Source organism: Bos taurus, chromosome 18, assembly GCF_002263795.3.
Source record: "Bos taurus isolate L1 Dominette 01449 registration number 42190680 breed Hereford chromosome 18, ARS-UCD2.0, whole genome shotgun sequence".
Taxonomy (NCBI): domain Eukaryota; kingdom Metazoa; phylum Chordata; class Mammalia; order Artiodactyla; family Bovidae; genus Bos; species Bos taurus.
In genome coordinates this window covers 38,100,044-39,058,802 of record NC_037345.1, presented here as the reverse complement: position 1 = coordinate 39,058,802, position 958,759 = coordinate 38,100,044, and the positions used below count along the sequence as shown (strand labels likewise).

The 958,759-nt window shown below is 42.0% G+C and overlaps 5 protein-coding genes, 4 long non-coding RNA genes and 2 other non-coding genes across 20 annotated transcripts; 7 read left to right on the top strand and 4 right to left on the bottom strand.

The window, feature by feature from the left end:
* Window positions 1-15,241: 15,241 nt before the first annotated feature.
* Window positions 15,242-21,398, top strand: HP (haptoglobin). The gene is given in 7 exon segments (NM_001040470.2): window positions 15,242-15,276; window positions 17,181-17,254; window positions 17,536-17,634; window positions 17,913-17,984; window positions 18,538-18,639; window positions 19,469-19,543; window positions 20,501-21,398. Coding segments are annotated over 7 exon segments (1,206 nt in total). The 5' UTR covers window positions 15,242-15,271; the 3' UTR covers window positions 21,280-21,398.
* Window positions 21,399-23,459: 2,061 nt separating this feature from the next.
* TXNL4B (thioredoxin like 4B) lies at window positions 23,460-31,119 on the bottom strand. 2 transcript variants are annotated; one of them, XM_059876616.1, is made up of 5 exons: window positions 31,031-31,119; window positions 30,642-30,825; window positions 27,455-27,623; window positions 25,953-26,104; window positions 23,460-25,049 (listed from the first exon to the last, which is right to left on the bottom strand). In XM_059876616.1, exons 3-5 carry the CDS (start codon window positions 27,584-27,586, stop codon window positions 24,884-24,886), a joined length of 450 nt encoding a protein of 149 aa, XP_059732599.1. In that variant the 5' UTR covers window positions 27,587-27,623; window positions 30,642-30,825; window positions 31,031-31,119; the 3' UTR covers window positions 23,460-24,883. The 2 variants fall into 2 exon arrangements, with proteins under 2 accessions (XP_059732599.1, NP_001014897.1); NM_001014897.2 differs by lacking the exon at window positions 31,031-31,119 and having other exon boundaries at window positions 23,463-25,049; window positions 30,642-30,860.
* A 74-nt stretch (window positions 31,120-31,193) lies between these two features.
* Window positions 31,194-48,888, top strand: DHX38 (DEAH-box helicase 38). Of its 2 annotated transcripts, NM_001075798.1 has the most exons (27): window positions 31,194-31,327; window positions 33,360-33,700; window positions 34,061-34,248; window positions 34,938-35,042; window positions 35,632-35,779; window positions 35,883-36,001; window positions 36,116-36,192; window positions 36,638-36,793; window positions 37,317-37,478; window positions 37,658-37,765; window positions 38,111-38,223; window positions 39,894-40,031; window positions 40,378-40,564; window positions 40,709-40,894; window positions 41,231-41,371; window positions 41,712-41,822; window positions 41,913-42,029; window positions 42,214-42,321; window positions 42,710-42,822; window positions 43,674-43,882; window positions 43,976-44,130; window positions 44,543-44,698; window positions 44,798-44,932; window positions 45,130-45,255; window positions 45,766-45,861; window positions 47,210-47,331; window positions 48,397-48,883. In NM_001075798.1, the coding sequence occupies exons 2-27, from the start codon at window positions 33,378-33,380 to the stop codon at window positions 48,479-48,481; spliced, it is 3,684 nt and encodes a 1,227-aa protein (NP_001069266.1). In that variant the 5' UTR covers window positions 31,194-31,327; window positions 33,360-33,377; the 3' UTR covers window positions 48,482-48,883. The 2 variants fall into 2 exon arrangements, with proteins under 2 accessions (NP_001069266.1, XP_024834026.1); XM_024978258.2 differs by lacking the exons at window positions 31,194-31,327; window positions 33,360-33,700 and adding an exon at window positions 34,716-34,731 and having other exon boundaries at window positions 34,073-34,248; window positions 48,397-48,888.
* Window positions 48,889-50,919: 2,031 nt separating this feature from the next.
* Window positions 50,920-99,177, bottom strand: PMFBP1 (polyamine modulated factor 1 binding protein 1). 3 transcript variants are annotated; one of them, XM_059877480.1, is made up of 21 exons: window positions 98,645-99,177; window positions 97,140-97,211; window positions 90,210-90,365; window positions 81,098-81,340; window positions 76,738-76,959; window positions 70,483-70,653; window positions 68,999-69,109; window positions 66,662-66,788; window positions 66,411-66,568; window positions 62,799-63,039; window positions 60,383-60,572; window positions 60,046-60,199; window positions 59,181-59,348; window positions 58,775-58,912; window positions 56,324-56,488; window positions 55,386-55,553; window positions 54,877-55,044; window positions 53,934-54,034; window positions 53,360-53,434; window positions 51,866-52,104; window positions 50,920-51,172 (listed from the first exon to the last, which is right to left on the bottom strand). In XM_059877480.1, the coding sequence occupies exons 1-21, from the start codon at window positions 98,666-98,668 to the stop codon at window positions 51,156-51,158; spliced, it is 3,108 nt and encodes a 1,035-aa protein (XP_059733463.1). In that variant the 5' UTR covers window positions 98,669-99,177; the 3' UTR covers window positions 50,920-51,155. The 3 variants fall into 3 exon arrangements, with proteins under 3 accessions (XP_059733463.1, XP_024834770.1, XP_059733464.1); XM_024979002.2 differs by lacking the exon at window positions 98,645-99,177 and adding an exon at window positions 97,995-98,081; XM_059877481.1 differs by lacking the exon at window positions 58,775-58,912.
* Window positions 98,008-99,335, top strand: LOC132342828 (uncharacterized). The gene is made up of 2 exons (XR_009491360.1): window positions 98,008-98,097; window positions 99,171-99,335. It is a non-coding gene; the product is annotated as an uncharacterized lncRNA (long non-coding RNA).
* Window positions 99,336-218,132: 118,797 nt separating this feature from the next.
* On the top strand, window positions 218,133-218,213 carry TRNAL-UAA (transfer RNA leucine (anticodon UAA)). The gene has a single exon. It is a non-coding gene; the product is annotated as a tRNA-Leu (tRNA).
* Window positions 218,214-322,572: 104,359 nt separating this feature from the next.
* LOC101903067 (uncharacterized) lies at window positions 322,573-534,753 on the bottom strand. 2 transcript variants are annotated; one of them, XR_009491358.1, is made up of 7 exons: window positions 534,625-534,753; window positions 522,925-522,972; window positions 344,584-344,651; window positions 343,355-343,486; window positions 342,782-342,923; window positions 341,113-341,409; window positions 322,573-325,481 (listed from the first exon to the last, which is right to left on the bottom strand). It is a non-coding gene; the product is annotated as an uncharacterized lncRNA (long non-coding RNA). The 2 variants fall into 2 exon arrangements; XR_009491357.1 differs by having other exon boundaries at window positions 342,786-342,923; window positions 534,625-534,752.
* LOC112442463 (U6 spliceosomal RNA) lies at window positions 378,344-378,451 on the top strand. Its single transcript, XR_003030554.1, has one exon. It is a non-coding gene; the product is annotated as a U6 spliceosomal RNA (small nuclear RNA).
* A 25-nt stretch (window positions 534,754-534,778) lies between the features above and the next one.
* Window positions 534,779-703,083, top strand: LOC101902904 (uncharacterized). The gene is made up of 5 exons (XR_001502343.3): window positions 534,779-535,058; window positions 602,991-603,066; window positions 686,829-686,966; window positions 700,762-700,863; window positions 702,994-703,083. It is a non-coding gene; the product is annotated as an uncharacterized lncRNA (long non-coding RNA).
* Window positions 692,569-949,160, bottom strand: ZFHX3 (zinc finger homeobox 3). Of its 5 annotated transcripts, none has more exons than XM_059877477.1 (10): window positions 948,669-949,160; window positions 857,903-860,694; window positions 852,557-853,053; window positions 793,701-793,932; window positions 736,500-736,607; window positions 719,107-719,240; window positions 718,753-718,953; window positions 709,177-709,279; window positions 702,542-707,977; window positions 692,569-698,481 (listed from the first exon to the last, which is right to left on the bottom strand). In XM_059877477.1, exons 2-10 carry the CDS (start codon window positions 860,646-860,648, stop codon window positions 696,824-696,826), a joined length of 11,115 nt encoding a protein of 3,704 aa, XP_059733460.1. In that variant the 5' UTR covers window positions 860,649-860,694; window positions 948,669-949,160; the 3' UTR covers window positions 692,569-696,823. The 5 variants fall into 5 exon arrangements, with proteins under 5 accessions (XP_059733460.1, XP_010812999.2, XP_059733462.1 ...); XM_010814697.4 differs by lacking the exon at window positions 948,669-949,160 and adding an exon at window positions 937,911-938,282; XM_059877478.1 differs by lacking the exon at window positions 692,569-698,481 and adding an exon at window positions 700,862-701,042.
* On the top strand, window positions 705,633-720,517 carry LOC112442303 (uncharacterized). Its single transcript, XR_009491359.1, has 3 exons — window positions 705,633-705,711; window positions 707,604-707,944; window positions 709,157-720,517. It is a non-coding gene; the product is annotated as an uncharacterized lncRNA (long non-coding RNA).
* Window positions 949,161-958,759: the final 9,599 nt, after the last annotated feature.

Here is a 958,759-nt window from a genome sequence, read left to right as displayed (position 1 = left end):
CTCCATGTCCATCCACTCAAGACCCTGAGTCTCAAGGTTATAATCCTGAATCATTTTCAAGCCTTGATAATTATTTGCCTCTAATGTAATTAATAGAATTGGTTTCATCTGCTATTGTGCTACTTGTTTTATAGTTAATCCTTCTTTCCTCTTTATTTCTCCTTTCCTGCTCTTTTTTTTTTAGTACTCAGTTTTCAAAAACATCCTCTTATTAGTTTTATATATTCTTGTATTATTTTTCTAGTGTTCAAGGTATGGTGGTTCAGATGGTAAAGAATCTGCCTGCAATGCAGGAGACGTGCATTCTACCCCTGAGTCGTGAAGATCCCCTGAAGAAGGGAATGGCTACCTACTCCAGTATTCTTGCCTGGAGAATTCCATGGACAGAGAAGCCTAGTGGGCTACAGTCCATGGGGTCACAAAGAGTTGGACATGACTGAGCAATTGAACAGTCCATGCAATAAGAACAATTCCAATTGAAAGGCAAAGAATGTCAGAATTGATTAAAAAATCAAATACCAATTATATGGTAAATAGAAAAATATATAGCACAAAAACACTAACCAAAAGAGAGCTGGTGTGCCTTGAGTAACAGGAGACAAAGAGACTTCATGGCAAGAAGAATTACTAGATAAACAGGATATTTCATAATGACATAGAGTCAATTTAAACCTAAATTTGTATGTACTTAATAACAGAACTTTTAGTTCACTGATTCCTAAAATGTCAGTGTTCACTCTTGCCATCTCCTGTTTGACAACTTCCAATTTGCCTTGATTCATGGACCTAACATTCCAGGTTCCTATGCAATATTGCTCTTTACAGCATCAGACTTTACTTCCATCACCCATCACATCCACTACTGGGTGTTGTTTTTGCTTTGGCTGTCTCTTCATTCTTTTTGGAGTTATTTCTCCACTGTTCTCCAGTAGCATATTGGGTACCTACCGACCTGGGGCGTTTCATCTTTCAGTGTCATATCTTTTTGCCTTTTTATACTGTTTATGGGGTTCTCAAGGCAAGAATCCTGAAATGGTTTGCCATTCCCTTCTCCAGTGGACCACATTTTGTCAGAATTCTCTGCCATGACCTGTCTGTCTTGGCATGGCTCATAGTTTCATTGAGCTAGACAAGGCTGTCGTCCACATGATCAGTTTGGTTCTTTTTCTGTGATTGTGGATTTCATTCTGTCTGCCCCCTGATGGATAAGGATAAGAGGCTTATGGAAGCTTCCTGATGGGAGAGACTGACTGAGGGAGAAACTGAGTCTTGTTCTGATGGGCAGGGCCATGTTCAGTAAATCTTTAATCCAGTTTTCTGTTGATGGGCAGGGCTGTGTTCCCTCCCTATTGCTTGACCTGAGGCCAAACTATGGTGGAGGTAATGAAGATAATGGTGACCTCCTTCAAAAGGTCCCAGGCACTCACTGCTACACTCAGTGCCTCTCACCCTGCAGCAGGCCACCACTGACCCATGCCTCCGCTGGAGATTCCTGGACACTCGTGGGCATGTCTGGGTCAGTTTCTTGTGGGGTCACTGCTCCTTTCTCCTGGGTCCTGGTGCACACAAGGTTTTGTTTGTGCCCTCCAAGAGTCTCCAAAGGATCATAAGAGACTACTATCAGCAACTGTATGCCAATAAAATGAACAACTTGGAAGAAATGGACAAATTCTTAGAAAAGTATAACCTCCCAAAACTGAACCAGAAAGAAATAGAAAATCTTAACAGACCCATCACAAGCACAGAAATTGAAACTGTATTCAGAAATATTCCAACAAACAAAAGCCCAGAGGGCTTCACAAGTGAATTCTACCAAAAATTTAGAGAAGAGCTAATACTTATCCTACTCAAACACTTCCAGAAAATTGCACAGGAAGGTAAACTGCCAATTTCATTCTATGAGGCCACTATTACCCTAATACCAAAACCAGACAAAGATGCCACAAAAAAAGAAAACTACAGGCCAATATCACTGATGAACATAGATGCAAAAATCCTCAACAAAATTCTAGCAAACAGAATCCAACAATATATTAAAAAGATCATACATCATGACCAAGTGGGCTTTGTCCCAGGGATGCAAGGATTCTTCAATATTCACAAATCAGTAAATGTGATACACATTAACAAATTGAAAGATAAAAACCATATGATTATCTCAATAGATGCAGAGAAAGCCTTTGACAAAATTCAACATTTATGATAAACCACCCCCCCCCCAAAAAAAAAGCAGGCATAGAAGGAACATACCTCAACATAATAAAAGCCATATAACCCACAGCAAACATTATCCTCAATGGTGAAAAACTGAAAGCATTTTCCCTAAAGTCAGGAATAAGACAAGGGTGCCCACTCTCACCACTACTATTCAACATAGTTTTGAAAGTTTTAGCCACAGCAATCAGAGCAGAAAAAGAAATAAAAGGAATCCAGATTGGAAAAGAAGAAGTAAAACTCTCACTGCAGATGACATGATCCTCTACATGGAAAACCCTAAAGACTCCACCAGAAAATTACTAGAGCTAATCAATGAATATAGTAAAGTGGCAGGATATAAAATTAACACACAGAAATCCCTTGCATTCCTATACACTAACAATGAGAAAACAGAAAGAAAATTAAGGAAACAATTCCATTCACCATTGCAACAAAAAGAATAAAATATTTAGGAATAAATCTACCTAAAGAAACTAAAGACCTATATATAGAAAATGATAAAACATTGATGAAAGAAATAAAAGATGACACAAATAGATGGAGAAATATACCATGTTCATGGATCAGAAGAATCAATACAGTGAAAATGAGTATACTACCCAAAGCAATCTATAGATTCAATGCAATCCCTATCAAGCTACCAACAGTATTTTTCACAGAACTAGAACAAATAATTTCACAATTTGTATGCAAATACAAAAAACCTTAGATAGCCAAAGCAATCTTGAGAAAGAAGAATGGGGCTAGAGGAATCAACCTGCCTGACTTCAGACTATACTACAAAGCTATAGTCATCAAGACAGTATGGTACTGGCACAAAGACAGACATATAGATCAGTGGAACAAAATAGAAAGCCCAGAGACAAATCCACCCATCTATGGACACCTTATCTTTGACAAAGGAGGCAGGAATATATAATGGAGAAAAGATAATCTCTTTAACAAGTGGTACTGGGAAAACTGGTCAACCACTTGTAAAAGAACGAAACTAGAACACTTTCTAACACCATACACAAAAATAAACTCAAAATGGATTAAAGACCTAAATGTAAGACCAGAAACCATAAAACTCCTAGAGGAAAACATAGGCAAAACACTCTCTGACATAAACCATGGCAGGATCCTCTATCACCCACCTCCCAGAGTTATGGAAATAAAAGCAAAAATAAACAAATGGGACCTAATTAAACTTAAAACCTTTTGCACAATGAAGGAAACTATAAACAAGGTGAAAAGACAGCCTTCAGAATGGGAGAAAATAAAAGCAAATGAACCAACTGACAAAGAATTAATCTCAAAAATATATAAGCAGCTCATGCAGCTCAATTCCAGAAAAATAAATGACCCAATGAAAAAATGGGCCAAGGAACTAAATATCAGATCAGAGCAGTCGCTCAGTCGTGTCCGACTCTTTGCAACCCCATGAATTGCAGCACGCCAGGCCTCCCTGTCCATCACCAACTCCCGGAGTTCACTGAGACTCACGTCCATTGAGTCAGTGATGCCATCCAGCCATCTCATCCTCTGTCATCCCCTTCTCCTCCTGCCCCCAATCCCTCCCAGCATCAGAGTCTTCCAATGAGTCAACTCTTCGCATGAGGTGGCCAAAGTACTGGAGTTTCAGCTTCAGCATCATTCCTCCAAAGAAATCCCAGGGCTGATCTCCTTCAGAATGGGCTGGTTGGATCTCCTTGCAGTCCAAGGGACTCTCAAGAGTCTTCTCCAACACCACACTTCAAAAGCATCAATTCTTCGGCGCTCAGCCTTCTTCACAGTCCAACTCTCACATCCATACATGACTACTGGAAAAACCATAGCCTTGACTAGACAGACCTTTGTTGGCAAAGTAATGTCTCTGCTTTTGAATATGCTATCTACGTTGGTCATAACTTTCCTTCCAAGGAGTAAGCGTCTTTTAATTTCATGGCTGCAGTCACCATCTGCAGTGAGTTTGGAGCCCAGAAAAATAAAGTCTGACACTGTTCCCACTGTTTCCCCATCTATTTCCCATGAATTGATGGGACTGGATGCCATGATCTTCATTTTCTGAATGTTGAGCTTTAAGCCAACTTTTTCACTCTCTTCTTTCACTTTCATCAAGAGGCTTTTTAGTTCCTCTTTACTTTCTGCCATAAGGATGATGTCATCTGCATATCTGAGGTTATTGATATTTCTCCTGGCAATCTTGATTCCAGCTTGTGTTTTTTCCAGTCCAGCATTTCTCATGATGTACTCTGCATATAAATTAAATAAACAGGGTGACAATATACAGCCTGACATACTCCTTTTCCTATTTGGAACCAGTCTGTTGTTCCATGTCCAGTTCTAACTGTTGCTTCCTGACCTGCATACAGATTTCTCAAGAGGCAGGTCAGGTGGCCTGGTATTCCCATCTCTTTCAGAATTTTCCACAGTTTATTGTGATCCACACAGTCAAAGGCTTTGGCATAGTCAATAAAGCAGAAATAGATGTTTTTCTGGAACTCTCTTGCTTTTTCCATGATCCAGCGGATATTGGCAATTTGATCTCTGGTTCCTCTGCCTTTTCTAAAACCAGCTTGAACATCAAGAAGTTCACGGTTCACATATTGCTAAAGCCTGGCTTGGAGAATTTTGAGCATTACTTTACAAGCGTGTGAGATGAGTGCAACTGTGCGGTAGTTTGAGCATTCTTTGGCATTGCATTTCTTTGGGATTGGAATGAAAACTGACCTTTTCCAGTCCTGTGGTCACTGCTGAGTCTTCCAAATTTGCTGGCATATTGAGTGCAGCACTTTCACAGCATCATCTTTCAGGATTTGAAATAGCTCAACTGGAATTCTATCACCTCACTAGCTTTGTTTGTAGTGATGCTTTCTAAGGCCCACTTGACTTCACATTCCAGGATGTCTGGCTCTAGGTGAGTGATCACACCATCGTGATTATCTGGGTCATGAAGATCTTTTCTGGAACCTGGAATGTCAGGTCCACGAATCAAGGCAAATTGGAAGTGGTCAGACAAAAGATGGCAAGAGTGAATGTTGACATTCTAGGAATCAGCGAACTGAAATGGACTGGAATGGGTGAATTTAACTCAGATGACCATTATATCTACTACCGAGGGCAGGAATCCCTCAGAAGAAATGGAGTAGCCATCATGGTCAACAAAAGAGTCTGAAATGCAGTACTTGGATGCAATCTCAAAAACGACAGAATGATCTCTGTTCATTTCCAAGGCAAACCATTCAATATCACAGTAATCCAAGTCTATGCCCCAACCAGTAATGCTGAAGAAGCTGAAGTTGAACGGTTCTATGAAGACCTACAAGACCTTTTAGAACTAACACCCAAAAGAGATGTCCTTTTCATTATAGGGGACTGGAATGCAAAAGTAGGAAGTCAAGAAACACCTGGAATAACAGGCAAATTTGGCCTTGGAATACGGAATGAAGCAGGGCAAAGACTAATAGAGTTTTGCCGAGAAAATGCACTGGTCATAACAAACACCCTCTTCCAACAACACAAGAGAAGACTCTATGCATGGACATCACCAGATGGTCAACACCGAAATCAGATTGATTCTATTCTTTGCAGCCAAAGATGGAGAAGCTCTATACAGTCAGCAAAAACAAGACCAGGAGCTGACTGTGGCTCAGATCATGAACTCCTTATTGCCAAATTCAGACTTAAATTGAAGAAAGTAGGGAAAACCACTAGACCATTCAGGTATGACCTAAATCAAATCCCTTATGATTATACAGTGGAAGTGAGAAATAGATTTAAGGGCCTAGATCTGATAGATAGAGTGCCTGATAAACTATGGAATGAGGTTCGTGACATTGTACAGGAGACAGGGATCAAGACCATCCCCATGGAAAAGAAATGCAAAAAAGCAAAATGGCTGTCTGGGGAGGCCTTGAAAATAGCTGTGAAAAGAAGAGAGGTGAAAAGCAAAGGAGAAAAGGAAAGATATAAACATCTGAATGCACAGTTCCAAAGAATAGCAAGAAGAGATAAGAAAGCCTTCTTCAGCGATCAGTGCAAAGAAACAGAGAAAAACAACAGAATGGGAAAGACTAGAGATCTCTTCAAGAAAATTAGAGACACCAAAGGAATATTTCATGCAAAGATGGGCTCAATAAAGGACAGAAATGATATGGACCTAACAGAAGCAGAAGATATTAAGAAGAGATGGAAAGAATACACAGAAGAACTGTACAGAACTAAATATACATTTCTCCAAAGAAGACATACAGATGGCTAACAAACATGAAAAGATGCTCAACATTACTCATTATCAGAGAAATGCAAATCAAAACCACAATGAGGTACCATCTCATGCCAGTCAGAATGGCTGCTATCAAAAAGTCTACAAACAATAAATGCTGTAGAGGGTGCAGAGAAAAGGGAACCCTCTTACACTGTTGGTGGGAATGCAAACTAGTACAGCCACTATGGAGAACAGTGTGGAAACTCCTTAAAAAACTGGAAATAGAACTGCCATATGACCCAGAAATCCCACTGTTGGGCATACACACCGAGGAAACCAGAATTGAAAAAGACATGTGTACCCCAATGTTCATCATAGCACTGTTTACAATAGCTAGGACATGGAATCAACCTAGATGTAAATTGGCAGACAAATGGATAAGAAAACTGTGGTACATATACACAATAGAATATTACTCGGCTATTAAAAAGAATGCATTTGAATCAGTTCTAATGAGGTGGATGAAATGCATATATATGGAATTTAGAAATATGGTAATGATGACCCTATATGCAAAACAGCAAAAGAGACACAGATGTAAAGAACAGACTTTTGGATCCTGTGGGAGAAGGTGAGGGTGGGATGATTTGAGAGAATAGTATTGAAACATGTATATTACCATATGTGAAATAGATCACTAGTCCAGGTTCGATGCATGAGACAGGGCGCTCAGGGCCAGTGCACTGGGATGACCCTGAGAGATGGGATAGGGAAGGAGATGGGAGGGGGGTTCAGGATGGGGGACACATGTAAACCCATGGCTGATTCATGTCAATGTATGGCAAAAACCACTACAATATTGTAAAGTAATTACCCTCCAATTAAAATAAATTAATTAAAAAAAGAAAAAGCATTTGGTATCTCTTTATGTTAAAAAAAAAAAAAAAAGCCCATTTCAACAAACTGAGACTAGAATGAAACTTCCATAATCTTATAAAGGATATTTAAAAGCCAAAACAAAACAAAACTAACCTCAAAACAAAACAAGTCTACAACTAACTTAAGAGTGAAATTTTGAATGCTTTTTGCCTCCTTGGGCTTGGGAACAAGACTAGGATGTCCACTTACCACTTAGGTAACAGTGTAATGAAAATCCTAGTTAGTGCAATAAAGTGAGAAAAAGAAATAAGGTTTAAAAGTTAAAGATTAGAAAAGAAGAGGTAAAAGAGCCATTATTGGCAAATAGCATGACTGTGTTCCGAAAAATGTAGAACATTAATCAAAACATTAGATTTAATTAGTGAGTTTACCAAAGTTGCTGGATACAAGGTCAGTACTTGAAAATTGTTTTTTATATTAGTAATAAACAGCACATTAAATGAAAATATCAGTTATGACAGCATAATAATCAAATACTTGGTAGTAAATCTAGTGAAAGAGGTGCAAGAAATCATAGCAAGATCTTTTTTGATCTGCTTAAGAGTAATGAAAATAAAAGCAAAATAAACAAGTGAGAACTAATTAAACTTAAAACCTTTTGCACAGCAAAAGAAACCACAAACAAAATGAAAAGACATCGCACAAAATGGGAGAAAATATCTGCAAATGAAGTGACTAACAAGGAATTAACCTCTAAAATACAGAAACAGCACATGCAGCTCATTATCAAAAAACCAAACAACCCAATCAAGAAATGGACAGACGATATAAATAGACATTTTTCCAAAGAAGATACACAGGTGGCCAAGAGGCACATGAAAAGATGTTCAACATGACTAATTATTAGAGAACTGCAAATCAAAACTACAATGAGGTATCACCTCACGACCACCAGAATGGCCATCACCAAAAAAATCTACAAACTAAATGCTGGAGAGGCTGTGGAGAAAAAGGAAGCCTCTTACACTGTTGGTGGGAAAGTAAATTGGTATAGCCACTATGGAGAACAGTATAGAGGTTCCTTAAAATAGTAAAAATAGAGGTGCCATAGGATCCAGCAATCCCACTCCTGGGCCTATATCCAGAGAAAATCATAATTTGAAAAAACTCATGTGCCTCAGTGTTCATTGCTGCACTATTTACAGTAACTAGGAGAAGGCAATGGCACCCCACTCCAGTTCTCTTGCCTGGAAAATCCCGTGGAAGGAGGAGCCTAGTGGGCTGCAGTCCATGGGGTCGCTAAGAGTCGGACACGACTGAGCGACTTCACTTTCACTTTTCACTTTCATGCATTGGAGAAGGAAATGGCAACCCACTCCAGTGTTCTTGCCTGGAGAATCCCAGGGACAGGGGAGCCTGGTGGGCTGCCATCTGTGGGGTCGCACAGAGTTGGACACGACTTAAGTGACTTAGCAGCAGCAGCAGCAGGATATGGAAGCACGCTAAAGGGCCATCGACAGAGGAATGGATAAGGAGGCATGGCTTATGTATATACAGTGGAATATTCTCAGCCAGAAAAAGAACGAAATACTACTATTTGCAGCAACACACATGGCTCTAGAGATTGTTATTCTGAGTGAAGTAAGAGAAATACAAATATCACGATAGCACTTATATGTGGAATCTAAAAAAAAAAAATGGTACAAATGAACCTATTTATAAGACAGAAATAGAGTCACAGATGAAGAAAACAAATCTAAGGTTACCAAGGGGGAAGGGAGGGATGAATTGGAAGATTAGGATTGACATATACACACTACTGTGTATAAAATAGATAACTGATAAGGACTACTGATAAGCACTACTCTACTCAATACTCCATGATGATCTATATAGCAGTAGAACCTAAAAGAGAGTGGATATATGTATATGTACAACTGATTCACTTTGCTCTACAGCAGAAACTAACACAACGTTGTACATCAACTATACTCCAAAAAAAACCAACATTTATATGAAATGTAAAGCACCTAGAGTAGTTAGTCAGAACAATCTTCAGGAAGAAGAATAAATTTGGAATACCTAAAATACCAGACACCACCCTTATGGCAGAAAGTAAAGAGGAACTCAAAAGCCTCTTGATGAAAGTGAAACTGGAGAGTGAAAAAGTTGTCTTAAAGCTCAACATTTAGAGAACGAAGATCATGGCATCTTGTCCCATCACTTCATGGGAAATAGATGGGGAAACAGTGGGAACAGTGTCAGACTTTCTTTTTTTGGGCTCCAAAATCACTGCAGACAGTGACTGCAGCCATGAAATTAAAAGACGCTTACTCCTTGGAAGGAAAGTTATGACCAACCTAAATAGCATATTAAAAAGCAGAGACATTACTTTGCCAACAAAGGTCTGTCTAGTCAAGGCTATGGTTTTCCCTGTGGTCATGTATGGATGTGAGAGTTGGACTGTGAAGAAAGCTGAGCACTGAAGAATTTTGAAGAATGCTTTTGAAGTGTGGTGTTGGAGAAGACTCTTGAGAGTCCCTTGGACTCAAGGAGATCCAACCAGTCCATCCTAAAGAAAATCAGTCCTGGGTGTTCATTGGAAGGACTGATGCTAAAGCTGACTCCAATACTTTGGCCACCTCATGCGAGGAGTTGACTCATTGGAAAAGACCCTGATGTTGGGAGGGATTGGGGGCAGGAGGAGAAGGGGACGACAGAGGATGAGATGGCTGGATGGTATCACTGGACGTGAGTCTCAGTGAACTCCAGGAGTTGGTGATGGACAGGGAGGCCTGGCATGCTGCAATTCATGGGGTCATAAAGAGTCGGACACGACTGAGTGACTGATCTGATCTGATACCCCAATACAAAATAAAAAGATTTTTAAAAAAAAGAGAATGTTGTCATAATCTTACAGGTGAAGATTTCTTATCAGGACACAAAAAAGCACTCACCATAAAATTAAAAAAACTGATAAATTAGGACTTATTAAAATTCAGAACTACTTATACTTCTATTCATCAAAATACACAACAAAGAGTGTGAAAAGGCATGTCTTAGAATGAAAGATGTTGACAATACATATACCTAACAGAAGAGGAGAGTGTTCAAAATATCTTAGAAAAAAAAAAAAAAAAAAAACTCCTAAATCAAATCAGCAAAGACATTTCACAGAGAGGATATCTAAAAGGACCCACAAGAATACAAAAAAGAGTACGTATCATTTGATGTTCAGGAAATGCAAATTAAAGCCATTATTATATTTCACTGCACCAGAAGGGCTAAAATTGTAATGCGTTGGCAAGGATATGGATCAATAAGAGCTTTGTCATATTGCTGTTGGGAGTGTATACTGGAGAACTGTTTGGTAGTATCTATTAATATCAAAGCTAAATATATTCCCACCATTTATTTTAAATGTTTAAATACAACAAAGTATTTACCCAAGAGAAATAATGCATCCACCGAAAGACGTGCTGCTGCTGCTAAGTCACTTCAGTCGTGTCCAACTCTGTGCGACCCCAGAGACGACAGCCCACCAGGCTCCCCCATCCCTGGGATTCTCCAGGCAAGAACACTGGAGTGGGTTGCCATTTCCTTCTCCAAAGACATGTGCAAGAATGTTCAAAGCAGCTTTACTGTCAAGCAGCTTATTGTTAAAGCTAATAAAACATGCCCAGGGCAGGGAGGCTGTAAATTTCCCTTGTTACCCCAGAGTTGGGGTTGGTGTAACAGAGTTTAGGTTTTGTTTGGAAGAGAAGTGCAAATTTTTGTGCACCTGAATTTTTGATAGTGGTGGTGAGAAATATTTCATTTTAGATCCCTTACAAGAGGCAGCTGCAGCCCAAAGAGAAAGCCTCTGCCTCATTTCACGAGACCATGGAAGTGAGTACAGGCCAGGAGAAGTTATGGCCATTTAGAATGCAGATTCACAGACCCTGCTCAGACCAGCTGAATCACATCTCTGGAAGGAGGGGCTGGGCTCTGCTTCTTAAGTCTATCAGGTGACTCCTCTACCTTTTTATTCTTAAATGTTATTTGATTCCCTGGCGGCTCAGAGGGTAAAGAATCCAGATGCCTGCAATACGGGAGGCCTGGGTTTAATCCCTGGGTTGGGAAGATCTCCTGGAGAAGGGAATGGCAACCCACTCCAGTATTCTTGCCTGGAGAACCCCCATGGACAGAGAAGCCTGGTGGGCTACAGTCCATGGGGCTGCAAAGAGTCGGACATGACTGAGTGACTAAGCACAACACATAAATACTGCATGTGAGAGATATATGCGTATATGTGTGATACATCTTTTTTAAAATAAAGCACAATAAAATGTACTTTCATGAGCCCATTACCCAGTCCAAAAGCTGGATCATTAACAAGAATGTATTTGTATTTATATTTACCTAAAAGGGGACGACAGAGGATGAGATTGCTGGATGGCATCACTGACTCCATGGCTGTAAGTGTGAGTAAACTCTGGGAGTTGGTGATGGACAGGGAGGCCTGGTGTATTGCGATTCATGGGGTCGAAAAGAGTCGCACACGACCGAGCAACTGAACTGAACTGAACTGAACTGAAGTGAACATGCCTCTCTCTTATGCCTTCCTTCTGCCTCCCTACGAGAGGTAATATTTTATATTTTGTGTTTTCCGTTCTATTAAAATTTTTAAAAATAAAGTTTTTGTCTTCTTGGTATCTATGCCTCAACATTATATTGTTTAGTATTGCTTGTTTTTTTTTTAATTGACCAAGAAAAAGTTCATTAACTTTTTTTGAATTTGTTATTGTAATAAAATATATATAATATGAAATTTCTGATTTTAACAGTTTTGAAGTATACAACTCAGTGGCATTCATTGTATTTGCAATGTTGTGCAACCACTGTTTCCAAAACTTTTTCATCATTCCAAGCAGAAACTCTGTACCCATTAAGCAATATCTTCCCTTTCCTTCCCCTGCTGCACACACCCCTCCCCTGCACCCCTGGTGACCTCTATTCTACTTTCTGCCTTGATGATTTTCCCTTTTCTAGACATTTTATACAAGTGGAATCATGTGTTTGTTTTTTGTTTCTGGTTTCTTTCACTTCACATAATATTTTCAAAGTTTATTCATGTCATGGCATATATCAGATGTTCTTATAAGTGAACAATATTCCACTGTATGTATTTGTATCCATTCATCTGTTGAAGGACATCTGAGTTGTTTCTACCCTTGGATATTGTGAATGATGTTGCAATGAACACTGGTGTACAAGAATCTGTTTGAGTCCCTTTTCAATTGTTTTGGGCTTAAATACCTAGAGGTGGAATCACTGGGTCATATGGTATTAATAATTCTAGGTTAGGATTTTGAGGAACTGTCGTACGGCTTTCCAAATACTACTCCATTTTACATTCCCACCAGCAATGGCTGGGAGTTCCAATTTCTCCACCTTCTTGCCAAGACTTACATTTTTTTTTCTTTTATTTGTAGCCATACTTGTAGGTGGAGGCTTCCCAGGTGGCTCAGTGGTAAAGCACCAGCCTGCTAATGCAGGGGATGCAAGAGATGCGGGTTTGATCACTGGGTTGAGAGATCCCCTGGAGGAGGAAGTGGCGACCTGCTCCAGTATCCTTGCCTGGAAAATTCCATGGCGAGGAGCCTGGTGGGCTATGCTGAGGTCATCAAGCGTTGGACACGACTGACGGCACACGCACATGCTTGTTGTAGGTGTAAGCTGGTATCCTGCGATTTTGCATGTCCTTAATGACGTTTTCCAACAGTGTTGACCATTTTTCATGTACTTGCTGATCATTTTTGTATATCTTTATTGGAAAAATGTTTATTCATATCATTTGTTCATGTTTAATTGGGTTGTTTTTCATTTTGTTGCTGTAAGAGTTCTTTATATAGTCTGGACAGTAAATCCTTACTGGATACATGATTTGTAAAAATTTTCTCCTATTCGTAGATTATCTTTTTACTTTCTTGGTATTATCTTTTGATGCACAAAAGTTTTAAATTTTGATGAAGCCCAACTTATCCTTTTTTTTTTTTTTTTTTTTGCTGCTTGCGATTTTGGTGTCATATTTTAGAATCCATTACTGAGTTTGCTTGGTTTTGAGCTCTATAAAAGCAGTATTATTCACAATATAGTTTCCTGAAACTTGAAGTTCTCTTTAAAAATTATGTTTATAAAACTATCCATGTTCTTTCACAGTTCATTCATTCTCATGGCTGTGTAATCTTGTTATACAAATAGATCACACATTATTTAGCCATTCTCCTATTGATAAACATTTGTGCTGTTTCCAGTTATTTTGCTATTATATCAGCACCACCTTAAATATCCCAGAGGGATTCTTCTGCACACTTTAAGAACCACTGGGCTTTTATAAATGAAATGAGTATTATTAAAATTGAATAGTACTCAGCTGCAGACATTTGCAGTTACCAACAGTTAGAAATGGACCTGGAACAACTGACTGGTTTAAAATTTGGAAAGGAATACATTAAGGCTGTATATTGTCACCTTATTTAACTGACATACAGAGTACATCATGTGAAATGCCGGGCTGGCTGGAGCTCAAGATGGAATCAAGATTGCCAGGAGAAATATCAGTAACTTCAGATATGCATATGACAGCACCCTTATGGCAGAAAATGAAGAGGAATTAAAGAGCCTCTTGATGGTGAAAGAGGACAATGAAAATCAGCCTAAAATGCAACATTAAAAAAACTAAGATCATGGCATCCAGTCCCATCACCTCATGGCAAATAAATGGGGAAACAATGGAAACAGTGACAGACTTAATTTATTTTCATGGGCTCCAAAATCACTGTGGACAGTGACTGCAGCTGTGAAATTAAAAGACGCTTGTTCCTTGGAAGAAAAGCTCTGACAAATCTAGACAGCATATTAAAAAGCACAGACATCACTTTGCCAACAAGGTCTGTACAGTTGGAACATAAAGAAGGCTGAGTGCCAAAGAACTGATGCTTTTGAACTATGGTGCTGGAGAAGACTCTCGAGAGTCCTGTGGACAGCAAGAAGATCAAACCAGTCAATCTTAAAGGAAATCAACCCTAAATATTCATTGGAAGGACTGATGCTGAAGCTGAAGCTCCAATAGTTTGGCCACCTGATGCAAAGAACTGATTCACTGGAAAAGACCCTGATGCTGGGAAAGATTGAAGGCAGGAGGAGAAGAGGGTAACAGAGGATGAGCTGGTTGGATGGCATCACTGACTCAATGGACATGAGTTTGAGCAAACTCCAGGAGATAGTGAAGGACAGGGAAACCTGGCGTGCTGTAGTCCATGGGTTGCAAAGAGTTGGACACGACTGAGCAACTGAACAACGACAACAATAAAACCATGATAACCACTGCCATTGAGTATGGTTTGCATCTACACTATAGCCTTATCCATTCTGTGTGATTTGTTGGAACAAGCAATCAGAGAAGATACAATGAGTACATTTTACTGATTTCAGGTTGGAGAGCTTTGCAAAACAGGGAGATGGCAACACAGTGTGGGGGACATGATTGTGAAAAGGAAATGTTTACTTGAGAGCCCTGTCTCAGCCAGGTTGCAGGAGTGTCTCTAATGGATTTGAAACAACCCCAAGAAGGGCTTTGTCCAGTGTTGAAAAGCATTCAGAACAAACAGACTCAGATTGACGGTTCCTCCCCAAGTCTTGCACACTGGCTCATTTCGGGAAACCCTTTGGCAGCTGCACGGGGTAGTGATGTGGCCAGGATTCTTCGGCTCAAGCATGAAGAACACCAGGGGAAACTCAAGCATGAAGCAAGAGCTGGACTCTTTAACAGGGAGGTTGTTTGTGGCTTTGTTACTGGAAAATGTGAGTAACCTTAATAAGGCCAAAGTGTGGAGACACAGCAATTACAAAATGAAGAAGGGGGTGGAGTGAGATACTGGGGACATAAAAGCATCAGCAGGTGCCCCCAACGGCACTGCTCTTCCAGAGCCAGACACACCAACGATGAGGTGAGTCCACAGTTTGCTCCTATCCCTCACTTTTCTCTGGATTATTTCATCCTTCTTTGGATATATCTTTTATCTACATGACAGCCTGAGTACAGGAGAGGCCTACAAGAGAAATGCAAAAATATAACGAAGATAAATAAGGCAAATGGACTAAATTATAGACTTTGTTTGCTTTCTGATGCACAGCGTGCAAACAATGTTTTATCCTCGTAAAGCTTCTCAGGGTTTGTTCTGTCCTTGGCTCTGACTCCCGATTATTTAGGATGGATCTCACTCTTCTTTGCCTGGGGGAATCTACTCATGTGTTTGGTTTTAGAGCCAGGAAGCACCAAGGCTCAACCTGTATTTATAAGAAGAATTATCTTCCAAATATTAGCGTGTTTGTAGAGGATCCTCTGTGTTCTATGTGCTGCATAAGGTTCTGGAGGAGATATTGGAAATGGATTAAAGCTTGGTCCTTGACTTCTAGGAATTATGAGTTTGGAGCAGTCCTTTCAGTCATTACCTCATTGTTTTCCAAATTTCATTCATTTGCACATCAGCTTCACGGTTCTCACCGTATTCCTGTGCTGCCCATACTACTATTCTTTTTGTAACATTCTCTCTGGGGTGTCACTGGCAGCTCAGTGGTAAAGAATCTGCCTGATAATGCAGGATTCGATCCCTAGGTTGGGAAGATCTCCTGGAGAAGCCATCCCCTTCTCCAGGAGATCAACCCTACTCCGGTATTCTTACCTGGGAAACCCCAAGGACAGAGGAGCCTGGCGGGCTACAGTCCATGGGGTCGCGAAGAGTTGGGCATGACTTGGTGACTGAGCACACACATAGGGAGTAAAGGTTTACTATGCAAAGATTCTCTGCTTTTCTATGTCCATAAAAGGTGATGTTTTCAGGTGGTGCTGTCTTTCCCATGAGACGTGACTTTCTCTAAGGAATAGCTTTTTCCTTGAGATTATAAAGTTTTCATCTTTGTGGGGAAGCTCCTGTGGTAGGCCTCCAGACGTTTTTTCCCCCTTTTTTGGCCACACCACATGGCATGCGGGATCTTAGTTCCTCAACCAGAGATTGAACCTGGGTCCAGGCAGTGAAAGCTTTGAGTCCTAACCATTGGACTGCCAGGGAGTTCTCCCTGGCATTTTGAATATGCCTATTAGCAGATTTTAAAAAAACGTATAATGAGAAAGACCAAAAGTGAAACATTTGAGTGACACAAGGCACTCAGATTTTATCAAAACAGAAAAAATTTTTTTTCTGAAATGTTGAAATAATGAAACTAGGAACTTAACCAAGCCATCTCTGAGTAGTTGCCATCTTCCAGGGAGATGGTCCACGGGTGGGTATGGCCTGTGTGCTGATGCCCATGTGCACAGGCAAGCTTTTACGGACTCAGTTATCATCCAGGTAACCTTCTGGAATTTGGGGGTTCGCTATACGACTTCCTGAAGTCAAATTATCATAAAATAATAGAAACAACTACATCAGTGTTTTATTATGAAATTTCCCCAAAGTAGAGAGAGTAGCATAATGATAACCCCCCACCCCCACCACCACCCCATCGTCTAGATATCCACATGCATTAGTGGAATCCTCGTAGCCCAGCACCTCAGGGTGCTTCCCACTCCAAGGGAGGCTTCTCTTTGCTGAGGAGCTCATATGTTGCTAACAATTTAGTGTTTCCTGAATCCTGCTACACACTGAGGCCCGATCCCTTCCTAATCTTGCTTGCTCTACTCTGAAGCTGCTGTAGAATTCCCAGCAGCACGGAACACACGGGAACCTCTGTGACTGGGAAGCTGCTAAAGTATGCATGTGGGTGGGTGAGGGGTCTCTATGTAACAGGAGCGGGGAGTGTGTGTGTTTAAATGGGGAGACCAGCAGCACCCTCCTTTCTGTCTTCTCTGCAGCGCCCTGCAAGCTGTCGTCACTCTCCTGCTCTGCGGGCAGCTTCTCGCGGTGGAAACCGGCAGTGAGGCCACAGGTAGGTCTGCCTTTGGGCGAGGGCTGTACCTGGCCGCACTGCTGCATCCCACTTGGGCCCATCAGATCTGCATCCTCTCTGGGGAAATCCAATTGCTCCTTATCCTGATCTCTGGTCTTTCAGTATCATAAAGAACATTGGGGAGCCAGCCAGCCAGCAATCTCTCCTGGGCTTCCATTTCGGGTGTGGGAGGTTGATATGCTGTTTCTTCTCTCCTGACTTTTCCAGTCTCTAGGGGCAGTTTCTGAAAATGAACCTTGTCCTCCTGTTTTCCTTTGCAGCCGACAGCTGCCCAAAGGCCCCCGAGATTGCTAATAGCCATGTGGAGTACTCGGTTCGCTATCAGTGTGACAAATATTACAAACTGCATGCTGGAAATGGTAAGCCTGGGCGAACGCCTCCGGATCCTCCTGTCCCAACCCCGGACTGCCTCAACACAGTCTCCACTATTGCCACGACTGCCAGTCACCTTGACCATTGTCTGTCCTGCTGGGCTTTACTGGCACCCGCAGCTCTTGGCTTTAGCATAGCGCTCCTCCCTTGCTCCTCTTCCCCAGCCCTCCCTGCTCCTACTTCTCTGACTCTGCTCTTTAAATACCTTCTCTCCTAGTGCTAGGTCCAGCTTTTTGCTCATTTTTTTTTTTTCGTTTTGTTTCAGGGGTGTATACTTTTAACAATAAGCAATGGATAAACAAGGACATTGGACAGCAACTTCCTGAATGTGAAGAAGGTAGGAAGTCAGGCCTGGGAAGCAGATTGAAAGTGGGTACTGAGGGGTTGGGGCATGGCAGGTATCTTGATCGAAACATCCTCAAGGAACATCCTCCCTGTGAGGCCTCCTCTGGGCACACACCAGTCGAGGACAGGGACTGGGGGACCACAGGTGGCCGGGCAGAGACGTGCACAGGCAGGTGATGGTTCCCCATAAAGTTCACTAGGGATGCATTCATCTGGTCTCCTGGGCACTGACTGAATCCACTTCCACAGAGGATCAGGGAACCCTGTATGTACAGAGAGCCCACCTAGAGATCCCTGGGCCAAGGGTAAAGCAAGCTGCGGGAAGAACAGGTCGAGAGAGGGCAGAACAAAAGCGCAACCCGTGGGAATGTGCTACAAGCGGCTGGAGATGGGTCAGGACTCAACCATCACCAGGAAGAGCTGGTGCTCTCTCCTTCTGGGAGGGAGGGAGTTTGATGTGCAAACCAGCTTCTTCTGTTCTGACTTTTCCCATCTCCAGGGGCTGTTCCCCAATATGAACCTTCTCTTCCTCTTTTCCTTTGCAGATGACAGCTGCCCAGAGCCCCCCAAGATTGAAAATGGCTACGTGGAGTACTTGGTTCGCTATCAGTGCAAACCCTATTACACACTGCGCACCTGTGGAGATGGTAAGGCCTAGACGAATGCCTCCTGTCCCTCCACTTCCATGGGGGATGGAGCCAAGGTAACTGGTCAGAAAGGGCATGTGCTTTCTGGAGCCAGGAGATGCAGGTTCTAATGAGGGTTTTGTCACTGGCAGCTGTGGCCTTTTGGGAAAATTAACTCTCTTCAGCCTCGAGTTTTCTTCCTTGTTAAGCAGAGGAGATGCCACGTAGCCTACCCATCTCAGGGTGAGATCTATATAAAACAGGATGGTGATGGTGATGATGGCAGGGAGCCCTCACCTCGTGAGCGCAAACGCTCCCGCACTGGGTAGTTTTCTCCACAGATTTGCTCACGAGGTCCTCACAACACCCCTCTGGAGACACTATTATTTATTTTTGCCAAGTTGCACAGCTTGTGGGAACTTAACTTCCTGACCAGGGATGGAACCTGTGTCCCCCAAATTAGAAGCTTGGAATCCTAACCACTGGACCACTAGGGAATTTCCAAGAGAGGATTATTATTCTCATTTCACTTCTGAAGAAACTGAGGCATAGAGAGGTTGATAAATTTGCCCAAGTTCAGGTAGCCTGTATGAGGGAAAGTCAGGATTTGAACCCTGATTCCAATCCTGTACTGCCTTGACACAATCGCCTCGGCCACCTAGACCACCATCCGTCTGCTGGGCTTCACTGGCCCCCAGCACTTGGCTTCTAGCACCGAGCTCTTCTGTTCCTCCCCCTCCCTGGCCCTCCTTCCTCCTATTTCTCTGACTCTGCTCTTTAAATATGCTCGCTCCCAGTGCTAGGTCCAGCTAGTGTCCCTTTCAGCTTGTATTCTTTCATTTTGTTTCAGGAGTGTACACCTTTAACAGTAAGAAGCAGTGGATAAATAAGAACATTGGACAGAAACTCCCTGAATGTGAGGCAGGTAGGAAGCCAGGGGCCTGGGAAGCAGACTGAAAGTGGGTACTGAGGGGTTGGTGCACGACAAGCATCTTGATTGGAACATCAAGGCACATCCTCCCTATGAGGCTTCCTCTGGGCACACACAAGCCAAGGACAGGGAGCGGGGGCACCAGAGGTGGCTGGGCAGAGATGTGCGCACGCAGGTGACGCCGCCCCTTGAAGTTCACTAAGGATGTGTTCATCTGGCCTCCGAGGCACTGACCGAGTCCACTGTCTACACTGTCCACAGAGGATCAGGGGACTCTGTATAGAGAGCCCACCTGGAGAGCCCTGGGCCAAGGGTAAAGCAAGCTGCAGGAAGAATAGGTTGAGGGAGGGCAGAACAAAACCGTAATCCATGGGAATGTACTACAACAGGCTGGAGGAGGGTGAGGACTCTCACCAGGAGGGGCTGTGCTCTCTCCTTTCCCTCCTGGAACAAGAGGGTTTTGTCCACCCTCTTCTGCTGCTTGGGCTGTGGAACCACTAACCTGCTGGGCATCGACTGCAGTATCTATAAAACCTGTGTTCCGGCCAACATTGCTTCATGTCCCTATTTATTCAGAGAGAAGGAACCTTGGTAGCTCCTTGTCCTTACACTGAATTTCAGGGATCGTGGACCTCTAGTTGTGATAAATCACTTAAATATACCTAGAGTTCAGCAGCTGGGGTTTGAAAATTTCAGTGCTGTTTGTGAGTCAGAAAAGCAGGAAACAGAACTCTGCTTTAGTGATGTGAACATTAAAAAAAAATAATTTTAAACTGTAAACATTGGGGACGGGAGGAGCAGAAGGTACGGGCAAAGCATGTAAATGTTTCTAGCCCTGGAGACATGAAGAGCGATAGTTTTGGACAGCGGCAAGAGTTGGCGTTTTTATGTTTCCCGGCCCAGAGGACACTCACACCCCGCTCCTGTTAATGATGGTCTTGCTCTCAACAGTGTGCGGGAAGCCCAAGCACCCCGTGGACCAGGTGCAGAGGATCATCGGTGGCTCATTGGATGCCAAGGGCAGCTTTCCCTGGCAGGCCAAGATGGTCTCCCAGCATAACCTCATCTCGGGAGCCACGCTCATCAATGAACGATGGCTCCTCACCACAGCTAAAAATCTCTACCTGGGTCACAGTAGTGACAAAAAAGCAAAGGACATCACTCCTACTTTAAGACTCTATGTGGGGAAGAACCAGCTTGTAGAGGTGGAGAAGGTGGTTCTCCACCCTGACCACTCCAAGGTAGACATTGGGCTCATCAAACTCAGACAGAAGGTACCTGTCAATGACAAAGTAATGCCCATCTGCCTACCTTCAAAAGATTATGTGAAGGTGGGTCGTGTGGGTTATGTGTCTGGCTGGGGGCGAAATGAAAACTTCAACTTTACGGAGCATCTGAAGTATGTCATGCTACCTGTGGCTGACCAAGACAAGTGTGTGAAACACTATGAGGGCGTCGACGCACCTAAAAATAAGACAGCTAAGAGCCCTGTAGGGGTGCAACCCATACTGAATGAGAACACCTTCTGCGTCGGCCTGTCCAAGTACCAGGACGACACCTGCTATGGCGACGCCGGCAGCGCCTTCGTCGTTCACGACAAGGAAGACGACACCTGGTATGCGGCCGGGATCCTGAGCTTTGACAAGAGCTGTGCTGTGGCTGAGTATGGTGTGTACGTGAAGGTGACCTCCATTCTGGACTGGGTTCGGAAAACCATCGCTAACAACTAAGGCGGGGCTGGCTAGGAGCAGCTGCCTGGAAGGACGAGGGGAAAGCTGCACAGGAGTGGAGGGGACACGAGTGCAGTGTGGCGCTGGTGGGTTCCAGCCAATAAAGAGCTTGCTTTGCCTCACTTCTGCAATGTGTCTTGCATTCTTTACCACTGAGCCCCCAGGGAAGCCCGTCTGTGCTGTTTTTAGCCTTGGTTTTTTTTTTTTTTCTCTCACTGACGGTACAGCAGCAGCCAAGTGCTCTAGACTTTACTGGGAGTGTGGCAGAAAACACCCGGGCCAACTGGAAATCCCTAAGGTGATACGAACTGTCCCACTGGGGAACTCATGATCACTGAATGAGCGCCTATTCGATGGCAGGCCTCAGGGAGGTCACAGTTATCCTTTGTTTTATAGACAAGGAAATGGAGAGTCAGAGAAGTGATTTGCTGAAGGTTACCCAGCTATTAAATAGAAAAGCTGAATCTTGAACCTTTGTTGTTGCTTAGTCACTAAGTTCTGCGACCCCCATGAAGACCCTACCAGGCTCCTCTGTCCATGGGATTTCCCAGGCAAGAATACTGGAGTGGGTTGCCATTTCCTTCTCCAGGGGATCTTCAGCCCAGGGATCAAACTTGCATCTCCTACATCGACAAGTGGGTTCTTTACCACTGAGCCCCCAGGGAAGCCCAAAGCTGAGTTCTGAACCTAGGTCTGTCTGAACACAAACCCTGAGCTCTTTTCACAGCATCCTCTGCTTCTTCCGAGTGGAGGAGGAGAAAGAGAGAAGGCTGGTGAGAACGACACGGGCTTGAGTGGCACGAGTGTCTGACAGATACTACTCCGTTGCTTGTGCTCCAACACACCAGCACTTCGGCTAACACAGTAAGATGTATAAAGGCAGGGTTTCTAGATTTGCTGGGTCCAAGTCACAGCTCAATGACAAACCTGCCAAGTTCCCTGAGCTCCCTGCCCATTAGTGTCCTGGGCTCTCCCACGGGGGGCGTAACCCAGACAGGCTCTAAAGCGCCATCAGTAGAAACATTCTGGGGCTGGGGGGAGTCAGAAGTCTCTTCCTGAGGAGGGGCTGCTTTTCCCATTTGGAAGAAAGCAACCCTCAACTAGGACTCAAACCACAGCCATCTGAGTCTTTCATTTCACAAAGATAAACTGTTCTTGCTATGAACAGTTTCCCAGAACAAAAGTTCCGGAGCCCAGCCCATGAAGCTCTCCTTCTAACTGAAGAAGAAGAGTTCTAAGTGAGCCACACACCTTTACTCAGCACACTGGCCCTTCACCAGCATACAGTCTTGTCACGGCAAAATGCGGCCTCCCCTGCTTAGGGCTTAAAATGTCGACTGGTGTCACTACTCTCTCTCTAGTGTTCTGTCCTTCCCTGTGATGTTGTCACAGGCGCTCTCCAGACCCATCGATAATGAAAAGCAGGTTGGAGCTCACAGGCCAAGGAACAACTGAGACCTGTATTCTAGAACCTGCACAAGAGACGATGGCCAGAAAGTCAAAAATAACACAAACATGTAAAATCCTGCTTCTAAGCATACAGTTATACCTCTTTCTTCTAATAATACCTTCAGCACTAAGTTTTTTTGAAGAATAAACCATCCAAGTTTTTTCTGAAGAAAAATCTGATTGTATTAAGTGGCTTCTGCCTCTAAGGAGAAAAATAAAACTTTCGCTATTTTGTCACTTTCCTTATCCCCTCTACCTTCCTCCCCGGCAGCACCTCCTGCCCACCTGCCTCCCCCTCGGGTTTCAGTGACACTGAACTCTGTGGAGCCCTCTCAACACGCATGCTGTCTCCAGCCCCTGGGCCTGCCTCCCCCTGGTTCCCCCTAATGCCCTCCCCCTTCTCCATGAGTACTTCCTACTCTCCTTTAAGGCTCAGGAACTGTCTCTTCTAAGCTTTTTTTCCATCCTGGAGTCATTTGCTTTGTGCAGTACCTGGCATAGGATGGGGGCATACAGTATGTAATTAATAAACACTGTGGAAGGGAGAGCAACTATGATGGGAAAAAAAACACAAACCTGGACTTCAGAGAAGCATCACCAAAAAGCCCTCAGGAGGAAAGGCATGAGAATCTTATGCGTGAAAGTGCTGAGTTTTTGCTGTTATCTGAGCACTTCTCACACCTCAAATGCTGTGTAATTTAGGCTATGAGGGACAGAAAATCCAACCAAAGTGACACGTGGTAAAGACGTTTTATTCTTTCACAGAAATCTGAAGCCAGGCAGGTCTAGAGTCCACTCGGGAGCTTGATATCGTCATCAGGGACCCAGGCTCTTTTCATCATTCTTTTCAGCATGTTCATTTTTCATCCCAGGGCTGGTTGCCTCATGGTCCTAAGATGGCTGCTGTGGTTCCATGCATCACGATTACCAACGTAAGCAGGAAGTGGGGGCCAGGAGACAATGGAGGTGGTGGTGAAAGGATTTTGTTGTCTCATTCCTGAAGTGCTCTCTCCTTTATCAATGAAGGCCACCCAGGTGCCCAGCAACCTTCCTCCTCTGACACGTTTGTCACAGAAGACTTGGAAAGGAAGCACCCGGCAAAGGGGGACAGTTGTGCAGTGACCGTGCTGCCCTGCCTGAAGGCCAACAGCTGCCAAGCGGGTCGTGTGCTGTCTGGCGCTCTGCCTTCTGGTTCTGCATACGTTCTTATTCTAGAAAGTCAGTGCCATTAGCTCCATGAGAAGAGGAACCTGTCCAAGTGGTGAAGGTTGTGCCAGGGGGCCCTGAGAGAGCAAGAATTCTTCATAAAGTTATTAAAACCGGCAAGTCCTATATAGATGATACTTCTTTCTAGCAGTTCTGAGATCTCTTTCCAGTCTTGAGTCTCTGAAGTACAGTTTTCTCCTCAGAAAGAGACGGAGCTCCGGGAGAGATTGGCTCCTACTGACTAAGGGTACTTAATTTTTTGTTTAGCTCAAATTGGGTGCTGGACAGTAAAGGAAGTCCAAGTTCTCACCCCTGGGGCAATTTAATAACATAAAAGCTGGTAAAATGAACAAGCCAAGATACCTTTAAAATTCTGAGCCAGAAAGTCTTGCAGATAAAACCACCTTGGCCACTATCAGTAGAGACTGATTTATTCCAAGAGAACCTGGGATAGTAGGTGAGCATGAGATAAATACATGCACGGAGGGAAGGCGAGGCTGAGGATGAAGGAAGGGGTGGGTATGTACACGTAGGGTAGAAAACAAGTGTTTTTGCTCTTATGTGAACTGATTTTCTAGTTTACTCAATGTATCAAATAAACATAGTTGAATCAAACTGTCCTAGCCAAATTTAGAAGGATTCTGTATTATCTTAAAGAATAAAGAAAAGCACAATATACAGAGAAATTAAAACACCCACACTGGGGAAATTGACCACGGCTGGCTTGACCTCTCTGAGATCTGCAGGGTGTAGACACTTGGGCATCCCCGAATGTCCCAGCATCAGTGCGGTCTTCTGCTTGGCGGCCGGTACTTTCTGTTGAGGTCAAACCTCTTATTCTCTGGGATGCTGACCATGTTTCTGAAGGACCCCAGGAAAACCGCACAGCTGGAGTTAGGTACTGTTTCGAGATGGGCCTTTCTCTTCAACTCTGATGGCAGTGAAAGCACTAAATGTCTTGATAGAGGAGGTCGTATTTGGGAATATTCTTGGGATCAATAGGACTTTGCACAATAAGTTTCCCCCTCATTGCGCCTCGATAAATTACTTCAATCAAATCTATGAAGTCTTGCTTGGTTTTGAAACTTCCCACAAACTTAGTGTGATCTGGAGACCTAAATAGTGTAGGAGAGAAACAACCTTGCTCAGAACTTTTCAAAAGTACTTGTAAAGCCTTCAGGATAAACAAAGTAAACAGCAGCTCTCTCACTTTCTTCTGGTCAGGGAGCCCTCAGACACAAAGCCTGACACTGATTCTCCATTTGTGATTACAGGGCCCATTTGACACATGACTAAAACCAGTGCTGGGGGCTGCTGGGAGAGCACGGAAGCCCTACCAGGTGGCCCATTTAAAGTCATTATAGCATTTGTTACAGTATGGCTTCTGTTCTTTGTTTTGGCTTTCTGGCCTCCAGGCATATGGGGTCTTAGCTCCCCCAGAAGGGACCGAACCCGAACCCCCTGCTTTGAAAGGTGAAGTTTTAACCACTGGACCATCACGGAAGTCCCTCATCTTACTTATTTTTGACAGACTCTGAGAAAGGATGACTTCAAAATTCTCCTAACTGAAAGCAGACAGAACGCTTGGTAAGGGAAATGCATGTCTTAATTTGCTGAAGGATCACTTCTTTCACAGATGCAGCCAATGAGTATCAAGAGTTTAAGAACAATGGCCCACTTTGTTTGAAATAAAACTCCTGGGAAACTGACAAAAGCTGTTCTGTATTTTCTGCAGTGATGGATGGTGAGTGCTTCACAAACTGTACTAGTCTCTCAGATTTTAGTAGTAAGTTAACATTCGCCACTCATACTGGAAACACTCTCATTTTGTACCAGAGTTACACACACACACACACACACACACACACACACACAAATTAGAAACTTCATCAACTGAGGAAACAGTACCAACATAAGACACACAAAGCCCCCATCACATCCAAGTGGGTGAGCTACTGAGACTGACTGGAGAAAAGAAACTTTGAAGACTATAGTGACTTCATGTCAATCTAACTTACCCATAATCCACTTTCATATGCTGCCCATTGAAGAAAAACACAGTAGATGGAATATAACTGATGTCAAAATAGTGTGTATAAACTGGGGTTTGGTCCACGTCTACTAGATAGATAGCAGCCATTTTACTTAAGTCAGAAGAGGTCTTAGAAAGCTGCAGATGGAGAGAGAGATGTGGATTACAACAGTGGATTACAACTGTTAACGTTTCTTTTGTGAACCTTTTTACTAGAAGAATTTTCTGTGTGAAAAAAATTCCCGGACCAAGAATCTAGCCTGTTGGGAGTTCCACGTTAAGAGACAGTGTAACCCTATTCAGAGTCTGAATCACTACTGGTAGGGTAATGAGAGGGCCCTGAGAAAACTGGGTGAATATATTTCTTCTTTTTTCCTTCTATTTTTGATTAAAATATGTGTTTTTAAACTTTTCATGGATTTATAAAATCCATACTTGCTTAAATAAAAAAGTAAACTCAGAAATATGTGGTACGGATACTGCAATTCTCCCAAATCTCCTTGTTTCCAATCTCACTCATAAATGAGAGTTATGACGAAACAGCAGACCCTTACGTGGCACTTGCTGTGTGCTAAGTGTTCTAAGTGCTTTACACTTGTTGGCTCCTTTAATCCATACAACATTTCTAGGAGGTATGCAAGGCTACAGGCACCATTTCACAGATGAGAAAACTGAGCCACGAGGACATAATATGCCCCCAGGCACACAGCCGTAAGCAGTAAGGCTGGGCTCTGAACTCGGACAGCCTGGCTTCACAGTCTACACTCTGTGATACTCCACACCCCCACAGTTGAGGGTAAAATGCTCTGGCCGCTTTCCCACCAGGTTAACGCATCACACCCTCATTGTTGATCACAGTCATGGGGTTTCTAACACTGGATCCACACTGCGGGTGGCAGCAACAGAAAACGTGGGTGAGGTCTTAGTCCTGGGTGTCAGAGACCAGGATAAGCTTACTCTGTCCTGTATTCCCCTCTCGACTCATCAGACTGTAGAGATGTGCTGTGAAATCATAGATTACCATCAGGCACACACTGGAGGCGGCACCCCAGAAAAGCATATTTGCAGGCAAAGAAAACAAAGTTCAGATCCCAGCTCTGCAACTTAGTGGTTCTGGGCCCGTGGGAAGTCACCTGACCTCCCTGGCATGCATCTCCCCTCTTGGGAATACTAATTATCCCACTGTGGGGAGCACTGAATGAGACAATGTTCATAGACTCTAGTTTGTAGCGTTTCTGGTCTTCCACTGCTTGTTGGTGAAACCGAGCTTCGGCAGCTGCCAGTGGGGAAGGACATCTAGGGCGGATTCCACACAATCACAGACTAGGGGGTTCGACTCAGGCAGGCACATCATCGGCTCTTGGTGGAAGTGTGCTAACAATGGAGCAGCTGTACACCTGGGCCCTGCCTGCCCCTGCTCATGCACTCTGCAGACGTTGGAGTAAGAACGTATAGGTTTTTAATAAAAATCTTAAAAAATTCACTTACTATGTCGTCTAGCTGCAGACAGACCGGATCCTCGTCTCTCCCAAACCTGAGAACCAGCACCTTCTCTGCAGTACTTTTTATTGCTTGGTCTACTGCCTTTTTGCTACTCAGTTTGGGTAAGAGGAAGCTCATGTTGAAATAATCCGATTATCAATCCTCACTGTTGGTCCTGAAAGTTGCAATGTTTAAACACAGATTAAGTGCATGAGTCCCTAATTTTGAAACACTGTTCATTTTTGGAGTAGGTGACATGTATATTTTTCCCTCTTAGATGAAAAAACGTTTCATACAACGTAGTAACAAAAAAGTAAAAGGAATACACTAAATGCACAAACAGGTGGCAAGTAAGTCCACCAGTTATCAAGAAACAACACAGAGAGCTATACTGTAATAAAATCTCCCTCTCTCTCCCCTCAGAGGGCTTGGTTGCCAGCGCCCTGGGGTAGTTACCAGGCAACAACTTTCATTAGTTTTTCAGATATCTTTCAGAGTTTGTTATGCGTTCACAAGAAAATACAAAGATGTTTTTCCCCTTGTCACTCAAAAGATAGTGTATTCTATCAGTTGGTTCCAGCGGGAAAGAGATGCCATCTTCCAATTTGGTCATTGGCAGACTTTCATTGAGGCGGGGCACAGGAAACAACAGGGTGTAGTGAAGAAGCCTCGGCTAGGAGGGCCAGGACGGGGCTCTGTTCTCACCCCAGGCCCGGAGGAGCCACAGGAGCGAGTACTTACCAGAACCGCGTGGCCGACGGTGATGGGTGGACAGGGCCGCTGTAAAGGGGGTCAGCCTGCAGAGAGGGGACACAGCCACTCTCCTCCCACCCTCTGAGGCTAACACTAACGCTCCCACTGACTGACTCCAACTGGAACAAAGAGGGCGGGGGAGCTGCAGAGGCAAACAAGTCTCCTTGACACAGAGCAGTCTAGAGAGGAAGAGTGGATCTGGAGGGTGAACGACAGATGTCCAGCACACATACTTTACCCACTCTTCTGCACTTTACCTCACGTGTGAGTATCTTCCCACTGCTCTAAGCAGAAAACTCACACATTGCTTGTTACAGTACCATACTACTTCATGCATGTTCCATCCCTTTTGTACATTCCATCCCTTTTGTACAGCCTTTTAAAGACAGACATTTATATTATCATGAGTTCTAGTTTAAAGATTCTTGGTGTATGTCTTATTGAGTGTACCTCATTACATGCAAACAGATCAACTAAGAGGGCGTAAAAACCACACGTGCGCGTGCGCGCGCGCACACACACACACACACACACACACACACACACACACACAAAATACAGAGCAGAACACTGAGATAGAAGGGGATTCTCATTTTCAGGTTCACAGTTACATTTTTAGCTACAAAAACAAGGACCAGAATCCATGCCATCAAATTTCTAGTCCAGTATTCCTTTTACTACAATGGAAGTGAAAGTGAAAGTTGCTCAGCTGTGTCAGACTTTTTGCGACCCCATGGGCTACACAGTCCATGGAATTCTCCAGGCCAGAATACTGTAGTGGGTAACCTTTCCCTTCTCCAGGGGATCATCCCAACCCAGGAATTGAACCCAGCTCTTCTGCATTGCTGGTGATTCTTCACCAGCTGGGTTTCAAGGGAAGCCCAACTTATTTACTACAATAAGTCCTATTTTTATGATCAAGAATACTCTTTGATCAAGGAGCTCTATTTCTGATCCACAACAGACTCCACTGAGATACTTGATTTTTTGAATTCAGTCCCAGGGGACTGAATGCTATGAAAAGGGACGATTTCATTCTCTCTTTTTCAGCGACAAGTCACATTTTAAGATAAAACTCATGTAGGAAGGGAAACTGTCCCAGTAATAGGTCATACTTTTAATAGGAAAGAAGACTGCCAAAAGGGACTTTCGTCAAATGGGAGTGGCAGAACAAATTACTGATGAAAGGGAAAGTCAAAGAGAAGATGGATTTGTCCCACCACTAGAAATCAAATGACCAGCAACTTCTGTATTGTTAAGAGAGGAGGAAGCAGTCAACAGGGAGTGCGGAGGTAAGCAGGTAAGACAGTGGGACTGGATAAGTGTTGGAAGGAGGAGAGGGAAATTTCTCTTTAGGCATGGGGAGAGACCATGCCTAAGAAAATGTCCACAGCAAAGGATACCAATAGAGAACTGACAAAAGAAGAGGTAAAAATGGACAGATACATTCGGAAAGTTAAGCTTTACCTGTAAGCAAAGGAAAGCAAATTAAAAGATATATCTTTAAAAGTCATTCATTTGGCAAAGATTAAAAAAAAAACAGCAAGAGTGTGAGTGAACTGGCAGGCATTCAATACCTGATGGAAGGTAGAGAAACGAAACTTTTCTAGAAAAGAAATCTGAAATACTCTTTGACCAACAATTCCACTTCTGAGAATCTCTAGTAAATAAATAGACATGTGCACAAAGATTTGTGTACCATTGCTAAGTGTGAAAAACTGGAAACAACCTAAACAGTCATCAGTAGTGGACAGAGGGAATAAATGATAATATAGCCCAATGATGTACTAGCACAGTGTCATTATATACTGGGTTAGAGATGAATAATTGAAAAACCCTCATGATAAAGAAAAAAACTTTATAAAACAGTAGTATATAAAGTGTGCTCCCACTTTTGTACAAAAACCTAAGTATAATGCATATATAAATATTCACATAGAATAATAAATAAAAATGAAAATGCCAGGGCTTCCTTGATAGCTTTGTTGGTAAAGACTCCACCTGCAATGCAGGAGACCCCAGTTCGATTCCTGGGTTGGGAAGATCCTCTGGAGAAGGGATAAGTTACCGATTCCAGTATTCTTGGGCTTCTCTGGTGGCTCAGCTAGTAAAGAATCCGCCTGCAGTGCAGGAGACCTGGGTTCCATCCCTGGGTTGGGAAGATCCCCTGGAGAAGGGAAAGGCTACCCACTCCAGGATTCTGGCCTGGAGAATTCCATGGACTGTATGGTCCATGGGGTCACAGAGTCGGACACGAGTGAGCGACTTTCACTTTCAACTCCGTCAGAGATTATCTCTGCGTGTGAACAGACGAAGTGACTTTTACTTACACTGTGGGCGCGCGTCTTTATTTCTCCCAAATATCCGACATATATATTTTTAATGATGCCTGTGGTTGGGCTACTTCTGGCCCACAACTGCTGGGGAAAACGCTACTTACTTTAATTGTACACGTCACCTCCTTCTTTTCCACTTCAGGGTTGTGGACAACCCCGACGCCTTCTCGAAAAAGCCGACTCAGACGGCTTTTTTTCCCCTGCCCCAAACGCGGCGGCGACCCCAATTCAAAGTAGCCTGGAGCCGTTGCCTAGCAACTCTCGGCCGACCACCAGAGAGGATGGAAACTGAAAAAGAAAACGCCCAGGCGCAGAGATGAACGCGCGTTCCGCTCTCAATAACCCAATGAGCACAAGAGGTTATTCTAGTCACCGCCCACCTAACCCTGCTCTGACCGGAAGCCCTAGGGTCACTCCCGCCCTTATTAAACCTGACCGGTCTCTTTACTTCTCCCTCCCACGCCCCACCTAGAGGCGGGGCCTCGTCTCTTACACTAAGCATGATTGGTCCCCAGGGGACTCGGAAGTGTCTCTGATCAGAGGCCCAGAGAAAGACAGTCTAGTCTCGCATGCGTGGTCGCGTTCTGTGTCGCACCGGGAACGGGCGTTTTCCGGGCTGCTCTCGATGGTATTTTTGGATGGATAGAAGGAGCCGCGTAAAGTATTATGGGACAATAATGGCCGCTCTCATGTAGTTGATTTTGGCTCTCAAAGCGGTCTGAGCGAGGGGTTGACGGCGCCAGCGCCCCAGAATCCCGGACAGCAGGTCCTGAGAGTCAGGCTTGGTGAGGTGAGTGTCCCTTTTTCCTTTCCGACCTTTTATTCGCCAATCGTGGCAGCTCCAAGAGGCGAATCTCGGCCTCTCGCTCAGGTTCGGGCCCGGGCTTGTAAAGTCGTGTCCCTGTCCTCCAACTTGCTTTACTCACTGTAGGAATGCTGCGCAGGTTCTGCCGACCCCGGCCTTTCTCCTTGATCAGGTCAGATCGTGCACACTGACGCGGCCTCCCAGAGGTCCAGGGATGCTGGCCGGGAGTCACCCCGCCCACGTCCTTAGACCTTCTCATTAGCCCACTCCCAGACAGACACCGAGCCCAGAAGGGCTCTTTTCGTTTTCTTTTTCTCTGTCATAGTGGTATCTCTTCCAGGCGATATCTTTTAATAAAATGTCAACTCCAAAAAGATCGGGATTTTTGTTTTGGTCTCTTATCTCTAATGCCCAGAACAAGCGATTGGCTCACTGAAGGCACTCGGTAATTATTGGATGAATGTATGCAGTTTCTTTCTTCATTATTTTTCTTGTATCTCTTGTGACTTCTTTGCCACTAATCCTTTTTCAGAAGACAACACTTAAACTTCTTGTTTTTCTCAGCCGCTAGTTGTCCTGTTTGTCAGATTTTTTTTTTTCCTGTGCTGCTTGGCACCTTTCTTTACTGTCTCTAGAGATTTCTGGCTCCCTGTTTCCTTTAATCAGTTTAAAATTATTTATTCCTCAAATGTTTATTTTGCTAGGCACTGGGCAATGCAGTCAACAAGACAGACAAAGTTCTCCTGCATAAAAGGACGTTCTAGGGGTATATTTTCTAGTTCAGATTACTGAGCAGAGCATGTGTATCTTACCTTCCCATGTAGATTTCCTCCCATGAGTACAGATGTCACTAAAAGTTAGCTTTCCCATTTCTCTTCTGTGTGATGGCATTTTCCAAAATGCAGCTCTTGTTTCTGTGTCCATATTGTGTGTCCAGTCTGTTTGGCTATATTTTTCTATAGTTAATTAGAGCTGCGTGAAACATTCTGGGTTCTGGTGGTTCTCTTGATAGTTCTTTGCTTCACTGACTTGTTGGAATGAGGGAAGTTATTCAAGCACAAAATGGGATATGTTTATAAGCAGATGGTGTGTAGTGGGAGGTAAAGAGGAATTTGTTATGAGTTGAGTGCCAGGAAATCTTACAGTCACCTAAATACTTTTCAGAAACACCATTTCCTAGCCTGGTGATTCTCATCCAATTTTTTTTTTGGTGAACTTGAATCGTTGTTAAACAGATTTTGACTGCTGTGAGGTAATTCTTCTCTATAAAACAAAACTGGCCCAGAAAACTCATTTAAGAATGGATCACATGGATGGTAGCCTTATATCTCAACAACTCTACTCTACTGTATCTGTAGTTTAAAGGAGTAGAGAGTAGGAAGAACTTGTGTAAAAAATGGTGAGGAACCCAATCAGTACCCAAGAGCACAGTAAATGAAATAATGTAACAATGACATTTATGTAACTGTTTGTGGTTACAGAGCGAGTGCTTTCATATAAACTTTCTTGTTTGATACAGTAACTTCATGGATTTAAGAGAGCAAAAAGTACTTCCATTTTTCAGGTATAGAAGTTATGCCTAACCAAAGATTAAGATTAATATCTATTTGCTTATGATCATACAGGTAGAAAATGTTGAGAGGGTTCTAATTGAGATTTCTGACTTCAGATCTAGTGTTTTCCCTACACTTCTTTTATAGATGCTGTCCTGCTCTAGTAAGTGCTCCTTAGTGAGGTCTGTTCTTTCTGAATGATACCCTCTTGGATCTTGGGGGGGGTGTGTGTGTATGTGTTTATCTATTTCTGACGTGTGTTGGGTGGAAATAGATCTTTTAAGATTAAGATTGTCAATGAGTTGATGGAAGAGTCTTGCGAAGAGGTAACTAAAGGAATTCAGGTCTTGAGGGGGAGGTCAGCCCCACCCCGGTATACATATATTCACAGTTATTTTGGGATGTAGTGGAGCCAAGTCTTTTCCTTCTTACGTCTGATAGCAAGTGGTTTGTTTTCCTCGCAGGGGATCCTGGAGCCTGTCATGGAGGACAGTGGTGAGGATGCCTCGCTCCATCGGTTGGAAGGCACTGACGTGGACTCTCAGGTTGGCGGCCTTATTTTTAAGACCAAAAGTGCGGCTAGTGAGCAGCATGTCTTCAAGGCCCCTGCACCCCGGCCTTCATTGCTGGGACTGGACTTGTTGGCTTCTCTGAAGAGGAAGGAGAGAGAGGAGAAGGATGATGGCGAGGACAAGAAGAAGTCCAGAATCTCTTCGTACAAGGATTGGGAAGAGAGCAAGGATGACCAGAGGGACGCTGAGGCAGAAGACAGTGACCAGGCTGGCCGAAGTGGCCGAAAAGACAGGTAAAAGCCTTTGGGCGGATTGCCCGAGAGGGAATAAAAATAGAGGCCAGAAAATAATGTCTCATGTTTATCTCTCAGTTTTCTTATTGGATATTTAGGGCTTAATTTTTACTAGGATTCTATAACATTGAGGCTAGGTAGGAATTGGTATTTTTTTTCAGATTTGGGGAAACTGTCAAAAGCAACTGAAGAGTAGGTGATGGGGGGTTAGAAGTGCTTATGGCTATCGCCATATGCAAGCCTGCCGTACCAGGGAGATAAAGTGGAAGAGGCCAGGTTGCTTGTTTGGCATGGCCACAGGTTTGGGGCAGGTTTTTCTTCTCTGGCTGAGCCCTTCACCAGCTGCCCTCTGTGTTTTAGGCATTACCGATCAGCCCGGGTGGAGACTCCATCCCATCCTGGTGGTGTAAGTGAAGAGTTTTGGGAACGCAGTCGGCAGAGAGAGCGGGAGCGGCGGGAGCATGGCGTCTATGCCTCATCCAAAGACGAAAAGGATCGGAAGAAGGAGAGGTCACGGGATCGAGACTGTGACCGCAAGAGAGACAGAGGTAAACTGCCCAGCAGACTTCGTAGGGCCTGCTAGGCACCCAAAGTAACACACTGGCCTTTTTGCTGTCGTGGGAGTTTTTATAATGCCTGTTAATTAGGGAGATCCATTTTCATGTCAGCCTGGTGGTATTGGGTATTTGACCCTGTTGGTATTGGGACAAGCGGGCACGAGCAGGCAGTCTAAGAAAAGAACTGTTACTTGCAACATAGCTGCTTTGCTTGAGTGTGTGGTTCTTTGCACTTTATCTTGAAAACTGGCGCTAAAGGTGATAGTGGGAAATGTGTTTGAGAAACCAGTTGACAGTAGTGTTGGTGAGTGGGAAAGGACAGTGCTGTGGGGCAGCTGGACGCAAGGTCCATCGCTGGCTTTCCTTGGTAATATTCAAGGTCTGTAGCTTGTAAACTTGTAACTACTAAATAGTTATTCAGGATAGACTTGTAACTATTCTTTTTTGAATTCTTGCAGGAAAATAACTGTTACTGTGAGTTTGAAACTTTGTAGCCAGTAACTAATCTTTGCCCTTTGAAAGAATGGGGATATGTGAGATTCAGGAGCCCCTGGATCGCATTAGAGCAGTGAGGTTGCTCCTGTGAGTGAGTGGGGAGGCCTGTCCTTTCTCTTGGGTGACGATGGGTGGAAATTAGGACAGGCACTTCTTTTCTAAGCTCTGCTGGTGACTCCCGACAGATGAGCGGGACAGAAGCAGGCACAGCGGCAGATCGGAGCGAGATGGAGGGTCAGATCGCAGCAGCAGAAGAAATGAACCCGAGAGCCCCCGACACCGGCCTAAAGGTAGTCCGAGCTTGCTTATGGTGGTTTCTGAGAGCCACGTATATGAGGGGCAGGGTGAGTGACTCCCATCCTCAGTGGAACTGGGTTGGAATTCCTGATTCCACCGTGAATGACTTGGAATACTTGGTTGATTCAGTTGGGAAGGCCATGGACTTCTTTGGAAACTGATATGCTTCCTTAATGCGACTTGCCCGTTTGCTGAGTGGCCAGTTTTCCAAATGGTAGGAAAGAATAGGGAGCTGGGGGTGGGGAGTAGGGGGAGTAAGAGTGGGGTAGGGGCAGAAGAAGGGTTGATTATAAAGAAATACGTATATTCAAAAAAAAAAAAAGAAATACATATATTCAATAGAGATATGTTCGCAGAGACAAATTGGATATTCCTTAAAATGTTCTTATAAACACAGATGAAAAATGGAACTCTTCAAATTCAGATATCTTTAAAAGCTGTCAAACCCATCATATCCATTGCAAACAGGTGTAAAGTTTATGAGTAGAAGAAAGAAATTTGGCAAACTGATTTTCCCCTAATGGCTCTAGCACCATGTCTGAGTTAAAGTAAATGCTGAGCTTCATGTCTTTTGTGGCCCAGATGCTGCCACCCCTTCACGGTCTACCTGGGAGGAAGAGGACAGTGGCTATGGCTCCTCGAGGCGCTCACAGTGGGAATCGCCCTCCCCCACGCCTTCCTATCGGGATTCCGAGCGGAGTCATCGGCCGTCCAGTCGAGACAGGGACAGGTGATGTTCTGTGCGCGTGACTGGGGCTGGGCGGGTGGATGGTGGCTGGGAACACGTCTCAGCTTAGTGACTGTTTAGTGAAGCTGGTTTTACTGTTTCCCAGGTCTGTGAGGAGCAGGTATTCAGATGACACCCCTCTGCCAACCCCATCCTACAAATACAACGAGTGGGCCGATGACAGAAGACACCTGGGGTCCACCCCACGTCTGTCCAGGGGCCGAGGTAAGACGGGGTGAAAGTGGGAGGGTGGGACACTCCTGGTGTGGCTGGTCTGTGTGAGGCCACTGGGGACAAGCTGGGGCCTTGCACACCGACCCGCCACGTGTTCTCCCGCAGGGAGACGTGAGGATGGCGAAGAAGGAATTTCATTTGACACAGAAGAGGAACGGCAGCAGTGGGAGGATGACCAGAGGGTAAGAAATACATCTCCGAGCGACTGAACGAGGGGTGGTGGCCGTCTTTCAGTAAGCCAGTGACAGGTGTGTCAGAGCACAGGGGCCACGGGTGACGCTCTGGTGAATCCAGACAGTCTCGGGAAGGCTGAGCCGCGTTCAGTCCCGAAGCCCTGGAGTCCTTTTCCAGGCACAGGCTCCCTGGTGAAACTTCTCACCAAGTGCAGATCAGACTTGACTTCTGCGTGCTGGCGCCACTGTGTGGTAAACCTAAGAAGTGCCATCATGGTGGCCTGGGCTGCAAACCGTGCTTCTGTAGGCAGCTGGCCCTCCAGCAGGGTGGCCTCTCCTGAGTTGTTCACTGCCCCAGTGACTTCTTGCCAAGCATCTCCTCCCGTTCTGTCCCTGTCTTGCACACACACTCACTGTATTCCCTGTTCTCACGGCTCTGTCTCTTGCACTACAGCAAGCCGACCGGGATTGGTACATGATGGACGAGGGGTATGATGAGTTCCACAACCCCCTGGCCTACTCCTCCGACGACTACGTGAGGAGGCGGGAGCAGCACCTACACAAACAGAAGCAGAAGCGCATTTCGGCTCAGCGGAGACAGATCAATGAGGTGAGGCTGCCCGCGGGAGGCAGAGCGGACTCCGCTGGAGTAGCTGCAGGTCACAGCCCAGCCGACAGCACGGCTCTTCTCCCCATGGCTGAAGTCCCACAAGGAGCGATACCCCTGGAAGCGGAGGGTTGGGGAACTTTTCAGTAGGTTGGAAAAAAAGAAAAAAAACCCCAAATCCCAACTTTGCTCTTTGGCAGTGCTTCCTGGAGGGAGCTGTTGATGGGAGCTGAGAGGTGGGCTTGGCTCTGTGTCCTCTGTGTCTCTGAGTGGGACTGGGGGACGGCCACTCTGTGCGTCCATGGAGGTTCTGGTTTAGACATAAAAGGTGGCTTCTGGGAAAATGCGCTGCAAGTGATTTGGGATCAGGGCCTCTGCCGTCTTAAGGAGCTGCAGGATCCAGAGACTGATGACATCCCCACCGCCCTTCTCTCGGGATCTGCTGCGTGGCCTCGCCTGGGCCCTTTCAGGACGACCTCGCGTGGCTGCAGTCTGAACGTGGCCTCCTCCCGTTGTGTCCTCACAGGACAACGAGCGCTGGGAGACCAACCGCATGCTCACCAGCGGGGTGGTGCACCGGCTGGAGGTGGACGAGGACTTCGAGGAGGACAGCGCGGCCAAGGTGCACCTCATGGTGCACAACCTGGTGCCGCCCTTTCTGGACGGGCGCATCGTCTTCACCAAGCAGGTGGGGTCCTCTGCAGTCGGAGGGCAGGGCCCCAAAGTGGGAGAAGACAGAGAGGGAGAGGGAGAGGGAGAGGCGGGGGGGAGCAGCCCTTCGTTTACCAGTGCCGTCACGAAGCGGATCTTTGTGTGGAGTTTGAACGATCAGTGTGGAATTTCTGCTTTATCCTCAACCTCCTGCAGCCGGAGCCTGTGATTCCAGTCAAGGACGCCACTTCAGACTTAGCCATCATTGCTCGGAAAGGCAGTCAAACAGTGCGGAAACACAGGGAGCAAAAGGAGCGCAAGAAGGTTGGTTTCTGGTCATCTGGGGCCCGAGGGTCTCTGTTTTCTTTTGTTGGTCTTCTTTTTAAGGATCATGTTGTATCTTGCAGGTAGGGCTCCTTCAGCAGTTAGAGGAAACTCACAGGGCGAGCGTCAGCCCCTGGGGGAGGGTACTGTGTTCCTCCTGCAGGGCTCAGTTAGGACGGTGTGGGGCCGTGGGCTCAGGAACTTAGGAGGGAAGGTGGGAGGCGGGCCTGGCTCGGTGCCGCCGCTGGCCGTGGGAACTTACTGCTGCTGGAGGAAGCCTGTTGTCAGACGGGATTGATTTTCCATCACGGGATGGAGCAGACTGACTTTCCATGTCTTTTTCAGGCTCAACACAAACATTGGGAATTGGCTGGAACCAAACTGGGAGATATAATGGGCGTCAAAAAAGAAGAAGAGCCGGATAAATCTCTGACCGAGGATGGGAAAGTGGACTACAGGTAGGAGTCTCGCGGCAGCCGGCACCCCTGAAGACAGGCTTTAAGAGGACCGACATGACTTGTCACTCACTAATACGAGTATGACGTCACTTGAGAGTCTGTGGTTCCTTCCTCCTGGTCTGTCTTCACCTTTCTCCAGATAATACCCCAACTGCCTCTGCTGCCACCGTAGGCGCTTCCTCTGTGCTGAGCAGCAGCACACGCCTCACGGATACTTGGTCGTTGGATTCTCATGGCAGTCCCGTGGGACAGGTGTAATCTTTCCCATTTTTCATGTGAGGACGATGCAGCCCAGGGAGGTTAAGTAACTTGTTTGAAGTTACCCAGCTGATAAGTGGTGGAGTGAGGATCCCACCCAGTCTAGCTTAGGAGCCTGTGCTCTTAGCCGCTCTGCTAGAGAGCCTTTTAGATGTTTGGTGTGGGACCATGTGCTTTGCCCTCTTAGATTTTAGTTCAGGTATTGAGTTTGAAAAGACCCTGATGCTGGGAAGGATTGAGGGCAGGAGGAGAGGGGGACGACAGAGGATGAGATGGTTGGATGGCATCACCGACACAATGGACATGGGTTTGGGTGGACTCCGCGAGTTGGTGATGGACAGGGAGGCCTGCGTGCTGCGGTTCATGGGGATGCAAAGAGTTGGACGTGACTGAGCGACTGAACTGAACTGAACTGAAGGAAGAAACTTTTTAACAGAGGTTTGAAAATAGAAAGGGTTGTCTTCTCAGCTAGAGCTTCCCCATTCATAGAGGTGTTTAAGCCAATGTTGGATGACCACTTGTTGCGCTTCCCTCATCATGTAGGTGGTTGAACTCAGATGTCCCTTCTGAAACTCATCCTTTGAACACGCTAAAGTCCTTCCAAACTGTTGTCTCAGTTAATAATTCTCTGTACCTCTGTGGGAAATGAGAAGCTGGTGCTGTTGATCAGCTTTGTTAGTCTCTAGTTACTTTAATCCTGCTGGTATTGAGTTTTAGCTGACCAGGAGTGACTGGGGCATTAGAAACAGGAAGCTGACAGGGCACAGGCTTGATCTGATGGAGGAAAAGTCTCCTGGGGAAGGGGCAGGTGGAGACTGTAGATTTACATAGTGGGACTGGGACATCTTTGCTGTGCGGCCTGGGGGTGTACACATGTAGGACACTTCAGTGCTTTAGTGGAAGATATCTGTAAACATCAAGTAGGGCTGTTCCCACAGTTCTCTGAAGCTAAAGCCTTACAGACTGCTGTCCTGCTGAGAGGTGGGAGGGAGTCTGACCTTGGTCATGACTGTTCCCACGGCTCCTCCTTCTAGCCCTGTAAGTGTGGTGCTGAGATTGCCCAGGGTTGTTCTGTATGAGGTATGGCCTGTGCATCTCAGCTCCTCGTCTGGGTGGACTGTTCCAGGGCAGAGGATATGCATGCTTGCTGATCTGCAGCTCTTCTGAGCCCTCCGTGGGTTTCCGTCCCAAGGGTGTTGAGCAGGTTTTGGATGATGGATGCTTAGACAGCAGTGTGGTCCCTTAGGCCGGAGGAGATGAGCAGCAGCTGGCAGCCCTCGCATCTCAAAGATTTGCTGCGTGTTAGGAGCAGTTCTCACTTCGGGGCATAGGAAGCAGAGCAGTAGCCCAGTCAGCAGGGAAGATGCGGGAAACCATGCAGGGCACTTAGGCCACGTGCGGTGTGTTCTCAGGACAGAGCAGAAGTTTGCCGACCACATGAAGAAGAAGAGCGAGGCCAGCAGCGAGTTTGCCAAGAAGAAGTCGATTCTGGAGCAGAGGCAGTACCTGCCCATCTTCGCTGTGCAGCAGGAACTCCTCACGATCATCAGGTGACTCCCCAGCCCAGGGATGGGACCCCAGCTCAGGTGTCCTGTGCGTGCTCTGTGGCTCTTTTTCTTTGGGGTATGACATTTGGTGGAGAAGGGAAAGGTTTTTTTCCCCCTCTCCTGAGTGCCCCAGGCTACTCTGCTTGAAATAAGCAACATGGCCTCATGAAACAGCATGGCACTTGTTTCAACCTTACTGCCTTTTAGACTTTTCAGGGGATTTCAGTATGAGACTGTTTTCCCAGGGAAATCCTCCTTTCCGAGCAAGCATGCTCCTTGAATAGCTGCAGGTGGGGCTAGAGGCGGCCTTCCACTCGTGCCGATTCACCAGTCTCTTCTCCCCTTGCAGAGACAACAGCATCGTGATCGTGGTTGGGGAGACAGGGAGTGGAAAGACCACACAGCTGACCCAGTACTTGCATGAAGACGGCTACACGGACTATGGGATGATCGGATGCACCCAGCCCCGCCGTGTGGCCGCCATGTCGGTGGCCAAGAGAGTCAGTGAAGAGATGGGGGGAAACCTCGGTGAGGAGGTGAGTGGGCCCGAAGGCCGAGCCGTGAACTTCATACCTGTGGCCTCTGTCACTTGACCTGATCCGCTGAGGCCTAGACCCAGCTCGGGGCGTGCAGCAGTGCGCGGGTGCCCAGAGTCCCTGAGCCATCTCTCTGGCCTCCAGGTGGGCTATGCCATCCGCTTCGAAGACTGCACTTCAGAAAGCACCTTGATCAAGTACATGACTGATGGCATCCTGCTGAGAGAGTCCCTGCGGGAAGCGGACCTGGATCACTACAGCGCCATCATCATGGACGAGGCCCATGAGCGCTCCCTCAACACCGACGTGCTCTTCGGGCTGCTCCGGGAGGTGTGGGTCTGGGCCTCTGTGCCTGTGGGGCTGGGAGGCAGTGACGAGACGTCTGGGGTCTAGCCCGGGGAAGCTTGGGGGGCCTCTGACAGGCCAGAATTGCCCCTGAGGCCTCTGGCTGCCCAGTGGTAGTTCACTCCGTTCTAGCTCAGCCGAGTGATTCGTGGTTCTCCTGGCTGTGGCTCCGTGCTTCAGCCTTTAGGACTGTTACAAATCTAATGAGCCCCCCTCAGCTTGGGCTTCTGTTTCACTTGGTAGTGATGCTGATGAGACTGGAGGGCAGAAGCCAAAGGTTCCGAACCCGTGGGGAAGCCTCTGAATGACTTCTTCTCTTAGGTGGTGGCTCGGCGCTCAGACCTGAAGCTCATTGTCACATCAGCCACCATGGACGCAGAGAAATTTGCCTCCTTTTTTGGGAACGTCCCCATCTTCCACATCCCTGGACGTACCTTCCCTGTGGACATTCTCTTCAGCAAGGTACCAAGGCCCTTTTTTTCTTAACTGACCCTGAGCTCAGATGAAGAGCCGGGTGGGGGGCCTGGGATGGGATACTGAGTGGGGAAAGGTTTTGTGGGTGCCATGGAAGCCCACGGCTTTTGGGCTTGGCGGCGAAAGACTGTACTCTGGGGACATTTGGTTTGATTGTTTCTTTGGGGTGGAGGAGGCTTGGGACCCAGGGAGGGCCATAAGGCCCATCTGCACGTGCACGACCCCGAGAGTCCGCCCAGCTCTGGCCCCAGACCAGGGACTGGGCCGCTGGTTCCCAGAGGGGGCCTGACCCACATGTCCTTTGACGGTGCCCCTGGCTGGCTTGCAGACCCCGCAGGAAGACTACGTGGAGGCCGCGGTGAAGCAGTCCCTCCAGGTGCATCTGTCGGGGGCCCCCGGGGACATCCTCATCTTCATGCCTGGCCAAGAGGACATTGAGGTGCGTGCCTCGGTCACGACCTTGGTGAGCGGGTGGGTCTTTGGTGAGGATCGGGGGCCCCGGCATCTAACGACTCCTGTCTGCCCTCAGGTGACCTCAGATCAGATCGTGGAGCACCTGGAAGAACTAGAGAACGCGCCCGCCTTGGCCGTGCTGCCCATCTACTCGCAGCTGCCCTCTGACCTCCAGGCCAAGATCTTCCAGAAGGTGAGACGGCAAGAGTGTCTGGTTTGGGTCTCCACCTTGGGAACCTCCCAGACTCCCCCCAGGAGGGCAAGAGGGAGAAGGTGTTACTTTCCTGGCACGGGTGGGGTGTGCTCTTCTGCTTGTGGGGTCTCTCCTACCTGCCAGCCTATAGCCTTCCCTCCCTGCATGTCCTGTCTGACTCCAGGCTCCAGATGGCGTCCGGAAGTGTATTGTCGCCACTAACATTGCTGAGACCTCCCTGACTGTCGACGGCATCATGTTTGTTATCGATTCCGGTTATTGTAAGTTAAAGGTAAGAGGAGACACAGGCACTGGGGCCCTGGGCCTTCACGCAGGCTCACCCAGCCTAGGAGGTGGGAAGGCAGGACCTGGGTCCTCAGACCTTGAACAATGGTTGCTTGTGGGAGTGGAGGTGGTGGTTTGAGTGCTGATTTTGCCATGTTCCTGATTCATCCAATCCTTGTGATAACTCAGGGTGGACAGTTTAACTTGATAAAGGTTGCGGAGCTGGTGATGAGGGGAAATTTCTTGAGGTTCCTGACTCCAGAAGATGGCTGCCTGCATCACTGAGACATTTCACTCTGTAGCATGTAGCAGCCAAGGGTTTTCTTTGTCTCAAGGCTGCCTCCCATTAATTGCCTCGCTGTGTCCTTAATCATGTCTTTTCTGCCCTCTCCTAGGTCTTCAATCCCCGGATTGGCATGGATGCTCTGCAGATCTACCCCATCAGCCAGGCCAATGCCAATCAGCGGTCGGGACGAGCCGGCAGGACGGGCCCAGGTCAGTGTTTCAGGTAGGAGCGCTGTGCTTGCCTGCTTTCCAGGGTGGGGGCCCAGGCAGGGGCAGGCAGGATTGGCCTTCATTCCTGCAGAGGGGTGATCCCTGAGGCTGGGGACCAGTGGTGGGGCTGCCACTTGTTGGTTCTCTCATCACATGCCGCTGAGTGGGAGCAGTCACCCTTCCAGCAGTCCTGAGGTCCGAGTGTGTGTTTGAGGAGGACCTACGTTCATGCCGCTGAGTGGAAGCAGTCACCTTCCCGGCAGTCCTGAGGTCTGAGTGGCCTTGTGTTTGAGGAGGACCTATGTTCATGCCGCTGAGTGGGAGCAGTCACCCTCCCGGCAGTCCTGAGGTCCGAGTGTGTGTTTGAGGAGGACCTATGTTGAATGTCCCTGCAGTGGATGACCAGTGTTACAGTGCGCCTATCCTAAGAGGATAAATGTCAACAAATTATATCACTGGTTCTTTTTTTTACTTCTCTAATTATTCTTTTTTTTGTTCTGACTTAAAAATAATGGAAATTCAGAAAATACAGAAAAATATAAAGAAATTATAACCCAGCCATAATTCTAGTCCCAGGCTCAATGGTTCCAAAAATGAAACGATTATCTAAGAGACTCCAGCAGAAGGGTGAATTGGCATGACTGAGTTTTAAATAGGTGGAGATTTGTGACTGTAAGAGACAAGGGGAGTTGGAAGAAATGAGGCCTTCTCCTCCCTACCTGTGGCTCTCATCAGCACTGGCTGCTCCAGCTGCACGAGCCCACGGTGCTGGTGGGCTCACCTAGGCAGCTGGGCACGTTCTAGGGACTCAGTTGGGCGGTCTGTGGTGGCAGGCATGGCAGCACTGGGTCTTCTCTCTGGCAGACTCTACACCCAGAGTGCCTACAAGAACGAGCTCCTGACCACCACGGTGCCCGAGATCCAGCGGACCAACCTGGCCAACGTGGTGCTGCTGCTCAAGTCCCTGGGGGTGCAGGACCTGCTGCAGTTCCACTTCATGGACCCGCCCCCGGAGGACAACATGCTCAACTCCATGTATCAGCTCTGGATCCTTGGGGCCCTGGACAACACAGGTGCTGGGCAGGGCTCCGTGGGCTCTGGGGCCTGGGTTCTCCATCTTACAGCTGTGTGTCTGCTGACTGTCTGGGTCCGCTCCTCTCTCTCAGGTGGTCTGACCTCGACGGGGCGGCTGATGGTGGAGTTCCCGCTGGACCCGGCCCTGTCCAAGATGCTCATCGTGTCCTGTGACATGGGCTGCAGCTCCGAGATCCTGCTTATCGTCTCCATGCTCTCGGTCCCAGCCATCTTCTACAGGCCCAAGGTGGGAGGTGCTGCCCGGCTCCTGTCCTCCCAGGGGTCTCGGGAGTATATGGGTTGGAGAGAGGTTGAGAGAGGGGAGAGGGTCCCCCGTTGTAAAGATGGAATGGAGGGGGTGGAACTGGAGTTTCTGAAGAGTGATTTTACTGTGTTACGTTAAGCCGGTTGGGGTGGGGGAAGGGGTTGGCTAGATCCATGGTTCTCAGGGAGTGTTTTGCAATCCTTTTTTTGCATCCTTTTTTTCTAGGATGTTGTGCCTGAGCCTTCACATCTTAGAATAAATATTTTGCTATAAATGAATTTTGTTTTTGCTGTATCATGTGGCACCACACCAACGTGTTTTAAGTTGGGGGACGGGTAGGTGACAGCCTGAGACAGCTCTTCTCAGCGTCCTGGACTCCCCTTTCCCTTCCCAGGGCCGAGAGGAGGAAAGCGATCAAATCCGGGAGAAGTTCGCAGTCCCTGAGAGTGACCACCTGAGCTACCTGAACGTCTACCTGCAGTGGAAGAACAATAATTACTCCACCATCTGGTGTAATGATCATTTCATCCACGCCAAGGCCATGCGGAAGGTGAGTCTGTGGCCCGGATAAGCAGGATGTTGGGAGGCGGGGTGGGCTGCGGGGGAAGGAGGGGGTGCTCCATCCCTGACCACCTGCGTCCCGCTCCAGGTCCGGGAGGTGCGGGCTCAGCTCAAGGACATCATGGTGCAGCAGCGGATGAGCCTGGCCTCGTGTGGCACTGACTGGGACATCGTCAGGAAGTGCATCTGTGCTGCCTATTTCCATCAGGCAGCCAAGCTCAAGGTGAGCCTGGTGGAGCTGTGGCCCCTTCCTGGCCTGACACTTTGTCCGAGCACAGAGTTCTCCTTTCTCACTGTACAGTTCTGCAGATCTGGGCTTCCCTGGGAAGCTGGTGTCAAGGCAGCATTGGAGGGGTGGGGGAGGCTGCCCAGATGTGCAGTGTTTTGCTGAGGCAGCCACCTGTTGGGTCGCTTCCCTAGGGAATCGGGGAGTATGTGAACATCCGGACAGGCATGCCCTGCCACCTGCACCCTACCAGCTCCCTCTTTGGAATGGGCTACACCCCCGACTACATTGTGTATCACGAGTTGGTCATGACCACCAAGGTGAGTATTTTCCAAGGTAGCTGGCATGACGTCAGCCCGCTTGGCTGGGCCAGGCCTTTGTAACTGTTTGCTGCCTTCTGGGATGAGCTTTGACCTTGGAGAACTTGGGGCCACAGGTGCTGCTTTGAGGGGAATTGAGGTTGGTTTCCAGTGGGAGGTTTGGGGAAGTTAATTGACCTCTAGGTTCCGGTGGCCTCGGTTATGCCAGCTGGATTGTTTCTTGCTTGCTGCCTGGGACAAGCAGCCCCTTTGGGTGGTGTTAGAAGGGTTTTCTGAGGGGCTGGGTCTGTTCTGTTGGACACTGGAGGGCTTTCTCACAAGTGTGGAGGATTTTGGATGGGAGAAGGGATTAGAATGCCACTGTCTGTGGCTTTTCCTTGCCTTTCTCAGCCTGGCAGGGCTGGGGGTAGGGCCCTGCCTGTGAGGATCCTAGTTATGGAACCGCTCCGGGAGGGACAGCTCAAAGCAGTGGTCTGTCTGTGACCCTTGCTGGTGGCCCTTCTGCTGCAGGAGTACATGCAGTGTGTGACTGCCGTGGACGGAGAGTGGCTGGCAGAGCTGGGCCCCATGTTCTACAGCGTGAAACAGGCTGGGAAGTCTCGGCAGGTAAGGGTCCTGTGCTTTCCTGTGGTGGATCTGTTTGCCTCTGGGATCTGTTTTTCCCCCTCAGCCTGGTATTAAAGACACATCATCATCTGGCTTCCCCTTACTTCTCTGTCAGACATAAGAGCTGTGACCCAGGCAGGCTGGTCTGTCTCACTTCTCCCACCCACTCCATTTGCTTGGTCTGCTGAGCCTTGAAAAACAAAACAAACCAAAAAAAACCCTTATTGTTGAAAAGTCCAAATATCTGTGAAAGTGGACAAAAGCAGGATAAGGAGTCACAGATTCCTCACCTAGCCTCTGTAATTATCAACATTCTTCCCAACCTCGTTTCTCTTATTCCCACCCTGCTCCATACACAGTGATCTTTTTCCTGGAATATTTTAAAGCATATTTCAGACATTGTGGTTTTTCACTCAAATCTTGAATAGGTGTCTCTAAAAAGACTTTCAAAAATTAAAACATAACCTCCACACCAGTATCATTCAACAAAAATAATCCTTAATGTCACCAAAGTCTCCAGTTCTTAGTCATATTTCCCTTTTTATTTCAGAGATAATTTTTTATCATTGCTTTGCTTGAATTAGGATCCAGACGTTGGAATTTGTCATTATATATATTAAGTCTTTTATTTGAGAACAAGCTCTGCCCCCTCTCATTTTTATGGCATTGACTTACTGGGAAAACAGGTCAGTCATCTTGTAGAATGTTCCACATAGTTTTAGGCTAATTGGTTCCTCAGAATGTTTAACTTGTGCCTCTGTCCCATGTGTTTTCTGTAAACTAGTCGTTAATCTAAAGTCTTGGTTAGATTCGGGTTCAGCTCTTTGGAGTAGGAATGCATAAATGCACGTGTTGCTGTGAACCTCCTTTTAGCTTCTGTGAGGAGGCACATATGGTCTCTGGTCCCCCCTTTTGGTGACATAAGGGTGCTCAGTGGTTCCACTTGATCCCTCCTGACAGTATAAGTGTCCACTGGTGGCCACCACCTGGATCCATTATTCAGGGTTGCATAAGATCGTAGACCTTTGCTTTCCCGTGTCCGTCCTCTCCACTCAGATGTTGCTCCTTCCCTATTTCCCGTGTGTCCTGGCATGGCTGTGAACTTGCTAGGAACATGTAAGCACTTACCAGGTTGAAAGAGGGCTGAGGCGTGATAGGGTTAGGACTCAGTCCTCCAAGCTGTGTCTTGGTTCGGTGAGAAGAGCAGGCCTCGGCCCTGGTGTTGTGTGGCCCTGTCTCTGGGAGCTGGTGCAGTCTACACCGTGGCTGGCTGGCAGCAGAGGGTGGGTACATGCCAGGCCTCCTCACTGCTGGTCCCCAGCGACCCCAGTACCTCTCCCTTCTCTAGGAGAACCGCCGACGGGCCAAAGAGGAAGCGTCTGCCATGGAGGAGGAGATGGCACTGGCTGAGGAGCAGCTGCGGGCCCGGCGGCAGGAGCAGGAAAAGCGCAGCCCGCTGGGCAGCGTCAGGTGAGCACGGCTTCAGGACCTGGGCTGGGAGGGAGCCACTGGCTGGACCTGCCAGGCCCCGAGTGAGGCCGTGATTGAAGAGAAGTTAAACATGCAGAGGTGACTTGGTGACAGGTTGACTGTGGTCACATGGAGGAATTCCGGACACATTTTCAAGGGGTGGTGATCCGCCTGAAACTCCTGGCATTGTTAAGGGGCCCGAGGTGGGCTGGAGCGCAGAGTGGGTCTCACAGCCTCACCAGCGAGTGAGGGCTTGGGCATCATGGTGGAGAGGTGAGGCGGGGAGATTCGTGGGCCTGTGTGTCTGCCCTGGTGTCTGGAGTTGGGTCAGACCCCACAGGTGAAGGGCACAATCCCGGCAAGACCACCCTCAGAGCCTCAGTCACCACCTGCAAGGTGGGGGGTACCCAGGGTCACCCTCATTTCTCACCAACTTGTTACAAATTTGGGGATCCCCACTGTGGTGCCCAAGGCCAAGGGAAATTCCAAGGGTCTAGAGATAAACTCCAGGATGTGGGGACAAAGCCCCGCCTCAGCTAGAGTGGTGGCCTGTTGAGGTGGAAGGGAGACCTCCTCCAAGGCTCACCTGTTGTCGCTGAGTCGCTCAGTCGTGCCTGACTCTTTGTGACTCCATGGACTGTAGCCTGCCAGGCCCCTCTGTCCATGGGATTCTCCAGGCACAAATACTGGACTGGGTTGCCATTTCCTTCTCCAGGGGATCTTCCCCACCCAGGGATCAAACCTGAGTCTCCTGAATTGCAGGCAGATTCTTTACTGCTGAGCCACCAGGGAAGCTCATAGCTCACCTAGAGGGTATGAAAGGATTTGTTAGTAAAGCCATCTCACAGTGCCTCAGTGGATATAAGAAGGCCCATCTCATTCTGCTCCCAATCACAGATAGGGAAGGCAAGGGGAGTGGAAGTATGTTAGGGGAGAAGACCCTGCAGCCCCAGAGCCTGCTCATACACAGTTAGAAACAGCTGGGTTTCAGGCTCCTCGTTCTACTGTGTGTCCTGGTCAAAGTGAGCCGCAGTGTGATTCCTAATCCCTTTTCTGTGTCTCCAGGTCTACGAAGATCTACACTCCTGGTCGGAAGGAGCAGGGGGAACCTATGACCCCCCGCCGCACGCCAGCCCGCTTTGGGCTCTGAGCCGAGGCTGTCCCTGCAGGGGAGGGGAGCCAGGTGTTGAGTCCCGAGCCCTGGCCTATCGACAAACCCTGAGAACCCAGGCCACTTTGACAAAATACTGCACACAGCTTTCATCTGTGTACATCATGGCCCCGGGGCCTCTGCTGAGGCCAGGCTCTGCCACGGAGGAGGCTGGAGTTCCTTGGTGTGTGCGCAGGGCCGCAGAGCGGCTGCCAGGACCACAAGAGGTGGCCGGACCCACCGAATACAAATATGTTGTTCCAGGACACTTGGTGTATCAATGACATGGCTGTGACTATGTTTTTTTAAAAAGTTCTTGTGTAAAACAGCACAGTAAGACCTAGAGGGAACTATAATTTGGTTATAATTCAGGATTTGGAAATAAATTTATTGTTTGTAAAATGTTATTGTATTTCTGATGGTTCTCTCCCCCTCACTGCCCTGAGTCACATACTGGAGAACAGGCAAGCCCTGGCGTGGCTTTCCTGAGACGCCGCCTCCTAGGGCCTGAGATCGCCCTTGTCTGTTATTCAGGCGGTGCCTGGAGGGGCCAGTGGGGCGGGACTCAGCTGACAGGGAAGGAGGACGGCTTGGGGTGCCAGCACCAGCTGGGTCAGGCTCTCAGGGTGCCTGGCTGCCTCTAAGGTTGCTGAGCAAGGCTGGCCCTGATGGCCCGGCATGGGAGGAAGGCAACCAGCCGCCCACCCTCTGTCCCCCATGGTTGGGTTGGCTGCCGTATTGCTTAAAATGGTAGAAGTTTCTAACTTTCTCATAGTATTATGTATCGATGGAAAATAGCATAAGATGTTGCTTATGGATTTTCACGTAAAAGGTGATCCCTACACTGGAATCACAAGTCTTGTGTTAGGCAGCCTCAGCAGTGTGCGGAGGTGATGGTTTGTGTATCTGACCCTTTGGGTCACCACCAGATGAGCCCATCACTCCTGCCTCACGCTGCATTTCCAGTATTTGCCCTTCCTGGGTCGTAGCAGGGGCATCCTATATGACAGATTGCTGCGATCAGCAGAGCATTTTCTTGGCTTTAGTTTAGCTGGGGAGGAAGGCGAGATACTAAAGAATTGCGGGACTTCCCTGGTGGTTCAGTGGTTAAGAACCTGCCTGCCAGTGCAGGGGACACAATTTCAATGTCTGCTCTGGGAAGATTCCACATGCCACAGGGCAACTGAGCCATCGCTCTAGAGCCTGTGCTCTGGGACGAAGCGTAGCCTCTGCTTGCTGCAACTAGAGAAAGCCCGTGCCCAGCAACGGAGATCCAGCGCAGCCAAATAATAAAATTATAAAAATTTTAAGAATTGCTACCAACTAGTGGGTTTCTTCCTTCATTTTTCCTCTCCCCTCACCCAGAAATGCAAGCTCTTTGATTTCTTTCTCTTACTTTACGTTTGGCTATTATTATTTCTCTCAATTTTCTATTTTTGATTCCTTGGTTGGGAAGATTCCTTGGAGAAAGGATAGGCTACCCACTCCAGTATTCTTGGGCTTCCCTGGTGGCTCAAGACGGTAAAGAATCTGCCTGCAATATGGGAGACCCGGGTTTGAGACATGGGTTGGAAAGAGCCCCTGGAGAAGGGAATGGCAACTCACTCCAATATTCTGGCCTGGAAAATTCCATGGACAGAGAAGCCTGGTGGGCTACATACAGTCCATGGGGTCACAAAGAGTCGGATATGACCGAGTGACTTTCACTTTCATATTAATATTTCTCTCAATTTTCTATAGACTAGAAATATAAATTCTAGACATGTACTCAGTTGAACAAAATCCAACCACAATAAACTAGGTTAGCTGTCCTTGGAGTTTGTTATAACTGGAATTTTACTTGTACTGAGCTGGCTTGGGAAAAAAACAAAACTTAAAGGAATATGGTGGGCAGTGAGAAAGTAGATGGCCATTTCTTCCTCCTCCATTTGAAAAGTGCGTAATTTATTTATCTCCCTCTCTTTTGGATCTCAGGATTACTTTTCTTTTTGGAGTTTCTAAGCATTTTTTTTTTCTTCTTAAATTCCGGAAATGAATAAAAAAGGAGCGAATTATCTCTTGTTGGTTTAAAAACTAATCCAGACAGGCCAGAAGCTTGCTTTGGGAATTACAGTCCCCCTACATACATAGCTCAGCTGGTAAAGAATCCACTTGAAATGCAGGAGACCCCGGTTTGATCCTTGGGTTGGGAAGATCCTCTGGAGAAGGGAACGGCTACCCACTTCAGTATTCTGGCCTGGCGAATGCCATGGACAGAAGAACCTGGAGGGCTATAGTCCGTGGGGTCACACAAAGTCGGACACAACTGAGTGACTTCCACTACATATGTGAAAGAGAGCTCTTGTTTTTTTAGAATGCAGAGAAAATGGAGGTAAGCACGTTGCTGGGGACTTGAGTAGGCACAAGTGTCTGCGAGACGCCGAGAGCGCACTGAGACGTCTGTGTTCATGTCTTTATTTTAGAGTTTGGGCCCGGAGAGGGTATAGTATAGTTCACAAGGCTCACTCCACGGCAGGAAGTGGACAAAACTCAATAAAACGTTATCATCTTGCAGAATAGCCTGGGACCTTGACATATTCCCATTAGAGCTGGTCCAAGTCAAGAGAGAGGGATGGGAACTCACTGTCCTCTGAAAAACATGCGTGGAAATGATGCTCAGGGCAAGGTGCTGATTCTAGCAAAATGAGGAACCTGAGGGAACAGGGAAGAAATGACAGTCTTAATTTGAGAAGAAATTAGTGAGGTGATTCCTTAAGGACTAGTCCTGTGGTGAGGCAGCTCTGTGGCATGTGACTCCTTCCCTGGGAGGGGGGAACCATGGAGTCTAGAGGTGGCAAAAAAGGTAGCCTGGGACCCAGGCTGTGCAGCGGACACCAGGGCTTCTTGGAGGTTTCCAGAACACATCACAGGAGAAAGATGCCTATTCTGTCTGTCCCCCTCTTGTCTCCACACCTCCCAAAAGAGACTGGGTCTGGGGAAGGGATAGGTCTGAGACAGGAGGCACCTGGGTCATCATCAAAGTATCTTAGATCAGAATGAGCCTTAATTCATTCGCCTCCTCCCTTTACAGAGGAGAAAACAGTGATCTCTGGTTCAGTGTGTGCTAAGTTGCTTCAGTCGTGCCTGACTCTGTGCAACCCTGTGGACTGTACCCCGCCAGGCTCCTCTGTCCATGGGATTCTCTGGGCAAGAATATTGGAGTGGGTTGCCATTTCCTTCCCCACTGGTCCAGAGTAACTAAGCAAACGATCATTTCCCACCCACCTCTTTGAATTTCCAATCTAGTGATCTCTTGAAAAATAATATCATGCTTTTTTTGGTGGGTGGTTACTCATTGGACTAAGACAACATCCTAGTAAGTAGCAGAAGCCATGGTGGATATACCTGAGCAGTGAGGTATCCCGACAAACTTGGTGATGTCCATTCTTTGGCTCACATCCTGGGTTATCCCCCTCCAGCCCAAGGTACCGTACACTTTCCCCCTGATTGTGGGTTCTGTTTTGCTTTGGCAGAGGGCTTTGGCATACACCCTCGAGGGCCCAGCTTTCAGCTTCTTCTCCTCTATTTCATGCTTTAGCTTCTTGTTTTCCTTTTGCAGATGGACCATCACATTGTGGAGGTGGCTGGGGAAGGAGAGGGAAGGACAGATGGGTGTCTGGTCTGCTTTGGCCCTGTGGACACCCAGTTCCTTCCAGAGCTAGGGCTCTCATGTCTTCTGTGGAAATGGAGGCCTATGTGCATCCCCTGGAAGAAGCCCAGGTCTGGGGTTGGGGTGGGCCCAGAGTGGGTGGGCACTCCTGACCCACTCTGTCATGTCAGCCCTGGGCTGGCTTTCTTAACTGTTAGATGGGGACAATTCAGCCTGATCTGCCTTCTGGGGCTCATATAAAAATCCAGTTTGATAAATAATAGAAATCTGACTCAAAGAGCCAGAAGAGCCAGAAGGACTCGGGCTGCGTGTCCTCAGTTTCTCATGGCCACACCTTGGAAACATCTGCACTCAGTTCTGATGCCAATGCCAGTTCTCTCGCCTCTCTCAGCTGAAAGGTTGAGAGAACAGGGGGTCCTGGCTCCGTTGAGAGCTTGGGCAAATTACGTGTCCCTACTTTATGGACGCAATGGCAGCTCCATGTAGGTGAGGGGAAAGGTAACCGAGCATTACCCTGTGGCTCAATAAATGGCAACTGCTAATACTAACAGCCGCATTTCTCCAAAACCAGTGCTGAGGGCAGGTGACAGGGGCTTTGGGTTCAGGTCTCCCATGTTGGGATTCTGACTCTGTTGCTTACTGGTCATGAGATCACGGGCTAGGTATGTAGCCTGAATCCCTCCCTTTCTATATCCATAAATGTGGATTATAAGTGCACTGCACATGTGAGGTCTTATAAAGATTAAATAAGTGAATACATGTAAAGCACTTAGAACAGGGCCTCATATGTGGAAGCAACAAATATTAGTCGAGCTCTTGTTATGAAGATTAAAAGATGGTGTTCCTTTTATGAGGGGAGGACTGCTCCCCTCATAGAGAAGTCCCTTCTTTGTTCTATGTCCCTCACTTGGAGAGGGACTCTCTGTTACCACAGCTTAGCCACTACCCTAACTAGTACAGTCCGCTTTTCAGTTCCTGTTTCCTTCTTAGCATTCTGACCCCTGAGAACTGTGGAAGGTGACAGAGATGGACAAAGAGACTATTAAACCTCTTTTTAGTCGTTGGTGGGGGGACTCAGGCCCAAAGAGGTCAAGTGGTGTGTCAAGAGGTCACACAGACACAGATTCAGGACTCGGGGTCCTTCTGTACACATCCAGGAATCCCTGGTTCCCGGCTGACTCTTCTCCTTGGGGGCCAAGCTGCAGCCAGGGTGGCATGGGATGACTTACTCCTTTTCACCAGTCAGCTTGGCGATATATTTGACCTGTTCCCGGAGCTTGTTTCCTAGTTTCTCATTGGCGATCCTATAATAAAATTCACAGAAGAGAAAGAGTTTCCCAGACCCCTGTGAGCAAGAGCGCAAGTTGGCTGAAAAGGACATTGGGTGTTCTTGGCAAGGCCTCTGCTGGGCCTAGACCCCCACTCCCCACTTGTTCCTCAGCCCCCAGAGTTAAAGTCTTCCTTGCAACTGGCAATGAAGAGGACTTGCTATACTTCAGTGGAAAACCACTGTGGTCCCAAGAGCATTCAAGGGATCCAGGCAATGAAAGGCAGTAAAGTCCGTTGCCAGGCTGGGAAGAGGAAGTATCCCTTCTGTCAGGGAGCTGCTCCATTGCTGGGTGGATGGGCTTTCTGAACCTGTGTGAAGGGTTGAGGGCCCTTCATCTTATTCCTAACCTTTGGGCCAGGCTGAGACTGGATCAGCCTCCCAGGGGGGCTCTGTGTGTCTGTGTGACACTATTCTTTAGCACATGTGTGATTCCAGCCCTTAGAACCCTGCCTTACTGCTTTTTCCTCACTTACTTCTGCTCTTTTGCCCATTGCTCCATGTTGGACATAATCTGATCATTCTCTCGGTGCATCTTGCAGTTGTCTTTGGGCGCAGACCGCTGGGGCAGGCAGGGCTTTGGCACAAGAAGTAAACGAGATAGTAAGGGGAGGGAGCGCAGGCCTACCACCTCCCCACTCCCAAATCAGGCCTCCTCTCTTCCTGGGAGAGGAGGCGTTGACTCTGCTGTCCAACCCGGAGGCACCCCGAGGCCGGAATTGGAACTAACGCAGCAGGACTTCTCCTCCAGCAGCGCACTGTCACTAAGGTGATTTCTCTGAGCAGATACCACTTATGCTAGAGACAGAGTAGGCTTGTACCTTTATAATAATGATTTTCAGGGTATCAAAGTGACTTATTCTAAAAAAGCAGTGTATTAAACCTTTTAAAAAACAGATGGAAGAAAAAATATCGGGTAGGAAGAGATGTGTTCTTTTTTCCCCTAATTTGAGCAAAGGCCTGTAGTCACTCCGAGACACGTGGCGGCCTCCTGCTACAGACTTCATTGCTCAGAGAGCTGGGCATGCCCACGGAGCTCTCAGCCGATTCTGAGGTGTCAGAAGGGGCGCGGTCTGGAGGGGTACGGACCAGTGATTACCTAAGTCAGGGGGCTGCTGGGGTACCTGACAGGGAGATGGCACTCTCTCCCCTCTGGATTGGGACCTTTGCTCTGCTCAATATCTCTATCAATAAAGTCACAGGAAGATGGTCGGGTTGAGACAGCAGCTGTGGGCCTTGAACACCCAGACCCTGCTTTGGTACTGAATGGGGAAGATGTCCTTTCCTTGCTCCCAGGCATCCCGCCCCCAGCCCCACCCAAGGGAGTCTGTCATCCCATGTGTGGTCCTGGGATGTTCTTGGGGGTGGACTATGGATGTTCTTGGGGGACGAAGTGATCGGAAGACGAGGGGCGCCCACCTCCTTCTCATCCGCCAGGAGGTTCTCTTTCAGGGCGCACATTTCCTCCTGGAATGCCCTGAGCTGCTCCTCTTTAGCAGCCAGCATCTTGAGGTCGCTCTGGTGCTGCTTCTGCCACTGCAGCACCTGGCTGCTCATATCCTCCAGCTTTTTGTCGAAGGCTTGCACCTGCTCGGGAGCACATGGTGAGGAGGGAGACCCTGGCCTGCCACCCAGATCCTGAGTACCCCTGACAAAGCGGGAGGGACCTTCCTCTGGGAGAGTCTCTGGGAGTATTTTATTTTCGGCGGCCAGCAGAGGGCGACCCTGCTCTGATTCATTGCCACCTTCCAGAAACCTGCGGAACCCAGCAAAAGGGAGGGAGCCCAGCAAAAGGGAGGGAGCCCAGCAAAAGGGAGCGAGCCCGTTAATCAAAGGGTAGCTCAGGGCGAAGTGTACAGCTCTGAGTGCAAGAGGTGACCTTGGGCCCCTGGATGGGACAGCAGCCCGAGCCTTCGGCTGCTCCTCACCTCTAGCTCACTCTGCTGCTGGAAGCCCTGCAGTTTTTTTAACTCCCCATTCAGCTTTTTCATCCTCTCTTCATAGGCAATGATTTCTTCTTCCAGCTGAAGTTTCCTGTCTTGGGCCTGTGTCAGGCTCCGGTGCAGATTCTTTGTCTCTGAGGTCGAATGATTGAGCTTTGATAAAGACAAAGATGTGGGGAGGAGGGTAGAGAGTGTCTGTCATCGTGCTTGGGCCCTCTCTGCCGAGACCTGAACGGGGAAGGGTTCTACATCCCCCACCCTCTTCTCCCCAGGGTGGCAGAGACACCCGGTCACCTTGCTTAGTGTCCCAGAGAGGGGTGAGAGGTGACAACGCTCAGTCTTCTGCATCTCCCCTTTCGCGCTCCCATTTCCTCTCTTTCCAATTCTATGAACTGATCAGCCAGGGGTGATCAGCACAGGGGTAGAGCATGAATTTCCCTGAAAACCCAGGTATTGGGAAAACCTTGCTCCAGGTCACCCATTGTCACAAAGACTTGCTCAATTTGGCCCCTATCCCCTTCTTCCCCAAAGCCTCACTAAGAAGCAGCAAGCCTTCTCTGGACAGACATCCCCGCCGATGCAAGGGCTTGCAGATGGCCTTGGTGACAGCCGGTCATGCAGGAAATTGACTCCTGCACCTCTCACGCTTTTGGGGAAACTCTGATATTAAACAGCCCTGGGATGGGTGGCGCTGTTGGTAAAGACTCTGCCTGCCAATGCAGGAGACTTAGGAGACATGGGTTCGATCCGTGGGTTGGGACGATCCCTGGAGAAGGACATGGCAACCCACTCCAGTATTTTCGCCTAGAGAATCCCATGCACTGAGAAACCTGGCAGGCTACAGTCCATAGGGTCGCAGAGAATCAGACATGACTGAAGTGACTTAGCACACATCTCTTAGGAGATGCGAGGGTGTGGCCCACCTTCTCCAGGGCTTGTGTGAGGTCGTCCTGGCAGCAGGCTGACTTCCGGCATAACTCCTCATAGACGTCCTTACTGATCATGGTCTGGAGGTAATGCTTCTCTTTCTCCCCAGCCTTGTCCAGCTGAATCTTCAGACTCGCTATGATCTCCTTCTGAGAGGTTATCTTTAGGGCGGGGGAACATTACTGTCAGGGTTCATGGCCACAGAGGCATTCTCTGTGTTCACAGAAGATAAACAAGCACCGGTCTCTCTCCTCTCTGCACCAGCTTGCCAAGCAGTCTGTGATAATGCTCACTTCCCCTCACCGTTGTAAGAGGAAAAGCTGCTTTCCAAAGTCTTTTGCACTCCTCTCCCCAAACTTCCTTTCTATTAATAGTTAGCACATCCCCCAACTACAAGGAATATTGGAAGCACTGGGCCCTGATGTGGCAAGCACATGAAAAGTCTTTTTCACAGATTTCACAGCTTTGATGCATGCCAACCAAGCATGCGTCCTACACTCGTAACTGGATGGTTTCTGGTAACAGCTAATTGTCTCATGGTTAGAGTTAGGATTAGGGTTAACCTGGAAGTCAGTTCTGGGTTATAAACATGATGCGACATTTCAGTTGTGTGCATTGTGCCTCAATCCCTGACATAATCCACTAGACCTAATGCACCGTGAATGGAGGGCTGTGTGTGGTCTCCATCACTGTGTCCCCATTACCCAGAGCTTAGGGCGTGGCACACTAAACAGGTGCTCACTGAGTATACCAAATGATTTGTTTAGACTGAATGAAATACTGCATTGGGCAATACTAGGGATGAACTGAACAGGTAGTCCTGACAGAGTGTGTTTAAAATTGAAATATGAACTACTGATGAAGGGAAATGCAGTTTAGAACACAAAACTAAGCCTCTTTCTAAGGGTTGTTTCCAGTGATTCAAAAGGTCTATTATATGTGGGGCGTGTGTTAAGAAAACGGAACGTGCTTCCACACACCCAGACCCCTCTGGATTTCCATCAAAGGAATTCTGAAATTAGTGCTGCAGATTGCATATTTACATAACTAACGTTCTTTTGGCAAATGTGATAACGTGTGTACTGAGTCGCCTCAGTCATGTCTGACTCTTTGCGACCCCATGGACTGTAGCCCACCAGGCTCCTATGTCCATGGGATTCTCCAGGCAAGAACACTGGAGTGGGTTGCCGTTCCCTCCTCCAGGGGATCTTCCCAACCCAGGGATCGAACCTGCATCTCTTATGTCTCCTGCATTGGCAGGCAGGTTCTTTACCACTCGCGTCACTTGGGAAGCCCAAATGTGATAACAGGCCTATGTTAAATATTTAGGCAGTATGCCTTATATTGAGAACAGTTCCTTGGGGATTTGCGTGATTAAGGCCTCAAGTCTGGATCACACTAGAGGAGAGACGAAACTCCAGAAACATTGGTGCCTCAGACCTCTGCTGTTTAAGATGGCAGCCATTAGCCACATGAGACTACAGACATTTAAAAGAACCTAAAATTGGTGAGTATTAAGCTTATAAATTCAGTTCCTCAGTGCTACTAAGCCATATTTCAAGCACTCAATAGCCCCATATGGCTAGTGCATGTAGTATCAAGTAACTCTAATATAGAACTTTTCCATCATCATGGAAAGTTCTACTGGGTAGTGCTATTCTTACACTTAGAATAGTCATAATATTTTAAGGTGAATTTTTTTTTATTATGAAGGAATCAGAGCTGCTTGGTCTCTCATTTATAATTCAGGAGACCACCTAATAAAGATGCTGTATTTTTTTCTTGGCCGGAAAGGTGGGAGTACTGCCATTCATGATGAAGAGAAAAAAGAGGTTTGGTGCGACAGCCAGATGGTCCAGGTTCAAACACTGCTCCATCCCATCACATCCTAATTAAGTCAGTGTGAGCCTTAGCCTTTCTCTCCTCTGTAAACCAGCAGAGGGAAGCCATGTCAAGGACTTAAGTAGATAGTCAATCAGTGATAACTGAATGTGAGCACAGTGCCTCACATACATTAGAAGCCAGTGATTCCTTTTTGTCTTTAATTCATGTAATGAAATAGAACCAAGTCCCCCTTCCACCTCATTTTTTTGTGTTTTGGGACTATTTCTGGAAGTGTTCCCTAGCAAATTGCCCCCAAACAATGAGTTCCCCCAACTCTGGTCTAAAAGGCAACTCTGGAAGACTTGATGCCAAAGCACAGATGGTTTGGGGCTTCACCAGATATTAAGACTTTCCGCAACTGGAAGAGATCCTTCTCAGCCAGCAGGTGGGTGATGGAGGCATACCCTACTTCAGGAGAGAAGTGGGGCCTCAGGCACCCCAGAATGCTCATGGACTGGGCAGTTAGTGGCATTTCTGTGATGCAGAAGAGCTGGGTGCCAACTTAAGGGTCAAGAGTCACAGAGCTCAAATTTCTGACCCCCTTGGGGTTTCTGTGTACTCACCTTATTAGTCAGCTCCTCGTTGATTTGCTGGGTGCTGTTTTGTTTGTAGAGAGAGGTGTCCAGTTGCATACTAAATTGCTTTACCTGTGATTTGAGGTTATCATTCTCCTCCTCCATCTTTCTCAGATTCTCCATGGACTGCTCCCGGATTAAGGAACAACACCCAGAATGGAGGCATTACTTCATCACCAGAAGAGAAGCCCCTCCTCCTCTGCCCTCAGGCACAGCTCTGCTCTGTGCCTGGTGTATCTCAGGCCTTCTTTCTCCCCTTCACACGTCCTTCTCACCTTCCCTCCCTTCTCTCCTGAGGTCTGAGTACCCTCAGCCTCTATATCCCGCCAGGCCATGCAGGGCTCAGGTCCAGCCCTGGGATTCTTAACCCTGAGTCTTTCCAGATTATCCTCACCATCTTTTCTCTCCTTTTCCCTTCTAGTCGGAATGTCTCGAGCTCTTGCTCCACTAACTTCTGCTGCTCTTTGCTTTTTTTCAGTTGCTCCTTTTTATCCTCCAGCAATCTGCTTATCTCCTGAAGTTGTTCTTCTAGACTGCTTTTGGAGGAGGCGTGCTCCCTGTTCTGAGAAAACAAAGGCTGGGCTGAAAGTCAGTGTTAGACTCCATTTGGCTGGGCAGGGAGGGGTGGAAACCCAATCCAGAGATGACTGAAATAAATATGAGGACAACTCCTTGGTTATTTAGCATGTATAATAAAAAATTCCCTCAGGCTGAGCAACTCTTTTTTGGTTCAATTAGACATATTTTCTATTTATAGATACAGGTCTCACTTATTTACCAAGTCTTTCCACATAAAAACCTCTTTGAATAAATTTTTTAAAAATCATAGAAAAACACAAAAAGAATAATTCAAAGTTAAAAAAAATTTAAATTGACTGAGAAGGAGAGCTTATGAGTCCTAGAAAAAGAAATAATATTGTCCTTTTGTTTTTAAGCTTAGCCCTTGAAAATGCTTATTATTGGTGGTGGGAAATGGAGCTGACTGGCTGGCTTGGCAATTCTAACACAAATTCTGGATAAGTAGTTTGCAATGGATTGGTGGTAGCATCTTCCCAGATAAAGAACAATGCAATTTTTTTTTTTTTTGCCTCGCCACTGAGTTTGTGGGATCATAGCTTCTGACCAGGGATTAAACCCAGTCCCTCAGCAGTGAGAGAGGGGAGTTCTAACCATTGGACTGCTGGGAAATTCCCAAGAGCTGTGCAATTAGTCTTAAACAGAGCCAATGCTTGCGCTGGCCACCTGCTTGCCTTCCGTACCTGGTGTTGAATGTGGTTTATACGATCTAGCTGTTCATTCAGTTTTATATCTTGCTCAGCCAGTGTCTTCTGAAGCTGCCTCTTTTCCTTCTCTGAAAGCTCAAGCTTTCTCGTGACCTCAGAGAATTCTAACGTCAGCTCCTCTATCCGTTTTCTGAAGCAAAATGGCAACAAACAAACAAACAAACACACACAGGTGGCTGGACTTCAGGGTCCGTGTCAGTGGACTGTGGGCTAGCTGCAACAGGGCTTGCTACCCCACTCCTGGGCAGCGGCCCATGGTGCCCAACTGGCTCACAGGGGACAGAACCTCTGTCTGGAGGTGGACCTGCGATACCTGCTGGGGGCGAGCTCCTCCTCAGCTGTCAAGGAATCCTTCTGCAACTTCTGAAGCTCCCTCTGGAGCTCCTGGATGGTCTCTGCCTTCTGCTTCTCCAGGCAAATACAGCTTTGCAGCTTCCTCTGGCAGTCCTCCAGGTTGTCATTTGCCATAAAGACCTCTTCTTTGTAGTCGGCTGCTTGCTGAGCTGCAGAAGACAGGAGATGACCCCTGGGGCGTGTCCACGTGTGAGAGGAGTATGTGTGAAGACTGGACTCTCAGATGAGACCAGTTTAAAAAAGTCTGCTCCTTCATGTTGTGACTTACTTCAGTTTCCAATCTGTCCTCCTCTCTATTTCATTATCACTCCTGAGGAGCTTGGTTAAACTATCTGTCTTCAACCTACCCACCAGCCATGGACTTCTTGTTAAGTTAAACAAACTGGTAGAAATTGCTCAGGATCTGTTTTGCGACTCACCCTGTCTCTGGGTACAAATCCTGACCTCATGGAGTTTAGCTGTACCTGGTTCACCTGAGAACCAGTAATGTTAAACTCACACTGACTGTGAACTCAGGAAGCAAGATCAGTGTGGGTAGGTAGAGCCCGGGCCTTAGAAGAAGGAAGAGAAAGGTAATTATTGGTGGGGGGTAGAGGTGGATTGTTAGAGGAAATGCACAGTGAAAGGAAGCGGGGGCATGTCTGAAGAGGATGGGAAGATACCAGTTTAACTGGAAAGTGAAAAGGAATGGTGGGAGACAGTTAAGTGCATGGACTCGAGGCGGGTTTTGAAGAATGTCAAAAGGCTGAGAGAAATATTTAGACATGATTTAGTGGGTTCTTGAGCAGGGACCTGCCATAAAGGAAAGAGTGTTTTAGGAAAAGTGGAATGTCTTAGAATGGAGAAAGATTTCTCCTAATATCCTTTTAGCCCACATCCTTGTCTACACTGGGTATGAAGGAAGTGAAGTGAAGTGAAGTCGCTCAGTCGTGTCCGACTCTTTGCGACCCCGTGGACTGTAGCCTACTATGCTCCCTCCGTCCATGGGATTTTCCAGGCAAGAGTACTGGAGTGGGTTGCCATTTCCTTCTCCAGAGGATCTTCCTGACCCAGGGATCGAACCCAGGTCTCCCTGGGCACTGTAGGCAGAAGCTTTACCGTCTGAGCCACCAGGGAAGTCCATACTTCAGGGTATGAAGGAAGAAGCACTCAAATAATGTTTACTGGAGTTTCTCAACACAAATACCTCCCCACTTCCTGTTGTTTCTCCTATCATTTCTACGTTAAATATCACTCCTCTCTCCTTTTTTTTGGGGGGGGGGTGGCTGGAATACTGGAAGAAAGATAGTGTCACTATGGAAATGATTATATACCCAGCAGAAGGGAGGAGGATTTTTTTTTTTTTTTAACAAGGAAGAGAGCAGGTTCAGCTTTGGGAATGTTGGTTTAGTCGGGAAGGTGGATGCAGCTAGTTTCTAAAGACAAGACTGACTAGGTGCCATGTCAGGGCTCGGGCTCCAGGTGTTGGAGTTGCCTGCAGAGGAATTCGGCCACAAGGAGCAGAGGCGCTCACCAGCAGAGGGAGAGGAGAGACGGCGGAGGGTGGGGTCTTAGAGATGGGTGACCAGGGTCAGGGCAGGAGGGAAACGAGGTGAGATCTGCGGAAGAAAGGGTCAGATCTGTGGAAGAATGAGGGACCTGTCGTGTCTCCAAAGCTAAGAAACAACCACTGAGGTGTGGGGGCCAATGGCGTGGACATACACAGAGTTAGAGGAGGGTGAGGAAGGACACAAGCTTTGAACTTTTTTTTTTCCCCCCAAATTGATATATTGCTCACTTAACATTTATCCTGGTAAATTGTACAGTGCAGTGGTTTCTCATAGACTCACAAAGTTGTGTGACCATGAGCATATAATTCCAGGACATTTTTTATCACCCCCAAACAACCCATATCCAAGGCAGGAAGTTACTAGTGACCTCTGAGAAAGCACTTTCAGCAGAGGAGCAAGAACATAACCCACGCTCTAAGTGAATGTGTTTGGAAGCCAAAAAAGGAGAGAGAGAGAGTTAAAAAGCAGGGAAGGAAGAAGTGAGTGGTGTGATAAAGGTCCCAGAGAAGGTGGAGAGGAGTGTGGTGCCAAGAAGCAGGGTACAGAGCTCTGTGCTCCTGTGTGGAGGAAAGGGGAGGCTGCCAAGAAAATGTGGGCATGTGAGAGCAGCAGTCTGCTTTCCCAGCCTGAGCACCTGCTGTGTGGCGGGCGCTTCACAGGGAGCATAAGGTTGGGGTGAGGAAGGGGCTTAGAGGGCGGTCCTAACTGCTGTGAGGTGAGATGGGATCCTGAGGTGATTGGAGTGAGACAGTGGAGAGGGGAGGGGACTGCTCTGGTCCAGTGCGTTGGGGGCAGTGGGGACAGTGCTTGCCCCGGGGGCCTCACCAGCCAGCCTCTGCTGCTGTTTGGCGTCTTCGAGACATTCCTTCAGCTTCTTGATCTCAGCTCGCAGGTGCCCGTACTCGGCCTTGCACTTGTCCTGCCTCTCCTCCTGGATGGCGATTTCGAGTTCATTTGTCATGCACTGCTGCTTTTCCAGCTCCATCTCCTTTTTCACGAGGTTGTTCTGAACCTGCGCCAGTTCCTTCTCTAGCTCGTGCAGCATTTCGTCTTTCTCCTGGAGGAGCTGAAGAAAGTGAAGTGTTAATGCTGATGGAGGCCTGAGCAGCAGCAGGGCCAAGTCAGCTAGAGATCGCCTTGAGCCACTGTCTTCCCTTGTCAGGATGTTATAGTAGCCTCCACCTGGGCTCCCTTCCTCCCCTTGGGCTATTCTCTGACAGAGACTAGCAGCCAGAGGTGGGCTTTACAAATGCAAGCCAGATCTTGTTATGCTTCTGTTCAAAGCCTCCACTGGGTCCACCTCACGTGGAAGAAGGCCAAAGTCCTTACAAAGACCTCCCGGGATGCTCACAATCTGGTACTTGGCTACCTGTCTGACTTTACCTCTTGCCACCCCACACTTGCTCTGCTTCTCAGCTCACTCCCGTCTTAGGGTGCCAGCCCTTGCTATTGCCTCTGCCTGGAATATTCTTCAGGATCTCAGCTTGGGTGGCCCTCTTTCTTTATTCAGATTTATGCCCAGATGTCACCTTATCAAAGATGGCCTTCCCTGACTACCCTGAGTAAAACAGCCACCAAGTTGTGTTAGGAATTCATTAGTACCTAACATTTTATTGTAAGTTTTGTTATTTGTTGGTTGTCTGTCTCCATAGACTAGAACGCAAGCTCCATGAAAGAAGGGATGGCACATGTTTTATCATATTCTTCATGCCTTGAAGAGTGCTTGGAGTATCACAGAAATTAAAAAATATCTGTTGAATGAACATACGAGTGACTCAAAGATGCTTATCCAGACTCCTCACTTCCTGTTGTCATCTCTCCAAATATCTCCATTTAAAAAAATTAATTTATTTTTAATTGGAGGATAATTGCTTTACAATATTGTGTTGGTTTCTGCTATACACCAATGTGATTCAGCCACTGATATACATACGTCCCCTCCTTCTTGAACCTCCTTCCAACCTCCCACCCCATCCCACCCCTCTAGGTTGTCACAGAGTGCTGGTTTGAGCTCTCTGAGTCACTACAGCAAATTCCCACTGGCTATCTGTTTTATATATGGTAGTATATATGTTTCCATGCTACTCTCCTAATTCGTCCCACCCTCTTCTTCCCCTACTGTGTCCGAGTCTGTTCTCTATGGCTGTGTCTCCACTCAGTTCAGTTCAGTCGTTCAGTTGTGTCCAACTCTTTGTGACCCCATGGATTGCAGCACTCCAGGCTTCCCGGTCCATCACCAACTCCCGGAGCTTGCTCAACTCATGTCCATCGAGTCGGTGATGCCTACCAACCATCTCATCCTCTGTGGTCCCCTTCTCCTCCTGCCTTAAATTTTTCCCAGCATCAGGGGAAAGCATCAGTCTTTTCCAAGGAGTCAGTTCTTTGCATCAGGTGGCCAAAGTATTGAAGTTTCAGCTTCGGCATCAATCCTTCCAATGAATATTCAGGACTAATTTTTTTAGGATGGACTGGTTGGATCTCCTTGCTGTCCAAGGGACTCTCAAGAGTCTTCTCCAACACCACAGTTCAAAAGCCTTTGGCACTCAGCTTTCTTTATAGTCCAACTCTCACATCCATACATGACCACTGGAAAAACCATAGCTTTGATTAGATGGGCCTTTGTTGGCAAAGTAATGTCTCTGCTCTTTAATATGCTGTCAAGGTTGTTTATAGCTTTTCTTCCAAGGAGCAAGTGTCTTTTAAGTTCATGGCTGCACTCACCATCTGCAGTGATTTTGGAGCCCCCCAAAATAAAGTCTCTCACTGTTTCCCCATCTATTTGCCATGAAGTGGTAAGACCGGATGCCATGATCTTAGTTTTCTGAATATTGAGTTTTAAGCAACTTTTTCACTTTCCTCTTTCACTTTCATCAAGAGGCTCTTTAAGTTCTTCTTAGCTTTCTGCCATAAGGGTGGTGTCATCTGCATATCTGAGGTTATTGATATTTCTCCCAGTGATCTTGATTCCAGCTTATGCTTCATCTAGCCCGGCATTTTGCATGATGTATTCTGCATATAAGTTAAATCAGCAGGGTGACAATATACAGCCTTGAGTACTCCTTTCCCTATTTGGAACCAGTCTGTTGTTCCATGTCCAGTTCTAACTGTTGCTTCTTGACCTGCATACAGATTTCTCAGGAGGTAGGTCAAGTGGTCTGGTATTCCCACCTCTTGAAGAATTTCCCACAGTTTGTTGTGATCCACACAGTCAAAGAAGCAGTCAATAAAGCATAGTTAATAAAGCAGAAATAGATGTTTTTCTAGAATTCTCTTGCTTTTTCGATGATCCAATGGATGTTGGCAATTTGATCTCTGGTTCCTCTGTCTTTTCTAAATCCAGCTTAAATATCTGGAATTTCATGGTTCACATACTGCTGAAGCCTGGCTTGGAGAATTTTGAGCATTACTTCGCTAGTGTGTGAGATGAGTGCAATTGTGTGGTAGTTTGAACATTCTTTGGCATTGCCTTTTTTTGGGATTGGAATGAAAACTGACCTTTTCCAGTCCTGTGGCCACTGCTGAGTTTTCCAAATTTGCTGGCATATTGAGTGCAGCACTTTCAGAGCATCATTTTTTAGGATCTGAAATAGCTCAAATGGTGATGGAGTTCCATCACCTCTACTAGCTTTGTTTGTAGTGATGCTTCCTAAGGCCCACTTGACTTTGCATTCCAGGATGTCTAGCTCTAGGTGAGTGATCACACCATCATGATTATCTGGGTCATGAAGATCTTTTTTGTACAGTTCTTCTGTGTATTCTTGCCACCTTTTCTTAATATCTTCTGCTTCTGTTAGGTCCATACCATTTCTGTCCTTTATTGTGCCCATCTTTGCATGAAATGTTCCCTTGGTATCTCTAGTATTCTTGAAGAGATCTCTAGTCTTTCCCATTCTATTGTTTTCCTCTATTCCTTTGCATTGACCACCGAGGAAGGCTTTCTTTTCTCTCCTTGCTACTCTTTGGAACTCTGCATTCAGATGGGTATATCTTTCCTTTGCGTCTCCACTGCTACCCTGCAAATAGGTTCATCGGTACCATCTTTCTAGATTCCATATATATGCGTTGCCCAGAGTGCATGTGTACTTAGGCACTCAGTTATGTCGACTCTTTGCGACCCTCTGGACTGTAGCCTGCCAGGCTCCTCAGTCCATGGGATTCTCCAGGCAAGAATACTCGAGTGTGCCACGAGAAATTTCAAGGAAGAGCTCAGAATTCCACCCCGCCCCCCATTCCTGTGGCCCCCCTACCCCCTTGGCCCTCACACCCCCTTGGCCCCCACACGTCCTTCCCCGTGTCTAAAGCGCCGCAATCTCACTGCGCATGCGTAGGTCCTCTCCAAGCAGCACTGAGGATGGCAGAGCCGCAGAGCCCGCTCGCGCCAGGCCTAGTCTCGCACCTGCCCTGTGGCGGTTCCAATCAGGGATCTCCTCGCTTTACCTTGTCTTTCTTCAAACCAAGCTTCTGGGTCTCGGTGAACTGCGTCTGCAGCTCCTGCAGCCGCCGCTGCATGATGATGACCTCCTTATCCTTCCTCTCCACGTGGGCAGATGTCTCCTCCCGCAGCCCGTGCAGGTCCAGCTCTAGCTTCATCATGTCTACAGCGGGAGGAGACAGTGCTTCGTGCTCAGAGGGGCACTCCACCCTCCAGGGCTCCCCTCACCCCACTCCGCCACTGGCCCACGGTTTACCCTTCATGATATTTTTCTTCTGTTCTGACACGGACTCTAGCTCCATGCGCAGATCCTTCACGAGTTTCTGGTATTCCTCCACGTGCAGGCACTGGCTGTCTTTCTGCTCTTGCAAGTGCTTCAGTATCTGCGCAGATGGAAGAAGAGCAGGGCGGGGTGAGGACCTGCGGGGAGAATGTTCCCTAGAATGGCGAGGGTCCAGACAGGCAAATCCGGAGGGACACAAAGTAGCAGAGTAGTTGCCGCGGGAGGGTGGGGGGTGGGGGATGGGGTGAGGACGGGGAGGATGGGGAGCGATCCGTGATAGCTCATGGATATGGGTCTCTTTTTGGAGTGATGAAAATGTTCTGAAATTAGTGGTGATGTTGACCCATTTTGTGAATATACTAAAAACCACTGATTGTACACTTTAAATGGTGAGTTTTCTGGTATGTTTGGAGAAGGAAATGGCAACCCACTGCAGTATTTTTGCCTGGAGAGTTCCATGGACAGAGGAGCCTGGTGGGATACAGCCTGTGGGGTCACAAAGAGTCAGATACGACTGGGTGACTAACACTTTTCTTGTATGTAATTACATCTCAATTAAGAAATAAAGAGTAAAAAAAAAGAAGGATATGGCCGGCTTCACCTGCTCACACAGAATGGAATGTGCACAAAAGCCACCCCCTTCCTTCTTGCCATACTCAGTGTCATTCATGAAGCACTACTGTGTGCCAGGCACTATCGGGGGTGCCGCAAACACCACAGACACCACTTCTTACCCCAGGGAGCTGACCTTCTGGTGGGGTGAGACAAACAAAGAGCATAAAGTAGTGACTAACAGAAAACATGAACAGCTGATACCTGGGTCTCCTGCACTGCAGGCAGACGCTTTATCGTCTGAGCCACCAGGGAAGCCCATGGAAGAAACAGGTCAGCAAAAGGGGAATGGAGATGTATGGGGTGGAGGTGAGGTGTGCTGCAACTTTAAATAGGTTGGATAGGTTAGCCTCAGTGAGATGGTGACCAAGGAGGAACAGTTAGTTGTCTGGGCATGATGGGATGCTGGGGAGATAGTTTATGTGATTTCAGAGTTGACAGCGATGGTGGGCTGCGCTATGAGGACTGAGGGGAGCAGCTGCAGAAGTGCAGGGCAGTCACCGTATGACCTAGGTGTGGCCCTGAAGGGCCAAGGGAGGGAAGAGAGGTGGCTGGCCCTAAGTGAGATGTGAGTAGTCTCAGTCCTAACAGAATATTTACATAATGGCTTTGGGTAGGATATATAAAACATATGGGAAACTGGATTCTGTTTCTTGAAGAAATCTGTACCTTTAAAAAAAATAGAGTGTTAAAGAATTTGTGTTTAGTAGATACAGAGTTTCAGTTTTGCAAGATGAGAAAGTTCTAGAGATTTATTGCACAATAATGGGAATATACTTAACACAACTAACTGCACATTTAAAAATGGTTAAGGTGGTCAATTTAATGTCATGATTTTTTTTCCATTATGAAACATCAAAAAGTGAGGGAGGAATAAAGACATTTCCCAAACATGGAGTGTATGAGATCTTGCTATATGTCAGGATGTGAATAACATGGGACTGACCTTTAAAATATATGTTGACAGACGTACAAGGAGAAATTCCAAAGTTCATCTAGACTCTATGGAAATAGAAAGCCCTGGGAAAAGATGCATCTGTGTTCCCCAACCAGGGGATCCCTTGGAGAGCTAATGTGTGTTGACTCTCTCTGCCACTTCCCTTTACCACTACAGTATTCAGCATCGGCATGGCCTCACGTGGCTGGCTTTATTTTACATCTCAAATTCAGGCATGACTGACTTCAGATCTCCTAGAAGGGACCCTCGCCTTGTTTTCACTATTTATTGGTTGGTCAAGTCTTACGATTTGTTTATCTGGCTTAAATGCTTTTTGATTATTTGAGTCAACTTTTGAGATGGCTTTGAATTTTGAAAATATAAGAGTTTTTAAAAAGGGAGTGAATTTGAATTAATAATCTTCCCTAAATTTGTTGCTTTTCAATTTCAGCCAGAAACCAGAAGGCTGGATGATTCTTCTGAGTCTAGCAAGCCAACAGGAGTCTCTGTCTTGTTTAGCTATACCGTTGGACATGAATGAAGAGATAGATGCAATGCAAAAATTCAATTTCAAAATCTAATCATGCCAGACACATTCCTTGGGTACATTATATACAGTATCCTTATGGCAGGGCTGGACAAAGTGAGGCAAATATAGAATAAAATATAAAATGTAGTATAAAAATTTTAACAAGAAGGAGAGCCCAGAATCAAACCCAACTTAGCCCATCCATCAGCACAAATAGGCAAATTTCTCCCACCTTTTTGATGTCTTCACAATCTTCTGAGGAACTAGGGGGGTGTCGGTGGGTGGCTGTATAGGAAGCAAAGTCTGCTTGTAATTTTATCAAAGCCTCTTCGCGCTCCAGAACCTGCAACGTAGCACAGATCAGTTACTCTGGCTCATCAGCACAGTGGCTGCTACTAGTGCTATTTTTGCAAGGTGTTCCTTTGTCAGCCCAAGTTTATTACAGCATTGTGTAATTCATATTATATAAACTAGGGAGAAAGAATTATGTTTTCAGTCTTATATCAAGGCTCACTAAGGCACAGACAGTGCTTTTTCTCGAGTCCATCAATGGCCACACTTTGGACCCCCTCTTGATCCTCTCTGTATGGTCCAGTTTATGAGGCAGAAGAAGGTTCTTTGGAGACTGTGATGGAAAGATGTACTGAATCTCTCAGAAGATAGGATTCAAAGTTCAAGAAGTAAAGAAGGAAGCTTCTTATGGATTGAGTGAATGTGTGTTTTTTAAAATAATAAAAAAAGAAACTTTAGTTTTTGTTTGTTGAAAATAATTCAAATAGAACCCAAGCATCGAAAATAAGAAGTGAGGGACTTTCCTGGTGGTCCAGTGGCTAAGACTCTGAGCTCCCCATGCAGGGGGCCCGGGTTTGATCCTGGTCAGGGAACTAGATCCCGCATGCTGTAACTAAGAGTTTGCATGATGCGACTAAAAATCCAGTGTACCACAGATAAGACCCAGCACAGCCAAATAAATAAATACTTAAAAAAAAAAAAAGAAGTGAGACTCTCCTATTTAGTTATTCTCTTCTTTCTCACTTCTGCTAAGGAGGAGGAACACTACTGATAATTTACAGTAGGGGTCCCCGACTTCTAGGATCTAATGCCTGATGATCTGAGGTGGAGCTGATGTGATAGTAATAGAAATAAAGTGCACAATGAATGTAACACACTCGAATCATCCCGAAAGCATCTCCACCCCCTCCCCCATCTGTGAAAAAACTGTCTTCCAGGAACCGGTCCCTGGTGCCAAAAAGGTTGGGGATCACTGATATATACTTCTATATTATGATCTAAGACTTAAAAAAATAAAAGCTGGATTGGACTCTACACAGGATTCTGAAACTTTTTCTCAATAATATACCACAAATATCCTTCCATGCAGCCCTTACAGATCTACTTAATCCTTTTCCTTGGCATATTATTATTCCATAATATGGATGTCTCTTTAATAATTTCTTTTAATTTCTTTAACTGTTTCCTTGTTGATGGACTCCTTGGTTGTTGAGTGAGATTTTAAGTCTCTTTAGAATCTCAGACTTAGTGTGAGTTGGGGATGCACAGAAAGTAGAAAATGAACAAGAGGCAGGGGCATGTATGCGTAAGACATGTGAGGAGTGCTGGCGAAGAGATTACTTTAGGCGATTCTTTCCCCTCCTTCCTTTACTCAAGACTTTATTTTGGGTCTCTTGGGAAAATGTTCTAGAAGGAGACACTTACCAAAGCATTACTGCAGGCTAGCTTATTTCGAAGTTCCTGTATTAGATCGTCCTGTTCAGAGACCTTTTGCCAGACTTCAGATAATCGTTTCAGGGTCTCCTGATGCTCTTGAATCATGCAGGGAGAAGTGAATATACGCACCTTTGAATGATCACCCTTGTTCTCGGGATCCTGAGATATTTAAAAATGATAGGTTGATTTTGAGCCAATTTTGGAATCAATTTCAGAATGCCATGAACACAAACAATCTCTAGACCAATATTCTAAAAGTTCATGTTCACATATCTGATTCATATATGTGAATCAGATCTTCCAGAACAAAAGAAAACAAATTAAAAAGTGCACATACAGTAAGAAGTTCAAATGGTTCACAAGAGAAAACACTGAAAAGTAAATCTTGACCCTCCGTGACCCAGGTCCCCTTTTCCATGATGGTCTATGGTACCAGTTTTTTGTATATCCTTCTGGGGAGAGTTTATGCATATTTACATATCACTTATATATGTGTGTGTAACCCCTTACTCTTTCCCTACCCAAGTGAAAGTCTTTTGCATACTATTCTAAACATTTATTTAGGATATTTTCCATATTGCTATTTGTAGATCTATCTTATTTTTCTTTTAAAATTAATTTCAAAATGTCAAATTAATTTCAAATTAATTTCAAGTAATACACACACAAATATACATAAAATCTTTATAGAACACTGTAGGGACTTTCCTGGTGGTCCAGTAAGAATCTACTTTTCAATGCAGGGGACTCAAGGGTCAACCTCTGGTTGGAGAACTAAGACCCCACACGCCAAGGGTCAAGTAAGCCTGCATGCCACCACTAGAGAGAAATCCATGTGCTGCAACAAGGCGCCTGCATGCTGCAGCTAAGACCTGACAGCCAAACAAAAACAAAAACAAAAAAAAGCAAACCCTAAACTGCCCCACCCCAAACCTCTAAAATGAAGAACACTGTAATATTACAGGCAAGTCTAAATTTCTCTTTGACCACCACCTCTGCTCACATACTTACTGCATTCTCCAGAGATGATAACTTGTGCATATTTTTCTAGAACTTTATCTATACATTTACATACATACAAATGAATATTGCAGAATACAGATATTATTTTCACTTTTTGAAACATAAATTTTTTCTCAACAAGATGTCTTAGAAATTTATCCATGTTGGTACACGTGCCTCTATTTTGGCTCTTTTAAATATGTTTATCTAGTTTCCTATTGATGGGAATATATGCTGTTTCCAAGTATTTTTCTAAAATGAAGCTGCAATGAATATTTTTGCACGTAAATCTTTGAGTAGCTATTGTAGTTTATGTGTAGATTAAATCTGTAGATGTATTATAGGAATCTATGTAAACAGGGTCTATTTAAAACTCTGATAGCTGTTGCATGCTTATCCTTCAAGGAAATTACCAATTGACACTCTCATCAACATGAATGTGTCTGTTTTCCTAGAACTGCATTTTTTATTTTTAAATGTCTTTCTCTAGATTATCTGAAATCATGCATGAAGGTTACTACCTGTTCACTGGTCTGCACTAATAATGGGGTGAACTGATGCAGAGAAGCAAAAAAGAACAAAAAGTCCTAGTTTGGATGGTATATCCTTTCTCCATTAAACTATATCCCTAACTGGGCTTTTTCAGGCAAAGTTAGAAATAGTTCATGTTCACTGAGCGTGAAAGTTGCCCTGAGTATATAAATAATTCAGTGTCTATGTGGAAAAAGGAATGGGGAACAATAAAAAGGTTAAGAAACAGAAAGATGATATCTACAGATTCCAATATCTTAATACTTACAGTATGAAAAATAGAAATTACTTTTAAAGTAATAGAAGAAAAATTCTTGGAATTGAAAAAAATGTAGATCTTCAAAGGATCAGCTAAGTGTTGAGAGACTTAATGAGAAATAAATTTTAAAAAATCCTGAGCCTAAAAACCTCTAGAGTTCAGAGATGAAACAGGTGACTCACACAAAATGAGAAACAGGTTGAAAACTAACAATTCCTCTTTAATACTGCATAGTATAATACAACACAGCTATAGTTTTCTAAGACTTAGTTGTAAATCTGTATACCCAATCAAAATAGTATTCACAAATGATGGCAAAATAAACCTTGTTCAGACATGGAAATTTTGAGAATTTTTTCCATTCACTGTTGTTTCTGAAAGAATTAACAAGGAATTATTGCAGCAAAAGGAAAAGTCCAAGAATGTAGAAGAGGTGGAGTATACCGCTTAGTAAGTAAAAGTTGGCTTTATTTGTAATCTTAAAGAAATGTACATTTTGTCTGTCATATAACTAGCTCAAGAAATTAAAGAAAAGATGAAAAGTTTTCAAATTCATTTACATTAGGGTAGCATAATCCAGACACCAATATGAGATGAGAACACATAAATTTAAGTCATCAAAATAATCTTACTTCTGAAAATAGATAAAAACTAAATGCTAATAAGCTTATAATAGCAGTTTATTATGATTTAATTTAGCAGTTTATTATGATATATATTATTTAATTAAAATTAAATTATTTAATTAAAATAATAACATATATCAAGGAGGATTGGTTCCAGGAATGTAAAGATTGTTCTATAAATGAAAATCTATTAATTTATTACACTTCATTACAGGAAAAAAACTCTATGATTACTTTGATAGGTGCTAACAAAAACATCCAATAAAATCCAATATCTATTCCTGGTAAAAATTCTTGATAAGCTATGTAGAGACAGTTACATCTTTAACTTCAAAAAGGATATTAACAAGAATCCAAGAACAGATATTATATTTAAAAGTGGGATATTAGAAACATTTAAAAATATGAGGAGCAAGGCAAGGATGCTACAATTCTACACTGTTCTGGAGGTCTTAGTCAATGTGGTAAGATGGAAAATAAATTGTATAAATGCCAATAAGGAAAGCAATTTAGGAAAACCTGAGATAGTCAACTAAAAATCTGGGAACAGAGCTCAAAAATACCAGGATAAGAGTTTTTCTCTACATCAACAATAATTAACACAATTAAATGTACAAAAGAGCTCATTCATAAAATAATAACAACTGTAATACATCTAAGAATAAACTTAAGCAAGAAATATGTGAGATCTATAAGGAAAAGTGTAAAATCTTACTAAAGGACACACAAGAAGCCTTGACTAAAAGTAGAAACATATCATGTTCCATGTGTGTGTGCGTGCTAGGTCACTTCAGTTGTGTCTGTTTCTTTGCGACCTCAGGGACTGTAGTCCACCAGGCTCCTCCGTCCATGAGATTCTCCAGGCAAGAATACCAGAGTGGGTTTCCATGCCCTCCTCCCAGGGATCTTTCCAACCCAGGGATCAAATCTGTGTCTCCTGCATTGCAGGCGGATTCTTTACTGCTGAGCTACTGGGGAAGCCTGTCATGTTCTATAGGGTATGATAATTTCTCCCAAATGAATATAAAGTTTGAAAGTAAGACAATATGAATTTCACCAAGACAAGAGATACAAAAAAGACCAAGAAATATTTGAATGTAAAAAACAGTGAAGTTGGACCCGCCCTAAAAGGAGGTATGGAAACATAGTATCAGTTACTATCAAAAACAACTCTGATCTTGGTGCAGGAACTGACAAGTAGATCAAAAGAACAGAGAATCCAGAAAGAGATTAGTATGTATTTTGAGCTGGCACTTTGTCAATGGGAAAAGGTGGGGATGTTTCATAAGTGGAGCTGGGACAACTGGAGATCCATTTTGATAAACATAAAATTACAGCCTTCTCTCATTATTTATATGGGGCTTCTTGGTCCTGGGTCAGGAAGATCTGCTGGAGAAGGGATAGGCTACCCACTCCAGTATCCTTGGGCTTCCTTTATGGCTCAGCGGTAAAGAATCCGCCTACAATGTGGGAGACTTGGGTTCAATACCTGGATCAGGAAGATCCCCGGGAGAAGGAAAAGGCTACCCACTCCAGTATTTTGGCCTGGAGAATCCCACGGACAGAGGAGCCTGGCTGGCTACAGTTCATGGGGTCTCAAAGAGTTGGACATGACTGGACAACAAAACAGCAACAGCAGCTCATTATTTATAAATGAAATATATATATATATATATATATATAAAATATAACTACAAATTTATAAAACTGTTAAAAGACAGTATAAGATAAACTTTTGCAATCTGGGGGGGGGGGCGGGTAGTGAAGGCCTTCCTAAATAAGACATAAAACCTAGGATCTATTTAAAGAAGGGCCAAGAGATTTAGTTTCATAAAATTAAAAACTTTTGTATGTTGAAAAACACCATTAACAAGAAAAAATAAAAATTACAAACTGGGAGAAAATATTTGTAACTTATATAATGAAACATTATTACCTATAATATAGATATAGAAGAACCTTCTAAATCTATATCATAGAAGGTGTAGAACCGTCTATGCGGTTGCTGTTTAGTTGCTCAGTCGTGTCTGACTCTTTGGACTCCATGGACTGTAGCCTGCCAGACTCCTCTGTCCATGAGATTTCCCAGGCAAGAATACTGGAGTGAGTTGTCATTTCCTTCTCCAAAGAACCTCCTATAAGTCAACACAAAAAAGGCTAACAATCCAATAAAAAAATGGTTATACACTTACGAACAGGGCTCAATACTTTGTTCATGAGGTGGGCACTGTGACCTGCCTCCCCGATCCCCTTCAGCAGTGAAAGACTTACTCCTCTAGCTGCGGGGGTGCTGCCCTTCTTGGGGATTGCCTGGGTTGAAGAAAACATTTGCCCAAGGTCATGTCTTTCCCTAGGAAGACAGCTCACATCCAGTCACTGACCACCATGGAGGTATAAAGGCCAGCTCCCTTCTCCCCAGTTTATAATTGCTCTAGAGGTCTTTCCAGGCTCAAAGCTCGCCATGAGGTTGACTAAGGCATTTGCTGGGACAGCCCAATATCTCCTTCTGCCCAACCCTGCTTCCTTACCCTTCATAGGAGCTGATGCCAAGACCTTTCTCTAAAAATGTCTGACATGCCAGTCTGTCTCAGAGTCTGCTTCCTGGGGAGCTCAACCCACAATTATTAGAACGAAAGGAAATAAAAATTGTAATGAGAAAATCTGTTTTATTTTCCCCCATCCATCAGTTTAACACAACTTAAATAGACTGAAAACATGCCCTGTGAGTGTGGGGGAATTATTGTTGGTCAAAGTGTAAACTGGTAGAACCTTTTTTAGTATTCAATGTAGAATTCTCTTTAAACATTAAAAATAAGCATTTCCTTTGACCCAGCAAAATCTCACTTCAGGAATTAACCCCTGTATGTGGTAGAAAAACAGGTCAGTAGACGGCACAGGGTACAGTCATACTACAGAATACAAGGTAGTAACTAAAAGAAATCATCAATTAAGAGAGAAAAGAAAAAACCATCAAGATATACATTTAAAGAGCAAAGTACAGAACCACATTTTTAAAGTGACTCATTTATGAAAAAAGAAAACCTCAACATTTTATATATGTAAGTGTATAGCAATAGGCTGGGGAAGATTGCCAGCACATTTTGAGTGACTGCCTAGGGGGAGGAGAGTGGGATGGAGAAGGGAAAATGTGGACTTTTACATTTAATCTCCATAATTCTGTCTAGAAAGCCTATATTGTTGTATTAGTTGTATAATTTAAAAAACCAATTAAAAGAAAAAAGAGACAAGTTCAGGCACTTTGGCTCTTCTTTGCTATGTTTCGTGACTTTCTCCTCCTATTTGATTCTGAAGCTATGATTTGCATGAGTCTTGTGACCTAGAAGAGGCAACAATGGAAGATTTGGAAGCTCATTTGGTAATTTACTTTCTGTCTTATTTGAAGTGGTGGTTCCTTATATTATCTTTCCTTGTGACTCATACAGTAAATAATCTGTCTGCAATGTGAGAGACCTGGGTTCGATCCCTAGGTGGAGAAGATCCCTTGGAGAAGGGAATGGCTACCCACTCCAGTGTTCCTGCCTGGATAATTCCATGGACAGAGGAGCTTGGTGGGCTACAGTCCATACAGTCCCAAGGAGTTGAATACACTTTCTTTTCTTCTCCTTATGTTAATTAAGGAGCCTTAACATTCCTAAGGAGCAATCTTAAAAAAGATGTGAAGGCTTGAAGTTCAAAGCTGAGGGCCACAAAAGTCAAGGGAAGGAATGACAACTAGTTGAAAGTTTGGGTTTCTGACAGAGAGGGTGGGACCACTGCAGGGACCACTGAGAGCTCCTGGCCCAAGTGGTCTGGCTGAAGTCCTACCTGAGCGACGATCCCGCTGAGCTCCCCCTCCAACATCTTCACTTGGCACTCAAGTAACTCAATGTTGCTCAGGGAGGTCTGGTATTTATCCCTGTAGAGGTTTAAGCTCCTTTCGAGGGAGACGATTTTGTCCCCAGCCAAGGCGAGTTGCTCCTGGGCCAAATGGAGCTTATCCCCTGTGTTCTCATTATGATTTCCCAGTTCCTCCTCATAGAGAATCACCTGTTGGTATAGTAAAGAAACCACACTGAACCCACGGAAGCATCTAATGACGAAAGGATATGGCTGTAAGATAGCATGCAGAGGAGTCTTTTATCTTAACTAGAAATGCAGATGCAAAGAATAGGCCCAGCACAGATCTAAAAGCTACCATATGTAAAATCAGAATGGTAATGATTAGAAAAAATTTTTAAAAAGATTGTCCTGTTTGGATGGTAAGCTTCTTAAAGGCAGGGACCATTTCTGTTTCCCATTCTTCCTGGTATGTAGTTAATTCAATAAAGATAATTCAATAAAGATAATTCAATAAAGATAATTCAATAAAGATAATGTTAGTTGATTAACAGGAATGAATGTATAGCTCCATTTTTAAAGGGCTTGAGATGGAAGTATTATTTTTTTTACTAGGTATTCTCTAGAGGTCTAATTTAGAAAATGTGGAGTCTCTGGTGCACACAGGTCTGCTTCAGCAAAGGTCCCTACAGACAGTGGGGGAATAGGACCTGAAGTTCCTGGGGAATTCGCATCCTCCTTATTTAGGTTCTTTTTCTTCCTAATCAGTTAATTAGTGAACCAATTGAACAGATACTTATTGAATGCTCAAGAACAATGTCTTTGCTGCTTAGGGATATTTATACTTACACAGCACAGGCTCCTCCCTCACACCATTTACAAACTTCTATTGGGGGAGATACAATTTAAAATTAGCAAACAACTCTTGAGTGTGCTAAATTATATGACTTGCATTATATGTATTGAAGGAGTTAAGAGCAGGAGGGTCATCAAGGAAGGCTTTATTTGGGTTCAAATAGTTCAGAATTCAGATAGAACACATTCTATTGGTCTAAGCTGATGTATTTGCTGCCTGCCATTTTGAGAGTCATCTTAGGAAAGGATCATTTACTTTGAGGTGTTTATTAGGGAAGAAAAAGTTCTAATGAGGTGGATGAAACTGGAGCCTATTATACAGAGTGAAGTAAGCCAGAAGGAAAAACACCAATACAGTATACTAACGCATATATATGGAATTTAGAAAGATGGTAACAATAACCCTGTGTACGAGACAGCAAAAGAGACACTGATGTATAGAACAGTCTTATGGACTCTGTGGGAGAGGGAGAGGGAGAGGGTGGGAAGATTTGGGAGAATGGCATTGAAACATGTGAAATATCATGTATGAAACGAGATGCCAGTCCAGGTTCAATGCACGATACTGGATGCTTGGGGCTAGTGCACTGGGACGACCCAGAGGGATGGTATGGGGAGGGAGGACGGAGGAGGGTTCAGGATGGGGAACACATGTATACCTGTGATGGATTCATTTTGATATTTGGCAAAACTAATACAATTATGTAAAGTTTAAAAATAAAATAAATTAAAAAAAAGAAAAAAAAGAAAAAGAGAAAATGAATATTTTATATTCATATGTTTATAACAGAAGCTGTCAGGAGGCCTGCCTATACCCCCTTGACACTCACCATTCCTCCGTATGCTAACTCCCTTCCAACTGCAAGCATCTTTAGTTTTTTTGCCTGAGGGATGCACTGGCCCCAGGAGCCCACTCAAGCGAGGAGCAAGACAAGACAAGTGACAAGTACGGGGAGTTAACAATATCAGGGGCAACCCTCAACCACTGACTGGAACAATTGGCTGGGATCAATTTTCAGTGTGTCCTATATTTCCTACCGGAGTTCTCCACAGGGATTGAACCCTGGTTTCCCACAGCAGTGATAATCTTTTTTTTTTTTTAATGAATTTTTATTGGGGTATAGTTGCTTTACAATGCTGTTATTTTCTGCAGCACAGCAAAGTGAATCAGCTATATGTATACATATATCCCCCCCTTTTTAAGCTTTCCTTCCCATTTAGGTCACCACAGAGCACTGAGTAGTTCCCTGAGCTATCCAGTAGGTTCAGCAATGATCTTAATTGTAATTTTCTTTATGGGCTTCCTGCCCTTGTTTGACACACTTCCTTACTCTTTCACTGTGCTTCGTGGGATCACCTCCCTCCTGAATTAACTCGTACGTATAGAGTCAGACATGACAGTGACTAACACATACTTGTAGCCATCTCCTTGTTTTAGGATCTGCTGTGGGGAAACCCAAACTTAGAAGTTTGATACTTCTGTGAACAAAGTACTGAGGGAACTTGGCAGAGTGCTGAAAGTAACTTTCCAGGACTTTCCCATATTGGGCTCTGTGTCAGTGACTGTTGCTTGCCAGATCCCACAACAATTCCTCCTCTCCTCCTTGTAACAAAACCTTGACTTTGTTTGGGACAAAAGTGTGCCTCACTAAAACACTGCATTTCTTTGCCTTCCTAAGAAATTGTTACAGCCATGTGACTAATTGTTGCCAGTGGTATATAAGTCAAAGTATTGTGTGGGGCTTCTGCAAAGTGTCCTTTAAAAGGGAGGAGTGTGCCTTTCTCTATCTACCCCGTTTCCTACCCTCACCCTGATTATTTGGAACAAAGATGTAAAGGTTGGTGCTCCAGCAGCTCTTAGGTGACCTGGAAAATGGAAGCTCTCAGCTGATGATGGTGGAGCCGAAAGACAGGACACAGGTAGCAGTCTTAGACTACCTCTCTCTTATTTTATGTCATAGAAATTAACTATTTTTAAAAATAAAAAGTATTTTATTTTTTTTTTGAAAGATCCTTCCACTAGATAGACAAGTCTAGCTTGATACATTTTTTATATTTTCTGATTACTAAAGAAAGATCTGGTGATCCCCAGAGTTCTCTTTCTGTGCAACTCGATCTTCTCTGTTACTCTACCTTACGAACTCTAAGAACTTAGTCTTCTGGGATCCTTAGATGATTCCCTTCAAGCAAGGGAGTCTACCAGGCTCTCCCAGACTCCCATTTTTGTGTCATGGACTAGAAACTCGAAACAATAAGCCAAGGACAATAGTAGTGCTCACCTCATTCGTTTCCCATTTCTCAAGACTACTGTCTTTCATTGTCTGGTGTCCAGTGTCTTCAAAAACAACAGTGTCTAACTATTTTATTTAAGACACTATTGCTTTGGCGTTTTCTGTTATATGAAGCCAAGTAAAATCCCAACTATTAATAATTCAGGGTCACTTTATTCAGGCTGGGCTCTTGTTTAAGTTAGGGTGAACCAACCAGTTTTAATACAGCTTTGCATTAGCTTTATTAAACCATGGTTTATGCTCACAGGCTTTGTCCCAGATTATATTTTGTAGAATAACCTTTGTTTCTTTTCCTCTCAATCCTTTACAGCAAATTCTCATTGGTCATAATATTTCCTTAAAAAAAAATTCCATGTTTCTTCAAGGCCCTTCATAAATTCCCTGGAGTTAGTCATTAAGTAATAGCACCATTCAAGACAGTCCTTGGAATTTTATCTCCAAAGGCAGAGGAGGACAATGCCAGAGGAGGCTGCCTGTTCCATTACTTCAAACCCATGGTTTTACTACTGCTAGTGCTACCACTGCCCAACTGATTTTCGTTCTAAGGCTTTTGTCTTTGTAATTTACTTGGGATTCTATAGAGATGATATACTCTGGTTAAAAAAAAAAAAATACCACCCCGGGACATGAATAGAAATGAATATCCAGAATGTACTTAAGTCGAGTCTACTTGATCTAAAACTCCAGTCTGCAAAAATGACTGACGAGGTACTCTCAGTGATTAACTCAGACTCAACATCTGGTTATCTTATCCGCTATGCAAGTGCCAGGAATTTATATATGATTGAAATCTGATTTTTCTAAAAAAATGATTGATTTAGTGGACTTTATACCTCTTTCATAACCCCTAGAGACCTAGAGTCTTTTGCATTTAAATTGCCATGGTAATAGAATGGAGATGATAAGCCTCCATGCACACCACACACATATGTGTGCATGTGCACACATACACCCCACACACGCACACACATACCACACACCCTGTATGCATTAATACTGGACCTCTCACCCAGTTATGCCATTCTGTTTAGTTCCCTCTGTTCAGTTTCAAAGAAATCAAGAGTTAAAGAGGGCAAGTAGATAAAATCTGCTCAAGATGTGAAGCTCTCCTCTAAGTCCACTGCTTGCTTTCTAGTAGTTTTGACCTGATTTCTGTAGATACATGGTCATATAGGACACTTCCATAGTTACTTTCTCTATACCTCATCTTCTTTCATCTTGCAGTGATGGTGGAGAATAACCAGGTCGGAAGTCTGCTTCTCCAGGACTGACTGATACTGCAAGAGGGAACAGTAAGAAGTCTGCAACTCCTCGGTGCGAAACTCCAGTTCTTGCTGAAGGGCCAGCAGCTTTTTCTTGAGTTGTTGGAGTTGCCTTAGATGACACTGCTTATTAGGCTCAAAATTCACGTGTGACTCCTCAAATGCTAAGGCTGTCTTCTTATTCTGTAATTGAGAAAGGCTTTAGATTGTTACCAAGCAGGCAGTCACTCTTTGATTTTTTTTTTTTTGATCAACCATTCACATCCATCTATCCACCCTTTTGTCTTTTCATCTCCAGAGCACTTATTAAATGTTTCACTCTGTTCACAATAAAGCATTACTTTGTACTTTCACTCTGTATGAACAATTTAAAAGAAGGAAAAAACCATAGTTACTTCCTACTATTTAGATCTACCATTCCTATTATGTAGGTCAGAAGAAAACACACACACGAAAGGGACCTAGAGAGCACTATAAAGATACACTCGATAATATGCTTATGTTTTGTCTTCAAGTGAAAAGAAAACACAATTGACCTGGAATGGAATGGATTTCTGGTTATGGTTCTTGGACTAAACTTGATTATTAAAAATGCCCAAATAAAAGGACAAACTCTTGGGGAAATAGCTTTCTGGAGTGCTGGGAAACAGGAGGCAGAGATATTGCTAAGGCACATCTGAGCACTGACTCTGTCTCCTCTTGAAGGCAGATATGAGCTTGCAGTTGCTGAGTGTGTGTGTGTCTGTATGTGTGTGTGTGTGTGTGAGAGAGAGAGAGAGAGAGAGACAGAGATCTCTCCTTGCCAGTCCACAGTCAACCTGAAATGCTGCTAGACCCCACTTAAATTTTCACTCATTCATTCATTCCATAAGCATATGTTGAGCACCTACATTGTATCAGGTATTCTGCTCATAGGACACATCCCTGAGTTGTTTATTCTGGTACAACTGAGGTCTTCGCACGGATGCTTCTATATTTTCTTGCCCAACATTCCCAGTTGAAACAGAAGCAGGACCCTATGGTCCTTCTCCTGCATGTTCTCCACCTGTCTTTTGTCTGTAGAAAAACTTTAGCCAAAGCGTAAGTTTAATCAGAAAAGTGAGAAAATGCAGAAGCAAAGGAAAGTAGTCCAACAAGACCAAACCATAATAGCTTAGTCATTAAACAAAGTCCAGGAACTTTAGCTCCTTCTCAAGGGCTATATAGATAATATTCTGAGCCATACCCTGTGAGCTGTCTTGTAGATACTGAAACCCCCACCAGGTGGAAGAAGTTAACTACCTGATGACCAGACTGTAGCCATGACATGCTGCTGCTGCGCTTCAGTCGTGTCCGACTCTTTGCGACCCCATGGACTGCAACCTACCAGGCTCCTCCACCCATGGGATTTTCCAGGCAAGAGTACTGGAGTGGGTTGCCATTGCCTTCTCTGGTAGCCATGACATAAGCTGCCACAATTCTGAGAACTGGCCTCAAAGAAATGGGAACAAACCAACCCTGGAACTGAAGATCAACTATACTTAAAACAATCAAGATGACGCTTGATCAGACCACTGCATGACCAACTTCAAGATGACTGTCACAGCTGATGCTGCTGTTTCTGTATGTAGCCCCTTTCCTCCATCTATATACCCCTGAAACTCCCCTTTAAAAGCTCTTGGCCACTGATTGTCAGTGGCGGGAGTCAGCCTTTGGACATGAGTCTGCCCACCCTCCTCCCCAGTTGCTGGGCTCTCACATACAGCAAACTTTCCTTTCACCAACCTTGCCTCTCAAGTATTGGTTTTAGAGTGGTGAGCAGCCAGGTCCCACTTTTGGTAACATGGTGACTTGTGAAGGAGAGGTGGATGAAGAAGCTGGCTCGTAGGCATCCCTTAGTTCCTTTCTCTGAGTACTGTCTTCCTATTCATTGTTTAAAACCCTGCCCAAATACTGCTTTGTTTTTTGCTTTCCCTCAAAGCTGTATTTGCACCAATACCATAGACTTTCTGGGCATGTCCTTAATGTGGCATTTCACATTCTGCCTTGCATTGTAATGATCTCTGTGCATCTTATCTTTTAATTAGACCATAAATTTCTGAAGGTCAGGGGTCATGTCTACTCGTATAGGGCCTAGATTAGAGATTCAGAGAGCCAGGTATTGAAGGAAAGAAAGACATGAAAACTGGTTCCCAAAAATTTGAGCTTGTGACCTTGGCCCAATTAACAGAGTACTTTCAAACTTTTCTGAAATTAAATTTGTTTTTTTTTTTTACAGTTTTATCAGCATCTTCTCTATATGTCATAAAATTCAACTACTGTTAAGTATACAATTCAATGATTTGTAGCAAATTTATAGAGTTGTACAACCATTATTACAATCCAGTTTTAGAATATTCCTATCACCTCAAAAATTCCCTCATGCCCATTTGTCACTCCCATTCCTACCCCAGCTCCAGGCAACCACTAATCTGCTTTCTGTCTCTATGGATTTGCCCTTTTCAGACATTTCATATAAGTGGAATTGTATAATATGTCATCTTTTGTGTCTGGCTTCTTTCACTTAGCGTAATGTTTTTGAGGTTCATCCAGGCTGTAGCAAGAATCAGTATTCTGTTCATTTTACTGCTGAACAGTGTGACTATACCATATTTAGTTTATCTGTTCACCAGTTAATGGATATTTGGATTGTTTCAGGTTTTGGCTATTATGAATAATACTGCTATGAACATTAACAGCTGTCATGTGAATGTCATATTTTCATTTAATTAATTTGTTCAGCAAATATTATGGTACACTTCCTATGTGCCAAGCACTCTACTAGTTAATGGGGATACAGAATTTTATAAAACAGAATTTCTGCCTTCGTGAGGTCTGCATCTACTGGTGGGGGAGATGTGTGGAGGGAGTGAGGGTCGGAGAGAGGGAATGAGAGAGAGAGAGGTAGCAAATTAAAGAAGTAAATTGTGCAGTTTATTAAGAGGAAAAAGTGCTATGGAGGAGAATAAAGCAGAGGAGGGAGATGAGGAATGCCAAGATGGACGCAGTTGTGATTTTGAATTAAGTGTTCTCATGGAGGACCACACCGAGAAGGTGACATCTGAGTTAAGACAGTCAAGGAAGAAGCCTGGTGGGAACGTACAACAGGAACACTCCAGACAGAAGTAACAGCAAGTGCTAAGACCTGGAGGTAGGAGGCGCCTGATGGTGTTTGAGGAGCCACTTTGTTCAGGCTGTAGCAGAGAAAGTAAGGGGAGAGTGGTACCAGGTGAGGCGAGAAAGGAAAGGGAGGAGAGGTCTTTTAGGACCATGTAGGCCATCCTTAAATCCTTAACTTTTCCTTTTAGGGAGATGAAAGGCCATTGGAGGGTACTGAGCAGAGGAGTGACATGATCTCCTGTAGATGTCACAAAAGACACACTGGCTGTTATATTGAAAACAAACTGGAGGGAGCCAAGGACAGAAGTGGGGAGACCAGCAAGGAGGCTGCTGCAAGAATCCAGGTGAGAAGGGACAGCAGCATGGACCAAGGTAAAAGCTGGAAGAAGTGGCTGGATTTTAGATGCATATTTGAAAGTAGACTCCACAGGATTTGCTTCTGCATTAGATGTGGAATGAGGGGAGATAATGGTCATCCAGGGCAGAATGATTCCATGGTTTTGGTCTGAGTAACTGGAGAGATGGAGTTTTATTTATTTTTATTTTATTTTTGGCTGTGTCATATGGCATGTGGGATCTTAGTTCCCTGACCAGGGACTGAGCTGGTGCACCCTGCATTGGAAGCATGGATCTTAACCCCTGAACCACCAGGGAAGTCCTGGAGAGATGGAGATTTAAAGAGATTACTTCAGTAAGAGTTGGCACCCAAAAGGAAAAAGTCTTCTCTAATGAGAGTGGGTAGGGGCAGCACAGATAAGGTCAGGGAGGCTCAACCCAGTTCAGAACCAGAAAGACAACAGCTGACTGTGTCAATTCAATCTGAAAGAGAAGACATAAAATGGACCATAATGGTCAGTAGGCAGAAGAATTTCCAGACAAAGACAAGCTGAACCCTTGATCTGAACATTTGGTGTATGTGGCCAGAGGGAAGTGGATGAGACTTCTTTCCTAGGCCAAACAAAGTTGAATTTTTTATTTACCCAGCTACAATTGCCAACATTTACAATAAATGTTTTAAATTAAGTGTTTTCATTCTTTTCAAGATAAGAATGGTGCTATTCTTACAACTCATGTGTGAATGAGGTTCAGAGGGAAGGGGCTTGGGAGTGATGTGTGTGTGTGTGTGTGTGTGTGTGTGTGTGTGTGTGCGCGCGCGCGCGCTCATGCTTGCATGTGTGCATGAACACAAACATGCATGGGGGAGGTTCTCAAGAGCCCAAGTCCTCAGTCTATATAGGTGAAACTGTGGAGTGGGGACCTACTTGGAGAAAGACATGGTCATGGATAAATATACTTAATGTGGGTAGAACTAAAGCAAAGGGTGAACACCTGGGTATGGTTATTGCAGAAGGGCTTATTTTAGTAAAGCACCTACCTATAACCTATTTTGCTCCAGTTCTATTTCTCTTAGCTTTGTTGAAGGTGGCTTGATCTCTAAAAATTAAGAAACTGGAGTTCTGGTCCTTCTAGAACTTGTGTGCAATTGTTGATTTGGACCTGCCACTCTACTGCCAGATGTGTAAGCCCCAGTTGAAAACTGACCAGTCTCTTTATTATATATTCTTTCTCTACCTCCCCTTATTTCCATGTCCCCATTTTCTTTTCATTACCCAAAAGAATAAAAAAATGCTTTTCTTTTTAAAACAAGCCAAACTCTTTTCTTAGGGCTTCCCCTCCAAGCATATCATCTATACCTCGGTGTGTTCATAATTGTTCTTTGACTTTAAAGCCTCCTGTGGGTAAAAAGTGACTTTTCCTAGTGTTAAGCTTAGCAACCTGGCAATGATACTGGCAAATTGTTAATAATATCCCTTCATCAGAGGTCGTGTTCAATCTTCTGGGTTTAATCTTGGTTTGAGGTAATATGATAGATGGACCAGATGATGAGAGTTCACTAAAGTTTTTCGGTATAGGGCAAAGGTAGCACCTGACCTATTTTGTCTGGCAATAAAGATCCAAGAACTGCTCATACCTGCAGAGAAACTAGAGTTTTCTTGGATGAGGATTTTAAACATTTGCACACTGTAGATACCTATGGGTTTAAAGGAATCAAATTTCAAAGACTTGGAGAAATGCCTAGACTTATTTGAGACTTATTAAATTTCTACTCATTTATCCTTAAGTGTTCAAAAGATTATTTTTCTTAATTCTAAATGAATAGAAAATGACATGCTATGGATTAAGCCTGAATTTCACTTACATTTGTACCAAGAAGCCGTGTCACAAAGGCATAATGCATTTCCTGCTGCTTCTTTGTCTTCTTTTTTTAAAAAAATTCTTTATAGTGAAGGCAGATATTTTATTAGATTCTGCTTTGACCTTTAAACCGAAATCTGGAGAAAATGAGCAAGTTGGAAATAATCTTATGGAAGTAAGACTAGTTCTTAAGATGACCATTCAGAGTTGGACATGATACTGGAGGCCATCTGGTCTACCAATGTTTCTCAGATTGATTTTTGTCCAGGATTCAGCTGTCTTAAAAAATAGAGGACTTGGCCACCTGTAGGAACCTGTTCTCATATTTAGACTACTTTTCAGCTCTCCTTGTGGTCAAAGAGATTATAGCTATTGCTCCCTCCTTGCTTATGTGGCCATTTGATCACAGAAGGAAATTAATTGGCCTGGCATGATTTCACCTTTTGAAAAGTCATGTTGGTTTCCACCCAATACTTGGTGGTTTTCAAGTTGATGCTAATTGATTGATGTTAAGTTCTATATTTTCCCTGATATTGAAGTTAAGCTGACAGGTCTATAATTACCGAGATTGTCCTTTTTCCCTTTTTTAAAAGATGAGCACTTCATTTACCCTTTTTCAGTCTGCAGGGACTTTCTTTATCCTCTTGAGTTCTCAAAAATAATCGCTAGCAGCTATGTAATAACACCTGCCAATTCCTTAAGTACTCTTCGAAGTATATCATCAGGCCCTGCTGCTTTGCCTAAAGCCAGCTTTTCAAAATACTTTTTAACCATTTTATTCTCTTTTTTAGTTTCTGTCTCAGGTTGGCACTGCTCTGAAAACTGAATCCTTGATGATTCTTCTTCATTTAAGGGAAAAAGCCCATCTTTTCCCAGTCGTTGTCAGAACTTCTTTCCGTATCTTTGAGGTGGGAAGTGAGATATTTCCCCTGTAAGCCTGATTTAGTCTTATATCACTAGAGAGGTTCATCCCGGGGTTGGGACTAGAGTGAGATAAGTGATGGGCACATCTTAAGGAGGCATTCAATCTTAGGACTGAACAAGTACAGGGTTGGCACCTAAAGAATGAGTGCCCTTGGACCTCCCTGGTGATCCAGTGGTTAAGAATCCACCTGTCAGTGCAGGGGACACGGGTTTGATCCCTGGTCTAGGAAGATTCCACATGCCTCAGGGCAACTGAGCCCCATGTGCTACAACTACTGAGCCCATGAGCCCTAGAGCTGAGGCTCTGAAACAAGAGAAGACACCACACTGAGAAGCCTGTGCACCTCGAGAACAGCAGCCCTCACTCGCCGCAACTAGAGGAAGCCCACGGGCAGCAACGAAGACCCAGTGCAGCCAAAAATAAAGAAATACAAGTTAAAAAAAATAACGAGAGCCCCAATATTCTGCACCCCAGGCACCTGACTTGCTTTACCTCCGGCCCAGTTCTCTCTGTTCCTGGGACTTGGGGCACACTGTATTCCTGATTTACAAGGTCACCTTGCCCGTCCCTCTTTTACACACACAACATCTGATGTCATATTTTAATTTTTTGCATAACTGTGTTCTAAACCTCTTGCTTATTTCTCCAGCTCCTTGTCAGATATTAGTCAAAATTTCAGAAAGCCTTGGGTTCCTCCTTTGTTCCCATATTATATTTCCTTGTGGAAGGCAGGTCTTGCAGGGGTTTTCTGAGTGGATGAGTGTAAGTCTACATCTAATTGTGTATTTGTATGTGTAGTCTGCAATTTAAATTCTCTGCTAAGTGCTGGGGGAAAAAAAAGAGCCTGTTTTAAAGCTTGTTTCAAGCTGTTAGACCTTCTTTTGGGCAATTAGAATAATAAAATGGGACTTAATACCTTTCTCCCTCCAAGTTGCCAGGTACATTTGTAAGCCACATGACTTTCCCTGACTGGGGGAATAAACTTGCAACAGTAATGGTGAAAATATCCTAAAATGTTAATATTTAGAAAAAAAATTACAGTAGTATCCTTCCTGGGATCCATTTAGGGAATCCAATGAATTTTTCTATATTTGTGACTTACTGCAGAAAGGCCAGTACTGTGTGATGAGTTGCTTCAGTCATGTCTAACTCTGTGCGACCCTATTGACTATAGCCCACCAGGCTCCTCTGTCCATGGGATTTTCCAAGCAAGAATACTGGAGTGGGTTGCCATGCCCTTCTCCAAAGGACAGTAGTGCTCAGTAAGAAAAGGTAGAATTGAAAAAAAAGAATTGCTTTGCTTTTAACATTTTTAGGGCATCACAGAGGAATAATTTGTGGTTTCCATAGGGAAGTAGTAAGTCCTGGGAGAACTCTTAACAGAGTTCTAATTAACTCTAATTCTAACTCTCTCAGTTAGGAGAGGCCAGATCCTTGACTGCACCTAGGAGGCTAACTTGGAGGCCTGGCAACAGATCTGTGCAACCAGTACCTGCCTCATGTTCGCCAATAACTCAAGTCCCCAAGTAGAAATGACGACTGCAAGTTAGGAAGTCTTGGAAACCCAAAGTGTTTAGGAAACTCTGGGAAAACATCTCCCAGCTGGCTCCCCAGCTTGTGTGCATAAATTTAGAGACTGGTTTAAAGAGCTTAGAGCTGGAGTTTCCAAAAAGAAAAAACCTCAGAATGAAGTGAAGTTGCCTCAGCTGATGAGTTGCCTAGGAGGTTAGTTCAAAATCAGAGTCTCAAGAAAGATGATCATGCCAGGAGATCCTCCTGCTCACACAGGTTCAGGACAAGTGTTACCGAGTATCGTGGCTTGGGCACCTCTGGAAGCAAGTCCTATGACAAAGAACCAGGCATCGAGTAAGTAGCTTGTGTGGAAGGTAATTTTAGGAAACTCAGGTACGGGAGTGGGGAAATGAACAAAGCAGGGAAGGATACTGTGAAAGGAGGCCAACCCAGTTGCCACTGTGAGCACCTGGTACTGGGCCCCATTGAGGAACTCCAGGAGGAGCAAAGAACGTGCCTGGAGTTATCTCCAGTGAAATAGAGTAAGGGAGACGGGTTGCTAATCAGCCCTCTCCCCATCAGTCATTGGTTTAGGGCTGCTTCTAGGGGCATTAATTCTTCTGCACTTCAGCTTGTCCTGTGACTGGGCTCCTGTATCCAAAAGTAAAGCTTATATGCAGAGAGCTGCAGGTATGGCAATAAAGAGCTCCGGCTGCACTGACAGGAAGTGACACCTCAGAGCAGGTGGAATGGCTACTATTTTCATGGGTGATGTAGAAGTTTGTCCAAAATCCATTAAGAGACTTCCCTAGCAGTCCAATGGTTAAGACTCCGCACTCCCAAGGCAGGGGGTACAGGTTTAATCTCTGGTTGGGAAACGAAGATTCCACATGCCACAAGACTTGGCCAAAAAATAAATAAAGTAAAATCCACTCAGAGATGCTATTCTCTTTACATAACTACATAACTATGATCTGGCTTTTTGTTTTTTTTTAAGGGCAATGGACCTCAGGTGCTAATTCAGTGTGAAAGACCAGGTAAAGAAAAGAGCTCAGATGTAAATGACCTTGGAGATAAGATAGCTAGACTGAAAAGTCCTCAGGGCAGGGATGGCATCTGTGTGTGTGTGTGTGTGTGTGTGTGTTTAGTTCTCTCTCATTGTTTGCTCAGTAAGCGCTCTTGAATGACCAGTGGGAGAACTTTCTATTATTTCTCCTACCCAAGGAGGCAGAAGTGGAAACAGAGGGAGCAGAAGTGGGAAGTGGACAGTGAATCCCTTACGTGGCTGCTGTTCATCATGGCCTCCTCCACACAGAGCTGATTCTCCTGCAAGGTCTTCCCTTGTCTCTTGCAGACATTGTGTAGATTCTTGATGTCAGCTTGCAGGCTCAAGAGCTTGCTGTTCAGACTGCTTACGTCTCTGTCTCTCTCCCCCACCTCGGCAGTCAGAAAAACAAAAGCATCAATTATGAACTATCAAGAAAATGCTTACTTTCGTTCACTGGTTGACAGAGACTTTAAATTTGCTGGAAATTTGTCCATCAACCCTTCACTGTTATTACTTATTCTGTGTAATGTTTACACAGTATCCATTTGCGAGGTGTCTGAGTGCTCTGCATTATTCAGACAATTACTTATTTACATTAATTAATCTTCACCCACTGCTGTGGGGGCATCATAGATGTTTCCCTTGCTTTCAAGAGAAAGTCAGTGCCTAGAACAATTTCAGGCACCTGGTGAGCTATCTATAATATTAATGGCTCTGCCACTGATGAGATGAACTAGTGAGATGTCAAATGGACTTGTCAAGACTCTAGTGAATCAGTGCTGGAGTTGATGTGGCTTCTGCAAAGTCTCTTCACTTTCCCTTCTACCCACTAAACTAAAGTCTTCCCTCACCTACAAACTTGGGTTTCTCTGGTGGCTCAGATAGTACAGAATCTGCCTGCAATACAGGAGACCAGGGTTCGATCCCTGGGTCAGGAGGATCTCCTGGAGAAGGAAATGGCAACCCACTCCAGTATTCTTGCCTGGACAATTCCATGGACAAAGGAGCCTGGCAGTCTGCAGTCATGGAGTTGCAATGAGTTGGCCACGACTGAGCGACTCACACTTTACACTTTTTACACCTATAAACCTTGTGCTTTTCTTTGGAGACATGTATCAATGGGAATGAATGTAAAATCCCTGGACTGATTGCATAAGATCCCTGTCCTTGATTATAAGTGAAGAAGATTTGTTAATTACTGCTAGGTCAGATGGAAATTAGTGATCAAGATCAAAATAGAGAATGTGGGGCACAGTAGCTTGGGTGGGGTTGGGGCATACAGCCGTGGGAAGGAGGTGGGGACTCTGTCATATAGGATGCCACCTTCCACTCCCAGTGTTGTGGGTGACAACGGTGTGAAAAGATATTAGCAAGCAGCCCTCTGTGAACCTGTCCAGTGGTTTAGTCCTATCACTGTGCAAACTTTTCGTGATACTCCTGAGGACAGGCACCTCCATCTCCGAGTCTTAGATGTTGGAACTGAGGCTGGTGCTTTTATAGTAGGTGCCTGCTTGTGTAAATTATCAGAGCAAGCTCTTAGGTGAGGATTCCTGGCATCTGTTAAAGAAAACAATCCCAAGAGAAATCAGCAAGTAGATGGGGGAAGCAGGACAGGGAAGAGAAGGAAACTAAGGAAGGGCACAGTTTCAGACAAAGTTTTGTGGGAATGGCTTCAGCCTAATTCCACAGGGAACTCCAGAGTCTAAGTAACACCTTAGAGCCCGTCCTAATTAGATGCAATGAAAGCCGGGCTGTCAGCCGCAGCATCGGCCAGCCAATGGTTAAGGGCTGCCTCGTGGAGTGTAAGCTCCCAAGGGCTTCCAGCTTTCTGCTCTTGGGAGTAAAGTGACCCCAAATGCCCAAGGGCAATTCTTCTAAGAGAGTTGTAGGTGCAAAAGCACACAGAAGCCATGAATGCCCAGAAATGGCAAAGTGGTCCAAGTGATAGCGTCCAAGGTCCCATAGGTGGTTAGCAGAGGAGAGTTCAGCTCTCCTGGCCCTGCAGCCAGTGCTCCACCACCACATCCCACTGATTGCGCTGACTTCTTAAATATATGAGCTTTATAAGGCATACTCCCAGGGGGAGCTGGAGACCTGATATGGACATCATAAATCAAGCCTTGCTGGACAGGTCAGTTTAAGAGACCTCTGCACAAGGCTGGGGGTGGGGTGGGAGGGGGCAGAAATAACCACGAGAATCGGACACCTCAATGTCAGAGTATTCGGAATTCAGAAGGTTTCCCAGAAGTGCTGCTGTCTCAGCTGATTTATTCCATCATTTCCATTTAGTACCTGAACATTTTTTTTTTTTTTTACCACTTTACAGTTTAATTAGGTTAACGGCGTGGCTGTGTCATTAAAAGGATTTCATTATCTCAAAACTCTCCTTCTTCCTCTCCAGCTCCTGTCCCTTGTTCCCCACTTTCAGAAAAATAACAGTGGATGTCAACTGCCCCAAGCATGTAATTACCATTAAGACAATTACCAGGGACTCTCTTAAGAGAATATGTGTACAGCAGCTAAAAAAAAAAAAGGTGTACAGACACTGTTCTCTAACTAGAAAACAAAATCCTTGATCTGACAAGGAACAGCAGTTTGATTCTAGTGCTTTTAAAAGCCCTTTTCTCATGGCTTCCTTACTGGGAATACGTATGGAGACTCATTGGGGATTTGGGGGTGGGGAGCCTAGGGATTCCCTATTGCTACAGGACTCTCTCTTTGGCATTTATGAGCAGATTAGGTGAACATACAATGCTTGCTTTATGAAAGTGCCACATGCCCTATACTCTTGCCTGGATGCTGAATATATGCATCCTTAGGTGAGGACCATGTCAACAGATTGTTGTGTATGAAGCTGGGCACACCGAGGACTCACCAACAAAGTACCAGTGATATACAACTTGAGCTTCTCCATGTTAAAGCTCAATACCCTCTCAGGCCAATTAAAAAACCCCCACTCCTTCTAGTTTTAGATGTCCTCTGAGAAGAAGGCCGGCTAGCCCAATTCTGTTGCACCACCAGGGCTTCAGAATGTACACGATCTCATCTGATTTGGACATTAGCACTGACTCAGTGGCACCCCACTCCAGTACTCTTGCCTGGAAAATCCCATGGACGGAGGAGCCTGGTGGGCTGCAGTCCATGGGGTCGCTAAGAGTCGGACATGACTGAGTGACTTCACTTTCACTTTTCACTTTCATGCATTGGAGAAGGAAATGGTAACCCACTCTAGTGTTCTTGCCTGGAGAATCCCAGGGATGGTGGAGCCTGGCGGGCTGCCGTCTATGGGGTCGCACAGAGTCGGACACGACTGAAGCGACTTAGCAGCAGCAGCAGCAGCAGCAGCACTGACTCAGAGTCTCTGAGGCAATTTCTTTGTTCATAAAACAAGAAGTTTGGAATAAATAATCCCTTCTTTGAGGATGCCCTAAACCAGTTGAATAACAAAGGCATTTTGCTGAACGTCACATGAAATTTGCTTTGGAAATCAGAACCTAACCATTCACTCCTAATGGCCAAATTACACAAGGGTTTTGATTCACCAGAATAAGAGTGAAAATGCTGGGAGAGCACTAAGGTGATTTCCATGAACCATGTATTATTTTTTACTGTAAGTGGTTGTAAGAAGGGGCTGTGCTCACCTCAGAACTCTATAAAGGCCAGTGTTTCTGAGGTTTCAGTAAACTTAATTTCTTGCTAATATCATGCACAGAGGTCACTGTACACTATTTCTAATCCTATCTACTTTATGAACGCTAAATTCCAGGCAGATGCCTTTTGAGTATCAATATGCAGTAGAAACTGATTTAATCTGACATTTCATCAATCAGAGCTCTGTAACCAGTACTGGGACACGAGATGAACTGAGAGTCTAATGCTGACCCTCAGGCGCCATCTGATCCTGCTCTAAATATGAAGTCATGAACAATCCGAAATTACAAGCCTCCACTGCTAAATGGGTTTCACGTACATAAACCACATACTTAGATACAGGCAAACCTTGAAGATAATCTGGGCATGGTTCCAGACCACCGAGATAAAGTAAATATCACAGTAAATCAAGTCACACAAATTTTTTGGTTTCTCAGTGCATATAGAAGTTATGTTTACAATATTCTGTAGTCTATTAAGTTTGCAAAAACATTGTATTTAAAAAAGTATATCAGTTCAGTTCAGTTCAGTCGCTCAGTCATGTCCGACTCTTTTAGACCCCATGCATCACAGCATGCTAGGCCTCCCTGTCCATCACCAACTCCCAGAGTTCACTCAGACTCACGTCCTTTGAGTTGGTGATGCCATCCAGCCATCTCATCCTCTGTCGTCCCCTTCTCCTCCTGCCCCCAATCCCTCCCAGCATCAGGGTCTTTTCCAATGAGTCAACTCTTCGCATGAAGTGGCCAAGGTATTGGAGCTTCAGCTTCAGCATCAGTCCTTCCAATGAACACCCAGGACTGATCTCCTTTAGGATGGACTGGTTGGATCTCCTTGCAGTCCAGGGGACTCTCAAGAGTCTTCTCCAACACCACAGTTCAAAAGCATCAATTCTTCGGCGCTCAGCTTTCTTCACAGTCCAACTCTCACATCCATACCTGACCACTGGAAAAACCATAGCCTTGACTAGATGGACCATTGTTGGCAAAGTAATATCTCTGCTTTTCAATATACTATCTAGGTTGGTCATAACTTTCCTTCCAAGGAGTAAGTGTCTTAATTTCATGGCTGCAATACCTTAATTTAAAAATAATTTATTGCTAAAAAATGCTAACCATCATCTGAACCTTTAGCGAATTGCAATCTTTTCGCAAAAGTAACAAAGATCACTGATCACAGATCACCATAACAAATATAACAATGAGCAGTTTGAAATATTGCCCAAAAGCCAAAATGGGACACAGGGACACAAAGTGAGCAAATGCTATTGAAAAAAAATGGCGTTGATAGACTTGCTTGATATAGGGTTGCCACAAATCTTCAATTTGTAAAAAATATAATATCTACAGAGTGCAATCAAGTGAAGCTCAATAAAATGAAGTTTGCCTGTACCCAGTTTTGCTTATAAGGAGTTGGAAACTGATCACTTTGTTTGAAGGCCTGTGATAGCAGCAGCAGCTACCAACCAGGCAAAGTGATGAGTGCTGATGCTGCAGTTGCTACTATATTCATGATAGTTATTAGAAAATAGGTTACTTACTGAAGCAAATTTTCTGTATTGATTAAGTGAGTCTTTTTTCAAAGAACATGCCTTCTTGAACTATATTTCAAAAGATGATATGAAATTTTGCTCTAGGCTTCAAAAGTATTGACAGGACTTGCCTGGTGGTCCAGTGGTTAAGAATCTGCCTGCCAATGCAGGGGACACAAGTTTGACCCCTGGTCCGGGAAGATTCCTATGCCTTGGGGCAACTTAAGCCCATGCACCTCAACTACTGAGCCCACATGCAGCAACTACTGAAGCCTGAGTGCCCTAGCGCTCGTGCTCTGAAATAAGGGAAGCCACCACAGAGAAAAACTTGTGCACCACAGCTAGAGAGTGGCCCCCAACTCCGCTTGCTGCAACTAGAGAAAGGCCTGTGCAGCAACAAAGACTAGGCACAACCAAAACATAGAACTAAACAAAAGATTTTTTAAAAAGTATTGACAGAGAGTCTTACGCTTATTTTCCGGGGGGGCTGATGTTAAACTGAAGCTTGTGATTCAGTAGCACACTCAGGCCCCAGGAGCATTACAAAGATTCAAGATGGCAGCATTTCCCAGGATTTGGAACTTGAACGATACAGCTTGGATGGCAGTTTCCAGAGTAATTCTGGAGTCCACCAACAATACCATAAAGTTATTATCTGGGAAATTATTTTTGTGAGGATAAAGAAAGGTCTTCAATAAACAATGGAAAACCATCCTTAGGCCTCACTACCATTCAAAACATATCAGTTTGTAGTCAGAGTTATGTTTTTAAAAGCATGAAATCTTAAAAGTTAACATTGCTACAGGAATTTTTATAGTTTACTTCTACAGTAAAAGAGTTTAAAGTTATCTATAGTAATTCCAAACATTGCTATTGATATTACTAACTTGATTCCTGAGTTTACTTTTCCATCTATAAAAACATTACAGTTTTTATTTACTTAAGATGGGAATTAATGGGCACTTACCCAAGGTTTAGCCTGTGAGTAAAAATTTTGGATCCAATTATGTTCATATAGTGAAGACTGAGTATATTTTATTGTGTCTTAAATTCTTTAAAAACTGACACCCTGTATAAGTATATGGCTTAGGATACACATGGCCTATGTCAGAGATCCACCACCTATGGAATATAGGCCAATTCTCATTGGCATATAATTTCCTCCAACATATCCTTGGAGAAATTATTTCCCTAGAGAGTAAGCTCCACAAGAATAGGGATCTTTGTCTATTTTGTTCACTGCTTCATCCCTAGGCCTTAGAGCAATGCCTGGCACAGTGAAGTGTTCCAAAGATAACAAGTGAATGAAGAAATGCCCTTCTAGAAAAGCCATATCAGACCCTTTTTCTTCCTGCAGAACTTTCAGTGAATCCTGAAGGGCTCCCACTAGTAATCTAGCAGGAAAGGAGTTGAAACACCTCTTTTGGAAACTGCTTACCTCTAGGTAGGAGGTCTGTTAGAAAGCATATGTCATGTGGGACAGCCCTACAGTAACAAAAACATCCCCCTTAAGTCCTTTCTGGAACAAGTCAGGGAAAACATAAACACAGTTTGACTGAAATATTAAACTCAGCAGAACACTCTGTTTCCATATCAGTCCAGATAAAGAGAAAATGTTGGCAATAATATTTAATAAGTGCTTAAGTCCCAAGCACTGGTTTTTTACATGTGGTATCTTACTTAATCCTCACAGTGAGCCTTGGAAATAAGTGCTCATTATTCATATTTTCTAGGTAAGGCAAAGGAAGCTCAGAGAGGTTAAGTAAAATGCCCAATATCACACTGCTATTAGATATGGACCCAGACCCACCTAACTCAAGTCTGGGCTCTTATATGTTATGTATGCTCTGCTGCCCAACTCTGTCTGAGATTTGAGGATGCTTATTATAGGAATTTTGAATCATGAAATTTGAAAAGATGTCCCTTGTAACAAAGGTTCAATCAACTCTATTCCTTTATACAGAGGAGTAAGAAGACTTACCTCATCTTTCATTTCCTTGGTACCTCTCAATTCTCCTTTAAGTTTTAGCATTTTCTGAGCTTTGTTATAAACCTGAAAAAGTCCAAGAATTTAAGATGGAAAAGCATAAATTTGGCCCTTTAAAGATTTTCCCACCTGGATATGCGCTCTCAGCAGGGAGTCTGGAAAAATTTCTGAACTGTTGGCAATACCTACTTGCCTCTCCATCTGTTTGTGTTTTCGAAAGTGTGTTAAAGCCTTTGCTAGGAAGACAGGACCGTGGTTTTACATCTTTCCCCAAAAATCACCAGTTGGTAGGCTAGATAGTTTCTGAACTCATCCTTCTTGGAAAGTAAAAGGTCTGAAATGATTTTACTTTCTAGGTTTCTAAATATTCTATGGCTCAAATATAGTTAATATTAGGTACTAATTATGAACCAGTTGGGATGTGCACGCACATCAGCTTCATTCTCGTCATAACCCTGGGATTTCTGTCTCCACTTTACAGAGGAGGAAATGGAAGCCCAGAGAGGCTAAGTGACTTACCCAAGGTCAGACAGGCTCTCTTACTACTCCATGGGGATCTTCCCTTCCATTAATTTCTACTTATTAATTTGGAAATATCTGATGATGTGATTTTTTTTTGCAGTGTCAAGTTACTGTTATATTGGCGGTTGTAAAGCTAGGAAACTTGGAAAGTGCTGAGAATTATCCAAATAAAAAGCCTCAAGGAAAACCACAGATATTTGCACATATGTGTGTGTAAGTATAGGATGATGCATGTGAGGTCATAATGCACTGCACTTATTATTAAAATAATCTAATTCATTATGTTTTAAACTCTAAGACTAGAGGAAGTTTCCATCAGGCACTTACCTGCAGAATAGTTGCAAGAATGAGAAGCTATCAAAATACTCATTCTTTGTAATGAACCACATACCGCACCCCTAATATAAGCCAAGAGGAAGAAAGAATGTTGGTGAGAATTTGGAATGTTTTATGGGGTTGTATTCTGATGTGCTGCATTGTTTACCCTCTTACGGCTTCATGCAGAGAGATGCATCATGGGAATGGTGATGTCCGTCTGGCTTACCCAGTAGGGAGGGGCTAGGTGATTCCGCAGTAACAAATAATCCACAAATCTCAGTGATATAAAACCATGAAGGTTTATTTTTCACTTGTGCTACATGTCCTTTATGAGTCAGCTGGGGCTCTGCTCTTTATTGTCCTCAGCTAGTAGAACCTCTATCATCTAGTATGCTGCCTGTTGCCATGGCAGCAGAAAGGGAATTAGGTGAATCACACACAGGTTCTTAAAGTGGAAGTGACACACTTCACTTCTGCTCACATTTCATTGGCCAAAACAAGTCCTATGGCTATGCCCACTTTCTTCCTTTACCCTCAAGAGGAAATATTGGTGAATGTTACAAATCACTTCAATGCAAGATATCTTAGTTGACTGGGCTGCTGTAACAAAATATCACAGACTGCATATTTTATAAAGAACAGAAAAACTTTTTTCTCACAGTTCTGGAGGTTGAGAAGTTCATGATCAAGGTGCTAGGAGATTAGGTGAGGACCCACTTCAGAGATGGCTGTTTCTTTTTTTTTGCTGTAAATTCGCATGGCAGAAGGGACAAGGGAGACTCCTGGGGTCTCTTTTATAAGGGCACTAATCCCATTCATGACAGCTCCATCTTCATGATGTAATCACCTCCCAAAGGCTCCCACCTCCTAATACTATCACCTTGATGGTTAGGATTTCAACACATGAGTTTTGAAGGGACATAAACATTTACTCTACACTGTTATACAGCCAAGAAGATTAAAAATAGCATGGCCTAAAAGAACACTGAACAGGTCTCTATGCCAGGAAGCTGCTAAACCTAGTTCAGCACCTAAGTCAAGGAGCAGCCTATGGAAAAGCACTCATCTCTCCAAGCCTTCATTCTCCCTCTCTGAACTGAGGAGTTGTACTGAACGATGGCTTTCTTTCCTAGCTCTAAAGTTTACTGTTTTGGTTCTACCTTGATGGACATTCTTCTTTAACAGGAATCGTGAACGCAGCCCAAGCATCACACAAAGGTTGTAGTGGAGTAAACATATCCTTGAGAATAATATTCCTCTAGAGGCTGACGACTGAGCGACTAACAACAGAAGCTGACTTCCTGGATCGTCAGGAGATGATTCTTAAATAAAATGAAATCTTGTCCCAGAGACAGAAAAATGATTGTCTAATTCATGATCGTTTCATCTACTATGGAGTTCCACAGCTACCATTGCAAGGGCCAAGAGCATTTGGAAGGAAAAGTGGCAGGCACAGGCTCTCATATTTGCATGGAAATATATTTACTAAGTAAAATAAATTAGAGGAAAAATAGAGAGCTGAACTGTGTTCCATGAGGGAAATATGGGAGTCCTGTGGGTCATTAACAATAGAAGTGGGCAATTTGGAAGTGTTTATGACGAAAAAAAAGGGAAGGGTTATACAATAAGTTTGGAAGCATTTGACAGTAATGTGTGCCAGATGGGTAAGGAAGAGTACTTTGGGGCAGCCTCAGCTGCTTCATAAAATGATCACAGGAACCTTCACAATGCCTTCTGAGGAGTGTGTGTCTAGTGTGGCTGGACAAATATTTTGTAGAGGAGAGAATTCATCCCAGAGGGAGGGGCTCCCCACCTGATCCATGGATACTGATCTCTGGGCACAGGACTTGAAGGTCCCCTCTCTTCTCAAACTCTTGATTCTACACCTGTGCTATTGTCTCCGGCCTCACTGTTGAGACCTTCACATCCTTGTGCCTCGTCTCCTCCACTGGCATCTCCAGTTCTGTTGTGTCTCCCCAGGGAACTATTCTTTGTGTATTCGAAAGTTCTGCCATCTGCTTTTCTAGCAGGCTTTTTCTTGGTGACAGTTGGGACCACAAAAAACAAAAGACAAAAACTTGGGCAGGGGATCTAGTGATGTTTTGTGCCTCTGAAGTTGGCCTCAGCCCCCACACAGAGCACTTTACAGATTCTCAAGAAACACTTATATTACATCTAGTCATCACATCAGTGACTAGGGTAGCAGTATGAACTCAAGTGTGCAAAGAAAAAGTAACTATTTTTGTATTACTCAATCTCTTTGTTAGATTCCATTTATACCAAATGGCAGAAAATGGAATCTTAGTTATTTCTGAGAAATAGCCATCATTTTTCAGATAAAAAATGAAGCAGTTCATGATTCCTTCCACCTATTTAGGTCTCTCCAGATTGTGCCTCAGTTCTGGGGTCCTGGTTGCTCTGGTCCCTGGTCAAAGGTGTCTCTCGCAGCTGGAGTGTGCCCAGATGTCTATGTGCTGGTCATCAGGCTGCAGAGACTTCATCTTCTTACTGTAGCTTTCTGGGCCTTTTTCTTCCTCTGAGGAAGCTGCTAATGCAGAAAGACACACACATGTGAGCTTGGTCTCAGGCTCTCTTCTCTTGGACCTGCTCTACCGTCATTATACCATCATCATTTCCACCATTCTCTAGAAAGGTCAGTTGAAAGGAAAGGGATAGGATTTTAAGATCTTATTCACTCACTTCCCTGTCCCCCACTCCTGGTATGCATCAACATTTCTGCCTCTGGACTGCTAAATCTATCTGGGATTCTATTGTTTTCTCAATTTTTGACAATTATACTGACCTTACCTGGGTCAAATTCTCTAACTTATGTTCATATTTTCCTCTCTTTCCTCTTTATTAATTCAGAGAGTCCTTGTTACCTTGTGGGGAGAGGAAGGAAAAAGGTCTAAGTGAATAAGTTCAATGAAACACAGGTTGAGTAGGGGCAGGATGGGAAACACACGTTAGTACTTCTTACACCATCTATCAGTATCTTCGTGAGGTTACAACATGCCATCAACACAGATTACTGGTGCTGACTCCCCATGAAACTGCTCACAGCTTGGGCATATGGATGAACTACTGGCCTTAAAGCAACACTGTCTGTTACTTTTCCTTCATGACCTAGATGGAAGAATATCAAGAATCTATTTTTTTAATTTAAAACACATTTCTGGGTTTTCACAGAAAGAGATACTATTTAGTTTAAAGTTAAATCTATCCTTTGGGGTTAATCAAACTTAACATGTTTACCTACACTTAGCCATGAGTCTTTCCACCTGTGAAGAAGGCTGAGTGCCAAAGAATTGATGCTTTTGAACTGTGGTGATGGAGAAGACTCTTGAGAGTCCCTTGGACTGCAAGAAGATCCAACCAGTCCATTCTGAAGGAGACCAGCCCTGGGATTTCTTTGGAGGGAATGATGCTGAAGCTGAAACTCCAGTACTTTGGCCACCTCATGCGAAGAGTTGACTCATTGGAAAAGGCTCTGATGCTGGGAGGGATTGGGGGCAGGAGGATAAGGGGATGAGATGGCTGGATGGCATCACTGACTTGATGGACGTGAGTCTGAGTGAACTCCGGGAGTTGGTGATGGACAGGGAGGCCAGGCATGCTGCGATTCATGGGGTCGCGAAGAGTCGGACACAACTGAGCGACTGAACTGAACTGAACTGAACCAATAAAAACTAGTGGTAAAGAACCCATCTACCAATGCAGGAGACATAAGAGACATGGGTTTGATCCCTGGGTCGGGGAAATCCCTTGGAGAAGGGAATGGCTACACACTTCAGTATTCTTGCCAGGAGAATCCCATGGACAGAGGAACCTGGCGGGCTATGGTCCATAGGGTCATAAAGAGTCAGACATGACTGAAGTGACTAGCACGCACGCACACACCAATATAAAAGGGTGACGACTCCTAGGGGTATTAATTATTGAAATGATGTTCAATATTCCTTCCAGTTTACAAATACGTGAACACCATGATTTGACAGGATGCCCCTTGTACAATAAATTGCTTCTGCCAAGAGCTCATAGACATAGACATGTGTGGAGGCCTGGCATGAACGATCTACTTCTTTGGATCAAAATCCAGTTCAAAAAGAAAATAATCTCTGGTCATGTAGTGCATATCTGAGAAGCAGAGGTGGGAGAAGGGGATGGTTTTGCTTAGGTTGGGGATTCTGTGCCAGGACTTAGTGACAGGAACCTGACACCAAGGTTACTGACTAGTCCAACCCGATGACTGAGGCTATTCTGGAGAGGAAGAAGGGCCAGTTGGGTCTTCTAAAGGAGACTTTGGAATGGCTGAAGAAACAAGGGTCTTGAAGGAACAAGAGAAGGGGTCCCAGGATTTATCAGACTCATTGCTACAGGTGAAAATCTCTCCCTACAGGTAGCTCTTCTCACAGAGGCTGTCAGTTGTCTGTTCCAATATCCATACTATAAATCTTTCATTGTAACAGAACCTTTATCAGGGTGTCTATGTACTCATCCAAAAGACTACCTATCCCAGCCTCTCTGGTAGCCAAGCATGGCTATATGTCTAAGTTTTGGCCAATAAGATGTAAGATGAAATACTGTGGGGACTTCCTGGAAATCCTAAAGAGTAGTGTACAGCTCTTTGTTCCTTCTTCCTTTCTGGTTGTTTGGAATGATGATTTAGGGGCTGGTGCTCCAGCAACCATCTGGGATATGATGTGATGCTCATAGACGTAGAACCTAGGTCTCTGATGGTATGGAACCACCATGCCAGTCCTGGAGACAGAGAAAGAGCAACTTTAAATTTATTTATGTATTTATTTATCGTCACATCTCGCGGCATGTGGGATCTTAGTGTCTCAACCAGAGATTGAAAGTGCTCCTATTGCAGTGGAATCACAGAGCCCTAACCACTGGAGAAATTTCTATCATTTAAGTGACTTCTATCTTAAGTCATGGTTGTTTTGGATTTTTTCTATTTTTAAGCAGTTAAATCTAATGCAAAAGGATAAAGTACCCTTAATTACAGTCCTCTTCAAGAGACCTCTGTACTGGAGAAATTTCTATCATTTAAGTGACTTCTATCTTTAGTCATGGTTGTTTTGGATTTTTTCTATTTTTAAGCAGTTAATCTAATGCAAAAGGATAAAGTACCCTTAATTACAGTCCTCTTCAAGAGACCTCTTTACAACTCACTCTCCGTTTATAGCACCTCCACTAGCTGCTTCTACATTTTGGAACCTCTGTTTCATTGTGGACCAACTCTTTGACCCCATGAACATTTTTCTCAAATGTTCCTTTCTCTTCCTTGACTTGGTTTTCTCTTGATACAGTCTCTTTGTTTCACTCTTTCTCTTTTTCCACTTGATGTATGGAGTACAAAGATCCAGGGTGGGGAAGGGAGCAACATATTTAGTCCTCCTACTGCCACCATCATTATTCCCATGCCATTTAGTAAAATATCCTCTTTTGAAGAACAGTTTACCCTTAGGATAAACTGACATACTGAAAACTCTCCCACCTGATTTCTCAGTATCTTCCTTTTTTAAATATGAGGCATCTTCTTTCTGTCTGTCCAAAAAACACACACTTTCAAGACCCAACTCAGTAGCCATTTCTGTCATCTTCTTTCCAACCACATGCACTTATCAACACTTGTGTGGCAGCTACTATATGTGAGGCACTGTACCAAACATAAAGAACAACAATTCTCATAGCAGCCTTGCCAGGTAGGTAACCCCTCAGGCTCCTGTGGCACTTAATCTGTTCACTTAAAAAAATATTCACTTATCTGCCTGCATTAGGTCTTAGTTGAGGTGCGCAGATTCTAGAGAGCTCGGGCTTGGCACTTGCCCCCTGGCATGTGGGATCTTAGTTCCCCAACCAGGGATTGAATCCGTGTCCCTTGCACTGGAAAGCAGATTAATAGCCACTGGGCCACCAGGGAAGTCCTTAACTATTCACTTTTTAAAGGCAACAAAATCTGCCTTTATTAGGCTATTTGTGATTTGCTTTATCTCTCCACAAAGGTAGCAGTGGTCAACTCTGGTGAAAAAAACAGGAACACACAGACCTCTTTGAAATAAAGCTAGATTTTCAGAAAAGTTACAGACATAGTACAGAGAGTTGCTATATACCCTTTCCTCAGCGTCCCCAGTTGTTAGCCTCTTACACACCATCAGTATATCTTATTACCAATGATATTGACCTTGGTCATTTGGTTATGTTGGTGTCTCCTGAGTTACTATTTCCCCATTATAACTAATAAAAAATTTCATAGAATCTGCTTCTTGAGTTGCCCTTTGCTGCTTTCTTCCTGATACCATACAATAACATTCTTATCTCGAGAAAGGATTTTCCACAATTCCTTTACCTTCTCTCCTCATGTTAACCCCCTCCACCTTCTTGCAGGTTTCAAATGATTCAGTGGAAAAGCCCAGGCCTCTTGGAGATGCTATGATTCACAAGCATTTGTCTGAGTGCCTGCTCTCCAGCAGGAGAGGGGTTAAATTCTTTGGTATAACTTCAGCACTGAACTGCCAAGTCTCTTAGGTTCAGCTCAGCAATCAAACTGCATAACCTAATAGAGCCCCTGGTGCTTCGGGAAACACAAGACACTGATTTATATTTTAATATCAGTAATTTCCACAAGAGCAACATTTCTGAGTGTCATTTTACAATTTCTGTCAAATGCCAGCTCAGTTTTTCTTAATTCTGTTTATTGTGTCTGAATTTGCAACCTCATCGGCAATGCAGATTCTTGGCTCCCAGGGGAGGAGAAAATTTTCGTCTTTCTCTGGAATGGGAGGGATGGAGATAAGGGCAGAAATGGGCCTGTAAAATAATTAGAAATGTAAATAAAGTACTGTTGATAATAAGAACAGTGATAAAATACTTCTAGATGAAAACAGGCAGGAGGCAGTACTGGACAAACTCTGCAAAAAAGTGACAAATGAAAGAGGTGTTTGGTTGGGATCCAAACTGACTCTCCTCCTAGAATGGAGAATGGTTCTGTACACTGCAAAATGGAGAGAAGTGAACGGGTGTGGGAAGAACTTGGCTCGTTGCTCTGGCCACATTAGCACTACAGCAAGTTGTTAAGGGTTTCGGGATCCTTAACGATCAAAGGTGCATGGCTGCATAAACGCCAGATGTTGCCATTAGAAAGAAGGAGCCTGGTTCTCTCCTGTGTTCTTTGAACATCTCATAAAAGAACAAAGCTGGTGCTGTTGGCACCAAACCACCTCTACTCAGTGTGCTCCAGGCTGGGTGTGTGTCCTGAGGCCTCAGGCTGTAGATGCGTGCCCTAGGGAGCCCGGCATCATCCACGGGTTCCTTGTGGGTCTGCAGCTGTGGTTTTCATATTGTTCTTTCCTGGTTCACAGACAACCTCCTGGAAGAGCTCAACCCAATGCTCTTCTTTGAAGCCCGAGATTTAGCTTCAGCTAGAGAGTGTTTCTTCTCTGCTTGTAACGTACAGCCACCCAAGAGTCAGAAGTGAGGACTCTGTAACCTGGTGAAGCTTCTGGTGTGGCTACTCAGGGCCTTTCCCAAATGGCAGTGTCATAAGTGCCCATAATCCTTTTTTTCCAAAGCCTGTTAGGTCACTGCGAGCCCAAAGCTAGTTGTTCTGCCTCCAGTTGCCGTTAAGACCTCGCGCTTTTCGCCAACATCCTTTAGCTTCATACACTCTAAATCCAACATCATGTCTCATTGCCAAACCTCTGGCAGAAGCCGTGTTGAGTTTCTCAGTGGAGCTATCGACCACATTGACTGAAGCCGCAGCAACGTGTTTCTCCCCGTCCAAAAGGGTAAAAATAACAGGAACAAGTTGTCGGAAATGAAATTTCAATTCATCCACGCCCTTTCTACACTTCTGCTGCGACTCCCAAGCAGGGATCAATAGTGTTTAGACAGCCAAGGAGATTTTTTCCCCTCTTAAAGCACCAGATCAATAGTAAAAAAAAAAAAAAAAAATCCTCCAGCCCTCTGTATGTGTTGTAGTAAATGTGAACAAATCAGAGGCCTTCGGCTAAACGGATTGACGGAAGGCAGCAGCAGTCCGGTGCTGTGTAACTAGGAGCACATCAACTGTGCGGGTGGCAATGAGGCAGGAAGGCCACCAGGCCCCGGGTGAACGCTGGCGCTCCCTCAGTTCCATCACAAGGAGGCGTCAAAGGGAATTTTTGTCCCCAAAATGAAGGGGAAAATTAAAAGATTACTGTGCATTACAGCATGTGGGTGTGACTTTTACAAAAGTTAGGAACGGTCAGGACCCTTTATGGAAATGAATTTTATTTGAAGATAGCTTGGGTTGTGGGGTACACTGCACTTCTCCATTTTGTCGCTGCTTTTTACAATTTCTTTTTATTTTTTTTTTAGATTAAAGTTTTTGGCTACCTATTGCTTTTCCTCACCGCTTCGCAAATTTCATTTTCCACGATGCTCTCAAATATCTTTTCCCCTAGAAAGATTCTGAATGCTGCTTTACTGGGTTGCCTGCCTTTAGCCCAGCATGGGCATGCCTCTGACTCACCTGGATTCCTCATTTGGCATCACTGATGTTCTCTGGTCTGTTCTCTCTCCTTCCCTTAATCCCACTATTCATATGAGGGAGAAATTGAGTTGAAGTTCAATTTTGATTTTCCTCAAATGATTTACCCAGGAGCAACCTTTCCCTCCCATTATAAAAATTTCTGTATTGCATCTTTTCTTTTCTGCCATAGGTAAATAATACAGTGTGCAGATATTCACATGGATATTCTAGTCATTAGACTGACTTCCAAATTTGGTCTTTCTGTTTCAAGAGAGAGAGAGAACTGATGGACTGAAGCCTTAATTATGGTGTGAGAAGCTGAAGACTTCTGACAATCCAATTCCTTAACTTCACTTGGAAAAGCCAACCCAAGGGCTCAAAAGACTATCACATAGCTGGTTCCAGTTTGTGGGATGAAAAGTTATTCAGACTGCAAAGATGAACTGCTATGAACATGTGAATGCTGGCTTTTATTATAAAAGACTTGTTATTCTTATCAATGATTATCATGCTAAATTCTGTAATGAATTAAAATTTTATTTGAAATAAAGCACTGGCTAAATCTAATATAGAAGCATAGAAAAATGATAGCATGTCAACATGTATTAGCTTTAGATAATATAATTTTTGTGGTAAGTTTAGTTATGCAAATGTTTATAGCCATAGATAAAAGAAATGATTCTTACCGATTATCCTATAAACAGAAGCTTTTCCTGGAGTCCCTTCCTGCCTCTTATATGCCCATACTTTAAACCAGACCTGTTCTTCTTACAGTCACTGGCATATCTGAAAGATCTCCTAGGGGAAAAGAGATATACCTCAGTCACTTTAAATAATCAAGAGGTTAGGTGATAGCAGAAAAAGTCCCTCTCAGTGGATGAAAAAAAGAGAAATAGAAAAATACAAATATTAATGTATTCAGTAATTAAAAAGTGCCAAGAACCCAGTATGCATCAGGTGAAGCAGAAATGAACAAAGACAAATATAACTACCAGGATAGTGGTTCCATAGAACAGTCCACTTCTCTCCTGCAAGGGGCCTCACACAGTGTGCAGACTTGTTCTGCAGCTTCTCCTTCTCTATGATTCTTCGTATCAGCAAGTTAAAGGTTTAAACATTTGAATACATAATGCAGCCAACTGATTCCAAAACGTGGAAAGGCATTGGGCCAGGTTTCTCTTTGTCTGTTACTTTCTACCCTTTTCTTTTCTTGTTAGGGATGTTCAAGGGAAGGAGGTGGGGAGAACACATGCTTGGAAGAAGAGCCAAGACTTAAACGTAACTGTTTTTAGTTACTATTCCTATGAAGATAGTCCAGAACAAAATCCCCAGCACAGATCCCATTTGCAGCTCCAGATCTATGTATGCAATTGCCTACTAGAGATCTATTCTTGATTGCTCCACAGATTTATGCAGTTCAGAATCTCCAAAATGAAATTCATAATCCGTTATTCCAAACCTGCTACTCCTCCTTTGTCATCTATTTTGGTTATATAACAAACACGTATAACATTTATTACCTGCAAGGCATTGTTCTGAACATGTCAGTATTAACCCACGTAATCCAAATAACAACTCTATGATACAGGTACTCTGGTTATCTTCATCATAGATGAGAAAAATAAATAGCCCCACACGAAACAGTGGTAAAGCCAGGATTCAAACCCAGGTAGCCCAGCTCTGAGTTTGTGCTCTTAATCGCTGTCACATGCTGCCTCATTGAAAGGCACAACCACCCACTCTATTTGTTCAAGCTCAGAAATGCGAGCACCGTCTTGATTCTTCCGTCTTCCTCTCTCTCTTGCTCACTTCCACTCCTAGTCCCTTTATCTCATTACTCACCAAGTCCTGCCTATTGTATCTTCTAAATAAATCTTCTATCGGTCCTCTTTTCTTCATCTCCAATGACACTGCCCGCTCCTCCAGCAACCAGCGATATGATCATGGCATTCACTTGCTTAAAACCTTTCAATAATTCTGCATTGCTCTCGTGATAGAGGACAGACTCTTAAAATGGTTTATGGGCCCTCCTTGATCTGTGTGCTGCTCTCCTGGCCCTCCTCCCTGCCCTTATTCACATTCCCCACTCTAGCTCCACTGAACTATGTTCAGTTTCTCAGACATACCCTGAATCTTTTTCATGATGTCTGTGCTTATGTGCATCATTCCATTTCCCTCCTCCTATCATCTTTGGGCTAACTCCAGCTGATGCCTCAGGATTGAGGTAAATATTATTTTCTCTACAAAGGCTTATCTGGCTCCTGGAGCCTGGATTCTTTCTCCAAGTGTGTGCTCCCACCTGGGTTCCTGAACATTTCTAACGAGGCACCGCACCTTGTAGGACTGTGGGCATACTTGTCTGTATCTCCCTCAAGACCAGCAGTCCCCAACCTTTTAGGCACCAGGGAGTGGTTTTGTGGAAGAAAATTTCTCCACGGACCGGAAGTGGGGTGGGGATGACTCTGGTTTCTCCCACTTGCTCATCTCCTGTTGTGTGGCCCGGTTTCTAATAGACCACTGACCAACTGGTACTGGTCTGTGGCCCCGGGGGGACCCCTGCTTTAGAATGCAAATGCATTAGATTGAAGGACTGTATGGCCTTGTTCACCATCTTATCTCAAATGAGTAGATAAATACCTGACACATTGTGCGTGTTATTCGCTCAGTCATGTCTGACTCTGAAACTCCATGGACTGTAGCCTGGCAGGCTCCTCTGTCCATGGAATTCTCCAGGTAAGAATACTGGAGTGGTTTGCCATTTCCTTCTTATAGCAGATATAACATTAATTAAAAGAATGATTAGCCAACTAACTAATATACAGTGAGAAATCACTGTCACAGGAGCTAGAATATTCTCAGTCCATGTGACCAGCGCATGTTCTTTCTATATATAGGAAGACCAACATGAAAAACTCAGAAGGATTTTGGTTGACAGAATCAGGACTAAGGGGTATCTAAAGAGTCCAGGGTTGACTGGCAGCTGGCAAGGATGGCCTCATAAAACCATATCAGATAGCAAAAGTGTTACCAATGGAGCTAATATTAGCATCTGTTGGCCAAGGCCTTCTGTCTCTTGGACATCACTAGGAGGGTCCAGGCATCATTCCCTCTGTGACAATGCTCCCTCCTCCCTTTATGCATCACAAGATTGATAATCTCTTTCTTTAAATAGTCTATTCTGGTACAGTCTGGTTTTGCAGATATGGAAGCTATTCTGTCTCTCTCAGGGGACTCTAGATTCATAATATATCTTTTTCTCATTTTCAAGTTCTGGGGTAACCCCCCATAATTCACTATGAAGAGGCAAAGTGTCCAAAAATTTTATAGCAGTTCAGAGGTACAGTGGTTCACTTTTCACTGGAACAATCAAGAAAGACCATGGAGATGACTGCATTTGATCTTGCCTTTGATTCTGATAGGGGAAGATGAGTTGTATTCTAAGGTATTGGGGAATAATGAGAATTTCCAATGAGAGCCAGAAAAGCAAGGAGAGGCAGGTTTGTGACAAGCTTTTGATGCTAGGATGTAGAGTCTGGGATTTATCTAGAGGCAATAGGGAGCCATTGAAGGTTTTTGAGCTGGGAAGTGACACTGCAAGAGTTGCTCCAGGCAGTTTAGCCTGGCTTCTGTGTGTAAGGAGACAGGGTAGCAGAGGTAGGAAGAAGAGGAGAAGGCCCAGAGAGCTAGACAGGAATTAGGAGATGACGATTTTCAAATAAAGTTAACCAGCTGAGTAGAGTAACAGGCAAGAAATCTGTGTCTTTAGTTTTTCACTATACTAGTACAATATTATATCCAAATACACAAACACATCATGCTGAAGTTTCCTGAATAGTAATTAAAAGCAAGCAAACAAAAGAACTTCATTCTGAAGAAATACTTACTAACCATCTTACACTGTTGGTGGGAATGCAAACTAGTACAGCCACTATGGAAAACACAGTGGAGATTCCCTAAAAAACTGGGAATAGAACTGCCTTATGATCCAGCAATCCCACTGCTGGGCATACACACTGAGGAAACCAGAAGGGAAAGAGACACGTGTACCCCAATGTTCATCGCAGCACTGTTTATAATAGCCAGGACATGGAAGCAACCTAGATGTCCATCAGCAGATGAATGGATAAGAAAGCTATGGTACATATACACAATGGAGTATTACTCAGCCATTAAAAAGAATACATTTGAATCAGTTCTAATGAGGTGGATGAAACTGGAGCCTATTATACAGAGTGAAGTAAGCCAGAAGGAAAAACACCAATACAGTATACTAACGCATATATATGGAATTTAGAAAGATGGTAACAATAACCCTGTGTACGAGACAGCAAAAGAGACACTGATGTATAGAACAGTCTTATGGACTCTATGGGAGAGGGAGAGGGTGGGAAGATTTGGGAGAAGGGCATTGAAACATGTAAAATATCATGTATGAAACGAGATGCCAGTCCAGGTTCGATGCACGATACTGGATGCTTTGGGCTAGTGCACTGGGACGACCCAGAGGGATGGTATGGGGAGGGAGGAGGGAGGAGGGAGGAGGGTTCAGGATGGGGAACACATGTATACCTTTGGTGGATTCATTTTGATATTTGGCAAAACTAATACAATTATGTAAAGTTTAAAAAAAAAAAAAAAAGAAATACTTACTAAAGAAAGATAGGTGGTGGGTGAGATTTAAAATCACCCCAAAGGGATGATACCTATTTCTGAATGGTTCATTTGCTTCAATTACTAGATGAGTCTACAGGTTAGATCTGGTTACAATGGGCTCCAAGATCTGTCCACATTGAACGGTTTGCTCAAAGAAGTCTTAGGTACTAGTCAGGTTGTGGGGACTTGGAAACCTTTCCAATCTAAACAATTTCTGCTGCAGTTGGATCTGCCCTGTGCCCTATAGAATTATGTGTCCAACATCTCAGTTGTAGCCCTAAAAGGTTGTTGAGATGAGATGAAGGTAGGGCTGGTTTTAGAATTGGGTGGGGACAGTAGACTACGTATTTCAAACTCATTTACATTTCAAAGTCCTTTTTCTGTAGCTGTTCTCCAGTGATGGAGTCTTGGAGGGAAGGGAGAGTGAGGTGGTTACATATGGGCACTGCTATTGTTATATAGGAAAATACTTTTTGATGAACAGTCATTTCCTTCCACTGCCAGAGGGTGTTGATAATGAGCAAATTACCTTTTACTCCCTCTGGTGTGGATGTGAAATTGGCTGTTAATAGAGTTGCTAATGCTACCGGGTTAGCATGTGATTGTTCTATTTTAAGCCAATTTAAGTTATATTTGGGGACTAGCCAATCAGACAGCTCGCTAAGAATATGGGCCCAACTGCAGCATTTAATATTGAGAAACCTGCTTCACCCTTAGATGTGGCTGGGAGCAGAAAGTGCTGAACAGGCTGTTGTTAACATGAAATGTTTTAATACAATGTCTTTTTTTTTTTTTTTCCTTTGTAGGTACAAGAATGGTCTCATTAGACAAATACCAAATGTTTTCATCATAGGATAGGACCCATTTCAAGCCTCAATACTATGGAATGCTATCTGACAATGATGTACTGTGCTTAATCTAACAATGGGTTAATATCGGTCATTTCATTACTGCTTGTTATGCTGTGAAAGCTTACTAGAAAATGAAATGTTCAGAAATTAGTTGAAAGGAGCAAAAAAGGTGAGAGATTTCTACTGAGTTATATGTTTGATTGGGCTAATTAAAGGTACAGATGCATTAGTAAGGTATGGGGATAGCTTTGATTTCTTAAGATGCTTGCCTAGGAGGGGGATGGTTTACGGCTTTGTGAGCCCCTACACCCAAGGGAAGGGAATACAGCTTTCTCTTATATTCTTCCCAGCCCTCCCCTCACAGCACCCATTGCCACCTGGCACCTGGTGGCTGAATTGACTGCATTGCTTGGGAAAGTTTCTTGCTTAAATAGGGTATTCTTGAACAAAGCACTGTTGATTTGTGATTTTTATGTTTTACGGGCCTTTCATGTTTTAAATATAAAGCTCATTAGCTACATACAGAGAAGGAAACAGGTATGAAGAATGGAAAATAAAACTCAACTGATGTGATACAGAAAGGTACAGTGTGTGCCATTCTGGTTTAGATTAATTGGGCTTGGCACCATTATGACTCCTGTCACCTGATCAGTTTACTGGACTGAAGAAATTGCAGGAATGGAAAGTGCTGGTGCCTAATAGTACCCCAACCTCATTTCTTGCCAAAATACCTCCCAAGGAAATTCTAGGCTCATGCTCTCTGATTTGCTGTTAAGATGGAGTAGCCATGGTGAACCTATCTCTTCTGAACTTCCTCTCACTTAACAAATGCTTCCAGAGAATTGCCACACGCCAGGTTGGAATACAGAAGAGACAGGGACAAAGTCCCTGACCAAGGGAGCACAGAGTATACTGGGAAAACACTTATCTAAAAACATAATATATGGTTATAATTCAACTAATAAGAGGTGATTAAAAGCATGGACATTTGCAAAATACTTTGAGAGTTGACTTTTTCCCTTCTTAAGCATCCACGGGACTTACAATGACACCCACTCTAAGAACTTTACAAATATTAACTCATTAATTCTCATAGCAATCTTTGGTGGCAGGTACGATCATTGCCTTCATTCTATAGTTGGGGCACAGAGAGGTTAAGGTTGAGTAACAAGGTCACACATCTTGTCAATGCAGAATTAGGATTTGAACTCTCATCATCTGGTTTCAAAGTCCCTAGCTACCACATGCTGTGGTCCCTGGAAGACAAGTGGGATTGAGCAGAAGGAGAAAAGAGGAATAGGTGATATTTGTTTTCTCTTTTTGACTTACTTCACTCTGTATGACAGATGCTAGGTCCATCCACATCTCCGCAAATGCCACAATTCCATTCCTTTTTATGGCTGAATAATATTCCATTGTATATATGTGCCACATCTTCTTTATCTGTTTCTTTGTTGATATTAATAGATATTGAGGTTGCTTCTATGTCCTGGTACATTGAACTTACCTATTTTTAAAAAAAGAGAGAATGGGTGAGATGAGAATTTCAGGCTTAGCCTTTCAGGCAAAGGGACAAACTTATCCAGGGTTACTGACGGGTGACTACATATGGCATTCAAGGAGAACCCTCGTGGTCACTAACAGGATAAGAGGGGATGTGGTTGGGGTGTGGGTCCCAATCTTAGAGGGATGGGAAGAGAAAGGGGAAGTGGTGGGGAGGGCTGAGAAGGAGCCTACAGAAAGAGAACTCCCAGAAGGACCTTTCCAATGGGAGGGCAGAGAGAGAAGTCCAAGTAGGATGAGGAGAACCTGGCCATTGTTTTAGAGATAAGGAAGCCATCGATGACTTTGCGAGCACTGTTGGTAGAACAGGGGACTGAAATGAATGCTGTAGTTGATGCGGAGTTCCTGGAGGAGAGTGGTGTGAATGTTTTTCTAGAAGTTTTATAGTAAAGGGAAGAGGGGAGAGAGAGAGTAAAGGGAAAGGAAGGGAAGACAGTGATTCTTGGCTAAGGATCAGAGAAGGGGGAAAAGCAGAATGAGGAGGGGGGTGGGGAGTGGGGAGGAAGCATCAGAGACAAGTAAGATTGAGGTGCGGAATCTCTTCTTGCCAAACCTCAACCTGAAGCATTTCCTGAGAACAAGGTCAATATTATTTTTTCCAGGCAGTGGAACATAATGTCAAGAGGTTCAGATGCAGATTTAATACAGGGGTCTTTAGAAGACATCACAGGCTGTGAGGACTTTGAGAGAAGAGGTTGTGTTCCTAGCAGAGGACCAGGTAGAGAGCAGGTTCTTAGAATGTGTTTGTTGAATGAATAAATGGGTCTTATTTACATTTTTATTGTGAATATTATTAAAAAAGAGTAAGACACTGCTTATAAAACACTTGGAGATACAGTCATAAAAAAAAAAACTAACGTTTTATGGACTGGGAATCATTTTATGAAATGTTGCAGATACCCTATATCCATCCTGCCTGAGGCCTTGAAGTAATAGGACCATTATAGGATTTCTCATTGGGTCATCAAAAAAGTTTCATCTCTCATATTCCTGCTACTTCACAGACAGATTCTGTGTTTTATTAAAGGTAGGGAAAAAATAAGTTGTTTCTGAAGCACAGGATATAGTTAAAGGTGTTAAGAAAACATGCTACAATCCTCACTAGTGTCTTGACTACTAATTTGAATAAATGTTTATTCTTAACTGTTTCAGCATTATCTTTCTTTTTCCAGAAAGGTCACGCATATGCCACTAAAATACATTCAGTACATTCAAGAATATTTTTCAAGTGATTTATTGGGGGGTAATGTATGGACTATTTATTTAAATATCTCTCCTATTTCCAGTAATGCCACAACCTCATTAGAAGTGACTTGGCTCATTGCTTAAGCAAAATGATTTTGCTATTTAGTACCTCTCCTTTAAAAATAGGCTATTTCCCTCTAAGCATTTACTAGAATTGGAGATCTATTTTTAGAAAAATAGAAGAGAATGGGTAAGGTCACAGCCTTGGGCCTTGGGGAATTCCTCCTGAAGTTGTGTCTGTTGTACCTGTGGGCTCATTTTTCTCCCTCTGGATTCTCCAGAGCGAAGGGAATTCTCCACTTGAGGTGTGAGGGCACAGCCGCTTCTCTGGGGAATTGCGGAATCCTGCCAAGAGGCTCTGTTTCGTATTCCCGGTGGCAGGCATCTAGCCGGCAAAGTATGGGGCCTGGTTTTAGCAGTGAAAAACTGCTTTGCTCTTTGGGGACATGAGAGAACTATTTGCCGTATTAGCAAATGAAATTTGCTAACGAGCGACTCTGCAATACATAACCAACCTCTCTGCGGCTGATACATTTAGATGCTTATAACACATATAAAACAGAACAATAAAGTGAACATGTGTGACCCCTCTGGGAGCTGAACCATTCCCGATGGGGCATCTACGAGTTCCTTCTGTTTCATTCTTCTGACCCTGTCTCCCCCTGAGAGGTAACCACAGTCCTCAATTTTGTGTTCATAACTTTTCTGATGAAAAAAATGCTTTTGTCACATATGTATGTACCCCTAAGCAATAAGCTTTTTAAAGTTGGCTTGCTTTTGAGCTTTATAAAAATTGTATCATACTCTATTTAATGTTCTGCAACTTGTTATTTTCCTTCAGTGTTGTTTCAAAGATTCATCCATGCGATCGCACTTAGTGTGGTTCATCCATTTCACTGCTGTGTGACAGCCCATTCTGGGAATAGGGCACAATTTGCTCAGCCCTTGTCTTGCAGGTGTACACTTGGGCTGTTGGAGGTTTCTTAGCTAAGCCAGACAGGGCCGCTGTATGCACTCTTGGGCACGGTCATGCTCTTGTACAAGTGATTCTCTAACGTGTATGCCTGGTTCAGAGGCTTGCAAACTTTATAACACAGAGCCAGACTGTTATTCTCAACACTGCCATTTGAATTTTTTACCCCTTAATGAAAAATATGTCAATGCAGCTGTGATTCAAAAAGAAAGGCGGCAGGCAGACAGGTAAGGAAGGAAGGAGGGAAAGAAAAGAAGGTAGGTGAAAAGAGAAAAGGGTTGGAAAAGAGGGAGAAAAGAGAACTCCCTTCAAATAGTTTAAGGCTAGTAGAGAAGATACGTAAATTCCCTTAGGTGTCTTGTTCTCTTTAATGATCCAGCTCCAATGGCTATAGGATGTTTACATGTTATTGAACTGGAAGACTAAAGAAGGTACTAAATCTAGTTGGTGTTAATGTGACAAAACTGACATTTTCATTTATTGTTTGTGGAGTGTTAATTGCCTCCTTTTTGAAAGTAATTTAGCAATATGGAGCAAAAATCCTAAAAAAAATTTCCATTTACTTGGCAACTCCTTTTAAAGGATTTTATTCTAAGGGAAGAGAAGAATAAGTATATGAAGATGTTTGTTTAAAGATGATGCCTGCAGAGTTACTGCTAGCAAAAAGAAAGGAGGAATCATCTAAATGTCCAAAAGTTATTGGTTAAATAACTATTTAGGAATTTTAAACGAGGGAAGGATGTGCATGTTATAGTGCCTAGACGGACTTTAAGTGATGGTGATGATGATGATTGCTTATTCATTTTTTTTCACTTTTTCTATAAAAATAATGCATTACTTATCTTGATTAAAATAAAAATAACTTGTGGCAGTCTATTAAAGAGAAAGCTTGGAGATTTTTGATACTGCCTACATGCCATTATCCAATCTGTGGATTATCCTTAGAAAATTTAACATCATAGATTGTCACCTACAATGAAGACTTTCTCTTGCTTTCTGGGTATGTAAACAAATTTTATATTAGCCAACACACACACACACAAGCCAAAAAATATAATTCTACAACCCCCAAATGCATTTCACTGAACAAAAAGTAAACAAAAAAAAATCTGCATTAGCTCTGCACATAATCATATGTCCCAGCTCCGGTCTATCAGCCTGGATCATCCATACCACCACCAGCTACTTCCCTCCTCACCATGTTTTCCTCTGGGTGGTTTAATATTTCTAATTCCATAATTTCTATTTTTATAACATTGCTATGAGGTGGGAAGAGTGTTCAGTGGCAGGTATAGTAATTATCAAGGGCGTTTTTTTTTTTTTTTAATTTGGTAGAATACTGGTCAAATATTTTCATTGTATAATCCCTGGTCTCTTGGAGCCTTTGAAAATAATGGCCAGTAGTTGCACAAGTTCATTAACTAATTCCCTTAAGGTTGGGGAACGTGCGTTATCTGGACCTGCTGATGTACATATTGTGCTATGTTTTCAAGTATTCCCTTACCTGGTTTATTTCAACATCTATATTTAAAGGTCTTCATTACTTCCTAATTATCTATGCTCCCTTCCCTTATTTTTCTTGTTAAAGACCAATTTAAAAGAGCAGCTTGGTCTCTCTGCCACTCAGAGTCATCATTAATTTCACTCCCCTTCTCATTTATTAGGCCAGCCTCCTTATTGCCCAGGTTTCTTCCTCCCCAGCCTGTTTTCCTTGCCTCCAACCTCTTTGGTGGTACTAATGCATTCTGCCTTCTCCCCTGCTCTTATCTTTCTTTCCTTGCGGAGCCTTAGAGAGAGTTGTGCATTCATTTTTCTTTTTCTGGAGTGGTGATGGTGGTGGTGGTGGGGCGGTGTGCTCTTCTTCATCCTTTATTTCCACAGTGGGCTTTCTTCTACCTTTAGATCTTTTCAAGGTTCTTTGTCAAGCGCTCCTTGTATTTTTTTTTTTTTTTAATTCAAGGTATCCTGGGCCTTTGTGGCTTAACTGTTATTTGGAAACTTTCTGCCCTTGCCTGTAGTGCTATCTGGGTTTCTTAATTCATCCAAATTGGATTTCTGAAAATCTTTGAACTTGAGCAAGTTCCTTAATGTTTTTAAATATAGAGATCAGGTCATACTGCCAGGGCAGTGGCGTCTCATGGTCAACAGCAACAAAGACCGTTTACAGGAAGGAGAGAATCAGCACAGATGTGAGGTCATTGTTCCTGCCTTAGGCAGGATATAGACATTTTCAGACCCAAATCCATCCTCAACGAAAAAAAGCTAAAATACTGTTGGTGTTCCAAGTTGTTGACATTGAACTTGGTTTCAATGTCATACACTGGATGGCAAACAGCTTGCTCTTTAGAAATGTGGGATTGAGAAATGCTTCCCAGGAGTTCCAGTTTTTAGTTTACATTAACGAAATGAGGACAAGTACTAGATTCTATGCTCATCAATTTAAATGCACCAGACCACAGTGTTCCTTCATTCTCTGTTTTTGATTGGGTCTGTGTGTGGACACGTGGATCTGCTGGCAAGTATGTGATCTCAGCAGTTTCCCTTCCAGTCTATGGTAGCCATAGAGTCCTGCTGCTCAGGTCTCCCTTCCAGAGTGGATCACTCCTCAGGAGTGCAGTTAGCTGGCAGCTTCCTGCTATGGATGTCTCCAAGGCAGCTGCTACTCAATGACCAGGCACAGTGGTGGGAGCAGGGACCCCCCTTTTCTGGATTTTTGTACCAGACTTCCCAGGGGGACTGGCAACCCCTTCTCTGTGCTACACTACAGCCTGAGGCTCTGTTTATCCCATCTTCTTTCACAGATGTCAGACCAGCATGGTGGTCTGAAGGTTCTCCCTGCTTACCAGTGATCCATCTCCCTTTTTCCTTTGACAGGTGAGAACACCACTAAGTCACTTGTATGTCTAACTCTATCTCAGCATTTGCTTCTTAGAGAATCTGAACTGACAACAAGGACCCAATCCCCCTTTAACCTTACCAACCCCTCTGCCTGCCCCACCCATCTTGCCTTGGCATGAGCTCAGTCATACTCTCCTTTGTTAGTCGATGGAAAATCCAAATGCTACAGAGTCATAGAACATATTTCAAGCTAAACGGAAACAGAATTGGAGGTCATCTCCAGTCTGGGATTATACGTACAACTACTCTCATTCATTAATATGAATAATCGATCTCATTACAGTTTGATCAAATTGGATAGTTCTCAGGAAAAGAGCGTGTACTTAAACCACAGGATCACTAGGTGACGCTGCTGCCCCACATTAAGGCGACAGCCTGAGCTAGGCTTGGACAGAGCCATTCGGGGCTGGGGGTCCGCCGTTTCCTTGGTTAGATAGAGCCCACACGTCTGTAATCCACCCCAGAATCTGAAAAGGTAATTTCTGGGTCCATGAGACCAGGCTCTAGAAGAGCATGCCAAATCTCTCTCTCTCTGTTACAGCTTATGGAAATGTGTGTGAAGGAGTTCTTTGAAACTCTTAAACTGATTAAAAAAACAAACCATATCTGTTCTAACTTCTCCAACTGTCTGCCCATCCACCTCACATGACTACTTATCCTTTCAGATCAACAGAACAATATGGGGGAACTATCAGTTTGAGTGGTATCTGCACCATGGTCTTTATCTAGAGCCCCTTAATAGATTTGCACACCCAGGCCTCACTCACTTGTGTTAGGAGTGTAGGGAGACAAGGAGTATCGGGTGTGGGGGCCACTTTCATGCTTGGCATCTTCTCTGCTGAACGCAGAACATGCATTTCCCAGGTCAGGTTTCTGGCTTGAGCGCTGCCATCGTTCATGCTGCCTCTCCTACCTTCTCACATGTGCAGTCAGCAGTCTGTAAACATAACACCTGTCCTGTAAATCCTCATGGACAAAGCTGCTGAGTGGCACTAAAAACTTAACCCTAGAAATCACCCCTCATCCCCAAGCAGTCTTATCTGCTGTGCCTGCACAGTACTCTATGCTTAGAGCTTCTCGGTAGGCACATTGTCAACCTGAGTTTTAAGAAAAAAGTCATTGTCTTACACGTGGAATGAGTATTTCATTGCATATGAAATACTTTCATATCATTAGGACTGGATTCATTCATGCTTCCACTGGGGAATCTCCAGGACCACAACCATCTATCTATTCTTCATGTTTCTTCAATATACTGCTCAGTCTTCTCATCACGTTTTACACCCATAATGGTTAGGAATTTCCCAGGAGACTTTTGGCCCACTACCTTACATAGAGACATCAGGAGTGTGTCACTAGAAAGTTTTCAATATAGCCCTCACACTGCCAATACGCTCACAATCCAAGTGCAGCGTGACTCAAGTGTGCTTGATTGTAAGACACAGATTCCCGAACCTCTCCCCTGGGGAATCTGACTCAGTAAATCTGAGGTGCACTTGGGAGTATATATATTAAACAAGCAATCCAGTGACTCTGCTGATCAAGTTAAGAAAACACAGCCCCACTAAATGAAGTGGGTTCTAGCTAGAAACAAGGCAAATAAAATAAAATAAAAGATATTGGAGATGTTAATAGCTAGAGAGAACCATCTGTGAGTTGTGGGACACCCTCACCAGGCAATTGGGCACCTAGGGTGATTGTAGCTACCTGGAAGATTCTGATGGAGGAAGCACTGGGGACTCTTTTATTAACATATTTAATGTGCTTGACTAAGGGGAAGAAGTAGAGGAGGCCTTGTTAGCAACTCCTCCCTGTGTAGCGCAGGGCTAGGAAACAATGCTTTCTTTCCCAGGAAAGGCTTATTTAACCCCTGATTGTCTTTCTCTGGGGAGAAATCACTTGGCATAATCAAGCCTAAACAGAGTCTTCCTGAAAGAGTTGGGTGTGCCTGGGGCCCTGTGGGTAGTGCCTGGGAGGTGTTCACAGAGGGTCACATCAGCCTTTGTCGTGGAACACGGCACAGCTTCTATGACAGAGCAGTGTGCCCTGTTACGTTCCTGGCTGCCCTCCTCCTCTCCTGGGTCAGCTTGAGAACTCCTGAGGACTCCAGAATATTGACCACCCAATGAGGGATCCCACCTCCCCTTCATCATAGCTGGGGAATGAGTGCTGCTCTTTCCCAGCTGAGAGTTGACTAAGATAAAGAGATGCAGAACCTTAGTGGGAGGCTGAGGTTGGAACCATGTGTCTCAAAAAGCCAAGCAGAACCTCTGATCTGCAGGTTTTTCAGGCCACTTCTGTCACTCCGCACTCAGACCAACATCACACCTGCACACAAACCACAGTAGGTGAGATTTCAACTTTCCCCCTCCCCAACAAAGTCAGCCACTCTGCGGGGAATTTTCTGTTTGGTGGCAACAAACAGCCAAGTTGAAAATGCAACATTCTCTTCTTGACTGTAGATAAATCACGCAGCATTGTGGCATCTTTTTGTTTTCTATCCCTGAAAGAGTCTGGGGGTGTTTTTTTTTTTTTTTTGCTTTTTTCATAAATAAATATTTTAACTGGAAATTTCCAAGCATATGACAGGCCTAGAATGTGAACTTGAATGTACTGTAATAGAAATCATCAGTTGCCATGGTGACGTGTTCCAGGAGCAGATTGCAGGGAGTCACATGGGCAGAGAGTGCTCAGTAATACTAACACATCAGAGAGCGAGGCCACTTAACCTCAATCGCTTCCAGCTATTGTGCAGAATGCAATTGAATTTATTCCTAATTTCTGCCAGTGCTAAAGAACAAAATTTCCCTGCAGATTTTAATCTTACTCAGGCAGGCCCAGCTAGTGCTCAGACTCTGTTCAGCACCAATATTCAGTCCAGTTACTCACCCACTTTACAGCTCTATTTTCTTATTTTTATTTTTCATAATAGCTTCCCTCCCCCTGCTGGGTCCCGCATGTCCCCCTGCCCTAGGGAGAACTCCCCTCCTCCTTTCCGAATGGCTGCACGGTCTCTCTGACTCCATTCTGCTAATACAAGGAACGCAGCTTTCATAATAATAGGGGTAAAAAAAAAAAAGAAAGAGCTTCCCTGTCAGCAATAGCTTTCTTTTTCCCCCACCCCAAACCTGTTCTGAAATACAATTCCTGCCAGCTTTGGGTTGTACCTTGGAATGCCACAATTAACAGCCCCGGAGTAAGAAGGCAAATTTACGGATCAGTGAATAATGGAATCAAAGTGCATGTTTTCAATCCCTGTGACAGTCACCTCCCCCTCCACATGTACAACCCCAACCAGGAGAGAGACACAGGTTAGCAGGAGGTCCAGCCGCCGATCACAGAGCACTCATTTCGAGAGCTTATCCGCTCTTATGAAGGCTGATAAATCAGAGACTCTCGTATGGACAGTCTCAAGTTAGCAGCGTCATCGATCTCCCCTGGCCCTTTTAAGTTATTTGTCTTATTCACTTCCAAAGATGATATCAGCGATGCCAAATGAGTCTTTGTTTTCTACACTCTTGTTCTTCCCAGGGTGAGTGGCTGTGTTGTTGTGGGGGCTAAGAGGCCTGCTTCTGGGGCCCAGCCCTTTCTTTCCCACGGAAGGTCACCTCTCCCTGCATCGAGGTGTTGTCAGCAGCCTGCCTGTGTTCCCAGGCCGGAGATAGCATTCTCCAGGCTGACGGTCTTTGCGTGGCTCTAGTTCTTGGATGATCTCTCTACTTTATGAATATCTCTTTTAAAAAGACAGAAAGCCAGCTTTAATAGCCAAATGAAGACAAGGCAGAGCTGGGCCTGAAACAGTCCACATTCTAAAGGTCAAGCAACGGGAAACTTAAAAATATAGGGAGATTATGGAAAGGTCTTTTGAGGGGAGGAAAAAAAGATAGTTTCTGAAGTGGTTTCCTTTAGACAGTAGGGTCCTCTAATACGGGGGAAAATGTAGTGACAATTCACTTCCTCAGCTAGTACCAAGCCGTTGTTCTAATTCTGCGCTGGGACAGGAAACGTGGAGAGAAACTGAGAAGAGGCAGAATGGCGGCAGCATGGAATTAGGACGAGCTGTTGGTAGTGGTTCCTGACTCTACACAGAAAACCTGCTGACTGCAGATGTATCCACGGAGGCTGTGAGAGAAAATAAGCCAGAGAGGACGTGCAGAGAAGCACTGCAAGGAATTTTCTATCAGTAGTGTGACATTTGGATCTGGAGAGAGAAAACCACATGCCAAGCTTATTGGCAGCACGCGTGGCTGTGTGCCTGCCCTACTGCACCGAAGTCTCTGGAAGGCCTTTGCCAGACAGCTTTGCCCACAACTGCCTGTCCACTTGGCTGGGTAGCTCAGGTCAAGCCAGCCCTTCAGCCTCTATCAGGGACTTCATTTATTTTTTTATTACAAAATTTTTATTTTTTGACTGCGTTGGGTCTTCGCCACTGTGAGCAGGCTTTCTCTAATTGAGGTGAGTGGGGGCTACTCTTTGTTGTGGAGGACAGGTTTCTCATTGCAGTGGCTTCTCTTGTTGCAGAGCATAGGCTCTAGGCATGCGGGCTCTAGAGTGCAGGCTCAGAAGTTGCGGTGCACGGGCTTAGTTACTCCGCAGCACGTGGGATCTATCCAGACTGGGGATCAAACCCATGTCCCCTGTACTGGCAGGTGGATTCTTAACCACTGGACCACCAGGGAAGTTGTATCAGCTCAAGGTACTTCTAACTAGGGAGGAGTAGCACTGTCTTTGTAAATGGCAAAATGCTCAGTTATCTACAACTTTGAACATGTTTTCTAATCAAAGTTGGTTTGATTTGTACTGAAGCATTTCCACACTTACTGGTTAGAAATGCTTGTTGACCCTCTTGTGAGAGTCATTCAGGCAATCAGAGCCTTGGAACGTTCCAGGAGGTTGTCTAATCTCTACCTAAGCAATGTCTGTTTAGGCAGAGTAGCCTTCTGGAAACTTTATCCACACAGAGGTACTTGGCTGGGGGACCACTGAACCTCATGGCCTCTGACTGAACAAAGATGGCAAGAGAAGGTTAAGAAAAGAGCCTGAGGCTTTATCTGTGATGAATTTCATTAAAGGGAAGGACAATCTGTGCTATTATGCTAATACCTGCAATAGCAATCTTATTATGTTCATTAATCTATAGCCAAGGAATAACATTATTACAGTTCTTATAGCTTTTCAAAGTACTTTCATGACTATTACCTTATTTGAACTGCACAGCAACCTTATAATGTAGGTGGGGCACATTTTTCAGCTGAGAGATTAAGAGCTACAAAAGTTGGGACTGGAACAAAATCACACAGAGTAAGGACAAGATCTAGATCTTAGGACACTAGATGCTGTGTTCTTTCTACCACCCTGTGTGCTGGCCAGGCTGAGAGCCAGAGTACCTGCCTCTTCTCAGGGAAAATGGCCCAAAGAGGCTCCTCCCTGCACAATTTGCTATAGTCCTATGTACAGAAAGGACTGGCCCATGGGTAAACGGAGAGGGGTTGGCACTGTCCATGGGTTGAACATGAGGGTCAGTGCCTCTGTACAAGTTTGGTGTAGATTCTGCTCATTAGGGTTTTCCAGATTGAATAGAGACAACCCAACTCAACCCAGCTTCTTTTTTGGGAAGTGTGAATCCTGGTGGAAAATGAGGAGGTGGGTCTAATTCTTCTTGCAAGAAGCCTGATGCACAAATGTGCCTAATAGCAGCAGGACTCAGAGTGAAGATGGCATTTGAGGTTTTGATGTAGCACTGTTGACTCTGCCAAAACCCAAGCCACCGTATCTCAGTTACTGAGTAACAGAAGAAATAGACATTTTTCTGTGCCTCCCTCCTTCCCCACCCTCTTCCTTACCCAGTCCTTGGTGTTATAGGGACAGGGTCAGCGGTGGGTTGAGAGTTAGGGATGTCTGATAGATACATTACTAGCAGTAAAAAAACCCCAGAGTTTCCACACTGGCTGTTGTGAAGAAGCTTCATGGAAATGGCCCCACGAAAACATCTAGCTTGATGACTCTCTGGCTGATTGAAAAAAGGTCCCTGTGCTGCTCCAAGTTTCTCAAGATCCTTGCACTGATCATCTATTGCAGAAAGTATCCTGAATGTGGCCAGATAGTATTTAGACATAATCTATTTTCTCTTTCTTCTCCTTTTCTTTCTACAAGCAAGTAGTCTGGTCTCTGCCTCCAAGGTGGGCATGTTGTAAGGCAGGGTGAAGGTCCTTCTGACTTCCATAATACTAAAGCTTAACTTCTTAGCATAATGGTTCTGATAAAGGTGTCACTAGACCTAAAAGGGTGTTAGAAATGAATGGCCCTTCTGAATGTTACTGGTAGTTGAAATGGCTGGGAGGTATCATTGGCACTTTGTTCTCTAAGGAGCTGGGGATGGTAAACATCTAACAGTGAACGAATGGGCAGGAGTTTTGAAGAAACATGAAGGCAGAAAGATGACAGCCTAAAAGAGATTCCCCCAAAGTTGGGAAGAGTGAAAGGGGAGGAGCGGGAAGGAGAAGAGGAAGAGTAGAGAGAACTTGGCATCCTGACTGCAGAAGAGATTGGTTCCCTGTTCCCTGGTTCCCTCTACGTGAGGGGCAAGACCTCAGAGTACCGTGCATGTGGGGTGCATCTACACGCAAGGCTGAGGCGTCCTCAACCTTGACGCAGTTGGCACGGATGACATTAGGCCAGATAATTGTTGTGAGACTTTCCTGTGTATTGTAAGACGTTCGGCAGTGTCCTTTATCTCCACCCACTAAAAGCCAATAGCAAGCTCCTCCTCAGTCACAGCTCAAATGTCTCCAGATGTTGCCAAATATCTCCTGGTGGGCAAACCTGTCCCTAGTTGAGAGTCACGGCTCTAGGCCAGGGGTTGCAAACTCAATTGGTATGGGAACCAGGTGACAATGATGACAACAATAGAAATAGTAGTAGTAACAGTGAACTCTTCTATGAGTGCCAGACACCAATGTAAACACTTTATACATTTTAATTCATTTAATCCTATTACCCTATGAAGCAGGCACAACCTCATCTTACAAATGAAGAAACCGAGGCACAGAGAGACTAAGAAACTCACGGAAACTCACATACTAGTAAGTGAAGGGTAAGCATTTGCACTCAGGCTCTGTGATCCCAGAGCCCCAGCTTCTCTCTGCTCTAAGGCCTGACTACTGCACCATTTCCCTTTATTGAAGTCAATTTATTTACCTTGCCTATCAACTCAGGGAGAGAACGTTCACTTTTTAAGGATTAAGGAGTCTTACAGTCTCCTGTGATACAAATGCTTCTATATTCACCAAGCATTGCTGCAATGAGAAGACAATGAATTAACAAAAATAGGTGAGTGTTTTAAAGCACGCAGTGTTAGGTGTGTCTTGGCTTCAGCAGTGTGTGGAACCTTCCTCTGAGCTACATCCTCTTGTATGTGGGCAGCACAAGGTTTTTAGCTTCCGTGGAACATCTGTAGAAGTTGGGTGCACGTCCAGAATTTACCATACCCTGTGCTTTCGTCCTGCCTCTGCTGCATTTGGGAGGCAAGGAACAGTTCACTTAGTGATGGGCTTTGCCTGAAGGAAAACAGCTCCTGTCTTAGCTGGGCATTCTTCATCATGGCTTGAATGATGGCAGGATGCCTGGGGAAGTGGGGAGTAGGCTATGGGCCCCGATTCTGCATGCTGCTGGAGACGTACATGGAGACTGTCCTTGGTGGGGTCTCTGGGAACCCACCTGCCAAGGCAGGAGATATAATGAGACCTGGGTTCAATTTTTGGGTCAGGAAGATCCCCTGGAGGAGGGCACGGCAACCCACTCCAGTATTCTTGCTTGGAGAATCCCATGGATAGAGGAATCTGGCGGGCAACAGTCCATGGGGTCGCAAAGAGTTGGACATGACTGAGGCGACTTAGCATGCACACGCTGGGTGCTTTAGCTGCATTACAATCCCCTGGACGACTGTCCACTCATCGCACTTCCACTTTCTGTTTCATAGTCTGAAGAACTCCTTGTCCCCACCCTACCCATGGGATGGATTCACAGAGCTTCCCAGACTGTCACAGAATTGTGAGGGCATCTTTGCTTTTCCAGTGCTTTTCCAGCTCTTTTCCAGTGATGCTTCAGCAATGACCTGGAAGGGTCTGGTGGGAAAGCTAACACTGGGCTTTGAGTCAGTTTTCAGGCTTCCCCTTGTGAGGGTGATGAGATGCTAATTTCAGTTCAAATTTTATGCTAATTTCAGTTCAAATTTTATACCCTTAGAACAGAGCATTTGGATTTAAATTTAAATTGGAGTTTGAGAGGTGTAAAAGTCAAAAGTACCATGTCCACATTTTCATTATAGATACTCCTCATTCCCAACAATTGTTAGAAAGATCTTCAACACTTCCCACATTACATCTGGTTTTTAATTCAGTTAGAATCATGTGTGCCTCTTCTGTTTGTCATAGTTAGAAACAAATAGCGATTTTCAGAGCAATTCTCTCCAACATGACAGTGAGCACTCTTCCAGAGTACAGAAGGGACTGGAGCTAAAACAAATAATAATAAAGAATTCAAGCAAAGCTGTCAATACCAATCCTTAACACTGAAGTTTGTCCAGGGCTTGTCCTGCGTTTCCAGCTGATATTCCATCACAACATTTTTCTTTCCCTCTGGGGTTCATTCCCATCTCAGAAAATAAATAATTTATCAATATATTAATATATAATATTAATAATAATATTAGTATATTATTTAATATATTTATTAATTGTCAACTAGATGGCTAAACTGGAATCAAGATTGCTGGGAGAAATATAAACAACCTCAGATACGCAGATGATACCACTTGAGTGGCAGAAAGTGGAGAGGAACTAAAGAGCCTCTTGATGAGGGTGAAAGAAGAGAGTAAAAAAGCTGAGTTAAAACTCAACATTAAAAAAATGAAGATCATAGCATCCAGTTCCATCACTTCATGGCAAAGAGAAGGGGAAAAAGTGGAAGCAGTCACAGATTTTATTTTCTTGGGCTCCAAAATCACTGTGGACAGTGACTACAGCCATGAAATTAAAAGATGCTTGCTCCTTGGAAGGAAAGCTATGACAGACCTAGAGAGCACTTTAAAAAGCAGAGAAAGGTCCATATAGTCAAAGCTATGGTTTTTCCAGTAGTCATGTATGGATGTGAGAGTTGGACCATAAAGAAGGCTGAGCGCTGAAGAACTGATGCTTTGAAATTGAGGTGCTGGAGAAGACGCTTGAGAGTCCCTTGAACTGCAAGGAGATCAAACTAGTCAATCCTAAAGGAAATCAACCCTGAATATTCATTGGAAAAACTGCTGCTGAAGCCAAAGCTCCAATACTTTGGCCACCTGATGTGAAGAGCAGACTCATCGGAAAAGACCCTGAGGCTGGAAAAGATTGAAGACAAAAGGAGAAGGGGGCAGCAGAGAATGAGATGGTTAGATAGCATCACTGACGCAATGGACATGAATTTGAGCAAACTCTAGGAGACAGTGAAGGACAAGGAAGACTGGCATGCTGCAGTCATGAGGTCACAGAGTCGGACACAACTTATCGACTGAACAGCATATGAATAAACACTCAAAGTGCGTTATTTAGATCACATATAACTAGAAGAATAGATATATTGACAGACCACTAAATTTACACCATAGGTACTAGCTCAGCGACAAGGTGCTCTGGTTGTTTCGAGGGGCTGAACCCCAAATATAGGGCTGCTCCTGAAGGCTTTCACGGAGGTTTCGTCTTCCAGGAAGGTTTCCCAGATCTTTGTCCTCATTTCCCTTCACCAAAGTGAAGTAAACAATCTCATCCTCAAATGTTCACATAACTTTATTTCACCTGCTTTCCTGTACTAGAGTTACTTATTTGTGTCTTACCTCTCTGTTAGACAGAAGTTGCTTTAGAGAAGATTGTCTCTTTCATTTATCTCCCCGTGGACACCTTGATTAGCACGGTGTGATGTAAGTTGAATAGATATTCTTGAATGAATGAATGAATGAATGAGTGAATGAATTGATATGCATCTTGAGCTGGATCTTGAAGGACAGACAGGCAGGTTGAGATGCTTTTTAAAAAGTAATAAGTCAATCACTATAAGCTATAGACCCTTTTGGCTAGCATTCTTCTGGAGTTCTTACTGTTGTTTACCCATGCACGTTTCCTCCCCTAGATCCGACCTTGATACTGGTTAGAACTGTTCCCTAGTAACACGGTTTTTAGTGACATCAAGGCTTTGTTGGAAGAAGGAGTTGGCACTTTGTTGCAGAGATCCCATTACTTCCCCATAGGAGGCTGTCAATCCCCTAAGTGCACCACCTCTGGTGCCAATCTCTTGCTCCCGCATCCTCCTCCTGACTGCTGGGAGCACGTAGGCATGCTACATGTCACCTGCTCCTCCAGCTCTTGACAGTCTCCTTCCTTTGTTTCCAAATTCTAAGCAAATTGCTCAGTTGACAATCAAAGCCTGCTAACATCAAACAGCTGCTGTAGACAGGTGTGTTCTACAGTTACCTGCTGTTTGCTTTCCTCAGCAGGGACGGATATGACAAACAAAACCAGGAGCTGGGTGCCAGCTTCCTGCTAACATTTTTCAGACTTGGAAATTCACCCTAAAAAAAGCCTCCCTCAGTCTTTATCAGTGTGTGGCTGGGTGAGATGTTGTACAACTCCACCAGTTCCCGTGGTTCTTTGCAAAAAACTAGAAATCACAGTGACTAGATCCAAGCAAAGAGGTTGCACGGTTCTAGAACTCTTGATTTTTAAAGGACTCCCATGCATGCATGCTCAGTCACTTAGTCGTGTCCGACTCTTTGCAACCCCATGGACCATAGCCCACCAGGTACTTCTGTCCATGGGATTCTCCAGGCAAGAGTACTGGTGTAGGTTGCCATGCTCTCCTCTAGGAGATCTTCCTGACCTAGGGATCGAACCCATGTCTCCCGTGTCTCCTGCATTGGCAGGCGGATTCTTTACCTCTAACGCTGCCTGGAAAGCAGTTGCCTTAAAATTTTTCTAGATTTTTCTTCCCTGTTAATGTGATTATATGAGTGTTCCCTCCTGCTTTCTGCTTTTGGCAGTGTTCCCAAAGGTCTTAAGTTTCTGACCTTTGAAAGTTGTTCTCATCATCAGGTGGTACGACTGGCCATTAAGTCTCCCATCACTGGGGGTATGAGGCTGTGGCAAGTTGGAGGTGGAATGAATTCGCACTTTTTCCAACATTCCTTCCTGTGCTTCAGAGCCTGGAAAACTAGCAACCATTATTTTCCATACTATTTTTTATTTACAAGGTGTTTTTGCACCTGAGGTTTTGAATGTGACTTAAGTCCTGCCGCTTAGATGACCCTGCATGAGACACAGAAGGTGGCATGGGGCGGGGGAAGCCCATGTTCTCTGGGGCCAGTTTCTCCAGTGGCAACACTGCCACCGTGTTGGGGTTTCCCATGGTGGCAGGTTCCTCACTGTATGGCTTCCTCATTATGGTGGCTTCCTGGTCACAAACCAGACCGCAGTCCCTTCTGTGGTCATGCTCAGAGTCACTCTTGAAAACTCCACCTAGTGTCTGTGTCTTTGGCTTCGCTGGTAATTTTGTAAATCATTTAATATCCTGCTTTGACTTGCTAGAGTGAATTCTCTTCTCTATGACTGACCCTTAATCAAAACAGAGGGCAACTGGGCCAGACACGCTTCCCCCCACAGCTTGGTGGGGGTGAGAGGAGGTAATCAGCTAGCCGGCAGGGGTCCGCCTCAGGCTGGAGGCTGGGAGAGAGGAGGCTAGCGTTCTGCCAAGGGAAGAAGCTCTCTCCCTCTGTGCCTGTGCCCAGGCGCTTCTTCCAGCTCAGGAGTCCTTCCTTCACCACCACATTACTCCTGCTCTGACAGCCACTTCTTTTCTTGAGCTGGAAGTAGTTTTTGCTTCTCTGAACTTTGTGAACAGTCAGCACACTTCTCCAAAGAAACGATCACTTTCTACTGGTATTATCGTTACTTCTGTACAGTTCTTAGCTCCTGAACCACACTGTTAGTCCTTTAAGAGAAGAATCTGAATCGTTTTGGCAGATCCTGAGAACCCCCACCCCTAGGAGACACATGATAACATTCAAGACAGGAAGGAAAGACCAGAGGAGAGGGTCTGTGCCTAGCTATACTCCCTGGCAAGCAACCAATTGATGATTTATTTTTTTCATCATTTGTTTTTTCATGGATTTTCGGGCCCTTCAAAGGCCTCATGCTGATTTAAATGATGGTGTGAGAGGAGTAAATTTGCCCCATAGCTTTCTGTGATGGTGGAAATGTTGTAAGTCTGCACTGTCCAGTGTGATAGTCCCTAGGATAGGTGACTTCGGACCACTTGAAACATGGCTAATGTGGATGAAGAATTGAATTTTAAAATTTTGTTTAACTTAAATGAATGTAACTTGAAGGAGCCATAGTGGCTACTGGCTGCTGTAGTGGAGGGTGCAACATAAGAGTCAATACTGTTCTAACTGGCACACAGGCCAGTCTGTATTAACTGTTCATTCTGTCACAGGAGGCCAGAACACTGTGGATGTCATTCTGGTATTTAGTGGGCTGGGAGTTTGTCTTTCTGGCCAAGGATCGGGTTTAAAGTTTAAGAGAAAGACAGAGAAGTGGAAGCTTCATCAAAGATTCTATAAACAGGGGACCAGTTTTCAAACACTCTTTGTCATAATTTAAAAAAGTGACCTGACTCTTTAGAGCAAATGATTCTTCCTACATCTTGCCCCATTGAAGTGCAGGGCTGTGGGAGCAGAGGGGCAGAAAGTTGCTAGAATTGTTTGGCTACGTGTTGAGTGGATCTCCTCCCATGAATTGGTGCTGAATGGATGATTCTTTTTGGAAAGGATAATCACATTCTCATCAAGACACTTTCCTTCTCTCTGTGGCATCTTCTACAGCAACCACAAGTGTATGTCAAACTAGATCTGGATGTCAAGGATGAAAACCACCTCCTGTGGGCATCCTGGACTGCTGTGGGTATGCTGATCCCAACTTTGATAGCTCTTGCTACACATACAGGAAAGGGTATGATGCCAGGACAGGACCGGGATCACTGTGGCAGACACAGAGCACAGTATTTGCTCCAGATGAACACGTGGTCCTCTGTCTACGGAGTGCTTCCCGTCCATGAAGTTCTAAGAATGTTCGTGTAGGGCCCTTTCACTTACAGTGATCTCTTTCATAGAATTCTTAGAGATCAGGGTTTCAGATCCTGAGAGAAACCAGTTCTTGGATTTAGTCACTTCTTCAGTGAACTTGCCAGAAAGTGTGAAAGTGTTAGTCCCTCAGTTGTGTCCGGCTCTTTGTGACCCCATGGACTGTAGCCTGCCAGGCTCCTCTGTCCATGGGATTCTCCAGGCAAGAATACTGGAGTGGGTTGCCACTCCCTTCTCCAGGGGATCTTCCTGACCCAGGGATTGAGCCCAGGTATCCTGCATTACAGGCAGATTCTTTACCATCTGAGCCACCAGGGACTTGCCAGAGGAGGATATAATCACTGACAACACTCACACTTGGTTTCACTCTGCTAAGGGCTCATGTTCTTACCTAAACAATAGTTTCCTCTTTCTGAATTCTCTCACATATACTATTTCTTTTTTCCTGCTGGGCACACAGATTTAGGCACATAGTCGTATATCCATGGTCACAGTTTAGTGGCACTAGGGGAATCATCTTAATACTGGCTTGGTTCTGGCTGACCTGCTAACAATTTTGGGTGGACTTCTGGGAAGACAAGCACACTGGCTTGATTCAGGGAGGGATCTGAATCTGGAATCCTGAGTGGAAAGCACAGGGCCTTCCCCCTCGGAGTAAATGGCTCCACTGGAGGAGGTGCTACACATTCGGTGAGCTTTTCACTTTCTTCCCACTCACCCTGCTCCTCTCCTCTTACCCACTGTGTGCACCCTCCCTTGCCGTGCACAGTCTTAGAAGCCCAGGTGCAGCTCCACCCTTGAAAGCAGGAGCTTCTGGGTGATTCGCCTAAAGGGGAGGACGGAGAGGACAGCAACCTCTCTCATTTTTCAACTTCCTCCTCCTCCTTCTCTTTCAACTCTAGTTTCTTACTTGTCCTGAATCTCTATCTTCCTCCAACTCTTCCTGACTGGCTGACCCTGTGAGATGTGGTCTCATCCAGGCCCATCTGAATTTAATCAGGAAGTTAATAATGTGCTGTGATGAGGGCCTTACACTTCTCCTCTTAGAGTCAACCTAAAGAATTAATGTTTTATTATGGAAAATATAAAATATACAGAAGAGTCAGAGAAGAGTATAATGAATCACCCACTTCAACAATGATCAATAAATAGTTTGCCATTCTTGTTTCATCCATTCCTAGTCCATTTGTTTTGTCTGAGTCTTTTTAATCTTTAAAATATTCATTTGTTTATTTATACAATTGAAATATATTTGCTGTAAAATATTATGTTAGATTTAGGCAAACTACATAGTGATTTAACATTTACATAATATTAGGAAATGAGTGATCACCACAATAAGTCTAGTAACCATTTCTTTCCAGACAAACTTGCTATAATATTACTGACAATATTCCTTATGCTACACATTACATCCCAGAGGCTTATTTATTTTATAATCGAAAGTTTATACCTCTTAATCCTTGTCACATATTTCCCCAACCCCCAAACACCCTCCCCTCTGGCAACCACTCATTTGTTCTCTTTAAGGCTGCTTCTGTTTTGATTTTTAGATTCCATATGTAAGTGAAATCACACAGTATTTGTCTTTGATTTATTTCATTTAGATGATACCCTCTAGGTCCATCCATGTTGTCATAAATGGCAAGATTTCATTCTATAAAATGGCTGAGTATCATTCCATTGAATGTATATACCACATCTTTATCCACTCACCAGATGTTTAGGTTGCTCCCATATCTTGGCTCTTGTAAATAATGCTGCAAGGAATATTGTTGTATATCTTTTCACATTAGTGATTTTGTTTTCTTTCAATAAGTACCCAGAAGTGAAGTTGCTGGCTCATATGGTAGTTCTACTTTTAATTTTCTTCACATCCTCGCAACATTTGTTATTCTTTGTCTTTTTGGTAATAGCCATTCTGGAGAGATGTGAGGTGATATCTTATTGTGTGTTTTTTTTTTAAATAATTTAATCAATTTATTTTTGGCTGTGTTGGGTCTTCATCGCTGCACAGGCTTTTCTCTAGTTGCGGTGCTCGGGCTTTTCACTCTTTTCTTGTTGCAAGGGCTTCCGCAGTTGCAGCTTCCAGTCTCTAGAGCACAGACTCAATAGTTGTGGCTCATGGGCTGAGTGCTCCGCGGCATGTGAAATCTTCCCAGATCAGGGATTGAACCTGTATCTCCTGCAATAGCAGGTGGATTCTCTACTACTGAGCCACCAGAGAAGCCCTTACTGTGGTTTTGATTTTCATTTTCCCAATTATTAGTTATGTTGAACACCTTTTCACAAGTCTGTAGGCCAACTGTATGTCTTCTTTGGAAAAATATACCTTCAGGTTTTCAGTCCATTTTTTAATTGAGTGTTTATTTTTTTGATGTTGAGCTGTACGTGCTATTTGTGACTTTGGATATTAATCCCTTATAAGATATATCATTTGCAAATATCTTTTCCCATTCAGTAGGCTGTCTTTGTGTTTTGTCAATGGTGCACTTTACTGTGTAAAAGTTTTTTAGTTTGATGTACTCCCATTTGTTTATTTTTACTTTTGTTTCCCTTGCTTGAGGAGACAGATTAAAGAAAAATATTGCTTAAAAAAATATTGTTAAGATGCATGTCAAAGAACATACTGCCTATGTTCTCTTCTAGGAGTTTTACAATTTCAGGTTTATGTTTAAGTCTTTGATCTATTTTATTTTTGTATACGGTTTGAGAAAGTAGACCAGTTTGATTCCGTTGCATGTAGCTGTCCAGTTTTCCCAACACGATTTTATTGAAGAACGCTTTTCCCCCCATTGCATTTTCTTGCTCTCTTTGTCATAGATTAATTGACCATAATCTTGGGGATTTATTTCTGGGCTCTCTATTCTGTTGCATTGATATACATGTCTGTGCTTCAGCTTTTTAAAAAAGCAAATTTGTCAGCAGATCATTTCTTCTACAAATACTTCACTAATTATTGCTGATAAATAAAGAACTTAAAAAATGTCATTGTCATGTCTAACAAAATCCAGAAAATTTTCTTAATATCATCAATATACAAATAGCAGGTACACGTATGTACAAGTTGGTGTATACATCTTTAGAGAGGGCAATTTGGCAGCAGATTTCAAAATTTAAAATGCCTATACCCTCTGACTTTGCATTCTATGTGTAAAAATTTCTCTTAGGATGTACAGTATCAACTAAACTATGCAAAGAAAACATTGTTTATGAGACCAAGAAATGAGAAAAAACCCAAAGGGGCTGTTCAGCCATTTGTACTAAATTCATGTAAGGATTTAAAAGAAGGTGGTAGCTCTATGTGTTTTGATATGAAACTATCTAAGACATATTGTTGCATAAAAACAGAATAGCAGAAAGATAGGTAAGGAACTTCTCGGAAGGTTGGGAACGAGAGGGCAAAAGTAAGATAGGAGGGGAAATATTCCTTTTCACCTGGTATCTTCTCATGCATTTTGAATTATTTTTTTTATCATGAAAATGTATTACTTTTGTAGTTTAATAAGTAGTTAATTAAAAAAGTGTATTCTCAGCAGGACAAGTTTGGAGAACTCTTGTTTTCACGTTTCTGATAGCTTCTCATGTAAGTATATGGTAGCGGTTACTAGTGTGCTTCATATCCTGTACTCCTCTCCTTCCTAGTCACTCAGGAGATGACACTCCTCCGCCCGTCTGCAATTAGGGAGGGTCGTGTGATGAGTTCCAGCCTCCAAAGTATGTGTGGACATGACACATGTCACCTCTAGGCTAAGGTGTTTGAGAGTCCATGTGCCACCTCCGTGTTCTCTCCCTTCCTGCCATGGTCACTCTGGAAGCCTTCTGTTGAGATGGCAATGTCGCTAAACTGAGGGAGCCAGATCCCCAAGGCACGCCCCAGAGGAGTCCTAATGTTCCGACTTTGCATGAAAAAGAAAGAAGCTTTTGTTGTATTAAGCTGCTAGATTTCAGGGTTTGTTACTTCAGCTTAGTTGATCTTATCCTGACTAAATCGGTAATGACAGTACAGTTTCAGCACAGCAGAAACAGGCTTTCTCAGACCGCACTGCATGCCCTTGTAATGCTGCATGGAATGATTATAAACCTCTTCCCTTTGCTAATGTTGGGATAATCATGCCATTTGAACTGCAAAAACAAGTAAGCACAATTTCTACAGCAGAATTAATATCCATCTTCAGGTCATTGTGATGCCTTCACTGAGGACCTCAGCACAAAACCAGGAAGACTGCTCTCAGATTTGGAGCTTAACACTGAAGTCCAGGGATGTTTTTCTCATTCTCATTGCTTCTCTGAGCCTCCTCGGCATGAGAACAATTCAACTGGAGCCGCGGCAGCTCAGTCTCCATGCCCTGCCTGTCACCCTTGATGCCCCATGGTATAATACAAGCAGGAAAGCTTTAGAAGGAACAGGTGCCTGAAGGCCTCGGTCTCATCTTTTTCTGCTGCTCTGGGGCCACTGCTTAGGAAGGTGAAAGCTTCAAATACAACAACCAGAGAGCCAGAAAAGACATCTCACTGCTTTACCTCTGTTTGAATCAACTAAAAATAAATAGATGTACTGACTAGATGACAATTTGTTATTGGAAGATTGAAGTGGAGGGGTCTGGGTAAGGGAGTGACAGTGACTTGGATGGTATGACAGAGACAGGAAAAAACCCAGAGAGGTACAAGAAAAAAGCACAGCTAGAGCTCAGCTCAAATCCTAGCTGTGTAGCCTTAGGCACATAACCAAGTCTCTGAGAGCCTCAGTTTCATGCTATGGGTGATTGAGAGGCTGGAATGAGAATGCATGTAATAGTCCTTGTAGAGTGTCTGACAGACAGAAGCAGAGGCACCTCCAGGTAGGAGGTCTTTATGACCTGCACATACTTACAACTTTTGAAGGTGAGCCAAGATGGGGGGCAGCAGCATGCCCACTTATTCCTGGCTGTAAAATTGGCATTCCTGGCTGTAAAACTGGCATTCCAGGAGGGCAGCTCCATGGGGTAATTCCAGTCCTGCATTGGCAGCTCACCAACAGCAACAACAATGTGATGAGTGCTAAAGCTCAGCCTCTATTGTGAGCATTTACACTGGCCTAACCATTTTTGCAAAGACTTCACATGACTGAAGTAACTTAGCTGCATGCATGCAATCACTTTCTACAAAGCCTTGAAACAGTCCTATCAATGTGATTATTGCTATTTCCATCTTGCAGATGACGAAACTGAGGTTCTAAAAGGTTAAGGGATTTGCCCAAGTCGTGGCGCCAATGGTAAAGAATCCATCTGCCAATGTAGGGGCCACAGGAGACAGGGGTTCGATCCGTGGGTCAGGAAGATCCCCTGGAGAAGCAAATGGCAACCTGCTCCAGTATTCTTGCCTGGAAAATTCCATGGACAGAGGAGCCTGGTGGGCTACAGTCCATGGGGTTGCAAAGAGTCAGGCACGACTGAGTGACTGAGCACACACAGCCTGAAGGTGGTAGAGCTGGGATTCAAACCCAGGGAGTTTGGTTTGAGAGTTCATGCCGTTACCACTGCCTCATCTGAGTGCAGCAACCATGATGATTGTAGCTAATGGTAAGAAATGCAAAGCAGGTTGGAAACATTTATCTGCCTAAAGTTTTATAGTGAACTTCTTATAAATCATATTTTCATCCAGATTGTATGTAATTTCAAAGTTAAAAAAAATGCATGGGGACTTTCCTGATGGTCCAGTGGCTAAGACATCACACTCCTCATGCAAGGGGACCAGGTTCAATCCCTGCTGGGGGAATTAGATCTCACATTCTACAAGAGCTCACATGCTACAGCAAAGATCAGAGATACTGGTGTGCAACTAAGAACTGGCACAGCCAAATAAATATTTTTAAAATGCATGAAGGAAGGGGACTTTGAACTGGAAAATATAAGTTATTTACATTCTATATTTTTCAGTGTTAGAAGGAGTACAGAGTGTACCAGAAGGGCAGTACTATGCAACATGGCTCCAATGCCTGGAGTTCTATTTTATCCTGAGAACCACACTAGAAAGGTGGGTTAGATGGTGGAGAGGCTTCGAGGCTCAGGAACAAAGTCTGGGCTTTGCCTTGAGTCACTGGAGGTCACTGAGGAGGGGACAGACGTGGTGAAATAATGTTCTGCTATAGTCCATCTGGCAGTGGTATGCAGGATGAAGAAGCAAAGGAGACTGAGGCAGGGAGGCCACTAGGAAAGCTGTTGCATGTGGGGATGAGGGCTGGGCTAGGGTTGAAGCAGAGGGAAAGAAAAGAAGGTGTGTCTGGAGAGGAAAGGAAAAACTAACAAGACTTGGTGATTATCGGATCCTGGGGTGGGGGAAGCAGACACAGAGGTATTCAGCCACAACAGTTAAGAGGAGAAAAGAATGATTTTAAGGGAAAGACGATTCAGACACTGAGTTTTAGATGAGATGGGAGTACTGAGGAACAATGGCTAATAGGTGGCAGGAGGTACTGTGCTGGAGGTAGAGGACACCTGAGGGTTATGATGAAGTAGAGAAATGGGAATTGCAGTGGTGAGAACTGGAGAAAGTTATGAGAAAAGGACTGAGAACCAAGAGAAAAGGAGAGGAAGGAGGACCTCGAGAGGTGGGCAGACCAGTGAGTGTCAGCATCGACAGGGGTGAGCATGGCGATCAGCCCATAGAACCAGACAGGGACAGAGCACTGGTGACATTTGAAAGTATGGCTTCAGTGGTGCTGTGTTAGTCAGGGCTCTCCAGGGGAATAGACCAGTAGTGTACGTGTGTGTGCGTGTGTGTGTGTGTGTTTATTAAAGAGATTTATTATAAGGAATCAGAGGCCAAGAAGTCCCAAGGCCTGCAGTTGGCAAGCTGGAGACCCAGAGAAGTTGATGTGTAAGTCTAAGCCCAAAGACTTGAGAATTGGGAGAGCTGATGGGAAAAGTTCCAATTTGAAAGCCAATATGCTTTCATAATGACCCAAAAGGAGCAGATGTTTCTGAGTCTGAAGGTTGGAAAAGACCAGTGTCCCAGCTCAGGCAGGGATTCCCTCTTACTCAGACTGTGTTTATTCAGGGCTTCAGTTGATTGGATGAGGCCTTGGTAGCTCAGTGGCAAAGAATCTGCCTGTACAGCAGGAGACCTGGGTTTGATTCCTGGATTGGGAAGATCCCATAGGGAAGGAATGGTGACCCACTCCTGTATTCTTGCTTGGAAAATCCCATGGACAGAGGTGCCTGGTCCATGGGGTTGCACAGAGTTAGACACGACTGAGTGACTAAAACTACCACCAGCACCCACGTTGGGGAAGATAACCTGCTTTACTCAGTGTATGGATTCGAACGTTAATCTCGGGACTTCCCTAGTGGTCCAGGTGACTGAGACTCTGCACTCCCAATGCAGGGAGCCTGGGTTTGATTCCTGGTCAGGGAACTAGATCCCATATGTGACAACTAAGAGTTTTCATGCCTCAACTAAAGATCTTGCAGACTGCAACTAAGCCTGGCACAGGCAAATAAATAACATAAATGAATAATTTTTAAAAATGTTAATCTCATCCAGAAACACTTTCACATGGCCAGGATAATGTTTGACCAAATGTCTGGGCACTCGGTGGCCCAGACAAGTTGACAAACAAAATTAACCATCACAAGTGTCATGGAGTTAGCTTTTTGGGAACCAAATAAGGAATGGGTGTTGGGGAAAAGGAAGTAGGAAGACATAACCACCTACTTAGGAATGCTGGCAGACCAAAGAAGGAGAAAAATCACATGCTAACCTGAAGGGGCAGCCAGGTCAACCAAGATTTATTTACATGATGGAGGAGACCTTTTAACATGACTCTTCTTTGCTAACTCACACAGACATTCATTGTCTCCATCTCTCCTTAACCCGTCCGGGCCTCCCGGAAGGTTATTAAGTTGAATACACAATTTTCTATTCTAAGCATATTTGGCCAAAGGTAAGTTTAAGTTTGTTTGCATTTCTGGCAGTCAACTCTTGGCAGAAGCAGGTGGTTCAGAAATGATCTGGGGCAGAGGAAGAATTCAGCCCATGATCTGAAATGTGCTGTGGATAAAGGTGCACACTGCTTACCAAAACAATCGAAGTTGATTTTTCCATGTTATTTGTGGATTTTCGTCATTGATGCACAATGGATCTATTTCTTACCACCATGATGACCGCCTTAGCATTTATTTAAGCACCAGGAAATACACATTTCAAGCATGAATGTTAGATGGGTCAGAAGGAGCAAAGGATGAATTTGCAGTTTTGTCAGATGGACCAGGTGGCAAGAGAGAGAGTGAGAGAGAGAGCACAATGCTTTCAAGAAAGGAATTCAGACTCTACAATACCTTAAGGCTAAGTAGTGACAAAACTCTTTTTGAAATTTTGCTGGAGAATTTTCTAGAATCTGAGTTCCATGTTTCCTCAACTCCATCTCTACTCTTAAATAGATCCCACATCTAGCTGAGTCTGGCCACTCAGTCCTGATGAGCCTTCTTCCTGGAAACTGCATTTCTCTCCTCTTGCCACTTAACATCTCCAAAAAGACCACACAAATGCCTCTCAAATAGCACTTGCATCCAGAAACTCATATGCATACTGGACCTGGCCAAACACATGCTTTAAGTGTCATCTCTCTTTGACTCTACTGTCTTTACTTATTTTATTTTTTTATACAGCATTTCTTTATTAAGAACTTATACCACACAAATCAGGTTACTTTTCCTGATTACAGAGTTAACAGGACTTGGATCCATATTTAGAGCAGCGACACAAAATTGTAGTAGGAAGAAATTCTGTATATGGATCAAAGGACTACAGTGCACCACTGCAAGAAGATTCAGGTTTGTTTTCCATGTTTTTAACTCTCTAAAAGGGATAATACATTAAGGGGATAATATAGCCAAAGAAGGGATGATGTAGGAAATCATGCGAAATTAAATGAGTATAAGGGTCATGAGAACTTGAGAAGGTGTGAAAAACCAAGCAGTGACAAGGCAGCTCCCTGGAGATGCACCAACCCTGATTTTTCCCTATCCTATATGAAACTGGTGGACTCTTCATCTGGGCGCTTCATTTTGAGAAATCAGCTAGATTAAAGATTTTTAAACAAAGGTTTATTTTAAAAGTAGATACAACTTAGGGAGAGAAAGTTAAACATTAAGAAAGTATTAACTCCTTGAGAAATCAAAATTGTACAGCCAAACGAAAGCAAAGTATAACATTTGGATAAAAATGTTTCTCTAAGGGCAAAACTCAGTTTTCTGAGAGTTCTTTTATTTAACAGAGGGTCCTCTCTGGCTGAGACCTACTCATTCATTGGTTTACCTTGATACCTCACACATTACTCTATATTATTATCATATTACAAAAGGTGCTCAATCATTGCTCTTGTTAGATTCACTTAAGTTCAGTCGCTCAGTCATGTCCGACTCTTTGCAACCCCATGAATTGCAGCATGCCAGGCCTCCCTGTCCATCACCAACTCCTGGAGTTCACCCAAACTCAAGTCCATTGAGTCGGTGATGCCATCCAGCCATCTCATCCTCTGTCGTCCCCTTCTCCTCCTGCCCCCAATCCCTGCCAGCATCAGAGTCTTTTCCAATGAGTCAACTCTTTGCATGAGATGGCCAAAATACTGGAGTTTCAGCTTTAGCATCATTCCTTCCAAAGAAATCCCAGGACGGATCTCCTTCAGAATGGACTGGTTGGATCTCCTTGCAGTCCAAGGGACTCTCAAGAGTCTTCTCCAACACCACAGTTCAAAAGCATCAATTCTTCGGTGCTCAGCTTTCTTCACAGTCCAACTCTCACATCCATACATGACCACTGGAAAAACCATAGCCTTGACTAGATGGACCTTTGTTGGCAAAGTAATGTCTCTGCTTTTAAATATGCTATCTAGGTTGGTCATAACTTTCCTTCCAAGGAGTAAGCGTCTTTTAATTTTATGGCTGCAATCACCATCTGCAGTGATTTTGGAGCCCCCCCCCCCAATAAAGTCTGACACTGTTTCCACTGTTTCCCCATCTATTTCCATGAAGTGATGGGACCAGATGCCATGATCTTAGTTTTATGAATGTTGAACTTTAAGCCAATGTTTTCACTCTCCTCTTTAACTTTCATGAAGAGGCTTTTTAGTTCCTCTTCACTTTCTGCCGTAAGGGTGGTGTCATCTGCATATCTGAGGTTATTGATATTTCTCCCGGCAATCTTGACTCGAGCTTGTGCTTCTTCCAGCCCAGCATTTCTCATGATGTACTTTGCATAGAAGTTAAATAAGCACGATGACAATATACAGCCTTGACATACTCCTTTTCCTATTTGGAACCAGTCTGTTGTTCTATGTCCAGTTCTAACTGTTGCTTCCTGACCTGAATATAGATTTCTCAAGAGGCAGATCAGGTAGTCTGGTATTCCCATCTCTTTCAGAATTTCCCACAGTTTATTGCGATCCACACAGTCAAAGGCTTTGGCATAGTCAATAAAGCAGAAATAGATGTTTTTCTGAAACTCTCTTGCTTTTTCGATGATCCAGCGTATGTTGGCAGTTTGATCTCTGGTTCCTCTGCCTTTTCTAAAACCAGCTTGAACATCTGGAAGTTCACGGTTCACATATTGCTGAAGACTGACTTGGAGAATTTTGAGCATTACTTCACTAGCGTGTGAGATGAGTGCAATTGTGCAGTAGTTTGAGCATTCTTTGGCATTGCCTTTCTTTGGGACCGGAATGAAAACTGACCTTTTCCAGTCCTGTGGCCACTGCTGAATTTTCCAAATTTGCTGGCATATTGAGTGCAGCACTTTCACAGCATCATCTTTCAGGATTTGAAATAGCTCAACTTGTTAGATTATTTGAGTATAATTAATTGTTATAGTTCACCAAGAGGAACCAAAGAACCTCTTAACGAGGATGAAGGCAGAGAGTGAAAAAGCCAGCTTAAAACTAAATATTAAAAAAACTAAGATCATGGCATTGGGCCCCATTACTTCATGGCAAACAGAAGGGGAAAAGGTGGGAGTAGTGACAGATATCTTCTTCTTGGGCTCTAAAATCACTGTGGATGGTGACTGCAGCCATGAAATCAGAAGATGCTTGCTTCTTGGCAGGAAAGCTATGACAAACCTAGTCAATGTGTCAAAAAGCAGAGACATCACTCTGCCGACAAAGGTCCATATAGTTGAGGCTATGGTCTTCCCAGTGGTCATGTACGGCTGTGAAAGCTGGACAGTAAAGAAGGCAGAGCTCCAAAAAACTGATGCCTTCGAACTGTGATGCTGGAGAAGACTCCTGAGAGTCCCTTGGACAGTAAGGAGATCAAACCAATCAATCTTAAAGGAAATGAACCCTGAGTACTCATTGGAAGGACTGATGCTAAAGCTGAAGTTCCAGTATTTTGATCACCTGATGCAAACAGCTGATTCACTGGAAAAGTCCCTGATGCTGGGAAAGATTGAGGGCCGAGGAGAAGAGGGGATCAGAGGATGAGATGGATGGATGGCATCACTGATAAAATGGACATGAACTTGGGCAAACTTTGGGATGGTGAGGGACAGGGAGGCCTGGCGTGCTGCAGTCCATGGCGTTGCAAAGAGTCGGACACGACTGGGTGACTGAACAACAGTAATTGTCATAGTGTAAAATAAATAGAAGAAAAGGGATTATGCTTAATAATGCTGTATGATATACTTCAAAATTGCTAAGAAACTAGATTTTAAATGCTCTTACTACAAAAAAGAAATGATAACACTATGGGACATGATGGAGGTGTTTGATAATGTTATGTGTACATACTAAGTTGCTTCAGTTGTGTCCGACTCTTTGTGACCCTATGGACTGTAGCCCACCAAGTTTCTCTGTCCATGGGATTCTCCCGGCAAGAATACTGGAGTGGGTTGCCACATCCTCCTCCAGGGAATCTTCTTGACCCAGGGATCGAACCTGTGTCCCTTACGTCTCCTGTATTGGCAGGAGGGTACTTTACCACCAGCGCCACCTGGGAAGCCCAATGCTATGGTGGTAATCATATTGTAATATATAAATGTATCAAATTACTACTCTTACACAATATTATATATCAACTATATCTCAATAATACTATATATATATATATATATATATATATATATATATATATATATAATGCAGTCAGCTCTCTGAATCCCCTGGGTTCAGGATCCTCATATTCAATCAAGTGCATATCAAAAATTTCAGAAAGTTCCAAAAAGTAACTATGTATATAGCATTTACATTGTATTCACAACTATTTTCATAGCATTTACATTTTATTAGGTATTACAGGTGATCTGGAGATGATTTAAAGTATAGGGGAGGTGAGATGAGGTGGCCAAGTGAATGAGGTGATGGATTGCTATAAAGAATAGGGGAGGATGTGCATAGGTTATATGTGAATACTACCTTATTTTATCAGGGACTTGAGGTGGATTTGGGTATCTGTGAGGGGTGCTGGAACCAATCCCTCACAGATACAAAGGGATAAGTGAAGAAATATCACTATATATTACACATTATAATAATAACTAGTGATGTCTCTTTTTTCAATTATTTTTTAACACTATAATAATTATACTCAAGTAATGTAAGAGCATTTATTGAGTAGGTAGAAAGGTAGTAGGTAGACAGGTATTAGGTAGACAGGTAATAGGTAGACAGGTAGTAGATAGGTAGATGGTTGGATGGCATCACCAACTCAATAATATGAGTTTGAGCAAGCTCTAGGAGTTGGTGATGGACAGGGAAGCCTGGTGTGCTGCAGTCCATGGGGTCGCAGAGTCGCACATGACTGAGCAACTGAACTGAACTGAACTAGGGGTAGTAGCAGCTTTCTGCTGTTACTAGTCTCTGGGTGACCCACCTATCCTTGACTCTTCTTTTAATCCTGTCCCCTCCTCTGTCAGTAACCCCTTCCTTAAATTCTCTTCATCTGTACCATTGGCGGGGTGGGCGGGTGGTGAATTCTGTTTCCCACGGGGACCCTTGACAGATGCAATGAAACTTAAGAAGTTGCAGGTAGGGGGTTCTTTTGCTTCTTGGCAGAGATTCTAATGCGTCGACCAGAACAAATACTTGTTTCATGGAGAAGGAGGTTAGTGTTCCCCAGCAGGAGAGGAGGAACTTTGAAAGCAGAGTCTACTTATAGAGAAGGAAAAAGCAAGAGTTTGACGTGAACAAGTTGGTGTTTGGGTATACACAAAAGTCTGATTTGTACAGCTAATTTCTAGACTTTAAAAGTTAAATGAATCCTTCCTGGAAGCCTGTGCTTCCTGAACTATCACTTGTTTGAAAAGAGAGCTACATCAAAGCCCCAGGCATCAGAATTTCCCAGAACCCAAACTTCATAGCCATGCTGGGGGACACTGCAGATCCTCAGTCAAGAGGGGGAGTGGAGGTGAGCAAGGAGCCCTTCCTGCTGTAATTAGTTCTGGCATAATATTCTTTTTCAAGCTTCACTAATTGAAATTAAACAGCTGCCATGTTTGGACAGGGACAAAAAAGAATCCATATTTCAGCCTTGTCTGATTTAACAAAGACTGACAGGTTGTGAGGAAACCAGGGGCAATTTCACTCCCATGGCTGAGTCTCCCAGTGGTCGATCCAAAGCAAAACAAAGTGGTGAGGAGGTGAAGTGTCTTCAGCAGGAGCAATGCTCTCCAGGAGTTCACAGGCCAAAGGACACAGTAAGTTAGTCTCATGGCCAGTCTTACGAAAATGACCCAGCAGCCAACTCTTTCCTGTGGCCCCTCACCCCCCAGATTACCGAGATATCTACTACCATATGCTGGAAGAAGCTAGAAACAATCAAAGAAGAAATAAAAATGCCTGCCAAGCGAATCCTTTGCTATGTAAGTCCTTTTTTAGATAGGGAGTGGTGATAAGGGGTGGTTTTATCACTCTAGGGGCCATTTATTAGTTAAAAGATGTTGAAGAAAAAATAATTTCCGCAATGCTCTGAAAAGCATACTAAGTACCTTCAGAGAAGCTGTCCCTTCAATCCCCACAGCAACATGGTGACTCAGGTCTTATGAAACAAACTGGACTTGGAGCTAGAGGGCTTAAGTTTGAGTGTGGCTTCACCAGAAACTTCTTGTGTGATTTTAGGTCTCTGGGTTTCAGTGTCCTTATAAATAACATGAAAACAACACCTTGTCCTCGTGGGTGAGAGACAGTCAACTCAAGCACATTGTTCTCTTTGGATAAAAAAGTCAGTCTATGTTAGGAATTAACAATTATTAACATGAATATAAGCAATGAAATCACCGACTAACACACACACACAAAAGCAGAAGAGAATGCATAGGTGAATACTCAGATAGCGAAACCATCAACCATAGGAACAAGGGGTAACTGAAATCTAAAAGCTTTCTCCAAGTATAGTTCTTCAGTGTGTGTGTGTGGGGGTGGGGGGCGAGGGTGTTTGCTTAGATTACAATTAAATTCTCTTTAAAAATGGTATAGGAAATGGCATTCATTCAGGTGTCTGTTCAGGTGCCACATAACCAGAGAGGATCTCCCTGATCACCCTACAAAATAGCATGCTAGTCACTCATCTTCCTTTACTCTGCTTCATTTTAAACACTTAGTTTATCTTTCTTGACTGTAATATAAGCTCCAGCAGGAAAGAGATTGTGTCTGTTTTGTTCACTGTTGACTCCTCAATGCTCACTACAGTTCCTGGTACATAGTATTATTTACTGAGTGAATTTAGTATTGATATAATATGAATTTAATAATGATATAATATAAATCTTAGTATTAAATATTTTTCCAAATTTTTCTTGGTTTGGAAAAACTTGGAAAATTTTCCATCTTAACTATTTTTAAGTGTACAGTTCAGTGGTGTTAAATAAACTTACAATGTTGGGCACCTATCACCACCATCCATCGCCAGAGCTCCTTTCATCTTGTAAAACTGAAACTCCACACTCTTAAACAGTAACTCCTCATTCCCCCTCCCTCCAGCCCCTGGCAACCACCCTTCTACTTTCCATCTCTGTGATTTTGACTATTTTAAGTACCTCATCTAAGTGGAATCATACAGTATTTATCTTTTTGTGACTGGCTTATTTCACTTAGCATAATGTCCTCAAGATTCATCCATGTTGTAGCATATGTCAGAATTTTCTTCCTTTTAAAGGCTGAAGTGTTAAATATTTTGATTCTCATAAAAGTTTTGGTATAGAGGGTACCGTGAAATACCTACTCTATCCAATCTTCTAAAAAATGTGCTTTATGAAAATGGTAGCCATATTGAAAGTAAATCTCACTGCAAAGCAAACTCAGCAAAAAAGTATTCATTTCCTCTCATATTAAGGGTGGTATTAGAAGTTCACGTAAACATCAATTTAGGTGGCTGGAGTGGTATTAAATAGAATAGTTAGGTCACAGTCAGCAGTTTCCTGCTCATGACTGTCTTGGTGATGGTAGTGGTTTGGTTGCTAAGTCATGTCTGACTCCTGAGATCCCATGGACTGTAGCCTGCTAGGCTCCTCTGTCCATGGGATTTCCGAGGCAAGAATACTGGACTGGGTTGTCATTCTCTTCTCCAGGGGATCTTCCTGATCCAGGGATCAAATTCAGGTCTCCTGCATTGCAAGTGGATTCTTTACCGACTTAGCCACCAGGAAAGCAGGCAAAAACGTTCTACACTGTGTCACTCAATGGTGAAAGATTGTCCTGGGAGCGAGGAACCACTTTTACCTAATGAATATCCTCACTCACATCACTCACTCTAAAGAGTACTTAGCCTTCCAGATCTCAGTAAATGGCATTCCATTTATCCAAGGTGATCTTAAGTCCTAAAATAAGACATATAGGATTCTTGATTAAATATGGTAGATTAACTACATGAGTTTATCTCTGATTACATCTGAGATCTTATTAAAATGATTGTGCAGAAGTGTTTTTTTTTTTAAAGATACAAATCCACTATAGAAAGACAGTGAAAGAGGTGACTGAACAGATAAGAAGATTCAATGATTTTTGGAAGTTAAAAAGCAGATGACTAAATGAGATGGCTCATTTAGGAAATAAAGAAGGCCACAGCCTAAAGTTAATTTAGAGGGTGATATATCTTAGGCTGAAAAGGTGCATGAAGTATCCAGACCAAGATATGAAGCTTAGCCTTTACTATGTCTGAGATAAAAAGAAGATCTTGAAAGTTTCCAGAAGGGATGGAAAAGCAGGTCACTTACAGAGGAATGAGAGGTCAGACTTCACTTTTCTTTTAGGCTGCACTGTGCAGCTTGCAGGATCTTAGTTCCCTGACCAGGGATCAAATCCGGGTCCCCTGCATTGAGAGCAGAGAGTCTTAACTACTGGACCACCAGGGAAGTCCCAAGACCAGACCTCTTAATGCTAGATGTTAGAAGGAAATGGAGCAAGGCAGCTCTAGAGGGAGGGTGTAGAAAACAGACTATTTGTAATGTGCGTTGTTATTCATTGGCTTCTTTATTATAAGAAGATGAGCTCAGGAGAGAATTGGCAGGTCTACAAACAGAAATCAATGAGAATAAAAAGAGTCAAGACATTTGCATAGCCAAAGGTTTAAAGAAGTCACTGCTTTCAGACCCCAAGAGTAAAGGATATGTAACAGAGACCTGGTAAAACCCTCAGGTGAACAGTACAATCCAGCCTGTGGCAAAGACCAGACTGAAGGTATGGCATTCCCATTGATGGTTCTGGATGGTCTCAAGCCAGTGCCTCTGAACTGATGGAGACTGGTGTTGAGGACAACAAAGCAGAGCTATGAGGCCCGGTTGAAAATCGTATCTAGCAAATTATTGGCTCATGGAAATGAAAGAGAAGCAAATAAACTAGAAGACCATGCTGGGAAAAATTGAGGGCAGGAGGAGAAGGGGGCAACAGAGGCTGAGATGGTTGGATGGCATCATCGACTCAATGGACATGAGTTTGAGCCAACTCCGGGAGACAGTGAAGGACAAGGCAGCCTGGTGTGCTGCAGTCCATGGGGTCACGAAGAGTCAGACACGACTGAGCGACTGAACAACAACAACAAATTAAAAATAACTCTAGAATATAGTGGTCGATGTTAGAAGCAATAGTAATATGAAACATAATCAATGCCAGCCATCTTCAACACCAAATCCTAAACTATTGTTATTAGCTTTGCCTGTTCATCATGGCTTTCATCCACTAGTGATCTCTGTTCTTTCCCAGTTACACATTCAGAACTAAAAGTATATAAAAAATGACATCTCTGATGTCAGAGGTTCACTTAGTATTAATTCATTTTTCAAAAACCAGAATCTCAGAGTTGTAGGTAAATTGTTGCTATTGGTTGGAGGCTTAAAAAAATCCTTCAGCTTTAAGGTAATGTTGAAAGACTCTGTTTTAACTATTTGTGTGTGCTTAGTCGCTAAGTCATGTTCAACTCTTTGCAACTGTAGCCCACCAGGCTCCTCTGTCCATGGGATTTCCCATGCAAGAATAGTGGAGTGGGTTGCTATTTCCTTCTCCAGGGGATCTTCCTGACCCAGGGATCAAACCTGGGTCTCCTTCATTGGAGGTCTCCTTCATTGCAGGCAGATTCTTTACTGACTGAGCCACCAGGGAAGACTTTTTCAGGCTCCTCTGTCCTTGGGATTTTCCAGGCAATACTAGAGTGGGTTTTCTCATTTCCTCCTCCAGGGGCTCTTCCCGACCTAGGGATTGAACCCACGTCTCCTGTGTCTTTTGCATTGGCAGGCGTATTCTTTACTGTAGCCACCTGGAAGCCCCTTTTTAATGATAATAGCACTAGATATTAAAGTTTGAATCTGGGTACTAATCTTATCTCAACCAATTATCGCCTAAAGTTAGAATCTGTGATCTTTTCTCAGGGAATATTCTATCAATACTTACACTAAGCACAAGTAGTCAGTCAGAAAAGCACTCAAAAGGTACTATAACGAAAATTAAGAAATGTCTAGCAATAAATCAATAGAGTCTACCAGAAAACAGAAATGCCCTGAGAACTATTTCTTTCCCCAGGCTGAAGAGTTCTTAAAATTTTTAAATATAAACATCCAACCCTAGGTTAAAGGATTCTTTAAAATTTCAAATATAAACATTTAACCTAGACTGTAAAACAGTCCACAAAGTACAGTGGGTAACAGTTTGGGAGGAAACACATTTCTACAGATGCCTTGTTCACTCACCAGACATTCACTAGGCGTCTACCATGAGTGCCTTCATGGAGGAGGTGACATGGAACTGCTCTATGGGGAGTGCACAAAGGGCATCCTAGGCATAGCAAATGGCCTGAATAAAGTTATGCATTGAGAAATGCATAGTGTACGAGGGGGCCAAATTGTATGAAAGACCCTGATGACTTAGACATATCAGACTATGTTCTATATACCAGGAGGGAATCTCTGTAGGGTTTTTGTTTGTGTCAGGAAAGTCAGCACTTTAAAGGCTAAAATGCTGAGGGAAACTGGAGGTAGAAGGCAGTTGGGAGGTGAGAGACAGCATTAGTCTAGGTGAGAGACAGGGGTATGAAACAGGATGGTGGGAATGGAGGGGAAGAGGCGTGAACCTGTGGGGAGGTACGTCACATCCACAGGGCTGGCTGACTGAGCATGCGTGTACTGGGGGCTGTGTGAACAGGGCTGCACTGTAGAGGACTCCTGTGTCTGGAGCTATGGGACTGCTCAGGGGGGCCACCTCAAGGTGGGAAAGCTGTGTGAGGAGACTTACATTTCAGTTTTGAAAAACTGAGCTGGAGAGGCCACTGGGCACACGTGGGTGGAAATAGAGCACTCAGAGACACATCCTCAACTTTCCATTTCATGGATAGGTTGATTTAACAAACATTTCTTAAGTCTTTACTACATGTTATGAGGAGAACCTTAGCCGCATCGGGGTTCATGGTCTAGGAAGTTCCCTAGTAAAAGCAGCCTTTAGTTTAACTGAAACATTACCCAAATTAGCAAACTTGGTGGAGAAACTAAAGAAACACATTTAAATTTGCCAGATAAGTTAAGGTTAGCTGTAATACTCTATCCCGTGGCACGATTGAAGAAATGGACACACTCATGTATTATTTGGAGAAGGCAATGGCAATCCATTCCAGTACTCTTGCCTGGAAAACCCCATGGACGGAGGAGCCTGGTAGGCTGAAGTCCATGGGGTCACTGAGTCGGATACAACTGAGCGACTTCACTTTCACTTTTCACTTTCATGCCTTGGAGAAGAAAATGGCAACCCACTTCAGTGTTCTTGCCTGGAGAATCCCAGGGACGGGGGAGCCTGGTGGGCTGCAGTCCATGGGGTCACACAGAGTCCGACATGACTGAAGTGATTTAGCAGCAGCAGCAGCATGTATTACTAGTGGAAGTAAACAGCATACCTCTTTGGAAAGTTACTGGAAGTATATATCAAGAGTCTTAAAAAGGATTATATTCTCTAAATCAGTAATTCCTTAGGCTATTCCAAAGGAAATAATCCCTAATTTTACAAAGCATTTTGTACAAAGATGTTTATCACAATAGTATGTGTGATAACAGTTTGAGAATTAGCTTGGAGGCCCAGTTGCAGCAGAATATTTTGGTAAATTATGACAAATCTGCTAGATGGAATATTAAACAGTCATTAAAAACAATGTTTGAAAGAAGCTTGTTACTTATATTATTATGTTAACTGGGAAAAATGATATTCAGTAATACCACAACTGCATAAAATAAAACCAAAGGCCCATGAATAGAAAAAAAGAATAACATCTAGAAGCAAACACCACCGTTTTAATAGTGGCTGTTTTTCAGCACTAGAATGCGGTTTTCCTTATTTGATCTGTCCTTTTACATCTCCCAAACTTTCTATCATAAGCATTTAATGACTGTTTAATTAGAAAAATAAGTTTTAACTAGAAAATACATAACGAAGACCAATGAGGACTGAGTGGAGACTGCCTTTGATGTTGAAAGGTAGTCGAGGGGGCTCAGACTGTACGCAGGTACTTTGCTCTGGGTCTCTAAGGATGTAGAGCTGGTCTGATGCCCCAAGCTCTGTGGAGACATTTAGGAGGGACCAGGTTCTCTGAACAAATGGCTAGATGCTAATAAGATACCCCTTGAGTTCCTTCCACTGGTACTTCCCCCTGTCTGTTTTAGGAAAGATTCGGTCACCTCTGGACACCCTCAAAGGCCCACGGATGGTTCTGGTGAACTCGCAGTTGCCTGCACTCATGTCATTTCCCCCTTTCCCTGCACTGGCTTCTCAGACTCAGCGAGCCCAGAGCAGGTTGGGGAGGGGAGCAGGAAGCACGAAATTGCTCTGAGACACACCATAAACCCATAAAGTCTGAGAGGTTAAGCCAAGACTGAGGCATGAAGAGTGAAAATTCTCCATTCAACAATAATCTTCCCCCTCCCTCAACTCCTCTTAAAATGGAAAGAAAGGGTGCAGGATGACATTAGGCACTTTAAAATATGCAGAATTAGGAGCTGGTGCAGACCTCATTAACACCCGCCTCCAACATCATTAAGATGTTTCCAAGAAAATTAATTGAGAGACTCATTAAAAATAAATTAAGAAAAATGTGTTGCAGAGCGCCTGCACTCAGCTCATAAATCACAGCTCAGAGCTCCGGCCTGCTGCTCCGGCAATTAACTCCAACCTATTTGTTTTATCCTGACTGTGAAAATTAGAAAGCAGACGTGGAGATTAGATTAGGGACGTCTGTCAAGCGGAACTTGAAGTGAATATTTTAGGATACAAAATGGAAACCAGGAAAACAAAGAAAGCAGAGATTTCATTCTGAGGAGCTTGTCTTTGAAAAGTGACAGGCAGATGAAGGGTGTTGGTGAGGGGGAGCGTGGGGAAGGAATACATATGTTTGCTTGGGAGGCAGGAAGGACAGGGTGGAGGGTGGGAGGAAAAACAATGGACATTTGAACTCTTCTGACCAGGAAGAGCACAGAATATTTGCATTATAAATATAAACAGATCCACATCCCGTAAAGATGGCATTGAGACATAAAGTAGATGTTCCTAATGATACTAGCATATATCATACTTTAATGTTCAGACATATAGCCATTTGGTCTAATCACTCAAAACAGTTATTGGTCTCCTGCAATATGTTATGTATCGGTGATGACTACGTGGTCTGTTATACGAGGTGAAATATGTCAATCCCTTCTGTGTATCTCTATTCAACAATACAACCAAAGATTACTGAGTAGCGGGCACCTTGCTGGTCTCAACTGATGTATGTGATTTCATTTAACTTTCATATCTCCAAAGAAGAAAACCGTTTTACAAGATGTAGAAACCGAGGCTTAGAGTAAAGCTCGATGCTTGGGAGTTACTTGTCAGGAAAAGACAGAGTTGGGATTGCAACCCTGGTGTTTTAAATCTAAGACCTGGGCAGCCCTCAGTAACACGGCTTCTTTTCATCCAAAAGTACATATTGGGTCACTGTGTTTTTCAACCCTCAAACTAGAAAGACTTTTTGTTCTTCCCTTCCTTCCTCCCTTTATCTTCTCCTTCCACAATTATTTGTTGCACACCCACAATATGCCAGGCATGGTCCCAGGTCTTGCAGGATAATAATGGGGGCATTGTTGAGTTTGGAAAGCCAAGCACTGAATAAGTCATTGCAAATGTGAGGGATGCTACAAAGGACATGCTGAGAACACTGCAAAGGGAAGCAGAGGCTGTCTATCATTTGGGTCATTGATTGAATGCCTACCGTGTATCGGCACTGAGGGCCCGGGTGTTGGACTGCTGGATCTCCCACTTACTGACTACAAGACCTTGGGTAAGTCATTTAACATCTCAGTTTCCACATCTGTACATTGGGGGCAATACTAGTACTTAACCTAGGGATTTATTTTGAGGATGAAATGAGAAAATCCATTAGAAACCCTTAGCAAAGTGCCTGGTTCAGAGTAAGCACTGAGTAAATGTCAGCAGTTATTATTTAGAGGTGACATTTAACTTGGTTCTTAAAGGAGCAGTAGGAATTTAATCAGAATTCCATTTCTGGGGACAGCTGCAGCCTTATGGGTGGTATTTAAAATTATTTGGGTCTTTCAAATAAGAGAGGGAGTGAATAATCTTGAGTGGATAATAAGAGCCTATCATGCCAGACAGCCTCACTGGGCCCAGGGTCTGCTGCTCTGGGATGCAGAATCAAGTATGGAATGCAGGAGGGCAAGGAACAAGAGGCAGCTTTGCTTCTTTTCCTCCAAGGCATCTCACAGGTAGGGGGGAAAAAAAAGCCCCATGCACAGGGAAGAAAGGTTATGGTTGAGAAGGTGTGTCATGTCACAGAATTTTCAAAATTCCTTCCTACTTTGCCTGGGAAATGGGATCATTAGTTAGTGGACTGGCATTAGGCTTTGGAAAGTAGGCTTTGGAAATTCAGTAACACTGCAGTCAATTGTTGTTTATTTTTCATTTGGTTTTAATTTAGTTTTCAAAAGATTTTGTAGAATTCTTGACTTGGCCTGTTGGTCCATCCTTATTTGTAAGGATGTATTAATAACAAGCCCAAAGATGCCAATAGCCAAGCTGACACTCAGCCAAATGTTCTGATATGTTCCTAACAGTTGCCCTTGATTGTGTTCTTCATGGACCATGAACAGTGACTGCTGTAAGGAGTTATTCAGTATTTTTAATATCACCCCTGGCAATAAAGAAGGCTGGACCAAAGCAAAGTTTGAAAAATATGAAACTTGAAAATAAAATACTTTTGTTAGAAATTTCCTTTTTAAAGCTTTCTAAACTGGAATCAAGATTGCCAGGAGTAATATCAATAACCTCAGATATGCAGATGACACCACCCTTATGGCAGAAAGTGAAGAGGAACTAAAGAGTCTCATGATGAAGGTGAAAGAGGAGAGTGAAAAAGCTGGCTTAAAATACAATATTCAGAAAACTAAGATCATGGCCTCCAGTCCCATCACTTCATGGCAAATAGATGGGAAACCAATGGAAACAATGACAGACTTTATTTTTCTTAGGTTCCAAAATCACTGCAGATGGTGATTGCAGTCATGAAATTAAAAGACGCTTGCTCCTTGGAAGAAAAGCTATGACAAACCTAGACAGCATATTAAAAAGCAGAGACACTACTTTGCCGACAAAAGTCTGTATAGTCAAAGCTATGGTTTTTCCAGTAGTCATGTATAGATGTGAGAGTTGGACCATAAAGAAGACTGAATGCTGAAGAATTGAAGCTTTCGAATTGCATTGTTGGAGAAGACTCTTGAGAGTCCCTTGGACTGCAAGGAGATCAAACCAATCAATCCTAAAGGAAATCAACCCTGAATATTCATTGGAAGGACTGATGAAGCTGAAACTCCAATACTTTGGCCACGTGATACAAAGAACCAACTCATTAGGAAAGACCCTAATACTGGGAAAGATTGAGGGCAGGAGGAAAAGGGGACCACAGAGGATGAGATAGTTGGATGGCATCACCAACTCAATGGACATGAGTTTGGGTGAACTCTGGGAGGTGGTGATGGACAGGGAGGCCTGGTGTGCTGTGGTTCATGGGGTTGCAAAGAGTCAGACATGACTGATCGACTGAACTGACTGACTGAGGGAGAAGGTGAAGGACAGAGAGGCCTGGTGTGCTGCAGTCCATGGGGTCGCAAAGAGTCAGACATGCTGAGTGACTGAACAATAACAAATTTCTACCTTAAAACTTAGAAATTTGTTGAAGGAGAAATACCTGGGAAGGGTAGTATTGTAAGCTCCTATCAAGCAGGATGAGTTTCACATCCATTCCAGCTTTTTTTTGGTCATGCAGCATGTGGGATCTTAGGTCCCTGACCAGGGTTTGAACCTGGGGCCCCTGCAGTAGAAGCACGGAGTCTTTACCATTGGACTGCCAGGGAAGTCCCTTCACATCTTTTCCAATTGACAGAATTTGACAGTGGAAAGGAAGTAAGCATACATGCCATGGATCTCACTACACTGAGATCTCTGAAACTTACAAAAAAAAGCAAACAGCTACTTGAGAAGTATTGTCTTCAACTCCATCTTCTCTCCCTGGCCTCGTGTCCGAATAGGTATCATATTCTATGGATTCTGCATTCTCCATGTCTTCTGCATTCATCTCTCTTTTTGATCCCTCTCTGCCTGAGTTTGGCTCTTTCCTGTCTAAGCTCTTGCAAAAACCTTCTACTGACTTTCCTCAAGTCTCCTGTGCTTTACTCCATTGACAGACTTACTGTCCTATAGCTTAGATACAAGCCTTTGATATTTACAGAATAAAATTCCAGCTTTTCAACTTGCTCACCTTGAATCTGGTCAGTAGTGATCTTTTTAGTCAGCTCTCTCACTGCTTCCTCCTTTTCTAATTGCATGTTTTTGACTTATGCCCAACCAGATCATTCATTATTTCCCAAAACACCCAGTATGTTTCCCATGCCATGCACTCCCCCATTATCTTTGTCACAATGCCACAATTCACCTCTGACTAATTAATTTTAATCTTTTATTCAAACTCCAATCCAAATGCTCATTTCCATAAAGCTATATGATGTTGCCTCTCCCAACTTCAGAAAGAAGTAGTTTATTTTTAGAGTGTGCACAATGCCTTCCAATACTTGTTGAACGACTGAATAAACTTTCTCAGAACAATAATCGCAATGTCTCTTACACCTCAATTAGTTGTAGTATGTGCGTTGGTCTGTCACCTCACTAGATTCCAGGCTTCCTAAAGTTATGAACCATATTTAGTTTGTGTCTCTCACTGAATCTGTACCTTGAACATAGTGAGGACTCTTTAAAATTTTGTTATACTTTACTTACAGTGAAATTTAAGTGCTTTGGTATATTATTTCATTTGTTTCGGTTACTTATGCAAATAAACATACAGTTCTGCTCTTGATAATGGAGGATTAATGGCATGTGTAGGTTAATTTACTTGTGACACATGGTGGTGGAGCTGAGGCCAACTTCCCACTTCTGGTCCAGGGCTCTTTTATCCATCATACTTTATGCACATATTGACATTCTCTAAGAACTAGAGCACTTCACAGTACTCACTTTACCTAGAAGAAGATAACTGAGAAGTGATGATAAACCACATCCTTCCCATGCATCGAATGATGTACAGATGATAAACCAGGGCTAATCACACACAAAACACCTTGTTTTCACTTACTCTCCCAAGACCAGGCTTACCACCCTGGCTCACTCTCTCATCTCACAACAGGGGGGAATTCAGGAAGTCGACAGCACTTCACAAAATCCTGGAAACTCTTAGTTGGATGTAATCCTCTTCATATTGCCTATAAATGCTAGGTGAGTGGTCACATTTCAAGAAATAAGGCTGGGCTGCAGATGAACAAATTACCACATTTTGTTCCTTTACCTGAGGCCACATGCGCATGTGTGCACATGCATGTATTCTCTCACACACACACACACACACACACACAGAGTCTTCAGGGGCCAAAGTGTCTCTAAGCTACCAGTAATGACTCTCTGAAATGTCCTACCCAATTTCTTCCTGTCAGTGCTGTGTTTTCACTGAACAGGGTCATCCCCAGCAGGAGACTACACCCTGTGCTACGGAATCCATCCTTTCTGTCAGACTACATGTTTTTATGCTTTATTATCCATCTGGGCTGGTCCAGGCTTTGTGAGCACCGTCTGTGTGTCCCTCTGGGAGTTCTTTGTTTACAAGATTATTCTGGGCTGTGGCTCTCTTTTATACCTTATAGGTATTATCTAGTATTTCCTACAATAATAATTAGAGCGATTAGCATGGCCAGTGACTTTGGACTGATTGAGTCTCTTAAGCTCATATGCAGGTAGGAAAGATTTAACTGCCCTGGTTCTGTCAGGGTCCAAATGATCCCTTGGTTTCCTCTGCTTAGTCAAGCATTTCTGGGGTTAATTTTCATTAAAATGACCCTGACACTAATGACAAGTGACTGTTTCTGCCCCCATTTGCAATTTAATAATAATGTCCTTTTGTTTGCTTCTCACTACAGGGTATAGAGACATTGCCGAAAGCCTCCATTTGTCCCCATTACATATCATTCTTAATTTTAATATCAGAATTGTTTCTTTAAAAGAACCTTGTCTCTCTTTTAGAATACAAAATATCTGAGGACAGGAACTTTGTTTTCCACAATCAACACAGTAGGCAACTGAAATGATAAACAAGTAAGAAACAAGTAATTCCATGTCTGAATGAACAAAATTCTAGGAATTTACAAAGAAGCATTTATGCTTGATTCTAGCCACAACATATCATGAAAAACCTTTTGTGAGTTCCTTAGCTCCTTGATCTCCATCAGCAAAAATAGGGATAATAATGCTCACCACGAAAGGTGTTAGTGAAGATGAGAAGAGAAAAATGTTTGTGAAAGCATGGAGCAGGGCTTAATATGCATCTGAGCATACTATTATATTACCAGATAGCCAAGACTCAAAGAAGCCACCCTAAATGACCATGAAAATGTAACTAAAGCAAAAAGAATTTAATATATTACTTTTATGCTCCCATTTGATTTCATTTGTACTAAAGAAAAAAGCTATGAAATTTAGTGGCTCAACAGGTAAAGAACCCACCTGCAAATGCAGGAAACACAGGAGATAAGGGTTTGATTCCTGGGTCAGGAAGATCCCCTGGAGGAGGAAATGGTAACCCACTTCAGTATTCTTGCTTGGAAAATCCGATGGACAGAAGAGCCTGGCAAGCCACAGTCCATGGGGTTGCAAAGAGTTGGACATGACCAAACACACATGCACAGGAATTGTAAAGACTATTTAGCTTAACTTTCTCATTTTCCAAGCAAAGAAACTGAGATCCAGAGAATTTAACTTTAAGGTTATATGACTAGTAATTAGCATAGTTCGATTTCCCTTACATTCTGCACACATGATAGTTTGCATTGTTGTTCTGAAGGATGTGTTAAAGAACTAACGGATCCTTCCTCTTGAGTCTGGGGTGAGAATGAGTAATGACAGCAATTCATCTTGAATAAGTTTAAACAAATAAATAAATAAATATATATATATATAAAACTTCTTGTTATGCTTCTAATGATCAAAGAAACATACACCCATTCTAGAAAATTTGGAAGAAAAATAGAAGAATAAAAGTTAAAATTGTCTACAGTTCAAACACTTGGTGATAAATGTTTTGAACGCTTTAATATGTTTAATAAAATTAGAGTGATTCTATATATTTTTTGTATTTGAGTTTTTTTAATTTGACATTATTCTATAGATGTTTCCTCCATATAATTGAATAGTCTTTGAAAACATGATTTTAAAGGGTTGAATAATATTACCTATGTAGATTTATCATAGCTCAGGAGGTAGAATGGCATGCCCTTATGTGTTAGAATGAAATTCTGACCCCATCCATTAATACCTGGGTGATGCAAAACCAGCTACATATCCTCCGTAAGCCTCAGTTCTTACATCTGCAAAATATTGATAATATTCACTTCATGTGATTTCTATCAAGGTTAAATGGTTTAGAGTATACATGCACTTAGCATTGTGCCTATACACAGTCAGCATTCAGTAAACGGTAGCTATTTATTATTGCTATTATTTTATCACACTCATTATTGGCCATTTAGAGTGTTTCTAGCTATAAATAAATATGAGATAGGTAGTGTCTCCATAGCCGTCAATGTAATCTACCTGAAATGTACGTCTGTTCTGGTCACTTTCTTGCTTAAAGATCTCCAATAACTCATCAAATGTTTCCAACTTTCTTTTCAGCAGTGGAAACTTTCTTTTAAATATCTTAAGTAGGACTTCCCTGGTGGTCCAGTGGTTAAGAATCTGCCTGCCAATGCAGGGGACGTGGGTTCAATCCCTGGTCCAGGAAGATTCCACAAGCTGTGGGGCGACTAAGCCCATGCACCACAACTACTGAAGCCCAAGTGCCTAGAGCCCATGTGCTGTGCAACAAAAGAAGCCCCTGCAACGGGGCACCCATGCGCCGCAACCAGAGCGTAGCGCCTCCAACCCTCACATGTGCAGCAACGAAGACCCAAGGCAGCCAAAATAAATAATAAACAAATTTTAAAAAATATCTTAAGTAAAGTTTCCTAGGGACTAAGGGTGGCAATCAGAGCCTGGACCAATTCCTCCACCCCCCTGCCCCACCTCCCTGTTAAGAAAGGTCCCTGAAGCTCCTGAGAAACACCAGGATTACTCTGGACACACTGGGAGAACCTCTGACCTACAGAATGAAAGTGAGGCCCCAGAACATAGTATATGACATCACCAAACTGTCCATTCCCGAAAGACCCTGATGTAGTTTTTCCCCCTAGCATTTTGCTTATGTTGTTGCTTCTCAATGGCATGTCCTTACCTGCTATCTTCCCAAGGATCAGCTCAACCCAAAACATCACTTCTTCTAGGAAGTCTTCTCTGCCCCAGGCTGGCGAGATCCACCTCTTCCCTGTCCCCATGGTACCCAGCCAAGTTCTCTAACTTTGTGGGTACCCCATCCCCTGATGCTCTGAACTTTGAACTCTTAGAGGACAGAGACTGTGTCTAACTCAGAGATGTATTCCCAGTTCTCAGCATAGTGTCTGGAACTGGTAGATACTCACTAAAATTATTTGTGATGAATAAATTTTGAAGTGCCTCTCTGATTATTTCCTTAGAATAGTTTTGCAGAAGCAGCATTACTGGGTGTAAAGGGATGAACATTTCCATGTCTCTTGAGACACTTTTGGTAAGTTGTATTGAAAAAAAAGTGGTAAGACACTCATTTGGAACACAACTCTCTCTCCTGTGTCCATTAGTATCTCCTATTTGTGTTGGGGGTACAGCTAAAGAAGCCAACGTTTGAACCACAAATTGTTTTGACTGTTTCTGATGCCAGACAGAGGTACCAGCATTTGGGGTAACCAGTACAGAACAGGGTTCTAAATATGTTGCTGCCCAATAGTTCACCTCATCAGATGACTAGACACAATGCTGAAGTATGGTGACGTTAGCCACTTTTCACCCATGTAATGTGGGTCTACTGATATCTCTTGTGGGAGGGGGTGTCACGTGATGATTAAATTGAATTAAATAGTCTGACACACACAAAATCCTAATACATTTGTGGGCTTCCCAGGTAGTGCTAGGAAGCTAAAGAACCCACTTGCCAGTGCAGGAGACATAAGAGACATGGTTTGTTCCTTGGGCTGGGAAGATGCCCTGGATGAGGAAATGGCAACCTGCTCCAATATTCTTGCCTGGAGAGTCTCATGGACAGAGGAGCCTGGTGGGCTACGGTCCATAAGGTTGCAAAGAGTTGGATGGGACTGAAGGGACTAAGCACACACGCACACACATATATTTGTGTATTTTTACTACTTGTTAATGAGGGGAGCTGGACGAGGGGGAGTCGGATAATCTGGACTACAGCAAAAGGTAGGTAGCACTCCAAGTTTAGGAAGTAATGAAACTGATCTCTTTGATTAGCTTTGTTTTTCATAGAATTCCATAATGCCCATATGTAAGCTATAACTGGTTTATCCTATTTAATCACATGGAAGATAAACTATTATCACAATCTTAAGTTTTAAGGGAAAATTGAATAAAATTAAATTGTTTTATTTTTTTAAATTTTATTTTAAACTTTACAAATTGTATTAGTTTTGCCAAATATCAAAATGAATCCGCCACAGGTATACGTGTGTTCCCCATCCTGAACCCTCCTCCCTCCTCCCTCCCCATACCATCCCTCTGGGTCGTCCCAGTGCACTAGCCCCAAGCATCCAGTATCGTGCATCGAACCTGGACTGGCAACTCGTTTCATACATGATATACATGTTTCAATGCCATTCTCCCAAAGCTTCCCACCCTCTCCCTCTCCCACAGAGTCCATAAGACTGTTCTATACATCAGTGTCTCTTTTGCTGTCTCGTACACAGGGTTATTGTTAGCATCTTTCTCAGAATGGCTGTGATCCAAAAGTCTACAAGCGATAAATGCTGGAGAGGGTGTGGAGAAAAGGGAACCCTCTTACACTGTTGGTGGGAATGCAAACTAGTACAGCCACTATGGAGAACAGTGTGGAGATTCCTGAAATTGTTTTAAGACACTTTAAAATGTTACTCATCTCTATGTTCTTATTGAATTCTATAGTTTTACTTACTCAGGACTTCAAAAATTAAAATCTGTAGCCCAGGCTTCTCTTGAGTTCAGACTCATACATCCAACTCCCTGGATGTCACGCTGGTAAACTCAGTACACTCAAAGCTGAATCCATCACCTCCTCTCTCCCCATATTTCTACAAACTTGTTATTCCTCCCGTCTTCCTGTCTGTTTAGTAGCCCAAGCAAAAACTGGGGAGTCATCATCACCTTTTTCTTGTTCTCACCCTCTACATCTAATTAGATACCAAATCCTCTTGTCCTGATGCCTAAATATTTCTCATGCTCATTCTTTCTTCTCCATCACCGCTGTCACTGTCCTGGGCCACTCTCTCATTATTTTTCTTGCCTGGACTATTGCAGTAACCTTCCAACTGGTCTCCCTGATTCTGGTCTTGCTCTCTCCACTCCATCACTCACATCTCTGTCATGAGCATATAATCAATCTGGATGAAAAGGAGCTGTAAACGGCAATAGATATCAATGTCTTCAAATCATGTTCTTTAAAAAATATGATGTCATAGGTTAAGACATAATCAGTTAAACATAGTTCTCCTGGAGACAGGTTGACTGCTCAGCACAAGAATCAAATGAGATATAACAATGAACAATATATCAGTTCACTTGAAATAATACTCATGGAGAACCGACATTCATTGGATTGTGCAGAGATGATGTGGAGGTTAGTAACACTGGAAGGGCATGGTGGATTAAGATGAACTTCTCCAGCATTGCAAGGGCCACAGGGTCTTTGTGAACATGGCAGGGAAAGGATCATTTACTAAAGACTATTAGAGCTTGATAATTCCAGGATCCAAAGTCACAACAAACAGGAACAGATTTTCTACCCCCAAATGATAAATACCTTGTTAAAGAGATGGGCAGGGGTCTTTTTCAGTGTTATAACCACAATAAGCCCCCAGATACTAAGGGCTTTAAGCGAGGATGTTAGCAGTACCTTAAGCCTGTAACACATCTACTGTCCTCAAGTTAAAAAGAGGAAACCATCTAAATTTAGCATGTTTAGAGAAAATAGCAAAGACTACAAAATGGAATGAAGTCTGGAGATTGGAATAAAGCAAATAAGACTTGCAAACTAGTAGAAAGGAGACATAGTATTTTTATGTTTCCCAAACTATCTGTGGTAAAGAACAGTTTTTTAAAATATCCAAATCATAATAGATTAATACTTTTTAAAAATATAATAAAATTAATACTAGAAAACTGAGATATGAAAGAAATAAAATAACATGCCTATTTTTATGACTATATTACCCAGACATAAAATTACTCTGTCAAGCTGCTAAAAAATTTTCATATTCTTTTCTTAAAACTTTTTTTTGATGAGGACCATTTTAGAAGTCTTTATTGAATTTGCTACAATATTGTTTCCATTTTATGTTTTGGTTTTATGACTGAGAGGCATGTGGGATCCTAGCTTCTTAACTGGGAGCCCAGGAACCTGCATCCTCTGCATTGGAAGGTGAAGTCTTACTCATCAGACCACCAAGGAAGTCCTAAATTTTCTTATTCTTAATTTTTGTATTTATGAGATCATGAATCATTAACACTATTCACTGATTGGCAATGGTCCATGGACCATACTTTGAGTAGCACTGTTTTGAAGGGTTTATTCAAGATAAATGGCAAAGACTTTTATCACAAAGATATATTCTTGGGAAGACATTAATCTGTTAATTAATGTTCATGTATTACAAGGAGATCAAACCAATCAATCTTAAAGGAAATCAACCCTGAATATTCACTGAAAGGTCTGATGCTGAAGCTTCAATACTTTGGCCACCTGAGGTGAAGAGTTGACTCTTTGGAAAAGACCCTGATGCTGGTAAAGATTGAAAGCAAAAGGAGAAAGGGACAACTGAGGATGAGATGGTTAGATAGATCACTGACTCAATGGACATGAATTTGAGCAGGGAGATAGTGGGGGAAAGGGAAGCCTGGGCTGCTACAGTCCATGGGGTTGCAAACAGTTTGGCACGACTTAGCGGCAAAACAGCCACCATCTTTCTTTCAAATCTAAAAACACTTGGGCTATTTGGGTCTTGGAAAACATCCATCTCTGGTCAGGTCAAGTTGGCAAATCTTTATGAGAAAATACCTATCAATACAGTGAGCTTCAAGTCAACCTCCAGGAAAACAATGCCTGTGTGGATTAAACACTCTCATCAGAAATATATAAGCTATGAGTATAATGCTGACTGTATTGTTTACTGATGGATTTTTCAATCAACCATTAAGAATGTCCCTCCATCCCACCCAGATCTCAATCAATTATCACCATGTCTGGTTTGATAGTCACAGTGATAACACTAGTTATAGGGCAGATTTCTTTAGCCTGTATTGAACAATAAATATTCATCAAGCATAAGCTATAAGCAGGCTTCTTGTTGTCCTTATTCCAAATACAAGGGCAGCTGTCTCTCTCTGAAAACACTTGCATAGTCTGTGTTTAAACAGCAGATGGAAGATCTCAGCTTCTCAGATCTACTATTGTTTTATTATTAGTAAAAGGGCTAAGAAATATTGAAGAAGGAGGGATAGTAAAAAGAAAGGATGAGAAGAGATTTTTATTTCTTACCTTTAAAATCTTTTTTAAATTATTTTATTTTTTAACTTTACAATATTGTATTGGTTTTGCCATATATCAACATGAATCCGCCACAGGTATACATGTGTTCCCCATCCTGAACCCCCCTCCCTCCCTCCCTCCCATTCGTTTCATATATGATATTATACATGTTTCAATGTCATTCTCCCAAATCTCCCCACCCTCTCCCTCTCCCATAGAGTCCATAAGACTGTTCTATACATCAGTGTCTCTTTTGCTGTCTCGTACACCGGGTTATTGTTACCATCTTTCTAAATTCCATATATATGCGTTAGTATACTGTATTGGTGTTTTTCTTTCTGGCTTACTTCACTCTGTATAATAGGCTCCAGTTTCATCCACCTCATTAGAACTGATTCAAATGTAAAATCTTGTTCTGACTCAATAGATGTGAATTTGAGCAAACTCCAGGAGATAGTAAAGGACAGGGAAGCCTTGTTTAGAGATAAGCCTTCCTCATACTGTGACTTTGAAACCCCACTGCTATGCTATGCTAAGTCACTTCAGTCGTGTCTGACTCTGTGTGACCCCATAGACGGCAGCCCACCAGGCTCCTCCGTCCCTGGGATTCTCCAGGCAAGAACACTGGAGTCGGTTGCCATTTCCTTCTCCACTGCATGAAAGTGAAAAGTGAAAGGGAAGTCGCTCAGTCATGTCCGACTCTTAGTGACCCCATGGACTGCAGCCTACCAGCCTTCTCCATCCATGGGATTTTCCAGGCAAGCGTACTGGAGTAGGGTGCCATTGCAGAGTCACATTTAATGTGACTCTCATGGGCTGTTTCTCATATGGCCTATGGTGAAATGATACTTAGTGATAACTTTAGAAATAAGGAAATGGATATAATGCAAAAATAGGATAAATGCATTAATTTATATATCAACCTATAATTTGAGGGGACTGATACACAGAGTTTGGAGGAGAGAAGACTTCAGGGAAGTAACCTTCGAGAAGGTGAAATACTGAAGTCCCATGGAAGTGAGAGTTCACAATGGCAAGCACATATCTTACATGTTCTAAACAGTGCTAATGCAAAATTTATAAAATTCTGTTTTTGTTTTCGTGGTATAGCATCAGAAGCAGACATATATACAAGTAATTATAAAATGGTGGGAGATAGAAATAGAAATCTGTACAAGGTACAGATGTTGTACAGATGACAGAGTGATCAACTCTATCAGATAGAATTCTGGTAAGAGAATAGAAAAGGTTACAAAGCAGTTTATGTTGGTAAAGTGACTCCCAAAATCTTAAGGTAAATCATTACTAGAAGTTATTAAGGGGAAACATAACGTTGAATTCACCTTCAGTTAAGTATGTGTATATAAATTTCTCACTTGTAAGTTCAGTTCAGTTCAGTTCAGTTCAGTCGCTCAGTAGTGTCCAACTCTTTGTGGACATAGGTTAAAACATCTTCCCTCCATTAAAAACTATATGTACACATATCAACAGTCTTATCCCTGAGCCTGATCCATCTAATAAAATTCTTCTTTAAGGAGGATCATTTTAAATAAGCACTGGAGGGATCCACAAAAATGCAAATAATAATGGATGAAGAGGATGGGCTCTACTTGGCTTAAACCTCAAAGAGAAGTCACATGGCTTCTCTTGATCCATTCATTTATGAATAGGCATCAATACTTGTCCCTGACATGCTCATCATATGCTGATGGTAGAGGGACTGGGTAACTATAATAAATGCTCCCATTTAGAAAGGGCAAGTGGAAATAATGCAGCATTCCTGATTCATAGCAATTCTGAAATCTTTGTGGGATGACATGGTAAGGGCTCCCTTAGAGGTAGGGACAGTTCAATGTTCTCCATGACTCTGAGAGGCCCCATTTTCCCCCCTTTATCCTCCTTGGCCACATCTGAAAAGGGTATGGAAAAATGTGCTTTCTAGAGTGGCTTGGCCTGCTTCCTATAGAAGACTGGGAACTTCAATGTCATTTTTGTCTCAAATAGTCATATTTTAAAAAATCTATGTTGGTGGCTCTTTGGGAAGTGTTGCAGTCTTAATATTAAATCTTCCAATCCATGACCATTTATTTAGGTCTCTGATTTCTTTCAAAATGTTTTGTTAACATTATATCTTCCAAAGTGTAGCTGGCTTTGTATTTATTTGACCCTGGTCAACTCCATATGTTAATAATCAATTGCTCAGCTCTTTGGAGACATGCATTGCTCTAGATTTGACTACAGGTATCGAGCTCTGAGGTCTGTGGGAGAACAGGCCGTCAGGCAATCCATGGGCAACAGCAGGGAATCATGAGATGACTACTGTGTTTTGAACACATCATCAGAAACGTGGGTCTTATTGTATAAGTAAGCCTGTCTCCAAAATGCTGGACAACTGAGTCTATTTTCCAAAATGAGAACCATTCCCTCTACTCCAGTGGTTTTTCAATTAGGGGATATTTGGTAATGTCTGGAGACATTTTAGTTGTCAGAACTTGGGAGGGTGTTACTGGCCTCCAGTGGGTAGAGGCCAGGGATGATGCCAAACATGAAGTGCATAAGACAGACCTCTTCTTGCCTCTGCTCCCTATCCGCAGCAAAGAATTATCCAGCCCAAAATGTTAATAGTGCTTAGGTTGGGAAACCCTATTCCTAACAAGACACTGACACACATTTAATACTCTGGATAGCTACCCAAAGCAAACACACACCCATGTTTCTGTGTTTATCCCACCAGCCAGATGTACTATATGTTCTTCAATTTCTTCTTTCCTAGAAGCAAAAAGTAGGACCAGAGAGACTATGAAAGCCTACTTGTTTTGATACTTGAAGGAATCACAATTTTCTTTAACCCTTTCATTGTCTGTTGATCATCACATCTCCACCCTCCGAATTATTTGTTGATATTTTTAAACGGAATACCTGATCTTTTGATCCTCCTTTTAAGCTACCAAAGATTCTTTACCATGCTAAAATACATCCTCAAAATTTGATACAAATTTTCTCTCTCCTTTTAAATTCTTAGTGCAGCCTTTTTTTAGATCCTTTTAAAGGAAAAGCAGAGATATTTGGGAAAACCTGTTCTGGTTTATAATAATGTCTGATTTATCATTACATTATCTAGTGCCTCCAAGAATGCTCCTGTTGTTGTTGTGTTTGCAAAGAAAATCCATCAGCTTTCACATTAAAATAGGGGATATACTTGAGGATGCAAGGGTTTCATGCTAAAGACCTCAGCGTCCTCAAGCACTCAGGAGATATTTTAATAAAAATGTGCAGAACATTGCAGACAGAGATTAACAAAAGCAAGAGACAGAGTATAACAAAAAGGAAATTCTAGATGCAAAAATACCTATCAGTTCATGTCAGGTAGACCTTTCCTCAGAGAGCAAGGCAGGGTTATGTCCTCCAGGGATCTAAATTCTAGAAGAAGAGAAGGAAATAATGTGGGTTTAGTCCTAGTTTCAGCTGTCTCAGTCAGAGCCAGGCAGGATTTCAAAGACTACAGTGAGAATCCATGTTCAAATATGATTGAATTATTCTAATATTTCAGATGAAAATAGAAATAAAAGAGCGTGACTTGTGCAAGCAGCATTTGCTTTCTTGGCTAGTTCCAAATGTCTCTACTATTTTCCTCAAAGGATAATTCTGCCTTCTAATAGAATTCCTGACTAGGCAGATAGTTTTGTTAGATAGATGTTCTATTAACATTTTGCTTTTCTTCATCTCATACCATTTTCCATTTTATTCTTTTGTATCAAGGTTGAAAATGTATATGATTCTTATCTCTTTCTCAGGTTTTTCTTTTTTTTTTTTTTCATGGTGACATCTGTGCATTAATCATTGTTTAGCCAAGCTGCAGGGACCTGATTCTTTTAATGGGAAGAGAGCACGCCGCTGTGGAAAGCATGTCAGCCAGCTAGTTAGACAGCTGGATGCTAGCCTGGTATCTGCCATTCTCTGGCTGAGTGTCCTAGGACAAGTCATTTCTCTATTGTTTCAGTTGAATTAGGGTTGTACCAAAACATCTCCAAGGGATCATGTGCATCTCAGATATTCTCTCTCTATGTCTAATCTTCTTTTATAGACACAAGAATAGTTGCATGGTAGTAAAATATTTTCATTTCTTCACTTATTTTGCAGTTTGTTGTGTTTGTGTATCGTGTGTGTGTATAATAGCAGTGAAGGTGGGAGCGGATAATGGGGAGAGAATGGACTAGTTAACTTTGGAAGACAATAACAAGGTATAAAAATCTGAAATATAACTTGTGTTGAAGATGATACCCAGGTATTTAGATACCTCTATTAGAGGAAATATGTAAGCATTCATCATGATTAAAAAAAAAAATAGCATTCCCCAAAATGTCATTCCCTCCCTCCCCCAGGACAGATGAAGCACCTGCAGATTCTGACCGGCCAGTGAAACAGCCATGAAAACCCTTATGCTTTTATAAAGCAGGACCGGGCTTTGAAGCTTCAGCTTAAAACACCCCAACATCTCCGAGCTATAATGAGCACAGCATTTCCCTAGTCAAAACATCCTGGTTCTATTTATAGGCGTTCCTTATCTGAATAACAAACAGGAATAGCAGGCTATTCTTACATCATTTTCCTTCAACTACCCTACTATTAAATACAACGCCAGCAATTAAAAAAAAACCAGAACCACAAAACGTAACAGTGGGTTTAGTTAATTACCTTTGAGAAGACAATGACCAACGAATATTTGAATAGCTGATGTCCTGCAAGAATACTGTATTTGATTGGCTTTTGTTTACCCGGGTTTCCGATATCTCCCTTGCCATTTCATGGGGGAAAAAGGTTTCAGTTCTTTAAGTGATTCCAGAAATATCCAGTCTCCCCAGTTGAAGGGAGGCTGTATTCATCTGTTAGGTGACCTCCCTCAGCTGATGTTGCTTTAAATAAGGACGGCAGACAATACGGCATCCGGGGAGACAGCCACGATTCACTTGTATTATTTTTCCAATGTAAGTTTGTATTAGGTTATTTAATGGACCACATTATACTCCGTAGGTACAGAATCCATACCCCCAAAAGGCTGGTGCTTAATTCTATTCCTCCAGTCTGTTTTAAATAAGACCGTTTTCTCCTGTGCATATAATCTTCATTATCACAGAAGTTATTTTTAATTTATAATTAACATAGTCTCCTTATTATGGATGCCTTGATCGACTTAGACCCTCCAGACACATCTTGTCTGGCACAGAGCTGGCTGTGTCCTGCAGTTCTCCAAATGTGCAGTAGGTGTCTATCTTAGCCTTTCCTTCACCCTTCCTCCTCTCGTCCCTGACACTGTGATATAGTGCATAATTCCAAAATGGCAGCTTTTTGAAAATTCACCTTGATTATCAGACATTAAAAGTGACTCATCCTGCAGTGACTGTCTGGCAGAAGGGATGGGATCAGACAGCAAGACAATGAGGGGACTGGGCGCATTAGCGCACTAGATTACAGAGCCCATCAAAAATACCTTTGTTCTGTCAAAGATCCAATCATTTACTAGTTGTGTTCTGCAGAGGAGAAAGAATGAGAAGAAAAAATCCACCAAACAAACAAACAAAAAATTTCATCCAAGAATTTAAAACCTCCTCAGATCTCTTTATTCTGAGAAGGGAGGGAAGTATCTGATCAACCATCTCAAGAGGAGGAAAGATGGGGATTGCGCTTCTGAAATGGGAATCCATAGAACCTTTTCTTTCAGCAGCTATCAAATTTTCTACACTAGATTCCGTTTTCTGGGTCTCAGTAAGGGGGAAATTGATAAGCTAACAGCATTTGGTTTTGCCTATGGCTGCACTCAGCCTGATCCGCTGCTGAATATTTACAAGACAAAATATTTCATAATTAGAACATTCATTTTCATTAAAAGGAAAGCTTCTGATTTCTATCACTTCACGTTATAGTGCTAACAGAGAAATGTGTGATGGGTAAAGGGGGAAAATATGTGTAAAAGGGCTATTACTGGTAAATACTTTATAAGCATCTAAACTGGCTCATATAAAAGGGAGTAGGAATCTTTTGAAAACACAGAGCATATGAATTCTTGCATTAAGCATGTGTGTGCGTTTGTGTGCAAGGGGAGGAGGGAGCTGGAGAAGGGGGAGGTGAGAGACGAGGGCATTCATATTGAGCCCTGCGTGGGTGTATCACCGGGTGAGATGTGTGCTGAGTCGTCAGCATGACTGCAAGCCTGGCTAGCTTGTCTGATTCTCCAAGGAGACAAAATGCCCAAACGGGAGATTGGTGCCTGGCTTTCTTCTTCTTATCACTTTTATCATTTGCCTATGAACTCAGAGGAGCAGTTTATCAGTCATGGAAAATACCCCTTAGGGGCCCAGATCAAAGGCAGGCTTTGAATTGTGTACTTAGGTGGATCTCCCTGCCAAATACATTAATGCGATTAAAACACAAATTCCATAAACAATTATTTTCCATCTGTTTAGCAACAGTAATAGTGATGCTGTGTGCCATCCATGGCATCTTTCCTTCACAGAGATGTACCAAGTGAATTCCAGTGTCTTTTGCACATTGATGCTGCAGCACTTTGGGAGGATATAGAAGGTCTTATTCACCAGCAGGTTAGTGGCTGCTGTCATCATGCAGGGATCTCTTGATAAGAATCTGTATTTTCACTGTCATTTAGCAAATAGATTAATTAAGACAACTCACTGCATTCCACTACTTGTACACTATACATGGAGGTTTGTCATCTCCCCTGCCTCCAAGTTTATTGCTACTGTCAGCTACAGAAAACATGTCCCTCCTTTTTGCCCCTCTTAATTACCCCTAAATGGCCTCATTCCTTTACTGATGGAAGAAGGTAGATTCAGCAGGACTGCCTGGTCAGAGTGGTTCAGGAACAGTTTTACACATTCAGAGACCCACTGATATTTGTTTGGATTCACAACACATGCTCTGAGCAAGGAGAAAGAGAAACCTATAAGCTTTAAAAATCTCAACCTAAACCTGACCAAGAGATTAAAGGGGAGGGTGGAAGGGGAGGACCCAAACCAATTTCCACACACCAACCCTCATAACGGGGATAGATTCATGACAGAGAGACATTCGAGAGAGTTTTCATCAGTGGAATTTTAATGAGTCCGAAAGGTTAGCCTTCCACTTCGTTAACAAACAGCTCTAGAGATAATTTCCAATTTTCAGTGTTTATAGAATAGTGGTTCCTTGGTCATAATCAAATTCTGAGACTGTTGAGAGCCTAGTCTGCATATCCAGCTGATGCTGAAATACAAACCCTCCGAAATTATTAAATGTGCACTCGGAATCAAATGTGGAAGAAGTGAAAAGAGGAAGAAATTTTGCAAATTAAAATGATCACATTAACCTCCTCTGATGAAATCAGTTCAGTCAAATGAAAAATACTTATTAAAAAAAATCTGCACAGACATTTTAGCTGTTAAAAGGGTAATGATTATTCTAATATTTAAATGGATAGAGACAAGGAAAAAGAGACATAATAAACAAAAGAGGGAAGCTTCATTCCCAGGAGTGAGAGGCCAGAGTCTCTGCTTCATGTGAGGAGGTTTCAAAAGGGTAGGAAAGAAAACAGAAGCAAAATTTACCAAGACTGGTAAGGATGGATCAGTTTGCAGAAAACAGAAGCAAAATTTACCAAGACTGGAGGATGGACCAGTTTGCTGAAAGTATGTCCCCTTCCACCTCTCCTTCGGCCTCCCCTGCTCCCCTCCCCCTGCTTCCCTCTGTCTTTACTTAGCTGTTGCAGAATGGCCATAACTGTGGCAGAAGGGGACAGAAGGGGAACATGGCTGGGATTCTAGCCAGGTAAAACAGGAGCAAAGGGTAGTTAAAGGACCAAATCTAAAGATTCATCTTTTCTGTGAACTGGATGCAAAATGGACCTCTTGCCCTGCAAGGATGTTCAATCTCCTTATGGCACTGGGACCAACAGCAGGGGCTTGGGGTGTAAATGCTGGGAGGATATTCTAACATTAGTCGGATATCTTCCAAGGTCACAAATTCTCTTCTTCTCCTCTGGCTCACCATTTCCCATTTTGATTTACAGAGGGATGGAAAGGGTTAAAAAAGAAGAACCTATGAGTGGGGACTTCCCTGGTGGTCCAGTGGCTAGGATTCTGAGCTCCCAACGGGCTGGAGTTTGATCCCTGGTCAGGGGACTCGATCCCACATGCCTCAACCAAGAGCTTGAATTCTGTGGCTACGGCTCCTTTGTGCTACAACTAAGATCCGCTGCAGCTAAATAAATATTGAAAAAAATGAGTGGTTGAATTTCTGTGATTCCAAGGGAGGGGGAAGTTAAAGATTGAGGGATCCCCCAGGGTGACACTACAGTCAGGTTTTGGCACATCAAGGGGCTGGTAGACCTGGTTTTCTGTGCTGATTTTGCATTTCTTGCTCCCTATATATCCTGCATAGGGACAGTCAAAATCTCTGAGTTACAGTGTTTTCCCTAAGATGAAATGGATTGGCAGATTCAGGTAATGTTAGAACTGGGAGGGATCTCAGGGATCACTTAGTCAATTTTCTGTATTTTACAGACAAAAAACTAATAACAATAACAGCAGTAATAATAGGAGTAAATAGTTTCAAGCATTTTTTAAATATTCTAAGCATTTTACAAATACTGGTGGTCTTGCCTGGTGGCTCAGATGGTAAAGAGTCTGCCTGCAATGCAGGAGACCTGGGTTCAACCCTTGGGTTGGGAAGATTCCCTGTAGAAGTTTTGCAACCCCCTCCAATATTCTTGCCTGGAGAATTCCATGGACAGAGGAGTGTGGTGGGATATAGTCCACGGTGTTGCAAGAAGCTGGACATGACTGAGCGACTTTCACTTCACTTTACAAGTACTATTCTGTTCTCACAGTAACACCATTTGGTAGGCAGTGTTGCTACTCCCATTTTACAGATAGGTAAACTGAGGTCAATGAGGTTAAATATCCAAGGTGATACAGTTGGTCAATGATGGAGCTGAGTTTGAAACCCAGATGGCCTGGCCCCATAGGTACACCTTAATAAACTATGAGTTCCCCATTTACTCATTTTTGCACAAAGATGCACTCATTTCAGAAAAGGGATCCTCCTCCTGAATTAGTGATGCACAAGGTCCTGAAAATGTAGCTCTGCAAAGATGTGTTCCCAATATTATGGCAATGGCTGACAAAGGCCACTCTGTTCCCTTTGAGTTCCCTGAGGTCCCGAGGTCCCTGCAGCCAGGTTTGTGCAGTCTTCCCAAGATGTTCTGCTCTATATGGTGTCCTCCCAAAGTCAGACCGCCACCAGTCTTTTATTGTCTGCTGATTGTTACGCTCTCTCCAACCATTTCCTTGAAATTCACTTGAGCTACTAGTACACTTGTATTTGAACAACCAGCATGACAGTCTTTATTTCTTGGCTTCAGCACCAGCACTTGCACACCTTTTGTTGGCCACATGGATCAAAACTGTTACTCTGAGCAAAAATAAATTGCAAAAAGAGAGATCACAGCAGAGTGAACACCAGCATTGCAAAAGGCACTCAACTCCAGCAGTGTGGTAGAATGCTCACTGGGTAAGACTGCTTGCAGAGTGGTACACTGATGCTTATTGGTTGAGAGAGGAGGTTAAAGCTTGTTACATTAGCTTTCATTGGCTAATAGCACCCACTGCCTAGGAAAGGTTTTCCACACCAAACAAGTCCTATAATTAAATTTAATTATGATACTAACCAAAGTTAGCGCAGGCCCCGTAGGTTAAGGGCTTCTTCAAAAAGACTGCTCCCCATTTTAGATGCCAATTGCAAGTCGAGGGTACTCAGGTTACTCAAAACTTCAGCCTGACTTGCTAAAATAGGAGGTTTCCCGACCCCCTTCTTCAGGTCCAATTATTTGTTAGAATAGCTCATAGAACTCATGTTTGCTGGTTTATTATGTAATAAAGGATATGATGGAGTAAAGAGATGAACAGCCAGATGAAGAGATACACAGGGTGAGGTGTGGAAGGGACTCAGAGCACAGGAGCTTCTGCTCCCATGGAGTTGGGATTCCCCACCCCTCACCCCACACCCAGCACACACTTGTGTTCACTGACTTGGGAGATCTTTGAACTCCATACTTTTGAGATTTCTATGGAGGCTTCATTACATAATACATAATCAATCATTAACTCAAACTCTAGCCCCTCTCCCCTTCCTGGGTCAAAAGTTCCAAGCTTCTAATCATGGCTTGGTCTTTTTGGTGATCAATGCCCCTATGCTGCGGAGAAGGCAATGGCACCCCACTCTTGCCTGGAAAATCCCATAGATGGAGGAGCCTGGTGGGTTGCAGTCCATGGGGTCGCTAAGAGTAGGACACAGCTGAGTGACTTCACTTTGACTTTTCACTTTCATCCATTGGAGAAGGAAATGGTAACCCACTTCAGTGTTCTTGCCTGGAGAATCCCAGGGATGGGGTAGCCTGGTGGGCTTCCCTCTATGGGGTCACACAGAGTTGGAAATGACTGAAGCGATTTAGCAGCAGCAGCAGCTCCCATGCTGAAGCTACCTAAGAGGCCACTGAGAGTCATGGTATTAGAACAAAAGACACTCCTATAACCCAGGGAATTTCATGGGATTTAGGAGCTCTGTGCCAGGAACAGGGGGCAGATACACATATGAAATAATAAATTCTACAATAAATAATAGAATATATATTCTATTATTTCACAAAGGCATATATGAACCTTTCTGATGTGGCCTCACCTGCCACGTATTCCACACTTTGACGTCCTCACACCTGCTGTCACTTCTGTTTAAGGTACTCACTTCACTAATCCCCTCTCATCACTGCATCCTCTCTAGTTGCAAAACCTGTTCATCCTTTAAGACCTGGCCCCAGAGTTACTTTCTCTGTTAGGCTTCCTGACTTCTTAGCATTTTCTGAAGTACATAAGGTTAGAGCACTCATTGTACAGGCTTGTAATTAACTGGTTATTCTTCTTTCTCACTTTCTTAACCAGGGAGCTCCTTGAGGACAGAGATTATATTTCCTTTATCTTTGTATCTTCAGTGCCCAACACAGGATCTGGATCCTCTTATTTACTCAATGAATTTAGAAAGAAGGAAGGAAGAGAGGGAGGTGGGAAGACATGTCCTCCAGCAACTATAAAGCATTATAGAAAAACAAATGAGAAATGGAATGTTTCCTGCCATATCAATAAAGAAGGTGTCACAGTCACCAGTAATTGTAGCCATCGTGGATGGTGAGCTGGTAAGCCCTGAAGGAAGTCAGGAAGGAGAGAATACCTGCCATCCAGCAGCCACCAGGCTGCAACCACTCCCTACGGTGAGCCCTGAGGGAACTCAGGATGTGAAAACAGGATACTGGCCCCAGATAACTGAGCAACATATCAAAAGAATGATTTCAGTGAGCTCAGATTCTTGCATTTTCCCACATAGAAAAGTGCTAAATTCCTTAACTTGACATATCTGGTATTCTTTAATTAGTGGTAATTTTTTTTTTTAAATAAACTTTTGATGTTCTGACTACCTGCCCTTTGTTGTGAAACTCTTATATAACCTGGCTCCTCCCCTCACCTCCTCAGAGCAGTTCTCTCAGGGTCACTTGAAATTCTGTCTCCCAGACTTGAAGTCCGAAATATAACTCTCAACTTTTGGGTTGTGAATATTTTTTAAGTCGACACAAAGAATTACTAACCAGAGAATGATGTCCATTGTTTGGTGCCCACACCTTGTGCAGGAATAAGCTTACTGTTTTTATGCTCACTGTGCTTATGTACTGGAGAAGGCAATGGCACCCCACTGCAGTACTCTTGCCTGGAAAATCCCATGGATGGAGGAGCCTGGTAGGCTGCAGACCATGGGGTCGCGAAGAGTCGGACACAACTGAGCGACTTCACTTTCACTTTTCCCTTTCATGCATTGGAGAAGGAAATGGCAACCCACTCCAGTGTTCTTGCCTGGAGAATCCCAGGGACGGGGAGCCTGGTGGGCCACCGTCTATGGGGTCGCACAGAGTCGGACTGAAACGACTTAGCAGCGGCAGTGCTTATGTACAAAATGGAAGCCACTGGCAACGCTAGTAAGAAGCAGACTTCTTACTCATCATTTACCTCTCTGACGGAGAGGTAGGTACACAATTTCCCTGAGACAGAAAGAGTGCCCTTACTGATGCCATTCACTAGCAGTAATTTGGGTGGCTGAATAAGCACAAAACCCTAAAGAATACAGAGAATTAAGCAACTGTTTAATTCATGCTACTAAGATATTTTATCAGGTGGCATGTTGTTAAGGGCACTTAAACACAATCACATAGCATTTTGTTTGGTCATCCTCCTCTGGGGGTATTAGAGGAACCAGAAGAGAAAAGAAGCCTCCTCAGGGATTTTTCCCTTACAGTACAATTTTTTAAAAAAGCTGAGTGTACAACTTGCAAAATAATAAGCTTCGGTGATAACACAAGCTTCTGCTACAATTATCACAAAGAGCAATTCTGCTGCTCAAGTTTCTAACTTATCCTTGTGACTACAGAACAATCCAAAATGTCACGTTCAAGTTGAAGTGACTGCAGCCAATTAGGTAATTTCCACCAAATTGGGTCCATTAATACGTGGGCATTATCTTGAGGGAGAAATAGGACTCTGTGACAAGGTGCAATGTGGCTTGTGAAATATTAGTTTGGGACAGTCACAAATCAAGATCCAAGGGTATGTTAAATTATTCAGCATTCTTGACCTCATTATTAAGTGACTTCATATGGGTTTTTGCTCATATTCATATAATATTAGGCTTCAAGGAGCTTGATTTTGTTTCTGTCCCCCAGCCATATACCTATTTCATCATTTTTTTTGCCTTCTTCACTCTTTATGAAACAATGGCTAAGTATATGTCTCTTTTTTAATCCTCTTTAATTTAATAATTTAAAGGGTGTTGGCTATGATTTTGTTTGAGGAACACAATGAGAACACTTGCTTATACAATGACACATACAAGAAATATGAATGTTAGTTAGAAATTTGGTTTCTGTGCCTTTCTTTGCTGGCACAGAACCTCAGGGAATACAAAAATCTTCCAGTTTAACATCTGCCATGATCCACCTCGTACCAAACAGAAAGCTGTGATTTGTAACGTATGGCTTTATAAATGAATCAGAACTTCAATACCAAGTCTGCTTCTGTAAGTACTTTGAAATGATAGCAACCACATTATTTTCCAAAATAATGTGAGAAAGCCACAAAAACACTCCAGAAAGATCATGTACCAAGATGTTTGGTGATTCCATTTTGTCCAAAAATGTATGGAACAATGGTTAGTTGATGCTGACAGAATTTCTACAACCAGTTTATGCGTTGGATATTTAAAACTTCAAATTGGTGCTCCTGCAGGTTGTAAAAAACATTAGCCAGTTACACACTTATCCTAAGACTATCGCAGGCAGATAATTTACAGACTAAACCACAACATGGGGGCAAAGCAATGAAATGACCTTGGAATGTGAATATCACCAGATAAGGTGAATGAATTTGTGACCATGTGCCCCTCAAGAGTTCTTACAATGGTGTTCCTGGTGGGATTAACAAAAGAAATTAGGTAACATTAGGCTACTCATGATACAGTTTCTTCTTTCAGATATATGTTTTGTAATGTTGCTTATGATCAAATCATTACAAATACTTTGAAAGCAGAGACACAGAACTCCATTTCATCATCTCCCAACCAGATGGGACCAGGGCAGGTGTAATCACTTTCAAGTGTTCTTCCCTATAAATCAACATCTGATTCATTTCAGAGTGGAGCTGTCAGCCCTTAGGCACCCACTGAAGTTGAGAATTCTTAGCAAACTAAACACAGGCATTAAAATAATGTTTGAGTTGGTTTTAATCACAGTGGCCTAGATTCTCATGCTTCCCAGGACCCTACTGTATCTCTTCCATGTGTGAGACACAGGGGAGGGCTGCAGATGGCCAAGACTCACTGGGGAGCAGAGCAGGAAGGAGAGTTTAGGTCAGTTACTTTTTGAAGTGTGATCCCTTTAAACAGCTACTCAAGGTAGTATCTTGCTAACTGTGCTGAATATAATAAAAGTGACCTGTGCTGTTTCTTTAAATACTGTTTTTTGGTTATAAGCGATCAAAGTATTAAATTTGTGTAAGAAAAAAAAATAAGATCAAGGGAAATTTCAACCATGTTCTTTCTGGAATCTATTAGGGAGGATTAGGTATGTGGTTTACCTCTCTGAAAGCCTGGGCTTGAAACGAGGTCCCTCCATTTCAATCTCTCCTGGCTGGGTCTTTTTTTTTTTTTTTTCATCTGTTAAGTTGATGAGACAAGTAGTTTAGATGTGACCCCAGGACCTTTGGTAAATTTATGAAGAAATTAAAGAAAATTTGAAGTAGATGAATGTGTAGGGAGGTGGGAGATGGGGGCACCACTTGCTATGGATCCATTCTCCAAAGTTTGAAAAACATACCTACTATATCTGGGTGTGTGTTTTCATTAGCTCCAGAAGAAGAAAAGCTCACTGAATTAATGGTTCTTCATGATTTTAAAAATGGTTTTTAGCATGAAAAACTATTAGAAAGTCTTTTAATTAGTAAAACACTTTTGTTGCTTTTACTGTCATGGAAAGGCTTAAGAGAGAGCAAATAGATTCAAAGCAACATGATGAATATAGGGAATATCTTTTGTAGATCTTCAAAGAAAATGATGTATCATTTCCAAACACGAGCAATAAAGTTAGCTGATCTTGTGGTTATAGAAACAATACAAATTTATGGTAAAAAAAAAACTTTGAAAAATTTCAAATATAAAGAAAGTTTGTTGTTGTTCAGTCACTTAGTCACGTCCGACTTTTTGCAACCCCATGGACTGCAGCACACCAGGCTTCCCTGTTCATCACCAACTCCTGGAGCTTACTTAAACTCATGTCCATTGAGTCGGTGATGCCATCCAACCATCTCATCCTCTGTCATTCCCTTCTCCTCCTGCCTTCAATCTTTCCCAGCATTAGGGTCTTTTCAAATGAGTCAGTTCTTCACATCAGGTTGCCAAAGTATTGGAGCTTCAGCTCAGCATCAGTCCTTCCAATGAATATTCAGGACTGATTTCCTTTAGGATTGACTGGTTGAATCTTCTTGCAGTCCAAGGGACTCACAAGAGTCTTCTCCAACAGTTCAAAAGCATCAATTCTTTGGCACTCAGCTTTCTTGATGGTCCAATTCTCACATCCATACATGACTACTGGAAAAATTATAGCTTTGACTAGATGGACCCTTGTTGGTAAAGTAAAGTCTCTGCTTTTTAATATGCTGTCTAGGTTTGTCATGGCTTTTCTTCCAAGGAGCAAGCATCTTTTAATTTCATGGCTGCAGTCACCATCTGCGGTGGTTCTGAAGTCCAAGAAAAAAAAGCCTGTTGCTGTTTCCATTGTTTCCCCATCTATTTGCCATGAAGTGATGGGACCAGATGCCACGATCTTAGTTTTTTAAACACTGAGTTTTAAGCCAGCTTTTTCACTTTCCTCTTTCACCTTTATCAAAAGGCTTTTTAATTCCTCTTCACTTTCTGCCATAAGGGTGGTATCATCTGTGTATCTGAGGTTATTGATATTTCTCCCAGCAATCTTGATTTCACTTTGTGCTTCATCCAGCCCAGTATTTTGCATGATGTACTCTGCATATAAGTTAAATAAGCAGAGTGACAATATACAGCCTTGATGTACTCCCTTCCCAATTTGAAACCAGTCCATTTTTCCATGTCCGGTTCTAACTGTCACTTCTTGACCTGTGTACAGGTTTCTAAAGAGACAGGTAAGGTAGTTTGGTATTCCCATCTGTTTAAGAATTTTCCAGTTTGTTGTGATCTATACAGTAAAAGGCTTTAAAGAAAATAATGATCACCAATTCAGAAATAATAACTCACTAACTTTCCTTCTAGTATATAATCACACACACATTGAAAAAAGTCTGAAAGGAGACAGTTTGTGGACTTTTAAGAAGGTTTGTTTACTTAACCATTTTCAAAGTTTTTGATACACTATTTTCCCATACCCAAATTACATATCTTTAATAAACTGAAAAAAGCGAGTTCTTTTCAGACCTCCAAAGAACTACATCAGTGAAGTGATAAGAACTTGTTTTCTGTCATTGCCTTTCTTCCAACAGGCTTAGGGGTTATTAGAAAGTTTAAGATGACTTTCAAAGATGCATTAGTTCCATGCTGAATTTCAACAAATATCTAACAGTGAGAGCAGAGCACACAATCCATTAAGCCTTGTGACTGTTCATTATGAAATTCTGAATTTTAACCAGCTCGAAATGTAATCCAAGCTCAGATTTACTTTTCATCCCTCAAGACTGCGAATGCCAAACAGAACACAGACCTCTTCTTTGGGCCTAGGAGGCTACAAGCAGGCAGAGAACAAAGAGCTACTTTCCTTCTCTCTGGGTCTTCAGCAAACAATAAAGAAAACATTAGAAGGTGGAAAACACTACAGAAAAAGAAAACGGAAAGTTAAGAAAGATTGGAACTGGGGAGTGGGCTGTGGTTTTAAATAGGATGATCAGGAGAAACCTCACTCATTAGGTTATATTTGAGTCAAGACATGAGAATGTGAGGGGATGAGCCATTTAGATACGGCTAGCTAGAAGAGCCACTGCAAAGACCTTGAGGTGGAGCAGCTCTGCAGGATTGGAGGACAGGGAAGAGAGGAGATAATGATATCTGAGATATAAGGGGTGGGAGGGGTGTGTGTGTGTAAGACCTTTAACGTTTTGAAAGGTTTTGACTTTCCATTTGGGTTTGAATCTTTGTACCACCATTCGTCAAAGGTAACAGGCTGAGTGTCTCTGAACTTCCATTTTCTTGTCTGTAACATGGGAATCTCATTGATCGTAAAGTTATTTTGAGGACTAAAATGAAACATCAAGTACAACGGCTGGCATGAAGTATGTTTACAACAAATGTTGGTTCCTTTATTCCTCTGGGTATCATTTTGTGTATTTTATGTGTGTTTTATAAATGTACTCATAAACATAAAAGGGTGATGTGACTGACCAATAGTTATCCAGAGGTAGGAATCCAGGTAGATTATAACTTTGTATATAAATAACATTTTTTTCCCTTGATAAGTAAAAGTCATATATCATCAATACAAACTAATAGTTTTGGAAGGTGGGTTGGGGATTAAAACTGACCAAGGAACTAAATCTTGGATGTATGAACCTTTAGAGAGAACTGATGTATTAGCAGAAATGTACAGGGAAATCTCATTATTTCCCATTTCCATTGAATGTCTATTTCAAGGTTAGAAAAAAATGCTATCTGTCCTTCTGGGGGACATCTGAACATTCAAACAATACCAGATAAAATAGTCAGCTTGCAAACTTTTGAAAACATCACTGCCTGCAGGGTTGAAAGGGCCTCTCTTAGATATCAATGTGCTCTGCACTAACTTTTTTTGTATGATGGTAGCAGTCTTTCTCTTATGTGGTATCATTAGAGTTTCACTTGAGTTCACAGAAATAATTTTCTGGCTAAATTTCCACTCGAAACCAATTGCTATAGAAGTTGAACATCAGTGGAGGAGGCAATTAGTTAGCTAGTTATTATGACTTTACTTAGTACATTTTTAGCAGAAGGAAAAATGACAGAAACCTAAAATAATTCTACAGAAACACACAAGTGACTTATTTTACCCAAAGATCATTAGCACAGTGGACAGGATTTCAAAGTTACCACCAATACCTATAATATCTTTCTTTTGTATTAATATGCAGTTTTCATCAGTTAATAAGGCCAACAGGAACCATTTTCATAAAATGTAACATAGTACCTAGTGTTGGAGGACCTAAAATTCATGGAAGAGTTGAAGATGGATTCTTCTTTGTAGGTCAATGGAAACCATACACAAATTATTATCTAGACAATTAATTATGCCACTTTTGGTCAAAGGTACTTTTAGGAACTCTAAAAAATAATTACCAAAAAAAAAAAAAAATTGACCAAGAACTTCTCAGGGGAATACTATACTAGTCTCTGTTGATTATCTTACACAGTTTGCTCTTTTTTTTTAAGATTTTTTTTTTTTGATGTGGAGCATTTTTAAAGTTTTTATTGAATTTGTTACAATATTATTTCCGTTTCATGTTTCAGTTTTTTGGCCACAAGGCATCTTGGATCTTAGCTCCCCTACCAGGGATCAAACTTTCACCCCATTCATTGGAGGGCAAAGTCTTAACCACTAGACTGCCAGGGAAGTCCCCAAAGTTTGCTCTTAAACAGTGGTGGATTATTTGGTCTCTTCCTGTTGGTCTAAATTCTGGAATTTACAAAAAATGTGGATTATCCCCATTTAATCAGATAAGGGATTATCTTGAAAAATTTGTCGGATGATACTCATACCATATTTTAAGAGTCCAGTAAGTGTCTGTTGAATAAGTAGAAAAAAACTATTTGCATTTCCTTCTACTCGTTCTGTTAAAAATCAGAGTCTGAATATACACATACACACACATATTATATTTTACCTATTTCCAATTTTATATATACACCAATATATACAATGGGAATATCAGACCACCTGACCTGCCTCCTGAGAAATCTGTATGCCTGTAGGAAGCAACAGTTAGAGCTGGACGTGGAACAACAGACTGATTCCACATAGGAAAAGGAGTACATCAAGGCTGTGTATTGTCACCCTGCTTATTTAACTTATATGCAGAGTACATTATGCAAAATACTGGGCTGGATGAAGCGCAAGCTGGAATCAAGATTGCTGGGAGAAATATCAATAACCTCAGATACGCAGATGACACCACCGTTATGGCAGAAAGCGAAGAAGAACTAAAGAGCCTCTTGATGAAAGTGAAAGAGGAGAATGAAAAAGTTGGCTTAAAACTCAATTTTAAGATCATGGCATCTGGTCCCATCATTTCATGGCAAATAGACGGGGAAACAATGGAAACAGTGAGAGACTTTATTTTTTTGGACTCCAAAATCACTGTAGACGGAGACTGCAGCCATGAAATTAAAAGATGCTTGCTCCTTGAAAGCAAAGCTATGACCAACCTAGACAGCATATTAAAAAGCAGAGACATGGAAGCAACCTAGATGTCCATCAGCAGATGAATGGATAAGAAAGCTGTGGTACATATACACAATGGAGTATTACTCAGCCATTAAAAAGAATACATTTGAATCAGTTCTAATGAGGTGGATGAAACTGGAGCCTATTATACAGAGTGAAGTAAGCCAGAAGGAAAAACATAAATACAGTATACTAACGCATATATATGGAATTTAGAAAGATGGTAACAATAACCCGGTGTACGAGACAGCAAAAGAGACACTGATGTATAGAACAGTCTTATGGACTCTGTGGGAGAGGGAGAGGGTGGGAAGATTTGGGAGAATGGCAATGAAACATGTAAAATATCATGTAGGAAACGAGTTGCCAGTCCAGGTTCGATGCATGATGCTGGATGCTTGGGGCTGGTGCACTGGGACGGCCCAGAGGGATGGTATGGGGAGGGAGGAGGGAGGAGGGTTCGGGATGGGGAACACATGTATACCTGTGGCAGATTCATTTTGATATTTGGCAAAACTAATACAATTATGTAAAGTTTAAAAATAAAATAAAATTGGAAGAATAAAAAAAAAAATAAAATAAAAAAAATAAAAAGCAGAGACATTACTTTGCCAACAAAGCTATGGTTTTTCCAGTAGTCATGTATGGATGTGAGAGTTGGACTACAAAGAAAGCTGAGCACTGAAGAATTGATGTTTTTGAACTGTGGTGTTGGAGAAGACTTTTGAGAGTCCCTTGGACTTCAAGAAGATCAGACCAGACAACCCTAAAGGAAATCAACTCTGAATATTCATTGGAAGAACTGATGAAGCTGAAGCTCCAATACTTTGGCCACCTGATGTGAATGACTGACTCATTTGAAAAGACCCTAATGCTGGGAAAGATTGAAGGCAGGAGGTGAAGGGGACAACACAGGATGAGATGGTTGGATGGCGTCAGTGACATGATGGACAAGAGTTTTAGTAGGCTTCGGGAGTTGGTGATGGACAGAGAAGTCTGGCGTGCCGCAGTCCATGGGGTTGCAAAGAGTCGGACACGACTGAGAGACTAAGCACAGCACAGCACAGAGGGTATAAAGTGGTGTCTCATTGTGGTTTTGATTTCCATTTCTCTAGAGACTAATAATGTTGGATATCTTTACCTCCTGGGGTTACTAAGCTGAAGTGTAGTACTTCTTTGGCCATAAGAGTAAAGACCCAATCAATTATATTACTTTAAGGTGATTTTTTGTCACACATTTAGTCACCCTACATCCATGGGTTTTTACAACAAACTTTTACACATGTATTGTACATTCATTGACCATATGCTGCTTTGTACACAGTAGGGACTCACTGAATGACAACTATAGTGGCTACAGAATTTCCTTGAAGGAAAGTTTAGAGGGAGCAATCTTGTTAAAAGGAGGAATTCCCTCAAGCTGTGTTTGCATATCACTTACATATGGTGGAAAAATACGATTTATCTGCAACAAAGAATAAGGGAAGGCAGATGGACACCATGGGGACCTGAAGCTTCTTTTTCCTCCCAGTGGTTTGGTAATTCTACTGTGTCTAGAACCAACTAAGAATCTGAAGAATTATAATTTGAGAAGGAAACATGCTTTCTCAGATTTACCAATAGCTAGTCACACAAATACAGGCACATGACCCTGCTCTCCCTTAGCTCCAAGCTTGGATATATACCGACAAGTGGAGAGATGTTACGTGAAAGGATGTGTAGATTAGTGGTAGAAGGGGTCAGCAAGAAGGTGAATGGATGTGAGACAGCAGCATCTTGATGGGAAAAATGAGCAAAGTGGGTAAAAGTATGGACGGATAGCAGAGAGGACTTCTGCTAAGGGCATCAATCCAGACTGCTAGCAAAAACAGTAATCCAATATAAATCTTAATAGTCCAAGAGATTAGTCAGCTGAGCCATAAAACCAGGTTCTGACAGAGTCCTTTTAAAACATTCAATTTCACCCAGTCTTGCACCTCTGAAAGTTAAAAATTGCCTCACTGGGTCCAAGAGGCTCTGACTAATTTTTCCCATCCAGTTTTCTCCAGATCCTTGATGTGAATCAACAACTCATGAGATGAAATGAGTGAGGGGGTTGCATGCATTACTGACAATCAATATCCAAAGGCTTTAAACTGGGGACACTAAATGGTGGTAGCTTTTCCCAGGGCTGCCCTGGGAAGAAAGGATGAGTTATGAGACCAGGATAAAAACACAGACTGAAAGAAGAGGGAGTTTGTGATGGGCTTAGGGGGTTTCTCACTTACGGTGGGGTCTTCTGTTAGGAAGCAAAACCAAAATTATACAATTCCTTCCATACCTTTCCCTTGCTCGGAATTAAAAACCATCTACTGAAGACTTTCTCACTTCAAAACCCAGTCAGGCACTTTCTAGTATCAAGGCGGGTGCCTGAAGAATAAATTGCTCCTATCAGAAATAAAGCATTTTAGTTCTGCCACAAGCAGTGAGATCTGTGTTTATAAGTCGCTCCAAAGGCAACTCCATCTTTGCTGCTCTCCTCTCATTTTCTTTTGATGCATAAAACCTGTAGACTGGAGCACTGTGATTGCATTCGGCTCTGGAGCAGTGTAATTGTAAATATTCATTGGAATTCAAGCTAGCTTTCCCAGGTCTCTCCTAGGGCTGTGCAGCTATGCAAACAGCAGCCCGTGCAGCATTAGCTTACAGCCCGGAGGCCACCTATTTCCCCATAGCCCCTAGGATCTTCTCTGTAGAGTGAGTGCATGCATAGAAACTGGCCCTTAAACACCATTTCAGTCTACTGTTTCACTGGTTTTTCCTTTTCTCCCCATGACTGCTGATCCTTAGTAATTCTGTCAGTCCCAAATATGTATTAAAGAGAGAACCATGTCCTTGACTAAAAACCCAGGGTCAGAATGCTCTCACTGAGCATGTGCTCAATCTATTTAGGAGATTAATCAGATTTCAGCCATTGCATGAATACATATACATACACACATAGACACACACATGAATATATATTTCAACTCTACCTGATAAACTGGCATAGATACCTACTCTAATTAAGATATGAGTACATCAGATCAGATCAGATCAGATCAGTTGCTCAGTCGTGTCCAATTCTTTGCAACCCCATGAATCGCAGCATGCCAGGCCTCCCTGTCCATCACCAACTCCTGGAGTTCACTGAGACTCACATCCATTGAGTCAGTGATGCCATCGAACCATCTCATCCTCTGTCATCCCCTTTTCCTCCAGCCCCCAATCCCTCCCAGCATCAGAGTCTTTTCCAATGAGTCAGCTCTTCGCATGAGGTGGCCAAAGTACTGGAGTTTCAGCTTTAGCATCATTCCTTCCAAAGAAATCCCAGGGCTGATCTCCTTCAGAATGGACTGGTTGGATCTCCTTGCAGTCCAAGGGACTCTCAAGAGTCTTCTCCAACACCACAGTTTAAAAGCATCAATTCTTCGGCACTCAGCCTTCTTCACAGTCCGGCTCTCACATCCATATATACTCATGAGTTATTCCATCTTTTTCCAAGTTAAAATTTGCAAGAATCAAAAAGAAACCAATATGGGACTGGGAATACCATATCTTTTTAACAACCTAACAGTGAAGAATTATTTACATATTTAAAACATAAAAATTCTGAACTGAACATTAAAAAATTGAACTGAACTGATAAAAGGGGCAAAATACACTATTACTTTAAGGGAGGAAGTGAAAAGGAATTATGAGCAACTTGATGAAGAGGAGAAAATCAACCAGACTCTGAAGCAGTAGAAGGATTTTGACAGATGGGGTTGGATGGAGGGAGGAATCCATCTCTGTGGGAAAGTGTTATGGGCTGAACTGTGTCTCCTTGGAAGGCATTTTGAAGTTCTACTCACCAAAAGCTGTGAGCATGGCTTCATTTGGAAATAGAGTTTACAGATGTAACCAAGTTATGATGAGGTTGAACTGGATTAGAGCTGGCCCTAATTCCATTACTAGTGTCCTTATAAGAAGCAGGGTATTCGGACACAGATTGGGTAGTGAAATTTGGACCCTCTCCTGGGTAGAGGAGAAGACCATATGGAGATGGAGGCAGAGATTGGAGTGAAGCATTTACGAGCTAAAAGAGCATGGAGGATTGCCTGCAACCACCAGAAGTCAGAAGAAGCAAGAAAGGATTCTTCCCCAAGAGCCTCTACAGAGAACATGGCTCTGCTGACACCTTGATTTCAGGCTTCTAGCCTCTGGTACTATGAAGGTATATGTTTCTGTTGTCTGAAACCACCCGTTTTGTGGTGTTTTCTTATGGAAGCCTTAGGAAACTAATACAAGAAGATGTGGTTCAGAAGTGGAGAGTGGGAGACTTATTCTGAAACATTTTTAAAAAAAAATTTTATTTATTTTTGTTTTTGGTTTCACTAAGCCTTCGTTGCTGGGCAGAGGCTTTCTCTAGCTGTGGAGAGCGGCGCTACTCTTCATTGCAGTGTGCAGGCTTCTCTGGTTGTGGAGCACAGGCTCTAGGCGCACAGGCTTCAGTAGCTGCAGCACGCGGGCTCAGTAGTTGTGGCACACGGGCTCAGTTGCACTGTAGCATGTGGAGTCTTCCCAGACCAGGGATCAAACCTGTGTCCGCTGCATTTGCAGGGGGGGTGCTTATCCACTGAGACCACCAGGAAATCCTGAAGCATGAAGTTCTGATCAGCTGGAGAGCAGTGTGTATAAAGACCAACAGTAGAAATTACATCTGGGAAAATAAGAGTGCCTAGATTGTGGACTTTGTGTTTTTGTGTCTATAAAACATTATTAGGAAAGGGAGTGGTGGAAGATTCAGGATAAATTGGGAAAATAGAGGGGAAGAAATGGGAGCAGTTAGCAGGCTGGTGTGCTATGTGAGATGAGAGATGGCACCCTGGCTAGCGGCAGTGGTTACGGAAGTGAAGGTATGGATTTGAGAGAGACAGAGGTAGAACTGAGACTAATTAGGAGACTAATGGAATCTGGAGACTAATTAGGTGAATGACACATAAAAGTAATTTGAACTTTGAAGTCTGGGGGATGGGATGGGAAGATGAAGATGCTATTATCAGAGACAGGAAACCCAGAAGGTAGAACTGGTTTGGGAGTATGTGTTGAGAAGAGACTAGTTTGTAGTAAATGAAAAAGTCCAGCAGAATGCTAGAAATGTAGACTAGAAGCATGGGAGATTTGTTGGGCTAGGAATATAGATCTGGGGCCATCTGCACTGAGGAGATTGTCAAGGGCCTAGAAATGTTTGAGATCATCAAACATTGAGTGATCATAAAGGGAAAAGTTGAACTTTAGAGAAGCACCTCTGTCTTGGCAGATAGAAGAGGCAAAGAAATATTAAAGAGGCAAAAGGGTAACCAAGATGAACCCAAGTTAAGGACACTAAGGAACATATTTCATGAAAGACACAGTGATCAGCAACATACCATGCTATAGGGAGACTGAGGAGGACAAGGCCTCAGAAGAAGTCACTGGATATAGGGATTAAAGTGTTAATAGTAGGGACTTCCCTGGTAGTCCCAGTGGCTAAGACTCCATGCTCCCAATGCAGGGGTTCCAGGTTTGATTCTTGGTCAGGAAACTAGATCATACATGCTGCAACTTAAAGAATCTGCATGCTGTAACTAAAAAAAAAGAAAAGATGTTGCATGCTGCAACTAAGGATCCCAAATGCTGCAGTGAAGATCAAAGAGCCTGTGTGTTGCCACTAAGACTCAGCACAGCCAAATAAAACAAATAAATATTAATCTAGAAAAATGGTAGTGATGAAACTATCTGCAGGACAGGAATAGAGATGCAGATGTAGAGAACAAATTTGTGGATATGGCGGGGGCTGTGACGGTGGAAGGAGACGCTGGGGTGAATTAAGAGGGTAGCACTGATACATGTATACTACCATGTGTCAAATAGCTAGTTAGTGGGAAACTGTTGGGAAGCAACTCCCTGTTCTTGCACAGGGAGTTCAGCTTAGAGCTCTGTGATGATCTAGAGGGGTCGGAGGGAGGCTCAAGATGGAGGGGATGTAACTTTCTAGAGTAAGGTGTCCAAGCTTGGTAGAGTCAGGCGGATGAAAGAGCAGATTGTGAGAAGTGGCCAGTGTTGGTTACAGGCCAGGTAATAACAGGAAAGCTCAAGACCAGGGGATTCCAGGGTACAGTAAGGGCTAGGTTAGACAGGCATTTGAAAGATTGTTTGAGTGCATTTCAGTGTCCTTGTGCTACAAAGTAACCTAAAAATAGTGAGGGAATAAAGAATCAAGAAAAAAATGAAAGTCAAGGATAAAAATTGTGTTCCTTTTTCCTTTTATTCATTCCTTCTTTTTCTTATTCACCCAACCATTCAACGGACTCTTGCTGAATGTAAATCCATGTCAGGGCATGGGGCAAGAAGGCAGGTGTCAGGTCTGTAAGATTAGGCTCCTTATCCTAGAGTTTGAAATAACAAGAACAGTAAGAACTCGGCTCACACTATCTACTAGGAATTGTTCTAAGTGCCTGTCTGCACACTAACTCCCTAAGTACTTTTAGCCCTCAGATGTCAGAGCAATCATTACGCCTCATTTCACTGCTGAAGATACTGAGTTGCAGAGAAGTTAAGTGATGTGTGAAGGTCACATAGCTAGTTGCCAGCAGAACTGGGATTTGAACTTAGTGGGTCTGGCTCCAGAGTCTGCACCTTAACCACAGTGCTACATGAACAAAAAAGTTTTTGAAATGGGTTGTAAGTAGGATGATTACATACTCCAATCAGTCTGGGATAGACCCACTTTATGCTTGTTGTCCCAGTGAAAGTATTCGTTGTATCAACAGAAGGTTTGGGACTTCCCTGGTGGCTCAGTGGATAAGAATCCACCTACCAATGCAGGGGACACAGGTTCAATACATGGCCTGTGAATATTACACCTGGGGCAGAGCAACTAAGTCTGTGAGCGACACCTATGGAGCCCATGTGCTGCAATCACTGAAGCCGGTGTGCCTCGAGCCTGTGCTTCGCAACAAGAGAAGCCACCACAGTGAGAAGCCTGTGCACTACAATGAAGAGTAGCCTGTGCTTGCTGCACCTAGATAAAGCCCTCACAAAGCAACAAAGACCCAGTGCAATGAAAAAATATACAACTAAATATAAAAACTAGAAGGTTTGAAGGATAAATTATATAGTCACCCTAATTATAAGAGAGGTTAAACCATTGGAGGCCTCTTCTTCCAACAATTAATTGTTGGCTCGTGTGATGTATAGAGACAAAGAACTGTAAGGTGTTTATGGAGAATAAATGAAATGGCTCTCTCTTGTTATGATATGCATCCTCGAGACCTGCAAAACCTACTTCTTTGATCACCTTGGTAAGATCCTTCCCCATCTATGGTGGCTTCTGTTCCTCTAAGCACTTTAATCCTACTGCTTTCAGTTAAGGTTGAAACAAAGAAAAGTGCATTCGCCAAGCTGCCACTAATTGAAGTTCCACACATCCATTCTTTAAGCAGTAATGGAAACTGAACACACAAAAACCCTACAGAGAGTTTGTCCTCTCTTGTCTCTCTTTCTTATCTATTTTCTTTATCTCCACCCCTAGGCCAGTGCTCTACCGTTCACTCCAAACCTCAGGCATAATAACCACCTATCACAAGATGTGCAGCCTCAGCTGCAGCAGGCATTGGACTGATGCTAGACCATTTGCAGCAACGTCGGCACTTCCTGGCTTCATTTCCTGAGCTCCCTCTCCTTACTGTCTCCAGCCTTCACTGGAAAGGAAGGAAATTGGTATCAGCCAAGGGTGGATCTGGTACCCTATGGGAAAAAATGTGCTCTTGTCATCACCAAATTAGTCCCCTTGGAAGATTTAGAGATTATACTCAATTCCTTACGGACAAATAATGTATCACTTAGTTCTAATGTTCGCTGATGACAGGCACATATACAACATTGTGATTGGCTCTTACTCCAGTAACACCATTTAAAATGCTGCAAAGTGCAAAAATGATGGTAATACGTAGGCCAGAGCAAGCAGAGAACCAACTCAGCAAACTGAAAAGAAGACATTCATCCAGGATTTTCAATATCCTGCTGAGCGACCATTGTTTCATAGGACTATTATTCTCTGAGGTTTTAATATGCTGGTCCGTGGCATTTTCTTATTATTTTTTTGACTGCTCTTTCTATTGTCTCCTCTGTCCATCCTGGGCTTTCTGTTTTTCTTTCCTCTGAACTCACCCAGGCAGTTTATGCATTCATATGCATTCAGTTTATGATTTCAACTACAATTTAGATTACAAACGGTTCCAAATATTCATTGGAGCTGCCTGAAGGGCATTTTATTCTTTCTCCCTTCCTTCCTTGGTAAGCTCATCCACTAATATGATTTCAATAATAGCTAACATTTATCATGTGTCAAGCACAAAATTGAAGCTTGGAACATTACAGGGTAAGTACTCTTATTGTCTTCCAAAGAAGGAGCTAGAAAGTGGTAGAATTGGGATCTAAAGCCGGGAAATCTTGCTACAGCACCTGTAGTCTTAGTCATCCTACTGTGATTCCCCTTCACATCAACCACTTGCTTTACCTTCTCTACTGTATAGCTAGATTATGCCAACAGTTTCCTAGTACTCTTTCTAAGATTAGCTGAACCAACACCATTTTTCACATGGAAAGTTTACTGTGATCTCTGTTGATTAAATTTAAAGTTCTCTGTCAGTCCTCCAAAGTTTTCTGTTCATTTATCTGTTACTCAAGCCCACCCAGAATCTATTCCAGCTAAAGATATCTGTATGCCATTCAAACTGTTCTTCCCACTTCTTTAGGCTACTCACTCTGCCTAAAACACTCTACTTACCTCCTTTCTGGGAAACTTTTTACCCCCTCTTCTAGGATTCACCTTTCAGGAAATCTTCTCCGATTAATTATAAACGTATGGGTAAACTACATCTAATCAGGGATTCTATCTTCAATTTCATTACATATCCTACAGAATCTAATAATGTTTATCATCATTGGTATGCAATCTTGTTACTGTACTGACATGACCATCCTAACCAGAACTGGAAAGAACTCAAGTCAGATAGCTGAGAGGTACAACTTAATAATAACTAGAGGCCAAAGTGAAAGTCACTGTCATGTCTGACTCTTTGCAACCCCATGGACTATACAGTCCATGGAATTCTTTAGGCCAGAACACTGGAGTGGGTAGCCTTTTCCTTCTCCAGGGGATCTTCCCAACCCAGGGATCGAACCCAGGTCTCCTGCATTGCAGGCAGATTTTTTTTTTAATCAGTTGAGCCACAAGAGGCCAAAGTATAGGTCTTTTTCTATGGGGAGGCTTCTGTGCTGTTTCTGGGCTTGTTTTCCATCCCTCATTTTTTCCCTATTTTGTTCTGTGTGGCTGGGAGCGGAAATCCCTGCAGGCTGCATTTCTAGAATCCAAAGTCAACTGGCTATCAGAGAGATTTGGCCAATGGGGGGAGTTAGAAGGAAGAAGGAGAAAGGACAGTGGGAGAGATAAACCAGGCACATTTTCCCCTTCCCTCTGCTGTGAGATGCAACTCCAGTGGTGACTGTATCTCCTCTGCAGCTTGGACTTGAGGGGACCCTGGCCCCTGGATTCTGGTAGCATCGACCCCTTCTTTTGTCTCTGTGGGAGGGTAGAGGCTTCCCATGGTTGTTAACTTCACCACCCACATGGGCTTCTCAGCTCCCCCATGTAATTCCCTGCATTAAATTCTTTCTGTTGTTAAGTACTCGAAGTACTTTGTTTTCCTGGTAAGATCCTGAAAGACCAAGAAACCTGTTTTGTTTTTTATTTATTACTCTAAGAGAATTATGGGAAAACTCTCCTGGTAAAACTAAATCCCTGTAGAGCTATGATTAATATCTGTCCTCTGGTTGTGTAGGAGGTGAGACCTGGCCACATTTAGAAGGTTTATAGATGAAGAGATGAAAGTGACATGACTATAACAATGACATAAGTCTCTAAGATAGTATTGATGCAATCTTTTTCAAACTTACAACTCTTTCTCTCCTGAGGTTATATATTGCAAAAAAAATTTTGAATATACACAACAAATACATAGAGTAATCTGGGGATTTGTGCAACTATAGAGGTTTGTTCAAAGAAATAGCATAGGGAAAGACATGGTTAGGTTTATCTGGGGAGGTTAGGGAAGGCTGGGGGTGGGGTGGGGCATGGTAGTGGGTGGGCAGGGTCTGGGTCTAGGTAAACAAAAGTAAAAAACAAGCCTGGAAATAAAGTAACACTGAATGGTCATTGTCCCCTCTTTCCTCCAGGGGAATTCCCACATTTCAACAAAGGAAAGCAAGCCACTAGACCACCTCTACTGGATTCTCACCCAAAGACCTGCATTCAAGTCCTAATTCTTCAACTTAACAAGTTTTGTGACCTCAGGCAAACGGGTTAACCTTTCAGATCCCCAGTTTTCATTATTGTGAAATGATACAAATGCACCCAATGGTGGGCTTCAAACACTTTTTATTTTGTATCCCATCAGTGTTTGACCTCTGTCCATACAAACCAGTTTCCTTCGTATTCTGATCCCTCCTCTCTCTAACCAAAGACTGACAGGAGCATGCAAGAAAGTGTCTTTCACAATACTTGAATGCTATGAACATTCTACTACCATTTTTATAATTTACGCTTAAAACTTTTTTCTAGGATGTAAGAAATCTTGGAGAGTAAATCTTATCATGACTCTTATAAAAACCTTCCAGTCCATGTATCCTATTTTGTTTCTCTGCTGATTGGTAATCCACCTAGGGTCTTGCTCCGTGCCCCACGTCATGGGCCTTAACCTCAGTCATCTCCCCCTCTTCCAGCTCATATAGCTCAGAAAGGGAATAACATGCACACTGGAACTAATAAAAGTGATTGTACAACTGATTATAAATACCAAGGGCTGAAGACATATGTGGTAATCAAATAGCCTTCCTTTAGGGAAACCTGGAGAAGGAAGCAGTCAAGAGTCTTTAAGATAAGATGGAGGCTGCAAGCCTAGGTCATATCTGTTTGTAACTATGGGAAAAGAATTCCAGTACCACATCTGTCTACTGATGATTAGAGAGCACTGAATCCTAACCCCTAGACCCCCCGCTAGATGCCCCAGGCACCGACCACTGATGGTTGCATGGCGTCTACTGACTGAGGAAAAGATGACAGGGTTTGACTCTAAGTTTTCCCTCCCTCAACTTCTCTGCATTCTAGTTTCTTCAAATGTAAAAACAGAAATGAATCCTGCCTCACAAGGTTGATGTGAGGATTTTGTATAGATGTTGAATCTGAACCATGGGAAAATCAGTCAAAAATTAGTAGGGAATAGAGAATCCCTGGGCTTTCCCAGTGGCTCAGTGGTCAAGGAACCACCTGCAGTGCAGGAGATGCAGGTTCGATCCCTGGGTGGGGAAGATCCCCTGGAGGAGGGCATGGTAACCTACTCCAGTGTTCTTGCTTGGAAAATTCCATGGACAGAGGAGCCTGGCGGGCCACAGACCAGCAGGGTGCAGAGTCAGACATGACTGAGCACACAGCACACACACAGAGAATCCCTAGTCACCTGACCATATCTACTCTGGTAGTTAACACCAGATTTTCGGTTGCAAGAGATTCTAGGAGTTCCCATATACATATAATATCTATATATCTATTATATAATCATGTTATATATTATCATAAAACATATTATTCATTAATTATTATATGCTTAATACATATTAAAATATATAAATATATATATATGGGGTCACAGAGAGTTGGACATGACTGAAAGACTGAAAAAGAACAGCAATATACATATATACATAAATGTGTATATATCCACATACATATACACACATATACTATAATTATATACAGGATAATACAAATATTTGGGGGGCTTCACTGAGGAGGGATCAAAGGCTTGGAAATAAGGATAAGCAAGGATATATTATCTAACTGAATCAAATTATTCAAAATATTTTTAGAACAGCTAAATTGGGAGGTAAGGAGAAGTAATATTTATTTCTCCTTTTCAGGGAGATAAAAATCCTCAGTTTTCCGAGATTTGGAGGCCCTTTCCACCCGCTTCTCCATAGCCCCAGTTCTCATTCCCTAAAGTATAAGAACAGAGTTCTCTGCCTCCACATTGATGATTTATCCCGGTCACAGAGGGGACACACGGCTAACTGAGGTTAACAGCTTTCTCGGTTTCATTTCAAAAAGACATTAGCATGGAGGCTCTATGAAATGCTGATATGCCAAATACTGATTCATTCACCTGCAGAGTTCGCTAGAAGGCAGGGACCTATTTGACAGGCAGGGCTGAGCTCCCAGCCTTTTCCTAAAGGGCAATCCCATAATTCATCTCCCAGTGCTAAATTACACCTGACACTTCACTGAAGACTTTAGGTGCACTCACCCAACTGTAATAAGCCTAATGCAGAAGAAGAGGGTTGGAAATGACAAAGATATTCTTTTTGAAAATAATATAACTAATTCAATTGTGGGCGGAAATACCTGTGATGTAATATATTCCCAGGCAGGGCTGGGTAAAGGGCAGGAATGGAGCAGATGTGCATGTTTTGCCTTTGTTTAGTGGGAATGTGAACTGACTGCAGACCCAGCAGAAGAGGTGACCCTGGTCAGGTCCTTATCTTGACCCTGGATTATGCAAGGGGGCCTCCATGTTGTGCATCCCTACCTGGGCTATTCGTCCCTTCTTGTATCCTTGGCTTGGCCTATTTACTAAAGGAGTACCAAGCTTTTCTGTAATGTGGGCTTTCCTTCCAAATTTGCAAGAAAAAAGACTGTCCAGAAGCCACAGAGCAGTGGGCTCCTGCTACTCCTCTGCAGGGCTTTCTGGAGCAGCGGGGCAATGGGCAAAGGAGCAGCAGAATGTCTGTCTCTTACTGTTCAGCAAAGGGTGTCCCAGTAGCCAACTATTTTAGTGTGGTGGTTTACTTGTTATCATTCATGGCAATCGGGGTGATTTGGTGCCAGAGAAGTAAAAGTAATTTGACAAATGCATTCATTATCTAGCTTCCTCCTACACCTATCCAGGACCGTCTCCCTCCCTCCCCCTTTCAGTGTGTGCAGGGGGCTGTGGGTTGTTTTATTTGATGCTGTGGGAAGGAAGCAGACACATAAGCCTTGCCAGAGCTCAGGGGAACTTTGGAGGGGTGAGGCTGGATGCTTTCTAACTCAGGAAGTACATTTGTGTATTTGCTAGGTGATGGGGACATTGCAGTGAACAGGTAGACATGGGGTCTTTTCTCATGGAGTTTTGGGTGAACTTGGAAGATGTTAGCTTAAGAGGAAGAACCAAGATGATTAAGAAGAAAAACTAAGATGTGTGCAGCTGGACAGTGCCCAGCACCCATTGAGGTACTTGATAATTGTCTGCTGAATGAAGAATAAACAGTGTAAGAAGCAAAGAAAAGGAGCTGAACATTACTGACTTTCATAGCCCAGATTTCATGTTAGGTGCTTTCCATTACGTTTTATAACTTAGCGTGGAATAACAGTCCAGGTCAAGGTCAGATCCTGGTACATGGCTTCCGAGATGGTCTCTTTCATGGTGTACTCATGGGAAACAGTGTTCTTTAGTGGAAAGATCCCAAGTGTGGGATAAAGTGTAGGTTTTAGAAGTGATTTTGACATTTATTAAAAATACTGCCATCTTGGACAAGTCAGTTATTCTTTTTGAGGTTCAGCTTCCATGTCTGTAATTTGGGGATACCTCCTTCCCAGGGTGGCTAAGAGGATTCGATGAGATGGTGAATGTGAAAGAGCTTTTATTCTAAATAACAGCCTGCTCTATGTTAAAGGAAAATCATTCAGTTTCTAAACAATGACATTTTACATGGTTTCAACAATTCCAACAACATCAGAAATAACAGGAAGGTTGTCCTGGAAGTTGGTGTTTGGAGACATTTATATCAGAAAAATTCTTATAGTAAGGCAAAGTTCACTCAAGGTGATTATTTGCCGTGAACTCACTAGGTATGTGTGGAAATCACTGATACCCTAATATATAGCTATGCACTTAAGTGGACATAATTAAATTCTTTTCTCAGAAATCAACCTCTTGCTTTTTCAGCCTGTCTGTGAATTCTTTATGTGAACTCAAATTTGGAGCAACCAGCAGCATAACATTTCATATTCTAACTGAACAAAGAACCACCGTATTTAATGACAGTATGGTTTTAAATGGACTTTCCCTAATCAGCGTTTTAACAATTAAAATGAAAATTATATATAACTATATTCCTAGTAATCCTTTGTCCTTTTAGTCATGAAAAGAGGTTAAGTATCACTCGTGTTTAATTTTACTCTCCACTTTTATTTTTAACTCATTGTTGTGCTCTAATTGTATCTTGGTTTGTAACACCTCCTATATCAAACTCTGTGAATTCTTTAATTTCCTTCCCTTTCCCCAGATCATTAGTGAGGTGGTTATATGATACCAAAGTGGGCATTAGTCCTCAGGGCTGTGGTGGACACTGTCTCCCACCTAAATGTGAGGGACCACCGTTTGTCATTACTCTTTGTTTATGGTCCTTCAGCCAATTTTCAACCTATGTGACCATGCACATATTCTACCCAATTTGAATTAATTTTGCAAGTGGAAATTCATGGAGCAGTGTATCAAATGCTTTAGTAAAATCCATATATATTACCTCTAGTGCATTCCCTTCATCCATTAATCTCATAATGCGATTTAAAAGAGTGATCACATTTGTCTGGAATGATTTGTCCTTTATCCATCCCCAAAGCTGCCTTCTGCTCTGGGCTCCATTATCCTCCACCTACTCTCAGTTTTCCTCTCTTCACATCTGATTCATTATATTATTAGACACAGAGGCTCCCTTTTATAGTTGATAGTTACTGAGAATGGTTTTGAAAATATTTACAAGTTTCTGCTTAGAAATTATTTCTCTATTTTTAAAATATAATTTTGGAATAGTTTCTAAAATGTGGAAGATTGAAAACAACTTCTGTTGATCATAAAATTTATAAGCAAATTATTGTATGCAATCTCTTTATTTCAAGTGATGATTCTGTTAACAATCTCTTTGTCCAGGTCTCTCTTTATTTCTTTTAAATACGTTTTTGTTATACAGTGTAGTATTTAAGGTGTCTTTCCCAGTCTGCTTGTTTGAATTGTGTTTCCAGAGCCATATTTTCCCTCCCGCCTGGAAGACTGCATTGCATAAATTAAGGGTGATTATAAACATAAACTCATGTTGTATTCTCACATAATCATATCAACTAGGAATGCCTATATTTGTTTGTAAAACAAGTCTTAGCAAATGTTTTTCTGTGTAGTGAGAGCAATTGGCCTGCCTGCTAAAAATATTTCTCACCTTTTAGATTTGGGTAGCGTTTTATCCTGAAGAGTTCAAGGGTTATATGCCAAATCAGTAAATTTAAAGTAACGGTTAACTCAAAATAGAAAATGCTTCGAAACAGTAAGGAGAGTAGAAATGAGAGGAATAATAATGACAGAGAAGAATAATAACATCAGGGAGAAGCAGGTATGTAAAGACTGAAAGCATGCAATAAGCAATGTATCCTTAGAAACATAGGGACAAGATTATCAGTTAACCCTACATGTAGACTACCTTTCAAAAGATGAAGAAGCTCAAATCTGGATTGATGCTTTGAGACTAATCCTTTGACCCATAGTTCCAATGTGAGCTACTTCTGCCTATCTATCGTTATAGTTACCGTCCATTCTTTTTCCTTTGCTCCACCAACACTGTTTAGGAATAAAGGACTTTGAATACTGATTTTTCAGCTTTCTGCTTCAGTGGATTAAAGTAGGTGAATGCTATAATAGGAATCAGGTCCACAAGGACATTTAGGCACCTGATCTGTGGACAGTCACCAGCGACCCTGATAGGATATCTTATTAAATATCTTATTAAGTGTATTATTAAATGATGGAGTAAAATGAGCTTCGTGAAGTCAAGGTTCCATTTTGTAATCTAAATTTTTGGTTGACTAGTATATTTCAATAAGATATTCTATAGAGAAAGGTGTATCGAAAGCTACTGAACTGGTAATCAAAGACTCAGGTTCAGTATGCAGTCATGCACAAGAATGTGGTATGGAAAATAGCTACAAGAAGATAAAAATGGCTATAAATTTTTCCCCCAGTTTTATCTCCATTTTGATCTCTATCCTCTTCTTCTTATAATAAACAAGTCCATTGTAGATCGAAACCAACTTATATCCAATAAATATGCAGCTTCACATTGACATGTAAATGTCCATTTATTTGGGTTGGGATGGCAAGTATTTATTACTGGGAAAAAAGAGGTGCATATGACACTAAGTCAATATGTACGAATAAATGCTGATTTTTTTAATGTGACATTAATATTAAGAAGTTGAGTGCATCTCTAAAAGGCTACCGTCCTGTGTATAAGCATTTATGCTTATCCTACACAAAGAAATTGTGCTGAGAACTTGAGGCTTTTATTAGTAGTATTCTATTTTTCAAGGAAATGTTAACAATTACCTTCAAGTACATATGGTTTTAGGAAGAATTTACACATTTGTATACGTGCCTTAAGATCAAAATCATTTGTCTTGGTTTTTTAAATTTGACTGATAAAGCCCTAAAAGCTCAAGGTGTGAAGAAAGACCTTTCTTTCCATGTCCCTACAGACTCATTCCCTTGGCTGTACTATTAAGCAACTAAAAGAAAAAAGAAAACAGGCCTGAAACTGGCATATTATTATTAGCCCCTTAATATGGGACTATGATTTTTTAGGAGGCTATAAGTTGAGAGTTGCCGTAAAAGGGAAGTAGAAGGTGCTGTTACTGGAAAATTTGACTCAAGTAAGCATTCAAGCTATTGACTTTAATTTTTCATTAATTTTAACCTTCTGTGACTTATGGCTCCCTTGTCACTGAATTTTCCTTCCTCTTCCTTTTCAACATCTAGTGAACCCCTGCCATGTGACAGACACTGTGCTAAGTGGTGGTAATATAAGCCGTGACCCAAGCCTTCAAGAATGTGCACTCCGGGAAGGACAGACAAGTAAACTGATGCAGACCCTATGTTATGCTCAGTGTTGGGTTAGAGAGGTTGTGAGTGCTCCCGGGGCATAGAAGAGTGGCAGCTAACTCCATCTGGGGAAGGGTTGGTGAAGTTCATTAGAAGAGGATGTTTCAGCTGAGTTTTGAAAAAGGAGTAGGAACTATCTAGAGTAGAGTTTCCTAACCTGGCATCTTTAAAGAGTGCATAGACAGAATTCAGTGGGTCTGTGAACTTGGATGGGGAAAAAAAAATCACAACTTTATTTTCATTCATATTTAACCACAAGTTATCCTTTCCTTCAGTTATAACTGTAGGAAACAAACCACAGCAATGTTAATAGTGCCATGATAACATCACCAATACAAAATGAAAGTTGCTCAGTCATGTCCGACTCTGTGACCCCACAGACTATACAGTCTATGGAATTCTCCAGGCCAGAACTGGATTGGGTAGCCATTCCCTTCTCTAGGGGATCTTCCCAACCCATGGATCGAACCCAGGTCTCCCACATTGCAAGTGGATTCTTTAACAGCTGAGCCACCAGGGAAAAAGGAAAGGTATACCCATTTGAATGCAGAGTTCCAAAGAATAGCAAGGAGAGACAAGAAAACCTTCCTCAGTGATCAGTGCAAAGAAATAGAGGACACCAATAGAATGGGAAAGACTAGAGATCTCTTCAAGAAAATTAGAGATACCAAGGGAACACTTTATGCAAAGATGGGCACAATAAAGGACAGAAATGGTTTGGACCTAACAGAAGCAGAAGATATTAAGAAGAGGTGGCAAGAAAACAGAGAAGAACTATACAAAAAAGATCGTCATGACCCAGATAATCACAATGGTATGATCACTCACCTAGAGCCAGACATCCTGGAATGTGAAGTCCAGTGGGCCTTAGAAAGCATCACTACAAACAAAGCTAGTGGAGGTGATGGAATTCCAGTTGAGCTATTTCAAATCCTGAAAGATGACATTGTCAAAATGCTGCACTCAATATGTCAGCAAATTTGGAAAACTCAGCAGTGGCCACAGGGCTGGAAAAGGTCAGTTTTCATTCCAATCCTAAAGAAAGGCAATGCCAAAGAATGCATAAACTACCACATAATTGCAGTCATCTCACACGCTAGTAAAGTAATGCTCAAAATTCTCCAAGCCAGGCTTCAATAGTATGTGAACAGTGAAGTTCCAGATGTTCAAGCTGGTTTTAGAAAAGGCAGAGGAACCAGAGATCAAATTGCCAACATTCGCTGGATCATCGAAAAAGCAAGAGAGTTCCAGAAAACATCTATTTCTGCTTTATTGACTATGCCAAAGCCTTTGACTGTGTGGATCTCAACAAACTGTGGAAATTCTGAGAGAGATGGGAATACCAGACCACCTGACCTGCCTCTTGAGAAATCTGTATTCAGGTCAGGAAGCAACAGTAAGAACTGGACATGGAACAACAGACTGGTTCCAAATACGTCAAGACTGTATACCCTGCTTATTTAACTTCTATGCAGAGTACATCATGAGAAATGCTGGGCTGGAAGAAGCACAAGCTGGAATCAAGATTGCTGGGAGAAATATCAATAACCTCAGATATGCAGATGACACCACCCTTATGGCAGAAAGTGAAGAAGAACTAAAGAGCCTTTTGATGAAAGTGAAAGAGGAGAGTGAAAAAGTTGGCTTAAAGCTCAACATTCAGAAATCTAAGATCATGGCATCAGGTCCCATCACTTCATGGCAAATAGATGGGGAAACAATGGAAACAGTGAGAGACTTTATTTTTTGGGCTCCAAAATCACTGCAGATGGTGACTGCAGCCATGAAATTAAAAGGCTGTTGCTCCTTGGAAGAAAAGCTATAACCAACCTAGAAAGCATATTCAAAAGCAGAGACATGATTTGTCTAGTCAAGGCATGGTTTTTCCAGTAGTCATGTATGGATGTGAGAGTTGGACTATAAAGAAAGCTGAGCACCAAACATCTGATGCTTTTGAATTGTGGTGTTGGAGAAGACACTTGAGAGTCCTTTGGACTGCAAGGAGATCCAACCAGTCCATCCTAAAGGAAATCAGTCCTGAATATTCATTGGAAGGACTGATGCTAAAGCTGAAACTTCAATACTTTGGCCACCTGATACAAAGAACTGACTCATCTGAAAAGACCCTGATGCTGGGAAAGATTGAAGGCAGGAGGAGAAGGGGAAGACAGAGGATGAGATGGTTAGATGGCATCACCGAGTCAATGGAGATGAGTTTGAGTAAACTCTGGGAGCTGGTGTTGGACAGGGAGGCCTGGCATACTGCAGTCCATGGGATCGCAAAGAGTCGGACATGACTGAGTGACTGAACTGAACTGAACCAGGGAAGCCCAAGAATACTGGAGTGGTTAGCCTATCCCTTTTCCAGCAGATCTAGAAACCACAGCTATTTTCAGATCACAGCCATATCATGTAGTGCTGTAGGTAATCTCAAAATATCTCTAATTCTTAGCACCACCTTAAAATTATAGTTGTAGATCCATCACTGGAACTATCAACATTTAATAAAAATCACACATATCACATAGAAATTGGTTTTAATATTTAATTGATTTTAATATTTAGATAACTGAATTTTAATATAAATTAGTTTCCCTTGTAATTCTACATATTTTATTTCATACATTTATGAGAAATATTCTGAGGAAAGGCCCATAGACTTCAGATCTATGGCAGACTGGCAGTGGGGTTCACAGCACCGAGAAGGTTAAGAATCCCTGAAGTAGTGAGAAGGTTGAGGGAGGAAGCAGTGCTTTTTTCAGGAAGAGGAAAAGTTTATGCTTTATTTTAAGCATTTCATCTTGATGCTTCAACTTATACGTAATGTTTCTTTAAAAGGAAATGTTGGTAACTATGGAGACTAAATATGTACACAATGGTTTTGTGACGTACAGTGAAATATAGTGAATAATATACAGTCACTATGTTTTGACAGGGATATGTTCATGGGAAGCAAATCTATTGATTAGGCATATTAATAACTCCGTGAATTTCTGAGCCTAACAAAAAGGTATGTCGTGACACCGGATTCTACAGCTCGTTGTGGTATGCTAAAGGCCAAATAAACATGCCTGAAATATGTATTTGCAACCTCTGCTTGTATAAGTAGAAAGCTAATGATCAATGAAGATTAGCCAACATTTACCTTATATCCATGTTAGTGGTTGTAATAGATGCTGGAAATACACAATATGCTAAAATTTTATCAAGCATTAATGGTAGCTGCAGGCGGCTTTGGAAAGAGCACTTGACCAGGAGTACGTAGCCTCAAGTCATAAGCCCAAGTCTGACACTAGTATCTGTGTTACACTGCGCATGTCTGTTATTGGTAAAATGGAGATAATGACTCTTGCTCTAACTTGTCTCCTAAGTTTGCTCTAAGGATATAAATGACAACATCAAATGTCAAGATGTTTAGGAAGGCTTCAAATATGATACATATATTGTTTCATGGAGATAACTGTGAAATATTGATATTATATTTTATGTTATGATTATAGAAACAACAGTGAAATATTTCTTTCCTTGTACTGTAAAATATATTGAATATAAAACCTATTAGGAAAATGGGACTGAAAAATACATCATTAGGTATTAAAACATAAAGGGCAAATATAGCATATGACTATATCAATAACATAGGGGTTAAATTCCTGCAAGACTGAAGACACTGCACAATTGTTATCCTAAGCCACTGTTTGGTTCTATAATAAAATCATTTCCCTACGGTGGGCAGCAAGCTTTCAGATATGACCTGTAGGAACAGTAGCACAAGACAACAATGGATTTACGTATGTGCTATTTAGATTTAGTGGCCTTAAGATCACAAAAAAACACATTTAATTAGCAAAATGCATTCAGTTCTAAAATTTAGATCACTTTCTCCAAATAACCTTGTTCTTCAGAGAAATCATACAAGTGCATGTTGACAAATATTGCAAACAATGGGAAAAAGAGACCAATCTCAGGGTTTTTCAAAAAAAAAAAAAAAAAACTATTCTTTTTAATTATGCTTTTCATTATAACCTAGCAGAGAAGGATTTAAGTATTAGCCTGGGTCTTCCATTATCTAGCTCAATGTTGAAAGTTTATTTCTACAGTAAAATACACCTTTCACATTCTGGATGTTGCCGTATAAATCAAACAAAGAGAGCTCCGTTCCAATTCTCTCCATTACCACAGAAGCATACAAGTTACTCACCAGAACATTCTTCCATTTATAGCTTGAAGTGTTTTTCAACCTCAAGTATGCCTAGAAACATTCTTAAGCCAAGGCTACCGTGATTATATCTATTAGAGTTTTATTCTTTATAAATTATCTAAGCCAAATGGAGTCCAAAATGCTGACCCTTGACTGCCAATTGGAATAATCCCTAACCCTCAATCATTTGCTAAAAGAGACAAATGGGCTAGATTTGAGTTCTGAAACTGCCACCTCTGAATAAAAAGAAAAAAATAGCAAAGCTTAATATGCATCTGGGAAAGACACAGTTAATGGTAGAGAACTGTGGGCTCTAACCTGCTTATGTTCATTGCTTCCCAAGTATAGACGCTTGCACAGAGATACCAAGACATACGTTTATTAACTCACGCAGATGGACCTGAGTGACTAAACATTCTAAAATGAAGAGAAGCAAAACTCAGTCAATTCTCCCTGCATCCTAGATGGTGCACACACACCCACTAAAACACACCCTTGACAAGCATAAAATCTACAAGTCCTTAAACAATTTTGTAGCCATCAATTACAAATTAATGAAACCTGCTGAGGCAGAAGCACAAAGACACACAGTTCAAGATGTAAGCACTGAAGCAAGGCAGATGCCTGATAGAAGGAGTCAGAAGTTCCAAAATGGAAAGGATTGTATTCTGGACACCAAAGCAAACCATCGGTTTCTGTAGCACAGCAAATGATTTGAAAGACCGTTCTCTCTGGCCACCCAAATTTCTAAACATTAAAGCTGAATATTTCCAGTTCTCTATAATGTTGTCCTGATAGTAGACAAAGCTTTGGTCAATGGTTTTGTTCTTGCTGGCTGGCTTCAAGGGCTTTGCTCCCAAAGAAGTACTAAGCATCCTTCCTTTTCCCATACTCTTGGGAAAGGGATGCCCTGTTCACTTCATGTGAGCTTAGATTTATGAGGTGCTGAGAAACAGGAATTTGGAGGTCCTTCAAGTTATCTTCCTAGACTTAACACAGCAGGTGAGGCGACACAGGGTCCTGGCACAGGTTAACACATTTGGGCTAACACATTTGAGCTGTTTGTTACTCTAACCAAGCTGATGCCCCCAATGGAAGCAAGAACAAAGCAACAACTCAAGAAGTCTTCCCCTCACTGTCCCCACCCCCCAAACACAGCCCATCCTTTCTTGTGTCCAGGCTCCCAAGTGCAGAAACTGTAGCCTTGACTGGGGAGAGCGGCACCCCTTTCTCAGCTGCAGGCTGTGTTTGGAAAGGATGGATTTTTCTCAGTATCTGATAAGCCCGAGACATTGTGACTATCACTCTGAGGGTGAGCCACATGGGGTTCAAAAGAAGGAATGCGATTTATAAACAGATACATGAGAGGGGGAAGAGTACACAAAGTCAGGAGAGGAAGGGCACTAATATCAAAGACCATCCTGGATGGACCACTCTCCCTGTGCCTGTAAGAGGCTCCCACGCTATTTTAATTATAAATATTTATATCCATGGAAGAAAATTCAGAAGGATTTATATCTCTGGGGAGAATAGATCAATAGATCTAAGCAAGCCTCCTGTCCAGGCTGACCACTTAACACTGTTATCACCGATTAGGGCGGCTCGGCCCTCAGGGAGGGTGTTGGTTGTCCTCTTGTCCTCTGGAGGTCCACCCCTCTCTTGGCCCCAAGAGGAAATCAATAACAAGACGCAGGGATCGATACTCAGGACATCTGCTTGGCTGCAGTGGCTCACCGTAAGATCAGAGTTTGGTTAGCCCTTGTCTGTCCCGCGAACTCCCATTCTTCCCCCATGGTCCCTCCAGCTTCTCAGATCTGCTCCGGGGGTGAGGGGAGCATCCTGTTTTTGATATTTAACTCATTAACTGAAATTAGCAGAAATGCCTGTGACTCTTCCAAGGAAGGAAAGACAGACTTGGTTATCATTTTCCTCACTTTCCGAAAAGCGAGGAAACTTACCAGACCTTGAGGATTGGGTCATTTCCTGCCCCGTGGCCCGTGGCATGTGTCCTGCTGCAGACCATCCGGCTACCAAGTTCTGTCGGAGCGGCTGGAGCGGGCTGGGTTTCTGTTCCAGGTCTGCCTGCGTCTCCCATGCTTGGTCTGCAGTTGATAGATCCTCTGCTCCTGAAGCATCCAGCTATTGACCCGCCCAGGAAAGAAAGAAAAAAATGGGGGGAAAAATCAATTAATACTAAACGGCTTAACAAAACCCTGCATAGCACAGGCCTGATGCTTACAGGGTAGGAGTTGGTGTGGTCTCAGTGGCAAGTGGTTGTGGGGACAGGCTCAGCCAGCTAGAAAAGCTGATGTTCCAGGGACAGGAAGCCAATATGGTAGGCGTGATCACACATATACGCACACACACACACATACACACAGACACACAGACACATGGCAGCTCGGTCTGACATGCCTTAGTCTGGGAGCAAAGAGGACAGTGCAGGTACATGTTCATTGTGAGCCGGGGGAAGGCAAACCATTCACCGAAACAGAAGGAGGACTGAAATCAAACTGATAGCAATGGTGGGTATTTTTCTATTTTCTGGGTTTTTCTGGGGGGGTGGTTGTGGTGGTGGGTGTAGAAAGAGAGGAGATATTGTTTTGTTCTGAAAAGGTAATACCGTTTACATGTTGCAGGAGTGTCACCCCAGGCATTTCTTTGCGTGTCTCCCTATTACACCGTCACATGCAGAACCACATGAAGCTTTTTTTTAAGGGAGGGGGGCAAGAAAATGGGGGAGCACCATACCTCAGCTGACAGGCCCTTTCTCTTCTGCACGATCTGGCTTTGAAGGCTCAGGATTTTTTTGCATCTCGCTGTTCCAGCTGTAAAGAGTTTACATAGGGAGGGAGCAAGGAAGGATCATGAATGTCAACCAATGAGCAATTAGCATGACAAGACTAAAGTATTGATTCACTAAAGCTCACTGCACGGCTGTAGCCCCAGAGGTAGAGCGGCTCCCCTGTCACTAACTCCAACAGTGCATTTCAGAAGCCTGTAATGTAGGGCTGTAATGTAGAACTACTCTTCTAGCTCCGGCCCCTTCTTGGGTCAGGGGAGGGTGGCACCCTCTTGTTGCTCAGCTGTAGCTTTTGAGGGTCTCCATTCCTGGGCAGAAAGCAGAGGGTAACATAAAAGATGGAAAGATTCTGGTTGTCCTATTTCATTCATTTTTAAAAATACAGCTCCTTCCTGATGGCACCAGGCAGTTCTATGTATTGATTGGAGAAGGGCGAGGGCGAAATCCTGGCCTGACAGCTGGGGCTGGAACTAGTGTGGTTCACCACTCTACATGGCCAGGGGCAAACTGCCTTCTGTAGTATCAGCTTCTAGGCCAATCCAGACACATACTTTCTGAGCACATTGGATTCAGTTTAGACACTAAGCATCAAAATAGGAGGGGAAAAGGTGCTATTTCACTAAAGAAGCACCCTTATTCCTAGGTGTAAGACTATGGAAATGGCAACCCACTCCAGCATTCTTGCCTGGGAAATCCAATGGGCCCAGAAGCCTGGTGGGCTACAGTCCATGGGAAGGCTATAATGCACCAAAAGAGAAAATGGTGGAGCCTAGGACTTGGCAGATCTGGTGATTAGATAACACTAGCCTGGTGAGGCATGACCCTGTAAGGTTCTCCATTCTCCACTGATTCTTTCTCTTGTTGTTTAGTTGCTAATTTGTGTCTGACTCTTTTGCAACCCCCATGGATTGTAGCCTGCCAGGCTCCTCTCCATGGGACTTCCAGGCAGGAACACTGGATTGTGTTGCCATTTCCTTCTTCAGGAGATCTTTCTGATCCAGGGATCAAACCCGCATCTCCTGCATTGGCAGGCAAATTCTTTACCACTGAGGAGGGAAGCCTCCTCTTGTTATTCTCAACCATATTCATGTTAACCTTCCTTCTACTTTTCCCCCTATCCATTCCATGCCTTCCCTAAATTCACTTCTTAAATTGCTTTTCCAATTTTTTTCATACTCTTCTTTAAATATCCACTAGGAGCCCATCTCTTCCAGGAAGTCTTCCAAATAGTGGGGATCATATAGTCCTGTGTGAGCTTCTAATATGTGCCCAGAACTTCTCTATCATGATGAACAGTACAGCTAGAGTCTCTGTGCTCAAAGAACTTATAGCCTACTGAATCAATGAGCTACGCATTGACAACAAAACTATCTGTCTATCCTCCACCCTCCATCACCTATCCATCCTCTATCCACTTGTCGATTCATTCAATCTGTGTTTATTGAGAATTTCCTATTGTCAGGAATTCTTCTTTGCTGAAAACACAATGGTGTGGCAGAGACTTGTGCATATGTGCGTGCTCAGTTGCTTAGTCGTGTCCAACTCTTTTCGATTCCATGGACTGTAGCCCACCAGACTCCTCTGTCCATGTGACTTCCCAGGCAAGAATACTGGAGTAAATCGCCAGTTCCTCCTCCAGGGGATCTTCCTGATCCAGGGATCAAACTCGTATCTCCTGTATTGGCTGGTGGATTCTTTACCCCTGCACCACCTGGGAAGCCCGGAAGAAACTTGAGTGCCTGCTAATAACCATTTTCTCCTCTTCTTTCTGAATACATAGGTAATCTTTTATTTCCCAGCTCTTCTGACTGAGTTCCACCCAGTGGAATGTGGGTGGATATGATGCATGCCTGGCCTGGCTCATAAAAATCTCCCACATGACCCTTTATTCTCTTTTCCTTCCACCGTGACTTTGATGGCAACAGGTTGAGATCTAAAGGGTGAGTGAACTAAGGGAACATGAAGGTGTTAACAGAAATGGGGAAGAGAACGTGCAGAGTTGCTGTTGTAAGATGGAGTGAGGTACATTCTAGGAATGGAAAGAACACTAGTGTAAGTAGAACACAGAGAATGAGAAGGGATATGGTGCAATGTGAGGATGGGGAAGCAGGGGCTTCCATTCAGGGGCTTGTAGGTTATGGATTTTAGTTTCCACCCTAAGATCATTAGGAAGCAGTTCCAGTTTTAAGTAAGACTGATAACAAAATCATATCTGTATGTTGAAAAGTTCTCTCTGGCTGCAGCATGAAGAATGAATTGATAGCTCCATTTCCAGCCATATGGTGGAACAGATACTCAAAAAAGTTTCCACCAAAAAATGTTAAGATGTTCCAAATAAAATAGAACATACATTCTTTTAAACAAGTGGCTAAGGGGAATTCCTTGGCGGTCCAGTGGTTGGAACTCAGTTCTTTCACCACTGGGGCCCAGGTTGGATCCCTGGTCAAGGAACTAAGGTCCTGCAAGCTGCATAGCATGACCAAAAATAGGGCTAAGCTTGCAAGTACAGAACCCTTCAAGTTCCAGATACAATGCTGCTGCTGCTACTGCTAAGTCGCTTCAGTCGTGTCTGACTCTGTGCGACCCCCAAACGGCAGCCCACCAGGCTCCCCCATCCCTGGGATTCTCCAGGCAAGAACACTGGAGCTGGCTGCCATTTCCTTCTCCAATGCATGAAAGGGAAAAGTGAAAGTGAAGTCGCTCAGTCATGTCCGACTCTTAGCGACCCCAAGGACTGCAGCCTACGAGGCTCCTCCGTCCATGGGATTTTCCAGGCAAGAGTACTGGAGTGGGTTGCCGTTTCCTTCTCCCCAGATACAATGAGGGAACTGAAATGAGAAGAGTGAGCCATGGAACATGTATCTGCGTTGAAAAGCACTGCCCAGTTTCAGTGATCACAGGGATTAGTTTTAAACCCCTACACAGGGACAGGGCCCATGAAAGTTAAGAATTTGGAACTGATCATCCCGACGTAAAACCGTGACCTTTAAAAGGATGGCCTAGGGAAAATAAACCCATATGTTGTCTTTTCTTGGCCCAAGGGTGGGAAAAAAGTCTCCCCTGAGAATCTGTGACTATGCTTTACAGGCTTAGAAATTTAAGAATTAAAATCAAACTTGGTCTCAAGCTACTAATATCCCCGTGACATTTGGCAGGAGCAAATCCAAAAAAAATGCTCCAGAGAGCCACAGCTTCATATAGGTCACCTAGGTTTCTTGTAGAGAATGCCCTGTCAAAGATGTACCAACGTGTTATAAAACTAAAAGCCATGAGTAAGAAGTAGGCAAAGCAAACAGCAGATTTAGACCACTGAGAACTTCAGAACTCCGGGTGACAGGACAACCTGGACTGCAAAAGAAGTATATTGAAAGTGATTACAGACATAAAAGAAGGTATCAAAATCATACAAAAAAATAGCAAGACATTATGAAAAAAAGAGAGTGAACTGGAGAGGGATAAGAATAATGCATCGGGATCAAGAGTGATTCTCTAACCAAATGTTCAGGACTCTTGGTGCATATCAGGATTTAGGAAGCAGTCATCTTTATCTTTTCTCTCTTTATGTTAAATATGTTATTTATATAGGACAAACCTCTCAGTTGCTTTGTTAGTGACATCTAAAACGTAAGGGCATAATGAATGCCCCAAAGCCAGGAAGCATTTTCCATATTTGAAACTGATGGTCAGCTCATAAGACATTCTCTGTTATGATTGCTGAAATGTCTCATAAAAGAAAATATTAATATCATCTCAGTGTGATTCCTTTGCTTCTTTGCACTCTTCAGTTCAGTGTTCTCTTTCCAGCTGGGCACAAATTGAGGACACTGGCCTTTTCAATGGTGGTCAAAGAGCCATAAGGGGAGGGAGGTGGCAAGCATCAAAGGAAAGCTCAAAATAAGGAAAGCTCATTATTTTACAAGAAACTTTTTTATTGCTACTGTTTCAAAAATTATTTCTATGCCTCACAAAAGAACTAGGAATAAGCAATGTGGTAACATCAAGAGGTTATCAGGTCAATTTGAGCTGCTGCTCTGGAGGGACCAATGTTGCTTCACAGATCCCAAGAAGTTCCTTTATGGACACAGGCTTGATCTACAATAAGGGTTTTTGGTAGTGGAGAGATGTATATGGAACTAGACAATTCCTGATGCAAAGAATTGACTCACTGGAAAAGACCCTGATGCTGGGAAAGATTGAAGGCAGGAGGAGAAGGGGACGACAGAGGATGACATGGTTGGATGGCATCACAGACTTGATGGACACGAGCTTGAGCAAGCTCCAGGAGTTGGTGATGGATAGGGAAGCCTGGCGTGCTGCAGTCCATGGGGTCACAGAGTCGGACACTACTGAGCAACTGAACTGAACTGAGACCATTCCAAGCATGAGGAATCAGGTCAATTTCACTCACCTCTATCTCCTGAGACAATGATCATCATCACTATCATCATTACCTTTTATTGAAGTTTAGCTACCTGCTAGACAACATGTTATTTGATTTACCATCAGAAAGCCTCTGCAGAGTGGGCATTAATATCCCCATTAATATCCCCTGATGACAGATACAAAAAATGAAATCATCCAAATGTTCTCATATTATATTAGAACCAGCATAAGATAAATGCCCTTAGCCTTTCCTTAGCTGGTTTAGATAGGGCAAAGTCATTTATGGGATCCTCAAGAGGCTCAGTGGTAAAGAATCTGCCTGCCAATGCAGGAGATGCAGGAGACATGGGTTTGATCCCTGGGCTGGGAGGATCCCCTGGAGGAGGAAATGGAAACCTACTCCACTATTCTTGCCTAGGAAAACCTATGGACAGAGGAGCCTGGCAGGCTACAGACCAGGGAGGGTCACAAAGAGTTGGAGACAACTGAGTGATTGAGCATGCATGTAAAGTCACTCATGGCCCTAAGAAGGAAAGGGGCTGATAGGGAATTTCTTTCTTCATGCACTTTCAGAGAAAATTGTGTTCTGAGCAGCCAAAATAAAGACAATTGAACTCAATAATATTTGTCTTTCACCTTCTCGCAAATGCACATTTACCCCAGTTGGAGAGAGATACTTGGAAAATAATGATTTACAGAATTTGGTGTATTGCTGGAGGTGCTTTCAATCAGCTATGTATCATATAGATGGGCAGTATCAAACTGTAAGTGCCTCTCCTTTCTGTTCACTCTCAGTTTCTGTATGTTCCTTTTTTAAGTTTATTTGTTTGTTTTTGATTGTTCTTGGTCTTTGGTGCTGCTCGCAGGCTTTTCTCTAGTTGTAGCGAGTGGGGGCTACCTTCTCCTTGTGGTGCACGAGCTTCTAGTTGCATTGGCTTCTGTTATTGCAGAGCATGGGCTTCTCTAGGAGAGCCTGCTCCAAAGATGCGGCACAAGGGCTTAGTTACCGCATAGCATGTGGGATCTTCCTGGACAGGGATTAAACCCATATCCCCTGAATTGGCAGGCAGATTCTTAACGACTGGACCACCAGGGAAGTCCTGTATGTTCTTTAAAAGAGTGGCTATTTATCCCTGTATTTGCTTCTTGCATTTTGCTCTCTCCTCTGTCTGTGTCTTATCCCCTATGCTCTTATTCCTGACCCCTCTCCACAGATTTTCTTTAACATTGTATGTGGATAAATCACACATACACATGTGCATATTATGAATCTGTACAATCTAGAGTACAACTTGGTTTTTATTAGAACCTTTTCTAAGAGATGAATCCTAATGATATTCCCATCATCACGTAATTAGTAGATTTGGGCTGGAAGCATGGTGGCTCTTAGGTCAAGGAGTAAATAGCCAGTGATTACAGAATACAGTAAAGAAAGGCTGGAGGAACAGTTTATCAATAGCTATAACAAATCATAGAGTTCCTGTTAATAGTTTATACAACTGGAATTATCTCAGTACATGATTTGAGGTTTTCAGTCTTTATGGTGTTCTTTCTGATACCAAAGCAAAGTTTACGTAAGAGACAATGCCTTATTTTACAATCTCTTGGTACTAGTACATTTTGAGCCCACAAGCCCTATTTCAAGTGAATGTTTATATATAATGTCTATTATCACTGTCTTTATATATATAGCAGCATCTCGTGTTCATAGATATTGTGGTTTTAAAGATTTGTCCTCTCATCTGTTTAATTTTTTTGCCCTAGTTAAAGAGGAGGACTCATACTTACAAAGGACTATTTGCGTTTTTTTTTTTTTTGCTTGCAGCTTGAATTAGCCCATTGTCTCACCAAATAGTTATAACCAGTTCCTATTGATAGCAAGAGATGCTTTATAGTTAAAGATTTTTTTACCTATTAAAAGAGGTTTCTGGATATCAGGCCTTAAAATCCTATCTCCATTTCTTCTTGAAGGGAAAATCAGAAAGAAAGCATTTTGAAATTATGCCTTGCACATAATAGGAATTCAATCAATATTGATTTCTTCAGTTTTCAAAGCAATATTTTGATTCAAGTTGTACTGGAGGGATAAACACAAATGGCATTTGTGTTTATTGTGTGCTCAGTAATGGAAAAATGATGTTTGCACAATACCCAACAAAGCATCACATGCACCAAAATAAATTTCAGATAAAATAAAAATATACAAATAAAACCACAAAATTACTAGAAGAAAGGAGAGAATTAAAAAGGATAATATTGGAGTGAGAGAAGTCCTTGCAAAATATGAGACAAAACCCAGAAGTCATAATGCTGCTGCTGCTGCTAAGTTGCGTCAGTCGTGTCCAACTTTGTGCGACCCCATAGACGGAAGCCCACCAGGCTCCTCTGTCCCTGGGATTCTCCAGGCAAGAACACTGGAGTGGGTTGCCATTTCCTTCTCCAATGCATGAAAGTGAAAAGTGAAAGTGAAGTCACTCAGTCATGTCCGACTCTTAGCAGCCCCATGGACTAAAGCCTAGCAGGCTCCTCTGTCCATGGGATTTTCCAGGCAAGAGTACTGGAGTGGGGTGCCATCGCCTCATTCAAAACTTCATTATAATAAACATAAAACAAATTTCTATGTGGCAAAAATCATCATAATCAAAGTAAAAAGAGAGATGAAACATTGGAAGTTTCTATAATTAATATCATAAACAAGTTGCCAATTTCTATAATATATAAAGACCTGCTACAAATCAATATACAAAAGTTTAATAACCTAATGAAAAACAAGCAAGTAGTTCATCATTTCAGTTCAGTTTAGTTCAGTCACTCAGTCGTGTCCGACTCTTTGTGACCCCATGAATTGCAGCACGCCAGGCCTCCCTGCTAAGTCACTTCAGTTGTGTCCGACCCTGTGCGGACAGGCTTCGCCGTCCCTGGGATTCTCAAGGCAAGAACACTGGAGTGGGTCCATCACCAACTCCCGGAGTTCACTCAGACTCACGTCCATCGAGTCAGTGATGCCATCCAGCCACCTCATCCTCTGTCGTCCCCTTCTCCTCCTGCCCCCCAATCCCTCCCAGCATCAGAGTCTTTTCCAATGAGTCAATTCTTCGCATGAGGTGGCCAATTTCAGTACCTCCAATGAGGTACTGGAATTTCAGCTTTAGCATCATTCCTTCCAAAGAAATCCCAGGGCTGATCTCCTTCAGAATGGACTGGTTGGATCTCCTTGCAGTCCAAGGGACTCTCAAGAGTCTTCTCCAACACCACAGTTCAAAAGCATCAATTCTTCGGCACTCAGCTTTCTTCACAGTCCAACTCTCACATCCATACATGACCACTGGAAAAACCATAGCCTTGACTAGATGGACCTTTGTTGGCAAAGTAATGTCTCTGCTTTTAAATATGCTATCTAGGTTGGTCATAACTTTTTTTCCAAGAAGTAATTTCATGGCTGCAGTCACCATCTGCAGTGATTTTGGAGCCCCCCAAAATAAAGTTTGACACTGTTTCCACTGTTTCCCCATCTATTTCCCATGAAGTGATGGGACCAGATGCCATGATCTTCATTTTCTGAATGTTGAGCTTTAAGCCAACTTTTTCACTCTCCTCTTTCACCTTCATCAAAAGGCTTTTTAGTTCCTCTTCACTTTCTGCCATAAGGGTGGTGTCATCTGCATATCTGAGGTTATTCATATTTCTCCCAGCAGTCTTGATTCCAGCTTGTGCTTCTTCCAGCCCAGCGTTTCTCATGATGTACTCTGCATAGAAGTTAAATAAGCAGGGTGACAATATACAGTCTTGACGTACTCCTTTTCCTATTTGGAACCAGTCTGTTGTTCCATGTCCAGTTCTAACTGTTGCTTCCTGACCTGCATATAGGTTTCTCAAGAGGCAGGTCAGGTGGTCTGGTATTCCCGTCTCTTTCAGAATTTTCCACAGTTTCTTGTGATCCACACAGTCAAAGCCTTTGGCATAGTCAATAAAGCAGAAATAGATGTTTTTCTAGAACTCTCTAGCTTTTTCGATGATCTAGCGGATGTTGGCAATTTGATCTCTGGTTCCTCTGCCTCTTCTAAAACCAGCTTGAACATCAGGAAGTTCCTGGTTCATGTATTGCTGAAGCCTGGCTTGGAGAATTTTGAGCATTACTTTACTAGTGTGTGAGATGAATGCAATTGTGTGGTAGTTTGAGCATTCTTTGGCATTGCCTTTCTTTGGGATTGGAATGAAAACTGACCTTTTCCAGTCCTGTGGCCACTGCTGAGTTTTCCAAATCTGCTGACATATTGAGTACAGCCCTTTCACGGCATCATCTTTCAGGATTTGAAATAGCTCAACTGGAATTCCATCACCTCCACTAGCTTTGTTTGTAGTGATGCTTTCTAAGGCCCACTTGACTTTGCATTCCAGGATGTCTGGCTCTAGTGATCACACCATTGTAATTATCTGGGTCATGAAGATCTTTTTTGTACAGTTCTTCTGTGTATTCTTGCCATCTCTTCTTAATATCTTCTGCTTCTGTTAGGTCCATATCATTTCTGTTCTTTATCAAGCCCATCTTTGCATGAAATGTTCCCTTGGTATCTCTAATTTTCTTGAAGAGATCTCTAGTCTTTCCCATTCTGTTGTTTTCCTCTATTTCTTTGCATTGATCGCTGAGGAAGGCTTTCTTATCTCTTCTTGCTATTCTATGGAACTCTGCATTCAGATGCTTATATCTTTCCTTTTCTCCTTTGCTTTTCACTTCTCTTCTTTTCACAGCTATTTGTAAGGCCTCCTCAGACAGCCATTTTGCTTTTTTGCATTTCTTTTCCATGGAGATGATCTTGATCCCTGTCTCCTGTACAATGTCACAAACCTCCATCCATAGTTCATCAGGCGCTCTAGGAAACACAATTTCACTGAAAGCAAGAGAAATGCAAATTAAATCCTCACTGTGACACCATTTTATATTTAATATATTGGCAAAACTCCCAAATTATTGACAAAATAATTTACTGGTGAAGATGTGGCAAAGCAAACTTTTTCAGATATTGCTGATGGGGGTAGAAACCAGCACCAAACTCCATGGGATGCAATTTTCCAGGATACATTAAAATTACATGTACATACCCTTTGGCCTAGCTAGTTCAGCTCTATAATTTATCCTACCGATATACCTGTACACACATGGAAGACAGCACATGTAAAACGCTATGCATTGCAGTTTTGTAATAGTAAAGGACTAGAAACTACCTAAATGTCTCTCAGGAGGAGACTAGTTAAATACATAATGGTTTATCTGACAACAGGATGTCATGAAGCTGTAGAAATGACTGATGACTCTCCTACATTGAAATTCCTTCTCTGTATCCATTTCAGGAAAATAAAATAGATAGCAGGAGAAGTCCAGAAAACCCATAAATACCCATAAACACGATGTTAAAAAAAAGTGCAGAGCAGGGTATACAGCATGTTATTTGTGTAAAAATGGGGAGGGCTGTATATGCATACAGGTGTTTGCTTGTATGGGCTTCCCAGGGGGCGCTAGTGGTAAAGAACCCACCTGCCAGTGCAGGAGCCCTGAGAGACAAGGGTATGATCCCTGGGTCCAGAAAATCCCCAGGAGGAGGGCATGGCAACACACTCCAGTATTGTTGCCTGAAGAAGCCCACGGATAGAGGAGCCTGGAGGGCTACAGTGCATAGGGTCGCAAAGAGTTGGAGATGACTAAAGCGACTTAACACACGTGCACATTTGCTTGTATATGCATACAATAACTCTAGAAGGACACACAAAAACTGGAAAGCGTGGACTGCCATTGAATAAAGTTACTGCGTAGGTGGGAGACACAGAACAGAAGAATTTTCACTGTGTACCTTTTGTACTTCTAATAGTAATTCCATATTTTAAAAGTTAACTAATTGTTAAAAAAATCTCATACATAGGCATGTCCATAACTACACATACACACACGCACAGAACAAACTTCATTTGCTATCAGACTTCAGATCTAAAAAGATAAATAAATTCCCAGCATGCTAGCTTCTTGGCAAGGCTACTGGGCCTTGGGAATTTATGACACACATGCTATAATTAGGGTTAGGTGGGATTCATCAGCAAGCAGGATGGCCGAGTGGTTAAGGTGTTGGACTTAAGATCCAATGGGCTAGTGCCTTGTGGGTTCGAATCCCACTCTCAGTAGATTCAGTTTTGGGAACTCCCTGGTGGGTCCTGTGGCTAAGATGCCGCACTCCCAATGCAGGGGTCCTGGGTTCCGTCCCTGGTCAAGAAATTAGATTCCACATGCCCCAACTAAGATCCCAAATGCCACAATGAAGATCCAGTGCACTCAAACAAATAAATATTTGGGCTTCCCAGGTGGTGCTAGTGGTAAAGAACCCACCTGCCAATGCAGGAGATGTAAGAGACATGGGTTTGATCCCTGGGTTGAAAAGATCCCCTGGAGAAAGAAATGGCAACTCACTCTAGTATTCTTACCTGGAGAATCCCATGGACAGAGGAGCCTGGTGGGCTACAGTCCATGGGGTTACAAAGAGTTGGACACGACTGAAGCGACTAGGCATGCGTGCATCAGCCAAACATGGCTATCTTCTGAACTCCTATCACTTTACCACACACACTTGTTGAATGAAAAAGTGAAAACTGAAGGACAAGCAACAGCTCAACAGCAATGAACTTTGTGAATGATCCCAACCACCAATACAGTAAAAATAAACACAGTTGTAATGCTCAGTAAGTCTGGAGACATGGTTTCCACTGCATAGCTGTGGGCTTGGTAAAGTAAGTCATTTGGACAGGGAGAGGTGGCTGTCACATTAGTCAATAGTGAGTGTGGACTGGATCATTTCCAATGCTCCTTCCAGTTGCACTTTTCCTTGAACTATCCCAACTGCAACACTCTTTACCAGAGTGTGTGACTAAGCTCTTCACTGTCACATGGTGTCTGGTCTCCATCTTCCCAAACCTGGGAAGACCTCAGAGTTAACGCTGCTGTCAGTCTTCTCCTCTTTGCCTTAAACACACAAAAGTCTTCCTTCCAAAAAACCTTTTGAGTCACTATTTTATTTAAGTCTCTCTTTCTCCCATTTCTCTCTTCCTTTTTTCCCCAAATTTTAAAATATGGGATTTATAACTGCTTCTCCCATGATTTAAATTTTGTTTGTGTGTCTGTTTATTAAGCCGAAATTGACATCACATTAAATTAACCATTTAGAGTATACAATTTAGTGGCCTTTGGTTCATGCACAATGATGTCCAATTATCACCTCTATCTAGTTCTAAAATATTTTAATCACCCTCAAAGAAGACCTTGTACCCACTGAGCAGTCACTCCCTCCTCTCACCAGCCTCTGGCAACCATCTTCCATCTTTCTATGTCTATGGATTTAGCTATTCTGGATATTTCATCATAAATGGCATGTGACCTATGTAACCTTTGATGTCTGGTTTGTTTTACTTAGCATAATTTTTTTGAGGTTCACCCATGTTGTAGCATATATCTGCTTCATTTCTTTTTATGGATGAATAATATTCCATCGTGTGGTTATACCATGTTTTGTTTAGCCATTCGTCAGTTGGTGGACATTTGTGTTGCCACCCCTTTTGGCTTTGTGAATAGTTCTGCTATGGACATTCGTGAACACATATTTGCGTGAATATCTGTTATTCAATCATACTGGATAAACACCTAGGAGTGGGTTTGCTGGCTCAGACAGTTAATTCTATACCTAGCTGTTTGAGGAACTTTTTGGGTTTGTCTTTTTTTTTTAGTAGTTAAAAAAAATTTATTTGTTTAATTTTGGCTGTGCTGGGTCTTCGTCGCTGGGTGCAGGCTTTCTCCAGTTGTGGTAAGCAGAGGCTATTCTCTAGTCACAGTGCGCAGGCTTCTCACTGTGCTGGCTTCTCTTGTGGAGCACAGGCTCTAGCTGTGTGCGGTTCAGTAACTGTGGTGGACAGGATTAATTGCCCTGCGGCATGTGGAATCTTCCTGAACCGGGGATCAAATCCGTGTCCCCTGCATTGGCCAGTGGATTTCTCACCGCTGGACCCCCAAGGAAGTCCCTTGTATCTCTTTCTGAAGCAGCTTGCTTAGGCTCAGGTGCAGACATTCATTACAGGCTCATTCATTCAATAACTATTTATTACGTGCCTGCTAAGAAACAAGCCCTTTGCTCAGACACTGGAAGATTTGAGGGGAAGTAAGACAGTTTATCCCTTGAAGGGTCTCATGGTCTGGCATAAAGAGGTAGATAGGAAAATGAACAAAATGTAAACTGGATAGCATCTTTCCAGTAATGCAAACCCTCCAGGAACTCATCATTGCACCCAGAAGAAACCCCCAATTTCGTACTAGAAACTTTACAACTCTGCCTACACCTGTGACCTCATGTAATCTCCATGTGGGAAAAAAATGAAGTGTTATGGAAGTTCACTGTTACGAGAGAGAAATTCAAGGAAGAGATGAGATTTGGCTAGTCCCTTAGGTTAGCAGGAGGATTGCTATAGAAACCAAATGTGAACTCCTGAACGGAGCCACACGAATGCATTTTCTCATCTACTTTGGATTACCTTCCTTCTCTTAGAACTGACCCTCCAGCTGAAAATGGACAACTGATCAACTTAGGCATGAATCTGGGGCAAAGTTTTAATCCTGCTTTCATTGATGAAATTCGATAATTTCCTAGAGGAAATGTTTCACTTTTACCCAAGATGTTAACATTTTGAGGGCAATGTAGTATTATTTGGGCTTCCCAGGTGGCTCAGTGGTAAAGAATCTTCCTGCCAATGCAAGAGACATGGGTTTGAGCCCTGGTTGGGGACGATCCCCTGCAGTAAGAAATGGCAGCCCACTCCAGTATTCTTGCCCGGAGAACCCCATGGACAGAGGATCTGGTGGACTACAATCCATAGGGTTGCAAAGAGTGAGACACGACTGAGGGATTTAGCATGCAGCATGATAGTATTCAATAACCTCAGATATGCAGATGACACCACCCTTATGGCAGAAAGTGAAGAGGAACTAAAAAGCCTCTTGATGAAAGCGAAAGAGGAAAAGTTGGCTTAAAGCTCAATGTTCAGAAAACTAAGATCATGGCATCTGGTCCCATCACTTCATGGGAAATAGATGGGGAAACAGAGGAAATAGTGTCAGATTTTATTTTTTGGGGCTCCAAAATCACTGCAGATGGTGATTGCAGCCATGAAATTAAAAGACTCCTTGGAAGGAAAGTTATGACCAACCTAGATATCATATTCAAAAGCAGAGACATTACTTTGCCAAAAAAGGTCCGTCTAGTCAAGGCTATGGTTTTTCCAGTGGTGATGTATGGATGTGAGAGTTGGACTGTGAAGAAAGCTGAGCGCCGAAGAATTGATGCTTTTGAACTGTGGTGTTGGAGAAGACTCTTGAGAGTCCCTTGGACTGCAAGGAGATCCAGGTAGTCCATTCTAAAGGAGATCAGTCCTGGGTGTTCTTTGGAAGGAATGACGCCAAAGCTGAAACTCCAGTACTTTGGCCACCTCATGCGAAGAGTTGACTCATTGGAAAAGACTCTGATGCTGGGAGGGATTGGGGGCAGGAGGAGAAGGGGACGACAGAGAATGAGATGGCTGGATGGCATCACCGACTTGATGGACATGAGTTTGAGTGAACTCTGGGAGTTGGTGATGGACAAGGAGGCCTGGCATGCTGCAATTCATGGGGTTGCAAAGAGTCGGACATGACTGAGCAACTGAACTGAACTGAACTGAACTGATGATAGTATTATTTAGGAATATGGCAAAGTAATTAACCTATGGCTTGTGCTAGTACACTTTTAAAACATAAAACCCTTGTTTATCATCAGAGTCATTATTAGTATCCTTAATTATTGAAGACATTTATACCTTAGAATTTAATGAATTGTTGGAAAAACTGCTGGAATTATGAAGGCCAATAAATTGTTTGAGCATTTTAAAAGAGTTAATGGAAATTTACGCCAATCTAGATTATATAATCTCTTCTAAATTTTCATTCATCTCTATCATGTATACTAATGTCACTTTGGTCTACCTCTAACATTTGCAGAAACTGGTGTGAGAGAGTCAATGGAAGTGTACATATTATACCATATATCTAAATGTTTAAAAGTTATATATCAAGTTAAAGTTGCTCAGTCCTGTCTGACTCTTTGAGCCCACCAGGCTCCTCTGTCTATGAGATTCGCTGAGCAATAATAGTGGAGTGGGTTGCCATTTCCTCCTATTCCAAGGCATCTTCCCGACCCAGGAATCGAACCAGCATCTCCTGCATTGCAGCGGATTCTTTACCATCTGAGCCATCCGATTTTAAAGTTATATATAAAATGGTTGCATAAAATATATTCTATCTTCCTACTTGTATATTTGTGTGTATATATACACACATATATGTACACACATGCATATCTTCATAACACCCTGGAAGGCCAGGTACTATTAAGAATCCTTGGACTTTAGATCACAGTAATGTGGGGAATCAGCTTGCAGTCCTAGATTCCAACCCCTTTCCCTCCTCTTCCTATCCTGGTTTTGCTCCTTGTGATGAATGATTTCATGAACATGTATGTGAACACTGCCTGCACATTCAACATTCACCTCTTGCTCCAGCAAGCAGCCCTGGGGAAGAGTCCCATACAGGGCTCAGAAGCACACTTGAGATTCTAGAGTCCTGGGTAGCAGAGTGTGATCTGGAGGTGGCGGGAGGTGCTGGTAAGGGATGAGTGGGTACCTCCCTTCATCTCATCCTCAAACAATGGGAAGGAATGAGATGCAGCCAGAGAAGGGCCAGAGCAGAGCTCTGTAAAATGGAGCCTAGAAGTGGGCCCCTTTTACTACACCTCAGAAATCTCTTCTGTCCTCCTTGTCAACAGTGAAAAATTGTGTGAGTTCTTTAAATTATGTGGGCCTCGGTTTCCTGATCTGTAAAAGGGGTTATAAAGCTGCTGCTATTGTTACTATTCAAGGTTGTTGAAAGGTCTAAATAAATGTAACAATGTATGTGACAGTGCTTTGTAAAAGTGCTATATACTAGAAATATACTGTTATTATGTTGTGGTTTTTTTGTTTTAGATGTTACTAAAATCAAAAGGCAAAGCAGCTGCCGGCTGTGCACATGCTCTCATGTTTTCATTAAAATATAACTAAAAAAAAAACAACTATGGAGAGCTGATGGCAAAGGAGGCAAAGGTTATTAAATATCCTTTAGGTTTTATTTTTCTTAAACCTGCTTCCTCATTCCTTCAGGTCCACACTGATATCTTTCAGACCCCGAATTTGTGGACATGTGCTTGTTTGCATGGCTGACACAGGCCCCAGATTGACACCAGGTAAGAGACATTACTCTTCAGCTGTGAGGCAGGGCAGCTCCCGCATTAAGCAGGAAGCAGACTGATATCTCATCCTTTCAGCCGGCAGAGAATATGCAGTGCACCTCTGTGGCAAAAGCAGGCGACTGAATGAGTGGGGTGTGCAGGGGAATGAATTACACCATGAGCTTCTGCATCCATAAAAATGAGGCCGCTCTGGGGTCAGGAGGGTGGGTGATGTGTCACGGAGGCAGGTTAAACGGATTCGACCCTCCGGCTCACTGATTTGAAGCTGACAAAAGGGGCTGTGCTGTGGCTCTGGGCTCAGAATGAACTTACCATTGTCTCTGGCCATTTTGAACCAAGGAAGTCTCTGGGTTTTTCTTTCGTAGGATTGTACTTTCTTTCTTCTTTTAAAAACATCGTTTCATTCCTGTGGGTGCAGAAATACAAATTGGTTTTATTTTCTGGAGGCGGGATTTTGGTATGTTTGGGGCAAACCCCCTTCCCCTTTTAGCATCTCATTAAATAGAAACAAATTGGGCTATCTTTTTATTTTTTTTTAGCTTTTCAAAAGCAATTACTTCCCTGTCATTTCTAGACACTCAGGCAGAAGAGTCTGCCTTGATTACCCATCCTTCCTCTCCCCTCCCCCCTTTCAAGTCCTCTGGCTTTTGCACTGCTAGGGAAGGATTCAATTAAATGAAGTGTCAATGGAGCTACAGTGATTTCAGGTCAGAGACGTCAGTAAAAAAGCCGTGGAGCTGTGCTGCCCCTGTGTATGTAAATGTGTATATTTATACCGGGGATGTCAACTTTCAGGACTCTCCTCCTCTGCTCTTCCCTGATCAAAGATGATTGCTGAGACAATTACTGCAAAGGAAAAGAAAATCAGGGCCTCCCCTTCATCCTAGTGCTGTCGGAGTTTAATTGCTTGGAATAATAGAGCAGGAATCCCTTTCTTTTGCACATGATCATACTTAGACACACACGGACTTACACGCGTAGCTGTGCTAGGACACAAACACACCTGATGGCAATGCAGGAAAACATTCACATTCATGCACCCTTTAGCCCTGATGCCGGTATATGTACACAGAGCTGCCTGTGACACACACAAGACACACACAAACACACAAAGTACTGCATTCTTGGGATAATTCGATAAAAGCAATTTGTAGTATCTGGCTCACATTAAACACTATGTTTTTATCCTCCTGTAAAAGACTTAACAATTTTATCCCTTTACCCAAAGACGCATCTAAAGTTAAAAAAAAAAAAGAGAGAGAGGCTATAGGGAGAAGTCACAGCATCACAGCAACAAAATACACAAATTCTTCAAATTGTTTTTGCTGTTTAATTCTTCTGTACACACAGTCACAGAAGTCCTAAGTCTCTGCACAAACACTTCACATGTTAAAATCCCTCTCAAACCCTTTTTGCTTTGTTGTAGGCAGTTACAAGGACCAGTTGAGTATTCTGTGCTATTCACTGTGTTCTAGGCTATTCTGCTTTTGTTCTCATTTGACATGAAGAGGGATTCTAACTTGCATCGATGAATACAAAGAGTGACATTCAAGGCAGAGAATCCTAGCTCTCTCTCTCTAATTAGTTCTGCTGTGCCCAGGCACTGGGAGTGCGTGTGGCTTCAGGCTGGGGTGAGTCCCTGGTCACGCTTAGAACACAGGCTCTAAAGCATCCGCGTGGCACATTTAGGTTTTCATTTCAGGCTCCCAAGGGCTGTCAGATTTTAAATATTATTATTTGGCCTAATTGGTTCTTCCTTTGATGGCAAGAGAGTAAAAGCAGGGAAAAAATATCCTCACAAACCTTGTCATCAACACAAAGGCATAACACAGACCCTTGGCTTTGGGTTACAACCGCTAGAAGTTTTTCTTTTTCTTTTTGTGGACTAAGTAGTTAACTGTGTCTCTAAAGCACGCATCCATCCTTTCCAGGACAGTTAAAAATAAATACAGCCTTTCAGAAAAAGGAATTAAAATTCTTTTCACTGTTGTGACTGTTGAAATTTAAAAAAAAATTTTTTTTCTGAAAATTTCAGAAAATAGTGGTAGTAGATAAACCAAGTGGAAACCAAAAAAGATCCCCAAATACCTTGTTTTAGAGATTTGGAGATAAATGTGGCTATGTGGATGGCTATACCATTTGGTGATGCCAAAATATGACTACTGCATCCCTGATAATATCTCTGATGTTTTTACTTGTTTGTTTTGCTTGTTCTGTTCCTAACATATTTCTGACTCCTTTCTCTAATGGACCTCAGGGCTCTTTACAAATGTGTAACTCCAGCCGCAGCCTCCTAGCTGCACTGATGTTGATGAGCTTGGACATGGCTCAGTCCTGGATGTTCGATCTATCAGGGAAGGCGGAAACATAAATAATTACAATATAGGAGAAAAACCATAATAAAGGTGATGACAGAATATCCAGGAGGGGCACAAAACCTATTTGGGATGGGAGGAAATGACATTCTGTTCTGGAGGAAGTGATTCCAGGGCCAAATTTATCCAGCAGGCTATCAGTTACAATGACCAAAACAGCCAAAGTTATCTTGCATTTGATATTAAAATTTCAATTTAATATTGAAATTCTCATGTGATGGGAAGTCCAACGCCTTCTTCCAGATTTTTGTAAACTCCTGGGTTCGAGTGGCTTGAAGTCCAGCTCCTACCGTACATTTGATGTCACTGGTATTGAACTTCTTTTGGCCTGTCCCTTCCCCCTGATCTGTACCAATCCAGGTGTGGTACTTAGTACTACACAAGTACTTGGCGCTTGGTTTATATGAAACACTCATACCGGGTATGTGTGTATGTGAACACCTTGAATTTTGGAGGGACAGGGATTTTATATTGTTGTATTCCTGGCCCTTTCTCAGTCTTCTCAAACCCATTCCCTTTCAATTCTGCAGCCTCTTCCCTCAGATGCCACCTTTATCTCTGCTGAAAGCGAGAGAAAGAGATAGCATTCTCTCCCTCATCCACTGCTCTAGCCTGCTTTCACATACCCATTGTACATACCCACCGTCCATTAGAAATGCACTTACATCTGCAAGCACACAGACACACACTCACACATACTCATAGCATAGCAAAGGCTTTGAGATTTGAGTGTTTTCCTTCTTCTTCCTCTACTTGTCTCTGCGGAGACTGATTTCCTTCTGCTAAGTATTGGGAAATCTCTTCTTATCTCTCCAATAAGGTAAAATCATTCCACACACAGTCATTCCACACCAAATGTGTCCCTGGCTCTGTTTCATGTGGGCACTGGGGACAATCAGTGGGAAACAAGCAAAGACAGTCTTTGCCCTGACAGGACACTTTTAGTTTCTAATATTTCCTCCTGTTTTGCCAGGAAGAAAAATGTATTTAATAAATGTTTGGAGAATGAGAGTTCTCACTCTACTTTCTTCTGTTGTCTTATCTCTCCTTACTCCTCTCCACTAACCCTATGCTCAGGTGTAGTTTCCGACTTCCCCAATACCACCTGTCTATTCCTGCTCCTAGAACTTTGAGAGGGGTATTTTGACCCAGATAATCATGATGGTGTGATCACTGACCTAGGGCCAGACATTCTGGAATGTGAAGTCAAGTGGGCCTTAGAAAGCATCACTACGAACAAAGCTAGTGGAGGTGATAGAATTCCAGTTGAGCTATTCCAAATCCTGAAAGATGATGCTATGAAAGTGCTGCACTCAATATGCCAGCAAATTTGGAAAACTCAGCAGTGGCCACAGGACTGGAAAAGGTCAGTTTTCATTCCAATCCCAAAGAAAGGCAATGCCAAAGAATGCTCAAACTACTGCACAATTGCACTCATCTCACATGCTAGTAAAGTAATGCTCAAAATTCTCCAAGCCAGGCTTCAGCAATATGTGAACCGTGAACATCCAGATGTTCAAGCTGGTTTTAGAAGAGGCAGAGGAACCAGAGATCAAATTGCCAATATCCGCTGGATCATGGAAAAAGCTAGAGAATTCCAGAAAAACATCTATTTCTGCTTTATTGACTATGCCAAAGACTATGACTGTGTGGATCACAAGAAACTGTGGAAAATTCTGAAAGAGATGGGAATACCAGACCACCTGACCTGCCTCTTGAGAAATTTGTATGCAGGTCAGGAAGCAACAGTTAGAACTGGACATGGAACAACAGACTGGTTCCAAATAGGAAAAGGAGTACGTCAAGGCTGTATATTGTCACCCTGTTTATTTAACTTATACGCAGAGTACATCATGAGAAATGCTGGACTGGAAGAAACACAAGCTGGAATCAAGATTGCCGGGAGAAATATCAATAACCTCAGATATGCAGATGACACCAGCCTTATGGCCGAAAGTGAAGAGGAACTCAAAAGCCTCTTGATGAAAGTGAAAGAGGAGAGTGAAAAAGTTGGCTTAAAGCTCAACATTCAGAAAATGAAGATCATGGCATCCGGTCCCATCACTTCACGGGAAATAGATGGGGAAACAGTGGAAACAGTGTCAGACTTTATTTTTCTGGGCTCCAAAATCACTGCAGATGGTGACTGCAGCCATGAAATTAAAAGATGCTTACTCCTTGGATGGAAAGTTATGACCAACCTAGATAGCATATTCAAAAGCAGAAACATTACTTTGCCAACAAAGGTTCATCTAGTCAAGGCTATGGTTTTTCGTGTGGTCATGTATGGATGTGAGAGTTGGACTGTGAAGAAGGCTGAGCACCAAAGAATTGATGCTTTTGAACTGTGGTGTTGGAGAAGACTCTTGAGAGTCCCTTGGACTGCAAGGAGATCCAACCAGTCCATTCTGAGGGAGATCAGCCCTGGGTGTTCTTTGGAAGGAATGATGCTAAAGCTGAAACTCCAGTACTTTGGCCACCTCATGCGAAGAGTTGACTCATTGGAAAAGACTCTGATGCTGGGAGGGATTGGGGGCAAGAGGAGAAGGGGATGACAGAGGATGAGATGGCTGGATGGAATCATTGACTCAATGGAAGTGAGTCTCAGTGAACTCCGGGAGTTGGTGATGGACAGGGAGGCCTGGCGTGCTGCAATTCATGGGGTCGCAAAGAGTCGGACACGACTGAGCGACTGATCTGATCTGATAGTTGATTTACAATTTTTTGATAGTTTCAGGTGAACAGCGAAGGGACTCAGTCATACATATACATGTATCCATTCTCCCTGCAAACTCCCCTTCCATCCAGGCTGCCACATAACACTGAGGAGAGTTCCCTGGGCTATACAATAGGTCCAAGTTGGTTATCCATTTTAAATATAGCAGTGTGCCCATGTTGGTCCCAAACTCCCTAACTATCTCTTCCCCACACTCTTCTAGAGGGGTATTTTTAAAGCTAACATTTATTGTGCTCTTTTTATGAGCTTTGCAAAGTGCCTTACATTCATTCTTTCATTTAATCCTCAGAAAAATTCAGTGAGGTAAATAATATTACTTTCATTTTAAGCTGAATAAACAGGAGCTCTTTCAGCCGTTTTTTTTTTCCCCCTAAAGCAATTGCTTTCTTGCCATAGCTGTTCCTTACCTATTAAAATCCTACTCATCCTTCTGTGCTGTGCTGTGGTTAGTTGCTCAGTTGTGTCTGATTCTTTGCACCATGGACTGTAGCCTGCCATGAAGAGTCTCCAAGCAAGAATACTGGAGTGGGTTGCCATGCCCTCCTCCAGGGGATCTTTCCAATCTAGGGATCGAACCCAGGTCTCCTGTTTTGCAGATGGATTCTTTACCGTTAGAGCCACCAGGGAAGCCCAAGAATACTGGAGTGGGTAGCCTATCCCTTTTTCAGGGGATCTTCCTGACCCAGGAATCGAATCGGGGTCTCCTGCATTACAGGCAGATTCTTTACCTGCTGAGCTACTGGGAAGCCCACTAATCCTTCTGTCCAATCTCAAATCACATGATCTCTCCCACGTTTGAAATTCCACATCACTGAGTTTTGGCTCTGACTAACCTAATTCATATTTGTATTAAAGATATTTTTCTATCTATTAGACTGTAAGCTCCTTAAGGTTTAGGGTGGATACAGTTCATCTTTGGGTCCATTCAGAGGCTTGCAAACGGAGGCATCAGTAAATATCTTAGAATTAATTGAAATTAAATAAACATAGCAAATGGCTTATGTCAAAAAGGAGCTGAAGGTCACATGAATTATCTGTACCTATTAGAAAGTTCAGAATACTGTCCTGGGTAGAGCCAGAATTCTGAAAGAATTTTGAATACTATATAATAACTGTAACCTTTACTCTTTGAACTAAGGCCCTGAACTTTTAAGGCTAATCTGCACTATGCTGCTGCTGCTGCTAAGTCGCTTCAGTCGTGTCCGACTCTGTGTGACCCCATAGACGGCAGCCCACCAGGCTCCCCCGTCCCTGGGATTCTCCAGGCAAGAACACTGGAGTGGGTTGCCATTTCCTTCTCCAATGCATGAAAGTGAAAAGTGCAAGTGAAGTCGCTCAGTTTTGTCTGACTCTTTGCGACCCCATGGACTGCAGCCCACCAGGCTCCTCCGTCCATGGGATTTTCCAGGCAAGAGTACTGGAGTGGGGTGCCATTGCCTTCTCTAAATCTGCACTATAGCAGGAACAAAATAATACTGTAGAAGTAAAGAAACTGAAAACGAGAATTAAGCCAATTTAAGAATCACTAAATAGTGAGAGGGCTTACAGTTGCTATTGTAAACAACTTAATTGTGTTTTCAGTACAGATAAATTTTGTACAACTGCCTATGTCGTAATAGAAAAGAGATCCTGCTCCAAGTGCTCTAGGTGCACAGCTAGTGGAGCCAAAGACAGTGGTTGTCTGTGCATGTGTCCAATTATTTTTCTTTCTGTCCCCTGATAGTGAAGCTGTGACACAATGTTTTGTCAAGAAAGAATCACCAAGAACTGGCATAGAATCCCACAATAGGTATGAGTGAGAAGGGATTATAGGTGTCTAGTCTATTTTGGTAAAGCTATAAAGTCTATTTTTCCTTCATGCACATAACCAATACTTTTATGTAACCATAAATATACACACAGAAATAGATAACCCCCAATGGTTCATATAGGTGAAGATTTGAGGCAATGAAAAACGGCAGAGTTGACAACTGGAATGGAAGAGTGTTAGGAGGTAGAATATAAACAATAGGGCTCAATAAAGAGAAAATAGTTTATTTTTACTGAGGCTGTTACTTACTTGTTAAAAAATGGCTTTGGCTCATAGATTTTTACTGGTCACTGAATCACCTATTTAATAGCTGGTGATTTGATTTCACTTTTTTAAAATTTATGTATTCATATTCTTTGAACCTCTGTAATTTTGTGTTATGTGTTGTACTAACCAAATGCTAGATTAAGCAATGTTTTCATCATGAAGATATGGTCAAAAGTCTTGTAAGAAGGATATAATTTGTATACAGTCGGGAAAAAAGCTGCAACATTTCTCAACCAAAGGGATGATGACCTCTATGAGAGCTTCTCAAGGCTCCCTAGCACAGTTTTTAAGTTACCTTAACTGCTGGAAGCTTTCCATTTGCCCTCCAGATCAATTTTGTATCTTTCTTCACTCTGCTTCCTGCTGCAGTCTGACCTCTACGGAACGAATGCATCAACTGGCCCCTTGCTCTAGCTTCCGGTAGGTTTAATGAAAGGATCAGTGGGCGGGAGGAGGTCAGCTCATTCTCTGTAGATCACCTGAGGGCAGCTGGGTCCTTTGACTGAACATCACAACACATCCCAAGATGTTCTCTGTACATACCTCTCTTCTCCCTCACCTTCAAGGCTAGGGTGATGACAGCTCCTCTGTTTTGTTACTAGTTCCAGCTCTAGACTACTGCATTATTCCTTGCTATTTTCTGCACCCCTGCCTAAATCTTAAAAGTAAGTGTTTTAGTACGCCTTCCTTGAACTCCCACTCTGAGTATGACGGCTATTTCTTGCTGGAACCCTGACTGATATACTAAGGTATTCAATTCAGTCAGTTCAGTTGCTCAGTCCTGTCCAACTCTTTGTGACCCCATGGATTGCAGCACATCAGGCTTCCTTGTCCATCACCAACTCCCAGAGTTTACTCAATCTCATGTCCATCAAGTCGGTGATGCCATCCAACCATCTCATCCTCTGTCAGCCCCTTCTCCTCCTGCCTTCAAACTTTCCCAGCATCGGGGTCTTTTCAAATGAGTCAGTTCTTCACATCAGGTGGCCAAAGTATTGGAGTTTCAGCTTCAGCATCAGTCCTCCCAGTGAATATTCAGGACTGATTTCCTTTAGGATTGACTGGTTGATCTCCTTGCAGTCCAAAGGACTCTCAAGAGTCTTCTCCAACATGAGTTCAAAAGCATCAATTATTCAGTGCTTAGCTTTCTTTATAGTCTAAATCTCATATCCATACATGACTACTGGAAAAACCATAGCTTTTACCCGATGGACTTTTGTTGGCAAAGTCATGTCTCTGCTTTGTAATATATTATCTAGGTTTGTCATAGCTTTTCATCCAAGGAGCAAGCATCTTTTAATTTCACGCCTACAGTCACCATCTACAGTGATTTTGGAGCCCCCAAAATAGTGTCTCTCACTGTTTCCATTATTTCCCCATCTATTTGCCATGAACTGATGGGACTGGATGCCATGATCTTAGTTTTCTGAATGTTGAGTTTTAAGCCAAGTTTTTCACTCTCCTCTTTCACTTTCATCAAAAGGCTCGTTAGTTCTTCTTCGCTTTCTGCCATAAGGGTGGTATCATCTGCATATCTGAGGTTATTGATATTTCTCCCGGCAATCTTGATTCCAGCTGTGCTTCATCCAGCCTGGCATTTTGCATTATGTACTCTGCATATACGTTAAATAAGCAGGGTGACAATACACAGCCTTGACATACTCCTTTCCCTATTTGGAATCAGTTTGTTGTTCCATGTCCAGTTCTAACTGTTGTTTCTTGACCTGCATACAGATTTCTCAGGAGACAGGTCAGGTGGTTTGGTATTCCCATCTTTTTAAGAATTTTCCATAGTTTGTTGATGCCAAAGAATGTTCAAACTATCGCACAATTGCACTCATCTCACACACTAGTAAAGTAATTCTCAAAATCCTCCAAGCCGGACTTCAACAGTATGTGAATTGTGAACTTCCAGATGCTCAAGCCGCATTTAGAAAAGACATAGGAACCAGAGATCAAACTGCCAACATCCCTGGATCATGGAAAAACAATGAGAATTCCAGAAAAACATCTACTTCTGCTTTATTGACTATGCCAAAGCCTTTGATTGTGTGGATCACTCAGGTATTAGCTAAGCTTAATTCTTATTTTATTTGCTTGCATCAGGTCTTAGTTGTGGCACACAGGATCTTTGTTGGGTTTCTCTTGAGTTGTGGCCGGTAGGTTCTAGAGTATGCAGGCTCAGTAGTTCCAGCATGTGGGCTTAGTCCCCCCCTGCCTCCCGCTGCCCTGTGCACACAGCATGTGGGATCTTAGTTACCTGACCAGGGATCAAACCTGCATCCCCTGCATTGGAAGGCAGGTTCTTAACCACTGGACTTCCAAGAAGTCCCAATTCTTACTACTTTCTACCTAGATCCTCTGTCCTAATCAGAACAGCCTAATTGGTTGCATACCTAACCCAACTTATAGTACTCTTTCTTTCTGGAATGCCTTCATATTTGTCTCTTCCAATCCAGGTTTACCAATATATTATGACACAACTCAGGCATCATTTTCCCCTGCCCATTACAAATTGCAAAGGAAAATCACCAATCTCTTCTTATGTTGCTCTAGGTACTCCCTCAGTCATCACCAGACACTATATATCTAGGTGTTTTATTTATGAATTAGTGTTTGCATCTGTTCTCTTCAGTGAGAGTATGAGCTCATAGAATGTCAAAAACTCTTTCACTTTTAAATTCGTTCATTAATTCAAGAAAGAGTTTTTGTAACAACCGTGCACCAGTCACTGTTCTTGCTTTCAGAGGTAGAACAGTGAATAAAATAGACAAAAATATTTTGCCCACTCGGAGGTGACAAAAGATATAACACTAAGTAAGTTAAAATTTTAGAATGTTAGATAATGACAAGGGTTAAGGAGAAGAAATAAATCACGAAGAATAGAAAACTTTGGGGGCAAGTGTTAAAATTTGAGGTAGGGTGGTCAGGGAAGATGTCACTGGAAGATGACTAAATGGAGGACACCCATGTAGATAGTCAGAGGAAGAGCAGGTGCAAGACACAAATGCAGATTCTGCGCGAGGACTGTTTTATTCACTGAACAGAAGGAGGTCAGGTGACGAGTGGGAGAACAACAGAGAGAACATTAGATGAGGTCAGACATGGTCCTAGTGGTAGTCACATAATAGTTCAACCTATTCAAAATCTTTTAGAGTTGGCAGGAAAGATGGCTTGCAAGAATGATCTGGATGAGGAAAATCAGTGATACCAAAAAAAAAAAAAAAAAAGCCCCCAAAGATACTCTGATCAGACAGCTCTTCTATCTCTCCCTTAAGGCTCATTTCCTTCAAGCTCATGTCCCTGACACTGTCTCCTTTCTCTACTGGTGTTAGAAGCCAAAGCACACCAGAGTGTCAATTACCAGCAGACCACTCAGGATGTTTCTTTTGGAATAGCAGTTTCAATTAAAACAGAACACCCAGAAGAAAAGTACCATCAACCTAATAGAAAATTAGGCACAGTGCATGGCCAGACAGTTTACAGAAAAAAACTGTTAGCTAAAAGAACAGCAAAGATAAAGCCCAAAGATGGGAACGTGCTTGGCATATTTGAGAAACAGTAACAGGGTTGGTATGGCTGAAGTGCAGTTAGTAAGGGGAAGAAGCTGTAGAGAAATGAGTTCAGAGAGGTAGCCAGGGGCTATATCATGTTGGGCCATGTAGAGCCATGCAGGCCATGTAAGGACTTATATTTTATTCCAAGAGTGATGAGGAATCATTGGAGGATTTTGAGCAGAGAATGACATTATTTGATCTACATTAAAAAGGCCAATTCTGGTTACTGTGTGGGGGAAAAGAGCACAGGGGAGGCAAAAGTGGAAACAGAGATGCCAGTTAGAAAGGTATTATCGTATCCAGGTGACAAATGATGGTGGCTTGAACTAGGATGGTAGCGGCGGAGATGGTAGGAAGAATCAGAATCAGGATACATTTTGTTGGTGAATCAGGGTTTTCTGACAAATTAGATGTGAATGTGAAAGAAAGAGGAGTCAGGTCAACTCCAAGATTTTTGGTGCCAGCTATTGAATAGAGCCATTTACTAAGGTGTGTGTGTGCTAAGTTGCTTCAGTCGTGTCCGACTCTTTGTGATCCTATGGACCATAGCATGTCAAGCTCCTCTGTCTGTGGGATTCTCCAGGCATGAACACTGGAGTGTGTTGCCATGCCCTCCTCCAGGGGATCTTCCCAGCCAAGGGATTGAACCTGTGTCTCTTAGGTCTTCTGAATTGTCAGGCAGGTTCTTTACCACTAGTGCCACCTGGGAAGTCAGTCAGTTCAGTCACTCAGTTGTATCCAACTCTTTGCCACCCCAAGGACTGCAGCATGCCAGGCTTCCCTGTCCATCCATCACTAACTCCCAGAGCTTTTCAAACTCAGGTCCATTGAGTTGGTGATGCCATCCAACCATCTCATCCTCTGTTGTCCCCTTCTCCTCCTGCCTTCAATCTTTCCCAGCATCAGGGTCTTTTCCAATGAGTCAGTTCTTTGTATTACTAAGATAGGGAGTACTTATTATAATTTGACCACAATTTGTGTGATACTTTGATTCAGTGGTTCTCAACTGGGGATGATTTTGACTGGTAACAGACATTTGGCTGTGTCTGGAGGAACCAAAACTATATTTCAATAAAAACTGAAAAAAAAAAAAAAAAAAACAACTATCAAAGACCATTAGGGTCATGTCAAAACACTTAGAAACCAGCTTGAAGAGACTTCATCCCATAGGCAGAAATGGTATAGTTTGAGTTTTAAAAGTTGTAAGAATTGTAGTGTATGAAATATGTTTAAATCCATGAATCAAAAATTATATCTCTTAAAGACAATTAACTGGTAATTCTGGGAGGATAATAGAGAGCTAATTCATTAACTTGACAACAAAATAAACAAACAAAGTATCAATCATTTATTTTGCACTTTTCCTATGAATTGTTCTACTAGATAGCCAAATAATAGACAAGAATGTCTTTATAAAATTGTTCTAGGTAATGTATGAAGACAAAACAGATAAGGATTATCAGCACTTTTCAATGCTCAATGGATTAACAGATCTAGGCATTAAGCATTAATGGTTGTTAACATTTAAAAGCAAAAGCAAAAGCAAAAGCAAAAAAAGCCAGTAATTATGTGTCTATGGATGGAGGAACACAATTCTTGTCAAAGGGTTTGAATCTCCAGAGGTCAACCTCTGGATCCGACTGCCAACTTGCAGAAAATACAAGGGACAAAGGAACATACTGAACTGTACCATGAGTATGAAACTGGAAAAATCCATACTAAGAAGAAATTTTAAAGTTCAAATAGCCTGAGTTCTTCCACAAATAGAGATTGTAGGGAAAGGAGAGGGATGGAGGGGTAATCTATAGAGACTTCAATGACATATCAAGGTAAAAACAGAAGCAGATTAAACAGTAGTGTCTAGAGATGCATACATGGGTTATAAAAACATAAAGAAATGCAAATGTCTAACATCACAGTCAGGAGGGAGGAAGAAGGCTACAATTGTGATTGAACGTGGAGGGACATCTGGGATGCTGGAAAAGCACTATTTAGTGATCAAGGTGGTCTTTGCCTTATAATAATTCACTAAGATAAATATTTATTCCATATAGTTTTCTGTATTTGAGCTTTGTTTTATAATAAAAAGGTATACAAAGCTAATTGTTAGAGTATATATTTTTAAATGTATATATAAACATATGCATAGATAGGTATGAAGGTAAATAGAAAAAGAAATACATGGGTAGGTAGCTTTTTTTAAAAAGTCCCACAGTTCCAGAGATAAGCAGGGTTCTTTTGAACATTTACAGATTGTAAGAGCTGAATAATTTACTAAAGAACAGCATTCTGAGTCTGGTGCCTTTTCTTTTTTTCTGTCTAAATCAAGTAATTGTTGGCACAAGTTTTTGCTCTGTGGTCAAAACCTGAGATCTACTCTCTGAAGGAAGTTATTTGTCTCTCAGAGATGGTTCCTTGGAGGGTGCTGGGGATGAAGAGAGAAGAACAGAGACTGAATACTTCTGTATTACTAAGCAAGACCTGGAAACAAAAAAGGAGGATAGTTCCACTCAGAAGTCGTGCATGAAAAATTGTCTTACCTCCAGAAGAAAGTCTCCTTGCCTTTTATAACCACTGGAATTTCAAACCAGCCTGCCTGTTCCCTACCTGTCAGTCAAAACCTAGTCACCCATTTACCTGATTCATGTTGATGTTTGATAGAAACCAACACAATACTGTAAAGCAATAATCCTCAATTAAAAATAAATAAATTAAAAAAAAAAAAAAAACAGCTAGTCAGGAATTTACATGAACCTGGCAATCAGCACTTTTTTCATTGGTGAGACCTACTGGCCAAACAGATGTATCAGCTACAGAGGAATCTATGATCTTGATTCATAATGATGCATGGACAAGAAAGGAACATAAGCTATTTGAAGAAATGAACAAAATGTTGATTTTGTTGAGAAAGTAGCAAATACCTAAAAAGAAAAACTTATCCTGGAGGGAACACAGCTATTTGAGAAAACAAAAAAGAATTTTATATAAATTCTAATTCATAATGCCAGATAGATTTGATAAGTTATTATATTATCCTCAGATAGATCTCAGAAGTGATTATATTTATTCAGTAAGATAATCTTCCATAAGGAAGAAAAAATAAATAAAAATATTGGAAATTAGAAATAAAACTTCAAAAATGAAGAGCTCAGCAGTTGACTAATGGAATAGACACAGCTGAATACTGCATTGGTGAACTGGAAGATAAAGTCAAAGAAATCTCTTAGAATGTAGAACAAAAAGACAAAAATGAGAGAAAATGTAAAATAAAAGTTAAAATACAAAGAGGATAGATCCAGGAGCTCTGTCATATATTTAACAGAAATTACACAAGAAGAAAATAAATATGATGAAGAGAAGTAAACAATCATAAAAAATAATGGACTATAGTGAAAATTTCCCTGATTAAAGAGTCATAAATCTTTGGATTGGAAGGGACCACTGAATACCAAAGGGACCAAGGGAATAATGGCTTACACCTAGACACAGCCTTGTAAAATTTCAGAACTTGAAGAATTAAGAGAAAACTCTAGTAGCTTTTGGTGAAGGAGGAAAGGCTAGGTATAACAAATGAAAAGAATGGGGAACATGTGTATACCTGTGGCGGATGCATGTTGATATATGGCAAAACCAATATAATATTGTAAAGTTAAAAAATAAAATTAAATTAAATTTTAAAAAAAGAAAAGAAAAGAAACTGTGCTAGGAAAAAAAAAAAAGAAAAGAAGACTGATTATATCTCAGCAGCAACATTGGATGATAATAGACTTTGAAGCAAAAGCAATGCATGCAAAGCTCTTTGAAAATGAGTTAGTCACACAGTTGTGTCTGACACTTTGCAATCCCATGGACTGTAGCCTGACAGGTTCCTCTGTCCATGGAATTCTCCAGGCAAGAGTACTGGAGTGGGTTGCCGTTTCCTTCTCCAGGGGATCTTCCTGACCCAGGGATTGAACCAGGGTCTTCTGCATTGCAGGCAGGTTCCTTACCAACTGAGCTACTAGGGAAGCCCTAAAGTTCTTTAGCAGAAAATAAACTTTACTTAAGCCAACTAGCAATTAAATATGAAAATGGAATTAAATTCTTGGGACATGTAAGCACTCAGAAAGTTTACCACCCACATATCCTATATTTAAAAATTACTTAAGTAAATTATTCTGAGTAAATGACAAAAGAACCCTAAGAAGAGGATTGGTAACCAAATATGACAGTAAGAAGTAAAGGAAAATGGAAAGATATGTGAAGAGAACTGAGTAAGAATTTTGGTGCTTGAGATACTCTCCTTCAAATAACAAACTTTTCATGATCTCGGATTACATGTCTTTCTCTACTGATCGAATCATTCTGCATGGTTCTATGGAGACTATACAATCATCACTTAGAAACTGCCTTTTATCTTTGGTTTTTAGAGTCACCATAAACGCAACACATGGAAGACTAACATTATAAATGTTAAAAGAACATTGACAAGGGACCTTCCTGGCAGTCCAATGGTTAGGACTCCACTTTCCAATGCATGGGGTGCAGTTTCCATCCCTGGTCAGGGAACTAAGATCCCACAAGCTGTATGGCACGGAACAACAAATGGCATTAGAAAACTTGAATGTCTCTTTGTAAAAAAACAGCAACAACAACTCATCAAACATTGCACCATATACAAAGATTAACTAAAAATGGATCATAATGTAAATGTAAAACCTAAAAAAGATTAAAAAAATTTTTAATTGACAAAATAAAAATTATACAACTACCAAAAATTTTATGGGACAATGGAGAGAAGTGATGGAAGGAGGGGTAGATGCACTATTTTTATAACTATTTTTATACCCTCATAGGATAATAAAACAAGGAATTAGTTTTTAAAAATAATCATTTAAAATTGTAAAGGCAAACACAAGAAGAATTTAGGACATTTAGCCAAAGAAAATTGTTGGCAGGGAAGGAGGTGTACATAAGAAGATGGAATGTAGTGGGAATGGATAAAGAACCTCAGTCTGGAATCTACTCAGTATCACCTAGAATTGAAACATTAATATCAAAATATGAGAATGCTGCTCATAGCTGCAATGGCTGATGGGTGAAGTCCAGCTGGAAAGAGATCTGGAAAATGAGTGTGTGGTGTTTTTACAAAATTCATAAGGAATGCTCCAGTTATCAGAAGGGAGTTTAGATGCTGGTCAGCTAAAAAATAAAAGAAATGCAATCTACTAGGCTTTTAAGGTCCTTTTTCAAATATCTACTCCTCACTACCTGGTAGAGGTAGAGAGAGTCTTTTCATGCCTCTGTTAACCATAGGAAGGGTGAGAACCAATACCAACTAAATACTGACCTTGTGTCTTTATTAGGTATGCCATTTGCATTATCTCACTTAATATTTCTAAATCATGTCATCCCCAATCTATAGGTAAGAAAACCATAGCTCCAAGAAATTAAGATGTTTACTCATGGTTATTTAGCTGGAGGCAGTAATGTGTGTGTGTGCACGCGCTCAAGTGCACCCGTGCTCAGTCGTGTCTGACTCTTTGTGACCCTGTGGATTGTAGCCTGCCTGGCTCCTTTGTCCTTGGAATTTTCCAGGTAATAATATTAGGGTGGGTTGTCATTTCCTACTCCAGGGTATCTTCCTGATCTAAGGATCTAACCTGTGTCTCTTGCATTTCCTGCATTGACAGGCAGACTCTTTACCACTGCACCATCTGGGAAGCCCAGGGGCAGTGGAGTCTCTGTTAATAACCAAGGCTGTATGTCTTTGAGGTTAATGCTTCTCCCACATCTCCATGTTATATCTCTCTGTTAGTCTGTATTTCTGCACATGGTATTGATTATATACACTTTTGTACCACGTATGCTGTATCTCCCCAAATAAATTGTCAGTACCTTGATAAAGGGTTACTTGTCTTGAACAATTCTTGTTTCTCTTACAGCACATAATGCAGTACCTTTTGTACATACAAGGCTTAATCAATATCTAGTATATGACTCTGAAATCTGTATCAATGAAAAAGAAAGTCATATTTTTGAGGTAAATTAGGTATAATAAGGGTTTGCCTGGTGACTCAGATGGTAATGAATCTGCCTGCAATGCAGGAGACCCAGGTTCAATCCTTGGGTCAGGAAGATCCCCTGGAGAAGGAAATGGCAACCCACTACAGTATTCTTGCCTAGAGAATCCCATGGACACAGGAGCCTGGCAGTTCACAGTCCATGATGTTGTTAAGAGTTGGACACGACTGAGCGACTAAGTGTGCACGCGTGCACACATACACACACACACACACAGGTACAGTAAAGCATCAGTGCATTGAAACTCTACAATCCCTGAAGTACATTAAAATGTCCTTCATAAACTTACAGGTCTTTGTCTTTTTCTTCATTTTACTAATTAAGTCATTTTCTCAAGATTACAAACAAGAAAAATAAATCAATATCCAATTATTTTTCCTGTTTATGTTTCTACTTTTCTTGCAGCACTATTTTTAACTCATTTCTCTTGTATTTGTCTTTTACTTTAGGTATATTATTTGTTAAAAACACATTTGCAGGCTAGCTATGATACTGCCCACCATCTTTAACAATATTTCTAAGGAAAGTTGGCTTAAAAATGGAATGTGGGATATCACATCTTTGTAGACAAGTTTCTCATACACAATCTGTACAGCATAGTGTCTAGTTCAATGCAGATAAGAATGCTGGTTGAGTCGAGTGTAAAATAAGCAGTAAATCTTTATAGACACATTAATTCTTGCTAAAGATGCATGTGAAATATGTCTATTCTTAGATCATTTATGTTAGGCAGGATGCAAATGCATCAGTGCTTTATTCTTCCTCTTATTCACATGGTTGTCTACATATTCCCTTCTGGTTGGAGGAGCAAATACTCAATAACCACACTACTCTGCCAATGTAGATGGATTTCAGTCTGTGTTTTGTTTTACTATTGCAGCATCTTGTTTCAGTACAAGCTGGCTCTCAGGCTTCTTGTGGCTTTTATTGCAAGCTGAGGATGCATGCTTACAAGCTGCCTGTCTCTTTGCGTTTAGCTAGAAGAGTTCACAGCCCCTCCCCCAACCACCCTTCCCACTGTTTCTGTTACTACTTTTATTCAATTCAACACTTGAGGGGACTGCAGATGAAATGCCTCTGAATCTAAATTGCCAGCAATGAAAATAACAACCTATTTTCTGACCCCACCCCACCTTCCTCCATCCACACTTCTCGAATCTAGTCTAGGAGCACACGGCTGCTCTATCTCTGTCTCTTGGGTTTAGTGGTAGAGTGGTTTTTCTAGGCTAGAAAAAAAAAATTACTACCTCAAATGAAAATCCATTAGGGAAAATATTTGGTAGTGAAAGAAAGAAGTAGGTATGCATACACTTATAGGGTACATACAAATTTGGTGAAATACATGATGTAGAACAAGAAATCAGAATTTACATACCACATGGCAAAGTCATCACCTTGGGAGATTATACACTAACTCTACCAGCACTAATCGCTGCTAAAGCATTTTTGAAATTCCTCTTACAGAATTGCTCTCAGTGTCAGCACACAAGATATATGAGAAAATAAGCCTCTTAACACCCCATTTTTAAAAATCCTAGACAGTATTACTCAGTTTAATCACTCACCATGTTACAAGACTTCTCTATGAGTGGATTTTACCAAATTAAAAAATATCAAATCTTCCCTCAAAGAAAAACTTAACACTGATGAAATTTAAAACTGTGGTGCAGGCTTTAATGAAAAACCTACTATGTTCCAGAAGGTAGTAGCCACAGTAAGCAACATATTTCCATTTTAGAGTTAAGAAAACTGGATTATTAGAGAGATTAAGCAACTTGTCCAAGGCCACACAGCCAATAAATGGATAAACAAATTTATCCATTTTCATCCTCAGCAAAGCAGGAAAAATGCCAGCTCTGTGTACTAGGATTCTTGGGAACACAATTACTCTGCTGGGGAAGACTTCCAGAATATCAGAGAGAATCTGGGTTCTCCAGCTATCAAGCGTCCAGAAATGGCTACCTGGCTTCAGTGGTACAGGACTTCAATACTAGGGTGATGCTGGAAACCCAGAAGTTCCTTTGCCAGGAACAAAGGTAGGAAGGGCAACAGGTGAAGAAGCAGCCTTCTACTCCTGAGAGGTTCAACAATTATGACTAGCACAAAAAAATTCAGGACCCCAGTTATACCCCGCCTAAAGGACACTTCCAACAGGTCACTAGATGGAACAGATTTCAGACTCCTGAGAAAAGGAGACTCTTTTATTCCTGATCAAGAGAATAATGGATGTTTTGGGTCATGCATTAAAGGACACTTTCCTATGGGGCTGGGATATAGATAAGCGTGGTATTTTAAAGTCTTTGTCAAACTAGGCTATTAAATCAATATCATTTATGTTCTGATTAAATTTTTATTTTTCTTATCACAAATGTATGTTTTTGAACTTTAGTTTACCAGGTCTTTCGAATGGGGAAGTTTTTTAATTGTTCTTATTTCCTTCTCTCTTCCCCGACCCTCCTTCCTATATAAATGGTTTGTAATTGACTTCAGGCAACCTCTCAGGGCCCCAAGTTCAAATGTGGGATTGAGGACACCTGTGTCACCATGGTATTGGGCACATCACCGTATAGTCACTGAGCTAGCAAGAAGACTTTTATTTTTGGTACTGAGATTGTCTAGCTTCTCCTGCAGCCCCTGGCAAGACTTGGAAGCAGCCCTTCCTTCAGTCTGGGCTCTGGGGAGTCCCCACCTCAGTCTCTGGTTTCAGAAATTCAGTTTGGCTCCTGTTTCCCACTTCCTTCTGCACAAGGAACAACTATCTTAGGGACTGACCTTACAGTCATCACTGTCTCCACTCCCAGACCCTCCTCATCCATGGATTCAAACCCTTCTTGCCACTTACTAATTTGAGTTTTTGTTTCATTTTTTGACCTCATGAGTATTTATCTCATTTATGAGAACACCATATGTCTTAATTTTATATCTAATAATTATTGTTTTTGTGTGAAATAGGGGTTGGGAGGTAGTGCTAAAAAAAAAAAAGGAACCTATAGAGCCATCTTGATCATAATTCTCCTCACTGAATTTGTCTTCAGAGATTTCCTTGGGACATCTCAAATTTAACATGTCTATAACAAAATTCATTATATTCTCTTATCAAAACCTGTTCTTCTACATTTGCTTTATGAATGGTGTAACAATTGATCTAGCCTCCAAAATTAGAAACATTAGCTTCATTCTCTATTCTTCCTTCTTCCTCCCTTATCATTTCCAATCTGTCACCAAATCCTATACATCTATTTCAGGACTTCCTGGTGGTCCAGTGGTTATGAATCCATCTGCAAATGCAGGGGGCATGGGTTCAATCTCTGGTCAGGGAAGATCACACATGTTGCAGGACAACTAAGCCCGTGAGCTTCAACTACTGAGTTGGACTGCCACAACTAGACAGTAACCTCTGCTCTCTCCAACCAGCGAAAGCACGGAAAGCACGTGCAGAGCAGGGAAGAGCCTGTGTGCTGAATGAAGACCCAGCCCAGTCTAAATAAACAAATAAAGTTCAAAAAATACACAGGAGAACATGTATAGATTATTTACAAACATCAGGCCATAAAAAACAGACTCTATTTCAATAACAACTCCTGAATTCAAACTCACTTGCTTGGGTGTCAGCTATATTCTCCCTTCCACCAATGGCTTTCAACTCAAGTACATCTTTCCAGATTCATTTTCCCAAAGAAACAAACAACCATGAATCTCTTTAAAGACTCTGCCTATTATTTAGACAGTGAAGTTGAAAATTGTTAGCAGGGGTGATGTTGGATGGGTAGGTTGAGACTAAAACGTATGACGTTGGGATGTACTGTGTTGCTTCAGTGTAGCGTTTAGAATGAATGAGAAATGGGATTTATGTTTATGATAGTCTTATATAATATTAGAGATAATTGCTGGCATGAATTAAGATCTGAACATATGGAAGGATGATCATAACTGTCTGAGGATGGTGTGCTAGTTATTCTGGTTACTTTCAGATCCATTCTTGGCTCTTCTCTAGCTGAGGAGTTAACCTCGATTGACTGCACTGTCTGGACTTACCTGTGCAGTGGAGGCATGGAGGCAGAAGGGCAGGAGATAGAAGGTAGGAGGTAGAAGGGCAAGAGGAGATCTGCGCATTTATTCCTCCTATTCTACCTTGGTTTGCCATTGTTCTGGTATTCTGGCAGGGGCTAGGTCATTCATGACTAAAAGCTTCCATCTGACAACACTTCTTCTGTGCTCAACGCTCAAGGGATCTCTGGTAAGCTCCATTCCTCCCCTAGTCCCTTCAGGCTTGGGGGTGGGCGGTAACTGTTTCCATTATAATTAGTTTCTGCATACCTCACCATTACTCCTTGCTTCCTTTAACCTTGCACATACCTCTGCATCTAATCCATTCACCATGTTATTTTAAGATAAACCTCTGTTCCCTTACTGTACTCAATAAAGATGGTAGTGGGCTTCCCTGGTGGCTCAGTGGTAAAGAATCCACCTGCCAATGCAGGAGGCATGGGTTCGATCCTTGGTTTGGTAAGATCACACATGCCTTGGAGCAGCTAAGCCCAGGGGCCACAGCTACTGAGCCTGTGCTCTACAGCCTGGGAGCTGCAACTAATGAGGCTGTGGTGAAGAGTATGTCAATATGTCATATTCAATATGTTAGCAAATTTGGAAAACTGAGCAGTGGGCACAGGACTGGAAAAGGTCAGTTTTCATTCCAATCCCAAAGAAAGGCAGTGCCAAAGAATGCTCAAACTACCAAACAATTGCACTTATCTCACATGCTAGTAAAGTAATGCTCAAAATTCTCCAAGCCAGGCTTCAGCAATACGTAAACCGTGAACTTCCAGATGTTCAAGCTGGTTTTAGAAAAGGCAGAGGAACCAGAGATCAAATTGCCAACATCTGCTGGATCATTGAAAAAGCAAGAGAGTTCTAGAAAACATCTATTTCTCCTTTATTGACTATGCCAAAGCCTTTGACTGTATTTATCACAATAAACTGTGGAAAATTCTGAAAGATATGGGAATACCAGACCACCTGACCTGCCTCCTGAGAAACCTGTATGCAGGTCAGGAAGCAACAGTTAGAACTGGACATGGAACAATAGACTGCTTCCAAATAGGAAAAGGAGTACATCAAGGCTGTAAATTATCACCCTGCTTATTTAATTATATGCAAAGTACATCATGAGAAACGCAGGGCTGAAGGAAGCACAGCTGGAATCAAGATTGCCAGGAAAAATATCAATAACCTCAGATATGCAGATGACACCACCCTTATGGCAGAAAGTGAAGAATTAAAGAGGCTCTTGATGAAAGTGAAAGAGGAGAGTGAAAAAGTTGGCTTAAAGCTCAACATTCAGAAAACTAAGATCACGGCATTGGGTCCCATCACTTCATGGAAATAGATGGGGAAACAGTGACTGACTTTATTTTTTTGTGCTCCAAAATCACTGCAGATAGTGACTGCAGCATCTAAAAGATGCTTGCTCCTTGGAAGGAAAGTTATGACAAACCTAGATAGCATATTCAAAAGCAGAGATATTACTTTGCCAACAAAGGTCCGTCTAGTCAAGGCTATGGTTTTTCCAGTAGTCATGTATGGATGTGAGAGTTGGACTAGAGGGATGGTATGGGGAGGGAGGAGGGAGGAGGGTTCAGGATGGGGAACACATGTATACCTGTGGTGGATTCATTTTGATGTTTGGCAAAACTAATACAATTATGTAAAGTTTAAAAATAAAATAAAATTAAAACCAAAAAAAAAAAAAAGAAAAAAAAAAAAAAAAAAAAAAAGAAAGCTGAGTGCCAAAGAATTGATGTTTTTGAACTGTGGTGTTGGAGAAGACTCTTGAGAGTCCCTTGGACTGCAAGGAGATCCAACCAGCCCACCCTAAAGGAGATCAGTCCTGGGTGTTCATTGGAAGGACTGATGTTGAAGCTGAAACTCCAATACTTTGGCCACCTGATGCAAAGAGCTGACTCATTTGAAAAGACCCTGATGCTGGGAAAGGTTGAGGGCAGGAGGAGAAGGGGATGACAGAGGATGAGATGGTTGGATGGCTTCACCGACTCAATGGACATGGGTTTGGGTAGACTCTGGAAGTTGGTGATGGACAGGGAGGTCTGGCGTGCTGTGGTTCATGGGATCGCAGAGTCAGGCACGACTGAGTGACTGAACTGAACTGAACTGAATTGTATGTGCTCTGCAACGAGAGTATTCCCCACTCACAGCAACAAAGACCCAGCAGAGGCAAAAGTAAAATAAAGGAAAAAAAAGAAAAAGAAAAGGAAAGTCAGCAGATCTTAACGGCTCTGCCTTTAAGAAAAAAAGTAAAGATGGTAAGTATAAAATATTTGACTGAGAAATAAGCTAATATGAGTTTCAGTTTATATTTTAAAAACCCTAAAAATAAAATATCCTATCTTTTCAGAAGTAAAGATTATTTTCTGTTTTAATGAGCATTTGGACGTTACAGTCCAGGTGGAAGGATATGGATTTGTTCTTCAAAATTCAGCTGCAAAAGAAGAATTAGTGGTTTTACTATTGAAATCTGACATCTCTTACATTCCTGTTGCATTTCCCTTTACTGGCTATAAAATTTGGGAAGCTATTAAAAGGAGTCTATTCTAGGAGCAATGTAATTGGGCCATGTTAATTGATCATATGTCAGCATTTTTTAAAAAATTTCCTTCCCTGGTTACTTGACAGATTACATCAACAATGAGATGTGCCAGATAAAATCAGTTTTGAGCGAGGGAAGATTTTGGGTCCTAGCCTAAACAATATTGTTATCACCAAGCCACGAAAGTGTGACCTTAATCATGTTATTGTTACATGGGTGAACCAGTAAATAGAGAGTTGCAATCGCATCAAAGTGAGCTGAAGTAGTGGATTACACATCAAGTTCCAACCCTTGAGGATCAGTTGTACCAGAGGACCTATAACTTATTGATGAGCTATACAAATGACTTATAAATGCCTTCATCCAAAATGCAAAATTACTAAATCAAGTGCAGCTCTAATACCTTATCCCAGGAAACTCATGATAATACAACTCAATATATTGTTTATATGTATTTTTTAAATTTAAATTCATTTATTTTAATTGGAGGCTAATTACTCTACAATACTGTATTGGTTTTGCCATACATCAACATGAATCTGCCACAGGTGTACACGTGTTCCCCATCCTGAACCCCCCTCCCACCTCCCTCCCTGTACCATCCCTCTGGGTCATCCCAGTGCACCAGCCCCAAGCATCCTGTATCCTGCATCGAACCTGGACTGGCGATTCATTTCCTGTATGATATTATACATGTTTCAATGCCATTCTGCCAAATCATCCCATCCTTTCCCTCTCCAAAAGAGTCCAAAAGACTGTTCTATACATCTGTGTCTCTTTTGCTGTCTTGCATACAGGGTTATCATTACCATCTTTCTAAATTCCATATATATGTGTTAGTATATTGTATTGGTGCTTTTCTTTCTGGCTTACTTCACTCTGTATAACAGGCTCCAGTTTCATCCACCTCATTAGAACTGATTCAAATGCATTCTTTTTAATGGCTGAGTAATACTCCATTGTATATATGTACCAAAGTTTTCTTATCCATTCATCTGCTGATGGACATCTAGGTTGCTTCCTTGTCCAGGCTATTATAAACAGTGCTGCGATGAACATTGGGGTACACGTGTCTCTTTCAATTCTGGTTTCCTCAGTGTGTATGCCCAGCAGTGGGATTGCTGGGTCATAAGTCAGTTCTACTTCCAGTTTTTTAAGGAATCTCCACACTGTTCTCCATAGTGGCTGTACTAGTTTGCATTCCCACCAACAGTGTAAGAGGGTTCATTTTCTCCACATCCTCTCCAGCATTTATTGCTTGTAGACTTTTGGATCGCAGCCATTCTGACTGGTGTGAAATGGTACCTCATTGTGGTTTTTATTTGCATTTCTCTGATAATTAGTGATGTTGAGCATCTTTTCATGTGTCTGTTAGCCATCTGTATGTCTTCTTTGGAGAAATGTCTGTTTAGTTCTTTGGCCCATTTTTTGATTGGGTCGTTTATTTTTCTGGAATTGAGCTGCAGGAGTTGCTTGTATATTTTTCAGATTAATTCTTTGTCAGTTACTTCATTTGCTATTATTTTCTCCCATTCTGAATGAAGGCTGTCTTTCCACCTTGCTTATAGTTTCCTTTGTTGTGCAGAAGCTTTTAAGTTTAATTAGGTCCCATTTGTTTATTTTTGCTTTTATTTCCAATATTCTGGGAGGTGGGTCATAGAGGATCCTGCTGTGATTTATGTTGGAGAGTGTTTTGCCTATGTTCTCCTCTAGCAGTTTTATAGTTTCTGGTCTTACGTTTAGATCTTTAATCCATTTTGAGTTTATTTTTGTGTATGGTGTTAGAAAGTGTTCTAGTTTCATTCTTTTACAAGTGGTTGACCAGTTTTCCCAGCACCACTTGTTAAAGAGATTGTCTTTAATCCATTGTATATTCTTGCCTCCTTTGTCAAAGATAAGGTGTCCATAGGTGCATGGATTTATCTCTGGGCTTCCTATTTTGTTCCATTGATGTATATTTCTGTCTTTGTGCCAGTACCATACTGTCTTGATGACTGTGGCTTTGTAGTAGAGCCTGAAGTCAGGCAGGTTGATTCCTCTAGTTCCATTCTTCTTTCTCAAGATTGCTTTGGCTATTCGAGGTTTTTTGTATTTCCATACAAATTGTGAAATTATTTATTCTAGCTCTGTGAAAAATACCATTGGTAGCTTCATAGGTATTGCATTGAATCTATAGATTGCTTTGGGTAGTATACTCATTTTCACTATATTGATTCTTCTGATCCATGAACATGGTATATTTCTCCATCTATTAGTGTCCTCTTTGATTTCTTTCACCAGTTTTTTATAGTGTTCTATATATAGGTCTTTTATTTCTTTAGGTAGATATATTCCTAAGTATTTTATTCTTTTCGTTGCAATGGTGAATGGAATTGTTTCCTTAATTTCTCTATTTTCTTATTATTAGTGTATAGGAATGCAAGGGATTTCTGTGTGTTGATTTTATATCCTGCAACTTTACTATATTCATTGATTAGCTCTAGTAATTTTTTGGTGGAGTCTTTAGGGTTTTAGAAGTTTTACATCTTCTTTTCCAATCTGGATTCCTTTTATTTCTTTTTCTGCTCTGATTGCTGTGGCCAAAACTTCCAAAACTATGTTGAATAGTAGTGGTGAAAGTGGGCACCCTTGTCTTGTTCCTGACTTTCGGAGAAATGCTTTCAATTTTCCACCATTGAGGATAATGTTTGCTGTGGGTTTGTCATATACAGCTTTTATTATGCTGAGGTATGTTCCTTCTATTCCTGCTTTCTGGAGAAACATCATAAATGGATGTTGAATTTTGTCAAAGGCTTTCTCTGCATCTATTGAGATAATCATATGGCTTTTATGTTTCAATTTGATCAGATCAGATCAGTCGCTCAGTCGTGTCTGACTCTTTGTGACCCCATGAATCACAGCACGCCAGGCCTCCCTGTTCATCACCAACTCCTGGAGTTCACTGAGACTCACATCCATCGAGTCAGTGATGCCATCCAGTCATCTCATCCTCTGTCGTCCCCTTCTCCTCCTGCCCCCAATCCCTCCCAGCATCAGAGTCTTTTCCAATGAGTCAACTCTTCACATGAGGTGGCCAAAGTACTGGAGTTTCAGCTTTAGCATCATTCCTTCCAAAGAAATCCTGGGGCTGATCTCCTTCAGAATGGACTGGATGGATCTCCTTGCAGTCCAAGGGACTCTCAAGAGTCTTCTCCAACACCACAGTTCAAAAGCATCAATTCTTTGGTGCTCAGCCTTCTTCACAGTCCAACTCTCACATCCATACATGACCACAGGAAAAACCACAGCCTGGACTAGACAAACCTTTGTTGGCAAAGTAATGTCTCTGCTTTTTAATATGCTGTCTAGGTTGGTCATAACTTTCCTTCCAAGGAGTAAGCGTCTTTTAATTTCCTGGCTGCAGTCACCATCTGCAGTGATTTTGGAGCCCAGAAAAATAAAGTCTGACACTGTTTCCACTGTTTCCCCATCTATTTCCCATGAAGTGGTGGGACCGGATGCCATGATCTTCATTTTCTGAATGTTGAGCTTTAAGCCTATTTTTTCACTCTCCTCTTTCACTTTCATCAAGAGGCTTTTTAGTTCCTCTTCACTTTCTGCCATAAGGGTGGTGTCATTTGCATATCTGAGGTTATTGATATTTCTCCAGGCAATCTTGATTTCAGTTTGTGTTTCTTCCAGTCCAGCATTTCTCATGATGTACTCTGCATAGAAGTTAAATAAGCAGGGTGACAATATACAGCCTTGACGTACTCCTTTTCCTATTTGGAACCAGTCTGTTGTTCCATGTCCACTTCTAACTGTTGCTTCCTGACCTGCATACAAATTTCTCAAGAGGCAGATCAGGTGGTCTGGTATTCCCATCTCTTTCAGAATTTTCCACAGTTTATTGTGATCCACACAGTCAAAGGCTTTGGCATAGTCAATAAAGTAGAAATAGATGTTTTTCTGGAACTCTCTTGCTTTTTCTATGATCCAGCGGATATTGGCAATTTGATCTCTGGTTCCTCTGCCTTTTCTAAAACCAGCTTGAACATCAGGAAGTTCTCGGTTCACATGTGGTGTATTACATTGAATGATTTGTGGACATTGAAGAATCCTTGCGTCCCTGGGATAAAGCCCACTTGGTTATGGTGTATGATCTTTTTAATGTGTCATTGGATTCTGATTGCTAGAATTTTGTTAAGGATTTTTGCATCTATGTTCATCAGTGATATTGGCCTGTAGTTTTCTTTTTTTTGTGGCATCTTTGTCAGGTTTTGGTATTAGGGTGATGGTGGCCTCGTAGAATGAGTTTGGAAGTTTACCTTCCTGTGTAATTTTCTGGAAGAGTTTGAGTAGGATAGGGTGTTAGCTCTTCTCTAAATTTTTGGTAGAATTCAGCTGTGAAGCCGTCTAGTCCTGGGCTTTTGTTTGCTGGAAGATTTCTGATTACAGTTTCAATTTCCGTGCTTGTGATGTGTCTGTTAAGATTTTCTATTTCTTCCTGGTTCAGTTTTGGAAAGTTGTACTTTTCTAAGAATTTGTCCATTTCTTCAATGTTGTCCATGTTATTGGCATATAATTGCTGATAGTAGTCTCTCATGATCCTTTGTATTTCTGTGTTGTCTGTTGTGATCTCTTCATTTTCATTTCTAATTTTATTGATTTGATTTTTCTCCCTTTGTTTCCTGATGAGTCTGGCTAATGGCTTATCAATTTTATTTATCCTTTCAAAGAACTAGCTTTTGGCTTTGTTGATTTTTGCTATGGTCTCTTTTGTTTCTTTTGCATTTATTTCTGCCCTAATTTTTAAGATTTCTTTCCTTCTACTAACCCTGGACTTCTTCATTTCTTCCTTTTCTAGTTGCTTTAGGTGTAGAGTTAGGTTATTTCTTTGACTTTCTTCTTGTTTCTTGAGGTATGCCTGTATTGCTATGAACCTTCCCCTTAGCACTGCTTTTACAGTGTCCCACAGGTTTTGGGTTGTTGTGTTTTCATTTTCATTCGTTTCTATGCATATTTTGATTTCTTTTTTCATTTCTTCTGTGACTTGTTGGTTATTCAGTAGCGTGTTGTTCAGCCTCCATATGTTGGAATTTTTAATAGTTTTTCTCCTGTAATTGAGATGTAATCTTACTGCATTGTGGTCAGAAAAGATGCTTGGAATGATTTCCATTTTTTTGAATTTACCAAGGCTAGATTTATGGCCCAGGATGTGATCTATCCTGGAGAAGGTTCCGTGTGTGCTTGAGAAAAAGGTGAAATTCATTGTTTTGGGGTGATGTGCAAATAGATATCAATTAGGTCTAACTGGTCTATTATATCATTTAAAGTTTGTGTTTCCTTATTAATTTTCTGTTTAGTTGATCTATCCATAGGTGTCAGTGGGGTATTAAAATCTCCCACTATTATTGCGTTATTGTTAATTTCCCCTTTCATACTTGTTAGCATTTCTCTTTCATATTGCAGTGCTCCTATGTTGGGTGCATATATATTTATAATTGTTATATCTTCTTCTTGGGTTGATCCTTTGATCATTATATAGTGTCCTTCTTTGTCTCTTTTCACAGCCTTTGTTTTAAAGTCTATTTTATCTGATATGAGGATTGCTACTCCTGCTTTCTTTTGGTCTCCAGTTGCATGGAATATCTTTTTCCAGCCTTTCAGTTTCAGTCTGTATGTATCCCTTTTTTGAGGTGGGTCTCTTGTAGAAAACATATATAGGGGTCTTGTTTTTGTATCCATTCAGCCAGCCTTTGTCTTTTGGTTGGGGCATTCAACCCATTTATGTTTAAGGTAATTATTGATAAGTATGATCCCGTTGCCATTTACTTTATTGTTTGGGTTCGAGTTTATACATCATCCTTTTTGTGTTTCCTCTCTAGAGAATATCCTTTAGTATTTGTTGGAGAGCAGGTTTGGTGGTGCTGAATTCTCTCAGCTTTTGATTGTCTGTAAAGCTTTTGATTTCTCCTTCATATTTGAATGAGATCCTTGGTGGGTACAGTAATCTGGGCTGTAGCTTATTTTCTTTCATCACTTTAAGTATGTCTTGCCATTCCCTCCTGGCCTGAAGAGTTTCTATTGGAAGATCAGCTGTTATCCTTATGGGAATCCCCTTGTGTGTTATTTGTTGTTTTTCCCTTGCTGCTTTTAATATTTGTTCTTTGTGTTTGATCTTTGTTAATTTGATCAATATGTGTCTTGCGGTGTTTCGCCTTGGGTTTATCCTGTTTGGGACTCCCTGGGTTTCTTGGGTGATTATTTCCTTCCCCATTTTAGGGAAGTTTTCAACTATTATCTCCTCAAGTATTTTCTCATGGTCTTTCTTTTTGTCTTCTTCTTCTGGGACTCCTATGATTCAAATGTTGGGGCATTTAATATTGTCCTGGAGGTCTCTGAGATTGTCCTCATTTCTTTTAATTCATTTTTCTCTTTTCCTCTCTGATTCATTTATTTCTACCATTCTATCTTCTACTTAACTAATCCTATCTTCTGCCTCCATTATTCTATTATTTGTTGCCTCCAGAGTGTTTTTTATCTCATTTGTTGCATTATTCATTATATATTGACTCTTTTTTATTTCTTCTAGGTCCTTGTTAAACCTTTCTTGCATCTTCTCAATCCTTGTTTCCAGGCTATTTATCTGTGATTCCATTTTGATTTCAAGGTTTTGGATCATTTTCACTATCATTATTTGGAATTCTTTATCAGGTAGATTCCCTATCTCTTCCTTTTTTGTTTAGTTTGGTGGGCATTTATCCTGTTCCTTTACCTGCTGGGTATTCCTCTGTCTCTTCATATTGTTTATATTGTTGAGTTTGAGGTGGCCTTTCTGTATTCTGGCAGTTTGTGAGCTCTCTTTATTGTGGAGTTTCCTCATTGTGGGTGGGGTTGTACGGGTGGCTTGTCAAGGTTTCTTGGTTAGGGAAGCTTGTGTCGGTGTTCTGGTGGGTGAAGCTGGATTTCTTCTCTCTGGAGTGCAATAAAGTGTCCAGTAATGTGCTATGAGATGCCAATGGGTTTGGAATAACTTTGGGCAGCTTGTATATTGAAGCTCAGGGCTGTGTTCCTGTGTTGCTTGAGAATTTGTGTAGTATGTCTTGCTCTGGAACTTGCTGGCCCTTGGGTGGTGCTTGGTTTCAGTATAGGTATGGAGGCATTTGATGAGCTCCTGTCGATTAACGTTCCCTGGATTCAGTTCTCTGGTGTTCTCAGGATTTGGGCTTAAGCCTCCTGCTTCTGGTTTTCAGTCTTATTTTTACAGTAGTCTCAAGACTTCTCCTTATATATGGCACTGTTGATAAAACATCTATGTTAAAGATGAAAAGTTTCTCCACAGTGAGGGACACCCAGAGAGGTTCACAAAGTTACATGGACAAGAGAAGAGGGAGGAGGGAGTTAGAGGTGACCCGAATGAGATGAGGTGGAATCAAAAGAGGAGAGAGCAAGCTAGCCAGTAATCACTTCCTTATGTGCGCTCCACAGCCTGGACCACTCAGAGATGTTCACAGAGTTATACAGAGAATAGAAGAGGGAGGAAGGAGACAGAGGTGGCCAGGAGAATAAAAGGGGGGAATCAAAAGGAGAGAGACAGATCCAGCCAGTAATCAGTTCCCTAAGTGTTCTCCACCGTCTGGAACACACAGAGATTCACAGAGTTGGGTAGAAAAGAGAAGGGGGAGGGAGGAGACAGAGGTGACCTGGTGGAGAAAAAGGAGTCCAAAGGGGGAGAGAGCAGTCAAACCAGTAATCTCACTCCCAAGTAAAAATGGGTACTGAAGATTGGGTTCTTAAAGGTACAAAATTGATAATAAATACCAAAAAGCAAAGATTAAAAATCTACAGTAGAGGTTGGATTTTCAAAAATACCATATTAAAAAAGAAAAAAAAAAGTCACAAAGATTATAAAAAAAAATATATATGAAGTTTGCTTTAAAAAATAGGGTCTTTTTTTTTTTTTTGCAAAGTAATAGTAGGTTATAAAAATGAAAATTAAAGGAGTAATAGAGGACTTAAAAATTAAAAAAAAAGAATGATCATAAAAATAATAAAAATATATCTAGGACTTTCTCTGGTGTTGTGGGCAGTGTGGGGTCAGTTCATTTTTGGATATTTCCTTGGTCTGGCTTATATTTCTTAAGATCTATAGGCCCCTTCCTATGTAGTTGGTACTAACTACAGGGTTTTAATCTATTGCATCTGTCACTTCCAAGGCGGCTCCCTCTGTTTTAACTTATTCTGTTTGCTGGTCTCTTCAGTGTCTGATTTCCGCCCTGACACAAGGGGGCGTTGGTGGACACTTTTAGGCTCACTTGTTCAGTCGCACTGTGGGGAGGGAGGGACGCTGCAAACAAACACTGGCGTGTGCTCGCAGTGCCTCAGCCACACTAGGCCTTCCCCCGCTCACGGTGTGTGTGCCCTCCCTGCCCACACTGCTCAGGCTCTAGGTTGCTCCACCGGGAACCGTCCGAGGCCAGCCCTGGGCTGCATGCACCTCCCAGGTCTAAGCCGCTCAGGTTCAGGCACTCGGGTAGTCCTCAGAGGCGCAGACTCAGTTGGGCCTGCGTTTTGTGCCCTTCCCAGGTCTGAGCAGCTCAGGTGTTTGGCAAGCAGGGTCGCTGTGATTTATCACCTCCCCCATCTCTGCTGCTCGGTTTTCTGTGTGTACAACCAGTGCGCCTTCGCAGGCGGATGTCCAGAACCCCAAGAAGTCTTAGTTAGCAAAGTTAGTCTTAGTTAGCTTGCAGTTTGGTAGATAATGTCTCTCTGGAGCTGCGATTGCCCCCTTCTGGCTCTGGCTGCCTGTCACGGGAGGGGGATGGTCTGCAGCCGGCCAGTTCTGTTCAGTCCTTTGTTCTGTGAGCGGGCCTGGTGGTGTCTTAGATTAGGGCTTTGCGCGTGGTAGCTATCCCACAGTCTGGTTTGCTAGCCCAAGTTAGTTCGCTCAGATTGCCCTTGGGGCATTCAGGCCCGGTCCTTACTCTAAGGAATGAAGCCTCCCTGCCCAGCCCCTGCTTGCAGTGGTGGATGCAGGCGTCTGCACTGCTCCTCTGCTGGAAGTTACTGTTGGGCACGTAATCTATGGGTTTTAATTATTTATTTATTTTCCCTCCCTGTTATGTTGCCCTCTGTGCTTCCAAGGCTCACCACAGACTCGGCACTGAGAGTGTTTCCTGGTGTTTGGAAACTTCTCTCTTTTTAAGACTCCCTTCCTGGGATGGAGCTCCATCCCTCCCTCTTTTGTCTCTTTTCTTGGTCTTTTATCTTTTTTCCTACCTCCTTTCGAAGACAATGGGCTGCTTTTCTGGGTGCCTGATGTCCTCTGCTGGCATTCAGAAGTTGTTTTGTGGAGTTTACTCAGTGTTTAAATGTTCTTTTGATGAATTTGTGGGGGAGAAAGTGGTCTCCCCGTCCAATTCCTCCACCATCTTAGGACCGCCCCCCCATTTCAGCATTTTTAATCTACAGAACGCCTACCTATGACTCATAATTAATAAACCCACAGTGCTGAGAACATGACACAATATGCCAGCCTGCTGAGAAAGAAACCTGTTTGTGTTCATCTCTTCATCTAGATGTTGAGGTCTGTCTGACATATGCTCTTACTTCTCTGACCTCCTTTCTAAAGTCAGAAGCACATTTTGTTGCTCATGACACATTGGGACATGTCTACAGGCTGAAGTATGAGCCAATTTCTAGGAACTGAAAATCTTTGCCAAGAAAACAACAACAAAGACAAGACAAGAGAGCGGCACTTCTACAAATTCAAACTGTCTCTGTATACTGTCACTGAAAAATAATAACTTACATTCTGTGCAGCAACCAGGAAGCAAGGTTGTGTGACTCTTCCCTGTTCAGCCCCCACCCTTCACTACTCTTTCTACCAACAGCCCAGATTTCATTCACATCTAACACTGAAATAAAATACGTAGGGAAGAGATGAGGGCAGTAAGCATTGGAATCATGTTCTTTGTTGGGGAAATCTGCAAGCTCTAGCTGTTTCCATTTGAATGGCATTTCATTTTGCTGGGTTCAGGGTTTGCTGATTGTTCATGCTGCCTAGAAAAGCTTTGATTAAACCCTCTAATTTCAGCTAAATTCTTTTTCTGCAGGGCAAGCCCTTGTCCTGAAAGTACAGGAGTGTGGTCAAAAGGAAAACAACAAAGTAGGAAACTTGAAGGGAAGGAGTTAGGAAACCTGAATGAATTATAAGTTTGATGAATTTAACCAGTATAATGTTATATTAACCAAGAATCTTTTTTGATAACTATTTAACTATTTTACTAATTTCTTACATTCCATGATTCTGATGCGTAAAAAACTAAAATTTTCACCTCTAAAACTGATTTACTATTAAAAAATATTTTTTTACAATAGAAATGATACAAAGATAGTCCTTATTGGCTCAAAACATGGGTGCCTCTGCTTCCAGAGGATTCTTTTTATTTGATCATGTGGGTAGAAAAGCAGAAGTTGCTTATTTCTCCAGTACGGAATTTCTGACTTTGCTTTAAATATAGTACTTGTTCAGCCAGGTCTTTCTAATTCATTAACCTGATTTTAAATAACTGTGAGAAATTTATTGTGAAAAGGAGAGCTATTGAGAGTTGTGTGTGTGTATTAGGGACTCTGTGCCTCTCCACACACATATATATAACTCCACAATTATTTAGAACCTTGACATACATGTTTTTTAAAAACCTGTTCATTATTTAAAAATATACAGAACAATATAACAAATATCTTTGTAATTACTGTTGAGGATTGAGAGGGCCAGTAAATTTCATCCCTCATCCCTCCTACCCAAGTTCTGAGTCAACTGAGAGAGACAGTCAGGCAAATGGAAATGCTGTATAAGCAATAAAGTCTATGTTGGAGGATATGTTCAGCAACACACAACACATCTTCCCTTCCAACTTCTAAATGTCAAATAAGAGAGACAAAGACAGGCAGATAGGGCTCTTATAGCAGTTTCTTTCCAGGAAGTTTGGAACGCATGGCTTGGGTGTGGAGTAACAATTGGCTTAGGCCCCTGTAGCCACCTGGACACAGTTTTCCCTGGTTTCCAACACTCTGCCTACCTTGTAGCCAACATCAGATGAGAGGACAAGCTCTCTGTTGAGAGGAGGAGAGAGATGCTAAGTTGGGAATGTCAGTTCCTCTCCAAACACACCAATCAGGTAACTTTCTCTCCTTCTGAGAGAGAATAAAGGGGTATGGCTAAATGGGAAGAGTGTTCACAGAAAAATAACTTCTCAAGGAAATCAGAGGAAAACTGTACCCCATTGGTACTCAACAATAATAAATCTTAACATTTAATCATATTTCATTCCTTCTTTTCTGTTACAGAAACAATACGTTACAGATACTGTTGGGGCCTTCTGTGTACCCTTCCATGACCTCATTCATCTCCTCTTCCATCTCCACTGGTGACCATTTCCCTGGTGTGTATCATTCAATGCATATTTTTAATACTTTTACACATATATGTAGTTCACATGTGTGTGTATATATATATATATAAATGATATACAGGGCTATTACGCATTTATGATTTTCAGGTGAATGGAATAACAGTAGATATAAAATTATACAACTTTCTTTTTTCATGCAACGTGATGTTTTTGAGATTTATCCTCACAGATATTTGTAGTTGAAAAGTTTTTAATTGTATGAATAAACCACATTTTCCTCTTATTCTGTTGTCAACTGGTTGATTTATTCCCCTATTTTTAACATTATACACAATGCTGAGAAAATTAGTCTTGTACAGGTTCCTCTCTGCATGTGAGAAACAGTTTTGATGGAGCAGTGATTCTCAGCTTAGGTGAGATATTGTATTCCTCTCACCCTAAAAAGTGCTTGGAAATGCGTAGGAACATTTTGGATTGTCAAATGACAAGGAAGAAGTATTACCAGCTATAGTCCTGGGGACGAGAGATGCTCAGTGTCCTTCAATATGTTGGGTGGTAACACAGAAAAAATTCTTCCATCCCAAATCAAGTAAGTCCACTGCTACAAACTCCACTCAAAATATAACCTTCTTTGTAACAAAGCTGTATCATAGGATATGCAAATTCTCATCTTTATTAGATGTTACCAGATGGCTCTTCCACTTGAGTTAACCAATTTATAAATTGTTTCTTAACTCCACATCCTTGCCAACACTTGTGATTATCAAATTATATATATATACACACAAAATCTAATAAAAATTGTATATTGTTATTATCTTAATTTGCAATTCTGGGGTTACTTGTTGAAGCTGAACATTTTAAAATGGCTATTTGAGTTTAGTCTTCAGTTAAATCTAGTGTTCTGTGAAACGTCTATTCCTACCCTTTGTTTACTTTTCTGTTATTAGTCTTTTCTTTATTTATCTTTAAAAATAACACTTCATTACATTGTGGACACAGTAGTTATGAATCCTTTGTGTATTTTGTGACTATATATCAATGGTATACATAAATGCCACCCTCTGTGTCTTATCTTTGAATTTTGTTTGTGGTACCTTTTGTTGAACAGGACATTTAAAATTTTCAATGTGAACAAGTTTATCAACATCTTTTCTAGTTTGTGCCTTTTGCATTTTAGTAATTAAGTTCTCCCTTACCACTCTACTTTTCTATTTTTCTTCCCAAATTTTAATGCTTTTACTTACCCTACTTCCCACATGTAGGTCATCAATCTTTCTGGATTTTTTTTGGTCATATGAGGTAGAGATCAAATTTTATTTCCCATTGTTGTTGTTCAGTTGCTATGTCATGTCTGACTCTTTGAGACCCCATGGACTGCAGCACACCAGGCTTCCCTGTCCTCCTCTATCTCCTAGAGTTTGCTCAAGTTCATGTCCATTGAGTCAGTGATGTTATTTAACCACCTCATCCTCTGCCACCCTCTTCCCCTTTTACCTTCAATATTTTCCAATGAGTCAGCCCTTCGCATCAGGTGACCAAAATATTGAAGCTTCAGCTTTTGCATCAGTCCTTCCAATGAATATTCAGGGCTAATTTCTTTTAGGACTGACTGGCTTGATCTCCTTACTGTCCAAGGGACTCTCAAGAGTCTTCTCCAGCACCACAATTTGAAAGCATCAATTCTTTGGTGCTCAGCCTTTTTTTATGGTTCAACTCTCACATCTGTACATGACTACCAGAAAACCATAGCTTTGACTATACAGACCTTTGTTGGCAAAGTGATGTCTTTTCTCTTTAATATGCTGTCTAGGTTTGTCATAACTTCCCTTCCAAGAAGTAAGCGTCTTCTAATTTCATGGCTAGAGTCCCATCCACAGTGATCTTGGAGCCCAAGAAAATAAAATCTGTCACTGCTTCTACTTTTTCCCCATCTATTTGACATGAAATGAACCAGATGCTGTGATCTCAGTTTTTTTGAATGTTGAGTTTTAAGCCAGCCTTTTCACTGTCCTCTTTCACCCTCATTGAGAGGCTCTTTGGTTCCATCACCAGGGATGGAGGAGGTCTGTTTTAAATGGTAACTGGTCACCAGTTTTGATAGATACAAAGATTGAAGTTTGTATTTAGAGTGGATTAGGCTTTTTACTACTGAAAATGAAGCTTTCAAGTTTATTAATACTTGAAAGTGACAAAAAGCTATGGCATCTACCTAGGAGAAAGCAGATCAGACTGATGTCTGAAATGAATTAGTGAGAGGAAAAAAGGCTATTTCTTGATTGCATTTTTCTAAGTCCAGCATGTTCAATAAACTTGTCACATATTTATTGTGATTACTGACATATCAGACTTCATTTCTAAATAGTTATTTTGTGTTTTCTATTTGCATTGCTTTTCTTTCCTTTTTATCTGTATACAATATTGATACATTTCCCCCCATTTTCCTTTTTCCATTTTAGGTTTGAAAACCTTAACATTAATTTATAAATAATTTTTCTTAAGGCCTAAACTATTAAGCTATTAGATATGTTTCTCTTCCTCTTGCATGTGACATAGGTCTTTGTGTACTTTAATTACCCATTAAACAATACCACCTACCATCTTGTTATTTTTGTCTATACTTTAGGATTAAGCTTTTTGAAACTAAAAAGTTACTAAGCCCATCTATAATTGGCCATTAATAACATATTTATCAATTTTTCCCCTTACTGTACTTTTGTATATCCCATGTCTCCATCTGGGTTAATTTTGTTTTTATATGCTTATATGTTTATCTGATTGTGCAGTGAATGTCTGTAGTTTTGCTCTCCTTTTTGAATGTTGCTGGGACTTCCCTGGTGGCTCAGATGGTAAAGAATCTGCCTGTAATGTAGGAGATCCAGGTTCAATCCCTGGGTTGGAAAGATTCCCTGGAGAAGGGAATGGTTACCCACTCCGGTATTCTTGCCTAGAGAATTCCATGGACAGAAAAGCCTGGTGGGTTACAGTCCAAAGAGATGAGTGTAAAATTCTAAATTGATCATTATTTCTCCACAATACCATTATATTCTAGAATTTATTGTTTTTGTTGAGAAGATTTCTCGAAGTCTAATTGTCTTTCCTTTTTAAGGTAATTTACCCTTTCTCTGTGGTAGCTTTAAGATTTTTTTTTATCCTTTATGATCTACAGATCCATTATACTGTGACTTCATGTGATTTTACACTCATTTATTCTGCTGTCTATTCAAGGTACATTTAAATGTGAAGGCCACTGATGTTTGAATTCTAGAAATTTACAAGTTATCACCTGTTCAATACAGTCTTTCCTTCCTTCCTTCTATTCATTCCCAGTGGATATATTTTTAGATGTGACTTAGAGTCTGTCAGTAAATCCTCTATATCTTAATTGCTTTTCAGTTCAGTTCAGTGGCTCAGCTGTGTCTGACTCTTTGTGACCCCATGAACCACAACATGCCAGGCCTCCCAGTCCATCACCAACTCCCGGAGTTTATCCAAACTCATGTCCACTGAGTTGGTGATACCATTCAACCATCTCATCCTCTGTCATCACCTTCTCCTCCCGCCCTCAATCTTTCCCAGCATCAGGGTCTTTTCAAATGAGTCAGCTCTTTGCATCAGGTGGCCAAAGTATTGGAGTTTCAGCTTCAACATTAGTCCTTCCAATGAACACCCAGGACTGATCTCCTGTAGGATGGACTGGTTGGATCTCCTTGCAGTCCAAGGGACTCTCAAGAGTCTTCTCCAACACCACAGTTCAAAAACATCAATTCTTTGGCACTCAGCTTTCTTTATAGTCCAACTCTCACATCCATACATGACTACTGGAAAAACCATAGCCTTGACTAGACGGACCTTTGTTGGCAAAGTAATGTCTCTGCTTTTTAATATGCTGTCTAGGTTGGTCATAACTTTCCTTCCAAGGAGTAAGCGTCTTTTAATTTCATGGCTGCAGTCACCATCTGCAGTGATTTTGGAGCACAAAAAAATAAATTCAGCCACTGTTTCCACTGTTTCCCCATCTATTTGCCATGAAGTGATGGGACCCGATGCCATGATCTTAATTTTCTGAATGTTGAGCTTTAAGCCAACTTTTTCACTCTCCTCTTTCACTTTCATCAAAAGGCTCTTTAGTTCTTCTTCACTTTCTGCCATAAGGGTGGTGTCATCTGCATATCTGAGGTTATTGATATTTCTCCTGGCAATCTTGATTCCAGCTGTGCTTCCTCCAGTCTGGCATTTTGCATTATGTACTCTTTATATAATTAAATAAGCAGGGTGACAATATACAGCCTTGATGTACTCCTTTCCCAATTTGGAAACAGTCTGTTTTTCCATGTCTAGTTCTAACTGTTGCTTCCTGACCTGCATACAGGTTTCTCAAGAGGCAGGTCAGGTGGTCTGGTATTCCCATCTCTTTCAGAATTTTCCACAGTTTATTGTGATCCACACAGTCAAAGCCTTTGGCATAGTCAATAAAACAGAAATAAATGTTTTCTGGAACTCTCTTGCTTTTTCAATGATCCAACAGATGTTGGCAATTTGATCTCTGGTTCCTCTGCCTTTTCTAAAACCAGCTTGAACATCTGGAAGTTCACGGTTCATGTATTGCTGAAGCCTGGCTTGGAGAATTTTGAGCATTACTTTACTAGCATGTGAGATGAGTGCAATTGTGCAGTAGTTTGAGCATTCTTTGGCATTGCCTTTCTTTGGGATTGGAATGAAAACTGACCTTTTCCAGTCCTGTGGCCACTGCTGAGTTTTCTAAATTTGCTGGCATATTGAGTGCAGCACTTTCACAGTATCATCTTTTAGGATTTGAAATAGCTCAACTGATTCCATCACTTCCACTAGCTTTGTTCATGGTGATGCTTCCTAAGGCCCACTTAATTTTACATTCCAGGATGTCTGGCTCTAGGTGAGTGATCCCATCATTGTGATTATCTGGGTTGTGAAGATCTTTTTTGTACAGTTCTTCTGTGTGCTTTTACCTACATGTTATTTCCTTGTCTTTCTGTGGATTTCTCACCACTGTTTTCCACATCACTAATTATTTCTTTGCAGTGTGTAAGCTAGATTCTAGTTCACCTATTGAGTTTTTAAAAGTTATATCTATAGCTATTAATGTTATTTTAGTTATAATGTAGAATTTACAGGTATACCCATGACTGATTCATGTCAATGTATGGCAAAAACCACTATAATATTGCAAAATAATTAGCCTCCAATTAAACTAAATAAATTAAAAAATTTTATTTAATTTTGGCTAGGCTTGGTCTTCATTGCTGTGTGCGGTCTTTCTCTAGTCCAGCAAGTGGAGGCTATTCTCTAGTTGTGGTGCCCAGGCTTCTTATAGCAGTGACTTCTCTTGTTGAGGAGCACAGGGCCTAGGCACACGGGCTTTAGTAGTTGCAGCTCGTGGACTTGAGTAGTTTTGGGCTCACAGGCCTAGAGCATGGGCTCAGTAGTTATGGTGCACAAGCTTAGTTGTTCCACAACATGTGGGACCTTCCCAAACCAGGGATCAGACCCATGTCTCTGCATTGGCAGGTGGATTCTCTACCACTGAGCCACTAGGGAAACCCTAGATTTTTAAAAGATAATCATTCTAGGGTTTCTATTCTGAGTCTGAGGAGAAATGTATACTCCAGGAGACATGGATAGAGATAATTTCTTATAATGTATCAATTATGTTATAACTCAGTGGGTATGTCATATCTTACCCAATAAAGTCCTCTGTTTATTTTTATGATACATTATAAGAATAATACACTTATAATGCTAATAACTTTAGTTATTCTTTTTCATTAATGGTTTGAGTTCATAGCTATCTAAGGAGATGAGGTATTTTGTGGTTGTTTGACAAGAATGGAACAAAACAACCGTATTTTCAAAACAACCTATGTAAGGATATTTGGAGTCAGTTTTCATAATTCAGTACATTAAGGAGGGCTGGATAATATTTCAAATGCAAATACAAAACTGTTTAATAGGCACTTTGCTCAATTTCTCCCAAACAAAGAACTTTAGAACTTACCCAAAATATATAATTTTTTTGTTTAAAAGGGAAAATGTACAGGAAATACTAAGAGATTAGAAACAGAAATCTTTAATGGAGAATGTCTGGCATTGAAATATATTAGCTAGTATGAAAGTTACATACATTTATATGTAAACTTCAAGTAATTTTAAGTTAATGGTGATTCTCTATTGGGTGATTAAATGAGGGTGGTTTGAAATGGGATAGCTTATAATGAACTCATTTACTATATTAATTATTTTTCATCTGACTTATTATCTAGGCAAATGTTTTTCCTACTAAACACTCACATTTGTCTATTCAATGAAGACTCATGTTTAAAGTTTATTCCAAAGGAATGTTTATGGAAGACTTAACTATGTCTAGAGCACTGTACTGGGCCTATGTAAATCATGAGACATAAGGAGCTCAAAATTAATGGAGGAGAGAGATTCATAAACAAACAGTTATAGATACAATATGTAGAGGGCTGGGCAAAGAGAAATGTTCACAGTGTGCTCTGGTTAATCCCCTAAAATCTCCCTCCCTACTTCTACTCACTGGAGCTCAAAAGACTTTAGTTATCTTTGACTCACTTTTCCTATATTACATATTGTCAAATTAGTTACCAAATCCCATTTGTGGTACTTTCTTCCAAAAACCTCATAGAAATCCTATTCTTTTTTTTATCCTCCACCCTCTGCTGTCCCCATTGTCACTACTCTTGTCCAGTCTTTCTACACTTTTCATGGATTGTTTTAATATTCCATTAACTAGATTCCCTGTTTAAATCTCTCCTGATACAATCTTTCTGGTATTGGAATGCATCTTCATCATTTCATTAGTGTGCTTAGAGAACCCAGATCTACTACCTAATAGCTGCAAACCTTGCCCAAGTTGTTTAACTTCTCTGGACCTCTTTTTGTCATCTGTACGATGGATTGTATCTCAAACTTATATATATATATATGTTTAAAAAAGAGTGCTTAGCATGTAGTAAGTAAATATGACTCAGTAAAAGTAGCTGCTGTAATACTAATTGTTATTATTCACTCTCTCCAACTCCTGTGACATGTTGCCTCTTACTAAATTAATAATATTTTTACTTTGTAGTTTTCTGTATACATTCTCTCTCTCTCTCTCTCTCTCTCTCTCTCTCTATTTAACCATACACTCCTTGAAGGCAGGGATTGAATCTTATTTGTCTTCAGGCATGACTGGTGCACCAATTTTTCCTTGGCTTATGATTTGTCACCCAATAGGATTTGATGGACTCCTGTTTGATTCACAGTTGATGGGGACAAAACCAGAGCTCAATTAAAATACTTGAAAGATACCTGATATCACTAAGATCTATGGAATTATGTATTAAACAGCCCCCAAAGAATCACCTGATTTAAAAATTATTACAAGGAACATAATATATCACATATCATACACCATATAAATGTCAGAAGTAGCTTTATTTTATAGTTCCATATTTCTTGATGATCTAGCTAGAAAAGTGAGGCTTGCTGAACTTGAACATGGATGATAAAGCTCACATTCTTAGAAAATGTTTAAAATATGAAATAAAAACAAGTATGGTGTTGGAGAACTCCTCGGGAGAAAATGCAGTTAGGAAATCTTTGAGTCCTGACAGTTTGCAAACCCTTTCATAGCACATAAATGATTTAACAGTAACAGAGTGGCCAGAGTAAATTATTTCCATTTCTATCACTGCACAACCTATAATAAGTAACCAGATAAGATGCTGAATGATTATATCATTATGATGTATGCTGTTCTGAGTTTTTTTTTTTCTTTTTTGCTTTGTTTTGATTTCCAGTGCCTTGGATCCTTGCCAAATCATTAAGCCAGTCACATCCATCTGAAGCTGGCTTGAATAGTCTCAACAAAACTTGCAAAGGCCAGTTCATCAAAACCCTTAGGATCATACAAACAAGAGAAAAATACCAAGGGGCCTCTCCTATTTGTCTTTCTGGCTATCTGTGTTCCACAGGAAGGAAAAAAAAAATCACAGGAACAGGATTTAAATGCTGTGTTTTGACAGGTTATTAAGATTCCAATCACAAACTGCCTACTCCCCCGATCAAGCCAAGTTCAGAAACATATCTCTAAAGCAACTGTGCATGCATATAAAACAAAAAAAGTGGTAGAAAAGGATGAAGAGTGGAAAAATCAGGACAACATGAATAATTTGGTAGATTTGTGGGGGGTTTAAAACCAAGACATATGCTAGCATGGCACGTTATATCAGTGTAGTTGACTAGCACACAATTTCCTACACAGAATTTAGATTCTGGTGGCTCAAGTGTTGTCAATCTCACCTGGTTCTACTATATAATCAATAGTTCCAACGGAGTCATCCGTGGGAGGCCAGATTTTTATCCTCTGAAATTAGAGCCCGCCCTCTATATGAGATTTCCTACCATGGGGTCAGCTCTGATACTGGCAATGGGGCACCAAGTCTGAGTTCTCTGAGACTCTTTGTAAATATTCTTCTACTGACACAAATTTCACTGTGATGGGCACAGGCTTGGGTTCTTGTCTCACACCCTTTTCTCCAAAGATGAACTGTAATAAAACATGAGGGCTTCTATGGTGAGGGACACTGAGTAATCGTGCTGGACACAGAACTAAGGAGATTTTGAGAATTACAAGACACAGAACACTCTGACCCTCTGAAACAATATAGACTGAATGATGCAAAAACTGATTACCTTTGGTATAGAGCAGTTCAGTTCAGTCGCTCAGTCAGGTCTAATTCTTTGCAACTCCACAGGCTGCAGCACGCCAGGCTTTGCTGTTCATCACCAACTCCCAGAGCTTGCTCAAACTCATGTACATCGAGTTGGTGATACCATCCAACCATCTCATCCTCTATTGTCTCCTTTTCCTCCTGACTTCAATCCTTCCCAGTGTCAAGGTCTTTTCTAAAGAGTCAGTTCTTTGCATCAAATGGCCAAAGTATTAGAGTCTCAGCTTCAGCATCAGTCCTTCCAATGAATACTCAGGACTGATTTTCTTTACAATTGACTGGTTTGATCTCCTTGTAGTCCAAGGGACTCTCAAGAGCCTTTTCCGACACCACAGTTCAAAAGCATCAATTCTTTGGTGTTCAGCTTTCTTTATGGTCCAACTCTCACATCCATACATGACTACTGGAAAAACCATAGCTTTGACTAGACGGACCTTTGTCAGCAAAGTTATGTCTCTGATTTTTAATATGCTTTCTAGGTTGGTCGTGGCTTTTCTTCCAAGGAGCAAGTGTCTTTTAATTTCGTGGCTGCAGTCACCATCTGCAGTGATTTTGGAGCCCCCCAAAATAAAAGTCTGTCACTGTTTCCATTGTTTCCCCAACTATGAAGTGGGGACAGGATTTGCCATGAAGTGATGGGACCGGATGTCCTGATCTTTGTTTTTTGAATGCTGAGTTTTAAGTCAGCTTTTTCACTCTTCTCTTTCACCTTCATCAAGAGATTCTTTAGTTCCTCTTCACTTTCTGCCATAAGGGTGGTTTCATCTGCATATGTGAGGTTATTGATACTTCTCCTGGCAATCTTGATTCCAGCTGTTCTTCCTCCAGCCTGGCATTTTGCATTATGTACTCTGCATATAAGTTAAATAAGCAGGGTGACAGTATACCATCTTGAGATACTCCTTTACCAATTTGAAACCAGTCCATTGTTCCACGTCCAGTTCTAACTGTCATTTGTTGACCTGCATAGAGATTTCTCAGAAGTCAGGTCAGGTGGTCTGGTATTCCCATATTTTTAAGAATTTTCCACAGTTGGTTGTGATCCACACAGTCAAAGGCTTTGGCATAGTCAATAAAGCAGAAGAAGATGTTTTTTCTGGAACTCTCTTGCTTTTTCTATGATCCAGCAGATGTTGGCAATGTGATCTCTGGTTCCTCTGCCTTTTCTAAATCCAGCCTGAACATCTAGAAGCTCTTGGTTCATGTACTGTTGAAGGCTTGTTTGGAGAATTTTGACGGACGGGTATAGAGCAAGGATTGACCAAACTACAGCCTGGATGCCAAGTATGGCTTACTGTCAGTTTTTGTAAGTGAAGTTTTATGAATGTCGCTATCCCCACCCAGTCATTTACATATTATATATGGCTGTCAGTGGTTGCAGTAGAGAGTCTTTGGTCCTCAAGTTTAACATATTAACCATCTGTCCCATTTTAGAAAGTTTGCTGACTCCTGATACAGAGTAACAGAGAAAAATTACTTAGGCTCAGATCAGATCAGATCAGTCACTCAGTCGTGTCCGACTCTTTGTGACCCCATGAATCGCAGCACGCCAGGCCTCCCTGTCCATCACCAACTCCCGAAGTTCACTCAGACTCACGTCCATCAAGTCAGTGATGCCATCCAGCCATCTCATCCTCTGTCGTCCCCTTCTCCTCCTGCCCCAAATCCCTCCCAGCATCAGAGTCTTTTCCAATGAGTCAGCTCTTCGCATGAGGTGGCCAAAGTACTGGAGTTTCAGCTTTAGCATCATTCCTTCCAAAGAAATCCCAGGGCTGATCTCCTTCAGAATGGACTGGTTGGGTCTCCTTGCAGTCCAAGGGACTCTCGAGAGTCTTCTCCAACACCACAGTTCAAAAGCATCAATTCTTCAGCGCTCAGCCTTCTTCACAGTCCAACTCTCACATCCATACATGATCACAGGAAAAACCACAGCCTTGACTAGATGAAAATTTGTTGGCAAAGTAATGTCTCTGCTTTTTAATATGCTGTCTAGGTTGGTCATAACTTTCCTTCCAAGGAGTAAGCGTCTTTTAATTTCATGGCCGCAGTCACCATCTGCAGTGATTTTGGAGCCAAGAAAAATAAAGTCTGACACTGTTTCCACTGTTTCCCCATCTATTTGCCATGAAGTGATGGGACCGGATGCCATGATCTTCGTTTTCTGAATGTTGAGCTTTAAGCCAACTTTTTCACTCTCCTCCTTCACTTTCATCAAGAGGCTTTTTAGTTCCTCTTCACTTTCTGTCATAAGGCTGGTGTCATCTGCATATCTGAGGTTATTGATATTTCTCCCGGCAATCTTGATTCCAGTTTGTGCTTCTTCCAGTCCAGCGTTTCTCATGATGTACTCTGCATATAAGTTAAATAAACAGGGTGACAATATACAGCCTTGACGTACTCCTTTTCCTATTTGGAACCAGTCTGTTTTTCCAACTCAGTTCTCTGTAAATCATGTTTATTTTGGTGAGAAATAAAATGCATATAGTTGAAAATCTGACAGGCCTAATAGAATAGGTCATACAGCAACCACACCTCCAGGATGGCACTTATTGGTATACTTGTTATGAGAGGGAGTATGTATTGCTGAAAGAGTATCAACTTTAAACCTGTATTTGACCCATATTTCTGCCATTTATTAGGCCTAACAAGCCTTGCCTTACAGTGTTATCAGGATTAAATGTTATAGACAGATCTGAATGTATATAACCACCTTTACCTTGCCACATTTCGAGTAAGAAGTGGTACCTGTCTGGAATCGCTTCCTGACTCTCCCTGTGGTTTTCTTTCGGTTGATAAAGAGCCTCCAAATCCTTTAGGAAGATGCCATTGTGAATGTCTACAATATACTTCAAAATCTTTGACTCTCTTATAGATACTAAAAAACACAGAAAAGAATGCAATACACAAAAGGGAAGCAGAAATTATTTGTCCCTAATTAAGTACAGGTTAAAATATCCATCCAGGACTCATATTGACAGGTTATTATCGGTGTTGTTCACATGATTAGATCAATACCAACCTCAAAAACACTTAAAGTTACTGGTTTTGTGTCAACATCACCCATAATGATCAAATTATATTACTCAATATTAATAACTGCCAATGAAGTCAACAAACAACTGAAGACACGCTCCAAAGTAACTTGACATATATTCAATAAATCATTTTTGTTTCTTGGAAATATAAAAATATACTTTATGTTGAAAACAGTGAAATAATATTAATGCTGAAAAAGTGAAAGTGTGTTAGTTGCTCAGTTGTATACTACTCTTTGCAATATCATGGACTGTAGCTCGCCAGGCTCCTCTGCCCATGGCATTCTCCAGGCAAGAATCTTAGAGTGGGTAGCCATGCCCTCCTCTAGGGGATCTTCCTGACCCAGGGATTGACCCTGGTCTCCTGCATTGCAAGCAGATTCCTTACCATCTAATCCACCAGGGAAGCCCAATTTAACTAACTCAGTCAGTTAGTTCAGTCGCTCAATCGTGTCCGACTCTTTGTGACCCCATGAATCGCAGCACGGCAATCTTGATTCCAGCTTGTGCTTCTTCCAGTCCAGCGTTTCTCATGATGTACTCTGCATATAAGTTACATAAGCAGGGTGACAATGGACAGCCTTGACGTACTCCTTTCCCAATTTGGAACCAGTCTGTTCCATGTCCAGTTCTAACTGTTGCTTCCTGACCTGCATACAGGTTTCTCAAGAGGCAGGTCAGGTGGTCTGGTATTCCCATCTCTTTCAGAATCTTCCACAGTTTATTGTGATCCACACAGTCAAAGCCTTTGGCATAGTCAATAAAGCAGAAATAGATGTTTTCCTGGAACTCTCTTGCTTTTTCCATGATCCAGCAGATGTTGGCAATTTGATCTCTGGTTCCTCTGCCTTTTCTAAAACCAGCTTGAACATCTGGAAGTTCACGGTTCATGTATTGCTGAAGCCTGGCTTGGAGAATTTTGAGCACTACTTTACTAGCATGTGAGATGAGTGCAATTGTAGTTATACTATATTATTATTATTAAATAATAATATGAAAGGTTCATCAAGCCCTTCTGAATGCCAGGCAGAGTAATATGGCATATGCATCATCTTATTTCATCCTTCCAATGATCTTATGAGAAAGGTAAAATCGTTATTTTCATTTTACAAGAAACTGAGACTTAGAGAAATTAAAATGACAACCAAAATATATTAACTGGCATTAGCAGTTCACTGACAATTTATGTAATATTTAAATTTACACCAAGAAGACATTTAAAAAATATTTGGCATAACAGAAAAGTATCATGGGCATGTCAAGTTGCATAAAATCTGGTGCTTTATGGGTCTGTATTTCTCACTACAGTTGTGCATGCTGAGTTCTTTGTACAACATTGATCTTCAATTAATTTGATTACACATCATATCCTATGTTTTTTCAAATTATTGATGTATTTGTTTTGTTCTTACCAATATTTTTAAATAGATGTTTTTGAAAATAAAAATCTTCTATAAATTATGATAACAAACAGCAACCTTCCTTCCTTTCCATCTCTATCTCCAAGTTCTACTCTTTTGAGTTAATGACTTTCAAATATTTTAGCTGTTTCTTCTGGTATTTGTTCCCACTCCTTCAAATAACACATGGTGGTATTTGCAACATCTTGATTTTTTTTTTCCTATTATAGGCATCCTGACTTTGTAGAATAGAGAGTCAGGATTTACCTCTTACACTTCCCCAACATGTGCATGTGCACACACACCCTTCTCCACCCATCCTCCCAATATGGTTATAAAACATTCTTACTAAATCATTCACTTATTGCTTACATTTTTACAACTATGAGAATATTCCTCACAGCCAAGTTATGTGGTTTATGATGGATATAGTTTCTTGCCTCTACAACTTTTTGTTTTTCCTAGAGTCACTAATTATATGATTTTTTCATCTGCTTACTTTTCAATGACTTAGTCTCTCAAACTTTGACAGAGCTGTAATTTTCCTCCCAAATGGGTCAACTATGTCAGTTGACCAATTTGTTCGTTTTTGTGGAGGTATCCCTTCTGGAGCCCTCTGGCCTTTTTGCTCCAATTTGTGTTAGTTGCCACAAAGCCGTCATCTCAAAAATTCTTTTGGGGTCAAGCTGATTCAAACTGCTGTGTTTTCATTTGTTTTTGACTTTGTTAGCTATAGATTTCTGAGAGAAGTGTTAAAAAAAAAAAAACCTCCCACTCTGATAAAAGATTTGTTAATTTCCTGTGAACAAAATTAATTACACTTATGGTTGGAATTGAATAATTTTTGCTCACAAGTCTCTTGCATTTCATGTCTTTCTGATTCTCATATTCATTTTGTTTTACTGTTTTTATGTTCTTGAGTAATTATCTTATAGAAGGTCTTTGGATAATAAAATATCTGTCTTTATCATCTGCAAAAAGGACTTTATTTTTCTTACTTATATTTTTTTCCTGGTTTCATAATTCTTATTTCAAAATTATTTTCCTTCCTGTTGCTTTGTATATTTTAATATTTTAACTCTTCCGGCTGTGGTGGGTCTTCATTGCTGCTCACCGGCTTTCTCTAGCTGCAGTGAGCAGGGGCTACTTTTTGTTGTTGTGCACGGGCTTCTCATTGTGATGGCTTTTCTTGCAGCACCCAGGCTTCAGTAGTTGTGGCTCCTGGGCTTTAGAGCACAGGCTTAGTAGTTGTGGTGCAAGGGCCCAGCTGCTCCATGGCAAGTGGGATCCTCCTGGATGAGGGATTGAACTCGTGTCTCCTGCATTGACAGGCAGACTCTTCACCCTGACTCTTCACAGGGAAGCCCCAAGCTATTTTTTATGTGAAAACTATTTGTCAAGTTTCTGTTGTGTTTTGGTTTGGTCTTCTCTTTTGTGAATTGAAGTTACTTAGACTATCTTGTTGGAGAAGGCAATGGCACCCCACTCCAGTACTCTTGCCTGGAAAATCCTATGGGTGGAGGAGCCTGGTAGGCTGCAGTCCATGGGGTTGCTAAGAGTCGGACACGACTGAGCAACTTCACTTTCACTTTTCACTTTCATGCATTGGAGGAGGAAATGGTAATCCACTCCAGTGTTCCTGCCTGGAGAATCCCAGGGACGGGGGAGCCTGGTGGGCTGCCGTCTATGGGGTCGCACAGAGTCGGACACGGCTGAAGTGATTTAGCAGCAGCAGCAGCAGACTATCTTGTAAACGAGTGTTAAAACACTCCTTCCCAGGGAATGGAGATCAGGCAGTTTTGTTCCTGAAAAGTTCCTTATTATCCTCAAGGAAAGGGAAATCAGTTGTATTGTAGAAATATGATTTTTCAAGCTGTATTTCTGACAGTCTTCCTGTCTATCAAGGACTACTGTGAAAGAAGAGAATACAACTTTTGGAGAGACGATAAATGAGTGATACAGCAAGGAAGTAGTGGAGAATAAAATGTAGGAAGAAAAGAGAGCCGTAACGTCTCTGCTATATTTTTTGATATATACATTATAGGAAAGACGTGGAGCAGCTGAGCTTGCCTTTTCACCCTAATGGTGTGTGACTTAATCCAGCATAGGCAGGGTTTTCTTAGAGGGGTGAGCATGAGTGACCCTCAGTTTTTCCTAGCATCATCTTAATCTTATATTTCTCAACATCCAGCCCATGCAGCTGATGCATGTTTAAAAGATTTTTCACTCACACTGTTTTGCCAATGTGAAAGATTTTATTCACCAGCTGGGATTTTCATGTGTTCTGCAGCTTCCCATGGCTTTTCATTGGCTTCGGTCTCTCTGCTTCTCTCATATTAGTAGTGATTTTGGAATAATGGAAAAGAGCTCAAATTCAAGCTTCACAGCAATTTAAATATCACTTTTTATAGTTTTCTCCTTTTCATTTCTATAGCATCCTGTCTACTAATATTAACAGCACAGCTTGAGGCAGGTGCAGACCAATTTGCCTTTATGGATTTATTTGACCCCTAAAAGTCCTTGCTCTGTTTCTGAGCCCTTCCAACATGAACCTGGCTTTTGCCCCAGGAGCCTGTATCTACTTGTTCCCTATACAAAGGCAAGAAAGAAGAACTAAGGCAAGCTATCCCTTTCCCTTCATATCAAACAGACTGTACACATTATAAATGTACTAAGATCCCTGCTTTTCTTAAGTAGTTTAAGTAGGAAACCTACATGTTTCGAGGACATGTGAAGTATTTGGGTTTTTTATTGAATGATAACATCAGGCTTAGGGAATGAACTTAACACAAATTTACTGAAATCACTGTGGTAAATATGTATGAAAAAACTTGGATTCATAGTGAGGTCTTTATCGAATCAGAGTTATATTTTTAACAGTGTACACATGTCAATTATATTGAAGGGATGACCAGTAAATAGTGCTTATTTCCTACTGAAATCAAAGAAAATAGTTAGAAAAGCATTTTGTATTGAATGACTTCCTCTATCTTCTCAGCACCAAATGAATGACTAATTAAATGTTATTAATATATGAAAATATCATAACAGGTAGTCCTTTCCATTAATGAGTATGTAATAATATAGTAAACATTCTGAAGAGAAAGACATGAGAGATGGTGTATCAGTTGAGCAGAGTAATTTATCTCAAAACTCTGAGGTCAACCAGAGAGAAAGCTGTCATGAGGGTGAGAACTGAATCTCCTCCTCTTTCCCTATCCTGATTGTTACCTATAAATTCCTCAGGAATAAAAGTATTTTATATCAGAAAATCTACCAACATAATTCATTATGTCACCAAATCAAAAAGGCAAACCAAAATTACTATATCAATATGTAGATGTTCAAAGACTTTTAATACAATTCAAAAATCAGCCCTAGTAAGTAATAAGCAGGAAGAATCTACTTAGGTATGATAAAGTTGATTTTACAAAAACCAAAAGAAAATATTATTCTAAAATAACAAAAACTCTAAGACAATTTAAAGTAAAATTAGGAAGGCCCTTTGATAGAAATTCTTATTTTAACATTGCCTTGGAGATTCTAGTGACTGCACGGAGCCAGAAAAAGTAAGTAATACGTATGCATAGGCTTTGGAACCACCAAGTGGTACGCTGGCTTGTTCTAATATTAATGAGATTACAAAAGGGACTATGTTTTTCAGAAACGTTTCACTTTGTGGTTCTGTGCAAGAGTTGGCCAAAATCCAAAGTCACATGAGACTTGGAATGCGGAAGTGGAGTAGCATCCACTACTTCTGAGGTTCTTCTAAGTCAGATATGATGAAGGACAGATGCAGAGATGCCCAGTGATTTCCGGTTTCCCATTGTTTCCTCTACTCTGTGTTCAACTCTACCTCCAGGTGGCTAGACCCACTGACCAAAAGTAGCCCCAGGCCCTCCAACAGATTCTGAATTGAAGACTTTGGAATTGGGTGCCAGGCAGAGGTGCAGCTCTCCAGAAACTTCTCTGCCACCTTGCTTTCACATTCCCTCTCTGACACCTGGATGTGTCCAGCTTTCCAGATTTCCATTAACACAGCCTTTAACAAGGCCGTGTAGTGAATTTTCTCTGATTCTCCAACTTCCTTTTTTTGGACCTTTATTTCCTAACATCTCCCACAATTACTTAAGGTCTTGTTCCTATAATTAAACCCCCTTTCATGATACTAGTTTTTCTGCTTCACTGACTAAATTCTGACTGATGAAATTAATAAAAGAATCTGTTAAGGGGGCTGAATAAAAGATAAATGCTAAAAATGTTTTCTGTGTTTTAGCAATATAGACTTAGGAATAAAAACAGAAAAATAATAGCATTTTGTTCATAACGCCGAAAAAAAAATAACTAGGAATAAAATTACAAGAAAGGCACAGAATTATATGAAGACTATAATATTTTACTGAAGGATATGAAACAAGATTTTAGCAACTGGAAAAACATTTCACATTCCTGAGTAGGAAAAATAGGTAATAAAGTGGTGATTCTCCCAAATTAATATAAAGTATATTTCCAATTAGGATCCTGGCAGAATCTTAAAAAATAGCTCCTATTATTTTAAAATTCATATGTAAGAATAAATATCCTAGAATAATTGAGAAAGGGGCTTCCCTGGTGCTCAGATGGTAAAGAATCTTCCTGCAATGAGGGAGACCTGGGTTCGATCCCGGGGTTGGGAAGATGCCCTGGAGGAGGGCATGATAACCCACTCCAGTATTTTTGCCTGGAGAATCCCCATGGACAGAGGAGCGTGGAAGGCTACAGTGCTGGGGATCACAAAGATTTGGACATGACTGAGTGACTAAGTACAGACACAGATGCAAAAGAACAGTGTATGTATGTGGGGTTCTTTACTATATATAAGAACATATTGCACAGCTTTTGTAATCAGTCAATATTGTATCAGCATGAGAACAGATAGATAAGTTGACAGAATAGAAAATCCAGAAATAGATCATAATATATATGAGAATTTAACATATGAAAAATTTATGGCTCAATTTGGTGGGGAGAGTATACTGTACATAAGCAAGAGTGTTTGTATTAGTTCATATATTGGTCTAAGAGCACAAAGAAAAATTCAGAAGGATACATACAGTTGTTACGTAAGTTGTCTAGTGGATGGCTATGGGACTTAAGGCAGGAACGAATGAGAAGAAAGAAACAAAGAGAAAAATAAGAAATCATCAAGCAAACTTAAAATGTTTGATTTCCAGAGTTATATTCTAGAATCTTATTTCTAGAATCAGATTCTCAGAATAAAAAATATAATATTTTAGTGTTATCAGGTGAATATATGGAGAAATATATGGGAGTGGGGGAGAGATGTGACAACTTGTAAGAATCTCTATAGTCTATCAGTGAAGAAAGCAAGTTAAAGACCTACGGGTATAATTTGATTCTTTTTATTAACAGATAAAAACAGACACACTGTATTAATCAAGGTTTGATCAGAGAAGGACAACTTCTAGGTGTTATATAGAACAGTGGACCCCACCTTTTCAGCACCAGGGACCAGTTTCACAGAAGACAATTTTTTCACAGAATGGTGGGGGGTGGGGAGGATGGCTTTGGGATGATTCAAGCACATTACATTTATTGAGCACTTCATTTCTATTATTACATCAGCTCCACCTCAGATCATCCTCGGGAATTAGATCCTGAAGGTTGAGGACCCTTGTTGTAGAATAAGGAATTTGTCATAGGGATTTGACTTTATGCAAGGTCAATGTTGGAGAAGGCAATGGCACCCCACTCCAGTACTCTTGCCTGGAAAATCCCATGGATGGAGGAGCCTGGTGGGCTGCAGTCCATGGGGTCGCTAAGAGTCAGACACGACTGAGCGACTTCACTTTCACTTTTCACTTGCATGCATTGGAGAAGGAAATGGCAACCCACTCCAGTGTTCTTGCCTGGAGAATCCCAGGGACGGGGGAGCCTGGTAGGCTGCCGTCTGTGGGGTCGCTCAGAGTCGGACATGACTGAAGCGACTTAGCAGTAGCAGCAAAGTCAATGTTGGGGCTTCCCAGGTGGCTCAGCAGTAAAGAAACCTCCTGCAATGCAGGAGACATGGGTTTGATCCATGGGTCAGGAAGATCCCCTGCAGGAAGGCATGGCAATCCTCTCTAGTATTCTTGCATGGAGAATCCTCATATACAAAGGAGCCTGGTGGGCGACAGTCCATGGCAACCATCCATGGGGTGGGGTGATAGTCCACAGTGGGTGACTCTCAAAGAGTTGGACACAACTGAACCAACTGAGCATGCGCAGAAGGTCAATGTTGAAGCTAGTTAAACAGTTTATATATGACTTGCTGCTGTGCCCAGCATTGGACCTGAAGTCTTCAGGATAGGGAAGCGAAGGGAAAGATGTGCATGAAGTTGGAAGGGAAAGATGTGCATGAAGTGGTTTGCCATTCCAAGGATAAACTGGAACCCAGGAAGACAAACTGAAAATCAAATGGCTCTTTCACTTACTTCAAACCTCCAACTTTGATGATGTTGGTGACCTGCTGGGTGACCTCAGTCATAGAGTAGAGCATACAGGTGACCTAAGAGCAGGAGAAGCTTAAGGAGGAGATCCTATGAGAGACAGACTCTGTGGGCTCAGTTGCTACCTCAGGTCAACAAGGTGAGAGACCAGATCCAGAAAGAATGTATACAAACTGCTACAGTATCTGATCCTATATCAACCTTCTCAATCTAATCATTCTTGCTGTTTCATTTTTAGCCTTTCACATCTCATTAAAATTTCTATGTGGCCAATCTAAGCTCAAAAACATACAGGGAAGGGAATTCATAAACAAACAAGTAAGAAGCCTATGTAAATATGTGTATATATCTGTGTGCATGCTAAGTCATGTCTGACTCTTCATGACCCTATGGACAGCAGCCTGCCAGGCTCCTTTGTCCGTGAGATTCTCCAGGCAAGAATACTGGAGTGGGTTGCCATGCCTTCCTCCAGGGAATCTTCCTGACCCAAGGATCAAACCCATATCAATTATGTCTCCCTCACTGCAGGCGGATTCTTTACTGCTGAGCTACTGGGGAAGCCCCAGTTATACCTCTATGTTGACATGAATAAGGAAAAAGTCATGGAAAGATACACCCCAGGTTTCATCAGGGAGATAGTAGTGGAGGGATGTGGCCAGAAGCTAAATATAATACAGTATATTTATGCAATGTATTAATAATACAGTGAAGCTGTTATGAAGAACAGGATGTGTTTGTATGTACACATACGGAAAGCTATCCCAATTGGAAAAAAGCAAGTCAAGGAAAAATATCTAAAATACAATATTAAGGAGAAATAATCCACTATGTGTGGAGATACAGATATAGGTCACTTACTAGCTGTGTGACCTTTGAGCAAGTTACTTAATCTCTCTATACCTTATTTTCCTCATTTATAAAATGGCCTTAGTAATAACAATGATAATATCTGGATTGTATGTTATTATGAAGATGAAATGAGACCTGTAAAGTGCTTAAAATAGTGCTTAGCAAATAGCAAGTCCTCCATAATATTAGTCATTATTATCATTATTTTGGTTATTTCTATCATTGTTAATATATCTCTATGGAAAACACCTTCCTCCTTCTTATACCCTATCAGCTCAGTTCTAGCCTGTCAAACCAAGGAGAAAAGGAGGAAGAGAAGGGGATCTGATTTAAACAGAGCTTCCCCGCAAGGTTGTCACTGGCCCATGGGTCAGTGAGTTGTAACCCCAGGTAGTCATTAAAGGATGTTGATGGCGAAAAGACACAAGGTCAAGCAATGCTTATCCAGAAAAAAGCCTGGGATTCAGACAGGCAGTTCTGGCTGTGTGAGGGTGTGTGCATGCATGGGTGTGTGTATGTGTTCTCATGTGTTAGCACATACAGGTTTGTGTATAAATTGGAAAGAAACAATAAAACAACTAAGAATGAACGCACATAAAGAAATATTTTAAAATTCCTGCAAAGGTAAGTCAGAGTGCTATATACTGTATTTTTTAATCCGCATATGAGAGTTAAAAGAAGGGACTGCCAGCGTACTCATTTATGCACCCTGAACCCTGCAATTTATTTCACTGTATTTGATGTTAGCAGGGAAGCATTTATTTATTTAAAATTACTCAGAATATAGCACAAAGAACTATTCTGCAGGTATGAAATATGTCCAAACTGCAAAAAAAAAAAAAAAAAAAACCACACCTGTCTCCTGCACTTTTGACACGTGACCACAGTAAAGGAAAAATGAAGCTTCTTTTGTTTCTAGATGCTGCTGGAGGAAATGAAACAATGGGGCATGAACATAGTTCTCAACCTTTTTTTCTATGGGGGCACTGACTAATGTTCCCTAGCACAATGCGCTTCTAAACGTAATTCCCAGCACACTGGCCATTACTTCATCTCATTCACTGCCACCCAAGAGAGCATTTCAGGATACAAATGAGTGAGACTGACATTGAAAGAGGATAACCTTGAAGACATTCTATTTTTTAATTAAAAATGTGATACATGAATATATTCTCATTGTGAAAGACTAAAACAATATGGAAATACATAGGATATACTCCTGTACAAGCTCTCCTATACCCAAGCTCCTTTTCTCCACAGAGAGAAGCTAATAAACTATTAACAATTTGGTGTGCAGCCTTTATATCTTAAATTTGCATTTATATGTTCATATGTATGCATGTGTTTATCTATATCTTTATATAGCCACACATACTGGATTATTTTTTCCATAAATAAGATTATATTTTAGCTATTTTTCTGTGATTTATTTTCCTCAAAACATCAAAACACTGGAATATCTGTACATATGGGTACAATACAGACCCATCTTGTTCTTTATAACAGCTGCATAGTATTGTGTTGCATAAATATCTAACATCTTATTTAACCTGTTTCCAATTGGTGGCTACTTGTGTTATTTCTTTTTTATTATGAAAAATAGTGTTGTGCTGAACATATTTGTTTATCTTTGTTCATGTTTCTTTGTGCATGGATGTATTTACTAAGAACAGATATGTAGAAGTGGTATTGCTAGGTTAAAGAGTACCCACATTTTATTTGTTTTAGTATTTAAGTAAACACAAAATATTCTGAAAATTTGTACCAATTTATACTTTCTCTGGAGAAGGCAATGGCACCCCACTCCAGTACTCTTGCCTGGAAAATCCCATGGATGGAGGAGCCTGGTGGGCTGCAGTCCATGGGGTCGCTAAGAGTCGGACACGACTGAGCGACTTCACTTTCACTTTTCACTTGCATGCATTGGAGAAGGAAATGGCAACCCACTCCAGTGTTCTTGCCTGGAGAATCCCAGGGATGGGGGAGCCTGGTAGGCTGCCGTCTATGGGGTCGCACAGAGTCGGACACGACTGAAATGACTTAGCAGCAGCAGCAGCATACTTTCTCCAATGGCAGTATTTTTTCAGTCATTCAAAAAAGATTTACACAGTGGCTACTTACTTACCTACCTACTTACCTGTCTGTCTACCTACTTACTTACCTACCTACCCACCACCTATCTAACATGTGGCGGGGGGAAAAAAAGCAGGTCTAAAGGCATCTGGTCCCATCACTTCATGGCAAATAGATGGGGAAACAGTGGAAACAGTGTCAGACTTTATTTTTTGAGGCTCTAAAATAACTGCAGATGGTGATTGCAGCCATGAAATTAAAAGATGCTTACTCCTTGGAAGGAAAGTTATGACCAAACTAGACAGCATATTAAAAAGCAGAGACATTATTTTATCAACAAAGGTCTGTCTAGTCAAGGCTATGGTTTTTTCCAGTAGTCATGTATGGATGTGAGAGTTGGACTATAAAGAAAGCTGAGCACAGAAGAATTGATGCTTTTGAACTGTGGTGTTGGAGAAAACTCCTGAGAGTCCCTTGGACTGCAAGGAGATCCAACCAGTCCATACTAAAGGAAATCAGTCCTGTTCATTGGAAAGACTGATGCTGAAGTTGAAATGCCAATATTTTGGCCACCTGATGCAAAGAGCTGACTCATTTGAAAAGACCCTGATGTTGGGAAAAATTGAAGGCAGGAGGAGAAGGAGACGACAGAGGATGAGATGGTTGGATGGCATCACCAACTCAATGGGCATGGGTTTGGGTAAACTCCAGGAGTTGGTGATGGACAGGGAGGCCTGGCTTGCTGCGGATCATGGGATTGCAAAGAGTCGGACATGACTGAGTGAACTGAAAGGTTTTAGGAGTGATAGGAAAGTCATACATTTACCTGGCTAAAAAAAAGTCATCTCTGAGAAAAACTTGAACTAAGAATTGGAGCTTAAGAATTAGAAGGACTGATGCTGAAGCTGAAGCTCCAATACTGTGGCCGCCTGATACAAACAGGTGACTCATTGGATAAGACCTTGATACTGGGAAAGACTAAATGCAGGATAATGGGACAACAGAGGATAAGATGGTTGGATGACATCACTGACTCAATGGACATGAGTTTGAGCAAGCTCCAGGAGTTGGTGATGGACAGGGAAGCCTGGTGTGCTGCAGTCCACGGGGTTGAAAAGAGTCAGACATGACTGAGCGACTGAACTGAAAAACTGGAGCAAGTCACACATACTAATATATCTGAGGGAAAAGGATCAAGGTAGAGGGAACAGCAAGTAAAAGTAACTGAAGAGGATCAAAAGTTAGTATGTACTAAGAAAAAAAGGAGGCAGTACGACAGGACTGGAGTTAGCAAGGGGGAAAGTAGAAGAGAGAGGTAATGGATGTACAAGAGTATCCATCTGCTAAGCCTTTTACTAATGCCAAGAACCATTCATCTTTAAAGTGCTGGCCAACCTACTGGCAAATCTCATTCTTTTTTAAAATTGCATTCTGCCTGATTATTAATGAGATAGAGAATCTTTTCATATGTATGTTGGCTGTTTTTGTTCTTATTCTACATTTGTCTTTTTATATCTTTTCCTCACTTTCAATTAGATTTTTCTTATTGATTTTTAGGATCTTTTTATATATTCTGATTATTTATTAACCCTTTTTCAGTTATGCATATTTGCAAATATGTTCTCACAATTTGTCTCAATTTTTATGAAACCCAACTTCTACATTATATTTATGAATTCTTGATGCTGTTTTTAGTTTAAGGACACTCTCTCCATCATAAAATAAATAGTTTCCTATATTTCCTTCCGATGATTTTATAAACTTGGTGTTCATTAATTTTAGCACTTTAATCCATTTGGGATTCGTATTTGTGAATGTCACAGTTAAGATATATGCATTTTCCTTTTCTGATTTGAAATACAAAATTTATTATATTAAAATCTCATCTATATTAATCTGTTTCTGGACTGTCCACTCAGTTATGTTTTTCTATTTACCTGTCAATACCACAGTTTCAAGTATTAAAGTTTTATAATTTAGATATTTTTATGGGTCACTTTTTCTCAGTGTCTTTTGAAAAATATTCTTGGAGATTCTATTTCAGATGAATCTCTGGGTTAGCTTATCAAGGTCCATTTTACTGAGATTTTATTTAAATGTATAGGTTAACTTGAGGAGAATTAACATTGGTAAATTACTGAGTGTTCTTATTTAGGGAATAGATCTTTTCATTTGTTTAGATTTCCTCTCATGATTTTCAGTACATTTTTACAGTTTTGTCCCACACAAGTCTTGCATATTTCTTGTTAAGTTTATTTTTAGGCTTTTTCTGCTTTGTGTTTCTGTTTATGAAGGGATTTTGTATTGTATTTTATTTTCTAATATCTTGATTTAACTTTATTAGATAAATTTAGAAGGAAAAAAACCCCAAGCCTTGCAGTAAATTAAGGGTAGTTTTACACTGATTGTAGTCATTTAATAATCTTCTGCTAGCAATAGAGCATCTGAATTGATTCCTTCATCAGAACAATGCCTGGGATATGACAAATCAAAGAGGCTACCTTTAGCCTTTGTTTTGGGACATTTATTTACTCAGGGAGGAGGAGGCAATTAGGCCAAGCTCTGGAGCTCCTGTATGGTCAATCATCCTGGAATCTGAGAAAGAACAAAATAATGGGGCTGGGACTTCCGCTTCCTCTTTCCATATTCACTCCTGCTGTTTTATTTTGACTTCCTTTTGTTTCAAGTCTTTATTTTATACAACTAAAATTTAAAAATTATGCACATAGAAAAGCACATAAAATAATACAACCTTAATTTAATAGCCAAGTCATTTAATATGACCAAATAGCTGTTTGCTTGCCATATTTGGTTCAGGACTTTTTTGCTTCTATTCTTATTAATCTTAAGGAAATAAAATATTATAAATAAAGATAAAGCACCAACTCTTTCATTCTCATTCACTCTGACATTGGTTTGTTTCACTTTTATGCACATTTTAAATATTTTATGATTTTAATGTGCAGCTATAAGTTATATTTATTATCTGGTGTATTTCTTAACATTTACATTAGCATCAAAACATATGTAGCCTTTTGTAACTTAATACTGCAGGCTTTTGAAATTCATCCTGTTGACAAGGACAGTTGCTCAAAGTATTTTTATTTATATCCATTGGTTAAACATAGCCAGTCTAGCCACATGGCTATACCTAGTGGCCAGGGCAACAGAGAAATGTGGTTTTTTATTCGAGGCAACCATAAGCCTGGCTAAAAATTCAGGTTATATTACTAAGGAAGAAGAGTAGAACTGGTAGTAGGGTACAGGAGGCCATCTCTGCCAAACACTTTTAGTTATAATTTTTATTATAGATTTCTGAAATATACCTTTATTGGATAAGGTGTTGTTTTTATCTTCCTCAGCTTGCCAAAGGATTTTTTAAATTGCTTTTAATTAGGGATAGTTGTTAAACTATTCTTTGGCATTTTTTTGATATGATTGTGTGATTTTCTACTTTAATCTGATAATGTAATGTATTAAATTAATAGGTTTATTAATGTTAAACTATCCTTGTATTCCAGACATTAAATTTTAATTAATCAAAACATGAACCTTATACCTGTTAGAAATACATTATTTTTTTTAAAGCAGTGTAGAGTTTCACTTATTTAGGATTTAAAGATACATTCATAGATTAAATTGGCTTGTTCTCTTATTATTTGATATTATTTGTTTGGATTTATAATCAAGATTATGCTAACCATATACTAACCAGAGTTACTGGGGAAGCTTTCTGTCTTTTTATATTTTGGAAATTTTTTTTTAACCTAAGAATTATCTATTTAGATTTTAATATGTTAACCATAATGTCATTTGATCTGGTTTTTTTTCAGGGATGTATCTTTGACTATAAAAATTTCTTCTACGACCCTATTCTATTTTTCCTTATACATATTTTTGTTATACATATTTTTCTAGAGAAATCAGCCTTTTAATTTAGATTTCAAATTTGTTAGCATTAATTGAAACCGACCTTTCTCTCACACTTCAAAAATTTTTTCCATGTCTATATTTATCTTACCTATCTTCTGTGGTTTATTTGTGTCTCCTCTATTTTTTTCTCGATCAGAATTGCCAGAGATTGCACAACTATGCTGGAATTTTAAAGAACTAAGTACTCTTTTCGGGTTTTTTGCTTATTTCATTATTTTCTGTGTTTTTACTTTTTCATTTTCTTCATCCAAACTGTTTTTTCTTCTTCTAATGTATTGCATTATCTGTTTAGGCCATTATTTGAGACATTGTTTATTGGCTACCCATTTCTAATCCCCTCATCCCTTTCCTACTTTCAACTATCAAGACTGAAATAGTTAGATAACCATTTCCAGACAGTCTTGGAGCTAGGTATGGCCATGTCTTCCAGATGTAAGAGGAAGTTTTTTAGGGGCACAATAGGAAAGATTTTCTCCCACTGCTCCCTAAAACAGAGAAACACATCAACCCTCTCTCCTTTCCAACTAGTAGAAGGAAAAAGACAGCACAGAAAAGGCATATCTGCTTTCTTAAAAGCCCCACCCTAAAAGTTGTATACATCATGCCCATTCATATACCATTGGAGAGAACTTACTCATTTAATCATACTAACTGCAAAGGAGGCTGGGAAATGTGACTAGGCATGTCACTTGTTGTAACTCTATTATGATGGAAGAAAACAACAGATCTGGAAAATAGATTAGCCATTACTTGCAACTTTTCACACATACAATGACAAAGCAGTTAAGAATATCAGTTACTCATGAAAGCACAAACTGGTAAGTTGTTCTATAATCCTTATGAGACCTAAATGAAAAAAAGTTGAGCTTTGAAAATATTCATCCAAATATTAGATTATGTCACCAGCATTCTTATCTGAAAAAAGGACAAAAACCCGAGCTACAACAATCAAACTTAAGCAACCACTGACGGACAGTCTAAGCAGCCAACTTGAATCAATAAGGGTATTTATATTTCCATAACAGATGGGTAATCACATATATACACTGGCATACAACTCGGTGGCTTCTCAATTCACTATGAAATCATATAACTCAAACCAAATTAATAGTTACAGGTGGCTTTAATAGTGTTATGAAAGCAATTGGCATTGGTTCATATCAACTATATCCACTTGAACTGTGTGTGTTGCTGTTGTTCAGTCTCTAAGTCATGTCTAACTCTTTGTGACCCTATGTACTGTGTGTAGCCTGCCAGGCTTCTCCGTCCATGGGATTTTTCAGGCAAGAATACTGGAGTGGGTTGCCATTTCCTCCTCCAAGGGATCTTTCCAAATCAGGACTGAATCTGCATTGGGAGGCAGATTCTTTACCACTGAACCCCTGGGAAGCCCATCTATTAGAAGTAGCACAGAGTTAATAACAAGTGTAGGCACAAGTAGCAATAACCTGATATGCTTTCAAAAATGTTAAAAGAATAGAAAAGGGGATACTACTTTTTTCCTAGTCAATTTGTTTAAATTTTAAAATGTAATTTCTTATAGTTTCTTGTAGTTTCCTCTTATAAGTTTAAAATAAGTCTACAAATCACTTTACTTGATTATCTTTATTCTAGCATAAATAATATTTTCAGTTCAGTTGCTCAGTTGTGTCTAACTCTTTGCAACCCCATGCACTGCAGCACACCAGGCCTCCCTGTCCATCAACAACTCCTGGAGTTCACCCAAACCCATGTCCATTGAGTCGGTGATGCCATCCAACCATCTCATCCTCTGTCAGCCCCTTCTCCTCCCACCTTCAATCTTTCCCAGCATCAGGGTCTTTTCAAGTGAGTCAGCTCTTCACATCAGGTGGCCAAAGTACTGGAGTTTCAGCTTCAACATCAGTCCTTCCAATGAAGACTCAGGACTGATTTCCTTTAGGATGGATTGGTTGGATCTCCTTGCAGTCCAAGGAACTCTCAAGAGTCTTCTCAAACACCACAGTTCCAAAGCATCAATTCTTTAGCACTCAGCTTTCTTTCTAGTCCAACTCTCACATCCATACATGTCTACTGGAAAAGCCATAGCCTTGACTAGATGGACCTTAGTTGACGAAGTAACGTCTCTGCTTTTTAATATGCTGTCTAGGTTGGTCATAACTTTCCTTCCAAGGAGTAAGCGTCTTTTAACTTCATGGCTGCAATCACCATCTGCAGTGATTTTAGAGCACAAAAAAATAGTCAACCACTGTTTCTGCTGTTTCCCCATCTATTTGCCATGAAGTGATGGGACTAGATGCCATGACCTTAGTTTTCTGAATGTTGAGCTTTAAGCCAACTTTTTCACTCTCCTCTTTTATTTTATCAAGAGGCTCTTTAGTTCTTCTTCACTTTCTGCTATATGGGTGGTGTCATCTACATATTTGAGGTTATTGATATTTCTCCCGGCAATCTTGATTCCAGCTTGTGCTTCATCCAGCCCAGCATTTCTCATGATGTTAACCATTCAATATCACGGTAATCCAAGTCTATGCCTTGACTGAAGAAGCTGAAGTTGAACAGTTCTATGAAGACCTATAAGACCTTTTAGAACTAACACCCAAAAAAGATGTCCTTTTCATTATAGGGGACTGGAATACAAAAGTAGGAAATCAAGAAACACCTGGACTAACAGGCAAATTTGGCCTTGGAGTACAGAATGAAGCAGGTCAAAGGCTAATAGAGTTTTGCCAAGAGAACACACTGGTCATAGCTAACACTCTCTCCCAACAACACGAGAAGACTCTACACGTGGACATCGCCAGATGGCTAACACCAAAATCAGATTGATTACATTCTTTGCAGGTAAAAATGGAGAAGCTCTATACAGTCAGCAAAAACAAGAGAGCTGGGAGCTGACTGTGGCTCAGATAATGAACTCCTTATTGCCAAATTCAGACTTAAACTGAAGAAAGTAGGGAAAACCACTAGACCATTCAGGTAATGACCTAAATCAAACCCCATACAATTATACAGTGGAAGTGAGAATTAGATTTAAGGGACTAGATCTGATAGACAGAGTGCCTGATGAACTATGGACAGAGGCTCATGACATTGTACAGGAGACAGGGATCAAGACCATCCCCAAGATAAAGAAATGCAAAAAAGCAAAATGGCTGTCTGAGGAGGCCTTACAAATAGCTGTGAAAAGAAAAGAAGCTAAAAGCAAAGAAGAAAAGGAAACATATACCCATTTGAATACAGAGTTCCAAAGAACAGCGAGGAGAGATAAGAAAGCCATCCTCAGTGATTAGTGCAAAGAAATAGAGGAAAACAATAGAATGGGAAAGCGATCTCTTCAAGAAAATTAGAGATGCTAAGGGAACATTTCATGCAAAGATGGGCTCAATAAAGGACAGAAATGGTAGGGACCTAACAGAAGCAGAAGATATTAACAAGAGGTGGCAAGAATACAAAGAATTTTACAAAAAAATATTTTCATGACCCAGATAATCACGATGATGTGATCACTCACTTAGATCCAAACATCCTGGAATGTGAAGTCAAATGGGCCTTAGGAAGCATCACTACGAACAAAGCTAGTGGAGGTGATGGAATTCCAGTTGAGCTATTTCAAATCCAAAAGATGTTGCTGTGAAAGTGCTACACTCAATATGTCAGCAAATTTGGAAAACTCAGCAGTGGCCACAGGACTGGAAAAGGTCAGTTTTCATTCCAATGCCTAAGAAAGGCAATGCCAAAGAATGCTCAAACTACCGCACAATTGCACTCATCTCATACGCTAGTAATTAATGCTCAAAATTCTCCAAGCCAGGCTTCAGCAATACGTGAACCGTGAACTTCCAGATGTTCAAGCTGGTTTTAGAAAAGGCAGAGAAACCAGAGATCAAATTGCCAACATCCGCTGGATCATTGAAAAAGCAAGAGAGTTCCAGAAAAACATCTATTTCTGCTTTATTGACTATGCCAAAGCCTTTGACTGTGTGGATCACAATAAACTGTGGAAAATTCTGAAAGAGATGGGAATACCAGACCACCTGACCTGTCTCTTGAGAAATCTGTATTCAGGTCAGGAAGCAACAGTTAGAAGTGGACATGGAACAACAGACTGGTTCCAAATAGGATAAGGAGTATGCCAAGACTCCTTGGCATATATTGTCACCCTGCTTATTTAACTTACATGCAGAGCACATCATGAGATAATATTTTATGATCTTTTTATTTTGTGTCAGGTTACTAAAGCATAACTTACATCAATAACATCATTCTTTTAAGGTGTAAATGTATATAGTTGTATAGTGGCTGCTAGAATCAAGGTATCAAACATTTCTATCCCCTCTCCACCCCCTAAAAAGTTTCCTCATGCACCTTAGTAATCCCCAAATACAACATTCTGGAAGTGAATCCAAATTCCAACTAATATGTCTCACTCAGTAAGCCAGGTTTTTTCACCTGGGAGAACACCATGAAGACATCAAATGTGAACCAGCCGACTATCTTATATTTTTCCTGCCCTCTTAAATCCCAGTTGTTTTCCCCGAGAGCTTCATTGTTCTAAATGATTTTAGCAAGGCATCATTGTTCCTTTTTCTTTGTAAATACACTTTAAAAAAACTGTGGGGGAATACCACTTTTTTATTCAATGTGCCAACATCATTGCTTCCCTTACGGTTCAGCTAGTAAAGAATCTGCCTGTAATGCAGGAGACCTGGGTTCAGCATCATTGTCATCATTAAATTTTCTACATCTATGAGGTTTTTAAAGATATATTATAGAAATAGACAAAAGAAGGTATATTCTTTGTTCCCAAGGGGTTTTTAGATTAAGAGAGAGAAAAAGTATGAATATATTTATCATAAATAGTATATGGTCTATGATAACCAGGAGGTGTTTCCCTCCTCCCCCTCTATTTTATTATGGCTAGCCTGTGGGAAAGAGGAGGTGAAAAGAAGTGGGTTAAATGGAAGGACTGGCTGGATTACGTAGAATGAAAGAAATATAAGAAGATACAGAGGCAGCGTGAAGAGGACAGAACAAAAATTTCAGTAGACTTATAGGAAAGATGGTTGTTATGGCTTGCTCTAGCTTAAAGAAGCCTTGTACAAAGGAGCTATTCATTTTGTAGATGACAAAACAGGTCCAGAGGGGTGCAGTGACTTACTGAAGGTAACCAGAGAAACTGTAAAAGAGTTAGGACTAGAACTAGTTCTCCTAATTCTGTTCTGATGCTCATTTTACTGTCCTCCATGGCTTACCCAAGTTGCTTTCAGAAAGCAACTTGCAATTTCCCACTTACTCACATTTGCTTTATGACCCCTTATGTCCTACTCTAGCTTTACAAAAGAAATACATTAGCATCACCTGGGGACATACCCAATACCTCAGAGGTGTGCCCTCACAGTCTTTCTCAGAGAATCCTTCACCTTTCTTTTCCAAAACCCTCTTGGCAGAGTTCAGGCTCTCTTCTTCACCAGAGGCTTTAATAATGATTCACTGTAGGGCTAGCTTGAAACCTTGACTCTCTTGATATTATGTATGTGGGAAAAAAATGTTTCTAGTTCCAAATAATCAAACTCAACTTTCAACAAAAAGCCAAGGGGAATTTCTATAAATTTATCTGAATATGTAATTTTTTAATGTTCTGAAGAGGAATGATATATGCCTCTTAAATCTGAAACTATGACCTATATATATATATATATATATATATATATATATAAATTCAACTATTCTGTGCACAGCTCTCCATAGGCTTTGGGGGAAATTAAACTCTTCCACTGCTATAGCAGTTGCACCCACAATTCTACTCCAAATTCAAGGTAATAGTGCAAAGTGCCTCAACATCTGGAAAACAGATAATATGAGAAAATAAAACTTACTGTGGAAAAGATACTGATAAGTGTCTTGATGCTACAGTTCTTTGCTGAAATGTAGTTATTTCAGGTGGCCCTTCTAAAAGAAAATGGGAGTTGGATACCAAGTTCAAGTCCACAAAGCAAATTCAAATTAGGTCTATGCTAAATGCAGCACTTTCAAACATTATCTCTGAGTATTTTCATCAGAATATTCTATGTTCAAAAATATTTTTGAAATATATGTGCCACAACACTGTGCTGTGGGGAAGTAAAAAAGTAGAATAATAATAGAAGATGGCTCATGGTATAGGGACAGTTGGAAGGTACAGGCTATACATATTGTAGGAACTCAGAATCAAGAAATAGAACCGTATGGAATATGAAAGGATTCACGTAAGAAGTGAAATTTAAGGATAGGGAGAAGTCGTACATGTGGAGAGGAATACGGAACAGAACTGATGTTTCTAGTATAGCAGCACCGGCATCTATTCTGTGTGACTGGTAACCCATTCTTAGTGGTCACTGTACTTGGCAAATTGGAGGTTAGACATTCTTAATATCGTCCCAGTAGGCATTCCTGGACATAGCTGTGGAAGTGGCTATTGGTGGTTGGGGATCGGTTCAACTTTCCCAAGCTATCAAAAGATAACAAAATGATCAGAACTGGAGATTTGTTTTAAATTGTTGCTGTGTTCAGTTAAGTCATATATGCTGTGTACACCTTTTCTTCTGAGATTATACAACAGGAAAGTCATAGAGAAAGAATTAGTCGAATTGACATCAGTCTTAAACTTCATTATTATATATACAATCATAGATATCGAACTGACAAACACACTCAATGGATATAAATGATTATTATTATTCTTTACTAGAATAAGAACTGCACAGTGTCTTATAACACTTGGATCCAATTTCAATCCCTTGTCAGGATAAACTTTAAAAGAATATCATCAAGAAATCTCAAAAAAAGAGAAAGAAATAGCAAAGCTGGTCATTCTTGTCTAGCAGGTACTTCTGCCGTTTCACCTTTTGAGGTAAGTAGCCTCAGGGACATGGAACCAATTTTCAGTAGCAATTTGCTATGATATTGAATACACATCTCAATACCTTCATAGATAGAAAAGGAGGGTCTGATTCATCAACACTTTCCTTTAGGTCAGCAAACACTCAGGGAACAATTAGACTGTTTATAAAGCCTTGGTACCTGGAATAGTGCGAAGTCAATTTAAAAAATATATTGAATATGTGAGCTTTCCCAAATTGTCATCAACTGTTATGACAAGCTATTAAAGAAGCTATTGTAGAGGACTGAAGGAGCAGCTGATTTCAAAACAGTAAATCAAGTCTTGGTCAAGAGCACTGATGAAAAGAGAACAGGATTCTTGCTGTGTTTATGAGTGGCTCAAGACAGCTTTAATACACATCAATCACAGGTAGGCAGCGTGCTCCGGTCTGTGCCCCCAACTCTCAGTGTGACCTTTTGTGAGTCACCAGACGGCTTTCAGGCTCTGTTACTCAGCCGAAAACAAAGCCGAAGAGCAGAAACTTCAATGAAAAACAGGCATTGCATTGCTAATGAGATTTCCTGGGGAAATAAATTCCTCACCTCTACCACCGCTCTCCGTGACCCTCCCCACTCTAGACCACCACGTCCCACACTGTCAACAGAAGGTGGACAAAGTGAAGTGTTTAAGGCATGTGGCTGTGCTATGCTCCCAGATTCAGAAGGATTTATTGGGAAGAGTTCACTGTGCTTACTTAAAACAGGAAAGCCATAGAGAAAGAAATGGTCACATTCTCTTACTTTAGAAATCTGAGCACTACGGATTCAAAGTCTCTCAATCAGCTATGGTTTGCTTAGAGATTTAGGAGGGCTGACCAAGGAATCTCACCCTTTCAGTCAGTTCTAAACAGTTTATGACTGTATAACCAGTGCTGTGAACTATTTCCACTCCCTCTAGGCAAACATCATTCATTATTGTGAACTTTCTGCTAAAATTATAAGATTAGAGTTGCACAAACATGTAACACTATGACTGTGGATGAAACAAAGTGTAGAACAGAATAGCCAGAACAGCAGCTTAAGACGGTAGTAAAACAGGCTGAGGGTGTTGTGGAGTTTGGAAATGCCACCAATGCTGTCAGCTTCCACAGTTTCATGGTGCAGTCGGCCACCTGCGGGAGAAGGAAGCTCAGAAGGAAGACATGGCAGACAAATCCTGCGGCCCTGGAGAATGAGATTGCACTTTTGTTTTTAAGACTGTTGGTACCTTGGGGTTGTGGTCCTCATACACACACATACACACAAACACACAAGTGTCTGTCCGGCACATATGTCCTCCTTCTGAAGCTAGCCCCCCTTGGAAAGGTTACACATGACTGAACACTACTGAATCAGTCAGTCTATTTAGTGGGCTTGTAAGAATAGCTGATGATATTACGGCTTCAAGGCAGGCTGCCACCCCAGAGCCTCAATCGTAACTAATGGGGGTTTTAAAAGGGAGATCAGAAAATATCATGCAGATAAAATACAGAGATAGGAGAAAAGACCATAACCTCAATCTGCAAAATGTAATAGCTTTGTCAAAATAAAAGCCAAAGCTAAACTCTCCCGCTGCTGCACACCTCCCAGCTCAAGGGAACTGTTCAAGCAGAGAAGCATTTTCTATTAGCACAAACTCCGAATGCAGCAGGGAGAAACTCAGCCATAATATCTGCACAACGGCCCCTCCATGCAAACACCATTCCAGTAATGGGAAATTTTAATGATGTAAAGCAGCAAGGTCACACGATATGTCCAGGCAGCCCTTGGAAAGACACTGCCTCGGCAGATATTACAGAGGAGAGCTCAGAATTGCTCTTGGTTCATTAGGCTTTGCCTGAGGGTTTTTTCTTCCACTATTAACTACAAACAAGGTTGAGGTTCTTGTTACTCAGTTGCTTGTATGCAATACAAAGAGGTGAAGGGCAGGGTTTGTAAATACAGAAAGGCAGACAGCTTAGATGCGTTTTTACAATACTTGAAATATTCTCTCCGAGTCACCTTAAATATGAAAATTGCAAAAGCCTTATCAATGTTGCAGTGTTTTTTTTTTTTCTAGCAGAAGAACTTTTTATCTACTCGTGTATAGATAAAGGTACTATATGCACATAAATATACACACATGGGGTGGACTTATTCCCTCCCCTCCATCCAGCACCACCGCATCTTCTTACAGTTTGCCTCCTTCTCCCAGCTTTATGACCCCATTGAGATCGCTCTTACTGTTTTCTTCCTCGTTACATTTTGATATTTCAAAGCATGGCCTGGATCTCACTCCCATCTCCCTGCTCCACATTATTAATGAATTGGAAAGCAGACATCATTAGTTTTCGGAGACCATTTCTTTTAAAATTTACAGACCCCTTCATCTGAATCCCCAGAGACAGTCTGCTGTTCTCATCTTAGAATCTTATTAGCATCATATCTTCTGTATCCTGCCATGCAAACTGCATGGCTATGCACTTTCTAGCACTTGACCCTTTTGCGGACGGAATTAATTTACTCTTTGAAGATGCAGCAGCATGCTGTTGTGCTTGTTAAAGAAAGAAAAGCCAAGCAAGGAGATGGCAAAGCCAGCAAAGAAAATTCCTGATTTAAAAGCAAGCTCTTGTAAGGGAAGTTAGGTGGAGACTGGCCAGCAGAAACTAATAGCTAGTAAGTATTGATAGAAACAGGCAAATTAGCTGATTAGCAGGGATCACTGAGAATTTCTGCATCCAACTACTAACAAGCATTGGAACAAGCTCTCTGGTATGGAACAGATTACAGGATTCATTTATACTAGAACCTTTCATTCTCAGACGTCTCTTTGACTTAGTATGACCCAGGTCAGCATTAGAAGACAAGTGAAGTAGCTAATTCTGATTTGGTAGAACAACTGAATTGTCTCCTGAAATTTTGCAGACTCATTTACTCAGTACTCACTGTGTGCCAGATATTATTCTAAATGCAGGAGATACAATAGTGAGTAGCATGACATCCCTTCATTGGATGAACTTAATTTTTACTAAGGGAGTGAAACAACAGAAAGTAAAGAGACAATTAAAAATATAACTTCAGGACTTCTCTGGTGGCTCAGTTGTAAAGAATCTGCCTGCCAATGCAGGAGACCCAGGTTTGATCCCTGGTCCAGGAAGATCCCACATGCCACAGAGCAACTAAGCCCGTGAGCTACAACTATTGATTGAGCCTGTGCTCTTGAGCCCAGGAACTGCAACGACTGAGCCCATGTGCCTTAGAGCCTGTGCTCAGCAACAAGAGAAGCCACTGCAACGAGAAGCCCCCATACTGCAACAAAGAGTAGGCCCCACTTGCCACAACTAGAGAAAAGCCCATAAGGGAAGACCCAACAGGGACAATAAATACACACACACACACACACACACACAACTTCAGGTAGCTATAAGTGCTATGAAGAAAAATGAAGCCATTTAAAAGATTAGAGAGTGTCAGGGGAATTATTTGAAACAGGGTGATCTGTTACAGAGTTGACATTCAAGCTAGGGCATTAATGACGTAAAAAAGCAAGCCCTCTGAAGATTCTGGGGATGAATGTTCCAGATGAAATATAAAGGTCTAGAGACCAGAACATATTGACATATTAAAATTTAAATACAGCTGATGTGGCTAGACTGGAGTGACAGAGGAGAAAGTACTGGGACAAATAAGCAGTGACCAGTAGTAAACTCTTAAAGGTCATGATAAGGAGCTTGAATTTTATCCTAAACATGATGGAAGCAATCGAAGGTTATGTGTTTATGCTTTAAGGCGACTCCTGCTGCTTTGTAAAGAATAAACTCGAGGGTAAAGATACAGAAGCAGAATGAAAGCAATGAAACCAGATAGAAGGGTATCTGAACCATAGCAGTGGAGATGAGACATGGTGGGATTCAGGATCTATTTTGGAGACAGAGCGGTAGAACTTGTCGAGGAATTGGATGAGGAAGAGAAGGGTGATGAAGACTTTAACTGAGTGGCAGAACAGTGAAGTGGAACAGATTGAAAATGAAATAAAAACTTCATTCTGGCCAGGTTAAATTTGAGATGACCATTAAATATCCATGAGTAGATAGTGTGGGACTCACAAAGAAATCCGGAGTTAAGAGAGAGAAACATTTTGTAACCGCAAACTTATAAATATCATTTCAAGCCATGTAACTGGATGAGATCATTATAGGATTAAATTTGGACAGAGAAAAGGCCCAAAGATGGCTTTGGGACATTCCAAAAGACAGAGGTCACAAAGAAGAGAATGAGGCATCAAAGGAGACTGAAAAGGAGTAACCAGTGCTGTAGGAGAACAACCCAGAAAACATCACCAAACAACAACAAAAAGAAATTTGAAAAAGGAGGGAATAACCAATAATAGAAAATGCCACCAGTTATTTGAGTGAAATAAGAACTGAGAATTGGTTGTTTGATTAATAGAAGGGGAAGGTAGTGGTTATAGGTAGTGGATTTGGTTATAGGAGGAAACTATCTCTTCTGATAGTTTTTAATTTTTCAATGAAATGAATGAAATTGTCAACTAACAGTAATATACAAGATGATTTGACATTTGTAGTGAAACAATTTAAATGTCAGCATGATCATATGTTTTCCCCTAACCACATTTATCTGTTGAGTTAGGGTTGAAATAGGTGGTATGATGGATTTACCAATATTGGGTTTATCAGCAAGTTAAATAAGGAAAATAAGGACAAGGCACTATATAGTACAATGATTACAGTGAGGGACCATGGGATATTATATTTATGATATGAGGATTGATTGTATGAGAAAAGTATGAGGATGAATCAACTGATGGGCAGGTACAATGGTCTGTAAAATTTTTGGCATATGGGTACTGAAGTTTGAGTGAGCTGGAAACATTAAACATTTTTTTAAATGTGATTATTAAATCTAGATTGTAGAAGTGATATAGTAGGTATCTAGAGCTTCCCAGGTGGCACTAGTGGTAAAGAATCCGCCTGCCAATCCAGGAGATTCAAAAGACTCTGGTTCAATCCCTGGATCTGTAAGATCCCCTGGAGGAGGGCATGGGAACTCTGCTTCAGTTTTCTTGCCTGGAGAATCTGAGGGACAGAGGAGCCTGGCGAGCTACAGCCCAAAGGGTCACAATGAGTTGGATATGACTGAGTAACTGAGCACACACGGAATAACCAGGTTATTGTCATTGCAAGAGACTGAAATGAACGTTTTTGAGATGAGGTTAGTAATAGAGAGTTTTTCTTTTTCTAACCTGATGACAGACCAGGCGTTCCAAAAAATATAGTAGGAGGGTTTGATGGAAATAGAAAGGGAAGGGAAGCTGGGTCAGGCTTGGGGAGGTAAAGAGCCACATGGAGATAACCATGATGACGACCTTATAGTGTCCAGTGCAGTTGCCACTAGCTATGTGTGCCTAGTCAGAATTAAGATGTGCTGAAATATAAAACACACACTGGATTTTGAAGACTTAGTACCAAAAAAAAAAAAAAAAAAAAGAATTTAAAATGTATCATTAAAATATATCATTATATTTGTATTGATTAACTGTTAAAATAGTATTCTGGACATATTGTGTTAAAGAGAATACATTATTAAAATTTAATTTCACTTTTTAAAAACTTAAATGTGGCTACTAGAAAACTGTAAATTACATATATGTTGTTGCTGTTCAGTCGCTAAATCATGTCCGACTCTTAGCTACCCCATGGACTGCAGCACACCAGGTTTCCCTGTCCTTCACTATCTCCCGGAGTTTGCTTAAGGTCATGTCCATTGCGGAGAAGGCAATGGCAACCCACTCCAGTACTCTTGCCTGGGAAATCCCATGGATGGAGGAGCCTGGTGGACTGCAGTCCATGGGGTTGCTAAGAGTCAGACATGACTGAGTGACTTCACTTTCAGTTTTCACTTTCATGCATTGGAGAAGGAAATGGCAACCCACTCCAGTGTTCTTGCCTGGAGAATCCCAGGGATGGGGAAGCCTGGTGGGCTGCAGTCTATGGGGTCGCACAGAGTCAGACACGACTGAAGTGACTTAGCAGCAGCAGCAGCAGCAGCAGCAGCAGCAGCAGAAGCAGCATGTCCATTGAGTCAGTAATACTGTCTAACCATCTTATCCTCTGCTGCCCTCTTCTTTTTTTGCCTGCAGTCTTTCCCAGCATCAGGGTCTTTTCCAATTAGTTAGCTCTTCATAATGTAATATAATGTAAATTACATATATAACATGTACTATATTCTCACTGGGTGGTACTGCTTTGCGGCTGCTGCTAAGTCATGTCAGTCGTGTCTGACTCTGTGCGACCCCATAGACGGCAGCCCACCAGGCTCCCCCGTCCCTGGGATTCTCCAGGCAAGAACACTGGAGTGGGTTGCCATTTCCTTCTCCAATGGATGAAAGTGAAAAGTGAAAGTGAAGTTTCTCAGTCGTGTCCGACTCCTTCCATTTCTGGTGGTGACCTGAACAGGGATGTTAGGCATGCTGGGATTAGATCTGATAGCTTTTTAGGGGAATTTAGGATATCAATTCCAGTTACAGCTATCCTTTTGGGAGTGGTCTTTTCTATCCTTGCTACTTAGAGTACAGTCCTTGGATCTGTGGCAGTGGCACCACCTAGGACCTTGTTAGAAATGCAAAATCTCAGAGTCTGTCCCATACCTACTGAAACAGAATCTGCAATTTAATAAGATTCCCAGTATGTTTTATGTATATTAAAGTTTGAGAAGCAATGCTTGAGATAGTTTCTAGTTGTGAGGCTGATGAAGTTGAAGCTAGAGAAGGAAGAGGGTTCTGGGAAGACCTTGCTAGGTAAGAAATAGTCTTACCAGCGGGTACTTTCCAAGATGGAAAAGAAGCAGTTAGAGCTTAGATAACTATGAAGTCTCTGGAAATGAAATGTCTAATATGTTAGCTGCAATTGAATTGTGGCTACTCTGAATTGAGATGTACTGTAAGCATAAGACACACAACAGGTTTTGAAGACTTCCTTTGAAAAAAGGAATGTAAAATATACCATTAATAAATTTAACATGTTGATAATATGCCAAAATGATAACATGCTAGATATACTGGGTTAAAAACATATGGTCAAATTAATTTTAAAAATATAATTATTAGAAAATTAGTATTCTTATGTGGCTCATATTACATTTCTATTGGAGAGCGCTCCTCCAGATTATACTAGCAAAGTCTCCAGGATATTCCTATACAGACACATTCTGTGTGGCGGGGGCTGGGGAATTATGGTCCACCAGCCAAACCTGGCCCACCACCTGTTTTTATAAAAAAAATATTTATTGGAACACAGTCATGTTTGTTCTTTTTACATTGTCCATGGCTACTTTCATGGTGCAATGACAGAATGGAGTAATTATGGCAGAGACTGTATGATTCATAAAGCCTAAAATTTTATTTATTTATTTATTTAATTTTATTTTTTAAACTTTACAATATTGTATTAGTTTTGCCAAATATTGAAATGAATCTGCCAGAGGTATACCTCTGTTCCCCATCCTGAACCCTCCTCCCTCCCCATACCATCCCTCTGGGTCGTCCCAGTGCACCAGCCCCAAGCATCCCGTATCATGCATCAAACCTGGACTGGCGACTCGTTTCATACATGATATTATACATGTTTCAATGCCATTCCGAATCTCCCCACCCTCTCCCTCTCCCACAGAGTCCATAAGACTGATCTATACATCAGTGTCTCTTTTGCTGTCTTGTACACAGGGTTATTGTTACCATGGGTGGATGAAACTGGAGCCTAAAATTTTATTATCTGGCTCTTTTTGAAAAAGGTTTGCCAAACCCTGCTGTAGAGGGAAGATGCAAAGGTCTGTTTTCTATTTCAGGATACTTTAGAACTCAAAATCAGACTGGAGAAAGCCTTTGTTTACAGTTTGACCATATCTAGAAAAATATTCTCTGATGGCTGAAAATCAGGATTAGAATCCTTTACCTTTTATAATTGTATATTTAACCACACTATTCATTTACATTATTGAAACAATAATTCTGTTCCCATGTACAGTATTTTTAATAGAAAACGCTTTTTAGAATTTATGAGGCTTTATTTATTAGCTTGGATTCTAAATGTAGCCAGATGCTATGAAGCTTTTAATCATTTAAATTGGTTAATTTTCCTTTTATTCTCCTATTATCTATTGAGAAATCACTTAGTAAGATGGTACCAAGTGCTGGAAGTACATAGTAAAAACTTTGAAAATGATGAAATGTGATACAGATTCAAATTAACCCTTTGAGAAGTAATGATGCACCCCTTCATAATACAAAAAGGAATAAACTTATTAAGATTATTATTTCTTGCCATCATTATTCTTTCATTTCCATTCCTGCTATAACACTCTAGTTTGGAACTTTAGTAAGTTCTGTGCATTATGCCAACATTCTTCCCATTTGACTTTCCCTTTCTAAAGTTTATTTCCCTCTCTAATCTGTTCTCATAGAAAAGCTATGACAAACTTACACAGCATATTAAAAAGCAGAGACATTACTTTGCTGACAAGGGTCCATCTAGTCAAAGCTATGGTTTTTCCAGTAGACATATATGGATGTGAGAGTTGGACCGTAAAGAAAGCTGAGTGCCAAAGAATTGATGCTTTGAACTGTGTTGTTGGAGAAGACTCTTGAGAGTTCTTTGGACTAAAAGGAGATCAAACCAGTCAATCCTAAAGGAAATCAACCCTGAATATTCACTGGAAGGACTGATGCTGAAGCTGAAGCTCCAATACTTTCGCCACCTGATGTGAAGAGCAGACTCATTAGAAAAGACCCTGATGCTGGGAAAGATTGAACACAGGAGGAGAAGGGGATGACAGAAGATGAGATGGTTGGATGGCATCACCGACTCGATGGACATGAGTTTGAGCAAGCTCCGGGAGTTAGAGATGGACAAGGAAGCCTGGCGTGCTGCAGTCCATGTGGTCTGCAAAGAGTCAGACACAACTGAACGACTGAACTGAACTGAATCTGTTCTTGTCATTTCTAGACTAATATTTAAGTGAAGTTGCTCAGTCGTGTCCGACTCTTTGTGACCCCATGGACTATATAGTCCATTGAATTCTCTAGGCCGGAATACTGGAGTGGGTAGCCTTTCCCTTTTCCAGGAGATCTTCCCAACCCAGGGATCGAATCCAGGTCTCCCAAATTACAGGAGGATTCTTTTCCAACTGAGCTACAAGGGAAGCCCTTTAAAATCCACTCCTCGAAATTTCTCAGGGTCTGCTGATTTTAAAAAAATCCTCGATTAGAGTCATAAACTGGTCCTAGACAATCTTATAATCTTATTTTCCATTCTACAGCATTTACACATTGCCATAAGTATAAGTCCTGATTTCTCAGATTGGCTTACTCTTCTACATTCTTTATTAAAAGATTTGATTAAGGTTATTATCTTTAGACCACACTAAAACAATCACCTTCTAACAAGTTACACTGTCTCTACTCACTTACCACTTTAATGTAGGGGCCAAAAAACTGCTAGAAAATTTTCCTAAATTATAAATCTTGTTACACTTTGTCCCATGGTAACAACAACAACGAGACAGACAAAATTAAAATCATACAAACTGTGGTATAAGCTAGGTAGTCATGATGAATTTGTTTAGAAGATAAGCAGCAAAAGAAAGAAGGAAGGAAGGAACCCTTCAATGGTAAGTAGTAAAAAAAAAAAAAATCTGTGAAAAATGGAGAGATTTTGTAGGGTCAAGAGGAAAACAATGAAGCTATCAGGAATAATGAGGGCTAATGGGGACAGATTGGAGTCTGTAGGAACCCCATACACACTATTAGTTCACTTGGCATAATAATTCTTTCTCCACCTCAAATTTTGTTGATAGAGCATCAGTGAAGGCAGGGCTTAAAATAATAAAGAATTTGAATAATCTTTTACATTCTTGAGATCCTGGAATTTAGGACTTTGATGTAGCTAAAAACAAAGATGAATGGAAATTAGCTGCAACTGCAGGTCAAACCCCTCTAAACTTAATACTGATAAGATAAAAGGGATTAGCTTCTAGGTGGAGGCAGCCTAGGGGGATTGAACATTGGGCTATACAAAATGAGATTAATCTTTATTAAAGTTGTATCTGTTACAGATTAAGCTTCGACCTCTTTTGAAGTTTGAATGATCACTTCTTCACCTTAGATGCCAGACATAGAGTTTACCCTCTTGGGGAAAACCCCAAATGAGACAGAAGAAAATATACTTCAGTCTCTCTATATACATTTTCCTACACACAATGTTTGGCATATAATAAAATATTACGAGACATGTAAAGAAGCAAGAAAACAGGATGTACAATCAAGAGAAGAAAAAAAAAACCAATAAGGAATAGATTGACAGATGCTTCAGACAGAAATTAGGAGACCAATATTCTCCCTGCATGCGTGTGTGCTAAGTTGCTTCAGTCATGTCCAACTCTGTGCAACCCTTTGGACTGTAACCCGCCAGGCTCCTCTGTCCATGGGATTCTCCAGGTAAGAATACAGGAGCAGAGTTGCCATGCCCTCTTCCAGGGGATCTTCCCGACCCAGGTGTGGAACCTGTTTCTCTTATGTCTCCTGCAAAGGCAGGCGGGTTCTGTACCACTAATGCCACCTGGAAAACCCCAATAATCTCCCTGAAGTTCCTCTAATATTTGTTAGACTTATGCCAAGGTGACTATGATTTATGTTATTGTAAATTGATATTTTTTCCTAAAATTACATTTTATGACAGTTTGTTGCTGATATATGGAAATGATTGACATTGTGCTTATCAAACATGTGTCAAATAATCTGATTGTACTCTTTTATTGGGTTTAATACTTTGTTAGATTTGTTTGGCATTTCTATATGAACAGTTATATTGTTTGCTACTTACTTATTTCCAATCCGTACCTTTCACTTGGTTGCTTGTCTTCTCATCTTTTGAACACATACATTTGAATTAAAAGAGTCTGTAACTAATCACTCTCCACAAATAAAAGGACTCGGTTCCTTTTTTTTTTTATATTACTATTTTTAGTTCCTCTTTTTTTGTACCCTCCAAAATACATATTATTTTTATTATTTTCTTATATAAGTAGAAATTACTTAGATTTACCTATATGTTGGTCATTTTCTTTTTTCAGCATTGCTTCTTCCTGTCTTCACCTTGTTTCTGGCTTCAACTCCCTTCCTTCTGAAGAACATTCTTTAATTTTTTTTCCAGTGAAGGCATGTAAATGATAAACTCCAAGTTTTCATTTGTCTGAAAATGTCATAAAAATCATCACTCTTGAATAAACATTTATAAGGACATAGAATTTCAAACTGACAGGGTTGTTGTTTTTTTTTCCTGTAGCATTAAACCCTCTATTTTCTGCTGCTACTATTGTGAAATCTGCTGTAGATATTAGTGATCTAAATTTCTAATTGCTTAAAATTTTTCCTCTTAGTCTTTGGTATTCTGCAGTTTCACTACAGAGTATCTTGGAAGGAGTAAATAAAACTAAGGTTTTATTATACTACCTGATGATTCATGCCTTACATCTGTACTGGAAAATTCTGAATGATTATCTCTTTGATTATTACCTCTCCCCGTCAGCTCTAATTTTTTCCTAAAGAAGTTGGATTGACTACATGGGGAGTTTAATCCTGCTATGTATCAACACTATGTTTAATGACTGCTACTTGTTGTAGATAGTTTCTTTTGGCATTATATATTATTGAATCAAGAGCTAATGGCTTTTATCTGTAAAATATACTCCCAAAGAGTTTTGTGTTAGTTTTCTCTAGGTGTTTTACTGTTCTAGGGCACATTTTTTGATTAATTTCTGCTTTTGGGAATTACCAGATCATGCAGGTACTATTTATCATGTATTCCTAAAATCATACATGGCACATCATTGTTATTATTTTAAGTAAAAAAATCTTTAAAAAAAATTCAGTCCAAGACTGACAAGCTTCCTTGTCATTTCCCTGTGCAGTTGGTGTATTTTCCCTTTAATCTATCCTTTCAAAATGATATATCATTTAATGATTTAAAGGTCCTAGCTTTTAAAGGACAAGGTGTGAAGCAAGTGTTTAGTTCCAACTCCTCGGCTTTCAGGTCTCATCTTCAGTCTACTCAAGGCTGTTAACTCAAGCTTCTAGATTTCCAAGGCCAACAACTTCCACATCCCACCATATCCAACTTCTTGGGGCAACCACAACCTCAATTCACATGTTTATCACTCTGGTTATAAGTGTCTAGCTCATCTCTGAATCCTGAATATTTTTGTCATTTTTCTAGAAAGTAAGATATATATGCCAGAAGAAATACATTCTATTCTGTTTAGCATTACTAGATGATTGTAGCAGGAGGATTTCTAGATAATTTAGTCTACCACATTGCCAGATTCATAAGTCCCCTCGGCATGTACTCTATTTTCTACTACTTCCAAACCCAAATCCTCTGCCCTGGTCAGGCTTTACTTCTTTCTAGTCCTTAATATTTATTTGTGTGTGCTAAGTCGCTTCAGTCATTTCTGACTTTTTGCAACCCTTTGGACTGTAGCCTGCCAGGTTCCTCTGTCCAAGGGATTCTCCAGGCAAGAATACTAGAGTGGGTGTTAATGCTGTCCTCAATGGGATCTTCGAGACCCAGGTATCAAACCCGCATTTCTTATGTCTCCTGCATTGGCAAGTTCTTTACCACTAGTGCCAACTGGGAAGCCCAATATTTATATAATACTAATTTAACATTTCTGTGCTTTTGCTCCTGCTATTTTACTAACCTGAATACTCACTCTCCCCATTGCTTGCCCAAATTCTAGTCCACTTTAGAGTCAGCTCCTCCATGAAGTTTCTTTTTTCTCCAGTCATCACTGACTTCCCTGTCCTCCAAATTCTCCTAGAATTGTACGCTGTTCTTAGTTCTGAGTCACAGTTCAGTTCAGTTCAGTCGCTCAGTCGTCTCTGACTCTTTGAGACCCCATGAATTGTAGCATGCCAGGCCTCCCTGTCCATCACCAACTCCTGGAGTTCACCCAAACTCACGTCCATCGAGTTGGTGATGCCATCCAGCCATCTCTGTTGTCTCCTTCTCCTCCTGCTCCCAATCCCTCCCAGCATCAGAGTCTTTTCCAATGAGTCTTTTCCAACTCTTCACATGAGGTGGCCAAAGTACTGGAGTTTCAGCTTTAGCATCATTCCTTCCAAATAACAACCAGGACTGGTCTCCTTTAGAATGGACTGGTTGGATCTCCTTGCAGTCCAAGGGACTCTCAAGAGTCTTCTCCAACACCACAGTTCAAAAGCATCAATTCTTCGGTGCTCAGCTTTCTTCACAGTCCAACTCTCAAATCCATACATGACTACTAGAAAAACCATAGCCTTGACTAGACAGACCTTTGTTGGCAAAGTAATGTCTCTGCTTTTTAATATGCTGTTTAGGTTGGTCATAACTTTCCTTCCAAGGAGTAAGCGTTTTTTAATTTCATGGCTGCAATCACCATCTGCAGTGATTTTGGAGCCCCCCAAAATAAAGTCTGACACTGTTTCTACTGTTTCCCCATCTATTTCCCATGAAGTGATGGGACCAGATGCCATGATCTTAGTTTTCTGAATGTTGAGCTTTAAGCCAACTTTTTCACTCTCCTCTTTCACTTTCATCAAGAGGCTTTTGAGTTCCTCTTCACTTTCTGTCATAAGAGTGGTGTCATCTGCATATCTGACGTTATTGATATTTCTTCCAGCAATCTTGATTCCAGCTTGTGCTTCCTCCAGCCCAGCGTTTCTCATGATGCACTCTGCATATAAGTTAAATAAGCAGGGTGACAATATACAGCCTTGACGTACTCCTTTTCCTATTTGGAACCAGTCTGTTGTTCCATGGCCAGTTCTAACTGTTGCTTCCTGACCTGCATATAGGTTTCTCAAGAGGCAGGTCAGGTGGTCTGGTATTCCCATCTCTTGAAGAATTTTCCAGTTTAAGGTGATCCACACAGTCAAACGCTTTGGCATAGTCAATAAAGCAGAACATGTGATCTTCTATTATTTGTTTCTTTTGTCTTTTTTTACACATTCAATTTCCAGACACTGAATTTGAAGAAACATGATGATGTTGTGGTTATTAAAGCACCAATGACCCAAGATATTTATTAAGTTATTGTTCTTTTCACATGCTAATTATAATTCATAACAATGTAGGAAATCTGTAATTTGTGTAGACCTCTACTTTGACAATATAGAAATGATCTTTTTTGTTAAAAAATAATAATTTTCTGTACTAAATCAACAGCAAATGTTGTCACACATTTCCAGTGAATAAAATTCTGCCTACAAATATCATTTGTGATTCTTTAGAGTAATTTTACTATTTATGGTAATATTATATGCCTTTCAGAGGAAAGTCTACATTACTTTATAGGTGGAAATTACAGACCTTTCACCTTTTAAAAATTGTGGAACCAGCAAAACATCTGAGAAAGAGAAAAGCTAAATAAAAATGCAATATAAAGTTATGTTGTGATGTGATATCTTCTCTGATGACTTATATGTTGCTAGTTAACATTCTCGAGATCCCCTTTAAGATATTTTCATCCTTGTAAAACTTAAAACCTGGAAATCATCATTCATTGCATTCATTTTATTGGAAATTTCTTACTTTTTATAAGATTTGCTATGGATGGTCATATACTTGATTGGTGAACTAATTTCATCTTCTAAAATGAGGATTCTTGAATTCAAAGAATAATTGTGTTGTCCCCATAGCACTAGAACATCCCCACTTTTGTGTAATCCACAGTGAGATTTGCAGTTGGACTCATTCCTAGGGGATTAATCAGCTTTGGAACAGCCAGTGCTCATGCCAGATACAGACTGGCAGGAAGCTGATGAGGCAGCACAATGAATGATCTACCATAAAGGCCATGGGCAAGAGGTGGCCATTAGTCTAGAGCCCAGTAATGCACTCTTCAAGTACATTACTCACCAATCCATCAGGCAACCTACTACAGGACCGAGAGATTCCAGCGCTTTTAAATCTGTAATGCAATGGCTGCCAGCCTGCTCTACATGCCCTAGGTTATAAGGGCACAGTAGTGTGGGAGGAAGGCAATTCATTTGGTGTCATAGCCAGTATTTTTTCTATTCTTTCTTCTGTGTGTACTTAAGAAATAGGCTTTCCATTATCCACAGATTAATAGTGGAGAGAATGCTCTGGTGTCTCTATTAGCATTAACTACTGACAGATACTTTCCCAGTGCCTAATCGGCAGAATTTTCATTAGCTAAAATGAGAAAAACCTGTATAGGAAAATATATGTTATTTTTCATGCAAAATTACAGCTACATTAATTTTCTACTAAAATAGACTATCAAAACAAATCCAACTTGGTAAATAAAAGTCATGGACATATAAATATGTAAAAACTTAGCTGTAAATCAAAAGTAGCATTAAAAAAATTCAGGCATCATTTACCATTTTAAAAGTCTCTCTATGCATATGCTATAATTGCAGGGGAAAATTCAGGCAAAAAAAAGTGATGTTTACTAATGATAAAATTTCCCCATTTTTAGCTTACAAAAATATGCAATTAAACAAACTACAGTTAAAGACAAAGAGAGAGGTCACTGGTTTAACTTAATTATAGTAGCATTATTTATCCTGATAGTACAACCTCCTACTTCTTTAGTGTTTCAATTTTTTTTTTCATGATGATAGTAGATGTGACTTAATTTTTGAATGCTCTTACTTAGTAATGTGAAAGGTTGGCAAATCTATGTTCCCACTTTTTAAAAATATTTATTTATTTCGGCTGCATTGAGTCTTACTTGCGGCACACGGGATCTTTGTGGCAGTGCTTGGGCTCTCTAGTTGTGGTGCTGCTGCTGCTACTGCTGCTGAGTCGCTTCAGTTGTGTCCGACTCTATGCGACCCCATAGACGGCAGCCCAGTAGGCTCCTCTGTCCCTGGGATTCTCCAGGCAAGAATACTGGAGTGGGTTGCCATTTCCCTCTCCAGTGCATGAAAGTGAAAAGTGAAAGTGAAGTTGCTCAGTTATGCCCGACTCTTAGCGACCCCATGGACTGCAGCCTACCAGGCTCCTCCGTCCATGGGATTTTCCAGGCAAGAGTACTGGAGTGGTGGTGCACAGGCTTAATTGCGCCGTAGCATGTGGGATCTTAGTTTTCTGACCAGGGATCAAACCCACATCTCCTGCTTTGGAAGGTGGATTCTTAACCACTGGACCACTAGGGAAGTTCTGATGTTTCCACTTTTTAAAGTAGCTTGTAAGATCTGAGGGTATGAGAAACACAGATCCAGAGCATTCCGTGAGTGTAGCAGGGGAAAGGGAGAGGTGTTGTCTCAGTAGCAGTTGTGTCCTGCTAATGACTACCTGTGGGGTCAACATGGTGCTAATCTGATAGGAAAGGAGGGAATTAGGAATTAAAAATTCTTGCTTGAGAAAGACACTGTTAAAGAGAAGGTTTAAACACTGAATACGGTTGGTTAGAATCCCATTTCGGGGTTCACTACAACCCAAAAGTCTTATTCTTGTACATATCCTTGGCATAGGCTTGGCAGATATGCAGATGAGAGAATGGGGGCAGTGTTAGCAGTTGTTTATGGCCAGTATCTGTTCTGACTGGTTGATGTGCATGCACTAGATGTTAATGATTAAGATTTTTTAATATAGCCCCTGGTGTGTTGACATTCATTTAACTCAGCAGTCATTTTTTGAGCATACATCTAGACACTAAATTAAAGAAAGACAAGTACACGTGGTTTCTAGCCCTGAATCTCGTGGAGTATACATATACACAATACATTTAGGTTGAACCATACGATTTTGCTGACATTCAAACTTGACCTATAAAAATGATGACTTGATATGTTTCAGCATAATACAGTTAAGTGTTGCTATAAAGGTATGCAAAAAATGCTATGATAGCACCCATGAGTGACCAAGCCTATGGGGAGGATGAGTTTACTGGAGATTTTTTTTTTAATTGAGATAATATTTGAGTGGTATTAAAAATATAAGCAAGAAATATTCACTTAACAAAGGAAAGCGTCTATGAGGGAAATAGAACAGAATAAGAAAAGGGATGGAGAAATGTGAAGCATTTATGACTTAGGTTTAAAAAGTTGGTGTTTCCCCACAGTGCTTATCTGTAACAAGATTGGCATTTTTTTTTCATATGCTTTTGAATCCTTTATATCTTGAGTGGATTTTGGATACTTTTTCAAATCGCCAAGTACTAGGAAGGCTATAATAGGTATCAATGTAGCAGGACCTTCCCCCATGAGCATTCATTTTATGATGATAAGATAGAAGAAAGCAAATGAATGTACCAAGGAGTATAAGAAGTAATGGTTGATGTCATTAGTATTACACACAGCCTGGCTGTGGATTCCGGTTCCATTACTTACTCTTAGTGGGCCATGGATAAGTTATTTAACCTCTCTTTGCCTCATTTCCCTCATCTGTAAGATACATACAATAATATTATCTTCTATCTTCCATGATAGAACTTGTCTATTTCCTTTGTTAGAAAACAGAAGTGGGCGGGGGAGCGGGGGGCAGTCCCAAGATGGCGGAGGCATAGGCCAGGGAGACCACTTTCTCCCCCACAGATTCATCAAAAGAACATTTGAACGCTGAGTAAATTCCACAAAACAACTTCTGAATGCCGGCAAAGGACATCAGGCACCCAGAAAAGCAGCCCATTGTCTTCGAAAGAAGGTAGGAAAAAAGATAAAAGATAAAAAGAGAGACAAAAAAGGTAGGGACGGAGATCGCTCCCAGGTAGGGAGTCTTAAAAAAGAGAGAAGTTTCCAAACACCAGGAAACACTCTCACTGGTGAGTCTGTGGCAAGCCTTGGAACCTCAGAGGGCAACATAACCGGGAGGAAAAATAAATAATTAATTAAAACCCACAGATTACGTGCCCAACAGTAACTCCCAGTGGAGAAGCAGCCAGAGGCCTGCATCAGCCACTAGCAAGCTGGGGCTGGGCACGGAGGAGCGGGCTGCATCGCTTAGAGTAAGGACCAGGCCTGAATGCCGCCCTGAGGACAATCTGAGGGAGCTAACTTGAGATAGCAAACCAGACTGTGGGATAGCTACCCCACGAAAAGCCCTAAACTAAGACACCGCCAGGCCCGCTCACAGAACAAAGGACTGACTAGAGCTAGCCAACTGCGGACCAGCCCATCCCCCGCCAGAGACAGGCAGGTGAGGGCAGCCAGAGCCAGAAGGGGGCAATCGTGGCCCCAGAGAGGCATCATCTGCCAAACTGCAAGCAGGCTTCATTGCTAACCAAGACTTCTTGTGATTCTGGATGGTCGACATCCACCTGAGAAGGTGCGCCGGTTGTACACCCAGAAAACCGAGCGGCGTGGGCGGGGGAGGCGATAAGTCACAGCGACCATGCTCACCAAACACCTGGTCCACGTGAGCGACTCAGACCTGGGAAGGGCACAAAATGCAGACCCAACTGAGTCTGTGCCTCTGAGGACTACCCGAGTGCCTGAACCCGAGCGGCTTAGACCTGGGAGGTGCATGCAGCCCAGGGCCGGCCTCAGACAGTTCCCCGCAGAGCACCCTAGAGCCTAAGCAAGGTAGACAGCGAAAGTACACACGCTGTGAGCGGGGGCAAACCCAGGGTGGCTGAGACACTGTGAGCACATGCCAGTGTTATTTGTTCACAGTGGTCCTCCCTCCCCACAGCACGACTTAACAAGTGAGCCTAAAAAAGTGTCCATCACCGCCCCCTTGGGTCAGGGTGGAAATTAGACACTGAAGAGACCAGCAAACAGAAGAAGAAGCTAAAACAGAGGGAACTGCCCTGGAAGTGACAGGTGCAACAGATTAGAACCCTGCAGTTAGCACCAACTACATAGGAAGGGGCCTACAGATCTTGAGAAATATAAGCCGGACCAAGGAACTACCTGAAAATGAACTGACCCCACACTGTCCACAACAACACCAGAGAAAGTCCTAGATATATTTTTACTATTATCATTCTTTAAATTAAAAAAAAAATTATTTTAAGTCCTCTATTACTCCTTTAATTTTCATTTTTATAACCAACTATTACTTTGAAAAAAAAAGACCCTATTTTTTAAAGCAAACTTCATATATATATATTTTATAATTTTTGTGACTTTGTTTTTTTCCATTAATATTGTATTTTGGAGAATCCAACCTCTACTCTAGATTTTTAATCTTTGCTTTTTGGCATTTGTTATCAATTTTGTACCTTTAAGAATCCAATCTTCAGTACCCATTTTTACTTGGGAGCGAGATTACTGGCTTGACTGCTCTCCCCCTGCTTCGACTCTCCTTTTTCTCCACCAGATCGCCTCTATCTTCTCCCTCCCCCTTCTCTTCTCTACCCAACTGTGTGAATCTCTTTGTGTGTCTGGACTGTGGAGAACACTTAGGGAACTGATTACTGGCTGGATCTGTCTTTCTCCTTTGGATTCCCCTCTTTATCCTCCTGGCCACCTCTGTCTCCTTCCTCCCTATTCTCTTCTGTGTAACTCTGTGAACATCTCTGAGTGGTCCAGACTGTGGAGAGCACACAGGGAAGTGATTACTGGCTAGCTTGCTATCTCCTCTTTTGATTCCCCCTCTTCTCCTCCTGGTCACCTGTATCACCCTCCTCCCTCTTCTCTTCTCCATGTAACTCTGTGAACCTCTCTGGGTGTCCCTCACTGTGGAGAAACTTTTCTTCTTTAACCTAGATGTTTTATCATTGGTGCTATATAGATGGAGAAGTCTTGAGGCTACTGTAAGAATAAGACTGAAAACCAGAGGCAGGAGGCTTAAGTCTAAATCCTGAGAACACTAGAGAACTCCTGACTCCAGGGAACATTAATTGACAGGAGCTCATCAAACGCCTCCATACCTACTCTGAGACCAAGCACCACCCAAGGGCCAAGAAGTTCCAGAGCAAGACATACCACACAAATTCTCTACCAACATAGGAACATAGCCCTGAGCTTCAATTCAGGCTGCCCAAAGTCACTTGAAACCCACTGACATAACTCATTACTGGAGACTTCATTGCACTCCAGAGAGAAGAAATCCAGCTCCACCGACCAGAACACTGACACAAGCTTCCCTAACCAGGAAGCCTTGACAAGCCACCTGTCCAACCCCACCCACAGCGAGAAACTCCACAATAAAGAGAACTTCACAAACTGCCAGAATACGGAAAGGCCACCCCAAACAAAGCAATATAAACAAGATGAAGAGGCAGAGAAATACCCAGCAGGTAAAGCAACAGGATGAATGCCCACCAAACCAAACAAAAGAGGAAGAGATGGGGAATCTACCTGATAAAGAATTCCAAATAATGATAGTGAAAATGATCCAAAATCTTGAAAACAAAATGGAGTTACAGATAAATAGCCTGGAGACAAGGATTGAGAAGATTCAAGAAAAGTTTAACAAGGACCTAGAAGAAATAAAAAAGAGTCAATATATAATGAATAATGCAATAAATGAGATCAAAAACACTCTGGAGGCAACAAATAGTAGAATAACGGAGGCAGAACATAGGATAAGTGATGTAGAAGATAAAATGGTAGAAATAAATGAAACAGAGAGGAAAAAAGAAAAACGAATTAAAAGAAATGAGGACAATCTCAGAGACCTTTGAGACAATGTTAAACGCTCCAACATTCAAATCATAGGAGTCCTAGAAGAAGAAGACAAAAAGAAAGACCATGAGAAAATACTTGAGGAGGTAATAGTTGAAAACTTCCCTAATGGGGAAGGAAATAATCACCCAAGTCCAAGAAACACAGAGTCCCAAACAGGATAAACCCAAGGCAAAACACCCCAAGACACGTATTAATCAAATTAACAAAGATCAAACACAGAGAACAAATATTAAAAGCAGCAAGGGAAAAACAACAAATAACACACAAGGGGATTCCCACAAGGCTAACAGCTGATCTTTCAATAGAAACTCTTCAGGCCAGGAGGGAATGGCAGGACATACTTAAAGTGATGAAAGAAAATAAGCTACAGCCCAGATTACTGTACCCACCAAGGATCTCATTCAAATATGAAGGAGAAATCAAAAGCTTTACAGACAAGCAAAAACTGAGAGAATTTAGCACTGCCAAACCAGCTCTCCAACAAATGCTAAGGATCTACTCTAGACAGGAAACACAAAAAGGGTGTATAAACTCAAACCCAAAACAATAAAGTAAATGGCAATGGGATCATACTTATCAATAATTACCTTAAACGTAAATGGGTTGAATGCCTCAACCAAAAGACAAAGACTGGCTGAATGGATACAAAAACAAGACCCCTAATATGTTGTCTACAAGTGACCCTTCTCGAAACAAGGGGCACATACAGACTGAAAGTGAAGGGCTGGAAAAAGACATTCCACGCAAATGGAGACCAAAAGAAAGCAGGAGTAGCAATCCTCATATCAGATAAAATAGACTTTAAAACAAAGGCTGGGAAAAGAGACAAAGAAGGACACTACATAATGATCAAAGGATCAATCCAAGAAGAAGATATAACAATTAAAATAAAATATATATGCACCCAACATAGTAGCACCGCAATATGTAAGACAAATGATAACAGAATGAAAAGGGTAATTAACAATAACACAATAATAGTGTGAGAGTTTAATACCCCACTCACACCTATGGATAGATCAACTAAATAGAAAATTAACAAGGAAACACAAACTTTAAATGATACAATAGACCAGTAGACATAATTGATATCTATAGGATATTTCACCCCAAAACAATGATTTCACCTTTTTCTCAAGCACACATGGAACCTTCTCCAGGACAGATCACATCCTGGGCCATAAATCTAGCCTTGGTATATTCAAAAAAATTGAAATCATTCCAAGCATCTTTCTGACCACAATGCAGTAAGATTACATCTCAATTACAGGAGGAAAACTATTTAAAATTCCAACATATGGAGGCTGAACAACATGCTGCTGAATAACCAACAAATCACAGAAGAAATGAAAAAAGAAATCAAAATATGCATAGAAACAAGTGAAAATGAAAACACAACAACCCAAAACCTGTGGGACACTGTAAAAGCAGTGCTAAGGGGAAGGTTCATAGCAATACAGGCATACCTCAAGAAACAAGAAAAAAGTCAAATAAATAACCTAACTCTACACCTAAAGCAACTAGAAAAGGAAGAAATGAAGAACCCTAGGGTTAGTAGAAGGAAAGAAATCTTAAAAATTAGGGCAGAAATAAATGCAAAAGAAACAAAAGAGACCATAGCAAAAATCAACAAAGCCAAAAACTGGTTCTTTGAGAGGATAAATAAAATTGACAAACCATTAGCCAGACTCATCAAGAAACAAAGGGAGAAAAATCAAATCAACAAAATTAGAAACGAAAATGGAGAGATCACAACAGACAACACAGAAATACAAAGGATCATGAGAGACTACTATCAGCAATTATATGCCAATAAAATGGACAACGTGGAAGAAATGGACAAATTCTTAGAAAAGTACAACTTTCCAAAACTGAACCAGGAAGAAATAGAAAATCTTAACAGACCCATCATAAACATGGAAATTGAAACTGTAATCAGAAATCTTCCAGCAAACAAAAGCCCAGGACCAGATGGCTTCACAGCTGAATTCTACCAAAAATTTAGAGAAGAGCTAACACCTATCCTACTCAAACTCTTCCAGAAAATTGCAGAGGAAGGTAAACTTCCAAACTCATTCTATGAGGCCACCATCACCCTAATACTAAAACATGACAAAGATGCCACAAAAAAAGAAACTACAGGCCAATATCAATGATGAACATAGATGCAAAAATCCCTAACAAAATTCTAGCAATCAGAATCCAACAACACATTAAAAAGATCATACACCATGACCAAGTGGGCTTTATCCCAGGGATGCAAGGATTCTTCAATATCCAGAAATCAATCAATGTAATACTCCACATTAACAAATTGAAAAATAAAAGCCATATGATTATCTCAATAGATGCAGAGAAAGCCTTTGACAAAATTCAACATCCATTTATGATCAAAACCATCCAGAAAGCAGGGATAGAAGGAACTTACCTCAACATAATAAAAGCTATATATGACAAACCCACAGCAAACATCCTCAATGGTTAAAAATTGAAAGCATTTTCCCTAAAGTCAGGAAGAAGACAAGGGTGCCCACTCTCACCACTACTGTTCAACATAGTTTTGGAAGTTTTGGCCACAGCAAAACACTTTTGCTGCTCTTTTTCAGAGCAGAAAAAGAAATAAAAGGAATCCAAATTGGAAAAGAAGAAGTAAAACTCTCACCGTTTGCAGATGGCATGATCCTCTACATAGAAAACCCTAAAGACTCCACCGGAAAATTACTAGAGCTAATCAATGAATATAGTAAAGTTGCAGGATATAAAATCAACACACAAAAATCCCTTGCATATCTATGTACTAACAATGAGAAAACAGGAAGAGAAACTAAGGAAACAATTCCATTCACCATTGCAACAAAAAGAATAAAATACTTAGGAATATATCTACCTAAAGAAACAAAAGACCTATATATAGAAAACTATAAAACACTGGTGAAGGAAATCAAAGAGGACACTAATAGATGGAAAAATATACCGTGTTCATGGATCAGAAGAATCAATATAGTGAAAATGAGTATACTACCCAAAGCAATCTATAGATTCAATGCAATCCTTATCAAGCTACCAATGGTATTTTCACAGAGCTAGAACAAATAATTTCACAATTTGTATGGAAATACAAAAAACCTCAAATAGCCAAAGCAATCTAGAGAAAGAAGAATGGAAATGGAGGAATCAACCTGCCTGACTTCAGGCTCTACTACAAAGCCACAGTCATCAAGACAGTATGGTACTGGCACAAAGACAGACATATAGATCAATGGAACAAAATGGAAAGCCCAGAGATAAATCCATGCACCTATGGACACCTTATCTTTGACAAAGGAGGCAAGAATATACAATGGAGAAAAGACTATCTCTTTAACAAGTGGTGCTGGGAAAACTGGTCAACCACTTGTAAAAGAATGAAACTAGAACACTTTCTAACACCATACACAAAAATAAACTCAAAATGGATTAAAGATCTAAACGTAAGACCAGAAACTATTAAACTCCTAGAGGAGAACATAGGCAAAACACTCTCCAACATAAATCACAGCAGGATCCTCTATGACCCACCTCCCAGAATATTGGAAATAAAAGCAAAAATAAACAAATGTGACCTAATTAAAATTAAAAGCTTCTGCACAACAAAGGAAACTACAAGCAAGGTGAAAAGACAGCCTTCAGAATGGGAGAAAATAATAGCAGATGAAGTAACTGTCAAAGAATTAATCTCAAAAATATACAAGCAACTTCTGCAGCTCAATTCCAGAAAAATAAATGACCCAGTCAAAAAATGGGCCAAAGAACTAAATAGACATTTCTCCAAAGAAGACATACAGATGACTTACAAACACATGAAAAGATGCTCAACATCATTCATCAGAGAAATGCAAATCAAAACCACAATGAGGTACCATTTCATGCCAGTCAGAATAGCTGTGATCCAAAAGTCTACAAGCAATGAATGCTGGAGAGGGTGTGGAGAAAAGGGAACCCTCTTACACTGTTGGTGGGGATGCAAACTAGTACAGCCACTATGGAGAACAGTGTAGACTCCTTAAAAAACTGGAAGTAGAACTGACTTATGACCCAGCAATCCCACTGCTGGGCATACACACCGAAGAAACCAGAATTGAAAGAGACACGTGTACCCCAATGTTCATCACAGCCCTGTTTATAATAGCCAGGACAAGGAAGCAACCTAGATGTCCATCAGCAGATGAATGGATAAGAAAGCTTTGGTACATATATACAATGGAGTATTACTCAGCCATTAAAAAGAATACATTTGAATCAGTTCTAATGAGGTGGATGAAACTGGAGCCTATTATACAGAGTGAAGTAATATAGAAAGAAAAACACCAGTACAGTATACTAACACATATATATGGAATTTAGAAAGATGGTAATGATAACCCTGTATGGGAGACAGCAAAAGAGACACATGTATAGAAGAGTCTTTTGGACTCTGTGGGAGAGGGAGAGGGTGTGATGAAATGGGAGAATGGCGTTGAAACATGTATATTACCATATGTGAAACAAATCACCAGTCCAGGTTCGATGCATGATACAGGATGCTCGGGGCTGGTGCGCTGGGATGACCCAGAGGGATGGTATAGGGAGGAAGGTGGAGGAGGGTTCCGGATGGGGAACACGTGTACACTCGTGGTGGATTCATGCCAATGTATGGCAAAACCAATACAATATTGTAAAGTTAAAAAAATAATAATAATAAATAAAAATAAATAAATGTTAAAAAAATAAAATTAAAAAAAAAGAAAATAGAAGTGATTTTATGTTTCCAGTTTCTATCTGTAGCATATAAAACATTAAGAGATAAATTTTTTTGGACATCTTTCCCTTCAGGTAAAATGTCCCCCTGTTTTCAATGAAGTGGGACAAGTTAGAGCTCTCAAGTAGGAAAACTGCTCTTTGAAATTTCTGGGCTACCTCAACACTAGAAATATTGGGTCTTCCAATACTACATGCAGTTAAGTCAGTATTTATGATGAGGCCAGGGATTTTGTCCTAGGGGGAAAAAGTGTCCTGCAACCAAACAACTAAATATTCTGGATAAAAGATTTACAACATCCTTTTAAATATATAGCCGAGCTCACAATAAAGTAAGAAACATCCTTAGAGGCAAAGAACTAAGCAGAAGCATGAATCCAGAGAGGTAAACATGCTAAAGCCAGCGGCTGCCCTGAGGGCATCTGCCAATCCCCAGTAACCCAGAGCTTTTTATTTGAGAAGTTGGAATGGAAACCCCAGTGTAAAATCAGGATTCTGGGAGATACACCTTCAGTGAAAGAATGAACCAGAAATTTTTCCCTGCAAAAGAGAAATAATAAAACTTCTGTTTTGCCTTGGCTATGGTTGGAATGGATAAAAAGTCTCTCCTTATAGTCTTTTTAATAGAGTGACATATAATTTATAATTCCAACAGGGAATCTTCTGGGAGTGGAAGAAGGTATTACCGTATTAATAATTACATCAGGACAAAGGACATTTTAATTGGGATTATTGGGGCAAACCAGAATGTATGAGCATCGTAATTATAACCACAGGTTAGTTGTCACATGAGTATTGGGACTGAAATCATACTAATTATATGGGTTGAAAAATAAGCAAGCTGAGTAATTCTTGGTTGATAATTCTTTCCAGGCACCCAGCAGGAAGAAATCTATATCCATTCTAGGAAAATGTATCCTCAACCCTGGCCTCCTAGGATTTGCTCAAAATCCCAGTTTACATGATCTTGTGATGGAAAATAAAAAGAAAAATCACAAAACTCATGAGGAAACAATACTACAAGCAAGAGGCAGCATAAATAACAAAGAGAGAAAGTTGATGAAAAAATACTGTATTTCAAATAATGGAATTGTATAATTCAGATTATAAAATAAGTACATTTAATATTTGTAAAGAAATAAAGGACAGAATAGAAATATGAGCCAGATATAAGAGAATATAAAATACGACCAAAGACTAAAGAGAGTTTTTTAAAAGAGACAACTATATTTTTTATGGAAAAAGTAATTAAAATTTAAAATGCAATGAACAAGTAAACCATCAGATTTGACATAGATAAAAGGAGAATTAGTGAACTAGAAGATAAAACTAAAGAAATTAGCTAGAATAAAACATAGCAAGACACAGAGGTGGAAAATATTAAAAAGAAATTATGATATGTGGAGAATTAGGTTTAATAACCTATAATTCACAGTTTTAAGTGTGATAATAAATAAGGTAAGAAAGACATCTCTTTAACTTAAAGTTAAAGTTAAAGAGATAATTACTGAGAATTTTCCAGGAATGTTGAACTACATGAATCTTTAGAATAAGAAAGTATAGTGATCCTGAGAAGAATAAAGAAATCTACATATACATTTTACCTCACCTGAGTGAATCTACAAACCACCAAATATGAAAAGAGGGTCTTCGGAGCAAACAAAGGGAATGACAATTTACCATGGAAGAAACAATACTGATATCTGACTTCTTAATTGCAACAATGGAAACTAGAAACCAAGGACACAATATATTTAAATTATTGAGAGAAAATAACTTGCAACCCAAAATTATATTCTGAGGAAATTATCTTTAAATGATGAGGCTAAAATAAAGACATTTTAGACAAAAACTGAGAGTTTATGAGTTGACTCTCACTGGAGAATTAATTATTCAATTCTCAAGGGGGACTTCCCAGGTGGCACAGTAGTAAAGAATCTGCCTGCCAATGCAGGAGACATAAGAGATGCAGTTTTGATCCATGGGTCAGGAAGATCCTCTGGAATAGGAAATGGCAGCCTGCTCTAGTATTCATGCCTGGAAAATTCCATGGACAGAGGAGCCTGGCAGGCTACAGTCCACCAGGTCACAAAAAGTCGGATATAAGTGAGTGAGCACACATAGACACATACCTCAAGAAGTTTTTAAAAAATGACCCTAGAAAGAAAGTATATGGTGCAATAAGAAATAGCAAGCAAAAAACTGAACAATCAAAAAAGATAAACATAAGATATGGGTATGTCTAAATCATCACTGCCTTATTAAATGATAAAATTAGGTTTCTACTTCAGGCAGTACTGGAATAAATGATACCAAGCAAATCTTTCAGCTGAAAACAATTATACATTCTGGAAGACAGATAGAAAGGTAGAAAATAGCAGACAGACTCATTTATAGACATAAATCTAAAAGTGAACATTATCAAGTGAAAAACTCATTAAACTGTATACTTAAGACATGCACATTTCACTGTATGTTAATTTTAGCTTAAAAAAAGAGCTATAAAATATTAAACTCCAGTTGGTAGGCTTGCTTTTTGCCATGATATGAGTTAGTAATTTGAAAGGAACTCTTGTGAATTCTAGGCTAGAACAAATGAGTAAACATAGTAAGGACAATACAAGCTAGATTTCTCACTGTTGAAGAAGGGAGTTTCAGTTATAGAAAGGTGGAAGACTAGAATTTAACATATGGCATTAAATACTATATGTAAAAATAAACTCAAAATGGATTAAAGACTTACATGTAAGACCTGAAACCATACAACTCCTAGAAGACAAAGGTAGTATGTTCTTTGACACTGGTCTCCGCAATATTTTTTGTATGTCTCCTCGGTTAAAGGAAACAAAAATAAACAAACAAAAAAACCCCAGTCAAACTTAAGAAAAATTGCATAGTGAAGGAAACAATCAATAAAATGAAAAGGCAGCTTATCAAATGGAAAAAGACATTTATTTTCAAATGATATATCTGATTAGAGTTTAATGTCCAAAACACATAAAGTAGTCCTAAGACTCAGTGTGAAAAAATCCGATTAAATAAGGGGCAGAGGAAACAAATGAACATTTTTCTAAAGAAGACATAGAGATGTCCATGGTCAACAGATATGAGAAGATGCTCGACGTGGCTAATCATCAAGGAAATGTAAATCAAAACCTCACACCCCTGTTAGAACAACTATTATCAAAAAGAACAGAAATGACAAGTGTTGATGAGGATATGAAGAAAAAGGAACCTTTGTGCAATGTTGGTAGGAATGTAAATTGGCACAGCCACTGTGGAAAACAGCATGGAGTTTCCCTAAAAAATTAAAAATATAACTCCTATGTGATCCAGCAATTCCCCTCCTGGGTATTTTTTTTCAAAAAGATATAAGCAGCTAGTGTTCATTGTAGCATTGTTCACAAGAGCAAAGATATGGAAACAACCTAAAAGTCCAGTGACAGATAAAGAAAATGTGGTATACACATGCAAAGGAATATTAGTCAGCCATAAAAAGAATGAAATCTAGCCATTTGACACAACATGGATGGACCCGGAGGTATTATGCTAAGTGAAAAAAGTCAGACAGAGAAAGACAACTACTGTATGTTTTCATTTATATACGGAATCAACGAAACACAGCAAACAGACAAATAGAACAGACTAACAGATACAGAGAACAAACTAGTAGTTGCCAGAATGGGGGTTGGGTTGGGGGATGGGCAAAATAGGTGAAGGGGATTAAGAGCTACAAACTACCAGTTGTAAAATAAAAAAGTCACAAGGATGTAATGTATGGCATAGGAAACATAGTCAATAATATTAAGTAAGTAAGTAAGTAAGTGAAGTCGCTCAGCCGTGTCCAACTCTTTGCGACCCCATGGACTGTAGCCTACCAGGCTCCTCTGTCCATGGGATTTTCCAGGCAATAGTACTGGAGTAGACTGCCATTTCCTTCTCCAGGGGATCTTCCCGACCCAGGGATCGAACATGGGTCTCCCGCATTGTAGACAGATGCTTTACCATCTGAGCCACCAGGGAAGTTGAGCCGCTAGGGAAGTTCACTTCACTCACAATAATATTACAACAACTTTTTATGGTATGTAATCTATAAAAATATTGATCACTATGTTGCACATATGAAACTAATAAAGTACTGTAAGTTAATTGAAGTAATATTGTATTTCAATTTTTTAAAAAATGATTTCATTTAAGATGAAATATGATGTGCATAATGCATACACAGATGATGACACATAATAAACACTCAACATGCACTAAAACAGAGACGACTTACTAAAAAAATAGATTAGTATGATAACACTTCAGCATTCTTGCCTGGAGAATCCCCATGCACAAAGGAGCCTGGTTGGCTACAGTTCATGGGGTTGCAAAGAGTCAAACATGACTGAGCAACTAAGCACAGCACATGAAAACATGTATATTAAATAACTATGTTGCATTCACCCTGGGGTGCAAAAGCCTCTAAGGTAGCAAAAACAGAAATTAATTAAAATACTGGTGTGTTCCAGTCAGAATGGCTGTGATCCAAAAGTCTACAAATAATAAATGCTGGAGAGGGTGTGGAGAAAAGGGAACCCTCTTACACTGTTGGTGGGAATGCAAACTAGTACAGCCACTATGGAGAGCAGTGTGGAGATTCCTTAAAAAACTGGAAATAGAACTGCCTTATGATCCAGCAATCCCACTGCTGGGCATACACACTGAGGAAACCAGAAGGGAAAGAGACACGTGTACCCCAATGTTCATCCCAGCACTGTTTATAATAGCCAGGACATGGAAGCAACCTAGATGTCCATCAGCAGATGAATGGATAAGAAAGCTGTGGTACATATACACAATGGAGTATTACTCAGCCATTAAAAAGAATACATTTGAATCAGTTCTAATGAGGTGGATGAAACTGGAGCCTATTATACAGAGTGAAGTAAGCCAGAAGGACAAACACCAATACAGTATACTAACGCATATATATGGAATTTAGAAAGATGTTTAACGATAACCCTCTATACAAGACAGCAAAAGAGACACTGATGTATAGAACAGGCTTATGGACTCTGTGGGAGAGGGAGAGGGTGGCAAGATTTGGGAGAATGGCATTGAAACATGTGAAATGTCATGTATGAAACGAGATGCCAGTCCAGGTTCAATGCACGATGCTGGATGCTTGGGACTGGTGCACTGGGACGACCCAGAGGGATGATATGGGGAGGGAGGAGGGAGGAGGGTTCAGGATGGATTTTCTTTTAAAAATTTAGAAAAAAATAATTAAAAAAAAAAAAAAGAAGCAACAGTAAATAAATTGGTAAAGATAAAATAAAATAAAATAAAATAAAATAAAATAAAATACTGGTGTGTTAAGAAAGAGGATGGCTTTAATGTCTGGACCAGCACCGTCCAACACAAGTTTCTGCAATAACGGAAATGTTCTATAGGAGAGTGCTAGTCTAGACATTTGCACTGTCTAATAAGTAGCCACTAGATATACGGCTTTTGAGCACCTGAAATAAGACAGTACAACTGAAGGATTGAAATTTAAGTTACATTTACTTTTAGTTAATTGAAATTTAAATAGCCACATGTGTCTAAGGCCTATTCATCAATACAGGTCTAGACAACACATCTTGTTATAAATATTGTAGTTTTTCAATTCTTTCTTATATACTTGGCACATAACTCAAAAGGAGTTTAAAGCATAATGCCATTGCTATAATAAATCTCTTACTATTTCTATTTACTTTTGTAAACAAGTTTTCTCAGGGCTTACAATAGCAAAACACAAATAGAAATACACATTGATTCAGTCAGTCAGTAAAATTCATATACAGACACATGAATTAATTGGGGGGAAAATGTCCCAGGCACCTCATTAACAGATGGGTTTTGATTAAAATGTACTTTTTGCTTCAGTCAGTTAGTTCAGTTGCTCAGTTGTGTCCAACTCTTTGCGACCCCATGTATCACAGCACACCAGGCATCCCTGTCCATTACCGACTCCTGGAGTTCACCCAAACTCATGTCCATCGAGTCGGTGATGGCATCCATCCATCTCATCCTCTGTCATCCCCTTCTCCTCCAGCCCCCGATCCCTTCCATCATTAGGGTCTTTTCAAATGAGTCAACTCTTTGCATGAGGTGGCCCAAGTATTGGAGTTTCAGCTTCAGCATCATTCCTTCCAATAAACACCCAGGACTGATCACCTTTAAAATGCACTGGTTGGATCTCATTGCAGTCCAAGGGACTCTCAAGAGTCTTCTCCAACACCACAGTTCAAAAGCATCAGTTCTTCGGTGCTCAGCTTTCTTCACAGTCCAATTCTTACATCCATACATGACCACTGGAAAAACCATAGCCTTTACAAGACGGACCTTTGTTGACAAAGTAATGTCTCTGCTTTTTAATATGCTATCTAGGTTTGTCATAACTTTCCTTCCAAGGAGTAAGCGTCTTTTAATTTCATGGCTGCAATCATCATTGCAGTGATTTTGGAGCCCCCCAAAAATAAAGTCTGATATTGTTTCCACTGTTTCCCCATCTATTTCCCATGAAGTGATGGGACCAGATGCCATGATCTTAGTTTTCTGAATGTTGAGCTTTAAGCCAACTTTTCCTCTTTCACTTTCATCAAGAGGCTTTTGAGTTTCTCTTCACTTTCTGCCATAAGGGTGGTGTCATCTGCATATCTGAGGTTATTGATATTTCTCCCGGCAATCTTGACTCGAGCTTGTGCTTCCTCCAGCCCAGCGTTTCTCATGATGTACTCTGCATAGAAGTTAAATAAGCAGGGTGACAATATACAGCCCTGACGTACTTCTTTTCCTATTTGGAACCAGTCTGTTGTTCCACGTCCAGTTCTAACTGTTGCTTCCTGACCTGCATATACGTTTCTCAAGAGGCAGGTCAGGTGGTCTGGTATTCCCATCTCTTTCAGAATCTTCCACAGTTTGTTGTGATCCATACAGTCAAAGGTTTTGGTATAGTCAATAAAGCAGAAATAGATCTTTTTCTGGAACTCTCTTGCTTTTTTGATGATCCAGGGGATGTTGGCAATTTGATCTCTGGTTCCTCTGCCTTTTCTAAAACCAGCTTGAACATCTGGAAGTTCATGGTTCACATATTGCTGAAGTCTGGCTTGGAGAATTTTGAGCGTTACTTTATTAGCGTGTGAGACGAGTGCAATTGTGTGATAGTTTGAGCATTCTTTGACATTGCCTTTCTTTGGGATTGGAATGAAAACTGACCTTTTCCAGTCCTGTGGCCAGTGCTGAGTTTTCCAAATATGCTTAGTAACTATTAAAATTTGGGTAATATATTTGTTTTGATTAACTGTGTAGAAAAATAATTGTGATGCTAAAAATATTTAATACAAAACAAATCTTAGCCTAGAGCAGAGATTTCCAAAGTTTCTCAGCTTACAGGGCCCTTAGTGTTGCAGTTGTTTTCTTCCTTATTCGCATAGGCTAGAAGAAAGATCTCTACAACTTAATAGTGGTAATTCAGGTCATGCCCAACAGATGTCGCTGTTTTTCTCTCAAAAATTTGAAATACCCTGCAGCGCACCTGTGAATTGACTGTAGTGCCAGGGGTGCCTCGGTGTACAGTTTGACATCCATTGATCTAGAGTCTTTGGCATTAAAAAAACAAAGCGACTGGCAAATCAGCTTAAAGGAATATTTTATATTCCCAATGTTAGGAGTAGCTTTTAGGAGTGACTAATGGAAAACATAGAGGACACCAAGAAAAAGGTTGGTTTTAAGAATTCACAAAGATTACAAATAATTTGGGGGCAAGCTAGTAGTGAATGGTATGATTAAATAGGCATCCACAAATGTATTTTGAAGTTTAGATTAAGTATACCATAATAGAAATAGCATCATTGACTCAATGGACATGAGTTTGAGTAAGCTCCAGGAGTTGGTGATGGACAGGGAAGCCTGGCAAGCTGCAGTCCATGGGGTTGCAAAGAGTCAGACAAGACTGAGCAACTGAATTGAACTGAGTTGAACTGAATAGAAATATAATAATTGAACTGAATATACAAATAGAATATCAGATCAGTCGCTCAGTCGTGTCCGACTCTTCGTGATCCCATGAATCGCAGCACGCCAGGCTTCCCTGTCCATCACCAACTCCCGGAGTTCACTGAGTCTCACGTCCATTGAGTCAGTGATGCCATCCAGCCATCTCATCCTCTGTCGTCCCCTTCTCCTCCTGCCCCCAATCCCTCCCAGCATCAGAGTCTTTTCCAATGAGTCAACTCTTCACATGAGATGGCCAAAGTACTGGAGTTTCAGCTTTAGCATCATTCCTTCCAAAGAAATCCCAGGGCTGATCTCCTTCAGAATGGACTGGTTGGATCTCCTTGCAGTCCAAAGGACTCTCAAGAGTCTTCTCCAACACCACAGTTCAAAAGCATCAATTCTTCAGCATCTATTTCTATTATAACAGGGGATATATGCAATATAACAGGGGAAACATTTTTAATTGTTAGGTTTGTAAAAAGCTGCATTTAACTTACAAAATAAGCCTCTTTCAGCTCACATCCCATCTTCCAACTCTGAAAGCTGCTTGTGGTCACATACTGAGGTGATTATTTGAGTAGCTATTCCTTGTAGACTGAGTAGACCATAGTAAGAAAATTTCCACTCTGGGAAAGGTTTAAATGAATGAATGAGAGAGAGAGAGAAAAAAAAAATACTGTGAACTGGGAAAGAGAAGTACAATGGATGGAAAACAATGTTAAGGAGAGTATAGAAGAAAGAGAAGGGGTTAAGGGTTAGTGGGCTTCCCTGGTGGCTCAGATGATAAAGAATCTGTCTGCAATGCAGGAGACCCGGGTTCAGTCCCTGGGTCGGGAAGATCCTCTGGCAAAGGGAATGGCTACCCACTCCAGTATTCTTACCTGAAGAACACCACGGACAGAGGAGCCTGGCTGGCTATAGTCAATGGGTTAACAGAGTTGGACATGACTGAACGACTAAACACATTTTCACTTTCACTAAGGGTTAGCATGTGTTTCTTTGAATCTACAAAATGAGGATAGTTGTATTTTCCCTATTATAAATATTCTCTCTGGCATGTTCTATAAACAGTCCCTATCTACAGTTAGTCAGTAGTTTGTGGAAAAAGGAGTTCCTCCAGAATAACGGACATAGACATATAAAGTCATATCAGAATGAAATATCTCTAGTTAAACACATACATTTAATATTAATAAAATATTAAGACAGTTTATTCACCACTGAAACCATAAATATTTTTTTATAATAAACTTGGAAGAATTTGAGTGGAGTAGATATCTTGATTTGTTTATTACTGCTCTGCATTATGAGAGATTGTTCCATGACAAACTAAGGAGTTTTCCACCAATAAGACTTAAGAGCGCAGAAGTTCCAATCTTCAAATGGCTTATGTGGAAGTAATTTTTCCAGTCATAATGTAAAATTTGAGAAACTCAGGGTTCTCTGAAATGACTTCCTTGTCCGAATTACCTTTTCCCCACTCTGTTTTCATTTTTAAAGCAATGTATACAATTAGCCCATCTTTCGGTTCATCATCAGTACACAGGGGACAGTAACAGTCGTTTCACTGAGTTGTTGCAGAAGTAAAGATACAGTCTGGGCAAGCCTCTGCAATGTCATAAAATGTAAACTGTCAAAGTTATTATTTTTCCACTGTCTCTCTCTTGCTTTGGCTTAAATGAAACACTGTCTCTTCAGGTTCTTAATAGTGGACTGGAGGTCTACCTTTGTAGATTTTTAGAGATGAATTTATGGTATTGTGGATTATATGAGAATTTAGAGATTAAACAATTTAAACTCTCTCTGCTATGTCCATCACTAGTTCATTTTATATGATTCTGGGAATTTCCTAAAGTTAAATTCTAAATTTTTCATTCACACTACCTTTCTGAATGTTCTAGATGAATCTTGTGACTTCACATATTATTAGTTTGGGCTATCATATACCCATCTACAAATACACTTCTTATCTTCTAAATCTCTATACAGCATTGTTCATAAAACACTTTTAATTTAAATGCCACAACTCCTGAAACATATTGAAAATCAAGTCCATCTCTCTCCAAGAGCTATCTTTACAAATTTTCCCATAATTATCAACAACCTCTTCAGTGTTGGGCTTCCCAGGGAGCTCAGTGGTAAAGAATTCACCTGCCAATGCAGCAGACACAGGAGATGTGGGTGTGATCCCTGGGCTGGGGAGATCCCTTGGAGAAGCAAGTGGCAACCCATACCAGTATTCTTGCCTGGAGAATCTCAAGAAAAAGGAGCTTGGAGGGCTACAGTCCATTGGGTTGCAAAAAGTCAGACACAGCTGAGCAACTGAGCATAGACGCACCTTCACCTTTGGTATTTCTAGGCCCATAACCTTGGTATCATCCTAATTTTTAATTTTTAGTTCTATTTTGACCTATAGTTATAAATTCTGCTACTTCTCCTTTGTAATAACTTTGAGATTCACTTTTCCATCAACATCATAAATTCATCATACCCCTACTCCCCAATTTTGCTACTTCCCAGCTCTCAGACCTAAACTATTTCATGTGTGGATTACTATAATGGCCTAATAGGAATTCTCCTCATCATTCAACTTTTCCCATACCAACCAAACATTGAGAATATTTGTATGGTATTATTTATGCTTCATCCCACGTATCCATAGTGGCTGGTTGCCTATTTCTTATTTTGTAAAATCATGATTAGTAAGCATATCACTCAAGGTTCTTCATCACTGGAATTATAATTCTGCATCTACTGAGATGATCATATGACTTTCATACTTCATTCTATTGAGTGCTGTATCACATTTACTGACTTGTGTATGTTGAAGCATCTTTGTATCCTGGAAATGAATCCCACTTGAACATGGTATATGATTATTTTATTGTCCTCTTGATTTCAGTTTGCCAGTATCTTGTTGAGGATTTTTGCATCTATGTTTACCAGGGATATTGGTCTGTAATTTTCTTTCTTGTAGTGTCCATTCCTAGCTTAGTAAATGCTGGCTTCATAAAATTAGTTTGGAAATATTCCCTCTTCTCAATGTTTCTAAAGAGTTTGAGAAGCACTGGATAAATTCTTTGAAATGTTTGATAGAATTCACCTGGGAAGCCATCTGGTCCTGGGCTTTTCTTTTGGGGGAAGATTTTTGAAAATCAAGTCCATCTCTCTCCAAGAGCTATCTTTACAAATTTTCCCATAATTATCAACAACCCCCTCAGTGTTGGGTTTCCCAGGGAGCTCAGTGATAAAGAATTCACCTGCCAATGCAGGAGACACAGGAGATGTGGGTGCAATCCCTGGGTTGGGGAGATCCCCTGGAGGAGGAAATGGCAATTATTACTATCAATAATTAATTACTATTTATATTAAGAATTAATTACTAAATAATTATTACTATTAATAATTCAATTGCCTAAACCAGTTTAGATTTTCTATTTTATGTTTCAGACTTGAAAGGTTGCAGGTTTCTAGGAATTTATCCATTTCTTCTAGGTTATCCAGTTTGTTGACATAGCATTGTTCTTAGTAGTTTCTTACGATAGCTTTTATTTTTGTGGCATCAGTTTAATGTTTCCACTTTCATTTATGACTTCTTTTATTTGAGGCTTCTCTCTTTTTTCTTAGTATAACTAAAATTTGTCAATTTTGCTTATCTTTTCAAAATATCAGCTCTTATTTTTATTGATCTTTTCTATTGCTTTTCTCTTCTCTATTTCATTTATTTCTGCTCTGATATTTATTTCCTTCCTTTTGTTAACTTTGAGCTTAGTTTGGTTTTCTTAAGGTATAAAATTAAGATGTTTCTTTTTTTTTGAGATACTTCTTCTTGTTTAATGTAGGTATTTATTGCTAAAAACCTGCTTCATAGAAGTGGTTTGCTGCATCCCACTAGTTTTAGTATGTTGTATTTCTATCTTCATTCATTGTTTTGTTTTGTTTTTTTATTCCCATGTACAAAACTTATTCAGTTTTTTCTCTCACTCAGCAAATGGAGTTCATTTGTCTTTCCTGGTGATAACTGACAGTCTTTCAACATACTTATTACCTTTAGGTTCCTTTGCTAAGTCTGCTGCTAAGTCACTTCAGTCGTGTCCGACTCTGTGCAACCCCATAGACGGCAGCCCACCAGGCTCCCCCGTCCCTGGGATTCTCCAGGCAAGAACACTGGAGTGAGTTGCCATTTCCTTCTCCAATGCATTAAAGTGAAAAGTGAAAGTGAAGTCGCTCAGTCGTGTCTGACTCTTAGTGACCCCATGGACTGCAGCCCACCAGGCTCCTCCATCCATGGGATTTTCCAGGCAAGAGTACTGGAGTGGGGTGCCATTGCCTATGGCTTAAATAAATCTTTGATATATTTCCTTTTTGTTTACATGCAAATCATGTTTTTAACCTTATTGATATCACAGATATCTGTTACCTTTGTTTAGTGAGTGAAAGTTGCTCAGTTATGTCTGACTCTTTGTGACCCCATGGACTATTCAGTCATGGAATTCTCTAGGCCAGAATACTGGAGTGGGTAGCTTTTCCCTTCTCCAGGGGATCTTCCCAATCTTGTGATTGAACCCAGGTCTCCCACATTGTAGGTGGATTCTTTACCAGCTGAGCTACAAGGGAAGCCCAAGAATACTGGAGTGGGTAGCCTATCTGTTCTCCAGCAGATCTTCCCAACCCAAGAATCAAACCGGGGTCTTCTGCATCACAGGCAGATTCTTTACCAACTGAGCTTTGCTTAGTGTGCAGAACAAGACAGGCCTGGCTGCTATCCTTGTAAGGTTGGCCCATGGCTGACATCTGGGAAGTTGGATTTCATGAGGTTTCCTACCACCCTGACTAGAGTGCCTCACGGTGCCTAAACTGTTTGTACAAACAATATGGTTTGTACAAATACCTCCTTTCCTTTAAGGAGTCTGAAATTTTGGTATGTTTCAGGCACAGGGTGCCTTCATGTTATGGTTTGGCCACTAAGTCAGGTCTGCCTCTTTTGTGACCCCATGGACTGTATGTAGCCCGTCAGGATGCTCTGTCCAAGGGATTTCCCAGCCAAGAATGGAGTGGGTTGTCATTTTCTTCTCCATATTTTCATTTGTTTTAAGACATTTTCTCTTTGATTTCTTCTTTGACTCACCGGTTGTTTAGAAGAGTATTGTTTATTTCCACATATTTACAGATTTTCCAGCTTTCTTCCTGTTATTCATTCCTAGTTTCAACTATTGTAGGCAGAAAAGATACTTGGTTTGATTTAAATCTTTCTAAATTTATTAAGAATTGTTTTGTAACCTGTTAATCTCCCTAAATTTGTTAAGATTTATTTTGTGGAGGAAACTGATGGCCAAGGGGGTGTCTCTTGGCACTGAGCTGTGCTGACTTGGGGATGAGGTGTCATAGGTAGAGAGAAACTATTCCTGCCCTTTTCAGTGCATCTTGGAGCTTCCCTGGTGGCTCAAATGGTTAAGACTCTGTCTGAAATGCAGGAGACCTGGGTTCTATCTCTGTCAGGAAGGTCCCCTGGAGAAGGGAATGGCAACCCACTCTAGTATTCTTGCCTGGAGAAATCTCTGGACAGCAAGAGACTGGTGGGCTACCATCCACGATGGTAAAGAGCTGGACAGGACTGAGTGACTTTCATTTTCTTTTCAGTGCATCTGTTTGTTTGTTTTTTTTTTCTTGAACAGTGCTGGAACTTCCCCACTGGATTCCTGGACTTTATACAAAGATACTCTTATCTGTGAATTATTGTAAAAATTGATGACATGTCAGAGGATGACAGAATAAAACACTTATTCTGCCATACTGCTGACTAATGACAAAGTTAGTGTGACAAAAAATTCTACAATAAACCAAGAGAACTATATATTCCTAATAAGGACAGTGCCCTTTCCAAAATTAAGATTTTTTTGAGTATAGGTCTTTGCCTACTAGAAGTTTAAAAGAACTAGAAGTAGGGGGAAGGTAGATACAAAAATGAATTGGAGAAAGGAGAATAATAGCAAGTAGATTAGATAGTTATCATAATAGTGCCAAGCAATAGATAAGAAGATCGACTTATAGTTAAAAATAGTGGCTTGAACATAAAAACTTACACTTTCCCTTTGAATACTCCACTAAAATGAAGTAGAATGATCAAAAAGGGATAAACCAACAGGCCAAAGAGAATAGAAGAGGAGAAAAAATATTAAAAATTTAGAATCCAGAAAGGAAATGGATTAAGTCAAACAGATTAAATGATGTCTGAAAATGGAAGGTTAAGCCAGGAGGGAGAGACAGTTCAGAAACAAGTCAAATCATACAACAATCTCATAAAGACACAAATTATAGGTCTTAGATATTTCTGAATGTGGGAGCATAGCTAAGACAGGAAGCAAAGAGGACTGGGTAAAAGTCTGTATTAGAAAGACTTAGACCTACACGTAGCCTTTGCCAACTATATAGCTTAGCAAATTGGCTCTCTTTTGTCCATTGGAGAAGACAAGAGATTTACTCTTTGAAGAAGTACAACCAGTGGGACTTTGAAGTGGAGTACCAGATTGGGCAAAAGACTGTATCCTCATCTTCAAAATTGGTGAATTATTGAAACTCTATGTATTAAATAGTGATAATACTAGCTACTTTCCCAAAGTTGGCCCAAAGAATGCTGGAAGCCAAGTCTATACTCTCCAAAGAGGAACTCAGAAAAATCCTCTCTGAAAAATCCATCATAAGGTAAAATATTTAGAAATACTGACATTTGGAGGTTCATAATAAAATGGTCACCAATAAAATTGGCCATAATAAAATGACCAATTATTTTGCCTAACTTGACACCAATAAATAACAATCCACATTCATGCAGAAAGAGTTTTTAAAGATCTTTTTAGTACCTCACACTCAGATACAAATTGAAAGCCAAGGACCAAATATTTGAATAAAGGTCTTCTCTTGATACAATGAAAAGCCAAATAAGAAAAAAAGAGGATTTGAGGAAAAAAGAAATCAAGAAGGAGAAAATAACCTCATAAGATCTGTAATGAATATTCTCAAAGAATTAAGAAAACATCTTGATTGCATTCATGAGACAAGTACAAGAGACTATTAAAAAAGAAATGTTCTCTATGTAGTTATTCTTCAAGTTAAAAAATATAATACATAAGGTACATTTTTGGTACTGAGTTGTTGTACAGTCGGTAAGTCCTGTTTGACTCTTTGTGACCCCATGGACTACAGCATCCCAGGCTTCCCTGTCCTTCACTATCTCCTGGAGCTTGCTCAAACTCATGTTCATTGATTCAGGGATGCCATACAACCATCTCATCCTCTGTTGTCCCCTTCTCCTCCTGCCTTCAATCTTTCCCAGTATCAGGGTCTTTTCCAGTGAGTCAGCTTCTTGCATGAGGTGGTCAAAGTACTGGAGCTTCAGCATCAGTCCTTCCAATGAATATTCAGGACTGGTTTCCTTTAAGATCGACTGATTTGATCTTCTTGTTGTCCAAAGGACTCTCACAAGTCTCCAGCACCACAGTTTGAAAGCATCAATTCTTCAGTGCTCAGCCTTCTTTATGGTCCAACTCTGACATCCATACACAACTACTAGAAAAACCATAGCTTTGACCATACAAACCCTTGTCAGCAAAATGGTATTTCTGCTTTTTACTCTACTATGTAGGTTTGTCATAGTTTTTCTTCCAAGGAGCAAGTGTCTTTTCATTTCATGGCTGTGGTCACTGTCTGCAGTGATTTTAGAACCCAAGAAAATAAAATCTGATGTTTCTGCATCTATTTGCCATGAAGATGGGACTGGACACCATGATCTTAGTTTTCTGAATGTTGAGTTTTAAGCCAGCTTTTTTACTCTCCTCTTTCACCTTCATCAGGAGGTTCTTTAGTTCTTCCCTTTCTGCCATAAGGGTGGTATCATCTGCATATCCAAGGTTGTTGATATTTCTCCTGGCAATCTTGATTCCAGCTTGAGCTTCATCCAGCCTGGCATTTCACATGATGCACTCTGCATAGAAGTTAAATTAGCAAAGTGACAATATACAGTCTTGTCATACTCCTGTCCAAATTTTGAAGCAGTGTGTTGTTCCATGTCCGATTCTAAGTATTGCTTCTTGACCTGCAGACAGGTCAGGTGATCTGGTATTCCCATTTATTAAAAAATTTTCCACAGTTTGTTGTGATTCACATAGTCAAAGGCTTTACTGTGGTCGATGAAGCAGATGTTTTTCTGGAACTCTCTTGCTTTCTTCATGATCCAGTGAATGTTGGCACTTTGATCTCTGGTTCCTCTGCCTCTTTGAAACCCAGCATGTACATCTAGAAGTTCTCGGTTCACATACTGCTGAAGCCTAGTTTGAAGGTTTTGAGAATAACCTTGCTAGCACAAGAAATGAACAAAATTCTATGGTGGTTTGAACATTTTTGACAGTGCTCTTCTTTGAGACTGGAATGAAAACTGACCTTTTCCAGTCCTGTGGACAACTCCTGAGTTTTCCAAATTCACTGACACATTGAGTACAGCACTTTAATGGTATCATCATCTTTTAGGATTTTAAATAGCTCAGCTGGAATTCTGTCACCTGCATTACCCTCGTTCCTAGTAATGCTTCCAAAGGCCCATTTACACTCCAGGATGTCTGACTCTAGGTGAGTGACCACACTATCGTGGTTATCTGGGTCATTAAGTCCTTTTTTGTATAGTTCTTCTGTGTATTCTTGCCACCTCTTCTTAGTCTCTGCTAGGTCCTTACCATTTCTGTCCTTTCCTTGCCTTGCCTGAAATGCTCCCTTGTTATCATCAGTTTTCTTGAAGATATCTCTAGTCTTTCCCATTCTATTGTTTTCTTTCATGTCTTTGCATTGTTCATTTAAGAAGGCCTTTCTATCTCCCTTTCTGTTCTCTGGAACTCTGCTTTCAGTTCGGTATATCTTTCCCTTTCTCCTTTGCCTTTTGTTTCTCTTCTTTTCTCAGCTATTTGTAAAGCCTCCTCAGACAACCACTTTACCGTCTTGCATTGCTTTTTCTTTGGGATGGCTTTGGTCACTAACTACTGTACAATGTTTCTTCGGGATGATTTTGGTCACTGCCTCGTATATATGTTACAAACCTCTGCTCATACTTCTTCAGGCACTCTGTCTATCAGATCTAATCCCTTGAATCTATTTGTCACTTCCTCTATATAGTCATAAGGAATTTGGTTTAGGTTATACCTGAATTGCCTAGTGGTTTTCCCTACTTTCTTCAATTTAAGCCTAAATGTTTCTATAAGGCGGCACTCATGATTTGAGCCACAGTCAGCTCCAGGTCTTGTTTTTGCTAAGTGTATAGAGCTTCTCCATCTTCAGCTGCAAAGAATACAATCAATCTGATTTTGGTGATATTCATGTGTAGAGCTGACTCTTGGGTTCTTGGAAAAAGGGTGTTTGCCATGACCAGTGTATTCTCTTGACAAAACTCTTGTTAGCCATTGCCCTGCTTCATTTTGTACTCCAAGGCCAAACTTGCCTGTTACTCCAGGTATCTTTTGACTTCCTACTTTTACATTCCAATTCCCTATGATGGAAAGGACATCTATTTTTGGTGTTCATTCTAGAAGGTGTTGTAAGTCTTCTTAAAACCAGTCAACTTCAGCTTCTTTGGCATCAGTGGTTGGGTCACAGATTTGGATTACTGTGATATAGAATGGTTTGACTTGGAAACGAATAGAGATCATTCTGTCATTTTGAGGTTTCACCCCAGTACTGCATTTCAGAGTCCTGTTGACTATGAGGGCTACTCCATTTCTTCTAAGGAATTCTTGCCTGTAGTAGTAGATATAAAGGTCATCTGAATTAATTTTGCCCATTTTAGTTCACTGATTCCTAAGATGTCAATGTTCAGTCTCCATCTCCTGCTTGACCATGCCCAATTTACCTTGATTCATGGACCTAACATTCCAGGTTCCTGTGAATTATTGTTCTTTACAGCACTGGACTTTACTTTCCCCACCAGGCACATCCACTTTGGCCCAGCTGCTTCATTCTTTCTGGAGCTATTAGTAATTGGCATCTGCTCTTCTCCAGTAGCGTACTGGACATCTTCCAACCTGGGAGGCTCATCTTTCAGTGCCATGTGTTTTGCCTTTTCATACTATTCATGAGGTTCTCATGGCAAGAATACTGGAGTGGTTTGCCATTTCCTCCTTCAGTGGACCATGTTTTGTCAGAACTCTTCACTATGACCTATCCGTCTTGGGTGGCCCTGCATGGTATGGCTCATAGCTTCATTGAGTTACACAAGCCCCTTTGCCATGGCAAGGTTATGATCCATGAAGAGGATCACATTGTAGAATTATTTAAAGGTGGTACATATGAAGATACAGTCTGTGCAATACAATGGCTATTTCAAATTCAGTATAGAACCAACTATAGCTATTTCTCAGCTATTAACTCTTGTCCTGCTACTTACTAGCCACATAACTTTGAGTAAGTACTTAAATTTATGGGGTCTGTTTTTTACCCTGTGGTAAAATGTAAAGTCTTTTAAAAATGTTAAAAATGGCTAATATATAAAGTAAATAAAATACCAGCATATAGGGAGATCATCATTATTTTTTACTGTTAGAGATGTCATGGAAGAAAGATTTAATCAAATAAAATTAACCCTTTGATATATTTCTCTTCCTTAGTTTATCTTATTTATAAAAAGGTAAAACGGGAAACAGGTTTGGAATAAATGAAAAGGAAAAAAGGAATAGAATGCAAAACTTCCACTAAAACAACTGCATGAAAATACAAGATTGCTTTCATGGCAATCGCTTGTCAGATGTTGAAAGAGCTTGGTTATAATAGGGCGGCAGATAAGCCAAAAAAAGCAAATCAACATGAAAACAGATAAAATATAAGAAACAGAATAAAGATCATATTGTAACCTCAAAGCACATAAGTAGTTCATATCCCCCAGCATTCATATACACTTAATCAACCCACCTTCTTTCTACATGCAAGTTCTACTTGGCTCATCAGGAACTTTAACCCTCAGGCCAACCCTGAGGGAAGAATTAACCTACTTATTGAACCCTTAGGCAGTGTGCATGGTCAGAAAGCCATAAAGTATTTGAGGAACATACTGAGGTGATCTCAGCATTTTACTGCAGTATCCCATAATTACTGAAGGAAGAGATTAAAAGTGATGTACTATTTTAAGAAAAAGTAGTCTAAACTTATTCCTTGGTTTAAGTTCTGCTGCCAAACGGAATTCTCAAAATACTTTGGAAGTGTAAATGAATTTAAGATCTATTTTAGGTAAACTATTTATTTTATGAAAAGAGGATAAAATATCACTTACTTTTAGGTGAGGAACATATCATTAGTATTCACAGCCCAGCACACAAAAAAGCCATTTTGAATGACTAAGTTCAGTCTTAACCCAAACCATGTTACAACAGTACAAACAAACCGGTAGATTAAAATGGGTTTGCACTCTAACATCTTAATAACACTAAAAAACAGCTGAATGTGAAATATACCCCTGAGAATAACTTGGGTGTTAACAGCCAAACAAACACAAGCCCACAAATTTTCCCTTGCCCTTATTTGCTTCCTCAATCTGCCAATGTGCTAATTCAACTGCTGATCTGCTTTAATCCCAACATTTAGTAGATATTACAGTAACTAACCTCCACTTAGCTGATTCATTATATTGCCCTGCACTCTTCTTTCTCTCTATTAAAATATGGCTGATATCTACCTTGCTGAAAGTTCATGGTTACTATACTATCCTCTGGTATGGCCAGGCACTTCTTCCTCCAGTTAAGCAGAAGCTTATTAAAACCACTTGTGTTTGTCTCCAATACTGTTTATACACATTGCACTTGTTACTTTTATTATTTAATCTAGTCACTTGTATATAAGCTGATACAATATGAGTGCAAAAAGAAAACTGTAGACTGTACAAACAAGAACAGCAACAAATTTAAGCTGAATGCTCTAAAAGGACTCAATAAAGAGGAAATTTAACTTGGATTTGGTGTGAATGAGACACTGGGAAAGACTGGAAGAAAACTTGTAAATATCTATAAGCATTCTGTATTAAAATTGTTTCAAATATCTTACTATCTCCAAAGAAATCAAAATGTGAAATCATGCCTCGTGCATTTAGTGTGTGATTTTGGTGAATGTGTTGAGAACACCATTCAATAACCTACACTCAAAAAAAAGACCTTGCCAGCTTTATATCTGAGGGTGCTGGATGTGTGCTCACTCATATCTGATTCTTTGTAACCCCATGGACTGTAGCCCGCCAGGCTCCTCTGTCCACAGAATTTTCCAGGCAAGAATACTGGAGGTGGTTGCCATTTCCTACTCCAGGGGATCTTCCTGACCCAGGGATGGAACAAGCATCTCTTGCATTGGCAGACAGATTCTTTACCACTGAGCAGTCTAGGAAGTCTATATGGGTACTGGTGAATAAAAACAGTTTTATGTTTCAAAGAAAGAAAAACAGTTTATGTTTCAAAGAAAGTAAAATGCTTAAGTATTAACATTTTTATTAGTCCCAGCTATAAATCAACTTTTTTGGTTAACTGACAAATTTGTTGCTGTTGTTTAGTCACTGAGTCGTGTCCAACTCTTGCAATCCCATGGACTGTAGCCCACCACACTCCTCTGTCCATGGGATTTCCCAGGCAAGAATACTGGAGTGGGTTGCCATTTCCTTCCTCAGGGGATCTTCCCAACTCAGGGATCTTGCCTGCATCTTCTGCTTGGCAGGTGGATTTTTCACCAGTGAGCCACCTGGGAAGCCCTTTAATTGACCAACTACAGGCCCCCAATTGTATTAGTTAAGAGGGTTCTACTCTGTTAATCTCAAGAACCTAAAGATTTGTAAATGAATTTCAAACTTAATATAAGATTTCAAAGAGGAGGTAACAACAAGAACTAGAACTACTTGGGAAGGATAATAAATAGGAAGAGAAATAAGGTACACTGAAAACAGCTTTGAAAGGCAACAGAGACAATAGAAAGCATATTAAAAACAGAAATAGTAAATCGAAAGTAAAAAAATAATTTAAAGTAACACCAAAGGATGGATGATTGATGTGAATCAAACCTGAAGATAAAATTATTAATTATTGGTTACAGTGAACAAAGTTAACTGAGAAATGGTCATTTAAACTATGATGTACTCAGTGTTTGGATAAAGATGGTAGACTAAGAGGATATGAATGTCACCTTCTCAAAAGAACACATTAAATATACACCAATATGTGCAATTTACTGAGATAGCTGGAGCTGTTGCCTTATATATTTTTTGTCCCCCTTCTATCTGTCCTATAAGGGCTCCAATTGCACATATATTAGGCCACATGAAGTTGTCCAAAACTCGTTGTTTCTCTGTCCATTATTTTTGTGTTACTTTTCTTTCTGTGTGTCATTTTGGATAGTGTCTATTTATGTCTTGGAGTTGACTAATCTTTTCTTCTGAAATATCTAATCTGTCAGTCCCTGACATAGTATTCTTCATCTCAGATAAGGTAGTTTTAGTCTCTACAGATTCAATTAGAGTATTTTTTATTTTGTCTGTCATATCCACACCTAATATGTTCCCGATTTCTTCTAAGTTCTTGAATATATGGAATTCAGTTGTGGTGGCTGTTTTAATGTCTTCATCTACTAATTCTATTTTTTATGTCACTTTTTGATTGATTTAATTTATCTCATTAGGTTGCAAATTTTTTTCTCAGTCTATACCTTATTTTTTCACTATTTAACATTGTCATTACAATATCAAAAGTTTTCAATTTTTCTAAAGTCCAACTTATCTTTTTCATTTATGGTCCAGGTTTCTTTCCCCTCTATCTATAAAATCTTTTGCCTAGTCCAAGGTCATAATGAATTATCTTAAACTTTAAGAACTTTTATAGTATTAGGTTTTTATTTTGTTTTACTACTCATTTAAAATTAACATTTACATTAAGTATGGGTAAAGGCATCTATTTATTTATTTGGTTCTAGCATCAAATATTGGAGAAGGCAATGGCACCCCACTCCAGTACTCTTGCCTGGAAAATCCCATGGATGGAGGAGCCTGGTAGGCTGCAGTCGATGGGGTCACTACGAGTTGGACACAACTGAGTGACTTCCCTTTCACTTTTCACTTTCATGCATTGGAGGAGGAAATGGCAACCCATTCCAGTGTTCTTGCCTGGAGTATTCCAGGGACAGGGGAGCCTGGTGGGCTGCCGTCTATGGGGTTGCACACAGTCGGACACAACTGAAGTGACTTAGCAGCAGCATCAAATATTGAAAAGACTATTCTGTCTCCAGTGGGTTATCTTTGACCCTTTATCAAAAAGTTGTGTCTATTTCTGGGCTTTCTCTCCTGCTCCACTAATCTTTGAGTGTATCCCTACCTCATCATCACATTGTTTTGATTACTGTGGCTCATTTTTCTACATTCATTAAGTTGATGATTTTAAAAAGTGATGATATGGTAAATCAAATTGATTTTAGAATGTTGAACCAACCTTTCATCTATGGAATAAACCTGACCTGGTCATGGATTGTTTTTGCATATTATTCAACTCAACTTGTTAACATTTTGGTAAAGATTTTTGTGCTTATGTTTATGTGATGTGTTGGTCTGTAGTTCTCTGCTCTTATAGTTGCCTGGTTTTGGCATCAGAGTAATGCTGACTTTATAAGATGAGTTGGAAAAGGTTCCTTCCTTTTCTATTTCCTAAAAGAGGTTGTTTAGGACTGATATTTCTTCTTTAAATGTTGGAAGAACTTGCCAGTGAAACCATCTGGGCTGTGTTTTTTTAATAGGAAGGTATTTTTAACTACAAATTTAATTTCTTTAATAGACCAAAAACTATTTCAAGTTATTTCTTCTTGAATTCTAATAGTTTGTCTTTCAAGGAATTTTCCCATTTCAATTAGCTTATCAAATTTATTTACAAAGTTTTAATTTACTTATCCCATATTATCCATTTACTATCTGTCAGATCTATAGTGATGTCACCTCTTCTATTCTTGGTCTTGATAGTCTGTGTCTTCTCATTTTTTTTCTTATTCAGTCTGGCTAGATGTTAAAAAATTTTTGTATTCTTCGTGAAGAACCAGCTTTTGGGTATGTTGATTTTTCCCTGCTGCTACTGCTTAGTCACACAGTTGTGTCCGACTCTCTGAACATGTGTTTGAATGCAGGCTCCTGTGTTCAGGGGATTCTCCAGGCAAGAATACTGGAGTGGGTTGCCATTTCCTTCTCCAGGGAATCTTCCCAATCCAGGGATTGAACCTGAGTCTCCTGCATTGTAAGTGGATTCTTTACCCTCTGAGCCACTGATTTTTCCTTACTGTTCTCAATTTCACCAGTTTATGTTCTTATCTTTATTATTTCCTTCTTTCTTCTTGTTTTGGGCCTAATTTATTTCCTTAAGACACTTAGATTATTGGTTCAAAACTTTTTGGTTTCTAAAGTAAAGCATTAAAGCTTATTCCTCTGTACTTCTTTAGTTGCATCTTACAAATTTTGTAATGTGTTTTTATTGTCATTCAATAGAAAATTTCCCTAATTTCCCTGTGACTGCCTCTGTGATCCATGTGTTTAATTGGCAAAAATTTGGGTTTTTCCAGATATCTTTCTGTTATTGATTTTTAGTTTAGTTTAGTCAGAAAATATATTTTGCCTGACTTCAATAATTTTAATTTTTTAAAATGAACCAAAAAATGGTCTATCTTTGTTTACATTCCAAGTATATTTGAAAAAAATTTATTTTGCTTTTCTTAGGTGGAATGTTCTTATTTTTATTTTCTTAAATGGCTATTAAGTTTTTGAAAATAAAACTTCACTAAAATTTCTTCTTCAGAAAGAAGAAGTATGTCACACAAAGTTGGATTCAGAAATCTGATGGTTCAACATATAAGTTGATTTTGAAAAATCAAAAATTATTTTATTAAAAATTTTATAATGATAAGCAGTTCTCAATATGAACTTAATGATATATATATAATTAATAATGACATAAGAGACCAAGTACCAGAAAATAGATGCAAATAATGAATAAGTTACCCCTTCACATGCTTACCTCCTGATCTGTTCCCAGTATGATCCAATGACCCATCATCTGTACTGTAGCCACACTGGTTTTATTATAGTTCTTCCAAGCAACCATGATCTTTTCTTATCTCAGGAGTTACCGAATATATTCTCTGCATGGAGAATACTTTCTTCCTCTTTTGTCTAATTTCTCTTCAGCTTTCAGAACTGATCTTGAATTCACTTTCCTCAGGAAGCCTTTCCTGATATGCTCTTCAAAGTTTAGGTCCTCCTGGTATACACTTTCATGGCACCCAGTACTTCTCTTTCACAGACCTTGTTATGACTGAAATGAAAGATATAAGGCCAGATTAGTCAGATTATCAAAGACGTTATGACTTCTCGAAAGGTAGAGAATTATCTCAGAAAAGTTTCCAAAATGAGACATGGATTGACCAACTGAACTAACTAAAACTGAATGTGATTTCTATCTTGAAGACTTCTCTGAAAGCAGAATTATGCCTTCAGAAGAATAATGAATGTCTCAGTCTTCCATATTACATATCTAAAACGTCCAAGAGGCTATAATTTATAAAATGTTGTTCACAGCAGGGCACACAAAATCAACCAAAATGAGAAATTTCATTTCTTTGTCTTCATAGATCCAGATAAGGTATCTGTTTCTCTAAGACATTGCTTGCCATGGAAAGGAAAATCCATATACAAATGGCAAATTTGGCTTAAGTAACTTTTCTTTTCCAAATCGAGTCTAAAAATTAATGATTTAGAATCCAGTAATTTCTTGTAAACTTTTAGGCAAAGAATTTGGTTGAAAGGAGTGAAAGGAAAAATCTTCATTTTCATAAACATTTGGAACTTTGATTTCTTTTAAATAGCATTCAATATTACTAGGGAACACTTGTAGGAAAATATATAGCGCTTTCCTGGCAATGGAGTTGGAAGAGCTGCCTTCCCCATGTCTCTTGGCTCACTTTGTAAATTGTGTGAAACACTTTTAGACAGACACTGGCACTCATAAATTATACAACTCATCTGCATATTCCAGTCATGAAACATTATGCAAAGTGACATGATTTGCATAATGGATTCCTCTTGTCGCTTCACTTGCTCCATGCTTTTAAAAAACAAAATGAAATAAAATGAAAGCATGAAAAGGTGAAAGCATTAAGTTCCCAGCCTTGCCTATCTCCTTCCCAACTATAGTATCAATTGCTTTTATTTTGTACAGGGGATTGGGGTGAAGGGAAAACAAAAATCTACACATACAAACAAAAAATAAAAGAGCATTCACATGAATCTCGTTTTTGATTACAAGGTACCTACTTTCTTAGTAAAATTCTTCACCATAAATAACTCATTTGAGTCAAGAGGAACAGTAACAAAACAAAACACTGATATAGAGAGAGAAAGTTTATGGAACTTTCTCCTTAAAAAAAGCTTTTCCTTTGCCTGGGATATTTAGGGGAGGCTAGCCTTCCTCTTTACGACTTAAAAAAAAAAAGGACCAGGTATTTGCTTATTAATGGAAAAAAGCATACTATGGATGAAATAAATGGTCTGGGGGAGGGTTTCCCCCCTAAAAAGAACTTCTGAAGGGTTTCCCTGTTTTTGAAAAACAAATGGAGAAGATAGAGTTGTGCCTTGATTATTTAACAAAATACAGAATGGCTATATATACTGTAAGGATGAGGCAGTACCAACCACGTCGACTTCTATCGGCTCTACTCCAATAAGCAGGCAACGCTCCTCAGCAGTTGCTAGTTTTGCTGCGGGCTTTCCCTGCCCCCCCTCTGCACCAGTGCGAAAGGCAGAGTGTGCCAAGCGGCTGGCGTCTGTACCCTGTGGGAAAAGTTAACTGTAATTCTTCGGCTTTTAAAATCAATTAACCCGTGTGTTAATTAACGTCAAGTCGACGGGAGGAGGAGGAGAAGAAGAAGGGGAGGGAGGGAGAAAAGAAAAAAAGCTGCAAGGGCGGATGGCAGAAGAGTTGGCACCGTGCCATCCATTCAGGGGCAACGCCACAGTTTCGTGCGATAGCAGCAGCGGGTATATGTTACGGGGGCCCTGTATGCGGGCCAGACAGTGCGGTAAAGCCAAGGGAGATTATCCAGACCCCCAGGAGCGAACAGCGAGCAGCAACCGAAGGCGCAAGTGCCAGGATTACAGCCTGGGCTGCTCCAACCACGAGCCCTTCCTCGGACCCAGGGACTTGGCTACTTGGGGTTTGGGGATCTTCCACACCAAAGAGGCACAAAGCTGACTTTAATCACTTGTTTTCCTTTAAACTTGATTCTGCCGCATTGGAGTCGGCACAGCGGATGCTTTCACACCCAGCAAGACAAAGGCCGTCGTCTCCGCCATGACACTGTTCCGTTCCAAGCAGAGGCCGGGATCCTGGACTCCTTGAAAAATCAAAAGAAACAAGGAAAACAAACAACAAATGCAGCAACAAACAAAAAACAGCCACAAAATTTGTGTGCCCATTTGCCCATGCCAGGGGTGAGCTGGGCATCTATTACAGAAGAAGGGCGCTTTTTTTGGGGGGGGGGCACGCTGTTGCCTTGCTATTCAACTTCGTTTATAATTAACTTTAAAAAAACACCATTCAACCTAGTCAACAACAAACAAAGAGAAAAAGCAGACATCGGAAGAGAAATGCCATAGGAAGCGGCATGAATGCATGCCACAGCCGGTGCCACTTGCCATTCGGAAACCTCAGGGAGAGGTGCCAATTCTACAGCTCGGAAGAAGGCAGAGAAGGGAGCAGAAAGATCTACAGGCAGAAATCATAAGGAAAGAACACCGCTTCTACGAGCCTGGATTGCGATTGCACGGCAGCTTCCGCTGGGAGGAGAGGGAATATTCAAATGGAGATATAGATGGGTATAAATTAAAAGATGGGCACTTATCGACTGCATATAGACACATGTGTAAGGTTGTATGTGTATATAAATACACTTATTTTCAGGCAGTTTAAATGTTTAGACATGTGTCTGTTTTGGGGTTGGAGGTATGGGTATGTATATAGATAGGTGTATATGTTTATGCATATACACATGTGGGATGTGTGCATGTGAGTAAAAGGAGAGGACGATGGAGAAAGAGACAGAAGGAAACGTGTATATGTGCATGTACGTGTGTGCATACATCCCACTTTTTTTGACCCAGGTATACACAGGAGACAAAATAAAAATCATACTCCAGCAGCAAGCAGGCAGAGATTTATCTACGTTCACTGCTATCACCAGGGAGATGAATGGGGCCGATCTGAAGCCCTTTTACAGGATCCACTATGGGAGTGGAGGAGGAGGAGGGATGCCACACAGACATGCACAAACTTGAAGGCAGAGTGCTTTGGAAGGTGCTACTTAGGAAACCCTGGTGGCATAACACAGGGGAGAAGAAGGGTTGAAAGAGGCTTGTTTCTCTCTATGTTTTAGGTTGTTGTTTTTTTTTTTTTTAATCTGAAAAAGAGTTTCAGGAAACGACTGGTACTTACGTTGTCTGCGTTGCTGTGGATCCTGAAAGGTGTTCTGTTGGCACCGGGCGCTGAGCCAGGGGCAGCCACTGGAAACAAAAGGGAGAGACAAAAAATAAATAAATAAAGTCATTCAATGGGAATATTAATTGCTGCTCTTGTGGATTTTACAAAACACACAAACTGTTTTTTTTTTTTCTTTCTTTTTTAAATGTGGATTGGCGCGTGTCCCTTTCGCATGGAATATACAAGTAGTATGGGATTTACAGCCCAGTACAGGACTCAGGATTAACCGCGCTGGCATCTTTTGGGCATATTCTTCCTTTTAATGAATGAGCTTTCGCTGTTAATGAGGAATAATCGTTTGGCTAATGAGCTTTGAAACATTAAGAGAAAAGAGGTTTTTTTCTTTTCCGTTAATCGCTCTGGTGCGACTGCATGGATGGATTACAAAAGACAGCAATAGGAATGCAGTACAAAGGGGGGGAACTTCTCCTGGAGAGGGAGAAGCACCGAGATGGGTGATGTGTCTCTGCGTCTTTCCTTCCTTCTCTCTCTTTCACTCTCTGCCAACTGCTATGGGTTTCCATAACTCCGCAATCAAAGTGGATGGTCTGGGAAGGATTATTACAAAGAGTGAAGCCTCCGCTGTTAATGTCTCCAGTGTTTAATCATCATACAGTAGAATGGTTTTATGCATATTTCATTTGCATATCATTAAACCGTGTTAGCAAGGGGTGTTCAGAGCCAGGAGAAGTACAAAGTTGGGGAGAGAGGGAAGAAAAAAAGGTCCCTATGATGCTTATCTTCAAACGGGGACTTGTTCCATGATCTGTCTTCTACTTTTGCTAAAATCATTATGACTTGGAAACCTTTGAAGTTGGATACAACCTTGGATTCTTCTAATTCCTGCAGAGCGGTATATTTTTAAAAACAGCAGAAATGTTCCTGTACTAGACAATTAAAGGAATATAAACTCCAGTGGGTTGAAACTAGTAGCTCTTTGGGGGATGCAGTGGCACAGGCTTCTACAAATACCAACACTTAAAAAAAATAAAGAGCATCATATTAAAACAAAGAAAATGAAGACTCTCCAGTATTAACGTGTGGATTATATTTGTTTCTTTTGGGGGGTAATGAACTAAAGAGAATGAAGAAGCCATCGGTAATTTATCCCTTCATTAATGAACAGTCACCTTTTTGTATGTGTTTGTTTTTGTTCTTTCTTTTTGAAGAGGGATATTGTCACTTTTGAAGCGATTAGTCAATTATTCTGTTGCTTTGATCTTTTTCCCCTGCAACCGACAGGAAAGAAAGGTGGTGGTTAGGGAATAGTGTGTATTGGAAGGATTTGTGGGGAGAGAAGGAATACAGTGAGTTCTTTGTAGATCTAATACATGCACAACATATTAATTGGGAGCTTTTAAAGCTCCCTCAATAGGCTATTTCATTCCTGGTAAAACAGCAGCTGGTTAGCCACTGTTGGTGACTCTTCAGATATCACTTTAAGTATTTTTATTCTGTCGCTGTTGTTATTGTCGCCTTGTTTTGTTTTTCTCAGTCAAGATGAGAATATAATGTCATCCATCCCTTCTTTATTGAGTGTCTTCTCTTCTCTATCTTCTTCACTTCCAATTTCCAATCTGTAAAACAGTGTTGCTTAATACTGAATTCTGGTACACAGTCTAACTGGCACAAGTTGATTTGGAAATGAGATGCTGTTTTATATTTAAATTATCCCCGCTCCTCCCTTATCCTTCCAAGCTTTGTCTCTGCTATGAATATTCAGATGAGGCATGATGTGATTACACTGTACAATTACTCCTATCCATGGTGGTGGCAGGGGCTGCTGGGGAGGCAGGGAGCCAGACAACCTCCAGGCCGATTCAGAGTTTGTTTTTGGTATTTTTCCTGTCTCCTTGGCGCTGCAGCACATGCAGATGTCGCTGTTGTTCTTTATAAAGCCCTAATGATATGCAAAAGCATAACTACTTGGTTTGGATGCAGAGCATCAACGAAATATTATGGATGTCTTTAAGAAAGGGGGAGAGAAAAATCCTGACTGAAGGAATGTCCACATAAATTATTTTTATTTAAATGAATTCAAAGGATGGGGTGAGAGCAAGTCAGAAGGAGTCACATGGAAAACATGCATACTATTAATATGCATAAAGAGTTCTCACTGTGGAGAAGAACCTCCTCACTGCAGCTCATAGGACAAACTGGTTCATTAGGAAATAGCTCAGAGCGACTACAACATTTTGCTATTTCCATTTTTCCCCTTATATTAAATGAAGAGTCAGACTGATGTGTTTTCTTTGCATGGCAGCATCGAGATGGAGCCAGTCTGTGAAATCTGCTGCCCAAATAGCATTTTAATGGAAACTGGAACTAAACAAGGGCATGGATTTGGAAGGGAGGGGAGAAGAAAGAATATATGAAGAGGAGTACATTCAGAGCCACAGCATAATACTTTGTAGTACAGGTTTTCAGAAACCGCCTTTGGTTCTTCATTAGTCTCAGATGGGGCTCCTGTTACAGGGAGCTGTTAGGGTTTATCAAGATGAGCACCGAGACAGGCCCTTCTAGGTCTGTGGCTGAGGAAACAAGCGGCAACTTGGTGCCTGCCCCCCCGCAGCTGTCTACGGCTCGGAAGCCAAAATCACAGCTACTCCCAATTTGGGGATTCAGTAAAGTGCCTCCTGGTCCAGGTATTTGTGACAGAGGGAATGCTTGGTGCTATCACAGTATATGTTGCTAAAGAGCAGGTGGAATCATCTGGGGCAGGCCTGATACTGTTGGTGCTGGATTCTCAGGGTGAAGATTACTGTGTTTTCTAACATTTTCAGGATGTTAAAATGATCAGTGTGGATTAGTGCATGTTTATGATGAACAGAGAGGAGCAAATAGTGAATGAACCTATTGGGTGGATTCAGAACTGATAAAATATTTGGAATATTACTAATGGCCTCGATGAATTCATAAAGGAAAACTAAGCAAGAAGCAGAATTCAGAAAAAAAAGGAGATTTCATTACTTCCCTTAGTCAGGTGGATGTAGTTCAAATTACTTTAATAATTCATATTAAAATAATCTTATATCTCTGTTTAAATTACCGAAAGAAAGACAGTTTTGCTTTGGTTTGTATATCAGCACAGATTTCTATTTGGTGGCATGATGTTGACCTGAAACTGGTCTCTATTTATCATTATGAGCAGGTAAAGTGAAAGTGAAAGTGAGTAAGTAAGCGTGTTCTAAATTCTGTTGCTTTTCGCCCACTCATTTCCCAAACTTCCACTTATGAGTGTCCTTTATAACACACACACACATACACACACATACACACACTCTCAACTGTTACAGTGTACCAAACTACAGAGTACAATTAATGTGGACAATGGCTATTTAATCTGAATCAGGCCGTTAAACTTCTTATTTTTTCTGTCTCTGTTGACAGTATTATGGGTATTAAATATTGAAACAAATCATGTTAAGAATTTAGCACAGTATTTGCATATAACAACACTAACAATGTTAAATTTTATCTTTGCTATATTATTGTTATTTCAGTGTATTGACTGGTATTAGAGAGAAATAAGGTAAAGGAAATAATATTTACTCTTTACTCCTACTACTAAATAGCAATGCAGATAAAAGATTTAGTGAGAAAGCATTAAATGGGGCTTCTGTGGTAGCTCAGATGGTAAAGAATCTGCCTGCAATGCAGGAGACCTGGGTTCGATCCCCGAGTTGGGAAGATCCCCTGGAGGAGGAAATGGCAACCCACTCCAGTATTCTTGTCTGGAGAATTCCATGGACAGAACATGGGGTCCCAAAGAGTGAGACATGACTGAGCAACTAACACTTTTTTTTACTTTTCATGGCAGACAGATTGTTATTTATCAATAATCAAAAGTCAAACTACAGCTCATATTAATGCAGTTCATAATATATCTATGAAAATGTTCCTTTAAAAATGTATGTGTAATTCTGAGATGATGATCATGGCACATTGTATCTAAGTCTAACAAGAGAGTCCTATCCTGTTTGCTGTGGAGGGCTATGGGAACTGAGAGGAGAGCTGTGGGAGCTGAGAGGTGCTCATTATTTACTACATTGACAGGCAATTCCAACTTCCAGTCTTTTAAAAAAGAGATAGTTTTGAATACGTAATATGATATATTAACTATTTTAAGCATCAATAATTTAAATAACTTAGAAAGCAAAAAGTTTCCCCCCTGCTCCTCTTCTAGCCATGAGTTTCTAACCTCACCCTCAAATTGGTAATCAGTTACTGGTTTCTCATTTATCCTTCCAGATATTAACATATTATGCCCAGATATTAATAACATATTTTCTTTCCCACTTTTTACATGAATGGTGGTTTTTAAAAAGGGATTCCTTATAATTTCCTGCAAATGCAATGAATTCATCTCTAAGTAGATAGCTTAAGTTTTCATTTCCAGTAATCACGTCCACTAATTTTTGTCTTTAACTTGGTAAGAACATGTAGCACGATGTTGAACAGAGTGCAAGTGGTGAAAGTGAATATTCTTGCCTTGCTTCCAATTTTAGGAGACATCATTGCCTTGTTTCTGAATTTAGGAGAGAAATAATTCTGCCTTTTATCATTAACAAAAATGCCCTTTATCAAGTGGAAGAGGTATTATTCTATTCCCAGTTGCTAAGAACTTTTTTTAAATGGTTGTTAAATTTTGTCAAATGCCTTTTTTGCACCTATTGAAATCGGTAACAGTTCAAAGTTGTTGTCATGATGAATCACAATGATTTTCATATGTTAAACCAACCTTGCAGTCCTTGAAAAACCCACTTGCTCATGATGTATTTATTTTTCAATATATTGCAATATTTTACCTGCTAATATCTTGCTAAAGGTTTTGAACCCATGTTCATGACAGAAATTGGGCTATGATTTTCTTTTCTTGAAATGACTTTGGTATTGTTATAAGGGTCTTGGTATCTTTATGAAATGAGTTGAAGAGTGTGCCCTCCCTTTATACTCTGAAAAGGTTCGTGTAAACTTGTCATTGTTTTGTACTTAAACATTGGATAGTGACGCTATAGGCCTAAAAATTGTGGACAATTTTTCAATTATAAATTCAATATTTAAGACAATGTTCTAGGACTATTTAATTTTCAATTTTTTGGTATCAATTTTGGTAAGCTGCGTTTTTCAAGGAATTTGTCTATTTCATCTTAGTTATCAAATTGATCAGAACAAAGTTGTCCAATATTTCGTTATCTATTTTTTGTCTGTCAAAACTTTAGTAATGTCCTCTCTTTCATTTGTGATATTAGTAAGCTGTATTTTCTTTTTTCTTGTTTTTTCAAAAATCAATTTTATTAATCTTTTCAATGGATCAACTTCTATCTCTAGATCTTTTGATTTCTACTCTAAATTTTACAATTTCCTTTCTTTTACTTATTTTTTAATTGCAATGTTCACTTTAGTTTTCTAGACATTGAATTTTGTATTGGGGTATAGTCAATTAACAGTGCTGTGATAGTTTCAGGTGAACAGCAAAGGGACTCAGCCATGCATATACACATATCCATTTTCCCTCAAACTCTCCTCCCATCCAGGCTGCCACGTAACATTTAGCAGAGTTCCATGTGCTAGACAGTAGGTCCTTATGGATAACCAGCAAGGACCTTTCTTTAACTTATTTTGGGTTTGATTTGCTTCTCTTTTTCTAGATTCACAAGGTTGAATCTTAGAAAATTCACTTTACACTTTTCTTCTTTTCTAATATAGATGTGAACTGTGTTTAGTTGCTCAGTCGTGTCCGACTCTTTGTGAGCCCATGGACTGTAGCCCACCAGGATCCTCTGTTTATGGGATTCTCCAGGCAACAAAACTGGAGTGGGTTGCCATGCCCTTCTCCAAGGGATCTTCCTGACGACCCAGCAATCGAACCAGGGTCTCCTGCAGGTGGATTCTTTACCAGCTGAGCTACCAGGGAAGCCCCAATACAGATGTGTAAATCCATAAATCTCCCTCTAAGGACTGCTTTAGTTGTATCCCATGTACTTTCATAGTGAAAGTGAAAGTGTTAGTCACTCAGTCATATCCAACTCTTTGCAATCCCATGGACTGTAGCCTGCCAGGCTCCTCCGTCCATGGGATTCTCCAGGCAAGAATACTGGAGTGAATTGCCATTTCCTTCTCCAGGGATCTTCCTGACCCAGGGATCAAACCCAGGTCTTCAACACTGCAGGCACATTCTTTATCATCTGAGCTACACTGTAAACTAAACTAATCTTTCATAAGATATGTATTTATTATCATTATTTTGTGATTTGTGATTTCCTCTTGAAAGTGAAAGTCACTCAGTTGTGTCCATCTCTTTGCAACCCCATGGACTGTATAGTCCATAGAATTCTCCAGGCCAGAATACTGGAATGGGTAGCTGTTCCCTTCTCCAGTGGATCTTCCCAACCTAGGGTTCGAACACAGGTCTCCTGCATTGCAGGCAGATTCTTCACTAGCTGAGTCACCAGGGACTGTATTATTTATAAGTGTGTTGTTTAATTTCCAAACATTCAGTTACTTTTCTAGGTATCTTACTACTGTGAAATTCTAATTAAATACCACTGTATTCACGGAATATATTCTATGTAATTTCAGCTCAAGATTTGTTTTATGGCCCAACACACAGTCTATTTATTTATTAATTCAAATTATTATTTATTTATGTGAAGTGGTATGTGCACCGCTGCTCTTGGTTTCCTCTATTATACAATTGATTTCCATCTAATTCATTTCTGCCCTTATTGTTTTTTTCTTCTATTTTCTTCAGGTTTCCTTTTCTATTCTTCTTCTAATTTCTTGATAAGATAGTTATATCACTGATTTTTAGCCTTTTTTCTTTTTCTTTTTTTTTTATGTTTATAAAAGAAATTTTTTTCTAGTTCTAATACTTTTCAGTTATGTTTGATGAATTAGTTCTAGAGATCTGCTATGCAACATGGCTGTTACTTTGATTGTGGTGATTGTATCATGGATGTTTGCACATATCCAAGGATATTAAGTATGTTCAGTTTTTCACATATCAACTATACTTCAATAAAGCTGGCACATATCAGCCTTATTATTTATATATATATATATATATATATATATATATATATATATATCAGATATATATGTAAATATCTGATACATATATCCACACAATAGAGGTGGAGATGGAAACAAAGAGACTCAGAAAGGTGTACATCTATATTTTATAAAAATATTATTTAAAAATAATAAAATTACTATATAATTCTTTGTACCATTAAATTTTTTACTTCAAAATCTTTATTTCTTTATTTTTAATTAGATGGCTTTTTTAATTGTTAACATTTTATAATAGATTCAGGTATACACCATAGTTATTCAATATGTTTATAGATTATATACCACACAAAGTTATATTCTTGACTCTATTCCTTGTGCTGTACCTTACACTCCTGTGACTTATTTGTTTTATAACTGGAAGTTTGCACCTCTAAATCCTCTTCATGTGTTTCACCCAAGCCCTCATTCCCTTCCCTTCTGGTAACCAAGTTTGTTCTCTGTATCTGTGAGTCCATTTCTGTTTTGTAATATTTGCTTGTTTTGTTTCTTAGAGTCCATGTATAAGTGAAAACATAAAGTATTTGTCTTTCTGTGACTTATTTCACATAGCATAATACTCTGCAGGTTTATCCATGTTGTTGCAAAGTTTAAGGCTAAGTTATACATACCACATCCTCTTTACACATTCACCTGTGGATAGACACAGGTTATTTCCATACTTACAATATTGTAAATAATGCTGCAGTAAACATTGATGTACATATATGTTTTCAAGATGAGTGATTTCATTTTCTTCCAACAAACACCCAAGAGTGGAATTGCTGAATCATGTGTTATTTTTAATTTTTGGAAAACTTCCATACTGTTTTCCATAGCGGCTACAGCAATTTACATTCCCACCAACAGTGTACTAGGATTCCCTTTTCTCCACAACCTCACCAATACTTGTTATTTCTTGTGTCTTTTCTTTTTTTCTTTTTAAACATTTATTCAAAGGCTGTAAATTTTCCTCTAAGCATTGCTTTAGTTATAACTCTTAGGTTTTCATTTGTCGTATATTCATTATTATTTGATTCAAAATAATTCCTCTTTGGTCCATAGCCTTTTAGAAGTATATGGCTTAAGTTCCACACCTTTAGGGATTCACAAAACTTTTAGTTCTTACTTTTATTGATTTTTAGCTTCTTGTTAGTGCTTTCCAGATCTCTGTGGTCATAGTCAACTCCAGATGATTTAAATTTACTTTTGAGAGTTGCATTATAGTCAACTTTGGTAAATATTTACTTGAAAAGAATGTGCCACTGTGAGGTGCATTGTGTCACATATAACTACTGCTACTGCTGCTGCTAAGTTGCTTTAGTCGTGTCCAACTCTGTGCGACCCCATAGATGGCAGCCCATCAGGCTCTGCCATCCCTGGGATTCTCCAGGCAAGAACACTGGAGTGGGTTGCCATTTCCTTCTCTGACATATAACTAAGTCATGTCGAATAATTACATTGTTTAGTTAATCTATATTCTTACTGATTTTTTTGGACTGCTTGTATAATTGTTTTATTGGTTACAAGAGGTGTGTTAAAAGTGTGTTACAGTCCTACACTGTGATGTGAATTTGTGTACTTTTTTTTTGTTTTGTAAATTTTTGCTTTATGTATTTTATGTCTATGTTATCAAGTGGACACAAATTAAGAAATTATATTGTGTTGAATTGACCATTTAATAATCATGCCATATACATCTTTATCTCTTGCCTTAAAATCTATTTTGTCTAATCTTAATATAGTTGTTCTGGTCATATTTGTCCAGATCTGGCCATTGTTCTGGTATAGGTGGAGGATTTTTTATCTTTTTATTTTAACTTTATCTGTTTTTTAGTTAGATTTTATCTTTTATCTACTCTTAGAATTTTGAATTTTAACTGGAGAATTGAGTCAATTTATATTTAAAGTAGTTACTTATACATTTAAAATTTACACATATTACCTTATTATTTCCTATATTATCTGGTTTATGTTGTTTCACTCCTTTTTTTGAATTCCTTGAGATTAATCAAGCATTTTTGTTGTTCCACCTTCTTCTCTATTACCTTGTTAATAATACATGTTTTTACTGTTGCGTGTTACCCTAAATTTGATAACTTACATCTCTGACTTAACTATAATCTAGTATTACAAATTAGTGCTTTTACCACTTCCCAGATATACTAGAACCTTAGGTTAGTCTCATTTTGTTTACCACCCTTCATGTTACTGTTAACACATGTATTTTATTTTTCATATATTTTAAACCTAACAAGATACTTCCTTTTTCGTAATGTACAGTTAAGATTCATTCAAACTTATTAACATATGTACCTTGTGCATTGCTCTTTCCTCCATTTCCACATTGTTTCCTCCCCTCCGCCCGCCGCCCAGGGTTGCTTTGTTTCTATCTATAGATTTCCTTTCCCTTTGTTGTTGTTGTTGTTTTAGGTGAGGTGTGCTGCTTGCTGAGTTCTTGTTCAGGTTTTGTTTGTCTATAAAGTTTTTTTTATCTTGTTTTGAAAGCTATTTTGACTGAGTATAGAATTTCAGATTTTTAGTTATTTTCTTTCAGCATATTAAAGATGTCATTCCATAGGATTTTTGGCCTCCATTATTTCTGCTGAGAAGTCAGCTGTCAGTCTTGTTGCTTGTATGAAATAATGTCTTTCTTTACCTTCATGTAAGATTTTTCTCCTCAGTTTTCATTTTTAGCAGTTCTACTGATAGGCCAAGCTTTGCTTTTCTTTCTTTTTTTATTTTTTTCAAAATAAGACAGGATCAAATGATGCCTTTATTTATTTTTTTGTTTCATATATGATATTATACATGTTTCAATGCCATGCTCCCAAATCATCCCACCCTCTCCCTCTCCCACAGAGTCCATAAGACTGTTCTATACATCTGTGTCTCTTTTGCTGTCTCTCATACAGGGTTATCATTACCACCTTTCTAAATTCCATATATATGTGTTAGTATACTGTACTGGTGTTTTTCTTTCTATATTACTTCACTCTGTATAATAGGCTCCAGTTTCATCCATCTCATTAGAACTGATTCAACTGTATTCTTTTTAATGGCTGAGTAATACACCATTGTGTATATGTACCACAGCTTTCTTATCCATTCATCTGCTGATGGACATCTAGGTTGCTTCCATGTCTTGGCTATTATAAACAGTGCTGCGATGAACACTGGGGTACATGTGTCTCTTTCAATTCTGGTTTCCTTGGTGTGTATGCCCAGCAGTGGGATTGCTGGGTCATAAGGCAGTTCTATTTCCAGTTTTTTAAGGAATCTCCACACTGTTCTCCATTAGTGGCTGTACTAGTTTGCATCCCCCCCAACAGTGTAAGAGGGTTCCCTTTTCTCCACACCCTCTCCAGCATTCATTGCTTGTAGACTTTTGGATAGCAGCTATTCTGACTGGCGTGAAATGGTACCTCATTGTGGTTTTGATTTGCATTTCTCTGATAATGAGTGATGTTGAGCATCTTTTCATGTGTTTGTTAGCCATCTGTATGTCTTCTTTGGAGAAATGTCTGTTTAGTTCTCTGGCCCATTTTTTGATTGGGTCGTTTATTTTTCTGGAATTGAGCTGCAGGAGTTGCTTGTATATTTTTCAGATTAACTGTCAGTTACTTCATTTGCTATTATTTTCTCCCATTCTGAAGGCTGTATTTCACCTAGCTTATAGTTTCCTTTGTTGTGCAGAAGCTTTTAATTTTAATTAGGTCCCATTTGTTTATTTTTGCTTTTATTTCCAATATTCTGGGAGGTAGGTCATAAAGGATCCTGCTGTGATTTATGTTGGAGAGTGTTTTGCCTATGTTCTCCTCTAGGAGTTTAATAGTGTCTGGTCTTATGTTTAGATCTTTAATCCATTTTGAGTTTATTTTTTTGTATGGTGTTAGAAAGTGTTCTAGTTTCATTCTTTTACAAGTGGTTGACCAGTTTTCCCAGCACCACTTGTTAAAGAGATAGTCTTTTCTCCATTGTATATTCTTGCCTCCTTTGTCAAAGATAAGGTGTCCATAGGTGCATGGATTTATCTCTGGGCTTTCTATTTTGTTCCATTGATCCATATTTCTGTCTTTGTGCCAGTACCATACTGTCTTGATGACTGTGGCTTTGTAGTAGAGCCTGAAGTCAGGCAGGTTGATTCCTCCAGTTCCATTCTTCTTTCTCAAAATTGCTTTGGCTATTTGAGGTTTTTTGTATTTCCATACAAATTGTGAAATTATTTGTTCTATCTGTGAAAAATACCGTTGGTCGCTTGATAGGGATTGCATTGAATCTATAGATTGCTTTGGGTAGCATACTCATTTTCACTATATTGATTCTTCCGATCCATGAACATGGTATATTTCTCCATCTATTAGTGTCCTCTTTGATTTCTTTCACCAGTGTTTATAGTTTTCTATATATAGGTCTTTAGAAAGCATCACTATGAACAAAGTGAGTGGAGATGATGGAATTCCAGTTGAGCTATTTCAAATCCTGAAAGACAATGCTGTGAAAGAGCTGCACTCAATATGCCAGCAAATTTGGAAAACTCAGCAGTGGCAACAGGACTGGAAAAGGTCAGTTTTCATTCCAATCCCAAAGAAAGGCAATGCCAAAGAATGCTCAAACTACTGCACAATTGCACTGATCTCACACGTTAGTAAAGTAATGCTCAAAATCCTCCAAGCCAGGCTTCAGCAATACGTGAACTGTGAACTTCCAGATGTTCAAGCTGGTTTTAGAAAAGGCAGAGGAACCAGAGATCAAATTGCCAACATCTGCTGGACCATGGAAAAAGCAAGAGAGTTCCAGAAAAACATCTATTTCTGCTTTATTAAGAATAGCAAGAAGAGATAAGACAGCCTTCTTCGGTGATCAATGCAGAGAAATAGAGGAAAACAACAGAATCGGAAAGACTAGAGATCTCCTCAAGAAAATTAGAGATACCAAGGGAACATTTCATGCAAAGATGGGCTCGATAAAGGACAGAAATGGTATGGACATAACAGAAGCAGAAGATATTAAGAAGAGGTGGCAAGAATACACAGAAGAAGTGTCAAAAGAGATCTTCACAACCCAGGTAATCACAATGTTGTGATCACTGACCTAGAGCCAGACATCCTGGAATGTGAAGTCAAGTGGGCCTTAAGAAAGCATCACTACGAACAAAGCTGGTGGAGGTGATGGAATTCCAGTTGAGCTATTTCAAATCCTGAAAGTTGATGATGTGAAAGTGCTACACTTAATATGCCAGCAAATTTGGAAAACTCAGCAGTGGCCACAGGACTGGAAAAGGTCAGTATTCATTCCAATGCCAAAGAAAGGCAATGCCAAAGAATGCTCAAATGACCGCACAATTGCACTCATCTCACACGCTAGTAAAGTAATGCTCAAAATTCTCCAAGCCAGGCTTCAGCGACATGTGAACCGTGAACTTCCTGATGTTCAAGCTGGTTTTAGAAAAGGCAGAGGAACTAGAGATCAAATTGCCAACATCTGCTGGATCATGGAAAAAGCAACAGAGTTCCAGAAAAACATCTATTTCTGCTTTATTGACTATGCCAAAGCCTTTGACTGTGTGGATCACAATAAACTGTGGAAAATTCTGAAGGAGATGGGAATACCAGACTACCTGACCTGCCTCTTGAGAAACCTATATGCAGGTCAGGAAGCAACAGTTAGAACTGGACATGGAACGAGAGACTGGTTCCAAATAGGAAAAGGAGTAGGTCAAGGCTGTATATTGTCACCCTGCTTATTTAACTTACATGCAGAATATGTCATGAGAAATGCTGGGCTGGAATAGGCACAAGCTGGAATCAAGATTGCTGGAGGAAATGTCAATAACCTCAGATATGCAGATGACACCACCCTTATGGCAGAAAGTGAAGAGGAACTAAAAAGCCTGTTGATGAAAGTGAAAGAGGAGAGTGAAAAAGTTGGCTTAAAGCTCAACATTCAGAAAACGAAGATCATGGCATCCGGTCCCATCACTTCATGGGAAATAGATGGGGAAACAGTGGAAACTTTGTCAGACTTTACTTTTTTGGGCTCCAAAATCACTACAGATGGTGACTGCAGCCATGAAATTAAAAGACGCTTACTCCTTGGAAGGAAAGTTATGAACAACCTAGATAGCATATTCAAAAGCAGAGACATTACTTTGCCAACAAAGGTCTGTCTAGTCAAGGCTATGGTTTTTCCAGTGCTCATGTATGGATGTGAGAGTTGGACTGTGAAGAAGGCTGAGTGCCAAAGAATTGATGCTTTTGAACTGTGGTGTTGAAGAAGACTGTTGAGAGTCCCTTGGAGATCCAACCATTGCATTCTAAAGGAGATCAGCCCTGGGATTTCTTTGGAAGGAATGATGCTAAAGCTGAAACTCCAGTACTTTGGCCACCTCATGCGAAGAGCTGACTCATTGGAAAAGACTCTGATGCTGGGAGGGATTGGGAGCTGGAGAAGGGGACGACAGAGGATGAGATGGCTGGATGGCATCACTTACTTGATGGACGTGAGTTTGAGTGAACTCTGGGAGTTGATGATGGACAGGGAGGCCTGGCGTGCTGCAATTCATGGGGTCACAAAGAGTTGGACACAACTGAGCGACTGAACTGAAGTGATATATAGGTCTTTAGTTTTTTTAGGTAGATATATTCCTAAGTATTTTATTCTTTTCATTGCAATGGTGAATGGAATTGTTTCCTTAATTTCTCTTTCTATTTTCTCATTATGAATGTATAGGAATGCAAGGCATTTCTGTGTGTTGATTTTATATACTGCAACTTTACTATATTCATTGATTAGTTCTAGTAATTTTCTGGTGGAGTCTTTACGGTTTCGAGTTGTGCTTTTCTTTATGTTTATCCCACTTGAGATATCTGTGACTTCATATCATTTCACTCCTTTAGAAATTAATATCAGTTGGAATGCTACTTTTATTAATATCTCTCTTTTCCTTGTAGGATTCTAATTACATGCTAGACATTTTCAACATGTTTCATATGTATTTTATGCTCTTCATTTTTCATCCACTTAGCTCTTCATGCTGTGGCTTGACTATTTTTTACTGATCTATCATATAATAATACTCTCTTCATCTGTTTCCAAATTTCTGTTAAATGTATTTATAGATGCTTCAATTTCAGTTATTATATTTTCAGTTTTAGAATATTCTTTAATTTTTTGTGTGAGTTATTCGTTTCTCAAAATATTATCAGTTTGGAGTTAAGGAGTTATTTCTGATAACTCCAATATCTGGTTAACTCTGTCTCTGTGTCTGTTTCTACTGCACACTTTTTTTTTCTCCCTTTGGTCCTGTTTCTTGGTATTCCTGGAAAGTATGGAATGGATGCCAAATATTGTGTGTGGAAATTTTAGAGGTTTTGAATGATTATACCTTCCTCTGAAGAAAATGCACCCTATCATCTGGGAAGCAACAGGGCAGAACAAATGCAGATCACCCAAATGCAATAAGAGAATAAGTTACAGTTAGACTATAGTCTTTGTAAGGCTCTGATTACATCTAGTTCACTTTATCTCCCAGGTCCCATTTCTTTGATAGATCCTGAACTCCAGTTTTTGTCTTTCCAGTACTATAAGAATACTGAAAGCTCCCTTTGGCTTTCAGCAGTTCTCTGCTCTGTTTCTTAGCCTCTTATCCTAGGCAAAGAAAACTGAAAGTCTGAGAAGTTCTCTGAAATTATTCCATCTAAAAGGAAGTGAAGACATTTGTTCTCTGTGAACATATATTTATTCCTAGTGATCAAAATTCCCTTTTCCAAGTGCTTACAAAAATAACTTTTAAGTAATTGATTTTAAAATCAACACAACATTTCTAGAAAATTAGGGAAATGTCCCCTCTTATTCAGGCTTTTGACACCTCTCCCAATCTGTATATTTTCTCAAAAACAGCTGGAGTTCCTTAAGCTTGACTGAAAATTCTCATAGTACCTCTGAAAGTAGTATCTCTGGGATATGAGACTTGAATTCCAACAATTGGCATTCTTTCTTCATCTTTTTGCCTAATCTTGGGCTATAATCCCCAATAACAAATGCCATTATCTTCTTTCTTATCTGAAAGTCTTTTTTATTGACAGGGAAGGTAGAGAAAAAGAATTTAGAGAATAACTATCTCTCTGTCTATCCCTCCTACTCTCTTTTTCAGTCATTTCTTAACAGAAGATAAAAATCCTGCAGCAAGTCTCTCTCATTTACTTTTCCCTGGAAGCAACTCTCAAATTATCTCCTTTATATGTCCTTTCTTATATCCTTTATACACAATCAGTGATCTAAATGTGATCAAACAGATTGCTGTGAAATCATTCTGCTCTTTACTTTTACCCCTCCCTTTTTGCCTGACAGTTTCTTTATCTACCAATTAAAGTTCCTATCAATACACTTACTATGTAGTAGATACAGTGAAAGAGCTAGATACATTCCCGCCTTCAAAACTGGTTTGCAATACAAGCAGAAATTCAATTACAAAACAATGTGTTATGCATTGGGTGAAATTTTAGTGTTATTTTTTTGGAGGGCTTCCTTATTTTTCTTGAGCTAACTTTTTAGAGATGGTGCTCGTAAAGTTATATTTATCCTTAATCTAAATATTTAAAAATCTGCCTTTCTGAAGTCTAGGATAACACTGTCCAAAAGAACTTTCTGCAATAATGGAAATATTATGTCCAAAAGGGTAGCTACTGGCTAGTACAATTGAGAAACTAAACCTTTAATTTTATTAAATTTTAACTAATTTTAATTTAATGGGCTAACTTATTGGACAGGTAGCTATAGGGCATATATCTGATTATGTCCAATATTCACCATTTCTGGCCATTTTAAGCTCTAATATTAAATGACTACTTTCTTTGAGTGTTCTAATTTTTTTTTTCTATTAATACTTCTCTGAGAAGTCCTCTCTTGTTGAGCAAATTTAGGCTTATATAATTAGTTTTCCTATAATTTCTTCCATCTACTTAGGATGCAAATTACTAGCAAGGTAAATCATGAATTTACCAGAAATTTTACTTTTAGTAGCATGAGACTTTGAACATGCATTTGAATAGTTGACTCCATATGATCATTATGTCATGAGTTTATTTTTTCTTACCATCTGAATTGGAATTGCTATATATATTCTTTATTGGGCCAAGCAAACTATAGAATATTGCCCCTTACGCAGTTACTTCTGATTTCTGGTTTTATGCTTTCTACCATGTTTCAACTCAAATTCTGTCCCCATTGACATAATAGTCAGTCATGAGTGCTATATCTAGAGTCAGGAATGCAGGTTATGATCACAGAAGAAATTGCAACAAAATGGCCAACTTAGTGATTAACAACATGACTTTTAACATTATTACAATGTTCATGTGTGCTTTTTTATGTTGGCAGATACATTCTTACATAATATGTATTTCATAACTTTGTATGAAACAGAAGTAATAAGGTTAATAAACATAATGAGTGAGGCATTAGGAATTTAGCTTTATGAAGCAAAACATGTCCTATACTAAGAATTAATTAACAGATAAGATTTAAGTTTATATATTTTTTTAAAAGTAGAAAAATACTATTTTAATAGACAATCTGATGTTATGTTGTTCTGAAAATGAAGAGAGGTAAAACAGAAATATTATATGAGTTTTCATAATATTTTCCAAATCTGAATATTGTATAATGTGTTCACTGCATACATAAAATATATGAACTGATTTATAGGTGGGTACTTAATATTTTTTCTCATAAAATATGTCTAGTTGTCCATATTTTAGTGGACACCAATGTGAAGGGATAATAGTTTAGTTCAGTTCAGTTGCTCGGTCCTGTCCAACGCTTTGTGACCCCATGGACTGCAGCGCTCCAGGCCTCCCTGTCCATCACCAACTCCTGGAGTTTACTCAAACTCAGGTCCATTGACTTGGTGATGCCATCCAACCATTTCATCCTCTGTCATCCCCTTTTCCTCCGACCTTCAATCTTTCCCAGCATCAGGGTCTTTTCAAATTTGTCAGCACTTCGCATCAGGTGGCCAAAGTATTGGAGTTTCAGCTTCAGCATCAGTCCTTCCAATGAATATTCAGGACTGATTTCCTTTAGGATGAACTGGTTGGATCTCCTTGCAGTCCAAGGGACTCTCAAGAATCTTCTCCAACACCACAGTTCAAAACCATCAATTCTTCAGTGCTCAGCTTTTTTTATAGTCCAACTCTCACATTCACACATGACCAGAGGAAAAACCATAGTCTTGACTGGATGGACCTTTGTTGGCAAAGTAGTCTCTGCTTTTTAATATGCTGTTTAGGTTGGTCATAACTTTCCTTCCAAGGAGTAAGTGTCTTTTAATTTCATGGATGCAGTCACCATCTGCAGTGGTGACTGCAAAAGCCAACTTTTTCACTCTCCTTTTTTACTTTCATAAAGAGTTTAGGCTTTGGATTAATACAATCCTAAGGATTCCATCGAAAAAGCAAGAGAGTTCCAGAAAAACATCTATTTCTGCTTTATTAACTATGCCAAAGCCTTTGACTGTGTGGATCACAATAAACTGTGGAAAATTCTGAAGGAGATGGGAATACCAGACTACCTGACCTGCCTCTTGAGAAACCTATATGCAGGTCAGGAAGCAACAGTTAGAACTGGACATGGAACGACAGACTGGTTCCAAACAGGAAAAGGAGTATACAGTCAAGGCTGTATACTGGCACCCTGCTTATTTAACTTCTATGCAGAATATGTCATGAGAAACGCTGGGCTGGAATAGGCACAAGCTGGAATCAAGATTGCCGGAAGAAATGTCAATAACCTCAGATATGCAGATGACACCACCCTTATGGCTGAAAGTGAAGAGGAACTAAAAAGCCTGTTGATGAAAGTGAAAGAGGAGAGTGAAAAAGTTGGCTTAAAGCTCAACATTCAGAAAACGAAGATCATGGCATCCGGTCCCATCACTTCATGGGAAATAGATGAGGAAATAATGGAAACAGTGTCAGACTTTATTTTTGGGGGCTCCAAAATCACTGCAGGTGGTGCCTGTGGCCATGAAATTAAAAGACGCTTACTCCTTGGAAGGAAAGTTATGAACAACCTAGATAGCATATTGAAAAGCAGAGACATCACTTTGCCAACAAAGGTCCGTCTAGTCAAGGCTAGTCAAGGTTTTTCCAGTGGTCATGTATGGATGTGAGAGTTGGACTGTGAAGAAAGCTGAGTGCCGAAGAATTGATGCTTTTGAACTGTGGTGTTGGAAAAGACTCTTGAGAGTCCTTTGGACTGCAAGGAGATCCAACCAGTCCATTCTGAAGGAGATCAGCCCTGGGATTTCTTTGGAAGGAATGATGCTAAAGCTGAAACTCCAGTACTTTGGCCACCTCATGCGAAGAGCTGACTCATTGGAAAAGACTCTGATGATGGGAGGGATTGGGAGCAGGAGGAGAAGGGAACGACAGAGGATGAGATGGCTGGATGGCATCACTGACTCGATGGACATGAGTCTCAGTGAACTCCAGGAGTTGGTGATGGACAGGGAGGCCTGGCGTGCTGCAATTTATGGGGTCGCAAAGAATTGGACTCGACTAAGCAACTGAACTGAACTTAACTGAGGGATTCCATAATGTATAGCTCTTACAAGGGTTCCTGGTCTCAAAAGTAAGTTAGCAGCCTTCCCATAGTGTCTTTTTGGAGATTATTTCAAGAGATTACGGATGTCAGTCAACACTGACTCAATGGACATGAATTTGAGCAAACTCCAGGGGATGGTGAAGGACAGGGAAGCCTGGCATGTTGCAGTCCATGGGGTTGCAAAGAGTCTGACACAACTTAGTAACTGAACAACGACTCTGCTTTAAAAACTTTAATGCTAAAAAGTTTAAGTTCAAACTTAATCTGTTCAAAACATAATTAGGGAATTAGTCACATTACAAGCTAATTTTTTATTTTGTTGTAGGCTTTACCCAGAAGTAATAAGCTTTTTCATGTATTTTAAATGATACTTAAAAAAAAATAACCTACAGTTTTTCAGAAAACCTTTTATTTCACAGAGCATGATATACCTGTATTTGGAATAACAATGCCATAGCTGTTGACAGGGTTATAATAAAAGTGCTTTGAATTCATTACTATTATTACAATTATATCTTATGTTTGTCTAGGACTTTATAATGTACAAAGCACTTTCACAGACACTGCTGCTTTTAAAAGAAAGGCATCATAAGAACACTAGCTGATACTGTTTTTTCTATGAATAATGGCACTTTTAAAGCAGAAAAAGAAACTATGCCTATCATTTTTACAGTTTGAAAACAATATATATATATTTGCTTAGCTTCTCAAAAGGCAATATGGCAACACACAGGCTTTATAGTCAATGTTGGAATCATTTATGTGGGAATCCTAGTTTTACTTACTAGCTATGGAACCTTAAGTAAGCTATTTAACCTGTGTATGTTTAGTTTTCCTCATCTGTTAATTAGAAATTCTGACCTCATAGAGTAAGATGAAGGGGAAAAATTTACATATCCTAAAGCAATACCTAGTATATAGTAGGAACTCTAGAATAATAATAGTATTATTATTAAAATTATCTATTCTTTTTTTATTGACTTCATAACATTTCAATAAACCTTAATATGCAAAGGAAATAATTAGATAGACAATGACTGGTCAAATATGATAGATCAAGTCAGGAAGGGAGGTAAAAGTTAAAGTCTGTTTCAGAAGCAAATTAGACAGTACAATCAGGGGAAATGGAATTCACTAAGGAATCTGAGATTTCACCTATGCAGATTCAAATTTATGATGCTTAAATAGGGTAGAAAGTTATATGGAGGGAATCACAAGCAATTCTGGAGGAATAAAATGGAAGCATGTTTGTGACGTGAATGTTTAATTAAGTGATACCTATGAAATAAGGGAAAGTATCATATAAAATGGGGTGGGGTGCAGGGAACAGGAAGCTGGAATGATTTTACTTGTATAAGCAAATTAGCTCACTTCGATTGATCATATGTGTTATAAGAACAAGGATAAAAACTTGACCCACACAATTTTGCATTAAAAAACCTCTCTGCTCCAGAGTAAAAAGACCGTATAAGTCTCTTCACAAATGTGTGCTGTGAGTTAAACAAGGAACCTCAGTTTAAAGTGTTAATTGCTTAAAGTAACCCATTACTATTATATAAACAATTGAAATTATATTTATTTACATAAAATTAATATTATCTTTTCATTAACCCATTTTGATTTTCTCTTTATGTTCTTCTTTATAGTGGAACAATGAGAGAATTAACAATTATTTGATGGTCTATTATATATGTGTTTAAAAACCTATATAATTTTCATTATTCTCATTATAGATAAGGAAGGCTAGATGGTAAATCTGAAGTAATAGTTAATACATGGTGGAAGAAGCATATAAATCAAGTTTTTTAAACTTGTAAACAAATGTTCTACCCCTATACTCCTCATGCCTTTTCCAAATCAAATATACTGGGTTCTAGTTGAAAATTTAGAATGTATTCTAAGTGAAAGGCAGTCTGTTAAAGAAATGTAGAACTGAGTTAGTGCCATGGGATAATTTGTGTACCTGATTAGTGGTAAGCATTGAAGAAACATTTGTTCTGGCATTCCCCAATTCATCCTCTCTGCCCACCCCCAAGGCAGTTCTTGATTTTTAAGAGTTCATAAATTATATTGAAATATTATAGAAAAATAATAGGAGCTTGCTTGAAAATATGTTAACAGCTGTGCAGGGCACACAATAAACACCTAATAAATGTCTGACTTACCTGATTTTTAAAAATGAGTCATTAAAAATTGAAAATCATTTCATGGCACGGAAAGCAAATCCTCCAACGGACAAAAATAAAGTATACGGTTACAAAGAAGATGAGAACACTGAGGTGTTGGTGTACTATCACTGACTATCTTTTATGATTCCCCTAGACAAAGGATATCAGAGCAGAGAGGGAACAACCATATTCTCTCACTGTAAGTATACATTTAGTCTACAGATTTAAAGGCTGTTTTGCACACTGTAGAGAGACAGGCGATTGCTCTCTGCCACAATTCCAAAGTCCATCTTCTTTACCTCATCAATTTGCAGCTTGGTAGGGGTGAGGGTGAGGGAAGAGTTATATTGTGTTCCCAGGAGCAAGGGGCTGTTTTCCTGCCTGTCACTCCACCAACCTCCTAGAATAAATTGCTACTTAGAAAAACGAAAGTCAAACATTTATGAAACATATTGCTATGTAGGAAAAAAATAAGAATTGTTTTGCAAATAGTAGCACTATTAAAAGAGGAAAGAGAGAATAGCATCAGTCATTTTATATTACATATAAGCAGTTTATTAAAGAATTAAATATTTATAGACTATAAAGCAAGGCAGGCGATGAGCTGCAAACAGCTTGCTGAGAAGTACATTATAAAACAATGAGTCTGTCAGTGATTGATAAAGAATGGAGAGTGCAAATGCTTTATAAAATCCCTAAGTTAGCAATGAATTTGAGACTAGCAAAATAGGACACAGTAGCCAGCAATGTCACACCAACTCAAGCTGTTGTGTATGTTAAAGGCCTTTAGTGAACAAAATGTATCCTTCAGCTCTGATCTTTTTACCAATATAGGGAAAAGGGCTGCAAAGCACACAGAACTCCTGGGCAAGGGCTTTATGGATGTTCAGGTCCAAATTAATAGATGTTAGACCTAGATACCCATGGAACTCCATTTTCTTCTGACTTTTTTTCTTATTAGATAAGACTACAGAATTTCAAAGAAAGATATTCTTTCTTTTGTTACAGAATTATATACATGAGAGATTAGGTCACCTAACCTAATCCCTTTAGAGAGGAGGTAACTGAGTTGGAAAGTGGTAAAATGACCCATCGAAGTTCACACAACTAGTGTGATTAAAACTTTGGCTTCCTATCTCCTAAGTCAGTATTTTTTCCATAGCATCAGCTTTTTTCCCCAATCGCTTTTTAAAATTGAAGTAGTTAATTTACAATATCATATGTTTCAGGTATAGAACATATGATACAAAATGTTCAGGTGTACAACATATGAAAAAAAATTTCAGTGATACTAAAATTTTTAAGGTTATATTTATAGTTGTAGTTTATATTGGTTATATCCCATGTATTGTACAGTACATCCTTGTATCTTATTTATTTTACACTAGAAGTTTGTACTTCTTAACCCACTACCCCTATCTTGCCCCTATACTCTTTCCTCTTCCTACTGGTAACCACCAGTGTGTTTTTTTATATCTGTATTCCAATTCCTTTTTAAAATTAGAATTCTGAGCTCTCTGTCCAAAAAATCATTTCTTTAGTTAAAAATTGTGAGTTCTTTCTCTCTTAAAATTATATTTCAATCTAGTTTGAACAGTGGTTTGGGGAAGCAAGAAGAAAGTTTGAAGAGGGCAAAACTATATATTCTTTGAAAGAAATGGAAAATTTAATCTGCCTATCCAAAGTCATTCTAGAGTTTGAGATAATAGGATGCTATTAATGAAATGCTGGCTCTTACTTGGATAAATTGATGAAATGGCATTCTTTCATGTACTAACTAGCTGGGAGGATGAGTTATTTTTCACCCTTTATGAGAATGACTGGTTGAGACCTAAAAGTGTTCATAATTTTAAATGCCATAGGAAGTCATCTCTTCCTGACTTTGTGAAAGTCATAAGAGACTCTATGTTCTGGATACACTAATTTGGAATTCTATTCTCTGCCTTCAAATTTAAACATTCATTTTCTTTCTACATAATTGAGTTTGAAGTTCCAGTTGCTGTCTTCAAATTGGATAGCAGACACATTGTGAGTTACAGAAAACTATGGATCAAATCTTTTGTGCCTATGCAGAAACCAAAGTACTGGGTAGGTTTTAAACAGTGAACCACTGATGCCTCTGACTATAACTCTATCACCATTTAAAAAATAACTGTTGCAATATCTGAATTTCTATGAAATTATATCACACAGAGAAAATCCACTGAATTACATTAAGTGTTCTCTTTGTAAAGCATGATTCAGAGGTTTCTTCATGTGAAAGAATAACTCAACTATTTTTGGTATACAAGGTTCCTCATTCCCTCTATTCTCATCAATATAGAAAAACAGCTACATTTTTATCTCATAATTTGGCACTGCCAGTATAACAAAGAACAATGATAGGGAGGATAAAAAACAGTTGGTATTGTAATTGAACATAACTAAAAATGTTATGATGATTCAACCATTAGAGACCAAAAAATGATCTATTATGCTAATGAGTATTTTTCTTCTTAAGTGGTTATTATGTATTCCCTGAAGAGTTTGACTCAGTGTGTCCCAACAGCCACAGTTGTAATTAAAAATAAAATACTGACATTGAAAAGGCACACTATATGAGAATGAATCCACACGGGGACTTTTTGCATGCAACTATAAAGCATTCATACTTGATATTCAATGCATAGATCTGAAACCTTAAAAATGCAACTTCATAGGTCACTGAAAGTCAATAGAGTTAGGGAATGGGGAGACAAATTTGAAATGATTTGGATGCTTCTCTCTTGAAAGCCGAGAATAAGAAAAGTTCTAAAAGGATAAAAACTGATTTATCAGCTTATCCTAGAAGTAGGGGCATCTCTTAGAAGTTTGAAAGTGGTAAACCTAGAACACACATGATGAAATTAAACAGAGGACTACTTGACATAACAAAGTAAAGTTTCAGAAATTGTTACTTCAAGGAAAAAAAAAACAGGTTTCAAAACAATCTAAACAGATAAATTGATGTAAGATTCATAATATATCATTAAAGGGAAACTGGGATGTTTTCTTGATTGGTAACATACAGTGCCACAGTGCACACTTCAATCTTTCTGTTACTAGGAGTCAGAATCCTATGAATTTTTGGTGTGGTAATTATATGTTTTTATAAATGTTAATTGTCTCCCTTCATTTTCAAGGGGAGGAAACTTAGTATGATTAAGTCTACTTAATCAATGCAAAATTTAACAAGACAATCTAACAGCTTTAAAAAAAAATCAAGGTCAATGATTAGGAGGGTGTTACTTTATGAACTCATACAGTAATAAGTCACGGGTGTTAAGATCTATACCATCTTTTAAGTTAAACCTTTATTGAAAAAATAACAGCTAAAAGCTGTTGCTATTTGCTACCATTCTGAAGGAATTTTTAGGACTTAATTTCTGCATTTCATTCCACACTTCCCAAAGCACAAGGGCAATGAATATTCATTTGCGTGTAGTCTCAAAAAAATAAACTTAAGATGAGTAACAGGATTGAAAACTAGCTCTTTTAACATCTTGGACCCAACATACAAAGATCCATTAGGAAAGGAGATGTGTTAATGAACACAGTAAATTAGTAGGTTTGAGAACCAATTTCTTGTGTCTTAAGGGTTTCCAATTCAATGTGACAAAGATAAATTCACTATCATGAAAATAAAAAGCATAAACTAAAACTGTAATTGTAGGGGGTTTTATTATAAGGTCTCAAAGCCAATTGTTAACCACTAGACAAGCCAAATGTTCATAGACAACTGAAGACCATAGATTTTTTTTCCCCCGTTCATTTTATATTTGTTTTTCTCATTTTGGCCGTTAAGGCAGGGCTGTACTTGCTTGTTTGTCCCTAGGGAAAATTAGGTATAAGGATAAAGCTATTGTTTCTGAAGAATGACCACCAGTGTCAGGTTTCTCTCTGTAAACTGAAACAGAGGGAGCTGTCTCATTCCCAACAGTCTCAGAGAAAGTTATAGCTTAAAGGTAGATAATTCCCATGTACAAACGGTAAGAAGGGACAAGCTGTGTTTCATAGTTAATCCTCAGAGGAAGATATGGATCCTCAGGCAATGTTTGCAAACAATGAACAATAGGTTCTGTGGGGTGACTGTGCGGCCAAAATCGCCTATGTGTAATGGTGAGCACTGTCATGTTATTGTTTATGGATGATGGTATAAAGAAACTGTGTGCATGTCCGTTTATTTTTAAATATAACAAATTTGTAAAATACTGAGAGAAATAACATCTGATAAAGATGAACAGGGAAGCCTGGCATGCTGCAGGCCATGGGGTCTCAAAGAGCCGGACACAAATGAGCAACTGAACTGAACTGAACTGAACTGAAAGAGGATTCTAAAAGCTACCTTATTAATAATTGATCTATGATAAAGAAAGTATAATTTAAGGAATCTAATACAAATGCCAACACAAATAATGTAACCCTCATACAGATTATTAGTATTATTATTATCAAGAAAAAACAAATCACTTTTCACTGTGTTCATTGCTATTATCACGGTTTGCCTTGAATATCACAAAAGCCTCCTAACTTGTCTTCTCATTGCCATTGTCCCTTCCTACCCACACTGCCATCAGTGTATTTCTTGGCATAATGGCCACAGAAAGAAATCTGTTCATGATATGCCACAGGTTAAAACCTTACAGTGAGGTCTTCTTTCGAGTTAAAAACAAAGGTTTTAAAGGGCATTGTGCCATTAGGTCCTCCACTACCTCAAAGATTTCACTCACTACACTGCTGTCTCTGCTGTGCATTTTATTTACTTCTGCACGTTAACCTCCTCAAACTTGCCAGGTACATTCCTGCCTCATCGCCTATGCATATAACATGCCCTCCCCCTGTTATCCTGTTATTCTAGTTATCTATGCTCATAGCTTACTCTTCATCTCCTTCAATGTTGCCTTCTCAATGAAATCTTTCCTTGATGCACTATTTAAAACTGACAATACTCCCCATCTCAGAATCATTCCATATTCTCCTTTATTGCTCTCTTATTCTCATGAATACTTGCCTAACAAAAATAGGATTTACTTATCTAATTTATTGGGGCTCCCCTGGTGGCTCAGATGGTAAACAATGAGCCTGCAGGAAACCCAGATTTGATCCCTTGGTCAGGAAGATCCCCAGGAGAAGGGAATGGCTACCCACTCCAGTATTCTTCATTGGAGGATTCCAAATTATTTATTCCTTGTTTCTCCTTACTAGGGTAAGGACAGGAATTTTGTCCATTTTATTTACTGTTGTGTTCCCTAGTGTGTAGCCTGTACCTAGCGTTTAATACACACTCAATACATATCAATTTAACCAATGGAAGGTACTATAGTATAGAGTTTAAGTCTCTGAAGTTATACTGCCAGGACTCAGACTCTGGCTTAACCATAATTTGACTTCATAAAATTTTAGTTTCTTTTCTATTAAAATAGGAAAAATTATAATTCCCAGTTGTACCATTCTTGTGAAAATTAAACTAGGTGGTTCATCCAAAAGCATTTAACAAGTCTCTTGGATGACCAGTGGAGTTACTGGTATCAGACTTGCCTTATATTTGTGTTCTGCTTGGTTGCTCCTCCTAAGGCTGTGGTCTGAAAAGTGCCTCCAGACAGAAAGCTGGGGTGATTATGGGAAAACTGGACAAAATATATGAAACAACTTGTTTTAGACACTGGACAAAAGGCAGGATTATGACCCCAAAGAGAAGGAAACAAACAAGGCAAGCCCCCTAATCACCCCAGCTTTCTGTCTGGAGCTACTTTACAGACCACAGCCTAAGGAGATGGAACCAAGTAGAGCATGGCAGTTTCATGTGGTTGAGAAAATGGAAACAAGTTGAGGAAAATCAAAGTACCTGGAATTTACACCCAAAAGGAGGGAGGTGCAATAAGAAAGAAATCCAAAAAGCTGCCTACTGGTATCTGAGAGCAATGGTTCTCAAACTTTTTGATCTTAAAACCTCTTTACACTCCGAAAAACTGAAGACATCAAAGAGATTTTATTTATATGGATTATATTTGTCAATACTTAGTGTATTAGATGGAGAAGGTGATGGCACTCCACTCCAGTACTCTTGCCTGGAAAATCCCATGGACGGAGGAGCCTGGTGGGCTGCAAGCCCATGAGGTCACGAAGAGTTGGACACGACCGAACGACTTCAGTTTCACTTTTCACTTTCATGCATTGGAGAAGGAAATGGCAACCCACTCCAGTGTTCTTGCCTGGAGAATCCCAGGGATGGGGGAGCCTGGTGGGCTGCCGTCTATGGGGTTGCACAGAGTCGGACACAACTGAAGCGACTTAGCAGCAGCAGCAGCAGCAGTGATTAGAAATTAAAATTGGTAACTTTGTAAATTATTTGTGATATCTGTTTATCAATTCATTTAAATATAAGAGCCACATAAATAACATTTAATGAAAATACCTTTTGTGAAAATAAAAATGCAGTAGTGTAGTAGCAATGTTTAACTTTTTTTGATGGTTCTCTTTATTTTCTGGCTTAACAGAGATGTGGATTTTCATACCTGCTTCTGAGTTCATTTTGTTACGGTATCACATGTCATGTAGCTTCTAGAAAACTTTATTGTATGTTGAAAGTGAAAAGTGAAAGTGAAGTCACTCAGTCATGTCCGACTCTTTGTGACCCATGGACTGTAGTCGGCCAGGCTCCTCTGTCCATAGGATTTTCCAGGCAAGAATATTGGAGTGGGTTGCCATTTCCTTCTCCAGGGGATCTTCCTGACCCAGGGATTGAACCTGGGTCTCCCGCATTACAGTCAGACTCTTTACCATCTGAGCCACCAGGGAATCCCAATACAATAACATAGTATTGTATGTTGCTAAGTGAATAAGAGCAGAAAGGCTAATAATATTTAGGATAATTATTTAAAACGTCTTGAACTCATCGGCCCCAATGAACTATAGTTATCCCTTAGTATCCACAAATGCTTGAGTTCTTCATATAAAATCAAATAGTACAGTCAGCCTTCTGTATCCATGAATTCTGCATTGTGTATAAAAGCAGAGTGACTGAAGACACAGCAGTAGAAATCTATCCAAACTGAAGCATGGAGAAAATAAAAATGAGAAAAAATAAACAGAGCTTTAATGACACGAGGGACAATACAAACGAATCTAATGTATGTGCAATTGGAGTTCCTGGAAAAGGGAGATGCTCATAGAAATATGTCTGTAGGAATACTTGCTGAAAATTTTCCATAGCTGGTGAAAAGTACAAAGAAGCTCAATAAACCAAAGCAAGATAATACTCAAAGAAAATCAAACTGAGGCAAAATATAACTGAATTGTCAAAAACACTGTAAGAATAAGAAAATCTTAAAAGTAGCTAGAAAAGGGAGACATATCAACAGGCAAGAGAATAAAGACTAACAATTTCTGAGTTCTTTTCAAAATCAAAGAATAATAAATAATAATAAATAAATAAATAAATAATAAACATGGAATATCTTGGGAATTCCCTGGTGGTCCAGTGGTTAGTAGTCTGTGCTTTTATTGCCAAGGTCCTGGGTTCAATCCCTAAAGTCCTGCAAAAACCTTTGTCACAGCCAAAAAATAAAAGGAAGGGGGAATATCTTCAGTGTGCTGGGGGGTAGCCCTGTAAACTTGGAATTCTATGTCCAGAAAAAATATCCTTTAAGAGAAGAAAAATCACAGAAGACAGAAATGTGAATCTATAGGGGAGGAAATGGAGAGTACAAGAAATAGTATAAATTGTGGGATGAATATAACATTTGTTTTTCTTATTTTTTTACCTCTTTAGAAGACAACTGACGTGTGTGTGTGTGTGTGTGTGTGTGTGTGTGTGTGTGTGGCTCTGCTGGGTCTTTGTTGCTGTCCTGGCTTTTTGCTTTTCTTCTAGTTTCCTTACGGTGGCTTCTCTTGCTGCAGAGCACCCACTCCAGGGCACGTGGACTAACAGTTGCAGCTCCCAGGCTCTAGAGCACAGGCTCACTAGTTGTGGCCCATGCGCTTAGCTGCTCTGTGGCATGTGGGATCCTCCCAGACCAGGGATTGAATCCGTGTCTCCTGCATGGGCAGGCAGACTACTTAGCACTGAGCCACCAGGGAAGCCCCACAGTTGACTTTTAAGAGAAAGTCAGTAAATTAAGGCTAAGAGCCAAATCTGTTCCTGTTTTGAAAAATAAAGTTTCCCTATAAAGCAGCCAAGTTCATTCTATCACATATTGTGTATAGCTGATGGCTGAGTCGAGCATTTCAAACTACATGGCTCACCAAGGCAAAAATAGTTACTATTTACTATCTGGACTTTTATAGAAAATACTAGCAAAACTAGTATCATTGTGCTGTGCAATTTGTAACTACTGCTGCTGCTGCTGCTAAGTCGCATCAGTCCTGTCTGACTCTGTGTGACCCCATAGACAGCAGCTCACCAGGCTCTGTGGTCCCTGGGATTCTCCAGGCAAGAGTACTGGAGTGGTTGCCATTTCCTTCTCCAACACATGAAAGTGAAAAGTGAAAGTGAAGTTGCTCAGTCGTGTCTGACTCTTTGCGACCCCATGGACTGCAGCCCACCAGGCTCCTCCGTCTATGGGATTTTCCAGGCAAGAGTACTGGAGTGGGGTGCCATTGCCTTCTCCGGCAATTTGTAACTACACAGGAGTTAAATGTTTGGTTGCAGCAGTACAAAGGTTAGGAGGAGGAACAGAAGTACACTGTTGTAAAATAGTTCTATCATACAGGAAGTGGCAAAATTATTTCATGGTAGATTTTAAAAGGTTCAGTTCAGTTCAGTTTAGTCGCTCAGTCGTGTTCGACTCTGCGACCCCATGAATCGCAGCACACCAGGCCTCCCTGTTCATCACCAACTCCCGGAGTTCACTCAAACTCACATCCATCGAGTCGGTGATGCCATCCAGCCATCTCATCCTGTGTCGTTCCCTTCTCCTCCTGCCCCTAATCCCTCCCAGCATCAGAATCTTTTCCAGTGAGTTAACTCTTCGCATAAGGTGGCCAAAGTATTAGAGTTTCAGCTTTAGCATCAGTCTTTCCAATGAACACCCAGGGCTGATCTCCTTCAGAATGGACTGGATGGATCTCCTTGCAGTCCAAGGGACTCTCAGGAGTCTTCTCCAACACCACAGTTCAAAAGCATCAATTCTTCGGTGCTCAGCTTTCTTCACAGTCCAACTCTCATATCCATACATGAACACTGGAAAAAACCATAGCCTTGACTAGACGGACCTTTTTTGGCAAAGTAATGTCTCTGCTTTTCAATATGCTATCTAGGTTAGTAAGTGTCTTTTAATTTCATGGCTGCAGTCACCATCTGCAGTGATTTTGGAGCCCCCCAAAATAAAGTCTGCCACTGTTTCCCCATCTATTTCCCATGAAGTGATGGGACCAGATGCCATGATCTTCGTTTTCTGAATGTTGAGCTTTAAGCCAACTTTTCACTCTCCTCTTTTTTTTCATCAAGAGGCTTTTTAGTTCCTCTTCACTTTCTGCCATAAGGGTGGTGTCATCTGCATATCTGAGGTTATTGATATTTCTCCCAGCAATCTTGATTCCAGCTTGTGCTTCCTCCAGCCCAACATTTCTCATGATGTACTCTGCATGTAAGTTAAATAAGCAGGGTGACAATATACAGCCTTGACGTACTCCTTTTCCTATTTGGAACCAGTCTGTTGTTCCATGTCCAGTTCTAACTGTTGCCTCCTGACCTGCATATAGGTTTCTCAAGAGGCAGGTCAGGTGGTCTGGGATTCCCATCTCTTTCAGAATCTTCCACAGTTTATTGTGATCCACACAGTCAAAGGCTTTGGCGTATATAACCCTAGAGCAACTACTAAAAAAATTAAACATATAAATTTGGCTAATCAGATAACAGAAAAGATAAAAAGAGAAATATTGAAATAATCTCAAATAAGAGAGGAAAATAAAAGAGGAAAAAAAAAACCAGATGAAACAGAGAATTATACTACAAGAAGTTCATTTAAACCACCTATATTGATGACATAAATTAAATATAATATTAAATGTAAATGGTTAAACAAAAGTCAGGGGCTGTCAGAATGAATAAAAAAGTAAAACTTAACTACATGCTATCTATAACAAATTCTAATTTAAATATAAAGATATAGATTAAAAGGATGCAAAAATATATAACATTCATATACTAGTCATGAGAAAATTGGCATGGCTATATTAATCATCAGGCAAAATGACACCAGAATAAAGAATATTATCAGAAACAAACAGGGGCATTTCCCAATGATAAAAGGGTAAATTCATCAAGAAGACATACAAATCCTAAATATATGTGTACTTGATAAGAGAACCTCAAAATAAAGGATGGATAAATGTATTAATCTAAAAGAAGAAACAGTCAAATTTGCAAGTGTAAATTGATGATTTCCACACTCTTTTCTGTATAGATAGAACAAGTAGATTGAAAGTCAAAAAAGCCCTTGAAACACAGAGGTGATTGATAAATAGTAGCTATTATTATTGTATTGTAAATACAGTTAATTATAGATAAAGAACGGCTTCCCCAGTAACTCAGCAGTAAAGAATCTACCTGCAATGCAGGAGATGCAGGAGACATGGGTTCGATCCCTGCATCAGGAAGATCCCCTGGAGGAGAAATGGCAACCCACTTCAGTATTCTTGCCTTGGAAATCACAGGGACAGAGGAGCCTGGTGGCCTAACGTCCATAGGGTTGCAAAGAGTCAGACCCAACTGAGCGACTGACATACACACACACACACACAGCTGATGAAAACTTTTAATAATAGAAACTCCTGTAACCTAAGTAGATGTAATAGGAGCCACTTGTTACAGTGGTCCAGGGATACAAATTGCTAAAGAAGCAAAGATTCTATCAAAAGAAAAACTATACCATGTTTGGGGCTAGAAACAGCAGTATCACTGACTAATAGCAGTATGTCTGATCATAATACAGACTTTATAAAATTATAAAAGCAAAACCTATGCATGCTACTTTTAAAATACTTGAGGCATCTAACACTGAATCTTAGAAATCAGAGTTGGAAAGCAGTGGTTAACTTTATAGACATAGATGATGCAGTATAGCTTCCTACTCTGATGATGACATTTAAATTTCAATAATCAATTCTTGGTATCAAATTATTAGCCAAATATCACATTCTTGTTTTTTTTTTTTATTTAAAAAATAAGCTTCAATGAACCATAATTTTCATATGGTAAAATTTATCCTTTTTGATTTTTATTTATTTTGACAAATTACCACAAAGTAACATAATTCATCACCACCCATAGTCACTATTATTTTTTGTAGTGAGAACAAATGATGTCTACTCTTTTAGCAATTTCAAGTATACAGTATATTATTGTTAACTACAGTCACCATGCTGTACATTCAGTCTCCAGAACTAATTCATGTCATAGCTGAATTTTTGCACCTTTGATTAATGTCTCCCCTTTTTTCCCACCCTTAGTCTTTGGTAATCAACTTTCTACTCTGAGTAGGACTCAAAAAAAAAAAAAAAAGATTCCATATATAAGTGAGATAATACAATATCTTTTTGTGTCTGGCTTATTTCACTTGGTACAATATCCTCTGAATCATCCATGTTGTCACATGGCAGAATTTCTGTCTTTTTTAAGGTGAACAAAATTCACTCTTCTTAAGTGAGGCAGGAGACCAGGGTTCAATCCCTGGGTTGGAAAGTTCCTCTGGAGAAGGGAATGGCAATCCACTCCAGTATTCTTGCCTGGAGAATTACATGGACAGAGAAGCCTGGCGGGCTATACTCTGTGGGGTCACAAAGAGTTGGACACGACTGAGTGACTAACAGTTCCATAAGTTTTGACCAATGTACTAAGTCATGAAACCAACAACACCATAAGCAAGGTACAGAATATTTCTATCACCTCCGGAAATTCCTCCCAACCCTAATATGATCAATCTCCCCTTCTCACTTCTAGCTTCAGGCAAAGTCTGGATCATGCTTGGCTTGGAATGCCACATTAAGAATGTCAAGTCTTCATCTTAGGAGAAATGGGAAGCCTTAAGTTTCACAAACAGGACAGAAATAATTAGATTTGTGTTTTTTAAAAGCATCATCTTGGTTGTGATATGGAGAAGTGATTGTCAGAAGAAAGAATGTAGGAAAAACAGGAAGTCCTACAGTAGACCAAATGAAAGATGATAGTAATGGGGTGGTAGTAATGGATACAGAGTAATGGATACAGAGGGCTTCCCTGACAGCTCAGTTGGTAAAGAATCCGCCTGCAATGCAGGAGACCCTGGTTCAATTCCTGGCTCGGGAAGATCCGCTGGAGAAGGGAAAAGCTACCCACTCCAGTATTCTTGGGCTTCACCTGTGGCTCAGCCGGTAAAGAATTCGCCTGCATTGCAGAAGACCTGGGTTCAATCCCTGGGTTGAGATGATCCCCTGGAGAAGGGAAAAGCTACCCACTCCAGTATTCTGGCCTGGAGAATTCCATGGACTAGGGAAAAGCTACCTACTCCAGTATTCTGGCCTGGAGAATTCCATGGACTGTATAGTCCATGGGGTGGCAAAGAGTCGCACACGTCTGAGCGACTTTGCCGTCCTCGTTAGAATAGTGGTGACGATCCCCGCCTGTCATGCAGGAGACCAGGGGTTAGATTCCCCGACAGTGAGGCAACGTGCCCTTGTGCTTGCTTTGGCAGCACATACACGACTTCCCAGGTGGCTCAGACGGTAAAACGTCTGTCTACAATGCGGGAGACCCGGGTTCAATCCCTGGGTTGGGAAGAGCTCCTGGAGAAGGAAATGGCAACCCACTCCAGCGTTCTTGCCTGGAAAACCCGATGGACGGAGGAGCCTGGCAGGCTACAGTCCATGGCGTCGCAGAGTCGGATACAACTGAGCGACTTCACTTTCACTTTCATACTAAAATTGGAATGGTACAGAGAAGATTAGCATGGCCCCTGCACAAGTATGACATGCAAATCTGTGAAATGGTCCATATTTTTTGGTGCTTCCCTCATAGCTCAGTTAGTAAAGAATCCACCTGCAAGGCTGGAGCTGCTAAGTTGCTTCAGCCGTGTCTGACTCTGTGCGACCCCATGGACTGCAGCCCACCAGGCTCCTCCGTCCATGGGATTTTCCAGGCAAGAGTACTGGAGTGGGGTGCCATGCAAGGCAGGATACCCCAGTACAATCACTTGGTCCCGACGATCTGCTGGAGAAGGGATAGACTACCCACTTCAGTACTGATAGAAGTGGTTGAATTTAAGATATTTGTAAATTAAAATTAACAGAACTTGATGAACTGAACATGGACTGGAGGTTCAAAAAAGGATTCTTATATTTCTTCAATTGGCTATATAGTGAAGCCATTTTGAAAAGGTAAGGAATGAAAGACAAAAGGAGTGGGAATTTGAAGATGATGAGTACAGTTTTGGACATGCTGCTTTGGGATTATGTTTAGAAATATCAAGCAGAACTGACTACAGATAGAAATTTAAGAATCAAAGGCCAAAAAAAAAAAAAAAGGAAAAAAAAAGAATTAAAGGCAGATAACTGAAGCCTGGGGTAGGGATGAGATCTTCTAAGAGAAAGACTATTTTTCAATTAAAGTAAAAATTTTAAAAAGAGCAATTAATTTTAATGCCTTTTAGAGAAAAGGGCACATGTAGTGTATCAAATTCTCATCAGTCTTCTGATGTCAAACACAATAATCATTTTAATGTATTACCCTAACGGACTATCATAATCACCTTATGGGGTAGGTCCTATCATTATTCTCATGTTACATATGAAGAAGCTAAGGAGACTCTTTGTGACCCCATGGACTGTAGCCCACCAGGCTCTTCTGTCCGTGGGATTTTCCAGGCAAGAAGACTGGAGTGGGTTGCCATTTCCTTCTCCAGGGGATCTTCTCGACCCAGGGATCAAACCCATGTCTCCTGCATTGGCAGACGGATTCTTTACCATCTGAGCCACCAAGGAAGCCCTTACAGAGAATAAGCATTGCATATTTATAGTAATAATGTAGGAACAAATGATGAAGCTTTGAAACAAACTATGAGTAGAAAAAAGATTTCAAGAAAATCAAATGAGTTTAGTGCTTTGTCCAATGACACAGAAATTAATCTCCTGCCCAGTTATCTTAAATTGTTTCATGTTATACAAGTATAATATGAAACAAGATGTTATCCAACATTAACTCTGTATAGGAACTGGTTTCAGTTTGGCTCACAAGAAGGAATACTTTCTAGAAAGCCATCAATGTCAACAGATTTAGTTTTCTTGAGTTATATGAAAATCTAACTCAGTTTACTAGACTCAATAAGGATGACAGTCAGAGAAGGAAAGTTTACTGAGTGATAAGAATTTATAAATAAAAAGGATCTAGGAAAGCCTTCTAAGTAGATAGCCTTGGGTATTATCTCTTAATCAAGAAATTTTGTTTTATGTCTATAGTCTTTTTTATGCATGTGCTTTTATGTTTGCAATTGTTGATATGATGAGGTCCCCAGAAAGTTTTAGAGTGGAGTCAAGTTAGGTAAAGACATGAGCTTTAAAGTCAAAGGTTCTTTAAACATCTGTATTCCTAGCCCCTGAAAACAGGCTTAATAAGTTAGATTTTAAAATGAAAATAATGAGCAAAATGGGCTTCCCCATAGCAATGCAGGAGACCTGGGTTCGATTCCTGGGTAGGGAAGATCTCCTGGAGGAGGAAATGGCAACCTACTCCAGTATTCTTGCCTAGAAAATCCCATGGACAGAGAAGCCTGGTGGGCTACAGTCCATGGGGTTCCAAAGAGTTGGACATGACCGAGTGACTAAGCACTGAATAGAAAAAGTATTTCCACTATTAGCAATAAGAATGCTTTGGAACCTAGTGGAATGGGGAGAACACAATGTCTCTGAAGAGCAGGAATGCCAGTTTTCTGATCAGATATGAACTTTTAGTCTGTCATGAGGACACAAAAAAGTGATCTTTCTTCCCTTACAGATGTTCATCTCTCAATGACGACCCAAACAAACAACCTTGTCACTTCACTGAACTGCAGTGCAGCTACCTACAGTCTAAACCTCCATGTAATTTTACCTTCTGGATATAACACGAGATTTTTATTTTACTTTGGTCATTTGCAGTTGAAATGACTTGGGTGCCATATGGATGACTGGTAACCTTACTAGAATGCCCTAAAACATGCTGTGTCAGGCTAAGTTGGGTTTTTAGGTTATAATATGCCTGACAAAAATAAAAAGTGTTATTATATAATATTTAATATTCAAGATATTTAAGTCATTTCATAAAAAGGTAGACATGACTGAAGCAACTGAGCACAAAAATACCCATCTGAACAACAGAGACACTGAGTCTTCAAGTCAGTCCCCAGATTAGAAGGTCTTGGATAAGGTTCTTTAAACTTCTTTATGCCCAGACCCTGCATACAGGAAGAGCTATGTGCAAGTTATCTTTTTTTTTTTTTTATAATATTTAACTGTGTGGATCACAATAAACTGTGGAAAATTCTGAAAGAGATGGGAATACCAGATCACCTGACCTGCCTCTTGAGAAACCTATATGCAGGTCAGGAAGCAACAGTTAGAACTGGACATGGAACAACAGACTGGTTCCAAATAGGAAAAGGAGTACGTCAAGGCTGTATATTGTCACCCTGCTTATTTAATTTCTATGCAGAGTGCATCATGAGAAACGCTGGGCTGGAAGAAGCACAAGCTAGAATCAAGATTGCCAGGAGAAATATCAATAACCTCAGATATGCAGATGACACCACCCTTATGGCAGAAAGTGAAGAGGAACTAAGAAGCCTCTTGATGAAAGTGAAAGTGGAGAGTGAAAAAGCTGGCTTAAAGCTCAACATTCAGAAAACTAAGATTATGGCATCTGGTCCCATCACTTCATGGCAAATAGATGGGGAAACAGTGAAAACAGTGTCAGACTTTATTTTTCTGGGCTCCCAAATCACTGCAGATGGTGACTGCAGCCATGAAATTAAAAGACGCTTACTCCTTGGAAGGAAAGTTATGACCAACCTAGATAGCATATTCAAAAGCAGAGATATTACTTTGCCAACAAGGTCCGTCTTAGTCAAGGCTATGGTTTTTCCAGTGCTCATGTATGGATATGAGAGTTGGACTGTGAAGAAAGCTGAGCACCGAAGAATAGATGCTTTTGAACTGTGGTGTTGGAGAAGACTCTGAGAGTCCCTTGGACTGCAATGAGATCCAATCAGTCCATTCTAAAGGAGATCAATCCTGGGTGTTCACTGGAAGGACTAATACTAAAGCTGAAACTCCAATACTTTGGCCACCTCACGCAAAGAGTTGACTCATTGGAAAAGACCCTGATGCTAGAAAGGATTGGGGGCAGGAGGAGAAGGGGACGACAGAGGATGAGATGGCTGGATGGCATCACCGACTCGATGGATGTGAGTTTGAGTGAACTCCGGGAGTTGGTGATAGACAGGGAGGCCTGCGTGCTGTGATTCATGGGGTCGCAAAGAATCGGACATGACTGAGTGACTGAACTGAACTGAACAAATAGATATTGCATAAAGATTAAACAAGTAGGGCAATAATAGTAATAAGAGAGCACAGCTAAATTCAAATAATGATAACTAATTGTAAATACTTTCTTCTTGCTTGCTTATTGTGTGATTGATGAATATATATATTTCAGTTGTCGACTCTGAATTTAAGTACTATTATTACCATTCCCATGTTTACAGTAGGGAAACTAAGGTTTATGGATGTTTACTCACACTCACAAAGCCAGTAGGAAATCAAGTTGACCTAACTCCAAAGTCCAGTCTCTTAACTGATACATTTTGCTGCTTCCTAACTATAAGCCATTAATACTGACGATTTGTCAACTGTATCTCTACCATAGGTAGACATCTAAACGCCAACTGTTTACACAGATTCAGAATTCTTGTTGGAAAAACTGAGTTAATAATCTTTAGATAGACTATTCTTTTCTTGTAGCCTTATAGCATGGTGTCTTAAGAAAGGGGAAATGAAAATGTGAGATAAAGAAAAGAGAGAAGGAAAATGCCAAGGATTATAAGAGAACATATATGATTTAGAGATCACATCCCTTTTGTGGACTAGGATAAAATAATAAGAACAGTGATTAGAATAGTATGCGAAGAGGTTGCTTCAAAGCAAACTTAAAAGGAAAAGATTTTCATCTATAGGGGAAGAGAAGAAAGGAAAAAGGTTTATCAGAGAAGAGAATGTTACTTCAGGTTTAATTTCAGCTTTTTTCAAATTAAGAGGAGAAATAAATGCATTCCTGTTCCAGAAATGAAATACCAGTAATTTTTTTTCCTTTCCATATGTAGAAAAGAATATTGACACAATATGAAACATGGTGGAATAACCTTACAACACTATATTAAAAAATAACAATAAATGTCCCCTCTTAAAAATATGAGATGCTTGAATGCAATTGAGATTACTAATTTCTTAGAATTGCATGCTTCATTGAAATTTAAAACAATATTTTTAAGAAACGCATGTATTGTACTATTGGCATTAATTGCAATTTTCTAGTCTTTTCGGAAGAGTAGAGCTTTAAAAAGGTGAAACGCCATCTTTCTCCACTCCCTGAACCAGCTTCTCAGACCCCCATTATTACCAAGTCAGTCTCTGAAACCAGAAGAAAGACCTTTTCTTGCAACCTGCTGAAGAGCGCCCTCTAGTGTTATTTTGCAAATGAAATGTGCTCATACGTTTTTCTCATGAATTGTACTGTTTATGTTGGACTTTAGGTTTTCTTTGGAATGTGGGCCAGAAAAATAAGTGATGCTTTAGAACAATTTTCTGGCTTGTAATGCCCGCTAACTGATACTATCATAATATATTAAGGAGTGAGAAGGTTTTCTTTGTTTAACTTTTATGAAATGAGACACATCTATTTTTAAAATAACAGACTTTTGGTTGAAGGGTCATCTTTTAAAGAAAATAATTTGCAAAAATTTTTCATAGTACCAATAAAAAGAGGAGCTAATTTTCTCAGACAGAAGTTAACAGTGACAATAATAGCTTCTCTCAACCTCTCAATCTCTGGAAACTTATCTAGTTAGGCTGGTGGTATCCTAAAACCTGAAAAAACACTTGTGTTTAACTTTTTATTTCTGATGATATATAGTAAAAATGTTCAACCAAAATCCAAAAGGGGAAACACAGAAAAACAAATTACCTGACTATAAGATGAGTATACTTTTAAATTCCAGGAAAAAGAAAGCATGAGATAATCTAAAAGGCAGTATTAAATAATGGCAATATTTTCCTTTAAACAGTTTTGACACTAGCACAGAGAAATTTAAAGGAGTGAAGGAAATCATTTTTTTCATTTTCTAATACACACCAAGTAATCTGAACCATGAGTAATTCCATTAACTATCACTTTATCTTGGGCGTAATGTTTTCCATTTTTAAAAAGAACATATGCACGATGAATTAAACCAGAGCATGAAGAACTAAAGGACTAATAAGCAGGTTAAGCATGTACATGTGTGTGGTATGTCTATGTATGTATGCTTGTTTATGTACTGATGTCATCCTGTTTAATAAAGTGAGGGTCAATCAGATACCTGGCCCAGGACATGGGTAAATATAAGATCTCTGAAATTGCATTCTGGTGAATGAGGAATAAAAGAACACTGAGGGAAACATTCGTAGATCTATTAGTTTTGTTTTCTTTTTAAATTTTGTTTCATTTTTTTTTTGGTGGGAGGAGGTATGTTATTCTGCATTGTTCACATTCAATAAGCTTAAATGTGCATGAAAAAGGGATTAAAGAAAATATGCTAAATAAACTTTAAAAACTGTGAATCACTATGTTCTACACTGAAATCTATATATACTATTGAGAATCAACTATACCTCAATAAAAATGTTAAATAATACCAATCCAAAAATATAAGCGGGAAAAATAAAAGGTAATGTGTCTTAATATTTCTAGAATAGGACAAGGAACCTTCAAATACTTGTGTTATCTAAATCTTTGAACAATGTCCAATCAGAAAAGAGTTCTAACAAAGAGATGACAGATTAGACAGAGAAATGGGTATAAACAGACCATGACAGATTAAAAAACCTCTGGGTTCTGTTTCTGTTCCTGACTCACCATTGACCCTGACAAAGTCAGTGATCACCACAGTGATTCAGCTTCTCCATCAAACAGAGGCAATAATTCTTGCCAGAAACCACACAGGAATGTTGATATTGGGAGGATTAGTGTGATAATGTATAGAACTTAAGGAATGTTACTGTGCTATGAGCACTTTTGGAAAATATCTTGCTCTTTTCCTACCCCCAAAGTTTAAGAAGATAAAAGATGTATAAAACATTAAGTTAAATTCTGCATAGCATCTTCATTTCCATTTATCTTGATCATTTTTTCAATGTGCCATTTTTATTACTTGTTAATATTTTTATGCCTAGGAATTTCTAATTCACTTCTATCTTATTTGCCTTATTTTTAGTCTTCTATTTATACAAAACAATGATTTATTCTTGTCTGAGTTTCTCCCTTCCCTCATTGTATTTATATGTTTTGGTACTTGGCTCTTTTCTTTCTACTATCCATTTCTACATTATTCAATTATAATAAAAGCAACCTTAACGATGACCTAGCACTTAATACATGTGAAAGTGCTTTGTAAACAAACTATTATCTTATTTCATGTATTTACTCAAGCTAATCTCAATCAGAAAAACTGTTGATAGTTTATATTATTTCTATATAGGAAAATGTTCACCCTGTCAGTTTGAAAGAGGAAATAACCAATGACATAATAAACCAACAATAAACATTATTATAATTTTTCAAAGATTTTTCTGGTAAATAATAGCACAGATACTTCAGAAAAATTTCAAGTTATAAAATACATATTTATCTCAATTTATCAAATGACATAGCTTACATTTACAACCTCAGGATAAAAAAATAAAAAATAAAAGTATTTCACACTTCTGTTTTCAACTCTATTACTTTTGATTGGATAACAGTAGAAATCACTTAACATATATAAAATATGGAAACGAGTATTTCACTGTGCTCTTGGAATGATTAATTATGCTTTTACATAAGAACAAAAGCTATGTGAACATATTGTATTATTACTTTAATACAGGTAATTCATTGTAGCATGCAATAGCCATATTTAGACCAAATAATAATCATCTACTATATACAATAAAATAAAGCCCTCACTGAAACTGGAGAAATGCCTCTTTCTGTTGCTAATTAGTTTTTAATAAATGATACATAATAAATGGCAACAATCTAATTTATCACAGTTTAGGCATAGTCCTTGAATGGGGGATGGGAGTGTATGAACTCTGGCAGCTGTGAAAGCTGTTTTCACCTAGCCTGTGAAAACTTCTCTGTTAGAAGGCACTGTTCTCAAAGTTTGATTATTTCTAGTAATTTTCTGGTGGACTCTTTAGGGTTTTCTATGTAGAGGATCATGTCATCTGCAAATAGTGAGAGTTTTACTTCTTCTTTTCCAATTTGGATTCCTTTTATTTCTTTTTCTGCTCTGATTGCTGTGGCCAAAACTTCCAAAACTATGTTGAATAGTAATGGTGAAAGTGGGCAGGTCATTTCAGGTAGGTGGTGTGGCTAACAGAAAGTAGTCCCTATATAGCACAAAGTTCTCACTACAGATAAGTTGTCTGTTTGTGGTCTGAATCACTTAGTATTGGTTTTAAATCACAGATACACAGGCACACACAGAGTTTTACTGAAATTAACACATAGAGTAGTATGTAGCCTTTTTCACTTCACAGATGTGAGAAATACATTTATATTACTAGTTTTGATTATTTTCAAAGCTGATTTTTGGTTCCCTGACATTAAATTCTACAAGCTAGGCCAATTTAATTTTTTCATGATATATTTCAATAGACTAGAAAACCTGGTGGTATTTGTTGTTCTAAGGATCCAGATGATATTTATTTTCTATACCTGGCTCCTGCTTAAGTGCAACAGTGTATTAGTAAAGATAAAGGGATACATTATAACCATAAGCATTTAACAAGGATCTAACAGTTGTATTCTACTTATTGTAGGAGGAATATTTGTGTTCCTCTTTTACTAAAAGTCTCATCTAGACCCGCCTAAGAAATAAAGCAGGTAAGAAGATGGGTTTTATCAAGATTTAGCCAACAAAATGGCCCAATAGGTTCAGTAAATGCACCCCTACCTCCATTCTCCCATTTGCCATAATCCATTGCTTTAATAACATATTGCCAGCATTCATGCACTTCTGCATGTGAAGACAGGGACTTGCATCATCTTGGATTAAAACAATACTGAAGGAAAGCAATTGTTTCCTCTGAAAAGTGTAGAACTGAAATATACTCAGGTTAAAATCAACCATTTCCATATCACCATGGTTAGGAAAATTTTATTCTTTTATTTATTCTAAAGAAAATTTAAAGTAGATCTTCTACAGAGAATTTCCCCCCCATTGGATCAATCTGTGAGTGCCTTTGTTCTCAGTGTGCTTTCTTTATGCTGAAATTTTTGAGCAAAGCTCCACTATGAGGCGTTAGATTTAGAAAGTTTAATTTTCTTTATAATCAGTACAAGTGTTACCTCTTTCCATTCATTCTCTATGGAGCTAAACACCCACACACACACACACACACACAGAATGTATCCTTTTCATAAAGTGGGCTTCATATGATCCTTTTTAATCATATAAAGCTAGACCACCTTCTACTGTACTTTAGATGCAAGCCATCACATCCCTACAAAAAATAGGTTATCTTTATATAGTAAGTGTACTTAATAGTATTATGCCTTGACACTCCTTCATATTGCTCATGTGTTCAGATACACACATGCACACACTCACACACACACAAAAACTCCATTTCTATTAAGTCAAATTCATCTAACATTGCATAGTATGGTTGGTATTTCTGTATCTTTTCCTCCTTTAAATGTGACTAGCTATTTACACCCTAACAATTCTGGTACAGAGCTGATTTAGCATTTTTATTGGAATGTGAAAGCTCTTAAAAGAAGAAAAAATCTAATCAGGCAGAAGAGATAGAAAACTTGCTGAATTTTCTCTCACCCCCCTAACACCCCCCTGAATCCTATCAAAAGCACATCTTCCATTCATTGCTTCCCGGTGTCATTATGACAAGCGGCTACAAATCAATAGCAGAGGGAAAGGCAGGACCAACCCGCACTCACCAAGTGATAAAGATTCACTCTCAGCCTCGATTTGCTAATAGCCCATAATAGCAGCCATTGGCGCCCTGCATTAAATCATACATTTCACTCTGCGTTTATTATGGGATTTTTAAAACTCCTCACCAAATTGGATTTTCTCGATGGTCTCTAATTTCCACATTTATCATTTAAAATTAAACTCCTCTGTGGAGAGGGGGAATAGAGAAGAAGAAAGTAGAGAAAGGCCAGAGAATACTGTGTTTTTTCTTTTAACCCCCCCCCTTTTTTTTATGAAAACCCATAAATAATACCAGGTATCACAGTCATAAGCAGCAGGGTTTTTAATCTATAAGAAAATTCTAGAAATTTGGCTGGAATACTTTGTATGTGCTGGTCTAAAAATGAAGAAGACAATTATATATATATATATATATATATATATATATATATATATAAAAGCAGGTTTTAAACAAAAGGAATTTTGGTGAAAAAATTCTCAGTAATGCTGTACAGAGGTAATTGCAAAAGCAATGGAAAATAAGTTAGTGTTACATTATGCAAATACTCCCAGGAGCTGTAAAGAGAGTGCTCAGCAAGTATAGTATTCTAGTTTTTTTAAAACTGTATTTATCTTATTTCAAAGCTCAGTGACAGACAAAAAATACAAATTCATTTATGGGTTTCTAATTATGTAACAGTTTGCTTAACTATGTGTACATTCTCAGTTTAAAAAAGTTATTTTACAATTTCATGGAATCCAGTAGCAAAGCTGCCTCTTGACTGCTGCAGCAAACCCCCAAACAAGTTCTTCAGTCTCCCATAGATACCCTGAAACAATGAAATCAACCCATGGGAACTGAAATCACTACAAATTTAAGCATACATAATGTCTTTGGATAAACTGTTTCTTATTCTCTGAATATAAAAAATGAAAATTAAATTTCATGTCTATAGCATAAATTGAAAGGGCTATATTTTCTCAAGCCTGCATGGTTGAGACATAGTATGACCTAGTTTTAACTATAGTACTGGCAGGACCCAAAGACTTAAGAAGGGAACTAATCAGTCCATATTCAGAGATGCTTGAAAAGGCTACAGGTTTAATGAAAGCTTGAATGATTCTCTGATTTTTTGTTCCTTTTGGAGATTTCCTCAGCAATAAAATCCATCTACATCATTTTCCTTAAGAAACAGACAAATGACCTTTTAAAACAGAGTGTTTGAAGCAGAGTTTAAAACTTCAGCTACTTTATAATAATACTTCATTTCATCTTCACAGGCCCTCTTTCCTTTTAGAATTTTGTCACTGATAAAATTTTTTAAACCTTTTTCAATGATCCTGCTTTTGTATGATCTGTGGCTAAAGAAGATATTTACATTTTTAAATGATTAAAAAATAAAAAGATAATATTAATAACATAAAATACATGAAATTCAAATTTCAATGCCCATAAATATTAATAGTTTAAAAAATACAGTCACACTCTTTTGTCTAACTACTAGCTATGGCTGCTTTCATGCTACAACAATAGAGCTGAGAAACTGGGGTAGAAATTCATATGGTATATGGTAGAAATTCATATAGTAAATATTCTAGAATTTTTACTAGAATATTTACTATCTGGCTCTTCACAGAAGAAGTTTGCTAACCTCTGCTGAAAAGTGTTCCATTGTGTGACTATGCCACAATATCATCCATTTTGTTTTTGAAGAACATTTGGACTGTTTCTGGTATTGACTATTATAAATATGTGCTACAAAATTCTAGAACATGTTTTTTATGAGCATACACATACCTAGGAGTAGAACTGCTGGGTGTAAGGTATGTATATATTCAGTTTTATAGTTGTTGCTGAGCAGTTTTCTAGTGCTTTTTATCAGTGAACACTCCTACCAGCAGTGCATGGAAATTCCAATTTCTTTTATTCTCTCCAACTTTTGGTATTTTAGCTATTCTTATCCACCCCCCCCGCCACCCGCCCCTTTTATTGGTCTTCATTGTGGCATGTGGGCTTCTCTAGTTGTGGCATGCAGGATTAGTTGTCCTGTGGCATGTGGGATCTTAGTTCCCCAATCAAGGATAGAACCCATATCCCCTGTATTGGAAGGTGGATTCTTAATGACTGAACAACCAAGGAAGTCTCATTTGTTCTTTTGATATGTATCTACCTTACGTCTGATAAGGCTGAGAGTACTTTCTCATATGTTAATTGCCATTTAAATATTTTCTTTTTTGAAGCAGCTGTTTTAATCTTTGCCTATTTTTCTATAGGGTTGCATGACTTTTTGTTATTGAATTGTAAGAGTTATTTATATATTATAGTCACAAGTGTTTTGTCAGATTATCTTCTGTAAATATCTTCTAGATTGTGGTATGCCTTCTTATTCTTCTTAAGGGTGTCTTTTGATGAACAGAAGTTTTTATCTTGATGTAGTCTGGTGAATCCATTTTTATTTGCAGTTAGCACTCTGTGCTTTAAGAAATATACCCTATTACAAGAAGATTGTGAATTTATTTGGATTTTTCATTTGTATTAATAGGTCATTTGTGAATAATGACAATTTTATGTTTTTCTGATGCTTATTTCTTGTCTTATTGTACTAGCTAGGAACTACAGTACAATGATGAATAGAAATGATGAATGGTGAGTATCTCTGATTTTTATAGATTTTCTTAATCAGGTTAAAGAATTTCCTTTCTGTTCCTAGTTTTTATTATGAATGGTTACTAAAATTTATCAAAGACCAAAAAACTTATAGAGATGACCACATGATTCTCTTATTATTTTTCTGTTAATATGGTGAATTACATTAATTTCAAAATGTTAAAAACTCCCCATTCATTCCTGGAATAAACTTGATTCATAATAATTTTTCTATATTACTGGATTCAACTTGCTGGCATTTGTTTAAAATTTTTATATCAATATTCATGGGAAAGATCAATTTGTAATTTTCTTGTGGTAATCTTGTGTGGTTTTAATATCAACTTTCTTGTATATTTAAAAAGTTTCTGGTGAAATTGCAAGAGCTACTTTTGGCAAACTGCAAACTTTAGTGGAAATTCAAGCTGCTGTCCTTTATTATAATGGCACAGGGAACTCTGATACTTATGAGTTTTTCATACTCTGCTGTAAGTTCCTTTAAGTTTCATGACTCTCTATTCCTGAGTACTTGCTTCTATTATATCAGCTTTTGAAGATTCATTTAAAGTTTCTAAATTTTATTTTACTTCTCCCTCTGGTGAATTTAAGGGTTCACAATAAGAATTTTTTTGTCCATAATTACGTATTAGGCTGGTACTATCTGCAAGAAAAGGTATTATGGGAAGTTAAAAGAAGTAGAACTTAAATTTTCTGCCTTCAGTGAGTTTAGAATGCAGTAAATTAAATCAGCCTCTTAAAAAAATTTCAAATTAATTACAGAATAATCTTTAATTAAATTTCATTCAAATTCATGAAGCTTAAAAAAAAATGACTTCTATTACAATGGGGAAAACAAGTTAATGAAAGAAAAATTAGAATTAAAGAAAAGCACAAAGAAAGTGCAAAATCACTTGTCTTCACACCAAGAAATATAACCATTAACTAACATTTAACGGCTTCCCAGGTGGCTCAGCGGTAAGGAATCCGCCTGCCAGTGCAGGAGCTGCAGGAGACTCAGGTTTGATCCCTGGGTGAAGAAGATCCCCTGGAGGAGAGTATGGCAACCCACTCCAGTATTCCTGCCTGGGGAATCCCACGGACAGAGGAGCCTGGCAGGCTACAGTCCATAGGGTTGCAAACAGTCAGACATGACTGAAGCAACTCAGCACGCACACAAGCACGCTAACATTTAAATTTTGTTGAAAATTAGATAATCTTCAATGTGTTCATCCTCATATTTTCTGTATAGTAGACAATTCCATAGTTAGTATATCCTATTAATCTCACCTGTACATAATTTGGACATACACTGGAAGGACTGATGCTGAAGCTGAAACTCCAATACTTTGGCCACCTGATGTGAAGAACTGACTCATTTGAAAATATCCTGATGCTGGGAAAGACTGAAGGCAGGAAGAGAAGGGGATGACAGAGGATGAGATGGTTGGATGGCATCACCGACTCAATGCACATGAGTTTGAGTAAACTCTGGGAGTTGGCGATGGACAGGGAGGCCTGGCGTGCTGCAGTCCATTGGGTCACAAAGAGTTGGACACAACTGAGCGACTGAACTCACTGAACTGAACTGTACATACTTTTTGTTCTATTTAGTAGTATTGAAAAAAAAAAACCTTTTTAAAGATAAATTTAGAAAAATAACTTCTATAGTTTGTATTACTATAAAACAAGTACAAAAATTAGGAAAAAAATTTAAATGTGTGAAATGAAACTCCTCTCTCTTTCTCAACCAATCAGATATGACACTATACCTTTGCTCCCAATTCAGAAAGCGTCTATTACCTGTTTGGTAGGTCCAGAATCTCGCCACATCTCTGCATTTAAAATATCCTCCCCTCTGATATGTGACAAATTAAAAGCTGTTAGGATTTGTTTTTGTGCAAAAAATAATTTTACATTTCTTGTATAATAATGAAGTACAGAATTGCTATCTTAGAGCTGATTTACCATAATGGTAAAGGGCACAGGCTTTGTTGAGTTTGAAACCTGGCACCACCACTCACAAATTAATTACATTCTCTGTACCTCAGTTACTCATCTATAAAATGGAAGAAATAATGGTAATGACCTCATGGAGTTGTTATTAGGATTAAGTAAGTTGAGACAAGTGAAGGACTGTTGGGTACATAAGAGGTGCTCAGTAAATGTCAGCTTTGCATAGGCAAGCTAAAAGCCTGTTCATTTAAAATACATATAAGGAACAGCTACACTTACTGTTATCAAATTGAAAAACCTCCTTCAGTTTGCCCCCACTGGCATTCCTCTTTTCTTCAGTCCCGAAGAGTGTCTTTTTAAACTAGTTCATTTCTGTTCTTGCTGCTTCCTGTCATTATTTTCTGACTTATTCTTGAAACAATGAAAAAGTCCTCTGCTTTTAGAATTTATTTCTAAAAGCTTACTTCTATTATAAAGTCTCTATCTGAGCTAACACTACTCGATTTAAGTGTCTAAAAGCTGGAACTGAAGAAATGAGGACAAGGGACATGTTAAAACTGGTAGCACTGTCAGGAGTATTCCTAGTTTTCTCTTTTGTTTGGCTAATCTAGAATTCACAGAGGATAGTCTATATCTGTTCAATTAAAGGCTCAATGAAAGAGTTGGCAAATAAAAGTTTATCAGTCTGAATTATACAATTAAATATGGAAGAAATTAAAATGAACTTAAAAAATCAGGCTGGGAGGGAGGAAGAATTTTAATAAAAATTGAAAATCCTAAACAGCTTTTTTTGAGGTTGTGATGCTTTATGTCATCAAACGAGACATTGAGAGATGAGAGTGAACCGGTGTTAAGTCTTAAAATATGAGAAGAGAGGCTTTCTTTAATCTGCATGCAACTGTTTAACACGGTTGCAATTACAACTTAAGTACTACACAGTATGTGTTAATTTCTTTACTAAATTGCACTGTTATTTTGTAAAACGTTAATTCTGTAAAACATTCAAAGGCAGTCAAGGTTATGGGTTCTCTCAGGATGTCTGCGTATTAATAAAAGAAGGAGTTATAATGGGATAAGGAAGCTTTAATTATGGGCTGGGTTCTCACACTCTGAGTGCCAGCTTTAGACAATCACTCTTTTTTTGTGGACTCCACATAGTGGCCTCACCTTTTCTTTTTTTCTAAACTGTTTCAGTATCTGAAGTATCCTGTGGTTTATTGATTCTTGTAACCACACACTCTGCCACTAATGTTCATCACTTGTGTTTCTCCTGACTCTTGCCTCTTGAGGAGAATGAAAGGTGGAAAATGTGACACAATAGTCTCAAATTGGATGACTCAGTTTAAATACTGAACAAAAAAAAGTGTCTTAAACCACCACTAGCAACATTTTCCTTTCAAATGGAACTGATCTTGAAACCTAGTTTAATCCAGCAAATAGGTAAAGAATAACAGAGGTAGGTGCTTTCAGGACATATCGTGGCATGTCAGAGCTCAGTCTTCTATAGAATGACAAAAACACTTTATTTCTTTAGTTTTTTGTTGATCTTATTCAAGTTTCATTTTATCCAGTAGCAATCAATTCTCACCTGGATGAAATATTGCCACTTAGATTTTAATCCTTTCCTATCCTTTAAGTTAGCCTTTTAATTAAATATTTACAGAAATGTTCTTCCTTCAATACAAAATTCTTTCACATACATGTATCTTTTACAAGTCATTTCCCCCCTCAAGACAAGGATCTACCAAAACTACCTTCTACCTAAAACTACTACCTAAAACTACTTAGAGAATGTCATCTTCTACCTAAAACTACTTATAGAATGCATTTCTATTATAATTCTATTCTTTCCATTATTTCATTCATTTTATTTATTTGGTGGATTTTAACATTTTTAGGATATACACACCCACACAGTCCTCTGAAGTATAAACAGTATGGCATTTTTGTTAATAAGAGTGGAAGCAACAAAGTCAGACTGCCTGGGTTGGAATCCAAGCTATGACATTTAGTGGCTGTGTGGCCGTGGATGACTTGGTGAATGAACCTCTTTGTGTTTTACTTTCCTCAGTAGGAAAATGGGAGACAATAATGACCTATTTCACAGTGCTATGGTAAGGATTAAATACATGAATGTTTGAAAAATACAATAGTGTTAAAATTTTTAGCTCAAAATAATAACTATTGCTGTTGCTGTTACATTTATAAATATATGAAGGAAGACTCACTTACAGGCATCCTCCTTTCTCTAACACCAAAAGTCTCTCCTTTGATCAAAATCCTTCAGTGGCCTCCTGTCTCATTTGAAGTCAAAGTCCTTACCTTGACTTACTAGACCCTACTTGATCTAACCACCCTCCACCTGTACTCTTCTGAGCTCATTTCCTTCTAGCCTTCATCTCCTTTACTCTACTCCAGCAACCACTGGCCTTCTTATTGTTCCTGGAAGGGGTCGTGTACACTCTCACTTTCTGAGTCCTATAGCTGCTCCCTCTAGCTGAAATATTCTTTCCTCAGAGTCACGTCTTTCTCTTTCTCTTATTTCTGGTATCATTCCTGATCACCCATTATAAAAGAGCAATCTCTCCCAGCACTTGGTATTCTCTATCTCCTTTACCTTGATTTATTTTTCTCTATAACAATTATCACCATCTAGCATAAATAGATCTATTGGTGATAACAGAATCTATAGGCCTTTACTAAATATGATTGTTGATTGAAAATTTGTCCTATTACCTCTTTGTGCTGGCTTGGAAAACCATGTCATATATTAACAATGTCTTTCAATTTTAAGACGAATCAGGTAGAATCTTCATAGACTCACATTCTATGTAGTATATTACACTAAATGGATCTGATCCTCCCCTATAGAAATTAACAAAGGATTCTTTGTGTGTATATGTTCAAGGCTTATATATTATCAAATTAGTAGCTCTTTCAATAGATCATGAACACTTGACACACATACCTGTCCTGGTAGTGAACTTCAACAAAGAGAGCTTTCTGTGTGAGGAAGGCTAGAGATTAAAAGGAAAAGAGAAATGGTTTCTATTGGAAGATTCTGAAAATGTTACCTCCCACCTTTTTTTCTGGAAAAAAAAAGGCCTCTTTGAGGAGATGTATAGGCATAGAGACTTGGTTTAAGTCTCTTGTATGTGTGCCCTTTGACTTTGAAAAGGCATCAATTGAAATAAAGAAATGTTTCCTGCTTCTCATCAACAGATGAAAGGACAAAACATTAGAATCATGTTTTGTTCACACATTAGATCATAGCATCACATCTAGGAAAGAGGGAGGAGAAAGAGAGATTAGACATTGATAAAGATGAACAGCAAAAGAGAACAGCTGTTATGTGAGGCTCAGCCTGTGGCTCCACAGGTGCCCAGCCAGCACCTCAGAATTAGAGGTTTAAATGGAACATTTATTAGTCAGTTACACAGGTACAAACTGATTAACTTTACATACACTGACTATATTACTTTCTTTCACAATGGTCTTTGATAATTTTATTCCCTGTCCTTCTTTCAGGATTTCTATTCTGAAAATAAGCTGTATGTGTTCCTGGGTCCATTAGCAAAATAGCATTTGTTTTCATTTTCTTCTAAAACTTTATTAAATATTTCAAGCATACAAAATAGTTAAAAGAATAATGGCATTAAATACCTGTATAGCCACTATCTAGTTTTGTTACATTTAACATGTTTCCATATTGGCTTAATCAAAAAAATCTATTTATTTATTTGACTGTGTCAGGTCTTTTGCATCATGTACGATCTTTTATTGCAGGCTCTTGGGCCTGGCTGCTTCACTCTTTGACCAGGGATCAAACCCATGTCCTCTGCATTGCAAGGACCACCAGGGAAATCCTGCTTAATTTTTTTTTTAAGAAAACATTTTTGTGGCTGATTCATGTCGATGTATGGCAAAAACCACCACAATATTGTAAAGTAATTAGCCTCAAATTAAAATAAATAAATTAATTAAAAAAAGAAATAGAACATTACAGTTACAGTTTAAGCTTTATGGGGAGGCCTTCATAACCTTATTTCCTCTCTTCTTGCCTCCCAGATGTAAACTGCACCCCGAATCCGATGTCCACTGTGCTTTGCATGTTTTAGAAGTTATACTGATGATATACTGTGCATAGTCTGCAATATTTTCAAGCTCAACATTGCATTTTGGAGTTTTATTCCTATTGATACATGGAGCTCTCATTCATATACTTTAAGTGCTATATGTGTGCCACTGAATGAATATTTCCAGATTAATTCACCCATTCTCTTACTGATGAACAATCAGGTATTCCCAATTTTTCATTATTGTTGGCAATATAGCAATGAACATTAATTTTAACTTTCCTTGTGGACACATATGAGAGTTTTGCAAAGGTACATATGAGCATCTTCAACTTTTCTAACAAACTGTTCCTCAAAGTGACTGCACCTATTTTTTGCTACCCCTGTAGTTGCTGAGGTTATTTCTCTATATGTGTGCTTGTAAATATTCTAAAACTTATTTTTTGTCAATCTAATGAGTATGAAATACTCAATTCAAATGCACAGTATTTAAATCTGTTGCAATCCAATGATTAGGGCTAGTTTGGGGAAGCTATTATGGTTATGATATTCAGTCTTTCAATTAATGAACATAGTTTCTCTCCATTTATTTAGATTTTTAGTTTTAATAAGGTTTATTATTGATGATAAAGATTTTGTACCTCCTTCTATAGATTTATAATATATGTTATGCTTTTATTCTTGTTGTAAGTGGAATTTTAAAATTATATATAGTTTTTTGGTATAGAAAATAGAATGCAATAAATTTATACTACTAACTATATACACTACAAAATAAGAAAATTCTCAAATCAGTAACCTAAGATCAATCTCAAGAACCTAGAAAGAGAAGATAATAAACCTAAAACAAGCAGAAGAAAGAAAATAATAGATAGGAAATCAGTGAAATTGAAAAGAGATTAACAATTGAGAAAATGAAACAAATTGGTTTTTTGAAAATGCCAATAAAATGGACAAACATAGTAATTACCAATATCTGGAATAAAACAGAGAATACCACTTCAGACCCTTCAAACATCAAAGGGATAATAAGAAAAAGCTAGAGATAACTCTATACATCTAAACTTGACAATTTAGATTAAATGGACTAATTCCAAAACAATTTAAATCTCCACAAATTACTCAGTATGAAATAGATCATCTGAATATCCCTATAAGTATTAAATAAATTGAATTTATAATTTAAAAAACTACAAAAGAAGAAATTCCTAGGCCCAGATGGTTTCCCTGGAGAATGCTACTAAATGTTTAAGGAAGAATTAACACCAATTCTACAAAATGTATAACACAAAATAGAAGGGATATTTTCCATCTCATTTTATGAAGCTAGCATTACCCTGTCACCAAAACCAGACAAAGAGAATACCAAAAAGAAAAAAAAAAGGAGGAAGGAAGGAAAGAAAAAAAGAAAGGAGAGAAAGAAACATAGAGAGGAGGGGGGAACTACAGACCAATATCCCTTATTAACATAGATGCAAAAATGCTTAACAAAAATTATCAAATATAATTCAGCAATATAGAAAAAGGATTGAAAACCCATGAGCAAGTGGGGTTTATTACAGGGACAGAAGACTGGTTAAATATTCAAAATTCAGAGGCTAAATCACATAATCATATCAACTGATGCAAAAAACCTAGCATTTGACAAAATTTAATGCCCATCCTTAAGAAAATTCAGAATGACAAAAATGGAGGGGAATTTCCTCAACTTGATAAACAGGGTATATAAACTACACTTGATATTATACTTAAGGGTCACAGACTGGATGTTTCCCTTCTAAGATTGGGAACAAGAGAAGGATGTCTGCTCTCACTGCTCTTATTTAACATGACTGGAAGTTCTAGCCAGTGCAATAAGGCAAGAAAAGGAAATAAATAGCATATGCATTGGAAAGGACTATCTGACAAAGGATTAATATGTAGACTATGCGAAAACAAAACAAACAAACAAACAAAATCTTAAAACTCAATAGTGAAAAAAAAGCACACAATCCAATTAGAACACAGGCAACAGATGAGACACTTCCCCAAAGAAGATATATAGACAGCAGCCAAGCACATGGAAAGATGTTGAGCATCATAAGCCATTAAAGAAATGCAAATTAAAACCAGAATAAGGCATCACTATAAACCTATCAGAATATCTTAAAATAAAAAATAGCAACATCATCAGTTGCTGCTCAGAATGCAGAGAAAATGAATTGCTAATACATTGCTAGTGGGAATGTAAATGCTAGAGCAATTCTGGAAAATAGTCTGGCATTTTCTAAAAGGAGAAAAAAAAAATCAAACGTGCAGTTACCATACAATCCAGCAATTGCATTCCAGGGCATTTATAAGTGAAATGAAAACTTACTTTCGAACAAAATCAGGTACAGTGTTTAGAGAAGAGTGTTTAGAAAGAGTGTTGAGTTGAATGATGGCTTCCCAAAAGATATACTCAAGCCTTAATTCTTGGAACTTGTGAATATTACCTTGTTTGGAATAGGGTTTTTGCAGATTTAATGAAGGATCTTGATATGAAGAGATCGTTCTGGATTATCCATGAGCCCTAAATCCAAACACAAGGTCCTTATAAGAGACACAAAGGGGATATTTGACAGAGAGGAGAGAGAACGGAGATATGAAGACAGAGGCAGGAATTGGAGTGTGTAGCTTCAAGGAAGCTAGACAAACTGTAAAGAGGCAAAGAACAGATTCTCTCCCAGGGCTCTCAAAGAGAGTAGGGTCCTGCCAGATTCTGGACTCTGGGCCTCAGAGAAATGTGAGAGAATAAATTTTTATTGTTTTAAGATTGTTTCTGGTGATTTGTTATGGTAGCCACAGGAAACTAATACAAGCAGCTTTATTCAGAAATAGCTCAAAACAAAGCAGTGTTGATGTGCTTTAACGGGTAAATAGCTAAACTGTGAAAGATCCACATCACTAAATACCACTCAGCAATAAAATGAAAAGTACTGACACATGCAAAAAAACTTGGATGAATCACTAAAGAATAATGCTGAATAAAGAAAAAGCCAATCTTAAAAGATGACATACTGCATATTCCATTTATATAACATTCTTAATAGGACAAAATTATAGAAATAGAGAACAGATTAGTAGTTGCCAAGGGTTAAGGAGGGCTAGAGACAGGAAAGTAGATGTAGCTATAAAAGGCAGCCTGAGAAATCCTTGTGGTAACGTAAATGTTTTGTATCTTGACTGTATCAATGTCAACAACCTGGTTGTGATATAGTACTGTAGTTTTGCAAGATATGATCATTGAGGGGAACTGAATAAAGGTATATAGGCTCTCTTTATATTATTTCTTGCAATCGCATATAAATCTACAATTGTCTCATAGTTAAAAATTTAATTTAAAAAATGATCTGCTTAGCGGGGGCACAGCAGGGAGGTAGAAAAGTAAACAAACAGACAAAACCCAAGCCAGAAGCATCGTTGCAAAATGCCAAGGTAGCTCCCAATAAAATTCAGTCTATTTAAAATTGTAGTTTCCTTTTCGACAAAGAAGTGTTTAATCATATTTCTTATAAGTGAGACAGCTTTGGTATTAAAAGGTAATATCACTTTTCCCTTTTTATTCTTCTCTTTCTGCAATAGTGAAAGGCTTCCCTGGTGGTTCAAGGTGGTAAAAAATTTGTCTGCAGTGCAAGAGACCTGAGTTCAATCTCTGGGTTGGGAAGACCCCTGGAGAAAGGAATGGCTACCTACTCCAGTATTCTTGACTGAAGAAGTCCAAGAGGAGCCTGGCAGGCTACAGTCCATGGGGTCACAAAGAACTGATAAGAATACTGGAGTGGGTAGCCATTCCCTTCTCCAGGGGATCTTCCTGACCCAGGGATCGAACCCAGGTCTCCTGCATTGCAGGCAGATTCTTTACCATCTGAACCACAAGAGAAGCCTTTCACTATTGCAGAAAGAGAGAATAAAAGGAAAAAAGTGATACTGTTTTTCTGCAATACTAACAAAGAAAATTAGCATGCTGGCTGTTATAAAATTTCCTCTCTACAAACTGCTTCAGACTCAGCCTGTAACTGACACTTGGGTCATTCTCTCTTTTCTCCCAGAAATTGTGTTTTCACCTTCTATTTCATATCATATTAGAACAGTGCTTCACCATCTTTTAATTCTGTATTTCACTCTAAAGTACAGACTACTTTAAATAGCATAATGCAGTTCCCATCTAGTATACACTTACCACTTTAGTTGCCCTTACTTAAGTAATGACAAAATGTCTATCTGCAGTCTATTTAAACTTGCTGCTGCTGCTGCTAAGTCGCTTCAGTCATGTCCGACTCTGTGCGACCCCATAGATGGCAGGCCACCAGGCTCGGCCATCCCTGGGATTCTCCAGGCAAGAACACTGGAGTGGGTTGCCATTTCCTTCTCCAAGGCATGAAAGTGAAAAGTGAAAGTGAAGTGGCTCAGTCATGTCCGACTCTTCGTGACCCCATGGACTGCAGCCTACCAGGCTCCTCCATCCATAGGATTTTCCAGGCAAGAGTACTGGAGTGGGGTGCCATTGCCTTTTCCAATTTAACCTTGCTAGTTTTCACTATTCCATGATGCTGGTGATCTTGGGTGCCTTGGCCTGCAACATCTTGAAGTGGGGCTTGGGTTTCTACCCAGAGATTAAGGCTGAGTCACGGCACTGACAGCACCAAATCTCAGAACACGACCAGTGGTCACTGACAAACCCTTTGGCTTTGCAGAAAAGAATTTCCACAAAGATGGGGAGTAGTGAAGCAAGTAAAGTATTTATTAAAGGAAAAAAGAGTACATACAGTACACATGGATAGACACATGGGCAGACTGAGAGAGAGAGAGAGAGAGTCACTGAGTTGCACCCTCATGGTAGTTTGATTTACTTTTCTGGGGCATTTCTTCCAGGTTCCCTTTGGCTAATCATTTTGATTTGCCTGGTTCACAGTCCATACTTAGTATATCTCAGGATCCTACTATATGTGCATACACTATCTCTTAGCCAAGATCGATTCTACCAAAAAGGCCTATGGGTAGAGCATCTCTTGACATCACTTCTCTTTGAACTCCAAAGAGCCTTTCTGCACCTGTGTGGTTAGGGAGGTCTCCTGACTTTGAGAATGAGAAATAATGTGGTCTGGGCAGGGCCCGGCCCCCTCCGCTAACTGTCCTGCTCAACTTTGAGTTACAGTCCATAGGGGATGAATCTTCAATTGCTTTACCTGGGGAGTGAATCTACCTCCTGCCTCACCACTAATTCCCAAATTACTCGTTTCTGTTAGGGGAAACACACTGACTGCAACAGTCCACCCTGGCCAGGCACCATAGTAAAACCATTTGCATGAGTTATTTTATGACAGGAGGCCCTGGTAAGGAACATGAAACTAATAAACCACCACCAATCAGAAGAGTTCAGGAAAGATCAAAATGAAACGCCATGTGTCCTACCACCTCCCAAAATCCTTCTTGCTGGTATCCGTCTTGGCTGAGCAATGTGTGAGCCACCAGGAAGGACCCAGAGTCAGAACGACTGGCCAAATACAACCTGGAAACTAATTCCATCACCATAAAACTCGAGATTGCTAGCCACAAGGCAGAGTAGTTCTCCTGGGTTCCCTTACTCTCCTGCTCTCCACCTGAGCACTCCTTCCCAATAAAGTCTCTTGCTTTGTCAGTACATGTGTCTCCTTGGACAATTCATTTCTGAGTGAGTGTGAGAACAAGAGCTCCCTTTTAGGCACCAGAAGGGGTCCCCCTTCCTGCAATATTTCCAATATTAACTTCATATTAGGACTCTAAGTACCTTAGTAAATGCCCTATACATTCAGTATTTTTATTGAATCATTTGCCTGGAGAAGGAAATGGCAACCCACTCCAGTATTCTTGCCTGGAGAACTCCATGGAAGGAGTCTGTTGGGCTACAGTCCATGGGATGGCAAAGAGTCGGACACAACTGCGTGACTTTCATTAACATAAAGTCAGACCACCAACCTCAAATGTGGGTCACAGTCTGTACATTTACAGTTTCATGAGAATCTGTACACCTCAGGATAAAGACCAGATGCCACATTCTTCCATTTTTGTTAAAGGTTCTGACACTTGGTAGTAAAAGTTCTTTCAGCACTCTCAAAGTTACAAGTTCTGCTAATTTTTCCTTCACAATTCTTTCAATTGTCTTTCAATTAACAAGGCCATTATGTCTAGTCTAATGCAACTGCTTCTTATCTGATCTCCCTATACCCAGAATCTTTTCACTTTAAAATAGACTGCAGACTATAAAGTCAGACACGTGTTTGGTTTATTTTTTTCCATCTCACATTGCTGTTTGAAACCATTCAGTTGCTTTCCATTTGCTAATAGTGTTTTCAAAGGGTGCATAATCTTTTGTGAAACTTTTTTTCCCCCTAGTCATCTGTTTTGAGTCACAATGTAAATGTATCCTATCAATCATAGTTAAAAAAAAAAAAAACTGAAAAATAATGTCCCAAAGAATAAGGTCTAAATTTCCACACCGGATATTCAAAATCTATCACAATCTTATCCCTAACTGATCTGTTATACCCTACTGTTCACTATTTGCTTCACGAAACCATTAACCCTCTCAAATTAATCTGATTGCCTTACCTTAAAACACACTCCATGCTTTGCAAACTATCTTTTTGCAGATATGCCATAGAGATTTCACTAAATATACAATAAAGGGCTTCCCTAGTGGCTCAGATGGTAAAGTGTCTGCCTGCAATGTGGGAGACCTGGGTTCGATCCCTGGGTCAGGAAGATCCCCTGGAGAAGGAAATGGCAACCCACTCCAGTACTCTTGCCTGGAAAATTCCGTGGACAGAGGAGCCTTGTAGGCTATAGTCCATGGGGTCGCAAAGAGTCCGACACAACTGAGCGACTTCACTTGATTTCACTTCACAATAAAGGGAAAAAGAAAAAATAGAGCCCTAAAAACAAGTCTATAAGAATTTTACCTAGATCAAATGCCTCCATGATATTTTCTTTTATTACCCTAACAGAGAAGTATTGTTCATTTACCTAAAATTGTACACCTGTTCTTTTTACTGTTCTTATGGTGATTATGCAATGTCTTTTAATATAATAGTTTGTTATCATCTTATAGTCATTCTTGTAATATAAGTACATTAAAAATTGGTATTGCACATTATATATTTCTTTAATACAATACTTAATGCTTCTAAGAAAGTCAAGAGAAATTTAACCAGCACCCAGCTGAAGGTATAAAACATTAAAGACAAAATTGAAGTACCCGTGCAGTTCTCTCCATCTCAACCCTTTCCCCTACTAGAGGTAACCGCTATCCTAAATTCCCATGCATGTTTTTCTACTTTTATTACATATGCCACTATCACTGCATTTTAAAACTTTATATTAATGACATCCCAATGCACACATTATATTTTGGTTTACTATGCTCTATATTGCTTACTATATTTGCTCACATCACAGCAAATGGCTCCAGTTGATTTATTAACTGGGTATATCATATTCTTTTACATTAACTGATCACAGGATATTTATTTATTCTCTCTTTGATGGATAGTTTACTTGCAACTATTCACTCTTACAATGATGTAACAAACATTCTTGTACATATCCGTGTATTTAAGAGAGTTTCCTTATGGTAATACCTAGAAGTGGGATCTGCTCTAGCATAGGGTATGATCACTCTTGCCCTTATCTGTGCATGCCAAGTTGCCTCAGTCATGTCCAACTCTTTGCAACCCTATGGACTGCAGCCCACCAGGCTCCTCTGTCCATGGTATTCTCCAGGCAAGAATAGTGGAGTGGGTTGCCATGCCCTTCCTGACTCAGGAATCGAATCTGGATCTCTTAAATCTCCTGAATTGGCAGGCGGGTATTCTTGCCTGGAGAATCCCATGGATGCAGGAGCCTGGTGGGCTACAGTCCACGGGGTCACAAAGAGTTGGACATGACTTCACTTTCACTTTCTTTACCACTAGCACCACCTGAAAGGCCCATTAATACATGTTATCAAAATCGATTCCCAGTCTCTCTGGATTATATTTTCACTATTTATCATGTCTTCTAGTGAACAAAAAGTTTAACTTCTTAGAAAGTTACAGATATATATTAATTTCTTATAGAATTACAGTTCTATTTGTATTTTCTAATGGCTTTTGAATCAGTTTTTTAAAGTTTTATTTTAGTAAAATGGAAAATTGTCCTTTTCAGCTACACTTTCAAATTTATTGGCATAAAGTACCTTATGTCAACTAGGGGAAATCTTCTGAGATTAACTTACAATTTTCATACTGTTTATGGGGTTCTCAGTATGAAAATTCAAAAAATGAAGATCATGGCATCCAGTCCCATTACTTCATGGCAAATAGATGGGGAAACAATGGAAACAGTGACAGACTTTATTTTCTTGGGCTCCAAAATCACTGCAGATGGTGAATGCAGTCATGAAATTTTAAAAAATGCTTGCTCCTTAGGAGAAAAGCTGTGACAAACCTAGACAGCACATTAAAAAACAGAGATATTACTTTGCCAACAAATGTCCATCTAGTCAAAGCTATGGTTTTTTCAGTAGTCATGTATGGATGTGAGAGCTGGACCATAAAGAAAGTTAAGCATTGAAGAATTGATGTTTTTGAACTGTGCTGTTGGAGAAGACTCTTGAGAGTCCCTTGGACTGCAAGGAGATCCACCAATCCATCCTAAAGGAAGTCAGTCCTGAATATTCATTCGAAGGACTGATGTTGAAGCTGAAGCTCCAATACATTGGCCACCTGATGCAAAGAACTGACTCACTGGAAAAGACCCTGATGCTGGGAAAGATTGAGGGCAGGAGGAGAAGAGGATGACAGAGGATGAGATGGTTGGATGGCTTCACCAACTCAATGGATATGAGTTTGAGCAAGCTCCAGGAGTTGGTGATGGACAAGGAAGCCTGGCATGCTACAGTCCATGGAGTCACAAAGAGTCGGACATGACTGAGCAACTAAACTGAACTGGACTGAGCCTACAGTTAGATGCACTTAACTATTACAGGTCATTCTTGGCATAAATTCTTTTAGCAGAATACAGGCCAGGATACACAGCACACTGGCAGGGCAATATCAGGCATTTTTCTTGAGTAGGAGTAGTCATCATAACAGGCAACCAAGCCAAAAAAGAGCTAATTTCAGATCTGAAGGAACAAAATCACACTGGGTGGGTAAAGGAGTAACTAATATTTCCCTTAATAATCTTATAGGCATAGTTTAAAATCATTATACTCAGAGAATTTTAAAGCTGTGATTTCCTACCAGGTATTAATAGCGTGTTTACAGCTCTCCCAGGCCAAAGTGATTTACTCATCAAATGTCATTTTTAATATAAGCAATGATGCCTGGTATAAACAGAGCTCACATTCCAAAAGTCAGCTGTGGTGATTATTTGTAACTCCAAGGAAAAGAGCTACGTAATCCTTGATTCTCAAATGTATTCCCTTATGTTTTTAAATGTGGCTGTAGTAAAGAATCTGCCTGCCAATGTAGGAGCTGCAGATGTGGGTTTGATCCTTGGGCCAGGAAGATCTCCTGGAGAGGAAATGGCAACCTATTCCAGTATTCTTGCCTGAAGAATCCTATGGACAGAGGAGTGTGGCGGGCTATAGTCCATGTTATAGCAGAGTCAGACACAACTGAGCACGCTTGTATGCACATACCCTTTTCATGCCTAATTATTTATGGCTTTCTGCTTTTTATGGGATCAGTTTTGCTTCATGTTTCTCTATTATTCTTTTCAAAGAAAAACCTTTTAATTTTGTCTTTGTCTCTTAATTCCTCAGTTTCTATTCTTTATTTCCTTCCTTTTACTTTGTTTACTCTTTCTCAAGCTGAATATTCAGTTATAAGTTTTCCTCTAAGTACCTCCTTAGCTTCATCTCACAAGCTCTGAAATATTATAATATTTCAATACAATAGTAAAATATTTACAATAATATTTTAAATTATCATGCCATTCTAAATAATTTCAATTTTGTATTGCAATTTTTATTTTGGACTCATTAATTTAGAACTGTGTTTTTAAATTTCCAAGGCTAAGAGAGGTTTGTGATTATTATTATTATTTTTTTTAATTTTATTTTTAAACTTTACATAATTGTATTAGTTTTGCCAAATATCAAAATGAATCCGCCACAGGTATACATGTGTTCCCCATCCTGAACCCTCCTCCCTCCTCCCTCCCCATACCATCCCATGGTACATATACACAATGGAGTATTACTCAGCCATTAAAAAGAATACATTTGAATCAGTTCTAATGAGGTGGATGAAACTGGTTTGTGATAATTTTGCTGGGTTTGATTTCTAATTTTGTTGGACTGACAATACAGTTTGCGTAATACTGATTTTACTAAACTTCTGTTATGGCTTGCTTTGTGTCCTCATATATGTGGTAAATTCTTACAAACATCATATACTTATTTGAAAAATATATTCAGTAAGTATGGGAATCACTGTGCTAGTCTAATCATTAGCACATTGAATAATTATTAATTGTTAGTTAATTGTTAACATGATTGCATTGTTAATTGTACAAGTCTTTTTTAGCCTTACTAATAATTTGTTTGAGCAATTATCTAGAGAAGGGTATTAAATCTCCCACTGTAAGTACAAATTTGTTATTTTATTCTTACAATTCTGTCAGTTTTGCTGTATATGGTTAATAGATGCATACAAGTTTTCCTTATATATTTCCTTTGGAGTTTTTGATCTTATAGTTGTAGTAAGCTGTTTCTAGTAAAGCCTTTTCCTTAAAGAACATTGGATCTGCTATCAGTATATTAACTTTCTTTTTATTAGTGTTTGCCTCATGCATTTCTTTTACCTTTTACTTCTAATTTCTGTGTCCTAATGTGTCAAGTATGTCTCTCATAAGTAAAATGGAGATGAATTTTTGTAAAATGGAGATGAATTTTTGTAAAATGGGGATAAATTTTTAAAAACCTGACAACATTGTTTTTAATCTGATAAGAATGTACATTTTACATTTCTGAAAACTAATATTTGAGTATATTTCTATCATCTTATTTTGTACTTAATATTTTTACTTTATTCTTTCTTAGAACTTCGTTGGTTTTTCTGCCTTCTGTTGACAAAGGCTTTTTTAAAAAATTTAATTAATTAATTTTTGGCTGTGCTGGGTCCTCGTTGCTGTGTGGGCTTTTATCCAGTTGTGGTGGTGGGGGGACTGCTCTCTAGTTGCAGTGTCGTCTCTTGTTGCAGAGCGTGGGCTCTAGAGCACAGGCTCAGTAGTTGTGGCTCACAGCCTTAATTGCCCCGTGGATGTGGGATATTTCCAGACCAGGGACTGAAGCTATGTCCCCTGCATTGGCAGAGGAATTCTTTACTACTAAGACACCAGGGAGGCCTGACAAAGTAAATAATGAGGGAAATAAAGAATATCTATAAAACATGGGAAAAGTATCTCTAGTTCTTAATTTTAATGAGTAGTTAATTATAGCAACCAATTTATTAATGCAAGAGGAATCTTGCAAAAATTGACAGATACATGTTAAATACTTCAAAGTAGGTTGGTGAATTTGTCTATTCCTCCTACAGTTCTGTCAATTGTTATATTTATTGATATTTTTTGCCTGTCTTATCACATATATTTATAAATGTATCTTTCTAGTAGTGAAACTTTTATACTTATGTAGTAACTTGTCTTTATCTCTAATACAGATTTTTCCTTAAAGATTATGTGAAATTAAGTTTCTCAAACAAAAAATACATATGTATGTATGTATAGCCTGACATTATCATTCTTTTAGTAATTCCACACCCATTTCTGCATGAAAGTGAAAGTGAAGTCACTCAGTCATGTATGACTCTTTGCGACCCACCAGGCTCCTTCCTCCATCCATGGGATTTTCCAGGGAAGAATACTGGAGTGGGTTGCCATTTTCTTCTCCAAGGGATCTTTCTGACCCAGGGATTGAACTCAGGTCTTCCACATTGCAGGCATATTCTTTACCCTCTGAGCCTACTTTATCACAGCCCAAGCTTAATAAAGATCTAAATATCCAACTTTTCCTTCTGAAGATTAGAGGAAACAACTTTTAATTTCAATTACTTAGTTCCCTTCTATGTTCCTTTGGGGTCCCAGCCCTAAGATATTCATTTAGACAGTTTTTGGATTTTGATCTCTTGGGAACTCATAAAAGGCAAAGGTCCAACTCTATTTAGCAAATGTCTTCAAGCTGAAAGCTGGCTGCAGTGTTTTTCTTACTTGATTTAGGTTATTTTTCATTCCTTTTTAGGCTTGAATTTCCCTCTTTTTCCCACCAACTCATGGAAAGAATTAAATCTAAAAATTTTTTTATCCAGCGTTTTTAATGGAAAGTTGGTGTCAGTACTTACTTAACTACACTGCCAGAAATAAAATTCATATCCTAAATTTTCTTTGCTCTATTCCCTTTCTTTATACTGGTCTGGAGTTCATCTTTCAGTGTCATATCCTTTTGCATTTTAATATTGTTCTAACAGAACTGGACCTAACAGAAGCAGAAGATATTAAGAAGAGGTGGCAAGAATATACAGAATAACTATACAAAAAAGATCTCCATGACCCAGACAACCACGATGATGTGATCACTCACCTAGAGCCAGACATCCTGGAGTGTGAAGTCAAGTGGGCCTTAGAAGCATCACTAAGAACAAAGTTAGTGGAGGTGATGGAATTCCAGCTGAGCTATTTCAAATCCTAAAAGATGATGCTATAAAAGTGCTGCACTCAATATGCCAACAAATTTGGAAAACTCAGCAGTGGCCACAGGATCAGAAAAGGTCAGTTTTCATTCCAATCCCAAAGAAAGGCAATGCCAAAGAATGTTCAAACTACCACACAATTGCACTCATCTTACACTCTAGCAAAGTAATGCTGAAAATTCTCCAAGAGAGGCTTCAACAGCACTTGAACTGAGAACTTCCAGATGTTCAAGCTGGATTTAGAAAAGACAGAGGAACCAGAGATCAAATTGCCAACATCTGCTGGATCATAGAAAAAGCAAGAGAGTTCCAGAAAAACATCTATTTCTGCTTTATTGACTATGCCAAAGCCTTCAACTGTGTAGATCACAGCAAATTGTGGAAAATTCTTAAAGAGATGGGAATACCAGACTTACATGCTTCCTGAGAAACCTGTATGCAGGTCAAGAAGCAACAGTTAGAACTGGACATGGAACAAGAGACTGGTTTCACACTGGGAAAGGAGTTCGTCAAGGCTGTATATTGTCACCCTGTTTATTTAATTTATTTGCAGAGTACACCATGTGAATTGCTGGGCTGGATGAAGCACAAGCTGGAATCAAGGTTGCCAGGAGAAATATCAATTACCTCACATATGCAGATGACACCACCCTTATGGCAGAAAGTAAAGAGGAACTAAAGAGCCTTTTTATGAAAGAGAAGAGTGAAAAAGCTGGCTTAAAACTCAGCATTCAGAAAACTAAGCTCTTGGTATCCATTCCCATCACTTCATGGCAAATAGATGGGGAAACAATGGAGACAGTGATAGACTTTATTCTCTTGGTCTCCAAAATCACTGCAGATGGTGACTGCAGTCAAGAAATTAAAAGATGCTTGCTCCTTGGAAGAAAAGCTATGACCAACCTAGATAGCATGTTAAAAAGCAGAGACATTACTCTCATGACAAAGGTCCGTCTAGTCAAGGCTATGGTTTTTCCAGTAGTCATGTATGGATATGAGAGTTGGACCATAAAGAAAGCTGAGTGCTTAAGAAATGATGCTTTTGAACTGTGGTCCTGGAGAAGACTCTCGAGAGTCCTCTGGACTGAAAGATCAAACCAGTCAATCCTAAAGGAAATCAGTCCTAAATATTCATTGGAAGGACTGATACTGAAGCTGAAGCTCCAACACTTTGGGTACCTGATGTGAAGAGCTGACTCATTGGAAAAGACGCAGATGCTGGGAAAGACTGAAGGCAGGAGGAGAAGGGGATAACAGAGGATGAGATAGTTGGATGGCATCACCGACTTGATGGATATGAGTTTCAGCCTGGAGTGCTGCAGTCCATGGGGTCACAGAGTCGGACATAACTGAGTGACTGAGCTAATACTGGTTTGGAAATCACACATTAATTACACTTTTATATTTTTAATGGATATACCTAAGCTTTTACTATAGAAAACTGACAAAAACTAAAATTGGTCAATAGATCTTCCTCTCAAATAACACAAGGATATAAGACTCTTAAGGGAGTCTTAAATGATTAATTATTCAGTGTTCCAGTCCTACTTTTATTTTTCCTTTTTAGGAAACTTTTTATTTTGAAATAATGATAGATTAAAAAGAAGTTGAAGTGATAATACAGGCAGGTCCCACGTACCCTTGATTCAGTATCCACCAATGTTACATCATAAATAACTCTAGCAAACTGCAAACACAGGAGATTTACATTGGTTTATCTGTGTATACTTCTGTGTCATTTTATTACATATGTAGATTCATGTAACTATGACTGCAATCAAGATATAGAATGTTCCATCATCATAAAGTTCTCTCTCATGCTATTCTTTTGTAGTCACCCCAGTCCTCTCTGCCCACCCTTAAATTTTGGCAATCATGAATATGCTTTCCTTGACTATGGTTTTATCATTTTCAAGATGCATAAATGGAATCACACTTTATATGATCTTTTGAGATTTTTTTTTTTACTCAGAATAATGCCATTCTTTCTTCAAGGATCATTCTACTGTTATATGAAGTACTCTTTACTATTTTTTTTCATAGTCTATAAGTATATAAACACTTTCACCTATTTGTTTTGAAAATTTATTTATTATGCTCTCATTCTTAAATAACAGCTTAGATGAGATTATGCATCAGTGATGGGTCAGTCAGGAAAAGAGAAACTATTCCAGATATTTAAAGTTTAAAAAATTTTCATAGGGCTTCCCAGGTTCAGTGGTAAAGAATCTGCCTGACAATGCAGAAAACATGGGTTTGATCCCTGATCTGGGAAGATTCCATATGCTGAGGTGCAACTAAGCCCATGTGCTGCCACTATTGAGCCTGTGCTCCAGAGCCTGGGAATCACAACTAGTGAGCCCACATGTTGCAGCTACTGAAACCCACACACCCTAGAGCCTATGCTCAGCAACAACAGAAGCTATCACAAGGAGAAGTCCGTCCACTATGAGTAGCCCCCACTTGCCTCAACTAGAGAAAAGCCCGTGCAGCAACACAGACCCAACACAGCCATAAATAATAAATAAATAAAAATCTAAAATCTTTATTACAGAAATTTAGCTATTTGCAAAACTGTTGGGAAAACTCTCAATAACTTCATGATCAAATATTCTTTCTTTTGTTCTTCCATGGTCTCTACCTGGAACTCAAATTGTGTTGGACCTTCTCATTTTATTTGCCATGTTAATGAATCTCCACTTCATTGTTTCTGTCTCTATAATTCTGTACTCCCTTTAGGGTAATTTTCTCAGATCTATCTTCCAGTTGTCAATTCTTTCTTCACTGGCCAATTTTTTTCATCTTTAAATATTATACTTTAGTATTTTGGTATTTTGTTGAAAATCTTTTGTTCTTTTTTATTTATATTCCCCATTGAATTACCTGAAGTTAATAGAGATTAATCCTAGTGTATAATTGGGTCTACTGACTCTTACTCATATTGGATATATCTTTGCACATTTTGTAACTTTTGGAAAGTGTTGAGCAGTGCATTCTCTGAGGAAATACAGTGTAGCCCGGGTTGAAGGTATTTCTTTCTAGAATACCTTTTATCTAAGTTTCTTATAAGGCACACGTAGGGAGTATTTATGTTTGCTTACTACTTTTATGTTGATTTTTCAACATATGGAATCGTAAGGAGTGTAAATTTAGAACTCAAATCTAAAAAATGGTATGACTATTGGTTAGAAATTCTCAGGGAAGCTTTTAAATTCATTTAGACATGTCCACATTGAGAAAAAAATCTTCTGGCTGCCTACACAGGAGACCAGATTAGGAAAAAAAAAAAATTCTACCCTCTGATAAAAGTCCTAGGGTTGAAAAAACAAAAAGGCCTAGGGTTGCCAAACTTGACTGACTATTAAACCCATATCTGTGGGCCAGGACACTCCCCCACTCCTAAACCATTCCCGTGGTGGCCCATGTTACTACTCAAACTTGCCACTCTATTTTTTAAACTCCATTTTTAGGTCTTGAGGATTCTTCTTTCTGACAAGCACAGCTATAGACTCAAGACGATATTTGTTGCAGTTTGCCTACTACTTCTGCATGTTGGCTAGTGGGAGAATTTTCAAGTTAATACTAGATTGCCAGTCCAGGAATTCTCTTATAAATCTTTTTATTCTTCACATACTCCCGAGCACAGTGGCTGGCAGAGAGCAGTGCAAATAAATGTGTCAGTGAGAGATTAAATGAATGAATGATTATTTTTATCAGTATTCCTTTCTTTCATTAATTGTTTTAATCTAACTTTTATTTCTCAAATCCCTCATTAAAAATTGTTAATTTGTTTTATGGACTTCATTTAGTATAATTTTCTAACTTTGACTAACAGTAGTCATGGTAATCCACTCTTTGACTTCTTTCTCCTTTCTTTTTGCCTCATGTAAAATTGTCATGTCATCTTTTTAATATGAAACACTTGCCATTCCATTTTACTGCCAATGGACTTGAAAATATCTTATTTTTATTGTTTTTTAACATCTTAAACTCTCCTTTCAACAGTTGTACTCAACTATCAGTCAGTTAAGTTCAGTCGCTCAGTCGTGTCTGACTCTTTGCGACCCCATGAATCACAGCACGCCAGGCCTCCCTGTCCATCACCAACTCCCGGAGTTCACTCAGACTCACGTCCATCGAGTCAGTGATGCCATCCAGCCATCTCATCCTCTGTCATCCCCTTCTCCTCCTGCCCCCAATCCCTTCCAGCATCAGAGTCTTTTCCAATGAGTCAGCTCTTCGCATGAGGTGGCCAAAGTACTGGAGTTTCAGCTTTAGCATCATTCCTTCCAAAGAAATCCCGGGGCTGATCTCCTTCAGAATGGACTGGTTGGATCTCCTTGCAGTCCAAGGGATTCTCAAGAGTCTTCTCCAACACCACAGTTCAAAAGCATCAATTCTTCGGCTCTCAGCTTTCTTCACAGTCCAAATCTCACATGCATGCATGACCACTGGAAAAACCACAGCCTTGACTAGATGGACCTTTGTTGGCAAAGTAATGTCTCTGCTTTTGAATATGCTATCTAGGTTGGTCATAACTTTCCTTCCAAGGAGTAAGCGTCTTTTAATTTCATGGCTGCAGTCACCATCTGCAGTGATTTGGGAGCCCCCAAAAATAAAGTTTGACACTGTTTCCACTGTTTCCCCATCTATTTGCCATGAAGTGATGGGACCAGAGCCGTGATCTTCATTTTCTGAATGTTGAGCTTTAAGCCTATTTTTTCACTCTCCACTTTCACTTTCATCAAGAGGCTTTTTAGTTCCCCTTCACTTTCTGCCATAAGGGTGGTGTCATCTGCATATCTGAGGTTATTGATATTTCTCCCGGCAATCTTGATTCCACGTTGTGTTTATTCCAGCCCAGCATTTCTCATGGTGTACTCTGCATAGAAGTTAAATAAGCAGGGTGACAATATACAGCCTTGACCTACTCCTTTTCCTATTTGGAACCAGTCTGTTGTTCCATGGCCAGTTCTGACCTGCATATAGGTTTCTCAAGAGGCAGGTCAAGTGGTCTGGTATCCGCATCTCTTTCAGAATTTTCCACAGTTTATTGTGATACACACAGTAAAAGGCTTTGGCATAGTCAATAAAGCAGAAATAGATGTTTTTCTGGAATTCTTTTGCTTTTTTGATGATACAGTGGATGTTGGCAATTTGATCTCTGGTTCCTCTGCCTTTTCTGAAACCAGCTTGAACATCTCGAAGTTCACAGTTCACGTATTGCTGAAGCCTGGCCTGGAGAATTTTGAGCATTACCTTACTAGTGTGTGAGATGAGTGCAATTGTGTGGTAGTTTGAGCATTTTTTGGCATTGCCTTTCTTTGGGACTGGAATAAAAACTGACCTTTTCCAGTCCTGTGGCCACTGCTGAGTTTTCCAAATTTGCTGGCATATTGAGTACAGCACTTTCACAGCATCATCTTTCAGGATTTGAAATAGCTCAACTGGAATTCCATCACCCTTTCCACTAAACAAGGCTGTGTCAAATGTGTCATATGGTTGCGTCATTTGGTCCTATTATATTATGCTTTATTCTTGGTATCTTATTAACTTCAGAAAGATTTTACATAAGGCTTTGTTTTAGTTTCCAAAAGTAAATATAGAAATTATTCCATATGTCCCTCTTTCATCATATTCCATGTTTGTATGCATTAGGGATATACCATATACTTTCTAAAACATACATTCCAATTATGTAATAATTTTCTTCAAACTTATATGTGTTCACATAAATCTTTTCTCCTTTACACCTTGCTCAACCCTGAATGTTATATATTACCGTTTATCTTCAGTAAAATCTCTGCAAAACTTAGTAGAATGTCAAGAATTCAATGGACATTAATAAATATTCATTTGTTGCCAATCATGATGATGTTACACAGAATTTTGGAAGTGATTTTTAGGAATCACCAGCTATTCTTTAACACAGATTAAGAAATCTTTCCCCAGAAGAGATGATTGCCTATCAATCAGAGAAGAAACAAAATACAGTGAAAAGAAGTGAGATCAAATTGTCATTTAAATTTAATTTTTAAGCTAAAGATCCAGTGTAATATAACATTAGGAACTATGAACATTTAGGATAAATAAAACTGTATGGAAACTCCAGCTAGTGACTAAGAATGATACATGGCTTAAATTTTTTCCATATACTGTGGTTTGCACTATGAATTTCTTTTTTTTTAATTTTATTTTATTTTTAAACTTTACATAATTGTATTAGTTTTGCCAAATATCAAAATGAATTTCTAACTTGTGGTTTGAAATACACTAGCATCCAAGCACTGGGACAGAGCTGCAGTTATATCAACGGACATTCTACGAACATCAGTAGTGAAGATACAATTCCACTGCAGTAAGCTGATTAGCAATGCTAATATGCATATGACACAGTCATATAATTAGAAAGTGTTTTACTCACAGTAATGTTGAGGTTATGGGGTTAGGACAGTTTCTATTTCAAAAGACAGGAGAATCTAGGTTTCCATGCCAGGGAAAAAAGTAAATCATCTAATTTAAGCTGTTGAAAATATGATGATTTAAATAAAGACAACTTTATTTGAAAGTATTTCACTCTCCTTGTGAAAATTAAAGTAGATTATAAGTTAGTTTTTTCCCAGAAAAAGATTTTAAAAAGAGAGAAAGAGAGAAAAGAAGCAGATACTCACTAGGCATGATAGCTAAAGAATCTCTGGCACATAAGACTACATTAGTATAACTAGGTTGTCAAACATTATTCACTTAAGAGAAAGTGGAGCTTAATAAGAGAAAAAAATCATAAAATTTTTCACTTCTCCTGAAATGGAAAGATGTACAGGGAGATGGGGAGGTAGAGAAGAAGAGGAGAGAAGGTAGTCAATAACAAATAGTTGGTTATAATGATGAGAATCCATTTCCCTTGTGAAATTTCCTTTTCTATACTCTTTATCAGCTACAGTGATCTAGGTTTCAGTTAAGTTCAGACGCTCAGTCGTGTCCGACTCGTTGTGACCCCATGAACTGCAGCACACCAGGCCTCCCTGTCCATCACCAACTCCCAGAGTCTACCCAAACCCATGTCCATTGAGTCAGTCAGTGATGCCATCCAGCCATCTCATCCTCTGTTGTCCCCTTCTCGTCCTGCCCCCAATCCCTCCCAGCATCAGAGTCTTTTCCAATGAGTCAACTCTTCGCATGAGGTGGCTAAAGTATTGGAGTTTCAGCTTCAACATCAGTCCTTCCAGTGAACACCCAGGACTGATCTTTAGGATGGACTGGTTGTATCTCCTTGTAGTCCAAGGGACTCTAAAAAGTTTTCTCCAACAGCACAGTTCAAAAGCATTAATTCTTCAACACTCAACTTTCTTTATAGTCCAACTCTCACATCAATACTGTGAGACTTCACAGCTACTGAGACTTGACTCAATACAATGACTACTGGAAAAACCATAGCCTTGACTAGATGGACCTTTGCTGACAAAGTAATGTCTCTGCTTTTTAATATGCTGTCTAGGTTGGTCATAACTTTCCTTCCAAGGAGTAAGCGTCTTTTAATTTCATGGCTGCAGTTACCATCTGCAGTGATTTTGGATCCCCCCCAAAATGAAGTCAGCCATTCTTTGCACTATTTCCCCATCTATTTGCCATGAAGTGATGGAACCGGATGCCATGATCTTAGTTCTTTGAATGTTGAGCTTTTAAGCCAACTTTTTCACTCTCCTCTTTAACTTTCATTAAGAGGCTCTTTAGTTCTTCTTCACTTTCTACCATAAGGGTGGTGTCATCTGCATATCTGAGGTTACTGATATCTCTCCCAGCAATCTTGATTCTAGGTTGTGCTTCCTCCAGCCCAGCGTTTCTTATGATGTACTCTGCATAGAAGTTAAATAAGCAGGTGACAATATACAGCCTTGACCTACTCCTTTTCCTATTTCGAACCAGTCTGTTGTTCCATGTCCAGTTCTAACTGTTGCTTCCTGACCTGCATACAGGTTTCTCAAGAGGCGGGTCAGGTGATCTGGTACTCCCATCTCTTTCAGAATTTTCCACAGTTTATTGTGATCCACAGTCAAAGGCTTTGGTATAGTTAATAAAGCAGAAATAGATGTTTTTCTGAAACTCTCTTGCTTTTTTGATGATCCAGCAGATGTTGGCAATTTGATCTCTGGTTCCTCTGCCTTTTCTAAAACCAGCTTGAACATCTGGAAGTTCACGGTTCACATATTGCTGAAGCCTGGCTTGGAGAATTTTGAGCATTACTTTACTAGCGTGTGAGATGAGCGCAATTGTGCAGTAGTTTGAGCATTCTTTGGCATTGCCTTTCTTTGGGATTGGAATGAAAACTGACCTTTTCCAGTCTCGTGGCCACTGCTGTGTTTTCCAATTTGCTGGCATATTGAGTGGAGCACTTTCACAGCATCATCTTTCAGGATTTAAAAGAGCTCAACTGGAATTCCATCACCTCCACTAGCTTTGTTCGTAGTGATGCTTTCTAAGGCCCACTTGACTTCACACTCCAGGATGTCTGGCTCTAGGTCAGTGATCACACCATCGTGATTATCTGAGTCATGAAGATCTTTTTTTTAAATTTCTTCTGTGTATTCTTGCCACCTCTTCTTAATATCTTCTGCTTCTGTTAGGTCCATACCATTTCTGTCCTTTATTGAGCCCATCTTTGCATGAAATGTTCCCTTGGTATCTCTAATTCTCTTGAAGAGATCTCTAGTCTTTCCCATTATATTGTTTTACTCTGTTTCTTTGCATTGATTCCTGAGGAAGTCTTTCTTATCTCTCCTTGCTATTCTTTGGAACTCTGCATTCAAATAGATATATCTTTCTTTTTCTCCTTTGCTTTTTGCTTTTCTTCTTTTCACAGCTATTTTTAAGGCCTCCTCAGACAGCCATTTTGCTTTTTTTGCATTTCTTTTTCTTGGGAATGGTCTTGATTCCTGTCTCTTGTACAATGTCATGAAGCTCTGTCCATAGTTCATCAGGCACTCTGTCTATCAGATCTAATCCCTTAAATCTATTTCTCACTTCCACTGTATAGTCACAAGGGATTTGATTTATATGATACCTGAATGGTCTAGTGGTTTTCCCTACTTTCTTCAATTTAAGTCTGAATTTGGAAATAAGGGGTTCATGATCTGAGCCACAGTCAGCTCCTGGTCTTTTTTTTTTTGCTGACTATATACAGCTTCTCCATCTTTGGCTGCAAAGAATATGATCAATCTGATTTCGGTGTTGACCATCTGGTGATGTTCATGTGTAGAGTCTTCTCGTGTGTGTTGGAAGAGGGTGTTTGCTATGACCAGTGCATTCTCTTGGCAGAACTCTATTAGTCTTTGCCCTGCTTCATTCTGTACTCCAAGGCCAAATTTGCCTGTTACTCCAGGTGTTTCTTGATCTAGGTTTGGAGGTCCATAATTAGCCAAAAGAAAAAGTTATCTCTGTTTTCAATGAAGAACTTGTTAGCTGATCATTGACAATATTTGCAGATGATTCCCACTGTCTCAAAATTTAGGTGTAAATATACTTATCAGTCCTGGGTGTTCGTTGGAAGGACTGATGTTGAAGCTGAAACTCCAAAGGGGATGACAGAGGATGAGATGGTTGGATGGCATCACCGACTCAATGGACATGTGTTTGGGTAGACTCCGGCAGTTGGTGATGGACAGGGAGGCTTGGTGTGCTGCGGGTCATGGGGTCACAAAGAGTCAGACATGACTGAGCGACTGAACTGAACTGACACTTAGAATTTAAAGACAAGCTAGTTTCTTTCTGACATGATTTATCACAATTGGAGTACATCACCCACATCGTGATACTTTATCACGGGATAAAGATGTGTAGCCACTGTGCTTTAAGAGTAAGACATTGGATCATTTAATATTTGGGATATTTGCATGTTATATTCATGTCCTGAAATGAAAAAGTATTTTTACAAATCCTTGCATTCCAAGGAAAATGTCAAGAACAGCTTTAAATAACATCCCTAGAGACAAAAGCAAGCCCAAAGTATCTGCTTTTCAGGACTAAAGACACACACACACACACAGACACACACACACTCACACACACACCCCTTCCTGCTTCCTTAGACAGCTATTTCTATTTTCATAATATGGTTAAGTTAGGATTACCCAAAGAAAAAAATTGAAAGGATTTATCATTTAACACTTCAATGGAGTTACTAATAATTATATTGAAGTAGGTCATGCCAAGATACACCCTGTAACTACAACAAGAGGTCAGCAACCATTTCAAACACAACAGCCACAAAGAGCCCACAATTAATACCAGTGTATGTGGCCAGTCTACTGAGAATCAAAAGATTTGAGTTGCAACCCAGACATACAATTACAGTCTTACTAGTATCTCAGTTAACCACCTATAAAATAAGTAGATGGTTCATATCATAATGGTTAAGGTAATCATTTCAACAATAAAATAAAAATTTGCTTTTCCCTTGTCCATAATACAAAATATATCAAAGTTAGAGAAATACAAATTCAGACTGAGGACAGGAAACAAAGGAAATTTCTCTTATCTAAATGTAGCATAGAAGTAATTTCCTAACTTAAAAGTTCCTGGATTACATGGAACATATTTTTCCTATCCTTTGGAAATGTTTTCTACGTCATTCATATAGAAGACATAATAAAGTGTTAATTAATATGAATGACAAAATAGTTTTTAAAATCTGAAAAAGAATTATCAGGTCTTCTTAATTGACCTGCACATACATGTCTTAAAATAATTTGTGAGGGGAAAATGTCCTATAAGCGTATACTATTCTTTGATGAGAGAAGAAATATTATAAATAGGATTTGCCCTAAAGGAATAAAAGTATGCAATAGTTTTATTTTAAAAATTTTGTTTGAAGATGGTGGAGGAATAGGACGGGGAGACCACTTTCTCCCCCATAAATTCATCAAAAGAACATTTAAACGCTAAGTAAATTCCACAAGACAACTTCTGCATGCCGGCAGAGGACATCAGGCACCCAGAAAAGCAGCCCATTGTCTTTGAAAGAGATGTTTTATCAACGGTGCTGTATAGAAGGAGAAGTCTTGAGACTACTGTAAAGATAAGACTGAAAACCAGAAGCAGGAGGCTTAAGTCCAAATCCTGAGAACACCAGAGAACTCCTGACTCCAGGGAACATTAATCGACAGGAGCTTATCAAACACCTCCATACCTACACTAAAACCAAGCACCAACCAAGGGCCAAAAAGTTCCAGAGAAAGACATACCATGCAATTTCTCCAGCAACACAGGAACACAGCCCTGAGCTTCAATATACAGGCTTCCCAAAGTTACTCCAAACCCATTGGCATCTCATAACACATTACTGGACACTTCATTGCACTCCAGAGAGAAGAAATCCAGCTCCACCCACCGGAACACCGACACAAGCTTCCCTAACCAAGAAACCTTGACAAGCCTCCCGTATAGCCTCACCCACAGCAAGGAAACTCCTAAATAAAGAAAACTCCACAAACTGCCAGAATACAGAAAGGCCACCCCAAACTCAGCAATATAAACAAGATGAAGAGACAGAGGAATAGCCAGCAGGTAAAGGAACAGGATAAATGCCCACCAAGCCAAACCAAAGAGGAAGAGACAGGGAATCTACCTGATAAAGAATTCCTTATAATGATGATGAAAATGATCTAAAACCTTGAAATCAAAATGGAATCACAGATAAATAGCCTGGAGACAAGGATTGAGAAGATGCAAGAAAGGTTTAACAAGGACCTAGGAGAAATAAAAAAAAGAGTCAATATATAATGCATAATGCAATAAATGAGATAAAAAACACTCTGGAAGCAACAAATAGTAGAATTTCAGAGGCAGAAGATAGGATTAGTGAAGTAGAAGATAGAATGGTAGAAATTAATGAATGAGAGAGGAAAAAAGAAAAACGAATTAAAAGAAATGAGGACAATCTCAGAGACTCCAGGACAATATTAAATGCCCCAAGATTCGAATCATAGGAGTTCCAGAAGAAGAAGACAAAAAAGAACGACCATGAGAAAATACTTGAGGAAATAATAGTTGAAAACTTCCCTAAAATGGGAAAGAAATAATCACCCAAGTCCAAGAAACCCAGAGAGTCCCAAACAGGATAAACCCAAGGCGAGACACCCCAAGACACATATTAATCAAATTAACAAAGATCAAACACAAAGAAAAATATTAAAAACAGCAAGGGAAAAACAACAAATAACACACAAGGGGATTCCCATAAGGATAACACCTGATCTTTCAATAGAAACTCTTCAGGCCAGGAGGGAATGGCAGGACATACTTAAAATGATGAGAGAAAATAACCTACAGCCTAGATTACTGTACCCAGCAAGGATCTCATTCAAATATGAAAGAGAAATCAAAAGCTTTACAGACAGGCAAAAGCTGAGAGAATTTAGCACCACCAAACCAGCTCTCCAACAAATGCTAAAGGATCCTCTCTAGACAGGAAACACAAAAAAGGTGTATAAACTTGAACCCAAAACAATAAAGTAAATGGCAATGGGATCATACTTATGAATAATTACCTTAAACGTAAATGGGTTGAATACCCCAACCAAAAGACAAAGACTGGCTGAATGGATACAAAAACAAGACCCCTAATATGTTGTCTACAAGAGACCCACCTCAAAACAGGGCACACAACAGACTGAAAGTGAAGGGCTGGAAAAAGATGTTCCACGCAAATAGGGACCAAAAGAAAGCAGAAGTAGCAATACTCATATCAAATAAAATAGACTTTAAAATAAAGGTTGTGAAAAGAGACAAAGAAGGACACTATATAATGATCAAAGGATCAATCCAAGAAGAGATAACAATTATAAATATATATGCACCCAACATAGGAGCACTGCAATATGTAAGACAAATGCTAACAAGTATGAAAGGGGAAATTAACAATAACACAATAATAGTGGGAGACTTTAACACCCCACTCACACCTATGGATAGATCAATTAAACAGAAAATTAACAAGGAAACACAAACTTTAAATGATACAACAGACCAGTTAGACCTAATTGATATCTATAGGACATTTCACCCAAAACAATGAATTTCACCTTTTTCTCAAGTGCACATGGAACCTTCTCCAGGATAGATCACATCCTGGGCCATAAATCTAGCCTTGGTAAATTCAAAAAAATTGAAATCATTCCAAGCATCTTTTCTGACCACAATGCAGTAACATTAGATCTCAATTACAGGAGGAAAACTATTAAATATTCCAACATATGGAGGCTGAACAACACGGTGCTGAATAACCAACAAATCACAGAAGAAATCAAAATATGCATAGAAATGAATGAAAATGAAAACACAACAACCTAAAACCTGTGGGACACTGTAAAACAGTGCTAAGGGGAAAGTTCATAGCAATACAGGCATACCTCAAGAAACAAGAAAAAAGTCAAATAAATACCTTACTCTACACCTGAAGCAACTAGAAAAGGGAGAAATGAAGGGTTAGTAGAAGGAAATAAATCTTAAAAATTAGGGCAGAAATAAATGCAAAAGAAACAAAAGAGACAATAGCAAAAATCAACAAAGCCAAAAGCTGGTTCTCTGAAAGGATAAACAAAATTGACAAGCCATTAGCCAGACTCATCAAGAAACAAAGGGAGAAAAATCAAATCAATAAAATTAGAAATGAAAATGGAGAGATCATAACAGACAACACAGAAATACAAAGGATCATAAGAGACTACTATCAGCAATTATATGCCAATAACATGGACAACTTGGAAAAAATGGACAAATTCTGAGAAAAGTACAACTTTGCAAAACTGAACCAGGAAGAAATAGAAAATCTTAACAGACCCATCACAAGCACAAAAATTGAAACTGTAACCAGAAATCTTCCAGCAAACAAAAGCCCAGGTCCAGGCGGCTTCACAACTGAATTCTACCAAAAATTTAGAGAAGAGCTAACATCTATCCTACTCAAACTCTTCCAGAAAATTGCAGAGGAAGGTAAACTTCCAAACTCATTCTACGAGGCCACCATCACCCTAATACCAAAACCTGACAAAGATGCCACAAAAAAAGATAACTACAGGCCAATATCACTGATGAACATAGATGCAAAACTCCTTAACAAAATTCTAGCAAACAGAATCCAACAACACATTAAAAAGGTCATACACCATGACCAAGTGGGCTTTATCCCAGGGATGCAAGGATTCTTCAATATCTGCAAATCAATCAATGTAATACACCACATTAACAAATTGAAACATAAAAGCCATATGATTATCTCAATAGATGCAGAAAAAGCCTTTGACAAAATTCAACATCCATTTATGATAAAAACTCTCCATAAAGCAGGAATAGAAGGAACATACCTCAATATAATAAAAGCTATATATTACAAACCCACAGCAAACATTATCCTCAATGGTGAAAAATTGAAAGCATTTCCCCTAAAATCAGTAACAAGACAAGGGTGCCCACTCTCACCACTACTATTCAACATAGTTTTGGACGTTTTGGCCACAGCAATCAGAGCAGAAAAAGAAATAACAGGAATCCAAATTGGAAAAGAAGAAGTAAAACTCTCACTGTTTGCAGATGACATGATCCTCTCCATAGAAAACCCTAAAGACTCCACCAGAAAATTACTAGAGCTAATCAATGAGTATAGTAAAGTTGCAGAATATAAAATCAACACAAAGAAATCCCTTGCATTCCTATACACTAATAATGGGAAAATAGAAAGAGAAATTAAGGAAATAATTCCATTCACCATTGCAACAAAATGAATAAAATACTTAGGAATATATCTACCTAAAGAAACTAAAGACCTATATATAGAAAACTATAAAACACTGGTGAAAGAAATCAAAGAGGACACTAATAGATGGAGAAATATACCATGTTCATGGATCGGAAGAATCAATATAGTGAAAATGAATATACTACCCAAAGCAATCTATAGATTCAGTGCAATCCTTATCAAGTGACCAATGGTATTTTTCACAGAGCTAGAACAAATAATTTCACAATTTGTATGGAAATACAAAAAACTTCGAATAGCCAAAGCAATCTTGAGAAAGAAGAATGGAACTGGAGGAATCAACCTGCCTGACTTCAGGCTCTACTACAAAGACACAGTCATCAAGACAGTATGGTACTGGCACAAAGACAGACATATACATCAAAGGAACAAAATAGAAAGCCCAGAGATAAATCCATGCACCTATGGACACATTATCTTTGACAAGGAGGCAAGAATATACAATAGAGAAAAGACAATCTCTTTAACAAGTGGTGCTGGGAAAACTGGTCAACCACTTGTAAAAGAATGAAACTAGACCACTTTCTAACACCATACACAAAAATAAACTCAAAATGGATTAAAGATCTAAACATAAGACCAGACACTATTAAACTCCTAGAGGAGAACATAGGCAAAACACTCTCCAACATAAATCACGGCAGGATCCTCTATGATCCACCTCCCAGAATATTGGAAATAAAAGCAAAAATAAACAAATGGGACCTAATTAAAATTAAAAGCTTCTGCACAACAAAGGAAACTATAAGCAAGGTGAAAAGTCAGCCTTCAGAATGGGAGAAAATAATAGCAAATGAAACAACTGACAAATAACTAATCTCAAAAATATACAAGCAACTCCTGCAGCTCAATTCCAGAAAAATAAATGACACAATCAAAAAATGGGCCAAGAAACTAAATAGACATTTCTCCAAAGAAGACATACAGATGGCTAACAAACACATGAAAAGATGCTCAACATCACTCAGTATCAGAGAAATGCAAAGTGTGTAGAAAAGGGAACCCTCTTACACTGTTGGTGGGAATGCAAACTAGTATAGCCACTATGGAGAACAGTGTAGAGATTCCTTAAAAAACTGGGAATAGAACTGCCTTATGATCCAGCAATCCCACTGCTGGGCATACACACCGAGGAAACCAGAATTGAAAGAGACACGTATACCCCAATGTTCATCGCAGCACTGTTTATAATAGCCAGGACATGGAAGCAACCTAGATGTCCATCATCAGATGAATGGATAAGAAAGCTGTGGTACATATACACAATGGCATATTACTCAGCCATTAAAAGGAATGCATTTGAGTCAGTTCTAATGAGGTGGATGAAACTGGAGCCTATTATACAGAGTGAAGTAAGCCAGAAAGAAAAACACCAATATAGTATACTAACGCATATATATGGAATTTAGAAAGATGGTAACAATAACCCTGTATACGAGACAGCAAAAGAGACACTGATGTATAGAACAGTTTTTTAGACTCTGTGGGAGAGGGAGAGGGTGGGATGATTTGGCAGAATGGCATTGAAACATGTATAATATCATATATGAAATGAGTCGCCAGTCCAGGTTCGATGCACGATACTGGATGCTTGGGGCTGGTGAACTGGGACGACCCAGAGGGATGGTATGGGGAGGGAGGAGGGAGGAGGGTTCAGGATGGGGAACACACGTATACCTGTGGCGGATTCATTTTGATATATGGAAAAACCAATACAATATTGTAAAGTTAAAAAATTAAATTAAATTAAAAAAAAATAAAAATAAAAATTAAAAAATAAAACAAAAAAACACAATGAGGTACCATTTCACGTCAGTCAGAATGGCTGCGATCCAAAAGTCTGCAAGCAATAAATTCTGGAGAGGGTGTGGAGAAAAGGGAACCCTCTTACAATGTTGGTGGGAATGCAAACTAGTACAGCCACTATGGAGAACAGTGTGGAGACTCCTTAAAAAACTGGAAATAGAACTGCCATACGACCCAGCAATCCCACTGCTGGGCATACACACTGAGGAAACCAGAATTGAAAGAGACACATGTACCCCAATGTTCATCGCAGCACTGTTTATAATAGCCAGGACATGGAAGCAACCTAGATGTCCATCATCAGATGAATGGATAAGAAAGCTGTGGTACATATACACAATGGCATATTACTCAGCCATTAAAAGGAATGCATTTGAGTCAGTTCTAATGAGGTGGATGAAACTGGAGCCTATTATACAGAGTGAAGTAAGCCAGAAAGAAAAACACCAATACAGTATACTAACGCATATATATGGAATTTAGAAAGATGGTAACGATAACCCTGTATGCGAGACAGCAAAAGAGACACAGATGTATAGAACAGTCTTTTGGACTCTGTGGGAGAGGGCGAGGGTGGGATGATTTGGGAGAATGGCATTGAAACATGTATAATATCATATATGAAATGAATTGCCAGTCCAGGTTCGATGCAGGATACAGGATGCTTGGGGCTGGTGCACTGGGATGACCCAGAGGGATGGTACAGGGAGGGATGTGGGAGGGGGGTTCAGGATGGGGAGCATGTGTCAGATTCATGTTGATGTATGGCAAACCAATAGAGTATTGTAAAGTAATTAGCCTCCAATTAAAAGAAATAGATTTAAATTTAAAAATAAGTAAATAATTTTATTTATGAACAAAGCATAGATGTTAGAAGGTTCTTGTTTTCCAGCTTCACATCAGAAGTTCTTGATTTATCATTCTTAAAACTGGAAACTGGAAAAGTGCTTATGGTCGTCTCGAGAAGTCACCTATCCCTGGTTTTTGGCCAATGTTTCTGGTGTGTTCCTATTTGGAAACGTTAGCACATTTGGTTATCATACATTATACTGGCCTAAAACTATAGCCAAGATAATAACTTGTCCATCAATTTTCTAACACCAGATTACTCAAATTTGTCTAACCACTTGTGATTAAAAGAGTATAGGTGTGAGGGAAGAAGGGAGGGATCCTCAGGGTCAATGATACTATACTGTTTCTAAAAATTGTTGTTTCAAGTTTAGCAATAGCCCCTAAACATGCTAAGAGGAAAAAAGATACAAAGATAGTGAGATTTGTTATCCAAAAGTCAAAATGCAGGCTTAGATGTTTAAATAGGATGTTCAGGAAAGCTCTTTATAGTTGTTTTCAGCATTCTTATGATAAGACTTGTTCCTTGCTATGTCCCTATTCTAACAGTTTTGACTCCATTTTTCTGAATGAATGAAAAGTACGGAAATTCCTGTTTTCCCTCAAATTTAAAACTTGCCTTTAATTGTGGGACATGATAAATCTTCTGGTTGACTGAAAATATACTTTATCTTCACTCAGTTCTTAGCAGTGGAAAGGAGGAAGCACAATTCGATATTTTTGTGCATTTAATATCATAATAATGAAAAAAATAATATGACTAAATCATATAATGAAAAAGAATAAAATATGTAAAAAGATAGTTATTAATATATTATTTAGATACACATTACCCTTTATATATTTCCTAATCTTGATCTTTTCAATAACTCTGTCATTTAAGCAGGGTAAGAAGTACTATTCTCATAATACAGATGAGAGACAGAAAACACCTGACTGCCCCAAAGTCTCAAAACTATTAAGTTGGCTGAGTCAGGACTTGAACTGGTTAGACATCATTTTAGTGTGCTTCACTGTGATAAAATTATAAGCACAATTAGACATGTTTAATAAAGAGTCAATTTTCCTAATTATATGTTTCAATAACAATTTTTAGTAGTATCTGTATTATTTTTATAGTAAGTATGCAGAGTACATCATGAGAAACGCTGGGCTAGAAGAAGCACAACCTGGAATCAAGATTGCCAGGAGAAATATCAATAACCTCAGATATGCAGATGACACCACCCTTATGGCAGAAAGTGAAGGGGAACTAAAAAGCCTCTTGATGAAAGTGAAAGTGGAGAGTGAAAAAGTTGGCTTAAAGCTCAACATTCAGAAAATGAAGATCATGGCATTTGGTCCCATCACTTCATGGCAAATAGATGGGGAAACAGTGGAAACAGTGGCAGACTTTATTTTTTGGGGCTCCCAAATCACTGCAGATGGTGACTGCAGCCATGAAATTAAAAGATGCTTACTCCTTGGAAGGAAAGTTATGACCAACCTAGATAGCATATTCAAAAGCAGAGACATTACTTTGCCAACAAAGGTCCGTCTAGTCAAGGCTGTGGTTTTTCCAGTGGTCATGTATGGATGTGAGATTTGGACTGTGAAGAAAGCTGAGCACCAAAGAATTGATGCTTTTGAACTGTGGTGTTGGAGAAGACTCTTGAGAGTCCCTTGGACTGCAAGGAGATCCAACCAGTCCAGTCTGAAGGAGATCAGCCCTAGGATTTCTTTGGAAGGAATGATGTGAAAGCTGAAACTCCTGTACTTTAGCTACCTCATGCGAAGAGTTAACTCATTGGAAAACTCGGATGCTGGGAGGGGTTGGGGGCAGGAGGAGAAGGGGACGACAGAGGATGAGGTGGCGGGATGGCATCACTGACTCAATGGACATGAGTCTGAGTGAACTCTTGGAATTAGTGATGGACAGGGAGGCCTGGCATGCTGCGATTCATGGGGTTGCAAAGAGTCGGACACGACTGAGCGACTAAACTGAACTGAACACATATTTTTATGTATTTGTATACAACAAGTGAACTTTAGAGGAAAAAAACTGATATTAGCATAGTTTGTAACATAAACACTTTGCAAATGAACAAAATCTCATTCAAATAATTAGAATTATTAAATAATTTAAGAGCATTGGAATTAAACATATTTAGAAATTGAGAGGGAGAGACAGACTAGAAAATACGGTGATTTCTTTTTTTTAATATAAATTTATTTATTTTAATTGTAGGTTAATTACTTTACAATATTGATTTCTTTGTCTGAATTGAGATACACAATTTCTGTTAAGGTCAAGAGAGAAAGTAGCTTTTGTAGACAGCATTATAGGTTCATCCCTAGGGGGCCTGATGAGACCTAATTTATGATATTCACATCATCTCTCCTTTGTCATCTGCACATCATCAACATCAGCTTCCAGTTTTTCAACCAAATGCCCTCAGAAGAGTTCTATGCATTTCCCGCTTTAATGTTACTTTTTCTAACATCTGACTATTAAATAAGAGGCACAAGTACAGCTACAGCCTAATCAGGCCCAGCAAAACTCAGAGGCCAAGGGATCCCCAGGAAATGAAACTGGAAGCAGTGATGAAAATGGCATATATGTATTTGGATAATGTTTTAGAGATTTTTCTTATGTATTTAAAATTTATTAAAGATTATTTAGAGCTTTTAGAAAACATTGCATTCACTTACAACATCTAGTTTTTATTTAATCCATATACTGAATTAAGAACTTGATCGTGTCCTTCTAAAAATACTACCATTAACTTTCTGGTGTTTAATAATACATGATATAGTTTGCTGGTTATTCAAGGCCCCTTGATTTTTAATACCCCTTCCTAAGTTCTAGACAAAGAAAGACGTGGCAAAATTTTAAATTGAGAAAGGCTGTAAGAGGGGTTTTGGAAAAGAGATAAAAATCACATGGATAAAACAATCTATCAAAAACTTCCAGTCTACTATTCTTGTTTTTGCCTGGCTTAACTACTTTCTCATTGGGGTATGGATAGGGCTCAGGAGATTGGGTAGAGATACTGTCTGCCAAGATAGACATAATAAGCTAGAAATTAAAAGAAACGTGTAATGGTATTTCCCAACATCCAACTCTTCTTCTTCTTGTCTAATATTTATTTATTTATTTGGCTGTGCCGGATATTTGTCAAGGCATGCAGGATCTTTTAATTGTGACCTGCGTGGTATCTTTAGTTGCAGCATGTGAACTCTGAGTTGCAGCATGTGGGATCTAGTTTCCTAACCAGGGATCGAACTCAGGCCCCCTGCATTGGGAACGCAGAGTTTTAGCCACTGGACCACCAAGGAAGTCCCAATAATTCAGCTCTTTTATTCTTTTTTGCCACACACACACAATCATAAATTGAACAAGTGTAATAATAAAAAAGTTATTGTTGCCTTTCAGTATGATAATTTATTCTATGGGACTTCCCATGGCCATGCATAAAATTTAGGGCAGATTTCATGTTTCTGTTCATTTACAGGTATTAAAAAATATATAACAATTAATACGTCTATTATAGTCTGGTAATAAAAATTTTAAATTTCAAAGTTGCCAGTTCAGTCCTGCCATAGCTTGTATGCTTGGAGTGGTAAAGAGGATGTATGACTCTCACTTGTAGATCTTTTGACTTGGGTGATGCTCTCTTTCTGCTTACTGTTACTGCCAAAATGGGCAGTTCGCTTCACTTATTGGAATCACTGGGCTCCTCCAGATGTTCTACGGATCTAAGACAACGTTGGATCATCTCTCTAATGCATATGGCCAACCTCTGATCCATGACATATACTACAGCAACATTTGCTCCAAAAAAACCTGAAAATGTACGTTATTTAACATAGCTACCTCTTCATTACTTCACTTTTAAAGCAGCTGACAAATCAATATCAGGATCTAGATTTTTCAGGCATTAATCAGATAGCAGTTCTGAATATGCAGAGGTCAGTTATTTAGCTTTCCAGGTCGTCTCCACAAAGCTTCTCTCTTGGATTCAGATGAAAGGAGATACATCTTTACTCCTTCCTCTTTGCAGGTGTGATGGGACACTCAACACACCAGCTCTCTCTGAAAATCTTCCATTTCTTAATTTTCAACCTCCCAATTCTTTTATATCCATGACATGGTTAAGTGGCTTAAGAATCACATAATTGGTTTTCTCCTTCCTCTTCACATAAAAACTAGAGGGTGGTGCCGTATCTTACTTTCACATCTTTTAAGACTCAGCTAAAACAAAAAGGGATAGTCCCATTTTAAGATCTTGTTACACAGAATTCCAAACTACATGAAATTTAGGTGGCAAGGAAAAATAATTCTTTTTCATCAAATAAGAAACAGCAAATACTAGCAGCTGATTTGAAAATTATGATAGCTGAAGTAAGATTACTAAATTAACAGTGTTTACCTACCATCATGCTTTCATTTGCCAACCATATGCTCATCTTCAAAACAATTAAAAATGTAGAGTTACTGGTGATTTTCATGTATCAAGAACAAACAATGGCTCAAATTCTAAGAAAACAGACATGAGATTCTGGGCTCCAAGTTGCTAACCATATTTCCACTGAACACTGAATCTAAGATATAAACAGGAGCCCAAGGATAGAAAAATGTCCTCCCTTTTGGCTACATTTATCTAAGGGAACTTATAAGCTCTTAAGAAATAATTGACATTATAGAGGTCAATAGATGTGTTTTATCAAAGAAAATATTGGCTCTAAAAAAACTCCCCCAATAAATTGACTCTATGTAGAATGAATAATCACGAGCTGAGTTTAAACCAACAGATTTTTAATATAGAGTAAAATTTTAAATGGACTCTGTTGAGTTTAAAATTTTTATCAAGAACATTCAATGATGCTTGAAGATAATCAAGTTTTGGCTCCTGTAGCATTTGGGTTTAAAATGATTTCTGGAACATCAGAAATCTTACTATTTCAAATGTAAGCTTCCATTTTTCTGAACATCTGAGATATAATATCCATACCACTATGGAATGTTTTCTTTACAATTTGCCATTTTAATGAGTCTTTGACCTTTTAATATTTTACTTTTTCTTTTACCATTACCTGTTTTAAGATTGGTTTAATTAGCTTGAAGATTTTAAGTATTTGTGCAGGGTTATCTAAGATGAAAGAGTAATGTCTAGGAATAAAAATAATAAGAACTACACTTCAATAAATTTCACCAAAACCCAGAAAGAATATAATGTATAATGATATCCATCCAGAAATGGCTTTTCAGCACCTGTTTTTGATTGCTGATTATCTTATAGACTTAGATAAAGAACTGTATGAGCTATATAACTTGGGTTCACAGTGAGCATGTTAAAACTAAAAGCATTAACTTAAAATTCTTGGCAGAAGTCAAACCTTTAATCATGATTTGAATATAGATTTTCATATCTAATTTCATGAAGGCTCTTTTAAAAATTTTTTTCCAGACCCACAGCCTAATATTACTTTGTTTCTATATGCACTTTCACAGCCTATGGCTTTTGGCAAGGATAATGACAGGCAAACATTTATAAGCCATAGCTTTGTCATAAATCTGATCCAATCAAATGATCAGCAGTCACATTCTTATGGCTAGTTTTCTATTTCTTTTGAAAGGCATTGGCAACTTTCATTTTGTTTGAACCATAAATTCAACCGGCCAATTTCCTAGAACAAACTGAGGTTCCAGTGCCCAGTGAAAAGCTGAAGGAATCAAACATTGCTTCCTTTCCTTCTTCATTCCTCTCTTATGTACGTATGTATGTGTATGTATGTTTGCATGTGCACAAATGTAATGAAAACATTATTTTTCCAGCTTTTGGCCTGAATGCTTGTCACTCTATTTGCTATAATTCGATTTACCCCCTTATGAAAAGATAGATGTTTTAAGTTGCAATTTCTGCCTCTAAAATCTTCATGCAGCCAAGCTTAGCTAATAAAAATTTTTGATTAATGTAGCCAAATATTAATACCAATTCCCACCTCAAGCCCTCCCTACTTGGCACACTATCATCAGATTGGTTTGCAGAAGAGAAGGAAATAACAGTAAGATTGGGAGGGATGGAGATGGAGTAAAACAGTAATAAAAAGTAATTACATAAAAATGCTAAAGATATAACATCTGTTTTTTTGCTTAACCCACTGAGCTTGACAGTTCCAGATTTATGTTATTGCCCATGTTTAAACAGATATAGAGAAGGGAAAGGGAAAAGACTGTTTATGTGAGATTATTAAATATTGCAGGAAAAATAAGAGTCGTTATTACACTGGTAAGGAAAAGAGAAACTCAGTGAAATTTCTTTCCACAGATTTGCCTTTGTGATCTGCAAGGTGCTGTTCCCCTGCTTACATCCCGTTACCCTGGCAACATACTCCTGTAAAATAAAGATTATTAAAGCGCATATGATTATTTTGCTGCTGAGTGAATAAGACATGCCGCTTCTGAAATGCCTTATCAGAGAAATTCAATTTTAGGCCAAATTGTGTTTTTGCTTCCTTCTAGCTTTCTCTTCCCTCCCCCACTCTTCAAATAAAACCATCATCTCCACAGTTACTACATGATTTTTGTTACTTATTCACACACTTAGTATTTTGAATTAGCTTTATTTTAACTTCAGAAAAGAATTTCCCCCAATTTTTCAGCTATCTACCATCTGTTTGCAAATCAAAATTAGAAGGCAGTGTGTACATGCCTCGATTTTATTATGTAGAAGTAATAGGAATACTGGTTTCTATAGCAAATATAGGTGCATATATCATTTATGGAGTATGCAATATTTGACCCAAGAATGATGCAAAGAGCACACAGTGCTGTTTTAAATGCTGTATAACCAGCGGTACCAGTTGTCCTTGTCCTTATGTCTAGTGTCTCATGCTTTCCCATTTGACACTGCCTTAAGGTAATGTTATAGAGATGGCTAGCTTTATGGCTGCTTTGACAGCTAGTTGCAGCTTTGTTGTCCGATACTTCTGCATTTGCTATTCAGTTATTGAAAAAACAGGGGAAAGATTCCTGAGATCTCTAAAATTACTTCATAATAAACTTCATAAGGTTTGGTAGTACTACCTAGTGATTTCCTTTAAAACTGTAGCTTCTATCACGCTCAGTGTTCAAACAAAGGCCAGATAAAAAATGAATAAATAAATTGGTAACAGTAAACCGTTATTGTATTCACCAGTGTATGAAAAAGCATAATTTAAAATCTTTTAATACAAGGGTTAAACTAACTTTGAAGTAGAGGTGGAAGGAATGAAGTCTGATCAGAAGACAGCAAGGATCCAATAGAACCTACTAAGAATTATTACATGTTTCTTAAAACTAATGAGCAATATGAGAGGACAAGAACATCTCTGGAGAAAACTTCATCCTATGCTGGCCCAACAGTGGATGGTCATGATGGATGACACTGTTTCTACCGAGACTGTTTACAGCACATTCTCCGGCTGCCATGATATTGTTGCATCAGAGCATGGGAAAAAACCAATAGTGCACAGTGCTGATATTCTAATTACAGGTAATTATCAATTTTTCCTCTGTTAACATTATTTTTAGGCTCAACCAAGTAGCATACCCTTACATTTATTAAGCAGGCATACTCACTGCCATTTTATTTAGCTAACTGCAAATCCCTGCTCGTTGTAAGAATGACATCGATATTTAATAGGTTCTAGAAACTGAGCAGAAGCAGAATGCTGTTTCAGTTCTTTTGATGAAGCAAACTAAATTTAGTAGTACACACCAAATCTTTGGTATGTTAACACCAACATGGAACTTATGGCTGCAATTCACTCCCAGCACTGTCCAGAAGGTGTCACCACAGCCTCATTGGCTTGAAGGACTTGGGGACATGTGGGGGAGTAGAAAGCAAAGGGAGAAAAACAGACACAAAGAAAAAAAATTTTTTTTCATGCAGACAAAGGAAAATAAGAACTACCAGGCAATAATATTCCCAAATGTAGAAACCCAAACATTCACTCCATGCTAAAACTACAAATCACTACAGGAGGAAGTAGACCTCCACTCATCAGTAAGAACAGAAAGTGGGAGATTAGAGGCAGGGGCTATTTGAGGTGGTTATTTTGTGGAAAGTTAAAAATGTTGATGAATAGGAAACATCCATGTACTAAGCCTGGTCAAAGCTTCTCACCTAAACTGGTTTACCTCATTATCATATCTAGTTGTAAGCTGCAGCAGGTCTCATGAAAGGGAAAATAAAAGAACAGCTGAGAAAAGATGCTGGGGAGAATCAAGGAATATAAAACACAGTCTTTTATTAAGAAGCTGCACAAATTAACTTCAAATTACTGCCACAGTCAAACAGGAGGAGGCTTCAAGGCACAAAACTTGTTGCTGCACTCCATCTTGCTTTTATTGTAGTGTCTTCACTCAAGTACTAGTAGCTAAAAGCCATCCCTTTTATAGTACTACATCTTTTAATCTCTGCTCTTCCCCCCTGTAGTTTAATTAAAAGACAATGAACCTTTTAAAGTAGTCAAATGGAAAATATAAAATTGCACCATTCTATCAAAGCTTAAGATATTTCTGTTCTTAAGCATGAGAAGAATTCAAAATAACACACTTGGTATTTTATTACTCCACGTTATTTCCTCAAAAGAAGGCTCTTGATTGGAATAGCCTTTTGGAACCAGAAAGGCAGTTCAACCACAGACTGATAAATAGAGGTAAAATTTTTTTAAAAACAATGGGTCAAATTAGATTAATTTATTCTCTAGATCATTATACTTGATTTTTAGTTTCTAAAATACTATTGTTGTAACTCTGTATTCCTCCTATGTTTAGTTGACACAGGTCTAAAAACTAGTAGCCATATTATTTAGTATTCCTTACTTAATGTGTTGTTGGTTTTAGGGGATCCTGGCAAAAAAAAGAAAGATCAAACATAGCAAAATATTATTGGATAATAAGCAGACCTAAATGCTCGGCTTTTCTCAAAGTCTGTAGCCCAAACCTATTAATTTTGGCAAAGGGTATCAAGACAAATCCATGCCATTTGAAGTGTTCCATGGGAGTCTTTAACAATGAAGGTCTTGTCTACTCTTTATGGACATTAAAATGCTTCATCCCAAGGACCCCTTTATAGCAAATTGCAGGCTGTTCTGTTTTATCTGCTTTGACAGGATGAAGGGCTGAGCTGGCCCTAGAGGGACAGGATACAGGACCTGAGTAGTTCAAACTTTAGATTTCCAATAAACCATCTCCTACAATTAGAGGAAAGGCATGGAGGAGATTCATTTCAGCAGATACTTTCAATCCATTAAGATTTATTCTCTTCCTTCCTTATTTCATCACTAAAACCCTAACTGAAATCTTGTGCATCCACGCTTCACTCCAAAGTAGCACTAAAACTCTTAAAACTCTAGTAGAACACTGGCATACATAATTCTTTCTTAGTCACTTGATTCTGACACCTGCTATCTCAATTCTCGGTTTCTTACAATTTTAAACCCTTTACAATACTACTTTTGGCCAGTCACTATTATTCTTTATCCTTAAATTCAGTTATCCAGTATAGGGTAAAAACATCTGAAGCTTCTTTTTTAATTACTGTAAATACCTGCATATTTCAGTTAGTTAATAAATGCTGGAGGGATACAAGATTTAACTTTAATTCTTCAGCTACAGATTTCTACTACAGGACTCTTCCTTAAAACTTCCAAAGATATCACTGAATTCATTAATGCCAACTCTCTGCCTTTCTTTTGTCTTTCTGTAATTACATTTGTCTCTTCTTTCTTAGTATTTCCCTTAGAGAGTAAAATTATAAAAATTAACCCAATTCTAAAAATATAAAGTTCCCGAAGCCATACAATCACAAGTAAGTAATCTTACAATATAATACAATGAAAGTGGACACCCAGAAAAAATGTATCTTAACATCATCTTTGAAAATTTTTTATCTTTTTGATTTATATTAATTGTTTTCTTGTTTCATTGAGAAATAATTAACATACATCACTGTATCAGTTTAAGACACACAGCATGATGATTTATGTGTATTGTGAAATTATTATTGCAATAGATTCAGCTAACATCTATCATCTCACATATATAATAAAAAGAAAAGAAAGAAAACAGCCAAGACATGGAAACCACCTAAATGTCCATTGACAGATGAATGGATAAAGATGTGGTACATATATACAATGGAATACTATTCAGCCATAAAAAAGAATGCAGTAATGCCATTTGCAGCAACATGGGGGCTTCCCTTGTGGCTCAGATGCTAAAGAATCTGCCTGCAATGCTGGAGACCCAGGTTTGATCCCAGGTCAGAAAGATCCCCTGGAGAAGGAAATGGTAACCCACTGTGGCATTCTTGCCTGGAAAATTCCATGGACAGAGGAACCTGGCAGGCTACAGTCCATGAGGTCACAAAGAACTGGACACGACTGAGTGACTAACACACACACAGGATGCAACTAGAGATGATCATACTAAGTGAAGAAAATCAGAGAAAAACAAACACCATATCACTTATACGTGGACTCTAAAATATGACACAAATGAACTTTTATGAAACAGAAACAGACTCACAGACAAGGAGAATAGACTTGTGGTTGCCAAGGGGGAGAGAGGGTGTGGGAGAGTGATAGAGTGGGAGTTTGGGGGTAGCGGATGCAAACTGTTATATATTAATATAAAATGAATAAACAATAAGGTCCTACTGTATAGCACAGGGAACTGCATCCAATATTCTGTAATAAACAATAATGGGAAAGAATATTAAAAAAAGAATGTATATATGTGTGTGTGTGTAACTGAATCACTCTGCTGTACAGCAGAAGTCAACACATTGTACATCAAGTATATTTCAATAGAAAGAAAAAAATTTCTCGTGATGAGAACTTTTATAATTTACTCTCTTAACAACTATACTATATATCATACAGCAGTGTTAACTATAGTCATCATGTTGTACATTACATCCCTAATACTTGTTAAACTTAAAACTGAAAATTTGTACCTTGGGAGCACTTTCCTACAATTCACCATCCTTCTACCCTCCATCTCTGGTAAACACACATATGATCTCTTTTTCTATGAGTTTGGCTTTTTTTTTTTCTTCCAATTTGTCTTTCTCTCAATTTGTTTCATTTAGCATTATGCATTCCAGGTTCATTCATATTGTCACAAATTGCAGAATTTCTTTCTTTTTATGGCTGAGTAATATTCCAGTGTGTGTGTGTGTGTGTGTGTAAATGCATTTTCTGTATCCATTCAATCATTGATGGACACAAATTTCTTCCATGTTTTGGCTATTGTAGATAATGCTGCAATGAATACAGGGTTCAGTATCTTTTTGAGATAAACACCAAAAGTATCTTCCTTTGGATAAATACCCAGTAGTGGAATTGCTAGGTCATATGATAGTTTTATTTTTAACTTTTTGAAGAACTTCCTTTCCACTGTTTTCCACAGTGGCTGCATCAATTTAAATTTCCACCAACAGTGCACAGGGTTCCCTTTTCTACACACCTTTGCTGCGCATGCTGTATGCTAAGTTGCTTTAGCCGTGTTCGACTCTTTGTGACCCGATGGACTGTAGCCTACCAGGCTCCTCTGTCCATCAGATTCTCCAGGCAAGAATACTGGAGTGGGTTGCCATCTCCTTTTCTAGGGCATCATCCTGACCCAGGGATTGAATTCGAGTCTCTTATGTCTCCTACATTGGCAGGCAGGTTCTTTACCACTAGCACCACCTGGGAAGCCCTGTTAACTCTTCTCTCCTTTTTTAAAAACTATTTTTATATTGAAGGATAATTGCTTTACAGACTTCTGTTGTTTTCTGTCAAACCTCAACATGAATCAGCCATAGGTATACATATATCCCCTCCCTTTTGAGCCTCCCTCCTATCTCTCTCCCCACCCCAACCCTCTAGGTTGATACAGAGCCCCTGTTTGAGTTTCCTGAGCCATACAGCAAGTTCCCATTGGCTATCTATTTTACATATGGTAATGTAAGTTTCCATGTTACTCTTACCTTACATCTCACCCTCTCTTCCCTTTCTGATGATAGCCAACTTAACAAATGTGAGGTAACATCTCATTGTGGGTTTGATATGCATTTGTCTGATGATTAGAGATGTTGAGCACATTTTCACATACCTTTTGGCCATCTGTAAGTCCTTGTTGTTGTGGTTCAATTGTTCACTCATGTCCAACTCTCTCTGACCCTTGGACTGCAGTCTGCCAGGCTTCCCTGTCCTTCACCATCTTCCGGAGCTTGCTCAGACTTATGCCCATTAAGTCGGTGACGCCATCCAACCATCTCATCCTCTGTCGTCCCCTTCTCCTCCTGTCTTCAATCTTTCCCAGCATCAGGGTCTTTTCTAATGAGTTGGCTCTTCACATCAGATGGCTAAAGTATTGGAGTATTCAGCTTCAGCATCAGTACTTCCAATGAATATTCAGAACTGATTTCCTTTAGGATTGACTGGTTTGATCTCCTTGCAGGCCAAGGGACTCCCAAGAGTCTTCTCCAATACCACAGCTCAATTGCATCAATTCTTTGGCACTCATCCTTCTTTATGGTCCAACTCTCACATCCATATATGACTACTGGAAAAACCATAGCTTTGACTAGATGGACTTTTGTTGGAAAAGTAATGTCTCTGCTTTTTAATATGCTGTCTAGGTTGGTCACAGCTTTTCTTCCAAGGAGCAAGTGTCTTTTAATTTCATGGCTGCAGTCACCATCTGCAGTGATTTTGGAATCCAAGAAAATAAAACCTGTCACTGTTTCCATTGTTTCCCCATCTATTTGCCATGAAGTGATGGGACCAGATGCCATGACCTTAGTTTTTTGAATGCCTGCTTTTTCACTCTCCTCTTTCACCTTCATCAACAGGCTCTTTAGTTTCTCTTTGCTTGGAAAATATTCCAAGTCCTTTGGAAAATATCTATTCAGTTCCTCTGCCCATTTTTTGATTGGATTGCTTGTGGGTTTTTTTCCCCTCCTTTCTTTTTTTTGTATTGAGTTGTATGAGTTCTTTATGCATTTTGGATATCAATCCCCTTTTAAGATATACAATTTGAAATTATTTTCTCCCATTCCATAAGTTACCTTTATTTTGTTGATGGTTTCCTTCCTGCACAGAAACTTTTTAATGTAGTCTTAGTTTTTTATTTTGTTACTAGTGCTTTAGGTGTCATATCTAATATATCATTTCCAAGACCCATGTCAGGCAGCTTTAATTCTATGTTTTCTTCTGAGAGTTTCATAGTGTCAGGTCTTACATTTAATTCTCCTATCCATTTCAAGCTAATTTTTATGAGTGGTGTGAGAAGGGGTCCAGTTACATTTTTTACACATGAATATTCAATTATTCCAGCACCACTTATTGAAAAGACTGTCTTTTCACCATTGAGTATTTTTGGCTCCTTTGTCAAACATTAGTTGACTGGTTGGGTTTATTTCTGGGCTTTCAGTTGTTTGATTGGTCTATTTGTCTGCTTTTATGCCAGTACAATGTTGTTTTGATTACTATAACTTGATACTACAACTTGAAATCAGGGAGTGTTTTGTTCCAGCTTTGTTCTTCATTATCAGGATTTCTTTGGTTATTGCAGTCTTCTGTGGTTCCAATACAGGGCTTTCCCGGTAGCTGAGTGGTAAAAGAATCCGCCTATCAATACAGGAGATGCAGGTTCAGTCCCTGGGTTGGGAAGATCCCTTGGAGAAGCAAATGGCAACCCACTCCAGTATTCTTGCCTGGGAAATCCAATGGACAGAGAACCCTGGTGGGCCATGGGGTCACAAAAGTGTTGGACATAACTTAGTGATGAAACAACAAGTTTCAGATCAGATCAGATCAGTCGCTCAGTCGTCTCCGACTCTTTGCGACCCCATGAATCGCAGCATGCCAGGCCTCCCTGTCCATCACCAACTCCCGGAGTTCACTCAGACTCACGTCCATCGAGTCAGTGATGCCATCCAGCCATCTCATCCTCTGTCGTCCCCTTCTCCTCCTGCCCCCAATCCCTCCCAGCATCAGAGTCTTTTCCAATGAGTCAACTCTTCACATGAGGTGGCCAAAGTACTAGAGTTTCAGCTTTAGCATCATTCCTTCCAAAGAAATCCTAGGGCTGATCTCCTTCAGAATGGACTGGTTGGATCTCCTTGCAGTCCAAGGGACTCTCAAGAGTCTTCTCCAACACCACAGTTCAAAAGCATCAATTCTTCGGCGCTCAGCCTTCTTCACAGTCCAACTCTCACACCCATACTTGACCACAGGAAAAACCATAGCCTTGACTAGACGAACCTTTGTTGGCAAAGTAATGTCTCTGCTTTTGAATATGCTATCTAGGTTGGTCATAAGTTAAGTTTCCTTCCAAGGAGTAAGCATCTTTTAATTTCATGGCTGCAGTCACCATCTGTAGTGATTTTGGAGCCCAGAAAAATAAAGTCTGACACTGTTTCCACTGTTTCCCCATCTATTTCCCATGAAGTGATAGGACCAGATGCCATGATCTTCGTTTTCTGAATGTTGAGCTTTAAGCCAACTTTTTCACTCTCCACTTTCACTTTCATCAACAGGCTTTTTAGTTCCTTTTCACTTTCTGCCATAAGGGTGGTGTCATCTGCATATCTGAGGTTATTGATATTTCTCCCAGCAATCTTGATTCCAGCTTGTGTTTCTTCCAGTCCAGCGTTTCTCATGATGTACTCTGCATAGAAGTTAAATAAACAGGGTGACAATACAGCCTTGATGAACTCCTTTTCCTATTTGGAACCAGTCTGTTGTTCCATGTCCAGTTCTAACTGTTGCTTCCTGACCTGCATACAGATTTCTCAAGAGGCAGGTCAGGTGGTCTGGTATTCTCATCTCTTTCAGAATTTTCCACAGTTTCTTGTGATCCACACAGTCAAAGGCTTTGGCATAGTCAATAAAGCAGAAATAGATGCTTTTCTGGAACTCTCTTGCTTTTTCCATGATCCAGCAGATGTTGGCAATTTGATCTCTGGTTCCTCTGCCTTTTCTAAAACCAGCTTGAACATCAGGAAGTTCACGGTTCACACATTGCTGAAGCCTGGCTTGGAGAATTTTGAGTATTACTTTACTAGAATGTGAGATGAGTGCAATTGTGCGGTAGTTTGAGCCTTCTTTGGCATTGCCTCTCTTTGGGATTGGAATGAAAACTGACCTTTTCTAGTCCTGTGGCCACTGCTGAGTTTTCCAAATTTGCTGGCATATTGAGTGCAGCACTTTCACAGCATCATCTTTCAGGATTTGGAATAGCTCAACTGGAATTCCATCACCTCCACTAGCTTTGTTCATAGTGATGCTTTCTAAGGCCCACTTGACTTCACATTCCAGGATGTCTGGCTCTAGGTCAGTGATCACACCATCGTGATTATCTGTTTCAGAAGTATATAAATTTTAGAAGTGTTTTCTTTACTTTTGCAAAAAATGTCATAGGGATCTTGATAGGGATTATATCTCAATAAAGTATTTGTAAAATATCTGAGGATACGGCTGACATGTAAACTGGTACAACCACCATGAAGAACAATTTGACAATATCAAATAAAGTTAAATATACACATATGCCCAGTAATTCCACTATCAATTATAGGTATATAATCAGGCAAAAAATCTTACAAGTAAGCACAAGGGGACAGGCCCAAGAATGTCCACTGTAGCATTGTTGACAATAGTTGAAAAGAGAAATTATCCAAGTGTTTATGAGGAGATGAATGGAGAAACAAACTGGGCATATTATTTAAATGGAACACCATAAAAATATGTCAACGAAAATAAATCTCAAAAAAAAGGATGTTAAGGTAAAAAAGCAAACTTCAGAATGACAAACATAGAGTGATACCATTTATAGTTCAAAAATATGCTTAATAATATCATCAACAATTTTGGATACCCAACTGTATAATACCAATGTAAAAATTTTTAGGACTAAAACTCTTTAAGTTCAAGGTAGGAACTACTTCTGAGAAGGAAGGTTATGAGGTTTGGGAAGACATGAACTATACCTATAATGTATCATTATTATTATTTAAAAATTCTGCAACAATCATGACAAAATGATAATTTATTAACCTGTAAAATAGGCACATTGGTATTGCTTATATCAGTCTCTTTTATATAGTATATTAATATACTTTAATATACACAAAATGGTATAATCCAATAAATTTAAAGTTTCCTCAAACATGCTTATATCAGTCTCTTTTATATAGTATATTAATATACTTTAATATACACAAAATGGTATAATCCAATAAATTTAAAGTTTCCCCAAACAGTAAAGCTCCTCAAAAAGATTTTTCTATTTTTCAATCGATATATCAAGAGCAAATATTACTTACTTGAGCCAGCCTTAAGAGTACTATTAAAAGTCAAGGGACTCATTTAGTCAAAATGCTGAATTTTTTTAAAAGGTGAAATTACTATGCATGAACTCAAACACTTTGAAAATCAGATGCTCTCTGGCCTTACCACTAAGTGTCACCAGACAAGGTCATTGTTTCAAGAATATAATTATTCCAGAATAAGAACATTCAGTGGAGGTATTCTCTCTACTGTTTTCTCAGTAGATATCACAAAAATGACAACTGTAATTAAATCTTTTAAAAAAATTACCTATGAGTTTAAGTCAGGATGAAAATTATTTCTAACCTTATGAACTTTCACACTGCACTGCACTAAAAGAAATTCCTCTAGTTTTCCTTTTTATCTGCAAAGCATATGACAACTAAATAAATAGGAAATCTTCACTTCTGACCTTTCATAGATATTCATATGGAGTAATTCTATTTGCCATTATTTCACTTGCCAAAGATACATATGAAACAAGTATAATATTTAACAGTCATGTCTATCCAAAAGAGCTGAATGCTTTAAGAAACACAATGCTACTTGTAAATGTGATCAGATAATATATGACCTTTTGTGACTGGTTTCTGTCACTAAGCACAGTGCTTCCAAGATTCATCTATGTTATGTCATATATCAGTACTTCATTCGATTTTATGGTGAATTAATGTTTTACTATACAGAGTTATCACAGTTTACTTTTCCATTCATCAGTTAATGACTCTTTGAGTTCTTTTCATTTAAAAATATTTTATTAGATATGTTAAGGAATATAATTTTAAATATTTTATCTTAGAATTTCAAAAAGTGAAACTGAAAAGCGAAAGTGTCTCAGTTGTTCAACTCCTTGTGACCCCAATGGACTATAGCCCGCAGGCCTCCTCTGTCCATGGAATTCTAGCAGCAAGAACTCTAGAGTGGGTAGCCATTCCCTTCTGCAGGGGATCTTCCTGACCCAGGTACCAAACCTGAGTCTTCTGTATTGCAGGTGGATTCTTTACTGTCTGAGCCACCAAGGAAGCCCTAGAATTTCAAAGCACTTGATAAATTTTATCTGTTACATCTATGAAACTGGCATTAATATCATGTTTTTATAGTTCCAAAAATTAAGGCAAAAAATCGATTCTGATTTTCAGGGGTAAAACTTAAAAAGAATCCAGAAATATTGAGACTAAACTTACTGGCTGAAAAACTGAAACAGAGTCACTTTCTAAGTAGTTTATCTTTCATATGTTACTGACAAGATACTTAAGAGGCTCAGAGTCTGTTCCACTACAGAAATACGGCCAAAGAGTTTCTGTAAAAGAATCATTAAAAGCACAGAGAAGAGACCTATTATTCATACTGAAACCCCACCAAACTCATAGTCCAGAAAAACATCAGTCATACAGGACCTTACTAACTGCAGAAGCCAGGTTCCCTCAAGACCCAATGCAATATAACTGCTGTCAATGTAATGCCTAACTGCCCAGAATCTACCCAGATTCCACCAGTTTCTAGGAAGTCAGTTATTACATATTCCCAGCATCTGTTTAGGCTAACTTTCCAGTGTATTGCCCAGTATATTTTCATTCTTTGATGCAATGGAAAATGCTATTATGAACATGGTATGCAAGTTTTATGTGAATATGTTTTCACTTCTCTTGATTATTCTGTTCCTAGAAGTAGAATTCCTGAATCATATGATAATTCAGTGTAAGAATTTTTGAAGCCCCTTTTCAAAGTGGCGGTGCCATTTAATTCCCATTAGTAGGACTCCCACTAGTAGCGTCCCAATTACTCCCTATATCCTTGTCAACACTTGTCTTTGTCATTTTCATTTTAGCATTTATAAGTCACAATGAAGTAGTATCTACTGTGATTTCCATTTGGATTTCCCTAATGACAATGATATTGAGTACCTTTTCCAGGCTCATTGACCATTTGTATGCCTTCTTTTGAAAAACTTCAAATCCTTTGCATTATTTTTAGTTGGGTGATTTCTTTCTTTTTTTTTTGTTTGTTTGCTGGTTCAAATAATTGTAAAAAAATGTTACGAACTATAGAGTTATGCTGAAGGAAAAGGACCTTCTCCAGCCTGTTCTTTGCTATAGTATATGTGACTAGCCAACACCATGGTTGCAGTGGCTTGCCCTTTTATCCCCATCCAAAACATTTAATATACTGCTGATTTGGCAGGGTAGAAGTGAATGCTAGTGACAATAATAGTATTTCTTTTTTTTTTTTTAATAATAGTATTTCTAACAGTGGCCACTCTGTATTTTGAATATGAAATGGTTCATAACCATTGGGGAATAAAAAGTATATAATAGTTGAGGCTGCAAAAGCAGTCAACTTGCCATCTTTCGGAACTTGATGAGAATCTAGTTGAACACTCCCACATTGTATGTCAAGTATGAACCAGCTGAAAATGTGATTATAATAAATTTCTCCTTTCTATTCCTTTCTATATTAAACTGCATGATTTCTATTATTATATGAAATTCAAAGCTATTCCCCCTGCTTCTCACTTTCATTCTCTACTCCTAAATTGGTAAAGTATAAAATTCTATAAGAGTAAACCTGAGGAAATTTACTTCTGAGGCACATATAGGCTTAACTTAGCATAAACTGTTTTCCTAAATTATTTCTGACTATATCCAACAAGTCTGATCTAGACACTGTTAACTCAAGTTTCTATCAACTCAGAACATCCTAAAGCTGAAGATCAACTCCAGTTTGTCTTTTGTCTCAATAAAGTCTATAAATTATTTCACTCCATATTTTTTCATGGTTTGAGAGACTGCTCAGGAACATTGCAGTGATTCTAAAATCTGTATCTTATCATTAAGGGAGAAGAGCATTACAATCCAACTCAACAAGTACTTCCTGAATATAATGTTCAATACTGTGCTAAGTATAAAGTTATTCATAAAGCAAAAGCAATGTTTAAATGTATGTTATATGTCATTAGTTTTGTTGTCTTTATTGTTTGGTTGCTAAGATGTGTCCAACTCTTTGCAATCCCATGGCCTATAGAACGCCAGGCTCCTCTGTCCTCCACTACCTCCCAGGGCTTACTCACATTTATGCCCACTGAGTCAATGATGCTATCTAACCATCTCATTCTTTGCTGTCCCCTTCTCCTTTTGCCTTCAATCTTTCCCAGCATCAGGGTCTTTTCTAATGCGTCCGCTCTTCTCATCAGGTGGCCAAAGTATTGCAGCTTCAGCATGAGTCCTTCCAATAAATATTCAGCATTGATTTCCTTCAGGATTGACTAGTTTGATCTCCTTGCAGTCCAAGGGACTCTCAAGAGTCTTCTCCAGCAACAGAATTTGAAAGCATCACTTCTTCGGTGCTCAGCCATCTTTATGGTCCAACTCTCACATCTGTACAGAAAATCTGTACAGGGAAAAAACATAGCTTTGACTATATGGACCTTTCTCGGCAAAGTGATGTCTCTGTTTTTCAATACGTGGTCTAGGTTTGTCATAGCTTTTCTTCCAAGAAGCAAATGTCTTTTAATTGCATGGCTGCAGTCGCTGTCTGCAGAGATTTTGGAGCCCAGAAAATAAAATTTGTCACTGTTTCCATTTTTTTCCCCTTCTTTTTGCCATGAAGTCATGGGACCAGATGCCATGATCTTAGTTCCTCTGAATGCTGAGTTTTAAGCCAGGCTTTTCAGTCTCTTCTTTCACCTTCAAGAGGCTCTTTAGTTTCTCTCCACTTTCTGCCATTAGGGTGGTATTAGAGTGGTATCATCTGCATACCTGAGTCTGTTGGTATTTTTCTGCTGCTACTGCTAAGTCGCTTCAGTCATGTCCGACTCTGTGTGATACCATAGACGGCGGCCCACCAGGCTCCCCCGTCCCTGGGATTCTCCAGGCAAGAACACTGGAGTGGGTTGCCATTTCCTTCTCCAATGCATGAAAGGGAAAAGTGAAAGTGAAGCCGCTCAGTTGTGTCCGACTCTTCGCGACCCCATGGTCTGCAGCCTACCAGGCTCCTCTGTCCATGGGATTTTCCAGGCAAGAGTACTTGGTATTTCTCTAGGCAATCTTGATTCCAGATTGTGATTCATCCAGCCTGGCAATTGCATAATGTACTTTGCATATAAGTTATATAAGCAGAGTGACAATATACAGCCTCATCATACTCCTTTCCCAATTTGGAAGTCATTTGTTCCATATCCAGTTCTAACTGTGGCTTCTTGACCTATATACAGGTTTCTCAGGAGGCAAGTAAAGTGGTCTGGTAGTCCCATCTCTTTAAGAATTTTCCACAGTTTGTTGTAATCCACAATGAAAGACATTAGCGTAATCAATGGAGCATAAATAGATTCTTTCTCTGGAATTATCTTGCTTTTTCTATGATCCAACATATGTTGGCAATTGGATCTCTGGTTCCTCTGCCTCTTTGAAACCTAGCTTGTACATATGGAAATTCTCAGTTCACATACTACTGAAACCTAGCTCGATGGATTTTGAGCATAACCTTGCTAGAATGTGAAATGAGTGCAGTTATATGTTAGTTTGAACATTCTTTGGCATTTCATTTCTTTGGGACTGGAATGAAAACTGATCTTTTCCAGTTCTGTGGTCACTGCTGAGTTTTCCAAACTTGCTAGCACATTGAGTGCAGTACTTTAATAGCATCGTCTTTTAGGGTTTGAAATAGCTCAGCTGGAATTCCATCACCTTCAGTAGCTTTGTTCATAGTAATGTTTCCCAAGGCCCACTTGACTTCACACTCCAGGATGTCTGACTCTAGGTGAGTGACCACACCATTGTGATTATCTGGGTCATTAAGATCTCTTTGGTATAGTTCTTCTGTGTATCCTTGCCACTTTTTCTTAGTCTCTTCTGCTTCCGTTAAGTCCGTACCATTTCTCTCCTTTATCATGCCTGCTGCTAAGTCGCTTCAGTTGTGTCCGACTCTGTGCGATGCCATAGACAGCAGCCCACTAGGCTCCTCTGTCCCTGGGATTCTCCAGGCAAGAATACTGGAGTGGGTTGCCATTTCCTTCTCCAATGCATGAAAGTGAAAAGTGAAAGTGAAGTCGCTCAGATGTGTCCAACTCTTAGCGACCCCATGGACTGGAGCCTACCAGGCTCCTCCGTCCACAGGATTTTCCAGGCAAGAGTACTGGGGTGGGGTGCCATTGCCTTATCATGCCTATCCTTGCATAAAATGCTTCCTTGATATCTTCAATTGTCTTGAAGAGATCTCTAGTCTTTACCATTCTATTGCTTTCTTTCATTTCTTTGCATTTTTCATTTAAGAAGGCCTTCCTATCTCTCCTTGTTATTCTCTTGAACTCTGCATTCAGTTGAGTGTATTTTCCCCTTTCTCCCTTGCTTTTTGCTTCTCTTCTTTTTTTAGCTGTTTGTAAAGCCTCCTAAGACAACCACATTGCCTTCTTCATTGCTTTTTTTTTTTCCCTTGGGGATGGTTTTGGTCACTGCTTCCTGTACAATGTTGCAAACCTCTGTCCATAGTTCTTCAGTCACTCTGTCTACCAGATTTAATCCCTTGACTCTGTTCATCACCTCCACTGTATAATCATAAGGGATTTGATTTAGGTCATACCTGAATGGTCTAGTGGTTTTCCCTACTTTTTTTCAATTTTAGCCTGAATTTTTCAATAAGGAGCTCATGATCTGAGCCACAGTCAGCTCCAGGTCTTGTTTTTACTGACTGTATACAGCTTCTCCATCTTTGGCTGCAAGGAACATAATCAATCTGATTTTGGTATTAAGCATCTGGTGATGTCCATGTATGTTGCTGTCTCTCACGTTGTTGGAGGAGAATGTTTGCTATGACCAGCGTATTCTCTTGACAAAACACTGTTAGCCTTTGCCCTGCTTCATTTTGTACTCCAAGGTCAAACTTGCCTGTTCTCTCTTGACTTCCTACTTTTGTATTCCAGTCTCTTATGAGGAAAAGCACATCCTTTTTTGTTGTTAGTTCGAGAAGGTGTTTTAGGTCTTCATAAAACCAGTCAACTTCAGCTTCTTTGGCATTGGTTGTTGCAGCATAGACTTGGATTACTGTAATGTTGAATGGTTTGCCTTGGAAATGAAGTGAGATTATTCTGTTGTTTTTGAGATTAGTTTTGTCATTAGCTTTGTACCTCATTAAATCCTCACAATAAACCAATTATATATATATATACATACACACACACACACACACATACACCACACATATATATATATACACACACACACACACACATACACACACATTCCCAATTAACTGGTAACTAAAGTTAAATTACAAACTATTAAAGTGGTGGTGTTAAATTTGAACCCAGAGCTATCCAACTTTGAAGCCTGCATCCTCAAACACCATATTAAAGTTTTTTTCTAATGGTGTATTCACTGGCTTTACAATCTATTTGTGACATAAGGTGCATTCAGGTTTAAATTTTCAAATTATAATTTTTAAGAGGCAATATACTAACCTGATTTAATAGTCTATACTGGGCCTAGAAGAATTGAAAATATGGTAGTATTTTCTAGTATGTAGATCTTGATTTTAAGCATTAAAAGAAACTAGGACTCCTTGGAGAAGTGGCTTATTGAAGGAATGAGAGAAGGACTGTGTAAGATACCTGGGACATCTTGTTAGGTCAGAAAGAAAGGAAATGATCAAAAATTGCTGGAGACATTCAAAGGAACACAAAGAGCCAGGTTGAAGAGTTTTCCACTGGCTAAATTTGGGACAGTATAAACATTTAACAAATGTAAAATGCACAAGTCATACTGATGTAAATTTATTTTTTAATAGAGGGAATGAAAAACTCTTCCTTAGGGCAGAATGTAAACTAATAAATGCAGAAGGAATAATAGAGTTAGAATATAACTATTTTTTTCCAGATGGTTTTATGTTTTTTAAAATTGAAGTATAGCTGATTTACAGTGTTTTAGGTGTACAGCAAAGTGACTCAGTTATCCATATTCACACATATATATATATTCTTTTTCATACTCTTTTCCATTATATATTAGAATCAAACATTGAATATAGTTCCCTGTGTTATAGAGTGGGGCCTTATTGTTTATTTTATATATAGTCTTGGGTACTTCTTAATCCAAAACTCTTAATGTGTCCCCACTTTCCCTTCCCCTTTGTTAGTAGTAAGTTTGTATTCTATGTGTCTGACTCTATTGCTATTTCTTTACAGACATACTAGTGGCCAACAGGCACATGAAAAGATGCTTAACATCTCTAATTATTAGACAAATGCAAATAAAAACTACAATGAGCTATAACTTTGCACTGGTTAGAATAGCTATCATCAAAAATTCTACAAATAATAAATGCTGGTGAGGATGCTGAGAAAAGAGAACCCTCCTACAGTGTTTGTGGGAATGTAATTTGCAACAGCTACTATGGAAAACAATATGGAAGTTCCTTAAAAAACTAAAAATAAGAGTTGCCATTTGAGACAGCAATCCCACTCCTGGACATATATCTGGAAAAAGATAAAACTCAAATTCAAAAAGATAAATGATCTGAATACTTATATTATAGCAGAACCATTTACAACAGCCAAGACATGGAGACAATCTAAATGCTCATCAACAGATGCAAGGATAAAGAAGATGTGGTGTGTGTGTATATATATATATGTGTGTGTGTGTGTGTGTGTGTGTGTGTGTGTGTGTGTGTATATATATATATATATATATATATATAAAAAAACTGAGGCATGAAAAGAATGGAATAATGAAATGTTGCAGTGACATGGATGAACCTGGTGCTAGTCGTAAAGAACCTGACTGCCAATGTAGGAGATGAAAGAGATGCGGGCTTGAACCCTGGGTCAGGAAGATCCCCTGGACAAGGGCATGGCAACACATCCAGTATTCTTGCCTGGACAATCCCATGGACAGAGGAGCCTGGTGGTCTATAGTCTATGGGATTGCACAGAGTCGGACACGACTGAAGTGACTTAGCAGGCATGGATGAACCTAGAGATTATCATACTAAATGAAGTAAGTCAGACAGAGAAAGGCAAATACCATATGATATCACTTATACATGGAAACAAAAATAATACAAATGAACTTATTTACAAAACAGAATATCACTATGTGACAAATAACAAAGTAATACTAGATTTATGCAAATATCATCAACATAAGTTACAACTAGTAGGTGAAAGCTTTAGGAGGAATAGGGAGAAGGCAATGGCACCCCACTCCAGTACTCTTGCCTGGAAAATCCCATGGATGGAGGAGCCTGGTGGGCTGCAGTCCATGAGGTCGCTAGGAGTCGGACACAACTGAGCGACTTCACTTTCACTTTTCACTTTCATGCATTGGAGGAGGAAATGGCAACCCACTCCAGTGTTCTTGCCTGGAGAATCCCAGGGACGGCGGGGCCTGGTGGGCTGCCGTCTATGGGGTTGCACAGAGTCGGACACGACTGAAGCAACTTAGCAGCAGCAGCAGCAGGATGTCTTCATGGTCTCAATTTATCTCCCCACAAAATTCTTATTAATTACAAGGGAGAAAAGAAATGAACTTTCCAATGGAGAAAACTTGCCAACTATCACTTAAACCAAGTGATCAAAGTTAACATCAACAGAAATGGGACAAAAAGGTATCAAATGTCTCCAAATATGATACACTGAGATAGACACGTCACTTATGTGATATCTTTGTCAAAAATTCATAACCTGAATCTAATCATGAGGAAACATCAGACAAACCCAAATTGAAGGATATCCTTCAAAATATCTACCCTGCACTCTTTAAAATTCTCAATTGCATGAAAAACAAAGACTGACAGAGAAATCATTCCAGATTAAAGGAGACTAAGATATATAACATACATGCAATGTATGATCCTGGTCTGAAAAAATTTATTTTATTTTCTATAAATGTTATTGCAAAGAAAAATAGGTGTAATAAGAATTAGGTTTGTAGATTAAATAATAGTATTGTATCATGTTAATTTCTCCTGTGCTTATGTACCAGAATATTCTTAGGAAGTACAAGCTGAGGTATTTTGGAGTAAAGAAACATTATGTCTGCAATTTATTTTCAAATGATTTGGGAAAAATACATAAATACACACACATGATTTTTATTTATAAATACACACACACATACACACAGAGGGTGGAGAGGAAATGATAGAAAGCAAATATGATAATATGCTAACAATTTGAGTACCTGGGTAATTCTTTGCAATATTTTTGCATCTTTGTTGAGATGAATATTATTTACAAATGAAAATTTATCAATAAAGCGTGCTACAAAGCCCCACAATAAACTCACACTTTACAAGTAGAGAGGCAAATGGAGTAGTTAAAATATAAGGTAATGTTCATAAAAATGTACTCTAAGTAATATTCTTTAAATTTCTTTTATATATAAGAAATTATAATATTTGTAGTGTAATCGGTGGCCGAGACGAGCTACCCCATGTCCGAGGTCAGAAGTGGCGGCCGAGAGGAACTACCCCATGTCTGAGGTCAGGGGAAGCGGCCAAGAGGAGCTACCCCATGTCCAAGGTCAGGGGAGGCAGCCGAGAGGAGCAACCCCATGTCCAAGGAGTGGCGGCTGCGTGGGTGCAGGGGGGCTAAGAAGAGCTACTCCACGTTCAAGGTCAGGAGGGGCGACCTCGTCCAAGGTAAGGAGCAGCTGCTATGCTTTGCTGGAGCAGCCGTGAAGAGAGATCCCACGTCCAGGTAACAGAAACCTAAGTAAGACGGTAGGTGTTGCGAGAGGGCATCAGAGGGCAGACACACTGAAACCATAATCACAGAAAACTAGTCAATCTAATCACACAGACCACAGCCTTGTCTAACTCAATGAAACTAAGCCATGCCGTGTGTGGCCACCCAAGACAGATAAGTCATGGTGGAGAGGTCTGACAGAATGTGGTCCACTGGAGAAGGGAATGGCAAACCACTTAAGTATTAAAGTCCAATGCTGTAAAGAGCATTATTGAATAGGAACCTGGAATGTTAGGTCCATGAATCAAGGCAAATTGATAGGATACTGAGAGAGGAACTCCTCAGGTCGGTAAGTGCCCAATATGCCACTGGAGATCAGTGGAGAAATAAATCCAGAAAGAAGGAAGGGATGGAGCCAAAGCAAAAACAATACCCAGCTGTGGATGTGATTGGTGATAGAAGGAAGGTCCGATGCTGTAAAGAGCAATACTGCATAGGAACCTGGAATGTTAGGTCCATGAATCAAGGCAAATTGGAAGTGGCCAAACAGGAGATGGCAAGAGTGAACATCAACATTGTAGGAATCAGCGAACTAAAATGGACTGGAATGGGTGAATAAAGTTCAGATGACCATTATATCTATATTGCGGGCAGGAACCACCTTAGAAGAAATGGAGTAGCCATCATAGTCAACAAAAGAGTCCAAAGTGCAGTACTTGGATGCAATCTCAAAAACAACAGAATGATCTCTGTTCGTTTCCAAGGCAAACCATTCAATATCACAGTAATCCAAGTCTATGCCCCAACCAGCAATGCTGAAGAAGCTGAAGTTGAACGGTTCTATGAAGACCTACAAGACCTTTTACAACTAACACCCAAAAAAGATGTCCTTTTCACTATACGGGACTGGAATGCAAAAGTAGGAAGTCAAGAGATACCTGGAGTAACTGGCAAATTTGGCCTTGGAGTATGGAATGAAGCAGGTCAAACCCTAATAGAGTTTTGCAAAAAGAACGCACTGGTCATAGCAAACACCCTCTTCCAACAACACAAGCGAAGACTACACATGGACATCACCAGATGATCAACACCAAAATCAGACTGATTATATTCTTTGCAGCCAAAGATGGAGAAGCTCTATACAGTCAGCAAAAACAAGACCGGGAGCTGACTGTGGCTCACTCAGACCGTGAACTCCTTATTGCCAAATTCAGACTTAAATTGAAGAAAGTAGGGAAAACCACTAGACTGTTCAGGTATGACCTAAATCAAATCTCTTATGATTATACAGTGGAAGTGAGAAATAGATTTAAGGGACTAGATCTAATAGACAGAGAACCTAATGAACTATGGATGGAGGTTGTACAGGAGACAGGGATCAAGACCATCCCCATGGAAAAGAAATGCAAAAAAGCAAAATAGCTGTCTCAGGAGGCCTTACAAATAGCTGTGAAAAGAAGAGAAGCGAAAAGCAAAGGAGAAAAGGAAAGATATAAGCATCTGAATGCAGAGTTCCAAAGAATAGCAAGGAGAGATGAGAAAGTCTTCCTCAGCGATCAATGCAAAGAAATAGCATTGATAGTTTTTCTGCCTGAAAACAACAGAATGGGAAAGACTAGAGATCTCTTTGAGAAAATTAGAGATACCAAGGGAATATTTCATGCAAAGATGGGCTCGATAAAGGACAGAAATCGTATGGACCTAACAGAAGCAGAAGATATTAAGAAGAGGTGGCAAGAATACACAGAAGAACTGTACAAAAAAGATCTTCATGGCCCAGATAATCATGATGGTGGGACCACTCATCTAGAGCCACACAACCTGGAATGTGAAGTCAAGTGGGCCTTAGAAAGCATCACTATGAACAAAGCTAGTGGAGGTGATGGAATTCCAGTTGAGCTATTTCAAATCCTGAAAGATGACACTGTGAAAGTGCTGCACTCAATATGCCAGCAAATTTGGAGAACTCAGCAGTGGCCACAGGACTAGAAAAGGTCAGTTTTCATTCCAATCCCAAAGAGAGGCAATGCCAAAGAATGCTCAAACTACCACACAATTGCAGTCATCTCACATGCTAGTAAAGTAATGCTCAAAATTCTCCAGCCAAGCTTCAGCAATACGTGAACCGTGAACTTCCAGATGTTCAAGCTGGTTTCAGAAAAGGCAGAGGAACCAGAGATCAAATTGCCAACATCTACTGGATCATTGAAAAAGCAAGAGAGTTCAGAAAAACATCTATTTCTACTTATTCACTATTCCAAAGCCTTTGACTGTGTGGATCACAAGAAACTGTGGAAAATTCTGAAGGAGATGGGAATACCAGACCACCTGACCTGCCTCTTGAGAAACCTATATGCAGGTCAGGAAGCAACAGTTAGAACTGGACATGGAACAACAGACTGGTTCCAAATAGGAAAAGGAGTACGTCAAGGCTGTATATTGTCACCCTGCTTATTTAACTTCTATGCAGAGTACATCATGAGAAACGCTGGGCTGGAAGGAGCACAAACTGGAATCAAGATTGCCAGGAGAAATATCAATAACCTCAGATATGCAGATGACACCACCCTTATGGCAGAAAGTGAAGAGGAACTAAAAAGCCTCTTGATCAAAGTGAAAGAGGAGAGTGAAAAAGTTGGCTTAAAGCTCAACATTCAGAAAACGAAGATCATGGCATCTGGTCCTATCACTTCATGGGAAATAGATGGGGAAACAGTGGAAACAGTGGCAGACTATTTTTGGGGGCTCCAAAATCACTGCAGATGTTGATTGCAGCCATGAAATTAAAAGACGCTTATTCCTTGGAAGGACAGTTATGACCTAGATAACATATTCAAAAGCAGAGACATTAGTTTGCCAATAAAGGTCTGTCTACTCAAGGCTATCGTTTTTCCAGTGGTCATGTATGGATGTGAGAGTTGGACTGTGAAGAAAGTTGAGCGCCAAATAATTGATGCTTTTCAACTGTGGTGTTGGAGAAGACTCTTGAGAGTCCCTTGGACTGCAAGGAGATCCAACCAGTCCATCCTAAAGGAGATCAGTCCTGGGTGTTCATTAGAAGGACTGATGTTGAAGCTGAAACTCCAATACTTTGGCCACCTGATGTGAAGAGTTGACTCATTGGAAAAGACCCTGATGCTGCGAGGGATTGGGAGCAGGAGGAGAAGGGGATGACAGAGGATGAGATGTCTGGATGGCATCACTGACTTGATGGCATGAGTTTGGGTGAACTCCAGGAGTTGGTGATGGACAGGATGCCTGGTGTGCTGCGATTCATGGAATCGCAAAGAGTCGGATACAACTGAGTGACTGAACTGAACTGAATGAGTATTTAAAAATAGTTCCTTTGTGTTAGAGATACATAATGAAATATTTGTGTATATTTATAGATTCAACAATATGCCTGAGATTGACTTTAAAATGACCTAGTGAAGAGGTATGGGATTACGCAAACTTTGCAGGTTTTCTACAACTGATAAATGAGAAATTGTGTCTCAGTACAGTTTTCACTTGCATTTGTCTTGTTGTGGGCAATGTAACTTTTTTGTGCTACCTTTTATGTCAGAGGATGAGGAATCTCTCTTGATTTATGTTTCCACTCACGCCTTTGAGTCAGTTTCCTCCTACTGCATTTGAACTTCCTCAATTATTCACTATTTCTCCAGTATCTTTAATATTCTGTTTCCTTCTAAGCTCCAATATTTATTATTTCATTATCTTTTGGCCATATATGACATATAAACAATATGTTTTAGAAGGCTGAACATGAAAAGTAAGTCTCTTTCACACACTCAACCTGAAATTGACACCCCCAGGATGAACCATCATTCTCAGTTTCTTGTGTATTTCTTCAATCACATTCTATACAGAAGGAAGCATATACTTAAGTATTCAGTTTTATAGACACATTCGAATGGCAACATACTCTTAGGCTAAAGTAACAGTAGCTGCTACAATAACCAAACCCTGAAATCTCTGTGATTTAACAAAATATTAGTTTATATACACAAGACAAATAGTCCAAATGTTCAGTGGGTAGCTTCCATGTGTGCTTTAGGAGCCCAAGTTCTGCCACAGCTCAGGACTTTAGAGTTTTCACTTCAACAGCAAATAGAGGAAAACAAAAGAAGACATAATTCTTCCTAACCATCTTGCCTAGAAGTCACCAGATCATACTGCACAGATTCTACTGGAAATAAATCATATGGTCCTTTTAGATGTATAGAGGTTATTTAATGAGAATAAAATCAAGCTTTTAAGAGATATTTAAGTTTTAGTGTAAAGAGAAGGGAAGTAGAATTGTTATTATGAAGTGAAAGAGAGAATAGGCTAAAGAAGATAGTGGTGGTGGTGGTGGTTTGGTCACTAAGTTGTGTCTGACTCTTTTGTGAACCCAGACCGCAGCCTGCCAGGCTCCTCTGTCCATGGGATTTCTCAGGCAAGAATAGTGGAGTGGGTTGCCATTACCTCCTCCAAGGGATCTTCCTCACTCATGGATCTCACCCATGTTTCCTGCATTGCAGACAGATTCTTTCCTGCTGAGCTACCAGGGAAGCCCTAAAGAAGACAGCAAGAGGCTGAGAAATTTAGTCCCTGGCTTGGCATTTACTAAACTTTACTCTAGCATAAATCTTTGAACAGTAGCTGTTTCTGGGGCTTCTCTGGTGGCTCAGACAATAAAGAACCTGCCTGTGATGCAGGAAACCTGGGTTCGATTCCTGGGTTGGGAAGATTCCCTGGAGAAGGAAACAGCAAACCAGTCCAGTATTAGCTTGGCTAATTCCAAAATTTCCAATAGTTTAGATAGGGCTGTCCTATGAAAAAAAATTTTAAATAGCTACATAGTACAAGTATTTCTGCCTGAACCAGGAAGTCACATCTTCAGTCTTAGCAGCATAACTGCAATACATATAGGTATTTCTGCTATGACAGTCTGAAACACCCGAATTTCTGCAAAATCATGGTGCTTAGAAAAATATTTTCAGGGAGTTACCTGAAGAATGGGAGTTTGCAGGCTTGAGGACTAAGGCAACTTCCTCTCTCCTAGTCTTTTAGGTGTTGGCCATCAGTTTTGCATCTTATAGATGCAGATTTTATCCCATTTTAACAGCCTAAAGAAGTGTATATTATACACAGCTGGTTGGAAGGGCAGAAGAATTAAAACCAAAGAGCAGTTAAAGCTCTCTACCAATGACTGATGGGATTCAATGTGAATCTACACCAATATGTGAGAATAATTCTTGAGCACCTGTATTCCACTATCACCCATAATTTATACACAGGACTCCTAACTTGATATTGCACCCTTTATTAACTACTTATTTTCCCACTTCTCTGTGTTCCTAGGATCACCTCCAAAAAAACTCGTCAAATCCTTTTACTCAAATTCTTGTCTCAGGGTCTTTTCTGAGCAACCCAAACTAAGACTTTTTTTCCCCCAACTTCCAGCGTATAGGCTCCTCAATAGTCAGTGGCAATTTGAGCTGCAGTAATTATTAATGGCGGAGAAGGCAATGGCACCCCACTCCAGTACTCTTGCCTGGAAAATCCCATGGATGGAGGACCCTGGTAGGCTGCAGTCCATGGGGTCGCTAAGAGTCAGACACGACTGAGCGATTTCACTTTAACTTTTCACTTTCATGCATTGGAGAAGGAAATGGCAACCCACTCCAGTGTTCTTGCCTGGAGAATCCCAGGGACGGGGGAGCCTGGTGGGCTGCCGTCTATGGGGTCGCACAGAGTCGGACACGACTGAAGCGACTTAGCAGCAGTAGCAGCAATTATTAATGGGCTAGATAGCATAGATAAAAAAGCATCTGAAACCACTCTTACTTGGTGCAAAGCATTAATATGCTAAACAAAATCATATTAGAATCACCTTGACCTCTGGTGTTATAACAATAGTCCCCTACTTATAAGGAATTGTACCTAGAATTACATCAGAGTTTCTTCAAATTGTCCTCTCCTGGTAGACATGTATCTTATTTGCCCCCTTTTTGTTATTTATAGACAATGTTGCCAGGACTCCTCTTGTACATAGAAACTTTCACATGTAGGTATGAAAATCCTTGGGATAAATTCTTAACAGTAGAATTTCTGGATCAGAAATCACATGTATAGCAATTTCCAAAACATCAACAAATTGCTTTCTTGAGCTTTTATCAACTTTGACTCCCACTTCAAAATAGGCAGATTCTAAAAGTAGTCGGTTCCTTCTCATTAACCACTTTGAACTTCAATTTTTCTAATCTGTAAAATATATTAATAAATAGTAACTAGTACCTACACCAAACAGATAGTTATAAATATTAAAAAGGAAAAACTATGTTACCACTCCATAAAGTGCCTGGTATATAACAGACAGTCAAATAATATTAGTTCTCTTAAAAGTAGATGGTCATCTTTAGGAATGAATTAATTTCATCTTTGTGATAGAAGCAAATTATTCATAACTCTAAGTGTTTTTTAATCTAAAAGTAAACATCATATTTTACTCTAAACTGGCCACCCTAATGCAGTGTTCTTATAGGCTCCACACTTTAGTTCTTTTTCTTTTCTCTCTTTTCCTCATTCTCCAATCCTAGTCAGTCATCAAGTTTCTCCCATTTGAAACAGTCACCCTGGTTCTCCTTTCACATTCTTTCAAACCTTCCTTTCTGTTCTTGTGTCATTATCATAATTCAGGCTACTGATAGTTCAAACTTGATCGTAGTACATCTTCTGAAAAAGTCTCCCAGTCTATGATCCATCCTATGCATTTTACCTATTTTATAATATCACTATGTCCTAACATATCATTTCTCTTCTTAAATGGTGATGACTTTTAATGGTGATAGAAAGAACAAAACACTCTATGCAAGGAAAAATCTCCTGTAGAGTAATCTCTAATTCGTTGATGTTATTTTTAACTACTCTCTTCCCCATAAATCTTTTTCTTTAAATGCCTTGTGCTTTGGGTATATAGCTGAATCTTATGCTACTAAATGATCCCCTTGCTTTGTGTATACCTACACTTCACGGTCTAGCTCAAGTAGCATTTTCTTCCAGGGTTTTGACCATTTCAGAAGGAAGTGCTTCCAGTCCACACTGAGCATATATGATACTGTCTAAATCAGAAAATTAGACTTTTCTTCCTTATTTGGTAGTCATACATTTGTACTACCCACAACACTTCATTTTTAAGGTTTTACAGCCGTGTTTTTAAATAGAACTTTCCACATGATGAAAATGTTCTATATTTGTGTTGTCCAGCACAATAACCACTAGCCACATATGGCTATGAGTATCTAAAATGTGGCTAGTGGCTACATATTAAACGACTTTGTCCTGGAGAAAAATGAATTAGTTTTCTGACCTTAGAATATTTGCTAAGAAATATTATATTTCAGGTCCTGTTTAAACGCTTTATACATACTATTTCTATTTCTCAGATAAATAAACTAAAAAAGGTTTAACTACTTTCATAAAGTCCTAATTCTTTGTGATTAACAACAATGATGCCTATCCACAGAATACTGTGGTGAAACTATCAGAAAATATGGGAAGCCAGATAATTGTATTTTTTTTTTAATATTTATTTTTATTTGACTGTCCTGGTCTTAGTTATGGCACGTAGGATACTTGATCTTCATAGGGGCATGCAGGATCTTTATTTGTGGCATGTGGGATCTAATTCCCCAAACAGGGCTCCCTGCATTGCAAGTCCAGAGTCTTAGCAACCAGACCAGGGACGTCCCCCAAAATTGTATTCTTAAGATAGCTATCATTGTAACTTTTGCTTGTCTCTCCTACAATGTCTAGCATACCACCTTGTATATCTATGACAATTGTATCTGAGTGAATTGAAAACTTCACATGGTTTAAAAGTCGTCGTCTACCCTTCTACGTAATGTGCTTCTACAAATTTGAAAGTAAGTTGAATGTGTAAAAATTAAACCAAAAAGTTAAAATGTGACAATATCCACACAATGGAATATTTCTATTCAAAAATAAAAGGGATGAAGGATTCGTGCTTCAACATGGATAAGTCTCCAAAACATTATGTTAGCTGAAAGAAAATAGTCACAAAAGGCCATATATAGTATGATTTTATTTATATGAAATGTCCAGAATAGGCAAATCCGTAGAGACATGAAGTAGATTAGAAGTTGCTTTGTACTGGGAGGGTTAGGCAGAGATAGGGAATGCCTGCTAATAAGCATAAGTTTTTATTTTCTTGAGGTGATAAAAATGTCCTAAGATTGATTGTGGTGATGGATGCATAACTGTGAATCAAAAGCATTGAACTGTACACATTAAATGGGTGAAATGTATGGTATATGCATTATATCTCAAAAATTATGTTTAAATAAGTGTAATCATAGTTCTTAACTATATTTATAAAAGGGTTCTAGTCCTAAGAGCAAAACATAGACTATGAAATATCTAAAAAACCCCTTTACTTTTAGGCATAATCTCTGACAAAAATATATTTAAAAGTAAAGTGAAATAAAATTGTGGTTTTCAAAATTACTTCTTTTTTTTTCCCCAAGGAGTGGAGAAGAGAACATTTTAAGAAACCCGATAAAGCAAAAATAATTTGGCTGAAACAAAGTGGAGATTTAGACTCCTCCCACTCAGACTCCTGCCCTTTCTTCAATATTTCTTAAGAAAGATCTTACAGGTTGGAAGTTCCAGCAAAAAGCAACAAAAGAATAAATAAATACATCTAAGTAAAGACTGTGCAAACGGAACTGTTACTCAGAAAGCTACCATGTAACTCAGAACTGTTTCACATTCATAATACACAAACATAATGAATTCTATTCATGTAAGTTTGAATTCTGCTTCTAGGATTAGATTTAAGGCATGTTGTTTAGAAGTATGAATTGTTCTAGTGAAAAAAGTGAAAAAAAGTCAAGTGAAAAAAAAACTGAGTGTCGTGTCTGACTCTGTCTGACTCTTTGCAAGGGACCCCACGGACTATAGCCCTCCAGGTTCCTTTATCCATGGAATTATCCAAGAATACTGGAGTGGGTAGTTATTCTCTTATCCAGGGGATCTTTCCAACCCTGGGATCCAACCTGGGCTCCTGTATTGCAGGCAGATTCTAAAGTCAAGATTTAGCTCTACTTTACATGAGGCTATTTTTTTTTTCACCTAGTAGGATTAGGTACTTTTGAATTTTTGTTATAACAAGAAAAAATATATAAACACCCCAAAACTAAAAAATAAGTATCCTTAATCTGTGATATTAGAAGAGCTGCTTTCCTGGAGCAATACAACTTACTTAGTCAAGAAGGAAAAAATGGGTTGTTTTCAACTTACTGTACCTAACTTTTGTAACTCACCTCTACATAGATGGCTTTTTTTTTTTCATATTTATTTACTTGGTTGTGCTGAGTCTTGGTTGTGGTACGTGGGATCGTTAATCTTCACTGTGGCGTGTGTGTGTGTGTGTGCACGCATGTGTGTGTGTTCAGTCGCTTGGTCATGTTCGACCCTTTCGTGACCCCGTGGACTGTACCCCACCAGGCTCTTTGCACCATGCAGGGTCTTTTTTAAGTCGCAGCATGTAGAGTCTTTATTTGTGGCATGTGGGATCTAACTCCCTGACAAGGGATCAGACCCAGGCACCCTGCATTGAGAGTTGAGTCTTAGCTACTGGACTACCAGGGAAGTACCTGGATGGCTTGTTAACACCTAAAATTTATGTTATATTATTACATTATATATGACATATTGTACCTTGTTTTAATTATACCAAAATCAGAACTGATCATGTATTTCCCTCAAAAATGTTTTTAAATTTAAAAGTCAAAGTGGAACAAAATTGTGATTTTCAAAATTGTTCAGAGGTAGAAAAAAGAAATCATTTACAGAAACTAAATAAAGCAAAATAATCTCAACTGCTGAATTTTCACTTAACAACTCTTAAACCACCATACTATTTTTAAACTCAAATGAGTAGTCTCTCTTTACACTCATAGCTTATGACCAAACTGTAATATCTGATCTTCCTGTCTATGGCCGTTGAACTAGAACATCAACTCTGCAGATTTTGAACTCGTCAGCCTCCTTAATCACAGTATTTAATAGACAGATAGAAAGAAAGGTGGTCTAAACCTCCTTCTCTTCCTTGCTTTTTCCCTTCCTTTCCTAAATATCTACATTTCTATCTCTCCATCCTATTGGCTCTGTTCCTCTGAGAACCCTATATACTATGTCTATTCTAACTCTGCAGTGCCATTTAACCAGCTCATTTCTTATTAAACCTCAACAGTTTCTCCACTCCACTAAATCAAATCTGTTACCTTTTGCATAATTCACACAATTTCATATAAATGCTTTTATGAAATTACTAATATTTATCATACCACCTATATTTGCTTCTCACATTTTTCTCTCCAGCTATTCTGTTAAGCACTTCAAGGACTCTATTTTCTTTATTTCTTTCTCTAGAGATAATAACAAGAACTATTAATAATAAGGTAAAATATGTAGTATGTGTGTGTGTATATATATACACACAGTGAAAGTGAAGTTGCTCAGTTGTGTCCGACTCTTTGTGACCCCATGGACTGTAGCCTACCAGGCTCCTCTGTCCATGGAATTTTGCCAGGCAAGGATATTGGAGTCGATTGCTATTTTCATCTCCAGGGGATATTCCTGACCTAGGGATCGAACCCGGGGCTCCTGCACTGCAGGCAGACTCTTTACCTAGCACCCACCAAACACAGATATTTATGTGTGTGTATGTGTGTGTGTGTGTGTGTGTGTGTGTATAATTTACCTCAAAGTCTGGTATATAATTTAATTTTAATTTGTTTTTGTTTTTATTTGGAAGAATCACACTTTGGTTTAAAATTATCTGTTAAAAGAATTTTTCCACATTTATTTCACTCAGCCAGGGACATACAACAAAATTACAGAGAAACTTTAGGCCAGATAATTTAAAAGTACAACTGACAGAATGTTTTAATGTTGGGATGAAGTGCATACTTTACTCTATATTTTTCAAACTCAGTTATATTGCTTTGCTAAAAGTAAATAGTACCTCCAGGACACCATCTGGTAAAAATCTCTCTGTGGATTAACTCAGAAAAGGAAGTGAATGAATTTTTATATATTGCATAGTTGTGGTTGCAAAACTGCAGTAAAAATATGTTTTCAATGCACTGGTATAAGTGAGACTTCAGAGTTCAGCTACCTCATCTGATTTGATCCAAAAGGCTTGGAATATTTAAGGCCAAAGCTCATCAATAGGGAAAAGGAGGGGTGTTTTCTTTTCTTGCACTCCTATGACTTGGAAGAGAAAAAATAATAATCCAGGAAATTGAAATCCATGAGCTGGAAAGTATGAATTTGGTCTTTTAGAAATCATTCATTAAAAAATAACATGCAGTTTTTAATGGTAGGCCATAACATATCAGAGAAGTCTGAGACCATCTAAGACAATTGGATGAGACCCAGCAATGTTATTGTGTGCATTCCTGACAATGCAAACTGATCAAATTAGTTTTTACTTGTTTTTTTTTTTTTTTAAATAATGTGTTGTCCAAGCCTTGATCTAGTCCAATCACTAGAGCGATGGAACTTCCCCTTATCTCTCTAGGGAATCCATTCCAGAGACTAATAGATTTCACTGTCAGGAAACATTTCCCCAATTCAGTCTTAAATTTCCGTTACTTAATTTCATCCCATTACTTGACTATAAACCCCCTGTTCTACCTTTCAAAATGACTTGGCTTCTATGATGTTTACATCTTTCAAATATTTGTGAAATGTTATCAAAGCGAGACTCAGTCAGAGATGGACAAATGTGTGTTTTGTTATTTTAATCTTCTCTGACAAATTGAAGTGAAGCCCATTACATATTTATTGTCCAGTTTGAACACAACTCTCTATTTATTTGAGGTATTTATACTCTAAACTGGTATTCTTGTTGTGATCTTAGCAGCACCATTTAAATAACTTTTATCTTCCACCCTTTGCATATACAGACTACAATCTCATTGACTGATTTTATTTACTAGATCATATATAATTTGCTACCCACTATCACCTCAAAGTCTCTTGGTACTACTGCTTTCCAAGTACTGTATATCCTGCCAATTGAATGGCTGTGTTTCTGATTATTTTTCCCCAGATGTATTAGCTACATTTTTCTAGGTTGAATCACATTTCATTTCCTGCCCATATTTCTAACCACTTTAGGTCCTTTTATCTGCCCTCACTGGTTTTGTCAACACTATCCAATCTAGTATCATCTGTAAATTTAATTAACATGATGTGTATCCTCTCTTATAAATCATTAATAAAGTTTTCCTATGATTTGTTTATTTTTTAAGAGTCTAATGCTCTTCAATGTTTATAGTCTTGCTGCAGTCTTAAGAACATACCACTTTGTCACTTAATATTTGTTTCATTATTTTAGAATTGGCTGATGGTGGACTAAAAACAGATTCATGCTTAGGGTCACTGCCATTTCTTAATATTAGTGCTAAGTCACTATTATGATCGTTTCTTGGGAGAACGACAATGCTTTTACTGACAATTTTCTATCCTCCTGCAATTGCTACTTTCCTCATAAATGTAGTCTAACAGCATGGAAGCCTCATTTTGATGTTCTCATGTCCATGATGTAAATTTACAAAGATATCTTATTCCAAATTCTGTTTGCTGTGTAACGAGTTTAAAGTTTAGATACCAATTTACCATGATCATATTCTGTTATATATATGAATAGGATTAATTTAGCATGCTTCTAAGTTATTTTGGAATTGATAAGTTGAACCAAGATCAATATGGTTCATGTGAAGTGAGCAAAACTCTTTTGTTCCTCCTTTACATTTTTAACTGTAATTTCTTTTTTTAAAAATTTATTGGCTGTGCTGGGTCTTCGTTGCTGCTCACGGGCTTTTTCTAGTTGTCATGAACAGGGGATACTCATTGTTGTGGTGCACAGGCTTCTCAGTAAGGTGGCTTCTCTTGTTGCAGAGCATGGGCGCTAGGGCACGCGGGCTTTTGTAGTTGCGGCTCCTGGGCTCTACGGTGCAGGCTCAATAGTTGTGGCCCTGGGGCTTTGTTGTCCCAAGTCATGTGGGATCTTCCTGGACCACGGATTGAATCTGTCTCCTGCACTGGCAGGAGGATCGTAATCACTTGACCACCAGGGAAGTCCTTATAATTTCTTTTTAATTTTTGGTTATTTAAAATTCTTTTCCTGTATTAAAACCTATTTAAAAATTTTTTAATGAGGAAATACATCAGACTTCTAAGTGTGTTTTGAAGACAGAATATTAAAAACAACATGTGTGTACCCACCACCCAGATTAAAAAATGCCATCGCTAGTAACCTTAGCAGCTACCTACATACATCTTTCCAACTGCATACCTGCTTTTCTTAGGGGGCAACTGCTATTATGAATTTTATGAAAATATTTTTCTTTTTTGTTTATACAGTTCTCTGAGTATCCTTATAGCTGAGATGTATTTTTTTTTTTTCTCTGCATCTATTGAGATAATCATATGGTTTTTGTTTTTCAATTTGTTAATGTGGTGTATTACATTGATTGATTTGCGGATACTGAAGAATCCTTGCATCCCTGGGATAAAGCCCACTTGGTCATGGTGTATGATCTTTTTAATGTGTTGTTGGATTCTGATTGCTAGAATTTTGTTTAGGATTTTTGCATCTATATTCATCAGTGATATTGGCCTGTAGTTTTCTTTTTTGTGGGATCTTTGTCAGGTTTTGGTATTAGGGTGATGGTGGCCTCATAGAATGAGTTTGGAAGTTTACCTTCCTCTGCAATTTTCTGGAAGAGTTTGAGCAGGATAGGTGTTAGCTCTTCTCTAAATTTTTGGTAGAATTCAGCTGTGAAGCCGTCTGGACCTGGGCTTTTGTTTGCTGGAAGATTTTTGATTACAGTTTCAATTTCCGTGCTTGTGATGGGTCTGTTAAGGTTTTCTATTTCTTCCTGGTCGAGTTTTGGAAAGTTGTACTTTTCTAAAAATTTGTCCATTTCTTCCTCGTTGTCCATTTTATTGGCATATAATTGTTGATAATAGTCTCTTATGATCCTTTGTATTTCTGTGTTGTCTGTTGTGATCTCTCCATTTTCGTTTCTAATTTTATTGATTTGATTTTTCTCCCTTTGTTTCTTAATGAGTCTGGCTAATGGTTTATCAATTTTATTTATCCTTTCAAAGAACCAGCTTTTGGCTTTGTTGATTTTTGCTATGGTCTCTTTTGTTTCTTTTGCATTTATTTCTGCTCTAATTTTTAAGATTTCTTTCCTTCTACTAACCCTGGGGTTCTTCATTTCTTCCTTTTCTAGAGATGTATTTTTTCAAGAATTAAATATCTCAGGAATTTTAGTTATCCATTTCCATCTTATACTAATTCATTCTCTTTTCTAAATATTTCATTTTTCCTGCATGAATAATGAATATCTTGTGATACGGCCTCAATAAATTTGGAAGAAAGCAATCATTTTTTTCTTCAATCCTTCCTTTACCAAAATCCCTAGTGTTAGTTTTACATGCAACTTTCTCTTCTCCTTCTGCTTCTTCTTCAACGCATTCCCCTTAACTTACATATTTTTGGACCACTTTTTTGTGCTGTCTCTTTCTCATTTATGGGTGTATACATATCTGGAAAAACCCCATGGACAGAGGAGCCTGGTGGGCTACAATCCATGCAGTCGTGAAGAGTCAGACATGACTTAGTGACCAAATAACAACAACAGCATATTCTTAAATTACTTATTATGGTTTAATGATGGTATATAGGTCCAATTACACATGCTTAAATCGACAAGAGGATCCCTCAACTTGCTCTTCAGCTGAGTCTTACATGTCAATATATTTCTTAAGGGATTAGAAAATGTGTATGGGTACCTAAATTTAAGAACTACACTTATTCCCTAACAAATGTAAACTTCTACTTTTTTCTAGTTTTGGGTTCCATTTTAATTGCTATTTCTCATCTCTATATCCAGGCAACAACTTTTAACATATTTCCATCTTTTAAACCAAAACCTAACTCAAATTTCTTCCTTAAATTATATAGGTGTGACATAGAGTCTCAGGTTTTTTCATATTTTTCCCATTATCTTGTTATTGCTTTTTTAAAAATTGTATGTGCTCAATTATTTAGCGAATGTTAATCTTCATTTGGTTTACAATAGAAAAAATGAAAACAATCAAAATGTCTAATAATTGGGGCTCTTGCTAAACAAAACATAGATATAATTCCACATTGGAATACTGCTGCTGCTAACTCGCTTCAGTCGTGTCCGGACTCTGTGCAACACCATAGATGGCAGCCCATCAGGCTCCACCATCCCTGGGATTCTCCAGGCAAGAACACTGGAGTGGGTTGCCAGTGCCTTCTCCAATGCATGAAAGTGAAAAGTGAAAGTGAAGTCGCTCAGTCCTGTCCGACTCCTAGCAACCCCATGGACTGCAGCCCACCAGGCCCCTCCGTCCATGGGATTTTCCATGCAAGAGTACTGGAGTGGGGTGCCATTGCCTTCTCCGATTGGAATACTAGGACTTAATTAAAATTAGTCCTCGCCAATCTTACCCTCTGTTAATGAGAGTCTCTTTATTGGATATAGGAGTCAAGTACCTAGGGTGGCCCACAACAGCTGAGTAACAAATACAGGGTTACAAAAGCCAACTCATCATCTTGGATGCATGGAGGGATTGTCCCATAAGAGAATAATTGTGTGGTACCATTCATTCTCCAGAGCTCCTCATGGGATCAAACTGAAGCTAGACTTCTGAAACCACACCTTTGTCTAGCTTCTTTATCTGCCCTTTCCTATTTTCTTTACTTTCTTTTGAAGAATGGTCTCTTACTAAATCATTGCACAAGAATCTCTTTCTTGAGCTCTGCTTCTAGGGGACCCAACCTAAGAGAACTGGTGATACAAGTGGTCCTACAAAGCATACTTTAAGGATAAGACTCTGGAGCTGATTCACTCACTGACTGGCTAAGGACAAACTAATAATCAGCGATTCCTGGTAAGTTGTGGCAGTGCAACTGTTAAGACTTTCACCTAGGTGCACAGAGATGGAATTATGTAGAAAATAATTTACTGCTTGTGCAGTAGCTCCAGATTTTGTGTAGTATCAGATAATATTTCAGGGATAGAGTCATCAAGACACAAAAGGATGTCAAGAAACCATGTGACTCTGTCATCACACAGAACATTTCACTGAGTCCAGTGATGGCATGTAGAACAGAATACAATGACATTAGGCAAAAGGACTCCCATTCTGGTATAATTTGTTAATTAAAACAGAGAAGTAACTTGGAGACTGGGGAAAAAAAAACAGCGAGAAAGCAAGATAGCCATATTGTTGAAAGATAGGTGCCAGAGATTATTTTTAGTGAGGATAGGGGAATGATGAATCAGAAGCTACAGAAAACAAAACAAAACAAAACAAAACTGAACAATACTGAGCAACCAATATCCCAGGCATATGAATATATAATGAAGAAGATATAGAGCTTCCACTCTAGAGTGTATTGGGGTAGTCAAATTCTTGGTGCAGCTCCAAATAAAGTCAGTACAGGAATAATTCTGAGAAAAGCCTCAGGACCTAGGGTACTTTTCTTCTCAGAGGACCAGTTCCATCAGTTACAATGGAAGAGCTGAGGAGGAGCAAAAGCACTGAAAGATCATGAGACCAAGCACAGAGCATTACCTGGATGACAGTTTAAGGTACAATTATGTAAAGTTTAAAAATAAAATAAAATAAAAAAAAACATTTTTATGGAAATTTGTAAAAATAAATGCATATGTATAGAAATATATGATTAAAAAAAAAAAGAAAAGAAAGGACTGTTACAGTGGCTAGTATTTGGACTTGTGATCAAGTGAGGCAGAAATATGGAACATGGTGAACTAAGGAACGTTGCTGCTGCTGCTCCTAAGTCGCTTCAGTTGTTTTGGACTCTGTGCGACCCCATAGACGGCAGCCCAACAGGCTCCCCCATCCCTGGGATTCTTCAGGCAAGAATACTGGAGTGGGTTGCCATTTCCTTCTCCAATGCATGAAAGTGAAAAGTGAAAGTGAAGGCGCTCAGTCGTGTCCAACTCTTAGCGACCCCATGGACTGCAGCCTACCAGGCTCCTCCGTCCATGGGATTTTCCAGGCAAGAGTACTGCAGTGGGTTGCCAGGAATGTTAGGGAAACTAAAAATGCCTGGTACTACAGAACATACTTCAGATATAATATCTCATAACAACATTTTGTAGTAGATCAGAAAAGTAAGACTGAGAATCTAAATAATTTTCTCAAGGTTAAAGTGTTAGTCACTCAGTCGTGCCTGACTCTTTGGGATCCAATGGACTGTAGCTCACCAGGTTCTTCTGTCCACGGGGTTTTCTCCAGGCAAGAATACTGGAGTGGGTTGCCATTTCCTTCTCCAGGGGAATCTTCCTGATCCAGGGATTGAACCTGGGTGTCCTGCATTACAGGAAGATTCTTTACCATCTGAGCCATGAGGGAAGGCTTCTCAAGGTTAAACCACTCTCAAAGACAGGTGTAATGATTTTTACTTGAGATCTAAGTCTAAACTCTTATGTTAATAAATTGTGCCTGCCAGATGCTCTAGGCTCCAGGTACAAATTAAGTAGGAGTTAAGGACAATGATCTTTGCACAGATTCTGTTGGTGCTACCAAAGAAATTTTAGTTCAGATACACTGGGAAAAGAGTAGTTCATTTCCTAGACTTCTGTCTTGGTAGAAATCATTAAGAGTACGTAAAGGATAGAATTTTCTCAATGGAGTCGGCTGTGCCATATATTGGTGGCTTGGAACATTAATCCCAGAGAGGTCAAAAGTTATTAATTCTCAAGAAAGACCCTCTTTCACCTTTTGATGGTATCAATCTAATTCTGAACCTTGAAGAAACAGGGGCATTGTCTTTAATTACTTAAAGAACGGAAAAATTTTGCTTGTCAGGTAGTCTAGTTTGCATTCTCTGTTTTGCTGTTTCATTTGTACATCCTTTAGAAATTGTCAAGGGCTTAGAAGAGCAGATAAAAATGAATCAGTTATTCTCTATCTAGCATTTTTGTGGGAAAAAATTGAGATTATTGGTTGAAATGAGGCCTGCAGCCATGAAATTAAAAGACGCTTACTCCTTGGAAGAAAAGTTATGACCAACCTAGATAGCATATTGAAAAGCAGAGACATTACTTTGCCAACAAAGGTCCGTCTAGTCAAGGCTATGGTTTTTCCAGTGGTCATGTATGGATGTGAGAGTTGGACTGTGAAGAAAGCTGAGTGCCGAAGAATTGATGCTTTTGAACTGTGGTGTTGGAGAAGACTCTTGAGAGTCCCTTGGACTGCAAGGAGATCCAACCAGTCCATTCTGAAGGAGGTCAGCCCTGGGATTTCTTTGGAAGGAATGATGCTAAAGCTGAAACTCCAGTACTGTGGCCACCTCATGCGAAGAGTTGACTCATTGGAAAAGACTCTGATGCTGGGAGGGATTTGGGGCAGGAGGAGAAGGGGACGACAGAGGATGAGATGGCTGGATGGCATCACTGACTCGATGGACGTGAGTCTGAGTGAACTCCGGGAGTTGGTGATGGACAGGGAGGCCTGGCGTGCTGCGATTCATGGGGTTGCAAAGAGTCGGACACAACTGAGCGACTGAACTGAACTAAACTGATACCTGTACCTGTTACATTTATTGAAATAATCTCTCTTATATGTAAAGAACCATTATATATTATTGTACATAGATTATATACACAGAAAAAATTCACTAAAAATGCAACTGATCACAGTACCATTTAGAGCAAATAATTTCTTCTTAATACCACTACCTTCATTAAGAACAAAATAGAGCTGAGAAAAAGTACTATGGGTTCTTTTTAATCTGGTCAATGGCAAGAGGGCAAAAACCAGAACATTGTTTCCCTATATTAATTTTTAAAGTCCAATTAAAGGTAACATCTACAACCTTGCTTCTGTTGTGTTTGCCAAATATTTTTAAACATTAAACACAAAGTGCTGATTGCAATATAAGATGAAAAGTTCTTGCTGCTATACTCTGCCAGTGATAAAAGCTTTGTCCCTGGGGACTTGGCTAACATTCAGTCACATGATACAAGGTATATTACACAAAACTTAATTCTATTCCAAGGGTTTTTTCATCCAAATGACCAAATGCAGGCTAATGTTACTATTATCTCTGCTTTCATTACTGCCTATAAAAGCATAGGCATGTGATTCTGAAATAAGAATATTATACAAACAAAAAACCTGAAACAGTCTAAGTTTGGAAAAAAGTGTTTTAATGAGAAGTGTTACATATTCTTAACTACTCAACAATTTGCATATCTTCCCAAATTAGGATAAGAGCTTTCTATATTTGGACACACTCCGAGGTTGAGGTAGTTCAGGGTAAGGATATGGCCACACTGCGAGTCTTGTGGTATCCTAGCTCCCTGACCAGGGACTGAACCCAGGCCCACAGCAGTGATAGTGCAGAACCCTAACCACTGGACCACCTGGAAATTCCTAGGATATGGATTCTATACCCACATGTACTTTCTACTACCCACTCCCCTTGCCTATGACTAACATCAGTTAGGACTCTTCTGGTCATAAGTGACCAAAACTATTTTGAACTGGTTTAGCAAAATTATACAGGGAAGAATTGTACAAAATGAAGATACACTGGAAACTTATAAAGGTCTTTCTCATTATCTCTTTCCACAGGCCAGCTTAGTTTTCTATCATCACTGCAGTCTGCCTTTTTCCACATAAAGAAAAACATGGCTCCTATAGTTAGAGAGTTGTACATTTCACAGCTTCAATAATGGTACTTTAGTCCTAAATTCGAAATTATTAGGGGAGGTTCTCATTGACCTAATTAATGAGTCATGTGTCTATCCCTAGACAAATTAACTTTGCCTGGGTAGGTAAGGAACTGTGTCCAAGCTTGGGCAAATAGTCCCTAAACTACACATCTGGGACCAAAAGTCATGTTAGGCATATGAATGGGGAGAAATTTTTCCAGAAGAGATATGCTGGACACATTATCCCACAGATGTTTCCTACCCTAAAAAAAATCAAATTCTCTAGAAAAAATGCATATTAAAGGTTATTAATGTTACTATGCATTTTTTTTCCTACTGAACTAAAAACAGTGACAACAGAGAAAACAGAACTGATCTCATTTTATTTGGCAGTTCTACCAACTTAAATGTCTGCGGGCAATGCTATAACTCCTGGGTTTATTTGTTTATATCCTCTCTTGTTCCAGAAAGAATTTAAGCCAACTCAAAAAAAAAAAAAAAAGCATTATATAATGGCAGAACATAAATTAAATGTGATACAAAAGAGCGAAAAGCAAGGGTGGAAACAAAATGGAATCATAAATAATGTATTCTGTATTGCAGAGATACACATTCACTACAGGTAGATTATAAAGTTTTATAATAAGTTTCCTAATAACTAGCTGAGTTTTCTAATAACTTCATCAGTTACATAATTCTTAATTATACATTAGGCAATGAACCAATTCTTTTGTTGTTGCTCAGTCACTAAGTCGTGTCCAACTCTGGGACTGCAGTCCACCCCATGGAATGCAGCATGCCAGGCTCTTCTGTCTACTACTGTCTCCCAGAGTTTGCTCAAATTCATGTCCACTGAGTCAGTGATGCTATCTAACCATCTCATCCTCTGTTGCCCTCTTTTCCTTTGGCTTTCAATCTTTCCCAGCATTAGGATCTTTTCCAGTCAGTCAGCTCTTCACATCAGGTGGCCAAAGTATTGGAGCTTCGGCTTCAGCAACAGTTCTTCCAATGAGTATTCAGGGTTGATTTCCTTTAGGACTGACTGGCTTGATCTCCTTGCAGTCTAAGGGACTCTCAAGAGTCTTCTCTGGAACCACAATTCAAAGGCATCAATTCTTCGGCATTCAGCCTTCTTTTTGATCCAAGTCTTACATCTGTTGGAGAAGGAAATGGCAACCTACTCCAGTACTCTTGCCAGGAAAATCCCATGGATGGAGAAGCCTGGTAGGCTACAGTCCATGGTGAAGAGTTGGACATGACTGAATGACTTCACTTTCACTTTTCACTTTCATGCATTGGAGAAGGAAATGGCCACCCACTCCAGTATTCTTGCCCGGAGAATCCCAGGGACAGAGGAGCCTGGTGGGCTGCCGTCTATGGAGTCGCACAGAGTCGGACACGACTGAAGTGACTTAGCAGCAGCAGCAGCTTACATCTGTACATGACTACTGGAAAAACCCGTATCTTTGATTATATGGACATTGGTCAGCCAAGTGATGTCTCTGCTTTTTAATACACTGTTTAGGTTTGTCATAGTTTTCCTTCCAAGGAGCAAGCGTCTTTTAGTTTCATGGCTGCAGCCACCATCCACAGTGATTCTGGAGCCCTAGAAAATAAAATCTGCCACTGCTTCCACTTTTTCTTCTTTTATTTGACATGAAGTGATGGGACAAGATGCCATGACCTTAGTTTTTTTAATGTTGAGTTTCAAGTCATCTTTTTCACATCTCTTTCACATTTTTTTCTTCTCTTTCATGCTCATCAATTGGTTCTTTAGTTCCTTTTCATTTTCTGCCATCAGTGATATCATCTGCATATCTGAGGTTGCTGAAATTTCTCCCGACAATCTTGATTACAGCTTGTCAGTCATCCAGCCCGGCATTTCACATAATGTATTCTGCATAGAAGTTAAATAAATGGAGTGACAATACACAGCCTTGTTTTACTCCTTTCCCAATTCTGAACCAGTCAGTTGTTTCATATCTGGTCCTAACTGTTGCTTCTTGACTCGCATGCAGGTTTCCCAGGAGACAGGTAAGATGGTCTGGTACTCCCATCTCTTTTCCAGTTTGTTGCAATCTACATAGGCAAAGGCTTTAGCATAGTCAATGAAGTCGAAGTCTTTGCAAAACTCCTTCGCTATCTCCATGATCCATCAATTTCTTAAGAAGCATAAAATCCACACTTATATAATGTACATGTGCACCTCATATGTGATCAGAAAGGGTCTTCTGCTAGAAATCCTCACTTACCCTCACTTATATTCTTGATGTCTCTCCTCATTTATTATGGACAAAGAGCTACCTTTCTATGCTAGCAAGGGGGCAAAGTGGGAGAGTTGCCACTTTAAAAGTGTTTGGTGATATGGCTCTGAGGAGAGATTTAAGTAAATAGATGATGCCAACTTTGAGAATATCTGGGAGAACATTCAGGCAGAGGAACCAATAATAACAAAGCCCAGAAAATGGAGCATGCTCAGCATGTTCAAGGAAAAGACAGTGTGTCTGGAGGAGAATCAGTGAGGGATAAAATGGCAGGATGTTGAGGTAGAACCAGATATGCAGGGCACTCTATACCATGATGAAGACTGGCTGCTACTCTAAGCATGAGGGGAAACCATTAGAGGGTTTTGAGCAGAGAAGTAATATGATCGACTTTGATTTTAAAAGGATGACTCTGGCTGCTGTGTAGAGAAAGACTTAGGAGGTAAGAGTAAAAGAAAAGAAACAGGTTAAGAAGTTACTAGATAGAAGCTAGATAAGAGATCAAAATATTTTTACTAAGGGAGGGTACTAGAAGGGAAGAGAAATGGTCAGACTCGGGATATATTCTGGAGGTAAACCTGACAGCGTTTGCTGATAGATTTAATATAGAGTGAGGGAAGACTGGCAGTTGAAGAACAGTGTCCTAAAGTCGATGAAAGTAAGATTGGCTAGTATACAGTTCTAAAGTTATTTCTCGACAGTAAGAGATAAAAAATATTAACTGTAAAATAGGGAAATGAATTTTGTGTAACTTGAAAACTCCTCCCTTAACTTTCCTTTAAGGCCTCAACTGCTCATGTACAAGAACAGAACTGTTGATCACTGTAGACAATATTAGAATAAATTTTAAATACACTTCTACTAGTCTTTCAGAGTGCCTTTTCATGCCCTGCTGCTGCTGCTAAGTCACTTTAGTCGTGTCCGACTCTGTGCGACCCCAGAGACGGCAGCCCACCAGGCTCCCCCATCCCTGGGATTCTCCAGGCAAGAACACTGGAGTGGGTTGCCATTTCCTTCTCCAATGCATGAAAGTGAAAAGTGAAAGTGAAGTCGCTCAGGTTGTCTACTTGAAAGTTATACAGTCATGTCCGACTCCTAGTGACCCCATGGACTGCAGTCTACCAGGCTCCTCTGTCCATGGCATTTTCCGGGCAAGAGTACTGGAGTGGGGTGCCATTGCCTTCTCCGTTCATGCGCTAGTGTTGCCTTTTCTTAAAAAGAGCTACACAGTCATCCCTCAATATCCATGGAGGTGGATATTATTTCAGGTCTCCCATGGATACAAAAGTCCATGGATGCTCAAGTCTGCTATAAAATAGCATAGTATTGCATATAATCTATACAGATCTTCCCATATACTTTATTATTTTTAAAAATATTTACTTATTTGGCTGCATTTGGTCTTAGATTGGGCACATGGAGTCTTTGTTGTGTCAGGTAGGATCTTTTGTTGCAGTGCACAGACTCTTCAAGTGTGGTGTGCAGGCTCAGTGGTTGCAATGCAAGGGCTTAGTTGCTCCACAGCACGTGGGATCCTAGTTTTCCAACCAGGGATGGAACCTGTGTCCCCTGCATTGCAAGGTGGATTCTTAACCAATGGACTACCAGGGAAGTCCCCAACATACCTTAAATCATCTCAAGATTACTTATACTACTTTGCAATGTAAAAGCTATGTAAATATTAATAGTTGCAGTATGTGGCAAATTTAAGTTTTACTTTGTAGAGCTTTCTGAAATTTTTTTCAAATATTTTTGATCTGTGGTTGGTTGAGTCCACTGATGCAGAACTCACAGATACAGAGGGCAGACTGTAGTGCAATGAAATGGCTAGGTCTACCAGACCAAATCTTAAAAGTTGATGGGACTAGTGAATTTCTAAGCAGGTCTTCTACATTAAATTTGACACGTACTGGTATTCCTAATAATAGAATTGATAAAAAGAGGAAAGAGGCAGTGAAGTGACAGTTAAAGAAATTATCATCTTCCAAACTGTTTGACAGACTCATCTTGTAATTTGGAAGTGAAGCACTTGCCTTCAAAGGGAGCTAGGAAAGAGCACGGTAAAGGTAAGCAAATAAAATAGGTATTTTATCTAGAAGCATATCTTTAGCATGTTGTCTAAAACTGTAGTTTGATTAAAATGGCTTTTTAAGAATTCCATATCCCAGACAAACAGAAGCTCAGAGCATTTGTTTTTAGAAGATTCGTACTACAAGAAATGTTAAAGGAAGTTCTTCAGGCTGAGGGAAATACCAGATTTACACAAAGAATGAAAAGCTTTGCAAATGAAAAATTGTATGGGTAAATATAAACTACATTTTTTTCATATCTTAATTTCTTTAAACATTGTAAAATTGGTTTATAATATGATATAAAGAAAGTTTAACAAAAACAAATAGAAGGGGTGTCAAATTATATGTGATGTAGTATATTATTTGAAGGCAGACTGTGATAACTTGAAGATGAAATTACAAATTCTTGACTAACCACTGAGAATAATAATACAAAAGATATGGATAATTAGCTGAAAGAGGGAAAAATCGTATATTAAAAACTATGAATTTGAAAGGCAGGGAAGGAAGCCAAAAAAAAAACATAAAAAAGAAGAGGTAAGACAAATAGAAAACAAATAGCAATATGGTAGGCTTAACCCAAGACTTATTCAAAATTAAATTATCAATAAATATAAGTGGACAAAATATTCTCATTAAAAGTCAGAAACTGTTAGCCAATAAAACACACAAGAACCAATACTTATAAGGAGCACACATTATAAAAATACAGATAGATTACAAGTAAAAGAACAATAAAAAAAAAAAAATACCATGCAAGAATTAAGCATAAGTAAGCTAAATTGGTTATATTCAGATCAGACAAAATAGACTTCAGAACAAGGAATATTATCAAAGAAAGACATTTCATAATAATAAAAGATCAATTCATTAAGATGACATAACAATGGTAAACATGTATCCATCTCTTAAGAGAGCTTCAAAACACATTTCTAAAAACTGACATAAATAAAGATATAGACAAATCTACAATCGTAAATAGAGATTTTAATATATCTCTTTATTAATAGTTGATGAGAATATGAGACAAAAAATGAAATAGAAAACTTGGAAAACCAAACTGACCTAATTAACAATAATAGAAGAGTAAACTCAAAAACTACAGAATATATATTCATTTCAACAGAAGGAATGCCCACCAACTCATAGGTTGTGTCTCAATGAATTTTTAGAAATCACATAAATTTCAAAAGATTGAAAATATACAGTTTGTCTTGTGACCAAATCAAATTATAAATCAATTACGAAAAGATAATAGCCAGGACATGGAAGCAACCTAGATGTCCATCAGCAGATGAATGGATAAGAAAGCTGTGGTACATATACACAATGGAGTATTACTCAGCCATTAAAAAGAATACATTTGAATCAGTTCTAATGAGGTGGATGAAACTGGAGCCTACTATACAGAGTGAAGTAAGCCAGAAAGAAAAACACCAATACAGTATACTAACACATATATATGGAATTTAGAAAGACGGTAACGTAACCCTGTAAGCGAGACAGCAAAAGAGACACAGATGTATAGAACAGTCTTTTGGACTCTGTGGGAGAGGGAGAGGGTGGGATGAAATGGGAGAATGGCATTGAAACATGTATAATATCATATATGAAACGAATTGCCAGTTCAGGTTTGATGCATGATACTGGATGCTTGGGGCTGGTGCACTGGGATGACCCAGAGGGATGGTACGGGGAGGGAGGAAGGAGGGGGGTTCAGGATGGGGAACACGTGTATACCTGTGGCAGATTCATGTTGATGTATGGCAAAAACCAATACAATATTGTAAAGTAATTAACCTCCAATTAAAAAAACAGAAAGATATCTCAGAAACCCCCATGTACTGACAATTAAAACAACGTATTTCTAAACAACACTTACGTCAAATAAGAAATTACAGGAAAATCATAAAATATTTTGAAATAATAACAAAAATAACATATCAAATATTTATGGTGCAGCTAAAACAGGGTTTAAAGGGCAATCCATAGCTCTAAGTGCTTTAATTGGAAACAAAAGATTTACAATCAATTAAGCTTCTATCTGAAAAAGTGAAAAAAAAAGCACACTAATTTAAATAAAAGCAAGCAGAGAGAAGGAAATAATAAATACATGAGTGGACATCATCAAAATAAAAAAACAGCAGTAAGACAGAAAACCAGCAAAATACACATACATTTTAATCTTGTAGTTCCTAGATATATACATATAAAATCATCAAGTAGTAATAGCCATCATACAGAATTTATAATTTAAAAAACCTGAAAACAACTTAAATGTTAGAAATGAAGGAACTGCAAAGACATCTATATAACAGGGTTGTTCAGTGGTAAACAATCTGCCTGTCAATGCAGCAGACACAGGAGATGAGGGTTCTGATCACTGGGTCAGGAAGATCCCCTGGAGTAGGAAATGGCAACCCACTCCAGTATTCTTGCCTGGAAAATTCCATGGACAGAGGAGCCTGGTGGGCAGGCTGCAATTCATGGGGTGGCAAAGAGTTAGACACAACTGAGCATGTATGCAACACAATGCAATTCTGCCTAAACAATCTGTATAAAATTTCATTTGTTTTTTAATGTGGCAACTTTTTAGCAACTATTGTAGTATGATCTGAGATGTCTGAATTTAAAGAAGCAAGGTAAAGAACAAAATAAAAGGAATACTATGTGTAGGTGTATGCTTTTTAAAGAATGTGTGTATGTGCATGTATTTTTATATATTTACATACACATAAAAATATCTTGGAAATACACACCAGAAACTGGTGATTGTAGTTGCTTCTGAAGAAGAGACCTGAGTGGTTTGAACATAAGGGTAATGTTATGTTTCACTCAGGACTGTTTTGCCTCTTAGAATTTAATACTGTGGAAGCATTTCCTATTCAAGTATAAATATATATATTTTTGGCCATGCTGCGTGGCTTATGGGATTTTAGTTCTCCAACCAAGGGTTGAACCCAAGCCCTCGGCAGTGAGAGCCCAGAGTCCTAACCACTGGCGTACTGGGAGATTCCCTCCAAAATATTTTCAGTTAAAAAAAAAAAAGGTAATAAATATCCTGAAATAATAAACAAGGAAAAGAAAGGCAAGAAGGATTGAAGTCAGAAGTCCTTGATAGGTTACAGATTTGACTTTCTATATATGGAGTCTCCTTTGAGGAAACAGGCCATTGTTTAGATAGGATAGTCAAAAACAAACAAACAGGAGCTTCCATGGCCTTTTCTCTTTACCCTTATAGTTGTGCCTAAAGCAAGCATGGAAAGTCCTTTGCTATATACCTAAAGGGATTAAAAAGATACAAATGAACAAGCTGTTCATAGAAGTCTCTATTTAGTGATAAAGTTGCCCAAATTCAGGCATCTTTCTTTGAGCCTGCGGATTCCATCCAAGGTTCCATGTATCCTTTGCTCTGGGTCTATGATGACTTCCCTGGTGGCTCAGATGGTAAAGCAATGGAGAATAAAAGGAATGGTATACTAATTGTCTCATGACTACATATATGGTGTAGTCACAAAAATTAACAGTCAGAACTACAATTGTGGTGTTTTCACTGTGTCAAGAACCCATATAAAATACTTTTCAGGAGGTAAAATAAAAACATTGACCTTTCCTTGTATAAAATGTGTAAATTCTCCAGATTTTAAAATTAAAGTTACCCTCTGTGTTCAGAAGTATAGGAATAGTGTGACTCTACATATAGTTCTCTAAATAGCCAGGTTCTATTTTATCTTCTAGAATAACTTCACATCTCTGATTACCTTCTTCTGAAATAACTTTTATTTTTAACTGAAGTACAGTTGACATAATCAAAAAAGATTTTAGCATTACTGACTCAATGGACATGAAGTTAGGTAAACTCCAGGAGATAGTGAACGGCAGGGGAGTCTGGCATGCTGTAGTCCATGGGGTTGCAAAACAATAACAAAAATGGATGTATCAATACAATTTACAAGTGTACCATATAATGATTTATACTTTTTAAAGGTTATACTCTATTTCTAGTTATAAAATATTGGCTAAAATGCCTTTGTTGTACAATATATCCTTGTACCTTATTTTATACATACCAGTTTGCACCTTCGTCTCCCACCCCCATACTGCCCTCCCCCTTTCCTCGTCCCTCTGGTAACCACTAGTTTTTTATATTATGAGTCTGCTTTTTTTTGGTTATGTTCACTAGTTTGTTGTATTTTTCAGATTACACATATAAGTGATATCATACAGTATTTGTCTTTCTCTGTATGATTTTCTTCACTTAGCATCATGCCCTCCAACTCCACCCATGTTGTTGCAAATGGCAAAATTTCACTCTTTTTTATGGCTGGATAGTAGTCCACACAAACACATCTTCTCTATCATTTTCATCTACTGACAGACATGTAGGTTGCCTCCTTATCTTGGCAAGTACAAATAATGCTGCCAAGAACACCAGGGTGAATGTATCTTTTCAAAGAGCATTTAAATATTTTTTAAATTAGAGGATAATTTATTTACAACATTTTGTTGGTTTTTGCCATATAATGTGAATCAGTCATAAGTATACATATATCCCCTCCTTCTTGAGCCTTCTTCCTACCACCCAATCTCATGCCTCTAGGTCATCACAGAACACCAGGCTAAGCTCCCTGTGTTAATACTTCCCACTAGCCATCTATTTTACACATGGTAAAGTGTATATTCCAATGCTACTCTTTATTTGTCCCACCTTCTCCATCCCCTACTGTGTCTACAAGTTTGTTGTGTCTCTATTCCTGCCCTGCGAATCAGCTCATCAGTGCTATTTTTCCAGATTCTATAAATATGTGTTAATATATGATATTTCTTTTTCTCTTTCTCATTTACTTCACTCTCTATAACAGACTCTAGGTTCATCCTTCTCAGTTTGACTCAGATTTGTTCCTTTTTATGGCTGAGTAATATTCCATTGCATATACATACTACAACTTCTTTATCCATTCATCTGTTGATGGACTTCTAGGTTGTTTCCATGTCCTGGTTATTGTAAATAGTGCTGCAATGAACACTGGACTACATGTGTGTTTTTATTTTTTAACTGGAGGAAAATTGCTTTACAATGTTGTATTGGTTTCTGCCATACAACAATGCAAATTAGCCATATTTATACATAAATCATCCCCCTTTTGAGCTCCCCTCTCCTCCACCTTCTCACCCTTCAAGGTCATCACAGGGTGCCAGGCTGGGCTTCCTGTGTTATACAGCAACTTCTCATTAACTATCTATTTTACACATGGTAGTGTATATATGTCGATCCTACTTTCTCCATTTGTCCCACTCTTTTCTTCCCTCACTGTGTCCACAGTCCATTATATATATCTGCATCTCCATTCCTTCCCTACAAATAGGTTCATAAATGCCATTTTTCCAGATTCTACATACATGTATTAATATACTATATTTGTTTTTCTCTTTCTGACTTATTTCACTTTGTATAACAAGCTCTAGGTTCATCCATCTCACTAGAACTGACTCAAATGTGTTCTTTTTTATGGTTGAGTAATATTCCATTATATATATATAATGTATATATATATATATATACACACACACACCATATCTTCTTTATCCATTCATCTGTTGATGGACATCTAGATTGTTTCCATGTCCTATTGTAAATAGTCCTGCTATGAACACTGAAGTACATGTGTCTTTTACAGTTATGGTTTTCTCAAGGTATATGCCCAGCAGTGGGATTGCTGCGCATATGGTAGTTTTATTCCTAGTTTCTAAAGGAATCTCCATACTGTTGTCTATAGTGGCTGTATCAATTTACAGTTCTACAACAGTGTAAGAGGGCTCCCTTTTCTCCATATCCTCTCCAGCATGTACTGTTTATAGGTTTTTTGATGATGGCCATTCTGACCTGTGTGTGGTGTACTTCATTGTAGTTTTAATTTGCATTTCTCTAATAATGAGCAATGTTGAGCATCTTTTTATGTGTTTGTTGGTCATCTGTATGTCTTCTCTGGAGAAACATCTCTTCCACCCATCAAATGAACATTTTTGTTTTTTCAGATATATATCCAGCAAAGGACCTGCTGGGTCATATGGCAGTTCTATTTTTGTTTTTTGAGATACCTTTATACTATTTTCCACAGTGGCTCCACCAATTTACATTCCCACCAACAGTGTATGTGGGTTCTCTTTTCTCCACTTCCTTGTCAGCATTTGCTATTTCTGTTCTTTTGGATAGCCATTCTGACAGTCGTGAGGTGATATCTTGTTGTGGTCTTGATTTGCATTTCCCTACTAATAAGTGATGTTAAGCATATTTTCATGTGCCGGTTGGCCATCCATATATCCTCTTTGGAAAAATGTCTATTAAGATCTTCTGCCCACTTTCCAATTGAGCTGTTCTGTTTTTTTTTTTTTTTTTTTGATGCTGAGTTGCATGAGCTGTTTATATAACTTGGATATTAACCTCTTATCAGTCATATCATTTGCAAATGTTTTCTATCATTCAGTAGGTTGTCTTTTTATTTTGTCAATGATTTCCTTAGCTGTGCAAGAACGTTAAAGTTCATTTAGGTCCCGTTTGTTTATTTTTGCTTTATTTCCTTTGCTTTAGGAGACATATCCAAAAAAATATTGCTATAATTTATCTCAAAGAGTGTTTGGCCCTTGTTTTCCTCTAAGACTTTTATAGCTGCCAGTTTCACATTTAGTTTTTAAATCCACTCTGAAGTTTCTTTTTTAAAAAAAATATGGTATTAAAGAATGTTTTAATTTTCTTTTTCTGCATGTTCAGTTCAGTTCGGTCACTCAGTCATGTTCGACTCTTTGCGACCCCATGAATCACAGCACACCAGGCCTCCCTGTCCATCACCAACTCCCAGAGTTCACCCAAACTCATGTCCATCGAGTCAGTGATGCCATCCAGCCATCTAATCCTCTGTCATCCCCTTCTCCTCCTGCCCTCAATTTATCCCAGCATCAGGGTCTTTTCCAATAAGTCAACTCTTGGCGTGAGGTGGCCAAAGTACTGGAGTTTCAGCTTCAACATCAGTCCTTCCAATGAACACCCAGGACTGATCCCCTTTAGGATGGACTGGTTGGATCTCCTTGCAGTCCTAGGGACTCTCAGGAGTCTTCTCCAACACCACAGTTCAAAAGCATCAATTCTACAGCGCTCAGCTTTCTTCACAGTCCAACTCTTACATCCATACATGACTACTGGAAAAACCATAGCCGTGACTAGATGGACCTTTGTTGGCAAAGTAATGTCTCTGCTTTTGAATATGCTATCTAGGTTGGTCATAACTTTTCTTCCAAGGAGTAAGCGTTTTTTAAATTTCATGGCTGCAATCACCATCTGCAGTGATTTTGGAGCCCCCCAAAATAAAGTCAGCCACTCTTTCCACTGTGTCCCCATCTATTTGCCATGAAGTGATGGGACCAGATGCCATGATCTTTGTTTTTTGAATGTTGAGCTTTAAGCCAACTTTTTCACTCTCCTCTTTCACTTTCATCAAGAGGCTTTTTAGTTCCTCTTCACTTTCTGCCATAAGGGTGGTATCATCTGCATATCTGAGGTTATTGATATTTCTCCCGGCAATCTTGATTCCAGCTTGTGCTTCCTCCAGCCCAGCATTTCTCATGATGTACTCTGCATAGAAGTTAAATAAGCAGGGTGACAATATACAGCCTTGAAGCACTCCTTTTCCTATTTGGAACCAGTCTGTTGTTCCATGTCCAGTTCTAACTGTTGCTTCCTGACCTGCATACAGGTTTCTCAAGAGGCAGGTCAGGTGGTCTGGTATTCCCATCTCTTTCAGAATTTTCCACAGTTTAAGGTGATCCACACAGTCAAAAACTGGCATAGTCAATAAAGCAGAAATAGATGTTTTTCTGGAACTCTCTTGCTTTTTCGATGATCCAGTAGATGTTGGCAATTTGATCTCTGGTTCCTCTGCCTTTTCTAAAACCAGCTTTAACATCTGGATGTTCACGGTTCACATATTGCTGAAGCCTGGCTTGGAGAATTTTGAGCATTACTTTACTAGCATGTGAGATGACTGCAATTGTGCGGTAGTTTGAGCATTCTTTGGTATTGCCTTTCTTTGGGACTGGAATGAAAACTGACCTTTTCTAGTCCTGTGGCCACTGCTGAGTTTTCCAAATTTGCTGGCATATTGAGTGCAGCACTCTCGCAGCATCATCTTTCAGGATTTGAAATAGCTCAACTGGAATCTTCTGCATGTAGCTCTCCAATTTTCCTAGCACCACTTATTGAAGAGATTATCTTTTTTCCATTGTATATTCTTCTTTTGTTTTAGATTAATTGACCATAAGGGTGTGGGTTTATTTCTGGGCTCTCTTTTCTGTTCCATTGACCTATGTGTCTGTTTTTGTGCCAGTACCATGCTGTTTTAAATACTTTAGCTTTGTAGCATAGCCTGAAGTCAGAAAACATGATTCCTTCAGTCCTGCTTTTCTTTCTAAATATTGTTTTGGCTATTTGGGATCTTTTGTGTTTCCATACAAATTTTTCAAAAATTATCTTTTCTAGTTCTGTAAAAAATGCCATTAATTTTCATTTCTTTTTCTTAATTAATGAAAATTTCTTTCATTAATTTTCTTTTCCTTTGAAAGATGTGTATTTGTGTTTTTTGTAGTTTTTTCTTTTAGTTGATTTCTAGTCTTATAATGTAGTTGGAAAATGTGCTTGATATGATTTTGGTTTTCTTAAATTTACTGACCTATCCTATGAAGCAATTAACTTTTGGGGGCTGTAGTTTAAACATCTTTTCTATTTTAATAAACAGAAATATGAATTCTATCATTCTTGGAGCAGCATATCTTATACAAGGCTACAAAAACTGAATTACTATCTAGATAAATCTTTGCATAAAGCACTTACACTTGTCTTATCAAAATCACCCATAAAATAAATAATCCTTGTTTGACTCATTTGTTCTAACAGTATCATTAATACAGAAAAAGTGTTGTGATAGATGTCTTAGTATTTAAAATTTATCTTATGTTTAAAGTTCTCCTTGAAGTACTCCTTTTAAATTTCGCATTGATTTCCTTCACCCATGGGTAAATTATTACACTGTTTTCAGGAAGGACAAAATTAGTCCCTACAGTTATACAAATAAGCATGGATTAGTAGGTAACAAAAGCAAATGTGCATCTATATGTCATTTCCTGAACATGGGTTGATATTCAGCTCTAAGGAGGAGGCAAAACATCACTTGAATTTGTTTAAACTTTGAAAAAGCATAAATCCATAATTAGGGAAAGCTGAATGTGACTTATAAATGAATCAAGAAATTCTTTAATTTACTTCCAGTCATTACAATTATCCAACAAAAAAAGTGACTATTTATACCTTTCTTCTCTATCATCAGTGTCAAAGCTAAAGTGAAAATTTATATGTAAAATCATGCTGATCTTAATTTGGGGGACTTGGAATATACTATGTAGGTTACATTTTATTTGTTTATCATTTATTTATCCTGTCCAAGTGTTTAAGAAATGGGGCTATGGGTAAATCAGGCAAGAGTCAAAGATGCCTAAAATCAATGGCAGCAAAATTTCACCTCATTGAGTTAGAGTTAAAATAATTAACTCAAATACGTCTCATAGGAAATGGAAATGTCAGTCCAAAACATACATGATTATGCTCAAATATATTCCTTCATTTGAAAATTTTATACCTTCCTCTCCCTAGAGCTTTCTCAAAGAGAAAAACAGTATGAGTTCCAAAGATGTAATGTTTTAGTGAGAACCCTGGAGAAAAATAAGAATGACTAATACTGTAGGTAGAAAGACCTTCTTTACAGACTACTTTCTACTAATATAATAATATTAGAGTACTGTTTTAATCAAAGACATCAAGGCTTTTACATTACAAAATACAATGATACTTTATATTGCTAACAAATATATAAACGTGGTGGAAATATAAAAAAAATGTATAAGAATCATAACACTGGATTTGTGAAACGCTAGAGAAGGAGGGAGGGAAGAGAATGAGATAGGAGAGGAACACAGTTCCTACTGTTGTATAAATACAACAGTAATTGTATTTATAATGTGTAATTGTAGGAGAAAGAGCAGCAGTGGGAAATCAGCCATAGTGCTAATACTTTGCAAAGCTGGGAATAGGTTCATAGGTGTTCATTACATTATTCTCTATTCTTATCTGTATATTTAAAATATTTCCCAATAAAACAAACCATTTCCAATGGCAACACAAGAAGTATATGTAATAAATATAACAAAATATATAAAAAATTTATTAAAAATTATTACTTTGTTAACAGACAGTAAGATATAAATGGAGATAATAGCAAATGCTTAAAGACAGAAAGGTTATATATTTTAAAGAATATAGTTCTCTCCAAATTAATCTTTAAATGTAAAACAATTTTTTTTAATGGTGAAATATTTTATATTTTGTCACAAGACACTCAAATCAATAAATAGTCATTGTTTTATTAGCCATTGATGTAAAACAATTTCAATAGCCTTTTCCTTGAATTTAACAAGTGATGATAAAATATATATAGAAAAGGAAAGAGCAAAGAATGGCCAATATATTCATGAAGAAGAACAAGTTAGGGGGATTCTCCTACCAAAAATCCTCTCCCAAATACCAACACTTATTAAAAGCCAAGATAAAGATGCAATAGTATAGGGACCAACAAACAAAAGAGAGAATTCATAAACAGACCCACTGATTATAAAACTTCACTTATAACATAGCTGGCATTCATGATCAATGAGAAAAGGTTAGACTAATCAGTCCTGCAATGGGGCAGTTGGGTTTCAGTATGGGAAAAGGTTAACCTGGTTTTCTGTTTCTCGCCATATACTGAAATCACTGCCAGGTAGATTACAGTCCTAAATGTGAGAGACAAACTACAAAAGTTTTAGACGTCAATTTGTAAAAACATTTTTATATTACACTGGGAAAAATTTCTTAAACAAAAGACCAAAGCACTATTAAAAAAAACAAACATTGATAATTGGATCACATTAAATTAATAACTTTCATAAATCAAGGCACAATTAAAAAAAAAAAACAACTTTAAAAGTATGCCATAACCCAAGAAAAGATGTCTGTAATATGTCAAAATTCTCCAAGCCAGGCTTCAGCAATACGTGAACTGTGAACTTCCAGACGTTCAAGCTGGTTTTAGAAAAGGCAGAGGAACCAGAGATCAAATTGCCAACATCCACTAGATCATCGAAAAAGCAAGAGAGTTCCAGAAAAAGATCTATTTCTGCTTTATTGACTATGCCAAAGCCTTTGACTGTGTGGATCACCTTAAACTGTGGAAAATTCTGAAAGAGATGGGAATACCAGACCACCTGACCTGCCTCTTGAGAAACCTATATGCAGGTCAGGAAGCAACAGTTAGAACTGGACATGGAACAACAGACTGGTTTCAAATAGGAAAAGCAGTACGTCAAGGCTGTATATTGTCACCCTGCTTATTTAACTTCTATGCAGAGTACATCATGAGAAACATTGGGCTGGAGGAAGCACAAGCTGGAATCAAGATTGCCAGGAGAAATATCAATGACCTCAGATATGGAGATGACACCACCCTTATGGCAGAAAGTGAAGAAGAACTAAAGGGCCTCTTGATGAAAGTTAAGGAGAGTGAAAAAGTTGGCTTAAAGCTCAACACTCAGAAAACAAAGATCATGGCATCTGGTCCCATCACTTCATGGCAAATAGATGGGGAAACAGTGAAAAGAGTGTCTGACTTCATTTTTGGGGGCTCCAAAATCACTGCAGACGGTGATTGCAGCCATGAAATTAAAAAATGCTTACTCCTTGGAAGGAAAGTTATGACCAACCTAGACAACATTTTAAAAAGCAGAGACATCACTTTGTCAACAAAGGTCCGTCTAGTCACGGCTTTGGTTTTGCCAGTAGTCAGGTATGGATGTGAGAGTTGGACTGTGAAGAAAGCTGAGCACTGAAGAATTGATGCTTTTGAACTGTGGTGTTGGAGAAGACTCTTGAGAGTCCCTTGGACTGCAAGGAGATCCAACCAGTCCATCCTAAAGGAGATCAGTCCTGGGTGTTCTTTGGAAAGACTGATGTTGAAGCTGAAACTCCACAACTTTGGCCACCTCACGTGAAGAGCTGACTCATTGGAAAGGACCCTGATGCTGGGAAAGATTGAGTGCAAGAGGAGAAGGGGACGACAGAGGATGAGATGGTTGGATGGCATTACTGACTCAATGGACATGGGTTTGGGTGGACTCCGGGAGTTGGTGATGGACAGGGAGGCCTGGCGTGCTGTGGTTCCTGGGGTCGCAAAGAGTTGGACATGACTGAGCGACTAAACTGACTGAATATGTATACCTATACATCCAGCAAAGGATTCATATTCAGAATATTTAAATAACTTCCAGAAATCAATCCATATTGCCAGTGGGAAGTCAGTGGACATGATTCAAACAGAGACTTTAAATGGTTTGCATTTCTAGGCCTGGGCTCTATACTCCTGCTTTTTGCCATGGAGGATCACATTATTTGGTAATCGACTGGTGCCAGAAAAATGGGAGAGACAAGGGCTATACCTGAAACTGAGCTATAGACGGTTTATTTCAATCTCCAGAAACCCACAGACATGTCTGGTGTTGAAAGGTCACTGCTTTTTAGGTGGTTTGATATAAACACTAGTGTGAAAATAGCGAAGACAAAGTGAAAACTGTCAACATCCAGGTGATCCTCATTCCTTTTCCTTGTTTATTTTCCTCACAGAAGTACTTAAGGTTAAACTACTATATATTTTATGTCTTTGTTGATTGTTTGTACCCCTGCCTACAGAAACGTACATGCACAAATGCACACAGATAAAAGCTCCATGAAGGAGGTAATTTTTGTCCATTTTGTCCATCAGATCACCCCTGATGGCAAAGGATCTGGCACATAACAAGTATTCAACAAACATTTGCTGAATGAAGAAATAAACAATACAAAGTTCCGGCATTCATGAAACTTATATTTTAGTGGGAAAAGCCAGAGAATTAACAAGAATTAATGAGTAGGAAGACATGTACTGTGGCCAGGCCCAGGATAGAGATGATGGAGACTACGAGGTACATGCGGTATCTTCTGAAGGTAGAGTCAGTAGGAATGACTGACTTAATGGATGTGGCGTACAAGAGAAGGGGACGCATCTGGAAGCAGGATAAAAAGGAATCAAGGATGACCACTTAGTTTCTGGTCTGAATAATTTACCAAATGGTAGCTTCATTAACTGAGTTGAAGAGGAACAGTTATGGCGTAAAAGATATCATGAGCTCTATATTATACATTTATTGATCAACTCCTCTATATAGGGTTGTGCTACACGGATGACACAGGTATCTTGTTGTGAAGAACACTTATGCCTTTGTCAGTTGCTAAATAGAATCAACAGTTTTACAGCTATCTGTATAATACTGGACTCAACTCAGACGAAAATAAATGCATAAAATAGTCCATGTAAGATGTTATTAGTCCCTTTCCTTCTTTATTAGAAGAATACTGGTTTGTTCTTTTGGTTTAGTTTCGTTGAGACAGCTATGTGACCAGTTAAAAATACTTATTTCACATACTATGTATGATTTTTAAAAAGGAGAGGAGAAAAGAACATATATTTGAATCATATACAGTTTTTAAACTTCTAGAAGGATAAAAAGACTATTATCAATGGTTACCTGTTTTGGGGGGGGAGGGGGAGGAGGGATGTATATGAAGTTGGAAAATGAAGGAGATGTGATTTGAAAGAGAGATTCTCACTAATATACCTTCCTATACTTTGATGTTTTAAGTTTGAGACTGTATTGTCTATTAAAAAGTAGAAAAAATAATTTTTTAAAATTACTCACCTTCCACAGTATATACCACATCTTCTTTTGTGGTGTATGTGTGTATACACACACACACACATTCACATATATACACTATGGAATACAAGTCAGCCATTAAAAAAAAGAATGAAATTTTGTCATTTTCAATGACATGGATAGACTTGGAGGGTATTATGCTAAATGAAAGAACCCAGACAGAGAAAGACAAAGACTATATTTTATCACTTATATGTGGATATATAAATATAACAAAAAAGAATAAGAATCACAGATACAGAAAACTAGTGGTTACCAAAGGGGGAAGGAGCAAGACAGGGATAGAGGATTAAAAGGTACAAAACTATTGTATGTAAAATAAATAAGCAACAAGGATATACTGAGCAGTACAAAGAATATGGCCAATATTTTATAATAATTATAAATGGAGTATAATCGTTAAAAGCTGTGAATAAGTATGCTATATACCTGAAACTTATTTAATATTGTGAAGCAATTATACCTCAATAGTACAAAAATACTCACTTCCTCAGGTTCCCTCCCAACTAGGAGTGATCATGTGATAGTACTGGCCAATGAGATATAAATGAAAGTCCCTGAGACAGAGGGTGAGATGGTTGGATGGCATCACTGACTCAATGGACATGGGTTTGGATGGACTCTGGGAGTTGGTGATGGACAGGGAGGCATGGCGTGCTGCGGTTCATGGGGTTGCAAAGAGTCAGACATGACTGAGTGACTGAACTGAACTGAGGACAGTTTCACGTTTTTGATAAACACAAGCCAGATGAATTTTGCTCTTTGCTATTTCTCCTTTCTTTGTACTTAGGATGTAGATATAATGCCTGCAGTCGGAAGAAGTATTTTGACTGGAAAAACAAGAGCTTCACACTAACAATGGAAGAAGTGTGAACTTCTAAGAATAGATAGAATTAACATCATTGCAGGCAGATTCTTTACCATCTGAGCCACCAGGAAAACTGGATTGGGTAGCCATTCCCTTCTCCATGGGATCTTCTGATCCAGGGATAGAACCTGAGTCTCCTGCATTTCATGCAAATTCTTTACCATCTGAGCCACCAGGGAAGCTCCATGGTATTAAGTAATCATAATTTCCAAGTCAAATAATTTACCCATTTCAGTATGTGTCTGTTTTGCTGGGTTCTTCACATAAGCAATGTGTAAATGTCTTTACTGGTTTCTTGTCTTATGTAAGTCATGGAAAGACACTGTGAAAAACAAAGGTCTGAGGATCTAAAGAGAGTTCTGATTATTGGTCATATCTAACCATACCCTTTAAATATAGCTCAGGATTTGGTTTAAAATCACTCTGTTATTGCATTTTTAAAATAAGCATTGCAGAATAATTTTTATTGGAAAGCCTCAAGTCTTACTATTTTAATGTAGAGGAACAGTTTAAGGTGATGACAATGAGGATATATTTTAAGATGAAAATGAAGATATTTTAAGAGTTAGGCTTGTAATAAGAATTATTAAGTTCAAGTTTGATTTCCTATTTTAAATTTCCTTTATAGAATGTTATCTTCCTAGAGCACTTATAAGAGGAGAAAATGTTTGTGTTAGAGACATCATTTCAACCCCTCTCTGCTCTGGAATTAGGTATGTTATTCAGTGTAACACAGAGTTTAGTCCTTCTATTTATAACACCACAGATATAAAAAGAAATATTTTTGAGAAATAGAACTAGCATAAAAATCAAATACTGCAGTGATAATAGGCACATTTCCTTCCAACTAAACATAGAAATAAATTTTATAGTAAAGATTTTAAGTCATGTTTCTGATGTAAACTATCACATGCAAAAACTTCAAGAAAACTGAACTGATGTAGAAAATTTTTTAAAATATTTGGATAAGAAAGAAAAGTAGAAGATTCTTACTCTGTTCTGAGTATGATTGCTTACAATAGGTTGATCTTAACTATTAAGACTTGTCTGTGGAATTCATTTTGATGAAATTGACCAGATAATAGCAAAAAGTTTGGAATAAGCAAAAATTCTTACTTATTCAGGAACATATATTATTTCTGTGCTGCAAGTAGTCATATCAAATGAACGCCAATTGACTTAGGCAATTTTGGAGAAGATTTTTATATCAGAACTTAGACTGGTATATACAGCTTTGAAATCACATGTTCTTGGAAATAAAAATAGATAGTCAAATCCAGACAGGCTTATAATCCAGGGACTTATTTAATCAAGATTTACTGATATGTAAAATATAGTCAATCCAAATTTTATTTCTAACAGGAAAAGAAAGACTAAATTCAATAAAAAAACATTTTAAAAGCGTGATCAAAATGTTAGAAAGTAGTAAAAGTTTATTAACTAGGAAATGAGCGTTCTCTAAATAGTTCTTTGGGGAAGGATTTTGTTTTGCTGATTGTGTTTTTCTTGGGCTTTGTGGCTAGGAAGATTTTCTTGGCTGATTAAGTCACATGTATAGACTGACCATCAGCTTTTGGAAAAAGCAGTACAAAATGCTCTAAGACTATTTGATTTCCTTTTGATAAAGCCACATATATAAGAATCGAAGTATAAGATTTGGTTAACTAAAGTAAATAGTCATTGGGGGAAAAAAAAGTACATGCCTATAATTATCACATCTACGATGGATGACAAATCCTGAAAACAATTTCATAGATGATAATACTCACTATATTTCTGAGAAAATATGAATGATATACATTGGTCATACATTCCATTCTTCTAAATGTATTACAGATTCTTAGATTTGGTACTCAAAAGGAATATACAATAATGCTGAAGAAAAAAAAATATCAAAGAATTCTAATAGCCCTTCTAGGCCACCTTTCCACAGAAGTTCCAACCTATAACCTCTGAAGCAAAAATTACTATTAGACTCAACTTCTACACTTTGGTTTCTTAGTTTTCTTTATTTCAACCTAAAACAATTGTCAATATCCTTAAGATCTGTAGGGAAAGAAGCAATCAGAAAAGGTACTTTAAGTTCCAATTTCAGTCACCTCCATGAGAATATTGAGAGAGAGGTCACATATTCCTAGTTAGTACCCTTTCACTCTTCCTAGCTTTTCACTTTCATGCATTGGAGAAGGAAATGGCAACCCACTCCAGTGTTCTTGCCTGGAGAATCCCAGGGACGGGGGAGCCTGGTGGGCTGCCATCTGTGGGGTTGCACAGAGTCGGACACGACTGAAGCAACTTAGCAGCAGCAGCAGCAGCAGTAGCAGCAGCTTCCTGAGTAGTAAGTGAAAGGACACAGAAAGGTGCATTAACTCTTCCTGGCCGCTTGGGAACTATTTGGTATACAGCTATGGAAAGGCACTAAATGTGCCCTTTAGCGCATGGCTGACTGTCTCAAGTCACTCAAGCAATTGAGAGAAAACTCTCTATTGCTGTTTAACATTATGTACTAGATTTTGCTGCAATTTTAACTGGGTCTATGCAAAAAGTTTTAGGAGGTGATATTCAAATGGAAATATATATACCATAGGCTCAGAAAATAATACCGCTATTAGGCAACCATGAAGCTCAAAATTCTATTACACATTGATAATGCAGTCTTCTTCTCAAATGTTTTCATGCAAAATGAGACCATTTGTTTAAGCCAATTGTGACACTGACTTTTAAAAACTGAAGAGGATGCGCATGCACACATACACACATGCATATATGTATAGACACACATTTATATGACATCCAGTTTAATATAGGTGAAATGGAGTAAGTAAATATTTCATAAAGCATTGAATGTATATACAAATGTGATTAGAAGACACAGAATATGAGATCAAATATCCATCTTAAAATTTAACTGTTTTGGTAGTTAAAACTGTAAGAGAAAAGCAACATTGTTTTACACTTAGAAACCTGTTTCTAATCAACTGAGCTACTCCTATGGGGTCAAATAAAAATGATTAGCTTATTAAAAGCATAGCTTTGCTATTTAATAAGCAAAAATGATTGAAAATTCTGTTCCAGATCCTGATAATTTTAGTGTTTCTAGTTAAGCCTGCAAAATTGCATTCATTATTAGTGTCTAGATTCATTAACAATTCAATTTATAGATATTAATGCTTATAATGCATGCTTCGCTTGCCAAAACTTGAAGAGAAATTGTTTCAATTAGCTTTCATGGATCATGAATCCTACCGGCTGGGTATTTTTAGACAAAAGATACAAACACATCCCCAAGCAATGCTAATGCACAGCTGGGACTCATGTGTAAGGTCACTTGAGCTAACAGTTTAAAAGGAAAAACAGTAAATGAGTTTTACCCAGATGAGCAAGACAGGAATAGTCTTCTATTTTCAACCAAATATTTGAAAGGCATATACACACCTTGAGAAAAATGGCAACAGAATTATTTGCTTTTGTGATTTCTAGAAGATAAAATCACTGGAGAGAAATTGGTAATCTTAACTCAGCAAGCAGTAGCTAGCACATAAGACAATGTAGGAAGCCTCAGTGATCTTAAATCATTCTTTTGTAGGAAAGAAAGGGAATCTCTGGGTTGTCTCAATCTTAACAGAAATACAAATTCTGTCTCTTGCACAAGAGCCATGCTCTAGGTAGAAGAATAAAAAAACAAACAGATTTATGTCCCAAAAGATCTAGGCAACAATTCAAGTTTAGAGAAAATTATTAATTTTCCACTTCATTTTGGGCAGCACACAACTAGCTCAAAGTTGCTAATTAATGTCAATAGCAAAGGGTACCCTTTAGGTAGAAGAAAATTTTTGGACGATTTCCACCTCCTCCAGGTACGTTTCTCTCACACAAATCTTCACATAAATTGACGACAGCAGCCTATCCTTGCACTTTTCACTTACTGTAAAGTAGTGCAGTGTAGTGTAGTGAAACCTACCATAGCATAACACCGTATCTCCATCCCTATGTGGGCTCTCATTGTTCGTAGCTTGGTATTTAGCAGAGTATGAAGACAATGGGGTGACTTTCACCTTAAAACGAGATAGTTCACTTGTCTTCAATGAAATGAAATGCTGACTCACATCACATACTTTCCTGAGTGCCTCAAGAACAATTCCAACTCCCTCAAGCATCCCTTGAGAGAAACTTGGAGAAGGTTAAACTAGTAGTATGAAACAAAAATTAGGTTTGAGAAAACCATGAGATTCCAGAAAAATGATGAGACACTAAACTCTATGAACATTAATGTCAGAAAAGCACATCTGGGAGAGAGAGTATAAACTCTTCAGGAACATTTTAGATGAGAAGGTATGAAAAGATGTAAAATGTCTCTTCTAAAACTAACTGAACTTTGGATTAAATATTTGATATTGGTCTGGAGGAACAACAAATACATGTCTAGAACAAATGTTCATTTCATTATTATATTTCTTAGCCTTAATAGTGTTATAATATCTCCAATGACAACTGGGAGTCTGCCACAAAAATCACCACAAAAATCATTACTGCCACAAAAGACACTTAATAATACTCACAAATATAAAGATTAAAATCTAGATTTCAGGAAAAATGTATACATAAACAAAGGGAAATATGATTGTCTCTGGAAAGTTATAAAAACTAATGTATGAGAATGAATTAAAGGATGATGGGAGAAAATGGAAAAAGAATTTAGAGGGAAAAGTAAAAATTTCAGTTTCTGAAAGAATAATTTGGAGAAAGATCTTAAAGCCTGATAGAAAAAGGACTAGGCTAAAAGCAGTGTGTTTAATACATGGGAATAAACACAAGAAATAATGATGTAACCTATTCGTTTATTCAGTCAGTATGATTGCAGAAACATATAAAGTCCATTTCCCACACTGCCAAATTAATAAGTAAATTATTCCTGAAAAACTACAATTTATTTTTTAAGCCAAATAGGTTATTTAATAAGTTAACTGGCCCAAATGCACACACACAAACTCACATATACCCAAAATGGAATGACAAGGGCCATGGCCACTGATGAAATCATTAGCACTACCACATTACTATTCAGGCCTATAATTCATTCTTTAGTATTAGAGTCCATAGGGGCCTGCTTTGCTTTGCCACACTGAAAATAGAGAACAGCAGGGATCCCTGTTACAAGAATATCACTTCCCCATTCTTTCATAAGCTTCCTCCAGCTTTTAAGTGCTCTGATTATTCTTCTGTCTCTCTCTGGCTAACCTATTACTTAAGGTACTTCTTCCACCCTGCTCCTTCCATACCTCTGTAATGGATGTAAAGGTCAGTGACCCCCTCAGGAATAGTAGTATTTTCCGTAAGGAGCGTGGTGAGGTAGTCATGGGATTCCCATTACTGTTAACAGGGTTTGAAGGCTATATTCCCTTACTAAAAATCCAACCCAGGCTTCTGATGCTGAGAATTATGTTTAAACATAATCTGTACTACCTACAGAGCCAATGGTTGTAAGACAACAAAGGATTTTTAGAGAATGACAGTGTACAGCAGTAAATATAACCAGGTATACAGATGATCAGAAATCCAAATGGGCATATATATTAACATTATGGAGCAGTTTGTGAAAGTGGCTAAGTGTAGAGGTCTGGAGCTAACTATATCCATAATTTTGAGGAAACCAATTGGGTGGTGGGGTGACAGTTTATACTATTTCACTCATGAGATAAACATTTCAGCGCTTTTCCTATAATGACTTCCCAAAGGAACAAAAAGGAAATTAGTTCAATGTAGTGTTATACAGAACAAATAACATAAATATTACAATTCCATGAAGGCAAGCATACCATCTTACTCACCAGTGTACACCCATGGTCAACCTTAAAATAATGCCTGCCACATAGTACACTCAAATATTTGTTGAATTAATAAATTACTCTTCACAATGTGGCCTAAGCTGCTTCTTACAGAAAACAAAATAGTAGCTTCTTTCAAAGGTTGTGTGAGGATTAAAAGAAACCAAGGAGTAATATGATAACCTGAGGGGAAAGTGAAATCTGGTAAGAGGTATACTCAGACTCTGTACTATCTTTGCAACTTTTCTGTAAATCTAAAGTTATTCAAAAATAAAAAGTTCAGTTAAAAAAAAGTATCAAGCAAAACACTTGAGCCAGGCATCAGATATTTGGCTGGTATGATCAACAAGTGTTTCCTGATCTTCCTCACAACATCACCCATTCATGCAGAGGAATCAGGAGCATGCTAGTGATGTTGACCAAAAGGACTAACCAACCAACTGACAAATCACAGTAGAGATTTGCTGGCTTTATTTATTTGTTGGTTAGTGCCTGAAACCTGTGAAGTAATGTGAAACTTGCTCAGTCGTGTCCGACTCTTTGTGACTCCATGGACTGTAACCTGCCAGGCTCCTCAGTCCATAGAATTTTCCAGGCCAGAATACTGGAGTGGGTAGCCTTTCCCTTCTCCAGAGGATCTTTCCAATCCAGGGATTGAACCCAAGTCTCCCACATTACAGGAGGATTCTTTACCACTGGGGAAGAATCCTTGTGCCACCAGGGAAGCACAAGAATACTGGCGTGGGTAGCCTATCCTTTCTCCAGGGGATCTTCCCAACCTAGGAATCGAACCAGGATTTCCTGCATTGCAGGCAGATCCTGAAACCTGTAATGGCCCTAAATTATTTTGATTATTCTCACTAGATACAACTGAAGGACTCTACCATTACCATCTCTCATTTTTTCTTTTTTTCTCTTATATTTTTTTATCCCATGGCAGTTTTCTTTGTTGTCCTCCCAACGGTACCCACTGACACTTACTGGCATTTCTTGGTGGTGACTCCCATCCTAAAATATGGTCACTAAAGCTACTGCTTTTGGAAGAGAAGAGTTAGACTTTATTAAAAATCTAACTCTGGTTCCCAGATGTTCCAATGCCTTAAGCCTGATATTCATGAATAGGATAGCAGCTAAGTTAAAATATTAAAAATAATCATTCCCTTGAAATGCAAAAATAATGTTTCCATAGACAATCTTCCAAATAATGGTAAAATAACTGCCAAATCTCTATATCTACATATGAGGGTTCTGGTGGGATATTTATTCCTACAACTGATAATTATATTTTTAAAGTTATTTCAGAAAAAAATTGGTTCTTTCTAGAAGCAATCTTTTTTTATATATCAAAAAGTTGGGAAAAAAAGATTTAACATTGATTATCAGTTTATCTGTCCCATTTTTAATGAATATACAGAATCACTGCTGAAGGTTTAAAGGCGAAACAAATACTTAAATGACATCAATTTCCTCATGCATGTGTGTGCGCTAAGTAGCTTCAGTCGTGTCCGACTCTGTGATCCCATAGACTGTAGTCCACCAGGCTTCTCTGTCCATGTGATTTCCCAGGCAAGAATACTGGAGTGGGTTGCCTCCAGGGAATCTTCCTGACCCAGGGATCAAACCTACATCTATCTCCTGGGTTTCCTGCATTACAGGTGGATTCTTCACCACCTGCAATACAGGAGACCCTGGTTCGATTCCTAGGTCAGGAAGATCTGCTGAAGAAGGGATAGGCTAACCCACTCCAGTATTCTAGGGCTTCCCCTGTGGTTCAGCTGGTAAAGAATCCGCCTGCAATGTGGGAGACCAGGGTTCAATCCCTGGGTTGGGAAGATCTCCTAGAGAAGGGAAAGGCTACCCACTCCAGTATTCTGGCCTGGAGAACTCCATGGACTGTACAGTCCATGGGGTTGCAAAGAGTCGGACACAACTGAGTGGCTTTCACTTTCACACTCTCTATGGGTGGGTACCAGAAATCCATACTTCTTGAAAACTTTCCTGGTGATTCTAACATAGCCAATCAGACAAGCTTTTTGATCCAAACAGTGCTGCTCCAGAGTTAATAGACAGAAATCAATTATAGCATAGGTTTTCATATCAAAATATATTTTTCTTTAAAAAGAAAAACTATTAAATTAGTTAAACAAACACAACTGACAACTACTATGCTCCTTTTGGTTCCTTGAACAGTACAGTTCATCCTCATTCATTTTGCTCTTGTCTCTGGCTGCAAAATTCTTTTTCATCACACTCACCATTCATCCAGTTTACTCTTCCTCTCAGCCTACTGGTCTCAGGGTAATCATTTTACTTTCCTAGACTTCTTTAAGGATTCCTTGCCCCCCATCACCAGCATCCCCTTCCTTTATTAATCTCACTTCCCTGTTACTTCCTTCATGCTACTCATCATAACCTAGAATTATATTGTCAATTTGTCTTTTTGCTCAGTGTCTCCCCACTTAACCTTGTCTTTCTTGTAATAATCCTACTGCCTAGAACATTTGGTGGGGTTAGGGGGTGGGGGTAGGTTATATTAGCCGGGTTTCCCAGGTGGCTCAGTGGTAAAGAATCTGCCTACCAATGAAGGAGATGTAGGTTCTATCTCTGGGTCGGGAAGATCCCCCTGGAGAAGGAAATAGCAACCCAATCCTTTATTTTTGCCTGGAGAATCCCATGGACAGAGCAGCATAGCGAGCTATAGTCTTTGGGATCGCAAAGAGTTAGACATGACTTAACGACTGAGCATACACAGTACACAGGTTATATTAGCCAGGGATTTTGGAAGTCAAAAAACTGACACCAATCCCAGTTAATCAAGCACATAGGTTACCCAGTCAGAAACAAAGCCCAAAGAACACGTCCAGTAGGATGAGAAAACTACTGTCTTTGGTTCTGGGTGTTTATACTGCTGACTCCACTAAAGTAGAGCTTGTTGATGAAAACACGGCCATCTCTGGAAAGTGGATAAGGCTTTACTCACTGTTCTGCTGGCACAGCACATCATTGAAAACAAAGTCCTAGTCCTTCACATCACCAGGTCTGATTACAAAATTTGTTTGTTTGGCAGAGCTTAGGTTTGATGCCTGTACCCCTAAGGTTGCATTTTCAGCCTCTACTGTGGTAGATGAGCTTGGCCTCATACAGAAGGGGTTCAAATATAAGAAGGGGTTCATATACACCTAAATATAGGTAGGTGGCCAAAATGAAGAATGCTGCTGCTGCTGCTGCTGCCAAGTCGCGTCAGTCATGTCCGACTCTGTGCAACCCCATAGACAGCAGCCCACCAGGCTCCGCCATCCCTGGGATTCTCCAGGCAAGAACACTGGAATGGGTTGCCATTTCCTTCTCCAATGCATGAAAGTGAAAAGGGAAAGTGAAGTCGCTCAGTCATGTTCCACTCTTCATGACCCCATGGACTGTAGCCCACCAAGCTCCTCCATCCATGGGATTTTCCAGGCAAGAGTACTGGAGTGGGGTACCATTGCCTTCTCCAAAATGAAGGATAAATGTGCCCATTTATCTCAGATATTTCTTCAATGAATAAATCCTAAAATATATTAAAAATATTATTAGACTAAGTTTTAAATAAATACATGTAATTATGAATGTTCTCATATTTAACTGCTATCAATTACTCTTTATTCTAATTCTGATTTCCTCCTTCCAGACTTGAATAAAAAACACCTATGTTTCCAAGCAGCTTGAATTTCTTTAACAACAATGTGGGAGAAAATGTGAGAATCTTTTCAGATTCCCCTTAGATAAAGGACTTATTACCCAGCTGCTGGGAGAGTGATCAGCCATCATCTGGCAGGCCCTTCTACAATGGCATCAGCTGGAGGAAGCCATATTCCCTAAGGTTGGATCTCTTCTCAGGGTGGCTTGCATCCAACAGCTGATCAAAATGGGAATATAAAGGCTTGATCCTTTGGCCCCAGCTCCAGATAACTTTAAAAGCCAATCAAAGCTGAGAGTTCCTCACAGGGTCAGTCCAGGCTGGCATTTGACTTTCCAAATGCTTGACTTCTCCTGCTACCCAGCTCTGCTCTCTTCCCCTGCCTTCACAAATATTGACCCCAAGGGCACTCCTTAATAAACACTCTACAAGCTAAAAGGCCTTTCGGAGTCTACATCCTGGGGAACAGCCAGGGATAGTTAGTACCACTAGTGATCCAAGAAAGCAGGCATTCAGGTGGAACTGAAACACTCATCTCCTGGCTGACAGGAGGTGGGAACTTTGTGATGTAATGTAAGTATTCTATATGTAAATTGGGTTAATATTTACATTTGTGTACACAAAATTTGTGTAAGTTTGTTTAATAAACAATTTTAAATAAAAATAAATAAATTAAAACATGTATATGTAATTTGTTTAATAAAATTTATTTTACCTTTTATAAATTATACCTCAATAATATATAAAAAGAGAGAAGGCAGAAAATTAAGAGTGTCTTATTGATTAGATGGCTTCCAGTTCCTTTCACAGTGGGCACTGACATATGATGTAAAAAAGATAGCTGCTGCTGCTGCTAAGTTGCTTCAGTCTTGTCCGACTCTGTGCGACCCCATAGATGGCAGCCCACCAGGCTCCCCCGTCCCTGGGATTCTCCAGGCAAGAACACTGGAGTGGGTTGCCATTTCCTTCTCCAGTGCATGAAACTGAAAAGTGAAAGTGAAGTCGCTCAGTCGTGTCCGACTCCTAGCGACCCCATGGACCGCAGCCTACCAGGCTCCTCCATCCATGGGATTTGCCAGGCAAGAGTACTGGAGTGGGTTGCCATTGCCTTCTCCGAAAAAAGATAGCAGATAATTCCTATTAAGAAAAATCAGCTAATAGGTAGTCAGTGATGACTTCTGGTCTTTAGTTGACAGTGTTAGTAGTTTGGAGAGCAGGCCTTTTGTGAGACATTCTCATTGTGAATATATAATTGACACAAATCTATTAAAGATGATTAGGTTCAACTGACAAACTGCTAAAATGAGATCATATGCTAGCTGCCATATTCTATCTGAATAAGTTAAATCATTATCAAGACAGTACAGATAGAACAAGGTAATTACAGGATATTATAATTTTCTCCCTTAAGCTAAATAGCTTTTCAACATAAATACAAATAGCAGGTATTGCCTGAGAAACTATTTAGTGTTTAGCACCCTTTTGATTTTGCTTCAAAATTCCAGTGAACACAGACCAAACAATTAAATTTGAGGGCAATACATAACTAAGTCTTTATCTAAATAAGTACCTAAACATCTCAGGATCAAAATTTGAACACTTTGGTGATCTTTCATTTACATATGCAGAGAAACTGATAGAACATTGAATACCCTCAACCAAAAGTTAAATGAAAACCAAGAAATACCACTGAGAACACTTTCTCTAGTTTTATTTTTAAATATCACTACTACATAGAAGTCTGGAAAATAAAATTTTTAAATTAAATTTGTACTTTTCTTTCCCTGTAGTTTCCCCTCCTCCTCACTGCAAAAAAAATTCCCTTATTTTAAACAAGTAGAATATTAACACTGAAGTTACCTCATAGCTATGGTATCTTTAATTATTATTTTCAGAATATAGGTAGGAAAATGGAACTGAGAAATAGCTTGCCTCAAGGAACAATTCAGGTTGTAAAGCACTGAATCAACCAAAGCAGGAATTCTCAACCTTACCATCCTACTAACAGATTCTAGGTTGTAGCCTCAAGAAAAATATGTATCCGAACATCCTACGCTGAAAAATCATTTAGCTTAGAAAATAAGTTAAACCTCCTTTATGCAGAAGCAGGTTTTTTGGCGTGACTTCAGGTTAGTGAGAGGAATCCACTCCCTTATTAAGACATACCCAACTACGGAAATAATGTGCAACTCCAAAATTAGTAACAGTTTTATTATTACCATGGTGTGGAAATAAAGTACGTTCTTTTGCTCTGTTATTCAGTCTGGTTAATTATCCATGTAAAGTTATTCCTGGCAACTCCAAAGCCAAAATTCTAACTTGAACGTTGTTAGTGTTAAAAGAGAGAGATTTCTGCTAAAGGAAAAGTCTTGCTTAATTCTAATATATATGCTATACTTTTCTGACTCAAAGGAATGTGATCCAACAACCACTAACACTGAACACTCTGGTTTCAAGGCTAAATAGATAACATACTTTTTTTTTTTGCTAATCAGACCACTCACATGATATGAGGCACATTGGTTTTATATATCTATACCCAACAATGGCAGCATTCAAAATGCTAAAATAGGAGCAGGAAGAGGAAGAAAGTCGGAAAGTACTCAATATAAAGCTTCCATGAGCACCAGTGTATTTAGGGGGTTTACTTAGGCAATGAAGCATAAAACAACAATTTACAGCACAAATACACTATTATAAATCATGACAATGTAGAGACTGAAAAAACAAATATACTAAGAGTGGAAAAGGGAAGGACATTAGAAAGTTGGTGCTATATCCCAAAGATGCCTGAACTAAGGCAATAGGAGGTGTGATGGGAAACATGAACCAAATTTGGAAGACATTAAGTGAATTAATGGGACTCAGCAGGCAATGGAGGACAAAAGGGGAAAAAAAGGAGGAGTCATAGGAAGCTCCTACTTCTGTGGACTCTACTTGGGCATCACCTTTTCCAAGAAGCTTTTCCTGAGTCCACTATTTGAGTTCTATGTTCTTTTTTGTGATATAAATGTCTATGGCAGACACTTCTACCATTGTGTTTACTAAATCGTGATGTTATTCTCTGTTCATGTGTTTTCTCTCCTATTAGTCTCTGTGATAGAGGGCAAGGAACTTATCTACCTCTCTAACAGCTCTGTACTCCAGAACTTAGTGCCCGGCACAAAACATTTAAAAACAAAAAGAAAAAACTTATGAAATAAAGAAGGATGCAGATGATGCCACCAACTAGAATAGAAAATACATAACAGAAGCAGGTTTATTCTGGGGAAGGAATATGCTGAGGTAAAATAATAATGTTAGGTTTTCCTTATGTGACTATGACATGTCCAAATACAAACTATGAGTCTGAAAGTTGAAGATCAAGAGAGAGATTTAAAATAGAATTAGTAAGTATCAGAAAGTAGGAGGTACAGGCAATAACTAAAACCTTGTGCATGTGGACCAGATTGTCCACTAAATGCATAAAATAGAAGTAAGGCCAAATAAAGGCCGAATCTTGGAAAACTCCTACATTTAAGGGACAGGGAAAATAATCGAGTTCCCAAAAGGAGTCTGAGGAGGGATTAGAGAGGAAGAAGGAAAAAAAGATACCAAAGAAGAAAATTTAAAAACTGGTGATTCTGGCAGAAGCAGTTTCAGTGGAGAAAGGCCGGTAAAAAGCCATCCCACTGTTGAGGAAGAGCAAATGAGAGATCAGAAGTGGAAACAGTGAGAAGAGTCAAGAAGCTTGAGTGTGAGGTAAAGAAGAAAGGAGGGTGGTCCAGGGTCAATGGCAAACTTCATATTAACTTGTTTATTTAATTGAGACATCTTAACCATGTATATACACTGAGCAGAAGTCAACAGAGAAGCTAAGGGGGAAAAAGGGAATAAGTTGATAAAGTGAATCACTGAGAAGATCAAAAGGGATGTAATCACAGTTTCAGACAAAAAGAATGGATAAGGGTATATAAATACAGGGGAGCAATGAGAAGGTCACAGAGATAAGGGAGCTCCCTTCTGAAGGCCTCAACTTTCGTGGTAACCTAATAGGTGAAGTCACACGCTAAAAGTTTTTTTCATAAGAAAGAAACTCTGAGGACAGTGACAAAAGTTTGAAATAACTGTTGAAAGAAAAAGAAAACTGAATTGGAAACACAGAGAGCTGCCACATACTAGAGGTTCCAAATGAAGTTAAATCCAAAAATCTACACCAAGTATAGCAGTCTTCAATATTACGTGATTTTTCCCTCCAGCCATAGAAGATAGAAGTATAAAAGTTAAATAAAATGGAAGTGGGAAAGAGAGAAATGAGTTACATATATGCAAAAATTCATTTAAGCTGTAAACTGCTGATCTGTTCACTCAACTTTTAAGTTACACCTTAATATAAATATTAATTTTTTTAAAAAAGAATTCTATTATACATCTCAGTTCAAGTATCCTATTCCTTTCACCTTCAAATCAAGAGCCAAAAAAGTACCTCTAAAACAAACAATATCTATTTAAAACAACAGGTTAAAAAAGAAAGTAACAAAAAGACTAGAAATAAAAACAAACAAAAACCTGGGAAAAGACCCTCCTCCCCTTCAAATGCTTGTTTTTAATCTGGAGTAAATTACAGACCACCAAGTATAGTCTAACTTGGATATCAAGCACCAGTTCCCACGTGAAAATTGTTATTGTTGGCTTTAGCACTTTAATCCAAAGAGGACACAAATTCTGCTCATGTTTGAATAACCCTTGCCAACAAATTGATCCCATAGCAGCAGGGCTGCAAGGAATAGTTTCAAAGATTGAAGGGAAACATAAATGGGGAAAAATTCAGTAAATATATTTCTTCCTACTTAGAACCTAGGCTAGATTCCTTTAAAAAGAAAAAAAAAAGAAAGAAAAAAAGCTTTAAATCTTTCCTCTTTTTTTCAAAAGCAACCCAAAAGGGCATTAGAGAACATCTGTAATTTACATAGAAGGGAGCAATGCCAAAGAAATACAGATTCCACAGCTGTTAACCCAGGGGACAACTCAAATCAAGCAAATCTCTAAATAAGGTCTGAAAGGCAGATGATCTGCTAGAGGGCAGCCAACTTCCAAAACCATGAGTATGGAGTGGGCACTTGGAATGCTAATGTCTGCCTTTCTGGAAAGCTACCTTTTGTCTTTATACGGGCAAGCCAGAACAATTCATAATTCCTTTGCCAGTTAAGATATACCCAAAGAAGACTAGAAATTTTGCCTGGCCAGCATCTAGCACATGAACATAAGAAAGGACTTTCCTTGTGATTTTACTATTTATCTTCTTCATCTATTCAATATTACATGTTGGTTTAATAATGTAAAAGCTCCTAAATGTACAATATCGAAGTTGATAAACTTTCAGAAACTCTCAAAAAGAATAGGCTATAGAACCAAACTCCATGGATTCAAAATCCAGCTTCTTCATTTCCTGTGTTGCCTTGGGCAAGTTACCTTACATTTACAGGCCTCAGGTTACCATCCGCAAAGTGAAGATGATATTATATTACCTATTTATAGAGCTATGTAGATTAGACAGTCAATATATCAATACATATAGACACATAAAATGTAATTTCAGATACAGACAAGTGTTCCCTTAGTCTTAGTTCTTTTATTAAGTCCCTATCTTATCGGTTTGCAGCAAGCCTGTCTCTTTACTACGACTTCTAAAATTTGCATGGCACCCAGCATTAATTAATGTGGCTTATACTCTGTGAATTGGAGAAGGCAATGGCAACCCATGCCAGTACTCTTGCCTGGAAAATCCCATGGACAGAGGAGCCTGATAGGCTGCAGTCCATGGGGTTGCTAAGAGTCAGACACGACTGAGCAACTTCACTCACTTTTCAGTTTCATGCATTGGAGAAGGAAATGGCAACCCACTCCAGTGTTCTTGCCTGGAGAATCCCAGGGACGGGGGAGCCTGGTGGGCTGCCTTCTATGGGGTCGCACAGAGTCGGACATGACCCAAGTGACTTAGCAGCAGCAGCAGCAACAGCATACCCTGTGATTGCCTGATAGGTAGGAAAAGAGTCTCAAGCTGTGGCATGGTTGGTGAATTTTCTAGCCAATAACTGCTTAATCTCTCAGTCATGTCTGACTCTTTGCAACCCCATGGGCTGCAGCTCGCCAGGCTCCTCTGTCTATAGGGATTCTCCAGGCAAGAATACTGGAGTGGGTGTCATGCTCTCCTCCAGGGGATATTCCCAACCAAGGGATCAAACCCAGGTCTCCCACATTGCAGGCAGATTCTCTACCAGCTCAGCTACCAGGGAAGTCCCCACCACTACTTAGCAAGCAAATATTAATGACTCCATTATAAAAATAAATACATTCAGACCTGTGATTTGAAGGTTAAAGGCTCAATACACTAACTCCATTTCCCTTGACTAGTAGCCCTCTTCCACATATTATATGTGTTTACTGTTATGACCAACTGACTGCCTTTTCTACAAAATATTAATATATTTAATATTAATGCATTAATTAATAAATATTAATATATGCATACACAGCATCTAGAAGGATTAAGCAGAACATTAGGAAATTAAGAGATACAACTGAGTGAAAATTAAGAAGGAAATAGAAAGAAAAATGGATTCTAAATCCCTAGAAAAGAGTTTTAGTAAGCTTTCGTACTTTTCCCCCCTTTTCTGTTAGGCTAATATTAAATACAGTCTGTCCCTTTAACTGTCAAATGGCTTTCCAGCCTACAAGTAATCTTTCTCCACAGAGGAGTCTTTTAAAAGTTATAAATAAAATATCCCAAATATTTTCTTTTTCCCACAGATGAGAACATTAGAACACTGACATTTTAATCTGTTCTGTACAAGAATGAGTTGTGTCAACACAGTGCTCCCAGCTACAGCACTGAAAAAAAACAAGTTTAATTAAAGACAGAGAAGAAACTGCATGTGGAGCCTAAGCCACTGAGATACAATGAAGTGTGTCATCTTCAGAGTCAGTTCTCTATGAACAAATCTCTTTGTCAGTGTCGGGAAGAAAACAAAAGACATAGCAAAGTAAAGGTCTGATGCTATAAACGAAAAACATGGTGGTATCAAACTTTAATATTAAGACTAAGAATTGAAACTTAATATTTGTGCAGTACTTGCTACTTAATTCCAGAGTCTGAACACTACTCCTAACATCATAAAACATTTTTGGATATAAATAGGTATCTATCAACTATATATGTTGTACAACATAGAGCTGAAGCACAAAAAGGGAGAGAAGCTTAGCCAAGATCAAAAGGTAATGGTTTAGCAAAAATGAATAATGCTTTTACTGGGTTTATTCCAGAATATTGGTTATATTCCTTCCTCAAATTCTAACTTGAAGACAAAAAGTACCAAGATCACAGCACTAGTTTCCATTATTAAGCACAGCTCTATTCTAACAGTGGCTTGTCTGCCCGTCTCCTGCACTTCTGCTAGGGCACCCTACATCAGAGAGGCAGGGCAGCACAGTGAAGAGAAAACAGGGTACACAGGCCCAGGTTCCCACCTCAGCTCTATCACTTCCCAGCTCAGTAACTTTTGGGCAGCCTACCTATTTTTGATTCTTTTTCCTCATCTATAAAATAGAGATGAAGCAACTAGTCAATACTGTCGTGGTAAGGCTTCAATGTGATAATACATGCAAAGTACCCAGTTCATTTCTTTTCGTATATACTTGATGCTCCATAAATAATATTCCTTTTAACTCTAGATTTTTATAACACTGATCATTTGCTAATTGTATGTTATAGATACCATCCTTTCCAGATCATATATTTCTTATGACTATAATCTCTTTTCTTATCTGTAATATTCTCTAACACACGACAGTGGGAATATTTAGCATTAGGTATAAGTATCTTCTGGTCTGTTGTTTGGTTGTTGTTTAGTTGCTAACTCATGTCTGAGTCTGCCACCCCCTGGTCTATAGCCCGCCAGGCTCCTCTGTCCATGGGATTTTCCAGGCAAGAATACTGGAATGGGTGGCCATTTCCTTTGCCAGGGGATCTTCCTCATCTAGGGATCAAACTGAAGTCTCCTGCACTGGCAGGCAGATTCCTTACCACTGAGCCACCAAGGCTCACATATATATATAACTTGGTTTTCTTGCAGCACAGTATTACAGAATAGTTATCAGTATGGGCTCAGTGTCAACACTGCCCATGGTAATGAATTATACTTCAGTTCTGCTGTTGATATTTAATACTGATCAACTTCTGGTAAATTAATTTACCTGTGTTTCAATTTTCTCATTTGTAAAATGGAGATACAGCATTTTTGATTTATAGGGCTGCTGTGAAGATTAAATACATTCAGTGCAGTTCAGTTCCATTGATCAGTTGTGTCTGACTCATTGCGACCCCATGGACCACAGCATGCCAGGCTTCCCTGTCCATCACCAATTCCTGGAACTTACTCAAATTCATGTCCATCGAGTCTGTGAGGTCATCCAACCATTTAATGTATATCCAATCATCTTATGTATATTAAATACATTAAACAGACATAAAGGTATTAGAATAATGCCTGGTCCAAATATGGACTTGAAAAACATTTCCTATTACTTGATAAAAACATAGGCATAACGAACATCATTTTGTATGTATTGTAATAGTATTAAATACCTATCAGAATTTTTTTCCAGTAGTCATGTATGGATGTGAGAGTTGGACTGTGAAGAAAGCTGAGCACCGAAGAATTGATACTTTTGAACTGTGGTGTTGGAGAAGACTCTTGAGAGTCCCTTAGACTGCAAGGAGATACAACCAGTCCATTCTGAAGGAGATCAGCCTTGGGTATTCTTTGGAAGGAATGATGCTAAAGCTGAAACTCCAGTACTTTGGCCACCTCATGCGAAGAGTTGACTCATTGGAAAAGACTCTGATGCTGGGAGGGGTTGGGGGCAGGAGGAGAAGGGGATGACAGAGGATGAGGTGGCGGGATGGCATCACTGACTTGATGGACGTGAGTCTGAGTGAACTCCGGGAGTTGGTGACGGACAGGGAGGCCTGGCGTGCTGCGATTCATGGGGTTGCAAAGAGTTGGACACGACTGAGCAACTGAACTGATCTGATATGATATAAAGTTACTGGGGGGAAGGAGTAGGGTAAATATCATCTTAAGAACAATAGGAATATATATAAAGGGAAAATACTGACAAATATAACACAGAAAGTAAGTGAATAAGAATTAACATAAAGAAGGAATCCAGGCTTTACAGAGGACACCAAACTTGAATGAGTTAATGATGTAATCAAATGGAAAAGAATACAACAAACAAAACTGCCATATTTTAACTGTATTAGGGATAGCATCAGAGAAGACAGAAGATTCATATAGATGACAAAGGAAACACAAGTTATTCAAAAACAGTAAAAGACATGAGCAAAGGTATGAGAGGAATATGGAAGTCCCATTGGGAGACCAGTAAACAGATTTGTTTGCCTGGAACTGAGGTCTCATGTAGAATACCTGATACAGTGCTCTCAATTCCATTCCCCAGAGCTTAGCATGGACACAAGCAGTACTCATTAAATATCTATGTAAAAAAATGAATTCCAACTGCAGTCTGTCTATCATGATAGATTAAGGGACTTCTCTGGAGGTGCAGTGGCTAACACTTTGTGCTCCCAGTGTAGGGGGCCTGGGTTTGATCCCAGGTCAGAGAACTAGATCCTACATGCCGCTACTAAAAAAGATCCCGTGTGCCACAACTAAGACCTAACACAACCAAATAAATAAAATAAATATTTTTAAAAGATAAATAAGATTAAGCAGTGCTTTCCAATAAGTATACCAAGGCATACTGGTGTGTCCAAATTAGGTAACTACTGTACTGAGAGGGTGATTCAGCCTTTAGAATAAAACCTTCCAGTCCTAAGATGGCTTGCTTCCTATCCTAGTATACCATATTAATATCATCATTTTCTAAGTGTAGTATGCCATAAAAAAGTTGGGAAACATTGAGTTTAAAACTTGTCTATGAGGATGTATGCAATGGGATGAAGATGAAGATTAAATTCAAGAGGGTATACTGGTGCTAGTGGTAAAGAATCTGCCTGCCAATGGAGGAGACACAAGAGATGCAGGTTTGATCTCTGGGTTGGGAAGATCCCCTGGAGGAGGGTGTGGCAACCCACTCCAGTATTCTGGCCTGGAAAATCCAATGGACAGAGGAGCCTTGTGGGCTACCATCTGTAGTGTCACAGAGAGTCGGACATGACTGAAGTGACTTAGCACACGTGCATACATACTATACAATAGTCATTGTCTGGTTTGATGGTTCTGTGGAAGATCAAGAGAGAAAGACAAGGAGAAGAAGGAGTCATTCAAAACTGCTCTAGTAGCCAAGGCACCAAACATATAGGCCTAAATAAGAGTAGCTACAAAATACATGAATTCAAAACAGATTATGAAAGAATAAGTTGCTTAGAAGTAAGTTTAGTTCAGTTCAGTAAACACTGCTGCCTGTTAAATATCAGCCATTTGTCAGGGACTAGGGATTTAAACTGAAGAAATAACTCCAGTCATTAGGGATTTATTTTTAGTTGTAGAAACAGAATTGCAGGTTTTCCTTAATACATTCTATTTCACATTAGCTCTAAGGAGAAAGGAAATATTACAAGGTATTACATATTGCACTATAAATCAAAGGTTGCTTTTGTTCAGTCGCCAAGTTGTGTCCAACTCTTTGCCATCCATGGACCACAGCACACCAAGTTTCCTTGTTCTTCACTATCTCCCAGAGTTTGCTCAAACTCATGTCCTTTGAGTCAGCGATGCCACTCAACTATTTCATCTTCTGCATCCTTCTTTTCCTCTTGCCTTCAACCTTTCCCTCCTGCCTTCAACCTTTCCCAGCATCAGGGTTTTTCTCAATGAGTCAACTCTTTGCACCGGGTGGCCAAAGTATTGGAGCTTCAGCATCAGTATCAGTCTGTTCAATGAATATTCAGGGTTGATTTCCTTTAGGATGGACTGGTTGGATCTCCTTACTGTTTAAGGGACTCTCGAGATTTTTCTCCAGCACCATAGTTTGAAAGTATCAATTCTTCGGCGCTCAGCCTTCTTTATAGTCCAACAGTCACATCTGTACATGACTACTAGAAAAACCATAGTTTTGACTATATGGACCTTTGTTGGGAAAGTAATGTCTCTGCTTTTTAATATGCTGTCTAGGTTTGTCATAGCTTTTCTTTCAAGGATCAATCATCTTTTAATTTCATGGTTGTGGTTTTAACTTACTTATTAAAGTTTCCAAAAGTAAGCCTTTTTCAGTTAAAAGGTTCAGGTACCAGGAGTCAGAGGGCTATAAACAGAATCCTGTGGAACGGTCACATAAATCCAATGGCTGTAACAATCATTCTTAATATATTTGTACCCAATCAAGTGTTAGAATGCATGCTATTGACAAATATCTTCTAGCCTTTATGAGACGATAATACCAGCAATCATTTATTAGGGGATCGCTATTTATCAACATTGTGCCATTTTACATATATTATCTCATTTATTCTCCAAATATCCCAAAGGGTAGATATTATTATTCCCACTTTGTTCATAAAAATCAAAGCTTAGAATATTGTCACCTGTCCAAGGTTATCCAGCTAGTAAAATGGCAGAGCCAGAATAACCCAGGCCCATACTCTCAAGTCCATGTTCTTATTAAATGCATTTTGATAAATAAGTCATTCAAGAAAGGGCTTTGAGGAGGACACCTGAGATATAAAGGAAGAGCTACTGAGGCAAACATGGGCAAGGCCCACCCACGCAGTATTCTAGGAGACAGTGTGCTTGCCCAAGGCTTACTGACTAGATTCATATTATAAGAAATCTAGAGGTCTGTGTTTTAGGTTTTCATTGCTGCTATAATCAAATAATTTAGTGGCTTAAAACAACACAAATTCATTACAGTACAGTTTTATAGGTGAGAAAGCTGACATGATTCTCACTGGTCTACGATGAGAGTCAGCAGGGCTCTATTCCCTTCTGAAAATTCTAGAGGAGAATCTACTTCCTTGCCTCTTTGAGCTGCTAGAGGCCACCAGCAATCCATGGCTATGGCCTCTGGTCACCATCTTCAAAGCCAGCAATGGTGGGTTGAGCTCTCCTCTGACTGCCATTTCTATTGTTCTTCCATTATCCCATCACCCTTTCACCACAAAAGAGTTCTCCAATTATAAGAGAACAGGTGATTAGATTGGACACACCTATATAAACCATCATAATCTTCCCATCTTATATACTTTAACTTAATCACATCTACAAAGTCCCCTTTGCTGTGTAAGGTTAACAGGTTCCAGGGATTAGGACAGGTATCTATGGGGATTGGTAGGGAGCATTATTCTCAGTATGATTAAGAGAATAGTGTCACTCAAAGTTTAAACCATGTAACTAGCCTCCTTATTCTAGTTTCCCAAGTGTGAGGCAACTTACTGACAACACTTTAGCTTGCCCTTAAAACCTACTTATAGGAGAATGTGCTGTTTGCTGGGGGTGGAGTGGGGGAGGTGGGTACGATGTCCTATGCCCTGAGCATATACATTTTATATTATATTGACTCATTTTTTTCTGAGTCACACATTAGTATCTTTTGAGTGCTGTCAGAATGAGCCAGAACATTTTGGCCAGGAACTGTAGGATTTTGACAAAATCAATATTCTGAATCTTTAAGTTAAGGATCAGAGTTGGGGTATATTTAACAGGTCTATATCTATGATAAAAACAACCATTTGAAAACCATGTTTAAGAAACTATATCTATGAATGCAGTTATATGCCACCTTCTTTGGGCTTCCTGGTGGCTCAAATGGTAAAGCAGCTGCCTCCAATGCAGGCAATGCAATGCAACCGGGTTGATTCCTGGGTCGGGAAGATCCCCTGGAGAAGGGAATGGCAACTTACTCCAGTATTCTTTCCTGGAGAATTCCATGGACAGAGGAGCCTGGCGGGCTCCATGGGGTCACACAGAGTTGGACATGGCTGAATGACTAACATTTTCACTTTTTGATTTACAAAACTTAATTCAAAAAAAGATAATTGTGCTTTTCTGATTGTACCAGTGTAATCAATCAATTGGCTTGAAGTAGAATGTCCTTGGAAGGCAGGAGGGAGTTTCAAATCAACAACTTTTAAAACTTGGATCGCAAAGATAAGTGGTTGCCTAGAGCTGGGAGACTGAGGGAGAATAGGGAGACACTGCTAATGAGTATGGGGTTTTGTTTTGGGAAAATAAAATGTTCTAAAATTGGTTGTGGTGATGGCTGCATAACTCTGTGAATAACAAAAAAATCATTGCACTCTATATTTTAAGTGAATGAATTTTATGATATTGAATTATATCTCAAAAAAGTTGTTAAAAATGGGTCACAAGGAGAAGGCAGTGAAAGGAAGATCCGATTAAATACTAGAATGAAATGCGGGGGAGTGTCTTACGCAATTTATGATCTTAATGAAAAATCTTCCTTAGCATCTGCTACTTTCCTCATTCTGTTCTCTACTCTAGCTTTTTAAAGATTCTGCTCTTGGAAAAGTCACAACTTTCCACCTCTTTCCTTTTTTGTTTTTTAGTTTACTAATCAATTAATATACACCAACATACACAGCAAACTCATTCCAAAAATTATAAACAATATAGAATGTGATTCCAATGTTAATTCCCACTGCTAATGTATGGATGTGACAGTTGGACCATAAAGAAGGCTGAATGTTAAGGAATTGATGCTTTTAAGCTGTGGTGTTGAAGACTCTTGAGAGTCCCTTGGAATGCAAGGAGATCAAACCAATAAATCCTGAAGGAAATCAATCCTGAATATTCATTAGAAGGACTGATGCTGAAGCTAAAGCTCCAATACTTTGGCTACCTGATGTGAAGAACCAATTCACTAGATGCTGGGAAAGATTGAAGGCAGGAGGAGAAGGGGACAACAGAGGATGAGATGGTTGGATGGCACCACTGACTCAATGGACCTGAGTCTAAGCAAGCTCTGGGAGATGATGAAGGACAGGGAAGCCTGGTGTGCTGCAGTCCATGGGGTCATAAAGAGTCAGACACGACTGAGCGACTGAACAAAAACAAAGTATGAATAAAGGAATGTTCCCATCATGATCCTCTTTTAGATGCTCATGTTTTATTATCCTTGTTCTGTGTTGTGTGCTGATTCTCCATATTCCCTAAATCATTCCACATGCCACAATAGGCCTGTGCAAGATTCACGTGTCCTTGTATCACAATTCTCATATTAAATTCAAAGAATTATTGCTCTGTTTTACAGTTGTTATTACAGTGCCTAATAGTGACTCCACTGATGTGTACAAAGTTACTGAATGAGCACTCTGCATTTCTTTTTATCTTCATTCTCTTTCTCAAGAGCAATGATACCCCCCTTATCCAAACACCACAGCAGAGGAAAAACTGCTTGTCAGAGGTCACTAGTAAGTTATGCTTAAAAATGGAAGGTCAGGCAAGGTTTTTCATGAAGCTTTCTTATAGTTGATATGAAAATAATCAACTACTTTTCAAATAATCACTTTGAACAAGTGATGAAGCCATTTCAAAGAAAAAAAACCTTCCTGAAACTGACACATTAAATTTATAGTTTATTTAAATTAATAAAATACCATTACCCAAACCATAAAAAGGGGTTCCTTCAACCATGAGATGAAATACTTGCCTCGTATGAGCTTAGATGAAATGATTGTTACTTTTCTATATGAACATTATAAGAGATCAGCCTCCATTTTCTGACTATCAAAAGAACTGAAGATGCAAACCTTGAGTGTAACTGCGCTTATATATACTGGGTTATCCATAAATCACCAGTCTATCACATTCTGTCATATGACTCCATGAAATTCAATTTATTCCCACATCATAGTATACCTAGTTGATATGCAGAAGGAACTTATGCTCTAAGAAGTGAAGATCAATATGTACAATTCACACTATTACTCTTTTAAATATGAACAACTGACCTTGTAGAACTAAAATACCAAAAATTCAGTTCCTGATATAAACCCACTACCTTTGTCAAATAGTTTATATTATTCATTTTTACAGGTTTCTGCAAAAAATAAATATTATAGTTGAAACTGAATACCACTGAATATTGTTAAAAAATACCTTCAGTTCAGTTGCTCCGTCATGTCCAACTCTTTGTGCCCCCATGGACTGCAGCACGTCAGGCCTCCCTGTCCATCACCAACTCCCGGAGTTTACTCAAACTCATGTTCACTGAGTTGGTGATGCCATCCAACCATCTCATCCTCTGTCATCCCCCTCTCCTCTCTCCTTCAATCTTTCCCAGCATCAGGGTCTTTTCCAATGAGTCAGTTCATGACATCAGGTGGTCAAAGTATTGGAGTTTCAGCTTCAGCATCAGTCCTTCTAAATGAATATTCAGGACCGATTTCCTTTAGGATGGACTGGTTGGATCTCCTTGCAGTCCAAGGGACTCTCAAGAGTCTTCTCCAACACCACAGCTCAAAAGCATCAATTCTTCGGCACTCAGCTCTCCTTATAGTCCAACTCTCACATCCATACATGACTACTGGAAAAACCATAGCCTTGACTAGATGGACCTTGTTGACAAAGCAATGTCTCTGCTTTTTAATATGCTGTCTAGGTTGGTCATGACTTTTCTTCCAAGGAGTAAGCGTCTTTTAATTTCATAGCTGCAATCACCATCTTCAGTGATTTTGGAGCCCCAAAAAATAAAGTCAGCCACTGTTTCCACTGTTTCCCCATCTATTTGCCATAAAGTGATGGGACCGGATGCCATGATCTTAGTTTTCTGAATGTTAAGCTTTAAGATAAACAATTTATAACACATTTATAAGTTGGTCAAGATAGTGTTTTAATATACACAGAAATTCATGTTTATGTTCTGAGAATCCTTTTACATGATCAAAGGCTGAATTTTCCAAGCAGGCAGATGTAGCTCATTAGATTTGCCATGGACTGTGAAAACCACTTGCCAATAGCATCAAAAGACTATTATTCATTTTAATCTCTCAAAGAGGACAGATATTTCTTTGACAAACATTAGTGAAAAAGCTAAGTTTGGGGTTTAGTGACTGGAATAACTCAGCACAAGGAAATAACAGTGCAACTAAAGCCAAATGGAGACAGACTGATGTTCTAGCTTTTCACCTTCAGAGACCAGAGCTTCCACCTAGATTTCAAGGAAAAAAAAAAAGAAAACAAAACCAAAACACCCGTTCCCCACAAACCCACATAGCAATAACAGTGCACTTGCTGCACGCATAATGATCTTACCATCTGACCTGACAGAACTGTCAGTCTGAATGGCAAATTCTCTGCATATGATTGAGTTTTGTAATCTCAACAGCTCAAAATAGAGAACTTAAGGGGCCAATCAAATCAGTTTTGACTGTCAATCACTGTCCAAGCAATGTAGTTAATCAGAAAAGTCAGATGACATTCAGAAATTGTCTAAATCCTTGTTCAGCAATCATAAAGACAACTAAGAAAACTCTAGACATTTAAAATTCTGTAGATTTAAACTGAATACTGACATAGCTAGTATATCAAAGATGAAAATGTAACTATCTGGATAATTTGTGCAAATTAAGTAGTCTTGCTCTTCAGGCAGTTTTAAATCTTAATAACTAAATATTCAACTAAAAGTTTAGCTGAGTAAATAAAACCTGATGTTAGGTTTAGAAGTTATCGCTAACAGGGGTTCCAGGGTGCAGCTGTTCCATTACTTGATCAAGGTGCTAAGTTACATAGGTATCATCAGATTATAAAAATTTACTGAACTATACACTTACAATATATGAATCTTTGTGATCAAAGAAACACCACATCCTCTAGTCAATTGCCCCATGAATTTAGTCTCTGAGAATTTGGTATCAAATTCCCATCTTATCTAGATGCTCCCTGCTTTATACTTACTTGTTTTTTAGCTTTTCAAGCTAAACAGTTTAAGGATAAACTCAAGTTAGATATATTACACCAACAGAACATATTTCATTACATTTGGGCCAATTATCTTTTAACTTATAACAATGAAAATGATTTCTATTCTAAAGACTTGGGAAGGTATTTTTTTAAATAGTCTTGATAATCATGATACTTTATTCCTGAGAATATCTACCAAACCACAATTCATGCATATTACTCTTTAACAGTCACAAAGTAGTTTGTGAAAAATATATACAAGATTGAGTACAATACTTCAGTAATAGAGGGCACTCAAAATATTTGATATCAATGACAGAGGTAGATCAAGAGATATACTAAGACACTGTCAAAAGTATTTAAGGAATATCATGATGGGAAAAAGAATGAAACCCAGGTATGAGTTTCAATTATGCAAAATACTAGTCTTAAAGTTAATTCCTTAAAATCCTATATTAGCTTATTATTTTTCTAAGGTAGAATCATTGCTCAAGTTGGTTTAGTCCACTGTATGCACAACTTGGAACCATAAAGGGATCCTTTCCCTTTTATGAGGCAAGTGTTATACAAATGTGGGATGAATGGGGCAAAAGAGAAAAAAGTATGCTTTTAATATAAAAAATTAACATGTACAATTTTATACATATCACAAGAATCTCAAAATTATGATAGTATATGCTGCTGCTGCTAAGTCGCTTCAGTCGTGTCTGACTCTGTGCGACCCCATAGACGGCAGCCCACCAGGCTTCGCCGTCCCTGGGATTCTCCAGGCAAGAACACTGGAGTGGGTTGCCATTTCCTCCTCCAATGCATGAAAGTGAAAAGTGAAAGTGAAGTCGCTCAGTCCTGTCTGACTCTCAGCGACCCCATGGACTGCAGCCTTTCAGGCTCCTAGTATATGAGGCAAAGATAAATAGTAACTGGCTACATTTCTTCAAAAAAAAAAATTAACAGTTACATCCTGTGTTTGTTCTAGAAGCTAAATAATCCAAGAAGGCTAATCCGAAATCAGACTGTCGAAAAGGCACAGAAAGTAATCTTATTGGTTGATATTTGTTTCTGTTAGTAATACAGCAACAATTTTAAATCAAATTCAATGAAAGGAGCACTTTTCTTCCAAAAAGAAAATTTACATTACCCACTATAGCTTAAAATTAATCAATGGGTCAAAATTCTGAGAAAGAAAAGTGGTTAAAGTTGGTCTTAACCTTTGGTTAAAATAAATTTTTAAATACCTGTCTAATATTAATGGCTGTGCAACACTCAGGTTTTCCACATGAGTAATACTTTTTAAAACGTAATTTTAGCAAATTGGCAGCATAGAGTAATAAGTCCAAAGTTCATCTCACTTCCTCCATAATATTAACCAGGGTTTCAATGGAATACTCTGCTTAGATTTAGATTAGCAGCCCAATGTTTTCACATAACCAAAAGCTGAATTAAATATTAGTTGGGTCATATGACGATGCCATTGCTGTATCTCAAAAATAGCCAAATCTTGGCAATTTCATGTGTTTTAACCTAATATGAGTGTTTTAGACAGTTCAAACTTCAGAAAACAGCAAATACACACAAAAAATTGTTTACATGATGTGAAAATACATGTAAAAAATGTTTCCAAAGGAAACAATTAAATGCAAGGTATAAAGAGAAATAAAGATAGTGGGCTTTATGAGAAGGGGAAAAAAATCAGGTAGTTCAACAGGTTACTGAAATCCTGGTAGTGATCGATAAATTGACTTCTGCTTCACCTTTTATGAAGAGGCTGTACTTAGCAAATCACTGTGTAAGCTGCCTCAATAACAGGACTCCTGCTATCAAGTTTATGTGAAATGATTCCAACAAAGAAATTAATTTCTTCATGACAAGAAAAGGTTATCCGAAAAGGGGAAAACACAGGAGACTGAGCTTTCTGCTAATAAAACGGACAAATATCAGTTTAGGCACTGAATTCAAAGCTGTTTTATGCTCTGCAAAATCTGAATTCCTTGTAGCTCATCTACTACATTGCTTTAGAGACATACACACACATATACATACATGCATATATAGATACATACTTGCCTGTTACCTTTTTTTTCAAGTTTCCTAGTTTTAGCACTGAAATTTTCATGATCTAGAAACTCAAGCCTAGGCAAACTGGGAAGATTAGTTACCCTAATGTACAGCTCCCAATCCATGCACCTTGCATGTATGTGCTTATGTGTATAACCCCCATACACCCACCATCCCAAGCCCCCCAAAATGGTTTCCTATAACTTACAATGAATTTATTATCTCTTTAGAAAATAAATTGGTGTTATAAAAATAATCTAAAAGCTGTTACTTGTTTTGTGACTATATTAATAAAATATGTAACCAGCAGTGATCAAATCTGAGAACTTAGAAACAGCCATTCATCACAAGCCATCAGACCTACTCTTTCCTAAAAAGTTTCATGTTTCATTCATATGTTGATAAGCATAAACTTCTTACAATTATGCTCCGTTTTATAACTATGAGGAAAAACTCAGGCATTCTATAGGTTCAAATCTCAGCTTCACCACTTACCAACAATGTAGCTTTAAGAGAAATTACTTGACCCATCAATTCTCTACTTTCTATTATAGGGTTTTCATGATTATTAAATGATGCTGCTGCTGCTGCTAAGTCACTTCAGTCGTGTCCGACTCTGTGCAACCCCATAGAAGGCAGCCCACCAGGCTCCCCCGTCCCTGGGATTCTCCAGGCAAGAACACTGGAGTGGGTTGCCATTTCCTTCTCCAATGCATGAAAGTGAAAGTGAAGTCACTCAGTCGTGTCTGACTCTTCGAGACTCCATGGACTGCAGCCTACCAGGCTCCTCTGTCCATGGGATTTTCCAGGCACGAGTACTGGAGTGGGGTGCCACTGCCTTCTCCTATTAAATGATGCAATATATATAAAATGCTTAGCATAAAATTAATTCCCAATAAAAGTTACTTATTACTATCATTGCTATCAGTATATTGTACGGGTAAGAACTTGCAAGTGCACTGAAGGAGGCAGTCACCCATTCCTGTCTTCTTTGATGGAAACATTTTCTATTAAAAACAATTTATTTCCTTTTATAATATTAAGATTTTCAGAATTATTCTTTCTGAATGTAAAAACTAAGAGAATTCTCAATAGTTTACAAGGTTGTCCTTATAATAAGATTAATTACTTCTTTACATGGAACTTCTTTCAATTACTGAGTTTCAACATTGGATATAATAGTAAAAGAAGAGAATAAAAATCAAAGCTCCTTGCTCTCTAACTTTAATAAAGTATAATATTTAATGGGCTAAAATACAGGTGGTAAAGTTCTACCTGTACTAAAAAGAACAAGTAGAAACATTAAATCAAAATAGAATCAAATTATATTTTAGAGTTTGAGGAAATCTTTAAAATCATCTAATCCAATGCCCTCATTTTATAAGACCCAGAAAAGGTGATTTGTCCCATGTTATATGGCCAGAATTAGAAATAATACAAGAATTCAAATCTCCTGACACCTACTGCAATTATCTGTTAATATGCTTCTCTCCAAATCACAAGTGAAAATCATAAGACAAATTCCTTTTCCAAAATTTCTAATAAAAATTATCTTCGAATACACAAAGATAATTATGGGGGAGTGTGATGAGAAAGAGGAAGGAAAAATAACTAGTATTGGGTTGGCCAAGAAGTGCCTTTGGTTTTTTTAGGTAAAAATAAGAGACACATTTTTTGTTTTCACCAAGAACTTTATTGAACAACGTATTCACCGTTTTGTTCTACTACTTTCTACCATTATCAAGGCAACTTAATAATTCCATCTTCCCAAAACCTTTTTATCTTTTTGAGCAAAGGACTATTCCAGGTGCCTTTTACAATCTTCCAGGAAACTGAAATTCTTCCACTAAGAGACTTCTGTAAAGATAGAAATAAAAAGAAATCCAAAGGTGTGATTTCTGGTGAATATAGCAGATGAATCAGAAGTTCCTAGCCAAGTAACAGTTTTGCTTGGTCATCAAAGAAACATGCAGTCTTGCATTATCCTGATGGAACATGTGTTTTCTTTTGACTAATTTCAAATGCTTTTTGTCACGTGCCGCTTTCATTTGATCTAACTGGGAGCACTACTTGTTGGAATCAATTGTTTGGTTTTCCAGAAGGAGCTCATAATAGAGGACTCGCTTTCAATTCTACTGTAGATACAACATCACCTTTTTTGGATGAAGATTGGACTTCGATGTGGTTGGTGGTAGTTCATTTTGCTTGTCCCATGATCTCTTCAGTTCCACATTATTGTACAGTATTTACCTTCCATTACCCATCACAGTTTGTTTTAAAAATGGAGCATTTTCATTAAGTTTAAGTGGAGAATTGCATGCAGAAATGAGACCAAGAAAGTAAGAAGGTCTTTTCACTTAACTTATGTGAAAGCCAAACATCAAAGTGAATAACATAACCAAGCTGGTACAAAAGATTTTCAATGTCTGATTTGGATATTCTGAGTATATTTTGAGAGCTATCTCCTCCGTAGTGTAACATTGACTGTTTTCAATTAATATTCGAGTTGACTGCTATCAACTTCAACTGGTCTATCTGACAGTGGAACATTGTCCAGCGAGAAATCTCCAGCATGAAACTTTGCCACTTCTGACATGTTCGACCAGTCACAGCACCTTCTCCATACACTGAACAAATCTTTTTTTGTGCATTTCAGTTGTGTTTTTATCTTTCTTGAAATAATAAAGCAAATATGCCAAAAAAATTTTTTTCTTCTACCTTCAATATTAAAACAGCTATACAAAATTCACCAGTTTTGTGAAGTTTTTTTTTAAATGAACACTGATATGACAGCTGTCACAATACAATCTAACAAAATTGTTTTACATGAAGTTAAAGACAACTAAGCACTACTAGAGTTATCTTACAGAAAAGCCAAAGAAACATTTTGGCCAACCCAATACTATGTCATAGAATATACTTTGAAGTCTAACAGAGAGCCACCTCTGTCATTTCTCCCTTCTGCAACAACAGCCAAAGTACTTACTCTATCTGATCTTCAGGTTCCTCATTTGTAAAGTGGGAATAATATCACCTAGAACAAATAACATATAAAAATGGTTAGAACAGTACAAGTTGGGAGTCACACTACCAAACTCAGAATTTTAAAACCACAACCTACTTGTTTGACCAAATTATATAACCTTTTTGAGCCACATAAAGTACTTTAGCACAGAATATGACACATAAAAATTGCAACAAGTTTTAATTTTATCAATACTGTATATAACTCACCAGGCACTTAGTGGGCAGTGAATAATAAAAATAACTACCACCACCAAAACACCTGCTTTTAAAAGTAAAATAGATGACAAAGGTAACATGCTTTATAATATTCAATATCATCTATCTTAAAATATGCCTACATATATAAAGTTCATTAGACTGGGATTAAATGTCAATTTTTATAAGTACATTAAGCAAGAGAGTTCCAGAAAAACATCTACTTCTGCTTTACTGACTATGCCAAAGCCTTTGACTGTGTGGATCACAACAAACTGTGGAAAATTCTGAAAGAGATGGGAATACCAGAACACCTGAACTGCCTCCTGAGAAATCTGTATGCAGGTCAAGAAGCAACAGTTAGAACTGGACATGGAACAACAGACTGGTTCCAACTCAGGAAAGGAGTATGTCAAGGCTGTATATGGTCACCCTACATTTAACTTATATGCAGGGTACATCATGTGAAATGCCAGGCTGGATGAAGCACAAGCTGGAATCAAGATTGCCAGGAGAAATATCAATAACCTCAGATATGCAGAGGACACCACCCTTATGGCAGAAAGTGAAGAGGAACTAAAAAGCCTCTTGATGAAAGTGAAAGAGGAGAGTGAAAAAGTTGGCTTAAAGCTCAACATTCACTTCATGGCAAATAGATGGGGAAACAATGGAAACAGTGACAGACTTTATTTTTTTGGGCTCCCAAATCACTGCAGATGCTGACTGCAGCCATGAAATTAAAAGACACTTGCTCCTTGGAAGAAAAGCTATGACCAACCTAGACAGCATATTAAAAAGCAGAGACATTACTTTGTCAACAAAGGTCTATATAGTCAAAGCTATGGTTTTTTTCAGTAGACATGTATGGATGTGAGAGCTGGGCTATAAAGAAAGCTGAGTGCCGAAGAACTGATGCTTTTGAACTGTGGTGCTGCAGTCCCTTGGACTGCAAGGAGATCCAACCAGTCCATCCTAAAGGAAATCAGTCCTGAATATTCATTGGAAGGACTGATGCTAAAGCTGAAGCTCCAATACTTTGGCTACCTGATCCGAAAAACTGACTCATTAGAAAAGACCCTGATGCTGCACAGACTGAAGGCCGGAGAAGGGAATGGCAGAGGATGAGATGGTTGGATGATATCACCAACTTGATGCACATGAGTTTGAGTAAGCTCCAAGAATTGATGATGGACAGGGAAGCCTGGAGTGCTGCAGTCCATGGGGTCACAAAGAGTTGGACGCGACTGAGTGACTGAACTGACTGACTGATATTATAAGTATCAAGTAAATAATTCTATAGTGACATATTTAAGAAAATCTGTGGCTTTCAGAGTATTAAAATTTAAACTTCTCAGTTCACAAGTCAGAAAACACGACATAAAGTCAGAAGTTAGGTAAGAGCAGAAGTATTACAAACAATGAAATAAAGATAAAATTATAGCATCAGTACATTTGAAAATCTGTAGTAGACTGCATATAGAAGAAACCATATGTTTATTATGACATGGTTTTCATAAATTCCTAATCAAAAATATAATAAAAGGAAAAGAAACAGTAGAAAAATACATTCAACATATCACCATTTAAGAGAACCAATTCCCTGGTGATTAGAAAAGATCTATCTCTGAACTGGGTGGAAAGGCATGATTCCTAAATCCAAAGGGAAATTAAAACCACAAAGTTTAAACAAAACAGCATGAAAAAAAAAATCAATACCTTACAAAATAAAAAGGAATCATTTAGTTTTCAGCTTTCTCTTTACAAAAATTCTATTTTTATATCTGATACATTGGTTTAAGATACTATCATGTGTTCAAGCTCCAGTTGTAGGAAAATACCTGTTTATCTCTGCTACTTTTAAAGGTAAATAGGAGATTTTGTATTTAAGTTACAATGTGGAATACTTCAGAGTAACCTCATGCCAAAATGGCACATTTCTGAGGGATGCAAAGGTATTCAATAAAAAGCTTTTAAAGGCATATTTTTAAACTTGCAGCAGGAAAGCTTTTCTGTGTCAAGACAGTAATTCTTTTAACAGCATTGATCAAAATGTCATTCTTTTATGAGTGTACAATACCTTTTAATGGCATACAACAAGCCATTAGGGTTATACACCTCTGTACAGCAGACAGCTTACTGGAAAAAAGGGAACACTGGCCAAGATACAGTCAGTAGGTTTTACGCTTCTAACAGGCAACCTTTTCCCCCCTAGCTGCTTCATTGTGAAATCCACAACTGAAATTATCCAAAGATTAAGTGTAAGCTCTCTTCACTTCCGTAATTTGGAAGCATTTTCACAGAGGCATAAACTGCAAGGTCTAAACTGTATCTCTGTAGATACCATGAGATGGCCTTGAAAACTGCCTCTCACCAAGGGCCAGTGAGAAATTATTCATGAAGATTAGAAAAGAATGATGGTTTTATTTACTTTGCTACTTTCTGGGGAAAGAAGAAAGTGAATTTAAAAAGTGTTATGAGATAATTACTTTTCATATTTATTTATAAAGCCAAATAGTAAAGGAACATTAAAGTTACATAATATTTTACCATAAAATATCTATCTTCATCAACTAATGTTGATTAGGTAATTTTTCGTAAAGGAAACCTATTTAAAAATCATCTTAAAACAAGTCCTTGTCTTTGGGACATTCAGGCTTTAAGAGAGAAAATAAATTCTGAAACTACTTATAAAACTTAATCACATGATTATACAAACTCACACAAAAAAACTTTTTTCAATTTACTAAATTTCTAACCATGCAGGAAATGAAGAGCTAAGGGACAGAACATAAACAGAAAGGGAAATTATTCCTGCTTTTCATGTTAAACCTTTATGGGTTTTTCACTGTTAAAGCTAATATGACTTGAGTGTAAGTAAATTCTTAGCATAACAGAAATATCCCAGATATTAATATATTGACTGTAGCCTAAATCTCCACCTTCTGAAAACTATTCAAGGCCTTTACAGAGCTTAAAAAAATGTTACTGGTAATAATTACAGTCCTGCACCAAAAAGTAAAATTCAACCTTACAGACAATATCAGATGAATCTCATAAAGCTTTTCCCTAAAAGAAAGTTTAAAAAGTAGAAGAATCTATCTCCTTTTAAAGGTGTGAATATGTAGGTGAGGGTGTGGGTATGTGGATGTATAGTGGAAAGACAATGGTAAGAAAATAAGAAAGCTTTCTTTCCAAATTTTATCAAATTTTCAGGCAATGTAGAGAACAAGTGTATCTGCACTGACTCCATCATTGTAAAGTCGCTCAGTTGTGTCCAACTCTTTTTGACCCCATGGACTATACAGTCCATGGAATTCTCTAGGCCAGATTTCTGGAGTGGGTAACTTTCCCCTTCTCCAGGGGATCTTTCCAACCCAGGGATCGAACCCAGATCTCCTCAATTGCAAGCGGATTCTTTGCCAGCTGAGCCACCAAGGAAGCCCAACTCTTTGTGACCCCGTGGACTATACTGAAAACAACTGAAATGCAAAGTAATAAACAAAAACATTTTAAAATCATACCAGTTGATAAAAATAGTTAAAAAGAAAAAAGAAGAAGAAGTACCAATACAAAAATCTAAATGAAAGTGGAAATTCAGAGAAGGCGGTGGTGTGCTGAATCTGCTTTTGCCCATTTTAAACAGAGTTAAGATGTACAGATCTGGTTTGGAACGAAGGAGAGAAGACAAATAAAAATATCACCTAAGAGTCTAACAAGAGGTTGTCCATCCAAGAAGCTGAGAACTCGGTTACGGTGATCCAAGAGTCTGGGTTTAAGGGACTATAAGGAAAGCTATCTTGGAAATGAGCAAAACAGGGGAAAAAAGAGCAACAAGTTGCAACCACAATCTAGCACTCAAGTAAATGTACACACCAAATTCACATTACCTGAATGGGTCCAAATAAATAAGTAAACATAAAATGGCACGCAACTCTTCATACCCCAAGAAGCCAGAATGCAACAAACACGAATGTTAACTGGTGGAACAAACTTATTAAATACACAAATAAACAAGGCACTGTGAAAGAGAACCAGTAAAAACAAACCTATAAGGATTTCATATCTTGGAATTATCACAAAAAGATTATATAAAATCCAGTTTAATATGTTTATAATAATTTTTAAAGTGAAAAAACATCTTCATAGAACAGGAAAAAAAACAACATATGACATAAAATGTTCACAAGACATTTATACAGATTAAATACACAGTAGTTGAAATTTAAAAACCCAGTCAAGAGGTTTTCACACATTATCTCAGAAGAGACTAACCTGCCCAACTAAAAAATAGCTAGAGAAAGTAGGTAAAATATGGAAAACAACAATGTGAAGGTATTAAAGAGCTACCAAAGGCAGTCAAGAAGTATAAAAGAGAAGTTCAGAAAGCTAAGCTCAACTTTCAGCATGGGCTTTATTAAGTCATTTGTCAATCCTCAGACAGGAGGCAGAGAAGCTAAGCAGAACTGTTAGTAGTAATCACATATAGGGGAAAAATATTTTGAAGTTTCAGCACTCGGGCTTCCCTGGTGGCTCAGTCGGTAAAGAATCCACCTGCAATGCAGGAGACTGCCTGCAGTGCAGGAGATAAGAGTTCAATTCCTGGGTGGGTGGGGAAGATCCCCTGGAGGAGGAAATGGTAATCCACTTCATAATTCTTGCCTGGAGAATCCTATGGACAGAGAAGACTGGGGGGTTACAGACCATGGGGTCGCAAAGAGTTGGACATGACTGAAGTGACTTAGCACACATGCACACATGTCTTAGGGAAGCACTGCTTCTAGGGGAGAGGACAGTGAGTGACTTAAAAGTGACACTATTTGGATGTTTAGTGGTAAGGAGAAAGAAGAAAACAAGAGAGAAATAATAAATGATCCTTCAGAAATAAAAGGAAGCACAAAATTAAAGAAAGGAAAACTTCACTTTCCAAACAAACGCACCATAAATTTAAAACACTGCCCTTCATTATAGTAACAGAATAGGGTCCTTTTGAACTAAGAAACCTTGTAAACTCTCTCACAACTTTCTATATAAACTAGTATCACTGGTCAAGAAAAATAAAACTTTTAAAATGGATCAGAAAACAGTAGGCAACAACTGTAAAAATTATTATGAAATAATATAGAACATAAGAACAAAAACTCTTCAGCTGATGAACACTCCTCTCCAAAAAGAAAAAGGGAAAAAGAAACCATAAAGAAAACTATAACAATGTCTCAAATTGAACCATATATTGTTAAACCAGTATTTACACATATTTTTCAAAAACCTTAAATCAAACATTCAATAATTCAGAACAGAAATAGAACAGAATTGGGCAAAAATCTTCACTTTAGGAAGATGTGAAATAAAAGATAACTGGTCTCATGAAAGAAACTGAGAAGACAAAAAATATTTTAGAAATAAAAAATCAATTATAAAGTACTCAAGAGAGAAAGGGATTGAATGAAAATACAAGGGGCACTGAACAAAAGACTGAATATAACCAAGGGAATAAAACAAAATGAAGGAAGATTGTAATAAGGATCAGGGAAACGTTATAACATACCAGAGAAAGAAAGAGGACCCAACATATATAAAATTAAAGAGCTAATATTTAAAACTAATTAAAAAATAACCAAAATAAGAAAACACATGAATATTATAAAGGTCTAAGAAGGGCCTGGGAAAACTGATACAAACAATTCTGAGATCTATTAAAAACACATAATTAGACTTTAAAGATAGAAAAAATTATCTGGGATCACTTGCAAAGAAAGAAAAATCAACCTGGGATCAGACTACTGAGCAGTAACCTACAAATAAAGATAACAGGAAGGTAGGAATCAAATTATTTTATTTAAACTGATGAAATTGAACAGTGAAATCTTAAGTAAGCAAAAGAGGGACAAAAATAAGGGCATTATAAATAACAATATAAAGACAACCACTAGAACAAAAATATAAACCTTCCAAAATGCCAAGGAAAATACAAAAAGGGAGGAACATAATACAAAATGAAAGCGAGGAAATGTAGTAACATATACATGTGTGCGTACGTGCTCAGTCACTTCAGTTGTGTCTGACTCTGCGGCCCTGCAGACTGTAGTGCGCCAGGCTCCTTTGTCCATGGGATTCTCCATGCAAGAATGCTAGAGTGGGTTTCCATGCCCTCCTCCAGAGGATCTTCCCCACCAGGGATTGAACCTACTTTTGTTACATTTCCTGAATTGGTAGGCAGGTTCTTTACCACTAGCACCACCTGGGAAGCCCCCTAATATATGAGAGTCCCTTGGACTGCAAGGAGATCCAACCAGTCCATTCTGAAGGAGATCAGCCCCGGGATTTCTTTGGAAGGAATGATACTGAAGCTGAAACTCCAGTACTTTGGCCACCTCATGCGAAGAGTTGACTCATTGGAAAAGACTCTGATGCTGGGAGGGATTGGGGGCAAGAGGAGAAGGGGACGACAGAGGATGAGATGGCTGGATGGCATCACTGACTCGATGGACGTGAGTCTGAGTGAACTCCGGGAGTTGGTGATGGACAGGGAGGCCTGGCGTGCTGCGATTCGTGGGTCACAAAGAGTTGGACACGACTGAGCGACTGATCTGATCTGATCTGATTAATATAATATTTTGTTAGAATTGTGTCATATCAATAAATATACACAGATTTCCTATTAGAAAAAACCTACAATGTTGAATTAACTCACAAAGCCAAACAACTCTAAAATGTATTAGAGAAGCTCATCTAAAATAAAGTAATTCAATTATTAAAAATACAAGGGCTAGCCAATGTATTCTATGCAAACAGAACAATAAGAAAGTAGGTATTGCAATTCTGATATCAGATACAGTAGAACTAACACCAAAAGCACTGCATACTAAAAGGAACATTTTATGATCTAAAAGCCAATTCAAAATAAATATAGAATAGGAATATATATGTGGCAAATAATACAATGAGTATCATGATAAAATAGAATCAAGGAGAAGTAAAGATGCAAAAAAATAAAACAAAAAGAAGACATCAACATACCAAACTCAATATAAGTATTCAAAAAATATAAAAGGATGAGGAATATATAAACTAAACAAGCTATGTCAATATCTTTATCTTTAAACTTCTATAAGAAGTAATTTCTTTTTTAAGTACATATGAAACTTTCATAAAAATTAACCAAATGCATGTGTCTCAAAGAAAGCTTCAATATGTTCCATAAAGTAGAAACAATATAAAAATACTTTGATCAAATTAAAAACAAAAGATTATTTCACCATATAGTATTAAAATTTTGTAGCAATGTCTTTGGTGAAAGGGGAAATATAAACTGACATACTGAATGGAATGGTTAGATTTTAAACTACTAACAAGACCAAGAGCTGATGTGAATGTAGAATAACTAGAACTGTCATATGCTGCTCATTGGAAAACAAATGAAAACTTTGGGCAAAAGTTTGGTAGTATTTTAGGATGTTAAACATTTATCATATAATTCCTAGGTAGTCATCCAGCAAAAGTAAAAATCTATGACCACAAAAAACCTGTAGGGAAATGTTTATGGCAGCTTTATCACTAACAGCCAAAAACCTGGAAAAATCCGAATGTCCATTAACTGGCTAATAGATAAACAGATTATGGTACATATGTACAATGGAGTACTACTCACACACAAAACATAATAAACTGATACATGCAACAACATGAATAAATCTTAAATTCATTTGCCAACTGAAAGAAGTCAGATATAGGCCGCATACTACAGAATTCTATTAACATGATGTTCTCAAAGTACAAACCTACAGTGGCAGAAAGCAGATCAGCAGTTGCTAGGGGATAGGTATGGGACCTGAGAAATGATGATAAAGGATCATGAGGTAACTTTACAGACTTACAGAAATATTCCATATCTTGATTCCATATCTTGATTATGGCAGTAGTTTACAACTGTTTATATTTGTCAAAACTCATAGAACTATATTCCTAAAAAGTGAATTTTACCATATGTAAATTAAGCCTCAGTAAAACTGACTTCTAAAAGAGAAGCAATCAGGGAGTGGGGAAAAAAAAATTACATCCAAGAGAACAAAGATCAGAATGACTCCAAATAATCTTACAACACAAGGCAGAAGGCAATAGAATATTAAATTAGTACTCAAAACACAATTATATATCCACGTTAAAAATAAATCTTTTGGGCTTGCCTGGTGGTCTAGTGGTTAAGAATCTGCCTGCCAATGCAGGGGACATGGGTTCAATCCCTGATCTGGGAGGATTCCACATGCTGGGGAGAAACTCAGCCTATATGCCACAACTACGAAGCCAGTGTTCTAGAGCCCGTGGGTTGCGGCTGCAGCTACAGAGCCCGCAGGTCCTAGAGTCCATGCTCTGCGCCAACACAAGCTACTGCAATGAGAAGCCAGTACATCTATCTCAATGAAGAGCAGCCTCTGCTCACCTTAACTAGAGAAAGCCTACACACAGCAATGAAGACCCAGTGCAGCCAAAACTAAATAAATCTTTCAAAAATGAAAGTTAACCAAAAGCATTTTCAAGTAAAAACAAAACAAAACAAAAACAGAATCCATTTCCAACAAGCCATCCCATAAGCAATGTTAAAGGAAAACTTCAGACTGAAGAAAAGAAATGAAAATTTGGATCTACAAGAAGAAATGGGCTTCTTTGGTGCCTCAGATGGTGAAGAATCTGCCCACAATGCAGGAGACTCGGGTTCAATCTCTGGGTGGGGAAGATCCCTTGAAGAAGGGAATGGTTACCCACTCCAGTATTCTTGCCTGGATAATTTCATGGACAGAGGAGCCTGGTGGGGTCGCAAAGAGGTGGACAACAACTGAGACACTGACACTTCATAAGAAGAAACAGAGTGCCAGAAATGGTAAGATGTAGGCAAATATTAATAAAATTTATGCTCATTTTCTTAATCCATTAAAACCTCCTCACAAATAAACTGCTAGACTTGGATGGATGCATGCTGTTTTCTATCAAATCTTTAACAAAAAATAATACCAATCCTGTACAAAATTTTTTAAAAAATAGAGAAGAATATAACACATCTCAGATCATTTAGATCTGAGTCATTTAGTCAGACAACATTGCCATAATGCTAAAATCAGAAAATCACAATAAAGCAAAACAAAGACCAATCTTCCTTATGAACACTCAAAAGAAAAAAAAAATTAAGATCACATTAAAAGACATAAAAACAATCAGGATATACTATATTCATGGATGGAAAAAATGAATATGGTAAACATGACAGTTCTTCCCAAATTAATGTAGAATATACAGACTAATTCCTATCAAAGCAATTCCTGTCAAAACCTAAGAAGATTTCTCATTAAAATTAATATAGAAAATCAAAGGGCCAAGAATAAATAAGAGAACAGCTTGGTGTGGGAGTAAGGGGAGCAGTTTAACCTACAGAATATTGTCTTCTTTCAGATATAAGGTAATTAAAACACCAGAGGCAAATGAAATAGACTAAACGAGCTCAAAAACAAAGGCAAACATAAATTTATACAAACTGTATGGGAACGTGACATTACCCATTCAGTCAAGAAAGGATGTCTTATTCCAGGGCTTGTAAATTTTTTCTATCAAGGGCCACATGGTTAATATATTAGGCTTTGAAACTCATATAGTTTCTGTCACAACTACTCAATTCTGACCTTGTAGACAACACGAAAACAAGTGGATGTACCTGTGTTCTGATAGAATTTCATTTACATAAACAGATAGTGGACCAGATTTGGCCCGTGGGCATGTTTTCCAAAAAGCAACAAAACAACAAAAAATTTTTTAGTTAAAATCATTTTTCACACATAATACACAAAACTAAGTTTAGTGTGGGGGAAAAAAAAACACTTGATGATGTAAATTACAATCAGGACAAGCTACTGGAATTTCACAATAAAATCATTTTAATATAAGGCATCCAAAACATTAAGGCACAAACCTTACTTTAACTCTTTAGGTTGATCAAGTATTTTCCTAATTAATGTAAAAAGATACAAAATCTCAAGTGTGAATGACCTTTCTACAATTCTAGAAAGCATTTCAGTGACTTCTCTAAAATTCTTAACCCAGTGCTCATTTGAAAGTGCTAATACAATTGCTTCTAGGTTTCTCACTTTCCCACTTTCTTCAGAACAAGTCTCAATTCAGAAATTAAATGACGGCCATTTAAAAGAAGTAGAACATTTAGCTGCTTTGGCTGTTTCTTTCTACTTTTAAGAAATAGAAACACACTTCTAGAATACTGAACTGGAGTTCTTCGGTACAGATTTAAAACTCCCTGAAATTGATACAAAAAATTTGCGTATTATGTGTCATACTGTACACAAAAGCTTCAAGGTTTTTCTTGCTTCTTAAAGGGGACTATGCCCTCACATATCCCCCAACCCCAAGAAAGTTAAATTCTGTTAAACCTCGGTTCCAGAGACTGGACATACAGAAAATCAAGTTGAATTATCAAATTAGAAAGAAAAGAGGATTTTCATAGTTATAGACAGGGATGTCAGACAAAATGTTCATTCATACTATAGAACTCCTTAAAGTGGTTCTGAATCTCAACTTGAAATTCAATAGTGTGGTGTGGTGAGGGGAGTCAGATCATAATAGACACAGAAGGTTAATGAAGAGAAGACTTTTCAATGGGAGTTATTTTGTTTGTTTCGTTTTTTAATGTTTCTGATCAAGCCTCAGAATTTCATTTTATTCCAAAAGGTCTATTGGGTTTCTTCTAAGATCCAGACAGTACTCACAATGCCAAAATGAAATGTGTCAACAGGGTCCGACCAAGGACAAAGTAATCATGTTTTCGACAGGAATCCGCTCATTCAGAATCAGCAACGGGGTCAAGATCTTACATTTCTGTAGCGTTTTATACAGAGCTTGCACTTGCCGCTTTCCACGGGACCTTTATTGAGTCTCAGTTGGGAGCAAGTGGACAGCAGCATCCTATTCCTTTATAAGGAAAGTTCTGGACTCAGTTTGTGAGATGTGGGGCGCTCCCCAGGACGCTCGGGAGTTTCCCACCCTATCACGGACAGGTAGAATGTTCCTGACAATGTGGGTGATGGAGAGCAGACTATAACTAGGAAAGAGGCGGGAGGGTAGGAATGAGCCGGGAGTCAAGTATGCTTGGGGGAGGTGTAAGCACGTCAGAGTTGGAGGGTTGCTACTGAGGAGGGTTGGAAGGTGAGAGACACCCGTTCGTGAAAAGAAAAGGGAGGGGAGACTCCCTCCTGGAGCGACAGAAGCGGGGCGGGAGCGTCGTCTCTGAGATGAGAGGAAAACGTCGTGAGGGAAGAATCTAGAGGCTGTGAGGAGGGGAACAGTGAGCCTGCCTCAGGAAGGGAAGTTCCAGCCCGACTGAAGTCCCCCATCTCGAGGCGACCGGTTTAACGCAGCGCCCCTGCTCCTCGGCCGCCCTTTTCGTCATTCTCCCCTCAGGGTCTCTCACCACCGAGTTTGTTGGCTCCTGCAAGACGCCCAGCACCATTGTCACCTCATGAACTGTCCGCGCCACAAATTCAAATCAGAGTTCCAGAGCCTAGCGCTCCGAACTTCTCCCAGAGTGAAGGACAAATGGACCAATGGAAGCCCCGCTGGCCACAGACGTACAAGACGGTGGGCGGGACGAAGGGTCGGGGTGGGCAGAAGAGCGTTGTCTTGACGACGGCTTCCGGTGCTGCGGTGACTTACCGCCGGAAGGCGAGAGTCCGCGGGAAAAGCGATCTTGTTAGGTGGTTACTGTGGCTTGGGGCTGAGGCGGTCCCCTCAAGAGTAACCGCGGGCTTGTGCCACGGTCATGCCACTGGCCTTCGTTTCCTTTAGCCTTCTCGCTCACCAAAAGATTTTCCCGTCCAGTTATAAAGTGCAAGTTGTTTGCCAAAGGTAAGCGTGTAGTATAACACCATTCCCTTGTTTTTTAGAGGGTAACGGAAACTTGAGTCCACTTTGTCACCAGGGAGCGGGTACTAAAAAAAAAAGAAAAAAGTGAAAATTTGGATTTCTAAACATTTAGTAAAGTTTTACCGTGTGCATTTTTACTGTATTGTACGCAGTTTGTAGTCTGAAATATTGGGTGCAATTTTATATACAATTAAATTTAAAATTCTGGTTCTTTAGGACCCGCAAATTTCATCTGAACCGGGTATATTAAAGACCTTTAATTTTAAAATTTTATGTAACCATCTAGAAGCTTCTCTAACTTAAGTTCTTAATCTCCCGTAAATCTCAAGTTAGATGGTATAAGATGGACACGTTCTCTGAGTCCAGACCATTACAAGAGTCAAACTAATTCGGCTGAGGTGCCTCTTTTCATACAGAATCACTTGAATCTAAAATAATTGAAACCAGATGCTAAGCATGGCTCCTTTAGTTCAATGTGTATCTCTTGGCGATAATGGTCTCACTTCAGTCTCTCCTTTATGGAAGAAAGTAAGCACTGTTGAAATGAAGGAGGAAAAATAAGGCTTCTTACAGACAGGTATTAAAAACAAAACAAAAAAAACTTAGGAGCTTTGAAACACATCTTTTAACAAAAGTCGTTAAATTCTTGTCACCAAAATCTAAAAGAAAAAGTTCATAATTTATCTGCTTATCAAGAAGAATTTCTTCCTTTACACTTAAGACAGGGAAACATTTATGAAAGCTTAGATCTATATGTTTAGGTCCCTGCCAACCCTTTTCTTAAAATTCCAACTTCAAAACTCCCTACTAATGAGCACTTTTCCAGCAGCTTGGATGAAACGTTCTGAATAACTTCTTCCGCCTGGAGGTTAGAAATTTCATTAAATAAAAAATTAAATATATTAGAATACTTAGGTATGAAACATTAACGAACTGAGTAACATTCTTCAGAAGAAGAAGCACTTAAGAAAACATAGGCCACCTGCATTGTGGAGCCATCTCAAATGATGAGATTTGATAGATAGGCGAGAGATCAAAAAATGGCCAGATTTCAAAAGAGAATGTTCTGTGAGCTGCTTATTGCCCTCATAGACCATTCAAAAATAAAACCAACTCTCAGCAGAAGCCCAAGAGGCATTAGAGATGAACTAGAGTATCCTTTGGATGTCAGTATTGTACTGAAAAAGTCAGTTACACTGTTATTTATCTGCAGGGGGAAATGCCTAAATTTTATAAGGATTTAGAACTTTAATTTAAAAGTGTATAGTGACTATAGAGTTTAGAAAGGAGACTTGAATCTAAGTTAGATGAACTTGGGAAAACAGTGTTGTCTGAGGTAGCATCTGACTTTGTACTCTCCATTCCTCTTACTTAAATGTTCTCTTATTCCTGCTTTTTTGAATCTTATCTTTGAATACCCAGGCCAAATTCTGAGTTTTTCTGAGCTGTAACTCATAGTTAACTGTCTCAGAACACCTATAGAATTAAAAATACACTGTTTATTTGGCTTTTTTCTTTACATTTAGGCCTGGTAGTGTTTTTCTCATTTATGTTGATGAATGTATCTTACATATAACTTGCCTTATCTGTTGGATTCTAAGCTACTTAGAATTGTATTCACCACTGTACATGGCAGATGACTTGAACATGGTAAACATCATTCTTTTCAATCTCTTTTTTTTGGCTGTGTTGGGTCTTAATTGCAGCATGTGGGATCTTCATTGCCGAGTGTTGGATCATTATTGCCAGGTGTGGGCTCTTCGTTGCAGCCGGTAGGATATAGTTCACTAACCGTGGATTAAACTTGGGCCCCCTGTGTTGGGGGCACGGAGACTTAATCACTGGACCACCAGGGAAGTCCCAGTAAACATAATTCTGATGTAAAAATGCCACTGTTAAGATTAATATTAAATATAGTGGCAGCTGCATTAGTTTGCTAGGTTTGCTATAACAATACCACAGACTGAGGGTGTAAACAACAGAAATTTATTTTCTCACAATTCTGGAGGCTGGAAAGTTCAATACTAAGGTATCAGCGGGAATGATTTCATTCTGAGGCTTCTCTCCTTGACATGTAGTTATGCCTTTGTGTTCACATGGTCTTTAATTCATGCCCATCTGTGTCCAGATTTCTTCTTATAAAGACATCAGTCATACTGGATTAGGGCCCATCCAAAAGACCTCATTTTAATTTAATTACCTCTTTAAAATCCTTATCTCCAAGTATGGTTGCATTCTGAGGTACTGGGGATTAGGACTTCAGAATATGAATTTGGGGGTACACAGTTCAATCCATACAATAATCAACATTCAGAAAGCAGAAATGATTGGCAGTAGTTGTCCATTAGCACTCTCATCTTCAGACCTGTAGATAACATAATTGTGTACATCAAGTTTGTTTAAGATAATAGGGAATGGAAGTGAAAGTTGCTCAGTTTGTGACCGACTCTTGGCGAATTCTCCAGGCCAGAATACTGGAATGGGTAGCCCGTCCCTTCCCCAGGAGATCTTCCCAACCCAGGGATCGAACCTAGGTCTCCCGCATTGCAGGTGGATTGTTTCCCAGCTAAGCCACAACGGAAGCCCAGGGAATGGAAGAGCCTGTGGTAAATCAGAGAATATTTGCCAAAGACTTTCAAATTGAAATTTGTCAAAAAACAGAAAACACAACCCACACACATACACCAGCATGCCACACAATCCTGGGTCATCCAAACAAATAAACAGCAACAACAAAACAAGCAGGCTGATTGGTTTTGGCTCACAGGGGGCTGGTTTACAAAAACACCAGCATATTTCATTTGGAATCTGTAACCTCTTAAGTGGATACTGGACATAGTATGTTTTTCAATATCCAAAAGACGTTTTCCCCAGACCCGATTGGTTCACACATAACTTTAAGTACCTCCTTTGTTGAAGGAATTGTACTAAGTGCCTCACTGAGATTAAATCCATAAATTTGTCCACATATATCTAATTGTTACAAGGACATCCAGTTTTTGATTAAATTTATAAAATGTGTGGGCTTCCCAGGTAGCTCAGTGGTAAAGAATCTGTCTGCGAATGCATGTTCAATCCTTGGATTGGGAAGATCCCCTGGAGAAGAAAACGGCATCCACTCCAGTATTCTTGCCTGGGAAATCCCATGGACAGAGAAGCCTGCTGGGCTACAATCCATGGGGTTGCAAAGAATCGGACACGACTTAGCGACTAGACACCACCACCACCATAAGATGCACAACCATGCATAATTTAGTATTTTGAGTGGTACAGGTTTATCCTATAAGTGAATTAGAACTCTTGGAAAAAAGTCTTTATGAGATTATGTGCTCTGATAAGGTCAAGGCTCTGATCTTAAGTACAAGTGGAGACGACAGGACACATATAAGAAAATAATTATAGTGCAAGATAAAAGTGAGACCATAGAGTTATAAAGTACTGTGGGAAATTAAAGGAGGAAAAGATTTCTTCAAGGTTGACGTATTACTAAAGGTATTTAATGCAGGTAGGATTATTCTTTTTTATAGCACTTGGTACTTCGAATATAGCATTAATCAATGTGTTGTATCTGAAGAAACAAGACTCCAGGATTCTTGCCTGGAAAATCCCATGGGCAGAGGAGCCTGGCAGGCTACATTGCCATGGGTTTACAAAGCAGTTGAACATGACTTAGTGACTAAACAACAACAAGTGTCTTAGATGTTATTTGCGTATGTTCACATTTCCCCAGTACAATCTGAAATACTCAAGAATATTTTAATCTTTATATGCTCCAGTCTAGTGTTGTTTAGGGAGAAGGCAATGGCACCCCACTCCAGTACTCGTGCCTGGAAAATCCATGGACGGAGGAGCCTGGTAGGCCACAGTCCATGGGGTCGGGAGAGTTGGACACAACTGAGCATCTTGACTTTCACATCACTTTCGTGCCTTGGAGAAGGAAATGGCAACCCACTCCAGTGTTCTTGCCTGGAGAATCCCAGGGACGGGGGAGCCTGGTGGGCTGCCACCTTTGGGGTCGCACAGAGTCAGACACGACCGAAGTGACTTAGCAGCGGCAGCAGTGTTGTTTAAAAGTATCAGGGTCACCTGGGTAACTTTTTTTTTTTTAATTAGAAGATAATTGCTTTACCATGCTCCGTTAGTTTCTGCTATACAACATGAATCAGGTATCAGGTCAGGTCAGTTGCTCAGTCATGTCCAGCTCTTTGCGACCCCATGAATTGCAGCACACCAGGCCTCCCTGTCCATCACCAACTCGCGGAGTTCACTCAAACTCATGTCCATCAAGTTGGTGATGCCATCCAGCCATCTCATCCTCTGTTGTCCCCTTCTCCTCCTGCCCCCAGTCCCTCCCAGCATCAGAGTCTTTTCCAATGAGTCAACTCTTCTCATGAGGTAGCCAAAGTATTTATAGGTGTACATATATTCACTCCCTTGTGAACCTCCCTCCCCTGCCTCATCCCACCTGTCTGGGTCATCAGAGAGAACCAAACCGAGCACCCTGTATTATATAGGAACTTTTTAACAGTAAACTTTTTTCAACTCTGGCTCTGTAGATTCTAATTTAGTAGGCCTAGGGAAGTGGTAGAGAATCTCTGTTTTTAAAATGTTTCTCCCGCTTAATGATTCAGATTATCAGCCCCACTTAGAACCTTCTGCCTTGAAGCACCTGGTATATAGTATGCTCTCAATAAGTTCTTGTTACATTAAATGAGTGGAGCTGTGATTTAGTAAGATTAATAAGGCCCCTGTGTGTAGGAATGAATTAGAGTGGAAAATATCCTAGAGGCAAGGAAATCCTATTACACAAGTCCAGTTAAGAGATGAAGCAGCCTTAAACTAGAGTAGGGGCCATAGAAAGGGAGAGAAATAGATGAGAAACGTTGAAAAGGTAAGAGTCTACAGAACTAGGTAAACTTTATATAAGGCACTAGTTCGCAAAACAGTGTAGCTAAAATTTACATGAGGTGTTTATTTCATAAGCAGGTTGCCAGACTCTGTATGAACTCCTGTTTGGTTGGTCCGGGGTGAAGCACATGAATTTGCATTTTTTAAAAATTTATACTGGAGTATAGTTGATTAAGGGACTTCCCTGGTGGCAACAGTGTTGTGTTACTTCCAGGTATACAACAAAGAGATTCAGCTATGCTAATTTATGTATCCTTTTCCCGTTTAGATTATTAAAGAATATTGAGCAGTACTGTGCTATTGAGTAGGTCCTTGTTGGTTATCTGTTTTAAATATAACTGTCAGTCCCCAATTCCCAATCTGTCCATTCCCCACCTTTCCCCTTTGGTAATCACAAATTCATTTTCTAAGTGCATCTGTTTCTGTTTTGTAAATAAGTTCATTTGTATTAATTTTTTTTAGATTCTGCATACAAGTGGTATCATACAATATTTGTCTTTCTCTGACTTCACTTATTAAGATAATCTCCAGGTCCCTCCATGTTGCTGCAAATGGCATTATTTCATTCTCTCTTTTTTTTTTATGACTACCATGCTTTTGTATATATGTACCACATCTTCTTTACTCATTCATCTATTGATAAATATTTAAGTTACTTCCATGTCTTGGCTATTGTAAATAGTGCCACTATGTATATTCTGTTGCATGCATCCTTTCAAACCATGTTTTTTGTTTTTTTTTGATATGAGCCCAGGAGTGGGAATGCTGAATCATATGGTAGCTCTATTTTTAGTTTCTTAAGGAACCTCCACACTTTTCTCCATAATGGCTGTTTAGTTCAGTTCAGTTGCTCATGTCCAGCTCTTTGCGACTTCATGGACTGCAGCTCACCAGGCTTCCCTGTCCATCACCAACTCTGGAGCTCGCTGAAACTCATGTCCATCGAGTCAGTGATGCCACCCAACCATCTCATCCTCTGTCGTCCCCTTCTCCTCCTGCCTTCAGTCTTTCCCAGAATCAGGGAAAGATTCTGTGAGTCAGTTTTCCAGTGAGTCAGTTCTTCACAAAGTATTGGAGCTTCAGTATCAGTCCTTCCGATGAATATTCAGGACTGATTTCCTTTAGGATGGACTGGTTGGATCTCCTTGCAGTCCAAGGGACTCTAAAGAGTCATCGCCAACACCAGTTCAAAAGTATCTTTGGCACTCAGCCTTCTTTATGGTCCAACTCTCACATCCATACATGATTACTGGAAAAAACCATAGCTTTGACTATATGGACCTTTGTTGGCAAAGTAATTTCTCTGCTTTTTAATATGATATCTAGATTGGTCATAGCTTTTCTTCCAAGGAGCAAGCGTCTTTTAATTTCATGGCTGCAGTCACCATCTGCAGTGATTTTGGAGCTCAAGAAAATAAAGTCTGTCACGGTTTCCATTTTTTTCCCCATCTATTTGCCATGAAGTGATGGGACTGGATGCCATGATCTTAGTTTTCTGAATGTTGAGTTTTAAGCCAATTTATTCACTCTCCTCTTTCACTTTCATCAAAAGGCTCTTCAGTCCCTCTTCGCTTTCTGCCGAAGAGGGTGGTGTCATATGCATATCTGAGGTTATTGATATTTCTCCCTGCATAATGGCTGTACCAATTTACATTCCCACCAAGAGTGTAGAAGGGTTTCCTTTTCTCCACACCCTCTGCAGCATTTATTGTTCTTAAACTTTTTGATGATGGCTGTTCTTACTCCTGTGAGGTGATATCTTACTGTATTTTGGATTTACATTTTTCCAATAATTAGTGATGTTTAGCATCTTTTCATGTGCCTCTTGGCCATCAGTATGTCTTTCTTGGAGAAATGTCTCTTGAGGTCTTTTTTCTAATTTTTTGATGGACATGAACTGTTTGTAAATTTTGAAGATAAATCATTTGTCGTTGCTTCATTTGCAAGTATTTTCTCCCATTTTGTGGGTTATCTATTCTTTTTTTGCCATCCTGGGATGTAGTCAGGATGTGGGCTCTGCTGCACTCTTTTTTTTTTTTTTAATTAAAACTTACTTTTGGCAGTGCTGGGTCTTTGTTGCTTTGTGTAGGCTTTCTGTAACTGCAGCAAGTGGGGGCTACTCTTCGTTGCCTTGCGTGGGCTTCTTCTTGTGGTGGCTTCTCTCGTTGCCGAGCACAGGCTCCAGGCGCTCCAGCTCCAGTAGTTGCAGCATGCAGCTCAGTAATTGCACTCACGGGCCCTTGAATGCACGGGCACGGAGGCTCGGTCACTACGGCAAAAGGACTCAGTTTCTCTATAACATGTGGAATCTTTTCCTACCCGGAATCAAACCCTTGTTCCCTGCATTGGAAGGCGGTTTCTTATCCACTGTGCAACCAGGGAAGTCCTCTCTTTTTGTTTATGGTTTCCAATGCTATGCACAGGTTTTTTAGTTTAATTTGGTCCCATTTGTTTATCTTTTGTTTTTATTTCAATTACTGTAGGAGATAACTGCTGCAACTTAAGTCGAAGAGTGTTCTGCTTATGTTTCCCTGTAAGAGTTTTCTCTCTTTCTTTCTAGCTGTGCTGGATCTTCATTCCTGCATGCAATTCTTTAGTTGTGGCGAGTGGCAGCTTCTTGTTGATGAGCTCGGGTTCTAGGCGTGCAGGCTTCAGTAATTGCAGCACGCGGGCTCAGTAGTGGTGTTGAATGAAAGTGAGAGTGGACAGCCGTGTCTTGTTCCTGATCTTGGAGGAAATGCTTTCAGCTTTTCACCATTGAGAATGATGTTTGCTGTGTTTGTCATATGTGGACTTTATTATGTAGAGATAGGGTCCCTCTATGCCCACTTTCTGGTGAGTTGTTCTTTTTTTTTTTAATCATAAATGGGTGTTGAATTTTGCCAAAAGCATTTTCTGCATCTATTGAAATGATTGTTTGGTTTTTATTCTTCAATTTGTGGATGTGGTATATCACACTAATTGATTTGCAGATATTAAAAAATTCTTGATTCACTGGGATAAATTCCACTTGATCATGGTGCATGATCTGTGTAACATATTGTTGGATTCAGCTTGCTAGTATCTTGTTGAAGATTTTTGTGTGTATGTTCATCAGTGATATTTGCCTATAATTTTCTTTTTGTGTGATATCTTTGGTTTTGTTAATGGCTGGTGGTGACCTCATAGAATGAGTTTGGGTGTGTTCCTTCCTCTGTGGGGATTTTTTTTTTTTTTGCGGGGGAGGGGAAAGGTTCAGGATAGGTGTTAATTCTTCTCTAAATTGTGGTTTTATTCTCATGTGTTCTGCTTGGGGTTTGCTGTGCATCTTGGAGCTGTAGACTTATATTTTAATCAATTTTGGGAGGTTTGTCTAGTATGTTATCAAACATTTTTTCTGTACTTTTCTCTTTTTCCTTTTCCTCTGGGACTCCAATTTTAAGCATGCTAGATTGCCTAATTTTGAACACATGCATCATTAATGATCCGCTACCTTTTTTCATACTTATTCTTTCTGTGTGCTTTGGTTTAGGTAATTTCTGTTGAATTGTCTTCAAAGTTATCGATCCTTTCTTCTACACTGTTCAACCTGCTATTCTGTTCAGTGATTTCATTAATCATTTTGGATATTATAGTTTTCAGTTCTAGTGTTTCCATTTGATTTTTAATTTTTGTTTTTATATCCTGACTGGAATTCCTCATGTTTTTACTCTGACTCATCATCACTCAAAAACTGCTGAAATTTCTACTTAGTTCCTTTAGTCTTTTGTCTGTAACTTTCTTCTAGGTTTCATGGATATCATTCTGTACATGCACAGTTGAGGAGTCAGCCAAGGATCTGAGGAGAGAGATTATGCAGATTTTGCTACCTTTTCCTCTTAGCCCCCAGTGGCTTCCCCTTTATGGAAGCTTTCTGTTTCCACTTCTAGCTGCTCCTATAGCCTCAAACTCCAAACTTTTTATCCCTCAGTCCCCCAAACTGTTGCTTTCTGTTTAAGTACTATTCCATGTACAGTATGCAGACAAGGAGGTAATCTTAGCAGAAAAATTAGAAAAATGTAGATCTTATTTATTGGCTACTCTTCTTTCAAGGGTCATATCCCCTTCAGCTTCTACCTGCTATTGATTGCTCCACTGCTGCTGCTAAGTCACTTCAGTCGTGTCTGACTCTGTGCGACCCCATAGACGGCAGCCCACCAGGCTCCCCCCTCCCTGGGATTCTCCAGGCAAGAACACTGGAGTGGGTTGCCATTCCCTTCTCCAATGCGTGAAAGTGAAAAGTGCAAGTGAAGTCACTCAGTTGTGTCCGACCCTTAGCGACCCCATGGACTGCAGCCTACCAGGCTCCTCCATCCATGGGATTTTCCAGGCAAGAGTACTGGAGTGGGGTACCACTGCCTTCTCCTGATTGCTCCACAGTGCCTTCCAATAGTTGTTTTCTTTTAGTCAAAATTTATAATTGTCATTGTCAAGAGTTATTGAATTGAATGTACTTCAGTACTTAAGAGTACCAAGTATCATTACATCTGTATTTATACATGGAAAAAACAAAGGTATGGTTTCTAATACATTGTTGGCTGTTATTCAGTCGCTCAATCATGTCCAGCTCTTTGTGACTCCCATGGACTATACAGTCCATGGAATTCTCCAAGCCAGAATACTGGAGTGGGTAGCCTTTCCCTTCTCCAAAGGATCTTCCCAACCCAGGGATTGAACCAAGGTCTCCCACAGTGCAGGTGGATTCTTTACCAGCTGAGCCACAAGGGAAGCCCAAGAATACTGGAGTGGGTAGCCTATCCCTTCTTCAGCAGATCTTCCTGACCAAGGAATTGAACTGGGGTCTCCTGCATTGCAGGCAGATTCTTTACCAACTGAGCTATGAGGGAAGCCTATTTCTCGGAGTATATATCCAAACTCATATCCATTGAGTCAATGATGCCATCCAACAATCTCATCCTCTGTCACCCCCTTCTGCTGCTTTCAGTCTTCCCCAGCATCAGGGTCTTTTCCAGTGAGTTGGCTTTTTGCATCAGGTGGCCAAAGTATTGGAGCTTCAGCATCAGTCCTTCCAGTGAATGTTTGGGGTTGATTTCCTTTAGGATTGACTAGTTTGATCTTGCTGTGCAAGGGACTCTCAAGAGTCTTCTCCCAGCACCACAGTTGGAAAGCACTGATACTTTGGCATTCAGCTGAAGCATATTGTATATGCAGCTGTATTTAGAGAAGTAAAAAGACATCTCCTAGAATGGGGAAAGAATTAGGTAATATTCTTTCAAAACTAATTTCTGGTATTTTAATATTGTGTAAAATTATGGGCTGTGGTGGGCATGAAAATGTCCTTTCTTCAGGGACCATAATTGACTGGTGGATCCAGGTACTCGTATGTTTTGGAACCCATTCCCATATTCATGTCAAGGCCATGATTCCCAAGTGATCCTTCCAGGCCATGAGTCCATATGGTGCCGATTGTAATCCAGGTTCTTTCCTATAACATAAGGGACTGTATTAATGGAATATTTTGTCAAAGGGCTCCCATTTGACTGGTCCAAGACCTTAGATGTTCAGCAGCCTGAGACTGTTCCTACCCAGTTCTCCCTCTTTCCATTTTCTCCTTCATAGGTGTCCTAAGGCTTCTTGCCCTCCTTTGCTCCCTCTTTGTTGCCTTTCTCAGGTAAATCCTTTAGTTCATGCTCAATCCCATCTTTGCATCTGCTTTTTGGAAGACCCAGACTAATACATAGACTCAAACTATCAACAGAAAATTGACCAAAGTTGACTTTTTAAAAAGAATATTTTTTAGAGAAAAATACCAAATAGCATATGTAGCAGACACTCCCTCCTCTATGAGGTAGAACTTTATTTCCATCTGCTTGGATATGGGCTGGACTAAATAATTTGATCCTAATGAATAGAGAGGAATTTGCCAGTCCTTTTTTTTTTTACTACCTCCTCCCCCACGCACCAACACACACATAAACATTTTTCTTTACACTCTCCCCCACACTCCTGATGAAGTTTTAATATCACAAATATACTTTATGTATTATATGAATATCAATGTTTAATGCATAATAGAGTAAAATTTCCCCCCAAGATCAAATTTTTATTCCTTTAGGGGCATTGTAATAACCCTCACAGAGAATGCACAGGGTAGAGTATAGATAGGGAAAATTTCTAACTTATTCCAGAGGAAGCTGGCAAATGATCAAACAAGTTATCAGAGTTTATATCACCAGTGGTGATATCATCTTAATACCCTATACCTCAAGTATGATGAAATGCAAAGGGTATTTTTAACTTCTGTGATAGTCTACCCAAAAAGCTGTAACCCCAGTCTTATTGTGAGAGAACATTAGACAAACCAAAAATGAGGGACATTCTATAAAATATCTGACCAGTACTCTTCAGGAGTGTCATGGTAATGAAAACACAAGACTGAAAAATTGTCAAATATAATTGAGATTATGGAGACATGACTGCTAAATGCAGTAGTATGTCCTAGATCATATAAGGGAACGCAGTTTATGATCTTTGTAACTTTTCTGTAAATTTAAAATTATTCTAAAATTAAAAGTTAAAAGCACATGACAAAAGTAAAAACCATAGTGTCATCAGTATTCATTATATGAAAATAGTGATTCTAATATTAAAAGCAAAGTAAATACGTAGCAATTACTACAACTATAAACATTGAGCTAAACTGAAAATATCAGTTTTCTACATATAATACTAGTAAATGAAAAAATATGGTACATTTATCAAATTTAGTGAAGCCTATGATGCAGTGTCTCATGACATCTATGCACAATTAATTCAGATTGTCCTGGATATAAGCAGAGTCACACAGATTCAAAACTGGCTGCAGAATCATAAAAAATATTGATAAACCATAAATGGAAATGGATCAAGTTGGGGAATATGTGTAGGTGCTGCCGAGATCTGTATTTTGTCCTATCTTATATAGCAGCTGCATTAATGATGTAGAAGAGGGTGTATAACGAATGTTAATGAAATTCACACATGATATTAAATTGGCAGGTGATGCAAATAACAGTAAGAGCAGCAAAGCAATATAAAGGTACCCAGAGAGCTCAGAAATATGGAGTGGAAACAACAAAATGAGATTCTGCCCCTTCAAAATAGAAACTACAACTGCTTTAGGAGAAAAACAATAAAATAGGTATTCAAAGGGAGAAAAATCTGAAAGTCATTAAATGATCAAAAGGCCTAAGGGTGAAAATGAATTATAAAGTAGATATGAATTTATGACGTAGTGATTTTGAAGATTATGGCTATGTATACTGCTTGCTACAGAGAAAGAAGAATCTGTTCTTCATACTAATGGTAAAATGACATCAAAAGACAGAACTTGTTCTGTGTCAAGTTGGTACCCAACTGCCATCAACACAATAGGAGTAGTAATAAAAATGATTAAGCTGTGAACCCTCCAGAGAAGTATATTCACCATCAGCAAATTATACTGAGCTATTTGACTAGTCTTGCCATTTGTAGTTGCTGATTCTACTTCATATCCCATGTAGGTGACCCTTCCTTCAAGATATATAACTTAGGCTAAACCTCAGAGCAGTTTACCTAACTGTTTAATCCTCTCCCCTCTATCCCAAATTAAATTTACAAACTGCTTCTTTCTAATATGTTCTTATTTTAATTTATATTCAGTTATGTATAGGATTCCTTGATTGCTCATTAAAACTGACTTCTGCCTTTGTCACATCTTCATCTAAATGCTGCACACCTTATTTGCAAATACATGCATATGCCCCTACCAGCAGCCATAGAACCAAAGAGCATAAGCAAAAGTAACATCTGAGGAGATTATTGGAATTAATACTTAAGTAAATAACAACCAAAATAAATAAACCACAGATCAGAATTCCTATAGCAATGCAATATTCTAATGATCATAGCATGAATCAGATTGCCCCAAGATGTTATCATCCATTGGCAAGAAGTCATATAGAATAATAAGAAATCTCTTCAGGATGGCCATATATGCTTATAAAGTGTTATAAAATAGATGCTTTTTTTTTCCATTTGGTGTCTTTTTAAAAAAATAATTTTATTGGTGTATACTTGATTTACAGCATTGTGTTAGTTTCAGCTGTACAGCAAAGTGGACCAGTTATACATACATCCACTCTTTTTTAGGTTCTTTTTCCATATAGCCATTACAGAGGTACTGAGTAAAGTTCCCTGTGCTATACAGTGTGTCATCATTAGTTATTTTATGCATAGTAGTATGTATATGTCTCCTGGAGGAGGGCATGGTAACCCACTCCAGTATTCTTGCTTGATGAATGCTGTGGATGGAGGAGCCTGGCAAGCTACAGTCCCTCAGATCATACAGAGTTGGACACAACTGAAACGACTTTGCTTGCATGCATGCATGTATATGTCAGTCACAATTTCCCAGTTTATCTCTCCCTCCCTTAACCCTGGTAACCATAAGTTTGTTTTCTACATCTGTAACACAGCTTCTGTTTTGTAGATAAGCTCAATTGTACCTTTTTAAAAAAAATCCCATAGTAAAAAATATAATAATTTGCCTTTTTTTGTCTGACTTCACTCATTATGATAATCTCTAGGTCTATTCATGTTGCTTCACTGGGCATGTTTTGTTCATTTTTATGATTAATATTTCATTGTATACACGTACCACATCTTTGTCCATTCCTCTGTCAGACAAGTTGCTTCCATGTCTTGGCTATTGTAAATAGTGCTGCAGTGAACATTGGGGCACATGTATCTTTTTGAATTTTATGGTTTTCTCTGGATATATGCCCAGGACTGGGATTTCTGGATCATAAGGCAGTTCTATTTTTAATTTCTTAAGGAACCTCCATACTGTTCTCAGTAATGGCTGTACTAATTTACATTCCTACCAACAGTTATATAAGAGTTTCCTTTTCTCCACACTGTCTGTCTCCAGTATTTATTGTTTGTATGTTTTTGATGATGGCCATTCTGACCTGTATGAAGTGATGTCTTATTATAGTTTTGATTTTGTTGCTGTTGTTGAGTCACTCAGTTGTGTCCGACTTTGCAGCCCTATGGACTGCAGCACGCCAAGCTTCACTGTCTTTTACCATCTACCAGAGCTTGCTCAAACTCATGTCCATTGAGTCAGGGGTGCCACCCAGCCATCTTGTCCTCTGTCATCACCTGCTGCTCCTACCTTCAATCTTTCCCAGCATTAGGGTCTTTTCTAGTGAGTCAGCTCTTTGCATCAGGTGGCCAAAATAACGGAGCGTCAGCATCAGTCATGATTTCCTTTAGGACAGACTGGTTTGATCTCCTTGCAGTCCAAGGGGCTCTCAAGAGTCTTCTCCAACACCATAGCTCAGAAGCATCAATTCTTTGGTGTTCAGCTTTCTTTATGGTTCAGCTCTCACATCCATACATGACTACTGGAAAAACCATAGCTTTGACTAGATGGACCTTTGTCAGCAAAGTAATGTTTCTGCTTTTTAATACGTTGTCTAGGTTTGTCATAGCTTTTCTTTCAAGGAGCAGGTTTTGATTTGCATTTCTCTATTAGCTTTTTAGCCATCTGTATGCCTTCTCTGGAGAAATGTCTACTGACATCTGTCCATTTTTTCTTTGGGTTGTTTTTTTGTTGTTGAGCTACATGAGCTGTTTGTATGTTTTGGAGATTAATCACTTACCAGTTCAGTTCAGTTCAATCCCTCAGTCGTGTCTGACTCTTTGTGACCCCATGAATGGCAGCACGCCAGGCCTCCCTGTCCAACACCATTTCCCGGAGTTCACTCAAACTTACATCCATCGAGTTGGTGATGCTTCCAGCCATCTAATCCTCTGTCGTCCCCTCTTCCTCCTGCCCCCAATCCCTCCCAGCATCAGAGTCTTTTTCAGTGAGTCAACTCTTCGCATAAGGTGGCCAAAGTACTGGAGTTTCAACTTTAGCATCATTCCTTCCAAAGAACACCCAGGGCTGATCTCCTTTAGAATGGACTGGTTGGGTCTCCTTGCAATCCAAGGGACTCTGAAGAGTCTTCTCCAACACCACAGTTCAAAAGCATCAATTCTTTGGTGCTCAGCTTTCTTCAGAGTCCAACTCTCACATCCATACATGACCACTGTAAAAACCATACCCTTGACTAGACAGACCTTTGTTGGCAAAGTAATGTCTCTGCTTTTCAATATGCTATCTAGGTTGGTCATGACTTTTCTTCTAAGAGTAAGCATCTTTTAATTTCATGGCTGCAGTCACCATCTGCAGTGATTTTGGAGCCCCAAAAAATAAAGTCTGACGCTGTTTCCACTGTTTCCCCATCTATTTCCCATGAAGTGATGGGACCAGATGCCATGCTCTTCGTTTTCTGAATGTTGAGCTTTAAGCCAACTTTTTCACTCTTCACTTTCAGTTTCATCAAAAGGCTTTTTAGTTCCTCTTCACTTTCTGCCATAAAGGTGGTGTCATCTGCATATCTGAGGTTATTGATATTTCTTCCAGCAATCTTGATTCCAGCTTGTGCTTCTTCAAGCCCAGCATTTCTCGTGATGTACTCTGCATATAAGTTAAATAAGCAGGGTGACAGTATACAGCCTTGACGTACTCCTTTTCCTATTTGGAACCAGTCTGTCGTTCCATGTCCAGTTCTAACTGTTGCTTCCTGACCTGCATATAGGTTTCTCAAGAGGCAGGTCAGGTGATCTGGTATTCCCATCTCTTTCAGAATTTTCCTCGGAGAAGGCAATGGCATCCCACTCCAGTACTCTTGCCTGGAAAATCCCATGGATGGAGGAGCCTGGTAGGCTGCAGTCCATGGGGTCGCTAAGAGTCGGACTGAGTGACTTCACTTTCACTTTCTACTTTCATGCATTGGAGAAGGAAGTGGCAACCCACTCCAGTGTTCTTGCCTGGAGAATCCCAGGGACGGGGGAGCCTGGTGGGCTGCCGTCTATGGGGTCGCAAAGAGTCGGACACGACTGAAGTGACTTAGCAGTTCAGAATTTTCCAGTTTATTGTGATCCACACAGTCAAAGGCTTTGGCATAGTCAATAAAGCAGAAATAGATGTTTTTCTGGAACTCTCTTGCTTTTTCCATGATCCAGCGGGTGTTGGCAATGTGATCTCTGGTTCCTCTGCCTTTTCTAAAACCAACTTGAACATCTGGAAGTTCACGGTTCACCTATTGCTGAAGCCTGGCTTGGAGAATGTTGAGCATTACTTTACTAGCATGTGAGATGAGTGCAACTGTGCGGTAGTTTGAGCATTCTTTGGCATTGCCTTTCTTTGGGATTGGAATGAAAACTGACCTTTTCCAGTCTTGTGGCCACTGCTGAGTTTTCCAAATTTGCTGGCATATTAGTGCAGCACTTTCACAGCAGCATCTTTCAGGATTTGAAAGAGCTCAACTGGAATTCCATCACCTCCACTAGCTTTGTTCATAGTGATGCTTTCTAAGGCCCACTTGACTTCACATTCCAGGATGTTTGGCTCTAGGTGAGTGATCATACCATCGTGATTATCTTGGTTGTGAAGATCTTTTCTGTATAGTTCTTCTGTGTATTCTTGCCACCTCTTCTTAATATCTTCTGCTTCTGTTAGGTCCATACCATTTCTGTCCTTTATCGAGCCCATCTTTGCATGAAATGTTCCCTTGGTATCCCTAATTTTCTTGAAGAGATCTCTAGTCTTTCCCATTCTAATCACTTATAGGTTATTTCATTTGCAAACATTTTATCCCATTCTGAAGGTTGTCTTTTAATTTTTTTCATGGTTTCCTTTGCTGTGCGAAATCTTTTAAGTTTAATTGCTGCTGCTGCTGCTAAGTCGATTCAGTCGTGTCCAACTCTGTAAGACCCCATGGACGGCAGCCCACGAGGCTCCCCCGTCCCTGGGATTCTCCAGGCAAGAACACTGGAGTGGGTTGCCATTTCCTTCTCCAATGCATGAAAGTGAAAAGTAAAAGGGAAGTCGCTCAGTCGTGTCCGACTATTAGCGACCCCATGGACTGCAGCCCACCAGGCTCCTCCGTCTTTGGGATTTTTAATTAGGTCCCAATTATTTATTTTTGTTTTTATTTTTATTAAGAGGTGGGTCGAAAAATTCTATGACTTATGATGAGAATATTTATGTTTTCCTACAAGAGTTTTATAGATCTGGCCTTTAGGTTTTTAATCCATTTTGAATTTATTTTTGTGTATGGTGTTAGGGAGTGTTCTAATTTCACTCTACACATGCAGCTGTCAGTTTTACCAGCACCACTTATTGAAGAGATTGTCTTTTCTCCACTGTATATTCTTGGCTGCTTTGTCGTAGATTAGGTGACCATAGCTGTGTGGGTTTACCTCTGGATCTTTTTATCCAGTTTCATTGATCTATATTTCTGATTTTGTGTCAGTACCATACTACTTTTTAAATGTTTTAAATTAAGTAATTATTTTTGGCTGCACTGGGTCTTCATTGCTGCACGTGGGCTTTCTCTAGCTGTAGCATGCGGGCTGTGGAACATTCAGGCTTCAGTAGTTGTGGCTTGTGGACTGTAGAGTGTGGGCTCAGTAATTACAGCACACGGGCTCGATTGCTCCACGGCATGTACAACCCTGCCGGACTAGGGATTGAACTCATGTCCCCTGCATTGGCGGGGGGATTCTTAACCACTGGACCACCAGGGAAGCCCTGTTCAAAGATTTTTAATCACAGTTTCAATTGCAATACTTTTAATTAGTCTGTTCATTATTTTATTTCTTTCTCCTCAATCTTGGAAGTTTGTACCTTTATAAGAATTTGTCCACTTCTTCTAGGTTGTCCATTTTATTGGCATATAGTTGCTTGTACTAGTCTCTTATGATCCTTTGTATTTCTGTGGGGTCCCTTGTAACTTCTCCTTTTTCATTTCTAATTTTATTTATTTGAGTTCTCTCCCTTTTATTGGATGAGTCTGGCTAAAGGTTTGTCAATTTTGTTTATCTTGGACAACCACCTTTTAGTTTTACTGATGTTTTCTATTTTCTTCGTCTCTATTTCATTTGTGCTGTAATTTTTATGATTTCTTTCTACTATGGGTTTTGTTTGTTCTTTCTGTGTGGCTTTAGGTGTAAGGTTCAGTTCAGTTCAGTTGCTTAGTCATGTCTGACTCTTTGTGGCCCAAGGAACTCAGCACGCCAGGCCTCTCTGTCCATCACCAACTCCCAGAGTTTACTCAAACTCATGTGCATTGAGTCAATGATGCCATCCAACCATCTGGTCCTCTGTTGTCCCCTTCTCCTCCCGCCTTCAATCTTTCCCAGTATCAAGGTCTTTTCTGATGAGTCAGTTCTTCGCATCAGGTGGCCAAAGTATTAGAATTTCAGCTTCAGCATCAGTCCTTCCAATGAATATTCAGGACTGATTTCCTTTAGGATGGACTGGTTGGATCTCCTTGCAGTCCAAGGGACTCTCAAGAGCCTCCTCCAACACCACAGTTTAAAAGCATCAATTCGTTGGTGCTCAGCTTTCTTTATAGTCCAACTCTCACATCTATACATGACAACTTGAAAAACCATAGCTTTAAAGCTATGGTGTAAAGTTAGGATATTTGAGATTTTTGTTTCTTAAAATAAGATTGTATTGCTATAAATTTCCCTCCCAGAACTGCTTTTGCTGCCTCCCAAGGATTTGGATTGTCATGTGTTTGTTGTCATTTGTCTCTAGATATTTTTTAATGTCCTCTTTGATTTCTTGAGTGTTCCATGGGTTATTTGGTAACATGTTGTTTAGCTTCCATTTTTTTTTTAACAGTTTTTTTTTCCCTGTAATTGATTTCTTCGTTGTTGTTGTTGAATTGTTTTTTTTAATTTATTCATTTTTAATTGAAGGATAATTCTTTACAATATCGTGTTGGTTTCTTCCATACATCAACATGAATCAGCCATAGGTATACACATGTCCCATCCCTCTTGAACCTCCCTCCTATCCCATCCTACCCCTCTGGGTTGTCACAGAGCACTGGTTTAAGTTACCTGTATCATACAGCAAATTCCCACTGGCGATCTATTTACATATGTGTAATTGATTTCTAATTTCATAACATTGTGGTCAGAAAAGATGCTTGATATGTTTTCCATTTTCTTAGATGTACCAAGGCAAGTTTTTTGACTTAAGATGTGATCTGTCCTAAAGAATGTTCATGTGCACTTGAGAAGACAGTGTTTTCTGTTGCTTTTAGAGGAAGTGTCCTATAAATATCAATTAAGTATCTGGTCTAAAGTGTCATTTAAGGCTTGTGTTTCCTTATTAATTTTCTGTCTTGATGATTTGTCCATTGATAAAAGTGGGGTGTTAAAGTCCACCGGTGTTATTGTGTTACTGTAGATTTCCCCTTTTATGATGATTAGCATTTGCCTTATATATTGCACTCCTATGTTGGGTGCGTATGTATTTGCAGTTGTAATACCTTCTTCTTGGGTTGATTCCATGATCGTTAAGTGGTCCTTCCTTGTCTTTTATAACGGTCTTTATTTTAAAGTCAGTTTTTTCTGAGATGAGTATTGTTACTCCAACTTTCATTTGATTTTCATTTGCACAGAGTGTCTTTTTCCATCCCCTCACTTTCAGTCTGTATGTGTCCCTAGATCTTAAATGGGTCTCTTGTAGACAGAGTGTATATGGGTTTTTTGTATCTATTCAGCCATTTTATGTCTTTTGTTGGAGCATTATTAATTCTGTTTATATAAGGTAATTATCAATACATGTGATCCTGTCGCCATTTACTTAATAGTTTTGGGTTTGTTTTTGCAGGTCTTTTTTACTTCCCTTCTTTTTTTTTTAAAGATTTATTTATTTAATTTATTTTTGGTTGTGCTGGGTCTTTGCTGCGGTGGACTTTCTGGTTGGCGGCAAGTGGGGGCTGCTCTTTGTTACTGTGCACAGGCTTCTCATTGCGTTGGCTTTTCTTGTTGCAGAGCATGGGCTGTAGGCTCGCTTCAGTAGTTTTGGCACACAGGCTTAGTTTCTCTGCCGCACGTCGGATCTTCCCAGACCAGGGATCAAACCCATGGTCCTTGCATTGGCAGGTGGATTCTTAACCACTGGGCCACCAGGTCCCTTCTTGTGTTCTTTTCACTTATAGTTTGATGACATTTTTAGTGTTGTGTTTGGGTGCTTTTTCATTCTTGTGTGTTTATCTATTGTAGTTTTTTGGTTTGTATTTCTCATGAGGTTTTAAAAAAGCAAGATTGTAGTTTTTGCTTCTGGTGTTTGCCTTTTGGTGACTGCGGTTGGTCCAGAGGGTTGTGCCATTATCCCTTTGATGGGGGTTTGACTGGTGGTGTGATGACCAGAGCCTGCCCTGAATATTGAATGGGGCCTCCTCTTTGCTCTGTGGTTGTAACTGCCCTGCTAGGGGCAGTATCTGCTCCTTAGATGTTGGAATAGAGGCCCCCATACCTGTTTTTAGCTGTGTTTCTGATCTGCAGTGTGAGCTAGGCAGGATTGGAGCACTCCCTCTAGGAGGGAAGCCACTGAGGATTCCTTCTCTGGAGCTGTTCACTTGTGACTGTGCTCTGTTGTGTCCCCTTTCACCCCTTGTGTGGGCTAACAAAATACATTGTTGTTAGCGGTGTTTGCAGTCCCACCTTAACTGTACATGTGTCGGCAGTTGGCCCTGGTGACTCTCAGGCCTTGTTTTCACCAGGCCACTGGTGCAGATCCGCTGAGGTCAGGTCCCAGGGGACTGCAGTAACCTGCACCTGGACCTGCAGTGGGAGCTCTTATCCAGGCAGCTCAGACTCTGGCCTTGCTCAGCCTCTGTGTGTTTGTGCCCATAAAGCCGACAGCTGCTCAAGCCAGACCTGTCTCAGCTGCAGGAGTACTTGCTGTCCTTTCAGATACTTCACTGGTGGTGAATTTAGGAAGCCATTAGCAGAGGTGTAACTCTGCGATTCGTGCCACAGCAAGGAGAGATTTCAGCTCTCTATCCATAATCACATGGCTCTTGGGTCTCAGCCATGATTTCATCCCCACCTCTGCCTGTATTCCTCCCATAGGGGTTTGTTCCAGAGGTTGCTAGGGCAGATAACCCCATCAGGCAGGTAGGATCCTGGGCGAGAAGGTGCTGGTGTAACAATTGGAATCCGTGGGCCCTCACGTGGCAGTCTGGGCAAGTGGACCACCCTAGTGGGATGGTGCTGGGCAGAAGTACTGGGTGGCAGGAGTGTGATGTATGTGTGTGAAGGAGGTGATAGCAGAGGCATACAAGCTGCCTACAGTCAAAGCCCTTCCTAATGCACGTGGAGGCAAGGGCCAGCATGTGAGGAGAGAGGCTGCAACGGCAGCCTGGTGCTTTGTACCAGTCAACGATGGTGCTTCGCTTCTTTCGTGGTCTGGGATTACTCCATGAGCGTTTCTGGTTGAAGAGCTCCTCACCTCCATCCACTCAGGCTGTCTCCTTGCAGCCAATAATAGCAGTCCCTCCCTGGGTCTGCTCTCCAAACTACACATTCCAGCACCCAGCCCCTGTGTGCATTGGTGCACAGGAGTTTTAGGCTGGGGCTCTTGGGGCTGTGGCATAGACCATCTGTGTCACTCTCACTCTGTCCTGCCTGCTACAGGAGGACTGCTGGGCTCCCCTCTGAGCTGAAGCTGCCTTATGTCCCAGCTGATCTCCCTGCTGGTGAGGGGGCTTCCCCAGATGCAGGAACTGCTCCCCACCTTCAGATCCTTGCCAAGGGTGCAGGTCCCATCCCACTTCCTCTCCCTTTTACCTTATTTTCTTTCATCCTACCTAGTTACATGAGGATCTTTCTTGTTCTTTTAGGTGTCCATGGTCTTCTGCTAGTGTTCAGCAGATGCTCTGTTAGAATTCTTCATTTGTAGCTGTTTTATTGATGTGTTTATGGGGAGAAATGAACTCCATGTTCTACTCTTCTGTCATCTTGGAAAGCCTCTATGCTTTTTAAAAATTTTCTTAACACAAAAAAGTATATGAATCTTCATTTTTTATGGCTTAAAATAAGAATACTTATTTCTTTAACTTTCACACTTAAATATTCAAAAAATACTCATAATCATGAGAGTAAACATAATGTTTAAGCTCAATAAGTTCCAGGTGGCAACAAATATGAGAATCAATGAGTTAAAGAGGATATTTGAGATTTTGTCTCAATAGGCTCACAGACTTGAAGAAAAGACCACCCTCACAGAGTTAGTGAAAGAGTGTTGAATGATAAAATAAGTTGGTTTCTTGTGTGTGTTTTTAAGAAACTGAGGATAATGCTACATTGGATGGAGGATTGGATCAGATCTTTTCTAAGGTCCCTTCTCATTCTTTGAGAATATTTTGTGTTAATCATTTGGCTACTTGAATGCCTGTAAGTACAGACACAATTTTTGTTGTCTTGAAATCTGTACAAAACAAAATAGAATATCACCCATTCACTTCTTTCAGTAAACCTCCCCACTGTTGAACAGCTCTTCAAAATAAAATATAGGAAATTTCACATGTATCATAGTAAGAATATATAAAGTACAATAAGAACACCCTTAATTTGGGTTCTAGTTGCCTAGGTGGTATGTTTGGTTATTACATTATTCATTATTAGACAGCCTAATCTTAAGTCTCATAACATTCAGAACTCCAAATACCAGAAGGATGGAGAGATTAAAAGGTTAGACATAAGCACTTCTAAAATTAATCTTTTTAAAAACTTCATGATGACAAATAAAAAGGGGCATAATACTTCTGTACCTGAACAGTTCATACTGTTCATTATTGTCTTAGATATTTTTATAGCAAACTCCAAGAAGCTGCCTCTTTTATATTCTTGGAGTAGTTGTCATAATTTTATTCTCACCCATCTGTCATAGGCATATCTGATATTTCTACAGTCACTTCAACAATATAATGTAAACTGATCATGTCCACAAATTTAAAGTATAGAAGAATCTGATTTACTAGTTGTGCTTGTCTAGAATGTAATTAGTTTCTTTAGAAAGCTTCATATTCCTCAGTATCCATGTCTCCTAGATGCCATTAGTTTACTATTTTAAAATTCTTATTTAGGTCTTAAGATCTGTATCTCTTCCTTAGAAACTAAGACTGTTCCCTTGACTGTGAGTTCTTTGCTGCCCAGCATATCTTTTCATCTTTCACCATGTTATAGTCAAAATATTAGGAACCATTTTGACTATTTATAGTTTGGAAGGGCTCCTTGTCTTCAGTTCAATTCAGTCGCTCAGTCATGTCCAACTCTTTGCAACCCCATGAACCACAGCACTCCAGGCCTCCCTGTCCGTCACCAACTCCCAGAGTCTACCCAAACCCATGTCCATTGTCTTAGGTAGGGTCAATTATGTTTCATTGTAATCATTTTCCAAATATTCTTCATTAGAATGACAGCCTTGATCTGGCTTTTACCAGCTTCCTGTATTTCCATCAAATAATTTTTATGATAAATTGTAAAACAGAAAAACTGAGCAATAAGATGTTTGTTACAATGAAATGCAAACTTGGTTAACCAGTAGTGAAATTAAATTGTTGGCTGTTTCCTTTTCTTTTTACAGGAGCAGGATTTTATTAGCCCATTCATTTTGCAGATTTCCAGATTTCTCTGGATTTTTCTTTAATCTTTGTATCATGGTGGGTGGTGGATTTCTCTTGCTGGCTTCACCACCTGGAAGCACCTTTGAAAAGATATGGCAAATAGACTCCCCACTCTTCAAATTTTATCCTGAGACCCATTGCCTTAACCTGTGACTTTTGATCCTCTCCATAATAAATGAGTCAAAATCCATATCCACCCTCTAAGAAGTCTTAAGGTATTTGTGTGTTTCATTCACTCTGAAGCTTAGCTATCATGGTCCCTTTTCATCATCCTTCTTGCTTTACTCCATCTGTCATCACCTGTGATATATTGGCCTTTACCTAGCCATGGATTGGAATAATCCCATGTAACTCTGGCATCTTTAAATGAACTCTGTGTTGTTAAAATGTATTTTATATTTGTAAACTTCCAGATAAGTTTTGGTTAAATGTAGAATATGTTTATTTCCAATGTCCTTACTACTGCAAAAGTATAAGACAAACTGGATTCTTTATAATGTTCACAAAGGTGAGAAATGCTTTCTTTTTGCTACTGTAGTAACTCTGAAGTTATAAACCTTCAGTCTTGACAACAGTTAAAATATTCAAACACTTGTATGTACATCTATAATTTAGAAATAAGCTCAGGGGAAAAGGAGTTGATGTGATATAGCTCAAAAAATTTGTTGCTAGACCTGGAGTTTTGGTAGAATATGTTCCAACTTTCCATTCTGAATATAATCAGTATAGTGATAATAGAAGATAAAGAGTCTTTTTATGATCTAAGAAACATAAGACTTGCCATACTTTGTCATGAGTGAGTGAGTGAGAAAGTCGCAAAGTTGTGTCCGACTCTCTGGGACCCCATGGACTATACAGTGTATGGAATTTTCCAGGCTAGAATACTGGAGTGGGTAGCTTTTCCCTTCTCCAGGGGATCGTCCCAACACAGGGATGGAACCCAGGTCTCCCGCATTGCAAGTGTATTCTTTACCAGCTGAGCCACAAGGGAAGCTCATACTTTGTCATACTCATTGCTCACCCAGAATGGTACTGAGCTTCCAGATGTAATGCCAAAGTATGTTTTGTGGAAGTCAGTTAGCTGTTCACCACGCTTCAAATCTCAGAAGGTTAGAGATTTCTAGGAGTCCTTATAATTTACTATGTCTCTGACATTTATGATGTGTAAAATGACATTTACACATTTATGATGTGTAAAAAAAATTTTTTTTTTAATTTATCAGGTTCTACTGCTTTTAGGTAATGGGTCACCGAAGTTTGGGAACCATGGTTATTACCTACATTTGCGTTATCCTACCATATCGGTTTGTCTTAGATTCTAAAAAGTATTATCAGGGACCACTTGGAAGATTATGGGGGATATTTTCTTGCTGCTTCTATGAAAAGTAAGGTTAGAATTACTGATTGCCTCAGTTTGCCTAGTTATTTCACAAATTCATCATTTTAACAATATGATTACTATTTCACTTTAACAAATAGGTAATTTATTCTGAATCTGACTCTTCAGTTTTTGTCTTGATCTTTTACATTACTCAGTTGTTCTGTCTCTTTAGAGAATTTCCCTATGAATTTTTTCCTAATTTCAGATTATTGCCCCTTATTTTTCATACTTTTATTTAGACTAACCAAATATTAAAACATTTACAGAATTGTCCTAATTATGACACTAGATTTCCGTTCCGTTACTATTGTCATTCACATATTCTAGTCATGAGATAAGATCTCTACACACTTTTTTGTATAATTATAATCCGCTTCCTACACTATATAGAAAAAAAAGCAAGTAATATGCTAAACTTTTTTGAGTTACAAAATGTAACAACATTTAGATCATTTGCAAAACTTCATCTAGTGTTTATCTTCTAATTCTTTCATTATAATTTGAATTCACTTGAGTTATTGTTACTTTCCTTTATAGGGATGTTGACATTTATAGAGGTATTCATAATAGAATCTACAATATCTTTCAAACTGATGTCCCTGTAGGGATTTCTGAAGCATCCCTGAGTACTGCACATATCTCTAGATGTCAGTTTAAAATGTTTTCTCTTTCTTCCCAACTCATTTTGTCCCATATTACTCTTTTCCACAAAATTTTGATAGGAGATTTCAAAAGTCACCATTTTTTCCTTGTGCATAAAATCTAGAAGTCAGATATGTATTCCATTAACTTAAAATGAGTCAGTGCTTAGTTTAGACACTGATAAAAAGGGAAAGTAATGGGGAGTTTAACTCCGTTTCTTCTAGTTTTTCTATTATTATTCCTTTTACCATAGATAACTATTCTTTATCCCCGAGTTATTAATCAGACTTGAGCATATACTATGATGAACTTTTAGTTCACCTTCTTTTGTACTCAGTTCATTACAACTGCATGTAATCAGGCAATATTTGACGAAAATGAAATACTGGGACTTCAGTGTCACCTTTACAGACTCTGTCATACAGAAATCAGCCCATGATAATTTTATGTTTTTGGAATCTCTTCCTTATCACAAGAGATTTTTAAAATAATAAGTAGCTATTGCAAAATGCCTGATGATATCCAAATATTCTTGCTCTCTCCATTCTAAATTGCCATTAGGTAAATCCTAAGTTTTATGAAAAGCCTATGTGATTTATTTGATAAGGATTATTTAGGAAAAATTAGGGTTGCTAGTAATCAGTCATCTTTCTCTTCACTCTTTACATATGAATTAGCAGTGAGTTTATCTTTTCCATGGAGCTTATGCCAGGTTATGTAACACAAGGTTTCTAATTCTGTTACCTTGAGAATGTGGAAGTAGAATCTTTTTGTCTGTTTGTTTTTGTTTGTCCTTTGATAACGGATTTAACCCTGGACTCCAAGCTTTATTATGAGTGTTCTATAGTTTTTCATTCTTGAGATTACTTCATACAAAACTGTAGATTCAAATAAAATTACAGAAACTGTTCTTTCCAATTTCTTTATTAACCCTTTAGATTTGTTTTTTTTTTTTTCAACTTTTGTCTTCAATTGCTGGTGTCTTATATAATGTTCTTTATTTTCTTATTATTAACCTTTTGCAGAAAGTTAAGAAAAGAGCTATTTAACATTCCTGCCAAATCTCCTTTGTTGTTCTTTGTAGTGGTCCTCTCCCAGTCTTTTCTGAGTCTATTTTTAATCCCTTTTGATTTCGTTTAACTGCCATACTGAGCATTAGTTCATTTTGGTTTTTTGTCTATTTTAAGTATGCCTTCCTTGATGATTAGCATATTATACCCTTTTCAATTTCCTATACACTTGTTTTTTAAAATTCATTTCTCATTTATTCATTTCATTTATAATAGTCCTCAATTTAACCATATGCTTTTCAAAAATGTAGTGTCCCTCTGTGTCTAGTTGTAACTGCAACCTTCCTTTACATCATAAATTTGATTAACTTGTGGCTGCAACCCTCAGGTTTTTTCCTACCTTTAAATATGCTTTCATTTATCTTAAGAGGTTAAAAACTCAAGATCAAAGACAAACCATGGGTAACTAATAAAAGGAAATTTATGCCAATTTGGGAGTGGCAGAAATTGGGGTGGCATTATGGTTTCTCCCAGGGCTACTTGGTGGGTTTGGTTAACCCAAACAGTTATTTAGTACATCACTTAGACTGGCACTTATATCTGCCTGTGCCCTTTATCACAACTCTTGCTCTTAAAACTGGGTTTTAGGGTCCATTGTATATTCCTCTATAAGCGTATCTCAACTCCTAAAGGTTGCTTAAAAGGAGGAAGGATTGGACGTACCCTAGTCATGACAAGCAGTTTAGATCTGAAAGATACACAAATTCGAAATGCTTCACTACCTTTCTGAAACACATCTATGATCTCATTAGAGGTGGATTCAATAAAGCAAAAATGCTTAGGTTTGCTTCTCTCCATTGTTTAAGACTAAGTCTATAGACTTGGTATCACATTGTCAGTGTTCTGTCCTTGAACCCAGCTGATTGTGCTTCAGAGTCACCTAGCAATATGTTCAGCTTCTTAGCTGTTCATGTCTCCTCCTATCCTACATTTTACTTTGAGTGGGCTATATCATTTAAGTCCTATTATTACTTTATAGGTTCACTTTAATTTTCAGTTACAATATAAACATTTTCATTTACCAAAAAAAATTATCTACCCAGATATTTAAAGCCATATTGATAACTGGGGTGTATTTTTCCAAAGAGTAAGAATTCTTGAATAAAATTTTGAGAGAATAAAAACTGAAATTCTGCGATTCTGTTTATATAATACCACTCTCATGGACAAACAGAGAAAAGTGAAGAGAGAGAAAATAGCAGCTTTTAAAGGAATAAATGATAAGAGTAAAATCTGAGGAGAAGACAAAAATCCAGAACAGTGATTTGCAGAGTTAATCTAAAGCCTTTAAGTAGAACTGAGGACACCTGATATATTAAAAGGATAAAAAGCAAAAATAATATTTTACAATAGGATTAGTTCACTTGGCAGGTACCTACTGCTTGTGGAAAGTGTTAAGGAGATGGAGGAGAGAAGACTTAGAGAAAACGCTAAATTATCTTTCAGTCTTTTAAAATTCTTTCTGCAGATCCTATTACAGTTATTATTGTTTAGTTGCTAAATCATGTTGGACTCTTTTGTGACCTCATGGACTGTAACCGTGCTAGGCTTTTCTGTCCATGAGATTTCCCAGGCAAGAATACTGGAGTGGGTTGCCATTTCCTTCTCCAGGGGATCTTCCTGACCTAGTGATTGAACACGCATCTCCTGCATTAGCAGATGGAGTCTTTACCGCTGAGCCATCTGGGAAGCCACCTGTTACAGTAGAGGGTTTGAAGCAAGGCTGCAAAGCAAATCATAAGAATGCCTGTATCCACCATTCATGAAAGAAAACTGGGAGAGGAAATAAAAGATATATTCATGTCCCATTCATCACTACATCAGCTTCAGTTCAGTTGGTCAGTTGTGTCCGACTCTTTGTGACCCCGTGGTCTGCAGCATGCCAGGCCTCCCTGTCCATCACCAACTCCTGGAGTTTACTCAAACTCATGTCCATTGAGTTGGTGATGCCATCCAATCATCTCATCCTCTGTCGTCCCCTCCTCCTCCTGCCCTCAATCTTTCCCAGCATCAGGGTCTTTTCAAATGAGTCAGCTCTTCGCATCAGGTGACCAAAGTATTGGAGTTTCAGCTTCAGAATCCGTCTTTCCAATGAACACCCAGGACTGAACTCCTTTAGGATGGATTGGTTGGATTGCCTTGCAGTCCCCTGGACTCTCAAGAGTCTTCTCCAATACCACAGTTCAAAGGCATCAGTTCTTCGGCACTCAGCTTTCTTTACAGTCCAGCTCTCACATCCATACATGACTACTGGAAAAACCATAGCCTTGGCTAGACAGACCTTTGTTGGCAAAGTAATGTCTCTGCTTTTTAAGATGCTGTCTAGGTTGGTCATAGCTTTTCTTCCAAGGAGCAAGCGTCTTTTAATTTCAAGGCTGCAGTCACCATCTACAGTGGTTTTGGAGCCAGCCCCCCCAAAAATAAAGTCTGTCACAGTTTCCATTGTTTCCCTATTTGCCATGAAGTGATGGGACCGGATGCTATGATCTTAGTTTTCTAAATGTTGAGTTTTAAGCCAACTTTTTAACTCTCCTCTTTCACTTTCATCAAGAGGCTTTTTAGTTTTTCTTCACTTTCTGTCATAAGGATAGTGTTATCTGCATATCTGAGGTTATTGGTATTTCTCCCAGCAATCTTGATTCCAGCTTGTGCTTCCTCCAGCCCAGTGTTTCTCAGGATGCACTCTGCACATAAGTTAAATAAGCAGGGTGACAATATACAGCCTTGACATACTCCTTTCCCTTTTTTGAATCAGACTGTTGTTCCATGTCCAATTCTAACCGTTGCTTCCTGACCTGCATACAGATTTTTCAGGAGGCAGGTCAGGTAGTCTGGTACACCCAACTCTTTCAGAATTTTCCACAGTTTGTTGTGATCCACACAGTCAAAAACTTTGGCATAGTCAATAAAGCAGAAATAGATGTTTTTCTGGAACTCTCTTGCTTTTTCAATGATCCAACAGATGTTGGCAATTTGATCTCTGGTTCCTCTGCCTTTTCTAAAACCATCTTAAACATCTGGAAGTTCACGGTTCATGTACTGTTGAAGCCTGGCTTGGAGAATTTTGAGCATTACTTTACTAGCGTGTGAGATGAGTGCAATTGTGCGGTAGTTTGAGCATTCTTTGGCATTGCCTTTCTTTGGTACTGGAATGAAAACTGACCTTTTCCAGTCCTGTGGCCACTGCTGAGTTTTCCAAATTCATTGGCTTACTGAGTGCAGCACTTTCACAGCATCATCTTTTAGGATTTGAAATAGCTCAACTGGAATTCCATCACCTCCACTAGCTTTGTTTGTGGTGATGCTTCCCAAGGCCCACTTGACTTCACATTCTAGGATGTCTGGCTCTACGTTGTTGATCACACCATCATGATTATCTGATCTTTTTTGTATAGTTCTTCTGTGTATTCTTGCCACCTCTTCTTAATATCTGCCTCAGAGGCAGGGGCTCTGGGTGTAGCAGACCTGGGTGTGGCATAAGCCCTCTTGGAGGAGGTTGCCTTTAACCTCACCAAAGAGCTGCCAGAACTTACACAGGACTGGGAAAACAGACTCTTGGAGGGCACAAAGAGAACCTCGTACACACCAGGACCTAGGAGAAAGGAGCAGTGACCCCACAAGAGACTGACCCAGACTTGTCTGTGAGTGCCAGGAGTCTCTGGCAGAGACATGGGTCAGCAGTGGCCTGCTGCAGGGTTGGGGGCACTGAGTGTAGCAGTGATTGCATGGGACCTTTTGAAGGAGGTCACTGTTATCTTCATTACCTCCACCATAGTTTGGCCCCAGGTAAATAACAGGAAGAGAACACAGCCCAATCCATCAAAAGAAAATTTGATTAAAGATTTACTGAGCATGGCCCTGCCCATCAGAACAAGACCCAGTTTCCCCCTCAGTCAGTCTCTCCCCTCAGGAAGCTTCCATAAGCCTCTTAGCCTTCTCCATCAGGGGGCAGACAGACTGAAAACCACAATCACAGAAAACTAACCAATCTGATCACTTGGACCACAGCTTTGTCTAACTCACTGAAACTATGAGCCATGCTATTTAGGGCCACCCAAGACAGATGGGTCAGGGTGTAGAGTTCTGACAAAATGTGGTCCACTGGAAAAGGGAATAGCAAACCACTTCAGTATTCTTGCCTTGAGAACCCCATGAACAGTATGAAAAGGCAAAAAGATAGGACACTGAAAGATGAACTCCCCAGGTCAGTAGGTCCCCAATACGCTACTGGAGATCAGTGGAGAAATAATTCCAGAAAGAATGAAGAGACAGAGCCAAAGCAAAAAAAACACCCAGTTGTGAATGTGACTGGTGATGGAAGTAAAGTCCAATGCTGTGAAGAGTATTATTGAATAGGAACCTGGAATGTTAGGTCCATGAATCAAGGCAAATTGGAAATGGTAAAACAGATGGCAAGAGTGAACATTGACATTCTAGGAATCAGTGAACTAAAATGGACCAGAATGGGTGAATTTAACTCAGAAGACCATTATATCTACTACAGTGGGCAAGAATCACTTAGAAGAAATGGAGTAGCCATCATAGTCAACAAAAGAGTCCAAAATGCAGTACTTGGATGCAATCTCAAAAACGACAGAATGATCTCTGTTCGTTTCCAAGGCAAACCATTCAGTATCACAGTAATCCAAGTCTATGCCCCAACCAGTAACGCTGAAGAAGCTGAAGTTGAACGGTTCTATGAAGACCTGCAATACCTTTTAGAACTAACACCCAGAAAAGATGTCCTTTTCTCTGTAGGGGACTGAAATGCAAAAGGAGGAAGTCAAAAAATACCTGGAATAACAGGTAAATTTAGCCTTGGAGTACAGAATGAAGCAGGGCAAAGGCTAACAGGGTTTTGCCAAGAGAACACACTGGTCATAGCAACACCCTCTTCCAACAACACAAGAGAAGACTCTACACATGGACATTACCAGATGGTCAACACCGAAATCAGATTGATTATATTCTTTGCAGCTAAAGAAGGAGAAGCTCTATACAGACAGCAAAAACAAGACTGGGAGCTGACTGAGGCTCAGATCATGAACTTCTTATTGCTAAATTCAGACTCAAATTGAAGAAAGTGGGGCAAACCACTAGACCATTCAGGTATGACTTAAATCCCTTATGATTATACTGTGGAAGTGAGAAATAGATTTAAGGGATTAGATCTGATAGAGTGCCTGAAGAACTATGGACGGAGGTTCGTGACATTGTACAGGAGGGAGGATCAAGACCATCCCCAATAAAAAAAACGTGCAAAATGGCAAAATGGCTGTCTGAGGAGCTCTTACAAACAGCTGTGAAAAGGAGAGAAGCTAAAGGCAAAGGAGAAAGGGAAAGATACACCCATTTGAATGCAGAGTTCCAAAGGATAGCAAGGAGAGCTAGGAAAGCCTCACTCAGTCATTAATGCAAAGAAACAGAGGAAAACAGCATCAGATGCAGATAATGTTTAACAATACTGCAGAGCTAGTGAAAGTGAAAGTCACTCAGTTATGTCCAACTCTTTGTGACCTCATGGATTGTATAGTCCATGGAATTCTCCAGGCCAGAATACTAGAGTGGGTAGCCTTTCCCTTCTCCAGGGGGTCTTCCAGAGCTAGAATTTGGTACAAATTAACATGTATTTTCTGATTTCTAATATTTTCCCTTCCACCAATTCAGAATAACTCAGCACTTTTCCTTTTATTTTCCAAAGCAAAACATCACGTGATTCATTTTCTTTTAGACAAATTTTCACAATGTAAGAGTGAGTTTTTGTTCTTGTACCAGAGTTAATACTGAGTTTGTGGTATAATTTTTGAAAGACCATAGCTGTTCTTCCATTCCATTGCTTCTTTCTTCAGTAACAAAGTGTCACAACTTCTCTGACTTGTTTTTAAACTGCTCTACTTTCATTCTTAATATTTTGGGCTTCCCTGGTGGCTCAGTGGTAAAGCAGGACTGCAATGCAGGAGATCATCTACAATGCAGAACATGTGGGTTCGATCTCTGGGTCAGGATGATCCCCTGGAGAAGGAAATGGCAATCCACTCCAGTATTCTTGTCTGGAGAATCCTATCGACAGAACAGCCTGGCAGGCTATAGACCATGGGATTGCAAGAGTCAGACATGGCTTAGCGACTAAACCACCACCACATTTGAGGGGTACTGAGCAGAAAACAATAAATTAGTGGTAGAGTTGAGTGTAAGCTCCAGTATAAAGTTTAAGGGGTGTGTGTGTGTGTGTTCTGAACCAGAGACTATGACACATAAGAAGAAATTATCAGATGAGTATTAATTGTCAACGGTAAGTAAGAATTCCAAACCCAAACGATAAGTTGAGTTAGTAAGCAAGAGCTATTTGGGATAATTTAATGGGCAGGAATAGAAATATCTACCTATTTTCCCATTCAATTTAATAATACTTTAATAGTTACAGAACTAAAATTTGAAATATATTTTTGCTAAGTGAATCCTTTCCCCTTACTATCCAGGGTTTTTGCTTAAAGCAAAATTTTGAGAGAAGAGGTCAGAAAAATGTCATTGATACAGTCTCACTCATCATGTGGTTAAGGCAACAATAACTTCATTTCATGTACTTCAAAAACAGTTTTTTGAGTCCTTGAATTATTTTATCAATATGTGGTTTCTCTTTCATTTTTGTATTAAGTTCTAATTCCAAATGTCCAAAGTAAGAAAAAGTATTTAAATATTTTATACTGAAGAACATGCCATAAAACTAACATTTTATGAAACAAGCCTGTGATCTCCTGGATGAAAACCTAAATGATAAATATATTAATTCATCAGTGTTTTTCCTAATTTTATTTATTGTTGGCTTCTTCGTTTTCTGCCCATTTCTGTTTTTAAAAAATAATTTTAAGTTTGGCTGTGTTGAGTCTTTGTGATCACATGGGCTTTTCTCGAGTTGCAGAGAGGAGGGCCTCTCTCTGGTTGTGTGCGGGCTTCTCGTTGCAGAGCACAGGCTCTAGGGTGCTCTGGCTTTAGTAGTTGCCGCACATGGGCTCAGTAGTCGCAACTCCCAGGCTCTAGAGCACAGACTTGATAGCTGTGGTGCACGGGCTTAGTTGCTTTGCAGCCTATGGGATCTTCCTGGATCAGCTATTGAACCCATGTCTCCTGCATTGACAGGCAGATTCTTTACCAGTGAGCCACCAGGGAAGCCCTGCCCATTTAGCCTTTATTTTGTCTGGCCAGGAGTATAGATATTTATCAAAACTTTAATTTTTATCACTTTTGTTTCATTTTGGTTAGGTAATCTGTAGTGCACTGGGACGACCCAGAGGGATGGTATGGGGAGGGAGGAGGGAGGAGGGTTCAGGATGGGGAACACATGTATAATTTTTTTAAATTAAAATTGAAAAAAAAATAAAGAAAAATGTAAGCATTAAAACACACACACACACAAAAAAAAGTATATTAGGCAACAAGGCAATCTTGCATCCAGTATTATGGCTGTAAGGAATATGGGAGTCACAGAGATTGAGTTTACTGTATTTATTGAGATTGAGTATTGTATTTATTGGTTGGTCATTGCTTCTGTGAAAAATTAGAAATGTTTAAAGGTTTGCAGGTTTTGAAAATGTATCTGTGAGCTTGTTAAATACAATGATTTCCGTATTTGAAATGATTCATGTAAAATTCCTTTAAAATACCATATCAAGCTAAATGTTTATTATAAAATCTGATTTGGTTATTTGCATAAACCAAGTCACTTAAATGGTTCTGTATTTCATGGATAGCATTTTTTTATGTTGTTGTTCAGTTGCTAAATCATGTCTGACCCCATGGACTGTAGCATGCTAGGCTTCCCTGTCCATCAGCATCTCCTGAGGTTTGTTCAAACTCATGTCCATTGAATTGGTGATGCCATCCAACCATCTTATCCTCTGTCGTCCCCTTCTCCTGCTTTCAGTCTTTCCCAGCATCAGGGACTTTTCTAATGAGTCAATTCTTTGATCAGGTGGCCAAAGTATTGGAGCTTCAGCTTCATCATCAGCCCTTCCAAAGAATATTCAGGACTTTTCCTTTAGGATTGACTGGTTTGATTTCCTTACAGTCCAAGGGATTCTCAAGAGTCTTCTCCAGCACCACATTTCAAAATTGTCAATGCTTCGGTGCTCAGCTTTCTTTATGGTCCAACTCTCACATCCATACATGACTATTGGAAAAACCATAGCTTTGACTATATGGACCTTTGTCAGCAAAGTGATATCTGTGTTTTTAATACACGGTCTAGGTTTGTCATAACTTTTTCCCCAAGGAACAGGGTCTTTTAATTTCAAATATTGTCTTTTAGTTCCAAAATATCGAACACAATACCCAGGTTATTTTAAAAAGACTTAATAGAAGAAATATGCAATTATGAGATATGTAGACTAATGCAATAAATCAGGTTTTTCACAAATATAAAGTCAGTAAAGTTGGTAGGACAAATTTTCTGAGCCTCAAGTTTCCTACCTGCTTCTACTTTATTAATTTATATGAAAAGATATATTTCTGAAGCAAGATTCTGACAGTTTGGTAGATACATTACCTGAAAACTGTTATCGAGTATTTCTAGGTAAACTACTTTAAAAATCCTTTTGAATGCATAAATGGGTTAATAAGAAAATAAGAAAAATCATTTCCCAGGAGCCCAAAACAAAAATAAAGAAATTGAGTCAATGAGAGCTAACATCTAGCTGCCTGGAGGAGTTTGCCAATCTCTATACCCAAGGATCTCAGGTTTCAAGTCCAGGACTTAGAGCTACAATTCAGAAAGCACAGAATTGTAGGTAAGATTGCCATATATAAAACCAAAATCCTCCAAAGACTACATCTCAGGTGAAAGGGAGGACATTAAAAAGTCCTCTTTGGGGACAATAAAAGCTCAAGAAAAGTTGTCTAACTAGCCCTGGGCTCTGGATTAAGAGGATGGGGAGAGAGAGAGAAAGAAACAAAGTGAAAACAAGTTATTTAGTTTCTCCTTAGTATTCACTGCCATGGGCCTGCCCTCATTCTGATTTGGGATCAGATTTACCTTACTTGCATTGTTCAGGGGTTCCCAGGCTAAAAAACTGACATAAAAAGTCAACCTAAGCTGGAAAGATCCATGTAAGCACCTATAAAAATCAAAAGTAAAACTTTTGAAGAGATACACCCTCATCCAACGATTCCCACAGAGAGAACCCCACCAAAAATAAGTGCATAACCCAAAATTAGAAAATATAGAAAGTAGTCCATCTGAGGAATCAACAGACATAACATAGCAATAGTAGATTCCCAAGAATTTCCAATAATAGCATTATCAGAGAATATAAATAACTTTTAAATACTTAAAGAATAGAAAACATGAGATAAGAACAGATAGTATCAAATATCCAGGCAGATTAAAAAACATTTTTTTGAGATTAAAAAAATTGAATTTGTATATTAAAAAAAATATGTTTATTGAAATCAGAGGATTTATGTTCAGATACAAATATTTTTTCTCAGGGTGGGGAGAAAAAATTACTTCTGAGTTGAACAATGAGATTCTTCATAGACACTTTTTTTTTTTTTTGTAACTCATACAGCATGCCATTTTGCCAGTGACTTCTGGATCTTTCCATGTGACTCTTATAACCTCTGAGAGCTAGCTTACTGAGTTCTAGCAAATCCTAAGCCAGCATGCTATGTGTTAGTTACCCTGAATAGCCTCTTCAAAATAAACCACACAGTAGTGATGTTGATCCTGTTAGATTAAGACAAATTAAAAATCTAATACATAGTTTTGCTGTCAGGTCCTAAAGGTCGAAGGTCAATATAGTATATTGCATTAAGGCTATAGGTTACCCATGACCCAATATTTTACCATAATAAACCAAATAGGGCTGAAACACCCAGCAGTAGCCCATAAATCTATTAGCAGTGAACTGTCAATGTCCTATATACCAGGGTAATTTGTTAATTCAGAGCTGGGTCTCTTTTTTCACTAGACCTTGTAAACTCCTTTCTGAAATATCAATAAACCATCTGCTTTGACTTGTTAATCAAATGACTTTATTCAGTCCAAAGCAATTTTTTCCTAATAAAAATAGAGTATTTATCTCCATGGCTATAAAAGAGGATTGTTTTCAACTGTTCACTTACAGTTAAGAAGCACATTTAGTTTGGATTGATTTCCAATGCTTCGGTCATATCTTGTCACTTTCCATTTCTTACACACAGCATCTCAGTTTAGCCATTTGCAGAAGGAAAAACAGTCAAATTCTAAATTGTGGTACAGGGCTAATGCACAAAAACTGAGTAAGTTTGAGAGAGAAAAGAATTCACCCAAAATAATTGTAGACCAACATTTTAATATCACCTTTTCCTTCTGTTTGGAAGTTTCCTTATCATTCTAGATAAAGTATTTATACTAGCCACTGTTTCTGCTTTAACTGAGGTTCCAGATGTTTGCCTTTTAGTTAGTGTTGCTCTGTTCTGAATCGAAGGGCAGATAATGTTTATCCATAACAGAAACTTTTTTATCCTCTTAAGCTTTATTGTGCTAGTGTAAAATAAAGTCGCTTGCAGTGAGATGGGATCATAGCATGTGAAGCTCTGCAAAGCTACTCCAGAAAATTGACTCCCTTTTCTCCCAACCCACCAAACTGAGATAAAATGAGTATTTCTGAGGTATCCGTGGGGATACTCTCTATGCTCTGTGAATGAGCATCTTGAGGAATCGTCACGCTTCTTGCACCCTCTGTCCTTGGAGCTTACTGCCAGCTGGCAAATGGAGCACAGTCTATGACCTCTGACCTTGAATCAGCTCCTCTTGGACTGTTAAAAATGATGTCTGGGGAGAGGTCTGGGCGTTTGAGTTATTACTGGATTCTGCTCTCTTAAAAAACAAAGAAGAAACTCATAGGTGTTCTTAATGAGCAGAGGCCTCAAATGCAGCACAAATCATGGTGCATACTGAGAATTCTTTCTCAGGGGGCACAAGTTCCTTTCCCACTGCAAGTCCCTGAACAAAGGAAAAAATATGCAGCAAACAAAAAGTGTAATTAAAATGCTTCAAGTGTCTTACAGACTTGTTTTGATTTTCTTTACTCAGACATTCCTTGGTGAGCCACCATCTAGTTTTTTATGTTGAAGGTGGCATCATAGAGAGAAGGGAGGACACAGTCTTGTTTCTCTCTACCTCTTTTATCTCCTCATTTTCAGAATGGAGAAGAGAAAACCTTCTAAGCCCTTAAATCAAGTCTTAGGCTCTTTTTTGAGCATAAGAAAGAAAATGTGAGACATATGAAATTTCATGGCCATATCAATGGGTTTCTCACCTAGCAAGTTTTTCTCAACATTTTAATTTCATTGATTGTTAACAGTATCCCCTTGAGATTTTCCTCTTAATACTATTTCTCTAAAAAGTATGAACCAAATACATTAAACTTAACTTCCCCTCAGGCATGAAGTTTTTACCAAATCAGATATCAGCTATTTTTTACTTAATGATTTCATTTATTGACTCTTAGCCTTCACTCCAGCATAAGGTCTTCTCACCCACTTCATATCATAACTAGGAGAGATTACTCTGCTAATGTTCTCTACACTGTAGTGTTCTCCCCAGTGCAGGTTATTTTCATGAGGACAACCAAAGACTGTTACTGGAAACCTTAGTAAATACAGACCTTCAGGTATGGTTGAGTGATCCAGTCTTTGCATGAAAGGACCTGATAGATTCCCTGACTTTAATATTCAGAAGCATAAATTGGGCTGGAATGAGAATGGGAGTCCCAGAAGTACAAGAAAATTGAGTACGTAAACTAAAATATGTGTTAAGCAACATGAAATTTTTTTAAAACCCACACTGTCATCATCAAACTCAGTGTTGTAGATGCCTAGATGCTTCTTAGGATTGATTTATGGATTCAGGAGTAGTAGTTGCGGGATAGAGAGCAAAACATGATACAAATTATACATAGAATTCAGAATCAAATAAACAGCCAATTCATCCTATTCATCCCAAAGCAAAATACGCTTGGCCTGAGTAAGTTGGATTGACCATCAGTATGGTTCCAAATTCCCTCAGTAGTTGAGTTGTTTTCTTTTAACCTTGTTGATTTGCTTTATTGGCTTTCTCTTTTTCCCTAGTAACATATAGTTTGGATTTGGATTTTGTAAAAATTTTCATAGAAAGTTTTATTAAAGAGATCAGTTACAGAGCAGAGAGGGAAAACACATTGGTTTTAAGAGGCAGACTGTCTGTGACTCAAAGTCCCACGAGAATTGGCAGCACAATTGGAGATCATCTCTCTTTTTTTTTTTTTTTGTTAGAAATGAAGATTCTAAGAGGATGAATAGAGTGCTGGGAAGTGTTATAGATGGACTGGGTTAAAAGATCAAAGACTATGCAGAAACTTTATGAAAATGACTAATAGGTAGAAACAGGTATTAGGAAAATAGAAATTGATTAAAATGTTCCTACCTGGCAAAATAGTAAGTATATGAAAAATCATGTGGCATATAACTGGAAGGAATATAGTTATATGCTTCTATTTCTTTTAGCAGGACTTTACAAGAAAAATTGTGTTGCATTTTGAAGATGTTAAAAAAAATTAATGACACCATATTTTCAGACACTGAGGAGTTAAAAGAAACTCATATCTCAGTCAGGTTTAATAGAAGTTAATGTATAAGGCTTGGCTAAGCAAAAGCTAAATGAGAACTGGCTATAAACATTTAAAATTTCAAGGAGAAATATAAGGTGTTTAACGTTCCACTGGGGGTTACATATGTAAGACAATAAAATTGTTTATCATTTTTTCCTAAACATGAAATTTTAAGCTTACCATTAGGAAATTTTAATCAAGATTTATTAGGCTAAGTTTTAAATATGTTCTGTAAACGTTTACCCTTACCATTTATCTTCATCTTATAATTCTTTGATCTAACAATTCACTAAATAAGAAGCCTGAATTAGTATAGAAAAGATAAAATGGTTTCAGTTATTGGATAGTTTCTTATTATAACACACCTTGATCTTATTAATGAGAAGAGCTTGTCTTGATTTGTATCTTTTCATTTCATATTTTACACATAGTTACAGATATCCTAATCATGTTTTAAAATAAAAGTTTACATTTAAGTAAAAGGTCAGAAAGATAACATTTTTTTTAAGTGCAAATTTGCCAGTATATATTTGCTTACCCTTTTAAGAAAAATTGTTTTGAAACTATGGACGTTTGCTTAGTATTTGTCCTTCTTTTCTTCTAGTAACATTTTAAAGAAGTAAACTATACTAAGAGCTTTTGTTTAGGGGACAAATACTTCCCTTAGCTCTTCTGTAAAGTAGTTACTTTATGACTGGAGGATCAATTATCATTATATAAATGAAAGTCTCTCCAGTTAGTAATTTTTAATACACATATAGATACTCAGTGAACCAAGATGTGGGCTAAAAATGTATTTCTGACTCAGAGATTTAGGAATTTGCATTTTATTTTTTTAATATATATTTATTTTAATTGGAGGCTAATTACTTTACAATATTGTATTGGTTTTGCCATACATTGACATGAATCTGCCACAGGTGTACACATATTCCCCATCCTGAACCCCCCTCTCACCTCCCTCCCCATCCCATCCCTCTGGGTCATCCCAGTGCACCAGCCCCGAGCACCCTGTATCATGCATCGAACCTGGACTGGCGATTCGTTTTACATATGCTAATATGCATGTTTCAGTGCCATTCTCCCAAATTATCCCACCCTCACCCTCTCCCACAGAGTCCAAAAGACTGTTCCATACATCTGTGTCTCTTTTGCTGTCTTGCATACAATGTTATCGTTAACCATCTTTCTAAATTCCATATATATGGGTTATTACACTATATTGGTATTTTTCTTTCTGGCTTACTCCACTATGTATAATAGGCTCCAGTTTCATCCACTTCATTAGAACTGATTCAAATGTATTCTTTTTAATGGCTGAGTAATAACTCCATTGTATATGTACCACAGCTTTCTTATCCATTCGTCTGCTGATGGACATCTAGGTTGCTTCCATGTCCTGGCTATTATAAACAGTGCTGCGATGGACATTGGGGTACACGTGTCTCTTTCCCTTCTGGTTTCCTCAGTGTGTATGCCCAGCAGTGGGATTGCTGGGTCATATGGAAGTTCTATTTCCAGTTTTTTAAGGAATCTCCACACTGTTCTCCATAGTGGCTTTACTAGTTTGCATTCCCACCAACAGTGTAAGAGGGTTCCCTCTTCTCTACACCCTCTCCAGCATTGCTTGTAGACTTTTGTACAGCATCTATTGCTTCTATAGCAGCCATTCTGACTGGCGTGAAATGGTACCTCATTGTCATTTTGATTTGCATTTCTCTGATAATGAGTGATGTTGAGCATTTTTTCATGTGTTTGTTAGCAATCTCTATGTCTTCTTTGGAGATATGTCTGTTTAGTTCTTTGGCCCATTTTTTGATTGAGTTGCTTATTTTTCTGGAATTGAGCTGCAGGAGTTGCTTGTATATTTTTCAGATTAATTCTTTGTCAATTGCTTCATTTGCTATTATTTTTTCTCATTCTGAAGGCTGTCTTTTCACCTTGCTTATAGTTTCCTTTGTTGTGCAGAAGCTTTTAAGTTTAATTAGTTCCTGTTTGTTTATTTTTGCTTTTATTTCCAATATTCTAGGAGGTGTGTCATAGAAGATCCTGCTCTATGGAGAGTGTTTTGCCTATGTTCTCCTCTAGGAGTTTTATAGTTTCTGGTCTTATGTTTAGATTTTTAATCCATTTTGAATTTATTTTTGTGTATGGTGTTAGAAAGTGTTCTAGTTTCATTCTTTTACAAGTGGTTGACCAGATTTCCCAGCACCACTTGTTAAAGAGATTGTCTTTTCTCCATTGTATATTCTTGCCTCCTTTGTCAAAGATAAGGTGTCCATAGGTGCGTGGATTTATCTCTGGGCTTTCCATTTTGTTCCATTGATCTATATTTCTGTCTTTGTGCCAGTGCCATCCTGTCTTGATGACTGTGGCTTTGTAGTAGAGCCTGAAGTCAGGCAGGTTGATTCCTCCAGTTCTTTTCTTTCTCAAGATTGCTTTGGCTATTCAAGGTTTTTTGTATTTCCATACAAATTGTGAAATTATTTGTTCTAGCTCTGTGAAAAGTACTGTTGGTAGCTTGATAGGGATTGCATTGAATCTATAAATTGCTTTGGGTAGTATACTCATTTTCACTATATTGATTCTTCCAATCCATGAACATGGTATATTTCTCCATCTATTAGTGTCCTCTTTGATTTCTTTCACCAGTGTTTTATAGTTTTCTATATGTAGGTCTTTTGTTTCTTTAGGTAGATATATTCCTAAGTATTTTATTCTTTTCTTTGCAATGATGAATGGAATTGTTTCCTTAATTTCTCTTTCTATTTTCTCATTATTAGTGTATAGGAATGCAAGGGATTTCTGTGTGTTAATTTTATATCCTGCAACTTTACTATAATCATTGATTAGTTCTAGTAATTTTCTGGTGGAGTCTTTAGGGTTTTCTATGTAGAGGATCATGTCATCTGCAAATAGTGAGAGTTTTACTTCTTCTTTTCCAATTTGGATTCCTTTTATTTCTTTTTCTGCTCTGATTGCTGTGGCCAGAACTTCCAAAACTATGTTGAATAGTAGTGGTGAGACTGGGCACCTTTGTCTTGCTCCTGACTTTAGGCAAAATGCTTTCAATTTTTCACCATTGAGGATAATGTTTGCTGTGGGTTTGTCATATATAGCTGTTGAGGTATGTTCCGTCATATATATGTCATATATAGCAGTTGAGGTATGTTCGGTCTATTCCTGCTTTCTGGAGAGTTTTTATCATAAATGGATGTTGAATTTTGTCAAAGTCTTTCTCTGCATCTATTGAGATAATCATGTGGCTTTTATGTTTCAATTTGTTAATGTGGTGTATTACATTGATTGATTTGCAGATATTGAAGAATCCTTGCATCCCTGGGATAAAGCCCACTTGGTCATGGGGTATGATCTTTTTAATGTGTTGTTGGATTCTGTTTGCTAGAATTTTGTTAAGGATTTTTGCACCTATGTTCATCAGTGATATTGGCCTGTAGTTTTCTTTTTTGGGGGCATCTTTGTCAGGTTTTGGTATTAGGGTGATGGTGACCTCATAGAATGAGTTTGGAAGTTTACCTTTGCAATTTTCTGGAAGAGTTTGAGAAGGATAGATGTTAGCTCTTCTCTAAAGTTTTGGTAGAATTCAGCTGTGAAGCTGTCTGGACCTGGGCTTTTGTTTGCTGGAAGATTTCTGATTACAGTTTCAATTTCTGTGCTTGTGATGGGGGTCTGTTAAGATTTTCTATTTCTTCCTGGTTCAGTTTTGGAAAGTTGTACTTTTCTCAGAATTTGTCCATTTTTTCCAAGTTGTCCATGTTATTGGCATATAATTGCTGATAGTAGTCTCTTATGATCCTTTGTATTTCTGTGTTGTCTGTTGTGATCTCTCCATTTTCATTTCTAATTTTATGGATTTGATTTTTCTCCCTTTGTTTCTTGATGAGTCTGCCTAATGGTTTGTCAGTTTTATTTATCCTCTCAAAAAACCAGCTTTTGGCTTTGTTGATTTTTGCTGTGGTCTCTTTTGTTTCTTTTGCATTTATTTCTGCCCTAACTTTTAAGATTTCTTTCCTTCTATTAACCCTGGACTTCTTCATTTCTTCCTTTTCTAGTTGCTTTAGGTGTAGAGTTAGGTTATTTCTTTGACTTTTTCTTGTTTCTTGAGGTATGCCTGTATTGCTATGAACCTTCCCCTTAGCACTGCTTTTACAGTGTCCCACAGGTTTTGGGTTGTTGTGTTTTCATTTTCATTTGTTTCTATGTATATTTTGATTTCTTTTTTGACTTCTTCTGTGATTTGTTGGTTATTCAGCAGCGTGTTGTTCAGCCTCCATATGTTGGAATTTTTAATAGTTTTTCTCCTGTGATTGAGATCTAATCTTACTGCATTGTGGTCAGAAAAGATGCCTTGGAATGATTTCAATTTTTTTTTTTTTAATTTACCAAAGCTAGATTTATGGCCCAGGATGTGATCTATCCTAGAGAAGATTCTTTGTATGCTTGAGATAAAGGTGAAATTCATTGTTTTGGGGGAAATGTCCTATAGATATCAATTAGGTCTAGCTGGTCTATTGTATCATTTAAAGTTTGTGTTTCCTTGTTAATTTTCTGTTTAGTTGATCTATCTATAGGTGTGAGTGGGGTATTAAAGTCTCCCACTATTATTGTATTATTGTTAATTTCCCCTTTCATACTTGTTAGCATTTGTCTTACATATTGTGGTGCTCCTATGTTGGGTGCATATATATTTATAATTGTTATATCTTCTTCTTGGATTGATCCTTTGATCATTATGTAGTGTCCTTGTCTCTTTTCACAGCCTTTGTCTTCAAGTCTATTTTGTCTGATATGAGTATTGCTACTCCTGCTTTCTTTTGGTTTCTATTTGCATGGAATATCTTTTTCCAGCCCTTCACTTTCAGTCTGTATGTGTCCCCTGTTTCGAGGTGGGTCTCTTGTAGACAACATATATAAGGGTCTTATTTTTGTATCCATTCAGCCAGTCTTTGTCTTTTGATTGGGGCATTCAACCCAGTTACATTGAAGGTAATTATTGATAAGTATGATCCCGTTGCCATTTACTTTATTGTTTTGGGTTCGAGTTTATACACCCTTTCTGTGTTTCCTTTCTAAAGAAGATCCGTAGCATTTGTTGGAGAGCTGGTTTGGTGGTGCTGAATTCTCTCAGCTTTTGCTTGTCTGTAAAGCTTTTGATTTCTCCTTCATATTTGAATGAGATCCTTGGTGGGTACAGTAATCTGGGCTGTAGGTTATTTTCTTTCATCACTTTAAGTATGTCCTGCCATTGAGTCCTGGCCTGAAGAGTTTCTATTGAAAGATCAGCTGTTAGCCTTGTGGGAATCCCCTGTGTGTTATTTATTGTTTTTCCCTTGCTGCATGTAATATTTTTCTTTGTGTTTGATCTTTTTAATTTGATTAATATGTGTCTTGGGGTGTTTCACCTTGGGTTTATCCTGTTTGGGACTCTCTGGGTTTCTTGGACTTGGGTGATTATTTTCTTCCCCATTTTAGGGAAGTTTTCAACTATTATCTCCTCAAGTATTTTCTAATGGTCTTTCTTTTTGTATTCTTCTTCTGGGACTCCGATGATTCGAATGTTGGGGCGTTTAACATTGTCCTGGAGGTCTCTGAGATTGTCCTCATTTCTTTTAATTTGTTTTTCTTTTTTCCTCTTTCATTTATTTCTACCATTCTATCTTCTACCTTACTTATCCTATCTTCTGCCTCCATTATTCTACTGTTGATTCCTTCCAGAGTGTTTTTGATCTCATTTATTGCATTATTCATTATATATTGACTCTTTTTTATTTCTTCTAGGTCCTTGTTAAACTTTTCTTGAATCTTCTCAATCCTTGTCTCCAGGCTATTTATCTGTAACTCCATTTCGTTTTCAAGATTTTGGATCATTTTCACTATCATTATTTGGAATTCTTTATCAGGTAGATTCCCCATCTCTTCCTCTTTTGTTTGGTGGGCATTCATCCTGTTGCTTTACCTGCTGGGTATATCTGCCTCTTCATCTTGTTTATATTACTGTGTTTGGGGTGGCCTTTCTGTATTCTGGCAGTTTTTGGAGTTCTTTCTTGTGGAGTTTCCTCGCTGTGGATGGGGTTAGACAGGTGTTTTGTCAAGGTTTCCTGGTTAGGGAGGTTTGTGTTGGTCTTCTGGTGGGTGGAGCTGGACTTCTTCTCTCTGGAGTGCAATGAAGTGTCCAGTAATGAATTATGAGATGTCAGTGGGTTTGGAGTGACTTTGGGCAGCAGGTATATTGAAGGTCAGGGGTATGTTCCTGTGTTGCTGGAGAATTTGTGTGGTATGTCTTGCTCTGGAACTTGTTGGCCCTTGGGTCGTGCTTGGTTTCAATGTAGGTATAGAGCCATTTGATGAGCTCCTGTCGATTAATGTTCCCTGGAGTCAGGAGTTCTCTGGTGTTCTCAGGATTTAGACTTAAGCCTCCTGCCTCTGTTTTTCAGTTTTATTCTTACCATAGCCTCAAGACTTCTCCATCTATACAGCACCAATGATACAACATCTAGGTTAAACATGAAAAGTTTCTCCACAGTGAGGGAACTCCCAGAGAGGTTCACAAAGTTACATGGAGAAGAGAAGAGGGAGGAGGGAGATAGAGGTGACCAGGAGGATAAGAGGGGGAATCCAAAGGGGCGAGAGCAAGCTAGCCAGTAATCATTTCCTATGTGCTCTCCACAGTCTGGACCGCTCAGAGATGTTCATGAAGTTACACAGGGAAGAGAAGAGGGAGGAAGGAGATAGAGGTGGCCAGGAGGATCAAGAGGGGAATCAAAAGGAGAGAGACAGATCCAGCCAGTAATCAGTTCCCTAAGTGTTCTCCACAGTCTGGAACACACAAAGAGATTCACAGAATTGGGTAGAGGAGATAGAGGGTACCTGGTGGAGAAAAAGGAGAGTCCAAAGGGGGAGAGAGCAGTCATGCCAGTAATCTCACTCCCAAGTAAAAATGGGTACTGAAGATTGGGTTCTTAAAGGTACAAAATTGATAACAAATACTAAAAAGCAAAGATTAAAAATCTAGAGTAGAAGTTGGATTCTCCAAAATATAATTTTAAAGGAAAAAAAAAAGAAAAAATTATAGAATATATATATAAAATTTGCTTTAATAGGGTCTTTTTTTTTTCAAAGTAATAATAGGTTATAAAAATGAAAATTAAAGGAGTAATAGAGGACTTAAAAATATTATTTTTTTTAATTTAAAGAATGATAGTAAAAAATATATCTAGGACTTTCTCTGGTGGTGTTGTAGACAGTGTGGGGTCAGTTCATTTTCAGATAGTTCCTTGATCCGGCTTACACTTCTCAAGGCCTATAGGCCCCTTCCTATGTAGTCAGTGCTAACTGCAAGGTTTTAATCTATTGCACCTGTCACTTCCCAGGCAGTTCCTTCTGTTTTAACTTCTTCTGTTTGCTGGTCTCTTCAGTGTCTAATTTCCGCCCTGACACAAGGGGGGCTTTGGTGAACACTTTTTTAGCTCACTTGTTCAGTTGTGCTGTGGGTAGGGAGGAACGCTGCAAACAAATAACACTGGTGTGTGTGGGGAGTGTTTGCAGTGTCTCAGCCACACTGGGTTTGCCCCCGCTCACGGCGTGTGTGCTTTCCCTGTGTATATTGCTTAGGCTCTAGGCTGCTCTGCTGGGAACTGTCTGAGGCCAGCCCTTGGTTGTAAGCACTTCCCAGGTCTAAGCCGCTCAGGTTCAGGCACTTGGGTAGTCCTCAGAGGTGCAGACTCACTTGGGCCTGCATTTTGTGCCCTTCCAAGGTTGGAGCAGCTCAGGTGACCAGGTGTTTGGTGAGTGCGGTTGCTGTGACTTATCACCTCCCCCGTCCCTGCCACTCGGTTTTCTGGGTATACAACTGGCGCACCTTCTCAGGTGGATGTCAACCGTCCAGAATCCCAAGACGTCTTGGTTAGCAATGAAGCCTGCTTGCAGTTTGGTAGATGATACCTCTCTGGGGCCGCGATTGCCCCCTTCTGGCTCTGGCTGCCCTCACCTGCTTGTCTCTGGTGGGGGATGGGCTGGTCCATAGCCAGCTAGCTCTAGTCAGTCCTTTGTTCTGTGAGCGGGCCTGGCGGTGTCTTAGTTTAGGGCTTTTTGTGGGGTAGCTATCCCATAGTCTGGTTTGCTATCTCGAGTTAGTTCCCTCAGGTTGCCCTTGGGGCATTCAGGCCTATTCCTTACTCTAAGCAATGCAGCCCACGCCTCCATGCCCAGCTCCCGCTTGCTAGTGGTAGATGCAGGCCTCTGCGCTGCTTCTCTGCTGGGAGTTACTGTTGGGCATGTAATCTGTGGTTTTAATTATTTATTTATTTTTCCTCCCTGTTACGTTGCCCTCTGAGGTTCCAGGGCTCGCCACAGACTCGCCAGTGAGAGTGTTTCCTGGTGTTTGGAAACTTCTCTTTTTTAAGACTGCCTTCCTTGGACGGATCTCCGTCCCTACCTCTTTTGTCTCTCTTTTTATCTTTTATATTTTTTCCTACCTCCTTTAGAAGACAATGGGCTGCTTTTCTGGGTGTCTGATGTCCTCTGCCGGCATTCAGAAGTTGTTTTGTGGAATTTACTCAGCATTCAAATGTTCTTTTGATGAATTTGTCGGAGAGAAAGTGGTCTCCCCGTCCTGTTCCTCCACCATCTTAGGCCGATTTCCTCAGGAATTTGCATTTTAAACCAGCATCATAGATGATACTTATATAAATGATCTGCAGACCAGTTTGTGAAAATTTACTTTGACAGTTAAATGTGCTTTTAAAAAACAAGGTATGGAGTTTGGCTTCTTGTAATGATGGCAGACAAAGTAATTTGGACCATCCCCCCATCTAAGAATAATTAGAAAAGCTGGATGAAATAGAAAAAAAAAAAATCTGTTGAAGGCCTTCTAATGCTAATGATATAGTGGAAACCTATGAGACCACCTCAGAGTTCATGCAAGAGTGATAAATCTGGCATTTAGAAGTGCTTTTCCCCAGGCATGTCTGCCATTTCTGCAGATCCAAGTTATCTGTCATTTCTAATAAAGATACTCAGAATCCTGAAACCTGTGGGAAAACCTGGAGTTCAAGCCTACAAAGAGGGGGAGCAATACTTGATTAAGTCTACGAGGAAAGATGAACCTGAAGTAGGCCAGCCTACCCAGGGATTGAAAACCAGCTTCACATTATTTCAAATTTTGTTCTGATTTAGATGACACAAAATTGCTAGTGTCTTTACCCACTCCAAAAAATAAAGTCAAGTCTTTCATAGTGGAAGATAAAATAATCCTAGTTTGCTAACTGTCTCTCTGCAGTTGTTTATATACACTGACTGGTGCTCATTCAGAATAAAAAACAGGGACAGGAAAAGATGATAGAAAATCAAGAGAAACAACACCCAATAGAAAGAGACTTACACAGATGAGTCAGATAATAGTTTTTAGACAGAGATTTCATAATGAATATCCTTTTCTGTAGGCTGAGTTTTTAGTCTGTTGATAGTATCCATTGATGCACAGAAGTTTTTAATTTTCATAAAGTCCAGTTTGTTTATACTTTAATTTTCTGTACCTTTAGTGTTACATCTAAGAAATCATGGCCAAATCCATGATCGTGACTCTTTTGTCATATATTTTCTTCTGACTTTTATAGTTTTAAATTTTATGTTTCAGTTTTTGATCCACTTTGAACTCAAAATTTTTGGATATAATATTAAATAAGGTCTAACTTCATTCTTTTGCATGTGGATATCCAGTTTTCCCAGCATTGTTTGTTGAAAAGATTGTCCTTTCCCCTACTGAACAATCTTGGCACCCTTGTTGAGATCATTTTACCATTGTATTAGTGAGCTTGGATGCCAGGACAAAACATGATTTTGTGTTGGGTCTTTTCTATGCCTGCATCTTTTGCTGGGCCTATGCCATAACTTTCTAAATTCTGTATATACAGTCAGTTTTGAATTTCCTAAATATGTGGTTTCCAAAGGGGATAAAATAAGGGGGGAGAAAAGTGTGTGAGTCCTTTAAATCCACTGGCAGTCACTTCATGTGGAGGAAAAGGCTTACAGTAGTGGCTACCTAAATCTTCATCTGTCCTTCTACTATGAGGAGCACCAGACAGCAATTGGAGCACATGTCCCCAATATTTGAAGACAGGTTCCCTATTGCCCACTGTGACTCTCACAGGCTACATAAAAGCTGCTATGTGGAACATAAGCTAGGCTGCTTGCCATGGGGCTAGGGAGTGTGGGATGGCTACTATAACAAAATTAACTGCTGTTTTTTGTCCAAGCCTTCATCTGAAAGTTACTAGCCTTCAAATAGACTCCATAGTTCCAAAATTGTTACATTAGACATATTCTGTCACTGCAATTGTCACCTAGGTGGGGAGAGAGATTCCTGGTATAGTATTTTCAACTCATTATCTTCCTAGAATCCTTTTGCCACAGAAGTCTTTTTTTTTTTTTTTTTGAGACCTTTTACTTTTTAGAACAGTTTTAGGTTCATAGTAAAATTGAGAGGAAGGTACAGAGCTTTCTTATTATAACCCTTCCCTACATGCATACTTCTACCTCAATATCACTGTCCTCCACCAGAGTGGTACATTTATTACATCTGATGAACCTACAGTAACATAGCATTATCACAAAGCCCACAGTGTACACTAGGGTTCATTCTTGGTGTTGTCCATTTCATAGGTTTGGTCAAAAGTATAATAATAGGTATCTACCATTATATGTACAGAGTCTTTTCACTGCCCTAAAAAGTCTCTGTGTTCCACCTGTTCATTCCTCCTTCCTCTTCTCCTGGCAACCTCTGATCTTTTTGCTGGTTCCATCATTGCCTGTTCTAGAACGGCATACAGTTGGAATCATATAGTGTGTAGAAAGCCTTTTCAAATTGTCTTCTTTCATTTAATGATTATCCATTTGAGATTCTCCATATCTTTTCATGGCTTAATAACTGATTTCTTTTTAAGCACTGAATAATATTTCATTGTGTGGATATACCACAATTTATTTATCCATTCACCTAATGAATGACTCTTGGTTACTCGAGGTTTTGGTAATTATGTGTAAAGCTGCTATAAACATCTGTATCACACATTTTTCTGTAGACATGGGTTTTCAACTCCTTGGAGTAAATACCAGTGAATACAATTGAGTCATACAGTAAGAGTATGTTTAGTTTTGTAACAATCTGTCAAACTGCCTTCCAAAGTGGCTGTACCATTTTGCATTCCCACCAGCAATCAGTGAGAATTTCTGTTGCTCCACATTCTTGCCAGCATTTGGTATTGTCACTGTTCTGGACTTTTGTCATTCTGACAGGTGTGTAGTGGTGTCCAAAAGTCTTTTTACATCTTGTACATGCAGTTGCTCAGTCCTGTCCAACTCTTTGTGACCCCATGGACTTGAGCCCACCAGTATCCTCTGTCGATGGGATTCTCCAGGCAAGAATACTGGAATGGGTTGCCATTTCCTTCTCCATTTTACACCTCACTATATAATTGTTTTTTTTCAAGATGGCAGTGCTTCTACTGATTTATCTCTCTCAAAAACTGCCTGGAGTTTCATATTAGATTCTATTCTGATCAACTATATTCCAAAAACAACACTCACAATTTTTTAAAAAACATTTTTACTGGATTATAGTTGATTTACAATTTTGTGTCAGTTTCAAGTATACCCCAAAGTGATTCAGTAGTATTGGGATGGCCAAAAAGTCCATTCGAATTTTTCAATAACATCTTACAAAAAACTCAAATGAACTTTTTGGCCAACCCCATACATAATATTCATTCTTTTCCAGACTCTATTTTCATATAGGTTATAACAGAATATTGAGTAGAGTTCCCTGTGCTATACAGTAGGTCGTTGTTGATTACCTGTATTATATATGGTAGTTGTTGTTGTCTAGTCTCTAAGTCATATCTGACTCTTTTATGATCCCATGGACTGTAGCCCACAAGACTCCTCTGTTCATGGAGTTTCCCAGGCAAGAATACTGAAGTGGGTTGTCATTTTCTTCTCCAGAGGATATTCCCAACCCAGGGATTGAATCTGCCTCTCCTGCATTGGCAGGCAGATTTTTTTATACCAGTGAGCCACCAGGGAAGCGCCATATATAGTAGCATGTATATATTAATCCCACCTCCTGATTGATGCTTCCTCTCTCCACATTTCCTCTTCAGATCAGATCAGATCAGATCAGTTGCTCAGTCGTGTCTGACTCTTTGCGACCCCATGAATTGCAGCACACCAGGCCTCCCTGTCCATCACCAACTCCCGGAGTTCACTGAGACTCACGTCCATCAAGTCGGTGATGCCATCCAGCCATCTCATCCTCTGTCGTCCCCTTCTCTTCCTGCCCCCAATCCCTCCCAGCATCAGAGTCTTTTCCAATGAGTCAACTCTTCACATGAGGTGGCCAAAGTACTGGAGTTTCAGCTTCAGCATCATTCCTTCCAAAGAAATCCCAGGGCTGATCTCCTTCAGAATGGACTGGTTGGATCTCCTTGCAGTCCAAGGGACTCTCTAGAGTCTTCTCCAACACCACAGTTCAAAAGCATCAATTCTTCGGCGCTCAGCCTTCTTCACAGTCCAACTCTCACATCCATACATGACCACAGGAAAAACCATAGCCTTGACTAGACGAACCTTTGTTGGCAAAGTAATGTCTCTGCTTTTGAATATGCTGTCTAGGTTGGTCATAACTTTCCTTCCAAGGAGTAAGCGTTTTTTAATTTCATGGCTGCAGTCACCATCTGTAGTGATTTTGGAGCCCAAAAAAATAAAGTCTGACACTGTTTCCACTGTTTCCCCATCTATTTCCCATGAAGTGGTGGGACCGGATGCCATGATCTTCATTTTCTGAATGTTGAGCTTTAAGCCAGCTTTTTCACTCTCCACTGTCACTTTCATCAAGAGGCTTTTGAGTTCCTCTTCACTTTCTGCCATAAGGGTGGTGTCATCTGCATATCTGAGGTTATTGATATTTCTCCCGGCAATCTTGATTCTAGTTTGTGTTTCTTCCAGTCCAGCATTTCTCATGATGTACTCTGCATATAAGTTAAATACGCAGGGTGACAATATACAGCCTTGACGATTAACCAAAAATTAGTTTTTCATATCCATAAGTCTCTTTCTTTTTTGTAAATAAGTTCATTTGTATTGTATTTTAACTTAGATTCCACATATGAGTGATATCATATGATATTTGGCTTTCTGTGACTTACTTCTGACTGACTTCATATAGAATGATTATCTCTAGGTTCATCCATGTTGCTGCAAATGACATTGTTTCATCCTTTTTATGGCTGAATAATATTCCATTATATATAAGTACCACATCTTCTTTATCCATTGCTCTGTAGAGGGACATTTAGGTTATTTCCATTTCTTAATAGTGCTACAGTGAACATTAGGATGAATGTATCTTTTTGAATCTGAATATTTTGCACTCATCTCACACGCTAGTAAAGTAATGCTCAAAATTCTCCAAGCCAGGCTTCAGCAATATGTGAACTGTGAACTTCCAGATGTTCAAGCTGGTTTTAGAAAAGGAGAGGAACCAGAGATCAAATTGCCAACATCTGTTGGATCATTGAAAAAGCAGAGAGTTCCAGAAAAACATCTATTTCTGCTTTATTGACTATGCCAAAGCTTTTGGCTGTGTGGACCATAACAAACTGTGGAAACTTCTTAAAGAGCTGGGAATACCAGACCACCTTACCTGCCTCCTGAGAAATCTGTATGCAGGTCAGGAAACAACAGTTAGAACCAGACATGGAACAATAGATTAGTTCCAAATCGGGAAAGGAGTACGTCAAGACTGTGTATTGTCACCCTGCTTATTTAACTTATTTGCAGAGTACATCATGAGAAACGCTGGGCTGGAGGAAGCACAAGCTGGAATCAAGATTGCCGGGAGAAATATCAGTAATCTCAGATATGCAGATGACACCACCCTTATGGCAGAAAGCGAAGAAGAACTAAAGAGCTCTTGATGAAAGTGAAGAAGAGAGTGAAAAAGTTGGCTTAAAACTCAACATTTAGAAAACTAAGATCATGGCATCCAGTCCCATCACTTCATGGCAAATAGATGGGAAAACAATGGAAACAGTGACAGACTTTATTTTGGGGGGCTCCAAAATCACTGCAGCCATGAAATTAAAAGACGCTTGCTTTTTGGAAGGGAAGTTATGACCAACCTAGACAGCATATTAAAAAGCAGAGACATCACTTTGCCAACAAAGGTCCTTCTAGTCCAAGCTATGGTTTTTCCAGTAGTCATGTATGGATGTGAGAGTTGGACTATAAAGAAAGCTGAGCACCGAAGAATTGATGCTTTTGAGCTGTAGTGTTGGAGAAGACTCTTGAGAGCCGCTTGGACTGCAAGGAAATCCAACCAGTCAATCCTAAAGGAAATCAGTCCTGAATATTCATTGGAAGGACTGACGTTGAAGCTGGAACTCTAAAACTTTGGCCACCTGATGCAGAGAACTGACTCATTAGAAAAGACCCTGATGCTGGGAAAAATTGAAGGCATGAGAAGGGGGTGACAGGATGGTTGCATGGTATCACCAACTCAATGGACATGAGTTTGAATAAGCTCCAGGAGTTGGTGATGGACAGGGAGGCCTGGTGTGCTGCAGTCCATGCGATTGCAAAGAGTCGGACACGACTGAGCGATTGAACTGACTGGGATAAATCCCACTTGACCAGAATATATAATCCTCTTAATGTATTGTTGGATTTGGTTTGCTAATTTTATATATATATATTTATGTTTGTATATTTGACTGTTTTTGCATCTTTAGGATTGTCACTCCTATTGCTTCTAGGGTCTGCCCTCTGGTGGATGAGGTTAGTCCTGAGGCTTGTGAAGGCTTACTGGTGGTATGGACTGATGCCTGTCCACTTGTAGATGGAACTGGTGTTGTCCCTCTGAGGGGCAGGCCTGAGTCAGTGGGTATGTTTAGAGGTGTCTGTGAACTCAGTGTGGCTTTAGCACCCTGCCTTCTGGTGAGCAGGTCTGTGTTCTTGTCCTGCTGTTGCGCCTGAGGTGTTTTAGCACTAGAGCCTTTAGTTTTTTAGGTGGGGCAAGGTCTTGCATCCCTTGATGACAAAATGGTGACCTCTAGGAGAGCTCACACTGAGCAGTATTCTCTGGGGCCTCTGCCCTCAGTGTTCTTGCCTGCACGGTGAGCCACAGCTGACCATCACCTCCCCAGGAGCCTCTTCGAGATTAGTAAGTAGATGTAGCCTTGGCTTCCATGGAGTTATTGCTCTGTATTGTGCTGGGTCCCAGTACATGTGTAACCTTGTGTGCACCCTCCAAAAGTGGAGTCCCTGTTTTCCCCAGCCCTGTGGAGCTTCTGCACTTAAGCCCCACTAGCTTTCACATCCAATTGCTCGTGGGTTCCTCCTCTCAGTGTCAGATCCTCGTGCTGGGGAGCCTGATGTAGGGCTCAGGACTGTCTCTTAGGTGGGAACACCTCTGTGATAGAATCATTTTCTAGTCTGTGTTGCCTACCAGATGTTTATAGGATTTGATCATGTCGTGAAAGAACCCTCTTGTTTTGGCTTCTTTTTTTTCTTTGAATGTAAAATATGTTTTTTGGTGGATTCCAGTGTCTTTTGCTGATGGTTTTTCAGTAGTTAGTTGTGATTTTGGTGTTTTTGTGAGAGGAGGAGAGCTGGAGTCCTTCTATTTGGCCAACTTTTCTAGAATCTAGAGGCTGTTTTTAGTTTGGATGTTTGCAGCCTCTTTCCTCAGTATCTGCTGGCCGTGAAGCTCTTGAAAAGGGATGGGCAGGCATGGTGGTCCTTGTGTGTTCGGGACCGCAGGGGCAGCGCTTGGTGCCTGCACACGCGTCTCATGGTGGCTGCCTGTGTCTGCTCCTCGAGCCCACAGTGGTGGCAGTGACTTGCGCCTGCTCCCAGTGCTCCTGTAGGTAGTGTCCTGTTGACTGGGAGTGCTCACAGGGAAAGAACCTCTTATGGTAGTTGCCCCTCTCCTCATGCACCCCACAATAATGATGCCTTGCCTCTCTGGTGGCCCAGGCTCCTTCTGAGCACACCCTCAGTTGCCACATTCCAGTGTCTTCGGGTTTCCTCAGCACAGCCAACTCTGGTTCTCTCCATGCACTGGGAGAGGACCCAGTCTCCAACCCCCATCCCCACTAACAGATGAGTCTGTCAGGCTGGGGAGTCCAGGGCAGTGGTGCTGACCTTCTGTGCATATTACTCCCCATTTTGCCTTCTACAGACAGTTGTTGTGCTCTCCTCCTAGGCTCCAGAGTTCCCCCTTCATCCAGGCTGATCTCCCTGCATATGAGGAGACTTCCCTGGGTGCTGGAACTATCCCCCTTCACAGCTTCCTCCCTGGCAGGCAGGCTGTCCCAATTCCTTCTTTTTTTCTTTTTCCTCTTGTTGTACCTGGTTATATGGAGGTTTTCTTGCCCTTTTGGAAGTCTGAGGTCTTCCTTCAGTGTTCAGTAGATGTTCTGTGTCAATAGTTCCACTTATAGATGTATTTTTAATATTTTTGTGGGAAAAGATGGGCACCATGTCCTACTCCTTCCCCATCTTGATCCTCTCCCACCCCCAAAATTCTTTTTGAGACATGTTCTTCTCTCTGTATTTGAATTACAGGTACTCGGTATGCATCACACTTTTGTGGGACTGTGCCTTTTATATTTCTAAAAGTCACCTTTTTCTCCCCCAGTAGAGATGACCTGCAAGATAACCACCTCAGTTCTTCCAGGGGTCTTACCATAAGATCTAATAGCCATACCCTTGATTTATTCTTTACTTGGTACCCTGGATTTGGTCTTTTCCCTGAAGCCGTTTCTTAATGGCTTCAGCTTTTATTTGATAAAGTTTTATTTTCTAACCTTGAAATGTCTTCTCAATTTGTAGTCTGTTTAATTCTACCTCTAAAGAGACCACTTTTTTTCATCAAGTTACCACTTTCTCATCTGACCAGATACAACTAGAAACAAGACATTTTGTGCATTTAATATTTTCCCTCAAATTATACTCCCCCAGTCTTTTATTAGCTACCCTATGTTTATTACATAATTTTCTGTCAGGTAATCTTATGCCGCATTTTTACAAAATATTTTGCCATTGCATGAGTCATAATTTCCCCAGTCTTCACTAAAGATTTCCTTGCTATTTTTACAGCTTCTTCTTAAAGTTTCCTCACTACCTGCTTTCTGGTTCCAAATCTACTATTTTATATTTTATTAGTAGATTTTTACTCCTGGAGCACCCACTTACATCTTACCATCTATATAGGTTCACTTTTGCCACAATAATGCCCCTGATTCAGTGGCTTGAAACAAAAGTATTTCTTCTCATACATCTTTGGATGAGTTGATAGACGTAGCTTGGCTGCAAACTGGAATTTGAGTCCAGATTAGGTCCTCTTCCTTGGACCAGCAGTACAATCAGGACATATTTTTGTTTTCTTCTTTTTATTTTTAAAAACATGTATTTATTTGGCTGTGCCAGGTCTTAGTGGCAGTCAGGATCTTCGTTCTTCCCGCAGGATCTTTAGTTGTGACATGAAAGTGAGAATAGCATTGAAACATGTATAATATCATGTATGAAACGAGTAGCCAGTCCAGGTTCGATGCACGGTACTGGATGCTTGGGGCTGGTGCACTGGGACAACCCAGAGGGAGGGTAGGGGAGGGAGGAGGGAGGAGGGTTCAGGATGGGGAACGCGGGTATACCTGTGGCGGATTCATTTCGATATTTGGCAAAACTAATACAATATTGTAAAGTTTAAAAATAAAATAAAATTAAAAAAAAAAAAAAAAGAAAGTGTTAGTTGCCCAGCCGTGTATAACTCTTTGTGATTCCATGGACTGTAGCCCGCCAGGCTCCTCTGTCCATGGAATTCTGCAGGTAATAATACTGGAGTAGGTTGCCATTCCTTTCTCCAGGGGATCTTTCTGACCCGGGGATCGAGTCTAGGTCTCCCACACTGCAGATGGATTCTTTACCATCTGAGAGTTGCGGCATAAGAACTTTAGTTGTGGCATGTGGGATCTAGTTTCCTGACCAAGGATTGAAGCCAGGTCCCCTGCACTGGGAACACAAGAGTGGTAGCCACTGGACATGACAATGGTAGAAGCATGAGCAAATTCTACTGAACAAGCACATTTCAAATCTCTGTATGCAGTGTAGCTACGAACATCTCAAGGCCAAAATAAATGTTATGACTGAACCCAAAGGTAAAGCTCAGGGAGGTACTCCACCTCTAGTGGAATGAAGAGCAGTCCCATGGCAAAGGATGTAGACACTAGAAGGGGTGAAGAACTAGGGTCAATAATACAGTGTCCCCAAAAATTTAAACAGTAACCAAAAGAAATATGTGAATGCTGTATTAAGATCATATGAAGTCATTTAAAGTATCATTAGTTGTAAATAGTGACATTTATTGACGAAATACTTAATTTACCTGGAAGCTAAAATAATTCTAAGTAAGTATGTCCCTAATAACACAGCCTCAAACTGTAGAAAACAAAACTTTATGAGACAAAAAGGAGAAATACGGAAACTCATGATCACAGTGAGTGATTTTATCACACCATTCTCAATGACTTTTAGAATAAACAGACAGAAATTAACAGAAGGAAAATGTGAACAACTCACTTAACAGTTGTGACTTGTAAAACTTCAGAATTCATGTTACAACTACATAATACCCATTTTTTAAAAAACTGAAGTATAGTTGATTTACAATGTATTAGTTTCAGGTGTACAGCAAAGTGACTAGATACATTTAGATACGTGTTCTTTTTCAGATTCTTTTCTGTTATAGTTTATTAAAAGATACTTAATATTAGATTCCTATGTTATACACTAGGTCCTTTTTGTTTATTTTATGTATAATAGTATCTGTTAATCCCAAACTTGTAATTTATCCCCTTTGGTAACCATAAGTTTGTTTTCTGTGTCTGTTCCGTTTTGTAAGTAAATTCATTTGTATCTTTTTTTTGTAGACTCATATGTAAGTGATATCATATGATATTTGTCTTTCTCTGTTTGACTTTTAATACCCATTTTTAAAAAATGCACACAGAATAGTTTAAAAACTGGACTGTAGTTCTATCACTAGAAATTACAGAAAAAGTCAAAATATTGAAAAAGAACAGTATATTCTCAGATCACTATGGACTTAGACTAGAAAAGAGTATCATGCTTAGAAGAAAAAGAGAACATTTTTAGAAGGAAAATTTTGGCTATAGAAGTGTATATTAGAAAATAAGAAAAGCTGAAAACTCAATGATCTAAGCATCCATCTGAAGAGGGTGGAGAAAAAAGAACAAAACCAAAGGAAATTAGAAGAAAAAAAATAATAAACAGACATTCAACAAATCAATAAAGCCAGCAATTGTTCCTTTATATAATAAAATTGATGCTTATTACCAGGCAAGTTTCACCATAAACTCATCATTTAAAAAAAAAAAAGAAAAGAGATAACTAGCTAAAATCAAGCATTACAAAATGAGGAACCTTACTCTACATCCTAATTCAGTATTTGGCAACCTGTAGTAATATTAACAGTATTCTGCTTGTGACATAACTTTTCATTGTTGCATGAATAATCTATACTACTCATGTATATAATTTAGAAAAATGGATAAAATAAAATATAGTCCCACTACTTAGGAAAAAGTATTTTCAATCCTAGATGCATGTTGGAAACACCTAGAATGCATTATTTAAAATATTGACACCTAGGCCCCTTAGAGAATCAGTTAAATCAGAATTTCTAATTGTGACCCTATATCAGTTTATTATTTCAATTCCTCTCTTGGTTTTAATATTTAGTCATATTTGTGAACAACTTGATATAGGAAACGATGACATTTTGATGTTGTCCTTCCTGTCATTTTGCTTATATAGACATACACTATGGAGTTTTTTCGGAGAAGGCAATGGCACCCCACTCCAGTACTCTTGCCTGAAAAATCCCATGTATGGAGGAGCCTTGTAGGCTGCAGTCCATGGGGTCGCGAAGAGTCAGACATGACTGAGCGACTTCACTTTCACTTTTCACTTTCATGTGTTGGAGACGGAAATGGCAACCCACTCCAGTGTTCTTGCCTGGAGAATCCCAGGGACAGGGGAGCCTGGTGGGCTGCCGTCTATGGGGTCGCACAGAGTCGAACACAACTGAAGCAACTTAGCAGCAGCAGCAGCATGGAGTTTTTTTAATAACTAGATTCTTATTAAATATGCAACTTTGAAACCTTTTCAAGTTTAAAATCTAAACAGATTTACCAATGTGTCATAAACATCTTTCCAAACTAGTGAATGTACTTCTTCTGCTGCATTTTTAATAGTTATATAGTATTTCATTATAGGGATTTATTATCATTTATGTAACTAATCCACAATTATTGGGCACTTAAATATTCAATAGTATAAACACAGTGCTAAGAAATATCCTTATGAAAGTACATTTCACACATCTATAAAAATCATTTATTCAAATACTTTTGTACCAGTATAATGCAAATAGTTTGTGACAATTGGTAACTAAATTTTCATCTTAGGTGCTCACCTAGATATCATGTTGGTTATTTAGGTTGAAAGAAATACAGTAATATATTTTATCTTACTAACTTTATCATCCCTAACCCAGTGCATGATATACAGGAGACATATAGTACTTGTTGAATAAATGAATAAATTTAATTTTTGGTGCTAACTTGAATTCCTAGAGTATGTGGACCAGTCACATTCAAAAGAAAGGTACCTTGAGAGCATATCCGGTATGAGAAGCCAAACTTGGAATTTGTAACCCAAAATCTTTTACTTTCAAATTAAGAAATGAACTAGTTATTGAGATCTTTGCTCACGTAGCCATGACACTTTAAATATGGCCATTTCAGCATATATGTTTTAAGCTACCATTTGTTGAATGTTTTATATCCATTATCTTATTTAATCTTCCCAACCATCCTATATAGTGAATACTACTGTTATCTTCATTGGAAAGGCGCAGTTCAGAGAGGCAAGGTGAGGTGGCATGCTTAAGGTCACAGAACCAGCAAACTTCAGAATGAGGAATTCATCTCTGGTTTGTCAGGCAGGGAAAAAAAGAAGCACTCTTATTTTTAACCACTGTGAAAAGAGAAAAGTCGCTTAGCCATGTCCTGCTCTTTGCATCCCCATGGACTATACAATCCATAGAATTCTCCAGGCCAGGATACTGAAGCCTCCAGGCCAGAATACCAAATACTGAAGCCATTCCCATCTCCAGGGGATCTTCCCAACCCAGGGATTGAACCCAGGTCTCCCACGTTGCAGGCAGATTCTTTACCAGCTGAGCCACAAGGGAAGCACTTTAACCACTGTACCTCCTAAGAAGTTTGGCTTTGTGATGCATTGAAGTATAATTTTTTATGTTGCAATTAAAAAATAACATCCTTACAATACCAATGCATGATGATGGAGAAATACTTGAAAATTCAGATAAATAAAAAGAATACAAATTATGCCTAAACTAATTATAGTATCTTTTGGGAGAGCAGTGAAGTGAAGTGAATTCTCCAGGCCAGAATACTGGAGTGGGTAGCCTTTCCCTTCTTCAGGGGATTCTCCCAATTCAGGGATCAAACCCAGGTCTCCCACATTGCAGGTGGATTCTTTACCAGCTGAGCCTCAACGGAACCTCAGGAATACTGGAGTGGGTATAGCTTGTCCCTTCTCCAGGGGATCTTCCCGACCCAGAAATTGAACCGGGGTGTCCTGCATTGCAGGTAGTTGCTTTACCAACTGAGCTGTCAGGGAAGCCTAATACTTGGGAGAGCATTACTTTTTTTCAATCTAAAGTATTTCACACTCTGACATCACATTTCCCATCATTCATTTTTGCTTACTATCTATAATCTTAAAATTTGGGTACTTAACATGCACGGAAGCAGCACAAACAGCATGTATATTTTAACTGACCATTGGCTATTTTTCCCCCAAGCATTCATCCATTGATAATTCAATCATAGATTTTTATTAAACTCCTGTTTTGTTCCATGCATTCTGCTACATTTTAAGAATTCATCAGTGATCAAAAACAGACATGGTGCCTGCTCTCATGGAACTCTCAGTGGATATGAAGAGTGTGATATGAATAAAAAATGACATAAATAAATGTAAACCTGTCATTATAATAAACACTATGCAAGAAAAGGATGTGAGTTTGTAAGAGGAGAATGTGACCTAGTCAGAAAAGGCTTTCTTGATGATAAGATAATAAATAAGCTGATATTTGAAGGAAAGGTCTTTAAGGAAGGAGGAGCCTTCCAAGGAAAGGTAATATTTGCAAAGCCCTGAGGGGCCTGGTGGGCTGCAGTCCATGGTGTCGCTGGGAGTTGGACACGACTGAGCAACTTCACTTTATTTTTTCACTTTCATGCATTGGAGAAGGAAACGGCAACCCACTCCAGTGTTCTTGCCTGGAGAATCCCAGGGACGGGGGAGCCTGGTGGGCTGCCGTCTATGGGGTCGCACAGAGTCGGACACGACTAAAGCGACTTAGCAGCAGCAGCAGCAGAGAAAAAGGAAACCTGGAAAATGAGGAATATAGAAAGAAAACTGTTATGGCTAAGAATACAGACAGCAGCTGGAGACTGTTATATGTGACTGGAGAGGAAGGTGTGGAATAAACTATGCAAAGGTCCTGAGGCAGGATCATACCTGGTATACTCGGGGAGCAACAAAGATCCCAGCATGGCTAGGATGGTATAAACAAGGATGGTAGAAAGTGAAATTAGAGCATCAGTAAGGTGCTAGATAATCTTGTAATGCTCCCCAATAGCAGTTTGTGCAGTTATAGGAATGTTCTATATGTGCTGTCCACTGATAGCCACTGTTCACTTGAAATTGAGCGCTCAAAACTATAGCCAGTACAACTGAACTCAATGCTTAGTTTAATTTAATTTAAATTTTAATAGCCTGTAGCTGCAATGATGTCCAATATAGTGGCTGTTGAACACTGAAAGTGTTGCTAATGTAGCTGGAGAACTTAATTTTAAATTTGAATTAAAATTAAATAGGCTAGTGGCTACCATGTTGTACAGTACAACTGTAGCCTTCTGGCCTTTGACTTTTACTCTAAAATTAATTTAAGTTGCCAAATTTGTCTTTTGTTTTACTTTTAAGTAAAGTAAGAAAATTTTCTTCTTTGATAGGATAAATGCCATGTGAAGGTATGCATGCATGCATGCTCAGTCACGCCTGACTCTGCAACCCTATGGACTGTAGCCTGCCAGGCTGCTCTGTCCATGGGATTCTCCAGACAAGAATACTGGAGTGGGTTGCAATTTCCTCCTCCAGGGGATCTTCCCGATCCAGGGATTGAACCCTCATCTTAGGTCGCCTGCATTGGCAGCTGAGTTCTTTACCAGTAGTGTATAAGTAAACCTAAATAAATACATCATTTTCCTGACACTCGTATTTAATTGATATCTTGAGATGTACCTCAGAAGATGAAAATGTAATTAGAGCATATCTAACTTTTTCTTTCTGGGCTTAGCTTAACTGTCTTGTCTTCATTAAAGCCATCCCTGACCCCCTGCTGAGGAGGTAGGTCCTACCAGTTAATATTCTCATAGAGCACTGCTCTTTCTCTTCATATCTCTTGCCAGATGTTTATTTATGTAGATATTTGTATAACTATGTAATATCTTTACCACCACCCCTAACCACATATAGAATTATTATCTAAGGCAGAATCTTAGTAAGCCCTTAATGAATATTTGATAATAGAGTAGATGAATAAAGAAATGAATAACTATTTAGCATTCTTTTCTCTAATATTGGAGAAGGAAATGGCAACCCACTTCCCTGCAAAATCCCATGGACAGAGGAGCCTGGTAGGCTACAGTCCATGGGTTTGCAAAGAGGCAGACACAACTGAGCGACTTCACTTTCTTTCTTTCACTTTCTCCAATATACTGATCCATCGGTACTACTAACCCCTACCTCTGAACATGTAGCTTTAGGGGACTCCCTTTAACCATTTATTCATCCCATTTGCTTAAACCTTTGATAAGCATAAGTGTCAATATCATCCTAATCCATTAAGCAGTCTTTATTGAGAGATTTTTTTCCTACCCAGTTAGAAGGAATTTAACCATCTTAAAGTAAGATCCAAAAGAACTTGTAAAAGGTTGCTTGGTGAACTGTGTGGCTCAGAACTGAATTACTCTACAGTAACAACCCACAGTCTGTCCCTCAGCTTTCATGTAACTGGTATGATTCTACTTTATTTCAAATGAATTGCCCACTTTGAGACAGGGAAGTAAGGTGTATGACAAATGGCAGTTACCTCATGACATTTTGTTTAGCTAGCTTTACACAATTCCATCATCTTTAGGCTGCTTAAGGATGTATATGCCCTATGTTGAGTTTGTCTTTGGAATTCAGTCTCACCAAGAACCCTCAGTTCTGGTTCTGTAGCACCTGACACTGACTTTCAGTTACTTTGGTTCGCAGTGGGACTGCTTTCTCTACTACATTTGAGAGTAGGAGGACTGTCAGAACATCTTAGAATAATTTCTGAATTGTACTAAAAAATAGAAGCATATCATTGAGTCATTTCCTCTCATGAAACATACGTGATAGTTAGGCCTGAAGTGAGCATCCAGTGACCTGGGTTTCACTCTTAGCCTGCCTCCAGCTTACTGTATCACCCTCATATACTTAATCACTCTGTGCTTCCACCTAGAACTTGCCAAGAGAATCTCTTTTAATCCCTACCTCTTACAGTAATATTAGAAATAATAAAATGATTCACCTCTCTGAAGCTTACTAAAATCCTTCAGAACAAAGTCTGTACAAAGATTGTTGAATGTATATGTATAGCATTACTGCTATTTCAAGCCAGGAAAAACAGTAGCATCTATTCAGGTCACCACCTCAGGAGGCCTCTTAAAAACAGGTTGACTCAGCTATGTGATAGCTTATGATTTTTTATTGATATATGTTCTCCTTTTTGCCAAAGAAAAACCTTGAGTCTGGAAGGAAGAATTAAAAATAGGAGCTTCCTGGGAAACTAGTGTCACAACGAACTGTATATCAGTTTGTTCTTTAAGCATGTATGGCAATTACCTTGGAATAGTAGGCCTTTATATTTTTTCTTAAGTGTTTTTCTTTATGCTTCATCATTCCTGACGAAAGAAACAAAGTAGTTAAGAGAAAAGCTATAAGTTGTTCTGAAAAGACACCAACTTCCTCAGGAAAGTAGTTGTCTCCAGCAATGCTCTGACCACAGGGTTGAGAGCTGCACTGGTCCAGTGAGTAAAGCATGGCCTTTTTGAATCATAACATGCTGTATGTTTTCTATTCCCACTGCTGCTGCCAGGATTTATTATCTCCTGCCCTGGGAAATCATAGCGCGCACGCGTGCACACACACACACCCACCCCACCCCACACCCTCATCCCTGTCCAGTGCACCCAGTGGGGGGGAGGGGACAGAAAAGACAAAGTCATTTATATAATGTGTCTCCCTGCTGAGCCCCTAATGGCCGAAGCTTTTGTTCTGCATTCAGTGGCTGCATGTGATGGGCAGGAAGCCGCAGTCTCCCTTTGTTCCATGGCCTTATTCAGCAATTTAGATCCATCATAAAAATCAAATATGCATGTTGCAATCGCCTTGCCTACAACAGCTTCAATTTTCACCTTTCTTTAATTTGAACTCCACAGGGGAAGAAAGAGAAGGAAGGGAGAAGGGGAGAATGAGGGAAGGAAAAAAATTGCTTTGTGTTTTTGCTCAGTGGACTGTGAAAATAGGCAGTAATGAAAAAATATATTTTAATCTCATGATGCATCCCATTCAAAACAACATATACCAACCAAACCAGGCCAGTAGAATCCCTTCTGAAAATGCCCTCAAACCATACCAGTTGGCTAAAGTTCCAAAACTGGATGTGAAATGATAGGAAAAGAGAAAAGCATGAGAGTATTACAAAAGATTAGAAACAGGAAGACTGAGAAGGCTGGCTTTTGGGCTTGAGAAGTCATCCTGTTCAGGGAGGTGACATCTACACCACTTTTAATTATAGCCAGAAAGACTGTTTTACGTTCATATGACTGTCATGAATTTCTTTTGTAAAAGAAATGATTTGGGGAAAGGGTTCATAGAGGGAGTGAGAGTTTACATTTAAAGATATATTTCCTCTCCAAATAAAAATGAACACATTGACAGAGATGTTTTTGTCCACTTATTGATTTGCACACTGTTTTAAAAAATTTCCCAGAATTTCAAAGGATATGTTCCCTGGGGTTCAAATAAATTTGCATCAGCAGCTTTGATATTGATTATTTAGAAAAATACAGAAAATCTTCACCTATTTCATTGTTAAACTTAAGTGGTGACTTTACAGAAGACTTTGTGCCCTAATGTAAACAATATGGCCAATATTTATCTTACTTATTAAAAAAATAAAAGATATGAAGAACTATGCCTCTTTATGCCTGGTTTCACTTACTAATACAGATTTTGAAGGCTTAAGCTAAAGTTGAAGCTGACCAGTTTTGAAGAGTCTTTGCCTGTTCTAATAAATGGAGCTCTTTCAGGGTAATTCCAGGGAGATTTGCTGGAGGCAACATTAGACAGACATTGAACATAATATAGGATGGATGCACACTGAAAGAGTGATCTTGGTGATCATTCAAGGTTGAAAAGCCTTTGATTGTCTTGAGTGGAGCTTCTAGAAGATGTACTGAATGAGTCTGGGATCAAAACCAATTTCACAAGTTTGATCCAGTTGTAATATGGAAATCCACCAGATTCTGCCATGACTAATTAGAGATGTGTGAAGAAGGTTTCTCTTTCCCAACATTATTGATTTTCCTTTCAAACCCCCCAGTTTCACAGAGAAAATCTCTGGCATTTAAAAGTGTTCAATTTAGTACAGTTCACTGATGCATGTAATCTTTGCTAACTGCATCCCATTTTCTCTGAACTTGGTTTTTCAGGCCCTCTCATGTTCTGAATGTATTTTAAATTTGCTTTAGGTTTTGAGTGAAATAAAAAATGTGCCCAGGACATGTGAGCACTGAGAATAAATTTAATATTGGTTTTTATTTTAGTTGTAATTTTCCCCTTCCTTCCGTTGGAAATACAGGAAAATTTTCATGCCCATAAAAAAAGTGTAGTTTTAAAACATAGATTCTGCACAATTTAAGCTTACATATGAGTCAAGGGATTTATGTCTTGAATCTTATCTGTTCTGGAAAAAGTGAGAAAATTAAGATGGCTAATAGTACTTGGAAATTTTTAACATTGGAGGAAATCTGTGATTGAATAGTATAACTCAGGCAAAAGCTATGGCTATGGCCATAACTATGGCCTTAACTCCTCTCTCCCCACCCCATCTTTTAACACTGCCCCACATCTCTTAGAATATTGTGAACAGATAGACTGGAAGGAAAGTTATGACCAACCTAGACAACATATTCAAAAGCAAAGACATCACTTTGACAAAGGTCCTTCTAGTCAAGGCTATGGTTTTTCCAGTGGTCATGTATGGATGTGAGAGTTGGACTATAAAGAAAGCTGAACACCAAAGAATTGATGGTTTTGAACTGTGGTGTTGGAGAAGACTATTGAGAGTCCCTTGGACTGCAAGGAGATCCAACCAGTCCATCCTAAATGAAATCAGTCCTGGGTATTCATTGGAAGGACTGATGTTGAAGCTGAAACTCCAATACTTTGGCTACCTGATGCGAAGAGCTGACTCATTTGAAAAGACCCTGATGCTGGGAAAGATTGAGGGCAGGAGGAGAAGGGGATGACAGAGGATGAGATGGCTGGATGGCATCACTGACTCAGTGGACATGGGTTTGGGTGGACTCCGGGAGTTGGTGATGGACAGGCAGGCCTGGCGTGCTACGGTTCATGGGGTCACAAAGAGTCAGACACAACTGAACGACTGAACTGAACTCATACCCTGTAACTTCTCATTAAAGTCCGGTCCATATGCCATTTTGTGTTTTCAACTTCTCTCATATGAGGAAAGATGCTTAGACAGATGTATCAAATGATAAACACTGCATATTGGAGAGTGAAGCCTTTTCTCTTTGAATTTAAGATTATTTAATGTGTAAGGTTTATCTTTAATTGAACATTTTCCTCTCCTCTTTCATATGGGAACTTTTTAACTTTTGGTCCTTCGTTTGTTCTTCTTAAATAAATTGTGGAAGCCATAGAGGTAAAAATTGTTTGACTATTTTCTTGACCAGTCTTCCTTTTCAGGCCACCTGGTTTACATTTCAGGTCATTCCAGCTGCTAACATTATTCTTGCCTATGCTTTAAACATAAATGTTAGATATCTTTTCCCTTTAAGATCTTAGAGTCCTCACAGTGCCTCTTTCCCCTCCGTGTTAAATACATGTTGAACTAATGACAAGTCTCAACATAAACAGTCTGTATATATAGATTCTGTCTCTATATATACAGTTTTATAGAAATTTAGGGTATAACCTCTAGAATTATACTTCTCTGTTCAAATTCTGTTTCCATCCTTGACCAGCTCTATGACCTTGGGAAAGTTAAACCTTTGTATTTTCGTTTGTAAAATGAGTATATAAGAATAATAGCGTCTGATTCATAGGATGGTGAGAGTTAAATGAGATTCTGTGAAATGTTGTTTCAGGTTGGGTTCCTAGGGAAACAAACTCTCAGGTCAAAGTTAACATTCAGGATGTTTCTTATTTATTAGGGATTACTCTTTGGATTAACACCTGTAGGAAATGAGCTGCACTGCATCCCAGCGAAGACCTCAGCCAACCCCACAGGTAAGTTTTTTCAATGAGACCTGGTAGTTGAGGGCTGTCTTCTTTTGGAACTCCCATCAACTAGTCCAATAAGTCCTTCATTCCTGAGGGGGATCTAGGTCACATGTTACAGTGTCTTCCAGAAGTTATTTAGTGAGTGTTCAACAAGTATTAGTTATATGGCAGTACCAGCATATATTTACAGGTGAGACCATTCTCATTTTTCATGACCCCAGTCAGTTGCTCCCATTATATATTTTGATTACAAGGGGCAATATAGTGTTGTGGTAAGAGCATAGCTCTGAAACAGGACCTCCTGTGTTTGAGTTGCATTTCCCCAACTCTTTTAATAGTGCCTACTAGCATGTGATATACTCTATTGTGCTTATTGTTGTTAGTATTTTCTTTTTTCTCAAGTTAAACATGTAGTCAGAAAGTACTTTGGAATCAGAGAATTCTTAGTTTAAAACCCAGCTCTTTGACTTACCAACTCTTTTGATCATGGGCGAGTTATTTAATGTGATACTCAATTTTTACGTGTGTAAAATAGGAATAATGATGTCCTTAAAAGAATGCACTAAGAATATAAAGGTGTTACAAGCCTCTGTTTCAGTTCCTTATCTGAAATACGGAAATATCTTATACTTGCGATGTTGTAAAGACTGTACATTACGTGAGTTCATATATGAAAAGCACATAGAATGATGCTTGACATGAGGTACACATTCAGTTAAGTGTTAGCTATACGACAACTGCATAAAGCCCTCTACATAGTGCCTTGCAAATAATGAGCACTCAGATACTATTTTTGGAGTCCGTCAAGGATGTTTAATTCTTTCCATGTAGCCTTTATTTCCTATTTTATCTGGCCTGCTATTCCTTTGTTTTTGATTTGTTATATATATATAATATATTATTATATATAATACTATATTATTATATAGTATTATATATTATATATAATATATATCATTATATTATATATTATAATAATATAAATAATATGTATAATATATTATATATATAAACCTTTGTTTTGATTATTCCTTTCCTCTTCCCTCACTTCCTTAGAGTTCTAGGATGTTACATGTAGATCAACATTAAATCATATTTTTGTAACACAAAAAAAGTTACTTTTTTTGTTCTTGAGATAAAAAAACTGATCAGGGATTAAACATTATCTTCAGGTACAGGAAGGCTCTTGTTATGGAGATGATGGTTGCCAGTTCTTGTCCATCTTCAGGACAGAAGAGAAATAGACTTAAATGTAGCATAAGTACTGTATGAATGACAAAAAAGAATGATAGAAAAAAAAGAATGATAGAATCTCCAACCCTAAGAGAGACTAAACATGAAGAATGTTCTTAATTTACCTACAATGGCTGTGTATATGTGTTCCCAGCCAAAGGAAGGAGATTAAGTTTTTCCTATGCATAATGAAAATGTTATTTAACATTTAAAATTTTTATTTTATATTGTTGTATAGTTGTTTTACAATGTTGTGTTAGTTTCAGGGGTACAGCCAAGTGATTCAGTTGCACATTCATATATATATATATAGTTTTAGATTTTTTCCAAAATAGGTTTTTATAGACTATTGAGTAGAGTTCCATGTGCAATACAGTAGGTCCATATTGATTATTTTATATATAGTAGTGTATTAATCCAAAACTCCTAATTTATCTTTCCCCCTTCGACCCTTCCCCTTTGGCAACCTTAAGTTGTTTTTCAGTCTGTTTTTAAAATAAATTCATTTGTATCATTTTTTAAGATTCCACATAGAAGTGGTATCATGATATTTCTCTTTCTCTGCCTGACTTCACTTAGTATGATAATTTCTAGGTCCATGCATTTTGCTGCAAATGGCAATTTTTCATTCTTTTTTATGTATTTATTTACCATATCTTCTTTATTCATTCCTCTGTGGATGGACATTTAGATTGCTTTGTTGTCTTGGCTATTGTAAACAGTGCGTCAAGAACATTGGGGTGCATATATGCTTTCGAACCATGTTTTTTCCCAGATACATGCCCAGGAGTGGGATTGCTGGGTCATATAGTTGCTATTTTTAGTTTTTTTAGGGAACCTCCTTACTGTTGCCCACAGTGGCTGTACCAGTTTACATTCCTACCGACAGTATAGGAAGGTTCCTTTTACTCCATACCCTCTCCAGCATTTATTATTTGTAGACTTCTTGATGATAACCATTCTGACTGGTGTGAGATGACATATCATTGTTTTGATTTGCGTTTCTCTAACAATTAATGATGGTGAGCATCTTTTCATGTGCCTCTTGGCCATCAGTGTGTCTTCTTTAGAGAAATATCTGTTTAGCTCTTCTGCCCATTTTTTGACTGAGTTCTTTGTTTTTTTTTTTAATATTGAGCTATATTAGCTATTTGTAAACTTTGGAGATTATCATTTGCAAATATTTTCTCCCATTTTTTCTGTTGTCTTTTCATTTTCTTTATTGGTTTCCATTGTTGTGCAGAAGCTTTTAAGTTTAATTAGGTCCCATTTGTTTATTTTCATTCTCTAGGAGGTGGATAAAAAAGATGTCACTGTGATTTGTGTCAAAGAATGTTTTGCCTATGTTTTCCTCAAAGAGTTTTATAATATCTCGTCTTATGTTTAGGTCTTTAATCCATTTTTAGTTGATCTTTGTGTATGGTGTTAGAGAATATTCTAATTTCATTCATTAACATGTAGTTGTCCAATTTTCCCAGCACTGCTTGCTGATGAGACTGTCTTTTCTTCCATTGTATACTCTTGCCTCCTTTGTTATAGGTAAATTGACCATAGGTGTGTGGGTTTATTTTTGGGCTTTCTATCCTGTTCTGTTGATCTGTATTTCTGTTATTGTTCCAGTACCATACTTTTTAAAATGACTGTAGCTTTGTAGTATAGTTTCAAATCAGGCATCCTGATTCTTCTAACTTTGTTTTTCTTTCTCAGGATTGCTTTGGCTATTTGGGGTCTTTTGTGTTTGCATACAAATTGTGAATTTTTTTTTGTCTAATTCTGTGAAAAATACCATTGGTAATTTGATAGGGATTCCAGTCAATCTGTAGATTGCTTTTGACAGTATTGATTCTTCCAATTTAATAACATGTTGTATTTTTCTATTTGTCTATATCATCTTTGATTTCTTTCCATCAGTACCTTATGCTTTTCAGTATAGGTCTTTTATCTCTTTAGCTAGATTTGTTCCTAGGTATTTTGTTTTATTTTGATGTCGTGGTAAATGAGAATGTTTCCTTATTTGAGTATTGCTACCCAGCTTTCCTTTGATTTCCATTTTCATGAAATACCTTCCCCCTCACTTTCAGTCTGTATGTGTTCCTTGATTTGAAGTGGGTCTCTTGTTAACAGCATATATACTGGTTTTGTTTTTGTATCCACTTAGCCATTCTGTGTCTTTTGGTTGGAGTATTTAATTCATTTTCATCAAAGCTACTTATTGATATGTGTGTTCTTATTGTTATTTTGGGATTTGTTTTTGCAGGTCTTTTTTCTTGCATTGGTCTTTTGTTCTCTTGTGACTTGAGGACTATCTTGAGTGTTAGATTTAGATTTTGTGTGTGTGTGTGTATATCTGTTGGTTTTTGGTTTGCAGCTACCATGAGGTTTTGATACAGTAGTCTATAATCATACAAAATTGTGTTAGGTTCCTGGTCTCTTACTTTCAAATGTGTTTCCAATAACCTGCATTTATATTCTTGAAATATGTGTGTGGATGATTTCCAACCTTTCCTGTATGTTTACCTTTACCAGTGAGCTTCCCCATTTGTAATTTTCTTGTTTCTAGTTGTGGCCTTATCTTTTCCACCTAGAGAAGTTCCTTTAGCATTTGTTGTAAAGCTGGGTTGGTTTTGCAGAATTCTCTTTTAGCTTTTGTTTGTCTGTAAAGCTTTTGATTTTTCTGTGAATGAGAGCCTTGCTGTGTATTCTTGGTTGCATGCTTTTCTCTTTCATCACTTTAAATGTTTCATGCCATTCCTTTCTGGCTTGCACAGTTTCTACTGAAAAATCAGTTGATAACTTTAGGGGATTCCCCTAGATGTTATTTTTTTGCCTTGACTTGTTGATTTTAACATTTTCTCTTTGTCTTCAATTTTTGTTAATTTGATTAATGTCTGTCTTGGCATAATCCTCCTTGTGTTTATCTTGTATGGGACTATCTGTACTTTCTGGACTTGAGTGAGTGTTTCCTTTCCCATGTTAAACATGTTTTCAGTTATTATCTCTTCATATACTTTCTCAGGCCCTTTCTCTTTCTCTTCTCCTTCTGGGACCTCTATAATGTGAATGTTGATGTGTTTAATGTCCCAGAGATCTCTTAGACTGTTCTCATTTCTTTGCATTCTTTTCTCTTTTTGTTCTGTGGCAGTGATTTCCACCAGTCTGTCTTCCAGTTCACTTATCCCTTCCTCTGCCTCAGTTATTCTGCTGTTGATTCCTTCTGGTATATTTTTTAAGTCATTGTATTGTTTATCTGTTTGTTCTTTAAATTTTCTACCTGTTTGTTAAACATTTCTTAAATCTTCTCATTCTGTGCCTCCATTCTTTTTCTGAGATCTTGTATCATCTTTATTATACTTATTCTGAATTCTTTTTCAGGCATATTGCCCATCTATACTTTACTTAGTTGTTCTGGGGTTTTATCTTTCTTTTTTTCAACCATATTTGTCTCCCATCTCATTTTGTCTAGCTTTCTGTGTCTGTGGGCTCTTTTCCATAGGCTGCAGGATTGTAGTTCTTACTTATGGTGTCTGTCCCCTAGTGAGTGAGGTTGATTCTGAGGCTTGTTCAGGCTTCCTGGTATGAGGGACTGATCTCTGTCCACTGATGGTGGAGCTGGATCTTGTCCCTCTAGTGGCTGGGTCATGTCAAATGGTGCATCTACAGGTGACTGTGGGCTTAGAAGGACTTTAGGCAGCCTGTCTGTTGACAGGTGGGGCTGTGTTCCTGCCCTTCTGGTTGTTTGGCCTGAGGCTTTTCAGCACTAGAGCCTGCAGGCTGTTGGATGGGGCCAGATCTTAGTGCCAAAATGACAGCCTTCAAGAGAGCTCACACCAATGAATATTCCCAAGGGGCCTCCACCACCAGTGTCCTTGACCCTGTACTGGGCCATAGCCAACCTCCACCAACCCCAGGATGCCATCCAAATCCTGTAGATAGGTCTGGCTCAGGCTCCTGTGGAGTCACTGCTTTGCCCTGGGTCAGAGAAGAATCTGTTTTTTCCAGACCTGTAGAGTTCTTGCACTCGAGCCCCACTGGCCTTCAAAGCCAAATGCTCCAGGGGCTCCTCCTCTTGATCCCAGACCGCCAGGCTGGGTGGTCTGACATGAGTTTAAGAACTCTCACTCTTGTGGGAGAACCTCTGTGGCATAATTATTTTCCAATTTGTGGGTCACCCAACTGACAGGATTTGATTATATTGCAAAAGCACCCCTCCTATCTTGCTGTGGCTCCTTCTTTGTCTTTAGATGTAGAGTATCTTTTTTGGTAGGTTCCAGGTTTTTTTGGTGATGATTGTTCATCAGTTGTGATTTTGGTGTTTTCGTGAGAGAAGGTGAGCTCAAGTCCTTCTATTCTGCCGTCATATCTACAGTCCCTCAAGAAGATTCTAATGAGTCCTCTTCTAACTTCACAATCCTGTGATTCTTTTTTTCCTAAATATTTTAACTATAGGATGGGGTGGGAGGTAGGAGGGGGGTTCAGGATGGGGGACACATGTACACCCATGGCTGATTCATTTGAATGTATGGCAAAAACCACTACAATACTGTAAAATAATTAGCCCCCAATTAAAATAAATAAATAAAATTTTAAAAAAAGATCAAGGTGTGTACCTTGCTTGAGCTATAGTCTTCTGTTTTCATGTTGTCGTTCCTGGTTTTATAATAACTGATGCCTCTTATAAACACATCAGAAAGGATCTTGGTTTGGCACGGCCATCTACTATTTCTAACAATTTATAAACCTTTCCTCTTTACAAAAGTGTATCAGTTCAGTCAGTTGAGTTGCTCAGTTGTGTCCAACTCTTTGCAACCCCATGGATTGCAGCACTCCAGGCTTCCCTGTCCATCACCAACTCCTGGAGCTTGCTATAGTAGTAAATAATAAGGTAGCCATAACTTTCATTTGCATTCCAGCAAAAATAGCCTGAATAAATTCACCTTATTCCCACACAGGTTTTTAAAAATTACTACATTTTAGAGTTAAACAGTGCCAAGTGTTAAGATTTTGCATTAAATTGTTGTTTTGAAAGAATATGATAGTATAATTATGGCCTTTATAGTCAATCATATAGAAAATCATCTTAATTAAACAAAAACTGAAAGAAAAGAAACATTTTGATTTTTATTTCATAGGAATAAGAGGAAGAGTAGCTCAAAATAGATGCAAGATGCAGGCATCTGTAGAAATAAAAAAAAGAAAAATTCTCAAAAACTTAGACTTGTCTTTTGCCTATGGTGAATGTATTTATTTTCATGATTTCACCCATCAGTGCCGGAGAAGGCAATGGCAACCCACTCTAGTACTCTTGCCTGGAAAATCCCATGGTGGGCTGCAGTCCATGGGGTTGCTAGGAGTCGGACAGGACTGAGCGACTTCACTTTCACTTTTCACTTTCATGCATTGGAGAAGGCACTGGCAACCCACTCCAGTGTTCTTGCCTGGAGAATCCCAGGGACAGGGGAGCCTGGTGGCTGCCGTCTCTGGGGTCGCACAGAGTCGGACATGACTGAAGTGACTTAGCAGCAGCAGCAGCAGCACCCATCAGTAGTTCATTTATTTCAATTGTAGCAATTGCCTGCCAGTCTTCTCTGTTAGTAACTGACACTGAAGGGGGCCAGTGAAAGTGAGAAATGGTTCTGCTCCTGCAAGTTATAATTTAGCAATGTATGTACAAATAGTACAAAATACAGTGTTGCACTATTTGTAGAAGCATCTCAGTGAGCTTCCTGGAAAAGATGATATTTCAGATGGAACTTGATGGATGTGGATAGCCAGCGCAGAGAGAATTGTAACCAGTACCCCAAAGCAGAAAAGCATTTGGTTTAGTCAGAGAAGGATGAGTCATAGTTAAGCTAGGAAAAGAAACAAGCAGGTAGAATCCTGGAGCCAGAATCCCTGGGTAAAACTCTCAGTACTGAAGCCTATTATCTGTGTTCTTTGACAAGTGACTTGAACTCTGTAAAATGGGGATAATACTTTATCTGTAAAATGGGGATAATATTTTTACCTTCCTTACAATGAAGAATAAGTATAACTACCTAGAATAGTGCTGGGCACATAGTGTGTACTTTGTAAGTGTTAGAAGGTGAGAGAGTGGAGAATCTTCCCTGGAAGCCACTGAGCATTTGTGACCAAGAGGGTAAAAGACAAAAGAGTTATGCTTTGAGAAGATGATCTTGGTGGTAGTGTGCATAATTGATCATCAGAAAGACATTACTTAAAAGACAGAGGTCTGGGAAGGGGAAATGAGGATTTGGGCTGGGGCATTGACTGCAGGAATGAAAAAGAAAAGATGGATGCAAGAGATGATATAAGGTCCCCATGACACATGTACTAACTTTTACAACTCTTGATAGTATCTTTGTTTTTGAAACAGGAGTCATTTGGAAATAGGTCTAGTAACCAAGGTGGGAGGTTTTTGGTTCTATAAAGAAAAAGATGAATTTTTAAAGTAATTAGATGGATTTTGTCTGTCTTCCTAAAATGATACTAAAGCCCATTTCAAAAGAACTTTGCTAGAAAACAAAAAATGTGCAGTACACTTATCAGTGGAATAGACATATAATTTTCCCCACAGTAAGGGAAAATCCTCACTTAGTTGTATGAATGTTAGTGTCCTTAATCAGTAATATTGCATATACTAACTTTTTAGTGAAAACATTTAATAAAGTTTAAATTCTATGAGGCCACCATCACCGTGATACCAAAACCAAAGACAATGCACAAAAAAGAAAACTACAAGCCACTATCACTGATGAACATAAATGCAAAATTCCTCAATAAAATTTTAGAAAACAGAATTCAGCAACACATCAAAAAGCTCATACACCATGATCAAGTTGGGTTTATTCCAGGGGTGCAAGGATTCTTCAATATATGGAAATCAATTAATGTGATACACCATATTAATAAATTGAAAGATAAAAACCATATGATCATCTCAGTAAATGCAGAAAAAGCCTTTGACAAAATTCAGCACCTATTTATGATTAAAACTCTTCAAAAAATGGGCATAGAAGGAACCTACCTCAACATAGTAAAGGCCATATATGCTAAGCCTAAAGCAAACATTCTCAATGGTGAAAAACTGAAAGCATTCCCTCTAAGATCAGGAACAAGACAAGGCTGTCCACTCTCACCAATATTATTCAACATAGTTCTGGAAGTCCTACAGCAGTCGAGAAGAAAAGAGAAATAAAAGGAATCCAGATCAGAAAAGAAGTAAAGCTGTCACTGTTTCCAGATGACATGATACTGTACGTAGAAAACCCAAAAGATAGTATCAGAAAATTACTAGAGCTAATCAGTGAATTTAGCAGTTGTAGGATACAAAATCAATACACAGAAATCACTTGTATTTCTATATACTAACAATGAAAAATCAGAAAGCAATTAAGGAATCAATCCCATTCACCATTGCAACAAAAAGAATTAGATATCTAGGAATAAACTTACCTAAGAAGACGAACTGTACACAGAAAAATCTAGGAATAAACTTAACTAAGAAGATAAGATGACATAAACAGATAGAGAGATGTTCCATGTTCCTGGGTAAGAAGAATCAATATTGTGAAAATGACTATACTACCAAATGATCTACGGATTCAATGTGATCCCTATCAATTTACCAATGAAATTTTTCGCAGAACTAGAACAAAAAATTTCACAATTCATATGGAAACACAAAAGACCTCGAATAGTCAAGGCAGTCTTGAGAAAGAAGAATGGAACTGGGGGAATCAAACTTCCTGACTTCAGATTATACTACAAAGCTACAGTTATCAAGAGAGTATGGTACTGGCACAAAAACAGAAATACAGACCAATAGAACAAGATAGAAAGCCCAGAAATAAACCCATGTACCTATGGATACCTTATTTTTGACAAAGGAGCCAAGAATATACAATGGGACAAAGAAATCCTCTTCAATAAATGGTGCTGGGAAAAGTGGACCACTACATGTAAAAGAATGAAATTAGAACACTTCCTAATGCCACACACAAAGATCAACTCAAAATGAATTAAAGACCTAAATGTTAAGACCAGAAACTATAAAACTCTTAGAGGAAAACATAGGCAGAACACTCGATGACATAAATCAAAGCAAGATCCTCTATGACCTACCTCTTGTTGCTCCTGCTGCTAAGTCACTTCAGTCGTGTCCAACTCTGTGTGACCCCAGAGACAGCAGCCCACCAGGCTCTTCTGTCCCTGGAGTAATGGAAATAAAAACAAAAGTAAACAAGTGGGACCTGATTAAACTGACAAGCTTTTGCACAGCAAAGGAAACTGTAAACAAGGTGAAAAGACAACCCTCAGAATAGGAGAAAATAATAGCAAGGGAAACAACTGACAAAGGATTAATTTCCAAAATATAAAAGCAGCTCATACAACTCAATACTAGAAAAACAACCCAATAAAAAGTGGGAAAAAGACGTAAACAGACATTTATCCAAAAAAAACATACAAATGGCTAATGAACACATGAAAAGACACTCAGCATCGCTCATTGTTCAGTTCAGTTCAGTTGCTCAGTCATATCCGACTCTCTGCGACCCCATGAATCACAACACGCCAGGCCTCCCTGTCCGTCACCAACTCCTGGAGTTCACTCAGACTCACATCCATCAAGTCAGTGGTGCCATCCAGCCATCTCATCCTCTGTCGTCCCCTTCTCCTCCTGCCCCCAATCCATCCCAGCATCAGAGTCTTTTCCAATTGAGTCAACTCTTCACATGAGGTGGCCAAAGTACTGGAGTTTCATCTTTAGCATCATTCCTTCCAAAGAAATCCCAGGGCTGATCTCCTTCAGAATGGACTGGTTGGATCTCCTTGCAGTCCAAGGGACTCTCAAGAGTCTTCTCCAACACCACAGTTCAAAAGCATCAATTCTTCGGTGCTCAGCCTTCTTCACAATCCAACTCTCACATCCATACATGACCACAGGGAAAACCATAGCCTTGACTAGATGGACCTCTGTTGGCAAAGTAATGTCTCTGCTTTTCAATATGCTATCTAGGTAGGTCATAACTTTCCTTCCAAGGAGTAAGTGTCTTTTAATTTCATGGCTGTAGTCACCATCTGCAGTGATTTTGGAGCCCCCAAAAATAAAGTCTGACACTGTTTCCACTGTGTCCCCATCTATTTCCCATGAAGTGATGAGACCAGATGCCATGATCTTCGTTTTCTGAATGTTGAGCTTTAAGCCGACTTTTTCACTCTCCATTGTCACTTTCATCAAGAGGCTTTTTAGTTCCTCTTCACTTTCTGCCATAAGAGTGGTGTCATCTGTGTATCTGAGGTTGTTGATATTTCTCCTGGCAGTCTTGATTCCAGCTTGTGTTTCTTCCAGTCCAGCGTTTCTCATGATGTACTCTGCATAGCAGTTAAATAAGAAGGGTGACAATATACAGCCTTGACGGACTCCTTTTCCTATTTGGAACCAGTCTGTTGTTCATGTCCAGTTCTAACTTTTGCTTCCTGAACTGCATACAGATTTCTCAAGAGGCAGGTCAGGTGGTCTGGTATTCCCATCTCTTGAAGAATTTTCTACAGATTATTGTGATCCACACAGTCAAAGGCTTTGGCATAGTGAATAAAGCAGAAATAGATCTTCTTCTGGAACTCTCTTGCTTTTTCCATGATCCGGCGGATGTTGGCAATTTGATCTCTGGTTCCTCTGCCTTTTCTAAAACCAGCTTGAACATCAGGAAGTTCACGGTTCACATATTGCTGAAGCCTGGCTTGGAGAAATTTGAGCATTACTTTACTAGTGTGTGAGATGAGTGCAATTGTGCGATCGTTTGAGCATTCTTTGGCATTTCCTTTCTTTGGGATTGGAATGAAAACTGACCTTTTCCAGTCCCATGGCCACTGCTGAGTTTTCCAAATTTGCTGGCATATTGAGTGCAGCACTTTCACAGCATCATCTTTCAGGATTTGAAAGAGCTCAACTGGAATTCCATCACCTCCACTACCTTTGTTCGTAGTGATGCTTTGTAAGGCCCACTTGACTTCACATTCCAGGATGTCTGGCTCTAGGTGAGTGATCACACCATCGTGATTATCTGGGTCATGAAGATCTTTTTTGTACAGTTCTTCTGTGTATTCTTGTCATCTCTTCTGAATATCTTCTGCTTCTGTTAGGTCCATACCATTTCTGTCCTTTATCGAGCCCATCTTTGCATGAAATGTTCCCTTGATATCTCTGATTTTCTTGAAGAGATCTCTAGTCTTTCCCATTCTGTTGTTTTCCTCTATTTCTTTGCATTGATTGTTGAGGAAGGCTTTGTTATCTCTCCTTGCTATTCTTTGGAACTCTGCATTCAGATGCTTATATCTTTCCTTTTCTCCTTTGCTTTTTGCTTCTCTTCTTTTCACAGCTATTTGTAAGACCTCCCCTGGCAGCCATTTTGCTTTTTTGCATTTCTTTTCCATGGGGATGGTCTTGATCCCTGTCTCCTGTACAATGTCACGAACCTCATTCCATAGTTCATCAGGCACTCTCTCAGATCTAGTCCCTTAAATCTATTTCTCACTTCCACTGTATAATCATAAGGGATTTGATTTAGGTCATACCTGAATGGTCTATTGGTTTTCCCTACTTTCTTCAATTTAAATCTAAATTTGGTAATAAGGAGTTCATGATCTGAGCCACAGTCAGCTCCCAGTCTTGTTTTTGTTGACTGTATAGAGCTTCTCCATCTTTAGCTGCAAAGAATATAATCAGTCTGATTTCGGTGTTGACCATCTGGTGATGTCCATGTGTAGAGTCTTCTCTTGTGTTGTTGGAAGAGGGTGTTTGCTGCCACCAGTGCATTCTCTTGGCAAAACTCTATTAGTCTTTGTCCTGCTTCATTCTGTATCCCAAGCCCAAATTTGCCTGTTACTCCAGGTGTTTCTTGACTTCCTACTTTTGCATTCCAGTCCCCTATAATGAAAAGGACATCTTTTTTGGGTGTTAGTTCTAAAAGGTCTTGTAGGTCTTCATAGAACTGTTCAACTTCAGCTTCTTCAGCATTACTGGTTGGGGCATAGACTTGGATTACCGTGATATTGAATGGTTTGCCTTGGAAACGAACAGAGATCATTCTGTTGTTTTTGAGATTGCATCCAAGTACTGCATTTCGAACTCTTTTGTTGACCATGACGGCTACTCCATTTCTTCTGAGGGATTCCTGCCCGCAGTAGTAGATATAATGGTCATCTGAGTTAAATTCACCCATTCCAGTCCATTTGAGTTCACTGATTCCTAGAATGTCGACATTCACTCTTACCATCTGTTTGACCACTTCCAATTTGCCTTGATTCATGGACTTGATGTTCCAGGTTCCTATGCAATATTGCTCTTTACAGCATCAGACCTTGCTTCTATCACCAGTCACATCCACAGCTGGGTATTGTTTTTGCTTTGGCTCCATCCCTTCATTCTTTTTGAAGTTATTTCTCCACTGATCTCCAGTAGCATGTTGGGCACCTACTGACCTGGGGAGTTCCTCTTTCAGTATCCTATCATTTTGCCTTTTCATACTGTTCATTGTTAGAGAAATGCAAATCAAAACTACAGTGAGATATCACCTCACACTGGTCAGAATGGCCATCATTGAAAGGTCTACAAACAGTGAATGCTGGAGAGGGTGTGGAGAAAAGGGAACCCTCTTGCACTGTTGGTGGGAATGTAAATTGATATAGCCACTATGGAAGATGGTATGGACATTTCTTTAAAAACTAGGAATAAAACCACCATGTGACCCAGCAATTACCCAACTAGGCATATAACCTAAGGAAACCAAAATTGAAAGAGACACATGTATCCCATTGTTCATTGCAGCACTATTTACAATAGCTAGATCATGGAAGCAACTTAGATGTCCATCGACAGATGAATGGATGAAGAAGTTGTGGTATATATATACAATGGAATATTACTGAGCCATAAAAAGGATTGCATTGAGTCAGTTCTGATGAGGTGGATGAACCTGGAATCTATTATACAGAGTAAAGTGAGTCAGAAAGAGAAAGATGAATACTATATTCTAATACACATATATGAAATCTAGAAAAATGGTGCTGAAGAATTTACTTACAGGGCAACAGTGGAGAAACAGACGAAGAGAATAGACTTATGGACTTGGGGAGAGGGAAGGAGAGGGTGAGATGTAAGGAAAAAGTAACATGGAAACTTACATTACCATATGTAAAATAGGTAGTCAACAGAATTTGCTGTATGACTCAGAAAACTTAAACAGGGACTCTGTATCAACCTAGAGGGGTGGCATGGGGAGGGAGATGGGAGGGAGCTTCAAAAGCGAGGGGATATATGTATACCTATGGCTGATTCATATTGAGGTTTGACAGAAAACAACAAAATTCTGTAAAGCAATTATCCTTCAATAAAAAATAAATTTAAGAAAAAGTTTAAAAATAAGTCTTAATTTATAATTTTTTGCAGACATTCTTATGAATTAAGGTAAAAGTACTCACAGGATAAGGACTAAAATTTGGCCTTTTATTTATTTTCTGGTAATATATGTTCCTCTTGGATGTTGCCACAATTTGTTGATTTTCTTTCTGTTAATATTTGTTTTTATATTCTTTTTAAAATATACCAGCTACTTAAAATGGAAAAAGGGAGGGAGAGTGTTCAAGCCAGGATTTGTCAACTTTAGTGACTACTAAAGCTGGGGCTTTTATTACACTTAGGTAATCTGAAAGGTTTTGCACAGCTATTCAAAAGAGCATTCTTACACAGCTATTTTTCTATATTCCTTTGCAATCCTGATAACAGTGGATTTATTATGGGTCTCCTTACCATATTGTTTGCCTTTATGCAGTTCACTAAATATTGCCCCATGTGCTGATTCTATCAGCTTTCTCACTTTACACCTGCCCTGGAATGATAATAAAGGGCCAAAAGCTTTTCTAGGAGAATTTCACATGAAGCATTGAACATTATGTTTTACTAAAGACATCCTTTTCAGATATATGAACCACAATGCAAATTTTTAAGGTGAAATTGCTAGAAATGTTTCGAAGATAAGCATACAACTTATAAATCTTTAAAAAATTATCAGTTAACAAATACATAATGGGATATACATTTTCACAGTAACCCACAAAATAGAATGATTAGTAATGTGCATTCTTGTGACTGGAGACTATTCCGGACTACAGTAGGAGTGGGGTTTCTTTCCGCCAGGTATGTCCAAGGATCTCAACATCTGTTTTCACTTCCATAGTGAAAAAAGGTTTGAAACAATGTGATATCCTAAAAATGAAACAAAACTCCTTGATGAATAAAGAGCAGAAATCTTGATGGAAGTCTTTGTGAACCGTGGTTTCTTCCTTTGGTTGAAAAGAGAAGACAGTAGAAAAAACTTTCAGTATCAGTTTAACCAAAAGCATCAAGACTTCCATTGGAGATAATGGAAGGAACTGGGTTCTCTTTGTCAATTCTAATATAGAATTTTCTTCTTGATACTTGTTACCTAAGCCTCATTTGCAAATGAAAACATAGAAAAAATCATGTAGCAGCAAAAATGCCAGTGATTGTTTTTGAAACATAATTGCTTCTCAGTTTAAGGTTAACCATTTGCTACCTATGCTGCTGCTGCTGCTAAGTTGCTTCAGTCATGTCCGACTCTGTGCAACCCCAGAGACAGCAGCCCACCAGGCTCCCCCATCCCTGGGATTCTCCATGCAAGAACACTGGAGTGGGATGCCATTTCCTTCTCCAATCCATGAAAGTGAAAAGTGAAAGTGAAGTCTCTCAGTCATGTCCGACTCTCAGCGACCCCATGGACTGCAGTCCACCGGGCTCCTCCGTCCATGGGATTTTCCAGGCAAGAGTACTGGAGTGGGTTGCCATTGCCATCTCCGCTTTGCTACCTGTATCTTCTCCGAAATCCAAATATGGGTTTTTCCAAGCCCAGAAGTGGGAAATTGAGAAGCAAGAGACAGATCCAAGCTGTTAATCTTTCAGTATAACATCAGGCCAGTGAAAATGGAATGGGATGGAACCCATGAGGGCACATTGCAAATTCCTATATAAATCATCAGAGGAAACATATGAACATCCAAAGTGTAAGACTGAATTCTCAGCCCTGGTTACCATTCTCTCCTTGAATATTCACAAAATTCCAAAGTAACTCGGGGTTATAAACAAAAAATTACCTGATCTGACTGGCTAGCTTTCATTTCTTAGCTGTGACATCTTAGTCTGTTTGGGCTGATAAAAAAAATACCATAGACTAGGTGGCTTATAAACAATACAAGTTTATTTCTCACACTTCTCAAGACAGGGAAGTCCAGGATCAGGTTATCAACAGATTTTGTGTCTGATGAGAACCTGCTTCTTGGCTCATCACTGGCTGCCTTTTCTGTCTTCACATGGTCAGGAGGAGTAAGGGGTTTTTGGGGGTCTCTTTTATAAGGGTACTAATCACATTGATGAAAGCTCTGCCCTCATGACCTAATCATCTCTCAAAGGCCCCAGCTTCAGATGCTACCACATTGAGGGAATAGGTTTCAACAGTTAAATTTGGGGGGAACACAAATACTCATTCTGTAGTACATGATGTTACCTTGTAGCTACTCTGGGCAGTATAACTTGTACTAGTCCAAAAAGCAGAAGTAAAAACCTCACTTTTTTCAGGGACATTTTTGGCAAATGAAAGCAGAAACTTTAATGTCTGTTGGAAATGGCAATAAAAACTTCAAAACTCATTGAAATAACACATTTTGTTACTCTGTACATTCTACTGACTGTCCTTCTTAAGCCATTGCTTTGAAAGGAATTTCAGCAGTAACTGGTCACACAGTTATGCCAAGCATTTAAGTTGGGCTGAGGGCCTTCAAGCAAATAAGACTCCTGATAGAAAACAGAGTTCCCTGCATTATAGGTGTTTTAATATAACTAGTTGGCATGCAGTATAACTTCCTGTAGGGTATTGATTATTGATGAATATGGGTGCACTTTCTAAGTTGTGAAGCATGACCAAACATGTCTCATTTAGGATTATCCCATTCCCACTGACTGATACAGTGGTATTCATTCATTCAGCAAATGTTTACCAACTACATAGTATATACCAACTAATTTTATAAGTACTTGAAAAGCACTAATGACTAAAACACACAATTTTATACATAACCATGTAAATAAAGCATAACTTAAAACTGGATTAATTAATAAAGACCTTCTGAAAGTGGTGTTCTGAGGAGAAGAAAGCAGGCTCTTGAAATAGAGTGTGAGGAAGATTGAGTTGTGGATAGGGAAAAAAGAGAAACATCTTAAAATAGGTTAGTCAGTCAGGAAAGGTCAACCTGAGGATCTATAGCTGAACAGAGCCGTGGGTGTTGAGAAGTTTGCCGTAAATTCCAAGTGGAGGGAACAAGTATTGTGAAAATTCCAGGTGATCGGAACAAGCCTGACTTAGTCAAGAAATGACAGGCAGGCCAGGTCATAAAGTAAGTAAAGCTCCTTGGAGCTTGTAATCTTACAGTCACAGAATAATAAATGACTGAGAGAAGAAAAGAAATGCTAAAATCTTCTATGAATTTTTATTTTTATGTGTCCCTTCATAGCTGAAGAGACAAGATGAACCATTTTGAAGAACAAGAATTATCTTCACTGTTTTACAACTTTCCTTTAGTGTCCTAAGAAATCTTTACCTTTGAATATCATACCTCCATTCCACTTCCTTTGACTATGCAGAAATATTCTGCCCAGCGATTACTTTTTGATAAAATTTACACAGGAACTGAAGATTATTTCTTATATGTCTTTTCATTATAATCTTATCAGAGGAAATGGAGGAGAGGAAAATGCTGACGAAATCCATACTATAGTAATTATGTGTTTGAAGTAAATTCTGCCTTTGTTTTAATAGATTCAGGTCATTTGTGTTCCGTCAGGTCTATGTCACTTACTATGTGGATTTGGACAGGTTATGTAACGAACATAACTTGAACTCTGATTTCCTCATACATAATGTGTGGAGGTAACTACTCTTCATCTTGAGTTGTGAGGATTACATGAGGTCATGCACACGGTGTGTTTATAATAGTACTGGGCACATAGAATAGCTCATGTTTACTGTTATCATGTATTTGTGAACATCTTCATTGCTTCCAGTCACCTCCCAGTAAACGTTTGCTGCAAATTTTTCAAGGAGCACCAGTAAACTTTTATGTTGGCTTTTCCCCTAACTCATGCCACTGATCACATGTCTTTCTATTTGGTGTCCAGCTGAAAGAAATTGTATATTTATGAGACCATCTATGCTAGGAACCAGTGCTTTGTTAGAAACCTAGTATTAATTCAGGCTCCTGTCAAGCTCCTGACAAAGCTACACATACTGTGTAACTATGCCAAGGATTCCAGAGCATAGGTGAAAACGTGTGAGTACATAGCCCTTGATCTCCTGAGATGCATTTGGCAAATAATCCAGTCATTTGTTTCTGTCTAATTAATGACATTCCTGGCATACAGGGATAATATAACACAGAATGTGTTCATACTATGCCTGGGAAAGCCGACTTTGTTCTGTACCTGCAAAAAAAAAAAAAAATTTGGCAATGTCTTTTTGCTTCTTTATTATGACATTTTGAATACAATTGTTCTCCTTTTCTTTCTCTCCTTTCCCTCCCTCTCTCTCTCTTCCTCTTTTTTTTATTTTTCCCCTTCCTCCTCTCCCATCCTCCCCTGACACCCTCCTATCTTCCCACATCTTCCTTCCCTCTCTCTTTCTCTCTTTTTTTTCTAGTAAAAGGAGAATAGTAGAACCTTTGTTCAGTTGAAGGCGATGGTATAATAGGAAGAGACTAACATCATCATCTGAATTGATTCAAAGTTTTCTTGAAACTCAGGAATGGTTTGCTTCAGTGAAGTTAACATTATCATGGTCCTTTGGCAAGACTATGACCATTCCCACTGCCCCATTTTAGCATCTGCTATTTTCCTTGCCTAGATGCTTTTTTCTCTTCTCTTCTTCATCCTTCAAGACCAATCTTAAATCTCATGCCTTCCAGTAAATCTTACTATCTTTGGACTTGATTGATCTTTGTTCTCCCCCCACCACTAGGCTGGTAGATACTTTTGGCTATTTAATAAAAATGATTGGACCTTGCGTGTAAGTTTAAAGGCTTGTTTCCCCAGTTAGATTTTAAGATTTTTTTTAGAGCAGTGATCATGTCATAGTCATTTTTTGTTTTTCATTGTCTCCATTTTCTTCCACCCAGCAATGATCATGCTTTTTAAAATACCTGAACATTCCTCCTTCCAAGGAAAAGGCCATGTTAGCAGACTTTTAGACCTTCTGAATGGAATCAGAGACAACTGTTTATAACATTATAGATACTACACAAGGCAAAACCTAGGTGTTCTTGTAAGAAGCCTATCTACAGTAACAGACAGGCCAATTAGAATGCTTCAGGGCATACATGTACATCCTGTTTCACCCCAGATTTCTTTTTTTTTATAATTTTTTTAATGAAGGATAATTGCTTTACAAAATATTGTTTTTTTCTGTCAAACATGAACAAGAATCAGCCATAGGTGCACCCATGTCTCCTCCTTCCCAAACCTCCCTCTCATCTCCCTCCCCATCCCACCCCTCTAGGTTGATACAGAGCCCCTGTTTGAGTTCCCTGAGTCATACAACAAATTCCCATTGGCTATCTATTTTACATATTGCATTATAAGTTTCCATGTTACTCTTTCCATACATCTCACCCTCTCCCTCCTTCCCTCCCTGTGTGTCCATAAGTCTGTTTTCTATGTGTGTTTCTCCATTGCTGCTGCTGCTAAGTCGCTTCAGTCGTGTCCGACTCTGTGCGACCCCATAGACAGCAGCGCACCAGGCTCCCCCGTCCCTGGGATTCTCCAGGCAAGAACACTGTGCTACCCTGCAAATAAGTTCATCAGTACCATCTTTCTAGATTATATATATTAGTATACAATATTTAACTTTCTCTTTCTGACTTCACTCTGTATGATAGGCTCTAGGTTTGTCCACCTTATTATAAGTGACTCAAATGCATTCCTTTTTATGGCTGAGTGATATTCTATTGTATATATGTTCTGCAGCTTCTTTATCCATTCATCTGTTGGTGAACATCTAGGTTGCTTCCATAGTGCTGCAGTGAACATTGGAGTACTTGTGTCTTTTTCAATTTTGGTTTCCTCAGGGTATATGCCTAGTTAGGGCATTGCTGGTCATATGGTGGTTTTATTCCTGGTTTTTTAAGAAATCTTCATACCGTCTTCCATAATGGCTGTATCAATTTACATTCCCACCAGCAATTCAAGAGGGTTTCCTTTTCTCTACACCCTCTCCAGCATTTGTTGTTTGTAGACTTTTTGATTATGGCCATTCTGACTGGTGTGAGGTGGTGTTTCATTGTAGTTTTGATTTGCATTTCTCTAATAATGAGCGATGTTGAGCATCTTTTCATGTGTTTTCTAGCCATCTGTATGTCTTCTTTGGAGAAATGTCTGTTTAGGTCTTTTTTCCACTCTTTGATTGGGTTGTTTGTTTTTCTGGTATTAAGTTGTATGAGCTGCTTGTATATTTTGGCAATTAATCCTTTGTCAGTTGTTTCCCTTGCTATTATATTCTCCCTTTCTGAGGGTTATCTTTTCACCTTGTTTGTAGTTTCCTGCTGTGCAAAAGCTTTTAAGTTTAATTAGGTCCCACTTGTTTATTTTCATTTTTATTTCCATTACTGTAGGTGGTGCGTCATAGAGAATCTTGCTTTGATTTATGTCATTGAGTGTTCTGCCTATGTGTTCCTCTAAGAGTTTTATAGTTTCTGGTCTTAACATTTAGGTCTTTAATTCATTTTGAGTTGATCTTTGTGGCATTAGGAAGTGTTCTAATTTCATTCTTTAAATGTAGCTGTACAGTTTTCCCAACACCACTTACTGAAGAGGCTGTCTTTGCCCCATTGTGTATTCTTGCCTCCTTTGTCAAAAATAAGGTATCCATAGGTGCATGGGTTTATTTCTAGGCTTTCTATCTTGTTCCATTGAACTATATTTCTGTTTTTGTGCCACTGCCATACTGTCTTATGACCGTAGCTTTATAGTATAGTCTGAGGTCAGGAAGGTTGATTCCTTCAGCTCCATTCTTTCTCAAGATTGCCTTGACTATTCGAGGTCTTTTGTGTTTCCATATGAATTTTGAAAGTTTTTTGTTCTAGTTCTGTGAAAAATGTCATTGGTAAATTGATAGGGATCACATTGAATCTGTAGATTGCATTTGGTAGTATAGTTATTTTCACAATATTGATTCTTCCTTCCCAGGAATATGGAATATGTCTCTATCTGTTTATGTTGTCTTTAATTTCTTTCATCAATGTCTTATAATTTTACATACACAGTTCTTTTGTCTCCTTAAGTAGGTTTATTCCTAGATATCTTATTCTTTTTGTGGCAATGGTGAATGGAATTGATTACTTAATTTCTCTGATTTTTCATTATTAGTATATAGGAATGCAAGTGGTTTCTGTATATTGACCTTGTATCCTGCAACTTTGCTAAATTCACTGATTAGCTCTAGTAATTTTCTGACAGTTTCTTTTGGGTTTTCTATGTATTGTATCATGTCATCTGAGAATAGAGTTTCACTTCTTTTCCAATTTGGATTCCTTTTATTTCTTTTTCTTCTCTAATTGCTGTAGTTTGTACTTCTAAAACTAGGTTGAATAATATTGGTGAGAATGGACACCCTTGTCTTGTTCCTGATCTTAGAAGGAATGTTTTTCACCATTGAGAATAATGTTTGCTGTGGGCTTATCATATATTGCCTTTAGTGTGTTGAGGTATGTTCCTTCTGGGCCCATTTTTGAAGTTTTTTTTTTTATCATAAATGGGTGCTGAATTTTGTCAAAGGCTTTTTCTGCATCTATTGAGATGATCATATGCTTTTTATCTTTTAGTTTGTGTATCACATTGATTGATTTGCATATATTGAAGAACCCTTGCAAACATGGAATGAACCCAACTTGATCATGGTGTATAAGCTTTTTAATGTGTTGTTGAATTCTGTTTGCTAGAATTTTGTTGAGAAGTTCAGCTTTCTCTGTTTTCTGCCCTATAAGTCCTAGCTTTGTCCAGCTTTTTGAGATTCTGCAACTCCCCCTTGGGACCCCCAAAATAAAAAGCTCCCTGTTAGGGAGCTTCTCAGTGCATGGGAACTCTTCCAGCTTCATGACTCCCTCCCTTCCTCCCTCAGGGCACAAGCTCTCATGCAGAAGTTCTCCATCTTTTCCCTTTTTATGTGTCCATCCTCTCTCCTATGTCATTCCAGGGAGCTTAGCCTGCCCCCCGGGGGGCCTGGGGTCTTCTGAAGTTGCCTAGAGGTTGCTTTGTAGGAGTTGCTCCATATCTTGATGAGTTTTTGACGTGTTTGTGGGGCGGCTGGCAGTCTCCCCGTCTCACTCCTCCACCATCTTCTTCTACCTCCTCCCAAATTTCTAAGTGAGTTTAGAACATCTGAGTTGGAGCATCAGAGTCACCTCTGGAGAACTCATACTAACCCCCCCAATAAGTTAAAAATCCTTGAAGGAAAACTAGGTTTTTTGTTTCTCCAGTTACATGTCTTTGATTCTTCTAGCTTCTCATTTATGCCACCACTAGAAGATAAAAAATGAACACCAGTCATTCCCATTTTAAAATATTTTGTTAATAGCCTTAACAATTTGGTTAGAGAAGTTAGGGAAAAGTCTGGAGTAAGAAGAGATTTAGAGGCTATGATTTTCATTTATCCACTCCTTCATTTCATCAGTTAATGGCAAACCATAAGAACAGATCAACAGTTAAAATGAAGGTCAGTGTATTTCTTCAGAAGGAAATACTTGTTGAAGTTTATAAAAAATGGAGATTTCAAAATAAAGAGAATGGTAGCTAGTCAGCTTTATTAAGTAAACCAAAGAATGTCATTGGAATCCTGAATAAACAGACCATCTAACAGAGGAAGCCACCTCTACTTGGTAACTGGATCCTGCTATGTAGTTTAAAAAGGAAGAAGAAAAGACAGTGCTGAGGTGCCATGTATACCTGGATGTGCTCTATTAAAAGAGGCGCCTGATTGCTCAGTAATTGCAGAGCTAGGCTCTTGGGGAGGCCTTTGTCATCCCTCCTTTGCTGACACCAGACGATGGTGTGACTCTGTGATAAGAAACAGAGGACCAGTGTCTCCATGGTAACTAACCGAGCACTATATATTACACCTCATTACAAATGCGGATAGATAGTAAAAAATATATGTATATAAATAATAAAAATATTAACACAAAGAGGGACTATATATGTACATGCATGTGCATGTGTGTATTGTCTTCTGTCTAGAAAGTGAATAAAATAAAAATGTGATTGCTTGAAAGGACAAGTTTGATAGGCCTTTTCCCCCACTTCTGCAGGTAAATATTTCATTTTTCAGTTCCTCTGATGGTTTTGTTCTGAATCTACCAGCTGTAGCTTGAAAGATTAATGATGAGCAGCAAAAGAACCCGAGAAGAGGCAGTGAGTGAATAGAAACCAGCACTGAGAAGAAAAAGCACCGCCTGGCCTTTTGGGACAAATAAATAAGGATTTACTAAGTCTGCTAGTTTCATCCCCTTAGCAGGAAAACCTGGAACCCATTAGAACGGAAACCTGGAGACTTTTATAATATAATGATTCTTAGAGTTCCAAACTTGTACAGACTATTGAGTGACAGGAAAGAAGAAAAAGGAAAGGAAAACCAGCAGTTTCCTTTCTAATTTTCTTTTCTGTAGGTATTGATTTTACTTTAACACAACTAACTTTACCGTGTCTCGCCTCACATAAGACCATTACACCTATGTGTAGATCTTTACAAGGTTAAACACATCTCCTGAAAACTCCACCTGTGTCATGCATTTTAAAGAAAAAGATCAAATTAAAGAAGTCATCAGTGAGTAAACTGTTAACACTAGAAATTAAAAGTTTTGATTCAAGACACAGAATGCAAATATTTGGTCAAAGGACAAAGACCCAGGAGCTTTTTGCAGCTGTTATACTAGCTTTGATATATTAGTCCATCTGCTTTTAAGTGAATGACTTTAAACTCTGAAAGGATCCTTGGTAGCCCAGCAGGGATTTTTACTGATCCTTAATGTTGGTTCTTCCCTACCTAGTGTCTCCTCAAACACTTTAATTTCTGAACAGTTACTTGGGTCATTGCTAGAAAGGGAATAAATGTATTTTTGAAACATAATAGCTATTTCACTTAATCTAAGTTACACAGTTTTCTACTTTGAATCCTTCTTACTTATTTCTTGCTCTTCTACAAAGGCTTATGAAAACTCTTCATTAAGGTCTTCTAAGGTAGGGGTGACAAAAAGGGAGGTGGCATTGGTATATACCTGAGAGGAATCAAAATATATGTCCACACAAAACTTCAACACAAATGTTTGTAGCAATATTATTTTTAATAGCCAAAAAGTGGAAACAGCCCAAACATCCATCAACTGATGAATAAGTAAATATAAAGTGGTATATCCATACCATGGAATGTTATTAAACACAGAAAAGGAACCAAGTACTGATACATGCTACAACATGGAACCTTGAAAACATTATACTAAGTTACATAAGCAAGTCATAAAAGACCGTATATTGTATGACACCATTTCTAGGAAATTTCAAGAACAGGCAGTTACAGAGACAGAAAAGAAATGAATAGCTGCTTAGAGCTTGGAAAGGAGCATGAGGGATAAGGGTGACTGCTAAAGGACACAGGGTTTCTTTCAGGGATGATGAAAATGTTCTAAAATTAATTGTGGTGATGATTGGAAAACTTAGATTATATTCAAGTAAAAAAGTATGTTGAACATTTTAAATGGATAAATTGTGTGATACATGAAATATATCTCCATAAAACTGTTACAAAAAAAAAAAAAAGGACCTAGGTGGAGATGAACATAGTGATCTATATCCTGAATGACCATATGTTCTGATTGGTCCAGAAATGACCCAGTTTTTGCCAGTTGGGCAAGTGAATTAATAGCTCTGCTTTTCCTTTTGAGAGTGTCCTATTTAGATGGTAAACTATATGGTCACCACATATTTAAGTCAGAATTATTATGACTTTTTTCAGTTTGTCCTAAAGTCACCTAGTGAAAATATCACTTGGGGTTCCTATTAAAAGTAAAGATTTTCAGAGCCCCTCTCATGGATTCTAATAGGTCACAGGTAGAAACTGATGTTTCTAATAATTATCTAGTGATTCTTATAAATTTTTGGTGTTCACTGTTCTACTTTTTTAAAAAATAATTTTGTTGCACTGGGTCTTAGTTGCTGCTCAAAGACTTTCTCTAGTTGCAGCTGATGGGAGCTACTCTGGTGCCATGCATGGGCTTCTCAGGGCAGTGGCTTCTATTGTTGCTATGGAACACAGGCTCTAGGCATGTGGGGTTAGTAGCTGTGGCTCTTGGCCCTAGAGCATGCAGGCTTTAGTAGCTGTGGCGTGCAGCCTCAGTAGCTGCGGCTCTTGGGCTCAGCACATGGGCTTAGTTACTAAGCTCCATGACATGTGGAATCTTGCTAGATCAGAGATTGAGCCCCTGTCCCCTGCATTGGCAGGCAGATTCTTATCCACTGTACCACCAGGGAAGTCCCACTGTCCTACTTTTTATTAAAAAAAAAAAGAGAGAGAGAGATGACTTAATTACCTTTTGGGACAAATGAAATTCCAGGGAGCTATGAGAAGGCTCTGCAGGAAATTTGCCAGTCACAGAAGGCTGGAAATGAATTCTGTGATGAGGATCAGGAGAGCAATGGGAATAACATACAGTACATGTGATGCTTCCAAGAAATACTTGGAATACTTTTCTTTTTAGAAGAAGAGAGATATAGCATCCATTGTTCTGTAAGAATGAATGAGAGCGAAACTAGTACCAGTTCATCCGAAAGTTTGATCTCTAACAGGCTCAAAGTAGAGGAATGTGGATTCCAGGAAGGCTGTCACTGGGCAGTGCTGTCCTACCTCAGAACCTTATATCCACTGTCATCAGTCAGACCCATCTGGCTGGTTGCATCCTACTCATTAACACCAGTGAAAGTGTCAGTTGCTCAGTTGTGTCCTACTGTTTGAGACCCCATGGACTGTAGCCCGCTGGACTCCTCTGTCCATGGAATTCTCCAGGCAAGAATACTGGAGTGGGTTACCATTTCCTTCTCCAGGGGGGTCTTCCTGACCCAGGGATTGAACCTGGGTTTCCTGCATTGCAGGGAAATTCTTTACAGTCTGAGTCACCTGTAATCCTGGTGGCTCAGACTGTAAATCTCCAGGGAGAACCCCCTCCTGCTCCGTCATTCCCACCGCCCGAGATTCTTTACAGTCCAGGCCCTTAGGGTCAGAGACAAAAAGAAGAACCCTCAGATGAGATAGAGTAGTATATTAGAAACTAGGAAAATGTAAGAAACTTGAGCCTCAGGACAATTTTTTTTTAATTTTTGTAGACTGAAGTCTTATGTTCCCCCAAAGTTTATGTGCTGGAACTTAATCTTTAGGGTGATGGTACCCTGAGGTACCATCAGTACCCAAGGTGGGAGATGGGAGATGGGAGATGGGAGATGGGAGATGATTAGGTAGTGAAGGCAGAGTCCTCATGAATGGGATTAGTGCTCTTATAAATGAGACCCCAGAGAGGTCCCTCATCCCTTCTGCCATGTGAGGACGCAGTGAATAGACAGCTGTCTGTGAATCAGGAAGTGAATTTTCAACAGACCCTAAATCTGCTGGTGCCTTGATCTTGGACTTTTTAGCTGTCAGAACTGTGAGGAATAAATTTCTGTTGTTTGTAAGCCACCTAGTCTATGGTATTTTGTTATAGCAGACTGAGCAAACTAACACAACAAAGAGGAACAAAGGAAATTGGGCCATAGGTTTTAAAAATAAACATGAGCATTAGGATATATGGCACAGTGTGAACCAAACTTTGAGAAAAAGCAATCTGTCATAATATGCATGTATATAAAATGTATATTATTGAATCTTTGAAATTATTTGTGACTTACTGTAATGCATCATTAACTTCTGTTTTATCACATGTTCTTCATATAGATGAGCTCTTTAATTTCAAAATCTGAAATGAAAGTGGTGCTAAAGAAGCCAGTATATTCCCACATGTGCAAAATGGTCATGAAATGTCTTAAGGAAAAGGAAAAAGTCATTATGAACCTGTTTTATCATTTGTCCAGATTGCTTTAATTCTTAGCCTTATTTGCTTCTTTAATCAATCAAGAAATAGCTCTCTCACAGAGTCAGAACTTAAAGGAAAGTGTCTCCTTGCTCCTATCCGTGTCCAAGCCTCTTGATCTCCAGGGAAAAAGTTGATGTCTGGGAACATTTCTTTGTTTCACTTTGTTCCAGCAAACTGAAATATTCAGTACTTTTATTGAAATTTGAATCTTCTTTCTCTCTTTAACATCAGTGCTCAGTCATGTCTGACACTTTGTGACCCCATGGACTGTAGCCTGCCAGGCTCCTCTCTCCATGGAATTCTCCAGGCAAGAATACTGGAGTGGGTTGCCATTTCCTTCTCCAAGGGATCTTCCCACGCCAGGGATCGAACCTGTGTCTCTTGCATCCCCTGCATTGGCAGGCGGATTCTTTACCACTGACAACCTTCTTTTAAAGAGGAGAGTAAAAAAGTTGGCTTAAAGCTCAACATTCAGAAAATGAAGATCATGGTATCCAGTCCCATCACTTCATGGCAAATAGATGGGGAAGCAGTGAGAGACTTTATTTTTGGGGGCTCCAAGATCACTGCAGGTGGTGACTGCGGTCATGAAATTGAAAGACTCTTACTCCTTGGAAGGAAAGTTATGACCAACCTAGACAGCATCTAAAAAAGCAGAGACATTACTTTGCCAACAACGGTCCGTCTAGTCAAGGCTGTGGTTTTTCCAGTAGTCATGTATGAATGTGAGTGTTGGACTATAAACAAAGCTGAGCACCAAAGAATAGATGCTTTTGAACTGTGGTGTTGGAGAAGACTCTTGAGAGTCCCTTGGACTGCAAGGAGATCCAACCAGTCCATCCTAAAGGAGATCAGTCCTGACTGTTCATTAGAAGGACTGATGGTGAAGCTGAAACTCCAGTATTTTGGCCATCTGATGCGAAGAACTGACTCATTTGAAAAGACCTTGATGCTGGGAAAAATTAAAGGCAGGAGGAGAAGGGGACAACAGAGGATGAGATGGTTGGATGGCACCACTGACTCAATGGACATGAGTTTCAGTAAATCCCGGGAGTTGGTGATAGACTGGGAGGCCTGGCATGCTGCAGTCCATAGGGGTCGCAGAGTTGGACACAACTGAGCGACTGAACTGACTGACCGTCTTTCTCTTTGGAACTGTATAAAATTTTTCAATGTTTTAAAAAGGATTCCTGAAATGTTTTAAAAAGGATACCTAATTAGTTGATTAGACCACCAGGGTGAATATTACTATTATTATATAACACAAATTAAGCTTTCATTGTTTCTAAACTTGCTTTTTAATGGAACATTCCATGCATGCCTTTTAGGCTCCAATATGATATTAATAAGATATGTTAACTGAACAAATCAATGTGGTAATATTAATTATCACAAGAATGTTTACTTGCCCAGGTTTGGTGCTTCTGTATGATTGGACTTCCATCACTAGAAAGGAAAGCATAAATTTAACATTTTCTAAAAGACAAAGATTTGGAAAGTTTTAAAAGGTTTTTACTACAAAGATTACAAGTTTTAGGATTACAGTGATGCAGATTTATTGGATCCTGAGAAGCAACAGAAATGAATTTTTTCATTTTTATTTTATATTGGATTATAGTTGACTTACAATGTAGCATTACTTTCAGGTGTATAGCAAAGTGAATCAGTTATATGAATACATTTTTTTCCAAATTCTTTTCTCACTTAGGTTATTAAAGAATATTGAGTAGAGTTCCCTGTGCTATATGGCAAGTCCTTGTTGATTTTCTGTTCTTTAAAAGATTTTTATTAGAGCATAGTTGATTTACAATGTTGTTTTACTTTCAGGTGTACAGTAAAGTGAACCATTTATACATATATGGATATCCATTCTTTTTTAGATTATTTTTCCATTATAAAGTATTGAGTAGAGTTCTCTGTGCTATATAGTGAATTCTTATTAATTATCAGTAGTAGTGTGTATATGTCAGTCCCAGTCTCCCAATTTATCCTTCTCTGTTTTGAAAATTAGTTCGTTTGTACCTTGTTTTTAGATTCCGCATATAAGCAGTACCATATGATATTTGTCAGGTTCTTGTGAGAGCTCTATTCCTGGCTTTCAGATCTCAGCCTTCTTGCTGTGTCCGCACGTGGAAGAGAGAGTGCTGTGGTGTCGCTTCCTCTTCTTTTAAGGGTACCAGTTCTGTCTGATCAGGGCTTTACATTTATGACCTCATTTAACCTTAATCGTTCTTTAGAGGCCGTATTTTTAATTCAGTCATATGAAAGGGTAGGGCTTCAACATATGAACTTGGAAAGGGGACACAGTCCAGTCTGTTACAGCCATACATGTGAGGCTTTGTTTCTGGACACTCTATTCTACTCCTTTGGTCTATATTTATGTCTTTATGTCTGCACCACACTATTTTGATTACTGTAGTTTTGTGGTAAAATTTGAGATCATAAGTGTGAGTCTTACAACTTTATTGTACTGTTTCAAGGTTTTTGTTTTTGTTTTTGTTTGTAGCTAATCTGAGTCCCATATGAATTTTAGAGATTCCAATTTTGAGATTTCATATGAATTTTAGAGTCTTTTTTCTCCAAAGTCATTGAGATTTTGATCAAATCTATTGATCACTTTGGATAGTATGGACATCTTGGCAACATTGTCTTCCAGTCCATGAACTTGGGATGTGTTTCTGTTTGTTTATGTCTTCTTCAATTTCTATTTTTTCTAGATATAAATATATCATTGTGTAAATTTAAGATATACATGCAATGATTTGATATATGTATAATTGCAAAATGATTACCACAGTGAGGTAGTTAACACACCCATCACTCCACATAGTTACCATTGTCTGCGTGTACAGTGGGAATTTTTAAGATTTCCTTTCTTAGCAGTTTTCAAGTATAGAGTATTGTGAACTGGAGTCACTATGCTGTACTGGATCCCCAGAACTTATAAATGGAAGTTTGTACCCTTTACACCCTTCAGTCATTTTCCTGCTCCTGACAACTACCAGTCTATTCTGTTTCTACAAGTTTGGTTCTTGTAAATTCCATATATTAGTGAGATCATAGAGTGTCTTTCTCAGTCTGACTTATTTCACCAAGTATAAGGCCCTTGCATGGTAAGATTTCCTTCTTTTTATGATTTGAATAATAATCCACTGTGTGTATCACATTTTCTTTATGTATTCATCTGTTGATGGACACAGGTTATTACCATATCTTGCCTATTGTAAACAATGTGGCAGTTAACATGGATGTACAAAATACCCCTTTGAGAGTGAGTTTGTATTTCCTTCAGCTAAATACCCAGAAGTAGAATTGCTGGGTTCTATGAGAGTGAAAGTGGAGAGTGAAAAAGTTGGCTTAAAGCTCAACATTCAGAAAACGAAGATCATGGCATCCAGTCCCATCACTTCATAGGAAATTGATGGGGAAACAGTGGAAACAGTGTTAGACTTTATTTTGGGGGGCTCCAAAATCACTGCAGATGGTGACTGCAGCCATGAAATTAAAAGACGCTTACTCCTTGGAAGGAAAGTTATGACCAACCTAGATAGCATATTCAAAAGCAGACACATTACTTTGCCAACAGAGGTTCGTTTAGTCAAGGCTATGGACCTTCCTGTGGTCATGTATGGATGTGAAAGTTGGAGTGTGAAGAAGGCTGAGCGCTGAAGAATTGATACTTTTGAACTGTGGTGTTGGAGAAGACTCTTGAGAGTCCCTTGGACTGCAAGGAGATCCAACCAGTCCATTCTGAAGGAGATCAGCCCTGAGATTTCTTTGGAAAGAATGATGCTAAAGCTGAAACTCCAGTACTTTGGCCACCTCATGCGAAGAGTTGACTCATTGGAAAAGACTCTGATGCTGGGAGGGATTGGGGGCAGGAGGAGAAGGGGACGACAGAGGATGAGATGGCTGGATGGCATCACTGATTTGATGGACATGAGTCTGAGTGAATTCCGGGAGTTAGTGATGGACAGGGAGGCCTGGCATGCTGCAATTCATGGGGTCGCAAAGAGTCAGACATGACTGAGTGACTGAACTGAACTGAACTGATGGTAGTCCTATTTTCAGTTTTTGAGCAACCTGTATTCTGTTTGGAACCAGTCTGTTGTTCCATGTCCAGTTCTAACTGTTGCTTCCTGACCTGCATATAGGTTTCTCAAGAGGCAGGTCAGGTGCTCTGGTATTCCCAGCTCTTTCAGAATTTTCCACAGTTTATTGTGATCCACACAGTCAGAGGCTTTGGCATAGTGAATAAAACAGAAATAGATGTTTTTCTGGAACTTTCTTGCTTTTTTGATGGTCCAGCGGATGTTGGCAATTTGATCTCTGGTTCCTCTGCCTTGTCTAAAACCAGCTTGAACATCAGGAAGTTCATGGTTCATGTATTGCTGAAACCTGGCTTGGAGAATTTTGAGCATTATTTTACAAGCTTGTGAGATGCGTGCAATTGTGTGATCGTTTGAGCATTCTTTGGCATTGCCTTTCTTTGGGATTGGAATGAAAACTGACCTTTTCCAGTCCTGTGGCCACTGCTGTGTTTTCCAAATTTGCTGGCATATTGAGTGCAGCACTTTCACAGCATTGCCTTTCAGGATTTGAAATAGTTCAACTGGAATTCCATCACCTCCACTAGCTTTGTTCATAGTGATGCTTTTTTTTTTTGCATTTTTTAAATTATTATTATTTTTTTTACTTTACAATATTGTGTTGGATTTGCCATACATCAACATACATCCACCACGGGTGTACACATGTTCCCCATCCTGAACCCCTCTCCCACCGCCCTCCCTATACCATCCCTCTGGGACAACCCTGTATGTGAGACAGCAAAAGAGACACAGATGTAGTGATGCTTTCTAAGGCCCACTTGACTTCACATTCCAGGATGTCTGACTCTAGGTAAATGATCACACCATCGTGATTATCTGGGTCGTGCAGATCTTTTTTGTACAGTTCTTCTGTGTATTCTTGCCACCTCTTCTTAATATCTTCTGCTTCTGTTAGGTCCATATCATTTCTGTCCTTATCGAGCCCATCTTTGCATGAAATGTTCCCTTGGTATCTCTAATTTTCTTGAAGAGATCTCTAGTCTTTCCCATTCTGTTGTTTTCCTCTATTTCTTTGCATTGATTGCTGAGAAAGGCTTTCTTATCTCTCCTTGCTCTTTGGAACTCTGCATTCAGATGCTTACATCTTTCCTTTTCTCCTTTGCTTTTTGCTTCTCTTCTTTTCACAGCTATTTGTAAGGCCTCCTCAGATAGCCATTTTGCATTTTTTCCTGGTTCCAAATAGGAAAAGGAGTACATCAAGGCTGTATATTGTCACCCTGCTTATTTGACTTATATGCAGAGTATGTCATGAGAAACGCTGGGCTGGAAGAAGCACAAGCTGGAATCAACGTTGCTGGGAGAAATATCAATAACCTCAGATATGCAGATGACACCACCCTTATGGCAGAAAGTGAAGAGGAACTAAAAAGCCTCTTGATGAAAGTGACAGTGGAGAGTGAAAAAGTTGGCTTAAAGCTCAACATTTAGAAAATGAAGATCATGGCATCTGGTCCCATCACTTCATGGGAAATAGATGGGGAAACAGTGGAAACAGTGTCAGACTTTATTTTGGGGGGCTCCAAAATCACTGCAAATGGTGACTGCAGCCATGAAATTAAAAGACGCTTACTCCTTGGAAGAAAAGTCATGACCAACCTAGATAGCATATTGAAAAGCAGAGACATTACTTTGCCAACAAAGGTCCGTCTAGTCAAGGCTATGGTTTTTACAGTGGTCATGTATGGATGTGAGAGTTGGAGTGTGAAGAAGGCTGAGCACTGAAGAATTGATGCCTTTCAACTGTGATGTTGGAAATCTCTTGAGAGTCCCTTGGACTACAAGGAGATCCAAGCAGTCCATTCTGAAGGAGATCAGCCCTGGGATTTCTTTGGAAGGACTGATGCTGAAGCTGAAACTCCAGTACTTTGGCCACTTCATACGAAGAGTTGACTCATTGGAAAAGACTCTGATGCTGGGAGGGATTGGGGGCAGAAGGAAAAGGGGATGACAGAGGATGAGATGACTGGATGGCATCACTGACTCGATGGACGTGAGTCTGGGTTTTAACTCTGGGAGTTGGTGACGGACAGGGAGGCCTGGCGTGCTGCGATTCATGGGGTCGCAAAGAGTCGGACACGACTGAGCGACTGAACTGACTGACTGTATTCTGTATTCCCATAGTTTCCAAACCAATTTACATTTCCAAGAACAGTGTACAAGAATTGCCTTTTTTCCATATCCTTGCCAATACTTGTTATTTCTTGTCTTTTTTATAGTGGCCATTCTAAAGGTATGAGGTGATAACTCATTGTGGTTTTGATTTGTATCTCCCTCATGATGAGTGACGCTGAGCATCTTTTGATGTACCTATTGTCCTTCTGTATATCTTCTTTTGAAAAATGTCTATTCAGGTCCTTCACCCATTTTTAAAATCAGATTGTTTCTTTCCTGTTGAGTTGTAGCATTTCTTTATATACTTTGTGTATTATCTTCTTATCAGATATATATTGTTTGTAAATATTTCCTCCTGTTCTATAGGTTTCATTTTCATTTTGTTTCTTTTGCTGTCCAAACCATTTTTAGTTTGATATATTAATAGTGTCACTTGTTTATTTTTGCTTTTGTTTACTATTCTTTTGATGTTATGCCCCAAAAATGATTTCCAGGATCAGTGCTAAGGAACTTTTTCCAAGCAGTTTTCTTCTGGGAGTGTTGTGGTTTCAGGCCTTATTACATCCACTGTGTGGTAGTTTTTGTGAGCTGTATAAGATATGGGTCAAGTTTCTTGTATGTGTGAATATTCAGTTTTCCCAATAAATTTTTGAAGAGATTATCCTTTCCCTACTGAATATTCTTGGTTCCCTTGTCAAATATTAGCTGACCAATGTATACCTCCATTTGTTTCTGGACTCTCAGTTCTCTCTCACTGGTCTATCTGTCTGTCTTTATACCAGTACCATACTGTTTTGATTGTTGTAATTTTGTAATCAAGAATGTAATGCCTCCAGCTTTGTTCTTCTTAAGATTATTTCAGCTATTTAGAATTGCTATATCAAACACTATTAATATATGAAACTAAAAAAGCTTTGCACAGCAAAATAAAAATAAATTCTTTATTTTCAGCAGTGTTTTATAGTTTTCAATGTACACATTTAACCTTCTTAGTTAATTCCATGGTGTTTTATTCTTTTTGATGCTGTTGTAAATGGAATTGTTAATTTCCTTTACAAATTCTACATTGTTAGACTGTGGAAACACAACTGATTTTTTAATTTGATTCTGTATCCTGCTATTTTGCTGAATTTGTTTATTCTGACAATTTTTTGGTGGAATATTTTTGGCTTTTACATATGTGATTACATCTTGTGGGAACAGAGATACTTTGACTTCTGCCCTTTTAATCTGGATTTCTTTTTCTTGTTTAATTGCTCTAGCTGGAACTTTCAGCACTGTGTTTAATAGAAGTGCCCAAATATGGCACTTTTTGCTTTGTTCCTGATTTTATAGGAAAATCTTTCAATCGTTTATAATTGAATATGATGTTACTGTGGGTTTTTCATGTATGATATTTATTGTGATAATTTCTTTCTATTCCAGGTTTGATAAATGTTTCTTAACAATACAGGATGTTGAATTTTGTCAGATATTTTTTGTGTATCAATTGAGATCATCATGTGGGTTTTTCCCTTTATTCTTTTAGTATGGAATATTAATTAATTTTCATATTAAGTTAGATTCCAGGGATAATTTCTACTTCATCTTGGGGTATAAGCCTTTTAATACACTCAGTTAGATTTGGTAGTATTTTGTTGAAGATACTTGCATCAGTGTTCATACAGAGTTTTAATTTTTAGCTTTTTTGTAGTGCCTTTTTTGGCTTTGGTATTAGGGCAATGTTGGCCTCATAGAATGTGTTAGAACATGTTCCTTCCTCTTTAATTTTTGTAAAAGTTTGAGAAGAATTGTATTAAATCTTTTAATAATGTTTGGATGAATTCACTGGTGGTATAATCAGATGCAGGGCTTTTCTTATCTGGAAGTTTTCATTACTGATTGACTTTCCTTACTAGTTATAGATCTATTCAGATATTCTATTTATTCATGACTTATTCTTGATAGGTTTTGTGTTTTTAGGAATTTGTCCTTTTTATCTAGGATATCCCATGTGTTGACATCCAGTAGTTCATAGTATTCTCATATAACTGTTTTTATTTCTGTAGGATTGGTAGTAATGTCCCCACTTATATGTCTGATTTCAGTCTTCTCTCTTTTTTTCTCTTTAGCTAAAGGTTTGTCTGTTTTGTAACCTCTTCAAAGGACCAGCTTTTCATTCATTTTTCTCTATTTTTCTATTCTAATTTGTTTATTTCTGTACTAGTCTTTATTATGTCCCTCCTTCTGGTAGCTTTGGGTTTTAGTTTGTTTTTGTTTAAACTGTAAAGTCATTGATCTGAGATATTTTTTAATAGACATATTTGTAGCTACCAGTGTCCCTATAGCACTGCTTTCACTTTGTGACATAAATTTTGGTATGATATGTTTGGGTTTTCATTCATCTTTAAGTATTTTCTGATTTTCTTTGTAATTTCTGACCCATTGGTTAAGAGTGTGTTGTTTAATTTCCGCAAATTTGTGAATATTCCAGTTTACCACTGATTTCTAAATCTTCCTGTTGTGTTTGGAGAAGATACTGTATTTGATATCCACCTCCTGTCATTTTGTTGGTTATCATATGCCTTATAGCTATGTCATCCCTTGTTTCTCTGTCGTCTTCTCTGTATTATTTAAAGTAAAATTTCCTTCTCATTTCTTTTTGTGTATGTTTTATAGCTGTTTTCTTTACGGTTACCATGAGAGTTAAATTTAACATTCTTAAATTATAACACTCTAATTTGAATTTACACCAGCCTAACTTAGAAGGAAAGTCAAGAGTAGGAAGGCACAAGTAAGAAGTCAAGAGATACGTCGAGTAACAGGCAAGTTTGGCCTTGGAGTACAAAACAAGGTAGGTCGAAGGCTAACAGAGTTTTGCCAAGAGAACTCACTGGTCACAGCAAACACCCTCTCCCAACAACACAAGAGAAGACTATACACATGGATATCACCAGATGTTCAAACTGAAATCAGATTGATTATATTCTTTGCAGCCAAAATTAGAGAAGCTCTATACAGTCAGCAAGAACAAGACCAGGAGCTGACTGTGGCTCAGATCATGAACTCCTTATTATCAAATTCAGACTTAAACTGAAGAAAGTAGGGAAAACCACTAGACCATTCAGGTATGACCTAAATAAAATCCCTTATGATTATACAGTGGAAGTGACAAATAGATTCAAGGTATTAGATCTGATAGAGTTCCTGAAGAACTATTGATGATGGTTCATGACATTGTACAGCAGGCAGTGATCAAGACCATCTCCAAGAAAAAGCAATGCAAAAAGGCAAAATAGTTGTCTGAAGAGGCCTTAAAATAGCTGAGAAAAGAAGAGAAGCAAAAGGCAAAGGAGAAAAGGAGAGATATACCCATTTGAATGCAGAGTTCCAAAGAATAGCAAGGAGAGATAAAAAAGCCTTCCTCAGCAATCAATGCAAAGAAATAGAGGAAAACAATAGAATGGGAAAGACTAGAGATCTCTTCAAGAAAATCAGAGATACTAAGGGAACATTTCATGCCAAGATGGGCTCAATAAAGGACAGAAATGGTATGTACCTAACAAAAGCAGAAGATATTAAGAAAAGGTGGCAGGAATACACAGAAGAACTATACAAAAAAAGGTCTTCATGACCCAGATAACCATGATGGTGTAATCACTCACCTAGAGCCAGACATCCTGGAATGTGAAGTCAAATGGACCTTAGGAACCATCACTATGAACAAAGCTAGTGGAGGTGATGGAATTCCAGTTGAGCTATTTCAAATCCTAAAAGATGACACTGTGAAAGGGCTGCACTCAGCATGCCAGCAAATTTGGAAAACTCAGCAGTGACCCCAAGACTGGAAAAGGTCAGTGTTCATCCAATCCCAAAGAAAGGCAATGCCAAAGAATGTTCAAGCTACTGCACAACTGCACTCATCTCACAAGCTGGTAAAGTAATGCTCAAAATTCTCCAAGCCAGGCTTCAACAGTACATGAACCGTAAACTTCCAGATGTTCAAGCTGGACTTAGAAAAGGCAGAGGAACCAGAGATCACATTGTCAACATCCATTGTATCATCGAGAAAACATGGGAGTTCTAGAAGAACATCTATTTCTGCTTTATTGGCTACATCAATCAAAGGCATTTTGATTTTGACTTTGTGGATCAAAATAAACTATGGAAAATTCTGAAAGAGATGGGAATACCAGACCACCTGACCTGCCTCTTGAGAAATCTATATGCAGGTCAGGAAGCAACAGTTAGAACTGGACATGGAACAACAGACTGGTTCCAAATAGGAAAAGGAGTACGTCAAGGCTGTATATTGTCACCCTGCTTATTTAATTTATATGCAGAGTACATCATGTTTGAAATGCCACGTTGTCTGAAGCACAAGCTGGAGTCACTTACTCCAATATGGTTAATGAGGTTAATATCAATAACCTCAGATATGCAGATGACACCACCATTATGGAAGAAAGTGAAGAACTAAAGAGTCTTTCTATGAAAGTGAAAGAGGAGAGACAAAAAGTTGGCTTAAAACTCAGCATTCAGAAAACTAAGATCATGGTATCTGCTCACATCACTGCATGGCAAATAGGTGGGGAAACAATGGAAACAGTGAGAGACTTTACTTTTGGGGGCTCCAAAATCACTGCAGATGATGACTGCAGCCATGAAATTAAAAGACACTTACTTCTTGGAAGGAAAGTTATGACCAACCTAGACAGCATATTAAAAAGCAGAGACATTACTTGCCAACAAAGGTCCATCTAGTCAAGGCTATGGTTTTTCCAGTAGTCATGTATGGATGTGAGAGTTGGACTATAAATAACTGAGCACCAAAGAATTGATGCTTTTGAATTGTGATGTTGGAAAAGACTCTTGAGAGTCCCTTGAACTGCAAGGAGATCCAAACCAGTCCATCCTAAAGGAAATCAGTCCTGAATATTCATTGGAAGGACTCATGCTGAAGCTGAAACTCCCATATTTTGGTCACCTGATGCAGAGAACTAACTTATTGGAAAAGACCGTGATGCTGGGAAATATTGAAGGTGAGGGGAGAAGGGGACGACAGAGGATGAGATGGTTGGATGGCATCACCAACTCAATGGACATGAATTTGAGTAAGCTCCGGGAGTTGGTGATGGACAGGGAAGCCTGGCATGCTGCAAGTCCATGGAGTTTCAGAGCTGGACACAATTCAGTAACTGAACTGAACTGAATTTCAATAACATATAAAAACTGCTTCTGTACAACTTTATTCCCATCCTCTTTTACTTACTGATGTTACAATGTTATATCTTAATACATTCTGTTGGAAACATTGACTACGATTTTATGCCTTAGTTTATTAATCCAGGAAAGAAAGAAAAGGTGGATTTATAAACCAAAATTATAATAATGCTAACTTTTAGACTAGTAATTGTTTTCTTAAAATAGGTTAATTATTTTTGTCTTTTGTTTTAGTTTAAATTAATAGAATAAAAAAATTTTAAGTTAATATAAAAAGTGTTAGTCTCTTAAATTACATCGAAAATAAGTGGAATTTCAAACCATAGTTAAAATAATGCTAGATTTTATAATTGCTTGTGTTTTTAGTATTGTAGAGACATTTATTATTCTTTATAACATTTCATATTTCTGTCTAGTGTCAGTTCATTCCATACTGAAAGAATCCTTTTAATATTTCTTCGAGCAGATATAGTGGTAGCAAACTGCTGTTTGTTTATTTGGGAATGTCTTATTTTTCTCTCAGTTTTGAAGGACAGAGTTACTGGACATAGGATTCTTGATCAACAGTTTTCTTCTTTCAGACATTTGAATATATCAGTCCTCTGGCCTCCAAAATTTCTGATGCTAAATCTGCTTATAATCTTACTGAGGATCCTTTATGTGTCATGAGTTACTTCACTCTTGCTGCTTTCAAGATTTTGTCTTTTGATTTTAACTATTTGATTAGTGTATGATCCTCTTTGAGTTTATCCAACTTGGAGGTAGCTGAGCCTTATGAATAGTCTAGTTTGGCTTCATAAGCAGGGAAAGAAAAATGAAAGTGGGGAAATGGGCCCACCCTTTAAATCTCCTAGAAGCCACTTCAGCTGGAGAGGATGGGCTTGCAGCAGTGGTTGTGAAGGTTGCAACCATGACTACACATTTCTTTGTCTATACCCTTGCATGTAAAAACAGAAATCAGTGATCAGAGCGTAGGTCCCTGATAGTTGGAGGACGGGGTTCTTATTGTGTACATTGACTCTTGGAAGCTTCTGCAAGCTGTTCCTGGAATATGTTCATGGCTGTCTGCCACTAGGTTTGCTTGTCAGCTAAGAACTGAAGTTGGCCTAAATTAATTTACTGGCGAGTCTTCCTGTGGAAGTTGTAAGCCTTTGAATAGACTCCAGAGTTCCAAAACAGTTATACCAAGCAGATTCTTCCAGGACAAATGTTGTCTAGGTATGGAGATGAATTCCTGGTGCTTCCTACTCTATCATCTTACCCGCTTCTCCTCCCACCTTTAGTCTTTCCCAGCATCAGTGTCTTTTCCAATGAGTCAGTTCTCTGCATCAGGTGGCCAAAGTTTTGGAGTTTCAGCTTCAACATCAGTCCTTCCAATGAACACCCAGGACTGATCTCCTTTAGAATGGACTGGTTGGATCTCCTTGCAGTCCAAGCTACTCTCAAGAGTCTTCTCCAACACCACCGTTTAAAAGCATGAATTCTTCGGCTCTCAGTTCTTTAAAGTCCAGCTCTCACATCCAGTTCTGATTTGTCTTTGTTTAACGATTGTACTTTTCACATATCTCTCTGTTCTCTCATTTTGTTATAAATAAGCAAGAAGAAATTAGTAATCTCAGCAGATTGTTTGAAAATCTTAGGTAGATCACCCAGTTCATTCAACACATATCCTGCTTTCCATGTTAATGAAGGCAATAGTGTTGCTAAGCTTTCCACCACTGCATAACAATGATCCGTCTTTTTCTACATAATCACTAACATGTTCTTCACTTCTTTTTGTGTCCTTAATGGCAGTATCCTTAAAGTCCATATTTCTACTAATAGTCTACTCAAGGCAAATTATGTCTTCTCTAACATGCTTCTTAAAATCCTTCAAACTTCTACTCATGCCAATTTCTAAAGATAAAACAGCACCCCACTTCCAGTTATGGAAATGCATGTTAGTCATCTATTGCCATGTAACAGAGTGGCTTAAAGCTCAATGTCTTTTTAACAAACATTCATCATCTTCCAGGTTTTGTATGTTGGGAATCAGGTGTGGTGAAGCTAAGTCCTCAGGCTCAGAATCTGTCATAAGGTTGCAATGAAATTGTTGGCTCGTGCTGCGCTTATCTTAAGGCTCAGTTCTGGAAAGATCTACTTCCAGGCTCACTCACATGATGTTGGCAGGCCTCAGGTCCTTTGGGCTAGAAATTCCAGCTCCTTGCCTTGTGACCCTCTCCAAAGAGCAGCTTATAGTGAGTTTCTCAGAGTGACTGAGGGAAAAATGAAAAGAGTGAACAAGATGGAATTTACAGTTATTTGTAATCAAATCTGAGAAATAATATCTCATCACTTTTGCGATATTCTTTTGGTTTAAAGAGAGTCATTAGGTCCTGCCCACATTTAAATGGGGAGGACTACAAAAGAGCATCAATACCAGGAAGTAGGGATCATTGGGAGCTATTTTAGAGTTTATTTACCTTTCTTTATTATAAAGTGCTCTTTTTAATTTAATACTTTTTGCTCTGAGTGCCTCTGTCCCACAATCTTCACATAATACACCATATATAAGGTGTATTAGCAAATTTGAACATAGTATGTCAAATTTTTATTTTCTTTTAAGAGAGGTTATGTATATTTCCTATAGCATACTACTGATGAATAAATTCAGTTCAGTTCAGTCTCTCAGTCATGTCACACTCTTTGCCACCCCATGAACTGCAGCGTGCCAGGACTTCCTGTCCATTACCAACACCCGGAGTTTACCCAAACTCATGACCATTGAGTCGGTGATGCCATCTAACCATTTCATCCTCTGTAGTCCCCTTCTCCTCCTGCCCTCAATCTTTCCCAACATCAGGGTCAAATGAGTCAGCTCTTCACATCAGGTGGCCAAAATATTGGAGTTTCAACTTCAACATCAGTCCTTCCAATAAACACCTAGGACTGATCTCCTTTAGGATGGACTGGTCCTAAATCCAAGGGACTCTCAAGAGTCTTCTTCAACACCACAGTTAAAAAGCATCCATTCTTCGGTGCTCAGCTTTCTTTATAGTCCAACTCTCACATCGGTACATGACTACTGGAAAAACCATAGCCTTGACTAGATGGACCTTTGTTGGCAAAGTAATGTCTCTGCTTTTTAATATGCTGTCTAGGTTGGTCGTAACTTTCCCTCCAAGGAGTAAGCATCTTTTAATTTCATGGCTGCAATCACCATCTGCATTGATTTTGGAGCCCCCGAAAATAAAGTCAGCCACTCTTTCCACTGTTTCCCGATCTATTGCCATGAAGTGATGGGACCAGATGCCATGATCTTTGTTTTCTGAATGTTGAACTTTAAGCCAACTTTTTCACTCTCCTCTTTCACTTTCATCAAGAGGCTCTTTAGTTCTTCTTCACTTTCTGCCATAAGGGTGGTGTCATCTGCATATCTGAGGTTATTGATACTTCTCTTGGCAATCTTGATTCCAGCTTGTGCTTCTTCCAGCCCACCGTTTCTCATGATGTACTCTGCATATAAGTTAAATAAGCAGGGTGACAACATACAGCCTTGACGTACTCCTTTTCGTATTTGGAACCAGTCTGTTGTTCCATGTCCAGTTCTAACTGTTGCTTCCTGACCTGCATATAGGTTTCTCAAGAGGCAGGTTGGGTAGTCTGATATTCCTATCTCTTTCAGAATTTTCCACAGTTTATTGTGATCCACACAGTCAAAGGCTTTGGCATAGTCAATAAAGCCGAAATAGATGTTTTTTCTGGAACTCTCTTGCTTTCTTGATGATCCAATGGATGTTGGCAATTTGATCTCTGGTTCCTCTGCCTTTTCTAAAATCAGAAGATCACACAGAACATAGCTTGTCTAACTCAATGAAACTAAGCCATGCCGTGTGGGGCCACCCAAGAAGGACGGGTCATGGTGGAGAGGTCTGACAGAATGTGGTCCTCTGGAGAGAAGAGAATGGCAAACCACTTCAGTATTCTTGCCTTGAGAACCCCATGAATAGTATGAAAAGGCAAAAAGATAGGACACTGAAAGATGAACTCCACAGGTCAGTAGGTACTCAATATGCTACTGGTGGTCAGTAGAGAAATAACTCCAGAAAGAACAAAAGGATGGAGCCAAAGCAAAAACAAAACCCAGTTGTGGATATAACTGGTGATAGAAGCAAGGTCCGATGCTATAAAGAGCCATATTGCATAGGAACCTGGAATATTAGGTCCATGAATCAAGGCAAATTGGAAGTGGTCACACAGGAGATGGCAAGAGTGAACATCAACATTCTAGTTGTCAGCGAACTAAGATGGGCCAGAATGGGTGAATTTAACTGAGATGACCATTATATCTACTACTGTGGGCAGGAATCCCTTAGAAGAAATGGAGTAGCCATCATAGTCAACAAAAGAGTCCGAAATGCAGTACTTGGATGCAATCTCAAAAACAACAGAATGATCTCTGTTTGTTTCCAAGGCAAACCATTCAGTATCACAATAATCCAAGTCTATACCCTGAGCAGTAACGCTGACGAAGCTGAACAGTTCTGTGAAGACCTGCAAGACCTTTTAGAACTAACAACCAAAAAAGATGTCCTTTTTCTTATAGGGGACTGGAATGCAAAAGTAGGAAGTCAAGAGATACCTGGAGTAACACTCAAATTTTGCCTTGGAGTACAGAACGAAGCAGGGAAAAGGCTAACAGTTTTGCCATGAGAACGCACTGGTCATAGCAAGCACCCTCTTCCAACAACACAAGAGAAGACTCTACACATGGACATTACCAGATGGTCAACACCAAAATCAGATTGATTATATTCTTTGCAGCCAAAGATGGAGAAGCTCTATACAGTCAGCTAAAACAAGCCTGGGAGATGACTGTGGCTCAGATCGTGAACTCCTTATTGGCAAATTCAGACTTAAATTGTAGAAAGTGAGGAAAACCACTAGACCATTCAGGTATGACCTAAATCAAATTCCTTATGACTATATAGTGGAAATGAAAAATAGATTTAAGGGACTAGATCTGAGAGAGTGCCTGATGAACTATGGACGGAGGTTCATGACATTGTACAGGAGACAGGGATCAAGACTATCCCCAAGAAAAAGAAATGCAAAAAAGCAAAATGGCTGGCTGAGGAAGCCTTACAAATAGCTGAGAAAAGAAGGGAAGCGAAAAGCAAAGGAGAAAAGGAAAGATATACCCATTTGAATGCAGAGTTCCAAAGAATAGCAAGGAGAGATAAGAAAGCCTTCCTTAGGGATCAATGCAAAGAAATAGAGGAAAATAATAGAATAGTGAAAGAGTAGAGATCTCTTCAAGAAAATTAGAGATACCAACGGAACATTTCATGCAATGATGGGTTCGATAAAGGACAGAAATGGTATGGACCTAGCAGAAGCAGAAGATACTAAGAAGAGGTGGCAAGAATACACAGAAGAACTGTACAAAAAATATCTTCACGACCAAGATAATCACAATGGTGTGATCACTGACCTAGAGCCAGACATCCTGGAATGTGAAGTCAAATGGGCCTTAGGAAGCATCACTATGAACAAAGCTAGTGGAGGTGATGTAATCCCAGTTGACCTATTTCAAATCCTAAAAGATGATGCTGTGAAAGGGCTACACTCAGTATGCCAGCAAATTTGGAAAACTCAGCAGTGGCCACAGAACTGGAAAACGTCAGTTTTCATTCCAGTCCCAAAGGAAGGCAACGCTAAAGAATGCTCAAACTACCGCACAATTGCACTGATCTCACATGCTAGTAAAGTAATGCTCAAAATTCTCCAAGCCAGGCTTCAGCAATATGTAAATTCCATTAGTAATTTATTTTTCCTGTACATATCTTTGGATTGTTTTGTGTTATTGGCTTTTAGGTTGTTTTTGTTTTTTGTATTATGTGAGGAAATTAACCCCTTGTCTGCCATCAGTTCACTCACTCAGTCATGTCCAATGCTTTGTGACCCCATGGACTGCAGCACATCAGGCTTCCCTGTCCATCACCAGCTCCTGGAGCTTGCTCAAACTCATGTCCATTGAGTCAGTGATGCCATCCAGCCATCTCATCTTTTCCAGCATCAGGGTTTTTCCCAATGAGTCAGTTCTTCACATCAGGTGGGCAAAGTTTTGGAGTTTCAGTTCAGCATCAGTCCTTCCAATGAATATTTAGGACTGATATCGTTTAGGATTGACTGGTTTGTTCTGTTGTCTGTAATATATGTGGTTAATATCTTTCTCACATTGTCACTCATCTTTTGATTTTGTTTATGATGGTGCCAGGTAAATTTTTTTATTGAAATATAGTTGATTTACATGTTGTGTCAGTCTCTGCTGTACAGCAAAAGGACTCATATATACCTTATGCACATACATACCTTCTTTTTCTATATTCTTCTCCTTGTGGTTTATCCCAGGGGATTGGACATAGTTCCCCGTAGTATACAGTAGGAACTTGTTGTTTCTCCATTCTAAATGTCATTGTTTGCATATACTAACCCTAAGCTCCCAGCCTATCCTTATTCTTCCCCTGTACCCCTTGGCAACCACAGCTCTGTTCTCTATGTCTGTGAATGTGTTTCTGTTTTGTAGACAGGTTCATTGGTGCCATATTTTAAGTTCAACAAAGAAGTGATATCATACAGTATTCATCTGTCTCTTTATGTCTTATTTCACTTAATGTGATAATCTCTAGTTGCATCCATATTACTACAAATGGCATTTTGTAATTTTTAATGGCCGAGTAGTATTCCATTATACGTATACCTCATCTTTTTCCATTCATCTGTCAATTGATATTTAAGTTGCTTGCATGTCTTGGCTGTTGTGAATAATGCTGTTATGAACATAGGGATGCATGTGTCTTTTGGAATGATAGTTTTGTCCATATATATGCCCAGGAGTTGGATTGCTGAATCACATGGCAATTCTATATTTAGTTATCTAAGGACCCGCCATACTGTTCTCCATAGTGGCTGCACAACTTACATCCCCACCAGCAGTGTAAGAGGGTTCCCTTTTTGCCACATGCTCTCCAGTATTTGTTATTTGTCGATTTTTTAACGATGACTATTCTGACCAGTGTGCGGCAGTACCTTTTTGTAGTTTTGATTTGCATTCTCTAATAATTAGTGATGTTGAGCATCTTTTCATTTGCCTACTGGCCATTCATGTGTCTTCTTTGAAGAAATGTCTATTAAGGTCTTCTGCTCATTTTCTGATTGGGTTGTTTGGTTTCTTGTTGAGTTGTATAAACTTTGTATATTTTGGAAATTAAGTCTTTGTCTGTTGCATCATTTGCAAATATTTTCTTCCATCCTGTAGGTTGTCTTTTTTATGATTTCTTTTGCTGTGCCAAAGCTTGTAACTTTGATTAGGTCCTATTTGTTTATTTTTGTTTGTTTTTATTGCTGTTGCCTTGGAACACTGACCAAAGAAAACATTACCTTGATTTCTGTCAGAGAATGTTTTGCATATGGTCTCTTCTAGGATTTTTATGGGTCATGCCTTATACTTAAATCTTTAAGCCATTTTGAGTTTATTTTTGTGCATTGATTTACATGCAGCTGTACAACTTTCCCATCAGCATTTGCTGAAGAGACTTTTTCCCCATTTTATTTCTTACCTCCTTTGTCAAAGATTAATTGACCGCAGGTGTATGGGTTTATTTCTGGACTCTCTATTCTGTTTCATTGATCCATATATCTGTTTTTGTGCCAATACCACACTGTTTTAATTACTGTAGCTTTTGTAGTGCTGTCTGGAGTCTGGGAGAGTTATGCCTCCTGCTTCACTCCCCGTCCCCCAAACCATGCTTGCTTTGGCAGTTCTTGGTCTTTTATCAGTTCAGTTCAGTCGCTCAGTTGTGTCCAACTTTCTGCAACTCCAAGAACTGTAGCACACCAGGTCTCCCTGTCCATCACCAACTCCCGGAGTCTACCCAAACCCATGTCCATTGAGTTGGTGATGCCATCCAACCATCTCATCCTCTGTCGTCCCTTTCTCCTCCTGCCCTCAATCTTTCCCAGCATCAGGGTCTTTTCAAATGAGTCAGCTCTTGGTATGAGGTGCCCAAAGCAGTCTTTCATGGTTCCATATAAATTTTTGGATTATTTTAGTTCTGTGAAAAATGTCATGGGTAATTTGATAGGGGTCACATTAAATCTGTAGATCGTTCTGAGTGGTATTGCTCTTTTTACAATATTAATTCTTCCAATCCAAGAGCATGAACTATCCATTTGTTTGAATCCTCTAATTTCCTTTATTAGTGTTTTATAGCTCTCAGTGAATAAGTCTTTCACTTCCTTAGTCAGGTGTATTCCTTAGTATTTTTGGTGGGGGAGTGTGATTTTAAAAGTTTTTTTTTTTTTTAATGTTCCTTTATGATGTTTCGTTTTACTATAAAGAAATACAACTGACTTCTGAATGTTAATCTTGTATCCTGCTACTTAACTAAATTCACTTATTAGATCTAGTAGTTTATGTATGGAGTCCTTGTGGTTTTTTATATATAGTATCATGTCATCTACATATATTGACAGTTTTATTGTGATTTTTGACTTCTCTTTTGTTAATGTACTATATTACATTGATTGATTTGCATATGTTGAACCACCTTTGTGAACTTGGGATAAATCCCAACTTGGTTGTGGTGTACAGTCTCTTATATGTGCTGTTGGTTTGGTTTGCTAGTATCTTGAGAATGTTTGTATTTATATTCATCAAAGCTATTGGCCTGTAATTTTCTGTTTTGGTGGTATTTTTGTCTGGTTTTGGTATCAGGGTGATGGTGGCTTTGTAGAATGACTTTGGGAGTGTCCTCTTCAGTATGTTGGGAGAAACTGAGAAGGCTTGGTATAATTTTTTGTATTATTGGTAGAATTTGCCTGTGAAGCCATTTGGTCCTGGATTTTTGTTTATAGGAAGTATTTTTGTTTTTTAGATTACAGATTTTATTTCACTTCTAGTGATTGGTTTGTTCAAATTATCTATTTCTTCTTGACTCAGTTTTGGTGGGCCTCCTTAAGGCCTTTGTTTCAAAGTCTGTTTTGACTCATACAAGTATTGCAGCTCCTACTTTTGTGTCATTTCTGTTTGCATGAAATATCTTTTTCTATCTCCTTCCTTTCAATCTGTGTTGTGTCCTTTGTCCCTCCAAGGTGGGTCTCTTGGAGGCCGCATGCTGTATGTAGGCTTTTGGTTTTTTATCCAGTCTGCCACTCTGTGTTTTGATTGGAGCATTCAGTCCATTGACATTTAAGGTAACTGATACATATGTTTCTCCTGTTTTCACTAATCATGATCACATACTCTGTGGCCCAAACCAGACATATTTGAGTCATCATACCAAGCTTTTTCCTTTTCTCTAACCTCTTAGATAAATTCAGGCCTGAAAATTTCTGTTTTTCAGATTGAGGTTCATGTGTGTATACATACTCAGTCATGTCCAACTATTTGCGACCCAATGGACTGTAGCCCACAGGGTCCTCTGTCCGTGGGATTCTCCAGGCAAGAATACTGGAGTAGGTTGCCATGCCCTCCTCCAGGGGATCTTCCCAACCCAGGGATCAAACCCACGTCTCTTATGTCTCCTCCATTGGCAGGAGGGTTCTTTACCACTAGCACCGCCTGGAAAAGCCCAATATTACTCTTAGTTACCTGTGTGTTATGTGTGTTAGTTACTCAGTCGTGTCTGACTCTTTATGACCCCATGGACTGTAGCCCACCAGGCTTCTCTATCCTTGGAATTCTCCAGGCAAGAATACTGGAGTGGGTTGCCGTTTCCTTCTCCAGAGGAACTTCCCAACCCAGGGATTGAACCCTGGTCTCCTGCATCGAAGGGAGATTCTTTACTGTTTGAGCTACAGGGTAGTCCTATTTATTGCCATTTTAAATGTTTTCTAGTTGATTCTGTGGTTTTTCTTTTTACTTTTTTTTGTGTGTGGTTTGATGATTTCCTTTTATGCTTGAGTTAGATTTTGTTTTTTGTAGATCTATCATATGTTTTAGTTTGTGCTTTTCAAGTATGTTAACTCCTTCATATTAAATATAAGTGCTTGTTTTATTTAGACTGATAGTCATATAGGCTCAAACGTGTCCTAAAAAAAGAATTTTCTTACATTTTCTTACTGTCCTTCCCCACATTTTATGATGTTGATTTCCTTTTTCACGTCTTCGTGCTTATCCTTTAGCCGTTCTTGTCTTTATCATCACTTTCACAAATATTTTTTTTTCCCTTTTTGATCTGTATACTGGCTAATTTAAGTGATTTAGTTTCCAATTGTGATTTTCTCATTCCTTTATGTTCCTGCTGCTTTTCTATTTAGAGAAAACCTTTCAATATTTCCCTTAGGGTAGTTTTAGTATTGCTGTATTCTTTTAGTTTTGCTTATCTGGGAAATTCTTTATTTGCTCTCCTGTTCTAAATGATAATCTTGCTGGGTGGAGTATTCTAGGTTTCAGACTTTACCTTTTCAAGACTTTGAATATACTTTGCCACTTCATCTGGCATGCAGCATTTCTGTAGAGAAATCATATGATAACCTTATGGGAATTCCCTTGTAATTAACACTTTGTTTTTCTCAAGCTGCTTCTAGAATTCTCACTTTAACTTTTGCCATTTTTATTATAATAAGTCTTGGTGTAGGTCTGTTTGGGTTCACTTGTTTGGGACAGTCTGTGTTTCTTGCATCTGGATATCTGTTTCCTTATATAGGTTTGGGAAGTTTTCAGCCAGAATTTCTTCAAATACATTTTCAATTCTCTTTTCTTCTTCTTCTGGAATCTCTATTAAGCATAGATTGGCATGCTTTATATTATCCCATAGGTCTCTTATATTGCTTTCCTTTTTTCTTCATTTGGTTTTCTGTCTACTGTTTTGATTGAGTAATTTCCATTATTCTGTCTTCCAGATCACTTATCCTTTCTTCTGCTTATTCATTCTGAGCCTTGAGCTCAGCTTTCATCCCGGCAAATGAGTTTTCTAATTTTTCTTGGCTCCTCATAGTTTATAGTTCCTTTTTACACTAATCTGCATTTCTGTTGATAGCCCTTCTTAATGCTTTCAGTATTTTCATTGCCTACTTTTTGAACTTGGTGTCTGTTTTACTGAAGAGGTCTGTTTCATTGTTTGTTCCTTCAACAGAATTTTCTTGGTCTTTTAACTGGGAGTGCCCCCTCTGCTGCTTCATTTTGGTTTTATTTCTCTTACTCTGTAAGTCTAGGAGAAATAATTATCTACCATAGGCTTAAAGAGAGCTATGTGTGTTAGTATTCCTGCATAGCTTATGTGGGTTTAATAATTTTTTTTTGGTTTGAGGCTGTTTTTGGTTTGGATGCTTGCCATCTATTTCCTTAGCTTGTGCTGGGCTTTATCCCCTTGATAGGTGGTGTGCAGGTGCCCAGCCTTTGCATGCTCCCAGGGAGGCAGGGCCTGTGGTTGCCACCCAGTTGTGGGATCCTCAGTGGTGGCAGTGGTCTGTGCCTGCCTTTGGAGATTGAGATGGCAGTGGTATCTCATGCCTGCCACTGGAGCCTATGTAGGTAGTACCCTGCCTCCTGAGAGCACATGAAGAGAAAGGAACTCCTATAGCAGTCCTGTCTCTCTCCTCCTGTGCCCCACAACAATGGCACCTTGCCTCTCTGGTGGACCCAAGCTTCTTTCCTTATTCCGTTGGTTGTGGTGCACCATACCCTAGCCCCTCAGGCTGTCTCCAGGCAACCAACCCCAGTCCTTACCCTGTGTCTGACCTCCAAAGCTCGAGCCTCAGTACCAGCTCCTGCCCACCCCAGCCAGGGAGTGTCTCAGGCTGGGGAGTGTCTCAGGCTGGGGAGTGTCTCAGGCTGGGGAGTGTCAGGTGGCAGCACGGACAGACCAACTATGCAGGTCTCTCTTCGCTTTGCCCCCTGCAAACTGGTTGTTGCACTCTTCTCCGAAGTTCCCCCTCTGTTCTGGTTGATCTCCCTGCCAGTGAGGGAACTTCCCAGCATGTGGAAAGCTTTCCTCTTTCACAGTTCCCTCACAGGGGCACAGCTCCCATCCCAATTCCCTTCTTTTTTTTTAAATCACCCATTTTATTTATATTTACTTATTTAATGTCTGTGTTGGGTCTTTGTTGTTCCATGAGCTTTTTCTCTAATTGTAGTGTGCAAGCTTCTCATTGTGGTGGTTTCTGTTGTTGCTGGATGGAGCACAGGCTCTAGGGCATGAGGGCTTCAGTAGTTGCAGCTTCCAGGCTCTAGAGCACAGGCTTAGCAGTTTTGATGCATGGGCTTAGTTGCTCTGTGGCATGTGGGATCTTCCTGGGTGAGGGATGAAACCCATTTCTCCTGCATTGGTAGGCGGATTCTTTACCACTGAGCCACCAAGGAAGCCCTCCCAATTCCCCTCTTCCTTTTCTTTTTTTTTTTATTTTGTCCTACCCAGTTATGTAGAGATTTTTCTCACCCCTCTGGAAGTCTGAGGTTTTCTGCTAGCGTTTAGTAGATGTTCTGTGAGAATCAGTCCACATTTCAAGTATTTTTGATGTATTTTGTGGGAGAAGGTAAGCTCCATGTCTTATTCCTCCATCATCTAGATGCAATCTATTCACCAAGTAGATTTTCACAAATATTTTCATATGGTCAAATTGATGAAGCATCTCTTTTAAAGAAGGATCATAGCCTTAAAAATGAAATCTATTTATGTTATTTCTTAATTTATCTTTGGTATTTCACTATTGCCTTTTACTGGTTAAATTTGAATCTTCTTATTCTGACATATAAGATTTTTTTTTATCCCTTTTCTACTTCACTTTTCTCCTTTTGTCTGCCAAACAAACTCCTTTTGAAAGTCTCCCTGAAGTTCCATGTTCATGCATATTGGTGTTTTTGTCTGACTGCTTCACATGGGAAGATACACAAAGACAAGTCCTCTGTTAAAGGTGATTTTGTAAGTCCAGAGTCTTGTACAGTATCTGGCATGCTTACTTTGTTGATTAAATAAATGATTGGAGGGAGGAACTAAGATGGTGGAGGAGTAGTATGGGGAGAACACTTTTTCCCCCACAAATTCATCAAAAGAACATTTAAACGCCGAATAAATTCCACAAAACAACTTCTGAATGCCGGCAGAGGACATCAGGCACCCAGAAAAGCAACCCATGTCTTCAAAAGGAGGTAGGAAAAAATATATAAGACAAAAAAAGAGACAAAAGAGGGAGGGATGGAGCTCCATCCCGGGAAGGGAGTCTTAAAAAGAGAGAAGTTTCCAAACACCAGGAAACCTTCTCACTGCCGAATCTGTGCCTAGCTTTGGAAGCACAGAGGGCAACATAACAGGGAGGAAAAATAAATAAACAATTAAAACCCACAGATTAGGAGCCCTACGGTAACTCCCCCAGCCGAGAAGCAGCGCAGACGCCTGCATCCGCCATTAGCAAGCGGGGGCTGGGCAGGGAGGTGCAGCGCGGGCTGCATCGCTTAGAGTAAGAATCTGGCCTGAATACCCCGAGTGCTATCTGAGCAAAATAATTTGGGCTAGCAAACCAGACTGTGGGATATCTACCACGCGAAAAGCCAGCCCTAACCTAAGACACCGCCAGGCCTGCGCACGGAACAAAGGATTGTACAGAGATAGCCGGCTGCAGACCGTCCCCCTCTGGTGACAGGCAGCCAGAGCCGGAAGGGGGCAATCGCAGCCCCAGAGAGACATTATCTACAAAACTGTAAGCAGGCTTTTTTGCTAACTAAAACTTCTTGGGGGTCTGGACAGTCAACATCCGCTTGAGAAGGTGCGCCAGTTGTACACCTAGATAATGGAGGGGTGGGGAGGCGATAAGTCGCAGCAATCGCGCTCGCCAAACACCTCATCACGTGAGCCGCTGGGACCTGGGAAGGGCACAAAACGCTGGCGCAACCGAGTTTGCGCCTCTGAGGACTACCTGAGTGCCTGAACCTGAGCGGCTTAGACATGGGAGGTGCAAGCAGCCCAGGGCCGGCCACAGATGGTTCCTGGTGGAGCAACCTAGAGCCTGAGCAGTGTGGGCAGGGAGGCTACACCTGCCGTGAGCGGAGGCAGGCCCAGTGTGGCTGAGGCACTGCGAGCACACGTCAGTGTTATTTGTTTGCAGCGTCCCTCCCTCCCCACAGCGCGACTGAACAAGTGAGCCTAAAAAAAAAAAAAAAAAAAAAAGTGTCCACCACCGTCCCCTTTGTGTCAGGGCGGAAAACAGACACTGAAGAGACCAGCAAATGGAAGAAGCTATAACAGAGGGAACCGCCTTGGAAGCTACAGGCAATAGATTAAAACCCTGTGGTTAGAACTGAATACATGGAAAGGGGCCTATAGATCTTGAGAAATATAAGTCGGACCAAGGAACTAGCAGAAAATGAACTGACCCCACAATACCCAAAACAAAATCACAGAAAGTCCGAGATATATTTTTACTATTTTTATGATCATTCTTTCTTTATTTTTTTTTTAATTTTTAAAAAAATTTTAAGTCCTCTATTATTCCTTTAATTTTCACTTTTATAACCTACTATTACTTTGCAAAAAAAAAACCCTATTTTTTTTTTAGAAAGCAAACTTCATATATATATTTTTCATAATTTTTGTGACCTGGTTTTTTTTTTTCTTATTTTCTTTAACATTGTATTTTTGAAATTCCAAACTCTACTGTAGATTTTTAATTTTAGCTTTTTGGTATTTGTTATCAATTTTATACCTATATGTATATATTTTTTTATATAATTTTTGTGACTTTTTTTTTCTCTTTCTTTCTCTTTTTCTTTTATATAACATTGTATATCTGAAATTCCAAACTCTACTCTAGATTTTTAATTTATGCTTTTTGGTATTTGTTATCAATTTTGTACCTATATTTTCTTTATAATTTTTGCGACTTGGTTTGTATTTGTTTGTATTTCTCTCTTTCTTTTTCTTCTTCTTTTTTTTTAACATTGTATTTTTGAAATTCCAGACTCTAGATTTTTAACGTTTGTTTTTTGGTATTTGTTATCAATTTTGTACCTATATTTTCTTTATAATTTTTGCGACTTGGTTTGTTTTTGTTTGTTTGTTTGTTTTTTCGTTCTCTCTTTTTCTTCTTCTTTTTTTTAACATTGTATTTTTGAAATTCCAGACTCTACTCTAGATTTTTAACTTTTGCTTTTTGGTATTTGTTATCAACTTTGTACCTATATTTTCTTTATAATTTTTGCGACTTGGTTTGTTTTTTTTCTCTCTTTCTTTTCCTTCTTCTTTTCTTTAACACTGTATTTTTGAAATTCCAAACTCTATTCTAGATTTTTAATTTTTGCTTTTATGTATTTGTTACCAATTTTGTACCTTTAAGAACCCAATCTTCAGTACTCATTTTTCACTAGGGAGTGAGATTACTGGCTTGACTGTTCTCTCCCTCTTTGGACTCTCGTTTTTCTCCACCAGGTCACCTGTGTCTCCTCCCTAACCCCTCTCTACTCTATGTAACTCTGTGAATTTCTGTGTGTTCCAGATGGTGGAGAACACTTAGGGAACTGATTACTGGCTGGATCTGTCTCCCTCCTTTTCATTCCCCCTTTTATCCTCCTGGCCACCTCTGTCTCCTTCCTCCTTCTTCTCTTCTCTGTATAATTCCGTGAACATCCTGAGTGGTCCAGTTGTGGAGTGCACATAAGGAAGTGATTACTGGCTAGCCTGCTCTTTCCTCTACTGATTCCACCTCATCTCATTCGGGTCACCTCTAACTCCCTTCTCCCTCTTCTCTTCTCCGTGTAACGCTGTGAACCTCTCTGGGTGGCCCTCACAGTGGAGAAACTTTTCATTTTTAACGTAGATGTTTTATCATTGGTGCTGTATAGAAGGAGAAGTTTTGAAACTACTGTAAAAATAAAACTGATAACTGGAGGCAGGAGGCTTAAGTCCAACCCCTAACTCCAGGGAACTCCTGACTCCAGGGAACATTAATTGACAGAAGCTCATCAAACGCCTCCATACCTACATGAAACCAAGCACCACACAAGGGCCAACAAGTTCCAGGGCAAGACATACCAAGCAAATTCTCCAGCAACACAGGAACACAGCCCTGAGCTCCAAGACACAGGCTGCCCAAAGTCACCCCAAAACCATAGACATCTCATAACTCATTACTGGACACTTCATTGCACTCCAGAGAGAATAAATACAGCTCCACCCACCAGAACACCGACACAAGCTTCCCTAACCAAGAAACCTTGACAAGCCACCTCTACAAACCCACACACAGCGAGGAAATGCCACAATAAAGAGAACTCCACAAACTGCCAGAATACAGAAAGGACACCCCAAACTCAGCAATTTAAACAAGATGAAGAGACAGAGGAATACCCAGCAGGTAAAGGAACAGGATAAATGCCCACCAAACCAAACAAGAGAGGAAGAGGTAGGGAATCTACCTGATAAAGAATTCCTTATAATGATAGTGAAATTGATCCAAAATCTTGAAATCAAAATGGAATCACAGATTAATAGCCTGGAGACAAGGATTGAGAAGATGCAAGAAAGGTTTAACAAGGACCTAGAAGAAATAAAAGAGAGTCAATATATAATGAATAATGCAATAAATGAAATCAAAAACACTCTGGAGGGAACAAATAGTAGAATAACAGAGGCAGAAGATAGGATTAGTGAATTAGAAGATAGAATGGAAGAAATGAATGAATCAGAGAGGAAAAAAGAAAAACGAATTAAAAGAAATGAGGACAATCTCAGAGACCTCCAGGACAATATTAAATGCTACAACATTGGAATCATAGGGGTCCCAGAAGAAGAAGACAAAAAGAAAGACCATGAGAAAATACTTGAGGAGATAATAGTTGAAAACTTCCCTAAAATGGGAAAGGAAATAATCACCCAAGTCCAAGAAACCCAGAGAGTCCCAAACAGGATAAACCCAAGGCGAAACACGCCAAGACACATATTAATCAAATTAACAAAGATCAAACACAAAGAACAAATATTAAAAGCAACAAGAGAAAAACAACAAATAACACACAAGGGAATTCCCATAAGGATAACAGCTGATCTTTCAATAGAAACTCTCCAAGCCAGGAGGGAATGGCAAGACATACTTAAAGCGATGAAAGAAAATAACCTACAGCCCAGATTATTGTACCCAGCAAGGATCTCATTCAGATATGAAGGAGAAATCAAAAGCTTTACAGACAAGCAAAAGCTGAGAGAATTCAGCACCACCACACCAGCTCTCCAACAAATACTAAAGGATATTCTCTAGACAAGAAACACAAAAACAGTGTATAAATTCGAACCCAAAACAATAAAGTAAATGGCCATGGGATGATAATTATTAATAATTACCTTAAACGTAAATGGGTTGAATGCCCCAACCAAAAGACAAAGACTGGCTGAATGGATACAAAAACAAGACCCCTACATATGCTGTCTACAAGAGACCCACCTCAAAACAGGGGACACATACAGACTGAAAGTGAAGGGCTGGAAAAAGATTTTCCATGCAAATAGGGACCAAAAGAAAGCAGGAGTAGCAATACTCGTATCAGACAAAATAGACTTTAAAACAAAGGCTGTGAAAAGAGACAAAGACGGTCACTACATAATGATCAAAGGATCAATCTAAGAAGAAGATATAACAATTATAAATATATATGCACCCAACATGGGAGCACCGCAATATGTAAGGCAAATGCTAACAAGTATGAAAGGAGAAATTAACAATAACACAATAATAGTGGGAGACTTTAATACCCCGCTCACACCTATGGATAGATCAACTAAACAGAAAATTAACAAGGAAACACAAACTTTAAATGATACAGTAGACCAGTTAGACCTAATTGATATCTATAGGACATTTCATCCCAAAACAATGAGTTTCACCTTTTTCTCAAGTGCACACGGAAGCTTCTCCAGGATAGATCACATCCTGGGCCATAAATCTAGCCTTGGTAAATTCAAAAAAATTGAAATCATTCCAAGCATCTTTTCTGACCACAATGCAGTAAGATTAGATCTCAATAACAGGAGAAAAACTATTAAAAATTCCAACATATGGAGGCTGAACAACACGGTGCTGAATTATCAACAAATCACAGAAGAAATAAAAAAAGAAATCAAAATTTGCATAGAAACGAATGAAAATGAAAACACAACAACCCTAAACCTGTGGGACATTTTAAAAGCAGTCCTAAGGGGAAAGTTCATAGCAATACAGGCATACCTCAAGAAACAAGAAGAAAGTCAAAGAAATAACCTAACTCTACACCTAAAGCAACTAGAAAAGGAAGAAATGAAGAAGTCTAGGGTTAGTAGAAGGAAAGAAATCTTAAAAATTAGGGCAGAAATAAATGCAAAAGAAACAAAAGAGACCATAGCAAAAATCAACAAAGCCAAAAGCTGGTTATTTGAAAGGATAAATAAAACTGACAAACCATTAGGCAGACTCATCAAGAAACAAAGGGAGAAAAATCAAATCCATAAAATTAGAAATGAAAATGGAGAAATCACAACAGACAACACAGAAATACAAAGGATCATAAGAGACTACGATCAGCAATTGTATGCCAATAAAATGGACAGCGTGGAAGAAATGGACAAATTCTTAGAAAAGTACAACTTTCCAAAACTGAACCAGAAAGAAATAGAAAATCTTAACAGACTCATCACAAGCACGGAAATTGAACCTGTAATCAGAAACCTTCCAGCAAACAAAAGCCCAGGTCCAGGCTTCACAGCTGAATTCTACCAAAAATTTAGAGAAGAGCTAACACCTATCCTACTCAAACTCTTCCAGAAAATTGCAGAGGAAGGTAAACTTCCAAACTCATTCTATGAGGCCACCATCACCCTAATACCAAAACCTGACAAAAATGCCACAAAAAAAGAAAACTACAGGCCAATATCACTGATGAACATAGATGCAAAAATCCTTAACAAAATTCTAGCAATCAGAATCCAACAACACATTAAAAAGATCATACACCATGACCAAGTGGGCTTTATCCCAGGGATGCAAGGATTCTTCAATATCTGCAAATCAATCAATGTAATACACCACATTAACAAATTGAAAAATAAAAACCATATGATTATCTCAATAGACACAGAGAAAGCCTTTGACAAAATTCAACATCCATTTATGATAAAAACTCTCCAGAAAGCAGTAATAGAAGGAACATACCTCAACATAATACAAGCTATATATGACAAACCCACAGCAAACATTATCCTCAATGGTGAAAAATTGAAAGCATTTCCTCTAAAGTCAGGAACAAGACAAGGGTGCCCACTTTCACCATTACTATTCAACATAGTTTTGGAAGTTTTGGACAGAGCAATCAGAGCAGAAAAAGAAATAAAAGGAATCCAAATTGGAAAAGAAGAAGTAAAACTCTCACTATTTGCAGATGACATGATCCTCTACATAGAAAACCCTAAAGACTCCACCAGAAAATTACTAGAACTAATCAATGATTATAGTAAAGTTAGAGGATATAAAATCAACACACAGAAATCCCTTGCATTCCTATACACTAATAATGAGAAAACAGAGAAATTAAGGAAACAATTCCATTCACCATTGCAACGAAAAGAATAAAATACTTAGGAATATATCTACCTAAAGAAACTAAAGACCTATATACAGAAAACTATAAAACACTGGTGAAAGAAATCAAAGAGGACACTAATAGATAGAGAAATATACCATGTTCGTGGATTGGAAGAATCAATATAGTGAAAATGAGTATACTACCCAAAGCAATCTATAGATTCAGTGCAATCCCTATCAAGCTACCAACAGTATTCTTCACAGAGCTAGAACAAATAATTTCACAATTTGTATGGAAATACAAAAAACCTCAAATAGCCAAAGCTATATTGAGAAAGAAAAATGGAACTGGAGGAATCAACCTGCCTGACTTCAGGCTCTACTACAAAGCCACAGTCATCAAGACAGGATGGTACTGGCACAAAGACAGAAATATAGATCAATGGAACAAAATAGAATGCCCACAGATAAATGCATGCACATATGGACACCTTATCTTTGACAAAGGAGGCAAGAATATACAATGGATAAAAGACAATCTCTTTAACAAGTGGTGCTGGGAAAACTGGTCAACCACTTGTAAAAGAATGAAACTAGAACACTTTCTAACACCATACACAAAAATAAACTCAAAATGGATTAAAGATCTAAACGTAAGACCAGAAACTATAAAACTCCTAGAGGAGAACATAGGCAAAACACTCTCCAATATACATGACAGCAGGATCCTCTATGACCCACCTCCCAGAATATTGGAAATAAAAGCAAAAATAAATGGGACCTAATTAAACTTAAAAGCTTCTGCACAACAAAGGAAACTATAAGCAAGGTGAAAAGACAGCCTTCAGAATGGGAGAAAATAATAGCAAATGAAGCAACTGACAAACAACCAATCTCAAAAATATACAAGCAACTCCTACAGCTCAATTCCAGGAAAATAAATGACCCAATCAAAAAATGGGCCAAGGAACTCAATAGACATTTCTGCAAAGAAGACATACAGATGGCTAACAAACACATGAAAAGATGCTGAACATCACTCATTATCAGAGAAATGCAAATCAAAACCACTATGAGGTACCATTTCACGCTGGTCAAAATGGCTGCGATCCAAAAGTCAATAAGTAATAAATGCTGGAGAGGATGTGGAGAAAAAGGAACCCTCTTACAATGTTGGTGGGAATGCAAACTAGTACAGCCACTATGGAGAACAGTGTGGAGATTCCTTAAAAAACTGGAAATAGAACTGCCTTATGATCCAGCAATCCCACTGCTGGGCATACACACTGAGGAAACCAGAATTGAAAGAGACACGTGTACCCCAATGTTCATCGCAGCACTGTTTATAATAGCCAGGACATGGAAGCAACCTAGATGTCCATCATCAGATGAATGGATAAGAAAGCTGTGGTACATATACACAATGGAGTGTTATGCAGCCATTAAAAAGAATACATTTGAATCAGTTCTAATGAGGTGGATGAAACTGGAGCCTATTATACAGAGTGAAGTAAGCCAGAAAGAAAAACACCAATACAGTATACTAACGCATACATATGGAATTTAGAAAGATGGTAACAATAACCCTGTGTACGAGACAGCAGAAGAGACACTGATGTATAAAACAGTCTTTTGGACTCTGTGGGAGAGGGAGAGGGTGAGATGATTTGGGAGAATGGCATTGAAATATGTATAGTATCATATATGAAACGAGTCACCAGTCCAGGTTCGATGCACGATACTGGATGCTTGGGGCTGGTTCACTGGGACGACCCAGAGGGATGGTATGGGGAGGGAGGAGGGAGGAGGGTTCAGGATGGGGAACACGTGTATGCCTGTGGCAGATTCATTTTGATATATGGCAGAACCAATACAATATTGTAAAGTTTAAAAATAAAATTAAAAAAAAAAAGATTGAGGTGATCAGAGAACAATAGCTCAGAAGCAAAATATAACAATCATTCTATTACCTGTTCTTCTAATTTTCAAGTTTCCAAGAAAACAGCATAGTTGTGCTAGTACAGTTTATAACTCTTACGGTTTCACAATACCCATAGTTATCTGAAACAAAATGCTAAGCAGGTTTCTGTGGCAAAGAAGACCAGCGGCTGAAGAATTTGTGTCCTAATCTCCATGACAGCTAACTGTGGCCAGGTGATTAGGTTCTGGCCAGTAAAATAGGAGAAGTACTAAGTACAACTTAATACTTTTAAAAAGGGAAGTGCATGCCCTCCCCTCACTTTTTTCCTTTCCTGCTAGCAGGAATGGAAATGTGAGGACAGGAACTGGAGAAGCAATCCTAGACTAAATGATGGAAACTGTGTGTTGAGAATAAGAAAGCAGTAGGAGAGAGGGAGTCAGGGTGTCTGAGATGATGGTGCCTCCTTTTCAGCCCCATGCTGCTCATGCTTGGACTGTGACATGACACAAAAAGTAACTACTACCTTGTTTAAATCATTGTTATTTTGGCCTTTGTTACAGAAGTCATATTTGTATCCTAGGGAAATACAGTGCCCTTGGGTATCACGTCCCATCCCTGGGATTACTCCTTGCTAATCCTGTGTGACAAATTGGTATCAGGCAGTTAGGGAATTAGCAATGTGGATGATTTGGATCAAGGAAATGGTAACAGTATTATAAATTGAAAGAGGAAGAGGAGGAGAGGGAACAAGAGATGATTGTCAGCAGAGGTCATTGTTGAAAAGCCGCTTGTGAGGAGGTAAGCCTGCTCTCCATGGCTGTGGTGTAGAGTCACTCATGAACCTTTTCAGGACCAAATGGGCATCCCAGAAGAAGATGAAAGGAAGATTGTATGGAATAATACAAGGAAACACACTAAAAGAGTAGGCTAGGCTCTAGTCTGTGGCCATAAATTAATGAGGCCTAAAGCCTATGATTGTTAAAATGAAAGTCAAAAGTACCAATGCAGTAGGGAAAGGGCAAAAGATATGGTTCTGGCAAAATGGACCCTGGGCTCCCATTTCAGGCACCTGGTTCCCATTAATCTCTCATCCCTATAGACTTACAGAGCCTTCTGCCTGTCCCTAACTTTGCCTGAGCTGGTATGTAAATTAAACCAACAGCTTTAATCTTTATAACATTATAGCAGAAAAAATGAAGATAGTAAAAATCGAGGATGGAGCCAGAATCCATAGGATTCAAATATGTAGTAGCAAAATGCCCCAACAAGGGAACTGGGACAAAAGAACGAACCACCATAAAACCAGATCTTATTTCTTCTTTGAACCCCTATCTTCCCTTTACCCCTTTGCAAAATATGCATACATAGGTCGTGTTAAGAAAACCTTTTCCAGTTGGCCTTTTTCCAAGACAAGGGTACAGCTGGGCTGAAGGGCCACATGTTGAAGTTATTAATATGCCTATGCCCTTCTCCCCCACCGAGTTCACTGATCAAAGGCCCTGCCAGAGTAGCAATGGATAGCCTCGCATAATGGGAACTGAAATTCTACTTAAGAAACCAGCTTTGCCAAAACACACTACCTTTTAAAGTGAAACATTCCATGCACATATTAACCTGATTACAGAAAGGAAGGGGGCTCTTTTTTCCTTCTGTACCCTGCTAATAATTTTCTGTCAAGTCTGATTTGGCTTTAGCTGTACTCCAAGTTCTTGTGATGTGCCCTGATCACCAGTAAACTGAAAACAGAAGGTGCTGCACTAACTCTGAGACAGGATGCTCTGGCCATGAATTCAGACGCTGCAGAATTCAGTTCTTTGCCAACAAGGAAGGCCAGTGACTTTTTCAGTCTCTGACAACCAGCAGGCCTGCCTCTGATTCACACAGCGAAGGAATCACATGGAAAAAATGGTGGAAATAATTAAGGGTTCTTAGAGTTAACAGAAGCATCAGCTCATTACATGGGGCCCCTGCCTCCAAAGGGAGTGAACCATTGTTGCTGCTTAGGAAAACAACGACTAACAAAGCATTTTGAAGTCTCAGTCAGTTCCAGCCCCATGTTGAAGAATTGGTTAGGTAACAGAAATGGGAAACAAACCATATTTTAAGGAAGCAGTGTCATTTTTTTCTGTCCAATAAGCAAAAAGAAATACTTCATGGTTTATTTCACTGTATTACAGGATAACCTGGTACCTGCACAGCTGAGAAAATTTTGTCCCTAGACGGAGTATCAAAGATTGCAATATTGTGCAGCTGTCCAAATAGAGGGCCAGTCCACAGAGGGTCTGCACACGATGGCCACCTTTCTTTCCAACACATCAGAGGACAGTTCTTGGTGGAAGATAGGCAGATGAACTACATGGCTGCTTTGGGAGCCTCAAGCACTAGAATGTGGCAGATTACAGACTCTGTCAAGTTTTACAGTCTCTCAAATCCCAAGCTCCTTTGCCTACAATTATGAACATAAAGAAGCACAGACTTCTCTGGGAAGAAATATGTTTTATAAGAAAGATTTCTTGTAGGGCTCTGTCCTTATGTTTGCACAAACTCTAAGGTGTGGAGCAGTTGCTATATCCTCAAGAGAGTCCAGCAACACCCTAGACAAACAAGAAGTAAAGAAAGGGCAGAAGTGGTCTAAGCTAGTCATTTTCTGTTTGTGTTCAGCAACTAGAAAATTATTTGCTAATAAGGACCAAGGTCCTTTTCAGTGATGTCCTGTAACTTCAGGCAAATGTCCTGTCAAAACATATTAAAAACTTGAGGTTTTATCTGAATGGACCACTGGATAAGCGTAAATAGACATGCTATTCCATTGTCCCTGGTATGTCTGCTGGCTTCCTTTTCTTTTTTTGATATGTTCTCCTATTGTGAAAGCTAGAGGACTAATCCAGAGTGGATGTTCTGGATACCTTGCCTGGGTTCAGTGCTCCTCTTGACAGCCCTCCAGCTGTCTTCTAGAGTCCTGAAAGATCTGTTGCTTATAGATCAGAATATCTTATTAGCATGGGATTTATTTTCTCTTTTTCTTGGGCAATCAGAGGAGGCCATCTTCTAGATTAACATTGTTCATAATTTCTTATAGTTATGGTAGAGAAGACAAGAACAAGGTAGTTACTTAAAAAAAATACACTTGGCCTTTCAATCTCGCTTTTCTCTAAACAAGGAATGACCACTGATGAAATTCTCAACCACATGAGCCAAGAATCTGCAGTGATTCACTTCTTGGCACTCAGTAAAGAAGAACATGGTTTTAAAGTGCTGAGTCCAAACCTAAAACCGAATAAACGGGGATGCTTTGATCTTGAGTGCTTATCTTTATAAATTGTAGCTGCAGTGGTTGTAATTAGGTACCAAAATGTAGGAAATCATTTGTAAATTCTTGTTAGAGATTCACATGCAAGAGTATGTTATTATAGGCAGTCTTTATATCTAATGAACCTTTAAATTAAAAAAAACTACAATATAAATTATTCTTTAGAAAGAAAGCGAGGTTTCAGAAAATATTTCATTTCCTTTTGTAGATTTCTTTCATTTGTCTTTATCACACTATGATATGGTATGTTTTACCAAGAGAACATTTACTAAAAGGGTTGAGCAGCATGACTACCTTACTTGAATTTTTAAAATATAGAAAAAGAAATGAGTATCCCTCAGTGTATTGTAAGGAAAGCCATTATAACCAGTCACTATAAATGGGATCCCAATGCACATACATGGAAGGAAAGGAAGGAGGGAGGGAAAGAGAAGAGGGTGAGAAGGAGTGGGTAGAGAGGGAGGGGAGAGGAAAAGAAAGAAAGTAAAAAGAAAGCATGCAAGCTGAGGAGTGTGTACATATCAGTTCAGTTCAGTCACTCAGTTGTGTCTGACTCTTTGCAACTCCATTAACTGCAGCACGCCAGGCCTCCCTGGCATGCTCCGACTCCCGAAATTTACCCAAACTCGTGTCCATTGAGTCAGTGATGCCATCCGACTATCTCATCCTCTGTTGTCCCCTTCTCCTCCTGCCCTCAATCTTTCCCAGCATCAGGGTCTTTTCATATGAGTCAGCTCTTCACATCAGATGGCCAAAGTATTGGAGTTTCAGCTTCAACATCAGTCCTTCCAATGAGCACCCAGGACTGATCTCCTTTAGGATTGACTGGTTGGATCTCCTTGCAGTCCAAGGGACTCTCAAGAGTCTTCTCCAACACCACAGTTCAAAAGCATCAATTCTTTCGGCACTCAGCTTTCTTCACAGTCCAACTCTCATATCCATACATGACTACTAGAAAAACCATAGCCTTGACTAGACGGACTTTTGTTGGCAAAGTAATGTCTCTGCTTTTTAATATGCTATCTAGGTTGGTCATAACTTTCCTTCCAAGGAGTAAGCGTCTTTTAATTTCCTGGCTGTAGTCACCATCTGCAGTGATTTTGGAGCCCACAAAATAAAGTCAGCCACTCTTTCCACTGTGTTTCCCCATCTGTTTGCCATGAAGTGATGGGACTGGATGGCGTGATCTTCATTTTCTGAATGTTGAGCTTTAAGCCAACTTTTTCATTCTCCTCTTTCACTTTCATCAAGAGGCTCTTTAGTTCTTCACTTTCTGCCATAGGGGTGGTGTCATCTGCATATCTCCCGGCAATCTTGATTCCAGCTTGTGCTTCTTCCAGCCCAGCGTTTCTCATGATGTACTCTGCATATAAGTTAAATAAGCAGGGTGACAATATACAGCCTTGACCTACTCCTTTTCCTATTTGGAATCAGTCTGTTGTTCCATGTCCAGTTCTAACTGTTGCTTCCTGACCTGCATACAGGTTCTCAAGAGGCAGGTTGGGTGGTCTGGTATTCCCATCTCTTTCAGAATTTTCCACAGTGTATTGTGATCCACACAGCCAAAGGCTTTGGCATAGTCAATAAAGCAGAAATAGATGTTTTTCTGGAACTCTCTTGCTTTTTCCATGATCCAGCGGATGTTGGCAATTTGATCTCTGGTTCCTCTGCCTTTTCTAAAACCAGCTTGAACATCTGGAAGTTCATGGTTCACGTATTGCTGAAGCCTGGCTTGGAGAATTTTGAGCATTACTTTACTAGCGTGTGAGATGAGTGCAATTGTGCGGTAGTTTGAGCATTCTTTAGCATTGCCTCTCTTTGGGATTGGAATGAAAACTGACCTTTTCCAATCCTGTGGCCACTGCTGAGTTTTCCAAATTTGCTGGCATACTGAGTGTAGCCCTTTCACAGCATCATCTTTTAGGATTTGAAATAGTTCAACTGGAATTCCATCACCTCCACTAGCTTTGTTCATAGTAATGCTTTCTAAGGCCCACTTGACTTCGCATTCCAGGATGTCTGGCTCTAGGTCAGTGATCACACCATGGTGATTATCTGGGTCGTAAAGATCTTTTTTGTATAGTTCTTCTGTGTATTCCTGCCACCTCTTCTTAATATCTTCTGCTTCTGTCAGGTCCGTACCATTTCTGTCCTTTATTGAGCCCATCTTTGCATGAAATATCCCCTTGGTATCTCTAGTTTTCTTGAAGAGATCTCTAGTCTTTCCCATTCTATTGTTTTCCTCTATTTGTTTGCATTGATCACTGAGGAAGGCTTTCTTATCTCTCTTTGCTATTCTTTGGAACTCTGCATTCAAATGGGTATATCTTTCCTTTTCTCCTTTGCTTTTTGTTTCTCTTCTTTTTCCATAGTCCTTATGAAAAGATTTCAGACAGGAAGTTAAGGAGTAGGCAAGAGAATGGAGCTGGATGGAAACATAAGATATAATGGGCCTTTAGAAAGAGGATTAAGTGAAGTATTCTCAGCTATATCAGCTTTAACTATTGTTTAAAATTTTCTTTCATATTCCTTGCATTAAAACCTTACTGAAATTATTAAATTTTTACTAAATTCCTAAACAAAATAGTCTCATTTTTTTCACTTTTTCCTCCTGTGCCTATTGTCATCCAGAAAAGTTTTTCTGAGGGTTTAAAAAGCACATGATAATTCACTTACAGTAGTCTGAAAGAACAGAACATTCTAAGAAAAATTTAGAACTGTTTTAAGTTCTGTAAGTGTGCCAGGCACCTCATGATTCTGGGTACTTGCTTCAGTGGATTTGCTTTGCTGTGATGTCCAAGTGATAAGGGTGGGAGTAAATCACCAGGCTTATGGGAGAGAGATACCTTCGTCCCCCAGAATATCAAGATCAAACCCAAAATAGGTCAGTGACACAATTTTAAGCCTCAAAGTTCTTAACATTGATACAGGTTCAGGTTCCATTGTTCCCAGAACCACAGTGACTTTTTCATCACTAGTGTGATGTGTGATGGAGCTCATCACAGTGTCACTGTGCCAGAACATGCAAAACCAGGGCTGTGAGCTGGCTCTAGGCTGACAGAGGCACAGTGTGGCTGCACGAGACAGTGTTTGCATCTGAGCCTCTTCTCCATTGGGGTGCACCTGACATGGACCCACTTTTCTTGGCCCACTGTAATACTAAGCTCATTTGGTATAAGGTGTGATTTTTCTTTTGTTGTTTGTTATGTTTTAAATAACATTTAAAACACATTTTGTAAAAGTAGTATATTTGGGATAAAATTCAAACAGTTAAAAGGGAATACAATGAAAATTGTCTGACTCCCACTTTCCTCAAAACCAACCACTGTTACTAGTATCTTTTGAATCCATCAGATACTCATTGTGCACATACTCACATTCTTGTACATATAGATTTATATATGTATAAAGTAAAAAGGCAATGGCACCCCACTCCAGTACTCTTGCCTGGAAAATCCCATGGACGGAGGAGCCTGGTAGGCTGCAGTCCATGGGGTCACGAAGAGTAGGACAGGACTGAGCGACTTCCCTTTCACTTTTCACTTTCATGCATTGGAGAAGGAAATGGCAACCCACTTCAGTGTTCTTGCCTGGAGAATCCCAGGGACTGGGGAGCCTGGTGGGCTGCCGTCTCTGGGGTCACACAGAGTTGGATACGACTGAAGTGACTTAGCAGCAGCAGCAGCTTATTATATAACCTCTGTTGCATCTTGAATATTTAAAAACCCATCTTGTTTATTTACTGTGAAAAACACATAAGCAGAAAAGGGCTTAAAGAACTTAAAAGTCGAGTTTAACTGAATCATATAAAGGAAAATCTTATCACCCAGGTTAAGAAATAAAACCCCAGAAATCCAGAAGCACCTTCTTTTTTCCACATGCCCCTTTCTCATCACACCCTTAACATAATCACTGTCCTGGCTTTCATGGAAACTCCATTCTTTGTTTTCTCTAAAGTTTTACTTTGTAAGTATGCTGCTGCTAAGTAGCTTCAGTCGTGTCCAACTCTGTGTGACCCCATAGACGGCAGCCCAGCAGGCTCCCTCGTCCCTGGGATTCTCCAGGCAAGAACACTGGAGTGGGTTGCCATTTCCTTCTCCAATGCATGAGAGTGAAAAGTGAAAATGAAGTCGCTCAGTCGTGTCCGACTATTAGCGACCCCATGGACTGCAGCCTACCAGGCTCCTCCATCCATGGGATTTTCCAGGCAAGAGTACTGGAGTGGGGTGCCATTGCCTTCTCCCCTTTGTAAGTATAGATATATAAATAAAAGAATTTCCAGTTTGGGGTCTTCACAAAAAGGGCTGCTAGAAGAATGCTTTTGTGTTGCAAGTGAGTGCGTATGGATGAGTTTCTTTAGGGTATACAAATATGAGTGGAATTGCTGAGTTATATGTCCTGCATATCTCCATCTTTACTGTATAATGCCAGAGTGTTGTCCAGTTCACATGCCCACATTAGTTTTTAAGAGAATTCAAAATCTATAGCAACACTTGGTATTGTCAGATTTGTAGCTAATCTTGTGGATATGTGACATCAGCATCATTTTTTGCCTTTAATCTCTATCCCCCTGAGATTATGTTTTCACATGTTAATCAGCCTTTTGAATTTCTTCTTTTGTGAAGTGCCTGTTGAGGTTTTTGCCCATTTATCCACTTCCTGTTGTTTTATTAATGACTTTAGTGGGAGTTCTTTGCATATTGGAATACTAGTACTCTGCTTCATTATACATGTCGCTTTCTCTTCCTCCATGGCTTACATTTCATATTCTGCCTAGTGTCTTTTGATATGCCAAGAAGTTCTTAATGTTAATACAGTCAAATTTGTCAGCATCTCCCTTTCTCATAAATTATTTTTTAAAAAAGGAATCTCCAAGTTCATGAAAATATTCTTCTGTATTATCTTCTAAAATTTTAATATTGATTCGCTAAAAGAGATTTTAGGTCAATTATACATCAGAAAATGATGCTACAGAGGGGTCCAGTGTCATATTTTTTACCCTTGGATAGCCAGTTTTTCTGGTACCTTTTATTGAAAGGACCATTATTTTCCTACTCTGAATTTTGTCATAAATTAAGTATCCAAATATGTGTGGGTTTGCTTCTGGGCTCTCTCTTCTTTGTTCTCTTTGTCCATCTATGCACCTGTTCACATAGTTTTCATTGAAAGTGAAGTCGCTCAGTCGTGTTCAACTCTTTGCGACCCCATGGACTGTAGGCTACCAGGCTTCTCCATCCATGGGATTCTCCAGGCAAGAATACTGGAGTGGGTTACCATTTCCTTCTCCAGGGGATCTTCCTGACCCAGGGATCAAACCCAGGTCTCCCACATTGGAGGCAGACGCTTTAACCTTATAGCTCTATAATAAGCCTTTATATTGATAGAATGAGATATTCTATATGTTTATTCTTCAAGAGTGTTATGGTTCTTCTTGGTCTTTTGGATTTCCATATGTTTTAGTCTTCTCAGGCTTCTATAACAAAATATTCTATAACTAGATAGCTTACAAGGAGAAATTTATTTCTCCTAGTTTGGAATGCTAGAAATCTGAGATTAGAAAGCCCTTTTGGTCAAGTGAGAGCCCTCTTCCATGTTGCAGACTTCTTGTATCTGCATGTGGCAAAGAGTGAACTAGCTCCCTGGGGTCTCTTTTATAAAGGACACTAATCCAGTTCATGAGTATTGTGCTTTCTTGACCTAAGCACCTCCCAAAGACCTCCACTTGCTAATACTGCCACCTTGGGCATTAGGTTGTCAACATATGGACTTTGGGAGGAGACAAAGATTTAGACCATAACACCACATAAATTGTAGAATTAGCTTATTGAATTGGCTACACAGTGCAGCCTATTCAGTTTTTGGTGGGTATGATATTGAATCATATACATCACATTAGAGGGAACTGACAATTTTGAAACAGAAGAAAGCTAGAGGACTTCTGGTACCTGATCTCAGGACTCAGGACTCTGAAGCTGTACTAATCAAGACAATGTAGAGCTGCTGATTTGGATAGAAGTAGAGATAAATGATGCAGAATAGGAAGTTCAGAAATAGTGCCATACGTATATGGTCACTTGAGTTTCAACAAAGATGCCGAGGTTATTCAATGGAGTAATGATAGTCTTTCCAACAAATGGTACTGGAACAACTGGACATCTGTATGCAAAAAAAAAAAAAGAGAGACCCCCCACCCATGCTTCACATAGTATACAAAAATAGTAACTCAGAATGAATCATAGATTTCAATGTAAAATCTAACATTATAAGACTTCAAGAAGATGTAGGGGGAAATCTTGAAAAGTCTAAAGTGACCTTAGCACAGATTTCTCAGCTCCCAGAAGGTACATATTATGGAGGAAAAGTTGACAAATTTAACTTGAAATTTAAAGCTCTTGTATTCAAAATACAATGTTAATAAAATAAAAAGATGGGTGGCAAATAAGCAAATGAATAGATTGTGCAAGTCATTAGTCGTAAGGAAAATAAAAAATTGAAATGAGATACCAATACACATTTTAGAATGGTTATAATTTAGAAAAATGGATACTACTGAGTACCTGTGGCTATGCAGAGGAATCAGAACTGTTTCTGGTGGGAGTGTAAATTGGTATTATCATTTTAGGAAACAGGCAGTGTGTTAGTCACCAGTTGCTACATAGATTATACATATTTAGCAGTTTAAAACAACACACATGCACAAAGACAGAAATATAGATCAATGGAACAAAATAGAAAGCCCAGAGATAAATCCATGCACATATGGACACCTTATCTTTGACAAAGGAGGCAAGAATATACAATGGATTAAAGACAATCTCTTTAACAAGTGGTGCTGGGAAATCTGGTCAACCACTTGTAAAAGAATGAAACTAGAACACTTTCTAACACCATACACAAAAATAAACTCAAAATGGATTAAAGATCTAAATGTAAGACCAGAAACTATAAAACTTCTAGAGGAGAACATAGGCAAAACACTCTCTGACATACATCACAGCAGGATCCTCTATGACCCACCTCCCAGAATATTAGAAATAAAAGCAAAAATAAACAAATGGGACTTAATTAAACTTAAAAGCTTCTGCACATCAAAGGAAACTATTAGCAAGGTGAAAAGACAGCCTTCAGAATGGGAGAAAATAATAGCAAATGAAGCAACCGACAAACAACTAATCTCAAAAATATACAAGCAACTCTTGCAGCTCAATTCCAGAAAAATAAATGACCCAATCAAAAAATGGGCCAAAGATCTAAATAGACATTTCTCCAAAGAAGACATACAGATGGCTAACAAACACATGAAAAGATGCTCAACATCACTCATGATCAGAGAAATGCAAATCAAAACCACTATGAGGTACCATTTCACACCAGTCAGAATGGCTGCGATCCAAAAGTCTACAAATAATAAATGCTGGAGAGGGTGTGGAGAAAAGGGAACCCTCTTACACTGTTGGTGGGAATGCAAACTAGTACAGCCACTATGGAGAACAGTGTGGAGATTCCTTAAAAAACTGGAAATAGAACTGCCTTATGATCCAGCAATCCCACTGCTGGGCATACACACTGAGGAAACCAGAAGGGAAAGAGACACGTGTACCCCAATGTCCATCGCAGCACTGTTTATAATAGCCAGGACATGGAAGCAACCTAGATGTCCATCATCAGATGAATGGATAAGAAAGCTGTGGTACATATACACAATGGAGTATTACTCAGCCATTAAAAAGAATACATTTGAATCAGTTCTAATGAGGTGGATGAAACTGGAGCCTACTATACAGAGTGAAGTAAGCCAGAAGGAAAAACACCAATACAGTATACTAACGCATATATATGGAATTTAGAAAGATGGTAACGATAACCCTGTATACGAGACAGCAAAAGAGACACTGATGTATAGAACAGTCTTATGGACTCTGTTGGAGAGGGAGAGGGTGGGAAGATTTGGGAGAATGGCATTGAAACGTGTAAAATATCATGTATGAAACGAGATGCCAGTCCAGGTTCAATGCACGATACTGGATGCTTGGGGCTGGTGCACTGGGACGACCCAGAGGGATGGTATGGGGAGGGAGGAGGGAGGAGGGTTCAGGATGGGGAACACATGTATACCTGTGGTGGATTCATTTTGATATTTGGCAAAACTAATACAATTATGTAAAGTTTAAAAATAAAATTAAATTAAAAAAAAAAACAACAACAACAACACACATGTGTGATCTCACAATTTCTATGAGTCAGGATGCTGGGCTTTACTGAGTCCTCTGTTTAGGTCTCTTAACAAGACTGCATCTGAGGCTCAGTTGAGGAAAGGTCTGATCTCAAGCTCATGTGGTGGTTGGGAGGATTCAGTTCCTTGTGGGCCATCAGATTGAGAGCCTCAATTCATTGTCGGCTGTTGGTTGCTCTCAGTTTCTTGCTAATGGGCTAAATCATATGGTATCTTACTTCATCAGAACCAAGAAGAGAGAGAATAGAGGAAGTCTTCTAATAAGACAAAAGTTAAAATTTTATGTAATGTAATCATGGAAGTGACATTCTGTCACTTTTTATGTGTTTTGTTGGTTAGAAACAGGTTCCACCTACACCTAAGGAAAGCATATTACACAGGGCATGCATACTAAGAGGCTGGCATAACTGGAGGTATCTTAGACTCTGTCTACCGGAAGTGTCTTCTTATAAAATTGTATATTACACTTACCATTTTTGTTGTTTTTGTTTAGTTGGTAAGTCATGTCTGACTCTTTGAAACCCCATGGACTGCAGCACACCAGGCTTCCCTGTCCTTCACTATCTCCCAGAGTTTGCTCAAACTCATATCCATCAAGTTGGTTGATGCCATCCAACCATCTCGTCCTCTGTCATCCCTTTCTCCTTCTGCCCTCAATCTCTCCCAGCATCAAAGTCTTTTCCAATGAATCAGCACTTCGCATCAGGTGACCACACTATTGGAACTTAAGCATCAATCCTTCCAATGAATATTCAAGGTTGATTTCCTTTGGGATTGATTGGTTTGATCTCCTTGCTGCCCATGGGACTCTCAAGAATCTTCTCCAGCAACACAATTCAAAAGCATTAATTCTTCAGTGCTCAGCCTTCTTTATGGTCCGGCTCTCACATCCATACATGACTACTGGAAAAACCATAGCTTTGACTGTACGGACTTTTGTCTGCAAAGTAACATCTCTGTTTTTTAATATGCTGTCTAGGTTTGTCACAGCTTTTCTTCCAAGGAGCAAGCATCTTAATTTCATGGCTGCAGTCACTGTCTGCAGTGATTTTGGAGCCCAAGAAAATAAAGTCTGTCACTGTTTGCATTGTTTCCCCTTCTATTTGCCATGAAGTGATGGGACTGGATGCCATGACCTTAGGTTTTTGAACGTTGAGTTTTAAGTCAGCTTTTTCACTCTCCTCTTTCACTTTCATCTAGAGGCTTTGTTTCTCTTTGCTTTCTGCCATTAGGGTGGTATCATCTGCATATCTGAAGTTATTGATATTCCTCCCAGCAATCTTGATTCCAGCTAGTGATTCATCCACCCTGGCATTTTGCATGGTGTACTCTGCATATGTTAAATAAGCAGGGTGACAGTATACAGCCTTGACATATTCCTTTCCCCATTTGGAACCAGTCCATTGTTTCATATCCAGTTCTAACTGTTGCTTCTTGTTGTGCATACAGCTTTCTCAGGAGGCAGGAAAGGTGGTCTAGCATTCCCATCTCTTTAAGAATTTTCCAGTTTGTTGTGATCCACAGTCAAAGGCTTTGGTGTGTGTAGTCAATGAAGCAGGTGTTTTTCTGGAATTCCCTTGCTTTTTCTATCATCAAACGTGTGTACATGCTGAGTCACTTCAGTCACATCCAACTCTTTGGGACCCTATGGACAGTAGCCTTTTTTGTACAGTTCTTCTGTTTATTCTTGCCACCTCTTCTTAATATCTTCTGCTTCTGTTAGGTCCATACCATTTCTGTCCTTTATTGTGCCTTTTGTTGCATGAAATATTCCCTTGGTATCTCTAATTTTCTTGAAGAGATCTCTAGTCTTTCCCATTCTGTTGTTTTCCTTTTTCTTTGCATTCCTCACTTAAGAAGGATTTCTTATCTCTCCTCGCTGTCTTTGGAACTCTGCATTTAGATTTAGTATTTCTTATCTCTCCTCGCTATTCTTTGGAACTCTGCATTTAGATCTTTCCTTTTCTCGTTTTCTTTCTTTTTTTTTTTAATTTTATTTTATTTTTAAACTTTACATAATTGTTTCCTTTCCCTTCTTTTCTCAGCTATTTTGTAAGGCCTTCTCAGACAACCATTTTGCCTTGTTGCAATTCTTTTTCTTGGGGATGCTTTTGGTCACGGCTTCCTGTACAGTGTTACAAACCTCTGTCCATAGTTCTTCAGGCACTCTCTCTGCCAGATCCAATCCCTTGATTCTGTTTGTCACTTTCACTGTATAATCATAAGGGATTTGATTCAGGTCATACCTGAATGGCCTAGTGGTTTTCCATACATTATTCAATATAAGTCTGAACTTTGCAACCAGGGGCTCATGATCTGAATTACAGTCAGCTCCTGGTCTTGTTTTTTCTGACTGTATAGAGCTTCTCCATCTTGAGCTGCAAAGAATATAATCAGTCTGATTTCGGTATTGACCATTTGGTGATGTCTGTGTGTAGAGTCGTCTCTTGTGTTGTTAGATGATGGTTTTTGCTATGACCAGTGTATTCTCTTGGCAAAACTCTGTTAGCCTTTGCCCTGCTTCATTTTGTACTCCAAGGCTAAACTTGCCTGTTACTCCAGGTATCTGTTGACTTCCTACTTTTGCATTCCAGTCCCCTCTGATGAAAAGGACATCTTTTTTTGGTATTAGCTCTAGAAGGTCTTATAGGTAGGTCTTCATAAAACATTTACCATATAACCCAGCAATCCTATGCCTAGGTATTTACTCAAGAGAATATAAAACATACGTCCACATAAAAATATACACAAGAATGTTAATAGCAACTTTATCAAAAATTGTCCCAAACTGGAAAAAACTCAAATACCCATCACCTGGTGAATGGGTAACTACATCATGGTATAGCCACTGCTGCTGCTGCTGCTAAGTCACTTCAGTCGTGTCTGACTCTGTGTGACCCCCATAGATGGCAGCCCACCAGGCTCCCCCGTCCCTGGGATTCTCCAGGTAAGAACACTGGAGTGAGTTGCCATTTCCTTCTCCAATGCATGAAAGTGAAAAGTGAAAGGGAAGTCGCTTAGTCGTGTCCGACCCTTAGCGACACCATGGACTGCAGCCTACCAGGCTCCTCCATCCATGGGATTTTCCAGGCAAGAGTACTGGAGTGGGGTGCCATTGCCTTCTCTGATGGTATAGCCACAGTGGAACACTATTCTATGGAAAAAAGAGATGGAACTCTTGACACATTTAGCAACATAGATGAATCTCCAAAGCCTTATGCTTAGTGAAAGACACCAGACGCAAAAGTGTACATACTGTTCAGTTCAGTCACTCAGTTGTGTCCGACTCTTTGTCACCCCATGGATTGCAGCACGCCAGGCCTCCCTGTCCATCACCAGCTCCCAGAGTTTATTCAGACTCATGTCCATTGAGTTGGTGATGCCATCCAACCATCTCATCATCTGTCATCCCCTTCTCTTCCCGCCTTCAATCTTTCCCAGCATCAGGGTCTTTTCAAATGAGTCTGTTCGTCGCAATAGGTGGCCAGAGTATTGGAGTTTCAGCTTCAACGTCAGTCCTTCCAATGAATATTCAAGACTGATTTCCTTTAGGATGGACTGGTTGGATCTCCTTGCAGTCCAAGGGACTCTCAAGAGTCTTCTCCAACACCACAGTTCAAAAGCACCAATTTTTTGGCGCTCAGCTTTCTTTATAGTTCAACTCTCACATCCACACATGACTACTGGAAAAACCATAGCCTTGACTAGATGGACCTACATACTGTATGAAAGTGAAAGTGAAAGTTGCTCAGTTGTGTCCGACTCTTCATGACTCTTTGTGAATTCTTCAGGGCAGAATACCACAGTGGGTAGCCATTACCTTCTCCAGGCGATCTTCCCAACCCAGGGATTGAACCCAAGTCTAGACCCGGGTTCACTGGTGGTGCCATAGTTAAGACTCCATGCTTCCAATGCCAAGGGCAGGCATTCAATCCCTAGTCAAGGAACTAAGATCCCACATGCCTCATGGAGCGACCAAAAAAGAAATATTAAACCCATCATTCGTAACCTATAAAAAGCTAATAGGAATTAGTACTCTTCACTTGCTCCATGGACAGTGTAAGAAGTATAAAGGATTTTAACTCCATTTACTTTCTCCTAACCTAAATGCTAATGTTGTATATTTAAATTCTATGTATTTTTTAAAAACTACACATCTGTTTTTTATACCATCAGTATTTATTTTATTGAAATGTAATTGATACATAATGTATTAGTTTTAGATGTGCATAATGATTTGATATATGGATAGATTGCAAGTGAATGTCACAGAAAGTTTAGTTAAAATCCGTCACCACATGGTTTTTAACTGAACTCCTGTGGCATTCACTTGCAGTATATCCATACAGCAAATCATTATGTCCATCTAAAACTAATACATTATGTCAATTACATTTCAATAATAAAAATAAATGAATACTGATAGTATAAAAGAAATCCATCACCACACATAGCTAGGACTTCCCTGGTGGCTCAGTCACTGAAGAACTTGCTTGCAATGCAGGAGACACAGATTCAATCCCTGGGTTGGGAACGTTGTGTGGAGAAAGAAATGGCAATCAGCTCCAGTATTCTTGCCTGGGAAATCCCATGGACAGAGGAGTCTGGTGGGCTATATAGTCCATGGGGTCACAAGAGTTGGACATGACTTAATGACTAAACTGCCACCACCTCACATAGTTACAGATTTTGTCTTGTGATAAGAACTTTTAAGATCTACTATCTTAGCAACTTTAACATGTACAACACAGTGTTGTTAATAGAACTGTAGTCACTATGCTATACATTACATCCCCAGGATGTAATTATCTTCTAGCTGGAAGATTGTTCCTTTTTACCACCTTCACTTAGTTCACTTATTTCACCCACTTCCCCAGTCTCTAGCAATCACCAATCTATTCTCTGTATCTCTAAGTTTGTTTTTTTTTTAATTCCACCTATAAGTTGGAGCTTAATTTTATTTGTCCTTCTGCTTACTTAGTATAATACCCTCAAGGTTACTGAACATGTTGCAAATAGATTTCCTTTCTTAAAACTGAGTAATATTCCATTGTATATATACATCACATTTTTGTTTTTCATTCACCCACTGAGGAACATTTAGATTGTTTTCATGTCTTTGGCAATGCTGCAGTAAGTATGGGGTGCAGATATCTCTTTGGGGTAGTGATTTCATTTCCTTTGGATAAATACCCAGAAGTGGAACTGCTGACTCATATGGTAGTTCTGTTTTTAATATTTTGAGGAACTTCTATACTGTTTTCCATAGTAGCTGCACCAATTAAAAAAATCATTAGAATATAGTTGATTAACAATGTTGTGTTAGTTTCGGATATAAAGCAAAGTGATTCAGTTACACATATATACATTTTTTTTAGATTCTTTTCTCATATAGATTATCATAGAATATTGAGTAGAGTTCCCTGTGATATACAGTACATCCTTGTTGGTTACTCTCCATGGGCCAAGGAGACACAAGGGACAGGGGTTCAATCCCTGGGTCGGGAAGATCCCCTGGAAAAGGAATTGGCAACTCACTCCAGTATTCTTGCCTGGAACAATTCCATGGACAGAAGAACCTGGTGGGTTACTATCCAGGGGGCCACAGAGTCTCAGACGTGACTACACAGACAAGCACATATACAGTTGTATGCATATGTCAATCCCAAATTCCTGATTTTACCCTCCCCCCTGCCTCCCCCTCACACTGCATTTCCCTTTTGGTAACCATAAGTTTGTTTTCCATATCTGTAAATCTGTTTCTATTTTGTAAATAAGTACATTTGTAACATTTTTTAAAACCAGATTCTACATATGAATGATGTCATATGATACTTGTCTTTCCCTGCTTGACTTATTAACCTAGCATGATAATCTCTAGGTACATTCATGTTGCTGCAAATGGCATTATTTTGTAATTTTTAATGGCTAATATTCCTTTGTATATTTGTATCACAGTCTTCTTTATCTACTTCTCTGTTGATGGACATTTAGGTTGCTTCCATGTCTTGGCTGTACACAGTGCTACAATGAGCATTGGGGTGCATGTATCATTTCTTTTTTAAAAGATTCTTTTAATGTGGATTATTTTTAAAGTCTTTATTGCATTTTTTACAGTATTGATTCTGTTATGTTTTGGTTCTTGGCCCTGAGACATGTGGGATCTTAGGTCCCAGACCAGGGATTGAGCCTGCACCCCCTGTATTGAATGTGAAGTCTTAACCAGTGTACTGTCAGGGAAGTCCCTCATTTCTAGTGATAATTTTCTCTGGATATATGCCCAGGAGTAAGATTGCTGGATCATATGGTAATTCTATTTTTGGTTTTTTAAGGAACATCCATACTGTTTTCCATAATGGTTGTACTACTTTACGTTTCTACCAACAGTATAAGAGGGTTCCATTTTCTACACACCCTCTCAAGCTTTTATTGTTTGTAGACTTGTTAATGATGGCCATTCTGACCAACCTGAGGTGATACCTCATTGAAGTTTTGATTTTCATTTCTCTGATAGATAGTGGTGATGAGCATCTTTTTGGGTGTTTTTCAGCCATCTGTGTCCTCTTTGGACAAATGTCTGTTTAAATCTTCTGCCCATTTTCTGATTGGGTTGCTGTTTTGTTTTTTGTTTTACATAGAGCTGCACGAGCTGTTTGTATATTTTAGAAAGAAATCCCTTGTCAGTCACTGTGTTTGCAAATATTTTCTCCCTTTCTGTGACTTGTCTTTTTGTTTGCTTATGGTTTCCTTCATTGTGCAGCTTTTACTTTTAATTAGGTCCCATTTATTTTTGTTTTTATTTTCATTACTTTAGGAAGTGGATCCAAAAAGATATTGCTGCAGTTTGTGTCAGAGAGTGTTCTGCCTATGTTTTCCTCTAAGAATTGTATGGTATCTCAATTGACCTCTAGGTCTTTAATCCACTTTGAGTTTATTTTTGTGTATGGTGGTAGAGAATATTCTAATGTTGTTCTTTTATATGTGGTTGTTTAGTTTCCCAGAACCACTTATTGAAGAGACTTTTTTTCCCATTGTAGATTTTTGCTTCCTTTGTCAAAAGATTAATTGACTATAGGTGTATGGATTTATTTCTGGGCTCTCTATTCTGTTCACTTGATAATGTTTTTGTGCCAGTTTCATGTTGGTTTGATTACTGTAGCTTTGTAATATTATCTGAAATCTGGAAAGCTTATGCTTCTAGCTTTGTTCTTTTACCTCAAGATTGCTTTGGCAATTCTCAATTCTTTTTTTCCTCTACGTTTTTTAAAAAATTAAAGTATGGTTGATATACAATGTTGTGTTACTTTTGGGGATAGAGCATAATAATTCAGTTATACGTGCATATATGGTATATGTAAAGTATGTATATATTATATAAATTCTTTTTCAGATTATTTTTCCTTATAGGTTATTATAAAATATTGAGTATAGTTCTCTGTACTATATGGTAGTTCCTTGTTGGTTATTTTATATATCAGTTCAGTTCGGTCACTCAGTTGTGTCCAACTCTTTGTGACCCCATGAATCACAGCACGCCAGGCTTCCCTGTCCATCACCAACTCCCGGCATTCACCCAAACTCATGTCCATTGAGTCGGTGATGCCATCCAGCCATCTCATCCTCTGTCGTCCCCTTCTCCTCCTGCCCCCAATCCCTCCCAGCATCAGGGTCTTTTCCAATGAGTCAACTCTTCGCATGAGGTGGCCAAAGTATTGGAGTTTCAGCTTTAGCATCAGTCCTTCCAAAGAACACCCAGGGCTGATCTTCTTTAGAATGGACTGCTTGGATCTCCTTGCAGTCCAATATATATAGTAGTCTGTCTATGTTAATCCCAAACTCCTAATCTATTCCTCACCCCCTTTCCCCTTTGGTAATCATAAGTTTGTTTTCTGTGTCTGTGGGTCTATTTCTGTTTTGTATATAAGTTCATTTGTATCATTCTTTTTAAGATTTCACATATAAGTGATAGCATATGATATTTGTCTTTCTCTCACTGCACTTAGTATGATAATCTCCAGGTCCATCCATGTTGCTACAAATGGCATTATTTCATTCTTTTTTATGTCTAACATTCCACTGTGTGTATGTGTACACACACCACGTCTTTCATCCAGTCATCTGTTGATGGACATTTAGATTGCTTCCATGTCTTGGCTATTGTAAATAGTGCTGCAGTGAAATTGGGGTGCATGTATCTTTTCAAATTACGGTTTTTGTTGGATATATGCCCAGGAGTGGGATTGCTGGATTATATGATAACTCTATTTTTGGTTATTTGAGGAGTCTCCATACTGTTTTCCATAGTGGCTGTATCAATTTACACCCCCAGCAACAGTGTAGGAGGGTTCCTCTCCAGCATTTATTATTTGTAGTTTCTGATGATGGCCATTCTGACCAGTGTGAGGTGATTGTAGTTTAGATTTGTGTTTCTCTAATTAATTAGTTAAGGCGTCCCTGGCGGCTCAGATGGTAAAGAGTCTGCCTGCAGTGCGAAAGACCTGGGTTTGATCTCTGGGTCAGGGAGATCCCCTAGAGAAGGAAAAGGCAACCCACTCCAGTATTCAAGCTTGGAAAGTCCCATGGATAGAGGAGCCTGGCAAGCTATATAGTCCATGGGTCTCAAAGGGTTGGACACAACTGAGTGACTTCACTTTGAACTTTAGTGATGTTAAGCACCTTTTCATTTGTTTTATTTGCCATCTGTATATAATTCTGGACCTTTTTTTGCTTCCATATAAGTTTTAGGATTATTTGTTCTAAGATTCTGTGGAATTTTTTCTAAAGTTCTGTGGAAAATGTCATGGGTAATTTGATAGGGATTGCATTAAATTTGTATATTGCTTTGGGTAGTATGGCCAATTTAATAATATTAATTCCTCCACTCCAAGAATATAGGATATCCTTTCATTTCTTTGAATCATATTCAGTTTCCTTTATCATTGTTTTCTATTTCTCAGTATATATGTCTTTCACCTCCTTAGCTAGGTTTATTCCTAGGATCTTTTTTTTTGGGGGGGGTGTGGTTTGATGTGATTTTTAAATGGGATCATTTTTTTACTTGCTCTTTTTGGTATTTCATAATCAATATAAAGTAACCCAACAGATTTTTGTACTTAATCTTATATCCTGCTACCTTGCTAAATTCATTTATCAGTTCTAGTATTTTTTGTGTAGAGTGTTTAGGGTTTTCTATTAGATTATCATGTCATCTACATATAATGACAATTTTACCTCTTCCTTTCCAATTTGGATACATTTTCTTTCCCTTATTTGATTATTATGGCTATATCTTCCAACACTATGCTGATGAGAAGTGGTGAGTGTGGGCATCCTGTGTATCATTCTAATTTTAGTATATATGCTGCTGAATCAAGTACATCACTCCCTCAATATTCAGTGGGTACTCTCAATTGCCCTCATGCTAGCTCTCTCCCATATGCTTTCTCTGTCTCTTTCTTCCTTTCTCCTTACATTCCCTATTCACCATGTCTTGCTGTGTGTGCTTTGTTTAGTTGTTCAGTAGTGTCTGACCATAGCCCGCCAGGCTTCCCTGTCCATGGTGAAAATCTAGGTAAGAATACTAGAGTGGGTTACCTCCTCCAGGGCATCTTCCCAACACAGGGATTGAACCCAGGTTTTGCACATTGTAGGCAGATTCTTCACCATCTGAGCCACCAGGGAAGCCCATCCATGTCTTGCTTACTTTTAATCCTTTTGATTAGTTTCTCCTAAATGTGGCATTTTAATTGCAGCCCTTTCAGGTCTTACCTTGCCTTGCTCCCCAGCTCCCTGACCCCATAAGGAGAACATGTAAAACCTCTCCTTGTTTTAGCCATTCTCATGAGTACTGGTTGGCTATTTTAGTGTTTCCCTTTTCTCAGGCTAATCTGATTCCTCTTCTCAGATACTTGTTGATGCTATGCAGGGCATGTAGCTTTGATGGTTTGTCCCTTTCTACTCATATTTGGGGTTTGTGAAGATACTGTGTTTATGGATTTTGGTTTTGTTATTCTAATCATTCTGTTTTCATGGGGTGATTTTGAGAGATTTTAAGTTATCTTCCATTACAATTTTTCTAGAATTTCTTTATCCTTACTCTTGAATAGTTTAGCAGGATATAGAAACCTACATTGTTAGTTCTTTTCTCTTAGTACCTTGTGGCTATACTCCATTGTCTCCTGTGCCTGTTCTTAATGATTAAAAAAAAAAAAAAACTTCTCATAGTCAAATTGTTTTATCTTTGCCAAATGTAAAGAGGAAATCTTAAAAGCCATCAGGGAGAAAAGTAGCTTACAGAGTACATGTAATTTCACTGGGGTGCATCTTAGTGTGGGGTTAGTTCGTTTATCTTTCTTGGTATGTCATGTGCACTTTCAATCTGACAATATTTTTCCATTCTGGAGAACGACCATATCATTGTGTTACTGATTATCACTTATTACTGAATTAAATTCTGTTACTCTATTTTTCACATACAGGATTTTGTTTTTTCTGGCCATACCATGTAGCATCTTAGTTCCCTGACCAGGGATCAAACCCTCCCCCTCTACATTAAGGGTTCAGAGTCTTAACCACTGGACCACCAGGCAAGTCCCATATATAAGATTTTTAATTAGATTATTTTCTTCAGTCATACTTAATCTGTTTTTGTTTCAGAAAGAGTAGTCATTAATATCATAGGCCATTAGATTTTAAGTAAATCCATCTGATTATTAAGTTGTTAATTATCTTTGTAAATTTTTTCATGTGATTGGGAATTTTAATTTTGGAGCTTATGTGAAAGGTTTCCACTCCCCCCCCCGCCCCCCGCCCAAATCTTTATAGTCCATTATTCTTCTCTAGTGGCTTTGAAATTGCCTCTGCACTGGCCTTAATGACTTGGTAAAAGTTATCCATGAAACATTCTGGACCTGCTCCTTTTCCTGGGGAAAGGGGGAATATTTATTTGTATAGCTCTTTGATGGAAGACCCCCTGGAGAAGGGAATGGCAACCCACTCCAGTATTCTTGCCTGGAGAATTCCATGGACAGAGGAGCCTGGTGGGCTATAGTCCATGGGGTCACAGAGAGTTGGACATGACTGAGGCAACTGAGCAAGCACTCATGATCAGCTCTTTGATAACAAAATAGTCTTCAAAGTTAGAGGGGTCCCTTATATAGCTCAGCTCATTAAATGGAATTCTGGAAGTCTGCATTTCTTTTTTCTGTACTCAACTTCTTTCTGTTGCACTTATACATGAATGACACATGGAAATATCTGTACTAGTATGAGATTTTTACAGATAGAAAATCATAAAAAATATTCTATGCATCTTTTTTCTAATGAATCAACCAAAGAAACCAGGTAGGAAAAACTGAAAACAAATTTGAAATTTCATAATTATCTAACTGCATTAGGATTATATTCTGATTTTTTCCCCCAGGTTTGGGGTGAGGCCTAGCTTTCAAATATTCTATAAACATTTGCATTTACTTAAAAAAAACAAAACAAAACCTTGTAACTCCTTTCAAACAACTGTTTAATACCACCCTTCAGTTTGGAGACAAAGATACAAAGAGTTTCAACTAGTACTTCCAAATTCCTAGACTGTTTTTTTTAACTGCAATTATTTTCTCTCCTAGAAAAACCATTTGTCTAGTATAGTTTTTATCCTGTCCAACCTAATTAAAAAAAAATTGATTTCTATTTTCCATTTCTCTGTGCTGAAAAATGTCCCTCCCCCTTTACTTTGCAGGAAGTTTGGGGACTGAAAAAATTTTGAATTTTTCCATCGTCATTTTATAAAATTCTATTAATATCTGTACTCACTCATTTGAGACCTTGCCTCCCATGAAAGTGAAGGATGAGGATGAAGATGAGGATGAATACCCTTTGCTTCATTCTTTAATTCATTTAGTTGGTCATTCAAATTGTAAATGTAGGATAGCAGGCCATCTACATTTATACCTACACAAATCAGTGCCACACAAGGCATGTGCTGCTGTGAGGGGTCAGAAAAGGGACTGGACAGATGTGATAGCATAGATGTCATGGAGTGAATGACACTAGCTAAGCCTTTAAATATAGAGGGAAGAGTACAGGGTGTGTTTTGAAGGTGGACTGGTTAGTGGAGCAGATCTGCAGATCAGTACAGTGGGAAAAGTACCCTGAAACAAATCTTGAATTTTTAAAAGTAGGTAATGAGTTAACACTTGAAGCTTTTCATTTATCATAGATGTATTATTGTATTCCCAATTTAAGTAGGATCAAATTTCTGTCAAAATAGTAAACAAAAACATGATTTGACTTTAGCAAGAATGACTAGTGTCTGCTGAAGCCTGATTTTTATCATTCTTCTGTATTACTTAGTGCAATGAATTCATCTCAGAGTGCGAATCATACTTCCACATTAATGGATTTCCTTGAGCCACATTTGGTTAGCCTGAAAAATTATCTGTGTGAAGGATGTCATTGAAATGAAAGTGATTTTTTTTTCTAAGACTGGAAATAACTTTATGAATAGTGATAACCCTTATATCAAGGGGGAAGAGCAGAAATAGTGTTTCTACTGTCAGTCATACCTCTGCTCTATGGGCTGACTTACAACTTCAAAACCTAGGAAGTGGTTTTTCCACTCTCCATGGCATTATGGCAAGGTAAAAAGTGGCTACAATTATGCATTTACCTACCTTTCTTGTAACTCCCATCACATAATTAAGCAAAAGGATAAAGTAGTTGCAACCTTTGATTCTAAGAGTGAGTCAGCATCTATCATGTCCAGGGAAGTCTGTTGGGGAGATCAGACTCCTAAGTTAATTCAGACCTTTTAGGAAACTTCATAAACAAAGGTAGCAACTTAGAAAGTTACACAGAACTCTTACACACTATCTAAAAACTAAACTTGACTTCTGCTTTCAGCTGAGATGGAGCAGTAGCAACCAGATGTACCTTTCCCAGCTGAAAGAACTAAAAAGACAAAATAGATGAAAGAATGGTTCTTGAGACACTGGACACCACACAGTGAAGAACAGCAATCCCTGGGAGAGGAGAAACAAGGTAAGCCCTTTGATTATCTCACCTTACCACCTTAAGAGAGTTTCCAGCCTGCAACACAGGGTGAGGAACATAGGTGGAACCCAGCAGATGCCCTGAGCTGAGGGAAAGGGAAGTCTGGGGAAACCAAGGCAGCTAGAATTTGCAGGACAGAGTACCAGAGAAGCGAGCTCTGGAGATCTTCACTGGGTCATTACACATGCATGTTAGCAAACTACTTCAGGTTGGGAAAGAACCAGCTCAAAAGAGGGAAGAGCACCTGGTGCACAGACAGGGTGGGGAAAAGTTCATGGAACATTTGAGCAGAGATCTCAGAAGCATCCTTCTTCAGTAATGGGGAATAATTAGCCCTTGATTAGTGTTCTGGTCCTGCCCAACAAAACTTACATGTAAGATTTGAAGGGATCGGATTGGTTTGTTTTTCTGTAATAATTATTTGGCTCTGCCAGGTCTTAGTTGCAGCATGAGGATCATAGATCTTTGTTGCGGCATGTGGGATCTTTGGTTGTGGCGTATAAACCCTTCGTTGCAGCATGTTGGATCTAGCTCTCTGACGGGGGATCCACCCTGGGCCCCCTGCAATGGGAGTTTAGAGTCTTAGACACTGGACCACCGGGAAGTCCCTCAAACTTGTTTTATATACCATAAGTGCATCCCAGAACAAACTGGAAGTTTATAGGAATATAAAAATATCCAGCACCCAACCAGGTAAAATTTACAATAACTGGTATCCAATCAAAGATTACTAGTCTTGTAAAGAGGCAAGAAAACACAATTCATAATAAGGAAAGTAATCAAACCAACTTAGAACTTACACACATCTTAGGATTAGCTGAGGATGACAGTAAAGCAATTATTGTTACTGATATGTTCAGAAGTTGAAGTTTAGATATGAAAGATCAAAAATGAAGCACATTTGTTCCCTGTAGGAGCCACCATAGAGGGGTGGGAAGCGCACAGAGTAAAGAGTACCCTGCCCCCACACCTTGCCAGTGAAAAAGTAACCTCACCAGACCAGAGCCTCAGTAAGCTATGAGTTAATTTCAAATGACCTAATACATATATAATTGGAATCCCTGAAGGTGAAGGAGAGAAGGAGGGAAAGAGATGGAAAAAAGATTTGAAAAATGTTTGAAGAATTTCCAATTTTGACAAAAAGTAGTATTTCACAGATGCATGAAGCTCCCACAAATCCCACATAACTAAAACTACACCAAAGCACATCAGGACATGATGTGATGAAACCAGTGGTACAGAGAAAAATCTTCCCACTAGCTGTCTCTTTTACACACAGTAGTGTGTATATGTCAGTGCTACTCTCTCTCACTTCGTCTCACCCTCTTCTTCCCCTCCTGTGTCCACAAGTCCATTCTCAACGTCTGTGTCTATTCCTGCCCTGTAAAGGGTTCATCTAGAGAAAAAAAAAATACATTAAAAATAAGGATGGCAGCAAATTTCCTACTGGCAACAATTCAAATCAGGCAACAGTGGAACACCATCGTTACACTATTTGAAAGAAACAAATAAGTTCAACTGATTACAAATCAGACTTTGAAAACTACTCAAAAATCAAACTTAGAACCATATAACAAAGAAATCAAAGCAGATACTATATAATAATGTCCTATCTACAGGCAGTATACCAAAGCTTCATTTATATGTTGTTATCCTCAAAGAATCCAACCAGTCCATTCTGAAGGAGATCAGCCCTGGGATTTCTTTGGAAGGAATGATGCTAAAGCTGAAACTCCAGTACTTTGGCCACCTCATGCGAAGAGTTGACTCATTGGAAAAGACTCTGATGCTGGGAGGGATTGGGGGCAAGAGGAGAAGGGGACGACAGAGGATGAGATGGCTGGATGGCATCACTGACTCGATGGACGTGAGTCTGAGTGAACTCTGGGAGTTGGTGATGGACAGGGAGGCCTGGTGTGCTGCGATTCATGGGGTCGCAAAGAGTCGGACACGACTGAGCGACTGATCTGATCTGATCTGATCTTCAAAGAAAAGGAAAAATGGCTCACCAGCCATCTACCATAGCCTTTACCAGCCCTCATACCAATATCAGCGATCTTATTTCCAATACCATCACTGTTTCTGACTAAAAATGGAGAAAGTTCACAGAGCCATAGCCTCCTAAAACCTGTGTCCCTGAGGAGTTCATATATGCAGAGGCTATCATAGAAATAGCCTACTCAAGCCTTTTCTCTGTGCTAGTGTAGTTTTTACTCAGTTGTTCCCATGCCTCTTCCTGATGTTTATTTTGCTGGATACTAGAATAATAGTATTTTTTTAAAGCTCTTCCTGTGTTTTGGGCTGGAAAGATCTTGGTGCTTTCCTTTTTCAGTTTTGTTTCATGTACAATTCATTTACTCTTACAGTCTCGTTTTAGATACTACTGCTCCCAACCTGTGTATTCAAACCACCTCAAAAAAGGCAATGGCAGTGGGCAAGTTGTGACAACCTATTCCTTTGCTTCTAGTCTGTCTCTGTAACCCCAGACATTTAAGCTGTTGACCCACCAGCATGGCGAGGCAGGAATGCCTATTCTGGCAAACAGAAGCCAACTACAAGCCATCCTTTTCTGTGACCACATTAATCACTAGAAGCTGGGCATGGAGAGAATGAAGCACAGACTCAGTACAGTCCTCCTGTACAAATCATGGGCAGAAACACCCTGAAGAGTCTCTATGCCCTCTGAGATATGTACAGACAGGGACATATCAGCTGTAAACATTCATCAAGCAAAGGCTTGATGGGATCGCAGTCCCTACATTCTTGAAATAAAGCAAGAGTTAAGAGAGCTGTGATTCCAAGGGATCTACAGCAAACAAGTGGAGAGTTAATACTGACAATGATAGGAGCAACAGATACTCAGCACCGAGTATGCACCAGGCAGGGTTTGAAGCATTTATGGATATTAACTTATCTAATCTTCACAAGAAGCCTGTGAAGCAGGTACCCTTATCCTCATATTAGGGAGTAAGTGATGCTGTCCAGGTCACGGTGGTGAAGCCCGTCAGACTGAGTCCTGCTCTCTCAACCCCTCTCCCCGAACTGTGGAGGGAGGAGGAACACCAGACAGAGACTGAACACATGGTCAGTGCCTTCTCCCCTCACTCATTACTTCACCATCCTGAACACCTGGCATCGATGTCACCCACTTTGCCTTCCTTATAGATCATTTTGAGGAACAAGCAGGAAGTAATTTTGCAAACCTTCACAGTGTATTTTAAGTGCCATGCTAACAGAAGGGGTTACAGAGAGGGTCTAAGAGGCAGTAGTGATGCACCAGGGGGCTGTGCTGGAGGGCAAGGCAGTGTGAGTGTCCTAAGCAGCTTTTAGTGTTAGAGACGGAGAGTGTCTGCCATTCTCATACGCTGGGCTTTGTTGTTTCTTAGCACTCATTTCTCAGGCCAGAGGATCTTGCCCCAAGAGTAAAACAGTTTATCTGAAAGCTTTCATTCTTATATTAGTAAGAGATCCCTAAATTCGATTAAACAGCTTCTTTGTTCCATATAGATAAGAAATGAAACAGTCATAAAGGATAAAGAACAACTTTTTTGTATCTGGAATTTAAAAACTCCAGAAGATAGCTTGAGAGGAATCTAGAGTAATTGGCTAAGACATTTAAAAAACATATGCCTCTCTCTGGAAAATAAAAAAGAAGAAGAAGAGAACAAAGAAGGAAGGAAGATACCCACCATCTTTGCTATGAAATAAAGGTAATGGAAAGCTTTGGCTACTTTAATGGCCCTGAGAGCACTAATTTTGCAGTTTTTGCCAGAGCCTTGCTGGTCCGCACCCAGCAGTAATATACAGAGACTGAGCAGGCATGTCTGTCCTGTAATTAAGGCTACAGAGCAGAGCAGCAGGTGCAAACTTCTCATCCTTCAGCTCGACTCTTAAACTGCTTGTGCTCTTGTAACTTAAACTCTAAACTTGTTAAAAGTGAGATTTGTAAGATCATTTGTCTATAACAGGAGCTAGGCACTACAGACATTTCTTTAAAGCAAAATTAGAAACAGCTACCCGACTAACACATATCAGCCATTCTAAGACGTTGCCATTTCACATTTTCCGGGGGAAAAATGTTAATTCCAAGTAGATTAATATCCACATGAGCATGATATTGAAGCCAGATTGGAAGACCTCTTTTCCCTTTTGTGTTAAAACTTTTCTAGTAACAGAAGGAGTCCCTCCTTACCCAGCCCTCTCTCAATGTAATTTAGGTGCTTAGAGGTTTTTCTGATACAAAGGCCCTAACCATCACCAAGGTTTTGCTTATTTTCTTATTAAAAATTTAAGAATTTGAATTGTAGTCACCTTCCTGCAAAGAGCTGAAGCAGCAAAAACCTCACTGCAAAACTGGTTCCGTTTAAAACATTTCAGTGTGATCATGCCATATCTTAAAATAATTATAGCCTAGGAAGGCAAAGGTGGCTTTGGGTTTGAACAGTTTTTATCATGCTGTATGTACCTTTCTGTGGGGTCAGAAGAAAGATCAGTGACCTAACTGTGTGCCAAGAACACGTACTAAGATGGAAGCCACGTGCCTCTGCAGGAACACCCAGGAGAAAGTACAGTGCCTGGAGAAAAAGCAGGGTTTCCTTAGGGACAGTGACACTACCTGCTTAGCACAGAGGCTCCAGCTACCAGTGAGGGAACCAGCTTCTAGTGATGCCTGTACCCACTGTAGGATTCTTTGAGATGTTGAGTTAATAGGGTCACTGATGCTTCTTGAATGCCTGTGGTAGGAACTAAGAAAAAAGACTTGGTAGACAATGGCTGTCTGAGCCAATAGAAGCAGGTTTCATAGTTCAACTCCTGGTGTAGCAAAAAAACCCTTGTTGGCTGAGGACAGATGGTGCAAAACTTGCAAGAAGACAGCTCTTTTGCAGTGCCATCCAGGCCCACTGCTGGAGTTCCGTAAATTATTTATGGGCTTTGGCTATAAATTAGAGATGGGTGGAAGAGCCTTTGGGTCTGATCTTGGATGTAGTCCTTATTAATGAATTTCACACCTTTTCTGCTGGAAGGGAGGGTTTTTGATAAGAGGATGAAATTTCCTCTTATATATAGGAATTACTAGTGCTATTGCTGTTTTGAAGACTGTTCTTATTTCAAATTCTACTCTAACAGAGTTTAAAAGCCCTTTGCTAGGAAAGGTAAATGTAGTCAGTCATTCATTTAATTCAACTCACTTTTTGTATCCTTGCGTTGTAAACAGTGGATCCAATTCCCATTTCAGAGAAGTTAATCTTACCTCTTTCCTCGCTGTCAGCAAAACTTCCTTGCTTGTTGTTGTCCCAGGTACCTAAAATTTGCATATAAACATGTGAATTAAAAGTATCAATGCTATTAGAACTCTCTGGGGCCAAATATCATCCAAGCTGGCAGGCTTACCCTTCTCAAGGAAATAAGCTAGTCAGTCAGCTCCATCACCAACACTTCCTGCACCTTCATAAGTGCCAGGAGAGACAAGGACACCTAGAAATATCAAAGAGCTGTGTCCCCTGGAGTAAGTGTCCTTGCTCACACAACCTCAGGATCAGCCATCCACCTCTCTCTCACACACACAAAATCTGGTGACAGAGACAAGAACTTTTGCTCATATTTTTTTTAATGTATCACAATGAGCAGGAAACATACTTGATGAAATATTTTCAAAGGAGTATATTCAATTACCATCTACAATCAACTTAACTATGACAACAAAGTTTTTGTGACAAATTTTTTTCAGTTTGAAAGTTCCATGTGGTTCTGTTAGTCTCCATGTATTTTGGTACAGTTCGAGATCAGCATTGTTACAGTAACAAAAAAGCTAACAAGACTACATTATAGAAAAACACCAAGAACATCATTTTTGGTTTCACTTGCTCTATTTTTTTTTTTTTTTTTTTTGATTTTTGTTTTTTTGTACATTGCAAAGGCTGCTCATATACCTCTTCACCTCAGGGTCACGTTCATGTATGCTTTCTTTCCTACCCAAACTTGCCCCCCTCCCCCCCGAAGGAAGTAAATAAACAAAAAAACTAGTCAAAGCTTTGTTTCACAGTGGGCAGTATCTCAGCGCCAACAACCAACCAACTCAATTTATGCTTCTATTTAAAATGTTTTAATTTAATTTATTATTTAAAAAAAATATATGTCCATGAACATCAAGTGCACTGGCTTGGGTCACTGCCTCTCTCTCCTGCAACTTCCTGCCATGCCTGATAAACTCAGGTTTAAACACATGCCGTCTGTTTTACTTTATTTTCAATTGTGTAAAACTTTGGCCACATTCATATCTTTAAATAGTTTTTAATTAAAAAAAAAAACTTCCTAGATTAAACTTTTCCGTGTGTGTGTGTTTCCTTCTTAAGTTTCTTTTTCGAGGATGGAAGAAATAACTCCCATTCTGTGGGCGCATTTGGTGCTGTGACTGAACAGTGCCCAGCACCAACCCACACTGTGGAAAGTCAGAAAAAAACCAACCAACCAAAATATGAAGTGTTAATGGAGGTGAAGAACTAATTTTAAAAGTGAGTTGAGATCTCCTATTCAGCTACCTACAGGAGTAAATTCTCTGAGTGAGACCAGTCTAAACAGTTGAGCATTGTAGTGAATTCATGCTTTGTAAATGATTCTGGTCACAGCCATGGTGGATGTCAGCCCACAAACATCAACTAGCTCATGTCTGACCTCTAAGCTTTACCATCACTGACTGCTTTGCTACTTCTGGGTTAATGTGGAGAATTATTATTTTTTCTTTCTGAATGAACATACACGTGGGTGGTACAGTTGTAGAGAAAAGCATTAAGCATGCAACCCACTCCAGGCTAAAACACTCACATAACCCCTCTGGGGAACACTGGTGGGTGGAAGCAGGCTTAGCCACTCTACCCAACCACCTTGCTGTTGCCAAACACACCCACAAGTCGAGGCATGGCATACCAAAACACTGACAGTCACTCTGCCTCACAGAGGGAGGATGGCATAGTAGCTCAAAAAAAAAGACAAAAAAAAAAGCCATTGGGGAGAAGGTGGCAAAATTACAAGGAAATGAACTTAAAGTTGAGGGGGGGAGGAAAAGGGGTAGAAATTGCACTATTACCAAGCAGTTATCATTTTTAAAAACAAAGTTTTCAGAAAAGACCTAGCAGAATTTGATAGGTAAAGCTAGTATTAAATTGTTAATTGGTATCACATAGAGAACCAAAAACAAAAACAATTTTTTTTTCTATATGATACAGACACAGAGTAACATACAACAGTTAAATGGCAAAAAATATATATATATTTCATAGAGTTACAAACAAGATAAAATAATGGAAAACAAAACTGTACAACTTCAAAATTTAAAAATGTTCATCTCAAACACAGGGAGAAATACAAGAATTCTTGTCAAAAGAAACAGCCTGCTAAAACAGCAAATATTTTGCGTACTTGTTTTTGACACCTTATGCTACAACTGGATACTGGTATGAATAGTTAGATGGTATTCTTTAGTATTTCTACTTAAAAAATTAAAAAAGGAATTTGCACTGTGCATCAATCAGCCTAGTTAGAAATATATACAACAGTTCAGAATCTACTCTTTCATTAAACTAAAAACAAATTCATAAAAATAAAATAGTCCCGGCTAAAAAAGAAAAAGAGAAAAAAAGAAATCCATTTTCAGATCTTGGAATGCTCCAGTCTTTTTGCAAAGTCGATGAGTGGCTTCTGCACTGGGGAAAGAAGCCCAAAAGGTGACCAGATGGAACCTGCATTCACAGTCTTCAAAGTTCCCTTTTGAAACATAAGGAAGAGAATGAAAGGGAGAAGGACTTCAACTTTCGGGGTAAGGGGAGATTCTTTCGGTTGATGTTTGGCTATGAAAGTGAAACAGCAAAGCATCTATTTGTCTCCAAAATCTACGTTATAGCAGCACAAAGTTTTCCTTTCAAAGTTCAGACCGCTTTTTTTTGTAAGATGAGAAAGGGTGTATGTTGCGTTGTGTTGCGTGTTACAGGAATATGGATATTAACATAAACACAAGTGCCTCACACACGGTTCCTTTTTTGCTCTCTGTACGTACAAGTGCTATCTGCTTCTTTGTTGGCTGCGCTCTGGATCACTCACCGCTCAGACTGCCTAACACAAGGACAAAACTTTGAAGTGAAAAATGTGTCTTTTGGTATATGGAATTTCATTAACAGTTGCCTCTCTGCTTGCAGAAGAAGCACATAACAACCTGGGAATCTTTTGTTTTACTCTTTCTTTTATTAAACTAAGTCTTGTTTGTTTAAATCAGAAACAAATTCTCAAGTAACAAGAACCCTTTCCCCTTTTTTCTGCCTCAGCAGTGAAAGGGTGTGTCTTTGGATTTTATTTAAAGCATGAAATTTCTTTTTCTGAGAGAGGAAAGAAAACAAAACAAAAACACAGAAACCAAACCCCTAACCAAAAACTTTTTTAGAAAAGAAAAGCACACAGCCCAATTACACAAACCGAAACGAATGCTTTAGTTTAGGAAAAGAATATTTGAAGCATCTACCAAACAAGGAGGGGGAAAATCGGGTGAAAAGAAAAACCAAAAGAAGGATAAATAAAAACTAAATGTACAAGGCTAACAGACGTAGATAACTAGAATTATATGCCTTTAAAAAGTTTCAACTCCCCAACCAAAAATAATCTGTGAGGATCCTAATGACCCCTAGAACCCTTTGAAATTCTTTCTTTAGTTTTATAAAATAATTCTGCAGCTACCTTCTAAGAAATGAAGGCAGCTACCTTAAATGGGAGATTATAGGGTGGGAGGAGGAAAGAGTAAGTGGAATTAAGGGGCAAAGGGGAGAAAAGCTTAGGCGAATCAACGGATTGCAATCTATCTGCTAGGAATGAACAAGACAACATCAAATGAGGAGCTGTCAGCTGGACCATACAAAAAGCTAAATGTACACAAAAGGGTTTTTTTTTTTTTCCTTTTAAATCTACCATACTGCTTCATTTCCAATGCAACAATCTACTCAACACCGAAAATGGTCATATCTATCATAAATACAGAAAGTCAGTTTTTAAAACTTATTTTTTTTTAAGCTACAAGTCCTCAACACTCTGTGTGGGTTTTTTTTTTTTTCTCTGAAAGTGGGAGTGCTTAACTTTTCCCCTTGAAATTGGCTTCAGCAGAAAAGCTATCCTTAAAATCCCCAGAAAGCTAAAGCAGTTCACATTGTTTTTCTCAAATACTTTCTGCCCGTTTTTAAATTAACAAAACAAAAAATCTTTTCTGGAACGAAAATAAAAACAAACCAAAAAAGAAAAAACAAAAAAACAAAAAATAATATATATAAAACAATGATTCTGAAAACAGAACAAAGTGTGAGCGATTGACCTGAGAATAAAAAGACATTACATTTCTTTTTTCTTTTAGCAAGCCATTGGTATCTGAATGCTAAGATAGCAAGAAATTTTTTAAAACTGTAACCAGGTGGACTGCTTTCCCATACAGTGCATGCCGGGCTCCTCTGTGCTATCGACGTGGGGCGTTTATTGGAAAGGGGCAAATATACAAGGGGTTTAAGCTCCAAAGACATAGGGAGGCCCTGTGGACTTCTGTTTCCCAGACCAATAGTACCTTCAAAAGGACACAATGTAACAGGGTTAAGGGTTTTTTTCTTTTTAATATTAAAAGAGAAAAAGAAAAGACAACAATGTAAAATCACCGGCATAGATAGGTATATGGGAAAACAACCCACGCTTTTTCTTTTTTTTCCTTTTTTTTTTTTTTTTTTTGGTTAGAAGCTTTGGAATTGCAGTTAGTCTATTTTTGAAATTGGTTTGTTATTTTTTTTTATTTAAATTCATTTGTGTGTATTGTTCATCTTCAAAGCTTACAATCTGAAGGTGTCCGTTCCTACACTGGTCAGACCACTGTCCTTGGGGCAGCTGGGGTCTTTGGGACCCTCCACCGGGCTCGCCGGTCCGTCGGACTTTTGGCTGAGATCCGTGTCAGACTCCTCCGAATAGTCGTCTGTTGGCATCGAGGGCTGAACCCCTGAGGTGCTGCATGAACTTGAGGTAACCGTTGAAGATGAGGAGAGAGGAGGAAAAGAAGGGGGCTTCGCGGCCGAAGCCCGGGAGACCACTTGCGGCCAAGACTTCCTGGAGGCGTGGGGGGAAGCGGAGGACGAGGAGGGGGCGGCGGCCGACGGGGGAGGGGGGCTGTCGTTTGAGTGAGCGGCAGACTGCGAGGTAGATGCGGTGCTAGGATCGGGGAAGCAGGCAGAGTGAGGTAATAAACTAGGGTGCTCTTTGGCGTTTCTTGCTGCTCTCGTGATTGTTCTGTGTTTGTGCAAGGCCGACTCGAGATGTTGACTCAGAGCTTCCTCCCCACACAGCGCGCTCTCGCACGCCAGGCAGTGGTACGAGCCGCCACCGCCGCCGCCGCCGCTGCCACCGCCGCCGCCGCCCGTGGGGACGTGAAGCACCATCTCTTGCAGGTTCACCACAGACTGGCCGAAGAAGCAGAGGGACTTCAGGTGGCTCCTCGCCGCCTCCTCGTCACCGAAGCCCGCCTGGCACTTGCGGCAGACCAACTTGTACTGCACCTTTGGAACAATGAAGGGGTCGTAGAGGGAGTCCGCACTTTTGCTTTCTGCTTCTGGCTCTTCGGGGGGTTTCGGCAGGAGGGGGGACACCTCACGGGGTGCGTTTTTCTGCTCTTCTGGTTTGGGGGATTCTTTGGCAGGGTCTTTGTCTGGGGAAGCAGCCCCCGGGGGGACTGGGGTTTGGCTTGCTTTGGGCTGCTGCTGCTGCACTTTTTGCTGCTGCTGCTGTAGTTGCCGTTGCTGCTGCTGCTGGAGGGCCTCCTGCAGACTCTGCTGGTATTGCTGGTACTGCTGCAGCAGGGAGCCCGGGGACAGCCCCATCAGGGCCTGCGATAGCGCAGGGCTGTAGGGGAACAGGCCTTCCATGCCATACATCGGCTGCAGGTACCCGCTCTGCAGGGCGCCGGGGATCTGGGGGGCGTAGTAAGGAGAGAAGCCTGGTACAAAGTAAGGGAGGAACTGGCTCGTGAGCAATGCCGTGGGGTCTGAAGTCAAGGCCGCCTGCAGGGCCTGCAGCTGCGCGGGGTCCACCGCATACTCCATGGCGGGCAGTGGCGCTGAGAGTGTGGCTGCGGCCGCCGTGGGGGCCTCTCCTTTCTCCTTCTTGGGGACAGGCAGGGGTTCCCCTTTCCCTTTGTGTGCCTTCTCCTTCTCCTTGACCTTCTCACCGTCTTTGTCCTTGCGCTGCTGTGGCTGCTGCTGCGGCGGGAGCTGTGGTGCAGGTGGTGGCTGGGCTGCTGGCGGCGGCGGCTGCACCTGTGGCTGCTGCTGCTGGGGTTGGGGGGCTGGCTGAGGGGCCATCGCCATGGTGGCTTGTGCTGGGGTCGGGGAGCTCAGCGATGCTGAGGACGGTTTATTTGGTAATCCAGATGTGGGGAGGCCAGGGGAAGGAACTGTTGTGCTGGGCAGACCCATCAAGTTCGGTTTAGGAGACGTTAAAGCTGAAAGGAATGGAGACAGAAGTCATATGTCAGTCTGGGTGGCGAGGCTGAAGCTTGGGAGGTTTTGCTCAGGAGGTTTCATCTGTGTCACTGGCACAGGGTCTAAGAGCTCAGAGCTTGAACTTAAAGGATCCTCTCTGTTGATTTAACGTTTTCAGCAGAGCTTTCTTACCAGGCCCCGGGTTGGCCAACTTGTATTTTAAACCAGACCCCACCCTGGGTCAGCTCCCATACTGTCCCTATCAGCTAAACAACTCCTAACACCTTCCTGCCCCTTGTGCCATACCCAACCCACTGGGTCATATTTTCTTTGCCACGCTCCCAGCTACCATTCGCTCTGTTGTTTAGTTGCTAAGTTGTGTCCGATTCTTTGCAACCCCATGGACTGTAGCCCACCAAGTTCCTTTGTTCATGGGATTTCCCAGGCCAGAATACTGGATTGGGTTGCCATTTCCTTATCCAGGGGATCTTCCAGACCCAGAGATCGAACCTGCGTCTCCTACATTGGCAGGCAGATTCTTTATGACTGAGCCACCAGGGAAGCCTTTCCATTCACTCTACCCAAGGCAATTAGTCTGGAGGCCCTCAGACTAGCTGTTGCCAGCTGGGACCCATTTGAACCAATGGCATTCAACAAAATCCCTGTAGAAGTGATACAGTATGTACAGTATGGAGAAGAGAACAAAAGCAAGGAACCCAGTTAGGCACCAAGACCACATGAATAAACACAACAGGCTCTACACATGTGCCTCTGTGACCTCCACTGCTGCCACTGAATGGACATGTTAGGAGGCAGAGAGAGGAGGAGGGAGGGGAAGAAATGAAAACCATCCATCCATTCAAGGTAAACAGAGCCACTGCTTTGACTCAGCTGGCCTGCTTTAACAAATCTGTTGAAAAATATGACCATCTAGGAGTAGGACTCTGGAGTCCAATGGAAAAATGAGCCTTTTCTTCTCCTGCCCCTACCTGGTTGACAGGAAGGTTTGGAAACCAGACATAGAATGAGGGAAAAGCAATGTCAGAAATGGAACAGCCCAAAGTGCTGGCACCAGCAGTTCCTGACACATCACAACCTAGGCTCCACTGTTTATGGGTGGCAGGCCATGGCACTAGGCCCATGTAGGGTAGAGCTGCATTCTCAGTCACACTCAGGCCTAATCTACCACACCTGCAAAGCCTTCATCGGGCCCAGAGATTGCCATCCTCCCTGACCCTTAGTCATCTCCTGGTTTGACTCTTCTGTTCCAGGGTGATGGAAGGCTGCTGCTGGTTCATGTAGACTAGCGAAGTGCTGGAGGACAGCACTGACCACATCCCAGACACTAGGCAGCAGGCATCCCTTCTCTTCATCTGGACCACCTTCAGCAAGAAAGTTGGGGCGGGGGGTTCCAAAGAAGTCACTGTTTTCATGAGAGTAAACATTCCCGAAGGCCAGACCCAGGTGAAGACAATGTTGATTTCTGGCTCCAGTGGTATACAGTTCCCTGGGCTATCACACTGCATTAAAAACCCTCAAATTTCAGGTGAGGAGAACAAGGTTGCCTCCAGTTACCACGCAGAAAAAACATGCATTAACTTCAGGATAGCGAGGAGGATGCTTCCCTCAGCATCACATGACATCATTAACTGACACTTCTAAAATTACAGAAAGGGACAGCTGAGATTAAGTCATCCAGTTTCCTGAATGCAGTTAAGGGACCAAAATCAGAGGAGAAGATGTGTCTCACTAGAAAAACCCAGTAAAGGTTAGTTAATTAAGGTAGCACAAATAAGGCAGGGACAGACCAGATAATGAATTCTACACTTGGGACATGGCTCTGTCTACTTCGAGGCAACACACTTGCTCTAGGTTTTAGGTTGGAGCTGCAGCCAGAGCCAGGTGCTCAGCACGGCAGAGAAGAAATGCCTCCTGATGGCCCCGTCCCTATGGCATCAGGCTCCCAGAGAAGAAGTGATAGGACAAAAGAGAGTCAATTTTAAGGAACATGTACTGAACCTCTGCTATTTACCAGGCTCTGCACTAGGCATGTTCACTCAGTAAAGTAGCTCAGCACATTCTCAAAATAATCCTGTGGCTTTTCTCATCTGTAAGGTCAGAACCAAACAAGCCACTTCACCCCCCTGAGGCTGAGTCACGCACTCCTGGAGTGGCTGAGTCCACTCCTGACTCGGTGTGGACACATCTGCCATGTGATGCTTGGGTGTGGGGAGGAAATGGAAGGTCATGGAAGGAGCTTACCATTGGGCCTGACATACTCCTTTCTTTCCTAATTCCAGATGCAGTACTCCTGGGAGCTGTGGTTCAGTCGGTGGTGGTAACTGGGGCATGCCTGGCTGCCTTGAATGATTAAGAGCATATCTTCCTACCTGGAGTCCACTGTAAGTGATCAGAACCTGAGGAGCACTAAGCATATACCCGTTGACTGACTGGCTCCTACTGGGTGCTGTGGAAGGAGTACAGTACATAGCACTGGGAGCCTGGAGGCCTGGGCGGGAGCTCTGGCTCCTGCCCTAGCTTGCTGAATGGTCTTGACCTCTCTGGGCCTCAGTTTTCTCATCTGTAAAACAAGGGGAACAGATCAGACATTCTAATTCTTTCTCATTACTATGAAATGTTGGGCCTTCCCAAGCCCCTCTGCCAAGGTCCCAGGCTGCGGGAGTAGTTCAGTACTCAGCCACTTCCCATCGCCTGTTTCCTGCCGACTCTATCTAGCTGACTCTTATCATCCTGTGACACTACTTGTCAACACAGGTAAGCAGCAACTTCTACATCTGAATGCTTTCTTCTCTTAGGATAAGAAAGTGGGATCAGGAATGAGGTAGCTTCATGTCCTGTAAAACCACTGCCAAAATTATAAACTTGGATTTAATTCAACCAGAAAGCAGGGCCGCTCTGGGAAGCAGCTGAACCACTAGAGCCCCTGGGAACTGGGACATTCTGAAGGAGGCACACTGAGGGTCTCTGCTTTGGTGAATGTGCACTGGTCAATACAGGCTGTGGGGGACTTACTAACTCATGCTAAGCCTCACAGGATCCTAGAGGTGAGGGTCCTGTTTAGGAAAGACAGCTGGATCCAGAGAAGACAGGTGAGGAATGAGGAGGAGGAGGAATAAGAGAGGCACACAGGAAGAACTGTGGAACTCCCTATGAGGTAGAAAAATGAGTACCAAGTATGTGACTCTGCATTAGAAAGGGAAATGGGCAGAAGGAAATGAAGAGGTGATTGAACACCCCTAAAAATAAACATTTTCAGTTTAGACAACTATAAAACACATCGTAATTCAGAACCACGTTGCCCGATTCAAGTTCCTGGTCAGTGCATTCCAGTATAGAGGTAGTCCAATTAGAAACTAGAGGGCGGTCCAGTGGTTAAGACTCCATGCTTCCACTGCAGGGCGTGTGGGTTCAGTCCCTAGACAGGGAAGTACGATCCCACATGCCACATGGTGCAGCCAAAACCCCAAAGTAACACACCACTGTGTTTCTGACTGAAAGGGAACCCCAGAAGTAAGCCTCCACCTTGTGAGAGCTACTTCCTGGTAGCATCTCTCCTGCCAGAGCAGGTCTCTGAAACAGGAGGCGGGACCTCAGGGGACAGCAAACAGTTTATTTAAATTCTCTTGAATCTGTTTCCAGAGGGCACAACCCAGAATTAGCTAGGATGTTCAAATGTTTTATATTTTCAATAGATTTCTAGATGCGATCTGCATTTCCACAAAAACTGAATGGAAGGGTCCATAATGGAAACTGCTGTCTCAAAAACACCCCAGGATCTAGTACACCAGAACCCTCCAGTTCATGCCCACAGCATACACCCTGGTCTGTGCTGAACACCAGGCAGGAGTATGGTTTCAGGAGATCATTCCAACTCCAGGGTCCCCATTCTTAGAAGTGGAAGGGTCATGTACATCACAGCTCTAGGGAGACTCAGTGGAAGGGACCTGAAATTCTGTTGCAGTTAGAGAACTAGGAATGTGGAGCCTCCCACCTGCCCAGCACTCAGGTTTTGTGTGGTGGCTCTTTACTACTGGGAGAATCATTGAGAGCAGAACCCACCTGTGTTGGATGGAGTGAAGCCTGGCAGGGAGGGGCTGTTGAGGCCAGGGAGCAACACAGGAGGAATGCCCTGGAGCGCCGGGTATGCTGTAGGAAGGTTGAGAGCCTGCAGAGGGGCGTTGTCGAACATCCCTTGCTGCTGAGCTGCCAGTCCAAGGACCTCATTGGCCTTTTTAATCCGGTCCAGCTCTTGTTGAGCCATCAGCTGACGTACAGTGGCTGGGTCAAAGTATTCTTTCTCCTTGTCTAGCTGGCTTCCAATGGTGTCTTTAACTTTGGAGATATGCTGTTGGGAAAAGATATGGTCACGTACAGACAGCCGAGCACTGTACTTGATGCCACACAAAGTGCACTCTGTTTTGGGTCCCTCGTAACTCGTTTGGTTTATACCAAAATGCTTGGCCATGCTTAACTTGGACTTCTTTTCTTTTGCCCGGGCATTCTGGAACCAGACCTGAACAACTCTCTTTGGCAGTCCAATGTCATTGCCCAGGACTTCACACTCCAGCATGGTGGGTGTCCGGTAGTCATTGAAGCATGACTTGAGGACCTTCAGCTGCAGATTGGTCATTTGAGTGCGAAAACGTTTCTGCCCGGGCCGATCCCCACTGTCTCCAGATTTGCCTGCTGACCCACTCACACCAGGGCTTGGAGAGCAGGGGTCTGCAAGGCTTGAGGTTTCACTGTAGTCCACGGTACCTTCATTGTCATATTCCTTGCTATAAAAGCTGGGAGCTGGGCTGACCAGGCCAGATGACAACCGATCTTCATACTCAGACATTGCCATCATGGCCGCTTTGGTCAACCCTTCACTGGGCGCAGAAGAGGATTTGGTTTCAGTTGCTATTCCCGTTGCACTATCGTTATCTGCATTGCCCTCGTCTCCAGTAGTGGTATCTGTGATCGCTGTGTTGACTGAGGAACAGTCATCGTTGTCCAGCTTAGTCTGGTCAAAGTTTAGATTAACTGAGGACATGGAGGGGCTTTCAAAATCTTCCATGCCTTCCACCTTGATGGAAGAAGGGCTCAGAAGAGTCCTGGGAGACAACTCCATGGTTTTGCTCACAGGTGAGAGGGGAACACCTTGGCCATCACTACTGCTTGGGGGTAGGTGGGAAAAGCTAGTTCCATCAAAAATATCTCCCTTCATCTGCAGTCCCCCATCACAGTCTAAGAGCATTGCAGACAGAGTTAGGTTGTAGCCAGCTCTCTTGGCTTCATGCCAATGACGGGACCGGATATGAGCTTCCAGGGCCGTCTTGGCTTTGAAGAGTGCTCTGCAGAAAGGGCACCTCCTATGGGCCTGCGCTGGGCCCACCGCCCGGAACTGTCCTTTCCTTTCCCGGGCCCGGGTGTTCTGAAACCAGACTTGGACTACACGTTTCTTCAAGCCCACCTCATGCGCGATGTGATCCAACATCTTTCGAGTTGGATTGGAGTCCAAGAGATACTTTTGGTAGAGAATTTCTAGCTGTTCTGGCGTGATAGTTGTCCTCAGACGCTTGTCTCTCTGAGGTTCTTCTCCCCCCGTCCCACTGTCGTTTTCTCCAGGGCTTGCACTGGCCTTTTCCTCCAGCTTCCTCTTCAGAGTGTTCATCGTGGAGGTGGGAGTTGAAGGGGAAGTGGCTGAGCTTGCGGGAATCTGAGGTATGGCCCCAGAGAGCAGCTGGCTTGCCAGCAGTGGGTTACTAGGGTCAAACAGCATAAAAGGCATATCCAGTGACCTGTCCAAGAACTGGGGGTGGATGAACTGGTTCTGTGCACTCAGGAAGTGAAGCTGCTGATGCTCCTGCCAGTGCTCAAATGATGGGAAGGCCAACTTGCACTGATCACACTGGTAGGGGATTAGCTGAGGAGGTAGGTTGGCCAGCGGCTGAGGAGTTGACGTATGGAGGGGCTTGAGGGGCAGGTGGGAGAGCTGGGAGGGGCTGGGGCTTGACTGGGGCAAGGGGCACTGAGGTGGGGGCGCTTGTGGAGGAGGCTGCGTCGGTACCGGCGCGGGGGACGTCAGCTGTGGGAGCTTCTGCTGGGCAGTGCTCATCTTCTGCTCGGGCTGGTCTTGCTGCTGCAGCTCTGCCTTTGGTTGTCCTTGCTTATCTTGGGTTTGGTTCGGCTGTGCACTGGGAGGTTCAGCCTGCTTTGGTTTTTCATCACTCACCTCTGGTTTTGCACTGAAGGTGGCCAGCTCATCAGCCTCTGATGGAAGCTGCAAGAACGCAGAGGATGCTGTACTGGCTGCAGGTGCTGGGGTGCTGTAAGCCTGGGAGGGCATTGGGGTGCTACAGGAGGAACTGGTGGGTGTCAGGATTTCCATGGCATCCATGGAGTCCTCATTCTGGCTGTCATCCTGCCCTTCCTCGTCCTCATCCTTGTAACACAGCTTCTTCTGGTGCTTGATGAGATCGAAGATGCGCTGGAACACCAGGCTGCACTTCTTGCACTGGTAGTTCAAGTTGCTCGTTCGAATATACCTATCGTTTGTAAGCTCACGCCGCTCTCCATCTTTGCCCTCTCCCTGATTCTCATAATTTTTCCTGGCCTTCTGTCGAGCGTTTTGAAACCAGACCACTATGACTCGGGTTGGAAGGTTCAGTAAATTAGAGAGTTGCTCAAATTCATCGTCCTTTGGGTAAGCGTTGGCATCAAAGAAGTCCTGCAGGACCCTCAGCTGATAGTCGGTAAACCTTGTTCTCGAAGACCTCTTGCTCCCCCAGTACTCCTGCTTCTGAGGTTCTGGCGAAGGGGGCCGAGAGTCAATCTTGAGCTCCTCCAGGCTGGTGATGGGAGGATTGCTGAAGTTGTAAGGGGAGTCCTTGTTCCGCTGCCGCTCTTTGAAGAGTGTGTTTCTGAACCAGTGCTTGATCACTTTCTGGGGCAACCCAGACTTGTCTGCCATCTCTTTGATCTGCTCTTCACTGGGGGAGTTGTTAATGTCAAAATACTGCCGCAGGACTCGGAGCTGGTCATCCGTGATCCTCGTACGAGGCCGCTTATTCTGCTGCTGGAGCAGACTTGGATTGAGCTGATGCTGGTACAGCTGGGCCAGGTCCGCGGGCAGAGGCTCCACGGGTCCAAGCTGAGGGGGCAGCTGAGCCGGCAATGTCTGCAGCGGCATCGTCTGCATCATGAGTGGCGAGAAGATGGGCAGCTCCATGGGCATGGAGAGCTGGGTGAGTGGCACGGACGGCTGGGCTGGGGCAATCGTAGGTGAAGTGATGGGTGGGGCTGACGTGGGGATGGCCGGGGTGGATGCTGGCTGGGGCGGCGCTGCCGGCAGTGGGGGTGGAGGCGGGGGTGGAGGCGGGGGCGGTGGCTCGGGGGTCTGAGGCCTCAGGGGGTACAGCTTGTCGTAGTGCTCACGGTACTGTTTGGCAAATCTCTCTAGCTGTTTAAATGGAAAGTAATTTTGATGAACGTGCTCTTGATGACTCTTTAAAATCAAGATGTTAGAAAACAGCTTGCCGCAGGAGTCACACTCGAGCTTCTCTGGGTTCTCGCCCTGCTCCATCTTCCCATTCTTCTTCTGCACCTTCTGCTTGTTCTCGTTGTACTGGATGACCAGCTCAAAACCAAAGTTCTCCAGCAAGGCCTTGGTAGCATTCCCTCTGGCATCCGAGGCAATGCGTGGAGGGAGCATGGAGGGCTCAGAACTAACCCCTGGGGCCAGTTCTTTCTTCTCTTTGGCCTTCAAGGCATCGGGCAGTGATTCCTTTGGTCCCGAGTTGATCTCTCCCCCCTCGGCACCATCCCTCTCTCTCTGGCTTTCTTTCTCCTTCTCTTTGATGACCAATTTGTTTTTCTTTTCAGCGTGCTGGCTGGGCTGTAGGAGAGCAGGGTGACTCTGGGGCAGAGGGAGCTGGCTCTGCTGCTGCTGCTGCAGCATCTGCTGGTGGCCCTGCTGCGGGATCTGAACCTGGGCCTTCAGGTCTTCCAGCAGGCCTGGGCCCGTCCCAGTCAGCGTTAGAGCCCCACTGGTCACCGGCAAGCTCACCTCCGGGTTGAGCTGGAATTCGGCACTGGGGATGTAGAAGGGGAAGAGAAGATGCTGCTGTTGCTGCAGCTGGAGCAGGGTCTCGGTGGTCATGGGGAAGTGAGGCAGAAGGGTGGGGTTGAACAGCTGGGACTGGATCAGAGCTGCCTGCTGCTGCAGCTCCTGCTGCAGGTGAGCTTGAACTTGGGCCTGGGCCTGGGCCAGTGTCTGTGCTTGTTGTTGTTGTTGCTGCTGCTGCTGCTGCTGCCTGGATGCAATCATGTCTGCCAGCTTCTTCCGGTTGGCTTCCTTGGGCTCTGCAGGGGACACAATGTTGGCACTGATGGGATTCCCCAGGGGTGGCATTCCTACACTTTCAGCGGGCACTTGACTCAATAAGCTGGAGCTCGCAGCGATGCCAGCACTGCTCGGGTTGGTGGTGGTAAAGGTGTTACTGCCACTGGTGCTCACAGGACTCGGGGTGGAGGAGCTCAAGGGGGCTGTGCTGCTGCCCCCAGTGCCATTGCTGCTGCTGCTTGCCGCCTCCAGCTTGGCTGCCCGGGCCTTGGTCTGATGCAGCACAGAGCGCATATGGATCTCCAGGGTGGAACTCTGGCTGTAGGCCACATTGCAAGTGTTGCACTTAAAAGGTTTGTTGTCAGGGCTGCTGGTGGGTTCTGGCTGACCGGTGGCCGACTCTTGAAGGGCTCTCTTTAACTTGTGTAGGTGGGAGACAGAATTGTAGTGCACGAGCAGGATGTTCTTTTGAGTGAAAGATTCCTTGCAGACGGTGCACTTGTAAGGGCGAGAAGGGTCCAGGAATTTTTCCATGGTGAAGTTGGGGCCTTTGCGGAAAGGTAGGGCTCTCTTTGGCTCTGAGCCCGAGTCCTCTTGTACCGACCCAGAGTCACTGCCCGTCGGGCTCTGTTTATCCTCCAAGTCACTCTCTTCCTCCTTGTCTTCCTCCACGATTATGGTGTGGTCCTCGGCCAGGGTGGGGTCCCCCATTGCCAGGAGGTCCCCGTTGGCCAGAAGGCCACCATAAAGCTGCTGAATGTCAGCCTCACTCAACTCCAGGTGGCTTGTCTCAAGGTGTTTTTTCAGAGCCTGGAAAGTTCGGAAGCTACGCTGGCAAAGACAGCACATGGTGGCAGCTCTGATCACGTGGTACTGAGAGTGGAGCTGCAGCTTCTCCACCGTCTTGAAAGCCAGACTGCACTGGTTGCAGCGGTACTTGTACACATGGCGATCTGACACTGGCAGCTGAGGCCTCTTGGCGTGAACCTCGTTGAAGTGTGTCTGGAGGGTGGCGGAAGTTTTGAAAACCTGGTTGCACCCCTTCTTCCAGCACAGGAAGCCTGAGTCTTCTCTCACAGAGCCCGAGTCCACAGGAGAAGGTTTCAAATCTCCACTGTGTTCTGTGCTCACAGAGGGTAAGATGTTCTTTCCCAGATCCTCTGAGGTTTCTGTAAAGAAAATAGAAATCAAGCCCAATGATAAAGAGGGCTTCGAGCTGCCTACCTAACAGGGCCTCGTGATCACAGAATCTGATGATGAGGGAAATACCCAACCTGCAGACACACACTCTCCATGGAGCCCCACCCACCCAGAGAGCACATGCTATATGAGCAGATACACAGGAAGAAGAGGAAATACAGAGAGTCTCAACTCTTAGTAGGCCTATACCATCACACAAGTCTGTCTTTTAAACAATATTCGTTTCAGTTTCTCAAGAAATTAAAGGATACCCCTTTTACATGGATCTAAACTGTAGAATATGTGATTTAGTGCCCTGCTAAGATGTGGGGCATTTGTAAGGACTGCTGTCCATTGTAACAAATTTTGGATATATTTCTTCGGCATTAAATTTCCTGTTACAGTGTGACTTCTGACTGTCCTCTCTATTCAATAAGCAATGAATGTTCAAGTGGCCAATTATGAAAATAAAATACATTAAAATTTTTTTCTACAATGAGATCATCACACCCATAAATATTCTGACCCTTTTTCAGGTCAGTGGTATACTGCCTAGTATGGAGACATCACAAGGGAGAAGGTGGGGCAGAGCTCTTCCCAACTTAGGTCTTAGCTGCTGACAAGATGTCAGTGATGGAGGAGAAACTCAAAAACAGAGGTCCCACCCATCGAGGACTCACCCCAGGGCACCACCAGCATCTATATCTACAACATCGTCCCTTCCAAATGCTCCTTTCTGCTGCCTCCTATGAGACAGTCCTGGAAGTCTCAGAGAAGAGTTCTGTGCAGATACAGCGCCTAGAAAGATACCTAATCCAGTGCCCTGAGATCACCTGTGTGCTCCACAAGTCCCTCATGTTTAAGTCCTCAGAGAGGGAATATGTAATGGCTTAAGATGGTAAGTTATGAGTGTACTGACTGAGTCTCTGGTCATTAACTTCCTCACTGTACAGTCTAAGGGGACATGTGTCCACCAGAACCTCACTGGTTCTCACCTGAGCTTTTCTCACTTCAAACCACATGAAGAGCAACAGATACCCACTAAGAGCCCGAGTATCCAGTGCTGACAACAGCGCCCCTCGTCCCTTGAAAAGGTACATCCAGCTTAGGAGTACAGTAAGGAATCTGCAGCACTCTTGCCCTATGAACGTTCTGTTTCTCTTCCCAAGGTCAAGAGTATGACACTAACCAGGTTGCTTTCCCGCCTCCTCCACACTGGAGCTCCCGTCTCGATCTGGAACAGCCGCTGGGAGGAACATGCTGCTGGGCATCACCATCTCAGGGGTGGTCACCTGAAGAGCAAGCGGCAGAGACATGAGGCAAGTCAAAAGGAGAGGAAAGAGATCCAAATAGGAAAATGTGTAGAAATTATTTAATAAGCAAAATTAGCCTTCACCAGTGTTAAGGCTGGAGGTGTCACTTTCCATAGCTCACTGAAGATTCATGTTTATTAGACAAAGCTCACATCAGTCAAAAGTGTTTCTACGGTTACATTCTGGACATAATTAGCAGTGCACACTTGAAGAATAATCTTATTATTAATATTTTTCCTTTATGCAGAATTTTGACTTTGATCACTGACAATGTTTTGTCATGGGCTGTGAAACTTCTTGTGCAACCAATTAGGTAGATAAGTTGAAAGGCCCACCTTAAGCTGCTGAAAACATAATAAGGGCCCTAATTAAATCATACCTAGTAAAGTACACTGTAATCTTGAAGCAGGGAGCATTGTAGTACTATTTTCAAAATGTATTCAGGCAAGAAGAGGAGGGGAATGAGCGAGAGAAAGGGTAAGAAGAAGAGAGGAGAACAAAGGGAAAGCTAAGGACATGCAGACACACTGGCAGATTTTCTAGGAAACAACATTGTGTAACCCTTTATAAACTGAGATCAAGTGCAAATGAGCATTTCTTATGACTCACTTCAGTCAGGATTTCTCCCAGGGTCTCTGCCTGAGGTACACAGCATTGGAGGGAACTTCCACCTGTGTGGTAGCCCAGAGGGTGTCCTGCCTCCTACAACAGGGCAGCCCCACCTTGGCCACGGCTATTGCTGCCCAATATTAGCAACCTGGGTCAAAAGAGCTACAATTTAAGGTCAGATTTTAGGGATTTATTTCTCCAGGCTGTCCTGCCATCTGGCCAGAAACTTGTCCAAAAACATTATCATTTGCCTTCCATTAATATGATAAGAAGTCCTCAGTATGCAACATAAGGCTAAAAGCCTCCTCATTTAAAAAGAAGCAGTGCCCCTTTGCCTGCTACAGGACAGCAAGGTAGTTGAGGATATGCCCAGACCAATCAGAAATCGTCCCGTTTGAATGCAGCCTGAGACATAAATTGACCCCGAGGTAACAGGAACAGAAACGTAGGCTAGTCACCACTAGCCTTTCTACAAGGCACCCAGCCCACGTGGAGACATTGTTTCCTCATCAAACATACCACTGAGATAGTATCTTCTCTTGCTATTGCAAAGACCGGAACATCTAGATTACTGTTCAAAATTAAATATTTAAAATAAATTTTACTATTTTTAATGGTTTGAGGATTCTGGCCTTGTTCAAAATCACTGCTGATGCATTCACTAGAATCATCAGTGGTAGGTTCCTCCTCAAGGGGAAACTCGGACAGCTGTCCCCATAAATACCAAAAAGGTAACTCCCCCTTACGTTTCAGGGTGTTAGGATAATCTCAGCAACCCAGATGCCCAAAGGTGCAAAAATTAAGCAACAGGCACTGTGGAGAAGGACTCTGAGGAGCCCCCTGTTTATGAACAGCAGGTGCATGGTAGGTGCACGTGAGTGACACAGAACCCCTCTTGCACAGACATTGCACCCTCACACAAAGCTTGCCAGCAGCTGGTTAAGGCTAGCTGTTGATGAATCGTTAGGAATGGAGCAGAGATTGCCAAACTCATTCCATCTATTTTCTTTTTAATAGAAAGCATTTCTGACCAGTGTGGTTGGGGAGTCCAGTGGGAATCCAAGAAGTGAAAGGTCACCGATTAATTTATAGTCCTCAACCAAGGGGGAGCACGAGGTTGGGGGCAAGATGGGGAGAAAGGGAAAGGAAAAAAAGACTCCCCACCACCACCTTTCTCAGTTGTAGCTGCATGATCAGTCCTTTCCTGGGATCTTTAGGAATTATGAAAAATGAATCATGAGAAATAAAAAAAAGCCCTACAGAGTAAAAAAGAATAAAATTATCTAACACCTCAGCTGCACATCATTATAGAAAACTGTGGGCTCTTTATACGCATTACAGTAAGGCAGACATCCCCTCTAACAGACTCAGTACGACGGATCAGTAATTGTTTTCATACACTTTAATTAGAAAAACTCAGATGGCTATGAATAATAATGGAAAAGAGAGACTTTTGCACTTGAAAGGTTGAAGTCAATCAAGTGTGAATGACGGCAAAAAAGAAAAAAAAAAAAAAAAGACACCAATTCATCAGCCCTCTGTTGTCTCGCCGAGACTTTAATCATAATTCCTGATTGGGATTCAAGAAGGCAGTAAGCAGCGGTTCTTTGTCTGCCTTCACCTTCCATCAATTAACTCTCCCCGAAATATAATCATCAACCTCACATGCTCCTCTGCATCTTAATCTGGGCCTCCAAACCTGTAAGTCTTGCCCCATATATGTTTAAGTAATTACTTTTATCTACCTGCATCTTCTCATCTATAGTGTACCCAACCTCTCCCTGAAAGCAAACCAATGAAAAAGATTCAGCATATAAAATCTTAATGGACAAGAAGTTCCCAGGAGACTTGAGAGGAAGACTCCTGAAGGGAATCCTAAGGATCTAGAAATTCTGACGGGGTCTATCTGCCCATGTGTCTGAACAGAGAGATTGCAATGGAAGCCGCTTTGCTATGCAGGACACTGACAGACCCCATGTCAGCTCTTGGACGTTAAATGTTCTTGTGTCTGTGTCCACTCCTCTTTATCCTACCAGCTTCTCAACCCTGTCATTCACAGTTTCCACACTTTTTTGGTCAACAGCCAAAAGTACGGTCCTGCCAATGCCTCACTGAGGCGCTGTGCTCACAGAAGATGACGTAAGTTGGCCAAGGGCAGAGTTCCTTCAGCACCCCTTGTTTCCCAATCAGATATGGCGGCCATGCAGCCAGGCTGGAGGTCCCTGGGAAAGGCGGTCACTCACCAGTGCCAAGCACAGTTCTGTAAAGGCCTTCCTTTCACAAGGAGCATCAGATCACACTGGCACGCGAAGGGACAAAACCTGCCCACAGTATAACCAGGCCCCACTCTCCCCCACCAAACGTGTCCAAGCCGCAGACCCCCCCAAGCACTGGATGCCACCATTACACACTCAGCCCCAGCACCCCCAACCATAGACTCAAATGCCGAACAAAGAGATTAAGGTTTGGCCAGACCACACTCAGTCCAAACACCTACTCGTGCCACATCAACATCCATGTAGATTGATTCTTCCAGTAACCTTACACTCATACACAATGAGTATGTTAAATTACATTCTCCCATACTTGACACTAATGTATAAATGGGACTTAAGACTGTGAAAACAGACGTCTGACTGAAAGTCCAAGTTTTTGAGGTAAGAAAGTTCAATCTGTTAGAGCCATGACTTCCTCAAAATTTGAGTCTCTCTTGATTGGTGGCAGTCTGGATAGCACATGCCTTCTTCCTGCCTCTCTGAGCCAAGTCAGGTATGCAGAGTTGATGGGAACACAGGAACAAAGTATCATCTGAGCAGCAATAGAACCTTTCAGAAAGGTAAACAGGTCTCACATAGAGTGAGAAATGGGGAGTTGTGCACTGATACTGGAAATCTTCAAGTTTCAGCAATTTTCATATATGACAATAGAAGTAGAAGCATTCTACTTCACGTGAAGAAAAATCTTCATGCTTAAGCAATTCCAGAACAACTCAGTTGATGAGAAGGGAGGGCCTCAAGTGATTCTGCTTGTCCATTCATTTGACCATCATTCACTAAACTTTGTACAAGGTCCCTATGCCACTTGCTTGTGAGACAGAGCGAGACCGGGTCCCTGGGCCCAAGAAGCTCACATCCAGAATAATTAACCTTTTAGATATCATAAACTCATTAGGAAATCTGATGAAAGTGGCAGGCTCCTAGAAAAAATACTTTCAAACAGACTATTGCAGATAATTTCAGGAAATCACAGGCTCCCTAGAGAGAAATTCCTGGACTCAAGTTAATTGCCCTTGAACTACTAGGAAAGGTGATATGGCTTTGTAAATACCTCCTGTTTGGTTCACCATTATTTAGGATTATGATTTAATGCCTTTCAAGTTTCTATGACATGAGTGGGCCTGAAAGCCTCAAGGACTCATCTTATAAAAGCCAGAGTCTTAGATATAGGCCTGGTCCCCACTGTGACATTCAGGAGGGGCCGCTGATGTTTACTCTTTCTCAGTGGAAGAAGCTGGATTATAAGGAGCCGCCACACTCTTTGCTTTCTTTGGGTCATGGATGTGAAATGGCCAAATACAACACCTTGAGCAACCAAGGGGTATATAAGTTTTGCTAAATTCTTAACGGGACTGTTCATGCAAGTTCATCCCTCAAGGCCACCCTGAGGTTAGATCAATGCAACCAACAAGTTCCACATGCTGGCAAGCAAAGGTATCTTCTCAGACCCAAGTACTGCACCTCACTTCTCTGAGACTTTCATCCCCACAGCCTTGGCAGTGCTCACCTGAGTAGAGTTGCTTTCTGAAAGGCTCCCTATTCCAAGTGAAAGGACAGGTTTGCCAAAATTTAGACTCCCAAAGAGACTGAAATCCTTCACATTTCAGTAAAAAATAAACAGACTGAAGAGCCTCAGATGAAGGGAAAGAAAGAGGAAATGATGACAGAGGGAAAGACAGGACCTCAGACACAGGCCTTCCCAGCAGACCTGGCTAGTCTGTACACCTGGTGAATGAGGTATTGGTCCTATTCTTTAAAAGCCAATGCTTCTAGACCTTAGCATTTTAGCTAGTGGGGGATCTAGAGTTGATGGTGCCAGTGAGGGTCTAGCTGCTCACGTTCTCCTCTGACCTCAGTGGCTGCCAGGATGCAGGAGCTGTCCACACGCCTGCAGCCAGCAAGCCAGGCACAGCTTGGCAGCAAAGCCTCAGAGTTTTTTTTTGTTTGTTTTTGTTTTTAACTACCTTCCAGTTGTGCTAGGTTGGGCGCTGGACCCTGGTGTCGAGAAGGCCATGTCTCTGTCTCGTTTCCCTTCTAAAATGTCATCTATGTGGCTCTTTTTTTTTTAACCTAAAAGCCATGAGGAAAAATTATAGAGCAATATTAACATTCATATGGGCCAGAAACAAATGTAGCCCTGAACCAGATTTTAAAAATCTAAGAATCAGAAAGAATGAAAAAAGGAGATAGGTAGAACAGGAAACACATGAACAGTTGTCTCTCTCACACACACAGACACACACACACAGCAGAAGAGAGAGAGAAGAGAGCTGAGAAGGAGACTGAATTGGAGAGAAAAGCTTCATTAGACTCAGAGAGGCAAGCAGTGGCAGTATACCAAGGTCACTTCTAATTTAGACCATCTAATTGGCAAACAGGCTCCAAATGGCTATCATCTCACAGGACTTGGAATTAATGAAGCCCTATTATTTTCATTACCTTCCTCTGAGATGGAGACAAAGTGAGAGCTGGTGCCCAAGTGGGTGCCACAGCCTCAGGGCCAGTGGCCACCCGAGAGCCCTGATACAGGGGGGCCAAGCGGCCAGCCTGGTCTAGAGACTCAGATGTACGGGCACACGGGGAGCACAGAGAGAGATGCTGACCGAAAACATCACAGGAGTCAGACAGCTGTGGGGTGGGGTGAGGCGTAGGGGGTGGGAGCTGTGGAATTGCAGGCAGCGTGGGTCCAGGAGCTGTGAAGGGGAATCAGTGCATGTACAAAACATACAGGATAATTAGGAACTACTAAAGGGAACAAAGATGAAGGGCTAGAGAAAAAGGTGTTCCTGGCTGCTCCAGACTTAGCCCCATTCTCCGCCATGAGGTCACACTTTGCTAAGTGATGGAGGAACAAAGACAGTTTCCCTGTGTTAATGCTTTCAATCCCAGTGGTGTGTCCTGCCACTTAGAAGGACAGTGATTAGTTAGAATAATTCAGGACCACTGAAAATTATTGTAGGTGGTCTTTCCTATTCTCATTTAGGGGCTAGAAACCTGGCCCCCTTGCCCTCAACCCTCCTCCCCTAGAAAAGTGAGCAAAAAGAGGTGGCACAAGCAGTGGCTCCTTTACCCCCATCACTGACTCAGACTCTCGACCTTCCCTGTCACTAGGTGAGAGTGCTGTATGACTGGCGCTGGGGGCCAGCCGCTCAGTGGGGCCTGGAGGGGCACTGGTCTCACTGCCTTAAGCTTTATGCATTTCCTTCTTTCTTACCATGTGTGTAAAGACAAGCTTCAGAGCTCTGTTTCCCACAGGCCCAGCAGAATGAACTGCTGTGGGTGCAGTTTCCATAGCAGAGGGCCAGAGCTGCAATTGTTCCCAGTGGAGAATATTTTTCAAGCCCCTTCATCGGTAAAAAGAAGGGGGCCCATGGAGGACACAGATATGAGATGCAGAGCATAAGCAAGCAGCTGTTACCATAGCAACAGACATATTAGACACTGCAGGTTCCTGAAAGCTGTCTGATAAGGTATTATTAAATGAAGCCTCCTCAAAACACTCTCCATTTACAACTGAACGGAAAGACATTGTATAGAAAGTAATCTATTTCCATTTATCAAGGTGGAATTTACTTTTAGAGAGACTGAAACCCAATTCAAGCCAGATCCTGAGACCTTGGGCCCAGACAGCAAAAAATATTTACCAGAATTTACAGCTTCAGATACCATGGACACACCCCCCATCTGCCAGGAGGTGTCTGTTTGGTAGATTTTGCCAGGTTTTCCTAGTCTGAACCAAAGGCAGTGCATTCAGTCAAACCATCTGGCAAGGAAGAAGATTCACTCCTCTCACTGCCATTCATCCGGGCCACTCAAAGATAAAGCAGACATAACTTTTCTCCTCTGGGAGGATGAATGACTGGACATTGACTGTTCCTTAATGATACAGTTTAGAAAATGGAGCTCTGATTTGAGAGGCATATCTCATCATGCTGTTTTCAGAGTTTCCTGCTCTAGATGGCCAGGAACAAACAGATACACCATCAAAAAGTCTAACCAATACTTCCCCTTGGACAGTTTTCTAATAAAATTGCCATAAAAATAGCCTCCAGGGGCATGATTTTAACCACAGGTTCACTATAAACAGTTGTAAAACAATTTCAAAATTTCATTTTAACACCATACTTTTCAGAGGGAGGACAGTGGCAGCTACTTAATTGTTAGGGTCAAGACCAAGATGAGCAGTCCAGCCCTCAAATAGGGTGCCTGGGTTCACCCCAAAGTATGGCCACAAACTCCCCTCCAACCTTGGCTACTTGTCTTTTTCTTGCTGATCCTGATAAAGGATGGAGATGGAACTGCTTTCTTTAGCTTGACACAACACATCCTCATGACTTAAGAAACCAGTTCAACCGACAGCCATGCAGTGACTCCATCTTCATGCAAAGAGAGGGCATCAAACTGACCTTACAGACACCTTTAGTCAAATGTAAAACCCTTACATGATTACAGTTCCCACAAGTTTCAACTTTATTTCTGAATCCATTAACTGTCTCCCGTTGCTAGCAAATGAACTTCCTTATAGTCAGCACATTTCCCACAATTTACACACTTTTTCAGAAATGTCTAGAAAACACCTCCATTGTGTGCTGTGGGAAAATGAGGTAGGTTTACAGGGGTTTCTGAACAGGTGCCAAGCACAGCCCCTTTAGGGAGCGCATTTCTCCTACACAATTATGTTCTTGGGGAGTTTTCTCAAACAGGGATTATTAACCTGGCTCCATGGGTGAACTGTGGGTATCCTTATGCTCCCTGGCATTATACACACAATTTTGTACATGTAGGGATGTACCTGGTGGTCCCGTGGCTAAGTCTTATTGCTCCCGATGCAGGCGGCCTGGGTTTGATCCCTTGTCAGGGAACTAGATCCCACAAGCCACAAATAAGAGTTTGCATGTCGCGACTAAAGATCGCACATGCTACTCTGAAGACTGAAGATCCTCCTGCAGCTAAGACCCAGTGCAGCCAAGTAAATTTTTTTTTTTTTTTTTGGTACATGCAGAATACTTGAAAGAGTTCATAATAACGGATGTCAAACTAGCATGCATAGAATACCCAGTAAGGCTACTGAATCATATTTACCAGTCTCCCCCAAAAAGGATTTGAGAATCACTGCTTGAGTAACACCTCCTAAATTCTTAGGAATTTAGTACCCAAGCAAACACAGCAGTAACATCCTGTTGTTAAATGAAGACTCAAATGACCACCAGACTTGCTACCTTGTACCACACTGTTGCTGTTATAAAAGAACTAATATGACAAACAATGGCTATAGAGATAAAATTTATATACTGGCCCTTAAGAATATATAAATGAAACACTGTCTAATGTAAACCAATCATACAGATTACTACAGGCTCATATTTCCTAGACCAATGTGATATCAAACAGGAAAAATAATCACCAGAGCCAAAGAACAATGTATTGAAAATGCCTCCCTCCTCACATCTCTTCCTGCTTCTTTAGGCTCCCACAGTTCCAGGTCAGCTGTGGGAAGTCCTGGGTTGGCCAAAAAGTCCATTCAGCTAGGAAATATGTTGTTCATTAGTTTTTGGTGAAAATGGGAAAATGTGTCTTTTATTTTTACTTAGACCCAAATGAACTTTTTGGCCAACCCAGTATGACAGCCTGAGGAAAATCCCAAGGCTGGAGAGAATTCCCAGGAAACTCGTAACATAGAAACCCACCATCCACAAAAGTAAGTTTCCACTTACAGAGAATCTTTCAACATGTTCACCAATCTATTTGAAAATACCCATGGAAAGTTACACTTGCAGCACAGAGGTCACCGTAGTTTCTCATTGGCTGCTAAAGTTCCCCTGACGCAGCACCGAATGTATATTCCTCATGACGAAACATCACTTAGGACATACATTAGTATCACCTGCAGTATTTTGAAAAGTTTTCACATTATATTTAAGTCTTTGTACTAATCTTTGGGGCCATGTTTACAGTGGCCACTTAGAGACATGCCCCGCAAGTACAGCAACTTCATGTTCAAAATGCAAAGCCCTTGTTCATGATTCAACACGTGCTACCCAAATGAGCATCTTCCTGCCTTGAGAATGAAAGCATCCACCCAAGGGACTCCCCTGTCACGGGGCTGCATTCCTAGAGTGGGAGAATCTGGGGTCAAATCTCAACTTTGCCACCTAAAAGTGGCATCACAGCAATGAACTTCTCTGAGCCATAATGTAAACGTGTCAAGCCTTTTTTTAAATAGAGTGGCTGTGAGGATGAAATGAAACATAATGAATCTGAGAACAACCTAGAATATGACTTGCTCAGTAAAGGCCTGGAGAACCTGAATGACAACTTGCAGTTAACTCCCTGCAGGCCTCTGCATCTGGAGGGGAGAGGATGATGAGGAATGCTGAGAAACACAGAGCCCTTTGGGTCACCATCATGCCAAGACTAAGGTTGACAGTGGTCATAGGACCATCTTTGACATTTCCAACTCTGTCCTGCCTCTGGCGTCCAGCAGCACAGCCTCCTGCCCATATCACAGTGCCACCCTTGACCCCTGGGGAGAGAAGAGCCCTGAGGAGCTGCTCCCGGCCGCCTTACCGTCATGATGAGCTTCTCCACACAGTCGGGCGCCACGCTGTGCAGGTGGGTGAGGTGCAGCTGGAGGTGGATCTTGTTGTTGAGCATGTCCTGGCAGAGGGGGCAGCGGAGCATGGGCTGCACCGAGTGCTGCGTCATGGCGTGCACGCGCAGCCGGTTGACGTCGGCATTGCTGTACTTGCAGTAGGGACACTGGTACATCTGTGGGGGACACAGCCACCCCGCCGGTTGACTCTTCAGTTCCCATGGCAACAGTGTCTGTCCCATGCCCATCCACTCAAGACTTCACTCCCCATCCCACTCCCCCCAGGTAACTGAAATACTCTCCCACAGCACAGCCCCTCCGGGCCTCACCTGCTCCGGCTTGGTCTCCTCTGATGTTTTTGGTCGCTTTGAAGAAAGAGGGGACTCCGAGCTACCTGGGAAGGAGATGCGTTTGGAGGTTGCGGGAGAATCTGTCAGCTCCTTCTCTGCTTGGCTTGATGATGCTGGAAGGAAAAGCAGAAGATGTAATCCAGCAGCCAGGCCAGGCCAGCTCCCAGAGGGTGCGTGCTGGGTGAGAGTCAACATTCATTCATAGCTCAGGGTGTTTGTGAAACACCCAAGTTAAAGGAGGATGAGCATCTGGATGGGTTTATCAGGCACAGTGGGAAAGAAGCAGGCATTGGTTTCTGTTGCCTATGAATTTCTGTCACTACACAACTTTAACAACTGAACACCAAGGAAAAAAGGTGAAGAAATGGACTAAAAAGCTCTGAGTTGGATAAACCTACATTCAGTCTGTTCTGACCCCCCTCCCCGCCGATCAAGACACAACCTGCTGGCTCATGAGGGTGGCTGGGGAAGTCTCACCAACTGCTCTGCCAAACACGAGTCAACCCAAGAACCAGACAGACTTTCATAGATGTAATCAATGGTATGCTCCCAACTTTATTGTCACAGCTCTTGAAATCAAAGGAGACCTGATCAATGTGAACCAAAGCTTGATTTTTTGCATGTATGTGTTCACATGCAAAAAATCAAGCTTTGGTTCAGCAACTTGCTTTTGGCGGGGAGACGTAACTTAAGAGTGGAACTAGGCAGGGCATAAATCCAACTTATAAACAAGCCAGTGCTCCAGACACAAGAATTTACTCAGAGTGGGTGGTTCAGAGAGAGAGTTTCCTATCTGCTTGCCCAGACCATGCCCTCTCACCCCCATGTCACCAAAAAGACAAAACTCTGACGAGGGAGGAGGACCACCTGAGGCTTAAGCAGCAAACAGTGGGCACAGAGCAGTGGCGGAAGGAGTTCTCTGAGTCACGGAAAGAGACCTGCAAGATCTGGATGAGAAAACAGTTGGGCTAACAAGGTTTAACCAGGATAAATAAGCAGAGCTCCTCTGGCATAAACACAAATCCTCAAGTGGTCAGATCTGGTTATTCCGAAACCTGGTCAGTAGCTTAAGGCTGGCCTTCTCACTTGCTTTGGATGGGGAACTCCATTTTTCAGAATCTCATTACAAGAGGCAAGAAGAAAAATCCTAAAAATGGTAGCGAGACAAGACATACCCACTGTGCTCTGCCCTCACTGAAAAATCATTTGACTCCATGTAGAGGTCATTGGTATGGAAAGCCTCATTTCTACTCTTCAGTCAGACTGCTTTCTGTCTCATCCAGTCTAGTTACCCAGCACGTGTTTCCAGCTTTGAGATTTGTTCTGATGTGGATACACAAGATGCTGTCATTACAGATGTGTGCTTTAATAAACAGTTGTAAAAAATCAATTTTGTTCATTAAAATCATAAGGCCACACAATAATTTTGAGGGAAAAAAAAGTGAAATGCAGGAAATATTCCAGGAAGTGGATGCTCTTCCCAGAATGCACATCTTGTGACCTTTAACCCCAGTATCTTGGTAACCTGGTCTACATAAGTTTGTAGAACATCTATTATTTAAAAAGTACAAGGACAAGCATATTACATACAGACCCCTCCTCCTCCCAACACACACATTCATAACAGTACTTTAATCTGTCTCGAATCGACTTCAAACCCATTTTGCTCTTAATGGGAGTTATTCATTTTCACTTGAAAGGTAATACATGACGGCTGGATATTTAATGTGATGGACTGGCTGCCGATTAACTAGGTGCTGTAACATTCTAGTCTGGTTCCCCCATGGCCCACTTCCCATTTCCCAGACTCCCTCAGACCTGATCCCTCGAAACCCTGTGTCACGGGTTTTAGACCTCTGAGTATGATGGGCTGCTGCCTGCACACTCCCACAATAAGAGTCTTTAATTAATGTTTCAAGGACTTGAGATCTTCCTTTCCCCAGAAGATTCCTTAATCTCCATCATTTTTCATTTTTGCTTATTGGTTGTCTTCTATGTGTTAGCTCTTCAAATTCCTCCTAAAGATGGGGTGGCGGTGGTGGACGCATTAGGTGATAGCTACTTCAGATGCCTGTTTGTTAGAGCCATCCTCTACCTTGCTCACTTCCAGCCCCAATCTGTAGGATTCAGGGCTTACAGTTAGGAAGGAGCTGCCGTATGGCTCTCCCTTCCTCTAGGGGTGAGCCAGGATACAGAATTCTCCTCTCAACACCCATCTCCATCTTTTTAGTTAGTCTGCCTGACCTGAAACAACACTTGCTTTTAAAGGACCATGATGCCACCTTGTCAGTGCCCTCCATCTATGCTACCCACCCCCCTGCCCTGCCCAGAATGACTGTCAACCCTGCAGTTGACGGGCAGTGTGGGTGAACAAGTCGGAGGCTGAGGCTCCAGACTCGTCTCACTCACTGAAAAAAGCAAACCCAGCGCAGCCCAGTGCAGCACTAGTTTCCTCATACGACGAGGGGCCCATCCTCTGCCTCCAGTGCCGAACGCGTGATGATTGTGAAGAGGCTGCAGAGATGAGAATTCTGGTTTCAGAAGCCACTCTTCTTTTCCCTGGATGAAGAGGGGCACTTTTATCATCCTCCCCCAAACCGGCCCTGTCACCGCCATAGTCTCATATTGCTCTGGAATTCTAAAGGCTTCCTTTGTATGCTCAAGCTAAGGAGTCCTTCTAAAGTGTTTTTAAAAAATAAAATCAGCACTCACGCACTCATTCCTCTTTCTCTGGAGCAGCACAGCAGCCCTGCTCTAATGCGAAACCCTGCATCCACCGGTGTAAACACTCCAGGGCTCATCGCACTTCTCTCTGGGGCAAGCTGCATTTTTATTAGATCAGATTTGTGTAGAGGTGGACGTTAGCCACCTAGGCTTCTTTAAAGATAAAGCCATGCCTTTATCATATCAGAGTCTGTTAACACCCAGTTACAATTCCATTGTGCCTCCCTGGGTGATGTGGGGACTGCTCCAAAGAGTTAGGTTAACGAGGCTGACAGGCCTCCTCCTAGCCTGACCCCAGACATTAAAATGTCAGTCCCTATCAAACATGGTGCCAAAGCCTTTATAAAATTTCTGTAGATGGGCAAACAGCTATGCAAGTTCTCCATCAGTAGGCTGGAACAGGATTTACTCCTGGCCATGACAGTCTAACCTTTTCTCAAGCTGCTTCTCTCTGATCAACTTCTCAAGGGCCAGAGTCCTAAAGTCAGTTCCTACTTCAGTTCTGTCCCTAGCATACATTGTAGGCCATCAGTAAATGAGGTAGTACAGACACCAAAAGGGAAAGCAATGTGGTTTGAAGACTTTCTACAAGTCTAACTTAAATTCTAAGAGATGTCACAAGTCTAGAAAACATTTTATTTGTTAAAAAATTAGTCGTCACTTGAAGGCCACTCTGACACCACAGCAGTAAAATACAAATATGCATCCAGAGACAAGCCATAATTTTAAACAGTGCCTGGAACCACTGGTTTATACTGGTCACAGCTTGAAGGGTTACAACCTGTAGTGGCTTCTTCAATGAAGACAAACTGAACAGGAGTGGATGTTAGCCACCTGTTCAGTTAGCCAAACTGAACAATCTAGATCTTTTACCAAAAGTCATGGTTAAGTAAACCATGGGACAGCCTCTTCACTATTAGATGAGGTTACGTATGATAGCTGTGCAGCAATGTGGAAAAGTCCTTGAGAATGTTAATCTGAAGGAACAAAAAAGATAAAATGTGCATTATACCATGATACAGCTCTGTAAAAAAATAGGGATTGGGAAAAAAGACTGAATGAAAATGACTGCTGTATTTAGGTGATGGCATCATAGAGCATTTCCCCATTTCCTCAGTTTGTCATGTAGTTATATTATTTTTAATATTATAATTAAAGTGTTTAGAATTTAAATTCAACTGTCCATGAAAATGTGGATATTTGGATCCATACTGTGCAAAACCTCGGGTGGTATTTTTTACTTTGCCAGTTAAAGCAATTTTTCCTCATTTTGGCAGCTGTGTCATATGAAAATATGTGTTAAATCTCAATGAATCTTCCATAGGCAACATGCTGGGCTCCTGGCACTTCAAAGGGTTTAAAAACATGGCCAGGAATCACGTGAGCACACACGTCGTGCATGACATACTCTGTGAAGCCAGGCAAGAGGGATGCTGGGACAGCGAAATGCTGGGTCAACCCCAAGCCACAGCCTGACAGTGTGAGCTGTGGATTCCTTACCATGCAGACTTTCGAAGGAGTGAACAAAATACTTGTTCATCTTGTCAGGGGTTGAGGCTGCCCCACCCAACCGACTGGTGAGGCACAAAAAGGAGCTGCACGTGGTGGTTATGGAGGACAGAAAATTCAAAATCAACCTTCTGGGCCGAAAGCCACCATTCCCCCGTAAACTGGGATGTGCTGGCCACTGTATCTGACAAAGTCAGATGCTGAGGGAGGCAGACCTGATCCATGACTCTCTGTTTTATTCTCTGAGGTTCCTCCACATTCCAGGCAGAAGAATTTCATTTCAAAGGGAAAGACAGTAGTCAGTGCATGGCTTCCTCAGGAAAAACTAAAACCACTTCTGTGACATCAACAAACAGGTATCCTTTGTTTGTAACATATCTGCTTAGGGAGTGTTTAACTTCTAAAAGTAATTACTTAAAAATTTACTTCTCCTGTCATATTAATTAGAGGGAGCAAGGAACAGAAGAGAGGTGATCTGAACTCATGCAAGTTTTATTTGCAGTTTTGAAGATATGGTCTTACTCTGTTCTAAGCACACAGAATAATTAAAACAAGCTTAGTAAGGGGCTTCAGGCAGGAGGTGACCAACTGTGAAGAACAGGCAAGAATAATATCATGTAGGGGGCTTATCAAGTGGTCAGGTATGGTAGAAATACACAGCCCTTTAACTTGACTTGATAAAACCACTCTTTATAGAGCAAATTCTCACCCAATTCCAATCCTCACTAATAAACTAAAATCCAAGTCACTGAAATTTTGGTGGCAGAAAACTTTAGAGTTGTACTCACGAGACCGTGGACAGCCTGCAGACTTTCTCACCTAGTGAGGTGGCTGTACAACTCAAGCCAAGGAGGGCAGGGATTTGCTGCCTCCTGAAAAAGAAACCTGAAAAAAACTGGCAATGGAACAGAAATGGAACCTTACGGTATGCAGTGCTTGGTTTTCTCTAGTCATTACCCAAGACATTGACTCGCCCTCCAAGATGATCAAAAGTACCAGAAATTATAGTTTCATGAGTAAAATTCACCTGCTCATCACTCACCACATCAGTGGCGCTGTTCGCATGGTAGACATTCTCTGTCACAGGCCTGCACTTGGCCAGAGTCCTCCCTTGAGGAGATCAGGGCCTGTGCTGAGCGTCCACACTGCTGGACATCTGCTTGCCATCTTGCCACCTGCTTGCAATTCCCTCTCCAGAGCAGAGGCTAGGATTTTGTGTCACATCTTCCATGGAGGTACTACACTTGATAAGTGGCCAGAGATCTGGTTAAACTCTCCCTTTCCTACTGTAGAGAACGATGGTTCCTCTAAAGGGTCTGCTCTGCTGCCAACTTGGTTGTTGAACATGCACAGCTCTCCTTCTGCCTCCAGCTGACCACTTAGTCATTTCAAAGAGGAATCGGAAGTCTATGAGGTGAAGGTGAGCACTGGCACAGCCAGCTGGGGTCTTCAGGCTCATTTCCTCCCTTCTTGGCATGGTGGAAGTGGTGTTCCACTGAAGTGCCAACCCTCTTCCTTCTGGTGAAGGCCTAGGAGGCTGCCTGAAGTGTCATCCTTGTGAAAGACCAAAGGCAGCTACTACCCCCACTTCTCAACCATCAGACTCTGAGCTAAAGCACCACTGACAGCCCCTCCATCTAAACTTCCATCTCCCAAACCAGCAACATAATGGAGGAGCCAATTAAATGATTATTAATTCATGCTACTTTCCGTAAGCCAGAGGTTCTCATCGCCTTGTGTTCCGTAAACCAGCTTGCCACCTGCCCCAGAAATTTACAGCAATCTTTTCTATCTATCTCCATTGACTAAGGAGAAAAAAACACATTCGTACAACTCCAGACTTGAAGCTTGAATTTGAGATAATGACCCCAGCATGCTAGTCACAGAAGCTTCACTAGACCTGAAAATGGTCATTCAGCTCATAACAAAAATGCAATGCAAGGGGCAGTGAGCTCTCTCCACAGCCAACCCCCCACCCCCACCCAGCTTTTCAGAGGCCCCACACTCCCCTCTAGAAAGCAGAAATGCATGGTTTCCAGAGGATGCTCTGTGCTCTATGGTCCTCACTGTCGTTGGCTGTGGGGCTGCTCTTGCCATCTGCTTGCAATTCCCTCCCAAGAGCAGAGGCTAGGGTTTTGTGCTGGATCTCCTGCGGAGCTACTACGCTTGGTAAGTGGCCAGAGATCTGGCTAAACTCTCTCGCTTCACTACGATAGCGAACGACGGTTCCTCTAAAGGGTCTGCTCTGCTGCCAACATGGTGGTTGAACATTCATGGTTCTCATTCTGCCTCCGGCCAAGCACTTAAAGTCATTGCAGAGGAATCAGGAGACTGTGTGAGGCGAAGGTGAGCACTGGCACAGCCAGGGGGGTCTCCGTGCCCTGGCCAGTGCCCTTCCCCAAGAACTCTGTCCTAGAGTCCAGCCTGGTGAGGTGAGAAGCCTTCCATTCAGAACAGTCCCAGTCTGCGTAACTGCAGGCTACACTGCTTCTGCACATCTCTAGATAGAGAAGTTCAGACACCCGCTCAAAAAGGGAGCCGAGCACCCCTAGGTAGGTGGAGTAAGACACAGGCCTCATGGACTCATCACGTATAGCTTCCCGTTTCCATGGAGCATTTCAAAGAAAACTTGAGCTCTACTACAGATGGGTGTGACTGCTGCTGGGGAATGGCTCATTAGTTTTCTCCACCAACTCGAAGGTGAACCAGATAGCTCGGCACTTTGAAAACCCAGAAACTCTTTGCTGTTGTTATCTTGATTTTTATTTGGAAATACAGATTCATAGTTAATTTCAAGAATAGTACAGGGAGGTCTGTTTCCCCTTCACCAAGTGTTACTTTTTAACCAACCAGGGTTGAGATAAAGAGTGCTAGGTCTCTGATCACTCCTCAACATGACCACGTCTCCCCGCTCCCATTACTACGATCTAGATTCCCTTGGCCAGACCAGGACTTGTGTCTCCTCTGCACACTTCTGTCTTATAGGAAAGCTTAGTCCCTCCCTCATATGCCAGGGACTCAGAAGTCTGCCATCCAGCTAAAGGAGAAATAGGTCTCAAACTTCATACCTGTCACAGAGACCAGAGCCCCAACATTCTCAACTTCAAATGAGTCCCAGAAATCCCCCAGAAAACTTGCTAAAAGGCAGCCCCCACCCCCTGGAACAGGTCTGATTCAGAGAACCTGCATTTCCAGTGGGTTCCCAGGTGATGCCGATGGTCCCCCCACATTCTTGAGAACCACCATCAGAGCTGAAGCTCTCTGTAATCGGCAGGGACCATACCACTTCTCGACTGGACTAGAATGAAATACGGGGGCCTGGCAGGTGCGGGCGATCAGGGAGTCCACTTTCAAATAATTCTTGCTGCAAATAATACTCTCATCATCCACATGTGGGGATGAGAGCCAGGCCTGTCTCAAAGCTCGATGTTTTCCCCCTCAGGCCAAAGGTGAAAGATTAAATATGGCTGTCCCTCAGGGAATGTGCCTGCTCTAAGCCAACACAAATACACTTTCAAAGCCAGAAAATCAGAAGGAGTAACCTCCACGTGTTCTGTCAGCTGTGTAACCCAGAAGGACGACAGGCTGCCTTGCTATCAAAGACTCGGTCTTTCCACGTGTCCTGGAGAACCTCTGTGAACAGGACAGACACCTCTAGGATCTCTCCACTCTGCAGAAGGAGGCAGCATCTTTTTGGTCTTGGCACGTGCAGGCCACACCAGCCAACACTCCCTTGGCTTGGACCCTGGGAAGGGTACAGAGGCCCACCCTGGCCCCTGTGTCCTCAAGTCAGCACTCTGGGAACGGGTGTCATGCCACGCTTTCCCAGCAAGCAGCCAGGGTACAATGGCGAGTCCGTGCTGAGTGCCGGCTGCTGTGGCTTGTCTCCATCTTCGGGGAAAAAACTGTGCTAAGTCCCACATCAGAGGCATCAATCTGTTGTACTAATTCCATGTTGAAATATGCTTAAGGCTGCTTAACTACACTGATTTGCGCTCCCAAAAGGCCATCCCACAATTCGGTTTCAAGATACCTTGTACCCTCTGTGTCAAGTTTCTGAATGAACCACCAGTCAAAACAGAGCCACCAGCCACCACTTCATTTAGACCAACAGCAGCTGTCAGGGTACTTAATAATAACTTCTGAGCCTGGGGCTGCCACCTGGAGCCTGGCTTGGGCCAGCAGGCAGGGACGAAAGAGGCCAAGACCCAATTCCTCACTTAGAGGTATCAAATCCGTCTGCCTGCCTCTGGGCTCTGGTCAGCTCTGCCCGTCTTCTCCCAGCAGAGCCCGCTGGGCTGTGCACAGATGCCCCCTGCAGCTGTGGTCACAGTGCCCAGTTGGGGGTACCCTGGGCTCTGCATCATCACTCTGCCCTCTGGCTTCATTGCAGATTGTGACAACCACGGACTTAGAAAAAAACTAGAACAGGAAGAACCTTAGAGACACTTGAATTGACAGCAAAAAGTCCAGAGGTGTGAGATGTAGGTCAAAACAGGAGGCGATGTGGGTCATGCTGGGACCAGACCACAGTTAATTAACAGAAGTTCATCCCACCCGTATCAGATCCAACGTTAATGAGGTTAGTTAGGGCCTCTGAGCCCCAACGCAGCACAGGCTCCCAGAGACCAGGCTAGAAGGATACTCTTCCAGGCTCTTTCTCCATTTCAAACCTATCTATATCTTCATAAGATACTTCACTAAATTTTAAGAGATGGCACTCATGCAACACACACAATCTGCGTCCAGCATAGTGACAGACACCAAGAGTCCCGCACTTCAGTTCTCTGCCACCCCCTCGACAAATCAACCTGCTTGGGACCCACCAGGGATTGCTCTTGGTTCATCCAGGTTTGGCAGGAGTTTGACAGTCTGCACTGGAGGAGAAAGACATTGACTCAGATCCCTGGAAGGCCTGAAAAATGGGAATAGCAGTCCACTTTCCCCTGTGGGTTTCAAATACTGAGCAGACTGGAGATGTCACCCCCCCCTGGAGTTTGTACAGCAAGGGCGGGGGAGCCCATACCGAACAGTTTCTCACTCTCCACGTGGCCCCCAGCTCAGTTTGCGCACAGCCTCCAAGGGCCCAGAAGGGACAGGGTGTGTGAAGGGGTGGGCAGACGGCTCGAGAGCACCTCAGGGGACTCCTTGAGAACTCTTGTCTTCCCTGGCCAAGTTTTCTTTACACAGAGGCACCAGCCCGCTTGCTAAGGAACAGAGCTCACGGTCTGCAGGGCTGCTACGACCTGGCTGGAGTCCTGCTGTGTGAACTTGGGCATTTCAACTGACTACAGTGGACTTCCAGCTTCACGTCTGATGGTCGGAGGACAGTGTCCACTCACAGGGCTTCTGGGAGGCCAGGAGGAGAGAGGAGGCGCATGAAGCCCACCAGAGCCAAGCACATGGTGAGAGTACAAACATTTGTCACTATGGGTTTCATCTTTAGAAGCATCTCTCGGAAATAATACAGGTGCACGTGCAGCCATGGAACCACAGGGTGAGGAGAGAGGCCTGGCTTTAAGGACAAGCACAGGCATCCTACATCCATCTTTTCTGTAAATCAACACAGGAGAATCCTACTCACCCTGTGGGCTTAATATCTAAAAGGCATAAAACCGAATAACTTGCACTTGAAAATGTTTATGGTTATGCTATTTCACCAGCTGATTGTTAATGAAATATTCAGACAGTATTAAGCGCTTGCTAGGAGATTACAAAAATGCATATGTGGGGTTGGGGACAAGTGAACAGGTAGAGCACAGAAGATTTTTAGGGCAATAAAAACACCCTGTATGATATTATAGTGATAGCCATATGTCCAAACCCACAGAATGTATGTCAAGAGTAAATCATAAGGGAAACTGTGAATTTTGGATTATTAGGATAGATCAGTGTAGGTTCTTCATTGGTTAAAAAAAAGTGCCATCCTGGTGAGTGGTGTTGATAATGGGGGAAGCTATGACTGGGGATGGAGCAGAGGGCATATCAGAAATCTCTGTCCCTCTCAATTTTGCTGTAAACCTAAAGCAGCACTAAGAAATGTCTTTAAAAAACAAAACACAAAAATATGAATGAATGCCATGTGCCCCTAACCATAAAGAGCTGACAATTCTGCTTGACAACTAGAGAACCAGGACCTTCAAGTCTCCTCCAATCTTCATACAGTTAAGAGAATGCTCCTATGTCATGTGGGTCTTCAGCTTTATACTCCAGGGAATGTACCCCGACCCAGAAGGCAAATCACCGTTTGATCACAAATCTGACAGCCAGGACTTCCCCACTGATGAGTTTTGGTTCTCTAGCCTGACAGGTAAGATCCTGTTGCACCCGGGGAAGAATGTGAGAACCTAACGGAAGTGCTCTGACATCCCCTGAGAAAGGCACTACAGTGTGCTTTGTTTTTTTTTTTTTTTTAGATCTTGGTCATGATTCTAATAACTGAGGACAAAACCTAACACTGAAACAACAGGAAGATTAACATGGCCAAGTTCCAGAAATAATAGGCAAACCTATAAGTTATTTTCTACAGCCATGGAAACAATCTACTCCTTCATGTCCAGGTTCACTGCCTTCTAACTACACCTTGATAATTCTCATCACACCATTAGCATAGTTATATGCTTGCATATGATGTCCTTTCTAGAAAGTGAGTTCCAACTACTTTTTTTTTTTTGCATATCCCACATCTGCACAAAGAGTACTTGCTCAATCAATGTGGTATCTATCTCTCTTAAGACTTTATATAAATTCTCAAAGCTGAGACCTTTGAATTACTGGAATTCAGGCAAGTCCAGATATACGCCATACCCTGTATCTATTTTTGCTTCTCAACATAAAAATAGTTCAAATGGTTTGTTTTTAACTGTGAGACAGAAATCTGCCTGCAGTGACTTAAGCCTTCAAGTTATACTGAATGTGGCCAGGAAAAAAAAAAAAAGAGGGTGGAGGAAGGGAAAAGCTGACTTAGTCACACAATTCCCATCTGCGTGTGGAAATGTAAAACCAAAAACGGATACCATCAGCAAGGATGGGAACCACAACGGGGCCATGCAAGCCAGGCTCCCAGCATTCCCTTTCACATACCCTACTGCAAAGACAAATTTATTTTAGGGTCAGGTAGAAAGATGGAACAAGATTCCGAAAGGACACAGAATTAGACCAAAATGATTTTCGTAGAGGCAGTGAAGGGCCTGGTTTCCAGCCCGCAACAGGTCTGGGACACGGGATCCACTCAGAGGTAACTCGAGAGTCGCCGAAGATTCCCCCAGGGATATCGTCATCACCGGCTCTGACAGTTTGTGTGATATGCCCAGTAACAGGGGCCAGGTGAGAGCGACAGTGTTCTGTTTTTGTCATTCAGTCACAGAGTCTTGTCCAACTCTTTGCGACCCCAAGAAAGGCCTACCACAGAAAAAGACTAAGAGGCTGTGTGAACTCTCAATCCACCCCTGATCCATGCTTTCTCCACTAGCTGGAAACCAGAAACATCCTCGCAAGTTATGAGCATTCTGACCTTAGAAGTGAAGATTCTCCAAGATTCTACACCACTGTACAGCTGTCCCTCCTCCACTCACAGTTTTAAGAAGTCCCAGAAACGCAAGAACCCACTGAGTCCAAACCGGCTGCTCTACAGACTGTGGAACGGAGGTCCAGAGATGAGAGGCCACACAACTGAACACTGGCAGGACCAGGCAGTGAGCCCAGGCTTCTGCCTCCTTGTAGCACAGAGCCATTCCTCTCAGCACATACCTCCTTTTGTCTTTATGAACTCAGTTTTTTTTTTTTAAGTATTGTTTCAGCCTCTTTCCTTTCTCTGCCACAGATTACATTTCAAGCACTCAGTTCCCCATACAATGGCATTCCTATTTATACAAAGCTGTAAACAACAGCGAGAAGAGGGGGAGGGCTGGTAATAGATTTCCACCAGGATGTGCCTGACCTGCTTTTTTTCAACTTCAATAATTAGAAAGGCAGTGGGTCTGCAGGAATTATTCATACGCAGCAAGAGCCGTACACTATACATTTATGTTAAACATGTCAAATCCGATTGAAATCATGCCTGCCAGCACCGTATTCCATAAACACACTTTTCCCCAACAGTCATCCAGACCTTGCCAGCCCATTAATACCCCCCTTTAATAGCAATCTTCCATAGATTCAAATCAGGGATGCTCCACTGCACTAATTGCTGTGTGTTAGGTGAGCATCATGGATTGAAAAAAATTAATAAAATAAAATCCCTTCAGGCCATTCCCCTTGAAGAGCAAAGCTCTAACTACAATTCTAACTCCAAATGTTACAAAAATGCAAACATGAACTTCAGTAAGGGATTTCTGAAGTGTTACCATGTTGTCATTTTAAGTTGGATTGTTGCCCTATCTTTTGTTTGTTTGTTTCTTTAAAGCGCTAATACCCCGAGTCATCCTGTCTCAAATTAGCTTAACTAGACCCAGCCTAGTGCTCCAAGCCTGGAAACCATGGCGGCTACAAGGTTTAAATAACCATCCTGCCATGATTCTTTGCCAAGAGTTCAATTTTTTCTCCTAATTATTGGTGATAAAGCATCACATTAATTGTATATCACTTAATTTATAGCAATTAATGATTGATTGGATAATCACTGCATTAATTATTGTTCAGTTGCTGACACTGGGGGCTCTTCAGTCTACAGCATGCACTTTCAAATCCACACTGCTGAGAGAAAAAGCGATCACTTTCACATTTTAAAAGAGAAAACCACAGAGTTGGATGGTGGAAATGGCTGTGCATTAGGCTCTGCTTCAAAGACCCTTCCTGCATGCTCCAGGGACCCAGAGGAGCGCTTCACACTTGCTTTGAGTAGATGTGACTCTCAAGTATCTACCAAGGGCTTGTCGATGTGCCACCACATCCCATCATGGAACCCAGGTTGCAGCTGGTGGGTGTCACTTGTCTGTGTTTTCAAGGGGAGGCATCCAAGCCTCCCAAAGGCCAAAGTCATTCACTAACTGGTGGGCTTCCTGACTCCAAACGTATAGAGGTCTTTCCATTTCACCAAACTGCTCTCAGACTGAGCATCACGCTGTCTTACTACAAGGCACATTCATGGTCGACAGCCCCACTCAAGCTGAACATACAGGTGGCGGTCATGTTACTATTTTCCGCTGCACCACTTTAGAAGAGTGAGTGTTACTCTCTACACTCAGAATGGGGGTGAAAACTGGATCAAATGGTTAGACTGAAAAAGCGTTCTTGGAGAGGAGTATGGCAAACTTAGCACCCTATATTAGAATATATGGAAGAGCCCGTATGCAAACCCAAACCATCTGGCAACTTGCTAGAGCTCCCTGGGACTCCACTTACTTATCTGGAAAATGGTGGAAGGGGGCACAAGGGAGTGGGTCCTTCCAGTATCCATTGTATTTCATAGAGGAGGGGGTGAGAATCAAATGAAATAATGTATAGAAGGCAGTGCTGCCTAATTCTTCCTCACAAGGCAAGAACACACAGAAAACAATGGCAAGTTAGTATCAACAGACGAAGGTGCACCTGCCTCTGGCCTGAGCACGGCCCCCTGCCTCCAGGGGCCAACCCGAGGATGGTGGAGATGGGTACCTGTGAGCCATTCACTGGCTGGGCATGACGCTGGAGACCAGTGCCTGCCTCACAGTTACAGCTTAACATAGCCTGAGGAGTAACTGGTAAGTACAGGGAGAACTGGGACACAGTCTTTCAGGGTTAGTTTTGCTCCTCCTGAGTATCTGTAGGCTGATACGCTAGCTGCTAGCCACAGGCTGTTGAAACTTAAGTTCATTGAAATGAAGTAAAGTGTAAAGCTGAGCTAGCTCCTCTGTGGTACTAGCTACATGTCAAGTACTCAACAGTCATAGGTGGCCAGTGGCTGCGGTATTGTACAGTGCAGAGCAGAGCATCTTTATCGACACAGGAAGTTCCAGGCGGCAGCACTGATCTAGAGTAACACTGTTTGATGACTGGGCATTCCTGTGGAGTGTTACGCTCCCTGAAGGCAAGGCTCATAATCTCAAGGAAACTGGGATCAGTGGGACTCTGCTCAGCGCCCGGCACATGGCAGACACCAAACCACTGACTGTAGGATTGACACTCCCGTGATTCAAGTCACTCTCCTCCTTGTCTTGCTCCACTCAAGGTAAAAGACCTGATTCCTCAAGGAAAGAAGCTCAACAGACATCAAACAGGAAATCAGGAGTCCCATTCCAAAGTAAATAACAAATTTTAGTAAAGATTATCCGTTCCTGCGCAAACCCTTGAATTACATAATCAATAGCTGAGAAAATGCCAATTATCCAGGCCCATTTCAAATATGACTAATCTGCATCCTGAGCAGCCACTAATCTACAGGACAAATTGTGAAATCGCTACTTATTTATTTGCTGGGAGGAAGCACTCCCCATCCCATTTAATCAGAGAGGAACAGCTCAATTTAGGGAGTAAATGGAACAAACAGACATTTTTTATAAAATACTAAGGATCCCAAAGAAAGCTCAGGAGAGGCTGCTGGCACCTGTATTGATTCCAAGATCAAATTGGCCCAAAGCACCTTAATAAAGCCTGTCATTACACACGCAAACAACAGAGACAGTATTATGCTTCAGGTCAAGAGAGAATCGTTTGCAGGAGTCACAGAAGAATTTTCCCTTCTTTCTTTACTTCTGTGCAACTGGCAACATGTGTCTCTGACTTATTCATTCTCTCTCTGTCTTAGAGATAAAGATTAAGTATGGCCTGTTGCTTGAATGACTGAATGAGAAAGTAGAGTCTTATTAAAGACAGTGGCACTTTTCAGTGCTCATTTCAAGTCTTCATACAGTCTCGTGACCGCCCGGCATTGTCCACCCGTGCTGTGAAGACATATTCCTACTGAATTACAAACACTATGTTGTTTGTTGCTGTTCAGTTGCTAGGTCGTGTCCGATTCTTTGCAACCCCACGAACTGTAGCATGCCAGGCTTCCCCGTCCTTCACCATCTCCTGGAGTTTGCGCAAACGCAGGTCCATTGAGTCACTGATGCCATTCAACCTTCTCATCCTCTGTCTCCTCCTGCCACCAATCACTCTGAATGAGATTTAATGGAACTGCCCTCAACAAAGGTTACCCTAACCTGGTCTAAGGATCAGAGAAGCACATACCAAGTGCCTGCCTGGCACACAGTAGGAGCTTTGCAAATGGTTCTGTTGTTCTCTCAGGGTCCTTTGCTCACAGAATGCAGGAAGCACGCACCACCTGCCATTTGCACAAGCCCACTGAATCCTATGTTACTTCCCCCAGCTTCCAAAACAACTGCCTGGCAACAGTTCTACATTCAAATGGGAGGATCCAAGAGAAAATGCCACTAGGTTTCCTCATCTTATTTAACTAAACTACAAATGAAACCAAAAAAAACCCCTCCTGATACTGAGTTACTGTATGCCAGGCACTGTTCCAAGCTTCCCAGATTCAAGTAACCCTCAGAGCAATGCTATGGAAATAGGGGGTTTTCTTAATGCCCATCTCACAGGAGAAAACTGAAGCACAGAACGGTGCCTGGAGCAAGGTCACTGAGCCAGAACACCCCAGGGGCGGGATTAGAAACCAGGCACCCAAATCCTGAAAACAAAGGACGGACCGGCCTGGACGGCAACTTAGACTTCAGACTGTGTCGGCAAAATCCCCCTAACCCAGCTCACTTCCTCCGGGCAGATGTGTGTCGGCCAAGTTTGTGTAGACCTCATCTGAACATTACAGCAGAGTCTGCGATCCTGATCCCTGGGAGGCACACAGGACAACCCTCCCCGCATGCTCAGGGCCTCCGAGTGTGGATGCCCATGCCCTAGTCCCTGGTCCTACCTTCCAGACCATCCTAGGGGGCTCGCCCTGGCCCTCGGCTTTAGCTTGAGCACAGGCCTCTGGACACCACAGAGCCCAGTGCAAAGGGGGAGGGTGTGCAGCATGGAAGGGAAAACCATGGAAACAGGAAACAGGACAGTGACACATCCCTCTCGATACCTAGACGCTGTCACACTCAAATTTCTCTTTTCTAGGCTGAACAGCCCCGATTCCTTCAGCCTCTTCTCAGGCAGTATTGCTCAGCTTTCAGTCATTTTCATTGCTCTCCCCTGGCCTCCCTCCAAGATTCTGTATCTTGTTTAAATAGTAAAGGCCAACACTGAACGTGATTTAAGAACAGTCATGCCTGGAAAAGTAACAAAGGCCCAACCAATACGGACTCCAGAAGGCAAATATTTTCGCAAAAGAAAAAAAATCGAAGTATTACAATATTAATAATGGAAGGCAATAAGAACCAGGTTGACCAAATACAATGATTTCTGTGGCTTGTCACATCACATCCTCTAATTACAGTGGTGTTTCTGGGAGACGTCTCTGGCCTGATAAGTCTTCTCAGAAACCATCTGCTCCTCCTCAAAAAAGAACCAAGATTTTCCTCTAAGTCTCATCAAGTCTCTCCCTCGATACAGACACCCTATCATCCTGAGAAGGCCCCTCCCCACTTCTCTCAACACCACCTTTTCCAGAAACAGCACTTCCTTTCCTAACTTCTTCCATTTCCTCTGCTTTTGCGTAGACGTCCCCCTGCCTCGCTGCTCCATCTGCCTCCCCTTTGGCCAAGGCAGGACACCAGGGATACAAAGAGACTGCCTGGGACCCCAAATGCAGGATGAAGCCCACCCTCCACACTGCTGACTCCTTAGAGACTTGGGGGTGACCCTGATCAAGTTCCATGTGGCAAGTCCCTCCACTGGGTTCATGAGCAGTGGGACAGGGCCCCGGACCTCCCATGGAGGAAGAATCACACCAAGGGCAAAAACAATAGGGAGGAGGCGCGAAGGAAGCGTGACCCCAAAACACAGCAGCCCCCAGGACAGCGCCAGCCACCTGGATGCCTGCTCGATCAATAAGCTGGCTCTGTGGCCATTTCAAGCAACTTTTAAAATTCTTAATATAAAGTAATAGGAGAAGGAAGGTGACCACTGCAACACAGCAAGAATACAATCCTTCTCCCACCCGCAGAGAACCAGCCGAGCCGTTCCGAGCTGACCAAGCCTGCGCCTGCTCCCTGGCCTGTTTGCCGCCCTCCTCCAGGAGAGGAACATGGGGGCTGGAGGGCAGCCACACACGCTACCTGTCCACTTGCTCTGGTCCTTCTCGCCTCCACTCTCCTGGTCTTTAGCGAGCTCCTCGGGATCAGCAGCCGCTTCACTGGGCCCTTCAACATCTTCAATGGCTTCTTCTGCAAGAGAAGAAAACGAAAATGTCAAGGACTAAAAGTAGACAGAAGATGGAGGACTCTTGGCTGCTACTCCAAAGAAGTACCCACCACAAAATGCAGGCAGCCAACGACTGTCCCCCAGCCACACAGTGAGCCCCGAGAGGCCAGCCGCACTAGGGATGCACGGTCTGGGGCGGTGGTGGGAACTTTCCTTCCTGCCCACTGGCAGGAGACTGCAGCTTGGTCTAGACGTGCACACACTCAGTATTCTGAGATGGATTCCAAATACCTCGTTTGAGCTTTTCTTATTGAAAAGCCAATCCTGTTGAGGAAATAACTCCAACTGAGTTCTGAAATCACATGCAAGTCTTTAACACTTGCAGATGCAAGAAGTGCCACAGGCTTGCTTCTTGCCTAGCTCTGACCACACTGAGAGCTGGCATTGAACTAGACCTCGCATAAGGCTTCACGGTGCCTGAGCACCTGCCAGATCGTGGTGTTTTTTTTTTTTTTTTTTAACAGTCATTCATATTCTGAAGAGTCACAGAATATCAGTGATATGATTTCATCAGTGTGAAGAGGTCCAGGAAACAAACATCTATGGGTTCGCCAGGCATCAGTGGTGAGAAGCTAGATCTGTAGAGAAAGGGAAACAATTCCTTATCCAAATCATACACTCCCCGTTTGAAGTCATTCCATTCTCTACCCGCCACTGGCTTAAAACAAACCAAGGAAAGTCTCTCCAGCTCAACACACACTAGTGAAGGAAAAAGAATGGTCGTTTCCAACATGAGGTTAATCACAAAGTAAGATGCCACTCGCTTGCCGCAGTGGGACGAAGAGGGTAAGACACCCTGGATGCTGAGGGAAAGGAAGTGGGACATCGCTCACTTGTTCTCCTGGACCTATGGACCGTTATTTAAAACATTCAATAAGAACAGGCTAAACGAATGAATAAGGCGAGCAAACCAAAGTAGGTTGATGATGAAATCGTTAGACTTTGAAGAGCACAGCTTCCTGGGTGTGGAGACACTGAAGCCCACGTCTGTCACCCAAGGCCATTGCCAGACGAGATCCATGGGACTAAGGCTGTTGGCCCATGGACCTGGGGTTATTCTGACATCACACTGGGTCTCTCTAGCCCCAACTCCACTTTTCAACATTTCAAGGAGTGACACTAACGACCCTCCAGAAAACAGTGTCTGAATTTCATCTCATAAAAGGGAGTAAAAAGAGTTCAAAGTAAACTGACCTCAGAGGATTTATGAAACACTTGAGGAAGAAAGTATCTGTTTAGAGCCAGATTTTCCTAACTCTTCCCAAAAAGACAATGAAAGACCAAGAGCTGGAAGATGGAACTAGAGGTCGGGGAACATTTCTTCATTACCGCCAAGAGGGCATGTAAGAGTCAGTCACGGGGAACACGTATGAGAGGAGATACTGCTTGTTTTCCTCTTCAACTAAGAGGCTTCCGCAAATAATTTCTATGTCGCCTTTCTGTCTCACTGCACAGTCAAGTTAATATCAAGTCTTCCCACGCCCACCCCTAGTTCAAACAAAGAAAAAGCATGCAACCATGGTTTGAAGTCAGTCAGACATACAGCACCATATTAACATGCTACAGCCTTTAGTGGAGGAAAAAAACACAAAGTGTTAGCTGAGCAATAATAAACAAGGTACACAGCATGCTATAGGTGCCATCTTAATTCAGGCCAAATAGTCAATGCATACTTTTGGCTTTTGATTAAACTGTTTAGCACTATAATTATAAAATCCATCTCTGAAAGGTGATACCAGCATTCAGTGGATCAGAATTAAGTTGGGTCTACCCAAAGTAGCTAGGTCTCTTAAAATATACTCATTTGCCCAAATATATCCTGCGATACAAAATCCCTGCAAGTGCCCATACGTTCATCAAATGCGATTATGCAGAGATGGCCCCTCCTCTCTGGGGCACACACACCACCCCAGGTGGAGCAAGTCTGACACCTACACACGGGGGACACCCCGATGTGATGAGCAGTGTCGGGAGGTGCTGCTCTGCAGAGGTGGGAAGGAATTTAGCCACTGAGAGGCCGGCTCCAAGGCCAGCGCCTCTCTCGGTGTACTATGTGGGCTGAGCCATCCAAGCAGAGAGTTAAGAACTCACGGTCACTCTGGCACTGACCCCAGCTCTTTGAACCTTTTCAGAAAAATCCATTCAGAGACAGACTGAAGAATGAGCACGTCATTCGCTCAACAAGCAAGGAACCCACATGGCGCTTTGTGGCTGTCCCAGGCCCTCGGTCTACGAGCCCGCTTGGTCCTCTGCTTTCTTCCCTCCCTGCCCTGCCAAGGATGGGAAAGTGACGGTGACCAAGCTCCAGTGAGAAGGTGAATGATCAAGGTTGGCTCAGGAATTTCTTTTGCATCTCTTTTTCTTCTTAAAGATTTAAAAATCAAGTCCTCTTCTCTTGAAAGGGATTCCCTAGTGGCTCAGACGGTAAAGAGCCTGCCTGCAATGCAGGAGACTCGGGTTCAATCCCTGGGTTGGGAAGATCCCCTGGAGAAGGAAATGGCAACCCATTCCAGTATTCGTGCCTGGAAAATCCCACAGACAGAGGAGCCTGGCAGTCTATGGGGTCGCAAAGAGTCAGACACGACTGAGTGACTTCACTTTCACTTTCCTCTTCTGAGTTTTTAGATTTAATATTATAATTTCTGATATATTAAACACCCCAAATCTGTTGTATACTTTGTGGAATAAGAAATGATTAAGAAACTCTGGGACAAGCCAGCTTCCTTTATGGGCAGATCAGTGTCCTCACCCCCAGCTAGAAAACCAGGTCCCATTCAGCCTGGTAGGCGCTTCCCTGTAGTTCTGCATGTGACCTACAGGTGTCGCCCTCTGCAAGGCGAGCCCTGGAAGGGCAGCTAGCTGCAGGAGGCAGACACTGTCTGGGCCGCCTAACCTGAGCATGTGGAAATAATATATGTCTTCAAGTGAACTGTCTGGTCCTGGGGAAATAAAATAGGACATTCATAAGCAGTTACACCATCTGTCTTTATACCATCATCATCAACAGCAAGAGGAAAAATAGCTCTTTAAAATGGATGAAAGCCCAGGCTGACAGTAACCAGAAAACTGTGAGCTCTGAATACCAATAAAGGTAGAGATATGATTAAAAAACAGAGATGTAAACTATGAATTCGTCTGGATAGCTCGGCCCCACAGTGCTGTGCAGACAGGGCTGTTTTGTTGGTCCCAAAAGTCCCCACCATTGTCACTAAGACCGGGCCTTGGGCACCCACGGGCAGGGCCTGGGGCTCTGTGCACTGGGAGCGCGTGGGGCCAGGGGCAGGATGGCGTCCAGCTCTGAATCCCTGGGGCTGGCCGGGTAGCCCACGCTCCCTTCAGGAATGTGTATTTGATACCCACATGCTCACAGAGCACAGAGCAGAGGGGACGTGTTCAGGGAACGCATTTCTCCCCCACAGTTAAGTCAGTGGCAACTGGCCGGGGTCATTACAGAAGTTGTTTTTCCCCCCTATAATGTCAGCTACTGACAGATGGCGGGAAGTGAAGACCTGATGGACGACGATCCGGTTTTATCTGGGAAATCCTGTCTTTCTCTCAGAAGACAAAGTTACTTTTCTTCCCCAAGAAACACAACAGCCACTGTGCCATTTTTAAGGCCAAAAAAAAAAAAAAAGACAAATCAAAACCATCTTCTCCCCAAAGAGTTGAACGCTATTTCAGAATCTAACCAGAACACACCAGGAATGCTTTCTCAGGGGCACAGCCAGCGCCTGGGTGAGGAGGTCATCTCTGCACCCCATGCCTGGCCTGTTCCAGCCAGAGCAGCAGGCCCCGCACGTCTCAGACAGATGAGATGGTCTATTGCTCACAAGACTCCAGAGGTCGTGCCTCCAAACCCCTTGCGGACGCCCACCCTCATGGATACAGTCCACAGCAGCCCTCAAACCAGAGCACCCCTCCTGTTTGGGTGTATTTTCATGTTAAAGGGTTCAGGGAAACAGAAGCAAATCTCCAATAATGGCGAGGTCCTCTGGTGTCCCTTCCATCTTCAGTTTCCACATAAAACACTGGCTGAAGGCCTTTCAAAAACCTATTTCCATCACTACCTCTTTGTACAACTGCTTCTCCCAGACAGCACTCACTCATGTCTGCTGGTTAAGGGCTGAGCCCTCAGGTATGAGAGTTTCAGCAAATGTTGTTGTTTGCTCACTCAGTCGTGTCCGACTCTTTGCGACCCCATGGACTGCAGCCTGCCAGGCTCCTCTGTCCATGGGATTTTTCAGGCAAGAACACTGAAGTGAGTTGCCATTTCCTTCTCCAAGGGATCTTTCCAACACAGGGATTGAACCCTGGTCGCCTGCATTACAGGTAGATTCTTTACCACTGAGCCACCAGGGAAGCCCCATTTCAGCAGATAATACATTCTAAAAGGGAAGGGTTCCCAGGGCAGCATAGATTTGGGAGGTGGGGGGAGGTGATGATACCACAGCCCCAGAAAATGTCCCTTCAATTAAGGTGGCTTTCTTGCCACAAATGCACACTGTTCTCTCAACACACCTTACACTCATCACGTTGGTAAACATGACTGTACGATTTCCCAATTTATGGTAACATCTGCTTCTGAAGGAGGGGCGTGTGCCAACTAGCAACCCCATGTGGATTCGCAACGATTTTATGAACCACTTGGAAACTGGTTTGTGGAAGGAGCATGAGGCTGAAGCAAAAACAGAGGCGGCACATCAGCACGAAGTCAGCACCTGCCACCACGCGCTGAGTGTGTCACCAAGATACGCCCTTTGCTGAAAAAGGACACTGTTCACCAAATAACTAGGGCCAAGGGGAGTACTTTACAAATCACAGGCTTGAAGGAAGGGGAGTCCATCAACACCTGAGACTAGTCCTAACTGTTCCTGATTCTTTAACAGGATAACGTGGGCTCAGTCAAAGTGAAAGTCACTCAGTCGTGTCTGACTCTTTGCAACCCTGTGGACGATACAGTCCATGGAATTCTCCAGGCCAGAATACTCGAGTGGGTAGTCTTCCCCTTCTCCAGGGGATCTTCCCAACCCAGGGATCTAACCCAGGCAGGTGGATTCTTTACCAGCTGAGCCACAAGGGAAGTCCAAGAATACTGGAGTGGGTAGCCTATCCCTTCTCCAGTGGATCTTCACAACCCAGGAATCAAACCGGGGTCTCCTGCATTGCAGATGGATTCTTTACCAACTGAGCTATCAGGGAAGACTAAGTCAAACCTTCCTCCAAACCTGACAAAGCCCTGCCATGGGGCCTTGATGATAGGAATTTGGAAATTCTCCTAAGAACCAGGGTGCTGTTCCCAGAACTCAGGCGATCACATTACTTAAAGAATACACTGATACACTGAAGAATGAAATCATTCTTCCCTTTTTCTTTGGGGGGAGCTACGTTTGAGGGTGGGGGTGAACTAAAGTGCGTTTGCCTGTCGGCAGGCTCAAGAGCTGAGAAACATTAGCTGTCATGAACCACAATCAAATCAGGTTTGAAATATTTAGCAGTGGCTTGGAAAACGCGGCAGTGCAGCTCTGACAGGCGAGATGCGCAGACACCCACTTTCCATTATAATGGAAATATCAGGCCTGTTCTGAATATGTATAACCCAGAAAAATGTATTGATTTTTCATTCGGCATTAAAAAAAATGAAGTAGCCTGCAGCTGTCAAAAGCCTTTTGTTAAAAGCTCGTCTTTCCTGGAATGAGGGTTACCAGAAACAAGTTTTAATTGTATATTGGACCTCTTCTTTGAAAAACAAAATAACCAATCTGCTTACTTTGAAGATAGGGTTCAAGCTTTTCCTTTCCCCATTTTCAACCTAATTAACCAAGCACAAGCGCCGACGCGGACGGGTAAGGCCCGGCACGCTCTGACCAGCAGCATGGACGCGGAGGGTGGCAGCCACTTGTGCTGGAGCCTCCATGGTGGGTGGCTAGGGGATTCCATCACCGTGTCTTGCCCCCTTGTACCTGTAACGACAGACTCACCCCACAGGACACCTTGGCCGACCCCTGTCCTCTTGTAGGGCCAAATGGAACAACTGGAGAATGAGGGCGAAACAGTCCAGCTTGCCCAACCCTCTCGGCCCCTTGTGCTTCCACAGGAAACCTCTAACGGCTGGACATATTCTACAAAAGTATGCATGCTTTATTTTGCAGACAAGAGGTCAAATCAAATCCTACAATATGAAAGATGATGGCTAAGGTCTAGACCACTTATTTTGAATAATATCCAGTGCATTAAAATTCTGCTGCAAGAATAACCTGTAACAGGATGTGACCTGCAATGCTGACGGATGGATGCTTCTGCTGCCCCCAGCTCGTCACCCTCTCTAGGCCGCAGAGGGAGAGGTGGCCGCACTCACTGGGGCAGGTGGCTAACTGAGCCAGTCTCCCTCTTGACACTTTGGCAAGTGCGATCCCACTGAACAGTGACCTCAGGTCCTACAGTAGGTGACACTCCATGTGCCCTGGGCTACACCTCAAACGCACAGTGACTCCCAGACTCAGGATGCAATATTCTACTCCACAACGTCCCCAAACGCGCTTTTTCAAATGTTGATGCTGTGGTTTTACTCCATGGGGTCTTTCTAGCCCTGATGACATGGTTGGAAACTGCCTGAGAGGTAGTTCAAGCAATTAGGTCTTCTGAGTGACAATACCACACCCCAGGAAATTTCCCTTAAATCGGGTTGTTTTCTGCCTACCATAATGCAAACTCTTCTTCTAACACCCCAGTCCTTAGACCTAGCATTGTGGTAGAGGTGACCACACGTTCTCACTCTGCCCACTAAAGACGGAACTTCCACACCTCCCTGGAGGTCCTCTGTGGGTAATCCGTCTGAATATTATTGTTAATTGTTGGCAAACTTTGGCCATTCTGTTTCCTACATCTTAACAGGGTAGAGATTACTTGAGGAAGAAGTCCAATTGCAAGACGAAGGGTCCACGGTCTAAATCAAAGCTGGTGAATGAAACATTCTGAGCGACTGTGACAGTCCAGGTGGGAATCCTTACAGGGGTGAAGGATGAGAGTAGGAAGGAAGAGCAGGCGGGGGCCCCAAGGCTGGCATGCTGCTTTATGCATCCAGGACCTGGAATGTTTTCCCACCTCCTCAGGGTGTGTTGCCATTTCTTTTCCAGAGACAGGAGAATCCAGGACACTAACAGAGACTAAGGTGTTTGGTGAAAAGTACGTTCTCGGAGCAGATGCCAAGCACTCAGACTTCCTGCACCCCAGCCTGCCCAAGTCTGGAGCACACAGCACGGGACAGGTGTGGGGGTGTTGTCTCCCCCTCGAGGTCACCCTTGTCCTTAGCGTTTCCCATTCTCCCCCCCATCTAAGCTCTCTGCCGGCCAGGCCATCTTGCTGAAGACCCTTTTCCACCCGCTGGAGTGAAGGGTCGCCAGTCAGCCACAGGTATCTTCCCACCCCAAGGAGCTTTAAAAAAAAAAAAGTGACCAAAGTGCTAACTAGCTGTTTTAAATGCAACTGCCCTCTGGAAGATGATGTTTATAAAAACAAGTTCCGGTCCTCTGAGAGATAAGAGGATGTGAGGAGGAGAGGAACAGAGGACATGGAGAAGATCAGACCCACTCCCGCCCTCCACTGACATATTCTTTTCCTTTCAGTGATCATTTTTCCACAAGAATTTTTTTCATTGCTGGGTTCATTCACCAAGTATACTGGGGGCTGCTGGGCCCAGAGTCTCTGGACCGAGCCTGCGAGGCGGTGGAGGCCCAGCAACCTCAACACGGGCCCGGGAGAGGCTCTGCAGGAAAATCCACTGAACTCAGGCACACTAGTGGCGAGGAAGCAAGCGGCCCCCTCAGTCAGGCCCCTCTCTCCCGCCCCTGCCCCACCACCCTTGGCTTTGGCACCAGGCTGCAAGAGTCAACACTGAAGGCAATGCCGGGTATTATTAAAATGACTAATTGGAGAATAGAGACCATTTATGCTTTTGTATATTTGAAGATCTTGCCACTGTTTATAGAAACAAGAAAAATGGGGCTTGGGCAGCCTGAGGGAGCCTGGGAAGCTGCAGCCTGCGTGCACAGCCCCTGCCGGAGAAGGTGAGGCCCCGAAGACTCGCCTGGGGGAGCCCTGCGCCCACGTGTTTCACCTCCAACGTGAGTGTGGACAAGAAGGGGCCATAGCCCCTGCTGGAGAGGGTGAGGCCCCGAAGGCTCGCCTGGGGGAGCCCCGCGCTAGCGTGCTTCATGTCCATCGTGAGCGTGTATACGAGGCGGCATCTCCTGGGCCATTTGGAGCACACCGCCCGCCCTGGGCTGCGCACACAGCACTGTCACCCGCCAGGGTCCTACCAGCTTCCCACTTCAGGGCCAGGCCATTCGGTCATTTGAACAGTTTGTCAAAACCTCGCTGGAATTAAGGGGGTGGGTGGGGGTCACGAGAGGAGAAAAAGGGAGGAAACGCCTAGAGCCGGGATTGCAACCGGCTCCATTTATCTGTGTTCTCAGCCAAAGCACCTGGGCTGCCCCCTGCGGAAACGCAGAAAGGATGAAAGCCGCGTGCGGTGACAAAGCACGCCGGAACGAACGTGTCACTGACTCGCCTGGTGGCTGTTCCCAGGAAGGTTTTTTTTTTTTTTTCTTTTTAAATACTGAAAGATGTGCATTCCGGGTTTTAAAATACCAAACCCAGCCCTGACTTGGTTGGGGAACCTGAGCTAAACCAGAAACCCAGCTCCATGCCGGAACTCTGAGGAACACCGGGTTCAGGGGGATTAATCCCCTTGGGTTTCTACGGAGCCCTGGCTGCTGCTGCGACTTCCACACACGAAATGTAAAAAAGGCAAACTCCCCAAGCATGTTTGTAGTGGAGCGTGATGTGATTGTGTTGTCATTTATGGGAAATAATCGCAAGCCCATCTCTCCCCTTCCCTCCCCCCCACCATTTTCCAGTCCAAATAACCATGAAAAATTACACTTCAATGTCAGGGCGACGACAAAGGAGGCGCGCTCTCTGGGAGCTCAGCGCATTTGCAGGGGTTTTTCCTTTCGATGGACAAAAACTACCTTCAATTGTACTTCGTTTAAAACGTGATCTAACAAATGCATTTTGACAAGCCTTTTTCTCTTTCTCTCCCTTCTTTCAAACAGTATTTTGCACAGTTTAACCTCGCACCAAACTGGAATGTTCTGGAAAGAAGGGGGCAAAGAAAATAGAAAGGTCCTTGAAACCAAGAAGGGTGGTTTTCCCCTCCTTCCATTAAAAACAAAGTCATGGAGAAGAATAATGATTCTAACTCAGTGGACTACTACTGAGAAAGAGGGTGGAGAGTAAACGGCCTGTCTTACGGGCAGAATCTTTGATAGGCAAAGGTGAGAAAAGCCAGGGTGAGCAGGAGGGGAGGGTCTTGATGGAGGAAAAAAGCACCCCCTCCCCAAGCTCATTCTTCGGAATAAACCATTTTGTGGATTTGAAAGCATCCTCTGAGGGTGTGGATGTAAGTCAGAAGTGGGGGTGGGGTGGGGGGGTCATGACCACGAGGCTGAGGAAGGGAAGCTCTCAGGTGGGGTACTGCTTCCCCCTCCCCCATGGAAAGGGACGTTTTTCAACCCAACTGATCTGCCTGAAAGCTTTTTAGCATTCCAGGTGTGAGGCCTGAGCAGTCCCTTCGAGCATCTGTCTTTCAATAACACCCTGTTTGAAATAAACACTGCCAGGCTCCCATGGTTGGAGGGTGAAGACAAGATAGATAAACACACATGAATGATAGAAAGCATGTAAATAAAAAAAGAAAAAATTAACAGTTTCCATTAAAGAAGGCTGGTATCACCTGAGTCAAAACTGACTAGGCTTGTCAGAGAGAGATCTTATGTTTAATGTAAAAAAAATATGTATATACATATATATGATGTGCTTCCTAATTTATTTATTTTTACATGAAAAGAATGTTGGAATTACATAGATTAAAAAAAAATCAAGGCAGGCCTATAAATGTACTTAAGTATCCATATACAAATGAAGGTGTATGGGAAATGAACAGGATATACCAGAGTGATATTAGATGATGGTGATTAGAACCTAATGGGTGTAAGTGAACCTTGTGGGAGGGCTCTCATGACGGGAATGCCCTCGCTGACGGACGCAATCTATACGGGAATGAAGGAAGCGGGTGGGGGGTGACCATGCAGACCTGAGGCGTTACAGCTCGGGGAAGACAGAACTGGACAACGCTGAAGGCAAAGAGGGAATACTGGGGGCCTGGACATGCGAAAAAGCAAACCAAAAGCAACACAGGTGAACATTTTGTTTCTGGCCACCAAAACAAATAGCAGTCGACTGCAAAAGATGAAACCATGACGCCAGGGGCTGGAGTCACATGACACACAAATGAAGGACTTGCGTTTCCAGCCCCTTTGTGGCTTCACTCTGATGTCCATGCCGTCCAAAGGGGCTCCAGCCTATTAAGGAAAGACCTGTGCCCTGTGAAGCACAGGGTGCACACAGAAACATTAGTCTCTGCTTGTCTGTGGAGGGCGGTGTGAGGGGCTGATTGTCAATGAGCTTCATTTTGCATGATCATAAGCCACTTATATGCACAGCTGGGAAAACCAGCTGATTCATAAAAACAAAGCACAAACAAAGGCTTACACTTTCCAAACCAAATCTGGGAAACAGACATCGGGCCAACTTCAGACAATGCTGTGTCCAGAAAAGCACTGACTCGCCCTGCCCTCTTTTGGCCAGACCCAAGCTGTGCAAAGGTCGCTGCATGTGTAATGGCCTGGCATGTCCCAGAATGCAGCCTTAAACACGCACATGAAGCCGGCGGTGGCTCACGACAGCTTCACCCCTCCTTTCACGCTGGGGATCCCCGGGTGCCTACCACAGGCTCACAGCCTGGTGCAAGCGGTGAAGAGCCTGCCTCTGCTGTGAGCACTTACAGTCACACTCGAGATATTGAGGGGTGCGCCTCCATGTGGAGAGTCCAAAACTGGGCCGGCCCCCCAAAACCATCAAGCCCCCAAACATGCTTCAGTCTGAGACAACTGGGTGACAGAAGCAACGTGTTTGAGTTGACATCTCCTAGGAAACTGCAAACAAAGTGAAGCGGGAAGTCGAGGTGAAGGGAAAACCCAGAGATTTATGTTCAAGAGCTTTCCTGCATTAACGGGAGAAAAAGCAGATGGAACTGCTAAATTGTGGTCATTTTTTTTTTTTTTAAAGCTTGCTATTTTATTGTGCCAGCATAACGTTTATGACGAAACTTGACAAAGGCATTACGGGGAAAAATTGCAGACAAATCTAACTCATGAACATATAAGCAAAATTCGTAAACACTGTATTGGCCAGCCACACTAGGAGTAATCATCATCATGCATTTTTGACGTGCACCTTGTACAGTTCTTTTGTGTCCAAAGGGAAAAAGAAAATCCTTGGATCTTCTTCCTCCTTTTGAGAAACTTCCAAAGGTATGCCAATGTCTGAATACAAAGACTCCATATTTTAAAAATCTGGATCCTATACAATGAAATGGTCCTTTTCTAGGGTTTGACAACACCCCCCACCACACACACACACACACACACATACCTGCCTTCTCACAGTGATTTTAGCTACAGCAACCCATCCAGGAATCTGCCAGAGATACTAATTGTATTTTAGTCTCAGGCTTAGGACCCTGTGAGCATCTATTCAGCTTTACTTCCCGTTGGATGTTTCTTAGAGCTAAGAACAGGCTGGTATCCTTTAAAAAGCAAGGCACCCACTACACACCCCCAAGTTTATACGGCAATATATCTCAAGGCACAAAGACACACAGTTATGGTCATTAAGGCAAACAAAGAATTCAAATTCTAGACTCACACCATTCTCTTTAATGGTGGGAACATTTGTAAACAACTAAAACACGAATTCAGAGAGAATCAAAATGCTGCCATGACATGAGAATGTCAACAAGGATCTGGGCAGAAAGCACGATTCTGTGACAAATGGTTTCTGGGACAGTTGGGATAAAGTCTGCAGCCCACAATCACATTTTAAAGAAACAATTCTGGAGGTTTAAGTTCTTCTGTGTATACACTGCAACTGGAGAAAGTACCAGAAGGGGAAATGCTTAAGTTAGAATCCTACCCAAACCTTCAGAAGTGGATAATTTTTTTAACTGAATTATGGATCCTATGCAGAGCCAATAAGGAAAGGAACCCTCACCAAGAAAAAAAATTTTTGCTTCATTCTGTAAGTATAAAGTAGTAAAAACCAGTCAAAAGTGTGAATGAAAAGTAGTCAAAAAGCAGTGCAATATTAAAGATTAGATGGTCCCATGATTAGGAAGAAAAATCAAATGACTCCTCAGTTAGGGAGCAAAATCTTTAAACACAGAAAGGAGGAAGAGTGAAGAGGAGGACTTAGTAACCAATGAGAAACGTAAAAAATAAATAACCTAGGTAACCAATGTTCACTGCAGCACTACGATAGCTAGGACATAGAAGCAACCTAGATGTCCATCAGCAGATAAACAGATAAAGAAACTGTGGTACGTATATACACAATGGAATATTACTCAGCCATTAAAAGGAACACATTTTGTGTCAGTTCTAATGAGGTGGATGAACCTAGAGCCTATTGTACAGAGTGTAGTAATGACAGAAAAACAAATACCATATTAACACACATATATATGGAATCTATAAGGTTCGTACTGATAAACCTATTTGCAGGGTAGGAATGGAGATGCAGACATAGAGAACAGACTTTTGGACACGGGGTCAGGTGAACGGAGAGAGTACTATGGAAACAAATACATGTATACCGTGTGTAAAACAGCCGGCCAGTGGGAATTTGCTGTATGATTCAGGGAGCGCAGACTGGTGCTCTGTGACAACCAGAGGGGTGGGATGAGAAGGGAGGCGGGAGGGAGGTTCAAGAAGGAAGGGACATATGTACACCTGTGGTGATTCATGTTGACGTATGGCAGAAATCATCACAATATTATAAAGCAATTATCCTCCAACTAAAAATGAATGAATTTTAAAAATAACCTAGGTGAGAGCATATCTTAAATACATATTACAGCAGGAAAAAAAATAAATTTCTGAAAAGAGTCTATGAACTGACTCAACTACTAAAAACCTTTGGTGACAAGTTGGAAAGCACAGGAGCTGTTCTAGGAGAAGGGAAATGACTGAAAACTGGGCCTTAAAGAGAAATAAGTGGAAGAATGGAGACAAAAGCAAGAAAGACAAATGGGTTAATGGACTAAAAAATCAAGGCGTGTAAAATTTATTTCGATACCATTAAGGTGGTTAAATAAAAAAATCTGTGTTTTAGAAATTCTAAAAGGATATAAATGTACATGTGTAAAATATAAGATAGGTGGGGAGTCCAAACAAGAGAAGGCATAAAAGCACGAACACGGTAAAAGCAGGTTCAGGAAAGAGAAATAATGGCGTTTGCAGCAACGCAGTCACCAGAAGGACCTGCCTTTGCTTGGAGGGATCTGGAGGAGCTGCAGCACCTCAGTTCTACAAACTAGGAGACCAGGACCTGGAGAAGGGAAGGGCTCCAAGACCACTCAGTGAGGCAGACCAAACGAGGGTCTCCAAGTGAGGCCTAGGGGCACCAGCCACAGGCGACAAGCGGTCGTGATGACACTTGCGCAGCCAAACATGAGGAGGAGTGGGCAGCGGGCTCCTTGAGAACCTTCCTCAGTTAAAGCTGTGATGTTGCGGAAGATGGATTCTAATAGTGGTACCACAGTGGTTCAAGCGACTTCCAGTTGTCCTTTAAATGATGAGACAAAAGACACAGCATGGATAAAATGGTCTCACCCTAACCAAAAGGAACCACAAACCAGCCCCTAAGAACACAAGTATCCATGTTTCTAAGCAGATAGTGCCCTGTTAACTTCTTGTCAGTGGCAACATGGTACCTAAAGAAAAACATCACGTTAAAGACCAGACGAGCCTGCCTCTGTCTCCTCCCGTTCATTCATCTTCCCTCTCCTTCTCTATCTGTCCCCCCACGATGCTCTTTCTGGAAAAGGGGGATCCCAGAAGCACTGTCCCAAAATGGCTTAGGGTGGGCGCCCAGCTAAGAGTCTCTGGCTCCAGGGGGAGGGCCAAGGGGCCACCGCGGCCCCAGATCCTTGCCAGAGAGAACTAGCAAAAGCCAAGTAATTGCTTTTTCCCCTTCCACTAATAAGCTTTTCAGCAGAGGAAGAATTCAGCTTCCTGTAGTCAACAAACCCTTTTTCCCTGCCTCTCCTCACTCCAAATAATCTAAAGTGACTGCAATTTCAGTCCTGACTCTCCAGCATTCAGCTCCACCGGCTGAGGTCAGAGGGTGTCAAGTGAGGGCCCTCCATTTCTCTCTGCTCCGCCTTCACGCCACCCGAGCTTCTTCGTCACTGAGGCAACCAGCCACCCCAGCGCATCACCAGTCTCTGGCACACACACCGACTTCACTCAGGATTCCAGGAAACGCTTTTGAAGGCCCAGAAAACACTGGGGGAGATGAAGAAAAATATCTTTGCTGTAAACAACTGATTAGTAATGACCAGCTTCAGATGCCCTGGTGACCTGAGCCACTAATTCCCTGGTTTTGAGAAAATGCATTACAGTAGGACTTTTTCTTTTTGTGGTGGTGGTTAAAACCACGTGGCTGGTTATGTGGTTTTTAGTTTAGTTTTATGCAAATGGCTCTAGTTCCTAAATTCTTTTCCGAGATGTGCTGTGTGTTCGTGGGCTGCTTATCTTCAAGCCTGGCCTCCTGTCGAATCGGCTGCCGGTGGAAAAGCGCCCCGCCCCCGCCTCTGCCTCATTTCCCAGATGAATGAAATGCGATTTCAATTAAGAAGGGCAGGCCCATAGCTCCCTGCTCGCTGTCTTCACGGAGATCTAAGCAGAGAGCGCAGACAGCGCTGAAGGTGAACAAACAAACGGATGAAGGGAGATGGATTGAACGAGAGAAAGGACAGGTGTGGGAACAGGTGGACCCCCAGCCCCCCGGCAGGCTCGCGGGTGTGTGAACAGGCGCCCCCCAGCCCCCAGGGAAGGCTCGCGCCCCTGAGGGTGATGCAGTGACTGCGGCACAGGACGCAAGAGGCTCCAGGCAGGGGACACAGAGGCAGGGCCACTCACTGGGCCCACAGGCAGTGCCAGGAAGGTTCTGGAAAGGAAGGAGGGCAGGGGGGTGCATCCAGGGAAGAAAGTGAACACCTGCCCACTCACCCCCATACACGCACGCACACACACACACAGGTGGACACTCACTTCTGGCTGCAGCCAGGCCTGTGATGGGAATTTATTTCTGTCAATTATGCGCTCTTGTCCCCAGACTCAGTTCATCAGCACAGTGTGGCCGAGTCAATGAAAGACTCCGTAATGAAGGAATCACATGCACAGGGACGGCCCGGCACCTGCCACCAGGCTGTGGGGCTGCAGCCACACCTGGTCCTGAGTCTAGTTGACGTGGGCCCTCCCGTCTCCCCTGACCCTCCACCCACCCCACCCCGTGGGCTCCCGGGCTCCACGTCAGGTCACCCCCATCCTGCCCCAGGAGCCCCTGGCCAGGATGACATCTTCTGTGACATGATCACAAGGGCCCTGACTGGAAGGAGGAGGAGGAGGAAGGGACTAGCCAAATGGGAATGATCAGCACAGCATGCCAGCTGCTTTCCTATTCTGCTGCCTGGACAAAACCCTTCACTGCAAAGAGCCTGAGCGTGGAAACCAACAACAGCCACCTCTGAAAGCTCCCATGTGCTTGTCGTTATTATCTAACAATAATCATAATGGCAGTGGGACAGTCATCGCTCAACCAAAGCAGATACGGTTACTACCCCCATTTCCCAGATAAGGAAACTGAGGCTCAGCGAGGTGGAAGACCTGGCAAAGGTCACAGAGCTGAGACTAACTGGGCTTCCCTGAAGGAGCTACACTTGTGCCATCTGCCCACCCACCGACCCACCAACATCCACAGAGCACCTGTTCTGGGCACTGGATACAGCTGTGAACAAGACCAGAGGCACTGCGAACACATGAGGTACTCGTGTGAAAATCAGAACAAAGCCACCCCCCCGGTACCCCTCCCTCTGGGCAGATAAGACCCTGGACTCGCTGTCTTGCTTGTTGGGTCGAATCTAGGGTGGCCTGGGTCCTCGCTCATCCCCTTCAGCAGAGCAGAGGGCTGTGCATGTTGGACCATCTATACAGCTTGACGGCTGCCCTGAGAGGGATTCCCAGCAGAAAAGCTACCGTATTTCTCTATGTGTATGTATAATACATAAATGCAGACAGAGATAAAATCTCCTTGAGCCTTTCCTTTCCTGAGGAGTGGGGAGGAGCTGACCTTGCGGTGGGGCAATGCCACAAAGAGAAAGGGAACACTGACCATCCCTTATGCGGCAGCACGAGGGCGGGCCCGAAAGCCGTACACCAGGGGTACCCACCACACCAGCGTGGGCCAAAGCACCTCCCTGTGAAGGTGAAGGAACAGCACTGGGTGAAGGGCTCAAGGCTTAGAAGGGCTGCAGCGCCAACCTGGAAATTTGACACCCACCATTTGGCATGCCCCTTCTCTGAAACTGTGTTGCCCCTTCACATCCATGAATTTCGATGCATTTTGCAAACTTAATAGCCATCTAAAGCTCTGCCACCTTGACAGGACTGCTATTATAATGCTAGCTCTTCTCAGTACCAGATGAATTTGGGGGGCTGGGGTGGGGGGTGGGAGCAGGGCTGTTGTGGAAGAAAGTCTGCTCCCCTCACCACTCTATAGGAGGTGTCTCCCCCTAGTGACCACCACCCGCACCACCACCCTCCACTGTCTTGGGGCTGGAGCCAGGTAGCCAGGTCCAGGCAGACAGCCATCACCCGTCTTTGCAGGTTGCCTTTGGCCCCGATCCTCAGACCAGCCTTCTCAAAGTACCCCGGGAGCGTGAAGAGAGAATCAGTAGTCGGGCTCTCAGGTGTTCTGAGCTTTGCTGTAAATGCTAATGGGGGATCCTCAGCACCCACAGGATACCGTCCACACTCTGCTTCTATGGCCAGGATACAAGAGGAGCCGGATACGAGCCAGAGGGAGAAGAGAGGAAAACAAAAGAGGCGAACAGGGGACAGGTGACAGGGGTCCACCTGGAGGAGCACCCTCCAGGCCTGCTGGGGACCCACGGGGCACCCAGGGACGGACCAGAAAGGCAAGACCTGATGCCAGAGCAGGACAAGAAGACTCGAGGCAGGGGACAGAGGTAAGTAGTGGGCGAGGAGCCCAAAGCCAGAAACTGGGAGGTGAACAGAACAGGATGCAAAATGGGGCCGAGCACATCACTGCCTAAAGTGAGCACTAACTCAGGCTTCCGGGAACGGGAAGACGGAGAAGGAGGCTGGGTGGAGAGAGCCCCATCCTCAGGTCATTCTGTTCAAGTCTTGCAGAGAACTGTGTTTTGGGGAAGGGGCCGGAATAATGACTGGAGCCTTCACTTGGCTGCTGCCTTTTACAGTATGCTTCCCAGAATAAACTGCCCCAAGACTTCATCCATCACCAAAAAAGGCAACCATAAAAACACTCGTGGCCAGCCCTTGTCTCGCACCAGCTCAGCCATCTTCCCCTCTGCTAGGGACCGGGTGGCTTGGGGCGAGGGGGGCGGCCCAGGCCCCGACTAATTGCTCTGGCCAACGATGCTGTGTGGTGTGGGGCCGCCCCCCGCGCTGAGCAGTGAGGAACTTCCCGAATCATTAACCTCTCGGAGTGCATTGTACTGGGAGGCGCTCCCTCTGCAGCCTGTTCAGGGGCCCTATTGATCTGCAGCACACTCGCTGCCTTCAAAGTTGTTTATGATCAATATGCAAATTGCCCATGGCATTGATCTAGTATTAATTTTCAATTAGGGAATCCACAAGGGGTCTCGGAGGGTCAATACCTAACAATGCAGAGGAAACTCCGCTGAGGAGTATCGGCCTGATGCCGAGAAGACCTTCCCTAAGCCTCCTCCTCAGCAGTTCCAGGCCCTCGGGGCTGTCACCTCCGCTTTGGCTCATTCGCTTCCCTCTGAAGTCAGACCCCTCTGGCCACCACCCAGGCTGCATGTGTGGCTGTTGCCCTTCCCTCCCCCCTGCCTCCACCCAGGGCCACAGGGACAGTCCCTGCCAGTGCGCTCCCCCAACACCCGCCCTCCTGACCGGATGCCCCCGCACGTGCCTCTACATCTCCCCACGCCAACCCGGCCCCGGGACCACTCTCTCCCCCGGCTCCCCAACCACACATACCTTCTTCCTCCCTCTCTCCCTCTCCCTCGTTTCTGCTTAGTCACGGAACGTCACCTTGGCACGCTGCCACGGCTGGAGCTGGCGAGCTGCACGGTCCCCAGAAATCTCAGGCAGTCAGGCAGAGCCGCCAGGCTGCCAGGTTATGCTTGGCAAACAAGCCACTGATGTCATTTCAAAAAACCAAGGTTGGGGGGGGGTGGCAGGAAAAGAGGCACAGCTTCAAATCGTCTGTTTTTCCTTCTTTCTTCTAGCAAAATGTTCCTTCCTAGTGAAACACGGAGGCAGGGGCTGGGGTTGGTTGGGGGGGATGTTAATTACTTCACCACTTGTCCATGGTTTTCCCAGAAGAGGCCACGGCCCGCCCTCCAGGAGCACAGGGCCGTGCGTGTGAGCCACTGACAAGGGGTGTCCCTGGGGAGCGCGTGCCCAGCTGGGACTGGAGTGACCCGGGAGTGCAGTCATTCCATTACGCCCCTAACAGCCCCTGAGAGGCTCGCGTGGGAAAGCTCTAAGACCAAAGGAGTCAGAAGAGACAAGTGTGGCCGACTCTCTGCCCAGCAGGTATGGGGACGAGGCAGGCACAGCTGCGCCCAGCCTGGGGCCCAGCAACGACCCCATCTGCCTTCTCTGCTCAGCCAAGGCTCTCAACGCTCCAGGTCTTCTTTTCTTGCTCCACTGGGAGAAAACCTCCCAGGGCCTCAGGCTCCCTCACACAGCCCATGACCCTGCCTGGAGGCCCATGTGGAACTCCACACGGAACAGGGTGTTTGCCCGGCCACTTTTGGCACTGCCACTCATGGCGCGAACCAGAGCGTTGGCTAGCCAGGCTAACTGGTTTATGGATAACATTAATTACCATGTTGCTCATTAATGGATGAAATCTTTATTGGTGCCATTGATCAGTGGACTTGTTAGCTGGCCTCCTAACCAATGGCGGATGTAACAAGCTCTCTTATTGGCATATCAATTAATGCAATCAATTCCTTGCCAGCGGCTGCCGTCCGCTCCCTGGGCTGTTCAGAGGTAGGAGACAGAGCCATGTCAAGAGCAACCCCTCACTCAAGAGTCTCTGGTTCTCAACTGACCTCCAAGTGGTCTCTCTGCCACTTGGAGCTCAACTATCAAGGCAAAACAAAACAAAACAAAATCACACCTACCCCCGCCTCCACTTCCATCTGAAAATCACCTCTCCATGTTCTAAGGTGACAGAAGTATGGCTCTCTTAGGACACATGAGACAGAACGACCGGTGTGAGGGGCCAGGGACTGTGAGTGCAGACGAGAGGACTGCAGGGGCCACGAGAAGCTTCTAGACGAGGCTCCGGCAGAGGTGATTAGGTCTCCAGACTGGACGCTAGACAACACGCCAGACAATGATGGGACCAGCCGATGGGTCCCAATGATGGGAACAGCCGAAAGACACAACCACCATCACAGACCCACTGCTCACCTGGGGAAGCCAGCCAAGGCCCCTGATCCACAATCCCACCTGCCGACCACACCTAACGGCATCCCCATTACTCAACACCTACAACAGATGGGCTCGATAGGAAATCATGACCCTGACCTCATAACCCAAGCTCCAGGTATGGGAAGGACTTGTCGCCTAGGAATCATCACCCTACCATCACCCCACTCCACCCCATCACCTAACTGACGTCCACGCCTTGCATTCTGAAGTTTGCTGAAAGGCGTGCAATGGATTGTTTAGACAGCATTAATATCACTGTCAAGTCACAGCTGGGAAAAAAAATTTCCCTGGCGGTGACATGTCTTTAGGCAGGTTATATTAGAAAAGGCTCGGGGAAGGGGAGTGTGCAGTGGAACAGACCATGGATCCAGAGCTGGAACACCTCCGAGGAACAGTGATCACCAGGGCATTTACTGCAGAGGGGATGAACTGCGATGCCTACGACTGTGAGAGGGTACTCCGGGAATGCCTGACCCCCAAGATGTGCTTAAAGGGATTAACTGGAGTTTGCCTCAAAAGGGAGCAGCTTGAAATATTCTTGCAGATTTGTTACTAAAAGCCAAAAATAAATTAAATTAAAAAGGGGAAGCAAATCACTATTCCACTCAGCGGTGCTGGTGCTATTAATAAACTTTGCAAGCACAAACATTTAACTCGAGGAGAGAGGGTACAGGCAACCAGAAGTGGTGAAAAGCAGAAGGGGGGTGGGGGGTGGGGAAGAAAGCAGAGCGGTGACAGAGCGCAGGAGGCCAGTGAGGCCACGGCTGAGAGACATAATTCTCAGAGTCTGAAAGCGCGGCTCAGGGCTTCTAGCATAAACAGTAGAAATATTTCCTCTCATTTATAAATAGAAAGTGACATTTTTCCACGTGGACCATTAGTACTCCCATAGTCACAGGACGGAGGCAAGCACTGAACACACCGACGCAGAGGCCAGAGAGAGAAGGCCCTGACGGGCGACTCTCTCTGAGGATGGAGACGCACAGACAGCAGAGAGAGGAGGGCAGAGGCTGCAGAGCCAAGGCTGAGATCTCTTTCACCCGTAAAGCCACTCCTCACGTGGGACAGAAGGCTGCCTTCTACGTGGCAGCCGTCATCCAATCCAAGGGACGGGGAGACACCCAGTCCGGAGGCCCTCCATCAGTCATTCAACACCCCCATGCCTTAGGCTGCTACAACGTAGAGACCCAGTGTGTGTCTGAGGTAGACTGCTGTAGTGCAGCGGTGCCTGAACTGCCTCCGGGGAACCCCGGGATGCTGCAGGGGTTCGGCAAATTCTGATTCTAGTTTCATTTTAAGTTGGTGATTAAATTACTGGTTATTATTAAATGCAATAATAAAACATACTCAACTGTGACATATGCCAAAATTTAACACATTGGAGGCCAGGGCATTAACTTGCACAGCTAAGTTAACTCGTTTTTGTGTAGGCCTCCGAGTCAAACAACGTCTGCATTTAGACTACAAGGCTAAAAGGCTGCTGAAAACTGTTACATTTGGAACTACTCCTCCATATGAAGATTTGAAAAACAATGGAACCAAACAAAATACACAAAACAGAAGCTTCGTCCAGACTATCTAACTAGCTTCCATAACTCTTAATTTTGACCAAAGGGTTGATCAGCTCTGCTTTATTATTCTTTTGATACAGAAATGCTGCTAAGTCACTGCATTCGTGTCTGACTCTATGCGACCCCACAGACGGCAGCCCACCAGGCTCCCTTGTCCCTGGGATTCTCCAGGCAAGAACACTGGAGTGGGTTGCCATTTCCTTCTCCAATGCATGAAAGTGAAAACTGAAAGTGAAGTTCAGTCGTGTCCGACCCTTTAGTGACCCCATGGACTGCAGCCTACCAGGCTCCTCCATCCGTGGGATTTTCCAGGCAAGAGTACTGGAGTGGCGTGCCATTGGCTTTACACATCTAAACTCAAATCCTAAAACATGAGGCTGTGAAAGTGCTGCACACAATATGCCAGCAAATCTGGAAAACTCAACAGTGGCCACAGGACTGGAAAAGGTCACTTTTCATTCCAATCCTACAGCAAGGCAATGCCAAAGAATGCTCAAACTACCGCACAATTGCACTCATCTCACACACTAGCAAAGTAATGCTCAAAATTCTCCAAGCCAGGCTTTAATAGTGTGTGAATCGAGAACTTCCAGATGTTCAAGCTGGATTTAGAAAAGGCAGAGGAACCAGAGATCAAATTGCCAACATCCACTGGATCATAGAAAGAGCAAGAGAATTAAAGAAAAACATCTACTTCTGCTTCATTGACTACAGTAAAGCCTTTCACTGTGTGAATCACAACAAACTGTGGAAAATTCTTGAAGAGACGGGAATACCAGACCACCTTACCTGCCTCCTGAGAAATCTGCATGCAGGTCAAGAACCAACAATCAGAAGCAGACATGGAACAACAGACGGGTTCCAAATTGAGAAAGGAGTACAAGGCTGTATACTGTCACCCTGCTTTAACTTATATGCAGAGTACATTATATGGAAATGCTAGACTGGATGAAGCACAAGCTGAAATCAAGATTGCAGGGAGAAATATCAATAACCTCAGATATGCAGATGACACCACCCTTATGGCAGAAAGTGAAGAGGAACTAAAAAGCCTCTTGATGAAAGTGGAAGAGGAGAATGAAAAAGCTGGCTTAAACTTCAACATTCAAAAAACAAAGATCGTGGCATCTGGTCCCATAACTTCATGGCAAATAGATAGGAAAACAATGGAAACAGTGACAGACTTTATTTTCTTGGGTTCCAAAATCACTGCAAATGGTGACTGCAGTCATGAAATTAAAAGATGTTTACTCCTTGGAAGAAAAGCTAAGATCAACCTAGACAGCATATTAAAAAGCAGAGACACTACTTTGCCAACAAAGGTCCGTCTAGTCAAGGCTATGGTTTTTCCAGTAGCCACGTATGGATGTGAGAGTTGGACTATAAAGAAAGCTGAGCACCGAAGAATTGATGCTTTTGAACTGTGGTGTTGGAGAAGACTCTTGAGAGTCTCTTGGACTGCAAGGAGGTCAAACCAGTACATCCTAAAAGAAATCAGTCCTGAATATTCATTGGAAGGACTGATGCTGAAGCTTACCAATACTTTGGCCACCTGATGTGAAGAACTGACTCATTTGAAAAGACCCTGATGCTGGGAAGGGTTGAAGGTGGGAGGAGAAGTGGATGACAGAGGATGAGATGGTTGCATAGCTTCACCAACTCAACAGACATGAGTTTGAGCAAGCTCTGGGAGTTGGTGATGAACAGGGAAGCCTGGCATGCTGCAGTCGATGGGGTTGCAAAGAGTTGGACACAACTGAGTGACTGAACTGAACTAAAACTCCTAAAATAACTATAGTTATCTATAGTTATTTTAGGAGTTTTAGTTCAGTTCAGTCATTAAAAATTATCCAGTGGGTTCAAATCAAGTTTTCATTTTTTAAGAAAGGGGGCTCCACTAATAAAAGTGTACAAACCACTGCTTCAGTTCAGTTCAGTTCAGTTGCTCAGTCATGTCCGACTCTTTGCGACCCCATGAATCACAGCACGCCAGGCCTCCCTGTCCATCACCAACTCCCGGAGTTCACTCAGACTCATGTCCATTGAGTCAGTGATGCCATCCAGCCATCTCATCCTCTGTAGTCCCCTTCTCCTCCTGCCCCCAATCCCTTCCAGCATCAGAGTCTTTTCCAATGAGTCAACTCTTTGCATGAGGTGGCCAAAGTACTGGAGTTTCAGCTTTAGCATCATTCCTTCCAAAGAAATCCCAGGGAAGATCTCCCTCAGAATGGACTGGTTGGATCTCCTTGCAGTCCAAGGGACTCTCAAGAGTCTTCTCCAACACCACAGTTCAAAAGCATCAATTCTTCGGTGCTCAGCCTTCTTCACAGTCCAACTCTCACATCCATACATGACCACTGGAAAAACTATAGCCTTGACTAGACGGACTTTTGTTGGCAAAGTAATGTCTCTGCTTTTGAATACGCTATCTAGGTTGGTCATAACTTTCCTTCCAAGGAGTAAGCATCTTTTAATTTCATGGCTGCAGTCACCATCTGCAGTGATTTTGGAGCCCAAAAAAATAAAGTCTGACACTGTTTCCACTGTTTCCCCATCTATTTGCCATGAAGTGATGGGACCAGATGCCATGATCTTCGTTTTCTGAAAGTTGAGCTTTAAGCCAACTTCTTCACTCTCCACTTTCACGTTCATCAAGAGGCTCTTTAGTTCCTCTTCACTTTCTGCCATAAGGTGGTGTCATCTGCATATCTGAGGTTATGGATATTTCTCCCGGCAGTCTGGATTCCAGCTTTGTCCCCACTGCTTCATCTGCCGTATAATTCTAGATCAACAACGGAGGGCACTCTTCAGACAATCTCTCTGGGAAACAATGTGGAAAACTTGAAGTTTCTGGGACGATTTTAAAAACCCATAGCTCTGCATTGACAAAACACTCTGATGTACGTGTTACCTGCCAGTCACACCAGCCTAGCCTGAGAAAGACACTGCAAGAAGATGGAGGGTGCTATGCCTTGGTGTAAGATCACAGTTGACGTAAAAGTACTGTTTCATGTGCATTTTCTTTGTAAGAAAAAAAATAAAAAAATCAAGGAGCAGAATGTCCTTTGGATGACCTTCCATGGAAGCAAAAACCGAGTCCCTTTAAGAAAGGGCTGTCTGCTTCCTCTGTGAGAATGTATGCTCAGAGAGGTAGTTGATAATCTAACCAGAGAGAAAGCTTCCCTGGTGGGTTTCTCCCCCTAAAGACAAGAGCTTAGAAGCTGTCTAAGACAGAAAAGAAAATCTGTCTATTCATTTACTGACTCATCAAGTCATGAAACATATCCATTAGTTTGTACCTACTACATTCCAGGCATTGTGGATCCAACTGGACAAGGAGATATTCCTGGCCTCACGGAAATTATGCTCCAGCAGACCCACGCTGGGTGACACAGGATGTCTGTGTCACACCCAACCTGGTCACTGAACCTGCACGTCAGCATGCTACTCACACAGGAAAATCACCTCCTTTACTAAGATTTCTGCTTGCTCGCTGTCGAGGTTGGCCAAGACTGGTTTAAGCGGGCTCCCATGTTAGGGTCCCAGGTTGGCCACATTCAATACTCTCAGGGAACAGTAGGAATCTTGAAAGAATCAAATGCCACTTACTCTAAAAAGGCTCTTCATTCCCAAGGCTCCAATCCACACTTTCCTGAGTCTTCACCTGAGTGATTTTGTATCAAGATTCTTCCACACCAAACACGATAATAAATCAAATTTTATCAGAATTGAGCTATAAATCTGTGAAGACTCCAATAATTTCTAGCCGAGGGAATAACACCACAAAAGTACTTTTTAAACTAATTACTCTGATTCCGAAGTGCTGCCCTAATGAGCCTTCTTTCTGCCCAGAACTTACTAAGAGGAAAACCTACCTTCTGGTGAAGTAATTACTGCTTTCCCCTTCAAACTTCTAACTGGAGATCGATGCTGCATTTTAAGACCCATTGATTTACAATTAGCCTGGCTTTCCTGCTAAAGTGTTTTTTAAGCAAGAGTTTACTTTTATTTTATTTTGAAATCTCTGAGATCTGGTTCTTGGATTTTTACATCCTCATGAGGGGGACTGGAAATCTCAAAGAGGAAGATACACATCAGAAGAGAGAGGAGGAGAGGGATGCAAATAAGATTCAGGAGGGTGGTAAGGGGAAAAGGGAAGTTGGTTGGTTCACAAGATAAATTCAGAAGCAAAAATTAAAAAAAAATTTTTTTTAATCTTTTTTTTAAAGCTCAGAAGCATACTGCATAGGAGGGAATGAAGAAACCCAGAGAGAGGAAGCAGAAGGCAGGGTGGCAGGAGGAGAGAGTGAGACGCACAGCCTAATAAGTGGAGCTGCTGTCAGGGTGGCTAGAGCAGCCCTTTATTGCCTCTGCTGTTTATTAGCATCCTAGGGAAGGGGAAAAAAAAAAAAGGAAAGAAAAGGCTTTGTGCATCTTTGCAAAACAAAGCACTAGTTAAAAATAGTGTGTGCAGTAGGGACAGTGCGCTAACATGAGGGTCCTGGCAGCTCCGGCATTTGCACAATCTGTCCCATGAGGAGAGCAGAAGTAAGCGAAGCAATTAAGAATTTCACGCTGATTGCTTCAAGCATGTTTCTCGACGCCATAAAGATAATAGCATAAAGGATATGGCCTTGCTTCCCCTGCCCCCTCCCCTGCCTGGCAACTCTGTCTCTTGCACTCTTCCTCTCCTCCGATTCCTGTGGCTGAGAACTCCAGATGCTGGTTAGCTGACCTGGCACCTCTGGGTGGAATCTGTCACTTCCGGCCTAGAGAGACAGCGGCTGTGACGCCCCCTCCCGCCTCCCTGACCCAGAGCAGACCCTGGAGCGGAGACATAAGCTGAGCTGCCTTATCAAAGTCCCAAAGATGGGAGGCTGAAGAAACGGGGAAAACTGCCCGTGAGGCCTGGACGTCAGGCTCTCTGTAGGCCCCCTCCTGACACTCTATTCTGGGCTCTTCACTTACTGCTGGCTCCCAAAGGTGATGGGTGGAAGATGGTCTAGAGAGATAAACAGGGAAAATAAAACTCCCAGCAACAATAAAAGAGGGGAAGAGAAAAGCTACTAACTTTCTGCTTTAAAAAAAAAAATGTTATTTTATAGCAAGATTGTATAGGCCAATTTCAAAGACTAATACGAAAAAAAGTGCAATTAAATCCTTGAAAAACTGACAGATCAGCAAAACAAAACCACCCGGAGGAGAGCCCGATTGAGCCTCATTAAGAAAGAGTTCAGCCTGTTTTTAAAACCCTTCTTAACACTTAGCTGGGTACCTCCCAGCAGTGAGGGCTCCCAATGAGGCTGGCATAATTAGTGTCAGAATAGAAAGGAAATGGGGGGGAATCAACCTAGGAATTAGATATTAAAACACAAATTTGAGGGGTAGGGGGAGGTCCAAATGGAAAAACCATCCCCAGGTTCAACAACAAACTGCCATCTGTTCATCTGAGAGTAACAGGGAGATGGCAAAGCCCTCCACCATCCACAGAGATAAACATGTTCCAATTAAACACAGGACGGGCTGGGGCAGGGTGAGAAGATTTATGCTTCAAACCTCCATCTTCAACCTCTCTCTTCCCCCCAAAATACATTCTACATTGTGGTCACATCAACTCCAGGAGGCTGGGTTAATGACGGACGGACGACAAATCGCACCGACCTCTACAGCAATTACAACCATTACGCCTGACCACAGAGAGGAGGAGGGCTGGTGACACGTTTCCACGCCTTCAGCCACCAGGATCCCCCAAAGCTGGCGTGTGCACACACGTGTGACACTGTGCCCGCCTGAGAGTGCAAGGGAACACACGACATGTGAAACCGCTCTCCTGCAATGAGGAGATACGGTGCTGAGATCCGTTATAGAGGAGCAGGCCACTACAGAAGGAATACTCTGGAGATGGGGGAGACGGCAGGGAGATGAAGCCATTTTATTAAATCAGGCAAATTCTAATTTATTCTGCAGAGACAGAGGAAAGAAAATGGATTCATTCTCAGTATATCCTCTGAGCCAGCTCCTATCACCTCGGCAGAGAAAGGAGGGAGCAGAAAAGGTGCCAGGACTCATCTGGAAATCGAGGAGGGGAGGTTTTCTCCTTTAAAGAGCAAACGTGAAAACGTATCTGTTTCAACTCCTAACCCAGGAATACGGAAAATAATGCTTATGCCAGAGAAACCTGGGGGGTTTGCTCTCTTTCTGATTATTCCAGCAGGTATACCTAGAAGGGGCTTACCGATTTGATTCGTTGCAACATGAAATCAGAAAGGCAACCGCGGCCAAGAGAAGATGCTGACCAGGACTGACAAAAGGAATTCTGGCACATCTCCCCCAGTGGTGAGAAACACCACCTGCCAGCTCCCCACGGTGGGAACTTAAATGGCGATTTTCAACTTGGAAAAAATAAAAACAGGGATGAAACGCTGTGCACAAGAGCACCAAGCACAGAGGGCAGCCGTTCACGAACAAAAGGTGTGTGCGTTTAGACTGCAATTAGAAAACCAAGGTTTTAATTAAACAATTACATAAAGTTCGTGTGGCTCCCCATATGGGCCAACACTTCCCCGGTGTCTTGGGGTGAGCTTGGCGACGAGCATTTACAGCTCTGGTTGCTGTGAAGAGGAAGAAACCCAGGACGGCCTCCGTGTAACTGCAGAGCTGCACTGGGCCTGTCTGCCTGTGGCTCCCTGCCTCACTCTGGAACCAAGAAGCGCCAAGACTGACAGAGCGCCTGCCCTGGGCGGACCACCCCATCAGCAGCCTGATCACTCAAGAGTGTCTGGGGGTGGCATGGGGGGCTTCCGGTGCCCCCAAATGGTGAAGGCCCTCTACCAAAGCACAGGCCAGATGCAGCGAGCTCACCACGAGGCGTCTTTGAACTAGGAGAAATTCTCAGGTGCTTAGAAACCTTCAGATTCCCAAACCCCCTCTGGGAGGGAAATAGAAGCCAACTGCTTGTTCGTTTGCTGCTTTTGCACCGCTGGGTGGTGGCTGCCCACGGCAGAGGGAAGGTGCATCTGGGTCCCAGGGCCCAGATTCCCAGGGGAGACTGAGGTGTTGATGATGCTCCCTAAGCCCAGAGACAACCCCTCTGTGGCTCCCAGTTACCAACGCTCTGAGCCCAAGAGCTGCAAACTGACCTAAAACTGGTTCTTCCAGCATCCGCAGGAGCCTGGAGAGAAAGAAAGTGGCCCGCCTCTGCTGGGCCCCGTGAATGAACAGCTCAGAGTAAAAGCTGTTATCAGGTAACAGCTCTGGTATCTGGTTAACAGCTCCTTAGTAAAGGAGATTTCACCAAGTCTTGGAAGGACAGACAGGCCGACCGACCAGCGTTCATTCCCCACCAGGGCAGCCGATCCAGGAGCTCCACACTGGCACCTGCAGGCCACGCTTCAGACAGCACTTCCCTCAAGCTCAGTGCAGCCTACATTTCAGAATTCCGCCTTCCCCTGGCTTCCCAGCCTCCTTCAGACACTGTTTGGAAATGCCTCCAACTCCGCAAATGGTCACGTCAGATGCTGAAGAATCCAAGATGGCCAATCAGCTGACATGAACAGACGTCCTCAGACATGCCCAGCGCAGGGCTATCTTCCAGACAGTTCTCATAAGTCACTGCAAGAAACCTCAGGAGAAGCCCATTAGTTGGCAAAATGCTCTACCCTACAGAATACTCACAGCTCCCCAAATTACACGGCGATCAATATGCTCTAGGTCTCAGAGCCCACCAACACCATTTTGGTTTTTTAAGAACAGGAAACTCTCCAGACTGCCTGGATAATGGAAAAATTAAAACAACAACAAGTATAACTAAATATACTTAATTTGAGGTTAAAACAAAAAGCAGAGGAGTTCTTTTTCCCAACTGCAGCCTACTGCCCTGCTAGGTTTGTGAACGACTGGGAAAGTCAAGGGTGGCTCTCAAGCCTGGTTAGCTAACTCATCCCACTGAACTCGAGAAGCCCAGTCACCTTCCAGAATCCTTCATCTTCCAGACAAAGAAAGGTCTTTCTTGCTATTTCCACCACCTGATTGTATGAACTGCTTTGAGAGTGAGGAAGGGACCACAGCGCCTCAGCCTGAACGTGAGGCAGCCAAAAAGAACTGACCTTTGCTCCAGAAGTACATTCTCTGCCGTGGTTCCCTGATCTGGTTCCCAAGAGGGCTCAGGCAGTGGGGCTGGACGTGTTTCCCTTTACCCCCTCCCAGCCTGTACCCCTCCCCAAAACGAACAGGCGACTTTCTGGGCAATGCCCTTCAACCCAATCAGCCATGGAAGACGTTAGTTTAGATCGGGTCCAAAACTAAATCCAAACGATGAACTTGACTTTATGACATATATTTACTTCTTCCTTCGTGAACAGAAGGTTAATGTAAGAGCAACTCCTTGGCAAACCTTTAAGGGTAATTCAAGCGACACTGATGTGAATCAATGTTCCCTTTGTGAACACATTACTTGGCAGAAACTGGCTTTCTGTAACCCCCTTAAACCTAGCCGGCAAAACAAAAAGAAGGGGGAAAATGTCCTTCAAACAAAAGGATGAGGTGAAAATACAGAGAGAGTCGACTGCACTTTATTCTCTTTCATAGAAGCAAATGGGTCTGGTGCTTTTATACATTAATCAATCAATATCACTGACTGTACATCAGCAGGGTAGCCAAGTTATGAATGACCTTTCTGGCAAAGAGGACACTTTTAATGCTCATAAGACCGCTCATAGCTTAGCAACTTTCCGAATTTATGCCCGCATGATTACCCCTTAGAGGCGAGTGGCCGTTAGCGCTGCACTAAATATGGCAAGGTTAGTCGTTTCCAATTTGTGCAGAGGCAAGGAGAGACGTGGACAGGCTGCCCCCTTTATGCACCAGCTGCCCCAACCCGGGCGAGGTGGAGGGCACAGGCGTGCACAGTGCAGTTCTTGCTCGGCCAGCAGGGCAGGCTTCCCCTTCCAGAAAGCCGGCTGGCCTCCTGCTCAGCCCCAGGCCAGTCCACACAGGGATATTTGGAGGAGCTAATCTAGAAAGCTACACCCGGCTCAGCCTCAGCCTGTCTGCTTCTCACAGTAGGTTCCCGAGGCCTCCTCTCTGGCAGATGGGCGGGGCTGCCACGCGGGCCCATTCCCAAGCCACCCCCACGCTGCCTTCTCCCTGTAAGCACCCCCCACCCCATGCTGACTGGAGACTCCAACCAGATAATGTAACTTCATGTTTCCAAAAAGGGAACTTTCACCTTGAAGTTGCTTGTCTTTTTTTTTTAAAGCAGCATTTCTACCAAAAAGATGCTGACTTACTCTCTCCAGAAATATCCAACTCAGATGAATACATGGCTGGACCAATCCTCTTTATTTCTCCCTCTCACCAACTCAGCCATTCTTTCCATTCCAGTCCCTGTGGGTGGAAACGGGGCAAAGGCCTGTCTGTGGGTGTAGGTTTCCATGACAACCATCATCCTCTCGCGAGGCCACATGGGGGCACGAGACGAAAGCCCACCGCCCATCACCACCTCAGCTTTCTTCCTGCAATTTCCCTTCTACGGTTGTGGTGAAAATCTCTGGAAATCTGCTGGTCCACCAACAAGGCCCCTCTTTTTTTTCTGTATCCCTTGGAGGGAAATGTAGACACTATGAGAATTTAAAATATAGCTTTAACTTCACGTGAATTTCAGTGCATGAGACCATAGGCTGAAGCTCACCATCTTCATAAAAACCCAGGCAGAGTCCAGGGCACCATTCTGCAGTCTACAAAGAGCTGGCCAGTCACACGAGAACACACAGGACACTGGTCAGATGGAACAAGGCACTTTGATTACAGCCACTTCTGCTCAGGGATGTAAGAACCCATCTCTCCAGCTGCTGCTTGTTCATATTCCTGAAGTCAGGAGGGTTTATTTAAGGAGGACCCAACCCCAGTGGTGGTACTGACCTGCAGACAAGAGGCTCAAAGCCTAGTGTACAGAAACAGGTGATGAATAACAACACCCACCAGGAAGACAGAAACTTACTTTAAAGGCCCTAACTGGGGGCCCCCATCGGGGCTGAGAGTTCTTACTTGCCTGCCTCTCCCATGTGACAGACATTTGCAAACCCTCGCAGGGCGGGAAGAACTCGATTCTCCACCAGCAGAAATTTTTCCTCTTCTTTACAGACCAAGTCCCTCCCTCTCAGCCTTCCCTACTTAGATAAATCATACTAGGCTCTCTGTCCATTATTTTTAACAGATTCAGATTCCCATCTAGAAAATCTACCTTCTGTCAAAAACTGGGGAGACACGGAGCCCATCTGAGCAGGGCACCCTGAGGGAGTGGGTCAGGGTGGTGCTCAGAGAGCTCTTCTTGATTCATCCTGGAGTAGTTCCAATGTCTCCGTTTTTCTCTGGGAAGCTGCACATCCACGATTTAACAACTCTAGAAGACTTGCTAAGTTCACTCTGGCTTTCCCTTTTCATCACTTAACCAACGAGAAAAACTTGTCCCTCTCTGCATCCTTCATAATTTGCAAACTTTTTAAGTCACCTTTGGAGCGGCCAGCCTGTGGATCTCCCTCCTGCACACGACAGGCTTGGTTAAACCCTCAGCCGCCCTTCCTTTCCAGGTCTTTACCCAAGCCTGGCTGTTCCTCTGACGTCTCTCAAGTTGCCTTTATGGCCGTGCAGGGTTTCCCAAGTTACAAACACCACCTGCGCTTCTTTTCCTCACCTTCTCTTACCTCGCTAACAGCAACTAGCCAGCTGGCTTTCTCTGCTCCCCACCAATTCTAACCCACGTCGGGCTGGCAGACACATTAAGTCCCCTGTGCTGTGAACATCTACATCGCTCTTCTGGAAGCGCCTTGGTAGCTACAGGTCCCTACAGTCACAGGGCCGTCTTGTCACAGACTGTCTGTCATACATTATGCCCCGCTTCTGCAGATCCAAATCTACCAAGAGTAATATCAGCAAAGATAAAGGGACATTAAGGTCTCTCCTCCAAGAATGTGGTGGAGCCATTCACATTAGTAGCAGAGTGAAGTGAATGTCACCCCCCAGGACGAATTCAGTTCAGTTCAGTCACTCAGTTGTGTCCAACTCTTTGCAACCCCATGGACTGCAACATGCCAGGTTTCCCTATTCATCACCAACTCCTGGAGCTTACTCAGACTCACGTCCTTTGAGTTGGTGATGCCATCCATCTCATCCTCTGTCAACCACTTCTCCTCCCGCCTTCAATCTTTCCCAGCATCAGGGTCTTTTCAAATGAGTCGGTTCTTCACATCAGGTGGCCAAAGCATTGGTAAGCTTCAGCATCAGTCCTTCCAATGAATATTCAGGACTGGACCGATTTCCTTTTGGATGGACTGGTTTGATCTCCTTGCAGTCTAAGGGACTCTCAAGAGTCTTCTCCAACACCACAGTTCAAAAGTATCAATTCTTTGGCACTCAGCTGTCTTATAGTCCAACTCTCACATCCATACATGACCACTGGGAAAACCATAGCTTTGACTAGACGGACCTTTGTTGGCAAAGTAATGTCTCTGCTTTTTAACATGCTGTCTAGGTTGGTCATAACTTTTCTTCCAAGGAGCAAGCGTCTTTTAATTTCATGCCCAGGATGAGGGCAAATAGCAACTGAGATGCAGACAGGCTCATGTGTTGTGGCTGGCACGAGCAAGCCACGCAGGCATCCGTGCAGCCCCGGACACGAGAACAGGTCCCGAGTGGGATCTCAGAATACTCTTCCAAGTCTGAAAAACGAGACCACTCCCCACTCATACACGTTTCCTTACACCGGTGAGGTATTTCAGTCTCACAAAAGCAGGAGAACAACCTGATACCCACGAGGAAGCCCCATATGCTTCCCTGCAAAGCAGAGACTGGGACCAGAAGATCACATCAAAGAAAAACCCGATCTGAAAAAGTGAAGTCAGCAAGAGGCAAAAGAACACGGAAGTCCATATGTTTTAAAACTTTGGCACAAGAACAGATGTAACTAGTTTCTGTCTCATTTTCGGTCTTCTCTGGAGCAGTAAGCTCTATGAGGACAGGAATGTGTGACAAATTGTACACTAGGTAAACTCTGAGCAAGTCCAATCACATCAGGCCACTTTTCAACATCTCCTTCCATAGCCCTTCAACCCCAAACTCAGGACCTGCTTATAAAAGGCAGGTCCAATGACCTTATGCCCTCTGCCTCTCGCCTCCCCAGGACATAGCAGCTGCCGGGTCCTTAGCCTGCCCTCCCAGGCTCACCACCATGTCCCAGGGCTCTGAAGGTGCCTGGCCCAGAGGAAGCTGCATGAAATAAACATTAGAAAACAGACGGGCACGGGTACAAGCATGACCGTAAAAATCACTGGACATCATTTCACAGTACTACATTCCCGTGTATCCGTACACAGTTTTGAGGGGGCATTCACCCCACACCTTGGTAGGACACAAAAGTATTCCCCTGCCATTTCGATTCAGGATGGGGAACACGTGTATGCCTGTGGCGGATTCATTTTGATATATGGCAGAACCAATACAATATTGTAAAGTTTAAAAATAAAATTAAATTAAAAAAAAATGATCTTGGCAGTAGATTCCTGTATATCAAAAGACATAAAGTATTGAAACCGTCCTATAATCTTGCAAAGGAAGCACCAAATTGTGCTGGCAGAGAGGCAGCCGACCTTGCAAATGGCTTCAGTGTCACCAAGTCACGTTGGCAGGTGCGCACCAGGACTACCAGCTCCCACCACCGCGGCCTGAGCTGGATTCTGAACCAGAATGAAAGCTGTCAGTCCTCCACAATGGGGCGTCCCTGGTGGTCCAGCAGTTAAGACTCTGTGCTCCCAATGCAGGGGCGTCTGCATTCCATCCCTGGTCAGGGAACTAGGTCCCATCCGCCACAACTAAGCATGCACGGCACCCCTGGAGAGGCCACGCACTGCCACGAGAGAAGGGCCCAGTGCAGCCCAAATACATTAAATAAAAATGTTAAAAAAAAAAAAAATCATCCACAGGGCAAGCTTTTTTGGAAATGTCAGACGCTACAGTTGAGGTCAGGGTCACCTTCAACCCAGAACAAACAAGTGTTCCCGTTGCTGGGACGGGCTCTTCCCAGTTCCACCAGTGAGCCCGCATCTCCACTGCTCGGTGGAGCCCAGTGCTCTGTGGGCCAAGGTCACGGTTACACTATTCATGCCTGTTTGAAGCATGAAATCTGGAGCAGGGCTTCCACTGCCCTCAAGGGTGGAGGCAACGCCACCATGGGGAGTCTGCGTGACTCCAGGACAGTGGGAGTGGAAGAGGCGGACGAGGAGCTTCTCTGAGCTCAGCCCCCTCCTGCAGGAAAGAAACGGGTATGAGAGAACTGCAGACCAAAGAGATAACGCGATGCTTCCGGCCGTTGAGATGCCCTAAGAGGAGGCAGGGAAGAAAGGAACAAAGAACTCATTGTGGACAGACCAAAAAAAAAAATCTGGCAAGGTTCTATCCTAACAAATGATCCAAAAATGAAATGAGACTAACCCTCCCATGGCCAGTGTACTGGAGGCCAAGGCACAGAGGAGAGTGAGAGTGAATGAGGGACAAAGGAACGGACGTGCCCGAGCTGTGTGCTGGACTTCATGTGAAGGATGAACATTTTATATATCTTCTCTCACTTAACTGTCATGAGAGAATTAGAGACAGACCCCAAACTGTGAATGAGTGCCCCCCGCTTGCAGATAAAAGAACTGATGCTTCAGAGGCGTGCTGTTGGGAGTCCCGGAAGTAAACACACAGAATCTTTCGTATTTGGGCATTTTTCTGAGCCGAGGGACCACTTCGTGTATCAGGTTACCCAGAAGGGTGAAGAATGCCTGGATTATGTAACTTGACCAAAGTCAGCCAGCTCAGAAAAGCTGGGATCTAAACCACCGTGCGACTTCTAAAAGGTCTTGAAACAGGTCTGATCTGAAAGTCCCCCGCGTTTGCTGTTGAGAGGGAGGACGAGAACCTGGGTGTTTCCTTGGAGTTGAGGAGACGCAGAAGGAGAGGAGGTGGGCGCTGGGTCAGAGTAGGAAGGTCAGGGTCACCCCCAACTCAGAACGAATGACTGTTCCCATTGCTGGGACGGGCTCTTCCCAGTTCCACCAGTGAGCCCGCATCTCCACTGCTCGGTGGACCCGAATGCTCTGTGGGCCAAGGTCACGGTTACGCTATTCACGGGGCCTTTTCACCCCATCCCATGCTTTGCTTCAAAGCGATCTCATCTCTTTGAAAACATTCAGTGTCCAGGAGAGACTTTTGTTTCATGGAACCCACCTCCATTCCCCCCCTCCCTCATGGACACAGGTACAAACCCACCAACTGTGGCCCAGCTCTACCTGAAGTCAGAAAAACGACCTGGAAATGACAGACTAAGCATTCGATATCAGATTCCCTAAATTACAGTCTTTCTAGAAGGAAATTCTGAAAAATATGAATAGTTATTGTCTTTTGGGGGAGGGGGTCTCATCCTTAAAGCTGTGGGGTTTCCCAACCCCTTATACAGGCATTGCAATCTTAAAAATAATAAGCGTGTCTTGCTTTCCTTAGTTTGGAGGGGGGCTGCTTGTACACTAAGACTGCATCTCATGACACGAATTCACGTTTCCCAGCTACAGGCTGAGCCAAAGTGGCCTGGTGGGTTCAGCATCAAGTCTCAGGAACACAGCGTAAGGCTGTCAGGTCGGGATTCTTTGCCCCAGCCCTAAATGCTCTGGAGCCCTGTCATCCGTGACTCTGCTGACAGAAGCACACCTTTGGGTGGTTCTACTCCACACAGTGAATGACGGCAGGGTAGCATGTTATGTGATAGAACCCCGAGTAGCTTCATTAAATTTAGAAATAGCAGCCCTCCTCAAGCGGGGTTGGGGGAAGTCGAGAATGGCACTGCCCAGATGAGAGGACAATGGAAACGAGACCTCATCAAAGCAGAGTGGCACATTCCAGGTCACCCTGAGGAGGAGGACAAGCACTGTCTCTCAAGGGTGCCCCCCCTCTATCAGAGGGTGTGGGAAGAGGCAACCTTTGGAAGATAAGACATGCCCAACTCCGAAGACCGTAAGGAGCAATGCCGTGATGCTGCTATGAGCTAGGGCCCCTGGAGCCAACGATCAGCTCTTTTTCGGTTTGCTGCTGACAGCGGTTTAAACTTGTAATCCACATTTGTTCTGGATGGATCATCTGTTTTGGCTCATGGAGTCACGTCCTGCCCAGTTTCTGGCCAAGGTGAAGAGCAGTGGACCCTGCAAGAGGATGATCGTTCCCAGAAACAAAAAGATGCCGGACGTGATCGAGAGGTACTTCTTTCTCAAGGTGGCAGCCTTCCTCTTCGGAAGACGCCCCCAGTCAGGGCACAGACCTGGTGAGTTCTCACTAATCGTAGAAATGGGGCAGCCGCTTAGAGATGCAGGGAAGAGGCAGGAGCAGTGAGAGCACTGCAGAGCACGTGTAGGGTGGGGCAGGCTTGCAGCCAGCCACAGGACCCGAAGCGCTAGAGCAAGGAGGACACTCACTGGCTGAGCTCTCAGCGGGACAAGCCCCAGCCCAGGTGCCGCACAAGCAGCAAGACGCAGGCCCGTGTTACACAGACGTCTACAATTCTGGGGATGAACAGTAAGCAGATATTAAATAATCAGCCAGACAAGGCTGTCAAATCTTTTCACAACAGTATGAGATAAATAAACAGTACATAATTATAATTATGTGAAAGGTTCTGAAGTAGAGATTAAGAATTATATTCATTATGTTCATTATGAAAACTGGGAGATGAGGCAGATGAAGAGGGTTTAACGATAACTTCTTTTTTCACCCACACCTCCATCTCGACTTGCTGTCTCCTACTTGAAGTACCAGCGCCCGCCAGATACCGTACAACCATCCTGAGCTGCTTTCTCTCCCAGATGGAACCACCTCAACAGCACTAAGCATTCACTCGTGCCACCACCCCCACTCCCTGCTTCCGCTAGCTCAGAGCCTCATCTGTCATGGCACGTGAGCTTCGCTTTCAAACCCTTCCATCTTCCACCCAGGAGCCAGTGTTACTTGCCTAAAAGAGGGTGAGGTCACGTGACTCTGCTAAGCATCTCATGGCTCAAGGCTCTCCTAGAGGGAAGTCTGAGCTCCCTTTCTCGTGGAGAACATGGCTCATGCAGGTCCCACTGGGGGATTACTTCTGCCTTCTCCGTCTGCTCACACTCAAGATATGGCCACAGACAACAGCCCCACGCCCTTCACATTATCAGCAGGGTTCCGGGCCCGTGGCAGTGGTCTTTGTAAGAATCTTTTTCTGTTAGACAGTGAGCCACCTTGGGCATAGAGCGCGTCCCGTCCAGCTTCTCCATCTCCCTTGTTCCACTAAAGGCTCACTAGACCTCCGTTCACTTAAGGGGTTGGGAGGCAGGGCCCTACTGTTCGTACAGCCTTGAAGATGAGAGAAGGAATAATCACCTATGGAAAGGAAGACAAGTAAGAGTGGGACAGGGATTCTAACAATGGACAGGAGGAAAAGCTAACCGCAGTTTGATACATGAAGAAGAAAAATGAGGAGGCTGTGGTTCCACCAGAGCCCTTCAGAGGAAAGAGCAGAAGGTGAAGAGGAGGCTGTGCTTTCAAGACACCCCAGGGCAAAGAGGGGCCTTTTCCCCTGCACCCCTCAGAGAGAGGAGATGGACAGCAGGGAACCAGGACCAAGAACTTTATTAGGCTTGGCTGAGAGGAAGTGAAAGCTCAACAATGTCCTTCCTGGGCTTACATTAAAGCATTGTGGAGCGGAGGGAAGCAGAAACACTGAGCAGCAGGTGGACACAGAAGCCCCCCTTCCCTTCTGCACTCTGCACGTGCCTACTGACCCTGTCCTGACGGGGACCCCCGGGCCAGGGCCCACTTACTCCTGAGCACACTTATGCGATCAAGAGGTGCTCACTCTCCTTAAACAATGGGATAGGAATTGAATTAAGATTTATCATAGCCCCAACTTCCACATTCCTAAGGCCCTGCTCTTCAGGATCTGGCCAAGCTAATGCTACACTTCCTTCTTTCACCAGGATCACTCCTTTAGTTACTTTCCATGCTTCTCATTCACTTCTACCATCGAGTGACACTTCTGAGAATTCTTTTCACTCCTTCAGTGTTTTGGATTATTGAGTTACTTAATCATCGAGAAATTGATAAATTATAAGCTTTAAAAGTCAACTTTAATGACTATACTATTTTTTGCCAAACATTTCTTCCTATTAATGTTTATTAGCTATATATTTTTCCAAACAATTCCATTTAAAAATTCAATTCCTTATTAAATATACTCAGTGGATCCTTCCACTAGATCCTCATTAGTTACAAAGAGGGAAATAGTAATTTTACAATGGATAAATAATCACTGTTAACTACTAATTCTTCACTAATGTAACTACTCAGTATTTGTCACCACATCTAACTGATCAAAGTTGACATCACCAATGAAGAGACAAATCAATACCACGTCCCTCCCGATACAGTGTACTAGAAGAAAAGCAACACCACTTCTGGGGAACTTCTATCAACATGCAAACCCCAATTCGAATCATGAGGAAACGTTAGACACACTCAAGTTGAAGGGCACTCTACAAATTAACTAACCTGTCCTCACCAGATACGTTGAGTCTGTAAAAGACAAAAAGAATGGGAAACTGTCCTAGATTATAGGACTCTTTTAAAAAGAGTTGGACATCCAAATACAACTTGTGGTCTCTGTTGGTATTTTTTTTTTTTCATATAAATAGTATAACTGGGAAAACTGGGAAAATTTGAAGACAACCTGCAGATTACCTAGTGCTTCTGTATTGATGTTAATTTTTTTATTTTGATAACTTTTCTGCAGTTATGTAAGATAATGCTCTTGTTCTTTAGAAATATACACGAATATACATTTCCAAATATACATTTGGAAAATACACTAATATATTTAGCAATCAAGTGGCACCATGTCTGAAACTGACTCTGAAATGGGCAGAAAAGATAACAATGAATATCTGTGTGTGTGTGTGTCCTAAGTAGGCATGTAGAGAGTGAGAGTGTGTGAGAAGGAGAGAGACTGATAAACCAAATGTGCTAAAATGTTAACATTTGGGGAATCTGGGTAAAGATATACAGGAATTCTTTCTAATCTTAACTTTTCTGTAAGTCTGAAATTATATAAAAAAAATTTTTTTAGGTACAAATTGAGAGGCGGAGACAAGTAGAAGGAGGTAAGCTCACCCCCTTTCATGAAAACACCAAATCACAACTGCTGGAAAACCATGGACCAAAAAAAAAAAGTACAAATTGAAAAGAAAATGCAGTAAGATTCCTAACCTTTCTAGTCCCATCATATATTTTCTGTATTCTTTAGTATTGGCAATTACACACGTTATTGCATAAATATTTTAGACTGTATGTAAATTTCATTCACTATTTGTTTTCAAGTTACCAACGAAAACGTTGGATAAAAACAGAAATCTTGCCAGCACCAGCACGTCCAGTTCCCCTCAACACAAATAGCCTAGAAATCAAAATATTATCCCTGCTTATCAGTCTTTCTTGTAGTCGGAATTCAACACATATAAAAATTTCTCTTTAGGCTCAGAATTTGATTAGGAGGTTTTGGGAGAAACAGTAGTTTTGAGGTATGGTTTTGTTTGTTTGTTTTTGTGTTTTGGGTAGCACCAGGTGGCATGCGGGATCTCGGTTCTCGGACCCAGGAAGGAACCTGTGTCTCTTGTATTGGGAACATAGAGTCTTAACCACTGGACTGCCAGGGAAGTCCTTGATGTATTTGTTTGGAATACACCTATGATATTCATACTCTCAATTCTATCTGCCTCTCACAGGGGCATACTGGTGTGGGGCAGGGGAAAGTGGAAGCAGCTAGATACGATCAACGGAAAGAGATGGGTCTGCAGCCCGTGGTCCTTGCCCAGGGCTCCTTCTCCAGCTGAATGGCCTGCTCCCTGGCCCCGACCAAATTCCTGAACTTGCCCAGAACCCCAAGCATCTTACTCTACCTGCAGCTACCAGGATTGGGTTCACCTGCTCCTTGGAGCTGCCCCAGTGATTTCTCCCAAGAATTCCTCACACTTCGGAAGGCCCAGGGTCTTTACTGTCTTGCCCACTATCTGGTGATTACCACGGACCACCCTGAACTGTGTTAATCATGTGCATGTGTGTGTGTGTGTGTGTGTGTGTGTGTGTGTGTGCCTGCACGCATGCATGTGTGTGTGGGGGTGTGCCTGCACACATGCATGTGTGGGTGTGCCTGCCTGCATGCATGCGTGTGTGCCTTGTGTGTGTGTGCCTGCACGCATGCATGCGTGTGTGTGTGGGTGTGCCTGCACGCATGCATGCGTGTGTGTGGGTGGCTGATATCCTCCCAGAAAATGATAGGCAGGGGTCATCTCTCTTATTCTGTTATATTTTTCCACAGTAACTAGTGTTTACAATGAACTGGAGCTTGAACAGCTGCAAACCTCAACACCCCCACCCCAAATTTCCAGAGTTAAAATAGGGCAAAGAACAGCCCCTGCCTGAGTCACCTTGAAAGCAGGCTTGGAGATGGCGGAGGCCTCTGAAGTACATTTACAGCCTCCAGAATATAAGTTTGCATTTGCACAATACAACTTCCCTTTGCAATGAGAATTGATGTACATTATTTCCTTTTATCTTATTAGTATGATGGGATTTGTTCTTGATGAATCCATAGCACTACAGTTACTCATCATCATTCCATTATCACTACAGGTTTATAGATTTTCCCCTTTATTACTCATTTTATTTTTTCCATCAAGTATATTTCATACTCGAGATAGTAATTACCAAGTTCTCTATTCCTTACACTTAAAGTTTGCCTTTTCCCCCCTGATCATAAAAGCAATAAGTGCCTATTGTTGAAAATCTTGAAAATACAAAAAAGTGTGAAGGAAGTAAAAATTGCCCATAATCAGCGATAACATCTCAATATATTTATATATACTTTAAAGGGAACTAGGGCAATTATATGATTTGGGGTCTTGCTTCCCTGTCTATTGAGCTTTCTTCCATGTCCTTAAATATTAATCAAGAACATTATTCCTAATGGCCACCCAGATTTCCACTACATTTTCATAACACAGTTTACTTAATCCTTCCTCATCTTTGAAAAGATGGGTGGCAGAGGCTCCTAATTGCCTTCCTAACAACTGCTCTTTCTTGTGAACTGAGCACTCACTTTATTCGGGGCGGCAATACCCCCTAGTTAAAATCAGTATCTCCCAGTCTCTTGTGAGTCCAGAGAGAGTCATGTGACCAAATTCCAGTCAATGAGATGCAAGTGGAAGTAACGAGGTGCTTGGGGAAAGCTCTTGGAAGGGGCAGGCTTGGAGGGCAAGTGTGCTCCTCCCCTTCCTGATTCCTCTTGCCCAGGGCACAGATGGAGTGCGGTCATCCTTGAGACCATGGGGATGGCCGAGAGGAAAGACGGAAGGAAGCTGGGTCCCCGCTGACCTGTGGGGCCTTCACTCCTGCACTAGACTGCCCTCCTCCCAAGTCTGCTTATGTGAGGGAAAACGGAACCCCTAATTTGCTTAAGACACTTCTGGGGTTGCTCTGCGGCTCACAGGTTAAAGCTATGAGATAAAAGAATATACACATTTTTTGTTTCCCCACCTTCTACTATCTTCATAGCCTATACAAAGCTTTGAATATATGAGATTAAGGCCGCATACACAAACCAGAAATTCTGCAGCCATCCAGTCCAATCTGAGACAGAAGTCCAGCTGAGGGAGTATCTGAGTCTCTCCTCTCCTGGAGGGCAGCTTAGCCGGGGGCGGTAAAAGCCTTCAGGGAATGACATGGGCCTGCATTTGTGTGAGCAGGAAAGCTGCCCCTCACCAGTTCAAGGAATTCCCATAAAAGAATTCCAAAATGCCAGGCTGCTGGGCTGCTGGCATTCTCTCCCACATGGAGCACACCAGCGAGGGCACGGCAGAGGCCTGAAAACCTGGGACAGCCTTTGAGCTCTGGGATTCTTTCTCAGAAGGGAGGCTTGTTTTTGGAAGCCTTCCACCCACCACGCTCCTCACAGAAGCCCCTAAGGGAACCTGTATGGAGCACGTGCCTGCCCACACGGCCTGTGTGGGGCCCAGTCGTTCACTCTCACACAGCGGGTGAGGCAAAGCCGCCTCTCTGCAGTTTCTACTTGATTCAGGAAGCGGACGTGCAGCCACCACTAGAAAAGCTGCTTCTCTACTGATGAACCGACCGCCTTCCACAACAATGGCAGAGAAAGTGCTATAAGGACGTAGCCCAGAACTTCAGGACTGGTACGTATCCCAGGTTAAGTGAGCTATCTGCTTAAGTCAGGTTTAACAAGATGACAGTGCTTTCATTTTACTGCTTTAAAAAGTGGTTCGGGTGTGCGGGAACGATTTCCAGCCTCATGAACACAGGCATGAACACCATTTCCTCGTTCTCAGGCCGTGCACCATCCCGCCTGGTCTAGGTGCTGGGAATCCAAATACCCCTGCCTCCATGGGGTTTTCCAGCCATGGAGGAGAGGGAAGGCAGCGCTGAGGTCACAGACACTCCAGTCCACACCCAGGTGATTTGGGACAACTGACTCTGACATAAGCTTATTTTTACTGCCCTGAATGGAAAACGAGCCAACAGCCCTGTTCCTCTAGGATCTTAGCTGCTCCGTTTCACCATCGTGTATAGGAGGGTTTTCCTACCCCAAAACGAAAGACTATTTTTATCCCAACTTTGCTGTTCCATAAAACACACACAGACAAGATCTGAGGGATTCTGACCTAAAGTAAGTCTTCAGGATATCCAGGTTCACATATTTTCATTGTTATGGTAAGGGGCAGAAGAATCTAATGGAAACGAATTCTATTATTCTCTACAAATTCAGGTTTCTTTATAGCTAGAAATGGCTTGAGGATCCAGTCCACTTGAGGATCATGATAGAATAAGACAAGAGTTAAGCTTCCTCTCTCTGCTTAATGAAAGCCTTGAGCTCCCCGTGGCAAGTATCTGCTGGAGAGGGGCCGGAACGCTTAGGAGATGCCGACCACGTCTCTAGGGTTGTCACGGCATGCCCGGGTCAGCACTTGTCCCCAGCCAGCCAGCCACTTCCTCCCCACACGGGTCCGCCCCTGAGAGAGTTTATTAACCAAGTGCTTGGGGGTTTGTGTGTATTTATATTACCTCCTCTTCTCTCCCTTCTGTTCTACCAGGGCACATTGGAGGGGAAAGTTATGATAAACTTTAATAAAAACAAAATTAAAATGATTAAACCTTTCATATCCGTTAGAGATAATCTCTCTTCTGCTGGCTAGTCAAATCTGGAAGAAAACAAATGCAAACCATCACTTTGTTGCCTCTCTTCAATCCCCTGCTCACTCCCCCACCCCAGAGAAACAGACAGAAAAGGCTGCCTGTGGCCAAATTTTTAAAATAAATTACATTTGTCCTCACACACGGCAGCCAGGTGTGGCTGAAACATTCTTTCCAAATATCCCGTGATATATATAACGGACGTCCTTCCCTCCAGGGGCCTTTCCACGCGAGCCTGACAATCCCAGAAAGACTAGGACCCTGAGGGGGCAGGCATGGCCCCTTTTTATTGAAAAAGAAGCACCATTTCCCAATTAGCCATGTAATTCTGACTCATGGAAGGGAAAGAAGGCTGTGTGCCTGCACACCATCTACTGGAAATGCACACACCCCAGTCTGCATTCCTGATTACAGCAAAGCCCAGAGAAAACAGACCAGTGGGGCACAAATCTCCCTGGTCGTACGTGTTCTAAGGACGTCTTCAGACCTGCCTGGGGTCTGGGCACATGCCTACGGAGGGGAAAATGGGTGCAGAAATAGAACAGGCCTGTCTGTCAGAGGCTGGCCAGACACATAAGTCAGAGCAAGGTCTTCAGCCCTCCCACAGCGGGATAATGACCTCTGACACGCAGCATCTGGGACGCCAAGAGAACACAGGTGCCTGGGAACCGAGCACTTTCTGCATTATGATACTATGTAGTGGAACGGAATTCAGGTCCGGGAAAAACCGCATCGCCCTCTGACACACCAAGGCGCTGCGTGGAATGTGGAATCGCCCATCGACAGGTGGAGGGGAGGAGCAGGAGAAAGGTTCTTACTTCACTACAGTCAGCCTGACACACACCCCCAGCAGAGCCAGCTTCCCCTTCTTCATCTCAGTTGTTTACGCTGTAGCAGAGACAACGCATCCTCAAGTCTAAAGGACGCAAGTCTGTCCTGCGCTTCGCACTTGCGGCATGAGTCACCAGAAACAGATTTTGTTTTATGAGAAAACCACTGACCCCTGGGCTAAACCAGAGGGCTCCAAAGAATGCCACTGATCCCAGAAAGTGGCTTCTCAGCAGTGCAAGGTCAACACAGCCTGTTCTTCTTGCAGTCATCCCCCCTCGCAAGGACCCTGCCCACACTGCGCCTTGCGGTGGCCCTCCCATCCCTGCCTGAGGGGCTCCTTTTCCTGGGGGCGATGGGGAGGGAGACCAGTCACCCCTGTACAATAGGGGTCGTGCAGGTCAAGTTCCCATGGAAGCCTAAACAGTGGAAGAAGTCACACTGTCACTCCCCTGCTTCAACCTTCCCATCCTGATGGGAGCAAAATCTGATCCCCCTTCCCCTGCAGCCTGCCAGCGTCCACGGCGGCCCCTGCCCACCTTCCCGCTGCCCCTCCAACTGGCTGAGGGGCTGTGCACCCACTGGGCCTCTGCCAGGGCCGCTCCGCTCAGCTCCAATGTCACCTCCCCAGGGAGACTTCTCAGAGCACCTTATGTAAGACGACTGACCCATCTCGCCCTGCCCTGCCTGGCTCTGTATTTATAGCACCTTGCACACCTGACATCCTCTATTTGTTTATCTGGCGTCTGTCTCCCCCTCACTGGAGGGAAAAGTCCAGACTTTTTGCTCACTCCCTGCTGGCAGCTTTCCCAGAGCCCAGAGCGCCATGGGGGCCACACTCAGGACACTCCATGTCTGCAGGGCTAAAGAACTCCACGCCTGGACTCAAACCAGTCATTCTTTCCCCAGCCGTGGTTCTCGTCTAAAAGAGGCAGGGGAAGTCAAATACATCTTTCCCCAACTAGTGCCCCATCTCTGCCTCTTCATTTGTAAACTCTTCAGCACGTGCCCCTCTCCTGAGCCTTGCTCTCCCTCCTGAACTCCAAAATTAGCCCCAATTTTTATTTTGCTCTGAATTTAAGTGCCTACACAGTTTTGAATTTTTTGACAGTTTTGTTAACAATTCAAGACTCATATCTACTACAAAATTAGCATGAAAACTTTGGGGTGGAAGCACCCTCATCCTGAGTGTCTCACAAGACCAGGAGTCACTCCAGCACAGACCCCCAAGCCCAGCCCCCAGAGCAGGGCTGCCCTTCCACACTGCGGGGTTTCCAATGCCACTGGGACTGCCTTGAACAGGAAAATCATAAAAGGGTTTTTTGAATATTAGGAAAACCACTTAAATCACTGCCAGTTTTCAGAGAAGACTGAGGTTTGCACTCGATGGGCTGGAGAGTCACAAATGACCGCTGCCCCTTCTTGCCCTGCCTTAGAGGTTTCCTGGTTTCTACCCAGAGAGGATCCGGCAGTGGATCATAGTCCTTTCTGGACATGAAGAACCCTGTCCCTGGGGAAAAGTGCTGCTGGTCCTTTGGGTGAGTTTGTCAGCCCCCAGCGAGAAGGCAAGACACTGCGGGAAGAGTCTTGACGGAAAGCAGCAGAGCACAGGAGGACTTCGTGCAGCGAGAGACATGCCCTCCATCTGCAGCGTCTAGTATGGCAGCCACGTGTTACAACAAGCACACAGTCTGGGAACCTGGAGACTTGAGACCTATGATGGCTGAGAAGCCATGAACATGCCCTTGCTTTACACTCTCACAGAGGAAGGCCCTTTGGGAGGTCAGCTGTGAAGCCTGTGTCCTGGGCTCGCATTTGAAAAAGATGAGGGTTGGGGGTGAAGATGGACCTGCCCTAGGGATACACATGAGGGGTGGGCCCTAAATGAAGAGGGTGAAGGCTTACACACCAGGGCCCTTCCACAGTGTCAGGCCTGGAGGACTCAACACAGACACAGGAAAACCAGGGAGTCAGAATCCTTCAGTACTTGTGGTAACTGGGATCCTCTAGACGGAAGCCCAACCAATGGACACGGTATAGAATTCTCTACCAAAGCAAGTCACAGAAGGTGACAAGGGGCGTGGCATTTACTCTAACCAGAGCAAAAAAATCACCCCCAAACAAACAAAACACGAGACCACTAAACACCATCCACAAATCCACAAGGGGGTTGTGCTTATTCTTAAAAGTGCCAGTGGGTAACAGAGGAGAGGCTCCTTGTGTAAATCCTTGCACTTGAGCCTCATACACGAAAGCGTCCTGGAGAGCTGCCATAACCAAAAGCCATAGGCCGAGTGCCTTAAACAATCCAAGTTCACTTTCCCACAGTTCTAGAGGCTGGAAGTCCAAGATCAAGGCGTTGGCAGGTTTCGTTTCTCCTGAGGCCACTCTCCTTGGCGTACAGAGGGGCAAGCTGTCCTGAGGTGTAGGTCACCAAGTTTCACAGGCACGAGAATGTCCCTCCACAGGCTGGCTGTGCCCTTGGGACTCATCAGTGGCAGGTCTGGACGGAGGCTGTGTTAGGACAGGCCAGGCAGAGCGCTGCTCCCCATCTGATGAGCTCAGCGGGCACAGGGCTCTGACCTCTTTTCTGACCTAAGCAGGGGGCACTTCCTCCAGAGCCCCCTGCCAGGGAGCTTGCTCTGCTTCTTCACAGACCACGGCCCACACCTAGAACCGAGATGTGGGAGCAGGAAGCTGTGGAGGGACCGGCAGGTACCAACCCCGCGGCAGGAAGGTCTGGGGTTGCCCCGTCGCCCTCCACCTTTGCCTCCTGTCCTCCTTCCACATCCAAAAAGGAACAAGACACTGAACTCAGATGTCAGAAAGTGGGTGGTCACGGCCTAAAATGTGTTCCCCAGATTCATATGTTGAAGCTCTAAGCCCCCAGAACCTCAGATGTGGCTGTATCTGGAGAAAGGGCCTTTAAGATGGTGATTAAGTTAAAGATGAGTGTTAGACTGGATTAGGGCACCCTGGCTGGCATCCTTATAAGAAGAGGGGATTACGACACAGAGAGAGAGACAGACAGGCCTGAGAGCAGAGCGAAGGCTGTGAGAAGAGGAGAAGACAGCCCTCTGTACGCCAAGGAGAGTGGCCTCAGGAGAAATGGAACCTCCCAACGCCTTGATCTGGGACTTCCAGCCTCTAGAACTGCGGGAAAGTGAACTTGGGATGTTTAAGGCACTTGGCCTATGGCTTTTCATTAGGGCAGCTCTAAGCAAACTAAGGCAGTCTGAAAGGAAAAAGCCTGTCCCAGGCAGAGGACTTTAAACCAAGCAAAATGGTGAGAGGAAGCACATAGATTCTTTTTCTGTCTTCGTGAGATGACGACAGATCTGGATAAAGCTGAGTGAAGACAACAGACAGGCTTGTTCCAATAAAAATCACATACTATCCAACCTCTAATATTCTGATTAGAGCAGAAGTCAAGTATCTTTTAAAAGTGATAAATAGCTCTTTTTTTATTAACAAACATACAAAAGGTCTCAAGATAGTTTGGAAGTGTAAAACTATAAAAAGCCCTTTAACATCCACTCTGAAGGCTACATCTTGAGAAAGTCCTTTCCAACTCCCTCAAAACTGCTAATGGATTAGGCTTAAGTGGCAAAACCAAAAGTAAATGCCTATTTGAAAACGTGCTTCTCTAATATGGAGAAAAATTGAGGTGGGGGGCAGTGGTAAATAGCAGAAACAGATAGGAAGGCGCGAAAGAAAACACCTTACTCAGCCTGACAGAAAGCAGGAGGCACGTGGGCACCACATCCGTTTCTTTAAAATGGAAGTCAAAGAGTTTTATGGAAAGTGCGGCCCAAATCCAGGCCAGGCCAGCGGGATCCCAGTGAGGAACCAGCACCAGGGCAAGCGTATCGCGTGCCCCGCAGCCGGCCAGCACTGTCCATTAGAAAGTCCCGAACTGCTCGAGGAATCTGGTCCCTCCCCCAAGGCAGCCGTGAACCACACGTGACTAAGAAGCACTTGAAATCTGGCTGGTATGACAGAGAGACTGGATTGTAAATCTTTATTCAACTTTAATTAATTTAAACTTAAACAGCCGCAGGGGGCTCGTGGCTGTCGCGCGGAACAGGCCAAGAACCTGGAGACGCTCCCTTTTCGCTCTCAGAGGGTCGAGAAACCCCAGAAGCAGGAGGCTCTGGACCGTGCCTACTCCAATGTGGGTGGTCAGAAAACTTCCCACTGCTAGTCAGTGTTTGGGGGAAAAAAAAATCATGCAGGACTATAATTCTCCTAATTGGGTCACAGTTTGAAGGGGGTTCCTTAACATCCGTGACTCTGAGAAGAAGGCTTTGAGCTATTTCTGTGAGCAGAGAGACCAATGCATGCTCCACTTTTCTCCCGGACCCCCTACCAAGGTCAGGAGCAAGTTTATTAATATAGAGTGTAAGTGGCCCAAGAAACAGATTCTTTGGGCATGTCTGAAGGCGTAAGAAGTTCAAATCATTGTTTCTCTTGAAAAATTACATTTGAGCAGCACGGGATGGTGTGAAGTGAAGAGGCTGTAATGAAGACGTGCCCACGAGACAGGGGGCAGTGGGTGATGACCACCATCCCCAACCCACCCAGGTACAGAGCCCCGACCCCAACTTGCTGGCTAGCTCCCATGCTCACCTGAGGGACAAGTTTCCCTCGTTCAAGCTCCTTGGATCCCCCCTTTCAAAGGGACCCCCCCATAAGTGTTCCCCTGACATAGCAACTGGTGGGACATGACATTCTCTGTCTGCCGTGGGATCCCTATGTTTCTGAGCTCTCTGGCATGCTTACAGCCCTAAACAGGAGACCCCTAATGCTCACCCTCAATACCCACCCCCCTCCAAAAGGACTCACAGTCTCCCCTCTTTATGTTCATCTACATTTTCCTGGGCCACTCGGTATCACCCCCTCTGGAAGGCAGCAGCCACAGTGTTGGCACCTCTCAGAGTGGGCAGTGTGGGGTGGCCATGAGGGAACCCCCCACTACCTACCGAGGGGACAGAATGCAAGACAGCTCGAGTGCCCAGATGAGGAGGACAGGCAATGTATAGTCATACATACAGCCCAATATATTATATAGGGGAACATACACTCCAGTGTCAAACACTGAAATTAAACCCAAAACCCTGACAGCTTTGAACCTCCCATAAAAATAAAGCAACTACTAAATGGTGGATCCAGAAGACAAATGGGCAAATGAATGATAATCACTGTAACTCAGGCTACTGCAGCCAGATCTCAGATCATTTCTAAAAAGTGGAATGTCTTGGTGCATACGCTTATCTCTTCTGGAGAAGACAGAGAGGAAACAAGCTTGGTGGGAATTTTGATTGGAAGGAGTGATGCTAAAGCTGAAGCTCCAATACTTTGGCCACTTGATGCGAAGGGCTGACTCACTGGAAAAGACCCTGATGCTAGGAAAGATTGAGGGCAAGAGCAGAAGGGGGCGACAGAGGATGAGATGGTTGGATGGCATCACCGACGTGATGGACATGAGTTTGAGCAAACTTAGGAAGATAGTGAAGGATGGGGAAGCCTGGCATGCTGCAGTCCATGGGGTTGCAAAGAGTCAGACACAACTTAGGGACTGAACAACAACAATGACTCCAGTCAAAAAAGCTCCTGGATAATGGCTCTCAGAGGTCTTCCTGGTATCCATGTAATTGCCCTGACTCTGGCTTCAGGACATTCCTAACTTAGAAGCAACAGCCTCTCCAAGATGCTTCTTTATAACACACTCTGACATTGCAGGGAAGGCGGTGCTATCACTACAAAGCTGTCTTGTATGAAGAGATGGAGCCTTAGCTTCCACACTGGTCAGGGGGAGGGGTGGGTGTGTGTGCGTGCATACACGTGTTTGTGCATGCATATGCACGCACAGATGTGCACACACATGTGTGAGAGGAGGAGCAGACATACTGGCATATACTTAGAGGAAGGACTTAGAGAAGGCGATGGCACCCCACTCCAGTACTCTTGCCTGGAAAATCCCATGGATGGAGGAGCCTGGTAGGCTGCAGTCCATGGGGTCGCTAAGAGTCAGACACAACTGAGCGACTTCACTTTCACTTTTCACTCTCATGCACTGGAGAAGGAGATGGCAACCCACTCCAGTGTTCTTGCCTGGAGAATCCCAGGGAAGGGGGCGCCTACTGGGCTGCCGTCTATGGGTTCGCACAGAGTTGGACACGACTGAAGCAACTTAGCAGCAGCAGCAGCAGCAGCTGAGGAAGGACTAAGACAAGAAATATGTAATCAGAAGCCATCACAATTACAAATGTAAATGAACAGGCAATTGGCACTGACCTTTGTAGATTGTTAGAGGACTAATTAAGGCAAATCAGGAACTCTGTTCCAACAAAAAAACAAGACTGTAGACACCCTAAGAAGTACTCCTGTCCTCTTCATGTGGATGCAAAATGCAAGCGAATCAAACGGTAATCAAACTACATGTGCTTTACACTGACAAAAGGAAAACTGTCTCCATGAACAAAAGACAAGCAAGATTCACCCCTTGGTCTCCTGTGAGTAATTTTGCTAGTATCTCCGTCAACGAGCTCAGCCACTATTTGAGCTCTTGCCATGTGGCTGGCACTCTATTAGATTCCATACAAACAGATCCCACCCATGAAGCAGTCAGAAATGCCAATTACAAACTTTGCTTTGAATGGCTATTTTAAAAGCTGTAGAAAAAAAAAAAGAACAGAATCAAAGTATACATCATTCAGCAAACTCCATTTTTCATTCAACAATATTATATTCTCTCTTCATGTCAATATATAATGAAGTCTCTTTAGCCTTGCATTGAAAAGCTTTCTAAAAAAGCACCCTGAAATTCATAATTCTCATCCCAGTAGTCCCTCATCAGGAAATGGATTTAAAACAGATAAAGTCATGTTTTCTCTATTCCTTCAAGAGTGCTCAAATTTTCAGTCACCCCAATTTGTTCAGATGCCCTTTACACATTTAACTTTTCTGGCAGAATTACTTTATCCCTATGCTTCCCCAAGCCTCATGGACAAGACATACAATCAAAAGGAAAAAGGAGAGAGAAAAAACTCTGGTGGTTTTACGAAAATAATACTTTAGAACTGCAGAACTGGTCACACCATATTTTAGTGTTAAAAGAAAAATTGTACTGAAATTGCGTATAATTTAGCTATTTACAAAAAAAACAAAACAAACAAAAAGAAAACAATGCTCTTAATACTCCGAGGGCAGCTTTATGCCAGTCTTGAAAAATCAAAACAAAAACAAACGACGAACTGGAAAACAGTGCATTTTCTTATTCTCTTAAATTGTACAAGTAGAACTCCCCGGAACTTGCTTCAAAAAAATCATCCATCGAGTGGAGCCGGTGAGTGTCTCAGTAAAGGCTGTCGTCTAAACCACATCGTCACTTGGCCAGCTCCCTGACCCCAGGAATTCACTACCTTGAGCGCCGAAGATGTGTCAGTGAAGGAGGCTGCCATCTTCTGCTCCAAGCAAAACTCTCCCCTCAATTTTGAATGAGCACGCCATCTGTAAGCTGAGCCATCATCCGGTTGCCCTGAACGCATGAGCCGGCGTCTAGAACAATGTATCCACACCAAGAGCGGAGAGACGGCATCAGCCGTGCCCCCAACTCAAAGTCTTGCCCAGAGTAGGTGCTCGATGAAGAGTCATGTCATTACTTATGTGCAACGTTTGGAGGGCTACGTCCCCATGTGAGAAGTAGTTAAGGGCAGGGTAAGAGAAACAGGAGGAGGAAAACAGAGGAAGGCCGAGGGCAGAAGCACAAAGTGGCTCTTGTCTTCTGAAGCTCAGGGCACTGATAGAGCGAAATTAACCACAGTTTTACCCGGGAGCCAGAAATGCCTTTTTAATAAGCAAACAGGGAAGCTGATCCTACACATGATCCACCTACGGGTGCATTCCATCTTCCAAGGGCTTCTGGTTAACTAAGGGGAGGCAAAGAGCCGAAGCCAGCCACTGGGAGATATGACCCAGGTGCCGTTGCAGCAACGAGCTTTGTCTGCCTTTATCTGTGTGCATGTGGGAAGGAGTGGGAGTGAAACAGGAAGGCCAAATCCCAAAACCGTCGAGAGAATACTTAGTCCTGCAGAAAATACATTCAAGCCAAAATCAAAAGACCAGGTCACACACAAAAAATGTTGGGAAGGCACGAACCTTGGTAGTGTGGTCACCTTCTCTTCTGTGAGATGTACATTTCCAAGACATTCTTTTTTAAATGGGAAGGCCGTGTGTGTGTATGTGTTTCTAGCACAGAGGTGAGGGCGGCAAGCATAACCACAAAGACCATTGCACTTGGTAAAAAAAAAAAAAAAAACCAATACACTACGGGACTCACTGATGTAAGTAAGGGTGACGCTTGACCACAAGCAGGACTGTGTCGGGGAGGGTGGACTAGGTATTAGCATGTGGTCAGCAACCAAGACAGGGCAGGACCTCGATGCTTTAAGACTGGTCAGGAGGGCTCTCAAGGGGCTTAGGGAGCCAGTGGTGGGTATGAATCTTGGCCACTGCTACAAAATTCTGAAGGCAGAGGAGCTTCCACCATTTCTCCTTCTCTGCCCTTCCATGTGGGACTGAGCTAACAAGTAAGGTTTGAAGAAGTGGCATTTCTGTCACCCTCAGGCGAGAAGCCACAGGAGAGTCCACTCCATCAGCCTCGGCAAGAGAAGCCCCGCCACTGCAGAAGGTGACAGGAGCTCTGAGCCCCTGGGCTCACGGAAGGGAAGGACGTTATTTCCGGTGGCTTTTGTATAAATCTCTCTGGTGTGCGGACAAGACAGGAGGAAAGGAAAGGAGAGAGAACACCGTCTTTTAACCAGGTGATGACAGAATGCCAGGAAGGAAAACCCTAGACAGCACCACTGTTTACACGCGGCTTAGAGTCAGAACGCAGGGCTCCCGACAGGTGCCCAAAGACAGCCCTGAGGCCTCCTCACACCACAAGGACGACCTTGCCAGCTGAGGATCAGTGCCCCAACCTTTATGTCCCAGAGGAGAGAAGTGGGAATTACAGGCACACCTCATGGATGTTGTGATAAATCGAGTATGACAACAAAGTGAGCTAACGTGATTTCTGTGGTTTCCCAGTGCGTATAAAAGTTACATTTACACTACATCGTAGTCTATTAAGGTCGGGGGAAAAAAAGTATCTTAACTATCTTAATAAAAATAAATAAAAAATAAATATCTTAATTAAAAAACACTTCAGTGCTTAAAAATGTTGATCATCATCTGAGCCTTCAAGGGGTCGAAATATTTTCTGCTGGTGGAGGGCTTGAAATAACGTGAGAATTACCAAGGCATGACACAGAGACGCAAAGTGAGCAAATGCTGATTGGAAAAGGATACCCACAGACTTGCTCCAAGTGGGGCAGCCACGAACCTTCCATCTGTAAAAGGATGATGCAGTGTCTCTGAGCGTGGCAGAACAAGGGACACCTGTTTTATGAAGTCTGTGTTTACAAAACCAGAAGATGATGATTTTCAGTGTCTTAATTCTACCAGGTCCATGCAGCCCTTCTCTTGAAGACATTCTTCCAAGAAGTTAATAAGTCTATCCCCAGTGCAAGGGAGGAGGATATGTTTTAAGATGAGTTTTCTTGATGGAGTTTCTAAAACAGAACTGAGTTACTGTTCATGTCAATACGAACATTACCTAGGAATTTATGCCTTTGTCATTAGTAAAGAGTATACATTTAACTAGAGTGCATGGGTGGAAGGGCAGTGCAGGGTGGGGAGGGAGGTGGGTGGAGAGTGAAAACATGACTCCAGGCCGAAGACAACACAAAAGGATTCTGAAATACAGAAAGGAAGTCTATCATCTAGATGAAAGTTGCTCATACACTTCGGAGAGGGAGGAAAAGAAAAAAAACACTAATACGCATTAAATGAGAGAAACCCAGAAGGCAATGGTGTAAGAACGCAATTCCACAGCAACTGCATAAATAGAAGTATTACATTATAAAACAGGGGACTGTTTGTTCCAGCTCATAGACCCCGGGTGAAATGGCAGCTGTACACTATTTAGTTTGGGGCACCTCATTAATAAAAAGGGAATTCTGAGCAGAGTGAAAGAAAGAATTGAGGGGCAAAAGGGACCAGCTTTTAGTGGAAGATTAAAACAATGACGTATGCAAAGCTGGTTAAAAAAAAATTAAACCCTGAAATAAATAGGTCTGAGTATACTGGTAGAGGAAGAAGAACCCCGTGAAATGATTTAACAGCAGAATAAAGAGACTGGCAGGACAAACAGGCCAAAATGCCATCGTGGGGAGTGGGGACCCCCACAGCCGGATGGCACAATGGTCCCAGTCTTGGGGCCCTGGCGTGTATGTGGGTGCTGGGTCCCATCCCAGGGCAGAACCATGGGGTCAGACATGAAACACAAGCCCCAGAGGTGGAGAATGATGAACTTTAAACAAAAGAGGCATCCATGATACATGCAGGAGGGCACAGTCCATCTTGCAGTGACCTGGGGGTGACAAAAATCACCCTGATCCCCACGCAGGACTTTCCCAAAGCGACAATTCAGGCTGACCGCGAGGAGGACTGGCCCCTCCTTTGTGATAACCCTACTCGAGCAGAGAGGAAACGGTCTCAAATTCTGGTGTATCCCATCATTGGGGGATCGAGCTCCACCCATACAGAACAAGGGGGAAGAGAAGCAGCTGGGTGATGGACACAGAAGCTGTAGGCAGAGAGGTCCATGGGGGCTCTGGAGCGATGCCTCCAGTAGGAAACGAAGCTGACAGATAAAGCGATACAGCAGAGCCTTCAGAGCAGAGAAAACGTCTACTCTGGCAGAGGGCTAGCCATGAATTAATCATAGGTACCTAGAAAACCAGAGAAAACAAAAAGTTGTACAAGAAGGTAAATGAAATTATAAAACTCTACATGGCTCAGCTGTGATTAATATTTATAGAGTTAGAATAATGAAAATACTGAATATTAATATGCCCCCAAATTATTATTTAATCATAACGGAAGACAGATTGGAGGGTAAGACAGAATGTGTTGAGGGGCTGGGGTGTGTGGGTACCGAGTCTGTGTGCAAGAGGGTGTGTACGGAGTGGGGGCAGGGTGGGAATGTGAGTTTGTGGATCGGGTGTGTGTGAGTAGGTATGAGTGTGTGGGCCTGCAGAATGGCGTACTAGTAAAATCCTTATTTTCCCATGTAGAAAGCCGACAGGTAATGTCTAACACTTAGCCAAAAAAAAAAGAAAATTTCAAACAACAATAGTAGAGGCTATTAAGAAATATGGCCATGAATAACAAAAGGAACAATTAAACTTGAAAGCCAGGGCTCTGGGGAATGGCACTGGGGAGGGCCGTGCCATTTTTCACAGTAAGGTTTATATAACTTTTTGCCTTTAAAAACTGTAAAAATGTGCAATCTGATAACATTAGGATTAAAACCCCACACAGCCATGACAGCTCCATGGCTGACAGGGTGCTGCAGGCAACAGAGAGGCCAAAAGGCCCACCGGAGTCTGCAGCCCGGCCAGGTCGTGCGGCAACACGCCATCGGAATGAGCAAAGGGGTTTGTCTGCAGGAGAAGTCGTGAACCCGGGCCTGTGAGGTGGCCCCAGGGAGAAACCCAGGGAGCCGCCTGAAGGGCACGTGCCAAAGGCAGGACAGCAAAGTTTCAAGAGGCCGGGAGCCAAGGGCCAGGCCTAGTGCCTGGCGATGCTGGCCTGTGGGGCAGACCAAGGACCACGAGCCAGGGAGGGGCGTGGAGGATGGTCCAGAGCAGCGGAAGAACAAGACAGAAACACGGCCAGGCAAGGGCGCTTCCAGAAGGCATTAGGCAGCAACCTCAAAGACCAAGCAAGAAGCCCAGCACGTGGCCACTGGGCTGGGTACATGCAAGGTCAACGGTTCCTTCTCAAGCACGGTTTGATGACGAGAGGAAACAGGCTCTGATAGTCTGATGGGAACTGGAGATGGACCAACACAGACTGTTCTTTCAAGATCTGAAGATTCTGTTGTAGACAGACAGCGGAACCCAGGATTAAGGGAGTGCTTTTGCTGTACGGTTTTTAAAGAGACAGGTGACTGTCCTATGCTCCCAAGTGGAGAGAAAGGGATTGGGAGGCTGAAAAAAGTAAGAGAGAGGGGACAGTCTAATGTACGAGGTTCCTGCAGGAGTAAGTCACATGGGAAAGACAGGAGAAAGGACTGCAGGCTAGAGGACAGGCGGGAAGCAGACATGGGGCAAGGGCTGCAGCAAGGTCCCCACACTCTCTGTGAAGAAAGGGGCAGCTCTGAGCCGGGAATAGCCCGGGCGCTCGGATACAGTCACGATGTTTTTAATAAGCACTCACTCTTCAATCACCTCTGAAGTTCATTCTTACAGACCAGACTCGAGGCCACAAACTGCCCAATCTCAATTCTGAGCAAGACATACTTTAGCATTTTCTTTATGTCGATCTGAACCCAAAGACTGAATCTAGAATGCACGCTGGACGCACCTGGGGAGAGGGGACAACACACGGTCTGTTGGCTTGCTCACTGGGCAGTGGCTTGTGACGTGCAAAGAAAAGTGGTGCTAAGTTCCTCTAAAAAAATTTAAAAGAGGAAAGTGACAGTCCCTGCGTGTCCCCCACGCCCAGAGCACAGCGGCCACCTGTGGCCCGCGAGACCACTCACCAGGGTCGGTGGAGGGGCACCTGCGGATGGTGAAGATCTGCCCCAGGTCCTCGTCCTCCTCGGGGAGGCCCTTCTGCAGCCGCTGCAGCTTGCGCAGGCTCTCGCTGCGCTGGTGTTTCATGGAGCGCACGTGCTGGATGAGGTTGAGCTTGGCCTTGGTGGAGTAGCTGCACAGGACGCAGTGGTAGTAGCAGCTCTCGCCCTCCACGCCACTCTCGTGCTGCTGCAGGTGCTGTGAGGGTGAGAGAGAGGGACGTGCCCTGGTCAGCCGCACCAAGCCCAGCTTCGCCGTGAGCCCGCCCGCCCTGCCGGCAGCCCCACAACCCCTTTCCGGGGTGACTCGGTTTCCCAGGGGGCCCTTCCCCCAGCAGCTTGATGAGGACAGGGAGCAAGGTGACTCTTGTTCCTGCCTCCCCCAGGTGTGTCAGAGTGCTGAAAATGCTGATGGATCCGACAATCCCAGTGTAAAATTGGCTTCCTGGCACAATAATCCGAGGTTCCTCTTTCTGCTTATCTCCAAAGTGTTTGCTCTATGTGGACAGAGGTTGGCAAGCTATGGCCACAGGCCAAGTGTACCCTTCTGCCTGGTTCTGCAAACAGGGTTTCGGTGGAACACAGCCACAAACTGTGCATCATCAGTTTGTGCATCATCAATGGATGCTTTCTGAACACCAGATGGAGTTCAACAGTTGCAAAAGAGATTACATGGCCTGCAAAGCCCAAAATCTTATTATCTGGACCTTCATGGAAAAAGTGACGAGCGCCCGCTTTAAGGGATGGCCTACAGGATGGTCACCTTACCTGCACAGAATCTTAGGTCAGTAAAGAAGCGCCAAAGCTGCTGTGTGGCTATTTCACAAGAAAGATGACTCACGCTTTTGTATTTAGAACTGGTCTATTAGGAGAACCTGAAATTACGTTTTCCCCTAGATTAGGAAAAAAGGAAAAATAAATTTGTCCAGACCAGTTCTCTCTCAACATCTCAATGTCATTTGGCTTAGAGCTCAGATGGTCAAAATTACACTCTGGGCTGTGTTTGTGTCGATACAGAACTTTGATTCCAGAACATGGAAGCCCAGGCATCAGTACGAAGCAGACACGACAGGGATAAAAGTATGGTACACAAACCAGAGGAGGCCATGGGGTTAGCAGAACCCAGACTTCTGTATCTTGAAGAAGACTTGTATCGAAGCACAATATTCACATCCTTTGGGGTCCCTGTGAGAACACATGGAAAGCTACGGACCCTTTTTATTAAGAATTAGAGAACTGACATGCTCCTGGTATAGAAAGGCCACTTTCTTCATTTCAAATGCCTCATTTTAGGCGACGAGGGAATTTTTCTATTGGGTACACATAAAGCAGGAAAAAAAAAAATCCCAAGAAGTTTTAAGTGGTTGACTCGAGGTAACACAGCTAGTTAATGGGAGAAAGAGAACTAGAATCTGGCAGCATCTGCCCCCAGTATCCTTCTGGAGGAGTAAACTGACATCATGGATTTTATGGGCTCATGTTACCACCTGTCCTTCCCTCTTTCTCCTCACCCCAACTCCCACCTCCAGTCCCCCGAGCCTGGCCCAAGGAACCACAATAAAGCCTTGGGGCTGCTCTGTGCTGCTCATCTCCTTTCTGACCACACTTGTTCTATTTGACGCCCATGCCCGGTAACCATCTCTGGTCCTGCTTGGACCTCTGTCCTGTCCTGATTATACCGTGGGACACTCAGGAAGCGCAGAAGTCAATGTCCTGCACTCTGCTCAATGCTAACAAGAGCGGCCCAGCTGTTCCTACTGGATGACACAGCTTTGAGGCTCATGTGTTCACATGCACACATCCTACGTTCACAGAAAAAGTGTGAACATCCCAGAAGCAGGTCTGGACCTCATTGGAAGAGGAAATATGAATGCACCAACAGAGGGCTGAAGAAGGGGAGGGGGCGCAGGCCCTCGACCATGTAAGCTGGCCACACGACATTAACTTTTGCTCTGAGGCCAACCTGCAGGCAACACAGTGAAGGGCTTCACAGGTATCAGCAGAGAACAATCCCTTCTTTCCCAGAAATGGGTGATTTAACACACTCAAGTACAGAGCCTTGGAGCAAAACGATATGTCTTCCCCTGGCCCTGCCTCCAGTAAGAGCTGGCTTACAGAAATCACCACCAGAAAGAGATTGAAAAACAAGCAAGCTCAATGTTAACTGTCAGAGTATAACCACCAAAACACAAAGCTACTTTTCTTGAAATAAATTTGAGCTGTTTCTTTTTTTTTTTTTAATGGTTTCTCTTCAGTTTGCCCCCTCTGACTTAAGTCTCCTTGTCAAGGATGGAAAGCTCCAAAGCTACATTTTTTGGAGGGTGGGACTCTGGGGAGAGAGACTGACGGGCTAGATGGAAAGGAAAACACAATGAGCTTGCCCATGCTGATTCTCCCCAAATTCTCCATGCTGCTGCTAAGTCGCTTCAGTCGTGTCCGACTCTATGCGACCCCATAGATGGCAGCCCACCAGGCTCCGCCGTCCCTGGGATTCTCCAGGCAAGAACACTGGAGTGGGTTGCCATTTCCTTCTCCAATGCATGAAAGTGAAAAGTGAAAGTAAAGTCGCTCAGTCGTGTCTGACTCTTCGAGACCCCATGGACTGCAGCCTACCAGGCTCCTCCGTCCATGGGATTTTCCAGGCAAGAGTACTGGAATGGGTTGCCATTGCCTTCTCCAAATTCTCCATAGGGACCCCCGAAAGCCAAAAATGGAACCTGGGTATTCCCGGGAGCAAGCGTTAGGGTTGGGACTGAGGAACAGGGAACTCATACAGGAGCCAGGAATGGCCACCTTGGATCACTAAGACCCAACAAATTACATTTATTAAAGTTTCAACAAAAACTGACTGAATGAAAGGTAACAGGAAAATAACCATGGAATTCAAAGTGATAAGTCCTATCAAGGGATTCTGGTGGTATTGTAAAATACGAAATCACAGAAAGGATCACTGAAGCCTTAACCCCGAATTCCCATTACCTTCCCATGAAACAGGATTTCCTGGCAGTAAGGCTCTGAATCTTAAACATGAAATTTTAATATGGATGTGAGGGTTCTTTTCCAAATGTCTGGGGTTTTTAGTCTCTGAGCCAGAAGAGAGGATAGCATGGCCAGAAAGAGTTGGATGGGAGCTGAGATATGAGATGTCTTTCATCCTCAGACTCAGGCGCTCTTGGGTGACAGGGCTGTATAAATCCTCAACTGAAATAAACATCACACTGGGGACTCCTGCTGGAAAAATAACTGATACAACGATGATGCCCCTACACCACCACACTTGACTCCTGGTAGTCACTGGTAATCTCTGCTGCCACCAGGAATCCTTTTGGTCTATGTGAGAACCGTTTTGGAAAGAAAATGGGTACCTAATGCAAATGGTAGAGACAAGAATAAAAACAAAAAATGTGGAAAACAGAGCCATGGCCTCTCCCTCTGAGCCCGGTGTAGCGGACAGTTAGGGTCCCCTCTCAGACTTGCACAGAAGCTTAATTCAAAATTCCAAGCTTGCTTGCGCACTCCAACTTCACTCTCCAAGACATACACATGGAAATCCAGAATAAACGATTTTTCCATTCCTAGGAAACACCTGCTCATAAAGGTTATACCCCAACCCAAACTTCCACTCACAACTGGAGTCTCTGGGGGTCCTCCTGCACGTGAGAGCTCCTGTTCTCACCACATCTTACAGGCTCCCGCTTGGGCAGTTTTCAGGCTGTCCAACATGGAGCAAACGGGGGTCCAAAGCCAGCAACAGGGCCTTGACTTCTCCGCACCATCTGGTCCCTTCCCAGGCCTTCGGTGGGTCCAGGCCCTGACCCTGGAGGCCGAGCACCCTCTCCCTCCCATGATGCCCTGGCCCATCCCCGGAATTCCACCCTGGGAACCTGCCTAGTAAGAAGCAGCAGGAGGGGGCAGGACTGGAGAGACTGACTCCACAGGGCCAGCCCGTCACCCCGGAAATGCTTTCCCTGCAGGAGAGAGTAGATGTTTTCATCTGGAGAAGGAGGGAGAATGATTTGTTCCTGACCCAGCTAATTAGGATACCCTCAGTTGGGATCACAATGTATTTAATTAAATTCACTGTAATATATGAAGAATCCACCGAGGCACAAACCCCAGTGGAACACTCAGTGAAGGGGCTGCCTCCTCTCAGAGTTCCTGCTCTTCTCGGCAGGCAGGAAATTCTTCTCCCACACAGATACTGGACTCCCCCAAGCCTCTCCCCTTCCATCACAGAGCTCGCCCATCCTTAGGTAGGAGAACCCACGTCTTGTTCGGCTGTTTCCATTTATTTCTTTACTTTGTGCTCAAGATTCTGAAGTCTATGCTCAAGATTTCTTTATGCTCACCTCTAGCAGGTCAGTTGTGCAGTCTAAAAAAGAAAACAGGGGACTTTCCTGGTGGTCTGCTGGTTAAGAATCTGCATTCCAAGACAGGGGATATGCGGGTTCCATCCCTGGTTGGGGAACGAAGATCCTACATGCCACAGGACAACTAAGTCCATGCATCACGACTGCTGAGTCTGTGCGCCTCACCTAGAGAGTCTGCACGCCCAAAGTAGGGAAGAAACCCACACACTGCAACGAGAGGCCCCACACGCCGAAATGAAGATCCCGCGTGCTGCAACTAAGGCCTGATGCAGCCATAAATAACTAAAGTTTAAAAAAAAAAAAAAAAACTAAAGGTTTTTAAAAATACAAAATAAAGAATAAGAAAACAGAACAATAACTTCAACTGTGGCCAGTGTGCTATAAGACACGTGTGCTACATGTGGACCCAAAGAAAAATGGTCACTGAGCCCACTGGGCAGGGTTTGGTTCGATGCTAGATGTCAACAACACATGAAAACACACACTATGTAAACACACACACACACACACACACAAAGACACACACAAAGACACACAGACTACGCCCCACCCACGGGCCTGACCCTGCAGTGCTGGTGGTAACCTGGCAGACAGGCCACGAGATATGAGGAGGGCAACCTTCTGGCGTAAATACCATCGTGAGAACACTTCCTCCGGTGGCACAGGAAAACCAGTGGATCACTCAAGAAAAACCAATCAGTGAGTAATGAAGAAGCAGGACCAATAGTCAAGGAAGGGCGACTGACTCAGCTAAAGGAAGAGCAGAAACCAAGGTCCAGTCCAGCACTCCGTCCAGCCAGCCTCTCCTACAACCTTGAATCCTGAACCGCCGAGGGCTTCCCTGATTTCCCCGGTCTTACTCTCTGGTTTTAAAAGTGCCTGCAAGGGCTTCCCTGGCAATCCAGTGGTTGGGACTTCTGCCTTCTAATGCAGGGGGTGCCGGTTCCATCCTTGGACAGGGAGCTAGGATCTCACATGCCTCATGACCAAAAATCCAGAACATAAACAATGGAAGCAATACGGTAACAAATTCAGTGCAGACTTTGAAAAACGGAACACGTCAAAAAAAAAAAAAAAAAAATTTTTTTTAAAAAAGTGCCTGCAAAACCCTGGCTTATAGGAACTGCAAGTGTGCAGTTGTTCTCACTGAAGGAAAGTTCTACACGTGGCAACAGGATTTACTTCCTGAAAGCACAAAGAAGTACAAGGACCCACAAAAAGGAAATAAGTACCCGGTCTGACTCATAAATGGAAGCAGGGAAAGAACTCTGCGAACTCCAACTTCTCCAAATGACCACAGTGCAGCAGAAAACAGATGGCCCTCAGCACGTAGGCGCTGGACTGGCACACGCTGCGTGAGCAGCACCTGCGCTGGAAATGAGCGAGGGGGCTGCCTCGTGCTGACCAGGGACCCTGTCTTGTCCACCTGTCCAATCCTGTTGGAGCACTTATATTTTATCAATAAAATGCTGGGCTGGGTTTAGCTGGCAGGTGACACTCCCGTGCCCCTGACCTGGAGATGTCCAGGGTCCCCTGTCTTTGCTTCTGGGTCTGGTTCTGGGGGAAGAACTTGGAAAAGACAAGACTTCAATACAGTAAAAGGCATCTCGGATAACGAGCCTGGCACGTGAGGGCGGGTATGAAGAGGAAATGAATAATTTAAAAAAGAAAGGAAAGGAGCCGGCTGGCATTATTTGTGGGATTTCACCCCATTAGTATGTTGGGCTCATCCACCCTGGCCAGCGACTGAAAGTCAAAGAGATGAGAAGAGGGCTCTTGTTAGAAAATAATTCATCGCAAAAATCAAAAAAATGTGTTCCTGTTACTTGTTTCCCAGGAAAACTAACCAACTTCTGTCAGAGACCATCGATTTCTATAAATCTGGAGGGGCCCCGGCTCCCTCCTCCTCCCCAACAAGAGGAAACTTCTAACATCTGGTTCTTCATGCATGGAATGCAAAATATTGATCAGGTTTTGTCAAAGCCTCCCCTTTAAAGTAGAAATGGACAAAGTACACTCTGACACACGCACACACACTCTCACACACGGAAACACACAGGATTCACGAAGGAGGCTTCCTCGGGGAATAATACCTGTTATGAGGAACACACAAAGTCCCACCCCTGCTCACCACGCTCTCCCACGGATACAGTGCAACCGCACCCGGAGGGCAGATCAAACGCTGAAGCTCCGTGATGGGTAAAGCAGCTCCCAGGGAGCCACCCCTCCTGGGGCACGTGGGCGACCCTGGGGGAGACCCACGCCTAGGGGGGAGGGCCCCACAGCCCACACACGGAAGGCCTTGGTGGAAGAGGCTGCTGTCCCATCAGGCCTCTGGAGGAGAAAACTGTTAACCAGAGCAAGCCAGGGGCTCAGGGAGAGGGCTGCAGAAGTCTCCCCAACAGCTCCGGTGAGACGGGACAGGAAGATGAAGGTCCGGAGTGAGACCGCTAATTACCCACTAAAACGGAATAAGGAAGACGTGAGGGGGGTTAATTCACCATGGTAACCCTGCACGGCAGGTACTGCTGAGGACGCGCCTTCACACACTTCATTTTCCCATTACAGCCCGAAGTGTTTGGCTCCTGTCCTTGGAGAAACCCAAAGCTTCGAGAGGTCACGTGACTCCTCCCCCCGACCCATGAGTTCCCACAGAGTGTGGACAAAACAGGACTGGAACCCAGGGCTGCAGGCCGGGTCCATGGTCGTTCAGCGACGCCGTACCGACTGCAGGGGGCTGTCATGGGGCCGGAGACGCCCCAGACCCAGGTATTCACCTTGAACATCTAAAGAGGAAACTGTTTCAGGTGTAACTCAACCTGGAAGAGGGGTGGTTAATTTTTTAATCAGGGGTGGTGTTACCGTTCCAGATTTAATGTCGCATTCTTAGGAAGGCTTCCGGAAGGTCAACCTAAATATATATGTATTTTCTGTTTCATGTTGGCTTTTCACCCACTCAAGCCCTCGACCTTGGCACATGTTAATTTAGTCCTATTTCACTGCAGGAGCCCAGCAGACAACGTTAAAATATAAGCCCCGACCACAATTTACAAGAGAAAGTGAAAGGAAGTAAAAAAACGTTCCCTTAGATCAATCTCTGACCTATTTTCTGGTTTCTAGGCCAGACTCCTCACGCCCTGGAACAAGCCCTGACTGTTCGCTCTCGGCATCCGAGTTCCAAGGCTGGAGTTCTGGCTTTCCAACCCTGGATCTCTTGGCTCGCAAGAATGACATCTCCTCATTCAAAAGTCTCAAGAAGATGAATGGTCCTTAGAGATAAGCACAATAAATTTTAGAAGTAAAATAAGCACGAATCTGCAACCATTGAGAGGTGTATCAGACTCGGCTTTGAGTCTTTTCTAGAAAAAATCCAAATGTGGGCTCTTGTGGAATGCTGGTACTAACAGATTTCGTTTCCCTCTGTTGGGAAAACTCCAGAGAGGGGCGTGGCGTAACCACACAGAGACGAACCTTCTCAGGGTATGCAGGCATCTTTCCTAAAGGAGGGGGCCCATCAGAGCACAGGGTCTCAAGCAAGATAAGGGCTAGTTTCCACGCTGGTCAAGTGAGCACGTACATCAGCTGGGAAGCCAAGGGAAATACACGGTGAGGAAAAGAGTCGGTCCCCAGGCTAACACCAACCTGACCATTCTCCAGGGACGAGCCCAGGCTCCTCGAGTCCGAAGGTCACCCCTTCGTTAAGACAGGGCATGGGGAACGGTGACTTTCTTCATTTGTGAAGATACGCTTCCTCCCTGGAGTGACTCTTCAGCTCCCACGGGTTTAAGTCCCCACAAGAAACAAAGGCCGCCGTATTCGTGCTACTCAAGCTGATCCCCATTCAACTCCAGGTCACACTGCTGCCATAACGGTGGTTTATGAAGCACTCTGGATTAAGGCAGGCCGGGGAAAACCCTCCCTCTGTGCTACTCTGGGCAAGACATACACATGGGTTGGGGCTCGGTTTCCTCGTCTGCAATACAGGGCCCCTCTCACAGCACCAGTGGGAGGGGTCAGTGGGATAATTCATACAAAGGTGCTTAACATGGCACCTGTTCTATGGTTTGCCTTCATAATTAATAAGGTTATTATTATTACTATCATTACTTTTCAAGCTGGTTAGGCTTTTGGGATTAGGGATAGGAATGAATATTACTGATTTTACCTATTTGACATTTCCCTCCTCAGGCCCAGTCTGTCCTGCCCCCTCCCTGGGAACCGCCACCCCACACCCCCAGTCCCAGAGCAGGATTGCTTGTTGACAGTAAAGAAATTTTGATGTGCAGAAATTATGAAACAGAGGGAAAACTGCACATGCACGGGACTGACTTCTTCCTTACAAGAGGCCCTTAATTATTCTTTTTAAGTCATTTGCCCATAGTCACACAGCTGGTGTGGCAGAGTCAGGACCCTCGCCCCAGGCCCAGGCCCTTGCTCCAGAACCACATCTGTTTCCCGGATCTCTCTGTCTGTCGGCGCCCAAATAGTGAAAAATCAGAAACCTTGTTCTTTAGCACATCTGCCAACACCCCAGGTGAGGACCAGGGAAGAAGAACTGAGCTGAAACAGACACATCCCTGGTTTCCCAAATCCACGCTGAAGGATTTGCTTATTTGTATCTCCAATCCCATGACAGTCAACAGAGCAGAAAGAAAAAAAAAGAAATACTTGTCTGGTGGTCAAAACAGGTGCGTTACTTCATCTGTGAAACACAGACGTTTATACTTGCCCTGTCTTCCTCGGAGGCAATTTGGAAACTACGTGAGCAAACAAATGTGAAAAAGATTCAGAAGGTGGGAAGGATTGCCCAAACGTCTGGCACAGGCCTCATCTTTCTACCTCGAGCCTGGACGGTGCTTCCTCACCTGGCTGGCAGGCACACACCACGGGCTCAGCAGTTAAAGACACAGACACGTCCCCGCGCTGCAGTCCTCTGGCTTGAGCGTGCCTCAGAAGCACCTGGGGCGGGAGGTGGGGTGTCCCGCTGCAGAGCGTTGGGGCCCGCCCTGAGGGTTTCTAATTCCCCAGGTCCGGGTTCGGGGTAGGCAGGGAGAATTCCTGACCGTCTCCCTGATGCTGGTGGTCTGGGATCACACTCCTGAGAACAGCTGCTTGGGACAGCGACCGCCACGGAGGAGAGACCCAAGTTGGAACCCCTGAAGGTATTTCCTTCTAAGAAGGAAAACTGCCCAGGCCTAAAATCTCCGCATCACCCACCCTTTCCCAAAGAGCATTTCAGATGCTAGCAAACTGCACTCGATAAATCACGCAGTGCCAGCACTCAAGAATTCACCTCTTTAATGAAAAAGGCCCACGGAAGCAGCTGCCTGCTACCGGCCAGCTCCAGATACTTTATAAAAGTCGGAATTGGCTCCATTCATCTTCCTCTCCCCTTTCACACCTGCAGTCTCAAATTTCCTGGGGCTGGGGCTGAAAGCGTGCCTCTTGATGGCGAGGCATGAGGCATCACTTTTTCCTCGTGAGCTCGGCACCCCACTGAGCACACCTGTCCAGATGTCTTGCTGGAACCCAGCCCACCAGAGTTTCCACCAAATATGAGAAAAACAAAAAGGTCTTTAAAATTCCTCCCGTGCTCTTGAACTTTCCAGCTGCTGCTGCTGGGAGTCTGAGTGTGGTGCTCCAACCTGGAGGCACCTCTCGAGCTCCCAGCATCTGTTGACCAACACCCTCACCACCCTCGTTATGAGAGGGGTCAGTGAGCACGTGCAGGGCTTTCTTCCTCATAAGTGGGGCTGGGGTGGGGGGGGGCGCTTCATTTTTTATTTCATTTTTTTCCCCTCGAATCAGAAAATGGGAAAATGACTGCATGGAAGAGAAAAATTCCCTTGACACAAATGCCTTTCATGTCGCTCCTTCTGGGTGCTAAGACGTTTCACCCTTTCTCCTTAAATTCTGTGGGTTTTGTTGATGGCCGAGGAGGAGAAGTTACACTTGTGGGAAGGGGACAAGGGACTGAGAGAGTGGAAAGAGAGAAGTGCTTCTTTGAGGAAGCGGAGTCGAGAGAGCAGGAGACAGCTGGCAAGAGGGGACACAGGTCTGTGAAAGATGACACGCGCGCTTCTCTGCCCTGCCTTTGGGTCCCCCCATAAACAGCCCCGACAAACACCCTGCACACTAGGTTTTGCTCTCCTTCCCCCGCTTTTTAAGTCTCATTAAAAGCCGATATTGTTCGGCCTCAAGATGGAGAGCTCCGCATGGATTTTACTGAACGTTAAATCAACCAGCAAGCGTAGCCAGCAAACTCTGTGGCACTTTAACTTTAAATAATGCAATAATTATTGAATTTCCTTTTTATAACTGAAGTGCTGGAATGTAAACAATGGAGCTGTAATTGCAGGAAGGGGGGATCAATAGAGGCAATCGTTTTCAGCCATGTTAATTGTAAATACAATTGCTCCAAGATGTCAGACTTGTTCTTCTTGCTCCCAGAATCATCCTAACGGATGACAGAGTCCAACTTTCCCATTACAGCTGTTCGTTTCTTTAAGAGGTTCTCAATCAGGTCTGATCAATCTGTCAAGATAATGCATGGAGTAAGTAAGACTCTTCCAAACACAGGCTCCCAATCAATAGCCTGGACCAGCTTAATGAGGTGGGGCTAAGGCCCAGAGGGAGGCAACGGCCCCCAGCTTGCGCCTAGGTTTGGCAGGCTGGCTTCCTCGCCTGGCCTTGGTAAACAGATCAGCCCTTAATGAGGACATTAGTTATGCATGCTTCAGCAAGCAGCAAGGCACCCGTCCCTGGGGACAGACGGACAGAAAACAAAATAGATTAACAGAAAACAATATGGTGCCAAATTGGGTCCAACTGAAGACCTTTCCCTCCTTCTCCTGCGCTCCTTAATTGTCCAGCAGAGTGGAGGACGCCAATTAATCATTCCAATGGGCATGAGCTCAAGGACGGGGAGCATCCGTTGAGAGCTGGAAGATCTCCGGGTGTCTGCTGGCCTCCCTGGGGCTGTCGCTCTTAGCGTCCGCATCCCCAGCATGACATCTCCGGGGTACAAGAGGGGCCTCTCACAGAAGGAGACAAGGGAGACCACACTGGGAGGCCATGGACCCAAGCCAGATGAGAACAAGTCTGGTACTCTTCACAGCTGCCGTCAGTTTTTGAGATTGAGTCTTGGTCCTGGGAATGGGTGAGCCCTCATAGACGGGGAGGAAGTCAAGAGTCTAGAATCCCACTTCACCCATCCCAGCACCTATGCCATTTGCACAGGCATCACAGGAGTCTGGATTTCCATGAGATAACCTGGAGGGCTCTTGGGGAGTCTGGAGAGCCGTCTTACCTCCCTCGGAGGCCGCCGTGTGTGCGTGTGCACACCTGTTCTTGCTGTGACTGGCCAGGAAGACAGACTGCTGGGAAGTCCTCCAGAAAGGACCATGTTCCCAGGTGGCACTGGTGGTAAAGCCCCCGAACCCCCCTGCCAGTGCAGGTGACATAAGAGACACGGGCTCGATCCCTGGGTCGGCAAGATTCCTGAAGGAGGGCACGGCAACTCATCCCAGTATTCTTGCCTGGAGAATCCCACAGACAGAGGAGCCTAGTGGGCTATGGTCCATGGGGTCACAAAAAGTCAGACACGACTGAGATCCAATAAGGGGATGAAGGTCCAAGCAGGGATGAGCAAGAAAAAAAAGAAAATAAATATACAGCTGGAGAGATCAGAGCCCTCCTCTGCGCAAAGGCCACACCTTATCTGAAGCCCTTCCCAGCTCCCAGCTCCACGCCTCCTTCCTCTGGGCCCGCAAAGCCCGCTGTAGCAGCATCCACTCTGGACTTATCTGTGCTTCAAACCACCTCCAACTCCTCTGCCACACCATGGACCGCACCTCACAGGCGGGGAGAAGTTTCAATCCTGGTTCAAGGCATAGCTCCTGGCCCACAGTAGGGACTGAAAGATGGCTGGCTGGAAGTCTGAAGAAACTGAGACACTCCTCTAATGCTCTCCTGCCGCTCTTGGTCCTCGGCTGTCACTCCAGACCAAGCTGGCCGCATCCGATTCCCTCCTCCATCTCAGATGTCCAGCCTCCACCCCCACAACACACCCCACACACCATGAGACACCTGGCTGTTCCCACCTTACCCACCAGCCCTGGCCTTTCTGGTCTTGGTCCATCTCCTGCTTGGAGACCCTCCCCAAACCACCCTCCACCTGCTGACAAGCTGCACGGCAGCTAGGGCAGGCGAGGGGCACCCTTCACACTTGGGCCAGAACCCCATCTGCCCGCCTCTGGGATGTCAGAGCACAGGTGGTCCCACCCGCGCCCACCACGTGTCATTCTTTTCAGCAAATGCTGCACTGGACTCCCACGTGGGAGTCTGCAGTCCAGGTGAGATGCCAGGGCTGAGGAATAAACACGTTCGCTAATATACACCGTTTGTTTAAATAAGATTTGGGGGGCTGGAGATAATTATTTTAAATGGCTGTGTTTAGTGACTTCATTATTTCAGCCTATGGATCGCAGAAGTGCTGTCCTTTTCCCAACAAACCAGCCAAACGCTCCCCAGCCAGAGGCCAGCTCGGTCACTGTCATTCCACCCTCTGCTTCGTATATGCCCTCTGCTGTGTTCACCTGGCTTTAGCATGGCCATCCTCTTTCACTACTAGACTGACAAGGGGCTGTGAGACTTGGGGATACTAAAAGCAGCCAGAACACCCAGCCGATCACAGAGACGGGGGCGCAGAGCACACAGAACAGACGCCTCTGCAGGCCAAGTAACTCGGCCGAGACGGCTGCAAGGATGAGTACGGGTGTCGACGGCATCTTTGTAGGTGAAAACAGCTTAGTACACAGGTTAGTTCTAACAGAAAATGTCCGCAAGCCAACGGAGTGACATGACAGTGCTCGGACTTCTGGAAGGAGGTGGCCGCGTGGGAACCCCCACCCCACGTCTGACAGAGCAACTCGACTGTCTCCAGATTCGAAGCACCAGGATGAGGATGTGTTCATTTGATCACAAACGCACACATACATCTTTACTTTCTTCCCGAGTTTCCTGTCCTCCTATATGCTGAGACCTGCTGCTATCCGGACCCCGAGGAACTGGTTATATGTTACACTTTCATCAGTTTTCAAGTTCTGAGACCTTTGAGGGAGGAACCATTCTCCATCTGGGCTCAGACGCTGAATACCTGCATGTGCCCCCCTCCCTTTCCAGTTTATGCCCGAGCTCCAGGCTCCTCAGCCTTCTGACTGGCTGGCCCCGCTTACAGCAGACCCTTCCCAGGGTGACTTGGTCCAGAGATACCACACCTCTTGGCTCCGCTCTCAACCTCCCAACAGAATGCAGCTGTGAGGCCGGTCAGTGAGTTATATTTTTCAAAACATATTTCTAAATGGTGAAATACAGGGAGGGTTTTCGCCAACCAGCCCACATTGACCAAAACATCCCTTCCTCATTTTCAGCAAGTTCACTCTGGCCAGCAGGGCCAAGAGCCAGTGTGAGGTGGGTGGGACCCACAGGAGAAGGTCTGCTGGGGGCATGGGTAGTTTCATTCTGGACAGATTACGGTTCACAAAACCTGCTGGAGAACTGCGAGGGAGCTTCTGCAGTAAAATCCAAGTTTCAGAAAACTGCATCTATAAAACTGGCAACTGGGGAAATTTCCTTGAGCAAAATGATGGGGTGTAAGGGGCAGGGGGTGTTGGGGGAATGTTGAAGAAGGCAGGACTAGGGAGAGGATGGCTGAGATCCTGCCAGCCCTGGGGCACCAGGGCGCTCTGATGCACACTGCACATTAGTAGGGACTGTGCGACCGGGGCACGGTGACGCGCGGACACAGACCAGTGTGCGGTTGCTTCCTGGGGCCCCAGTATAAGGATGTGGCTGGTCACTCCCCACACCTCAACGTGCTGGGTGGCAGCTGTGTGGAATCTCAGATCCAGGAGTCTGCTCTGTATTAATATAGACTATAGATCATTCTTTTAAAGGCTGAAAGTATTAAAATAAATATTTTTCAATGACCTTTCCAGATGACTCTGTAATAACATGAGGCCAGAGGAACCAACAGCCAGTCTGGTTTCTGGTGACACATATGTTTACAGTGGGGGTCTTTCTGCCAGCTTTGGACCCATTCATTCCCCATCTGTCTATCTACATTCCTGCTTCCTGTTTCCTCACACAACAATCAGAGGTACTATTCATCTTCTCTAATCACTGTCTCCATCATTCTCTGTACATGAGAAAGGTCCTCCGTTAGAGCATCTTCTCACCTTCTCTGCTGCACCACCCCCTTCTCCAGCCAGTTCTGCTGTCTCCTGAACTTGATCCCTCAGTGGCCTCATGTGTGTGCAGGCGAATGTGTGTGTGTATGAGAGAGACAGAGAGAGATACTGGCTCACACCACTCCCTTCCGTGCATACTTCCCTCCCAGCTCCAGCTCGTGTGTGTGTGTGTGTGTGTGTGTACACGCGCGCGTGTGTGAGAGAGAGAGATACTGGCTCATGCCACTCCCTCCTGTGCATACTTCCCTCCCAGCTTAGCCAAATCCTGCTCCCCTTTCTGAGTATCACACCTCTGCCCCTATTTCGCAGTCCACCATGATTCTTTCTCCTCTGACCTCAAAGCCTCCACCTCACAGCACATCTTTTCCCACTGAGACCCTGAAAGCCAGTTACCAGCTTTACATCTGTGGCATATTCCCCACAAGACTGGAAGGCTCCTGAAGGCAGGGACCATGTGCCTTCCTGTGGACGCATGTCATTCAGGTCATTCTGCAACAAGAACACAGGCTTGGGAGCTGGGGGCAGTGCTGGGGAGTGGGGCTCAGATGCCGAGCTCTCTCCTCAGGTTGTCAAATGGAATAAGGCCATCATTTGACACAGGGCCATGAGGATCCAGAAAGTAAATCAATAGGAATATACTTCATAAACGGTCAGGCAAAGTTAAAAGAAAAAACATTTCTGGGTGACGAGAATCAGTGGAGGGGGGCATGTCAAGACGTGGGAAGCCTTCCCCCTCATCTGATTTCACTGGGTTCCTAAGTCTAGACAGAGACGAATTAATTACTGGATCACCCGCTCACTCACCTCGCTAATGAAATCGTCGGCCTTGCTGGGCAGGAGCCGGTGAGGAGGACCGGCTAGCCCCTGGGCGTGAGTCCCACTGGTGCCAGCTTCATTTCCCAGCGCCAACATGACTCACGAGATGACACAAATTGCCAGTGGGCTTTCTCATTATGTGACCTTCAGCAAGCCACCCTTTCCCGCTCCGGTGATAAAATCTGGATGGCGACGTGAAGAACCTACTTCACGGCATTACGGTGAGGAATGATGGTGGCGCACAGCTTGTAATGACCGGGAAGCACTCTGTCTTTGTGGACAGCTAGATTACTTAACGTTTAGAATAATACTGCCTGTTTCAGGTTGAGAAGGCATTCAGATTTTAGCTGAGCTGAAGGCTGAACATGTTCACTAATAAGCAGTGTCCTTCCCATAGAAACACCAAAAGCTACTCAGTCCACTGAATAAAATGACTAGCAGTACATTAGCGAGAAGCTGATGCAGGCTTAGCTACCACGAAACCAGGGCCACTGCATCCAGCATCTGATACGCAACTTCCTGAGATCACAGAAATAAACCAGAGCAGACCGAACTGACAACTGCATTTTTAAGGATGAACAGGGATAAAACAATTTCTTAATCCACAAGTTCCCCGGAATTTATAAAAAAATACAACTTCTTAAAAGACATATTTTTATCATGTAGATCAGCTGTCGGCCAATTTTTTTCTGTAAATATCTGGACAGTAAACATTTTAGGCTGAGGGCCATCTGGTCTCTGTCATCACTGCCTAACTTGGCCACCAAAGCACAAAAGCAGTGACGGACTGTGTTCCAATAAAACTTTATTTATAAAAACAAGTAACTGGATGGATTTGTCCATCTAGTAGCCATGTGCTAACCTCTGATGTAACACTTTGTGAAAGCTTTACCCAATCATTCAGAATATCAATGAAGAGAGGTCATGTGTACAGAGTCATGTGTACACACACACACACTTTTTTAAGCAAAATAAGTTCCTTCCAACTCGTCAAACCCCAGTAAGAGCCAGACATGCAAACTTGTTATAAAAGTAAGCTGTTTCAAAGTGAAGGTCAACAGTAATTCAAGTACCATTTAACTTGGAATTATGAAGTCACTCCAGAACAATTCATCCTTGTTTTCAGACATCTGAACGTAAGAACATGTGTGTAAACGTGCTCTGCAGTTGGCAGTACCTGTTCTCAAGTTCCACATGTCAGTCTATAGCCACTGTGAACAACACCACACAACAGTTAAGGTTATACATTTATTCAGAACTAAACAATACCTGTAACTGATTCAAATTTTAACCAACCTAATGATGGAATTACTAATGACAATTAAAAAAAAAAAAAGTAGACATCCTCTGTGCCCTTTAGCAGCTGAAAACAACCTGTGTTTAAAGAGCCCAGGGAGCAAAACGAAAAGGTGAAAGGTCACGATCGTCCCTGTGTATCTTCCTGCACACCACACTTCTGTTTCCTAAGCATCTCTTAAAAGGAGAATGCCAGCAATGATCTTGACATCCAACAATGAGTAATCAGGAAGTCTGGATTTAGAGGAATAAAATATTTAAACATTCTCTCAATAACACCATCCATGTTTATCTAGCCTTGCACAGACTTCAAAGGGCTTGGTCCTTCATTAGCTCAACTGGTTCTCACAACTACCTTGTGAAATAAGGGACATACAGATGCCTTTCTTCACTGTCTCATGGACAGAGGAGAGCATTAGGTCAAAGATGAGAAACTGGCCATAACTGAGGAGACTGTGGGTATGACCTTCAAAACTCCGAGTTTTAAAAAATTCTTAACTTCAGGACTAACACATTATGATCGGCAACTCTGCTGTACAATCAAGACTTACAGACTGTGTTTCACAGTTATCTGGGTAAGATCGGGCAGGCGCTCTCCAGCCAGCACTAGCACCCACAGAAGATGCCTGCACGGCTCCTGCAGGCTCTTGGGTTTGTCTCTGCCACTTAAATGAGAATGGGGCTTGTATGCGGGGGGCCACGCAAGTTGACCCCCAGTCTTCTCATCCTGGATCTGCACTGGTGGTGCCACACTGCGCTACGCTGTGAATAACCCAGTGCAAAGATCCCCCGAAAACCAGTGCCTCTACTGGGAGCACTGGACTGAAAAAGCCAAAGGCAGAAAGCTAAGCTGCACCACGCTCGGGCGAGAAGGGTGTGCAGGATGAAAGTGGCTTCATGAGGGAAGCCAACTTAATTCTGCCACTGGAGTTAATATTTGTTAATTGGTAGGAAAAGGTAAAATTAATGAGGACATTAACATAGCTATTTAAAAACAGCTCCATGTTCCTCCCATTGTAACACATGGAACTATCAGGAAGTAATTGAGGGAAAAGGACACTGTCAATTCTCAATTATCTGCATGAATGAAGCGCTCAGTGACACGGATAATCCAAGTCATTTACATTTGGATTTAGAAAGTAACATCTTTTTCCCTTGGAAAACTTACCTTCCTAATTACAGCTTGCCGAATGTGATGGAGAAATCAGTTCACCTTCTCTGCCAGAGAAGAAAGTTGTTGGGGAGGGTATAGAAACTGCCAGGAATTTCAGAGCTGCCACAGATAACCCAAGGCAGATTAAAACAGAAGTACCCAGTGCTGGTCCAATGTTGCAACCATTAGCCACCTGTGATGATGTATGTCTGAACTAACTTAAATACAATTTGAAGTTCTACTCCTCAGCCACGCAGGCTGCGTGTCAAGTGCTCACAGCCACTTGTGGCCAGTGGCTACCATGTGGTAGCAAATACAGAACATGTCCATCATCGGGGAAAGTTTCAGAGACAGTACTGAACTCTAGGTTGAGGACAACCTCTTTACTTTCTGGATCAAGTATAAAGTTGGGGGCAGGGAGATGCTCTGCTGCCACTTTTATAGAAAACAAAAGGGAACTGTAATTCTTGACTTTCTCAGCCAGTTTAATTTCAGGCCTGGTAATGTAGACTCTGTCCAGGGAATAGCACACACAAAAATAAGCATTCCATTCTAAGTAAAATGAGGCTTTTTAATTAACACAGCAGAAAAACGGGTGGATAAAAGGTGAGGCAGAAGAGCCCGGTTTTGGGCAAATTTTGGACATCTGTACTGCACCCAGTGTGGCCACAGGGCTGAAGGTAAACAAGAGGGAGCTGGCACCCCCGAGGGGCCTGCCCGGGGAGGTGGCTGCTCAGGTGCCACTCGGGAGCCGTGTCGGGCCTGGTGTCACTTCACATCCTCATTAATTATCTTGAAAGGAGAGGGTTAGTAAACAGCAAGTTAATTAAATTCTCAGATGATGCTAATTCGGGAGGCTTTCTCAAGACTGGCAAGGGCAGAGGCAATATAAATGGGACCTGGATGGGTGAGAAGTCAGAGTGGAAAATAAAATTAAGCGCTGGCTAAACAAACGCCGCTTTAAATAAATCTTTCAGAAGAGCCAAAATGTGCCCGAAAAGGAATCTGGAAAATAGTTGTACTAAAATGAAAAGGTTTCCAACAGTCTAAGGCATATAAGCAGAATGGGAGCTTTTTTTTTTAAAGGCTTTTTTACGATTTTTAATGCAAACATTTACATGCCCTTGGGATTCCCTCATGGCTCAGCTGGTAAAGAATCTGCTTGCAATATGGGAGACGTGGGTTTGATCCCTGGGTTGGGAAGATGCCCCGGAGAAGGGAACAGCTATCCACTCCAGTATTCTGGCCTGAAGAATTCCACGGACTGTACAGTACATGGGGTCACAAAGGGTGGGACACGACTGAGTGACTTTGACTTGACTTTACACGCCCTCAGGAGGAGGTCTATAGGAGGAGCACGCCTGTTCACCGTCACTGCCCTTGAGAGGCGTGGAGACAGAACAAGGGGCAGTGCAGGGCTTTCCGCTCTTACTTCATATTCTTTAAAACTCAAGACATTTTTCAAACAAGCAGGTAGGATGAGTTGAGGTGTTTTTTTTAACTTGTTGTTGTTGTTGTTGTTTTTAAGTTTCTTAGTTTGAAATAACTTTAGATGTACAAAAGAACAGCAGAGATGTGGTACAGCGTTCCCACGTGTTCTCACCCAGCCTCTCCTGCTGTTAATGTCCTGCCTCTTAACATCCGGGACATTTGTCAAAACCAAGAAACAGACGTGAGCTCAAAGCTGTTACTGAAGAACAGACTTTGCACATTTATGGTATTTCCCACTCATGCCCGTTCTCTGTGCCAGGATCCAAAGCAGGATGCCACCCAGCATTTAGATGTTACGTCTCCAATCCCTGCCGCTTCCTCCCTATGTCTCTGGTGATTTCATCACTTTTGGAGAGAACTGGTCAGGTGTCTGTAGAGCTTCCCTCGATTCTGATTGGTCAGATGTTTTCTTACAGTCTGACTGAGGTTACTGCATCACTTCTGGGGAACATGACGTCAACATGACTGACTATTCACCAGTCAGGGTTAACTTTCATCACTCAGAGAGGGTGGTCCTGCCAGGCTGCCTGACTGGCAAGTTATTCTCTTTTCCTTTCCATGCTTGATTCATCAGAAGTGAGTCACTAAATTCAGCCCATGGTCAAGAGGAAGGGAATGAAGCTCCACCTTCTGGTTACTATGTTGTTAAATAAAATTTAAAAATTTTTCTAATTTTTAGAAAATTAAAAATTTCTCTTCATTTAAAAAGAAGTATCTAAGGACGATGTCTATCTAGAAAGTTAGAATTGTTGTCTTCCTGTTGAATACTTAGATTCTCAACAACACAAATGAACATACGCCCACAGCTGCAGAGCCCTCATCCCGTGCCAGGCAGTCCCCTGCCCACTTAGACATATTAACTCATTTAATCCTTAAAACAGCCTGATGAAAGTGGGACTGTGACGTTATATTAATCGACCCCAAGTTACAAGTGGAGAAAGGTGGCACAATCGCTTGCTCGTGTGAACAGTTATTAAATGGTGGGGCGGGATTTGAACTCTAGCCTCCTGGCTCTAGAGGTCATGCAGTCTAGAGAGCTCTCTGTAATCCTGCTTCTCAACATACAATTCCACAAGTTCAGGACAGTCAAATGGGTAGCAAAGTGTAATTCACAAAGAAAAGCGACCCGGGGCAGGATGTCTAGACCAAATGAGAGACAGAAGCACAGTCCCAGTGGCTTCTGAGGATCCGCACTGCAGGGCTAAGCGGCCCAACAAAACCGAGATGCTCTGGGTGGGAAGAGGGCAGGGTTTCAACAGAAGACAGTCCTCCTCTACCTTTAGAGTGAGGCAGGGAATACCAGACACCCAAGCAGGTCAGAGGAACTCTCTTCGTCCCCAGGTACAGAAGATGCTCCAAATCCACGGACCACGGTGCTTACTGACACCCCAGCCCATTTGTCACAGAGACCAGCTTGGAATTGCCTCTTCCCAACCACATTCACTTTTCCTCCTCTTCTGAGGGTTCACTGTGACACCCTCAGAAAACACTTCTGGAGTCAGCAACAGAGCACAAAGGTCAGGGCTGGAGCAAGTCTGTCTGTCTGGGGGGAGAGAGGATGTCAGCTCACAAAGAGCCAGCCACCCAGATGTGCGGTGGGTGCGTGGGGAGGGAGACACTTGGGCCCATGACCTGCCTGATCTACAGCATGGGCTTGTTTAATCCCAGCCATTAATGATGTGATATCCTGACACCAGAAAGAAATAGGGAAATGCACTGCTTCTAGAAAAACAAGAAAGGAATCAGAAATGTGTGGACAGCTACCTCTCTCCCCCGATCGCCCACGTTACTCAAGTTCCCACACTGATCTTCATCAGTACCCTTCATCACTGAGAAAAACGATGAAGTGAGCAGGGAGCAATTCCTTTCCCCCCTTGCTGGGTGCCCACCCCACACCACTGCCTTCTCTAAATATCCCCTTCATTTCTTCTCCATCTAACTCTTGCTTATACTGTTCTCCAACTGATTCATCTGCAAAAGTTTGCCTTTAAGATTGACATTAACATAGAACCACATCGATTCTACCACCACCCTGATCCCATCTCACACATGGACAGAGAGCAGATCTTTCATCAACACCTAGAATCACACAACAGGGAAGAGAAGGCGCCACCCCTGATGGCTGTCTAAGTGTAGGTTTTCCAGATCAGCATGGTTGGCTTTAGTTTAAACACATCCATCAAGCTAGATCTTAAGGGGAAAACAGAACACCTCCTCTCAAGATGGAGTCTCAGTGTGCATTTTAAAGGCATGTCAACACATTTTATTAAATGCAGAAGAGTGTTAACAGCAGATATCTGGATGCTTACTATGTGCAAGCCATGGTCCTCAGGCCTGTTCTAAAATAAAACAGATATATCACCAACCACCCTAGAGGGAACTGGACACTTCAATGTATTCTTTCTCATGCATTTCAATGCTTTATTTTGGTTGGAAAAAATAAAATCCTATTCAAGAGGGGCACATTTCCCGATTTTTAATGGCCCCCAAATCTAAAACTTATGGACTGGAGCATGATGTTGGCAAACATCGAAAGTCACTTAAGCAGATGTTTGTAAGCACTTAGAAAAGTAATGAATCACAAGAAGCAAACATACATTCATCAAGTACAGAACAAGAAGCCAACATCTTTCTTTCCTTGACTTTCTGCTTTATCTTCCCCTCAAGAAATGAAAGTCACTATTGCTCTTATTACTAATACTGCACTGGTGGGTCATCAGAAATTAATGACATCTGATTTGTCTCTCAGGATATCCTTGAGAAAAATCTGGAAACAGGATGATCTGATTCTAATATGGTAAGGTGTCTCTGCGCTTAGGAATGTGGCAGAAAGGACAATGACCATAAATGAAAGCCCACCTGGAAAAAAAATGTCCACAGGAAATCACAGTGACCTCAGTGGACCTCTCTCATCTAACATTTCCAATAGGATATGCATAGAGATACAGGTTCTGCCCATCAACAACCCCCCACCGCCCCCACCCCACCACCACACGGTCTAAAAGCCACAGAAAACAATAAACAAGTGAGATTTTAGACACTTTAAAAAGATGACTGATGAGGATTACGACACTTTAATACCAGGCAGTATTTAGTTATATTTAGTTACACAACTAGAGTAACTAAAATAGTTCGCTATGGGCCCAAGTCAAGGCAAATTAATGAAACAAGAGAAAGTGTAGAAACGGATCCAAATAAGAATTTAGTGTGTGACATGGTGGCGCGTGTAAATGCAGAAGCAAAGGATGGGTGGGCTGCTTCGTACGTGGGGCTGGGAAGATAACTGAGAAATAAACATGGAGGATCCTTGCCCCGTGACATACACCAAAATAAACTCCAGATGGATGACCGTGCTCAGTGTCCAAACACCATGGAAAAACCAACAGCAAACGTTCACGCGGACGTGGTGTGGGCAGGGGACAGGGATTCCTAAGCGTCACAAAAGCGAAGGAAGCAGAAATGAAGAGACGCCACTATATAAAAATCTGTAACCTGGGCATCTCAAACATATCAACAGTAAAAGATAATGACGAATTAGGGTTGCGGGGGCAGAATGAAACCGTAACAGAGAACACACACATGTTTAGCATTTTTTATACAGAAAGAGCTCTTCTAATCTGTTTATTTACATTATACCCTTGCCAAAATATTATTTACAATAGTGAGATACTAGAAACAATATGAATGTTAAGTGGAGGAGAAGCTGAATGAATCGTGGCATCTTCGTGTGGCAGCGTCTCATCCAGTTGTTAAAAATCATGTGGTATAAGCATATTCAGTGACATCAAAAAAGCAAACACTGGAAAGTTAAAAGCCAGTTACAAGACAGAACATCATTCAAATTCTACAAAATACTAATATCCCACCTGTACAGAAAAAGCTAAAATTATGTATGTCAAAGTGCTTAAAATTAAAACTGTCTTTGGGTGGTGAAATTAGGGGTTTTTCTCTTTTGTACTTCTCTGCATTTCTAGAAGTTTAAAAAAAATAGACAAGAAATACTTTTGAACTCAAAAATAAAACTTAAAAAATACCTATAGAAGAGGATGACTTTACGGTCACATTTCCAGATACTATACATGTGGGATGGTGACCAGCAGGGCTGAGAAACAGAATCAAAAGGATGAAGGAAAACAGCCTAAGTGTCAAGTCTTGTCCTCAGGTTTGGAAGACAGGGAGGCCTGCTAACTGTCAGCTCCATGAAAATAAAAACAGCAGTAAAACCTGCTGCTTTCAGGAGACCCCATGCTCCACAGAAGCGAAGGATTTGATGTGGCTCCTTAAGAAAAGGACAGAAAGTTAATGACTCGGTATCTACATCAAGGAAGGAGAGAGACTCTGCAACCAACCAGTGAGGTTCCACCAAGAAGACACCCCACAATAAGCCTTGTCACCCTGAAGAAGCGTCCACAAGCAAACACGTCAGAGGCAGGTGACGGGGATGATAAAGAGCTTGGAAACCATGTCATGGGAAAAATTAGAACATCAGAGATGTGTACTCAGTTGAATGGAGAAGGAACACGCGTGGGGCCAAGTGACGAAATGAGGTGGGAGGACAAAGCTCAATTAAAACCGTGGCACCTTCATGCTGGGGTGCCCTGTGCACCTACTGAAAAACAAGTGGCAGAAAAACACTTAGTGGTGTAAGAGAAAGCAGATGTGGCTAAGTCTGACAGCAGCCTGTTAGGAGACGCACACAGTCGTCATTTACAATCTGTTAACATGATTCACATTCTAGGAATCAGCGAACTAAAATGGACTGGAATGGGTGAATTTAACTCAGATGACCATTATATCTACTACTGCGGGCAGGAATCCCTCAGAAGAAATGGAGTAGCCATCATGGTCAACAAGAGAGTCCGAAATGCAGTACTTGGATGCAATCTCAAAAACGACAGAATGATCTCTATTCGTTTCCAAGGCAAACCATTCAATATCACGGTAATCCAAGTCTATGCCCCAACCAGTAATGCTAAAAAAGCTGAAGTTGAATGGTTCTATGAAGACCTACAAGACCTTTTAGAACTAACACCCAAAAAAGATGTCCTTTTCATTATAGGGGACTGGAATGCAAAAGTAGGAAGTCAAGAAACACCTGGAGTAACAGGCAAATTTGGCCTTGGAATACGGAATGAAGCAGGGCAAAGACTAATAGACTTTTGTGAAGAGAACGCACTGGTCATAGTAAACACCCTCTTCCAACAACACAAAAGCAGACTCTACACATGGACATCACCAGATGGTCAGCACCAAAATCAGAATGATTATATTCTTTTAAGCCAAAGATGGAGGAGAAGCTCTATACAGTCAGCAAAAGCAAGACTGGGAGCTGACGGTGGCTCAGATCATGAACTCCTTATTGCCAAATTCAGACTGAAATTGAAGAAAGTAGGGAAAACCACTAGACCATTCTGCTGCTGCTGCTGCTGCTGCATCGCTTCAGTTGTGTCCTACTCTGCGTGACCCATAGACGGCAACCCACCAGGCTCCCCCGTCCCTGGGATTCTCCAGGCAAGAACACTGGAGTGGGTTGCCATTGCCTTCTCCAATGCATGAAAGTGAAAAGTGAAAGTGACGTTGCTCAGTCGTGTCCAACTCCTAGCAACCCCATGGACTGCAGCCTACCAGGCTACTAGACCATTCAGATATGACCTAAATCAAATCCCTTATGATTATACAGTGGAAGTGAGAAATAGATTTACGGGACTAGATAGATCTGATAGATAGAGTGCCTGATGAACTATGGATGGAGGTACATGACATTGTACAGGAGACAGGGATCAAGACCATCGCCATGGAAAAGAAATGCAAAAAAAAGCAAAATGGCTGTCTCAGGAGGCCTTACAAATAGCTGTGAAAAGAAGGGAAGCGAAAAGCAAAGGAGAAAACGGGAGATATAAGCATCTGAATGCAGAGTTCCAAAGAATAGCAAGGAGAGCTAAGAAAGCCTTCCTCAGCAACCAATGCAAAGAAATAGAGGAAAACAACAGAATGGGAAAGACTAGAGATCTCTTCAAGAAAATCAAAGATACCAAGGGAACATTTCATGCAAAGATGGGCTCAATAAAGGACAGAAACGGTATGAACCTAACAGAAGCAGAAGATATAAATAAGAGGTGGAAAGAATACACAGAAGAACTGTACAAAAAAGATCTTCATCACCAAGATAATCACGAGGTATGATCACTCATCTAGAGCCAGACACCCTGGAATGTGAAGTCAAGTGGGCCTTAGAAAGCATCACTATGAACAAAGCTGGTGAAGGTGATGGAATTCCAGTTGAGCTACTGCACATCCTGAAAGATGATGCTGTGAAAGTGCTGCACTCAATAGGCCAGCAAATTTGGAAAACTCAGCAGTGGCCACAGGACTGGAAAAGGTCAGTTTTCATTCCAATCCCAAAGAGAGGCAATGCCAAAGAATGCTCAAACTACCACACAATTGCACTCATCTCACACACTAGTAAAGTAATGCTCAAAATTCTCCAAGCCACGCTTCAGCAATACGTGAACTGTTAACTTCCTGATGTTCAAGCTGGTTTTAGAAAAGGCAGAGGAACCAGAGATCAAATTGCCAACATCCGCTGGATCATGGAAAAAGCAAGAGAGTTCCAGAAAAACATCTACTTCTGTTTTATTGACTATGCCAAAGCCTTTGACTGTGTGGATCACAATAAACTGTGGAAAATTCTGAAAGAGATGGGAATACCAGACCACCTGACCTGCCTCTTGAGAAACCTGTATGCAGGTCAGGAAGCAACAGTTAGAAGTGGACATGGAACAACAGACTGGTTCCAAATAGGAAAAGGAGTTCGTCAAGGCTGTATATTGTCACCCTGCTTATTTAACTCATATGCAGAGTACATCATGAGAAACGCTGGGCTGGAAGAAGCACAAGCTGGAATCAAGATTGCTAGGAGAAATATCAATAACCTCAGATATGCAGATGACACCACCCTTATGGCAGAAAGTGAAGAGGAACTAAAGAGCCTCTTGATGAAAGAGGAGAGTGAAAAAGTTGGCTTAAAGCTCAACATTCAGAAAATGAAGATCATGGCGTCTGGTCCCATCACTTCATGGCAAACAGATGTGGAAACAGTGTCAGACTTTATTTTTGGGGGCTCCAAAATCACTGCAGATGGTGATTGCAGCCATGAAATTAAAAGACGCTTACTCCTTGGAAGGAAAGTTATGACCAACCTAGATAGCATATTCAAAAGCAGAGACATTACTTTGCCAACAAAGGTCCATCTAGTCAAGGCTACGGTTTTTCCAGTGGTCATGTATGGATGTGAGAGTTGGACTGTGAAGAAAGCTGAGTGCCAAAGAATTGATGCTTTTGAACTGCGGTATTGGAGAAGACTCTTGAGAGTCCCTTGGACTGCAAGGAGATCCAACCAGTCCATTCTAAAGGAGATCAGTCCGGGGTGTTCATTGGAAGGACTGATGCTAAAGCTGAAACTCCAATACTTTGGCCACCTCATGCAAAGAGTTGACTCATTGGAAAAGACTCTGATGCTGGGAGCGATTGGGGTCAGGAGGAGAAGGGGACGACAGAGGATGAGATGGCTGGACAGGATCACTGACTTGATGGACATGAGTTTCAGTGAACTCCGGGAATTGGAGATGGACAGAGAGGCCTGGCGTGCTGTGATTCATGGTGTCGCAAAGAGTCGGACACGACTGAGCAACTGAACTGAACTGAAATGAATATGATAAACAGCATCAGCAGGAAGATGTTCCTCTTTTGGGAAAGAGGAACAGGAAACAACTGGCTCTCCCCTTGCAGGTAAAAGAGTAGACAGTATCTCAACAGAAAGGATTCTAACAATTAGTGATGGCCCCTAGAGTCCTGCACGTAAAGAAAGTGGAACTATTCAGAGACTTCCACGATCACTGGTCAGAGGTATTTCTACAGGACATTGCTTCAACAGGGTCAGTACTTCCTAAAGGCCCTTCAAAGACCCAGCAGCTTGTTAGAAACACAGATCCCTTGTATTAATATTTCTCCAACTCAGATGCAAAGAATCAAACTCATGGGCAAAACTCCTGAAACTATACTTGAAAGGATTCACCAGCTGATTCTGATGCACAACAGGTTCAGAAACCCTTGGTGAGGTGAAATCTTTAATATGTTTTAAGAAATATCTGGGGTTTTTTGAAGGCAATATATTGAAAGGAACAAAAAAAAAAACACCAAATTCTGTCATTAAGATTAATCTTTCCCTGGTGGTTCAAACAGTAAAGAATCCGCCTGCAATGCGGGAGACCTGGGTTTGATCTCTGGATTGGGAAGAGCCCCTGGAGAAGAGAACAGCAACCCACTCCACTATTCTGGCCTGGAGAATCTCATGGATGGAGGAGCCTGGCCGGCTATAGTCCATGGGGTCACAAAGAGTCAGGCACAATTGAGGAACTTTCACTTTTAGCCAATATCCATCTAAACATCTCTAATCCACATGCAGAATATTCACAATTTCACATAAATGAAATAAGCTACATATATAGCATTTTTATATTATGTTGAGATCATCTTTCCAACTGAAGATACACACCATCATTTTTAACAGCTGCATAGTAATCCACAGCAAGGACTTACAGTAATGACTGTATACAGTCCCAATGACCAGTTTACCAACTTAAAAAAAAAAAAAAAAAAAAAAACAGAAAACCTGAAATAAGCAATGACGTAATGAGGAGCATTTCAATAGCATATCAACAACCAGAAGTCAGAGTGCCTCATCAGAGACCTAAGGCCACTACACATCTGCAGAAAATCACACTCTTCTGCATGCTTACCGACAGGACATACAGGCCCCTAGGTCCCCTCACAAGTAGGAAGATGATAACCATTTAGAGGGAAAACGGCCAGTCTGTGTGCAGGCTGCAGACCAGCTTCCCCAAGTGGAAAAAGACAACTTTCTAAAATTTTAAAGCAAATCCATCAAAGATCAGAAGAAAACCTCCCTGAAGAATGCACGGACACTCTTTGCCTCTGACTCCAGGGCCAAGGTCTCAGTTGCAGAGCTGGTCCTCTCCTCCTGCCCCTGTGCCCAGCACCAGGCTCAGACACAGGGAGGTAACAGGGCAACAATCAGCAGAGCGTCTGGGAGATGTGGCTGCCAGGGACTTGCACGAGCCCTTCACAGAAATGTGACCAGTGACTTCCCTCCAGGACTCCATGGCCCCAACTCCTGCAGCTTCTCTTTCCTTTGGAAGGAACGAGGAGCCAGAATACAGGGGGCTCTTGCAAGAGGCAAGAGAGAGACATGAGGCAGTAGAGACAGGGAGACAGGGCTGAGGGGGGCTGGACTGTTCAGGTGTGACCTGAGAAAGACCTTAGAAAATGCTTTAGAGGGAATCTCACTGTCATTTGGATTTAGGGCCACCCTTGCTCCCTGATAGAGCATCTGAATACCAAGGAGTCAGGCATGACAGAGATGGGGGAAATAGCCTGGCCCCTGCCGGATGCTTCTATGCTATAAAGGCTACCACGTGCAGAAAGGAGGTGAGGTGTCTGGAAGGAAAGGACCAGGGCAGAGAGGGGCCATGTATCCAGTGCTGTGATGTGTGCTGATTCCAGGCCCTGGGAAGCTGGCTAAGGCCTTGTCCTAAGGAAGAAGATGGGTCTCCGCCGGTCTCCTAGCAACACTTGCCAGCAGCAGGCAGTGTCCAGGAAAAAAGTAAAATGGCCACAGGCACAGATGCGAAACTGAAGTAGGCCTAGCTCCCAGTTAGGCACGGGGAGACCCAGAGCCCCTGGCCCCCAAACCAAGCTCCGCCGAAAGGCATTTTGGGGCCCCAGCAACCGAGGTGGTCTCTTCTCCTCAGCCCTGCAGCGGCGTCTGCAGAACTCCACTACACCTGCTGCCTCATGCTCTGCTCCCACGGAATAGAAAGGTCGGATTTCCTCTCCACGTCAGTGGTGTGATAACTAGAAGTGCACACCCCATTGTCCTTGGGCAGTGATGCCCAAGACACCCACGTCTTGACTTTTCTCTTTGCACCCCGGTTCTTCCCTCTGCAGCTGTTTTGACAAGCCCGCTCCACTTGGCGACCCCTCTGCTAAACAGGCTGAGCTCCCATCATCTCCCAACCACGGCACCAGCTCAGGACCATCCGCGCTAGAGGACCTTCCTCCTGGCCACTGTCAACTGTTCCTTCTATCAGCCTAAGTTCACCACATTCTACTTAACCCAACATGCAGATGAAAGCCAAGCAGGAGGCATGACGACTAAAATGAAACTGTGGAACTGTTTTGTGTGATTAGATACAAATCATAAGAAATTTGCTTTCAATTGCTATGTTCTGTACCATTTTTGGAACTCCTTCACTCAAATTTATCTCCTTTATCAAATTTATCACATTTATCCATTCCTAATAACTGGGAGGTGGACGGTCCATTTTACAGATGCTATTAAGGCACCTGTGCAGGGTCTGAGGCTGGACCATGTCATTTTTGTTATTGTTTAGTTGCTCAGTCGTGTCCGACTCTTTGCAACCCTATGCACTGTGGCCCGCCAGGCTCCTCTGTCCATGGGATGTCCCCAGCAAGAATACTGCAGTGGGCTGCCATTTCCTTCTTCAAGGGATCATCTCAACCCAGGGATCAAACATGCATCTCTTGCATCTCCTGCAGTAGCAGGTGGATTCTTTACCACTGCGCTACCTGGGAAGCCCAGTACATGTCAGAACTAAGAACAAATAGAGTCCCACTCCCCAATCTAGTTCCCTGCTCTGTCCATACCAAGTCACTCAGATATGAGTATTAAGCTCATATATGGTGAAGACACTACAAGGACTAATTAATTTAGAAGTATCTAAGGTACCACACTGTACATAAAAATTACAGCAAATATATACACGTGTGTATTTACATGTGTATCTATTTACACACTAAATACATATACATAAATGGCACGCATCATCTATCCATTCAACCAGGTATCAGGGACATAAGGGATATACTCGTAACCCTGATACAGGCAAACTCCTTGTTCCATTTATGAACGCAGGTATTGCGTTCATGATTTTCCAGGGTCTCCACGTCTAGGGCCCTGATTCAGGCCAGGCGGTCAGTCTCCAGGGTCGTTTCAGACACGCAATGAAAAGAAGCACCAACACCCCCAGGAATGAACATTATCCCACTGCCAGCAGTGCTGTGCCCCAGATCTCTGTCTCGACCTCATCAATCTCAAGTCCCTTCCCCCTGGTGGTAGACGAAGTGGGAGATAATGAAAAAGCACTACTAAGAAAATGCCAATACTCATTCCACATCAACATCAACAGTTGACCGTTTTTATCCTCCTCAGAGCAGCCTCGTCCTTCCTGGACTGCCTCCCAGGCAGCTTCATGTCGGTACGTTCCCTGTAACGCCTGCCTCACGGCCCTGTTACTCAGGAGGCGTCATAATAATAATTACCCCAATGGCAAATTCACAAGTGGGTTAGTCATCAGTGCTGACAGGGCTGGCTCGCACTTGCCCTGGGCTCTCAAGTTCAGCCACCAGAGTGTTCTGAAACAGACTGTTCATTCTTCTGGTGGTGATTCTTTTTTCTCCTTTAGAATTGGTTTCGATAGGTCAAACCTCTTGGAACCACAGACGACGATTTTCAACTTAGTAGCGCATGACCAAAACTAGAATGACTTTAGATGTGACTGTACTCTATACAACACTTCAACCCAAGGCGTCTTTTTGTGGAGGCACCTCTAAAGCCAAACGGCAGGAGCTTCCTTGGAGCGTTTCAAGAAAATTATCGCTGCCTTCCTACGGTGGCAGTCACTGCTGGGAAAACTATGGCGGAGGCAAGCACCAAACGGTTCCTAACCAATCACTTGCTTCCTCCCTGACTCTGTTCCTCCTCGAGAAGCAAACAGTCGCCACTGGCTGCTGGGTTTTGCCGTAAGTTGTTTCAAGTCAGCAGAGGGGATGCTGCTTCAGTGCCACCAGAGCCGTGCTGGGGATCTTCAGGCAGAATGGGGGGTGGTGGTCGGGGCACCGAGGCAGCAGCCTATGGGCTGGGGCTGGAGGGTGTAACGACCACGCCAGCCTTAAAAAGCCAACAGGCTGTTGAATGCCAAGCCTGCAACTATTAATTTGCATATGACATTAATTTTGCTGTCAGTGTGTTAATGTGTGATTAATTCTGTCATGGGTTAGAGCAAGGAGAATTAGTTAATTGTCAGAAACTCTTCTCATTCACTCTCTCATGCATCCCCCGCCTCCCTTGAACGTCCGTTTTTTTTTTTTTTTTTTCCCCTATCTCTCTTAGTTTAATAACTAACCTCCTGGGTTTTCTTCCTCAGGGCACTTCTTTCCCCACAGGATTTTCATCCCATCTCCTCCCACCCTTTCTATAAACGCATTTTCAGAAGTGAGAACGCCGATGGGTTGGGCATCCCCCACCCCCCCATCCCCCAGCAAGTCTGGACTCTGTCCAGGCAGCCATAGGGGTGGTTTGGGACGGTCTCACAACAGGGACACACAGATCTCATTCATGTCCGTGGTCCATTGCCAAGGCCGGCAATACCTGTAATGCATTGTACAATCCGCTGTTTGTGTGCTATGCAAATAACCCGTGGGGCTGGAACGAGCTGGAATGTGGAGTGAACACAAAGCCATTGCTGTGCTATAGAAATGGGTCAGTCACTGCCCATTTTCCCTGGCTGCCCAGAGACTGGCCAGCTTCTTCCTTCGGAGCAAGCCTCAGCCACTGTGCATGAACCTGAGTTCAGCTCGGTCATCAAGGGCCCACTGCATTTTCATTCGTCATTATTCCATCAGCTAGCTAGCTAGCTAGACTTCAAAAAAAAAAAGAAAAAAAAGGTCCAATAAAAAGAATCTCAGGGCTCCTAACTCTATTATGGGCATGAGAGTTCTACAGTCTACAGAGAGTCAGAAAATTTCATGGGGTATGAACATGTCGCGGGTCAAACTGAATTGCCCCAACCACAGTGGCAATGTCAAAGACATGAGCCATTGGTGAAGGACTGGCAGTTCTGAAGATGACAGTTGCCGGCTATGCCAAAATACGGCCCCCGACTCTTAACCCATTCTTGGTCCTTCCATTACACTGGGGGCTGCCTTGATTTTTGAAGAACTAAGACTGAGGAACAAGAAAGAAATGAACAAAAGTAAATTCACTGACGCCCTCAATTGCAATGCTATGATCACCCAAAATTCTCATTTACAGGCTGAGAAACCAACTGTCTTCATGTGGCCTAATCCTTTCCAGATCAAATCCTTTCTAGGGGGCTGGAATGGGCACCTTCCAAGGGCGGGCAGGGATCGTAAGTTTCACATCCACTGGAAGACAAGAAAGACATGACAAGAACCACAAGTTCCAACCTCCCTCTTCAAGACAAGCTATAGAATACATGTCAGGTTGTTGAAAAGGGCCCTAAATTTATGTCTCAAAGCATGTTTCCAACATTTCCCATATAAACAGTTAACTGCAATATAGAGGAAGCAGGTAACCAAGACAGATGTACCTGTTGTAAACAACATTTTATGATATTTTTACAAAGCACAGGGCTCATTTTAAAGACTGGAAGCCACTGTGTTTTTTATTTTTATTTTTAATTTGGAAAAGAACACCAATTGGGACTTTTTTTTTTTAATTAGGAAAGAGTAATGTTCTTACGGGCCATATGATTATAATCTCTTGTCATTTTTTTCACATATAGTCTTACCGCTAAACTCTAGCTAGATGTTGGAAGGGGACCAAGTATGATTTCTCATGATAACCAACTGAACAGTGCTCCTAAGGAGTGTACGTTTCTCTTCCTTTCTCACTCACACACACTCTCTTCACTGTCTCCCTCATTCCATCCCACCCTCTTACTCACATCCTTCACCAAGTAATAAAAGCCAGATAAATCCACAGAGGAGGCAAAAGAAGGCATCTCAGCAGCAACTCCACTTTCCAATCACTTGTTTGTGTTACAACTTTCCAAAAATGAATTAAGATCTAGAATCCAAAGGGGGAAAAAAAAAAAATCAACTTTCCCCAGCACTCAGGGAAGTTACCAGAGAAATCAATGAGTTGCAAGTGTATGTGATCAACAGGAATTTGGGTCCCTTTCTCCTCTTCAGATTATGTGTAGCTGAAATTGCTTTAATATGGGCATTATTCACACATGAAACTGGAATTACTCAGCACGTGGGAAATAGGTCCCGACCACCCATGGCCATGAAGGATCCCATGACATTTTTGTAAGTCAGCCAAACAGCAACACAGACAGCAGGCCCAGCAGTTGCTGGATTCGGAGGAGGAATGATTGCATTCAAAGCAGAAACCACCATTCCTCCTTCTGGTCCATCCTCAGGGTCTATCAGTGACGTCATCGTGGCCAATCTCGTCCGGGCACAACACGTCCAACCTCAAAATGGCTAATTCTGGCTTTTGTGAGCACTGACATACTACATACAAAGCACTGCCAAGAAGTCAGCTCCTCTGGGGTTATTAGTTTTAAAGGAAAGTCTCAAGTAAGGAGAGCTCAGAAGCTGGTGTCAAGCACAGGGGGCTGGAGCAGAGTTCTAGCACAGGGTTTCTGGACTGTTCTTGCAGCAGAATGGCCTCTTAAAATCCATTTCAGCATTTTGTCCCTTGGTTTTACTTTTGGGATTTTTCTTAACATTTGGTATCTCCCATTCCCTTCCCACACAAATGGCCAGTCTGCCCCTTTCCTCTCTATACCTTAATAATCCTCACTCTACACATTCTCTCCTTCCTCAGCTTCACAATCTCTGTCAATCATTTCTTTAAAAAGCCTTCTGGAACCACTTTCCCCATGGAGCAGTGGAGTTCTCTCCAGGGGAATGCTTCCCTGCCCTCCTGATCTGCAGTTACCTAGAACAAGCTGGCCCTTCTCCAGGTGCTGGGGGCATGGGGAGCGGGGGAGGAGACACGCCACGCAGGAGGGGCCGAGCTGCATGGGGACTTTGGGGAAGCGCTCGGCCATCCATGAAAGATACCCTGTGACTTGGTCCCAAAGGCAGTGGTGGCCCTCCTGGCAGCCTGGAAGCGGGGTGGGGGGCAGGCAGCGGCAGGGCGCTGGGGCTCCTAGCAGGGCCCCTGCACGCTCGCCCGCCCACCCACCCTCCAAGCCGCCCAGGGTAGCTTGAAAGGCTTTCCACGCCAGGCAGGCTCCCAGCACTGCGCGCTCCGCAGTGCTCTCTCCCCCACCAAAAAGCCTGAGGCCTCCGGAGTGTACACTAACCACAAGCCTTTCAGTGGCTCATGTATTTACAAACTGAGGCATGTCGAAATCAAAGGGGATACCACATGACATAATTCGCATTAAAATGTCAACAGGCTGACAATTTATAGAGTCAATCCACGGAAGGTGGGGAGGACTAAGACTTAGTAATTGTTTAATTCCTGCTGAAACCCAGGGCTGCTGAGCCTTTGGGAAGCTGGGGTGTGCTGGGGGCCTCCAGCCGGTGCAGTGCCCCACGGGGGCTGGCACCAGGCCAAGGCCGGGGGACAGCTTTAACCATTTAGGGCACTTGACTGTGGGGGGGGGGGGGGGAGAATGGGAGTGGGCGTGGGCAGCCGAGCTGTGTCCTTCCTCAAAACAGCTCACTAGGGGTCCCGGAGGGAAAGGTCCTTGCTGCCGCCCCAACTCTCGTACTCCCTGTATTTCCCACGTGCCCAGAGGCTGGAGATTTGAATACATGCAAAAGGGCCCCCAGCCATGGTTTCCTGACTGCTCTGCAGCAGCAGTCTGCTCACCAAGCAGAAGGCGGGTTGGTTGAATCTGCACCTCTTGAATATGCCAGCCCCCAAGCACCAGGGCCCCGCCTCCCAGAGGAATAAATGCAAAGTCATGACCCAAACCAGAACCCTGACTCACAGAAAATCACCCTAGAAGTTTCTTCCACGTCTCCCACCGTCCCTACCAATAGCACTGTTCTGACCTATGGCTCATAATACACAAATTCTTAGTGCCCGTTTTGGACTCAATATTCCCTGCCCATAGGCGTGGATGCTCTTGGACTTCTGAAAATAGTTTCACTTGCATTATTTCTAATGAACTGATTGCTACCTGGGGAAGGATCCACCTAGGGTTATGGGGCTGATGGATGAAACTTGGAGTTTAACAAAGTTTTTTGGTGGGCATGTATGTGCTAAGTCGCTTCAATCGTGTCCAATTCTGTGTGGCTCCATGGACTGCAGCCCGCCAGGCTCCTTTGTCCATGGGATTCTCCAGGCAAGAATACTGGAGTGAGCTGCTGTGCCCTCCTCCAGGGAATCTTCCCAACTCAGAAAATCAAACCTGTGTCTCTGTGTTGGGGGTGGGGGTGGGGGGTGCAGTATCAATGCCCTTGAATGCACCCCAAGCTCTGAGACAAGTTATACCTTCTCCTCATGACACATGAGAGACACACCAAGAGGCGCCATTATAAAGAGTATCAGGAAATCTTATAGCTAATGATCATTATCAGCATTAGCCACAAAAAAAGACATGTTCCAAAAAGGAGGCTTCGCTCTGTGGGACCTGCCACTGAGGACGCCTGGGGCCATATGGGCTGTGGCGGGGCTCCCCGTACAAACTCACTGTCTGCGTATAAACAGTAACACCTCGTTCTCTCTTCTACCTCATTAACTGAAACACATTAAAACAAGTGTGCACTGGGAGCAGAAAATGAGACTGTTAAACCAAGCTGATATAATCCTCATCACTGTGGGAAATGAGACTGCATCAATTATGCTGAATCAACTACAGTCACAGGAATGTGCTGGGCTCTGAGACCCCCAACACAAAAAGGGGGACAACAGGAAATAAACCTTCACTTCAGTTCAGTTTAGTCGCTCAGTCGTGTCCAACTCTGCGACCCCATGAATCGCAGCACGCCAGGCCTCCCTGTCTATCACCAACTCCCGGAGTTCACTCAAACTCACGTCCATCAAGTCAATGATGCCATCCAGCCATCTCATCCTCTGTCGTCCCCTTCTCCTCCTGCCCCCAATCCCTCCCAGCATCAGGGTCTTTTCCAATGAGTCAACTCTTCGCATGGGGTAGCCAAAGTACTGGAGTTTCAGCTTTAGCATCATTCCTTCCAAAGAACACCAGGGCTGATCTCCTTTAGAATGGATTGGTTGGATCTCTTTGCAATCAATGCAAAGAAATAGAAGGAAACAACAGAATGGGAAAGACTAGAGATCTCTTCAAGAAAATCAGAGATACCAAGGGAACATTTCATGCAAAGATGGGCTCGATAAAGGACAGAAATGGTATGGACCTAACAGAAGCAGAAGATATTAAGAAGAGGTGGAAAGAATACACAGAAGAACTGTACAAAAAAGATCTTCATGACCCAGATAATCATGATGGTGTGATCACTCACCTAGAGCCAGACATCCTGGAATGTGAAGTCAAGTGGGCCTTAGAAAGCATCACTACGAACAAAGCTAGTGGAGGTGATGGAATTCCAGTTGAGCTCTTTCAAATCCTGAAAGATGATGCTGTGAAAGTGCTGCACTCAATATGCCAGCACATTTGGAAAACTCAGCAGTGGCCACAGGACTGGAAAAGGTCAGTTTTCATTCCAATCCCAAAGAAAGGCAATGCCAAAGAATGCTCAAACTACCACACAATTGCACTCATCTCACACACTAGTAAAGTAATGCTCAAAATTCTCCAAGCCAGGCTTCAGCAATACGTGAACTGTGAACTTCCTGATGTTCAAGCTGGTTTTAGAAAAGGCAGAGGAAACAGAGATCAAATTGCCAACATCCGCTGGATCATGGAAAAAGCAAGAGAGTTCCAGAAAAACATCTACTTCTGCTTTATTGACTATGCCAAAGCCTTTGACTGTGTGGATCACAATAAACTGTGGAAAATTCTGAAAGAGATGGGAATACCAGACCACCTGACCTGCCTCTTGAGAAACCTGTATGCAGGTCAGGAAGCAACAGTTAGAACTGGACATGGAACAACAGACTGGTTCCAAATACGAAAAGGAGTACGTCAAGGCTGTATATTATTTAACCTTCACTTAAATATATATATATAAACATCTATTATATGTATATATACACACATGCGTATGTTGGGGGGGGGCTTCCCTGGTGGCTCTGGCAGTCAAGAATCTGCCTGCAATGTGGGAGCTGCTGCTGCTAAGTCGCTTCAGTCGTATCCAACTCTGTGAGACCCCATAGACAGTAGCCCACCAGGCTCTCCCGTCCCTGGGATTCTCCAGGCAAGAACACTGGAGTGGGTTACCATTTCCTTCTCCAATGCATGAAAGTAAAAAGTTAAAGTGGAGTCTCTCAGTTGTGTCCAACTCTTAGTGACCCCATGGACTACAGCACACCAGGCTCCTCTGTCCAGGGGATTTTCCAGGCAAGAGTACTGGAGTGGGGTTGCAATGTGGGAGACCTAGGTTCAATACCTGGGTTGGGAAGATCCCCTGGAAGAGGGCATGGCAACCCACTCCAGTATACTCTTCTGGAGAATCCCCATGGACAGAAGTGCCTGGTGGGCTACAGTCCATGGGGTGCAAAGAGTAGGACACGACTGAGCGACTAAGCACAGCACAGCACACTTATGTATGTATATATAACACATTTTACACCTACTCCCCTTACGAGCTCTTTCTTGCTATCATCCCGTGAGACAGCAGTGCTATCTGATGAAGTACTCCTTTGAGATTGTTTAAAAACTCAAACTATTTAAAATTGGAGGAAAACAAAGAAAAACAAAGGTAAATTTATTTTTTAGATGGTAGGGTGAGGGGCGGTGGATTCCGTGTGATCTACTCTTATAGAGGGGCTTCCGAAGTCCAAAGTATGCGGAAGCCAACAAGTCCTAATACCCAAAGTGACCAGGACAGCAACTGTGTAAGAAACAGCGAGCGTGCTTCACAACGGAAATAGCTAGGAAGACAACGGCAATTCAAGCTCTCCAGCAACAAAACCAAACTGCTGTCTGCCTTCACCTGCCGCTGCCAACTGTGAGAAACAGCTCAGGATCAATAACATTTAGAAATACCCATAAATCCTACTAGAGAAGAAAGTAAAGATAACATCTGTATGTTTCCAAAAATAAGGAAGGTTATGATTACATTGAAGATAAGTGACGGAGACATCCCCTACATCCGAGTGTGTAAGAAATGCAAAAGATCCACATACGAGAGTTATAAAATGTAAAATTTCACCCAAGGAGTAATAATTGTGGCGCATGATAATGCCCCATGTTCCACGTATTAGAATATCGCATTTGGTGGCAATAATCACCACATGTGAAGTGAGTGTTGTTATGCAAAACTTCCTTCTGCATTTCCTCATTTGTGTCCAAATTTGCAAACTTGGCATGTTACTGCCATCGATTTGCATTCCGTTCCATTGGTCTTTCCTAACATCAGCCATGGACACCTTCCTCATCCGCCTGTGGACACCAGCATGAAACTCAACGTTTCACAAGTTCAGTCCTCGGAGTAGTCATTCAACTCACCATTCAAATGACAAAGAGCGGCTCTGTTTCTCAAGTGTACTTGCCAGGTCGGCTCATGCTGACCAACCATCAGGCAGGCAATGAGCTTGGTGAGATCGTTCTGTTGCACATACTTTTTTGCACATTGTTTTCAGCTGTTAAAGACTGTTTCATATTAGGTCTTGCTTCTTTAAAACCAAGGAGGGCGGCCTCTCCTCCCGCTTACTGACTCAGAGCTGTAACCAGAGGTCCAGGTTTACTCATTTCGTTCATTAAACCAAAAAAAAAAAAAAAAATCAGCTTTCAAAAGAAGAGAGGAAGGGAGAAAACATCCATAACTTGAGTAGCCAAGGAGATTAACTTCCAATATACAAATAAGGGGAGAGGAGGAATGCACAGTTTAAAGGGAAAAAAAAGTTTCAGCTGAAGAAAAATTTTGGAATATTGTAAATTAATGGATAACAAATGGTTGCCGTGGAAACGGTTTGCGCATTTGACTGCAGGTGTTTGCTGCGGTGAATGGAGACGGGACGGTAGAGCCATAAGCACGGCCACGAATGTAAACACTGAAGGAAGACTCCTAAAGCAACGTTAAGCCATCCGTGCCACCAACACGGTGGTTCTCAATAGAAACGAACCCACGTAGGCAAGGTGGATAAAGCGGCTCTGCAGCTCCAGCTAATACTTCATTTGTGCTCAGAGGCTGCTCCCCCTTCACGACAATCTGTGGTATCGCCAAGGTTACGAAACACAAACAGACACAAATACAAGACATCAGAGAGACGCCAAAACCGAAAACATTCCTGTTTAGCTAGAATGTAACTTTCACTTTTCAATCTTCACGCTCTGTGCGGTGCATTACTGTATTATAATTTCTTTAGTGGGAATTCGCATTAGCCTTTTAATCTGAAAACTATATATATAAAATATATGTACAGATATGCATACATATGGGCTTCCCAGACGGTGGTTATGGTGAAAAACCAGCTTGCCAATGCAGGAGACGTAGGAGACAAGGGTTCGATCCCTGGGTTGGGAAGATTCCCTGGAAAAGGGCATGACAATGTACTACAGTATTCTTGCCTGGAGAATCCCCATGGACAGAGGAGCCCGGTGGGCTACAGTCCATGGGGTTGCAAAGAGTTGACCACAACTGAAGCGACTTAAGCACACACATATATATACATACACAAATGGGAATGGGGAAAACTTCAATTCTTACTTGAACCTAATTCTGATCACATAAGGGAAATGTGGGTCTATTGGGGCTAGTGGGGTAGCCTTGCTTTAAAAAAAATCAAATTCTAAAGTCCCCAGGTTAGGCAGGATATTACTATAGAATTATGTCAGTAAAAGTAACTTTACTGCTTATTCCTCGCACAGCTCAGAGAAGGGGTCAAAGAAGAAGTAGCAAAAATAAAGCTGTACTTGGACCACTTTCTAACTTTGCTAAGTACTTCACTAGATAACTTCTTGCTCCATTACAGAGGAGAAGAGATCAATATATTCTCAAAAAAAAAAAAAAATTACTGCAAACACACTCTTTCAGTGCTGAAGGGGAACTCAGTGGGCTCTCGCAGCCCCTCACGGTGGATCACCCAAAGTTAAGTAACTTGCCCAAAGTCTTCACTACACATTGGTCACATCTCTTAAGATAAATGCTTTTTCCCTTCTAGAAAACTGAAGCAATCCACCAGCCTTTCTATTCCCCAAACCCAAGGTGTGCCAAGTTCAAAACTAATGAAAACCAATTATAAAATGACTTCCCTATGTGGCCTGCACATGCCAATGGAAAATCTAAAGCAGGAAAGTGGCATTCCTAGAGGAGAGCACACTGCATTGAGCTGTGCACGGACTGCACTGCTCGCGGATACATCCCAGGCAGGATCACACGGAACTTGCTCAACAGTCCTGCCAGGCAGGTCACTTCAGGAGCCTGTTTCACAGCAGAAGAAGACAGAGGGATTAAGTTCCATGTCCAAAGCCGCACATCTGTGAAGGGCAGGGGTTGAGATTCAAATCCCGGCAGCCTACCAGGGAGCCTCTTTCTCTCTTTAAAACCCCAAGAGCTACGTGGGTTTCCCCTAAGACACGTGGGCATCCTACCTTGAAGTTTTCTAGCACCTGGTATTTAATGAGCATCTGAAACTTCTGGAACAGACACCAGGGAGCCTATCTCTCTCTTTAAAACCCCAAGAGCTACCTGATTTTCCCCTGAGACAAATGGGCATCGTGTCTTGAAGTTTTCTAGCGCCTGGCATCTAGTGAGCATCTGACACTTCTGGAATGACCAAGAGCCTGTTCGACTCCCATCGCCTCTCCTGCACGGTTTGGTATCTCTCAGTTGGGTGTGTTTCTGTCTTGTGCTTCTGTTCTTCTGCAAAAAAGCAGAAATCCCTGAGCCCAATCTTCAGAGACACAACAGAACATTCTCGTAGGAAGCTGGAGGGGAAGACAGTGTGGGTGAAGAAGAGAACTCACAGCAAACCTGCAGCTTCCATGTATGGACTTCACAGTGGAAATACCACCTGGCCATCAGGTTTTAGTATTCTGCACTCAAAGTTATATCATGAAAATTTCAATAATAGAGAAGAGTTTTATTAAAAAAAAAACAAAAACATAGAGTAGATGCCTCTCACCCTGACGCTAAAACTAATATAATACAGGACTTCCCTGGTGGTCCAGTGACTAAGATTCCACGCTCCCAATGCAGGAGGCCTGGGTTCGATTCCTAGTGAGGGAACTAGATCCACAACCAAGACTTCGAGTGCTGCAACTGAAGACCCCACAAGACACAATTAAGACCTAGCACAGCTAAATAAATAATATTTTTTTAAATAACTTAAAAAATAAAATGTTATATATATTGTGTATCCATCCTTTTATCCATCTATCAATGATGATTCCATTTTGGTGCATTTCAAAGTCAAGTGCAGCCGTGAATAAACTTTACCACCCCTCCCCAATACTTTAGCACACACAGTACTAACTACAGTTCAAGATTCATTTATGGGGTGAAAAGTGAAAGTCACTCAGTCGTATCCAACTCTTTGCAACCCCACGAACTACACAGTCCATAGAATTCTCCAGGCCAGAATACTGGAGTGGGTAGCCTTTCCCTTCTCCAGGGGATATTCCCAACCCACAGATCAAACCCAGGTCTCTCACACTGCAGGCAGATTCTTTACCAGCTGAGCCTCAAGGGAAGCCCAAGACTACTGGAGTGGGTAACCTATCCCTTCTCCAGCAGATCTTCCTAACCCAGGAATTGAACCGGGGTCTCCTGCATTGTAGGCGGATTCTTTACCAATTGAGCTATCAGGGAAGCCTATTTATGGGGTACTTTTAAAAAAATAATTTTTTATTATCTGAGCAGATTATTTGAGTGGACTTTCTTACTAGTAAAATACTTAAAAGGCCCCAATTCCACTGTGTTATCAGTATGAAATGTTTGGCTCACAACTAATTTTTTTCTTTCTTTCCTTTTTTTTTTTTTTTTTTTTGAGAAGTTATAGTAACCACAAGTGCATGAAAGGAAGTGCTAGTCACTAAAATCAGTTTAGAATTACAGCCTTGGGTTTAGTATGTAGAAGAAATCAATCTGCCTTTGTCCTCTGTCTGGCTTGCCCATCTAATGTGATCACTCCCTCTCCAAAGCTGGTCCAAGCACACTCCAGCCTTCCTCCTTCCAGGAGGTGTGTTCTGATCTGACCACTGGAGGTGATTCCTTCCTCCCTCTACCTCCTTCCAGACTTGGGTAACTTTCATGTACACATCTGCCAGCACCCATCAACTCTTCTATATATCCTGCATGACAGTATTTTTCAAACTACAGGTCCTGATCCTTCAGGGTTGTGGTTCTGAATCTGGAACTACACATTAGAAACCCACAGTCAGTGAATCAGAGTCTCTGAGGGTTGCGCCAGGCAGTCCCCCTCACTCCTTTTCTAAGATCCCTTGCTCTGCTATGCTTAGTCACTCAGTCATGTCCGACTCTTGACCCCATGGACTGCAGCCCACCAGGCTCCTCTGTCCATTGGGGAGTCTCCAGGCAAGAATACTGGAGTGGGTTGCCAGGCCCTCCACCAGGGGATCTTCCCCACCCAGGGATGGAACCCAGGCTTCCTGCATTATAGGCAGATTCTTTAATGTCTGAGCCACCAGAGAAGCCCTTAGGGGATCATAAAAATCAGTGTCCTAAATCCAATCAGCATTTGTGTAAAAACCAAGGGAATAGGATAAAAAGGAAAGTATCACAATGTAGCTCATATAATAAGCATAAAATTATTTTGTAAAACTTTTGTTTCAATTATATATACAAAATATCACTCCCACACATGCTTAGTCACCTATTAAAATGTATCTCTTTTTGGACACTAGTCAACAAAGTTTACAAAGTTTAGAAACACAGCCATAAAGAAGTTAGTACATTATCCTGCTCCTTAAAGGAACGGCTTGAACATGGGGCAAGAGGAAAGGGAACTGGAATTTCTCTCTTACTGAGAATACATTTTGACACACGGTTCTCCTGGGGCTAACTAGCATGATTCAGAAGCAAAGAGTTGGAGAGTGAACAGTGCAGATTTGAAGGAAACAGAAGAACCTAGTCTTTAAGTTTCTATATTTAAGATTTTTGTCCTTGGGGACTGGGAAGGATACCAAGTTGGGTAAGAATAAACAGATCCTGCTATAAGTGAGTGAGTGAGTGAAGTCGCTCAGTTGTGTCCAACTCTTTGTGACCCCATGGACTGTAGCCTATCAGGCTCTTCCTTCCATGGGATTTTCCAGGCAAGAGTGCTGGAGTGGATTGCCATTGCCTTCTCCAGGGGATCTTCCCAACCCAGGATCGAACCCGGGTCTCCCACATTGCAGGCAGACGCTTTACCATCTGAGCCACCAGGGAATATACAGATTCTGCTGTAAAGGATCTTGCAATTGAGTAGAGGAGACAGACCACTATAAAAACTGGCTATACTATGAAGCAGGAGGAAAGTACCATCACATTTTCTACCTCAACATCAATCTCTATGACTGCTGATAGAAAGAATTGTGATTTTGGCTGATAAAACATGGGGGGACACAGAGCCAAGGCCAGCTGCAAGTGAGAATTTTCAAAATACTTGGACACAAGCTAATTGTCCCAGGACTGTTTCTCAGTGGGTCAGTAAGGAAAAAAAGCTGCACAAAACTGACAGCAAATAGCATGGTTATAAACAGCTCTGGAAAGCTCTGGTCCACACAGGACATCCAGTTTATTCTGACGTACACTTTTGGACTGACAACTATGTAAAGTCAGGGGTTCAGACCGGGCTGTTACACTAGGTCTTAGAACTGAAGGAAATCGTAGGCACATTCTGCAAGTACTTTTGTCATTCAGTAAGTATTTATTGAGCTGGTGTCAGACATTGTTCTAAATGCCAAGGATACAGCCATTAATAAGACAACCGAGGTCGCCGATCTTCTGGTAGACAAATAAATAAATGAACAAACAAGAAAAACAGATAATAACTGTCAATGCAGAGAAGCAGGCTCAGATGGAGCTCCTCTCAGTAACTACTTGGGAGTGGGTGGTCAAGGGGCTGCCTCTCTGAGGACGAGAGCTGCGTGTCGAGGTCAAGGATGCTCACTCCAGGCGGTGGGACCTCCAGTGCAAAGGTGCAGCAGGAGGTGCAGGCTTGGCCCGCTGAAGGGACAGAAGACTGGTGCGGCTGAAGTGCCACGGGAGGGGAAGCGGGATTACAACACGAGGCTGGCGTGGTGGGTGGAGTCTAGGTCACGGAGAGGTTTATAAGCCAGCGCTGAAAGGCTGGCTTGTCTTTTGAGGGATGGAAAGCCATTGCTGAGTCTTTGCAAGGGAGTGATATGACCTGATTTTCCTCTTCATGAAATTACTGCGTGGAGAGTGGACAGTCAAGGGCAAGAGGCACAGCAAGGAGGGAGCTGACACAGGGAGAGATAGCAGGGAAGGTGGTGGAGACATGTTTTGAAGGTGGAGCCAACAAGGCTTAGTGATGATTTGGCTAGAGGGGAGTGAAAGAAAAAGGGGGCCACAATAATTCCCAGCTTTCAGGCTTGAGTGAACCGTAGATTGGCGACAGCCCTGACTGAGGTGGGGGAACCCAAGGGAGAAGGGGCTCGGCAGTAATATGGTCAGCAAGACTTCTCTTCAGACCACACTAAGTCTGGGGGTCAGCTATCAAACATTCGACCAGAAACGCCCAGTACAGAAGCAGACGCAAGGAGAGTGCAGGGCTCAAGGGCAGATTCTGGTGTCACCAGAAGCGAGATGTTGTTGGGGGAGAACTATCAAAGGAAAAAAGAAGCAGGCCTGAGCCAAGTTCTGAAGTCTTAAGCGTTTACCGTAAATAACAGAAGTGACGCCAGCAAGGAGACCAAGGAGACAGGCTAGTGAGGGACCAGAGAAACCAGAAGACTGGTGTCACAGAAGCCAGGAGGGGACACAGTGATTTCACTCACAGGTGGGCACGACCACGGGAGGGCAAGGGGATGTTAGCAGGGAGAACTGTCATCACGGCCTTGGGCGGGGGGCAATACCCGCCCCCCCACTAGGAACTAGTCAGCTTCAGCAGGCACAGCTGCCAGCCTGAGGTTGAGGACAACCTGTGAGGTGCACAGTACCCCCAGGTCACCTGCAGAAAAGCAAGCCTTGCAGTCTGCCGGATCCATTCCTATCACTGAGTGGCGGAGGAACCACAAACACTGCCTTGCTCCTGCTTCCCAACATCCCTCCCCGACTCCAAGAACCCTTTTTGATCCTATCTGTGCGTTGTTCCATTTCACTCGCCCAATTACGGGTGTTCTATACGTTTTCACCATCCGATATCAAAACGGCACCTTTCAAATACTCTTCAGCTACCTTCGTGGCAAACCAACTTGCTTTTGGGAAAGACAGGAGAGTGGTGGGAAAGAAATCAGTAACCATCTGTGGGTGTCTCCTTGTCTTGTGGGGCATTCTCAACAGATACTTGCAAGTTAAGGCAGCCTGTATTCTGCAGAGGTTTCCTGGAGAAACAAATTGACACGTAACACAGAGACCGAGCCTGGTGCCAAATGGTGTGACACGCACTCGAGGAGGAGAAACCGTCTGTGGCTGCAGTAGCAGGAGAGAGCTCTCTGGAAAACCAGGGATCTGTCACCAGAACATAAAGGCGGGCCAGGAAACCTGCTATCCCTTAAAGTCTGAATTAAAAAAAAAAAAAAGACTTTCATCAGGGCCCAAAGCCTATCTCGGAGATGTAGATCCAAATTATAAAGAAACGAGCATTTACGGTGACATCTGCTGGATTAATTAGCTGTGTAATTAGTCTCCCTCGGTGGAGCTGGGCTTTGTCATTGCTGTCTGAGACTTCCCCAGGTGAGACTGGATTCCAGCTGCCACGTACCAAGAGGAAGAAAGAACAGGCCAGGAAAGTGGGAAAAGCACACGACACTGTTTGTGGGTGGTGGTGAGAACGGAGGAGTGTCTCAAGGACTCTGGAGGTCCTCTGGGTCCTGGAACATCGGAGAGGAAAAGTCAAGAAGGAAGAATGACGTGAGGACTCACTACCTCGTAACAAACCCACAGATGCCCGAGGCTGGACTTCGGATAAACTCAAAGGACCAAAGGCCCAGAAATGCAAATATGATCACAGCAAGAGGACAGGGATGAGAAGGGTAGGCGGGTGTGGATTCAAACTTGGACACGATGAGCCTGGACCAAGCTTACAAGCTTACAGAACTCCGGTCCCTGGAGAGACAGTTGCATCTTTCCACACTGGCAGCTGTGGCCATCACTAACAGGAACTCAGACTGGGCAAAAAAAAATAAATAAATACAAATCATTGGATCCTAGTCCAAGAACCAGAAGTGGAAGAACACACGCAAGCAGATGCCTCCAGCCAAATCTTTCCCCGCAGTGCTTCCTAAACCACAGCTGGCTGCGGAGTCACACTGGCTGACTCACGTCTAGGACACTGAGGAAACGGCAGTGCCGGGACCCACGCCTGCTGGCTCGGCTGACTGGAGGAACCAAGGAATGCTCCCCAGGCTCCATCTTTGACGATTTTAGAAAATGAGAGAGCTGGTAGGAGAAGGGAAATACAGAAACGTGAAGGCCCAGCAAGAGTGGGACAATTACCCTGAAAACCATCCTGGTTTCGAGGTGAGCAACTAGGGTGACCTTTTATCTTTCCGAACCCTACAAGCCCAGGGTGCAGGAGAAACATGTGACAACTTGTGTGCCCTAAGTTTTTGGAACAGTGACCTTCTCCTAATTCAGAAGTACACGTGGTGTCTGTTCGTATTCTCTGGGCACTCCTCCAAAGGGACGAAGACTCAGAAAAAAGAGCAACGTGAAAGGCAGACAGGAACTGGGATCCTCGTCAGAGTACAGACTCTGGAGGTGAAACATACTCCCACTGCCTGCCGCTCACAACAAGCTCCCCACCCAAAAGAGGTGATAAGCAACATGTCACAAGACTTATCAGCTTGAGCCAAAAATTCTACTTCAGGATTCAGCACAAAATCAGACAATACAAGCTGCTGACCCACAGGAAGGAAAACCCTTCTCATTTATGGGTGTCCTAGAGATGAAGCCAGGGGATGGTGCCCTACGTGCTGGGGTCCAAGCCCACAGCAGGAGAGGGCAGCAAGGTGACGGGTGCAGGGACACTCCCAGCCTAGAACCAGGGGCCCTGGGGCCTCCTCTCCTGCAGACAGACAAGGACAACGTGGTGTGGCAGGGCACCCAGACAAGTCCGGGGGTCGGCTCAAAAGTGACTACAGGGGCCCAAAAGCTTCAGGAAGGAGCCTGTGGTCAGAGAGAGAGAGAGACTCAACAGGGACTGCAAGGAGACGAGAAATTCTTCCCAATGCGCAGGCCAACAGGCAAATGAAAACAGTGGTTCCAAGTGTTGACCTAAGAGACCAGGTATGCTTTAGAGGCCCCGTCCTGGGCCTGGGAACCTGCTCCGCTAATTAACAGGTTACAAATCAAATATTATCAGTAGATAAACATTTCTAACCTTCCAACTAGTTTGGCTTTTACAGAATGAGGACACAGACCCTAGAGAAGGTTTGCTACTCACACCTGATGATTAGTCCCGATTCAAAGCCGCTTTAGCATCTCCTATGAGCATCCCGCATGTGGGAGGCACACGCAAAACAGCCGGAGCTCAAGGGCTGTGAATTTTTACCACCTACATACAAGTTACAGCTGCAGGAAGAGGCCCGAGGAGTCAAGCAAGAGCAAGGACAGTGGAAGCACCGGACAAAGCCGCAAAGCACCGAACGGGGCGTGCTGTCATCCATCTCGCCGTGTGATGTGAGAGCACTTCAAATAGAAGGGAATAATGAAAAAAGTATTGAGAAACAAATTTTAACAAATAGCTCTGGAGAAATTTTCAGATTTCATTATAGGAAAAGCACTTTATTTAATGTAGAAAATGCGAAAATCTGATATGACAGTTTTCTATAAATAACAAAAATTGGAAATCATCATTAGAGGCTTCTGTAATTTTCCTCTTTTGTGGGGACCCATTAAAAAAAAAAAAAAAAAAGGCTTTACCAACACGGAAACCACTTATCTCTCTTCATGCTCCCGTCGGGCCAGTTGGTAGGACTGTGAGAGAATTTCTTCATCATCTGGAGGAAAGGTTGCCAGCAAAAATACAGGGTGCCCAGGAAAACGTGAATTTCAGATAAGAAATAGGATTATTATTTTATGGAACATACTTAGAATAAAAATTATGTGGCTTTGTCTGAAATTTACCTTTAGCTGGGTATTTCATACTTTTATTTGCTAAATTGGCACCTTGACCTTGTGTTTGCTGTGGTATTTTTAAAGGTAAGTCATATATACATATATGTATATATATGTATATATATGTGTATATACACACACACACACACACACATATCAGTTCCATTCAGTCGCTCAGTCGTGTCTGACTCTTTGCAACCCCATGAACTGCAGCACGCCAGGCCTCCCTGTCCATCACAAACTCCCAGAGTTTACTCAAACTCATGTCCATCGAGTCGGTGATACCATCCAGCCATCTCATCCTCTGTCATCCCCTTCTCCTCCTGCCTCCAATCCCTCCCAGCATCAGGGTCTTTTCCAATGAGTCAACTCTTCACATGAGGTGGCCAAAGTATTGGAGTTTCAGCTTCAGCATCAGTCCTTCCAATGAACACCCAGGACTGGTCTCCTTCAGGATGGACTGGTTGGATCTCCTTGTAGTCCAAGTGACTCTCAAGAGTCTTCTCCAACACCACAGTTCAAAAGCATCAATTCTTCAGCACTCAACATATATGGATCTAAGTTCCCCGACCAGGGATGGAACCAATGTCCCCTGCATTGGAAGGCAGATTCGTAGCCACTGGACCTTCAGGAAAGTCCCTGTGCTATTTTCAGTGCTCCACGGGGTCACCAGTCTGATGTTGCTGGTTTCAATAACCTCCAATATCTCTGTGAGCAATAGAATTTTTTTTTTTGGCTGTTAATATTTTTAACTTTCACCCTACAACCTGGTTGCTTAAAAAAAAAAAGCACTGGAAACCTAAGTTTATTAAATATTAAAGTATAAAATGACTCAGTGCTACCAAAATGGTTTTCATAGCAACAGGCTTTCCTACTCTACACTTAAATAGTATTTGTAGTTTCATGTTATGTTGAAAAAAAAAAAAGACTCAAGGCTTCGGTTCAGGTGTATTATGTAATTATTTAAAAACTCTTGCCTTCCAACAATGTTCCTGACAATGCTTAATTGTTCCCTTATAATTTCCCTTTCAAAATAAAAAACCAGAAACACCTGTTGGGACTAAATGTATTCAAATTTGCCCTTTTAGTCCAAGTCGTGGGCAAGTTGAAAGGACTCAAAGTTGGGTTTACACCTTTGCCTGCTATGAGCTGGCACAGCTTTCCTCCAGACGGGGTTTACCTGGAGCAACTGCAGCACATGGAATTACTCTGGAATGTAGAGGCAATGGAATATTCACAGCAAAATTCTCCTAAGGGTCACAGACCACCCCTAAGATGGCAGATGGCGTCCATGAAAAGAATTCCACTGGGAGTATGGGGCTGGGGTGGGGGTGGGGGATGGAGAGTTTGAAATTCTTCTTTCCCAAGAAGGTCTAGGGCTCACTTAAGGATTTGTGGGGGTGAGGGAGAGGGGAGATGGGAGGGTTAAGTGTTTTGACAAAGTGGTATAGTTCCTAGACTACCCAACTCCTCAAGCTGGGGTGAAGGGTCGTGGCCCATCTTCTCTGGAACCCAGAAGGAGACCTGTCACCAGTAGCTGAAAATAGCCCCTCCTGGAAACCTGTAGACACAGCAATGCCATCTCCAGACTACCCGAATAAGAACTTCGGAAAAGCAAACTTTTTGGACATTCAGTATTTGTTCTTTCTCTATTAAATGGTGAGACCCATAGTCTTCACTGCTGCTGCTGCTGCTAAGTCACTTCAGTCATGTCCGACTCTGTGCGACCCCATAGACGGCAGCCCACCAGGCTCCCCCATCCCTGGGATTCTCCAGGCAAGAACACTGGAGTGGGTTGCCATTTCCTTCTCCAAGGCATGAAAGTGAAAAGTGAAAGTGAAGTCGCTCAGTCGTGTCTGACTCCTAGCGACCCATGGACTTGCAGCCTACCAGGCTCCTCCATCCATGGGATTTTCCAGGCAAGAGTACTGGAGTGGGGTGCCATCGCCTTCTCCGATAGTCTTCACTAAGAAACAAACAAACAAAAAAATTGCCCCCTCTCTCAAGCCCCCTTCTCTCCTAGAGACTCCCTCATCCCGGTGAATTTGATGAAGGTAATTAATCCAAGAAATTCCACCCCGGAGGATATATGGGAGAGGACGAGGAAAAGGGGCGAGGAAGAAACACCATCTGTGGGGCTTCACAGGCCTGGAAAATAGAGCATCTGTCTCCATTACCTCTTCTTGCACCTCAGTGCTTCTGACAGCAATACTTGGTAAACATGCCCAGACTGACCCAATCTGCACAGTACTCAGGGCTGCTCTGTAAGATCTACAAATGGGGGACAATGAACAGGGCTTCTCACATCAGCAAGGGAAGAAGAGCTATTTGAGAAACTGCTGACCAACCAACCATCCAACCTGAAGGAAAACGTAGTTCTAAATCACACAATATAGAGTCCTACAATATACCATATGTATCTCTCACAGAGGAAAGTCTTAAATGTGGGGAGAAAGTACTGAAGAAACTATCCATCAAGTGGTGCCAACCTGCCTGGGTTTGAAGACAGACTCCAACAACGCTCATTTGCTGGTGACTTACATCGCCCTCTGCCTCGGTTCCCCCATGTGAAAACAGGTGGGTCAACAGAAGAATAAATCGATGAATACCTGTAAAGCAGGTATGACAGTACCTGCTAGTGGTAAGTGTCATGCAGGAGCTAGTGATTACTTTTATTATAATATTAGCAGCAAGACAGAGCCCCCCTGGGAAAAGAGTCAGAACCATAAAGAAACAGATGTGCAGATTGGACAGCACGTAGATGAGAAGTTCCTGTAGGTTGAAGCATATTATAAGCTAAGTGAAAGATGAATAACAGACCCAGAGAAACTACTGCAATATCCACGGCACAGAAGGAACTGGGGCCCCAATAAACCAACGGTTTTGCAAATCCATCAGAAAAAAAGACCAACCCACCAAAATAGATGAAAGAATGAATGAAAATGGGGCAAAGACTATGAACAGAAAAGCCACTCAAGAAATTCAGATGGACAATAAATGCATGAAAACATCTTCACCCGAACAATTGAAGAGATGCACACTGGGACAAATTCACAAATGGGATGAAAACAGAAAAATAAGACTGTGTTGGTCACCATGTGGGAGTTTGAACATCATCTATTAGAGGGAGGGGATAAAATGTTCTTAATAAAACTTGAAATGTTTAACAGTTAAAATACTTAAAACTTAATATTTGAAATATTCCTAATAATGTTAATAATATTCTGCAAGGGTCTTCTTTCTGAAGGGCCATTAGGGAGGACTCTATCTATGGGCACAGCACCCTAAAACCAGCAGGCCTTCTTCTTGGAACAGCTCGAGTGTGCAGAGACTTCCCTACCATAAGCTCAGAACCGCAGGTAACATGAGGGCACATCAGCAAGGGCCTGGTCAGTGAGTGGAAAACTACACAGCCACTAGAAAGAGTGACCTAGATCGATACATTATGACCTGAAATCATTTTCAGGATGACAGGTTACATGCAAAAAGCAAACCAAAAGCACAGTGTGTGGCTAAGAGATTTCATACGGGAATAAAATGTATGTATACACTCACACACACATTCTATCACTATAAGCATAGGAAAAAAAAAAACCAACAACCCCAAAAGAGATAATTAGATAACTTGTGATCCATATCTTAAGAGAAGAGTTGGAGAGTAGAAAAAGGACTTCCACTTTATAGAGTTTTGAAAAGCACTTAAAGGTATGAGAAAGGGCTAAGGTGTAATACTGTATACATGCAACATAATTCCAATTTTGTAAGATGCCTGACCCATCTTGTTAAATCAAAAAGGAAGAAAGAAAAATATGTTATCCTCTTTGAAGGGATTAGGCAAATAATTATATTCTCTTATACTTATCTGGATTTCTCAAAATTTCTACAGTGAACACACATTACTCATACTAATAATTTTTACTATAAAAAATAAGGAATCCACATTTTATTATTCATTTACACTTGAGGTAAACTCGGAATGCTAGTCTTGTAACAAGTAAGAATAATAATATTCTGAAGGAGTCTCCTCAGTTCTTTACCATCCACAAAAAGGATTCAGGAAGGGTGAGAGAAAAGAAAAATATTAAAAGTACTTGGGGGAAAAAAAGGAGGAACTGTTATGGAAAATGATTATGCAACCGGTTTTTCAATAGGTGGCATATTTAGTTGTTTATTTTGACCATGCCGTGCAGCATGCGAAACCTTAGTTCCCTCACCAAGGATCAAACCCATGCCCCCCGGCATTGGCAGCACTGAGTCTTAACCACCAGACTGCCAGGGACTCCCAAGGTGGCATATTTACTACTGGACATATTAAAAACAGGCATACCTAGTAAGATTCCGATTCCATTATTCGGTATCTAAAGTGTGGAGCCAAACGGTTACCAGGGATCCAACCTTCCTGACGTAAAGTCTGTGTAGCCCAGTGACCAGAGGGCAAAGCCTGGCTTAGAGCCAATCAGCTGAGAGATCGTGTTGAATCACATGGTACACTGGAGGGATTCGCAGATGCAAGATGGTTCTGGAGGGAGGGCAAGGCTGCAGTGAGGTGTCGACCTTCCACACAGCACCCACTGGCCATCTGCTGGGCAAGCACTCCTACATCACGTGTTGGCCGCAGTTCCTACCGCACTGAAGGGGTCAATCTGTCCCAGTATGAGCCCTGCCTCTAAAAAAAAAGATTCAATCTTTCCACCTTCCCAGAGCCCCCCTGAAGTTAGCTGGTGGCCAGAACCACTGCCAGGGCTCACCCAGCTCTCCAGGAGTGACCAGGGGCCCGTGTGTGCAGTCTCCCAGTCTGGCCCCAGGAGTCCCCACCTCGCGAGCCTAGCCATCAAGTGAGGGAAATGAACTTCAGGCCCCCAGCTGTGCTGGGAGATGGAAGGCATGAAGGCGAAACGTGCTAAGATTTACCAAAACATCTGGCCTTTCACACCTTCTAAATCAGCCACAGGAAAACACTCCCCGCCTTTCATTTTTGGTTGAAGGCACCAAAGTATAGAGAGAAGAAGGCAGAGGTATGCACTTAAAAAATAAATAAATAAACAGTCGCCCTAATGAGAAAACAAGGTTTAAGGAAACTGGTTCCAGAGTGACGATGTAAACCAGATGACACCTGTAACAGGGCTTCAGACGCGAAGCCACATCAGGGCGGCGAGGAGGAGGAGGGAGGCGGGAGGGGCAGCTTTTTGTTTTCCAGGCAGGACAAAGGCTGCCAGTCACCATCTGTGGGCACAAAGTGTGCAGCTGCATGCCTAAGACCCCCTGTGCTGAGCACCCATAAAAGGGCATGAAGAATGCAAACTTCAGACCAAATCTCTTTGTCTGACTTGTTGTACATCTGATCTGTCCATCCATCCTTTGGAGAACTTACGGCCCTGCTGGGAGAGTGAACCATGAGTTTCTTACACATCAGGAAAACAACTGAGAAGATAGATTCCAAAGTAATGCAGAGTCTGGTGGAGGGTTTCTTCCTTCCTTCTACCTCAAATAATCCCAACACCATTGAAGTCCACTATGTAGAGAATCTGGGTACCTGTTTTTCAGTCAATTGGTACCATACTCTACTTCTTAGTTTAGGCCAAAGAGACTTGGTGTCTCCCCCTCGGTTTGCCTGGGGGGCCCTACACATCCCACATGGGGTCCAGACTCAACTCTGGGGGAAGACAAGCTTCTTTGTGTACAACTTAAGATTAATATGAAAACTTGGGGCTGGGCCCAATCAAAGGCAAGTCAGCTGGGAACTGTTGGAGTAACAGATTCTGGTGGGGGTCTTAATCTATCTGCTCAAGTTGATGGATTTCCATCCCAATGACTCTCAAGTGAAGAAAAACATCAAAGTGAAATCCAGATTCTGATAGTTGGCAGGTGTGCACTGATCTCCAGCTGCCCTTTCAGCACCTTCCTCCCCAAAGCAGAAAACACTTCAATGTTCAGAGAGCTCGCCAGGGACAGCAGGGAAGTCCAGATAAATACAGAAGGGCTCGTGTGAGCCCTGAACCCACTCCCTGGCTCATGACCTGCCTAGCACAGAGGAGAGTGGAGGGCAGACATTATCAGTACCTGCTGCCCTCCCCTCCCCTACTATTTAAGACAAGCAAGGGCACCCTGCATTGCTATAGGGGGAAGGAGTGGGAGACTGGGGCTCAGGAGCAGGTCCTCCAAGATAAAAGTGAAAACATTTATGTGGGAAAGCAGTCAGGGATTCCCCTTCCAGCCCTCAAGCCCTCATGAGAGACAAGCATCTTACCCACAACACGCTTCCATTCTGGCTCTGCTGAATCGCTATAGACAAAAACCAAAAAAAACAAGAGTTCGGCTTCTAAGCCTGACTGGGGTCCCTGGCCTTCCCGCTGCGTTGCAGTGTCGCTCAATCACAGTGCCCATGATGGCAACCATGAGGGTATGGACATACGACCACTGGGGGCTGGACCAGAGCCACCACGACAGTAAGTCCGCTATCACGAACCTTCAAGTTGTGAACTTTCAAAGATGTGAACATGTATTCCATCAGTGTCAGGCGTGAGGGAAACGGCAGCCGGCCCTCCGTCTCCTATTGCTGATGATACTTCAGCCCTACCATCTCCCGCCTCCTCTTCCTCCTCCATCAGTAACTCTTCTTGCCTGTTCACTCGATGTCCGCCCCTGTGTGCCAGATGGTGTACTGTAAGAGTACACTGTTACAGCTTGTACTATATAAGACTGTACTATAGGATTAAAAATGTTTTATTCTTGTGTTTTTTTAAAATGTATTATTGTTTGCGTGAAAAAGTATTATAAACCTATTACAGTACAGTACTATATCACCAATTGTGTTAGTTGGGTACCTAGGCTAACTTGGTTGGACTTACACACACCCTCTCAGAGTGGAACTAGTTCGTATGTAGGAGGACTTAATGCATTTAAAGACTCAAGGAATTCAATCACAAGCATTTCAGAAAATTAACCTGGGAGCCAAGCAAAAAGGAAACAGCTTCCATCTGATGCCAGGGGCTCTCCACCTGAACCCTACTTTCTTTTACTTCCAGGAGGCAGGAAGAAGTCGATGAACATTAATCTTGATTTAAAAACCACTCTCACACAATAATCCCAACTAACCAGACAATCCCAGGCAAGGGAGATAGAATCACCCGTTTCTCCATTTTGCTGATCAGCCCAACCCTCTCCTATGTCCGGATAAGAAATTATCTCATGCTTTCAGACGGCTCAGTCCTAATCCAGCAACGTACGCGCCAGGATTTATGACACCAAGAGGGACAGACTCTGGACCTGAGACCCAGTGACAGACTGGAAAGCCACACTTCTGCCAGTGTCCCCTGAGCCCGCTGGTCTGTCTCCTCAAGCATGGAAAAGGAAGAGGAGAGGGTGGGTAGAGAGGGTGGGAGACCCGCGAGGAAGTCAAAGACATCACGGCCACTTGAGCAGATGCAGCAGAAGGCAAGTGTGGGCATCTCCTTGACCAATCCATGAGCAATCTGCCGGGGAACCAAGATGGGGTGAGGTGGGGTGGGGGCAGGGCAGGGGCGAGGGTGGGCCATGGGGAAGGGGGTAGTGAGGAGGGCCGTGTGTGAGAAGCTGGGGGCCCTCCCCGGGTCAGCAGCATCTGGAGCTGTTTCTCTAGCAGACAGTAAAGAACTCGATTATATCCAGTTAACTGTGCTCTAAACTGATTATGCATGTGCTGGGCTAATGGATTACATTAGCAAGAGGAAAAATAACATGCAATCAATCTCCATTTACCACAGGCCACACCAGGGCCTACAGAAAAGCTGACTCTCGAACCACCTCCAATCCCCATCCCAAATCCCAGGACTGACAAGACCCTGTGCTAGGGACCCCCTCGGTGGCGAGAGAAGTTTATCTCAGTCACATCATGGGGCAGAAAGGCCTTGAGGCAGGCACTCAAATGGTAAGGTTCCGGGTCACATCTGGGAGTGGGTAGAAGAGCTCCCCACCCCCTACAGCAGAGTCATGGGGACATTTGTTACCCAAGCTAATGAAACCAGACTAACGACCTTCGGCTCCTGACCCAGGGAATTCTGTCCTGAATGTGGGTGGAGGTCACCCCTGGCGGGTGCCAGCCATACACACTGCCTGGGCACCTCTCTTCTGAGCACTGGTCCCCGCATCTCACCCTGCATTCCAGCATCTTCATTTCTGCAACGCTGCCTTTCCTGAGCAGGAGACTCCTCCATCTTTACTAAGGAAAAAAGAGGAGAGAACTACGGCCGGGGAGGATGAGAGTCCGGGGCTAGCTGAGCAAAGCACGAAGGGTGACGCTCGAGTCGCTTCCCTCACATCCGTCCTGAACACCACCTCTACCCGATTCTCAAGGTGCGCCCAGAGGACAGGGAGTGAGGACCAGCAAGGGATGCAGTCAGCAAATCCCCCAAGTTCCAGGCCCTTTGGAAGGAAGCAAACCCAAGGCTGCTCTTACTGGAGGCCGCAGTGTGGACAGTTAATGACCACCCCACGCGTTCTATAACCTAAAAGGCAATGTTTCTCCTCAGATGGAAGAGGCCAGCTTCATGCCACCTCTAAAGGACCGCATTCAAAGCTGCATACGACCTTCTAGGGCCACACCAAGTCCTTCGTACTAATTTTTGCTCAGTTGGGTCGTTTAGAAACTTTTTTTTTTTTTCCCACGGATATCTCCATCAGGTTTTCGCGACCACACTGGCACCACCCTGTGGCCAGTGAGAACCTCTGATTTAAACTGATGGCCAGGAGCCTCTCTTTCCAAGGGTGGCACTCAGGGAAGCCAACCAGTGAGGGTCCAGCTCACGGAGAACAGGGCGGGCTCGGCTGTCTGGTGTCCAGACCCTCCCCTCCACACCGCTTGAGCCCATTCATGCCTGAGTCAGCACTCAATTCCAGAACATTCTATCCCCACCACCTTGTGCCTGCTTTCTCCTCCTTTCCTGAAAATGGTTTCTCATCCATGTAACACAGGCCTCTAGACAAGCTGAGAATGAACGACTATAAAATGAATTGCGCTTATCAGTCTCAGCAGAGGCCAATGTGGGGCCAGGATCAGGGTCTTCCTTATTTGGAGTTTCCATTTAAAATCACTGTAAGCAGAGAGGGGATTCAAGGAGCTCAGGGTGAGGGGCAACCCAGCGCACACTGGCCCACAGATGTGGGAATCGGTGTGAACGGAAAGAGAAGAGGCTGATAACAAGAGGGAGGGAAACGGAGAGACAGGGCGAGGCCGTGGAAGGGACGTGGAGGGAGGCTGGGCAGATTTATGGCGATTTGTACCTGATTGTTCATACTAAAGCCATTATGGGATGATTAGAGAAAAAGGTGAGGCTTTAAGTCCAGTGAAAATCAATAGAAACGTCTGGAGCAATTCTGCCGTGCAAGTGGAAGGACTATTACAGTATCCGAGCACCTCCTCCTCGTTACCGTCTATGGACTGAGGGGAAGAAGGAAGGGGGCAGGGAGGGGTGAGCAAGGAGGGCTGGGGTGAGCAAGGAGGGATTGGAAGGAATGAGAGGTGGAGAGGACTTAGGAGGAGGAGGAAGGCAGAAGCCCAGCAAAAAAAAAAAATACGAGGAAGAGAACAGAGGCAGAGAACACGGCCAACAGGAAAAAAGAAAAAAGCTGCCCCTCATTTGACCATGTGTTTCCCCACAGCACTCACCACCTTCTAGCCTACTGTATAATTTATTTACTTTGTCGATCACCCATCCCCCAAAAGAATGGACGCTATGGGAGGGCAGGGACTTTTTGTCTGCCTTGTGCATGGATGCAGGCTCAGAACAGGCCTGGGTTATGGGAGGGGTTCAATGTGTATCTCCTGAATGAATGAATGAATGAATGAACAAATAAACAAAGCACCCCAGGGGGCATTCAGGGAGCAGAGGCTAAAAACAGGGGGGGGAAAACCAGACGGAAAAGGAGAACAGAAAGCCTACAGAGAAACATGTGAGCACAAAGGTAAAGGGGGAACTAGGGAAATGGCAATTGTGAGTTAGGAAAGAAGTCAGTTCTAAGGAAGGTAGGTGGAACAATGCATAGTACTGGGCTGCTATAATACAACCTGGCCCCTGAGTGAGGCACCCCGCAGAGAGATCCTTCAGTTCCCAGCTGAAGCCCTCCACCGTGTCACCAGCTCCCCTCCCAATGCCAGGGCACCAGCCAGCCACCAGTCCCTCCAGTTAATGGCATCAAGTGTCCGTCTGCCCCCAGCCTGCTGGTCACCCGGGGGATCTGCTCCACTCCTTCCAGAGACAGTCCGGGGCTTACCTTGTACAGCTTCAGGCTGGCCTCGTGCCTGGAGTTGACTGTGTGCAGCCGCAGCTTCTCCAAGCTGTTGGTGTAGTAGTCGCAGGCGTTGCACTTGAGGTGGACGGGGTTGCCGATGGCCACGCACTTGAGCCGCCACTCGTTGGCCTTGCCACCCTCCTTGATGTGGGCCACCAGCTGGTACTTCTGCACGTGCTTGTCCGTCTTGCAGTGCAGCTGGAAGTTGGCCTTGAGCTGGGTGTTGTAGCGGCAGAGCTTGCACTGGTACGAGTCCCCCATCACCGCCTTCCACTCCTCCTCCGGGAGGCTGCGCTCCACATTCATGTGCAGCCCCAGCAGGTCCAGGGTGTCCGTAGTGAACTTGTTGCAGACGGCGCACTGGAAGAGCTTGAGCGACGGGTCGTTGGTCTGGATGAAGCTCTCGCCCAGGTTCATCAGCTCCTCCGACACCAGCTGCCCGCCCCCGAGCCGCATGTCTAGGGGGATTTCACCGCCCACTGCGGGGAAAGAGAAGGGAGAGAATTAGAGGCCGGGCTCGCAGTGTTCCTACCTGAGGCACTGCCCACCCTCCACCATCCCTGAGCCAGGTTCCAGCAGAGAAAAGATCACATCTCAAGCATCACAGCGTGCTATCCACTGGGAAAATTTACAACGAAAATCAGCTTGATGTGGTCAGATCTCTCTCATGGACATTCTGAAATTCGTGGAAGGTTGTGTTGTTACGTTTGTTTTCTTCCCTTTGTAAAAGAATGCCTAGAAGAAGGTAGGAACCATATAATCTCTTGAATGTTTGAATTCAGCTCCTCACTCAGATCCCAGAAAAGACAGACATAAAAGCATCACTCACTGGACGTAGGAGAATCTGAGGCTTTAGGCCTCAAACTGAGTCACAGCTGCATTCTAAGACCCCAAGCCTTCACGGCAAATCAGAACTGGGCTGAGCAGCAGCGCTGCCCAGCAGAACTTTTTGTGAAGAGGGAAACTCTGGGTATCTGGACTGTCCAATGTGAAAGTCACTAGTCACGTGTGGCTATGGGGCACCTGACACGTGGCTAGGATAGAGCTGGGGAGCTGCATTTTTCATTTTTACTTCATCTACAGTTAGGTCAGTGGCTACCGTAGTGGACAGCGCGGCTCTAAATCTGAGATTTCCAGAATGATCTCCTTATTCCTCACCACACCTGCCTGTCAGAGGCGCTGGCTCCTCCCACATCTCCCCATGAGTACAATCATTTCTTGTCCATGAGCCCCCACACGGCGTGGAATGGAAGTCTACTCTGGGACCTGTCATGTTCCCCTCTGGCATTATCTCAGCCATTCAATACAGGTGCAGCCTCTTTAGGACAAGGATCCAATCTTCTCCTTGCTGAACCTCTAGAGGGTATCCAGCTCTCCACACAGGGGCCCAAACATCTGCCATGCCAGTCAGGGTACAGAGCAGCAAAAATGTTACAGGTTTAGCAAGCTGGGTGGAGATAAGCAGTGAAACGCAAAGGTCAGCTCACAGCCCTGGAAAATCGGGGTCTGAGACGGCTCTGCTCCTCCCTCTCCAGCCCGGCTTTCTCAGTCCATCATGGCCCTGCATAAACCAAGGGCTGGCTCTCACTCACCAACGGTAAGTTAATACTGTGAGCTCTTATTTCTGTCATGAGAAAGGCTTGGAAAGAGCAGCCTTCCCTCCGTTACCTAGAAGCCTATAGTCGAGCAGAATGCCGAGCGTCGGCTTCTATTTTTTGCTTCTCCCCTAAACACATACACGCTCAAGCTATGTCTCCCGGTGCCACTCCCCAACTGATATTTAAACCTGACCTTTCACATGTGGTTGGGCTGAAGGTTTTTTGTTTTTGTTTTTAATGACTGATTAGAATCCAACGTAATAGCTAATCAAAGAAAAGATGTTACTATTTAAAAAATTTTTTTTCTTATTTCTGCTGTACGAGGTACTCTGAGTGAGGAGCTCAGTCCAGGCTTGACTGAGCAGAGTGGCTGGATTTGAAGCCTGCGGACAGTCTAGCAAGCCACAGAAATCTTTTGCATACACGTGCCAGAAGACTCTGGAAGCTTTCTGCCTGTCTTCTCTCTTGCCATCTCCCCTGGTGAGAGGAGCCATAGCTATGACATTCTTCTTAGGACAAGAGAGAAAAAGAGATGGGGGGAAAAAAGCCTAAAAGCTCCATCCCTTAATAGGGATGCAGGCCAGGCAGCAACCACAAAACACATTCGATGTTCAGTGAAAGCAGAAACTGCCTGGAGGGTAAGACAAGGAGCAAACATATATTTGTTTCTGATGCCGACCACCTGAAGCATCAAATCTTCTTCAGTTTTAAAATTTAACCTCAACACATCAATACCACTCCAAAGAGAAATTCAGCTGTCACTTGCTGGGTGCCTGAGTGAAAGTGAGAAGTCCTTGGCACACGCAAATGAAATAAGTCCCTGTTGCCATCCCAAGCTCTTAAAGTGAAATGCAAATCCAAGACAGAAGCAGAGAAGCAGTGAAATGGGGGTGATGGGCAAGCCAAAACTCCCTCTGAGAACTATACCCTGGAGAACCACACACAGGGCTTGTGCTCCCACACATCCACTGGGCTGGAAGGAACAAATTCAGTCCCCAAGAAGTGGAGGAACCTCACCCAATTCACAGGCGGGTCAGGTGTTGAGGGAGAGAGCGCGCACTGAGAACTTAGCTGGTGCCTACTCTTGAGTCACGTCAGATGGATGGTCTTGAAGAGGACCCCATCTGCCCCCACATTTAACTTTAAAGCTGGAGACTGACACCCTGGCACAGAGTTCTGCCCTGAGCACATCCTCAGAGAGACACAGGGATTAAAAGACACCACTTACAATCAAAAGCAGAATCAGAGGAGTTCTTAAACCTGGTGCAAATGTCCCATGGCCAGCTGGCTACTTAGGAAACAGAGGTGCCTTGGCAAGCCACCCATTTCTCCATGCTGTGCTAAACTATAATCCAGACAGATGTCTGGAAGGATGGTCATCTGGACTCAAGCCTAACATCTCACCTACAGATGGAGGCAAATTCAAGCAGACCAGATCAATGATGCCGAGCTTTTCCTTGACAGTGTCTAGAACGCACACGTCCCCAGGATCAGTGGAGGTTCCATCAAAGGGAGGAAGAGAACACTGACTTTGTGAGGAGGAGTGCAGTTCACAACTGCTACTTCCCCTGCAGAGCCCAGTAATGCCTAGTAACGCCCACAGCCTTCTCCTAGCGCGCCTAAGGACCAATCAGCTGGGCTGCACACGGAACTGAAAGCTACGCTCTGTTTCCTACGCTGCCTTATGCTGAGGTCCCGCGACTGAAATAACAGGTCCGGGTGGACACATTCTATCACTCCCACAGGCACGCAGGCTTCTGGCATCAAGTATTTTTGTGACTCTCACCCTCATCTCAACAGTGCTTGTGGCTTAAGGCAGGCATGGGAGGTGTTCAGGGACTCACCTCGATTGCCAAGCAGTGATGCTGGAAATTCAAGGGCCCTCCGTGACTACCTGGATAAGGTCTTTAGAAGGAAGAACACTATTCTCTTTAAGAAATAAAGTCTGGATCTTCTATGTATGTGCAGAACTCAAGGATCCGTTTCGTCATCTTTCGCATCTGCCCTCTGCTCATGATGTACAGTGTCCCGCAGATTCACAGACAGTGGGTGCTAAAAGCAAACCATTTATCTACCACTCAATTCAAGCCTCAGTCAGAATTACTGGTTTTCAAGGTAATTAAAAAGTCTTCACTTTGACCCAGTATGAACCCATACATTTTCTGTGTCTTCGTTCCACTTACATTATATTTGATTTACTCCAAGACCTGCTTCCCCAAGATTCTAAATCTCCAGATGAAGAAAACCCCAACCGCCGTAGGCTTTAAAAGCAGTACAATCTTTGTGAGTACCAATGCCACTCATAGGTGTGCAACCCCCATGGTCACTCTTTGGACAAACAGAATGACTGATCCCTGTGCATCCGTGAGTGACCAGTGGGTAAAACATCTTCAAACTGCTTGGTAAGAAAGGATCAACCAGTCAATGTTCCAAAACGGAGAAGAAGATTAAAGTTGCCAGAATTCAAATTTAACTGCATGGCAGGAAAAACAAATTAAATGCCGTGAAATATAACTCATCAGCAGCAATTAGCACTGAAAGACCACACAAATAAAGATGTGCCCGCTGGGGAGGTTCAGCCCTCTGTGTGAACCTGAGCCATTCTAGGATAAAGGTGCTTGTTCATGCTTTGTTGCCGAGAACGACTTACTCCCATGTCATTAAGGGGGTCCTGTGTCATTCAGGACGTTGCTGCTGGTCTCAAGAGGTTAGCTGGGTCAGGGAACAGAGACCACGCTTGTGTAGTTAGGGCAGGCAGGGCCTGACCACCACACTGGTGCTCATGAAACTGGTTTGTACATTTGCTCGCTATAGAAGCTCTTCCCTAGAAGTGGTCACAGTTCTTTTTAGATGAAGAGTCGTGGCTTTTGGCATCTAAATCCTGTCCTCTTGGTCCCATTCTGGCTCAACGAAGCCAACGGGTGAGACGGTTTTCCAACAGGAAGCCATGTACTCCATGGCAACAAAGGCTCCGTTAACCAGGACCTGATACTAAAATCAGGCTTTCTTTAATGTGCAATTTTAGAACTTATGTATTACTCATCTATCACATCACTCCTCACGGCGCCCCCCAGGTCAACCGATTCCCAACTATACTAATCACTGGCAACTCATGCAAGGTAATAAAAAGAACCCGCCTCTTTAAAGCATCAAGATCCCAGGAACAACGCTGGAGAACTTTGGAAGACATATCTGGGTGGCTCCTGGTCTGCTCACAATCAGACCTGGCTTATTTAAATAAGTTACACCACAGTCCTCAGATCCTCTTTCAGAGGTGACCGTCCCTACTGAAAACTACAGCGATACTTTCCTGCACATCTCAATAATTGTTTAACGAACCCGAAAGTCGAGAGGAAATGTAGCGATTTTTCAAATCAAGAAAGGGACAGATAAAGGGGGGGATGGGAACAGGAAGGAAAGTTGACCCAGAGCCAAATACTAGAGGAAACACTCAAACTTCACTACACCTCCGTGGAGCTGGAGGGCACCTGGGTCTCATATTGAACCCAAACCACTGTCCATGGGCTCAACACAAGAGTTCAGGGGATTCTAGAGAAAAAAAAGAAGGGACGACTGGATGCTCGAGCAGAGTGCAGAACGACTCTCAAGAGAGCAAAGGTTCATGAGATCCACGGGACTCAACAGAGTCAACGGGGACCGTGGCCTGCGCGCGTGTCCTCCCCGGTTTGACTCCCATCGCTCAGGACAGACACACACGGGGCAGCCTCACCTAGAGCAGGCGTCATGGCGGCCACGGGCCCGGCGGGGTCCAGCTGGAATCCGCTCATCACGAACGGGGCGTCCGGGGCCGTGCTGTCCACCTTCAGGTTGGGCAGGTTGACGTTCTGGGCCAGGTAGTACTGGTAGAGCTCAGCCTCGGCCGGGGAGGGCAGGCCGCCCAGGCCCAGGTGGCGGCTGTGCTGCATCTGCGTCATGTTCTGCTGCAGCAGCATCATGTTGTGCATGTGCTTCTCGCTCGTCATGTGGATGCGCAGGTTCCGGGCCACGTTGGTCTCGTAGTCGCACACCTCACACCGCCAGGTGGGCTTGGTTTTTGGTTTGGTGGGCGAGGGGGCCCCACAGGAGCTGCCCATGTTGGCCGCGGCAGCGGCCGCTGCAGCTGCGGCTGCCGCCGCCCCGGCCGTGTGGCTGAACACCTGCTCCCCCCCGCCATTCTGCAGGTTCTGCATGTTGTTGAGATGCTTGTCAGACTGCATATGGATACTGAGGTTGCCTTTGGTCGTTGTGGAGTAGTTACACACCTCGCAGCGGAAAGGCTTGTAACCGCACGTGTAGCTCTCGCCTCGTGCCAGCCGGGGGTGGGGCTGCCCGCTCTTGCAGTAGACGCAGGAGCCCCCCGGCTCCGGGTGCTTCTCCTTCATGTGCGCCTCCAGCGTCTGCTGGTACTTGTAGTGCCAGTTGCACTTGGGGCACTTGAGTGTCTTGCACGAGTTGCGAGAATGCATCATGGTCATGTGGCCGCCCAGCGAGCGGGAGGAGCCCAGGACCGTGTCGCATTTGGGGCACTCCACGCCGCTCCCCGAGGGGCACTCCCCCACCCCGAGCTCGCAGAGGGAGCCAGCGTGCTGGTGATGGGGGACGAAGCCCCCCTCGTCCCCCTCTGTGCTTTCATTTGGTTCTGGTGCTGTGGCATTGTCTTTATTGGCACTTTCATCAGCAAAGTCCAGCCTCCTGCCGCCCTCTGCCACGTTGGCCCTGACGCCCTCACTGTTAAAGCTTAAACGATTCCTCCTGTTCGCACCATCAAAGACAACAAAGGAAGAAGCGGAATTAGAACTAGTAGAAGCTGCGCCCCTCGACAGGGTCTGGAGCACATTAGGCATTAAGGGGGAGTTAGAAATGCTTTGGTTTGAGAGAGCAAGGTCCTTTTTGCTGCTACTACCTGCCGCGGCCCCAGACTCCTCAGGGGGCCTGTCCTCCAGCTCGTCGTCCAGCTCGCTTGGAAAGAGTCCTTTGCAGCCCTCCTCCTCCTCTTCTTCCTCCTCATCTTCCTCCTCCTCTTCCTCTTCCTCCGCCTCCTCTTCCTCCTCCTCCTCCTCCGCCTCCTCCTCGGCGGGCTCTGCCTTCTCCGAGAAGCAGTCCGGATCACCCACTTCTTGCTTCTCTCCTTCTGCTGCCCCAGAGTCCTTGCCCTCTGAGGATTTGGTAGGACTGGAGGCCAGAGGCCCCAGGGGGACTGAGGTAATGGGGGTCTTCAGGACGGAGCTGGTGAGCCCGCCAAGGTTCAGGAGGGTGCTGGGGGTCAGGAGACCCGCCTGGGGCTGCTCGGGGCCCGCGGTGGGGCCGGCGGGGAGAGCCTCCTCCCCTTCCATTCGAATGCCACTGAATTTCCCATAAAAACTGTGTCCGGGGCCTATGAGGTTAGCGGTGGAAACTAAAGGGAGTTGAAAGTTTTTGTTTTTTGGTTCCAGAAAACTTACAAGGGGTTCCTTGTCTTTGCCGATCCCTTGGATGATGGCGGAGATGTTCTTATTGCTAAGAATCTTCCGCTCCTCTTCACTCAGGGTCATTCGATGGTCGTGCACCGCGTGGGTCACAAACGAACGGACGTACCCGAAGGAGAGCTTGCACAGGAAACACATCAGGATGGGCTTCCTCTTGCCGTAGAGCACGAAGCCATCGAATTTGGACAGGTCCACGTTGTTGGGAGCATCTTTGGATACGCAGGAGCTTTTGGCAGAGCCGTCGCTGTTTAGGTAATCCTTGCTGCTTTTGTGTCGCACGTCGAATACGCGGAAGCTGTGCAGGACGGGGCTGAGCCCCGCCAGGGCTGAGGTATTCGGGAAAGCCTGGTCTGGGCCCTCAAACCACTTCCCGAAGGATGAGGCTATGTGGAAAGTGTTGATGATCTGGGGGTAGACGGGTGCCGCACAGGAAGGGTCCCCTTGCTTGCCCCCCGAGGCGGCGGCGGCGGAGGGGAGAGAGTTCAGGAAGAGCGACGGCAGAGGCCCGCCGCCGCCCACGCCCCCGCCCTGGGTCAGCTGGCTCAGACTCTCGACGATGTACGCCGAGCCGTCGGGCTGGAACACGATCTCCCCGGCCAGGTTCTCCACGTCGCTCTCCTCGTCCCCCTCCTCGCTGCTGTCGCTGCCGCTCTCCTCCCGCGGGGGCGGGGGCGGCGGCGGCGGCGGGGGGCGCGCGCCGGGGCAGTGGTGCTCCATGTAGGTCTGCAGGCTGGCGAAGGAGGCCGAGCACTCGTTGCAGCTGACCTCCTTGCCGGCGGTGGCGGCGGCGGGCTCGGCGGCGGGCCCGGCCGGGGCGGTGCTCTCCGCGAGGCGCTCATTGAAGGGGGCCCTCAGGCCGTCCAGGGGCCCGTGGCTCTCGCTTGTGGGCTGCTCCATGCTACTGGGTTTGTCGGGGAGGTGGGTGCTGTTGAGTTCAGTCCATTGCTGGTGCTGAGGGATACCGCACCCATTGTCCTTCCCCGAGACGACAGGCGAGTCACAGCCTTCCATGGTAAGGCCTGCGTGGAGCTTTCATTGCACCCAGTACGGATCGGACCTGAAGGGCAGAGGCAAGGGGGAGAGGAGGGAGAGAAGGGGGAAGAGAGAGAGAAAGGAAAGAGGTTAGGAGGGCCGAGGCTGAGGTCCTGCACAGAGCACTCTGCCCTGGCAGGCTTCTGTCTTCCACACCCACAACAGAGACAGCAGGGCAGCAGTGACCCCGGCCGTCGCCCCACCCCGTCCAGGCTTAGCGGGCGGGCGGTACCCCTGGGTGTCACAGGAGGAGGGGGGTGTCGGGGAAAGGGGCGTCAGGAGAAGCCCTTTCTGTCTTCAGACTGTCAGCTGCTGCACCCCTGGAGACCAGTTTGAGTTTGAGATCTTTGCAAGCACAGCGTTAGAGTCAGGGCCCGGCGATCAGGCAGGGATCAGGAGGAGGCTTGTTTTCAACTTTCCGGGACACAGAACGGTGGTCCCACCACATTCAGAGGGCAACACAAAGCCACCCCTGTTGCCCACACTGTCTGTGGGCCAGGGGAACACCTGGGACAGAGAGACAGGAGAAAGACAACTTTGCAGCCCTAGAGAAAGGATGATGAACCTGGGTGGGGACATGCCGTTTGATTTAGAACCGAAGTTGTGCCCTTGCTCTTACTGACCACACTTTTAGTTTGAGAAATTCACGGAGAAGTGTTTGAGGGCGCAAGGGTCAAGGGCATGTGTGCAGGCCTGGGCAAGCTCTGTGAAGCCCCTCAAAGGCCCCATGGCTGCAGTCACCCTGTCCCAGTCTTGAAAACACTGTCTCATTTTACAAGTAGTAAAACTTGAGGCCCTAGATCTAAGAAATGACTCCAATGCCACTGGGATGCTGAGAAAGGTGGTGTTCTCAATTCCTATCTCCTCCCCACAACCCACAGAACACACTTGCTTGTGACTCAGCTGGCTTCAGACTCAAAATACAGAGATGCAAAACATGAGCGGGATGTTTCTAGGAAGATCCACCCAGACTCTCAGTGGGCTGAGTCCGCCGCCTGCAGGGAGGATCTCGCCCTGCCTGGATGGAGCGCGTTCACCACTGACTAGGGGGGTTCTGCTGTCAAGGATCTCACAGCGAGCCGAGATGGCAGCTGGGCTCCGCCAGCCCCAGTTCCACACCTGCCTCTTACTTATTAGTCGTTACCCAAGCAGCTGTCCTTCAGCCCTGGGGCTTTTCCGTTTCCGACTCCAAAGTGCCACTGAGCTCAATCTGCCCTCTGAGACCTCATGTCCCTGGGGAGGGAGACATTAGATCGCTTGCCTCTGCTCTGCTCCTGTGGCAACAATATCACAGGAGCGTTTCTTCTGTCCGGCCCCGCTCCTACAGGAGACTCAGCGCCTCGCAAGGTTTTCAAGAGTGCTCGCTGTGAATCCCAGGCCACCCTCCCTGCCACGCCTCCTTCCTGGAGAACACTTGGCTGCTTCTCCACCCACCATCTCATTCACACACAGCATGAAGATTTTGGCTAGGTTTGTTCCCCCCAACCCCCGCCTCCATCTTCCCATTCTTTTTTTCATTGCTTGATTCTCGACTGCACAGTGAACCAAGAGCTCCCTCTCGGGAAAAGATGGGGAAAGCAGGTTTACCAGAAGTTTCAGGAGAAACAACTTTTTGGAAGAACGTGTCATATTTTGTTTGTTAACACACAAGCACGCGCATGCACACACACCAGCTCTTAGCTTATAACCTCAAATTCCACTACAACAAAGTTTCGTGTGCCTTAGAAAAGATATATTGATTTTAAACAAACACAACTACACTAAACCAAACCAAACAGCAAATGCGATAAGACATCCTCATAAGGCTCAGTTGGGATACAGGTGAGAATCCAAGGTGGCTCTTCCCTAAGGACGTGTGTGATTGGCTGGATGATATCTGATTGACAGCTTGGGCCAAAAAGGTTGGCAGGCCTGAAGAGGCGGGAGGGTTAACAGCCCGATTGTAAAATCAATGTCATAAATGCTTGGTAAGTTACAGGAACATGCGGGAAGGGGAGGCCACGATTGATAAAGGAGAACAGCTTTGATGCTTCACCAGGGACTTGTGTATTGACAGCAAAGCCAATCTCTTCTCCAGCCTGGACTGGGCTGAGAAACCTGCAAAGCGTTTACCAATTAATTGGTGGGCTTTTCTTGCTCTGCTCTCTTCTTCCTCCTCCTCCTCCACAAATCATCTGGTTAAGGGACTGGGACTTTTAAAAAGTCACCCAACTTTGTTTTCTATTCCTCAGCAAAAGATGTCAAGAAAAGATGACCTTGTGGGCAAAGACAGATATCCTGTGGCAGTGACACTTGCCCCATGAGGGGGCACATGTAGGGGACCCCTCATTCGCAAGGGGGCAACAGCCCACTGAGATGCTGATGGGAAAGACGGAGCCTGCTCGGGATCCCAAGCACCTGCTCTGGGCTTCCTGTCAGTGCCTGCTGGCCAGGGTAAGCAGGCAGCTCTTGCCACCTTGCTAAGCCAAGTGTGGTTCGGGGCCAAAGAGCCTGTCTTCAGCAGGGAGCCTGTGAAAAATGTAGGCTCTCAGCCCTACCCCAGATCAGAATCTGCATTTTTAATACCATCCCCAGGGGCTGTGCATTACTGAAGCTTGAATGAGACACTCTGCTTTATGACAGATCACTGCTCCTCTGCGCTTGGAGCCTATGCTGCCAGGTAACCAGGCAGGGTCAATCTTGGGCTCACTCACCAGTCCCTGGGAGGTGCAGGGATGGGTTGGGGGGAGAAGGGGACCAGAGCACAGAGATGCAGGAATCTCTTAACGCTGCCCCACCTTTGGGCCCCAGGATCTGAGGCCTTCTCCCACTGGGCCAGCAGTTCCTTTCGCTCTGTTTATCAGCCAGTCAATAAGAAAAAGGTAGTTCTTACTTAAGGAGACAGAAGTCAACTCGAGGTCGATCAGCACTCTGTCTGTAAACATGGTTTCCCGTAAAATCAATGATCTTCAGTTATAGAGGGCAGCCTGGGAACCCAGCGGGTCCCTGTGCTCTTATAGGCGGCCCCCCATCCAGCTCTGCACCCCTTCCTCATCCTTCGGTATGGCTGGGGCTGGCTCACACACCATAAACCCTCACCCCTTCTGGCTGCCTGCTCCTCTCCAGCCATCTGCACCCTCGAATCCCCTTTAAACACAAGACCGCCAGTGTTGGACTCAGCATGGGTGGTTCTTTTTTTTTCTTGGTGGTGGTGGTTTTAAGAATTTAGTTAGATTTCAACAGAGCACATCCTCTTCAGTAAGAGAGTTAAAGGGAGGGACCTAGCACTCGCACTCTCTCTGCTGAGCACCTTCCTCTGCCATTTGAGAAGTCCTCTTGTGGAGAAAAGTTCTAACATTTTCATCAGGAACCCCTCCCCCATTCTTGGTCCTCTCACTGTTACAGTTTCCTCAAACCTACCTGTAAAACCTCTGCATTTTTGCCAGTCTCAGTCTTTTATTTTTTAAAGACGGTTAAAAAATGGTAAGACTCCACCCTGTTATCCCGGGGGCCCCCCATTAACAAAGTCATCCATCTCCCTCTTTCAACTGAGAAGACGTGATGTGACAGCTTTATCACTCTCCCTTAAGGAGACAGGCCAGGGCTCCATGCAACAGTTACAGGGAAGCTGGTGAAGTTACAGGGGGTGCAGCTATGAGGAAGGGGAGGGGGCTCTGCTGTTGCTCCAGCTCCTGGAGAATTAAACACCAACAGTCGCACTGTGTAATTTTAAATTGTTAATTGGCACAGGGTTAATTAGGCGGTCCTTTCACAAAAGGCTGTCTGGCAGAAAACCAAGAAAAGAAACAAAGGGGGAAAGAAAAGAAAAACAGAGAGAGAGAGAGATGGGAGAAACTGTTGCCTCTGTGAATAACCCATGCAGCATCACCAGAGAGAAGTGAATGGGCGGGCTCCTGGGGGTTCCCTGCTCTGCTGGAGGGGGACTTCAGTGAGCACCACCTTCCTGAAAGCGATTTGGCAGTGGGTGTCAAAAACCTCAAAAATGCACGTGCCCTTTGACTCAGCAATTCCCCTGTTTCAGGAAACAATCCAAGATACGCAGAGATAGAAGATTATTCATCACAATGTTTGTAACAGGAAAAAAAAAGATGGCAATAATCTGGAGAAACAAGGTATTTTCTAAATTACAGTGCATAGCATTCCATAGGATGGTATAAAATATCACTTTTAAAAGAAACTATGTACAGGGGTGGGTGGGAAATGATCACACAGGATGCTGAGTGAACAAAGCCTAATTAGGTTCTGCATGTGGAAATCCGTGAGATTTATGCAAAAAAATTTTACAGAGGTAATTGCTAGGGGATGAGGTTATAGGCGACCTCATGTCCTACTCTGTGCCTTTTTTCCCAAAGCTTTTTAAAAATGAAAACCATCTGAAGGGAAGCCATCACTTCTTGAGTGTGGCATCATGGTAAGGCCTGTGGGCCCAACACCACCTGGACGCTTAGAACATTCCAGAAGATGGGTGCTATTTTTAGCCCCATGTTGAGGCTGGGAAAACTCAGGTCGCTTGACCTAAATGACAAATGACATAATGTTTGTCAAATAACAAATGAAAGCCTAAATGACAAAACCATAATCTTGCTGTAGAGCCTGTGTTCTTAGCCATTCTACTATGTTTTCTTGTCTTTTTTTTTTAGTTATTTCTCTTTTTTTTCTGCCCCACCATGTGGCATTCGGAATCTTAGTTCCCCATCCAGGGATCTAACCTGTACCCCTTGCATTGGGAGTGCAAAGTTTAACCACTGGACCACCGGTGAAGTCCCATCTTCTCTGTTTTACTTTAATATCTATTTCTCAAAGAGAACTTCAGCACATCTGACAGTCGCATTCAATCTTTAGGTACCAGGGTCTGTTCCAAGATCATGGGCTATCAGGATGACTGTGGAAAGGAACACTACCAGTTCACAGACACATTTCTCCCTCCTTTTTTTTTTTTTTTAAACTTGGGAATGATAGAGGAGATGAGAGTTCAAAATGCACTCTCCTACTTGGATATCTTCACACAGGAAAGAAGGGATAAAAGGCCCATTATCTTGACTTCTTTCAAGGAAAAAAAAAAAGGCAGTTCCAGAAACTATAGATCAAAAAATGTATTCATCCATTAACTCAGCATTTACTGTCCACCTATTATATGTCAGATACTCAGAGAATCAACAATAGGAATCAGCTTACATTCTTGTGGGGAAAGACCGCAAACAAATAAATATAATGTTAAATGGCGAAAAAGCACTCAGAAGTAATATAAAACAAGAGAAAGGAGAGGAAGATGTGTATCATCATTTTGGATAAAGTATATATATTAAGTTTAAAAGGATGTGTTATAGACTATATACTGCAAGTTCCTCACAGTTTTAGAAGAAGAGTCAACAGTTGTTGAATAGCATCTGGGGGACAAAAGGTCCTGAGGACTCAGCAATTAGCTGTAGGTTCAGTAAGAAAATTCACATAAAATAAACTGGAGAATAGCTTCACTTAGACTCAACGATCTGAGAAACGCAGTAGAGGGTCCTTTTTGATTTTAATAATGTATCCCAAAGTTTATCATTTCTGTGTATCTAGGGGATGAAATGTCTTTCAGATAATAAAGTCTGCCCGCTCTTATAGCTGGAAGATGTTATTACCTAAAGTACCCACTCAAAGGTCAATGTGTCTAGGGACATGCCTTAAAGTCCTGCCTTATCCCTGGTTCCCTTCACTTAAATCGACAACTTTAGGGGTGGACGAGACCAAGCACATACATCAATTGAGGGGACTAACATGCTAAATGGTGGAATCAAGACTTTTTTAAAACAAATCTCGGTAAGTTGGAACAACAGGCTGAAACAAACAAGATGAAATTTTGAAAAGAGAAATAGGAAGACTTGTATTTAAGTTCAAGCAAGCAGTAAAACCAACAGGGAATTAAAGGGACTTGGATTAACAGGAGTTCATGCAAAAAACAAAAAAACATACCTGGAGGTGTTCCTTCACTACAAATTCAGCAGCAGCCTAAAGCTGACACAGTGGCCAAAGATGTAGATGCGGCCTCTGGGCTACAGGGGTGCCTCTATCTGTTCCAACTGAGCAGAATCACAGCCCTCTCGTTTTCTCTAACTGCATGAAGAATGTTATGAGCCATGTGGGGGAATCTGGTAAGAGGTGTACTGACTAATGAATGGCTGACCATGATCAGCTCAAGAGCAAAAAAAAAAAATCAAGGTTCCCATTGCAGGGCAAGACAACCATCTTCAACCATGCGAAGCCCTGCCTGCCACATACAATGAGGATTAGTTCCATGTCTTCTACTGAGCTTTAGGGTTTAACTAGGAGTAAATGAGGGGTGATTTATTTAAAAAATAGAGTTCAATTCAATATAAACAAAAATCTTTCTCTGGATTAATTAGAGTTCCCAAGTGGAATGCTGACCCTGGTTTCATGCGTGGAGAAGGGCATTTTGCTATAGCCAGAAGGTTCCACATCAGGCAGCCTCTTGGGTCATTTGAAAGGTGAAGATTCTACTCATTCCTGGTGACCCACTGGGTTATTCAGTCAGCTTTATCAGCTTTAACCTCCTCCTCTGTGATCCTAGTTTTGCATATGGTGACACACTGCAATTCTAGAGTTATCACAATGCTGTAATGATATGTTGACTTGTCTATTTCTGCCATGAGGCTATGAGCAGTTGGAGAGCAAGATCCCTGTCTCATTTATCTCTGTATCTTTCACATCCACAATGTAACAGGTGCTTAATAAAACCATGGGGGAAATTAATGTATTGGGAGAAATGATAACACTTTGAGAGAGGAAAAAAATAAATGATCCCTGGATACACTCCTTCTTTTCCTCTAAACTGAAGAAATGTCTGGCGCAACCCTCCTCCTCTAAATGGAAGCAGGTCTCCTTGGAGAGCCGGCCAATTTTTGGGCTGGGGCAGGGAGCGCGCAAGATGAGTGTGGAGCACCTCTCTGAGGCAGGACATAAGGAAGTGCTCTAGGATTGAATGAAGAGTGTGCCCAAAGGCTCAGGAGCATCTGCAGGGGCTCTCACTGCCCGAGCTTGGGACAATTTCAGCAAGAAAGTTACATGAGAGTAAAGGATTACAACCCAATATATAAAATTAGAATCCATGATTCCATACTTTGGTAATTTTTTTTTTTTTTAATGTGGCAGAAAGCAGAGTTCTTGCTTAGGGTGGAAATCCCACTAACAAATACAGAGGGAATGATAAAGTTAGAACAATACCATCTGGTAACCATCATCATAGTAGTAACCCATTCAGTAAAGAATCAATGAATACGAAAAGCAGTGGGTGAAAGTTTGAGTAGTTACAGGAATATTTACAGTCTCAAAGAATCTCCCCACAAGACACTTATTAATTACAGAAGGAAAAAACAGTGACTTTACACTGGAGAAGCCTGGCAGCACCACCTGCCTTCATCACGTGGTCGAAGTGAGGCTCACCAAGAATGAGACGAGTAGCCATCCTGTGCCTCCTGAGAGGATGCACTAAGAAGAACGTGACATCTCTTCTGTGACATGCCTGCCGAAAATGCAAAACCCAAGTCTAATCATGAGAGAACAGCAGGCAAATCCAAACCGGGGACAGTCTAATGGCCTAGGCTCTTCAGAAATGTCAGTGTCAGGAGGCAGAAAGACACACTGTTTCAGATTAAAGAGTTAGACTAAAGAGACGTGACCAATGAACAAAACACAGAATCTGGACTTTTCCCAAATAAAGGGCATGGTTGGGACAACTTTGCAAAATCTGATTAAGGTCTGTAGATTGGGAAATAGTGGTAGATGAATGTTAGTTACTAATTTTGATAACTGCAGTGTGGTTATATAAAAGAGTATCTTTGTTTTTAAGAAATAGGCACAGGTCCATTTAGAGGTAATGGAGAAGGAAATGGCAACCCACTCCAGTGTTCTTGCCTGGAGAATCCCAGGGACAGGGGAGCCTGGTGGGCTGCCATCTATGGGGTCGCACAGAGTCGGACACGACTGAAGCAACTTAGCAGCAGGGCATGCTGTCTCCATTTTCGAACTGCTTAGCAAATACATGTTTGAGAGCGTGTCTCTGTGCAAACATGCATGACGACAAACACACAGAAGGGAGAAAATGGTATTAATAACATGGGAGAGGACTGGATGAAATATATGTGAGAATTCTCTATTCTATCTTTATAACTTTCTTGTACATCTGAAATTACGTTAAATGAAAAAGAAAAAAAAATTGTCCAGTGTGGGAACTCTATGTGTTGAATCTCCCCAAAATACTGACAAACAGCCAACCCAGCCTGATCATCCACCCTTATCTTCATTTGAAATCCATTCCTGGCACAGCTTCATGACAGGAGGGAGGCTTCGACGGGGAGGTGCAGACAGATAGAGAAAACTGGTCTTCCCTTTCTTCACCCAAAAGGTTCTAGCTAGAACTCCCTGGTTGGAGAAGACAAATGGCCATTCTAATTCAGGCAGGATTTCAAGTAACACATGCTGAAACCTATTTACTGAGGCATCCTGATTCAAGACAGATTTCCCTAACCTGGTGAAGAGCAATTCTAAATATAATGGTAAGGATAGCCACCACGGAAAGCAAGAAATCCAGCAACCTACAGAGAGTGGGTATCGCTTAACACAGACTACAACATGTTAGCAAGATACACAATGATGAATAAACTATCCCCACGGTCTAAGAAAAAAAAAAAAAAGAGCGAGCACCAAGGGTAACCTAGGTTTGGAGATAAGTAGAAACCACATTCAAGGGGCAAAGAAATAATACCCTCAACTGTTTAGCCTGGAATCCACTGAAGAATCATATCCAATTCCATTCTGTGCTTTACACAACAGTATTTGTATATTGCTGCTGCGTGTAAGTCAGTAAGTGTTAAACCATAAATAGGCGAGATTCCATCCTCTTGGTAGCTATTTCCCTGTAGCCTTGAGAATCATTCTGTAACTATGGCGAGATCAGGGAACACACACGTGCTGGAACAGGTCTCCTGTGTTGCAAGAGGACCACTGCCCGGAAGGCCCAGAAAATCGTCCAGGCCCTGGGCTTCATGTTTGCTAATAACTGCATCTGTGCTCTTTCCAGCGTGAACATAAATCAGCCTAGAAGTGAAAACTGCTAGCTCAGTCCATTCTGCAGGGAATCCACAACTACCGCGATATTCTGGCTCTGACAGAGTCATGCAGGGGAGGAGGAGAGAGTCCCGAGATCCGCAGCAGAGCCAGGTCTAACAGGCCAGGCTGTGGGTGTCTGGAGAGAGGAGCTGGTATTTACTGGAACAGATTTGTTACTATGTATGGAGACACACCCAAAGTTCAAAAACGACCAAACCCATAATACAGTAATGAAAAGTGAAACCACTCAGTTTTTACTGATTCTGTGTTTTTCTTTAAAAAAAAAGGGGGGGGGGAGGCAGAATTGGGGGCATTTTAACCAGCTATATGAATATTTTATCCAACACTTAGGTACTTCCTTCAGTGTCTACCCTGAAACCTCTCTCCCATATCCTGAGAACAACGGGCCAGTATCCTTTGTCCATTACTGGCCTGAATGGTTCTCTCCTGACCTGAATTTATTCACCATAATGCATGGATCCCCCTCCCAGATGTGAAGCAGCCCCTCCTTCTAGCAAATACAGCCCCTTGAACTTCCCACTTGGATCATCTGCCCCTCCATCCTCGCCCAACCTCCAGTGCTTTCTCCGCAAACTGGATACCTTCCCCACTAAGTGTGAACATCTACTTCAATGTCTTCTGTGCCAGCGCCCAAAACTTTTCAATTCCAATTTCCTAAAAATCCATCTCGAAAGATCCCGTTTCTGATCTCTCCATTTCTCCTATTGGGCTGTGGAGCAAAAGTTAGGAAATGATGTAAAATGTACCATCTGGCCCGTTAAGAGTTTCAATCTGGCGTTTCATGATGTTAAGACTTATTTTAAATAATGTCTTCTGACTAAAGCAGCATGAACACACTATTTTTAAAAACTTGGGGTATCTGTAGAAAAACTCAATATCTGAAATAAAAACCACCTACAGTATTACTGGCCAGAGAGCCACCAGGAGGTATGAAGTTTTTAGGTTTTTTCCTTCTTCATTTTTATAGTTACAGATCTTTACCAACCTCAGATCACACTGCTCCTTAAGTAGACTGCCCCTTTAACTTAATTTAGGCATTGAAGTGCTCCTAGGACATGAAATATCCTTCATAGGTTAGAATTAATGGCTACATAGATATTGCATCTTACGGACACAGCATAATTCATAATTACTGGACATTTAAGCAATCCTTAATATTTTGCTGTTTATGCTGCACAGCAGTAAACTCTTCACAAATGTTTCTGCACATATAATAACAAAATAATAAAAATAAGCAGTAGCTCAATTACTACCCACTTAGTAGGGCCAGGCACGGTTCTAAGAACTTTTTAAAAAGACATTATATCCTTCGATCCTTTCAACAGCCCATTTTACAGATGAGGAAATTGAGGCCTAGAGGGTTAAATGTTAATACCTTATACAAGTTACATACTACCAAAGTCAACCTTTGAAACCATAAGCCTTCCTTCCTACTTTAAAACCTAGGCTTTCACCCATAACGTTCCATCTCTATTTCCGTGGGACATATTTCTGGAAGTGTAACTGCTGGCTCAAAAGCTAGGAATATTTCAGGCTGCCTGGCATAGGCCAAGCGGCCCTCTAGGAAAGCCTTTCCAACACATGCTCACTGGCACAAGAGCCTCAATTTTCCTGCACCTTCATCAATAGTGGGTATTATTTTGCTTTAAAAAAAAAAAAAAGTTACCAATTTGGCAGGCAAGAAATGGCATTTCATTCTCACTTCCATTTTTTGCCAGTAAGAGAACCCATCTGCAGATACTTACTGGCTATTTCTTTTGTAAATTGCCTGTTATTCCTACAGCAGGGGTGTATTGTCCTTTCCATGATGATTACTAAGAGGGCTTCGTAGGGTTTTGCTGGCCAATCCCCCTCCCACTTGCCAGGCTACCACATTCCACGCCCACGTAAGCTTCTGAACGGGAACCTGACTGTTCACATCGTCAAGGCACATGACACTGCTCTGTCCTTCCCTCAGGGCTCAACTCCTTTCAACAAGTGGACTGCGTCCACGGCCTCACTTTCCCATCACTGATCTTCTAAAGCCAGGTGACTCCACCAGCTCTACGTGCTTACAGAGAGCTAGACTGCATCGTATTAGCAGTTCTCAAGCTTTGCTGCACAGCAGACCCAAACGTAGACCCGAGTGAAGATACACACAGAAGCCAGCCCACCCCCCGACCCCAGAACACAGGCTCAGGCTCTCTGGAGGAGGTGCTAGACACTGTTTCTGCAGGAAGGGGTGTTAGAAGGCCCCGTGTCTCCAAGATGCAGCTCCCTCTCCAAGGTCACCAATGCCCTTCTCAGGGTAGCCTCTTTTCCTCTCATCTTCTTCCATCTCCCCTGCATTCAGAACTGCTGACTGTCCCCTTGCAGTCTTTTCCCCGCCTTGCTTCTCTGACATGGCTTTCCAGCTTTCCTCCTACGTCTCTAACCACATGTGGGTGCACTTGTCCAGTTACTTAATAAAATGCCGTACTATGTTAAGCCCCAGAAATCTCTCCTCTCTGTTCTATAGAATTAACCAGCATCATACTTCACCACCTCCCTTGGTTCTCTGCTCTTATCTCTGTATATCAACTACCTTAACTACTTCTGTGGTTTCAATGACTGAAATTATGAGTTGATTCCCAAAGCAAAACTCTCCATTCCTGACTTATCACCTGAATGTGCGTCTCAGACTTTCAGTGGACCACAAGATGTCTGCAAGTGGCTGGCCTCCCATCACGCCACACTTGGCGTGGCTCGACATGTCCAAGCGGTACTGCCCCTTGCCGACTGCCCTGGGCTCTCTGGATGGAACTCTTGGTACCATCTTTGATTCCAGAAAACAGAAAGGAAAGATCATCCCAGTCTTCTTGCTGTCATCTTCACCCAGTGCCTTTCCCACGCAAAAGACAGTTGCCAAAATATTCAAACAGATGCTCCCCACACTGGTTTTAACACACTCTAAAATCAACCCCACACTATGAATCAAGCCAGCTCTCACTTCTCCGACAGCAGAGTCTCAACCCCATCAACACATTCTTGCCTCCGTTTCTGCAGCCCCTCACCCTGTGGATGGCCTCTCTCTTCCTCAACATTCATCCAAACCTTGGACGTCCCTTAAAAAGCACAAGCTCCAGTTTCACAGAGGCAATAAAACTCCCCTCCTATCATTCAAACTGCAGTCAAGAAATTAAAAGATGCATGCTCCTTGGAAGAAAAGCTATGACAAACCTAGACAGCGTAATAAAAAGCAGAGACATAACTTTGCCGACAAAGGTTCACGTAGTCAAAGCTATGGTTTTTACTGATAGTCATCAATGGATGTGAGAGTCAGACCATAAAGATGGCTGAGCACCAAAGAATTGATGCTTTCAAATTGTGGTGCTAGAGGAAGACTCTGGAGAGTCCCTTGGACAGTAAGGAGATCAAGCCAATCAATCCTAAAGGAAATCAACCCAGAATATCCACTGGAAGGACTGATGCTGATGCTGAAGCTCCAGTACTATGGCCATTTAATGTGAAGAATGGACTCACTGGGAAAGACTCTGATGCTGGGAGAGATTGAGGGCAGAAGGGGAAGGGGGCGACAGAGGACAAGATGGGTGGATGGCATCATCAACTCAATGGATATGAGTTTGAGCAAACTCGGGGAGACAGTGAAGGACAGGGAAGCCTGGCGTGCTGAAGTCCATGGGGGTCGCAGAGTCAGGCACGACGTAGTGAATGAACAACAACGACAGATCACTCAAACCCACCAAAGTATTTCTCCTCGCTGAACTCCAACAGTAATCACCAGGACACTGACACTAAAACAGTTTCTCCTTGTACCACCTGGGTTACTTCTATCTCTACCAATGGACTATAAGCTGCTTGAAGGCGAAAATCAGCTTATAATTCTGTTCACCTCCCAGCACAGTGCGAAGCAGGTAGTAAAAACTTGATTAAGAGCACTCTCTCTGAGACATCTTAAATAGTATTAGTGGGAGAGCGCTGATCTCAACATTACAAATAATTGACCACCAAAGACCCATTCCTCCTCATTTGGAGGTTCAGGTACAACACTTGAGTATTTCAGTATTTTGTGGTTTATTATTTCCTATTCCAAATAATCTGGGAGATTTGAAGTCTACAGGGGCAGCCCTCATTCCAGTCATCCTAAATAGACTGGTCAAGGAGACAGAAATCCAGAAAGCCAAGCAAACCCCTAACTATCTGGGTTTGGGGGACAGAATGAGGGGAGTCGGGTATGGACAAAGTGTTTTCCTTGTGGAAAGGGTTATAAAGCCATCTGTGCTCTTGAGTAGAAGAGGACCATGAGTCCACTGGTTCCTGAATTCTTAGGAACTAGTGATTGATCAGCGGAACTTTTAATTTGAATCACAGGAGAAACTGCAGGGGTTCAAGGCTGCACAGACGCAAGAGAGACTGACTTGGGCAGATTCTCTGCACGTGCTGTTTCTGGGACGGGATAGAAGCAGCCATGGGCCTCGAGCTTTCTTCTACACAGATCTGATCTGTGAAAACAAAGGAATAACCTGTGAGCTGCCTTTCTCTGGTCCTGCAGCAGCACCTGGGAAACCCCATGCAGCCTTCCTGGCAGAGGAACTTCTGCTCTCCACAAGCTCCACACTGGACATGGTCATGCTGGGATGGTCAGGAAGCCAGGCGAGGGCCAGGGCTCCACACCGCACATGGTCATGCTGGGATGGTCAGGAAGCCAGGCGAGGGCCAGGGCTCCACACTGGACATGGTCGCGCTGGGATGGTCAGGAAGCCAGGCGAGGGCCAGGGCTCCACACCGCACATGGTCATGCTGGGATGGTCAGGAAGCCAGGCGAGGGCCAGGGCTCCACACTGGACATGGTCGCGCTGGGATGGTCAGGAAGCCAGGCGAGGGCCAGGGCTCCACACCGCACATGGTCATGCTGGGATGGTCAGGAAGCCAGGCGAGGGCCAGGGCTCCACACTGGACATGGTCGCGCTGGGATGGTCAGGAAGCCAGGCGAGGGCCAGGGCTCCACACTGGACATGGTCATGCTGGGATGGTCAGGAAGCCAGGCGAGGGCCAGGGCTCCACACCGCACATGGTCATGCTGGGATGGTCAGGAAGCCAGGCGAGGGCCAGGGCTCCACACTGGACATGGTCGCGCTGGGATGGTCAGGAAGCCAGGCGAGGGCCAGGGCTCCACACCGCACATGGTCATGCTGGGATGGTCAGGAAGCCAGGCGAGGGCCAGGGCTCCACACTGGACATGGTCGCGCTGGGATGGTCAGGAAGCCAGGCGAGGGCCAGGGCTCCACACTGGACATGGTCGCGCTGGGATGGTCAGGAAGCCAGGCGAGGGCCAGGGCTCCACACTGGACATGGTCGCGCTGGGATGGTCAGGAAGCCAGGCGAGGGCCAGGGCTCCACACTGGACATGGTCGCGCTGGGATGGTCAGGAAGCCAGGCGAGGGCCAGGGCTCCACACTGGACATGGTCGCACTGGGATGGTCAGGAAGCCAGGCGAGGGCCAGGGCTCCACACTGGACATGGTCGCGCTGGGATGGTCAGGAAGCCAGGCGAGGGCCAGGGCTCCACACCGGACATGGTCATGCTGGGATGGTCAGGAAGCCAGGCGAGGGCCAGGGCTCCACACTGGACATGGTCGCGCTGGGATGGTCAGGAAGCCAGGCGAGGGCAAGGGCTCCACACTGGACATGGTCATGCGGGGATGGTCAGGAAGCCAGGCAAGGGCAAGGGCTCCACACTGGACATGGTCATGCTGGGATGGTCAGGAAGCCAGGCGAGGGCCAGGGCTCCACACTGGACATGGTCATGCGGGGATGGTCAGGAAGCCAGGCAAGGGCAAGGGCTCCACACTGGACATGGTCGCGCTGGGATGGTCAGGAAGCCAGGCGAGGGCCAGGGCTCCACACTGGACATGGTCACGCTGGGATGGTCAGGAAGCCAGGCGAGGGCCAGGGCTCCACACTGGACATGGTCGCGCTGGGATGGTCAGGAAGCCAGGCGAGGGCCAGGGCTCCACACTGGACATGGTCGCGCTGGGATGGTCAGGAAGCCAGGCAAGGGCCAGGGCTCCACACTGGACATGGTCGCGCTGGGATGGTCAGGAAGCCAGGCGAGGGCCAGGGCTCCACACCGGACATGGTCGCGCTGGGATGGTCAGGAAGCCAGGCGAGGGCCAGGTGAGAGGTGGCCTTGGGGAGGGAATGTCCCCCTCGACGTGCATCTCCAAAATGACTCTCTGAAAAAGGAGCGTGTTTTCCTCTCAGCAGGAAGAAAGCCACATGGCGGGCTCCCCATCGGCAGCGCGCTCTGGCACAAGGCTCCGGAGTTGGCACCAGGACAAAACAAACAAGGGTTGCCCTTCGAAGACTCATTAATGGGGCAACACACACACAGGGCCTCTCACCAGTGCAGGCACCGCGCGGGCTTCAGATCTTCCCTGGCTCGTTAGCATAAACAGCTTTTCAAGCAGCAGGGAGCAAGAGGCACCACTAAATGGAGCAGGGATGGAGGCTGTCCGGCCTGGCCCCTGGCAGTTCCTTCCCTTACGGCCAAGTGGACCAGCAGCCATGGTGACCTCGGCGGACTTCAAGACGGACTGAAGAGGGTACGGGTTCTGTTCGCCCTCTGAGTGTATGTGAAGAACTTCCAAACTCTGAAGCTTAAAACCCAACCGGGTGTTGGGTGGCGGGGTGTGTGGGTGGCAGGGGTAGGGGCAGTGAAACTGACATGTGTGCCCTACTCTTCAGAGCCCCTTCTCCATCCCAAGTGGTAATCAGAAAGCCAATTATTTGCACCATTACTTTTAATCAAGAAAAACGGATTGAGACGTATTTACCACTAGCCACTTCAAAAAGTGGCCCTGGGAATGAGGCACATCAACAAAGGAAAATTCCTTCTTCAAACGTAAGGATCCAAAGAGTTTGCGCTGCCTTAGCCTTCCAGAAGCCACCTGAAGCGGGTAACAATGACGCCCTCACAAGCTCAGCACAAGTGGCCCAGATGGACTTTCTCTTCTCACTGCTCCAGGCGCTGCTCTTGGGTCAGTGGCTGCTGTGAACAATCGTCGAGGCCACGTTAAATAGGACGTGGCTTAATCATGCTGGAAAGTCTCTTATCCAGGCACTGCTACGACCAAACAATTGAGTCTGGGAATGAGTGTGGTTATGTATTTTTCCTTAATGGTTTCCTGAACACCCTGGTTAGGTCTGATCCCTGGCGGGGAATTGCCAGTTCAAGTCATAAAAAGTGATCAATGTAGATCAAGACCTTGTGCTAAGTGTCTGAGATGAGAGGATAGAAATATAACTGTACAACAAAATTCTATAAAGCAATTATCCTTCAATTAAAAAATAATTTAAAAAAAAAGCAAAGAAACATATACAAACACACAGACACATGAAAAACGCATGTTGACGTCAAGAACTTCAGCATCCTTCTGAAGTGACACCCTCTGTCCTCTCCCACCTAGAGCTCGGGTTGTCCCCTCAAAACTTCCAGCCAGCAGCCCTAATCCCAGGCAGTGCCAGAATAAGTTGACGAAAACTGTTCCCACAGCTCCAGAAGGCCCCAGCGTTAAGCCATGCTGAGATGGGGGTACCCAACCTGGCTGGTTAACAGGCCCATCTCTTAGGCCATGACAGTGAAGAGGCTGCTGGGGTTCTGGCCCTGGTGCTCTTAGCTTTAAACCCCTGTGAATCATGCTTGGCCAAAAACTCGCTGGCTGCTCTAACGATTTGTATCCGTTCACACAACAGATGGTCACCAAGTGCCTACAATATGCACAGCGGCCCTCTTATCGATACAGACTCCCAACTAGCTTGCTCTCATTAGAGGCCAGAAATGCAAAATAAGAACCTGGACAGTGGTGACCATCCAGGCAGGGTGCTAGCTGGAGGAGGCGCAGAACTCCACGTGCTGCCGGATTCACAGTATCAACACAGTTATCCGGGTTACCATCGCTCCCCACATTCCTGAGCCTTCCTGCTCTAAGGCCAGAATCCGTCCTTCTATGAACCAGAGGCGGCCTGTGACGACCTCTGATGTCCACTGCATTTAAAAACATGGTTCAACTGCTGCCACACATGGTTTGGCAAGTTGCGTGACTGCCCTAAGCCCCTTGGGTGCTGGGGATACCAGAACCCCTCCCCACACCCCTGCCATGCTCATCTCTCTCAAGGGTCTCATCCTCAACCTACATGGGAGTCAGGAACCTAAAGGGAGTCAGATTCCTAAAGGAAACTTAGGAATGTCTGAGATTTCCTGATGACCCAGGAGGAAAGCATGCTGTGCCCCAAACAACTTAAGAAAAACTGCCAGAACCACTGAACCAGCCTTCACACGAGCACTGCTTCTCCTCAGGTACTTGGGTTCACCATCCCCAAGCCTTACCCAGAGGTGTTAGGACTGGCCTGTCCCACACTCCTGCTTCCATGTGACCAAGCCATGCCCCTCAATAGACCCTCCTTTTTGTTCATGACATGGTCCTGGGAGTTTTGGAGAATAACGCAGAGGTGGGGAGTCTGGTTCTTAATGGACTGATAATTGAAGCATAAAGTCTAGGAATTAAAATAAACCAGCTCTGAGAAGCCTATTTACCAACCTTAACTCAGCTTCCAGTTGTCGCCCACCCACCCCCAGCCCCCCTTGCAACCATCTGGTTTCCTGTCACAGGTCGGTGGGAGAAACTGAAATTTCTGAAACTCATTTGGTGTTTGTCTGGGGTGGGAGGTGGGCTGGGGAGAAAGAAAAGTGAAAGCCCCCTCCCTCGTGTGTCCCTCTCACAGCTGTTCTGCTGACCTCACCTGGAGGGCAGGACAAACCTGTGCACGAGTTTGAACCATCCACACATGAAGGGTGGGGGCCAGAGTTCAGGGGAAAAGGGAGAAGAAAAGGACCAGGAATCTTCCTTCTTTTATTTAAAGGAATCTTTCCTAAGCGTTCACTCCCTGGCCTTCTGCCTCCGGCATGGAAAGTGTTACTCAGCTGCAAGGCCTCTTGCTAATTGTGGGTTTTTATTTTTATTTCCTATTACCCTCTTGCACGCCTGATGAGATTATTTTACCGGAACTGACACAGCTGGAAGCAGCAGGCATACGTGGAGCCTCTGAGGAGGTGATGCAATTTCATTTTCATTGATCAGAAATCAGCAGGGCAGTAAGTGATGGGAAATTCCATTAGAAGAAAACTTGCAAGCCATGAGCCTCAACTTCCTCGCCACACCCAGGACCCCTCACCCAAGGGTCTCGCCTTCCCTCTGGACTAGGTCTGCATGGAGCAGAGGCTTGGAAGCATCTCCTCGGTGTGGGAAGGAGAGAAGCAAGGCCAAGCCGCTGGCCTGGGAGGGTGTCTGGCTGGGAGAAGAACATGGGGAGGACTCCGTCAACCAACAAGGGCACCTCGGTTCTCTGTGGTTGAGACAGAAGTCATCCGGGGACCCAGAACAGGAGCCTTCAAAACCACAGCCCCTCAAAACCAGCGCTTAGAGGACTGCCTTCCCAAGTGGCAGAAACATCAAAAAAGGAGGCCCCTAGCAAAGGCTGTAAATATGTCCTCTGATCACTTGAAGAGCTGCTCCTGAAGGCACCCCCCTGTGTTTACTGAGCACCTACTGTGTGCTGGGGGCTCAACAAGCACAGACTCAGACCCTCCCCTAAAGCTGCAGGAGGAACGTCCCCTACTGGGCAATCAAGGAAGCAGAGGTCCTGGGTGGGGGGGTAAGGGAGAGAGTCCATCAGAACCATGGCCTTACTGAGGAGAGCAGGCACAGCCTTCCCAAGGCCAAGGCAGGCTGCTGGAGAGCCAAGAGGAGAACTTGCTCACCGACTGCCTAGCCTGCCTTCTCCCAGGGGTACATCCACCTCCATCACCCTGTGCATCTCCACAAGGGCGCTCCCGGTGTCCAAGGCTGGAGCCAGAGGTGGACTCCAGAATACGTAGAATGGCTACTGTTTCAGGATTTAAAACCCCCTGTCCCCAATGTTTGCCCAGCAAATACTGCTTCACTCATCAAAAGCCTAGGGGGAAAAGGTAGCAAGAAGCTATTGACAAAGATAAGGTCTACCGAAAAATAAACATCGTCAGCCAAATCCACTGCATTTAAAAACTGCCAGACTTCCTCTGGCAGTTTTGCCATAAAAAGATGAATCCAAGAAGGACTGGGGCCACACTCAAAAAAATCAATACTGCTCCCAACAACTCTTCACCACTAAAATGGGAAAAAATGTAAACGCACAAGTGATGACAATATGTCCGATTTAAACTCTATTGGTTAAGTTTTTACTGAGCACCTAATGCGTGGCTCAACAAAGCAGAAAACAGTAAGACAGGGACCCTAGGTGAAAGAGCTTGCAGACCAGATCAGAGTCACACGAGAATACCCAGCATGGAGTCATTTATTCACGCTGCTTGCAAGAATACACAACACAACATGATCGCATAAATTGAGGCCAGGGCAGAAGAAGAAAGAATGAACAACAGTGGAGGAAATCTGAGCCAAAAATGAGGCTTAAAATGCATATAACAGGGACCTCCCTGGTGGTCCAATGGTTACGACTTTGACTTTCAATGCAGGGGGACAAGTTCGATCCACTATTGGGGGACTAATGTCCCACATGACTCATGGCCAAAAAAAAAAAAAAAGATAAGGTATAAGCAATGGTGTAACAAATTCAATAAAGACTTTAAAAAACGGTCCAGATTAAAGAAGCTTAAATTTTAACATTTCAGAAAAATGCATACAATAATAACCAACACGTTGAGGCATAAACTTGGCTCTAAGCTTTTTGAAAGTTCAGAAGGAGAACATAATAACCTTGTTTAAGGTATACTATTCACAATGTTCAAGAGAAAAAGAACAAGTTAATCACTCAGGATTATTTAGCACCAACAATTTCTCAATCACAAAAACTGGGATAAGGAACAGGTAGCAAGTGTTCCCTTTGAGGAGGTCATAATAAGAAGGCTTGAGTCTAAGGTCATTCAGACTCACTGTCTCCTTTGATGGACAGGAATAATGACCCCAGAGGGTGTCGGTGGCTTGTTCAAGGTCAGTGGCAGAGTTAGAAAGGGGATGTGAGTATCTTCACACCACGACAGTGCCTCTTCTGCGACATGGACCTACTCCCCATCATTGTTCTAAATCCATGGGATGGTCAGCGGGGAGGCACATGTGGAGGCCACAGTGAGGGGTGAGGGGACTGATCTAGATTTGAGAGCTAAGAATCGAACACCTAAATGCACTAGGTAGACCTCGCTTGGAAACCCCTTCAAACAAATCAACCTAAGAAGCCATTCTGGGGACAATCAGGTAAGTGTGAAGAGCAATCTGATATTTGATTGCGTGCAAGAACGTGTTACTTTTGTTATGTTGACATAATGTTACTACCACCTAAGAAAATGATGAAGCCTCATGATATCTTTGATTAGCTCTAAAATCAAAGCCCATGAACAAAAAGAGTAAAGAAATCCAACAAAAAGTGAATTGTTGTCAAGTGTAAGTGATGGAGATCATCACTTTTTTTTTACATAATACACTTTTTTTTTTTTTTTTTTTAAAGAAAGCTCTGTCTTTAACCAGTTCAGGAGCACCTTCTGAGAAAAGAATGGCCCTGGCCAGAGCCAAGCTTCTCAGCCTTGAGTTGACATATTCATGGCAAGCTAAGCCTTTTTTCAAGGAAATATGGATTCTTCTTTATTTAGAAGAGCTTAAAGACTTCCAAAGAAGTACTTTAGGCCCCAGCTACCTCTAAATCTTGTTCAAAACTCACCATTTGCTGACCCCACCCTTACTCCTACCCTTGGAAGGTACGAGGCACCATCCTACCACCAATACAGGAAGGGGTAATAGGCATCACGCGTTGGGCACAGTCCCTGACACGTTTATACGTGGCCACTATCAATACCACTGCTGAGAAAAAAAAATGAGCCCAATGTAACAGCCTAAGATTACATAAGAGCTTGATTTAGAGTCTGGAGTCAAACTCATGATTAAGAAAAAACACACCCACTGATAAGTGAAAAGCCTCCACTGGTTGATTTAGTGGGTTAAAAAATAACTTTAAACACTTCCAGTGAATTTACGAAATAAGGCAATATTTACCAACCATTGTTTTTGAGCTCATTGTCTTTCATCTCAGTATGAATGTTTTATAAGTCACCTTAATTGCTTTGTAAAGTCTGAACGGAGCTGGTTCCCACTGGGGCTGGCTCTTTGTGCTCATCTTCAAGTAGGCTGAGCCAATGATAAGTGGGCTTCTTGCCGCATGGAGGCCTTTACACGCCCATCGTCATGCTGCAGCTTCCTGGGAAATACTCTTTGCAAAGCACTTTTTCACAGCAGCGTTGGTGTTTGACCAAGAAAACAGTCACACCCGGCACCAACTTCCCTAGGAACAAATAACAATGCTCCTTCAATTTATACGGTGGTTTATACATTTTGAAACACTCATGTTCATTTCTCACTTGACCACCAACAATCGTGTTTTGTTAAGTAGACAGAATAGGAACCATAACTCAGATTTTACAGGTTCAAAAAAAAGTCTAAAACAGGAGAGTGACTACTATGAGTCATTCTTTCCCAAGGTCACCAGCTGGTGAGCAGCAAATCAGGAACCAGGATCCATTCTCCAGTTTCTACTCCAGGGTTCTTTTCTCTATGAAGACACCACTTCCTGAAAAAGAATCATCTTTCCAAACCCTTCAAAGATAACATTTCATCTTCTAAATAAGAAAGAAAGAAAAAAAAAAAAAAAACCTGAGTATACCAAAGACCCAAAAAAAGATATTTCACTTCTCTGCTCACACCTAAAAAGCAGAACTATAAATAATACCAAACACCGGGTTGCTCCACACAGACAAGAACCTTGATGTGAGACATCAAATCTTAAAATTTTACATAGAACATGATTCCCTCTAAAACATCCTCTACCACATAGACAATACTGCTGACCAGAAGTCTGACCATGTGGCTCAAAAAGCTATTGGTGAAAAGAACTAAGTAAAAAGCTGTCAACATCTAGGAGCTCCTCATGAATGAGGTCAAACTTAGAAGAGCTAGGATCAATGCAGAGCTCAATTTAAGACCAGTGAGGCAACACAAAGGGTGATTTGGGCCACAATATTATAACCCAATCCAAATGCACACATCTACATAAAACTAAAATATGGAGGTATCATCCCCATCATGAATGTTGCATAGTCTACAGTGGCAAAGTAAGGGCCATCTGATCTACCCTCTGCTGTCACAGTGGAGCCCTTTGAGCTACTGTCCCTATCATAATGGAAAGTAGTGGAACTTGGGTCAACTTAACCACTGCCCATCCCCTGAGTCTGACTGACTGATGTAGCTAATATGTAAGGAAGAATGTTGTTCTTGTGTAGTTGCTAAGTAGTGTCCAACTCTTTTGCAACCCCATGGAGTGCAGCCCACCAGGCTCCTCTGTCCATGGGATTTACCAGGCAAGAATACTGGAGTGGGTTGCCATTTTCTTCTCCAGGGGATCTTCCCGACCTACAGATGGAACTCACATCCCCTGCCTTCGCAGGCAGATTCTTTACCACTGAGCCACCAGGGAAGCCCATTTAGGAAGAACATTATGCTTAAAATAAAATTTACCAACTTGTGGAACCAAGGTAGCCTGGGTACAGGGAGATTGAGGACAAAAGTAGGTGGGTACAGAAAACAAGACAGTGATGGGGATCCCTTGACATCCCAGTGGAAGAGACGGTGACCTGGTAGGGTGGGGTCAGGAGGGTAAGCTTGGCCCTGGTTAGGTTCCCGGACCACACCTAGAGAACCACTCCCACCAACTTCCCACCATTACTTCCTGGGGCCATTCCCTCACCTGCACAGGCCTCTGTCTCCTCAAGACCATCTGTGGGCTCAGCCCTGCTTGTCAAGCCTTTGGCTGGATTCTGCGGTCATGTCTCGCTATTTCTCCCCTAGACACCACCAGATAAGAGTCTACAGCCTTACATCTTGCTGCCCAGACTCTATGACCTGGCATTCTGACCCTCTCTTATATGGACCCTTGTTTGCTGGGACTTGAATTCCGTGATCTGGAATCCCATACACCTGGCACCCCCTCTTGCCTGTTACCTACTTACACTCCTCCAAGCTCAGTCTGAAGCCAAGGCCCTTGCCTTCATTACACACACCTACTGGCCTCCTCCCCATCTGATAAACTTTCATTTCTGGATCCTCTTGAGGGATTAGGAAGCCAGAGGCTGTAGCCTGGCAGGGAGGGCAGGATAGTGTCAGCTGCCAAAGCGATTCACCCTCCCCCAGTCCAACTACTGCCACTCCTTCTCCTCCTCCTCCGCTCCCCAGCGACTCCATGAAACTCACCAACTTTAAAAACTGACTCCTAGATGTAGCTGCTGGCTTCTCACTAGAGGTCGTCACTCTGGTTGAACAGCATACCTGTGTTGTTTGGTTTAGAAAGGTAAAGACCCCATGGCAGTTTGCACTAAAATCGGTTTAAAGGGGTTATGTTGCCAGATATGCTGTGCAAGCTCACCCCCAGCATCATTTATACTCATTCTATATGTGAATACACACACACACACACATATACATACAGACACATATGCATACACACATACACACATTTCTCATTTAAAACAGAGTAGTTATTAAGAGAAAAACGACATAGACAAGTCAACACACACACACCATCGTCCCCACTGCTGCTAGAAAGACCTTGTCCTTAAAGTTTCTGGATGACTATCACTTAGCACTGCCTAATTCTTAACTACTGGCTGCATCTGGGGACTCACTCCATCCCTTGCTCCCTAGAGCTAAGTATCCATGTTGCTTTTGTTTCATCAGGAGAAAAGGGGGGTGTAAACATGAATCAGACCAGAGACTGGGGACAGCCAGTCAGAGTGATGTAATCTAAAGGGCACCAAAATTTATCTCCAGCATTCTGTCATCTTATGATCGACCATTTCACTTCAGACACTCACTGGTCTGGAGGAACCTGAATCCTAGAATGAGATGTCCCCAGGTAAGTGGTTACTCTCTAAAAGCAAACTGTGGATCTCAAAGCAGAATGCTCCAAATGTCCCAGGAATGCCTGTTACATAAGGGCCTCAGCACTGTAGTGCTCAATTCCATCATGGGGGCAAGAGGGATGGAATGGACATGACCACTGGACACGGCCAAGGCAGAGAAAAATCAGGATTTTTTATCTTAACATTCAAATTCCTAAGTATCTGTTGAAATCCCACTGTTACAATTATTTTATACACTGTCTACACACACACACACACACACACACAAACACACAAACAAGATGCCTTTAAAGACCTGCATTAACTTCCCTGTTTAAAAACCTTCCTTCTGTTGGGTGCCTTGAGATAAAAGCTGTGTTTGACTCTGGCCAGCCTTTGAATTCTGGCACTTGCCTGGTCTGGGACCAGAGCAGTTTTCCATCCAACGAGGGAAAGCACAGACCCTGCCGGTAGAGCAGGGGTTAATGGAAGCTGACCGCAGCACAGTTGTTAAGGTAATCAATACCACTGAGATACTAAAGCAGCATAAGCCACAATATTGATTGCCAAGCAGATGATAAAACTGTTTATTATGATAATTGCAGGGTCCCTGCAAGATGCTCCCAGTGCTTCCTAAAGCTGTTTACAAAACTAATAAAGATTTGCCATTTCAAGGTCTTCCATTTAAACCACCCTTCCTCCCCCAAGCTCCTGGTCCACCACCAAAAAGCAGGCCACACCCCTGGGCTATGAACATGTTCTTTCCTGGGGCAGCACCAGAGCCTGTCCTGGGTGTATCATGACCCTCGGGGGCCTCTGAGGAAAGGGCTGACCTTCCACACCCTCACCCTGCCCCCAACTTCAGGAAAGGGAGGCCGGAAGCCCAGCCGACTAGACACTCAGGGCGTGAAGATTTCCTCCTCAGAGCCCGCCATGTGATAATTATGGGGTTTTATTGATGGAGGGGGCTGCTCAGGGCTACTTGAGCTAACATCCATTTGTTATAGCACATTTAAGAAACCACATCACCTTGGTTTGTAATTAAAATTTCTCTGGAGGACTTGGTGGCCATGGAACTAACTGAAGATGTTCAAACGCTGATTCTAGAATGCATTCCTGCAGACACAGCTCAGTGGTGACTTTCGCTGCTACACTGGACTCATGTCTCCAGTTCTATCACACCCAACACAACAGGTTCATGTTTATTGACAGTGGAATTAACTCCTTGGTTATAAATACAGCCATCTGCCTTGAGACCCAAGTCTTTAGATTAACAGCACTGTTAATGATGACTGTAATAATATTTTCACATGCTATGATATTATTTTTCAAGATGAACTAGACGAATGTGGAAATGTTTCTCAATAGAAGCAAGCATCTCACAGGTAGTTGTGAATGCTCTTCAAATCGTTCCAGGGGAAATTTTACTGGGTCCTGAGGATAAGTGTGGTAGCTTCAGGACACCAAGCCTGCCAATAGACTAAAAGTGTGTTTGCAGAATGTGCAGGAAGAAAAAAAGGAACCCGAGTTCTGAGAAGAAGCCAGCAGCCATTCCATTAGAAGGAGAAAGTAGAGGCCCCATCCTTCACTCGACCCTCGACAGCGTTGGCTAGGCCCACAGTAACCAGCAGGATTTTCCCCATGACAGAATATGACAGGCCTTCAAAACCACATTTGCTACTTTCAGGAGCACTACTCTGAGAGGTGATGGGCCAGAGAACTATGAGATGGGGGTAGCTTCTTTATTTTCCATTAAAGCATGGAGAAATGGTTAACCAACGCCCCTGCCTTGACCATGCACCAAGACCTCAGCTCCGGCACTGAAGCCCTAACTCTCTCCCGAGTCAGCTGCGCCGGCAGCCTTTGGAGCTCACTGCCCGCGTAGCCTGCCTGCGTGTGCACACCACAGTTCAGTTCTGTGGACGAGTAGAGACACGCAGCTCCTCTGTAGACACCTGTCTGCTCCGCCTACTCACAATCACACAGAAACCAGGAGACTGGAGCCAGTTTTATGGGGAGTATAATCCCCTTGCCAAAGACCTTGCCATGAACTCACAGATACCACAGCATGGCTGGAAGGGATGCACCAAGATCAGTTTAACCTGGTTACCCGCTCTTACAGGAACTACTTGGCAACCAGGAAAGGCAGGAGGAAATCTGAGGCGTCCCTATTACTGCATTTCACGAACAATACACTCCCAGGGAAAGTGGCAGAGGACAATCATCAACTACTACATGCCCAGCTGGACGCCCTGGTCACACACCATATGCCCATGGGGCCCGTGTTCAAAAACACATCCCTGGACCTGATACCAAGAGAAAGTAGAATATTAAGTGTGACTAATTCTGCTGTTACCTTTTAACCTCACTCACACACATAGAGTTATCAACAGTAACTTCAACAACAACAAAAAATATACCCTCGGAATGATATGGTCCACACTTGGAAACCCGCTCACAATGGCCAGCCAAGTCCGCCTAAGTGCTAAGAACCATTTAGGAGCATTGTAAACCATTAGGGCCATTAGCACTAATTTGACCTCAACAAAATAAATCAAACCCACTAGGAACAAATTTAGAAGCTTTCCAAAGTCAGGTTCTCAATCCTTGAAAGGCTCACAAGCTCAATCCATGGCAGGGACCAGCCAGCCAGCCTCTGGACTACTCTCCCCACTTCTACCTTCCCTGTAGCTCACAGAGCACGCTCACCTGGGACCGGGGTTCTGGGGGGTTCTGGATCCTTCTCAACCCACTGGATCAGGAAGCCGTGCCTATCAAGATTTAAGGGATTCACTCTTCTCCTCTCTCCAAGTTCCCATCAGATACAATTTTCCATCTGTACTGCGCTAAACGTCCTCTTTCAAAGTATGTGAACATTTAGATATATTTTCAAGATATCCTGATTGGCTTTCAACTATGCTGGTTCTCTACTCTGGGTCAGAGTTCACCCAGCCTTTTTTATCTTTCAATAGGCAGGGTTCATGTATATTAAGAACTGCGATTCCCCCGTCCCATTAACATGTGTCAACATAGTAAGTAATTTCTCCAACAAAACAGAACCACCAGCATACACTCTAAATTTAAATTGCAAAATCGTCCTAAGTTTTCATCTTTGTTCTTCCCTGATAATTACTTAGCACATTTTTTAATACTGATGGTGCTGCCCTGACAAAGAAACAGGAAGTGAAATAAACTATGGTACCCCTGAATTTCACCAGTCGATGGGAGAAGATAGTTAAGAACACGTTGACTAGAGAAGCAGGCAGTCTATAGCCCTTCAGTTGTTAGAATGATTGAAAAAAAAAAAAAAACAAACATATTGTGTCATTTTTTTTTTTTTTTAATTTTATTTTTCCCCATCCTAAACCCTCCTCCCTCCCCATACCATCCCTCTGGGTCGTCCCAGTGCACCAGCCCCAAGCATCCAGCCATATTGTGTCATTATTTGCACTCATCTTCAAGGAGGGGGAGGGCAGAAGGAAGAATTAAGTAGCAAGAATATTGGCAAACCAAGTTAGTAACAGGAGACCCAGGACACGGCACATGGCGTTCTATAAGCCAAGAGTCTGAATTGCTAAAAGCTGAGTAATCCTTTCCAGCTCCACCCAGCATGAATTTCCAGGTATCAAATTATATGTTAATTACACAAATGTGAAGTTATATGAGGGGAAGTGGTGTTAGTCAGCACCCAGGGGGTGGCAGTTAAGTAAAATGGTTTTCTAAGGCATGTCTCACACGCAGGCCGGAGGCTCCCCGGGCTCGGGATGAGAAGAGGAATCATGAACCTCCAAACCGTCTGTGGACAGACCTTCTAGAGCCCTCTCAGTAGACAACCCCACCTCCCCACCCAGCCAAACCTCCCTAACATACAAAATACCCAGGGGCCTTTTCCTCTCTGCACATTTGTTCTATAAATCAAAACGTGGTGGGACTCCTTTCAGATTCAGCCAATCGAGAGAGAGGACCTGAGCCCTGACCACAGTGGTGAGAGGGGCAGTGGTGGCACTCCAGGTGATGGGAGGGCCCCCAGTGAACCCCCGGCACCCACCGCCCCTTGACTGTTGCGGAGGGTCAGGACAGCACAATGTCCTCCTGGGTCCTGGCAGTGCCAGAGTCTCTGGTGCTGGGGAGACGCTTTGTATCTGCAGTGAGACTGAACACGGAGTTCTGGAACGGCTCCGAATCCCAGGGCTCGGGCTGCAAAGCCCTTTATCAACGAAACACATCGTCCCCCTCTGCCTGCCAGGCCCCTGCCGACCGCATACTGATCTGGCCCTGATTTGAAGCGAGGTAGTTACAGTGAAGCCCAGGCCTGTCCCAGCCAGTGAAGGGTTGAACAGATGACTGGGACTGAGCACTCAGGACTTGCCACACCTGAGCAGGGAATATATAGAGATCCGCCCATGAGGAGGAGCAGAACGCTCTCTTCTTTCCACTCGTCACTTCAAACGATTTTTCTCTAATACTGCCCCCCACAAGCAGCTATCAGAGAGGCTCTAAACTAACACCTTGAAGTGGGTCAATGACAAAAAATAAAATAAAGAAAACCCATATATATAGCCCAGTACAGTATAGCATAGTATAGAACAGGCTACAAGCATGTGCCCTGGGCTGGCATTTCAGCACGGAGGCCACTGAAAAGCTGCAAACTGTTAACTTTGGGTTTCTCATACCTATAATGGTTGTAGAGATGTCTGCCCCATACGGTTGTAGGGATTAATAACCCAAGTATTTATTTAGCACAGTAAATGCTTAGTAAGTGTCAGTTATTAATCTTTATACACACATACATATACAGACAGAATCTGTATAAAATCGTTTCACTTGCATAAAATCTAACGGAGGCCAAATCCTCATTTCTAAGGCTCAGAGAAGCAGGGGAGACTCCCCCATAGTCTCACATCTCATGAGAAAGTAAGGCTGGCCTGGAAAACAAGTGCTCACACTTCCGGACTGGTGTCTTTTGCACCATTATTTCCCAGTGTGTGCAACCAGCACCGCTGGCCACAGGCAACTTGATGAGTGGGTGGACATTTTCAATTCAAATCGTTACCTACTTAACATTTATTTGAGCCAATATGATTAGCCCAAACCTGTGATTCCCCTGCTATCACTGCTTGGGATGATGCTAGAGCAGGTATTTATGGTTTTAATACAGGAATTCATGAAAAAAAATTTAAGTAAATAATGCAATTTGGGTGGTAAAAAGACAGAAAAAGAATACCCAGGTGCTCTCTCTGAGGCCCTCCATTCCCTCTCAGAAGCTGGGGCTGAATGGATCTTTCTAACAGAGTCAAGCATGAGAAGCCAGCAGCGGGCACGTCCTGGTTCCCTGTGTGCCTGCCTGGCCCTCTCTAAAGCACAGCCTTTCAATGAAAGGGCTGCGCCTTCCTCCAGGCTCTCTGAGAAAGGCTGTGAGAAGGGTTATCAGCCTCCGTGACCCCTTTAGTCAGCCGTGGCTCTTTTCCCGCTCCCATCCCCCCCACCCCACCCAGCGAAGACCCTGCAGCCCGGATCTGGTACCCAGTCTTCCCTCTTAATGCCTTTTTCCTTGTACAGCTATCACCAAGAGGGCTGTTTAGTGAGAGGACCTCAGGCTGACCTTTGCTGACAGGCTCCAAGCTCCCTCTGTAAACTGATCTAATGTGAGGCCCGGTAATTAGCGACCAAGTAGTAATTGCAGCTTCTAACTATGCTGGACCAAGATTGCGAAAACTCGCCCCCACCCTGTGGAGGTGGGGGATGGAGTGGGGGGGGGGCGCTGCTGAGGACCCCAACCCACACACAGCATCTGCTCACAGCCGAAAGGAGGGACTCAGCGACATTTCTGAGGGAGGCCAGCACTTTTTCAGGTTTTAATGAAAAGTGGGACAGGTAAGGAGACAGCTACACAAGGAAATCAGAAAGTAAAGAAGAGGGGAGAAAAAAAGAAATCCAGGGCCTGCCTGGAAGAAGAGCCCTTTCAGGAAAGCACCAGCTCTGGAGGCGGATGGCCCCGAGCAAGAAACTTTCATTTCAGCCTCAGGAGGAACACAGCAAGTCGCCTTAAAGAGGCAGCAACAAGAAACACACACGGGCAGGAGGCACAGGGTGGCTCTGCAGCTCCTACAAGCACCCCACCCCACCCCCCTCCACTCAGCTCAGAACCATTCCCCTCCCCAGACAGCTTGGGTGCCCCACCTCAAACTCAGAATATTCGAGATGCCAGGCCGCTAGCCTGGTTCTGCATGATCATCTGCTTGTAATTCAACCAGACCCATCCAACAGGCCATCCCCACTAGCAGCCCACACACGTATGTAACGTGTGTCAGAGTAGTGTGCAAAGGCCCTACTGAGAACTTTCAAGAGGCAGTGTGTTCGTGACTGGCAGGGTGCCCTCATTGTGACTCTAAAAATAAATCTAACAGCACAAAAGATAACATGGTCAGAAAGACTGAAAAGGTGTCCCTCCTTTCTAATGCAGCGAGCCAGTGAGACACCGCACAGCACAATAGCCTGCTTCGTCCTTCCTAAGGAAACCCTTTATTTTTCAGCCCCACCCCATCCCCATTTCCTCTGTCTGATCCAAAAAGGCCACTTTGCTGAACTGCCGTTGCCCTTGATGGCTTCTGAACCTCTTTCCTCAGGAGAAGCGGCGAGTTCAGGGGGCACTGCACCCCGTCTGTGTGGACTGGACTTTCTGCCAATCTGAGCTACGCCATTTGTTGTTGTTGCTTAGCTGCTAGGTCACATCCAGCTCCTTATGAACCCGTGGACTGTAGCTTGCCAGGCTCCTCTGTCCATGGGATTTCCCAGGCAAGCATACTGGAGTGGGTTGCCATTTCCTTCTCCAGGGGATCTTCCTGACTCCAGGATTGAACCCGCATCTCCTGCATTGGCAGGCAGAGTCTTTACCATTGAGCCACAAGGGAAGCCATAGACTTAGGCCACAGACTTCCGCAAACTTCATTTCCCCACACCGCCTCTTCCCCCAATAGGTTCCAGGCAGTATGGACTCTCTGGGTTGAAACCAGTGACAAAAACCAGGTTAGCAGCAGCTGACTGCACTAATTCACCCTCCGTTTCCTTCTCCAAACAATTAATGCACTTAATAACTCCAGCCCCAACAACAGACTCCTCAGGCACCCCTCTATTAACCTCTCCCCACTCCAAGCAGTGGGTCTCCACCGGAATTCTTCTGTTCCCTATCACTTAATCATTTTTTAATCCACAACAAGGACTTCGCGCCACACTGTGGTTTTGTTCTCTCTTAATCTTTTATGAGGGACCTTATCAAAAGCTTTTAGAAAATACCAGTGAATTTTGCCTACCAGGTCATCTTCATTATTTTAGAATTTTTTATGAAGAAATTACAGACCTTAATGTTGTAAATGAATACTGAAGACTCAGCACTCACTTAGGCATGCAAGTCTGACTCAGGTTACACTTAAGTCGCCGTATTACCTCCCTTTTTAGAAACATTCTTGTCCAGCTGATAGTAAGGAATGAGGCCCCTCCCCAATTCCCAGGTGTGGGATTCCCCTGAGACTTTCTGGACCAGCCAAAACAGAGTACCCACTGAGTACCAAAAGAGATACATGGTATGGAACACAACTTCAAACCAGGGAACAACGTGCACGGAGTCAAGGAAGGCCGGGATGTGGCAGTCTATCCCACCTCCACCTTCCCTACCGTCCCCCGGGTGGATGGAGGTAAGCCGTGAGCTCTCGGCATCGCCACTGGTCCACACAGGGCACCAGTGACAGTTTCTGGATGCTGACACCATGTACGATCCCTCCTAATCCCTGTTTGGCTCCTACCATTCCTCATTAGTACTCTGCCCACAAACCCAGCCCTGAATGGAGGGGCAGGTGTCCCCATGACGGAACAGTCACAGATGCGCAACAGGAGGGGTGTTTCCTAGTCACCTCAAATTATTTTCTTGGCAAGTTTACAGGTAAATCATTTAGTCAAATACACATCTTTTCAAGAGTTGCCTAGGAGCAGGGTTCAAAAGTCGGAAAGCAGTTCTGAAACCCTTGTCGGAAGCCCTCTTCCACGGATAATAGTGGGGGCTAAGGGAATCCACACTTAAGCCTGACTCGTATTCCTGATGACCAGGGAGATCTGCAGCCTTCACTGTACACACATCAGCTCCTAACATCACATTTGATCACCAAAGATGTAGGCAAGGCCCCCATCCTCTAGCCAGATGAGACCGGCCTGCCTCTTCTCCATAACATAATGGTGGGATGGACAAGTTCAGAAAGTAGTCTCTAGGGTCCAGAGTACAGGTTAATTCTGTATCCTTGAGGGACACCATCGACACTGAGTCATAACTGGACATCTAGTACAAGGGGCAGGCTGCCAGGGCTCTCCTCCATCCTCCATGTGTCCTTGCCACCGTGGGGGCCCTAGTGGACAGAATGGGAATTGCGGGTCCGGTTGCTCCATGACGGGGAAGCTGCAGCTCCGCCTGGACTTAATGAGCTCTTGCAAGGAAACAGGAAGTCTATAAAGTAATTTAAATAACTTCCAGTTCTGAAATAAAGGAAATTAAACTGCTGGCACAAACCTCTCTAATGGACACCTTTTTTGTCCCTCCAGTCGCATTCACAACTACAGCTGTCACAGTCTTCCCCCCGAGGTCAGCACCCCCAATTCCTCTCACGTGAAACTCACAGAGGCTACCGGTCAGCCTTCAGAGCGCACCAAGCTTCTGCAGAAACCACAGGTGAGGGTCGTAGCTTGGGGCGTAGTGAAAACACATGCATCAGCCCCCCCAGCCCCACATGGAGTCCTGCCACTCCTGCACTGTGGGATCCTGGGTGAAATCACGTTAACTCCACAGGGGCCCCAGCAGCTCACCAGCCAATACCAGGAATGTCTTGGTCTGACCAAACGACCTCCGAGATTATTAAGAGGGTCAATGGGCACAGTGGAGAACAGTGCAAACTGAAAACGCAAATAAACGTTGATATTATTCCGGCCGCCAAAGCCCTTAGGCTCCGGAATTTCTCAATTTTCTGTTCAAGAGGCACTGTGCTAGCCTTGCCTTCCTCTTCACTATGCGTATTTATTCACAGGTTCTTCTGCTCCTCCTGTGCCCCTAAATATGCATAATTATTTGTGTGGATAATTATCAATCCAACTAGACACGGTTTCCTGCCAGGCAGGGATTGCGGCTTTATACCTTCTGCAAACCAGTATGTGCAGACCACCAGTCAGTACCATGGAGGTTCTCCATACACGGCTGGAATCGACAGCCCACACAGTTACCCATTCATTCTCAAACACCAATAGCTAACAACTATCCGTCAACCCTCTATGAAGAGAGACCAACCTCGTGCAAGACTTGGTACTGGCAGTGAGTCGACAAGAGGGATGGGGGTTCGGGTCCCCCCCTTCTCTGTGGGGAAACAGTGGACCCAGCTTCTCACATTTAAGAGGCACTGCCCTTCATGAAATGCAAACCTGTCACTACGGCAGTTTCACCAGGTAAATCTAAGCTGCTGGATGCCAGAAACTTTCTGGCCACAGAGTTAAGTTTACTTTATTGATAATAATCAGCCAGATACGGACTGGTTTGACCAGTACTCTGGATGCAGGATCACAAGAGAGACAAACTTAAAAGCAGCTTAAGGTCAACCTCGTTTTGCTAGCCCTCTAGATATTACCACTGACAGCTGATATCGTGAACCCTTGACCCCTTGACTGGTAGAAGCCCATAGCAAGGCTGGACATTCTGTGCCAGTGAGAAAGCCTGTCAGGCTCCCTCCATCCAGGAGGACAAGCCCAGGCACTCCACACAGAGAGCTGGTGTATTCTGCTCCCAAAGGGACCCTCTGCAAACATGCTGAGAAAGGGAATCACCCACGGGAACCCAGTTTTACTTTACATAAAGGCACAACTTCACCAGGAGGCTCCGTCCCAAAAGTGGGGTAAGGTCTACCACCACGGAAGGACTACCCAGTGCTGCCTTGCCTGTGGGCCTGTGCAACTGGAATGATTGGATTCAGAGGTCCAGAGGTCCGTTTGAGCAATAGCTGTCTTCTCTTAAAGGTCTCGCCATTGAGCAAGAGCTCTGTGCCCTGGAGGGCCACTCCAGCTCTTGAGTAATCATCCCCCTACCCCTCTGAGGGCTTGCCATGGTTAAGACCCACTGCCTCTGCTCGTCTCAGGGCACCCAGGCCTCCCCAGGTACTTGGGGAGACTCATCCTCCCTGCCACAGACTCTGCTGCACTCCTTCACAGTCCGACCACAGCCAGGAGGACAGAATCTAAAAGAATTTCTGACTAGGATGGGTTAACCCCCAAATGCAAACACAGGTCGTCTCCCACAGCATTACTCACGGTGCTCCCAAGTGGAGCCGGCCGTGACTTTCCTCAGAGCCTACTGTCAGAGAACCCAAACCAGCACATCTCTGGGTCTCCCTTGTTTAGCCATCCTTCCTCTAAAACCTGCATTGAAAATGGGAGCCACAAAGGTAATTTTAAATTTCCTAACAGCCATGGTAAAAAAAAGAAAGAAAGAAAAGAGGAGGGGTAAATAGGTACAAATTGAAATATATCTTATTTAATACCAGTATATCCAAAATATCACTTCCAGGGAATTCCGTGGCAGTCTAGTAGTTAGGACTCCGTGCTTCCCCTACAGGGGGCATGGGTTCACTCGCTGGTCAATGAACTAAGCTCCCACATGCCGCGTGGGTGGGTGGGTGTGATCGCTTAGTCGTGTCCAACTCTGCAACCTCATGGTCCATACAGTCCACGGAATTCTCCAGGCCAGAATACTGGAGTGGGTAGCCTTTCCCTTCTCCAGGAGATCTTCCCAACTCAGGGATCAAACCCAGGTCTCCCACATTTCAGGTGGAGTCTTTACCAGCTGAGTCACAAGGGAAGCCCAAGAATACTGGAGTGGGTAGCCGATCCCTTCTCCAGTGGATCTTCCTGACCCAGGAATCGAACCAGGGTCTCCTGAATTGCAGGGGGATTCTTGACCAATTAAGCTATCAAGGAAGCCCACATGCTGTGTGGCATGGCCAAGAATAAATAAATATCACTTCCAGTGCAATCCATTGAAATGTTACTAACCTATCTCCCCCTTCACCACCCCTCCATTCTCAGACTAAGCCTTGAGAACCTGTACATGTTTACTTACAGCACAGATCAACGCCGAGTGGCCACATCTCAAGGGCTCAGTAGCCACACGTGGCTGGTGGCTACCATATTGCAGGGATCTCAAGAGCACTGCCTTCCTCTGCCGATGAGAACCTAAAGCAGAACTCTAATCTGGCTGTGCTGTAATAATTCATGCTTGTTTTTCCCACTCACAGACTTCACAGAACTTACCCCTACTCAAGATTCTTTCCCACGGCATTTACAATTACATTTGGGTGACATGTCAAGAAGTTAAGCTGCTGGGGTTGGAGTGAACAGATTTTCAAGGAATCGCATACAACTTATCTGGTCAATCAGATCTTCTCTCCAGGGCTTGTCCACCATTCAAGTAAACCCCCAGGGTTTCTTAATTTTAAATCCTTGTAACCCTGTAACTTGAAAATCCACCATCTTCCGGGTGATGTATATTTAACTCCTTGGTGCCCACGTCCATAGCTCCTTGTTGATGTGTTCTCCACTAGGACAGACCCCATCTCTAATTCAAGATCACACTCAACGGTTTCTGCCCTAGTTGCAGATGATGAATCTACACAAAATTTAACAAAATTATGCAGAATAAAGGACTGAGGTCATGTCTGCAGAATCCTAAGGCACAAGGAGGCGCAGGACAAATCCAGAGGTTTGGGAACTGCCTGTAAACAGAAGGAAAATTTTTCACAGAAGGTAAGATGTTGAGGCTGTGTTCTCTGCAACTAGTAACCAGAAAACTTGCTAAGTTCAGTCCAGATCTATGCAGGAGGGTCACAGAGCTACTTAAAATACAACAAATAGCTCAGAGATCTGAACCCCCAGCCTGTAGAGACACTTAGCACAGTGTAAGTGGGTCTGTGACAGCATGCTTCCTAGTGCCAGGGCGGGCCGGGGCAGGGTCCCACTGAGCCACCAGCCACACTGACCCCGCAGCAACTCCTCAGTCAGCCCCCTTAAGCCATTGCTGGGTCAATGGTAGAATCCTCGCCTCCCCATTCAGCCCTGTCCCCTGCATTTACATCAGCCCTACCCAGAGGAATAGAGGGTTGATCTAGAAAGAACTACTAGAAAGCCAAAGACTTGTTTGTTTTTTAATAGGCTCTTCCATCTAGATTCAGCTCTAAGAGCAGGATAACCAGGGGAAACCTGAAACATACAGAGAACAGTTCACTTCTGGCTCACTGCTCTGGCTTTAGGCAAGAGAAGGTGTACGCGGAGCTTGGAGGAAGGGCTGGAACAGGCTGAGGCCGGGACTCGTTCCAGGAGCCCCCAGGGGACAGGCCTGGCTCCTGAACCTGGAAATGCAGAGGGCTGCTCTCCAACAGGTGGAGGGCCCCCCATCCAAGTACGCCAGGCAGGGGCAGGAGGGGAACCCTCTCAGCCAATGCTACTCCTGGCATCCTCCCATCCCGAGTGGCCCTCAACCTGTCCCCAAGGCGCTGGGGAGAGGAGCAGGGGACGAGCATGAGGGGAAAGGAAGGAAGGAGGCGGCTCTTCTTGGCGAGCTGATGGGTGTGAGTGGTGAGCATTAATTAAAAAGCCATCCAAGGAACAATGGTCTTTTCATATTTGGAGCCTGTTCTGCACAAAGCTCAGCTTGTTCTAGGGGGAGGTCTCTGCTTCGGATTTTTTTTCTTACTCATTTCCGAGGGCTGTGGCAATGTCTGGCACCCAGCGCAACCCGCTGGAGCGTCCCTCACCCAGAGGCCATGCCAGGCAGACCTTCTTGACTCCAGAGGTGGTGGCATTCAGACACAAAGAGGGGCAGCCCTGGAGGGCTTTTATGTTTTGACCCACAGGCTCCCAAATTGCTCCCGGGCGTTCCCCCGAATGGCTGCCTAACCTGCGGAAACACACACTGGAAGTTTTCATCAGCCAAATACCCATTTCCCTCTCAAATAATGCTAGATGCGCCACACCCAGCAGGCTCGGGGTGAGGAGTCATGGGTCTGACAGACATTTCAAGACTTCAGCGTAAGAAGACAATGAGTGGACGTTAGATCGTATGATGAGACGCCCTCCTGGTTTTAACCTACTCTGCTCAACCCCACAGACTACCCTTAAGAAAAGCAGTTTTTAAACCAGAGAGACAGATAGGAGCATCTAAGACATTCTTGACACCCTACAAAACCACCTCCACTCTCAATCTTTACAGCTTCTGGTGGTCAAGCCCCTCTGATCCCAACTCTTGGAATCCACATCCTTGAGGAGTCCCCTCCCCTTTGGCACAGGCTGTGCACAGTGACTCACCTCTACTGTGAGTAGAGGTCACTTCTGAGATGTGGTTACAGAGACACTGTAGCGTCTGTCTCCTGCACACTCCTCACTCTCCCTGATGGAAGCCAACTGCCATGCTGTGTTCTGCTCTAAGGAGGAGCCTGTATGGCCAGAAACTGAGGGTAGTCCCCAGCCAGCAAGGAACAGAGGCACCCTGTCCAACAGCCCACACAGAACTGCATCCTGTCAACAAGCGCACGGATCAGACATGGATCCTTCCCCAATGCAACATTCAGATGAGAGCGTGGCCCTGTTCAGCATCTTCATGGCAACCTCACGAGAGATCTGGAGGCAGAGGGTCTAGTTTTGCCGCACCTACGTTTCTGACCCATGGAAACTCTGAGAGATTAATAATAACTGTTGTTTTAAGCCACTGAGTTCAGGGGTAGTTTGTTGCACAGCAGTAGATAACAAATACACTCTCCATGTTAAAATGAAAAGGAGAGAATTTTAGCCAGAATGTGGCAGGGCTGAGATTCTCACTTAGGCCAGACTGATCCTTTACTGCCAGCTTTCCTCTCACCATGCAATTTCGGCTCTCATACTCACATCTGGGCCCACACAGCTAGGAAGTGACAATACTCACTGGGCCTCACCATCACCACAAATGGCACACGCATACCTAAAATACATGCTTTAATATCAAAAGACACAAAAGTCCTGCAGAACGCAGATATGAAAGTAGAGTGAAGAGAGGAGCTAGGCTAATCTCCTTTTACCAATAAAGAAATTCACACTCACAGTCATAAAGCAGCAGAGATGGAACTCAAACGCTGGCCAAGATGACATGTGACTCTTTAAGGATCTGGGAAACTTCAGCCCAAACATTCTGGACACACTTTTGATCTGCTGGCTAGGAAAATTCCATCAGGAACGCTGGTCTTCTCTTTTCAGCACCACTGTTAACACTCTGTGGATCTTGCCCCTACCTTGACGTTTCCCCTCTAACCTGGCAGCTTCCTCTGTACCTGTCCTCCAAAGTCCTTCCACACTGATGGGTCACTGTTTGCCCCTTGGTTAATGTGGGAGTTGAAAATTCTCAGCCTCAGCTCACGCCCAAGTGCAATCCAAGTGTACTTTGAGATTCCATGACACACCAGGAAGACAACGCACCATTTCCACCAAGAAAGTTAAACAGGCAGAGGGATTCTTGAATCTCCAGCAGGACTCCACAAGCATGCACAGCACTGACTAAGACTTCCACTATTTTTACAAACACATACCCTAGACACTTACAGTAAAGATCATAAATAATTAAGACCAAGTAGCCTGAGGACATTGTGGGAAGCATTCTTGCTGATTTTTTTTTTAATTAGGATCTTGCTAATTCGAAAAATTTTTAATCCCTAAAATATTTCTAGACATAGCCACAGACCAGCAAAATTCAAGTGATCCTACATTCTCACTAACATTAAGACATTTTTTTTTAATTATGAAACTAACAGATACTCACTATCCTGGGTTCTGAAAACAGTATTAAAAGCAGCCTGTACTTCTACCGCCTGGATGTAACCACTCAAGTTAATATTCTGTTACAGGTATCCTTCAATCTCATCCTTATGCATATTTTTAAAAGTTAAACTGAAGTCCTATAGTACACACAGCCTCCTTTCATTTAACACCACTGTTTTCCCACATTCCTAACCATGAGACAAGAGTTTTAAATAACCACATTAAGAATCAACCATATGGATGCACCACAGTTTAAATCAGTCCCCTGTGAGAGAATTAGATGGTTACTATTTTTCACTATTATAGACATCTGTAATGACAATCTTTATTTATAAATATCTTCTGTACAACTGGAGATCTCTATATTATATTATACATGAAGGTACTGGGCTACCAGTCTTATTCTAGACATTAAGGATAAATTTGTGAAAATGCAAAGATCCTTCCTCCTTGGGAAGCTTACATTCTTAGCAGGAGAGAAAATCAAGGGTAATAAATTCAAAGAATTCTTTAATATTATTTAGTATTTTATTAGGCAAAAATAGGCTATGGTAGAAGAAGTGGGACAGAGTAAGGAGAATCAGGAAATTCACGGTGAGACAAGTTACAAATTTATATAAATCTTATTTTAAAGCTTCCTGACAAGCATTATCAAAGTACTCTCCAGAAAGAGTTTACCAATTTTTTTACCAGTTTTACCAATTCCTTCATCATAACCACTCCCTTTTTGCTCTATAAAAAAAAAAAAGAAAAGAAAGCACAATCTTCCTAGTAAACAAATAAGTGAAAATAATGAGCTATCATTTGGCTCTTCAAATGGGCAATCTGAATTTATTCTTTATCTAAGTTTGCTTATTTAGTATTCTTTGCTCATTTTCTCTCTTTATCTTTTTCTATTGTTGATTTTAAGAGCTCTTTATATATTAAGGATATTGAAGACAAACTTTTTTGTGTGTTTTCAATATCTTTTCTCAGTTTGTCATATGCCTTTAAATACCAATTATCAGTGCCCAGGATAAAGAACTTTTTAAAATGTAGTACATCAGTCTTTTTGGTTATCATTTCTTCACCAGAAGAGCCGGGCCTGATGTCCCTCCCTGCTCCATATACAGATTAACATTCACCTATACGTTCTACTATGGGCTGAAAGTAGAATCTGCCTGCAATGCAGGGGACCCAGGTTCAATCCCTGGGTCGGGACGATCCCCCGGAGAAGGGAATGGCAACCAGGCAATCCAGTATTCTTGCCTGGAAAATTCCACGGAGAGAGAGCCTGGTGGGCTACAGTGCATGGTGTCATAAAGAGTTGGACAGGACTGAGTAACTTTCACTTTCACTTTTCACACTTTCTTCTGGCTTCCCAGGTGGGGTTCAGTGGTAAAAACTGTGCCTGCCAAGCAGGAGACACGGGTTTGATCCCTGGGTCAGGAAGATCCCCTGAAGAAGGAAATGGCAACCCCCTGCAGCATTCTTGCCTGGAAATCCCACAGACAGAGGAGCCTGGTGGCCTACAGAGCATAGGGTCGCAGAGAGTTGGACACAACATAGCGACTAAACCACAGCAGCAGCAGACTTTCTTTGAGCTCTTTTGTGATTTCAGGTTTACTAATAGCTCTCTAACTCATGTAGATATATGATAATATACACTATGAAGAATAGCTCTAACTCAGTTTTCTCTATTTATCTAAGTTAATTTTTTCCTATTTACTCTATAATTATTCACTAGAGACAGTAAAGCACAGGGAGGGAGGTCACTGGTTTTACCGCCAATCAGATCAGTGTTCAATCCTTCAGGAATCTGGGTAAGTTATGCAACTCTCTGAACCTCAGTTTCCTCATCTATAAATTGGAACTATAGGTAGTGCTGACCTCATACAATTCTTGTGAAGATTAAATGAGCTGCTACTATTTTAATTCCTCTCATTTATTTGAAATGCTACCTTTCCCAGACACATTTCTATTTGATTCCATTCCACTGTGTGACCTCTGGAATATTATCCAACCAAGTTTTCCTGGTATATGAGAAAACTAATGATTTTTGAAATTTTACTTTGTAACTGAACTCCATACTTAATTCCATGTAAATGTGTCCTGGGTATTTTAGGAAGACAGTAACATCTGCAAATAATTTTCATTGTTTAACTATTATTTGACTTTGGTTTGTATACCCTGGCCAATTCAATAAGGCAGGAAAAAGAAATGAGTACAATGGGCAATCTTTGCTTTATTCCAATTTCATTATGCTGCCTCTTTTGATTTGCCATTAAATCTCCAAGTGTTGTAGCTGCTGGTTTCTTGATCAAATTAATGCAATCTCTCTGTAGCAAAGTTGTTTTGCTTTTTAAAATTCTAAGCAAAAGAATAGAGATCTACCAAATGCCATTTTTGGATATATGTTTTTCTTCTTTGTTCTACTTACACGACGTATTTGGAGACTAGACATTCTGATCTTAAGTCCCTCTTACATTTCTGGGATAAACCCTATGTGGTCACAATTCTTTTAAAATACTGCTGAATTCAATCTGTGACTGTTTTATTTGGCATTTTTGCATCCGTCCTCATGCCTGAGCTAAATCTTCAGCCTTCTTTTTGTGTAATCTTTGTAATAATGTTGGTTCCCAGAGTTGTACTAACTTTGTAAAATCAACAATTTTCTACACTCTGAAACAGTCTACTGAGCAACGAATTATTTTGTCCCCCAAAGTTTAAAAGAATTCATCCATGAAACTGCTTGCATCCAGAGCCCACTTTGGAAGTATTAATTTTTTTAGTGCTTAGTTTCTTTCCTAGTTCCTAGTTTAAAGACTCAGACTTCTGAGTCATCCAGAACAGACACGTCAACTGAGATTTTTCAAAAATGCTGTATTTTAAGTTACTAAATTTGATTTGTATAACATAAAATAATTATCTCCAGTGTAACTTTTAATTTGTTAACTCTTTCTTCTAACATAACAACTTACTTCTGGTTTTACTTGGTTGTATTTCTTTTTAGATATGGTACATGCTTAGTCTATCCCCTTGACTTTTTCCCCAAACACACAGCTCTTAGGTTGATCGCTTTAACGTTTCTGTTTTCTAATTCATTAGTATCACTTGCATCTTATTAGGCTTGCTTTATTCTTTTCAACTTTAAGTTGAATACTTAATTATCTTCATTTTCTCGTATTTAATAATGAAAGGATTTAAAGCCATGAATGCATCCCTGAATAAAACTTTGTCATTTATTCATTTGAATAAAACAGTCATTTCACTTCCTCTTTGACCCAAGTGATTTAGGAGAGCTACTTTTTTATTTTCAAGTAACTGGATTTCATTAATATTTTTAATATTAAGTATTCTACAGAGGATAAATACATCTCTGAAATAAGATGGAGAAACTCTGATAAGGGGAGGAAATCTTTTAAGCAGAAAACACTACTTAATGCTTAGTTTTTTAAAAAAAAAAAAAAAAAAGAAAAACTATTTCTATAATGCTGTGATGGCTGTATCCAAGTATATGCCTTACCCAAGGGATTTCATGGCAGGGGTTTCTGGAGGAACTGAGTGACTGAGGGACAGGCAGCACAGGAGGAGAGGGGAGAGGAACGCTCTCCTGTACCTTCTGAAAATTTTATTATGGGTATATTGCCTCTTTAAAAATTAATTTAAAAAGCAAAGCCATCTCTCAATAAATGGAATGAAACCATCCCAGATATACTCAGTACATAGCCAAGTAAATTTCCATACTTTCTTTGATAAAATTTAGAGATTGGTTTTATTAAGCAAGACTTGGATCCAAGATGATAAAACATCTGGACCTAGAAAAGGGAAGAGGGAAAAAAAATGATCCCTAATTCTGCAATCTCCAAGTTCAGAAGAATTAAGAGTTTCGAGACAAAGTATAAAGGGTGAAAAAAAAGTTCAGTCAGGTTTCTGTCAGGCTACAATTTTGAAACCTGAAATTCCTGAATGTATGGCCGAGAGGATAGCAGACTTCCTAATTTCCTCCACCTCCTCACCACGGCATTCCCATTTCAGGAATGCTCCATATTATGCATCTTGGTTGTTGCAGTCTTCTCCATTATTACTTAAAATGAATTCAAATCCCAAATTAATTCAATTAAGTGAAGTTTTTAAGCATTATGCCACTGTTGACTCATCTGCCACAAACTGAAATATCAAGTTAAAAAAAAAAAAGATTGAAAGGAAAAAGGAAAGAAAAAACGAAGTCTGTAAATCAGTTTTCCAATTTATGTGTAAGAAATCTGTTTTCCACTTTCTAATTTCTGCAACTGGGAAATTCTGTATATTATGTTACCATATAATGAAGGATGCCAGTAAACAGAAAGCCCACACGCCTGTACACACAACAGATTACACTGTGTGTAATTGCAAACACCACCACGTTATGTACTCCTGGGAGTATTATTACTGAGAGATGTTGTTATTTAATGCCTCATCTATTTAAAAAAAATTCATTCCATATGGATGAAAAATGAGTATACTAGCCTGAGTATGGGGGGAAAAAATGTAATCATAGATCTCTTAAAATTCATACCGTTTTATACAAGCACAAGACGGTACAACCAAAACTTAGGAATTCAGAATATCTCAAATTACAAGATACGAGTTCACTGCTAGTTACTGGGATCTCCACCCTGGCAGTGGGACCAGAGGAGGCCCACAGGGGGAGTCACAGCCATCCTCTACTTTCCTGGACCACTGAAGGACCTCTTAAGGTGGGGGCACAGCACCCTGGGACCACCACAGACAGCACCCATGGAGGCGCAGCACTGTGGGAAAGGAGCGCTTAGCAAGACCCTCTGACAGCTACAAGGCTCTCCTTGCTGGGGACACGCCATCCAGACAGACACCCACAGAGCCCAGGGAAGAATGCCCGACTCCGGGGAAGGAAAGCGTCCCACCTCCGTTGACCGAGAACCAGATGGAGTTCAGGGCTCTACACGCGGCCCCAGCCACTCCCCTTTGACTTGGTGAGCACAGGAGGTTCAGCAGCCGTGGCTGCGCTAAAACAAAAGACAGATGACAGGAAAACCTCCTGCCCTTTGGCCGTTCAGAGCACAGGGAAGTGTAGAAGTGCAGGGGGAGAGCAGGCCAGCTGCACTAATCCCTTTTTGTCCAGCAGTAATTAATAGTATAATCCACATTTAAGATGCATTAAAGTGAAAATGCTGCATTATCAGAGAGCCAGCGCATTGCCCCAAGGCAGAGCCTCCCCTGCTGACCTGTGGAACCAGGTTACCTCATCTCGGCCTCCTCCTCTCCGGGGAGCTGACTCTAGACACCTCTTAAAAGGACAGAGCTGGCAGCCACAAGTCACCCCTCAGCCCAGCGCTCTGTCTCTGGAAACCACTCTCCACACACAGGCCATCCTGCACCGGGGCTCCACACAGAATGAGGAGTCGTTTAAATCAAGTCATAGAGTCTCTGGCTAACACACAACACTTCAGTATCATGAGGTCCCTGACGGAATTTTAAGATTTCAGCGGACTCCCCAAAACAATGCTGGGATGATACAAGGGGAATTAAGATGCCCTTCAACTCAATTTGGTGGGAAGCCCTTTTTGAGAGTTTCCTACAAACTATGGGGGCACCAGGAGAGATTGTATCAAGCAGCAGAAGCCGGCTGGGCTGTCCAGCCCCAGGGAGGATGCCTCCTCCATTGTGACTAAAATACTATCTTTAGAGAGAGGCATGCTATTAGCTCATCAAGCACATTCAAGCTACAGACGTCACCGCCGCTTAAAGCTAGAGGCGCCTGAAGGAGCGGTCCTCTCAACTACGCTTTGAAGCCACCGCCAACTAAGAACTTGATCTCAGGTCTCCAACACTGCCCATCTGGTGGAACAGGTACAGCCAACAGTAGGAAGAGAGCCCTGAACTCCTTTTCAACTGCTCTACGCATTGATGTCACCATCTCAGCTCCACCCGTCTCCACGCTTCGCTGTGGCCCCGAGCCCGTGGCAGCCTTTGGATAGTGGCCCTGTGCTATGGCAGCACTGGCCTCCATCCTGTAAGACCTCCTTGGAACTTGGTACAGCCACTTGTTTCTTAAACTTGGCAGCTGGATTTAAAAAAGAGGAGTGAGACAGAAATCATTTTGACCTCAAGTGTTTGAGATCCTGGCACAGATGGTATGATAATGATCTGGGCACCTAATCACCTATAGTTGCTCCAAAAACTTTACCTTCAAGATCCTTACCTAGAACTTAACACATTCCTCCACGATGGTATTTAATTACTCCCCTGTAATCCAAAAAAGGGGCTTCTCAGGTGGCTCATGGGTAAAGTCGACCTCCCAGTGCAGGAGACACAAGTTCGATCCCTGGGTCAGGAAGATCCCTTGGAGAAGGAAATGGCAATCCACTCCAGTATTTTGCCTGGAGCATCCCATGGACAGAGGAGCCTGGCGGGCTACAGTCCACTGGATTGCAAAGAGTCAAACATGACTTAGAGACTGAGTGCTAAGTCCACACAATCCAAAAAAGAGCAATTCCAGGTAGTTTAAACTACCACTACCAGGGGCTAGCCAAGGAATGAAGTGCCATTTGCACTAACGCCTCTAGAGGAAAACGCATCCATGGCGGTTCGAAAAACATGTCCCCGTTCTACGCACACGCTTCCCTCTGAGGCTGCCAAAACAGCCACGGCCCTGTGACTGGGCACCAGGAGCAACCTGCAGCAGACCTGGTTCCCACGTAGGGGGGCACCCAGCCTGGGAAGCTGTGCAAGAGACACAGACAAGAGACCCCACCCCACCCACACCTGCGGTCTACTGTACCCCATGACTGACCTCTCAGGGCTGTTGGGTTCCCCGAACCTCTGTTCTTAGTCACACAACGTCAGGATTCTTCTGGAGGAACGCTCTCTAAACTCTCTCAAGTTCTACTCTTGGTGCCTCAACACAATATGCCAAAAACAGTATCACAATATTTGGGGAGGAGTGGTTGGTCAGTCACTCAGTCTCCCAAATCTCCATGACCCCATGGACTGGCGTCTGCCAGGTTCCTCTGTCCATGGGATTTTCCAGGCAAAAATACTGGAGTGGGTTGCCATTTCCTTTTCCAGGGAATCTTCCTGACCCAGGGATTGAACCCATGTCTCCTGCATTGACAGGCAGATTCTTCACCACTGAGCCACCAGGGAAGCCCTTGCAGAGAAGGGAAGCTACCAAATTTCACCACAAAGCCTTCCCCTTATACCCCAGGAAACCTCCTTTGCCAGAACAGGCTTCAGTTTTCACAGGGACACTGGTTGAGCTTTGCCATCAAACACCATCTGGGTCCCTGTGAGGCTTCCCCTCTTTGCAGACTGTATTGATTCCAGTGGTGGGCTGACTCAGAGCCCCCCAAATGTCCATGTGCTCATAGCTGGAGCCTTTGAAAGTGTTACCCTTTCGGCAAATGAGACTCTGCAGAAGGGACCAAGATTATCCTGGATGACCTGGGAGGGGACACCTGACGTAATATCAGGGCTCCCTATAACAAGACCGCAGGAGAAGTTCAGAGTCAGACAGGAGATGTGATGATGGAAGCAACAGGCGGTGTGACGTGAAGAAAGGATCATGAGCCAGGGACAGGGCAGCCTCCAAAATCTAGAAAAGGCAAAGAAACTGCTTCTCCCTCCACTCAGGAGTTCCAGAGGGAGCCAGCCATGCCAACACCTTGACTCTAGCTCACTGAAACTGATTTTGGACTCCTGGACTCCAGAACAGTTAAGACGTCAATTAAAGCTGTTTTAAATCACAAAGTTTGCAGTCATTTATAACGCCATCAATCGGAAGCTAATGTGACCCCTCTGGAGAAAGGGGACTGTGACAACACACACATAGAACCAGGAATGACCTGGAATTTCAAGAATGAGTCATCCTTGTTGGGATCCACACAACCTTCCTCTCTGGACTCAAAGAGCCAGCCGAATCCTCTCTTTCTCCATCACCAAAAAGCAAAAACCAAGGGTACCTGATGCAACACGTAAGGGTTATGACTTGTGGGTGGTGCTCAGCGGAACTTCTCAGCATTAGACAGAAGAACTCCCATCCCAGCCTACTGCGTTTGAGATTCACAAATAACCACAATGAACCAGGAGAACAACAGAAAAACAGCAGCTGACTCAAGAATACATGTGTAGGACATTCTGATTTGACACTGGGCTAAAAAAAAAATCTACAGGGAAGAATTAGGGTCAGATCCAAGGTTCTTTTATTGGACTAAAGGCAGGCCAAGTCGACCTTGCCCTACGGATCCCACAGGTGGGCCAGTCCAAAGCCCTGGAAAGTCAGGGCCATGGTCCATGTGACTCCTGGAGACAAAGAGAGGAGGAAGGCTCTGGAAGGTGGTGGCATCCTGCCCACCTCAGTGGTAGCCTGGGGCCTTTGGATCTCACCATCTCGCCAGCACCTGAGAGGTGTGAGCCAGGCAGCCAACCACATCAGAAGCTGGCTGCCAGCCGGCCCCCATTGCCCAACACCTCTGCAAGAGCCAGCTTTCCAGGATTGGGCTCTAACACTACACAGGTACAGGCCACTGCTGACCGAATGGAGGCATAAGCGCCTTGAAGAACTTCCCACACAGGGACTGGCCACACACGGACTGACTGCCTGCTGCAGAGTCAGGAAACGCATCTGCGCTCCACATGGGCCGTCATGCCAAGGACATTCTTCTCACTGCTTAGACCAAGCAGGGTCCCACCTGGGTCTTTTTCCTACTCCGGTCTACCCGGGCTTGCTTCAATCACAAGTCAGATCTTCCATCCCCTGAACCCTCCATCCCATACACTACTTAATTCTCCCTATCCTCCAAACTGCTTATACTCTCCCAGTCTAGCCCACGTTGTTTATGCTTCACAAGGAACGTCTAGGACTATATTACGACGTTGAGGGCCAGGGTACCTAGGCTCCCTCAGTGGGACTTAAACACATGATTTCAGTGTACATGTGTACAAGGCGCTACTCGAAACAAAGTTGTCAACAACTAAAAAAAAAAGTTTTACCAACCTTCCACACAAGGCTGTCATTCAGCCTTTGCATAATAAAGATGCAACTCTGAATATTCAAAGTCCAGGAGAAGGTGACTTGTGGCAAAACTGACATCTAATGTGCCCAAGATTCAAAATCTTGATGCTACTTGGCCAGATTCTCTTTACCTACTGCTTCTTCTGATGCCCCCACCCCCCTCACAAAATAAAGCAGCCCTAGGAATAGAATCCCATCTTCCTTAGTTCTTATGACTAATTTATGGCCTTCTTTGAAAGCCCTCGCACCAGAGCTCTGACTCCAGTAATTTCCTCCTCTTCTATACGCATGTCCATTTACAGCCATTCTGTAACCTCTGCGTGAACCGAGCATGTTCTCCGGGCCTCCCACGGATGTGGGATCCCGCCCGGGTGAGAGCAGGGTGGCTCAGGGGCGGCACCTCTCCTCTACAGTGTGAGCTCACTCGGCACCCTACCCACGTCCCGCTCCCCAGAGAGTTGGATGAGTATTCTTTTGCTTTAGGGTAGAGCGCCTTTAAAAACGACAGAGCAAGACTAAAAAGGCTGGGTGGGCAACTAGCGTGTAAGCTTGAGACACTGTGGGGTTTTTGTGTTTTGTTCTTTTTTTTTTTCACTTGGATTAAAGGGAGTGGGGGGAAGGTCTTGATTTTGTTTTTATTGAGGGAGGGGGGATATGGGAAGATGTCCCAGAAAATATCCTCCACAGGCCACAGGAGGAGGAATACTTAGAAGGAATTTCTGACAGTGCTCCAAGGTGTTTCCAGGCCGCACCCCAAAGGCCCCCTCGCCAAGCCACACTGTCACCCACCACACTTCTCTGGGCCCCCCACCCACGGCTTGGCTGTCCTCCCATCTCAAAAATGCCTTCTCTTCTGTTCAGTAAGGCTGCCCTGAGCCTCTCTGATCTGTAGCTGGTTTCTCTGATGCCAGGGTGCTAGAAAACCTGGGCCCACACAAAGTCCTCCCAGCTCAGCACCCCAGGTCGGTGCCCGTCTAGAGAACGGTCAGTCCGTGCATGCAAACGTCCTGGTGGCCCCGGCGTGCCAGGGACTGCCCTGCGGGCTAGGGATGGGGTGAGGCCAACAGAAGATGCCTGCTGTCTCCACACAGCTCCCGTCCAGCTCCTCAGACCCTCTTTCTGTCCCTACTTTTACTCCCTTCTGTTCTGAGAAGGATTTCCCCATTGTAGCTGAAATTTTTCTTTTTTTTTTTTTTAACGAGGGTTGGGAGAGAAAGACCTATGTTTTCATATTTAAATATTATTTTAAAAATTAATTTAGACAATAAATGACAAGAATTTTCTTTCATTGACATTTTCAGGGGTTCCTGAACAAATCAACCCACACTTGATTATGTGGTCACATTCTCCTCACCTTGGAAATCTGAAGTCGCTCTTTCCCTAGAAGACAGAAGCCCATCTCCATACATTCTGAGCGCTGAACTCCCCAGTCCTCATCTGCCATGCTTTTATCCCCAAAGCTACAATTCTCATTCAAAGGCTATCCTCCTCAAGCCAACCCCAAGCTAACTTGGCCTCTGGCCTTGCATGTGCCCTACTGCTCATGCCCGAGTTTCCAGCCCCCAAAAGACTCTTACCGTGATTTCCACCAACAGGCCCCTGGAAGATCTAGAGGTCCACTTGATCACACTCTCATGACTATATTTCTTTAGATGTGTCACCCAAGATTCCCAAGAATTATCACTGTATGTCAGAGCAAAACAGTAACTCATATGGCACTTTCTCATCCTGCCTCCAGTCAGAGCTGGGATTCACTCACTTGGGACCTTACAAAGCTAGCCCTATGAGGCAAGGATCCTGTGGCCAGTTCATCCCGGGAAGTGGTCCAATGAGCCAGAAAACATCTGTCTGGAGTCTTCTCCCATCAGCAACAGTGTATGTGTGTGTGTGTGCGCGTGCGTGCGCAGTGTGTGTGTGTGTGTGTGTATGCAGGGCCTGGAGTCTTCTCCCATCAGCAACAGTGTATGTGTGTGTGTGTGTGTGTGTGTGTGTGCGTGCGTGCGTGCACAGTGTGTGTGTGTGTGCACGGCCTGGAGTCTTCTCCCATCAGCAACAGTGTGGGTGTGTGTGTGGGTGTGTGGGTTTGTTTTGACAGGCCACTGCCATCTTCCTACCTCATCTGAACACACATACCCCTTCCCCACTAATGTGCCCACCGGGGGTCTCTACCTGGACCCCCACCCCCACCCCAGACCCCTCCCAGCCTCACTGCAGCATGGAGCGAGCGGCACTTTCCCGTCCAAACCTGAACTGACCCTGGGCTCCACACCACCCGCATCTTCAGCCTCAGAGTAGCATTTTCGTTGTGCAGACCTTCCTGCTCTAAAGGGCATGGACCTGAAGAGCATGAGTCATCAGTGCTAGCAGGAAGCAGCGCTCGGTCTAAGGCCTGACCCAGTTCCTGGAGAGACTTCTCTGCCTCCAGCCCTCTGCCCCGCGCCCTGGTTCTCATAACATGCTTGGGCTCAGCCACCCTGTCCCCTCTCTCTGCAGCCTTTTCAAGATCTCTCCTTCCATGGAGCCACAACCAGGACTGTTTGTTTGTTCAGTCCACTGGTAAGAAAAATGAGAGAGCTGTCTGCCATTCCTGGCAGGGCATAAACACTTTTTCAAGAAATGTATGTTCCAGCTCTGCTTGGGTCCAAAACTGAGCCCTTTAACCTTTGGAAAGAGCAGAGGACATTCCATGGGAACTGACTATCGCCGCTCCTTTTCATCGCTGAAAGACAAAATCCACTTTGCCCTGCCCCATCTCACATGGACCCCTCACATTCTTGGTCTGGGAGCTGAGCATGTGAGAGAGAGAGAGAGAGGAAACCCCAGAAACGTGGGAAAGGCCACTGTCGCCAGTACAAGGGCACCAGTGCCCCGATTACTCGTCAGAGATGTCAGGATACTTTATTGTAAAATTTGTTTAAATACATGTAATGACCCACAGACAAAGACTTTACATTGGAAGAATACTTCTTTGGTGATCAAGACCAAACTTCAGATCAGATCAAAATGGAGATTGCCCAGGAAATCATCAAGAGGCCTACCACTGCTATCCCTCTATTGAAAAGATACAGTTCTGATTTCTTACAAGGAGTTTCATAACAAGAGGTCTCTATCTTAACACTCTGAAAGAAAAACATCCATCCCCCCGGACCTCCCCAGCCTGGAAGAGCCGGGAGTGGCCTCACGGTGTGGTACAGCAACACAGAGCAAGTGGGAGGCGCAAGGCACGTGGGAAGAACCACAGCGGAACCAGCTGCCCCAACTGGACCCCACCATGCTGACTGGCTGCGCCTGTCGGTTATCGAAACTGCAATCAAGTGGAACTGATCAGTGCAGACCCCCAGTGCTGGGTTCCACGCAATGGTTTGTCAATGTCCTGTGTGAGTCAGGCATTTCTCCACTCAAATATTGACCGGTTTAAGGGTAGGCTTAGGGAGTCACAGGCACGGTCATTGGTTCTTTTCTTTCTTACCTATCTCGTTAAAGCGGGGACAACATTAGAACTCATTAGGTACAACTACACCATTTGATGCTTGTTAACGCTGGGTGTCAGGAACTATGGTAAATCTTCTTCCTGCATACTTGGTTTCATTCTCTGGACGACCTGTGAGGCAGGCACTACCACGGCTTCTATTTTGCCCACAAGGAAATCAAGGTCCAGGGAGTCCCAGTTACTTCCCAAGGTCACACAGCTAGGTAACAGCAGAGTGAGAATCCAGTCCCTGGTTCCTCAAAACACCAGAGCTTTTGTGCACACACTGTCCTGCCAGGGTCGCCTGTATACCCGCCGTGAGCGCTGCCTGCAGAATGTCTGGTTCGCACATGGAATAGCCCCCGGCCAGGAGCGCCTCCAGCTGTCCCTCTTCTCCACACACTGTGCTCGCTCTGGAAAAGCTGCCCCTCCCTCGTGCTCACGCTCAGTCGTGTAAGAGTCTGTGACCCCACAGACTGCAGCCTGCCAGAGTCCTGTATCCATAGAATTCTCCAGGCAAGAGTTCTGGAAGGGGTTGCCATTTCTTCCTCCAGGAGGATCATCCCAACCCAGGTGTCAAACCCATGTCTCCTGTGCCTTCTGCACTGCAGGCAGATTCTTCACCTGCTGAGCCATGGGGCTGAGTTCCCACCGTGCACTCAGGTGGTTGCTTCTGAGGCCTCCCTCTGTCTGGATTCTGAGCCATCCTGGGGTCGGAGAGCAGAGAACATCTCCTTACAATCCACCCCTACTCCATCCTCCCAACACTCTTCCACTTGACGCCCTGCCTGCCCATTGGAGTTCAAAGTCAGATCTCAACCAACTGCTAGGCAATCCTCTTAAGGCACTTAGCCTCTCAGTTTTTCAAAAAAAGATGACGCGTCCCCACCCTACATACCTTACAGAACAACTGCGGGGATTAGTGGAACGGACACAGGCTCCAGGGCTTTGAAAAATGAAGCCACTTACATTCCTTTCCAGTCTTCCTCAGACAGATGTAGCACCTCTCCCTTCTATTCAGAATTTATTTAGAATTAAACCATTAAATATTTGGGTGGCTAACTCAGGGGCCTCAAGTGATACCCAGTACACATGTAGTAGCTCAGGAAAACATCAATGGGGCTTAGAGCTGAGGAAAGACACAGCCCAGTGGGTGGGGCTGGAGGCACTGGGGCAAGGGTGGGGGACGCTGCTGAGGAGGGGCCCTGGCCAAGCTCACAGCCATCCTTCCCGCCACCCAAAGCATCAATGTCTCCTCATCCCCTCCAGCCACTTCGATCCCACACCCACCTTCAAACCACATTCAGGGGGTGAGTGCTCACAGCGCCTCTCAGCACTTCCTGTCCACCCGGAACCCCAGGATGTGACCTTATTTGGAAACCGAGTCGCTGCGGGTATGACTAAGAAGAGGTCATAGTGGATGAGGGTGGATCCTAGATCCAGGGACTGGAGTGCTGAGAGTGGGAGAGGACCCACAGGGAAAAAGGCCATGCAGAGACCCAGGAACTGGAGGGATCCATCTACAAGCCAAGGAATGTGGAGGACTGCCAGTGCCTGATGGAAGCTAGGAAGGAGCCTTGGCTAAGACTTCAGTGGGACCGTGAAAAAACACAGTCTGTAAGCCACTCAGCTTGTGATACTTCCCTTCGCTCTGGCGGTCACAGCATACAGAAGTGCCACCTCTCACCCCTGCCCCATTGAGGGCTCTGGCCAGAGCCACCTCTCATTGGGCCAGCCACAATCATCTCCCTGTGGTCTCCATGCTCCCACCCTCCACCCAGCTCAGAACAGAAGGGAGAGCCTCGCCATGACCTCCCAGGCCTATAGGACGTGCCCTGTCCCCTCCCATGCCTGCTCCAGCTGCACGGGCCTCCTGCTGCTCCTTGGACATTCTGACGGAGTCTCCCCTCTGCCCAGAGCTCTCTCCATCGCTTACTCCCTCCAGCCTCTGCGTTCAGGTCACCCTCCTCACCTGCAAACCACTGTCCTCCATGGTACGCCCTCTTCCCCTGCCAGGCTCTTTCTCTGTAGCATTTCACATCTTTTCAAACAGTGTGTTTTTCTTACCAATTACACATACTGAGGGAGTGGAGGGAGTATAAACTCCATGAGGACAAAGATGGCTTCCTTTTCCCCTTCCCCCAATGCAGTAGCACCAGCACCTAGCAGTGCCTGGCACCCGAGATGTCCTCAGACATTTGATGAAAAAGTGGACACAAGGTCAAGGGGTGGGAAGGAGCCTGAGGTCAGGGGCAGCAACAGTGTGGAGGGCAGCCAGGACTCTGGGAGCTCCAGTGGAGTCTGCAGGCTGAGCACCAGAGGCTCCCCAGTCCTTGCAGGCAGATGGAAAGTGCTGGGCATCATGAAGCGCCTGCAGGCCCTGATCAGGAGAACAAGAGGAAGGAAAGAGAGCAGGGTCTCTTGACCTTGGCACTATGATACTCCACATATTCTTTACAGGGGTGGAGGGCTGTCCTGTGCACTGGAGGAGGCTTAGCTGCATCCCTGACCTCCCTCAACCAGCTGCTGGGAGCATCTCCCACCAGGTTGCAACAACCCCAAATGTCTCCAGACACTGTCACATGTCCCTGTGGGATGAGGGGGAGGCAAAGTCAGCCCCTTTGAGAACCAACAGAATGTGGTAGTGGTGTGTACACAGAGCAACCCATGAAAGCATGGACCTAAAAGGACCAGCCGGAAGCACAGGTGGGCGGGTTGGCCAGACACAGGTCTACCTGTGACAGGGCCCACCCCTGGTGACCGAAACAGCACACACTCCTTCTAAAAGCGGAGGTCACCATGCTAGCTGGCTTTTGTCCTCAAGCCCTAAGAAGTGCCAAATCCCCTCTGTTTCCAAGAGGAGGTTCCAGTCCAGAATCTTATGTTGAAATATATCTGCTTTTAAAATACCATATTGCTGAACCAACTCAACTCTAGCCCAGATTTTGCCTACAGGCCACGACTTTGAAATCTCCGGCACAGAGGCTGCCTAGAGGCAGAAGCGGGGGCAGCCTGGAGATTCCTTAGAACCTGTAGGAATTTAGCCACAAGGAAATAGGGCCCTGGACAGGGCCTGTGAGAATGAGCTGAAGAAAAGGGCCAAGTCCCAGAAACTTAAGTTGAAATAAGATAAGCACACCGGGACAAATGGCCACATGTTCCTGAAACACGGGTCTTCAGTGCAAGTGTCAGCCTAACAGTTGCTGACTTTGGAGAGTTCCTTGAAGAGGAAAGTGAATGCAAGGAGGTCCCACCCTTAATTCGAAAAAGCGTGTGAGCTTGCGCCCACATGATCCTATAAGCCTTAAACCCATCCTGGACAAAGCCAAGGCCTCCCCATCTTCACACTGCTCAGGAACTAGCCTGACCACTTGCGTGGACCTTCCCTGATGTTCAGTACATCCAGACCACCAGCCAAAGAGCAGCCGGATTCAGATCAACCTCCCACAAGAACTGGGGCAATGTCACTGTGCTAATGAGAACTCTTCCTGCCTCCCCAACCAGGTCTAGGCACCTTCTGGACTCCCTCCCATGATAATCTGGCCTCAGAAGGACCCCAAGGCATCCTTCAAGACAATCCCTCTGTGTTAAAGAAAACGGGGCTTAGGCAAGTGAGCATCGGGAAGCCTGGTGGAATCACAGCTCAGGTCCACAACCTCATACCACCACCAGCGCATTTTGAGTTGTTTGGTCCCCACCCACACCGGTCCCGGAACCTGGATCAACGAGAAGGTCATTCTGACAACACATACCATGGTGTTGGTTCGAAGGCAGTGTGGTCTCATTTACGTTAGACTGTGACAGAAATCAAAAGAGCTCGGAGTGACTTGTCCATTTCTGGACATGCTCAGGGTGGGGGCGGTGGTGGGTTACGACACCGGCGTTCACTGCCCAATCTGTAAACCGGGTAGAATGACCTCCTTGAATTGCTGTCATCTTCTCAGAGAGAGTTACCCTACCACAAAGCATGATCATAATTAAAGAACACCATTCCCAGCATGGTGTGCCATCAAGCACAGAGGCAAAGGCTGCCTTGACCGGCATCAGATGTTCGGTCTGATCAAGGTCACTGGAGAGAAGGTAAGACGGTCAGAGGCCCCTAATCTCACCTCCACGCTGCTCTGCCTTGCTTGCTGTGAATGGAACACCCAAGGCTTTGGCAGAGGAAGGAGGCGGCTAGGTGAGCAGGGAAAGGGAGGGGAAGGGAGGGACAAGGAAGGAGGGAGGCAGGACTCTCTCCCACGGGCAGCACCGTGCAGGTGACGGCAGCAGACTCTGGGGAACCGCCGGCTGGTCTCCATGAGCCTCGTGACACCCCATAGGTGAGGACTCCCCACGTTGCCTTCCCTCCCGCTGCGCATGGCCACCACACCATCCACAGCGATGCTGATGGGGTTAGAGCGTCTCCAACCATCTTATCCTCTTACCCGACCGGCAAGAAGGGGCTGCAGAGAAGCCCATGTAAGACACGCAAGGAAAAAATCTCTGGGCTGGGGCCCGAGGCATGGGGACGTACAGACAAAACTCAGCAGCACCAGCATTCAGCGAGGCCGGAGCGGCCAGTGGGAGCCATGGACCGGCCACCCCCAAATCCTCGTGTGGTGGGTTCTGTCTCCCAGAATCCAGTTAGCCACACCCGTGAGCCGATTTCTGGGAGAAGAGTCCAGGGTCGGAAGGCGTCTAAGTGGCTTGGCCAAGTGAAGACTCTGTAAATCAAGCAGCCGCATACTCCACAGACAGACTCCAGACTCGCAGACGACCAGTTGCAGAAGGAACGGCGTGTTCCGCGGTGCCCCATCCCGGCAGCTCTGGAATCACACGTCCCCCCACCCAGCCTGTGGCATGGGGAGGCCCTGCCCCCCACCCTGGGTATCACGGGGTGTCTCTGCCCCCCAGCGTGGCATCCTCCCAGCCTTCCCCCAGATGGCCACCCATCTTCTGGAGACCCTGCTCGGCCTTCTCCCACATATGATTTCCTCATGTATCCATTTTTAGGAATCAATGTTTTTGTGAAGAAGAGGAGGAGAAAGTTCCCACATGTAGAAAGCTCACACCCTAGGGAGGAGTGAAGGGGGGGGGGTCACTGAGCACTTGTTGAAAGCAGACGTGGACAAGAGCGATGAGGAGCAGAAGAAAACCTCTTGTCAGCTCTGAAAGTTAAATAGGAACATCTCGCCCATCGCTCCCCCACCCTGCTTCCTCCCGGCCTAGCCTTAGCCTGTGTTCTCCCCCCAGCCCAGGAGGCAGCACACTGGCGGACCCCCAAGGCGGGAGGGCCCCAGCAACGGGAGGCAGCTCCGTGGGAGTTTGCGGGAGCTCCACCTCTGGGAATGGATTTGATGTCAAGTGTCAGCAAGTAAATTGCTATTGGCTTCTCGATAAGCAGCAGTAGTGAGCTAAGTGTTTCCCCGTATTGTGCGGGCTCTCACGGACTCAATACGGCAGTATTGACAGCACAATCACACAGTAATCCAGGCTCCACTAATACCTACACTTCCTCAATGAAAATACACTTTCCACTTGGACACCAGCCCATTAGCTTTGGGCTGGAATCTCCAGCCTCCTCTGCTTCCCCCAACCACCCCTGTGCCCTGGAACTGGCATCTCCCAGTTGGGATCGCCCCCAAACGCCCTGGCCGATGCGACCATCCCAGCCCGTGTATTGTCAGGGCCCAACCTGAAAGATAAACAGCCGGAGACCCACAGGAAAAGGCCTGCTCTCTCCATCTATAAATCACTGGTGGGCAGGAAAGAAAAGTGATCCAACTCTTTAAGGATAAAAATCTCAGCAGTCACTGAGGAAAATTGATGTTCCCTTGCAAAGCAAGAGATGTTCACTCTGGGAAGATGCATGTCTTCAAGTTTTCGGAGACAAAGAAACTCAAACTTCACCCAGCATGACACAGGGATGGGACGAGCTCTAACAATCATGCCAGACTCTAGGTTTCCACAAGGTAAGTCCCCACGCCCTAGCCAGTCTTAGATAGATTTACATATTGAAGGGCCTGCTAATTCAAAAAATAAACACCACACAAACACAAGCTATTTTTCAAATCCATCTTTCATCAACCTTGACTTTCAGAACACCCTGGAGTAGGTAAGGGACAAGATTATATTACAGAGACAAACGAAACAGAGAAGTTAAGTGACTTACCTAAGGTCACACAGCTAGTCACCAGTGGGTTTGATCTTAGAGGCTCGACTAGAGGTTGGCAAACTTTTTTCCATGGAAAGTCAAGTAAATATTTTCGGCTTTGGGGCCTTTCAGTGTCTGTTTGCAACTGCTCAGCTCTTGTCACTGTGGCATGGGAGCTGCCACAGCCATGTAAAAGAACCAGCCCAGCTGTTCTCCAATAAAATCTTACTTACGGACACAAGTAAGATTTTTTGCATATTTTCATATGTCATGAAACAACATTCTTCTTTGGACTCCCCCAACCATTCTGAAAGGTGAAAACCATGCCTACCTCGTGGACCATACGAAAACAGGCCTTGGGCCAGATGTGGCCTGCAGGCGTGTTTGCCGTCTGCTGATCCCAGCCCACTGGGGGATGTGAAGTGTCTAGAACACCACACAGTCAACCAGAATGGGCACCACCATTCCCAGGCTCATTACAATGGTAATAATCCCGTCCAGTGAAACTGCTTGACCCTCCAGCACCAAACACAACGTCCAGCCCCCAGGTGTCCAACAGCAACACAGCTGTGCACCCATAACACACTGGCCAAGTCTTCAGGCTTCTATAGAAGCACTACCTCTTGTTGGGAATTTCTGCACAAATTTCAAAGTTAAGAAACTTTCCACAGACGCACGACCAAGCCACTGCTGGGGTAATACAGTAACGCCTGCTGCTGCCGCCGCTGCTGCTAAGTCGCTTCAGTCGTGTCCAACTCTGTGCGACCCCAAAGACGGCAGCCCACCAGGCTCCCCCGTCCCTGGGATTCTCCAGGCAAGAGTACTGGAGTGCGGTGCCATTTCCTTCTCCAATGCATGAAAGTGAAGAGTGAAAGTGAAGTCACTCAGTCGTGTCCGACTCTTAGCGACCCCATGGACTGCAGCCTACCAGGCTCCTCCGTCCATGGGATTTTCCAGGCAAGAGTACTGGAGTGGGGTGCCATTGCCTTCTCCAACACTAACGGCAGAAGTCATTTATCTTCAAAACCAGCACACATATATTTAACATTGCCCTTAAATACAGTGCTGGGATGAGTGACCCGCCCTGCGCTACCATCCCCCCACCCCCCCACCCAACCCCAATCCCCCGCCCCAAGGAGGAGTTTCAGTCTCTCTGTGTTCAGGAAGAAGAAACCCGGCCAGAGAGGGGTTAAGGCCCTTCCAGGCTGTGATCTGATAAATGGCTGTGCAGAAAGCAGGTTCCCTCACTTTGAGATATGATGTCACTAACCTTTATTGATCCACTATCAGAGAACTTTGCTTATCTCTCTCCTGTGATATACTGCCCCTCCTGTGCTCAACTAGTGTTTAATACACTGCCGGCTGCCCCGCACTCCTCATCGCTCAACACCGCGGCGCGAGGCTGCCACGGGGGCCAATATTTTACAGCCAGGCCTCGCCAGCACAGACACTCCCTGACGCGGTGGGGAGTGCACACCCACTCCCACCAGGTTGCTGGGCCCCCGGTGCACCCTGACTGTGAGCCTGGGTGTTGGTGGGGGCCAGGGCCCCTCTGAGCATCTCCTGCTCACCCTTTTAAAAAGCGCACCTCCAGTCCCTTCAAGCTCGAGCTTCTTCACCTCCATCCTGAAAAGACAACTGCCAGCCCACCAGCTTCATGAGAACAGAAGCACCTCCAAGTGAAACCTCCCATTGGAGAAACGAGCTTCCTGTTTCTCCTTTTGCAGTCAAGACCTCAGCCTAATCAGGAGCTGGAAAACACTACCCCTGGAAGCGCGGGACAGTCATTCAGGAGGAATCACGCCAGGACCAGAGCCAGAAGACATACCCAGGTGTGGCCAGGCAGGCTCTGATTCCGAGAGATAACAGGGTTCCACTGCCCGGGGCAGGCCTAATGCTGGAGCAGCCACACACCGGGTCTGGGGTCCTCCCAACCCACAGGCGAACTGGGCACGGTGCGCAGCCGGTGCCACACCCAAGGGCGGGTGAGCCAGCAAGTGCCAAGATTCAGGAGGAGACTGTTTCACTGAAGAGCTGGCATCAACCTCCTCTGTTCCCCACTGTCAACCTCAGATGCCTCAGAACCACTCAACTCACGGGACCCCACCTGTTGCCCCCGGAGGAGCCGGTGGACAAGACTGTGCCTCCCCCGCCCCATCCGACAAGGGGCCGTGGGCAGCCGGGGAGAACCAGCAGGCCCTTCCCCTGCCCCGGGGCACCCAGAATTTGCCTAATTGAACATTAACAAGTTGCTACAATAAAGTTCCTCTGTTGTGAGCTAGGAACCTTTTCGGCAACAACAGAAGTCTTGTTACAAACCGCTCTCTAAAGCCAGGCCTCAGCCTCGACAGGTGTGAACAAGATTTAAACACCTCCTACAATACAATGCAATCCAAACAAAGGGGAAAGTCAATCCCAACCTCCTGGGGTGAACCTTGTCTAACATCTTCTTCACTCATGCAGCCCAAGGGAGCCAAGTGAACGCGTGGAGAGACTGTCTCCAGGCTGGGCAAGGAGACCTAACCAACCCTGAAGCAGGTCTCTCTGCCACTCCAGACTGGCCACCAGCCTGGTCACCCTCTAGCAGAAGACGAGGCTATGAATGCCTCACATGCAATCCTGGGCCCCCACACGCACGTTCCATCCACCCCTAACTCGGCCAGCTGGTAGACCATTCTGGCGAGCTTCCTACACTCCTGGCCCCTAGCTCAGCGCTCAGCTCTTCCATGAGACAGGTAAGCAGAGGAGGAGATCCCCAGGTCCCAGGGTCTGAGCCATTCTTTCTCCTAAAGGGGGCCTGGGCAAGTCCTAACGCATCCTCCTGCTGAATGTTGGGGAAGAGATGAGACTCAGGGACTGGATTTATCATTAAAATTTTTTTGAGGGCCACTCTGGGTAGAAACATAGGAGGGGTGTGTGTTGGACAAGGAGGAATTATCCCTCCCATTGATTTTCCGCTCTGGAGTATTAGAGAGAACACAGCATTTATCTGGAGATTTCTTCCCAAAGCCAACCACATCAACAGGACTTGAAAGGGCTTATCTGCAACCGCCATCACTGCGAAAAGTGGGCACCCCGGTAGGGAATTCGATGAGCCCCACAGTTCCATGGTGACACCTTGAAGCCCTTGTTATTGTTACTCGACTTCAAATGAGTGAGCGAGAAGGCAGAGAGGGGAATGGCAGAGGGGACACAGTGGGCAAGAGTGACAAAGGACAAAGAAGGGAATTCTGTCTCCCCCAGGCCTCTGCTCCAATGAGAACACAAAACGACTCCGGAACAAAACCCGAAAAAAAGCAGCAAGCACATACGCAGGCCTCCAGCCATTCCTATTTTGGGCACCCGTCCTCTGTTCTCCTTTTCCAAACTCTTGGGCATTTTTTTTTAAAGTGATAAACACTAATAATCCAGCTTTTGATCCTAACTCTCCTCCTCTCCCAGTGCAAGAGAAAAGCTGTTGGCACTTTTTTCCCCCAAGTAAGAGAAAGCCGTGAAACATGCCAGGGAGACCTCCGATGGCAGCTACTCTCCACTTTTTCTACCTCCAAACTCCAGGCAAAGTCAAGGGTAAGAGTGACCTGCAGGCTTGTGGATAAAATGTTCGTGACCACCATGATGGAATTTGTTTTCCAGAAATTTTTACTAATGAACCTTGGAGCACAAAAACCAATCCTAGGCAAGGAGTCAAGCTGGCTCGTTTTCCTCCGTGCTCCCCGTTCTCCGACCTGGCTAGGCAGGCAAAGGCCCCCAGGCTCATGGAAGGCTAGCAGCCTGCTCACAACAACAACAAATTAAGGTTCAAAGGCTCAAGTCCCCTTTCCAGGTAGCTGGGAAGATGTAATTGGTGAGGCAGGAGATTAGAAATATCGGCAGCCTCTAAGTAAGACTTTAATTTACTGGCAGATCAATAGAGCCGGGGTTATATTGGCAAAGTGTCTACAGCTCTATTGACTCACGCAATGCCTCTTATCAATTTATCAGAAATCTGGAAGTCAGAAGATATTGTTTGAAGGGAAAAGAAGAAAAAAAGAGACAGGCAGCAACAAGACAAGCGCCTGAGCAGTTAGAAAATGGGGTCCCCGATCATGAACTTGGTACCAAGAGTTTTTATATCAACCTGCCTTCTGGAATGGAAGCCGGTATAATCCGACTCAGAGTTCACCTGACCCCCTAACAGCCCCCTCAGCCTTCTCACATGATTCCATTTTCCATGAACCTTGGGTTCTGAGGGGCTAGAACCCTACCAAAGCAGATGCCATTTGTTTATTAGTCTCAGCAAGGATATACTCCTTCTGTGGGGTCAATGTTTCCCATCCAAGTTGCAGGCAATTCACATGCACCTCTGTTTTCTTCACATTCTGGTCCTTCTCCAGGTCTGCCTTAGCCAGAATTCTTCATTTTAGCTTCTTTCCCACCAATCCATAGAAAAGATTTTAAGTAAAGGGGACGTCTATCCTAGCATCCCAATCCTCTCCAGAGCTCATGAAGTACCAAACTAACCATGGCACTTGGTCTCAGAAGCATAAAGAAGAGAGACTCAAGTTCCAGCAATCACCAACAAGGATATACAAGTTTTCATGAATAATTAATCTTCACTGGAAAGGGTTTTGAAATACCCAGGTAGTGGAAAGACCAAGGAAGAAGAAAGTAAACATTAACACTTTACCAAACCTAACCATCCACGTCAGTGAAGGCAGGATGCAGGAAGACACAAAGGAAGTTTGTATTTCTATCAGATAACCCTGGGTGAGGGGTGGGGTGGAGGGGCAGATATTGGAGAGAGAGGGGACTTGCTGCATTCCAGTTATCAGGAAGCGGAAGGGAAGAGCGACTTGACTTGGAGGACCCACGACCTGCTTTTGACAATCCATTTTGGTTCCTGCCTCATACAACAAATTTCTGCTTAATTGCTGTTTTGCATTTCGTTGAGACATCAAGTAAACAGTACTTAAGTGTTTCCAGACAAAAACAATAACTCACTAATGACTAAGGCCCTGCTAATTAAAATACCCCTGTGATGGCGTGACTGGACTCAGAGCCACCACAGGGAAGAGAACTGCCCCGGCCTTGAACGCATGAACCAGAAAGCAAACGCGTGGGGCAGGGGTGGAGGTGACGGGTGACTGCTCCTTCAGGTCACAACGCCCTCTGGTTGCAAAGAAGGAAGCTCCTTACTGGAAGGAGATGGGGTGGAGGAGAGGGGAGGGGAGGGGTAGGAGTTGGGAGTGGGGGTGTGAGGGTGCTCCCTAACAGAAGGTGCGTTCTAGAACCTTGTGGGTGAAGTAACCTGGCATGACCCTCAGGAGTTCACATGATCCCTTGAAGGGGCGGAAAAAAAAAAAAAAACAAACAAAAACGTGTCTGACCTTATTACAGGAGAAAACAAGATGTGTGAAACTGACCTGAGAGACCCTTCCCCAGAGACCACCCTTCTTACCAGCAGGAATGTTCAACTACACTGTGGGGGGAAAAAAAGATTCAGAAAGAATGAAGCAAAGGTATATGGGGCCACCTGATCTGTGAGAAAGTATTAACTTGACCAAACAGTCAAGATTCACAGTGCATTTGACAAAGCAACAGGGACGCAGAAAACGTCTCTTCCTCCCCAAATGAGAGATCAAAATAACCAGGCTTCCCCTTAACAGAAGCCGTGCTCTCTGCTCTCATCCACGTTCAGTCCTAGGGATGGAGGCCTCCCAACACCGCTCTTTAAGTCTCAGCATTCGAAACCAAAGGGAAAAAAAGAGAAAGGAAGCACAGAAGCCCTGGGGCTTGCAGAGGACCTTATCTTCCCCCGGGCAGGTTAAAGACCTGCTGGTTAGCAAGAGAGGGGGTGGGGACAGCCATTGAAACCGCAGGGGCCTAATACCCATTTGTATTCACACTCAGAGCCTTTAGGGATGTAAAATCGGAGAGGATGAACTGTTTACATTCACCTAATGCTCGAGTAAACAAATCAGGGCCTGAGCGGAGGGGTTTCCGGGCAGGGCTGTGGCCAGACCCCCTTCTGAGCTGGGTAGCAGGGCAGGGGGAGGGGAGGGAACGCGGCTGCCGCTGGCACATCTGCCATCAGGGGCTGGGCTCCCCTTCCCACCCCTGCTTCTCCCCACCGGCAAACCGGCACCTTCCTTGATCCCACGCAGCCCATCAGGATTGCACCCACAGAGGCCACAGAAGCTTCCAGAAAAGCACAGGGTGCCCTTGGTTCAGGACTGCCAGCAGGCACAGAGGAGGAGCGGGCTGCAGACCTGCCCCCGATGGGGCCCAGCAGAGCATTTTAAGCCACAAGACCAAGACGGGGAGCAGAGCCCCTCACTGGAGAAGGAGCCTTGCCCCACCCCCAACCGGGCCGGCCAGGGCCACCACACCACCCACAGTGGCCCTGGAGGAAGGAGGTCGAAAAAGGAAAGACCTGGCCAAGAGTGCCTGGGGAAAGGGCTTAAACACCCAGCACCAGACAGAGAGAAACTTTCCTCTCCTCCAGGAGCCTGGGGTGGGCGGGTGGGGGTCCCTCAACATCACTGGTATCCAAGAACGACACCTCAGGAGAGACCCCCACCCCCAGAGTCCCCACATCATCGGGCGGTGGCCGAAGGGAACCAGGAGCTGTTTAATGTCCCAGGGCAGGGCCTGACCAAATCCTCTAAACTCCAACAGTTTCAACTTGACTGGGGGGAAGGGTGGGGGTGGGGGGGTCCTGGCACTCCTTTTAAATGCAGATTTGAACTTTTCACCCGGGGTCAGACAGCTGCGCTCCTCCAGCCCCAGCAGAGGCCGGCGCCGCGGCCACTCAACCTCACACTTTCACAGTTTTTTTTTTTTCCCCCCTGCCTGCACAGGAGGTCGGCCCATTGAAGGAATTAGATACCCCCCTTCCCTAAAACTCCAAACCCACACTTGCCTCTCAGCTTACCAGGGGCACAAATCCCACTGGAGGCCCAGGGATGGGCCAGGGCTGACTGGGCGCCCTGGACACAGTGATGGCGAGGGGAGAGGGTCCTTATCACACGCATCGACTAAGGAATGCTGAGATCAATAGTGAGGAAACCCCGGCGCTCAGCCACTGCTCAGCAAGGAGACGCTTCCTCCCCTCTGTGGGACAGGGTTCCCAGCTGCTCTCCTATGGCAGAAGCCGGATGACAGCCATCCTTGCTATTCTACTCATCGGGGTTGTACTGTTAGTCAGACTTATCTAACTTCGAGAAGAAATCCCTTCAGGAGCAAGCAAAAGAAAAATATGACCAACCTTTAAAAAAAAAAAAAAAGAGTCTAGGCTGGGACTCCTTGCCTCTATCATATCCCTTCCCTTATCCTCATGTGCAAGGCTGTTTCTGATTTTTCCTTATCACCCTCTGCCTCTCCCTTTCTCTGCCTCCAACCAGAAAGGCCCACTGGCCCTAGATGGTGAAAGAGGACCCTCCACTGTGTGGCCTTAAGATAACATGAGAGGGACTTCCCTGGCAGTCCAGTGGTTAGGACTCTGTGTTTCCAATAATGCAGGGGGTGTGGGTTTGATCCCTGGTTGGGAAATTAAAACCAACATGCTGCAGTATGGCCAAAAGGAAGAAAAGAAAAAGGTAATGTGAGAAATCCAAAATCTGAATAAAACCAGGGGAAGAGGAGGGGGTCTCTTGTTGGGATTGGGGACCAGGTCAATAGCAGTACATGGGCAGCAGAGGAGCCCCCAAAAAACAGGCCCCTCTAAGCCACACGCCACGTGGGCCCAGGCCAACTAACCCAGGAAGCCTGTGTGATTGGTGTCCGAGAGGAGAACGCAATGACTACCCACAAGTCCAAGGTCCCCTGTCCTGCCACTGACTAGTAAGCCGCCATGGACAGAGTGAACTGGATGGCTTCCAGAAGCTCCCTGCAGCCCTGCCATGCTGAGGGCGCAAACAAAGAGGGGGTGACGCAGGAGACAAGGCTGCTGCAGTAAATGCACCAGCGCTCACACAGCTACAAGCTGTCCTGCCCTCTCTCTGGGGCTAGGACCACCTTGCTGCCACTGCTGCCGTTCTTTGTTGGGAATGGCCTTCAGAGCCAGGTGGGTACCTCCACCGGCCACCTGCAAACCGAGAAACGGTTTAAGAAAGGTTTGCATGGCAGCATTGTACATTTTGCCTCCTAACAATCCCATGAGGATGCCAGCAGACTTGGGTGACTTTTACAGAGGAAAGCATGTGCAGATGCAGCCTGCACCCCTTGAACCCCAGGAAACGGAGGCAGCCCCCCAGTAAACAGAGGCAGCAGTCACAAGAGACAGGCGGTGACTCAGTTCCACCAATGTAATGTCTCAGAAGAGCCCAGGGCGCCATCCTGCAATGCCAGCTCTGCCCTGTCTGATAGTCAGCCACTAGGCCCTCAGGGCTACTGAGCCGATGAAAGGGGGCTGGTCCAAAATGAGAGAAGGCTGCAAATATAAAATACACGTGGGATTTTCTTTTTTCTTTCTTTTTTTTTTGAGGATGCAAAATGTCTCGCTCATAGTTTTCCTTATATTGATAACATGTTAAAATGATAACATTTCAGATATACTGGGCTACACAAAATATAATTAAAATTCATTTCACCAGTTTTTTTTTAACGTGGATACTAGAAACTTTTAAATTATGTACGTAACTCCTGTACTGTATTTCTATTGGACAGCACTGTTCTAAAACTTCAGTCTGGCTTTCAACTTCAGACTCAGCCAGCAGTTCCGTGTTTAGGACTAAGAATTTTCTCGTCTATTCTGAACATCCCCCCTAAAGCTACAACGTTCCGACTCCCAAGTGATACTTCTAATTGTGCTGAAAAATCTTAGTATCCAAATCAAATCGTTTATACTGGCAATTTGGCAATGGATTAAGGGGTGGCAGGGTAGGGGAGGAGGAGGAAGAAAGTCAGCTGTGCATTAGAAGCTGAACAAGGCCAGTGGAGTGACATGCCCTCTTTCAAAATGTTATCAATTACGTCTGAGGCCGATCTTTTTGCTTTGAAAAAAAAAAAATAATAAAAAGTTGTTTATTGTGGTTTGGTTCAAGGATTGCCCATTACAAGGCTGGCTGGCCTCCTCCTCCGGCTGAATTTCTCACTATGGAGAGCAGACTTCTCCCTTTTAACTGCTCTTCCTATAAAATATGCCCAGCAGGATGCTGGTCCCCACCCCCACACATACACACACACTGTAAAGTATGTGAGGAAGGGAAGGCGGAGCAAGGGGCAGAGAACACACAGACACGGCCCCTTTCCTCTCAGACAGTACCCGTCCTACCAGGAGGGATCCCGGCCCAGTCTCATTTCTCCATGTAAATGAACTTTTTGGCCACCTCCTCAGAGAAGAAAAGCTGCACAGATGCGGAAGGCCCATCCTGGGGCACACAATTACAGCCATTTGCATTCCTCCAGAGGCAGGATTAGCACAGGAATGTGCTTTGCAGCTTTGTGGGGGGAAAAGGAGTTTAGGAAGAAAGAAATGGGGGGGGGGCCTATTTCTCCCCAGTCTGTCCATCCAAAGCTGGATGATACACTTCCAGTTCTCTGAGAGTCAGAAAGTGGAAATAACTCCTACTCAGGCTTACTAAAGAGGGGGGAGGGTGAAAAGGCCCAAGAGGAGGAGTGAGGGGGGGCACTGCGTGTATGAGAACTGCCCCTCCTGGTGCTTTGATCCCCTCGGTCGCTAGGAGAAACCAACTTTTCTCCTAGGGTTAATCAAAACCAAATTACTCAGGAATGTGGCAGGACAGGTCTGAGCTTCCAGGTCCCTTTGTCTTTGAGGATTTAAAATGAAAAAATAAAAACAATTTTAAAGCAGACGGCAGTGGCTTACAAGATAGGTAACGTGAAAATGTTCTGAAGGAACATTTGACCATATCCCCGCACTCTAAAAAAAAGGAAGCTATCTACAAACCTACTCCAATCTATCAATCAAGAGGTTATTTTTACAGATAGGTTCCAAACTCAGAAGAACTTTCTGTTTTCTTATCACCCCTCAAGAAAGAACCCCTCCACAAACCTGTATCTAGTCAAAGTGCAAATAAGAAATAAGCAAGACTTTACTGCCAGTGGGGCTGCAAACCTGATTATAAAATGTATCATGGGAAGTACAGTCCCTCGAACTTAAGAACACACATTTTTCCTGAACAAAGTCTGGGAGTAGTCTGCAAGGCCCTTCCTCGGAATTCTGGGGTAGGAAGGAGACAGCATCCAGTTGTGGGGACCTGGTAAACTTGGGGATCTCCTTAAGGTCTAAGAAAGGGGGTGTTGAGGGAATGGCTCGGTTCAGGGATGAAAGGACCTTGTAGGGTATCAGAAGATACTGCTGGCGCATCTGTGGTCCAGGAATGGCTGGGAACTCGCTGCCCAAAGCTGCCTTGTTTACTAGCAAAGTGTGCCGCCAGGGGTGCTGGCCTGGCCCGGCCCAGCCCAGCCACACCGGTTCAAGAACTCCAGAGGCAACAGGAAAAGGCTGACTGACCTCAGAGATGAAAGAAACCTGGGGCTCAGGCTATATTAAGGACTCCACACCTTCTGCCCGGTCACATCTTTGGCAGGCTTGTGTCACTGAGCAAGGTGTGGGCCCGCACTCCCGGGCTCCTGGAAACTTCACAGTGCAACGCCCGGCGGCGTTACAATTAGGGATGGCAAGGAGACACACACAGCGCGCCCAGGAGCAGGAAGACCAGTGGCTCTGCATCATAAAATGACACTAGGCTTCACTGCAGAACCTGACCAGCCGCCCCCCATGCCCTCCCCCTCCAAAAACTAACATAAACAAAGAGAGCACCACCAGTTAAGCTACAGAGCCTGGACTCAAAGATAAAATGAGGCCAACATCCAGGCCTGACTACCAGCTTGCCATAAATTGTAACTGGCCCTCGGCCTATGGTTATCTGGGAGGTTGCACTAAAGTAACTTTTAAAATACTCTTCACCTTATCTTCAGGCCCACTCAAACACACACATACATCACCCGTCTTAGATCTCTGCCATTAGTGCTCCATTTAGACTTTCCAAAACAAGGTCATCCCAGTAGGCCCGTCCCCTGTTTCCGGTCACAGCTGCGGACTTTCACCCCCTTCTCCAACAAAAGGGACCTTGTACACAAAATTAACCCGAACCATTAGTCTGTGCGGTGTGAGAGAGTACACTGAGCCCTTGGAATTATTTACCCTCCTCCCAGGCTGGCCCAGGGTGCTCCCCCACAGAGGCCGGGGGAGCTTCCCTAGAGATTAGAGGCCCCGCTCCCTGGGCCACAGCTCCACACAGCTGCATCTGTGCAGCCAAGGCCCCACTTTGCAGAGAATAAACACAAAGCCCTTTTTTTTTTGTCTTTTTCTTTTTTTTTAAGAAAAGAAGAAAAAAAACTTGCTCCCGTGGTGTGATTCCACAGCTGGAAAGGGCCACAGTCATTCTGGATATTGTTGAGCTGTCCAACACGGTGGCCACCACAAAACCATCCCAGATGGGGCTGAGCTGTCCAATATGGTGGCCACCGCTCATCTGCCACTGCCGAGCACTGGCCACAAGGCAAGTCCCAACTGCTGCGATGAGAAAGTCATGCCGATACTGTGTGGAAAAAGACATTTAAACTTCACTCCACCTGTTTCTTTTTTACTTTTCTATTAATGTGACTCCTAGCAAGTCTACAATTACAGATGGGGCCTGAGTTCTATTTCTACAGGACAGCCCTCCTGGGGACGAAAATGTCACAGTCTCAAACACCAGCCCATGGCCGTGCCCTTAAAGGAAAGAGTCTTAATGTTTCAATGCTAAAGTGACCATGAAATTAAGCAAATGGCAACAACTGATATCAGCTAGGTCAAATCACAAACTTAAGAGAACGCTCAACAAATATGTATAACTCAGAGGCGGCAGGAATCTACCATCTTTTTATCCAAGAGAAAACAAACACAGTCTCTAGCCCAGTGGTTCTCCATGCCTGCCAAGGAGACATTGGGTGATTCCCGGAGACATTTTTGATGGGGAGTCGGGGTTGGGGAGCAGGGACTCCTGGTATCTGACCTGGAGAAATGAGGGACACCCCTGACAACAAAAATTATCCAGCCTCCAATGTCAACCATGCCCCCACACACAATCGGACAAGGTTGATCTGAGGTCCGCACAGTCACACTTTTAATACTCAGATTTCCAGGGGTAGGGGGCTGGAGGCGGCATCTCTCTGCAGAATGGCTTCTCTGCAGGGCTCGGAAGTGGCCCAGGTTTTAGTGGTACCCACAACGTGGGAATATGAAAGTCATAATGATGTTAAAACAATATTCACTTTCTCACCAGACTGAGAACTGAGTTTCAATGGCTGAAAGGTCTGGACAGCTGTTTTTCAGGTTATTTGATAGAAAATGGGGTTTAAAAGCTCAGTGCAGTAAACTAACTATACTCCAATTAAAAAAAAAAAAAGCTCAGTGCAACATGAGCCAGACCCCCCCACTCTGCACCCGGAGTGACACTTCCCATGGAGGCTCTGAATGAGGCGAGCCCCTGACGTGCTCAGCTCTCCAGCCCTGACCACACAGGTTCCTGGGCCGGGCCACAGAGCCGTGGAGGAGCTGAGACCGACCCTGCAGGGACAGGAAGAGGACAGGGCTGCGCGGAGAAGGCCAAGACAGGAAGAACCCAGGGATGAATGTGAACAGCCCCTTTTCGTGGAGCCAGGCTGGGAGGCTTGGCAGGAAGGGGGGTGTGGGGGGGGAGGGCACATGATAATTAACTCAGCAAGTTGATAGTATTTGCATATAAATGCCTCCACAAATCACTACAAACAAGCCAGGACAAGTCAGGCCTATTAGCATATACAAGCCAGCCCGGGAAGGCCTCTCTAGGTGGGTCATTGAGTGGGCTGCTCACTTCGAAGGCCGCCTGTCAGCTTGGGGTGGGGGGCACGTGAGGGGAGGACGGGGACACTGCGTCTATTTCAGACCCTTTCACTCTTGAACGCAGTTGCAGGATGTCAAAAGGAGTTGGCTTTATTCCCAGCCCCTAAGGGCAGAGCAGAAGAAATGCTGGACCTTTGCGTTTCTTTCTTCCAGGGTGTTGGGAAGCAGAAGGGAGCCAGGGCCATCAGTGGGCACAAAAGAAACACAAAGGGAAGGATATGCAGACGGGAACGAACATTCATGGAGAGGCTACTGAAAATGCACCGGGAAGACTTGTTTTCTACTTCGTTTCATTCCCACTTGAGGAGTGAGATGTGCATTATGCCCGTTTCACAAAGGAAGGAAGCAGTAAGGCTCAGAGAGTTTGCATGGTGGGTGCACAGTCAAGCTGCCAGGCTGGAACAGAGCCGTGCCTCCACGCCTGCGACCCCGCGGAGGGGTCCGGGCTAGAGCAGAGTGGAGAACAGAAGCTGGCTTCCCAAAGAGCAGGCTCATTTGATCCATCTCTGCTTCTCCCAGGACAATGGAGTGTGGACACCAGCATGCCCACTTCAAGGGCTGACTCATAAGCGGCACTCTGATCCTGACCTGGCCCCTACCTGTCATACTCGTAATTATCTCACTCCTTCCACCAACAAGCAAGACCGCACCTCCCTCCAGTTAGACACTTAGATTTCCTTTAGCAGCCAGCATCTTCAATGTCTGGACAAATGTTAGATTCGCCAGTGAGAAATAAACCAAACGTCCTTTCCCCAAAAGTGTAAAAGTTCTCTGCTTTCTCCCAAAGACACTTCAACCTTTGGTTTCGTATCTGTTGCAAGAAAAATCAGCTTCGACCTCCTCTCTGAAAAGGCAAGGGGGAGGGGAAGCCTTATTAATTTCAAGGCTGCACTCTTCACCTGCGACTACCTTTTAAAAGTAAGGCAGGTGGGTCTGGGTAACATGTACTCGTGGGGTCAGGTACACAGACGACAGCCCTCTCTGGACAAGCATTTCGTATCTGGTGTGAAAGTGATGCCATCCGGGAACCTGGCAGAGCAGGGGCGGCAACTGAAACCAGTTGCTTTCGCAGCGACATCAACCTTCTAACACACAGGATCCACGGGCCTCCTCTTTATGTCCGCAAGTTGACACTTTAGCAACCGGGCAGATGTTTCACAGGGAGACATGACGATGTTACAGGGAAAGCAAAAAACATTCCCCCTACCAGCCAAATGCACATTAAGAACCAAGGCCCTGAGCCAAAGAGCCTTTTAGGAAGAGGGCCTGAAATGGTGGCAGAGGCTTGCATTGTTTCTTGAGCAGTTAAGAAAAACTGTTTAAAAAAAGAAAAAATGACAGGAAAAGTTGCTGAGAAGGAGGGAAAAAAAGGGCATACATGTGTTCCTTAGCATATTTTCATCAGGAAAAGTTGTCCAAAACAGGCTGCTGAGAAACCGTTTTGTGTGGAAAGCAAGTAAGTTGAGGACTACACATCTGCACTTTTTATAGGCTTACAGGAGTTTAAACTCTTTTGTAAAGAGCTTTTTATGTACTGAATCAAGGCTCCCATATTTGAACAGGGATCTATATGACTGGGGTTGGGTGGGGGGTGGGGGGATAGGCTGAGACCCGAAATCAAGGATCAAATTAAGCAACCCCAGTCTTTTCTTCACTCAGCTCATCTGACTCTGGCCTTTCCACTAAGGAGATTCAAAGAAGACAGAGAGCCTCCTGGAACTGTAACACAGAAATTCAGAGCCTACAGCAGAGGTGTGCATGGGCGACAGTTCTCATTCAAAATCCAGCTCAACCAATAGGCTCAGACGTTTTCTCCAGTCACATTCCTGGATAAAGTCGGCACAACTAAGAACACAGCAAAGCTGCTTTTTTTTTTTTTTTTTGCCCACTCCCAAAGACCCAAAAGTAATTGGTTCAGCCCTTCTCTTTAGCTAACACCCCTCCCAACACACACACACACACACACACACAGAGTAGGAGGTCTGAGTAGTCACCAACTCCTGCCTCCAGAAGCACAGAAGTGGGGGGCGGGCGGGGGGTGGGGGTGGGCAAGTTTCACTCCCAGATCAAAGGTTTGTGGCCGAAATCACTTTCAGGACAGCGCGTGAAATCGGCAGCAGATGAAAATTCCACCGTCTTTTCACAGCGTCCAATGGAGCCAGCTTCCCCAGTTCAGAGTCTGCCTACAGATGACAGAAGATACTCCATAAACTCCTAACTGTTGCCCCAAAAGACCCACTTAAAATTAAAGACAAGATAATCATTGAAGAAAGCCTTTAAAGCCATTATGTGATTAGCAGAATGGGAGGAGAGAGGGATCTCGGGGTTTCTCCATCTTCCCAAGGCACAGCCTACAAGGGGAGCTGACGGCTTCTGTTCCAAACCTGCAGCAGCCAGAAGGGGCAACAGGCAGGAGGGGAGTATATGGTTTGCACACCCCATTCCTCCCTTCCTTGGAAGCCTTAGACAAACTTCAGGGAGGGAAGAGGATGGCGAAGTCTTCGAGGCGACACATGTGTTAACACCCAAACTCAAAGAGAGAGGAACTGAACCTTCTAAGACCCCACCCCCAGGACACAGGAGGCTAGCTAAGGCCCCTCTGGAGGGGCACACATCAAAACCTGTGTGCATTAATTCCGGTGTTGACAAGACTGCGTGGCGACCCTCCTGTGCGAAGGGAGAAGGGCTCACCCAAAGGCAGATTAAGCCCCAGTGTTTTGTTAAGAGGCCCCTGTCTGGGGTTAAAACCAACAACACAGCAGTCTTCTGAAATGAAGTCAAATTTGCCATCTAGCAAACTCTGTTTCTTTCCCTTTTTTTATTCAGACCCTTATTCTTGCAAAAGCAAGAAACTCCAGGAATTAAGGGTGAAAGAAGGGCAGCAACATCAAAGGAAACAAAAAATCACCTTTTAAAAGTGATAAATAAGCCAAGCCACCTTCCTTGGGCAAAGACTTCTCTGGAAACACACCCATCACTGCTATGACCACTCACGGCCTTGTCCTCACCATCTTGTCCCCTGGCCCCAAAGAATGAAAACCAGAAAAAAAGCATTCACACTGTCTCACTGCCTCTGAAGCTTTAGCACAATATTGCTGTCAATTCCCCAGTTCCTATCCATATAAGAGTCATTTACTTTATTAGCTAAAGAAAAAAAAAAAAGCCCTCTAACATCTGACTGTCAGTTCACACATGTTCAAAGAGAACAATCTGGCAGCCAACTTTAAATCATATAGAAGAGAAATCTGACAGTTGTTGATTTTGCAGTTTTCCTCCTTAATCTGGACTTTGAGAGTGGCCTGCCAATGAGCCAAGATTTTTGCCTGGGTCTCTCCCTTGGGGCAGTCTGACTCAATCTCAGCTTCTGTGTGTGTGTTCCTCAATGCGAGCAGTCTGAGGACTCGGCACACTGCTTTGGACAGAAAAGGCACCTTTTAATATTTGAATGAGACTAGCTCCTGCAGAGGGATTCTCTTGCCTGGATTCTATTAAAACTAAGTCCCCATTTCCCTGACTACAGTTTCTAACCCAAGCAGAGGATGGTGGTTCTGAGCTGTGCTGTGATTTCTAAAACAACCACCTTTGACAACCAAAATCTCATACCAGAACCCTTCAATACCCCTATGAAGCCCACTGTAATGGAAGCTGCCTTCTTGCTGTGTTTTTAAGGTAACGCCCCATCCTGGTTAATTACACCAGCCTTGGGAACCAGAGAAGACCAGCAGGCTCAAGCACTACAGAAATAGGCCAGGCTAAGAGCAAGCAATGATTTTAATAACAAACGCAAGTATAAACCACAGCACATACTGTACTTCTTGAGGTTACTAATGTTCAGCGTCAGGTACATTATCTCTGGAATACCGGCAAGTGTGAGATGGAGCTTGCAAGTTTCTTCAGGCCAGAGTCACCACTGCCTCCCCTATAAGACCAGGAGGCAAACCCTTCCAGTTAAGAGGCAAGGTGAGCTCCTCTAAAAAGTGGGTATCAAGACAATTGACTTTTCCCTTAGAACAATTCCCTACCCTTTTATAAAATGTTGCTTAGTCACCTGAATATTTACTTTTTAACATGAGACGGTTGCAACCCTGTAAAAAAAATTATTTCTTGGGTGAAGATCTGCTTTGGGCCCTGGGGTATTTCTAGGCTCTCACACTAACACTTCAGAAGCAAGGGGTAAAAAAAAAAGCCCCAAGGTCCAAAAGGAACACTAACCCACCGTGACAGTAAGGACACACGCCCTGGACCCCACTAAGGCTAGAACTGAAGGAGCCAAGCTAAACCATATGCAGTCCCAGATAAGACTTTACTAGCAGTCTGCAGTCACAGATTTATTCTAAGGAACTAACAACCTCTGGGTCACCCAAGGTGAGCCAGGCTTGTCCAGGGAGTGTCTTGAGCCAGGGAGTGTCTTACTAATCATCATTTAAAGTTATAATGATGAAAACTGAAATCTCGCTTAGTTTAGCTCCTGGCCACTGGGCAGCCCAATTGGCACTGAACTGATATGGCAGTTAAATGCAACCCTAGAGCAGCAAGAAGGCAGGCGCAGCAGTGTCCTGTTGGGAAGAGTCAAACAGAGGCCTGCTGAGAATTCTGTTTTATTTGGGTCCCTTCCATCCTCCCTGAGTATTCGTTTGTGCAAATAAAAGACAGAAGGGAAGAAACCAAAATTAAAGTTTCAGGTGGCTGGGGAAGCAGCTCAGATTTTTTTTTTTTTCTATTTTGGAAGAGTTAGCAAGTGTTTCTCAATAGTTTCCTGTCAATCAAAACTGTTCTCAGGAGAACTGGAAAATAGCAGCTCTATCCCATAGAAAATGCAGCCATTTCAAAAGAGAGTTGGGAAAAGGAGGTGACCCATGTCATCAAGACAGGAGGTCTCTAAGTCACTTAATTCCTTGTGATTCCAAAAGGACTGTTTTTAAAGTGTAAAAGTGCTTGCTTCTGCCTCTGCCTCATGTTGTTAAATAACACTTGTGTAATTAAATAAAAGAGCAAAATGTGACCCTAGCCCATTCTGAGAGGCACTTACATGCTCTCTGAAAACATGCTGTAAACTAAATGCAGACAACCTCCTTAGTCCTGTAATTTAAGGAAGAGAGAGAGGGAAAGTTTCTCTTGGCCTTCACAGCCACGTGCCTCTGAGAGGGGGCCTTCGGGGTCTCGGCGAAGGAGAGTGCACACAAATACAGGTGTGCAAATATCCAGGTATGGCCCTCTCTCTAATGACCCTGTTTTTGAAACACTTAGATTATTTAGAACCCTGTCTCCTAACTTCCCTTACATTCCACCATCTCTGTTCCCTAATTGCTTTTCAGGTTGGGTAACAAGAAGGATTCAGAACCTCAGGCTGCCAGTGACTGTTCTGAGAGCAAGGAACAGGCTCGTCTCGGCCTTTCTTGATCAGGTTGCCCTGCAAGGTGTATGTTTTCCTCTCAGATGCAGCCTCTGTCCTCTCACTCACGGTTCCCTCTCCAGCCCGGTCTACTGGAGCTCATGATTTTTAGGGTTTCCCCTTGAAACCTATCCAGAAACCACAGGCATTAAAAGAACATGAGGGTTTGACACCTCCTGAATTTAGGAATGAGGGGACTCCAGGGGCCAACTCTGAGAACTCACACCTGCTGTTTGATGGCAGAGAAATGAAGTTCCCCCGGCTAGCACGAGCTCGAAATTATACTCTTATTTAGTGACCTTTCCCCAAGGATCGCAAAGCATGGGATGAAGTAAGATGACGCGTAACTTTCTCACTATCTACCTTCAAGGCTCAAGGTTGTTTTCCTTGGTTTGCCTTCATGCATTCCACCATGGCAGGCCCTGGCCTGAGGGAGAGGCCTTCTCTCCGTGCCCAAGTGGGGCCATGTGCTCTCTCTGAGATTATCTGTCAGTGGCTTTCAGAGTCCTCAAGGCCAGTTAAATGACACAAACAGAAGGCGGGAGAGAAGACCCTCTTGGATTCTTCTGCTAGCTCTTTTCATTTAAACCAGTTTATATACCATGCACCACTGTGCCAGGCAAAGCACTCTTAAGACTACACCAGGCAAAGAACTGTAATCTTTGCCCTCCAGGCATGTTCTCATCATTATAACACAGGTATGTCCAAAGCAGAAAGCACCATTTTCCAGAAAGTTCTTTCCCTTCCAGCTCACCATAATTACTTTTTTTTTTTTTTTCCTTTTACTGACCTAACTTGGGCCTTCCTCCTCTTTTTCAACAGGACAAACATCTAAGTTTTCTCTCTCTCTTTCTCTCTCTCTCTCAACCACCCCCTCCCTACAGAAATGAAGGCTGCTCTGGTTTTTCCAGAGGGCCAACCAACTGAAAGTAGAGGGTGAGCTAGTCAGTCTCCAAAGGTGCCTCCCGCTCCAAAGCTCTGATTCTCCCTTTAATTACTCTCCAATAAGCGCACTGGTCACACTGTTTCCAACTGGCCAGTGACTTCTCCTGCAATGAAGAGCGTGTATTTTTCGGCGGCGGAACTCAAACTTCTAAATGACGCCAGCACCGCAAATATTCAGAAGGCAGGAACTAATCCAAAAGCAAAATTAGGAAGGCAAGAGGGAGGAGAGGAAAAGATGAACGGGAGGAAGGAGGGAGGGCTTTACTCTATGCCCAGCAGAATTCAGAGGCTCTCACCCCAGGTAGGTTCCAAGTAGAGTCTAGCAGTTCAGGTGTATCCAGCCTGCCCCTCCCCCACATGCCCCAAGAGAATGGGAAGTTCAGCCAAGACTCGCAGCACCTGCCCGCAGCTCCAGGCCGGCTGCGCGGACCGGCCGGGGGCGGGAGGCTGCACTCACCTGGCACACAAAGGCTCCGCACACCTCCGGAGGGAGGAGGCACTCGCAGGTCCGGGGGCCTCGGCGGGTGCGACAATGGGAAATTCCAGCGGCACCGAAGCCCCGAACTTACCCACCACTCTAGGCGGCCTTCTCCCCACCTCCCGCTGCCCCCGGGGCTCCAAGGTGGCTCTGGCTAGGTGCGGGGGGGCCTGGGGCAGGGGAGGGGGGCTCATGGTGGCGGCCGGGGCCGGTGGTCGCTCCTCCCCGGGAGGGAGGGTCCCCGGGCGCGCGGCGGGGATTCACCCACGGGGCGCGGCGCTCGCGTCCCCGTCCCCGGCCTGCCCGCTGCCGGCTCGCCCGCCCTCCCGCCCGGAATCGCTTTATGTAAATGAAGCTCAACTCGCAGTTTGCAGCGCGCACCGCCCGGGGAAGGGGGGCGGGCGGGGCGGGGGGCCTTCGGGGATCCACATTACACAGCAACAAAGCGGAAGGTTAATTTGAAACTCACAGCCCCGCCGCCGCTCGGCTCCCCGGGCAAAGCCTGACATCTACAGTCGTGCCGGGCGCAGGCCGGGTGCTCCGCGGCGGCCGCGCCCGCGGGGACACGGGGACACACACGGGCGCGCGAGGCCCCAGCGCTCGGCTGCGCTCCGGGGACGAGCCTCCGGGCAGGCCGGGCCTCGCGCCCGGAGACAGAGCTCCAGGCGGCTCGGCCTGCACCGCGCGAAGAACCAGCCCGGCGGGAACAAAGCCTGGTCCTCCCCAGGCGCTGACCCCTCACTCATCAAAAGTCAGGGGCCGGCCTAGAGTCGGGCGAGAAGAAAGGGACGCGCCCTCGGCCAAAACAAGAAGCCTGGGGCCTCCGAACCGGAGCCCTGGGTCTCCCGGCCCCAGCCACGTCACAGCCAGGCCACTCCAGCGTACGGACATTAGCCAATGTGGACAGGAATTTATTTGAAACACACACCCAACCTATTAACTGCTTTACAGAGCACTTCTGTTTTTCAGCTGCAGAAACTTATTAAAAAAAAAAAAAAAAACCTGCTCTCCATTGAGAGTTTAAGGATAGAGTTTTTCACGGGAGAGAAAGAAAGAAAAAGGAGACAGAGAGAAAAAGTCCAGTCTGCAATTAACCTTAGTGTCTTTAACAACATGCCTTAAAAAGCCACAGGTCATGTCCCTTCCTAGGGAGATTCTACCACCTGGGGCAGATTTAATGTGGCCACTCCAGTTGGTCAAAGCAGTCGCTGGACACTTTTCTATCTCCCCAGGTTCGTCTTCTCCATTCAGATAGGCAAAAGGCAGCACCACAGAAATCTCACCGGAAGTCCCCTGTCCTCCCTGCTGGAGTCCCAGGCTCAGTCTGAATTCACTCCGGATTCTCAGCACAGAAAGGCACCTGCTTTCGCCTTTTCTGAAAGCCACCCACCCCGGCTGGCCCCACAGCCCTGAGAGTCCTTTCTGACTGCACAATAATGAACCGTGCAAGTGTTAGAAATATAATAAGCTCACAAGGCGGAGGAGCTGTATGTATGGAATCGTATTAGCGTTAAGCACACACTGATGCAGGAGGGAAAGGGGCAATGAAAACTAGAAGTCATTTCTGCACAATATAATTTGGGCTCAAATTAATATAACTACCTTAACCTGTTGGGGAAGGACAGCCCCTCTCTACATTTTAGTTCAAAAAAAGAGCCTCAAAAAAAAAAAAATTTTTTTTTTTCCCAGCTAAAGTCCAGGGAGAAAAGACTGCCTCTAGGGAATCATGTCCGATTAGGGACAAAGGACAGCACAAGCCAAATTCTGTCACACATGAGAGAGTGAGGGGGGCAGGGGGACTGGAGATGGAAAAGGGACAAGCAGAGGGTGATTTTCTAAACCAAAGTATGGCCACTGCAGAGCTGTTTCCAGACCGCCTGACTTCAGGTCCAAGAACAGGTGGTATTTTCAAAACACTATTATTTATTTTAGCCACATAAGTTGAGAACACCTTAAAGAAAACCAATTAATAATTTAATTGAAAAAGTGACTATGAATAATACATGAAGATGATGATGCTAGCAATAATGCAAGTAACGTGGCACAGACAATTCAGAGATGTCTTTGGAAATGTCTTCAGGCAAGTGGAGACTTCAGGCCTCCATGTCTTACCTGGAAGCAACCCACAGCCCAGCAGATAAACACAATACAAAAATGTTTCTACTCCCAGAAAATCTAATTCTGCTGCTTTGTCTTAACTTTTATTAACAGGCAAAGACCTCCTAATCCGGTGACATCATAAACCAAGTGGGCCAACAGATAGGTATCTTCAACAAAAATAAAAGCTGGAAAGCCCAAAGATCCAGCCATCTAGACACCTGGAAGGATTGTGGAGGTCTGGGCAGTCTGAAACTGCCATTCCAAGCGGCAGACACTTGCATCTGCCTCCCAGACACCTCAGAGGCCTGACAGGTAGAACCAGTAAGGACCCTGAGTTCCTTCCCTTTAATTCGACACCAAGCTGCAGACAAGGTAAAGGCCTGGTCAGGCCTGCCTTTGCTACAGGCACAGATTTAACAGGTAACCCACAGGCAGGTGATCTATGGCCTCTGCATCATCAGAAATATAAAGGATTACACACAAGTTGGCATGTTACCGCAACCAAAACTTATTGTCATCGCTAACCAAAACAATACCTCTTCAGTGAGTTTTGCAAGTTTTGCACTTCCATATGGAATCAACAGTTTTTCTGACATACGTGTTGCAAATTCTGTCCCCCGGCTCTGAAAGGCCCCAGCTCTTCCCAGGGCAGCTGTCTGACGTGACACCCACAGCCTACTCAGCAGTGACAGGCGGGCACTCTCCTCGCTCCATCCTGGACACTGTTGACAAATAAACCCACTCTCAGAAAAGACAATTCTTCCCTTCCAGTTCTCCATAACTAGTCTTGTCTCATCTGGAAAGCGTAACTGGCAACAGCCAAAAGGATAAACATTTAAAAATAAATCAGGGAATGCTAACCCCTTTCCTACTCCTCCCCTTAGCCACTTTCCAAATCAGAGGCCAGTCCCCTGGCGCTTACTGAGCTGCCTGGTAAATTACAAAGACCCCATCCAGCCAAACTGGTTGTTTCTCTCTCTCTCCCCTACACACACACACACACACACACACACACACACACACACACTCACTCACTCACTCTCTCTCTCTCTCTCTCTCTCTCTCTCCAGTGCTGCTCCTTTTACTTCAGCAAAGGTAAATATGATCTCTGAGCTAAGAGACAGCGAATGTCAGCATTCTAACTTGTAGCTAAACCTGGGCTCTTGTCTTCACAGCACAACTGGGTCGAGGCAGATTTGGGTATTCTTCCAGAGCCTTCTATTTTTATTAAATTATACATACACATTGATTTTTAAAACTAGTGCTTAAATAACCTTGAGGCTTTAACAAAGAAAAAGCCAGAAGAGGGCACAAAACAAAAACAAAAGTCCCTCAAATAAGCAAGGAAACATTTGGAGCTGAACTGCACTGCATGCCCTGAATTCACCCCATTCTTTCTAGGCAGTTATATTTAGGGGCCTGGTACCCGCTGGGTGGCCAGGCCCTCCTGGGTATGGTACAGAATGCACGCTTTCCTCAGAACAGCCCACACTCACCTCCAGAACGAATAGAGGCTGGTGTGCCAAGGCCTAACAGATGTTCTGATTCACATTTCTCTGTCACAAACCTCAAGGCCTCCATCTCTTGCTACAATGCTAATTCCATGGATTAATTTTTACCCCCCAAATCGTAGGTGGGATGCTATCTGATTTACTTCCCCAACCTCCCCAGCTCAGAACCTAAGTCTATCAATGACAATTTTAAAAAGATATAAAAAAATAAATAAATAAAAAGATATAAATGAGGAACCATTTAAAGGAAAAAAAAAAAAAAACTGTAATAGAGAGCTTTCTTCAAATTTCAGTTACAAAGCCCAAGTTTTCAGAAAGCAAAAATAAAGACCTTGCCTTAAAACAGCTTTAAAACATTAGGTGAGGAGCTTCCTCTTAAAAAAAAAAAAAAATATATATATATATATTATATATATATATATATATATAATTTCTGAAAGGGCCAAGAGAATTTGCCATGCAAGACTTTTATACCCAGGGGGATTCTTACATTTGTGTTTCTAAACCTTGAAATCAAGAATTTTAATGAAAAGGCAGACAGATTCTTAAGGACAGCATCAAAATCAGGGTCTATATACATTACAGGAGAGAGGTGCTTTGTCTGCGCCCAGGAAAAAGAGGTGGGTTATTCTGCTCATGGGCCATCCCCACTGTCTGACCCATCCCTCTGCCTGCAGCCTGATGCAAACCGCTGAATTCTTGGAGGGGAAGCAGGTTGAAAGGAGAAGAAAGGAAAAAGGAAAGGAGGGAGGAAAGAAAAGGGGGAGGGGGATGTGGCCTTTCTATGTATAAAATCATGGTTTAAAAAAAATTCTCAACACAGCCTCAGTTTCACAGTGCATACCAACAGCGCCCGCCATACGTGCATTAAAACAGTCCCTGAAGCACCAGGAGCACAGTAAAACAGAACCAGAATTTTTTTTTTAATGAATCCAAATTGCATTTGGATTTGTGATTCCTTCCTATCAAGCGACCACTTCTTCGGGGCAGGATCCTAAGAGAGAAACAAAAGATGACCCTTTTCACACTTCCCCCGGATGATCCCAGAATCCCATTGTCTTATCTTTTCCTTTTAGTGCATTTTTTGTCCAAAATTTGTGGTAAGCTCACTTAAGAGCCCCAAGCTGAAATTTCACATCTCCTCCAAGTCAGCCGGTGTTTTTGAGAATCTGGATTTCTATTGAAGCCATTCCAATCGTCAGTAAGGCCTACGGTAAAATGTGCTTGCTTCATGCTGTTCCGTTTGTCTCTCTGCAGACAAATAGAAACTGTGAAATTTAAAGAATGGGTGGGAAAAAAAAAATCTAAAACAAAGAGGTTAAAAAAATAGGACAAATGTTTTTGCTTTTGTGTCTCCCTGGAGCAATTGTTTGGGGGAGTCTGCATTGACAATAACCATGAGAAGGCCATCTAAAGGCGATGCGCACACAAGGGGACTCCTTGCCTGCTGCCTTTGGTCTGGGAGAAAAAGCACCTTAGCTCCGTTCTCCAGGAACAAAAGGCCAGGGCCACGGAAGGGGGGAGAGGTTACTGGGGCTTTCACATGAAGCCAAGTGTCAATGCAGCTTCATTTTTCACCCGTCTTAGTTGGAAAGCAGCTCAGTGAACTTCCTAATGACTGCTTTTCCCTCTCTCCCTATTATTTCTAAAGCTAAAAGAACAAAACAATAATATTTTTTTTTAACCTAAAACCCATCATCCTATTAGAGGAACGCCTTGGGGGCCTACACACTCAGTTTTTCCTCCTTCCTCTCCTCACTCTATTTTTTTTTTCTTTTGGAGGAGGGGTTCCATTCCGATTGTAGATCACATGGAAATAGACACTGGACACTGCGGTCATTTTCAGTAACACCAGAATGGCCTTTATGTCTACAAAAAGGCCGGGAACAGAAAAATAAACGCAAAAGGAGAAAAAAAACTGAACAGGGATAGAAGGTGGTGAGGGAGAGACTGTGGGGCAACGCCTGGAAACGTTTTCTTTTTTTCACAGCATGAAGTCCCTAAAGTCAGCTTCAGATTTGCAACTGAATCAAAGTCATCATTATGAGATTAGGGGGTTTTTTTTTGGAGGGGGGAGTTGCTGCATGGAGATGTGGACAATAAGGATGTACTAAAGACATAGACAAGGTGTGTGTGTATGGGGGATCCTTCAAAGAAAGAAAGCTGAGGTGAATGACTACATGCCATGAAAATACCAGGGCAAGTGGATGTCGGAGTGTTTAACCAGATTGGAAGCTGGAAACATCTTCCCCAGCGGGCGAACCCTAGGACGAAGCAGTGACACGAAAGCCTCAGCCTTTGAACCCAGACCTGGCAGCTTAGAAATGTGTCCCCTCTTCCCCAGGCAGCCACAGGCTCTGGCTGAAATGCGAGGTGGGGGTAGGGATGTGAGGGCCCTGCGAAGAAGCACAATAAACAACTCAAATATGAACGGAAATGACATCAGCAAAGTGAAGGGCCTGTTTATTGCAGATCAAAACAAAACAAACTTCCAAACCTTTTGTGTACACAAGATAACTCTATAAAAAGCCCTCCTAAAATGTCACCAGGGTCGACATATCAGCATGCCAAGAAAACAGATGACAGTTACCGTGGGGGGGGGGGGGGTGCCATGGGAGGAGGCAGGGATGATAAAGGGAAGACGATGGGAGGGGATATAAAACCAGAAGGGGCCAAAAACCCAGCTGACTATTTCCCCCCTCTGCGGATCCTTAATATTTATTGGTGTTTATAATCTGAAAGCCATGCTCTGTGTTTCACTTAATACAAGGCCAGACAGTGCTGTCTAATGAGGCAGCATTACAATCAGCTTGTAATACTGAATTTTTAATGCTGCCAAGGATTCTGTTACATAATAATATGAAAAACAGAAGCTGAAAGTGGGTTCATGGTGACAGGACACTGGAGGTCCCAGGCAGGCAAGTGCCATGGACCTGCCTTCTCTCCCCTCTGCCCATCCCCACCTCCAGATTTGCACGCTGGCCCTCCATCCCTATACTGGAGGTGGGTATGAAAACCAAGAGGATTTCTTAGGAAATCTACTTTTTAAATTATTATTACTCTCCTCCCTGATTCAAAGTCTTATTTTAAGAGTCTGAATTGTACCTTATCTGGGGTTAGAGGTCTCAAATTTAAAAAAAAAAATTGTGTGTGTGTCGGGTGGGGGGGGGGGCGGAAGGTGTGAAGAGAAAAGGAACACAGGAGTGGGGGGGATAGTTTATTTTAAGCAAACTGAACAATTTGAAAAAAAATCACAGAGGGAAAAAGAAATAAGATGCTGGGGGGCGGGGGAGAGATGAAGTCTGCCGACCATATTCACAGCCGCTGTACTCGGTTTACATGGGTGTAATTTAAAAGCATATATATACAGCCGCCGTTGCTTCTTTCTGTAATACCCCAAGACTGTAAATCTATAACCACTGCAATGATTTAGTGATTAAAAACATGATAACATATTGTGTAACTGCAAACCACAGAACCCCTGCCAACTCTCCTCTAAGATAAAGGAAAAAAATACAGAATATGTGTTGCTTGCAGCGATCTTCCTAAATCCAAAGATTTTAATAAAGGAAACTATACAATAGACAAATCGGGAAAGGGTGAGTGAATTCTGTGAAGCCAGCAAAGGAAGGCAGGGGGAAAAAAAGGCAGCTTTATGTGGGATTCTTTTCCTTGTACTAACAAATTACGACCTAAACATGCCTTTTCTTTTCTCTCTCTCTCTTTTTTTTAAATAGTTTGTTGTAACTGGAATAACTGGTCCTGTGTGCTGTCTTGCATATTCAAAGCTGCTTTGTAATCGGATCTGGAGATCCAACCTTATTTGCCTGAACTCAATAGGGTTGTTTTTTTTTTTTTTTTTCCCTCCCCCTCCTCCCTTGTTTTGTTTTGGATTTGGTATTGTAGGTTTTCTGTTCTTGCTGGGAGCAGACATCTATGCAGGCAGAGGCTCTGGTGCCTTTAAGCTACAGAGCAAACACCTGAGAGGGGGAAGGCCCAATTTGTAACATGGCAGGAGGAGCCTAAAATATACACACACACAAAATAAAATCAAAGCAGCTGTAGGGGTTTTGGCCTCTGAGCAGCTGACCTGACCCCATTCTGTATATTCTTTTATTTCCCTGTTGCAGGATTCCTGCACCTTGGGTCAGATTCAAACTCAATGTGACCCTGAGGAGAAGGCAGTCACCAAGCCCTGGAAAACTGCTCCATATTTAATGGGGGGCGGGGTGGGGGGGGAGTAGTGTAACTGCAATGCATTTAGACTCCCACAGTGTAGACACCCACACAGTACATAAACGTACACACACATTCGCACACACGTGCGTGCGTGCGCCCATGTGTCAGAACTGCCAGATCTTGGGGCCAGTTCCCACACAGAGGCCCTGGACTCTTCTTGCAGCACCCCAGAATCTTCATGTCTACAATTCTACCCATAAACACACGCGTGCACAGACCAACCCTCCTCCAGAGACTCTGTATGTTTAAAAAGTCTGCAGATCTGAATTGCCTCCTCTCTGGACCTGAGTAGGGCAGTTTATTCAGAGAAATCAATAGGAAAGAGCATTTGCAAATATTTATATAAGCCTTGTGCGTTTCAGCATTAAGTAATTAAAAACTAGAACTCAGGCAAGGGGGAAGGGAGGAGACACACAGACAGAGGAAGGCGGCTGGCCTACAGTGGGTTTTCCTGCCCACACCTCACCTCCCCAAACCGCAATCCTTTCAAAACTGACTCGGTGTACACTTTTTATGAAATCCTGCTCGTGCACCATTTGCTAGACTATTTCAAAATCATCTCCAAATATGGATTCACCTACCACCAAGCTTTAAAGCCTGACTGTAAGATAAGTGTCTGTATTCTCTCTCTCTCTCATATGCACACACACAGCAATCCTTACTTTTGACACTGCTTCAGTCTCTGGTGGAATACTCTCTCTTGGATTCTTCTCTCTAAATTCCTTGCACTAGTTAAAGATCTTTCACATTATAAGATAAGCAGAGGGCGGCCGAAGTGGTGATTCAATAAGTGAATCCCTATCCCTTCATTTCCCCCCCAATACTTTCCACTCCCAACCTATATAGGATACCAACACTTTGGGGGTTCAATACCGGAAACCCCCACATGTAAATAGATTCACCAAAAAAAAAAAAAAAGTACAGTAAAATGAAGGAGTTCTAAAATAAGCCACAATCCAGTGGACTTCCTCTATATTATTCCGGAGAGCTGGCAGTAAATTCTGCTTGCACTGTTTCTAAATCTCCTCTAAGAAGCCAAGCAAGGCACTAGAGCACCCACGCTGCAGATACTGTAGAAATTTACAGTAAATGTAGGTACAAGATTGCAGCACGCTGCCCTATCGATTATGCAGATTGTGATCAATCTTCTCCCCCTCTCCCATTTCCCAAGCCTCTTTCCACAGACCTCCAAATAAGTTGGTCTGGAACTAGCCATTCTCCCAAAGTAGGGAGGAAAAAAGTAATTTTTTAAAATACATAATAAATCCTCAAGTGTCCCCACTGAAAGGGCTCGAGTCTCTTTTTTTTAATTTCAAAGTGAATTTATGTTCTGTAATTTGCATTACAGCCAAGCGATCACCGTATGTCATATTCTTCAAAGGTACTTAACAACCCCCCTTTTAAAAGTCACCAGAACTGGAGGCCAGAAAAAGGCAATCAGCCCCCTTCTTCCATATAGTCCTCAGATCAAGTTTCAATAATTGAGACCAATAAAAATTGTCATATTTACCTTGCTTCAAAGCAACAAGGGGGAAAAGTTGAGTGGGTGATTTTTTGCAAGCACTTGTAATCAAAGAATTTGCCACATTCGAAGGAACTGCACAACATTTTGCCAAAGTCAGAGTCTGAGCAACAGATTAATTTGCAAAGTAAAATGTATTTTTTAATAGCTCCACAAAAAGCCTACTGATTCCATACACAATTTAAATACCCGGCATAAAATACACTTAGCTCTACTCTCCAACAGATACGCAAAAAGATGTACATGAAAATGCGTAATGTAAAAATCAGGAACGTGTTTTTTGCATCTAATGGGGAAAATACATGGAAAAGAGGAATGAAACAGGACGAGGAGTAAAAGTGGGGAACGGAACGTAAACAATCCCAGACTCGAGTGAGCAAAAAGAGAAAAGAAAGAGAAAAGGGGGAGTAAAAAAAAAAAACAAGCAGGGATCCTCTGATGTGTCTCAACTCAGCTCGGCAAGGAGAGGCCGGCCAGGCGACGTCTGGTCCCGGCCGGCGGCGCAGCCTCGAGCCCCCGGGAGCCCCTAGTGTCCAGGGCAGAGCCCCCTCAGGGCGTTCGCGGCGCTGCTAGTGGGGCAGGGCGGAGAGCGCGCAGGTAGAAGGTCGGGCGGCCACGTCGCCCCTTCGCCCTCTCTCGGACCCCAGGGCTCCGGTCTGGCGGCCGTGTCCCCGGCCAGTGGAGCACTGGCGCGGAAGGCGCCCGGCCAGCCGGCCGGCCAGCGGCGGCGGCGACGGCTCCCGGCCGGGTGCGCGCCCCGCGCGGCGGCTCAGCTCGGGGCTCCGGCGCCTCCCGGGGTGGGGCAAAGTTGGGGGCCGGGGGCGGCGGGGGCGGGGGCACTCGGCACCGCGAACCCCCCCCACCCCGCCCCGCGCCGACCGCCGCCTTTGTCTCGGCGCCCGGACCCCGGCCGCCCTCCCGCCCTCAGCCCGCGCCCCGGCCGGCCCTGCCCGGAGGCGCCTCCAAAGTCGCCGCGCGGGCCTCGCCCCGGGCGCCTCCACCCTCTCGGGGGGTCGCCGGCAGCCGGCGGCGGCGGCGCGGGGGCCGGGGAGGAGGGGGCGGCCCGGGACTCCGCGGCGGCGGCGGCGGGAGGAGGAGGAAGAAGAAGAGAAAGAGAAAGTTTGGCGCAGGGGGAAGGCGAGCGGGACGCAGCGAGCGAGCAGGGCGCGGGCGCGGGGAGCGCGGGCGGCGGCGGCCGGGCGCGGGAGCCGGGAGGGGGCAGGACGAGCCCCATGCAAAGCAGCCCCGGCGCCCCGAGGAGCCCCGCGTCCGGGCGGTGGCGGCGGGAGGAGGAGGAGGAGCAGGCGGCGGCGGCGGCGGCGGGAAAAAAAAAAAAAAAAAAAAGAGGGAAAAGTTGCCACTTACGCGGTTGCTTCTCCGGCGGCGGCGGCTGCAGCGGCGCTGCTGGCGGCGGCGGCGGCGGCGGCGGGAGCTGGCGGCGCTTTTAATCCCGAAAAGAGGCGCTCGGGCCGCGGAGCCCATCAAGGCAGCAGCGGCGGCTGGCGGGGGTCGGCTGCGGCGGAGGACGCGCTGCTGGCGGCGGCGGCGGCGGCGGCGGCGGAGCTGGAGCGCGCTCGGCGGAGCCCGGGGCGGGAGGCGGCCGCAGCCGGGGAGCCGGAGCCGCCGCCGCCGCTGCCGCCGAGCAGCATGGTTGGCGGGGAGTTTACAGCCCCCGGAGCGGGCAGGGGCCACGGAGGAGAAGCGGCGGCGGCGGCGGCAGCGGCTCTAGGCTGTAATTGGGATGCAAAGCAGGCGGTGGCGGCGGCGGCTGCGGCCGGGAGGAGGAGGAGGCGGCGGCGGCGGCGGCGGCGGCTGCAGCGGTCGGAGGGGACGCGCTGGAAGTGGGAGCTGATGAGTGAAAAGAAAAAAAAGTCTTTGGATCTTTATTCTGCTAATTAGTTTCCTGCAAAAAATGGCTGTGATTAATTCAGTGCGCATGTGCTTCATTACCCAGGCACGACGGGAAGGGCTAATTAGCCACCTTCTGGATCAATAAGATTCAGCAAAAAAGAAAAGGGGGAGGTGGAGGGAGGCAGAGGGGAGGAAGGGAGGGAAAAAAAAAAAAAAAACAGGGGAAAGTGATGAGCAGGGCGAGGAGAGCAGGAAGAGAGGATGGGAGAAGAGCCCAGGAAGAGGGAGAGAGGCACCAAAAGTTTATGCATGTATTAAAAACACATACACACACACACACACGACACACACGCGCGCGCGCGCGCGCGCACACACACACACACACACACACACACACACACACCGAGAAGTGAAATGCAGAGAACCAACAATAGGAACCTGGCTAAGATTTTTTTTCTTTCCTTTCTTTTTTTCTCTCTTTTCTTTCGCTCTTGTTTTTTCTTCCCCCCTTTCCTTTTCTTTCTTTCATTTTTTGGCAAACGCAGAAATGTTCAGGTTAAATAGGAAGAGAGCATCCTCAAAGAGGAAGGGGGGGCATTAATGGAGTGGGACAGCTTAAAGCAAAGATTTAAGTGAAAGAACAGAGAAGGAGCAGAGACTTAGAATAGAAACCACTTTAAATTGCAAATCGGAGATTTTTTTTTAAAGGAGGAAAATTACCTCCCCCCCCCACAATCAGAGGACAAATGGAGAAAATATGGAGAAAACTTTAACACGTACCATAGACTAGACAAAAAGATATAATATGTTAATTTTGTCTCCTGAAATAAGACGCAATCAATCTTCTCTGGTTCTTTAGAAGGAGGGGGAAGAGAGGAGTGATGATTAGAAGAAATAAAAGGGGGAAAGTGAATCAGAACTGAAAGGGGGTAACTTAAAGAAAGACTTGGAAACAAGTCCAACTTTCTACCCTTCTGGACTTAAGAGAAAAGTAAAATCAATTTTCTCGTGTAAAACCTGGAAAGCAGATGTTTTCAAAACACAGGAAGCTATTTTGCCATCAAAAGCAGGGATGTAATAAAGGCAGTGAAAAATAATTTCAGACTAAATTCATAAGAAAGAAAGCCAATATATTTAAATAGCGAGGAAAGGTCTAGAGTGTGTGTGTGTGTGGTGGTGTGGTGGTGTGGGGGGTGGAGGGTGGGAATTACATACTCTTTCCCTAAATGCCAAAAAAAAAAAAATCTTACAGCTACCTCCAAGAGTTTGGAGCAGAGTCTCAGAAGCCAAAGGGCTTGAAATGAGAGGATGGATTTCAGATAAAGACTAGGCGCGGTACATCCCACCAGAGCCCGAAGGAGATCCCTAGAATCAAAGACAGCATCCAGGGACCCTGCTACTGTACCGATTCCTAGTACATCAAAGCCATCACTTAGGCGGGTGCATGATACCTCCAAAAAGCAAGCAAACAAACGCAGGAAGAACAGGAGTCTCTCTCTCTCTCCACCCCCCTCTCTCTTTCTTTCCCTTTTTTCTCTCCCCCCCCCCCTTTTAAATCCTAGCCTTAGCGTCACTGCTACTGCAATAGATTTTTTTTAAGGACAAGTATGCATTCATGCAAGTTCTAAATATAAACTAGTACCATTGAAATTACAATGTCTAAAATAAAATAAAATGCAATTTGCACTTTAAATGATCTGCAAACAAATGTAAAAACATTTATGTTTTTGAAGGCATTATTCATGAACCCTGTAACATCAGGTAGAGAACGCACACTAAAACTTATTTTTTTGTAGAAAAAAATTTTTTGTCCCAGCCTTGCTGTATTATTTATTTTAGAAGGAATTGGGGAATTAATCGGGAAATCTGTTTGATTAGAAGGGAATTCTTCATTTTGAGAGATTTCCCAATGCTCTTAAGAGCGTACAGCTTCTTAGTCAAGACTAGGAGGAGAAAACCGGTTTAGGATTTTGCAGGGTTACCTCATCTAATCCTTCTGAATTCACTCTGGGAATAATGCTGTTTTATTTAGAAAAAAAAATACATTTAGAGAAATCGGGGGTTTCCTCTCTATGAGCCAAATCTGGATTGCCATTCAAACTTTTCCTGGCTGCTTTCCATGCGGGACAGTAGATCAATAAAGCCAAGTCCAGCCTGGCTTGCTACAGGTTTCACCAGTCAGTGCTTGCAAAACCTTTGTCATTTTCTAAAAATAAAAAAGCTAAAAGTTATTGTAGAAGAAGGGGCTTTTTTTTGTCCTCTGCACAATGTGTCTTTTGTGAGGTTAATGCCATTCTGGGCTCTCGATAGCCCTGGACAATGGGAACTCTCCAGGAGTCTGCAAAGACTCTGGCTTTCTTCTTGCTTGATTTTTTTTCTAAAGGGAAGGATGAAACATTCCTACAGTCCAAACACAACTTCTACTTTGATTAAATAAATATTTATCTTTATTGTAGCCATTGTATATTTTTACCTTCAGTTTGTCCAGTTTCTGATTATTATTTTAAATTTTTCATTGGCAACAGTTAATCTTTTTTTTTTCCCTTTCAGTCCAAAGTGCAGGTCAGTGTAAAATGTAGCTGACTGAAGGAAGACTGGTAAATTCTGAATTTTTCCATTATACATCAGGTAAGGAAAATTGTTCAGACCCTCAGGAGTATATTTGCTTCCTCTTTATCTGTCTTCACAAATCTTCATACATCTGTTTATTTTTTTAGGATGTATCAGAATTCAATTTCTCCTTGTAAATGTTGAAATCTCACTTAAATGCTATGTATTTGTTGTTTGTTTGTTTTTAAATGTAAGTAGTACTAGAAGCGAACTTGTAGCTTGTTTCTTATACAAAACGGCATGGAAGAAATCAGTCTCTCCAGTGGTACAGACGATTTGAGGGAAATTCTGGATATAAATGTATTTTGTGTTGCAGTATAGGAAAATGTCAGCTTAATCTGGTAAATACTTATGCTAATTTCACTGAGTGAATTCGTTATAAGGAGGAGAGGTACCAAGCTCGTATCACTGAATAATGCTTAGGCGATAATCCAGCATCTATATGGATTACTTTATGTACAGAATGAAAAAAGGAACCAAGAAATTCAGAATCTAAATCCTTCATTTAGCTGGCAAGGGGACAGAAAATTTTAGACCAATCTGTTTTTAAACAATTTACAGTAGGAAGGGAAAGTGGAAAGTGGGCTAAATATTTCATTGATGGGTATATTTCCCTGCCTCTCGCTCAAGTGCATGGTTGTATATATAAACACAAAGATATCTGCATACATGAGTACATAAATATACATTTGGATGACTTCAGATGTCTGTGCATCCCTGTGTGTGCATAAGTACATGTGCACACAGATATACAAGATGTACACAAATGTAGGTAGTGGAGAGGGGTGTGCTTTCGGGCTGGGGGGTTCCATTTCCAGATCTGTCTGAAGCTCCTTTTCTTGCAACTATAATATAGAAATGTCGGTTTAATGCTGAAGATGTGGATGGTAAATTTGATTAAGAATCTGCTCCCCTGCAATTTTCAGAGTCTGGGGTTGCAATGTGAGCAGCTGTTATTTGGTCACATTGGGCTCAAAGATGCGATGGGCCAGTCTTTTTTAAGGGGAAAGGGAGGGGAACGGGAATCTTAGAAGATTTCACTCCCAGAGAGCCTAGCTCTGGGCCCTGGGTTCTCTGCTGTTGGGGGACTGGGGACACAAAAACAAAAAAGGGAGGAGGAAGAAAAAAAGAAAACCTCATGTGGAGGCATGGGAGGTTGAAAGGACGCTTCTCCGTACAACTCCAGAGCTAGATCTAAGAGAAGGGTTGCAGGGTGAAGAATGTGCGGTCCCTTTTTGAATGTGTATTGTTATTCTAAGTCTATTGTATGTACGTGTTACTGTCCTTTCATTTGCCACGACAACATATGGATTCCATAAATGCAGACATGCCGAAGTGCATCTGTCTGGGTAGTTAACACGATCCAAACATCCCTCTTCGTTCCGCTAACTCCGGCTCTTCCTCCAGCTCTCAGGCAGCGCTCCGGGCCGACCGGCCTGTGCCCCAGCCTTACAGCGCCCCGCAGTCTTGCCCTTTTGTGGTCTCCTGGTGGGATCCAAGGTGCCGCGCGGAGGAGGCGGGCTGCTCGGCAGTGCCGAGGTCAGAGGCGCCACTGCTGCCGGCCCCTGAGCGCATGGGGAGGAAAGGGTTAAGCTGCCCGAGCCTCGGGAAGGGGCTGCGCTCATTCCGGAGCGAGGTGCAGCCACCAGCAGCTGTGATTTAGGGGTCAAGTCCGAGATCACCTTTCTCCTGCCTCTGGAAATGGCAGAAGATGAGGTAGGAAGGGAGAGACAGGAGAGAGAGACAGCCTGGAGCGGCACTTGGCGCTCCAGCCATCCGTTCCCTCCCCCCACCCTGCAGCCTACCTCCTGACCCCTAGACAAATCGAACGGTTCCCCCTTTCTCCTAAGGGTGCAGGGCGAGGTGCCTCTGAGCATCTAGAACGGCTCCACCCTCAAGTCTGTCCTGCGGTTAAAACCACCGTACCCTGAACCTCAACCACCGATAGAAAGTTTGCTCTTAATGCACCGGACAGTGAGCAGCTAGATATGGGTAGAAACTGCTCCCCGTTTATAAAAAAATCAGGGGTGCCCTTGGCAGAATGGGGGACTTTGGATGTTGGCACCAACTCCTCAGACTCGGGTTGCGCTCCTCACAGTGGAGGACAGATGTACACAGTGGTGCCCACTACTTGCAGCTTCTTGCTTTGTGCCCACATTCTTGGTCAAAGAAAGCTCCCCCCACCCGGCCCCAACTCAGGCAGCCTGGAGAATACTTTTGTGAAAATATTTGTCATGCCTGAAAGATAACCATAACCCAATTCAGATTTGTTTCTGAGGCATTTCACTGGAAAAGAGCAAAGCGACTGGAGTCCCCTTTTGTTTTGGCGCCCTGCAGGTGTGCCAAGGGGTGGGTCTCAGCACCCAGGTGGTGTCTGGGGACTGTAGGGGGACACATATGGTACCCAGAGAAGGATCTCTGACTGAGAAAGAGTTTCCCAAATCCACCCCGGCCAGGCTGGACTTCAGGACAACGACCACTCTTTTGGAAAGTTACTCCAAGAAAAGGAGTTTCTGGTGGGAAAAGAACTGGCTGGAAATGACAGGAAGGGGAACTAGATCCCTGGGGGACAGAAGGCAGGTGCGTGTCGGGGTGGGGTGGGGGGAGGTGTGGAGAGTAGCAAGGGAGAGAAGGGAGCTAGGAGGTCCACATACAAGGGCGCGGCCGGGGAGGCTCCGCGACTCGTTTTCCAGACACTCTTCTCCAGCTGCCAGAGCAGAGCGAGGGCGAATCACCCCGATTTCAGCTTCTGCTTCCAGGGCCAAGAGCGCGGACCAGCTGGTCCAGAAGGCAGCTGAGGGATGTCTTCAGAGCCCCACCGCCCCTTACCCCGCCAGAGCCTCCAAACCGCGGAAATCAAACCAAATTGGCCGCTAGAATCTAGAGAGGTTTCATCCCTGGGGCAAGGGGGAGGGAACAGACTTTTTTTTTTTCCTTTTGAACTCCCGATTCAAAAGAGACCACAACCTACTCTGGAGTGCCATCCCTAGTACATGGATTGTGGGTATATTTCATTCTTTCATTCTTTTTTCCCTATTTCTCAGAAGTAAAAACCTTTAAAGAATTAGCCCAAACTTGGAGCGCCCAGGTCCCTGAAAGAGTTCCAAATGATAAAGCCTGCCCTTCATTTCCAATACATGGCACATTGTAAAAATGCAGGGCAACCAGACAGTTCCAGGGTTTGAGTCGGATTCCTAGTTTCCCCAGCACCTTTGCAATGGAAATCTGAAATCCAGCCTTGGGGCAGGAGGCGCCTGGGAGCTGGTGGCTCCCCTAGGTTTTGCACCGCCCACACCACAAGCAAGCGCTGACTCCCCTTTTGGTGACCTGGTGCCAGAAGTTTGCAGTACATCTAAAGCCTGGGGCGGGTGAAACGGAGAGAGAGAACTAACCTCTTAACGCAACAAAGTGAACAACTCGAGGACAAGAGACCCTCGGTCAGGCTATATTCGCTTTGGGGAATTCCAAGAGCATAACTTGGGCGGGGGGATGATGACCAAGGGTTCTGATTGCCAGCTGGAGGCAGGAAAAAGGAATCATTGAGAGGAACGTGAGGCGGGCTGGGGAGCAAGGCAGCGAGGGGGTAACAGACCTGGCGCCTTTCCCCCCAGAGCCCGCTAGGACCGGTGTGGGGAGTCGGTGCCCATGGTAGCACGTGCATTGTTGACACGCAGACACGCAGGCATGCGCTAATGGAGGGATGCGCGGCTGAGCAATCCCCGATGCCTGCATTTCTTGCAGGCATGGCTTGTTTAATAGCCTGGGAATTGAGTGCCTGATATCCAACCCCCCCCCCCTTTTTTTTTTTTGCTGAGAAATGTAAAAGGGACCTATACTGTGTATGTATTCTGAAGAAACATGTGCATTTTTTTTTGACAAATACGTAGCGCCATAATATTTCTGATTTAAGGGGCGAGGGAAATCTTTGAAGTGAAGGAAATCAGTGGGGGACGAACCATCTTTTCCTGATTTTTTTGTGCCTCTCCTCAAAGCCAGTAATGGGATTTAAAATGAGAGATTCCTAGTTCTCATCCTCCCTCCCGTTCCATTTCACTCTCTTTGCCCCAGAAAACATCTGTGGCAACCAACTGCACGTCTAAGGGGACGGTTTAAAGAGAAACAAGGTTTGGGGCGCGCATCAACTTTCCATTTCTTTTTCAAATGAAGCTGGAAAAAAATTCAAAGGACAATTTAAGCACCAAACGACATCGAACAGATATTTTTCCAAAGCAAAAATTTTCCAATTCGTTTGTTTCCTATTCTTAGAAATAGAGGAAAAAGGCAAACCTAATCTTCCTGCCCGAGGAGAATGGCACGAAATTTGGAGCCAGCGCTCGCTCGCTCGGTTAAGGCTGGCGGGCGGAGAACCAGGCGCGGCCCCACGGGTTTGGAAGAGTCCGGCGCACGCCAGACCGGGGGGCGGGGGGCTCTGGCTAGCTAGACTTTGCGCGCACGTTCTGCGCACCCCCCGCCTCTTGCCCGGGCAGCGGGCAGGGCAGTGGTTCCCTGTGGACGCAGCCACCTCCCTGTTTAATTCCAGGGCCCAGCGGGGCAGCAGGGACATTCGACGCCACCTTCCTCTCGCTCTGGCATGGGGCGCACGCTTTTCGAGGCTGCTCTCCTCTCCTCGGGGCTCAGGATAGACTGAGCGCTGTTCCCTCCTCCCCATGAACCACAAACCTCGCGGACCGACAGTTTCCCGAGACACTGACCATACAGTTGACTGAGCCAGGGCTCGCGTCCCTCATGCTTGGCACACCCGGCCCCATTTCGGGGAAGCTTTATTCTCCTGCCGGCTCTGAGCTCCCGACAGGAAGCGCGGGGGGCTCAGGCCCCTGGAGAGGCCAGCTGGGGAACTTACAGCGGCGCAGAACCGCTGTCCCGGGCTGGGCAACCCTCACAGGTGTGCGCAACGCACTGCGGCTGGCTCTTCGGGGAAATGAATCCCCATGGAACAACTGGAGCACCCCATTGCCACCCTGGGGATGCCTCCATAAAACCAGCAGGCCGAGTGCTGGCCCCTGAGCCACCTCGGAAGGAAAGAGGTCAGCAGCGGGCACACCTCTTGCGCACGCACGACCTGAGATGCCCAGGCCCAGCGTCGGTTCCCATGACCTCCCATTCCCCATGCCGGCGCTCATGGTGGCACCCCCTCTCCACCGCCCTGGCCAGGCTGCCCAGCTCCTTCAGGTCACAGGTGCCCTAAGCCCATCCTGTGGGGTCACCAAGGTGGGGGCAGTTGGGGGGTTCTGCATCCAGGAGGGCAAGGGGTGGAGTTCCCACAAAACACTCCCAGGGAGGCTTGGGGGACCAGAGGGTGGTTCTACACCCCCACAGTCCCAGGGGTCTGGGAGCCAGGGACCCCTTGGGAGACACTCAGGCCTGCAGAAACTCAGCTGGCCAAGGGGGTAGAACTGGATGCTTAGGGTTTGCCAGGGGTCCACTCGAAGAGTGCCCTGTCTGCATTTTGGGTCCTGCAGGTCCCCCTCCCTTTCGTTTTTGTCTGGGAAGAAAAAGCAAAGCTGGTGGATTTGCGCCGACCCCTCTTCCCCTAGTCTGGGAATGCTGCGGCAGGAAGAATTGCTCATAACGACACTTAAGCCTCGACACTTGAATGCTAAAGGTTAAACTTACAGTCTTCAGGGAAGGGCTTCCTGCCAGCTGGAACAGTGGTGTGGCCGCCACAGGCTCTCCTCCACCCACCCTGCCCCCACTCCAGGTACAGCCAGAGTCACTAATGCTTTCGGGGCCTTCCTGCACCTCAGGAGAGGCGGCCCTGGGTGCTAGCTCTTCCCATCCCTCCCCCACCTCTGGGGGGCTTCTTTCCTGGACTCCTGATCCTCTTGTCATAGTTGTTTATACCTCAGTTTGCCCTCAGCAGGCGGGACTTGCTGGTTCCAGCTAGTTCACACAGGTGGGTACTTGTCCCTCTTCCCTTTGCTGGGGTACTTAGTAGCCCCTGCAACTCGGTGCAGACAAAGCCAGAGCTAATACACTGAATGCAGTGCCCAGAATGGGAGGGAGCTGCAGGGAGACCTTGGTTATAACCGGCGGTGGTGGGGGAGGGGGTTGATCTTTTGGCTGCAAAGATTTCCCAAAAGGAACATCCACAGGGGCACAGGGGTCTGTATCCCAGGGACCCTATGCTGGTGTGCTGAGAGGTTGGGACCGAAAGCAGAGCATTTCTTAGCTTTTCCCCTGATCCCACCTCTGCTCCACACCGCCCCCACCCCCGCAACCCCCGCAGCAGCCTGAAACAGGGCCTTCCAAGGGAGAGGGACAGAGGGATGGCAGAGTGAAGGGGTTGGAGCTCTTAGGAACTCCTTAGGAACCCCGTAAACTGGCCCTCTCCTCTTCCTCTCCCTCCTCCCCTCCCTCCCTGAAGATCTGCACTTATTGAGCACCTACTGTGTGTGAGTCCCCTGGAAGATACTTTGTAGGTTTTTGGATTCCACTCTCCCAGTAGCCTTAGGAAATGGGTGTTATTAGTCCCATTTTATGGATGAGAAATCAGACTCAAAGATTAAGATCACATAGCTGTTCAAGGCTCAGCCTGAATGTGAACCCAGCTCCATCTGGCTTTAAAGCTATTTCTACTATACCGTCAGCCTCTTGTTAAGATAGAACGATCAGGGACCAAAGGGAAAATAAAAATGGGATGCCGCGCTGTGGGCTGAGGGAAGGGAAAGGAAGACACTATGGGATGGCTTCTCTGGTTTTGCTGTGGATTCCCGACTGGATCCAAGGCTGAGATAGGAACTGAAGGCCACGGAAGACACTGTCTCAGGGCCCAAAGGCAGGAGTGATAATGCGAGAGGACGGCATGGACAAGCCCCCTGGCCCCGCCCCCAGATGAAGGCCACGTACTGGGGCCCCAGGACAGCCGCCCAGTGTGCTGCTGGGTCTGCTGGCCTGCACTGGCCACGCCAGGAGAAGCGCCCACCGGCCCTTTTTTTTCCTTTGTAAATTTTCTTACTGTGTCTGAAGCTCAGACA

Excerpts from the sequence above, each read along its gene's own strand:
- TXNL4B (XM_059876616.1), bottom strand. The coding sequence starts at position 27,586 with ATGAGCTTCCTCTTACCCAAACTGAGTAGCAAAAAGGCAGTAGACCAA. Across the intron at positions 26,105-27,454 it reads GTCTGCAGCTAGACGACATA|CTTTCTAAGACCTCTTCTGA; the intron begins GTAAGTGAATTT and ends CTCCATCTGCAG. Across the intron at positions 25,050-25,952 it reads CATATGAAAGTGGATTATGG|GTCTCCAGATCACACTAAGT; the intron begins GTAAGTTAGATT and ends TACACTATTTAG.
- DHX38 (NM_001075798.1), top strand. The coding sequence starts at position 33,378 with ATGGAGGACAGTGGTGAGGATGCCTCGCTCCATCGGTTGGAAGGCACT. Across the intron at positions 37,479-37,657 it reads GCATCGTCTTCACCAAGCAG|CCGGAGCCTGTGATTCCAGT; the intron begins GTGGGGTCCTCT and ends AACCTCCTGCAG. Across the intron at positions 40,895-41,230 it reads TCTTCGGGCTGCTCCGGGAG|GTGGTGGCTCGGCGCTCAGA; the intron begins GTGTGGGTCTGG and ends TTCTTCTCTTAG.
- PMFBP1 (XM_059877480.1), bottom strand. The coding sequence starts at position 98,668 with ATGAACTTCTCAACCTCCAGAACT. Across the intron at positions 81,341-90,209 it reads CCATGATGAACAGCAGCCAC|AATAAGAAGACAGCCTTAGC; the intron begins GTAAGGGATTCA and ends TCTCAATTACAG. Across the intron at positions 60,200-60,382 it reads GAGGAGCTCGCCCCCAGCAG|AAAACGGATAGAGGAGCTGA; the intron begins GTATCGCAGGTC and ends ATTTTGCTTCAG.
- ZFHX3 (XM_059877477.1), bottom strand. The coding sequence starts at position 860,648 with ATGGAAGGCTGTGACTCGCCTGTCGTCTCGGGGAAGGACAATGGGTGC. Across the intron at positions 718,954-719,106 it reads AGGAGACCAAGCCGGAGCAG|ATGTACCAGTGTCCCTACTG; the intron begins GTGAGGCCCGGA and ends TGTCCCCCACAG. Across the intron at positions 709,280-718,752 it reads TGGAGAAGCTCATCATGACG|GTGACCACCCCTGAGATGGT; the intron begins GTAAGGCGGCCG and ends CTTGCTCTTCAG.